This window comes from Rhinolophus sinicus, linkage group LG18, assembly GCF_036562045.2.
Source record: "Rhinolophus sinicus isolate RSC01 linkage group LG18, ASM3656204v1, whole genome shotgun sequence".
Classification (NCBI taxonomy): Eukaryota; Metazoa; Chordata; class Mammalia; order Chiroptera; family Rhinolophidae; genus Rhinolophus; species Rhinolophus sinicus.
Genome location: NC_133767.1, coordinates 3748632 through 4902064, shown reverse-complemented (window position 1 = coordinate 4902064; position 1153433 = coordinate 3748632). Strand labels below are relative to the sequence as shown.

Genomic DNA, 1153433 nt, shown 5'->3' with positions numbered 1-1153433 from the left:
CAATAGCAGTCTCCTTTGAATACTGAGAAGGGTGTAGTATCCCTTCCTGAAGGCAAGACAAATTTCAGGCAATGATTGACATTTAAGTTTGGAGAGCTAATTGGAAGTAGATATTAAGAGTATTGTTCACTCCCTCTGACCCATCAAGTTCACCTCTCAAGTGTAAAGAACTATGAAGGGTCTGGGATGTCATCCCACATGTGAGCTAGTAAGTTATCTGCCCCGGTTTCATGAGTGTGGGCAGAAGACACAAGACTCCTGGGTCAGCGACAAAAGACTATTATTCTTCATGACAAAGCACAGCAGGAAGCTAGTGATTCATCTCTGCGCCCGTTCAGGATCCTCCAAGCCCTCCAAGCTGACAGGGAGGTGCACCAAAGTGGATGCTGTGCCCACAGTGGCTTTGCACCACCGCTGAGGGACCCAGTGTTTTTGTCCAGGGGCTGCCCCACCTTTGCCCTGGAGACAGGCATCATCTTTATAATCCTGGTCAGGAAGCGAATCTGCCATCTGCCCCATTACCTCTGTCTTCTAACTCTGTGAGCTGTACACACATCCTAGCAAAGGTAGTTGGGAACAAAAACTGACACAACATGTGCAGAAGTGTGAGAGATGCATGGAGAATTGCCTTCTGATACAGAGAATCTTTTCCATGGAAACTATATAACTAAAACATGAGCCTGAATTTATTCATAAACAACCAAGAGGTCCAACATTAGGTGGGAGGTTAAGCCGGTTTGTCATTGGAAATATTCCGCTATTTCTAAAAATGTCCTGAAGATCTTGGAATGGCAAGTGGAAATATTCAACTTAAAATACAAAGCGAAAAGCTCATGCTACAAAATTGAATATATGTTTTTTCGTTTGTTAACTATGTAGAATAATCTATTATAGTAAACAACTGGGAAGGAAATTTGCTAAAATTTTGATAGTCTGTCTCTGGGCAGTGAGTCTAGGGGCAGTTGTTTTTATTTTTTCCTTTTGCATTTAAAATTTTTTTTTAAGCTCTCTATAATGAACATGTGTTACTTTTACAATAGGGAAAAAAAACCAAGATAAATTATGTTAGTGCCCAGATAAAGCATTGCCCAGCATTCACAATCTGGCAAAAACAAGGGAAGATAGCGTGAAATAAGCAGGAAAAAAAACGTTTCACTTAAATTAGATGTCCAATTAAGCGATTTGCTTGGCTGCAAAATATCTTTTTGACAGACAATTAGTTCTGGGTAAGTCAAATGTTTCAACAGTGTGTTCTTATGGGGCAATTAAAGTAATCCATATTTGATGTGTAGAAGTGTTGTAGTAATTGGGAAACTTTTCCTGAATGGCAGTTGGAGCTGGGCTAGTTGTGTTTTATTTTTCTTCCTTGAAGTTGTCCCGATTGGGGAAGAAGTGATTTCCTTTACAAGCTGTCTAGCTGGGTCTGCTAAGGGGGCTGGTGGGTTGTGGGATGCAATTTTCCTACATCGGCCAGAGGAAGTTGTGTTGGGAATAGAATATAAAGTTCAACATGAACAACATCTATTATAGCATCAGCCACATTTATTGTAGTATCAACAATATAAATAGTACCAACAGCAACCATACAACATGTTTTGAGTGTTTATGCTCTGCCAGATGCTGCACTAAGCATTTTATGTATCCCTTATTTTCTACAACTGTCCTATGAATAGAATTGATTACAGATGAGGAAACCGAGGGCCAGAGAGGTTAGGCGACTTGTCCAAGGTCACACAGCCAGTAAGTAATGTTGCTGGAATCTGAATCCATCAGTCTATATCTGGAGCCCTTGTTCAATGCTTCTGGACGTATGTACGGGAATTTTTTGGAAAATAATAGTGTTTTATACCTTTCTCTGTACTTTCCCGGATAAGGTAGTCGGACTTTCCCCCGAAGGCAAGCGGGATATATTGTACATGCTCCATTTGAGAGAGGAAAAAACCGAAGCCCAGGATGTATTAGGAATCTGCCTGGGTCACATAGTGTAAGAATAGGAACATTCCATTTTTAAAATAGCGAGTCTTTTATATCAATGCTGTTTGTAAATTTTAATAGATAATGTCTTTTATATTCTGTGAAATCGGGTGAGAAGTGAGGTCGTATATTAGCCAGACTCTTTCAGTTGCATCTCGCTATTGTTCCATGCGACTTAAATCCCAAACTAGACCTGAACTTCAGGTATGGCTGGACTCAGGTGCCTAAATGATGGCCTTTGGAGTCTCTCTGATCTTTAGCTCTCAGCTCTGTTTTCATTGATTCATTTAGCTAGCGTTGGGTTTCTGGGAATGCACTGAAGAGCCCTTACAAATATTTATGGCAGGTGGAAGAGGCGGGGGTGAGAGGGAGATTGGATGGAGAGAAAGAGATTGCCCTGGGCCTGAGCGCTTTGTCCACTTATTAGCACCCAGAGCCTGAGATTTAAGACACTGGAAGGAAAATGAATTTATGGTACAAATTTGTAACCAACCGTTAACTAGAGTGGTACATCTAAGCCTCCGTGCCTGACCATTTGTTAGGCCTTAATGAAAGAAACAGCGACAAAGAAAGAATTTTCAGTTTCAGCGCTTAATTGGCCATTCTTTTGCTTCCTGACTTTTAGTTTTATGACTGTAGCTTCTGGGACAGGATTTTATTGTGCTCGAGTACGAATTAAGCCCAAACAAGGGCTCTCCCCATGTTTCTGCTTCTTCAATTCAAATTTATTCTTTGCAGGGTGACACAAAGTACTACATTAAATGTCACATGTAAGAACTATACATTTTTTAGAAAGAGACACAGAAGCAAGTACTTATCATAGTGATCTCTGTTCTAAATACCACAAGAACTCGTATTGATGAAAAACAATAAAGTAATGCTGCTATTTGTTCCCTAAAAAAGGGCGTCTGAAGTGCTCTAAGAATGGGCACTTTAAAATGTGCAGTGGTGAAAAATAATAGTAAGTACCATTTGTGGAAAACCTGTCAGTACCCTACTGTGTCCTTAACTTTTAATAGTTCCAATCATCCTGTGAACCTTTGAGGACGGTTGATCTCCAGTTTCCATGTGAGGAAATTGGGGCTCAGAGAAAAGTTAACCAAAGTCTCCAAGATAGAAACGATAGGGCTGGGGGCCACTTTGCATTAAGACCCTTTGAACTCCCCCAGTTTTTGTTTTCCCACTTGCAAAGGGTGTGTTTTGCACGTGCTGCATATGGGCTGGTGGAGGTGGCAGTGTATGTGATGTGTGTTTCAGTGCCAGGCATCGTGCTGGGTAACTGCACATAGTAGGCACTCAATAGCACTCTTGTTCAGGGCATTTAGAATGTCTGAGTAACTGAAACCTCGTGAGACTGAAGGGGAATTTATCTTTCCACCAAGTCTGAGCAAAGGATTTATTAGATAAAGTAGTTGTATTTGTGTCCTCATGGAAATTGTATTTGTGTCCCCACAGAAAACAAGGATTCTTATTTATTTCTCTCTTGCAATTCCAAATAAAATAAAGAGCCTTGCTGACATCTACCCTAAATCCTCTTTTGTAACAAAGCAGAGTATAAATAAGTCTGTAAGACGAGATTAACACTGTCTCGAGTTTGCCGGGCTCTCTACAGTTTAGAAAGCATTTGCTCACCATGTCCCTTTTTATCCTCCCCTCTGGCCTGTGAGGTGGGAAGGGGAGGTCCTGAAATACCCTTATTTACGGCAGGGAAATGAAGGTCTGGAGGGCTGGGGTGTCTTGTCCCAAGGAGACGCAATCGTTGGGCGCCCAAACCAGGCCTTGGGTGGGGTTCATCAGCTTTACAGTTCACACTTCCCGGACGCGATTTTGGACTGATGTCAAGTTCTCTTCAGGAAAACACCTGTTTTCCGGCGCTGATAGCCCACGTTAGCAGTACTAACTGCGTGCCTCCGATTATATGCTAATTTCGGATGCGCCTTAGCTCTTAAATAATCCAGGGGCATGTATGTGGCTGCTCCGTGATTTGAAATCCTCATGTGCTTACGTCTAATGGGGCTGGAACACATGCTCCAAAAGTTATGCTTCCCTGATTTCTCCCATCACTCCACATTAGCCCCGCTTGTTCCTACAAGTTTTATTGAAATGAAGTTTATCTTATAATAATGAGATTGATTTTCTGGAGGGCAGTTTGTCCAGAGCAATGGTTTTCAAACTTTCTTAACAAACTGCCCCTGAGAGGAAAGGGGAATGAATTCAAACTCTACCAAGTGTGGCCTGGAACAGTCTCTCAAGGGTGAGGATTTCTTTGAAGTTTCATGTTTTGCCTTAGACATTTGAGACTTCTGCATTCTACTCGGTGTTACATCAGTTTCAGATCACTCATGGAGTAAAGTCTGTTGATGCTGCAGGAAGCCGGTCATGTTTATACTGTAGCTTTGTGTGTTTCAGGGGTACAGTGGGGGTTCCCCTGGGGTTGTAAGATGAACGGATTTTAGAAATGATGAAATGTGAAAAAGCCTGTAGCTTAGATTGATGGAAACACAGCCACTCAGTTTAACTCTATTCACTTCAACCCAGCTGAGCACCCCCTCTATTGGGTGCCTCTCCATCACTAGCTTGAGAACCATGGTTCTATTATTGGGAGTCTCAAACTGTGCTCCAGGCTGCTGGTTATCCCTGAATAGAACCACCCAGGTGTGCTGCGTATAGATTCCAGATCCAGAGACACTGGAGGATCATCAGTGTTTGTAGTTTTAAGCAGCAATGTTTCAGGCAATTTATTATACAGCATTAGATACCTAATACATCCCACCTGCAACAGTTTCATCCTGTTTTTCTAGAACTTATATATGCAAATGCAAGCAAATATAAATACAAATTCTTCCTTTCCTCTTATTCAAAACACAGTCTGCTACGCATACTGTTCTAAACACTGCTTTTCTCAAGACGGTATTTTGGGGAGGTGTTAGGACATAGAAGTAGAATAGAGAAATCTTCCTTGTCTTTTCTTAACAGCTGACTAGTATTCAATCCAGTGTCTATACTATAATTTGTTTAGCCAGTCCCTTATCAATAGCATTTCCAATATTTTGATATTACAGAGTTTTTGTAAATAATCTTGTACATATAGGTCCAAGTACTTTTCTAGCATCTATTTCTAGAGGTATAATTACTGGGTCAACAGGGTACGTGCGTTTGTAATTTTGATACTGTTAGATTTACCTCCACGGGGATCGTACCACGTCAACTTTTCCTCCCCTTCCTCCCCAGCAACGTCTGAGAGTCCTGTCTCCCCAGAAGGGAAGGGAGGGCTGGTTGGACTTGAACGGCTGCAAAATGAAGTTCTTCAATTCCAGTGAGCTGATGAAGTGCGCCTCCGAAGAGTTTATTTTGCTTCGGACTAAGGCCACCTTTCCAATTGTTTTCAACATTTGGTCCTTACAAATGCAATGAGTGTCCTCTCTGCATCTGCTGAGGATACAGACTCAGTGTTAAGACTGGCTGCCACGCCGTGTTTGTCACCACGCAGTGTTCTTTCCTGCACAAGGGGGGGACAGGGAGGGCACCTGGTCACTGGCGTCTCTTTCCCTGAAAAGATGAGCTGCCTCAACCTGAATGTTCGAGAAGGGCAGTTCTGGAGGAACTCATCACAATAAGTAGGTACCTCCCCAAGGTGACAACGTTTTACCATATTTACCAATGTTTTACCATAAGGTACCATTGATTGTAAGTTAGATTATTGATTTGATAACAGCTCTTTGCGGGAAAAAGAGACATGACGTTAAATGCTCCCATCGATTGTAAGATGAATGGGTTTTAGAAATGATGAAATGTGAAAAAGCATGTAGACTTAGCTTCCTGGAAGCACAGTCCCTCAATTCAAGTCTGGTCAGTTCAACCCAGTTGCGTGCAAACCTGTATTGAGTGCCTCTCCCTTACCCCTTGGTTTTATTTTTTAAAACGTCGTACTGGAAGGTAGTAACAACAAAGAGGAAACTTGCTATCATGGGGCAGAGTGAGCCTGCACTTGAATCAGATGATCCTGGGTTCGAATGCTGGCTTTTACCACCGGGTACCTGGTGATCTGGGAAGATGACTTATTCCACTGTTTGTTTGAGTCTTGACGTTCTCATCTGGAAAGTAGCATTAGCAATACCTGTCTCAAAGGTTTGTATGACTCGGGACGCTTGTGGTTGCAAGTGCCAGAAGCCCAACACGATGGATCTTAAGTGCGAAGGAGGGAGGTCGTGGGAAGTTACCGGAGCAGGTCATAGAACAAGGAGCCACGAAAGGCAGGATGGCAGCGGGGCCTTGGAAAACTGCTCCCAGGATTGGTGCAGCTCCAGAATTATTTGGCATCTCTTGCAGAGTGCAGTGTTCTCCGTGAGACAGAGCTCAAGTTTTACGTCTGATTGGCTCAGTGACAGGAGTGAGACGGGTCCAGTTCTCTTGGTCCCGAGGTCCAAAATCCCAAGGAAAGAACCTTTGGCCCAGCTTGGGCGATGTATTCATCCCTGGGTCCAGTCACTCTGATCGGGAGGGGTGGGGACAGTTCTTAGAAAAGGGATGAGGGGCAGAAAATGGCACCGATCTTCAGACAGAGTTCCTGTGAGGATGAAGTGTCCAGCGCGTACCTGGCCCCCAGTAAATAAATGGTCAGTAGGAATGAGAATGATGGCAATAAACACTGATGGCGAACGTTTATTGAGTGTGCACGTCAGGCACATGTCCAGCACTTCACGTGCATATCTCGTCAATACAACGTTTACATTTTTATCACTTATAAATCTTTGCCTCTCTCCCAGAACCGTTGAAAAGTCCCCAGGCCATTGCTGAGTTCCTGACGGCTCAGTGGGCACAAGATGCGAAGGAGGGGAGCTTGAGGCCAGATGTCCTGCGCAGAGATGAGTTTCTGTTTTCTGTGCATGAAGGGGGGCCTGTGGTATCGGAGGCCTCTGCATTTTTCACGGTTACTGCTCGCCTCGGGGAGTAATAGACATGTTTCCTGCTTTTGGGGTGAAGGGAGGAGAGCCTGCACGTCTGATGGGGCAGCTTACTCATGTTGTCTGCCTGGGGTGCAGATTCCTAGCATGGATAAGGTTTCTTGGCTCTCTTGAGCCCTGCATCGGCTTCAAAGACAGAAAGCCCCAAGATTTCTGGGCTCTGTAATTACTCTGGGCGTTGGGGAATAGTTTCCCTTACGAACAAAATAAAGGTGGAGACCTGTACAGATGAAGGAGGGATGCCGGACGGGGCTAAGCCTGCTGCGGGGCGATGATACTGGAGGCAGTGGGTGCGATGAACTCTCCAGAGAGCCTTGGCCCCTTGGGCTGGAGAGTCTGCGTGGAGGAGGTGGTCTTAGTCTGGCCTCTCTCTGTCAGTACCGAGCTGGGTATTTTGCATTTGCCTGTCGAGACCCACTCTCCACCCCCCTCTCTCCTGCACCCTGGAGGCTGACCTCTGAGGGCTCCCTCATCCTCCTGTGGCTGGTTAGCTTTGGCCAATGGAGGACCCTCATAGGATACCGAAGTTGGGAGGAGAGAGAAGTTGGGGTATTTGTTCCTCCTGCTCCTCCCAGTGGCGTTGCCAGGGGTCGGCTGCCTCTCTCTTCTGAAGATCACAGCGCCTGCCCGGCAGCTCCCTCCAACAGCCATAGCCGCTCTCCTCGGGTTCCATACCTGTTTCCTCTCCTTTCCCCCCAGGCCTACGGGTAGTAATGACTCCTCACTGCTGCTAGTTCTGGGGTGCTGCGCCACTCCTTTGTGGTTTCCCTCGTTCCTGCTTGCACCTCTGTCCCCATCCCTTTATTAAACACTTCTCAGTTGCCCCATTTGAGTGTGCCATATGTTTCCTGCCACGATCCTGACTGATACGATATCCCAGGAAATTCATTTAATTCTCAAACCTGATGGAGGTGCTGCTCCATAGCAACTCCACCAAGGGCTTGTGTCAGGCACGGGCTGGTCTGTAGGCCACAGCTGTCGCTGCAGAGAATGCACGGAAACCCCACAGGCCCCAGGTTTCCAGGAGAAATCATCAGATTGGTCAAGCCCAGTCACATGCTCAGTCACATGTAGGGTGACCACCTCTCCTGGTTTTCCTGGGACTGTATCGGTTTTAGCGCTGAAAATTCTGTATCCCACAAAACCTCTCAGTCTGCTGGCTGTGGGAAGAGGAAGAATCTGTCCCGTTTCGCTTCTGTTTCCCAAGACTGTACACACTGTGGGGTTGGAAGGACATTCAAGGCAGAATTTTTGGGTATTTGCAGGAAATCAGTGTGACTGAAATTGACCACTCAATTCATGTGTTCAATAAATATTGACTGAAGCTTCTGTCCTGTGCCTGGCTCTGTTGTGGGAACTGAGTATAGAGTGGCAAACACAATGTGGCCCCTGCCCTCAGAGAGCTTACCTAGTTGGCCAGTAATCATAGTCAAACAAATAAATGTATAATTACAAACTATGATAAGTCCTCTGAAGAACAAGTATGGGGCCTACGAGAACGTCTAAATCATAGAGTATCTTGACCTTGGATGGGGGCTGGTTAGTGATGGTCTTGCTGAGGAAGTGATTGCTAAGTTGAAACCTGAAGTATGAAGGGGAATTAGCCAAATGAAGGGGAGGTGAGTGGCTGGAGGCGGGGTGCAGAAAACCTGAGGCCTAGTAGCAGGGATTGGAGGTAAGGCAGATCCTTGCAACTCTGTTCCTGAAAAGTCCTCCAGGACCCTCCTGAGTCCACCCACCACCTGCCACCGAGGCCAGCAAGGATGCATGCAAGGAAATAACTCAGAATCTGTACGTGTTTGTTAGCAGGTGACAAACTCAAACGGCTGGAGCAGGCCATTTGAGGAATGATTGTCTTGCATACAAAGGCACTGGGAGGAAGGGTGAGTCCAGGGTTGCTTTATTCAGTAGTTCTGTGATATTATTGAAGCCCGGGGCTCCTGCCATCTTCCTGCTCTGATTTGTGGGTGTGGCCTTTGTCCCAGTCCTTTCCTTTCAGGGTCACAGCATGGCTACCCCAGCTCCAGACATCACATTCCTCACACAGCAATGTTCAAAAACCAGAAAGAAAACCTGTCTTCCTTGCATCTCTTTTTAACTGCGAGGAGAAACTTCCTCAAAGCTCCCAGCACACTTGCCATGAACACTCATTGGTCAGAATGGGTCACATGCCTATTCCAAAGTAACCACTAGAAAGGGAGCCAGTATTGTTATGATTGCTTCAGATCCATCAAGATTTACTCCTTGAAGCTCAGGATGGGTGTAGCTTCTCCAGAATCATGTAACTGTTCAGTACCTAAAAAATTGGGGTTCCCTTCACAAAGAGGAAGGGGCTCTTTGCTCGATATGCAACGGTAGCATCTACCAAAGTATAGGGAAAGCTAGTGGGGTGTGGCGAATGGTGAGGCTGGAGACTGGGAAGGTTCCAGAACATGGCATCCTGATGAGGTTGGCAGGACCCAGGGAACTTAAAAGTGACTGTCCCAACTTCCTGGAGGCTGTTGGTGGCAGAGGGATCGAGGCACCTAAATAGGGTCATCTTCTCCACGAAACGTTTCTGCGGAGACCAGTGACCTTTAGCCGTAGACACAACTTCCTGGAATTAGTGAGCTCTTAGGCTCCCAAGATGGTGGCTGTGTCTGGAATGGCGCTTTCATCTGTGAGGCTCTCAGCAGTGTCCAAGGATTTCTAAGTTCACAGTCTCCTTTCCTTTCTGCTGTGTAATGGGGAAACCGAAGTTCAGGAAGGTGAAGGGGCTCCCTCACGGTCCCCCAGCCGGAAAGCGGGAGCAGCTGGGTTGGAGTCCAGATCTATTATTCTGCTTCCCTGCCTTCTAGATAACTTCGTATGGTCTGCAGGGTAGATCCTTAATCACGATGGATTGAACGTATGACTGAATGCAATACAAACAAACAAACAAGGTTAAAAAAAGTTGTGCGAAGATGAAAACCCAGTCGTGACTCTCTTTGTGGACCCATGAATAAAGCAAAGTTATGGGATAAAGACGTACGCTCGAGCCGCTGACAGGACTGGCAGGCCTTCGCGGGCTGTGTCAGACACTTCTGACAACACCGTGTATTTACCTTACAGATGAATGGCTTCGTCTCTCGTCCCAAATGCATCACTGATGGATAATATTTATGCAGATTGGAAGCCATTCTCCTTGCTTTATTTTGTCCTGGGATGTTTGTACCCATTTGATTTTCTAGCTTTCAACTTGACACTGTTCTTTGGGGGACCGTGGTATAGGGTGCATTTTGATAAACAATGCTGAAGTGACAGATCTTGGCTTTAAATGAAATTGTGTTCCATAAAGTGGGAGACAAAGACCTATAACTCACCGTCGGCTACAGACATTTCAGTGAAAATTATCTTTCATGCTTTGATCTCCACTGTATCATTTTCCTGAGTGGCCTCATGTGCTCTATCAATCAAACCCACTGGAGGTGCAGGAGAATCACATTTAAAATCAAATGCAAGTTATAGATTCATCTGCCCAGAAGGAAGAGGAATGTGTCATGAATCCTCATTTCAATCTTCTGTGATTATAACCGAATTAGTTTTTGAAAACTCCAGAGGATGAAGTTTTCCACTTCCCAACTTTCATATTATTATTATTATTTTTGGAGGAGGGCAATATTAGATCAGTATAGAGGCAGACTAGAATGATTTAGCTGTGAGATCACGCTCTTGTCTTCCCTCTAACTGTTGGTTAGGGTCTTTTAATATTCCTCTGATGGGGATTTTTCATGTAGGTAGGCATGTAAAGAAGAAAGATGTTTTCTAACAAGAAAACATTTAGACAAGAAGGAGATGACCTCGCTCACTCATTCTCGCCTGTTTCCTCAGCATACGTTTGAAGTAAAGGGGAGACACAAAGGACATGTTATTTGCTCGCCCCCCTTTCTCTGTTCAAGGAATTTGTACACGTTTCCCCCTTTGACTTCCACATACCTGTGTGAGGGGGATCTTCCCTAGCCTTGCTTTACAGATGAGGAAACTGAGGTCCAGAAACACATTGAAGGTCAGAAGAGCTGAGAGGGGCTCGCAAGCCCACGTGATTCTGAATGACATGCTTCTGACATTTTCGAGAAGGCGCATTTCTTTGTTGGTTACCTTCCGTCTCGCTCACCTCCGTGCCTGGCGCACTGTAGGTGCTCGAAAGCAGCCGTTCAGTGTCTGAACCAGAGGTTAGCAAACTTGCACTGTAAAGACCCAGATGGTAAATATTTTCGGCGTTTTGGGCCATGCGGTCGCTGTAGCAAACTACTCAGTTCTTTTCTGGTAGCGTGAAAGCAGGCGTAAACAATACGTGAGCAGATGAGTGTGGCTATAGTCCAGTAAAACTTTATTTATGAACTCTGCAGTTTGAATTTCATGTAATTTTCATGTTGTGACACATTCTCTTTTGATTGTTTCCCCCTCAGCCATTTAAAACTATCCTTAGCTTGCCGGCCGGAGGACAACGGCGTGGACCTGACCTGCAGACTGTAGTCTGCAGACCTCCTGCCTGATCAGGAATTCCCTTAATCATTCCCCTACCAAGTGACAAGCACTATTGCATCTCAAAGGTCTCATTAAGTGCCTAGCACGGAAGTTCTGTCTCTATGGGGGAAAGACTTATTTTGAGAGGGTCCCAAGCCTTCCTCCCCTTTAAGGAGAGGCCAGCTCTTGTCCTGGCTGGTTTCTGGGACTTTTATGATATGAAATTTGGGGGACAAAGAGAGTGCAGACAGCTGAAAAGTGGAAACAGAGGGTTAACTTAGTCTGCTTGGCAAGGGTTGAGAGACATGGTTGGGGGAGGGACAAGGCAATGTCAGCTGTGTGAGGTCAGAGAGATGGTTCGGGGTCTGTTCTAGGGGAACGGAGAGATGCACACCTGGGGAGGCAGGAAAGGGGCAGTAGGAATATCCTGGGGGGTCAGGAATGGGGTCTCCTGCTACAGAAGTTCTCACTGGGCGCCGAGTTGGCGCCTTGGTTTTCCTTCAGAACCTGTGGTTTTGTTGGTCCTAACGACAGGAGGGGGAGGAGTCCCCCATGGCGGGAGACGGTTTTGTGAGATGTCCTGCCAGATTCTGCTTGATATTTGAGTGGTCTGCCAGGCATTTATGTGGGTTAGAAGCCTATTTATGACGACCTGAATCTAGAACCTTCTGTTTATAGGTTACTGATGTTTCTAGGAATGGAGCTACATATGTCAGAGGAGATCCTACTTTGTGTTGTCTGGAGCGTTGGCAGGAAGGAGTCGCCATTCTGGAAAACCGTGACCCTCTTGGGAGCACCTCTGTGTCACACATCTGCTCGTTCTGTGTTGGTGACTGTCATGTGTGCGCATCTGACTACCTCATTCTGTCTTACTTGTAGAAATCTGTGTTATTTCACTCTAAATTATTTCATTACAAATCCATTTCATTTCTCCTTTTTATTTCAATCAGGGCACGATGGTGATTGCTTGTTAACATAAGGGCAGGTAGGTGGTATTATAGATGAGCTTCCATGTGGGGTGGCAAGGAGGGCTTTTCAAGGTATTAGCTAAACTGTGGGGACATCGGGCCTGACGAGCCGGAAGCCCCACCTTGTGATACTCCGGGTTGATGCCTGGGGGTCTGCTTTTCAGTGACTTTCGGGTTGCCGGAGTCTGTTTCTTTGAATGCACCTTCCTCTCCGCTCGCCCGGTCTGGTAAACTGAGGCATGTGACAAGCGGGGCTTAAGGAAGAGATGTCACGGCTCCTCCTTAAACATCGCTACATTCCCACTGCCAGTTCCCACTCACAAACCCTTTCAAAATGTGATAATGACTGAATTTTCCCGTCATCTCGGTTTGATATGAGAAATTTTGGGATTTCCAAATTGACAGAGAAACCCGATTTTAAAGATGCTGGAAGGCAAACATCTGTGAAAAAAAATCACAGGAACAATGTCAACCTCTGTCCCTGTGGAAGGAAATCACCGAGGTTCTCAATGTACAGCCCGTCAACCTTGGAAGCCAGGATACGTGCAGATTGAAATGCATGTTGAAGCTGTCGCAATGGCTGAGTCGTTTAGTTGCATGCCTGTCAGGTTTTTCATTGTTTCCAGTTTAAAAAAAATTCTGTTTTGAATAGGGAACGTGTGCTTTATGGCAAAAAAAGTAGAAGTGTACAGGGAAAAGGGAGTCTCCTTTTCATCCAAACCACCAGTTCCCCTTCCCCAAAGGTGCAACATGTTGCTGGCTTCTCTTGGAACCTTCCGGAAGCTACCTTCTTTGTATAGAAGAACATACGTGTATAGCGTCTCCTCCTAGTTTTAAAAGATACAAAGGATAGCATATTGTACACATTATTCTGCATTTCGATTTTTTTTTTTACTTAACAATGTATTTTTGCTGCCTATCAATACACATAGAGATGCCTCATTTTTTTCAATGGCTGTGCAGTGTTCTAGCGTATGGATATACACTATAAAAATTAATTAACCAATTTCCTCGTGGGGAACATTCAGGATGTTTGCTGTCATTTCCTACCACAATTTATGCTTGGATTTACATGTTGGTGCAGTTGGATGGGTCCGTCTGTAGGATAAATGCCCAGAAATAGTGCCCTTGCTGGGCACGGAGGATTTAAAATATTATGGCTTCTAATTTGAAAGGAAGGCTTTCTTTTTTATCATCTGCTTCGAGGAGCTCAGACTGATGGAGCTCAGGGACCATTCACAGGTGCTGTGGCCGCCTCGCTGTGCCCCAGCTTCTTCTTCTTAAGGCCAGGGAGCTGGAACGATGTGTGCTCATTACGTCTTTGGGGATTTCTGACTTTCTGAGATCTTTTGCGCAGAGATACATGAATTACCACGTGGTCACAGTTACCCCGTCCACGCCGTCTGCTGTGTTTCTTTCTTCCTCCTAAGCTTCTTCGTCCTGCGCTTTCCTTCCTGCTCCTGCATCCACACCTGCTCCCTGTCATTGCAGCTGGAACACTCAGCCTTGCCAAGTCAAGGTTAACCCAGACCATCCCCGTTTCAAACCTGGTCTCTTGGGTAAACAGTCACTTCCAGATTCTCAAGCTTGAAAACTTAATTAGTTCAAGGTTTCTCATCGCTTTGGTCTTGGGTTCTGTGCTGGGTACTGTGCCACGCAGCCCCCTATGCAGGGTCACTGCTTGCAGCTGCCCGGACAGTGGGCCGCTGACAGCGTGTAGCTGAGTTGCACGTCTGGTGGAAGGAAGCTCCCTGGTTCTAGGAAACCCCACCCTCCTGCCCCCCAAGGCGCATGTGTCCAATGACCGATCCTGAGGCTTACGGAGGCCTTGTCCCCTGGCCTTGATTTGCAATGTCTCTGAAGAGACGTCCCAGACTCAGGGCTCCTGTGGGATGGTCTGAGGTGCCTGTAGCAGCTGTTCCGTGTCTCCACGCCTCCCTCTGCCCGGCGCTACTCTCCTCACTTCCTTACACGTGCTGCTCCCTAGTAAACCTCCTGCACACACACCTCCAGCCCTGTGTTTGCCTTCCTGAAAACCTGACCTGTGACGGACTCGTGAATGTTATCGTGGGGTGTGGGCGTGGGGCAGGAAGGCACCCCTCTGGCCTGCCAAGGGCCCCTGGAGAGGGGTGGTGACACTGGTGCTGGTGAGGTGGGTCCTGTGTCGTGCGGGGCTGGAGGTGGCCCTGGTTCTGCCAGAATGTGTCTTCTTTCCACCTAGTTCCATCTGTTCGCTCTGCTACCCAGCAGCTAAAGAGCAAGCGTCTTTCTCATCTGTGTGTTGTCCTCAGGCCGTGAGCGGGACTCAGCATGTCCAGGGCTGGTCCAGTTCTGCACAGTAGCCTCTTGGTCCTTGGAATATTCTGCCTGATAATAGTTGTTTACCTGGGGCCTTGGGCAGGTAATCTATGCTAACAGCTAACAGCGTGATTTATGGTGAGTGCCTGGTTTTGCATGCCTCGGGCTTGGGGCCATTGCGACATCAGTCAGAGCTATGCAGAGGCTGGAGAGTGAGGAGCTAAGGTCAGCCACGAGCATGTTCCACACCTGAGCTGCCAACCCTCAGTAAAATCCCTGGACACAGGCTCGGCTGAACTTCTTTGGTGGCCATACTTTATTGTCTCATGTATTTTCTTTGAGAGTTAGGTGCTGTCCATAGGACTCCCCTGGGAGAGGCATCTGGAAGCTTGTGCCTGGCCTCTCCTGGACTCTTCTAGTCACTTAAAAACATTCTTTTTCCAGCTTCATTCAGATATAATTGACATCGATCATTGTATAAGCTTAAATTGATGATTTTATGCACAAACATCGTGATTACCAAATACGGTTCCTTAATACCCCAATGACATCTTAATTTTACCTTTCACTTTTTTGTGGTGGGAACATTTAAGACCTACTCTCTCAGCAACTTTCAAGTATGCAATACATTACTGCTATCTGTAGTCTCCATACTACGTGTTAGATCTCAGGATTTATTCATCTTATAACTAGAAGTTTATGCCCTTTCACTGAAATCTCCCCATTTTCCCCCACCTCTCAACCCCTGGCAACCTCTGTTCTACTCTGTCTCTATGAGTTCAGGTTTCTTAGATTCCACATGTAAGTGATTCATACAGTATTTGTTTTTCTCTGTTGGACTCATTTCACTTAATATAATGCCCTCAGCGTTCTACTTGGTTGTCGCAAATGATAGGATTTCCTTCTTTTTTATGGCTATGTAATATTCCATTGTATATATGCATACCACATCTTCTTTATCCATTTCCTGGCATTGAGCTGTGCTGCCTTGGGGAGGGGGGATGTGGTTAAAGTGAAATGGTGTCCTTTACCTTTTTCGGTGCATCTATTGAACTTTTTTCCCTTCAGTGTTGAGCTGGGACTTCTCCCCTGGAAATCTGGACTTCCACAAAGGTTCTTGTCCATGGGAGATTATCTAAATTGGTGTTCTTTGGGGGGAGGTGGTAGAAGACCCTGATTTCGCCATATTGATCTGCCCGGTACACTTTTTGCTTTTGCTGATTTTAATCTGTATCCTTCACTTGTCATAAACCACGACCACGGGTGTTAGGGCTTTTATGAACTCTGTGAGTCCTTCTAGTAAATCATCGAGCCTGAGGGTGGTGTTGGGGGCCCCTGATCATGGTCACTACAGACCGGGACCATCTTTGTTTAGCTTCCCAATGAGGAAGAGGTCAGGGGTAACGGGTGTCAGGCTGAGTAGGGGATACTCCATAGCTCTAGGCTTTGTCTAGGTGCTGGTGATAGAGCTGTGAGCCAAAGGGCATTGTCTTCATGGAGTTTCCATACTAGTGGGGAAGATGGACAAAAGCCCCCAAACAAACAGAACCCCAAACCCAGCCATCAGAACCAAAAACCCTTAGCGTCTTGTGACATGTTGATACATTTCTGTGGACATATAAAATGCTTCACAAAATGCCCAGTCCCGTCTGAACTAGCCCCTGCTCACCTGCCCAACTCATCTCTCTCACCACCCTCTCCCCATCATCTTAACATCCCATTTCCTCCAACACACGCTGTTCCTTCTCACCCCAGGGCCTTTGCACATACTGTTATCTCTGTGTGAACGCTTTCCCTCACTTTATACTGGATAACTCCATGGTGTCCTTCTAGTCTTAGCTTAAAGGTTACGACCTCAGGAATCCCACCTGGATCTTCCCTCTCCCCCAACCAGTTGGATTCACATGAGATCCAATTCTTACAGCATCCATCCGTCTTTCTTCATAACTTTATCCCAATTATAATAATGCATTGTCTTTCCTTTGGATTTCAGTTATGCTTCTGAGTGGTTGGGAATTTGCATGTGCTTGTTGATTATCAAAATGGATCATTTAGGCAAAGTGTTATGTCCTGGGCCCCCTCAGAATTCAGAATCTGGCACTAGATCTCGTCCCTAATTCGGCCAAGTCACACTCTTCTCTGTGGGCATCCGAGTTCTCCATTCCAGACCTGCTGGCAGGAAGCTTTCCAGTGACCAGCAGGCTGCGCTGTCTGCAGGGTCATTGCTAAGCCGCTCGCCTCTTCGTTTGCTCGCTTGCCCCTCTCGTTGCCTGTTGCCCTCCCTCCACGCCCCAGGCAGGGCGCTGGCGAGAGCTTGAAACGTTCCTGCAGATGATAATGTCAGCAGGCAGTGAGCCCTGTACCCCACAGTTGGCAGTTGGGGCTTCTAATTTTAGGCTCAGGGAGGAAGCTGATTTCTGTGATGAGGTGCACCACATGCTTTATCGGGGCCAAAGGAGCAAAAACCTAGGATGTGTATGCAGCTGTGATACAATAAGTCTGGGCCATCTCCGCATTTATGTTGGGGGGTTACTTGTAAAAGTTTGCTGTGTGGCCGCATTGCAGTGTTAATCACAGGTGGCTTAAAAATGCTCTAACACGACAGCCAGAAGAGACCAAGGCAGTTGGGGTTTGTATTAGGGGGCGAGTCCTTTCTTTCTCACGGAAGTTAGGCAGCGTGAGGCTGGTGTGTCCTTTCAGGCATCAGAAACTCCTGGGCTCTCTAAGCCCTTTGCATCTTGAGGGTCTTCTCTTTGCTGAGGTGGCACTGGGTTCTCTGCTTCCTACTGGGCTGCCAGGAACATATTGGGAGCCCCTGATGGATCTCTCAGCCCCCTCCCTACATTTTCCTGCTTGCTTCCCGGGGTAACTCCAGCCCCGTCCATTGAAGGTGAGCTTGTCATTATTAACCTGATGTTTCTGCGGAAATCCCCTTCTTCCTTTCATTATTTGGTGGGTGTTTGGGAAAAGCCGACTTCATCGTTCCCCAGCTATGCAATATTGGGGAAACCCCATCATGGTTTTGAACTTTGATTTTGTATTGCATGTTGTTTTTTAACTTGCTCTACGTTTTTCTTCTAGGAAAGCTTTCTTCTCCCTGTAATTCTCCTTCCTTCCCTTTTACCCCGTGGTTCCATGGAGGAACTTATATTTGTGTTTGTTCTTTTATTCATCTATCCCATCCTATCCATCCATCCATCCAATATTCATTGAACACTTTCCGTGTGAAAGACCCAATACTACATACTGGAGATACAGTGATGAGCAAGACAGGCCCAGCCCTAGGAACTCACAGACTTGTCAACCCAAACTTAGGAGTGTGTGTGAAAGAAGACGGGATTGTAGAGGCAGGAGTAAGGCCTCAGAATGGCCCGAGGGAAGGAATGAACCACATGGAGCAGAGGTGGGAAACTAAAAGCGTGCAGGGGAAGAGACTGTTTGGGTCTGAAAGGGTGAGTAGGAGTTTGCCATGTGTTCAGTGACGGGGGAAGGACAACCAAGCAGCCCTGGAGAGAAAGTCTGTGCTTCCTGCTTGCTTAGCATTCATCCGCAGCCTTCCAGTAATTTACTTTGGGTAATCACTGCTCCCAGAGTTGATATTTAGCCAGAACATGCCGTTATGGCCACTTTGGTTGTTTATGGCCATTATCTAGTCTGACTGGTGGGTCCCTGTCCCATGCTGGTTGGTAACTATTCTGAATATCATTCCTCTCTCTTAATAGTCAGTGCCCCTTGTTTCCAGGATATGTGGTTTGTTAGGGACCATTTGTCTCCCAGCTGTTTAGAGGTGGACATGTGATCCAGTTCTGGGCAGTCAGCTTACCCAGCATCCTAACCACAGTGATTGATGCAGGCGTGGACCAATTGGTGTGACCCAAGCCCAACCAATGAGCATCAGCCCTGAGACTTTGGCTGGGACTGTCTGTCCACTGGGGTTGCTAAGTTGGTAGCATATACTCGGAAGCCGAAAGTTGTTGGGAAGAACTAGTGTGTGGGAAGGCTGTCTGAGAATGAAGTCATCACAGGGGCATAAAAGCGCTCTGAGATGAAGTACAGGTTCCTGTCTGTGTCATCAGAAGACCTGGATCCAGCTATGCCTGAATCCATCCCTAAGTATAAATTAATAAATCATATTTTGTTGTTTGCTTAGGCAATTCTGATTTGGGTTTTTATTTGCATCAGAAAACATTCTGAGTGTCACACATCATTAGGCAGCCAACTGCATTTCTTCTTAAGTCTGAGCTGGTAACTGAAAATGATGACAGACACTTTCTGAGACATCTGCTGGAAGCATCTGCCATTTTCCTGCTGAGCTCCCCCCACCAATGCTATTCAAGAGACCAGTTTGGCTCAGTGTAAAAACACCAGGGCCTCAGAGTCACATTGATACGCTGTTTACCAGTTGAGGGGTCTTGGGCATAATCCTTACACTTCCTGTGCCTCTGTTTTCTCGTCTTTAAAAGGGGGCTAACACAGAGGGGTGAGGAGTAAATGAGTTAAAGTCTCCATAGTGACATGCTAGCACAGAGTTCAGTAGAATTCTCTCTGTCACGTGTGGAGAGGGCTGGTGTGTGCCTTGACAAATGCAGGAAGGCTCTGAGGAGGGAGACAGCAGTCCAGTTCTGCCCCTCCTGGCCTTGGCGTCGTTAGAAGGTGACCAGCTCTCGGTCTGGGATAGCTCATCCCACCAGCTGGGGGACAGTGGAGTTAGCTCAGGGCAGGCCGAGGGGAAGTGCTTGCTGAGCGGCTTGGTACCTCCAGCTTTGTCTACGCCTTCAGCCCGGCTCTTCTTTTATCTCTGGGCTCCTGATGACAGTTGTTTATGAAATGCTGGGCTGCGCTTGCTGCTGGGAGAAGGAAATGGAGGTCGGAGCCCCTGTGAGGCGTTACCAGGGCCCAGAGGAGCGAAGGGGTGCATCGTCGTGCAGACAGAGTTCAGTGGCAGCCCTTCCAAGGATGAAGCTCATCGTGCCGTCCGCTCCCTCACTGCCTGCTGTGGACTGAATGGGTCCCCCCCACAAAACTCCCATGTCAGAGCTCAATACCCAAGGAGACGGTATTAGAAGGTGGTTAGGTCTTGAGGGTAGAGCCCTCATGAATGGGGTTAAAGCCCTTATAAGAAGACACAGGGAAGAGACGTCTCGGTCTCTCTCTCTGCCCTGCGAGGACACAGTGAGGAGATGGCTGTCTGCAGGCTGGGAGGTGTCTCACCACGAGCCAGCCATGCCGGCACCAGCCTCCGGAACTCTCAGAAAGAAATGTCTGCTGTGGAAGCCCCCCAGGCAGGGGTATTTTTGCTATGGGGGGGGGGGACAGCCCTGCGCTGAACAATGCATTTCAGAAATGCCGAGGTCGGGCTCCACAGTCCAGAACGTTTGTCTAGGGGGCGAGGAAATGGAAGGGGGACAGTGTCTGGATGGGTGTAACCCATGGTCCCAAAGATCTGGGAGGCAGAATTGAAGCAAGTGTCGTAAACAGTTTTCTGACTCCACTCTGCATTTCCTGTGAGAATTCGGTTTCTTTCTCATTCTTTCCAGATAGTCCTGAGAACATAGGGGCAGTTTTCTTTGTTTTCGGAACACAGCAGCCTCTTACATTCTCTACGAGGCATATCCTTCCGTGCACCAACTATTTTTCAGCTGATCATTTTTTCTGTCTCCCCTCCCACCACCCCCGCCATTCCTCCTCCAGAAACTTGTCCATCCCTGAGCCCTGGAAGGTTCAAAGACCAAGGAGCCTAAGGAGACAGGATGACGACATGCGACTGGGTTTTGTCGCCTGTGCTTCTTCTGTCATGTCCCAAAAAATCACGGCCCAATGCAATGTCGATTCACAACAGTTAACGTGGGAATAACCTAAGTGTTCACTGATGGAGGATGAATGGATACAGAAAATGGGAAACACACACACAAACACACACGCACACACGCACACACACAGTGGAACATTATTCTGCCATTAAAAAGAAGCAAATCCTGCCACTTGCGACAGTGTGGATGAACTTGGAGGCCATGCAAAGTGAAGTAAGCCAGACACAGAAAGACACATACTGCATGATTCCACTTATATGAGGAATCTGAAAACATCAAACTCATAAAAATGGAACACAGAATCGTGGTTGCTGGGGTGAGGGGGTGGGGGTGGGACGGCAGAAATGGGTAGCTATTGGTCAAAGTGTACAAATGCTCACCTGTAAGATAAATAATTTCTGGGGTTCTAACTGCAGCACGGTGACTATCGTTAATAGTACTGTAGTGTATCCTTGCAATTTGCTAAGAGAGTAAATCTTAAGTGTTCTCATTACACACACACAGATGGTAACTATGTGAGGTGATGGATGTGTTAATTAACTTAATTGTGGTAATTATTTCACAATGTGTACATATATTAAATTATCACTTTGTACACCCTAAATATATACAGCTTTATTTTCAATTATACCTCAATAAAGCTGGAAAAATAAAGGAAAAAAAATAAATGTAATATGGTATCCTGAATTGGATCCAGAAACAGTGAAAAAACAGTGAAAAAACTGGTAAAATCCAAACGCAGCCTAGGGTTTAGTGAGCAGTGATGGTGGTTTCTTGGTTTTGACACAGGCATCACAGTAACACAAGGTGATAACATTCGGGGAAACGGAAAGTAGGCGAGGGGTAAACGGGAGGTCTGTACTCTCTTTGCAGATCTTCTGCACATCTGAAATAATTGTAAAATAAAGTTTAGTCAAAAATATACATCAAGTTCAAAAATTGGGCCAGATTATGGTGTCAGAGGATGCACACGTGGGTGATAAAACTAGAAACATAAGGAAGCCAGGACTGTAAAAGTCATTAGTGTTAGAGGGTGAGGGGCCTGTAATCAGGATGAAGTACATGGTGGGGCTTCCAGTGGGGTGGGGCTTCCGATGGGGTGGGGCTTCCGGTGGGGTGGGGCTTCCGATGGGGTGGGGCTTCCAGTGGGGTGGGGCTACCGATGGGTGGGGCTTCCGATGGGGTGGAGCTTCCAGTGGGGTGGGGCTTCCGATGGAGTGAGGCTTCCAGTGGGGTGGAGCTTCCAGTGGGGTGGGGCTTCCGATGGAGATGGGGCTTCCGATGGGGATGGGGCTGGCAAACTTTGAATTCTTGACCGATGAGAGGTAGTTGCAAAGATTTTTGCCTTCTAATAATTCAATAAGTTACACATTTGTGTGATTTTCATTATTGTTTTATTTTTCAATGAACAGGGTTAGACAGCAGCTCCCCATGATAGTCGCTGGGCTGCTCCCTGCTCTCCACGTGCTTACCTCTGGCTAAACTAGGGGGATAGCCTCCTAGCTGGTCTCCCATCCATTCCAGCCTCGCCCCCCTCAGCCAGAGAGATGTTCTAAAGCTGCAAAGCCAGTCCTGTGCTGGGTGTCACGGTGAACCATTAATCCCCAAGTAATCCCACCTTTGTCCTTGCTGCCACAACCCTGTTTGTCCAGGTATCAGGTGACCATGTCCCTGGGGAAGGTGGGACTTGTTCTTAGCCCCAGGGATGACCCATGAAGGCCATTCACCTGTGCCAGACGTTGGTCTAGGGATGGGCATGGGATTCTGTCCTGGCTGAGGGATGGGGTGGGGGGAAACCTTCTGGCAGCTTTAAAGGGACCCCTGAGAGAAAGGGTCACACCCTACCTTTCTGACTTAGCGGTGTGGTGGGGATGTGGGCTTTACAGCCCGGCCGCCATCTTGTGATAGTAGGAGGAGACCTCTCCTTACCAGGAGGGTGGTAGAGCAGGATGGGAGCCGTTGGGCGCTTAGTATATAACACTGTGGAGTTGCCAGCTCCATCCCGGAGCTAAATCAATGAGACTGTAAATTCCAAGCCATTCCCACAGACATTGAGGTGGGCTTTGGACTGACCGGAATCCTCATGGGCTTTGACCATCTCTTATTTAGACTTAAGGGGAGGCTTCCACTGACATGCAAGTTGTATTTGCTCCCATGTTTGTTTCCCCTTCTCCCGGCCCTTGGCTGTGAGGCTTTGAGCACAGGGAGAGTGTGATTCGCCTGAGTTTTCTTAGCCTCAGCACAGTTCCTGGTACCAAGTTGGCACTCAATAAACATTGGTCATGTGGATTTTACCATTCACTCGGAGTAAGGTTTGACTGAAGAGAGAGAGACCCAGAGGCTGAAGCCCAAATAGGAAGGCTGGTCTGGAGAAGTGGAGGATAGGCATTATATAGTGTCATCATCATCATCGTCACCATCGTTATTATCTTCGTCATCACTATCATCATAATCACCACCATTATCATCATCATCACCATCACCATCATCATCACCATCATCACTACCATCACCATCATCATCACCACCATCATCATCATTATCATCATCACCATCATCACCACCATTATCACCACCATTATCACCATCACCACCATCACCATCACCATCATCACCACCATCACCATCACCATCATCACCATCATCATCATCATCACCACCACCACCATCACCACCATCACCATCATCACCACCACCATCACCATCATCACCACCATCACCATCATCATCATTATCATCATCGCCATCATCACCACCATTATCATCATCATCACCATCAAATTCCATGGTGGTGTCATGTAGCCATTTCACAGATGATCAAACAGTTTGGGAGCAGTGCAGTGATTTGCTCAGTAAAGTCTGAGCAGGGCTGAGAGCTTAGCTAACACTAAGCTTGGTTTGCAGGCTGGATCTCGCTCTAACATGATGTAGATTGCTTTTCCTATTTCCCTATATTAAAAGAGTGTGGCAGCAGTGGGAGCGAGGTGGCCTCAAACTCAGTGACCTGTATTCTAGCCACAGCTTTCACTGAGTCTCAGTCTCCTCTTCTGAAAAATGGTGCGTTCATTTTCTATTGCTACGTAAAAATTACCACAAACTTTGCAGCTCAGAGTAACACATACCCAAGGTCACTCAATATTTATTATCTCAGTTTCTGTAGATCAGGAGTCTGGGTACAGACTAGCTGGGTCCTCTGCTTGGGGGTTCACTGGGCAGCAATCCAGGTGTCACCTGGTGCTGTGGTCTGATCAGAGACCAGGCCGGGGAAGGATCTGCTTCCACGACCCCTTCGGCTGTTGCAGTTGTAGGACTGTCTCTGTTTTTTTGCTGAGTTACAGCTCGGAGACTGTCAGGTCCTCGAGGCTGCCTGCATGCCTTGCCGCCTGGTCCTCTCACAACATGATGGCTTACTTCTTCCTAGCCAGCTGGGGAGTCTCTCTCTCCAGTCTTCTAACATGGAGTCTTGTACAAGGAAACATTCAAGAGGGTGACACCTAACACTTTTGCGATAGTCTCTTGGTTAGAAGCAAGTCACAGGTCCTGCCCACTCTCAGGGGGAGGAGATTGTACAAGAGGGTCACTTAGGTACATCCACCGCTAATGAGACCCAGGGACTATACCTGGCATGTACAGCACTCCACGTGATTGTGCTTATTAATATGAAAAGGGGCTGGGCAGACGCCAGTTCTGTTGGGGTGTTTATCAAGGACCAGTCTAGCTAGGCGTGCCTCTTCGGGAAAACCTCCTTTAACTTGGGACTCACCTGAGCTATGAGAACCGTGGTTAGGACTTGTCTGCAAAAATAAGAGCCCTGAGAATTCTGGGGCAGCTGCTTCTCAGGCTTCAGGCAAATGATTTTGGCCCAGTCATGAAACCGGAATCATTTCCAGGGGAGGGTTTCCTCGCTCTGGATGTTTCAGCAGCAGATGCTTCAGTACAGGACGTGTGTCCACTCTGAGCAAGGTCGAGAGAATCAAATTAATTTCTTTTATGACCCGAGGCAAGTTTGAAATTGGCTCTTCCGAGATGAAAAGGGAAAGGCAGGACCAGCTCACAGGGCTCCCCGTCTCCTGCCTCCCTCCCTCCCCTCAGCGTTCCCGCAATTTAATTGGGGTGGGATTCCTTCCACCAAGCCAGGCAGTCTGCCTGTGTCACTGCCACACACGCCACACCAGAGATCATTTCTCGAAGCGGACTTTGGGCAACTCCACATAGATGGTGTGTGCGTCCTGGTAGATGTCAGTGACTGCTGGTACATGTCAGGGACTGTCTGAAGCGGGAGGCGGCAGAAGGGGTCAAAATTAGCCTGGCGTGGGAGGTGCACCTCTGTGGTCCTGTAAGTGCCACACAAGGCGGTGAAATGTGGCCCCCGACTCCCAGCTTTCAGTGCTGATGGTTTCACCTCTTATTTGGACAGGGTGACCACATGTCCTGGTTTGCTGGGACAGTCCCCGAATGCATGCGTCCCTGGTTTTGCCTGTCTCAGAAGTGTTCTGGTTGGGATGATGGATGAGATGATTGCCCAGTTCAGGGATTCTCTACCTTGGCGCTGTTGACATTTTGGGTGAGATGATCTGTTGTTGGTAGGGGGCTGCCCTGTGCACTGGGGGGTGCCTAGCAGCACCCCTGGCCTCTGCCCTCTAGGTGTTAGTAGCATCCCTGCCCTCAGGCCATTGCCTAGAGCGAGGGAAGATGGATTCCCCGCGGCTAAGAGCCTGACTCTACCCAGGCAGTCTGTCTCTTGCAAGTGTTATTCTTTTTAGCAAGACAGCGACGGCTCCTGGAGGGTAACTGCCCAGGGGTTAGCTGCACTGTGCACATCTCGTTAATGATGGAGCTTGAGCAAAAGCGTGGCTGCACGCTGCAGCGGAAGGAGCTCTGGTGTAAACATGTTCCCAGTCTCCCCTCCTAAGGTACTTGTCACCCTTCCAAACAGGTGTGTGTCTGAGGGAAATGACTCCTCTGATTCTGTGGATTCCAAAGACAGCCTGTTAACTGGGTTCCTAAGCGGGTCTGCTTCCCTCCAACGTGCTCTCTGCAAAATGCCAGCTGCACGTGTTTCCTGGGAAACGCGTCTCTAAACGGAGGTGGGTGGTTTCATATCGCACAGATGAGGACGTGGCACTGCCTTTTTTTTGGTGGGGGGCACTAGTGCTCCTTGAAAAGTCACTAACTTGGTTTCTTCTGCCGTTCCCTGGCTTGGGGGGCTAGTGCCTGGCTCCCAAACGGGGTGACCAGGCCAGCTGCATCAGCATCAGTGGGGAGCTTATTAGATATGCTGATTCTCAGGCTCGATCCTAGACTCACTGAGTCAGAAATTCGGAGGGTGGGGCCCGGAGATCTGTGATTTCAGAATCTCTCTGGATGCTTCTGATACATAGTGAAGATGGACAGCCGCTGCCCTAAACCTTCCTTTTTCTTTACAGATCAGTAGTAGTAACAGTCATATCTACCTGTGCATGATAGGATTACAGGAGCTAAGTTTTGAGTCTGTGGCACCGTGCCTGGCACACAGTAAGCAAGCCCTTAATAAGGGGTAGCTGCCACCACGGTCTCTGAACTGGTCCAAGGTCACTGCGTAGTCTCTGCCCTGCATCCCACCCCTTTGCAGGCAGCCCTTCTGCTGCCTGTGCCTCTGGGGTGGCTCCCAGCGTCATCCCCTCCTCCCCCTCCTTTTGTCACCGTGTGACCAAAGCGTGGCCAGTCAAATGCTTGTCTCGGGGGATGTTCTTCCTAAGGAGAGCTTCTCGGGGAAGGGCAGCGGTTAGATCCCAGCCATTCCGGGACACTCCAGCCCTGTGCTTGCCCACCTTTCGTCTGCTCAAGACTTGCCTGAAGATCCTGGTACAATGCAGATTCTGAGTCCAAAAGTCCGAGGTGGGGGGAGGGGTGCTCTGAGAGTGCATTTCCCACAAGCTCCCTGGTGATGGTGACACCGGTTATGGCTGGGGTGTGGACCACACTTGGAGTGGCATCTCTAGAACAGTGGTTCTCATTGTTAGCCTCACGTTGGAAAGTGAGACATAGCGCCACTCAGACCCATTAAGTCCCAATGTTTGAGGGTGGGGGTCCCAGTATCAGTGGTTCTTGAAAAGCTCTCCGGCTGATTCTTTCCTGTAAGACTTACCTGGGTTGAGAACCACCAGCGTAGAGAATGGCCCAGGTGTTTCTAGCAGGGAGATCCCTGTGCCTCCCTAGGTCTGGGCGCTCTGTTCTTTGATGCTGTGAGTTCCCCTTTTTAAGTTTTTGTTGCTTGTACTTCATTGCTTGCAACCAAAGAACCTTAACTGATAGAGCCTCAGAAGTAAGAAGCAGAATCAGGCTAGTATTGTGTCTCTGGCCTCTCAGCTTTTCCTGCCACCCTGCAGGCTTCTCTGGGGCTGGGTTTTGATTGGCTTGGGATAGTGCCCTAGGGGCCACAGCATGTCCGCTCTTCTCTTTGCCCCTTCCACAGCCCCCGGGGGCCTCCTCCTCTCTGGGACTGCCTTGCGCTCTGCTCAGCCCCAGGCCTGGATTCTGTGAGTGACAGTTTCACTAGTGCTTGACAAGGCTTGTCCGCTGATGGGAGCGTGAACCGTCCTGCTCACCTGTCAGGTGGCTGTAATGAAAACAGACGGTCTGCGAGCACCAGGAGGGCGGTCGGCAGCTGGCGTGGGGCCTTCTTCTGGCTGGAGCAGGGCTTTGACACCTCTGCCCGCTGGGCTCCGGGAGGGGCAGCGGATTGCATCCACCATGTGGAGCCGCTTTTCTCCCACTCCAAGTGGACTTGCATTGACCTGGCCCAGCTGACCGCCATCTCCTGGAGGCAGCGTTGCCAGGGAGACCCAGATGCAAACCAGGTGTCCAGGGTGGCTTAAGGGGCTGTAGCTCTGCCGCGAGGCTCAGATGCCCGTCTCTGCTCCTGGAAGATGTCCTCACCTCTGAAGGTGGCGAGGTCCTCACAAGCGGGCATCGCCAGTGTTGAAATACGTTCACACCACGGTAAATAGCTGTGATGCTTTCGCCACCCACGCCTCCCACCTCCCCTTGCATCTGCAGAGGTAACGCCTGGCCTAGCAGGGGCTTCTCCAGGGCCTGTTCCCACTCCTGTTCCGAGCCTCGGCACCCCTCCCATAGAATTGGGGGGTACCGCCCTGCCCCCAGAGGCTGATCCTTAAGGCCAGGGGTGCCGGGGACAGAGAAGCAGTTGGAAGGGAGTGTGGCAGGGTCAGCCTTGAAAGATCAGAGGCTCGGAAGAGCTTGCCCTGGGGAGAGGGCTTGGACAGAGAGGAGAGGTGGGGCGAGAGAGCTTTGCTTTTCACTTCAAGTCCTTTTTGTCCTGTGCTTGTATTGCTTTGAGAAAAAGAAGCTTAGAAATTCTTGTGAAAATCAGAAGTGAGAATAATTCCTCTACAGCCATGGGCATAACAATGAACAACCGTGCTGTGTACCCATTTGTATCAGTGTACTGGGTTCTCTGCGTGTCACCGGATCCGCTTCGAATTCTCATGGCAACCTAGGGTGACCAAGGAGTCGTGGCTTGCCCAGGACGTTCCTGGGTTTAGCATGGAAAGTTCCATGTCCTTGGAGCCTCCTCAGTCTGAGGAAAAGCAGTCACCCCACTGCAGCCCTAAGAGGCGGCTGTGGTAACCACAGGTGTTTGGAGGGGAGGGAACTGAAGCTTGAAGAGCTTTCTGGAACTTGCAGGGTGCTCACACCGCTGGTTAGTGGTAGACACAGGTAAGGGGCACACAACTAGTTAGTGGTAGACAGTTAAGAGTCATGGCACTAGTTAGGAGACACAGTTGAGGATCCACAGCTAATTTAGTAGTAGACACAGTTAGTTGAGGGTCACACTGCTAGTTAGTGGTAGAGCTTTGTTACACTATATCACATGGCGCTTTAGAGCTGGAAAGACTTCAGGGTCACATGTCTACTCTCCTTGTTTCTAGACAGGGAAACTTGGCCCCAGAGTGGTGAAATGACCTACCCAAGGCCACATGGTGAGTGAGTTTTGTTTCCAAGGGGCCTTTGGGCTGGAAGTTAGGGGAGATTTATGCCACGCAGGGACCCATTAGGTGGCCAGTCGGCTTTGAGAAGAGCCCCTCGCTTTGAGGAGAACTGGCAGGAGGATTGGGACCGGGTGGGTGCCTGAGGCCAGGGCTTGCGCCCAGAGCCTGGGCAGACGGGGAGGCTGCTTCTCTTTATAATTCACATACACAGCAGCAACCGCCTGGGGAAAAAAACAGCCCACACAAACTCTCCAAGGATGTTTTGGACTTAATCCCAGGATTGGAAGCAGCTCCGTAAGATAAATAAGATAAAGTTGGTGTGCCTCTAAGGTTGAGCGATCAGATCACTGTTGCATTTTGAAATATTCATGAGGGCAAGGGAGGTACGAGAAACAGCTACAGAAACATATTCTGCTTTGAAAAGGCAGAATTCAAAGGCATGAAAAATGAATCAGGGGAAATTAATGTTGGGGCGTATGGGGGGAGGGGGGGCTGCTGGGGGACAGTCATCGCCCAGAAGGAGTAAGGTAGCAGAGGTGGAGGAAATGTTTCAGACTGGGCTGTGATCAGAATTCTCTATCCTGCCTGGGAGATTTGAAATGTCAAGTCGTTTCATATATCATGTGAAGTTAACACTTGGTTGCAAAATGGATGATTCTAGCAAGAATTAAAAAGCAGGGTGGGGTGGGGTGTGAGCTGGAGAGAGCAGTGCTGGGCGGGAGAGATGGAGAAAAATCAGTAACGTAAACTAAGTCCTGTAAATGACAGACAGATTTCTGGGCTCTGTAGAGGAACACGACGCCAAGAGAGGAATTTCTAAACCTGGCTCTGTTAAAAATTTCTGCGATTTCTTGCCCATCTCTGAGCCTCAGTTTCTCCCTTTGTAAAGCCCAGGGGTTGGCCTGGCTGCCCTCCTAGGTCACTCCACTTAATCACTTAAGGGGCTTGGATTTTGTGATATACTTAGAAACCAAGGGTGGCTTAAGGCAAAACGGTCATGTTTATTCACTGACGGTGGGACATAACGCTTTTGGTTGTTGGCGAATGTTGGAGAGCTGCTCAAGTCTACACCGCACCAGTGAATCCCGTGGGGGTGCGGCCGCTGTTCAGGGCAAGTACTTGGAATGTCGACTGGTGCAGCCATTTTGGAGTGCGATCTCGCACTAAAGCATATGAAGCTGCATGTCCTCTGTGGTTCCCCCCCAAATAATGGAAATGTTAGAAATGGAAATTCTGTCTCATTCCAGACTTTCTGAGTCAGAATCTGCCTTCTAACAAGATCGCTGGGTGAGTCACATGCATGTGAAAAAGTCTGAGTGGCACTGACCCAAGTCACAACAATTCCGCACCTGGATTTATACCCCAGAGAAAGTTTCACCCAAGGATGCTCAAGGAGGTGGGTTTGTGGTAGTGGGGAATTGGAAGCAACCGAGGTGCCCATCAGAGGGGGAATGGATAAGTAAAACATGGTGGATGCATACAGACAGCTGTGCAGAGGCTAGAATAGATCTGATGTGTGCACAGCAATATGGATAGATCTTAAGGACAAAATGCAGAGGGGAAAAACGTGAGGAACAGAATTACGTCTACATCGTGACACAGTTATTGGTTAGAAACACGGTACACACAAACGAACACAACATGTTTAAAGCTCCATGCGGGCAGGCACTTTTGTTTATTTTTTCACCACTGAATACCTGGTTCACAGTAAACTTTCAATATTTGATGAACAAATAAATGCACTTTAAGAATGGGTACGCATTCGAGAGAAAGGAATATTCCAACAAGAGAGGCACTTGCTTGCTACGATGGTGCTGTGCCAGCAACTGAGGAGCAATTCACTCCACGTTTTGCACCTGGGGTGAAATGAAAGCCGGGGCTTGTGTGAGAGGAATGCTGGCCAGGCTGGGCTCCGTTGGCTGAGTGTGTCCCACCCTGCAGTGGCTCGGCTGCGTGGCCTCTGGCCCGTCCAAGGTTCTGTTTGCTTGTCTCTTGGCTTGTCACCTTTCTGATTTATTAAGGCTTCAGTCTGTTTTGTTCCTGTAGAAACAGACTCTCCAAAGAGTCTGATGCATGCATCACCACGTTCATCCACAGAGCACTGCCGAGACCAGCGGTTCTCAACCAGGCATGGTTTTAGCCCCCAGGAGACATTTGGCAATGTCTGCAGACATTTTTTTTTTTTTCTTTTTTTCTTTTTTAAAGTAATTGTGGTTTTTGCAATTATTTTTAACCTTTTAAACTGCAATTACTTTTTTTTTTTTTTTTTTAAGGAGGGCGCAGCTCACAGTAGCCCTTGCAGGACTCGAACTGGCAACCTTGGTGCCACCAGCACCACACTCTGACCACCTGAGCTAACCAGTCACATTTTTGATTGCCACGACTTGGGGAGGGGTTTGTACATGCTACTGGCATCTAGTGAGTAGAGGTCACGGATGCTGCTGAACACCCTGCAATGCGCAGAACAGCCCCACAGCAAAGCATGATGGGTCCAAAGTGTCAGCGGTGTTCAGATTGAGAAGCTCTGCCCTAGGGGTCAGGGTCAGGTACCCTATTACCTCTATTTTTGCAGGTGAGGAAACAGGCATGCAGAGGTCAGGTAGTCCTTCCCAGGGTCCCAGAGCTGGTGAGCGATGGAGACAGGACATAAACCGAGTGGGCCTGGCTCCATAGCCCTCGCTCCTGACCATTGCACACGATGGCTTCTCAGAAATAGAAAACCGAAACCAACAGAAATGGCACAGCTTTTTCCTGCTTCACTCAGCGATGCTACAACCAGGGTGAGCAGCTGGCCCGGTTTGCCCAGCACTGAGTGGTCTCTCAGGGTGTGGGGCTCTGGGCGCTCAGGCTGGGTCACACGGCCACACTGTGCTGCCCAGGCTCTGCAAGCATCTGGGTTTGTGCCCTGATGACCGTATTCAATCCACTGAGTTCATACTATGTGCGGATCGCTATTGATCAAGGGACCAAACCCCAGCTCCAAGTTCAACTACAATGACTGTATTGTCCATAGAGTTCAAGGCCAACTTTGTTTGTGTCCTGAAAATACCCCGTAGGCCCTCACGTTAAGTCAGCAAGCCTCTGGGTTGATCAACGTTCATCGAGTGAGGATTTTTGAGGTTCGTTTGAGAAATAGTTCAGTTGGGGATCGTGTGGTAGAGGAAAATATCCCATGGTTTGATGTCAAGGTCAGAGTACCTGTCTGACCTCGAGCAAATTGCTTAATGTGCTGCAAAATGAGTCTGTAATCAGAGCCATGACTATGAGTAGTTACGTTGTACCAGGTACTATGCTAAGTACTTTTCTGGTGAGATGTTTTATGCTCAAGGTATTCCAAGGTTATCTCGTTTAATCCTCACAGCAATGGGAGGGGCTAGCGGAAGAGACAGCCTGTGAGTGAGTGAGAGAGTCAGACTGGATGCAAACCCAGATTGTGTTACGCCCAAAACCACACTTTTACCGCTATGCAACGTCTCCTGCGACTGTTTCTGAGATGGAGAAACATGCCAGTTAGGGCCAAAAACCAGGCGGTGGCTTCAAGGGCAGTGTGTTAAGTGTGTTTGCAAAGACTTGTGTGTTTCTCCACCCCCTGAGGTCCCTGAAGCATGTCTGGTTCCCCAGCACCTGCCTGAAGGGCCCCCTTCAGTTGACCTCCATCGGTCCCCCCAGCAACGGGTGTTTGGTGTGACCAGTGGCTCTGAGTCTGGCTCAGGCTCCAGGAACCTTCTTCCAGGGCGCAGCAATGCTCCAGCCTCGCAACACAGCGGCCTGTCTGTTCTCAGCCTTTCCGCGTGAGTCTGGCTCAGGCTGCAGGATTTGTGTGTCAGCTTCCAAAGCGCCTGAGGATGTGTCCACTCAGAGAAGGTCCTGGATCTGTTGTCGCAGCGTGCTGGGGCGTCTGAGGCCTGGGGTGTGCTGGGGTGCAGTGAGGCTGGATCGCTTTTTGTTTATAGCCAAGTGCCTCCGTCTTGCATGCTAATCATTCTGAGAATAAAAATAGCGGCCGTTCATTGAGCCCTTGTTATGTGAGCTCTTGTTATGTGCTGAGCATTTCGTGTGGAAGGCTTCCTTCCTCTTCCTCGGCTCCTGGTTCTCCTTATCCTACTTTGCTTTTTCTTCTTTTCCACTGCTAGGAACTGTATTCCAAAAACCTGGAAAAGGCCCCGGCAAATGGCATTCCTCAGTAAGTATTTGTTGAATGAATAGATGAGTGAGTATGTGTTGGGCTGTATGCTAAGCCTGTGATGTGTGTTATTTCACTTAAATCTCACAATAGTCCTATGAGCCAGGCACAGTTTTTATCCCCATGTTAAAAAGGAGAAAATGTACTCAGAGAGGTCAAGTAACTTTCTGCCAGACACACAGCCAAAAAGTGTCAGAGCAAGAATGTAAATAATTCTCCATATCCTATACCATCACCCTATACTATCACCCATATATGGACATGTACTCTCAGTATTTACACATCTGTATCTCTAGGTCACATCCATAGATACGTACCCTAAGTAATATGTATGTGTACAATATGTGCGCATATCCACGTGTAAATGTATCAGTCACCCATAGCTGTGTAACAAGCAACCACAAAAACTCAGTGGGTTGTAAAAATAAGCATTTATTTCTTGTACATAAGTCACCAGTTTGGCTGGGGAGACTGCTTGAGGCTGTAAACTACATTCAGGTCTGATCCCTACATTTCCTTCTGAGGCCCCGACTGGAGAAGCAGTGGTTTCCTGCTGAAAGATGTCAGCTTCCAGAGGAGTGGGAGCAAATATTTGATGCTTCGTAAGGCCTAAGCTGGGAACTGGTGCACTGTCACTTTTGCCCGTGTTCCATTGGCCAAAGCAAACCCAACCATAATGGGGCAGGGAATTTTCTCCTTCCTGTGGTGGAGGGATGGGTGGGATAAGAATTTGCTGAATAATAACGTACACCAATACATTGTATTTTCATTATATACGGATGCATATGAGTTTAGATTGTTTGCTCCCATGAACCCAGCTTGCATGAGGAGCTGTATTCCACTCCTCACTTTCATCGGGCATTAATTTGCTTGTTTGAAAAATGGGATGCAAACGGGTAGCTGCTGTTCAGAGTTCACCTGGCTATTTATGCGAGTGGAGCTAACACACACGGAAGCTCCCCCAGGTGTTAATGTGACATAGACAGGGTCTCGAGTTCTGCAGCCAGGTTCCCTGGGTTTTCATGGTTACCTGGGTGGCCTGGGAGGAACCTCTCTGAGCCTCAGTGTTCTTTTCTGAGAAATAGGAGCGGGCTAAGTACCTACTGTGCACAGCATTGTGAGGGTTAAGTAAGAAGACGCCTATTACAGTTGAGCACAGCGCGTGGCTCCAGAAGGCAACCAACACTTATTAACTGTCAGTATTAACACTGTTCCTGTAACAGAAACAGACAACACAAGTAGTGCTGCTCAAGGCTCTTTTCCTAGCCTGTCACCCGCTGGTGCCCAGTCTCTGTTTCTCTACCAAATCTCTTTCCCAGGTATGATCCCACTCTTCCCTTCTGCACTTGGCCTTGGGGTTTGGTCTTCCTGCTTCAGCCCAAGACTCCCTCCCTACAGAAATGTTGGGACCCATCTTACTGATTTGTTCCATCTTGGCTCCCCTGCCCGGTCAGACCTGTGGCCCCAATCCGGGACTGCCAGTTCATGAGGGCATCGCAGGCTGGTTGTGTAATGTCAACAAGAGGATGGATGATGGGACAACCTTCAGATGCCCACAGACAGACCGCAGCTTGGATGTTTGCGAGTTGTGGGTGGGTGGGGTTCCTTTCACCCAAAGCTCTGCGGGAGCTGTCAAGCTTTGAATCTTTGCAGTTTAGGCAGTCTGTTTGTAATGGTCTCAAGAAAATCCATTCTGCCTGCAAATGTGGTGACCTTTACTTTTTCCCCCCGAATTTTCCAAGATGCACATTGACTCTTCCTGTCAATGTGGAAGGATCTAATGCTGCCTGGGGCCTTTAGGTTGCATTTGCCAATCGCTGACTGCTGTAGCCAATTTGTTCCCCATTTCAAGGTCGATCTTGAATAATTTCAGCTGGGCCAGTCTCTTGCATTGAATTCCTTAGAGACGAACTGTGAAGATGGTAGAAGGAGGGGGCATGGGGCTGTTTCTCTTTTGTAGACTTGCTTTGATTTTGGTAAAAGAGAGGGCTCTTGGCTCTGCCATTCCTGGACTAGGTGGCCTGGCACAGGAGAGGAGGGAGTGTACACATACCACGGATAAGCTGGACACAGTGTCAGCTGTAGAATCGACTTTGCGAGATGCACCTTACGATTTCCATGACAGAGGAAGAAACGGAGGCTGCAGGACTTGCAGGGCAGGGACAGGGTCTGATTCCAGAGCGCAAGTTCTGCCCTCACTGGTAAACTCCAGCTCCACCCCACTCAGCCTCCAACAGTGTGCGCTGGAATTGGCTGCGTCCCCTTCTGCCCTCTCTTTGGATCAGCTGCTCAAGGTCTGAGGTGATGCCTGGTTTACCTTTGTTTTCCCAGAAGGGGCCTCTGTGCCTGGCATGGGCTTGGCATCGCAACTGTTTCTTGATCCTGTGATGCAGACCGAGAAGTGAGCCTGCTGCGCCTGGGGGTGTAAGACATTGCCTCTGGAGAGGGAACACCCAGGCCTGAATTCCTGCAAGTCGTGTGACGGGAAGTCAGGCTCCTTCCTGACCAGGAGCAGGATTTGGTGGGCGCGCTCTTGACAGAAGGGAAGTGAGGGAAGGAGGATGGGGAGGGAGAAGGAGCCCGTGCTATGGCCTGACCGTCTGTGTCGCCCCCCACCCCCAGTGCGTAGGCTGAATCCCACCCTCCAAGGTTGTATTCGGAGGTGTGGCCTCTGGGAGGTGCTTAGGTCAGAGGATAGAGCCCTCTTCATGACAGGAATACCCTTCTAAAGAGACACCAGAGAGCTCGCTTGTCCCTTGTCCCTTCGGCTACGTGAGGGCACGGTGAGAAGGTGCCATCTATGCACCAGGAAGTGAGCTCTCACTAGACACCAGATCTGCCAGCAGCTTGATGTTGGACTGGCCAGTGTCCAGGCCTGTGAGGAATCCATGTCTGTCTCTAAGCCGCTCCGTCCGTGATAGTCTATTAGAGCAGCCCAAACACAGGAAGACGCCCGAGACGGAGACTGGGGCACAGTGGGGTGAAGGACGATACCTTGGCGGAGTCCACCGCTTGCAAGAGGCAGGGCTGGGATTCCGGTTGCGGCAGTGCAGCCCCACAGTCCCCAAACAAGCAGTCCTTGGGGTCAGACGCCTCTGATCATAGGACATCTTATTTAAGGAACAGTCTTGGTTCCTTGAATGTGCCCTCTTCTCTCTCGTCCCTGCACCTTTGCATATTGTATTCTCTGTGCTGGAAACACTTCTTCCCCTTTAGCCTGATATGCTGGTTCATCCTCTGAGTCTGAGCTTAGATGTGGCCTCTTCCAGGAAGCCCTCCAGATTACCTCCTCCCACTTACATTTTCCCCGATCAAAGCATCTATTGGAATATATTGCAATTGCCTAGTCACTTGTCTGTCTCCCTGACTAATTTATGGTTCTAATGGGATGGAGGTTTTACCTGTCTCATTTATCACTGTAACCCAGCCCCCAGCGTTTTGTCTGGTACATAGTATGTACTCAATAAATATTTATTTTATGACTGAGCATTTCAGACTGAGAACTGAATACATTGGAGGCTTACAAAAGTCAATGTTCAGTTAAATTAAAACTACCTGGACTAAATTCTTTCTGGGAAGGTTTTATAACCAAACAAGTCCATAGACCTGGCTGGCTAGAGTCTGCCTGAGTCTGTGGACAGATTCTCCCAGTCGCCGCTAGAACCGTCTCTCTACCTGGGAGGATCTGGAAATTAAAACAAGGAGCTAGTGTAGAAAGTGGAAGTTCTTCAGAGACTCTTCTGACATTTTTATTTAATTACTGCTCCGTTCATTTATTTAAAGTAGTGAATTTGTTTCTTTTCATTATGCAAGTAAGAGATTCCTATTGCTGAAAATTTGGGAAACATAGAAGAGAAACCCACCCACTTTCATTTGGTAGGTAACAGTCCTTCAGCGTCTTCCCCTCCCCCATATATATGTTTGCTTCCTTTTTTATTAAACATACTTGCAACCATGCTATGAATATTGCTGTGCTCTTTTTTTTTTCCACTTAGCAAAATGAGATTTTTTTCAGGTTTAATTACAGAGCTTTAGAAATAACCATCCCCACTTAAAAAAATGTTTTCCCCCTTCTTAAATTTTTTATCAAAGTCATATGTACCCACAGTAAAAAGTAGAACGGAAAGGCTTCTAATGAAAGGAGCGGTTCCTCGCCCCTTCTCCCCACTCTCCTCCCTGCGTCCCTACTTCCCAGAGGCAACTGCTTGAAATATTTCCATTTTTTGGCATTCTGGTGTTTATCTCTGTAACTCCAAATAACATGCTTGTGCAGCTGTTTCTTGATTTATCAATTTAAGACATTTTCTGTTGACTCTTCGCCGGAGAAGACGAGGAGTCAGCATATTGATATTGTCCCTCCTTTCCTCCTCTCTCTCCATATATTTTTTTTATTTGAAAAAAGTAATACATGCACAGGGAAAATCATGCCACCGGATGAAAGGGTCCCTCCGACTGTAATGCTTCAGTCTCGGTCCCGGTTTCTGGTGTTCCTGTGTCTGGTGATTACAAAATGGCTGCAAACTTTCTGACACTCCACTGCTGAGACGCAGCGGGCTGTCTCCCCTCCTCAAACCTGTGCTGGCCTGTGACTGCTTTGACTCACGGACCTGATGACATAGAAGTCATGCCACGCTGGCTCCGGGCCTTGCCTTTAAGCAGCGGGGCAGTTTCTCCCTTCCAGCCTCTTGGAACTCTTGCTCTTACAGCCGTGAGCCATGATGTAAGAAGTCCAGTGACCCTGCTGGAGAGACATGTGGGGAGACCCTGAGGTGAGAGGGAGAGGGTCCCAATGAGCCCAGCTTCCAGCTGTTCCCCCCAGAGCACCTGGTGTGTCACTGAAGCTGTTTGGATCCTTCAGAGGAGCCTGGAAGCCAGCTGAATACCACTGAGTGACCCCAGTGGATGGCACATGGAGCACAGGAATGTCCTAGCTGGGTCCCACTTGAATTCCTGACGCTCAAAATCGTGAGCTATAATAACCAACATAATTGTTTTAAGCTGGTAAGTTTTGGGATTAAGCAGAGCTCCTTCCAGAGCCACTCCATGGGTCACAGATTTGGGGAGGCTTTTCTCAGCCCAGCCACAGAGCCCGATAGAAAGTGTAAACACCAATACTTTATTGAGCTGTGTGATCCCAAGGAAGGAAGAAGGAGGGAAAGAGGGAAGTGAGGCAGAGAAGGAGAGACAGCAAATGCAAGGTGAGGGCCACAGCTTTACAGAAGCACAGCTTGTTGCACGGGGGCTCTGCAGAATTAGTGCCTCTCAGACAGAACTCTGTGTTCTGAGGAAGGGCCACTCATTTATCTGCCAGTTCCCTCCTGCCTCCTGGGTTTTGTTGGTCAAAGTTTGCTCCCTCCTGTACTGCTATTTGATCTCCTAGCTCCTCCTAGCAGCTACTGGGGAACCCAGAACCTTGGGGAGTCTGTGGGTGTGATGGAGGCCAGCCCTCGACCCCCACCCAGGGTAGGCTGAGTAATTTGTGATCGGATGCCAGCCTGTGAATTGTAACCCTGTTGCCTGCTGGATAGTTTTGTGCCTGGAACTGTCCTAGGTGCTGATACAGCATGGAACCAAAGAAAGATTCCTGCCTTAGTTGATCTTTAGTACTAGTGTGGGACGACGGTGAGTAAACAATAAGCATAATTCATGTTTGCTGTTCTTGTCTGGTTACCCATCTTTATGAGTACCTATCCAACAGCCATCTTTTTTAGTGGTTGCATAATATTTGATTGAATGTTTATATCACTGTTTAACGATGCGTTTTCCTATTGATGGCTAGTCAAATTACTTTCTCAAATAATCGGAACCATGCAGACGCTTAGAGACTTAGGATTCTAGGTTCAACAAACAGAGGCTGAGCGTTCATTCTGAAGTCCGTTGGAGGAACAGCTACCCCTACGCCTCGGGCCGTGGTGGGTCTTCCTTGCTCTGTGAAATGGAATTGCCCTGGTTTGGATTTTCCTACCAGGAGTGCCCCTGGCCAGCACAAGAGATGATGGAGGATTTTAGGATGGCAGGCTGGACTGTAGACACCCCTTCCGTAAAGTCTCCAGCTCTTTGACTAAATCCTTTACCTCAACATCTGATCAGTGACCCCGTCACGGTCTTTGATATCTCTTGAGTCTATACTTTCCCCTCTGTTCCCGTGCCTCTGTTTTCATTTGGATTCCTCCTGGCTTTGACTTGAACTTCTTGTCTCCTATTTCACTGATCTCCAGTAATCATGGCTTTTTTTTTTTTGTATTGGAGGATGTTGGGGGTACTTGTTGGTGCTTTGCCCATATCCTTTGGTACTCCCCATTCCTGTGGCAAACACCTGTAACAAGACCTGGGGCTTTCTCGGACGGGCCCCTAGTGGGGCAGGATGGAAGTGCAGAGAAATGTGCACTCAGGAGAGGAGGCCCAGCAACTTCTGGAAGTTGTTATCCTGCCTTCCTCACCCCTAAGATGAGGCTCTGCCTTCCTCACCCCTAAGATGAGGCTCTGCCTTCCTCACCCCTAAGATGAGGCTCTGCCTTCCTCACCCCTAAGATGAGGCTCTGCCTTCCTCACCCCTAAGATGAGGCTCTGCCTTCCTCACCCCTAAGATGAGGCATGCTCTGCTATCTCCCGGAAGTCCGCAGGGGGACTAAGCCCCATTTGCCTCATTAACCTGCTCAGTGCAGCCCCGATTGGCTTCCTCCCGTCCTGTCTCACTTCTCCACTTTTGTTCCACTGTTTCCTGGGATCACTTCTCGGGCAAACCACTTGCCTTCAGCCCTTCTCCTCGGATCTGCTTCTGGGGAAGCCCACCTAACAGTGACGGATATAAGGACTCAGGGAGATACACGCAGTCTGACAATTAAATTTGTGAACTCATCCTAGAAAAAGTGCTCCACACCTCACTGCTGAATATCAACAGTCACCTTCGAAGTACTCCCCTTGGGAAGCTATGCACTGATGCCAGCGCCTAGTCCACCCTTCAAAGCAATTTGGGAACTCTTTTTCTGGAATGGCCATCAGAGCTGTCATCGTATTACCCTTGATGTCCTGAATGTCATCAAAATGTCTTCCTTTCAATATTTCCTTTATCTTCCGGTAAAGAAAGAAGTCACTGGGGACCAGATCAGGTGAGTAGGAGGGTGTTCCAATACAGTTATTTGTTTACTGGCTAAAAACTCCCTCTCAGGCAGTGCCCTGTGAGCTGGTGCATGGTCGTGATACAAGAGCCATGAATTGTTGGCGAAAAGTTCAGTTCATCTAACTTTTTCACGCAGCCTTTTCAGCACTTCCAAAGAGTAAACTTGGTTAACTGTCTGTCCGGTTGGTACAAATTCATAATAATTCCTCTGAGCTCAAAAAAAGGTTAGCAACATCATTGCAACAAGTTTGTGGGGGGTCCAACCCAGTGGTGACAAGAGGTGAGGCTTGACTTCACTAAGCGTACACCTGAAGGATGAGTAGGAATTAGCTAAGCAGAGAAGGCATGGGGAGACTCCCAGGGGAAGAATGTCCTAGGCCTAGGGCCCAGCCTGTGTGAAGGCCCCGCAGCAGGAATACGAGCGTGGCCCGAGTGCAGAGAGAAAGGCAGAGTGTGTCAGCCTCCTTGGGAGGATGTAGGACCAGAAGAGGAATTTGGGCCCCTGCCTTGACATCTCTTTTCCTTTCATTTTGGTTCTCAGCTATACATTTCTTAAAACCCCATTATGGTCTGGCTTCCTGTAAATGCATCTGAAATGAAATCTCGAATGTTAACAGTGTTGTCAGACACGAAGGCCTCATTTCTCTGGTTCTTTCTCACAGAACGCTGTCTATGAATTTCTGGGGAGGAGATGAGGATTTTGATTGTTTTGATTTTTTTTTTTTTGGGGTATGACCACATTATGTTAATTTCCCCATTGTCTTAGGCTATGAGAACATAAAAGCAATAACTCATTTATGGGAAGGCTGAATGTGCTGAGAGGTTGTCATGGAAACCAGGGGGAAATATTCACATTGGCTTGAGTAAATTGAATAACCCCCGTTAAAAGATTGAACACAGAACTTATTTACCCAATCGTGTGGTGTGCGGAAGAGATGAGAAAATCAACATGATAAATGAGATTTTTTTTTTTTTTGGCAGGGCGGGGGTGAGGATGAAGAAGGTGAGTGCGTGCTAGGGATGGGTTGTTTTTAACTAGTGCTTTGCCTTCTCCTTGCAAAGGCTGTTTTTGTGTTTCTGAGTGGGACTGGGCTGGTGGGGCGGTGGGGGAAGCGTCCAAGGGAAATGGTTTGGTAGAACGGCTACCAGGAAAGATAAGCCTAGGGGGGTGCCTGACGCCCAAGCACATTCCCACCTTGGAGCATCGCCTGAGGTCGTGGTCAGGGCGATGGAAGGGACATGAACATTTTCAGCATTTCCCCCGTTTTTCTGGCAGGGTTGTTGACTGTTTCCAGCTGATTTTCACAAAATACTAGTTCTGTTGCTTTATTTATGTATTTATTTGTAAGCAAAATGCTTCAGGCCTTTCCAAATAAGTCCTTGAAAGAGAGGACGGGGAAGAAGGCGAGGAAGCAGAGCTGGGCACAGATGCAGCGCTCACTCACCACGGCCGAGGCAGGCAGGGCTCGGGAAGCCCCCTGCACGTAAGTGGGGATGGGCCAAGGGGACTGCACAGTGGCCGCTCGGAGGGTCAGGTGGGGCCAACTGGGAGGACATTCCTGGGCTCCGGAAGGCCCTGCTGGCAGTTCCTCAGGGCCACCTTGCTGGCATCTGGAAGTCTTACTGTGGGAGATGCTTCTGAGGGGCCGGCTTCTCATCACAGCACCACGGAGCTGCCCCCTCAGTACGTCTCGCTTCTCACGGCCTGCGCCTCAGCCGTTCTGGGAGTGGGTGTGCAGCCCCACCGTGGTGGAGCCATGGCAGGCCGGCCCCAGCCGTTCCCCTGCGTGGATGCACACGGCCTCAGTCCGCTCAGGCTGCCGTCATAAGCCCCCGTGGACGGGGCAGATTGCACACAGCAGGAGTTTAGTTCTCTGGGTCTGAGGCCGGGAGTCCCAGGTCAGGGCGCTGACAGGGTGGGGTTTGGTGAGGTCTCTCTTTTGGGTTGCAGACCACTGCCTTCTCATCGTGTCCTCATGTGGCGAGACAGCTCTTTGGCTTCCTTTTTTTCCACTTATTGAAGTATATTTTTAGTAAAAGTTGCATATACTTAAGGAGTGCAACATGATTTGATATACGTATACATTGTAAACCGATTATTATAGTCAAGCTAATTAACATATCTCCTCCTATAGTTACCGTTTTTTGTGTATATGGTGAGTGTGCCCGAAATCTACTCTTTTAGCAAATTTCTGGTGTTCAATAGAGAATTATTAACTGCAGCCACTCTGCTGTGCATCAGATTACTAGACTTCTTCCTCCTCCACAACTGCAATTCTGTACCCTCTGCCCAACACTTCCCCGTTTCTCCCAGCCCTCCAGCCCCTGCTAACCAAAATCTTTTGGAAATGATGATACGAGTTTGATACAGAGGACCCTCCTCTGGTATTTTGTCCATGTGATGGGCGAGGACACAGAAGCCCAGAGAAGCCAAGTAACTTGCTCAGCATCGTGCAGCCCATGTCTGGCAGAATCAGAACCGAAACCCGAGTCTCCTGGTTGCTGATGAACTTTTTCCTCTGTCCCAGGCAGCTCCTGCGCTCCACCTCCGCTGATGGAGAAGTCTGGGGCACACTGATTGATCTGTGCTGAGTAAGCCACCCCAGGTTCCCACACAGAGCATGTATTGTTGCATCATGTGATTCGGAAACCACTGCAAAGACCCTGCATGTACAATGGAATGTTATGGATTATATAATGTGCATGAAGCATAATAACATAAGCTGGCAATATGAAGTGGGGAAAGAAAGCAAAAGGACAGCCATGTAAATTAAATGCGTGAAGTAAAAAAAGAAGAAAATACACACAAATTAGCAGTTTTCTCTAGATAGTAGTTATGTCAGTTCAGAGAGGCAGAAGGCAAAACAGATTTAGTTGTGTGAGAAATTGGTGGGAGGAAGTGCCTGTGGAGGAAAATGGGGCAGGCGCAGGGGTAGGCAGGGCAAGCCTCGGCCGTGATGCCGGTCTGACACCTGTGAAAGGACAGAGGGAAGAAAGGGGGCTCCCGCCCCATTCTGAGAAAGTCTCAGCCAGGCTAACGGGGAGTTCCTGCGGCAAAGCTGCCTGGTGGGCACATCCAGGAATCTAGGCGTCCAGGTCTTCAGGGCACCCTTTTTCCCCAAAGGTAAACATTCATTTAATTATTTACTGGGTGCCCATCATGTGCCAGGCATTGGGGCTGCAAAGAGCTCTAAGGCACAAGATGCTTCGTGTTGTTTGTAATGGAGCCTAACAGACAGCCGGTTACAGTCCAATGTGGAAAGGGCCCTGGTGGAAATGTGCATTTGTCTCGCTGGTGCTCAAGGAGAGGTTGGAGCAGACTGACGTCCGGACGTCAGGAAGAAGGGAGAGACTTACTTAAGATGGACTTAGGGGGCCTGTGTAGCAATGGGACGCGAGGAAATCCAGTTTTTCAAGTCTTGATTTAAAAAAAACAGAACCCTTTCTGAGGATGCAAATGTGTCATAGACACACCTCTGCTCTAGTCCCTTGGTTTTTTGTTTCTCTCTTGTAAGGAAGTACGACCTATGTACAGTCAAGTTTTACGTATGTTGGAAGCTCTGTTACCCCCACCCAGACCTAGAGCCTTGAAGCACCCCAGAAAGCTCACAGCCCCCTTTAGTCACTCTCTCCCCAAGATAACTGCTAGTCTGACTTCTTTCACTTAATGAATTTGCCTGTTCTTGAGCTGTGCATACATAGAATCATACTTTATGTTCTATTTGTGTGCGTGTGTGGCTTCTCTTGGGCAACATATTTCTGAGACACACTTGTCTTGTTGCCTGTAGCCATATTCCTTTGTAATTGTGTAGCATTCCACTGTATAAACAAACCATCTGTGACGGACATTTGGGTTGTTTTCAGTTTATGGCTGTTACGATGAAAGCTGCTAAAAACCTTACACTAAACCTTTTGGTGGATGTATATACACTGATGTCTGTTACATAAATACCCAGAAAATGCTGGGTTACAGGGCACACATACGTTCATCGTAGTAGATGTAGCCTGTTTCCATGGTGGTTGTACCAGTCTACACTTCCCAGTAAAGGAGGAAAGTTCCAGTTGACCCACATCATGAGTGACATTCGATGTTGATGTTGTGTTCCAGCATGACCTTTTCTACTTTATCTTTCTGTTAGGAAGTTGCCACCCATTGTTGAAATTCAGAGACCCGGGCATTCATTATGGAAACAGCATTTATTGAGCGTCTGCTTACTACTATGGGGTATGTGTTGGTTGCCCACCTAACAGCATCACCCCTCTTCTTTGCTGAGAGTTTGCTGCTTTTGTTCATGTGTCAGTTGCCTGTTGGCCAAGAGCAGATACGCTCCTTCCTTCCGCATTCCCCAGGGCGCGGGTCTTAGCTGGCCTACGCCAGGCGACTTGTTCTGTTTCCCTTTAGCAGCGACTGGTTTAGCACTGGGCATGTTCTCTGTTCTCGGCACTGAGCTGTAAGGAACAGGGAACAACCCTGATGTCCTGACATCGGATTAACCTGTCTGGATCACCTCTACCTGGGCTTCTTGTGAGATATAACCAACCTGTGTCATTTAAACCACTCTTACTTCAATTCGCTGTTACTTGCAGCCCAAAGGACCCTAATGAATTGTCTAGGTTGGGTCTCACAGAAGCAGACTCTGAGGCCAGGACTAGAGTGGAGACAGTCTGTGAGGCGAGGGAAGAGGGAAGAGAGGGTACCGGCCAGGGAGGGGAGGCTGATGAATACTAAGAAACCGGATCTGGTTTCCAAGTTCCGCAGTGTGAACTGTGCTTGGAAAAATCTAACCAGCCACGTATCTACGTGGGGGAGTTGGTTCTCCCTCTCCCGCAGGGAAAGTTCCAGGTCTGTGTCATCCCCTATATGCGAGTGGAGAGCTCAGGAATGTGATTTTGGTTTTCTAAAAGTGGTTCTTTTTCATTGCTCCTAAGTAATCTGATGTTTTAAAAGCTCATTTATAAGTAAAAACGGAAAGGTTAGACAATGGAAATATTTTTGTATTAATTTCCATGAAGTCCCAGACTAACGTCAGAGTTTTGTCTTCCAAGCCGTCTTGTGTTTCTGCTGCACATTTTCTGTATTTAAAACGAGAGATTACTTTTAACTGGAATTCCCTAGGAGTTAGAGAGAAATCTCTCTCTCATTCATTTTAAGTCAGAGAATCAAAGAAATGGCTCTTGCAGGCTTAGACGTCAAGCTGAACTCTTGAAAAATAGAGGGGTCCAGAAGCCGACATTTATTTTATTTTTAAAATTTTCTCCAGCTTTATTGAGAGGCAGTTGACAAATATCGTTGTGTAAGTTTACGATGATGTTTTGATACACGTATATCTTGTGAAATGATAACCACAATAAGGTTAGGTTAGTTAATACATCATTCACCATTACTGTTTCTTTTTTTGTGTGTGTATGTGTGTTTGTGGTGAGAACATTTAAGCTGTATTCTCTCAGTATCTTTCAAGTATACACACAGTATTGCTCCTTGTAACCACCATGCTGTACTTTAGATCCCCAGAACTTACCTTGTAACTAAAAGTTGCTACCCTTTCACCAACGTCTCCCCATGTTCTCCACCTCCCAGCCCCTGGTAACCACCATTTCACCCTTTGTTTCTATGGGATTGGCTTTTTTTAGATTCTACATATATGTGAGATCATACAGTATTTGTCTTCCTCTGCCTGACTTACTTCACTTCGCATAATGCTCTCAAGTTCCATCCATGTTGTTGCAAATGGCAGGATTTCCTTTCTATGTGTGTGTGGCTGAGCAATATCCATTGTATGTATATGTCGCATGTGCTTTATCTGCTCATCAGCAGATGGACAGATAAACACGTAGGTTGTGTGGTAGCAAACGTGGGGGGCAGACACCTCTTTGAAATAGTCATTCAGGAAGCTGAGTTTAAAATAAGCAGCTCAGGCAGGCCTGGCTACATAGTTTGCAGGGTCCAGAGCAAAAGGAAAATGTGGGGCTCCTTGGTAAGAACATCAGTAGGAATTTCTAGACTCCAGCAGCAGAGTGGGGTCCCCTGAGCCTAAGGCAGTGTGTGACTGCAGGTTGCACTCCCATAGAGCCAGCCCTGGCTTCAGGAAATTGCTTTGTGACGCACGATTGGGAACACTCTGCCTCAGTTTCTCTGGCTGTGACCTGGGAGTGAATAAAGAGCTTATAAGCGGCATCATGGGCAGAACTGGGTTTTGTTGCTTGTGTGCGTACAACACGGAAGGTCTTTGAATGGCATTACCCCCGCTCTTACGTATGTTACGTATTTGTGCATTCCTGGAGGCAAGTCGTGTTGCCCCCTCCCCAGGGGACAATTTGTACTATCTGGAGACGTTTTTTTGTTTTCCCAACTGGGGGTGAGGAGGGGTGGGTAGAGCCAGGCGTGCTGGTGAACATCCTGCAACGCACAGGACGGCCCCCCACAATAGAGAATTATCTAGCTCCCATTGCCAGTACCCGGCTGAGAATCTGCCGTTCCGTCCTGGGCTGTACCCACTCTCTAGATGTGAAATCAGAGGCCTAGGGAGGCCGAGCACCTCTATTTATTATTTCTTTGTAGTTCGAAACACAGTACATCTTGTTCCAGGAAGGAGCAGTCAGCCTAATTTCTAAAGTACTAAAATGAAAATAACTAGGCAATCAGTGGAAATGTGTTTTCAAGGACACCGTGTAGACTGAGGACAAATACTCAGGCCTCGGTTTGTCCGGGGAGGTTAGTGCTTGTCCAGCGGCCAGGTCAACAACCTTTTAGTGGTGTCTTGTCTCCTTCCTGATTTAGAAAAGGCAAGCCCACCTGCTGTCATGAAAAATACCTTCTAGAAGCTGCCGGGTAATTGGGTGATATTTCTGGATTTGTCTCCCTGTCTCACGTACATCAGTTAAACTTTTGACTCTTCAGTGCTTTCTGGAGAAAGTAATAATCGGAAACCAAATCGACTTGGTTTTTTCCCTCCCCTTTTGCCCCGTCTTTGTAACGATTAATCTTCAGTATCTATGAGCACTGGGTGATTTGCAGAAACTGCAGCCGCTTTATCAATATCAACCTGGCCTCCATCGATCAAACCCTCATTTAGGCGTTTGCCGCCGTCTGCTGGAAACAGCCCAGGAACGAGGCAGGGGGGGAAGAGGCTACTTCCGGACACCTCCTGGCCTTGGAGTTTCTGCTGTGTTCTGGGCCGAGCTTGACCGTCCCTGGGCCTCAGGGTCACTTAGAAGGGAGGGGCCTTGGGGGTGAGTCGCTGAGTAGGAATAAACCCTGACCGTGGGGAAGCAGCTGGAGCGGTGCCTGCACGGTCCACCTGGGCGGTTTTTCTGCTTTGTGCCCCCACACGCTGTTTCCTCTATGAGTCTGTGATTCCTGGCGGGCTGGCAAGGCAAAGGGGTGCATCTCCATTTTGTTGGAGGGGTTGTTCGTGTGTGTTCAGCGGTTTTAAACAAACAAACTCCCATACACGTGAGATCATACTGTGTTTATCCTTCTGTGCCTGGCTTATGTCACTCAGCAGAAGGCGTGTTCGTCCGTGGTGTTGCCCTTGGCAGGACGGCCTTCCCGTTTAAGGCTGAATAATATTCCGTTGTGTGCAGCGCCTACATTTTCTTTATCCATTGATCCATCAGTGGGCACTTTAGGTTGACGGCTGTTGTGAGTAATGCTGCAGTGAACACGAGAACGCAGCTATCTCTTTCAAGATCCTGATTTCCATTCCTTTGGATTAATACTCAGAATACATCGCCCGGCAGTGCGATTTTCAGTTTTCTGAGGAACCGTCACACTGGTTCCCACAGTGGCTGTACCAATTTACAATCCCACCAGCAGTGCACAAAGGTTCCCTTTTCTCCACATCTTCGCCAGCATTTACCTTCTGTTTTTTGTTTTTTAAATAACAGCTATCCTAACAGATGTGAGTCGATACCTCGTTGTGGCTCTGATTTGCATTTCCCCGAGGATGTTAGCCTAGTGACACCGACCATCTTTTCACATACCTGTTGGCCATCTGTACGCCTTTTTTGGAGAAACGTCTGTTCAGGATCTTTGCCCATTTTAGAAATCAGGTTATTTGTGTTTTTGCTATTGAGTTATATGAGTTTCTTATATATTTTGGATATGAACCCCTTACCAGATACAGGGTTTGCAAATGTTTTCCCCATTCCATAGGTTGTCTTCTCATTTTGTTGATTATTTCCTTTGCTGTGCAGAATGGGGGTGATGGTCAAAGCATACAGAGTTTCAGTTGCTGCCTATTAATAAGCTCTTGCGATCTACTTCTATACATCATCCTACCCGTAGCTAACAATGTGGTACTCGGAAGAATTTCTAAGAGGGTAGCTGTTAGAAAATTCTCAACACACACACACACACACACACACACACACACACACACACACACACTAACAGTAATTATAATAAAGGGAGGAAACTTCGGGAGGTGAATTGGACATGTTTATGGCCTTAATGGTGGTGGGGGTTTCACGGGTGTGTACTTAACCCCAAACTCAGAATTGTGTACATTAATTATGTACAACTTTTTACATGTCACTTACACCTCAATAAAGTGGCTTCACGAAAAATGACACAATGCTTATCACTTTTTGGGCAGCCACTACATACTGGACACTGCATAAATTAACTCATTTTTCTGGGCAGCTCATGATGAATCCTCACAGCTTCTCTAATTTGATTTAAAGACCCCACCAGGTCCCTGTTTACTTTTGCAACCTCATCACTCACTGGCTTTTTAAAAATCCACTCCATTCCAGCCACACGGAACTTCTTTCTGTTGCTCGAAGGACGTTGCTCATTTTTACCTTTGCACTTTCGCACGTGCTATGTTCTGGGCTTAGAATCGTTCCCTTTCCTACCCTTAACTTCACCAATATCTTGCATCACACGACATGGCTATCAATATAGGAAAACTCGACTGTAACGTCTTCAATAGACAGTTTTATTTGGCTTGAATAATAAGCTCAGTGGTAGACAGGCAGTGATTGGTAGAGGGAGTCGGAGGTGCCAGTAGGGACCCCACTTTTCTCATGTTCCTGCTCTGCCCTGCAGCTCCCATCCTCATGGTTGCAAAATGCCTGCTTGACCTCCAGGTGTCTTGCCAGCAGGCATGGAAGCTGAGGAAGGAAAAAGAGCCCGAGGGCTAAGGGTACGCTCTGCCTTCCTTTCACGGTCGGTTCTATGTCAGGTGGCCAGCGCCAGCTGCGTGAGATGCTAGTGAAGGAAGGTTCTCAACTGGATACATTGTCACACGCAGGAAACAAAACAAAATATCAGGATTCTAGTAACAAAGAAGGAGGAAAAAGAATCGATATTCAGGAGGTAATTCCTACACATTCTTTACTCTCATTGTAAATGCTACTCAGCTCAGAGTTGCTTCCTGAGTCCCCAAGACTGACTTTGGAATGGACAGATTTTAGGAGGTGTCACAGGTGGCCCTGAAGCTCCTTGCAATGTGGTTATGTTTGCCTATCTGTGTTCCTTACTGGATTGTAAGCTCCATGAGAGGGAGGACCTCGTCGTCTTGGTTCACAGGGGATCCCTGGTACCTACCAGCTCAGTTCCAGACGTGCAGGAAATGATCAAGAAGTGCTTGGTGAATAAATGAAAGTCGTTACGAAGTTGCCCACTTTGCTGTTGTTGACACCCTGAGTTTGAAAGATGAAATTACTTGCCCAAAGCAACACTGTTTATTCATGAATTCCTTCATTTGGTAATGTTTGTTGTGCACCTACTATGTGCCGTGTTCTGCCTCAGATACTTGGGATACAAACAAAGCAGATAAATTCCTGCCTGTTGGGTATATTAACTCTAACATTTTGTTATGAAAAATTGCAAACATGTAGCAGATTTGAAACAGTTTCATAAGGGAGCCCCTGTACTCTTGCTACCTAGATTCTACCATTCCTTGCGCTACTTTTATTCTGATGGAGGAAGGCAGACGGTAAACTATAAACAAATAGAAATCACATAGCGTTGTAGAAGGTGGCAACTGCTGTGGAAACACAGCAGGCGAAGGGTGGGAACGGGGGTGGTGGCCAGGCTTGGCCTCGTTGACATGGTGACATTGTGTGAAGACTTGAAGGAGATGAGAGAGCCAGCCATGTGTGTGTCTGAGAAAAAAGCATTTCCAGGTAGAGGGAATGGCTGGTGCAAAGGTCCTGGGGTAGGAACCTGCTGTGTTTAAGGGGGACAGTGCGGTTGGAGGGATGTGAACGAGGAGGAGAGTTGAGGTGATGAAGTCAGCAGGGGAGGAACAGGTTTGGGGGGGAAGATCAGATGATTATTCAGTTTTGGGCGTGTTATGCTTGAGCCACTCAGGGGCAGAGATGGGATCTGGACCCCAGGTCTCCCAGCCCTTCCCATGTTGCCATGTCTGCCAGGCAGGTGGCAAGGGGGTCCCCCCAGGGCACAAACCTGCAGGGCCATAGCAGAAACTTCGGTCTCACAAGGACAGACTGGCAGCTGCGTAGGTTGTAAGCAGAAGTGTTTGGGGTTGAGCAGCTTCATATGTGCCGATTGCCTTTTTCACAAGCGCTGGCCGAGGTCTGCATGGTACAACATCCCTGTGGAGAACAGGCGTGTGCTTGGCAGTCAGGCAGAGAACTTGGTTCAAATCCAGGCTCTGCTACTTACTGAGTCTAACCTCTCTGAGCCTCACTTTTCTTGATCTGTAAAACGGAGGTAATAATAGCATCCATCCCTAAGGTGATGGGGGATTAAATGAGGTGATGCATGTACGTGGCTTAGCGTGGCGCTGGTCAGAAGGGTGGAATGGGAGACCCCAAAGGAAGCCATAGAGACGGGAAACGCATTCTTCCCCCTCATCTTGGGGGATGGGCCCTGGAGAAGCAGTAGACGGATGACTTGTTGATCCCAGAAAGTCCACGCCTCCCTCGGGAGGCCTCACCCCTACTCACAGCGACTGAGGAGCGAGTCCTCACCAGCCCAGACTGACTTTCCAGCCTCGGAGGTCCCGACATTTTCCAGCCGCCAACCTTTGCATGCCTTGTGCCTCATTAGAAATGCATTGCCTACTCCTTGAGGCCTGCACATCTATTTCTTTAGGACGCAGCTCAGATTTCTTCTCCTTACGGTGCCTTTTGTTACTGTCTCAGTCTAGGATGCTCTGTCTTGTCCAGACCCCTTCTCAAGTGCTTGCTAACACTGGGATACACCAACAGGAAAACGTGGGCGCGGGCTGGGCAGGGAGCCACGGACCACGACGAGGCTGACCACAAGGTGGCGCTATTGAGCCATCGCTGTTAATGGAGGCATCCTGACGTCAACATGAGTTTTGTTTTCATTTTCTTTCTTGATGAGAAATTTGTGATTTCCAAACTGTCCCAGAAGGAATAGAACTGTGACTAGTGTCCCTCACTTAACACTTGAAAATACCTCTGATATTCCTATCACATCACCTACAGTTACAAATTCCACCCCCACACTCAGGGGACTTGGAGCTTGTCACACACCTGCCACCATCCTCCATCCAAACAAGTAATTTGCTGTAGACACTTGACATCCAAATACTGCAACCCCCCCCCCACCCCTTGTTTGGATTATATTTTGTACCTTGGGTTAGAGTGTAGATCCTTCGAGGGCAGGACCTGGGGTCTACGATAGCCCAGCAGAAGCTCCAAGGAGTGTTGTTGACCGTCGTCTGCCTCCCTGGGGCGCGGAATCCAAACAGCTCCCGGAGAGCTAAGAAACCCAGCTTGGAAGCAACCCCGCTCCGTTTCCAAATCCATTCTTCATGGCCAAGCGGCAGACCTCTTCATTTCTTCCTGGAAATGTTATTGTTGGTGCCTGGGAAGCCATTATTACTCATAGCTCCCCTGGTCCCGTTACTCAGAGCCCTTCCTTAGGCGTCCCCAGGGAGGGGTACGCAGAGGCCCTGCCTGCAGGTGGGCTCCGATGCACAAGAGGAAAGCAGAGCTTAAAGAAAGGAAGGTGGGTGGGGTCCTGTTGCCCGATGGCAGCCCCGTTACCCCTCCCTCTGCGGAGGCTCCTTGAGTAGATTAGAGCAGGAAAACCTTTAAGTCAAGATGCTCCTTACGAAACACCACAACGTTGGTGACCTATTTGACTTAAAATAACCACATTTTCTGATTGATGGTGCTTCAAGTTGGATGCCACATTACGTTTGATTCTTATACAGATAGGTACAAGTCGGTGCCAAGAGTTAAAGAAAAATCTATGGGAGAGAAACAATTTATTTATTTATTTATTTATTTATTTATTTATTTATTTATTTATTTATTTTACAATTTATTTTTAACAGTTAAAAGTTATTTATTTAAAACATTAAAAAAATTTTTAAAGATGTATTCGTTCTTCCAGCCACCCATTCATGTATATATTTATTTAACAGGGTGTTTGAAAATTATTTTTACATTGCTATTTATTTTAACATAGGTATCACACATGCAGCTTAGAATTTGAAAGATGCGGAAGATGGTACAGTAACAAGTAGCACCCAGTTCCACCCTTGTCTCAGTGGCTGACAGCTGCAATGTTGTCTTTCAGAAATATTCTGTACTTGTAAATGCATATTCATCTGTCTGTCCATTTGTCCACCTGTCTGTCCATCCATCCATTCATCTATCCATCCACCCACCCATCCACCCATCCACCCATCCATTCATCCACCCCATCCACCCACCCACCCACCCATCCATTAAGGGTTTCTTTTCAGGAATAAGGAAAAGGCAGCCATTATTGGATTTTAGGTGGCAGACCGACTTTGTTTCCATTGGGAAAGACCTTTGGGACAATTGTCCTCGCGGCTTGGCCAGCCACTCTGAGGCCATAATGCCACAATGTCAGTGCTCTGTCAGGGCAGACTGAGCATTTTAAGAACAGCTAAGGTGCGGCTCTTTGGATTTTATTCTGGTCCAACCATTTGATCTCGTGTTTGATTCCAAGGGAGAAGGAAACTTGCAATAAGTGCGCAAAGAGAAATGAAAAGTGAGGTGCCACGGAAAGGGTGATTGGAATCAGGCTGTCTTGGATCCGAATCCCGCCCCTGCCCTCATGAAGAACTGTACAATGAGGTTGTTTAACTTCCTGGAGTCTCAACTCCCCTATCTGTGAAATGAGGGCAGCTGTACCATCCTTCGCAGGCTGGCAGAACGCCTAGATATCGTTGGTGCTCACGGCAGGATACTCCCCACTGACATTATCTTCAGGTTGGTGATTTAAGATGCAGTGCCATGCGGTCCGAGGGGTGGCTGCAGAAGGGACCCGGTGCAGGCAGGGCAGGGACTTGGGATGTGGCATGGGGGGGATGACAGAGGATACCTTCCAGCGTGAGTGGGGAGGGGTGCTGAGCTACAAGGCTACTAGAGAGACAGTAACCGCACTTCTCACGGTGGCGAGAACCCTTGTTCCCTGCTGCGCCTCTGCGGCAGTCTGGGAGAAATCTTCCTATCCCAAGGCCTCCAGGCAGGGTGTTCAGGCTCCCGGCCCTAGGCTGACAGCCTTTCCTTCCATCTACCCTCCCTGTTGCATCTGTTTAGTCTTTTTAAAATGCTAATGTTGCCATTTCACTCCTTTGTCTAAACGTCCCCATCACCTTCAGGGGCAAGTAAAATTCCTTGGCACACAAAACCTTTGCTGTGGCCTGAATGTCTGTGTCCCCCTAAAATTTCCTTGTGGAAACCTGATCCTCAAGGTGATGGTGTTAGGAGGTGAGGCCTTTAGGAGGTGATTAGGTCATCAGGGTGGGGCCCTCCTGAATGGGGTTAGAGTCCTTAAAACCGAGGCCCCAGGGAGCTCCCTCACCACTTCCACCCTGAGAGGAAACAGCTAGAAGATGGCCACTTGCAAAACACGGAGGGGACTCTCACCAGGCACTGGACATGCCGGCACCTTGATCTTGGACTTTGCAGCCTCTAGAACTGTGAGAAACTGATGCTTGTTGTTTAAGCCCCTGAGCCTGTGGCATTTTGTTATTGCAACCTGGATGGACTACGGCAGCCCTCGTGGGGGAGCCCTTTCTAATCCGTTGCTCCCATTCCATTTTGTCCCCTTTTCTGCGCGCACCTAAGTTTTGAGGTTTGGTGCCTTGGGGTGCACGGTGCTCCCTCCCTGGAGTCGCCTTCCTCTTCTTCAACTCCCACCTGTCCTTCCTTTCTGCTAATGGCCTTTTTGTGTCCAGGATCCCATGCTGCATTCCGTCTCAGGCCTCCTTATTCTCCTCTGGGCTGGGACAGTTTCTCCTTCTTTCCTTTTTTCCCTCTTTTCCACAATCCCAGTAGTTTCGGGGAATACCAGACAGGTATTTTGTAGAGAATTGGACTTGGTGGTTTTACAAACAAAGTCTGGCCACCTACCCACCACACCAATAGAAGCCTGTCCTGCAATACACCGTGAAATTGAGCGTGGCTTGAAAATTCCAGATGAGCCTGCCATCTTTGGTGTGTCTGACACACAGGAGAGACCCATCGTGGAGGCAGAGAGGTCACGAATTCAGGCGCTTTCTCTGGAGGTGATTTTTTTTTTCCCCATAGGCTTATGACAAAGTTGGATGAGACTTTGGCTAAGGCCAAGGTGGCAGGATTTGTGCTACAAAAATGCCCAATTTACTTCCTTGCCATGGGAGGCTGAGCTCCAAATCCCAGTCCGTGTGCAACCTGCTTTGCCGAATAATGAGGCCCTGGGCTCTTTTGAAGGCAGCTGACCTTTGGAGCAAATTATCCAAGGAAATCTGATTAGCTAGTTCACTGGGTTCCTGCAAAATGGATCTTGGTGTATTTATGCTGCAGAAATGTCAGCATAATTGGAGTTCCTGGCGCTCAAAGAGCTTCTTTCTCATTGTTTCCATCCTTTGGAGAAAAAAAAAATAATTTTTTTTTTTTTTAAAACCAAACAAACAAAACCCAAGCCCCCGAAGAATTATTCTTTGACTTATATTCTTTGCTTTTGTACATGGTTCAGGAGCTGCGTCTGGTTGTGTTTATTACTTTATTAATCAGGGGAACAGCCTGAACATCATTTAAACAAACAAGCCAAAAAAAAAAAAAAAATCCATCCCCAAATAGATGATGTGAGCTTAATAGAGATGGACCAGCCAAAGACCTTAAATAAATAAACTGACTTTAATTCGAGGCAAAATGTGGGGTGGTAATTACTTAAGGCTGTGTGCCATGCGATGTAACCAAATTCGAAACTCACTAATTTCATTATTTTAATGGAAGTCTGCATCCCATTCATTACGCTGACATATGACTAGCCATTAGTAACAGTTCATTTCCAAAGCTATGGTGGATAAAGGGTGATTGGAAATGAGTGAAGGCCAGGCCTGGTAGAAGTTGACAGTGCTCAGAAGGGAACCCGGGGATGGGATTTGTGGGAGAGGTAGGGAGCTCAAGGAGGAAAATTACCATTTTGGATGGAGACAGAAACCCCTAGAGACCTTGCATCCAGAGAGACCTGGGTTCAAATTCTGAGTCTGCCATGCGCTAGCTGTGTGACCTTGGGCAGGCTACATCCCCCCTCTGAATTTGAGTTTTCCTCCTCTGTGAAATGGGGATAATAATAGGTCCTACCTCCTAGAGTTGCTTGAGTTGATTCAGTGAGGGCTTATTATGGGGCCTGGCACATAGTAAGCGTTTAAGAAATGTAGCAATGATGACGGTGATGATGCTATGATTAGGTAAGAATAGTATTTTAGGGCTTGGAGACTTGGCCAATGAAGGAACTGAGGCTGATGGGGTCCAGTATGTTGTCCAGCTTTGCCCTGTTACTCAAATTCCTGATTCTGAATATGATGCTCACAAACCATTTAAAAAATTTTTTTCATTGTTTGGATAGGCAATTCATTCACATGATTCAATTTTTTTTTTTAATAGTATGTCAGGGTATCCAGGGAAAAGTATCCCTCCTACTTCTGACACCCCCTTTTCTTTCTTTTTTTTTTTTAAAAAAGATTTTATTGGGGGAGGGGAACAGGACTTTATTGGGGAACAGTGTGTACTTCCAGGCCTTTTTTCCAAGTCAAGTTGTCCTTTCAATCTTAGTTGTAGAAGGTGCCGTTCAGCTTCAAGTTGTTGTCCTTTCAGTCTTAATTGTGGAGGGTGCAGCTCAGCTCCAGGTCCAGTTGCCGTTCCTAGTTGCAGGGGGCGCAACCCACCATCCCTTGTGGGAGTCGAACCGGCAACCTTGTGGTTGAGAGGACGCGCTCCAACCATCTGAGCCATCCAGGAGCTCAGCGGCAGCTCAGCTCAAGGTGCCGTGTTCAATTTTAGTTGCAGGGGGCGCTGCCCACCATCCCTTGCGGGAGTCGAGGAATTGAACTGGCAGCCTTGTGGTTGAGAGCCCACTGGCCCATGTGGGAATCCAACCAGCAGCCTTCGGAGTTAGGAGCACGGAGCTCTAACCGCCTGAGCCACCGGGCAGGCCCAACAGTTTCATTCTTGCTGAAACGATCCATCCCCTGAAAGTCCGCGATCAAAACTCCTAGGAAACTGGGAGAATTTGAGTAAGAATACATGAAACAGGAAGCGCTGTGAGGGCAGGGAGTTTTGGTTGGTTTGCTGTTGTAACCCAATGATTAGAAGAACAGCTGACACCATAGAAGGCACCCATGGTAAATGGACTTACGGATAAATGCATGAATTCGGGAGAAAGAGACTGTTTGCCCCAGAACCCTCAGAGATGTAACTGTCCTTGTCCTAGAAACCAGGCAATGTCCCCCAGCAAGCATGGCATCGGTGACCACCCCTCTGGACATAGTGGGGTAGGAGAGAAGGGGACCACTTTTCAGGTGCGATCTTTTGATTGGAGGGGTCTCTGATTCACCGTGAGGTGAGCTCTTGGCATTTACTCATAAATGTGGGAGAACTTGATATTTGCTTAGACGTGTTGGCATGCAGTGACAAATCTCTATACATTCCTAAATTTATTTACCAGCCCGGGGAAGCATATTCCCAACTATAATTTCATTTACAAAGGGCTCTAATCTGGTGTGAAGTCTGGAGGCATGTTTGTTTAACTCAATTAGCCAGCCAGGAAGGAACAAAGGGAGGGCATGATGCAGGTGTGCCCGTTCAACTCACCCTGCTTTCATGCGTTCCTTGCAGTGAACCAGAGATGCCACTGCGGAAAGTTCTCTGTCCCTGCTGTGTTCACTGCTCAGTCTCTTCTAATATTAAACCACGAATGATTAATAATATTGCATTCCAGCACTCTTAGATTTGTCAGTTTTTTCAATCCCAAAGCATATAATTATAGATTATTTTAAATTCACGGGAAGGAAATCAACCACGCACCACACTCTAACTCATCCACAACCACTTCGAAATATTTCTTCGAGTAATTTTCGGTACATAATTTTACATATTTCTAATCCCAGTGTACATAAGCTGTCAGTATTGCATCTTCCACCTGTGCTGCATTACAATTATTTTGACTTATTACGAAAATTTCAAACATATAGACAAGAAGATAGAAAAGTATAATAAAGATCCACATTTAGAACTGACACTAATTTCTGTTATATCTATTTTGTCTGTGTGTGCGTGTGTGTGTTCTTTTTCCTGGAGTATTTTAAAATAAGCCACGCACCACCTCATAGTATTTAACCCTAAAATAGTGGTTCTTAACTGAGGGTGATTTTGACCCCCCCAGAAAATAGTTGGCAGTGTCTGGAGACATTTTTGTGGTCACATGGGAAATGCTCGTCTAGTGAGTAGAGGCAGGGATGTCACTGAACTTCCAGCAATGCACAGGACGACAGCCTTAGTCCCGCAATAGCAGAGAATTATTCCGTTCCAAATGTCAGTAGGTCTGAGGTTGAATAACTTTGCCCTCAATTATTAAGAATGCATTTTCTCAAATGTAAATTTCCATATAACCACGCATCACCATCACTTCTAACAAAGTTAAACATATTTCCTTAAAAATCATCTGATAACACGTCCATTATTTCCCCCGAATTACCCTAGAATGTCTTTTACAGCTGGTTATAGCAAACATTAGCACTCTTTATAGAATGTCATTCTAAATGACTACAAAATAGTGTATTGAATGGATTTGCCAAAATCTATTCAAAGGATCCATTATTTTTGGCATTAGTTTTGCTTCCCGGTTTTAAAGAAATATTTATGTAAATAATAACCGTTTACCTCTTCTTTCCAAACTTTATGCCTTTTATTTCTTTACTTGCCTTATGTCCCGGCTGGGAACTTCAGTAAATATTGGACACAGGTGATGAGAACAGTCTTCTTGTCTTGTTCCTGATTTTAGGAGAAAAATGTTTTCAGTGTTTTACCATTAGTGGTGATATTAACTGTAGGTTTTTCACAGATGTACTTTATCATATTGAAGACGTTTCCATCTATTTCTAGTTAGCTGCGTTTTTTAATCATGAAAGACTAATGATTTTTGTCAAATGAGTTTTCTGCATATTTTGAGATGCTCAAATGATTTCTCCTTTACGTTGTGTGACAGATCACATGGATTTTCATGTTTAACTAACCTTGCTTTCTTGGGATGAACCCCACTTGGTCATGATGCAGTGTCCTTTTTATATATTCCTGCATTCCATTGGCTCATATTTTGTTTAGAAGTTTTGCGTCTCCATTCAGGAGATATATTGGCCTGTTACTTTTTCCCCTTACGATATCTTTCTCAGACGTTGGTATCAGGATTAAGCTCTTATAGATAAGTTGGGAAGTGCTACCTCCTTTCTTTTCTGAGTTTGTACAGATATGATATTGTTTCTCCCTGAAATATTTTGTAGCATTTACTGGTGTACCATATGTACTTGAAGTTTTCTTTGTAGGAAGGTTTTTATTACAAATTAAATTTCTTTAATAGATACAGGGTTATTTATTTTTGTCTTCTGGGTTAGTAATCTGTAGTTTCATTTAATTAATATAAGTTGTTAAATTATTGTCATACTATTGTGTACATATATATATTGCCTTTTTAAATGTCTGTAGGATCTGTAGCAATGCTCTGTTTTCATTCTCGATATTGGTAATTTGTGTGGTCTCTCTTTTTCTTGATCATTTTTGACTTTGCACTTTACTTTTAGTGTCTTGTTCTATTTTGTTTAGGTTCTTCTACTTACTTTACTTACCACGGAAGCATAGATAATTGATTTTATACCTTCCTTCTCCAATATAAGTGTTTAAAGCCATAAAATTTCCTCTAAGCACAGGTTTAGCTTTGTCCCACAAATTTTGATATGTTGTGTTTTTACTATTATTAAGTTCAAAATATTTTCTGACTTCCTTTGTGATTTCTTTTTAATCCATGGGTTACTTAGGAGAGTGTTGTTTCATTTCCCAAACTTGGGAGATTTTCTAGGTATCTCATTGCTAATGATTTCTAATTTCATACTATTGTGTTTCTCTGTGTGATTTTATTTTTGGTATTCATTAAAACTTGTTATGTGACTCAGAATATGGTCTGTTTTGCTGAATGTTCCATGTGCACTTGAAAAGAATGTGTTTTATGCAATTGTTTGATGTGGTATCCTGTAATAGGATGTCGATTTGGTTCATAGAGTTGTTCAAATTATCTTTATCTTTGTTGAGTATTTTGCTTATTCTAGCAATTACTGAAATGGGGTATACATTCTCCAATTCTAACTGTGGATTTGTTTATTTCTCCTTCAGTTCTGTCAATTTTTTTTTTTTTTTATGAGTTTTAGAACTCTCTTGTTAGGTGCATATATATTTTTCATTGTTTTGTCTTTTTGATGTTTGATCCTTTTATCACTTTGAGATTTCCATCTTAATCTCCAGTAACATTCTTTGTCTTAAAGGCTATTTTGTCTGATATTAACATAGTCATACCTTATTTGTTAATTTTAGTGTTTTCATGGTATGCTTTTTCTATCCTTTTACTTGCTACCTCTTTGTATCTGTACAATGAAACTGTGTTTCTTAGAAACAGCAGATAGCTGGGGCTTGCTTTTTATATCCAATTTGACAATCTCTTTTGATTACAGTGTTTAGTGCGTTTACACTTAATGTAATTAGTGATATGGTTAGGCTTATGTCTCCCATCTTGGTACTTGTTTTATATTTATTTTATTTGTTCTTTACTCCTTTGTTCATTCTTGTTTTCTTTTGGGAAAATTGTATATTTTTTAACATTATTACATTTTATCTTCTGTGTGGATAATTAGATTATATTGCCTCTTGTAACTTTCGAAGTTGCTGTAGAGATTACAATGACGTCTGTCTTGGATGGTATCTTCACAGTATAATGTCAAATAATATTTATTTCACAAACAGTTTAAAAACCACATTACAGTATAATTACACTTATGGCCAGTTCTACTCTCTGTACTCTTATTTTCTATTTTACAGTGGACACTCACTTTCTGGAGTTTAGTTTATTTGTGTTTGTGTCCTTAGTTCACTGAAGGGTTTTAAAAAACTGATTTTGTAGCTTATCTGGTTTTTTGTTATTTGGGTGAGAGTGGCATTCTGTGGTGACTTTCTATGTCTTAATTGGAAATAGAATGCCAACCAATTATATTTCATTAGCGATCCGCATTCATAAAGTTTTTTTAAAAAGTATGATAATTTTCTTAGCATAGTTTCTAGAAGGTAGATACTGGGCTAAATTATCTATAGATTGCCATGGCTCTTAACAGAATGTGTTTCTATTGCTTAAAAAAAGGCAGCCATGCCAATTTTTGATGAATGAAAATAATCATTTGGATCCATAAGATTTGAGTATTATAGTTAATTGTATTTTGCTAACTTACTGGGAAAATATATTATCACGAATTCCATACCTTTAATTTCAAATTGTACAGGATCCAAATTGTATGTTCACTTTTTAGCAGGACTGAATTTACATGGAGACTAAGTGAACCCACCAAGCATCAAAATTGTTTGACCAGATAATATGGCTACTGTTTATTGAGTGCTTATTATGAGGAAAAGTGGCAATTTAATCCTTACAGTTACCTGTGAGGAAGGTATTGTTTGATTCCTTCTTATAGAGGATCTATTCCTTATATATGAGGGAACAAAGGCTCAGAGATGGTGGGACAGAATTAAATCCAGCCTGGTCTGAGTCCAAATCCTCCATCAGCCACACAACTCTGATGTGGTTTTTCTCCTATCTGAACCCAATCAGTGTGGTTACTTGTATCGGTCAGCTGTTGCCACAATCATGCTGCAGAACAAACAACCCCCACACTCAGGTGGAAAATAGTAGTCACTTATTCTCATTGACGTGCAGAGCAGCTTTGGCCGTTCTGCTTCAAAATCCCCCAGAAGTCGTCTCTTCATCATTTATTGATGAAAAATGTATTGGGTGCCTCTTACTGCCCAGGTGCTCTTCAGGAAACAGCAGTGAATGAAAAAGACAAGAATTCTACCCTCATGGCACTTAGATTCTAGTGTGGGGGGAGACAGGTGGTAAACAAAGAGATAAGTAGAGGACACAGTAGGGGAGATGCTGATAATTCCTAATGAGAGAAATAAAGCTGGGGAAGAGGAGGGGTTGGGTTGTCAGGTAGAGATAGGGGTTGCTGTGGCAACGTGTTTCCTCGGATCACCCCACTTCTCAGCAGGCTGCCAAACCCCAGCATTTCTGTTCATTTTTATAATGCAGAGCTGTTCAGCTACCTCTTTGTTTCACTGTCTTCTTCTAAACTGTACCCTGGGGGTACCTCACATTTCATAACCAAAGCTGCCTATCAAAGTATTTTGCTAAAGAAAATATATTTAGTCTGGAGAGAAATAATGTCTCTCCCTTAGGGGCAGAAGCAGCTGCAGTCAGTAGTAAGTAGTTTTAAGTAGCATTGTTTTTTCCCTGTCACTCATGATTGCACTCTCTTCTTTATTTAAAGTTGGAGATCAGAGGTAACGATGTGTAGGGAACTTACTCAGGAAAGGAGACTCGTATTTTGGGGCACCAGCCAGGTGTTAGACCCGGTGCGAGCAGTTGTCTTCCCAACACATTATTGTTTTCATTTTCCTAACGAGGAAACTGAGTCACGAGCAGGGAAAAGAATCCTGCCCCCAGACACTCAGCCAACAAGCTGCAGAAGCAGGATTTCATTTCGAAGCGTGCCCTCCTGCTCTCCCCAACCCGCCTGCTATTCCTCGGACTATATGTGAGGGATGCTTTTATGGCGAGACCGAGAGGCCACCAGCTGGCTTTGTGGTCCGGGGTCTCTCCCACCTCATTGTTAGTCTGTGTGGTTTGGACCCACCGCTGCCCCCAGTAATGGGAGGAGACATTCAGGACTGGGGGAAATGAAAGAGTTCCCAGGGCGCCAGGCAAATGAATGAATTCCACTCATCTCGTTTGGTTCCTTAAGGGGTCATCCATCATGATTTAACAACCTGAAGCCCAGGGTGGCTGCAGGCCTGCTTCCTGCTCAAAGACACAGGGACACTGTGATTGATGGCCGAAAAACTGACTTATTTTTCTGTTACTATCACCTGGATCATGCCCACCCTGCCATATTATATTCTGTGTTATCAGATAATTTAGACTCCCTAGTGCTCCTTTGCCCTTTGCGAAGGAGAAGCCTTGGTTTTCCTTATCTTGTTGTAATCACTAAGGAGACCAGATTCACTGGATGTAAGGTAGGCGGGTATTTGTCACAACAAACAGGGTACAGAAAAGCTTTGGTTTTGCTCTTGTCCTCAGGGAACTTATTCTCTTATTGTTTCCCCCTTTTATTTTTGGGTATTTTAAAAGTAATATTTGAAACACACAGACTCTGCTAAGGTAGGTAAGTTATAAAGTATATTCAGAAAACAAGGACCTGTGAAATCATTGCTTACCTTGTCAACTAAAATGATCAATACTGCCAATCTACCTGGGTACTAGGTACCTCTCCCACCCCCATTCCATTCTTGTTCAGAAATCCACTATCCTGTTTTTGTGTTTATCATTCCCTCCCTTCTGATGACCCATTTATCACAAATGTGCTATTCACTATATCAGGTTTTGCTTGCTTTTGAACTTTATAAAAATGCTACTATACTATAAATAATATTTTGGGGTTTGCCTTTTTTACTCATTGTGGTTTCTAGGATTTGCTCCATATTTTCTATGCCTCTTTTTTTCTCCTTTCTTTGAAGTTTTTGTTTGTTTTTATTTTGTTCTCATGTTCTGTTATTCCCCTACTGGTTTGGAATTTTTAAATTCTGAAATTTAAAATTCCAAAATTCCAAAGTTAAAATTCTCCCACTTCTGAAATTCCAACCCTCCCACCCACCCAAAAAAAACACACAAAACGTTTAAGCTCCTTTTCTCTTTCCCCTTGAAATTTTACTGTGTAGACTAACAGAATCAAAGGTCAGTAAGTGTCTTAATTTCTCCTTCTAAATAATAGAAGGACTTTACATTGCTTAAATGCTGTGTCTTTCTCCTAACTCAAATGTCAGTGTTATCAATTGTTTCAATTTTGTCTGCTTTTTAAACCCCACAAGTTTGAATATTATTATTAATATTTTATACAGATATTGATACAGATTTATGTACTCATTTAAGAGTTCATTTGCTAACTGTCTATTCCTTCTCGTACCTGAGAACTTCCTTTTGGGCCATTTTCCTTTTCCCATTTCATTTAGAATTCCTTTCGTGACGATCTATTAGCAGTAAAATCTCTCAGCGTTTGTTTATATGAAAATGTCATCATCTCACACTCATCCTTTTTAAAAAAAATTTTTTTTCACAGTCATTCTTAAAAGACAGGTTTGCCTAGTACACAGTTCTAGAATGATGGTTGTTTTCTTTTAGAACTTTGAAGCTTATTCCAGAGTCTTCTGAATTCTGTTGTGGCTAAAAACTCAGCGGACGATCTAAGTCAGGGGTGTCCAAACTTTTTTCAGCGTTTTTCACCAAGGGCCATATGCGGTAAAATACACAAACAGCCGGGCCACTCACTCGAGGTGAAGTACGTATTGCCTCATCTGGTTTATTTAAGTAAACTAAATATATTTTTGGAATTTGCTGCAGGCCAATTAACAACGGATCTCGGGCCGCAGTTTGGACACCCCTGATCTAAGCATTGCTCTTTTGAAGATAATCCGCCTTTTTCCTCTAGGAGCTTTTAGGTCTTTGCTGTGTCTTTGGTGTTCTGTGGTTTTACTGCCATATGTCTAAGTATGGACTTCTTATTATTAATCTCACTGATATATGTTGTGCTTGTTGTAGCGAAGATTTATGGATTTTACCATTTCTGGAAAGTGCCCATCCACTGTCATTTTCAATACTGCCTCTCGTCTAATCTCTCTATTCTTTCCTCCTGAGACTCCAGTTAGACATATGTTAAATAGTCTGTCTCTTTTTATCCTCTATATAGAAACGTCTGTAGAGATCAAACCTCTCTTTAATAGTTAACTTTTCTATTAAATAGTTAATTGATTAAACTCTCTTTAAGAGTCTTCCTCTCCTGTCTATTTGCATTACATTCTGGATAATTTCTTCATCTATATCTTCAAGTTTTAATTTTCTCTTCTGGTGTTTTTTTTTTTTTTATTAAATCTCAATTGAGTTTTTAACTTGAACAATTATATAGTCTAATTCTAAAATTTTTATTTGGTTCTTTTTCAACTATACCTGGTCATTTTGGACCTTCTTTGATTCCTTTCCTGTTCTTCTCGTTCCATGTTTTGTTTCTTTAAATAAGTATTTTCAATACAATTGTTTTATATTACGTATCTGGTTGTTTCTTTGTTTCTAGTATCTGATGTCAGTGGGGGATAAAAGTATGTTGTTTAGTATTTCTGCTGATTCTTGCTCAGGGTGCCTGCTTTCTTAGTGAGTGTTGTGGCCTTTGGTTGTGAGCTAATAGAGGTTTTATCTTCATCTGTTCAAGTCCCGGGGCCTAAGTAGGAGATTCTTTCCAGCGGAGGATGTGTGTCTGCTTCTGCTAGGAGCCAGGAGGGTGTTGTCTTCTTTTAAGAGAACTGACCTGATGTGGGAGTCTCAGTTCCTATGCCCTCCCTTTGCCACAGTTACTGTTATTTGTTATTTCAATGATCATTTACTTTTTTTTTTTGGCCACACACTCGTGGGTATTCTACAAACATTATTTCTAACCCTCCCAATAACCTTGTAATGCACTTCACGGAGGAGATAAAGGCCCAGTGAGGCTGGGTGGCTCCGCTGTTCTGCACACAGTCTCTGCTCATCAGAATTCCTCCCTTCTGTCAGCATGTCCTGAGGGGCTGCCTCCTCAGGGACCCCACCCGCCAGCCACAGAACCCATCGTAGGTTCCTGCTCCCCTCCCTCTGCTCTCATCACACTTAGCTCGCACCAGCTACTAGAGAACTCCTCCCATTTCGTGGGTGAAGCATTTGAGGTCCTGTATGGGCATTTGCGGAGAACAGGCCACCAGCTTATGTGAGTGTCAGGGAATTGCCATTGTTACTATGTGCCCCGAAGACCCATCGGAAGTCCCTTCCCCGTAGAGGCTGGCCTGGTCCTCCATGTACCTCACCTAAACAGTCACCGAAGTGGGACTTGGTTGGGAGATGGCACTTGGGGTGTTTTTAGTGGCTCACCGTGGCTCTTCATGAGTTTCTCTGCCCTTTTGTAAGCCAGGTCTCCGACATCTTATGGACTTGTGTCGTTTCTCCATCATATTTAAAGAGATCAGGGAATTTATTTTCCCCCTCTTTTATTTGTTGCCGGAAATAAGCATTTCCACCACACTTCGGGAACAAGTACTGTCACATGTTTATTTATTTATTTATTGTTTCCCAAATTAAATCAAAAGTGCTTCCGTGCTCACTTCCTGGGTTGACCAGAAGTCCTGTATTACCTTATTGGGGCTGTCCTCTACCGTGGATCACCCAAGACTCCCAGGGGTCTATGACAAGTCCACAGCTATCACCAGACTCAATGGCGACAACCTGAAAGCTTTTCCTCTAAGACGAGGGTTCTTGTGTCATTAAGGAAGAGAGGTCTTCACCCCTTGTCCTCCCAAGCAGGGAAAAGCGCTGGCATTTCTCACCTGCGGTTGCTCCTCGCTGCCACAGGGGGCGCTGTGGAAGGAGGCCCGACCCAGCACCACGGGGCTCCGCTGCTGCGCCCCCTGATAATGTCACAGTGACCGCTCTGGGTCTGCGTGTGACTCACTGGGCTCCGCTGGCTACAGCTCCTGGTACCAAATTCTTTCTTTCATACGCAGACCTTTCTGTTCCCAGGACGCTCTCCCCGGGGCATCCTGTCCCAGACCAGCTTTGCGTATCCATCCGATACCCAAAGTTGCACGACTCCTGTGTCTTTTTTTCTAGGGACAGAAGTTTAGGGAAATCGACTCAGGGCCATTTTTATTTAAGTCTCTGGAAGAAAAAAAAAAAAGAAACCAATTTGGTTCCCTTTCCTGGACATTAGAGATTAACTGCCCTAAAGAAATATTTTTTAAACAGCATGCAGTGAGCAAGGCAGCACTAGGCCTTAGATGAACCAAAAGGGCACTCATCCTTTGGGGGAGAGACTGTGAATTATACCGGCATTTATTTTCTCCTTATTCCTGCTCGGAATAGAACCTCCCAAGCTTTGGCTGAGTACATGACCACCCAGCTAGAGACTCCATTTCCCAACTTCTCTTGCAACTATGTGTGGGCATATAAACAAGTCACGGCCGATGAGATGTAAGCAGAAGTGATGCTTGCGAGTGCAAGTCATTATTTGAAAGGAAAATACTTGCATTCCACCCTCTCATCCGTCTTCCTTCAGGTTGAAATTCAGTAGGGCTCTGGTAAGCCTGCTTCATTCAACCATGGCGATGAGGGTAATACTTGAAAAGCAAGGGAAATGATAAGATGGAAAGAGCCAGGGTCTCTGGACGATTGCAAAGGACAGAAGCCCATGACTAGTTACCTCTGGTCCGATGTGTAAAAGAAATGGATCCCTACGTTATTTGCGCCCTTTTGTTTTGGGTTGTCTTATTCCAGCACCTCAGCCATGCCAGGGTCCCAACAGATGTACGTCCTCCTTAGTGGGATTGGAGAACACATAACCTCTGTCTCCCCAATAAGCCAAGCTCTTTAGGGCAAACAGGAGGAATTTCATGCACCTCTCGCGATAAAGCATGTTACATGGGATACTTGACGTCACGCTAGTTTGGGTTCTGAAGCCTGTTTATCAAATGAAAAGATGAGGAGGGAGAGTGAGTGTCCCGGCATCATCACCACAAATGCACAGGAGGCAGAATCATTCGGACAGCAGCCTTGTGTGGTGGGGAGAGATTGGGCTTTGGAGCCGGATGCTTCAGGGTTCACGTCCTGAAAGTGGTCTCTGCCACTAAGTTGTACAGGTCACTGCTTCCTCATCTGAAAGCTGCGACTTGCAAAGCGTATTTTACGTACCTGCAGGAATTAACCAAGATCATATCTTTAAAGGTCCTGTCATAGAGTCTGTTAAAAGTTAGGTGCTGAGTGAAAGTAAGTTCTCTTCCTGTGTCTGGCCTTCTAATCCATGCACCAGGCGGCCTCTGCCAGGCACGTGAGGCTCCACGTGACCTGGCCCGTTTTTTGACCTCATCGGCTTCACCGTGGGCCACCTTGCCCTTGCCCGCGACTCACTGTGTCTGTCTCAGGTCCGTGACTGGCCTCCTTTCAGAACTGTGACCACCTCAAGTGCTTTCCTGCCTCTGGGTCTTTGTACTTCATTTTCCTTCTGCTTGCAACCTCTTCTCATCGTCACATCTCAGAGAAGCCCCCCTAAGGCCACCACATCTAAATGAGCCCCTTCCCCGTTGTAGCAGAACACAATCTTCCCAAATAGGCCCCCATCTGAATACCTGAACCCATGACTAGGCTGCATGGCAGATAGAATCAAGGTTACTAATCTCCCTACGCTAGGGACACTGGCCCGGAATATCTGGGTGGGGTGAATGCGATCCCAAGAGTCCTTAAAAGCGGGAGAGGGAGGCATGAGAGGAGAGTCAGAGAAAGAAGCAGGGCAGTGGAAGCAGGGTCGGAGACGTGCTACGTTGCTGCTGTGGAAGATGGGGGAAGGAGCCAAGGAATGAACGCAGGTGGCCTCTAGAAACTAGAAAAGGAAGGGGAATAAATACTGCCCTCGGCTTTCTTTCCAGAAGGGACACAGCCCCGCCAACACCTTGAGTTTAACCCTTTGGGACTCGCATCAGACTTCTGAACTACAGAACTGTAAGATAGTACAGCTGTGTTGTTTTAAGCCACTACGTTTGTGCCGACTTATTACAGCAGCCCTAGGAAACGAACACCGCCCCGTGCCAGCCCCGTCTCTAGCACTTTCTAACCCATCACCTACTTTCCTTCCGTCCTAGCAGTCATTGCAGTCTGTGGCGATCGTTTTATGTGTTGTCCATTAGAAGATCCCAGTCTAATGTGTGTTTTATGAAGACACACAGATGTAGTCAGTCTCATCCAGCAGCTCACTTAATAGATTCAGTCATTATTGAATGAATGAATGAATGAATGAATGAAAAAAAATGAATGGAACTTCCAGAACTCAATTTCCCCATGTGTAGGGCTTCTTGTTTCAACAAGGACATTTGGCATTTCTGAGAGTACACAAGGACACGGAAGGGTACTGTGGCAGGGGACCATGTGACGGACTGTGGGAAAAGCAGACTAGGAATGCTGACTGCTGGCCACACTGAGCCCTAAAATTCAAGTTCTGTTTGGGAGTGAGGCAGGGTGGAAGAGATGAAAACCAGCCTGTTGGTTTCAAGTCAGTTTTCTCAGCCTACTTTTAATCAGCTGTACATCTTTACTGACCGTCAGGAGGGGAGCCCAATGTCCCACGCGCTGCCTTTTCTCGGGAAAACGCTTCGGGCTGGGGCACTCCGAGTTTTAAGTACCTGCAACAGTCCTGCTCCTTCGTGGCGAGACCCAGCCCTCTGCCATTGCAGGAGTGTGTGTTTGTTTAATTAGGGCGCTGAGCACAGCCTCATCCGGTGGCAGATGTTGCCATGTGTAACATAATAAATAAAAGTCTTTATAGGACCCAGCAGGCAGTGGAGCCTTCAGTTAGCAGATGGCGAAATATTAAACTGGCACAGCAATAACTTCACCGCCGGAATCAGCTGGTCCCTGCCCAGATTTGCTTCGACATGAATCAACTTCATATAGGATGTGTCACTCAGCCGCACATTCAAACCCTCACCTGCCCTCCCTCCCCCTGCCAGCACCGTTCTTTCCTTGGCCTCCCATGATGAAAGTCGGCTTCCTGGGGGGCGGAATCTTATAACCGCATTAGCTGGTCGATGAGAGGAGCTGGCTGGGCCGGACTGCAGGGCTCCTTTATGGGGCAGAAAATGCTATAAGCCGGGTGGACGTCCTCTAGCCTCAGGTTCTGCTTGGCTCCAAATTAGCCAGCCCCTCATGGGTCCTCACGGTGCAGGGGGATGATCCGTCCGGAAAGACATCGACTGACATCTCTACAGTTGCTCAGGGAGTAGAGAGAGGGGCATTGGACTTGGTTAGCAAATGCCGATTCTTCTTATGTTTATGGAAGTCTCCCTACGTTCCAGCAACGACTCTGGAGGTGGGCTCTGTAGGCACAGCCCACTCGATCTCCTCCGTCGCCCCGTGAGGCAGTACTAACAAACCCTTTCGCACCTCCTGTGTGCCAGGCACTGTGCTAGGAGCTTTATGTCCCTTAACCCAATAACCCTCCCAACATTAGGCCTTATACCCATCGCTCACATGGGGAAACTGAGGCTCTATGAGGTGAAATGATTTGTTCGAGATCACACAGCTGGGAGATGGCAGAGCTAGGATGCAACCCAATTCTCTCTAAATTTGGAGGTGTTGTTCTTAGCAATTTTACTATCCTCAACTCCAGGAGAATTACAAGTAAATTTTGACAGAAGATGGTGAAGATGTAGGCAAAATACCACCCGGAAAACGGAGTGGAGAACTGATACTAGAAAGGAGGACATGGCACCTGACATTTGTTGGTGCCTGAAATCAGCCTGACAACTTTTCGACGGATACTTCAAATACATTTCTCCTCTAATCCTTATAGCAACGCTTGGAGGCAGCTCTTCTCACATTGTAATTTTACTGATGTGAAAATTGGGATCTGAAGGATGGTGCGACTTGCCCAAGGTCGCACAACCAGCAAGGAGAGGGGCCTGGGTTGAAACAGAACCTGTGTCTTGATTCATTCACTCAACAGTGTTTCAAAAGACTCCGTGGAAACAGTCTTGGGAGATGTAAAGAATTTAAAGAGGACCGAGGGAAAGGCGTTCCAGGCAGAGGGGGCAGCACGAGCAGAGGTCTGGCAGGTGCGGACACGCGTGCAGGTGTGTGAGTGGAGGTGGGGGCCGTGAGGCTGCGAGAATCGTGACTTGTCTTCCCGGACACAGTGGGGTGCTGATGTGTTTGCGGGTGACCTTTCAGGTCATGCTGTTCGGTTTCCCTCTTCCCCACTAACTTCTCCAGGAAAAGGGACATTCAAGACCGCCCCTGCGTCCTGGTCAGGGAAGTGGGGTGCAGGGAGGTCCTGAGAGTCAGGCTTCAGAATTTCTTCTGAGTGATGCAGAGTCTGTGGCCCGAACGAAGGCTGGCTGCTCATGCTCTGTTCTGCCCTCTGACCTCCTAATGTCTGGACTTTGGCTTTGGCAGACCACCCGGACCTGTCCCCTTCTCTGCTCACTGCTGAACAAACAGGACAGACCCTCTGGGTCCCGTGGGCTCCCAGCCTGGACCTCTCCCCTCCAGCCTGTCCCATGAGCCCTAAGCTCAGCCTGGGCAGGAGACATAGCTCTGGGGGTTCGAGGCGAGGCTGGAGCTCCCAGAAACGTCTAGTGTATGGACCCACAGAATCATAGCTATCAGAGTTGGTTATCCAGCTTACCCTCCTTTTGTTTCAAATTCATTGTCTCTATTTACAAAACACTTCTTGATGTTATTATTACAATAGCAATGTATGTTCATTGTATACCATGAAGATGCAGAAAAATAGAAACCGTGAAATGACAGCCAACGACAATCCCACCACCCAAAGACAACCATTATTGATCACTATTATCCATTTCCTCACAGTCATTTATACAGACGTACACCACGCACACACGCCTGGGTCTGAAATGTTTATGTAATTGAAATCACGTTGAATATATAATTTTGCATTCCAGTTTTCTACCCTCATAAAATCAGTGCCAATTTCTCACACCATTAAATCTCTTTGTAAAAAATTATAGATATGGGAAAAACACCTCAAAATGGTATTAAGGGCAGGGGAACAGCAGGATTCTAATTCATGAGTTCAATAGGCTTTTGATTGTGTGAGATAAGCACACACATGTACGTGAAGGCCCGATACACTCAAAAATACCACACAGAAGACAAGGGCATCTCCACGTCAACAGAGTCCATCTCTGTGGGAGGGTTTCATTTTCTTCTTGGCATCTTTCTGTATTTTCCACATTTTCAATAATGGAATTTTATAATGAGAAAATTTTGCATAGTAACATAATATTCCAAGGCACGGACACACCGTTGTTTATGTAATTATTGCCCTGTTGAGGGCCTCTGGGTAATTTCTATGTGTTTTACAATGATAAATAACACGCTAAATATTCATTTATTTGTTCAACAAATATTTGAGACTCTAGGATGCGTCACATATTATGGTACATATATCTACTCCTGTTACGTGCCTCCTGCCATTTTTCATATGAGGCAACTGAAGAGCAAAGAAACCACTAAGCTACTTGGGGGCAGGGATGGATGGGTCTGTGTGTTTGGGTCTTTCAATTCCCAGGTTTTATCTTTGCCAGACTGCCTCCCCCAAATCTCTGGTCCCCAGTTTGCAGAATGGTGGCAAATCAGGGGTGCACTGAATCCCAGATCTCTTCCCCCATCAGCTTTATGGAGATATAATTGACAGGTAACATTATGTAAGTTTAATGTGATATAACATTGTATAAATGTACAACGTGATCTGATACATGTACGTGATCTGATACATGTACAAGGTCAGACAATTAAATTCACGAACTTGGTATGTAGAAAGGTGCTACATACCTCATTGCTGCATATCAATATGGTCACCTTCCAAGTACTCCCCCTGGGAAGCTATGCACCGACGCCAAGTCCACCCTTCAATTTTGGAACTCTTTTTCTGGGATGGCCATCAGAGCTGGCGTCGTATTACCCTTGATGTCTTGATTGTCATCAAAATGTCTTCCTTTCAATATTACCTTTATCTTTGGGTAAAGAAAGAAGTCACTGGGGGCCAGATCAGGTGAGTAGGGAGGGTGTTTCAGTTCAGTTATTTGTTTACTGGTTAAAAACTCCCTCACAGACTGTGCCCTGTGAGCTGGTACATTGTCGTGATGCAAGAGCCATGAATTGTTGCCCAAAAGTTCAGGTCTAGCCTCTTCAGCACTTCCAAATGGTAAACTGGGTTAACTGCTTGTCCAGTTGGTACAAATTCCTAATGAATAATCCCTCTGATCTCAAAAAAGGTTAGCAACATTGTTGCAACAAGTGTGAGAACTTAATTATCAGACTTCCATCACCTTTTGTAGTGGTGGTGGTAACAACAGTTAAGATTTATTCTCAGTGACTTTCAAGTATACAATATAGCATTGTCACCTGTAGTCACCATGCTGAGTATTAGATCCCCAGAGCTTTTCCATCTGATAACTGGAAGTTGTACCTTTTGACCAACATCTCCCCATGCCCCCCACCTCCCAGCCCCTGGAAACCTCTATTCTACTCTCTGTTTCTATGAGTTGACTTTTTCAGATTCTACATAAATGAGATCACGCAATATTTATCTTTCTCTTCCTGACTTATTTCACTTAGCACGTGCCCTCAAGTTTCATTCATGTTGTTGCAAGAGGCAGGATTTACTTCTTCATGGCTGCATAATATTCCATTTTGTATATATCACTTTTTGTTCATCCACCGATGAACTCTCAAGTGGTTTCCATGCCTTGGCCATTGTGCATAATGCTGCAGTGAACATAGGAGTGCTGAGATCGCTTTGAAACAGTGATTTCGTTTTCTTTGCACGTATGCCTAAAAGTGGGATTGCTGGACCATATGGAAGTTCTGTTTTTATTTTTGGAGGGACCTCCATGCTGTTTTCCAGAGCAGCCATTTTACATTCCAACCAATAGCGCACAAGGATTTCCTTTCCTTCACATCCTCACCAGCACGCAGCTCTTGTCTTTTCGCTAATAGCCGTCCGAATGGGTGTGAGGTGATAACTCCTCCTTGAGTAGTGTGGGGTGGGGTACCTACCTGTCCCAACCCCTAGTAGGTTTGTCCCCCTCTTTGCAGCAGACAAAGCATTTCAGAGCCTGTACTTTTAAACATTTGTCGTCGTGGGAAGCTGTCCTCTCTCTCTCTCTCTGACTGCTGTGCTTTCCTGTGTGCCCATCACAGGTGTGGCTTTGTGACATATTTGTAGCCCAGCTCAAATGTCACCTCCTCGCTGACATTTTCCAGCTGCCCTCAGAAGGGTTCCCAGGGCTCTTTATGTTTCCTTGGGGTCTTGTGTAGGGGGCGCATTAAAAATCATTCGTTGCTGTACAATGGCTATTTAGGTACCTCATTGTGTCGTCTAGTGGCTTGTTAGCTCTAAGGCCGTGGGCCGTGCTGTATACGCTTCATTACCTTGTCGTCTGCTTCTGGTTCTCAGACTGTCCAGTTCCCTCTGTCTCTACTGCCACCACCCATGTCCATCATCTCCCACCTGGAACATTCCACCTGTGTCCTGACGGGACTCGGCGGCTCTGTGCCCCTTGTAATCCACTTACTATACAGCAGTGAGAAGGGTGCTTTGACATCCGAAATCAGAAATGCCCAACAGCCCAACAGGCTCTGTCCCCTGCCGACCTCCCTGACGTCATCCCAGGAAGCTCCCCCACCCTTTCCTCACTGGGCTCTCCTCTCTCATCCCCCACGAATCACTCATTTATGTCATTATTCTGGGGCATAGTTTGCGTGATTTCTCAGCAGATGTTCACGCCTTTCCCTCTCCAGTTGTGGGTGGAGTTTGCCGCCTTATCCCATGATTTTGAGCTTGGCCTTATGACTTGTTTAGACCACTAGGATGCTCGTTTGAAGTATGACCGAGATGCTGGGTTTGCACTTACGTCTGCCATGGCCACGAGAGCAACATGCGCCCGGCCACCTGCTGTCCCAGACGAGTGAGACATGCAGGGAACAGAGCTGAACAGAGCTGATGGGCTGGAGCCAAGCCCTGCCAAGATCAGCCGACCCCAAGCCGGCCCACAGCTGCCTGAGCAGATGTGAGTGCTCGTCGTAAGCCCCTGGGTGTGTGCCCCACAGCACAACACACTGTTCTGCTCTCTCCATAGTCCTGGCTTTGGAAATCCCGTCTTTTCTCATTGGGGAATAGTTTCCAGAAGGAAAGAGACAACGTCTGTCCATTTGGTTCCCTCTGTGACACCAGCACTTAGCATCGTAGTCGGTGCCCAACAAACATTTACCAAATACGCAATGACTCTGCTGCCCCCAGGGCACTTAGTGCAATACCGGTCCCCAATCAGTATCTGCTGAAGGGAGTTGTTGAACCATCCACATCGGTTTGTGTTGTGTCCTGACAAATATGCCTGTAAGCTCACGTTGGCACTTGGGCCAAAAATGGTTAGTGGTGAGCCTTCGCTCCCCTTTCCCGCTCTCCCGCCATGCGAAAGCCCTCCTCGCGAGGTTACGCACACTGGAGACAGATGCTGTGTCAGCTCGGTAATTTAAACCATGAATCTGTACTTGCTTAAAGATGAATTTGTTTGGAAGAAAAATGAGAAAAATGCTTGTGACGGTCCAACAAGTGTCCGGATAAGTGCATCAATTTTGGTTCTTGGCAGGTCCGGCGCACGTTATAGAAGAAAACCGCTGAGACAGCAGGGAAAAGCCGCACTCCTTATTTTCACAAACACAATTTTGGGGCTGGTCATCATATCCTTTAGCAAGGGTGACACCGCCGTGGGCCTGGCAGAAAAATGAGCTCTCCCGCATTGCGAAATGAACTAAGTGGAGATCGATGAATCCTAAAATTAGTTGAGACATCATCTGTCTTTCGTGGCTTTCCCCTTATTCCCACCACGCTCCCTCTGGACACTCGTTCATTTACTGGGTTTAATCTTTGGGGAAACGCATCCCGCTCTGGGGGCTGCTTTCAGGCAGGGGAACAGGCAGTCACGTGCGGCATTAATTAGGCAAGATGGGGCGTTTCCGTCCAAACCTCGGTCTCCACCGACTTCCGTGAATTGAGTTTTAGGGCTGCGTCTGGGTCTTACTTCATCCAAGAGAAGTGTACTGAAATGTGTCCTGAGAGAGAGAGAGAAGGTGACAGGTCTGCTCACTCTGAAGAAGCAATAAATTTGGGGACAAAGCAAGGGATACGTCAGATGCAATCTGAGTTATGTAAAGATTAGTTCTGTTATACCTGCATGTAAGTAAGTCACTGTGGGAGTCTGGAGGGTACAGAATGTGGAGGCATCTAGTGGCCGTATTCTTGATTCTCAGACCAACGCTGAGCTGATTTTGAAGGTTTCTGAAATCATGATGTCTTTTTTGTTCGACATATGCAATAATACTGATTCTTTTACTCCGTCACAAGAATCCTAGAATCGAGGAAGCACAGTAGTTATTTGACTGAGTGTTTCACTTATCAATTGCTGGATATTAAACCACAACACACATAGTGGGGTAAGACTAATTTGTTCTATCGGTGTGCTTCTGGGGTTCGGCTCGGCTCAGCTAGCAAACCTGCCCTGTGTGGCATTAGCAGGAGCGGCAGTCATTTGCGAGCCAGACTCCGGCATGGCTCACCCACCTGCTGGCGAGTCGGGTCTCCTCCTGGCTGGGAACTCAACTGGATTGCCTCGGTTCTCCTCCATGTCGCCTGTCTGTGGCTTGGGTTGCTCCCAGCATGGCGGCTGGTTTCGAATGAGCAGGGAGTGAAGGTTGCCAGTCCTCTTAAGACTCGGAAGACCCAGTCCATCTCTTCCATCATATACCCCGTTGCTCGTAGCTGATCACAGGCCAGCCCAGCCAAAAGGAGGACATCAGTGCCGCTTCTCCACGAGGAGAAGGGCAGGCGTGTTGGGGGCCGTCTTTGGAAATTAGGGACCCATTTGATTCTGGTGCAAAGTCTAATATAGACCCGTCCTTGCTGTGGTCCTTTGTGCATAAAACAACTCCTTTCCTTTCTGCTCTGTGCAAGGAATCTGGGCTGGGCTAAGCAAGGAAGAAGTTTTTGCTAGAAGGGAGAGGACCATGTGCTCTGAAGAAGGGAATGGGCAGTGGTTTCCAAAAGCTTGTCTTCAGCCCCTCTGCCTCCTTGGTGTTCATGGAACAAAACGAGCAATTTTTCATTCTCAAGGCCCGCACTCCCGCCCAAGATAAGTTCCCTCAGGCTCTGCCATCTCAGTAAATGCTGCCGCCATCTACTCAGTTGCCCAGGCCCTTAAACATGGAGTTAGCCTTGCCTTTTTTTCTTTCTCCTCCCCCTCGTTTCATCATGCTTATTCTTTCATCTGCCATTCAACACGTCTCATATATTTAAGAAAATAAACCCTTTGTTTTGGAATCATGCTAGATTTACAGAAAAGTGGTGAAGATGGCACATGGAATTCCTGCATTTACCCTTCACCCAGCTTTCCTAATATCTAGCATCTTACGTAACTTTGGTTCATTTGTCAAAACTAAGAAACGAACATCCATGTAGTACTGTTAGCTACAGTGTATATACTTCATTCGGATTTCACCAGTTTTCCCACTAATGTCCCCCCCCCCTTTTTTTTTTTTGACCCAGGATCCAATATGACAGCACACTGCATTTAGTAGTTAGTTTTATTATTGTTGCTTTAATCCTCTACAGACAGGGTACCTTACTGAGCTGGCCGGGCGGTCCACTCCCCACTCCTTTCTTCGTGCTCCCCCATTCTTTGTCTCAGAGGCGCCCCCCTTCCGCTCCCATCACCTCTTTTCTTCTCTGCCCACCCAAGGGTACCGTTTTCTGCTGGTTTATCCTTCCATTCTTTCACTTTGCTAATATAAATAAATATATATTCTCATCTCTTTTCTGCACAAAACTATATATTCTTTTCTAAACCTTGCAAATGTCATTTAAAAGATATAAATTGGAGACATAGTTGAGGGCACAGAGGTCTTCCTCATGCTTTGACATGACTTCATTGCACTCTGTTGGGTGGTTGTACCATAGTTTATTCAGCCATTTCCCTACTGATGGACATTTAGGCTGTTTCTATTTATTGGGTATTGCAATACTTCAGTGAATCAGTTGTGGTTCTTTTAGGGGAAAAGATGAGGCTGGGGGTCGGGTGTGGGGGGGAAGTGATATTCATTTGAAAACCCATAAACAATGGAACTGAACTGCTTTTTTCTATGGAAACTCGGGACCTCTAAAACTTACTTTCCCTCTTCCCTAGGGATTGTCTCTTTGCCGTGGCCTTGACTGGGAGGCAGGCTTTGAAGATGTATCCTTGGAGACATTAGCAAGGGATCTTATAGATGAGGCATCAAGATTTACACTTGAACCTGCTTTGCAACAATTGCTGGGGTGGTGGTGGGGAATTATGCCAGCTCAGGAAATGGATTCCAGTCAATAAGGCTTTCAGTGCAAATATTATCTCGGAATAATTTATTAACTCCCCGCAGACCTTGTGGTCAGGCACAATTAGAATCTTCTCCCACAGAGGCCGCCTGCCATTTAACAGGCTGGGGCTACGGCTTGCAGTGAGGAATTGAGGGGACCCAAGGGACGTCTGCGACCCGAGGTCGCTGAAGATGGGCCGGAGGAAATGGCTGGGTGGAGGACAGACCCGGGCTCCGATCTTCACTCTTAGGGTTTTCGGCTGGAGTCCTTTGGGCAACGTGCTTTACCTCTTTGAGCCTCAGTTTCCTCATCTGTGAGGTGGGGGTAAGGATTGTTGCGGGTATAATGTCCATAACAAGTGACAGATAATTAGCCTGGGAAGAAGTTCCAACTCCACTGGGTACGAACACGGGACAGTTTTAGTTTTTGATCCTATTGTCAACTGTGTTCAAGCTCTCTGTCCCACTGGTGGCAGATCCCTTAACTTTCCCATTACTTTCAGCTGTTAAAAATCTCAGCCAGGTCCATTTAAACATCCAATTTCAGATCCAATGAGAAATTCTCTCCCTTTCCAATGGCAGGGACCTGAAGAGGTGGCGGCGGGGGCTGTGCTTAGCTTTTTACCCCCCACCCTCCGTCCCATTCCTTGATGTGTTGAGGTGGGGAGGAGGTAGTGAGAAAGGGGTAGGCACACCCCTTACCTGCCTTCGCAGGAATAGCGTTTCTGACCTCATCTGGCTGCCACCAGGTCGGTCTCTGGCTCAAGACTTTTGTGTTCTAACCCACACAAACTGACCAGCCCTCTCTGAATTCCAAGCCAAGGATAACAGCTCACATTTATTAAACATGGAGTGTGTGCCAGGCATTGTGCTAAGTACTTTATATGACTCCCCTCTTTCAATCCTAACAACAACCCTGAGGTAAGTCAATGTCATCACGTCCAGCATACAGATAAGACAACAGAGGCGCCCAGAGGGCGACTGCCTCCCTGAGGTCACACGGCACGTAAGTGGCAGAGCTGCGGCAGAAACGCAGGACTGCTCGATCCCCTAGTCCATGCCTTTCACTGCTCTGTTACATGAGAGGCTGAGAAAATGTACGTATAGGTGGGACTGAGCCTTTTCTTTTCTGAGCTGTCGAGTAAGAGATCCCAGGCCTGTCCCCCAATGGAGGGAAGTACATTAGGGGTCGTTCTGAGTTGAAAGTTTAGCCATGTGGGAGAATGAGATCTTAGGAGATCCTGGACCTGTGTCTGAGGGGTCTGAGGTGGTCAGCAAGAACGATCCATAGGCAGGCGGGTGGACCACGTGGGAGCAAAGACTAGGACACCTGGGACCCCTGCCACCATCTGTTTTATGTCCTCTGGCAGCTCTGATCTGATGGAGGGTATTTAGAGCATCTCAACTATAGACTGTCCAGCTCAATCCGTTCATTGTCCCGTTTTGCAAGCATTTTGACTTTGGTTCTTTCCAGCATTTTGCTGAAATGCCTTGAGTTGCTTTTTTTCCCCAATCAAATACTGATCGATAGATTCACATCAAGTATCTTTGAGTGGCCAGCTCTGTGGTGGTCACTTAGGGGGCAGTGTGTTCTGTCATCAAGGAGTTACTACCTACTTGGGGGAAAGTCAACGTGGAGCCATGTGCGCCACCTTAGCCCCACAAAAGATTACCTCATTTATGTATTTATGTTTGCCATGTTTTGGTGTTATCCTTTCTTCTGCACTTGGGGGATGTTTCAGTTAGCTAGTGCCAGAATAGTGCCATGGAATACACCTTCCCCATCCTCAGAGGCATGTAACAGTGACTGTGAACTTAGCTCATGCACCTGGGGAGATGGCTGGGAAGGCGCTGGTGAGCTCCGCTGGCCTTGCTCCTGCCACTGTAACTCCTGGGGGCTTTGCTGAGCCAGGCTGGGCTGCGATGGGTGGTTCTGCTGCAGGCTGCAGGTCTGCAGGTTAACTTGAGTCAGCTCGACTCCACTTCTCTCTCCCCCTCTTTGGGCCGGGGGATAGCCACTGTCCTCCTCATGTTGATGGCAGAGATGCCAGAGAGCACATCCAGCTTCCCAAACCCATCTAAATCTCCTGCTTGCATCACGTCTGTCTGTCTTCATGCCATCGACCACAGAAAGTCACATGGCCAAGCCCAAACTCAGGAGTGCAGAGGAACCACCAAGTGACATGGCAAAGAGGTTGAGGTCAGGGAGGAGAGAAGAACTCAGAGGAAGTTATAAGAAACAGTCACGAAAGATTCCTGGTGTATTGATGGTGCTGAGAAGGTTGCCTGCTTCACCCCCAGTCCCAGTCATGTTTCTGCACCAGAGGAAGCTGTGCTTCCCTTGAGCAACAGGATATTTTTATTGGATGAGTGCCATGAGTTGCATGTTTCCCTCTTTGCTGTGGCCAGCAGGAAGCCCAGAGTCGGATTTCAGCTCCTGGCTGCCTGATGGCTGGCTGTAATCAGCATTTCTGATGCGGACCTGGCCCACCCCACCTGTGGCTTCATCATATCGTTTCCTTGCAAGACACCCTCCCTCAATTGATCCTGTTGTATTGCAAAGGTTTTCATTACCAGTTACAATTCTTTTCTGAGTAAGGTGGGTCAGGTGTCCCCTGGGAGTTCAGTCCCCCTGGTTGAAAACCACTGGGCTGTAGTAGATGCAATTGTGGGATGTTGGGAGCTCAGGAATGGCTTGCTAGACGAGGTGGCACCAGAGTGGAGGCCTGGAGGCCAGTGGCAGGAGCTAAGTGAAGGGTAAGGAGCTGCCACGCCTGTTCCATAGAGCAGCACGTGTGGGTAGAGCTGCACGGGCTAGGCGGGCATCCCGGGGAGAGATGAGCCAGAGGTGCGGGCAGAGCCAGGCCCTAACGGTGTGGTCTCGTTCACTGTGACACAACACCTCGGACAATTAGTTTCTGCAGGTCAGTGCTCAACCCTCAGGATGTCTGGAAGGGACACATGTTAACACGCGGATTCTGGGCCCCGCCCCGGGGATTTCAGTGCTGGCTGCTCCACGATATGACGCTGCTGTTGTGAACATCTGTGTATAGTTTTTATGTGGATGCACACGGACTGTGTTTCCCCGAAAATAAGACCCAGCCGGACCATCAGCTCTAATGCGTCTTTTGGAGCAAACATTAATATAACACCCGGTCTTATTTTACTATAAAACTGGGTATATAATATAATATGATATGTTATAATAGTACCGGGTCTCATATTAATTTTTGCTCCAAAAGACGCATTAGAGCTGATTGTCCGGCTAGGTCTTATTTTTGGAGAAACCAGGTAGGAGTACAACCGATGGGCCATACTGTTAACTCTATGCTTAACCTTTGGAGGGACTGCCTGCCAGCTTCGTTTTCCAAAGCGACTGCCCCGTTTTACCTTCCCAGCTGTAGTGTATGAGGTTCCAATTACTCCATATCGTCACCAACACTTACTATCATCCATGGTCTTTATTCTGTCCATTCTCGTGGGTGTAAAGTCGTATCCTGTGGCAGTTTGGATTTGCATTTCCCGGTGGCTAATGACATCAGGCATCTTTACCTGTGCGTGTTGGTAAACAGTGTGTAAAGCGTCCCCAGCTCATTCTAATGTGCAGGTTGTGACCAACCTGTCTGTGTTGAGGGGAAGCAGACGCTTCCTGGAGGAAATAAGCAGCCTGGAGAGGTTAGACCTGCAGCTGGAGCTGCCGCCATCCCCCTGGGAGTCCCTGCAGGAAGGGTTGGAGGGAGAAGAGCTGGCAAAGCGAGAGCCCTGATCGCAGACGCCTGCGGGGTGGTGTGGAGGGGGTCTAACAGGAGAGAGAAGAGGGGAAACATAAAGAGGGGGCTGGACGGGAGAGACCTAGAGAACTGGGGTAGAATGGACTTCAGGTTGATGAAGCACTGGGGGGCAGGGGGCAGGAGAGAATGGGAAGGAAGAGTCAGATTTCGAGTTTGTTCTACTTCAGTGGCAGAAATAGGGAATCTGTTTTGGGGAATGGGTCAGCTCTGGAATAGGAACAGAGAGGAGGTGGGGACAGGAGCAGTGTTAGTCCAGGGTACGCCCCCTTGCCCTCTCTGAGCCTCTCCTGGCTGGCCCCTAAGTTGGGGTGACAAGCCTTTGTTGCAGGGTGTGCATGGGGATTAAGTGAGGTAATTGGTACAGCCTGCAAAGCTATATCGACATGCCCTTTGCTCATACATCTAATTTATTACCCTGTGTTATTATTTACATTTGGCTCTCTCGCCCCGAGACTGTCTTATTTATTTATCTTTATAACTGTCTCATGTATTTGTATAACCTCAGGGCCTGTAGCTGATCAGGGCCAGATTTACAGTTTCCTTCCCTTCTGCTTATTAACAGTTGAGCGCTTCCTGTGGGCCAAGCGTTGTATATATTGGTTATGTTTCGTCCGCTTTCAACAACCCTCCAAGGGTCCCATTCCGGCTTTACAGATAAACAAGACAAACTCCTGGGAGTTCGTGGTGTGTGGCTGATTTACGGTGCGGTGGGGGAAGGGAATAAAAGTGTATTGACTCTCTGTTCTGTACCAGATTATGTAGTTTTTCTTACTCAGTCTTCCAATCACCCAGTAAGGTGGGCGCGATTATCCCCATTTTGCAGATAAGGAAACGAATCGCCCAAGACCACACAGTTAATGAAGTGACAAATTCTGATTAGAGTCCATGGCTCTGAGCCCCCATAGCACGTGGCCTCTAGTGAGACCTCCAGGCGGTGGTGGAAGGGGTTGTGGAGGAGAAAGATCAGCCAGAGCTGGGAGGAGCCGCTCAGAGACCAGCGTCTGCAGTGCCACCCTCTGCTCCTAGATGGCGCTCGAGGCTCGGCTTCCAGGACACACCTGGCGCGCCAGCCTACCTGGGAGAATGGCCTCCTGGTTTTATGCAACAATTTATTGTTAAGGAAGGCAAGAGATTAAAAAAAAAGGGGGGGGGCGCTTTGTTTTGTCTTTGTTTCTGCTCGCAGAACTAATCTATTGCCTCTAAACCCGCAGTTCATCTTTGTAGCTGCATCAGACTAACGTGCTGGCAAAACCCTGGGGATGGGGGCCGTGACAGCTTGGGCAGGGTGAGACACTTGAAGCAAAAAACCCAGTGAAACGGCCCCACCACAGAGGGCCCCCTCCTTTGACCCTTTCGTCAAAGTTGCATGGTTGGTAGATGTCAGCCAATGCCCCTACCCTGGAAAGCAGAGCCTCTGCCAGTCGGAAGCAAGTATTGTCAGAGGTGGGAAGTTTCTCTCCTTTGGTGTCTGACCCCTTATTCTGTGTGGTTAGAAGACGGATGGCTAAGTCGTGGGTCCGAATTCAGGTCTTTCGGTGCAGTTCTGCTTACCCCATTCTCCTTTTCTCTTTGCTTAAAAAAGAAAAAAAATGTAAGTATTTGTTGTGTATACTGGGGTTTGTGAACCCGATGAGTGAAGTGGGTTAGCTGTAAAAAAAAATAGAGTGGTGAGGACTGTGGCAAGTGTGAGGTGCCATTCCCTGTTTAAGGGAGCAGCTAGTACTCAGCTCCAGCTAAGGGGACAGGCCGGCCATGTTGCCTGACTAAAAAAAAAAAAAAAAAAAAATTGGTCTGATTTAAAAAAAAAAAGAGACATTTAACAGTTACCGACTAAGTAAAAAAGGTACCATCTGTGGTCTCTGGTGTAGATAAACTTGAATAGCCTCTTAGCATGTTCTCGTGTGTGTGTGCACAGAGGGGTGTTGGAACAGGGAGATCAGAAACGCGCTTGGTCGTCCAGTTGCCAGAGAGGAGATGAGCTGTGCTCACTGGAGAGCTAAGCCGAAATCTCTGGGAGCCTTGGGGTTCCATGGGAGGACCTTGGGTGCTGGGGTTTTTGTCTGGTGAGGGGTATATGTGGAGGGGGCAGCTTGAGGGGAGTGGACGTCGGGGCACCGAGCCTCAGACCAGCTCAGAAAGGTCTCGCCAGGCTGGTTGGAGGGGTGGCCTGACTGGATTTTCAGCTGCTGCGACCCACGTTCAAAGGCGAAACAACTGTTCTGAGAAGTTGAGCGCTGTGTCCTCGTTATTTCTTATTTTCCTCCTCATGATTATCCTTCACGTCTAAATGTGGGAAGTCCCTTCATGCACATAGTGGAGCTGGAAACTTCTCTAACTCCGGCCGCCTCGCCCCGCCCCCTTCCCTTTTCTGCTGTGGCCACCAGGGAGCTTGGAGCCCCATGGGATTCCCACTGGATTACGTGGGTGCATTTCCCCTTGGTCCTCATTTCCTGCCCCACTTACATGTTTTCCCTGGCTTTGTCTTTCAGTTCCATTTTCCATTTTTATTGTGTTGCGGACCTTCTGGGAAGCTGCCTCAAGTCCTTCATGGAATGAATAAAAATGCTTGTGTAGTGGGGTGTTTAGCTGGGGGTCTAGAGGTTTTGCTGTGGACAGTATTTCCCTCTGCTCTGCCTCCTCCCAGGTCCTGGAGGTTTATTATGGGAAGGGGGGAGGTAGAAGTGGGGGGGGGTGGGCTAGTATCTGTTTTTTATTTACCCCTCTGTGCAGAATCTGATATCCTATGATTGAAGGTACAGAGAATGACAGCTTTTTTCCATGGGAGGCTGGTGACATCCTGGGCAAGGTGTGGTGGCCAGAAGTTGGCAGAACTCTCGGGGGACTTTCTATGGCTCTGGAGACAAGCAGAACAGCTTTAGGGTCTGGGTGATAATTGATGACGCTGCATTGGTGCGAGTGCCACTCTCCCAGGCTCTGCAGGCAAGCTTGCTGTTTGCTGTTCTCAGACAACCCAATGGATTGGAAGCTGTGGGGGCATCTGGAATATTCTAGAAACAGCAGCGAGGCTTCCGTCAGCCTCTTTGTGAGCAAACGTATGCGGCTGGTGCAGACACAAAAGAGCTTGTCGACTCTGATTGCGAAACCTCGCAAAGCACGTGGACTCTTCGGGTTGACTGGAGACCATTTTGAGGGGGGCAGGTTCCTGCAAAACCATCTAGATGAAAGGGGCAGACGCTGCTGTCATTTGCATATAAAAGAAAGTATGCTGAGTTTGTCCATTTTGATCAGCATTAGAAAGACACGTTTCCATTGATTAGTTACTCCACTTCTTGGACTGTATCCTACAGAAATGTCCAGATGTGTGCGGAGTAACATGTGCGGGATGTTTATTACAGTATGGGTTAGAATAGTGATAAAGTGGGAGTAACCGACATATCCATCAGTAAGGGAGTGGCTAAATTATGGTGCACCCACACGATGAGTGCCAGGTAGCTGAGAGAAAGATGAGAGAAATTTATATGTGCTAACGTGGAGCTATCTCCACAATACCCCAAGTTTAAATAACCTATATATCTATCTATATATATAAAACTATGCATAATTATATTAATATATACAACGATACCTGTAGCTACATATTTTACTATATGTGTATGTAGAACTACGTGTACATACTGTGTATGTATATAGTGTGTGTGATTTTATTTATGCCCAAGAAATACCCTTTCCCCCAAAGGAAGGGATCTGGGTTTGTAGACTGACTGCTTGTGACTAAATGATCACAGAAAGCCGTCAGCTGTGGTCAAAATCACACTCATAATATTTGACCACCCGCAGTGCGGAATGGATGTGGAGCAGTTTCCGGGGACCCCTTGCTATGCCAAGGGTTAACCCTTTAGTTCTTGAACCCTGAGTGCTGGGGGTCTGGGAGGTCCCCAGCGTGGCTGCTGACCAGCTAATATGGAAAGATTTCATTCATATTTTAATAACCAGTGTGACATGCTGACGCTCCTGGGTCAATATTGGCCTTGCTGTTGGTAGTCATGTTTAATAATTCCACGGAAAATATGGTGGGTGTCCGGGATACTGATTCGTGAATAGCGTGTTCTGCGAAGTGGGCTCCACGGAGCAGAGGCCTCTGGAGTTCCTGGATCCCGAGCTGTGGCCTTGCTGGTCTGGGAACCAAATTCTTGCCCCGAGTGTGACACAGCTGACAAGCCCTGCCGTATCGCAGCCTTTCAGAGAACTAACCTAATCCTGCAGAGCGCCTGGTCTAATTAGCTGTTCATAACCAGGCCCGGCTTTCCCAGGGTGCAGATGGTTTTCAGTATTGATTTCCACCTGCATTGTCAGCACTCTGGAAAGATTGAACTGTAAGTGCTTAATTCAGTCCTATTCAACCAATAATTTTGGTTTTGTCCTCCAAACAAAAGCACCCTTGTTTATCCTTCTTTTTTCCTCCCACAAACAATATGATCAATCCATTCCTCCCTCTTCCTTTGCCCAAACCTAGTCTGCTTCTGTAATCAATACATTTTGAAATGTCAATGTATTCCTGGGTGAGCAGGAGGGGAGGGCTGGGGGAGAGCATGGGGAAGGGGGGCCGGGGCCGATGGGCAGACAGCCGAGGTGTCGCCAGGCAAACAGGTTGCCATTTGAATCCCATCCTGGCAGTCCCCACCAAGGTCACCGCGTACGTGGTGTTGGCCACGGCCTTCCAGCTGTGGTCTGCGAAACACACACGCAACACTTCACATTATGGGCTTCCCAGCCTCCAAACCGAACTGCTAACTAAGCTTTCAGCGTGTTTCAGGTGATCAGGTGAACTGTATGCGAGTCACGCTCTCTAGCCCTACCCAGAACATTCGCCCTGAGCCTCACCTTATCCACGGAGCTCGTGTTGCTGGGGGTGGTGGAGGGGGTGGGGGGCAAGGGGAGCGAGAGACTCAGCACTGGTCTAATGGGTGAGCCCAAGCTGAACCAGCCAACAGAGGTCTACTCCTCCGCTCCGAGAATTTAAGAACATTCCTGAAGAATCGGAGTTTGGACAAGTTGTCAGAGGTCATTGTTTGGGGAAAGAGGCATTAGCACTGAGTATCTACTATGTGCCTCTAATTTTATAAATAGTATTTTTTAAATGATCACAATAAATCCTTATTCCAGAGATGAGGAAACAAGTGGAGATTAAGTGAATTTCCTCCAGGTCATCAGAAGGTAAATGACAGAACCACGTCAGGATCTGTGTGTTTCAGACTCCAAAACAGAGAGAGAGAGAGAGAGAGAGAGAGAGAGAGAGAGAGCTGTCTTATTTGCCTCATCCCAAAACAGAACAGAAATAGTACCTCTTCACAGGGCGGTTAAAAGGATTAACCGAGCTATGCCAATAAAGTGTTTAGTCAGGCTAAACACTTAGAAATAGTTGGTATTGTCGTTATTATCATTATAATTATCCCCCTGGTATGCATCAGACATTTGCTCTCAGAAATTTCTGGTATCAGCACAATTGCAAAAACTATTTCTTCTTGATTTTTATCTTAAAAATAGGTATGACATTGGAAATAAATCAGACAGGACCCCAATCCTCAGCGATGACCATGTGGTTTGGCGGGGGGGGGGAGGGGGCGGATAGAGAAAGAAGGAAGAAGACAAGTTCCAATACTGGGTCACACTTATGACAGAAGGAGCATGTTAGAAGGAGCAGAGGGAGGAGGTGTAGGGAGGAGACTTCAGAAAAGGCCTGTAGGGGGATTTGAACTTGTGAAAGACGATGACTCAGCAGACAGAGTGGGAAGGAAATGGTGGGTGCAAGGAATTGCACATTCAAAGCCCTGGAGGTGTGAAAAGGCACATGGGGGGTTGCAGGTAGGTTCTTGCCTCTCAAGTGAAGGGGCTTTGTTGAGAAATGGCCGAGACAGGGCTCCCTCGGTCAGCGGGGCGGGGTCTCCAGGTCCCTCCTGACTAAGGAGCAGGGACTTCATTTTGGACGTTTTGTGACTCCTTGAGCATTTTAAACAGCCGAGTGGCACACTCAGCATCTTGTTTCAGAAGATGACCTTGTGTTGCCCTTGGGGCCTCTGCTGGGGAAGTCTGGACCTAGTGAGTCCACGGCGAGGCTGCTGCAGTGTCCTGGGGAAGATGCCGAGCCCTGAACAGGAGTCCGAATCAGCTGTGAAGGGAGGAAAACGGGATGGGAGAGCTGTGCACACCTGGAATCCACAAGAATCCAAGATCAGTTGGATGTAGAGAGCGAGGGAGGGCGAGAAAGTCTGGAATGATTCCGCTTTAGGTGGTTGGTAGAGGCACGGACCAAGAATGGAGGCGGAGGGAGAAGCAAGTTTTAAGAGAATGTCGGGAAGTCAAGTCTTAGACCCTTTGAGTGTCAGGCCCAGTGGGCAGGATATAAGGCGCCTGGTCCCATGTTAGAGCACTGGGGAGTACTTTGAAGGTGACCATAGTGGTATTCAGCAATGAGGGATGTAGCACTTTTTCTACAATGAGATTACGAACTTAATTGTCAGACCTCGTATGACCTTGGCCTGGCTTTGATAGTTTCAGAGGAGCCCTTTCAGGGATCGCAACGCAGAGGGTCTACCAGTATTCCCATTCACTTATTTTCTGAGTAGCCTGTTTCCCCCAGTTTCTGTCCCTTGCAGTGGAAAAAGCATAGTCTTTAGGGTCAGGCAGACATAGCTCTGACTTCTAGTCCTGCCTCTTGCTAAATGCACGGACTTAAGCAATGCCATCAACGTCTCTGAACCCCAGTTTTCTTATCGGAAGCAAAGGGGCCAATAGAACTTACCTTGCCATAACCCTCAGTGTGGCCATGAGATGGATGCCGTTTTCCAGGTGCTCTCATGGGGGCCTGCTGCTGTGAACGTTCTCTGCGTGTGAGGCCCTTTCCTTAAAGGAAACGGAGGGTGTGCTGCTAGATAATTTATAGCTGGATACTTACTCCATTGCCTCCAGCTATTTTGATATTTTCATCCAAAAACAGGTCTGATACTATGGTCCCCATATTTTATCACTGTGTTGCAAAAGTAATCAGAAATTGTCCAAGTAAGTCAGGTGTCATAGCCACCTGCAAACCACAGCTCATAACTAAGTGCAAGGGTCTGGATGGCCCATTACACGTACTGTCATATTATCTATGGCATAGACTCACATGAGCTGGATTCCAGTTTAAATGAAGGACATCCCTTCCCCCTGAAAAAAACAGACAAACACCAAAACCAAAAAACATAGATGCTTCAAAGCGGGTAAAGCCAGACTGACATTCACCTTGACCTACAATTGAGGAAGCGCAATACTTGCTGGAACGTCTGCTGGCTGTTCTGCGAGTCTTGCCCGTTTTGGATGCTGGTCCTCTCCCACAAGGTGAGGCCCAAGCAGCTCAAGGCTCAGGAAGTGGCATGTGACGGGTAGTCGAGAGGGGGTTGATGACACACTCTTCAGGATCTTTTGTGATGGGAGCTTAGAAGGGCAGAGTAAAAGGTGTCACCGGTGCAGGAGGCCCAGAACTTGTTCTGACATTTGCTCGGCCTTTGACAGGCCCGTTTCCTGTAGGATCTCCTCAATTCTCACAGCAAGCCTCCAGGCAGGTCGTATGCCATCCCTATTGCACATACAAGCAGTCGAGCTCCTGGGAGGGCAGGTGGCTTCATGAGGCCACACAGCTCAGTGGCGAGGGCTCAGAGTCTTTCTGTGTCGCTGCCCATGCTAGCATTCACCCACCACCCTGCCCTCTCTGGCCTCTTTCCTTACTTATTTTTCACATTGGCACTTACGCACCTCCTAACATACACGATGTGCTTATCTGTTCTGTTTATTCCCTGTTACCCCCCCCATTAGAATATTTCCCCACACTTAGATGAACCCCAGCCTAGAACAATGCCAGGCACTTATCTTGACGTGTTTGTTCTTTTTGCTGCTGGCGTTGTTATTGTTACAGTGACTTTGCAATTCTTTTCTCTCATCCATTCTTTATTTTTATATTTTAGCACTAGGATATGCCTTATTTCTAAATAAGCACACATGCTTCTGTGTTTTCTCCTCTTTTCTGGTGGTCTGTAGAGGCAGAATTTGTCAGCTGTTCATTGCTGCACATGGCAGCTTTCTGTCTCAGCTTTACGGCAGCTGCTGTGGTAGGACCCATGGTGCTCAGGCAGCTCGGGTTCTCCCTCCTTCTGGGTGGAGAATTGCACTTTTGTGCCCTTGGCTTTAGATCAGGTCCCGTGAGAGGAGGTGACACATGCCACGTCTGGGCAGAGGCATTTCCATACTGGCGTGAGGTCCTGCAAGGGCTTTGTCTCCTGACTGAGGCGAGTCCAGTTGAGATGGCCAATCCGTGGGTCCCATGAGTCCTGAGCCATCACACACACACGGGACAGTGGCTGCCATCCTAGAAAGCTGCCCAGACTCAAAGAAATAACTTCCGTTGTATCATAGTTGTGCGACTGTGGGGGGTGTGTTTGTTACTGTAGCATCATCCAGGCTGTGCTGGTTGACTCCCATTTTCCCTCACGTCCATCCAGGTGGCAAGTCAGGCGATGCCCTGCTTATTGCTCGGTGAGGTTTGAACTTGAGGTTCACAGGCAGACTTAAGTTGTCTGACCTGGGGCAAGAGACTTTACCTTTCTGCTTTTTCTGTTTTTGTTTTGTTTTGTTTGTTTTCCTGTAAGTAGAAGAGACTCATACCGACCTTCTAGGGTTGCTGTGAGAATTACATGTTATAACACCTGTAACGTAGGCTGCATACAGTAGGTGCTGAACGAATGCATATTTTCTTTTTCCCTTTCCTGCACTGTCATTAACTCTAAGATTATGGGCTCGATTCTTTTCTCCCAAATATTCCACCACTTTCTCATCCGTTGGTGTTTCCTTGTTGCCAGGACTTGGTGCCAAGTAACCGTTTCCCCTGCCGTATCCTCTGACTTCTGAAAGATGAAATCGTCAGCACGGCAAGGCAAGGATTGATTGGATGAGATGCCCAGCAGATGTCCAGAGACTGAGAGTCCCCACTGCTGCTCCGTCTGTCTTGGAGCCAGGTTTGTAATCTGTATTAGGAAAACATGGTCTGCTTGATTGCTCTGTAATAGACTTTCATAACGTTAGCACTTGTTTTCCTTTCTTCTAGTTCTCCATGATATTTGTTTTCATTTTCAATTTCCATTCAATTCAATTAGATGCTCATTTTGAGTCAGATGCTGAACTGGGCATGGGGGACCCAGAGGTGGATTAAGGCAGAGCTCTTGCCTGCAGGAATGTCCCTCTGGTGAGGGGAAAAGATATGTTAGCCAAGCCAGGCAACCAACCGACCGACTAACCAACCAATTAACCCACCAACCAAGAGGACAAAACCCCACATGCTGTGCTAATTACAAAAATGTAAGCTTGTACATGATGCAGAGAAAGGACTAAGGAAGAATTGATGAATTGCATTGGGGGTAAGAATGGACGAGGGATACAAAAGACTTCTTTAAAAGATTATGTTTCAGCAGGGTTTTGATGGGTGGATAGGAGTTCACCAAGTGGATTGTGGAGGAAGAACATTGGGGAGAAAGGAACCGCATTTGCAAAGGCACATTGATATGGGAGGTGAATAGTTCTGGGCAATATATGTTCTTTGGTGTTTAAAAGATCATGAAGTGCGAAGTGGGGAGTCCTGGAGATGAGGAAGGTTTCGCCAGGCAGGCCAGGGCAAGAGGACGTGTTCTTGAGTTTATGGGTATTTATTAGAACTGCTCCTCTTTGAGATGTATCTTTACTGCTTTATACTAGCCATGAATTCCAGTTTATAAGATTGCGGTTTTCGCCCTGCCTGATCGTGTTGGGTATTTAACCCTCATCGGTCTGGATGGAGTAGAGGGATCTGGGAATATGCTGGAAAGAGCGTGGAGCCAGGATAAAAGATGTGGGCTCGGGCCTGACTGTGTGCTTTATTAGCCCCCATATTCCTGGGCAAGTACATGAGGTCTCCATTGCCTCCACAGAGGGGAGAAAACCATGCCCACCTCACTCAGTGTCTGTGAGGATTACAGTGTAAGAAATATTACAATGCTCAGCCCAGAACTTGGCGTCCAGGGTCCTCACTACATCTTCCAGTTGGATAAATCAGCTATTTGTGTTTGTGAATTGCCTTAAGCTCATAAAGAAACAATTGTTACTATTGATTTAAAAATGGAAAAGTGTTACAATTGATTTAAACATTGACTCAAAAATTTGAAAATTGTTACCATTGATTTCAAAAATACACTTAGGTTCTTTTTCCTTTTCAGAAAAGTTCTTGATTCTTTTTCATGACAAAGCTTTCAGTGCCCTCAAAGGAGGAAAACAAACTTATAAAAAAAACACCGGAAAACAAACTTGAAACAATATGACATTTCTGTGGTATCAAACCTCAAAGGTCTTACCTTGAGATTATTTTGGTAAATCCATTTACATTTTTCACTCTCCCCACTACCCCCAAATGTCATGTGTTAGAACACACTGCTATTTTGACATCTCCATTGTGATATTTATTTTAAGCCATCAGTAGAGTTTTAAATATCCCAGCAGTGAACTCTGGCCTTTGTGGAAGGCAAACTAATTATTTCCCAAACCATTCAGTAAAGCAAGCCTCTGGCATTTGTTTCCTGACAGCTTAGAAAGGAAATGTGAAGTTGGTGGCTTTTTGAGGGACAGGACGTGCAGTCGGACAAAAGCTCAGGAACTTGGTTGGGGTCCACTGTCATCTTGTCCACCACATTTCCAGAGGAGACCCTGATGTTCCCCGAGAAAGCTGGGACCAGTTTCACACATGTGGTTTTGCAGGTGACTCAGGCAAAACAGAAGCAGTGGTAATGGGTGGATAAAAGTTTGCTCACAGATGTCAAGGGCTGACTGACTCTTCTACAATCATTCGATGGTTTCAACAACTATGAAATAGAGTTTTAGTCCCCTTTTACAGATGTGGAAACTGAGTCTTGGAGAACTGAAGTCTCTTGCTCAAGGTCACAGGGCCAGGAAGCTGAGACCTGTTTTTGGCCTGACCCCAGAGTATCTGATCTTAACCCCTTGGCTCTGCTGCCTGGGGGTCTTACGCTGTGTGACTTGGGCAGCTCGCCTAACCTCTCTGAGTATCTGAGTTTCTTCCTCCATCAGGTGGGGATGACAATATCTACTACCCACCTCATATTTGTGATGACCAGATAGACTTCCTGAGGTGGGTGTCCCTAGAGAGAGTAAGTGAAAGTAAGACATTGTAATTCATTGGGTCTGGAGGGCTCTGACTTCTGTGTCTCACTGCTGCACAATTCCTACTCCCACACTGTCCCTTCCCTGGCTCTCACGTCCTGTCATAGATGGTCCCCTTGGACCACAATGCGCCTCCCTCAGCCCCTCCATCTTTCCCACCTGCCCATCTCAGGCCGTTGTGTCCTCCCCACAGAGTTCCCTGACTTCTGAAGTTCTCGTTGACACTCCTTTTCTTAGAGAGATTATAAGTTTCCTGAGGAGCTGAACACGGGGAGTTTTGGGGTGGACGGAAGAGAAGTAACTGACCAGCTGGAGGGTTTAAAGCAGCTTCCTGGAGGAGCTGACTCTTGGCGGCTGAACAGAGAGAAGGGAAAAGTCGCAGGCTCGTGTAAAGGCATCGCGTGTTCCGAGACCCACCAGTGTTTGTCCAGGATGAGGTGGGTGTGGTGCCACGTCGGTTTTGTTGGTTAAAATTTGGATGAGTATTTTTCCCCCTGGTCTCCTCAGTCAGACTGTTAGTCCCAGGAGAGCAAAGACTGCACCTAAATTCCCTACCCCTCCCAGTGCCCTCGCTGGGGATAGGTAGTCTGCTCCCGTGCTAACGAGTGGGGTTTTAGTGAGTGCAGGGGGCAGTATGACAACACAGGAAGGCCACAGATTTGGGGTCAGACAGATGTCATGCTCGTCACTTACTCCCTCTGAGCCTCAGTTTCCTCATCTGTGAGCGGGAGGCAGGACCCCATTGGGTTGCTGTGAAAATGAAATGAGATGTGTCGTTTGTGAGCGGGTGGGCGGAGCAGGCGCCACGTGTGTTAGTTCTCGCCGCTTTGGGGACTGTCCTGTGAACTAATCTCACTGCTTCATGGAGGCTCCAACTTGGTTGATGGCAGCTGGGATGGGTGACTTATCTAAGCAGATAACTGGCCCCAGCTCAGTTAGCTCACCATGGCGACACCAGGAGAAGCGGTTGCTCCATCTCCTTGTCCTGGCGACGGGAACTGGCGGCCACGGCAGGTAACATAGAGGAGAACATGTGGATGTGGGAAACGTTTGTTTCTTTACACTCCGTGCAGCATCGGTGGGGCTGTTACAGGCCGGTAGGACCTACGGGGTGTTCAGGCTTCATACGGTCCCTCTATCTGCAGCCCCTGCCCACCCCTCGAGATTTCACCCTGTGCCTGCTACATACAGCGTGTGCCTCACGTGTGCAGGCATGGTTGTTTTGTTTGCATCCCCAAAGCCTAGGACAGCACTGAGTGCACAGTAGGGGCTCAGCCTTTTTGCTGAAAGGATAAATGCAACCTCCATCCCTTACTTGCCTTCAAAATCGAGTTGGCTAGAGCATGTGTTGTCCTATCCTGTTGCTTCTTACGGCGGCCCCTGAGAGTGTTACGTGACGGGGCAGCCCAGACGGGAGTTCTGGGACCTCCAGACATCCAGTGAGGGCACGTTTACTGCCGGCATCCCTTGATCAAAGGACATGAGTTCTTGTGGCTGCGAGAATGTCTGTGCTTTGCGATGTTGGTCAGCTTGTTCCCGGCGCCCTGCTGACCCACGCGTGTACCTCCGATCGATGACTTGAAATGCTCTCAAGCTACTACCCCAAATGGATGGCTTTCTCTGCCTCTAATAAAGCGTTACAATTACTGTGATTGATGGGTGGCAGAATGCCTCCCCTCCCCCACCCTGAGACACCAAGTCAGGTCACCAGGCACCAAGCACCTACTGTGTGCACTGGGTGAAGTGCACTCACTGTCCATTTCTTTCCCTCGATTCATAGGCATCGTGGTTGTTTTCAGATACACAAGTGCGTCTGAGATGAATCCGCGTGTCTAACTGCGCCTGGGTATTGAAAGCTCTTCCCAGGAGTGTTTTAAAAGACCCTTGGAAAGATGGTCGCTGCACTCCTCTTGAAACTCCATTTTCAGTTTGATTTTCCTCTTCAGTACAATGCGACGTTTTCTTGACAGGAATATTCCAGTTAAGGAGCCAAAAGGTGGGTCAGCACCGCCATGATAAGAGTAATAACTGGCAAAAAAAGGAATTTCAGATAGAATTACTGGACGCAGCCCATCTGCCTGGCTTTTGCGGTTAATTACCACCCTGCCAGCCCTCTTTCTAAGGGACTAGCTCATTTCTACCTGAGCATCAATTTACAGTATCAGGTTGAGGATCAAACACAGGCTTCCCCCAGAGCAATGACATCGGGAAAAATGGCTGCGATGGGCAAAGCAGCCGTGATGGCGCCTAATGAAACGGGTTTCAGGAATGCAGTGTAGACTCTTCCACTGTCCTTTTGTTTTCACTTTGCAATCAATAAAGCCACGAATGAGGAAGAAGTATGTTGGTTACATGACTTCAAAATAGCCTGGCACAAAATATAATTTCTTATTGATTAGTTTCCCATCGAAGGCAAGGTCTGTGGATAAAAGAAAATTGACTGCTGAAACTTCTAAAATAAAGTAAATGAGGGAAGATGGTTAAATTTTTAAAGGGGAGAAAAGGGTGTAATCGATGTACCCAAATCTGCTGCTTAGAAAAGTGCGGCTGAAACTAAAATCTAAAATGTTCTTGATCTGATTGGACTGACTTTCGTTTGCTCCAGCATTTAGAAAATGTGAAATACACCGATGGGCTTTGGAAAGCAAAGCCCATAGAGAGATGTTTCTGATATCATGGGAAGTGAAGAAAAGTCGGAGTGAAAACGATTCCTGAAAATTAGGGAATTATTTGACGGGTTGGTCGGTGGTCATGACTCTTTGGTTACAAATACTGGAAACCTGATTCAAACTGGTTTGAACCAGTGGTCCTTATTTGGAAGTGATTTTGCCCCCCCACCCCGCCCCCCGCCCCAGGTACATGTGGCAGTGACTGGAGCCATCTTGGTTGTCACAACTGTGGGGTGAGGATGGCAGTTGACGTCTAGTGGGTAGCAGTCAGGCCAGGCATGCTGCTGGTAAACACCCTGCAATGCACAGCACGGCCTGCATCCAGCCAAGGAGTCCATGGTGCCGGGGCTGAGAAATTCTGGAGGAAGAAGAAAAAAGTAGAATTTACTGACCCATGACTGAAAAGCCAGGCTACGTCCAGTTGGACCCAGATGGCCACACAGTGTCATTAGCAGCATCCTTTTGCCTCGGGCCTGCTCCTTTTCCTGCGAGCGTCATTCTTGGGGAGGTTCCCCCTCTTAGTCACAAGATGGACTTCAGCAGCTCCAGGCTGCTACCAGCTCAGGTACCGTAGTGAAAAAAGATGTCTTTCTCCTTGGTTCCCCCCAAGAATCCTGAGATTGGCTCGCACTTGGCTAAGCTTATCATCGGGTCACCCCTGAACCCCTCATTGGCTAGCTCTGGGAGACACATGCGCTCCTGACTCTGGGCTGGGGGTGTTAGATGGGCCCCACTTACACCACTTGGACTGAGAGGGTGGCACAGTGTTTCTCTAAAAGGAAAAGTGGGGGCTATTTCTGGACTAAGGGACAGTAGACACGGAGCAGCCCAACACCAGGTGTCCACCACGTTTATTTTCTGGGGAGATTCAGAGGGATGTGGTACGGGGCTACTAGGGCCCCTTCTTTCGTCCCTCTCCTCCTCCCTCATCCAAGAGAGTTCTTTTGAATACTTCTATGGGAGTCTTTCCCGTTCTCTCTCTGTCCTTCCTAATACTCTTGTTACATCACAGTAAACTTACTTATTTACACATCCACGTGTTGCCCTAGACTGTGAAGTCCGAAACACAGGGGTCATGGTAAGTCATCTTTGTGTCTCCCCAACACCTTGCTCGGGGTAGAACACCCGATACATTAAAGTAAGACTTTAGGGGAGCTAAAAGTCAAGTTGGTCCTTTTCGCCTATTTATCATTCATTCGTTAATCAAATTTACTGAGCAGCTACTATGTGCCTGACCCTGTGTCAAGCCCTGGAGACACAGTGGGAAACAGGGCAGGCACATGTGGGTGTACTGTCTAGTGGAGTAGCAACCATTGGACAAGTGACCAAAAGAGCTCTGGAAATCACGGCAAGGGCCCATCTTGGAGTGGGAGTTTGTGGGCGGGATACTCAAGGGGGGCAGATTGGACGGTAAGTGAAAGCTAGTTTTGCACAAAGTGGGTGGAAGAGCTTTCTGTGCAGAGGGAACAGCCTGTGCAAAGCCTTGACCTAGTGGTGGGGCATGTAGTCATGTTATATCTCTTTGCAAGATGGGGTTACATTTCAGGCCTGATTTAGGGAAGGGTGGCCTCAGCTCTCCACTGGGATGAGTCTCTTGGGCAGTGATTATTTAATTTCAAGGAACAGAAACTCAAAGAAATTAAAGTGACAAGGAATCTTTTTGTCGGGACACAGAAGGTTCTCAGGGAATCCAATGTAACAGCTGGACCTCATGGGACTGGAATGCTGTTAACCAGCCGTTCTCTCCATCTCGCTCTCGGGAGCCTATCTCCACACATCTGCTCCATTCCCTTCTCTACACACGCCGTGCCTGCCGTCAAGATCTAAGATTTTGCTCTTGATTACTTTCCACTTGTCCCAGCCTCTGGCTTTTCCAGCCTCTACACTCTCTGACCAGATCAGCCTCTGTTTCCCTTTCACATTTCTGAGTATAAGAATCAGATAGATAGGCCAGGGTGGTGGTAGGTGTCCACTCTGGTCCAGTCTGCTGTGGCCAGGTGAGGGCTGTCACATGGGTGCCTCTGCTGTGTGTAGGCTAGAGAGGGTCTCTGAGGAGGTATGTGAATGGGGAAGAACTGATGAACCTCTCTGGAGCGGTATCGCTTGACACCGACGTTAATACTGCTGCTGCTACTGCTGACAATGCTGACGATGCTGGTGATGCTGGTGGTGCTGGTGGTGCTGACGATGCTGGTGGTGCTGGTGGTGCTGACGATGCTGATGATGCTGATGATGCTGGTGATGCTGGTGATGCTGGTGATGCTGATGATGCTGATGATGCTGGTGATGCTGGTGATGCTGATGATGCTGGTGATGCTGGTGGTGCTGACGATGCTGGTGATGCTGACGATGCTGGTGATGCTGATGATGCTGACGATGCTGGTGATGCTGGTGCTCAAGGTGTGTCCGGCCCTCTTCTAATAACTTTATATTTGTTAGCTCATTTAATGCTCACCACTACCCAATGACAAGTTAATATTATTCTCTTTTCCTGAGGAGAAAACTGTGATGAAGAAAGGTAGACAAATATTGCTTCAGATGTTATTGTTGTGAAATGTTAATTGCCTAATACGTCTGAATTCCAATCTCAGGGGAAATGTTACCCCCAGATAATAGTCTAGGGAGCAGCATAGCCATGGTAATTCTCAGCCCATTCTCCTTCTCACTCAGAATACTCCAGCCGTGCTGGTATTCTTCTGGTGTCTCAAACCTATAGCCTTTGCACCTGCTGCTTTTTCTGCCAGAAATTCTCTCCTCTCCCACTCTTTACTTGGCTAATTTTTATTATTCTTCAAGTCTTATCTCAGACATTGTTTTCTCAGCAAGGTCCTTCCTGACTCTCTGAACAGAATCAGTTTCACCCTATTTCTTCTGGTTCATACCGTGTTTCCCCGAAAATAAGACCCAGCCGGACCATCAGCTCTAATGAGTCTTTTGGAGCAAAAGTTAATATGAGACCCAGTCTTATAATAAGACTGGGTATAGTATAATATAATATAATATAATATAACATAACATAACATAACATAACATAACATAACATAACATAATATAATATAATATAATATAATAATATATATAATGCTGGGTCTTATATAATATAAGATCGGGTCTTATATTAATTTTTGCTCCAAAAGATGCATTAGAGCTGATGGTCCGACTAGGTCTTATCTTAGGGGAAACATGGTAGCACTATGTTCTTTTCTCCCAGCTTTTATCAGAACTTGTAATTTTATAAGTTTTGTACAATTATTCTGCCTACGCCATTGACTTTGCAAGATGGAAATCACATCTGCCTGGCATCTAGCAGGTGCCCAGTAAATATTGGTTAGATTGCTAAAGGAAATGTAATTATCCAGAGGGAGGCGCCTTTGATAATTTTGTTTGCAAAGAGTAAAAGCTGAAGCTACTGGTTAAAATCATCCCCACTTTCCGTGGAGGAGGAGAATGCCTTCAGTAGGGACAAGTCTGCTGTTTGATAACATTGCTAAATCGAAGATGCCCAAATAAACTGCACATGACTTGGCAAGATCCATTCTCTACTTCCAGGTTCCTTTTCTTTTGTTACTTTAGGACAGTTCACAGGGCTGACCTGTACCAATATTTGAGGAAAGAGAAGGGAAACTATAATAATATTTATTGAGAACCCACTAAAGGCCAGGCGCTGTGTGAGGCACTCTGTAAATGTCATCTCATTTAATTCCCGTAAGCCCTGCAACATGTGGGTGATGCACCTTGTAGATGGTCTCCTTCAACCTCCATTCTGCTCTCTGTCTACTGTGCCATCTGCCCTGCAGAGGCTGGAGACCTAAAACGTGCATTTCTCAGCCTCCCTTGCAGCTAGGATCCCGGCTACGACTCAGGTTCTGCAAATCAGATTCACCCCCGCGAGTCTTGAATTCAGAACTGAGTTGGAGGGAAGAACAGCGTAATGTAATCCACCTTGCTGCTATGGATCATTGCAGAGTCGGGGTGATTGTGCAGCCAGTAACTTCTTGACAGGATGACTTCTTGTAGCAATGGTGGCAGTTTTCCCACCATCATTGAGGTTGGGAGATGATGGAGGCAGGGAGTAGTTCTTGGAAGGTCCAACTCTTTGAGACCTTCCGTTGGGTTTCTAAGTCACCTAGTGATCAATTTCTTTCTGCTTAAAGTAGCTGGAGTGGTTTCTATTGTCTGCAACGGAACACTGCTTACACACTAGGCTTCCTGAATGCTGCCTCCCAGGTCTCCTCTCTGGGCCCCATTTTCACTATCTTTCCCACAGTATCCTTCCTCTACAGCGCGTTTTGTTCTAATTCCTTGGGATCTGACAGTCAAGTGTATTCCAAGGCCTTAGGGACATGATGCAACCCTTCCCAGGCATCTCAGCATCTTTCAGAGGACCACGGGGACAGTGAGATGTGGAACCCGAAAGCGTGACTCACAAGTGGAATTCCAAGCACCATGGCAACTGCTTGAGGAGGGGGTGAAGATGGCAGGGAAGAAACCTGGGATGGGAGGGGCTGGAAAGAAGGTCAGGAAAAATAACCGGGGTTCTCATCTCTTAATTGTTCTTCGTGATTTCCTTGAGGCATGTGCTAATCTTCTCAGTTTGCTGAACGGGGCTTGCCCCAGGTGGTAAGCTTCCTGAAGCTTTGGATTGGGCTTTATAAGCCTGTTGGAGCACACCCCGCCTTCTGACCTACTCCCAAGAGCTGTCCTGTCAGATTTTAGACATGCCAGCTAATTCCTTTCTATAGATTCGCCTGGCTTTATTAGGAATAATAGTATCAAGGGTATTTTTCTTTATAGACATTATAATTAGTAATTGTTTTGAAGGGCAATCGCTGTTAATGTACTTATTTTTTCTTTTCCTGGAGGACAGGACAATTTCCAAGACTGATTATTTCACAATTGAAATTCCATGTCTCCCAGAGGTAGATTTTTAGAGCAGTTGGTGGAAGCAAAGTCCTCCCTTTTTATTTTTTTCCATTACACATCCAGACACAGACACACACAAAAGCCGTTTCTGGGAAAGGAAGCGGAAAGACAAAGCCAGCACTGAATGGTCCACAGCTTTGTAGACAGTCGCCTGGCTCTCTGGCTAATGGGATACATGATAAATGCTCCCCAGATACCATTTCAGTCAATTCATTAGTTAATGTTTAAAGATGGAAAGTGTCATGTAGGTAGAGAACATTATGATTCTCTTAATAAAAAAGACTTAAAATAAGAAAAAAGCGGAATGAGAAGATAGTGCAAGTTTTGCCTGTGAACTGTAATTTCTCTCTGCTTCTGGAGTCAGTCACAGAGCTGGGAGCCTCTCCTGCCAGGTTAGTGCCATAAAGTTCTTTCTCGGGGTCAGAAAATTTCAATCCAGTGAGTGTGGTGAAGTGACATTATTTTCTTGTAAGTAGACCTTGCATAGGAATATCCTGGCCTAGGTGTGTCTTTTGGGCCTCCGAAGCTGGTTGGAACTATTTCCCTCATCAGTCCCGCTCAGAAATGACTGAAAGATGGGGGTACAGCATGCAGGCTGCTGCTTTAGGTAGCCCCAAGATTCAGGATCTAGAAAGTAAAATTCAGTCTTTTTGGTTTTTTTGTGTGTGTGAGGCTTTTGAGCCTTGAGCTGGAGACAAGAAGTAAAGCAAACAGTGATGCTTGGGGTAAATATTAGCTGAAATGAAGATGGGAGTATAAGCAACGGTATTAAGAAAAGGAGGGGGCCCCAGAAAAATGGCTACCAGCCGGGCTGCAGAGCCCATTTCCCACGATTTTGCACCCCTGGCTTCCATGCTGGGTGAGTGGTCACTTTGGTGAGAAGATTTGAGGGGATGGCACACAACCCCCATCCAATACAGTGTTCGTCAGACCCATCCACTCCAACCATCCTAGACAGATACCCGTATCACCCATTCCATTGCTTGGACCTCATCTGCCTGTGGAGGGGGTCCCAAAGATAGGGGGTGCTTGAGAGAAGCACAAACACAGTGGTTTCTTGAAATTCCCATCTCTCCAGATATTTGACAAAATAGCAATGTTTGCTTTGAAAGACACATCCCTGGTGTGACATACTCATGACTGTGGGCTGATAAAAGATTTTTTCTTTCTTTGTCACAGCTGCTCATAATGAAAAATGAAACAGTTTTCATGAACAGAAACACTTTTCATTAACAGAAGTTGGAAAACAATTGATTAAAGCCTAATCTGGCTTCCCACACAGTATCTAGTAGTGCTGGGGAATTCAGGCTTTGGAGTTAAGATGATTCTATGGTCAGAAGTCTAGCTGTCACTTACTAGCTGCGTAAACTTGTGGAGTTTCCTCATCTGCTCAAAACCTCAACGTCCACATCTGTTAGTGGGGGAATAAACATACTTGTCTGGGGAGGATTGAGAGAGACTGTTATTTATTCATTTATTCCACAAATATTTATGGAGCTTCCGTAACATAGCACAGCAGGCATGTGCTGACATGCTGGTCTCACAATAGAAAGCCAGGACAATTCTTTGCCTTCATGATGCTTGCATTCTCACGGGGGAGGCAGACAATCATTGAGTAAGTTCATTAAAAGCGGTGATGGCCTATGAAGAAAATGCAGTAGAGGGACATCATAGAGAATGGCTGGGCCTGGAAGGTGGGCAGCCCAGTTGGGGAGGACCACTTGGAGACGTCGCTGAGTTGAGAAATGAGGGATACCAAGGAGGGACCCGCACACATATCTGGAGAAGAGCATTCCCAGTAGAGGCCACAGTAAGTGCAAATGTCCTGAGGTAGAAAGAGCTTGGCTTGCTGCAGAAAATGGAAAGGGCTAGTGAGCGTGTCTGTAGCGTCGTAAGTGATGTGAAAGCCTAAGGAGAGATGTCGTCCAAAGGGTAGGCAGGGCCGGACCTTGGAGGGCCTCACCAGCTATGATCAGTAGTAAAAATACATTGTCAATCCAGTGTCTGACACAGAAGCAGTGCTCAGGAATCTTTCTCCTTCTTTATAACTTCTTAAAATATGGTTGGATTTTGGTCAGGGTATCGAAGTAACTTTCTGGCTTCTCCTTCCTTCCTCCCCCAGAGCTAAGAGGATATGTTCGCATAGGAGCAAGGAGGGATTCTCTTTTCCCACAATGCCACAGACAGGAGGAGGTACCCAGGGGGAGTTTCCTGCATCTCGTAGGGAGGGGGATGAGACTCTGAGATGCTTAGGAGACTGAGTAACCATTGCGTCGATAGAACACGAGACACTAATTTAATAGCCTTGGATTTAGATATCTGGAAAGGAGTCTCTACCATGTTAATTAGAATATAGTACTACTCACGTGAACTGGATTTTAAGAATCTGGAACCCTCAAATAACCAGAACACATGCTACCCTTGGCTTCCAGAAGAAGGGATAAAGGAATACGAGTGATAGCAAATCAACCTGAAAATAAAAATCCCGCCCGCCAAAGATCTCTGCGGAGTCAGCCTAATTTCTAACAGTATTTTTAAGCCTGAACCAGACAACCTGCTTCTCAGGTCTGCAGGACGCTCATCTCTGTCAGATGGACTCCATCTCTTTGGGGGGATTTATTTAGAGTGGGCAGCAATGTGGGCTAACTGACTGATTCTTTTTCCAAGTAATAAGGGAGGAAATAAACGGCATTTTCAGTTTTTTTCCTCAGCTAACCAGAAAAAAAAAAAAAGAAATACCAAATAACAAAACCAATATGTGCCGAGTCCCGGTTAATCAAGCTTTTGTTGTGGTTGGCAGACAAAAGCTGAGTAGATTTCTTCCAAATGTGGTTGTGAAGTTGGGCTGGATTTTGCTGTAATTTTGTCATTAGGACCAAAGGAAGAAATCACATCAATCAGAGATAATTTCCCTGGGCTTCCCAGAGGGCCATGAAAGGAAGAGAGAACTCCCTGTTGCTCTCAAGTGGCAGTGAGTGACCATCCAACAGATGAATCGAACCGATGGGAGGAAGTGTCGATGTGAAATTGATGTGCACCCTGGTGACGGGAAAGAAGACGCTACTTAGAAAGCGACGGGGGACGCGTAGAGGGGAGACTTTGCTGAATATCGAAGGCCTGCTCTACCCTTGATTTGGCATCTGGAGAGTGACGGATACAGGGAGACATTTGGCCAAAATCTCATGGCACAAACAATGAACAGGTAAATAAGTTACTTGAATAAACATTCATTAAGCATACACTGTATATCAGGTACTCTCTGCAAGTGTTAAGATAAAGAAATATTTCAGGCCTGTTCTTTGGCAAAGGTCTGCCTTCCAGGTGATGAGTTGGAAGAGATGAATGGGGAGAGGCCAACGACATCAATGATTAAATTCAGGGTGATAAGGACCGTGACAGAAGGGACACAAAAGCTCTGGCCTGGGAATTCAGAGACAGCTTTCTGGAGAAGACGTCTGGGATGGGATTTTTTATAGTGGTTTTCTTAAGTTGAGATCCTGCGGTAGTTATGTAGTTGCTACACAGCAAATCATCCCCAAACCCAGCAGCTTCAAACACCACTGTCTTATCTCACAGGTTTGTGGTCAGAGGTCCGGCGGTGGGCTCGCTGGGGCCTCTGCTTCCTTGTTCTGCCCAAGGCTGCAGTGAGGCGTTGGCCCAAGGTCTGGGGTCTCATCTGAAGGCTCGAGTGGGGGAGCATCCGTTTCCAAACTCACCTGTGGTTGCTGCCAGCTCCGAGTTCTTCACTGGCTGTTGTCCGGAGGCCGCCTGCAGTTTCTTGCCACAGGGGTCTCTCCCACTTGGCAGCTTGCGTTATGAAAGCATGCAAGGTGGGAAGACAGTAGAGGGAGTCTGCCAGCAAGATGGAAGTCACAGCCTTTTCTGACCTAATCATGGAGGTGACCCCATCATCGTTAGGCATAGAAGCAAGTCACACTCAGAGGAGGGTATTATCAGGGCATGAACACAGGGAGGTGGCGATCATTGGAGCCTGTGTCAGAAGCTGTCCCTCACGATCCCAGAAGCAGATCTGGAATGAAGACTCATTTTGAGCTGACCTGTTAGGAGGTGTTTCCAGGAGAAACACAAGCAGGTGTGTGATAACAAGCAAAGTCCTGCAGAGGACTTCAGCTCAGTCTGCAGGGGAGACCTGGAGATGGCCTGTTTTGGGGTTCTCCCCATCGGGGACAGGGGAGCTGGAGTGTTCATACCCCTGCACCTGCCGTTCCTTGGCTAAGGGCTGCTCTTGGGGGACGTATGTTTCCGGGAACTAGGGCTCTCCAAGCATGAAGAGCGCGTGGCTTCCAGTAGCCTGACAGTGTTGAGAATGCAAGCGCATGGGGGTGGTGGGGGAGGGGGTCGTGATGTGCATGAAAATGTCAGAGGGATTCCTGGTGGCCATGGGAGAGGCATGACAGCATCTGCTACTCAAGATCGTTACTAAAAATCAAGAAAATATAGGAAAACATAAAGAAATGGAGAATTCTGCTGGAGTCACTGCTACTAGAAGCAACATTTAACAGGTTAGGAGTGAATCCAGGGAAAGGAGAAAGAGGAAGGATGTAGGTGAGGAATATCAGGAAGGGAATCATGGAGGTGAGTGGGGACAGCATCTTACAGCAACGCTAAGTAGATGAAAACAGTAGATTCCAAGTAAAGCATAGAGAAGGGATCCATGGGCCACAGATGGGTTTTTCCTGGCCTATGCATTGTTTAAAAGTTTCTGAGCCAATATGGAAAAATGGCAGATCCTACCAAAAAAATCTGGGTTTTCTGATTCTCTTGCAAGAGCTCGCAATACTGAGTCTGTATTCCTACTGGGTAAAGGAGCTGGGCCTGGGAAACTGCTTCGTTCTGGAGTTGGGGCCGTCACCTGTTGTTCCCTCCATCCACTGGGTCCCTCGGAGATGGGGACGCCCGAGCTGAGTGTGACGGGGGAATGGCGGAAGGTGAGGCTGCAAGAGCTACCTCATTCTGGGTGTCAGACGTCGTGCCGAGGACCCGGGAGTGTGTCCCTGGGCCATCGAAGGTTTTAAGTAGCAGCATGACTGTGAGACCTGGGCTCTAGAAAGCCCTCATCCCTTGACCCCACTGACACGCCAAGTCAGATCCCGGGATCTGCTGTTACTTAGGTCACACGTTTTAAATGGGTCACAGATGTTCAAAATTAGGTTAACTATAGTTTTCGTTCATGACACACTCAACATTTCTCTAAGAGTAAACGTTATTTTACTTTAATTGATTAAATGTGTAATAATCTAATAAATGCCCTTGTACCTGTCGTCCAGCCCAGATGCTGTCACTTTGACAATAACTGACGTCTATTTCTAGCTCGCCTTTTGGTGGGATCCTGTTGTCTCTGCTTACGTATCAGCTTCCTCCATTGCAGTAACCCACAAAGATTAGACAAGCCCAGACATCATCTCGTCCAGCTGTTTGTAAAGACTCGCTCTATCCAGTCATGGGAAATTCACTGCTTCAGCAAACAGCCAATTCTGGTTGGTACAAAGTTGGCTCTGTCCACAGATCCTAGCTGTGCTGAGTGCTACCTTCCTCCCATTCGCCTGGAATCTGGTAAACATGATCTTCATTCAACACGCAGGCAGCACCTGCCTGGATAAAGCGCTGTGGGGAATGCTAAGATGGTTAAGACAAGGTTTTCTGCCCCAGCGGAAGTTATACTTTAGTAGAGGAGATAAGACAAATACACAAATAATTATAATACAATGTCAGGAGTGTGGTGTACTAGGAGGGAGGAACAAGCCACACGTTATTGGAATTCAGGGAGCGAGACAGAGATTAATTCCAGGTAGAGGACGTTGGAAAAGCTTCACGGAGGAGGGAGCCCGTGGGCTGCGTCATGATGAGAGGTGGTGATGACAGGTTCACGGGTTTGGGACAGAGGAGAGGATAGAGGGAACGGCAGGGACAAAGGCAGGGAGCGGGGAGAACACAGTGCTGGTCACGCCCTCAGACAAGGTCATGGCATCGACTTTCATTGTCCAGGAGTCTAGAGGTCAAAGACGGAGGTGACGTCCCAGGGTCTGAGGCTGCAGCCTTTCATGGTATAAACTGTTCACCTGCCACTCTTCCCTCGCCTCCCCTTCAGCTTTACCAATTCCTCCTCCGCCATCTCCTCCCCCAGGAAGCCTGCTGTACTTCCCCCGAGTGGCTGACATTCCCCTGGGCTTACCTCTGCCACAGGCCTGTCTTGTCCTGGCTCCGTTAGAGCTGCGTGTTTATGTCTTGGTCTCTCCTGTAAGACCAAGAGCAGTGGAGGGCTGGAGTCATGGCTCCTGTGCCATTGTGTCGTCAGTACTTAGCACAGTGCCTGGCGTATGGTGGATACTCCATATGTGGTTTTCAAATGACTGGGTGCCCCCTATTCTGGTCCTCTGGTCACTGTCCGCTTCCCTCTCTCATTACCCTGCCCATTGGACTTAGAATGTCTCTTTAGTTCCCTCTACTTTGCCCTCTGCTGTCACTCCAGGTCCTGACTTGGCTTTATTCTGAAGTACGTTTTCATTTTATGCATTACCTTTGGATTCAGATTCCAACTGCCATATTGGCCAGTCCTGCAAAGAGATAGTCTGGACAAATCCCATGTATTCAGCCAACCTGCGCTGCTTTGAGCCCCAGTGTACAATCCCTTGGGCATTTTTCAATTCCACGGTTATTTATGGAGTCCCCACTACATATCAGGAACACACGAGGGCAGCCCAGCGATGCCCCTGGGTTGACCCAAGTTTGACTGCATCCCTGAATCTCCCCAGAAAAAGTAGGAGCCTGGAGAAAATGGCAAGTTCCCGTGGAGAGGAGAGGTCTGATGTGTCAGCCAGATTAATTCATTCCCTGCCACAGTGAGATGAGTGTTTTGGTCCATCAAGCGAGTCCTCATGGCAGCTACTTCTCCCACTGATCATTGGGAATCTATCTGGGCTCTTTCAGCGGGAACAAGAGATTGTAATTCTGAAGTGGAACAGAAAGAAATGTAATTGGATCAATGGGCCGTTAATGTTGCTATTGAATAGCTCTCCGCTGGAGCAGGATGGGCCGGCCAGAGAGCCCGGCCAGGCCACGCGATGGCCGACTTTGACACAGGGCCTTCTGCAGACTGTCAAGTGCTTTCTGTGTGCATGATCTCATGTAATTTGTTGTCACCCTCCCTGGCCAGAGTTGCAGTCTCAGGCTGGCAAGGCAGGCTGGCAGACATTTGGCTATGTGTCTGGGGTTGGGAAGAAAGATCCACGGGGATATTTGTGCTTTTACAGGGTGGTTGCGAGTGGCAGACCCCCTTGTGTTTGTTGTTTGGCTTCCGATGAGGGAGGGATGGGGAGCAAGGCGCGCGTCTGTCCACGGGAATGGCTGAGTGCGTTCCGGTGCGTCTCCGCGTGGGCCAGTACCTGCCCGTCCAGGAGAGTGAACTGGAGCTTTACCAGATGACCTGGAGGGCTTTCTGCAAGGAATCGCGCTGTATAGTACGATCCCATTTCTACAGAACAGGCAGTGACCACCCATGCTCACTTATGTCTGTTATGTCTGCCGAGAGTCCAGTGGGATGGAGAAGATATGGAAGATCACAGGTTGGGCTGTTTACATAGGGATTTCGGGCAGGACAGCTCAGGGGGCAGGGTGGGGGTGACAGGGCAGGGCGAGCAAGCAGCAAATGATAAGGAAATGAAAGAACATACTCTCTGCCTGCTCTCTCTCGTCTCTCTCTCTCACACACACACACACACGATTTGATCATTTTTATGCATTTAAGTAAAATTTATGTATGCAAGTATATAAATTTGTGTAAAGAAAGTAATTGGAAAAAAAGATAAAAGAATCAAGTGACATTATTGTCACATTGAGGTGGTTCCTGAATGCTGTACAATGCTGTCATCCCAAGGCCACTGAAAAGGGGGGGCAGCAAGGAGGATGCAGAAGGATGGCTGGAGCCAGAGTAAGGCGTGGCCCCACCCGAACTCACGGCCCCTCCCCATGAGCTCTGGGTCTGGAGGTCGTGTGTGTGTGTGTGTGTGTGTGTGTGTGTGTGTGTGTGTGTCTCGCGGTAGCATTCAGATAAAAGCAGCACCCCCTTGGCCGGCTCTTACCTGGCTGAAGCACTGAGGTTCTGGAACAATTGGGGGCTCTCCCTCCTCTACGATGTTGGCACTTCCTAATGAATTGTTTTCCCATTTAAAAACACACACTCATGTCGTTTGCGTTGACTCCACAGGTGAAGCCCAGTAATTAAGGCTCTCTGCAGGAGGGGGCACTGAAAGCAGCAGCTGGTTCTGTGTGACAATGCAGTTCATCAGCCTGCCTGCACAGGAAAGGTGAGGCACCAATCGTGAGGTGACGCAAGCCCAGAGGATTGGGCCGTCGTCCTCTTCCTTGTCAGGATTCTCACGTCCCGCCTCCGTGTCAGGGCTCTGGAGGGAAGGTGCAGGGCAGTGCTGAGGCAAGCAGGTGTCTGGGATGCAGAGTGAAAGTTGCACTCACCCTGCAGGGTGCCATGTCAGGAGAGGGAAGGCAGAATCTGCAGGCCTATTGGGGCTTAGGCGCAAATGCCCATAGTATCACTTATTTGAGATTTTATTGGTCACAGCCAGTCACATGACCAGCCCAGACTCCAGGCCTCAATGGGAAGAAGAGCAAAGTCACATCACAAAGGGGTGTACACGCACACAGGGCTGGAAGGAATTTGGGGCCCACTGCCTAATCACCATAATTCTGATTGGACTCACAAGCACCGTCAAAACTGATCATTGCCAAGTCCAAGGCCCAGAAGCGGTCCTTGCAGCACTGCAGACCAGGGAGAAGGGGGAGCCACGGGATCCCGCCAGTATGGGCTTACTCCTGTGCCTGATGACGGCTCAGCGGGAGGAGCAGAACTGCGAAATCCTCCGAGTCTCAAGGGCTTAGACTTTGCATTTCCGTATTTATATAGACCCGACCTTGTTTCTTGTTTTGACCCACCTGGTATGCTCAGAGGGGTTTTCTCTCTCAGCACTGGTTGGTCCCACACGGCTACCTATGTCTGCCCAAATTAGACCTGTCCATCCAGTCGCTTTGACACAGGGGTCGTAGACCTCTGGTCGTCTTGGGCCGAGGCAGCCCCTTCTTGGTGCTAGCTCGGCGCTTTCTTCTGGTCGTGCCCACGCCGTGTTGTACTTCTCCAGGCTGAATCTTGCCAACAACTAACCATTTCTAGCCCGTGGGCTCCGGGAGGTTCCTGTTGGTGTTAAACCGACTTCTGTGATTGGCCCTGATGTTTTTGGTATTAGACCGTTTTTCCACACGTGGTGAGGTCTGTCTGCTTAAAAAGTACGGTTGAAACTCAGCACCTCAATCTCCTTTAGATCTTTACTCAGAAGTCACTTTCTTAGTGAGCCCTTCTCTGGCCCTGCTGTTTGAAATGGAAACTCCCCCCAGCCAGTCCCCAGCCCCTTCTGTTTACTTTTTCTCTCCATAACCATCAACTCCAACTACCATTCTGCGTGTTGTACTAACTTGTTTACAGTCTGTCTCTCCTCTTCCAGCATGTAAGCTCCTGAAGGTGGGGGATGTTTGTCTGTTTGGGTTACTGTCATGTCCTCAGCACCTAGCGCAGTGGCTGGCTCATAGTAGATAACTAATATTTATTGAGTGAATGGATAAATCACCTCTGTGTATCTCTAACTATGTATCTCTATTCTGTCTGTATCTGTGTGTCTCCATCCATGCATTCATGCGTCCATGCTTGCACCTATCCAGTCATCCATTTATCCATCCATGCATCTGTCCATCTACCCACTCGTCCATCAGTCCATCCTCCCGTACATGCATCCATCCTCCCTTCCGCCTCCCTCCTTCCCTCCCTTCTATCCATCAGTCTAGCGAGCCTGCCCGGTTAACACACTAGCATGGCTTAAACAATGAGCCTAAGAACTCATGACTTGGAGCAGATCAATTAAGTCACGTTCCATGGCTTTGCAGGCTCCTTGTTCCTGCTGAGTGTCTGCCTTTGAGGGAGGGGTGTCTGCGGTGAACATAAAGGCAATTCTTCATTGCCTTCTCGCTGTTCTTCAGCGAGACAGAGCCCAGGTCCTGCCACATCTGAGCGGTATCATTAGGGAGCAAAAACTCTTTCATGCTTGAAACTTTAAAAAACGGAAACTGCAAACATTAGAGAATCTCTCCTTTTAATCCGAGATGCTTTGGAGCTGGGGGGCTGGGAGGGTCATTGCAGGAGGGTGAGGATCGTTCCATCTTTATATTGTCCTGAGGAGATCTGTGAGTTGTTCTCTGCACCTCTGTCCCTCTCCATTTTTAAATATTTGCTGAGGGATTTTTTTTGTGTGTGTGACTTTTGGTTGTCGCACAGTGAGGCAAAGGTGAGCGAAAAATGCATTCAGATCAGTTTGCCAAGGGCAGTGCTGGCTTAGGGTAAGAAAAGGGTGTCCACTCTCTCTCCGTGTCACCGGTGGCCGTAATCTGCCTCATGGGCTGAGGTGGGAGCCTGCATGGGGTTCCTTTTTCCTGTGGTTGCAGCTCTGAGAACAGAGTCCCAGGAGACACAGTTTCGCAGCACGTGTATTTTGCGTGCATATATATAATTCCTGTTTTTCCCAGCGTTACTGAGATATCATTGACATTTAACACTGGGTAAGTGAAGGCACGGCACGTCGATTCGATCCACTTGTACATTGTAAAGTGATCACCACGGTAAGGTGAGCCAACACCTCCACTGTGTCACATAATTGCCATTTCTTTTTTGTTGTGCGAGGCTCCAGTGCGAGAAAGCGTTTCAGATCTACGCTTTCAGGCGGTATCACGAACCATAGTCACCATCTCTACATCAGATCCCCAGAACTTACTCATCTCATTTCTATCATATTTCTTTATTCGTTGTGGAGTAGGATTCTGAATCAATAGCTTATTTTATATTTTAAATGATCATCGAGTTGACTTTTTTTTTTTTGGTTTATTGATCTATGAATTTTAATGTTATAGATCCCCGTAACCCTGCCGGCACAATCAGGGTGCTGACCACTGCCATCACCCCAAAGAACTTCTTCATGTTGTTTCTGTACAGTCACACCCGCTCCCCTCCCGTAACCCCTGGCAACCACTGTAATTCTGTCTTTTCAAGAAAGTCCTGTAAGTGGAATCGTACGGTGTGTAACACGTTGAGACTGGCGTCTTTCACTCAGGATAATGCCGCTAAGATTCACCCAGCTTGTTGCCTGCGTCAGCCCTTTATTTCTTTTTAGTGTTGAGTGGCATTCTGTGGCAGGGATGTTTGTTTATCCATTTGCTCACTGAAGGACGTTTGGATTGTCTCCAGGTTGGGGTGATTATGAATGAAGCTGCTATAAACAGTTGTATATCTGTGTACAGGTTTTTGTGTGAACATAAGTTTTCATTGCTTTAGGGCACTCAGGAGTGGGATTACGGGGCCATATTGGAAGTTTATGTTTAACTTTATAAGAAACGGCCACACTGTTTTACAGAGTGGATGATGCCATTTGGCGTTTCCGTTGGCAACGTATGAGAATTTGTAATTGCTCTGTGTGTTTGGCGGTACTTAGCATTGTCAGGTGAATCTGGGTCTTTTGAGAGTGCCCCCTCCAAATTTTATTTTTAGTTAAGGTATAATTAACATAAAGAGCACAAATCTTGTGTGTCTAGCTTGATTTTTTTGCATATGTATAGATCTCTGTATAATCACCAGCAAGCCTGAGACAAAGAACGTTTCCAGCACCGCAGAAATCTCCCTGGGAAACCCTTCAAGTCTGTCGTCCCAAATGGGAGCTACGGTAATGACCTCTAAAACTATTGATTAGTTTTGCCTGATTTTGAACTTCATTAAAGAAACCACACAGTGTGTACACTTTGTGTCTGCCTTCTTTTGCTGAGCTTTATACCTGTGAGACTGTCATCTGACATATACCGTGTTTCCCCGAAAATAAGACCTAGCTGGACCATCAGCTCTAATGCATCTTTGGGAGCAAAAATTAAAATAAGACCCGGTCTTATTTTACTATAATATAAGACTAGGTCTATATAATATAATGTAACATAATGTAATGTAATGTAATACAGTATAATATAATATAATATAATACTGGGTCTTATATTATTTTTGCTCCAAAAGACGCATTAGAGGTGATTGGCTAGGTCTTATTTTCGGGGAAACAGGGTAGTTGTAGTTTTCCCATCTTCGCTGCTCTATAGTATTCCATTGTTTGAATAGACCTCTGTTTATTAACAACTGGCTGTTGCCTGTGTGGGGCTAATAGGAATTAATAGCCCCACACAGAACATACTTGTACTTGTGTGTTGGTGACACACCCATTTCTCTTGGAGATGCTTCCAGGAGTGGAATAGCTGGGTCATAGTTTTTCTATTTGGCTTTAGTATTAATATTTATAGCCAAACAGTTTTCTAAAGCGCTTGTATCAGTGTCCTCCCCTAATGTGTACACTTCAAACGAAAAGTGACACAGGAGCCATTGTGCCGATGACCTCACGCTGTTTCTGACTCCGCCGCCTGCCTCTCATTGTAGTGGTTGTAAGGTCCCCCCCTCCTGCTGTCGTCCTAGAGCGTCACTTCTCTTACTCCATGGTGGTCACTCATCCACTTCTGCTGGCCTAATTCCCTCGTTGCCTGCAGCTTCCTGAAACCACCAGTGACGTTGTAACGTATCCGTCCTCTTAAGGAGCTTTGTAAGGATTTCTTCCGGAACTGCTAGCCGTGGGGTCTGTGGCTCTGACGGCTAAACAGTGGCAGGTTCCATGCGCGCACCAGCCTTCATTCTCACCAGCTGTGCGCGAGGGTCCTCTCTCCCCACATTCCTGCCAATTCTTGTCCTTTTGGAACTTTGCCAGCCTGCTAGGTGTGAAATGTCTCATTAATATTTTCATTTGCATTGCTTTGCATACAAATACGTTTTAGCATCTCTTTACATGTGGTTAATGTTTACTTGTATGAATTGAGCTCCTTTAAATAGAGGTTTCTCAGCCTTGGCACTGTTGGCTTTTGGGGCAGGATGGTTTTTTTCAGGGGGGCTGGCGTCCTGGTCATTGTAGGGTCTTTAGGACCATCCATAGCCTCTGCCCACTAGATACCAGTGCCACCCTCCCCTGACCTGTGACGACCAAAATGTCTCTAGACATTGCCAAATGTCCCCTCTGGGGGTTGGGGGCAAAAATGCCCCCAGCTGAGAATCAGTATTGTAAAAGGACCAACCGGAGTGAAGCAGACCCTAATTAAAGGTAACTGTCCACGGTCTAGGGCGTAGAGGTTAGCATTTAGGTGTAGAGGACTTAGAGGAGCATGGAAATGCGAGTTACAGCGATGCGGTACTGTTGTATTCTCGGACCCAACTAGCTCCCAGGGGCACCAAGATCAGGAGTCGTCGTCCCCCCGTTTTACATCTCTCCCTGTTACCCATTGACTTTTGTCGGCCTCAGAGCCAGGCAAACCTGGTTCACAGTGACACGCCATGGAACCCTGCCTAAGAGATTGAGGAGGCCTGGTGAGTGGGAAAGATCCCGGTGACCAGGCGGAGGGAGAGTCCAGTTGCGGTTGAGGAGAAATGACAGCTGTGGGTGCAGAAGCCGTGTCCTTCCTCAGAGCTGGAGACGGACCTCAGAGCCTGACGCTGGGTAGGCCCGGGGCAGACGGGGCCGGAGCAGTGGTCGGTACCTCCTGTGCGAGGCTTGCGTCTGAGACGGCAGCTGCCCTACTGGGCTTCTCTCCTCTTCCCTGAACCCCTCAAGGCTGTTCCTTTTGCCTCCAATGTTCTCCCTTTTGTGCTGAGGCAGCCGGCTCCTTCTCATCACTCAGGACTTGGCTCAGCTATCACTACAGACCACCCAATGTTGACTGTCACATTCCCAGCCCGAGGACAGTGCTGAATGGATTAGGAATTTATCATGTTCATCATTTTATAGGTAAGAAAAAAAATTCAGAGAGCTTAAGAAACTTCCTTAAGGTCACACCGCCATTAAGTGGACGAGCTGGGATTGGCACTCAGAGCTGTCTTCAAGGTCATGGTCTTATCCGTATACTGCAGTTAACCTCCATCTGTGAAATGGGATGGTAACTCCTGTGCAAATTGGCATATGTTCAGCCAGGATCTGGCAGTGCCCTAGACATTGGCCACAGTGGGGCAGGAGAAGGCAAGGGTTCTGGCTTCACGGAACCCCCGTCAGTCAGAGTGACTAAGCAGTAAGAAGACAGTCACCGTGGGGTATGATGGGTGCTGTGACAGCAGACGAACCTGAGGATGAGGCTCGGCCAGACTGGGAGAGGAGGGGATGGTGGAGAGGGCTATTGTAGGAAGAGAGGCATTGCGTGTGTGGAGGACCTGAGGCCTTTAGGAGCAGAAAGAAGTTCTAGGTCACCGGGGAGTCAGACAGGATGAGAGGAGCTGTTTGGGTTGGAGGAGGGTGGGGGCCCAGCGGCTAAGAACTCTAGGGACAGAGACTTTAAACTCCATCCCAAGGTCACCCGTCTGCTTCAGTGACTCAGGTGGGATATTGGAGACATTTCGTTTAGAGTTTTTCTACGTGGATCTTGCTTGACTTGGTAACTAGTACCCAGCAGAGGCTTTGATGGAGTTTACTAGCCAGGTAGCCACACTGGGCCAGGAGTGGAGTTAATTAAATAACCACTTAATTAACTACTTAACCAGTCAATCAAATAGCCAGTTAATTAATTCGGTATTGGGTGCCTAATATATACCAGACATTGTTCCAGGTGACGGGGGCGGCAGCACTGAGTGGAAAAGCGAAAGCCCTGCCGTCCCGGGTCTTGCATATTACTGCGGGGCAGAGAGAGCAAATGACTAAGTAAAATGTGCGGTATGGTGGGTGGTGTATGCTGGGAAAGCGTGAAGCAGGAGAGGGGTAGCCTGTGGCAGGAAGGACGGGGCTTACAGAGTTAAATAGGGTGAGAGAGAGGTTCTCACTGGGAAGGAGACATTTGAGCAAAGACCAGAGGGAAGTCGGGGGGAGAGCAGGTACAAATGACCTTGAAGCATTCTCGGCGTGTTTGAGAAGCACTAGGAGGCCAGTGGGGCCCAGGGTGAGCCTTAGGAGGTGAGGTCAGACAGAAAGAAGCCAAGCCCACCACCCCGCGACTCGAAGGGCAGCGTCCGCAAAGCGCCCTTGAACTCGTGACCAGCTTGTCCTGGCTGTGGACCGTCAGCCGGAGCAGCGGGAGCTGCCTGGTGGTGTTAATTGCAGGCTTCCAAGTCCAGTTCCCAGCCAGGGTGGGTGACCTCAGGTTAAGTCTTTGGCTTAATACAGGGCTTATGTCCCGTGTGCGTAAGGATATGGCTTGATTTAACCGTTGAATCTACAAACTGACCTTCCAGTTGGGGGTTTTCTTTGATTCTTCCCACTGGATCTAAAGGTGCTAACTGTTTGCAGAGGGGAGACCCTGTTGCACCTCAGGGATGTTGCATCTATACGGGTGGGTGACCCCTTGGGTTAGCCTTAGGAGGAGCCCTAAGTCTTTTGGGGTAGGCCTCGCCCTTGCAGTATACACCACATACATGTAGGACAAAAGGACCCGCAGGGCTTCAAAGGAGGGAAGGCAGGAACAGGGACCCTTTATGTTCCTGAGATGAACATCCCAATGGTTTTGTTTTGCTTAAAAAAAATAAAATGAACAGGAGGTTGGGAAGCGATACCTCCAGGTTTAGCCAAACAATTGTTCAAAGAATATTTATTGAACAATTACTACGTGCCAGAAACTGTTCTGGGTGTTTGGGATATGACAGTGAACAAAAATCTTGACCTTATAGGATTTACATTCTAGTGGGGTGATGGGGAGGGGAGACAATTCAAAAAAAGAAGAAAACCATGATACATGTTAGATGGTAGAAAAGGCTGTGAAGAAATGAAACAGGGCCAGGACATGTTGGGGTTCTAATTTAAAATTGGTGGTTAATGTTTTTGTTCTCATAAAGGAAATTATTGGGAAAATTGGTGACATCTCAATCAAGTTTATAGATGAGATGATAGTATTAAGTCAATGTAAATTTTCTGACTTTGTGTGGTAATTATCCAAGAAAAGGACTTTGGTCTTAAAAAATAGACACTGAAATGTTTAGGAGCTAAAGGAATATTATGACCTCAACTTACTCTCAAACGGTTTAGGAAAAAAATACAAATATGTACATGGAGAGAAAAGATGATACAGCTAGTGTGGTAAAGTGTTGACTACTTTGAGGAACTAGGTGAAAAAGGTGAGAGTTCCTTGTATGAATGTTACAACTTTCCTGTTAGTGTGAAATTATTTCAAAATGTAAAAAAAAAAAAAAAATCACAAAATTCAGCAAGCAGAGTGGTCAGGGGCCATCACAGTTTCCCATGCTCGTCTCCCAGCACCCCACTCTCCCCTGTTCAACACTAAAATGTTACTGACTTGTGTGTAACCCTCTTCTTCCCACTCCCCCAACCCACCAAACATGCCCTTTCACAATGTACTCTTTTTCTTCCTGGAAAACTCCTATTCACCCTTTAAAACCCTCGTCTGTGAAAACTTCTTTTTGTTGCTTCCTACCCCCTCCAAAGAGAATAAATAACCCCGTCCTTTGTCGCTTGCATCTCCTTGTACTGCTGCATGGGATCCACATCACTCTTTACTTTGGCGTAAGTCGTTTTACCCTTTCCTTCTGACTGCCAGTCTCGTAAGGCCTGGGTCTCACTCAGCTCTCTACCCCAGCCTTGCGTGTCGTCACGCCCAGAGTAGGAGCTCAGTAGGTCATTGCTGAAGCGAATTGAAGGGTCTGGTTGGAGAAGAGCAGCTTGGGGAAGGGATGGCACCGTGAAAGGAAGGGTCCTGATGGAACAACCTAGCAATCAGCTCAGTTAGCAGAAAGACCTTTTTATCGAGATAGAAAGTGACACGTCTGCAGTGGCGGCAACACATTTAGGGAGTCTTCCAGGTCAGGGAGACAAATCTGTAGAGTGTTCACACCCTGGAGCTGGCTGGCGGTGACTGGGTGTGGGGCAGGCACAGGGAGGTGTTGGCTAAGGTAATGGAGAGCATTGCGACGTAGGTTGGTCCAAAAATAAACTGGGAGTGGGAGGTTGACCAGTTAGCCTATTTTATTAAATGATCAAGGTTTTTTCTGACCGAGATGCTTGTCAAGTTTTCTCGCCATGCTGTGCTCTAAAAATCACACGAGCTCAGGGCTGGACAGAAGCTCACAGGTCATTAGCCCAAACCTCGTGGAATGCTTGAGCCCCTCATTACTTTGATGCCCCTGGTGTTAAACTCAGGGGGAACGTGACCCTGAATTTTAACTTTCCAAGTGGAATGTGGGATACGAGACTGTTAACAGACCTATTTCCATCTCGCTGGGTGCCGTGGGAACAGACATTCTCTGTTGTACGTGACACAATTTTCAGTCATTGTAGCTAATGATAGACTGCAGTTGGGGTAAGCCTTTTCCCTAAAGCTTGGAGGCTCAGACCCAGATTGATTAGAGTGGAGTGGAGTTCTGTGGGGTCTGGGGGAATCTGCTGATGAGGGAGCAAAAGAGAGTGCGTGGAATGGAATAGCATGGTGTGTAAAAGGACAGAGGGCATCTTAGAGATGGAGAGCTCTGGGCTTGAGTCACAAGCCACTCACACACAGCTATGAGATCTTGAGTAAGTCACTTGTCCTCTCCGAGCCTCGGTGTCCACATCTGTGAAATGGGGATTGTCATCGTAGCTACTTCAAAGGGTTCTTGTGAGGATTAAATGAGTTAATGCATATAATGTGCTAGCGTAGTGTCTGACACATAGTAAGTGCTCAATACATTTAGTTAATAATTCAATAAAAATAATGAAGAAGGAAAAACAATAGATCTCATTTTCTGGTGTATCTCTTCTCCTATTCCATGAGCACTTCTGAGCAGGGGCTGTGCCATTCCCCACCCTCTACGAGGGCCGGCACAGAGAAGGTGCTTGGTGAATGCATTTCTCGAACTGAGTTAGACCCACCACCCTTATCATCCAGATTTTGTCCCCAGAAAGGGCACTGTGCCTGTCTGGTTCACTGCTGTATCTGAACACCGAGTAAGGCAGCTGGCACTGAACCATGTGCTGACTGTAGGGACAGTAAACATGGTTTCTGAGAGGTGCCCACAGTAATGCCACACACATGGTCCCGACTAGACAGGACCACTGGTCACTCTGCTGTTTCGTTTGGGACGATGCTAAAGATTCACGAGAGCAGCTACCCGCCGGGAACACGTGCTGCATACCAGGCCGGCTGGCAGAACTGATTAGGCCAAAGTTTGCAGCGGGACAGATCTAGGTCAGAATGCCAGCTCTATCATTTGCTCGTTTGACTAGTTATTTTTGCCTCTTAAGCCTCAGCAATCTCATCTGTGATAGGGAACCAATAAATATTTACTTCCTGCAGTGCTTAGAGGGTTAAGTGAGGTCGTGTTGCCGTACAGCCTGGCGCTTGGCTCCTAACCAGCACACTGGACAGCCATCCCTATGATGGCAGTGAGGACGCCGGTGATTGGTAGATGGCCAGCCAGCTATTAAGTCACACCCACACGTCGCCTACCTGTCCAAAGATTTATCATGACAACCTGTCTTCAGAGTCTCCGATGCTTCTGATAACTACCTGTACTGTTTTTAAAATGGTCCCAGCCTCGTCATCCGAGGCAGTGCGTTTGGCAGCCGTGCTTTTGGTGAGCTTATGGTAGGTTTTATCAGTCCACTCTTCTCTGAGCCGTGTGCAGCTGGCTGTTTTACAGTCTGTTCAGTAATTTCTTCAGAAATCAATGGCTGTGTCTGGTTCTTGGCTGTCACCTTCTAACTCATCCCTGTCTTTTCTGTGGCCTCACTAGGTTTTTGGTTTCTCCCAAAGGTGTTATATTCATGTATAGGGTGGGGAAAGGAAACATACTCATCCAGGTTTTGCTGGACATTGACGTAACCATGAATTGTGACCTTGGAACTCATGTAAAGCAGTGTTCTCTTTCTGGCTGCTTATTTATGTCTGATTGCAAGTTTTTTGCGATGGTGTGTGCTTTTTCATGTTTCTCTTTATTCTTTTTTTAATCAAAGAGATAGTCACACAGATATTTGCAATTTTCTGTTACCTGAGAGGACCGTTGTTTTGTTGGTCTCCTCTTCTCCTGGTACCTGTTTTCCTTTTGGAACAATGTGCTTCAGATGGTGTTGATTGCATCCCAGACTCCAGGGTTTGCTGTGTGTCCTGGCCTGGCCAATCAAAGCATTGCATTCTCTTTACCCCAGTGATTCGTTCAGCCGTGGGCATGTGACCCAATTGGTGTGAATTAGATGCTGTTGCATCTGATGGAGGAACAGGCAGAGGCTCTTTTCTTCTAGAAGGGCTTGTGATAAAAGTGGAATGAAGCTTCCAGGAGCCACTACGTGGGGTCTGATATTGAAACCCACACAGTAGAGGGCTCAGCTAAGGAAGATAAAGTGAGTCAAGATGCACGTGAGCCCCAGAACCAAGCCGTTCCAGAAATCAATTCTTCACCTAGACTTTTCGATTCTGTAACCAATATCCCCTCTTTTGCTTAATCCAGTTTGAGCTGAGGCTCCTGTCAGTTGCAACAGACAGACTCCTAACCAATACACTTAGAAAAACCCCAGACAAACCCAAGAACAAACCCTAAATGAAGAAAACCTCTAAGTGATGCTTTAAACTCATTTTTTGAGAGGCCCTTGGCTGTTTGTTTTTTGGCAAATTATTCAAGGATTTATGCCTTTCATGCATATCCTTGGCATTTTCTGCTATTCTTTGATGTTTGTTTCTTGATTATGAGTCTCTTCTTATATGTGTTGTAAAGTTTCAAAAATCTAAGCAATTCTTTAGCCTGGACCCATGATGTTGTTAAATATTTTTATTAAAATGTTTTTGGGAAATTTTTTTTTGCCACACATCTAAATTTAGAAATATAGAAAAATGGGACACACACACACACAAAGTGGTGGTCTGCTATACAAACAAGACCAGTTAACAGTTTCCCAAAATTATTTCCATCCTTTTTTTTTTCCTTGCGTGGATTATTGGATTACACTCTTAACAACAGTTTAGCATATTGGTTCAAATTCTTTTTGCAGAGTCAATACATGCCTCTGACAAAAAATGTACAAGATACCACATACTCTTCTGCACCTTGCATTTTTCACTTAATGATTCACCTTGGAAAGGGTCCTATGTCAGTACAAAGAGAGTCACCCCCTTCTGCTGTTATGTGGATGTACCAGAGATAATTTACCCCAACCCCTTTTGTTGGACACTTAGTTTGTTTCCAGGTTTTGTGCCGTTATGACCCGGTGCTGCTTCTCTTTGTGCAGGAAGCCTTTGTGCTTTTTCCAAAGGATGCTCTCTCTGCAAAGAAAGAAATGGTCAAATGACAGGAACGCTTTTTAAAGCCATTGATGCCGCTGTGAAATTACCTTTCCAAAGGACGACTGCATTTGCTGCTCCTTTCGGTAGCAAATGAAACGCTGTGCGTGTTTTTTTTTCAATGTTTGTCTGGCACTGAGATCAGTGCCTGGCACATAATAAGTGCTTAACATGCTGGATATTATTACAGCTGCTGTTGTTAATTTTCCCCTTTGCCCTCCCCACCCTTTTCTACCCTGTCAGTATTATGTAAGAACAAACTGTCAGTCTTTCACTTGTGCAAACTGCCAAGCCTGCGGACCGTGATCTTGGAAACATATTTTTTTCCTCTAAATTTTAAGAAACATTGCTCTTCCTTCTCAGAGAATAACACAGGACATAATTCTGGAAAAGAAAAAGGAAACCGTGAGGCCTCCATTGGGTAGGTCGAAATCTAAAATATCTCTCCCAAGTTTCTTTTTGCTTCCCATTTATTTTAGGGCCCCATCCAAATCCTGTGTCCTTAGCACAGAACTTGGCACATAGTAGGTCCGTAAGTTTTGACTGAATGAACGATTGATTGAGTGTCGGGCTCTTTCCTCAGTGTCTCCACTAGCCAACTGTAAGCTCAATAAGGAACGGGACCTTATTTCTTTCTTACCAAAAACATGTATTGAGTATTTGTTAAATAAATGGATAAATCCAGGTGTCTGCACTGCTCCCAAAGTAATTATAAAACAATTATCATATTGTAACTCAGACAACCCCAAACTTGGCTGCCTCTTCAGCATCACCACCTGCGATTCTTTTAAAAATCGCTAACAGGCCAGCCCGGTGGCTCAGGCGGTTGGAGCTCCATGCTCCTAACTCCGAAGGCTGCCGGTTCGATTCCCACATGGGCCACTGGGCTCTCAACCACAAGGTTGCCGGTTTGACTCCTGCAAGGGATGGTGGGCTGTGCCCCCTGCAACTAACAATGGCAACTGGACCTGGAGCTGAGCTGTGCCCTCCACAGCTAAGATTGAAATGACAACAACTTGACTTGGAAAAAAGGCCTGGAAGTACACACTGTTCCCCAATAAAGTCCTGTTTCCCTTCCCCATTTAAAAAAAAATATTTAAAAATCGCTAACAGACTCCCAGGGACCCTGTACACTCACTGGACTACAAACTCAAGGGATGGGGTCTGGCTTCTGTACTTGACACACCTCCCTGGTCATGCCGACGTAGCCGTCCTTACAGAGACCATGGACCGGTGCTTAGGGGACCATGGTGTTTCTTATCCCACTGGCCCATGACCATTTTTTATTTCTGAAGTGGTCTCTTGGCTGCTCTGTGGGTGATCTTATCTGCGAATACACACTATTTCCTGCTGATAAGCCATCCTGACTCTCCAGCAGGCCCCCCCCCCTTTAATCCTATTAATAAACCTGTCCCCTGGCCTCTGAGGATGTGCCCTTTATATCTTACCCGTTAAGGCTGCAGCACACAGCTTTTCCTAGCATCCAAGCATCCACAACTCAGTTTTATTACCAAGTTTTGCTGTCTTTTGGGGAAAGAGATTTGGCGCGCGTGGTTTCAGTGACCAGGCTCTTGCTGGCCAAACAGCTCATCCAGTGTTTTATGGGGCTCTAGCGGTCCCACAAACTTGTGGAAGTAGCAGGCCGGGAAGGAAGTAACATCGGTCAGCTGGACTCTGACAGGCTTTTACACCCGTAAGTGGCTACTGTTACTCCACTTTTCAGGTGAGGAAACAGGTCACAGGGATGAAGTGAATGGCCCAAGGACACGGGTTAGCAAGACACTGAATGTCAGGATTTAAACCCCGCGTCTGCAATATTCCTGAATCCCTGTTTGGAGCCTGGGAGGGCTCAGCATGTGCAAGTCGAAAGGGGCTGGCCAAGAAGCAGGACTAGATCTTTCGTGGAGCGGATGGACCCTTGGCCGGGAGAGACTGAGGGGATGGGCCAGGAGGGGGTCTCAGGCTGTGAAACCAGGGCTGTAACTTACAAAGGGCCGCCTGAGCCTTTGCCTTGGGAAGGAAGGAGCCATTAGTAAGTGAATGAACTAATCAGAAACAGTTTTGGAGACATAGAGGAAAAACTGAGGGTTGCTAGAGGGGCAGGGGGGTGGGGATAAGGGGAAGGTGAGGGGTTTAGAAAATAGTCGGTAACCACAAGATGGCCACGGGGTTTTGAAAATTAATTTGGGGAACGTAATCAATAAAGTAAAGATTTTGTAGGGTATCCGATGGACACGTGTCCCATTTGGGAGACCACCTCAGGGGTGATGTAGATGCGTGATCTCTGTACTGTACACCTGACGCTGAACAATAATGAATGCCAACTATAATTTTATATGTATATGTATATATGTGTATGTATATGGTTATAGGAAGCAGAGTACAACATTAGGAATAGAGACAGTGGAAATGTAATGGCTGTGTGCGATGTCAGAGGGGTAGTGGATGGGGGGAGGGGGTTCACACAGTGTGAGGGATATAAATGATAAACGTCTAAGTATTGCTTTGTCTTGTGCACCTGAAACTAGTAAGAAAATTTTTTTTAAATGTATTTTAAAGTTAAAAAAAAAAAAAAAAAAGTGCTTGCCAGACTTGCATTTTTCTTTTTTTCCTTTTTTGCTTAAATCACAATACCCTTAAATTTTCCAACAAAAATTTTTGGTCTGGAAATATATTTTCATACTCTTCTTCACCTACTGTTTATACCATGACATAAACCTCATACAATAAAATCCATAGAACAATTGCTCAATAACAAAACAAAACAAAAAGAAACAAAACAAGAAAAACAAAAAGGACTTGGGCAGCAGATCTGCAGGCAGCTCCAGATCATAATTTATCACCAGCTAAGCTTGCCATTGAACTAGATCATTCAATAAACATTTATTGAGTTTCCTCCTGTGTGCCGGAAGTGCCGGGATGCTGGGAAAACAAGGCAGAAAAGGCCCCTGCTATTTTGGAGCATATATAATACTAGATTAATAATCATTACAATCATAGCAACCAACAGTCACGGAGCACTGAAGTGCTAGGCACTGTTTTAATTACTTTACATATATTAATACATTCAGCCTAACACCCACCCTCTGAGGCAAGCACTGTTATCATCTCTATTTTATAATTGGCCCGTGAGAGGCTCTGCTGGGACTGGGCCCTGTGACTGTGGGCTTCCACGGTCCCTAATCTGATCCACTGGACTCTTATTTCCTCCCATTTGGCCACAGGCCATTTTCTTCAACTTCATTCAGTAGCTTTTGATAATTTCCAGTTTCATTTACTGTTTTGTGCTCATAATTGTTCTCACAGGCATTTCTTAAAGAGCCTGCTTTTAAAATGTAAAGCATGTAATTGGCCTCTGTGGTGGAAAGGAGGGCACGTGCATCTTGTAGAATGTCATCTGTATGCAAATTACCACACAGCTGCCTAGTCTTTCTGCTGCGTGGTCCTGGGAGCTGCCTGGAGACCCTCCTGGCTTTATGGCCGACCTTCCCCTGCTCCCGTGACCTGACGCTGATAGGGCATCTGTTGAGTTGCTCAGTTCAATATGGCTCATTTCTCTTCCCTTTCGTCCTCAGTGTCCAGCCGCGTGAGGTGGACCACGACATATGAGGCTAGGGACCTGCCCTCGAGAAGTTTACCATCTAGCTGTTGAGATAGGACATCTCCAGGATGAAATACTGAGATTGTCATAGCAGTGCTAAATGAAGTGCTACATTAGGCAGCAGGACTCCCCAGGTGCTGTATAGGTTCAGAGACGGGACATAGTAGCATGGATTTTGCGAAGGAGGGAGGTTAAGTTGGATTTGGAAAGATGTGGACGGGTGGAAGGAAACGGGGAGGTCATTCCAGGCAGGACACGTGCAAGGGCGAAGGGATGGTGGTGGGAATGGCTCTTGACCTCTGAAAACCATGGAGGACATTAGATTATCTGGAGCACAGGGCCATCGTGGTCTCCCGGAAGGTGAAATGTTTTCAGTACCAACTCCCACCTGTGACAACAGCTACCCTGTTTCCCCGAAAATAAGACCTAGCCGGACAATCAGCTCTAATGCGTCTTTTGGAGCGAAAATTATTATAAGAATAAGACCAGGTCTTATATTAATTTTCACTCCAAAAGGCGCATTAGAGGTGATTGTCTGTCTAGGTCTTATTTTCGGGGAAACACGGTAATATTCACGTGCTTTCTATATGGAAAGTAGCATTTAAATCCTCCCTTCTGGTCCTTGAAACACTAGGTAACGCATGCGTTATCCTCACTGTACTCAGTGAAAACTGAGGCTCTTCAGAAAGCTAATGTGAGTGGCCGAAAACCACAGTGGAAGGGACAGAGCTCGGACTTGTACCAGGCAGTCCAACCTCCCCCTCCACGCTCCGGTCACCTGTGTCATATTCCTGATACCACTACTTATCCTTCCCGTCTTCCAGATGAGGAAAAAGGCTCAGAACAGCTGTTACGTCTTCTTGGTTGCCGATAACAGAAGCTACTCAACCTAGTTTACGCAGAAAGGAGGTCAGTAAATACTCCATGGGAGCATCGACTCTCTCGGGGGGCTGGCCAGGACCCCACCTTCGGGGCTGGTCTTTACACCTTCTTGCTGTCTCCGGTTGTGGGCACTGACCTCTTGTTACTGAGTCCCAACACGGTCCTGATGCCCCACGAGTGAGCGGCCGCCATTGCCTCTAGTGCCAGAATCCAGAAAGGGGTATTCTGCCTGGTGCCTGCTTCTCACATTGCTGTCTTCTGAAAGCTGGTTCACGAGAACACCTGATTCGCAGAGAACTGGGCAAGCGAGTCTTCTTCTGTCCGGGGGAGGCAGGACTTGTAAGGTGGGAATGCCCCCAACACAGGAAAGCTGGAAAACATTAGTCTCCCACGATATTAGTAGTTGTGGAGCTGGAGTCCAGGCCCCGGTCAGTCTGACTCCGCAGACCGTGACGCCCAAGTAATGGTCCACGGTGTGAGGCTGGGCTGGCTGAAGTTTGTTGAACATGCAGAGTCCCAGGCCTCCCCTCCAGAGGTTCTGATTCACTGAGTTGGAGCAAGGTCCGGAAATCTGCATTTTCCAAAGCTTTTCAGATGGTTCCGATGTGTAGCCAGGGTTAGCAGTCAATGAATCGCATGATAGTCTCAAATGACATGAAAACAAATTCCAGGGAGATCATTTATTAAAGCTATAGTTCTCAACAGGGGGGTGATTTTGTTCCCCAGGAGACACTGGGCGATCGTACTGTTGTGAACACGTGTCAGGTGGGCTGGCTAAGCCGTGATGTGCGGTAGGTTAGGCGTATCCAATGCATTTCTGATTTAGGATATTTTCAACTTATAATGGGTATATTGGGTTGTAACCCCACAGTAAGTCTGGGAGCGTCGGTAGTTAACAGCATGTGGTGGGAATCCAGTTTGGGGTTTTCACACCCATTATCTCGTTTAAGCCTCTTAGCAATGCCGTGAAGTCGCGCTGACGAGCCCCATTTTATAAGCTGTTATGTTGGTGATGCCACATCCTCCCAGGACCTGCAGGAAGCAGGCCCCTTGGAGAGGCTGACGGCCCAACCGCAGCAGAAGTGGGTCCCGCCCATCCTGTCGGCCTAGAGGCGGCTCGTCTTCTTACTCAGTTTCCTTTCTTCCCACACGTGCGTCCCCTGCTCTGATGCCCTCCTCCTGCCGTCCCGAGGTTGCAATCTGTCCTTCCTCATTCAAGCTGAAGGGCGAGACTGACACGGGAGAATTTCAAAGGCACGCCAGCCAGGAAGGCTGCGTTGTCCATCACGCTTAGCAAGTGACAGACTCCGGGGCTTCACCTGACAGTGCTGATGTTCCCTAGGGAGCCACAAGGGCAGGACCGGAAGCTCGTAGCCGAAATTCCCACCTGCAAAGCAGGTTACCCAGTGGCCTCCTGACTTGCAAAGGAAACGGCCCCTGGCACCTGTCTGAGGGCAGGGCATGGCTTTGGTCTCCCTTTTCCAAGTGGAGGCTGAGTGAAAGTGACAGCATCTGCCAGAAGCGACAGGTGTGATTGACAGGTTTTGAGTTGGCTGCGGGGTCCTGTTCTTCTCTGGTCTGTCCCTCATGCTTTAGAAGGTGTGACTGGGAAGGCGTCTGGTGAGAATGGGCTGGGAGGCAGGCGGCTTGGACCCCAGTGTTAGCACTGCTGCTCCTAGCTGTGTGGCCTGACGGGTCACCTACAGGCTCTGGAATCTCAGGGAGCCTGGGAGGGTGGCACCATCCCTGCCTGGCAGGTGGGCAAATACCCTGCCTTCATTGGGGGGCTTCGTGCATGTACAGCGTAGGCACCTCTTCAGGGTGTGGATGGTGGGCTCCGGAAAATGACTGGATTCTTAGGTCTCATTTATTTTCTTTGTATGACACATACTGGATTGTGAGATGCCCCTAGTGATGACGCTCACAGTGGTGCTTTGTCCCCAGGGTCAAGTTCAGAAGGGGTATTAGGCTGTGTTCACTTGGGTTTGCCCAGAAGGGGACCAGTGAGGGATGGATGTGAGGAGACACCCACTCACAGAAGTGACTCACAGAAGTGAATCGGGAGGGAGAGCGGCCTGTAAAGGGTCTCTGCCAAGCACGTGAGGGAGCACCGTGGGCAGGTGGGGCGTGAGCCCGCTGGGGGCCCTGGGGAGGGTGCAGAACACACAGGTCAGAGTACCCCCACCCCTTCGAGAGGGACCCGGGGTACTTAGTCTCCTACCCTCCTCAGTCATTGATGGGGGACCTCTGAAGGTGAGAAGCATGAATTCAGTGCACTTCTAACCTGTTGGGGTGGGGGGTGGCAAAATGGCATCCAGACCCAGTGAAGGCCCTCAGGTTAAAGCAGCGCCTGTGCTGGCATTTGGATGCCAGGGGTCTTGCCCTGGAGAGGGGCTGCCAGTGGGGCACCAGCAGCCTCTACGGTGCCATCCTAGCCTGGCTCAGCCTTGTCTCTAGCTTTATCTCCACGTCCCTCCCTGCACCCCCCCATCCACAATCACACACAACCCACAACTCCCTCCCATGTAACCTACCGCCCCCACATAACCCACAACACACACATGCAGCCCCCCACAACCTACAACACTATTCCCGATTTCATACATGGAAAGCGAGGCTCACGGGGATAGCTCCTCACTGTCTGGCCCGTTGGGACCAGACACAAACCCCACAAGAATGCACGTGGACTCCGTTAAAGGGTTCGCCTCAGAAAGCTGCATGGTTTTTTTTGTTTGTTTGTTTTTTTGTTTTTGTTTTTGTTTTTAGTAGAAAATATAAGTTCTTCTCCTCAAATATATTTGGAAAAGGCCTTTAAAACAAGTATCAAAATGGTTTCATTTCAGTTTTTAACCAAAGCAGAATTTTCAGGCCTCAGTTTTCCTTATCTGTAAAATGGAGGTGTTGGGATGGGTCAGATATCTGCATTGTGGGTCTGTGACAATCCGCTGATGAGGTTCAGGAGATCTGGGAATCTTTGGGAGTTTATGGAAAAAATGACGTGCGTGCCCATTTTTTTTCTGGGAAGAGGGTTCATAACCTTTTCAGGCTATTATCATTCTGTGACCTCACAGTGTTTCTCACTCATTGACTAGATGTTTTCTAAGGGCTCTTCTGGAGGAATTGTGTTAAGGTTTCTATGAAATGTCAACAGGTGCCGTAAACCCGAGGAACAACAGCTAGTTTTTAAGGGTTGCAGAAGCAGAGTGGGAAGAGGGGTATTTCTTGCTTTTTAATAGCTGACTTTCAACAGTGGTGTCAGTTGGCAGAGATTTGAGTCCTGGTGAGAGTTTGTGTGATGGGCCTTTTCATCAATGGCTGGGGCAGGGGTGGGGGGGTAGGGGGGGCAGGTGTCAGTTGGCTCAGTCCTTTCAGGATGCAGCTTGGCAAAATGCAGGAAGAGCCTTCACATGTTTATAGCTCTGATCCAGTAATCCTACTGTTGGGCCTGCACCATGGGAAAAGCACGGATCATGGAAATCTATAGCATAGGAAAAAGGAGTGCATCACTCTGAAGGTCATCGTGGCAGACGTCTAAAACGAGCTGACAAAACCTGACATCTGTTACTGATAGTAGACAGCTGGAATTTGAGAATGCATTGTTTTTAAAACCTAACCCCCTCAAATCTATACCAAACCCACCGCCGACCAGTACTATGCTTGTGGATCCAGAGACACTAAAGGCATTTCCACCGAGTAAGGGAAGAAACTGCTCTTTCCGTCCTGAGTTACAATGCCTTGGGTTGTTTGCCAGTGCAATCACAGAGAAAAATGAACTAAGGATGCATATTGGAAAGAACGTGGCAAAATAATCATTCCATAAAACGATAGGCATATTGACATAGGGAATCTCATAGAATCCACTGAAAACGATTAGAAGCAATAAGAGAATCCAGTAGTTTGGCTGAACTTTACCTTTTTCTTACCAACAATCTGGTAGAAACTATAGTCATTTTAAAAGATTTCATTGAGAGGGGTCACCAACAACATAAACCACCCAGCAATAGGCAACTGATATGCAGGCCATATTGGAATACGCACTTATTTTAAATTTGGAATATATTTTAAAATGTACTAAATATTGTGAAAGGCCGCTAGCTGTGTTCTAGAAGGAGAAGACCAAAATTTTAAGCCAATTCCTGCTGAACTATAAATTTAACATTAATCTGTAAATGTAACCAGTTATTTTTGTGACAAAAATGATTCTAAATTACATCTGTATGAATAAATATGTGAGGACACGAAATTCCACGGGTGGATTTTGCACCTATATTCTTCTCTAAAGTAAGTACCCAAGTAGCACTTATTTTTTAAAAAATCATGGGAAATCGGAAGGGAGTGGCCATGACGGGTGGCCACACGGAGCCCCCGCTGGCTTTGTGCTTTTAGCAGCGTGGGGATCCCAGCATGGCTTGCACCACTTCTTGTGCCCTACTACTAGAAAATTTTCAGAAATTGTCCATCCATTTCCTTACAGGCTGCTACAGTCTGTGATGCACCTAAAATGGGTGTCATTTACCCAGAAGGGTTCCTCTTAGGCTTAACCACCTGCCCCACTTCCATTTCGCCCACAGGTTTACTCCAAAGTTGCACACAGGAAACGACGGCCCATCCGTGGGTCTGGCTGCCGGCAGTGGGAGATATTGGTGGGCTTTGTCTCGTGTCCCTTCCTAGGGGTGGTGTTGGGATCCAGGGATGCAATGACCCAAGCGAGTGACATTAACTTACAGGACGAGGGGAGGCTGCGTGACATTTTACAAATAACTGCCTTAGTAACTCGGAGTCAAAAAAACAAAAAAATCGCAGAATTGCAAGTGTGAAAATGTTCTAAGCTGACCAGCTTCATCTTGCCTGCCTTCCCCCCACAGCATTCATTCAGTGCAGTTTGAAAACCTGCGATGGGCTGAGCCTGGTGCTATGCAGTTTACCACTTTTGCTCGTGTCCTCACTTACTATCCTTTCCTCTCACTAAAATATAGACCCCGCACAGGCAGGCCTTCATCCATCCTGATTGTGGTGGAATCTTCAGTGGTGTCGTAATGCCTGGCGTGGGTGGGGCCCCAATAGATGCTGAATGAATAGAGATGAAAAAAAAAAACAGTTACTGCCCCCAGGAACTCACAGTTCAGGGGAGGGAAAAAAAGGATTGAATTCATTGCAGGGCAAGGTGATTACAGGGCTTGGTGAAGGTGTGCCTAAGTTACAAAGAAATAGAAGGTGGGTTTGTGCAAGGGATTTCTGAGGCGGCCTCACCACGGAGGGAGGGATTGATGTGATCCTTCAGGAGAGAGTGGACATTGGTTAGATGAATAAGGCGGGAGAGGGCATTCCCGGAAGAGAGGTGTTACGGGCTGAGTTGTATCTCCCTTAAATTCACGTGTTGAATTCCTAACCCCCAATGACTTGCAATGTGACTGCATTTGGAGAGAGGGTCCTTAAAAAAGTCACTAAGTTTAAATGAGGTCGTAGAGTGGGCCCTAAACCAATGAGACTGGTGTCCTTAGAAGAAGAGGAGGTTAGGACACAGACACGCACCGGGAAAATTATGTGAAGATGCAGGGAGAAAATGCAATGGCCTTCTAGAAGCCTCAGAAGGAACCAACCTGTTGGCACCTTGGTCTTGGACTTCTGGCCCCCAGAACTGTGAGAAAATGCATTTCAGTGGTTTCACCCACCCAGTAACCCAACGGGATAAGCATGCATGGAAGTGTGTTCGGGGGAGAGAGCGGGGCTTCTTTGGCATAACTATGGGAGATGGTTCTAGGAAGAGGGCTGGTCGCTAAAGAGAGGAAGGGCGGGGGCTGTCGGACTCACGCTTACATGCAGGAAGCCGGCCTGGTGTGGGACACTGGGGGGTGGGGGCGTCTGTGGTGAACTGGGGAGCACAGTTACCCTCTCACGGGGGTGGGGGCCTGTTGGTTCTGGCGGGTGGATGCCATGTGGGAAATGGGGTCCCAGTGCTGCCAGAGTTGCCTGTTTTTCAAGATGAGCCAGATATCTGCATTTTTATATATGATCTTATGATTTTTAAAAGTTGCTAATGAATTTAATATGTTAAACTCTGTGAGGACCCCAAAAGACACACACAGGCTAGATGAAGTCTGTGAGCTCCCACCCAGTCCTTAATCCTTGAACCAGCTAAGGACTGATTCATACACGATCCTGCATGTTTGCCGGGGAGTTTCAGTGTTTCCTGTTTGGCGGGGGGACACTTGGTGACTCTTGACCGAGATAAGTGACTTGAACTCACATTGGTGGCCCTCCTTGGATCGCAGGTGTCCCTAGAATTGTCCTGCCCTGCCACCACAGCGAACACGGAAACCTCTCTTCTGTCCAGGGCACAGGCAATGGGAACGTTTAGTGTCTGTCACCTTCTGGTTGTTACAGTCTCCGGCTGCTGGCCTCAGGAAAGGCAAACGGGCCCCTAAGCAACTAGAGCTGCTCTGTGGGGATCAGAGTGTGCTAGGACTTGGGATGCCAATTACCAAGTCTCTGTAGGTCCCCACTCTCCAGAACAGTGTGGAAAACATGTGCTAAATTGTACTCTGAGCAGAGGTGGCACGGCCAGGCCTGAAGTGCCTCCGCCAGGCTCCGGTTCGTGCCTGCAGAGCCAGGAAGCCACTTTGATGGCTCCGGGGGCCCCAGAGCCCCCATGGGGCATCAGGGGATGCTGGCCCCTCTCTCTTTTCTCTGCCAGAGCCCACAAATGCCTGGCGGAAGCAGGGGCGCCAGGGAGGGTGAGCGCCAGGACCTGTCACGGAGCTAATGAATTCTGCTCGCAGGTCTGCGGTGTCTGTTGCAGCCACTGCTGAGAGATGTGTGCAAAATGGTCCCTGGACACTTAACAGGGAGAGAAAGAAAGGATCGATGGTCTGGTGTGCAGGGGGCTGGGCTGCCTCCAACTCTGAGGACAGTGGCAGGACAGAGCTTTGGGAGCGTGGCCCAGGAGGATGAGAAGGCAGCTACGAGTGGGGGCGTCAGACTGTATTTATTTCGAGACCCACACCGCGCCTGGTCCTGTAGCTAGAGGTGAGTGAGACCTGGAAAGTGTAGGAACCGAATAAGGAAGATCCAAAGAGTGGGAGAAAGGAGCTGTAGCAGATACTGGACTGGCCCCATCGCACATGTTTATCACGGACCCTCCCAGTATTTGGGAGGCTGGGTGTTACTAGGGACGCAATGTAATTGATTTTGAGTGTTAGGCATGCTCTTTGCTTCATCTTGTTTTGTTCATGTACTTTTGTCTTCTCTTCTGCCTTATGTTCCCACTTTTAAAAAATTGCATTTGCATCTGGGTGTGGATTAGATAAATCTAAATCGACTGTGGGTCTGTAACCCACAGTTGTGTTTGTGCAGTGGTTGATTTTGTAGAGGGAAGCATTCTTCAATGAGAAAAGTTGGGTATCACGGTTGACATGAGAGACTCAAGGTGCTCTGGAAGGACCCTGTGTTGTGTGCCCCTGAGCCCCACTCCATGGGCTCCGCCTGGGCTCCCAGGAGAATGGAGGTTCTTAGTACAAGCTAAAGGGGGCCTTGAGAGAATTGATGCCCGAGCAGCTGCTGGGGGCCAACGCCACACAGCACAGCGCCCTCTACTGGTGAACCGCAGCTCAGTTCTGACTCAGTGACCCCGGGAGGAATGGCGCCCGTTCAGCTCCCCGGGGGTTTTACTGAAGGCCCTTAGCTCAGAGACAATCAACATTTCCTCCCCTTCTTAGGCAAGCTAAGCCCCAACACCACATCTGCTCGCAGACAGCCGAATCTACCAACCATCCCCTGTTGCCTGCGCTCCAGTTGTGGGGCCAGTGTCTGAAAGAGACACATTTCCTATGGTTTTCTAGGAGGCAGTCAGCAGCTGGCCAGAGAGATAGGAGGTACCTAGAATGGGAACCAGATGATGGAAACAGCTCAAGGGGTCAGCTGCGGGGCTGCAGGTTTCATGGTAGAGCAGACGGGCTGTTGTCTGTTGTAGAAGAGGCAGTTTAGATAGGTGGGTGGGGGCTCACTCCAGGTGGAGGGCGCATTGTAGTGGGGAGAACAGTGTGGCCTCATGGAGGTTGGGTTGGGTAGATGGAGCAATTCGTTGGCTTCCCCATATAAGTGAGACCATGAAGCATTTGAGTTTCTGTGTCTAACTTATTTCACTTAGTGTAATGACCTCCAAGTTCATTCATGTTGTTGCAAATGATAGGATTTCCTTTTTTGTTAGGGCTGAATACCATCCCATTGTATGTATATTCCACATTTTCTTTACCTGTTCTTCCACTGACAGACACTTAGATTTTTTTCTGTACCTCGACTATTGTAAATAATGCTGTACTAAACATGGGGGTGTAGACATCTCTTCGAGATAATGATTTTATTTCCTTTGGTTATATATGCAGAAGGGGGATTGCTGGAACATGTGGTAGTTCTATTTTTAGTTTTTTAAGGACCCTCCATACTGTTTTCCATAGTGGCTGCACCAGTTTACATTCCCAGCAACGCTGCACAAGGGTTCCCCTTTCTCCACATCCTCTTCAGTATTTGTTATATTTCTCTTTTTGATGATAGCCATCCTAACAGGTGTGATGTGCTATCACACTGTGGTTTTGATTTGCATTTCCCTGGGGATTAGTGACGTCGAGCATCTTTTCACGCACCTGTTGTGTGCCTTACTTTTTCAAAGGTAAAGGTTATATTTTAGGTCCCTTCTAAGTCTGCCATATTGCATATTTTTCTTCTTAAGTCCCTTTGTCTTGTGTTCCCTCATGAACAGGAGAAAGAATCTATCTGAATGGAATCTCTCTGTCCATCCATCCATCCATCCATCCATCCATCCATCCATCTATCTATCTCTCTATCTCATCTATTGTCTGTCATCTATTACTCATCTGTCTAATGCCCATCTCATAAAGACTCAAGGAATAATAGGAAAAAGTGTGAAAACACTTCCATCCCTTGACACTAAGCAGAGTGTAAACTTGCCATTTGGGTAGATAACTGAGTTTGTTGGCCAAACGTTCTCTCCTTAACTTGTTAGAACTTCTCTAAACACATTGGAGAGCTTGGCCTTGCCTGCTTGCTGGATCTCGTGGTTGCCTGACTTTCTGTCCCTCTGTCTTTCTGTTTGGACAGTTTGGAAGGAGTGGGCTAAGTCTAGTGAAATCCACCTCACTATCCCAATGCATCACAAAATGTCTAACGTCTAGGCTTTCCCCCCCTTAGGCCAACGTCTTAAAATAAAATAGTGATTAATAACACTTTCGAAGTAGACATATTGCCTAAAATAGTTCATGGATTTCGATGAAATTTATTCTGAAAGAAGAACTAATGGAGAGATGTAATTTCCATGAGGAGTAGTTATCCCAAATATCATTATCTTCCCGGGAAGGAAGAAGAGAGGAGGGAGAATGAGGAATAATTCAAACCCGAGCGTTGTTATAAATGGCGGTAATTATTCCTTGGATTTGAATATGCTTATAACACGTGAAACCCTCACAAATACCCTTTCTTATTTCACCTTCACTTCCCAGTGTAAACCCAGGGCATGGTTTCCGTCCTGCCTCACGCCCCTCCCCACACCATGCCCCACAATTGTCCAAGAGCAGATTGTTTGGTGGACGGACTATCCACATTAACTGAGGACTGCCCCAGAGAACGCACCCTTATAGCCAATTTTCAGCAAGTTGGAACACGTTTTATTCTGAAACTCCGTGCTGAAAAACGGTCTTTGGATTCAGAGAGCCCCTGACCGTCTTATAAGGCCCGAGTGTCTTGTAGTTAAAAGCATCAGCTGTTCTTTTAAAACGCCAAGGAAGCTTTCTGCTGATTTTGAGTTCCCTGGTCGCTCATATTCTGAGTAAGCAGATATTTTTGCATTTGTGCGACATTCAGAGTAAATACTCGTGTCTCGCCGAGGAAGCCTGTTCGCTATCTTGGTTTCCTTCTTGCTTTTCCCGTTTCTTGCTGTGTTGGTCTCTATGTACTAGTCTAGAGCCGCATGACTTACTGATTCATTGGTTATCAAATTCAGTCAACTCCAAGAAGCAGGAGGATTTAGGAGAGACGCTCTGAGATAAGGCCCGCCCCCTTCCTGGGTGAGAGACCAAGGACGCTGAGAGCAGCTCCCTCCGTCTCGTCTCGGGGGAACTGGCGTGGCACCTTGATCCAGTGCAGCCCCTCTGGGTCTCTGTCCAGGATTCTCCAGGCCACCTGCTCATGCAGCAACTGTAGGAGAGATGGGAAGGAGGAAAAGAGAAGAGGAGGGGGCTGAGAAGGAGATGGAGGAGGAGGAGGGAAGGGAAGGAGGGAGGTGGGACTGGGAAGAGGGAGGGGTGAAGAGATGGGGGCGGACAGGTGCAGGGCAGGGATACGTAGCATCTGCTCTTCAGATTCCTTCCTCCAGAGGCCTTGCTCCTTCCACCCGGTGTCCTGCTTTGCATTCACAGCAGGTCTGTTTACAGGACTTTCTGTGCAGAGAGAAGTTGGTTTTATGCAGCATTTATGTCCTTGCGGTGCGAGCGCAGTCCTAGGTGGATGGGTGGGTATATGTTGGTAAATAAATCTGCTCATCGCTCTGAGTGCAAGCCCAGGAGGGTACTTCCGGAACAGAATTGCCTCTGTCTCCCGTTCCCCCTCCCCTTTCCCGGGAAGGCGCCTGTTTGTTTGTTCATTTGGTCAGTCTGTTGGTCTGGGATGAAGGAAATAGAAAGCATGTAAGAGATTTGGAATTCTGTTTTTTCCAAGGAAATAAATGTGAAGCCCTGATAGCACTTGGGGACACGCAAGGGGACCGTGCCTGCATTCCATCCCGCCTTCCTTCCTCAAGGCCATCCCGAGTGGGCCAAGCAGCTACGGCTCTAATTGGGGCCAAATAAGGAAGAAGACAGGAGGCAAAGGTGGGTTTCCCGACGGTCCCTGACTGCATTCTGGTGATGAACCTGAGCGTCCCGCCGTCTCTCTGGACAGCGTCCTTCCTTTCCTGTCACTGCGATCTCATGGGAAATAAGAAGGCAGTCACTTACATGACAGCAGCATCTCCTGAAGTGTGGGATCCTCTTGGGTGGTTCCTGGGGGAACTTAAACTACCCTATTTTATGTCTACGTGGAGGACGGTTCGGAGACAAAATAGAACCAGAACATCGACCCCACAGTCTTGGCGGTACTACAAAGCTGCCTTTTAACATATAGTAAATAAAATGTGGAGTCTGTTTGAAGAGAATGATTAAGTGAATAGCAGGGTATGGGATTCACCAATATGACAGGACGTTGTGAAGGCAATTGAAGGAGTCCCCCTTAGTGCGTTTGGGGAATCAGCTGCAGACCGTCGGGAGACGTGTCTAGTCACTGCTTCTGCTCTAGAAGCTGCAGGCCAGGTACTGGCTTTCCTCGGGGAGAGAGTGTGGGCGCCAGACCCGAACTGAGCCAGTGACATGCTTCTTCCAGGACATTGAATCCTGGGCTGTGGAGGAGGCAGGGACGCCCTGACTGGACTTCCCTTGGGGGGAGGTTTTAGCTGTAAGTTTGGCCATCTGGTTTCCCTTGATTCTGTCCCGGGTTCAAAGTCTAATTTTCTATTTCTTCTTTGACTGTGTGGGAAGCCTATTCCGTGCTGTTCTGATCATCCTTTTTCTGTTTAATTCAATCCAGTCCATTTCTGTTGTTTGTAACTTGAAACCTAACGTCGAGGTCGTCTACCCAGTGCTCACAGGACAGTTTCAGGAGTCCGGCTACGTGGCTTCAAATGCAAGGTCTGCCGTTTACGAGTTGTGGGATGTTAGACTCCTTTGTAAGCATCTGCTGACCCATCGGTAAAATGGGGATTATAGCTGTGTCCACCTCATAGAGTTTCAAGAGAATGAAGTGAGATAAATATCTAAAGTGGAATCTGTCACAGAGCAAACATGGAATAAATGCTAGCGAATATAATGACCAGATCTGGAATCATAGAGGGGCAGGAAAGATTTGTGTCACACCTTCCGTGCCCAGTTTATTTCTTTTGTTTATTGGCAATTATCTGACGTCATGCCGACAGGGGTCTTTTTCTGGTTCACCGATCTGCCCAAATGCCCTGCAAAATGCCCGGCCCAGGGAAGGCGCCCCATAAACTAGGATTAAAGAAGGAGAGAGTGAGAAAGGACTAGTCTTTGTCCTAAATCTCTCTTTAACTGTACTTTTGGGTTTTTGGCAGGGGAGAAGCTCATGTCTAGATGCAAAAGAGAATTCAGGCTAACTGGCTTTAATGAAACTAGATACTCTTCTCCTTCCTTCCATTCCTGGTCTTTCCTCTCGTGCGATCATCTCTTTCTCCCTCGATCGTCTCAGTCATTCAGGGGAACTTGGTGCATACTCTGGAGGTCTGTCACCAGGGTCTGCAGTTAGCTGAATAAAGGGACACACCACTGTGAAAATCTCTTAGTCAGGGACGAGTCTTCCTGCTAAGGCCTCCAAAGCTGCCTAGTCTATTCTCTGGAATAGGATTGATGCAAATAAGGTTGTTGCCATAACATTAGAAACACGAATTCTGGCATGAGACCAATCTGGCTTTTAGTGTTTCCACTACGCACTGGCCTGGGCACTGGCAAGAATTCATTTCACCTCCTTCATGCCTTGGTGTTCACATCTGCAAAATGGGGATAATGTGGTCCCCTCCCTCTAAGGGAGTTATGAGCATGAGATGCTCTGATGTCGCTCCGTCTGATCCTGGGTGCTGTGGTTTGATTGAAGCGCTCAGAGGGGCGTGTTGTTATTATCATCCTCCTCGTTCATCTCCTCGGACCCCTTTCCTAGGACTAGGAAACGCCTTTCTATTTCCAACGTCCAGATGCATCTTGGGAAGTTCATTTTTTAGGACAGTTTTAGGGAGACACGAATTTTGATGCTTTCTCCTCTCCCACTCCATGCGTTTTACTTTGTTAGTTTCATTTGTGGTGCCTCTTTTCTGCGATTTCCCCCCTGATTTTTGACATAGGGGGAGTTTTCTTATCCAATTAAAGCGTTTCTGACCTAAGGCTTTGCTGGCAGCCAGATGACACGCTTATCTGTGTGATTCAATAGGAATCCTCAGCATCTGGGGCAAATCGGGTGGTTCCATTACTCATACCCAGGAACAAGGGTGAGCACTGAGTGAAAACCTTGAGCGGTCACAGAAAACAGGCTTAACTCTTTGTGGTCAAGGGCAGATACAGCATCCTACGAGACCCTGCTCGTGTGGGGCTGGCTGAGCTCCTGGATGGAATGTCCTCTTTCACTCCATTCTTTTTGCTCTCTTCCCTCTGCTTTTTCCAGCCTCTTGAATGCCTTCTTTTCTTCCTCAGTGACATTGTACTTTTGATACACAGTGTTTATATATTCACTTCCCTCTGCCTTGAATGATTTACCCTTCTCTTCCCCCTTCAATTAGTTAATTTCTGTGCATCTTTCAGCTATCATCCTAAAATCACATTCTTTCTTTTGAAATGGGAGAAGGGCATAAACAGGGACCAAACACATTTTTAAAAAAGCAAGGAGCGATTCAGATGGAGATCAAAGTGTCACCGTTGTTAAACCGGAAAAATGATGTTGGAAAATAGGGCTCATTTCTGTGGATAAAGGAGATTCTTCGTACCAAACCCAGAATTAACTCACAGGCAGCACTGGGTCCCACAGGATCCCCAATAGTGGGGCTGCCTCTGTAAAACTAACACGTAATGCGATAGCTAAAGCACAGGCAACAAAAGAAAATCCAAATGAAAACACTTTGTGCATCAACAGAGTGAAAAAGCAACAGAACGGGAGAAAATATTTGCAAGTCATCTATCGGACAAGGTGTTAATATCCAGAACATATAAAGGAATCCTGTAAACATAATAACAAACAACCTGGTTTAAAAAATGGGCAAAGGACTCGAATAGACGTTTCTGCAAAGAAACACACACTTGGTCAACAAGCGCACAGAAAGGTGCTCACCCTCCCTGATCATTAGGGAAATGCAAATCAGAACCACAGTGAGATAACACTTGATACCTATGAGGATGGCTGTTATCAGAAAAAAAAAATGTTGGCGAGGATGTGGAGAATTTGGAACTCGGGTACGTCGCTGGTGGGCATGTGAAATAGTATGGCCGCTATGGAGAACAAACGGTAGTGTCTCAAAGAATTAAAAATGGAATTGCCACATGGTCCAGCAATTCCACTGCTGCAAATACACCCCAAAGAATTGAAATCGGGGACTTGAGCAGATATTTGTACGCCCATCTTCAGAGCAGCACCGTTCACAACAACCAAAAGGGAAGCAATGCAAGTGTCTGTCGATGGATAAATGGGTAAGGAGACTGTGGTGTGTACACACAGTGACGTATTATTCACTCTTCAAAAGGAAGTCCGTCCTGACACAGGCCCCCACATGGCTGAACCTTGAGAATGTTATGCTGAGGGAAATAAGCCAGTAACAAAAGGACAACTATGGTTGGATTCCACCTATAGGAGGTATCTAAACAAGTTTTTATGAGGTATCATGAAGACAGGAAGTGGGACGGTGGTTGCCAGGGTTTGGGAGGAGAGGAGAAGCAGAATTACTTAATGGGTGTAGAGTTTCAGTTTGGGAAGATGAAAAAAGTCCTGGAGATGGATGGTGATGATCGTTGCACCACAGTGGGAATATATTTAATGCCTCTGAATTATACACTTAAAATGGTCAAAATGATAAATTTTATGTTCTGTATATTTTGCAAAAAGAAAAGGAAAAGAAAAAAGCATGAAGGAGAAAGCAAAGCAAAGGTTTCTGCAGAAGCTGACTCCTAAAAGAAAGCAGGAAGGACGGGCTCAGCAATACTTCTCTCCCTAACTCACCAGCGCAGGAGGGTGGAGCGGGCGGCAGGACTGTTTCATTAATGGAATTCTCTCCTCTTGGGAAGCAACGTAGGGCTGGAGAAGAAGCATCTCCCCAACACCATCCTGCAACCAGGATTTACTCAGTTTCCCCCGTTTACCTTTACAGAGAATCCCATATTTTTCCTGCATGGCTCATATCTCGAATAATAATTATACTTCTGTTTGTGTAATCATTTACAGTATATCTATCCCTCGTATTAGGTTGAACCATATGAAATGGCCATTTTTATACATAAGCAAAATGGGTGAATATTGGCAGTGTTGTACAGTTCAGTATTCCGTAGAGAATAAGCTCTGGCAGGTGAAGAGGGGTCCAGTTTAGGTAACTCATTCTACATGCAGGGCTTAGCCCAGAGCCTGGCACCCTAAAGAAGCTCAGCAGATATTACTATCCTTGCAAACATAAGGAACTATTTACTGAATGGATGGATGGATGTCCCCATGAAATAGCGCAGATTAAAAGGTGGAACTTTAGTCCTGTAAGCAGAAGACAGACAGCGGGCTGCCGAGTGCTGAGTCCTGTTCTGCATGCTATGTAATGATCAGATTTTACTTATGAGTCTGTATGTTCTGACTTTGTCAACTTGAAAAGTATAAAGCAAGAGGACTAAAGTAAATTAAATGTCACTTGTAATGACTGTGTAAGAATCCATTTATGATTACTACCTTGCTTTAAGGAATAAACATTCATTAAATCACACAAGATCGGGGCTGCCCTGCTTGTCCCCCAACAATCAGCTGGATATTAAGTCTCAAGCCAGGATCTGAACCAGTTCCACTGGGATCCAAACGCATTTCCCACTGTATCTTTGCCTCCTGCCATTGTTTTCATCTGGATTCAGTACCGCCTTTTGTCCCAATCCATTTCATTTGAGCTGGTATTTTAAAAGCAGTGTCTAGAACTTTGAGGCGACCCTCACTCGCATTTCCAGGAATGCAGAGATAAACTCCCCGCAGCCCCTTATTTCCCTGTTACCTCATCCTGTCATTGGCACTCTGTTTCTGGAAATGGAATTCCATTTCCACAATTTTTTCCCCCATAGTCTATGCAGAGGCAGAATAGCATAATGGTTAAAAGTGTTGGCTTCGGAATTAGACAGCTGGAGCATGAATCCCAGCTGTGTGACCTTTGGCAAGTTACTTAAGTTCTCTGTGCTTTGGTTTTCTGATTTCTGAGGGAAGATTTAAATGGGCTACTGTGTACCAAGATCTTAGATCCTGGGACATAATTAGAGCTCTGCAATATTAGTTGTTATTAATATCATCACTATTCATATGATTGTTATTACTAATGATATAGTGACAATCACTTGAATCTTTTAGTGTGAGTGAAATCTTTCAGAAAGGATTCCTAGGAAATAATAGGCAAAAAAAAAAGGAAAAGAAAATCAAAGACAGTCAACCAAAGTTACAGAGGTTGGGTGTTTTTTTTTTTTTAGCATTGGTTCTAAGACAGAGGAGGCAGGGAGCAATTTTGAATCTCAATGACAGGAAAAGGTATAGGAAAGAGAGGGAGACAGAGAAGCTTAGTTAATGCATCTCTGTGCAACATAAGAGAGGGTCAGTGAAGTGTACCATTTCTCCAGCACCTCAAAGCTGTAGATTTTGCTTTTTTTAAAAAAATGGCCTCAACCTTAAATAGAATGGGGGAAAAGTGACACTGAATCCACATCCAAACAGGCAGCATAAGAAAATTGTGGGGATATGAGCTGGAGCAATGCTCCCGAGTAGGAGAAAGCCTAAGACTTGACATTCAGCAGACATGCAGTGGACGTCTGTGAGATGAATCTGCTGAATCAAAGCAATTAGCATGTGGAATTTCGGAGCTCAGAGATTATGGGCAAAAGTTGACATAACCCATTGCTGACAGAAACATTTCCACCCAGAAAATGAGATGGCGCAGAGCCATTCGGTCCAGCTGAGAGATTCCAAGGTGTCAGAGGGAATGTGAACTCAGGTGACGCACGGAAGTCCCTGGAGATAAAGAGGAGAAGCTGCTGTCTGCATTCTAATGTCCCAGGTCACCTTGCAGAGACTGATCGATGCTCTGAGCGGCGTGGGACCTTCTTGGTAATGACAGTGGCAAACGAGAAGGGGAACAGTAATGAGCCTTTCCTATGTGCCAGGCAGTGTTGAGAGCTCTTTAAATGTGTAGGCAACCCCACGGCCCAGGCAACACGGTCAGTCTTACGTTTCAGCTGAAGTCTCTTGTGGCAGCAGAGTCCTAAGGTTACCCACCCTCGTGATCTCTGCTCAGTGGTGGAGAGCCCTGGGTCAGCCCTTCCCCTCTTTTGTGACTTGCTTCCAGCCAACGGACCATGGCAAAGGGGATGGATGGGCTGTCACGCCCTTAATTGTTTACTACATATGTTCTTAGAAATATTTATATGTATGCGATTCTGAGAAGATTCAGTCTCATTCTCTGGCTATCCTTGAAGAAGCAAGCCAGCGTGAGTTCCTCAGTCACAAGAGAATGAATTCTGCCAACAAAGGAATGAGCTTGGAAGCTGATTCTTCTCCAGTCAAAGCTCTCGGGGAGCACGCAGCCCAACTGACACCTGGTTTACAGTCTAGTGAGACCCTAAGCAGCGGGGCCAGCCAGGCCATGCCCAGACTTCTGACCCAGGCAAACGGTGAGATAATAAATGCATGTGGTTTTAAGCTGCTAAGTATTTGGCAATTTGTTACACAGCAATACAAAGCAAACATATCTTTTGTCAGTGAACTAGGTTCTATGCCTCAAACAATCCAGCAGTCTCCCCAGAGGGCCACACCTGAGTAGGAGAAGTGAAAAAAATGAGTTGAGGCCCCTCCTGAAAGTCGCTACTTTTCCCATGATGCCTTTGAGACATTCCGAGCTCTTTGTTCTAGAGTGAGTTCTCCCAGGGCAGGGACTGAATCTGGCATCCTCAGCATCTAGCCCAGTGCATGGCTCATGAAGTATTTGTTAACTGAACATGTGAATGTGTGAATGAGCAAATGACTGACTGCACGCCATCAATCACAGTGTCATAGCCTAGTGATTAAGAAAGAGGAAGCTGCGAGGAGAGCAACCTGCCCAAAATATCAGACTAGAAAGTGGCGATCAGGGGTCTGCAAGCTGCAGCTTGCCCGCCAAATGCGGCCCATCACCCATTTTTGTATCAGCCATGTGGTAACAAAAGTTTTTGCATTTTTGAATGGTTGAAAAAAAAATGTTTACAATGTGTGAAAATTATAGGAAATTCACATTTCTGTGCTCGTAAATAAAGTTTTATTGGTACACAGCCATGCTCAGTTGTACAAACCTCTTATTGTCTAATGGCTGCGTTCATGCCACCGTGGCATGAATTGCAACAAACACCATATGGCCTGCAAAACCTAAAACGTGCTATCTAGAGTTTTATAGAAAAAGTTGCCTCTGGAATCAGGGTGTATAGATTCAAATGTCACTTTATTTGCTCTATAATCTTGGAATGTCACTTAAACTTTTTGTTTTTACATCTAGAAAACGGAGCTAAAAAATCATCTAACTCTTAGCATTGTGGTGAGAATGACTCACAATGCTCGTAAAATTGTTAAGCCCCAAATCTCCCAATAAATGTTAGTCATCACAGCCGTCACCCTACTATCCCATATTGTGTCTAAGTCATGCTATGGAAGCTTATGCTGTAAGGGAACTATTTCTGTCATTACAGATGGCTAGCGGGTATTTCTGGGTACTTTTCAATCATTGTAGTTCAGATTCTGGTGACAAGAATGGATGACCTTTATATCCGTTGAGTCACCATCCTTTGCCAGTCCGTGCCACGTGGAACAATACGTTTCTTAGGTGTGTGTGTGTGTGTGTGTGTGTGTGTGCGTGTGTGTGATTATGTGTGTGTGCACACACATAATACATGTTGCATTTAGTGGACAATTCTCCCTTTGATAAAATGCCATGATTTGAAAGCCTCATGACCAGACAACGTTGGGAATTTGAACTCATAGATGGCGCCTGGTTCCAGTCTCTAATATATGGTTATGTGACTCTCCGGGGAGAGAGTAAAGGAGGGGAGAAGGTAGCATTGTCTATAAATAGTCAGAGTTAAAATATTTCCCCCCACCAGCCTTCATGGTACCTGAAATCCTCCTGTTGGGTTCTCAAGTTACTTTAGTCTTTAAAAATGTTCTAGCACCTAGTGAAGTGCCAAGTATATCGCAGATCCATGTTTCAGGTGACAGCTGAGCAGGATTGTACAGAAATATTGTCGTGCTCCTGGGTGGTCCAGTGAAGGGTAGTCTCAGAAGAGATGAATGTTCCTCCGGAATCTCACCTCCCTTTCCCTCCATGAGGCCCTGGTGACGGTTGCATTTTCAGAGGAAAATAACCAAAAGCCAAGAGATGGTTCCTCGTGGTACCTGAGGGCTCTACCTGGAGTAGGCGATTGTTCTTCCCGTCGGCGGCCATCTGTCCCCAAAAGCTTGATCAGAGTTTCCCCAAATGTGGCACGTATGAGAATAATCTGTAGGTGAAGAATGAAGATTTCTGTACCTTAACCATAGAGATTCTGGTTCTGTAAGTTTGTTGCAGGGGCTCTTTCTTCCATGAAAAGCACCCCAGGTGATTCTGACGGAGGCAGTCTCTTGACTGGACTTTGAGGAAGTTTGACCTTGGTATGGTTGACCTTCAGACTCTCATTTCAACCACACGTAGCGATTGGTTTTTGCTTGTTCCTTTGCTGTGATTGGTGAGCCCAAAGGTGACCCAGCCCCAGCAAAGGTGAGAATCCAAGCTCTGTAATCATAGAACCAGTTGGCTCCAGGGTTCTTCCAGGCCAGGGAATTGGAAGCCTAGCCAGTGGCCTTTTCCAGTCAGATGACCGTGCAACCAATGGTCTGCAAGTCCAGCAACTTGTTCAAGCTGCAGGTACCTCTTTGGGTCTTTAGCAATGACCGCTAAGGCTGCCTGGTCACTATACTATTCTCCTAGAAGGTCCTCAGAAGGAAAGCTTTGCTGAAGCAGTGGCCACTGGCTTCCATAAAGGATCCCCACCCCAGGGCCAGACTCTCACATCTGGAGCTAAAACAAGTGATGGTCCAGACGACACACTTCAAGATAAAAACTCCCTTGGCCTTAGGCAGGAAGGCCTTGTAAATCTTTCTGAGAACTTGAGATGCTGGTTAAACTCATTATTTGCTCTTCAGGACTCTCTTCTTACAGTTTTCATTCTTTGTTAAATTTGTAATGTCGAAATCCTTAGCCTAGATCCAAGCCTTTAGGGAAGAAGCAGCCGGAAGATTTAAAATTTATCCCATCCCCAGGGATGTTAATGGTGAACTAGACTTTGGTAATACGTTCTTAATTGTCACCATAAATCAACATCGTACAATATGTTCACTTTGCCCATGTAAATTGCCGATTGGGGAGAGCTTTCCCCTGTTTTGGAGACAGCTGTAGCTTTGATGAGACAAGTGGCCTGTCTCCGGGGATGTGGCCCAATAAACATCCTAATTCATTCCCTGAATACCTGCCATGATCCTTACCCTCAGAGAAAGCGCCCTACTGGCAGAGGGAAGATGCTCCTAAGTGTTGAGTGTTAAGGTTTTAACATAACAAAGAGAAAGACATTCTTGCCCCTGGGCTGTAGTGTTTCACTGAAATCTTTTGTGCTTTCAGGATTGTTCCATTAAATGTGTCCTGGAATATATCAGCCAGCTTATGCCCTCTTAGAGAGTTTTTCCAAAGACATTCAATTACTTTTTCTCGCATGCATTGCCTGCATTTCCTTTCTCACTAATTCATTCATCACACATTTGCTGTAGCCCTACTATGTGCACCGTTCTTGGCCTGAAGCTATAGCGAGAACAAGGTAGAAGAGAACCCTACACATATGGGGCTTATATTCCAGGGAAGGACTTCTGCCCCCTTATTTTTATAAATAAAAATACCAGGTTTTATGACGAAAATAACAAATGTTTTTTAATTTGAAAGAGGGCTGCTTTGGGTTGGGAGGTTAGAGAAGTTTTATCGGAAGAGTTCAAATCTACAGCGAGACCTGCATGAAAAGCAGCCAGTCACAGCCCGGGGGAAGAAGAGTGGGGCAGGCCAGGGGACAAAAAGGAATGGGGACCCTAAGCATGAGATTGGCGCATTTGATCTGTAGTAATAAGGCAAAAGTGGCTGAAGTATGTGTAAGAGGGACAGTGCCTATAGGGGAGCTTGGAGACGGGGGCAGGGTCAGCTCACGGAAGGCCTGCCCATGGCTTGGACTCTGCATGAAAGAAAGCCCTGTAGCTTTTCTTTTTTATTTTATTCTTATCATGATGTAGCTTTAATTGAAAAGATTAAGTTCGTTCTGCAGAGAATGGCCTGCAGCAGGTCAAGCGTGGAGGGTGGAGGTCAGTGAGAAGACGAGCAATTTTCCTGGTGAGAGGTGACCAGCGCGCTGAAAGGGGTGGGGAGAGGATGCTGGATTGGATGGCGTGGGTGGAGTGGCACTGGGGGGATGAGGGAATGACATTTTAGTTTGGGCGTGGGCACCTGGCTGCCTCGCGATGCCATTTACTGAAATGGGAAAGACGCCGTTCTTTAAAATAAGTTTTTTTGATTACAGGTAACATACAATATTATATTAGTTTCAGGTGTAAAACATAATGATTAGACATTTATATTACTTACAAAATGATCACCGCAATAAATCTAGTCTCCACCTGGCACTCTACATAGTTATGACAATATTACCGACTCTATTCCCTATGCTGTGCTTTCCATCCCCAGGACTGTTTTGTAACTGCCAGTTTGTACTGCTTAATCCCTTCCCCTTTTTCACCTGACCCCCTACTGCCTCCCATCTGGCAACCTCAAAATGTTCTCTGTATCTGAGTTTTCTTTTTTGTTTTGTTTGTTTATTTATTTTGTTCTTAGATTCCACGTGTAAGTGAACTCATATGGTATTTGTCATTCTCTGTCTGACTTACAACACTCAGCACAATACCTTCTAGGGCCATGCAGGTTGTTGCAGATGGGGAGATTTCATTCTTTTTTATGGCCGAGCAATATTCCATTGTATATATGGACCACCTCCTCTTTATCCATTATTCCATCGATGGACACCCAGGCTGCCTCCACATCTTGGCCACTGTAAACAAAGCTGCAATGAACTTATGGAGGCACAGGTCCCCTCAAAGTAGCGTTTGGGTTTCTTCAGATAATTACCCAGAAGTGGGATTACTGGGTCCTTCTTTGTCTCTTGTTTTAAAGTCTATTTTGTCTGGTATAAGTATTGCTACCTCAGCTTCTTTGTTTCTTTCCATGTTCGTGAGTTATCTTTTTCCATCCCTTTACTCTCAGTCTGTGTGTGTGTCTTTCGATATGAACTGAGTCTCTTGAAGGCAGCATATCTAAGGGTTTTGTTTTCTTATCCAGTCAGTCACCCCATGTCTTTTGATTAAAGCATTTAATCTGTTTACATGTAGAGTAATTGTTGATAGATATGCAGTTATTGACATTTTATTCATACTTTTGATCTTTTCCTCTTTCTCTTTGTCTTCTCCTTTTCTTTAACACTTAACATTCCTTGTAATGCTGGTTTGGTAATGATTAACTCCTTTAGTTTTTTCTTGTCTGGGAAGCTCTTTATCTGTCCTTTGATTCTAGGAAGGCTATTCTAAACGATAGCCTTCCTTTGATTCTAAACGATAGCCTTTCATCACTTTGAAATTTTCGTGCCAATCCCTTCTTGCCTGCAAAGTTTCCATTGAGAAATCAGCTGACAGTCTTATGGGGTCTCCTTTGTAGGTAACTAATTGCTTTTCTCTTTTTCTGCTGTTTTTAATATTCTTTCTTTGTCTTTAACCTTTGGCATTTTAGTTATGATGTGTTTTGGTGTGGGCCTCTGGGTTCATCTTGTTTGGGACTCTGTGCTTCCTGGGCACGTATGTCTCTTTCCTTCTCCAGGTTAGGGAAGTTTTCTGTCATTATTTTTTCAAATAGATTTACAATTCCATGTTCAGTCTCTTCTTCTTGTTCTCCTGTGATGCGAATGTTGTTAGGCTTGATGTCCCAGAAGCTGCTTAAACACTCTTTTTATTTTTTATTTTTTTTCTTTGTTCTTTTTGCTGTTCTGATTGGGTGTTTTCTGCTACCTTATTTTCCAAATCACTGATTTCATCCTCTGCTTCATTTAATCTACTGTTGATTGCTTCTAATAAATTCTTTATTTCAGCTATGTAGTTTTTATTTCTGACTGGTTCTTTTTTATGTTTTTTTGCTTCCATTTTTATGTTTCCTAGCTCTTTGTTGAAGTTCTCACTGAGGTCATTGAGCATCCTTATAACCAGTGTTTTGAAGACTGCATCTGGTAGATTGCTTGTCTGCCTTTTTCTTTTTAGTTCTTTTTCTGGAGCTTTGTTCTGTTCTTTCTTTTGGGACATGTTTCCTTGTCTTCCCATTTTGGCTGCCTGCCTGTGTTTGTTTCTATGTATTAGGTAGAGCTGCTATGTCTCCCAGTCTTGGTAGAGTGACCCTTATATAGTAAGTGGCCTGTGGGGTCCAGTGGCACAGTCTCCCTGGTGACCTGAGGCAGGTGCCACAGGTGTGTCCCTTGAGTGTGCCTTCCTGTTGTAGTTGAGCCTTGGTTACTCTTTGCATGTCAGTGGGAGGGATTGACCCTCTGGATGATTGATTTTGAGGACTGGCTGTGACCACAGTGGAGGAGCTGAGGTGCAGGGCTGACCCTACAGAACAGGATTCACTTTAGCAGGACTCTGGTGTCTGCTGAGTCTGCCCTTTGTGTGTGTCTTTTGTGGAGGTGGTCGGGTGATGCACTGCTGTGGTCTGAAGCTGGCCACCAGGTATTTTGGTGTGGAGCCTCTTGCCAGGGGCTCTGGTGTAGGCCAAGATCAGCTGCTGCTGGTGCCCTAACCAGGGCCCCTTGGTATGAGCTACAAAGTGACATGCAGATGGTTGCCACTTGTGCTGGGCTTGGGGGTGCCTGGGAGAGGCTAGGCTGGGAAATGAGGCCGGTTGCTGCTAGTGTCAGGCCTGAGGCTGCTTAGCAGGAGGTACAGGCGTGCCAAAGCTGGATGCTGCTTGTTTGGGGTTTGTGAACCTTTGAGAGATTTTACGAAAGTCTGCAGTATGAGCCAAGACAGGCCATTTGTATGGAAAAGCCATTGAAAATGGCTTTGGTGGGCCAGCAAGTTGGGTGGGTCAGGGTCTCATGGAATCACCAGGGTGGGGCAAATGGTGTTAGCCAATTTGATGGAGATTCAGGTGTTGTGCCCACCTGCGCCTGTACCCTTGGTGGGGGGAGGGATCAACAAAGGAACAATAACTTCTGCCAGCACTTCTGTCTGGGAGAAAGCTGCCCCTCCAGCTCTTTCCCTGGAGCCAGACCACTCAGTTCCTTCCTGTATGTCCCTGGCACTTCTTGAGCTCCTGCCCCAGTGCTGGAGCTCAGTGTGTGTGAGTCTGTCAGCGAGTGAATCCATGTGCAGGCTCTTTAAGAGGAACGCCTGGGTCTCTAGCCACGTTTTGTCTCACTCAGTCACAGTCTTTGCTGGTTTTCACAGTCAGAAGTTGTGGGGACTTCTTTTCCTGACCCTGGAACTCTGGGCTGGGGAGCAGGGTGTGGTGCTGGGACCCCTCCCTATTCAGAGGGAACCTCTGGAGCTGAGACGTTTCTCCTGATTTTTAACTATCACTTGTAGGTGTGGAACCAGCCTCTTCCATGTCTCCATCTTCCTACAAGTCTCCATGCAGCTTCTTCTATATGTCCTTAGTTATCGGACTTCTGTTCAGCTAGACTTCAGGTGCTTCTCAACAAGGTTGTTCTGTAGATTAGTTGTGGTCATGGGAGGAGGCAAGCACTGCATTTACTTTACCATCTTGACCAGAGCTTTTAAATTGACACAATGTGTTTTTGCTTGGAGTTTTATCTAGAGGATAGGAATGCAACAGTTCTGTTTTGGGCTTGTTGAGTTTGAGGTGACTCGAAAACATTGAAAATGGTTTGTTGATGCTGCAGGTCATATAGGAGCCTGGTGCTCAAAGTACAGGTGAGAGTAAGAACATTATAGGTGACTTGAAAGACTCCTGGCTGAAGGACAGAAAATGACAGCTTCCATTAGTACTGGCTTTTTATTAGTAAAGGTGATTAGCAGAGTCCCCACCTGGCAGGGGCATTGCAAACAGAGCACGGGAGGCAGAAAATTCAAGATGTCCCCACTTGTGAATCTAGTCTCTCACTTGTATTCTTCCACAGTGTTTCCTCCATGCAAATTACTAATTCATTGTAATTCAACAAATATTTTTTGAGCACTTACTATGTACCAGACACTACGCTAAACTCTTGGGAGAGGCATGTATATGTGTATGCATATATACATATACAGAGGGTGCCAAAAAAAATGTATACACATTTTAAGAAAGGAAAAAAACTGTATTAAAATTGTAATAACGTATACCGATAACAAAAGATGAATACAAGTCATGCGTATACATGTTTTGGCACCCCTGGTACATACACATATCTCAAATATAATAATACATTAAAAAATGTGATGTATATTAAACAGATCAAGGTGGCAGGGACACTTCTAAGTATATATGCTTTGTCGACTATGTTATAGTTGTTTTAGGGAGTAGATTTATAGGGTTTAAGAGGCCAAGATTTGGATTCTCACCCTCAAACATGCTAGTTCTATGTTATTTAAGTTAATTTTCTTTTTTTAAGTCAGCATATAGTAGAAATTATTTCTTTGTGCGTATAGTTCTATGCACTCTAACACAGGTATATATTCGTATAACTACTGCCACAATCAGGATATGGGACAGTTTCATCACCCCAGAAGCTCTCTCGGCCTCTCCTTTTCCAGTCCTATTCTACCCCCACTCCCGACTAAGCTCACTGTAAAGGGCAGGGAGGTGTGTCAAGTTATTTCCGAGTTCTCTTGCAGGTTGCAGACTCTCTGATCTATGATCCCTGGTGTTTGGGTCCTGTGGAAAAGGCCACAGACGGTGCATAACTTGAGTAAGAGGAGAAATACAAGGAGAAGCGGACTTTAGTCAGGAAAATATATTGAGTGGGACACTGCTGGCAATAGAGGTGTCCTCGGAGAGAGGAGACAAAGGAGAATGAATAAAAGCAGGCTCTGCTTACCTGAAATATATGCCCGTTCCGATCAGAGGCTGCATTTCGTCCCTGTCCTCGCCCAGAAAAGCGAGGGCTAGAAACAGGTTGCCAACGCCTGCAGAGCTGAAGCCACACATGCTCAAAGGTGACGCGGTCACCCCAGGGGGAGGTGAACCCCAAGTTCCTGGGGCTGCATTTCTACCCTCCCTGTGACATGAGCTCTGGAATTACAAAATCAGTTCAGTTTTAGAAAATAATTACGTTTCCTGCTCATCTCTCTTGGATGCTGATTTTTTTTCCCAAGACAAGGACTAACTTTAGAGGGAAAATTGTTTCCTTGTTGTTGATTATGAATGTGCGGAGGCAGGAAATAGAAGGGCACGTAGTTGTAAGGTTGTAAAGTCAACTTTGGAGGCTCACGGCTGCATGAAGTTCCTGAAAGGGTCTTTCCACTAATACCGGATGCTTAGAGAAAGGAGAAAGAAAGCGCAGTAACCATCCCCAGGAACGTGTGTGGTGCTGAACAGGCCATGCCATGAACTTGGGTCGTACGTCATTGTTTTGCCTTTTTCCTTCCCAGGCTCCTTTCTCTGAATTGCATGGCACATTAAACCCTTAAACAATAACAGCTTTCAGGATCCACGATGCATCATTAAATAAGTTAAGGACCTAATTAAAGGGGGTCTCAGTCTCCTTGCTTTCATTGTACTAAATCACCTGTGCCCCATTTCAGCAAGTGTTTCCAAGCCAGGAATTTGCCTCTAAGAATGATCTCAAATTAACAGAGCATGTTGGGTTTCATTTCCTCTTATGCAGTTATCTATTAGTAATTGGAGAAGACATTACAGCAGAATAAATAATTGAACATAAATTAAACAATGTTGGAGTCACACTTGGCCTGAAGAGAGGTGCATGAGCCATGCACTTAAGCTCTAAGCGTGCAAAGCGTCCTTGCCTGCGTCGTCTGTTCCCATCTGGTGTCATGGAATGCCAGTTGGTACACATGCTCTTTTTCTAAGTGAACTGCCGACCCTGGCAAGGCCAGACCATCTGCTGAAATGGAAAAGAAGTTGGTAGTAAAGTCACGGTGTCACCAGGAAAGCTTTAAGTGTCTGACAAGGGACCTCACAGGTGGCCTTTATTCTGGGGATAGATTTATCATGCTCCAGGGCTTGCCAGTTTAGAAACTTTCTATATCATCCCAGGAGAGCAGAATATTCTTTCAGGTATTGGGGAGAGAGCTGGAGTCAAGCAAGCTTGCAGAAATGGAGAAAATACCTAAATACCAACATAGTCACTTAAAATGAAGAAATGTGGCAGCCTGGAGGCAGGGTCTCGCATTTAGTTGTACAAATAGAGCCCTGGCATAGCTCCAGGGGTACCATTCATAGTGGGGTTCTTGCCAAGGCCGCACGTCTCCTGGGCAAAGCCTTGTAACCTAGAAAGCAAGTGACCTCTTGGTGTTACAGCTGGAAAACCAAAGGTCAAGGAAAGTTGGTGATACACTAAGAAATATCTTCATCTGGTGGCAGACTCAGGTCTTCTGGTTCCTAGTCTAGTGTTACCTCTCACCGCATGCTGTCTTTTAGGTTACATACCATATGAATCTATTTATATAACGTGTTTGAAATGATGTGATTTTACAAAGAGAGCAGCCAAGGTTTAGTGATGGGGAGGGCTGAGGGGCGGCGCAATTATAAAAGGGTAACATGGGAAATACTTGGAAATGTTGTGTCTTGATGCAAAGGTGGATACATGTGAGAAAATTCTACACAACTGAATACACACAAACGAGTACAGATAGCAGTGGGGAAATCTGGATGACTCAGTAGATTTTATCTCTGTCCCTGTCCTGCTTATGATATTATGATCGTCCCTCTGTATCCACAGCACAGTGGCTCCAGGACCCCCCACGGAGACCCAAATCCCAGGGTCCTCAAGTCCCTTTACAAATGGCGCTGTATTTGCATATAACCTGTGTTCGTAGCTAGGCCACAGCAGGGTGTGCCTATACGTCACTTCATGGGGGTTCAGGGTAGTGCTCGGGGCGTGACAAGGTCAAGGTTTGCTTTGTGGGACCTTCTGGGATTCTGCTTCTTTTTCTCCTGAATATTTTTGATCCACAGTTGGTTGAATCAGCGGATGCAGAATCTGCGGGTATGGAGGGCCGGCTGTGTACTATAGTTTTATAAAAGGTGACCGTTGGGGAAGACCAGGCCAAGTATACAAGGGGGACTCCTGTAGTATTTCTTACAGCCTGTGACCCACAATCATCTCAATAAAACTTTCCATTCAAAAATAAATGAACTAGGGTTCAAGATAACAACAGCGTTAAATCCCAGTTACACTGTCTACTTTTCTCATGTCTGAAATGTTTATTGAAAAATTTCTTAAAATCATTGTGAAATTTTTGTAATGAAACTTTTCAAATACATAGAAAAGTAGGAGATGCAGTGTAATCAAACACCCAGATATAGGTATCTCCTAGCATTTGTTAGCGTTTTGCTGTATTTCCCTCGCTCAGCGTAAAGCGTGTATTGACACATAACACTTGACCCTGAAATATGCAAGTCTGCATTTCCAAAGAATAAGAGCCTTTTCCTACATAATCACAGTACCATTATCACACTGACAAGATTAACAGTTATTCCTTAATGTCATCCAGTATGTTAGTCCACATTCAGATTTCTCCAATGGTTGCAAATTGTATTTCATAACTTTTTTTTTTTTAAAGCCAGGATCCAAGCAAAAATAAAGGGTTACATTTGGTTTCTTTTATGATTCTTACAGTCCTGTGAAGCTCCTGTCCATTTTCATGCATTGATCACAACATCCTCATGGACCCAAGGACAGCCTTGGGATGGATGGCTCTATTTTTGGCAACAATGTTCTTAAAAACTGTCTTAAAAAGGCGTCTTTCACGGACTTCTTATTATTAATAGCGTGTCTTCGTAGGATGCTGTTTACCTTATGAGTATATTATCCCATTTGATTTTCTAAGCAACACTGGACGCCCCGTTTCCTTAATTACAGACTCGAGATCACACTGGCTCTCACTCAAGATAAGTGTTAAGGAGATACTCCTTATTGTCTGCACTTTGCAGATGGAGGAAACTGACTTTTAGCGAGGGTGTGTGACTTTCCCAAGGTCACCATCAGTGGCAGAACCAGACCTGCTAGCTCAGCCATCTTTCTGCTGTGCTGTTTCCAAGGACCACCCAAGGAACGGAGGGGAAGCAAGGGTACTGCATGCTGATTTCCACCCAGCAGGCTCGTGGAGCTGGACTGTCACACCGTATTTGAAAGGCTTTCTTGTCTTGCTGCCAAAGGCAGAAATGGGGTTTACCCAGCGTGGCTAGAGGGCTGGAGGGCTGGGCTCCATCCCCATTGGTACTCTGACCCACTGTTTTGTTAGGTGCTGTGGGTACCCCAGCCACATCCCTGCAGCTCTGAGCATTCACTTCCTTGGGAGTTAGCCTCACTTTCCACGGCTGGTGCCTGGATTGCTTTGCTCGAAGTCTCTCTGTGGTCACTGGACCCCACTTTGCCCTGCTCACGGGAGGCTAAAAGGACTGGGAACTTAACACCCACAGGAGCAGCTGCCCACCTACTTTGACAATTGGGGGACAATGATTGACAGTTGGGGAACAGTACGCAGCTGGGTGACCCCAAGTGCATATCCTGCTGTGGTTCCAGAGTGCCCCAGTGTGGCTAAGCCCCCGCTGCCCACAGATGCCACACCCTTTTTACGGGTTTCTCTCCCTTCCCTGCCTCACTCTGTTCATCCTACGTGTGTCCTTAGATTACCTCCTGATAAATTACTTGACTTGAATCCTCATTTCAGGGTTTCCTTCTGCAGGAACCCACATGAAGACACTTCCCTAAATCTTTAGCTGGAACGACCAGGGGATGTGGCTTTTGTTTTCTTGTGCACACAATTCATGTTGACTTGCCAAGAAAATGGTTTGGGATAAAAAAAAAGATTGAGAACCTGAGATGAAAGACTTTCTCCCACACATGAAAGGTAAATGCCCTGCGCTGTCGAGAGTTATCCGTGGTCATCTTGCTTGGAAGGAGAATGAGGTCCCTAAGGGTAGGACACCCTTAAAAGATATTTCACCAGGTCCATTTACAGAGACCTATAAATTCTAAAACTACTCTTCTGTTTCGGGAACTTTGCAAGTACGACGCTCTTTTTTTTTTTTTTTTTCCTGGGGGAAAAGCTTGCATAGAGCTCTGCTTTTAATTAACAACATGTAGTTAAATGAATATTGGTTCATTAGACAGAGTGAGAACTTCTAGCAGCGGCAGCTTTCAAAGTGGAGGACGTACAGATCTGATCTATGTTGACTATAAAGCATCATTTCTCAAGCAGCTTAGCAGAGGTAACGCAGGGCAGATTTATTTAGAACGTTAACCTCAGGAAATAAAACTAGAGTCCAGTGCAGGGCTTGTAAAGCGGTTGCCTTGCCCACACGGGGGTGCTTTCCTTCCCAGCAGAAAAGAGAAAATGATGGAGCAGACAGGGCATTAGGTGGTGGATTGTTGTCCAAAGAGCTTTGGACAACACGTTTCGATTCCACATTTATCAAAGCACCTCCTGTAGGTAAAGGGGGTGCATTAGAGTACAATTTCTGGCAGGGCCACATTTCAGTTCTTTACCTATTGGCTTTTGGGGGGCGCTGGGGGCTGTCAGGAAAGAAAAAAAATCAGCGATGGAGTGAGCATGGCCCAGCCACCATCAGCTCCCCAGCTCTGTCATCCAAGCGTCCTGGTCCCAGTGACAGGGCTACGCTGCTTCCGGTACATTGAGGCCTGAGAAAGTGGACGTGATTTGTGTCATCGTGACGTCCTTGCTGGCAGGGCTGACGCCATGCGCTTGGATGCCTGCTTAGAGTTCAGAGCTCTTTTGCCATCATTTATTCTGTTTGTTCCTTACCGAATGTCTTCATAACTGGGTCTTGATGGTTGGAAAAAGGGATAACTCGAAGGAGAGGTGTGATTCTATTTCTCCTGCTGTACCAAGGACTTCTTTTTAATTAAAGCTCCCCTTACTGTGTTCGTCCAGCGAATATCTATCGAGCGCCTGAAAGTCCCAGACTCTAGGAAGGAGGGGTAGCATGCGAGCAAGACCTGAAGTCGTAGCTAGGACAGCAGTGTCCCACGAGACTGTGATGATGGAAATGTTTCTTATCTGCACTGCCCACTTCCCAAGATGGTGGCCACAAGCCACGGGCAACTACTGGGCACTTGAAATGTAGCTGGTGAGACGGAGACGTGGATTTTTGTTTTGTTTGATTGGATTTAATTTACGCTTAAATTTCAGTGGCCACATGCTATTTAAAGTGGCGACCACATTTGACAAGGTTGGGCTGGTGGATGAGAATGGCACATCATCTAAATATACGATGGCAGCGTTGGTTACGTGATCTGAAGGAGAAACAAAGTGCTTTGGGAGCGTGTGTCAGAGGCATGGAGCTCATGTGGGGCAGGGGAGGGCTTCTTTGAAGAAGTGATGTTTGAGATCCTTCAGCTTTGCCTGGAACTTCTGAGGAGAGTTAAGGAGCAGATGCTGACCTTGTTCCATCCCTTTACTTGTCCTTACTCTGTGCTCTCTCTAGGAACGCTCCTGCCACCTCCTTGCTTACTCTTTGGACCCAAAAGAGCATCCCTGGGCAAATAAACCCCTAAGAGGAGCCCCGAGGACACCAACTCAAACGTTTCATCACTATTTCCAGGTAAGTGCAAGTTAAAATATATGCCGTGTATTATTTACTGGGCATCATGTTATGTATGCAATCTGGGTCCTGATTTTTAAACTACCATAGTGTGACTGTTTTCCCGTGTCACTAGAGAGTCTTATGAATCCTGTTTTTGGTGGCTATCATAATTTTTCACCCTGTGGCTGTGCTCCAGAATATATTCCATTGATTTCCTACCTTTGGCATCTGGGTACTATTTTCTTTATCACTATTGTAAACAATGCTGTGATGAACATCCAGAAACCCTTGAGCAGAAATCTGCTTTTGTGTTTCTGATTATTTGCTGAGGGTGGATTATTACAGGAGCTGAGGATGGTAACAGAATCAAAAGTCATGGTGTTTTATATTTTAAAGTTTTTTGTTTTGTTTTGTTTTGTTTGTTTTTTACATATTGCAGACTTGCTTTCTAGAGAGTTTGTACCAATTCATAATCCTTTAAGAGATGAACGAGCATGTATTTTGCTATTCTGTTTTGATATCCGGCATGTCTGCATGTTGCTATGGAGACTTCATAAACCTTATTTGTAGAGGCCGCATGCAGCTTGCGTGCAGTGAGGTGATGTGATGTGCTGTGACCGTCCTGTCTCGAAAGAGGTTGCTGATTGGTGCTGTGCACGCTGGGTTCTGCCTGGTCCGGCCAAGTGTGGCCCCTCCATCCAGTCACAACTGTCTGGAATCCATGTCGCCCTCCAGGGCTGTTCTGGCAACTTTCCACATCCACGGGCAGCATTTCTTAGCATACCTTTCCTTTAATGATATTCCAAGAAGCAGGGCTTTCTCGGAGCAAAGTCCAGCCCACGTTGGCAGCACAGGGCTTTGGCCAGAGCAAAAGAGATCTCACCGGGGGCATTCATTTCTGCCTGATGCTTGTTGCAGTGAAAGAGCTCTGGAATGGGAGTCAGAAGATTTGGGATGAGACCTGCCTTTGCTTGTGTCTCTGACATCCTCTGTGCGTTATGTATCAACCAGGACCTTGTGGTTACAGGGGACAGAAACCTAACGCATACTACTTAAAAAATAGGTAATTTATGGTTTCACATAAGTGAAGCTATCAGGGGAAATTAGTTGCAGGTATGGCTAGATCCAGGGTTTCTAATAACGCGATACAGCCTTGATCTGACTCTCTGGTATCCCTATTCAGCACATCTCTATATTGCTTCAGTTTTCAGAAGATTGTCCTCTTCTAGTGGATTACAAAACATACTCTCAATAGCCTAGTACGAGGGTCAACAAACCATGGCCCTTGGGCGCAGCTTGGCCTGCCGCCAGTTTCTCTCAACCAGGTTTTCCTGGAACACAGCCAGGCTTCTTCATAGAGATAAATAGATAAGTGTTCTTCATATATGTGTGGCCTATGGCTGCTTTTGTTCTAGAGCAACAGAATTGAGTGATTGTGGCAGAGAACATTCGTAGCCTGCAAAGCCTGAAATATTTACTCTCTGGCCCTTCACAGAAAACTTACGCTGACGCCTGCTTTAGTGGACAGGTACCCTCAGGGTCACAGATTCCTCCAGGCTTGGTCACTTACCAGCGTCCCGCCGTCTCCTCATTCTTGGTTTCATTCCATGGCTTCGCCTTACTTCTTGGATCCAGAACCCTATTCTTTGGACCTTCTAACTAAGACTGGAGTTATTCTAAAATCTTTTCCTTAGTTCCATCGACCCTAAGACAGGGCGTGTGTGGTCCCGTCCTCAGCACCGGTCTCACTGCCCAACTCTGCCCGTGAGGAGTAGGTCGTGTTCCATTGTCCACATGCCCTAGCAGTCCACACTTGTCCTCTCCTATGTCACGGGGCTGTGGCAGCTGTAAAGGGAGCACGTCTGCAGGAGTCTAAATGCTGTTTCTTCATGAGGCTTTGTGTTCCTGAAAAATGGCCTGCAGTGTCAGTCTTTGGATCTGATATGTGGCTTTGGAGGTTCCTTCCATCCATGGTTTTCAAACCCCATCTATTAATCAGACAAGAGTAGATTTTTTAATTATTATTTCAAGTGAAGTTCAACCGGGAAAAAATAGAGAAGGGTTTGCTTTGTGAGTGTGTGTGTGAGCAGTTAGAATCTCAGCTGTCCTCTAATGTTACTCTGCTTTCTCTAGAAGTTCCCCACTCCGACCCCTAACCTTAACCCTAAGCCTGACCGCAACTGTCATTCTAACATTACACCAAATCCTGACCTTAACCCTAACCTAGCCCTGCCCTTAACTCCAATGCAATGCAATGCAACACAACGCCCCTCAACGCCCCGCAACACCACCTTAATGTTAACCTTCACTCTAACCCTAAACCTTAACCCTAAACCCTAGCTCTAAACTTCAATCTAAATCGTAACCCTAACCTTAGTCCCCTAAGAAGTCTGGGACTTAGAATTTAATAACCATTGTCTTAGAATGACTTCGTTTAACCGCACTGCTCAGAGAGACTTTCCTGGGTCTTCTGCCCCGAATGAGGTTAGGTCAGAAGCTCCGCCAAAGAGGAGAAATGAGAAGAGTTACAGCCACAATTTTGAGAGAAGTGCATTGATCATCGGAAAAGCTTAGTGTTGCCGCAGGTACTCTCAGGTAGAAACTGATTTTAGGCAAGTGACAAACAGGTTCCCTTTCTATCAAGCTAAAGGTCCCATTGCTGCCTCGTTTTCAGACCACCTGTAGAGCCCTCATAGTGGGGAGAAGTGTCCCTCGGTGTTGTGGGCCGTGTCAGAATAGGTCCCCCTGCATCCCCACCAATACTATTAGGGCTACCTGGCTACACTGATGATTCTCTGACATCCTGGGTCCAAAAATGCATGTAAATGTAGGAAAGGAAATAACATATTTGAGAAGACAGAGGAAAGGAGAGGAAAGGATGGGAGGATGGGAAGAAAGAATGAGAAGTAATCAGAGAGAGATAATAGGCTCCAGTCGCCAATCTCCGTGCTGTCGTCTGATGGGCTCGCCCCTCGGCTTTCACTTCCTCAATGGCTGCCCAGTGTTTACAGCGCAAATCCAGCTCCTTGGCGGCTCATTCCGTGCAGCAGCATCTCATGCCCCCCCCCCCCCATTCCGGGATCCTCTGTTTCAGTGCTACTTGATTCTGTTACGTTTCTCCAGTGCACTGTGCTCTGCCGTACTCCTGTGCTATGCCATGCCGTGCTCTCTTTCTGGAATGCCTGTGCTCGTTTCATCTGCCTGGATAAACCCTGCCTGTCCATCAAGATCCTGCCCAGGGAGCACCCTCCATCGGGCTCCCTCTGCCCCCCCACCCCTCACGCTTCTCCTCTGTGGTCCTTGCTAATGTCAGTCCAGGACTCACTCCCTCATTCAGCAAGCAGACCCTAGCCGGGTGCTGTGCTGGACGGTGACAATTAACAGTCAGTTTCCCATCTCAGTCCCAAGTGGTTGTGGAAACAGATGAATCACCCTGGAGCTGCCGAGCCGCGCTGGGATGTGGGAGATTCAACGGGCTGTAAGCTCCTGGAGGACGGCGGCTCCTCAGAGCCTGGGGGCTGTGTGTTCGATGGAAGCGTACGAGCTCGGAGCATGGAAGGCATGAAAGTACTTTAGGAAGATTTAGTGTGTGGGGCCAGGTCATCCAGGGCTCTGTCTGCCGGAGGAAGTATCTGGACTCCGTCCTTAGAACTGCGAGGAAAGCACGGAAAGTTTTGAGCAGGAGATTCACAGAATCTGATCAGCATTCTGGGCATATTTGTTTCCTTTTCTTTTTATTTGCTTTATTTTCTTGTGTTCCCTACACGGATAACATGTCAGCTAATGCTGTGGCAGAATACCACCAGAAAGGTACTGTGTTGAGCTCGGTATAGACTGTCTTACTGGAGGCTTGTTACTTACTGTCTTTAAAGGGAGGTGCTGCTGTATAAACTTATTTCACCATTTCAAGATCCATAGAGATTAATTCACTTGTTGGAAGTCACGCTTGTAAGTATTCGAATAAGACTGCACTTTGTACTTATCAAAAATCAAGGTAGCCACGGTCACTACTTGAGAGAACTTAGCACATTTGCTTATACGAACGTATTTGTCCCTTTGGTGTTCTTAAAGCGCTCGGAAAGGCTTCCTTTTCCATCTCCTGAAGGATGACACCAGGAAGCGATGCGGCCAGGTGGTGCCAGGCATGGTCCCCGTCCCCCTGGAAACTTGGCTCTTGAGGACCGATCCTGTATTTTGTTAGTCTTCGTGGCTTTGGCTCCACTGCACAGAAAGCGTCTGCCCGTGCGGGTTCTGGTGAGCGCATGGCTGCGTTGTTCTCTTCACGCAGAGAAGCAAAGATTAAGGTTCCCTTCTCCTCCCTGGAAGAGGAGTGGGGTCCCGGGAGCCCCAGAGCCCATGGCCGTCGGCGAGCTCGGTGTCGTTCCTCTGACCAGGAAAGGGTGTCTGCTCTGGTCGGAGGAACAGAGCACCTTCGATTTGGGTACGTGAGACGCAGCCCATCACCTATGAGCTGTGCTGGCTGCTTAGGGAGACGCTCTGCTTTCTTCTTTTAATTCCTTCTTATCCCTCCTCCTGTTTCTCTTCCTCTTTCCTTTTTGTTTCTTCTTCCTTCCTCCTGTTCGCCCTCACCAGCCTCATTGCCATCTAGACACGTGTCAGCATCGTGATCACGTCTCGTCACCATCTTATCATGACATTGTTGTTTTGTTGTTGTCATCAATAGTGTCGTCATTGACATGGTCAGCCGCCGCCGCTGCCTTGCCCTCGTCCCCACATCACGTCATTGTCTCATCGTGATCTTGTCTGTCTGTCATTTTTGTCACTGTCACCATCGTCGTCGTCGTCCCCACCATCGTGACTCCCTTTCAATGAGTGCTTACTCTGTTCCGGGCATCGCACTTAGCACTTGACACACGTTACCTCACATCAGCTACAAAACTGCTTCTGTGCAGGATTATTCCCACGTTACAGGTGACAAACCCGAGCCTCAAAGAGGCGAGGTAATTTGCTCAACGTCATGAAACCATCACTACCATCAACACAGTCTCTTTTATACGATGAAGATTCGTCCTGTAGGCACCAGACGTTTCAGTTTATTTTTAGGAATTAAGGCAATTACAGGGTTGAGCTCTTACGCTCTGTTAACTGCAGGCTGTTATGACTCAGAGATTTAGGGTTCTTGTTCCCTGACTCAGAAGAGCTGTTCTTCTTTTGACTAGTCATTAAATTTATGTTTATGATGATTATTTCTAAAGGGAAATTTAGAGTTGAACTGTTTTAGATCATAAGCCAGAGCCACAATTCAAACCAGGATTTGCCGGAGTCCAAAGCCGGCGTCACTAGCGCCAGGTCCTCTGACTTCTCTTGGTTACTATGGCAAACTTGAGCCCGTGATTCCCAGGCCCAAGGTTATCCACTTCTCCAGAACACCTCATCTGGCTCCCTAGAGTGCTAAAGTACCCTCTGACAACAATTCCTTCCCGGAAAGCCTCCCCGAATTGGTGGTATCCCCTCCCAACTCCACCTCTTCCCCTTCCTCGGCCACCATCCAGCCCTTTTTAGGAGATCGTATAATATGGTGGAAAGACAGTTGAGAATTCCAGTCCAGGCTTTGACACTTACCAGCTGCAAGACTTGGGATAATTTGCCGCTGTGCTTCGGATTTCCTCATTCTTCATCTATGAAAGAGAAAGAACACCAACCACTCCATAGAGATTCTGTGGAATCGAAATGAGAATCCATGTAAATGGTTGGACATGTATTAGATATCAATAAGTGCTGACATTAACTCATCCAAATGAACTCACCTTTTCTTCTCTTTCCCGTGCAGTACCCTGCTCAATGGCCAGTTGAAATCGTTGTTTTCTAGGAGAGGGAGAGATGAAGCCAACAGATCTGAAATGGTTCAGTCTGTGGCCAACGCAGGGTCCTTTGCCACGTCAGCCAGCTTGGCTAGGAATCATTTCCCTCATTGTCTTAACATCCAGTATCAGCTACTCACTTATCTTATGCTTTCAGTTCTCCTCCCCGCAGCCCCAGTAAAAATCTACTCACATGAGAGCATTCATGAGCCAAGCAGAATCTACTGCAGATGTCGTAAGGGGAGAAAGGAGTGAGTTTATACCCCATCACTCGTGGCAAGCCAACTGAGAAAATTCCCTAGGTCCCTTAGTATTATGTCACCCTGTGTTTTCTTTCCCAACACCCAGTGCAGTGTCTCAGCCCCCTCTTCTCTACAATCGGAGCAATTCTTCTCTGCCCCAAACTTGCAAATTCAACTCACACAGTTCTCGGCAAGTAAAAGAACCCACGGTTAACCGTGATCACCGTTGAGCCAAGGTACTCTAGTGTTTCTTCTGCTGGGACTTGTGCGTGACTTTTGTTTGGGACTTCACGTGCTGCTGCAAACTGTTAAAGCATCCCCTAAACAAATACAGTGCTGTCTCCAGGAGAAGTTATCATGCCCGTGGGTCAGGGGGTAAAACGTTGCTCCACCTCATTACACGTAAAATGACAGTGTTGGTGGATTCCAGACGCTTTTATCACTTAAGTCTCTTTATACTGAGTAAATGATGGGCGTTGGGTCCTGGAGTTGGGGGAAGAGAAAGCTCATGGTGGTTTCAAATTTGTGTAAATGTATGTCTCAGAATCAGACCCTCCATGCTCGGATGTAATCTTGTTGGAATTGGAGCTCAGTACCCATTATCTCTATAAAGCGCTCCTATGTATCCTTGTGCCATGTAGACACATACAAATGAACGTTAGAACTCAGCCCATCTATGACCTTATTTCTGCCTGATCTGTTTCATGTCTGCTCATTAATTAATCAGTTCATTAATTGCATGCACACTTATAGGGCACTAACTATGTGCTAGGCATTGTGTTAAATACTGGAAATACGGGAAAGAAAGGTAGACACAGCCCCTGTTTTTACAGTCGTGTGTGTAAGTGTGTGTGTGAGTGGGTGTGTGAACGTGTGAGTGTGTGTGAGTGTGAGTGTGTGTGAGAGTGTGTGTGTGTGAGTGTGTGTGAGTTTGTGTGAGGGCCGCAGCGGCCAGAACCTCCAGGCAAAGCTGAGCATGCTCCCAGAATTGTAGAGAGAAAGCTGGAAGCACACACCCCGCCACCACACATGCTCACCTGCTCCATTCCAGGCATCTCTGTAAACCCTTATTTGTTGAGCTGTTTTCTCACGGCTCTGCGTTCAGACATCTCTCCCTGTGTAGCTAGGTAATCTGTCCCTTCTCTGACAGTAACAGGAGTTCATCTTGGGAGGGACTGCCCACCGAGGCTGGGATTACTCCAGGGGAGAGACAACGGCGGAGGTGTAAATCACACAAGAAACATTGAACTTTGGGAGCCAGTGAACAATAATATGCCAGTTTATTCCACTCCTGCCGGAGGTTTATATATGTTACTGTCACTTTTATACTGTTCTCCACCACTGGTAATTTTCTCTCCATCTAATTTTTATTTCCCAAGGGTCTACCAAGGTTAAAAGTGCTGGAAAACCAATGACTATTCTTTTGCCAGGGGATAGTAAATTAAATTAACCGTTGTTGGTGGCCAGCTCCGGTCAGAACTATTTATATGTAAATAGATGAAAACCCCCCAAGGCATTGCTGCAATTGTTAGTTGTTCATTCCAGACATTGACCATAACAGGGGAGGTCAAAACAGAACTCTGGGCATTGGGGGAGGAATTTCCACCTGGTCTTTTGTTACTGTACCAGCTGGTCTTCTGCAGCTCAAGTACCACCTAGTCCATGGTGAAACCTTTCCTGCCAGCTTGATGAGTGAGAGTCTGAGGGTGAGGGTATTCTTGGTCTCAGACTGAGAGTGAAAACAGGAATGGAAGGGTTAAACCCTGCTGCATGGACATTGGTTGGCATCTTGTCAGGCTCTGGCCAATCAGAGCAGTCAACATTTGCTTCCTGCTTCCTGGATGGCCAGCATCCATGGCATCAATAACAGACCCCTCCTTCATGACTGGGGGGTTCCTAGTGACTTTTCCTGAAGGACGATCTCTTTTGAGGAACATTTATAGGCCTAAGGAGCCCGCCCAAGTCAGTGGCGTCAAGTTTTGGAAAACATAATAGCCTGATATGCCACCTTGGTGTCTTTGGTTGGCTTTTGATTGTCAGGGGCTTATGGAGGATTCCTTCAAATCAGCAAGTCCCAGAGCTTCAGTCCGTCCCCTCTGTGCCCTTCTTTTTCTTCCCCGGTGCTCAAGGGACCTAACTCGGGCATTCCTCTTCAAGCAACTACCACTCATGTTGTCCTTTACTCTGTGCAATCAGATTTCCGGGCTTCCTGTTTCTATGCTCTTGAGCCCACCTGAATGGCCCGTTAAACCAAACCCCTCAAGAGGGGGAATTTAAAGATGGCAAAGGGGGCTTATTTACTGAAATCAAAGAGAGAGGTGGAAACTGCCCCCCTATGTCAGCCGTCCCTCCATTCTGGCCCCATGTGGAAAACGCTCACAGATCCTGGCAGGTTCCCTCCTGGCCTGGGTGTCGGTCTGTTAATGGCCCTTCTTGCACCTGGCTTAGCTGAATGGTTTACTGACTCCCCCAATCTATCCCCAAGCATCCTCAGCTTGTTAGAGAAGTAGGACGTGGCGATTGGCTGAGCACATTGAGTTCATCTACCCTACGTGATAGTCTTGAATAGACCACTGGAGATTGTGAAAACACGGTATGTTGGCCCCGGTAGAACTGTTTTCCCTGAAATTGTCCCTTAGACACTTCTCGGTTTTCACCAAAGCCTGCAACATTGTTTCAGGGGACCCAGCAGTGTTCCCATCGTGGGGAATTTGGTTCATCTTGTCTCTCCGTGGTCCCATTTGAAGCGCTGCATGAAAATGTTTTAGAATTAGATTCAGGTCCTTGTGCATAGTCCAGCCGATGGAGGACGTGGAAGCTGATTTCAGGATAACATTTCCTTGCTGAGCTGTTTTCCTTGGCTGGGTCCTCCTGGAAGAAGAGGTGCCTTCTTCCCTGCACTAAGCACAGTCAGCCTGCCTGCACCCACCCACGGGGCTGCTTCTGCAGGAGAGGGGTAAACTTATTCTTAAACTGCATAAAGACACTCAACACAGGAGCCTGCCCATGGGAGGGGTGATGAGTCCTCCCAGAGGCCCTGTATAGCACAGTGGCAGCACTCGCTCAGGGCCCAGAAAATGCCTGCTTTCCTTGGGAGGCCGTAGAAGGGACGAGTTTCCCTTTGTATCTTGCCTGCCAGGGGGCTCAGCATCAAACGGCTGCCCTGTAGTAAATATGTAGAGTCTTGAGATGTAAGTCTCTGAATTACGTTGTTCTACCCAGTCATATCCCAACATCTGAGTTCTAATTTTGCATTTCAGTCTTACCCAGTCAGTGTCGTATATGCCCTTCGGCAATCAATTAAAAAAGGAAATCATACTGTGGCGAAAGTCAGGAGGCTGCAGAGTGACGGCTCAGGGTCTCCAGGACAACATGCGTCACTGCACACGGAGAACGCAGTTACTCTTCCACTGGTTCCCCGTAACCTTAGTGCTGGCTGGGCACGTGGAAAGACACGTAGCAGTTTTCTCATTATGCCCAATGGCTTGACCATTGTGTGATAGATAAACAGGGCCCACGATCGTAAATCTCACAACACATTAAGGGGTGAGGGTGTTGGTAAACTCACACTGAAGCCAAGTTCCTCGGGGGAGACTGTTTTCCCACAGGCATCATGGAATTATTTCAGGCAAAGAATAACGGCCAGACAGGAAGCCCACTTTGTCCCTGCCCAGACTGAGAGAGCTGCCTTTCTTGGCTCAGCACCTTTTTCCTTCACTAGAACAGCAAGAAAGAAACTTAAGGAAACCCCAAAGCAACGTTCCTGCCAGAACTGCTTTAAACGCTGAATCACCGTCATTTAATTGTATGTCCCTCTGCACGCACCCAACAAACGAGCCGGATAACGTGTGCACGTGCCTTTATTCACACGGGCAGTTTAGGAGAGTTTGCACTGGACACAGTGTTGAGATGCACGGTGGCCTTAGCCTCTTCTAAATGGTGCACACGTGTGAGGCTTCAGGGTTCACAAATGAGCCTTTTGGAGAGCTCAGCCATAATCGAATATGCTTAATATTCACACATTGTAATTTGCTCATTAAAGATCTTGAACAAAGATCACGATCTTGGAAGGTATTAAATTAAAAAAAAAATACTCCCCCAGAATCGCATTTATTAGCTCCTGACTTCTGATTTATGTTTCATTAGCCTGTGGTGATAAGTATGGAACCGTAGAAAGGAAAAGCACGAATCCCCATTTTGGAACATTAAATCCAGATTTTTGACGATAACCTATTTTTGTGCTGCTATTAGAGGAGCACCAGCTTGTCCCCACATCCAGTTATTAATCTGTGAAATGTTTTCTCTCTGGTGTGTTATGTTCTTTCTAAGTCTGCTGCACTTAACCGTCACTGACTAAGTGGGTTATTAAATGGGAGTGAGAAATGAATCAATCAAGTATATTCGCATGCTCGGTCTCCAGCATTGTTCTTTGACTTCATTATTTAGGTATTAAATTCCATGCAACGCCGGATGTAATTGTCAATACAGAGGGGCTTGATTTGTGGGGGGCGGGTTCTTCCTGGCAATTGCGGTTTTAGGTTTACCAGCACACCAGGAATTCTCGTTACATGGTAACACCACGCGCATGGCTTCTGTAACCACATCTTTCTGCGGGACCATAGCTGGCTGTGTCGGGGAGCTGATGACATTTTCATCAGAGAATGGAGTTGGTCTTTGAAGTAATACATGAAACCACTGGCATACCTGGCCACTGGTTATCCCATGCTTTGGTGTAGAATGCTTATTGGCAGCACCATAAGCCAACCGCTGACTCTGTTTGCCCAGTTTGGACAGAAAGAAAAACATAATCATCACGTATAATGTGAAGAGCCATACCACCTGCATTTGAATCCTGACTCTACCATGTCCCAGCTGTGTGACCTAGGGCGAGTTACTTAACCTCTCTGTGCCTCAGTTGTTTCATCTGAAAATGGGGTTAATGATGATAACAGTGTCATCTTAGTTTGATTTTTCCGCAGAAGCAGACACTGAGACAAGGATTTGGGTACAAGTAATTTATCTGGAAGGTTCAGAGAACATGGGTAAGGGAGCGGGGAGGTGATGTCCAGGCATAGGGAGGGGTTTGGTCAGTCACCCCAGTATAAATGGGAACTACAGTGCTTGGGCTTGGCTTCTCAATGCCCTGAAAGACAATTCTTTTTGGTTCTAACGGTAGCTTGAGAGAGGAAGTTATACATAGTCCATTGGCTCAGAAACGATGCTTTAGACTAGTCATTTTCAAACCTTTCTGATCCATGGAACCCTATGTTTGAACGGGGGGTAGGGGGTCTACTATGGAACCTAGAAAAACAGGTGGCTGCCCAGTGGGCAGAGGTTGGGTCCTGGAGCCCCGTTGGTCCCTACGTCTCCCCACAGCACAAGTTGAAAGCCACAGCCGAGGCCTTATTTCTCCAAGGAGAGACATGGGTCATGTGAGAAAGTAAACACACGCTTTCCCAAGTTGGTACATACACAGAACAGGCAGGGAGGATGCTGTGCCAGGCAATCGGAGAGCCAGGGGGCCCTGCTTTTAGATGCCAGGCCTTCCAGCGGGGTCAAGTCTGGTCGCTGCGCGGGTGTCGGGCAGAATGCAGACGCTGTGGGCTCTGCTGTCTCCGTCTCACGTTAGAAACCTTCAAATGCTTGGGGAAGAAGGGAGGGGAAATCCAAGACTGCATCTGGGAGGGTTGAGTGGCGGGAGTGGGGAGGGAACACACAGTGGCTGGAACTGGAAAGCGCCCGCTTCCCACCTGGAATGTGAGCAACTTGTCAGCTGAGGATTAAGCTGAGGATTACCCCCGGTGACCAGAGACTCAGTGACATCTCAGGTGAGGATGCACTGGACAGGTGGAGGCAGCGCGTGTTTCTCCAGCTTGCCTGCTGGGCCGCGCTCCCTGGGATGAATGTCCAAGAGCATGTTGCAGGTTCTGTTCGAGGCAGATTGAATTGGAACCTTTGGGGTTGGGGCCTGGGAAGCTGTAGATTGAACACATGCCCTGGACGATTGTTATCAGGCAGGTGGGGACGTAGGCATTTGGTGCAGGCTCGCCCATTCCTCGTGTAAAATGTCCATCCGTTCATTCAGTCATCTGCTCGCCTATTTAATTATTCAATGCGGTGTCTAGTATGTGTCAGGCACTGGAATAGCTACCAGGAACGTAAAGAAAAATGACGCATGGTTCCTACCCTTTAGGGGCCCACAGACAGGTCTGGAAATCAGCAAGGAAGAGTCCTTTACTACGTGGCGTGATGACATAAATCTACGACAGAGGGACTAGCAAAGGCAGCTAATACACACCGATTGCCCCCGAACCTGCCCAGGTTAACCTGTAGTCACCAGTTCTTTCTATGTGGTTATGTCAAGTGGAATCATGTGATTTAGATACATCTTTGCACATGCCCTGTTTGGGATTGTCCTGTTCATTTGCTCATTCCAAGGGTTTCAGAGGCGCACATGTCCCTGTATTCCTGGAATTCTAATTAGCGAGCCACGTGGAATTGACCGGGTTTTCGTACATCCTTTCCCCAAGAAGGATTTCAGCCACAGTCTCAGTTTTCCTGCCTGCTGTGTCCCTTCCTCAGTGACACAAGTACCACCAGCCCCAGGAAATGAGCCCCTTGAATCAAAATGATTAGCCTTGGACTCAAACCGCTTTCCAAAGGTTTGCAAACAATACAACTGGAAAGTATGAGGAAAGGGGTGGGTTGCTCGCTTTTCCCTTGAAAAATAAAAATGATAATGATTGAGTCCCACTGTCTTCTGAAGATGAACATTTCTGCTGGGCAGATTTGCTGTGTAAATTACAGACTCGAGCGGCTTTCTTTTATCTTGCTGCTTCAGTGAACGGGGAATTAGACATATTTGCAATCAAGTAAAATGTGAGGGCGCTTGATGGGTTGGAATTCTGACAGCTCCTGGGGCTCAGATGTACAGACTGTGGTAGCATTGGCCCAATCATTTCGTACATTTGTGTGGGGGGTGGATCTTCTGGGTTGGGGGCGCCATTCTGTGCTAGGAATGGAATGAAACAGCAGTGACTGAGAGTCAGGTCCTTGCCCACAAGGGCTAAAGGTCGCGGGGTGAGCCAGATTTTATGTAAATAATAAGCATAGAAGCACTAAGAAGAAGAAAGCATGCAACCAACAAATTTTAGTGAGTTCTAGTCACTCAGTAATTCCTGGGTTGCTTCTGGGTGCAACAGATAAAGCATTGACCAAAGGAGGCAAAAGTCACTGTCTTCATAGAACTTTTATTTCTCTCTGTTTCACGTGCATGTGTGGGACATACGTGCCATAGTTTTCTTATTTATTTTGGATGTCAGATGGTGAGTGGTGTGGTGAAAACTAAGTCAAGGCAGGGATAAGGGGTGTGTGTGTGTGTGTGTGTGTGTGTGTGTGTGTGTGTGTTGCATGCACGCACATGTATGCATGGCTGTGTTGTGTAAATACGTGCACATGTGCACATTTGGTGGCGAGTATAATTTTAGATTAGGTGGCTGTATCGGTCCTGTATTCCTGCTGCAATAAGTAACCATGTGTTACTTAAACCACATGTTTAAGTGGCCTGAAAAACACAGATGTGTTCTACTGTAATTCTGGAGGGCAGCAGTTGGACATTGTCAGCAGGCTTGCATCCTTCTGGAGGCTCTGGGGGAGAATCTGTTTTCTTGCCTTTTCCAGCTTCTGAAGGCCACCTGCATTCCTTGGCTCGTGGCCCCATCGTCCACTTCGCAGCCAGCATCTTAGCATTTTCCCACCCTCTCTCTCTGACTCGGACCCTCTTGCCTTCCTCTTGTAAGGACCCTTGTGGTAACAGGGGGTCCCACCTGGCTAACCCAGGAAGTCTCCTCATCTCCAGATCCTTAACTTAGTCACGTCTGCAAAATCCCTTGGCCACATAAGGTAACATAGCCACAGGTTCCAAGGTTTCAGGTGTGGGCGTCTTCGGTGGGGGGTAAGGGGGTTATTCAGCCAAGCACAGTACCCAAGGAGAACCTCACGGAGGAGCTATTTGATGGAGTTCTGAAGGAGATGAGGGTGGGATCCACGCAAAAACCTGGGTGGGGGGGGGCGAGTTCTGAAAAGAGGGAATAGTAGGTGAGTTGGGACAGTGACAGGAAAGTTTGAGGAACGGCACGGAGGCCAAGGTGGCTGGGGCAGCGTCGAGTGTTGGGGGTGTGTGAGTGGGGTATTGGTGTGAGCGAGGGTGGTGTGAGTGGGAGGCGGTGTGAGTGGGAACAAAGACAAGGGGGCTCAGCAGTGCAGCCTCAGTTTGGGAACTTGACCTCTACTCTGAACCTACCGGGTACTGGGTTTGAGAGCAGCTGAGTCAGACTTGGAGGGCGATGGGGTGGGAGGTCTTCCCAGAGGAAGGAAATACAAGCTGAGATCTGCAGGCTTCCCAGAGATGTTACTGTTAATTACAGGTAACATCTATCAAGCACTTGGTGTCATCCACACTAAACACTTTCTAGACAGACCTCACCTAACACGATAACCGCTTACCCGCTAAACAATTCCGTAATGCCACAGGCTGTCGTGAGGTGGATGGACTGATTGTTATTTTACCGAAAGGGAAGCTGGATTTAGGAGGATTCGTATTAGAGCAAGTGATGGGGCCGGAATTTGGCCTTGGCTCCTTCCAGCTCCAGAGTCCAGACTCTCTGATCTGCCCTTTTATTTGGCTGCCTCTTGCTTTCCAATGACTGGGGAATGCGGGTCAGCCTGAGTGACCACTGACCCTCGGAAAGGAGTTACGCATGCAGGCCTGAGAGATGAAGGACCTTGCTCTCTCACTGGTATTGGAAATTTGAGTGCAGGGGGGGAAGTTACAGAAGCACAGGCATCTCCGGGATAATCTGGAGCTGCTCTTTCGTGTCCCATTTGTCTTTTTGCTAAGTGGGATGCCAGGCAGAGAATGGGCCAGATGCAGGCGTCGCTAGTGTAGGCGGCCTAGGAGAGTCACGCTGGGGAGAACGCCCCGTGGATTCATTCATCTGCTTCTGCCCGTGTGCCAGGCCCGGGGGGGCTCCTGACAGAACACAGCAGACAGGGTCTCGGTATCGTGATGCTTCCTGTTTGGGCAGAACACACTAAGCAGATAAAGATGATGGCAGCTTCCAGTAAAGCACTATAAATGAGATAAACACAGGGCGGTGTGATGGAAAGTAAGCAGGGGACAATTTGGGCGGGTGGTCAAGGAAGGCCTCTCGGAGGAGGTGAGGTGCCCTTTCTTTGAGACTGGAGCGATGAGCGGGGGGAAAAGAAGGAGGAGGAGCACACTAGAGAGGGGCTCATTGATTATTCATTCAGCCATATCTAAATCAATCTATTTAGCAATCTTCACTCAATCCTGTTCGGTGTACAACAGTCAAAGTCAAAGGCAATCAAAGAACACAGTCACGAGACTGCACGATAACAAAAAGTAAAATGCAGTTAAGATGAAACTACACACACATTAATAACAACGTTATGCCAAAGAAGCACCCTGAACCATGGGAAATAAGTCTGGAAAGGTCGGGAAACAGCCAAACCACACAGGACTTCCAGCCTCCAGCGCTGGAAGCCACGGCCGGGAGCTCACCGGGTCCGCGGCTGGAAAACGGGAGCGTCTCCCAATGTCGTTTTCAAGTTTCCAAGAATGCCGGAATGATGATGAAATACCAAAGAATCTCTCTCCCCTATTGTAAAAATATCTCAACCGAGGTTGGTCTTATACATATATCTTTCCTAAAAATGTACCTTAGAGCCAGGCTCTTTGTTCCTGCCTCTGCCTCCAAGAATAGCCAGTTCCGGGAGGGTCCGGCAGTCAATGATGAAAAAAGAAAACATATTACTTATCTGGTTGAAGGGCTAGTTCATCCAGACAAGCAATATCTACTGTTCTTACTTGGGACCATCCGCCCAAGGTCTTCCAAAGCCTGACAACGTGCCTGTCACGTCGTCCTGATATAACTTAGCTACTTTTTTTACTTCACTTGCTGATGTGGGCGAAACAGACAGCACAAAGAGGGAATCCTCTCAACCCCTGATCAAGAATTTCTTTAACCCTAAGCTAACCATCACCTCACAGCACAGACAGAACAGCAAACATCATCTCATATCTCGCCTGTTCAGGAGGATGAGACCAAAGGGGGAATTTACTCAACCCCTGATCACAGCACAGAAATCACCTCACATACAGGAACAGATAAAAGCTAATAGACAAAAGCTCACATCAACCAATGAAGGCAAATATTCTTTAACCTCTTCCCTACAGAGACCCAAAGGGTGGGCAGGCACCAGCTACGGGGAAAGCCAAGTTCAAAGTGTCTCAGGCAGAGGGAGAGCCAGCATGTGTGTAGGGTTGTGTCTGGGATGAGTTTCATGACTGAGAGATGGAAATTGGCCCCTGTGATCAGGGCCCGTGAGAGAGGCTGCCATGGGCTGAGCAAGCAGCTGACAACTCGACGGGGCCTTGTAAGCGTGACATGGATTTTGGATTTTGCTCTGAGTGGGATGTGAGGACCAGTGGAGGTTCAGAGTGGGGACTCGTCGCAATCTGATCTCCATTTTATAAGCTCACTCTGGCTGTTGGTGAGGTGGTTTGGAAGGAGGGCCAGTGACAGCTGGCCTGGCACAGAGTCATGTCAGTAGAGGTGGCGACACGCGGATGGATTTAAGAAGTGAGGGGTAAGGGGAAGGGAGGAATCAGGAGTTATTCGAAGATTTTGGCTTAAACAACTGGGTGCCTGGCGACTGGGGAGGACTGGAGGAGAAAGGGGTGCGAAATTTGGGGGGTGCGGGGAGCCTGAGAGAGGAATGAGGGGACCCATTTGGAATTAGAAGGCAAAGGGCAGGAGTGCAGGGACACAGGGAGACAAAGGCAGAGGGAGTGAGGAGAGGAGTGGGCAGGGGGGGCGTGGACGGGGCCAACGACGTCCTCTGCCAACGTTGGGAGAACTGCCCCGGGCTCTCATCAGCCGGCGCTGGTGGTGACAAAGCTGGTTTTGCCGGACGAGGGCCTCCAACGAGCTGCCGAAGCCGTGCCGTGGTTTCCAGCTTCAAGCAGGGGACGTGATGGGCGTGGAGGACGCCTAGGATTTTAAGGCCCGTGGAGAATAGTGACAAGTGACCAAGTCTCACCAGGAACGGCCTGTGAACGCTTCCAGTGGTGGGTTGGGGCCCACCCCTGCAGATGTGCAGACCAAAGTAGCGGATGTCCAGGGAGCTGCATGCCTGTGTGTTTTAAGGGGAGGAGCAGATTTGCTGGGTAAGACTTTCTGGGCTTGTGTACCACACGCTGAGCTCATCAAAACAGTAACCCTGGGCAGCAGTGGGGGCTTTCCAAAGCACTTCCTGGTTTTCACTCGGGGTATTTTTCCTTCATTTAAAACACTCGTTATTGAGGTATAATATCCATTCAGAAAAGCACATTTACATAAGTGAGCGGCTCAATGGATTTTCACCAACCGAATATACCCACATAACAATCACCCGAATCAAGAAATAAAACATTTTCTGCCACAGCATTTTAAAATTTCAAAACCGGATAGTAGAAGTAGCTATTTCTTTGAGGTCTCTCCTCTCCGTGCCCCAAATCAGGCACCAAAGCCCACTTCTGCCCTCCAGCCCCACAGTGTGTGTGCAGAAAGTTGGTTCCCGATGCTCTTCGTGGTCAGACCTGGGCATTCTGAGTCCCCCATCTCGTCTTCTGCTCACTTGCCACCCGTCGGGTCTGCCTCGCACTCTCCAATGGGACACTCATGCTTACGTTTCTTGGGGTCTTTCTTTGACCGAGGATAAAGCCACCTTCTGAGAGCCTCCTCCTTCCTCCACGTTCCCCAGAAATGTGTAGATGTGTGCGTCTTACCTTTCCCTAGTTCGAGGTGGCTAGAAGCATTACAAAGAGCCTGGAGTTTCGGGTACCAGCCGTGGGATTTTAGGCCTGAGCACATAATCTGGGTGAAGAAGGGACTGAATGAAGAATGGGGTCTTTCAATTCTTTCTTTATTTTCGGAGGGAAGGAGGGAAGTCAAAGCTTCTTGGTGTGCCACGGACAGGGAATGCTTTTGGGCTTTCTTCTTTTTCTCAGAGATTTGAGTGCCCTGTGAGGTAGGTGGCGTGGGGCACTGTGGCGTGGCCGTGAAGCCCGGGCGCCCCGGAGTCTGGCAGACCTGGGTTCAAATCCTGCCTCTCCTTCCTGCCAGGTGTGTGAACTCGGCAAGTGAACCTTCCCCAAGCCGCTGTGTTTCCACCTGTACAATGGCGCTCATAAGGGCAGTTATAACGTTTAAGGAGGGATTGCCTGGAAGGTATCTGGCACAGTACTTTTATTACCACTGGAATGGTCACCATCATTAAAGGAGTAACAATTGCCATTAGAACAGGATTAAGATTCTGCTTCCTGTTGCTCTTCTTATTGTCGTTATTCTTACTCTCACCATTTGGACGGTGACGAAACTGAGACCTGTACTTAGTGACTTGTCCGAGACCCCAGGGCGGTCACCGTACCCCAACTCCTAAGCCTGTGCTCCTTGCACTGAGCACGTTTCCGCCACTCAGCACACCCAGGCCCCTTTCCTGGCCCATCTGGTCACCAAAGGCAGCGCTGATGAAAAAGTGGGGGCAGCTGCCAGCCTGAGAAGAGAGACTGGGCAGCCCTCTGTGCCGGGCATCGTTTAATCAGATGACCTCCAAAGCTGGCTTTTCTGGCTGCCTTTCGGCTTCCAGAAGCAGCATTAAGGAGTTAATGGGGCTTGGCGGAGGCGCGCGGCCATCTGTTCTTAATTACCCAGAGTGCACGGGGCTGGGGGCAGCCTGGCGTGGGGGCGGCCAGGCACTGCCAGCGTGGTCGAGTTGGCTGCCCTCTGTCAGCCGCCTGGCTTCGGGCCTTCCTGCAGCCCCGGATTTTGAGTCCCTCACATCCCTCTCATGTCTCTGCTGCCTCTGAGTCTGGGAAGCAGAAGCTTAAGTCCAGGAACCCCACGTGAGCAGAGCAGAGATGGGGAGCAGGGGACGCGGGGTGTCTTAGGTCCTGGTCTGCAGATGCAGAGCCTGAGGCAGGATTCTTGAGCAAGTGACTTATTAGTGGGGAGCTCTCAGAAGGGGATGTGAAGGAAGCAGGCCAGAAATGAAGGGACCGGGGAAGGATGGAGACCAGTGTCACACTGGTCCCTGGGGAGCTCTGGAGCTGGCAGCACAGCACAGAGTTGGTTCCATCTTGATGCAATTCTCAGGAGGGTGGGCGAGCAGCTGGGGGTTGCTGTCAACCAACTCTCACCGCAGCTGTGTGTGGGGGGAATGCTCCCACCAGAAAGGACATCTGTACGGGGAACGGAGAGGAGCGTGGGGAAGCAATAAGGCAGACCGTTGAAAAAGAATCTGCTCTGGAAAGAAACCAGCCTGTTCTCTGCTTCCCCCCCGCCCCCAAGGTGGATTATGCCCCTCACCTCACAGTCCACATCAAACCCTTTCTTCTTTCCCTCAGAGGCCCCCTCAGTGGCTGGTTCAGAGAACAGCTGTGGGCTTGACACTGGGAGGGATACCTGACTGTTTTGAGCCTCAGTCTCCTTGCCTGTGAAATGGGAATAATAGTACTGGCTGCCTTTGGGCTTCCAGTGAAGATTCAATGAGCTGGTGCCTGTTAAGTCCTGAGGATATGCCTGGCACGTAGGGAATTCTGAATGGGGTGGAGGGAGTGACAGAGTGGTCCTTCTCTGTGGTCTTCCTCTCACTTCCTTTCCCTCCTCCTCCTTCCTACTAGCACTACTGTTGGTGGTGGAGGTGGTGCTGTTCTCCGGCCGGTCAATGGGTTTGGTTGGGAGTGAGGCACAGTTCAATGTGGGGGAGGAACCCAAACCCAGTCCCAAGTGATGCTGTGCTATTTCCGAGACAACCATAAAAACTCGTGTGTGTGTGTGTTTGTGTGTGTGTGTGTGTGTGTGTGTGTGTGTGTGTGTATAAACCCCTGACCTTTCCGTGGGACCCCTCAACAGGCACCACAGTGGAATAGAAAATATGAAGTCAGGTAGCCCAGGATTCATGTGTGTTCATGTGTGAACTCTGCCTCCTGTAAGCTGTGGGGCCTTGGGTAAGTTACTCACCCTCTCTGAGACTCAGCTTTCTTATCCATTAAACACCAGTGTCGTGACGCTGGGAAGAATAAATGAGGTGCTGCTGGAGCCCAGGTGGTGTGCACCTCAAGTCCAGGATGTGGATTTGTCTGGTGCCCTGGCTCTTTGTAGAGGTTTCAAAATTAGTTTCTCTTCTCACGTTAAACGCTGGTCAGTTTGGCTTTTCAGTCACTTCTGTCTTGGACTGTGGACCACTGTGCTTATCTCTGGGCTCAGTTAGCCCCAGTTTCAGGCCCTTTAGATTTGGGGACCGTGGAATGAAGGTCTCTGCTGTGGTGCTTCTGACGGAGGCCCTGGTTGCCTTGTGTCTCGTTCTCAGAGAGACAGGGTTTCAAAGCCCCGCTCTGCCACTTGTGAGCTGCTCCTTTAATCTTGCTGCTCCCGCGCCTTCCTCTGTAAAACGGGGCCATTAATAAGTCCTGTTCAGCATTGTTGTGCAAAATAAGTTAGGTAATGCAGTTCGGCCAGCACCTGTCCCACAGTGAAAGGAGAACCAATGGCAAACGGTGTCATTAGGGACACCGAGGAAGAACCCATCTTTGTGACTGTTTGAAGGAAATGCTCAGAACATTTCAGGTCTAAAACGTCCATCCCACAGGCAGACGTGGCCCTCCCCACAGCATCCTTTCCAGGCCTCCAAGCAGGAGTCATCTGCACCCTTAGCTCTTGGCTGAGTCCAGCTGCCGGGTACACAGTAGGGGCTGTGACGTTGAGACTAATTATGAAGGAGTGTCGCGTGTCCCCAGGATCATGGCGGAGTTTGATGGCCGGGTCCCCGTGGTCCGATAGAGACGGTCCTTGGTGATGAATGTTAGCGTTGTAAGTAGAGTGTCGGGGACCTCGGCCAGTGCTACAGTCAGTTCTCTGCAGAGCTCCCAGTGGCTGCTCTGAAAACGTCATCCCTCTCTTTCTGGCAGGAGCCGAGGTTGTCATTAGTGCCGTTTACCAACTATTTCCAACGTCCCAGTCCTCTGGTAGGATTTGACGCCCCTGTCTGCAGTAAAATTAGATGTGGACAGATGACCCGCTCTCGTCCCAGTCAAGCCCTATGGACATGTGGCGCGAATGAGAAGGCAGTGTTGGTTATGTCCCGTTGAGACTCGGGGTTTGCTGGTCATTCAGCAAGGCTAGTGCAGCCTGACTCATAGCACTGAGGGGTGCGTGCACGGGCCAGGAGGATGGGGGCGCTGCCGGTCTTGTTCACTGTCTCGCTGCCTGACCTAGCACAGTGCCTGGCACAGACGGGCGGTGCATGCATGCTTGTTGAAGAAGGAAAGGAAGGCCCTGGGACCACCACACCTGAGCTCGAGCCCGTCTTGGCCAGTCAGCTTTGTGAACTCCGGGAGTCCACTTAACCTTTGTGACCCTTCCATTTTCTCCTCTGTGAAATGGGAGTGTCATTCCTGGCAATGTTACTGCAGGGCTTAGTCTGATCATGTGAGCATGTCTGGCACTTAGTAGGTACCCAGTACAGGACAGCTAACAAGTACCTTTTGCTTTGAACCGAGAAGAGGGTACTGAGCCTATTTCTTCCTGTACGAAGGATGGGGTGGGAAGGAACTTGTAGGTGGCTTCATGAGGGAAGGGGACCCCAGTGGTGAGTGTCCCCCCAAACGCGTTGGGGATGGATAAAGGGAGGGATGGCTAAAGTAAGGAGCAGACAGCTCTCTCTCTCCTGGGATCTGAGAGAGCTAATTCAAATGGCACCGAACATCCCCAAATATTTGAGCAGCAGCCTTACAGCAAGTACGTTTTTAATTACCCTGCCAATAAAGATTCCTGGGCAGAACGGTCTTCGATGCACAGTAATGTTTTGCAATGTTTTTAGTAATTGGGTTAAGATAATTTATTAGAGTACTGACTGGATGTGTTTCAATAATTGCTAAGACTGGAATATTAGCTTTTCCTCCCTGAATGCAAATCACTCCCCAGTGGGCCAAAGCATTGAAGAATATGGTTCTGAATACGCAGATGGCTTCGAGACACAGTCCAAGACCTGACCGTCGCGCCTACATATTTATTTTAAATGGCACCGGGAAGCTCGCAGAACTGCGAGTGATGTGTTGGGGGCTTGTTTTGTCTTCGAGGTGACAGGCTGTGGTGGGTGACCTACTACTGTTTCTGTTAAAATGAAAGGAAACCTGAGTGCTGCTGGGAGGTGATGAGGGTCGGCAATGGTCCCACCGAAGTCACCGGCAGCGTGAGAAGCAGCAACGGATTTCCCCCCTTGTGTCTATTTTCTGTACCGAGCTTGTGGGAGAAACAGTCTAACCCTCGTTAAGCAAAATCATCAGCAAAAGGATTAACAGAGGAATTGAGAGGTGGAGTCTTGGCGGGGGGAGAACGTTTACAATCAAGATTGAAAGGTAATAAGCTTCCTAAGGTTAATTCGGTTTGTCTGGCGTGAGCACAGCATTGGGGAAATGAGCTCACTTAGCAGAAGCTTTGCACTGCTGGGGAATAATACTAGGCGTGGGGCTTGCATGTGTGGAGTGTTTCCAGTGCCAGGCTGGGGTCCCAAGCACATTCTATGTATCTAACTCATTTCATCCGCACAGCAGCCCCATGAGGGGAGGTATTGGTATTACCACGAGGAAGCTGAATCTTGGAGAAACGGAGCATGTTGGCCGAGGTCTCCCTTTGGTTTGTTACAAGTGGAGGCGTCAGGGTTTGAACCGGAACCTTGGAACTGTTTGCTCCTGTGTTGAACCATCAGGCCGTCTCGTAGCCGCCACCGTTTACTGAGCGGTTACTGTGTTTTGTGCAGCCAGCAAGGTCCGTTGTGAGCATTGGTCCATCTAACTGTTTAAAGGCCCATTGAGATACGTGCCGTTGCAGTTTGGAAGACGAGGAACCAGAGGAGCAGGACCTGTGGGTCTCTGATGAGTGATGCGGTTGAGATGGTGAGAAGGGTGATGGGGATTTAGATGGGCGTGGACAGGCATGTTGGGTGTGCGAGGCAGAGGCACGAAGAAAACATTGCAGATCTAGAAAAATGCCTCCAGTCCCTACTTTCCTCGTTCATAAAATGGTGGTGATAATGGTAATGATTCCAAAGGTACAATGGTGTACGCAACGCAAGAATGCTCCCACGTCGGGTATCTCTTGTATGGGACAATAGTAACCCGGGTTTTCTGAGCACTTAGGAAACGCGCAAAAGCAATAGTCCTTGGTCACCGCTGTTTGGAAAGAAGTTCACCCTACATCTTCTAAATAAACCTTTGTAAATATGTTCCCAACACAGGAAAACAAAACAAAATGAAGGCACAATATTCAACTCCAGACCCCAAAGAAAGAAAGAGTCACCATATTGCAACAGAACCAGAATTTTACCTTTGTTTTTCCACATTGACATCTCTTGGGGCTGCCTGAGGGTCGATGCCTTTCAAGGAAGACAGTAAAAAAGATAAGCAAGAATGGGGTTGCTGTGTAGATTCACTCTTCTCACCATCACACCAAGGGTTGACAATATCTCCCGTTGTCCTCACGACTGAGCAAAATAGGTGAGGAGAGCAGGATACCCATTGCACAGGTGATCAGTGAGGCTCAGAGCACGACCACAGCACGACCACATGGTAGAACAGAGGCTCAGACCCGAGTCTTCTGATTGTAGATCCCCTGAGGTTTTCCCATTTTCCCCAAGAATCCTGGTAGGGGGTAGTGGGTCCTAAATTGGTAGCTGGGTAGTTGAAATTGTCACCATTCCACCCCCCCCCATTGTCACCATCACCACAGGACGCACTGCCAAGATGGACATCACCACCATCGTGGTCAAGCTAGTTTTACGAAGTGTCTTGCCCCAGATAAGCTCCCACATCCGTTGAGAAGCTGTTTGTTAATCTCATCAGTGTCCCCAGGTGAAGAGGTGATAAGAGATCATACAGCTTCCCCAAACGTGTCCTAGTGGAGGATACATTATGAAGAGAACATTCTTTGCTGTGTAATTAATGGAAATTTACCATTTTTAAAGCGTCCTCTGGGAAATTTTCCATGTCAAATGAATTTGTCGATGGGACCCGAGAGGGAGGCTATCACAACTGTCCCAGTGTGTACCTTCTTCATTAGTCGGCTGCCGCAGGTTAAATTTTCCGTCACGTCTTTGGGTGGCTTTGATCTCCGATGACAGTGTTGACTCTATTTGTTCCTTCGTGTCACTCTGGTATTTTAAAACAGTCTTTTAAGATAGCCTTGCTAATTATTTTGCTGGAAGTTTAATTAAATCTTGTCACAGAGGAATATGCCATCTTGGGGAATGGCTGCTAGACGTAAGTCAAATTGCTGAGAAGAAGGGAGGCAGAGTAGATATTTATGCATACAGAGAATGGTGCAGAAAATAGATTTCTGTATTAAAGGACACGGGATTTACTGAAGTTCAAATCCCTTTGTTTGAGCCACGTTCAAGTTTTGGAGAGTCTTCAAAGTCTGTTTTAATTTTACATGTAGAGCCAGGTGTATTGTAATCAATCGGTTAATGCTTTTATTTGGCTCTACTCTGGGACCAGAAAGATAAACAGACAAAGTCTCCGTCTTCAGGGGGCTCATGGTCTTGGAGGGGGAGGAATACGGAGACAGGCGTGATGTGTTATATACAGAAAGTCAGATCTCCGAGAGCATCCATTGTGGCGAGTGGGGAATAGGAACATTCTGGGAGAAAAGCCTTCTAAAAGAATGAAGTAGATTCAATGTATGATGTGGAACGATCTCCAAGGTATGTTGACGAAGAAACAAAGTACCTGAACAGTATAAAAATGCGAATTGGCAAACTCTTTCTTAAAAGGCCAAATAGTAAGCATTTGAGGCTCTGTGGTGTGTATGGTCTCCGCCTTTGTCATGTGAAAGCTGCCGTAGAAAGTACACGATACATAAAGGACGGGGCATGTGTTCTGTCAGAACATTAGTGATGTATTCTGGAATTTGCATTTCAAAATTTTTTTCATGGGTCACAAAATCTTCTTCTTCTTTCCCCTGCCCCAACCATTTAAAAGATGTGAAAATAATTCTTGGCTTGCTGGCCATACAAAAAACAGGAGGCAGGCTGGATTTGGCCTGCAGGCCACCCGGGGTCAGAGCAAGGAACACTCAGAGGGCAGGGGACTTTGAGATAAGAGGCCAGTGGCCAGAGCAAGTGTGAAACCCCAGTCGTGAAAAGAGACTGGCCATCCCATGTGGAGACACCAGGAGGAGACTCGTCTCAAGAGAGATCTGGGGGCCGGAGGCTTCCTTCGTCCACTCCGAGGACACATACACTTTTGTCGATACCCATGAGACATGTTGCAGAAGAGAGAAGCAGTCCTGGAATGGAGTTTGAACTTCAGGTTTGAGTGAATATGTATCTTAGCATCTGAACCAACTCAAAACTGTTTTAAACTTCCTGAGACGAGCAGATAAACAACTGGCATGTTTAGTGTTTCTCACACCACCTAGTGGAATAGGCTCGGAGCAAGACGGAAGCAGGGAATATAAAGTTTGCTGCAATTTTAAAAAGACTTCATTTTTGGGGAGAGCAGTTTTCGGTTCACAGTGAGGTTGAAAGGAAGGTACGGAGATTTCCCCTACCCTTCCCCCACCCCGCCCCTACCCATGGACAGCCTCCGCCACTGTCAGCGTCACTCACCGGAGTGGGACATTTGTTATAATTGATGAACCCATACTGACATATCAAAATTTCCCAAAGTCCATTGTTTACCTTAGGGTTCACGCTCGATGAGGCACCTTCTACGGGTTGGACCCATGTACAATAACGTGTATCCACCCTTATAGCATCGTCCAGGGCATTGTCACTGCCCTAAAAGTCCTCTGTGCTCCACCATTCATCCTTCCCACCCACTCCATCCCTGGAACCACCGACCTTGTTGTCGTTCCATAGTTTTCCCTTTCCCAGAACGTCATATAGGTGGAATCTCACAGGAGGCAGCCTCTTCAGACGGGCTTCTTTCACTTCGTCACGTGCACGTCAGTAAGCTTCCTGTGTCTTCTGGTGGCTTGGTAGCACATTTCTCTTCCGCGCTGAATAATAGCCCATGTTCTGGGTGTTCCGTAGGATGTGTATCCATTCACCTACTGAAGGTCATCTCGGTGGCTTCCAAGTTTTGGAAATTATGAGCATCTGTGTGCGGTTTTTTTGTGCGGACGTAAGTTTTCAGATCCTTTGGGTAAATGCCAGGGAGCATGATTGCTGGGTCCCATGGTAAGGGCGTGTTTGGTTTTGTAAGAAAATGCCAAGCTGCCTTCCAAGATGGCGGCACTGTTTCCCTTCCCACCAGCCGTGACTGAGAGAGTTCCCGTGGCTCCACGTCCTCGCCAGCACTCGCTGTCGTCAGTGTTCTGGATTTCGGCTGTTCTAGTCGGTGTGCAGTGGTTTCTCGCTGTGGTTTTAATTTGCATTTCCCTGCTGACCTACGATGGGGGGCAACTTTTCATGAGCTTGTTTGCCGTCTGTGTGTCTTTTGTGGTGTCTGTGAAGGCCTTTATCTCATGTATTAATCGGGTTGTTTGTTTTCTTATTGTCGAATTTTAAGAGTTCCTTGTACATTTGGGATTACCGTCCATCCAGTGTGTCCTTTGCAAGTATTTCCTCCCAGTCTGTGGCTTGTCTCCTTATTCTCTTGTCTTTCACGGGGCAGAAGTTTTTAGTGAAATCCAGCTTATCAGTTATTTCTGTCATGGATCATGTCTTTGGTGCTGTATCTACAAAGGCATCACCATTCCCAAGGTCATTTAGGTTTTCTCCTATGTCATCTCCTAGGAGTTTTAGAGTTTTGTGGTTTATGTTTAGATCTATGATCTATTTTGAGTTAATTTTTGTGAAAGGTGTGAAGTCCGTGTCTAGATGCATTTGTTTTGCATTCCTGTTGTTCCCGTGCCGTTTGTTGAAGGGACTTTGTGCCACTGTTTGGCCTGTTTGACTACATTTGCTGCATTTTTTACATGTGCGTCATAGGGGGTGAGAGTCAGTCCTCCTGTACCTAATGTTTATATACGCATTCCACATCTCGAGGTGTCTAAACAAGAAATGTGGTGGTTTCTGGGTGGGGGCGGGCCCTGGGGCTCAGGAGGTGAGAGAGGACTGTTTACATTTTTATTCCACTTAGAAATGATCGCTGTGGTTCAAGCAAGAGGTGACGTCAGTCTTGTTCCTCGTGGTTTGAAGCTTGGAATTGACTTTCTCTCTCTGTGAAGGGTGTAAGCGCAGTCTTGCAGGTTTGTGTAATTACACAGACCGCCTCGTCGCCAGTCAAGAAAAGAGGTCACCATGGATAGGAGTGCAGGCAGAAAGGTCTTTTAGGAAGCGGCTGGCATAATGTAGGAGAGAGAAGGTGGAGGTCAGGGCGGGGGCAGCCACATGGCATTGTGCAGGAGGAGAGAGAGTGGGAGATGATTAGGAATAAGCTTCATTCTGCAGAAGACAAAGCGGAGGTCAAAGAAACCATGGAGGCATCACAGAAACTGTAAACGGGGCAACTAATAGAATGGGAAGAGATAAAGTAATCCTGACGCCGTGCCCTGCTCCTTTATTGCCTTGTATATTGCCCATCGCTGACATTGAAAGTCATTTAAACCTTTATTGCCTCTCCTGAAAATGCTAAGAAGGGCGGTGGACGTAATGTACAACAGAATTACTCAGCGGCTCTCTCTTTTCCCCCCTCTCTGCATCCCTCTCTCTCCTACCTTCTTCCCCTTTTTCCTGTATTTCCTTTCTCCCTTTCCCGCTCCCATCAGCGTGACGTGGCACTGACCCCGGTCGCCCAACCTTTCCCTTGCAAAGCCTCGTCTTTGTCAGCTCTCCGCTTCCATTCCCCCGACCACCCAACCTTCTGGATCTGTGTCCCTTCCAATATGTTATTCTAGCCTTTCTGCCTCCTTTCCCTTCTTCAGCTCTGCCCAGGAGAACAGGCTGAGAGCCAGAGTATGGGGGTTGGAAACCTGGCTCCACAACTAACTGGTTACGTGACGGGCAAGAATGTAACTCTAAACCTCCGTGTCCTCGTGTGTGAAAGGGGCAGTGATAATAGTATCTCTTTCTCTGAGTTGTGTGAGGAATAAATGAGATCATACTGGTAAATCTCAGCACAGCGCTGACGTATGGCCCGCAGATGAAATGGTAGCAATCCAAACAGTGGTCTATGTGCGTCGTCCTGACCAACACAAGAAATGCCCACATTCAATCAACAGCTGCGTGAGCAAAAAAGAAACAAAAAGCAAAACCTCCAGAACCAAGTCAAACAAACTGAACAAAAATGCTCAGACAGAACAAAAACCTTGTCGTGTGGAGTACAGACAGGTTTTGCATATTTAAACATTTCTGTGTGTCTGTGTGTATTTTTTCACTCATAAAGTATCATAAGGTCTCTCTCCCTGTGTTGTCTTTTGCTGCAAAAACAAATGGCCCCAAAATTTCACTGTTTCAAACAACACAGTGTCTGTGGGCGAGGAATCCAGGGATGGCTTAGCTGGGTCCTAAGGTCTGGGGTCTCTCACGGGCTGTTTGCAGTCAGGTCAGCTGGGGGTTTGTCCTCTCACGTTCAGCTGTAGGCCTGTTCAGTGGGGTTCTTTCCTTCTTGCTTCCTTCCTTCCTCCTGCCCTCCCTTCCTTCCTTCCTTTTTTCCTTCCTTCCTCCTTCCTTCCTTGGATTGAGTTCCTCATGGACTGTCAGACTGAGAGTCTCAGTTCCTTGCTGGCTGTCGGCCAGAGACCATCCTTACTTTTTTGCAATGTGGCTCTTCCCATCAGAGCGAGCCTGTGAGAGCCGCCCGAGAGAAGAATAGCAAGATGGAAGCCATAGTCTTTTGTAACGTAATGACAGAAGTGGCTTCCTGTCACTTGTGCTATATTCTCTTTGTCGGAAGTGAATCTCCAGGCCTGGCCCACACAAAGGGGAGATGATTGGGGGACCATGTCGGAAGCTGTCTGCCATACTCCCTTAATCCTTCGTCCTGTGGCCCATCCCCTAATCCCAGCTGTCTTCTAGGAACATGTCCCACTGCTCCTGGGACCCCACTGCCCCTGGTCACGACTTAACCATCAGTGTCAGATCCCGGGAGCTTCTCCATCCTCGTTCCCCCAGGGGCCCAAAGGGAAGCTGTCTCCTTCCGTTAGTTTGCATCAAACCCGCTGGAGGTCAGGACGATGTGTGTCCTGCTACAGACAAAGGCAGGACACTCCCGGGCGGGGGGCTGGTCACTCGGCATCCTGACTTCCTGTGCTGACAAAGCTGAGGGAATCGACATCGAGATGGCCAGTTGGAGGGCCACTACAGTGAGGTTTCCCTCTTTCACAAAGACTGGACATGGGAACAGTGAAGGATGCTTGTGGTGAAGGGTGTTGATTATGGAGAATGTGTAGTGACTGCCTGTTCTCGTTACTGGTAATTACCATTGTATTATGAGATTGGGCTTGTCTTCTCTGAGATTAGACACATTTAGTTCCCACTGTGGCAGCTGCCTGGGACATTTCCGATGAAAAATTCAGCACGAGGGAGGTGGAGTTCCAAGTGAAGATTTAGAATGGGAACTAACGTAGGGACAACTCAGACACGGCCACTCCGTCGTCTAGTCAGACAACAGATAGTTTAGGTGTGGTTTGGAAGAGCCAGCTGGAAAGAGAGAAATCACAGCAGCAAACATTGTAACACGGAAGAAACTACTACTATAGTTCAGCCTCGAATATTAATATTAATTGGACTGCAGTCAGCTACACATACTAGAAAAATCCGAACAAGATGTAAAGGATTCTTTTCATGTATCAGAAAGTCTGCAGGCGTGTGGCTGCTGGTGTCGGTTCGATGGCTCAGCAGTGAAAGGCCAGAGCTTCTGTGATTGTTTGTCCCTCATAGTCACAAAGCGGTTGCTGTGCTGCTGACATCACGTCTACATTCAAGACAGGAAGAAGGAGGTGGTGATGGCATGGGCTGCAACTGCTGCTCTTCTCAGGAGAGCAAAAATGTTTTTCAGAATCTGTCCCCATTCCCCTTCACACATTGGTTTAATATTGCATTAGTTAGGGGCACACCTGGCTACGAGGGGGTCCAGGAAGGTGAGTAGTTAACTTTTTCCTGCTGTGATACTGGAATGAGGCAACAGAGAAAGCAGGATTGATACGGCTGGTGGGTCAAAGGCCAGACTGCCACAGATTTGACAGTTAGGTTCGCGAACTTGCTGCAACGATGCTGCTAACCCGTTCTGAGATCACAGGGATTGTTCATTAGGAATTTGTACCAACCGGACAAGCAGTTAACCCAGTTTACCCTTTGGAAGTGCTGAAAAGGCTGTGTGAAAAAGTTAGATGACGTGAAATTTTCGCCAACAGTTAATGGCCTTCGCATCACGACAACGCACCAGCTCACACGGCACTGTCTGTGAGGGAGTTTTTAGCCACTAAACAAATCACTGTATTGGAACACCTTCCCTTCTCACCTGATCTGGCCCCCAATGACTTCTTTATTTACCCGAAGATAAAGGAAATATTGAAAGAAATACATTTTGATGACATTCAGGACATGAGGGGTAATACAAGGGCAGCTCTGATGGCCATTCCAGAAAAAGAGTTCCAACATTGCTTTGAAGAACTAGGCACTGGCATCGGTGCATAGCTTCCCAAGGGGAGTACTTCCAAGGTGACCATAGTGATAGTCAGCAATGAGGTATGTAGCACTTTTCCTAGGATGAGTTTGCGACCTTAATTGTCTGACCTCGTATATCATAATATATATTCAAGTTCTAAAAGTGATAATAGCTAATGATTCTAGAATAATACTAGTAAGTTAGGATTTGACTCTTGTGTGTCTGTTGCCCAGAGCCCGACCTTTTAATCATGACAATATTGCTCTATCTGCAAGCGTTTACTGAGTGGCTCCCGCGTGCCAGGTCCTGTGTTCCCCAGCAGGGACATGGGACTTCCTGGGCATGAAGTGACATCATACAGCACTAGAGATGAGGGAGAGAGACCTCGTTGCAAGAGTTAAGTGAGGGCATGTGTAGCAGTACTTACTTAGCACGTGCTTGCCCAACAGGCATTGATTCACCATTTGCCTAATTAATCAATGGCCACTTGTTTTTTTCTAAATTTTTCATGTAGACTTTAGATGTTTCAGCTTTTTGCAGGTTTATTTTTTAAAACAGCTTTTTAAAGGTATACTCTGCATAGCATAAAACTCTCCTGTTTTAAATGAACAGTTGAATGTGTTGTAGATGTACAGTTGTTCAGCCATCACCACAAGATCGGAACACGTTCATTACCCTAAAAAGGTCCCCTGTGCCCTTCTATAGGCTGTTCCCACCCCCAGCTCTAAGCGACCATCGTCTGTGTCCTGTCTCAGAGATTCAGCTTTTCTGATATTTCATACGCAATCATGCAATATGTGGTCTTTTGCATCTAATCGCTTCTGCTTAGCAAAACGTTTTTGAGGTTCGTTCATCCAGCTTTATATGTGACTTGCATTCCATTGTATGGACAGACCACCTTTTCTTTGTCTAGCCCCCCAGTAATGGACATGTGGGTTGTTTCCTGTTAGGGCCATTGTGAACGACGCGGCTGTGAGCTTCCAACTAAAAGCCTGTTGTGGGCATGTGCTTTCATTGCTCTTGGGTAGACACTTAGAAGGGATACTGCTGGGTCATTTCGAGAAACTGCTGAACTGCTGTCTAAACCGACGGCTGCACCTTACATGTGACATATAGCACCGTCTGGGGGTTCCGTTTCTGATTGGTTCTTATCCCTGAAGTTTAGAACGATAGTTAAACACTAGACTCTGGGTTCGTGGAGCCTGCCCTCTCCCCACCTCCCCTCCCCGATTCAGTCGCTGCCCTGCCATTGATGGTCTGTGTGGCTTTGGATAAGCCAGTTCAGCTTCAGTTTCCTACTTTGTAAAATGGAAATAATAAGCCTCTTTGTAAGGCGGTTGGAGACTTATATCAGATGACGGGCCCAGCATCCACCATACAGCAATTTCTGTAGCGGCTCTTACCTCTGTGGGTAAATCTTGTGTGTGTTGCTTGGTTGGTTGGTTTTGAAAAATTATTTTGCTTGTTATGAAGTAGGACAAAAACTGTTAATATTTGGACTCAACAAATTAGTACAACTTGACCCATTTAGGGGTTGATTTGCTACACGTTTCCAGTCTTGAGAACATAAAAGGGGCTGGGCTGGTTGGAATCTCTCTGGAAATAAAGTAGACGACTTTATGTCCCCTCCCTGCCCCAATTCCTCTAGTTCTTGGGCGTTTGTTTCTTTTTTTGCTTTTCTGGCTCTAGGGTCAGGGGCCCCTGGGTGCTATATGCTGTCCCGTGTAGCTGGTTTTCCCAGTCTAGTTTTCTGCCCTTTCTTGGTTGGTACACAGGAAAGCATTGGCTTTTTATGATCCCTGCTCGTCTTTGACCCAGGGACGACCCCCCCACCCCCGTCACTCAGGAAGTGCCATTGTACCTGAGTGCCAGAGCCATTTCTGTGCGATATGATAGTTAGAAAGTGATTGCATTGTAGTTCCTGCAACATAAAATGTGTTCTGCAACTGACGCGAAATAGAGCATCGTGTGGCTGCCGTCATTGGAATAACTGAACATGGCCTGTCACGTGAGTTCATTGAAGCACACGGCTTTCAATTAAAGCAAGTAAACAAAAAAAAAAATCAAGAGAAAGTCCCAGGAAAATGCACTTTGCAAGTTGTTCAATATTTGCTTTGAATATCTACGTTGTTCCGAATGCCGGCTTGTAATGAGAGCACAATTCCCTCTTTCTGTCTCCCCCCTTCCCTCCTCCATCTGCCTTCCTCTTCTTACTGGAGGTGAGAGGGTCTGTCTTCATATCCTCACGGATGCCCAGCTGATAATGGTCCCACTCGGGCTCATCTAGAAACCCCAGCTGGTGTCCAGCACGGAGACTGCGTCAGTCCAAAGCCAAGTTCCTGGCTCCTCCTCTCCTTTTTAAGAGGGTTTTGACAACTTGTTTCTATGACACTCAGAGAATTCCACCTTTGGTGCAAACCCACGAGAGCCAGAGCTGAGCTCAAGGTCCTGAGATGGCCCTGCCAGGGATACATGGCTGAGGACCGATGCGGCGACCTGCCATGCAGCCTCGATGCTGAATTGTCCATGAGTCTGCGTGGCAGATGCATCCATCCATCCCACAGTGTGAGTCTGGTCACGCTCAACTCCCCGTCTCGTCGTCACCGAGTTCCCACCTGCATTTTAGATAAGCGCCCTTATTTCATGATGGATGAGGGAGTTGCACAACCCTTTAGAGATGCCGGCTTAGAGCGTCGCTTCTCACTCTGGTTCATAGACCGGCGGCGGCAGCCCCACTCAGAGCCTGTCAGACAGACAGCTGGGACCTCCCCTGAGCTGTAGTCCCAGGGTATTCCTACGCACATTCAGTTTGGAAAGAGCCGTCTTGCAGCAATGGCCTCACAGCCAGAGCTGCCTCTTGGCCTCGCCCAGGAACTTGGTAGAAATGCAGATTCTCAGCCCCACACAGACCTATTGAATCAGAAGCTCTGGGGCAGGACCACAATCTGGATTCTAATGAGCCCTCCACTCACGTTGGAGAGCCATTGACCTAGAGAGGGTTTGTTTTCTTGAGCCGATTTGTCTCCCGGTGTGCTAGTCTGCATGTGAGACATACCCGTGAACACCCTGGCCTGGCCTTTGAATCACTGTATCAAAGAAGCTCGTTCGCTGCCACCTGCCCCAGCGTGTTGGGGCTCCAGGCGCAGAGGTAAAGCATTGTGTGCCATTGACTGGCCCCCGCTCGGAGAACGCTGGCTCAGTGTGTTTGTCCCTCCCATGTCGGATAGTATCTTAACCCAGCTGCCTCTCCTCTTCTTGTTCTCAGAGGAAGCCCCTGTTCGGGTGGGGTGCGGTGCCCTGTACCCTCCGACCGGCCCCTGCTTCCGGGACTGTGTGAGCCACAGGGGATGGTGGCATCCTGGAGAGGCAAGGTCACTGGGGGCAGCTGCCGGCCAGGACGCTGTGTGACCTGTGCCTCTGGGCCTGAATTCTAAGGGCTGATCTCATTTCCCAAAAGAGAATTAGGCTCCTACGTGGCAGATCTTTTGTAAAGACCAAAAGGACGTCTCAATGCACACGTGCTTTGAAAAGGTAAAGCTGCCCTGCAAATACGCAGGATCGTTCGTGTTGTGAATAAAATGTGGGGTAGGATGGGAGATACAATGAAAGCTGTGTGTTTTGAGGGAAGGGAATTAAAAGAAAAAAGTCATCTCCACCCTTCTAATGTTGACAAAGCTGCTCTTTCACAAAGGCTATGCCTGAAATTAACTGTTTTTTTAATTTAATAAAGTGTGTACACATTTAAGGTGTATCCATGGTATTATGATATCCATATACATAGTGAAACGATTACTAGTTAAGGTAATTAACATCTCCACCTCCTTCCATAGTTCCCGTTTCTATGGCTTGGGGATGACTGAGGGGATGACACAGCTTTCCTGCAGGTAGGGAGGGTCGGGCAGCAGTGGGGGCATCTGCTGAACGGGAGGGAGGTGGGTGGAGACACACAACGACCTCTGCCTTTTATATCGAGATCCTGGTTATCTTGCAAGAAGTTTTGGTATTTGTTATGGGCTGGCTGTTTGCACCATCCTCGTTTCCTGTGTTGAAGCCCTAACCCCCAATGGGATGGTACTGAGAGGCGGTGCTTTGGGGATGTAATTAGGTTTAGGTGAGGTCATGAGAGTGGGGCCCCCACGATGGGGTTAGTGCCCTTATAAGAAGAGAAGAGACTCAGAGCTTCCCCTCCCCTCTCTCTACCATGTGAGGACACAGCGAGAAGGTGGACGTCTGCAAGTCAGGAAGGGAGCCCTCACCAGGAACTGAATCTGTGGGCATCTTGGTCTTGAACTTTCTAGGCTCCAGCACTGTGAGAACTAAGTCGAGTGTTTAAGCCACTCAGTCTGTGGTATTTCGTTATGGCAGCCCGAGCTGACTAGCAGTTCATTACTGATAGAGCAGAGGGATGCAGATGGTGGGCTCAGGTTTGCAGCTTTGTGAACGCCCAGCCTTGTTGCCAGAGAGCAGGGGTGAAGGTGGGATTGTTCTAGATGGTTAGATTCTTAATAACACAGCCCATCTGCCCCATTGTACGGAAGAGGAAACTCCTTTCCGGGAGATGACATGACTTATGCAAGGTCACAAAACATTTTGTAGCAGAGCCAAGGCGTATATGCATTTTCAACATTCAGCTCAGTGCCCTTCCCACTCCTTTCTGTGGTGCTCAGAGTGTTTCCAGAACCTTCAGCTGCATTTTGGATCTCTGACACCACTTGCACAGTATTTCCCCAAGTAGCACTGAGGTTGATGTCTGCTAATCACTGTCTCCTGGAAACATTTACAGTGAGATTAGAAAAGGAATTGAACGATGCTAGGTGGTCTCCACTGGGACTGAAAATGTAACATGCAGAGTGGGAAATTAAAGCAGGGTCTTTGGGGAGAGAAATGAGGTGGAGAAGAACCCCGTTCTCTTATCTTCCTGCCACAGGTGAACTCTGTCGTCGGAGCTTCAGTTTTTGATAAGCTCAGCTTGGCTTATCGCAGCCTTTGACACATGCATTGATCATTCCTTAAACTGCGCCCGGGGAGGCATTTCCCTCCCTCTCTGGGGACCGCCCTCCCATCGCCTTTTCTTCCCTCCCCCTTTATTTGTTGATGTTGACGTTACATGCAGAGAAGGCTGCTTTCAGAAACACATCTTTTTAATAACTTGTCTTCTCGGAGAGGAGGAAAGGCGAGCACATCTATGCTTGGGTGGGTTGCTGAGAAAAAACCCCACTGCCTGTCAAACCTCTCCTCCTATCGCAGGGAGCCTTTGACAAAGAAAAATGGGCCTTGCATCTGGTACTTACATCTGGCCCAATCACTGCTGCTGGGTTGCAGAGTACAGCGGTGGAAAGGCACGGTGGTTAAGGAAGCCCAGTTGCAAGGGGGGCTGGATTCCACGGGAGTCTCTAAAACAACCCCAGTGGACCACAGGGAAGCCTGTGTCACTGCTTTCTGCTTTTCATGATGTTCTTGAAGAAAGGATTATTTCCAGCTTGTGTGACTGATCCCAAAAGCAGCACATTCCCACTCATTCTGTAACAGAAAAGCATACGTACAATTTAATTGTATGCACTTCAGGATGGGAGCTTTTGGGGCTCAGTCTAATTGCTCAGGTGGGATGCAAAGGCTTCGAGAGCTAATTACCTCCCACATTGGAAACCCTTATTGCTTGGATGACCTTTTTCAGAAAACTAGGGACAACTATTGGCCGTTCTCAGGATTTTGTCCACATCCAGAAACATCAGGAACGGGAAACATGGCTTTGGATGGGAAGCACCGTGAGATCGTTTGTTGTTTCTGTCTTTTCGTCCACAGATGATCTTATATCTACTAAGCCATTCTACTTTTTCTAACTAGAGAATTGATGCATCTTGGAGCTCTCAGCAGCGCTGGCATCTGTATGTCCCTGCTGCTGAGGACCTTAGGGAGCCACATGGCTTGTCCAGGATCACACAGCTGGCAGTGGGCTCACTTGTGATTTCAACTCAGGCCTTCTGATCTCTTAGGATGAAAATACTAGCATTTTTTTTTTTTACTCCAGGGCGGCTATCAATTTAATGTTTTGCAAATGACCTTTGTTCTTGAAAAAGTTACTGGGAGGACGGGCCCATTACTTAAGCAGATATAAAGAAAATGACCCGTATCTTTGGAGAAAACCAAGTTGGGTCATGCTGGATGGGAACATGGAGGCCTGACCACGGCTGTTTGCCCCGCTTGCCCCCTAGGGTGAAGCGTGCCCACCATTAGGAGGGCGCTGCGATGCTCTGATGAGCAAAAGCCCTTGTCCACGGCGCGCCTGGTGGGATGTGGCAGCCGTTTCTAATTTGCACGGAGATGCCATAGAGGTCTTAGTGACCTTGACCTCGCTCAATATTAACGGAAATGCAGAAGCTACGCTCCAAAGTGCTCGTCTGTTTAATGATGAAAGTGGAGATCGCGTTTCGCGGGGCTTTGCCTTCGCAGACTTAGAGGAAACTTGTTCGTCTAAAAATGGATTGAGGCTGCATGACACTTGGAAGTTATTATTCGCTCATGAATGTGCCTTTTCCTAGAAGTTTGTTTATAGAGCATCAGGGGTGCAGAATCCTAGCGAGGGAACTACCTTAGGCTGGGGAAAGGACTTTGAACGTGAGCTGGACTAGCCTTGGCATAGCCGTCCGGGGGGCAGTGAATCACCCAGACTTGAGAACCGTGTTGCAAATGTTGTGAGCGCCTTGTCTGGGCCATTGAAGTTGGAGGCTGCTGCGTGATTGGAGTGGGGATTTCTTCTTAAAGAAAGGTTTGTTCCCATGGTCTGCATCTGGGATGGAAAAAGAGATGGATGGCCTTAGGCTGGGGGAGTCTCTTAGGGACCTAAATTTACAAGGTTTCCAATCGTCCTAGCGGCAGCGATGACTTTCTTTCTGTGAAAATTTTTGAAGTCCCCAACTCTTTGGTCAAGATTCGTTCAATTTTATGGCCTGGTCGTGGTCCTGCTTGGAGGGGAGATTAATAGAAGGCCTCCTCTCCAAGCTTAGTGAATAGAATTGGTACAGAGATGCCTGGATAAGTGCTGTCAAGTGCGTCTGTCTGAAATCTGTTCCCAAGCTCTCTGACCTTTTACAAAGGGACTGTCTGAGGAAGCGTCTTGCCAAAATGTTCGCTTTCATGTTGACACAATCGGGAGGCGTCGTGCTTTGGTGTTGGAGACAACTTGTTCCGGTTTCAGGCAGCGGGTCTCTAACTTATAAGCAGATTGTTAATTCCCAGAGCCTCGATTGTCTCCTCTGAAACGTGACTGTTCATCCCGCCTCCCAGATTTGGGGCGAGGATAATCTCTCAGAAAGGGGCTGGGTGCTATACACGGGAGTGCTCCCCCCCAAAAAAAAAATCTTAGCTCCATTTTTTTCAGAAAAGGGAGATCTTTTAAAATAAAAAGGAAGGCTTCCCAATGTTCCTTCAATCCCACTGAAACAGCATCATGCTGACTGCATCTGGACCAGGGGTCAGCAAAATGTTTCTATAGAGTTAGAGAAATATGTCCTGCTTTGGGGTCCTGCGGTCTCTGGTGCACCCCCTTGGCTCTGCCGTAGTATCATGAAAACAGCCAGAGACAAGGAATAGACAAATGTGGTCATCGCCGTGCCCCAGTAAAACTTTATTTACAAAAACAAGTGGCAGGGGTAGTTCGCAGGCTGCTGGTCTGGGCAGTGTCCATCTTAAAACCTCTGCATAGATTCATAATTCATAAGCTTTCTCTACCCTCTCATTTCCCTCTTGGTGAGTCATTTTGCTCTGTCCCTCTTTTCTCTGTGAGCCATACAGAGTCACTTCTCAATAAACGAGGAAACCAAGGAGGCATCTAATCTTCAAATAAGGTGACCCAGAGAACAGAGAGGGTGAATGGCTAAGCCCCCACACACAGCAAAGGGGATGCAGAGCTGGCCGGCTTTACCTCCTCCTGCTCTTCCCTGCCAGCATCCATCTCTTTATTTAACTCACTGACCCATCCCGCCCTCTTGGAAATCAGCTGGATTCACGATGGCACCTTTAGCACACTTGAATTATTTTGCCCTACTTTTCCACATCCGTGGCTGCTAGGAAGTTTTCAAATGAAGTGTCACTGCTCAAAGTCAAAAATTAATTAAAGAATCAGTGGCCAGACGCTGGCAGTGTCCAGAATGCTTATCAGTCGGCCTCACAAGCTTTGCTAATTAGAGAGAAGTCAGGGTGGAACCAGGCAGATCAAAGAGCCCGGTCCCTCTTCCTTAGAACCTCCATCACCCTGGTCCTGCAATTCTTATCAAGTCCACTGTTTTCATACTTTCTGGGGGCTGGCTCTTGTTCTGTGGAGGGTACAGCTTGCAAGTAAGGATTCATCCCAAGCGTTCCCAGGTAGCAAGTACCCTACCTGGGACACATCCTTCAGTAAAGAAGCCTCCCAAGTGTCCTTCCAGACACGACCCCAAACGTAGGCGACATATGCAAATTGCTCAGCTTTCCCAGGTACGATGAAATACGTGGCACCTGAAACTTGACTCATCTTTAAAAAATGTTGGCTCAGTACCTCCTTTTGATACACACATAGGGCCATGCATATAGCCCAATAGACATGTTTTAGGTTAATAAACTTTCATTTCATTAATCAGTGACAACACTTTTAAAAAATGACTTCATTGAAGCATAATTTACATGCTGTAAAATTCACCTATTTTAAACATACAGTTTAATGATTTTTTTTAAATAAATTTACTGAGTGGTGCAATCGTCATCACTACAATCCAGTTTTAAGACCTTTTCACCGCTTTAATAAAATCACTCATACCCATTTATAGCTAATCCCTAATTCCATCCCCAACCACTAGCAGCCACTAATCTATTCTCTCTATATATGTTTACCTTTTTTGGGCATTTCATATAAATGAAATCATACGGGGTGTGGTCTTTTGTATGCGGCTTCTTTCACTGAGCATAAGGTGTTTGAGGTCCGTCCATATTGTGGCAGATTTCAGTATTTTGGTTATTTTTATGGTTGGGTACTAATTCAGAGTATGACAGGCCACATTTTATTTATCTATTCTCCAGGTGACCTTTTAGGTTGTTTCCAGATTTGGGGAATTATGAGTAATGATGCTATGAGCATTCACAGGAGGGCGGATATTTTCTTTCTAAAAGTGAAATTGTTGGGTCATACAGTAAATTTGACCTTTTAAAGAAACTGCTCAACTTTTTTCCCCGAAGCAGCTACCCCATTTTCCATTCACATCAGAAAAGCGGGAGGGTTCCCACCGTTCTCACACTTGTTGTCTCGGTCTTGCTCACACTGGGTGTGAAGCGGTATCCTGGGGGCTTTCCGTTTGCATTTCTCTAATGGCCTGATAGCGCCTTACTTGCCTCGAATGATTTGTACCAGTATCTGCCACTGTGTATTTGGAAGAACACTGGGGCTCTGAGATGCCTCACGAGTTTCGGGGTGTCTCTGGGTCATACGTTTGGGAAATTCTACAAATTATTTCTCCCTCGAGTCACAGCTGACTCTACTGAGAGCTCTACCAAATCCCACGCTGAAGAAACATGTCTGAATTTCTTTACCTCAGCACTTCCTAGATTGATGTGAAAACAGAACTGTTGTCACCATGATGGAAATAGGTTGGGGCAAGTGCCCGTGTCTGCCCATTCCTCAGACTTGTGTCACTGGAGAGAGTGGACGGCGAGAGTGGACGGTGGACGGGCTGGTGACGCTCGTCCTGCAGGAAGGTGATGGCGCCAGAAGCCCATTTGTCTTCCTGCAGTTCTGGTTCTCTGCCAGGGTTGGATTTCTGCCAAATGGAGACTTTGGGGACTGCAATGGGAAGATCGGGTGTGGGTAATAAAATGGGGGTTTTCTCCAGGTCTTGGCATCATTTTGGCAAAGGAGTGAGGTGAGCTGGACAATGAAAAGAAGGAATGTCCCAGCTTTCGTGGGATGAATTAATATAAAGAAATGGCTTCACCTGTTCACTGTGTTCATTGATTTCAAGTCTGTTCTCCAAAATGTGTCAAAAATCCACAGAGAATAATTACAGTATATACATTTTTAAGTAAAGGCAGTTAAGATGCTACATTTTATTAAATGACTATAAAAATTTCCTATTGTTATTCACTCTTGAAAAACACAAAAATATAGAAAACTGTACATCTGCTCTCCTAAACTTCCTGTCTGGAACACTGAGCTCGTGGGGTAAAGCCGAAAACCGCAGTCAGGGGCATGGAAATATTCGACTATAGACAAACGTCGCAGACCAAATGTTGAATTTGTTGTCCCCCAAAAGATATGTCCACCTGTGAATATGACTTTATTTGGAGAAAGGGTCTTTGCAGCTGTGGTCAAGTTCAGGAGCTTGAGATGGCATCATTCTGGATTAGGACAGGCACTACATCCAGCGATGTGTACCCTTGTTAGAGACGGGAGAGGGGTGGACACAGAGCAAAGAGGAGACGGACAAAAATGGAGGCAGCTGTGCTCCGGCAGGCGAGGGAGGATTCTTCCTGAGAAGCCTTGGAAGGAGCGTGGCCCTGCCAACACTTGGGTTTCAGACGTCTGGGCCTCCAGACCCGGGAGAGAACACATGTCTGTTGTTTTAAGCGTCCAGGTTTGTGGGCATGTGTTATGGCAGCGCTCGGAAACGCGTACAGACCTGACACACACGAGAAGCTATTTGATGGGCTGGGGGAGGTAAGTCCTCCTTCCCGCCCACACTGGGTACTGGGCCAGGGTGGAACGCAGGTGACACTGGACACGTCTGCACTCCCACAGGTCAAATGCAGCCTCATTGTGCTGGCGAGGACAGTGAGGAGGGGCATATGGGGAAGAGGCAGGGCAGGGGCAGGACGAGGATGGGCTAGTGCGGGGGGAGGAAGAAAAGATGGAAGAGAAGCAGCCCACCTGTCTTGAGGACTCAGGGGTCAGTCTGCTGGAGGTTGGAGGCTCCGAGTCGTATGGACCAAGGAGAAGAAGGTCCCAGACTGTCGCCCAGGGGAGAAGGTGGCAACTCTGACGACAAGCTCGGGACATACACGCCTGGGGCTTCCTGGGGCGAATCTGCAGACTGACAAAGGCTGCCTTTCAGTTGCCTACTTTTCAAAACCTGGCCGGCGGCTTCTCCCTACAGAGGAGGAGGTGGTGGTGGCCTTGTGGGTGGTGGGTGGGGTGGGAGGGTGTATATGGGGGTGGTGGTGAAGGTGGTCATTTTGTCCCAGTAGCAGAGCTCTCATGTTCTGGCTCTAATAGCTTGTCAGGCAGCAGCGGGATGGAACATTCATTTATCTCAGCTCCACCTGCAGCGTCATGTGTGCTTTACACACAGTACCTCGTTTTTCTCCCATCATAACCCTGTGAAGTGGCTGTTATTAGCGTCTCCCTTTCTTTCCGATGATGAGCTTGGGGCTCAGCGAGGTGCAATGACTCTCCCAAGATCCCACGGCTAATACATCAGGGAGGCAGATTCCCATCTGTCAGTCTGACCCCAGTGTCAAGGCTGAGACCAAGATTTCCTGGGTCCACTGCGAGGAAGGGGGCCGGGCCCGCTCTAGCCCCAGAATTTCCTTTTCTTTAATTTTTATTAAAGTTTATTGGGGTGACAATTGTTAGTCAAGTTACATAGATTTCAGGTGTACGGTTCTGTAATACATCATCTATATCTCACATCGTGTGTTCACCACCCAGAGTCAGTGCTCTTTCAAGAATTCCTTATTCCAGCCCTTCTAGAAGAAAGTCGCTGACAGCGGGGAGTTTTCACAGTTGTCTTCCTGAGGAATCTCGGTGTTCTGGTGTGTGTGTGGACACAGGTGCTGGCTGCCTGGAGCGGCGTCTTGGTGTAATTATAACTGAGAATCAGTGGGTGGGCGGGGTAGAAAGCTCAGTCCTGAAGTCCAGCCCTGGGCTTGAGAATGACTGAGGGACTGGGAAAAGCATTGGATCTCTCTGAGCCTTAGCTTCTTTCTGTGTAAAAAGGAATAATGCTCTGGTATCTAACTTGTGGCGATGTCGTGAGTTAAACAGCTCTACCTATCACCTATCTATCTATCTATCTATCTATCTCTGTCAATCTCTATCTCTATCTATCTCTATCTCTCTCCATCTCTACTACCTACCTACCTACCTACCTCTATCTCTCCATCCATCTCTACCTGTCTGTCTGTCTGTCTATGTACCTGTCTGTCTACCTAGAGCTGAGCACTGCGTCTGTTGGGCACATAGCAAACCCTGAAGAAATGATAGATCTTAATGTTACCCCAATTATTATCACTTTTATTATAACTTCAGCAGGCTTATGGGGTGAATATTTGTCCCCCAAGAGTTTCTTTAACTGAAAACGGACACCAGCAGATGCCCCACATTATTTAAAGGAGAAATTAAGTGTTTTTGAGGCTTGCCAGTTTAAAACATTAGTAGTATTTTTTGAACCTGGCTGAGCACATTGAAAATGGACTAAACGTTTGCAGCCACTTGGATCCTCCCAGCAACCCTGCGTGCTCAAAGGAGGGGAATCTCTTTGATGATTTTAAAGCACAACTTGGTGCAAAAAGTTACCCATTGCAATGGTTTTCCTACCTTAGGTTAGAGACCACCAAGGCTGCAGAAGGCACAGCCCAGGGGCCACCGGCTCCCGTTTCAGGGGAGAGGCGGTGATGGGAGGGGGAGCTGGGAGTAGGTGAGACACTGAGGCAGGGGTGGCAGGAATCAAATTGTGTGCAACTCAGTAAATGTTAGCAAATGGGAACGGGTGGCATTTGAAATGATAAGCAAGCCCTCTCCGAGAAGTCACTCCTCCTCACCTTGCAGAAAATTACGCTGACCTGCATCTTGGCAAAGGGTATTTATCACCAGGAGAGCTGGCTGTCCTTGCAGGAGCCACCGTGAGAGGGATTTGCGGCAGGAGGCTTGCCACCTCACAGAGAGGCGAGCCCGCGGGGTGTTGCAATTGTTTCTTGTTCACACTTCTATTTGGGAAAGGCCTAGCGTGCAGGGAGCAAACTCAGACGTGTTTTTCCATAGTGGAATTGTCATAAAGAAGCAGAAGCATGGACAGCTAGAAGGAACGTGCTCTGTCCACCTCAATGGGCGCTCCCCAGCTCCAGCCAGTGAGAGGTGGCCATGTGGGGACATAGACCCCACGTCGTACCACCTCCTGTCTGTGTCTTCACCTCACCCCGTTCCCCAAGAAAGGCTGGATTCCTTGGAGGTACATTTGTCCACTTAAAACTTTTGGAAATAAGGTTTTTTTTGTTGTTGTTGTTGTTAAAAAAAGACATGGTCCTAGCCAACTGTGTGGGTCTCAGATTAAACGTGTCCCTGGCTGTCTGGTAGGAACCAGCGTGTGACCTTCGGCAGAGGGAACTTCAGCAAGTCCAAGCTAGAAAGTGGTTTGTAGGCGTCACAGCAATGGGTTTCAAACTTCAGGTTGGGGCTCATTAGGAGATCATGACATTAATTTGGTGAGGCATTGTTGCTTTTTTATTATTCAAAAATTTAAAAAAATTTTCAATTATAGTTGACATTCAGTATTATTTTACATTAGTTTCAGGTAAACAGCATAGTGGTTAGACATTTATATAATTTATGAAGTGATCCCCCCAATTCATCTAGTCCCCACCTGGCACTATACTTAGTTATCACAATATTATTGACTCTGTTCCCTACGCTGTACTTTACATCCCCGTGACTATTTTGTGACGATCAAATTGTACTTCTGAACCCCTCCATCTTTCTCCCTCAGCCCCCAGCCTCCGTCCCATCTGGAGACCGTCAGTTTGTTCTCTGTATCTGTATACTGAGCAGTACCTTGTTATTCTTTGAAGAAGGAATATGATAATCCTGACGTGGGTTTGGGGGGCTGTTGGCTCTGGGGCGAATGCAGAGCCCCTCTTTTCCCTTCCCTGTGCAGTAAGACACAGCACTTAGAACGCTGTCCAAGCTCATCGTGTCACACAGGATGCATTTTTCTTGGCTGCCCCCTCACCTGGAGGGCAAGAGGCAACGAAGCAGTGAAACTCCAAATAAAAATCGCAATAGAATTTTCTTTTCCTCTTCAAACAACATCTCTGCTGTGGCCTTCTGTGCAATTTCTTCATAGAGGGTATTGATGATGGGCCATATTTCATTATGTTCAACTCTCCACTCTGTGAGCAAAGAGAGAGAAAGCTCTGCTAACGTGCCTGGGGCATCTGCTCTCTGTTACCAAAGTGGAGAGTATCCAGGTGGAAATGCCACCTGTGGATAGAGCCTGGTTAGAGCCAAGAGGGACACTTCGGCTGGGCTGATCTTAACGACACCTGAGCGTCTGCACTAGTCAATGGAACCTTGGGCCGCCCTTGGAAATTCACCCACCATCAAGTGTAGACTCTGGGACAGTGTTTCCCAGACAGAAGGGCTGAACGTTCATGGTAGAACTGAGACTTGAACCCATGTCTTCCGGGACCAAGCTTTGAGGTCCCACCCTGCTGTCTCTGTGCCACCCCCCACCCCCACCCCCCGCACCAATGTCTTTGGCTTAGAGGAGCCGCTGGGCATACCTGCTTTAGTGTTTTCTCTCCTTCAGATTATAACAACGTCATAATAATTATAGTTTGTCTTCATGCATTTAAAGAGGTGGAATAGTGCAGTGATTCAGAGCTCTCTGGAAGCCGAGAGAGAGAGTTCTGGTGCGACTACTAGTTATTTTAATTCTCTGTGTCTTAGCCATTTGGGCGACTGTAACAAAATACCCCCGCCTGGGGAGCTTATTAACAACAGAGGGTCCCACCTCCTGATTCACAGACTGCGTCTTCTCACTGTGTCCTCATCTGTGGAAGGGGCTGGGGAGCTCTCTGGGGTCTCTTATATCAGAGCACATTAATCCCATTCCTGATGGCCCCACCCTCTTGAACTGATTGATGCCTCCCAAGACCCACCTCCACATGCCATCACATTGGGGATTAGATTTCACCATGGCAATATTTAGGGGACACAAACCTTCAGCGCACCGCACTCTGTGTCTCCACTTGATCACACGCCAAATGGAGATAAGAGTAAGTCCCCGATGGTGGTGCTGGTGGTGCTGGTGGCAGGAGACAGAAGAGGCCTCAGGCTAGTGTATACACACAGACTAGTTTGCTACTTCCTTTGCTGAACCCCACTGGTTTTCTCACTGTTTCAGACTTCATGGTGGTCATATCCCACCAGTCTCTTCCTTTCCCTTCCAGGATTCTGGGCTCCCATACAGAGCACATGGTTCCGTTTCGTTGAGAGCTGCCTAACCCCCACGAAACACCTCCAAAGCAGAGTCTCTGGTTAACCCTCAGATGAGAACATGGCCTGAGGCTGAGGAGAGCCTCTGACTCTTCGTTCTTGGAATTGAAGACAGTTGACTTGTATGTCAGGTCTGACTTGAGTTATGTATCCAGCCGCTGAGACCCACGGGACATAGAAGGAGAGGGCTGTCTGAGATGTGTGCAAAGGGAACGTGCAGAACAGTGGGGCCTGCCTCTGAGGCACCCTCTCCCCGCCCTTCAGTAAATCCTCATGCAGTGGGTGTTGACCTCTGGCCAATCGTGCCAGTCTCCTCTTCCTTCCGTTGGGAGGACCGAGGCGTGGAGAGGGAGTCTGGGCAGCGTCCTTCCCCTAAGACAGGAAAGTTGTCTCCTCTGTGAACCGAGGAGGAAATGTGCGATCAGGAGAAGGGTCTGCCCTTAACAGTCACCTAGCTTTTCGGGAGTGAACAAATTGACCTCATTTTCCCTTTACCCAAGTCAGTTTTCATCCCTGTGGCATCTTGTTGCCATTCGCTCACTCCATCATTTAATTGCTTCACGCAGGTAATTGCTGCACCAGGTGGCTGGTGGGGATTACAACTGCTCCTCATTGGACCCCCTCTGCTTCCAGCAATTATCCATGTCTCCCCCTCAGAGCAGTGCCATATGCCAGAGTGGGGCTGGTGGGGGACCCGGGACAGGCTGTCGGAGAAGTTTTAATGTAGTGTCATCATCGAGAGCAATACCCTTGTGTAAAATGCTCGTGTAGAATATATGTACATGCAAAGGGAGTTACAGTGTCTTCATTTTTAATACCATCCCATGTTTGTTGTACATTTCTCTGCATCTTGCTCTTTTCACTTAACTACAAGAGTCACCCTGGTAAAGAATTTGAATGGTATTCGAAGTACAAGAAGAAGCCATTGGAAGCTTTGGAACATGGCGGTGTGTTTTATTCTTTGCAAGCTTATTCCAGATCAAGTCCCACACCATCTGTAATGAAGCATTCCTGGACCTCAGCCCCCCAATCCTTGCTGAGACCTCCTGTTCTCAGTTTCTTACACCCACATCTTAGGTTTTCTAGACCCCAGTGGTGAACCCCCCAAATATTCTCACATCAGACTATCTGCCATCCAGCCACCCCACCCCAAAGTTCCATCACTCCGGGTTCTCTTTGTACCCACTTGTGATCCTATATCTGAAGGACTGACTTCCTTTCAACTCGACTTCTTTCAAGTCCTAGGTCTTTGAATTATTTTCACGTTTTTATTCTTGAGGAAAATTCCTAATTCATGTGTTCCTAAGTGTCAGTACCAGGGAGTTTGCTAGCAGCACACGTACGCTGCCCGTGTCATCTCAGTGGATGAGTGAATTTAGTTGAAAAGACTCTCAGGGCTCATAGAAGATAATTGCCCAACCAGGGCAAGAATCCATTCTTAGGACGGTGTGATCAAATTCATACTTCCAGGAATGGGGAACTCACTACCTCTGACGCCAGTTGATTTTTGTCATTGGACAGCTTTGACTGGTAGCTTCTCTTCTTAGATTTCGCCTTCTTCTACAGGGTTACTATTCTCCGTCTCTAACTTACACTTCTAAAATTGCATTCCCACTTTAATTCTTAATATCTAATTGTAATTTCCCCAAACCACCATGCCTGCTTTCTTATAAAGCATATGCTCAGCTTTTAATTTTTTATAGCTCTGTAGAGGTATGATTGACATATAACAGACTGTACATATTTAAAGTGTAAAATTTGATGAGTCTTGACCTATCTCTACACCCGTAAAACCATCATCACAGCAAAAATAGTGAATATCCATCACCCACCAAAATTTCCTCATGCCCCTCTGTGATCTCTCCTTCCTACCGCTCCCCTACCCATCCCAGGAGTAACGTGCTCTGCTTTCTGTCACTACAGATTACTTTGCATTTTCTAGAATTGTATGTAGATGGAATCATGCTGTATGTGGCCTTTTGCTGGTTACTTCCATTTAGCATCATTGCTTTGAGATTCATGCATTTTGCTGTGTGTGTCAATAATTCATTGCTTTTTATTGCTGCGTATTCTTCTGTTATATAGATGCACCACAATTTATGGGTTCCCTTGTTTAAGAATGCCTGGTTGTTTCCAGTTTGGGGCAATCACAAATAAAGCTTCTATGAACATTTGAATAAAAGGTACATATGAACATACACTTTCGTTTCTCTTGGATAAATGCTTAGGACTAGAATGGCTGGATCATACAGTGGGCAGCTGTTTACCTTCTTAAAAAGCTTCCAAATCGTTTCCCGTGTTGTTTGTACCATTTTACATCCCCGTGAGCAACGTATGAGGGTTCCAATGCCTTGTTATCCTCAACAGTCCACCCTGATATGCTTAGTCTGTTTGTTTTTCAGCTCCGCCCATTTTTGATCCTGTGATCTTAGAATACAATGGACAAGCTTTATTTCCCCAAAGATCTGTGACCGTCTGGCCGCCATTTTTGATGCTTTGAAGCTGCCTGATTATACTGAGTTATCTGTTCCATAAAAATTATTGTGACCTACTGTATGACAAGCCTTGTGTTACTCGGGATACTTACTTGGCAGAAGGCAACTAGGTCATTTTCCAGCAAACAATCCCAAGACATAGATGTGGGTTGTGATGGGGTGGGAGTGGGGGTGCAAAACCACATAGTGTGTTCCGATAGCGCACTTGGCTGGACATTCCGTGGCTCTAGGGTTCAGGCAGCAAGGACGGGGGGAGGCAGGTCCTTTGTGTGCCACAGCAAACGGCTGTGATTAATGAATTTGGAGGAATGGCCTGACACGATTGGATCTGCACTTAATAAAGTTCACTCTGACAGCGTAAATGAAAAGATTCTGTGTCTCTTGAGATACAGGCCTTGCCATCTCTCTCTCTCTCTCTTTCTCTTTCTCTTTCTCTTCTTTAGATTCCCTTTGGTGGATTTGGAGCCTTCCTCTCTGCTTTAAATTTTGCACACCTTCGACTTGAAAAATCACAATGATGCCAGCTGTGCTGGGGCCCCAACTGCTGCGTTCTGTGCCTAGGACCGTGGTTTTCAAGGTCTCCGTGCTGAAAGAGAAGGCATGTCCTTGTAGAAATGGTCTTTGGCTTGGGCTGTACTATTACCTGCCAGAGACCTGCAGGGATGCAATTTCCTGAGATATCCATTTGTCAAGGTGCTGACAGAAGCCAGCTGGACAAAGAGAGGTAAAGCGAGAGGCCAGACCTTGACCTTTCCTCTGTGTCTCTGTGCAGTGCTCACATGTAGTAGGGCTCACCGGTATGTCACGCCATGGTTAAAATGTTGAAAGACTTCCATGTACTGGTTGGTATAGAGCAGCTTCTCCATGCACCCAAGTGACTGGGGTCCCCGTCTGCATAAATGGCATCCCAGGATACTGCTGTAATGCAACAGCTGGCATCCTTCTCAGTTGCTCAGTATCTACCCCGTAATTGTTATTATGGTTATTACGCATTTCAGATTTATTCCAAAAACACAAATAGGCAGCCTAAGGAAAGATGGTGCCAGTCTGATGCAGTGTATATATCAGGCCGTGCTAGAGGTGGTACTTACGTGTTTAGAAACTAAAACACACTAGAATGTGTCTGTAAATCAGCATGAATATTTCACCAATAAATCAGTGGCTTCTGAAGGAAATGGTACCATGAAGAATCACTCAAGCAAATCTAAATGAGTTCCTCAGCAGTGGTTTATATTTTGTAGAAAATTAAGAGAGTCTGCGTCAACTTCCAGGTCAGCAGCGGATGTCTCAGAGCAGGGCTAGTTCCTTTTATCTTGACTACCAGTTGTTGTGGAGACACAGTGAAAGTATTTTGTTGTTGTTGTTGTTAACTCCAATATAATTTTTATCGCACTTGATTTTTAGACACTGAAATTGCCCATAATTGTGTCTGTCCTATCGCTATGGTAATATGGACAATTATAATGGATTATCCACCCCCCCACCCCACCCCCCCGGTCATTTGTTGATGCCTTTTTTGTTGTAAGGATGTGAAAACATAAGGCAATTTCACCAATTACTGGTAATGTTATTCAGATATTTAATTTATTTTCTGCATGCATAATCAGCCATAAATACGTTGTAGCTAATGGAGATGGCAGGGGTGTAATATAATTTGAGCCCAAACAAATTCAAAATCACATTAAGGAGGAAATACAGACCCAAGACAAGGAAAGAAGAAAGGAACTCAGTCTCTCTTTCGTTTGTTTCCCTTACGCCAAGCCTTCTAATGTGGCCTACGTCTTTTGGGTTTGTCTGTCCTCTGGGTTCCTATAAAGTGATGAAAGGGCCTACTAACATGCATGGTGCCTAGTAGGTGCTTAATAAATAGTTGTTTCTCTCTCTCCAAAAACCTAGTCGACTATGAACGTGGTGTTTGCTATGGATTGAATGTTTGTGTTCCTCCCCCACCCCCAAATTTTATGTGGTGAAGCCGGACCCCCAATGCCGTGGTATTAGGAGGTGGGGCCTTTGAGAGGTGATTAGGGTGTGAGTCTGGAGCCCTCAGGAATGGGATTGGTGCCATTTTCGGAAGAGACATGACAGAGAAGACCTCTCTCTCTCCCTCTCTCTCAGCTGTGTCAGGACATAAGGCGAATAAGGCCGTCCGCAAACCCGGAAGGAAGCTCTCAGCAGACCCCAGACCTGCTGGCACATTGATCAGAGACCTCCCAGCCTGCAGAACTGTGAGTAAATACACGTCTGATGTTTAAGTCCCCCAGTCTGTGGTATTTTTGTCACAGCAGTCCAAACGAAGACACTGTTGTTTGATCTGAGACTGTTCAAACTCTGCGCTGTGCCCTCCAGCCCCGTGGTCAAGCCACAGGCTGCAGAACGAAGGTTACAGGGTTTGTTGTCAGGAGCAGAAGAAAGTCCAAAAATGGAACTCCCGCCCTCGCACCCCCAGGCCGTGGCCCGCACACCAAACTAAACCTGCTGTGCCCCCTTCTTCTCGCAGTCGCACGAGCTAGCTACAAATGTCCGTGATGGGTTACCTTACACTTTCCTCTGCAGGGACACTTACTGGGTGTGTTTAGAAACTAACATACACTCGATTTGCTCTGTAGATCAGCATACATTTCACCAATGCATCAGTGGTTTCTGAAGGGAAACGGTACCATGAAGAACCACTCAGGCCTGGTAGCTCCAGACAAATGTCTTCTTGTCAGACAAGCCCACCCCCCCGGCCCCCCCGCAGCTGCCCAGCTGCTCTCCAGATCCCTTCCTTTTGAACACTGATTGTGCTGGGAGAAGTGCATTTAGATGCTGCTCTCTTTTAATACCTGTTAATCTGCTTTTGTGTCACAAAGACTCTGCAACCCACTTCCTGGCCTTCTTCCAGCTGGGTGGCACCGCGGGTCAGGGAGCCTCCAATCCTCAAACCTGGATGTATTTCTGTTTTTATAAGTCCAGGAAGACCCCCAGTGGATGGTTAGAAATTGCTGCCTTACCCGGAGGGAAGTGTGGGAATGAATGATGGGCACGTGGCTGCATCTAAGGAACTTTCAGCCGCCTTAAAGCTGGGCAATTCTTCTTGCTTCAGCAAAGCACCTGGGGGTCCCCGTAGGACGAGTGACTAAATCTGGAGGTCTTCGCTTGCCTTATGGTGGGAGAAGAAGGTCGCATTTCTATCCAGGAATGAGGAAAGTGGGGGCTCCTGAGGCTTTGCTGAAGGTCTGGGGAAGCTTGGCTGCTACCAGTGTGAATATAGAGACTTTTCAAACAGCCAAGGAGCGTTTTCCTGGCTTCCACTCTCAAGCAAATGCCGTCCATGGGCTCACCTCCGCAGCTGGTTTCTTTTGCTGTTTGCTCTTTCTTCCACACCTGGGGCAGAGGGCCCTGGATGTCTGCCTCTGTCTTTGCAAATAGATTCATGTGTTTTAAGCCTGTCGAATAGTTACGTGCCTGGGGGACGTTAAAGGAGGATTTGAGGCTGTAAAGTGGTGTCTCATCATGCGTAACCCCAAAATAAGTAAATGTCTATTTGCCCCTTGACCGTCTTGTGCAAGAAAAGCGTTTGACACTCTGACTGCACTTGGCAATCTCTGTGCCACTTGGCGCCACCATCTTATTATTTGTTTGCTGTTTCCTGAAGAGGGGGAAGGGGCTGAGTAAAGCATCCATGTATAATTTTGGTGTGGCCCGGGCCACTGCGAAGGGGGCTAAATCTTGTGACCCTTAGCAAAAGACCTAAAATGAGGAAGTCCTAAGTAGGGCCATTGAACTGGTGGAAAATAGAAGAAATACCTACCCATTGGCCACGAGACTGAGGGCCCAGAGACTGGATACAAGAATACGAAGCTATAGGAGGACGTTTTCTGTGGCAGAATTCGAACGTTGGTCCATCTGACTTGGTGAGCCTGACTTCAAAGCTGGCGCCCTCAAGCTCAGTGGTGTCGTTGTGACTGGATGGTCACAAAATCATGGATGGGGTGGTGCTGGCAGTGGGACACGACCTGTGACATCCTGGGAGCCTGGCCACTTACACGTGAACCGTGATGGCTCTGTCTTGGGGCTTCAGTTTGTTGGGTAGCAGCCATTTCAAGGGACTGGCTTGCAAATATCCAAAAGAGCACGACGTTTGAAAAATGAAGATTTTTATGTCTTAAAAAATCTTCAAACGTCGTGCTCTTCTGGAGTGAAGCAATCAGGTCCCGAGCTAGACATTTGGAGTACAGGCTCTTCTTGTGTCCGTTGAGTTGTACCTAGAAAATGCACCAATCTAAAGTGTTGAGTTCAATGAATTTGACAATTGTATACACCCGCGGAATCACCACTTTGAGCGACGTAGGTCTCCCTCGTCCTGGAAATGCTTCAGCTCCTTTCCAGTCAATACCTTCCCTTCCTCCCACTGCCTGGTCTCCAGTGCCTTAGGCTCGCTTTGTCTGTGTGCAGATTTCATGCATGTGTGTATTCTTGTGGTTTGGGTGGCTTGTTTCCGGCTTCAGACTGTTTTTGAGATTCATGTGTGTTGTCGTAGTTCATTCTTTTCATTGCTGAGTACTAATACATCCATGATGAGGATTCAATATTCTCCTGTGGCTGGGCATTTTACTCCGTTTCCACTTTGTGGCAGTCGTCAATATGGCCGAGAACATTCTTATTGAAGACGTGGGGTAAACATGTTGTCATTTCTTTCTGATAAGCCTCTAGGATAAGAATACAGGGACCAGGGAGTTTTGTTTTTATAAGAATATGTTTAATTTTTACATATGTTTAATTTTTACATATGTTTAATTAAACATATGTTTAATTTTTATAAGAAACTAAAAATGGTAATAGTAAGGTTTGTACACTCACACCAGCGATGTCTGAGAGTTCTAGTTCTTCCACGTCCTCGTCCACATTTGATGTTGTCAGGTTTTTGTGTTTTTTTTTCATTTTAGCCATTCCAGTGGGTGTCTAGTGCTATTTGATTATCGTCTTTAATTTATATTTTCCTGGTGCCTAATGATATTGAGTCCTTTTTCAAATGTTTGTTAGCTTTTCATTTATCTTATTTTGGAAGCGTCTGTTCAAAATTTTGTGAATTTCTAAATTTTTTGGATGCTTGTTTTAAAAATTGTTGATTTATGGGTTTTGTCTAGTCTGAGTACAGGCTCATTGTTTCATGTAGATGTTGTAAATATATGTCCCCATCTGTGTCTTGCCTATTCATTGTCTTAATGGTGTCTTTGATGAGCAGAAAATTTTAATTTTAAGGAAGTCTAATTTTTCAAAATTTTGTTCTTAGGATTTCTAGGTGTTTTTTTGTTGTTGTTTATTTTGTTTTTGTGCTCTCTGTTCAAAAAAACCTTTTTCCACCCAAGGTCATATTTTTTCCCTAGAAGTATGAAGGTTCTAAATTTTATGTCTAAATACATGATTCATCCTGCATTAATTTTTGTATATATGGGGAAAAGAAGTCAAGATTCATTTATTTCCTGTATAGGAAATTCTGTATAGACAGAATTCAGTCGTTTCAGCAACATTTGTCAAAAAGATGTTTTTACCCCATAGGATTGACTTGGCATTTTTTCTGAAAAATCAACTGACCATACATATATACGGATTTATTTCTACATATTCCTTTCTTTTTCATTGGTCTACTTTTCTATCCTACTATCCAACTGTGTTAGTCACCATAGGAATCAGACTTGAAATCAGAGAGTGTTAGTTTTCCATCTTTGTTCATCTTTTGCAGTATCGTTTTGGTTCTTCTAGAGCTGCAGTACTGCTATATAAATTTTAGAATTATCTTGTGTATTTGTAATCGTAGCCTGCTGAGATATTCATAGGGATCATGTTAGCTTTGTCTATATTTGTACACATTAATTTTTAGATATCAGCCCTGTGTGCTGTGACTTTGTCATATTTACTAACTAGTTCTAGCAGTTTGGTAGATTCCTTTGGACACACTTCGTATGCAATGTGTATAAATGAATAGAATTTTATCTCTTTTCCAATATTTATACATTCTATTTACTTTTTATTGCACGGGTTATGATTTCCAGTGTAATGTTGAGTGCAAGTGGTGAGAGCAAACATCATTGCCTTGTTTTTAATCTGGGAGAAAAGGATTGGCATTAAATATGGTAAGAGATATGATGGTATCTGAAAGTTTTCATAGATTTGCTTTATCAGCTTGAGAAAGGTTTTTTTCTTGCTATTTCTAGTTCACTGAGTTTTTTAAATCACAAAGTATCGAATTTCTTCATCTACTGGGATGATTATATAATTTTTCTCCTCTCTCTCGCTAACGTGGTATATTTCGTTAACTTTTTGAATGTTAAATCAATCTTATATTCCTGAGATAAATCCTACTGGGTCACAATGTATTAACATTAAAAATATATATTACTGGATTCTTTTTGCTAAGATTTTGTTAAGAATTTTTGTGTCCCGTCAGAGGTATTTTGGTCTGTGACTTTCTTCTTAGTCTTTGTCAAGTGTCAGTATCAGGGTTATAAGGGCTTCCTAAAATGAGTTGGAAAGTGTTTCATCCTCTATTTTCTGAAGGAGTTGTATAGAACAGATATAGTTTCTTCTTTAAAGTTTTGTGCAATTATCTGGTGACACCATCTGTGCCTGAAGTTTTCCCTGTGAGAATGTTTTTTCTTTTTTTAAACTATAAACTCTTTAATACATGGGAGGGTATATTAGATTTTAAATTTCTCCTTATGTCAATTTTGATAAAATTTGTCTTTCTCAAGGAATCTGCTCATTTCATTTAAGTTTTCGAATTTGACATAAAGTTGTTCAAAACACTCGCGGACCATCCTCTTAATGGCAGTGTGGTCTGTAAGAACGTTTCTCTTTGCATTCCTCTTCTTGATAATTTATAGCTTCTTCCCTTTTTCCTTCACTCTTGGTAGGGAGTCGTCAATTTTATTAGTCTTTTAAAGACCCAACTTGCGATACTATTTATTATTTATTTTCTGCATTGTTTTCCTATTTTCTACTTTGTCCACTTTCGCTCTTTATGATTTTCTCCATTCTGCTTACTTTGTTCTTTCTTTTTCTAGTTTGTTGAGGTGGGGAGAGAGAGAGAGAGAGTTCTGCTCTTTGGTGTAGCTTAATTGACTTTCGTTTTGTGATTAGAGCCACCGTCTCTAACCACATTTTGTCTGAAATGGAAGGGCACCCCCTGACTTTCTTCTAAGTACTAAGAATTCCGGATAAATTTGAAATACAAGAAAGGTTGATCATGCTGCCTCCAGAAACGTGGTGCATCGATGACAGTCATGGCTTTGCTTGTCCATCCTGCCTGTAGCCACAACCTTTGCAATATGCCTCTGCAGCTGCTTGCTTAACAGGTGGGACTTGTTTCCCTCCCCTGAAGTCTGGGCTTACCTTGTAAGTCACTTTGGCCAACAGAATGTGGTGGAAGTGACGATGTGTCAGTACTGACACCGGATCTCACAGGCCTGGCGCCTTCCTCTTTTTCTCTTGGAACTCTGTCTCGCAGCCAGGAGCTAGCTTGATGGGTGTAGAGATTCATAGGGCCCAGTCACCCATCGTCTCCAGCCAACAGCTGAGCAGCCACAAGATGTGCAATGGCTGCCTGCTGACAGCAGACACACGAGCGTTGCTGGGATCGGTAGGCATCCGAGCTCACCCACAGACACGTGGGCACTAATAAGTGCTTATTATTTAGACCATTGCGGATTGGGGGACTTTGTTATTCGGAAAAAGGTAACGGGTGCAACTGGTACAACCCCTTCTGCTTCCTGCCTGCAAACAAAGGTTGGAACTAGCCTCTGTGATAAGGCGGAGGTGAATTTTATGTCGTCCTGGCAAAGTGTGAAGCATCCAGTCGTCCAGTCGTCTGCGTGTGATAAGAAGAACACGGAATTACTTTTTTCAACAGCCTGCATTAGAGTTCCACTTGGGGAGGAACGGTTTTTATTTGGAAAAATACAGTGGAAGCCTTCTTATCTGATATCATTAGAGCTGGTAGTTGGCTGGTTAATCTAGCAGGAGAATCCAAGTTGCCTGCTAGCTACCCCTGAGCTTTCAGCTTTCTGCGGAGAACACAAGGCGTGTTTGCAGAGGAAATGGAGAGTGTTGCCTGTTTTGATAAAGTGGATGTAGTGGAGGCTGAATAGGAACGTAGCTGTGATTCACCTACTTATGGAAGGAGAGGGTCGAGGTGGCTAGCCCAAGAGGAGGAGACTGAGTCAGTGTGATTATGTGTAAACGTCTGAGTTTCAAATCACAGACGTGGAAGTAATGCCCCTCATTCATTCATTAATGCAGAGGACTTGACTGTATTTTTCCAAATAAATAAGGATTTGTCGAGCCCCTTCTTGGGGGCTAATTTCTTGATGAAATTAGGAAGCTTATCATCTCACCCACTACATCCCAAGTGAATTGGTGCCTGGCGCAGATTCGGCACCATCTACGTGTTGAATTTAGAAGTAGAAGGGGACTTATATCATTTGATTGAAGCAGGGCAAAAATTAATAACGCTAAATCAGGCAGCCGAGTTTCTTTGATGGAGTGACTTACTGCCGTTTAGGGAAACGGCTTCACAGAGGCCACTTGTGTTTGGAAGGTGGTGAGATGTAAGGCACAGTTAGCAAGGAGACAGTGAAACAAAGAGGCTGAAAACATGCCTGCTTAGGAGATTAGCCACACCTTGGGTATTATGGCTTGTGGAGCAAAGGAAAGTGTAGGAGGGAGAGGAGGGAAATGGGGGCTGGGTGGTCCCTGAGAATCCCGCGGGCAGGCAGAGGGAGGGAGGGGTTTTTAAGACAGTGGGTGGTTGGGCTGTTGTTGTTGTGCTGTGGTATATGATTCTCTTCCTTGTCCCAAACTTGCAGTAAAACTCTGCCGCACTTACAGCCTGAGTTGAGGGGTATCTGGTAAACGGTGCAGAAATGGCCAGAGAATGTTGTTTATCCACAAGCTGAAGGATCTCACCTGAACTGTGGGACTCTGAGCTGGAAACGATTACGTGATGGTGACAGCCCTGTCCTGACAGCTCCAGAATCTCTACAGAGAAGGGGATCAGTGCTGAGCTTCTCCACAGCATATGGTGTGTGGTGGCTTCAGCTAATTTCATTTGAATTGCAAAAGGGGAGGGTGACTCAGGGAAGCTGATCACAAGATGGTGTGGGTATCATTTTAGATATTCAGCAAACAGACCTTTACGGAGACTGCCAAGTGGACAACCGGTACAAGCGGCTGGGAACACGCAAATCTTCTGGAGAAGGGTCCTCCACAGGCACTTTTCACCTTCAGCCCTGCTTCTCACTAAGAGAGCTGGATGAGGCATGGGGAGACAACCTGCAGCGTTTTCTGCTTTCACGTCCACTCAAAAGCCATTTTGTGGCTTTAAGGACATGTTTCAAAAAACTGCATATATTTGTTTTTCCTCAGGTTGGAGAGAGTGATTTGTACTCTTAATTGATAAAAGTCTGTGCAAACATTGCTCTCTTTTCTCTCTCATACTGAGAGCTGGATAATAGGGATTTTCAGAGAATCATTTCTTAGAAAGTTTTTAGCAACATCGCATGAGTTTAATATTTTTTTGGTTAGAAAATTCCCTGCTTGCCCAGCCTTCTCCGTCCGGTGTGCATATTGCACCATCAGTCTAATGCCAGCCACCCAGTCCCTCTGCAGAGAGCTGGGTGGCACCTTACAAAGAGGTTTACGTCCTGGGACCAGGTTCTAAGCTCTGCAGCCTGGGCCTCAGGCCGGAGCAGGACTGGGGTGAAAATAGGTCTTACTCCCATAGTCCCACCCTGGCCATTTGTTTCTTGGAGCAAGTGACTACCTATTTCCAGGTGTTTTCTGACTGAGGAAGCAAGGGGAGCCTGGTGCATGCCACACCTCTACTTGTGCCCCCAAAATTGTGGGGGCTGTGCCTTTAAGATGGAAACTTGGGGACTTCAAAGAGAATCAAGTTCCTGTCCCAGGAAAAGTGGTATAGCACTCACATGTTAGGGTTCAACGCATGGGGGTTCAAATTCTCCTCTGCCTACTCACATCCCCCACCTACTAGTTATTACCTAACCTCTCCAAGCTTTAACTTCCACGTCTGCAAAAAGAGGCTAATCAAACACATTTATCCAGGGGCTGCTTTTTTTTTTTTTTTTACTATTGCTTGCGTTTTGTTTTAATTGGTTTGGGCTGCAGCCTGCACATTGGGATTTTAAAAATATTCCCAAGTGATGATAACATGCAGGAGAAGTGGATGAAGAACGGGAGGAGGGGAGAGCATGCCACCTACCAACTGTGGGTCTTTTAGGGCAAGTAACTGAACCTCCCTCTTCAATTCCTTCATCTGTAAAATGGGGGTAATAATAGTACCTACCTAACAGGATTCTTGTTAGCACTGAGGTAATAGATTCATGGCACTTAGATGCGTGTGTGGCATACAGACCAGGCTGGTTAAGTGTTTGTTCTTATTAATGATTGAAATGATTGCCAATGGATCCTATTTTCTTTTTCACTGGCTTAGTGTACAAAATGGGATTCCACATTTCTTTTATGTGTAAAGCATTTCACTGAAGTAAACCATACGTTCATAAAAGTGAGGAAATCGTAAGTATCATGCTTGATGTCCAGAGGCGGACCCCTCCCCCCCCATATCAATATGTAGAGCGTTCCCTAGAAGCCTAGAAGATTCCTGTTTCCCTCTCAATCATCATAGCCCTCAGAGATCACCAGTATCCTGACTTCTACCACCATACGTTAGTTTTCTTCCTATTTTGGATTTTTCCTCAATGGAGTCGTACCACGTGTGCCCTTTTGGTTCTGACTGGTTTTGTTCAACACTTTATCTATGAAATGCACCTATAATTTCGTGTCTAGCATAAGGTTTTTCATTCAAGTTGCGGTGTAATACACCGTTGTATCACAATATGTTTGTCTACTTAATATACTGCTGAATAATTGGGTGGGTTCCAGTTTGGGGCTATTGTGAATAACGCTCCTATAAATATTCTTTTACGCACCTTTCGATGGACGTGTATACTCATTTCTGTTAGGAATATATCTAGGAGTGGAATTCAGGGGTCAACGAGTAGGCATATGTTAGGCTTACTACCTGCTGGCAGACCGTTCTCCAAAGTGCTTTACCATTTATATGCCATAAGCAGTTTATGAAAGTGTGTTTTTATTGATTTTCGTTGTTGTCACTATAATATTAGTTATTCTGGTAGATCATTTGCTGTTTCAAGTTCCCTTCCCCGACAAATGGCAGTGTGGGGCATCTTTTCCTAAGCGTATTGGCCACCGGATATCTTTTTAAGGGCCTGTTCAGTTCATTTGCCCATTAAAAAAGTTGAGTTGCCTGTCTGTCTCTTGTTTATACGATTTGTAATTCTTTCTATCTGATTATGAGTCCTTTGTTACATAGTGTTTCCTTTTTTTTAACGAGGGTAATAAAAATATTCTCCTGTGTTATTTTCTGTCTATATTTTGTTGTTTTCCTTTCACACTTCAGTCTACAATCTGTTGGAATTTGCTTTGTGGCTGGTGTGAAGCGGTGATAAAGGCTTGTTTCCCCATAGAGGTGTGAAATTGATCCAGCATTCTTTCCTATCATGTTGATTGTCCCCATAAATTAGGTTACCACACATGTGGATATGTTTCTGAAGTCTCCGTCTTATCCCATTGCGCTGTTTATTTATGACCATACAAAACTGTGTCTTGTTAACGACTGCAGCTTTAAAGTAAATCTCGACATTTAATAGTGTGAGTCCTTCCAGTTTGTTCTTCTTTGCAGTTCTAGTTCCTTTTCATTTTCGTATTTTAGAACCAACTTATTGATCTACCTAAAAATTCTGCTAGCAGTTTAATTGGAATTGTGTGAAAGCTGTAGATAATTTTGGGGGGAAATTGACATCTTAAAGATACTGAGTTTTCCAATTCATGAACATGGTATATTCCTCTATGCATTTAGGTCATCGTGAAGTTTTTTCAGTGATGTTTAGTAATTTTCCAGGCAGCGGTCTTACACAGTTTTCCTTAGATTGATTCCTAGGTATTTGATGTTTTCTGGTAACATCTGAAGTTGGTGGTGTCATTAAAGAATTTTCATTTTCGAACTGTTGTTAGTGTAGAGAACTGTTGTGTTTTACATATTAACTTTATGTCCAGTGTTGTTACTAATATGACTTATTCGTTCTAATACTATTTGGATATTCTTTTGAATTTTCTATGTGTACAACCAGGCTCTCTGAGAGGAACATGGTTTTGTTTCTTCTTTACAAACCTTATTCTTTGTTTTCACCTTACTGCACTGGCGAAGACCTCTCTCTCATACAATGTTAAAAACGTGTAGTGACCGCTAACTTCCTTACCTCATTCCCAGCCTCAGAGAGAAAACTTCCAGTACTTTGCCAATAAATATGTTTCTTTTAAGGTGTTTGTAGATACGCTTTTATCAGTTTAAGAAATTTCCTTTCAATTCTTAATATGCTTAAAGTTTTTTTAGAATTATGACTAACTCTCCAACTGTATCTAATGCATTTTCTGTATTTACTGAGACATTGATTTTTTTCTTTAATGTATTAATGTGTTTAATTATGTTGATATAGTTTTGAATTATACACAAACATTGCTTTTCTGGCATAAATTCAATGTGTGTGTACGTACATGTGCATACATGCATGTGAAAGCTTTTAAAATATGCATTAAAGTTTTTAACAGATACAAGATTATTCATGTTTGTTAATCCTTATACTAGTTTGGTAAATTGTGTTTTGCATGGGATTCCTTCATTTTATACAATTTTCAAATTTATTGGCTTAAAGTTGTTAAATTTGTTTTCTTAGGGTCCTTTTAATGTTTTTAGAATCGTGAGTAATTTTCCTTCTCTTGGTCCTACTATCAGTAATTTGATTTTCTCTCCTTTGTTTCTTCGATCAGTCATGCTTGGCATTTATTAATTTCATTCGCCCTCTAACGAATCAATTTTTGGCTTTGCTAATTTTTTTCATTTTGCTTGCTTTATATTTCATTAATTTCTTCTATAATTGTTGTTGTTATCATCATTACTTTTGGGGAGAATTTCATTTCCTGTTCTTTTTCTAGTTTCTTGAGATCAATCCTCAGATATTTGCTTTTCATCCTTTCTTCTTTTTAGTACATGCACTTAAAACTACAGATGTGTCTCTCAGTAGTGCTTTGGCTCTGTTAGGTCTCTTTGTGGGAGATCCCTGAAGGGCAGTGGCAAAGGGAAATCCTCCCCCTGGGCGGAAGCGAGAGCAGTGCACGTGGTTGTTCTCTTTGTGTGGAAGGAGAAATGGCCAGACATGTAATTACTTACCGGTTCATGGGATCTGGCCACTGGTTGAGCTGGATGCTCAAGGACTTAGAAGGAACATGATTGGAAATGTGGACACAAGGAATCAGGGGAAGAGGCATGTGGATAGACCTCTCTGAATGGGTAAAAAAAGAAGTCAGGATATTTGCTTTGTGTCCTATGTGAATGCTAACCAAAGGGTGACCTCAGCAGAGGAGGATTTTAATAATGAAGAAGGTAGGTGACCTGTTCTGTGGGTGCCATTCAGCCTCTTTCCCCAGGCACCCCTGTCACCATGCATTGGGCTCATGCACAAAGTGGCAGGATGGAGGTCATGCATGGGCTCAGCAACTGGGCTTCTTCTCCCCGGGCTCCGGACGCTGCTGAACGCCCAGTCGGCCACCAGGGACCAACACGGAGCCCGCCGTGTGGCACTGCTCCCTAGGTGATCCAATTGCTACCTGCTGGCGGGGTGATTGCATTGGACCCCATCCATCATGGAAGGGACAATATTTTGTTCTTATCGGAATAGACACTTACTCTGGATATAGGCTTGCCTTCCCTGCATTCAATGTTTGTGCCAAAACTCTCACCCATGAACTTGCAGATATCTTATTCAGTAGCATGGTGTGGCATCGAGGAATTCACTTCATAGTAAGTGAAGAGCAGCGATGGGTCCCAGCTCTCGGAATTCACCGGTCTTACCATGTGCCCCACCACCCTCAAGCCGCTGGCTCCACAGAGCAGTGGGATGCCCGTTTGAAGACTCAGTCACAGCACCAGCCAGGTGGCAGCCTTGCAGGGCTGGCACAAGGTTCTCCCGAAGGCTGTCTATCCTCTGAGTCACCAATGTATGGTGATGTGTATCACACAGCTAGGATTCACGAGTCCAAGAGTCAAGGGTGAAAGAAGGATGACCCGGAAAGTGATTCAGAGGTCACCAGGGCTAGGAATTCACCACAGAGCCAGTGGGCCAGGGGGCGGGGCTTCCACCCGGAGCTCAGGAGGTGACGCTGCCACCCCTGTGGGCCCAGAAGGAGGATCGCACAGTCCAAGAGGGTTGTTATTGAGCCTTGAGATCTCATGGCTTTTGACATGCTAGTTTATAGACTTTCTAGGGGCCTAGCACCCCATCTTCTTTCCAGTTTCTCCAGATAGAATGGAATGGTCTATCCTGGTCTGGTCCCACCACAGCATTTTCGGATGCACATACTGTCTGGTTTCACAGGTTCGTTACTGGAGAATAATTTTGCCTCGAGATAAATCACACTGCAAGTCTCACTCTCATACTTGGTTTAGATGATTATTTAGATGAGACTTTGGACCTCAGGCTGTAGAGTGGATGCTGGAATGTGTTAAGACCTTTGGGATTGTTGGGATGGAATGAATGTATTTTTACGCAAGAAGGAGATGAATTTTCAAGGTCAGGAAAGAATGTTATGGACTGAATTATGCCCCCCTCCCGCCCCAATTCATATGTTGAAGCACCAACCTCCAATGTTACTGTATTTGGGGATAGGGCCTTTACAGAGGTAACTAAAGTCAAGTGTCCTTATAGAACAAGTGTCCTTAGAACCAAAGGGACAGTAGAGCGCTCTCTCTCTCTCTCTCTCTCTCTCTCTCATTTCCTTCCTTTCCACTTCTTTTGGTGGGTTCGCATCCTTCTCTCTCTTACTCTGCAAACCAGCTTTCTCCACGTCTGCATCAATTTAATAGAATATGGCTGGCCCACAACCATAGGTTGTGTTGTTACCCCTCTAGCCACTCTTGGAGACTGACTTGTGGCCACAATCCCAATTTCAAATATCGGAGAGAGGTTTGATTGGTCCAGCTTGGTGCATGCTCATTGTCGATCACCCTGAAGGATGGGGTGGGACTGGAATTATCACAATATAAGTAGCATTCCTGGAAATCTAACCATGTTTGGAGACAGGGGCTGGCCCAAGAGAAGGGTGGATTTGTTCATTGCCTGGCCTCACAAGATACCCATTCTACTGAATGGGCATTTAGCGGCAAATATTTTATTTTTAAAATAATTGACTTATTGTATAGGATTCTATGAATTTTAATAGATGTGTAGATTTGTATAACCACCATCATAATCAGGATATAGAATTAGCCAAAAAAAAAACCTCTCATGCTATCCCTTTGTAATTGCATCCCAGTCCCCAACAGCCACAGATTTTTTTCTCCATCCTTATAATTAAAATGAAGGGTCTCTTGAGTGATTCCTGGGTGTGTCTGGGTAGATGTCCTTGTCCAAGGTGAGGCCAAGTTTGTTCCTCATAGTTGTTGCGTTGGTGTATATTTTCAGTACACTCTCACATGTACTCTCCAATATTAGCTCATGCAATGTAGTCATGATTCAGATACAGGGACAGCAGTGTGACTGGCTATCTCAATGTTTAGGAATTAGTTTATTGAGTTATATGTATTGTGTGCCTAGTAAGGGCTTGATAATATTCATGGGAAAAATCAGTGTACATAACAGACAAAAATTCCTGTCCTCTTCTGGCTTCCATTATGGAGGAATGACGGTCTCATATGGACATAATACGTAACAAACATCAAGTCCCACAGAAGCCAAAGTTTCCATGTTGCCGATCTATTATTTATGAGTGTCTTCTTGGGTCATCTTCTCCAGCGTCTCAGGTCTGTCCATGTTTCAAGGTGGGTCCTCAATCCTGCATTGAGTTCCTTCCTTGGTTTTCGATAAAGAAAAATTGTCTCAAATCCAGTCTGAGACCGAAATTTTTTTCTGATGTAATTCACAACCTCCTACTAGGAAGAAAATTAAGATCTGTGATAAAATGCTTAAACAGTTCTACATTAAACTGTAATGAGATTAAGACTTCTACTGGGAAACTACCCACCGACTTAGTTGGCTGTCAGTCAAGGGTCGAATGATCTTTTTAACTAGACATTCTTTTTACACATATCCAGTCTGATGGTGATTATCTCACTTTCCTCTTTCTATGAAATGTTCCTTCCAAGGTCAAGCAAGGCCTCTTCTTTCGCCACAAGTTTGTAATAAAATGTTGATCTGTGCCCATAATTAAATTATTCGATAGGATATTTTAGACTTAAAAAAATCTGCTTATTCTTAGAGCCTTCTGTCAAAAATAAAAGCGACGTGGTGTGGACGGTAGTTACGAAAGACGTTACCTTTGGGGAAAACAGAGTGAAGGGCGTGTGCGGCTTCTCTGCATTGTGAATTATAATCATCGCAAGATAAAAAGCTGAAGACAGGAGGCGCCCTCTTTGCTTTCTCGGCTCTTCTTCACCCATTTCCTCCGTGCTTTCCGGGCATTTTCCTTTGCTGCCTAGAGAGTCACTTCCACTTTCCATCAGGGTTTCTCTTCCTGTCAGTCCTCCTTCCCGTCTCTGTGGTGTTTCCTTATACACTACAGTTGTGTTACACACGCATCACGGTGCTTGCATTACCTCATTATTGAGCTGTATGGCCATGAAAGTACAAGTTGTGCTTTGTGCTTTGTCTTTCCCACACAAGAGGTGCTCATGAAGTGTTTGAGTTAAATTCCATTTTAAATAGCTCACACCCTTGACATCTTCAGGAAGCTGGACCTCCAAGCTAAGGAAGAGGAATGAGGTGGGTCTGGAGCACCCCTTAGTAGCGTTTGATGAGGAGGGCGGACCTGTGTCTCTCAGTCTTGACCATGTGTTGGAACTACCTGGTGGCTCTTCAGAAATTCCAATGCGCACGCCCCACCCCCAGCAACGATCATTTAAGTGATCTAAGGCGGGTACGGCATCAGAACTTTTAGGAGCTCCCTCGTTTGTCTTTGGGTAAAAGCCAATAGATGAAAGTATCTGGTGTGCCTGTTCCTCGTACTCTAGGATTTTGTTAATGGCCCTAACTATTCCAATCTTCTAGAATTTAAAAAAAAAAAAAGGTCGAAATATACGTTGTACACTGAATATTGAAATATATCATGATTTCTATTCCCCAAACAAAATTCCATTAAACCGAACCGATCATTGGGTGATAACTGCAGGGTGTTATAGAGGTTCTGTGTGCAAAACAATCATGAAAGGAAATACATGGATGCGGGGGAGGTTCCCTGGTTTAATTTGCAGCCAAGTTTGAGGACCACTGGTCTAGAACAGTAATTTCCAGCCTTCCATATGTTTGAGGGAGAAAACACACTTCCTATCACTAAAAGTGACTGACCGTGGCAAGGATTTTCATCCAGAAGGGGGGTGGCGGTGGCTAAGAAAGGGACGGCTGTTTGTAAACATTCTCTGGGGATTCCAAGAAGCCCCTCTTAAGCAGGCATTCGTTTTCTCCCCACCCACACCCCTCTACTCTGAGTTTCTGCAACACTTGCTTTTTTCCCCACAAGTACTGTCTAATCTCCGCTCTTTACAAGAGGCATCACGGCGGAATGGTTAGGAGCACACCCTCTGAATTCAGAGCCTGGGATAGAATCCTGTCTCTACTCTTAGTGGCTGAGTCAATCTATTACTGCAGTTGGCTGTGCCTCAATTTCCTCATCTGTCAAATGGGGTCGTTATAAAATCCATCTCATAGAATTGGTGTCAGGATTAATAACATGTCATCGGAAGGACATGGACTCTGGTGGGCCTGTGGCACTTAAGTATGCGGTCCCTGGAAACTGTCAGCTCCCTCTTCTCCCTCCTCCTCCTCATCTTCATTTTTCTAGGCCTCATGCTACGTGCTATGATGCAGCAGGGAATCAGAAGGACTCAACTCTTGCCCTCCTGGGGCTCCCTGGGGGAAGCAGGCATTAGGTAACACGCACCATCATTGCTCATCAGCACTCAGCGACCTCTGTACCTGAAGATGGGATGAAAAGCTTCGTTCTCCAAGGGCCGCCTTCCCCAGTCCTGTCGTTATCCTCGCAGGGGTCGTGAAGAAAGCATCCTCATTAGGTCATTGGTTTCCACAGAACTTGAAAGCTTTCAGGTGTGCAGGCTTCCTTTGCAGCGCCGCCGAGAAGGCAGACGAGGAGGTTGGTGCAGATGGTCAGGCTTTCCCAGCAACCTGCGTACCCTGGGCATGGTTGGCACTGCCAGCTTCCCGACTGAGCCCCCTCTCGTAAATCCATGTTGGGGAGTCGCTGCTGCATTTGCTCTCTCTCATCCACGAGCGTGACACTCTGTCTGTTCCATTACGCCGCTGCCATCGTCCCCAGCGAAGTGCCTTGGAATGCTGGAGCGTGATTAGATGGCACATAAATTGAAGTTGTTGTTCTTTCCTCATAAGGTGAAGGCTGGGAGAACATTTGGAATGCTGTGAAACAGACACCCAGCAGGTTTCACCTGTCCTAAGTGTGGCACAGTGTTACATTTTTCAGAGCCCTGTGCAGTCAAGTTAGGTTTTCCTGTCTGAATTTATTGAGAATGTAGAGTCACAGAAGGTGATTAACATAAATTTCAGCCTCTGTGTCTGCCTGTTGTTGCCTTTCATAACTTGTAGGAGAACTTGTTTTTTAAAACCCCTTCAAACTACTAGTTGGCTTTGAACCCCGGTGCTGCCCCTCAGTTGGGTGGCCCTGAGTCATACGGCCTCGGTTTCCTTATCTGTAAAGTGAGAATGGTAACAGTCCCTGTTTCAGGGAGTTGCTTTGGGACTAAATGAGGTAATAAATGTTAGTGCTTTGAATAGTCGCTGGCACATCGTGGGCGCTCCGTAACTGTTAGCTGTTACTATTATTTTATTCCAAACATGGTGATTAGCTAGGTCTCTATCATTACTTTTAGAGAAAGCTGACAGGAGTCAATATTTGTTGAGCTTCTACACAAAGCCTCTTTCAGTTTGGTTTTCCAGATAAGGAACGTGAACCTTGGAGGGGTCAGCTAACTACTTCCAAGTCTGAACCACCCAAAATAAGGAACAAAATGGGACTGAAATCACCCATCCCTGACTTCACAAGTCCGTAGTTTTGCCTCTTTGCAAAGTTAACCCTTGCAACACACACAATTCCAGGCCCTTTCAGGGCACTTGCCTCCCAGGCCTCTGGGTCCCCCATGGGGAGAAGCCCTACTCCCCTCGCCTGCAGTTAAAACCAGGAAAACAGCTGAGAACCCTTGGAGCTGTGCGTGTCCGCATTTGTTTTTCCTGTGTTACTGCCACTCTCTCTAATAACATCACATTCAGGGTTGGTTCCGCTGATTTTAATTGTCTCATAAATGAAGCTCTGAGAGAGGAGTTGCGGATCCATTATCGGAAATCTCCCCATTGTCATAGTTTCTCTTTCTGAAATTTTCCTACTGATAATATGTCATAGCGGCCCGTCTGTCAGTTCTATGTCCAATTTCCAAGTACTGTTGGGGTTCCCTCCAATACTCTTGAAATTGCATTCCTTCCTGCCCTACCTAACTCATTCTTTGCATTGAGGCCAGAAGGATATTTCAAAAATGCGTATGTACTGTCACACCCCTTGCCCAGGCTCCGTCAATGACTCCTCATTGCTCTCAGAGTAGAGCCAAATCCTAACCATGACCTTGCATGCATGTTCCCGCCTTCTGGTATGTCCCAGGCCAGGGGGGTGGCAAATGCAAAGGGCTCTAGCGACTTTTCCAGAACCTTCACATGCTTTTCCCCTGACACTCTCCTGGCTCCAATCACACCATCTCTCATTATTGGTCCTGCCTTGGAGTCTTGGCAGATGCCCTACTCTTTGCCTGGAACACCTATCCATCCCACGTCTTAATTAGTTCTTATCCATTAGTGCTCACCTCAGTGGATAAGTTTTCTCCTCGAGAAAACTTTCTCTGATCACGCAGGTCAGGGACAGGCCCCTGATATTCACATGCCAAGTGCCACATAGGAGTTCTCCTCTGAAGCATTTGTCATGATGGTAACTGAACGTGTAAGTGTACGGTATGCCTTGTTTGAGTTCTCCCACCAGCACAGAAACCCTGCAAAGGTAAACATCATGTTTTCTTTACTGCATGTATTGCCATCCCCTTGCAGAGTAGGTCTTGGATAAATATTTGCTGAGTGAACAAATAAGCTGAGGGGCAGACTGATCTTTTCTCCCCTAAAACAGGCTGCGACCTGATAGATAAGCTTTCCTCTCTTAAATCAAAGCAGGATTCCAGAAGTGTCTACATTTTAAGCAGGCTTAATCTTATTACCACGTGTATTTTGGGGGGAAATCCCATTAATTCATGCTGTGTGCCGTGGTCACTAAGTGTGGAATCATTACCCCGGTCTGGAAAGCAGAGTTCTGTGCAGTGGCCTTTCCAGCCGAATCTCTGCGTCACGCCAACTTCTCCTAAAGCAAGTACGATCATCTTGCTTTAATATGTACACAATCTGCCTCTAACAAATTGCTTTAATAACGGCTGTCTCCTGCAGAACACACCAGTAAAGGAGGCATTTTTCCTTGGCTGGTGTAATGGACTAGACTTGTGCCACGAGTGCAAGGGCGGTATTGGCTGTTCCTTCTCCCCAGAGTTTGCCTTTGTTGAATCCTCTACTTGTTTTAGGTGATAAAAGTCATTTTTCTTGCCTCCCATTTCTTGAGCCGTCTGGCAGTCCTCGTGGCCTCCATAGTACACAGGCACAAAGAGCTCATCCGTCGCCCCTCCAACGCTTCCCCTCACCATCGCCGCGGTCACACTTGGGTGATCCGGCTGCTAAGATCTGATTCATCAGTGACTCCGAGTTGGGGTGCTAACGTCCACATTGCTCACTCCAGGGGGAAGGCTGCAAACCCCCTTTGGCTTGGGAGCCATCATTCTGGGTGGGTAGGTGCTGGCTGGAATGCACTCAGGGTCTCTTGTCATCTCTGGCCAAATTTCAGAAGAGAGGTTTTAAGAAGACTTGGTGACATAACAGAGAAACCTTTGGGAAGTTTAATGCAGTGTTTCCCAACACTTGTAAAACTCAGGAATGAGAAAGGGAGGCAGAAAGAAAAAAAATGACAAGAACTTAAAAAAAAAAAGTCTAGATGCAAAAGCCAATACTTGCTTTCAGAGCTGAAATCCCTGACCTTCCGAGGGCTGTGACAGAGTGACGTTCTGACATCCCGAGTCCTTCAGGGACCATCAGGAGCAGATGATGCCAGCCTTGGCAGCCTGGGTCAGATTGGGCATCTCAGCCTCCTGGCTTTTGGGAATGGATTGGGAACACGCCTTCTCAGAGGGAAGCAGGGGGGTCTGCTGTTCACCATTCCCGCGGACGTGAGGAGGTAACAGTAATGACATAATAAGATTTACTGAGGGTTTATTAGGCACCAGGAGCTACCGTAAGTGCATTTGCTGTCAGCCCATGCAGTCCTCTAAAAACCCTCTGAAGTAGGTTTTATTATGAACCCCATTTTGCAGAAGAGGCGTCTGAAGCTCAGAGCCCTTCAGTAGCTTTCACATGGACGCATTCCACTGAGAGGTAAAGACCAGGTTTGCACCCATGTTTGACAAATCCCAAGTCCAGTAGGCACGACCGCGTGCTTTTACTTTATAAAGGTATCACATGATAAATCAACCCCATTTAATCAGGGGAGGACCTCTCTGTCACCTCCCTAATTCCCTCCTTCTAAATAAATCCACAGTTGGGAGATAAAAGATCCTCCTTTCCCAAGTCATTTCCTGTTCCCTACCAGCTAAAAGCATGGAACCAGAGGGATTGTTTTTTTAGTCCCCAGACCTGCAAACCTCTCCAGTTCCTGGTGAGTGTTAAACCAGAAGCAGAGAGCAGCTTTCTCTCCCAGGTTGGAGTTCATGAGCTGTGCAGGGAATGAAGTAAACAGCCCCCCTCGTGGAACTGGTTATGTAAAGGAGTTTCTTTTTTTCCCCCTGGCTTAACGCTGTTGGATATTATGCAAAACTCCTTCTAGCAGAGCCTCCTAATAAAATAAATCAGCTGCTTCCATCTAATGGGATTAGTTTAAAAAGTACTACGGTGAGGAGTCTTCATGGCCTCAGACCATCTGAGAGCAGACTCACCATTAGCAAAACCGCTGGGAGAGGAGGAAGCCTGGCTGTTCCGTATTAAATTAACCACCAGAGGAGATGCACTTGGAGTTCAGGCAAAGTGCATTGCCAAACACAAAGCTAAATAATTTAAATACGTGTGCCCCTAATGAAAATTGGGTCCCTCGATTTGAGCCTCCTTCACAGAATGCAAAGATAAGCCATGAGAGCGTTTTAGAAAAGTGTTTGTTATACCTTTTATCACTAAATCGTTCATTTAAAATAAAACACTTAGCCGTGCCGTGGAAAAACACTATTGGCACCCTAACACCCCCAGAGGTCACCGCTGAGGTTTACTATTTTTTAAGTATCCTTTTGAACGCATTTATTTTTAACTCATCTAATATTTTTAATTCCTGACATACACGTAGATTCTTCTTTCTGAAGTTAAAATTGAACCACATTTGGCTCGTTAGGAATGCCACCGTGGGATCCCTCTTGAATTTTTTTGACCTGACTCCAGCGGTCTTTCATATCGCTCTTGCCTTCTGGTATAATAAGATGTTGTGGGATCACTTATCATATATCCCTGGCTATCCAGATTAGGAGTTGACCATTTATTCAAAAAACCCTTGTACCTTTTTAGTGGGAAATAGTGTTTACAAACCACAGTCTGCATTGTGTGATTGTTTCTAGGCCTTTTATGTAGACAGAGTTAGGAAATGAATATTTGTCAGAGAGAAAATAATATGCTCAACCGTTGATATCCCCAAAGGTCGAAGGATTTATAGCCCCAAGTTCTCTGATTTTGTATTGGGGTGTCGCTTCCTCGTGACAAAACTCTCAGCCCCTGTGACACCAACATGACTCCTCACTGACTTTATTCTGCAACATTCTTTAAACAGTTCCAGCATAACAAAATCAGTATGATAACTAAAAATATGATATCTGAAAGCAACTTGCAATTTCTTTGCAGTTGTTTTTAACCTTCGGCTGTATCCCAGCGGGGACATGCAAGGGAAAGACTATATTTTCCAGTGGTTTTAACATAACTCCGTACTGTTAAGCCACCAACTTGACTAATGGCTTAGTTTATGTATTTCATTGGTGCTTTCGATTTTGCGGGGTTGCTTTTTAAATTTTTGATGTGATTTTATTTTATAATTTTGTGAAATATTTACCTGTTTAAAAAGTAATATTTGGAACAGATTTCATTCAGAGAAGCCTGGCTTCCATTCCTCTCCCCTCCATATGTTTTTTACCATTTCCATGAAATAACTTTTTCAAGTTTTTGTTTATGCTCCCATTGCTTTTATATCTAAGCTAAAGTATTTCTTTTCTTTTTCTTTTTTCCTTCTAAACTCAATGATTTTGATAATTTATTCGTAGATTCTTTTGGATTTTTTTATGTGTAATTAATTACATGTTTATAAATCATTTTGAATTTACATATCTTTAGTTTTGTTTTTTTTTCTTCTAAAGTATTTCTTTATATCTGCTCCCTTTTCTTAGGTAGAAAGTAGCATGCTGTAACCGTTCTTGTACAAGTTACATTTTTACTTAAGAATAAATGCTGGAGGTCATGGCTTACCACTTTATAGAGATACTGAAAAGTCTCATCATTTGCAGCTATTTTCTATAAGGCCCCAGTGAACACGGAATTAGCAAATCCTCAATCATTGCACTGAGAGGAAACCCATGGCTAGATTCCTGCGAGCCTCTGGTCACAAAATTTTCATCAAACAATTAACACAGATGCGTGTTTCTCTTTAAAGACCCCTCATCTGATATATATTGTTAATTCATTAACTTTGAATGCAGGCACTGTACCTCATGCCTGAGCAAAGCTCAGCTAACACAACACACATATTTTCTCTGCCAGGCACCTCACAGGTTTCTTTGGCTTCGGACCATTTGATAGCCCTTCAGCATGATGCTTGGGGCCATTTTACACAGTGAAATCACCATCAGAAAGCACAAACGTGTGAAAGACATGGCACTAACTACTCTGCAAGGGACCCTTATATTTACAGTGTGAGAACTGAAATGAGGTGGCAGAGTTGCCTTTTCTGACCTCCGCTGGAAACGTGCACTTCGGACAACTCAGTTTTTTGCTGTTCTGTGCATTTTCACGTCTGGGAATGACTATAAACATGCCTGCGATAGTGGCTGGGGGTGACAAGTAAATTTTAGCTAGTGGGTGACTTTTCAACGATAGAATCACAAACAAGGAGGAGTGATTGTTTCCTCGTGTGTTTGTTGTAGCTGCACAGGGCTCCGCTGTGTGCACGTGTGGTACTTTATTCAGCTGTCCCCTATCAGTGGGCACTTGAGGACTTTCCAGTTTTTTTTTCTAATACAAATAATGCCACAATAAATAGGCTTGTGCATTTGTACATGCAAATTTTTGACAACTTCTCCTTGGCATGGAGTCCTTGAAGTGGGATTATTAGTCAAACACATAGATGATTTTTTTTTTTTTGTAAAAACTGACCATTTCCGGTCCTTAAGGGTCGTATCATTCTGCAGTCCCACGAGAATACAGGAAAGAGTCTGTTTCTCCACAGCCTCACCAACCAAATACGTTGTCCATCTTTTGGGTATTTGCCCATCACCCAGTGGTTACTGCAGTGGAGTCTTAACTTGCATCTGTCTTCTCATCAGTGACATTGAGTATCTTTGCACATTCCTACGGGGCACCTGTAGTTCTTTTTCTGTAATTTTGGTGTACCTGTCTTACAAGAGGAAGCTTCTTATTGGCGGGGAAGGTAAGAAGTAGAGTAAAATATTGTCCGAGTGGCTTTTCCTAATAAGGGGGCAGCAGAATGACGAACACAGCAGTGGCAGGGTCCCTGGGCCAACCAAGCTCGTGGTGTCTTCAAGTAGGAGACGTGGTCATACCCCTAAGACAGCTTGGTGTGGAGGAAGCCATCGGCTTTCAGCCAGTGGCTGGAGCTTAAAGTCATAAGTTCATATCTGCAGCCATGAGGCAGGACAAGGGGCGATGAGGGCTGCACAAGCGGGGTGGGGGGATGGGGGGTAGGGGGACTGGGGGGCTGGGGGGGTGGGGGTGGGGGGTGCAGGACGAGGTGGGAGATGACCCCCACCCCGTGGATTGTGCTGCCGGAAACAGAGGACCGCTCCTGACACTCTGTGGAGAAGGAACTTCCAGCGGCTTCTTTAAAGGGCACCATTAACATTTTATTTAATATTTATGTTGGATTTGAGGTCTTTTCCACCAGATTCAGGCATCTTTATAAGGATGCTTTGATTTAGCTCTGAATCCATCAGTCCTTGAATCATGTTGTTTTTGGTCAAGATGACCATCCCCCTATCCCCCCACCCCAACTATCAGGGAAGAGACGCAAACCGGGTCAAAAGTAGGTCACACTTAGATCCACTCATCTGTAACAGTGGTCAGTTCAGGGATGGCTCATGACCTAAACACAGCCAAGGGAACATAGTGAGCTTTCTGCTGGCCCCCCAGGGAGATTCTCACACTGTTCACAAGAATTGGAAACCAAAACGATGTAAGTTCTGAAAACAATTACACTTATCTTTGACCGTGATAGAAAAACTTATCAGAAAAAAAAATAAAAAATGAAGCCACCATGAGGTGAATCAAGTTGCAATTTAAAGAGAGAGGCATTAGATCTTATTAACATGATTTTAACCCCTGATCAAGCCATGCCTGCAGCTGCACCAGCCCTGAAATGTTCAATTATGTGAGCGGATACATTTCTTTTGTGCTTTGGGCAGCGTGGCAAGGGGTTTGTGTCACACCAAATGGATATTAACTGACAGAGTGGCGGGCTCTTCATCATCGTCCCACCCAGTTGGTTCATTTTGTAAACACAGAGCACTTCCCCATGTATCAGGCCCCTGCTTATCACCCTAGTAATTCAAAGCATCTTCCAGGTTCTAAGGAAATAAGTCCTTAATCTCCAGACACTGAAAGCCTGGGAAACAAGCTCAGGATGACTCTTGTGTACTAAATTTTTATCCAATCAATTCCATTTTGAGAGGCGGCAGGTGTAGCATTTCATTACAGACACTCTGGACTCTGAGAGCCCACCCCTGTCTCTGATCTGGCTCCTGCCTGCCGGCGCTCGTGTGCCCTATCGAGAGGCTATTATTAAGATAGAATTTGTATAGATTATTTGCAAGCCAACAAAAGAATTTCCTTGTTATTTATTCACAGGGTCTAGTGTGCTATATAAATTTAGCCAATTTGAAGAGGCCGGCTCTCTGATCTTGTTAGAGAGAGCCAAAGGCTATTGTCTGCTGTTCACACCATGACGGAGCTCCTGCTGGAAATCTCATTTCTAATTGCAGGAAGGTCAGCTTAGAATGCAAAGCGAGCCCTGCTTCCCAAGCTTCTAGAGCAGAAGGCAGCAGTGTGTTGGGAATCCCCAGAGAGCTTATAACTTCTGGGATGCAATAAAAGTGAACTTGGCCCACCCCCTGGAGAGAACCACTCTGCAATCCCTTCCCTGATGCATATGGAAGAAACAGAACTGGGAACTGGCCAGGAGATGTCCCGAACCGCTTAAGATTACACACTAAAAACATACATGAGACCAGGAGCTCTTTCAGCCCAGAATTTTGGCTCAAGCTACTGCCCCCAAACAGTGCCTCATGGGAATGTGTGGTTGTGTGCATGACAATCTCAGAATGGCAGAACTGTTTCTTTAATCATCCCAGAATTCCCAAAGTTACCAGCCTATTTCTAGAATGATATCTAAGCTTATAATAATGGTATTTATATTCTTCTGTGTGTATTAAAAATACCTAGTAAAATATTAAAAGTATAAAGAAGAGATAATCATACCACCAAGATATAGTCATTGTTTATTTCGATGAAATGTCCTTGAAGTGTGCTGGGTATGGAGGAAGCCCTATATCGGTGTTAATTGTCGTTGTTTACAAAGACCAGTGGGAACTATTTGCATTGTTTCATATATGGCGCACATCCTCTCAACTTGGAATGCATTGCCATGGCATAAAAAAGACTTGCATTGCATTATTTTCAGTGACAGTGTAATAATTTCCCATTATATGAATGTGCCATAATTTCTTTACCGAAATCTGTTAGTGTTGGATATTTAGGGTCTCCCTCCCTCTTCCTTTCTGCTTTTCCTGCTCTCTCATTTTCTCTATTTTCTTATAAGTGTGCTATTATAAAATGTACTATGCTAAACACCTTATAGAAAGGTGCCCATGTCTGTTATGGTTCCCAAGGATAAATGCCTCAAAGTCATACCACTGGGTCAAGGAGCACGAGCGTTATCAGACGTCTAATACGTATTGTCAAGTTGCCCTCCAGGAACCTTCCAGTATTTTATACTCCCACCAAACAGTAAATCAATGACAGTTCCTGTTTGTACGCAGTCTTACCAAAACTATATACATTTTTTGTATTAAAATTTATTGGGGTGACAATGGTCAACAAAACTACACAGGTTTCAAGTGTACGATTCTGTATTACATCATCTGTATATTGCAGTGTGTGTTCACCACCCAGAGTCAGTTCTCCTTCCATCACCATATGTTTGACCCCCTTTACCCTCTAGTGACTACTAAACTGTTGTCTGTGTTATGAGGTTTGTTTCTTTATTTGTTTGTCTTGTTCCTTTGTTGCCTTCAGTTTTCTATCCCACATACATGCTAGGTGAAATCAGTCAGACAGAAAAAGTCGAGAACCATATGACTTCACCTGTATACATTTTGTATTTGCCATTTCTAAGTTCTCCTCAAGTGCCTTATTTTCAGATGCTGTCATTCTTGGGTGCCAAAGGATGCCTACCATTTCTATCCTTGGAGGAAAAGACTATGTCATTGTCATCCTCTAACAGAAAGAGAACTGGCTTTGAAACCCCAGGGCCTGTGGTCCTATCTTCTAAGAGAGGCAGTGGTTTAGTTATCTCTCGCTTCATAACAAAACACCCCAAAACTCAGTGACTCAAAACAATGACCATTGTATTAGGTCTGTGGTCCTGTGGCTTGGCAACGCTCAGCTGGGTGGCTCTTCTGCTCCATGTGGTGTTGGCTGAGACTGAAAGCATGCGAGGGCTTGATTGGGCTGGAACAAGCAAGATAACTCACTCATGTTGACGCGTGGCCGCCAAGTCGGTGCTGACCTTCAGCTGGGAGCTCAGCTCGGAGGGAGTATCTCAGGTCTCCACACGGTCTCGCCATGTCACTGGGGTTTCTCACAACATGATGTCTGAGTTTCATGAAGCAGGAAACAGACACTGCCAGTTATTTTAAGGCTTCAGTTCAGAAGCCCAGAATGTCACTTCGGCCACGCTTTCTGTGGTCACAACACCAGCCAAGATTCAAGGATTGGGGAGATATGTTCCTCCTCTTCATATGACAAGTGACATGTGTGTTCAGGGTGGGAAGGGATTGTTGAGGACCATCTTTGGAGACTAGTTAACAAGGGTAGCAGGAAGAAAGGGAAGGAATAAAACTTCAGAGCCAGGTGGCTTGGGACCTCAATCTTGGCTCAGACACTGCTGTGTTACTTTGGGCATGTTACTTAACTTCTCTGAATCTTAGTTTCTAAATCTGAGAAACAGGGATAGCACAATCTGTTTGTAATCATGAGAGTGAAAAGTTATGCAGATGTGTATATTTATATATGCAGTCATACCTTACTTAACAACAGGGATACGTTCTGAGAAACCTGTCGTTACGCCATTGTGTCACTGTGTGAACATCACAGAGGCACTTACACAGACCTAGATGGTGTAGCCTCCTTCACACCTCGGCTGCGTGGTCTGGCTGTTGCTCCCAGGCGACCCACCTCTGCAGCATGAATGGCCAAAGCAGTTTGTTTGTGATGTTGAAAGAAAAGGCTGGACCCGACTGCAATGTGGAATTTACCACAAGCTCTGGGCGGTTTAAACAATTCAGGAATCGTTATTCATTACATGATATGAAAGTGAGTGGTGAGTCCGCAAGTGCAGATGTGAAGGCAGCTGAAGAATTTTTGGAAACTCTGGATAAGCTGATGGTGCAGGAAAGTCATTTAGGCTCTGTTGCCTCATCTGCAAAATGGGAAGAAATGGTACCTTCCAAGGTTGTTAAGATTAAATGGAATAATGTAGGTAGATATCCTTTGTTGTCCCTTGGCCGTGTTCTAAATATCTTCTTTCTTTCTGGGGATGTGGAAACAGAAAGCAGGTATGCAGTGTCTTGTTAAACATTGTTTATGAGGATTCTTGGCTGATAATAAGTAGCAGACCTTCATTTTGCTTGATTGAAAACTGTAATCTCTTCATCTCTACCATCAGGATACATCGAAGATTCAGACATTTTGAATTTCTGTGTTTATTTTAGAAATAAACTTACACGTAGACATCGTGGTATAGCACGGTGGGGAAATTAAACTCCGACCATCTGCTATCAGACATCCTTCTAGAGAAGGGGTGATTACTGTCCAATCTACAGGAAAAGTTGGCTACATGCAGCTGTTTTTCAGAAGAGTATTTGCTTTGTATATGGAGGGGAGGGAGGAGGTGGACTCCAACTACAAAAATAAGTTTCATGTTCCAGACTCGAGGTGACGCTGGGATAGATTTAACACTCAGACGCGCGCGCACACACACACACATACACACGCACACACACACTAATTGGAGGGTCTGTGGATGGGGTTCATTAATTGAAATTCATGAAAGAATTTCACTCTCATGGACCAAACCATTCTATGGGTATAATACCAAATGTTATTCTCTGTAGTTACTTTTTTTTTATTGGTTCTGTTCTGTTTCTTTAAGGAAGATTCTTCTTATCTTCTTCTGTCTTAAGGTACAATCCTGGCTGCCAGCATCCCAGGAGCCCAGAGAGAGAGGGCTGGGCAGTCTCACCGTTCTGTACGCTGACTTTCATTTATTCCTTCCCTCTCCTCGCCTCCCGTGCCCATTATTCTCTGTGCTTGATGTTTCTAAATAAAGAGCCATCGCGATACAGTTTACCCAAATCTTTCCCACCCTGATTTCACAGGATGGGGTTGGTTATCTGGGGGTCTACCTATGGCCTCTCCTGTTAGCAGTGCACCCTTCACTCAGGCATTCTGAGGTAGCTGGTGCCTCCATAACTGAAGCTTGCTGAGGCCATGTGACCCAAATGACCTGATTTTTATTTATATCCCCCGTGACAAGTCCTTAGATTTTAGGTTCTTCACTCTGTTGCTGCAGTTGCCCCTCCTCAATCCATATTCCAACTTGGTTGACATATCTTCTCCGTTATTGTCTCCTCTCTCGCTCTAGTTTCCTTCTCTTGTTCAAGTTTCTCACTCTGTTTATACTATTTTATCCCTTCGGTGCCATTTAAGTGGGCGGTTTAGGGAGGAATGGAGACAAATGGATGTATTCGTTCTGCAGTGTTCAACTGTTAGTCTATGGGGGGGGGCAATTTCAGTGAAAGATTCTGCATGTGGGCGACAAAGGACGTCTACAGAGAATGTGTTCCCCCGATTAAATTTCTCTCTGAGTTGCTAATTTCCAGTGGCCTCATCTTCTAGAGTAACAGGAAGTATTTAGGGCCATTTTGGCCTCTTTCAAGATCTAAATGCAATTAGCTTGAACTCCAACCTCACATCCTATCCCTCCTGAGTCCCATCATTTCCAAAGCTTCTACTTTTCCTAGACACTCTTTGCTCTGCTCGGATGGAGCGTGTGTGTGTGAGTGTGTGTGTGTGTACACACACCCATGCGCCTTATTCAAATATTAATAATACGTAAGAAAGGGTAGTCAGCCACTTGAAAAATGTCTTCAACATGAGAAAAAAACTAAAACACACAAACAGTTAAATGGGATTTGAGGAGAAACGAATGCAATGCAGGAAGCAGAAGAAGATTTCAAATACATGATAACGAAGACCCTCACAGAAATCAGAGAAAATATTTCATCGGTGCAGCAAGAAAAGGATTCTATAAAAAATGAACCGTAAGAGATCAAGAGACAACTCTTAGAAATTAAAAACATGAAAGATCAAGCAAACGTTCAAAAGCACAGTTGAAAGAGAAAATTCAGGAAATTTCCAACATGGTAGAAACAGAAGTCAAAGAGATGGAATTAGAGAAGATTTAAGAAATGTAGAAGAATAGTTCAGAAATTCGCAGAAGTTGCAGTGAGAGGAAACAGAAAATGGCATGCAGGAGATTATCAAAGGACAAATGCTATGAAATCACCCAGAAGTGGGAGATACGAAGCCCCAGGCGAGAGAGATTTACTGAGTATCTAGTAAAATAAAATTCAAAACTCATTGTAAGGTACACCATTTTAAAATCACAGAATGCTGAGCCAGCAGAGCTCATCCGATCAAGGGAACAAGGACAGATCACACGAAAAGGATTAAGGATGAGGAATTGACATGGGACTTCTCAACAGAAATACTAGAAGCTAGAAGACAATAGATCCATGCTCTCAAAGTTATAACCTAGAATTCGATACCTACCCAATCAATGACTGAAGAGTGAGGCTGTAATGAAAACTATTTTCAGATGTGCAAGGACTCAAAGATTTACCTGAAAATCTTTTGGGTGATGTAACTTTCTAAGAAAATGAAGAAGAAAAAGAAAGAAAGCTTTGAAAAAGGGAAAATATGGAAGCATGGAATTGGGATTCCAAAGGTCAGAGAGATCACAGAGAGTCCCAGGAGGGTGGGAAGGTGATGGAGAGGAAGGAAGTGGGTGATGTAGGGTGACAGTTAGGTGGCAGCTGTGGACAGCAACCGGTGCATATTGGAGAAGGTGACACAGGTATCCTGGAGCGGTCCCTCTTAGACAAAGGACTCGTAGCTTACGGATGGGGTTTATCACATTCAAATTTGTGTGGAGTTCTGGTGGAGATTTCCAGAAAGAATTTGTGTTAAATGCGTAGAAACTCAGTCAAAGGTGAGCAAGGCAGGAACTTTATGAAAAACTAAACCTGTATGGGGAAGAAATTGAAGCATGTTTGACTCGGCTCAACAGCTGCAGTGATACAAATGCTGATTACTGATTTAACAAAAGAATGCAGTATTACAGAAATGACAGATGTGAGCCTGGAGGGGGAGAGACAGGGAGAGGAAGAGGGAGGGAGGGAGGAGAGAGAGAGAAGGGGCAGAAGGGAGGGGTGGAGGAGGGGAAAGGAAGGGGAAGGGGGCGAGGAAGAGGAGGAGGGAAGGAAGAAGATTACATCTTCAAATACCATCAACAGCAAGTTAAAATTGACAAGTTAAGAAACAACAGTGTAAGGCTGTTATGCAGAAACAATGGAGGGAAACTGCCAGGAATGGTAAAAGTTATTTCCTCTGGGGAGCAGTAATTAGTGGTGGTGGTGGTGGGGGTGGTGGTGAGGAAGGGGACTGTTCTTTTTCACTTGAGCCTGTTAATACCCAGAGTTTTCAAACTATAAATACATAATACTTTGATAACAGTAAATATTACATTTGAAAAAGAAGACCTCTCAGAACAGGCTCTGGCCCCCGGTATTGGAAGGTGAAACTTTGATGAGACACATCACCGCTTACCATTCGCACTCAACAATCGTGGGACGCTAATTTTGTGCCAGACTCTCCATCACGTGTGACGGCTCATGTGCTCTTCCTAGCAACTCCTCCAGGTAGGCACGTCGGTCCTCGTTTTGCAGAAGCTGAGACTCTGGGAAGTTAAGGAATCCTGTAAGGAAATCTCAGAGCCAAGATTCAAGCGCACATTTGTCTGACCCCACGTCATGCTTTTTCTATCAGCCCAGGCTGACTTTTTGTACTTGGTATCTATTTATGCTCCAAACTCACCAAAGAATCACAGCATTTTAAATCTAGAAGGAGTCTTGCAAATCATCTGGTTCAAAACATTTCATTTTCTCGGTAGGTAAATTGAGGTTCTGTCACTTGACGGCAGAGATGTGGTTATTAGCTGCTGACCTGACCCAGGTTCGGCAAACACGACGCTGTCAACATTGTGGGGAAAAGGCAGGAAATGAGGACTCCTCCCGTGATCAGAAATCAGAGCTATGTATTGGTCCCCCAGAATAACCACACCTGGCTATTTCCAGAAGACAGAAAAGTAGGATTCCAACAATGGGAATTTTCCAGGACCCGCCAGCACCAGCTGGGGTCTTGCGTTCTCTGACTGTATTTTTAGTGCCCCACATAACACCCTGGAGAAGCCCTCGTCATCTTCATGAAGTGAATGTGGGGATAACCCCTTGGGGCCCAGGCTCTCCAGGACAAGAGTCCTATAGGGGTTTCCTGGCACAGATCAAAACATGAACCCGTCTCAGCAGCCTGGGGCAGGAGAGCTCCAAAGTGAAGCAACGAAACAAACAAACAAAAAAACCCCAAAATTAATGTTTATTGAACATTAGCACCAGGAACTATGCTTAGAACTGTATGTTTATTATCTCATGTGATGTGTGGGGCAACTCTGTAAAGTATGTGTCCATCATTATTCCCATTTCACAGATGAGAAAACTGAAGATCAGATAAGTTGAAATCTTACGAAGGGTCGGGGCTTGGATGAAGTCCCGATTCTTGACTCTGGGACTTGTGCTCTTGACTATTATGCTGTACAGCCGGTTCCCTTTTCTGTCTGCCACTCAGGGTACCTCTGAACCAAAGCAGACCGATCAGAGACAAACAGAATTCCGCGACCCGGACTCCACTCTGCTTAGGCAGTGCCTTTTGCCGGGAGCAGCCTCGTCCCTGGACTTCCTGACTTCCGACATACTGCCTTCCTCTTTGGCCTGACCCCTTCCCGTGACGACTGGCTTTACACAGCCATCTTCTCTGGGAGTCTTCCTCTCACCCGGTCGCCTGGGGGAGGAGCCCATCCTCTTCCTCACCGTCTCTTGTCATTTACTCTCATGTTTTGACGTTGTTCATCTATGTAGCTCTTTCCCACCAAACGAAATTGCTGCCCCGGCTGGAGCAAGTAAACACCATTCTGGGCTGTGGTGGGCGGAGTCACGTCCATGTCTCCCAGTCACTGCAACCTGTCACTGTGTCACTTCACATAGCAAAGGGACTTCATAGACCTGGAGACGGGGAGACTCCTGGATTATCCAGGGGGGGCCAGTGTGATCATAGTGTCCTTATACAAGGAAAGCAGGGGAGTCAGAGCCAGAAAAAGGACACGTAATGATGGAAACAGGTGGAGTGACGGGGTGATACACTTTGAAGATGGAGGAAGATTCCGTGAGCAGAAGGAATGCAGACGGCCTCTGGAAGCCAGAAAAGGCCAGGAATTGGCTTCTCCCCTATAACCTGCAGTAGGAACAGCCCTGCCGACAGCTAAATTGTAGGATTTCTAACCTCCATGACTGTAAGAGGGTAAACTTGTGTTGTTTTCAGCTACTAAGTTTATGGTAATTTGTTACAGCAGCAGTAGAAAACTAATACATAGCTCTAAGGCTCAGACAGTGCCTGACACATAGTAGGAACTTAATCAGTATCTCTTCAATGAATGAGTGAGTTATTTGTAATGCAATGCATGTGTCTTGATCCCGCATACGTCCCTCTGTAGGTAAAGGCTTATGAGTAAGCAGTAAAACACACGGTGGAAAGGACCTTGCTCTGAAAATCTGGAGCAGAAATCTTACTATTACAGCCAACCAACAACCAACACTGGTTTCCGCAACTTCTCTGTGAGTCAGTCTGGTAGATTTCCTCTGTGACCTGGGAAAGCTCCTTCAATCTCCCTGGGCCTCTGTTTTCTCACCTGTAAGAAGGCGACCGTGAACTCAGTCCTCTTCCTGGCAATGAAATTCATGCAGACACATCATGCTCTTGAGCCCGAGTTCTCAGAAGACAAGGTACTACATAAACACCAGGCAGCGTTATTGTTGCATTAATAATACATAGTTAAGAAATAAATCCATGATCTCAGAAACAAATAAAGCAAGACACCCAGAGTTACCTGTCACTTAGGGAACGTTGTGTTCTCTTCCTGAACTGAAACACTTAGGGCTTTTAATAGCTTCATGTTTTAATATTTTGTAACTTAAAAAATCAAGCACATAGCTTTAGGATTAAATATTAAAATATTAAATATTAAATTGGACAGCAGAAATCCATCACAAGACTTGAACCTGCCTGGTTTACTCAGGGTCTCTAGGTGCTTGAAGAAATCTAAGCACTGTTGCTATTCACCGAGGTCATTTCTTTCTTTCTTCCTTTTTTTTTTGTGTGTGCTAGACACACAGGCACCGTATACATCTTTTTATTGATCAATCTCGAAGAATTGAATGAAACAGATGAAATACTAGTGTCTGTACTTGAAATAGCCTATCTAGCTTGATGGATATAGAGGTTGCATTTAATAGACATGGCCAATTATTCTGAGCGAGGGAGTGGGCATGCTTTGTCTCCTTGGTCCACGCCCGTGTCTTCTCGTGATGGCAGCTGCACGAAACCTGACTGCAACCCTGAGCCTGACCTGTGTGTACGTTGTGTCCACCACAGGGGTCTGCCGCCCCTGTGTCATCCTCATCCAAGCTTCCGTCCTCCAGCAAAACCCCGAGAAACCTGTTTATCTGACTGATGTAGTCTAGGGTTTCTCTAGCCACGGAAACAACTTGGAAGTTGATCTTCACTGTGTCTGCCCCCCTGCCTGAGTGTCAAACCCTTGTGCAGAGACTCAAAGCCTTCTGCTCTTCAAAATCCATTTCTGGGAAGTGAGCTGATGCTCGTCATTTATAATTCATCCTGTAGGTAAACCGTGTGGTTTAGTAAAAAGCCAGAGAGAGCTAACTCCACTGTTTAGCTGGGTGAACTATAGCAAGATATTTTGCCTTTGAAATGATTTCTTCATCTGTTAAAGAGATTGGGAGAATTACATGTGATACTGTTTGCATAGCTGCTACCACCCACGAGTTTGGAGGTATACATCGAGTCACATTTCCTTTAGTGATCCAATTAACATAATCTGAAACCCCCGTGCTGCCCTGGCAATAACTCCTCTGAGTGTGTTGGAAGGTGTATGTAGCGAGAGGAGGAAGAAGGAGAAAGTTGCTTCTCCCTCTAATGTGATACTCAACCACAGTTGCTCCACGCGGTCCTAGGGCTGGATTTCCAGTTACAGGTCTTAAATTCAGATGCACACGCACCGTCAAAAATCCAAACACTGCCATAGTTCTCAGGGGGCTGGGACACGCGAAATTTCCAGGCTCAACGTCAATCTGTATGTAGAGTCAGCTCCTGTGACTATTGGGATCTTGACGGTGAACCAAGATAACTGGTCAGACTTCCCCTTTATTTCATGGTCAGTCACAGGGGACCTCTTGTATCTTTTCACTGGTTATTCAGGGACAGCTTTGCCATCAGCTGGCCCACTGTCACTGACACTCAGAAATGATAAGGGGTCATTTCTCATGGGAAAGTTGACTATATGCCTCTCCAGTAACCACTGAATTCCAGATCCATATTGTATCCCAAGGACTCACAGAGGTGGTGATGTTTGTTAAATCATAACCTTGTCCTGGTAACGTATATAAAACGTAACACAGTGGCAGATACGTGACGTCCTTCTGAATTCCCTCGAGACACATTTATGATTAGCTTCTTTGTTTCTCCAAAATTTCCCCATCCTTACAAGCTCAGACCTTTGTCACCTCCTCTGTGGGGTTTTCCTGCACAATCCAGATCCTAGTTTCCTGTTTTTCCTCCCATTTCTTTGATTAGGGAATTCACCTCTTTCAATCTCCCTGTACACATGATATATTTATATATTGTCTCGTAGTGTTGGAGCTATGCAAGCAACAATAGCAACAGTCACAGCACATAAATAAACACATAATAATTTTTGCTCACTAGACTTTTAGACCAGGTCCTTGACGGATGTTACTCACTCACAGGTATTTATTGAGCAAACACCCATTGGTCTGGCGCTGTCCTAGGTGCTGAATCTCCTGCACTAATGTATGCCTGGTTCCTGCATTCTTGGACCCTGTGGTCTTATCAGCCGTGGCAAATTACAGCCAGTGGCCTGCTTCTGAACAGCCCATGAACTAAGAATGCTAATTTTATTTTATTTTAGTTTTTGCATTAAAAAAAATATTGTGGAGAGAGAGAGAGAGAGAGAGCGCGAGCGCGAGCAGTCAACAGAGACCTCGTGACCCACTAAACGTAAAATATTCACTATCTGGCCATTTACAGAAAAAAACCCTGCAGAGCCCTGGTCATCTCACTTTATTTTCTCAGCTATCCTGCAAGACACATTTTTCATTATATGCATTTTCCTTATGAGGAAACAGGTTCAAAGAGGTGAACCATCTTTGCCAAGATGATTCAACTAATACTTTCCTGATCTGGCAGTTCAGATTAGAATGCTTTTGGTTTATCTGGGGTCAATCCCTATGTGCTCACTGTAGACTTGGAGAGAGAAAACTGTGTTCAAATCTTAGCCCTGCCCAGTTCAACTATGGAAACCCCTTATCTTCCTGCCACCATGTTTTTCCAAAATTACTATTAATCTACCATAGGAGAGTGGGGAAATAGTGCTTTAAAAAAGTCAACAGCTGATGGGATCAAGAAAAAAAAAGGCTTTCAGGATAAGGTAGAAAGAGTAGTTGTCTTAGAATTAGGAAATTCGGTTTTAGTCGTCTGGGCCTCAGAATCCCTACACATATGCGTAAAATGTAGCAGTTGGGTTGTTGGACTTCTGAAGTACTTCCCGACCTGAAAATTCTTTCCAGGGATATGGATCCTTTATTCCAACTGGATTGTACACATTTCTTTGTATCTCACCAATGATCATATCATAACTGTTGACCAGCTGAATAATGATTAAATATATAATTTAAATGTTTTCTATTGGGAGGGTATAAAGTCCTATCTATAACTCTAGAAAGTCTTGCTTATTCTATTTGAAGGGTTATTGACATTATTTCATGTTGTTCTAGCTTGTGCTTTGTAATAAGGAGGGCAAAGAGTCTAAGACAACCAGGACAATTGGTGACTAATTCCTCATGGTGACCAGCGAGTCCCCCTCTCCCCATTCCAGGAGATCTAAAACTGATAATAACTCTTTCCTCTGTCTTTCCACCAGTCTTTCCTCTGACCCCCAAACAACTACCATTGGTTAATAGAAAGTGTGTTTTGTGGTTTTTCAGTGGAGGATGTGCTCATTGGGGCATCTAGCTTGTACCTATGTGACCCAAACAGCTTACAAGGAGATGCTTACCCTTCTGTATTTTAGGTGGTCCTCATTATTCTCTCTAGGTCCCACATGTCTGGATCAGCTAGTTTAGGCCATGTTTTGGCAAGTGAAAGTTTTGCTGTTTAATGGGAACAGATGATTTGCATTTCCAAATCTTTTTGCAGACAGTGATTCCCTGTCAGGGCTGTGTATTGAATCACCTGAGGAGCTTTAAAAATTGCCACGGCCTGGGTCTTCCACCTAGAGATTCTAATGTAATTGATCTGCTTGAGCAAAGGTTTTAAAAGCTCCACTGGGTATTTGAATGTGCATGTGGGTTTGAGAACTATTCTGGAGAAGGTACACAGAGGTCAAGTGGAATAGTAAGTTAAGGTATCCGATTCTGGATTACCCGATTTAAGATAGAGTTGTGCTCCTCTGCATTTGTGTAAAAATAATGTACATGTAATGTTTTGCACATTTGATCTTTCAATGTATAAAGATTAAGTATTTATGGATTTTCCCAAAGAAGAACTACAATGTGAAACATGCTTTACTATTTTTTATTAGATCATTTTGAAATACCCAGGCAGAAGTGAGGGTGGCCGAACATAGATGGCCAATTTCCCATATCGTTTCTAAGGATTTACAGAGTTGACCCAATTCCAGTCATATTCAGGACTTTTCAATCATATTTTTGGGTAAACATTTCATATTATTTTAAAATATAGATTTTGTTACTTACTGACCCTATCAATTTTGTTTTCCAAGTTAAAATCTCATTTTATTAAACCCCGTTAGGCAGCATTTTGGTGAACTATGCAGTCTGCAGGAAAAGAAAATAATGCTTTGCTTTTGCCACAGAATCATGTGTGTAAGGGCAGAAAAGGTGACTTGGTGGGATTTACTGTGTCGTATACAACTTGTTCCCAGCTTTGGATACAGGGCTGCTGAAGGCCGGGGCAGAGCAAGGTAGATGTTGTGGGGAAATGGATTCTCACCTTGGGAGGTGGGTACCAAAACAACCTGTGATGCCCTTGTAGCATCATCTCCAACTGTATGACCCTTGTAATCAGAAGAAAACAAAAGAAAAAAACAACAATGAGCCCATCTAATTGTGTGATTCCATTCGTCTGAAGAGGGTGGGTCGAGGGCTTATTCAACAATGGAAAATGACTTGAGTACCAACCTTCAGTATTGTGCAAGCAGAACTGCGTGCAAGTTGCCGTTCAAAAGCCCCCACAGAGGGTATGCTGCCTCTGCAGAGGCACACATATAATTCAGGAGATGGGCTTAGTTTTAGAAAACAGCCCCCAAGTGGCTTGTTATTGATGCATGTGGTAAAGGCACGGCTGTAAGCTGATGGTGGGATCCTGGTCTCATGTAGAAACAGGTAGGGCTTAGAACAAATTGACGTGTACTTGACTTTATTCTGCAGGCGACATTGTTCTTAATTCTGTTAAGCAAACATGTACTGGGCATTTACGATGTCCCTAGTGCGGAGTTAGGTCGTAGGGGGAAGGGACGCCTTCCGCCTGCTCACAGCCTGATAAGGAAGAAATCTGTAAATTCTAATTTCGTGTGTTAAGAGGAGCCCGTGTGCCAGGTGCCTGAGAGCCCACAGAGAAGGGGTGGTTTGTCTCTGTTTGGGGAAAAGGGGTCCTTGGTCAGGGGCAGTTTGGTTTATGGCCCAGAGACACACTCTAAGGAGGACAAGTGGAAAGTGAAGCTGTTACCCACACGCAGAGGGAATCTCATCGAAACAAATGCAGGAGGATTGTGGAAACGGTGCAATTGTCAGGGGCTCCCGCTTGGTCCTGCCTACATCATCGCTTCTCTCTTCAGCCCAGCTTCTCGTCTCCAGTTCAGTCCCTTATGCCACGTCCCTGCCTCCAGTCGGATACTCGGGAGGGAGGGAGGGAGATTGGCTTCACTGGGGTCACGCGTCTGCTCCAGTCCATTTAGCTAAGGCCGGGGAGCAGGGTCATCGGTTACTATGGGCTTTTGGCAAGTTAGAGTTTTAAAAAGCCACTCGAAGAAGGAGGCCTTGGTAGAGCAGTCATTACCTGGGGTCCCAGTGTCACTGGCTTTCTGGCATTCGACCAGTTCGTAAACCATAGAGTAACCAGCTAAGACGTGGTTTCTACCCATCCACACGTATGTGCAAAACCGTAGAAGTTCTTAACTGTTTAATGTCTGCAGTGACCCCATTCTCATAAGCCCAGGGCCGAGGAAGCTCTTTTTTACCATTTGGTGACAACAGGGCTCCAAAATGGCTCCCCCAGCTGCCCCAAGAATGGAATGGGTCTCAAGTCATCTGAGAAAGTTGAGAAGCTCTTGTTTTGCTCGTAGCACAGCATATCGTAGATTGCACTGTGCGATTGTGGATTTAATTAGCTGTTAATTGAACATCTATTTTGTTACAAAAACACTGCCAGGAGTATAGGGCAAACAAGATGGAGACTATCATATTCTCTCGGAAGCTGTTCCGAAAGGTTCCCTGAAGCAGAGTACAGTAACTGTTTAGAAGCAAAGTGTTGACACATGATTTGGGCGGTAGTAGATGCTGTAAGAAGTAGGGAAGAGGAGATGTCCGTGAAACTGGTGGCTCTTTAGGAAATTAAGGCAGGAAACACAGTCTCCAGACAGTTTGGGAGCATGGACTTTGGTTAAAAGAAAGCTCACAGAGAGATTTTAGGTTGTTGAACTTGCTGTGCAATGTAAAAATCTTATTCACCCCCTGGAATCATCAGTAATTTTACATTATTCACTAAAGCACTTAGGAGAATAAATTCTTTCCAGGGTCCTGGAAGAGGACACCCCAGGGCAGCTCCTACCTAGAGCACCTAAGTATGGAAAAGTGCATGGGCGCTGTTGTCCAGTTGCTTACAATGCACAGGTGAATGTCACCAGCTGAAAAAGGTGACTTTGGACTTGCTAGCTACCCATCAATGATGCAAATTAACCAAAGGACCTAACAGCAAAGCACTGGGGTACGGGATCAGCGTTGACTCGTCAGAACCCAAAAGCACTCACGCAGTACTTGTTTTGAAATGCACCCTGTTTTAGTGTTGGAGCACCAAGTGGAAAGGTACAGAGCCCGTGCTCCCTAGAAATTCACGCTCCATCGGGGGAAACAGACATAGATACATGTGAAAACATATGACACACAGTGAATCAATACGAGGCCAGCACTGAACTTTTCTGTAAAGAAAGCGTGTCCAGCCCACATTGACACACTCCAAGGGCAGCCAGAGTGCTGAACTCAAACCACCCCTCGACGTCTGATGATCCGTGAGCGTTTCTGACAGCGTTTCTATTAGCTCTATTGATAACACTCGGGAGAGGTCAAGTTTGGCAAAGACTTTCCGCGCACCAAGAATAGCAAGGGACCGATCGATTCTGAGCGGAAGGGCAATGTCACCACCTAGATGGCAGTGCAGTTTTTACCACTGGGAAGCTCTCCTTCCCTCAAGTACGTGCCCGGGGAAACCCACCTACAACTTTCTCTAGTTAGACCCTTGGACGCCGAATACCGTGGACCCTCGGTCTTTTGCACCTTCAGTCTGAGCTCAAATGCTAATGATGAAGGAAGGCTTTTTGGACCATGTATTTTAGGGAACACCGTCCACCCCTCACTGCGTTAACTCCATGCCCTTCCTTTGTTTCTTTGGCTCCTGGCATAATCGGAAGTCATCTTGAATAGTATTAGGTTGCCTGTCTACCCCAGGGAATCATCAGTAAGTTTCACATTCTTCACCAATGCATTCCTGAGAGTAAGTTCTGTTCAGGGTCCTTTAAGAAGATATGATAGGCAGTTCCGATCTGAACCACCCAAGTATGAAAAAAGGTGTGGACTGTTGTCAGGTTGCTTGCAAGGCCTATCTTCTGGCCCCTTCCTCAGCCCTTCCCAGGGTAAAAGCGAGCATTGCAATTGTCTTGTACACAGAGGCGAGGCTAGCTTACACTGCACCTTTTTGTGGATGAGAGAAATTTGCCCTCTCTAAACAGATGGGCGAGAAAGTGTCACACCTTCTTGGCTGGCCGTCACATGGGTTCACAACTTGGTGAGTGGATTTTATCCCCTCACTTGCCTTCTATGTACAGTACAAGAACTTCAAAAACATAGGTGGCAACCATGCTTGTCCACTGCTGTGTGGGATTGCCCATGATACAGAGTAGGTATTCATTAATATTTGATGAGTGAATGAGGTACCCGGTGATCTACGGAACACTCCATGCTTTTCAGCAGTATCTTCATAGGAAAGCACAGAGAAGCTCTCGGAAAGCCATTTGAGACTCAGCTCCTTTCCCGCACAGACCACGTAGGGCCATTCAGAGGCGCCCAGCCGAAAGACAGCAGCTCATCAATAACACAGCAACCAATGGAGGATGACCTCTGTGACCTTCTGATATTTCAGTTTCATTTAAGTACCACTGTCAGCTTTGTTCTCACCCACAGACTTTACAGCGCCCTGTATGCAGCCAGGTGAAAGGTGTGAAGCTTTCCAGCTGAGCACCCCTCCCCAGAGGTCCTGTCAGCTCCGACAAAGCCAGCCTCCTGTCTTTTAAGAAAAGCAGAATCAAAATCTCACCAGTGACTTTGGCCCATGCACGGATCTGCCTCTGATGGAGATGTGAGGGGACTCTGCAAAGTAAAGGAAAACCCGCGTCGCTCTCCGCAATCAAAACTTCAAATAACAACGGGCTCTGGCAGCTCATTCCCTGCAGAATTAACCTTTGTTTCTCAGGAGGCTGCTTCTAACAACATGCATCGTGACTAAAAGGAAATGGGAGAGTTTGCAGAGGGGCTTGTGTGTTTACTGCAAAGGAGGAGACGCTGACAAGAAAGTGAACTGGAAAGGGAGGCTTGCTGCCAACGAACCCAGCCTGCAGACAGGAGTTGTAAGATGTAAAAGCAATTATCATAAACATGGACCTGAGCCGCACTCACAGATGTGCAAACGCCACCCCTTTGTCTGCTGTTTCTATAATTTACTCCTGTCAAGGCTAATAAAGTTCTGGGGGGCTGCAAGGCAACCACAGAACCTATAATCTAATTTCTGGGATTCTTGAGGAGTCACCTTGGGACTTCCTCCTAGAAGCCTTCCTCGATTTGGTGTGTCCTTCTTCTATGTACCCCCCCCCCCCAGAACCCTGTGAGTTTCTTTATTATTGAATTTGTCATATTGAATTACAATTATCTGTTCATATGTCTAGGACAGAGGTTATTTTATCTGACTTTTAAAAAAATCTTTCAAGTCAAATACTTAGCACATTGTCGGGAATAAAATGACATCTCAGTAAGTTCTTAATGAAATAGTCAATGGACCATTCTGTTAACGGCTGTGTATTGAACTTATACTATCTGCCGTCCCTTTCCCACACACTAAGACGGCACACGAGCAATATACCGCGTAGTAGTGACAGCACTAGCTGTCATTTCGAGTGTCTATTACGAGCCAGTCACTCTGCTAATTGCTTTACAAATAGTTTTCTCATTAATACCTTCAGGGACCAGTATGATTTTCATTTTATAAATCAGACTGATGAGCCGACTTTCCCCCAAAGCCACACAACAGGGCAAGAGGTAGAACTAGGATTTGAACCAACCTCCAAATCCCCCGGTCTTCATTCTACAGTGGCTGGCTTCTCTGACCTTAAGAAGCAGATAATAGGATCGTGAGGGGCGGGGTCCAAAAGTACAGCGCATGGGAAGCATTAGAAAACCAGTAAGTCTCCCTCTCTAGAAATGGAGAGAGGGGCGTCAGTGCAGCAAGAGTCCTCTGTGGACTGGATCAATCATGGAAAGACGTGTGGAGAGTCTAGGCCTCAGGCTTGAAATACAGTGGGACTTAAATATATGGAGGAGAGAAGATGGAGAAGGGAAACCTGTTTTCATGGGTTACAGCAGAGCAGTATTGGCTAAGGGCTTGGGATCTGGAACGGGACAGACCTTGGGGCTGAATTCTGACTCTGCCACTTTAAAAGCCGTGTGAACTTTTGGAACAGGCCTTTTGAGCCTTCCCACCCCTATGTGTGAAAGGGGCATAGTAATCCTCCTGGGGTCGGTTAAGAATGCTTTCGTATGCACATAACAGAAACATTAATGAAAAATGACAATCACAGAGCTCTAGCCAAGGAGAAACTGGATAAAATATAAGGCTACACATGGGTCTCCGGGTTTGCTCAGCAACTCAGTGGTGTCATCAAGGACCTCAGGCTCTGTATGTATATTTTACTCTATCATTCTCAGTGGTAAACGTCTCATCCTCATGTATGGAAAGTGGCTGCCACAGCACCGGCCCTCACATCCACAAGCCTTGAGTTATAAGATGAGTAAGCTCTGGGGACCTAATGTACAGCACGGTGACTACAGTTAATGATACTGTCGTGTATCCTTGCAATGTGCTGGCAGAGTAAGTCTTAAGTGCTCTCCTCAAACACGCAAAAGGTAATTATGTGGGATGATGGATGTGTTCATTAACCTGACTGTGGTAATTAACCCATCTCACAAAGTATACATATACCAAACCATCACATTATACACTTTAAATATATACGATTTTATTTGTCAATGATGCCTTAGTAAAACTGGAAACAATAAAATTAATAGCACGCGCCTAATAATGTTTATGGAGCACCAACTCTGTCCCAAGTATTGTACTATGCTGAGCACTTTATGTTCATTCTCACCGAACCCTCCCCAAACCCTAGGAGCTTTGCTACTCCTCTAGTTTCTCAGCATCTCTAAGCCTCAGTTTCCCCATGTGCAAAATAAAGCAGAAGCGCCTCACCTGCCAGGCTTTGTGACGAACAGATGAGCTTATCCACACAGAGGGCTGACGGGAGTGTCTCACGTATGATCGGCGTCAATGGAAGCCACGTCAGCAGCCCCATTTCCAGACAGGTAAACAGAGGCTCGGCGGTCTCTTAGGTCACAGGTTCAGCAACCGCAAGACTGGGATGCACGCCCAGCCTGTCTTGACCACAGCGGTAGGCCGTCTCTTGAGCTGCGTCGCCTTTGACAGGCCATATACATCCAGCCCCTGTGCCGGATGACACTCGCTCAGCTCAGGGCACAAACTGCCACTCACCCAGGCCTGGCTGTCAGCCTAGTGATAGAGAAGACAGACTCAGAGGCTTTAGCTGGACGCAAGCCGTGCCGGGAGCCCCTCACAGCCAGGAACAGAAGTCTGAACTGGGATTAGCCTTGCCTCAAACTCCCTGAAAGCCCGGGGGGCTGGGGGGGTTGGGGGGTGCAGTGCGGGGGGGTGAGTAGGACATAGTGAAGCAATCAATCGGTCACACCAAGTTAGTGTAATTAGGTACCCTGCACCGCCAGCCTGCCTCAAGCCTGTGCTCGTTACCCGCCCCCCCCCCCAAATGGCGTTTAGCTCCCTAATGGGACCTCCTTCCCTTCCTATCAGTGGCCTCTTAACAATTCCTGAACAACAATGATTAGAGTGAAATGCCAGGGCAAGAGAGGCAACTGGTGTTTTCACATGTATTTTAATAAATAAACGAATGTTATCTGGTTCCTCGCACACAAGTGTCTAAACAGTGTTTGGAGACCTATCAATCAGCTTTCCGGAGTGTGAGATCTGCTGAGCTCCCCCCTCCGCCAGGCCCTCAGTTGCTATAGCAACCCCAAACCAGGAGTGCTAGCTGTAAAGTTAAAATATGACTTTTTCCCAGCCAGCCATGCTTCTCTGTCAATCCCAGAACCTTTGCCTGGATTCCAAGTGAGGGAGGGATTTTTTCCTCTCTCCAGCCGTATGTCTGACTTGGAATCTATAGCAACCAAAGTTAGACCATAAATCACCTTAATGGTGCTTTGCAGAGAATTCTTTACTGGATCAATTCAGATCATACCAGGCGGCAAGCTTCTGGGCCCCGTCGCTCACAGTGGTGGTGTCAGCGATGCAGGGCTGGGAAGAAAGGGATTGTGGCGGATGCTTCTGGAGTGAAGCGCTTTGATGCTTGGCCACCAAACTTCACCTGTGGGTACCTTGCCTCTGCTCACCCTGCCTTTCAGCTGCTGTCTGAAGTCACCTCTCCAGGAGCTGCCTCAGACCCCCAGAAATAACAGAACCCCACAATCTCAGATTCTCCAGCACAGCATACAGTTGGGAGGCCCAGAGATAGCCTAAGCTCGTGGTCAGGAATCCGGGCGACTGCCCCAGCTCTAGGCCTGAGTCTAACACTTAGTACTTGTATGAATTTGACAAGTGATAGAACTTCTCTAAGCCTCAGTTTCCTCATCAGCAAAATGGGAAGAACAGCCGTGTTTATCTTCTATGCTATGCGTCAGGATTAAAGAAATACTAATAATAGGAAATGCCCAAAGAATGTTTGCTATTGTTTTAGAAACACAGAATGTAAAATATTAACAAGTGTTGAATCTAAGTGGCGTTCATTACACACACCATTCAACGTTTCTGCGTGTTTAGGAAAAGTTTATAGTAAGCGTTGGGTGAAAAGAATTATAGAGTCAAAATGGGAGTAATTCCTTTATTAGCCATTTCAGTTCCTCAGATGGGGTGCTGCTGGCTTAGCATGTGCCAGGTGGGTCCCGTGCTAGCTGCTGAGATCACGGCGGTTGCCAAGGCAGGGGGAGGTCCCTGTCCCTGACATTGTAATGGGGCGACAGAAGAGGACACTTGAAGACCTAACATACTAAGGGAGAACAACTCCCTGCTGAGTGGCAGGCAAGTCGTTTAGGAGCCCAGCTGTGGGGCAGGGACTCAGGCTGGGGGCAGGTCTGTCTGAGACTTGAGGGATGAGTGATGAAGCAGGGTCGTGAAGTGGTGTCAGGGGACAGGCTCATGCTGGTGACTGATGGGACAGTGTGTACAGAAACCCTGGGTGTGTTTGAGGACCTAAAGGAACGCTTGTACTTCCTCTCCCAACCCTGCCCGACTATGACCAATCTCTCAAGGTGCTGTTTTACTCCATTCTCTGCAGGAATCCTCTGCTCTCTGTCCGCCCTCTTCCAGGCTCAGTGCTAAGCACAGGGGATTGAGTTGAATGGATGACAGTCATGTTCAATTCACTGGGCTGTAAGTCGCTGATCCCAGCTATAGAGCATGTGTATTGTGTTGACTTACACTCCATGAGGCAAGAAAGTTGGCTTTTGCACCCCCATCTCCCTCAGCCATTCACTGTGGGATGCTTCTGGTAGATGAGTTGAGAGAAAGGAGGGGAAGTGGCTTGCGTGGGGCCACAGAACTAGGAAGAGGAAGAGGGAAGGTTCGAGCCCACCTTGTATCTGTGCACGCAGATTATTTTCGTTTACTACTCCGTGCAGGTCATGGTCCTCAATTGGGGTTACTTGCATCTAGTGGGCAGTGGCCAGGGCCGCTGCCAAATAGCCTGCAATGCCCAGACAACCCCCACAGAGCATCACCCCCCCCCCCCCCCAGATGTCAGTGGTGCTGAGGGGGAAGAAGCCTCACGTCTGCTGAGGTTCTCAGCTAATGCTTTTTGACCATCTCTTTAGTGTTGAGTTAACACAAGGTGTCTCCGGTGTTACCTGGAGAGCTACCTGGGGCAGGTGAGCCACACGGCCGTGTGCAGGAAAGGTGCTCCCGCTGGGGCTGTTCCTTTTCCCCGGTGTCTCCCCTGTCCCACCTTATAGGATGGAACCTGGAAAAGACTGTCCCTTTCCAGGTCATATAGGTGTGTTCTTTTGTGTCTGTGTCTACCCATGAACCAGAGCAGGGAGAGGCCACTCCCCAAAGCCCCCCATTACGTGTGAGGGGAGCCAGAGCTACACCCCCATCTTCTGATGCCTGGTTCAGAGCATGACCCCACCTGCCACAGTCCCTCAGGTACTTTGAGACATCTTTGCAAAGCACGTGACATAGTCTCTACGTTCTCGTCTCAGTGCCTCCTACGCGTGCTTATTACCCTGCTGGCCTCAGCTCTGTGACCACCTCCCCGGGGGAGGCAGGGACACTTCACTGGAGACACTGAGGCACAGTGAGCCTAAGGACTTGCCCGAGATCACACAGCAGACTGGGGTCCAGGGCTGTCAGACCCCAAGGTGGCAGCAGGCTCTGCTCATCCACTGGGTTTCTCATCCGCGCGCTCCGCACACTTGGGGTCGGAGAGCTGTCTGTTGTGGGGCCTGCCTGTGTGCTGCAGGGTCATTCTCAGCATCCCGCCTCGACCTGCCCGAGGCCAGAGGCATCTTCTCTCCCAGCTGTGACAACAGGAGTGTCTCCAGATGCTGCCGAATGGCCCCAGTCGGCAAGAATTTCCCCAGTTGAGAATCACTGGTCAAAGGTAGCAGCCTTGCCGGTCTCATAGTAGTGACCAGCTTTCTCCTGGTTCTGAGATGTCGCACCCAGGCCCCTGGGTTACCCCTGCCCATGCTCGCTCCCCCACATCCTGCTCTTGTGGGCAGGGCACCCCGTCCTTCCCACAGTGCCACCTTTCCTCAGATGTGTTCATGTTGTTGGTTCAACAACACTCGGGAAGCTATTCCCAGGGCTCGCTCCTTTCTCTCACCGTCCATGTCTTTAAATAGCTCATCTCTCGTGAGCATTTCCTCCCCTGAGAGTCCTTGGTGGGTCCCCTCTCGTCCCCAAGCCTGCGCGTGGCCGTCACCCCTCCCGCAGTTACTGCATCTCTCCCTCTCATCCCTCACGTTATTGAGCAGGACGCTGAATTACTGACCTAACCACGGGAGTCTTTAAAGTGTTTAACCCAGACCACGTTGCCTCTCCACTTACAGCCCTGCAGTAACCTCCCTCACGCTCTGAATAAAATCCCCACCCCTGCCACAGCCTACACAGCGCTGCCCGGGGCAGGACTCCCGCCTCACCTGCTGTCTGCCCACCTCGCCAGTGGACCTTCTTCCTGTTCCTGGGACAACTCCCCACCTCCCCCGCCCAGGCTTACTTACAGGTCTTTGCACTGGGGCGCCCCCTCCCTGCAGCTCTCCTTCTCTAGATTCTCTGCTTAACTGTCACCTCCACACACAGGTCTCACCTGACCCCCAATATAAACTAGCCTCCTGGCTGGTCTCTGCGGGCCCTCCTGCTTCATTTTCTTGAGGACCCTTATTGATTGTTTGTTTGCGTGTTTATTGCCTGTCCATCCGCCGCACTCACAACTGGAACTTAACCTTCACAGGCGCAGAGGTCTCCCCTGTGTTACTCGCCTCTGCATCCCCCACGCCTGGAACAGCACTGGCTCAGGGTAGGAATTCAAAACTACAGGTGTTGAATGAGGCCTCTCCGTCAGTTTAGCCTGCAGATTTCATTCAGTAGAAGTACGCGAGGAGTTCAAGTTGTTATTATGGGTAAATAAAGCGCACGGGGATGTATTTGGCTCCCCCTGTCCAGTTTCTTTCCAACTCTTGAGAAGCAGCATAATATATTCTGATTTTTTTTCTGATTGACCTGTCAGCGTGATTTATATCCTAGCATCTTCTTCCCTCTCCCTTTGTAAATAGCGCTGCCTTTGCAAAGCTCTTTGCTAACATTTGTCTTGCTAATTTGCCGAAGGGGGTGGGAGGATGGTGGCATTTTTTTCTTTTACCCCCTTATCATGGGTGTGAAGGAGAATTCTTTTTTTGCATCGCATTAGGACGCTGCAAAATCAAGGTTATACGGTGCATTGACTTCTTGATGTTTTACAAACTGGCTCAGACTCATTTCACAACTTGAGAATAATTCAAATTGGAAATCACCTCCTTGAAAACCATCAAATTAATGGTTTCCCCATTCCACTCTGTACCCAGCCATGTGAACAGCGGGGCTGGAGCTGCCGCTGCATCAGAGTCTGCGATGCACTAACGAGAGAGAGGGCACTGTCACCCTCCCGTAGAATCCCCTCGGCATTTCTCCTTGGGGAAGCGGAGATGGGTTCGGTGGGAATGCCTCTGGATTGTGCAGGGTGACTGGAATGAGTGTGGGCCCCTAAGTATTGAAGACGGGGTTTGTAGCGCACTGTATGCTTTCTTGAATGGTCGTAGTCTTTCTGGACTCTCAGAGGTGACGGCCATGGGGCTGGAGCGCGTCTGTCATTGCTCATGGGCTTGTTAGAGTCTCTGGCAATAGTATGTGTGACATACACATATGTGCGTGTGTTATGTGTATCCACATAGATATCAAGTTAAATAAACGGAGCGCCTCCTCCCCCCAGCTCTCTCCGTTCCCACCTCTCATCAATCACAGTTGTCCGTGTTAGCTCCCAAAATATTGTTGTCTTGAATCTGGTTGGAATAGAATCTCTGTTCCAGACTCTACTTCTTCAGCATGAGCTCCTGCATGTTATTCCTGCCTCTAAACCAGCCGCCTGAATCCTGGCTGAATATTAGAATTGAACTTTTACATACATCAGTGCCCAGACGCATCTCTGGAGTGTCTGATTGAATGGGTTTGGGGCGGGGCCCTGCCATTGGATTTTTAAAATGCTCCCTGTAGTCAGAGTTGAGAACCCCTGCTTTAGACCTACCTGGCTTCACCCAGCAAGCGGTTGGGTCTATGCTAAAGCCCCACCTGGCGAGGCCGTCTCCTGCTTCGAACCCCACACTGCTTCCCGGTGCCTTCAGATCCAGCTCGAGGTCCGCCGAGTGACCTGAGCCCAGCCTGCCCTCCCTTCCCCTTATGCACAGTGGCACACACACACTGTGCTCCAGCAGAGTCGGCCGCTGGTCCGTCCTGGGACCAGCCCACCTGGGAACGCCCCGCTGACTGCACCAGCTCACCTTGCGTCTGGAACGCCCTTTCTACTCAACCTGCTACAGGTGTTTATGGATCTTCCCACACTGGCTTTAGGTCCTGCTTCCTCTAAGAAGTCTCCCCGAGTTGCCCTCTCTCCTCTGTGTTCTCATACTTTTGTTGTTCTCACATTCTGTTGTGTGGTGCAGGCTGTTGGAATGGCGTCACATTTGTATCAGTGTTCCCCGTCGGACCTCGATGGCCTCGAAGGCAAGGGCCACGTGATCCCGGTACTGTGCTGGGCACACAGTAAGTGCTCAATAAACACGTACGGCTGAATATGTTCCAAACAACCATCCCAGCAGTCGTACCTATTCATCTGCCCTGGAGTAGCATCCCCTTGAGATTTCCCCACGTACATGCCGACAAAGATATGTGGAGACAGAAAATCAGCGAGGAGTGAGATTCAATTAGTGCATTGTCATGAAGTGAGAAAAAAAAATTGCAGATCATCCTGGATTGAAATCCTGGATTTACTACTTACTATTTATTAGCTGTGTGGCCTTGGACAAGTTACCTAACCTCTCTGAGCCTCGGTTTCCTTGTCTGGATACTCATACTTAATTCACAGGGTTGTGCTAAGGAGTAGAAGATGGAATGCTAGTGAAGTGTCTACCAAGCATCATGGCACAGAACAGGCAAGCGTTGAACGAGTTATAAGTTAAGGCACCTTATCCCCACTCCCTACCAGTTTTTCTTTAAGCTTCACAGGAAAATGAATTGTTAAGACACAGAGAACTGTTTCTAAATCGTGATCACCACGCGGCCACCATCCACTGGGCACCTGTCTCTGTTCTTGGCATTTTGCTCAGGATTTTATGCTCAGGAAGCTGTTGAATTCTCAGGGAGACGTCGTATGGCTGTCTCTACTTCTATGCCCACTTTATGGCTCAAAATAAGGCTTAGAAAAACTCAAACAGAGGCAAAAAGGGGAAAGGCGAGAGTCTACACCAGGCAGGAGTTTTCTTTCCAGAGCGTGCCCGCATTCCCCATTCCATCCGCCACTTTCCTTCTGGGACCCTGTCGGATTGTTTTGCTGACAAAAGAGTAATCCTAGCAGGGCCACCGGACTGGTTGTCAATATGAGATGGGTCGATTGTTCGTTGTGTTATGTCTTCCCTCCTCATGCCAAACCTCACAAACAAGACTGGAAGCATTCTGCCTGTGCTGGCAGCCAGCGTGGTGAACTGACAACACCTCTTGTTGGTGATCGGGGCTTGGCAATGGGCTCCGTTGGTAATTAGTGCACTGATGTACCTGGGTTGTATCTCTTCCAGTGAGTGAAAGGTGTGACAAGCGCAGAACATGACAGACATCTGAACTTGCAGGCTTTAGGGTGGCAGCGCACTGTGGAGAGCGGACGGCAGGTCGGGCCTGGCTTCTTGGCCTGTCTACACCACTTACGTGCTGTGAGACCCCACCTCTCTGGACCTCAGGCTCTTCCAAGGTGAAAGTAAGAGATCGTATTGTGCCGTAGGAGGGAAGAGGAGGAAGGAGAGGATGGAAGCCGGTAGTGAGGACGGGGGGGTTAAACCGGGGTGAGGCTGACTCACTTCTGCTTCCGCCGTGTGGACACCGCACCCCAGTGAGAGATGCATCCATCAGGCTGGGTGAGGCTGTGCACAGTCACAGAGCAGCCCAGAGACTTAGTGGGTTAGCGCAGCAGTGGTTTCCGGGTCACTCATGCAAGTTAGGTGACTCTCAGCAGGTTAGGTGACTCTCCAGGGCTGTCTTCCAGCTGGTGACTCAGAAATCCAAGCTGCTGTGATCCTGTGGCGTCCAGGTGGCGGTCACGAGGGACTAGACTGCTAGATCATCTAGACTGGCTCCCGTATGTCTGCTTCATCCAGGAAGTGACACAGATGACTTCCCCTCATGTCTCATTGGAAGGTCCCAGTCACATGACCCTGACCGACTTCAGGGGGCTGGGAAATGTGGGGACAATCATGGCTATGAAGGGAGCCCTAAGTAGTGTTTCTGGATAAGGGACCATGGCAGCGTCAACCCCCTTGAGTCTACGAGGTCAAGCGAGGAAACGAGCACATACGCAGCACTTCCTATGTGCGTAGAGCTTAGTACATTTACTATCCCATTTGTTGTTCATCACCCCTTATATTGTCGTCCTCATTTTTCACATGAGGACTTTGACTGGCAGAGTTAGTGTGAGGGCAGAACTTCTCCCCGGAGCCATTTGCTGAACTGCAGCTTTAGCCCAAGTGTCTGATGGGAAAGCCCAGGCCCTTTGCGTCCACCACAATGTTTACATTAGTTGTAGGAATCTCCCAGTCTGTACGATCACTGGGTCCTCTCGTCCCTGAAACTCTGTGCCTCTCTTGTCCTTCAGTGAAATCCCTTTCAAGAAGGAAAAACAGAACACAACTAATTTCCTTGGTTTGGTTATATCGGACCCTGACTGCGCTCAGAATTCACCACGGTGCCCTCTGTATGGAGAGTTAGTGTTTTCCATGTAGTTTCCAATTGACTTGAAGTCCTTACTGCCTCATCCAGATTCTTTGTCATGTCCTATATGATGAGAAGAGGAACAAAGAGAAAGTCACAGCTAGGACTCGTTCATCTTACAGCAGCACACAATGGGTGGAACCCCGGGGCATGGGAAGATACGTGGTTTTCCCAAATATAGAGAAATGAGGAAAAAAGCATGGTTCGTCCGGGTCCCTTGTTCTTTAGTCCGCTGTTTGGAGATGGCAACCGTGTCCAAGATGCTCAGAGAAGAATTTCAAGGAGAAAAGGTTGTACAGGATCAGGTGCCCTGGACAACTCCAGAGGCGGCAGGAAGCCACTGGACGTGGCAATACAGTGGTCGTTGGTGACTTTCTGTAGAGTGGACCTCAGTGGAGGTGTGGGGACAAAGGCCCAATCTCAGGATGAGCGAATAGGAGGTAAGGACATCAAGATGGTGGGTGTGGAATGTGCTTTCAAGAAACTGGGCAGCGATGGGCCCAGAGGAAGACGTGGAGCTTGAAGACCAAGTAAGTGCTAATTAAATTTGTTGATTGAGTGCTTTTTTTTTGGCTGAGCCAGTTCAGTTCTTAGTTACTTCCTGTCCATTAGTTTGATTGCTGCTTAGGGAACAGGAATTGGTTTTGTCACTGGCTATTTTCAGTGGTAATTTATGGAGGTCAGTCTACTGAAAAAACCCCGAATGTGTCACCGAGGCCACCTGGGATTATTTCGCAGTTACTCGCTGTTTTGGATGGTACAGGCCACTGCCTTAGACCATTAACACAGACAAGTCAATCCTGCTGGAAAAGACGAGAATCCCGTTCTTTCCTTTTCCATGACAGTGTTGTGGTGGATTGTGGAAGTCGGGTGACCCGGATGTGACCCAGGCCCTCTGTGCCTTGTGTCCTCCTGTGTGACAGTAGGGTAGTGCGTGGGGACGTCCGGAGAATGGGATGAGCAGTACTTAGGAGAGCAGGAGAAGGACACCAGAAGGACACCTGGCACGTTCGGTGAGACGGTGGCTACTCTGTAAGTGCTTACTGAACGCCTGCTGCGGCTCAGCGCCATTGGGGTCCCTTGGGATCTCAGTAGGGACAAGACAACGGGGACCCTTGTCTTCACAGAGCTTACCGACCAGCCATGTCACAGAGAAGTCCACAGGAAGTTCCAATACACTGTGACCCGTGCTAAGGTGGGGAAGGCGCAGAGAGCTACCGGGCACGTGAGGGGCACCTGACACAGACTCGCAGCCCCGGGGAAGACTTGGTGCCGGAGGCAGCGTCCGAGGCGTGTGCTGGGGACAGCAGGAGGAGCCAGCGTCCCTCCCCAGTCCATGTCCCACACCAGGCAGAGGGAGCTTTAAAAATGTAGTTTGAGCCTGCTGTACCTCCCTGCCTTCCCGTCTCTCCCGGGAGAAGCTGAGATACGCAGACGTCCTTTGCATGGCCCTGGGGGTCGTGCGCCAGGCTTCCACCTTCTCTGGTCTCTTCTCTCACACGCTCTCTGCGCCCCGGGAGATTCTGACCATTTTTGTTTCTCAAAGGCGCCATGTTTCCTCTGGTCACATGTTTCCTCCCTCCCGCCATCTTGGCTAAACGAATCTCTACTCATCCTTCCTATTCCAGGCGGCTGGTGCTTCCTCAGTGGCCTCCGGACCAGGGGAGGGGGCCCCTGCTCTAGCTGCCGGGTGCTTCTCTGTCCGGCACAGGGCAGTGTACCTATGTCTGTGTGTGGGTCTGACATTCTGTCTGCTTGCCTGCGCCTGTGGGATTGAGCTCCAGGCAGGCGTGGCTCTCCTGTGTGTGGCTCCCCCGCAAGCTCCAGCACGTAGCTCTGCACTGCACGTAGCGGGCACTCACAAGGATCTGCAGAAAGAGTGAAGAAGCTCCTTGAAGGTGAGCTCATTCTAAACCTGCCAATCCAACAACCCCAAGGCCCAGCAGAGCTCATCGCTGTCTGATTCCACATCCACAGTGTCTGCTTTCATGGTGGCGGGTGTGGGTGGTCAAGACAACCAAGTGTGCAGCTGGCCACGGTGGCCTTCACCCAAGAAGCCCAAGTGCTGCGGCTTCAATGCAGGAATCTGAATGGATGTGGAGAGCCGGATGGGTGAGAGAAGGGCATCTTGGGCCAGTAAGCCCCCTATTCTATATACTGACACGCTCTTGTGTGCATTAAACCAGCAGGAGGGGGAGTAACCACTCGGGAACATTCTGTGATGAGAAATGGAAATGTTAGAAGTTTGTTAAACTTTTGTGTTGAGAGAGCTCCTGCTTAGGGAATGTCCTAGAATAATCCAAATGGCTGGGTGAGTCCTAGTAGAAAGCGTAAAAGCACTGGAGTCACAGGTATGTTCACTCTGACCAGCTGTCAGTCTTGGGGAAATTCCTCAGCTTTCTCTGTGTGCCCCAGTTTATACAACTGACGTGTGGGGATGATGTCATTTCCTCACAGGGCAGTTGCAAGGCTTAGAAATAACACAGGCAAGTGGCTGTCGCAGCGTAGGCACACAGTAGGTGCTCAATAAATGGTGGCTGGTACCTGTTGTCCCCTTACCCCTCCTCATCATTCATGTACCTGGCTTCAGGAATTTGCCAACATGAAAAATGTATAGTAGAAATTGTTATTGCAAAAAAAAAAAAATTGATAAAATTGACTACCTGTCTACTTATGCAATAGCCCCTGTGCTAAGGCTTAGAGTCACAATAGTGAAAGAGAAATGAGCATTCTGGCCACGTGGACCTTATAGTCAGTAATGTTTTATTTATTTCTAAAATAACTTTTTCAGTTAAAGAAGCAATTGAGGAAGTATATCGAAAAAAAAATTTAAATATAGAGAGAAATTATCAGTAGATTCACTACTTCAAAACAGCCATTGTAAACCTTTTGGTGTTGTTTTTTTTTCCCTCAGTCCCTTAGTCTGTGCTAATTATTTGGACTGAAATCTGCGACAGAAGCATATTTCTGGGTTGTTGATAATGTTTTGTATAAGTAATTGTAATGACTGCATACTGTTCTATATAATGAATGAATTTACTGAACCGATCACCTATTATTATATATTTGTGCATAAAGACCTTTCAACCCCATACTTTGAAATATTTCCTTAGGATAAAGTGTCAGAACTGAAATATCTGGGTAAAAACCTACAGGGATTTTTTTTCAGGCTCTCAAAACATCCCGCTCGACTGTTTCTAGCAGCGTATATGCGAGTCCGGCCTATGTTTCAGTACATATTTCTTCTAATGTCCCTTTAAAAGGAGAGAAGATTGAAAATTCTGCAAAGAAGATACAAAGTTAAAGCCGTATTAATCATCCCGGCTTAGCTCGGAATGCTCAGTATTAATGCCCCTCTTTAGTATGTGTGGCATATTATGTACAATTCATCTGAATATAAATAGTGCAGATTGTGGCGTTACATTATTCATGATGAATCCACTGTCCACGCTCTGCTCAGTGCATCACTCAGATACGTGGCGCTCTGGCTAATTAATCTGCAGGTAGCAAATGGATGGTGTTCCTCAGGAAGGGGGAGTGAAAGGGCCTAATGTTTATTGAGCATTTATTACGTGCTAGGTGCTTTGTATAAATCATCTCACTTAATGAACAGCCCTTGAGGTTGGTAATTGATACGCCGTCGTCTCTTCTTCCACTGTCTCTCTCTTCAGGCTGCAAGCACCCTCCCTCCTCCTCGTCGTGTCTTCACTAGGAATTTCTATCTAGTCTTCAGCCGTGAGGCCGTCAGCCACCAGGACTGCAGCATTTCAGAAGTGCATCATTTTTCCTTGTGTAATTAGGAAGGTGCGTTGGGGCCCATGAGAAAATGAAGAGCTTGGGAAGAAAGAAACAGGTCATGTGACAGTGGCCAAGGTCGAAGTCCTAGGGGTCAGTTTCAATACACTTTTTGTTGTCTCAGCTGTGGCAACTCAGATGGTTTTTCCTGTGCTACTTAGCCCCAGGGACCCCTCTGCTGGCTGTGAGAGGGGGCATAAGGGAATCAGCGTGGCCCAGTTACGTTCAAAAACATTGAATTAGAGTCTTCAGAGCATTTTAGGAATGCGGTGATCTTAGTTCCCAAATACCAGCAGCTACAATCCTCGGTGACTGATTTGGTGGCTTCTGGGTAATTGGCTTTCAGTCGTATGTGAAAACGTAGACGTCTGTGGAATGTTGTGCCATTCGGCAAATGATGTTGCCTTTTAAATAAATTATATACAAGGTCTTTTTGGATTCGTTTATAGCCAGTATAGGAGACCCTCAAGCCGAGTTACAGAGCCCAGATGTGGTAGATGGCACTGGGTGTGAGAGCTGCATGAAGCCAGTTTTCATTTGCTTGTGGGTGAGAACATGTCTTCAGCTCATGAACCCTAACATGGGACATGCACCTTTTACCCTATCCTGACAGCTGTGCAAACTTCTTTTAGTTATAAGGAAGGAAGAAGGGAAATAAAGGATGGATGTCCCCCAAACCATTCGGGAACCCCATCTGCACATCTTGACGTGGGAGGGATGGAACAGAAGTACGACAACAGCTGAGTCTTCATCAGCCCGATTTCAGGTCTTGGCCAAGAAGGATGGGCTCAGGTCCTCCTCTGGGAGCCGGCCGTTGCAGACAGCCTCTGGAAGGTTTTAGGAAATCTGCGCATTTCACTGAGCCAAGCGGACGCCTCTGTGTTTCATTGCGCGCTGTTACGGGGGCAGTGTGTGATACGGAAGAACTATCAAAATGGCAGCAGGCACGGGACAGGCCTGGTTTCCTGAATCCTCCAGGAGAGGGAGCTGCTGAGCTGGGGATGTCTTCCTCTTTCTGATGGACTGGGAATCTTGCTAAGGGCTGTGATGCTTTTATTCCTGTTACTCTGGCTCCTGATACTGCTCTTGTGGCTACTACTACCGTGTTTCCCCCAAAATAAGACCTGACTGGAAAATAAGCCCTCGCATGATTTTTCAGGATGACGTCCCCTGAGCATAAGCCCTAATGCATTTTTGGACTAAAACTTAATATAAGACCTGGTCTTATTTTCGGGAAAACGTGGTATTACAACTACGATTGCAATTACTATTCAAATTACCACTTTTTCAGAGCGATAGGGCAAGGTGAAATTCTGGCTGCCCCAACTATCAAGTTTGCAATTTTTGTTAAATCTCTTTCTTTTTGTCTTCCCATCTGTAAAGTGAAATGATAGTGCCTGCTGTTCCTGTTGTAGAAAGATTAGGAGTTTGGAGGGCGGGGGTGTGGGGGTGTGGAGAGAGAGAGAGAGGTTGAAGGCCTTTGAAAACCACATGGTGCTGTATAATATAAGGGGATGGTGTTACAATTTAATTGATCATTTACGTAAGAAACATTTGCAATGTTTAATGGCAAAATGAGAAATGTGTGCATTACATCCCAAAACTCTGAATTTCTGCCCCATGAATTTCTGTTAGAGAAACCAGTCATGAATCAATTGCAGCCCTATATGAACCAAAAGACCAGTCAACTTAGTCATTTATCTTGAGTCTCCAAGTTCTAAATCAATATTTTATGAGATTCTCATGAAACTAAGCCTGTGAACCTCATTCTCAGCCTCATAGCAAAGCCTTCACACAGTTTCTGTTTCAGGTTATACGTTGCTTTAAGGAGTATTTCCAAAGGTTTGTCCCTTTGAACAATGCACTCTTATCTTTCTGTTAAAAAAAAAAAAAGCCAAGGATACTGTTCAGTACCATATTTCCCCGAAAATAAGACCAGGTCTTATATTAATTTCTGTTCCGAAAGACACATTATGGCGTATTTTCAGGGGATGTCTTATTTTTTCATGCACAACAATCTACATTTATTCAAATACAGTCATGTCATCATCTTCTGGAACATGGTCATAATGTACTAAATATGTCCATCTGGCTGACGATCTTAACTGGGGCTTATTTTCGGGGTAGGTCTTATTTCCAGGGAAACACAGTATTATCATTTCTTGAATAAGGATATGGTAGATTCCTACCAAGTTATTCAGGAAAAAATAGTGTTCACCCCTGCAGATGTGTTTTTCTGCTTAGCTTTTATCTGAAAGCAAGTGTTACTGGATACACAATGCCCCCCGCTCGCTGTGGCTTCCAGGAAGCAACAAACCCAACCCTCAACTACAGCATTCAGTTGCTGTCAGGGTCCCACTGACTGACAGCGGGTATGCTCTTTTCCAGATTTATCACCCACCGATTGTCTTTTCTTTTGCATTGTGTTATGTTTAAAAACACAAGGTGTGTTTGGGGAGCAGGGAATAAGCCAGGCTGCAGGAGTTGCTGAAGGTAATACTTTAAATTGGTTGGGTATTTCAGTTATTTATTCAGAATTTCAGTAAGACCCTTCAACTTAACAACTGTACTGAACAGAGTTTTTTGTTTGTTTGTGTTTTACCCTCTAGCATCAGAGATTGATCAGAGATTCTAGAACAGAAAAGAGCCCTAAAGATCATCTTTTATTGCATCTGAAAATGCATGGGCTTCAAAGTCAGACACACCAGGTTTCAAATGCTGGCTATGCCACATAGTAGCTGTTTAACCTTCAGGAAGTATCTAGAACTGCTTGGGCCTCAGTTTCCCCATCTGTAAAGCAGTAGTAATGACTCCTAAACAACGAGGTTGTTTACAATAATAATGATAATTGGTGAAGGCACTTAGCATAGGACCTGGCACACAGAAGCTGCACCAAACATGGTAGTTACTATATTTAAATATGAGGAAATATGTATATGAGGCCATGGGGGAATTTAAAAGATAATGAATGGATGTTAAATGAATTATTGGATGAAAAAATAAATACCTTTCATTGTGAGGGTCACACACACATGTCTACCTATTTTAGGCCTTACCAAATTACCATGTGTTGATTTTTCAGTTTATTTAATGGGACACGATATGGGGTAGGGCCTTGAGCTTTCAGAAGACATGCCATCGGGATTATGGGTTCTTTAAGTGGGAGACAAAGTGGGGAACAAAGTTTAAAAGGGCCAAAATGGGGAAGTCAAAGGATGCTGGTGAGACATTTGGTTTACCATTGTTACTTGATTCAAAGATCCGTTTTCCTAATGCTTTCTTGTGATAATTTCAACATACAGAAGGTTGAATTTCACAGTGAACATTCATACCGTCCACCTAGTTCCTAGACTTATATTTTACTCTGCTTGCTTTATCACATAGCCATCCATCTAGCATCTCTTTACACATCCATCTTTCTGGCCTGCCTGCCACCCATCCATCAATCTTACGCTTCTCATGCATTTCAGAGCAAGCTGCAATCAGCATGCATAGCATTAGAGTTCAGTATTTGTTTACAGTTCTTTTTTTTTCTTGTGAAGTTTACATACACTGAAATGCACAATCCTGAAGTGTAGCATTCCATGGAGTTTTGACGAAAAAGTACACCTGTGTTACCCAGGTACCTATCAAGGACATTATTGTTGCCCCAGAAAGTTTCCAAGAATCTCTTCCCTGTCCGTCCCCATTCCCTGTTCCTCCAGAATAATAACTTCTGCTTTTTTCCCCTAGCTGAGCTTTGCCTGTTCTGGTTTCATATATATAGAATCGTGTAATATCTACTCTCGTGTTTGCCTGGTTTCACTGAGCATGTCTGTAAGGCTCATGTGTACTGTTGCACGTATCAGTAGTTTCTTTTGTGTATTGAGTGGTTCTCCACCGAATGAAGACACTACACTTTGTTTGTTCGTTCTCCTGTGGACGAACCCCTGGGCCAGCTTTTGGCCATTACAAATAGATCGCAGCTGACATTAATGTACAAATCATATTTGGACCGATGCTTTCATTTCTGTCAGATAACTACCACCCAGGAGTAGAATCGCTGCATCATAGCATAGCTGTGTGCTTAGTTTTCTAAGAAGCTGTCAGAACTTTTCACCAAGTATTTGATCCATTTTACCTTCCTACCAACAAGGTTCCCGTTTCTCTTCACCTTTGCCAACATATAGTGTTTCTATCTCTTTAATGTTAGCCATTCTGTTGGGTATATAGTGGCATCTCATTGTGACTCAAAGATATACTTTTATTTTTTTCCCCCACATTTAATATTATTTGGGATGCATCTTGCAATCTGTGTCAGCACTTAAGTTGGCCTGCGGCTTTTTATTTTTCTCCCTCAGCCCAAAACAAAAGGTCTCATGAAATCCACTGTGCTTGTTACAATGCAGAGTGTCTTTCTTTGAGGAAATCCCAGCCCCAAAATGTTCTGCTATGAGCTCCGACATAGGGAATCGTGTCTGTGGTGCTCGGGACCCTGTGCCAAGGGCCTAGGACAGTGCCTGGCACAGTATCTGATGGTTGAATGATGGAATGAATGAATGAATGAATGAATGAATGAATGAATGGTCATTCCTTGCGTGAGACCACTTTGGATCATCTGAGCTTTTGACTAAACGTGAAAAACAGAACAGAGGCAAGGTCTCTATTATACTCCCCAGAAGCCCTCTTTCCTAATCTGTGCAACCAAGACACCCAAAAGAGTGTGCAAAATTATTCCCAGGTCAAGTCTGTGGGAAGGTCAAAAGGCCCCGACTTGATGTGAAGTCAAGCAACCTTCACATAGACACTGGAAACCCGTATCCAAGTTTCTGGGAGCCAGTCAGTCAGTACTTGGAAATGCTCAAAAGGGCAAGAAACTAATCACTCGGTTTTGATCCATTAGCTCAGCTGTAATGTAGCAAAGCTAATGCAGTCACAGGCAGCAGACAGCTTCTCTGGCAGAAAAAAAAAAAAAAAATAGAGAGCTCCTTTCACTTTTGCAATGAAAATTAAATGTGGAAATAATTTCCTGCTCCTTTTGGAATATTACTGTGCTATTAACTAGGCTAAGACCATTACGAAGTAATGACATGAGGTTGCATGCATCATTATTTTAAGAGAGATTGAATGAAAATATACTGTCGATCTTTTCTACTGCTTGTCTCATCCTTGGCTTAATAGGCATTGGTAAGGGGCACCAGGAATGTGTATTTTCCTATTGAAGTTATACCTTTGGCCTTGGAGAAGGGAGTGTGAGTCCTTAGAAAATGGGCTGACAGCCCTCCCGTCGTGTCTTCCTGGCGTCTTAAGTCAGGTTTTCATTAGCACAAAATTAAGAGAGGATCTCAAAAACTGAGTTGCTCAGAAAATGGGCATAAAGTTCATCACGGGCTTGAAAGAAGTACACTTTGCTCATTGCTCTTTTCAGAAAAAAAAATCCATGGAGAATTCCACGGACCTTGTCACAGTCCCCAAGACCTAGTTCGTTTTCATGGACGTTGTGGCTTCTGAAGTCCTGTGCAAATGTAAAGTAAGGCAGACATTCTGCCCCACAGAAGCTCCGGAAATTTTACTGGCCACACGGCGTGTCCCCATATCCAGAATGTCTGCATGGCGGGGGGGGGGTTGATTCTGAAGAAAAGCCTTTCCTAAAGATGTGATGAGTTCCAATGACAATAGCTTGCCACATCTCCTCCCGGCACACTGCAGGAACCACCCCGGTGACAGGTAGTGTGGTGGTAGCAGGAACGTAATCAGGAGTAACTGCAATATTATCCGCAGCCCAGAGAGGGGTCCTCGGTGCCCAGCCTAAATGTATGGAACAGACAGAAGGAAAGAGAAGCTCTTCCTTTCCCGGGGTGGCGAGGAGGGCTGCAATGGGCTCCCAGGCTTTCGGATACGTGTGTTTGACACAGGTATTCGAGCACCTTTGTCTCTGGAGGAGAGGAACAAAGCGAAAATACGCCAACAGAATACTCTCTAATGGCAAATGGACATGGAAGCAAAATCTGAAAGCTCCAGCTTTCAAGTTCACTGTCAAATCTGCATTAGATCTATATGTAAATTTTTAATGCTATAACCTAACAGGTTATAGGGACTTAAATGTTTATTTCCCCCGATGACAAAGGCAAATATTGAGGAGAATTTAGCAAATTTAACAAAGTACAAAAAAAAAGAAAATTAAAAGTCTCTGTGATCTAGCAGCAACCATTGTTAGCATTTCGGTGTATCTATCAGTTTCTCCACCCCCACGCTCCTGTTAGATAATTTGCATAATTATGTTCATACATTATGGACAGTTTCACACCTGCTCTTTTTTCTAACACACTTGCATAAGAATGTCCCCATGTCATTAAAAATTCTTCATGAAATCTAAATGGTCTTTTGAACTTTACACTCTAATTAGGGAGTTTTGCATAATTTTATTTGCACACACAATTAACCATCGTGTGATTTGTGTGGGGCTTCAGTTACATTCTTGTGGGAAATTCTTAGCACTCTCCCAACACCACACTGGTGACCTTTTTTAGCATTTGTTAGAGCATGTGTACCCCTACCATGTCCCGAAATATCACCAGAAAAAAATAAAAATCTGTCATAGATGCTTCTCCAGTAGAGTTCTTTACTGAGACAAAGCTGGATTTCCAAGCCAGCGAATCTTTTGGACTAGAGAAAAGGTGGCTCCTTGGGACCCATGGACCCTGAGGGACCCTGAGGCAGACCGCTGGAACCCAGGACTGGGTCTTGGAGTCTGCGGCCTGGAAAAAGCAGGAGCGAGACAGCTTAGGAAGTGCCATGTGGCTTATCCCTTGGTAAGAAAATCAACACCAGTCTGAGACGGCTGCTTTCATGCTCAGGTGAAAAGTCATCTGCGTTGGAGTCAGAAAGATGAGAGTTCTGTTTCTGATTCTACACTTGCACGCTGTGTGTGCTTGTGCAACTTCTTAACCTCTCTGAGCCAAACTTTCCTCATCAATAAAACTGGCAAGGTAACTATAGCGACTTTATATGATCCTTGGGAGAACTAAATGAGATACGTAAGCAGAGCTCTTAGTATGCCATCAGTGAATGGTACTTGTCGCTTTTGTTTATGATTACGAATATCGCGGTCTTCCCCAAATTCACCCAGGGGTGGACCCATTTGAGTGGTGTTAGATACAGTGGCCAGGAGCCTAAGCTTTGGAAGCGGTCGTCCGTTTCAGCCCAGTTCTAGCAGATACCAGCATGTGTCCCTGAGGGCTTATTTCTTAGCATCGCTGAAAGTCAGTTTATTTCTTATCAAAAGTGCATGTAAATGAGAGTAGCTTGCTGTGAGGTTGTGAGCATGCAATGATACTGTATTCTGTAAGTAAAAGGAAGACAGGTATTTCATTTACTAAAATACAGTGACGTAGGGGGAATAGTCTGACGTGCACGCAGGGATACGGCTGTGAAAAGGGCAGGCACGTCTGCCCTCATTCAGTTTATCACATTTGCAGGGGTGCAGGCAGGTCAGGTGTGTTTCTGTTTCTACATATTTGTTAAAATGTTCAGTTCTGATGAGCTGTGCAACTTCTCGAAGTCTGTGCTCGGCCTTCCATCCAGAATATGGGCACCTTGGAGGGGGGCATGTATCTTATTCACAAGTAATTAGGCCCTCCCAGTGGGGGCTCTGATGGGGACACGCCAGGGGATGTGGGAGACCACGCGAGAGCTCGGGCCCGGAAATTTGATTATTGGAAAGACTTTCTGAGGCAAGTGATACCAACACTGAAAACAGCTTCCTTCATTTTCCCACAGAGCTGTTCACAGCCCTAAGTGGGGCCTCCATTGCCAATATGGGTTCTCCCGGGGACTGAGTGCATTGTAACTTGGTTTTCCGGATACTTGTTTTCACAATTGTGTATCATTTCTGGATAAGCGTCGCTCTCTCAAGAACATAATCAGGAAAGAGAAAAGACTCGTGTAAAACTGTGCCTTCGCCGAGGAGGCATGGCTGCATAAAAGGAGGGAGTAAATATTCCCAATAAAATATTCATGGAGCAGGAAATAGGATTCGTGCTTAATACAATGATCGTGCCAGATTCCAGGACCCCCACCCCCGCGCTCCTCTGCAAATTATGCCCCCGTCACCTGTCCCGTGTGAGCATTAAAATATATTATTAATGTTCATTGTTAATAATGCATTTCTAATTTCCAGTTGCAAAAATATAGCTTTTCCCTCTCTTGGAGTATCACCTGTATTTTGTCATTAACATTTTGTCATGAGAGGCAAGAATGATTTAAATGGACAATAAATCGACGGCAAGCTGCTGCTTTGGGCTTGGGCCGCACTCTTTGGGGAAGGGCTTCATTTATCACCCGGGACTTAGGATGGTTCTTCTGCTGATTTATGTGCAAGGGAAGGACAGACGAGCCTGTGGAGGGGCCCCGGGCCCTGGAGATTAGTAATAATAAATGGCGTCCCTGGAGGACCAGCTCTCAGAGTCAGCGCGACTCTAGCTGAGAGCGGGATGAAATGCCTGCCGGTGGGTCCCGTTCCTGAGCCTTCTGGCTCAACACTTCTGGATGTCCGTCGGCCAATGAACATCTGCGTTTGGTCATCTCCCTGGCACGGGAGACTCAATGCAAAGCACACCGGACGTGCTTTCCATCCAGCTTCCTGTCTCTTCTACTTGGGTTCTCAAGCCAGAGACCCGGGAGTCAGTCATCCGATGGCCTCCTGCTCCCGGCCTCTGACACCCAAACATCCGCAGTTCCTTTCAAAGCGTTTTTCCTTCCATGGAAAAACGTTAGGTCCCTCCACACACCTGAGAGGCAGGTGGACGAGGAGCTACATCTCCTTCTTTAGAAGAAATTAGAGACTCACCCACGGCCACGCTGCTAATTGACGCTGGTCAGGACTCGGGTGTCGCGTGTGACCGGAGTCAAGTGTATTGGATCAGGACCCTGTTTCCTTCTTTACCCCCCAAGTCTCTTCTTTTGTGCCCTGCAAGGCGTCCTGGGTCCTCACGGTTGCTCAGCCTTTCCCGCCGTGAGGAATTCTCTCCTCCCTCAGAGAGAAAACTACTAAGACGATGTTCTTTTACGCATCTCCACCAACACGTATCTATCACGGGTCCCTTTCTCTTAGAGATGTTGTTTGAATTAGGTTAATGTGGTAATTTAAGGAGGCTATGCTGACAGTGGCTCAGCGAGTTAACCTTCCCTCCGTAACATTTTCAGAAATGGCGTCTGCCTAAGGCTCACACCTGTTGACTCCAGTTGTTGGGCGTTTTGGTCCTACCTGGGGAGAAGGAGGCTCTTGAGAGTCTGGTCAGGGGAGGCCAGTGCTAGACAATTAGGTCGAGACTCGTCTCAGGCTCATTGGGCTATTGGCGTCTCTCACGTTGACCCTTGGAGGGAACGCACAAAACACTGACGTTTCAGGAGGAATTGTGTCCCTTTCTAACAGTGCGGTCCTCTTGGCTCTGTGGAGGGATGGTGATGGATGGATGGCCGCAGGGCCTTCCGCGTCAGGATGACTTTGGTGTGCAGTACACATCCGTGCATATAATTTCATTCAGGCTGCACAAAAACCTGTTTCCCATGGAGGCAGAATGTGATTCAGAGCAGTTAAGGGACTTGCTCAAGGTCACACAGCAGTTCCATGGCAAGACATGGGCCAGCACCCGGTTGTTTGGATTCCTAGATACACACAGTGTTGGGGGGAATATCGGAGTTGGGGGACCCCAAACTACGAGGGTCCAAAGATGGATGGTAAGGCTAGGACTTTTGGGTAGACCCACTCATGCCTGGTTCTGCGGTGGGTGCACCCCCTGTGAGCTCTGCCGTCTTGGGATGGACTAATTAATCTCGCAGACTGTTTCTTCTCTCTAAATTGGGATAACTACATCAACAAGCCTCCCTATTTTTAACATCACGTGTATATAAGGACCCCCCCCATTAGTGGAGCTATGAAAATGCTTGTGATCTGTGAAGCACCATGCAAATGTCTGGGTGCAAAAGTGTAGCTGGAGGCATTTTGTTCCTTCACGTGGAGCAGCCTGAGTCTGGGGGCGTCTCGCAGCGCGGGAAAGAGGACACGACGGCGAAGACCAGGCTTTCTTAGGGCCTTGGAATTGTGTCTGTTGAAGTTCTTTGGCTGCAAGTGAGAGAATCAAGCCTGAGCACAATGGTAGGTCCTGGGAAAATGTGGGTGCGTCTCAGGGCATGTGTTCAATCATATTGGAGAGTGAAATGGACAGAATAAGGGAAGGTTGGAGGCAGCTGTTCTATTGACAGGTTGCTGGGTCAGTGGCTCCTTGGCGTGTCTGACTGTGGGCACTCGTATGTCCACTCTCAATATTACTCAAGGGTTGTCTTCTTTTTTCTTTTTTTGGTTTCCAGGTTTCCAGTCTGAGTCAGGAATGGTTTTATTCTCATGCTTATTTAGGAATAAGCATGAGATGAATTGTTTAATAACTCCTTTCAACCTTAATGCCCCTGTATTGATTAATGTACCAAGCTGGGGATTTTTCCACGGGAAATGTTCATCACTGTGACGTGATTGAACTTCTCCAGAGGTTGTGAGCCCCTGTTCCCTGTAAAGACTGACTGGCCCCCAGCCTCTCTGCGTTTCCTTCATGGGATCGCCTGGCCCTTTCTCTGTTGGATGGTCCATGCCCTTAATAGACCGATCTGGTCCCCTAGTTCTGAGATTCTGTCCCCTCGATGGACGTGTGTGGATTTTGGAGTCCTTCTTTCTTGAATGAACTGGTCAGCTCTTAGCGGTTCTGCACCCCAACTGCCTGATTGGACTGGCTTAGTGATCAGAATATCTGAGACCCCCATCCTTCCCGTGGGCTGTGTTTCCTGGGAATGGACGTGTCTGGTCCTCCACTGTCTGAACCTCCCGTCTCCTGAAGAGAATGGTCTGGCCTTCAACTTGAGTGATTCAGGAGTCCTGGAATCCTTGTGCTCCAAAGGGAAGCGTCCATCTCCAGAGGCAAAAATTGCCCTAGATTTGGTGAAGGGGCCTTGTTTCCCCAAAACAGTGACTCACTTCAGCTGAGCTATCCTGCAGAGGAAGTTGAAGGATGGGAAACTCTTCTTAAGACAAAGCGTATTTATGGCCTTTCTTTCCTTCTGTGAAACCTCCATGATGCACCCTGCATTTGGAGGCCCCCTGTCACACGTTCTGCTGGTTCTGGTGTGTGACTTCTCATTGGCTGTGTCTTTGCCGGTGTCTGCTCTGTAACAATTTATGCTGAAATTAATGTGTTTCGGCTCAATTGCTGCTGTCATTTCCTGTTGTGTATCCTGGGAAGAAACAAAACTGTGGCTCCTTAGTGGAGCCAAAGCTCTGATTCCATCTATGTTGATTAAGTGAGAAATCCAGCCTGATGGGTGAGAGAGACGGTGCTGTACACAAATAGACGAGACCTTGGGGGCATCGTTTGGCGGTGACCTGATACAGAATTTATACTTAAAACTCTCAGCATGGCTGGCAGTATCTTCCTCCACTGGCCTTTAAGTTGACCAGGTTTATCCCAGCCCTTGTCTCTTGCTGGACACCAAAGTGAGCCCAAAACGCATGTATATGTTCTAGTTCAAGGCCTTCCACTTGGGTCCAGACAAACCTCAAGGTTCTTCAGAAATTCTCTGGGGCTGTTCCTCGGGCAGGGGAAGTGTGTATTATGGGTGCCAAGCGGCCTGGGCCTTGGATCCCAACTCCCCTCTTTATCCAGAGATAGCTTGGTGTTGCTTTTGTTTTGTTTTATTAGTCTGTGTTGAGTTCCAGATCTCTTATTTTGGAGGAATTTTATGTCAGGTTTTAAGACACAGAAACAAACGAACTTATGTAGGCAGAAAAGGAATTTAGTAAAGAGAACTGAGAGGACAGAGAGAAGGAAAAGCAGTCTGCAGGAAGCTAGGACCTGGGACAGCTCCAGAATCCAGGACCAGGGACAGCTCCGGAATCCAGGACCAGGGACAGCTCCGGAGTCTAGGACCTCGGACAGCTCCGGAATCTAGGACGTGGGACAGCTCCGGAATCTAGGGGGCTGGAATTCATGGACCCGATGGGCTCCATTGGTTTCAGGTCTTTGTGTTAAGAAGTGGTTATGGACTTTGTGTTCAAATTCCCAGAGCAGGAGTCTGATTGGTTTCCATTAGAAGTGTGACTGGGTTGGTAAGTAGGCTCCTTCTTAGGCACTTTTAAAAAATGAAGGTAGTGCATTGGTAGCAGTGATGAGAATATAATGGAAGCTGCTGGAAGAAGCAGGGCCATGAGATGCCTGAAACAGGATCAGATTATGGCACCATTTTTTTGTTCATGTCTTCTGGCAACAAACAGATTTCTGGCGCCTGATCTCACCCCTCCCCTCCAGGTCTACCTGCCACCCCTCTTTGCTGGTGGGAGGTAATAGCAAAGCCTCTCTGTGGCCTGGATCAGGCATCTCCCCTATGCCCAGGGGCAGCAGAAATACCTCGACGGACATTCCCACCAAGACAGTGTGGGAGGCGTGATTCGCTAAAGGAAAGCTAAGGTGATAGGGCCAAAGGACGTGACCGTGGATGCTGGCTGGGGACAAACAGCCACGAGGACAACAGCAGAGATGTCCTGCCAAAAAAAAAAAAAGCTCACAGACAACTGGTCTGAGTATTCATGCAAGATATTTTAGGTAAACCGATGGTCTAGGCCATCGGTTCTCAAAGTGTGGCCTCTGGACCAGCCACATCGACACGTCTGGGAACGTGTTAGAATGCAGCTTCACCAGCTCCACCCAGACCTTCCGAAGCAGAAGCCCTGGAAGTGAGACCAGCACTGTTAATCTGCCTGCACGTGACCCTGATGCCCGCTGAAGTGTGAGAACCACTGCTCTAGGCCGTCACCCAGAATGTTACACAAATGTTTAGAAACTTCTTGACTCCCCCACCTGCAATGTTTGCTCTTTCTTACTTTCCCCCACTGGTTCTGCACTCTTGGCTCCACAAAAGAGTTGAGACTCATAGGAATGGAATGCTCTCCCCCACCAACTTCACATGCATCCACAGGGTAAGTATTTCTGCAAGATTCCCGTATCAAGCTTACCCTGTTGTCCCCAGAAATATCCTGTGTCCTGGGGTCAAGGGAATAACGGCATATCCCAGTTTCCACAAAATTCTGTTTTTCCCAGAAGAGAGAAACATCAACCTAGGCTTGGGAATTCAAAGGAGTTCGGGAGTTACTCTGACAGGACTAGTTTGCAAAGTGCTGCTAGATCGTGGGGTGGAGTGACAGAGAGTGCTAAGTGTACCCTTTCCTGCTGAACTTCTAAGAATTTTTAATAAGCTAGAAAGAACTGAGACTCTCCAGGAAGGGGGTGTAGTGTGTAGTGTCCCCCAAATGCACCAAACCAGGGAACGCATTCTAGGAATATATTCTGACTTAGGCCATATCCCTAGACACCAACTGTGACCCCATCCTAAATTCTTTCCCCTGTGGAGGGAGCTGGGAATATTTCCGATGATCAGGTTTCTGAAATATTTAAAGGTGTCAGCAGAATCGGACTTAAGGGTAGAAATGAAGTCATCCATCCTAAATAGGTAGTTCTTACATTGGAAGTTAATGAGTGAGTCCACTGGCCCGAGAGTCAGGAAGTTTGGCACATTTTGGGTTGTGCCTCCTTTTCACCAATTTTGGGGATGCGAAGGTGAGGCGATTGGAGAAACTCTCAAGGGCTCTGGATAGTTCGAATCTTCTAGGAATGGTAAAATTCTGAAAGAGGCTATCATATTTTATGGCATTTCGGTTGTAGCAATTTGTCTTTACTATTCAGCTCTCATTTTTATGAGCATAATGATTTGACATTTGGAGTGCTTTGGAACATTCCACTACACTCTTAGCATCTTTTTAGCTCAAAAGCAAATTTCTCTGGACATCTTTAATTGCCCTGTTTCTATGCAGCGCAAAATAAAATTTAGATTGCACATCTCTGCGCTTCGGCCCCCCGAGACTGAATCGCCTCATGCTTTTATTCCAGAATACATTTCAGTCGGTCATATCACGCCTCCTGGTTGCCAGCTGAGAATTTGTCTGGAGAGTTCCTTGGCCATACAGCGGCGTGAGTTGGGTCCATATCTGACGAGTCCTGACCTGTAGGGGCTGCTCATGTGACTGCCTCCACTCGGGGTCTTCAGAGGGGTCCGTGGCTGTTTACTTCCAGAAACACCGTTGATGTTTGGTGCCTTCTCAGAGCTAAAGTGGCTTGTGGGATTGTTGCTGCTTAGAAGATACTTTGGCCTCATTTGGTACCTACCAGCTGAGGACTGGCTGTGCTCAGATGAGACTATGAAAGCATGAGCTCTGGGGTCAGGCAGAGCCAGTGTCTAACCTCATCTCTGCCGTCTCTAAGTGAGTTCTCCTGACGATAGTAATACAGCTTCGCAAGCTTTGGTGGCCAGGAAATGAGGGTTATAGAATCCTGGAATGCTAAGAAGGACAGACACACTTTTTTAAGGGCACTGCAGAATTGACTTTGCTGCATCCACCCCCACACCCCCACCCATTACCTCTGCTGAGGACGTGGCCTTGCCGATACTGAACTTGGGTTTGAGAACCAGGAAAACTTCCCCCCGCGCCCAAAATGCCCTTAAATGTAAGTACATAGTTTGTCAGTGAAAGTTATTTTGCAATTCTGATGTGCACCTTGAATATATTAGGTTGGTGCAAACGTAATTGCTGTTCAAAAGATTAAAAATAATCGCAAAAACTGCAAGTACGTTTGCACCAACCTAATATATATGAGAGAGAGACAGACAGACAGACAGACAGACAGACATATTGAGATTCTCACAAACCCGTATCACACTCCGAATAGTCACCTTACACTGGGCATATGAATACACATTGTCACCCACATATGACTAGGGCCCTATGTGGTCCTGTCTTACATAATGTCTCATTTTTATCAGAAAAACATAATTGAAAAGACACCAAAGTTTCATTCATATTCTTGAGAAGATAACAAAGAAGGGAATAAATTCCAATTTTCTATCTATTTCTTACAATTTCTCACTCTTTTTCTGCTGCCGTTTCTTAAGTAGTTAAGCATGGTCCCTCACAGAGCCGTCTTTCCCATTTCTCTGTGCTGCCCAGCTGCTTCTCCATTCGTGACCTAGGGAGCTCTTCCGCTTTCCAGTTCTCCCTCTGCTTTGGTATTTTAAAAACAATATGTATGTGTCTCAGGTAAGAGCCTCTCTGCTTAACACCCTTCTGTGTCTGCCTGGATGAGTCCGGGTTCTCCAGAGAAACAATAGGATATACATATCCTATTGGTTCTGTTTATCTGGCAGAATCCAAATGATGTTAAGTATATAATATGTATATGTATGTGAGAGAGAGAGAGAGAGAGAGAGAGAGAGAGAGAGAGAGAGAGAGACTGACTTACTGCTAAGGAATCAGCTCACACAATTGTGGAGACTGAGAAGTCCAGGTCTGTAGTTGACAAGCTGACACCAGAGAGCCTATGGTGTCACTTCCAGTCCAAAAGCTGGCAGGTTCAAGACCCAAGAAGAGCCAGTTTCAGTTTGAGTCCAAAGGCCAGAAAAGACCAAGGTCCGAGCTCTAAACAGCCAGGCAGCAGGAGCCCCCTCCTATTCTAGGGAGGGTCGGCCCTTTTCTTCCACTGATCGGATGGGGCCCACCCACATGGGGGGACCCCTCTGCTTTTCTCAGTCTACAGATCCAAATGTGAATCTCACCCAGAGACACCCCATAGACACACCTACTGTGTTTGACCAAATGTCTGGTCACCCAGTGGCCCGGTCAAGTTGACACATAAAATGAGCCATCAAATTGCCCAGCAAACAAAATTTCAGGAGCTAGAGCAAGATGTTGCCTGCTTACCGGGCAGGGACTGGGGAGGGGATGGATTTAACATTCTCTGTCTCTCCCTCCAGTCTCGGTGACCTCGCGAGAGCACTGAGAATTGGAGACGATATATGTAAAGTAGCTAGCGCACAGCTTAGGAGAGGGGCTCAGACGAAGGAAGCTGTATCGTTCAATTATTCTTGGCTCCTCTTAGGTTTGCTCTTACGCTGAGTGTGAGACAATACACAAAACCAAAGAAAAAGAACAGCAGCGAGTCTGCTCTCCAAGACGTGCCCCCTCCAGGTGGCTGTGTGGATGAGTGAGTGTTAATGCAGCTTGCTGCGTTCAGTTGGCAAATAATGGATTATCCTACGCTGCGGAGACAGCAACAGACCCTGTGGATACACACGGAAATGAGACAAAGCCTGTTCCCTGGAGGAACTCACTTTCTAATAGAAAGGATAGTCTGGTAAACAGATTTAAAAAAAAAAAAAACAATGTGAAAAATGCTAATTAGGGAGAGATGCAAAGAGTTCCCAGAACACAGAGGATGGAGTGACAAAATCCACCCGTGACAAAAGGAGGAGACTTTGATCTGCGTTTTCAAGGATGTGTTCTCTGTATAGAGCAAAGAGAAGACTAAGCTTTTTTCCCTCTTATGTGTTAGGCTCTTACATGTCTTTCAGATTTTCATGCATGAAAATTTTCACGTAATTTATTCCTAAGGAGACGCCCTAGGAAATGTATATTACCCCCATTTTGCAGAGGAAGACGCCCAGGCTCAGAGAAGTTAAGTGACTTGCCCAAGTGGACACAGCAGGGAGGAGCAAAGCCTAGATTTGAACCAAGGCCTTTCTGATTCAGTTCCTCGGGAGGAGTAGGACGGCGCAGACGTAGAGAAGTGAAAAAGTGTGCGCACACTTTGCGCATGCCCAAGGGTCACGTTGCAGGAAAGTCACTCCCTTTGGGGACGTGGCCCTTGGTGACCTGGACAGAGAAGTGAATCGGGGAGAAGATGCACAGTGGGTGGGTGGTGTCTGGGCACAGGGGAGGATGGGACGGGAGGCAGTAGGTGAAGGGTGGGCTGAGGGTCAGCTCTCACGCCATAAACTAAGGGTCTGGGTGGGGGGTCAAGCTTATGTGATGCATCGTTAAGAGTATCGCTCACGTGGACTTCATTTTGAACCCCCCCTCTGCCAGGCACCAAGGGGATAACTCAAGCTCTCTAAGCCTCAGTTTCCCCAACGGAAAAGTGTGGGTAATTATAATATCCAACTCAAAGGACTATTGACAGGGGAAATAAGACAATGCATGTAAATTACTGTGCATTGTGCCAGACATAGATTAATTGCTCAATAAACGTTAATTGTTATCGTTACTGTTACTCATTTCCTTGGCAGGGTATAGACCCATTTTTTTGTTTGTTTTTTTTAGTGTACACAATTTAGGGAAGATGTCATCATGCATTCTGGATAGGTTCTGTGCATCTCCGTAATTATATGCTTTAGATACAGCTGTGCTTTCCAAGGGCCTAGTCATTTATGCCAGGCTGCTGTCCTCACAGGCTATTTGTGTGTGTTCGGCCATCATGTAAAACCCGCCTCTGCTACGTGATTATTTTTGCGACTCATCTGCAGGCCCGATGAAGACAAATCTTGTGTTCATCTGTGTCTGGGAGGCAGGCGGAGGTGAATACTGCCTTCATGACCATGTGCCACTCTTCACCTGCGGATGTGTGAGGCTGGAGCTGCTTAGGGGACCTCAGTAGTGACGAAGGACCAGTTCCCCAGAGTGCAGCCAACTAGATGGCATTTGTCGTGTGGTCTGTATTGTACCCCGAGCTGCCCTCATGGACATCTTGTTAGGGCCGGTTACAGTGTGCGCTTCCGTGGTTTTCTCAAATTCTCGGAACTCAGTTTCCCCACCTGTAAAACAGGGATAATAGTCTATGTCTTGTAGGGAACTTGTATTTGAATAATACGGTGAAAGCATCTGACATCTAGTTGATTTTCTATAAATGGAAGCGCTTAGAGTTCCTTTGCACGTTTGTCCACTGGCCTTTCCATTCCAGAGGCAGAGGACTTGTTAATGTTTGTATCCCCGGTGTCTGTCACGTGATACGCATGGATGTGTGTGTTTGTTGAATGAATAATCAACCAACTAAGGTAGGTATTGTTTCCCTCCACTTTACAGGTAAGAACACTGAAATTCAAAGAGGTTAAGTTGATTTTAGCCACGGTGACACAGATTTTATCCAAGGCACCTGAACTTGATTTTTAGCAGACTCCCAAAGACCATGTTCTTTTCTCTAAACCTTGAGTCTTGGTTCTGCCAGATTTTCAGGAAAATTAGAGTTTCGTGTCTTCATCTCCTTCAGCTCTGCTTTCTTAAAGGGATGTTAACAAGAAGAACATTTCCTGAATATCTGTCGTGAACCACAGACTGTGCTAGATATTTTACAAATGTTACTTCATGTAACTTGCAAAACCACTTTTTAAGGAAATATTGATGCTATTGATAGTCATTTTAGGGACTGAGAAAACCATGGTGAATAACACGCAGACCTGGCCTGTCCCTATAACGCTTCTACCTAATGGGGAACATAAATATTAATTAAACAAACACAGAAATGCTTGTCGATGTGCAAACATATTAGCATGGAAAGGAGAAGTATCTGGTGCTAGGAAAACTTAAAATGTAGGGTTTTGAGCTGGTCTGAAAAGTCGGGGAGCTCAGAAACTGAAGTTGGAAGAACACATAGAAGTTCCTGGGACAGAGAAGGAAAAACATTCCCGGCTGAGGGAACAGCATATTCAGAGGTCTGTGGTGGGGGGAAGTCTGCTGAGTAGCCGGGACTGAGAGAAAGGCAGTGTGGCTGGTGTGAACTGGCACTGAGCAAGCTCTCCACCTATCTCAGCTGCCTGGCTTTGAAAACCTGTCTGCACCCACCTAGCTGCCCTCTGCTCTTTATGTCTCAATTTTGCCTCCTTCACTGCACCTTCATCCAAGCACCCATCACCTTGCTACACCAAGCCACACCTGTCACCTGTCCTTGAGATTTATTGCATGACAGGCTCGGCTACAGCCCAGCCTGGTCTGCTCCCCAGCACCCAAAGAGCCCAGCGCTCTCAAAGCTAAATGTCCTTCCTCCATGGGCTGCCCAGATAGATGGTCACTGCGGAAATAAGCCTGACTTCCACTCTCTCTCCTCAACGTAGCATGTGGACCTCGAATTATTTCCATTGCCAATTCCTTCAGGAAATGGAAGGGTGGGGGGGGGGGAAGGAACAAAGAACACATGAGCTCTTTCTTAAGAAGTCTGAAGGGTGGTAGGTGGGGGAAGGGCTATATTGGCCCATCCTCTCGGCGGGGTGGTCGACAACACGAGCTGCTGTAGGGTGCTCATCATCCCAGCCGTGTCATTTTCTATCCATGTGACTGTGAGCAGAGCCCGCCACTGCTCGGCGTCTGTCTCCTCAACTCCTAAAAAAAGAATAATTATATTTACGTTCATGACTTGTCTTGACCATTAATTCAGATAATACGTAAAGCACTTAGGACACACACTAAGTTGTGACTTAGCTGTTACTATAAACACGTGTAAGGAGGAGAAGGGCAGACTTTTATTAGAGCAGAAAACTTCTTAAAAATTGCTAGAGCTCCTAAAAGATGACAGAACAGCCTTTGGGACTGTCAGCCTTCCAGACTCCAGACACTGACATAGCAACAGGATGACCATCTGTTACGGGGGAGACTCCTCTCTGAGTGTCCTGCAGTGCGCGAGGCAGAGCAGGGCATTGCAGTAAATCCCCAGGGGTGCTTCTTACCTACCGGACACTCTGAGCTTGTTCTATTCTAGACCTTGCCCAGCATCTGATCTTTGGAGGTAGTTTGGTTTCCTTCCTTCCTTCCTTCCTTCCTTCCTTCCTTCCTTCCTTCCTTCCTTCCTTCCTTCCTTCCCTCCATCCATCATCTATTAATGTCTATTTATATTATTTATGAGACAACCCTGGAAGTTCCAGAAAATAGCATTTCTTGGGCTGGTGGAAGATCCTGTGTCTTCATCTGATGGAATATTGAACCTGGTTGCGCTGACCGTGCCTGATATGAAAAAGCCAGCTCTCCCTGTCACTTCGGTCTGTTCCCATCCTTATCTTATTGTCCTGGGAGAACCTGACCTCTTCGGGCAGGTGGAGCTGGGTGTGAATCCCTCTTAGCTGCCTGTGTGACCTGGAGTAAGTTGTTTACCCTCTGAGTCCTGTTTCATGATTTCTCAGGAAATACTATCCTTACATAAGTGGTGTGGTTTGGGAGAGGTTTAGAGATAATTCCTACATAGCGACGAGCATGCGATCTGACAGAGTTAGGACACAGGAACCGGAAGTTACAATAGTAAACACAATGATAGTGCTAGCTAGTATGATTGTTGCTACTCTTTATTCAATATATTGTTTACAAGAATATGTAGTGTTTATTTTATTTATTTTTTATGAATCTTTATGAAATTTCAGGAGACATTGATTTATGATCAATGATGCATGAAATTTGATTTATGAAATTTAGGGTAAAATTATACAGGTCTCAGGTGTAGATTTCCATAATACATCATCTATCTATTGCGTTGTGTGTATTTTTTAAACGATAAGAAGAGCTGTTCCGTTTGAAAACAGCCACCAAGAAAGGATCTCCTGCAGTGAGTGGGGGGAAGAGAACATTATAGTGAGATGAGAAAGCCTTGGCCTGCAGGAGTTTTGGGGTGTGGGGTGTGTTATCAGATTGGCAGCCCTAGAAAGAAGTTACAAGAGTAGCTACCAGGGCAGGAACTGGTCACAAAGCCGAGCCGACCGCAAGCAGGAACCGCGCTTTCCTTCTGTGCTACCGGAACGCTGCAGCCTCTGGGGGCCGGTTTCCATTTGTCGTCTCAGTAGCTCAGCCGAGCTGCACACGGCCAGCCTGGTAATGGACACCCAGGGTGTCGCCTGTGGGTTGCCACTCTCCACATTGTGTGTGTGTGCGCACGCGATCCTGGGAGGACAACTCCAGGCCTTGCAGGCCCTGGTGGTGACAACTCAGCCCAAATATTGCTTCTAGCAGCAGAAGGCCATGTCCCCAGGACGACCATTCAGTGTCCCCATTAAAACGCCTGCCTGAGAAAGCTCAGTGCTGCCGGGAAATTTACTGTTTGTTCTAGTCAACACCTGCGGATCGCTCCCTGACCTCCTCTTCTTAGCGCGTTTACTAAAAGGGACCTTACAGCTGTGGATGTTTTTCTCCTACGAGTCAAGTGTTTTTTTCAAGCACCTGAGAATCTTCCATCTGAAGTGAACTCATCAGGAGGAGGGGCCTTCCGTCTCCTGTCTCTCTGGGAGGTTACAAGCCTCACGGATAAGCGAGAACGGCCAGGCAGTAAATGCGGCCTGACCGTATTACCCCTAAGGAGCCCTTTGTCAGTTTTCTCACTGTGACTCAGCTCAGCCCCTGCTGTCCCCCTCCCTCCTGCTCCCTTTAAAATGCCCCAGTCACTGCTTCCCAAATTGGAGTGAAGCTCAGCTTGTCCCCTGCCGTCGGTAGTTACTGCATAAAACCTGCTTTCCCTGCTTTTACGGATGTCCGGTCATGTTTGTCTTGGATGGTGGCAGGTGGATGGATTTCTTCAATGTCTGGTCCCTGGCAGAGGGTCAAAGGCTGTTTCTCTCCTTCCTCCCAAATCAGAGGCTGTGGCAGCCATTGTTCGCGTGCCTGGGTCTTAACCCCATGGGCATAAAATGGGGACACTAATAATATCTGCCTAGCGACATTGTCTTTAGGGTTAAGTTAATGGAGTTAACTGACCTGGGGAAACAGAGTATGTCAGACTCCCCACGCACCCCCGGCACGCACCATGAATTTCAGGAATCACTTAAAAATACCATGACTCTCAGGCCATGGCCCCTTTCCTTGGGGGACATCAGGGAATGGCCAGTGTGAGGCTGGAAGCCACGGAGCCGGAGCCGTTACTGAGCATTTAAATATACGCCGAGGGTGGAGCGAGGGGCTCCACAGCCCTCATCTCGGGTAGGTCTTCCCAGGGAACTTCTGTTTATGAAGTCAGGGGGGAAAGCAGACTGGCATCTTGGCCACACAGATTTCTCTCTTTTCCCTCCTTAAACCTCACTGGAGAGGTAGCAGAAGGAAGGAGAGAGGGAGGGAGGAAGTAAAGTATTATCTAACAAAGAGCCCAAGAGAGGAGCGAGCAGACCAGGAGAGTTAGATGGATTCTAGCAGGTGGAAAGCAGATGAGGTGATGAATGCCCCTGCAGAGCAGACAGCTGCAATCCAGGCATTTTAAGGCACAGATAGCTGGTGAGTGAGGAGGAAGTGGGACTTAGATACTGTCCCCTGAGCTCTGGACTCTGCATCCCCTGCCCCCCTCCCTTCCCACCACCCTCAGCACCACACACAAGTGGGGTTTCTGTGGTAACAAACAAGAAAGGCTCAGGACTCCAGGGGTCAACAGGGACAGCAGACAGTTGGGGAGAAAAACAGGTAAACACGGGCCTCTCAGCCTTTCTTCTCCCCCAAACGCCCGGAGGATTTTTATCTGGAGAAACTGACAGATCCATGAGAAAAGGCATCGGGATATTAAAATCCTGTGGTTCTCACCGCCTCATTGCCCTGCAAGGAATTCCATCCTGACCCTGGGGCCACGGAACCCACCGAGGGCTTCCCACGGCCCCGCTCCCCTGTCTGACCACCATGCGGAGTGGGACATCTCCAGGCTGAAAAAGCAAGACCCACACAAACAAGAAACAGGGAAAGAACAGGAGAAATCTGCAGCATTTCCATGTGTGGAGGTAAATATTAGAAGAAGCAGCTAAAGGCGTGGAGAGTGGCTGCCTCAAGGAGCAGGGGTGAGGGGGATTGAAAGTGCTGATCTTCAGGACAAGACTTCCAGCACTGTTATTTGTGTTGTTTTTTTTAATATGCGTCTATTACTTTGGCAAATGTAAAACTGAATTTTAAAACCCGGTTGTTACAAGGAAGGAATGCTTCCCATTGAACCAATGAGTACACGGGGGCTCAGAAAGGTTTGGTGACTTGCCCAGTACCTCATCTCACAGCCTAGAGTCCGACTGAAACCCGCAAGTGTGTGTCTCAAATGTCCAATGGTCCTGTTTCCCATGGTGATTCGTCGCTTGCTGTGCAAAACCAGTTGAAGGAAAGCAGCCCTGACAGGTCACACCCCCTCCCCGGGCCTCCAGGAGGTCGGCTAGAGTGAGGGGCTGTGCAGCAAACCCTACAAGTCCCTTGTTAAGGGAATGAGACCGGGGCCTCTGGCTGCATCTGGCTACTCACTGAGGGATTCCAGGCACCATCCCCGTTGGGTTATTACTGCAACTCACATGGCAGCCCCCAAGGATCACGGCAACACAGCAAGGAATGAGAAAAACACGGCCTTAAGATACATTATTGATGTCTGACTGCATTGGGAACTGGGGAGTTTGGAGGCATTCTTTCCAAGATTAAAACAAAAACAAACAAACAAAAAAACTCCTTCCCTTTAAATAAATAAATAACACGGGCTCAATGCCAGGAACCCAAGCCTTTGCAAGGGCTGTTGTTTCAAGTGTTGGCAGGACTGTTCCCAGTTTGGGCGGCCCCAAGAAACGCCAGCCTCTTGCTTTCTGTGCCGACGTGGAAGGCGGCAGTGCAGCGCTGCTGGCAGTTTAATCTGGCTGTTTATAGAGACTGAGAGACACGAGCAGAGAAGGAGGTTTATAGAGACTGAGAGATGAGAGGGGAGAAGGCCGGGGAGATGGACTGGGTCCTGCTTCCCTCTGGAGTCTGACAACTCACGCAGCTGGGGCTGAGACTGGGGAACGTGGGGATGGGAGGCGGCGGAAGCTCGCGTCTCGTTTGTGGTGGGAAGCACCCATCTCCCAGGCAATTCCGAATGCCCGTTCTGTTCCCAGGAGGCCATTTCCTCTCCGAGGCCTCTGCTGACTGCCCACCTTCCCCACCATGGGGTACGTTAGGTGTTCTATGCCGTCTGCGGCTCCTGTGAAGCCCCCTCTGCCTTCCCCATGTTAGCCGTGACTGGCTGACGTGGACTTGTTGGCTTATCCTCCACCTTCCCTCCCTGACTGTAAGCTCTGCCAGGTTAGGGACCACTCCTGTCTTCTGCAGCCCAGTATCATCACCTGGCATATTTCCAGGCACAGAACAGCCTTAATAAATAGTGCCGATAGTCACCCAAGAAGCTGTTTCTTTCTTTCCCTTCCCATCCTTACTTACAATAGCTGAAATGTAACATTCTCACTTACCGTAATTGTGTTATTATTTATAAACAATCCTAGACCTGTATGGCCCGTGCCTGAAGTGGGGGAGACGGCATACACATGTTAGAATAACAGAGACGATCAATCTGGAGGACCATCCCCCCTCCCGCAACCACTGCCACAGAACCCTGCTTCCAGGTGGACGTCGTGTGGCGGTGCCACCGCAGTCACCCGGGCAGCTTTCTGGTCTCGGAAACTGTGGGTGCGGGAGCCCCAGGCTTCTCCATCAGATACCGGCAACGTGACGAATGAGCAGACAGGCAGCGAGCCTCGTCGCGGAGAACTCAGGAGCCAGAAATACACGTGGGGACAAGGTCTTCTTCCCCTCTCCCCCGTACCCCAAATCTATCTCAGGAATGATCAGAAGGAGAGGAAGGAAATTACAAAGTCCACATTACCCCGAAGAGCGTTAGTTTCCCACAAAGACGGTTTCCATTATTGAGCAGCACTAAGCGGCCTAGATTTGGTCCCACCCTTTTGCCCAAGGGACGGAAGTGATACCTGAAGAACGTGGGGCTCGGCATAGAAGATAAAGACGGGACACTTTTCTTTCCACATCTCAGTGTAGCGGCAGCCTGTTTGCGGCCCAGTCACAAGTTTCCAGAGCTATTGCTGAGCTTTCCCTCTGGCTGACTTCAGCCTGGTACCAAAGGCAGCTGCTCACTTCCTGGTGGGCCCTAGAGACCCTGGGGGTCCCTCCTGTGAGTGGGGCCATGACGGCCAATCAGGGACGTCTTCCCGTCCTAGCCCCAGGGAGCTTACATCGAAGGACATGTCCACGTTCCCCTGTGATAATGTCACCTTCACTCTTCAGTCGTGACAGCTGGTGTCATAGCATCGTTCTTCGGGTAGAGGGGAAGTTAAAGGTTCTCTGAGCCAATCTCTTCATCTCACCGGTGGGGAAACTAAGGCTTTGTGAGGCAAGGTGGTGTGCCCGATGGGCACAGAGAGAGTTAGGGGCACAGGAGAGGTGAGACCTCTTGCTTCCCAACTCCTGGTGTTCTCTGCTGGTCGGCGCCACATGTCTTGAACTTGCCGGTACATAAAACATGACCCAAAGTAAAAACCATCTGGCCTACCTGATTGAAGCGTTTGCCGCTGGCAGACGCGAGACTGAACCCTGACGGTTTCTGGGAACTCTCGCAACTCTCTGACCTCTGAGACTTAACTCCATACACCTTTACCTCGAGCTTTGGCACATTCAAACCCTGATATCCCCTGGAGAAGCAGCAGCACGAGCTGCTGGGACTCACACAATTCCAAGAAAACACTGACAGGTGGACGGCAGGAGTCTCAGCATTCCCTGTCTTCTCCAATGGAATCCATAGGAAGCCAAAAAGACAAATGCATTTTTCTCCTCCAAATTATTCCTCCTACAAATGCTAAGTGTCTCCATCTGGGAGGCATTTAACATTTCAAGCAGCTATTGCTGATCTGGGGGAGGACTTGCCAAGTATCAACTGTCTCCCCAAAATAACTCCCCTTCTTGCTGCAGGAGCTGCCGAGACCCAGCGCAGGCAGGAGGAAAGAAAGCGTGTCTGTCTGGGGAGGCCCCAGAGTCAGAGGGGAGCAAGGCCAGCCCTCCCTCGCCTGTGTCCACCCACTCTTCTCTGCTCCGTGGTACGTGTCAACGAGACGATGTGCACATATCACTGTGTCCCTCTCCTGGAAGCCTGGGTTTCCAGAAAAACACTTCACTCATGGAGCTCCCCCAGATGACAGTCTCCTGTTTCTTCTGACACCTGAAGTTCATTCAGATACTCACAAGGCAGCACACACATTTCCTGCTAGGCCGAGTTAGAGCACGTCTCAGAAAAGATGGCAATGATGGAAATAGCTGAGTTCTGAATAAGCTCCAAGAACCTGCCTTTCCCACTTCCCCTTCTGCTCAAGTTTGCCGGATCCATCCATGGGGGAGTGCACACTGGGCTGAATCTCCCAGCCACTAACCCTGCGCCTGTCTGTTCACCCCCCCTCTATGTACTTGTTATCTACAGTGCGGAGGTCACCAGGAGGGGCCCAGGATACAGGAGACACACAGGCTCTGTCACCAGAGAGTATGAGTTCATGGTGGGGGCATATAAAACACGTCCACAGGTATCACTGAATGTGGGTGGGGTGTTGGGGGAGATCCTGGTGCAGGATTGTAGAAATTGGGAGAAGTTGTGCTCGCTGAGACGCCAGGGGGGTATTCACTGTAGGTGGCATTTGTCCTAGACCTTTAAGGACAGTATCATGCTGGGTGTCATGCAGGGTGTTATGCAGGCTCTCAGCTCCTGCTCCCCGCATAAGAACCAGGACATGGTGAGGCCAAAAGGGAACACCCACGGAGCCATAGATAGGGGAGTCACACCACTATATTCTCGCTGGCAGCTGGGTTGTAGATACAGGAAGCAGGAGCCACACGATCCGCAACCTGCCGTCCACTTCTCTGCCAACCAACCAACCCCATTTGCTAGCTGCAATCCACTGTCCTAACTACAATCTGCGCTTGCCAGCTCAGCCACCATCCTCTTGCTAGCTCCTATTTTTCTGCTAGCGTAGCCGCAGCAGTTATATTAGTGGCCAATGGCTCACTGGTTACAGCTGACGGCCAACCAGCCACAGCTCATGGCCAACTAGTCACAGCTGATGGCCATTTACTACCAGAGCCAACACCTTTACACGTGAGGCCGAGAGCCTGGGAACTGCACTCCTGGCTCTGTCCCCACACGGGGGATTAGAATTTGAACCTGTGGAAACTGGTTGAGGGAAGGGCCCCTCAGGTGCACGCAGCAGCGTGAGCCACGGCAGTCCGAGGTTGTAAAGGTGTCCAGAGCCGAGTTTCATGCATTCATTCTTTCCTTCATTCATTCATGGGAAGCAACATATATTTCCTTCCTTTCCTCATTGAAAGCGACATGTATTTACTGAGCACAGAGTATGTCCCGGGCCACAGAGCTAGGAACCGGGCATATTAAGATCCATAAAACATGGCCTCAGAGAGCTTTACCTGTGGTAGGAACACGTGAGATCTTCACATGAGATTTATCCTCTTGACAATTTCCAAACTGTACAAAACAGTATTGTTGTGTGTAAGCACAGCGCCGTACCGCAGATGTCTAGAACTTATCGTGCAAAACTGAACTTTATGTGAGTGCAATTCCCTGTCTCCCTCTTCCCCCGCCCCTGGCAACCAACCGCCTTTCCAGTCTGTGTTTCTATGAGTTTGCCGATGTGAGCTGCCTCGTATCAGGGGGCCTTGTAGTATGTGTCCTTCTGTGACTGGCTTATTTCACTCAGCATTGTGTCCTCCCGTTTCATCCATAGTGGAGCATGGCCCGAACTTCATTCCTTTTCATGGCTGAATACTGTTCCAGTGTACTTATGTACCACATTTTCTTTATCCATTCGTCTGTTGATGGTCATTCAGGCTGTTTCCCTTTCTTGACCATCGTGAATAATGCTACAACGAACGTGGGAGTGTCGGTATGTCTTTGAGATCCTGATTTCCATTCTTTTGGATGTAGATCCAGAAACAGGATTGCTGATGTGGATGGTGATTCTAGTTGTAAATTTCTGAGGAACCTCAATACTGTTTTCCACAGCGGTGGTACCAATTCACATACCCACCACAGTGTCTAAGGGTTCCCTTTTTCCACACCCTGCCCGACACGTGTTTGCTTTGCCTTTTTTGATAATAGCCATCCTAATAGGTGATAGGTGATAGCTCATTGTGGTTTTCATTTGTCAATGAACATTTTGTTTATCTGTTTGTCTTCTTTAATATCTACCCTGTTTCCCCAAAAATAAGAGCTAGCCAGACAATCAGCTCTAATGCGTCTTTTGGAGCAAAAATTAATATAAGACCCGGTATTATATTATATTATATTATATTATATTATATTATATTATATTATATTATATTAAAGACCGGTCTTATATTATGTTAAAATAAGACTGGGTCTTATATTAATTTTTGCTCCAAAAGAGTCATTAGAGCTGATTGTCCAGCTAGGTCTTATTTTTGGGGAAACAGTAAACTACTGGAAAGCAGGGACCCTAATTTTGTCTAGGACTTTCATGGGAGTGTTTCTGGGATTTTGTAGTCAGGTAAAATGTTGGCCATTGATATGTGAGAGCTATTCTTTACAAGGTTAGGAAAATATTCCCCTATCTCATGATTTCTGTCTTTTTTAATAAGTTGGAGATGAATAATGAATTTTGTCAAAAACTTTCTGGTACTATTTGATAATGGTCTTTCTCCTCTGATATGATAAATTATGTTAATAGATTTCTGAATATTAAATTATTTCTAATGTTAAATCATCTTTGGCTTCCTGAAATGAAATCTTTGTGGTATTGGTGAATTATTCGTCCACAGCGTAGCTGAATTAGCTTTTCTGATATTTTATTGAGCATGTTTATATCGATACATAAGATTGGATTGGAGATTTTCCCTTCTTTGACTGTTGTTATTAGCTGTTACCAGCAGACTCATGCCAATCTCACCAAAGAAATCAGGACACCTTTTCTGTTTTCTTCCTGAATGGTTGCCTAGCAGGAGAGTTATTTATTTTTCAGAAATTTGAAATAATTAACATTTAATTTAGGCCTAGTGTTTACTTCAGGGATGACTTTCATCACTGACTCATTTTTTCCCAAAGTTGGTGATATCCTCAGGTTCTCATTAGTTGCTTTTTATTTTCCTAGAAAACCATCAGTATCAAGATTTTCAAATTTATTTAGTATATGATTATACACTTATTATACATTGCACTATCTTTTAAATTCGTAACTTGTGGTTTTTGCTTTGTATTATTTCTCCTTGTATGGACAGGCTGTAGAATGCACTAGCTAGAAGTCAGTCATGGAGCAGGATATATTTTAATCCTCTCCTTGCCGAGTTCGTGATTTGGGGCTCATTAATTTCCCTCTTCTTCCTGAATATCTTCATGTGTAAAAAAGGATAACGCTAGTGCCCTCCTTGTAGTGCTGTTAGTAACATACCTCACCACTGCCTGGCACATACTAAGTGCTCAATAAATAGTAGCTATGATTCTGTTTTCAACTTTCTTTTTTAAATAATCAAAAACTCATAGACACAGACAACAATGTAGTAGTTACCAGAGGGGAAGCGGGAAGGGGGTTGGTAGATGAGGGTAAAGGGGTCCAATATATGATGATGGAAGGAGAACTGACTCTGGGTGGTGAACACACAATGTTATATATAGATGATGTATTACAGAATTGTACACCTGAAATCTATGTAACTTTACTAACAATTGTCACCCCAAACTGTTTTCAACTTTTTAATATTTGTGTTTATAAAGAAAATAGCATTCAGATTTATATATTAATTGTACAGGTTATTTATTTGATTCCCTAAATTATTGTGTTTTTTTATTTTTAAGTCTACCTTTCATTTCTTCCTTATACTTTTCTTAGTTTTCACTTCCTGCCTTTAAAGGAAATCTCACTCATATGTTTTCCTTGGTTAATTTATTTTAATTCTTTCTTGTTTAATAATACAATTTCAGGCTGAAATCTTATACCATCACATTTTAATATACTGTATTTTCTCAGGTCATTAATTTCTAAATCACCTATAACCAATATTTTAATTTTCTTTTTGACCAGCATGTTACTCAGGAGAGATTTTCAGTTTGTAAAGGCTTGGGTTTTTCTAGTTTGTTTCTAGGTGTTTTTTTTTTTTTCCTTGTCTGTTTGTACATTTAGATTTTTAAAAATTTTTTATTAAATTTATTGAGGTGACAATGGGTTAGTGAAATTATATAGGTTTCAAGTGTACATTTCTCTAATACATCATCTGTATGTTGCATTGTGTGCTCACCACCCAGAGTCAATTCTCCTTCCATCACCATATATTTGGCCCCCTTTACCCTCTTCTACCTCCCCCCTCACCCCTTACCCTCTGGTAACCACTAAACTGTTGTCTGTGTCTCTGAGTTTTTTGTTTCTTTGTTTGTCTTGTTCGTTTGGTGCTTTTAGTTTTATATCCCACATGTGGGTGAAATCATATGGTTCTTGACTTTTGCTGACTTATTTTGCTTAGCATGATAATTTCAAGATCCATCCATGTTGTTGTAAATGGTAGTATTTTATCTTTTCTTATGGCTGAGTAATAGTCCATTGTGTATATATACCACATCTTCTTTATCCAATCATCTATCGATGGACACTTTGGTTGTTTCCATGTCTTGGCCACCGTAAATAATGCTGCAATAGACATACCTGTTTCCTCCAAAATAAGACCTAGCCGGACAATCAGTTCTAATGCGTCTTTTGGAGCAAAAATTAATATAAGACCCAGTCTTATAGGATAGTAAAATAAGACCGGGTCTTATATTAATTTTTGCTCCAAAAGACGCATTAGTACTGATTGTTTGGCTAGGATACTATAAGGCGGGATGTTATATTAATTTCTGCTCCAAAAGACACATTAAAGCTGATTTTCCGGCTAGGTCTTATTTTTGGGGAAACATGGTAACGGAACATATATCTTTACGGATAAATGTTTTCAGATTTTGGGGGGTAGATACCCAGGAGAGGGATTGCTGGGTCATATAGTAAGTCTATTCTTAATTTTCTGAGGAACCTCCATACCGTTTTCCATAGCGGCTGCACCAATTTACATTTTCACCTGCAGCATATGAGGGTTCCTTTTTCTCCACAACCTCTCCAACACTTGTTAATACAGTAATACCTTGGTTTTCCTACGTCTCCGTTGACGAACATTGCGGTTTACGTATGCCGCAACCCGGAAGTAAATGCTTCGGTTTCGAACACGCCCCGGAAGTTGAAATGTCCCGCGGCTTCCGCTGAGTGCAAGATCCGGAGGCCCAGCGGGCGGCTGTTTTCCAACGTCTCAGAGCTCGAAGGGTCTTCCGGAATGGAGTACGTTCGGAAACTGAGGTAACACTGTACTTGGCTTGTTGATAACAGCCATTCTCACTGGTGTGAGGTGGTGGCTCCTTGTTTTGCTTTGCGTTTCCCTAATAGCTAGTGAACAGGAGCGTGTTTTCATACGTCTAACGGCTGTTTGTATGACTTCTGGCGAGAAGTGTCTGTCCAGGTCCTCTGCCCATTTTTTAATGGATTGTTTTATTGTTGTTGTTGAAGTGTATGAGTTCTTTATATATTTTGTATATTAACGCCTATTGGAGGCGTTGTTTGCATAGGTCTTCTCCCATTCAGCTGGGTGCCTCTTTGTTGATAGTTTCTTTTGCTGCACGGAAGTCTTTTAGTTTGATATAGTCACAGTTGTTTATCTTTGCTTTTACTTCCCTTGTCTTTGAGGTGAAATTTATAAAATCCTCTCTGAACCCAAGGTCCGTGAGGTCAGTACCTGTGCTTTGTTCTATGCAATTTACTGTTTCAGGTCTGTGGGGGCAGAGCCCCAGAAAGCAGCTTCCAGGCTCTCGGCCTCACATAGACAGGTGCTGGCTCAGGTAGTAAATGGCCATCAATGTGATTGGATGGCCATCAGCTGTGGCTAGTAGGCTGTCAGCTGTAACCAGTGAGCCATTGGCCACTAATATAACTGCTGTGGCTACGCTAGCAGAGAAGAGAGAAATAATGGGGGCTAGCAAGAAGATGGCGGCTGGGCTGGCAAGCGTGGATGGCGGTTTGCGGACAGTGTGGATCCAGCCTCCAGTGAGAGTATAGTGCCGCCAGAGAGAATATAGTGGTATGACTCCCCTACCTATGGCTCCGTGGGTGTTCCTTTTTGGCCTCACCATATCCTGCGTTCTTGTATGGGGAGCGGGAGCAGAGACCCCGCCGGACGGCCTGCACGACAAATGGCGCAGCGAGCAGGGTCTCCCGCACTACAAGGTCTTATATTTTGGTCTTTGATCCATTTTGAGTTAATTTTGGTACATGCTGACAGGTAGCAGTCTACTTTCATTCTTTTGCACAGGGTTTTCCAATTTTCCCGGCACTGTTTATTGAGGAGACTTTTTTTCCTCCATTTTATGTTTTTGTCTCCTTTGTCAAAAATTATCTGCCCATATATGTAAGTGGGTTTACTTCTGGGTTCTCAGTTCTGTTCCATTTGTCTGTGGGTGTTTTTTTTTCTTCTTTTGGTTGTTGTTGTCTTGTTTTTGCCAATACCATGCAGTTTTTATTATTGTCGCTTTGTAGTATAAATTGAAGTCTGGGAGTGTGATACCTCCGGACTTGTGCTTTTTTCTCAGGATGGCTTTGGCTATTTTGGGTCTTTTGTGATTCCATACAAATCTGATGATTTTTTTGGTTTTATTTCTTTAAAAAATGTCATTGGGATTTTGGTGGCAATTGCATTAAATCTGTATATTGCATTGGGTAATATGGCTATTTTATTATAACTGTTGATTCTTCCAATCCATGAACACGGAATACTTTTCCGTTCCTTTGTGTTCTTCAATTTCTTTTAATAATGTCTTACAGTTTTCAGTGTGTAGGTCCTTCACATCCTTTCTTAAGTTTATTCCTAGGTATTGTGTTCTATTGTATACCTTGCAATTCCAAAAGGACTTGTTTTTTTCATTTTTCTGAAATTTCATTGTTAGTATATATAGGAATGCAATGGGTTTTTGTACATTGATTTTTGTATCCTGGAATTTTACTGTATTTTTTTTATTGTTTCTAATAGCTTTTTGGTGAAGTCTTTAGGGTTTTCTATATAAAGAATCATGTCATCTGCAAAAAGTGACAATTTAACTTCTTCATTCCCAGTGTGGATGCCTTTAATTTTTTTCTCTTGCCTGATTGCTCTGGCGAGGACTTTCAATAAAGCAGAGGAGAGAGGGGACAGCCCTGTCTTGTTCCTGAACGTAGAGCAAAGGGCTTCAGTTTTTCTCCATTAATTATGATATTAGCTGAGGGCTTGTCATATATGGCCTTTATTATGTTGAGGTACTTTCCTTCTACACCCATTTTATTAAGTGTTTTACTCATAAATGGATGTTGGATCTTGCCAAATGCCTTTTCTGCATCTATTGATATGATCGTATGATTTTTACCCTTTATTTTATTTATGTGATGTATCACATTGATCGATTTACATATGTTGAACCATCCTTGTACCCTTGGAATGAACCCCACTTGGTCGTGATGTATAATCTTTTTAATGTATTGTTGTATTTGATTTACTAGTGTTTTGTTTAGGATTTTTGCATTTGTATTCACCAGAGATACTGGTCTGCAGTTTTCTGTTTTGTGTTATCGTTACAAGATTTTTGTATCAGGCTAATGTTGACCACATAAAACGAGTTAGGAAATACTGTCTCTTCAGTTTTGGGGGAGAGTTTGAGGAGGACAGATATTAAATCACCTATGAATGTTTGGTGGAATTCACTAGTGAAGTCATCTGGTCCAGGACTTTTGCTTTTGGAAAGGTTTTGGGTGATTGTTTCAATTTCCTTACTGTTGATCAGTCTATTTAGATTTTCCAGTTCTTCCTGATTCAGTCTAGGAAAGCTATATATTTCTAAGAACTTGTCCATTTCTTCCAGGTTATTGAATTTGGTGGCATATAGTCCTTCATGGTATTCTTGGATGATCCTTTGTATTTCTGTGGTGTCCATGATAACTTCTCTTTCGTTTCTGATTTTGTTTGAGTCTTTTCTTGTTTCCATAGTGAGTCTAGCCAGGGGGTTGTCAATTTTATTAATCTTCCCAAAGAACCAGCTCTTTGTTGCATTAAAGTTTTTCTATTGTCTTTTTGTTCTCTATTTCATTTAATTCTGCTCTAATTTTTATCATTTAGATTTTCCATAGCACTTTCTATTATATATGCCCAGATAATAGTATTTTCTATATGCTTTTCTAAATTAGTATCTTCTACATCTGCCCAGAAGACATGACCTGAATTACCACTTTTTCGACTTCATTGTTTTGAGTTTGTGTGACTTAATATTATATAAATTTTGGAAATTGTATTAATTGACCTCTTGAAAGAAATTCCATTACCTTCTTGATATAACGTTAAAAACATATTCTATCAGTATCAATTATATTATGCAACTCCTTTACATCCTTGGTTTTTCTTTGTCTACTTGGTCTGTCAATAACTGTTAAAATCTCATAGCACCAATGTATGGAAGTCGTTTTTCCCTTGTATTGCTAGCAATTTTAGCCCCAGGATTTAAGGATTTCAACAGGAAACATTTATGATTGTTGATCTGCCTGTGAATTGCATATTTATCAGCATAAAAGAATTCTGTTGTTCTATTTTAAGATATTTTACTTGAATTCTACCGGGTTTGACATTCAGTTTGCAGCCCCTGGCTTAACTTTTGTTTGCCAGCGACTGGCACCTCTTTGCTCATTCTTTTGCATTTAGCCCAAAGATGGAATTCTGTTTTAGTTCTGGTTGGTGTAAGCAGCATAAGGTTGAATTTCAATTTTTGACCCAGTCTTGGAGTCCCTGATTGGGGAACTTAAAAGATTTACATTTGTTGCCCTCACACATTTGTTTGGGTTTACTTCTGTCATTTTGTTTTCCTGTTTCCTCATTTGTATTAACTCCCCCTCCATCCATTTTTTTCACTGTGGGGGGCATAATAATGAAGTAGTTAAGTGTGAACCTGGGCCAACCTCCAGCTCTCTAACTAGCTGTACACCTTCTGTCCAGTAACATTTTGAGGCACATGAATTCACCTGGAGAGCATCTAAAGACGTGTAGCCCCAGTAAAAATAGCAGTATGTTCTTATATGAGGATTAGATTTAAAAACAACAACAACAACAAGTAGAGCAGGGGAAAACGTTAAGAGCTGCTTGCCATATAGAAAGAGAAAGAGAGTAGATTACCCTTGTAGAGCTTCTGGCTCAGAATTCTAAAGAATATGTAGGTCACAGGAGGTCAGAGCGATGAAAAACTTCCAAAATTGGACTCTGTTCCTCCATAAAGTCATGAGTTCACCATCATTTGAAATGTGCGAGAAAGCTGGGCAATCTCAGAATGCACTTGAGATGAATCATAGTTGGAGCATGGTTGCAAGTCATCGCTGCTCAGGTCATTGAAAGCTCGGAAGGTCTGTTACTACTTGAGAAATAGCGTCACTAACAAGATCCTAATCTCTTCCAAATTTGTGATCTTTTAAACATCTTAGATGGGAATTCTGGTTTTGGTTCTGTAGAATCGTTTTCAAAATCAAGTCGCATGCCCAAGCATCCCACCTGGAGATGTGGTTTGTGTGAAGGTCTGTATCGTACAAGTGTACGTACAGAGGGCTCTTCATGCTGGCTGAATATGAGAATCAGCTGGGGTGCTGCACCAATTACCAATGTTTCGTTATCATTCAGCGTATTTGATTTAGTGTTTCTGGGGTTGGAGCCCAGGCATCCTTGTTTATAATCTCTACAGGTGGTTCTAATGTTCACCCGAGCTCAAGAATCAGTGGCCTAGAGGATGTTACCATTGATTTTCCGGTGGGGAGACTTGGCAAACATTTGTGCTTCGCCTCTGGCACGTCTGTTTCCCCATCTTCTGGCCCCGGCCCTCATTTCATTTGGGAACTCATCACTTACGTCTTTCTATCCATGCAGCTCTGGAGGCGTTGACTCCACGATTCCACGTGAAACAGGTCTCTCCGGCTTCAATCAGCCCCCACGTTCTCTAGACCAATCAGAACGCATCAGGGCTTCTCAGGAGACGTCCTCATTCACATGGAAGAAGGCTGGCGGTGCTGGAGCCCCCTCGGGTTCTCAGAGTGAAGCCTGCACAGGAAAAGGTAAAGTTTAAAGGTGGAGAGAGACGGAATTGTGATGCCATCATTTGAGCCCACGCTTATGGTTACCTTCATTCCATAGATGAGGCAGATGAGGCCCGGTGATGTTGGATCAGTTGCCCCCAAATTCCACACCTCAGCAGCAGAAGAGACAGGGCGTGACTCCCCGAGGGTCAGACTTCGAAAGGTAGGGAACTTCGGCTCTACTGCACTGCTTTCGCAAGTCGGAGTTTTAGAGGATTTTATGCTCTTGGGCGATGCTTGTGTTTTGTGTGACCGCTGTTTCTCAGCGTCAAAGTTTTCGTTTGCTTGCTGGCGTGTTGTTTGCTCGCTTTCAAAAGAAAGAGTCCTAAATATTATGGGAGGTTAATGCATGTCGCTAAAATTGTCCTCTTGGAGTTTTTCTTTGGGTACATTCTTGCTGGTTCCCCACAGGTAAATGCATTAGCACAGAATAGGGAAGGTATAGTGTGCTTTAGAAAGAAGGGGAAGAAAGAGCCAAGAAACAGTCCAACGTGGACCACAGTCTCTTAAGACTGGGTGTTGGATACGCTTTAGAGGAGCTTCCTGAAAACAGCCTAACAGCCTCAAAATCACCGTGCTGGAAGTAGGTGGGGTGGGGAATTAGGACATAATAGCAAATGGATTGAACGCTCACTGGGTCAGTATGTGACGCGGACGGGAGTGGAGTTCCAAACACAGCTGTTTCCTGTTACTTGCCATGGCTGCCCAGCACTCCTCACTCCAGCAGTGTTCTGCTTTGCTGATAAGCAGAGTCTGTATGAATTTTAAGACGATCAGAGGTTATCAAGCAGATTTCCTGTTATTTGGGTGACATTTATCAGGCTAACCTTGAAATTACTCAGAAATAGCAGACAGAGTTGTTCTCTGGGCCTGGGAGCTAGGAGTCAGGCCTGAGGATTCCTTCAAAAGGAAAGAAAAATTTTAAAGTCAGGTTCTAAGAATTCCCCGGCTTTCAGATTCATGGTGTTTCATTCCGATCTAGAATCAGATGGGAGGGGACGTACCCATACTGTGTTTCCACAAGCCCTTTGGTGGGCTCTTCTGGTATTCCACAGGGATAGCATTCACCTGTGACCCTCCTAAGCACGGCTTCCTTCCAAGCAGTTGTGATTACAAGCCCATGAGGCAAGTCGAAGCCGTAATGCGCCGTTTTTTACAAGCCGATGTAATTAACCTGCGTAGTCATGGGAAACTCCGTTGCAACTAGCGGTTCAGTGGGATCACGTGGTTAACCAAGGACCAGGCCCAACTAGCCCCGGACCCCGGACGCTGGCCCCTAATTCCCAGCAGTAAGACTGCTCACCTTTTCACGTCTAATTGCAGCCATCAGTTTGATCCCGAAAGAATTATGTCCAATTGGTTTCCGTCTGTCTGCATTTGTAAATGTCATTCTGCCCAGCGTGTGTTGTAAAGATGAGCTGTGCTTCATCGTTTTGTTAGCAGGAATCAATAACGTGGGATTCTTGGCTCACTGAGTGTTAAAAGTCATCCGTGAATCAGTGTAAGCTATTTGTGCAGCACCCCTTGTAACATGCTAATTTGATATCATTGGATTAAATGCCTAGTTTGAGAAGACAGTTATTGAAAATTTTTAAGATTAGCTTAAAGGTTAGCTGAAGCTATAGAAGAGAGATGAGAGATACTGTGTTCTTTTGTTGTGGATAGCCGTGTGTGGGTTCCATTCCTGGGGGAGGGGTGAAATTAAATTGTCAAAGTTAATCATAGGTTCTGGTCCATGAAAATGCAAAACAAAGCCCCTGCATGGAACCTTCACGATGGACCCCTCAAGCTACCCATCGGTGATTCAAAAATGCCTCTGTCTTAGAAGAGACAGAAGTGGTGCTAGAAATTACCTCTTACATGGAAAACAAGGGGAAGTGCAGTGCATTTCCTGGAAATTGCACTATCATGGTGGTTTATCTTTCCCCAAAGTAGGCGAAAAGCAAGCAGTACTTATGTGGTCATCCCACAGAGTTGTTTAATATTTTTTCCCACCGCAGAAAACTCACTGTGAGATTATTTGATGGCCTGAGCTTTCATATAGCCAAACTCTTCCTTAAGCCTGTGGAAATGGACATGCATGTAATGCTTTTATTAATCAGTAAAAGATGCCTTATAAAAATATTCCACTTCATTAGTTATAAAAAAACAACTCTTTATCAAATTCATAAGTACTGCAAAAATATTAAAGCTGTTGAGGATGGGGTGATTTACCTCTGGGAGGTGGATAAATTATTGCAATCTTTCTGACAGGCTATTTCATAAAAGTACCAGATGGCTTAAAATGATTTTACCCTTTTAACCTAGTAAGTTCAGCTTTAGGAAACATTTAAAATTATGGGAAAATATGTATACTGAAGTATGTTTATTGCCATGTTAATTCAAATAACAAAAAATGTGGAAACAACCTAAATATATAACAAAACGAATGATTGAAATAATTATAATCTCTCTATGATGAAAATGAGGGTTTGCAAAAAATAGTTAATTTCCAGGAGAAATATGTAGATACAATGTTAGATGACAAAATCAAGATATGAAGTTATATGCATGCTGTTACCTCACTTATGTAAAAAAATACATTTTGGGAAAGATGCTAGAAGTTAATACACTGGGATGTTAACAATCATTCATTTGACAAACGTTTGCTGTCAGGCACTGATCTAGGACCAGAGGATACAGTGATGGACCAGACATGTCCCTGTCCGCACAAGGCTTCTGTTTCAGTAGGAGACGTAGGCATTGTATGGAAGTGACAAGAGTTATAAAGGAAATAAAATGCGACAGTGGAGTGGTGCCAGCAGTGAGGGGAAGGGTGGGGGCTTCAGATCGAGTGTCGCGGAAGGTTCTCTGAGGAGGTGGCATCTAAACTGACCTGAAGCTGGGGCCATCCATAGATTGAAGGAGGGGTCTGAAGAAAGAATGTAAAATGGGAGGCGACAAAGTAGAAATGGTGATTAAAATCTATGTACTTTTTCAAGGAGTTTTTCTTTGAAAAGGAGTTAAGGAATGAGGGAATGTTTAGAGGGATGTGATGCTCAGGGCTTTTGTTTCTTTTCTGTAAGATGGTAAATATTGGGACATGTTAGTGTGCCAAGGGGGATGGTCAGGTAGAAAGAGAGAAACTGATGGAGAGGAGAAGGAATGATAATCCCAGGGCCCAAGACAAGGCTTTGAGAAGGTAAGAGAAGGTACGATCTAGAGCCAAATGGAGGGGTTGGCCTTTGTCTGAGCCCAGCTCTTCATCCATCGTCACTGTGGTTCTCACCGGAAGGTCAGGCTAATGGGGACGTTGTAATGTTGTAGCGTCAATTCTCCTCATGTGAAAAGGAGATAAAGTAAGTAGTAGTGCCTGGAAAGTAGCACAGTCTCAGTAAATATTAGACATTTTGTTATTTTCATTCTGTGTGTTTTCCAATTATTTCACATTAAACATTTGCTAAAATTATATATTATATATATTATATGTTATATAATATGTATATATGTGTTTTATCATATTCCCTGGTCACTGTTAGTAATGGAAACGTGAACCGTAACGTGACCCAGGAACCCTTAGTACTGAGCCCTTTTCAGCACCACGGACAGCAAACTCTCTACACTCTGCACTCACAAGATTTCAGCGCAGGATTGCCTGGGGACCAGTCGCTCTCATAAATACAAAAAGCAGAGGGGAGATGAACATAGCAAACCTTAGATTGAGCCCCGTGGGAAATTTCTCTTCCTACTTGCAGAGAACAAGGCAGGGCTCTTTCTCTGTGGTGTCTCTGTCCCTTGCACATGGTGCAGGCATTGGGTGAGGCACTGCGCCCTCTTCCAGGAACCCAGTATGTGTGTACCCCCTTAGAGCAAAGCAGGGGAAGTCAGAACCCACGTTTCAGAGGATGGCTTACAGGACACCTGCCGTGCTGGGAGAATGGAGGTGATATCAGGATGCAGTGTGGGCTTCAGTTCTGAATGTGTTGACTTTATCTTCTAATAATGCATTTCATTAGGAACGGGCTGTTGGATGAGCCCGGACAAATACAATGCCTTCTTCACAGGCAGCCTTGCTCTTCAGTAGTTTCTTAAGCAGAGGGTTTATTGAAAGGTTCCCATCTGCGGCTCTAGGGCAGGGGATCAGAAATGGAAAGTGGGGGGGGGAGCAAAGAGAAGTAAATCTCACCAGGCTTGTCTTGCGCCAGGCACTTCACGTGGCTTAGCTTATTTACCCGCTATTTTTTAAGGTGGACATCAGCCCTGTCTGTCTGAGGGGAAAGCTCTGACAAGTTTTGTAACGTATATGACCTCCAGCCAGGCCCCATTATTTGCTCAGACCCCGTTCGAGATCACCACATTGGCTAACTTTTATTGAGTCCTACCAACTGTCCTAAGCACTGAACATGCATCATACTGTTTCTTCCTCACAACCAACCTTATGAGAAAGACACCATTGTTCCCATTTTACTGCTGAGGAAACTGAGGCCCCAAGAAGTTAAAGAAAACTAACCCACAGTCCCATAGTAAGTGGAGGCCCAGGCAGACTTACTCCTGGGCCGAGTTATTAAGGCCGTGATAGGACAATTGACTGTGTGCTCATCACACAGGAAGTTGAGAGAAACAACTCAGGAGTCAGACATACCCCCTTGCCTTTCACTCTCTGTGTCGCCCTCAAGCAAGTGCCTGAAGCCCAGTGGGTCTATTTCTTCAACATTGAAATGAGGACACTATTTCCTGTCTCACAGAGATAATATGTAGAAATAAACAGGTGCCCAAGACAACACTCAGTAAGTGTTAGTTCCCCTTTCTCTATCACGACATATGTCAGGGTAGAAATGAAGAATGGTAATTGGAAATGACCTTCCCGCCCATCTCCTTGCCACAGAGAATGTTCTTGGAGTAACGCCAAGCTGAAAGCTGAAGTGCAATGTACTATAACAGTTTGGGAAGAAAACATGAGTCAAACTGGACTTTTATTTTTGGTTAAATCCCACCACCCTTCCTACCCTATCATAAAAGTAGTCACTGCTTATTTTAGGAAATTGGACAATATAGGAAAATAAAGAAAAACAAGTATCCATAATCTCGACACCCAAACACAATTGCTGTTGGTGTTTTTTTTCCTTCCTGATGCTTGTTTTTTTTTTTTTTTTTAAAGAGATGAAATCATATTGGGTATAAAGTTTTGTAGTTTGCTTTTCCGACTAAATAATATGACACAAGCATTTTCCTATGATAGTGGCAATCTCTTTGTAACCATCATTAAGTGCGGTGTAATGTTCCATTCTATTGTGATTTACTTACGCCCATACGGTTTCTCAATTTTCCGCTATTATAAAAATGCTAAGATGACCACGATTTCAAACCCCAAATTTATCCAAGTTGCTAGTCATTTCCCTAAGGCATAGATATTTTTAAAGGCTCAAGATATACATTGCCAAATGGCTTTCCAGAAATGTTTAACCAAGTTCTATTCCCACCATGATAATGAGATTCTTCACTACACCCATGCTAATAATGATAATTATGAGGTTTAGAATCTTCGTTAACTGGATTATTAAAAATCTTATTATTTCTTTTTTTTTCAAATCTTGTTTCAATGTACAATTCTTTGACCCAAAATGTTGAATACTCATCACTTTATTTTTTGAATTTTTCTTTATGCCTGAATTTCTTATTTTTCAGTTGTATTGTGACATATATAAAATGTATAATTTAAATCACCATAATAATAATGCAATAAGCACTAATTTATTCATCCAGTTTATAAAATACTGCATGTCTGCACCTTAGAAGTCTCTTGGGTGTCTCTCCTAACTGTATTTTCCTCCTCCCCTCTGAGGTAACTATATAATTCTGACATTGGTGGTAATTATTTTATTTTTCCATATAGTTTTACCAACCATTCGTTCATCTCTAAAAACCAAGTTTCTTTTGTCTGGTTTTGGACTTTATATAAATGCAATAATGATGTAAATATTCTTCTGTGGCTTATTCATCTTAAGTTGATATTCATCTACGTTAATATATATACTAAAATTCATTCCTGTCCCCTACTGTGTAGCATTCCATTGTGTGCACGTTTATCCAGGGGGATTGTTGAGTCACTGGGTATGTACAGCTTCACCTTTACTTGGTAATCCGTTAGGTTTTCAGTTCATTCTATTATATGTTGTAAATATACCTCCCAGGTTATTCGGTTCCTATCTTTTGTAGCTTCTCTCTGACAAGTAGAAATTATTTTTATTCCAATATATGAACTTTTCCTTTTGTGACTCGCTCATTGCTTCGATATCCAGAAAGTTCTCTGTCACCCTTAAATGGAAATTTTTTTCCATGATGTTCTTCAGTTTTGTTGTTCTTTTCTTTTCCTTTTTCTGTCTTTGAGCCTTATGTACTGTATGTGTTTAACCCTTTATACCATTTGGCATTTATTTTGCTATACAGCATGAAGTGAAACTGTTTGGTTTTGCTCAGTTGCTAGCCAGTGGCTTTATAAAGCATATTAAATACCTCTTCTGTGCCAGGTATCATCTGTTGAAATCTCAGCCCCCACACCTGTCCTTATGTATGCTCTATACTGCCACAGCTGGAAGCCTGTAAACTACATTTCCCAGAGTTCCTTGCTAGCTGATGTTTGTTTCTGCCAATAGAAAGCAGTCACATGGGATTAACAGGTGGGGAAAATGTAAACGTGATCTTTCTGCCTGTGGCAGCAGTATCAGCAAGAATGCAGACTGCTAGGCTCTTGATAACACCACCTTCCCGGTTTTGATTCTCCTGCTGTAGAAGACCAAGTATTCATCTGGGGACATCATTCCTTCTTCTCTTTTGTTTTTCTGGTTTTTGTATACATTTGTAATCAGTTCCTTGTATTAAATCCCTCCCTGAAGTACCATAAGTGCGTTCTGTTTGCCTGGGTGTACGCTGATTGGTAAAGCTTCCTCTCCCTACTGATTTGCAATGCCAGGATTATCGTGTGCGTGTGTGTGAGTGTGTAAGGAAGGAGAGAGAGTGAAAGAACAAGAGAGAATGTGTGCTATTTATTTTGAAGCGATATATTTTGATGCATTGATCCTTTTGGCAATTCTTGCAAGTACTTATTTATTGTCATAATTATTATCACTTTAGCATACCTTTCAGTATTGGAAATTGCAAATGTTCCCCCATTCTTCGTTTCTTACGTTGTCTTTACTATTCTCATTTACTTATGAAACTAGGCTTTTAAGAAGAAAAAATCTTTGAAAGGACCATCGACTGTGCTCTGTCTACTGTAATCTTTTCCCTGCATCTTGGTGAAGCCGCGTATGCTTAAGAGCCACTAAGAGGCTTCATTGTGGAGAATCACAGAGACAGTCGCACACACAGCTGGACACACAGAGTACCTCCCCCTGCGGGGGGCAGAGCAGGCAGGTGTGTCTCCGTACAGGTGATCGGTGATCAGCCATTAAGAGTGCTTCTTCTCTGCCACCGCAGAGTCCCCCTACTTGGAGAAGAGTCTGCAGAACTGTCATCTCTAACAATGAAAGGGGAACTTATTTTCTCTAAGTCAACCTGGCTAACAATGCCCAAGGTCAGAAGAGATATTTCCTGCAAGACCTTGCAATTTCTCAATAATGCTATTTGGGTTCATTGGATGAAATGGTTGTGGGAGAATGATCTGATCATTATTTTAAACACTGGGCAATCATAGCAGGAGATGCCTCTGCAACGTACTCTCTTTGCTTTGGTAACTACCCAAACAAAGAGAATTGGAGAAGGTGCCTCCTTATTTTATTTTATTTTTTGTAAAAGGAGGCTCTCGTAATATTCTGACAACACCCCTGAAATCTCCCCACCAGGCTCTCTGCGTGCTCTTCTGTTAAATCTAGTTTAGTTGGAGACAAAGGCTGCCTCCATTTGGAACTCCCAGCCCTGGGGAAGTTTCTGGACTTGCCCCCACACAGTTGCTTTGTGTATACGGCCACTTTGGAACATGAAAGCTCTCTGCCAGATCCTCGGGGCTCTGCGCCCTGGAGAGTCAGGCACACTGAGTGTGCAGAGCAGAGAAAGTCTTTGAAAGGGAGCGTGGGGCCTGTGCCAGAGCTCGCCTGGCAGGGAGAGCTGCGTGAAGGGCGGTATGACCTTGCACAGACTTGGAGCGGAGTGGGAACCCCACCGCCCACCTCACCTCCACTGTGCTTCAGAGTCACCTCCTCCAGCTTTAGAGGCAGACCGCCTGGCTTTGAATTCTGGCTGCTTTGCCTCCAGTTAGCCGGGGACTTCTGTGCCTCAGTTTCCTCCTCTGTGCAATGTTAAAAATAATGACTGTCAAAGGATAGCTAGATTTAAGTGCGGTAACCCACGTGAGGCCTAAGGACAGTGCCTCAGGGTAATAAACAACACATACTAGCCCCACTTCCCCAGCCATATCCCCAAACCCCTCCGCCCCAGCCTTAAAATGTAGATAGTTAATTGTGTGGACTTGGGAGCTAGACTGCCCAGTTTGTATCCTGATTCTGCCAACTCCTGGCTGTGTGACTTTGAGTGAGTTGCCTAACCTCTCTGAGTCTCACTTTGCTCATCCGTAGTATAGATTTAACAATAGTACCTCCCCATGGCATTGCTGTGAGGACTGAATTAGTTAATTCCCAGTAAACACTCAGACCAGTGATTCTCAATCAGGGACAAGTGTGCCTCCCAGGGGACATTAGATAATGTTTGCAGACATTTTGGTTGTCACAACTGGGGTGTGTGCTACTGACATACGGGTAGGAAGGCCAGGGGTGCTGCTAAACATTCTGCAATGCACAGGACACCCCCCACCACGCTCCAACCAAGAATTACCCGGCCATGCATATCAGGATAAACCTGACTGACCCGTGCATGGCTGGGAGTATAAAGATGCATTACATGCGGTCTGACCCTCAAATGCCTCAGTCTGGAGGGGAAGCCAGTATGAGGCTTTGGGATTGGAGGGCGGGGCAGGGAGCTTGGTGTTTGAAAACTATGCAGAGCAGCTGGTCAAAGGAGGCCCCCTTTTCATGTCATTGCTGCCCCGTTGTAGAAGCAGACGTGCTTTGGGGGAAACACCAGGTCAGCAGGTAATGGTGATGCAGGTTGGTGGCTGCTATGCAGGAAGATGGGCAGGACTCTGGGCCGGCGTGGCCAGGCCAGGGGAGGAGCAGACAGGTTTCCAAAGGCAGGTGATGCCTCATGAATGGCAAGTAGAAGTTAGGAAGGCAAAAGCGGGGGCTGGCAGGGCAGAGGAAACCTCACCTACAAAAGGACAGAGGTATCATTTAGTCAGAAAAGCTATACTGAGCACCTAATGTGGGCCAGGCACCGTTCCAGGCACTGGTCATACAGCCATGAACCAACGACAAAAGGTGGCACTCTCATGGTTTCATAGGGCAGGGCGCAGATAACAAACACACATGTACGTAATGTCAGGGGTGACAAGTCCTGCAAGCAGGGAAGGGGGTAGAGAGTGTTCGGGGGTTGCAACATCAGATACTAGACTCAAGAAAGACCTCAGAAAAGGTACGACCTTTGAGCAATGACCTGAAGACAGTGAAGGAGGGAGCCATGTGGAGATGTGTGTTCCAGGCAAAGTCAGTGGCTTGTGCAAAGGCCTTGGGGCAGGAGCCTAGCATGTCAGCCACCAGGGAAATACCAACGTGTTTTCTGTAAGGTCTCACTTGTTTAGACGCAACAGTCCATTTTCTGGGCAGCTGTGTCCATCGATGCTGCTTTGCTATCCATTTGTCGGCAAGATGCGGTCACCACCAGAGGTTTCTTTCTACACCTGATGAAGTTCCCTGGTGGCAGCTACGTGGCTTCCGGCACGTCACTCTGACTTGCTGAGTCTCTGATTCCTTGACTGGAGGAATGAGGAGATTCAGCAGTCGCTAACTCTCGCCCCAGCTCCGGGACTCTACAGATGCCTCAGAGTTCTCCGTGGAAGCCTGTGGAACAATTGCTAAGACTTGTGGAGCACTAACTGAACACCGGGCATCAAGCTAAACACTTTCCATGCATCCGTCAGGAACGGCTCATCGCAAGCCCAGAACAGTAGCTGTGTTTCTCCACTTTAGAGATGAGCAAAGGGAGGCCCAGAGGGCCTGAGAGATGTGCCTAAAATCACACAGCGTGTACGTGGCAGTCAGAGCGGTCTCTGTCCATCTGCAAAGCCTTTACTCTGTGGACTCCAGGAGCTAGAATATCCGAGACTGAGAGGAGGGAGAATGCCAGCCTTCAGCTTCTCCCGTCTCCACTCTTACACCTGCTCTGCTGATGTACCTGAGGGGCTCAGAGGACCTGTCCTCCATCACTGGGGTCCTTTCAGCAAAGTCACAGCCAGAATGCTATGTTGTCAGAGAAGGGATGACATTTTAGTAAGACCTCACCCAGATGGCAGCTTTGTGCACAGGCCGGAGGCTTGTTTGTGGGGCCGGCTGCACGGGGCATCCCAGACCCCTGTGCAGGGTCAGGTTGAGCCAGATTCCAGCCTCAGATACCAGGAGACGCACGCACACCACAAGATGGAAAACACGGCTGACAAATTCGCCTTGCAGCACATGGTTGCCTAGCAACGGCAAGTGACAAGCTGCCAACTTGGTGATACAATCGCAGTGGGGAGATCAGAGTTAGCCAATTAAAAGTTTTCTTTATTTATTTATTGCATTCCCCCCTCTTTTTTTTTTGTCTTATAATTTCATTTAGTCCTGACTGCCTTTAAACATGGATAAAGAAGCCTGGCAGGGAGGAGTGGCACCCGTGTGCGTGACACGGTCCGTTTCTCTCCTCGGTCGTTCAGAAAATATGCTCATCACGTGCCAGCCACGGCCCAGAGGATAATGTTATTAACATGTAGGTTTGTGTACCTGTCTTGGAGTCTTAGCTCTGCTGTGAAATTTAAAATTCACCTGGGAGTTAGGGCAAATCTGATTTTTATGGCTGTAAAGTCAGTGCTTCCACACGGCCAACTTCAAAGCTTTGGGAAACGCCTGCCACATAGTAGGTGCTCCATAAAGGATTGACTGACTGAGTGACTGTATGAATGAGTGACTGAAAGGAAGGAAGGAAGGAAGGAAGGAAAAAAGGAAGGAAGGAGGAAGGAAGGAAGGAAGGAAAGAAGGAAGAAAGGAAGAAGCAGACCCCTGGGAAAAATTGTGAAGTGAACTTACAGCCACACAGGTGGGTCTAATGTCACCGAGTTATAAATACAATCTTAGTATCATTCACAAGAATTTTTTCTCTTATCATTGTCTGTCCCATCTCCTCAGCTTTCCAGATGGGTTTTAAGTAGCGGTACGAAGAATCCAATTTGAGACGTGAGGGATGAGGGAGTCAGAAAAGGTTCCTGTTTCCTATACCATGTTCATTGTCCCCCTGGCTCCGAGCTCTGCAGCCCCCCTGTGTCCTGCTGCACTTTGGCCCTGCCTCTCTGGGTGGGGTGTGCTCTGTCTCCTCCACCTGTCCCCTGTCACATCATTCAGACGGCATCACTCTTCCTAAGGGTCCCAAAGATGCATACTTTTACCACATAGGTCATTTGTTTCCAAAGTGTCACCTCCGCGGGGAATGCCAGTTGAGGATATGTGGAGACTTGGGCCCTGCTCATGCGTACGTTTATTTTTGTGTAAAAACAAGTGGAACGTATGTTGTTCCAGGAAGAAAAAACCAACAACTCGTGGTCTGCACCAGGCTCTTGCACTGACCCCCGTGTGACCTTGGGCAGTTTGGCGTCTTGTCTTCCAGGGCCTGTCGTATTCGATGGAGGAGCTGCTCCCTTCCAGTTTCAGACATTCGTGCTTTTAGAACAATGTTTCTTAACCTTTTTAAAAATAATTTTTTCTTCCACGCCCCCCCATGCCTTTTTAGACATGTTTTTCCTAATTGTTCCCCCATGTCATTTGAACACCATCAATATACGTGTTTTTGTAGTGTGCGTATATCTGCTTTACGCATAGAAAACGTAAGATCGTTTTGTGCATCCCCCCCAGAACCAGTTTTCACCCCATTGAGGAGGATACAGTCCCTTTGACACAGCGTGTTGTATAGTAAAGTCCTCTATCCATTCCTTGGACTTCTGGAGCTCAGGAAAATAGAAGGCCAGTCTGTACTTGAACGGACAGCACTCACTGGACAAAAAATGAACAACAACTAACTCCTTTTTGGGGTGAGGTCGTTGTAGCCTTTCTCTGGCACCACTTACACAGCGCAGAATCTTACCTGGCCACCATCACCGTCTTTATTCTTGGACCAGCTGTGTCTGTATTCCAACACTGTGCACGGAGCTTGTGTGTGGAGACCAACAAGAGTGTGACGATTCATTTATGTGTCGACTTGACTGAACCATAGGTGCCCAGACATGTGGTCGAACGTGAGTCTGGGTGTGTCTGGGAGGCAGTCTCTGGGCAAGATTCACATTTGAATCCACAGACGGAGGAAAGCAGATGGCCCCGCCCCACCGTGGCTGGGCCCTCAGCCCGTCCTTTGGAGGCCTGACAAGAACACAATGGAGGAATGACGGGGAATTTGCTCTCTTCAATGCTTTGGGGCTGGGACATTGCTTTTCTCTTACAGTCAGAGGGACGCGAACTTACACCCTTGGCTCCCCCGCCCCTCAGGCCTTCAGCCTGGGACTGGAACACAGCACAGGCTCTCCTGGTCGCCACCTTGCTGACGGCAGAGCGTGGGCCTTCCAGGCTGCAGAGTCACACGAACCAGTTAGTTCCTTTGAATAAACCTCCTTCCTTTGCACCTGTTTCCTTGGGGAGCCCTGGCCAATACTGGAGCTTGGGGAGAGATGAGGACGCAGAGCTCAGTAGGGCCCGGTCATGCTGGACCCCGAGGTGGCCGTCATAGCCGACGTGTATCTTGTGCCTTGCACGTCCCCTCCAGTCTCTTGTTCTGTGCATACACCCCCCGGCTTCTGTGTGCTCGCTGCTGACAGCTGGCATTTGTGGCCTCCATCAGAGGGTTATTCTCGGCGTTGGAGCTACCACACTAGACTGAGAACTGGGGTTACGTCCCCTGGGGTGGCCCATAGCTAAGGGCTGACTGGTGGGGAGCACAGAGTCCCTAATCTCCTTGTCTTAAGTCAGAACAAACTCGGAGGTAGGTGTAACTTAAGGTCCACAGAGTCAGGCTGGGGGTGGGACGTAACTTGAAACGTCATGCTTGCTTGTTGCCTTCTCCTTCTCTAGCCTGTTTCTCCGGTCTCTTGAAAGCCCTTCCTTAATCGATAAGATGCACTAGAATCGTGGCCTCCAGATCTGCTTCTAGAAGGAGCTGACCAAAGACAGACAGAGTAAGCTTTGGGACTGTCTCCTTAGAAAAGTGGGAAACCAGTAAGTGTTTTTCATCCAAGAGTGAAATTCTCAGATTAGAAAACTCCCCCTCCCAGCACAAGCTGTGGACTAATTGCGTCGTTTTTCTTGGCTGAAGTAGGCGTCTGCTTCCCCTTCTCTGGAGCGAGTGGACCGACCCTTGAGTTTTCCCGTCTCCTTGAAGCCAGTGGATTCGTGTGTGTATTTATGAACTTGGAAGGCCTACTCCCAGACATCCATCCATCCATCCATCCATCCATCCATCCATCCATCCACTCATCCATCCATCCATCCATCCATCCATCCATCCATCCATCCATCCATCCACTCCTCCATCCATCCATCCATCCATCCATCCATCCATCCATCCACTCCTCCATCCATCCATCCATCCATCCATCCATCCATCCATCCACTCCTCATCCGTCAAGCTATCCATCCATCTTATTTTTGATTATATATATTAGGCATATACGTCTAATCTTTTGACTTCTTAGACCCCCAAGCTACTTACCATCCAGCAACCCTCCTGGTATCTGAGCCGGTACATGGTTCTTTATATCTCTTGGTTTGACTCTGGTCTTCAGAAATGTCTAAGCATACCAGTAATATGTTTGGACAAAGAGCTTGAGTAACACCCATGATGGACCTACTAGGTGCCTCGAGTGGACCCCACGTCACTTTCGTACCTTGTAACTGGTTGTGCTCTAGGAAGGTGCCAATGTCACGTGATCGCATACCAGCAGGGACTTTGCTCTGGGTCTCGCTCACAGCCAATCTAAGACGAGGCTGGGCAAACACTCCGTGAGGTGCTCAATGTGTGTTTGCTTTGTTCTATCAAAGAAACACACCTCTGTCAAAATTGTTTTGTGAACTCAGGGATGGGTTTTTGTTCCTGTTAGTCCTCAAAGGCATTGTGTGAAATAAGTTTATAACTGCCCCAAGCCTTAACATGCTTTGGCAATATTTCCTTTATGAATTATGGAGGGTTTTTTAAAATTTCATTTTCTGTAAGGTGAATTTACTTCTTACTCTCGCCATGCCCACCTCGGTATCCTGGAATGATGCCGCCATGATCCACAATAAATATTTCCTCATCAAATAGCAGGTCTTCTCCATTCAGCCCTGGTACAGGACTTCCTGCCCCATCTCCCTCTGGTGTACCGGTCTGGGAACTGGAGATTCCATCTAATCGTTTGCTTCTGTGCTGTGGTGCTAGTAGCTTCTTGTTTTTCAGGGAAGAGCGAAGCATTCGAATGACAAAGCCATTCTGACAAGAGTTGACAAATATCTATCGAGACCATGGGGAGAGTGAAATCTTTCTGACAACTCTGTTATTTTTCTTTTTATCTCCAAGTCTTTGGGGGGTAATCTTCCTTCAGGGAGCTCAAACTCGCCCTCCTTCCCTTACTCTACAGGAGAGAATGGGGGAAAACTGGATGATTTGTAAGGATCTTTGCACATATAACTTTTTTTTACAAGTCTGTGAGATACGCCATTTAAGAGAAAAAGATCTTGAGCTACAGCTTTTTCAATAGTGGACAATGGTAGATGCCTACACACAGGGGGCCCGGAACAGATGGTCAGACCATTGTCTCAAGAGAAGGCTCCACTTTCCAAAATTTTTTGCCAAATTACATTTGCAATTTACAGTTGTGGGATATGGGTACAATTGTCTCATATCTAACTAAAATAATGTGTTTATTGTTTAGTTACACATATGTTTTAGATTACACATAAAATTGTAATTTATAAATAAGCCTTTTTTTCTTTTTTTTTTTTAACTTGCATTTCAGGAAACAATTGCATTCAAACTTTTCACATGCGTTGCCTGCATGATTTTCTCTGGCCACATTTAAGTGAGTCATTTCACAGGTTTCTTGAGTGTGCCGGTTTCACTCCCGTCCAAAGTATTTGAGATATAGTTGTTTTTGTGTTCACAGATGATGCCGCAACTAGAAATTGTATTCCAAGCCACCAGTCCTAATTTGCACAAATTTAGGACACTTCTTTTATCGTGAAACATAACAAAAATACAGAGATATGCAGAAAACATATGAATGGTTCAGTGGATAATTATAAAGTGCACGCTTTTGTCATAGCCACCCAGACAAAGAAGTAGAATATTTCCAGGTACTCAAAAGATCAGCTCTCATTTCTCTTCACTGGAGGTAACACCACCTTAACTTTTGTGATCACAAAAGCATGAACAGTTTTGTTTTTAAAAAATATTTGTTCCAGAAAAAATATATATATTTATTCTTTGCTTGTGCGTTGTTTGCACAACCCAAGCTCTTCGTCTGTTTCATTTTAAAGTGGCTTCACAAGTTTTATTTATAATAACAACTGACAGTGGTGACGGAAAGGACATACTCCCAGGAATAATTACTAAATGTGTATTTACTTGCTTCCTTGTTTACTGATGCTGGCATGGGATCTCTGTAAACATCCAAAGCTGACATTGATTGAGGCCATTTCAGGATAATGTGTGTTCTCCCAGAAGTACCTTGCTCTTCCAAGTAAAGTAATTGGCAAATGTGTCCCATAATTTGAGAAGCCATAAGCGGACATGTATAAGGTGATACACTCTGCTGAGGTATAAATTGGAGCCAATATCTTCCATTGTATACAGGCCTATGTGGCATATTTTAAATTCAAATTTTCTTTAATAATGAAGTGTTTGAAAGATGAAAAATGAAAAGAGTGTATATATAGCATGTGCCCGTATACTCAGGGACACACAGATGTCGCACATGGTACTATTATATAACAGATTACAAAAATAAGTAGAAAAAACAGCTTCAAAATAGTAGTTATAATATTGTGTGTGTGTTAAATTGCATGAGATGCAGCGTCTGGAACTTAGCTTTTTATTCCTCCTATGCTCGTTTTGAAATGTATCCACGTTGTTACATATAGATTTAGTTCCTTTATTTTAAATGCTGTAGCATAACCCATTGCAGAAGTATGCTATAATTTACATTTCCATTCCCCTATTGCTGGAACATTTAGGTTGATTTTGTTCAAACATTGGATTGATGAAAAATTTCAAACAAACAGACAGATTTAGAGTCGTACAGTGAAGAATCATAAACCCTCCACCCAGATTCTACAATTAGCATTTTGTTATATTTGCTTTATTACTCAATTTACCCATCCATTCATCCATCCATCCCTCCATCCATCCATCTTATTTTTATTTTCTGAGGCTTTGCAAAGGAAGTTGCTGTATTTTACTATTCAAAATAATATTAGGGATGGAGGGCAAAATAGTGGTTCCCGGGGGTTAGGGATGGGTGGACGGAGCAAGGTGTGACCATAGAAGCTGCCATAAGAAAAATCTTTGTGGTGATGGTATAGTTCTCTCTCTTGGTTTTGATGGTGGTTTCATGTAACCACACATATGATAAAATGACATGGAATTGTACCAATGTCAATTTCTTGGTTTTGATATTAAAGTTGTATAAGATGTAACCATCGGGAGAAACTAGGTGCTGGGTACACAGGACCTCTTTGTGCGTCTGTAATTATTTTAAAATAAAAAGTTGAAACACAAAGAAATAACGTGAATAAAGAGTACATTCGAAGCCCCGAGACATTATTGTAAAGGCAGAGACATCGTGATCAAGAAATAAACAAGTGTCAGAGTAGAGTCAGAAAGCCCCTGGTGGCAAAGCAGAGAACGTGAAAGAACCTGTGTTCTTGAGGGTCACCCCTGAGTCACAAAATGAAGCAACTTCCCTACAACTTTTTCTAATGGGAGGTAACGCATTTTTCTCTGTGTAAGCCACTTTCCTGGCGACCGTGTTATTAGTGATATAAGTATTAAAGAAACCAACTTTGCTAGTTTTTAGAATAAAGCTTTTTAAGGGAAAGATATTGCAGTGAGCAGCGTTGCATATGTCTTCGTCTGTCAGTGTGAGTTCCTCTAGAGATATGTCTGGGAACCCAACGGCGGGAAAGCTAAGGGGCCGTCCAGTGTAAGTTGCACCCAAAATGCTATTGTTTAAAATCTTAAAACACCCACAATTTAAGCTGGATCTGGATTTCAGAAGTGTTAAAATGTAGGTGTGAGGGTGGGGATTGGACGTCAAGGAGAAGCATCTTAAAATCAGTGCAATGCAGCAGATACCTCCAAATCTGCTTCGCAAAGTGACCATAAAAAACCTTTCACTCCCAATGGCGGTGTGAAATGCTCCACATCCCCACGAAAGCTTTCATAATTTGGTGATATGGATTTAAAAAAAAAAAAATTTCACCGTGGTTCCCTAAGCACCTTTGCAAAATGTTTGTGGTTGATTTGTGTTCCTTCTAGTGTGTTGCCATTTGTATCTACTCAGTTTTGTCTTTTCCGTATTGACTTTAGGAGCTCTTTATATGTTCTAGTTTTATTCATTGCCAGTATCATCTCTTATATTCTGGATTGGTTTTGTAGCGCTTTCTGTTTTTACATTTTTCTAATTGTCTCTTGCAAATAGGAGATTAACCCATGCCCTGACTCTGCTGGATGCTTTCAAAGGCTTTGCTACTTTATTACATTTCAGAGGCCGAGTAAATGGCAAATTGAACTCAGCCATGAGAAGGATACATAGCATACAATGGGTTCCACGCCTTCATCCGTGGCAGACATTACTAATCAATCACGGACCTTAACTCAGCAGTCCTGGAAATCATTAATTAATCAGAGTTGGCAGGTGTAATAAAACTTTTTGACAAAAGTGACTGCTTTGGGGGGAAGTTGACTTGATATTTTGCTCTGGAAATTTTGATTTTTTTTTCTTGAAAATTCTTTGTACCTATATCTGGTAGATACATCAGAAAAACTGTGGATTGTCTTATGCCAGAGTTAGCATTTTAAAACGTGAATGGACGTTACCTCCATATGTAGCCCATGGCAGACATTACTGAACGATCCCATCATATTTTCTCATCCAGTCTGAACTCAGTCCCAGAATCTTCCCACCACAGCATGGCAGACAACACTAGTAATTGCTTTGACTTGACATGAGAGGTGACACCTTTGATCATCCTTGAATTACTGGGCTTTGATTTGAATAATAAGTGTCTATGTTTCCCCTTCATCTGTGTAACTTTCATCCTTAAAATCAATGGTGACCAATTTCCTCTGAAGTGAAAATTGGGGCATTGTTATGGGTCTGAAGAATTTACTCTTTTTCTCCTTAAGTAATAAAGGGGTATGAAGTAACTATGCTAGGGAAAAAAAAAAAAATCTTAGTCATGTACTAGAAACCACTAAAGATAGCAAAATCTAATTTCCAAGGATGAAGTTCAAAAAAAGAACAAGACGTGACTGAGCACAGGGGGAAAAAAATGCGTGCTGTCATTTCTCAGTGGTGAGCGTGACAATCTGAAACAGATATTAAAAGGGCTCAAGACGTCTGGACGTCAGGATTGCTGACCCTGAGTGAGGGGCGTACCGACTCGCTGGGGCCGAGTACCAGACCTTCTCCAGAGGGAGGAAATAAGGGCCCACAATGGGTGTGAAAAGGCCTCAGATCCTAGTTCAAGAACACAGATCTCTCGGTGAGGCTGGCAGAGCACTCCCTGACTTAACCGTTCCATTTTAGGGGATTTCCATATCAGGACATCACAGAGTACCTTCCAGAAATTCATTCAGGGATAAAGGACAGAGAAGAGGAAGAAGGGGACCTTGGACTCATTTTGGAAAAGGAAACAAAGTATGCAACATCCGTTACCTCCTTGACTAAGGAAGCAAGACCATGTCAGAGCACATGGTACCAACTGTGGTTCATGAAGCAAGAGTAAGGATTCAAGATTCCTGGAGAGAATCATTCAGTGAAAGGGGCCCTACTTGAAAAAGAGGAGCTGACATAGAGGAGAGAGGGTCATGGCCGTGCCAGCCCAGGGCCCTTAAGGGAAGCAGGAGGCAGTAAATCTCCGAGGACCTGCATCCAGGGGTGCATCCAGAACCAACGCTACTCAAGAGTCCAACCTCAGAAGTAGAGTTAAGCGTGGGCCCCCTCTTCTGTTTCTAGTTTCTCCATATTTCATGGTGTATTTTTGGAGGAAAAAAAAATACTTTCATTTTTGCCAACTTGCCTCGTTTCAGCACATTAAAAAAGGGAACGATTGGCTGAGGCGGTCGTGATGACGGGAATAGTTTTGTCGCTGTGCAATTTCGCTCTTGCTCTGAAGTGAAGCGCACATTTTCCTCTGGTGTATTTTAAGCTGGAGACTTCTAAGTAAATGGGAGGTGGCTGATTTTATTTCTGTCTGCAGCCAGCCTTCCCTCGCACGCGCTCTGATTTGGCCCAATCAGTTTTGTATTCATGCTGAGAAGAGAGTTGATCAAGTTCAAGGAAAGTCTGCAGGCGTTTATGTGAATCGGGAGCAAACATCGGAGCTGCTCCCCAGCCGTCCGGTGACTGAGGCAGGGCTCCAGGACAGTGACTTCACGACACTGGCAATTTCATTCCAGCCTTAAATAACTGCCAGGACTCTCAGTCTCTCCTTCTTTGTCATTCACAGGGTTCTTTTCAGGAGTGTAGCTCTGGCACATTTGAGAGTTTATTAAGGAAATCTTCATTAGCTGGTTAAATGGTGTCCTAAAAGTTACCCAACTGCATGCGCCATGTATTCCCATGTCCATCGCTCCATCTGCCTTCGTCGTCCCTTTCTTTTCCTTGCCCCCTTTCCTGGCTGTCGTAAGCTGAGTGTGTGCCGGCACCTGTATGACTCAGAGATGCGTAAACACCGTCTTGTTCAATTATACCAGTTTTTTTTTTTTTCTTGACATCAGCAATTAAATGTATGACGGAGAGAGAAAAAGTTCATTCTCTAAACCGAAAGAAACACAGTCAGGCGCAAAGTAAATAAAAGCAGGATGCAGTCGCCTTACGGGTGTGAAGTCTGAACGAGGCCGTGGGCTTCAAAAGACCCGCCTCCGAGCCCCACCGCCACCGCCGGCGGGCCGGTCGCTCTGGGGGAAGTTGTCTTTATCCTCCTCTGCAACACGGGAAGAGTGCTTGCGGATTCACAGAACTTCGGGGATAATTAAATGAGACGAAGTCTACGAAGTGGCGACACAAACAGGGTCCATCTCCGTCTCCCTTCCTTCTCTCTTTGCGTAGGGCGCAGGCTGACGGGTGTGGGACCCACGGTGTGTATACCTTTGTTTTCCAGGACCTGGAGGCTGGGGGGTGCTTAGTGAACACTTCATGGCAGGATGAGTGGATGAGCCAGGTCATGGGACGTATTGGGTCATTCAAGTCTTAGGGTGACGTTGACCTCGGTGGATTGCGGCCCTTATGACTCCAGGAGTGGTCCCTGGCTCAGAAACGTGGAGACATGGTTAGAAGTGGAGGCGTTCAGGCCCACTGTGCTCCCGCTGAGCCAGAATCTGCCTTTACATATATATATTTATTTATTTCAACTTTTTTTTTTTTTACTTTTTAAGAATGCTTATCTCATTGACATGTAGCATTATATTAGTTTCGGTTGTACACTGTAATGATTTGATATTTATGTACGTTGCAAAATGATCCCCCCAATAATTCTAGTTAACATCCATCACCATACCTAGTTCCATTTTTCTTGTTGTGATGCCTTTTAACAAGTTCTCAGGTGATTTGTGTACACATTAAAGTTTTAAAAATGCTGCGTTAGAGCCCTGGGTTGTGCTGCCAAGAGCGTGAGTTGGTTTTCCACGGCAGCTCTGCTGACAGCCGACCGACAGGACCTTGCGTCTGCTCGTGAAGGGATCCTGATGTGGGAACATGGCTGAGTCCGTGTAGACGAGTCTGTCCCACTGTCTGTGCCAGGTTGGCGGTGCCGTATTCCCCCTTCATCTGTCGTGTAGTCGTATCCTCGTAAGCGGCTTCCTACATGCAGTCACTAACAAGTGTGCCAGCGCCAGCGCTAACACTTTCTGTTCAGTCCATGCAGCCACCCATTGGGCAGCTGCGGTTCTGGGTGGGCCAATCGGTTGCCCACGTCCCACAGGTAGAAAGTGAGGGCTGAGTCAAGCTCAGAGCTGTGTGATTCGGAAGGCGTCTGTCCTGACAGCTCTGCTACCCTCCCTCTACCCTGATGCCAGTCACCTTGTTACAGTCCAGCTGGCGAGCGGTCTGCCAAGCGGATGCTGTTTGCTGTGTGTGCCAGCATGGCACCCCCAGAAATGCCTTAGCTGGAAAACAGGAGGCTCCCTCGTCCCTGCCAGTCGACCCCCATTGCTTCGTCTGCTCCTGCCCCCCTTGTATGCTCCGGGCCTCAGCCAGGCTGTCTCACACCTCCGTGCATTTGCTCAGGCAGGTTCTTCCACCTCGGGGGCCCTGCCCCCCTGGGTAACAAATGCATGACGGCATGTAAGGGTCTCTTTCCCGGTGACGCTCTCCCTGATGTCCCCAAGTAGAACTGGATTCTTTCTCCTTGGCACTCTGGATCAAAATAGGCTTCACACTGTAAAAGGGCGTGATTTGTTTCTAAGTTCCTCCTTCCCGCCGGTCTGTGTGCTGGAGGAATGAGACCCATGAGAGGTGGTGCCCCAAAGAGCACGGGGTTGGAGCCAGACCCGTCAGGGCTCAAATCCCAAAGGCTGCGTGACTTCGGGCAAGATCATTAAACTTCTCTGAGCCTCAGTTTCCCCTTCTGCAAAACGGAGGCAATAGATACTCATATCCACCTCTTGGGGTTTTTGTGAGCATTAAATGAGTTCATGTGTGTAAAGTACACATAGTAGGTTTTATAAAAGTGTTTGTTACATAAAATTTTGTTTCTGTTTTCACATCCCAGCTGCCTACAGAGTGAGCACTCAGAAAGTGACTTTTGAATGAATGAATGAATGAATGAATGAATGAATGCCTTGGGGAGGGAAGAGAGTGGAGGTTGCTTTAATGGGCTCTGTCTGCGGCCAGGAAACCTTTACACAACTTTTAAAACTTCGAGAATGGAAAAGTGTTGCAAAGACCGTCTCTGGCTCCTCCTTAGCCATTCTGATCTCTTCCTAATACAAGAATCGACTTTTTCGTCGCTTCGTTTTCTTTTCCTGGTCGTTGGCTAATGATGGTACCAGTGTGTTCCCACCACAGTCCCTTACCTGTTTCCAGGTGTGTATAGAAACATGCAATTTGCAGAGAGCGTCCCTTACTCAGGTAACGTGAGACCGGGCGAGGGGAGGAGTGAGCAGAGCCGCCAGCAGGGGGAGCGCCTATAGTTAAGGGTGCACCCGGCTGGCAGTGCCCAGGTGCCCGGCTGTACCCCTCTGCCCAGCAGCCGGCCTTTATTTCTGCCCAGGTTGCCTCTCTCTCCTTTCTGAAGGGAAGACAACCTGGCAAAGCGAAGCCGAGAGCCTGGCTGGCTGCAAGGATTCGAAAGGGCAGGAGTTGTATGTTTCTGTGTGTTCTTGTGGTTCTCTGAAGAGACACAGGGCTGCCTCAGAGTTTGTAAAGAGGCAGCACAGTGTGGTGGTTACGTAGTTTGGAGGCAGACGGCGCTTGGCTTTCAAACCCAAATCTGCTGCCTGTCAGCTAGGCAGCGTCGGGTCAGTGCCTGGACCTCTGCAAGCCCCGAGTTTTCCCCCAAAACTGTAAACTGGTTCTAGTTTTTTTAAAAAACAAACAAACTTTATAAGCTAATTTATGTGCTTAGTAGTATTCCTTATCGATAGTCAGAACTCAATCCTATTCTTTTGCAAGCGTGTATATGTGTGTGTGTGTGTGTGTGTGTGTGTTGATTAAATAGCACGTTTAATCAATGCTATTTCTATTTGATTTAAATACCCTTTGCATAATAAGTGCACGATGTATGTTTGAACAGACGGACAGATGGATGGATGCATAAATTTATGAAAGAAACTCTTTTATGCTGCACATAGTGTGTGCTATGTGTCTGTCAGGACGAGCTAAGGGACACGGCAGTGACAGACAGCTCCTCACCCCCGTAGCTTGAACAGAAGTCTATCATGGGTCAGCTGGGGGCTTGTCCCCCGTCACCAGGACCCAGGTGGATGGAGCGGCCACTCTGGAGTGTTGCCAGCACCGTGGTGGAGGGAAAGGTACATAGGAAATCACGCTGTGGTTCCCGAAGTCCCCACTCAGATGGACACTCTATTCCTGCTCACATTTCATTTGACAGAACAAGTCACATGACCACATCTAACCAGGGGAGGGGAAGTGCAATTCTCTAAGTGCCCTAGGGAAGAACTGGTGGCATTTCATGGTGGAAAGCACCCTCTGACTATTAATTCTGCAGGAAAGATTCTAATGCTAAAGAGAACAGAAGTACAGCAGTAAGGCCCTGGGACGAGGGGCGGGGCGGGAGGACAGCGCTGTCATACTGCAGCAGAATGTACGGGGAAGAAGCAGCATCTGCCATAGAAAGAAACTGCTACGAGTAAGTGCAGAGGCAAAGCTTAGGGCTTCAGAAGGAAAGCGCGACATGACTATTCCAATCTCGACCAAAACAGTCTGGGACCTGTAAAGATCATTCAAACCAGACCAGGACGATTCTCTTAGCCACGTGGATGAAGGCTCCTTGCCACTTCCTCAGCAAACAGGAACTGGAGACTGAGATGAAGTTCTCGGGTGTCTGCTCACTGCATCTCTCCTTTGGTAGCATCCACCTGTCACAGACCCCATCTATTAGATAGAGCTGTTTATACCCTTGTGGCCACAGCTGACTGGCCAGGGGGAATCCGTTTCATCCCAGATGAATCAGGCCGTCGTCTGTGCTGAGCCAATCAGATTCCAAAGTAAAAGACATGGAGAGAATAATCTGCAACGTATGGAGGGTTCAACGCCTAATTGGGGACCCAGGGCCTCCAAATCCTGACGTCACAGTACCCATTCCCATGGAGCCTGGCTGTCCCCAAGGCCCTAGCCCCAGTTGTTCATGAGATTGACAGGAGTACATCCCACCAATTCTATGGTTGCCACTCCATCCATAGTCAGACTCTATTATTCTTAACTATTTTGGCATTTTAAGCAAACTAAAGTTTTTAAATAAAAAGAAATTCTCCAGGTAGGTAGCATTTTGCAAAGACATGTGACCCGAGGCCACCTTCTGGGTACTGCAGGGCAGGGATCCCAGAGACGGAAGCTCAGGACACCCAGGCAGTCCCCGCCTTCCCGGCTGCCCTCTGCTGTCGTTGTACGTGCCCAAAAGTTGTCTTCCACACACATGCAAGAGCCCCTGGGTTCACACCCCCCTTCACCGTCTATCACAGAGCACATGTGAACACAACTGCTGGCAGATGCTGTGGACATGTGACAAGTACCCAGAGACAGACGCTGAAAATGCTCGTGCGAAATACCCTTGAGTGAACCCCTATGGCATTTATCAGAAGCTTATACCCCAGATTTTTGGGGGACTACCACCTGAAAATAGCCTGTCTGGCTCTCCCCACAGGCACTTACTTTTGGCAGAGGGTACATTCCAATTTTGGGTTTAGGAAACACTGTCACTTTACATATACTGTACAGTCATGTGTGCTCTGGAGAGGGTCCCAATCCAGCTGTTTTAGGTCGCTTTCTCAGAGAGAGACCGTCTGTTTTCTGAAATTTAATGACAATAAACTAAATTGCTGAATGAAAGAAAACAAGCATAAGGGGAGGCGGGGAGGATTAGGTTAGGACACACCTCCCACTTTAATGATCTCCAAATTTCTAGAAATAGTCACTTTATAGTTACAGCTCCATCCAGTCATTTCCTAAAGATCCTGAAATTGCCACCAGATTAAAGCCTTTTATTTCCACCCAGGGCCATCCGTGAAAGGACCTGCAGGTAATAGTGTTCACAGCAGCTGGAATCACTAGGTCACTGCACGGTGTCTTTAGTTCTCCCTGGTGCTTGGCACATAATAGATGCTCAATAAAGTGCTGACGAGTTGGCTGTCAAAGTGTTAAACAAAGCCTTTGAGTCAATGAGGCGAACCCCACTACAGACTCTGCTCGCTCTCTCATTGACATTTCTCTGTTTGATTGTGGTCATCCGTGACTCCAGGTCTTTCTGCCCTGGGCTCTTGACTAAGTTTGTTTTTAGATCTCTGAGTTTACTGGTTAATGAACCCCATTTTGGTAGTCATGGCTCTTTGGGGGCAAGGGAGCAATAGAAAGAAGTAAATCAAAGGCCATTGTGGCTGGAAAGGGAAAGTTCATTCCATGCACAGGGAACTTACCAGGCAGACAGTCTATGGTCTCCATTGCTGGATTGAAGGTAAGCATTTCTGATCAGGGCCTTTATAGGTCCCCAGAAGCCCCAGCATAGGATATATGGTCCTCTCCCGGGAGCAAACCTCCTCAAAACTGCAGCTCTCCCTTCACCCATCACGGGGGGGGGGGGGGGGCAGAATATTATTAAGGTGGCTCAGTAGAGTCAGGAATGTGTAACTACTTTTTAATTTTTTTTATTTTTCAATGACAGTTGACCTACAATATTATATTAGTGTCAGGTGTACAACACAGTGATTAGACATTGATGTAACTATGGCCTGATCACCCTGATAAATCCAGCACCCATCTGACACCACACATAATTATTACAATAAATGCTCTCTGTATCTATGAACTTCTTTCTGTTTTGATTGTTTGTTTATCCTGTTCTCTAAATTCCACATATAAGGAAAATAATAGGACACTTGTCTTTCTCTGCCTGACTTACCCCACTCAGCACAGTAGCTTCTAGGGCCATCCAGGTTGTTGCAGATGGCAAGATTTTATTCTTTTTTATGGCTGAGTAATAGTCCATTGTAAGTATGTGCCTCTGCTTTTTTGTCTATTCATCCATTGATGGACACTCAGGTTAACGCCGTATCTTGGTGATTGTAAATAAGGCTGTAGTGAATATCAGTGTATGGATTCATATCTTCCTCCAAAGTAGTCTTGGGTTTCTTCAGATAAATCCCCAGAAGTGGGATGACTGGGTCCTTCTTTGTCTCTTGTCATAGCCTTTGTTTTAAAGTCTGTTTTGTCTGATATAAGTATTGCTACTACAGCTTTTCTTTTTTTCATTTCCATTTTCATGAAATATCTCTTTCCCATCCCTTTACTTTCAGTCTGTGTGTGTCTTTTGATCTGAAGTGAGTCTCATGTAGGCAGCATATGTAAGAGTCTTATTTTCGTATCCATTCAACCATCTCTGTTTTATGATTGGAGCATTTAATCCATTTACATTTAAAGTAATTGTTGACAGATATGTATTGTTGACAGTTGTTGACATTTTATTATTCCATTTTATTATTCCACAGTTATTGCCATTTTATTTTAATAATTGTTGACAGTTATTGCCATTTTATTCATTTATTTTTATTTATTTTCTTAAAAAAACTCCCTTTAACATTTCTTGTAATACTAGTTTGGTAGTGATGAACTCCTTTAGCTTTTTCATGTCTGGGAAGCTCTTTATCTGTCCTTTGATTTTAAATGATAGTTTTTCTGGGTAGAGTAATCTTGGTTGCAGGCCCTTGCTTTTCATGGGTGGGTGGGCCCACAAGTTGGGTGTAACAGGGTCTCAGGGAATCACCAGGGTGGGTGAATGGGGTTAGCCAGTTTGATGGAGACTCAGATGTGATGCCTGCTTGTGTCTACACGCCAGGAGTGGGGAGGACTCAACCAAGGAACAATAACTTCTGCCAGCACTTCTGTCTGGGAGAAAGCTGCTCCTCAAGCCCTCGTTCTAAAGCCAGACAATTCAGTTCCTTCCCGTATGTCCCTGGTGCCTTTCGAGCTACTGCTTGAAAACTTTACAAATATGAACATAGTTAATCCTTTAATAATCTTACAAGGTACAATGTGTAATTATTATCCCCATTGTACAGATGAGAAAACTGAGACACAGAGCAGTGAGGTGACTTGTCAGAGACCACACAGCTCGTCAGTGGCAGACCTAGGATTTAAGCCCAAGTTGTCTGGCAGCAGAATCTACCTTCTCACACTTGGAGCCTAGATCATGGTTTAAAAACACCACTTTCTACTGAGAGGGGCCACGTTTCTTTGGAATGACAGATTCCAGATCTGGGGCAGAGAAATACAGGGCCTGAGTCATCTAATTGTTCCAGGAAGCAAGGAGGTGTCACAAATGATGGAGATTTGTTAAGAGTCTCGAATCCAGCTCTTTGGGACTTGTAATGGTCAAATTTGGGGCAATTTTAGCATGATACATGATGGAAATTGGTTGTTATACATGTGATACTAAAATTCCGTGCGTCGCAAAGATGAGGAAATGCACACTGGCTGTGGAGCTGTGCTCCCGTCCCTTCCTGAAGCAGTGACAACTCCTCACTCTCTCTGCTTAACCGGGGAACCCAGAATGCTCCCGTTTTATTGAAACATGCTATTTTGCTGTATGGCACTTACCCGCCCCTGTAGGTTTCAGCGCCATCTCTAGGCAGTGGTGGCAGGGCCATCCTTGCCCCTCCCCCACCCTGCATCTCACAGTGGGTTAGATGGGGGTTCAGAGTCACCTGGAGCCTGCAGCCTCCTTTTATGACAGCCCTCCTGTCCTCTGAAGCACAGAGACTTGCTGTGACAGTCCCTTGCTGATAATAGGCTGTAAATCTGCCCGATCCAAGGCCAGATGCAAATGCCATTTGCAGGTAAGAGGTGTGTGTCACAGGGCTCTTGGAGCTGGAAGTTAAGGCCTGGCGTCTGCAGCTGGGATAGCTGTCATGAATCTTTCTATCTGAACACTTTCTCTGAGCTGAGGCCGCGTGTCACCAAGTGTATGCCCTCTTTCCTTCAAGTGCCTGCTCAGAATCGGGAGGAACATCCTCCGTAAGCCCTGATGTCTGGAGTTTGGAAATGTGCTGCTGGCTGTGTCATTGGTGATGGTCACGGGCGAGTAGAGACCAAGCTGAATCCATCCAGGGAGCAACCAGCAGCTGACACAGACATTTCATCCCAGGGCAATGCTTCTGAATTTCTCCGGGCTCTTCCTGGGCTCAGGGCTTCCCTCTGGGTTGCTAAAGGGCATCAGCGTCCTGTGTGAGATCTTACCCCGCCCGGCAGCGGTGCTGTCGCTTGAATATATCTCTGTTTTCTTTTTGACTGACATTTTTTTAAATTTTATTTAAGAATTCAATAGTATTCGTTTAGACCAGGGGTGTCCAAACTTTTTTCACCGTTTTTCACCAAGGGCCATATGCGGTAAAATACACAAACAGCCGGGCCACTCACTCGAGGTGAAGTACGTATTGCCTCACCTGGTTTATTTAAGTAAACTAAATATATTTTTGGAATTTGCTGCGGGCCAGTTAACAATGGATTGCGGGCTGCAGTTGGCCACAGTTTTGACACCCCTGCTTTAGACCTTCCTTTAGAGTGACTAACTCAGCCTGATTTGCCTGGGACATTCCTGGTTTTACCACAAAAGTTCACATATGACAGGAAACCCCTCAGTCCAGGGCAAACCAGGGTGTTTAGTTCTTTCCTCTTTCCCTCCCTCCCTCCGGCCCTCCCTCCCTCCTTCTGTCCCTCCCGCCCTCCCTCTCTCTGTCTTTCCCTTGCTCTCTCCCTCCCTCTGTCCTCCCTCTGTCCTCCCTCTGTCCTCCCTCCCTCCCTCCCTCCCTCCCTCCCTCCCTCCCTCCCTCCCTCCCTCCCTTCCTCTCCCCCCAGGAGAGTCCAGCGTGCATTCAAGGCTGAGAGCTGCCAGTCTAGGGAGGAAAGGCATTGCAAGGAGCAGGAACACACCTCCACCTTGGCCTAGGAGTGACACCGCTGTCCCCACCCCCCCACACCGCCCCCGGCCTGCTGCCTCCTGTTCTCCCTGTAGCCCAGCCATGATGTGTAACCAAAGGAATCAGGGCTCCATTTAGGGAAAGGGTTAAGAGCAGGCTTCCCCTCCTCAGTTAACAGGAGGCCAGGAGGGGTAGAATCAGGGCGGCCACCCACCCGTCAGGCCCTCCCGTGACAAATCACCTTCTGAACTGGTATCTCGGCAGATACTGCTAAGCTGACCCTTGGAGATAGCTAATAAAAGACCAACCTGTCCTCCAAGATTAACGACTGGGGAGAAAGGCAGAGGGAGGGAGCCTGGCCGTGAGCAGCGGCTCTAGAAACCTCTGCTGCCCCCAAGCCCTCTTTCTTGGCGGTGAGGCGGGCAGAACAAAGGGAGCTGCTGGGCAGAGAGCATCACCAACTCCGGTGGTTCATTTCAACCTGTCCTTCTGGGCTCCTTCCCTGCCCTGTGCCCCACCTGCTGCCCACTCTGCCTCCCTCCCTGGCACCCCAGCGTTTTCCACGCTCTCCCTTTCCTTGGCTTTCCTCTGTGGCACTGTTTTCCATTCTGCTGTCCACTCTTCCCTGAGCCTCGGTCGTGGGCATCTGCCTGCCTCTCCGCCGTGCCTGTCCTAGCTTGCCCTCTCCCACTTCTTTTTCCCTCACTCTTTTCTGTCTGTTTTGCTTCTCTCTCAGCCTCTTTCTCTGTCCTTCAGTGAGGAGAAATTGAGAGGGGGGGGAGAGAGGGAGGGAGGGAGGGAGGGAGAGAGAGGGAGGGAGAACACGTGTGCATGCGTGTGTGTGTGTTACTTGTGTTTTCATGTCTCTCAGGCCGCTCTGCCTCCGTCTCGCTCACAGCGTATTCTTTTTGCCTGTGTGTCTCTGTCTGGTATCTGTCGTTATGGCTTCCTTTCTGCCTCTCGGCTTCTTTGATGTTCCTGCTTCTGTCTGTTTCCATCTTGTTCCCTGTCTCCCTCTGCATCCTTCCCTGTGTTTGTGCTTATCTCCCGTCCTCTCCCTTCCCCTGTCTCCGTCTCAGCATCCTGCCCTTTCTAGGGGCACCCGCAGTCAGGTTCCAGGAGAGGGGCCTCTTCTCACCGTGGACTAATCAGCGGTGGGCAGAGCTGGGGGTGGGGACAGGCCCCCCCCCCCAGTCCTGTTTGCCACCAGCACCCTGGGCCCACTTCCTGCCTGATGGGGAGGGGGTGTCTTGAATCTGAACTTGCCCAGCTCGTGGTCTCCTTCAGGAGCCGCATCACTTCCCACTCTCCACCCTAATGCCTTTTCCACAAAAGAATACGGAAAAAAGACAAATTCCTCCACCTCACTTTATCCCATCTGTGGCAGCAAGGGCCCTATTTACAGCTGGGAAGTCCCAAGCAAGTGGCAAAGGCTGCTTTTTACTAAATTTACTAAAAGCTACAATTTACTAAAAGCGCGTGGCCTTCCGTGTGGCCTGTGCATGCAACACATTTCCACAACAGTCCTGCAAGGCAGAGATCACCATCCCCATTTTCCAGGTTGAGGAGACGGTGGGTCAGAGAGGTTAAGACACCTGCCCAAGGGCACACAGCTGGTAAGTGGTAGGGGCAGAATTCAAGCCCATTCTGGGCAGGGGGGCGGGGGGGGCTGACGGTCATGCTGTTTCCCCTGGATCTTTCTATGCTGTGCTGCTCCATGAGGCAGCCACTAGCCGAACGTGACTAAATTCAACAAAATGAAGTAAAAGTTTAAACTGAGTTCCACCATCGCCGCATTTGAAGGGTACAGTGGCCACGTGTGGCCAGTGGCTGCCCTCGAGACAGTCCAGTTATGGGACACTCCCATTCCTGCAGAAAGTTCTCTGCGCAGCGCTGCTTTCAATAAACATGGACGTGTCCTCTGTACCGCCTTTGGGGGAGAACAAAAGAAAACAGGGCATTGATATAACCCCGGACCGCTCCCTTGCCCCCATCAGGCCGTGTGAGAGGTTGCAAGGGAGAACCTGGGTGGAAACAGCTGTCCTGTTTCCGAATACGTGTGCCGTGCAAACCTGCCTCTACAGCCCTTTTCCGCACAGGAACACTGGGCTTTCATTCCGGAGAGGGGGAGGGTGGATGTGTCTGTGCTTCTAGAAGGCAGAGGCAGTACAGTCGTATGCCAGAAATTGAATCTTCTTATTTCAGCTGGTGTCCAGGGCTTTGAACCCTTTCACAACATGAGCAGCTTACCTTGTTCCGCTCGATCAAAAACATTTCATAATGCCGGTTCCTTCCGCAAGGTCACCTTGAAATCTCTCCCGTGCTCAAAGCATCCTGAATCTTCCTTTCCCTAATAGAAACATTCTTGAAATCTGAGTAAAATGGACTTGCCCAGCCCTGTTCCCTCTCCAAGAAAATTGTATCTCGCCTCTCTGTAACAAGTCACTGAGAAGCGGGAAATATTGGCAGTTTCTTGCAAGTTTACCAGTCTGGGCGATCGAAACGCCCCAGCATCCTCCAGCCTCCTTGCTTAGGTTAAACGTTTAGGCTTCCGGAATTTCTCCCCTGGCCTGTCTGGCCCCCAGTGGTCTCTCGGGATCGCTCCAGATGGCTTTCTGTCCTACAGCTTTCTTCTCGGACCCTGTGCTCTCTGCTGGGCACCAGCCATTCTTGACACAGGGTTCTTCTCCCCTGGTAGCTCTTCCTCCCGTTGGGCACCAAAGGGTCCCTCTGGCTCTGACGATTGCCATCCTAAGCCTTTGGGTGCCAAAGCCAGCTTGTGATCTAGGACAGAATTGTTCCTTCCCCGCTGCCTTATTTTGATACTCAATTAGATATGATCCAAGAAGTGGTGTTTGGCCCCAGCTTGTTGCAGTGTTTCCTGGAGCCCCTCTCGCAGGCTTTGGTTCCCTGGAACAGTGGAGCCTGTATGGGAAGTGGTTAAGAGAATGCACAATAGTGCCAGGTGACCTCAGCTTGAATCCCAGCTTTGTCACTTACTGGCTGGGTGGCCTGATGTAAGTTACTTAACCTCTCTGTGCCTCCATTTCCTCATCTGTGATATGGGGATAATAATACCGACCTCCTATGTGTGAAGACCAAATTAGCTGCTGCTGTTGTGGTTTGTCTGCTCTCTGGGCTCAGAAATGCCCCCTGGTGTGATTTCCTTCACAGCCATCACACCACACTCCGAGTCTCTACTCCCCCCCGCCCCCGCCAGCTTTGTCCCTGGATTGTTTGGGGCAGCTGACCTTTGTTCCCTGTCTTCTAGGAGGCCTTACGGCACCTTCCCTGCCTTCACAGTCTTCTTCCCGCAGACCTCAGAGTCTTGACGCACGCAGACGTGCACTGCTGCCCCAGTATACTTCCCTCTGGCTGTCAGCTGCCCTGTGTGGCTGGGTCCTTCCAATCTCAGCTTGTTGACATGCATCTGATTTACTTGACGGTCTGCAGTTCACACCCGCCTCACTTCCTTCCCGTTCCTTCATGTCCATGAGACTCCTTACTCTGAGATCCCGAAGCTCATCTTCTCCCCCACCCACCTCTCCTCTTGCTTCACTGAGCCCAGGTACACCCTCCTGGCAGTCAGTCACAGCGCCTCGCTTTGGGCACAGTATCAGCTGTCACCCTCCACTCAGAAAGGACACTCCTACTCACAGCTGCATCCAGTGGCCTCCAGTCTGTGGGGGGGGGGGAGAGCGTGCAGGATGGACACAGAGACCCCCAGATTCCCAGGGTGACCCCTAGCCTAGGTACTGGAAACATCAACAGTTCTTTGTTTTTTTTCTTTTTCTTTCTTTTTTTTTTACAGTAACCTCTAAATCCCTTTCTAGGCTGGAGGGACGCATGCCTTTTTATTTAATATGTGCCCTCCCTCAGTTTCGGTTCATCGGCTCCAGACTTAATATCTTGCATTTGCCTGCATGATGCTGCCTTTTCCCCGATGACCCGAGTCACCTAAATAAGCCAGAGCAGCCCCACACCAGTCCTGTCCGAGCGTGTGCGTGTACGTGCGTGGGCGCGCGGCATCTGTGCTGTGCCTCCATTGTTCTCGTCAGAGCAGGTCCTGGATTAGAAAGGGTGAGTCCTGAGTTCCAGGCCAGTTAGGAGTCTAGAGGCAGGAGGTTTAGTGTTGCAGACACTGCATTTATGGTTCAGTTTGCTGGTGTGTAAATGGGAATAATGGCTGCCTTGTAGTTACCGTGAGGACGAATAAGGTGAATAGCCAAACTGTTCCAGCTCATAATCAATACCATATGAATACTTGCTATTGTTGGTGCTGTTGTTACCACAATTGCTCGAGAAGTTACGGCAGATAAAGACCCAAGACTCGCAGAACGATAAAATAATGGTCGCCGTTACCGAGTACCCCCTAGGTTCTAGGTACTGTGTGCTAAGTACTTAATTTTCAACAAAGGAAAAGCGCCTCATTTCCCTGCCCTGATGCAAACGTACGTGCTGATTGTAGGGAAGGATACATACAGCAGAGGACTCGCTGAAACTAAAAGCTGTGCGTGCCGAGTAGAGGGTCTCTGATTCATCGCGAGAACTTAATAAACGTTCGTAACAATGGAAAGGCTGAGGGGTGGCTAAATGAAGGTCCATACACAGACTCAGAAAACCACTCTTAACATTTCAATGTGTGCATTTCCAGACATTTTTCTACACATATCGCTATAAACTGCTATCCTTTTACAGACATATGATTATCTTGCACAGAGGGATTTGTGAATCACTTTTTATTTCCACTTACCACTTTATTGTAGTTACAGTCCCATGATGGCAGCCATGGCGGGAAGAATATTCAGATGGCCCTCGACTCACGATGGGGTAACTTCCCAAGAAACCCATCGTAAGTGGAGAATATTAAGTCGAAAATGCGTTTGCCGCACCTGACCCACCAAACACCGTCGCTTAACCCAGCCTCCCTGAAACGTGCTCAGAACACTGACCTCGGCCGACAGCTGGGCAGAGTCACTTAACGCAAAGCCTGTTTTATAATAAAGGTCTGAATGCCTCACATCATTTATTTTGCATTTCACTTTCGTACCGTGGTAAAGTCGAAAAATTGCTATCGAACTCTCGTAAGCCGGCGACCGTCTGTACTGTGGTTTCTAATTCTCCGGGGTCGGCCACGTCATGGTAGACCAATGGGAAAGATACTATCTTCAACTTAGAGTTATTAACTGTCTAGTTAAAAGAACAATACAGATTTTAAGTTTCAAAAACCCCTATTAAGCCCATACTAGTGATCTCTGCGTGATCTTTGGATTACGTGCCTAATGCCATGTACACACACACACGCAGAGGAGATAAAGACCTTTGAGGAGCTGATGTTATTCCATTACATGGTGTACTGTGTTGTGTTTAATTCCTGTTTGATGGATACTTAGGTTATTCCAAAATGTGACCCATTAGATGAACAAGTCGCAAGTCACTGATGGGCAAACATGGAGGAATTTTGCTTTCCCAGTAACTGCTGCTGACCCCACCCTTTCAAAGTCCCTCTTTCCTGTTACCTGGTGACCTTCCTCCAGGAGATCTGTGACCTTGGTCAGATAGACACATTCTTGTATTGAAAGTGTCCCCTTGGTTTTCTAAGACTGTTTTTGTCATTTCACGGTTTCAGTCTCATATGCTGTTTAAAGCCTCCTCCCCCACCCCTTCCATTTGGGAAGCCGCCACTTAAGAGAACAAGGCGGGTCTTGTGTCCCCTGCCTGCTGGTCACTCTGCACGTACCATTGTTGCATCCCAGTGTCTCTGTTCAGCTCGGAAAGTACTCGAGTGGGTCAGCAGCAGGGAGGGACCTTCTTAGAAATAAACGCCTCCCCACTTAGTGACCTCTATGCCTGTGCCTGCCTCCTTGGGCTGCGTCCAGTGGAGCCTCTGGGGAAGTGAGAGGGGGTCGGGGTTCTCTGTCTTCACCAACGTTGCACAGCTCCAAAAGGTGACCTCCCCCGGGACCTTTTATATTTTCTGTGGGGCTTGAGTGGAAGTGATCAGTGCTGCTCCTGCTGTCACGGGCCCTCCACCCAGGCTGTGCTGAAGCCTGCTTGTCTCAGTTGTGTGTGCCAGTGGTTAGTTTCTCTCCCAAATGCCATGTCAGTGAGGGCACCTTGGTAGCCAGAAATCGGCCCTGGAGGCAGTATTTACACCGTGGAAATTGGCATTGGCTGACAGACCTCCCCCATCGCTCACCCCCAAGCTGTTTGGGAAGCATTTAGCAGCACACCCTTCCTTGAACCTGCCCAGCTTACTATGTGTTTGTTCCCAGCCTTTAGTGGCTAATTGTGGAAACTCAGGAAAGATGACACCGTCACAACAAGCATTGCATGTTATAAACGATGCTTTGAGGAGCAATGGTTTTACATTTAGCCTACCCATTTGAGTGATGATTTCCTTTGGCTAAGTTCCTGGAAATGTAAATGCTGAATCCAAAGGTAAGTGTAGTTCAAAGTCTCAGATGCGTGTGGTTCAATTGCCCTTCAGAAAACCCGGGCCCATTTACATGCCCATCATCAGCGTCCCTGGCATGCTGTGCCCTTGCCATCACTAAATATGATAAAAATAGACTGCTTCATCTTTTAGGCAAAAAAGTGTGCTTTGTTTTCATCTGCTTTTTTTGGCTACCACTATGTTTGGGTGGTTTAGGGAACATTCATTTATTGATTAACAGCATTTCCTGAATATCCGCTTTCATGAATTTCCACAAAGGCAGGTGAGAAGGGTCCAAGAAGGAAAGGACGGAACGGACAGGTGCTCTGCCAGACGTACCCCGTGGGTCCCCGGCCTGCCCTGAGCGCTGCCCAAGCAGTGCAGAGAGATGGGCGAGTCTGTCTTAGAGATACCTTTTTAGAGGCTGCACTTTAATTAAAACCTTTCTTACATGATACATTGTCTATAAAAGCAATTCGGTTAGAATATTGATTTTGCTGTGTGGTTACCGAGTTCCCATAGGAAATCTTATTCCACCATCTGCGGCTTTCTGGTCGCGGTATCTGTGAGCATCTGTGTGAGGATTGTGTCATCACCCACACCCGTGTGCCTGCACGCGCACGCACACACATTCAGATACACCTGTCCACACTCACATGCCTGGACACACACGGACACGTAGACGTGCTCAGCCAGACTCATCCACACATGTTACACAGGCGCACGTGCACACTCACACAGGAAGGCTTTCTCCCCTTCACGCTCAACGCTGCTGCCAGATTCCGCTTCTTCCAGCTCTTCACTCGTGCCAGTCCCTCTTGCCCCAAGAACCCAAGAACTCTGCACACAAGGCCTTCTGCCTGGGACCCTCTTTCTTCCACTTGTCACCGGGCTAGGTCTCACGCATCCTTCCTGTTTTGGTGTCAGGGTCACTTGCTTTGGATGTCTTCCCCAGCTTCTGTTGTACACACATCGTCTTCTTTGGTGACACTCACGTGCTTTATTACAGTTATTCCACGAGAGCAGGGGTTCACATCTGCTCTGCTCTCTGCTGTGTCCACGGAGCCTGGACGTGCGTCTGGTAGGTGTGCAAAGTGTAGTTGTCCAATGACTAGTCTGGGGAAACTGAGGCTCTGGTTGATGAAGGACGTACGGCTGACGTGGCAGCATAATTCGAACGCCCGAGTCCGGCCCCAGAGCTCACTCTCTTTATCTTCTCCCCCTGGACTCTCCCCATCACTGACTCTTGATTGTTCAGTGCATTCTCTTGACTATTTTAAACACACATGTGCACACACACATACGTGCACACTCACACATAAAGCAAAGGAAAGGGTCCTCTTGTGACCTTCCAGTTGGGACTTTCTCCATCAGTCCGTCCATTCATCTCCCCCGGGACCTTAGCTCCATGAAGAAAGAGATTTCTCACCTTGTTGCCTGTGGTAATAACCTCTGCACGTCACACCGTGGTTGGCCCATGGCAGGCTCGCAAGCGTGTATGTTAAATGAACAGACGGAACTGTTCAATAAACAGTCACTGAGCATGTGCAAAGCACTGGGCTTGGTGTTAATGGGGTTTCAGAAATGAATGAAAACAGCCCTTGACCTCAAGTCTCTTGCTGGCTGGTCGGGGGAACGAAATAAATCTTTGCCCTTTGGGGAAAGCAGACAGTATGGTCCTTGCCTGACCCTCCCTCCTGCCTCTGCACAGACACAAAGCACACGCACACACTTGCCCATGTGGGTCGGGAACCCCAAACGCCCATGCACACGCCCCTCACACCCAGGCCCCCAACCAAGCTAGAAATAAACAGGTTGCAGCCGGTGAGGCACCATCTGACTTGTTTCCTCTGAGTTCAAAGGAGTTTATTAATTTCAGCCCCTTCATGTGGAACTGGCAGAGCCTCCTGGAGGCGATATCCATAGCAACTGTGGTAGCCATCTGAAAAGGGAGACGTTAACCTTTTGGAGCCTGCCGCCTGCTTCCTATGCCTCCTTAGCATATTTACAGGGCTGCTCGGAATCCGTACATAATGAGGTCCTCTGACCTGGGGAGGCAGCTGTGCTCGGCAGTGGTGAGGGGTGGGCCTGACAGACACCCGCTTCCTGAGCCCAGGGCCTGTGCCCCGAGCAGGGTGGTGCTCGATGAGGTAAGCCCGCTGCCCGCTGGTGTTTGGCACTGGCGGTGGACAGAGGGACCAGAGAAGGTGGGCATTGGCCCCAGCTTTGCCCCCAAGCTGCCGGCTGAACTTTCTGAAATTGCCAAAAGGTCTCACTTTGGGTTTTGCTGCCTCGAATTTGACCTTTTCAGTAAGAGTGAAAAATGCTTAGTGCCTCATCTTTGGGTCCAGAATGGATTGTTCCTTCAAGCAGCTCCGTCATTTCTCCTCAATTCCTGACCTTGGGCATCCCCCGCCCTCAATCTTTTGATCTCACCCATGGGGCAAGGAATTCATGTGAGACAGCCTTTCTTTCCAGCTTGGAGGAGTGGGGAGACTCTAAGGTGAAGCATAGATTGGGGAGAAGTTGCTTCATTTCCTGCTCTTGGGGGATGCTTGGTGGAGAGGAGAGGTTTGGGGGCCACGCGGACCTGGCTTCAAGCCACCAGGTCCATTCATATACTTGCTGTGTATCTAAATGAGTCCGTTTCCTCCAAGCCTCAGTTTCTTCATCAGCAAAATGGACACAATTATACATTTTTTTGCAGACCTCTTGAGAAGTCTGAGGAAATCATGTGTGTAAGTGGTTTAGCTATGTGCTTGGTCATAGTAGGTGCTCAATGAATGATAGCACCTTTCTTCCTGGTCTGCTACCCTCCACTCTGTGCCGACTACAGATACAGATAGAAATGCAGCCAGCCCTGGAGGGGCTCCCAGTCGAGCAGACCCCATAGATGAGCAATGACAAGACTGTGAAGGGAGTGACTACTCCCCCATGAGGAAGGCAGGGGGTACTCCCAGAAGAGGTGGCTTCAACCTGGGGCGGAGCGACCAAGCAGATGGGCCGTCTTCCGCATGAGTTATTGCATTTAATTCTCACCACCAGTTCGCGGCATACTTCTCAGGGAGTCCGTTTCAAAGCCAAGGAATCTGAAGCTGAGGGAGGTTAAGAAACTTGACTGACACCTGGAATCAGAAATCAAGTCTGGAATTCAGGGCCGCCTGACTGCAAACACCACTTACTGTTCTTTCAGAGCTTCACAATGCTGTTTCAAATGTCTGTTGTGGAAAGATCTGGGGTTTGCCTTGACCACCACTGGACATGTAGCATGTAGGTTGGGTGAGATGAGCATAAAGGTCTGGGAAGTGGAGCTACTGCTCTGCTGCCTTGGAAGGTGCCAGCTGGGGTCCTGGGGCCAGGAGGGAGCTGTGGCTCAGCCCAGTAACATGGCACTTCCGTGGGTGGAGAAGAACAGGGGGAGCAGCGAGTCCTGCTCCCCGCTCAGGTCTTAATGCAGCTTACTGCCACTTCTTCAGCTAACAGCTGACAGCACTCACCCAGCTCTGCCGTACTGGTCACTCGATATCATGGGGGTCTCCCCGGCAGTCTAGAGAAATTGGCATGACGGCGTCAATCTCACACGTGCAAAACCGAGGCCCAGAGAAGCGCCAAACATACGAGGGAGGTCTAGTAACTGAGCCCATATTATTCCATCACTGGATTTTCCCCTGGGGGGATATGATCCAAGGGTCCACACATTATCTGGAGATGGTTTTGATGGCCACACTGGAACCGGGGTGGAGATGCATGATATTGTCATCTAGTGGGGAGAGACCCAGGACATTGCTCAGAAGATGTCCTACAATGATACGGCACTTTCGGACCCCACTTGTCAATTGTGCCAAGGTTGAGACTCTACCTTAAAAGCCCCTCCTTGGCTCTCAGGGTGTTACCGCTTCAGCACGCAGTGGGATTGACAGTTTCTGGATTGTGTTAAGTAAATGTGTATTTAAAGTTTTTCTACGGACAGAAAACTCCTTGCATTGTGCCTGGAAGCCTAGAAGAGCAGCATGAAAGTTAAAATTTATTTTTGACAATTGGGATGACTTTTGATGCGAATCCACCTGTTTATTATGTCTGTGTGAGGGTTTTTTTTTTTTTTAAGATGGAAATTGGGAAGGCTAGCAGTGAGCCCGAGTGAAATATTCATGACCCCCATCTAATTTCTGATTCAATTAAAAGGTGTTAATGTAGTTAGCTGTGACAATAATTATTTTTGTTAATTAATATATTTAAATGCTTATCAGCAAAGGTAATAAGGAGTGCCCACAAGACCCAGTTACAAACCTGAATTTCAAATTGGTTTCAAAGTTTAAAGGTTGTTTTCAGAAAGCCGTGAACCAAATTCTGAATTTGAAAAATGGATCCTTTTAGAATTAGATATTCAGTTCCAAAGGCAGTCTTCCATTTTTTATTTTTTTTTTTTTGAGGATTCAACACAGAATTCTTTTAAAGTGCAAGTTCTTCAGTTGCATTTGAAATAGGATTTGATTTATAAAACATCAAATTAAAATGACTTTACAAGGACCCAAGGACAAGAAAAGGCAAATCTCAGTGTTTGTTGCCGAGCAGAAGACAGAGTTTGTCTGCCTGGGATGTCACAAGATTGTTCCAGGATTGGGAGGGCACGTTCTGGGAGCCCCTTTAAAAAGGAATTGAACACCATCTCCATCTAGAATCTCAGCTCGTCGTGCACGGTCGAGGGGTAAACAGGCAGCTGTACCGAGGCTGGTTTACCAGATGTCTAGACATATCCTCTCATCCTTTCACTGGCATTTAAACCATGTACTTGATATTGTCTACTTTTAAACATAGTCATCAAAATGTGAAATTGCCTATTTTAAATTTTACAGTGTGCGCGTGACTTTTAAAAGATTGGTTTCTAGCTCCTGGATGAAAAATGTCTCTTTTCACGTTCTGGATTCTCACTCTCACTGTTCTGTTGGTGACAATCGCTACGATGATGCGTACGATGCCATCTCTGTGACCGGCACATTTGATTTGGACACTCGCTTCCACCACTCACTAGCTGTGTGATGCGGGGTGAATCGCTGAACCTGTCTGAGCCAGTTTTCTCACCTGGGAAGGAAGGTTATGTACTGTGTTGCGTACCTTGCCAGCTTATTGGAAAGGGTAGGGAGGTAACCCTTGAGTTAAGTACCGAACAACTGAGGTGTCTCGACAGTGTCAGGAAATTGTGGTGATGATGGTGGTTGTATTTCTGGATGTCATCGTCGTCGTGGCTGTTAATCCCGACAGGCTTTAATCTCAGTGTCCTACCAGAAGGAACCATTTTTCTATTTTATCAACTAGGAGACTGAGATTCATGGAAGTTTAGCTTCTTATCCCATGTCACACACTCGGTAAGTGGTGGGATTAAGATTGGAACTGGCTCGGTTTGATTCTAAAGAGCACGTTGACATAGCACGAGCCTTTCACTTACAATCCACAGTCTATCCCCCCACGGCTAGACTGACATCTGTACATCTTATCATGCCCAGTTGTTCCCATTCCCTTCTAGGTCCTTAAATAGACGTCATTTGAGAATGCCCTGTCCCCACCATTGCTTTGAGCAAAACTTACTCATTTCCAGTGTTTTTACATTGGTTTATTCTCTTCAAAATAATGCAGAAAATAGGACGCAAGGTTGTGAAAGTACGTCAGGCAGTTGTACCTTTGATGCTGTTTGTAAAAAAATCCGGGGGACTCGTTTCTGCAACCAGATCTCACTGTCCCCATAGGGACCTCTTAGGTCATGTCTCAGGTCATTGTATGTCTTGACCCACCTTCCAAGGCTCATCAGGTGCTGAGTTCTTGGAAAGGTCCGAGTGAGAGAAAGGGGCAAAAACCTGAGTATTTGGTGATGTTGACCCTGTAAAATGAATCCGCAGAGGACTTTTTGCTCATGCTTCTGGAAACCCCGAGAGTCCAGAGCTTTCCCCGGGGACCCCCGGGGAGGGAAAGTATCTACCGTTCAGCTGTTTCTGGTAAGCACTCCAGGTGGGAAGGCTGCTGGTGTGGTTTACATGCCAAAGGAAGGCTCCGGGACTTGACTTGAACGGGAAACCTGCCAAAGTAACCCACTGAGGGAGGAAAGGCAGTTTTCAAAGCCCTTCACATCTCAACAACCCATGAAGCTTGAAAACATTATGCTAAGGGAAAGAAGCCAGTCACAAGAGGCCACGTACCATAGGACTCCGCCCCCCGGAAGTCTAGAATAGGGAAATTGATCCAGACGGAAAGGAGATCCGTGGCTGCTTGGGATGGGCGAGGACGGAGGGCAGGAGGGTGGTAGTGCAGGGCTTCCTTTGGAGGTGAGGAAAAACACTGACGGTGGTGGCGGCTGCCCATGTCTGTGCAAATACTGAAAACCGCTGAACGGTACCCTTGAAGTGTGTGACTTGGATGGTGTGTGAATTATACCTCCGTAGATCTGCTTAGGAACACCTCCATAACCAACCTGGGCAGTCTGTGGCCTCTGGCCCTGGCCTCGCTCTCTGCGTGTCCCTCCCCACTCCCCGCCTTCTCCAAGCCTTTAGTTGTTGAGTCTTCCTGGTCCCACCAATCTTACCCAATTCTTATCCAGATGGTCTCTGAGCACCCATAATGACACATATCTGGGAAGCAAAGAGTCTTTCCTTTTTTAGAGCACACTGCATTTTTCGATCACCCTAATTTGTTTTTGTATATTTCGGATATACATTTGAAGGCTTTAAGGAAATTTATATACCACCAGCACCCAGCAGCCATCTGTTCTCACACTTTCCCTCCTACTCTGGGAATCATTAGAAATGGGGAGGAGAAACCACTTCCGCATTATGTTAAACTTCCTCCCTCTTGTCCTCAGGGGAGACAAAGAATCGCACAACGACCTTGGGAGCTCATTTCCTAACGCAATTTAGATGTTACCACCTGTGAGCTCCAGCGAAAATCCTTACCCTCTCTGAGTCTGCCTCCCCCTCCATAGAAGGGGGTAATTAATAGTCCATGGTGGGCTTCTCGTGTAAAGGAAAGAAGACGCCATCTATAAATCGCTTATCCTGACGAGGAGGAGGCCCTCCGTGGACCCACGTTCTTTATTATAATTGCGATGGTCGCATTGCAATTGATCAGAGTGTCTATATTTCTGAGGTTCAAACTTTTTGACTCCCTGAGGACCTAAATCTGCCTTAAGGGATACCCAAGGAATAGCCCCCCTTCTTGAAGTGACTGCCATTCAAACTTGACCCAGGATTCAGATAAACAGCAGTCTACATATTGCACAGTTCTCTGTGGTGGCTGCCAGGGGGGGTGACCTGGGGGGCTGGAACTTTACACTGGCCGCATCTGCTTAGATTTTGCAGACCCACTGACCACTGGGCAGCCAGAGGTGGTCGTTCCTTTAATCCTTTCATCTTTGCGTTTCGATAGTGATTCCTGGAAGAATCAAACCAGGGGCCCGCAGAGCAAAGCGCCCACAGGCAGGTGTGGTTTGCGCCTGGAAGGTCCCTGTTTTTCAGTTAGTTACTGGCACCAAGTAAAAGCCAGACTTCATGTGTTATCTAGATCTCTGATTTCTCTGGAACAATTGAGCACACATTTCTGCGTGGCAACATCCTGCTGGAGCTGAAAAGCAGCCGCCCCCTTTCAAAGGGATGTGGTTCGCGCAGCTCCCTAGCCTCTACCCTTCTTCCTGATTTACTTACGTTACCTGCCTGGTATCTGCATGCACTTGAGTTTCTGATCCCCAGCTGAGCCTCTGTGAGCCGCAGCAGTGGCTGGCTCACAGTAGGAGACATATTAATAGGCTTTCTTGCTGTCCCTGGAAGAATCCCAGTCTGTGAGGCCAAGTAGAAGGATTGAGGGACATTGTCTAGAAGTGCACAGAACAGGAGCCTGCTGAGCACTGGAAACTCTGGTTCAAAATCCCATCCTAGGTTGTGCGAGGGTAGGAGACAAAGCTTCTAGAACAGGGAAAGCGTACTACTTCTGTCGAAGTTTAACAGAATGTCATTGCTGAATCAAAGCCCTAAGGGACAATGTCAGGGAATCTGCATTGCGATCTCTTCTTAACTGTGTCCAAAGAGAGGGATAGCTGCACGTATTGCTACAGGCTACAGGTCTCGCCACGCGTCCCCAAGGCCCTCGCCTCCTTTCCTGTCCAGAAGCGGATCAGCTCATATTTTAAATTCCCTAATAGAAGCACAAATGAGGTTTATGAACCATTAACCTTAGGTCAGTTTTCCAAAGTCTCCAAAAGCATTTTAAAATGCTTAATTACTTTGCTTCACTGGAAACAGATTGTAGATCAGTGCAATTAGGCAGATGCTCGAGGTGAAACATTGCACCGAGATGGATAAGCTCCTACCCCAGAACTTTTCAGGGGAGGGAGAAGCTTATTTCTCATATATGCCCCCCTCCCATCCTGGCAATGTCACGATCATGGCTAAGCAAGCTCTGCATTTTCCAAGCCCCTTTCTTCTTATAGTTTGGAAATATACCTTGATTTTGCACTGTACTCGGGCAAAGGACAGTTCTGAGTTAATAGTTGGTAGGTTAAGAGGAAGATCCTCTTAAATTCATTCAGTTCTGTTGAAGATTCCTTTTAGAAATAGGTATTAGAGGAGCTTAAACCAAAGCTGATTAATAAGCTACTGTGCTGGCTGGGGGTACAGGTGGGGTGAGACGTTGCCCACCCCCCCACCCCCATAATTTCTCAGGGCTCTTGGAGCAGAAGACAGTGGCCAGAGGCCAGTGTAGGGGTGGGTGACTTCCTTCTTTGTCCCAGCTCTGCCACCACCATGATGTGGAGGCCTGGGCAAGTCACCTCCCTTACTGGCGTCTCACTCTGCTCATCTGTAAAATGGATGGATTAGACTGGACCTCCGATTTCCTTTCTAGCCCAGCCATTCCGTGATGACTTATAAAACTCATTCCATAGACACGAAAGGCATAAGAAGTCAGGCTACTACTTTCAGTTCAAGATGGCTGGTTGAGCACATCTTGGCAGAAGCAATAGAAGAGCAGGGATAAATCAGAGGCAGTCCCGGCAGCGGGGGAATGTTGCCATCAGCAGACCAGAAATGTTGAGAAATGTGCGGAAGAGGTAAAATATATGGCATCAGATTAATGGCGAATCCTTAACAGCCTTCAGGAAACTATAACCCCAAGTAGATAAAAAAGGAGACAATTGTAAAACTGAGCTCTCCCCACAGAACTCTGGAAAAAAATCAGAGACAGCAGTCTGGGAGAAGCAATGGTCTACGGGTAATAAATTAGAGCACAACACAAACGATTATACCGTCTCCTCATTCAGAAGGGAGGCTGGCTGCAGCACTCCCTCCCAGGTTTCCTGTGAAGCCAGCTTTCTGTATAAAGTTGAGAGTGGAGTTTAGGTGGCTAGAGGCAGACACGGTTCACGGCCCTGTGTAACCTGGGCACCCACGACCTTGGAGCACCCACAACCAGAAGTCAAACTTCCCTTCCTCCCTTCAAGAGAGAAGCCCACACAGATGTACCTTTTCTCCGCTCAGAGCGGCCATTTTCACCACCTGGAGGATAGTGACCGCCTGGTGTTTGGACGAAAGCCATTTAGCTGCCCAAACTACCCATCGTGACCATCACTGTATAGTCTGGTGTTAAGCTCTGGCCACATGTGGCTACCGAGCCCGTGAAGTGTGGCCAGTGCAGCTGAGGAACTGAATTCTCATTTCATTTCATTTGAATTAATTTAAGTAGACATTAAAATAGCCACATGGGGCTAGAGGTTGACACTTAGGGCCATAAAGTGCTGCCATGTTGGACAGCACATTCTCCTTGATCCATGCAAATAGCCACATCTCTGAATATTGGAGGAGACTAACTACCATAAAGAGACACATAAAACTGAGCATACTGAGATCCTCAATCCTGAGAAAAGTTAATACAAGAAACAGAAGATGACTTTGAAGAATGCTAATTATGTACGCTCAGATCTGAGCGGATGTACCATCCATACAAAAACCTGGGGTTGTTCATAATAATACTTGAAGAAGACAAAATAAGTCTTGGAAGTTAAAATATGATTGCTAACATGAAAACTAAAAGAAGGGGCTGAATGGCAGAATTTAAAATTAAATAATAGGATTGATTGAGTAACCTGGAATGCCTAGCAAAAGTATTTTCCCCACCCACAGAGCAATGACATAAAAATTACACCAGAAAAGTGGACACGTGAAGGATGGATCCAAGAGACCCAATATTCAACAAAGAATGATTTTAGAAAGAAGGAACAGACATAATGGAATGAAGAAAAGAGCTGAAGAAGTTAAGGAGGAAAAAAATCCAAGTAATTGCTGATAATGCACGTGTAAAATTTCAAAGTGACTGTCAAAAGGGAGTTAATAAAACAGAAGCGGCACGCCATGAAATTAAACATATAAAATCTGTGTATGTCTACAACAAAATACCAATCTTAGACCATCATTCTACATCACAAGACCGAGAGGTAGAGAGTAGAGGGCAGAAGAATAGAAAGGTTGCTACAAGGATTGTCTTTTCAGAGAGGAGGCCTTGGACTCCTGATTACTTTTGGACATTGCTAAGAAAATAGGATTTGAAATATATTTGCGTATGTAAAAATACATATAAATTAAAATACAAGTATAAAAAATGAAGGCAGACTTCTCTTTCACTGGTGAGATAAAAGCAAGAAAGAATGTTTGCTCAATTAACTAGACTCTGGAAAGGGGAGCATTGAGGATAAGATGAAAAGTAAACACCATAGATTAAAATGACAGAAATAAAACCAAACATACAGCAATTGCAATAAATATAAATGATTTAATTTCTCCTATTACAAGACAATACTAATAGAATTGTTAAGGGAAATTTAACTATATGTTGCTTAGGAAACCTTAAATAAAATTTAAAAGGTTAGAGAAAGCTATAAATGTTGAGTTAGGTTGGCAATTACTTTTTCTAAGAAATATTTCCTTTGTTTAAAGATAACATGTCCCACTGTTTTTTTTATTTTTTTATTTTTGCTCTATTAATATACTCTTATGAAATGTTAACCTTGGGTCAGTTGCTAAATTATTTTGAAAATTTCACTATTGTAAAAAACAAAAACAAAAAACAAACAAAATCTCTCAAAGTCTGGCCTCAGGGGTATTTGAGTTAGAGTGATAAGAAACCAAGCTGCTGTCACTAATTTTAAAAATAATAAAACTAATAACAATAGTAATTCCATATTATTAGGTTGGTGCAAAAATAATTGCGGTTTTTGCAATTTTTTTTAACTTTTTAAACCACAATTACTTTTGCACCAACCTAATATGTTCCAGGGTGAAAGTTACGTTTAATCCAATTTCTCATAGTATCTTTTTTTTTTGATATTACTTCAAACTTAGTAGTTGGAAGAAATTTAAGTGCTTAAAGGTATGTAAAACACATAACTCGTGACACACACACACACACACACACACACACACCACTACCAATTAGCTCTTCCATAATTGAAGTGATGTGAAGAACCAGTGCTTCTTCCTAAACACTTCAGATACTCATTTCCCTTTCTAGGAAGACTTCTGGATGCATCTACTCTCATCCATCGATTTGTCCTAAGGGCCTGGGCTCAGAATGCTTTGCCTGTTTCTTACAAACACCCAGGTTTCAAACAATAATTCAGTAAAATACCATAGACTGTCAAGGCTAAAATACCTGCTTCATCCAATAACCTCCTGGATGAGAAAACCTACATTCAGAGGGATGAGGACACACTGCTAGTGTGTGATAGAGTTGGGGCCAGAAACTAGGGCAGAACCCTTCTTTTGGTTTGTTTCATGTGATTGAAAACCCAAACCAAATTGGCTTTGATTCCTGTAAGTGAGAAGTCGAGGATCAGAACTGGGTTTAGGCGAGACCTGACCCAGGCGTTCAATTTTGTATCATCAGAACGAAGTCTGTGTCTGTCAGATGGCGGTCCTCCATACTGGCTTCATTCTCAGGCGCCATGTGATGGCAACATGGTGACCACCATCCCTGAGTTTAACTCCCACATTGAAGTCTAGCTGTCAAGAGCCTGGACCACTAATCCTTACCATGGAAAGTATCTTTGTGTCTCATTGGCTCCACTGGGATCATGTGACCACCCCTGAACCAATCACTAACCACAGTTATGTATGTTCTGATCTGGGTCACATGACCATCCCTACAACCATAAGTAGATTCAACTCCACCCAGCGCACCTGCGCTAAGAGTCAGAGAGGAATGTTCCCTGGAGGAAAATCTGGGTGCCCTAAAGAGGAAAAGGATGAATGTGTGCTGAGAGGCCACGTTGTCTCCTTCCTCCTGGCCCAGGAAGTTCACAGCGCCCAATCATGGAAGCTCCGTTCATTTCTCAACTCAAGAAAGCAACTGCTAAGTAGACCTAGTCATCCTGTTTCAGGGCCAAGAACAACCAGACAGGAGAACTTGGGATGGTTTTTTTTTTTGGTTTTTGTTTTGAGTTTTGCCTGAAGGGCAATGCTGAAGGATGACAATAGCAAAGCCATTGTTCCTTGTTCTGCCATCATCTATTGCAAATTCCAAATCAGCAAAAGCAGAAGCTGTCTGGAGTGACAATTCCTTTGATAAATGGAAGCCTTCCTAGTTGCCAAACCCTGACCTTCTTCCGATCATTGATTGGGAAAAAAATCAGTGGACAGTATTATGGAACCGGAGATGATACTGTTCTCAGCCCTGTGTACTTTCACAATCGGCTAGCCAGGGTGTCCAGTTCGGGACAGCCGCCACTCCTACTGGTGCTGCTTTTGGAATACGATCCGTCTTGGACGTGCACTTCAGGCGGCGTGGTGTTGGGTAGCCCAGCCCGCTTCGGACTTGGCGTCGGGTTGGACGACCTCCGTAGTCTGTGACTGCCCCCGACCAGCAGCTGCCTTCCTGCGGGAAACCACCCACCCCCATCACATTTCTTAGAGAGTTTATTGCTCCTTGACTACAACCCTGTATTTTGCATAAGTTTCAAAAGCATCGCATCTTGCCTGCGGGACGTTTGCTGACCCAGGACCAGACAATATTTTTATTCCTCCTGCTCAGAGGGATAGGACCCAAGTTGGGCCACTCGGAAACTGACCTTAGCAGCATTTTTATGTGGAAGGTGGTAGGAAAAGTTATCGTTTTTTTTTTAGATTTGAGGCTATAAATATCTGATCTCATAGATGTCATGATTATGGGGAGTGGGCTTTAGGAAAGATGTGTGCAGGGAGGGATGAGGTAAAAGAAAAAAATATCCCATAATACTTCCAGTGAGCTATTTTCATGCACATTTTCAGTTTCTTATCCATAACCCTTATTAGTGGAAGCTTCTCTCCAATTCTGACAATAGCTTTATGCTAAGTCCTTGTGGAGTAGAATAGCCAAACCAGACCTTTTCCTTCTTTAGCTAAAGAAGCTGCCAGCTGCTCTTGTTCTGGTGGGGACAGAAGGTCAATTTAGAGCAGATGTTTTGCTGTCTTTTTAATATGCAGATATATGCCAAGCAGCCGTAGAGTTGAGAACTGTTATGGTGAGGTCTTTGGTTTGCCTTAGAGACGCTGCCTGTACATGCCCGTATAGGCCTCTCTGTTTGCGAAGAGAAGGCCACTTTGCATATGGAGACCAGGGGCTTTCTGGGAGGGAAGCCACTAACATTCCCACAGTATTTACCCTGACTATTTTACTTGGGAAGCTCTACTGGAGAGGGCTGGTGTGGACCTGGGCAAGACTCAGAGAAAGGGAAGAGCAATGGGGCCATTAATTAAATCGTAAGTGTAGAGAGATAACTAGACCAATGGTCTCTTTCCACACTGACTCAGAAGAGAACTGCAAAAAGTGGCTCTGGGGATCTGAAATGAGTGTCTCTTAGGAAGGCTTCTGATCTAGCGGTTCTAGGGTTAGCTCATGTCGGGAGGCAGCTGTGTGCCAGCTGGTGTAAGGGCTGGAGCATTTAGGTTTCCCGTATGTGACAAGGTGTTAGAGACACAGGTAGGGCCATCTCTCCACACCCCATTTCCACCAATCCTTCTGCTAGGAAGCAGCTGTGTACTCGGAACCAAGCGGCTCTTGGGTGCCCAGTGGTGTTCTCTGTATGTCTAGTTTCTGGTGCCGAGAGCCGGAGAGCTACCCAAGTGGAACTAGTCCCAAGGCAAGGACGCCTTTGGCTGCATCAGGTGGGACCTTGCCCCGTTACTGCCACTCCTTTCTCTTCCACTTTCTGGATGAAGGAGGTAAGGGAAGTTGCGTGTGGGCGTGTGTGTGTGTTTTCCTGTCCCAGATGATGCCAGCTGTTCAAGTCACATTGTGCTACCCTGACTTACGATTGCTTGGCCGACTTTTGTGATCCATGGGGCATGTTCCATATAGGTCACTGGCTTTCTATTTGAGTATTTACGGTAGGATAATTGGATTCTAGGGTGCTCATGGCTACTTGTCGGTTGTTGTTTCCAGGCATTTTCAGGAAATCAATTATAACGTAATAAAATAACTCACGGGTTCCTATTGATACTTAAAGTTTTAAGTGAAGACTTAGTTAACCTCTTCTCTATTACATCAGTGTGTCCTCTCTTCCGGTGCAAGAATCCTGGTTTTCAAGGGCACACAGGGTGATAAAATTAGAATATACCATAATTTCTCATCTGTTTTATCCAATTTTCAACACATAACAGTCTCAGAATAATACTGCTAGTACCACGTCCATTATGATTATTGAAAATGTATAAAAAATGTCAGTATGTGCTCTTCTCATTCTCCTCTTTTTTTTTTTCAAGTTCATTGAGATAAAACCTACATAGAGCAAAGGTTACTTGTTTTAGGTACACACATCTATACATTTTGGCAAACTTAAAAAGAACCCCCATTCTTAATAAGCGGACTCTATGTACATCGCCAGCACACGTAGCTATGTCACAGCGTACTGCTCCCTTTGTGTCCCTGTGTTGTCTTTGTTCTATGTATCTAATGCTCATTAGCAGTCATTACGTCACTGGTCCGTTAGTTATTTTGCTTCTCTAAAACTCATTCCGCAGTAGACTACTCAGAACCGGCTTGTGGGAACAAAGTTTCTTGAGCTCGGGTTTTGATACGGTCATCTGTGCTGCTCGTACTTAAAACATCCGTTTTGCTACCTACAGTATCCTCAGTGCTTTCTTTCCTTGGGTATCTGAAATAAATTAATTTCCTTCCGACATAAAGCCTGGCTTGCCATGCCTCAGTAATCATCGTCATCGCATTTTCCCCTTAAAAGTCACATGCTCTCTTTTGCTCGATGCTGAAGGATTTTTAAAGTCCCAAATCTCACTCGAATATCTCTTGACATTGATCGCTTGGGATCAGTGTTCCCATGTGTGCAGTGCGCTTTTTCAAATTGTAGTTTCAAATTACTATTTTTGAAAATTTCAGGAATGTTTTCTGGAAATACAGTTTTTAGTGTTCTGTTTCCTTGCTTTGGTTTTCACCTTCAGAAATTCCTGTTACCCATATGTTCAGTCTTCTTTGACTGTCTCCAATACTTGTCACTCTCTGCCTCCTCTTGCTTTCTTCATTTCTTCTTTTAAAATTTGTTTATTGTTTTAAAAAACGTGTGAAATATATACTATGAAGTTTAGCATTTTAACCATTTTTAAGTATACGGTTCAGTGTAATGAAGTACATTCACACGGCTGTGCAACCATCACCACCAATAATCTCTGCACGCTTCGTCTTGCAGAACTGAACGTCTATACTCATTAAATAATAACTCCCTAGCCCCTCCCCCCCCGGCCCCTGTAACCACCATTCTACTCTCTGTCTCTGACTGTGACTCTAAGTCATTCATACAAGTGGAATCATACAGTATTTGTCCTTTTGTCACTGCCTTATTTCACTCAAGTGCCACTCGTGAGATAGCACGCATCAGAATGCCCTTCCTTTTAAGGCTAAATAATATTCCATTGTGTGTCTAGACCACAATTTGTGTATCCATTCCTCCATCAGTGGACTTGCGAGTGGTTTCCACCTCTGGCTGTTGTGAATAAAGCTGCTGAGAACACGGGTATACAAACATCTGTGTTCTTCATTTCCTATTGACTTGTCAGTTTTCCCTCCTTTTCACCTGCTCTTTCTTTCAGGCGTTGTTTCTCTTGTTCTTTCTAGTTGCCCATAATGGGGTTCTCTCTCTTTCTCAAGCCTGTCCGGTTCTGCTTCCTACACTGCCTTCCTCCCCTTCCCCTGCAGACAAGACCACACACGTCTCATATCTGTTAGTGCTCTGTCCCCACTCGCTAGTATTTTGGGGGTTAGTGTGGGTATCTTGTTCCCTAGATTTGTTTTAGAATGTCCGTGTGTTTCCAGTGTTTCTGTCCAGTTGCTCTGTTTTTGTGGGGGGATTGAAAAACGAAGCTGCCACTTCTGCTGTCTTTTAAGACTCTCTCACCGTTGTTTCTCTTCTTCTTCCTTTCTGTTCACTGTCTCTTATTTCCTGTGTTCTCAGACATTTGTTACTGTGTGCTGATCATTTTTTTCTCTTTCTTTGGGGGGGTGTGATTTATTTGCTACACTCCATTGAGGATTGGGGGAAAGGTGCCGTTAGAGAACGTTTTCATTGCCTCTCCTAGGCACACAGTCTGCGAATGTGTTAAAGCAATTCATGGCTTGGATGTTTGGGGACCCTGTGGGTGGTGCAATTGAGGCTGCAGCCCCTGTGATTATGGCTTTTTTGCGAAGGTATTTTTCTCTATGCTCTGCTCTGTGCTGAAATTTTTATCTTGCAGACTCTAGGGATCGGGGGCCATACAGACACAATGGGTTTATCTCGGGTTCATCCTCACACTGATAAGGTAGCTTTTTGGGTCCCCTATTTTGTAGCGTCTTGCATTTAATTCCCCACTTTGGGAAGGCCGCGGGCCTGGTGTTTTCTCCCTCGTGTCCCATGTGGTTCTGCAGCCTGAAGCCCACGTTCATTTAGGTTTGGGAAATGCCTTCAGCAAAAAAGTGGTTCAATACCGCGCTGGCCGTTCTGCATTTCTGCCTTCCCTTAGATTTTGGCCTGGCAAGTCTTTCCCATCAGCAGTTTGTTGTTAGTGAGAAGGTTGGCCTTACATTTGATCGGAAATGGAAATCCAAAAGTGATCTTTTGATAGAAATATTGTCACCCTATGCAGTCATAAGAATTGATTGCTCCTCTTTCAACGAGCTATCAGGAACCATGCCAGGTGAAGTTGGGGTGTTTAGACCAAGTACGAGCACCCAAGAACATGTTACAAGGTTCAAGGAGGCCAGATCCAGCCCCATCACCCAGAGCAGATCACCCACAGCCCTCCTCACCTTTATCTGCTCCAACGTAGGCACGACCGGCAGAAAACTCGCCTCCGTGTTGGAGCGGGCGCAGATGTGTTCTGAGTTAATGTATGAGCATCACGGACAGGTCGTGGTTTCTGAAGTCAGACCGCGGGGTTTCAACCCTGGCTTTATATCTGACAGTATTATGGCCCTGAGGATGTAATTTAATCTCTCACATCTACTTGCCTTACTTTCAAAGGGGATGGAAATAGCATGTGCCTTATTGAGAACTGCATGTTATAAAGTGTGTAATGCAATGCCTGGCACATTTCTAAGCCTTCGGTAAAAATTAACTGCAATCTTAATATCCCCAAAGTGCAAGGTTTCGTGGCATTTTGTCCCTTCATTTTTCTCCTTGTCGAGCTGTACCCATCCCTTACTCGGATGCAGAGGGAGATCTCCTTTATTCATCACAGTGAGTCCTTGCTGTGGGGGAGGTGCTGAATCAAAGTCTCAAGGCTTGAGATGGGAAAACAGTTTGGAAACACAAGGACAAAGAACGATCTGAGTGAATGGAGAAGGTGACCGAGGGAGCAAAGCAAGCCACACTACAGAGCCCAGCAGATCCCGCTACCTCCGTAAAAATGATGGTGCTCAAGAGAGCCGCGAAAGATAGGGCCACAGCGAGGGGCAGAGGTGAGGACAGATGGGGGAAGGTGCTGTGCACGCGAGACACTGAGTCACCGCTCGGTTAACGGAGTATTTGGGTAACGGAGTCTCATGTTTACTCGCTATTGATCGCAAGAACTCTGCAAACACTCAGATTGAGTGGGCTAGAGGGAACTGACCCCTGAGTTCCAGCTGGCTTTCCGGAGTTACCGAAGTTTGCTTTGGGCTGCTCTCTGTTCTTTTCTTACTTCACACCTTAGCTCTTACCATTAAGAGACCCGGAGCCCTTTTGGTAGCTCCGCTGTGATGGTCTGGAGGACCACACAAGCTTTTCTGAGCTGCTGCCCCTCTATCCCCATCAAAACTCACCTCTCTTGTGATCTAATCTTGCTGAATTTTCTCTGCCTTCCTAATTTGACAAGTATATCCATTCTTATGCGGTGTGCTGGTGGATTCATTTCTTCTCTGTTCTAGAAACATTCTGACGAGGGTTTTCTGGAGAGCTGGTTGCTTCAGCCCAAGGATGGCATGTTGAGTGCATCCTCTATGCCACCTCCGGTCTAGTGCTGGTGGAATGTAAACTGGTAGAGCCCGTCTGGAGAAGTTTGGCAGTTTCCTAAAAATCTAAATGTATGAGATTACAGTATGACCCAGCAGTTAGTTGCACTCCTGACCATTGATCCCCAAGAAATGAAAATATACATCAGCACAAAAGTACCGAGATGTTTAGAGCACGTTTATTCATAACAGCCCTAAACTGGAAGCCACCCACATGGCCTTCAGTGGACCGTAAACACCCTGTGGTACGTCCATACCATGGAATACTACCTGGCAATGCAAAGCAACAAGCAATGGATTCATGCCACAACCTGGGCGAACTTCCAGAGATTCACTGAGTGAAAAAAAAAAGTGAATCTTTAACGGTTACACACTGTGCGATTCCATTTATGTAACATTCTTGAAATGGCAAGCTTACAGAAATGGGGAACACATTAATGGCAGCTTGGGGTTCGGGGGGCAGGAGGGAAAGGGCAACATGGCGGACCCTTCTGGGGCTGGCCATGGTCTGTGTCTTGACTGTAACAATTTAAAAAAATTGCTAATATACATTGAGTCCTCAGAACAGTGGCTGGCAGGAGGCCAGAAGTGATTAAACATTTGCTGTTGTTAGTAGTGACGGTATATTAACTTGTCAGCTCTGTTGGGTTCCAGTCTCTTAAGTGATAGGAAGTGAAGTCATTCCTACTCGTGTGGAATGAAGGTAAGGAAGTGGTTTGGTGGCAGCCCCTCCAGAGGGGCCAAGAGGAACCCCTCTGATATCCTCTACCTCCCTGTCTTGGGGTCAGGAGAGCCCATCCCTTCTCTCAGCTCCTTGGCCTCCAGAGGGCTTTCCATAGCACTGCAGACCCCTGTTGGCTTTCTCAGGCGGTCGTAGCACAGATCTCTCTCATGTAAAACCCCCAGGATCTGCTGTTTGCAGCTACAGGGCTCACCCAGACTTTGGAGAAGCCATCTCCTCCCCAGTTCTTTCCAGAAGCATTTCAACAGAGCTCAAGGCTTCGTGTGCTTCCACCTGCACTCAGACGGTGCACAGAGCTGAGACGTGGGTGGAGGAGACAGAAGTCTCGTTCAGGTTGCCAGCTCCCAGAATTCAACACAGGCCTCTTTTCTTAGGGATGTCACGTGCTGAGAATCTCCCTTAACTTTCTTTCTCTCTGGAATGTCATGATGCCCCACCTTCCCAGAATTCTCCTTGGCCCTCTGTCTGGAACGTCACGGGGATGTTGTTCCCAGATTCCGTTTGCCCTCGCTCTGAAGGTGCTCATGCTTCAGTAATGTTTGTATTTGGGCTGGTGATTCTCAGGGAGGGGTGGCCCTATCCCCCAGAGTGGGGCATTTGAACACAGTGCCAACGTTTTGCTTGTCCCAATGAAAGCCACCCCGTATGCCATAGTGTGCCTGGCACATAGAAAACAGTGTTTTCCGTCTCCCTTTCCTTGGCATGACTGCGTAGCGTGTTTCCCTCTGGCGTTTCTCTTAGTTGTTACCACACTGCAACGTGATTAAAAAGCCACGAAGTCTCACCACACCCGGACCGAATGTAGTGTTGACACTAAGGAAAGCTCTTCAGCAGGACGATCAGAACCAGGTTTCATGAGGACCGTCATTGTCACTGGGCCGCAGGGCAGTTAGGCACACATCACACACGCTGCGTGCTCTTCACACAAATGCAAGCGATTCCTCTCTTCGAGATGCCAGGCCGTGTACTAGAGTTCAGCGATCGGCGGCTGGGAAGGGAGCTGAGCCTTCGTGACTCAGCTAAGGCTCCGTTCTCGCTGGAGGAGGACTTTGCCCTTCCTGGTCCCCGCTTGGGTCTGCTTCTCACGTGTCTTAACCTCACACCAGAAGCAGGACCCGTCGGGGACCCAGCTGTCGTCCATGCCAGCATCCTGTGCTTGTGGCTTCCTCAAGGGGCGAACGACGATCCACACTGTTACTTGGTCTAGCCTGGCCTGTCCCCGTATTTAGCGGCATTTTCTTGTGCTGCTGGGAGCTTGCCAGTGTGTAGGTTTCTAACTCTGAAGTGTTTCCTGCCTTCCTCCCCAGGAACTTGCTCTCCTGAAGTACTTGGAAAGGAGAGTTTAAACAGACGTGAATCCACCACCTTTAGACACTGATAGGTAGTTTGTCTCTGGGGCTGGAGAGCTCTGGGTTCCTTTCTTAGCTCTGTCACTTGACACCTGACTTACCTCTCTGAGTTTCAAGTCATTGATTCTAAAATGCAGGCATGGGTCCTTACTGGATTCTGCTGTTGAAATAGCATATTTGTATTCCACAACATGGGACAACTCAGAAGTACAAATGTCTGAAGTGTCCAGGTCAGGGCCGCCGTATAAAGCTTTGCAGGTTGTACACTGCGCAAGGATGTCTAGCCCAGAAGGCAAGTAGGAGCCACAATGTAGCCTGTTCTCTGCTCTCCAGGCTCTGTGTCCTGGTGTTGGGTGTGCTCAGAATACTTTTTCCAGGGCCAACTGTCAACATGGGAATAGCTTCTTCTAATTTTCCACCTGGGCTGGGGAAGTGGTGCTGGTGTTGCTTTCTTCTAATCTGTCTCTGCAGAGGGGGCACCATTTTCTCATTTTCATGAAGGTGTTTGGGTTAGTGGTAGCCTTGCTTGAAGTGGGGCCATTTGCAATCACTGGGTAAATCAGAGCCCTGAACTGAAACAACCGTGTGGCCCACTGAGTGGGAACAGCAGTGGGGCTGTGTCTTTCTGAGGGAAAGACACCTGCAGTTCTCCCCAAGCTGTCGCTGGGAGGTATCATTTGCATATTAAACAAATATTTAAAATCAGCCAAGCAGCAGACCCTCAGACGCTGGCATCACAGACGTCACTCCTTCAAAGCAACAGCAGGGACCTAAGTGTACCTCTAGGGGTGCACATCTGGACCGGGTGGGATGGCTTGAGCTGGGATGGGTTTTGATGACAGGTGAACTTCCCAGGTAAGAAAGGGAAAATACAAATAAAATAAAATGTAACCTGAAACACAACACTAACTCCTTTGTTCCCCAATCCCAGAGGGCTCTTTTGACAGTTAAATGTGCTAATGCATTTAGACTCGTGTCTGGGCGCGGTAAGGACTCAGTAATGTTAGCTACCACTGTCATTATTTCTGGGGCGACAGCCAACATATTTATAAATGGACCCATCAGAGCGCACAATACCTACAGGCAGTCGGCCTGGCCATTGCCTGATACGATGCCCCTCCCGTGACCGATAATAGTACCGTGGGTTTTGAGTCAGCCAAGGGCTTTACATGATTCATTTTGTTTGGTCCGTGCCGAAACCTCATGGAGGGAATTGCATTGACCCCAAGCTACAGATGGGGAAACTGAGGCAAAGAGAAAGAAGTTGAGTGAGTTGGCTGAAGTCACACTTCCGTCATCGGAACTGGAGCCAGAGCTCATGTCCCTGGTCCCTCCGCTGTACTGTCTCCTTCAGGTCTGCTCAGGGCCCTACGTAAGGACGCACCATCTTTGATGTAGCAGATGGGCCTTTTGGCGATGGCGTCACTGGGGCCCAATGAGGCCACTTTCTAGTCACTTTATGCTTTTCTCCATTTCCCAATTTTTCCACAGTTGTTCTAGTATTTGTATAATTGGGCAAAGAGTGATGAAATAAAATGTTAGTGAAGTTTAAAGGAGGAAATAGATGCCCCGCCCAACCAACGGAACTATCAATTTGTGTGTCAATTAAAATGCTTTCTTAGGCATACGTTAGCTGCCTTCATCTTCACTGTGTGTTGGGGGTGGGGGTGAATGAGATTAAACGTTGCAGCAGGAAGTGGGTGCAGGAAATGTCCTGAAGGCAGACGGGGTGCTGGAGCTTGCAGGCCCCCCCCACCCCCCCACCCACCCCCACTTCAGCCATTCGTGTGGCCCCAGCTCAGAATCCTCATCTGTAGGCGCAACAGGTGGCGACCACTCTCGTGATTTGAAATTGCCATTTATCTTTTCTTGGACTAACGTGGTATTTGTTTAATTTAGTGAACGTGAGAATGACACAGAAAATATAGAGTCTCGTACTAAGAAATGTGGACTTCTTAGCATTAGGGTGGTCCCAGGAGGCGTCTCATGCAGCACCTGAGACGGCTCAGCTGAGAGTTCTGCTTTGCTTTGGGTGGAAGACGGGAGGGACGTGGGGAGGAGCAGACTTGGTGCTTTCTCATTTATCCTCACAGCCACCATCATTAGTACCATTTCACAGGTGAGAAAACTGAGACCCAGAGAGTTTAAGCCCATGGGAGAGCCAGAGTTCAGACCGAGACCTGCCGGACACCAAGGTCTGCCCTCTTGCCTGGCAGGTTCCCAGTCATTTGCGGAGGCAGTTCTGCCAGCTGGGCCCGTCATAGTCTCTATGGGCTTTTGCTAACATCTGTCTTCCCACACCTGTCCTGGAATCGCTGAGTCAGAAGCTGGATGGAGGGCCCAGAATCTGAGGTTTTAAACAAGTGCCCCGGGTGGTTTCTGATGGGCAGACAGGCACCCCACCCCCCCACATTTCTGTCCGAGCAGGGCTGCTGTCCCACAGGTGTGTATGCGCTGGCGGTTACCTAAGTGGGTTAAACATCGGAATACCTCCATTCTGGTTGGTAAATATCTGCTGTCCCAAATCTCTGGGGCCCCCTCCGCCTCATTCTCATCCCAGCCGCTCACCCGGACTTGTGCAGCTAAGAGAGGGGTGTTTGCCAGCTCACTTGGGGTCTTCAGGGGTCTACTTCAGCACTGAAGCCATTGTGTGTCCTGATTTGTGGGTGCTCACACATCCCTGTTACCAGATTTTGAATGTCACTCTGAATATGAGTACGTCTCCCTCTTTAGGTCACCACCGCCCCTAGAAGACGGGAAAGATGGCCGACTGACACATCTGTACATTGCACATGGGCCCCGGACATAGTTAAATGCTTGTGAAATTTCATTTTAAAAAAAATCGTAACGGTATGATTTTTGTTCTGGTATGTGTTGTAAGAGGGGCCTGTACAGAAGGGGAGGCAGTCGGGGGAGGACCCAGAGCTGACTTCGGGAGAAGGTGGGCAGACCTGGGAAGCCAGGACAGAATAAGGACCCCAAACTTGGAGGGACTTGAGACAACGAGAAAGCAATGATCTTGCTGAAAGAGAAGATGGGGTGCTCGGCAGACAGCGGGTCCTCCAGGAGACATTTGTTCAATGTTAGGTGAGTGAACATAACGAGAGAATTTCAGCTGGGCTCATTTTTCTCATAATCAGAGGAAAGGACCCACGGGGAGAAGTGTGTCAGCTTCGATCCCATTGTAGCCGCGGCATGTGGAAAAAACATTAAATTCTCAGGAAGGAGCCCATTAAAGCCAAATGAACGTCACAGTAGCCAAACATTATTGGCTCCCTGACTTGCACAGATAACTCTAGAGATGGTTATTTCCTTCGCTGAGAAATCACGGCCAGGTATTTTCAATGGAAATGAGTTTCGCAACCTCTAACATGTTTGAGGCAAAGAAATATTTTGACACTCCATTCCAATAATAGATAATGCAGAATAATCTCCCGGGTAAATCAGCAATGTGGAACAATTTGCTTCATCACAGAAAAGCTGGTTTGCCCCCAGCCCCCATCTTTTCTTTCTGGAATGTCTATATCATGTCCCGTGCTGCTCTCGGAGCTTCAGAAAAGGAATATTTAGGGGACGACACTGTGAATGTGTTTGTAGCACAGCTATATTCGGCACACTGGCATGTTTACCAGCTTCCTTGGCACTTGGTCAAGTTCACTGACCAGGGTGTTGCAGCGGACGCTATGGATGTCTAGCTAATTAACCCCTGATTATGGCAAAATGAGGTTTATAATGGAGGAGAGGACGCCAAGTCTGCATTTGGGAGACGTAGGGAAAAAATAAAAAGTAAAACTGTAACCCGGCCAGCTCACGGCATGAGAAAGAAACCCGCAGAATGCAAACCGGGGATGAGACGATTCTGTGTCTCGCGGCTGTGGGGTTTCCAAGTTGAGGTCAGCTTTGAAAAATAAATTCTCCAACGTGGCTGTTCAGTGCAAATCCCTGACCATCCAGGCGCTCCCGGGGATGAAAACGGGGACTGCATTGTCGATTCTTTACCACCGCAGAGGCCACTCCCAAGGTAGCCTCTAGCCCAGGGGTGTCCAAACTGCGGCCCGCAATCCATTGTTAACTGGCCCGCAGCAAATTCCAAAAATATATTTAGTTTACTTAAATAAACCAGGTGAGGCAATACGTGCTTCCCCTCGAGTGAGTGGCCCGGCTGTTTGTGTATTTTACCGCATATGGCCCTTGGTGAAAAATGTTGAAAAAAGTTTGGGCACCCCTGCTCTAGCCCGTAAGGAAAAGCAGTGCAGGTAGAGAAGGCTCGTGGATGCCCGAGGGCGCTGCGTCCTGTGTCTCCACGCCTCCATGGGAAAGGGCCGGGGCATAAACCTTGCTGGCAAGGAAGGCTTTCCATTCCTTCTTGCAAACAATGTGCCCGATGCTTTCACTTTCTTTCCATGGAGAACGTTGTTCATAGATGATGAAGTCCTAGGGTTTGTTGTCTTAGAAATAACTTGAAGGGGTTTCTCAACAAGGAATTGTCCCTAAGTGTCCGGAGAAACTGGTGTCAGGGAGCTATTCACTGAAGGTAAACACACACACACACACGCACACACACACACACACACTTGTTCTGTTTCCATTCCCCACCCCCCAAATATCATGGTTTTCTATCTTAGAATCAGCAAAGCATTTGGGGTTTGGAAGATCTGAGTTCCAATCTCAGTGCATCTCTTCTGAGTGATGCTGGAGACACATCCCTTACTTTATCTGAACCTCAGTTGTCTCAGCTGTGAAATGGGGATGGCCGTTTCTGGCCAGGGATGCTCTAGCGTGCTCAGATCAGAAGCGAGAAGGGTCTGCTCCCCACCTCTAGCTTACACTTTGTCACCTGCCCCTGAAAATACCCAAAGCCCACACAGTCCCCAAGGACAAGGCAGTCTGTAAGCTTCTACAGAGCTCAGGGCCAAGCCAAGAGGCTAACAGAGGTAGATATTATTCAGTCCCCTCTATGCTCTTTCTCTGTCTCCTGCTCTCGTTTGACCCAACAAAATACCTACCCCCGGTTTGTCGCTGATTATAAAATAAAAACCTCCATCTATCTATACCAATAGATGCCCGTAAATTCCTGAGGAGAAAAGAAAGAAAAATTTACAAGATTTTGTGTCCGAGCACAGTTGGCCAAGACGTCCTCCCACTTTATCATCTTTGTCGCCATTCACCGCAATTCCTTGATGTTAACGATTGAAAAGACATGTCTTCACCTTGCTTTTGGCTGAAGACGGGGCAGGACTTGCAGAACAAAGAAAAGTGACGTTCCGATCTTGAAAAGGTTATTTTTTTTTCAAAACCGAACACAGAATAAATGCGAACGTATTTTCTATTTTCACAGTGAATTTTGTAAGAGAATCACCAGACGAATACAGTGCCATGCCGATTAAACTGTAGACTCTAAAACAGTGGTTTCCACACCTGGCTACACATCAGAAACAGCTGGGAAGCTTAAAAAACAAACAAACAAAAACCCACAATTTCCAGGCATTCTCTCTACCCTGAGGTCCTGATTTAATGGGTCTGGGAAGGGACCAGGCATCTGTGACATCACAGCTCCCAAAGCGATTTGAACGTGACGTTAGGATTGCGAGCTAATCTCAAATTGTTTCGTATGTAGCTTTTTGAAGGCGCCAGTGCAAAATAAAGACCCATTGACGTTTTGATGTTTATGTGGCCTGTCGATACCTGACCCTGTCTGACACTGATACATGATAGGCGCTAACTAGGGTGCCCTGGCCCCCAAGGATTCTAAGAGCCAAATCAAAGTGTTCAAGATGGTTTCATTCAGGAAGTCGTGAATGCAAATTCCCTGGGCTGCAGGAGTCTCCCTTTGGCCATGGCCGCCTTCCCTTGTGGAAGGAGAAGGCAGAAGAGGCTTGTTCAAGAAGCAAGAGGTGAATTGACAGGAAAACACAATCGCTGTGAGTCAGTACATGCCTCCTGTAAAAAAAAAAAAATGGACCTAACGTAGCCAACACAACAGAAAACTCCTGAACACAAACTTAACCACCCGTTGGGCTGGCTATGCTTTGTCCATACTAAGTAAGGTGAACTGAGAATCTCAGAAACGCAAGACACATAACCATCTACCTGTAACCACGAACATTGCACCTTTCCTGGTTTATAACTGTTCTGAGCACAGTTTCAAATAGATGAGTCTTAGGTGCGTCTCTCCGCTGAGCTGCCTTAGAAGTAGCCACGCGTCATCTGCCTACATTCACCAAAGCCCAGGAAAGCAACCCCCCACCATTCACCTCCACTAGTTTCTCATGTCGCTGGTCACCTCGGTGGGCCCTTCCCGGTTTTCCTTCTCCAAAGCCAACGACACCCGCTTCCCTCTTCGGGGCAGATCCTTCTGTTACTGTCAGGCAGAGTTTCTCTCTGGGGCTTGTAGAGGTAATTATTGGTCTGAATGATCTCCTCCCTTGGAACAGTATTAGACACCCACCTCCTTGCTAGGGCTCAGGGTGGGCACTGTTCCCCTACGTTCTTCCTTTGGGCGTGGTTGTGTGAGTTGCCTTGGACAGTGGGATGTGAACAGACAAGATACAGGCAGACTTGAAACGTGCTTGTGTGATGGGACATGCGGCCTTGTGCTTTTGTCATAGCCGTGATGTAAATGTGCCCCGGCCCACCTGTTGGTCCAAAGAGGACGAGAGACGTGTGCAGCGGACCTGAGCCCAGCTTGCAGCTCTGAGCAGAGCAGAAGTTAGATATCTGAACCCCAGCTGGCCCACAGTCTGTGAACAACAAGGAAATGCGTGCTGTTGTGTGCGACTGGGCTTGGGCGTGGTTTGTGGCACAGCGTTCTCGTGGCAGTGACTAGTACTGCACCCCCTGAAGTGCGTGGGTCTTTCCTCGTTTGATCCACAAAAATCATCCTTGGGCGTCCTCTCATTTTTTATAGTCTCCATTCCGAACAGATGTCTCAGCCCCCTCACTCCATTTGCTGACATGTCCTGCATCTTTCTGACCCGTGGTCCTTCACTGCCGATGGCCTTATCTTCCTCCTTGGAAACTGTGCTCTGGGCTGTTGCTCTGATTTTGCCTCCTGCTCCTTCAGGCATGGATTGCACTGGGTCTCTGCTGGCGTGGGTTAAGCATCTTCTGTGGAGGCTGGGAGTCGACAAGCCTCTCAGAGCCTCCGAGGCCAACCCCCGCCAGGGCTCACGTACTCCTGTGAGTTAGATCCGGATATATGTCCACTTCCCCGTCTTCCCCCAAGCCCGTCGTGAGGAGCAGTGCATGGCAGCGGTGAGAGCGCAGACCGTCGATGTGTTTCTATTGTTAGGCTGTAAACCCCTAGTGGCACGTGATAAATGTTTATCTCGTTCTCTGGGGAAACCTACATCAGTTTATTATAAATTTTACTGATGTAAAGGATATGCAGCAACCAGATTGCAATTTATAAATGATAACAAAAGCAGCACTGTTCTTTATCAGCTAGCCAGCTGATTCTCACAGAACGCTTTCTTGATTTTCGCAGAATTCTTGTATCTATAGCTGATCTATGCTCGTGATTCAACCATGATTTGACAAAACTCAGGCTAAAAAAAAAAAATACTTGATTCTAAGCATAGTTTTGGCTTGAATGGTGGTAGTATTTTCATTATGTTGATGAATGAGGTGGAAGTGAAACACGGAAGACAGACATGTCAAAACTTCACTCATTTGTCAGTGGCGTGAATGACTATTTGCTGACTCAGCTAATAGATTTCAAATACTGAAAAAAAAATTTCACGGTTTTACGCTAGTCACTGATAAAACACAGTTAAATAATTGGCATTAACATAGCCTTCATTAATTTTTAAATTTAGACAATCAACGAAAGTGTAAATCACTCCTTGATTTGCAGTGCTTCCGATTTATTTGGTAGAGCTACTCCCACCAGGGCCAGTTTCATTCTTGAAATCATTGAACACAGAATGGGGAAGGGATATAGTAGCAGCCCGTCTTGTGATATTTCTACCACGCAAATCTGGTAGACAGATTACCCCAGCAGCATAGGTAATAAGAAGTAGGGAAATCATTAGCAAGAGATGAGTTTTTAATATTTATTACTTTTATTAATAATACAGTTCAATTATAAGTTCCTATAATTTAAATTTTTAGCGTTTCACAACCAGATGGCGAAATCCGTGAACATTTAACGGCTGGCTGTCGCGAGCCTGTCTGAGGCCGCATATCACGGCCCCTCCTCCGTGCACTTCTCCCCTGCTCTCCCCCAAAGAATCACTGTTTGAGTGCACTGTATAGACCAATGTCTTGTGAGAACGGATTTTACTAGAAATCAAGTATGGGTTTTACAGTGAAATGCATCAAACAGTAGAGCCGGTACTCGTGAAACGGTGAGAGAATCCAGAAACAAATGGAGTCGAGACAGGAATTCAGAGCCCAGAGATGAACCTGAGGACGTGAGCACCCGTCCCTACCCCCCAGGAATTTCCAGAAATCTTGGGAAAAGTGCTGTGTGTCCACTGGCTAGAGCATGGGCTCTTCTTGGAAATGTTACAGAGATCTAATGTTCTGGGATCAATTAATGTTCGGGGTGTGTGTACGCTTATATTTATATAATGGCTCTTAATAAACTGGAATCCAGAACTACATCAATTTTACTGTAAATGAAAGGACTTCCCCTGGGGGAACCAACAGGCTGGAAGTTCTGATCTCTCAGGGATGTGTTTTACTCTGCTCTCCTACTGGAGACATCTGGGGCATCTCTCTTCCCTGAAAACCTGCTTTTTCATCCGGTCTTGACCTTGTCATCGGAAGACTCCCATGCCTGACTACTCATCAGCATCTCCCTGGAGGCATTTGAGAAACACAGATCCCAACATCCCAGTCGTGGATGTTCAGATCCAGTTGATCGAGGCTTGGGCCTGAGAATCTGTCTGAAGACCCTACCCAGGTGACCCAGCCACGTGTGGTAGAGACACTGCAGGACGGACCCGGGGTCTAGGTGTGAGGCACACTCATGGTGTGACTCGGCAGGTCACGTCTCTTCCTGGGACCGTTCATCCTTCGGAGTCTGACTTTCAGGGGAATGCTGATGGCAGGGCCGGAGTGCTCCCCTGCTCCCCTACCAGGAAGGAAGGGTCTGTCCACCTTGACATGAGCCCAGCCCTGTCTGTAAGGCCGACTTCTGTTTGACAAAGAGAGAGAATCGAGTTCCCTCTTTGCAGTGAGATGTCCTGAGTGCAATAAGCTTGTCCAGTTTCTCTGTAACAAGGAAAAAGGTGGCTCCCGTCTCATTTGCCTGGACCCGAGGGGCTCTGTGAGTCAGACTTCCTTCCAGATGGAGAAAACGTGGTGTGAACTTTTAGATCAGTTCAAAAAAACTATTGTTAATCTGCCTCATGAGATAAAGCGTGCTCCGACGGAATGTGGGAAGGAAAAGGGAGCCCCGAGTATCTAATTTAACAGCAGAAAATTCCCAGCGATAATTGTACCATGCGAAGAAGACATATTGAGGGTTGTAAGAAAAGGTTTAATAAAAAAATATATATATAAATGGAAAGGCCGTAAAATTCAAATGAGGCTCACTCCCCAGGTTATAGCAAACTCTGTGCTTGGACCTGGTTAATGGCTTTAAAAAAAAAATAATTTTATTGTAGCTTCCATTTTTTCTGTCGGTGTAATTAGGGCTTAATTAATTCCCCCCTAAAGGGGAGAAAGAGGACAAAATGGTATTTGATCTGAGACATGTAGAGCTGGCAAAGCAATTAGCATCAGCAAGTGGCTTTCTGTTACCTTTTTCCTACGGAGATCTTCCGGGAGGCAGATGGCTTTGGACGGGGACCCCCAGTGTCTCCCCGGATTAGAACATCGGCAGTGCCAGGCCATAGAGTAGGACCCCAGGGTTTTATTTAGACAGAGATCACGCAATTACAACAACAACAAAAACGCAGCTATCAAAGCTTTCCCCTTCATTTCTCTAGTAATAAGAAAGGTTAGTTAAGTTTTAGATGTAAAATAGAGTTCAAAATACCAAAAGCATAGTTCATGAAGGGTCCTAAAAACAGTGTAGTCTCAGTCATCACTAAACACGTGGGATCGAATCCCAGCTCTGGCACTGAAAGCTGTGTGACTTTGCAGACCTCTCTGGGCTAAAGTTGCTTAGAATCTGTCAAACGAGAATAACAACAGTACCTAATTGATAGGCTGGTCGTGAGGAGTAATGAAGCCATGCAACATAAAGCACCAGGTGTAGGGATTGCTAAATGGGGTGTGTGTGTGTGTGTGTGCACGCATGCCCTTGGTTTCACAATATAGTTCAGTGGAATTAGTCTTGAGCAGTTTCCATTGTTAGGATTAATTACCTCGAGCTTACACCACAATGACTTATTATACCAAGCCTATTAATGTGACCTCTGGTGGCCTCGTAGGCTCAGGAGAAGCCACCAGCAGTACAGGTGTGCTAGCTAATTAGAGGAGAACTAACATGCTCAGGAACCTCGGTCCGATCACACCTGGGGCTCCGGGAGCTGCATATTAGAAGCTCAGGGCCTGCTGGGAGCTGCTGGATGGCGGAAAGTGATGTGGGGCAGGGGTGGGGGTCACAAGAGCACAGAGAGGGAGACATTTTTCTTTCCAAAGTGAGCAAGCCAGCTCCCAGTGACCCCACATGATACCAAAGAGGAGAGTACTTCACAGAGAGACAACTCTGAATGTGGCCCAAGTAGAATAGTTTCCAGGAGCTGGGGAGAGTCAGGAGTGTGGAGTGACTACATCATGGGTTTGTGGTTTCTTTTGGGGATGAAATGTTCTGGAATTAGATAGTAGTGATGGTGGGACAACTCTGAACTTACTAAAACCCACTGAGTCACACACTTTAAAAGGCTGAGTTTTGTGGTATGTGAATTATATCTCAATAAAGCTGTGACTTTAAAAAAAAATGAAATCATAAAAAATAGTCCAACAAAAGGAAGAAACAGAAAGGAAACAAAAACAAATGGAGCTAATAAAAAAAATAGTGAGATGATAGACATGAACTTCACCATATTAATAATGATATTAAATTTAAGTGGTCTGAACATGATTATGAAAAGGCAGGAAAGCCAGTTTGGATTTAAAAAAAAAAAAAGCAAGACCTAACTATATGCTGGAAATACAAAAAAAATGCTCTTTAAATATAAACATACAAATAGATGAAATGTAAAAAAGTATACCGTAATAAAGAATTTCACAACTCTCGTTAGAAATTTCAGATTTCTTTCTCAGTGATGGATGGAACAAGTAAATGGAAAATCAGCAAGGAGACAGAAGACTTGGACAGCACTAAACCAACGTCACCTAATTAACATCCATATAACACTCCATCCAGCAACAGCAGAATACACGTTATTCTCAATGTGTTTGGAATGTCCACACAGAACCTTTAGCCACATAGACCATATCCTGGGCCAAAACACAGGTCCCAATATAGTTGAAAGGATTCAAGTCATTCAAAATGTTTTCTGGTTATAATGGAATTAAATTAGAAATTAGTAACAGATCTCTGGAAAACTCCGGTATTTGGACACTGCATAGCATATTTCTCAATAACTGCGGGTCAAAGAATAAACCGAATGGTAAATTGGAAAGTATTTTGAGCTGAATGAAAATGAAAACTCAACATTTGAAATGGTGTGGAGTGTTGTGAAGGTGGTACTTAGGGAGAAATGTTTAGCATTAAAATCCCTTTATTAGAAAACTACGAAGGCCTCAAAAGAATGACACCTCAGTTTCCAAATTAAAATAGAAATTGAAGAGCATGTTAGATTCAAGGAAAGTACAAGAAAGAACGTCATAGATATCAGAGCAGAAATAAATGAAATCGGAAACAGAAAACAGAGAAGACCAGTAAAACTAAAAGCGGATTCTTTGAGAACGTCAATACAGTTGATAAACCAGATTGATCAGGAAAGAGGAAGCAAATACCAGTATCAGGAAGGAGAAAGTTGATGGCATTTCAGATTCTCTAGATAGCTAAAGAGTAATAAGGTGGATGGTGTTATATCTATAAAGTCAACAACTTGGGTGAGATGGACAAATTCCGGAGAGACACCAACTGCGAGCGCTCGTGCAAGATGAAACACCACAGAACCTGAATAGTGCTTCCTATAGCTCCCGAAGAAAATGAAACTGCAGCTTAAACACTTCCCACAACGGAAACTCTAGGCTCAGATGGCTTCACTGTTGAATTCTTCCACATTTTAGAAAGAAGCAATACCAATTCTACAGAAACCTTTCCAACATATTGAAGAGGAAGGAAGACTTCCTAATTCATTGTGTGAGCCCAGCATCACTCCGATACCAACATTTATCAAAGACATTACAGGAAAGAAAACTGCAGGGTGAGATTCTGGTCACTCCCGAGACCCAGTCTGCACGTGAAACATGGAGGTTCAGTCTGGAAATTTCCATGGCACAGTGGTGAAGAGGGTCCATGTCGTCAGCCAAATCTGCCTTCAAAATTCCTTCTCTGATGCTTTACCATCTGTGTGATTTTTGACAAGTTACTTCCTCTTTGACCCTCAGCTTCTTATCTATAAAATCCAAGTAATAATACCATCCAAGGCTGAAGGTTAGGATGAAGATGAAATTATAATTAGGGTGAAGATAATACCTTCTCAGTGTCCTTAAACAGTGTCTGGGCCGTAATAGGCAGTTCAATAACTATTAACTGTAACAAGATAATATTCTTAAGATAAAAAAGGCTTATGCCTTTTGTGGTGTATATAAATGTTTGCAGAGGTAGCTATTTTTTTGATCAATGAAGCCATTTCAAAATTATTGGTTTTCTTTGCATTTAAGGGAAGAATTTAAATCCTCTATAACTCCATAACTTATATATCACTATAAACACAGGAAGCAGTGGCCTATTTTTTTTTTTCCTGGCATATGAAGAGGGAAGGTTGTTTTTCTCTCCAATCTAACGTAAAACATTCTTTTGCCCATCTGTTTTCCTGCTCAGTGAGGGCCTCACTTCCGTAGCAGTCACTCAGTTACTCAGTTCAAGCTGAGACAGGGTCCAAAGAAGTCCCCACCTGCTGGAACCTTCTGCTTCACCCAAGCCTCTGTGTCTTAAGCCATACTTGAGAAAAAGCTGTTTGGAGGAGAGCTTTACGGGGATCTGCTCAGAGACTTGCCCCGGAGAATAAAAACGAGGAAATCGCTCTGAGTCCTTATCTCTGCCTCCCACCCAAGTCACCAAGACAATACAATGCCAAGATTCAAACCTAAAAGGCATTCCTTCTTCTCCTGGCTGATGAGATTTACACAGAGAGCTGGGACCCCGAGCTTGTATGTGGTTTCCGTGAGCTTTATGTATGGTTTCTACTTTGCCGCCTCCATCACCACCAAATCCCCCTCATCTGGTGAACTGTATTCTATAGGGTGGCTTAGATCAGGGTTCACAGGCTCCCCCACCCCAAATCTGAACCTTGAAAGGAACACACCTTCCCTCCATGAAAATGGCAAAGCATTCAGAACAGGCTTGGAGTCTACACTCGAGAGACTGTAAGGATAGGCTTCACGAGTCAGTGAAAGGGCCTCCTCCCCCTCCAGGAGGGTCCCCTGTGCCCCGCTGATTAGTTTTACCGCAGGGGTCGGCCCCAGGACAGACATGACCAGAGGAAATAGATCCCCTGGTTCTCGTTTGGGAAGCTGTGGAAGTACAGAGACCCTGCCTGCTTATAATGTGCCTCAATAATTGTCCCATTTTCTGATAAACAGGATTACTCACCCCCTGTCCCATGGAGAGGACCAAGGAAATCTGGGGAGAGAGAGAGAGAGAGAGGTTCTGAAATTATTGGAATTTTTATTCTTCCCTTTGGGGGCTAAGACAGGGTTTCTTAACTGCAGCATTACTGACATTTTGAAGCAGATAATTCTTTGCACTGAGGGGCCTGCCCTGTGCATTGTAGGATATTTAGCTCTGTCCTTGGCCTCTACCCACTAGATGCAAGTAACAACCTCCCTCCCCAAGTAGTTACGACCAAATGCCTCCAAATGCTGCCAGACATCCCCTGGCATCAAACCCCCCGGCGGTTGAAAACCACTGACCTCTGCAGAAGCGTGGGAGTAAAGACATTTCTCATTAGAGCCACTGTAGCTGCTTCTTAGAAAAATAGGTGGAGGAAACACATTCTTCAGGTGCACGCAGCACACTCGTGGGCAATGAGTAAGGAGACGCGGGTTTGCACAGGCTGCTTGGACGGCCCGCCATGTCCTCTGAACGGCCAAACTCCCCCCTAGTAGGAAGTAAAGCACCAACTTATTTAGTCAGAAGATTACAAAGACTTTGCTTTGGGGGGGCTCCCTGGTAAGGGCTGAGTTGAGGGACACAGGGTGGGTGAACAGTGTTTCCTGACATCTATCCCACCCCCAGGCAGGACCGAAGGGAGTGCGCGCGGGTGTCCAGCGCTACGGTGCAGTTCTCTCCCCTGGGGGAAATCTGGTTCTTAGTGGTCAGAGGACAAGACCTTGTCCTTCAGCAAAAGCAGGAAGGGGCCGCTTTTCCTCCCACTCCGCTGCCCCGCTCGCTCCGAGCTCCCGCTAAGCCAGCACCGCCGTCGTCTCCTTCCAGCTGCCATCGTGAGCCTCTGCCGGGACCTCATCAGCCAGGAGGAGATGTTCTCCAGCATCTATGACATCGGGAGATCGCGGACGGGCTGTTCCTGGAGGGGGAGGGGCAGACGGTCAGCGGGACACAGGGTGACATCGGCGACTCGCTCGTTGGTGGAAATGCCTCCGCCGAAGGCCCCGTTGGGACGGAGAGCACAGCAGTCGCTGGTGTCGATATTGTCCCGAACCCTCATTTGCAAGAAACCAGCTTCAAGAAGTACATCAAGGACTACATGAACTCAATCAAAGGGAAACTTGAAGAACAGAGGCCAGAAAGAGTAAAACCTCGTGTGACACGGGCTGCAGAGCAAATCAAGCACATCCTTCCTTGCTAACTTCAAAAACTACCAGTTCTTGTTGGTGAAAACCTGAATCCAGATGGCACGGTGGCTCTGCTGGACTAACGTGAGCATAGTGTGACCCCCATAGAGGATTTTCTTTAAAGATGGGATAGAAATGGAAAAATGTCAACTCAGTTGGCCAGTGGGATCCATCACCTGTCGCCATCATAACTGGCTGCTGCTTTTCTTCCACACACCAGGACGAGGACGGGTGGGAAGGATGTCACCTTGAGCTCTTCGTTTATAATGACCTCGATTTATTTGGAGTAGAGGCAGTGCTTTTAGGAAAAACATGTCATGTAGCTTGCCTAAAAATAAAATGCATTTAAACTCAAAACAACAACAACAACTAGGAAGGGGTCAGCCAGAGAAACATGCTGGGAGAAAGGAAACACAGGTCCCCCCTCCACAGCAGTAGTCACCGTAGATCTGGGAGAAAGGGAACACAGGTCCCCCCTCCACAGCAGTAGTCACCGTAGATCTGTGATGGAGCAAAAGGGGCTGAGACTAGCAAATCCTTGTCAGCAAGAGTGACAGGACAGAACTGCAGCTGGTCAGTTGAATAATGGTCGCCACAAAGCCCCACACATCCTAATCCCCAAAACCTGTGACAATGTTACCTTCTAAGGAAAATGGGACTGTGCAGATGTGATTAACTTAAGGATCTTTAGGTGGGGAGATTATCCTGGATTATCCTGATGTAATCACAGGAGGGTCAGAGTTAAACCGAAGGTCATATAATGTCCAAAGCAGAGGGAAGGGGGGAGACAGATATGAATATGCTGCTCTGTTGGCTGTGAAGATGGAGGAAGGGGGTCGTGAACAAAAAGATGTGGGCGGCCTCTGGAACCTGGAAAGGGCAAGGAGACCGATTCTCCCTCCAGGAGGAACGCAGCCCTGCCAGACCCATTGTAGACGCTGACCTGCAGACCAGTGATAAATGTGAGCTTTGTTCCGCCACCAAGTTTGTGATCCTTGCTTACAGAACCACAGAAACAAACAGAAGGTGAGAGAGCTCCGGGTTAGAGACCGAGTGTTCAGACCCGTTTTAGCCCCAAGCAGCTGGGGTCCTGAGGATGCCTGAGTCTTGATTTACTCCTCCGACAAATAACAGATGGCTACGTCTCCCCTGCTCTGCCCTTTTATCCCTCTGAAAACAATGCGCCAGCTCTTCGGAGGTATGCTGGGGTGACGGAGGAAGCAGGGGCGATGGTATGCACCTCAGCCCTTGAGGTGTGATTAAGGAAAGGGAACCTCTGGTCATTGTCCCCGGTTGCTGGCACAGAGCTTTGAAAAGTGCTAGAGTGTCGTAGTGATACTTGTAAGGCGCTCGTTTGGACCACACCTGAGTTTACACTAATGAGGGGACTCCTGGTGGACCCTCAGACAGTTCCTAGGATGGGAGGGGTCTGGCTGTGCCAGAAAGACCAAGCAGGTGATTAAAGGCTTGGAACTGTCAGTCTCACACTTGCCCAGGCCTCCTGGTTGGGGAGAGCAGCTGGGAGCTGAGTTCAAGCTCATGGTTATTGTTTTACTCAATCGTGCCCATGTAAGGAAACCTTGGCAAAAACTCTGCACAAGGGGGCTCCGAGCGCTTCCTGAGCATATTGATGAGGTGCAGTCAGGGAGCAGCACCCCAGACTCCACGGGGACAGACACGCCTGCCCTCGGGACCCTTCCACATCTTGTCACCTTAGGAACCTCTTCCTCTGGCTGTTCATTTGTAGCCTTTATAATAAAGCATCAGTCACAGGTAGAGCGCTTCCTGAGTTCTGTGAGTCCTACTAGTTCATTGTCAGACCTGAGGAGGGATCAGGGGAAGCCCTGAATGTATAGCCAAGGGCTTCAGGCGGAAGTGTGGTGGCCCCTGGGACGGGGGGCTGACGCCTGAAGGGAAGGCAGTCCTGTGGGACTGAGCCCTGAACGTGTGCAGTTTGACAGGAATAACAGATAGGTAGTGTCAGCATTGGATTTGGTTGTTGGACCCCTCCGCCCAAGTTGGTGCAAAGAACCGCTTTATCGGAGTGTAGCCGTCACTGGTCGTGAGCCCTTGGGTCTGAGCTTTCCTTGCTACGTCATTGGACGAGGGAGGTTCATGACTTTCAGCAGCAGAAGTCTGTTATGCCTAAACACTACCTGACCCCAAGCCATACACATATAAACTAAAGCAAATTTACCCAAGGTCAAACCTGTGCGGTCGCAGACCCCAGCTTTCTTACCAGAAAGAAACTGAATCTTGCCCTTCCCTCTGGCCCCAAGCACGGCAGCGGCGTGGTCTGGCCCTATCTCCGGTAATATCAGGTTTATAAGAACAGTTTCTCACTTTTATTCATTTGAGAATTGAATTAGCTTTCACATTTGCCTTCACAGCTTCAGAGAACATCTCCCAGCCATCATTTACCATGCTATTAAATCGTGCAGCATCTTGTCGGTACATCTGATAATTTGATTCTGAGTGATGTTTGTGTTGTTGCCAAGCATTTGAGCCAGCAACAATAACGTTACAAATGTGTGGCTGGGCCTTTTAACTACCAACTCAAAAGAGATTTCGACAACTGGATGTAGCTCTGGTAATGAAGTGACTAGATTACTTTAAAAGTTATTATGATTCAATCGGGAGAACGGGATTCAATTTAAAGATACTCCCAGCTCCGGCCAAAGTAACATCTTTAGTTTTTCATATGAAACTAAGCAAAAATCTGAAATTTTTAAGTCCCAGCATATTAAGTAGGTTTAAGATCGTCAGTGTAAAATTCCGTATTGTTCAGCCTCGTAGGTAAGCTCTGCCAAGAGTTACAGGATAGATGGTGAGAACATAGGGTTTAGACCCCAAATCTTGGGGGTTCAAATCCCAGCTCTGCTATGTGAGCAAAGTACGTATTCCTTAGCTTCCTCTCCTGTAAAATCAGGATAGTAATAATAATAATAATAGTAAGAATAACAACAATTTTTAAATAATAATAATAGGGTTGTAGAAGGGATCAACTTGGTTGGGATTTCTCAGCCTTAGCAGGGTTCACATTTGGGGCTGGACCATTCTTTGTTGTGGGGGCCTGTCCTGTGTATTGTGGGCTACTTAGAAGAATCCCTGGCCCCTCTCCCCACTAGATACAACCCCCTTCCAGAGAGGCAATCAAAATTGAGTCCAGACATTGCCAAATGTGCCCCGGGGGCAAAATCACCCCAAAGTTTTTGAAGCTTTCAGGTAGAGCCCGACACACAGTAAGCGCTCAGTAACTGGGAGGTGTTACTAAGATTTGGTTGTTAAAGTGTGCAGCCTTCACTGGGCTCGTTTGAGTAGGGTGGTCTATGGATCCAGCTCAGGAGAATAAGGAGACGTGGCTTCTGGTGGCTTTTGTGTGACCTGCCAGCCTGAGTTCTCTAATCTGCAAACTCACAATACAGACGTCAGCATAGTCAACATTAGTTGGGAGCAGGAAACCCCATCTCCCTGGACAAGTGAGGTTGGCCAACACAGTGTCTTTCATCCGCCTGTCCACTTGTTTGCTAAACATTTACTGAGGTTCTGTGTGAGCATTCGGAATATGAGTAAGTGTTGGTCTCTGTCTCCTGGGAGTTACGGTGCAGCAGGGAAGGCAGAGAGGTAAGAGATGATTACAACACAGAACAGCAGGAAAACAAAAGAAAAGAGTTTGTCCCCCAGCACCACCTGGAATGTCAGGGAAAGATTCCATCAGGAAGCCTAAGTTTTAAGCACTTAGGACCCATTGTTTTTCTCTCCCAAAACTGGTTACAAGGATTTATTTCATATTTAAGCTCTTCACTTTTCAGATGAGAAAACTCAAGGACACAGAGAGGTAACTCTTGTTCAAGGAAACCCAGTGAGTTTGTACCAGAGTTGAGTTCAGTTTTCTTTACACTGTAGGTCTCTCCGTAAGAGGTAGTCAATACAATACAGTGAAGGTGGCCAAATGCTGTTCTCTAGAGAAAAATCAGGCGATGATTCCGTGTCTAGTAGGGCATCCTGGCATGGCGATCGTGTGCGTACATGCGTGCACATGCGTGTGTGTGTGTGTGTGTGTGTGTGTGTGTGTGTCTACTGAGAAATTGGGTAAATCCGTGTGATATGGGTATGAAAAAAAATACAGTGAATGTTTAAGTAAAAAATGTATTACAGTAAAAGACACATTGCCATTAATCCCTCTCAAAATACTCCCCCCTCACTTTGAACACACTTATCCCATGGTTCTTGCCACTTACTGAAGCAGTTCTGGAAGTCCTCTTTCCTGAGTGTCTTTAGTTGCGCTGTCGTGGCTGCCTCGATGTCCTGAATCCATTCTAAATGTTTACCTTTCATGGTCATTTTGACCCTGGGGAAGAGCCAGAAGTCACACAGTTCCAGATCCCATGAAGAAGGTGGATGAGGACACATCATAACGTTTTTATTTGACAGAAATTGCTGTACCAGAAGTGATGTGTGACATGGGGCGCTGTCATGATGGAGGATGAAGTAAAGACACTCATGAAAGAGGACTTCCAGAACTGCTTCAGAAAGTGGCAAGAATGATGAGATAAGTGTGTTCGAAGTGAGGGGGCGTATTTTGAGGGGGATTAAAGGCGGTATGTCTTTTACTGTAATATATTTTTTAAAATGTAAACATTCACTGTATTTTTTGACCACACCTTGTATTTGTCTGGATGTCACAGAGAGAATCGATGTCTCAGTAGGAGCAGTCATTGGCGTGAAGCGATTGACAAGCTTCTGCACGCTGTCCATTGGGGCCGAGTGCCTCTCTAGCAGAGCAATTGAAGAATATGAGTGAAAGTCTCTCGTGTGTGTTAGAAACGGGTCAGCAGTGGACGGGGGCACTTTGTGCCACACCAAACCCTGAAAACGACCACAACCTGACAGCTAGTGCTTTAATAAGTGTCTGGTGTTTGAACGCATGCATGCATAAATGATGAGGTGAGTAAATAAATGAGTGAAACTTGAGGCAATAATGTCCTCCCTACGTTTACTCCCAGGAGAGAAGACTAGAGCTCACCCATGGTTTTGTCTGTCCCACCTGGCACTTCTTCTGGAAACTGCCCCTCCACCTATAACATCTGTTTGGTTTCCTTTTTATGGACCATGTTCTCAAACGACCCTTCATCTCCAGCCACTGTTAATTGGTCCAGGTGTCAGCATCTGACCCAGAACGGGCCAATCACAGTAAAGCACTCTGCACTGGAAACAGCTGGTTGGCCCAAGAATGGGCACTTGGCCCAAGCTAAGCCAATGAGTGCATTCATTGGGACGTTTGGACTGGCATTGAGTGAATGAGTTCAGTATCCCTCAGTGGACAGAGACCTTTAGTAGAAAACTCAGGAGTTATCAGAGGCCATGTTTTTTGCTGTGCAGACAAATGCTGCAACCGACGGGAAAAGAATCCTAGTGTGTCTGAATCCTGGATCTTACAGTTCCTGAGGTCTACCTGCATTTCAGCCTCCTCCTGGGTTTGATGGTTCCATTCTTTCATGAGATTTCTCCGCATCCTTATATTTCCATTTTTCCTTTGAGTTGTGTGTCTGTCACTTGCAACCCGAACAGTCCCGGCTAAACACACAGGTCAGTCATCAAGATAAGTTCGTTTCCTTTGTATGATTTGTCCCTTCTGTGGATGGTGTCAGACAGGCACACACCTTCATGCTGTAAATTACCAACACAGGCCCTTGGTCTGGAGTAAAGCAATATTCTCCTGCACGTGAATTCAGTACGCCTCCAGAAGAGGTAATAAATCAGAAGTGGCTTCATAACAAAGATGCTGATATTACAGGAGCTCAAGATGGAGAATTTCCTAGGGGAGAGAAGCGTGGTCTATTGACCTGCCGCTTCTGTTCTGGCTCTGCTGTTATTTAAATATTTCTATTGCCTGGAGCCCTGAATTTTCTTCTCCACCCTATGAACCTTCCTGTCCTAAGCAAGTGGAGGGGTCTTTCAAGTACTGTTTTGAATTAATGCTACATGGTGGCAATGGCTGTTGATGGTGTAATAGTTTGTGGCAGCGGCCATGAACCCACACAGTCTGGATGCCTCCATTGGACAGAAAGTAAAACCAGCCTTCCTCCACTGCCAGCCAGTTTCCTAGGCACTGTGCAAGTGTCATGTGTCATTTGATTCTCTCAACCACACAGGGATGTATTGTTCTCCCTGCTCTGTAGATGAAACCGAGTCTCAGATTCATTACGGGAATTGTCTCGTGGGTCACCTGTGGGGCAAGGGTTTGAAGTTGGGTGGGTCTGGCTCCACAGCCCATGTTGTTTCCCGGTTGAGATGTCAGGGTCTGAGAGAATGCCTAGGAAGGTTCTCGACTGCCCAGAGTTGAAGGGAGTCCTGGCTCATTCCCACCAGTCTTCTTACTGAAACATGGGCGCCTGCAGGAAAGAGGGGTCCAGGCACAATTTGCAGGACCTACCACAACAGGAGGCTCTTCTTCAGTGTCCCCAACATGGGGACTCTGTGCCAGGAGCCTACAGATTTGACAAAATAATGAAAGACAATGTTCATATACCTCTTGTCCCGTGATTCTGGTTGCTGGCTGCTTCTCCCCACTGACGCCAATACGGCCATTCTCCTTCCCACTCGGGTGGGTTCAAAGCCTTGCAGACATTTTGCAGACTTCTTTCTTTACCCACGTTTCTGTTTGACTCGCCATAGCAAAAGTGAGATCTGAGGAAAATGCAGATCTACACGGTGTTGCTGCTTTTCTTAAAGCCTTTCTCCCCATGGCTCATCCTGATGCTTGCGATAAAGTCTAAAATCCTGAGTGGGACTTAAAAGGTCCTCCACGGTCACCCAGGGCTTCTCTTGCCCCTTCTGTCGCTGTCCAGCTTCACTCTTGCCTCACCCTAATCCAGTGACATTTTCCGAGTCCCCTTCCCTCTCACTCCCACTCCTCTGCCCGACCCCCATCACCCCGGAGGTCCTGATGTGAAGGTGTTTTCCTCTGAGAAGTGTGTTCTGACCCCCGAGACTAGGGGAGGTACCTGCTCTATGCTCCAGGGCACCCTGTGCCTCACCTTTGTCACGCCACATTAATAACTGTTTTCCCCACGTCTGTCGTCCCTTCTGAACTGCGGAACAACGGGCACACGGCTGCCATGTTCCCAAAGGCACCCACTGCACTTGTCACTTATAAACCACTCAGGGAATCCTCCTGTAGAGAATCTGTGGGTTTTGTTTCCTTTCCATTTCTCATATCCCCCATTTTTTTTTTTTCTGTTTTCTTTTTTTTTTTTTTTTTTTGTGCAGAATGCCGTTGGTCTCTCCATTTCAGTTCCTTCTGTCCTGGCTGCCACACTCAACATCTTCAAACACGGCTTTGAACTTGAAGCAGCCTTGCTCTGCAGTGTTCATTGACCTCCTGTGGCCTACCCCAAGGACAAAGAATAGTACTCACAGGCTCTTCTAATGTGGCCCCAACTTGGGTTTTCAGCCTTAATAGTCAGATTTCTCTTCTGAATCCCTGTCGAGCAAGAGATTTCGGGTTCCTTTTGTCCCTATCTCCCCTCCTTGTATTTCTTCCCTCTCTGCCTCCCCCCCCCTTCCCTCTCTCTTTCACTCCCCACAATCTCTGTCCCTCTGTTCCCTTCATTCAGCAAAGATGTCCGCAGTGGACTCCTATCCTGCGATTATCAAACCCAGCTGCACAACAGATTCAACTTTTTTTTTTTTTTTTTTTTTTGGATGCCTGGCCCTCACTCCCTCTACCCCAACCCCTCAGATTCCTAATTCACTTACCGGCAGTGTGGGGTCAGGTCAGGCATCATCGTATTATAAAAGCTCCCTCTATAAGGTGAACTTGAACTTGAGAACCACCCGTCTTACCAGACATTGGATCGGTGTGTTTCCTCATGGAGTCTCCAGTGCAGTAGACTGTAGAGTGGGGTGCTCCTGGCACCTAGTGGGTGGAGGCCAGGGGCGCAGCTAAGCTTCCTGCAATGCACAGGACAGCCCCTTTCCCCCCACACACACCAAAGAATTCTCTGGCTCAAAACGTCAATAGATCCAAGGCCGAGAAACCTCGCTGTTGAAGAAAGAGTCCTTGATGAAATCATCACGCAAACAGAGGTTTATTTATTCTCTGAGATGAGGGCAATGGAGATACCTGTAGGGTGACCCTGGGTGTGCATCGCAGGGGGACCTGTACCAGCCTGGCTGCAGTGGGCCTCTGAGAGGGGAAGCAAGGAAGGGGCTGAGGGGGTGGAGATGTGAGGAGCGTTTCAGATGGTCCCTGGCTTCTGAGAAGCTTTGGAGAATTCGTGGAATGTCGAGAACGTAGTGCCAAGAGGGAGAGTGGAGAAGAATTTTAATCTAGCTCCTCAGAGCAATGGGAAGCTTATTGAGAAGCACGGAGGGTATCATTATCCCCAGATTTGCATTTGAAAAAGATCCTTCTAGCTGGCCAGTGGAGACCGGCTTGGAATGGAGCAAAAGTGGAGGTTCCAGGAGTCAGAGTGAGACATTAGATGGGGTGGTGATGGGAGAGCTGGGGAGCAATTGATGCAGGAGATACTGAGGGGAAGCTCGATGGTCTCTGTGTGGACCTTGTACTTTCCAGCCGTTAGGTGTTTGATGGCACCATTTTCTCCAACTGGAAACACTCTGTCTGACACCCTAGCCATCCTTTACTTAATCCCCAAGCCAAATAAACATCTTAAGAAACGTCCTGCTTACCTCAGCCGTTATCACTACCTTTGAAAAAATCTATGGAGACACAAAGCAGACTAGTGGACTCAGGAGCTGGGGGGCGGCCAGTGGGAGGGACAGCTTGGTGGGCACGGATTGCATTTGGGAGCGATGAAGGTGTTTTGCACTAGACAGATGATTGCACAGCATGGTGAATGCCCCCAGCACCACGGCGTTGTACCCTTTAAAGGGTCAATGGTTCCTTTTATGTTACGAGAATTTTACCTTAATAATAATAATAATAAGCTTGAAAACTGCTTGCTTAAATAACCTTGTTTAAAAGTCCCTTGTTCGCCTGTGGGGATCACGTAACCTGTCTAAGCCTCAGTTTCCTCATCTGGAAAAGGGGTGAATAGCGGTCCCTATACCATGGACTTGATGTAAGGTTTAAATGAGAAAGTGATTTTGAAGTCCTGGGCGTATAGTAGGCCCTTTAGTGAATATGGGCGCCTTTCCTCTCTATCCCTGTAAGCCCTGCTATTTCACTGTCCTGCCCTGATCTGCTAGGTCCCAGGACACACTGCTGGGATCCTAGCAGGGACGAGACGTGATTGATGCCAATGTCTTCTCTCTTGGCACTGAGCTGGAGAATTTTGCTTGCCCTCCTTTTTTCCTTTCCCCAGAGTCTCTCTGGAGGGCCAGCATGCACAGGCCAAACTTTCCTCCCCCAAACTGCTTCAGAGACTGCCAAAGAAACCTGATGGAAGGCTGCAGGACGGGGATGAATTGCCAGACTCTCAAGTCGATACTTGTTCAGCGGCTACTCTGAGAGTGAGTGATCCTTGGCGGGGATGGCTGGCTGATGGATTGGGACCCATACAGTCACAATAAAGATTGTGATGCTGTGAGGGGACCAGATTAGATTTTTTTTCTGGACTGCAATAGGCTGCAATCATCGTGTTATGTCAGCTTGTTTATTGTTTGGGGTCCTGACTTATTTTATCCGTGCAAGGTACATACAAAAGAACTCCGCTGTGAACACTAAAATAATTTCACTAGTGGGCATTTAATCCCACTGCTGTCCCCCAATAATTAGCAGAATGGGTTACCCTAAAGGGATGGTTACCCTGTATTGTTCAGGAATGCTTTATCAGGGTAGAAATTTCACACTCAGTCAATTGCTAATGAAAATGTCATTTTTCCTGCTGAGTTTACCTGACATACTATTTATCTTGCCACTGCCATTAGAGATAGAATTACTGTCAGGTTGACTACAAAAACCAGGATTGATTTTTAATTAGGGTTTCTAGAACTAAAGGTTAAAGACGGTTTAAAGAAGTGGAGCCGTGGTTTGCTCCTGAAGTCTCCAAGATTGCTTCCCTCGTATGCTTAGAGGCCAGAGAATGCAGGACGCCGAGCCCTTCCGCCTTCACCTAGAGCAGGGGTGCAGACACCTACTTCTTCGTCCCTGCCTCCATCACTTTTCCAAGCCAGGCCTGTCAGAGTGTCAAAGCACAACAGATTGCTTTGGTTTATGTAACAAGGGTTGCGAAAATTGCAATCTTACCTTCGCAGACGATCCGGGGAATACTCCGATAACCTCACGCGGGCATTTCATATACAGGCAATTACAGGGAGATAGATTAGAGTGTCCAGAAGAATCATAACTTCCCTTTGCCTGATTTATAAGCCGTATCCTTATTTTTCCATAATACCATTTATAATATCAACACCATCTCGACAGCTGTCGATGGGAGTTGGTTTCTCTAAACCATATGCTGCTGCCCCACTGGCTTGGGAGACAAGATCCTGGAGGCAGACTCCTTGGGGGAGCTGATCTAATGGAAAGGGCATGAGCTCAGATTCTGGGGTTGGGCCTGGGTGTGAGTTGCAGCTGTGCCACTCATGAGCTGTGCAGTGGTGGGCAAGTGGCTTAACCTCTCTGAGCTTCAGTTTTCCCTTTGGTAGCTACGTGGTAACAATAGTTCGTACATGGTGGGGTTGTTGTCTGCAGTAAATGAGCTGACTCTTGTAAATGGACTAGCATTGCATGTGACACATAGTTAGCATTCAATACATATTAACCAACATTAGAAGGGCAGAATGCAGTGACGAGAAGGAGACCTAATACTTTATGGGGGGGCTGTATTCCTCATTCTTCTTCCCAAGTATCTGTTAGTTTGTGTGATGTCACTACACACTCCCCCCTCCGCTACCTTCAGCTGTAGTCCCAATGATCTTTGCCATGGCAGGAGAACTATTTCTACTGCCCTTTTGTCTCTCTGGCTTTTCATGTTCTCCAGCCCTTTCCCTGTGGCCAGGCTGAGTGTCCATTTGGCCATTATCAGCCTATACGTTCTCACCCTGGTGCTCCATCACAGGAAGCTTGGGCTGCAGGGACACCCCCTCCCCCCATCACAACCCCCCCCCCCCGCCCCACGCACGACCCAGGCCCCAGCCTATGAAGATGAGAATGAGAAACTGAAGAAGAAAGTCTGCCCCATACACTCAGCATTCTGAGCTGGAATGCACGGATGCCCTGAGGCGCCAGAAATCCTGTAAGAAGCTCCACACTGCCCTTTGGGTTGCTTCCCCGAGGACGCCAAGACCTCCCCATCTGAGAAGTCCTTTATGCTTTAAACAAAAGAGATTATTGGAAGGAAGGACACGAGTGTCTCAAAGTGGTATTTCGGTACTAAAGGATGTCCTAAAATAGCATCCGTACCCTTTCCACTGGGGCAGGAGGGACCTGAGCACAGAGAACATTAAATCTGGAAAAGCCAGAATGATCGCTGGGCGTTATCATCCCCTGATGGGTTAGAGGGCTCACGCCCTGCGAGCAGCAGCTGGTCACCCCGACTGCTGGGCTGCAGGGGAGAAGCGGGGCCATGACTAAGTGAAGGCAGGACACGTCCTCTCAAAGGACAGCGCCAGTAAGACCCAGCCACCCAGCGCTCATGCAGACAGTGGGACGAGAAGGAGGGTGATGTGCCCGTGTCATTCCTCCTCCTCCCGACCTGAGACCTAAAGGCAGTGACCAGGGAGGAACAGGGCGGCCAGAGTGACCAGGTGACCAGGGCGGCCATGAGTGACCAGGTGACCAGGGCAGCCAGAGTGACCAGGTGACCAGGGCGGCCGTGAGTGACCAGGTGATGGCTGCTCTCTGGCACAGCAGCTCTGCTTCCAGACGTCCTGTCTCTGTCTTCAGATGCATACGTTGGGTCCCTGTATGTCCCCCACTAAAGAACCCATGATTCACAAGTCTTACTGGCCAGTACAGAGCTAACAGATTCCCATCGTAAACAACCTAAAACTCCACGGTTGACATGTCTATCCTCTAAATTTCATCTCTGGGGATTCGTTCTCTCCTATATCAGATTTCAGCAGACTGTTTCTGAAATGGCCGTATATAATAAATATGTTAGGCTTTGCAAGCCAAGAGACAAAATTGAAGATATTACATAGGTACTTATATAACCGTTTAAAATGTAACCATTAACAACATATTAAAACCGTTCGTAGTGCAAGGGCCGTGAAAAATAGAGCCGGAGTTGGCCTGTGGACTAGTTTGCTGGCCTCGTTCCTACATAATTCTCAAATTTCTGGCTCACCATTTTGCGCTGACGTCTAAGGCACTTCATAGCTTCTGTCCTGAAGCCAAACCCAAACCCAGTTCCCCCAAACAAACAGACCCCACAGCAAACAGTTAACAGGCTCCAAACAGACTAGTTTGAAAATGATCAGGATTATGGGTACTTTTTCTCCCTTGTCATACGAGGAAAGATTGGGGACATTGGTGAGAAGGGACTCACATCTGAGGATCTCTGCCCACAAGTTAGTAAATTAGGTCATGCTTCAAAGTGAGGGTAATACCTCTTGGTCTGCTCTGAGGGGAGCCGGCCCAGTGATTTGTGGAGGAGAGTGAGACCTGCTACTGTTACGTCCGTGTTTATGTCCTGCTCAGATACGAGGCACATACATCCACGGGGCAAGACAAGGCTCCTTAACACTTGGCTTGTTTTTCTTCAGAAACCTTTAAAGACAAAACTCCTGGCTACCAAACACAGAGAGGTCTGGATTTCTGGAGACATAGCAGCCAGCAAAACTCGATGAGCGTGCATCCACTCAGTTGTTCTAGAAACATGTATTGAGACACCTACGGAGATTTAAAAAAACACACAACTGCAGCCAGTGAACTTGTGGAGCTCAAGTCTAGGTGAGGGAAAGAGATACAGAAATGGACAAATAATAGTCCATTTAGTCCAGGATAATAAAAAAAAAAAAGAGAGAGAGAGAGAGAGAGAGAGAGAGAGAATGTGTACGTGTTGGGGTGGGGATGGTACGGGAACAGACTAGCAGAAGAGTAGGTGGCCAGTTAGGCAGGAGAAAGAAAGCAAAAGGCCCTTTCTAGGCAGGCCCTATGCTCCATGTAGGGGAACGGGAGGTATAGCAGCCAGGCCCCCTGACCTCATAGCATTTTGTCTTTGGAGGCTGAATCATAATATTAGTCTGCGCCTCAGTGTAATTTATCATTCATAGGTCATTGTCCCATTTGTCTGTAAAAATCCTGGGGACAGATGGCTCTCTTGCCATGTCTAGTCCACTTCAGTGGCCAGCAACCTGCTTTGCACTGACAAGACAATCAATACTTGTTGAATTGAATTCCACCCGCTCGCGTCTTGAAACGATGACTCTTGGTACGATTTTCAGGTGTTGGAAATTGTAAAATGCACCATCTTTTTAATAACAGCTTTTAATTTTACTAGAAGGGTTCTGAGGGGGTGTGTGTGGAAAACTCTGTGAACTGTATTCTTCAATTGTGAGATACATCCTGATATGAGAAATGTTAAAATCTGAAAACAAAAATGTGTAAATGTCGTAAAACTGAGGCAATAGGGTAATGTCATTTTGTTTGTATCCTAGTCTACTAATTTTGAGTAAAAGACCTGTCTGCTGGTACTCCATTATTCTTCCTATGGATATGTTTTTCGTGTCAGCATATTAGTTTTCTATTGCTGCTGTAACAAATGACCTCCGTCTACGTGACGTAAATGACACAAATTTATTATTTACAGTTTTGTAGGTCAGCAGTCTGACAGAAATCTCACTAGGCTAAAAGCGAGATGTTCCTTCTGGAGACTTTGGGGGAGAATTCCTTTCCTGGCCTTTTCCAGCTTCTAGAAGCTGCCAGCATCCCATGGCTCGTGGTGCCCTTCCTCTGTCTTCAAAGCCAACAATGGAAGGTCCAGTTCTTCTCACATCATATCACATCACTCTGTCCGTCTTCCATAATCCCATCTCCCTCTGCCTTTCCTCGACTGCCTTTCTCTCCCACTTTTTAAGGATCTTTGTGATTACATTGGGCCCATCTGGGGAATCCAGCCTCGTCTTTCTGTCTTCGGGTCTGCTGGTGGGCAACCTAACGCCATCTACAACCCCGATTCATGTCATGTCACCCGACATTCACAGGTCCCGGGGATTAAAACACAGACCTCTTTGGGGAGCTGGGGGGAAACCGTTGTTCCACCTACTATGGTCAGTGATACTAAAGGAACCAGACAAATCTCGCTAGATTGTGATCCGAACCACATCTCATAACCTAGGCAAGGTTGAACGTGAGTTACATTATCCAGACGGATGGATGAATTCCAGCCACTGCTTTCAAACAGCAGAACCCAAAGGCATATTACACTTCTGGAGTCCTTGCCACTGGGTGAAGTGAGACTCAATCCTTTCTACATTAGCACACGGAACCTATAAACCTCAATTTGGCTACTCCACTGTTCCTACATAACATTGCTCAGTGTCGTGAAACGTGACTCTTCAGAAATCTATTATATGGCAAGCTGGGTGGTTTATGACACAAATATTGTATTTTGCACACTTCATTTGCAGTTAAATTATTGAACATCTGACAACACAGGCCATGTTCTGTTTCTTAGTACAAATCCATTAGAAGGTTTTTGTTTTTCCTTTTTTTTCTTTCTTTTTTGGTTGCTGCTGTTAAATTAGGGCTTTTTACCGTTTCCAGACACGAAGAGTGAATTTGTTTTATAATGATTAAAAATCATTTTGTAATTAGATTTGAATGAATAGGGACTTATTGGGAAAGCGAAGCCTGGTGTTCAGCTTCTGTAGGAACAGTTGCAGTGCTCACGGTGGGATGGGGTTTCCTGTTGCGTCACTTGGCTGTTTTCTAAACGAGGAAATTAAGGCCAAAGGGGAATGACCGATGTGAGTTGAAAGCAGGGAGGAGCTCGTCTTCAGGAAGATTTTAATTCTGTTTCACATTCTGAGTGAGGTCGACCTTCGGATTTTTAAAACCATGGACTCCCCATCCTCTCAGGGGCTGGTCCATTGCTTGCTTACAGCTGGAGGCCTCACAGCCACGTCTGTTACAGCAGGCTGTTAATTAGAATGAGAGAAATGATGCTGGGGCATTAGGGACTGGTGGGGACTGTGGAAAATTAGAAAGCATGTGCCCTGTCTGAATGTGTAGCTGCTATTCAGCTCCCACTGATTTTTCCAGAAAGGGGTGAGTGGCCAGTCTTGCCAAATTTTCCAACTTTTCACAAGAAACTAAAATTCTGGATTTTTATATAAAATCCTCCGCTTTCAAAATGTAGACTATTAATACCAAATACACACACACACACATATATATATACATACACTTTTTAAACTATCCAGGTCAAACAAAACGTATGTGCAAGTTACAATAGAGCCCAGAGGCTGTTCATTTTAGATTTCTAGGTCCCTGTGTGCCAGACATACTAGATGCAGTAGCTCACCCAATGCTACAGACTTTGAAGTAAGCAAGAGCCGTGCAGTAAGGTGTGGTTCACAAAAGAGACTCTTAAAACAGCCTATGGACAGAATTGCCTGTCTAAGCCTTAGCGTGCACGTATACTTACTGTTCCTGACCTTGGGCAAGTTACCTAACATCTCTGTCTCCATTTTGGTTTCTTCTTCATATGAAATGTCAGTAGCATCTATCTCAGAAGGTGATTGAGAAGGCCGAGAAGGAATTCCTGTTTCATTCCAGTAGCGACTGGCTGCAGCAAGGGCTTGTGTTGTTTTGCTGTTGTTACTGATAAGGAAACTAAGCCAACTCATGTTCAGAGTTTAGGTGACCTTGCTCAAGGTCACATACTCAGTAAGTATGACTCTGTACGTTGCCTCTTAAGCATTGCTACTGGTGAAAATGTCAATGATTGTCTCATAATTGGTTTAAAAGTGGGAAAAATAATTGAGTCCATGATTTGGGTGCTGAGGTTCCCAAAGCCTATTTCATTAACACTTCTTGATAAACACACTATATGAATACAGATGAAAGCCCGAAGCCTCTGACTCAAGCTGACTGCCTTGTTTTCTCGTTGCCAGAGTTTGGAACGAGATGACAAACGAAATCATCTGACTCATAGTCTTTCCATGACTCCCTGTTACCCGTGGGATAAATCTTGATCATCCATTATGCTTTGGGGATAAAGCTTCCATGATCTGCTGTCTCTCTGCCCTGGAACTCACCACTCCCTTCGTCTTTGTCCCGGGCCCACTGACCTCTCTCTGTGCCCAGGAGGTACACAGCTGCTTGTCCTCTGGGAAGTGTACTTGTGAAGCCCCTGCCTCAGTGAGTGATTGTTTATTGGCTATCCGGAGTGTTGAGCTAAGCTGATCACATCCCCTCATCCATGACACATCATCAGCCTCAGTCAGTGGCCGTTCCTTGTCTTATTTCATTATTCATTTATTTCCTCCTTTCTACACCCAGTCCCCAATATCAGTCCCCTCTCTCATGCAATGTTTGTAAATATTGTAAAACATGCAGAGTTGTTTTGAGTGTGAATGTGTTTTTAATTAGCATAAACAGCGTTGTGTTCTACAGCTCGCCCTGAGGCTTTCTTCCCTCCACACTGTTTTAAGAGCCGTCCATTGCTTCCTCTATATTTGGCCTGTGACCGCCTCACGCTTTGTGATTTTCCCTAATGCGCATTTATCACATTTTACTTATTCAGTCCCTGATGGTGGACGCCTGGGTTGCCTCCAACTTCTTGATATTACAAACAAATCTGATGTCACAAACTCATCCCCTGATTCTTATGTGAACTCCCCCAGTGCGTCTCTGGGAGAGGGAGGGATCAGTCGGGCAGCCGCCGGCCCAGGTTCACCACCGAGTGCCACCACGTAACTTTGCCAGTTTATACTCCCACCAGGAAGGAAGGGGCGCTCCGGGCTCCCTGCTTCCTGGCAGGGCCACTTGCCTAATGTGTTGCCGTTCTGATGGACTGGTAGCATCTCATTGTTTTAATTTCCGTTTCTCCAGTTATTCAAGAGTTTGTGCCTCTCTTCCTGTATCCTAGGGCGACGGTAAGGTTTCTCCATATCTGAATTGCATGTTCATGGGGTTTGGATTTTTTTTTTTCATCTGCCTAGTGGATTCACTGTCTTTCCTTCATAATTCACAAGGCGTTCTTTGCATATGCTAGACATCTAACCCTTTTTGGTTCTGGATGTTGTAAGCGCCCCTCAGGGTCTGTCCAGGTCATTTCTGTCTTCCTGGGCTGGCTGGATCAGACTCAAGCTTCCTCCACGAGCTTGACAAGCCCCCTGGGTCCTGCTCTCCATCTGACGGACACTCCTACGGCCCCTCTACTTCTGCTGTCTCCATGCTTACCAATCCGTCAGCATCACCTTGCATCCCCCTTTCCCCACAGTGATTGTGAGCCCCCGGAGGCTGTAGATCACTTCTTGTTCACTGTGACATCACTGGCTCCCATTTCAGCCTTAGGATGAAGGACCAGGACAAATATTAGTTGAATCAATGAGAAGTAAACTCATTTTTTAAATACTTCCTATGCATCAAACCCCAATGTATGAGCATTACAGGCAGTGATCCCTTAAAGCATCCCAACAACCCTGCAACGGAGGGTCTGTTACCCCCATTTTACAGATGAGGAAACCAAGGTGATGTATGTGCATACATGTCACGGGGAAGATGGAGAACACGAGCATTGGCTAGTTTCTGCACACCATGGCTCCCGTTGCAAAATTAGGGTTTTCAAAGTTCTAGCCAAAGGCATAATGACTTACCCTCAAATATTTCTTTTTTTTGGTTAACATGGCTGCAGAAAGCTGATGGTTCTGCCCCAGCCTCATCTCTGCCATCGCTAGCACCCCTTTCTAAGGCCCAGGAGCACCCAGTCCTCTTAGAGTTCCTCAGATGCTGCTTCCTGTCTTCAGAGCAGCACTTCTCCACCTTTAGTGCAAATATTAGTCCCCCGGGGGTCCTGTCACAAAGTCTGGAATCTCACTCTCTGCACCCGAGGGGGCTTGAGAGTCTGCCTTTCTGACAAGCTCCCCGGGGGTGCACATCGTAGCCCTTGAACCTGACTGTGGCCGGTCAAAGGATGGAATGGGGATGCAAGACCTCACATTTGAGTCAGAGACCCCGTGACAGCGCATTTTTAACCTCTTTTGGGCTACAGATCCCTTTGAGAATTTGAGGACAGCTATCCCCAAGGAAAAAGCCTCTCCCAGAAAATCGGAGCATATACAATAAAACTCACCTAACCGTGGCTTTCCACTTCCAGCGGTAAAGACTGTCTGCCCTGTGTAAATACAGTCATGTCTGCATGTGAGTACCAGGCACCCACTACAGCTTCCTGCCCTGCCTTTCATTTCAACCCAACAGCGGGCTGGCATGGTGGGAACACCCACTGTCCTTACAGCGTCTTCACCCTGAGCTCACTCACTGCACTGGCAATGGCAAACGGCAGGGAAACTTGGCCAGAACTGGGCAGGGGTGTGTGTGCGCCGCTGGGGGCAGGACGGAGCCTTGCCAAGTCAACAAGCAAATCAGTCAGCCCTGAATTAACTGCGAGTTGACATGACCTAGACATGTCTTCACCCAGAAAAGGGCGGGGTTTTGCCTCGGGGCTCTGGCAAATGAACCTGATTCCTACCCCTGTCAGCGTCATTTCTGTGCCTCTCTGTCTCCTGGAGTCAGAAATGTGTCATGTAATGGACTAGTGTGGACTTAAGCTGCAGTCACCTGCTTTCACATCTTACCCACCGGTGTCCCCAACTTTACAGATCTGTGGGCAAAAGCGGTAACTTCCCTGCACCTCAGTTTTCCCGGCTGTTAAATGGGTACCCTCAGCGCATCCTCTGAAGTCCTGGGGCTGATTTTCAGCATCTACCATTTATATTGCTCTTGCTTTTAAACAGAAGCTTCCCCACTCTGTCCATAGACCCCCCCACACCCCCACACCCCCAATAAAACAGGCAGCTAAGAGGAGTTTGTGCTGCCCTTTCAGGCTTATTATCTAATCTTTCTGCTCACTTCTCTCCTCCCGGGATTCTGGGATGGAGCACATGAAAATCTGTCATTGGCACCGCTATTTATTTGGAGCCAGGGACATTTTATTCTTTTTCCAACTTGTACAAACCTGGGCTTGGCGTCCATCCACAGCCAGACCTAGAAATTACAACGCATTACCAGGTAGGTATTCATTTCCTGGTATTATTCTAAAAGGCTTCTGGGGCTCAAGAGATTTTGAGCAGTGAGTTTCAGGAAGACAGCCTGCAGGTTGCGGTGAAAGCCTGTGTGGGTAATATTTAAGGTGATCCCCCCGCCCAGTTCTTTTGTATTCTTTCAGAGATTCAATTATTTACCTGCTAGCTTCAGGTAGAGTAATTTGAATATCACTGCTGGTGAGGGACGGGGGAAGAGAAGGTAGCAGTTTGCAGATTACATAGGTCAGCCTTGGCTTTGGTGCACGTACATTGCACAGTGCCACCGAGACGCAGCAATGTGGGCTTGCATTCTGCTCCCTCTTATAGTTTATTGATTGTTGTTCTAAATCACACAGGTAGTACATGGCCGTCTTTAGGGGTGGTATTCAGAAGACACAGCTGTGACGGGGGTGCTGAGCCTCAGGCTGGCGCAGGGATGTGGAGACCCACACATCCCCCAAGGCACTGACCTGCTGGATCCTGGGGACAGCTGGAGGGATGAGGAGACCCTAGGAAAGGGCCCAGGATGGTCAGGATAATGGGGGGCGTTCTTTACCAACCGGTACGAAAATATTTCAGTATGTTAACAGTGCTGTAGCCCAAAGGTTGCTTAACTGCTGAGTATCAGCCATGTTGCTTGTACCATTTCACACACAAGACTATAATGAGGAAGTGATTAACCTCCTCCTTTAAATCCCACCTCTCCCTACTCTGGTATATTGCCCCGTCCCTGCCTCAGTTTATTGTCTCATTCAAGCACTAGGGGGACATCTACATCTATGGGTAGCTTCCTTTTTTTTTCTTTTTAATTGCGTCACAAAGGGTGGAATCATACATTATGACTAATAATAGCTAACAATGATTAAGGCTTACTGGGCTCCAGGCAGGATTCTAAGCAGTTTGCGTGATTAACTCTTCTAACCTCCCCAGTAGTTTTCTCAGCTGACAGATGAGAAAACCGAGGCACAGCGGGGTTCATTAGCTTCCAGGTTGCTAAGTGCCGCAGGACAGAATCAAATTCAAGTAGCCTGACTCCAAACCCCACTCTCAGTGTTGTGAACTAAGCTAAATCCATCTGTTACTCACTTTTTGTTATAGATCTGGCTTATTCCTTTAAATGACTAGTCTTACTGTCTGGCAGGGTTTTCATGAACCTCTTTTCCCCTTTGATAGACATTCAGAATGTTTCCCAGGCTCTCTCCCTCGCTCTTCTGCCTCTGTCTCTCTTTTGTAGTTTTCTTTTTCCTCCCCTCCCCTCCCCTCCCCTCCCCTCCCCTCCCTCCCCTCCCTCCCCTCCCCCCCTCCCCTCCCCTCCCCTCCCCCTTTCCCATCTTTTCTTTTCTTTGATGGAACACTACAAACAATGCCACAAAATGCGTATGTGTCTTTGTGCAAATAAGTCTCTGTACAGCTTTTATTTCTGGAATATTTACTTCAAAAGAAAGGAAATTGCTGGCCCTCATGGTACGAATGTGTTGAATTTTAGCAAATATTTCTAGAACATTGCAAAAAGGTATGTGCGATTTCAGCCAGTTGTACTTGCAGTTGCCATTTCTCCACACCCTTTCCGGCACCGGATGTTATCAATCTTTTAAATGTTTTGCCCCAGGTGGGAGAAGAAGGGGTGCCACTGTAGCTCCCTTAATTTACATTCTCAGCGCCCTGAAAGGTGTTGAATTATGCAGTCAGTTTCTGATTATCAATGCGCTTGAACAGTTCAAGAATCTAACGTCTTCCTCCTCACCAATTGCCTGTTCGAGTTTATGTATTTTCCCCAAGACTGGCTTATCTTCCTTATCTGTTTATATGAGCCTTTAGCTGTTAGGATTATTAACCCTTTGTCAATCACATATGTTGCAAATATTCTTCCCCGGTCTGACATCACCTTTTGTTTTTATTTGTTCTTTGGTTGAACAGGTTTAAGTTTTGTTTTGTTTTTTCCCCAGTTTGCCCATCATTTATTTTACAGCTTTTGGGCTTTCTGTCTGTAGAGCTTCAGAAGGTCTCCCCCCTCCTGAGTTTACACGTATAGTGTTTATTGCTTTGCTATTTCTTTTTCACATTTACATATTCAATCTATTCAGAATTGATTTCTCTATCTGATGTGATGTGTGAATCTGCCCCCAGAAGGAGAGCCAAACATACAGGTCCACAGCCTTCCCTACCTCCTGAGATGACAGTCAGTGCTGCGTCCAGAATCCCAGGCCTGGGTGGGACCTCAGGGTGGCAGGGTCTGAACATGTCCCCAAACCCTCACTCCCCTGATGGGCCACATGGGGCCTGACACCTGCCTGGGGTCTCCTTGGACACATGCCTTCTCCAACCCTCTGCTCCTCTTAAAGCAGGAGGTAGTGTCTAGAGTGAGAACTAAGAGACGGGGGGGCCACTGAGTCTAGACAATAGGATGCGATACTCCCCCCACAAACACACAGGAAGGCTGGTCCCCCCAAACCCATCACTAGTAAGAGCATCAGTGAAACTGAATCACGTTCTGGATTATTGCACAGCAACCTGGTGGGATGGGCACCAACGCCCTGGAAGGTTTGAATTATGCAGTCAGTTCCTGCCTGCTCTTTGAAATGTGCACTGACAGCTCAAAGCTGGTGCACAGATGAGCTGGCAGTGTCTTCTGCTTTACCTGGGAACCAATATAAGCAACATCGCGGGTGACTTACTTCCAGTCGGGTCTCAGCATGCAGAAATCTGTATCAAAGTTTAGCCAAAGACTAGGACACCTTGGCATTTGCAAACCAAACTAGAAAGCTGGCAAACTGGTATGGCCACTTTTCTTTTCCCTGCACCTTCACTCCCTCCCTTCTTTCCTTCCTTCTTTCCCTTCCTTCCTTCCTTCCTTCCTTCCTTCCTTCCTTCCTTCCTTCCTTCCTTCCTTCCTTCTTTCCTTCCTTCTTTCCTTCTTCCCTCCCCGTCTCCCTCCTTTCCTCCCTCCGTGTGTTTCTCTCTCTCTCTCTCTCTCTCTCTCTCTCTCTCTCTCTCTCTCCTTTTGGGGAAAAATGATGTTTAGATGACTCCACACAGGGGTCGTGTCCAGGACAGAAGGTCAGCCGCCCATCCTGTGTTTGATGGACCCTTGAAGTGGCTGCAAATTCTCTCACTTCTCATTTAAATTTGTATCGATCTCCCCAAGGGGAAAGAGGCAACCAAAATAAATTCTATCAAAATAGTTAATCAGGAAGGAGCCAGTCACTAGAGGGATTTGGTGCTGCTCCCCCAGATTTTGCTGATGTGGAAAAACTACTGGAATGAACTCTGTGTGCTTTGAAGAGAAGAAAATAAGCTATGGCCGCTCCCTGAGAAGTCAGAGTTACTAAGAAGTGAACCAGGGTGTCCTCGAGCGGAGTTGCTCTGTATCTGGCAAGACCTGGCGGGAGGAATCCAGGCAGACCTCCGTTCCAGACATCACCAGAAAGCGAGTCGTAAGCTTTTTGCTGGTGGAGGGTCATGCCTTCCATTTGTAGAAAGCACAGCACCGGTGAATCGCCCTAAAATGAAATGTTATCAAACGAGGGCTGCCTCCTCCTGGAGAGGGGGCTGCAGAAATCTCTCGGGGAGGGGAAGGTCTGCTTCTAATAGCAGACAGTCCGAGTTTTCACATCAAGCAGTTCTCAGCTGAACCATGCAGGACTCTAGGAAGGAACAAAGCAGTGGGGCGCCCAGCTGGTGCTAGTCTTATCAGTTTGTGCCTTGTAGCAGATGTCTGTAGCTTTTGTCTACCTTTTCCTTCTTTTGACTTGCGGCGTCGTCTCAAGAGAGGTAGCTGTGCAATGCAGGTTTAGCCACTTAGCTTTCATTCCTCTGCTCACCAGGACTGGTTCAGAGATGGATCGGAGAGAGTCACCATCCAGGATCCGTTTGGCCAGCTCTGTTTTGGTTTGTGGGTTTGTTTGAGTGATTTAGTTGCCAGCATGTAAACGGTATATTTTAAGTAAAATCATGGATTCCTGGCTTCCCTTTAAAAACTCAGACGATCAGGTAACTGTGGCAGGTGTCTCCCACCTGGCAGGTGTCAGCCAGAGTGTCTTTGTCACAGTTTGGGGCTTCCTGGTTTGCCAGCTTTCACACTGGGCCCACAGGCATTGGAGTTCCTGTCCTCGTCCAAGACAGCAGCTATCTAATTTCAGTTTAGATCAAATATCAACTTTGATGGAGACCTCAGACAGCACTTGGCCTGAATTCTGCCCTTACAGATGGAGAAGCTGGGGTCTAGAGATGGAAGGCAGTTGTCTAAAGTCACACAGCAAATTGGTAGCCTCAATGAGGAAAGAACCCCAGATATTTTTATGTGAACTTCCAGTAGCAGAGAGTCCTTCTTACAGAGCCTGCCAGGGAGGGGCTGGTCCCCCAAGGATGCAAAGTCTGTGATGCAGTCCATTAGAGTTGCCAATGGTGGGGAGTTCGGATCCGGTAGCTAGTGGATATTTTCAGGCAGTGGGACTGAGTGTGCTCTCGCAAATGGCTTATCACAGGTGGATGACAACAACTCTTGTGACCAGGGTTGAAGGCTGACTATACAAAACTGGTCTTTTCCTGACTGTTAAAAGTGATATGACAGTGCCCCGTAGTCTTTCTGAAGCGAGTGTGATTGATAAGCCTACAGATGGAAAACCCAAACCAAAACCCTGTCTATTCATTTGTCCCTTCCGTTGCTTGTTAATTCATCCTTCACTGACTGAGCGTTGGCTGTGGACCACATACTGTGCCTTGGTCCCTGACGCTCTCAGCTGAGCTGCAAACTAATGCAGACACAGCAGAGATGTGATTTCCCTGAGGAGATGCTGTGTTGCTAACCTTTCCAAGACAACGAAGGATCCATTTGAGGTGGGCGTCAAGAGATAGCCACTGTGAACTGCTTTTGGAGCCCAGATGCACTTTGGTGGGCCCCACATTTTAAATGTGACATGAAAAAGATGGTTGCCGCATTTAAAAATGAGACGATTTCAAAGGAAAGTGCAGATTTCCAACTTCTCTTGAAAAATCGCGGATCTGAAATACAGGGCCCACATCGCCTCCTGGCAACGATTAGGTGTTGCTGAGAGGTAGCTGCTCCTGTTAGAGAGGCCATGCGTTCTCCAGGTTGCCACACTACCCATCCCTCCCCATCCCATTATTCACGGTCCCCATCAGAGAGCAAGTCACCTGCCTGTCCTCTCTGGGGATTTCATTCAGCACTCCCTGATCTAGCATTTTCACAGAATGCACAAAGGGCCCAGTGAAGAGGGAGAAACGTGTAGGCAGAGGTGGGAAACATGGCATAGATTCAGGGACCTGCACGTACTCCCACGGGGCAGGCAGGGGCGTCAGTGGGACAGGGTGGTGGGGGAGGCAGGCAGAAATGAAGCTGGAGAAGGCAGCAAGGACCCGGGGCCCCGCTGGTCACGCAAAGGACTTTGTACGGGTTGCTGTCCTCACAGGGAGCCTTTGGAGTCTCGGCAGGGGAGTGTTGTGATGCTATCTGTGTTTTTGAAAGACCACTGTGCAGCAATGGAGAGAATCAAGCAGGGCAGAAATGGTGAAAGAGGCCAGAGAGAGCATGTGGGAAGCCATTGTGCGGCCAGGACTCAGGCGAGGGAGCCAGTAATCTTTAATTCATGGCCGTCGTACGTACTTGGCAAGTGATTGTTCATGAATGAGAGATGAATGATGAAGTCACAAGGGTCACTTGTCCCTTTTGTCAACCAGGAGTCCCCATGACCGTCCTCTAGGCTTCCTGTGGCCAAAGGTAGGCACGTGTTCACAGACAGGGCACAGCTGAGTCCTTTCTTGTCTGTAAAATGCTTTTTGGCAAAGTCCATAAGAATTTAGAGTTTCCTAGTAGCGGTTCCATTAAAATGCCCCAGGTGCCCCCAGGGCACACTCAGGGAATTAATGAGCCTGCCCATCTCATTTACTTCTGAGGGTCCCAGGGTCTCCTTCCATAAATGAGCATTCCCAGTACATGAAATGAGACCCCTGAGCACTCAAGAGAGATTACTGCTCTCAAAGGTGAGCCTGAGGTGACTGTCAGTCCCTGGAGGAGGCCTCTGGCCCGCTGGTTGAGAAATACTGCAGCGCCCCAGGCAGAAGGCGGTCCATGTGCAAAGGACGTTATCCCAGGCCAACAAGGGAACCCAGCAATTATTTCCACTCAAAAGTTGGTAATAAATAGGCATGTTATTTATTCATTCATTAAGCGTAGGCAAACAAGCCACCAAAGAAGAAGCCGGCTGGCCATTCTTTCAAGGATCCCAGCCCATTTCTGGGGGACATGTGGGCTGTGCAGACGAAATGCTAAACTCCGGAAATACATCACCCACGCAGGAAGCCACCTCTCCAGACTTAATTAAAGAAAATCAACAACTCCCACTTGTAGTGGATGATGATGGAAAGCAAACTGAGGAACTGAAATACAGACTCGCTAGGCTGGCGGGGCTGGCAGAGGCCTGGGGAACCACGTGAGTTCATCCAAAAGATTGTGCCTTGAATATATATCCAGGAAGCCTGTAACACCAATGGTGCCAACACATTACAGGAAATGACAAAACACCAAATCCTTTGGGATGAAGCTTTGATCATTCCTTCATTCAGTCATTCATTCATTCTTCATTCCTTTGATTTTTTTCGTTCATCCATGTGCTCATTTGGTCATCCACTCAGTAAGCATTTATTGAGTACTTCCTGTGTGCCGGGCCCTGCACCACAGACACAGAATGCTAAGCGAGAGTAAACATGTCTCGGTTCTGCTGTTCTTAAATTTTAGTAGAGGGCATGTTTATTAAGTAGATAATCACATAAATATGTAATTATAAATAGTGATTAGAACTCAGAGGGAGCAGAAGATCTCATGTAAACATGTGACAAGGGGCTTGGAACTAAACGGGGGGGATTAGGGAGGTAATGTCCCTGGGGCATTGGCGTGTGGGTCTGGAGACCCGAGGACTCAGGAGGTAAGTGGCTGAGGATGAGGAGGAGAAGCCGACGGTCAGGGGTTCAGCACAGGCCCGTCTCCAGAAATGGAAGCGCGTGTCATAGCTAGAGAACACACCCCCTGGCTATGGTTTTGCCTCCCTTGTAGAGACCAAGTAATGGGACTCTCTTTAGAGGATTAACTGAGGAGAGCTCGTGGGCTGAAAACTGTCCTGATAATGTGAGGCTCGGTCTCAGTGTATCGGTTTAGATGCGTGATAGGCTAACGGGTCCCTGTTAGCGTCTTAAAAGAAGGACTGAACTTGCCTCGATGCACGAGGAACGTGATGTCTGGATCTCCTGTCACAGCAGCCCCTCCTCCCAGGTGGGCTGCCCACACCTTGGCTGAGCCCAGTGTCCCAGAGATGGCTCCGGTCTCGGGAATCCCCCCGTGCCCCTCCTCTCCATAAGTCTGCCAACACTAGATCATGCAATTAGAACCTGGCCCCGTCGTCACTGACCCTCATTTGCCTCAGTTTCCTCGTCTACAAATCGGGTGTGATAATGGTGTCTACCTTGGAGTAGAGAGCTGTCGTGAGGGGGCGTTATGGGAGACACGAAGCGGTGCCTGTCCTGTAGGAGCGGTGACATAAACACCTACAGTCGTTACTTAGGGAGCTTCCCGTGTTTCCATGTCAGGCCAAAGGGCAAAACAGAAGCTTCCTGTTGAAACGTCCATGTAGATAGATGAATAGGTATGTGTGTGTGTTCCATGCTGAGCGGTAGGTACTCCTGTGACAGGTGTACGCCGTGTGTGACTCAAACGAAGGTCCTTGGCCACGTCTGACGCAGGGGTCTTTGAGGAGCTACAGTCGGCGTGGCTGCAGTCCACAAGACTTGTAAGATTCTGGGACGGCATCTAGGCAGCAGCCTGTGGCTGTTTCTGGGACAGAAATGTACGTTCCCAAAAGATGGTAATAGTTCCCAGGTCTCTGTGTGTTCAGCAGCGCCATCTCCTTTTCAGGCTTAGCCGTGGTGTACTGAGTGGTCCACTGAGTATAGACTCCTCGCCTCCATTTGATACCCACGCTGTTCTTTCTGCTTTGAAAGCCCTTCTGTCCGCGTCCTCTCTCAAGCACAGCCATCAGGCAAACCATTCGTCTTCCAAGACTTGGCGTGGGTGCCATGTCCCTGGGAAGTATCTCCTGTACTCACTCATCTTCTATCCCTATCCTCAAAGTCAGTGATTTCCTGCTTTATTCCTAAAAGAAACGCATATATAACTGTCTTGGCCTCTGTAATGCTGCATTGTCTTATTAAACTTATATCTATCTCCCTACATAGACTCTAGAAAAGTCCCTACAAAGCAGAGCCCTGTTGTGTCTTGCGTGCCCAGGATATAGCATAACGCTTGCCCTGTGGTTGGTAGTTAATAATTATTGATTGAATTAATGAACACATGAAAGGACCTGTGAAAATCTATTTTATCATCCCTTGAGTGTGGAAGAAATCAATTAAACCACTATTAACGATTGCGAATGGGTGCTTGTTCTCTTTGCAACAGCTCACTCGTGGAATGCTACTCGGCAATTAAAAGGAATGATTCCGATACGAGCAACAAATTGGATGGCTCTCGAGAGAATTATGCTAAGTAGGAAAAAAATACCCTCAAAATGTTACATAGTGTATGATTCCATGTATATAACATTCTCGAAATGGCAGAAGTATCGAGACGGAGACTGGAGCGGTGGTTGCAAGGCAGAGGGTGTGGTGGAGGAGGGAGGTCGCCGTGGGCATAAGGCTCCTTGTGACAGACCCTCTGTGTCCTGACTGCCGGTGGGAACGTCACGTCTGTGTATGTGGGAAAATTACATAAAAAGAGGCAGCGCACACAAGTAAGTGTCAGTGGAGTGTATCGGTGACAGTTTGGACTGTCGTCATGAAGATGCCACCACTGGGGGAAGTGAGTGAAGAGTGTATGGGATCTCTTTATATTCTTTCTCACAACTGCGTGTCAGTCTTCAGTTGCCTCAGAATGAAAAGAAACACACACACACACACACACACATACACAATGAGATCCCACTACACACCCACTAGAATGGCTAAAATGACAAAGACTGACACCGTCAAGTGTTGACAAGGATTTGGAGCAACTGGAACACACACACACACACACACACACACACACACACACACACTACTGCCAGGAATGCTGATCTGTACAAACATTTTGAAAAATGTCTGGCAGTGTCTACCAAGGCTGAAAATGCACACATCTTGTGACCTAGCATTTCCATTCGCAGGAATGGAACCCCACAGAAAAATACATATAGGGTGACCCGAAGCAGTACCTTTCATGCTGGCTCCAAACTGGAACCTGCCAAATGCCCCTCAATGGTAGAACGGCTACGTCAGTTGTGGTGTATTCATTCCCGTTGTCTCAGTTTGGGCTGCTGTCACAAAATATCATAAACTGGGTGTCTTAACAAACATTTCTCACAGTTCTGGAGGCTGAGAAGTCCAAGATCAAGGTGCCGGTAGATTTGGTGTCTTCCAGATGGCCTGATTGTGTTTTTACATGGCCTTCTGCTGTGCATGCGAGAGAGAGAGAGAGAGAGAGAGAGAGAGAGAGAGAGAGAGACAGATCTCACTTCTTTCTCTTTTTACAAGGCATTAATCACAACATGAAGGCCCCACGCTCATTACCTAATCTAACCCCCATCACATCCCAAGACCCTCAAATACTATCACTGGGGAATTAGGGCTTCAACTGTGAAATGGGGACAGAGACCGCAAGCATTCAGTGCATAGCACCCGTGACAGAACACTGTATAACAGTCAGCATGAACAAGCTGCAGCGTCGTTTATCAATACGGATGAAAGGTCAGAACTGTATTGGTGAATGAAAGAAGATAGGAAAGGAGACACGCTATGATCCCATTTATATAAAATTGAAAATCAGCAAAATTAGTCTGTGCTGTTAGATGGCAGGGTGTTGGTTCCTGGGGGGTAACAACTGGAGAGAGTCACGAGGGAGACTTCTGGGGTTACAGTATTTTTCTTTTTCCTTTTTTTTTTTTTTTTCAGTTTTTCTTTTTTTTTAATTTTTCCGTTTCTTGGTCTGGGTCCTGGTTTTGCGGGTGAGTTCAAGTTTACAAAAAGTCATCTTACTATGTGCTTAGGACGTCTGCCCTTTGGCGTATGTACTTGATTACACTTCCGTAAACAATTTTAAAAGAGGGGAAAAAGTTGAATCGTTTGTTCTGTAGTCCAAATTTATCAGTTGTTATCTATGCTTGCCTACTGGGTTCCAGATACCCTACTAAGCTCTGGGGAGACCCTTGAAGACGGAACCCCCTGCTCTGCAGGATTCACAGGCTATGGAAAAACGACTTTTTTCCGTGTTTTTTTTTTTCTCCCTCTCTTGCAAAGACTTTGTTCTAAGTAGCAGATAAGATCAGGGGAAACTTTTCTGTTGGTGGTGGTGATTTTAATTAGTTATCGAACTAAAAGAACTTGCATAAGAGACTTTCCCTCATCTTTACAGCAGAGCAACAGAGCTCTTTCTTTGATAAAGAACTCATTGGACTTGAAATCTTGAGCTCCCGTATCCCTCAGATAATTCCTTTCAAGACCTCCTCAAACTAATTTTCAGTCAAAGGAGGAAGAAATAGTCCAATGTAATTGCTGTAAAAGAAAAAAAAAATCCCCCTTATTAGGGAATCTGTAACTGCCTTCAGAAACTCAAAAATAAAAACGTTCAAGTGAAGAAATCATAGCTTTTACTTCACATGGAAATAGCTCGGCTGAGGAAATTCTGCATCTGTGTTTGCAGCCCTCAGGCCTAGGTGAACATACCCCCAGGACAGATTAGGCCCCGCCGTTGAAATGAAGGGCAGTTCATGGCTTTAGCCGTGATTTGGTGAAAACAATGTTCCTTGGCATTCCATCCATCCTGTAATTTGCAGAACAGAGGAGGCATTAAAGCATGGATCATATCACCTTCCCAGGACAAAGATGGAGAAGAGAATTAATGAGATCAGTAAAGCTATCCTCCCAGGAAAAACAGAAACGCAGATGGGACACGATGCCGAGCTGGCAAGCCTGAGAGAGAGCTGGGGATGGGCTCACGGCCCTGTCGTAAAGCCAGGACTGTTCGTGGAACTCGCCAGCCGCCGACCTCGCTGCCACGCCTCCAGCAGCGCCCCACCTTGGCAGTGCGCTCAGCTCCGGCCAGGAAGAGAAATCAATCACTAGGTCAGCAGGTATCGATGGGCCCCACCATGTGCTTGGCACCCGGCAAACATCACCGTGATGTGAAGAATTATGAAATATCACCCATTTATCAAAGAGCTTATGTTCCCCATTGAAAGAGTCAGATGCCCTCACCTTTTTCATACCATCACTTAAATAAACCCGTTGTTTGGGGATAGACATCGGATCAATATTTACAATAAAAATTGTGTTAAAGCTTGCCCGAGCGTCTCAAAGAGCTGTGCACACAGGGTAGGGAGATGGGAGCATCAATCAAAGAAATAGACACCTATCCTAATGCATGTATCAGGTTGTCAAAGCGACCCTTAGAAAAACATATAATTATAGCCAATGTGCAGATGGAAAAACTGAGGCTCCGTGGGTAATACACACTTTGCCTGAAGTCCTTCAGCAGTTGGTGAAGCCAAGTCATATTGCAGTTAGCCCACAGCCCATGTTTTCTCACCCCAGCGGTGTTTCCCGTAGCAGGGGGTGCTTGCCCTGGAGAGAGGCCAGTGGCACCTGCATGGGTGTTTTCAATTGTGTTGTCATGCATTTACGTTAATGTTTATAAGAAAAAAAATACACACAACCAGTATAGCAAAGCCCTGATTTCAGATATTTTTGCTTAGGATGAGGCTAAAGTGTTTAAATTAAAAATAATATAGTTGGTTTTTTTTAGTTTTTTTTAGAGCCGTATTAAGTAAATCATGCCGGTGCTAAGTGTTTATAGCAAAAAACATAAATGATTGGTTGAAGTTGGGGAAGTTTTCATTATAGAGAGCAACTGTCCCCGTTACGGGAGATTCCAGACTGTTTCATGGGCTCCTAGATAGGGCTTGAGGCATCTGGAGGTTATTTATCAGGACTTGTAATTCCTGCCCCAGGCAAAGGGGGGCCCTGGAGAGCAGAGGGGTAAGTCAGCGTGATGGCCGGGTGTGGCTTTAGAGTGGGCATAACCCCGAGCAGAGTGGACGCCACACCCAGAGGGTCTGAGTCAATATCGAAAACACCAAAATCAATCAATATCAAAACCAAAAGCTGAAGCTTTTCACTACCAATTTGAGGAGACAACGATATACAGATGATGTCTGAGGCCTTAGAGCAAAGGGACATTAGAGTCATTGTGTAGGAAACGTCATCCCCTTGGGCAGCCAGTGGGCTGCTCACCCTGCTAGGCCTGGCCGCTGATCTAAAGGGCAAATGTGCAGGAGACGGGACCAGAGCGCAGCTGGCTCCTGAGGCGGGTTCTGGTTTCCTGTGGGAGGAATGATGATGGCTCCTAGTTTGTCACCTCCCCTTAGGAGTAAGCACGCTGAAGACACATGGGAAGGAAGGAGGGAAGGCAGGAAGGAGGAGGGAGGGGAGGGAAGGAAGAGAGAAAGGAGTGAAGGACAGAGGATTGGGTCAGGGTGGGCCTGCGCTACAGGGACAGCATTCACTCAGTTTCCTTTCTCCCTTCTTTTATCCCCATCACCACCTCCGAGATCAGCTTCTCCTTGGCACTTCCATCTTCTCTTCCCTTGAATTTCCATTTTGATATTTCAATCTATTGCCTTTCGCCCGAACCTCTTTCCCTTTAAGGCATTGTAATTAATGGATCAGTCTAATTTCCTTTGAGACAACATTCTTAATTGCCGTAATTCTCGCTTACGTCTTTTAGGCATCCCCGCTGGCGTTGACTTATTTTCATTTGCATTCTCACTCTCTTCAATTATAAATACGCCACCGACACTGGAAGGCAGTTTCCTTCCACCCGCCACAACGCGGCGTGGTGGTTGCGAGCTTCGGGGGCTCTGTCTGCCTTCTAACGTCTCATCTATGATTGAAAATCCTTTCACTCTTGATGCGCGTGGGGATTTTTATAAACTTCGGTGAAGAGGTTGGGTTGCTTTTTTTTTTTGAAAAGTCTGTACTGTGTTTTCATAACATTTTTGTTGGTGGATTTAAATTTGCTGTTTTCCATTAAAAAGCAACTTAAACCAGTTGTTACAGAATGTGGCCTGGGCACCCAAAACTGTTTAGGTGCCCTGGGTGACAGAGGTAGTGGTGAATGTCCCTTCTTTACCCAGGAAATCGCCACATTTTCCCTAACACACCCTCTCCCCAGCCCTAATCCCTGGCAGCCACTGACTTACTCTCTATCACTGTAATTTGGACGATATTTGAGAATATTATATACATGGCACCCTTGTATTTTTTCTAGTTTTTGGTTTTGTTTGCTTCCCCAATTATGTCTCCTTATTTCCAGTATATTCTTAAGCCTACTTTTTCTATTATAATACAGTCATGTTATATGTAGTGTATACATAGTACTGTTTTTTTGTTTGTTTGTTTTTCTGAGCGTGATTCAGATCGACTCTATCAGCAAATAGCAAGTAGATGATACAGTATTTTAGCTGCAGCCATCGCTGTCCATTGGATTCTCCAGAACGCATTCACCTACATACCCCACTGTTTGTAGATTTGAACACCTTCGTAGGGGATTTCGGGGCTCGAGTAAGAGTCAGGGTTTGGGGCAAGAGACCTCCTTCTGCTTTGGTCTTTATGACTTTCCATTACTGTCTCCTCTCTTCCTCTCCCCACCATGGCTTTTATTTTTGTGATCAGTATGACCTTGTCATTTCATGATTAGTCACTGACCAAAGTTATTTCACTCATTCAGACCCTCTCCGTTGCTTATTGTGTTCGTCAGGGTTCTCCGGAGACACCAAACCAAGAGGATGTTGGTGTGTGTCTATGTAAAGCAATTTATTCTAAGGAGTTTGCTCATGCAATTACAGAGGCTGAGAAGCCCAAGGTGTGTAGCTGACAAGCTGGAGATAACACACACAGACACACACACACACACACACACACACAGACACACACAGACACACACACACACACACACCGACAAACTTCTGTGTTGCAGCCATTGAGATTTGGGGTTTATTTGTTACAGCAGCTGACGTTACCTTGATTCATACACAATATCAGGTCTGGTTCATGTCAATGTAATTCACCCCAACAGCTGACTATTGGGCGTCTGTGTGCCAGGCCCCCGCCGCCCAGGGGAGTCATGGCACACAGAGCGCAGGAGTTTCCTGCCCTCACAGTGCGGTCAGCCTGGGGCCTGCTGCCCCGCTGTGGCCTCTCGCCGTGCTCTGTGCTTCTGTCAGTCATAACCCCCCATCACGGTGTATGTGCCCGTCCTTCCTGTGAAGATGGCAGTCGCTTGAGAGTAGGTAACGTGTCTCCATGGCATTTCTAGCACCGTGGTGCCTGAGACGCCGTACAAGTTGGTAAATGTTTAATGAGCAAAAGCTCCAGCTGCCGTCCGCATGTCCCCCGCTTCGCCCCGGTCGGAGGGAAGGCCACGGCCCCACGTCCTCCTGGTGCTCGGGGGCTCTCTGCCTCCCCTCAGCATGCCACAGGGCTGTCCCCACAATCAAGGCAGACTCACTGAACCCAAAGGGAAATTTGATGCCTTATTCAACGGCTCCACACCCCTTCCCCACCCCCCAATGAGAAAATAAAATATTTGACAATTTTCTCCAGTGCCCTCCTACTTTGTTTTGAATTGGGCTGCATTTTGTGGTGTTTCTCCCACTCAGAAATGATGAATATACCCTTTAAACCAACACAGTGTTATTTGCAAATGAACTTAAAAGAGGAACAAAATTGCACGGGGCCGGAGTGGGCTCCAGCAGCAGCTTGGAAAAACACATTCTTCAAGGTACCAAGCAAAAGGAATTTATCCAATTTAATTTTCAGGTAGGTCTATAAAATTAATAAGTATTCTGACTGAAAAGCATAATTAAACCAACGGTGAATGTAAATGCGGAAGGGAAGTATCGTGCTATGACTGGAAGATTGTTTTGCAACCGAATGGCCCATACCAAGAAAACAAATTATTAATGCAGTCTTATTTCTCGAGAAGATTCGGGTAAACAAGAAAGGTCTCGCTGTTCTGCATAATCATCTTCTTGGGAATATATGAGCAAAGAACAGCAGCTCAGCTGGAACTCTCCGTACTTCCCACAGCACTGAAGCCGCGAGGTGGCTGCCATTTTGTCCAGCCAGGAGGAGACTGTTGGAATCAAAGGAAAGCCCACCTCCCACCCTCTGGCAGCCGCTGGCCCATCTGCTAACGGAATCTCGAGTTTATTGGGGACTGGGGAAGCAATGCAAGCTCCAAGGCTTGAATCACGACTGGCCCCAGCCATTCCAGCTTCCCCGTTTTCCTTTGCTGGGTATCTGATTTCCCAGCTCATCCTGCAGCTGGGAGTGACCATATGGCACTGTGCCGGCCCGTGAGACGTCAGCAGCTACCTGCTAGGAAACTCTGGAAAATGTTTTCCCCCTAATAAAGGAGAGAGAAGCAAAATGGTTCTCTCTTGATGCTCCGGCTTCCGTCCTTCCTACCCTCTCCTTCCTGTCTGTCAATGTAGCCACGATGCCTGGAGCTGTGGCAGCCATCTCGCCACCATGAGACGACACGCATGAGTATAAACAGCCAACATGCAAAAGATTGGAGTTCGTCTGGATCTTTAATGACCGCACTGAGCTGCTGAACCAGCCTGGGGGATCTGCCTCCAGTATTCTCGTTAGTGAGATAAGAGATGTCTGTACTGTGTACGTTGCTGGCTGCCGTCAACTGGGTGTCTCCTCAAATAAGTCCCTGTATCATGTCTATAGAAGCCACCTCCTCTCCAAGCAGACCTGCCGCCCAGGTTTTGCCTGCTCATCTTTCATCTGGGTGATGCAGTGTTCCTCCCCAGTTTGTGCATCTGAAAGATGCCTCTTCATCATTTAGGACCCGCTAGGGTCGAGATCAGTCGCCACCTCCTTTGAGAAGACACCCCAGTTTTCCCAGACGAAACTCACTGTCCCCTTCTCCTTTCTCTTGTCTAGTACTCTTTCCATATGTATTGCAGAGTTCCTCCGTCACTTCTTCCTCCCTTTCTTCTACCCTTCCTTCCTTAATTCCTTCCTTCCTTCCTTCCTTCCTTCCTTCCTTCCTTCCTTCCTTCCTTCCTTCCTTCCTTCCTTCCTTCCCTCCCTCCCTCCCTCCCTCCCTCCCTCCCTCCCTCCCTCCTCAAACATTATACGTACCAGAAAACATATCAGGTCTTCTCTCCTCTAATTGTGGTTACATGTATTTCAGTACAGACCTGTTTGTCCAGCTGCCTTGTGGTCAGCGACTGCATCTTGTTCTTTTTGTGTCCCTAGCACTTAGCACAGGGTCTTGCAGCGCCTAAGAACTCCATACATATTCATGGCATAAATTCAGCTTTCTAGGCACAGGCAATAAAGAGGTAAACAAGACAGAATGGTTTCTACCCTCGTGGTCTATAAACTCCAGCTGGAGAGGCTCAGTAAACAAATCATTGCAGACACATGGAAGCTTAGAAAGTGTGGGATATATTACAGAGGGGGAAGTCACTCGTGTCCTTCTTGTTGAAACCTCCAAGGCCACAAAATGGGAAGAAATTGAGTTTTTCCAAAGAGCTGGAAAACAGTGACCGTGGCCATAGCACAGGGAGGATGGAGGGGAATTGGGAGTTGAGGCGAATGAGGGCAGCAGGATCAGACGATGGGGTCAGGGGACCACGGGAAGGTCTCGGGCGTCTTTTAAACATAAAAAGGTTTATTTTTTCGTGTTAAAATTGTCCAGTTGCGCCACGCATTGTGTGTGTAGTCAAATAATCCCGATATGCAGAAAGTATTGATTATCAATTTATCAGATCAATAACACCTTTCCAGCATTTATGAATAATGCACCTAACAGAGCGGATCGTGTTGCTGGAATAAATTAGTAAGTGCCTGTTTCCCACATGGACCGGGGCAGACAAGGTTTGGTTCAGTCATTACATCTCAGTTTTGAAAGAATGAGGAGCGGTAGGTCATACTTGGTTTAATTCTTTTTAAAAAATGGTTTATTGTGGTGAAGACACGACCTGGGATCTGCCCTCTTCACACACTGTGGAGGGCACAGCATCGCAAAACGTGGGCACATCTGTAAGGCCGACACACCTCACTTCATTCACACCTTAAGCCCCTCGGTTAGCAACTCCCCATCGCCCCCCTCCCCGCCCCCCGCCGCGCCAGCCCCTGGCAACTCAAGTCTATGAATTTGCCTCTTTTAGATGCCTCACCTGCGTGGCGTCATGCAGCACGTGTCCTTCTGCGACTGGCTTAGTTTTCTCTTGGCTTCGTGTCCTCCAGTTTCACCCACAGAACTGCACGTTACAGAATTTCCCGCTTTTCAAAGACCGAATGGTGTTCCGTCGTATGTCTGTGTCACGTTCTCTCTGTCCATTCAACTGTGATGGACGTCCTGCCACATGTGAAGGCTTTTTGACGTTTGTCCGAAATGCAATGGGAAGTGACTGAAGGGTTTTAAGAAGATGGCAGTGACGATGATGTAATATACAGAGGGTGCCACAAAAAAATGTATACACATTATAAGAAAGGAAAAACCTGTATTAAAATTGTAATACTCGATATATGCCGATAACAAAAGATGAATACAAGTCACGTTTGACGTCTGCAATTACAAGAGGTGCTCAAAGTGGTTCCCATCAGCGTCCTGACACTTCTGATGATGGCGAACTACTGCTTGAGCAACGTTCACCAAAGTGTCCACTTGTATACATTTTTTTGGCACCCTCGGTATATATTTTAAGACAGTCTCTCTGTCACTCAGATGGAAAGGAAACAAGAGTGGAGATTGAACGTCAAGTTAAGTGTATTTCAGGGAAAGATGGTAGCTGTTGTTGGAGCAATGGCAGTGGGGCTGAGAGGAAGGGGCAGGTTGGACAAGATTTGGGAATTAAATTGACAGGACCTGATGGAGGGTGAATGTGGGGTTGGGGGAGCAAGTGAGACCCAGTTGCAGATACTTGGGGCTGTCTCTCCCTCCACCTCCCTGCCTGGCTGCCTCCTAACTTCCCCTTGGGGCACAGGGCCAGGTCCATCCTTCTCTGAGCAGCTGACAGACTCCGTGTCCCAAGCAAGCCTGCTTAGTGAGAACAAGGTCAAAGAGAAGCCTTTTCTTTCTAGAAAAATCAATGAAACTCATAAACCAGAAGAGAAAATATTAACCGGGCCTGCCTTGCTTTCCACACATCTGTCCTTACAGAAAGGCGCATTGGCATTTCCCAATAATTAAATCAGATGCTTGAGAGGAAAAGCAAGGGCTCATTTCATTCTGCAAAGTCTGGTCTCTTGGGAAGATGCTTCTTCTCGGGACCCACAGGAGTGAGGTTTGTGCAGACGGCGATGGCTTCCTGCTCAAGCCATGCGTCCTGTCCTTGTGCTGTCCTTGACCCCCATCAGTCAGGACTTCCTGTCATGGACTCTCGGAGCCCCCTACACCTTGCAGCATTGAAAAACCTGCACTTGAATCACGTAGGCAGTCGTTTCGGATGGGAGACGTGCCTCATTTGGCTCACTCCGCTTTCAGATTCCAGACTGGTTTAACAGCACAAACTTCACTTACCCCTGTGGGCTCCCCCAGACAGCTGACCAGCCCCTGGATCACCCTGTGTGCTCGTGAAGGGCGTCCCAAACCACAGCCAGCACCCCTGGCCTGCTGACTCCCAGGAAATGCTCCCATCTCAAATCTCAGCTCTGCTGCTTACAAGCTACATGACTTTGGTCATTAGCTGACCTCTCCACGTCTCTGTTTCTTCTTTCTTAGAATGAGGACAATGCCCCCCCCCCACCTCCCAGTATACTGGTTAAGACCTTGGAGTCAGAGCGACTCAGGGTCAAATCCTAATTCTTTGCTGTGTGACCTTGGGCAGGTCACTCAACCTCTCTGAATCTGTTCCCATTTCTGTAACTTGAGAATCATAAGAATATCTATCTTGCTGTGAGAATTAGACAAGATAATGCATTTTTTAAATAGCCCAAAACTTGGCATTTATTAGCTGCTCAATAACTGTTAACCGTTATCATGATTACGCCTGGTTTACCTTCTCACATAATTGTTGCAAGGAAATCACTTTAGCACACTAAATGGATGCTCAAATGACAGCATCGTTAGCAGCAGGGACAACAATGGCTAACACTTGTTGAGAGCGTACTCTGTGCCAGACGTGGACTCACTGGTTTGCTTATGTTCACACAGCTGCCTTGAGAGGTACTGCTGATAAGCTCCCTGTTGGAATAACTCATCACTATTAGGTAATAATAGTCGGTATTAGGTAATAATACCATCAACAAGCGTTCAGTCAGCACCTGCTATCGGCCAGGTACTCTGCTCAGCCCTGAGAACACACGTGTTCTTTCCTTCTAGAAATTCACAGACCAGCCGAACACTGTCTTAAAGTGCTGTGTTCACAGTATGAAGAAAATTGTATGCAAATATCGAGTTAATAAGCAGTTTTTTTTCCTGAGGCAGGAAGAGAGAGGATTGAATCTAACGTATAGGAAAGAACTAGGTAAACGTGAAAGCACAAAAAAAGGGAAAGAGTACCATGGACATAGCTCCTTACCTACCTGCCCAGGTGAGAAAGAACATGCCTCAGGTGTGAGGGGAAGGGCGCCAGCTTAGGTCCACCTATTGCCATTGTCACCTTCTCGGATGGTTCAGTGGAAGGGCTTAAGATGGCCCGTATTGGCTCATGCGTGAATGTGGGATGACGTGTTTAATTCCAAAGGGATGGCTTCATGTTAGTCACAGTGGCTTCTGTGAGCTTCATGAAGCAGGAAAGGAATTTCATTAGAAGCTACCCATTTCATTCATTCATTCATTCATTCATTCATTCATTCATTCATTCAACAAATATTTACTGAGTGCAGGATTCTAGGTGCTGATGGTACTGCAGTCTATAACCTAGGAAATGTCTGCGCCATCATAACACGTATGTTCCAATAAGGAAGATGGGCCATAAGCAGATAACACAAATAGTGTATTTCCCGGTGATAAGTGCTTATGGAAGAAAATACAGCAGGAAAAGGAGGGAAAATGAGGGTGGAGATGGAGAAGGGAATTACTCTTTTATTCAGTGCGGTATGTTTGCTCGCTAGGGCTGCTGTAACGCCATGTCCCAGGGTGGGGGGTGACAGTGACAGAGGAGCAGCAAGGGCAGGGGCCCTGGGGTGGGAACGGCTTGGTGAGCGTGCAGGACGAACGGAGACAAAAGCAACTCGAGCTAGTTGAGTGATGCTGTCATCTGACGGCCATGCACGAGCCTTGTATGCCAGGGTCGAAACGTGAATTTCACTCTTGGTAAATGGGAAAGTCTTTGGAGGGTTTTGAACAGGAGAGTGATACAGATCGCATCTCTCCTGTTTTTCAAAGATTGCTCTGGCTGCCACACTAAGAGAGCTAGCTTTAGGGAGACGAAGGAGGACGAGGAGGGTTGGTGGAGAAGCCACGGCAGTAATCTGGGTGAGGGATGGGGTGACCTGGGCCCAGGTGGTACCCAGGAGGCGGTAAGTTAGATGTGGGGGAGTTGGGGAGACCCCAAGTTCCTTGGCCAGGACGGCCAGAAGGATGGAGCCCCAATGACTGAGACGGTGCAAGATGGAAGGGGGACGAGTGGGAGCCCATTTGGACACACTCAGTGTGAGACGCCAGCAAGACACCCACGCAGAGCTACTGAGGAGGGCGTCTCTGCAGAGAGGCCCGGGTGGGGAGGTAGAAATGTGGGGATGACCAACATAGGAACAAATACACTGAGACCCAGGAGACGGGAAGCTATGGTGGGGGAATGACTGAGGGTAAAGAAGGGAAAGGCCTGAGGATCTGCTTCCTGTGCCTCTGCTCTATTGAAAGCAGAGGCTTCTAGCCTGGCCCGCGGACAGAATTCAGGAAGGCCATGAACTCGGAGGGGAAAAATAAAATGCTTCTCCATCTTTCACTCACTGCTGCCTGAAATTCGATATGTCCCTCAATTATGAATGAGGGAGTAAACCGCAGCAGCATGGTTAGCCGTGACCAGCTAATTACCATGTTACAAGTGTTGCAGGTATTTCAAAGTATCATTTACACATATCACTATTTCAAAATGACGGAGTCTTTAGACCTGCCGCTGGATCTTTTTTTTTTTTTTAATGTGTTAATAAAGAAGCCTATATATTACCATTTCAAACATGTGTTTTATTAAATATTTTGATAACTGTTTTTCAATCTAGTTTCTTTGATGCAATAGATTTTATAATTTTTTTTTCCAAAAGCATTATTGAGAACGTATCATAAGCTTCATTGTCCTGCCAAAGGGGCCCAAGCTACACACACACAGGAAAGGTGAAGCCCTCTGGTTTAAAGGTTGAAGGCTCAACCAAGGACGTGGCAATGGCCGGGCCCCCAGGCTGATTCTGCAAACCTGGTCCCTCCCCCTGCCGCTACCCTCTCTCCCCGAGGACCACTTCCTGTTTACCGGGTCCCCTGCTCCCTGCAACTTGGATTCGGAAATGAGCAAGCCAGAACCCCTTCCTCTGTGGTCCTATTGTCCATTGCAGGGGCGGGGAGGGTCGGGGGCGGGGGAAGTGCCCACACAGATATTACAGTCATCAGACATCCATCCAACCTACAAAGGATACTCAGCCACCACATACAAGCTCCCAGGACGATCCCTACCACACAGCCTTCAAAGGCAGGTTTTTACAGCCGGGAAGCAGAGAACTGACACCCCTGCCATTGTAGCCTTCTGTGGCTTACTTGCTGTGAGAAGCATTCGGCTCAGAGGAGAGATCTCTTTAGAGGTCATGATCTGTCTGTGCTGGTTCCATCGCAGGTGGAAGACCTCTCTCAAACAACGGGTCACGCCTGGCAAGGCCACTCAGAAATGATGGCTTGCTTTCTTCTGGTGACACCTCCGTTTCTTCTTTGCCCACTTAAGTCCCTCCCTGGCCCAGACTGGCTTAGTGGATTGGGGAGGGGACCAACAGTGAGAGCTATTTTGATTGTTCTTTTGCAGATCTTCTGTCTAAACCCTCGTGGGTACCGTTTATCCCACTGCACCTCTGAAAATAGAAGCTCCAGGATGCTCAGCTCTGCACCTGGGGCCTGTAGCTTGAGGCCGTCTATCTCGCTGATGCCATTTTTGGATGTACCAAATGGCTGAATAGATTTTCTTGGCTCACACGAACCCGGTGTCTTGAAGCAGCAGTCAGTGGGGTAGAGTATTTCAGAGCATCAGATGTAACATTACCAGGATGAAACCAGGAGAGTCAGAAAGCGTCATCCTGCCTGTAATGCTAAGAAGTCTTCATATCCCGTTTCCATAGTTTACAAAAGAAGTATAGAAAAGAATTTACCATAAAAAATGTATCTGTGAATGAGCTATAAGCGGCATCCTGGACTAGCTCTAGTTTTACCCCCATTGGTTACAAAAAAGGAAGGAAGGAAGGAAGGAAGGAAGGAAGGAAGGAAGGAAGGAAGGAAGGAAGGAAGGAAGGAAGGATATATGAAGGGTAGGAATTGTATGATGAACTCCCCTTAGTACAAAGGGGACTGTTTTCTTAGGAAAAATATCTTGATAAGTGGTTTAGATTTAAAGGGTGAATGTGGAAGGTGTGGGCCTGCAAAAGCTCCGGTGTCTGAAGACTTGGCGAAACTACTTGGTCTAGAGATGGACAGGAATTAGGTAAGAAAGAGACATACACTCACTAAGTGACGGGAACTTTATTTTCCTAACCATAGAGTGGGAAAGACCTCTTGAACCATCCATCCATTCAACAAAGATTTTTAAATGCCAGGCGCTGTTCTGGGCACAGGGATACACGTGTCTGTCTTCTAAATGACTTCCCATGAACGTAAACGGGTGTTGGAGCATTTGGACACATGTTTGCAAAAATAGACTTATTTTTCAAGAACACTAAGGGCTACTTATAACTTGGTGACTGAGAACAAAGGTTTGCCGTCAGCTGGACCTGTGAGGGTTCAAATCCCAGGGCTTCCACTCCCCAGTCATGTCACCTTGCTCAGGTGACTAAGTTCTCTGGGCCTCTGTCACCGGCAGGGTTGTGATAAGAACCAGATGAGATAATGGTTAGATACAGGTGCCTTAAAGCATAGAGCCTCTTTATAATACGTACTTCCCAGTGGTAGCTATTGTTCTATTTATATAACGCCCCCCACCCCTTGCTCTCTTTGTTCCCAGAGAATCTGACCTGCAAAAGGCAGTGTTATCAGCCAAGCTCAGGCTTTAGAAAGTTCTTTTCACTGATTCTCTAGAATAAGAGATGGCTTTATGTCCATCTAGTACTCTCTCATTCAGTCAGTCACGCATGCTTGGGGACAGTTTGGGTTGTCACAGCTGGGGGCGCGGGTGCTACCGTCATCTCGTGAGTGGGGACCGGGGTCACTGGGAAACATCTTACAGTGCACACAACAAAGAACTGGCCAGAAATGCCAACAGTGTGGGAATTGGAGGCCCTGCTCTGGAAAGGGTCTGCATCGTGCTGATCTACCAGGTTTCCCCGAAAATAAGAGCGGGTCTTATATTAAGGTTTGCTCCAAAGACACATTAGGGCTTCTGTTCAGGGGATGTCCTCCTGAAAAATCATGCTAGGGCTTCTTTTCCGGTTAGGTCTTATTTTCGGGGACACACGGTATGTACACTCTCATTTATGCATGCCTGCTGCAAGCAAGTATTTGTTGAAACCACACTATGTGTCAAACGCTCCGCTAGGTGTTGGAAATGCAGTGGGGACCCAGAAACGGGCCATGGTCTCCATTCTCCCTGGGATTGCATTTCAGCTGAGGAGAGAAAGAAATTGCACAAATCATTATTTAACAATTACGGCACAAATCACCAAATGGCACATGATGAAGTGAGAGTGATAGCAGAAACTGTCCCAGTGTGGGCGCTGGGGCGGACTGTTGCATGCAAGAGGCATTTAGGCTGACACTCGCAGGGTCTGGCGGGATTTAACCCATGACCTTGGGGTCCCAATCGTTGCGTCTTGGGCCGCTGGACTCAGCAGTCCCCAGCATTGCTATTCATGAAATCCTAGAGAGATTCAATAGCATGGCAGTTACAAACATGGATTCTGGAGCAAAATTGTGTTGGTTTATAACCACCTTGGGTGACTTCTCTGCTTAAGCTTTCTCATCTGTAAATGGGGATGAAAATGTATCTGCCTCATTGGTTTGTGGTGAAAATTACATGAGTTAAGTCCTGTAATTAAATAACAGAAAACTGTGAAACGGTAAGCCCTCCTTCAGTTATTAGCGATCCTTAGCGTTCACGCTGGTGTTTGTAATGAAGGAGCAGGTCTTCTCCACTGGGGTGGTCCCTGGAAAATGGTGCGAAAACACGTGGCAAAAGTGAGCTAATTGTTGCGATCCGATCCTCTCGCATTTTCTATGCAGTCCCGTCTTTGTGAAGTGAATTTGGCCACCTTTCTTTGAAAGCGACAGCATTTGAGCCTGGGAGTTGGACCTACGTCCTTAGAAAAGTGTGAACTGCAGGGGGCATAAGTATCGGGCAGACAAAGATGAACAATCCAGTTGTTCTCCTATGTAGTATTTTCAGACGTACCCTCGGAGACGTGAGTCTGTAACCCCCCTGGTAAACTCACCCGAGTGCCCCTTCTGTGGAGGTCCTACTCCATGCAAAAGGACTGAAAATGTTATTTTTACAGCCAGCGTGAAAATACTCTTTCGGGGAGTCTGCCTTTTTTTGAAAAAACACCTTGATGATAAGCTTTAAGTATGGAAGGATGGTGAAACAAAGAGACAGATGACCAGGCCTGTATCCCAGAAATAGGGAGAAGTAAGGGGGGGGGGGAACAGTCACAGAAGAACATCCAGCAAAAGGGCCAGGAATGGTCCATTCATCTTTAAAATCAGAACTAGGACTAGCTGGAGGATTTGCTTTAGGTCACATGTGCCTAAAACTCTATTTTCAAGTTGTGTGGTGGGTAGAAGTCATCCATCACGTCAGACTTAACTCTAAGACTCTTATGCACCCAAAGAAATGTCTTTTGTGCATTTGGGGCTCAGAAGATCAAGGAAAGGTCTCTGGCTTCCACATCTGCCTTGGTGTCCCAGAGAGAGACTGTGTCAGAGTAACAGGAAATTGGAACCAGAGGTAACTAAGAATTTAAGCCCCCGGAATCTGCAGAAATGTTGGAAGAGCGATGGAATTTTCTAGCTGAGTGTGGAATGGGGGTGGGGGAGGGTGGGGGGTTGAGTCAATTGTCAGAAAACAGGGGAGGGTGTTCTCAGCCGACTTGTGAGTCACATGACCCTCTGCGTTGTAACGTTCGCGTGGGAATTCATGGGTCACTGGAGGAGCTAGGTTTCTAGACCATTCTAATGATTGTTTAGGGCAAATTCGACGTAGAAGACAGTGAAAGTAGGCATTAGGTTCTACAAAACAAAATAAGCAAAACTATAAAAATCTCAACCTAAGAACAATTATAAAAAGCCTAGTTAACCTAAAAAAAAAAAAAAAAAGTAGTGTCTTACTGACTGAAAGAAAGAAATCCATAGAAAGGCAAACGGTAGTGGGTATACCAACCAGAAGAGAAGAGTCACTTTCTCTTCTAGGTCAAAGAGGTGGGTTTTAACTTTTACTTGCTTCTCCTGAGGTGCCAGCATAAACTTTGTCTTGTTTTGGGGTGCACTACAGTGAACTTGAAAGAACATTTCTTGGAGACACCTTTTGCTCTAGCTGATGACACTGTCATCTGCTTCCTTCTCAGGTGAGAAGGGCAGAAACAAGAAAAAGCTACTTTAATTGAAAATACAGGTGCTTTTGAGTACAACTCCACACACGGCCAGATGTCCCTCATGGGGGCAAAACCTCCCCTGGTCGAGCGCCGCTGAGAAGTAACCCATCGGAATTTGCCAAACTTAAAATATTCTGGGCTTGCTTTCTTTAGCTTCAGAAGCTAGCCGTGTGCTTTACATTCAGGAAGCTCTCCAGGCAGGCAAGAGTTCAGACGCAATGTGCAAGCTAACCAGTCTTATAAATTAGCACAAACATATGTCAGTGGTAATTAGTTAAATACCTCTGCTGCATCCCTAATGGCACCAGGCGAGGACCGTATTAATTACCATGCAAAGCGCACTGCCACCCTCTTCTCAGCTTCGCATCGCATGAGGTACGAGAGTAAACAGTTTGTTTAGGGGCTTTAAACAAAAGCTGTTGGCCTTTTCACTTTGAAGGGAAGGCGGAACCTCCCAAAATAGAAACAGAGTCTTCTCACTCTCCGTCCCTGTCCGCAAGCTCTTCCCAAAGAGTCACTTTAGGTGCGGTGTAGAAAGGCGTTGGTCCTCGGTGCCAGCCTGCCCCAACACTCCTCTGCGTGGCCAGGCCTGGGAAGCTGCCTCTTAGCTTCCGTTTTTCCCATCACGTTGTCATAGAGGAGCTCTCCAGCCTGCATCTTCTACATGGCACATAGATGCTGTGTTCTTATTATTGACACTAGTCCCCACTTAAATCAGGTTTGGGGGTGCTAACCGAAGTCATGAAAGACGTAGAGAAGTATCTGCTGCTATATTCCAACTCTAGCTACCAGTTGTGTGATTCTCGGCCAGTGGCTTCCTGCCTCGGCCTCCGTTTCATCATCTGTAAAGTGGGGATAGTAACACTTACCTCGGGGATGCCGCCAAGACAGTTAGATCCTGTCTGTTCAGCACGTACACGGTGCCGGGCAGGTACTATGAGCAGTTACTGATTCTGCCCAACGGATGAGTCAAGAGGCAGGAAGCAGCTTTGGGCTCCTCTCTCACTTCTTGCTCTCTCTGGTGAAAGCGGCGCTAATGTCCACGAGACGGTCTGAATCCATACTCGGAGCAGGAAGAGGTGGGATAACCGGCCTCTGAATAACCATCTGACTATGAATAATTGCTTTGGGAAGCACAGCTCCTAACGGCGGAATCCATGCTGGGTTTACGCAAGAGCACATGTCCTTCTGACATGATCTCCGTCTGGGAAGCTTCATCACACACACACACACACACACACACACACACACACACTTCCAGGCACACACAGCGAGGCTGAAAAGTCAGGTCCACTAGGCCAGCCAACTCCTGAATCCCAGGAAGGAGCAGGGGCACGTTCTACAGGTTAAGTTTGGGGAGTTTCACATTAGATAGAATCTCTGGCCTCTGTTACGATGTTTAACAATCAGCTCTTTGGTTAATAACTCCTCTCACCTCCTGTGTCAGTTTGTGTTCTCTGGGTTATGCTGTGTAACAAGCAGCCCCCCCCCATCTCAGTGACTTACAACCTCTGAGGTTTATTTCTCCGTCTCCTTACACGCTGGTAGTCGCAGGTGAGTGACTGCTCTGCTCCACATGGCTTCTCATTCCAGGATCCAGGTTGAGGGGACAGCCCCTGATGAAGTGCCATGACATTCACGGAGCCACGGGAAAGAGAAAGGGAGCTGAGGGAAACACACAATCCTAAAACTTTTGTTTGAATATGGTTCTCCTTACATACACTCATATGTCACTGGCCAAAGCAAGTGACATGGATAAACCTAATGTTAATGGGTCAGAAAAGTGTGGTCCTCTTATAGGAAGAGCTGGTGAATACTCACGTGGGAACACACCTCCAGTGGGGGTGGATTATGCCCTAAGCATTCCCAGGTATTCTCTGATTTCAAACGTAATTTTTAGTGTATTGAAGACAGACCAAGTCAAAGGTATCTTGTACACACTGTGGAGGGGGTGGGGGGCAGAGTTCACAGTTCCTCTCGAAGGTTCTTAGGCTCTGTGGACTCCATCCAGGTAGGGTTTGTCTAACAGTTTCCCAACAGATATTCATAAATTCTTAAGTACGTGTAGTTAGAGCAGGGATCCATTGCTGAGAACAGTAATCCGCGGTAATCTCCCTTTGAGGCATCTTTGTGGCTTTTAGGTATTTTCAGCTGAGGAATGTCACAGTTCCTTTCTAAAATCACTATGGCTATGACAGGCCTACTACTGATAAAAGATGGAAGGACATATACAAAGAACGGGATACATATGCACCTTGGGAGAGGTGGGCCCCTAAGGATAATAGAAATATTGTCACCAGATGATGAAAAGGACGGTGGACAGCCAAAAACTACAAACATGTAAGGGACATCAATTCTTCCACTGGTTTCTGAGGTCTCTTCTACATCAAAGCGATTCCAGGTATTATAGGTTTAGAAACCATCTTCATCCAGACTTCAAAGCAATTGCAACATCGTTTCCTAAGTACAATCCTTTTGTTCACACCACTCACCCTCCCATTGCCACTGGGAAGGAAGCCCCCAAGTTGTCCTTCATCACCTCGTCTTTTTAAACCTAGGACCCTTTTCTTCCTATTCCCCAGACCCCCCAAACCCCATCACCCATCTTCCTAGTCTTCTGATCTCGCACTTTTCCCCAACTTTTTACCTTGGGAAACGTGACTGTCCTTGGCTGTCTAAGCATTTCCATAACATTCTTGCGGCGGCAGCCTGACTGCTTGCATTGCGCGTGTGTGCTCATGGAAGGAAAGAAGGGGCTCATCTGTCTTCTTTGTTATCACCAATGACTATCACGTCGGCTATTTATTGAGTCCCCTATAATGTTCTAGGCACCGTGCGCCACAATCCCCATTTATTACATCCACTCCCGAGTACAGGAGAAAACATTATTACCCCAGGTGAAGAGATGAACTCACGGAGCCTCGGAAATGCCAGCAGACTTGCCCAAGGTCATAGGAGCTAATAACGGGCAGAGCAGGAATTCAAACTCAGTTTTGCCCGAGCGCAATCTCCATGTCCTCCTGCCACATCGTGCTTCTTGCCACCTTAATACTTTATGAAACGGGCGGCGTGAAGGGCACGCCACACTGGGCCTGCACAATGCCCATTAAGCGGAGCTCACACCTACCTTGTTCTTCCTGCACACTTCAGTTCCCTCAACAGACCGAAGAATGGAACTGGAGACACTTATCCCCCTCCAGACAATAAATCATTGGCTTTCTATCTGTCACCAGCTCGATTTTCCAAAGATTTGTTTTCGCCAGTTTAATGAATTTGGGGATCACCTGGAAATTGCTCAGAATTAACCTGTGGCTGACATGAATGGATCCGCGGCACAAGTGTCGAGCGCTCTCTCTCCAGCCCAATCCATCCTTTGTGCGAGGAGGCCAGCTGCCTGGCACCGGGGGGTTCATTTATTTTGACGTGGCATCTGTCTGTTTCTGCAGCGGTGGTGACCAGGGGACCAGAGGAGCCTGTCGGGAACAAAATGGCCGCGTCCTGGTGGGGGAACTTGGGCGCCATCTGCTGCTCCTGCCCCGCCTGTGTGGGCAGAGGTGGGGATCATAGTAAACCCGGTTACAACCTGGCCCACTATCGGTTCTTTCAGGAGCCATTGGCAGGCTTTGGGCCTCTTTGCTGGAATCCACTCTACATCCTAACCATCCACGCATCCTCTTAGCTCTAACTCCACGTATCTCCCCAATCCAGACAGTTCTCAGCATCTCCGTTGGTACCAGCCGACCCAAGCTCCTTGCCTCATGCCTCAGTGAGTGACTGCAGAAAGCGTCCTCCGTGTTCTCCCGGCTCCCACCCCCGCCCTTCGGGAATCCATTCTCTACAGAGTGGCCAGAGTGATCATTTTAAAACAGATAATGCCACCGTCCACTCTGCTGCCAAGTTCTCAGTGGCTTCCCACTGTCCTTGGAATAAAATCCCTCCCTGACCTGCTCTGCCTCCCTCCCATGCTCCGGCTCTCGCTTGGCACCCGTCGCTTTGGCTTTGCCTCTCCCACATTCCACAACTCGTGTTGTGGTCTGTTTTGCCCACAGCTCCATCCAGAGCACCTACTCATATGACTAAGCTTGGCACAAAATAAGTACTCACTGGCTATGTTGACTTAGCTCATCAATCGGGTATTTTCAAGGTCCTAAGAACACTGGGGAGACGGAGGCCGGCTGGTCACCGGAGGGGTTTTTACAACAGCGTTCCCCTCCCGGGAAGCCCCTGAGCTCACTGCTCCCCTACCACCTCCCTTCATGCTCTGGTGTCCAGTTTCCAAATTATCTGTCAGTCAACTCTCTAGACCAGGAGTAGCCACACTTGTGGCCATTCCGTCTGTGACGACGACTGCGCTTTGCCGTTGTAGGACAACGCCATTCATAGACGGTGGGGAGGGAACAGACCTACTGTGTGCGAGTAAAACTTTATTTACGTGCGGCAGGCTGCGTCTGGCCCCACGGGCTGTCGTTTGCCACGCCTTGCTTTAGACTAAAGCTTCTTGAGGAGCCCTCCGACGTGGCTGGTCACCCCTCCCTAAGAATCCACTGAGGTAGGTCCAGTACGGTAGACACGAGAATGTACGCACTGCTGTGGAAACCAAGAAGGCCGTCCCAGAGCTTTCCACCTCTGGGTCAGCCTGTCACATCATGAACATTGGATACGAGCCTGGGTCCCATCGTGGCTCCCCCCTGGCAAGCAATGCGGCCTTGGATACGTTACCCAACTGTTGTCAGTCTTTTTTCCTGTAAAAAAGGGACTGAAGAATCCCCTTAGGGTTGTGTTAAAGAGCAAAGGAGAGAACATCAGTGACTCCCGATGAAGTGAGAATCACCCAACACGCACACACACACGCTGCATGCATACACACACGTGTACACACTCACACACATTCACGCGGGCACACGCCCAGCAAAAAGAAGTTTGATTGTCACTGTTCAGTTAACATCCTGGCTTTTCCTCTCCTGAGTGAAGGAGAGACTTGGGGGGAAAAGAACACAGGTGTTGGAAGGAGATTTCCATGTCGTGTGTGGCGTCTGATGTAAAACCTTTCCCCTCAGTACCCATGGTCTCCAGTAAAAATTCCCCTTCTTATCACTGCATTGGGGAGCTGGATTTATTTGTTTTTGGGAGAGGCTAATCTGTGCAAGCTGAACCCTATTTGTTTTAGCCATGAACTGAGAACAAGGGCTCCCTTACCTGACCTTAGTTCCGTTCTCATTCTGCCTCAATCAGTTCATCTTTACAAAAAAAATTCCTGGTAATTCAGACTCTCTGCCAAAAATATCAGTAGGTCTCGATCCTGGATGTTTGTTGAAGGAAGAAAGTAATTGAAAAGAGGGTTGTTCCATAGAGACCCCGTCAGGATACACAAGAATGGCTTGCAATTAGCATCCTCATTCTTAATATAGAAATGGATTCTTCTAAAGTGCTGAAGTGTGCTTAAAAGCAGTTTATCAGTAGTTTACGCATTTTCTTTTTAACCTTTCCCCCACACTGTTCTTTCACACTACCTGTGAGGAAGTTTTCCTGAGAGGGGAGCCCAGAGAGCAGCCCTTGCCCGAGTTACCACGTGTTACCAACGCGTCCTGGCGCTCTCCAGGAGCGAGAGCTCAGCTGGGGTGAGTGCTCACGTTTTCCCACATGGTAGTTGTATGGGCTTGAATAAATCACTCTTTCTCACTCTGTTTCAATATCTTAATAAATTGAGAAACACTCTGTGTTTGTGGTTTGGAAGATGTCATATTGTTACAATGTCAATATACTAAAAGCGATCTCCGGTTCCTCCTGGCGTGGTCTCGACTGTGATTGGACGCCTGGGTGAAGGTGCTGTAAAAAAGTGTTGTTCTTGTTGTTCACCTTCCCCAATCCTGGAGATATGCACACGTGCACACACACACCATTTCTTTCTTTCTTTTTCCTTTTTTTTGCTGATGCTTTTAGTATCACATCTAAGACTCTGTTGCTAAATTCAAGCTCATCAAGATTTACTCCTATGTGTTTTATTCCAAGAGTTTTATGGTGTTTGCTCTTCTGTTTAGGTCATTGGTCCATTTTATGTTCATTTTTATCTGAGGGGTAAGGTAGGTGTCCACCTTCATTCTTTTGCTATGAATGTCCAGTTGTCTCACCGCCAATTGTTAAAGAGACTCTTCTTTCCCCACTGAATGCACTTGACACTCTTGTCAAAAATCAGACGGCCACACATGTAGAGGTGTATTTCGGGACGCTCAAATTTATTCCGTTGGTCTATATGTCTGTCCTTGGGCCAGTCCCACACTGTTTTAATTACCATAGCTTTCTAGTAAGCTTTGAAATGGGGATGTATGAGTTCTCCAGCATTGTTCTTTTTCAAGGTTGTTTTGGTTATTCACGGATCCTTGTAATTCCATATGAATTTGAGGAATGGCTTTTCATTTCCTCTATAAAGGCCTTTGACATTTTGGTAGGCCATGAACACAGGATGTTGTCTTCTCATTTATTTAGGTCTTCTTTAATTTCTTTCAGTAATATTTTACAGTTTTCAGTGTGCACGTCTTTTCCCTCCTTGGTGTAATTCATTTCCAGGAATTGTATTCTTTTAGATGCAATTGTAAATGGGATCGCTTTCTTAATTTTCCTTTTGAATTGTTCAGTGCAGATGCTTAGATACAATGTGTTTTCATCTTGTTTCTTGCAACTTTGCAGGATTTGTTTATTATCTTTAGTAGTTTTCTTATAGATTCTTTGGGATTTTCTATTTATAAGATCATGGCGTCTGTGAGCAGAGATAATTTTCTTTCTTCTTTTCCAATTTGGATGCCTTTTGCATTTTTTTATTGTCTAATTGCTCTGGCTAGAACTTCTAGCACGATGTTATATACCAGTGGTAAAAGCAGGTATCCTTGATCTGGTTCCTGGTTTTAGATGGAAAACTTTCAGTTGTCACCACTGAGTATGATGTTAGCTGTGGGTTTTTCATAAATACCTTTTGTTGAGTTGAGGAAGTTCCTCTCTATTCCTTGTTTTCTGAGTGTTTTTTTCTTTTTATTATGAAAATGAAGTTGAATTTTGTCAAAAATGCCTTTCCTTTACATTTGAGATGGTTATATGTTTTTCTCTTCATTCTATTAATATGAGGCACTATATTGGTTGGTTTTCTTACGTTGAACCACCCTTGCATTTCTGGGATCAAATCCCACTTGGCTGTGGTGTATCATCTTTTTAATGTGATCTTCGATTCTACTTACTGGCATTTGTTGACTTAAAACAATATTTTTAATAAAAGTCAAGTCGTCAAAAATTTCATTGTAACCATATTGTAATGGACGGAAGTCCACTCTCTCCTGCCTAAATGTAACTGACTTATCTTCCTAGTAAAAGCCCTAAATGTTTACTTTTTTAAATTAAATATACTGGGGTGACATTGGTTAATAACCTAAGTTTCAGGTGTACAGTTCTATGACACATCCTCTGTACACTGCATTGTGTGCTCACCGCCCAAAGTCTAGTCTCCTTCCTTCACCGTATATTTGACCCCCTTTACCTTCTCCATCCTTCCCCTCTGGTGACCACCACACTGTTTAAATGTTTGCTTTAGTGATATGTTTGCTGTATAGAGGGTAGCTTAGTTAAAGCTAATATGTCACATCCTTAAATGTGCACGTGTGTATGTGTGCACGCACACGTGTGTGTACATGTGTGTATGTGTGTGGGTGTGTACATGTGCGTATGTGTATGTACATGTATGTGGGTGTGTACACGTGTGTGCACATGTGTGTACGTGTGTGGGTGTGTACATGTGTGTATGTGTGTGGGTGTGTACATGTGCGTATGTGTATGTACATGTATGTGGGTGTGTACACGTGTGTGCATGTGTGTGCGTGTGTGTACGTGTGTGTACATGTGTGTGCATTGTGTGGGTGTGTGTAGTCGAGGCAATAGACGGTAGCGTAGTCATCTGCGCTGGGCTTCGGAGTCACAAGCAGCTGCCCTGAGCGCCCAGCTCCATCCCACACCGCCTGTGGGAGCCTGGACAGTGTCTTAGCTGCACTGAGCTTCAGTTTTATCACAGTGATGATTTCATCTCTAGCTCTCGGAGCTTGTTAAGGAAAAAAGCAGATGAGACACTGTGTAAAAACACTTAGCACAGTGCCTAGCACAAAACAGAAAGGCTCAATAAATAGAGCAATTTGCTTGTCGGGATTATTTAACTATAACAAATTACAAGTATATTTTGTTCGTGCATTGCCCCCCCCCCCCGCCAATATTTGTTAGGAGAAATTGTTCGATTGACCTGAGCCCGAGGTGGTGGCTGTGGTTGCATCTACGCAGCCATTTGTACTGTGAAAGCCATTTGTACTGGACGCCTGGAAGTGTGTTCTCGATGAAGGCTGAGGGTGTTGACATCTCGTTCAGACCCTGGGCTCAGTGTCTCAGCACCTTGGCCTTGAGCTTGGCGGTGTTCTTAGCTCTTCAGCCTTATCAGTGCAGGGAGGGCGTCAGCCTCACCCGGCCTGGCCCCTGGATCGCCCTCCTAGGCCAAAGGGAGGGTGCAAGTCCTCCTTCCGCCACTAGGTGGCGGGTGGTTGTTCCCAGTAAGGAAGCTGTTGGAATAAATAATAATAATTTTAAAAAGCGTAATAATAATAAGGCCAGGTATTTGAGCCCCGGCCTAAAGTCACGGCCCAATGACAGCCAGCAGTAGAGGAACTGGTAATTCTACCCCTTTATGTCTCTCTTGTTTCTCAAGAAATTGTCCCTATGTTGAGGGTAGACTCACCTTTCATCATACACCCCACGTGAAAGAAAAAGTTACATCCAATTCCAGGAATCGTGCAGCAACGATAAAACTAGAGCACGCTCAACGACTCACTATGAGAAAGTTTGAAGTAAGGAAGGATTGCCTCTGGCCAAGACCATGGTCTCAGGAATCAGACTGCCTCTGCTGAGCCCCAGAATGTGCCCCCGGTGACCTGCCAGCTGTGTGATCGTGGGCAAGGGACTCAGTCACTCTGTGCCTTCCTTCTCTTATCTGTTAAATGGTATAAGAATAAAAGCGAGCCCTGGGCTTTGGGAGGGCACACGAGACATGGATGGCGCTCGGAGCGTGTACCTGCCACGTGGGACGTGCTCAGTAAATAGGAGCCATTGTTCATTTAGCCCACATTCATGAGACTTCCCAACAGGACCGCCCCAAAGCAGTGGTTGTGGGAATGAAATGCGATGACACTGGTCCAGTGCTCGGAACAGAGTCAGCTCTCAAATGAAGGTCTGGTATGAAAACATCCAGGGGAAAGGGTTTAGATGCAGAGGGGTGGGTGGGCAGCACAGACCTTTTTCTCCATGCCCTTCACGACTCACGCTGCTCCAGAGAACCTTAAACATGGTCGGCAACAACCAGCCCCACCTTAGGGTGCTGGAAAAGCCTGCAAGGCCCAAGGCAAGGGCTTCCTCCCCGGATTTCAGGCACCCCCACTGGCTGCGTCAGATGCTGACCCTCACTCATGACCCAGGTGTCTTGACCCTTCAGGCACCGTGGACCCCTTGGCAGTCTGAGAAAGCCCACGGACTCCCCCTTACAGTGATGCTTTCACACACATAAAATGGACTACGTGGGATACAAGAGAAGCCTGTAACTTGATATAAACGCTGTGATTCTATAAGTGAAAAGTCACAGACCTCACTAACGCTTCTGTCAGTTTTGTTTGTGTTCACCATTGACAGAAATGCTAAATTGAGGTGGAATTTAGTTCCCACTGATAGACACGCTTTCCCCATCCAGGGCACAGACTCCTGAATTCTGTCTGCAGATGTTTGGGGTCCGTGGGCCCCAGGGGAAGAACTTGGCCAGGACAGGTGGATGTCATTCCTACCCCCTTAGAAATGCTGACTGAGTAGATGAGATTTTATTGTTCATTTCAGGATAACAGCCGCTCTGTTATGCTCCTTTGAATCTAAGTGAATTGATTCAGAGCACATAGCTTACCACCTTTTCTTAATTATGAAATTGAGAAAAACTACAACTGCACCTTATGTTGAGGGAAAAATCCATCTAATTTGTATTGAATGGTATCAACAGCTAATTTTTTTTTTCTTTTTAACACCACAGTTCTCCAGAAAGCAAATTGGTTTCGATGATCAATGGGAAGGAATCCTTTTTTCGGGCTTAATGAGAACAATTCGTCCTTTCCCTAAAAAATTCTCATTTCACTCTTAGATTGATGTGCCTCTTATCAACAAGTTTGCAGGTGGTGCCACATTGCTTTTTATTTTTTTTTAAAAAAATCCTTTTCTGAAAACTTTTAGTCCTGTGGATGTGTGTGTGTACACATGCATGCATATGTGTGCATTTAGTTATGAAACTAAAGTAAACAAGTCCATACCTAACAGAGAAGCCTTTTGAGATTGTTTTCAGAAAGAAATCCCTAGAAGAGGTGGAGGATACAAGAGTTGAGAGAGAAAAAGAAGGCAGGCATGTCTTACTCCTGCCTCCCCTGAAACAAATGTGTTTCCTTTTGTGTCTTCCTTTGTCACGTCTGTTGTGGTGACTTTGTGCTATCAGGAAACCCCCTTAGGACATTTATCTCACTTTCAAGGATCTAAAAGATAAAAAACGTTCTAGAGTGTTCCTCTTTTAACTTTTTGCCGCCTCTGATTACCTATTGCTTCTTGAAGCAGAGCCCTGAATACAGTTAATTCCTGCTGTGTGTGAGGGACACCCCCAAAGCTGACTCTCTTCCTGAAAAGAATCCCTGTAGATCCAGTGACTTAGCTGAGTGAGGGCAGACAGGACCGACTGGTTATAAGGTTGGGCTATGGTCATTTCAACCCAAAACCAAGGCAGGAGGTCAATTCTAGGGAAAGAAAAAGGAAAGAACCACCCAGTCGGGTGAAGAATCCAGGCCTCTTCCCTTCAAGCATCCGCCTGTTGACGTCTTCCCGCGTTATTGTCCAGGGCGATCTCCACAGGGCAGGGAAGGCTTAGTTGGACTTAGACTAAGAAATTCAATGTGATTCTGGATGTTTGATTGACCTGTGTCTATGCCTGTGCGTATGGCTACCTGTTTGTCTCTTGAACTGTAGGAGTTTGATTCTGCGTGTCCGTGTGTTTATGTGTGTGTGCGTGGCAATGTTTTCACCTGGTGCGAACCCCAATGGCGTAGGTTACACGCCACGGTGGATGCCGCCTTCCGCTGGGCTCCAGGACTATGTGTGCTGCTTAACCAATGCCACCAGAGAGAATTCAGTCATTTCCAGATCCAGGAGCCCAACTCTCCCGACACTCCATCGACACAAGTAAAAGTGGGGAAGCTGAGTTAAAAGTCAGAGTTCTGGCAACAGAAATGTTCTTTTATTATCCTCCCAAGCAAGATTATGTAATGGAGTTGAATACAAACTTGGGATGGATGTTTTTTTAAAGATGAAACTGGAGGCGTTTTGTTGAGTGAATATAAACTGGACAAGTATTGGAGATATGGATGGTCAAGGCGGATCGGTGCCTGGTCTGGGAGGGCCCTGAATGCCAGGTCAAGGCGAGTCGCCCTGGGGGAGCCATCAGTGGCTCTGGCCAAGGTGTGGCACAATGGCGGGGGGCAGGTGTGCCATCCCCAGGCAGGTCCTGGAGTTGGCCATAGTCCCTGGGTCTTCCTCGTAGACCAATGTGGGCACATTCTAACAGGTACACTGGGAGGGGGGAAGGAGGTTCTTATGGAAGTGAAACTGAGTCAGCGTGAGCCCCGGCTCTCCACTGACTGCCCAGCTCCAGTCTCTGCTGCCCCTGTCGGGTTTTTGAATTGCCCATCCCTATGGGTTACTTTATCGGTTCACTTAACAAATGTTTATTAAGGGCTTGCCATGTTACCGGCTCTGTCCTAGACACCGGGGCTGGAGCAGTGAACAGAACCAACCAAGTGCCTGTCCTCCTGGAGTGTTCATTACAGTTGGGAGGAAACACACAAGGCGTAAATTACATACTGCATCAGGTAGAAATAAGGGCTTAGGAGGAAAAATGATAACGCGCACAAAGGAGTTAGGAAGAGGGAGGCAGTTCAGAATGTTGGGGAGGGCGACCAGGGAAGGTGATGTTCGAGGTGAGACCTGAGGGTGTGAGGGGCAAGCGTGAGTCTAGAGAAGGAGAAGATTTAGCAGAGGAAACAGCAAGTTCAGAGCCCCTGAGCTGGCGGCTAGCCTGCCATGTTCAAGGGACGATGGGGAGACCTGCGTGGCAGGCGTGGAGTGAACGTGGGGGAGGTGAGGTCAGAGAGGCGACCGAGGTCAGGCTCTGGATTCTGGGAAGAGTGAGCTCTGGGGGCTTAGAAACAAGGCTGACATTCTCTAAACCACATCTGGACCTGCACTGACAAAATGAAGCTGTAGTTGTTGATAAATTTTGGAAAAGATGCTCAGAGCCAGCTGTGGGTTTTAATAACAAGAACAAGCCGTAGCCGTGAGCTGGGCTCCCTGTTTCCCTTCCAGATGGTCTGGATTTAGGGCCCCTTAAAAGGCAGAAGCCAGTTGGTTGCAATCTCTGTTCACGTTCGGGGCTGAGGTCCGCATTCCAATGTCTGTACAGCTTTTCTCCCCAAAGAATGGACTCGCCATCGACCGTTGTTTGAATCCACCCGGCACTGAAAACCCAGAAGGAGTGAGCAAAAATAACAAAAACTCTGTTTTGAGGGAAATTATGAGACCCAGGCTCCCCTTCATCCTACCCTTGGTCTGTCTTCTGTTCACACACATCTGGATTTCAGAGGAAATAGAAGCCATATGTAACAGATGAATCAGACCTTGGACCCATCAGAGGGCTTTGCACAATCCATTGGATAGTTTTATTCTTTGGATCCCAGTTTCTCTTCTTTCTTTCCTTTTGTTTCTCCTCCTTCTTCTCCCTGTTCTAAATATTCTTTTTATATGCAGAGGTAAAAAGGTTTTTTTTTGTTGTTGTTGCTGTTGTTTCAGTTTTTGGCCAACCAGGCACTTTGCCTGCAAAGACGGGGCACTGTTTCCCTCTTCTCATTGATAGCATTTGGCGTACCCTCCAAACTCAGTCCCCTCCCTTCCCAGGGGAAGACATTTCACCCCATCTTCTACCCTTCTAGGCCCACAGCTGCCAGAGTGCCCACAGCAAAGAGAACAGGTGGGGTCATTGTATTCATATATCCTTCTAGGAGGAGTTGGAATTTGTTAGATGTGGTTGTCGTCTGTACTTCGCTAATTGCCTCAAAAGGAGTGTCACTTAGTGAGAGGCGGTTACATACTGTGTTTCCCTGAAAATAAGACCGAGTCAAACCATCAGCTCTAATGCGTCTTTTGGAGCAAAAATTAACATAAGACCTGGTCTTCTATTACATTATATTCTATAAGACCCGGTCTTAATATTATAGTAAAGTAAGACCGGGTCTTATATTAATTTTTGCTCCAAAAGACACATTAGAGCTGATGGTTCGGCTAGGTCTTATTTTCGGGGAGACACGGTATAATTATCCCAGGGCTAGAACTCAGCCAGGATTTCCTCTTTCTTTAAAGTAATCTTATTGCAGGGGGTCTGTTGTCCCTTGGTCTTGGTCAGGGCCTTCTGGTCAACCTACACGGAGATTCTTCGCTGCCCAACTCAGAGTGAAGAAATGGCACCCGGAGCCCAACTGAAAAATGCATTTTCCAGCTTCCCATGCAGGTAGAGGCAGCCAGTGAGATGTGAGTGGAGGCGGGTGGGATTTTGGGAAATGGCTCTTGAACTTTTCCCCTTGCTGATATCCGGAGGCCAGACTTGTGGTGAGAATCCCAGAAGCTCTCTTGGACCATGAAGTGACCTTGAGGATGGAAACCATGAGATAAGGATGTTGGAATGAAAAAACGTAGGATGAGTTTGGGTCTCTGAGGACCAAGGAGCTACACCTTGGGATGCCTTCATTCTTCTTTTAGTTGGACTTCCCAAACTTTAACTAACCATCTGTTAAAACGCAGGTTCTGATGTAGCAGGTCTGGGGTGGCCTGAGCTTCTGCAGTTCTCACATGATCCCAGATGAAATGCACATAAAAACCCAGTTAAACTTGCATTTCAGGTAAACAACAAAGAAATGTCCAGTATAAAGATGTTCTGAACATGACTGCATGGGCTGTACTTACGTTAAAACATGAGTGTAAGTCTGACCCACATGTTGCACTGGGAGCCAGAGGTGTGCTTCCTTTTACACGCAGCAAAAATGCATGTCAGCTGGGCCTTAGAGTTCATGGGGCTGCTGGGTTTCCAGGTTTTTTGTTGTTTTGGGGTTTTTTTTTTAGTATTGGTGGCAAAGAAAAACATTCACTCAATCTAAGTAAGAAAAAAAGAAAAGTCAACAGAAAAGGTCCCTGGGAGCCTTTAGACTCCAGAGCAAGCTGCCCGGCAGGTCACCACAAGCAGCATCGGGGCCTCGGCGACTGAGCGCAGAGAACTCTCTCCATCTCTCTCCCTGGGCTCAGTTTTGCCCCGTCTGTGCTTCTGTCTGTACCAGTGGCTGTTCTCCTCGCCATGAACCAGCTTCTCCATTCCCCCCCCTTCGCCCCCAGTTTCTGATCCTGTACACGTTCCGCTTGCCTGTAGTTTCCCCGCGATGCCAGCCCAGTGCTGGCTCCCCTGGAGCGTAGGGGGCAGCATAGAAGGCCCACGTGGCTCAGGGCACGGCCCCCGGACTCCCACGCTGGTGCCGCCGCTGTTGGTGCAGCAGTGGGGGACCCGTCATCTTTCCTGCAGACCTGCTTCCTTGTCTGCAAAGTGAGGACACAGTGGTACCCGCCTTGTAGGATCGCTGTGCACTTGAAATAAGCATGAAATACACCCATGCTGGCTGTTATTACAGCAGAGATTCTGACCTCGCGTCTCGCCGCCTCTGGGCCGCCCAGTTAAAACTCTCTGGAGGGGAAAGGTCTGGCTGGCTCAGCTCCGTCCGCTGCCGTCCAGCGGCTACGAGAGGGTTCACCGTGTCTTCAGGAAGAGAAGGTGAGGCCTGGGTGCTGTGACAAGGAGGCATGTCAGCCTGGGGACCAGCATCTCAGAGAGGTGACACTGAGCATCTTGAAGGGCGTGTCCAGGTGAGAAAGGCAGAAGGAAGACCTCTAAGCAAAAGGGACAGAAGGCTGAGTCCTTATGCCCTCTTGGAGTTTCGCTAGCCCAGCAGGAAAGATACGCGATGAGATGGGAGCAGCAGGAGACAGGATGGGCAGGTCAGCGGGCAAGACGACGTGGTGCTTTATGGGCACGTTCAGGGGTTTGGACTGTATTCTGTGTGCAGTGCCCCCAGCCTGGAGCCCAGGAGCCCCTCGCGGTCCCTCCTGCCCGGTCAGAGGTCTGGGACTTCATGGGGGGATTTTCCTGGTAAACCGTCTGCTGTGATGATTCAGGAGGCGTGAACATTCCCTCTCGGAGCCTCATTTTTCTCATCTGTAATATGGGCTGCTTTACAGAGTTGTGAGGATTAAATACGTTATTACATGGCAAGTACTTAGCATACAGCTTGTTCAGTAAATGCTAATTATTATTTCAATCATAATTTTAAAATTAATATAGGCATTTTTGGGGTCCTCTGAGTGGCCCACTTATAACCTGGCATTGCAGTGGGATTACCTTGCCCATATTTGCATTAATATTTACGATCCCTTTGGCACCAATTAGCTCGTCTTTCATTGTATTGTCATCCTACTGGGAAAAGCACAGAGGTGAGTTTGAGCCATAAAGGGTGGCTTTGTAGCAAGGGGGCTTCCAGTCGTGTCAGAGCGTGGTGTTCAAACAGAACTATCCCGACTTGTTCAGAGGAAGGAAAGTGATGGGAGAGAACTAAGCTGTCCTGGTACCAACCCACAAAGCAGAGTGTCCGTGAGAAAGCCTACATCACAGCAGCCAACCCGAGCCGTCAGCCCTCTGCCAGGGGCGCTTCAGGTTTGGCAAAACAACCTCACCCATCCCATTAAATTCATGTTAATTTGCTTTTTGTTGGTTCTAAAGTCTTACTTAAAAAAAATTATAATTGTGGCTTTATTGTTGAATAAGAGCTATTAGCATACAAAATTTATGCTGAGTTTTATGTTGGTGCATATTTAAACAGTGGTATAGTAAAAATAATGTAAGTCACTAGCAGGAGTTGGCAATTTTCGTATTGTTATTATTCACATTTGAGACAATTCCAGACGGCCAGGGGGGTGTTAACAGGCTTTAATTTGGGGAGTGGCGTGATTTTGTGTTTTAGAAAGTTCTGGCAGTGGGAGGATGGGTGGAAAGTGGGAGTGAGTTCTGTTGCCTCAGTAGCATATGTTGCTAGGAGAAACTAACAACCTTATGGCTGTAACAATACGTTCTCTTTTCTGGATCTCTGCATGGGAAATAGGGTAACCAGCAGTCTCGCTTTGCCTGGGACCAGAGCTGGCGTGCTGAGCACACAACCTGTACGGTCACACAGGGCCCCACGCTCAGAGGGACACCACGCTTGCTCTGCTGTCTCAGTCTTAAAATTCTTTCTTAGTAATTTTTGAACAAGAGCCCTGCACTTTCATTTGGCATCAGGTCCCACAAATTGCATAGTTGGCCCTTCATGGACTGAGGGTTTTCTCAGAATATGGGCTGTTCGGTGCTAGAACTGGGAAGGTCCCAGGCAAACTGGGATGGTTGGTGACCCCAAATGGCACGCAGGGCCCAGGCGGGGAAGCAAGTAGAGGGCATCTGGTGGCTTAATGCCCAAGCCCCTGGTTCCTCCAAGGGGGCACCTGGCAGGATTTGCCGAAACCCCAGGCCTCAGGCTCACAGGCTGGGCAGGTTCCAGAGGAGCTGCTCGCCGCAGAGCTGCCTGGGGAAGCAGCTGGATCTCGTTTAGCACATGAGGCGGGAGTGGGCTGAGGAGAGACTGTGCGGCTCTTTGTAAATTGTTGTGATAAGTTGTTGTGATAGAGCAAATGGAAACAGTATCCGGACACGTCTCCTGGCCAGGCATGCTTTATCCAAAGCATGAGCCATTCACAGAAATCCCCCACCTATTCTGAGAAGGGGAACTTTCTGCTTCACGCGCAGCAAAAGCCCCAGCAAGATAAGCTCCTGGCACCTTCAGGGCCCCCTCCCACATGCTGCCTGGCTCCATTCTGCTGCTGCTTCCTCCCAGGGTGGATGAGGCGAGAAAGAGGACAAAAATCAATCCTTCAGCTCCCAGGGCCTGTCCTCTGGCTGGAGCCAGATTCAAGGAACCCAGAGGACAGAGATGCCAGGGTCCTGGGAAGAAACAGGTAGGAGAAGCCGCAGGCCAAATACTTCTCTGTCATTGCAGCCAAAATGCCTTGCCTTTCCTGAAAAGCAACTCACAGCCACTCCACGTGAACGAGAAAGAGCAGCCATCTTCGGAAGTCACAGTCTCCTAAACGGGGATGGGCTACGCGACGATTGGGGTGCTGGATGGAAACATTCAGATTTCTGTTTATCTTTGCATTTTTTTCTCATGCTTTTTAGTAGCTCTTTCTTGTATGTGCACGGTCATTTGGCGAGTATATTGTATAACATAATTTGTTTGTGATGGTTCTAATAATGGGGTGTCTGTTCATTTTCTTGGAGGGAGGTGTCCATGATCCAAACTGTTTGGAGACTGTTGGCTCAGGTACTTTATGCCTTTGGAGCCAAAAGAAGCTGTAAGTGTCTATGCAGGCTCTTTCCCCCTTCCCACAGCTCAGCACAGTATGTGCGCGGACTCTGCATGAGTCGTCGTGTGGGAGCAGTGAAGCCGCACACGATCTGATGCCAGAGACAGGGAGACACTTAGAAGGTGCTGACCACATACTTTGGAACAAAAGATTGAAGGTGCGATTGAAACGATGGGTCAGGAGTTGCTGGGTGGATACAGAGTGGGAAGGTATTTTAGGCAAAAGAGAGAGTTTGGGCCAAACCACGGAAAGAATAGTATTCAGTTTGTGGTTGAGAGAAGCAATCGAGAGGTGAGACTGGAGATGACGGCAGATGACAGAGCGAGGAGCGGAGAGAAGATACAGGAGGAAAGGCAGGTTGTTCCCAGTACAGTGCCTGGAATATAGTACGTGCTCAATAAATATTTTTTGAATGAATGAACAAAGGGATGAATTACAGATAGCTTTGAATGCCAGGAGAAGGACATGAACTTTCACTGGCGGCAATGAGAAGGCACCATGAAAGCTCTAGTTACTGTTTCTTACCTTCGGCAGTTTTGAGAATGAGTGGGGTCTGCTCAGATCTTCACTTCAGAAGACAGGGCACAATATACGGTAAGCTGGGTACAGAGCTATGGAAGGCCCATGTCTACTCTGGGTAGCTTGAATTCTCTCGGTGGAGATGGAGGTTGAAGAAACACGCATGCGTAGAAAAAATCAGTAACTACAGAGCTCTGAAGGGAAAACAGGAAAGCGTGAGAGCGAGTCATGGGGAGGGTTTCTGTGAAGGATCCCTGCTTCAGGGGATCGCTGAAGATTTAGAATCAGTTAGCCTGGTAAAGGGATAGGAAAACAGCATTTCGGGCAGAGAGACAAGCTCATGCGTCGAGAGGGGCTTGCCAAATGGGAGAAAGTGAAAAAAACATGCGACTGGAGCATTGCGGGACGCGCGGTAGAAAGAAGCCTAAGGTGAGTCTGGAAATAGGGAGGGACCCACTCCAGCCAGACCAGGAGGCCCCTGTTAAGGACGATTCTCATCCCGAGAGCAAAAAGGAGCCATGGGCAACCTATGCAGAGGAGTTTATAAGTTTTTTAACAGGTCACATCCAAGTACATGGGTCCAGATGATTTGCACCTGGACAAAAGGCCTGCTTATCTTTCTTTCCTCAGATTAGTCACAATGTGCTTAGGTTTGCTGGTAATAGAACTCGGGAGTCAAAGCCCATTGACACTACGGGTTAGTTTTCTTGAACTGAAATGATCCAGAGGTCGGTGATGCCTGAGCTCACTCAGCAGCTCAACAGTTGCTCCTCTGTGATTCTCTTGGCCTTTCCTCATGGTCACAAATTGGCTGCCACAGCGCCGAACATCACATCCTTACCTGCCATGTGCAGAGAAGAAGAAGGCCTCCTTGTATCCACACACAAACACGTTTTTTTTGTTTGTTTGTTTGTTTTTGTTTTTTTGTTTTTTGCCAGCAGTGGGTGTATTTCCCCAAATCCCTTAGATACCTTTGGGGTCTACGGCAACCAGATTTCCTCTTTATGGGGATTGGGTCACTGGCCATCCCCTAGGGAGACTGATAACGCAAGTGACCACTTTGTCTGTCTCTGTCATAGGAGGGAGTCTCTGCCAGAACAGAAGGGCCACTGAGTAGGCAAACCAGAGAGCCTCCAGGACAGCTCTTGACACGATGTGTATTTTTCCCTGGTCTTTTTGAGACTTCCTGATTCTGTCTATGAAAGGAAATGTCTCTTTCTTGCACTGAAGCCATACAGAAACCAAACCATAGTGTGGGATATGGGGCTACCTGCACAACTTGAAAGAAGGAGTCAAGGGTGACAGTAAGACAGTAAACAAGGGAGGAAAGGGATGGAGATGAGGGTCACTTTGCATGTCACCTCTTCCCCACGTTGTACCGGGGGGGTAATTACCTGCTTTTTGTACAGCTTGCTGTAGGGGAAAGAGCACCGGACTAGGAGTCAGGAGGCATATATTCTTGTCCTGCTTCATCTTTAACTAGCTGGGTGACCTTAGGCAAAGCAGCACTTTTTTTTTAAGTATTTCCTCTAGGAAAAAAAAAAAAAAGTATAAATAATGTAACGAAACACCCACCTCGCTAAAGGAAGATATCACAGGAACCATGAGAGCCCTGCTTGTTCTCCTGCAACGTCATCCTACCTCATCCCCACCCTCCAACCACAACCTTGAATTTGGTGCTAACGATCCCTTGACTTTGAACATTTCTGTTCCACATTTGTATCCTTAAAGGGTACATGTTATGTTTGGAATATAGTTCAACCTTGACATAAAATATTGTATCAGTGGATTCTTTGGCAGTCGATTCTTCCATCCACACTTGGTTTCCCCTCCGCATTATAGGTGATACGATACCTCACGTTCATTGAGTTAACTGCCGGATACTGTTTCAGTGTCTCAGGGTTCCAGGTTGTCCATCCTTTCTCCCACTGATAGACAGTTGGCGTTGTTACTATTTGTTTTCGCTATTACAACCTGATACTTTGTATACATTTCCCAGTGCGCATGTATCAGGGTTTCTGTCTAGGGCATATCATGAGAGAATCACTGTGTGGGAAAGCACACAATTGAGAGTCGAACCCACCAGGATTATTTTCCAGTTCTGCCAGCCACCAGGTCCAGCATCCCGGGCAGGTCCTCGAACCTCTCTCCGCCAGATTCTCCACTAGGGGATAATGATGTCATTATGAGAATCAGTGGGCAGATTAAATTGCGTCCCTCAAATGCCTAACAGAGTCTGGGCACAGAGCAGTTCGCAGTTAGCGGTTTCCCCCTACTTTTCCTTTTGTTCTCCTCTTGTTTCATTATTTATAAAATAGTGATTATTTTCTTCATCTTGCTAGCTCCCCAGGATCAAAGGGGATGAAGGAATAGGTAAAAACCTTAGGAAATTGCTGTCTTTATAAGACAAAATGGTTCTAAGATCAGCGATATCACACATGTCAACATAGCATATAAAAGTGCTTTGAAAGTGAAAACCAGCCCTCATTCATTCATTCATCAGATGTCCTTTGAGGTCCGTGCTCACCAGGCATCAGGTCCTCAAAGAGTGAACAGACAGATGAGGACGTGGACTTTTCATGCCAGCTGTAGGCTCCCTGCAGAGAAAGGTACCAAACAGTTAGCACACACGTAAGTGCAAAATGTGCAGGATCAGAGGAAGGAAAACAATAGCTAATAATAAGAACAACAACAAATAGTAGCCTTAGCACTTATTACGTGTCCTGCACTAAAACTAATTTAATTCTCACAACAGCCCTATGAGATTGATGCTATTTTTGCATGGGTCAGAATCCTGGCAGGAAGCGGATGGCACACTCCAGGGGGTAACTCAAGTGAGGGCAATGAGGGGAGTACTTACAGAGGTGTGGGCAGGGCTGATGGAAACAACCAGGGGTGACGAGGCCTCGGGGGCTAGCAACAGTGACATCAGAGGGCAGTGACCCCCCTGGTGCTGAAAGGGCATGGTGGGCGGTGGTTTCTGGAGCTCAGGCGTGGCTGCCCATTGGGGACAGAGCTGCCACCGAGCAGGCAGGGAGCTGGGTGGGAAAATGGCTTGATCTCCTCTCCTGCTGCCAGAGGACATGGGGAGACCCTTGGTCGGCTGAAGGGAGCATAGAGGAGGCTGGAAAAGGATGGGCAGACAGAGAAGATCCGCAACAGCTGTCATCCTTGTTTACAAATGAGGAAGAAGAGGCACAGAGAAGGGAAAACGGTACCAAGAGAAAGGATGATCGAAAGACAGCTTGTTACTACAGCTCTTTGAGAGGTGACCCATACAGTGAGAAGGGGCAGCAGAGGGAGGAAAGTTCCAGAGAGAAGGATCGCGGTCCAGATTCTGAGTAAGGGAAGTTCCAGGTGTGCTGGAGAAGAAGGAAGGTCGGATCCGAGTGGCACAGATGTTTTTCTAAACTATTTGCAAGTCAAGTGCATATATCATAGCACTTTGGCATGCACCCCTTAAGAATAATATATTTTCCTAGAATTCTGTTTATTTTCCCCGGCTTTATTGAGATGTAACTGATGTATAGCATTGTGTAAGTTTACTGCGTATCATGTAATCACTGGATATATGTAGATACTGTGAAACGATCACCACAGTAAGTTTAGCTGACACATCCATCACCTCACATAGTTACAATGTTTGTGTGTCTGTGATGAGAACTTTTAAGATCTACTCTCTTAGCAACTTGCACGTGTGCACTACAGGACTGTTAGCTGTATATTACGAGTACATCCCCAGAACTTACCATCTTATAACTGGGAGACTGTCATTTTGATCACCTTCACCATTTCCTATGGCCGTCACCTCCGAGAACCACCAATCTGTTCTCTGCTTCTGCGAGTTTGGTTATTTTAGACTCTAGATAAAAGTAAAATCACATGGTATTTGTCTTTCCCTGACTTATTTCACTTAGCATGAAACCCTCAAGATTCATCCATGTTGTCACAAATGGCAGCATTTCCTTCTCTTTAAGGCAGCATAATATTCCATTGTGTATGTATCACATTTTTCATTTACCCATTCATCCACCCATGTGGGTGTGTAGGTTGTTTCCGTGTCTGAGCTATTATGAATAACGCGGCAGTGAACAGGGCGGGCAGATATCCCTCTGAGATATTGATTTCGTTTCCTTTGGATATTTACCCAGAAGTGGAATTGCTGGGTCAGAATGTCCTTCTATTTTTTTCATTTTTTGAGGAACTTCCATATTGTTTTCCATAGTGGCTGCACCAATTTACGTTCCCACCGACATTGCACAAGGGTTCCCTTTTCTCCACATCCTCGCCAACACTTGTTACCTCTTGTGTTTTTGAGGCTAGTCCTTCAAACAGGTGTAGGGTGGTACCTCACTGTGGTTTGGATTTGCATTTCCCTGATGATGAGTGACGTTGAGCATCTTTTCATGTACCTGTTGGCCCTTTGAATATTGTTTTTTGGAAAAATGCCCATTCAGGTCCTTCGCCCATTTTTAATTGAATTACAGCCGGTGCTTGAAAAACATTTCATTCAACGTTATAAAGTTGATTAGAAGAAAAAAAAAAGATTTCTGGCTGGGGCCGCTGTCTGTATGGTTTGCACGGTCTCCCTGGTTTGTGTGGGTTTTCTTGGGGTGCTCTGGTTTCCTCCCACACCCCAAAGATGTGCACTTGAGGTGAACCGGTGTGTGTACAATGTCCCAATGAGTGTAGGTGGGTGTGAGTGTCTCTGCGATGGGTGAGTGGCCAGTGGAAGAGGCTCATGAGACATGAGCAAGAGAAAGCCCCTTGCAAGAGACGAGAAAGTAGAGCCCGGTTTCACTGAAGGCGAACGCTTTCCAGCTGAGAGAGTCTTTCACTTCTCTGATTATTGAAACTTGCAATGCATGAAGGAAATTTCAATCCACCTTCCTCTTCCCACCTTAAAAATCCAGCTCACTCTGCCAGCTCCCATCAGAATGCCCACAGACATTAGACGGTCCTCTGCCTTGGTTGATTCATCTAGAAATTTCTCTGCCACTACGACAAGGCCATTCAGACCTGACTCTGTTTGTTCCCTCAGCACCTTTTACATTTCCTCTAGCCATAAGTCAAATATTTTTTCAAGTTCTGTCTATCTTTGTTTGTTTTATTTTGAGGTTTGTTTGTTTGTTTGTTTGTTTGTTTGCTTTACCTGCCCCAAACCCACCTACTTGTTTCCGATGGGTGGTGGGAAAGCCGGCCTTTCTGACAGCTAGAGACTTAGATAGATCACAACCCCTAATGGACCTTGCAATAAATAGCTGTATTGCTCTGAGTGGTGGCGTCTCTCAGGATGAGTTATAAATAAAGCTGGCCGAAGCATCATGTTGTGACCCGCAAGGAGCAGCCTCAGCCAAAGTATGGCATTTTGCAAAGTCCAGCAAGAGTTTTAACGACAGCTTCCTTTGGAGGCTTGCACGGAGCAGGGAGCTTGGAAGATAAGAAGGATTGCAATAGCGACAGTATTTTTATCATTATTCATTTATTGAGCTATTATTACATGCCAGACACTGTGCTGAGTAGTTTGCAGGCATATCTCGTTTAATTCTTAAGTCTCTATGATTTTAGTTTCACAAATAAGAAAATTGAGGCTCAGAGAGGGGAAGTCGTCTGCCTCCAGGGTGTTTGATTCTGCGTGTCTGGGTAGAACTGCAGAATTTGTATGTCTCACAGGTTTCCAGGTGATACCACTGGTCCAGGGAACACACTTTGAGAACCACTGAGTTTTTGAGCTGCTCTTGTGCTGGCGTTTCCCCCATTGACTTAGGTTGACCCCCACTGCAATTCAGACAGAAAGTTTCATTACCCCTATTTAAGATCTGAGGTCCAGAAGAGGGAAGTGGTGTCTTCAGAAACACACAGGTGTGGCTGACTTCACAGCCATTCCTCCGTGAGCTCAGCGGAAAAGGCTTTCACGGACCCAGACACGCGGAGGGTTTCAGAAATAGTTGTTAAAATATTCACGACGTGGCCTTTAAAACCAGCGGGTCAAATAAGAGAGTCCTGGTTAGGCTTTGGCCATCCTCTCTGCTGTCCCTTGGTCACTGCACGGAAGACAGCCTTATAGCATCACTTCTGGTGCTTCTTACTCTGACCTGGGCATGTTTCCAAGTAGAGCTTGGGAGGAAAGTCCAGGCCACTTCCTCCTACCTGTGTGTGTGGTCTGTGCCTCCACGTGCCCTGTGCCCAGAAATGATAACAAGCCGTACCTTCTCGGCACTGCACATGGCCCTCTGCTGGGCTGAAAGAGTTAATGCAAGTTCCGAAAGGTTTCACCCGGGAAGACAGCTCAGGTCCCCTGACCTTAGCCGGGGGGTGGGGGTGGGGGTGGGGGTGCTATGCTATTCAGCCTGGAACCTGCATTCCTCCGTTCCGCAGACACTTACTCAGGACCAAATAAGTACTTGGTGCTATTCGGGATGCTAAGGGTTCAGGTGAGAATGACCCACGCAGTTCCTCTCCTCCCAGAGCTTAGAGTCCAGTGCAGTGGTTTCCACCAGGGAGAGTCGCACACCTGCCCCCACTCGGGACACTGCATGATGTCTAGGGACATTTCTGGTTGACAGAACTGGGACAGAGTGGGAGGGACGCAGCTGGCATCTGGTGGGTGGAGGCCAGGGAAGCTGCCACACATCCCACAATGCACCAGGGAGCCCCTAGCAGCGCAGAATGACGTGACCCCAAATGTCCTTAGTGTCGAGCCTGAGAAACCCTGGTATAGAGTGAGTAAGACAGACACACATAAACAGGCAGTGAACATACACCGGGGGTGACATCTGTGATGGAGGGAAGGTGAGGGTACTGTTGGAACTAGAGAAAAACACCTAATCCACAGATTCGGGCTCTGGAGGGATTCCAGGAAGAGGTAATGTCTAAGCTGAAAACCGAAAGGTGAGTCAGACAAGAGGATTCGGGGTCGGGGCAGGAAGAGTGATCCAGAAGCAGGAAGCAATGTGTGCGAAGAGACAAAAGGCGTATTAGAGCAACTGTGCTCACGCCTAACCTCGTGGGGCACCCAGCAGCCGCCAGCCGCTGCTCGAAGCACTGTACACTCTGTTCACGCTCTGTTCACGCACTTAACACTCACGGCTCCCTTACAAAGCAAATGCTTCTGTTATGCCCATGTTATGGATGCGGTACCCTTGGCCCAGAGAGGTCAACTGATTTGCCCAAAGCCACACAGCTGATATGTGGTAGACCTGGAATTGGAAGCAGGCATCCCGGCTCCCAGAGTCTGTAACTCTGACCGTTCTGCTACATGCAGATAATAATTCCCCCTACTGGGGGCATGAGACATGGGGAGTGGAGTCTGGCCAGTGTGCGAGCCACCTGGGTGGTTTAGGCATAGCTTAATGGCAGTGGGAAGTCATTGAAGGATTTGCCTGGGAAAGGGGCATTTTCAGACATCCAGGGAGTAGCATAGGTCAGGGAAAAGCCCAGATGAAGAGTGAATAGAGGCTGAGAAGCCTTTTAAATTCATGATCCTAAGGAAATCCGGTTGCCTTTGTGTTCCATGGAGAGGTAAGCATTTCTGAAGAAATCTCACCCGTCCAGTATCTCTCCCCACAAGTGTCAGGGGGTCGCCTGTCGGCCTGTGATAAAATTAGAACAAAGTGGGCGAAAATGGGCTTCCGTGCTGTATTTCAGCGGCGGCGTCTCCGTGGTCAGCCCCCACGAGGTTTCACTAGCTTGCTAACTAGACGCTTTAAAATAACAGAAATGTTTAATAGTAGAAAAATACAGTTATTAGCTCTGATTATAGGGGAATCCGATTGAGCCGGGAGTACGCTCTGCCTGTCTTCCCCTAACTGGCAATTTCAAGCTGCTTCCTTTCCCCAAAATTTTAGAAAAGGAAGAACCCAAACCTTGCAAGCGGCTCCGCGTTGTTTATTTGTTATTTTTAAACAAATGGAAATCGATCTGCCTTCCGGGGAGCCCAGTAGCGCCAAATGGCCCGGTTCTCCTGCAGGCTTTTGTGGTGAACACCATCCGTTAACCATGAGATCTTCAATTGTGAATAATCAGGGAGCTAATTAGGGCCTGACGGCATTGCCCTCACCGGCAGTAGCATCTTTCAGGACTAAGTGGGGTGAAATGTGCCGCTCATGCTTGGGAGGGCGGTGGCGTTTCCCTGGAACATTCCGACCCTGGTCTCTCTGCTCCAGGCCTCCCCCGAGGAAGCTGGGTCCAGGGAGCGTCAGTTTTAAGGAGAACCCTGCCCACTTCCCATCCTGTGCTTCCCAGCAGATGTTTATTGAGGGTCTGCGTTTCAGACCAGGGAGCTTATATCCTGTGGACGCTCCTGGAGGGCTTCAAGAGAGAGGCAGGCAGGGTTAGTATGAGACCAGTGGAGAGCAGGGGCCGAGAGTACGTGTAGGGAGACCAGTGAGCCTGGCCCTGGAGGCTGGACCAAGGTGCCCTCGGCAGAGACGAGAAGGGAGGGTTCCCTGGCATGTTGGGAGGCATAGACCCTGGGTGCTGGCTCACGGTATTTGGCTAATGGACAGTGCAGACCTCTGGCCCCATCCGTGCATTTCCTCCTCGGACCAGCGGACGGAGCTCCCCTCCACAAAGCATTCTCTTCCCCACCTGTGTTTCTTCAGCTCCTGGGGGGCGCATGCGTTGGAGTTCTCAGTAGGTGCTTGGTCTACCGCCAGCCCAACACCCAAAGGCAATAGACTTTTCTCAATAGAAAGCCACAGTGGTTTCCAGAAAGCCTGCCATGCGAATATGAAACAATGTGCGTTGTTTTTGGTTTTGGTTTATTTCTGGGTCACAAGGACCTCACGTATTCTCATGAGGAGTGATGTAGGCTGACGCCCAGAAAAAGGCACGTGTTCGAAAGATAGTTCCTACACCCATCCCCCTAAAGAGCTTCCGGGAACACTTCGGGGAGCTCTGGACCTCAGTAAAGGTCCCCCCTTCTCAAGGGGCTGGGCACTCACCACCTGGATCTAACAGATCTTTAAATAATACCCCTATTTTCAGCTTACGTGCCACCCAGCACGCCTCGCCACTGAAAACCTTTGCCTGTCATGAGGAATAGAGCAAAGGACAGCGCTTCCTCGGGTCTATGCTGTCTCGTCCATTTTGAGATGGAGATAAACTGCCCTTGTCGAACCAAATGAGCTCACGGGGAGGAAGAATCAGGCGCCAGTGAGCTCAGCAGCCTGTGTGAGCGGGAGCCAGCAAGGCACCATGTTTGGGGGGCGGGGAGATTAAGTAAGATTGCGTCTCAGTGCTGAGCTGCCCACGCTGGTGGTGGTTGTACACGGACCCGGTCTGGGCATGCCCAGAGCCTCCCGGAACAGCCCCCTGCCCTACTGGGCTGGGTTATTTGCGGACTCAAATGAGGGCTTATCCATGAAAACCTTTTTACAACCCTCACAGGCCACACTTCAAGTACTGTTGCTCTAAGTATGTGTCAAGATGTGCTTCCAAAGCTCCCTGCTCAGAAACGGGGGGTTCTGGGATTTCAGACAAACAAACAAACTTGGTGTTTCGTCTTGCACAACATCCTTTGAGCTCACCGGTAACATCCTAAGACACGGGGGCTGGAAAGTTTTCGCCTACGCTCGTAAAGCAGGTTGAATGAAACAATAGTTGGATTCCGCTGTGTAGCTGATGCATGGCTACTTGTCACTGTGTACGTTCCAAAATGTGGTCACGCGTCTGGATCAGCAGAAACTGCACGGGGTGGGGGGCGGGGGGGGTGGGACTCTGACCAAGTGATGGTTTCCCTTTCTGTTCTCGCCCCTGTGTTTAAAAACTGGTTTTCGAAGACCCAGAGTCCACTGTTCTTCGGCCGTAGGGAGGAAGCGGGGAGAGGCCGCTTTGGTGTTTTCAGGCCACTGTTGCCGGGGTGCCACTGTCCCTGCAGATGCTGGACGAGGACAGGCTGTGTGTTTGTGCGAAGGAGCACGGCCCCTGCACATGTGCACATCTATAAAATAGAGTCATTTTTATCCACTAAAAACTGATACCATAAAATAATATTTAATGGCAGGAGAGCTGATATGGATTATGTCACGCCCCCACCTCCAGAAAAAAAATAAAAAAGAGAGGTTGGAATCGTAACACCCCATCCCTCAGAATGTGCCCTTACCTGGGAATAGGGTCCTTGCAGATGCCATTAGTAGCAGTGAGGCCATATCAACGTAAGGGGGGGCCCTGGTCCCCTCTGACTGGTGTCCTCATAAGATGACACATGAAGACAGAGACACACAGGGAGAAGGTCACATGATGACGGAGGCCGAGCCTGGGGTGATGTAACTTCAATCCAAGGAACTCCCGGGGTGGCCAGCAACCCTCAGAAGCCAGGAAGCACCAAGGAAGGTTTCCCCCAGGTTTCAGAGGGGCACATCCCTGCCTGCCCAACACCTTGATTTTCAACTTCTAACTTCCAGACTCTGAGACAATCCAGGTCTGTTGTTTTCAGCCACCCAGGTTGTGGTGTTTTGCCTTAGCTTCCCTAGGAGATGAATGCAGACACTGTTCGTGCTGTACTGCTCAGTGGAAAGGCAGCTAGTAAATCAGTGTGCCGACTGGGATCTCGTTTATCTAAAAATCATGATTGTGTAATTTCAGATGACAGGACGGGTGTACAGTAAAGTACAGAGTTATCACTGACAGAATTGCAGGTTTAGATTTTTGCTCACTTTTCGAGTTTCATGTTTCCTAAAACTTCAAAACAAAGAGATTGTTCGCATCATAGGAAAAAGGTCTTTTCTTTGTTAAATAAGAGATCATCACCCCTGAAAGTATGATCCCCTCACCTGCAGCTGTACCACAGACAGCAGGCTGCGTTTGCTTCCTAAGGTCACAGCCTCAAGACATTTCTTCTCTCGCCCACACGTGCCCAGACTATGGCTGTTCCCTGAGAGAGAAGCCAAAGGAGGATGGTTTCTCCCTCTCCCTTAGTAATCAGTGGCTCCCCAGTGTCATCAGAGTGTGGTCCATGTAAGATCTGCCATGCCCAGCCCCTGCCAACATATCCGCTCTCATTTCCCACCAATACTGGTCAGTTTGTACCCACCCCTGTGTAGCCCTACCCGCGCGCGCGCACACACACACACACACACACACACTCACACTCCTTTACTGGAGCCCCATGATGGTTTGTTCTTCAGGGAGGCCATGAAAAGAAGACGGACATTTTAAAGTCAGACAGAACTACTGGATTAGCATCTCAGCTCTTCGCTAAATAGCTGTGTTACCCCGAGCAGCTTACTTTACCTCTCTGAACCTCTTTCGATACTTCTGAAATCTCAGTAATATTGATGCCGGTCATCATGCCCATGGTTTGTAGAGTGAGTAAGCCTCCTTTTCCACCCCAAAGAGCCTAGAGGTTAGTGGGAGGAAGGGGCCCAAGGCTCAGCACGCGTGAACATTTTCAGAGACGTGGCAGTCACGTCCTGGAAAAGTCATCTCGAAAGTAGGGCCAGAGGTGTTTGATGATAATTAGAAATCACAAAAAAAGCACTGTGTAGCCCTGTAGTCTTTGAAATACCCATCAGCACAGACCATTAGGAAAGAGCAAAGAGAGCCACAGCGTAACTCAGCACTCCATTTCAGACTGACAGGCTTTAATCTAGCTTTTACATTTTTAATTATGTTAATCTAATTTTAGATATTAATGAGATTGTGGTGCACCGTATTTATTTCCATCGCAGGTGGTTTTCTTTCCCTCTCAGCCCCCCACTCTAACAGTGCAGGCACTGGAGACAGCCAGTTTCCCAGTGTGCCTCCGCCGGGTACGCCACGCAGAGCCGGCCAGTGGAAGCAGCATCAGGGAGGAGCTTGTTGGAAATGCAGATTCTCGGGCCCCGCCCAGACCTCCCGGATCAGAATCTGCACTTTCAGTTAACCCCCCACCCCCACATTTCTTGAGTGCATCACAGCACGAGAAGTACTACAGTTGAGGTCCCGCTGGACCCTCGCTTCTGTGAACATGGCTGGTCCGTGGTCCCAGGGGCCTCGGGGGGCTGCCAACCTAGTCAAAGCACCCCATCATTCTTCCAGGGTGTGTATAGGTCTTGTTCTTGTTTCAGTTTGGCATGGGGACGTAAAGGAACACATTGTCCTAAACAATCCTGAGCCCAGAGAGGAATGTCTGTCCTTTGGCCACACAAGGTTGGTTTCTTCACTGTGAGCTGCAGCGGCGCCAGGGGCCCTGGTGAGAGACAGCAGAGCTCACCTTTATTCTCTGTGACTCTGTGCCAGGCCCTGCGCTCAGTGCTTCACAGGTAAGCACTCATGTCATCCCGACAGCATCTCTGGGAAGTGGGTACCTACCTCTGTTATCCCCATTTCACAGGTGAGGAAACTGAGGCTCACAAGTGTAAGTGACTTTCCCAAGATCACAGCTAGACGGGCTTGGAACCCAGGAGTCTGACTCCAGAGACCAAACTCGTATCAGTTACACGCCCTGGGGAACCTCAACCCAAGCGAGACCGTGATTCCTTCGCCTGGCAAATACTTACAGAGCACCCACAAAGCGCCAGGCATGTGCGAGGGGCTGGGGTACGGCTGTGGATAGAGACAAAGATTTCACCCGGGGGAGCTTAACAGTGACCAGAGAATCACACACATGTGCACACACATGCCCACGTGTCCTTTCAGATGGGGAGAGTGCTAGGGAGAAGCGATACATGGTGCTCTAAGAGTAGCAGGGTTGCTGCCTGGTGGAGGGGTCAGGATGGGGGACCCTGGGAGAAGGTCTTTGAGCTCAGGGCTCACAGAGGCATTAGCTAGCAGTGCGGTGTGAACACAGCAGAAATAAGACAACATATGAAAATGCCCTGAGGGAGGGGGGTCCCCAGGTGTGGGCAGCATCTGAACGGCAGTCCAAGGGTGGGGGCACAGGAGCACAGGGCCGGAGCTGCCCAGTGGGGAGGAAGAGAGACAGGCCCCGCCAGGCGGGCCTTGGAGGCCATGCTGAGAACGTCCTTCTCCGTGGCGCCCCGCCATCCCTGTCTCAGCACCCCATGTCTCTCCTCTCCCATCTGACATGCCCTCGCCTCTTTCCCAAGCTCCAGGCTTTCCCATCTCCCTCGCTCTTCTAAGCTTCAGCCCTGCCCCCAGTCAGCACAGATTTGCAGCTGTAGTCATCAGGGCAGAGTTGGTTGCACAGGACAGAAGCCCCACGCAAATGGGCTTAAACCCGAATCGTGTAGCTTCCGGCACCGCCGTGTTCTGTACAATAACGCTGGAAATCCTCTCTCTCCGTCTTTGGACTCGGACTCCTTGGGTCGGCTTTGTCTCCAATGGGGGCGATGGCCCCCCTCCAGCTCTGGACCTGTATATCCTATTGGCTTATTAGCAGCCAGGAGGACCTCTTTCCTAATGGTTCTGTGACCTTCCGAGAATCCCAGGGGCCCAGCTTGGATCACGTGCTGATTGCCGCAGCCTGGCTCTGCTAACACCTTGGTTTGCCATCGCTGCTGGGGCCCAAATCTCCTAAGAAAGGATCTGAAGAGTGGTCATTACAGGCGTGCTGAGCAGGGGCAGGGGCTGGAGAGAAGGGAGCCCGGCCGGCTTCTGGGTGCCCTCCAGCATTGCATTTGCGTTCAGGCTTCACTCTGCTCCTCTTAGCAGGGGCGACTGAATCCTTCTTCCTCGTAGGAATTGGCTCCAGATATAAAATGCCATCGGTGATGTTTAAAATACTGTATTAAAAAGAGCTTTTTATCGTAAACACTGGCTTTGGAAATGTCAGCATGGTAAGGGCAGCATCTCAGAATCAACAAGAACCTACTGAATGTTCTGGTGGGCACGCAGTCTGGGGTGAGGCACCCTGAAAACCCTAAGTGATGAGTTTTCATCTCCTCTCCCCGGAATTGCTATGTTCTACTCCCTCACCCCCAGCATGTTGTTTATGCTGACTAACGAGGACATAATCATTATCTACCAAGGACGGAATTCTGTATCTTGGGGTGGAGGAGAGAAGGAGGAGACAGACACACAGACCAAGAAAAAGAGAGATTGACAGAGACAGATATAAATGGAAAGAGCCAGAAACCGAAAATAAATAAATCAAGAGTAGGCTTCCAGGAGAGGTCAGGGAGATGCCCCAAACATAAGTGTAACATTCATCAGGATTCCATTTCTGCGTGAATATGATTCTTGGGCCAAAGGACAGGAAACATTTTGACCTGGAATTTTCTTAGTGATTATGGACAGTTCCATAATCTTTGTCTAGGAGGGGAGGGCAGGAGGGGGGATCAGAGACGGGGAAGGCGCTCTTCTGGGAGCTCCCTCCTCCCGTCAGAGAGAGCGCAGGCAGACAGTACCCGCCTCCAGAAGGAACCGCTGCCCGTACGTGTGGCATCCCCAGCCAAGACACACACACCCTCCCCCGTCCTGTTGTTGACAAGACGTTTACAAATTCAGTGAGAGGGAAAAAAAATGCGGTCATTTATACCGCCGCGTTGTAAAGCCTGACATTAGTGGAGCTATTGGAACCATGAATCACAGAAGGAGGCAAAAACTCAAATAGATATAAATGTCCACTAATAGTGGGGAAGTTCGATAAATTACATTTCACCCGTATCGTGGAATAATAGGAAGCCGTTATAAAAATGAGAGAGACCTCTGTGGAGTGCCACGAGAGCGCCAAGAAATGCTAAGTTAAGATAAAAAAAAAAGCCAATTGAAGAAGCACACCTGTGGTATGATTCCATTTATTTATGCTAGAAAAAGATCTGCGCGTGTAAATGTGCACAGATAAAGGATCGATGGCGTGCCGTACAGTGATGACCCCCCGGGACGAGCTGAGCATAATAGGATTAGATCGCCATGGTTTTTTATGTGTTTATATTCCATATGTATCTTCTACCACCAGGCTCTTTTTCAATGAGAAATAATATAGAACTGACATCATTGTAACTACCATATGAGAAGTAACAATGAAAGTTAAGGATTTGGGAAAACAGAGAAAAAGTATTACTTCATTTACTCACCTTCAGCCTCATCACTATTCCCAACACCACCATCAGCACCACTGATACTTTGCCTCTGGCCGTACTGGTCTATTTGTGGTTCTCCTGCCCGGGCTGGCTCCATCCCATCACTCCCCACCATTCTGCTCCATCTATAGTGTTTTTTTGTTTGTTTGTTTGTTTTTTCGTGTATGTGCAGTTGGTCAAAAACACTAGAGAGGTGATACCATCACTAAATTCACATGACATGGTGTATCAGTCAGGACAGGCATGGATGTGCTGCAGTAACAAATGACCCCCAGATCTCAGTGCCTCCGAGCAAGAGAGGTTTATTTCCTGCTCACATTTCACATCCATCACAGGTCACATGCAGCTCTGCTTCAAACTATCTTCAGTCCTGGGGTCCAGGGTCAGTCTGTGGAGCAGCCCATGTCTGGGATGTTGCTGGTCTCATGTCAAATGCGACATGAGATCAGAGCAAACCACACAATGACTCTTAAAGCATCTTCCTGGAAAAGAAGAGGCTTACATCACTTCTCATAATTCCACTGACTCAAACAAGTCACATGGCCAAGCCTGATGCCAAAGGGTCAGAGACGTATAATCCCCTGATGGGGGGTAAGATGAGGGGTGGGCAGCAGATGTGTTTGAACAATAATACGTTCCCTCATGCATGGTTTTCAGAGGCCTCAGCCACAGCAGTTACTTCTGGAGCGCGCACGGTGAGCCAGGTCCTGTACCACATGGGGGGAGAGGCAGACAAGTTGTCATAATAGAAACTAGCCTTTTGTCGGCCTTATTGCACCAGATGCTGTGCTTAGCTCACTGCAGGCATCAACTCATTTCATTTTTCCATCAGCTCTTATTAGAGATGAGCAACCGGGGGCTCAGAAAGGTCAAGGCACTTGCCTAAGTTCACACCATCCCTGCCCTCCAGGAGTGTATGTCCCAGGATGTGTCCCAGACTTTAATGAGGAAGATTGCTCATGACTTTGCACTTTGCAAGAGTTCATTTTAACTTGTCGGTCACCCATCGTATGTAAGAGCTAAGCTGATTCTTAGGATGCTTTAGAAGAAAGACTGTAGGGCAGTGCTTCAGGATGTCACCGGTCCCTTCGTTTTTCTGAGCTCTTTTAGCTCCATGACCTGGCAAAGCCACTCTGCCTCTCTCAGCCTCCAGACCATCATCTAAGGTTACGGAGCCTACCTGTTGGGTTGTTCAGTCAGCAGGGGCTGTTGAACGCCTGCTCTAGGCCAGGTGCTGTTCCAGATACCAGCGCTTCAGCGACAAGCTACGGTTACCTTCAGCCCTTATTTCTAGTGGGAGAAGAGAGAAAGGAAGCCAATGAGTCAATATGTAACTTAATGTTAATATAATAAGTGCTATAAAATAAGAAGGCAGAGAAAGGAGACTGAGTGAGAGGGGTGCTCTTTGGAATAGAGTGGTTTGCAAAGAACCATCCTGATGAGGTGGCATTTGAGAGGCCCGAATAAAGTCAGGGATAAACAGGTCACGCGGAGTTCTAAGAAAACATGTTTCCAGTGGAGGAAATAGGAAATCTAAAGCCCCCGAGGCCAGGCTGTGCTGCATGTGTGTGGGGAGCAGAGGAGGCCCCCCGCCACAGGGCTGAAGTGAGGAGGAGAGGGCAGGAGTGAGGTGGAGAGAGGCAGGGCCAGGTCGTGAGGGGCCTCCCGAGCCACGCAAAGGGGCTCCAGTTCTATTCAGCGGCCAGGGTGAAGTGACATAGTCCCTGGGACGGTGCTTAGCGCAGTTCCAGGTGCTCAGTAAACCTTCAGCAAATGAATGGTTGTCAGCAACGCTTCCTTCGTTCAGTGTCCAAAGACTTACGCAGGGTCCATTGTGTGCTAGGCATTGTCCTGGATGCTTGGGAATCACTAGTGCACACAGCATGCAACGATGCCTTCATGGAGTTCCATTCGAGCACGAGAGCCAGACAGTAACATAAATAAATACAGTAAATAAGTAAGTAGACAGTAGAGCATGTTAGCAAGTGGGAAGTGCGATGGTTAACGGGATGGGGGTGAGCAGTGGGGCAAGTGGTGTCAGGCTGTGATGTTACCTACGATAAGGAGTAAGTTGGCCTCACTGACAACTGCTCCAAGCAGGTGAGGGATTTGGGGGAGCAGATTTCGGGGGGGAAGAGCATTATAGGCAGAGGGAGTAGCGGAAGCAAAGGCCTGGAGGTGGGACCGTTACTGGTGTGTTTAATGAGCAGCGAGGACACTAGGGGACAAGAGCTGGGGAATGACAGGGAGAGGGACAGGGGGTGAGGTCACAGGGTGATGAGGCTGGATCCAAGGGCCTTGCAGGCCACTGTAGGGACTTTGGCTTTTGCTGTGTGTGCCTTGGGTGCCACCAGAGGGTGCAGAGCAGAGGAGCACAGTCCGAGGTAGGTTGTCACAGCATGGCTCCGTCTCCTGAGCTGAGGAGGTACTGGAAGCACAGAGACCATCAGGAAGCCATTGCACTAATTCAGGCAGGGGATGATGGTGGCCGGTGACCAGGTGGTAATGGTGGAAGTGATGAGAAGGAATAGGATTCTGGATCTATTTTGAGGTACAGCCCCTTCCCCAGACCCTTGCCCATTTCCTCCACCCCCCGGCCTCTGTGATTCCTGCTACACACAATCGGGGAGACCGGGGAGCCACCATCAGCGCCCTGAGCCTAAGCCCTAAGCTCAGGACATCTCACGCGTCTCTAGTCGCTGCTTTGTGGGAACATTCCCTGTTTCAAATGGCAGCTGCTCCCACCTCTGATGGCTTAGAAGCGGTTCCGTTCAGCTCAGATTGGTGATCTGAGGCTGCACATAACAGGAGCACAGGGAGGGGGGGGAGGAAGGAGGAAGGGAGCTTTCATATGAGGAGACGCTCCTCTCAGTCCTCTCCTGGTGCTGTTTGTAGAAGGCGCCCGTCTCGAATCCCACGTGAGTCCCCTTAAAGTCTTAGAAAAGCCGTCTCACTTGGTGCCCTGATATCATGCACATGTGCGTCCCGCTCCTTCTTTTTAAAAGGAACTGATATATCCTTGTTTTCATGTGTTTCTTCATTTATGAACTCATTTTGCAAATAAGTCATACGACCCTACAGGGGTCAGTCAACTCCTGCACCCATGTTTGTGACGTGTGACTTTGACCCCATCTCAACCACAGATGATAAAAAACACACACGTAGAAACGTAACAGTATTGAATGTTGTTTGTGCAAAATAATCTGCCTTTTGCAGTCACTTCCTAGTGCCAGGCATTGGGATAATGAGGGAAGTACAGCGTGGGCACAGCCAGTGCAGCTCCCGAGCATATGATTGAGCAAGGAGTCAGGTAATGGATAATCACCCAACCCACAGGCCGTGGGCCATTGTGGCCAAAGAGAGGCAAGGGGCTGAAGGCACAGACGTGGGAGCTGAGCCCTCGCTGGAGGCTCTCCCGCGGCTTAGCCAGCCACTCCGTGCTTCCGTCTCTTCCTCTGTGAAACAAGACTTGGGAAGACTTCCTGCTGCGTAGACGAGTCGATGGATAAAACTCCTGTGTGCAAAGCTCTTATAGAACCACCATGTTTCCCCAAAAATAAGACCTAGCCGGACCATCCGCTCTAATGCATCTTTTGGAGCAAAACTTAGTATAAGACCCGGTCTTATTTTACTATAACATAAGACCGGGTCTTACCTAACATAACATAAGACCAGGCCTTATATTAATTTTTGCTCCAAAAGACGCATTAGAGCTGATGGTCCGGCTGGGTCTTATGTTCGAGGAAACAGTGTATCCAGAGCATAGGAAACATCGTGTGGGCCTTAGCTGTTGTTATCGTAAGAATTTAATTCAGTTCATGATTATTCTATGGAAGGAACATGAAGGGTATGTGTACAGGTGGAGAAGGTTGCAGAGGGCATTCTCTCCGTGGGGGTGAATTTCAGGTGAGCCCTGAAGGATGATGAGGGACCAGCTTTGCAAAAAGGTAGGGGGATGGGACACGGGGCAAAGCATTTGAGGCAAAGAGAAGGGTGTGCACGAAGATTCGTGCAGGCAAAGAGGTCGGCCCTTTGGAGTTCGGGGCAGGGGGGGTGGGGGGGGGCAAGTGAGCTTGCAGAGCTGCCTGGTCCTTCCCAGAGTTGTAGAAACCGGGAACCACAGGTGGGGAGTGGCCGGAACTGGCCAACAGCAAGCTTAATGCCCCAGAAGATTCTGGTGGATCTTTGTCACCTGGTCCCTGGAAGCCCCAAATCAGTGTCCATTGCTGCATGCATTTGGCCTCTTTTCCTGCTTTAGTCTAGGGGCAGACACCTTTTAGGGCCTGTATCCAGCCTACACACTGGGATCTATGGCCTACCCCACCCCACAGGGGTCAGCTTCTACAGCCATGTTTGTGACACAGGACTTTGACCCCACCTTCAGCGTGATGGTTGAACAAGGGGCACAAAACGGACCCGTCGGATTCTCTCCTGGGAATTTGGAGTTGGACTTGGTCATTCTTGCCAGTTCATTCTGGGCACTGAACACTGAAATAACGTGAAGATATTAGGGTTCTAGGCGATAGAGGCAGAAAAGGCTGCTCTCCAAAGGAAGGGGGGAAAACCCAACAGATTAGCAGAGAGCAGCAGGGCAGAGGGAGACTGCGGCTGCAGGAGGAGCAGAGGACGGAACAGGGTGGCCTTGGGCCCTAATACGTCCAGTTCCTTGTTCTAGATCCTGTGCCCCTCCCGTGTTACAGGAGTTACTCTTGAGTACTTCCCATCAAGCTTGGGTGGGTGGAGTCACGTGCTCTGGCTCGCAACCCCAGCATGTCCCAAAAAACACCTTCCTCTCCTTGACCATTCCAGGAAATGCCAGGACCGGCGCCGTCACCGGGTCGTGGGCACAATAAGGTTTCACGGGCAGTCTGCAGAATCTCTCGTTTCCATGAGCCTCTGAAAATAGAAAATTCTCAGCAACTGACACGTGTGCACTCCAAGAACAAAATATCCAGCTCGGCATGTCAGCCCTTTGTCCCTGGGTTTATACAAACAGTGGTAGTTTGAATGGTTCATCCTGGAATTTCTGCATATCTGGGCATCTGGTTTAATGAACAACTGGAGGGGGCGTAGATCATTTGGACATTGTAGGGGTGGCTCTATCCACAGAGTAGCACATACGGATTTCTTTTAAAAACACTTTTCTGCTCTTGATGAATTAGTTGTAGAATTACTAATGGTTGATATGTATCAATTAATTGCCATGTTCCAGATCCCGCTTTGAGTGCTTGTCATGAAATGACTTAGTTCCCATAGCAGTCCTGTGACACAGGTGCTGCCAGCCCCACTTACAGATGAAAATGCTGAGGCACGAAGTTAAGGGACTTGCCCAAGAGCATCTGTTAAGAAGAGTCCAGGCTCCCAGCAGTGCCACCGCATTTGTCGCCAGGCTCTAAGTTGCACAATCCACATAGCTAGTTCTGTAGCTGGTTTTCCTAGTATTATCATGTCTGGTCGTCACTGTTTCATTCCTCTGAGATGTTAGAAACCCTCTCTCCCCATCCTCTCCGTCCCCAAATGCTTAGCCCTTGTGGCAAATCAAGCAAAAGGCTTTATTTGCGTGTGGGACAGTAGAGCCATTAGGGAAACAGTTTACCTAAGGAAATAAAAATTATAGCCTTTATTTAGTACTTAATGTATACCAGGCTATGCCCTTTGTAGTCATTATTTCACTTAATTGTTAAAGGAAGATACAATTATTTTCCCCATTTTGCAGATAGTAAAACTCAGACGTAAAAAGATCATGTGACTTAGCCAGTCACAGAGCTAGTATATGACAGAGCTAATATTTAATCCCCTTGTCCTGTGACACACATCCACGCACACCCCCAAAGCCTTGACTCTTAACTACCAATTTCCAGAACCAGAAGGAGAGAAGGTAGAACCCAGCACAGGCCTTGCAACTCAGATCAGTGTCTCTTGACCCCGAGGGGCTCAGGCATGAATGCTAAAAGTCACAGGCTACAGTAAAAGAGGGGGTCAAAACCAAAAGGGTTGTTTTGGTGACATTTCTGGGGACACTAGTGGTCATTGGTGGTCTCAGCAATACTTGCATTCAACAGGGACTTTTGGAGTTGCATGGTGGTTCCATTGCCAGCTCATGCCCCTCACACTAATCGTGTGTCCTCACCCCTCACCCTAGGGGCCAGTTCAGAGCAGAAAGGGAAAGGCCAGCTTCACCTGATGGCCTCGGCCGGACATTCCGCCAGAGACTCCCAGAAATGGTGAGGCCGCTGGTATTGGTGAGCCTCAGGAGGGGGTTGGGGTTATACCCTGTAGGTAGGATAGAGTCAGAGAAATAAGGCTCTACGATGTGTGTCTGAGATGACCAGTCTAGATTTGTCGCCTTCTGGTCTGTTACACAGATGACACACTCATCCACACAACACAGCTTTATTCACCCACAGCTCATAGGACACCTACCATGTGGCAGACGCTGGTACACAGCACGCACGACGGGAGAAGAGATGTCACACCCACAGATAACTGAATTCAAGACGATGTTGCTCGGTGAGAGGGATGACAATAGAGGCAACAGAATTTAAGCTAAGAACTTTATTGAATCTATTTAATCCTCACCCAAAATAATAAGAAGAAACAAAGAAAATACAGAGTCGGCATTAATATCCTCAGGGACGATAAAACAGGCTCAGAGAGGTGTATAATGTTCTTAGGATCACACAGCCAGTGGTACCAGGTTTCAGGTGTGTAAATACCACACGCGAATGCTTCTCATGTTTGTCAAGTTTTTTTCTTCCTTAACGTGGGCTCCAAGTATTAATGGGAAGTTTTCAGTGGGAGAGACTTTACTCTCACCCCACGAGCTGACAGATGTCCGTACCTGCTGAAAACTCAGAGCAATAGTATACAGAGAGCTACAATAGTACACAGTGGAGGACACACCTCTGCTCCCCAAAAGTATTCTCAGGGCGTGCGCTTGTTCTGTGGGTTTCTGTAGGTGGTTTTTATTTTTTAACAAAGCCATAAATAGCTGATGTGGGAAGGCTGCCCACCTCGCCGGCCGCTCTGTGGCAGGGTCTGCATCCCAGCCTTGTAGGGCCGGGAAACATGGTTTGGCCTAGAAGAAAATGTCTCAACCACAGAGCTGCTGACACAAGCGTTTCGTTCCTCTACAAGGAGGCAGGAGTGAGGTAAACAGACAGGAAGGGTGGGGGTCGTCCTTGCCTGCGGAGACCAGAGTCTCAGCCTTGGGACCCCCAGCGGGGCTGCATTCCAGACCCCTTATCCTACCTGGGGACACAGAATGGAAGCAGAGGGAGGGCAGTGTCACGTTTCTGGTTTGCAAACAACAGAAACCGATTCAGGCTGGTATAACTGAAAAGAAATACGTTGAAGTTATTACTTAGCTCACAGGGTCTCCAGGAGGCGGTGTGGTGGGTTGAAGGGTGGCCCTCAAGACAATATGCCCGTATTCGAATGCCCGAAAGCCGTGAGTGTGACCTTACTTGGAAAAAGGATCTCTGCCGATGTAATTAAGTTAAGGAGCTTGAGACGGGAGATCATTCTGGGTTGTCTTGGTGATTCCTGACTCCAATGGCAAGTGTCCTTGTAACAATGAAGTAGGAAGAGATTTGACACACTCAGCAGAGAAAAGGAGAAACCAGTGTGATCGTACAGTGGTCCTCTGCGTAAGCCAAGAACTGCCCACAGCCACCGCAAGCTGGAAAAGCACAGAACGAATTCTCCCCCCGAGTCTCCAGAGGAGACGGAGCCCTGCAGACACCTTGATTTTGAACTTCTGGCCTCCAGACCTGGGAGAGAACCAAGTCTGTGGTTATTGGTAACAACAGCAATGGGAAACTAATACAGGTGCAGAGGACAGGCTTTGAGGCTACACCATAGAGATACCTAAACTCTCACTGGAGAACTGATGAGCAGAGGTGCCATTGTCCCCGTGGTGCGCCCACGGACCTTGCAGTGCCAGCCCCTGGACACTTCACTAAATTGTCAGACCCCGCTGGCCCTGGAAGCAGATTGAAAAGGCTGCCATCGTAGGCAGTGCCAGCTTCCAAAGTGAAGTCTGGGACAAGCAGCCTGCTTGGGGGAGCCTGGGTCACACGCTTTCATTCCCGCTGCAGTGGAGGCTGGGAAAGGTGGTGTCTGGCTTCTACAGTATAAGGTGGGCACTGATAGGAGTGCAATTCCCCACACATAGGGAGGTGCTGGGCCGTCACAAAGAGGGAGAGGTGTCCCCTCCAGGGGGCTGGCTAGCAGAGCGGACCCGCACCCTGTTCCCTGGTGCCTCCCCTTCATGAGAAATCACAGGGCGTCGCAGCTTTTCCAAATCGCGGCAGCCCGAGAACCATCTTGCTGAAAAAGCTGTGTGTGCGTCAAGCGTCTTATGCAAAGGCGGCCTACAGTGCAGGTCTTGCTGGCCCCATTTCATGACTGTGGCAGCTGGGGTTTTTCTTTCTTTCTCAGAGATAACTTCTCCTTCATTGGTGATGTTTGCTTCTTGTTCAGCGATCAGGTCGCGTTACATAATCTGGCCGCAGCCCTCTCCCCTGGGCTCTTGTTCCCCAGCCAACACCCATCTCACCGCTGCTTCGTGAACATTCCAGGTACCCTCCTCCTCAGGGCGTCTGCTCAGCCACCCCCTTTTGCCTGGAATTCACTTCCCCTGAACCTCACGTGATTCATCGCCTGCCTTGATTACGCTTCAACTCTATGCCCCACCGTCATCTCTTCTGAAAATCCTGTCCTGTCCACCCATTCTAAACCAGCAGCGGCGCTCCACCCTCTCCCCGGCTTTCTTACTAAAAGCGCTTATCACGCGCTGGTACAAATTGCACATTTATTTGCTTATTTTTTTATTGTGCTCCCTTCATCTAGAACCCCCGTTCCACAAGAGGAGGCATTTTTTTATGTTTTGTTTGCTGCTGTATTTCCTGGCATGTCGCAGGTGCTCAATAACGCTGGTTAAATGCAGAAATCATACTGTTACTAATAGTTTAAATATTGTTTTCTCCTCCACTAGGATTTAGCCATTTCTAGGAAATAATTCACTCTTATTGTTCTGGCTCTCCCCCAGAGCCTAGCAAAGTGCTGAGCGCCTGGAAGGCCCCGGGGAATACTGGTGAGAGGGGTGAACGGATGGGTGAGCACATTTAAACGCTTACTAAACCCAAACACTTGGATGTAAAACGCAGGATTCTCAAGTTACAATTTCTCCTAATGGTGTTTCCCAGCCTAAAGCGAGCATCCAGTGTAATCAGAGCCGTCTTTCTGTAGCTACATTCGCATATACAGCAGCCTATGTGGTTTTGTACCCAGAGTCTAGTTCTAGCAAGTAGCAATAAACATCCATCTAGTTTGTATGTTTTTATTCATTAGCAGAATGAAGAACTCTTTCCCCCAAAACGAGAACTGATGCTGAATGCCAGGCTTTAAAAGGAGATAAACAGGGAATGTGTCTGGCCAGGGCCCCGGGTCTTCGTCCATGTCATGTCCCCTTGTAGCGTCACGACCGTAAGCTCTAGCAGCTTTGGGGACACCTGTGCTGATAAGAGCAAGGATTTCCCAAGCTGGCAGAGTCAGTCTTTCCTAAGGCAGCAGGCTTCCCTTCTGGGAAGTGGACTCGCCCCTACCTGACCCCTTGCTCTGGGGTGCAGGCCCTCGGTTCTGCCCGCCCTGTGGATCAGAGCATTCTGTCTCGAGGGCAGCTTTGCTGGCATTGCAGGATGTTGCCCAGTACCCCTGGTGTCTGCTCACTCAGTGCCAGGAGTAGCCCTCCAGGTATGACACCCCAAAATATCTTTGTGTTGCCAGAGGTCCTCTGAGGGGGGAGGGCAAAATCGCCCTCATGGAGAAGCTCTACTCTTTGGTTTAATAGTCGCTTATTTTTTTCTCACCGTTTCATGGGATTATCCTCTAAGTCTTTCCTATCCAAGACGCGTTGAAGGCTCGGTTTCCATGGATATTGACATTTAGGTCCTCCAGTGAAGCTCCTGTGGGTTTTATTCTTTCATCAGTCACACTCAAGGCGTTTGCCGACCCTTCAGCCATGTTCTGAGGATCTTGTCACTCCCCAGTCCACTCTCCTGACTGGCCCCTCCTTAGCTCGAATGGGCCCCCCTTTCACACGGCTTTGGGGGCGTCCTTCAGAATGCGGAGGTCCTATGATGGATTGGATGAAGAGGTCCTTGTGTAGCCATGACGAAACAGACACAGTTTCCTGTGTTTGAAACGGTGAGGCCTTTTATGATTTGCTGGGGAAGTCTCCAGACTCCCGAATTGTGTCGAAATTAAAAAAAAAAAAAAAAATGACTTTGAACATAAATGATCTTTAGATAACAAATGAGAGAACCCATATTTCTCAAGCAGAAAGCCATCCTGGGTGCTTTCCAAAAGGAGGTCTGTTGTATCAGCCAGAGAAAGGGACGGTCAGGCATACCCCTGACTGCCCATGTTATGCATCCATTTCACAGCCCGGTAAAAAGTCACCAGGCTTGGGTTTCTGTATTTCCAAGCTTCTTGTTCTCACTAATTTCTCTGTAGCAGAAGAGCAGGTGGCCAGGGGGCCACAAGTACGTAGGAGGGCACTTGTGAGAGTTTGGTTCATTGGAACAGGAATGACAGAATGTCAATTTCCCTCCTAACGGCATGTCATCCTGGGAATCAAATAAGCAATTACAGGAGGCTAAATGGAATTCATTTCGAATTCAGATGGGCAGCTTATGCCTAGGATACTCCACCAAGGGAACACAGCCGTCCTGCCTGTGTGTTTAATAGCAAGCCCGTGGGTAGTGGATCTTTGAGCCGGGCTGCCTCCTTCCCACTCAGGGTCAGCCTGGCTGAAATTGTCACCTGCAGCTTCCTGCCTGGCTTTTCCCTGTCTCCTCCTGAACTGGCAACTCCAAGCCCAGAGCTGTGAACAGTGGCAGCCACATGCCTCTAATGGCAGCATGTGGCATAAAGTCAAGCTGTGGGGCTGTGTCCATATAAGGTCAGCCCATTTGATCTGTGTCTCCTCTGTAGAGAATCTTTGCGATTGGCCCTGCCAGGTAATATGATGCTCTGTGACGTGAAAGAGGAAGAGGAAGAAGATGACAGAAAGGCTTGGTTTTTTCCTTTTTTTTTTTTTTTTGGAATGTCAGTTACTGGGTGACACACGATTAAATCTGCGTTAGCTTATTGAATTCTAAAAATAACTCTCTGAAATAGGCGTGACTGTAATTCTGTCCATTTTTACAAAATCTTACTTGACAGAGATGGTCCTCACCATACAGCCATGTTCTCCCCTTTAATTCTTTGCGTTCCTTGATATAGTGGGGCCACGTGACTCATTATGGCTGATGGGCTGTAGGCGGGAAACGATCTGAGTCACTTTCTGGCCAAGGTCATGAAGAGGCCTGCTGCTTCCCTCTTTTCTCCTGATGTGGCAAATGCGAGGTCACGTGGTCCACATGGAGCCATACCAAGATGGCGGAGGGTAGTGCTGGTGATGCGTGTACATTCACGTTTGGACGGGCCTTAGAAGGCTGATACCTGTGCCTTTCTCCAGCATCCCGGCCAAGTTCATTTCTAGCTGCTTCACGCACACTTTCGGTAACAAAGAAGTCACTGCCTCCTGAGCTCCGTATCACGTGGTTGAGCTCTGCATCCAATAGTCTTTATTTTATCCTTGGGAGCCACACAGATCAATTGTCCTTGCTCTTAAACAGAACACCTTTCTCAGCATCTGGCCCAGGCACTCTGACCTCCGTGAGTTTCCCTTTTGCCAAGCTCAGTTCTTTAAGCTCTTCCTCTCTTTTGCTTGGGCACTGGGTTCCCTCGCCTCTCAAATTACAAGCAGGGTCATAATAGATGCCCACAAGGGGCAAGTGATGGATCAAAGTGCAAATCATTCCTCACAGACAGAACCTGGCATCGAACCCTCTAAGCTCCATGAGGGAAACGATTTGTTTTGTCCACTCACTGTTGTGTCCTTGAACAGTGCCAGGCGCATAGTAGGTGCTCAATTAATATCAGTGGAGCAAATGAATGAAGCCGAGGCCCAACTCCCAGTCATTTATTTTCCCTTTCCGTGAAACAATGTAAAGAAAGAAAGAGTCAGTCATAAATTCCATGCTCAACTCCTAGTTCGGAGCCCGTGGGCACCAAACACTCATAACACAGCTCTAATCCAACCTGTACGCGGTAGACACGGGCTCATAAGGCACCTCAACTTGGCAAAGTAGAATTCACATATACACGCAGAAGAGTCTTAAAGGTGATGGCGAGCACACCTGAGCTCCGGTCCTCACAGCTTTACACTTCGTTGGGTCTGCGCTACAGCAATTCTTATGCAAAGTGTTCCAGATACCCTGCGTTCTAATTCTCTCCACCAATGTCACTGTAATCTCCGAAGCCTGATTAAGACACATATATTTTGAAGCATATTTCAATAGTTTGGGTAATAGCTTCCCGGATTCAAGCTCAGCACAAAACCAGAATGTACCTAGCTTTTGACACTGAAATTGTTTATATGTATTAGGTTGGTGCAAAAGTAATTGCGGTTTAAAAGGTTAAAAATAACTGCAAGAACTGCAATTACTTTTGTACCAACCTAATACGTGTGTGTGTGTGTGTGTGTGTGTGTGTATTTTGTTGCTGTGATGTGGCGTTAGAATAAGGGTAAACTTTTCTTTTGAAAAGATGGCTGTGATTCTTGGATGCATATGAGCTCATTAATAAAACCACAGAGAAGTATACCCTTGCATGGCGCTATTGTGTTTAGGCAATAATTCAAGTATGTCTGCCTTGTGGTGAGTCTCCTACGCCCAACAGACGGAGCAACATGTTCTTGCGAAAAATATAGCTGGGCGGGGGGGGGGGTGCAGGTCCAAACTCTGCATTAGCTGCTGTGGGCCACCTTTGTATTATACCCACTTGCAAAATGAGAATAAGATGAAATTCATTTAAAACCCAGTTTTGGTATTCCTAAGACATGCTATGCACTGAAAGCTTAAATTGATTTTTACAATACAGGGAAGAGCAGGCACTATCTAGTTATCTGAGTGACTAGGTGGGTGGGTGGGTGGGTGGATGGATGGATGGACAGATGGACAAACCACTAGATAGATAGAAAGCATGGTAGAGAGTCTTTCTTTGCATTTCCAGGATCACCTACCTTCATCCAGTAACACCAGTCCAGTTTTCCTTTGGGAATCCCTCTTCCTCAGCCTCTGTCCATATGGTTTATGTGTATCTGGCCCTATCTCTCACCAGTGGCTCTGTCCTGCCCAATAAGACCACTGTTTCAAGTCTAGACAGATCCCAGCAGGTCTAATTCTAGAACCGACGAAGGCTTGACCTGGAGAAAAGCAAGTCTTTTCTACGGGACTAGGACTTGGGAGGGTCTGAGCCCAGCTCTGCTTGGTGAGTTGTGGGCACACAGGGATCGTGTGCCCAGGGGGGGAAGCCACCAGAGAGGACCGCCGCGCTGAGGGAAGAGAAAGGCTGAAAAGTGCTGAAATGATTTGCACATCCGAATTCTGCCATGTCAGATACTAACACCTGGGCTTTTGAATTCTTGGGAGATTTTACATTTCCATATTCTTTTGTGTAAGTTCTTCTTTTGGTCTCTTGCAATCAAAAGACTTCTAAACAACACAGATACATAACTCAGGAGAAAGACCCAGTTTGGTCACGATGGGCGTAGAAAGTGGAATCGATCACAGTGTCCCACCCACTACCTCCTGGATGAGTAACTGCAGCCTGGGGGCCACATGTGACCTGCCTGAATTTTGGGGTACAGTCCATGATCTCATTTCAAACTGAACGATTTGAAAGCCAACTCCATGGGGGCTGCTTCTCAAATATCCCCAAATATTTGCATCTTAGTGTCCAAAAAGTGATGCCAAGTCTTTTATTAATGGCCTTCTATTCAGTCAAGTAAGTAAGCTCAGTTTTGAGAATGTCTCTTCCCCCAAGGAGCTCAGTGAAACTATTTTCACTTCGAATGAACCAAAAGAAAGTGGCCAGTAAACATGTTTATTTCCCTGAAGCATTCCTTGTATATAAAAGATTGCTCACCATTGTTCTTGATGGATGATGCCCTCCAAAGGTCTTTCCAGCTTTGAAACTCTGAGATGGCATGAAAAGACCAGTGAGAAACTTTTCTTTGCGTCATCCTGTCATCTCCGCCTGCCCAGCACGGAGGAGGTTTTCAATAAGCATGTGGTGAATAATGAATACATTTTGACCTGTCCAAATTCTCAGCCCCTCTCTGCTCATTTAGAAGGACCCCAGGAGAGAAAGATCTTAAAGAGGCAACTCGATTCCAAAGTCATCTTGTAGGGTAATTATCACAGAGAGTCAAATGTCCCTTTAAATCTCTCTTAAGTCGCCCTGGCTGGGAAGAAGCGGACAGTTGCTCTGTATGTCCAGTTCCGTCCGTTTTCCCTCCTTCTTGAACAGACCACTGTGTGTCGGGTGGGGCAGCGGCTGAGGAGGTTGAGTTGTGTTTAAGGGATCATGGGACGAAAACCAGCAGCTTGGCGCTCCGCGTGGGGAAAAGCTCACGCTAGGAGAGAAGCAAGGCGCACGGAGGCGTCTGCACCACTGGGTTTTCTGTCTCCTGCCTGTTCAGGCTCTGAGTGGGATGGAGGTTGAAATAATCCGTGTGAGTAAAAAGCTGTTTCCCTCCTGTTCCCTGGCCTCCCTCCTTCTTCGCCCCTGCCCTCTCTTCCTCCCCGGCTCTCCCCCCATGACCCACCTCATATAGTAGAATTTGGACAACTAAAATGTGCTTCCAGTTAACTACAGTGCTAGTTTTCGGTAACTAAAATGACGTAACTATGTTGTGTCTCTAACCTCTCAGAGACCCGTGCATGTCCCCAGTAAAAGGCACGAAAAGGTTGCCTCCTGTCCCCTGATGTCTGTCCCCTACAAAGAACATTCTATGGTTGATAGAAAGGATTGTTTGCATCCTTCCTGCTTCCATAACCAGGTGACTTAGAGGAAGCAGAAAGATCGGAGGGAAATGCTTCAGGCAAACTCACATTAGCTGCTAAAACCACTGTGGTTTATCCTTTCTCCATCCAAATAAAACGGCCATCTTTACAGTAAATGTGATGAACGGACACGCCGTTCTTGGAGATGTATGTACATTCTTGCGAGACTTTGTCCCCCTTTCTCTCTCTTCCTCCCCGTCTTCTTTTCATTTTGCAATGCAACAAAGTTTCACGAGGAAAGGTTTTATAGGAAATCCATGTCTGGGGATTTATTCAGGCCTTTGTCATAAATATGGCAACACAGAACCAGCCTCTTGCTCTACAGCTCCAAATATTTCAGCAAGGTGATTACCGTAAAGTACGTGCCTCTCTTTGGCTGGAGTAAGTCAGGTGAGCACACGGCTGCTTTCTCAGACAGGACTGAGATGCACGCCGTGCAAAGGCTTCCCTTGATGAGAAGGCAAACCTGACTTTTCGAAGGGAAGGCAGTCTTTTTCCCCAAAAGAATACTACGTTGAAATGGAATTGTCTTTTTTAAAACCCAGATCAGCATCTAGGGGGCACATACACGAACAGCCGGCGAGAGTAGTTTCCCCGGATGAAAAATGTCCTCATCCTTTGATGCATCTTTGTAGTTCGCATAATGACCTTTAAAATCGAGTTGCCGAGAATTAGACCAAGCGGAAAAAAAAGAAAATCAAAGCAAGAAAGCCCCGAAAAGATGATAAGGGATTGTTTAAGTGCCCGCTAATCGGGCGCTGTGCCATCGGTGACCTGCAACATAAACCAAGGGAATAGGCGAGCCACTTTCCTTGGCATTTCTGGATAAAAATCTAATGTGAGAATTAAAAATCAATTCAGTGACTAGTTTCCATGCCGGCCCAAATCTCGACGGCCCATGCAATCCTCGACTCCATCACCGTGGAGACAGCCAGGGATGTTGAGTGGTCCAGCTGACCATCTCAGATAAGCAGGGTGGTCCCCTCCATCCATTAGATGATGCTGTTGGTTAAATTCAGTGTCTGATAGGAACTGGTGGGTCTTTGCCACTCCAGCTGCTCAAGTTTTATCTGCAAAAGCCTGGATTTTCTTTGTCCTTCACGTCTCAGCACTGCTGCCACCTGCTCCAGACATCTTCCCTGACCACTTGATCAAAAGACTCTCCCCACGCCCCAGTCACTGGCCCCCATTGCCCGTTTCAGTTTCTTCCTGGGTGTCAATACTATTCTTCCTCATTCATACATTTATTTGTATATTGTCTCTCTCCTCCCATGGAACCGAAGCTCAGAGGGTCCCTGTCTGTCTCATTCACCATTTCCAGTACCCAGTGTTCACAGCGCCCAGAACAGGGCCTGGGACATGGCAATTGGGGGATAAAATGTGAATAAAGGAATGGCCGTCCTTTCTAACAGTCATTTTTACACATGTAGCTTATTGTGTGCAAGCCAAATACATGGAAATCTGGCACTATATTCTTAAATAATTTAGAAGATCTTTCTTCCACTTGACATGCACAAAAGAATCTTACCGCCAGCCCCCACGGGGCCATGAGGGACAATTTCACCCTCTTTCTTTCGGGGGAGCAACAGGTATAAACGGAAACGCGTGTTGACTTTGGAAACTGGAGGCACCTGGGGCAGGCCGGGTCTTCTGGAAGCAGGTGTGGAGTTGGAATCTGGGGAACTGGGTGTTTGTTAGGAACCGAGAACATTACTGGGGAAGCATTCACAGGGGGAAAAGAGAGAGAGGATGAGGGTTTCTTGGCGTCAGCACGTCTGGGTCAGGGCTAAGGACGGCTTGTGCAGACGACAGAATGTCCCCCTCTCTCACTCCCGGGCCCCAGCACGCCCCCTTGCGGCTGCTGGGTAAAGTGTTCTGCTCACCCGCTGCTCCTCTGGTGGATCCCAGGGTCCACGTCCAGGGGCAGACACCAGGGAGCCACACTGTGGTCGTGGGCCCCAGCCATTCCTTCTAGCCCAGCGTTACCGACAACAGAGCGGCTACGTTCGCCAGCTATTTCTTCCTGTGCCTCTTTTTTCCATGGGTTTATAATTCAAAAGAGCAAAAGAGGTGTGACGGGGATCTCAAAAGGGACAGCAGCCGAATGTCTGCTCTGTAGGTTGGGCCAGAGTCAAGGAGCAGGAACGGTTCAGAAAAAATGACCTTCAACCGCAAGGTCAGAGTCTGCTCTGGGCAAGACGGCGTGAACCATATCCCACTTCCTAACCCATTTGCGTTTATCAGCGGCTGTCACCACACACAGTTACGGGCCAGTTATGCTCCTGTGCGTGGGGAATCCAGACCAGTTTACCCAACAGACGTGGGATGGCAGCAGGTGTCAGGCTCTGAGGTGGCGGTTCTGCAGGATGCAAACCGTGGTCGACCCGTTCGTTGGCCAGTTGTTCTAAGCTTGCTGTTTTCCATCAATAAGGGTTCTTTTATTTTATCAACTTCTGCAAAGAGAGGGGAGAAACTCTGAAGGGATGGGCTGGCCAGATAAGAAAGCAAGATGTCTCCGTACATTAGTCACTTCCAAGGACTCAACCTCTTCAGCGCCCAAGACCATCAGGAGTGATCTGAGCCGTTTAACAGCAGAGGGGGCTCTGTATCAGTCCCATTTATTTCAGGGCCAAGGTTATGCAGCTAATGGGCCTCTTAACCGATAGCTTTCTGCCTGCAGGTCCTTTGTGTTGAAAAGATAGCATTAAAATACATCGACCCAAAAGCTCATGTGAGCAAATGAAATGTACCCTGGGGAAGATGGGCCTCTAGGCTGATCATTGGGGCTGGGGGACTCTTAATGGCCAGTTGAAATACAGCCGTTGGTCACTTCATCTAGAATGTCCCCGTTTCCTGCCCCCAAAAGTTACTTGCTAGGCCTTTGCCTATCTTTTCTTCTTCCTCCTTTCTGCTACCTGAGCCATATGGAGAGAAACTCTCTCATCTACACAGAAAACCACATATTGTATGATTTCATTTATGTAAAAGGCCCAGAAAAGGAAAACCCATAGAAACAAAGTAGATCAGTAGTTGCCAGGAGCTGGCAGTGGGAATGGGGATTGACTGTAAATGTGCAGGTGGGGTCTCACTGGGGTGCTGAAAATGTCCTAAGAATAGAGTGTGGTGATGGTCACACAACTCAGTAAATTTGCTAAAAATTGTTAACTTGCACACTTAAAATGGGAAAATGTTATCGTCTGTAGTTTCTTGTACCTCCATAAAGTTGCTTGTACAAAAAGAGGAAGGAAGGGAAGTAGGCACTGTGGCCGTTTTGATGTCCTGCCCACGTGCCCTTATGTTCCCAGACAGGCCCGCTGGCTTCTTCCTCCGGTCTCAGAGCTCTTTGCCAAGGGTTTTCTCTGGCCAGCGCAGTCCACTCTGCCAACACGTGTGTCAGACTGGACGTGCCCGGGAATTCATGCCCCCGAGAGAAATCCTTGACCGCTAAGTGCTAGGAATCTGTGTATAAATAAAAACTCCGGCTCCCTTGCCCTTTGGGCGTGTTTTGTATGGAGTTTCCAAGACTTCTTCAAGCAGGATTGAACTCCAGTTCCCCAAGTGGTAACTTGCTCCATGAAATGCACTTTACAGGCTCCCTTCCCTTCTCTGCCTCAACTTCCTACTCTACTGGCGTTTCCTGGGAACCCCCCCCCCCGAATATATCTCTTCCACCCAAATCCTTGTCTCAGAGTCTGCTTCTGGGGTAACCCACTCAGAAAGGAAAGACCTGTTGGAAATTGGTAAGAATTAAAAGTTGATTAAAGAGTTTACATTGAAGTTGCGCCATAACCTTGGGGGTCAGATTGCCTGGGCTCAGCTCTCTCTTACTAGTTACGTGACTTTGACTAAGTTACGTGACCCGAAGTTCTCCTATTTCTCGTCTGCCTCATCCAGATAACTCTAGCATCTGTGTGACAGGGGCAGTGTGAGGACGCAGTGAAACAGTGCAGCTGGAGCCCTTAGCAGAGGAATTGGCACGTAGTAAATGTTTAATAAGATGGAATTATACGTGATTTTATGGGGCAATGGCTGGTTCACCGACTACTCACTCACATTTGAACTAGACTGAAAAAGAAGGTAAGAAGGTTGATTGGATTTTCTGGGGGCTCATCCATAGTGTGTGCCTTTGTAGCCAAGGTCATAAAGCTCTGGGTTTGCTGCTGGGGTGACCTCACCAAATGACCCCAGCCACTCTGGAGGTGGGTAGAAAATGGAACAGACGGCACCTTATTTTTCTTGATGAACAAACTGAATTGAATACTTCTCTAAAGGAAGCCATTTAACTAAAGTAATGATGAAAAATTAGTAGAGTGAGTTTTATGACCTTCTGAAAAGAAGGAGACGCTACCATATTTTACTTGGTTCTATATTAAGCCTGGGTTGCTCGTTGGGTGAAAGAGAAATTCTGCTATAACTGAGTGTGGGACTTTGAAAAGTTATTTCCCTTCTCTTAAACTAGGTCTTCATCTGTGAAAAGGAGATAACAAGGCTTACCTCAAAGGGATATCTGAAGATTTTATCATTCATTAAGTTTAACGGTAACTGTACAAGGTCTAGCATGCAGCAGATGGTCAACATTCGCTCTTTTTTTTCCCTTTCTCTCCAGGTTAATTTGGATAGAAATTTAGTTGCTTCAACCTGTAGGAAATAGAGCATGTGTAAGGCTTAAGTGACCATCACTCACTTGGCAGAAATAATCCAGCAGGCAAAATGCATGACGCACATGCCCCCGTTCCCTCTTCCACAATCATAGCAGACATTACCAATCAATCATTGCTCTTTTCATTTGAGTTTGACTACAGTCCCAGAATCTTTTCCAGCAGCGCTCTCTAGGTCACCGCTACCAAATGATCAAATTTGGCACGCAAGATGAAAGTTATTTGCCTACCCCTAGTGTAAGCTTAAAAATAATGGAGTTTAGCACAAGGTCTGGTACTCAATAAATACTTAATAAATGGGTGACTACAGGCTAACTGCAATGAGGGCATTGAGTACTCCCATTACCTGTGTCTTCACTAGCAAGCTTGTCTCAAGATCAAGCCCAAATTCCTCCCCGGTCCTCCACCCATAATGTGGATCTTTTCTTAGTGGTTGAAGGTGTTTGGAGGGTACCTGGAATGCTCATAACCATAGGGACACAGGAGCCTCCTCTGAAAATGTGTGTATTAGCACAGTCTCATCTTGGGAGAGTGTCCCCTTTATAGCATTTTTATGTCGTGCTGGCTGCTCAGAAAATTCCCAGAAGTTATCTGAAGCACTTATGCTGGTGATGGAGCCATCCTTAATTGCTAGAACACAGGCAACTATTTACTTACCAGGGAGCACATCTCAAAACCGTAAGTCAGGAGGCTGCAGCTGAGCTGTGAGGCCGAGGCTGACTGTGAGCTCCTTAGGAAACTGGTTTCAGCCGTAGGAATTACTGGCCTTTTAAAGCCCAGAGACCTGCCTCTGACATCCAGTCTGCAATTCCAGTCGTCCCATGCTATTAGTCACTGCAAGATTGATTCTTGGTCCAATGTTCGCTTTTTTTCTGTTGTAAACTTAAAAGCACTAATTGTGTTTACACAATTATGAAAATTGAACACATCTATTAGAAGTGCATAAAATTTGGCAAAAGAAAACAAAATCATCTGTAGATCCATCACCCAAAGATAGTATTAAAATCTGGGGCATCCTTTCCCTTTTGTCATTTTTTTCTATGCATGTTTTGGCATAGTTATGTTTGTGTATTACCTGTCAAGAGTTTATGTCCTGATTTTTTAAAATTTAACTTCGTAACGTAGCATAGCTCCCTGGTTTGGGCAAACTCTCCACACACATTTTAGCTGCTGTGTAAGTCCTAAACATTCCAGTAAGTCACTATGCGATGATTTACTTTATCATTAGACGATAGTGTTCAAAGCTGTTTCTGATGTTTTGCCATTGTAAAGACACTATGATGGCTATATTTGCAAGGTTTTCTTGTTCTTTTTCTGTACGTAGGAGTATTTCCTTGTAACATTTGGTTAGATTCCAGACCTACACCCCACCCCCTCTCTCCCAAAGAGATATAAAACACCTAAAATGGGTAAAGTCTACATCTTAAGCGTAGAGCTCAACTAATATTTACACATGGATGCCTAGCGTACCACTACCCAGATCGAGGCACAGGGCACCTACAGACACCCCGTGTGCCTTGTATGCTTGATTTTTAAACAACAATTCGCTTTGTGCCTTCCCAAGAAACACATCTTCTTTGCCCTGAAAACTACGCAGTTTCTTTTCTGCCCCCAAATGCTATCGCTGTGCTAGATTATAGCAGTATCGTCCTTTGGCACCATGGTGGCACGTCGGTATGTGGGGGTCCCCCCAAAAGCCGCTGCTCAGCGGGCCGCCCACTGTTCGCGAAGGGAACCCAGATGAGCACTAGTCAAACTCGACACCTGGCTTTCAGCCCCCTTCCATCTGCCCTTGACATACTGATTAGAGAGTTTTAAACATACTGTGTCTTTTTTACCCAGTTGAATAAATGAGAGTGGGAAGACCCAGCAAGTTCTTCTCTTTCTAGCAACTGTGGAACTTGAGGGAATTAATTTATTAAATGACAACTCACCATGGATAACGGTGTGAATGTTAAGTGAAAATGTCTCTGTAGACAAATATGTATACATATACAAATACATAGAAATAAAAAAATTTATAATGAGTGAGAGTAAACATTTATTAGACTGTTCTCTGATTCTTTCCCTGCTCTAACCCTACTCGGCACCACCACCATTATCCTGGCCACCATCACATCTGTTGGGTGCCTACTGTGTACCAGAGATTACCTAAATCATTTACATACATCACCTTGTTGAATTCTCACAATAATCCCCTCCCCATTTTACAGATGAGGAAACTGAGGTGTGGTGCACCCCACAGGGAATCAGTATTGTGACTAGGATTGAACCCAGTGTGCTCTGCCCCCAGGGCTGGCACATTCAGTCACCTGGCTGTTCCTCTGCTCAGGAAACACACACTCGAACTTTTAGGGGATGGCAGTTTACTGATCTCCCATTTAGATTTCTGACAATTGACCTATTTGAAATTGCACATGCCAACTCTAGAGAAATGAAATCTGCGCTTTATATCGTCGGGGAACATTTCCTATGTTTTGCATGGTTGGTAAACGAAGGTGGGTTTTGGTGCCTTTAACATTTCCAATGGCTTCATTGAGCTATAATTCCCATGCCATAAAAAAAAAAAAAAAAAAGAAAGAAAATTGCCATTTTCGGCGTATTTACAGTTATGCCACTGTCACCACAATCTAATTTTAGAACATTTGATCACCTCCAAGAGACATCACATTCCCATTATTTCTCGCTTTCCCAGCCTCTGGCAACACTCAACTACTTTCTGTCCCAGTCGATTTACCTATTCTGGACATTTCATCTAAATGAAATCATCCCGCATGTGGTCTTTTGTGTCTGGCTTCTTTCCTGAGCATGTTTTTGAGACTCATCCATGTGGTCACATGAATCAGTGCTTCCTTCTTTTATGTTGCTAAAGACTTGCCCATCACGCCAGTAGGATTTTCACCGTGGGAGATGTCGTTCTCATCCGCTCCACTTATAAGGCTCAGTTTATTCAAAATGGTCTTCTGTTTCTCCAGGCAGGTTCCCTGCTTCCTTTTCCTCCTGTTGTGGTTTGTTCTTAACGCGCTCCTTTCTTTTCTTTCTTTTCTCTTCTCTCTTTCTTTCTTTTTCTGACTCTTCTTCAATTTTCATTGTTTTGTTTTGTTCATTTATATTTTAAAGACTTTAATCCATCCAGTATGTTCTTGTACATGGTATAAGAGCCCAATATTATTTTCTTCCAATGGAAAGTCAGCTGAGCAAGCAACATACTTTAAATAAACCGTATTTCCCTACTGGGTCAAATATCACCTTAATTATACATTGATCTTTTTTTTTTTTTTTATTCCTAAACCAGCAATACCATATTTATTTGCTTATAATCGACTTTATGGCATATTCTGATATGTTATTTACTTATTGACTTATTGATGTATTGGCTTTTTTAGGGCATTTTCTCTATTTGTTTAATCCAATTTCCTCATTTGCTGCCCACCACCACAAAACCAAACTTGATGTTCTCATTGATACCAGAATTTTAAGTTAATTTCATTCATTTTGGTAAGATTTGCGTTTTACATCAATCTTCCCCCTCAAGACCATCGTTTTTATTTCCATTTGTGTGGATCTTGTTTTATGAAATTCTATGAGATTTTGAAGATTATTTAAAAAAACAGTTTTCTTCATATAATTTTTAAAGCCTTTCTTCTTAAGTGCTTTCCCAAGTTATTTTATAGTTGGTGCCATTCTGACTGGGATATTTTTTCCATCTAATTTCTCCTCAGATCCATTTCAAAGTCACTGTTGGTATAGAGAAAATCTATTAATATTGTATAATTTTATTGTTTCCAATCACTTTACAAATACTGTTCATCGATACTAGTATAATTACAGTGTTGTTGTTTTTTAAATCTTACTAGAATTTATTTCCTTAGTATACAAGCCAGCCATCAGGAAAATGAGAGAGGTTAAGGTTATTTCCCCAATGCTTTCACTAATTATTTTCTTATCTTAATGCATTTACAAGAATGTCTACTTATTTAAACATTTCAGTGTTCACCATTGTGAATACTGTTTTTGTTCAATCGTCTTCATTATTTTTAGGAGACTTCCTTCCGTCATGTTTTACTTGATGATTTATTAGGAATGACTCCTAAATTTAACGAAATGGCTTCTCAGTTTTACCTTTAATATATTGATGTAATTAATGGATTATGTACATAGATACCTTCCCTGATTTTCACACCAGCCTTGAATTCCGGGAATAAGCTCTACTTGGTCATAACACTTCATTCATTTGATGCTGGTAGTTTAGGCAAAATATTTGTCTTATTCATAAGTAGAATGTATGTTTAGTTTGCTCTTCTGGTGCGATCTGGATCAGAACTGGGGTTTAATAGACTTGCAGCTCCTCATTACTGTCAATGGCAGAGGTTGTCGTTCCTGACTGCACATTAGAACTGTCTGGAGAGCTGTTTTAAGATGCTGTGCCAGGCGCAGTTACAAAACAGTCATGGGGATGTAAAGTACCACACAGGGAATATAGTCAATGATATGGTAATAACTATGTAAGGTGTCAGGTTCCCCACCTAGATTTATCAGGGTAAGTTATATAAATGTGTAACCACTATGTTGTACATCTGAAATGAGCATAATATTGTATGTCAACTGTAATTGAAAAATTAAAAATATATATTAAAAAAAGGGGCTATATATGGCACACTCCACACAGATTGAATAGGAATTTCTGGGAGCGGGGTTTGTACATAATTAGTTTTAAAAAGTTCACCAGGTGATTCTGTCATGCCGTCAAACTTGCGAACTCCTGTGTGTGATTTGGGATTGTCTAAATAACACTGAGGCAATCTGTTATTTCACATAAGGTTAAATAGAAGTCAGCTAGGAACCTCTCTGATTTGGGGGACTTTTTCTATGATAAATCTTTTATCCTTTTGATAATTGGTGTCTGCAAGTTTTCTACCTTTTCTTCAGTCATTTTGTATATATTTTTGTAGAAATTAGACATTTCATCTCAGTTATCAAATGTGTTCCATATGATATTCTCTTCTCTTTTTCTTCTCTTCTGTAACTTTGGTCAAGGGTTCTTTTTGATATAACCATATTTTATTTTTTCCTTTTTCAGACTTGTGTGTGGGGTGGGGGCGTCAGTTGTATGTTATTTTTAAAAAGAAGCTTGTGAATTTGTTTTTGTTTCTGCTTTTTGTGATTTCAATTCCCTTACATCCAAATTCTATCATTAATTTCCTATTCAGAATTTCTTTTAGTTTATTTTGTTCTTATTGTAACATCCTGGGGTTTGTAACAAGTTCCTTTATTGTTTTATTAGTTATCCTTTATAATGAAGGCATTGCAGTCTGTTACTTTTCCTCTGACAGCAGCTTTTGTTGTATTTTATAAATTCTGTGCTAGAATGGTCTCTTGTTTATTGCCTCTTCCAAAAAGGATTGAATTTTGTTATCTACGATTATGTGTGTCAGTTTTTAAGTTATAAAACAATCTATTTCTAATATTAGATTATTATCAAAGAGTTTGGCTTGAGCAAAATTTCTTTTGCTTCCTTTGTTGGGGCTTTCTTTATGTCCAGGTAAATGACAGATTTTATGAATATTAGAAAATAATATTTATTTTCCTTTAAGACGAGCATATTTCTGTTTCTATGTATTAAATTGAGTTTGTAGGTTGAACTGTGCAATTTCTCCCTGTCCTTACTTGTTTTTACTTCTATTTAACTGCTTGATATGAAAAATAGTATTACTTTCTTCAAATACATATGTAATTATTTTATCAGCTTCCCATTATTTTTCTAATAGTTTTCAATGTCTGTACTTGGTGTTACTATGTGCTTGGCACTGTTCCAAGTGCTTTTGAACATTAACTCATTTATTGCAGCATCAGAACAATTCTAGGAGAAGGGTAAGATGTCTTCCCTGAAAACATAGGGATGTGAAATAACTCACCACAGCCCCAGAGTTAGTAAGACGCCGATGCTGGATTCACATGGGGTGGTTTGGATCCAGTCTTGTTCTCAGCCATCACCCTGCATATGACATCTGTGGCATCAGTGGCCTTCCCTTCTGGTGAATGGCCTCCTTGTTACATGGGTAATATGGCTTCACCATCTTCTCAGGGGACCCTATTCCTGTAACAACAGTCGATGAATCACAGCAAAGCACCAGACTGAAGGAAGTCAGGATAACCACCACCCTTTCCTGAGATGTTTTTGGACTGTGACTAAGAAAATGATTCATTCATTGATCCAACAGAAATTAATTGAACACCTACTATGTGCCAAGCACTTAGTGCTGGGGGTAGAGTAGTGAATAAAACGGATAAAACTTGCCCTCATGGAGCTTATAATCCAGTGGGGTAATACAGGTAAAAAAAAAAACTGTAACAAATGATTTATATGTGAAAGATGATAAGGGCTACAGAAAACAACAGAACAAAGTAAAGGCGATTGGGAGTGTTGGGTGGGGCACTGCAGTGTCACTGGAATAATCAGGAGACGCTTAAATGGGAAGGTGACCTTTGTGTAAAGGCTTGAACCAGGGGAATGAGGGAGATACACAGAAATCCAGGTGAGGAGAACTCCAGACAGAATAAGCAACCAGCGCCGTGCCATGAGGTGGGCCTGCCTGGTGCATTCCAGACACGACAAGGAAGCCAGGGTGATGGAAGAGCAGAGTAAAGGTGAGCGTGTGAGGTGAGAGAGACGATGGAGGCTGGATGGTTATGGGACCTAGAGACTCTTACATGGACACTGGCTTTGTTTCTAAGAGACATGGGACCTGTTGAGAGTATTGAGTAGAGAAATGAATGACAGCATCACACTTCAGTTGTATCAGGTTCTCTGGCTGCTTTGTAAAGAGTCGGGCCCGGTGAGAAGCGGGCTGCCCCTCAGGAGGCTCCTGTATACCTCCAGGGAGAGGTGATGGGGCCTTGGGCCAAGGTGATGGCGGTGGGGCCCGTGAGATGTGCTCAGGTTCAGAAAGGTGGAGCGACAGGATTGCTAGTGATTGGATGTTGCTATGACAGAAAGAGAGCAGCTGGGAGAATACAAAGGTCTTGAGACGGGGAAGCTTTGGGTCAAGGAAGCTTGGGGAGGAAGATCAAGAATTCAGTTTCGGACAAGGTATCTTGAGTATCGCTGGGAGACCATTCTCCATGGGTCGCTCATGTTTCTGCATTTCTTGTGAGCAGATGCCCTCAGGGCTCTCTATGCTGGGCTTCCTTTCCAAGGATATTGGGATAATGAGCATTATTGGAAAATGGAGGTATTCTCCTGTTGGGGAAGAGGGCAGATGTGTCTGCTGTCCAGGCTGATAAAGAGTGTCTCTCTCTGCGACAAAGCTTAAGTAGCTTTGCTTGCAGCCCACGAGAACATTTGGGGGTTGGCTCAGCTGCGTACACAGTATCTACCTGGGTCCCCTGTGCATTACCCCATGGGTCTTGGGAAGTAAGGGGACCGGACGCAAACATGAAGTTCCTGCTGCCTGCTGTGCTGTGAGTAATGACGTCTTTGTCTCCGACCCAGGAGTCTCATGTCTTCTGCCAGCGTCCATGAGATAACGTGTTAGCTTGCAAGTAGGGTAAAATCCCCAGTCCCTTCACCATTCTTGACAGAGAGACCTGTTAGACATCCAAGTGGAGGTGCATAAACAACTGGGTATATGATTTTGGAATTCAGGGGAGGCGTACGGACCGGAGATAAAAATTTGTGCGTTTGCACCATATAGTGATTTTTAAAGCCAACACTGAAAACTGGGGAATGATGGCAGATAGAGCAACACAGGAAGAGGAGGGAATAACCAAAGAGGCTGAGATGGAGTACCTGTGAGCAGAGGGAAACACAGAGACTAGTGTTCTAGAAGCCAAAGAAAGAAAGGGGTCCAAGAGGAAAACGTAGCAACGCCTGCTTTAAGAGAAAATGGGGAGGGAGGAATTGGAGACAGTGAGTTAGACAACTCTTTTGAGGACTTTTGCTGCGAAGGGAACAGAAACATGGGGTAGAGGCAGGAGAGGGAAGTGGGACCAAGGGAGGACATTTTCTTGTTTGTTTTTAATCAGAGAAGTAGAAGTAAGTTTGGCTACTGGAGAGAAGGATGCTATAGAGAGAGGCAAGCGGCGATAAGGGGATGAGACGGAAGTGTTGGAGTCATGTCCACTCATAGGGGAGTGAGGACGTGGTCTGGTAAGAAAATGGCGGAGTGGGCCTCATGCAGGAGCCTGGGAGTTTGTCCCTAAAAACGTAGTCATTGCACCTATACACGGAAGTGCGCAAATGGGATAGGGGAAGCTTGTGGGAACTCCCTTCTGCTTGCTTCCTCCTTCCTCAGTGACCTAGGAAACAAGGCCATCGGGAAAGTGGGGAAGGGAGAGGAATGTCAGAAACTGGAGGGCAGTGCAAACAGATGGCCTAGGGCTTGGGAGAGTGACCGGAGCAGCAAAATGCAGAATGATGGAGCAGCCTGGAGGGCCCCCTCGAGGCCTGTGGTTGTAGAGGGCGAACCTGTCCCTTTGTGGTGGCTGTGGGATGCAACACTCAGGAGCTGTGGCAGCCATGTTTTTACTACACGGAGGGCGTTTTGTTCTTGCTGCGAGAGAATTAAGCATGCAGACAGAAGCAGAGACAAGAGATGAAGGGCCTGACTTGTGTGCATGGGTCTCTAGTTCCCCGGGCCTAGCTTTCTCTCTGAGCTTCTTTCAGTTAGATCGCTCAATTCCATCACACACCTCAGTATACCACCTATAGAAACAGAAACCCGGGTTGCGTCGCTTCAACCCATGGCGGGGCCGGGGTGGTGGTGGTTTCATTCTCAGGTTTGAGTAAAAATTCAAGGGTGGACGATGTCTGCTGTCCATTCTTTGATCACCCCTAACTCCAAGGAAAGCTGGGAACGGTTGCTTTCTGTTTGGGCACCTCATCATCCCCAATAAATCAGGATTCTTTACCAAGCAAGAAAGGGACAATGTGTATTTGATGGGCAGCTAGCAGACTCAAACATATCCAATGATCTTCCAATGAACTCCTTTCTCGCTTGTCTTTTTGGAATGAATTCCTGAGGTATACAAATGAAAGAGATTTGAAGGACACTGAGGAATCACCATAGGTACCAGATGGGTTGAAATGGGGGGGTCCAGAACAGAGGCTGCAAACAAGATGGCAGAAGATGAGTTTGGGGGTACAAGACTAAAACTACTGACTTAAAGATACGGGGTTAGATAGAAACATGGTGGTACAGAGAGCCTTTGCGAGGGGTGAAGGGAAGGATAATAAAATAGGAGTGTATTTAGACAAAAAAAGTTTGTGATTTAATATGTCAGTTGCTCTCGATCCTTGTTTTGTAAGACGGTATTTTTAAAGTTCTTTTTCTTATTTTGTAGACTTTTCTTAATCCATATTATACCCTCGTCACACCCAGGCAAATGGTTGAGTTTTTATTTGAGAAACACCAAAATGACAAAAGAACTAAGAATCAAGCAGCGTTGTTCATTTATACATGACAAAAGCATGTGTCCACGTTGGGAAAAGTAGATGTGCCATTACTTACGCAGCTGACAGACGATGCTTGGTCATCACAGGAATCAGGCTTCTCAAACAGCTGCATTTCATGAGACAGTTCATGAAACACTCCAGGGTGATTCCCAGTGGGACCCTCCCTAACCAGCCTGTTTAAACTTGCCCTATTCTAGTCGCTCTAACAGATGGCTCCTTTGTCATTTCTTCCCAGCACTCGTCACACTCTGATAACACTTGTTTGCATCTTTACATGTCTGCCCTACCCGAATGAAAGCTCCATGAGGGCAGGGACCGCCTGCGTCTCATTTGTCTCTGAATCCCCAGCATGAGCACCATCCCGGGTACTGAGTAGGTTGTCAACAAATATTTGGTGACTATTACTTATTGACATCCTCAACACAGGCCTTGGCACATTAGTGTTCAATAAATGTTAATTCTCATTGTCACCATCACCGCCATCATCATCACCACCATCACCACCATCACCACCACCATCACCATCACCATCACCACCATCACCACCACCATCACCATCACCACCACCATCACCATCACCACCACCATCACCATCACCATCACCACCACCATCACTACCACCATCACCACCACCACCACCATCACCACCATCACCATCACCATCATCACCATCACCACCATCATCACCATCACCATCATCACCATCACTACCACCATCACCACCACCACCACCATCACCACCATCACCATCACCATCATCACCATCACCATCATCACCATCACCACCATCACCACCATCACCATCACCATCATCACCATCACCACCATCATCACCATCACCACCATCACCATCACCATCACCATCACCATCATCACCACCATCACCACCATCACCACCACCATCACCATCACCACCACCATCACCATCATCACCATCACCACCATCATCACCACCATCACCATCATCACTGTCATCACCGTCACCATCACCACCATCACCACCACCATCACTATCGCCATCATCACAGCTGTCATTGGCACAGTCCTGAATTTATAACCCTGGGGGGCCAGATTGGGCTCTACTCACATACAATAAACATTTATTTAAAGAAAAAGAAAGTCTGCCATAGTGTAAGACTTAGCCCTGGACTGTGTCCCCTTTTCAAACATCCCAGTGTTGCCATGGTAGCATACCAGCTGTGAGACCTCAGGGGGTCAAGGTGCTGGTGGGGAACAAGGTTAGATAATCCCATAAGCCATGGGGTAGTTTCTGATTGTCATATCTCCTTTCTTCATTTGCAGTCCCTCCAAATGCCTGATTCACCACCCCCCCCATCGCCCTGCCCCCATATACCCTCTCCTTGCAAATCGGTGGGGTTTCCTTCTGCACAGAGTGGACGCCACCACACTTAGGACCCCCGCTTTTCCTTGCTGTCTCCGTGTCTTTTCTCCAGCACGGTATGCAGTCAGAGGAAAGTTATTAGCTTCCTCGAGCTCCCTCTGCTGATACTCTGGGTAGAGAATCTGCTGGAAAACCGACAGGTTTCCAAAGCACAGCTGGGTGTCTGGCAGGACATGTCGCCCACCTCTGCCTGTGGTCTGATCAGAGGCTGTTTCCGTCTGTTGGGTGGAGTTGAGGGGCAGGGTACACGTGATGTATGTCTGTGGCTGTGTGTCCTTAGCGGCCCCCAGGGGCTTTCAGCATTCTGCCTCCTCTGACCTCCTTCTGCCCAGGAATCCTGGTGCTTGTCAGAGAGAACCAGGGCTTCCTAGCGATGGGACGATGTCAGTGCTCTTCCACTGACACCCAGAAACAGGGCACCCACGTTTATGATTTCTGTTTGCTGCAGAAGTAAAACCTAGGGGGAGATTTTTAAGTTTTTAAGGCAAAGTCAGGGTCAAATTGTAGAGTCTGGATGAAAACAGCTTCTAATAAACCAAAAAGAAACTGACAACATGATTAAGATTTAAAAAATGAACACCCACATATTTGACTAAATGTGATTCATGAAGTTCACTTAAATTCAGAAGAAGGCATGCCATGCTCTAGGCCTCCAGTACCTTCTGTCACAACTACTTGGAAGGGGAGAACATTTCTTTACAGACCAGCCTGCCAACGTGACCTGGCTAACATTCCTTCGATTATGCCACTGTCCAGGGCCAACATTTTATAGGAAAGATGTGACACTGTGTTACATACAATACTCTGATCCACAGTTCCCACCCCAGCAGCCTTCGGACACAGGTCGTATTATTTTTCTTCACCTTTTACAGGTTGGAATAATTGAGAAGAGGTCCTTGACCTGGGAGCCTGCTGTTAAAATGGAGGACTAGATTTAGTGCCATTTCCTCCAGGCAGCCTTCCCTGAATACCCTTCTGTCCCTCAAGTATCCTTGGACACTCTCATCATTCACACTGCCTTACTGTTTGTTATTCAGGAAACAGATAATACCTAACATTTATTGAGCACTTACTACCGTGTTTCCCCAAAAATAAGACCTAGCTGGACCATCAGCTCTAATGCGTCTTTTGGAACAAAAATTAATATCAGACCTGGTCTTATTTTACTATAATATAAGACTGGGTATAATATAATATAACATAATATAATACCAGTTCTTATATAAGACAAGATCTTATATTAATTTTTGCTCCAAAAGATGCATTAGAGCTGATGGTCTGGCTAGATCTTATTTTCGGGGAAACACAGTATGTGCCAGTCTCTATAGAAAAAAAAAAATCTTTACATGGATTATATTATTTAATCCTTATAAGAAATCTGTGAAAAAGGCCTGCAATGAGTCCCCATTTTACAGATGAGGAAACTGAGGCATAGAGAAAGTAAACAACAAACACTGAAAGTCTCAGCTAAAAGCGGCAGAGGTGGGGGCTCTGTCTGACAGCTCCTTAAGGCCTAAGATTCCAGCTCCTCAATTTCCCACATAGTCCCTAGCTTAGCGCTGGGCACACCCAGAGCTCAGCCGGATTTGCTGACTGATTTACTCTGCCTTCACTTGAAGGTGTTGATGAAACAGGATTTAGGGGTGGGGATGGGGAGGGCAGCCCACAAATCAGCTGGATTTTCCTTAGAGCTCTGGGATTCTCAGTTACCGCGAGAGTAGGAACCGAATTTAAAAAGAAAAGAGTAGGAACCGTATTTAAAAAGAGAAATTCCTCAGGGAATCTTCTTCAGATCTATATTTCACTGGCCCAGCATGATGCCTGGTGCATAATAGGGTCCAATACATCTGTGTTGAATGAATGAATAAGCTTTAAGAATTCTAAAGAAACTTGCTGCTGTTGCTACGGTTGCTGCTGTCAGAATCTCAGGCAGTGCTTTGGCTTAGTCTTATACATTGGGCTTCATGAAAATGCTTGAGGGGCCGGCTATCTTGGGGCAGGAAGATGGTCTTAGGGGACCCTAGGAGCTTGCTTTCCCACTCTTCTATCTCAGGTGACTTTTCACTCTGAAAACCTCCCATAAGCTGTTTATGGCATCCGTAACCTGCCCGGAGCTTTTAAACCTCTTTCTCGTGTGGCTTTTTATGAGTTGAGATAAACAAACAACTCCCTCTGTCTCCAGGGATTTGGGGGCCAGGATCCTTAACCTTGCTCCTTCAGCCTCTGGTCCCCGAGGGAGCTGAACCAGAGCGTGGGCTCCAAAGGACTGTGGTTAAACGTGTCGGGTGCAGGAAGCAGATAACATCTGCTGCTTACAGGAAAAATGCAGCTGAGACCTTGAAGCAAAGACAGGCCGCAGGGCGGGGTAGGGGAGTGGTGGCAAAGGGGGGAACCAAGAGTCCCCAGGGCAGCCTCTCCTGGGATTGGGAGGCTCTGTTTAGACACCGAGGAAGAGTGCTGGGGACATGTCGTGATGATCTTGATTGGGGACCATCTCATCCAGTCCTTCATTTGGCATTACAGAAACTGAAGTGCTGGGAAGGGGGTGACTTGCCCAAGGTCATGTAGCTTCCTGGTGTCTGCATGGAATAAATGGTGGTGGCTCCCTCCCCTGTACCTAGTCCCTCCTTCCCATAAGACCCAGGTCCCTATAGAATGTCCACGTGGTTGCAGGGAAGCTGGCGTCTCCCCAGGGCCAGAAGTGATGGATGGAATCTCGGCCAGGCTGATCAGCACATTCTATCTTCCCGGCCACAGTGCTTGTTTTAGGGGTGACCTATGACCTAAAGCTGGTTCAATCAGAGAGAATCTCTGGGCCATTGAGGAGAATGCTGGGAAACACCGCCCCTCCTTCTCCTGAGCTAGAAATGAACAAAGGATACAAATAATCTGAGCAACTGATGCCGGGTCATGACACGAAGAGAGAAGCTCAGGATGAAACCGACCCCGTGAGGGGCAGAGAGGAGAGATGGAAAGAGGAGTCCTAGGCCGCAGTTCTGAGTTGCTGGATGGAACCTCATTTTCTTGGTGGTCACTGCACCCCACCCTCCGGAAGCCATAGCACTTCATGGACGGTGCTAAAGTGATGCCAGCCTTGCTGCTTTTTAATGACCGACGTGGACACCTGGCTCCGCCTGTCAACCCCAATCTTGCTGAAGAGGAGAGTCAACCCGACTCACCTGTGGACCCCTGCACCTGGCCCGGTGGCTGATACAAGTTTGACGTTCATGGACTCTTACTGAGTGGATGAAGCGATCTTTCCCCTCCCTGCCTTCTTCTCTGATGGATCCGCTCCATTCCTCTGTCTTTTTCCCCTTAAAAATTTGGAGGAGGTTTAAAAGTACGGCAGACAAGATGCAACGCATTCACCTTGAGTCCCCAGTTCACAAACTGGGGTTTTGATCGGTTGTATTCTCCTAGTGGGGAGTGCATGTGTCCCCCCCACCAGGACACCTGTACCCTCTATGCACACACCTGTGTTCGGGGCTGCTGTGTAGAAAGAGAGGAAGGCGGGAAAGACTCAGGCAGAGCAGACGGGAGATGAAACTTGACCTTGCTGGGATCCTCAGTCTAAACCCTCGTGGACAGAGGAGGAAGCTCAAACCCAGGGACGACTCCTCCTGGCTCAAGGTCACCGGGACAGTCCAGCGGGGATGCAAAAGGACTCCACGTTATAACGCAAGAGGCGTTCCCTGCGGGGCTGAGCGCCCAGACCCAGCCTGGAAGGCCGGCTTCAGGATGCGTGGCAAGAAGGACCGGGGGGAAGGCTCGGGGCCCGCCTTTGGGGCTTGCAGCCTGTGGAGCCTGACGAACTCCGTGGGTCTCCCTTTCCCCACTGAAGCGCTTGCTCTCCAACTGGGTTTGGAGTCTCTTGGCTCGTGCGTCCGTAGGGACTGGAGAAGTGACTCAGTGAAGCTCTTAGTGCATCGCTGGCACTAGGGGGTGGGTGTGATTCAGGAGTCACTCACAGAGACTCATTCATAGCGTCCTCCCCGCCCTTTTAAGCCCGGGATCCAAGGATCCTGTGCGCGAGACCCTTCCGTGGCTCTGGCACTCCCAGAACATTCCTCACGTAGCCACCTGCCAAGCAGTCTCTGTGCGTGAAGATCCCTGTGCCACCAACTCCGTGGCGGGAACCTGCCCCACTCAGCCGCCTTGTGCTTGCTTCCCACAGGGAAGGCAGAACCTCAGGACCCCCAGATATTCCTCAGCGCCCCCCCACCTGGATTCTGAGAGGGCCCACCTTCTCCCAAAGCAGCCCCTGCTTTTGTGCCCCGCCTCCTTCTCCGTGCGGAGGGAACTGTCCCCCTTTCCCCTACCCCACTCCTACTTCTGTCCTCCGGGGGTCTGTCCTCTCTGCTCGCCCCACCCCCTTCCTCTCCCTCCGCCTCCTTCCTCCCTCGCTCCGCCTCAGGCCCCGCCTCTCTGCACCCCGGCCAGCGTCGCCCCCGGCCCTGTGCTGTCGCCCGCCCCCCTGCACCCCTCCAGAAGAGGTGTGTGTGGAGGGGGAGCCCCGCCGGCTAGGCCCCGCCCTCCCTGCGCCCCCCTCCCTGAGCGCGCGCTCCGGTGCCCCCTCCGCGGCCTCCCGCTCCCCGCCTCCCGCCTTCCCCTCCTCCTGGTGACGTCCGGGTCCCTGCCCGTCTGAAAACTCCGCGCCGCGGCGGTGGAGGCGGCGGCGGCGGCAGCAGCGGCGGCGGAGGAGCAGCGGAGCCGAGGCGGCGGCGGCCCGAGCGGGAGCCGGAGCGGCGGCCGCGGGAGCCGCGGGGAGCGCGGGGCGGCCCGGAGCGCCCGGGGTCCCCGCGCCCCGCTCGCCCGCCGCGCTCTGAAGATGGTGGCGGCGCCGTGCGCCCGGAGGCTGGCCCGGCGCTCGCACTCGGCGCTGCTGGCGGCGCTCACCGTGCTGCTGCTGCAGACGCTGGTCGTGTGGAATTTCAGCAGCCTCGACTCCGGGGCCGGGGAGCGCCGCGGGGGCGCAGCGGCCGGCGGCGCCGAGCAGCCGCCCCCGCCGCCGCGCCGCGAGCGCCGGGACCTGCCCGCCGAGCCCGCTGCAGCCCGAGGACGAGGACGGGAGCCCCAGGCGCGGGCGCGGGGAGGCGGCCCCGGAGAAGCCCGGGCGCAGCAGCCGGCCAGCCGGGGGGCGCTGCCCGCGCGGGCGCCGGTAAGATGCCCTTCCGGCGCGCGTCCCGGAGGGAGGGAGGGAGGGAGGCAGCCTGGCAGCCCAGCTCCACGCCTCCCAGCCCTTGAACCCCACTCGCCGCACTGGGACGCCCCAAGACTGCTGGCCCCACGTCCTTTCCCCTTGGAAGCCGGGAGAGCGTCCTTGCCAAGGCTTAGGGGCCAGGGGCTGCTCCACTCTGAGTCTGAGGACTGCCCCCTCGGGGTCCGGGGAAGTTATCTCCAGAGGAGGCGCTTTGGGGGTTCCCAGAGCTGGCTGGGTTCCTGCTCCCCGTTACTCTTGCTGAGCTCCCCGACTTGCTTTGTGCATGTGGGTGTCGGTGCCTCGGTCCCTGTCTGAGTGAGAGGACGGTGTCCGAGCTCCTCAGCCGCTGCTCATGGGAGGTTCTCGCTGCATCTTTGGTGTTTGCAGAGCTGGGTGCAGACAGCTCAGTGCCCTGCTTGCTGCCTCCTTTCTCTGCCCTGGCCTGTGAGAGGGTCTGGGATTGGTGTCCCAAGTCTCCAGCCGTGTCCCTGAATCAAGACTCAGTCTTGGGTGTCTGGTCTTACTTTGGGTCTCCTGTTGCCCATCTCTGGGCGTTTGACCCCTATCTTTACCTTCTCCGTCCCCACCCCTCACCTTGCCCTCTCTGACTTGCCTCATCCTGCTCTCCAGTGTCAGGGCATGGCCCCTTCTCCTGGATGGGGTCGCTGGCTCTCTGTAGCGTATGTAGCTGGGACCTGTCACCAGTTGTGTATCCGACCATGCCATCATGACTTGGGCTGCTGTGGCTTTTCTTTACTCTCCTTGGGTGGGAACAGCCTGGGCTCTGACAGTGTCCCTTCCACAGGTCTGTGGGGCCATCTGGGTGTTTTCTTCCCCTGTCCTGGGGTGCATTTCGTACCTTTGGGCTGTCTTGCTGAGCCCACTGAGCTAGGAGCTCACAGGACAGGAGTTCAGAGTCCCCAACTGGGCTGGGCTCTTAGCGCCTGTGGATGTGAGGGTTTGTCTTAAGGCATGACGAGAGCTGTGTGTCCATCTGTATGTTCATCATGCCACTTGCCTGCGGGGATTCTCCTAGCTCTTGGGGGACGTGAGACACCAGAGGAATAGTTGCAGGATCCCTAGGCACTGAACACATGTCTCTGTCATTTGTCACTTTAGGAGAGCCCTCACTGAAGGCTGCCTCCATGCATAGTGTGTGCTTGTTGATCTGCTAAACTTCTTGGGGTCGAGCGACCCTGCCTGCCAGAGTGTGGCTCTGTGTGCTGTGGATGGCCGTCGTGCTCGCAGGGAGCCGTCTTTCCCCCACTTGCAGGGAGCAGAGTAGAGTCAGATTCCTGACGGGGAACCAGAATATTTCCAGCCTCTTATTTACAGCACAGGGTCCTCTCAGACACTGCCTTTGAACTCCAGGAGTGGAGAGTGATGTGTCTGGGCAGAAATGCAATTAGAAGTTCTTTCTGGTTCGGAGCCCTGCTGGGTGGTGAGGTGGGAGGGGGGTTGGGAAGCACGCTGCTGGCCCCGTGTGGGAACCTGTAGGATGGACATGGCGAGCATGGGACTTACTGTATCGTTTGCAGCTGGGGTTCAGACGGGCATCAGGAGGTGCCTTTTGGGTGCAAATACCACCTGTTGAAACAAGTGGAGAGAAGGGAGGCGGCCTGGCTGCCTGGTTTCTTGCTGGGTCCCGGACATTTGAGGGTTCCACCCGCACCCCCAATGTGTGTATTCAGTCAGTGTCTTCTTCTCTCACCTCCCAGCACATCCAGAGAGGTTTGCAGTTGGGAAGTAGGTGGGAGCGTGTGCCATGTTTCCTTTTTTATTCCCTTTGGAATGCCGGTTCTGGCAGACCTGCTTTGCTTTCCTAAAACCGCTTTCCCCGGCCAGTTCACCTACTGCCCCACCCACATCTGCCAATGTCTGTCTCAGTTTCTCCACCTTCCCATGTAGACCTACATGTATTTTTTTTTTCCTCCTCTTCCTCATGGTTGTTTACTGTTGTCTCTCCTGGATTTGTATTTTGTTTCATCTGCTTGTCTCCCTCCCCCCACCCCCCATCTACTCCTGTGCTCTGTTAGATCCTGAAATTACAGTGCAGACTAGCTGGATGGGCTGGGGGGTCTGTTCTCCTCTAGCTGTGCCCACCAAGCCCCTGCCCTTCGATTGAGCTCAAGGAGACCAGAAGGGGGCAGGCTGTTCCCAAAGTCCTGTGTCGCCTGAGCTTGTGGGGTTGCAGGCTGTTCCGCAAGCCACCGAGGCCCTTGCAACATGCGGTTTGTTTGCAGGTCCTGCTTGGGCTGCTTCTGTGGTGCTGTGGGGCTTGATTCAGCAGAGGGACGTTATGAAAAGAAGTTCCCTGTGATTTTCCAGACCGCTCTTGTAAGGAGCTGGCGAGGCACACGCTTGGGCGATGAGGGTTCATCTCTGTGCTCTGTTAGTGGCTGGGTGGGGTTGGGTGGGGGTGGACATCTGTGCTTCTTGTGTGCAGAGGGAATCTGTGGCCAAGGTGGTGTTGGCGGGTGTGTCCCAAAGAGCGTCAGGCAGACATGGCACGGAGAGCATTTTCTAAACCAGACTTTGCTGCTTCCTCATACCCGCTCTGCCAGAGCGTCTGCACTTGTGCCTTTTATGTTGGGGGGGGGCTACGTCCCTGTGGAAGGACCCGATTGTACTTTGGTGCATTTTAAGAAGCCAAGAAGGAACCCCCAGTTTCACAACCAGACAGAGGCAGAGAGTATGAGGAGGGAAGCAAAACCGGCACGTGCATGAACGATTTGCAGCCTTCCCTTTCCCTCTCGGCTTCCTTCGGAGCTCTTCAGTATTAGAACTGTTGGCTGGATTGCAGCCGAGTTTTGTGGCTGTGACACTGAGTTTTTTTTTCATTGGGCCTCCAATAAGCTGTGGATTTCACTGTCCTCTCTGAATTTAAAAACCAGATGGGCTCGCTCCTAAAGGCAGGGAACACTAGAGAGAGTCAGAAAGATCACACTACAGGTTTGGAATAGATTTGTTGGAGAAAATGAGGGGGCCCTGTGTGTGTTCATGTAAGGAATATTTTTCTTTGCCCTCAGTGATCCCCCTGACGTCCTCGCATTTATTGCCTGTGCCCTTAGATAAACTGTTCCTCAGTAAGTTTCATTTAAAAAACCCAATTTTTTTATTGCTCTGACACACACACACACACACACACACACACAGTAGAACAGTGTTTCTGTATTGTCTGATCCCTTTGAAATGTTGATTTTTCAGCAGAAATTCCTCATGCTTCACATGACTCAGATAACTCAGGACTTTTTCAGACACTGGCAGCGACTTTGAAAAATGGGTTCACTGTATCCCACGCGCCTCTGGTTCTAGCAGCCTCAGAGGCGTAGCTTTCCTTTCTATCCAAATGTTTTGAGACCATAGAGAACAGAGGGTATTTTATTGACGGTTCTTTTTTTTTTTTCTTCACACTCTCAGTGGAGTTTTATTTTGCTTGAGCAGTGCATTACACTTTGTATACAGAAATATGCATCATTGAACAATATTTATCTTACTGCAAATGTTGCCATCTGCTTAATCGTATACTGGAAAATGTTAAATAAAATAGATAAATAAAGGTAGAGATGATTATACATATCATTTAAATAAAATAGATAAATGCAGAAATTATAGATATGTGTTTTATATACAAGTGTGTATATAGTGGTAATATATATACTATACATAGTATCTCTCTCTCTCTCTCTCGAGGTGTGATCAAAAAATGTGGTGAATGCTTAAATTAAAAAAAATCATTGCAGTAAAAGACACATTGCCATTCATCCCCCTCACTTTGAACACACTTATCCCATCGCTCTTGCCACTTTCTGAAGCAGTTGTCGAAGTCCTCTTTCGTGAGTGTCTTTAGTTGCGCTGTCGTGGCTGCCTCCATGTCCTGAATCGATTCAAAACGTTTTCCTTCCATGATCATTTTGACTTTGGGGAAGAGCCAGAAGTCACACGGTGCCCGATCTGGTGAATAAGGTGGATGAGGACACATCGTAATGTTTTTATTTGACAGAATTGCTGTGATATGTGACATGGAGGGTTGTCATGATGGAGGATACAAAACCGTTTGCCCATTTCATGTTAATGTGTGTTCATGATCCACTTTAAAACCCTTCTCTCAACCGTTGCTCACACCCGACTGACTGTTCCGAACAAGTTGAAAGTTGTCACACACGGTTACTAAAGTTTAATGTGCCGCATTCTATTTTGAAGATCCCTGCCTTTCCATTGGATCTCACTCAGCTGCAGCATTCACTGTAGTTTTTGATCACACCATGTATATCCTGGGGGTGCCAAAAAAATGTACACATTTTAACAGATGTTTTCTATGTATGGTTTTTCGAAGTTGAATTATGGTAGCAATGGGTAGTGTGACGTTCGCTCAAAAGATGACGTTCATCGAAAGAGTCTTCCTACACTTTGGACCGTCTCTCTACCTTATCAGTTCTTCTTTTTTTAATCTAGAAGGTTGCATGACAAAATGCTTGTTACGAGTTTGCAAATAGGAAGCCAAGGCCGAGGGTCCAGTTTGCTGGGGATTGTCCAACTTGTATCTGTGGCCCTAACAGCAGAAGAAATTTAGTGTCGAGCTAAAGCAAATACCAGACATCATTGCACAGGCGCGTGTGTGTGTGTCCCCAGAAAACAAAATACCTTTACAGGGCAGCAAGGGTCTGCTGTCCCACCTCTCAGCTATTTCTGACCGGCGGGGCCATATGTCTAAGTGCAGAAAGACTAAAATGCATGGTGCCCTCACGGTGGGACCGCATGGGGTGAAGGCCGAACCCGAACTCTGTCTTTGGGTTGACACTGCCCTCAGGCTTGTCACTTACGATCACGCTCCCTTTTTTCCCTTTGCATCTCCCCACTTGTATTGACCCTGGTCCCTGTCTATCAGGAAAAAAAGGGAAAATACTTTGGGATAGATAAATAAATAAATAAATAAATAAATAAATACAAACTCACCCCCAAACAAAACCCAAGTGCAAAGGAAGAGGTGTGGGAACAGGAGAAAGCATCCCAGGAATTGTGTGCGCGGCCCCAGCACAGACGAAAGAGACCTCCTGTGACGTGTCCTTGAGTCTAGCGTACCCGGATTTGAGTCCCAACTCTGCCCTTTGCCCTCTCCCTGCTTGTGAACCGATTTGATCCTGGCACATAATAAATGCTCAAATCTGAGCTGTTGCTCTCACAAAAAAAAAAAAAAAAATAGAAACTCTTAGTATGTTTGAAAATAAGAAGTTTTTCTGCAATTAGTATTCATTCTCCCAGGCCAAGTAGGGTTTGATAAATATCCAAGGCAGTAGGAAGCACCCATCTCCTATGTGTGTGGGCCCTGGAGCAGGCGGACTGTGGTAAGGGAGGAGTACTGACGCTTATTGAGCGCCAGCTGCATGCCAGGCATCCGTTAGGTGTTTTGTGTACATTATATTCCACCTCCCCCCCCACAAAAAAATAAATATCAGGATGGAGGAAGGTGTTACCCAACTCATACAAAACTGAAACTAAGGACCCCTGGCTAGAAGTGGCTGTTCTTCTAAGTGCTGATTGTGTGGCATGGAAAATGCGACCGTGGCGTACATTACCCCACTGCCTCAGTGACTCTCCCCGTCTCTGCCAGGTAGAACTCCTGTTGTCCCCATTTCACAGCTGAAGCTGGGAGAGGGGAAGCCCCTTGCTCACTAACAGCACGATGCCGGGGAGAAGGGGAACTGGGACCCAAGACCAGCTGTGGCCCCTCCAACGGATGAGCAGGTTTCTGAGCTCCTTGTCTGTACAGTTTTTCAAAAAACCCTAAAGGCAACCAAATCATTCCTGAAAATCTTCATATCGCTTTTCTCACTTTTGTTTGCAGGTTCCTAACAGTGGGCCAACCCTAGAAACAGAACAGATACGCAGTTTTCATTGAATCAGACCCCTCAATAATAAGACCAATAGAAGAGCAATAATAACAACAATAATACCGTGTTTCCCCCAAAATAAGACCTCACCAGAAAAGAAGCCCAGCATGATTTTTCAGGAGGACATCCCCTGAACATAAACCCTAATGCATCTTTTGGAGCAAACCTTCATATGAGACCCGGTCTTATTTTCGGGGAAGCACGATATGCCCATATCTCAGTCATGATGTGCCAGGCACTGTTTTAAGTTTTTGTTAACTCATTTATTCTTCTAAGCTGTGTACTATTATGGTTTCGATAGCCAACAATCATGGTCCTTAATGTAAGCAGACCCCGTTCTTGGTGTATTACAAATATCAACTCATTTAAACCTCCTGCTACAGTGAGGAAACTGAGGCATGGGGTGCTTAAACGGCTTTCCCACGGTCCACGGTTATCAATGGCAGCGCCAGGACTGAACGCAGGCGGTCTGTGCTCTTAGCTGCTCCACAAGCTCCCTCTTCGAAGCATCTTGCAAAGGGCCACGACCTTGGAATCATAGAACTCATTAAACAAGGCTCGTCAGTGATGGATGCGGTCGTAGTGGCCAATGCCAGTGGTCCTGGGAGGGGAAAGGATCCCGCATCCTAGGGAATAACAACTGGAACTGCCCAGTTGGCCGGAGGAAGGAGTTTTGAATTCGGCTCTCTGTAGCCAGGGGAGGAAGGGGGAGGTGCTGTGCGAGGCGCCTTGGCCAGAGCAAACAGCCCTTCATTCATCCTCAGCGGGCTCCCTGCTGCCCCGTCACCCGGTTAAATGGTTCCACTGTTCTCCCCGAGGAGCCCACGACCTGACCCCAGGAGCCTTCCCCCTGGTGAAACAGGGCGGTATCTGTAAGGGCGTCTGTCCGATTGTCTTGTGGGCACTTCCTTCCGCCTGTAACGGAAACTGCCCATTTGCCCGCAGATAACGCATCAGGTTGTACCTTCCGAGCCCTGTGGTTAGGGTTGTCCCCCCTCCATGGGAAGCCAGAGACAGTGAGAAGGTGGCAAGGACAGGTGGGGTGCGTGTGTCATCTTAACCCCTTCAACACTGAAGTGGGCAGGGAGACTGGCACCCAGACAGCCGGCCCGAGGGGGAGGGCTGCCCCCTAAGGACAGTCCTGATCCTCTATGGGGGGAAGGTCTCCCCCCGCAGGACCCTTTGAAGACTTCAAAATAGATTTGTTCTGTCTCAGCTTTATCCCATCAGGTGACTGCTGGCTTTTCTGGGCATGTAATCCAGGCTAATGTGTCGCAGAAGCTAATGACAAGCATTTCTCCTCCCAGGAAATCCTCTGCTGTAATCCTTGGCCTCGAGGTACATTGTTTAAGCCCAAAGGAGTGGACTTTATGGGGCAGAGAGATCGATGCAAAGGTCCCCTGCCCCAGGGGCACAGTAACTGTGATACTGGTGGTGGCGTTGGAGGTTTCTCTTTACTGAATGTTTACGTTACACCGGACGCCGGAAGCACTAGAAAGACACGGTCTTATGGGATCCTTACAATATCCTGCAAGCTCAGGGCTCATCACAGGTGTCCTCATCTCTGTTGTATTGATTATAAATAATAAAAACGACAGCAATGAGTTGGATGAAAGGTAAACAGCTGAGAAGTGGCCAGAGTAGGAATTCAAAGTTGGTGGTGACTCCAAAGGCTGCGTTCATAGTTCGAAGTCAGTGAGTCCTTTGTCCCTAGCCCCTCCCTCCTTTCCGTCCCCTGTGTGTTTATGCATGCACCCATCTATCCATCCATCTGTCCATCCATCCATCCATCCATCCATCCCTCATCCATCCATCCACCCACCCGCCACCCGCCATCCACCATCCATCCATCCTCCGTTCCTACGGTTACAGTGTGCCAGGCACTGCCCAGCGCTGCAACAGCCTCCATGAACAGGGATATGTGCTCCTGCCCTCGGGGAGGGCCTGTCCAGCAAGCGAGGCTTAGGGCCACTGCTCATAAATGGCCTCTCAGTGGAGCTTCCGCTGCCATCCCAGCCCCGTTCACTGCTGATCCCCTTTCCCCATGTGGCCTCTTGGGCAGCAGAGGAGGACGTCCCCTGGGCAGGTGGGAGCCAGGAATCGTGTGATTCAGGGGCCCGGAACCCCTTAAGTCTCTTGCTACACCCAAAATTACTGGACACAAGGCCTGGACTGCAGCACTCATGAGGCTCAAGCCCTTTTCGGTGAATCAGGGGCCCCGAGATGAGCCACGAGCTGCCCACGGTTTGCAGGGGAGGAGGTGGTCAGATGCTGCAGGGCCTGGAGCCATGTCACATGATGTTTGGTTTGGGGGTGGGCAGGGCTCTGACATCAGGGGTTTACAGCCGGGCTCAGATATTCATGTCCTGTGACCCGGACACATCAGCTTCGTCTCTCAAGGGCTCCATTTCTTCCTCTGCCGCGCAGGGGCCATGAGCACTAACCGAGGGGCCTGTGACGAGGCACCGCTGGCCGCTGGTCAGTGCCTGTTTTCCTCCCTGATGCAGCCTCACCGTGAGAGATGTTTGCAAGGGGCGCCCTCGCATTCCTGGCCCCTCCGGTTTTGTTTGGCCCACACAGTGTGCTAAAATGAAAGGGCACAGAAATATAGGGATTAGGAGATGCTAGAAAGCAATGTGGGTTTTTGAAATGCCTTTAAAAGGCTCCAAGATCTGGCAGCACTGGGCCCACAACTTTGTTGTTGTCCACTGGCCGAGCTGAGAAGGAGCTTTCCCGAGACCCTCCAGGTTCCCTAGAGACCCCCAAGGTCTCTCCTTTCCCCTGTGGTACCTGACCGGCCCCTTTAGGCTGGTGAGTTTGCATCCTCTGTTTGGAAAACCTCCACGTTTACTGTGATGAGTTAAACATAAATGTATGGCCAACTTTCAGTCATTCCACACCTATTCAGTGTGGTCTGTTCACAGTACTCTGTCACCTGGACTGCCGTGGCCTCCCCTGGGCGCCGCCGGGGTCTCCCCTCCCAGGAAGGACGTGCACGTTCTCTAGCGTTAGGCCACTGTAGATGCAACACCCACCGCAAAAACGGACTCCGTTCTACAATCACATTCTACAGTTTGGTAAACGGACTTCCCCCTTCTTGGGGTGAGTGTAAGAGGCTATTCTGCGTCACCCACCTTCCCCTTTCTGTGCTCCCCACAACCTTGCCCTCCCCAGGAACGTGGGGTGGGATGTTGAGTTGTCAGAGAGCTGGCAGGGCAGGTGGAAGGGTGGCACATTCCGGAGTGCCTGGGCGAGCAGGGTGCCAGTTCTGTCGGGGGTGAGCTGTGACTTTCATCCCTTTGTGTCATTTTGGCACTTTGTCACATGATGCGGATAAGTCCCTCACCAGGTTGTGAGGATCTAATTCAATAAGCAGATGAGAAAGCGCTTTGAGGCTCAGAAAATGCCAGTCGGTCCATCGTAGGGCAGAAGCATGTGAGAGGTTCATACCAATTGCCTGTGCTCCTGTCACATACGCCTCGTAGTCTCTGGGGACAAAGAGCAAATGAATGAGGGAAAGCCACTAGAGGTTCCCACCCACTCGTCCATCTGCCCATTAACTCAGCAGATAGTGATGGAGGGTCTGCTGTGTGCCAGACTCCGTGCGAGGACCGGGACGAGCAGGACATCTGTGCCCCTGCCCCCGTGCCTTTTCCGACCATTTAAAAATGTCAGCTTGTTACCAGCACAGTGACAGAAACAACTGGGGCTCTGAGAGCAAATAAGAGGCCTTGGGTGAGGATTTATTTTGAATCAGGTGGATTAATTGTATTTATTTTTGGTCGGGGACTTATTTCAGAAGGACAGCTTTTGCCAGAGTCGCTCCAGACTGACCCCGGGAATCTCAAGTATGGCACGCGCCCCCATCTGACACAGCAGTCCTGAGGGGGCCACACAGGCAAACAGTTACAGCAGCTTTTAGTAAAGAGGTTCGACTCATAGCTGCACAAAATTTGTTCATTTCTTACATTTTGCATCACGTTTAATGACTTTTGGCACCGAAATAGACTATATATACACACGAAAGCATGCATTATGCTAAATGTACAGTTCCGTGAATCTTCACAAGCTGAACCCACCCAAGTAACCCACACCGGACCAGGACACAGGATACTCACAGCACCCTAGCTGCACCCGTCCCCTGCTTTTTGGGCAAACAGTTTGTAAAACTTATCAAAGCTATAGATTTCTTTAGATGTGTACTAGGGGAAATATATACATATAGCCAGTCAGGCAAAAAGACAACAGCAGGGCTTGTCGTCTGGGGGGGAAATTGGCATGGAGGTAAAAGATGGCAGTTACCATCACAAAAGCACGGACGTGATGGTACCAAGCGCTAATTCTGTCCTAATCCTGACCTCAGCTTGGATGGTGAGTGGCTGCCGAGCAGGTGATGGAGTGAGCAAGGTTTGGTCAACGTCGGCCTAACCGTTTTGAAGATACCCACTCCTCTGGGAAACAGCCGTACTGTTTTGTCCCAAAGCTCAAGGGGGAAGGATTTAAGTTAGACCTTAGGAGGAACTGTACTCTGGGTCCGTCTGAGTGGCCGTCCCCGTTGTGGGCGCTCTCTGGGGTTCTCGGTGGCTGTGTGTGCTGCCCCTACAGTTAGGCCCCCCGACCTGTCTTCCGGATTTGGAGCTTCAAGTGCATCTTCTGGGTTCCCGGCAAGCGTTTGCTTCACGTTGATTGTTTGTACGAGAGTCCCCCATGTGTTGGTTGTGGAATTATCCGTGACAAATGAGTCCCCCAGTGAGCCCGCAGTGACTACACTAACTTAACCCTGGACCAAGGTTCTTCTGTTCAGAACCAGGATACCAGAACCATAGTACTAACAGAACTCCTGCCGCAATTCCAAAGGGCAGTTGGGACAACTAATCATTTTGTAACGAGCAAAGAGAGAAGCGATAAAAACAGAGCCCAAGGACGGCATGATGGCTTTGCCAAGTCTTAGCGCTCAGCCAGACGCACGTTCATAACATAAACAAATGTTTTTGGTAATGGGGAGCTAATGTAGACATTATTTAAGGATAGTGTTAAACGCACATTCGCTGGATCAAGTAATACACGGCTTACCTCATTAAGCTTCCTTTCTTTGGGGACGTGGAAAAGTTGTTCTCTCTTTTCTTCTTTCCTTGTGAAATGGGGCTTTATTAATTAGAGATGTAATGGGAAATCTTTTTTCTTTTTTTCCTTTTCCAAACTAGTGGCTATTTTCTGTTTATTTTTTAATGTAGGCCCATGCTTTGCAGGTGTTCTGTCTGAAATAAAAGCCTATTCATTCTCCTCTCTCTCTCTCTCCCCCCCCAGCTCAGAAGGGACAGCTGTTATAAAAGACACGACCAGATAACCCCATTTTCTTGTCATCAGCCATTATAGAATGTTCATCTCTGATGTAAAATGCCCTCATTACCTGCTTTTTCTCCTAGTCTTATTGAATAATAGATTTTGAACTGTTGTGTGATCCCCTCTCCTTTAGAAGATGAGGTGATGACAGAGAACAGGGTGGCAATCCCAACCTCAGGGAGGGTGTTAGGACAAAACCAGTGGGCGTGGCCTGGATTATTAACTCTTTTTAGGTCAAGACTGCTGTTTTAGCTTTCTTTTAGGGGGAAGGAAAAAGTCATGTGGAACAAAAGAACTCTTGGTGGCAGGTGGTATAAACCCCCAACAAAAGTGAACCCTAGAAAGTACTGACCAAGTGACCCTGGCTTCTGCGAGGCGTGTCTGGGCTACAGGTGACAGAATGGCACCATAGCGTTTTCTTTCTTCTTATCCCTCCCCCTTTTTTTAATTAAAAAAAATTTTAAATGACTGGCCAACATTTTAAAATCAGTGATTTCAAAAAGAAATCTAATTTGGAGTTCTTATTAAAATTTTTGAAATTCTGGCCTTTCTTCTCAAAGGAGTAATAATTTGAGGGAAGGGAGAAGATGTGGGTGCCCCTCTGTGTGGGATCCCACTTTCCAGTTTTGCTTCGGGGCCACCAACCCACTTTGTTTATTTGTGTTACTTATCTGCAAGGCTGCTGTTACGGTTTGAGTTTACAACTCTGAGATTAATGATAATTAGAATAGTAATAATTGCTGTTATCTATTAAATGCCCACTCTGCGCCAGGCACAGTGTCTCATGGATTATCTCCTTTAAGCATTCTGACAACCTTCTGATATTATCCCCACTCATAGATGAGGAAATTGAGGCCTAGAGAGTAGGGATTTCCCCAAAGTGACAGAGCAGTAGACTTGGAATTTGAGCTCAGGCAGTGTCACCAGGGAGCCTGTGTGACACATACCGTGAGTGTGCTGCCCAGAATGTTTTAACAAAGTGGTCTGGGTAGGAATTCCTCTGCAGGAGGGTGGTCATCATTTGCCCACTCCACGGATGAAACCACGGAGGCCCCGCCATGTAGTGGGTCGCCCAAGGTCAAATCATGATGTAAAATGCAGAACATGACTCACTATCTTGAAAGAGGGGACAGGCATGAAAATGACCGTGGACTTGTGCACTGATGAAGCTGGCAGCCTGTCATGGTGGAAGGACCCTCACCAGGTTCCCACCGTCCTCGGCGGCCGAGCAGGACAGGTGTGGCGTCTCCTTTCCATCTATACAGTCTTGCAGCAGCGAGGTAGCATCTACGGGGTAATATTTTGATAAGTTACTGATTGGTATTAAAATAATAATTACAGCGATAATTACAAGCACAGATTTCAATGAGACTCAGCTGCTGATTGGGAGAGGAAGTAATTAACTGCCTATTCTCTCGGAATCGAGTGGGAAAGCCAGGCTTGGCCTTTCTCCTTTGTGTGAGTCCAGCACAGGTGTTGCTGCAGGTTGAAGGCCACGTGTGTTGCCAGCGGCTGTTTATGCGAGCAGTATTGGTGGCACATGTCCATGCGAGAGGAGCTGGTAATTGAGCAAACACCGTCATTTCCCACAAACACTGAGCAAAACAACCTGACCACAGCCTGTTGGTAGCGCCTTCCCTTAAACCATGAAACACACCTCATCCACGAAGCCAGTGTGAGAAGCTAGAGGGAAAGCGATTTAAGTCCACCGTTAATTATTAAATATTCTTAATCGCTCTCGTGCCAGCTGATAACCTGGCCACATGAACGATTCCACTGGGTGGCTGTGGTTCCCTTTACACTTCTGTTTTTGAAGCCGATTGAATGGTCCCGTCTTGATTTTAACAACTTGTTCAATTTCACTGCACATAGAGTGGACCTACTTATAGCAAAGTGCACAAATCATGATTGGACAGCCAGCCGGGTGGCCACATTGAATACCCAGGGCCCAGATGCAGAGCACAGAGTGATACGGCTGACCTCCCTCCCCAGAATCCTTCTCATTCCTACTCCAGTTCTCATGTTTCCAGGGGGAACCTTGGTCATGACTTCTGACCCCATAGGTTACTTTCGCTCCGTTTTAGAAGTGGACTCCTGCGGTAGCTGCTCCTTTCTGCCTGGTTTGCTTGGCCTAGATTTGTGTGAGATTAAATTATGTGAGATTATACCACACTTTGGCATGCTGCAGCCCTCAGGCCGAATCTGGCCCCTTGTCTGTTTTCATACGGCTTGTGAGCTAAGAGTGGATTTTACACGTATAAGTAAATGGTTGGAGGGAAAAAAAAGGAAGAATAATAATTTGTGATACGTGCAAAGTATATGGAATAGCAAGTTCGGTGTGTATTAATAAAGCTTTATTGGCACTTGACCACATTCATTCGTTAACGTTCCAGCGATGGCTGCTTTTGCCCTATAGTTGCAGAGTTGGGTTGTCTTGACAAATACCATGTGGCCCATGAAGCCCAAGGTGTTTGCTCTCTAGGCCTTTGCAGAAAGTTCGCTGACCCTGTGTCTGTATCCTTGCATGCGTTTGTAATTGTTTACTTACATTGCTGTACAGGGTTTCATTGGAATATACCACAATTGACATACCCATAGCTTATAGGAATGTGGCAGTTTCCCAGTGTGGGGTCATTCCAACGAGCTCTGCTGTGAAAATTCTCCTGCATGTCTTCTGGGAAACAAATACTGGAAACATTTCTGTTGGGTACAGACCTAGGAGAGGAATTGATTTAACCATCGTTGGTTGTTTTCTTTTCTTTCTTTCTTTTTTTTTTTTGATGGGTTGATTTGACAAGTGTGTTTTAATTTGGAAGTCTTACTTATCCTACTAGGGAGTAAAGCTTGGTGATACTTTCATGGGTTGAAACTCTGGAACCAGGCTTACTTTCAAAAAAAGTACTTCATCTTGCAAAATAGCGGGTAAATGGAACCGCAGTTCATTAATAGACCACTGTTCTTCCATCTCGGTACCTTCGAGGATTTCGGGAACATGCCAGATATTAACTGCTTTAATGGCTTTTGGAAATGGTGCCCTCATTTAATTTCTCGTACTGATGCCATCTTGTCCAAAGCTGTCTTATCTTTATGCAGCAAAGCAGGGCTGGCAGAATTCGGCAAGTTCTTTCGACGTCACTTGCAGCTTTGATTGACTTCTGTCTATCATAGGCTGCTGTGGTTTTCTTGCTGGGAAGCACATGAATCCAGCTCTACCTCCCAGCAAGACCTCTATCCTGTGGTAGCATATGTCATTTTACCTTGGAACACTGTGCTGAAATGTCCCTCCGGGAACTGCGTACGTCGTACGTGGCCACAGCGTTGGAGCTCAGATTCCTCTGAGGAGCTGCCTTTGTGTGTGTTGTCAGGATCCTTACCAGTGGCGTCCTGGATCGGTCCCTGCATGGGGTCCTTTTCCATTTGCTCCCCACTTTCGCAGGCAAAGGCACCGACAGGGTTGGGAGAAGAGCATCAGGATTCCCGAGGATCCGCCCATCTTTCAGGTTTGCTTGTCACTGGCTGAAAAATGACGTAATATTCTTTCTGGGGCTTGTCAAAGCATTGTGTCTGCGTCTTTCTTCTAACCAGCCCATTCTACCCGGACTGAAATCCTGGCTGTTGTAATCTGACCTTATGGTTGGGCCTTGCGTAATTACCAAATTTAAGGAATGTCACAAGAGAAGACATTTAGCTGCTATTTCAGTACTTTTTTGTGGGATGGTGGGTGAGGAGACAATTGGATTCAGTGGTGAAGGGGTTAGTGGAATTGAAAGGCAGTCTCAGCTAAAATGTAATGTTATAACTGAGTCATTCTCTGGCAGCCTCAGTTTTAGCCTTTAAAACGGGTGCAGTGCTGCAATGCCACTGTGGGTATAATTCCTGGGTGAGGAATTCCTATCAGAGAAACTTAATCCTAAATTCTGGTAGTTTTGCTCCCCCCTCCCCGTCACCAACCCAGCTTAATATTTGTCACCAGCTTAATATTTGTATACTTCCTTTGCTTGGGTATTTACTTTTGAAAAGTTAAAACTTTTTTGTTGGAAACTCTTTTCTAAGGGTGTGTGTGTGTTTATTCTAGGAGATGGCCTTTTCTTTTTAAAGACTGTTTTCTAGATGTTCTAAGATGCCCTGTTTAAAATCGATGATTAATTTGTCTCAAAAGAAACCTAATAGATTTTCAAAGTAGAAATCTTGCAGGCCTCATTCGTAAAACAATAAGATATATTTTTAAAGTTGTCTCTAAAAGGCAATCACTGTGAAAATTTAAACAAAACTCATCTAAATAGCTCTTAAGGAAGAAACCAAACTTGACATTTCAGACTAATGAAAATGAAATCCCTCATATCAGAACCGACAGGATGAGGCTAACACTGTACCCCGAGGAAAATTAATAGCCCTTTTTAAAAGCACGTTAGCTTTTGACATTAAACACAAAAGATTAAAATGATTAAGGTAAGAGTCCCATTTTTATTTTATTTTTTTAAATAATTGAAGATAAACCAAAAGAAAGTGGGAATCAGGCATAAATAACAACAAAAGCAGAAATTCACGAAACAGGATGCAAACACAGTAGGTAGCATTGCTCTGGGATACCCTCTAATGACTCAACAGTACAAAATGTTTCGCCTCCGTTGGACTCTGTGAACTGGCTGTGTGTTCCTAGCTCCCGACAGTTGCTCAATGCTTCTGTTGCGGCCTCTGAGTAAAGGAAGCAGTGGGTAGCAGGAGTTATTGCAGTGGCATGTTATCTGGTGGGGTGGCTTAGGAGCAGTTTTCCCCTAGCCTGCCCACATCAAGGCAGAGCAAACCTGAGGCATGTTTCTCTGACTGACCAACTTCCTCTTGCCCTTATGAATAAGGCCAGCAGGACATTCTGTTTTGGAGAATACACTGACTTTCCTGCAGGTTCCCAGGGATCTTTGCATCCAGGTATGATGCCTTCCTGGGTCTTGGAAAGCCAGTGTTCTCCTTGTCCTGGAGTTACCCGGTGGAGTTGGGTGGGCACTGGAGAGTGGACGGTGGGTAGATTGGCAAAGGTCCTCTCTGTCTCTCGCTAAGCGCAGGGCTGCTCTGTGGCAGAAATGGGAAACCAACCCTGTGGTTGGGGATCACCTCTGATGGGCTCCCAGCATCATCCCTTGGTAATCTACCGTGTGTCATGTGCTGGAAGTTTTACGTGAGTGCATTTGCTGTGCAGATTTACCCAGGACATAAGCAGTACTTGTTCGTTCAACAGATGTTCCCGAGGTCCTGCTGTGTGCCAGGCACTCTACTACAAGCAGTGAACACACAGCCCCTGCCCACTAGTAACTCCTGTCCTGGTGGAGGGGACAGTGAGTCATGGAGGTGGAGGGGCCGTTAGAGCACGCTTTTCCGAGGAGGTGACATTTAGGATGAAATAACTAGAAGGTGGTCAGGCAAGGATTGGAAGAAGAGGGGACAGAGTGTGACTTTCCTGAGCAAGAGCATAAATGTCAGCTGGGGAGAGACTCGGCCAGGGGCTTCCAGGCCCCTGGAAAGCCTTCTCTTCGGTATGGTTTCCTGCAGCTCTGCTAGAGGATTCATCATCCCCATTTTCCTAAAACCTCAGGATGTTGACTGGTTTGGACATGTGATTTGGAGGTGTTTGGAAGGACCCTCCGAAAGCAACTAAAGCAGTTTCATTTTGAACAAACAGAAAGAGTTTACTGTTGGTTGTACAAAACCATTCTGTCTCCCGCAGTGTTTTCCGAGCTTCTCTGCCTTCTGTGCAAAAGACTCCTGTCTTTGCAGGGCCCCTTCCATCCCTGCCTGCCCCTCCAACGTCATGTCCCCAACTCGGAACTTTCCCCTCCCTTCATCTCCATACCCAAACCCACCTGTCCTGTGTGTCATTTTCAAGGTGTTTGTTTGATGGTGGCGTCCTGCTCCAACGCCAGGTAGCCTCAACCCAGAGAAGTGGCTGGGGCAGGGGACTGCAGCCCTGGGCCTGACGTCAGTGCCTGTTGGTGGTGGTGGGGGCGGGGGGGGGGGCTGTGGCTGTGCTGTGCCGGGATGGCTCATACTTTCAGAGCAAGGCAAAGAGATCTGGATTTCAGGAGTTAAGAGACCTGGGGACCACTCCCTGTTCTGCAGCCACTTGGCGTGGCTTTGGGTAGCCTCTCAGCGCCTCAGTCTCCCCATCTTTAAAATGGACTGAGGACTTACTAGGCCCCTTATTCTCTGTGTTGTATGACTTTTGTTGTTTCCTGTGCCCTAGTTGCAGGTGTCTTCCTCCTTCCAGCTGTGACCTGCACCCAGCAGAGGGAATACCTAGGATCCTTACCCATCTGCTCCGTGTGCGTAGCTGGCTGTTCTGGTGTCTAGAAAAGGGCCTTATTCCCCCTAAATCCACCCTCTTTTTGCCTGATGATAAACGCCAGCCTCTTACAAGCTTGTTGGCATCCCCCACTGCCATCATAGCTGGTGTCTGGCCCACTAGTTGTCGGAGTGTCCCCAGGGCTAAGCAATGGCTGTCACATAGTAGCTCCTCAGTAAATGTCTTTGACTCCTTCAGAAATTGCCTGAAAAATGAGGTGAAGAAACGCTCAAAGAGCAAGAGCTATGGATCCCCACTTTAAAATGACATTTTAAGATCCAAAGGCCAAAGATTGTTCTAGAACTTAGGATGGTGCATTGTTACGGGGTATCTTGTCAGCGCCGTACCACCCACACCGTCAGGTTCACTTTGTGTCCTCAATGCCTAATGCAGAGGATGGCGTTGAGGCAGTGACTGTACATAATATAATAAATAATAATAATAACAGCTACCATTTACTACGCATGTGGCATGTGCCAAGCATCTTACATTTAATGCTTCCAGCACCTTTGATATACACACACTGTTGAAGCCACTAGGTTGTGGGTAGATGACGTGGGGCTCAGAGAGGGGCAGTCATTACCCCAAGGTTGCACAGCTGGTCAGGGGCAGGTCTGCATCCCAACCTGGGCCGGCCGGCATGGAACCCATGCTCTTAACCACCGTGTTACCTCATGCTGAGTCCTCTTGACGTGACCGAGAATTGGAGGGTCCCCTGTCCCAGATGCTGGCCCTGCCCCTTCCCTCCTACCTGTGGCAGGTGTTCAGTCAGCTTCTGCCCTCTTCAGGGGCTCCCTTCTCCATGCCCACAGACCACAGATGGGGAAAGTGAGAGTCTGGCTGCTGCAATCGGAGCCTTTCCCCAGGACGGGGCTGCAGAGTTGGCCCCCCCTCCGTGGGCACGCTCAGCTGGCCTGGTGCAGACGCAGCTGGAGAGCGTGGAGAGGCATGAACTTGGTCTCACGGAAAGGAGAAGAAGGCGGGCTCTCCAGGTCCGGAGGAGCTGTTCCCTGGGTGTGTGCGGGGGGGGGGGGCGGTAGGGACATGGCGTGACTTGTTTACGTCACTCCCCTCCTGTCCCCTGATGTCCCTGTTTGTCTCAGTTGGAGGACACAGCGCAGTGGGGCAGGTAAGCCCATGGACTCTGATGTTGGGCTGCCGGAGTTCAGATCCTACCGGCTGTGTGAGTTTAGGCAGGTTATGCAAACCCTGTGCCTCAGTTTCTTCATCTGTAAAATGGGGAGTATAATGGAATTCCCCATTGTTGAGCGTTGTTGGGAGGACTCAGTGAGTTGGTTTATATAGTTCACGCAGCACATATTAAGCACCATAAAGTGCTTATTAGTATTATTACTTTAAATCTGAGGAGGAGGAGGACTTGGAGGAGAGGAGGAGGTGTCTGGCTGACTCTGCCTCTTCTTCTCCTTCTTCCCCCCAGAGCCGTGTGGGGGCTGGATCCTGTCCTCAGCTCAGCTGTGAGTGGCTGTGTGGCCTCGAGTCAGTCACAAGAACTTTCTGTGGCTGCTTCCTCGCCTAAAATTAATGCAGTGGTTGTAATAATGATGATAATAACTGACCTCACCTAAGATGCATATTGTTTATGTTTAGTGGACAGTATTGCTGAGATCTGGGATGACTTTTACGATGTGTACATTTCTCTAACGTTTCCTGACGTCCGCTGTTGCCCTAAGACTGTTGTTTAGTCAGAGTTGCATTCTGTAGTGACACCGTCTTAGAATTAAGCAAAGAGGCCACAGTATCTGCGATGAACCACGCCAGGAGGCTGAGTGTTTTTACATGTGCCAATTTAATCCCTACCACAACCCTGAGGGGGGAGGGGGGCTACTGTTACTCGCCCATGCTACAGATGTGGAAACCGAGATTTGGAGAGAGAAAAAGTGGCTTTTTTGGAAGGTCATGCTTGTTTAAGCGGCAGAGCTAGTTTCTCAACTGCCGATTGGTCTGATGCCAGAACCTGACGTTCTTTTCCAAGGGTGTCAGCTGGCATCTCTCTCCTTCTTCCTGGGATGTGGGAATGTGTTCCTGAAGATAGTATCAAGTTTTCAGAGGAAAAATGCTAATGGTGGTCTTAATGGCCCATGAGCCCCTGCCAACTACCAAACGTTCTTAACCATGAACTTGGCAGGCTGACGGCATGTCTGAGAGACCCTCACAAGTGTGCTCTTTGCAAGAACAATGTTTTCAGCCTGAAGCATTTGATGAAATAATGTGGGATTCGTCCCAGAGCCTGGCAGAGGGTCTGGAATTCTTGAGCCCTATTTTCCAGTTGGATTAAACTGAGGTCAGACATTCTACGCTGAAGCCCAAAGTGAGTCAGTCACGCAGGCTGGGAGCAGCCCCCCCCAGGCTCTGGGCACCAAGGGGCCTTCCACGCCCATCTGTCCGCCTAGTGTCGCAGTGGGTAGTGGTTGGCAGGCTTTGGGGGTCTTGGGGAAGGGAGGAAATAAACAGTGGGCTGCTTGACAGCTTAGAGCAGGGCTGTTGGGCAGAGTCCAGCAATTATCTTGCTAACAGTGACAGTCTATGAGTTTGTGGGAAGCGAGGTCGTGAATAATTGATTGCCACTAACTGAGTTGTGAAAACCATTTTCGGAGAGTCCAATTTGCAGGTGCTCCAAGGGAGGGAGTAGACACAAATAAGGGCTCCCTTCCCCCTCGAGCCCAGGGGACGTTCTGAGGTTCCACCTTGTCTGCCAGCGAGCTTGGCTGTGGCCCCTGGACTTGGGGTGCTGCTGGCTGCCCCGTGCCCTGGGAGGGGCCAGCTGCAGGATGGGACAGGTGGAAGGGTGGCTTTGGCTCTGGTTGGATTGGGCTGTTTCTCACTGAGGGTTGGTTGAGCCTCCCTTCTGAGTGTGGGTCCCAAGGATGTCACAAATTCGGAGCAAGTCTGAGTCTTTACAAGGGTTTCATTGGATGCAGACTTGGGAGCCCTTCTGTCACCTCTCTCCTGCCTGAGCAACTGCAGAACTAAGAGCAGGCATGTATGTTTCTGCAGGCAGACCTGACCCCCAAGATTGGGAGGTGCACTGCGTTTTCTGAACTCGACACTTTGGGGCTTGTTCAGCTCTGTTTCTGGAAGAGGCAGCCTTGCCCAGTTGTTAGGACCTAGGACCTAGGCTTAAATCCTGGGTCCACCCCTTACTACTTGTATGAGCTTGGACCAGCCGTTACCTCCCTCTGCCTCATGGTTCCTCCAGGAATGGTCCCTGCTGGCCGTCCCGGGAGCGTGATGGCCGTGGATGTGCTCTCACCAGGAACCTTAGCAGCCACTCCGGCCTCTGTCTGCAGCAGGGAGATGGATTTCTTGGGCTTTCAAGGACCAGAGGTGAAGTCTGTTTTCTGGGACGTGTTTGAATTTGTGGGTTTAGTGCTGACCTTGGGCCAGAACTTCCTTTACCCTTGTGTCCCCTTAAAGCTTTTCTTCTTCCTCCTCGCCCTTAACCGCAGGCTGCCTGTGGCCCCTCTGTGTCCCTGACCGTGTTTCTTGAAAGGACGTGGACTCCTTCATGTTCCAACCCTAAGGGAATCGGGGGCCCGTGGCTCACAGTCAGACGCCTGGAGACCCAGCAGAAGTTTCCGGCGGCTTCTCTTCCTTCTCATCCTTGAGAGAGGGCCTTGATTAACTCTAGACCGTAGCTAAACCTCGTGGGGAAACGAATACGAATAGATGGACAATGGGTGCTTTTTAGCCTTCTTTTCGGGAAGATGACGGTGGATGAAATAAATGAAAGAAGAAGAAAAGATGGTGGGAACCAGGAGATGCCCTGGGTGAGGAAGGAAGAGGGGCCTTGGTTCTTCCTGTGGGTTTTCAGCCTGGGTTCGCGGACACTGTCTGCTTGTAGGTTGCTTCATGGCATCTCTGTGTGGGGTAGAGACAAGGGCCCGCTCTAGGTAGAGGCATGGTTTGGCCAAAAAGCAGTGTTTGGGCAGAGAAAAGGTGTCCCTTCCTCTGAACAGTATAGTTCGAGACTGCACAGCGTGGTTTTGCGAGATCGCTGAGCGGATTTCTCCCTCACGGGAACTTTGTGCAGTGTCCAACCTGTACAACGGTACACGGTGGGCCTGTGTAGGATGCCACCTGCATTTAATAGCAGGTGGTCACTTTCCCTAGGTACCTTACTCTCTCAAGTCCACGCCTGAAGAGCTACGGCAGGACCCTCCTATCCACTGTTTGGCTAATCCCCGTGGCCCAAGCCTAAATTTTCAGCTAGGAGTTAGAATAGACTCTCAAGCATCCCTCGAAAGCCTGCCACTGTTCAAAGCCTGGCACCTCCCAGAGAGCTGTCTTCCTGCGAGTGTCCAAACTTCCTAAGAGTCCCCCCTCTTTATCCTGTTAAAAATAAACACCGTTTTCGTCGCTCCTTTCAGCTGCTGAATTGTGCCCGGGAGAGCACGGATTTGTGTTTCCTCGCAAAGACTCCAAAGGGGGATGAATAAACAAACTGTAAACAGCTGTTTCTCCTCTGGTGACAGGACTCAGACAATAGACCCTCTGAGGGTATTAATCAGCTGCCTTTTCTGTGGCAGCTTTGCCGCGCAGGCCGCCGAGGAGCCACATGCTGGGGTGATGTGCTGTGGCTTCCTGAACAAGCAGGGGAATCACTTGACAGAGCCCCGTACAGGGCTGGTGGCAGCCGCCACCTCGGCACAGCCCCGTGTGGGCCTGCTGTACTTTCCAAACAGATGTCCAGGCAGCTGCTGGGAAGGCTCCTAGCTTTCCTCACTGGCAACCTCTTGAGAGAGCAACTTGGTTAGCAAAGTGGCCTCCAGCTGACTCACTTTACATGGTCACCTCTTTCTTGAAAATGGGTGACATGCACTCAAACACTAGTCTTCCAGCAAGTATTTACTGAACCCCTGCTAGGTGCTGGGCACTGTGCTAAATTCTTGGGATTAGTCAGTGACCAACCAGTATTTAATTCAAGATATTTATTGAGCATCTGCTATATACAAACACTGTACTAGGTTCTGGGGACACATCCGTGAACATTTGAAAACAGGTGCTGTCCCTTCATTCAACCTGTATTTGGACACGGATTTACTGAGCAGCTACTATATGCCACGTATTGTTCTAGGTGTTTTAAATGAAATGGTGAACAAGATGGCCAAGGTCTCTACATTCTCTAGCAGAGGAGAACAGACCATTTTCTACTGAAAATGGAAGAGAACTATATGATCCAGGGTGTTGTGATCCGGTGAGTCTGGGTAAGCTGGGATGACCAGGGAAGGCCTCCCTGAGGAGGTGACATTCACACCCACACCTGAACACGAAGAGGAACCAGCTGTGAGAACACGAGAGAATAGCTTTCCAGGCAGAAGGCACAGCAAGTGTGGAGACGGGACCTAGTTTGGGGTTCAAAGCAGCGACAAAAAGCCTGTGTGCCTGGGCACGTTGAGTGAGGGGCGTGTGGGTGAGATGGGAGGGAGGAAGAGAGGGGTCCGCAGGGCTGTGTTGCGTGTGGGGCGAGGACAGGGGGTTCAGGTTTTATTCAAGGTGTCTGGGAAATTGTCAGGGAAATGACCAACTTAGAGCTTTTAAAAAAATCCCTCTGGTCTAGACATCATGACAAAATGCAGTGTGGTTTTCTGGATTGAATCCTGGCCCAGAAAAGGTCATTAGTGCAAAAACTGGTGAATCCCGGATGGAGCCGACAGTTTAGTGTCTTAGTAAATTGTGTCCCACCAATGTCGGTGTGTTGATTTTGACACATGCACCGTGGTTGGGCAAGACGTGGCCATGAGGTGACGCTGGGTGAAGGGCACACAGCAGCCCTCTGGAGTACCTTTGCCGCTTGTCTGCAAATCTAAAATGATTGCAGAATACAAAGGATGGTTTTAAAGATCCCTTTGGGTAATAGGTCTGCGGGGAAGCATTAAACGACGGCAAGAGTGGAGGCAGGGAGACTAAGGAGGGGGATTTTGAGGTCACCTAGATGCATCATTAGGGCGAGGAAGCAGAGTGCTGGTTCTGACCTGGGAGAGGGCGTCCTCAGTTGAGTGACGGGTCTGCAAGCGCCAGGTTTTGCAGAGCTCTGTCTGGCCCTCATCTAAGTCAGCCCAATCAACTCCCAGTCGTCTGGTACTTTCTGAGCCTTTTCTAGGTGATAAGTGCCATGCTGCAGATCAATGTTAGTCTTAATGTCCCCTCAGCTAGTATTGCCTTTTATCTCACCTGTGTCATCTCCTTGATGGAAATGACCACCATCGCCTTTGGTAATGATGTGGAATGAACCGTGTGTGTGTGTGTGTGTGTGTGTGTGTGTGTGTGTGTGTGCGTGTGTGTGTGATGCATGATGCCCAGCCCTCCATTAGATAGGGAAAGACATGCGGTGTCAGGTGGGTAATTTGCTTATTATTATGTTTCTAATGCCTGGCAATAGATACTATAGCGATAGGTACTATAAAATATATATTTGTATTACATAAATATAACACTGTACCTAAATACTATGAAACAACAATAGTATCAATAAGCACTTAAGGAGCACTTGCTCATTTAGAAAACAAAAACGAACTTGTAAAGAAGAAAATTCAAATCCCTCGTAAAAAATGCCACTCTCAGTTTACTTCTAGAAGAGGATTAGCCCGTGAAGTCACTAATTTTAGTGGGAATAAGATGGTCTCATTGTTTTCTTCTCTCCTTGGAGACAGACTAAGGATGCAGACAGCTGGGCTTGGGGTAGATAAGGGAAGTGGGAAGAGCTGCAAAGGCTTCTGGGAGGATGCTTCCACTTCTGTCCAGCACTCCCTGGGGTGGCCTCTGTCCCTTCCCTCAAAGCAGGAGAATCCACCTGGGCTCACTGGAAGTCGAGAGCTTTGGGACCTCCGGGGTCTACAAAAGGCTGTCCCGTGGGCCTGGAGCATCTGATGTACCTCCAGGTACTTGAGCCTCCTCAGCTTTAAATAACAGTTCACAGGAAGAGATGGGGCTTACTGTGGGTTTTTTTATTCTGGTCTGCCATCATTTGTAAGCTGTGTACCATCAATTTGATAACAGCTTTCGTGTGGGGGGCGGGGGGTGCATATTAGGTTTCTCCAGAGACAGAACCAACAGGATGCATGTATATAGAGGTGGACATTTATTATAAGGGAATTGCTCGTGCTCTGATGGAGGCTGAGCAGTCCCAAAGTCTGTAGTAAGCAAGCTGGAGACGCAGGAGAGCTGAGGACGTAGTTCCAGTCTGAATCCAAAGCCCTGAGAACCCAGGAGAGCCGATGGGTTAAGTTCCCGTTCAAAAGCCAGCAGTCTCAGGAACCAGGAAGAGCCAGTGTTTCAGTTCAAGTCTGAAGACAGGAGAAAGTCAGTGTCCCAGTTGGAAGGCTGACAGGCAGGAGGAATTTCCTCTGACTTGTGGGAGGCTCAGCCCTTTTGGGCTGGTCAGACCTTCAACTGATTGGACCAGGCCCACCACACGAAGGAGGGCAGTTTGCTTTCCTCAGTCTACCAATCCAAATGGGAATCTCATACAGAAACACCCTCAAAGACACACCCAGAATGTTTGACCAAATATCTGGGCATCTCGTAGCCCAGTCAAGTGGACGTATAAAATTAAACATCACAGTCGCAAGGGGAGGGCAAAAATGTTGGTATTTAAGCTCTGGCAGCTTGCTTTTGGGTCATGTGCAGCAAGCGATTGCAGAGAGCTGGACCTTTATTCTCCTTTCGGTCTGACTCTATCTTTATCCTCAGACATTATCTGGCACTTGCTGTGGATTTCCTTAGGGACGACGCCTTCTTGTTCATTTTCTATTCTTGCCATTGCTGCTCAGAGTACTTGAGATATATATATAAAAAGGCCTTAGGATTACAAATGGATGCACGTCTTTAAGGAATGAAAGCAGGGTCAAAACCCAAAAGTCCTAAGGCCAGGCAGGTGGGTATCTGTGTCCTAGGTGACAGGTGTGAGGTGGTAGGAGTGGTCAGCCCAGTGCCAAATGGAGGAACGAACCTGCTGCCTTAGAGGGCAGTGGTTCCTTGGCCCCAGCTGCCTGTGGCTGTGAGAAAACCAGGCCCAGGCTTATCTGACCTTCCAGGTTTTAAAAGAACCCAGAAATGTGGAGGTTTCATTCTAATCTGTAATACGGGCAAAAGAATTCAAATTTATTTATCGTTTTAATAAGACCCTGTTGAACCAAGCCAAACATTTCTATGGGGTGGGCCTCTATGTTACATAGACCGCTATGTAACAGATTACAGATTAAATGATGATAGTGAGACCAGTAATAAATGATAGTTTTAACAAAGTAGCTAACATTACTGTGTGCCTGGTACATTCAGGTCCCTAACTATTTTATATCATTCTGTTGTCAGAACAGAGGTGGGCGCAGTGTTATCCCCATTTTACAGATGAGGTAAGTGAGGCACTCACCCCACATTTAACCATTGGTAAGTGTTGGGACTTGGCTTTTCCGAATCAATAACCTTTGCTCCAAATTCCTATGGGATACTGGTACCCTTAGCCCTCGAGTTTGAGATCCACACTCCCCTGGAGAGATCCAGCCTGGGTTCTCCCAGATCGTACCAGAGTGCCAAGGAGGAGATTATACAAGGTGGCAATCATGTGCCCTAGACCACGCTAAGCATTTTCAAATGTAAACGCCTCGAAATCTTACACTGACACAGATTCTGCAGATGAGGGAATAAGATTCTGTTTCTGTTTTCCGGAGGTCACACAGCTAGTGAGGAGCAGAGAGGGGAATGGACCACAGGTCCCTGGGTCTCGACAGCTTGTGGTCTCCTCTGCTTCCACATAATTAGGGTCAACGAAGAAGCAACAGCCAGTACGTAACTGACACAGAATACATTTGTAGTGACTACAGCCAGTGAGGGATACAGGTCCTCATTTGGACATTTGTCCTGATATTTACACTTTATTGCTTACTTGTATGAGCGAGCACATCTCCGTGAGGTGGTAAAATAGCAGACATTTGACAGCTATTTACGTTTCCTTGTTGAAATGGTTCTCAGGAAAGTTTTTGTTCTCTGGCTTTTTATTTTCATCGGTCCAGTGGTAGTGTCTGTTCATTTCTCTCTACACAAAATATACACAGATTTATCCAGTGCTTTCAGTTTGGTGACCTGGCTTTGGCTCTAGAATCTCCCAACGTCCTCTCACCTACCTCGGTCTTTCTGAAGCACAGAGAAATTTACCATATGTACTTTTAGACTCACGTTTCCTACATCATGGGATGTGTTGCCTGCTTCACATCTGGGAGAACCCAGGCTGGATCTCTCCAGGGGGCTATGGATGTCATACTTGAGGGTTAAGAGTGCCAGTATCCCACAGGAATTTGGAGCAAAGGTTATTGATTCAGAAAAGCCAAGTTCCTATACTTCGTCATGGTAAGTGTGGGGTGAGCGCCTTACTTACATCATCTGTGAAATGGGGATAACACTGCGCCCACCTCTGTTCTGACAACTGAATGACATAACATAGTTAGAGGGACTTGAAAGTGTGTCAGGCACACAGTAACATTAAATAAATGTTAGCTATTTTGCTAAAATTATTATTTATTATTATTAATGGGGAAGATCTGTTTCTAAGTTTGAGTGTATGTGGCACTGTATTAATTACCTAATGCTGCGTAACAAATGACACTGAAACTTAGTGGCTTATAACAAGAGGCATTTATCATCCCTCAGTTTCTGTGGGTCACGGACCAAGGAGCAGCTTAGCTGAGTGTTCTGGTTCAAGGTCTCTCTTGAACCTTTATTTTCTGATTTTTTTCTCAATGAGCATGTGTTGCTTGCATCAGAAAAAATAAGAGTTTTCAGTTCATTCTGCACTCGAGCTGATGGCCAGAGCTGTGGTCTCATCTGGAGGCCTAGCTTGGGGAAAGATCTGCTTCTAAGCTCAGCCACGTGGTGGTTAGCAGGCCTTTTCTCACAGGCTGTTGGACCAAGGGCCTCCCTGGCGAGGAGCGGGGGGCCTCTTTCAGGTCCTCACCATAGGGCTGCCCACAACGTGGAGACAGACTCCCCCAGAGCCAGTGACCAAAGACAGAGTCCGTGGGAGAGAAAGAAACTAAGATGGGAGCTGCAGTCTTTTTATAACCAAACCTTGGACGTAAACTAGCGTCATGTCCCATTCTGTTTGCTAGAAGCGAGTCATTAAATCCAGCTCACCTTCGAGGGGAGGGATTTGCACAACAATGGAATGGTCCCTCCAGAATGGCTGGCCACACCCGGCGACAAGCAGTACTCAGCGTCTTTGCTGCAAGGACTGTGAAGCGTGACTTGGTTCTGAGGAAATGATGCTGGAGTCCGGGAAAGTGAACATCACTGTGTTTTTAAATCTGGCCAGATGCATGTTCCTGCATACTTCTGAAAGGTTGCCTGCCCCCAAGAACAATTTTGTGTAAAATGGTGCATGGAGGTCTGGTCCCTCTTCCCCTCTCCTCTCTTTGTCTTGATGACTGCTCCATAGAAAGTTGTCAGTCTCGGTGGGCCTGGCGATATTTGTCCAAGGCCGTGCTCAAAGAGATGGCATCGCGAGTGTCACAGTGTGGGCAGCAGCACATGCCAAGCAGATGTGGCTGATGTGAAGCTCCCTGGCTTAATGGGGACCATTTCCTGGAGCGGCCCCGATAAAACCTTTGGTACAAATGAAGATCCCATGTCCCCAAATGCCTTCTTGGTTTCACTGGAACCAAATATAATTGGAGACAGAGGATGCTGGGTAGGAAAAAGACGTTGCTGTGACCACATGTGGGAGTTCAGCCCAGGGAAATGCCGTTAAAGGGGAAGCAGGCGGCTTGTGCCCGACATGGGCCCAGATGGTCCCAGACTTCTTGCCTTCCTGGCTGAGACGTCAGGATTTTGGCAGGCATTTTTTTTTCCCCTTTGATATAATCTTCAGTGTTCTTTACAGCAGCATGTTGCAAATGTGATCTAAGGATTGAGAACTCCCGTGGCCTGCTTTCCTAGGGTGGCTTCACTCAGTTTTCCTCTCTGTAAAATGGGACACGGAATATTGGCCTGCCACAAAAGGGTCTTGTGAAGATGAAATGAGAGAATGGGGGTGGATCATTTAGCGCAGCTCTGGTACCCAGGAAGCACACTAGCAGGTCAGCTCTTTTTACTGTTGTTACAATCATTATCAGGCATCTCATATGTATGGCCTTCCACTCTGTTCTCTGTGGGAAGCACACGTGTTAGAAAGTGAGTGGGATAAGTCTTCGTTTCCCTGTGTGACGCAAGCAGTTATATAAAACCGTACCCTTCTCTATTATAAAGTTAACAGAAATGCCAGTTTTACAAAAAGGGAAGTGCCAGTGGAGACGTAAGCTGTGTTTCTGAGCTGTTCTGTAATTCTTCAGTGCATCTCATTTAATCATAACATATTCAGGCCACGTCTTCGCTCTGTGGTCATTTGGACAGATCTTTTTCTCGACTCCTACCTCTAACTAACTCCAGGGTGAATTTCTACTTTCCATTTTTATAGAATGACTTTGTTCCCAACGTGTAGCTGAAGAGCCAAGAGTGATTGCGGTAGCTTTAAATATGATCAAATTCAATTTAGCAAACACTGACTGAGCCCCTACTATGTGCCACTAGCATGTCTAGCGCCTGGTGGTGCTGACGTCAGAGCAAACTTCCTTTTTACAGGAGGCTGGTTTCATGGCTGTAAGCGGGGACTCAGGAGCCAAGCAGCCTGGGTTCGAATCTCTGAGCCTCTATTTTCTCATCTCTACAATGGGGACATTAATCCCCACCCACCTTTAGCTGGAAGTAAATGAAGTCAGGTGTGTTTCGTGCCTCTTGTGATACATAGAAACCATGTTAATAATTGTGCACAACTTCTACCCCCAGCTGCTCACAAGGAGGTGGGACAGGAGGAAAATAAAGGAGATGAGAGAATCTTTAGAAAATTAAGCTCTGGAGAGAGGGAAGTGGGTTTTCAGGACTCTGGATTCCCTTTGGCCTCCCATCGGTCTTGTCCGGGCGGGCCATTCTGTCTCCACTGTGTCACTGGGCATTGGACACCCACCCTTTCCCGTGGCCCCACATTCACTCTCTGCATGCTCATCGCCAGCCTGTATTCTGCGGGCAGGGCCTCCTCTGTGAGCTCACCATCGGAAGCCAGCACCTGGCATGGAGCCTGGCACATAGCAGGAACTTTATAAATTTGGGCTGAATGCATCAGTGAAGGCTCTGGAGATTTCTTTTCTCATCAAGAAGAGTTTCCCTCCATAAGCTTTGAGGCCAAACTTAGATGTAACCAAACCCGCAGCTGCCTCCAGACAGAGACAGAGCCTGAAATAGCCCCCAAAAGCCCCTTGTCGTGTGTACTTCTTCATTTTTACTACAGCTGCCGTCGTCTCTTTACAAACCTTGCTTGTGTGGTGGAACAGAGGGACTAGACACTGGAGTGCCAGGTGCCTGGGGGGCTCTGCCTTGGAAAGAGGGGGTCCCAGGAGGCCAGGTGGCACTCTTAGCTTCGCCCGGGTTTCTGAGGTTGATTCCCTGCCAGACACGTTCCTTGCATTTCTGCTTTAGCCAATTTATGTGAAAAGCCGGTGATGGGTGAGCTCTGTGTCTGCCTCCGGGGCAGGTCCCAGGAGGAAGGAAACTGTTCCTGACCCGCTGATGCTTTTGCCTGCTGTCTCCCCTGCCTCCATGTGTGGTGTGTGCGATGCCGGCCCGGAACTATGTACTAGAGGGCGTCCTGCAGGCGTGCCCTCCTTGCCACCTCTAATGTACCTGGCCCGTCTGGCCCCGCCATAAGGGCAAGGGCCGAGCGCATCGAGCACCTACGCGCGACGCGTCCATGACCACACATTTGTCGTTGGGGTTTGCTAATTCCATTTTGTTCAGTGATTAACGCTTGGGGCGGGGGGAGGGGGGTGAGAGAGGAGCTGGCTGGCTCAGGGTTCCTAACCCCGACCTTTCACTTCCTCATTTTTTTTTCCTACAGCTCACTTTCCTTTATAATTATTTTTCCAGAAATTACAAGTAATGTGTTTTCCTTGTTGGAAGCTTAAGAAATACAGAAACAAACGCATTGCACTATTAACAACCCTTCACTGGCTATGGCCTGAAAGAAAGGATGGGCGTGAGGTGAGGTGGTGCCAGGAAGGGAACCCCCGTAACTCTCCAGAGGAGGCTGACGACACAGTCACTGATTCCTCTGAGGCTGGGACATGGCCAGTTCTGTGTTGTGCCCACGAGGACTTTTTCTAAAACATCCCTTGACATTGATGGTGATGGAGACGCTCTGCGAAGGTTGGTTCCAGAGGGAGAGGAGTGAGTTTCTGAGCCAGGGCAGGTCATTCCCGGGCTGTCCACTTAAATCAAGCCCTGGCTTAGAAAACCCCAAACACGCTAAAGTGGATACTGTAATGGGATTTATGCAACAGTCTGTTCAGGGCAAACCCAGCCCCATAAATACATGTCCGGAATTCAATCTGCCAAATGAAATGGTAAAGGCGCCAAATGGATTTCTCAAAAGGATCAGAGCTAAGATGTGGTTTGCCTGCACTCGATAAGCTTATCCAGCCTTGCCACTACGAAAGGGGAAAAAGAAAAAAGAAAAAAAAGGAGTTCAGGATTTTACTGTATTCTCCAGTATCTTAGATATTTTCTTTTTCAATGAAATGAGAGAAAGAGATTACCCGGCCGCTGGCTGTGAAGCTAGTGTTCCTGATCAAATGCCTTCTGAGCTACAAAGGAAATGTGATGAAATCACTGGCTGCAGCCCCAGATTCGGTCCCCCAGGCCCTGGAGCTGCCTCCAGAGGGCACTTTCTGTACCTGTGGGCTCAGCCACCTGAGCCTGGCAGCCAGGTGACCACTGTCAGCTCAAGTCCCACTTCCCATCCCCAAGTCCCGCCTTTGACTGTGAGCTGGCTGTCGCCGTCAAGTATGTTTGTGAGTGACCAAGTGACTTAGGGGACGAAAGCTGCCGCAGAGACCGTGGGCCATCCTAGGCAACCCTTTCCGACCCCGCCTCCTTATTTTTTGTGATTTTCCATCAGCTGGAAGTACATCGTCTCTTGCAAGTGACATGGAGTGTCCTGTTTTTCCCAAGGAGGAGATGTGGAAATAGCCCAGAATTTCATAAGACACTTTTTGTGCCATTGAGAAGCAAGCCAAAGCTGTGTTGCCAGAGTGTGTGTTTTCTTCCAAGCACATGGGAGTTGCCTCTGGCGTCGGCGTGTGACCCCAAAGCGTCATTTTCAGGATCATAGCATGCTTCCAAGAAACGTGCCCTCCTGAGTGGGGCTGTGAGTTTGTGGGTGTGGGTGTATTTCGGGGACAGTGAATTTGGCTCTCAGTATGGCAGGTGTTCTTTCTCTCTCCTCCACTACGACTGATGGATTAGGGCTTTGCCATAACGCCCTCCCGCCTGATGCCCCTTGGGCCAAGGCCTTTGCAAGCGACCAATGGTTCCCTGGGTCTGTCGCAGCTTATGGGGTTCCTAAGTATTTTATAAACTAGGGAGGTGGAACATGAAACACGAAAGGACATAATGGGAACCTTTAATTTTTAAAACAACTTGATTAAAGTGTGACCTATATTCCATAAAATTCCCACATCTTCAGGGCACTTAGCCAATGAGTTTTAGTAAATTCACCACGCCATGCCATCCCGATACTCTCATGGTAAACATTTTCGCCCCATAATTCTTCATGACCATCTGTAGTCACTCCCCTGGCATCTGCTAATCTGCCTCCTGTCTCTCTAGATTGACCCATTCTGGACGTTTCATAGAAATGGGCGCACTGGCATGCAGTAGGTGAGCTTTCATATCTGGCTGCTTTCACGTGGCACCGCGTTTCTGACGTCTCGACAGGCTGTGGCATACCGCTGAGCCTTGTTCCTCTGTATAGACGGAGTACGCTTTCTCAGTGGCCGGCACTTGGGTTTTCCACATTTTCACTGTGGGTGCAACGCAGCCATGAGCACTTGTGGGCAGGTCTGTGTGTGGACATGTGCTTTCATTTCTCTTGGGTCGATTCCCAAGAGTGGGATTCCTGGGTCATTTGCTAAATTCATGTTCAACTCTTTTAAGAAGTTGCCAAATTGCTGCCCAAGGTGGCTTCATCATTCCACAGTCCCACCCCCGGGACAGGATGGTGAAGGCATGTATTAGAGACCGCTGGGTGTGAAACCCCCAGGTTGCTGCCTGTGGGAAACAGGCCCTCACTGGGACCTGACAACACACCAGAAGAGCCCCAGTTCCCACATAAGTTTCCTGCCCAGAAGCTCCATCACTGGCTCCCCTCCCCTCTCCTCTCCCCTTCCCTCCTCTCCTGTCCCCATTCCCCTCCCCACTTCCCTCCCCTGCCCCTTTCCCTCTCCTCCCCCTTCCCCTCTTCCCCCTTCCCCCTTCCCCACTCCAGTCTACTCTGCAGTCCATCTCCTTCCAGAAAGGATTTGCTTTTATAAAAGTAAGTGTTCTGCATCACACTGTTGATAATTTAGCAACTTTATTGGACAATGTGATTTACCATCCGTGGCCTACCTTCAAATGGATTCATTTACCTGTGTTGATTGGTATATGTCGCTGTTAACTGCCGCCAGAAAATGCACAGCGGTGCTTAAAGACTGTAGCGTTTTGCTTTCTGATAATGGCCGTCGGCTCCATCCTTGATGGCCAATGACATGGTCTTACCCTCTTGAAGATGGACTTAAATCGCTTATCTGCGTTCCTTGCTGATGAGAAAATAAATTACTTTTCTGTGCCGTGTTCCGCTAAGCACTCCTTGAAACTTGGGTTCTTTGGTAAGTGTTCCTTTGTTTCTTTTGGGGGCATATGCTCCGTGCTACTCAAAGCGTGTTCCATGCACTGACAGCGTGGACATCTCCTGGGAGCGTGTGAGGAATGCAGTCTCAGGCCTCACCCCAGATCCTGGAATCAGAATCTCATGTGGACAAGATGCCCATGTGATGGATATACTTGTTAATGCTTGAGAAGTGTTGCTCTGAGTTAGGAGTGAGCCAGATAAGGCCTGTGAACCAAATCTGGCCAGCTACCTGTTTTTATATTTAAAAAAAAAAAACTGTTCTGTTAGGACACAGACAGGGCCATTCATTTATGTACTATCTGTCACTACCTGTCACTCAAATTTCAGAGGAGAGTTGTGACAGCGACCTTAGGGCCTGCAGAGCTGAAAATGCTTACCTCCTTGACCTGCACAGGAAAAGTTGCGGACCCTTGCTTGGGAGATGGTTTTCTTTTTATTTGATTTACTCACGTTTATTTTATTTATAATTATATGTATTATATTTATTATTTGTTATTTACTTATTATTTTTACTTAATTATTTTTTAATTTGTTGGCTTTTTCTTATTTTACTTTTCCTGTTTTCCATTTATTGTCAACTTTGGGCCATTCCACCTCTTTTTGTTTCTTTTAAACTAAGTGTTGAGCGCCGTTCATCCCCGGGTTTTCTTTGGGCCCTGCCTCTTCAAAGAATGTGACAGAAATGAAATGAGGCTTAGGTCTGGGTTCCTCATCCACAAACAACAGCTCTGATTCTCAGATGCCATCCTGCTCTGCTTGACGACTGTTCCGGGTGAACTCTGTTTTCTGTCATTTTATTCTTTGCAAGCAAGGGGATTCATTGTTTGTGAAACTAGAAATTCGTATTTGTTACTCCTTTGTAAAGGCTCTAAAGATAGACATTCACATGTGAAAAGGAAAAATAAAAAAAAGAGTTGCTTTGGTCTGGTTAGGCTGGAAAAGTCTTGGGACAGTAGGCTTTGGAAGCACCCAGAAAGGGAAGCCAGCAGGTGAGGCTCATGGGTGTGTACCCCGTGTACTGGGTCCCACACTCAGAAGAGCCCCATGGTTGATTAAATGCTTATCTGTCACCATCTTGAATTTCATTTTTTTTGTTTGGTTTTTATTTTATTTATTTGTATTTTTAAAAAGATTTTTATTAAAAATATAGTTAGCATACAATATTACATTACTTTCAGGGGGACACCATAATTATTCAGCATTTGTATACCTAAAGACGTGATCACCACGTAAGCCCAGCAGCCATCTGACACCGTCCCATGCTATCACAATATGATTGGCTGTATTCCCTATGCTGTACGTTGCATCCCCATGACTTACTTGTTTTATACCTGGAAATGGGGTCCTCTTATTCCCCTTCACCTTCCCCCCCCCTTTTTAATTTTTCAGTTTCAGTTGACAGTCGAGATTATTTTATATTAATTTCAGGCGGACAGCATATGGTTAGATATTTCCATAATTTAAGAAGTGATCCCCCTGACTAGTCTGGTACCCACCTGGCACTATACATAGTTATTATCATATAATTGACTATATTCCCTGTGCTGTACTTTACATCCCCATGACTATTGTGTAACTACCAATTTGTACTTTTTAATCCATTCCCCTTTTTCACCCTGTTCCAAACCCCCGGTCCCATCTATCACCCACACACGTCAGGGACCCATCTGACACCACACATGGTTATTACAATGTTATTGACTATTTTCCTTGTGCTGTAACCTACATCCCCAGCACTACTTTGTAACAACCAACTTGTACTTCTTAATCCCTTCTTCCTCTTTTCCCCCACCGCCCCAACACCCCTTCCCTCTGGCTACCATCAAAATGTCCTCTGTATCTATGAGTCTGTTTCTGCTTTGTTTGATTATTTTGTTCTTTAGATTCCACATATAAGTGAAATCACATTGCATCTGCCTTTCTCTGTCTGTCATACTCCACTCAGCACAATGCTTTCCAGGTCCAACCACGCTGCCGCAGACGGCAAGAACCCATTCCCTTCCAGTGCTCAGGAATATTCCGTTGTATATATGGACCACCTCCTCTCTATCCATTCTTCCATCGATGGACACCCAGCTGCCTCCACATCGTGGCCACTGTAAACAATGCTGCAGTGAACATATGGGTGCACAGGTCCCCTCAAAGTAGCGTTTGGGTTTCTTCAGATGAATCCCCAGAAGTGGGATTACTGGGTCCTCCTTTGTCTCTTGTCATAGCCTTTGTTTTAAAGTCATGTTCTTGGGTATAAGCACTGCTACCCTCGCTTTTTGTTTGTTTATTCCCATTTTCGTGAAATAACTTTTTCCATCCCTTTGCTTTCAGTCTCGGTGTGTCTTTCAATCTTGTACACAGTATATGTAAGGGCTTTGTTTTCTTATCCATTCAGCCCCCCTTTGTTTTTGATTGGAGCATTAATCCACTTACATTGAAAGCAATTGTTGATAGATATGTAGCTATTGCCATTTTATTATTCAGAATTTTGATTTTTTTTTTTTTTTTTTTTCTGTCTTAAAGAAGTCCCTCTAACATTCCTTGTCATACTGGTTTGGGGGCGGTGAACTTCAGCTTTTTATGGTCTGGGAAGCTCTTTATCTCCCTTGATTCTACATGATAGCTTTGCTGGGTAGAGTAATCTTGGTTTTAGGCCCTTGCTTTTCATCACTTTGACTATTCCGTGCCAATCCCTTCTAGTCTGCAAAGTTTCTGTTGAGATATCAGCTGACAGTCTTATGGGGTCTCCATTGTTGGTAATTAACTGCTTTTCTCTTGCTGCTTTTAGGATTCTCTCTTTGTCTTTAACCTTTCCCATTTTAATTATAATGTGTCTTGGTGTGGGCCTGTTTGGGTTCATTGGGGGGGGGGGAGGGTAGGTTCTCTGTGCTTCCGAGGCTTGTATATTTATTTCCTTCACCAGATTAGGAAAGCTTTCAGTCATTATTTCTTCAAATAGATTCTCAATTCCTTGCTTTCTCTCTTCTCCTTCTGGTACTGCTATGATGAGAATGTTGTTATACTTGATGTTGTCCCAGAGAACTCTTAAACTCTCATTTTTTTGGACGCTTTTTCTTTTGGTTGTTTGCACCAATTGGCTGTTTGCTGCTACCTTGTCTACCAAATTGCTGATTCGATCCTCTGCTTCGTCTAGTCGGCTGGCGATTCCTTCTAGTGCATTCTTCATTTCAGTTATTGTGTTCTTCACTTCTGACTGGATCTTTTTTATGGTTTCTATGTCCTTTTTTATGCTTGCTACCTCTCTGTTGAAGTTCTCACTAAGTTCGTTGAGAATCCTTATAGCCACTGTTTTGAACTCTGTCTCTGGTAGGTGGCTTGCTTCCATTTCATTTAGTTCTTTTTCTGAAGTTTTCCCTTTTTTTTTTTTCATTTGGGACTCATTTCTTTGTTTCCTCATTTTGGCTGCCTCTCTGTGTTTGTTTCTATATAGTATTAGGTAGATCTTCTATGTCTCCCAGTCTTGGAAGGGTGGCCTTATATAGTGGGTGCCCTGTGGAGCCCCGTGGCACAGTCTCCCCGGTCACCTGTTCTGGGTGCTCCAGGAGTGTCCCTTGTGCGGGTTGTGGGTGCCCTCCTGTTCCAGTTGAACCTTGATTGCTGTTGGCATGTCAGTGAGTGGTATTAACGCTCAGGCTGACTGGCTATGGGGTTTGGCCACATCTACAGCTTACAGGCTGCTTACAAGGGGCTTACCCCACTGAGTGGGATTTGCCCCAGTGGGCTCTGGTGCCTGTTGAGACTGCCCTTTGGGTGTGCCACTTGTGGGGCCAATTGGGTGGTGCTCTGCTGTGGTCTGAAGACGACTTCCAAGTATGTTGGTTCTGGGACCTCTTGGGAAGGGCTCTGGTGCAGGCCCGGGTCACCTGCTGTCTGTGACGGGCTGGGGACTACCTGGTAGGAGCTACAAAGTGATCCACAGTTGGTTGCTCCCTGTGCTGTACCTGGAGGCGTGTGGGAGAGGCCTCGCTGTGAACCGACGCCAGCTGCCCCAGTAGCAAACCTGGGGTAACTGTGCAAAAGCCAGGACACTAGGAGGCCTCCTGCCACCTACCAGCTCCCTTAAGGTTTAGCTGCTGAGTCAAGCCTCCTGCTTTGAGCAAGCTGAGTGAGGCAGCGTCCTGAGTCAGCAGGGCGGAGCTTCGGAGCTCACCAGGCCAATCAGTGATTTGGCCGTAAGCGTAGGGGGCGGGCTCAACACAGGAAAGATGGCGCCCGTCTGCGGCTGCAGGGGAAGAAAGCTCCATCCAGGGAAATGGGGGCTGTCCCTGCAGTCCTCGCCCTGAAGTCAAATCACTCAGTGTCTCCCTAGGCGTCTCTGAGGCCACAGAGTCACTGTGCCCCCGCCAGAGCCCAAGGTGAGTGCCTGCGAGCGTGTGAGTCTGTAGCGGGCCGTTTCAGAGGCCACCTGGGTTTCCCGCCACCTTCCATCTCCCCAGGAGGGTCGGAGTCCCCACTGTTTTTCAACAGCCAGAAGTTGTGGGGGCGCCTCTTCCCGGCACCAGTGCTCCCGGCTGGGCGCCCTGGCCAGGGTCAGCTGTCCCTTGCTCCTCTGCAGGGAACCTCTGTGGCCAAGGCAACTCTCCCGCCACGCGTGGGTGTAGGACCAGCCCGTTGTGCGTCTCCACCCCCCATACCAGCCTCCACGTGGCTTCTTTTGTCTCCTTAGTCATAAACTTCTGTTCAGCCAGACTTCAGATGGTTCTCCAGGCTGAGCGTTGCATAATGTAGCTGTAATTTTGATGTGTTCACGGGAGGAGGCAGGCTCGGCGTTGGTCTCCTCCGCCATCTCGGATCTTCTCACCCCTTGGCAATTCTTCACAGCTTTTAAGCACGGTGCCCCCAACTTGGCTTTGCACTGGGCCCTGCAACTTACGTAGCTGGTGCTGGCGGCCAGCGATGGGATGGGGAGACCCGCTGGGTGCGCCATTCCTGGCAGGTGAGAGCATGTGCGTGCCTTCCTGTTAGCCAGTGGCTGAGTTGTCCTGGACCAGTGATTGCATCGCTGTCATCTCCATCACGACGTGTGTGTTGGCGTGCCTCCTCTCACCTTACTTTGTGCCAAGGGAACAAAGGCCACTTTTAGTGATTTCTTGCATTAAGGAGATAGAGACCTAAATCTGCTCATGCAGAGGGGTTTCCAAGTGAAGTTTGGATTATCTCCAGTTAAGGACGGTGTTTGATCCTCGCAGCTGGAACGTAATTGCTTTCAGACGCTGGACGTTGCTCTTTTCCCTGCAGAGTGATGAGACATGCTGTTTTCCTAAGAGGGGTGTTCCTTAAAGAAATTGGGCTCCTGTACAGGGTTAGCCTGAGGTCCCTGGGGACTTCTGAGCAGTTGGAGTTTTTTCAGGCCACAGGTCACTGGTGGAAGCTTCCCGATGGTGCCAGTTCCTCCGGGTCCCTGTGGGGTGGCCTTTCATCCAGTGACCCCACAGGCAGCAGATTGAGTCTGAAATAGCCTCCCAACCCAGCAGGGACCAGAACGAGGAACATTGCTGTAATTTCTTTCCTCCTTCCCTCTCAACGGTTGTTAATCAGGAGCCCTTTGGAAACACAAAAGGAAAGCAAGAAAAAGGAGACCTAGTTTGGTGAGCCCAGTGGAAAACTACTGTCTGCCGTGTCCCCCTAAGCTGCCCTGTGACTTCACTGTGCCTCTGAAACTGCTAGAGCACCCCTGCCCCATATTATGTCAAGAGCTGATTGCAAGTAGAGTAGGTCCTAATAGATTTGAATCACAGCAGTTGTTTCCCCAGGTGGTGGGTGGGCCTGGGGAGGGTGGGGGGTGGGGGCTGAGGGTGTCTCAGAAGCTCAGACACGTCATTGACACAAGAAGCTCTTAGCATTTTTTTGAGAGACCAAAGGACATTTGTTGATCCCAGTTATAACTAACTGTAAATAATTATGTGTTTGTCATCACAGCTGGGATCGTTTATTGAGCATCTACTATGTGTCACGTCCCGGGCCAAGTCATACATTTCTCTTAATTCTTTCAAAACCCCTGTGGCCCAGATGAGAAGTCTGAGGCTCTCAAGGTTTGATTTGGCCAAGAGCACACAGCTGCTAAGCGACACAGTTACTTTTAGGCTGTCTGTTTCTGGAGCTTAGCTCACGTGCCCTAAGCTGCCCTGTGACTTCACTGTCCCTCTGAAACTGCTAGAGCACCCCTGCCCCATATTATGTCAAGAGCTGATTGTGAGTAGCGTTAATGGGTCCTAATAGATTCGAACCTCAGCAGTTGCTTCCCAAAGTGAGGCTGAAATGGATTTAGGTGGCAAACGGGAAAACTTAAAAAAAAAAAAAAAAAGTCCTTATTATATTAAAGGAAACATACATAAGTGATATATTAAACCTGTGATTTTACAGTGAACTAACAGTTCCTTGTAAACCGTGAGTGTAAGAAAAGAAACTGTGAGTCTTCTGAATAAAAATAGTAGTGTAGGTTAGATACATGTACAGCCCGCTGGTTCAGCTGTTCCAGAAGCATCCTGCCTGAGTTGTTGAAACACCCCGATTGTAGTGTTGGGGGGCAGAGGGTGACGCAGAGCTGGGAACCCACCACTTGTTCTTGGTGGGAACAAAGTCTTGAGCAAAGGTATATATCCCTTTTAGGTTTTGTCATTCATGCCGGTGGTACCATGACCTCCTCCCCTTCCCCGGAGATATCTCAGCACTTGCCGCCAAAAACCCAGGCACCGTCACCGACTTTCAGAATGATTTGTCAATATCAGCAAGAAGCTCTTCCCATGGCCTGTGAGGTTCCCTGGCACCTGTGCTCTGCCTGCCTTGGTCCTGTACCATTCTCTACCTGATTATGCCACCTCTTTGTCTCTGGAGTAAGACAAGGCTAAACCTGCCTCAGGGCCTTTGCACTTGCTGTTCTTTTTGTTTGGAACTCCTTCCCCCTGATATTTGTGTGGCGGATGCTTTCTTATCTTTCCGGTCTTCACTCAGATGTCACCTTCATATGCCCCACGCCCCCCTCCCCGGGTCCATCCTCTGTTTCCTGTAATCACAGTCTCTGCCAGGGAGCTGCAATTTTTTCCTGCAGAAGACCAGACAGTAGTTATTTTAGGCTTGTGGGCCATATGGTCTCTGCTGCAGCTACTTCACTCTGCCTTTGTTGTGCAAAAGCAGTTAGAAAACACGTAAACAAGTGGGTATTTCTGTGTTTCAGCAGCACTTTATTTACAAAAACAGGTGGCTGGCTGGATGTGACCCCCTGGCTGCAGTGTTCTCATCTTATTGTCCTCGTAAACGTTTACCACTACCTGAAATAATCTTGCTTATTTGTGTATGACTTTGTCTCCTTGTTTCTAGAACATAAACTTAACGAGGGCAGGAAAATGTCCTTCCTTCTTGTTGAGTGTGTTATCTTTAGGACCTCACACACATGCAGTGAATATTCAGCAAAGATGTCAACATTTTAATGGATTAAGTGAGCGGATACTGTCCCTCATGGGATTCCTGAATTCATTCAGTCTCCAGACATGTAGGCCTCACTTATTTTGCTCCCGGCCTCGTATGGGACACTGGAAACAGCTCATGACCCATTAACGCATGTGAAGGGGACTCATTCCAGGTTTGACGTGGCCAAGAGCACACAGCTGCTAAGCGGCAGGGTTACGTTTAGGCTCTGTCTGACTCTGGAGCTTAGCTCACATCCCCTAAGCTGCCCTGTGACTTCACTGTCCCCCTGGAGTTAAGTCAGAGGTGGCTGCTTGGAGGGAGCCAGGTCTGGGCAGAGTTTAAAGAGTGTGTGCATGTAAGCAATCTGGGTGGAGAGGCAGGAGCTGGAAGGGCATTGCATATAGGGAACAGCCTGAGTGAGGGCATGGCAACAGGAGCCGTCTGGTTGTGTGTTAGGGACGGAAAAGCTGTTCAGGGTTTATGGGAGAAATAGAGTCCAGGGGTAGCTACAGGTTGAATGAACAGCAGCTGGTGGACATTTGGGGTCCCAGTTGGATGCGTTCTTGTGATAATTGACCAAGTGCCTTTTCTGAAATAGAGACTTGGGTGCTACACATTTAAATATGGGCTGTGGTTTCTGGGAACTGACAGATCATGCCGCTCCATAGAAGCTGAAGAATCCCAGCCTATGGGTCTGACTAAGCTAATACGTGTGCTCAGTTGATTTAGCTGGCCGACGTTTGGAGGGGAGATACCCGACATCCTATATAATTGGTAGGTTCAAGAAAAATAGTTCCTTGGCGCTTAAAATATATAGACAGTGCTAATGAGTAAGGAGCCCTCTCCGGCGTTTACCCTGCCCTTCTGCACGCATCTCAATCTCTTCAGTTGTCAGTGGGGAGTTAAACACACAGAGAAAGGGCAGCATATGGCGTGGGAGAGTGTGGAATTGTTCATTCAAGCGCTGAATAAAATTTTATTGAGGTGGGCCAGCCCCGCTGTTTACAAGGCGCTGAAAGGGAAATCACGAGCTGCAGAGCTGAAGACTGGTCTTCAGTCACCCGGGCAAGGGGATAATTCCCAAGACATTAGGAACTCTACCTCCGACTTCTAAGCCTTGGCCACGCTATCAGAAGTGTTGGTTGCCTGAACGGAGAGGGAAACACTTATCCAGCCCTACTCTGTGCTGGGGTAGTGGTGGTCTCTATACCTACTATGTGCGTGCTGGGGGCGGGATTGGGTCCACACACCTTATTTTCTCAGTGTTTCCACAGCATCCACGGAACACTTTTACTTAATATTTTTATTTAAATCCGCTCGCTTTTTACTTAGCCTCCACCTTAAGCTGTAATATCTGTAAAATCGTGGAGTCTGTTTTCTTATATACATCAGGGTAAATACATAACTTTGGACATTTTTTTTCAATTTTTTTTTCACGAACCACAGAGAATAACTTGCATGCCTCCATTTCTCGCAGACTTGGCCTTCCCTTGTCGGTCCGCACAGGTTTGCTGGGTGTCACTGATTCTGTGTCGTAGCTGAGGAAACGGAGACACAGAGCTTAGCTAGGAAGCGGCAGAATCGGGATTGGAACATAGGCATTTCCGCCTCCAAAGTCCGAGTGCTACGCACCAGCTTCTCAGAGGGAGGAAAGGAAGAAGGATGGGTTTGGATGGGCAGATTTAAGCTTCTTAGGACAGGCACAAGCGGTGGGCCTGGGGCCCATCAGACTTCCTGCCCCTTCTTGGGAGGCAGAGAAGCTTCAGCCACTGACGTCTGGATCCCCATGCTTTGCCTACAGGGCTTGCTCAGGCTGTGAGCTGTTGCTGGGGCGCTGCCACCATGGCATCAGCCCTGAGTGAGCAGACACGCTGGGCAGCGAAGGCATCCGCCCCCATTTGGTGGGGGTAGCTTGGGGCAGCCAGAGGAAGGGCCAGACAGAGTTGGCCCCTGGGGAGCAGCGGAGGGAAATAACTGCAATTGGCTGTGGTGATTACATTTTTCCTTAAAACTCTTAGGTTTTCAGGGGTTAAGGTCTCTAATCTGGACAGCTGAGCTTGGTGTCACTGGTAGTCCGTATGGGGGGCCCCTGTGGAGGGGCTGCTAAAGCCACCCTTTTGTCGGAGGACTAGAGAATGTGTCCCGCTGGGCCAGTGGACTTGGTGCGGGGCGCTGGCTAGATTTCAGCCCCCACTTGACGGTTCACAAGCTACAACCATTCACAGTGGCCTCAAGTGACGTCTTCCTGTGTTTCAATAGAAACAAAACAAAGTATGCCAGTTCCCTATTATTCTATAACAAGCCACAGGTAGTGCGCGTTCAATTCCAGACCACCCTAAGAAGCGGTATCGTGATAAAGCGATTTGGGGACTTTTTGCTGCTGGAGAGCCTTGCCTTTCATGTGTAAACCACACAACACCTGTGGAGCGCAACAACGCCGGGTAGGCCTGTGTCTGAAAGCTTAGTGGCTTGAAACAAGCACTGTGTTTTGTTCACAATTCTGTGGGTCAGAAATAGCGGAAGGGCTCTGCCAGGAGGTTTGTTTCCGCTCCTTGTGGCCGCAGCTGGGGCTGCAGGATTCACTCCCAGGATCCTTCATCCTTACATTTGCTGTTCTCTTCCTTCACCTCCCTCCCGCTCCCTGTGGCATCTTGTCTTCCAGAGCCTCTTGCTGTGGCTTGGTTTTCTTACAGCACGATGATCTCAGGGTAGTGACACTTCTAAGTGGCAGCTGGCCTCCAGGAGGCAGGAAATGGAAGCTGCCAGAACGGTCAGGGCTACGCCTGGAACTGGCACAGCTTCACTTCTGCCATAGTCTGTTGCTCAAAGCAGTCACAGGGCATGATCAGACTTTCAGGGGCACAGATGGAGAAATAGACCCCGCCTCTAGTTGGAATGGGGCTGGGGGAGCGTTGTGGGCGGGGCAGGGTCCCCTTGCAGAAAGGCATTGGAGATGCATGATATAGTGGCAGCCACCTATGGAGAATACTGTCGGCCGCTCCTTGGTTGGCAAGGAGTTTTCAGGAACCTCCCAATGCTGCTTCTATCTTGGACCCTCCTTAGCTGCCCATGCAAAGAGCAGTGAGAGGCAAAGTGCGGGCATGTTCTCTTAGGATCAAAATGTATGTCTAATTCTTCATTTTCCAGGGGTTCTTCATGGAGCCCTAATGTTTGCTCTGAAAGGTTACACGAACAAGGTAAACCGACTTTCGAGGAGTCAGCGGGCCCAGTGTGAGCACAGCTGTGAGGGGAGGGAGGCCATGTGTGTGTCTGTGGTTCAAGTAGACTGTCACTAGAGCGCTGGCGGATGTTTGCAAAGGTCCCAAAGACAAGGCCATCTGGGTAGGACCAACAAACCTCCCACCCTGGTGTTTAAATCCGAAGTAGGTTTTATTGGGTCAATCAAGAATGATTCAGTTGTTGAAACGGAGGCAAATTCAGATGGTAAATGATGTTTCAGTCGAAATTTGCTTCCAGGCCAAGCCCTGGGATCATTATTGCGTTGTTGGACATTTGCCTCCCTTTAAAAATATGGTATAACAAATACCATGCACACCCATTCAATTGAACATTTGAACCCTTAGCTAAAAAAAAAAAAAAAAAAAAAAAAAAGTCTGAATAATTATCCAAGCGCATTTTTGGCGATGATGCTACATTTTGTAAAGACTAATGGAAAGATGGGTGGCGTATTAATCATAGCTGGATTGGAGCTGCCTAGTTCTCTTGAGATGCTCCACATATTAGGCAGGAACTGGTGCGGGAGGGCTTGGTCTGTAACCTCGTCTCTGTCACTTACTAGCTGTGACCCTGGGCGGGTCACGGGTCCCCACCGTGAGACTCGCTTTCTATATCTGTCCAATGGAAACAGTTACATCTATTCTACCTCATCCTGGGACTGGTCTCAGAATAAAACGATGCATTACTGTTTTTGTTTTCAAATGGCTTTGTGAGTTCAGGAGGCCTTCACACGTTGAGCCATTATTGCTAAGCATAGTCAGCACAGCAGATTTCTGTTGCCGGAGAACTCACATTCGTCATGCCTTTCTGGTCACTTAAGAAATTACCTGTGTGACTGTGACATCTGGAATTTGGGTACAAGCCAGAAGTTGTGTTCTTGTGCCTTGTGCGTATAGGAGTTCAGTTGTTTTACCAGTTTAGGCTGACCGGGTAGCATCGTCTGCAGTTAAAGCCTCGACCCTGCAAAGACAACAGAGTCAGCCGTTAGCCAATGTTCTGCTGCTCTGAAGAAACTCCACCCACTAATGGAGCCCCATTGTTGAATGGGCTAATAGTCATAAGTGGATTATTCTCCTAATAGACACAGATTCAGTTATTTATCAACAAATAGTTTACGGGGGACCTGCCTGGGGGGAATTCTGTTTGCACTGAGCTGGCTCCGTAGTTTCCAAACACCCCTCTTACGGAATATTGCTCTCATGAGCTGGCATCCCGTGCTCAAATCCATGTCGCAACATCTCGGTGTAGTGCCAGCTGGGTACGAGACTAATGGGGGTGGGGGTCACGGCATAAATTATATAAATGTCTAACCACTATGCTGTACCCCTGAAACTAATATAAAATCATATTCAATGTCAATTGTAACTGAAAAAAGAAATTTAAAAAAAAAAGAGAGAGCAGGCTCCCCTCCCCTCCAGGTTCCAGATGGAAAAAAGAGGTCACCGGCTCAGATTTTTCTTGATGTTAATTTTTTCTTGCTGTAACTTTTTCCTACGTTGTTGGCCTTGAACATGCTTGACTGTGCTGAAATATGGTGCAAGATGCTATCTACAATGCTACAAAGTTCTGGGAGTCACTTCTGTGGGAGGCATTGCCTAGTCCTGTGCCTGGTAATCCAAGCACAAGGAAACGCCACAGTCAGGCCCCCATTTAAGGACCAATGTATCACGCTCTACATGAGGGTGTGCGAATCTGGCCCACCGTCTGTTTTTGTAAATAAAGCTTTATTGGAACACAGCCACACCCACTCATTTACATATTGCCTTTCGCAACTTTCTTTCCGTGTCAGAGTTGAGTAATTACACCAGAGACCTCCTGGCCTGCAAAGCTGGAAACATTTATGATGTGGCCCTTTACAGAAGGCGTAACGACAACTCAACCTCTCTTTTTAACTCAGTTTCCCCAGGCATAGAGAGCTGCTAAGGCAGCCTTTTTGTTGGGACAGGCCCACTTGGAGCATTCCACTTTTCCTCCCAAACCTGGAGCAAATCCGGGAGGCAGGAAATAAGAGGGTGTTTTCCTTATCAAGGGAGCAGTAGGTTCATGGTAAAAGAAAAGGGAAGGGGGTTTTGGAGTGGTGTAATCGATCCAGCCCCCGCCGTTAGCTAATTCACTCGTTCCGTTCTTCATTTACTCAAGAGACAGTATGAAGTACCTGGTCATAGCTGCCGCCTCCCATATGTCCACCCAAAGCACAAACAGCTGCTTGTTTTTTCAGGTCCTCTAGGCTTCCTGTTACCCGGCGCTGTGTACAAAGTGTTCCCAACTTAGTGACTTAGCAGTGACTTATTAGCCTCTCTCAATTTTGTGGGTTGACTGGGCTCAGCTGGACGGTTCTCCCTTGGGTTTCCCATGTGTCACAGCCAGGGATGGGCTGGGGTAGACACCCAAGGTGTGTCGTTCACGTGGCTGGTAGTCGGTGCTGGCTGTCGGCTGGGAGCTCAGCTGGGGCTCTCAACTAGAGCGCATGCACCTTGGGCTTCTCACAGCGTGATTCCAAGAGGGTCTTCCCAAGAATGAATGTTCCACAAGGCCCTGCAGGAGCTTCCTATAACCCAGGCTCGGAGGTCCCCAAACCTCACTTCTACCACATTCTATTGCTCAAGCGAGTGACTAAGGCTAGCCCAGTTTCAAGGGGAATGAGACCCCACCTCTCCATGAGGGGAATGTCAAAGGATTTCTGGTGTACAGCGGTGAGCCCGCACACAGTGGGTCTCTTGTTGAATTGCAACTTGAGCCAGTCCTGAGGCAGAAAAAGAAGCCCTGATAGTAAGAGAGCGTTTGATAGTGTGGTTTGGTCTGAGGAAGGGTCCAGAGGTGGCTTCTTGGCAGAAAAGGAAGCCGAGATGTGAAGGTCAAGGGGAGTTGAGCAGGTGAAGAAGGGAGGACCGAGTAATCCAGGCACAGGAAACAGCCTGTGCAAATGTCCTGGGGTAGGAGTGCAAGCAGCGTGCTGTAGGCAGAGCTGAGGGAGTGAGAGAGTCTGGCAGGAGTTAAGGCTTACTAGCTGGGTGATGAATGTCATAGTTCCTAATCTCTCCAAACTTCAGTTTTCTCACTTACAAATTGGATATTATTTACCACACGAGGCTGTTGTGAGGACAAATGAAGATAAAACCTCACACACTGATAGTTTCTTTCCTCTTGGAAATGGCTGGTAGCAAATGAAAGAAGCTGGCCCCTTGTGGCTGTCCCCTTCTCTCGCATTAGCTCTGTCACCCACGGTCAACACTGAGGCTGCCACTCCTGCCGTTAGAGTTGCAAAGTATCCGTGAAGCCTTACTTAAGCAGTTACATGCGGTCCTGAGGCTTGTGAAGGGTCCAAATGAACTGAAATCATGGCCTGGTCATTCTCTGCTTTTGAATGCGACACCACCCACCTCCTCAGCGCATGTGGGTGCCGCGCAAAGGTTAAATGTATTTGCTTGCCATCAGTGCCCGTTTGCATGGCTGTTTCCCCAACCCCCACCTCACCAGCTATAGTGGCCACAAGTCTCCGCTCTCACTTCCTGTTTTGAGGCATTGGACCATCACACAGATAGATGTGTGTGTGTGTGTGTGTGTGTTGGGGGTGGGGGGCATTGCTGTGGGTGCAGCAGCCAGCCGAGACTCTGAGACTGTGTTCCGCTGTCCTGCAGAATCAGAACCTAAATTCTAGCCTTGGTGGGGCCTGGAGGTGAGAGCGGCTGGCATGCCAGAGGGGCTGCAGAAGCTGTGCGCCTGGGCCCTAGGGAGTTTTTCTGTCTTCCGCAAACACTCCCAGGTGCCTTCTGGGCTTTGGTGTCTCAGGTCCTGTGCAAGACAGCAGAAAAATGGTGGTGAAGGGACACGTGACAGCCCAGGGAGCTCCCTGGCAGCTGCGCGCAGGAATTTACTTTCCCCCCACCCCACCTCACCCCCCTGAATAATTCTCCAAGTGAATGTAGTGAATCCTCTCCACTAACGAGGTCAGGGAAAGCCCAGTTCTGTCGTCCACAAGCACAGGCTTCTGTTTGGTCCCGAAATAGCATGGTGGTTAAGAATTTCATTCTGTACCCCCGTGTCTCCCAAAAGGGGGTGAGAGTGGACACTGGGCAACGTCTGGAGACATTTTTGGTTGTCACGACTAGAAGGATGGCGCTACTGGAAACCAGTGGGAAGAGACCAGGGATGATGCCAGACGTCTCACAGTGCACAGGACAGCCCCTCCCAGCAAAGAATGTTCTGGTCCAAAATGGCAGGAGTGAGGCGGTTGAGGAGCCCCGCCCACCTTGCGTCATGTCTGCTGTCCTCTTGTCGCTAAGACAACATCACAGCTGGGTCTCGGGTAGTTCCCCTAACATACTATGGGGACAGAGTCCCAGAGAGCAGTTTCTAGGCTCTCTGCCTCACATGGGAGGTGCTGGCTCCATGGTGAATGACTGTCGACTGTGACTGGTTGGCCAATTGGCTACTGATGTAACCACAGGGCTGCGTTGATTGGTTGGTTGGTTGGGCGGCAGAAGGGTGAATGGCGGACTGCGGATCGTGTGGGTCCTACTGTGTGTGTCTCCCCGGCCGCCGTTGAGAATACAGTGGTGTGACTCCCCTATCTGTGGCTCCGTGGGTGTTCCTTTTTGGCCTCACCATGTCCTGTGTTCTTATGTGGGGAGTGGGACCAGAGACCCCGCATGAGTCCCTGCATGACACACGCCGAGCCCTGTCTTATGTCAGGGCGCTCGCAGCTGCTGTTCCCTCTGCCTGGAGTGTGCTTCCCAGAGCCTTCCCTGATCCCCGGCTCTCCGTGAGCCCCCCCTAGAGTCTCTCTCCACAGCACCTCCTGTTTCTCCTCCACGGTACCTTGGCCCAGTCTGCGACTCTCCGTTTATGCCTGCGATTCCCCCGGACGACCCTCTCCCCCACTGGCCTGCGTGATTTCTGGAGACCTGGCTCGCAGCCATGTCACCCACTGTTACAGCCTCAGCTCCCAGCCCCGTGTGCAGCGTGCAGCTCTGCACACACTTGTTGCAGTCAAGGGACAAGGAATGGGGGAGGCAGGGAGAGGAGTGGAGAGTTTCTAGAGTCAGATCTCCCGGCCATGTGCATGGATTCCTAGCTTTGTGATGTGGAGAAAACGTGCTCCAGCTCTCCGAGCCTCAGTTTTCTCATCTGTACAATGGGCGTGCTGATCATCGCTACCTGATTGACTTGCTCTGTGAGGATGGTTCTCGCTGTTTGTACAAGTCTCTCGTGGGTTGCCAGGCATGGAGTAAGTGCTGAATAAAAGGTACAGACATTGGGCTGTTCCTGCTCTGGGGCTGGTGCTGGTTCCCTTGGGTGCCTGATTTGAAGGCAGAGCGACTAACGGTATCAATAACACCCATACAGCACTTCTGTGCGCTGGGCACTGTCCCCTGTTTATGAATGTGCTTCAGTCCTCCCCCTGCCTTCCCTTGCCACGAGTCCCATTCTGCCGGTGAAGAAACGGCCATTCAGGGTGGGTGCAGCTGAGCGAGGCCCATGGTGAGTAGGTGGCAGAGGTGACGTTCAAACAAACCCAGGCGGTCTGGCTCTACAGTCTTAACCAGGACATTAAGCTACCCCTCTGTGATTTGTTTTTCACCCACTTTGCAAAAATGTTCCTTTTCTCATTTCTCATTACATGTGTCAAGACTTCCTGTGGTTGCTGTCAAGACAGGCTGATTAGTCAAATGGAGTGGTGGGGGGTGGGGCAGGGAAAGCAGAACACTCAGAGGGGACCTACCCGCACATCTGCCCCTGTTCTATGTTCCGTCTTAGTTTATAAAGGTGACTGAGTGACAACAAGGAGAGGCCAGTGCCACTGAAAGAAAAGTTTCATATTGCTCCCCTAGAAACCAGAGGTGTGACTCATCACACAGGGCCAGGGAGGAAGAACAAGCTTTGGTCAGGAAGTGGGAGTCCAGAGGGAGGGGTTATTGGGGTTTCCCCATGAACCACTGCGGGGAGGCAGAAGGAGCAGTTTAGGACTAACTAGTTTGAATAATTCCGGGGTGCTGGGGTTGTAGGGGTGGTCCCTAGGCGCCTGCTTCTTCTGGGGCAGAAGAAATACTGGCGTGTGTGAGTTAGATACATTGGGGGCTGGGGCTACAGTCATGGGCTCGGTTGGTTTGTATATGAAAGTTGTGCTCCCGGCTGACTGCGGGCTGTCTCTGAGAATCGGCTGGCCCAGGAGGGGCAGTCTCTCCCTGGGCCTGCAAGGCCCCAAATGCCAGAGCGTCAAGGATAGAGAAACAGAAGACAATAGTAAAGTTGGCCCTGCGATGCATGGGTGCCAACTACACAGAGATAGGACCTGAGGAAACACCGTTAGCACAGCCCGCTGCCTTGCTTGTGCGTGGACAGTGGGTGTGACTGCTAGAGGTCCTGGCAGGGTGTGGTGCCAGCCCAGGTCCTGCCAAGTTCAGTGCTGAGCAGTGTCGATCCATGTGTATGTATCTTGTCATCAGAAATGTCACCACTTTTCTGAGGGTGTGTCAGGCCCCAGGGGCACGTAGCCTGACTCTTGCTATGCCTCTCCGTGGGCTATAGGCATTGAGTGCCTACTGTGTGTCAGGCTCTGGGCTAGGCACCGGGGGTACAGTGGTGAGCAATTAGGCACATTCCGTGACCTCTCAGAGCTTGAGGTCTAGTGGGGAGGACGGGGGTTAATGAAAGTGTGCAACAGGAATCCTGGACCAGTCTGGGAGATCATGGAAGTCTGCTTGGAGGAAGTGGCATGGTAGCTGAATTTGGAAGGGTATTGTGATAACCTTTGGAGTGAGCTGGAAAACAGGATTTAGCAACCAGAATGCACTTCTCTTCCAGCGCTGATGAGCCTCTGGACATCTCGGTGCAAAGAGTTGGGGCCAGCATCTCCTCTGGGGGTTCAGATCTGGCCTCTTGTTGCATTGCACTGCGGGATGTCGTGTGCCTCATGGTGTATCTAAGCTTGAGCAGTAATGAGCTTCAGGGAAAGGAGGGGGGAGTGTCAGTATCCATAGTCTCCCTCCAGCCACACTCAGCCTGTTGTTAGTCCCTGGAGGAAGTGACTGAGCAGCTATGAACATGGTGAACATGGGGGGGGGGATTGACAATCGGGTGCAGGATTTGACCAGTTCCGTAGCCCTCCCTGCTTATCCCCGGCTTTAGGCCCATCAGGAAAACAGCACTGCAGCTGTGATACACCCCCCTGAGGGTCTCTTGTCTGGGAAAGCAAACATCATTTAGATCTCCTTGGGGCTCCGTCAGTTGGGCCACCTTCCAAGATGGCGGCGGATGGGGGTTGCCTGAACTGAGAGCCCAAGTTTGCGGCCACCCCGCCATCAGAGTCCGAAAACAGCTCCGATCACTTGGATTTTTGAGAGCCTGTCGCCTTCTCCCTTCCCTAACCCCAGAGAAATGCTAATTCCAAAGTGAGTCTTCTTTCCCCCAATCCTTGGTATTTGCAACGTTGGAATTTGGTTGCCATGGTGTTTAATCTGTTTACATGGGTTTTATTTTGCCCTTTAACTACACAGTGGGCAAAGCGGTCAGGCCTGGGCAGGGTTAAGCCTGGGGTTCTGGGATCCTTGGGGGTGTGTGTGTGTGTGTGTGTGTGTGTGTGTGTGTGTACATACTGTGAGCATTATTCCCTGCACACCTCCACCTCCTGGAGTGCAATTCAATTCACGTGCAGTTTCTGTGAATTTTTCCCTTCGACTTGGGCTGAACTGTGGTCTTGAGAACACAAATGCCACCTCATCAGGATCTGTGCAGAGCATCTGTGGGGGCACTTTGGGACCCCGAGAAGCAGTCTTGCATGTACTTTTCACACATGCCCTTCAAGTCAAGTTGGTCTGTGTGGGGGCAGAGCCCCAGAAAGTAGTTTCCAGGCTCTCAGCCTCACATAGAAAGGTGCTGGCTCAGGTAGTAAATGGTCATCAACTGTGATTGCATGGCCATCAGCTGTGGCTAGTTGGCCGTCAGCTGTAACCAGTGAGCCATTGGCCACTAATATAATTGCTGTGGCTATGCTAGCAGAAAGAGGGAGAAGAATGGGGCTAGCAAGAAGATGGCGGCTGGGCTGGCAAGTGTGGATGGCGGTTTGCGGACAGTGTGGATCCAGCCTCCAGTGAGAGTATAGTGCCGCCAGAGAGAATACAGTGGTATGACTTCCCTACCTATGGCTCCGTGGGTGTTCCTTTTTGGCCTCACCATATCCTGCGTTATGTGGGGAGCGGGAGCAGAGACCCCGCAGGCCTCCCTGCATGACAGTCTGAGATAAGAGAGCCTGGCTACCTGCCCATTCAAAACGTGAAATGTTGTTGGGGGTGGAGAGCTTGGTCCCCCTTCTGTGTCTTCCTCCGGAGAAGTTTGAATGGGCTTTCTAAAAATAACGCGCCAGCAGAATGCAAACACCCTTTTCACCCAGGCCTCCTGTCACCTCCTGTTAAGAGCCAGACTGGGTGTCAACTGTGGGTTTCGTGATTTAGCAGCTAGAGTAACTGTGTCTGTCAAAGGTGGGCCGCCTGCTCATGAGCGGGGAGTCCTCGGGTGCTGGGGTTTTCTCTCCTGGGACGGTCTCCGGGGTCCCTGACTGTGTGGTAAAGCCTGGCGGGCATTAGGTCGTCGTCGCAGGCGGGACCCAGAGCAGGACGGACCAGAGTTGCTCTCTTCTGACTCAGAGCTGTCAGAGGTCAGCAGCCTCGGAAAAGTCTCTCTCTTCAGGAGTGACTCCCAAACCTGAGTCAGCCAAGGAGTGTTTCCATCTGCTGTTCTGAAGTGATTTTCCTCCATCCATTGTCACCAGGCCTCCTGGCCAAAAGACTTCTTGGAAAGATAAACAAACTTGGCTTTCATCGAGCGAAATGACAGTCCTGCCATACAAGCAGGTTTTTGGTGGCGGGGCATTTTTGGCAGCTCCTCGGAGAGTGAGACATTATCATTCAATTTGGATATAACTGTGGGGGCAGAGCCCCAGAAAGTAGTTTCCAGGCTCTCAGCCTCACATAGACAGGTGCTGGCTCAGGTAGTAAATGGCCATCAACTGTGATTGCATGGCCATCAGCTGTGGCTAGTTGGCCGTCAGCTGTAACCAGTGAGCCATTGGCCACTAATATAACCGCTGTGGCTACGCTAGCAGGGAGAGAAGAGAAGAATGGGGCTAGCAAGGAGATGGCGGCTGGGCTGGCAAGCGTGGATGGCGGTTTGCGGACAGTGTGGATCCAGCCTCCAGTGAGAGTATAGTGCCGCCAGAGAGAATACAGTGGTATGACTCCCCTACCTATGGCTCCGTGGGTGTTCCTTTTTGGCCTCACCATATCCTGCGTTCTTGTGTGGGGAGCGGGAGCAGAGACCCCGCAGGCCTCCCAGCACGACAAATGGCGCAGTGAGCAGGGTCTCCCGCATGACAATAACATAATTAATTAATTGGGGAGCAAATTGCGTTAAATACATCACTCTTGGCTTTAATGGCACTCTATCAAGAAACGAGCACGCGAATGTTATAATTTTGGCTTTTATTATCAACATCAACAGTAGCAACTGCAGCTAATATTTTTGCATAGATTTATGTTACAGGCAGCATGTTGAGTGCTTGGCTTTGTTGACAAAGAAACGTCCAGCCTAAGAGAAAGCCTATAAGAGTTTATTTGAGCCAAACTGATGGCAGTTGCCGGGAAGCAAAATCTCAACGGATTGAGAAAATGCTCCACAAAATGGCAGTTTGCAGCTGATTTTATGCCTAGAATCAAAGGAGGAAGGTTACATGAAATCCACTGGTAGTAGATTAAGGGGGCGGGAGAAAGGAAAACAGGAAATCTCCGGGATTGGATAAAAGTAAATTGGAGAGACAGGTACTTCTTCCACACAGGTGGGTACAGGATAGTTAATAGTTCACTTTTTACAGAGATGGTGATTAGGGGACAAGATAATAATGAGGGATTCTATAGTTACCTGCTCTGGGGGCGTAAGGGGAGGTGGGGGAGTGGGGGGTGCTTTGCACCAAGCATGTCGGTCTTAGGTGCAAAAAGACAATAAACAGGCCCACTTAAGGCAAAGATTAACTTTATGATGGAAGCTTCAGGCCAGGGCCCACCTTAGTTAGGAATTTTTATGTTCACGCCATCCTGTGTGGTTATTTTCAGTCTTCTGAGCTTGTCGGGTTTCACCCTAGCCCCTTCTCCATCCATAGCTTAACTGGCTTGTGTAAGCCTCACAGCTCCCCTGTGACATACGTACACGTGAGTCTGATTCTCATTCAACAGTGGGGGTTGAGTGAATTGCCCAGAGTGCTTCCCACTGCAAGGGTTGGATTTAGGGTTCAGACCCAGGCAGAGCGGTTCCAGAGCCCAGGTTCTCTACTGCTGAATGAGCACCCCAACCTCTTTATCAGAACCTTTACAGCCGTCTATGGAATGTGCAAGGAGCCATGTGCAATGACGGTGATGGCAGGTAGCAGAGAACCAACGTGTGTACCTGGGGGTTCTGGCGTGGTCGGGTTTGCTCTCTGTGCACCCACACCTCTAGTGCACTTTTGTATCAGCATTTTGGGATTTCACAAAGAAGCAAGTGTGGGGGCAGAGCCCCAGAAAGAAGTTTCCAGGCTCTCGGCCTCACATAGACAGGTGCTGGCTCAGGTAGTAAATGGCCATCAACTGTGATGGGATGGCCATCAGCTGTGGCTAGTTGGCCGTCAGCTGTAACCAGTGAGCCATTGGCCACTAATATAACTGCTGCGGCTACGGAGGAGAGTGAAAGAGAGTCGTCAGTCGGTTGCAGAGAAAACGGACAGCAGGTCGCACGTCCAGTGAACCCAGCCTCCAGTGAGACCGTAGTGGTATGACTCCCCTACCTATGGCTCCGTGGGTGTTCCTTTTTGGCCTCACCATATCCTGCGTTCTTGTATGGGGAGTGGGAGCAGAGACCCCGCAGGCCGCCACACACGACAGCAAGTGATACGAGTAACCCAGCCAGCACTCTGGTGAGAATAGCAGCAGCAAGGATGTTAGCTTTGGGGCAGCCAGTAGAGGTCAAGGTTTTGACCCTGCCTGCACGGGCAGTGTAAACTCAACAGCAGCCAGGGCAGGATGTGTGCTGGCCAGTCAGGTGTGATCGGGGCGTTATCTCCCGTAGCAGCCCCTCCACGCTGGATTCCTGACGTCCCAAAGAACTGCAGGTCAGCTGGTATCACTCAGGGCATTCATTCCTTTTCAATCTGTTGTTGGCCACTAAAACCCGATCTTACACCCTTCAAATATCAGCGCTTCAAAAACACTTGAGTCATTTTGCTGGGCATTGTTTCTCAGTGCGGGACCACCCCCACCTTATCTCCTTAGGAAAGGAGCCAGGAAGATAACTGGGGTTCAAAGTCAGGCTCACACACGTCTCTGCTAAGTGCTTGTACACGAGGGGGTTTTGGGGGGCAGTGGAGATAGGGGAGAGCCAAGCTGCCCGGCCTTTGGGCCGCTTTGGGCTAATGTGTGTGTGTCAGTTTCCTCCTGCTCTTCCAACTGCTGGCCTCCCTCAGACCCCTTTCTTATTTTCTGCTTTCCAGTAAACTTCAAAATAGAATCAAATTGCAAGTTTGAAGTTGCCCTGTTACTCTTTCTAGCTCCGAAGGAGGAGGTTTGGGCACCCTTTGGCAGCTGCCAGCTCTTTCTGTGCACTTTTAGGCTGTGGTTCCGAAGAAGGTCTTTGTAATTTGTCTTTTTTTTCCCCTTGACTAAGGTTTTCTCCGGTTTTGATATCTGTCATTATGGGCAGAGCCGTTGGCCCAGTTTCTAGAGCCCAATTTGGGTCCTCAGGGCTGTCTAAATCTGGTGTCCGAGCTTGGAACGGGCCTCGACATGTCACACGAGGGCCTCCTGGTATCCCTGCCCCCCAAATATCTAACACTTCTCGTTCTTCTAGCAACGAGAAACGTAGCAACCAGGATAGTACAGTCCCAGCCAGTGGGTTTGGACTGGATTGGAGGAATGTTTCCAGTCGGAGGCTGAAAATCGGGTCCTGGGATAGGAAATTTCTGAGGGGACAATTGTGAGCATCTAGGTGCGAAACGCAGAAATGAACGTGAACCAGGAGGAAGTAAGGTTGCCTTCAGGAGAGCAGAGCTGCGAAGCGGCCCAGGCTTTGGCTCTGCACATGTCCTGAGAACTTGCAATATATGTATTTATATGTTAATGAGTCTTACCAAGCACATGTCATGGGCACTTTATAAAGCAAGATCCCATTCATTCCTTAAAAAGATTGGCACTTTATAAAGCAAGATCCCATTCATTCCTTAAAAAGATTCTGTGTTACGACCCTTTCACAGGGCGGGTAACCGAGGCTCAGAGACGCTAAGTAACGTGCTCAGGGTCACACAGCCAGGAAGTAGCAGAGCCTGGATTGGAAGGCCTTTTTCCACACTGAACCTCACACAGTGCTCGTTTCAGCAGGAGTCCCACAGATGGGTGGTGAGCAGGCAAAATGAATGAATGAATGAATGAAACAGAGGGGTTCAAATTAAAAGGGTGACGTTTGGGAGACTGTGTGAGCCTTACATGTAGAGACAGTGTGTGTGCTTTAATTTTGTTTTCCTGTTGCATCCATGCACCAAGCCCGGTGCCTAGCATATTCTGAGCACACAAGAGCTGAGAGGCCACTTGTGTTCTTTCGCTTTTGAATTCACCATTTAGTGGTTCAGCATCTCCCTCCTGTCCTGTAGGGCCTTGTGGTCCCTTTTGACCTCCAGCTTCTAATGGCTGCTGGAGACGGTTTGGAGTGAATACAGGTGCGGGTCCCCAGGGCCTCCTTTGCTCCACGGGACTCCCCATCTGCTTTCCACATGAGCAGATAGATGACTCATCAGCTCCCCGAAGCCTCCTCAAACCTTTTTGTCTTCTCTGCTGTCTGTCCTAATCTCCTAGACAGAACTCTGTTGGCTGCAAGTGATGGAAACCACTCAGTGTGGTTCAGGCCCCAGGGGGAAATTGTGTGGCTCCCAGGAACCCTGGGAGAGACCTCAGGGCAGCCCAGAGAGCGGGTGCTCGCTCTGAGTCACAAGGGGTGTAATTGTGGGAGGGGCTGGGGGGAGCCTGAGAACTTTGCCAATAAGCTGCCGGAGGACGTGGACTATATGTGCCTAACAGCGTCACACCCGGCATCTAGCAGATGCTCAGTGAGTATCTGTTGAAGTGAATGAACACGTGAACACCAGAAGCCGTGGTCTTCGCTCCCCCTCCGCGGGTGCGGAGGCCCCTGAGACAAGGCCCGAGGTTTGCAAGAGCAGTTTCCGTCCCATCTCTGCCTGCCTGCCTCTCACGTCCTACAGCCTGGCTTCTGCCGGCCTCCCGCCCCAGGTTCTCCCTCTGCCTCAGTCTCCCTCCGCCGTCACCTCTGCAGGTGATGAGACCCTGCCGACTGAGGCTCGGCCTCTGTCTCTAGGGCTTGCAAAGGCCGCGCAGTGAACAGACGTCTTTATTTCCTGCATCAGGCCTGCTGTGCTGACCACAGCAAGCTGGGGGCCCCGAGGAAGATGCCAGAAGCCCGGTTTGCTGCCAAGGGCTCTCCAATGCCATCCCCGTGAATGCTGCCTCCCCGGGGCTCCCAGCGGGTGAGAACAAGGGCTGGCTGTGCCTGAGCCCCTCGCGTTTGGATGGGGTGTGTGGTGAATGGAAAGTCAGCCGCTCGGGCCTCGTGGCTTGGCCTCCATGAGCAGGGATGTTTCATAAAGTGGCTTTTCAAGGCCTTCCCTCTACCGGGCCCTGGCAGCCGTGCCAACTCCCCAGAACTGAGCGGGCCTTGTGTCTGATGGGGAGAAAGACGTGAAAATGAGGGCTGGAGCGGACACAGGGCCCTGAGTCCAGGAGAAACTGGGCGTCCTGTGGTGCTGCGCCTGGGGCAGAGCTGCTAAGTGGCACATTCATTCCCCAGCAGGAGGTGCCTCCCTCTGTGGCATCACACCCCCATTTGCACAGCGAGACATTGAGCAGCGGTGTCAGCTGTGTAGAGAGGTGGCTCCGGGGAGCAGGGCCATTTGTTTAGCCAGGGGAACTCGAAATAGTGTTTCTCTAATCTGCGTTACGCCTCCCGAAGACTCTGCTTACTCCCAACAAGATCACGTTCACTTTTCACTCGGGGGAATGGCGCCCCTTGGAGGTGTGCGGAGGGGCGGGCCTGTGTTTATGCCTCTCTTTGTAAGTCTGGGCTACATTTGTCTGTCGGTGTAGGCACGTGTCTTTTGTGTAGGGACACAACCCTGAGTATTGTTGGTGTGTACATTGCTGTGTGCAGGAGTGTGTTCCTCAGAGAGACAGGCAGCCTGGATTCAAATCATGACCGTGTGACCTTGACAGAGCAGCTTAACCCCAGTGAGCCTCAGTTTTCTCCCCTGTACAATGGGAATGAAAATTGCTCTCACCTCACAGGACTCTAACGAGCGGTGAAGGAGGCTATGCCGGGTCCCAGGCTAGCGGTTGATAAATGTCAGTTACTGCTGCTGGTACTGTTCTGACTGTGTGCGTGTCTTGTGCGTGTGTGTGAGCTGCTGTGTGTGTCACTTCACGTCGTCAGCTTTTGCTCTTGCTTTCTGAGTGGAAGATCCAGCACTCTGAGTTCTGAGATGGGAGATGCCAGCTACAAAGACGCTTGGTCTCTTGGGGCTGCCCAGACTGTTCTGTCCCACCTGAGTGAGGGGGGTGTCCATCTGTCTCGGTGCCCTGGGTCCCTCTCGGCTCACTTAGGCCTGTCACCTGTCCCTGGAGCCTCCCTACACGCGCGTGCGCGCGCACACACACACACACACACACACACACACGCACATGGTCTTTCTGACATCACCGAAGTTTCTGGAGAGAAATAATTCTCCACGTCTGTGGTCCGACCTGCAGGGAGAATCTTTGTCCCTAATCTGCCTGGTGGACACTCCTGGCTCAGACTCGAGCTCCTGTGTAAAGGCTGCCTGTCTAGCCCCAGGCTTGAGGTCAGAGGCCAGCTCTTAATAGAGCCCTTGTTTCTGAAATAGAGATGAGGCTGAGCTATTCCTGGCCGGGCACCTGGGACGGGGCCTTTCCCCTGCCTCCTGCTGTGAGCAGCTTTTCACCAGGGGTGAGGTGGGCAGAGGAGGGGCCCCGGAGGCAGAGTCTTAGGTTCGAATCCCGCCTCTGCCACTGACTGGTCCCATGATCCGGGGCAGGTCCTCGCCCTATCTGAGCATCAAGCTCCTCACCTGTCAAATGGCTGGAGCAGCGTCCGAGGTCGGGTGTGAGGGTGAAAGGGGTGCGTTCCCATGGAGCCCTCAGAACAGTGCCTGGCAGGGACGAAGCATCGATGTGTGAGCTCTGGCCGGCTTAGCATCAGGCTCCCGTCCGTCTTTATCTGCTTCATAATGGAGGCCCTTGCTCGCTCGCAGAGCCTGGGTGGTCACCACCCTCCTCCAATCTTGCACGCAGTAGGTACGCAGTAAGTATTTTGTGAGGTAGTCCATGAATCACCCCTTAAAAAATAAGGCAGAGTGAAAAGGACACCCAAGCACATAGAGTAAGACAAGCCCGTTATTGCGAGAGCTGAACAATGGACGTTTTCAGTTTCCATGGATGAGAGAGGTTCCTTACAGAGAAACCGCATGTTCCAACGTCTCCCCGATAAAGCCCTCCCAAGCTAGAATGTCACCCCTTTCACAAACAGTTTATTTTTGTATTTCCATGTGTTAAACCATCTTAAAAATCTGCACCCATGACCCGCCTTTCCAACCCAACAGCTATTTTCACGTTTTCCTAGTCTCTTCCATCTTTACCCACAGCCGTTTTTGAACAGTGTATATACTTTGTCTTTTCGTGTCCACTTCGTGACATTTGTAAACGCCTTTAAAACGTTTCGTCGTCTCTACATTAATCATTCTAATCAGCGCATCATTTTCTGCTGAGTTGATGTACCTTAGGGAATGCTACCATTCTCCCATGGCGGAACGTTCAGATGTTTTTGTTGTTGTTTTTTAAATACATAATATTGTAAATGTCTTCGAACATGTGGCCTGTGTTTTGTTTTTGTTTCAGTTATTTCCATAATAAGTGTTCAAGCATGCGGTAACTGGCCAACAAACCTTCCATAAATGCTTGGTGTTCCCAGACGTTACAGAAGTTGATGTAACCAGGACGGCTAACCCTTCATTGAATAGAGTTAATGATGAACAGGTAAGCCAGGCATTATCCGAGTGCTTGGCGTGGGTTCCTGTGTTCTTCTTCTCCCAATTTGTGGAGGTGGAGATGATGTTATTCCCATCTTACAGATGGAAGAGCTGAGGCAAAGACCGGTTAAAAAACCTGCACAGGGACATAGAGAGGGATGTGAGAGAAAGTCACCCCTTCCCTTACAGGACTCAGAACATTGCGAGTAATTACATCACTAAGCTCAGTGTTGTCCTGGCCAGTTCTTGAGGAAAATCATCACCATTCTCACCCTTTAACCTGGAAAAGCCTAAATGAGTACCCACACGTCTATCGCTGTGTATAGATTTGGGCCGTAATTGCACTTGCAGGAGGTCCCTTCTGACTTCCGAAGAAGACGGCTCCTGCCCTGTGTTGTCATGGTGGGCGTTGGGAAAGTTGATCTGAAGCCCTCGCCCCTGGCTTCCTCGGCCCTTTTCCTGTGCGGTTTCCCCCATTCCCAGGGGCCCGGTGTCCCAATGCACCGTCTCCCCTCCAACTTTCCCGACGTTCTCTCAAAGAATTCTACACTGAGGTTCAGTCAAATAATGGAACCCATTTCAGACAGGGTGGATTTTAGTCAAGGGCTAATTTGGAAGAATTGACTCTGAAGAGAATATTGTAGAAGTGTGTGTGTGGTGGTGGGGGGGTGGATTGGGAGAGGAGGGAAGAGAGATACTGCGATTGAGAAGGGACTGGATTATGTCACTCCCCTGCTTGAAACCTTGCAGTGGCCTCTTGCAGTCACCATAAAATCCACTTCCTGCCGTTGCACCTTCCAATTCTCCCCGCCCTCCAGCCGCGCTCGCCCCTCACTCTCTCTCTCTGCATACCTTGTTTCTTGCACGCGTAGCTTTAATTACAAGCTGGCTTTATACATTGATCAGTTGGTCGGTCGGTCGGTTGGTTGTGAGTCTCCCCTGCTAGACTGTAACTCAGCAAGGGCACTAGACACCAGTTCTAGGTTATTCAGCTAGGTACCTAGCACCTGGCACAGTGCCAGCACACGGTAAGCTGTGCTTGGTGTTTGTTGATCGAGTGCTTGATGTATCTCCTGGCACCTGTTTTTCCCCCCAACACTGCCGTAGACTGAGAAGGCTGTGAGTGCCGGGCGAGAGCTTGAGGCCGTGCTTTCCTTGTTGCATAATGAACGTGAGCCCCACCGAGGACCAGTGAATGTGATGGCAGCTGTTGGGTAAATTTGTTGGCTGGGTCCTCAGTGCTTGCATTTAAAGCAGTGGTTCTGTTTTTCTCTTCCCAGAGAAATATTTGCTCTATCTCTGACAGTATGTATTTTATTGGAACAGAGCAAGAGGATGTTAACCTGAGATGTGAAAAACATAGTTCCCAAAGAGACCCTGTCAATGGTTTAAAATTAATAAAGGCTCAGCGGTGTGTGTCAGGAAGGGAAGGGGTACGGGGACGCGATGATTAAACGGCTGCCATTTTGCTGTGGGGCCGACGCTGCTTTTCTTGCAGAGGGTAGGTTAAGGGGATGAAAATCTGAATTGGCATATCTATAAACAAGTTATTACTTCAGCTGCGAGATAATTTGTTGAGAAAATGCCATTATGTTCCCACTCCAGGGCCCTCGGAGTGTGTAGCTGGGGTGCTGGCTGCAGCTCTTGCATAGAGATGCCGAACACTCACCGGCTGGGAGAGTGAACTTCAGGTGAAAGCCTGCTTGTTCTTAAATAAATTGAGTTTTCTGTCTCCCACGGTGTCACAGAAAGGCAGAAGGGGTCCCCGCTCCCCTGTGCAGTGCGGGGTGCCTGGGGGTTCCACACCTCCTCTCTCCACTCTCAGGACCCTTCTCACAGCGCGAGGTGACCTTGTTTGGAAAGAGGGTCGTGGCAGATGTCGTTAGTGAAGATGGGGTCTAATCTGATGTGACTGGTGTCCTTACAGAAAGGGGAAGATGCACACACAGACGCACACACGGCCGATGCCATGTGAGCAGGAAGGAGGGTACTGGGTGATGTTTCTAGAAGCTGAGGGACGCTGCAGATTGCCAGCGAGCCACCAGAAGCCAAGAGAGGGCCATGCGACAGTTCTCCCTCGTGTCCCTCGGGGAAACCAACCCTGCCGGCCCCTTGATCTCCGACGTCCAGCCTCCAGCCCTGGGGGGCAGTGCATTTCCGTTGTTTCAGCCGCCCCATCTGTGGTACTTTGTTACAGCAGCCGTAAGACATGAAACATCCGAGATGCTGGGTAGACCTGCCATCCACCCTGACCCCAAAACAATGTCCTCATACCCACTCTTGTGTATTCCACCCACACCCTGAGTGGACCCCTGACACTGCCCCTTGGCGCCGCTAGATTTCAGCCGAAGTGGCCCTCACGCTTCCCAGACGCAAAACCTGCTTGTGTTGTGCAAATGATGGCCTCTCCGTGAGACCCTGAACCCCAGAAGGGGAACCAGGCCTTGCCGGTGACCTGCATCCCCCAGGTGCTTAATCGGTGCTTGTTAGATTCATTAGATTTGTCCACGCTGACCTCTGAGGCCTGTCATTTCTTGTCCTTATTTTTCTGGAGTTTTAACCTTTGCCTTGTTAATCCTTTGGTGAGACTGTGCTCCTTAATCGTTATGTAGGCTGCATGGGTCCGAGTCGGGCTGCATTTTCTAATAAGGCCTCACATATGTGAACGAGCTCTGCAAACTGGAAAGTGCCCTAGAAGAATCGTAGCGATGACTGATTTTTTTTGTTCGAATGTCTGAGGAGGGGCAGTGAGCTTGAGGCAGAGGCCTTGGTTCCTGTCCAGCGTTACCATTGCCCGGATGGGCATCCTTAAGGAAGGCACTCACGCCTGTCTGAACCTCAGTTTTCCCATCTGTAATGTGGGACTATTGCCTTGTCTACCTCCTGGGTCAGGAGGGGACCAAAGAGTATGTGGAGAGAGAGGCTTTTGACAGCAGTGGAGTGAAGAGAACATGAACGCAGATCCATGTAACATGGGGAAAGGACGCGGGTCTGGTGGGGATGACGGTGAGCTGGAGAGCAGGCACCGCACTGAACGGGAGCTCAGTGAGAGGGTAGGCCACAGTGCTCCAGAGACTTAGAACTTTTACTGGCAGCCAGACAGGCAGATTGTGACATAGCCCAGGGGCCCATGGTCGTATCAAGTGTTTTTAAAGTAATTTAAAACAGGTTTGCGATTACTCCTGGGCCCTTGAGCCACCATTTGGTGGTTTCTACTATAGCATTTGATATATTAATAGGTAGGGGTTGGTGGCAGTACTTGCTTCCTCTTTTTTCCCAAACCTGCCTGTCTAAGCATCCCCTTTGAGAATTCTGTGAAAAGCAAGAATTAATACTGACCGAGGAAAAGTTAGGTTGCCACCTCCGCCAGGAAGCCTTTCATGATCTCATCCCCACCAATAGGAATTGGATCAGGAGTCGGCAAACGTTTTCTCGAAGGACCAGATAGTAAATGTTGTAGACATTGAGGGCCATTCACTCTCCTTGACGACGACTCATCTCTGTCTCTGCAATGTGGAAGCAGCCATAGATAACATGTAAACAAATGGACATGGCTGTGTTCCAATAAAACTGTGTTTACAAAGACAGGCCACCAGCCAGATTTGGCCCAGGGTCTAGTAGTTTGCTGACCCCTGATCTAGATGCCTTTCATATGCTGTCCTAATACTGTAAACTTAGCCCCTTGCTAGCAGTCTATTACTACAACTCAGAAGAAGAAAACATTAATTGAGCACTTACTGTGGGCCAGGATCTGTTCTAAGCCGATCATTTCTACAGAGGGTGCCAAAAAAATGAATACACATTTTAAGAAAGGAAAAAACTGTATTAGAATTGTAATAATATATAACGATAACAGAAGATGAATACAAGTCATGTGTGTACATTTTTTTGGCACCCCCGGTGTTTGCTCAGTTCTCACACCAAGTTTATGTGGGAAGTACTGCTGCTGTCCCCATTTCACAGGTAAGGGGATTGAGTCTTCCAGAAGTTAAGCAGTTAGTCCAAAGTCACCCAGCTAATAAAGACAGAACTGAGCTTTCACACTGTATTGAAGTACACTCTGCCTGAGCGAGTGACAGGCATTGTTTCAGGTTTTGCAAACCTGTCCAGGAGGGCGATAGAAATGCTGCTTTGCAATCAAATAGACCGCATGCGACATGCCCCCAGGCTCTTCCAAGGTGGCCCCTTGGTTTCCCTTGGACCAAGAATCTGGTCACCAAGGGCTGGGGCTGGGAGCTCTGGTGTGGACACGTGCATGGGCCAGTTCGGGTCCTCTTTGCGGCCCTGAAGTCCGACAGACCCCTGACAACGGTGATCTCTCTGTTCTGGTGCCTTGTGAGAAGGACAAAGAGGACACATGCAGTTGGGCCCCTCCTGGAAATGTCCCTGAGGAAGTCCATGTCAGGATGGTAAATTGATTCCTGTTTGAAAAGCCCTTCAGATAGTTCACTGCATTGGAAGGCGTCTCTGATAGGGAGCCCTCTGTGCGGTGAAGGCTCTCCTGGTGATTTCTCGGCTGTCGGATTTCGGCTTCGGTGTCGCTGGGGCACATGGCACGCGTCCTGCACTTTGGTCGGCAGAGCCCAGAGTGTCATGCGTGATAATAATGATTGTGATGATTTAGATCGAAACCTCGCTGTGTGTCGGGCACAGTGCCAAATGCTTTCTGTACACTGTCGCATTGGACCCTTTCGACTCCTCTGTGGGTGACACGCTGACCTTTTACCTGTGGGTAAACTGAGGCACAGGGAAGTTAAATAATGTGCCCAACTAGTGAGTAGCACTCCTGGGATGAGGACCCGGGCAGCTGGGCCCGGGGCCCTTCACGGCCCATGTGCTGCCCCCTCTGTGTGTGACCTTACTTCTAGAAGTCGTGTCCTCCTCTGTGGTCAGACAGAGGCTCTGGAGCTTCGCACACGCTGGCCGAGGTCATGCCAGAGGTCAGTGAGGGTGGGGCCACTGCCTCCCGCCTCCAGAGCGGTTCTCCCAGCCTTCTTGCTGGGACGACCATTACCCTGGCGCGGGCCACTCCTGAGCCGTCCGTCCAGCATCGTGGTCACCAGTCACATGTGGCCAGTGAGCCCCAGACATCTGGCCAGAGCGATGGGAAACTGAGTTTTTAATCTCATGTAGTTTAAATGTAAAACCTGATACGGTTATGGGAAAGCTCTTGAATATGTTTGGAACAACTCGGGCTCGAGAATTTAATTTTTCATCCGACATCTGTATGAACTCTAAACGGGGAGCACATATTTCGAATGAAAATGTAGCCTCTAAATTGAGATGTGCCATAACGAGAAATGCACACCACACCCTCCAAATGCCGCCCCCCTTCCTGTGCTGCAGTCGTGTTTTCTTCCAACGGTTGTTTATTCATTCAATACATATTTCCTGCGCACCAGCGAGGGGCAGATGCTGTGATGCTGAGTAGGCAGCAGCGAACAAGACCCAGAGAACAAGAAGGAAGGAAAAATTAAACTGTAAGTGTGCACCTGGGACTAAAGCAGGTGATCCGATGGAAAGGCTGGTCACCAGAGGGCCCCCTGGGGAGGTGACATTTGGCCTGACACCTGAATGACCAGAGAAGCCATGTGAAAACCTGCAGAAAAAGCATTCCAGACAGAGGGAAATGGCCTGGAGGCGTCGGAGGGAGCGGAATGTTCTAGAAACAGACGAAAGGCTGTCAGTCCTGGAGCCTGGAGGAATTGGGGACCAGAGTGGTGTGAGAGAAGGTTGAGAACCAGGCAGGACTAAGATCCTGTGGGGCTTTGCCGTCCAGGGTGACAAGTTTCGATTTCATTCCCAGTGAGATGGGTGGGAGTGCTGGATTTCTGATTTGCTGTTTTGTGTGTCCTTTGGTTTATGATTTTATAAAGATCCCTCGGGCTGCTGGGTAGAGACGGGACCACGGGGAGAGAACGGGTGTTGTGATATGAAGTGACCGCAATGTGGACACAGTAGTGGCCAGTGGTGACATATTTCCGTGGTGGATTCTGTGAGACCTACCAGGGAATTGGAGGAGGATTGGATGGGGGGGGCGTGGAGACCTGGGGGGTCAGGGGTGACCCCTGCATCTGGGGCTTGAGCCCGAGGGTAGGCGGTTCGCCCAATGACTTAGGTACCTTCTCGATGCTTCCAGCCCCGATGTATTGTGATTTCCTTCCTCCTCTGTCTGCCAAGCTCCTCCTGGCAACTGATGAATGTATATATAGCTGCAGCCTTTTGGGATACGTCTGTTTTGAGTGGGGGAAGCAGAACTTGTCCTCTGTCTTTTGGTTCAGGGCCCTATTTTCCTTGCAGAAGTCTGTTCCCGCTGATGGAAATGACGGTTTGGCTTCAGAACAGATTTCTTAAACCTTTTTCCTCTGTGGGGGGAAATGCTAAAGATGCCACAGAGGTGGGGGGTGAAGTGATTATTTAATTGTGTGCAAATGAGAAGTGGTGAAACGGCAGACGGAGGGCACGACCGGAATTCTGGAAGAACAGCACCTGACACAATTCCATTTCCTGACTTTAGGGTCTAAATGAATTTCTACTTGACTAAAAATACCTCAAGAGCTGGGTGGCAGCTTAAAAAGCTGTCGGTAAATTTAAAACAGGTTTGCGTGCCCCTGATGATAGCCGAGGATAAAACGTTCGTAGAGAATTTCCCGCTACACATTTCGTTTAACTCTTGGTTTTCCATCCGGTCTCGTGTCTTATCCACTTTGATTCCCGGGGCAGTTGGGGTGGTGGGTTGTGTATTTAACTTTTTTTTCTTTCTTTTAACTCGTCACTGGCCAGGGATGACATTGACTGTATTTTAGGCTTAAGACCCATCTTATTTAAGAGGAGATGATGTGATAATGTCCTGGGGCTGAAGGCAGAACAAGTTCCCTGTCAAACAGCAGCATCATGTGCCTGGCTGTCCACAAACACGCTCCCCGGCTACATATTTCTCTGCAAGACCTCTCCAGAACGTCCACACCCCATGCTCTGCTTTCCGGCTCCAATCTTCCTCTTTCCAGATCACGTTGGGAGTGAACAACCGTCAACCCAAACCAAAAGCAGCTCTTGGCAACTCTGTTTTAAATACTTTCCGTGCATTGTTACATTGAATCCACACAACCACCCTCTGAGTATGGACGGTGTTGGATTTTACCTGAGTCCTGAGCTCCTGGAATCCCTGCACCCTTTCACGTTCTGGAAAAGGGGCTTCTTACTGCAAAGCACCACCCTTCTGCGTAAGACAGACAAACACACACGCACACACACACTCGCGCACACGCGCGTGTGCGCGCGCACACACACACACGGTGCCCCCTTGTTTACCGATGACAAGGCCAGATGTGCACCCTCCACATTCCCAATCTTTGCCTCATAAATGATTAGCTGATATGTACGTCCCCACCAATCAAGCAGAACACAATGCTTGCTGACCAAACTTTGGTTGAGTTTCTGTCCGTCCGCTTTTGCCCGCACTCAGCCCGAGACAGCAGACAGCCCCTCCCGAGAACAGGCGGGCTTTGGAGTAAAACATCCTCTCATCTGTGGGTATCCCCCCACCCTTTCCTCCCGCTTCCCCACACCCACTTCTTTCTGGTCCTGTTTACTGCCCTCTACGAAAGAACACCCCTCACTTTGGAGAAGCTTGCAGGTCGTATGGTCAAACATGCTCCCTATTGCAAGCAGCTCTGCCCCCTTAGTCCCCTTATTGCAATAGCCCCTCTCCCCCCCTTGCAATAATCCTTTCCAATCAAGTCTCCCTCGCTAAGTCCAGGTCTTTTCTCTCTGACAGCGCCTGTCATGGCGATCTCCATTTTGCAGAGCAGGAAGTTGGGGCTCAGGCAGACTGGGGAGCTCTGCTCTCCCTGGACCCAGACTCTTTGCCCGTGATATTCACCAGCTCCCGAGGCTCTCTTGATGAAATTTGGGCTTTATATCAACTCCATCTCGTCCTGAATGCGCCTGGTATCTCGTTGGGCATGGAACACCTTGAGGCATGGTTTGTGTGGCATCTTGGTTTCACAGCTCTGGGAGGAGAGCTGCTCATTGCCCCATCCCTGTCGTGTGTGTACCTGTGCCCCTGTGCCAACGGGACCCAAAGGAGAAGAAAAACAATGAGGTCAGCAACAGAAGCAGTCACGCTGGATGGCGAGCTCCCGGCTTGGATGTGGGGGACAGTACTTGGGTGCGGTGTGACGGTGTAGGGGTGGCACAGCTCTCCCGTGGGAGCATCCTGGGGTGCAAAAGTGTGGGGATGGCAAAGCGCCCGGAGGCCTGGCTGCCGGGCTGCTCCGCGCACCTTCCCCAGGCAGTGGGGGCCCCGGCAGGTCTTCAAGCAGGAGAAGGTCATGATGAAAATGATCGTAATAATGATTGTGCTGATAATAGCCGGCTCCTCCGTGTTTTTATAGCTTCTCTCCCAAGGTGCCCTTCTCCAGGAAGCTGGGAGTGCTTCACAGATGTTACCTAATTAATCTCCAGCGCTTCCCTGCCGAGGGGGGGGGGGTAGCTAATATCCCCATTTTTCAAGGGAGGAGAAGGAGGTTGTGGGAAGCTCCCAGGCAGCAGCATCCGCGTCAGCCCGCCTTTGGGCAGTGGTGTCCCCCCGATAGACTGGTTTGTGCTCAGAGAGGTTCTGATGACCTTCTCTCTGGCAGTAAGGGTGGAGGAAGCAGTCTGGGCATTGAGTAGAGATGCTGGAGGTTGGGCTAATGGCAGGGGTCGGTTGAGGTCACATCTGGTTTGGGGCACACCCTGGACCCCCTTCCTCTAGCTTCCACAGAGGTCCCTCCCAGGGCATTTGTCATCCTTTTCTGTATCTGTTGACCTCCCTGGCTGATGTTCTGTGTCCTCCTTGAGACAAGAGCCCTACCTTTTATAATCTAACCTTGATGCCTGATTCCCATCCTTTCAATATTCTCTCTGCCACCCCCTCGCTCAGGGTGAGTCACGTCCCCTCTCCTAGCCTCAGTTTCCACATCCACCAAATGATGGTAACACCATTGGGCTGCCCTGACGATTAGAAGAAATGACGCGTGTCACGTGCTCAGCAGCGCCTGGTACATTCTAAGTGCTTACGACGTTTAAGAACTTGCCAGTGTTCTGATAGTAGAGGCTTAAAGACGCGCGGGCCGGATGACTGCCCGAAACTGGCTCACGGACACAGGTGCCCCTGCTGTCATGTGACTGACACGCAGCCAAGCTATTGGGTGGGAATAAGCTTTAAAATGAAACCGTTCCTTTTGTTGATACCCATGATAATTTTAAAGGAAACATACGCTTTCTTTTGTTTCTGGTTGGGCCTAATCGCCTGTCTCCAAGTTCCTGGGCCCCTCCCCCTCTGCGACAAGCATTGAGTAATCTGTAAACAAGGCTTAAACTGCTATTTAAAGCAACTCTGCTATTAATCCTTTCGTCAGAGCAAATCCTGTTGGAATAGGAATAACCTTCTCCCCCACCCCCACCCCCCAACGCCTCCCTTTGGCTCCCGTTGTGTGGACTCAGGTTTTCCATCTTTGTTTCTTGTAAGGTAGGGTCGTCCATGGCTTCAGAGTCCCTGACAGCAAGCGGGACAGTGGATGGAATATTAGAATGTCTGGCCCAATACCCTCATTTAAAAGGTGGGGCATGGGGGCCTGGGGAGAGGGGGACTTTACCTGTCTGGATAGTGACAAAGAAGAGGGTCAGCCTGTGTCACCGAAAGTTTTCAGCTGTTACATCAATGATATTTTTGTTTCATTCAATTGTCATGTACTTATTTGAATATGGCAGATGCTACTGTTTTGTTTTGTTTTGTTTTCTATAAATACACTAATACGAATAGTAATTATATTGAGCCTGCTACGTCCCAGGCACTTGCCATGAATTAACTTGACGTGTTTTAGTTCATTTATGTCTAACATGTGGAGGTCGTGCTCATTCGTCTGTTTTACAGATGGGGAAACTGAGGCACAGAGAGGTTCACTCCGTTGTCCAAGGTCCCACAGCTAATAGGTAATGGCCAGCTCCCCACCTCATCAATTTCAGGGGCCTCTCTATTGCCCAAATATACTGCCATAAAGTTTTGTGGGGGTTTTTTTTCAGTAGGCTTATTTCATTAAAAATGAGAGTTGGTCGAAGACAATACTAAGTTATTAAATGGGTGCTAGAGAAATATAGCAAGAAGCATGAAACACTCTGTTACAGGGACCAAGTATTATGTCAGGAGTGCACTTAGCGGATTTGCAGGAGCGGTCTGTGTGCTGCCACGTGGTGCCAGAAACAGACGACTGTTTGGGGGGCAGACCAAAGCCAGGTCTCTGCTTTCATGGAGCATGTAATCCAGCGGAAGAGCGACAATGCAAAGAGAACAAATACATAAGATATCGCAGCTTGTGGAAAGTGCAGGGGGAAAGCAGGGTGTGTGTGTGTGTGAGGGACGGAGAGTGAGGGCCTACTTTTACTAGGTTCACCTGTCACCTATAGGAAAAGATGACCCTTCAGAAGAGACACACAAGAGACATGACCATTTGGGCATCTTCCCCTGCTGAGATCTCTTTGCCCCGTCATTTCCTCTTTGAACTGAGTGGATGCAGAGAACTTTCAGGCCCCTGCAGCCCTCAAGGCCCCTGCAGTAACCTGCAGTCAGGAATTCTTCCAGGCGCCACCTGACACCCCTCTGTCAGGTGGAGATTGATACCTCTGCCTCCAGTGATTTATTTTTAGCTTTCTCCATGAGAGAGGCAGCAAAGACATGGTTAGTTTATTATTAAACAGAACCATTTATTCTCCGCGTCCTTACATATTGATGATGTGAAAGAGAAGTCAGATGGGTTTGGAGTGCAAATCCTTACACTCGGAGCGGATCCCAGCCTCTCGCTAACCAGGGAGAAATAAAACAGCGCGTGAGGGTGTCTGTTTATGGCCAGATCCCTTCTCATAGGATCATCCCTTGTTGCAAACTTGGATGTTTCCTGAGCAGGCGGGGAGTGAGAATGAGTGTGGTGGCCACCTGGGGACCGAGAGCGCTCACACCCCATGGAAAGTGGACAGCTGCTCCTCACTTCCAGCCCGTGGGAAATGCGGACCCACTGTGGCCAGGTGATTTTTCAAGGAAGGTCGGACACCCAGAATCAGAACGCATGGTCTTCCTGAATTTTAGATATTGGCCACTGTTTGAAACTTTTACAAACGTTTTGCAAGGCAAAAGCATAATGTATCTGAGAGCCAGAATATCTGACTTCTCGGTGACTTCTTGTCTGAATATCTGACCGCTCGGTGACTTCTTGTCTGAGGATACTTGAGAACCAGGCCTGGCCAGCTGAGCAAGCTGAATGGGTATAGACGCTTTCAGAACGTGCTGGGAGGTCACGAGGAAGACGGTGCGGGCAGATCACCTGGGAACCTGGGACTGGTGGTACCGCCCCACCTGCTTCGCTCTGACTCGCTTTCGTCCTGATACACTCATCCCAGGCCTAGCCAGGGAGTGAGGCCTCCCCTCATTTTATTTTGTTTTATTTTATTTTATGGGCTTACCTTTTATTTTTAGGTTCTTTTTTTTTTAGTTGAACGGCATGACACTTTTTAAAAACTTTTTTGGGCCCAGCTTTATTGAGGAATAACTGGCAATAAATTACGCGTATTTGAAGTGAAAAATGGGATGCGTTTTGCTCTATGTGTCCACCTGTGACGTCGTCACTGTAGTGATTGGATAAGAGCACCGTCCCCAGAATTTCCCTGTGCCCCTTCTGCCACCTTGTCTAGAGTTTCACGTAAATGGAATTACAGAGTGTGCCCTCGTTTTTTGTCGGCCCTCTTTTACTCCGCGTACGTCGTTTGAGATCCGTCCACACTGAAGCTTTTGTCAATAGTTCATCCCCTTTCATTCCCAAGTAGATTCCCGCCGTGTACGTGCACCGTGATGTTTCTATTCTTTCCCACGTGGAAATGTGGGTGGTTACTTACCTGGAAAGTTTACAGAATCCCCCGTGCCCCAACAATCCCTAATGTACTTGTTTTAAAAGTTTTAAAACTAGATAAAACCGCTACATGATTCTGATGTCAAATCTACAAAACGAGGCATTTGGAGAATTCTTACGTCGACCCCTATGTCTCCATCGTGTTCCCTGCGTTTAGCCCCTAAGTACCCATTTTCGTTGTTTTTTGTGTCATTCTTTCATTTTTTTTGTCTTCCACGTAGTTGGTTGTGGTCTAGTGTACATGACCTAAAACTTCCCATCTTGACCCTTTTTACGTCTGCAGTTGAGTGGCGGTGGGGTCCGCTACGTTGATGTGCAACCATCACCTCCATCCATCTCGACAACTTCCTGGTCTTCCCAACTCCAGCAGAAACTCTGCCCCCGAGAAAACACTCCCCCTCCCCCCTCTCCGGCCCCAGGTTACTACCGTTTCTGTCTCTATGAATTTGCTCTCGGAACCTCCTATAAGTGGACACACGGTATTTGTCTTTTGTGTCTGACTTATTTCACTCAGCATAATAATGTCTTCCAAGTTCACCCGTGTTGTAGCAGGTGTCAGAATGTCCTTCCTTTTTAATGTTGAATCTAGTCCATTTTGTGTGGAACCCGCATTTTGTTTCTCCCGTCACCCATCAGTGGATGGTGACGCTGTTTCCACCTTTTGGCGCTTGTGAACGATGCTGCTTTGAGCATGGCTGTGCAAATGTCCGTTCACGCCTCTGCTTTCAGTTCTTTGGGGTCCATACCCAGAAGTGGAATTACTAGCTTATGTAAGAATTCTATATTAACGTTTCTGAGGGACCACCGTCCCCCCCTTCCATTTTTAGGTGGCATTTGCTTTTTTAAATGGGTGTACAGGCATGTGGCAAGAAAACTTGTCCACGAGAGAAGATACAAATGAAGTTGAATTGTCTCCCTCTTCCTCTCCCTTAAAAGAAATCATTTCTGACAACTTCTCGTATGTCCTCTCTGGAGAAATGCCGACATTTTCAAGTGTGTCTCGAGAGCGGGTGTGTGAGTGTGTGTGTGTGACTGAGTCACACCCCTCATTTCAAGGATGGGGAAACTGAGAGCCTGCACTTGGCTTCTAGCCAGTCCCGAGGAGAACATGGGCTTCAACAGACACCAAGGTTCAGAAGTCACTGGGGCCCCCGGGGCCCAGACGTTTGCCCTGTACCCCCCAGCTACCCCGGGAGGTGCCCAGTGGCCTGTCGCATACCCACAGGCCTGGCGTGGCTTCCTCCAGCCCCCACCCACTGCACCCTCTCTGAGCACCCTCCCTGGGACCATCTCCGTTTTCTTGCCATAACTGTTTGCTCAGAAGCCCTGGGGCCTTGCTGCTCAGACAGCCGGGGCTATGCTGCAGGGGTTTGCCTTCTCCCAGCCGGCTCCTGTGATTTAACGCTGCTGGTCCTGTGTTGCACATTACATTAGAAATGAGCCGTTTGGGCTGAGTTTTGGAGAAGCTGCTGCCAGATGGGAGCTCTTGTGTTTTCTTCTATATATAGTCTTTATAGTGAGCTAACTGAAGTTAGCAGGGTGTATTTTAGGAGGTAACTCCTTGGAACAGGCTCTGGAGGGTTGGGCTGCTCCCCTGGAGAGCATTTGAAAGATCCCTGATGCGGATTTTCCTGCAGGAAAATCAGCTGGCCTCTGACGATTCCGGGAGAGGAAGGTGCATTGCTGCCCGCAATCCTGAGCGGTAGTTGGGAGCTGTACCCATTTAACAGATGAAGCAGCTGAGACTCAGGAACTTAGTAGGCAGGGTGCCTATGATTGCAAAGGGGTTGTGACAAAAGTGAGATGAGACAGAGGTTTTCCAAGTCCTTGTTTCTTATCCCTGGCGGTAAAAGTTAAGTTCCTTGGCATGTTCTGTACAAGGACAAAACTACTAACAAAAAAGTAGAGGGTGGAGATGGTCTTTAATCTGAGATTGATAGGACACAGTGTAAAGAGCTTGAATTTTGGTGCGAGTCCAAGGTCCAAATCCCCACTCAGCCTCGTGCTGGTGCTGTGACACTGAAGCAGTTATTTTTCTGTGTCTTAAGCTCAGTTTTCTTAGCTGTGAACTGGGAAAATCTGCCTTGCAGTGTTGTCATGAAGGTGAAAACGCGAATTTAAAAGCGTTAAACTCTTATTAAACAATAAACAGTAAAATACCTGGCACATAATAGATGCTCAGTAAAGAGCAGCTTTCATTGCTTTATTGGAAGGAAAGCCATATCTTCCTAGAAATTACCTCACTTAGAAGGAGGTGTCCTGCTGGAAAACTCCAGAGAATTTTAGGTTAAATTATGAAGGTGTCTATTGACAGGGCCACCTTTTGGAAAATGGTCACTTACTGGTGACTCCAGGAGAAGGAAACGTCAGTCAGGTTACCCTGCAAGGGCCTGGCTTTGATCAAACCTCCTCGACACAATCAAGATTACAGAGTATATTGTTTGAGAAGTGATCATGTTAAAATGATTATTTTTTTTGTAGAAACAAAAAGTGTCCTGGAACAAGCGAGCACCCACTTGGTATGGGACCCCCCCCACACACACAAACACATACCGCCCCTCCAACAGTGTGCCTACTAACTGCCTCTGACTGTCACTCATTCTCTGAGCCTTTATTGAGTGTCAGCTGTATACCGTGCCCGGAGGGGTGAAAACCCCTAGCGTCTGAATATAGGGGCTTGACCTAGTCTAGTTCCACAATGGAGAAAAGCACGGGAGAAAAACAAAAGCACAGACACCCCGGGTACCTCCTCTGTTCGGAGCCTCGGTTTTGGTCTGTACAATGGGCACAGCTGGATGTGGTCATTCCCAGGTTCTTATAGCTCCTTGGCTCTAGGACTCAGCCCAGGTCAAGAATTTCTTGTCCTCCTTCTGAACCCCAGCAGGTCACCTCGCACCTGCTTGCTCAGCCTCCCCGTTTCCAGGTGAGGTGGTTCCAGCATGCGTTGGAATGCTCAAATGGTCAGAACTCAAAGGCGTCACGTGCCTAAGCCAGAAATAGTAAGTTACGCCTCGGTTTGGGGGTCCCCCTGAGCTTTCTAGTTATCTTCAGTGCAGGGAGTTATGGAGAGGGTGGTCCCGTTGCCGTGGGATCATAGCTTTCATCCCATGAAGGCGGAGTTCAGCCGTTTCGATTGGGATGTGTATGTTGGGGGGGCTCTTTTGGGGTGTTAGGGGACAATGAGCCAACCCAGTGGTTTTCAGAGTCTTTGCCCAGGGGGTAGAGCAGGCTGGCTGTCCTGTACACAGGGTTTGCACCTTGATCCCTGCTCCTTACCTGCTGTGTGATGTTAACAAGTGTCTTTACTTCTCTGAGCCTGTGTTTTCCTGACACTGATACCCTCACTTGTCGGGAGAGTGACCTACTTGTCCTAGTTGGAGACTTCCCTGATTTTAGTACCCAACAGCCGTGTCCTTAGTTCCAGGCCAGTTGGGATGGTGGTCACATTAGTTATGAGGTTGAAATAAACCCGCGCACAGAGCACACGGTAGATGTCAGGAAATGGGAGCTTGTAGGAAGGATTAGGTTGGTGCAAAAGTAAGTGCGGTTTCAAAGGTTAAAAATAATTGCAAAAACTACAATTACTTTTGCACCAACCTGAGCGTATGTACGTGTGTGTGTGTGTGTGTGTGTGTGTGTTTTGGGGGAGTTGCTTTTCATCTCCTTCAACCTACGAACCCGTGGCGTTTTCCTAATCCATAGAAGTCAGAGGTGTCGATTGATATGTATCTAACTTAGATCAATTTTTTTGTCTTTTTCAACCAGAAGAAATATATTTATCAGACTTGAATGTGCTGCAACATATCAGCACTTGATTTTTCTCATCTTCTGTACAAATAATGAAGATTGAATAATTTGTAAAGCTTGGTAGGTAGTAGCCGCAACCTTAGGGCTCCGAATATGAGGGACGTTTTAGGGTCCCTAAAACTGGGGAATGGAAATTACTTGAAACTCATCCTGCAAATCTTCAGCATGTGGGTTCAGGGGGTTGGGTCTGAGAATGGAAATCCAAGTTGCACGTGTGGTCTGTCTCGTCGTACTGGAAGCTGGCTTCTCGTGAAGACGCACGTCACTCCACACTAAGCCTTGTCAGTGGCTCCTTGATGCTCCTGGGATACAATCTCCACTCCGTCCTGGACCCGCAGGGACTCCTGTCCCGGCCCTAACCAATCCTCCCCGCACAGCACTCACCCTGCACATCTAGGGCCAGGCTTTCTCCCTGTTTCTTCAGAATGATGAGAACCTTCCATCATGCTCTTCCTTCGGCCTCAATTGCATCTCCTCCCTCTCATCTCGGACAAACCAAGTCTCGCTTGCTCTTTGAAGCCCTGTTTAATTCTCACTTCCTAACAGAACCTGCCGGCTCCCCTGCCCTGGTCGTACGTCCTCTGTTTCGTGTCCTCCCTACGTCCTCCTCTTCAGGAGCCCTTATCCCAAACTGAACTAAATCCCTAATTTTGTCATCCGTCGTTTGACAGACGATGATTGAATTAATCAGTCCCTCCTCTATCTCGTTACGCCGTATGTGTTCATTGAAAAGGCGATGGTTATCGAGTTTTATAGGCATGATGAGAAATGGAGAGCCGGCCACTCAAGAGTAGGGGGTCTGGAGACAGATGATCTGGATATGATCCAGTTCTGGCTCCAACGCTTTGCAGCTGTGTGACTTCAGGCATGTTACATAACCTCTCTGAGCCCAGTTCCCTCATCTGTAACATGGGGGCTAATGACAGCCCCTCCCTTATAGAGTAGTTGTGAGGATTAAGTGAGTTCATACACGTCAGTGGCTTAGAACAGTGCCCGGCACACAATACACACTAGTGCTGGTGGTGGTGGTACCGTTAGTTCTACCACGAGCACCAGTACTCACCTTGAGCAATGGTGGGTAGCCAGAGAGCTGAAGAAAACGCCGAAGGACAGAATGTCCATTGTTCGTGCCACATTGTGACTGTTTTATTAGCAACCTATGCGATCATAGGCGAGTTGTTTAAAGACTCAGTTTCCTCATCTGGGAAATGGGGTTAGCACGACCTCCTGCACATTCCCCACTCACAGGGTGGGAATGAGAGGTCAAAGAGATGGGGCTGTAGACAGTCAAGCCCGGGCCAAGGCCCACAGCAGGTGGTTGATGAAACTGCGTGGTCCAGACACCGCGAGAAACTTGCTCGCATCTCCTTGTATGCCACAGACGGGGGTGTGAGCTGTGCTTGGATCCAAGGAGCAAGGCTGGAAACCCAGGCTCTCACAAGAGCCCTCCAGGAAGCAGTCTGTTTCTCTGTGATTTAAAACAAAGCAAAAGGAAAGAAATAATGGCTGCTCCGAGGTGCTGGTGTGATACGGCAGCTAACGAGATAGCGGGACGAGTAATTGGGGAATGTATTGCTCACAGACACAGCAGGTACCGTTGTGACTATGTATCAGCCGCGCTCAGATGGCTCGTGATGCATGAGCCTGCGTGAGGTCAGGACCGTGTCAGAAAACACGCGTTTCAGTACGTGACGGCCGTATCGCTCGCCTGTTTTCAAACAAACACTTACTTGATGCTTCTTAGGAACCAGACATTATTCCATATGCTCTACAAATATTAATCCAATCAATCCTAGTAACAGGCCTGGGAGGCAGGTGTTATTGTCATCCCTGTTTCGCATCTGAGGAAACTGAGGCACCAAGCTGGCAAGTAACTTGCTCGAGGTCAGGCAGAGCAATCGACCGAGCCAGCATTGGAGCACAGGTAACCCGGTGCCGGAGTCCATGCTCTCCACCCCTACTCTGTGCTGAAGTCACACAGAAGAAGGTGGCGCGTGGCAATAGGCAATCGAATGCGAAATTCCCACTTTCTCCTTGAGTGGGCAAGACTAGCTGTCCTTGGTCCTGAATTCCGTAGGCCTCTCCGTTAACGGAAAAAGTCGATTGGACTCTAGAATATCAGCGTGGTGGGGTGGGGGTGGGGGTAGGGGTGAGGGGGGTCTCAAATTGATGGAAGCTATAAACTCTCTTCTCCTTGTCTGTGACACTCTGCCCACCCCGCTTCCCACCCTCTCCCCAAACTGATTTTCTTTTGCCTGGGTGAAATGTGCAAGTAGTTTACCATACCTGCTGAACGCGGGGTCTTAATTAGCCGTAATTTTTGAAGTCTGCAGCTGTAAACTGTGCTGAAAAGATTGAAAAGATTACTGCACTAGTAATAAGATAATTGTCCCTGAGAAATGCTGTGAGCATGTAAACACATTTAGCGCGTGAAATCAGAACAACTGTAATATTTCCCCCTTTTGGTGTTTAAAGATGCTCCTGCATGAATAATTATAACTAAATGCGGAATGTAGACATGGAATCGTGCCTGCTTTTCCTTTTCCTTCTCACTTAGGTCACAGCTCAGAAACAGAGGTCTGCTTAGGGGGAGTTCTTCTGAGGCTGGCCTCCCGTCCCCCAGCAGTGATTTGAAATGAGTAGCAGGAGTGGGGGGTGGTGAAGGTGGGGGGGTATTCCCCCAAATTAGGGATGGTAGGCAAACAAAATCTACAGATCTCACTGTAGTTTTCTAGAAGGGCTTTCGCTGTAGGAGACCACACATGCGTGCTTGGGAATGCGCACAAATATTTGTGTGTGTGCGCACACGCATGTGTGTACACACATGTGCGCACACACATATGTACAGAGCTGGAGAAAAACAGTCATGGCTCCATATAGCAGAAGTAGAGGCAGTAAACCTCAGCCCACCTTCTTAGACCTGGAAAAGCTGCAGTCAGAGATGGCACTTGCCACCACGCTGTGGGACCTGTCTTGTATCTCTTGAGGTTTTGTTTCTTTGGATAAATTGGGAAGGTGCTTTCATTTCATGATGTCCCTACATGTAATATCTTCCCAACTGACCATGGCTCATCAGATATGCTACGTGGCCCATGAAGGCCAACCTCTCTGCTTCCTCAGACGTTAGCCAGTCGGTAGATTGAACTTGTCAACTTCTGCTCAGTCTTTCATCCCCAAGGCTCATCTTTGTGGCAAGATCTTGTCTTGACTTGCAGTCAGGCAAACGTCCTGCACTGCCGGGTTGGCTGGGTGCCAGCATTCACCTCTTAGATTCCAGCCCAACGTGACGTGAGTCTCCTCTGAACTGGGTTCAGCAAGAATGTGCAGCGCGCTCCTCTGTGGCGGTTCCAGGACTCCTTGGCCTTGGGAAAGCAGGACAAGTGGTCAAATAGTGTCTAGCAGGGAGTGAGGCGAGCACAGGACCCCCCTGCCCCGCCCTGACACACCACACTGTGGGTGTGGACCCCGCGGCTGACCCAGTGTTCCTGGGATGCGTTCATACACGCCAGTCAAGTCAGCCTCAGTTTTGGAGCCACGTTTGCTTCACAGCCGGTCTAGAGTCCACATCCCATGCTTGTCTCCAACTCTGGGGCCTCTGCTGAGAGCGTTAGGCCTTGAAGAACCAGACGTCACAAGCTCCAGTGCCCACAGCAGCCTTCAGGCAGCCTTCGTGAGAGAAGCATGGCTGCGGCTGGGGGCGGGGGGGAGGGAGCCGTGGAGAGCGGGAGGGTGCATGCCCCTTCTGAGAGGGCCAGACGGTTGGTGCCTTATGAGGTGAAGGGTTTCTGTGGCCTGGTCCTTTTGTTTTCTGAGAAGTGCCAGAACTTTGCAGGTTTACGTGCAACCTACCAAACTTGAAGGGTTGGTATCCTATGTAGCATTTTTCTTTTGAAAGCATGGCGCACACTGAACAAAACATGTCTGGGCTGCATGCTGCCCGGAGGCCTGGGTTGCTGCTTGCTGCCTGGGAAGTAAACCCTTGCAGAGGATGTTCCCGGCTACCTGCTGAGCAGGGACTGCCACTGGCGCTGGCCCGTCACGCTGAGTCCTGCCACATCCATAATGCATTTGGTCAAGCTGAGACCACCACCTTCACTTACGTCTTGCTGCTCCAGCCGCTCCTCAGCCTGCCCTGCCCCCTTCGTGAAGCTGTTTCAGTGCGGTTCCTGGGAAGGCAGCACTTTCTATGCCGAATAGATGCCACAGTTTTGCCAGGTGTGCCCCGCGTGGGAGTGAGGGTCCCCCACCCCCGCCGCCACCCCTGTGCAGAAAGGCATAAACATAAAAGCAGATCGTGGCAGCGTTTGGCTCAGCCCAGGGCGCTGAGCACAGTGGTCGTCTCCTGGCCACTGCAGATCGGCTTCGTGGGGACTCCCAGGCTCTTGCCTGACCTTGGCACCGGGTCTGGCAGACTTGGCTTTCTGGGTGTAGAAGGGGTCGTTTCAGAAACAAAGCCATTGAGACCGAATTGAGGCGAGTCCTGTATTCATTGATGAAAGGGATTCATTGTACAAATCGGAGCGCCCCACGGGACCCCCTTCCTCCAGCTTCCTCCTCCCCCCTTTTCCCAGCTGGGGCTTTGTTGGGGGCCCACAGGATGGGCCGCGCCAGGCTGTGCTTTCTTCCCATCTTCCTGTCTCTGCAGCTTTGGGGCTGCCCCCCGTGAAGGAAGCTGGGCTCAGAGCCCTGCTCACGTTCTGGGCTCCCCCGGCCAAGTCTGTTGTCGCCGGTGTAGAGCGAGCGCTTCCTTCCGGGAGGGTGAGGGTCAAACAGTCGGAGCGCAGACAGCTGCAGCCGGTGGTGGCAACGCAGGAAACGAGAAAACAGTGGGCGCTGGCCAGCTCTGCCCCTTCTTCCTCCCCACCCGCCACCCCCCAACAACTCCAGACCATTGAGCTCCAGGAAGACAGAGGCTCGTAAATGAAAAAACTACAGTGTTTGACTTTCTTCTGTTTCTTCTCCCAAGTGATGGTGGCATCCTGAAGTTTTCTTTCTTGGGGCTGGGGGTGAGTGTGGGGTCATGTCCAGTAAGCTGTCCAGTGGGTAAACTGGTGCCTTCCTTTTGGGGAGCAATGGAGTATGGTGGTTAAGACACAGGGTGTGGGGGGGCGTGGCCAAGAGGAGGTGTGTTCCCACCCCAGCGAGGTGGCAGCCAGCTGCAGCCATGCCAGCCTGCGTGCCCGCTGCGCCAGACCTGACATTTTAAGACAAGTCAGAAATAGGACTATTGTGAAATCACCCAATTTTTAAATGTTGGCAAATAGTGATAAAAAAGAGAAAAAAAACGTATTGTGTAGGCCCAACCATAACCACATCCAAGCATTTTGGTCACTTCTTTTTTTTTTCAACTTCTAAGATAATATTAACGTTCCACCGGCCTGGCTCTGTGGCTCTGGGGCTGAGCCCCCCATTTCTTCCTCTGTACATCAGGAATGATCCTACGGGGTCCCCATAGCCTGGAAACAGGCAAACCCTAATGTCATCAAGTGCATCCCCCAGTGGGAAGAGCACAAAGTGAATCCATCTGTGTTTCCGGACTTGATGGTCATTCCATGAGGAGGGAATGAGGGTTTCCTGGAACAGTGCACAGAGATTGCCAAACAGAGTGCTTCATAAGGACGTCAGTGACAGCTGTCATCGTGGCCATCATCGTCACTGGCATGATCATTAAGAAATGTAGGAGACGGATGGGGCAGCAGGAGGGAGGTCCTGGGGGTCCCCCTGCCCCCACCGCTGAAAACTCCTCTTATTATAAGAAGCTTGGCCGGTCTGTCCCCAGCAGTCCCTCCTGCCAACCATCTCTCTTCCAGCCAGGAAAGAGGCTCCCTGTTGCAAGGCCCAGGCTGGAGCTGGGGGGCGCCCTCTGTAACCCCTGCGCTGCTCTCCACTCCATTACATGGGCTCCACGTCCTGGGATCGCTTTTCCTCCATGGCTTGTATCCGCAGTTCTGTGTGTGGCCTCTTGGAAACATTCCAGGCATGAAGCTCTGCTGAATCACAGTTTTCCCAGAGTTGGGACATGCTATCTTGTGAACAAAGGGCGTCCTGGTTAGAGGCTCTTGTGAGAGAGCTGAAGGAGCGGAAATGAACTACATGGGGGCGGGACACCCATAGAAATTTACTTTGGCGAGAGGGATGAACCCAGCATTTTGTATCAGGAAACTTGGATTGTAGACTGGGTTTTCATATAAACTGTGTGTGGCCCTTCGGAAAGTCACTTTCCATCCTGGATCTCACATGCCTCACCAGGAAATGATGGGTTTGATTCAGGTCAGGAATGGAAATCAGTTTTGTCTCGTAGAAAACTGGAATCTCTTGGTAATGTCTGCTCATCGGACACTATAGATGATCTGAAGCCAAGTAACTGCTTAATAATATGTGCCTTGGGCACCATACACTGTCCTTCATCTCTGCGTCTGTCTGGTATTCACAGTCTTAGATTCTGGGGCTGAAATCTGAACTATTCCCTTGGGGAACAGAAAGCACACCCAGCAGCCCCAGAAGCTGTAGATCAGAACATAGTGTCTTGGGAACTCTGGACAGTGCCTGCAGGACACTTGGCAGCATTGGGTTCCAGTTGGGCCGCCTGCCAACTTGGCGACCACAGGAAGTGGATGCCCGTTTGGTAGGTGCCACGGCCTGTGCCTGTGGAAAGCTAATTCTTGGGCTGAGCTGGAGATGCAGCTTATGTTCCCAGCTGCAGGAAGGCTGTGTCCGAGCGGAGCCGTGGTCGCCAGCTTCAGAACACGGCGCCTCGGACAGGCCTACCAGCACCTCTTGCCTGGCTGTGTGGGGTGGAGGCTGCATTTCTCAGTGTTTTTCCTTGGCACATGGAATGTCTTGATTCTGGTCTGGAATGCCGTCTGAGCTGCAGAAAGCAGAAGACTGTAAAGTGATGGTAATTGTTCTCCAAGGAGAATTGTGGCTTGTCCATTCTATGTCAGGACGGAGGGACGCTCTGAAACACTGTCTCAGCCAGTCGTTGCAGGGACAGGGGATGGTTGTTACCGTAACAAGTGATGAATCTGAAGACTCAGGACAAGGAAATGGGAAGATCTGTTCATGAGGAGCGTGGGATCTAGTGCCAGTTTCCCAGAGCCAGCTGCTCATAGAACCATGCGCTGTGGCGTAGGGATTCTGATTTAAGATGCTCTTGCACCATTAGGAAGCGGTGTAACTTACTGACCCACAAATACAGCTTCAGCAGCTGGGCTGCCAGTGTCCAAATCCTGGCTCTGCCACTTCTGAAGCGAACGATCTTGAGCACATTGCTGCTTCTTTGAGCCTCAGTTTCACCATCTGTAAAATGGGGCTATTCATACCTACATCCTAGAATTGTCGTGAGGCTTAAATGAGATCATTCTTAGCACCCACATATAGTAACATCTTGCATTCAGTATGAACTTCATGTTAGCTACTATTCTGGTTCTTGTCACTGTGAACCAGTTATAGGCAAATCGCTTGAATGCCGGGGGGTGACAAGTTCTGTTACTTGCAGCCCAGGCAGCAGCCGTTGGGCTGGGAGTTTTGTTGTCTTGCAGGGATACACGTCCAGTGTTGCTAGATCTCCCCCCGTTTAAAAAAGAGAAGTGAGAAATCTGGACTTGCATGTTAAGTAACCTGGTTTTCAAACATTGGCAACGATTGCAAATATTTCATCATTATTACAGGCCAAAAAAAAGGAGAAAAAAAAACCAAAAACACCCCAGCATGAATCATCCACAGGCCGCCCTGTCTTAGCACTTCCTACCTCGAGCCTCTAATCTTTCAGGTAGGTACACTCCAAACCTTGTCCTTCCGAGAATTGTATTCTGTGTACTCTGTAAACAGTTACAAAGCCTCCGAAGCACACACAGACAAGCACACACAGCCGAAGTGTTAGATACAACAGTTGGTAACTGTTTGTACTCAGAGAACACACACCAAGCAGAAGCCGTAGAATTTCCGACTTTCCATGTGTCTGGTTTCTCCCGCCGTGGTCCAAAGCTGTGGGTGATGAACCACCTCCAAGAGATTCTTATTGCTCCGTTCTGGGGTCTGGGATAAAAAAATGTGGCAGGAATGCAAAGGAGCAAAGATCCCCATAAACTTTTAAAACTTGTAATATGACAGAGGGAAACAGACGGACAGGGCGGGGAAAAACCACCCAGTGTTAAGAGACTCCCTGTATCTGCCTCCATCGCCCCAAAAGCAGTGGGAGTCCCCTTCCCCCAGAGGGGTGTCTGTTTGCTCCCTGGAGCCCTCCAATGTGAAGGTGAGGTCGCATTTCCCAACAAGGCGAGTGCTGTGTGCTCCTGGCCTGCGTTCGCTGAGAACAAGGGCAGTTCTGTGTTGCTGGCATCCCTCCGTCATCACCCAGTGCCGCCCTCCATGCGTGCGCTGTGCTTCGTCTCAGGAGCCCCTGACCAGGAGATAAGGTCCCTGTGAAGTCCCCGCAGGGACACCTAGAGAGAGAGACAAAGCCCCACTGTGTGAGCACCTATGGGGAGTAGATGTCAGCAGGAGCTGAGAAGGCTTAAGCATCCCAGGAGGGAAGGCTGGAAAGAGGAGGGTGGAGACACGCTTTGCGGGGCAGGAGGGATTGTCTTCACTGCACAAGAGGGGAGACAGGAAGGGGCAGGCAACACGTGCGCCCCGCTGAGGACCGGATGTTTCGACCCCCCAAATTCATACATTGAGATCCCGACCCCTGATGGGGTGGTATTAGGAGGTGGGTCCTTTGAGAGGCGATTGGATCCCAAGGGCAGAGCTCTCGAGAATGTAATTTGTGCCCTTATGAAAAAGACCCCGGAAAGCTCCCTCACCCCTTCCTCCAGGTGAGGACACAGCACGAAGACGGCCCTCTCGAGCCAGGAAGCTCCTCGCTCTTGGCCTTCCAGCCTCTAGAACTGTGAGATAGAAGTTTCTGTTGTTTCTCAGCCCCCCAGGCTGCGGTATTCAGCCAGAGCAGCCCAAACGGACTGAAACTCTCGGGGGCAGCGTCTGCGCCAGAGGCCATGCGTGCATCGGATGCCTGGGGGCTGGCTGGGTGCTAGAGGTCTGGGTCCTGCTCCTGGCTTCTCACTGGCTGGCTTTGTCACCTTGGATGCTTTCACTCTTGCATTAGCCGTGATACGGTGCAGGCTTCTCGGGCTTCAGTATACATAAGACTCTCCCAAGGGTGTTTAATAAAAATGCAGATTCTCTGGAGACTTGCCCAGCATTCCTGCTTTAGAATCACCAGGGTATTGGTTACAGGACCCGCTTCTGGCCACCTGCCCACCCGAGTGCCAATCCTGGCCCCATCCTGTGTCAGGCCTGTGTTTTTGAGCAAATTATCCTCGCCGAGCATCGGTTATCTGATCTGTAAAGTGGGGAGCATGATACCTCCCTTGGCAGGGTGGCAGGCATTCCGTGTGCTTGGCACAAAGTAAGCATTCAGAACGCAGTAGCTAAATCTAACCCATCTCGCTGCCATCAAATGAATCGGTTTAGCTGGTGTCTGTAATAACTCGCAGTTCAGAAGAATTGTGGTTGAGTAGCGCTGGGTGTGGAGGGACGTGTCTTACTTAGCCTTCATCAGCCTGGAAAAAACAAACCCAAGGAGGATTATTTTGGAGCCTTTAACCGTGTGCCAGACATTTTAAATTCCTGGCTTTATTTAACATTCACGACAGCCCGTTTTGTCACTGGCCATCCAGTGCTAACAGGAGGTAACCGGTGTTGACACCTGTTAAGCTGGTGCAATCATCGTTAGTGCCCCTTTTCACATGCAGAAAAGGGCCCCTACGACACATCCAGCAGGGTCCCCCCTATTTACAATGTGTAAAATGAGGAAAGTGAAGCTCCCAGAGGCTGAGACGTTTGGCCCAAGGTCGAGTCGACTAAGTGGACGTCATCTGCTGAGTCACCACCTCCCCAGGACCTCGGAACAGGCCTGTTTGGAGATGGGGCCCTTTAAAGAGGCGACTAAATTAAAGTGAGCCGTTAGGGCCGACCCTGATCCAGTCTGACGGTGTCCTTACAAGAAGAGGCATTTGGACCCGCGAAGAGACACCGGGGGTGCTCGGGCAGAGGGGTGACCGTGTGAGGACACAGTGAGAAGGTGGCCAGCCAGACGTCAAGGAGGAAACAACCCAGCCGGCACCTTGAACTTGGACTTCCAGCCTCCAGAACTGTGAGAATAAGTTTTCTGTTGTCTGAGCCATGGAGTCCATGGGTTTTGGTTACGGCAGCCCGTGCAGAGTAACATATTATAGTAGATACACATGATTTAGACCTGGGGCCGACCCCAAACTTGTGCTCTCCCACTGGGTGATCTTTCTTTTTCTTTGCTCTGTGCCAGGCCCATAGTGCAAATAATGACATCCATTCAGGTCTCTGGCTTGGCGTCCAAACTCGGTGTCCACTTGGAGGTCCCGCTGGGCCCATTTCTCCAGCAGGAGTGCTGCGGTGTTTCGTTCCTTTCCACCTCTGAGCCCATGACGAGTTCATTGCCCTTCCCGAGGCACCTGGGGTGTGATGGTGACTGAGAGTAAGGCCCAGTGTCCCAGAGGTGGCAGCTTCCTGCTTCTGTCACTGACCAGAGCACCAGCCTTCTGAAGTGTCACCCCGGGTGTGTCTGTAGGGGCAGAGGTGTTGCTGTGGGAGCCCGTTGTCTGCCTGTGGACTTGATATTTGATATTTAAACAGTCGGCTTTGGGAATCGAAGTGTACACAGCGTCACTTTAAGCTCATTTCCGTTCCCTCGTGGTGTCTGCCAGGCATAGTGCTAGCTGCTGTGTCGGAACTCGGAAAACATGCCGATGGATGGGTCTGACCCCACACAGTGCCCTGCTGTGTCTGGGTTTAGTGATGACACAGGCACTCATTTCCATCAGCCAGGTCCATCCACTACCTTTAAAAATATATAGATGCCAGAAAAGGGTTCCAGTCGTTGTTAAGGTGGCACCTTTCATTTTCTATAAATGTTCTTTTGATTGACATTATCCAGGTCCCAAGGTCACTTTGTCTCAGGGGGCACTGCATTCTCGGTAGAGCTGCTGGAAAATGACAGAACACAGGTCTGTCAAGGGCAGGGTGCTAGGATCTACCAGCCTGCAGCACCCTCTGTGTAACCTTGAACAGGCCACTCAGTCTCCCTGGTCCTCAGTTTTCCCATCTCTGTAATGGGGATGATGGTGGTATCTACTTCACGGGGTTGTCACAAGGGGTAAATGGAATGATTACGCATAGCAGTTAAGCCAGTAGCTAAGCCTGGAACACAATCCGAACGGAACAAGTTATCAGTTATTACTCGGTTAGTTACTAATTACTGGGAGTGTTCATGGCTGTTCTTAACCTTGGTCAAGTAATATGGGGTAAAGTTTAGAATAAACCGGAGGAATGAAATCTGCCTTGATCTCGGGGCCAGAGGGTTCCACTAACACGGCTGTAACGGCAGCTACATAAGTTTGCCAAAGAGGGCTGACGCCTCACTCGTAGGTAGGAGAAGATCCCGATGGTCAAGTATGCCTTTGCCTGGTGTGCTGTGCAGCTTGCACAGAGCCTGGCACACAGTAGGTCCTCGATAAGTCATAGCTAGTCTGTATTTCTGGGTCCTGGGATGTATTTGCAGACTTAGGGAGAGCATGTTAGCATTTCATTGCCAAGGCTGGAGTGTTAGTAGATGACATTTTGGTTTTATGAAGGTTAGTCTTTGGAAAGTGTATTGGTTAGTTGCTGCCACGGTGATGCTGCTGTTGCCCCTGGCAGACCTTCAGATGCTGCGGGTTTGGTTCCAAATCGCCGCAATAAAGCGCGCATCACCATAAAGCGAGTCACACGAATCGTGTGGTTTCCCAGTGCAGGTAAAAGTTGTTTACCTTTCCCGTAGTCTGGTAAATGTGCAATAACATGTCTAGAAAAGCAAGCACATAGCTTAATTAAAAAGTACTTTATAGCTAAAAAACATGCTAACCATCCTCAGTGCCTTTGGCAAGCCGTCATCTTTTTGCTGGTGGACGGTCTTACCTTCGGTTCGTAAAAACACAGTATCTGCATAGCACGGTAACACGAGGCTCCGCCTGTACAACAAATCACCCCAAAACTCAGTGGCTTAAAATAGTAAACGTATGTGCTCTGTGTGTCTGAAGGTTGGCTGAGGGTTGGCCGATGCCGGCTGGGCTTGGGTTCAAGCTGCAGGTTGGGTCCAGGTCTGCTTCACCTGTCTCATCCTCCGTGGGCCAGCAGGCTACCTGGGACATGTTCTTCTTGTGCTGATGGCAAAAGCATAAGAGGTCATGGTCAGTCTCACACGTGCATTTCAAGCTTCTGCTCAGGTCGCATAGGCTAACCTCCCATTGGACAAAGCAAGTCAGATGGACAAGCCAGAGGTCAGGGAGGAGGAAGCACCCTCCAAGACACCCCAAGTCACGTGACCGGAGGGCGTGGCCACAGGTGTGGTGGCGAAGGAGGGCCAGGAATTCCCTCTGCCTAGTTCCCCTGTTCCTCCTGAGTCAGCCATTGCGATGCCTGCCGTGGGAAGGCTTTCCTTGCTTTCCGTGGCTCCATGGTTCCCGGTACCCACATTAAGATTCTAGAAGCACTCCACCCTGCACTCCAAGCACGTTGCAAATCCCCCTTTGGCCTTCAGCAGTCTTCCCTCTGACAGACAGGAATTTACTCTACTGTAAACCAGGAGTCCCAGTTTAGACAGAGGCGATGGATTAGGCAGACAGCGTCATTGACCCGGTTCCACTTCGTTAGCCTTTCCAATTAAGGAGGCTGTTGCTGAGAGAGAGACCTCAGATACACGCTCCTACCTGGAGCCCTCGGGCCTGCGCCTCTGTAGGGAGAGTCTGGTATTTCACATGGGCACCGAGGGCGAGGAGCAGAATTCTGTTGGCAAGTGAATCCTAAGTGGGAATGACATGGCCACTGTGAGTCCTTTATCTTCGTGGCTGGGTAATTAACATGCTAAATGGATAGCCTTTGCGCTTTTGTCCTCCAGAAGCTTTTTAATTTTAATGAATATCGGACCCCTGACCATGTACCCAGGGGGCCTCGGATCTCCGAGCATCAAGTAAAGAGCTGGTGCATCCCTGTCTCCACGAGCTGGCTCTTGGTTTTGTCAACAGGGTTTGACGGAGGTTTCCTGTGGTTTCCCGAGGCAGGTCTTTTCCAGTGAAGTTGTTCTTCGGGGTTCAGGATGGCAATCTCTCCTCTCCACCCCGTTGGGATTCTGAGCACCGAAGCATAAGCCCCAAACAATAGCCAAATGGCCTGTGAAGTACAGCTTAATTAGTCTGGGCACACACCCAACAAACGCCCCAGTGCAGTGCTTTGCAAGGACGAGGCTTCCAGAACGAGGCGAACTTTGGAGGCTGAGATGCAGCTTCTTCCCGTCAAAATCTCGATGGCAGGGTCTGAATGGAGAGAGACAGACACACACAGGCCTCCTCTGAGCTGAAGAGCAGACGTCGCAGGTGCTTGCTCACTGAGCCGCACGCCTAAGACGTGACACATGCTGCCCGTCACACACCAGGAGGGTGACCTTGTCTCCCACAGGCAGGTGGCCCTGCCCAGTGTGCCTGCTTGACACAGGAAACTGGAAGTGCAGGGTCCCCTCTCCCAGGGTGTGAGTGACGGGCTGGCTAGAGGGGCTCCCGGAGGGACGGCTAAACTAGGGAGCCGGCTGGCTCCAGAAAAGTGGCCCAGGGAGGTTCTCACCCGTCACACCTGCCAGGCCTTCCGTCACCTTTGGGAAGGAGCTAGTAAGGGTTTGAAGAGAGAGACCTGCCGTGTTTCCTTCTAGAATCGTCCACGTCCCCCAAGGCGGTAATGTGGGGTGAGGGGGAGAAGTGTTCCCCTCAGTATTTTCCTGGGTGGGAGGAAGAGTCCGTGCCTGGTGCAGTGTGCAAATTACAGCGAGGTGTTTGTTCTCTTGGCTGTTCCCTTACAGCTGTCCCGACGGAGCAATGTCGGGAATTGGACTCAGAACTGAAGTTGGGGGACAGGAGTCCCTCACCTTAAAAGAACAGACAGAACGGACCGGAGCTGAACATGGTCCAGGGTTCAGGGCTCTTAGGCCCATCAGAATGGTCGTAAATAGATATCACAATAGTTACTTTCCATCGTTGTAAAGATACCACAGAGGAGAGTGATCAAGAAGTGAGTGACAGTTCACCCGTGGGGAGGGTTTAAAATGTTCTTATTTCTTAGTATTTCGTGTGTGTGTGTGTGTGTGTGTGTGTGTGTGTGTGTGTCTGTCTGTCGAGAAAACATGAGATCTACCCTCTTAACAGAGGTTTAAGTGACAATATGTGTTGTGGATTATGGGCTCAGTGTTGCACAGTCGATCTCTCACCAGGTGTGGGAACAACCTTAATGTACATTGATGGGTGAGGGAAGAAAACGTGGTAGCATGTACTACAATAGCGTTTAGCCTTTAAAAGGAAGGCAGTCTTACCATAGGCAGCAACACGGAGGAACCCTGAGGATATGATGCCCAGAGGAGGAAGTCAGACTCAGAGGGCAAACCCCGCACGATTCCTTCTTCCTTGTTCGCCGTGCAGGCAGTAAGCTGGTGCTAATTTGCATGGCTCCCTAAAAGCCTGGATAGGAACGTCTGCTTGGATAAAGCAAAGCTTCCCACTGCGTTTGCACGCCATGCCCATTCTCTCTCAGAGGCAGCTTGAGGTCGCTTTCCCAGAATTTCAAATCCACGATGGTTAAATTCAGAGCCGACATTGTGCGGACAAAAATAGCCTTTATGCGCCGGGTTTCCTGTTTTCCTTGGAAACCTCTTGCTAAAAACCACCACCTCCTCCCCATCCGTCCGTCCCTCCTCTGTACCCTCCCTGCCTCCCACCCAAAGAGTTCGTGTTTAATGACCCGAGACATGACCGCCGAGCATTTCCAGTCAATTGGCTTTTGTAGGGCGAATGAATCGGACTTTTCTCTGGCCTTCTCTCTCCTGAAAAAGATCTTCCTGGCTCATTGGAATGTGCTCTGCAGACCCGGCGTTCAGTTCTTCTCTGTCTCCGTCTCATTCCTTCCCAGATCAGACAGACACAAGTTGGTGGTCTTGCCCCTCATCAGGGCTTTATTTTCTCCAGGTTTATTTCTCACCCTCTTCTGGACCCATCTCCTTCACATAGAGGGTGTGGACACGCGTTGAGACGTTCAGCAAGGGCGCTTTGTTTCTTAGTTCTTTACACTTTGCCATTGTGCATGATTTCCATGCAGGTGTCCCCTTTCCATCTTAATAAAACGCTGGAGCCTTCCTAATCATCTGGGTGTTAGGGGGAATTGGAGATCTCATGAATTGGGGGGACAGAGTTGGGCAGCCCCGCCCCCGTAAGGTTGCTTAAGCACAGACGAGATCTAGCTGCGTTCTGAATGCTGCTGGGGCCGTAGATTCCAGTTGCCCTCCCCTCACGCGTGTTTTCTCTTTTCTTCCCACAGGACCCACACCCAAGTCCACTGATCACCTTGGAGACCCAGGTCAGTACCTTTCCCTCGTCTCTGTCACTTATCTCTGCGCTGACGTTCCTGCACCAGCTTTTTGGGGAGCCTTTGGGTGTCCTCTTGGCTCCATGGCTCAGAAAGGAATCCGGCGTGGACGGGCGTCTGAAGCTGTCTTCCTACGCTGTCGGGATGTGTGCATGCGTGCACACACTGGCTCTGTGTGTGTGTGTGTCTGTGCACGCACGCTTGTGCAGACCCACGTGTCTGAAAGCGCCATGGCAAGAACCATACCCATTTCTTTAGAGGTGTCCTCTGTCCTTTGCTTCTGCCCCGCAATCGTGAGATGACGAATGGAAAGGGCGAGAGGAGACGGGAGCCGTGCAGCGGGAGGCGGCTGTCCTCTCGTGCCTTTGGGTTTGGAGAACTTTGTCTCCTTGGCAGTGAGGGCAGCAGTGCCAGCTCTGAGCGTGGGCCTCGGAGTCCAGGAGACCCAGGTGGAATCCCAGATCTGCGTCTTCTTCGCCTCTTCGCCGAGAGGTCCTTTAAGCTCTTCACCTCCCTTTCCCAGCGAGAATATTCCCACAGTGAAAGTGCCCACCGTGCAGGGTTGTGATGACAATGACAGGGAATGATGGCTCTGACGCCATCAGTACTTGTGAGTGTTAGCTCTGTCACCCAACAGGACTGTTACCTTTCCGACTGCACTTGACAGGGGTGTGTCCTTAGCTCTGTGGGTTGGTCAGAGAGTAACGAGAGCGGCAGACAGGCGGGGCGCACCGGAGACCCACGGCGGACAGTTGTCGAGCATCAGAGACAGGCGAACCTGTTGGAACATTTCAAGGTTGAATCGCAGCTCCCAGTGGCTCTGGAGCGTTCTGGAAAGGACCGCCTGCCCCTCTCCCTCTCCACCTTCTTCCCTGGGCCCCACGCTCTCACTGGCACCTCTGCCTCCTTGGTCTTCCCAAGGGGCACAAGGAACAAACCCACCCCACTCCTCTTTCCGTGATCAGAAAGGCCAGATGTTGTGGGGACAGTGGCTCCTCGGGGTTTCTTGGTGCTCTTCCGCACTCACACCCACTTACGTGGGCCTCAGGGATGACCAGATGACAGAGCTGGCGGGAAAGAGCGTCGGGTGGGACTTTGAGGGGGTGAGGACCCCGTCTCCTCTGCCTGTGTCCCTCCTCTGGGCTGGTTGGTCCCAAACTTCTGCTGTTCATGTATCACCTCAGCCTTGTTTGCTGTAGGTGAATGGCAGCTGCTTTATTAAGTCACGTAAAAATACGCTTTTCTTTAAATTAGCTTATTTTACTTTCAGAAGCATAATTGTCCTAAGGTAACGGTTCCCAGCCCGGGGTATCTTCCACCTCCATAGGACGTTTAACAGTGTCTGAAGACATATTTGGTTACCTCCCCTTGGGGGATGCATTACCCTGGCATCTACCGTGGATGCTGCTAAATGTCCCCCAGTGCGCAGGACGCCGCCCAGGAAGAAATTAGCCTAAAATGCCAGTAATGCTGAGGTTGAGAAACGCCGTTTCAAGCAATAATGATATTGGTGAAATTGCAAGTGTGACGTGCTAGTTATATATATATATTTTTTTTTTTTGCAAAATATTAAAATGAATATTTAAAAAGTTTTAAAGGTCCTTTGGGTAGCCTTTGAAACCGTCTGAAGGTACGCCCCGACGTACAGGGGCTGCACTTCGGGAAACGTGTCTCTCCCCAGGCCACCCAACAGATTACAGGAGAACTTCCAGGGCTCCTTAAAAGTGCTGGCCCTTTTCTTCATTATGAATCCTTCCCTGCAAGGAAAGCGCAGTAGACTCAGGATATACCCCCGGAACAACAGTCTGTCCTGAATTCTGGAAGCCAGACTTCCTCTCCTGGGGGTGGAGTGGCTGCACCCCACACGTGGAAACCGCCCTACCAGCCTTGAGAACCTCTACGGGAACGAACAGTCACGTGCCAGTGGCTTTGGCCAGCACGCCGTGAGTGTGACAGCTCACTCCTACCCGGTGACTTCTCTTGGAGTTACTTCCATTAGCCCAAGGGACCCAAGCCGTCCTCGGCCAGCGGTGGCACAAGGCAGGCTTCCACATTGGTGCGCTGCCGTCGGGGGAAATGACTCAGTTTGTCCCCACACAGCACCACATCGGTCTCATCTGATCCTTGGTCTTTGGGGAGCCCTAGGATGTTGTTATCTTTCCCCGAGTGCTGATTTCCCGTGTTAAAGAGGCACTGGAACCCAACCAAAGTGCTTTTTTTCTTTTAACTGTTGGCACAAGCCTGTGGCCAGATCTTCCTTTGTGCTGGGCCTGAGCCCAGCCTGTGACTCACGATGGAATTTTATTTGGCTGCCTGAAGGCAGGTCAGACAAGAGGGGCAGGGAAGGGTTTTCTGGCAGGAAGCAGTGCCCCAAATATTACCCATATGGCAAAGGCAGGATGGCAGATGTGGCCGAGCGTGGAGGGGCCAGCCATGCAGGGTGGCAGATGTGCTCTGAGCCCTGAGCCCGGGTTTCCTTCCTTCCCCCAGCATCACCTGCTCCATCCTGCGGCACAGGTGCCACAGGTGGGCCTGCCTTTTAGATTTCACTGCCAGCCATGTCTGTCCGTCACATGTCAGTGGCTCTGCTTGCCCAGGGCCCAGCCCTCATGGGACCGCTGGCCACCCAGGGGCCCTGCCTTCCGTGCATCCCCTCTCCCCGTGTCCATTGCATCGGCCCCCGCCCGTGCTCCGTGACGCTGTGCCCGCAGCTGTTCTGAGTTGGGGAGATGGACCAGCTGGCTGCTGAGCTCGTCTCTGATGCTCTTTCCATCCGCACAGCAGAGGTTTGCCTCTGTTGGCATCTGCGGGACTCTCTGCTTAATGGCCAGGTGACTGGAATGAGGAAAAGGTGGCAATCCGTGATGTCACCTTTGCCGTCAGCAGGCAGCCCATGGGGTGTACCGAGAAAGCCCTGACTTGCAGTGGTGAAAGCTTCCCAGGTCTCCAGATGGTGCTGACAAGGGAACCAGGTGACCTAGAAAGGGAAAAAAGTCTGAAAGGAGTTTGCATTTGCATTGTTATCGGCTTGGTGGCATTATCATGATTCCTTGCTCTCGTTGACGTTTGCCATTTGCTGAGAACTGGCTTCTCCCATTGAATCCTAGAATGCCGTAATGGCATAGGCATTCTCATGACACCTGGTTTCCAGATGAGGAAGCGAAGGGTCAGAGAGATTAAGTAATTTGCCCAAGGTCACACAGGAAGCATATGGCATTGGTGGGTCAGACCCAGGGCCCTGTGGCATCAGAATCTATCTTCTCAAACTCGATCCCATTTTTCCAGAAAATAAGGTTGCCTTGACTAGTAGAAAGATTTGCAATGCTCAGGCAGAGCTGGGGGGATGGGCTTCATGTGGACAACCCAAGGTCTACTGCTAGGTAGATGCATGGATGGATGGATGGATGGATGGATGGATGGATGGATGGTTACATGGATGGATGGATGGATGGATGGATGGATGGATGGATGGATGGATGGATGGATGGATACATGGATGGATGGATGGATGGATGGATGGATGGATGGATGGATGGATGGATGGATGGATGGATACATGGATGGATGGATGGATGGATGGATGGATGGATGGATGGATGGATGGATGGATGGATGGATGGATGGATGGATACATGGATGGATGGATGGATGGATGGATGGATAGATAGATACATGGATGGGTGGATAGATAGATACATGGATGGATGGATACATGAATCGGATTGATGGATGGATGATAGAGAGATAATAGATAATAGATCGATACGATGATAGATTGATGGATAGGTATAGTAGGTAGATAGACAGACAATGCTTTGTACTTAGATAAATAGGTAGAGCAAGAGATAGGTGATGAGTAGGTAGACGTACAGGTAAACAGATCCCGTGCTTTGCAGTGAGTAATCCTGTGGCAGCTAGGGCGCCGTCAGACTTGTAGGTAAAATGGTGTAAGCAGTGGACCTCATTGAAACATTATTTGCAAACAACAAAAATGAAACAGCTCCCTGTGCATCGATAGTGTTTTGATGAATTTCATTGCTCATTATTTGATTCTTTATCATTTATCCCCCAGGTGGATTATCCTGTCTGAATGCCCTCCAGTTGGCAAGGCCTCTCGTCATTTAATTTTAGCTTTTCTGCCTCCCCTTCCCTCCCCCCCACCAATAGCTTCACTGTCAATTAGTTTATGGCCTCTACTCAAACACTGAGATACCCTGGGAGTTTTAATAAAGGAACTCTTCAGGAGAGTAAAGATGTGGGTATTTGTGAAGTTAGCGCTGCATAGAAGGGAGCAAACCTTGGTTTACTTGAGACCCCTCTCAGGGCCTGTAGATCAAGGGCATCAGGAGGAAAACTGACAGCTCAACGTGCAACAACCAACCTGGTGCTTCAATTGCTTTGATCGGCTAACTCGGGGTCTCAGGGGAGGGAGTTACATCGTAGTATTTAGCTATGACGCCAGGGTCCTAAGGATTGTGAACAGAGCTCATGAGGAAAACGAGTAGCGGGTGAAAGGAAATTAATACTTGAGAAATTCCATCTGTGTGAATCCATCGATCCATTTGCTTATTCAATAAACAGTTTCGGGAACAGGAGAAGGCCAGGTCTTGTGCTAGGTGCTGGAGAGACAGCGGTGAACCAGACAGAAGGTTCCCTGCTCACAGACCATCCATTCCGGTTGGGGGCGTCAGATAGAGAACTGACAAACGAATAAAGATGCTCATAATTTCAGGTGGTAACAGTGAACAGAAATAGGCCACGCGTGTCTGTAAGCGAGAGTCACTGGGCACGGTGCGGGGAGTTCTCCCGGGAGGTCTCTCTCAGGAGGTGCGTTTCCAGCTCTGCAGGTGAGATTTCAGCCGAGAGCTTGCAGTTGAGAAAGAGTTAACCAGGCAAAGAGACCACAGCAACGGAGTCCTGAAATGTTTGCATATTATACCTGACTTCCTATAAAAATTACGCCAGTTTTCCTTAGACTCAATTAAAGTGCTAGTTCCTTCGAGCTCCTTCAATGCCTTTGTGTCATTATAACATCAAGATGAATAAGGCATTACCTTGTCACGCAAGGGTGAAGGGAAAGGACTGAGGAGGTAGACGGGAGGAACAGGCACTTACATTTTGGGCTAACGTCCAGGGCAGTCGTTTTGACAGGACCAGGGGAACTTCAGATCTTAGCAATGTCATGCTGATAATGGGGGTGTAGGTGAGAAATCCGGTTAATACTTGTTGTTGGCTGGCTCGGGTTCAGTTGAACTGTAGCCTCAATCGAAACCAGTAGCTTTCACCCGGGGGCAGATTTACCTCCCCAGGGGACACTTGCCAAAGTCTGGAGACGTTTTCGATTGTCACAGCTTGGGGGTGGGAGAGGGTGCTACTGGCATCTGGTGGGTAGAGGCCAGGGATACAAATACCCAAGAAAGAAGTATCCGGCCGCAAATATCACTCGAGCCAAGGGTGGGTGGGCAACCCTGGTGTAAGCCCATTTGCTCTGTGGACAGCTTTATTTTATAGACAGTCCCAGCTGCAAAATTGTGACTACATAGAAAAGTGTGGTCTGTTCCTTCCTTGGCGTCTCTTGTTTATGCTCAGATGTCACCCTTTGTGGTTCATACCAGATTTGTCCCTCCCCCATGACACGTTCGTCCCCCAGAGTCTCTAGGTCGCTGTTGACAATGGCTTTGCCTGAAGAGGAATGAGTCAGAATGTGTGTGAGCTTGTGCACAACAGTTTATGTAAAAGGAAAAACGTTTCTCAGACATGGTTTCCTGAGAAATTTATGGCTCAACAGTGCGGAGAATGTGCAGTGTTTAAAAAAAGAAAGAAAGAAAGAAAGAAAAAGAAAAAACAACTGAAAAACCCTGCTACCCGGCTGGGGTTTGGAGAGAGGCTGGCTGAGGCTTCTGAGCCAATGAAGCAGGCCTTGCAAGTGACTCCGTTCCCCGTTCCTCTTTCGGAGGCAGATCACCGCCTCCTCGGAGCAAACGTCTTTCTCCTGAATCTCTTCCCCCCACTCCCGGGATTAAAGCAATTGCTGTCTCCTTGCCTCTCTTCCAGCTCTGGGCTTCGATTAACCTTTTCCTCCATAGAGAGCAGTTTGGGGAATAATCACGGAGCTTCTGAATGGCTCTTACCTGAGTCTCTAGCCCATTAATTCTTATGGTACCCGGCATCTGGTGAGAGGACACTGAGCCCAAATTGCTTCTCAGCCCATCTGCTTTCCCCCTGCCAGCCTCCTTGGGGGCGCAGAACCTCTCTGCAGCAGACAAGGCTGGTTTGGGGACAAGGCCAGACCCCTCTACAGTGATCTTTTCCTCTGGTTCTGACTTGCTGGGTCTTTAACCATCCCTGGTAAGGAGGCGGGTGGAGCGGAGTTAGGGAGGTGACCAGCTGGCCCACTGACTGGGCAGAGACAGCTCACTGGGCAGGGAGGCTGGATGCGGACAGTGGAAAGTTCTCAGGCAGGGTTTGCGGTCCTGGGTGCCTTTCTCCTCGGTGTGACTAAGGAGGGACAGTGGGAGGCGACATTCCGCAAGTAGGCAGCACGTTCCCACTCACACCGTTTTGAAAAGTAGCGTTGAGATCACTCTTTTCTGTTCCTCGTGAGAGCCGACTTTGCCCAAGATAGGGAAGGTTTGAGCCTGGCCCTGGCCCGAGAACACAGAAAAGTCCGGCCCTTCTCAGTAATGACTAACGTGCAGGGATACGTGTTCGCTGTGGTCCGGGAACTGTACGCGTTGCCATGTCCAGTATTTTAGCTAGCGTTCATTAAGCACTTACAGGACGCGCTGGGCACTCATCGAAGTAAGCGCTTTACGGGGATTCACTCCTTCAGATTTGACAGCTGTCCCCAACTGGAGACATCCCTGTCATTCCCCAGTTTACAGATGAGAAACTGAGGCACAAAGAAGTAAAGCTGCTTGTCCAACAGCTAGCAGGTGGAGCAGCCAGGATTTGAACCTGGCAGTTTAGCTTTCTTTTATCAGGAACTAGGCCCCATGAGGCAAGTACTAATCTTGGCCCCATTTTACACATGAGCCAATGGAGGCCCAGAGATACGATGTTTCCTTTTAAAAGTTACACGGTCAGTAAGTGGTAGAGGCTGGATTAGAGCCCGGTTGCAAATGAAACATTGTCTCCTGTGCTGCTTTGTAGCTAAACTATAATATAGATACAGATTATAGATAGATTATAGAGATTAGATACATAGTTCTCGATCTATAACTTAATTATATATGTATGTGTAATGTATATACACATTATACAGGTTATATATACATTATACATTAGATGTAATTCGATGCAATTATACATTAGATATAATCTATACCTCACTTATTTCTATATCTAATGTATGTATACAGTATATTGTATACACTATATAATATATACATAATATACTGTACAATGTCCTGCTAAACATAGATAAGATATAGAAATTGAATGTAAGTATAAATATAGATAAGACGTAGTTAGAGATACAGGTGTGATGTAGCTACAGGTACAGATACAGGTGTAGTTCTCGATATAGTTACAGGTCAATAGAGGTAGAGACAGAGAGCGGCATCACTCACTCGGCAATCCAGAGCAGGTGGTCTTGGGAACAGGTGTCCCCATGGAGTGAATTCCAGGTCAGGAGCCGTGAGCAGAGTGATGGCCCTTGGGGAGGAGACGTGTTTCCCTTTCAGCAGATGACACCTTCTCACAGAGACCCCCTCCAGCCCTCCCCCCGCCCCCATTTCAAGTACTGAGGCAGAAGCCCGTGGGGCTGCCCGCTGAGCAATGGGGCAGTGTCACAGGTTTACATGGAGGTACAAGCTGGGGGCCCAGTGAGGAGGCACCGCTGGCGACAGACATAAGTGTCCCACACCCCGAGATCTTGGAGGCTTAGGCTGTCTTCATGGGACGTCAGGGCAGGGCCGTGCACACTGGGAGCTTAAAAAAAAGGAAGTTCCTGGGCTGGGATGTTTAGGCTGGATTGGCAGGTCCTGGCGATCGTGGTAATTCAGTCAAGACAATGGCTTTCACCATAAAATACCAGCCTGGCGGGTATGAGGTGCATGCGGGCCATAAACACCTACACACAGGGCCCAGACTCGTACAAGTTAAGAACTGGAAAGGACCTCGGAAGCTGCTTACGGTGACACTCTTTGCATGTTGTTTTCTCTGTGCCCAGGACTTTGCTCAGCGCTTTGTATGTTTGATGTCCTGTGATTGTGATGGCAGTGCTTGGGGAACAGGCTCTTGTTCCCCACTTTGGCAGGTGGAGATGCTGAGGCATTGAGAGGTTAAATATTTGGTCCAGACCATAGCTCTCGCGAGAGGCCAAGGGAAAGCCAGAGCCCAGGCCTCCATCTCCTGCAGGGTTTGCTGTACCTCCCACCCCTCGGGCTTCACCAGGGTCCCTCCGCCTTGGCCGCTTACTCGTGAGAAAGCACAGGATGGTTTGACAGCTTGCATCCGCTCAGCATCTTAGCGCCTCCCCACCGTTGCTAGTCAGAGGAATAGCCTGTGCTTCCAGGATCCACGGTCCACGCGCCTTTCACCCGCCCTCTGATTCCACCGTGGGCGTGAGAGAGGCCCTGGCTGAGATGGAGCATGTTGGGCGCCTTCTGTTCCCCGCCCCCAGGAGATCTGCTCTCCCCGTTCTCTTCCCTTCTCGGGGCCCCCAGAGGCAGATTTTGGTGGATTTCATCCACATGGACGTCTCATTGCTTCTACCAAGAGGAGGCACTGGCAGGACAGGGGAGGGTGGGGGGACAGTGGTTTGGGGGTCATTTTCCCTGGGTGGGCTGTGTCTGCCTCTGACCTGCCGGGGTGCTTTGTCCCATAGCTACAGCTCCTCTCTCCAAGATCTGATAACACTGCTCCCGGGGTGCTGACAGCCCCCCGCCGTGGCTGGCTTAGCTGCACAAGCACCCCTTTGTTGGTTTCCCTCAGCAGTTCTCTGGTGGTCTCCGCGGATAACCGATAGGAAAGTTGGGGCCCCTGCCTCCAGCCTCTTGCTAACATACATTCCCCAGGGCGAGTCACTGTAATTTCAGGTCATGTTTTGATAAACTAGGGGGTCTTCCAACCAAGGACAAGTCCCAGAATGGATACGAGGGCATGGTGGCGCTCTTGAAACCAAATGCCCAGCTGTGGCGCTAGGAGTGTTTTTCTGGGCAGAGGATCACAGCTGTCATTCTATTTGTAACAACCGCCCCACCCAAGCAAGCCAAGAAACAAGCACTCTAAACACCACTGGACTAAGTGAAGGATCAGAGGACCCAGATGAGAAGAGATGCCCCAGGCAGGGGACAGTTTGCTTTGAGTCCTGTGATCACACCACTTCTGGCTGTCTTGGCCCCAAGGCAGCGAAAGGGACTAAGGTCTAGGGTGGCAAGGGGGAGGGACAGGCCTTCCATTCCACCCTGAGGCCCCAGAGCAGACAGACAGACGCAGAGAAAACAGAGTATTTCGGAAATAGAACCGTTCTAGCCCATGAAACTGATTTCTCCCAAGTGCCACTGCCTGTCCTTTGCCTCCTAGAGCCTCTGGGAGGGCCAGCATGTTGCCATTTCTCCAGCCCCAGGGGTCCTGGCTGGGAGCTGGGGTGTCCTCTGCCAGCTGGATGGGGAGGGGGAGGTGGGGCCGGTGGCGCTCCCGCCTCAGTGCCCCGCCCCACCCTGTTCAATTGCTTTCTGGAAAGGAACATCTGATTAATAGTAATAACCCCCTTCTAATTTTCTTCTGGGAACTGCAGCTCTTATTTTTCCACCTAAAGGGAGAGGACGGGATGGAAAACTGGTGTTAGCTCTGTCCATGTGCCAGGTGGGTGGGACCTAGGACAGCAGTGCAGTTTGATGGTCCAGAGAAGCAAGCCGGGCCCCAGCCAGCTAGCTCAGTGCTGGAAGAAAGAAAGAAACCCCGCTCTAAAAGGGACCTAAAGATGCTCATGTCCCCGTGATCATCGGACCCCGGGTATGGGGGCGCCGGTGGGGGCTTTCCCATTATGTGATCCTGGACCCACAGGTGTATATGGGCCTCCGGGTGGCCATCTCCAACCAGCCCAGGGGTTTAGGGATTTGGGGGAGGAAGAGGGCTGGAGGATTTTGTAAAAACTGAAAGGTAAAAACCACGCTGAGCCTCTAGATGTCGGCTAGTGGCAAGGACCAGCCCCCGTTGGCTGAGGCCCAGGGAGTCCTGTTCATGACTGTCCCCCTGCCTACAGCACTCACTCATCTCCCTGATCAGCCCAGGGGTATCGTTTGTGGCGCCTGCCCCCCCCCCCCCCCCGCACGCCCCTCCACACAGACAAGAATCTGAATGCCCCTGGGGTCTCAGACAAGGACAGCCTGGCCCTGTCCCCCACGGGCAGCCCCTTGGTGAGGCAGGAAAGAGCCTTGGAGGCCGTGCAGCAGACCCCCCACTGCACGTCCTTGCCTGGAGACCTTCAGCCTCCCAGCTGGTCTCTCTGTGCCTCAATTCCTTTAAAAAATACGAGGGTACCAGCAGTAGCTGCCTCCCAGGTGCCAGGGTGATCAGATGGGTTAATACAAGTAGTACAACAGGAGACAGTGAACACTCGCTGTCACACATCGTCCCGGCCTCTTCCCTCACTGAGTGGCTCACCTTGGAGATTTGCAGCTTCTTGAGATTCCGTTTCCCCACTAGTTAAAGCAGCCTGACAACACTTATCTCCTTAGAGGAGGGGCTGAGGGCACCCCGTTGTCACCTGTAAACACCGGTACCCCTCCACCCGCGATTTCTCTCTGGTGTTAGGAGCAGGCCTGGGGCGTGAGGGCTCTTCAGCCTCCATGTAGTGTCTCTGCAGCCTGAGCCAGGGCCAGGGTGAAGACGTCAGTATAACCTCTTCTGTAGGTATGTGCTTTGTGCTCTTTCTAGAACATTCTTCCTTCTCTACTTGGATGGCTGCTTCCCTCTTTGCAGAGACAAGAAGTAGCGTTCGCTGAAATGCAAGGATGTTTTTGGTGCCTGAACCAGAGTCCTGTGATGAGGCTGGGACCTTTTCCCGCGTGTGGATGGGGGTGGACTGTGTTGTCACCACGAATGTAAACCCAGGCCTGCATGGACTCAGAGCAGTCAGTCAAATGGCAGAGGCAGGGACAGCCCTTCTAAAGAAGCAGTACGTCACCAGCTGGCCCCGTGAGGCTCGCCCCTGCCACAGGCCACCCGCACTCCTGTGTGGACCTGGCTGGGCAGTGGAGCTGACCCGGGATGACGTGTCCCCCCCATGGCTTCCTTACACTGAGGGCTGCCAAGACCAGCTCAGCAGCCTCAAGGTGGCGTGTGGACGAGGTCTCATCAGCCCTGTTTTTCTGCCTCCAGCCTGTGTGTCCCTCATGGGTCTCCCTTCCCCAGGGTGACCTCATTCACCCTGCTAATCCACCAGGGTTGTTCAGCCAAAGCACCCCTGACATTTTAGCTGAGACTGCTCTTCATTTTGGGGGCCGTCCTGGGCACTGTAGGATGTTTACAGCATCCCTGGCCTCCACCCGCAAGATAACCAGTAGCACCCCTCCCCCCACTTGTGACAACCAAAACTGTCTCCAGACACCACCACATGTCCCCTGGGGGCAAAATCAACTGGCTGAGAACTTGGTCGGCAGGGCTGATGTGAAAGGCAGTGTCGCTGACTGTGTCATGAAAGGGTGCTGAGGTTTGGTGAAGTCCACTGGCTGGACATCTCCCTGCGACTGTCGTCGGAATTTAAGTTGTTCCTCCCAGGTGACCTCCTCCCAGGTGGCCTGGGTTATACACAAATTAGAATGAGCCACACTGCTCAGTGCAGGTGAGACGAGATACCAAGGAAGGCTGTGATCTTCCTCCTTCCATTTAAAAATGCAGAAAACCCGGATGCACAGAAAAGAGAAGGGCCCCCGGTGAGGTGGGGCTTCCGGGCCATGAGACCCCAAGTCCCAGCTCCGAACCCTGGCAGCGGGACGGCCGAGTCCCAGGCGGGCCCAGGGCTCTGTCCTCTTGAAGACGTGGGGCTGGCAGATTTGCTGCCGTGGTTTGGCTGTCCCAGGAGGGTGTGGGCTCCCCTGACACCCGAAAATAGTCTGTGGCTTTGGGGCTGATGCTGTAACGTGTCCAAACCCACTGGTGTTTGGTGTCTGCTCCCTGGACTGTCACTGTACCATTGAGACAGGCTGGCCTTCACTCCCGGCTCCGTGAAAGAGTCCTGTGTGCAGAGCGCTGGCCTCAAAACACCAGGCCTTCGTCCGCTGTGGGGCTGTTAGGACTTTCTGTGTTAGTCTGTCCTTGGGCGTTCCTCCGTCCTGGTCTCTGAGGGCAGCTGCAGCTGGGAACACGTTTGTTTCTCGTTTTTATGTATTTCTTTGTTTATTTTTAAATGTTCCTTTTGGACCTTGAGATCATTTTCTGGATTTGTTTTTCATAGTTGCTATTATCGATATTGTATATCTCGTATTATTGTATATGTTGTATTATCATCTTATTATTGTATGATTGTATCCGATGGTGGCAAGTGCTGAGGGGAAAAGCTAGGCAGGAGGGGGTCGGGCCAGGCCAGGTCGCTCGAGGGGCATTTGCCCTGGACTTGGGGGAGATCAGAGAGGGCCACATGGAAAGGCGCATCGTTTGAGTAGAGACCTGAAGAGCGGAAGTGGGCGAGCCCTGCAGAGAGCTGGAGGAACAGAGCGGTCGGTGCAAGGGTCCTGAGGTAGTAGGGTGGTCTGTGCACAACAGAAGCCGGTGCGGCTGAAGCAAGAAGAAGCGAAGGAGAGACGGGTGGAGGCGGGGCCAGGTCCCTAGGCTCTTGTGGAACCTAGAAACAACTGTGCTTTTGCTCCCTGCCCGCAAGTCTTTGGAGGGTTGGGGGCCGAGGAGTGACGTGGCCGGACTTTTGAAATTGGGCTTGGCTGCCCTGCTGAGTGTGCACTGCAGTCGGAAAAAGGGCAGGAACAGGGAGAGGAGGCCATTGCAACATCCAGGGCAATGCAGTGGTGGGTGGTTGTCCAGGGTGTGGAGGCCAAGCCCCGTGGCTTGATTCTGGATGCTTCTCTCCCCGCCGCCATCTTAAACAGCACACATCTTTTCACAGTTGAGTGTGTACCTCTGTAGTGGGAGCGACTAGATTTGGGGTCACTGGCTAGAAGGCTGTGTGACGTTTTGACAGGCGCAGCTGGATTGTCCTGTGCAGAGGAGGGCTGACTGGACTTACCACGGATTGGAAGCATATATAAAGAGTACAGGCAGATGATAAAAAGTAAATACAATCAAGTAATAAGGAAGGTATAAAGTGAAAAGTCAAACTCCTCTGCCCTTTTCTCAGTCTTCAGAGGTAACTACCATTAACAGTTTTCTCATTTCTCCTTCCAGATTTTCTTTGCATATGAGTGTGTGTGTGTGTGTGTGGGGGGGTTGTGTGTGGGGGGGTGTGGGGGGTGCATAGGCACAGATTTCATCTGCTTCCTCAAAGTGGAAGCTAATGAAATATATTTTGTAATGACTTGTTCTTTTCTTAATGTCTTAGACCTCATTTCACCGCCGCTTAAATCACTCGTCCTCACTGTTTCTAACTTCCTTCTATTTTGTCCTGCTCTCTGTTCCCAGCATCCAGCATCGTGTCCGATAGGCAGTAACTTAACTGTTTAGTAAATCTTAACTGAGTGAATTAAATATTCTGTCATCTGCATGACTGATTTCCTGTTGGCCGGCATTTAGGTTGTTTCTACACCCGCCCCCCCATCTTAAACACTGCAGCTATTGTACACACATCTTTTCACAATTGAGTGTGTACAGCCGTAGTGGGAACTAGATTTGGGGTCACTGGCTCGACGGCTGCGTACGCGTAAAGTTCTGACAGGCGTAGCTGGATTGTCCTACACAGAGGTTTCTTCAAAACACCTATCAAAGTGACTTCCTGTGTCCCCGCTCGTAAGCACTGGTGATTATCAGTCCTGATTTTCTGTGTCAAGCCGATGGGGGAAAGCAGTATCTTGCTGCTCTGATTTGCGTTTTCGATATGAGTGGGTGAACGTGTTCCTAACTGTGGTATCTGCTGATGAATTCCTCAGCCCCATCCTCCTGGACACCTGATGGCAGCAGTCTCATCCTTGGCCCCCTGGAAGATGTCCTGGGTGACACTAACTAAACCTTTCCCATGTACCACCTCGGTGCTGGAACTTGACAGTGTGAAGTCACTCAGACTTCCCCTGAGCCCTAGGAAGCAGGTGAGGTCAGTACCCTGGCTTTCAGACAATGAAACTGAGGCTCGGAGAGGAGCGAGTTAAATAAGTCACCCAAGGGCATGTGTCGCATGTAGAGAGTAGGTGGGGAGCTGGTGTTTGGACCTGGGCAGAACTCTTAACCACCCTGCCCTGTAGACCCGTGGGATTGGAAATAGCCGTGACTTTCCTCAGAGGCTGGACCACTCTGATGCTTTGAAAACAAAGCCAAAACATTCCCTGGCTTTGGGGATAAATGCACTGGACGCAGGCACGTGGCCACACCAGGGCAAGTGAGCTCTGTGCTAGTGCCTGAAAGACAACCGAGCCACCAGCACATTCGGTGACATGTCCAAGGCCCCAGAAGAGAACGGTGTCACCTTTTTTCACAACGAATCATTGTGTCCTCAGCTGCACTGCAGAACTGGATCTGGGGGCGTCAATGGTTAGAACCGTAGATTGGGTCAGTAGATGGCAAGATGGATGGAAGACGGTGGGCAGATGGAAGGAAGAACGGAAGGATGGAATGAAGGAAAGAGGGAGGGAGGGAGGGAGAGAGGGAAGAGAAAGAAAAGCAGGAAGGATGGGTTAATCAGTAGTCAGCTGTCATATCTCAGTTCACATAAAAATGTCCCTACACTGACCACTGCTCCAGATTCCAAGGGTTGGAAGACGAAGGACCCAAGCCCTACATCTGGGGAGCATCCATCTAGAACAGGGTGCTTTGTCCTTTTCTGGGTCACAGCCCCCTTTGGTACCTGGTAAAACCTATGGCCCCCAGCTCTGAATAGTATTTTTAAATGAAAAAGCATAAATGCATAGGATTACAAAATACATATAAAAATAACAAACGTGTGCAGCAATAATGTAGTTTGCATCTTTATTAATATATTAAGTAACCAGATTCGGCGGCGGGTCTAACGATGACCGTAATTCTGAAGTCGTGGCAGGTGTAGATAATATTTTGAGACATCTGCTACCAAAGCAATGTGATAGGAAATTACGTGTAATTTCTATTTGTGTCAGAGTCACGGGTCTAGCTAATACCTCTTCAGTCTGGTGACTGCATTCATAACCGAAGGACATGGCTAAATTTCAGTTAGAGTTAATGACCAGTGATTATAAAAATACATTCGTGCCTATTCAATACCCCCAGAACGCTTTTGCTGGGACCCCCAGTCCTTTGATCCCTGGAGTGGATGGGCAGACAAAGCATTGCAGGATGGTGTCTATTCACTGAGGGAAATGGTGAACAGGGCCACCCCATTATTTAAATGAGGTATCTCGCTGCCTCTGTCCTTGTGTCCCCCCCTGTCTGTAGTTTAATTGTTGTAAGATAAATAGACTTTTGCCATCTCTCCCTTGTGGCGTGTGATCAGATCTCTGATAATGCAGGAGCACCCAGTACGGCCCAGAACACTCCGGAAGGCTTCCTGGAGGAACCGTGGCCCACAGCGTGTCTTTAAGGGTGCATGAGAGTCGGGCAGGAGAGGCAGGCGTGCCGGGATGCACAGGCCATCCCCAATGGAGGAAACAGATGACACAATGTGTCCTATCAAGGAATCACAAAAAACACGGCGTTAATGGGCACAGGGAGAGGGGCAGAGAATGGCAAGAGGTGGGACTGGTGAGTGAGGTCGGTGGGCCCAGGCCCAGGTAACGTAGACCACATCCGGGAGCTGGAGATGTCCGGGTCGGCCACGGGGGCCCGTGAAGGTGTCTGAGCAGGAGAGGAGCGCAGTCCGGCATCAGTGAGAGACGGTTCTGCTGGCTGCCGCTTGGGGAATAGACTGGAAAGGTGAGCCTGTGGCCGCGGAACCAGGAAAGGGACATTCAATCCGAGAGAGCTATGCTGAAGGCCTGACCTAGGGCGGTGACAGTGGGAAAGGAGGGGACGGACAGATTTGAGGGGCCATTAATATGTGAGTGGGCAGGGCAGGATTTTGGCAAGTGGTGGGGTGCACAGAAAAACAGACAGGAATGGGTGAATAAAGAGTGAGTTTGGAGGGAAGGGGCAGCCCTGCCTGGACAGCGGAGTCTGTGCGATATCTTCTAAGGTTGTGAAGGAGCAGGTGGGCCGGAAGAGGTCTCCTGGAGCCTCCCACAGCTGTTTGTCCAGAAGCCCAAGTTGGGAGTGGGGACGGAGGGGTTTTTATCCAGCAGCTGCGGGGGCTTTGCTGTCCTGGAAGTTCAATGGTTCACTACAGGCCACTAGCTCCCTGGAATGAACAGAACAAAGGGAGGCAAAAGGGAGTAAGAATTAAAACCACTTTTAAAAGAAAACCCTGCACTTTGCAAGGATTTATATGCCTTTCTGGGGCTGAATAATAAATTTTTTTGCAGTACAGCTGGCGTTATATACAACCTTATAAAATGCGGTGATAGCATCTCAGGAATATCGTATTGCGGAATATATGGCTTCCTTTTCCAAGGGCTTTTTAAAGCCTCATCTCTGGCTTGTGCAGGCGGGAAAGCCACACTGCACTTCATCGGAGAGAGCAGGAGCGTCTTCCGTGGGACCTCTGCTCACTGCCAAGGTCTCTGGGTCCTGAGGAGGCGGCCACTGGCAGGGAGGGCGGCTGATCTGACGCACAGAGGCCCCATGTTTGGGGGTGTCAGCTCAGCTAGGTCAGAGGTCAGGCTGGCCCTTCCCTGTGGAATTCCTGCTGGCTAGACTTGCCCTGACCGATTTAGCAGCTGACCTTTTACAAGGTATGTGTGAGTCTCTGATGGCCTGGGGTGGCCCTGGGAGAATTCATGCACGCGTGTGTGCACAGCTCACACGCATTCACAAACTGAGGGGATAGGGTTCCTTCCAGCTGGCCGCTCCCCACCTCTTCTTCTCCTTGTAGGTGCACCCTCTGCCCCTGGCTTCGGACACTTTCAGAATTCACCGTTGTCCAGAAAACGAGATTCTTTCCCCACCAGGGAAGTGCAATCAGACGACAGTATAGGGAAACCCTGGGGAGTGGCCGTGGGGGCTTGGGTTCATTGTTTTCTGGGTTAACTGGGCGTTCCAAGGACACAATGGTCTCAGTCCTTGCTTTTAAAATACTTCCAAAGTGTGTCTGTGCGTATTCCCCATGTGTTCACTCCATCGCGCAGAACTGAATGTTTGGGGTGTCAGTCTCCTGTCCGCGTCCCGTGCTCCACCCCTGCACCTCTCTGCATATGCGTGTCCCCCCCACCCCGGAGGGGGCCGTGTCTCCTCCTCCTGTACAGAGTCGTCCCAGCCTGTCAGGCAACGCCCAGGTCTGGACTTCTCCATGGCAGCCCTTTCCGTAGTGTCCAACGTGAACTGGTGACACGCAAGGTCATTTCACGATAATTGCATGAACAAGCTTTAAAGACATCAATAGCTGTCTCTTTCTTTTCCTAGTCGCATTCTATTTATGGCAAATTATACTAGTTTCCCCTCCCATGTATGGGTAATGTTTCCTTTTCAAATTAGTTCGTAAAAGAGAAGACGCTAGATGAGCTGATTTCAAAAGCGTTGGTTAATAAAGAAAGCTGCAGACGTTGTATGGCTAGGGCAACACTGGGAAACTTAGCAGATGGGTTGATTAAAATTTGGGAAGAGAGACATGATCCCGTCTCATCCTCTTCCTTCTGGAATTCCCAGTGCAGTGTTTGGATAATTTGTTTGTTTTTCTGATCTCAGTATTTTCGTCATGGTATCTACCTCATATGTTAGTTGCCATGTTGCAGGCTGTTGGCGGCCGGTTTTGACTGGATCCGTAATTAATTGATTTTTTTTTTTTTCCCTGTGGAATTTGTCACTGTTCCTGTTAGACTGCAAGCCCGTTTTGGGGAAGGTGTCTGTGGGCACGGCTCAAACTCTATCCATTCCTAGGTGATGGGTAGGAAAAAGGCCTTTTCCGAGAAGAATTTGCTTCTTTTTTTTTTTTTTTTTTTTCTTTCTCTCTAAAGGGTAAATTCCTTTAAGTGAAAGATGGGGAGGATTCGAGAATACTCGCATAATGCAAGTCCGAGAAAGAGGCCAGCCGTGGGGTGCAGGCCCTGGCAGGCAGCCGCCTGCCTGCTGGGAAAGGCACTGGCTGTAGAGAAACCTCAGCCGCCCTCCTTCAGGCCCCGATGGCCCCGTGTGAGCCCAAGTTCATCTTGTCAGGCATGATGCACCCATTGGGAGGAGACACTGAGTAAGCAGTTGTTGGCTGATGACCAATTTGCCCAGAATCAGCATTCTAAGCAGTCACTTCGTTCAGACCCAAACTTTCCGATGGGGAGACCACCAGCTCTGGGGGGCTTCCAAGCCCTTGACATGCAGCCTGGTCCAGCTGAGCTGTGATCCAGCTCTAGGGAAGATGTACTGCGAACCACACAGCGTAAAAAGATCCCATTGATACTTTCTTGTATCGCTTACGTGATGAAACGGTAATAGTTTTAGATATATTGGGTTAAATTAGGTAGCTCATTCAACTCTGTCGCTCCCATTTCTTTTTCCTTTTTTTAAACGTGGTGACTAGAACATTTCAAGTTCCACATGTGGCTCTCACGATGATGAAGGAAGTTGGGCCGGAAAAAAGCTGAACCTGAGAAACGCTCAGAAAGCAAGTGATTTTTCTCCCTTGCTGAGCTTAGTATCTGCTGAGAGGGAGCAAAGAGAGATTCCGGTCCCTTGATGGTTCTGGTTAGCTGAGTTCAGTTGATCAGGGCTTGGCCTCCAACTGCTTCTGCTGTCACCTCTCCCGGGCACATATGCACTCTGCTCTTGTCACTGACTCCTGTGTTTGTGGCTCCTGCCCCGGCTCCATGCCGAACGGTGGAGGCTGCAGAATTCACAGCTCCTGCCACCGGACATGTGGGAGGGTGACAATGGAGGGAGGAAAGAGTGGTTACCGCTGGGGTCTGTCCGTGGCCAGTCTGGGGCTGGACTGTGGTTCTGTTACCTGAGGGACCAAGTCCTCAGCCCCATCTCTCCTGGCTCTGACCCGGCATTTCACCTGCGGGAGGGACTTTGCAGGATGTCCTCCTCAGGGGACCTTGTGACAGTACAGTTCCCCCTCCAGGGGTGAGCTGTTGCCTTCTCGTCTCCCCCGGGACCCGGTGGAGCATAAGTGCCCCCTTCACGCAGCGTCTGAGGGCGCGTTCCTTCAGATACACACACCGTCTTTGTTCACGGAGAACCTCCCCCAGCAGTTCAAGGGACGGTCTTCAGTGTCTCCTTTCTCAGGCAGCGGTGTGTGTGACGGAGCGGTGCCTGCCCCAGGCTGTGGGGCTGCCCAAACACATGACCCCCAACACCGCACAGATGAGAAGGACAGCAGCTTATTAGTCACATGTGCTCACGTGTGGGGGAGGGTGATGCCACGTGCCACACGGGGTGGGGGGGGTACACTGTACAGAGGGACTATCCCGGGGCCGTGGGAGACAGACTGTGGTATTAAGAGGGTGGGGTGACCACAGGTTCCCACGGGAGGACGTGATTGTCTTGTTGGCACAATTCTGAGGCCTGGCAGAGAGCCGAAGCCGCCTGCTGAGGAGTAAGCAGGACAGTGCCCCGTTCCTGTGACGAGGAGGCCGGTTGGGCTGGGGGACCTCGTCCAAGGGAGCGGCGTGGGCAGGAAAACGTACGTTTAGGCCAATGGAGGCCCTCCTGGCTTTCCCCAGTTGTCAAGGCCACACACAATATTGGTTTTAGCTCTTCTGCCACAGGCTGGTGGGGAAAAGTGGGTGGTGGGGTCATCCTAGGCGGCTTTGAATCTTGGCTGTGTTTCTTGGTAGCCGTTCACCTCTTGGATAGTCAGTGTGGCCACCAGTAAAACAGAGAGGTTTACAGCTGTCGTGTGTGTCTGTGTGTGTGTGTCTGTCTGTCTCTCTGCATATACAGAGGCACACACATATTTCTCCTGTCCAGAGGGTGCTTTAATCCCCCCGCCTCTTTAAACAACAAAAACAACATAACCACAACCAAATCCAAAATAGCGTTTAATGAGCAGCAGATGTGTCAGTGAGCGAGCCGCCTTCTTCCAGCCAAGGGCTACATCTGGCCGTCCACGTGCTGTTTCCACTGACTAACCGAAGACCGCGTCTTACAAGGCCAGCGGCAGACATTGGCTCATTCTGTTTCGGGGCCAAGGAGCCAGGCTGTTAGTTTATGTCATTCTAAGAGGACACGGCCTCCGCCCTCGTTCAGACACAGTGTCCAAGTGCCAAGGGTTGGACTTTGGCTTTGGGAAGCAGCCGCCTGGGAGCAGGTGTGGCTCGGGCACGGTGGCTCGCAGAGGGCCATGCGTGCTGCCGCTCGAGTCCCCGTCCCCCTCTCCCTCTCGGGGAGAGCCATCGCCTTCTTGTCTTAGAGGCTCCCTCATCCATGCTTGGAGCTTGGGCCACCAGGACTCAGAGGGGATCTCAGGAAGGCGGCCTTGCCTGCTTTGTCCAGGGGATTGGCCGGGACCTGGTGGAGTATAAGTGCCACATGGGACATCTGAGGGTCCTCGTGTGTCCTCAGGTGCTTGCGCGCCCTCTGATATGTGTGTTGGGGACAACACTGCCCCTTGCTCATCCCCCACCTTGGCAGGGACCTTCTCCATGGAAACCCCAGCCTTGGTCACCTCGTGGCATCCCAGAGTCACAGCTCTGTTGACCAGCTCAGGGGAATGAAGTGCTGTGGTTCTTTGCGCCGTGCGGGTGGTGTGCTCTGGCATCCAGCAAACAGCCAGCACAATTCCGTAACCCCACACCTAGACCAGCCCACGTGTTAGCTCCTTCCGGGGGCTACATGGACGGGGATGGAGAATTACAAGGCCCTGGGGTGGCCCAGCCCAGCTATCAGCTGTTTACGAGTGTGTGTGTCTGTGTGTGTTTTCTGTCTTCGTAGACGAACACGCAGTGCTTTAATGAGCCTGTGCTTTGTGTCAGATATGGTTCCTGCCCTCATGGAGCTCACAGCTGTGGATGTGTGTGTGTGTGTGTGTGTGTGTGTGTGTGTGTGTGTGTGAATCTTTGACCTGTGGCTCACAGAGCAATGGCCAGTTATCGAGCTCCCTGTGTCAGGCGTGGGGCTCAGAAAACTGTTCTCATTTCATCCTCACAACCTCACTGGTTCATTCAGCAGACATTGATGGAACACCTGCTCTCTGCTAGGCACTATACTAAGTGCCCGACATTTCCGGGTAGAACCTTCTAGAACCTCACCTGTTTTTACCGAAATTAGCCCCATTTCACAAATGAAGACACCTAAGCTGAGTGGTCAAGTGCCTTACGTGTGGTTATCCGTCCAGTAAGGGGCCAAGCAAAACATACCTGGCGCCCTCACCACGAAGGTCACGCCTCCTCTATGTTCCTGGGTGGATTTCTCAGTGGGCCTGTCCACACATCCCTGTGTGTCCACGTTTGTACAAGGAGCAGCCGCAAAGCCAGGGGTTGCAGGTTCACAGAGTACACTTTACGCCTCTGGCTATAATCCCTAGTTCCATGAGTTTTGTTTCCTTATCAGTAAAGCAGTCGATGACAGTCTGGCTACCAGCCATGCACAATATGACCAGTGGGAGGGGACGAAGCAATGAGATAAGATCCCAGAAATGCCAGTTCTCGACTAAAAAGAACGGTATGGAGGAAGAACGAAGCAAAGAACCATACAGGTGAAAAGAATAACTCTTGGGGCAAGAAAGCTGATTTGTATTGAGTTTCTGCTGTTTTCTATTCAATGCTTGCAATAACCCAACAAAACGGATAATATCCCCCATGTTATAAAAGAGGGAAACCGAGTCTCAGTAATGAAAGGGTGGTGTTCTGGTTTGAACCCAGAGCCAGTGCTCTCCAGAGCCCACGTTCTTTGTTCTAGGCCAGGGGTTGGTAAACTACTCCCCCGGGGCCACGTTTGGCCAGCTGTCTGTTTTTCTGAGTGGAGTTTTATTAGGAACACAGCCACGCCCCATTGGTTCCACACTGTCGATGGCTGCTTTGAGCCCTTGTGACAGAGACCATATGGCCTGCAAGGCTGAAAGTCTTTGCTCTCTGACCCTTTACTGGAAAAGTTTGCAAACCTTTGTTCTAGACTATCATAGCAGACCTGTGATAAGAATGATTTTTTTTTTTTTTTTTTTTAAAGATAGTTAAAAAGAAATGCTGCAAAATGTGACCGTGCACGGAGCCCGTGTACACCCACGTATACAGCAGAGTGGCAGCTGTCTGGCGCCTTGGGGAGATAAGACCATCCTAATTTTCTCAAGAGTTAGCTTTTAGCGGTGGGGAACCTTTCAAAATCCTATCGCCCGTTTCCTTACCTTCTGCAGCAGTGTGCTAGACGTGCGTTCAACTTGGCTTGAAGAAATCTCGCCATCCTTTTCGAGTGCTAGGTTTTGGATTCGGCTAAAAGCATGGGTGACCCCTGATGGCATCGTGAATGCTGAGGCTTTTCGTTCATGGGCTCCCGAGTCCCTTTTTTTTTTTTTTTTTTCCCTATCTTTCTGTCTGCTTTTTGATCATTTTTCCTGCTCTTGCCTTTCGTGCTCACTGTGATTTCTTGCTGCTTTCAATGTGGCTGATTGTGACCATTGGCTGGCTCTGCTTCTCAACTCTGGAAATCATCAAACTCGTTAGAAACGTACACAGAGTAAATGGGCTGTGATTGACAGCCTGGGATGCCTGGGACTCTCTCCTGTCTCTGGCTGTTCCGTGGAGCCGAACCCCGTGGAAGCAAGGTTACACTGTGTGTTGGTTTCCTCCTGCAGTCCCCAAGGCAGGGAGGCGGAGCGAGGTGCCTTCTCTGTGGTGGCCCTGTTGTCCCAGGGTTCAGATGGACAGTCGCCGAGGTAGCTGCAAGCCTTGGAAACAGGTGGTGAGGGTGGCTGGCTTCTCATACTTTGCAAAAGACCAGATCTTATCCCCGGGTTTGAGCGTCAGTTGCCACAGCGGACTGTGTGTTGTTTTAATCTTGATCCCAGATGTTAGTGCAGGAAAGGTTCGCTGCGTTTGGCGCACCGCGCTGGAATTTAAGGCTTGGGAAACACAGACTTGCCTGTGAAATCCAGGCACCGTTTCATATGCAGAGACATGTTTTTAAAATAGAAACGGATTGTAATCAAGTATGAAAAGGCAGCTGTCATTTGTTTTTAATCACTGGACTGGAGCTCAGTTAACTGGTTTTGCTGGTAGGTGTTTTCTCTACCTTGTGAGTAATTCTTACTGAAATCTACACACTTGGTCTGCCAGACACTTTTAAATCCACTTTTGTTTTGGTCGATGGTGGTTTGTGTTTTACTTTCTCCCATCAGCAGGGCCGGTTTCACGGGGCTTTGTGCTCAGTGGGGCACTGCGCTCTGTCGAAGGCTCTAATATCACTCTTGAAACTCCTAATCATTTGAGTCACAGGCCCTGTGTTTTCATTTTGCCCTGAGTCCTGCCACTTATGTGGCCATTTGGGACATCACGGAATAGAATCACGGAGTGTCAAAGCTGGGAGGGGCTCCGTCACCAGCCTTTCCAAGCCCTTCATTGTAAAGCTGGGGGACGTGAGGGCGAAACCAAAACGGAAGTGACTCGCCCAAGGTCACAGGACCATGGAAGGCAGGTTCCCATAAGTGGGCACTTTTGTCTTCCTGTCCTCAGGGTCACAGCCTCTTTGTCCTACATCGACACACGGATTCCTGCCCAGGTCGTGCTCAGGGATGATGAGCCCGGTTAATAATGATCTAAGCAGGAGATACTTACGAGTTTAACTTGGTCCTTTCGCCTCTTCCCCCAGCACCAGTGCACACAGGGTAAGTAACCAGTTATGTCTGCAGAATTCAAAAGTGGCTACTTACTATAGCGGAATTCTCTTGTGCGTTTGTTTGTTTAAGATGTTCATCAAAGAATATAGCTAACACACAATATTCCATCAGTTTCAGGGGGACACCATAGTTATTCAACATTTATGTACCTAAAGAAGTCATCCCCACGATAAGGCCAGCAACCATCTGACACCGTACCACGTTATCACAATATTATTGACTAGATTCCCCAGGCTGCAAGTTACATTTCCAGGGCTTATTTGTTTTATACCTGGAGATTTGGACCTCTTATTCCCCTTCACCTTTCCCCTCTTTTTAAATTTTACAATTCTGGTTGATATTCAATATTATTTTATATTACTTTCAGGTGTACAGCATAGTGGTGAGACATTTATATAATTGAAGAAGTGATCCCCTGACTAGTGTAGTACCCACCTGGCACTATGCATAGTTATTGCCATATTATTGACTGTATTCCCTGTGCTGTACTTTACATCCCCATGACGGTTTTGTAACCACCAATTGGTACTTCTTACTCCCTTCACCTTTTTTACCCTGTCCTCCAAACCCCCCTACGATCTATCACCCCAATAAATCTAGTACCCGTCTGACACCTTACATGGTTACTACAATATTGTTGACTGTACTCCTTTTGCTGTACCCTGTATCCCCGTGGCTACTTTGTAACAACCAACTTACCCTTCTTAATTCCTCCCCATTTTTCACCCACTGTCTCAATCCCCCTCCCATCTGGCAACCATCAAAATATTCTTTGGATCTGTACGTTTCTGTTGTGTTTGCTTGTTTACTTTGTTCTTTAGATTCCACATACAAGTGAAATCACATTGCAACTGTCTTTCTCTGTCTGACTTACTCCACTCAGCACAATCCATGCCACCGAGCAATATTCCCTTCCCTGGCCGAGCAATGTTCCATTGTATATATGTACCACCTCCTCTCTATTCATTTTTCCATCGATGGACACCCAGCTGCCTCCACATCTTGGCCACTGTAAACAACGCTGCAGTGAACATATGGATGCACAGGTTCCCTCAAAGTAGCGTTTGGGTTTCTTCAGATAAATACCCAGAAGTGGGATTACTGGGTCCTTCTTTGTCTCTTGTCACAGCCTTTGTTTTAAAGTCTATTTTGTCTGGTGTAAGTATTGCTACCCCAGCTTTTTTTTTTTTTTTTCCATTTCCATTTTCATGAAATATCTTTCTCCATCCCTTTCAATATCTGTGTGTCTTTCGATCTGAAGTGATTCTCTTGTAGGCAGCATATGTAAGGGTTTTGTTTTCTTATCCATTCAGCCCCCCTATGTTTTCGATCAAAGCATTTAAGCCATTTACATTGAAAGAAATTGTTGATAAGATATGTAATTATTGCCATTTTATTATTCATATTTTTTATTTATTTTTTTTCCTTTTAAAGAAGTCCCTCTGACATTCTTTGTAATACTTGTTTGGCGGTGATGAACTTCTTTAGCTTTTTCTTGTCTGGGAAGCTCTTTATCTGTCCTTCAATTTTAAACGACAGCCTTGCTGGGTAGAATAGTCTTAGTTGTAAGTCCTTCCTTTTCATTGCGTTCAATATTTCTTGCCACTCGTTTCTCACCTGCAAAGTTTCTGTTGAGAAATCATCTGACAATCTTATGGGAGCTCCCTTAATAAGTTACTAGTTGCCTTTCTCTTGCTGCTTTTAGGATTCTCTCCTTTAACTTTGCCATTTTAAATATGCCGTGGCTTGGTGTGGGCCTGTTTGGGTTCATCTTGTTTGGGACTCTCTGTGCTTCCTGGGCTTGTATGTCTATTTCCCTCACCACGTTAGGAAAGTTTCGGTCGTTATTTCTTCAAATAGGTTCTCACTCTCTTGCTTTCTCTCTCCTTCTAGTACCGCCAAGGATGTAAACATTGTTACGCTGATGTTGTCCCAGAGGTTGCTACAACTATCGTCTTTTTTTTTTTTTTAAATTCTTCTTTGCTTTTGCTGTTCTGATTGGGTGTTTTCTGCTACCTCATCTCCCAAATCCTTGATTCGATCCACTGCTTCATCTAGTCGGCTGGTGATTCCTTCTAGTGCTTTCTTCATTTCAGTTACTGTATTCTTCACTCCTGACTCGACCTTTTTTATGGTTTCTGTGTCCTTTTTTATGCTGCTGTCTCTCTGTTGAAGTTCTCACTGAGTTCCTTGAGCAGCTTTATAACCATTGGTTTGATCTCTGTCTCTGGTAGGTTGCTGGCCTCCATTTCATTTAGTTCTTTTTCTGGAGTTTTCTCCTGTTCTTTCATGTGTGACATATTTCTTTGTTTCCTTATTTTGGCTGTCTCTCTGTTTGTTTCTATGTATTAGGTAGATCTGCTACGTCTCTTGCTGGGTGGCCTTATGTAGCATGTGTCCTGTGGGGTCCAGGGGCACAGTCTCCTTGGTCACCTGATCCAGGTGCTCCAGGAGTGTCCCTTGTGTGGTCTGTGTGTGCCCTTCTGTTATAGTTGAGCCTTGATTGCTATTGGCACATCAGTGTGTGGGAATGACCCTCAGGCTGATTGTCTGTGGGGTTTGGCCATGCCCACAGCTTACGGGCTGCTGTGCAGGAGGCTTACCCATCATCAGTGGGATTCACCCCAGTGGCCTCTAGTGCCTGTTGAGACCACCCTTTGTGTGTGCTGCTTGTGGGGCTAATTGGGTGGTGCTCTGCTGTGGTCTGAAGCCAACCTCCAAGTACGTTGGTTCTGGGGCCTCTGGAAGGGGCTTTGGTGCAGGCCTAGGTCACCCGCTGCCTGTGACCAGCTGGGGACCACCTGGTAGGAGCTACAAAGTGATCTACATTTGTTCGCTGCCTGTGCTGGACCTGGCGTCATGAGGGAGAGGCCTCACTGCGAACCGAGGATGGCGGCCACCAGTACCAGGCCTGGGGTAGCTTCACCAAAAGCCAGGACACACTGAGGCCCCTGCCACCTGGTTCTGCCTGAGACAAAGCCTCCGGCCATACGGAGCTGCGTGAGGCGGGGTCTCGGTGCGTCAGCAGGGCGGAGCTTCAGAGCTCACCTGACCAATCAGATTCAGGTTTGGCCGTAAGCGTAGGGGGCGGGCTCAACACAGGGAAGATGGCGCCTGCCGGCAGCTGCCCAGGAGGAGGACCACACAGGGACATGACCAGCTGTCCTCCAGTCTGTCCCCTGCATGCCTCTGACGTTCTCTGAGTCATTGTCCTTCCACCGGCGCCCAGGGTGAGTGCCTGTGAGTGAGTCTGCGCGGGTCCTGTAAGAGGACGTCTGGGTTTCCCGCTGCCTCCGTCCCACTGACGGTCCGAGTCCCCACTGTTTTTCAACAGCCACATGTTGTGGGGGCTCCTCTTGGCACCAGGACTCCAGGCTGGGGAGCCTGGTGTGAGCTGGGGTCTGTCGCTCCTCTGGGGCAAAACTGAAGCCGAGACCGCCCTCGCGGTTCTCACCCACCGCACGGAGGTTTGGGGCCCGTTTTGCGTCCTGGCCCCTCCTACGCGTCTCAACGCAGTAGCGTCTCCTTAGTTATAAAGCTTCTGTTCAGCCAGACGTCAGATGGTCCTCCAGGGTGATTGTTCTGTAATTTAGTTGTGATTTTGATGTGTTCACGGAATGAGGCCGACACAGCATGTATCTACTCTGCCATCTTGGATCATTCCTCCTATAGTGGAATTTTATTAACGGTACAAAAATTGGCCTAAAACTGTTTAAAAAATGCTAGCAATTTCCCTGAATTAAAAATATAGATGACTTTTTTTTTTCCTGCTTACAAAAGTGCTACATTTGCATGGCTGGATATTTGGAAAATGACCAAGAAGGGGAAAAAAAAAAAATCACCATGGCGCTGTTTTTGGTATATTTTTTCTGGTCTTTTTTTCCATGCCTTTTTGTTTGTTTGTTTGTTTCACATAGTTGATCGCAGAGCCTGTCTGTTTGAACCTTTATGTTCCATTTAACATTGTATTAGGGCTAAACCATATGAAATTGCTGTTTTTGTGGGTCAAAAAGGGTTGAATATTGGCAATTTGATGTTATTCAGGAAAATTACAAAACCATCTTCTTACATCACAGCGTATTCTCTGCAAATATCTGCTTTATTGTCTGCATAAAATTCCATCGCGCAGGTGGATGCCGACACATAACTGTCGGACCTTGTGACAGACAATTATCGTATTTTGTATAATAATCAATATAGTTATACATAAATATATATATGAATAACTGAATCATAGTAGGAGAAAGCATTTTATCCCTTTGCCTTCATAGACGATACATTCTTTTAAAAGTAACTTTATATTTTTAGGTTAAAATAATTGTTTTATAAGAAAAGAACTCGAAACAAGCAGAAGGAAAGAGAGCAGGGAAATCATCAACCTGAGCTATGTAATCGTTGGTGTCTTTCTTTCTGGGTTTGTTTCCCTCCATGAGCAGGCATTTGAAGGCCTACATTTCTTGATGTATTTTTGTCCCCAAAGAACATGCGGCGAGCCTTAAATTGAACCTTCTGAATCTGATTCAGTGCATTCCCAGTGACTGCAGGGGGACCTTTGAGAAAAAAGCTACTCTAAGCTCGGTCCACGGATCAGTGCTCGTCACCAAATAGTTGTCATTGTCTGTGCTGAGACAAGTTCAGAAATTGGGGGCAAGCTTTTAGAGACTTCTGTAGTAATTGGACGTTGCATGGTACCCGAGCATCTCAAGCTCGTTTCTTTTTGCTTTTCCTTCTTTTTTTTTTTTTTTGATACGTCATTTTTTGTTGTTTTATTTTACAAAACTCTCACTGTGTTAGAGAGGAAGGAAAGGCCCTTTCACCGTAGCTGGAATGAGCCGCATCGCTGTGGAGCCCAACCAGCATCCAGGCTCCAAGACAGGGAGGGACTTACTCTCAACTCTTCCACATGTGCCGTGTGGAGCTTTTAAAATTCCCGTGTCTGCTCTCTTGTAGTATTTTTATTTTTCTGTCCCTTTTTGCTGCTTTCAAAGAGCGTGTCTCTCACTCTCTCTTTTCCTCTGCTGCCCTCTTGTTCGTCCTTCATTCTCTTTTTTCTCATTCTCCCCCCACCCCCATTGTATCTCCTGGTAGCGAGGGAGGGAGGAGGCCAGCAAACCACACAATCACCCTCGTTAGGATAAGCTGGGAAGTGTGTCAGCAGGATCCCAACTAGGGTTTCAGAGTATCTCCAGCTAAGGCAGACATGCTTTTGTGTCCAGCTGTTGTGACAAATCTTTCAGTGGCTCGAGAAGGAGGCTTTTTCTTACTTAGCAGAGACCGGTTCCATTTTAGATCTGAAGTTGGCTGGCTCTGAATAACTTAGGAACGTTTTAGACATTCTTTCCTCGACGTTAGCTGCACGTGGGTGCCTTCTCTATCCCTGCCATCTATTATCAACACAGAGTCCAGAGCGGGCCCTAAGTAAACCTGAGCATGGGGGGACGTGGGCAGTGATCTTTCCTCCCGTGGAAGCATAAGCCCAGAGAACACAGCTGTGCGTCGCTGATGTTTTGTTGCCAGTGAGCAGGAACCAGTGGCACCAAGCCTTGGAGTGGTTCCTCAGAGTCCATCAGCCTACCATCCCGTGGGCTCCGCGCACATGTCCAGTGTTGGAAATAAGGCAAATGGCTATGACGAAATAACTGGCTTTAGTTAAATAATTTGCTGTTTACGGCTTCTCTGTTTATGAATCAGTTAAAAGCCCTTTTAAATGAAATTGGATAGACTACAAAGTGTTGGTTTCATGTGTTTTATTTGCAGTTTAATCAGCGTGATCCAGCTGCTGGAGTGGGGAGAGTAGAGCCGGGGTTTTAATTATCCCTGCTTTGCCCAAGTTAGGAATTCCCAACGGTGCCGTCTGCGTGAAGATGCCAAAAACCGCATTGTTCTTTAATTAGCTGTTGTAATTGTTTTAGTCTAATCTCCGTGATTAGCAGCAGCATTAAATACAGCAGGAAGAAAAGGCCTGTCCTCCATGCGCTGCCCCAGTAAACAGAGCCATTCTCCCTTCTGGAAAGGGATATCGTAGGAAATCAATTAGAACTCAACCAGCGTTTATTGGAAAATGATGAAGAGCAGCCACCAGGAAGCAGGGGTGGGTCCAGGAGTTGGTTTATGGTCCCTGCTCCCGCTCCCCCGGAGAGCTCTGCAGCCGTGACCTGTCATGGAGGCATTTGGACAGGGCCCCACTGGACAGCTCTGTGCCCCTCTGAGGGTGGGGAAATGGACTGGGTCGGTACCAGCTGTTGTTCTGGCTGCAGGTCCTTTGCGTCGTGCACGCAGCTGTACGCTTTTATTGAGCGCCTGTTTTGTGCCAGGCATCGTGCCAGGAGCCCGGGGATTCAGTCCCCATCCCGGCAGGCACCGTTCCTGTCCGCACAGAGTCTGTCGTCTACGGGAGGACGCCAGTGTCAAACACTTACACAAGTGGCACTGTGGGGGCAGAGCCCCAGAAAGTAGTTTCCAGGCTCTCGGCCTCACATAGACAGATGCTGGCTCAGGTAGTAAATGGCCATCAACTGTGATTGCATGGCCATCAGCTGTGGCTAGTTGGCCGTCAGCTGTAACCAGTGAGCCATTGGCCACAATATAACTGCTGTGGCTACGCTAGGAGAAGGAGAAGAGAGGAAGAATGGGGGCTGGCAAGAAGATGGCGGCTGGGCTGGCAAGCGTGGATGGCGGTTTGCGGACAGTGTGGATCCAGCCGCCAGAGAGAATATAGTGGTATGACTCCCCCATCTATGGCTCCGTGGGTGTTCCTTTTTGGCCTCACCATGTCCTGCGTTCTTGTGTGGGGAGCGGGAGCAGAGACCCCGCAGGCCTCCCCGCACGACAAATGGTGTAGCGAGCAGGGTCTCCTTCATGACAGGCACATGCAGTGTAAACGGTGAAATGCTATAAAGGGAAGCGAGAGAGAGTTTAACAAAGGCAACTCATCTGGTCTGAGGGCCAGGGAGGATGTCCCAGGAAGGTGAAGTGGAAGCTGAGAGCCAATGGGTGAAAGGAGTCAGCTGGACCAAGAGACCAGGAGCAGGAAGGGTGTGGAAGGCAGACAGAACAGCGTGTGCAGAGGTCTTGAGGCCGGGAGGAGTTTGATCCTTCCATCTCATTCTCCTAGAGGCAGTCGGCTGAGGTGGGAAGGAGCCAGATTCTGGATACAAACTCCCTGGAGTCAAATCCCTTCTCTGCTACTTAGCAGCTGTGTGAGTCTTCAAGTGGCTTCACACGACTCTGCCTCAGTGTTCCCAGGCTGTAAAATGGGAATGATGATCACGGTGGTGACGTTGACAGTAGTAGTACCTACTTCACAGAGTTGTGGAGATTAAGTTTATGCACGTGAAGCATCCAGGACGTGGCCTGGCATGTGGTGAGGCTCAGGAAGTGGGGGCTGGGGCAGCCTGGACTTTGGAGTCAAGCATAATGGGCTGAAATCTAGAGGAGCTGTGTGCCAGCTTGGTGAGCTTGGCCTCGCTAGTCACCTAACAGCCTCACTGCTCCTGCTTTCTTACGTGTGAAGTGGGAGGGACACTGGCCACGAACTCACAAGTGCCTTGTGGTTCTGTAAGATACGTCAGCCCGTCAGCCCGGTGGTAGATGCTCAGAGGACATTAGCTATTGTCATTATTCATGAAACAGCTGCTTGGCACATGACTGGAGGTTGATACTCAGTGATGATAAGTTCCCTTCTTCTTCCTTCTTCCCGTGGTCAGCGGGTCTCCGTCGTCCCCTCCACATGCACAGAAAGGATATCTTTACAGCCAGGTTTCCCAGCCTCGACACTGTTACCGCTTTGGGCTGCGTCATTCCTTCCCCTGGGGCCGCCCTGGGCACTGTGGGCCATTCGGCAGAATCCCTGGCTCCACCCACGGGACGCCGGTAGCACCCTTTAGCCCAGGTTATATGCAGAGTATCTCCACTGCCAATGTCCCCTGGTGGGCAGAATGGCCCCCAGTTGAGAACCACTGCTCTGGAGGAACGTAGAATGAATAGACTAGCTGGTCATTTTGGGAATGAGCAGCATCGGTTATGAGAATAAAAATAGCAAACGTCTGTTGGAGAGGAGGGTGCATAGCAGGTAGTTTGGAGGCCCTTTGAGCATGAGGAGTTTACAGTTTACAGTGGTTCTCAGTTTCGGTCCCACGTTGGGGTCCCCTGGGGAGAGTGAAAAGCAGCGATGCTCGAGAAGAGGCCGAGGACATTGGTCTGGATGCCTCCCAGGCATCAGGCTGATTTAAAGCTCCCAGGAGAGTCTGACGGGCTGCCAGGGCTGAGACTCACTGTCTAGGTGACGAGCCGACATACCTGTGTGAAAGGTGAGGTACTCGGGTGCACCTCATGTTGTGTGCCACCGAAAGGTAGGGATAGGAATATTATTACTACTGCTGCTGCTAGTACTAGATGTTATCTATTTATGTACAAGGCATAATTGTAAGAGCTTTACATATATGTTCACTCATTGAATGATGACAGCAATTCCGTGAGATAGGTGCTCTTTGTCGTGAACCCCGTTTTAATGGTAAGGAAACTAAGGCACAGAGTGGTTAAGAAACTTTTCCCAGATCACACAGCTGAAAGTGGAACGAGGATTGGAATGCAGGTCAGTTGGCCAAGAGCGCGTGCCCCATGGCCATAGGGGGCGGGGCAGGAGAAGAGCTGGGCGTGGGTATCGGGAATAGTGTTTCTGAGTTCAGCAGCGAGCGCTGAATGAAGGCCTTGATTTGTGCAGATTGGAGGAAATGCCACGCATTCATTCATCCATTCGCGTAGCAAGAAGATACAGACTAAATACCTACGTAAACCCGTAAATAAGACAACTTCAAGGAAGTGGGAAGGTGCTGTGAAAAAGATTCAACAGAGTAATGCGATGGATGCCGGCTTGTGTGGGGTGGGAGACACCTGAGCCCAGCTCTGAATGACGCAAATAAACCAGACCGCTATTTGTGGATGTGGGGCAGGCAGAGGAGTGGTATGTGCAAGTGTCCTGGGGCAGGACTAAGCGGGCCTCTGGTGGCTGGAACACAGTGATGAGTGAGGGGAGGAGAGAGGGGTTTGTGGAGGTGGGCGGTCGCTGGACCACTAGCCCGACAAGGAGCTTGGATTTTGTTCTAAGTACAGAAGAGCACAGTAGGTTAATGAGACACTGCGCTTCAGTACGCATCCAGGGCTGGGTCTGGCACATGTGCTGGGTCTCATAAATATTAGCTCTCGATGCCCTTATTTATTTACCGTTACTTCTTACTGGGGCATTCATTCCCCAGGCCTCTGGCGCATGTATCTGTCATGAATCTCAAAAGGTCGCCTTTCCTCTGCAGGCGTAAATGACCCAAACAGAAGTTACAGCTCAGAGAAGCATGAAGGGATGGCAGGAGGCAAACACCTAGAAATGGAATCACATGGCAGTTCATCACTGCCAACCACGAGAGGCCCCATTAAGTCTGTCTGGGGTTTAAAAGGCAGTTCTTTCAGATTCCAGAGTCTGCGGAAAATTAGCTGTATCCCAAATCCTTCCACTGTCCAAGCCAGCCAAGTGGAGCCTACACAGGCCTCAGGAAAAGGGATTCTCACTCCCAAATCCACATGGAGCCCCCGGGGAGGCAGGGTGGCCATGTCGCCCACCCCCTGCTGCCCCCAGCTGTCACTTGAAACTCGGTAAATACTCACTGCCAATAAACTACAGTCCCCCAGGCCCTGACGACATGTGTAAATAGCTCTTCTCCATGTGGTATCCAAAGGCTGAGTCAATACACTTAATTTCCTGTGGATTCCACTGTTTGGTTGCCACTGCCTAGAAAATTGATCAGATAAACACTGTGTACTTCGGGGAGCGTCGTGTGTGCTGCGAGCTGTGGAACGTGGCGGCCGTGGGGCTTGTCCAGTCCCCCCTTTGCTCTCACTCTGCAGCGACCTGAGCCAGGTACGGCGGCAACTTCCTCACCCTCTTCCAGCGTCTTCTGGGAGCTTCGCAGGTCGTCATCACAGGCTCGTGGGCTCCGTGTCAGGGCACAGAGATCTCGATTTAATCCAGTGGTGAGAGTCTCTCAGACTAAGATCAGGCCGAGGACGTCTGAGTTGAGCCCAAAGCAGCCGGATATAAGGGGCGAGGGCACTGGCCTTGGCGTCGGACCTGCGTCCACCCACAGGTGGCCTGACCTCTCTGAGCGTCCGTTTCCTAGGAACCATTGTGTGTCTACCTCATAGGGTTTGCTTGTTCACCAGAATTTAGGAAGCGCCTGTTATGTGTCAGGTTCCGGGCTGTGGTGGTAGAGGAAACATAATGGAAGACGTACCTTTGTCTCCGTGGAACACTAGACGTCCTGGTAGAGAGACAGGCCCAGATCACCCGGCCAGTAAGTAAACCAAGACCATAATAATCAACTGCTGTGACGCGGTGCTAGGGAAGAAGCAGAGGAGTCTGGGATGAAGGGAGGGCCTCCGTGGGACAAGTCTGGGGAAAAGGCTCTCCAGGGGCGGACGTTTAAGCTGAGATGCAAAGGATGAAGGTGGCAGAAGAACAGGACGTACAGATGTCCGGAGTGACAGATGCGCAGGACGAGCAATGGAGGGAGATCAAGGTAGCTGGAGGGAGGGAAAGAGGCAAGAGTGTGGGTTGGAGAGGCGGGTTCAGAGCAGGCCCCGTCTCACAGGTCCCGGGAAGCAGACTGGGTTTTATTCTGAGGGCTTACGCTGTCTCTCGGCTCTGTTTTGCTGTGGCCTCTAAATGTATCTCCCGCCATCTCCCTTTGACCCCCAGCAGCCTGTTCTCACAGGGCTGTGCTTTTAAATCGAGCGTCAGATGAGGACATGCCTCTGTACGACGCTGACCGGTGGGAGGCCCCTCGTACCACTTGGAGTTTATGCCAAAGGCCCAGCCTTGACCCAGCTGGCACTCACTCCAGGCCTCCTTACCTACTGCCTGCCCCTCACTCACACCTGCCAGGAGCATTGCATCAGGACCCAGCTTTTCTCTTGTCTGTGACTAAGCTTCCAGGTGTCAGATTCTGAGATCTGTAGTACGGTGCATGCCTTTTTGCTTTGGCCACTGGGAAGCTCAGCCTCCTCTAATGTCAATTGCATCATTCTATTAGCTTTGGTTTGTAAAGTTTCCCTTCCCTCACTGTGCTCACTGATCTTCCACGTCTAGTGTAGTGGTTTCCTGGCTTCTGTGTCTTTCGTTGTCCGCCTTCTTTTTAGGGACCGGGAGGGCATAAATTGTGATTTGCTTTTATATGCTGCTCTCAGGTGTTTGTGTGCCCATTTTCCCCTTCTAGCATAGGTTCTTTTGGAGAGCAACGTATCGGTGCCATTCAAGGAGAAGCAGTTGGTGGGATGAGAGGGGAACTTGTGCTCTGAGGGGAACGTGTAATGCATGTTCAGGGATCTAGAATCTAGTGGTTTCCAGACGGCTCTGAAAGTGACTGACTCAGCCCTGTGCAGCTGGGGTGGGCTGACGACACACGTTCTCCCCTTCTCTGCGGCACCCAAGGGAGCTGGTGAGATGGATGCGCCTGGCAGACTCCTGGCCAAAGGGTGGGGAGCTGTGTGAAGACTCCAGGACCACCATGCGTTACCCAGGGGCCTGTCGCTTCAGAACTTTCTCCAGAAACTGCCGATCCAAAGATGACGGACAGCTCCTGAAGTGATTCCTGGACAGAGGCTGACTGTAGTAGAAGCCTTAGCTGGTCATGAGGGCGTCAGCAGGTTAGGTTTGAATGTTTTTTAAACAATTCGGTTTTAAGGTGCTTTGTGGCCGGACAAGCCCTGTGCCATGCTCTCGACGGTCCCAGAGCAGACGGACATACGAGTAAGTGGTGACCGTGACCCATCAAGGTGCCCCGTCCAAGGCTGCGATTTGAATCTCTGGACAGAATATAAGTAAGGAGCCGCCTTACCTGTCATCTCTACCCCTCTCTCCCCCGTGCAGAGCTCTCTGGGGCCACAGTTTGGGATGGATCCTTCTCGCCTAGCCTGCACTTTCCAGTTGAGGGAACTGAGGCTTGGAGCGGTTAAGATATGAGAATATTTATTATCAGCCCCTGACAGCAGTTGCTCACATCTAGGCAAAATCACTCCTGATTCTGTAGTGGATTTCTTAATACTTTTTATTGTTTTCTATGGTTTGAACATTTTGTTCCTTCATGGAAGGAAAGCCTTTTTGCCTAACACCGACAGCATTATGGCAACATTAATGGAATGACATCTTGAAGAAGGGGTGGATTCACCCACAGCCCCAGCGATCTGGCCACAAATCAAGCCGTGTGTGTGGGGGTGAGCTGTCCCGGTCTGCATGCACCAGCCATCTGTATAGATTAGTGAGTACGGGGAACGTTCCCTTCCAAGGAGCCCGACTCGCCATGAAAGGGGGGCCTTGTCCGGCACGATGCTGGCTGCTCGGGCTGCGGGTGGAGGCCCCGTCTGTGAGGGAGGCCTTGTTCGGTGGTGTAAGGCCCACTGTCCTGTCTCCCCGCTCCCGTCCCCCCCACCCCGGCCCCGGCCGCCAGGAGCCACGCGGTTGGCATGCAGGACGGCTCAGCAGCCCGGCCGCCTGCTTCCTGCCCCCACAAGCAGTCCGCTGTGGGGTTGCCAGGCGCCGGGGCAGGGGCTGGGACGTAGAACAGCAGATTTCTGTCTGGGCTCGATGTTGGCAGGCAGCCCGAGCCCGCCCAGTTCTCCTCAGCAGGCCGGGTACCTGGGGCTGGACGCAGTGGACAGGCGTGCCTTGGAGCTGGGAGTGAGCGTGCCCGGGGCTGACGGGCAGGGTCGGGCAGTGCGTCTGTGGCCGCTGCCCTCTCCCCAGCTCTCCTGCGCCAACCCCTGCCAGGCGGGCCTCTTCCCAGAGGCTCCGGTCCTTCCGGATGGGCCTGGGGCCTCCACTGGGTACCCAGCAGCCCTTCTCAGATGCAGATACCCCCAGAAACATCCCAGATCCTTGAGAGTTGGAAGAAATACCAAAACTGGCCGCAGAAGCAATACTGAGCAGCGACTTCCCAATTTCAGGGTCTTCCCCTGCCTCTCCTGGTGCCGGTTACTTTATTCTCTCTGTGCTTTGGTTTTCTCATCTGCAAAATGGGATAATTAACAGGGTTGTCGTGAGGATAAAACAGTAACACACACACGCCTAGAAAACGTGGAACCCACGTAAGGCCTGTGGTGTGGCTAGCAGGGAGGGCCGGTGTTAATCGTCTGGCTTATGTCGCACTGCAGTTATGTAAGAGGGCAAAACTGGGGAAGGGACACGGAACCCTCTTAGCAACTATCTTAGCAACTTCCTGGGAGCCTAGAATGATTTCCTTTAAAAAGTTGAAAATGAAAGAAAAATAGCTTATGTATTTAACCTATTGCCCTAGGACAAGTCTTGAGAGGCATGGTAAGCCCTACGCCAGGGTTACATGACGCACGGAGGACATTTTCTTGCATCCTCCCCTCTTACCCTCCCCTCCCCTCCCCTCCCCCACCCCTGGGCACAGCGATGACTGCCATTGCCTGCACAAGCCTTGCTTCCTGCTGCGCGTGCTGCGCCCTCTGTCTAGAATGCCCCATCACCCTTGTTGTCTGGCCTGCACCCGTTTACCCTCCAGCTCACACCGTGCCTCTTCTAGAATGCCTTCCTGGGCCCCTCTAAGCCCCGCCTGGCCCCCCATCAGGCTGTAAAGCAGTGGTTCTCAAAGCATGCTGCTGGGCCAGCCACATCAGCATGAACAGGAGCAGAAGACACATCCGCTGGCTGTACCCCAGACCTCCCGACTTGCAAACTGGGGGTGATGGGGCAGGGCCTAGCCATCTGCCGCTGAACAAATGGTCTGGTGTTTCCAATGAGTCTGCTCTAAGCCAGGTGTGCTCACACTTCAGCACGAGTCGCCTGGGATCTTGTTCACACACAGACTGACTCAGCAGGTCTGGGTGGGGCCTGGGCCCCTGCATTTCCAGCCTGTTCCCAGGGGCTCCTTGAGCCAGGGGCCACCTCTCCTTTCTGCTGTCAGGGGCAGTGTGCTTGGCAGTGTGTTGCTGTTGTTGAAACAATGGGTGCATTTGCAAGGACCCCTTCCCCTGCCTGCAGTGTCGTTGTTCTCACTGAGGGGGTGGAGGACCTGGGAGGGGCTGTTGTCACCTGCCTGGGGCTGGAAAGGGAAGCCCGGAAAGTGGAGAGGAAAGAGGCTGCTCCTGTCACCTGTTGCTCCCCGGCAGGACAGACCCACCCTCTTTTATTCTAATGGTGTCTGGGAGTGGAGCCATGGGACGTGACCCCAGAAAGGGACACTCTTTGTCTAAACTTGGAGCAAGCCTCTGTCTTCTTTCCCCCACTCTTTTATTTATTTATTCTGCAAATGTTTACTGAACTGTGTAGCAGCCAAGACACGTGAGTGGACCAAACAGATGTGTGCCCTGTCCTTCCTCAGGCAGCAGCATTATACTCTGGTGGGGACAGATGTCAGTCACAGAGCAGGATTGTGACAACGGCATGGGATGAAAGTGTGAGCGTTCTGAAACTTCAGCCGTGGGGCTTGGCCAGCGGAGGTCAGCGGAGTCTCCAAGGGGAAGTGATCTTCAAGCTGAAACAAAGTGTAGGCTGGGTCAGGAGGATTCTTTGAGGAAGCGAAAGCAGCCTGTGCAAAGGTGCTGGTCGGAGTGGGAACCTGGTAATGACTGGAGAGAATGCTAAGAAGCCAGAGAGAGTGACAGAGAGAGGCAGAGAGAGAGGGGACTGCGGGGGAAAGGGGGGAGTGGGCAGGGCTTTCCAGGCTGCAGTAGGAACTTGATCTTCGTCCTAAGGAAAATAGGAAGAAATGGAAGGATTGTAAGCAAAGGAGTAGCCCCCCATTTACCTTTTCAAAGGATCCCTCTGGCTGCCGGGTGGAGAAGGGACGGATGGATGGGTGGCATGGCCCGTGAGGGGTCAGCTGGGAAAGTGCTGCTCTCGGTCGGTGCCAGGCGATGCTGGCCCTGGAGAGCAGTGGCTGGACCCAAGGGAGACGTGGGACGTGAGGAAGAGGAAGGTGGTAAGGGAGCGTCCGTTAATTCAGTTCCCTCACATGTCATTCCTAAAGGCAGGTCCTAGAAGTTTCCATCTGCTTCCACGTTTGTAGGGGGATGTGTTCCTGCCCCCAGCCGCCAAACCTAGCTGCCTTTGAGCTCGTGGGACCTCTCTCCCCTGCTCCTCTGTCCCTGGGGTCCCTCCACCTGTCCACCTGGGACTCCGCGTTTCCCTTTCCCCTCCCCCGCCTCCCTCAGCATGTGCCCGGAGCTTACGGCCCGATGCTGGAGAAACTCATGGGTTTTTCCCCCTCTGAGCCGAAACCCCCCAACACGCAGCTTCACTCCATACCTGTCAATCTTCTCGACTGCAGAGACTGACCCACAGAATGGGAGGGAGCATTGCACCATGTGGGAGCAGACGGCTTCCAGAGCGTGTCTGTAGGGAGAGGAATGAGGCAGGTGGAGTGGCGTGCATGTTTACTGTGATGCCCACGGGAAATCTTCAGGGCTGCCAACGTGGGTCTGCAGCAGAGGTGCCCTCTCGGCCAGGCAGACGCACGCAGTAGAGGCCAGTGACAGCGCCTGTTTCAGAGGCGTCGCGCTGGTGTCTGCCAGGCTGTCACCCACTCGTCCCGTGTGACAGCCGGGCTGAAGCAGCCAAGACGGGCAGGCTGGCCAGTCAGTTGTTCTTGCCCCCGCGCCCTGCCTCCTGCCACCAGGTGTTTGCTGAGTGAGGGCCCACTGTGTGTCAGACACTTCTAGACCCGTGGTTCTCAGCCAGGGACGGTTGTGCCCCCAGGGGACATTTGGCAATGTCCACAGACGTTTTGGTTGTCACAACTGGGACGGAAGGAGAGGGGAGCTACTGGCATCTAGTGGGTCGAGGCCGGGGAGGCTGCTGAACAGCCTGCAATGCTCAGGGCCGTCCCCCAGCACAGACTCCGCTGGCCCCAGACGCCGCTAGCGCGGAGGGTGGGAAACCCTGCCGCAGACCCTCGTGCTTCTCCGAGTCGCCTTGTCGCCTGTCCGTCGGGCGAGGAGCGCTCCATTTGAGCGCCGTCCCTGTGCTCAGCTCCCCTAGACAGCGGCCTCTCCACGGTCTGCGTTACTGTTTCTCATTCGTGTTTGCGCTCGTCTGCTTCTCTTTGGCCTCCAGACTGTACTCAGCGTCAGCTGAGGCACCGGGCTCCTCGCTCTTCGTTTTACTTCTCAGCCTCATGACCATTAGAGGAGCCAGGCATTACTATTTTCCCCACAGAAAATGACGAATCCCCTTAGTTGAGCACCTACTATGTGCCAGGTACTGGTAAGGATATGGATTTCTAATCCTCATGGCAACTCTGGCTTGAGTGAGGTCCTGTGATCCCAGTTATCCCAACGTTGTGAGGAGAGGACGCTCTCGTTCAAGTTCACATGCCTCGGAGGGGGGAAGCAGCTAAGGATTGGGGGGACCTTTTGGCAGGTGAGCAGGCCTGTGGGCAGGTGTCTCAGGACCGAAAGAGCCTGAGAGGGTGCAGAGAGCTTGGGTCTTGGCTGCACGCAAACCGCCTTCAGCGAAGTGAGAAGAGACTGTGCTGGTGGCCCTTGCCTCCCTTTACAGGGGTGGGCGAGGGCGAAGAGCTCCGAGGTGGCACGGAAGGAGCTCGCCTCGTTCTGGGCCTGTCCTGGGCTGGGCCCCATATTTCATAGTCTCGGGACTCTTCGCGGCACCGTGGAGAGCAGGTTGTGTCACCTCTGGCACAGTATTGTCATTTTGACCTGGGTCTTTCTTTGTTAGGTGGGGGCGAGGGGGGCCGCCCCATGCACTGTGGGACGTTTAGCAGCGTCCCTGGTCTCTGCATCCTAGATGCCAGGAGCACACACCCCCTCCCAGGTGTGAAAACCAACCGTGTCTTCCCTCCGACTCGTTGTAAGCCTCTTTATGTTAGAGTCTTCCAGAAACCCGGTCCTCTGCGGACCCCCCTTTCTGAGGCCAGGCTTGCCCCCACTCTCTGTCTCTCCAGGAGCAATTGCCCAACTGAATTCTGTTTGTAGACTCGACCTCCGAGGGCACAGGAAGACCCCTCCCTGGGCATGGAAGCCGTCCAAGCCCGGATCCTTCCCGCCTTTTATCCAGGACAAAGTTACAAATGGGCCGGACTCGCTGGAGTGATTTTCCACCTCGCTGTCCAGAGAAGCCCTCTTATGAGAGATGTACTGATGGGTCCCCGTGTACCAGGATGTTACTAGCCTCTGAAAGGCAGGAAATAAGTATCTGCTGGCTCTTCTTTCTGCCACAAACACGCTCTTTCAGGTCAGATTTCCTCTGTGTCCAAGCACATTTGACTTAAATCATTGTGCTGCCAAATATAAATAAAATAGAGATGACTCCTGTAATGAAAAATAGAAACACCCGGTGATGTAGTTTTGACTTCCAGAAAATAGGGCGTTATAACTAACGGATTCCTGGGCTCCAGGCACCGGCCCACTTATTTCAGACCGCACAAGCGGCCAGACTGTCAGGTTCAAGGCTCAGCTCTGACTCATTCCAGCTGTGTGACCTTCAGTGAGTCACTTTGCCTCTCTGGACCTCAAACCCTTTTGCTGTATAATGACAGGGCTGGAATACTTGCCTCTAATACCCTTTGGCTTCACAAGTGTAAGAACATTCAAGACTTGCGAGCTCAGACTTATCAAAAGGATTCATTTTAGAGGTTAGGAGCCAACGTTCCATTTTGTTTTCCCAAAGGATCCCCGTCTTCATGAATGGGTTTGGAGATGGTGTGATGGAGTAAATGTGTGCCCCCAAACTCATACGCTGAAGCCCAAACCCCCAATGGGATGGTCTTAGGAGGTGGGGCCTTTGGGAGGTGATTCTGGTAGATGAGGTCAGGAGGGTGGGGCCCCCAAGATGGGGTTAGTGTCCTTATAAGGAAAGGAAGAGACCAGAGCTCGCTCTCTTTTTCCGCCTTGTGAGGACACAGCCCGAAGGCAGCTTCTGCAAGCCAGGAGGGGAGCCCTCAGCAGGACCCACCCTGCCTGCACCTTCATCTCCGAGGTCCAGCCTCCAGAACTGTGAGAAATACATGTCTGCTCGTTAACCCCCCCCACCCCGCCCCCGTCCTTGGTATTTTGTTACAGCAGCTCAAATGGATGAAAACAAATGGGCACCTTCCAATTGTGAGCGTTCACAGATGCATACAAAAAGGATTTCAGAAAAATCCTCTTCGTATCCAGTTTTCCAGGAGCTCATCGGCTGTGTACATAACGAAACATACAGGCCCCGACAAACTGCATCGTACTCGGAGCTTAGGTTTGAACGTCTGCACTTAGGGCAAAAATCCTGTGTAGGCTGCAGTTTTGTTCTCTCGCATGTGTTCTCTTTCTCTCTCATCCTTCTGTCTTCGTTTCTCCCAGTCTTGCCCATTGTCTCGCTCTTTTTCCCTCTCCAGCCACCGACATTTGGATTCACTGATTTGAGTAGCATGTGCTGTGTCCCCACCGGTCTTAGCTCGGGCCGCTCTGACTCAGTACCCTAACCGGGTGGCTTGGAAACAACAGACATTTGTCCCTCACACTTGTGACGTCTGGAGGTCTGAGGCCAGCTGCCAGCGTGGTCCCTCTTCCCAGCTGCAGGCTGCTGACCTCTTGTCTCCTTCCATGGGGTCCTTTTTATCAGGGCACTGATCCAATCGCAAGGGCCCCACCCACATCACCCATCAGCTCCCAAAGGCCCCACCTCCTAATACCATCCCCTTGGGGGTCAGAATTTTAACATGAGTTTGGGGTGGGGGCAGCATTTGGTCTCTGACACCATCTCATCTAATCCCATAATAGAAAAGTGCCCCTGGTCAGTTACTCTGACACTGACGGCTGTGGGCCACAGGGTGTTAAAGCGCCCTCAGCTGTTCTGGGGTGCTCAGAGGCTCTCTGGCGACTTTGTAGTCACTTTCCATGTCGGGTGTATGGATGGTCTCGTCACGTGTGTCCGGAAAAGGACACAAACAGCAGTTCTCAGCTGGAGAGGGCACCTCCTCCCCACTCCTGGCCTAACTCCTCCCGTGAGGGTGAGTCCCAGCCAGTTAGACGGAGGTGCTGGGAGCGGGGGGAGGGGCCAGCACGCAGGCGTGACTGTTTGTCTGTCACCTGTGTGGGCTCCAGACCTGGCTCTTTTCATCTTAAATGAAAGTTCTTCGGAAGCCAGAGTCTGGGCTTTGTGGGGTCTTATCGTTATGAGTGATTTAGTAGAGGAACCCTTCATCTGTTCAGTGCTGTGAGGAAAGCAGGGTTCTGTATTATAAGTAAATGTTCCAGAAAACTTAAGCGGCCCCGTATCGGTCACACACACACACTCACACACACACAGTTAGGATAGCTTCATGGAAGATGTGTCACATCTCCTGTGCTTTTAAAACAGGGTCCAAAGAACAACATGCAAAATGTTCTCAATGGCATCGTTGCTATTACCACTGATTATTGCGTTGTGCTGCGATTTTGTGACACCTGAGGAAATACGGAGGTACCACCGAGCTGTCTGCCCTCCACTGAGTGGCCCGGTGCCACCCTGCTTTAGCCCTCACGGTCGCCTCTCCTCCCCCTTCCCCCCAACCTTCCCCCCTCTCCTCTCATGTATGCACACATACGCGTTCTCATCTGTGCACTAGAATCCAGAAAGACATTATTTTTTAAATCAGAGAAGGTAGTTAGATTAGTAGCCATAAATCTACATTCACATTGGACCCATGAACTTGAACCCAAGACTGAGAAGGACGCACCGCCCATCCCACCTAGTCAAGACCAGGGGCGTCCTGACACAGAGAACTGAGACGAGCTTCAGAGGCAGCACCCCCGCCCCCGCCGGCCGCTGTGCCCTCCTGTACTCAGGGTCACGGTCAGTTAGGTGCATGAAGTGTGGCCCTTGGCCGCAGTGAGTGTAGCTGTGAACGTGCGTGTGGGCTTTAGGGTCAAGCATTCCTTGCCACCCAGGGCCGGGTCTGTGGCTTTGTTCTTGGCGAGCTTGCCATGAACCTGGCAGGGGCATGTCGCAGCCACAACCTCATTACCCCATACTTTCCTCTGTCTATGCAGCGTTGGGCGACATATGCACAAACGGGTTTATTTCCCTCAACTCTGGGAGAACATTCTGGGAAAATAGACACCTTGTCACTCAGCTTCGCCCGCCAAGTGCAGAGGAGGAGCTGAGACCGGCTTAACTGGTCCTGCAACTTTGATTGCAACTCACTCAGTTCCCATGACTTTGGGGGGGGGGGAAAATCTTACCTGTGGATTTGCTACCTTGTTGACAGGTGATGCTTGTGGCCATAGGCTTATAGCAGGTTGAGGGCCAAGAAAACGTCAGCTCTTTCAAAGCAGCTCAGCTTGAAGAGTGAACTGAAACAAAACGCGTTAGTGGTTTCACTGCGCTCCCCTCCCAGTCCAAACGCCAGCTCTGTTATTTCCCACCACACGTATACTGTACACGTACGGTACTTCTGTCATCTGAGGGTACCGCTGTGTTAGTAACCACTTGGGGGGGGGAGTGGGGGAAGAAAGACACGCTGCCAAATAGAAGCATCTTTGCACCGGAGCTCGCCGCTGTCCTCTCTACCTGCGGCCCTGTGCTTCCAAATTCCGTGTGCTTACAACACAATATGTACCTGCTTTCCTGCCAGCTCGCTCCCTCCTCTGCCTCTGGCCCTTGCTCAAAGGTCATCTTGTGGGGAGGCCATCCCGACCACCTCTTTTAAAATTGCAAACGGGCACCCTTGTCTCTCCCTCTATGCTGATTTGCTTTTCTTCATAGCTGTTACCACCAACGGACAGACTGTATGCACTGGTTGTCTGCTTTCCCCGTTCCAGGGCGAACCCCGAACGAGCATAATTTCATGTCTTATGCACTATGTGTATATACATACACACACGTACACTCACATACGTACACAGATGTTGAGGGTTCACGTGTCGGTTTTTTCCTATATCCTGAGTACCTGCCACATAATTGCTTCTCAACGAATATGAATTAACAAATCATATGTACACATTGATGATAAGATAAGCCTCAATTTCAGAAATGTTAAAATGGTGGGGAAAAAAAGATGTATTCCTCTTAAAATCAAGAGAAAGTGGTACAGTGGCGTGTGAGATGCCTGGATTATTTAGATCCACTAACTGCCCTCTACCTAGAATCAGAATGAAAAGGCTAAATATGTTTGAAAGGTACTTTGGGGGTGAAATTATTCCTCTTTTCACTCCAGCTATTGTCACATCAGTCCTGGTGAGAATACGAAAGTCGTTGCGGGCTCTTGTGTCGTGGGTTTATTTCTAAGGGCTTCCCACGCGCTCTGTGATTTCATCCTCACGGTGGCACGCATATCTTGCCAACTTAATAGATTTTGCAACTGGGGCCTCAAGCAGGTGTCAGAAGTGTTTGGTTGATTTGAAAATGCGTTAGGAGCTCACACACAAACTGCAGGGTTGGCAAACTTTCTGCAGAGGGCCAGAGAGTAAATATTTGAGGCTTTGCAGGCCATCTGCTCTCTGTCACAGCTATTCAGTCCTGCTGGGGTAGCTGTGACGCAGGTGCAGACGATAGGAGTCGTCGTGGCTGTGTGCCGTGAAGCTTCACGCAAACAGGTTGGCCGGCCAGGATTTGCTCCCCAGGTGCAGTTTGCTGACCCCTCCACACACTGTAATCTTCATAAGGGCGAGGACGGCCATGGTTTGCTCTCCATTGTATCCCATGTGCGTGGTGGGTCCTGAATGAATGCGTGAACGAATGAGTGAGTGAGTGAATGAATGAGTGAATGAATGAGTGAATGAAGGAATGAATGAATGAAGCAAGCAGGGAATCGGTGATCTGCCTCTTGAGACCACCATGACTATGTGTGGACACTCACTTCCTTACCTTACTGTGACTCTCGGCCTCCTTCTGTTCCTCCTCCCCCTTCCAGGCCTTCCCAGCCTCGCTCAGAACCCCCAGGGGGAATGGGATGATGCAGCCCAATTCCTTCTTCTGCCAGCGGTGGCTTTTTCTGGAACCTCTTGGGGTTCCGCGTGTGTGTGTTTTTGACTCACCTCTTTATCCGCCTCCCTTTTCTAGGAAGGACGTGTGGCAGGCCACACCACAGAACAAGATGGCATAAATGACAGTGAAGGCGAAGGGAGGAAACGTGGCGGTGGGGGCTGTAGCTTGGGGTCAGGATTGGCAGTGAGACACGGGCCACGCTCGGAGACCTTGCTGTGAGGAGCCAGCGATTTGGCACAGAGCTCTGTGCCTGCCAGCGGGAAAAGCAAGTCTGTTCCCTCTCACTACAGACCACTGCTCCTGGCCTGGGGACCGTTCTTTGTGCTCAGGGCAGCTGGAAGCTTCTCCACGGGGCTCCCAGGAAAGCAAGGTGACAACCAGGGCCAGCAGCCCGGGGCTCCGTCACGGGGGATGTGATGAGAATCCCAGGCTGTCTGCAACCGCCTCCCGGGACCAGGCGCCCATCTTACACTGATGGGTGTGTCCCACCAAAGTATCCTCCAGTGTGTGAGGGTACATCCGGGTGTCTGGGCCTGGGCTGACCTGGCGTGACCTGGAGTGGATTTCAGGCGGCTCCATGAACAGCTGGACCGTGCTGTCTTCCAACACCAGGAGAGCATAAAGGGGGCGCTGTCAGTCAGGGAGGACAGGAGAAAATTCTGGCCTTTGGCGTAGTCCCATCATTTGTCTGGACCCCAGGCTCCTCTCCGAGATCTGGGGGTTGACATTAGCCTTCCCCACTGGTGTCGTGGGGCCCGGATAAAAACACAGCACCGTAGTCTTTGCTGCTATTACTTCATTTAAGCCTCACGGAACCATCGCAAGGTAAAGGCCATCTCCGTGTGCCTCGTGTGGCTTTAGATCAGTGTTTATCGGGATACGATTTTATCAGGTAGGGCTGATCTTAGGAGGGCTGCAAACCATTGTGATAGCTAAGTTTTGTTGTTGTTTTTTACCACTACTCCCCCTGAACCAGTTTTTGTCCTGTGTGGGGAGCAGTATCACTCCTGCTGAGAAAGCATGCGTTTGATAACCCCTCTTAACGGTCCATTTGATGGATGAAGAAACTGAGGCCCAGAGAGGTAAAATAACTTGCCAAAGTCACATAGCTAGTCAAAGGGAGTTGGAATTCAATCTTAGGGTCTTGCTCTGGCCTGTGCTTTGAGCCACTGCTCTTAACCCTCTGTTACGTATCTTGTTTTTTCACGTAATCTCTGTATCTCGTCGGTTGTCCTGGTCTAGTCCGGGTACAACTGCCTCATTCTTTTGAATAGCTGCACTGTGTCCCACCGGCATTCGCACAGCTAAGTGATTTAACCAGGCCACCCCTGCTGAAGGTGGAGTTCTTTCCAGTCTTTTGCCATTAAAAGCTCTGCTGATACAGTCCTCCCGGCACACGTGTCATCTTACTTACGTGCAGCAGCCCTGAAGGTTACATTCTTAGAAATAGAATGGCTGCACGTGCTCTCACACATGGCATTTGGTCGGGACTGTGGGAACGTCCCCACAGAGCGGAAATTCATCCAAGGCCATCCCAGGGCCACCTGCACCACCTCTTGACAACTCAGCTGCTGTCGTGAACCCCCCGATGCCGTCTGACCCCGTCGTTGATTGAGACGTAGGTGCCCCACCCCTGCCACCTTTTACGTGTGGCGTCACCGAATTACCTCTTGTCGTCTGGTGTTTCCCTACGAGGCTTTGCACAGTTTTGAACGTCAATTCTCATTTCATGGAAAGTAAGCCCAGGTTGCCCGCTGTCATTCCTGCTGCCTGGGTGTGAGCTCCGAGTCGGTGCTGGAAGGAAGCAGCCTGGCGGCTTCTCCCAGGGTTCCACTCCCACCAGGTTTGGGGGGTGGGGGAGGGCGGCGGGGAGCAAAATGCTTCCTGTGTCGCCAGCCAGTCTTTTGGAAACCCTCTCTAAGAGCAGACTCTCATTGTGCAGACTTTCCCTGGCCTTCATGTGTAAGGGCTGCTTTTAGCAGCCAAGGAGATCCAGCACCAGTGGGCCAGGTTCAGTGTCTGTAAAGGGCTAATTCAGATCGCTTCTAGACCTTTCTGGTGCCGAGTCGAGGCTAAACCAGCCCCTGTGTACTGTGACCTCAGCTAGAAAACCACGAGGGGCAGAGGGGGCTGGAAAGTCACGGTGAGTGCTACCTGCACTCGCTGCAGCCTGCGTCCCCTGTGATAAAGGCGGCTGCGCTGCTGCAGTCATCTGTCATGAAACCCAACGGGGTCTGGCGATGGTTCGTCCTGTAGGTTCCTTGAGGATGAGCGGGTTAATGGATGGGGAGGCCTGCGTAGTGTTTTGCTCGAGTAGAATATTCCAGCTTACTTTGTCTGGTTATGAAGTCCAGCTGTGGCTGATGCCACCCCCACTCCCGTTCTGTGAGCTGTTTTCTCCAACTCAGATTTGCCGATTTAATATGTGGGCCACGCTGATACTCGCATGTGGCTGGATTCCATTATGGTAATGTCCTTAGCCATGCTTGTCCATTCTAGCTGGAGCACAGTAGGTACACAGGAATGGGTTTAGTGCATTCAGGCATCGTTCAACAAATATTGACTCCATTTCTGTCATGTACTAGGTAAAGTTGATGGATTCATAGGGGGCATCAGGAAATAATTTGCGTTCTAGTTGGAGGATACAGAAAATGAACAAACACGTAATACCCCAGCTATGCTAAGTGTCATGGGATGGAGCGTAGTAGAGGGGATATGGAATGGCTGTTGGGGGAAGGAACGGGGGTCTCAGAGCTGTCTTCTGAGCAGTTGCCTGAGGAGTGAACCATGAGGAAAATATCTGGGGGGAGATTTTTCCAGGCATAGAGAACAGCCAGTGCAAAGGGCCTGAGGTGGATTACAGCATTTGCCTTGGGTCTGTACACAGCTCTGCAGAAGGTCAGAGCCAAGGACAATCACTTGAACCCTTTCCCTGTCAGGTGAAGACTGAAGCCAGATTGGGGGGAACTGACTGTCCCAAGGTCACAGACCTGCTGGTAGAACGATGTTTCAGAATTCTCCACGTCCAACCTCACACTTCACAGAGACTTTGTGGGGCCTCAGGGCAGCTGGAAACCTGGCAGCCAACCTGCTCAACTCCCAACACCTCCGGCTGTGGGGCTCAAATGACTTCACCTCCTTGAATCTCAGCTCCCTCATCTGTAAAATGGGAATAAGGAGAGCAGTGACCTTCAGGCCCTGTGGGGGTTACATGAGCACGCGTGGGCTCCGTGTGTGGTGTGCGGTAGCTGCACAGTGAGTATTAATTACGGGTCCCGCACTTCTTGGTGCTGGCCTGGACATAGTGAACCCCCTACCCAGCCCTTCACCGCCAGATGTGACACCCATCCTTCCTCGCGGGGCTGTCACCCGACCCAAATCGTATTGTATTTGTTTAGTTTTCTTGGGGGGAATCTGTTTTCCCAGTGGAAACTTTCACCAGGTGAGAGTTGGAGGGCTGTGCCTCGGTTTCCTCACCTGTAAATGGAGCAGTGATGGCTCTCATAACTGGGGTCACACGTGTTATAAGGACCCGCGTGGCAATGCACACGAGAAGTTCCAAGTGTCACGCACAGGGTGATGTCACTGATAGAACATGGCGTTGTAGCCGCGTGATGGAAAGGGAATTCCATTCCCTGGCTCGAGCAAGCGGTTTAATCCCTCTCTATTGCAGGCTTCTCATAAAATGGGGTATCCAATATCGCACTGGGTTGTTACTGGAATTCAGTAATCTAACAACGCCAAAATCTCAACATTTCACGAAGCGTCTAGCGCCAAGAATCAGTCAGTATGGCTTCTGCTCTCTCCCAACAAAATGATTTTGGAGCATAATCCCTGATTGTTTGCTTTTGGTTCCATTTTACAGATGAAGAAACTGCGATTCAAAGAGACTATGTAACACAGGCAGGCAGTGAGGGGCTGGGATTTGAACCCTGGCGGTTTGACTCCAGCCTGGCGAGCCTTCCTCGGCCCTCGCCTATCTTGAAACTCACTCTGGATTCTTAATGCCCTGATTTGATCTGATTGATTCGCGAGCTGACAGAGAAAGGTCAGATCCTTGGCGACTCAGCTTTCTTTAGTGTGAGCAGAAGGGTCAGCCTGGCAGAGGAGAAAGCCATTGTTTGGCCCCGGGCTCCGGCCCCGGTTGACCTCGTCCCCAGCCGTCCCTAGTGGCATCCGTGTCACATCCACCTCCCAGTTTTATTTTCAGAGCCTCTTCGATGTCTTGCGCAGCTAATTCCCAGTCCCACGGGGCTGTGGCTAATTAGCCTTTGATTATTCACAAACACAGAGGCAGGAACGGGGAACGGGGGGGCCTTTTTGCTCTAATCGCCTACAGGAAACTTAAGCAAGGCTGCAGGTTTCTAGAAGCAGCTGGGCCAAGATTTGAGGTCAGAGGTGAAGGCGCTCAAGAAATCCCCCGTCTGCCCTGCCCTGCCGTCTTCACAGGGCATGAGACCAACATCTAGCTGGTCTCCTCCTGAGCCCCCGCCACACCCCCAGGTCGCCATAGGCATGGTTTTTGTTGTTGGTTTGGGGTTTGTTTGTTTTTTCCCCTCGGGCCGATCCTGGCCACCTCCATGTAACCACAGCCAGCTTTCCAAGAAGTCGCTTTTGTTGTCACCAGGCCAGAAGACAGTTGGCGTGCTTTTTGGTTGCACATGAAGTAGGGCATTTCAAAACCAGAAGTTCCGCCGTGCGTTTTGTCAAGAAGAAAGGTCCCTTTTATTTGTCCCCAACTCTTATGAGTAGGAGAAAGTATTCTAAAGGAAATGAAGTACCTCTTGATTTACGGTTTGTGTTGTCGTTGGTGTAGCATGGGGTTAGTCCTTCATTCAACAAACAATCTCAAGTCAGAGCAAAAGCTAAGTCTTTACAGTGGTGAGAGTCACACATGTTAACATTTGGGGTCAGATAATTTCCTTGTGACACGCTCCTGGGCACCGTAAAACGGTTAACAGCACCCCTGGCCTCTGCCCCCTCAATGCCGGTGCCCCCCACCCCGACTGGCGGCAACAAAAGTATTTTCAGCCCTGCAAGATGTCCCAGGAGGGATGACATGGCCCTCGTTAAGAATCACGGTTCGAGAAGGCTCTATAACGTGTGGCCCCCATTTCCCCCCCAACCTAATCTGCTTTTCACCCATTTACTTCCTCCATTCTGAGCACACTGGCCTCCTTGTTGGTCCTGACTGGCAGCGGGAGCCAGGCGGGCACGCTGTGACCTCAGGGCCTTTGCACGCTCCCTCAGCTGTTGTCCCCGAGTTTTCCACACAGCCCGCTTCCTCACCCACTTCCGGTTGCGTCCTACACCCCTCCCTCTCAGTGCGAAGTCCACCGTAACCGTCCTTTTTTAAAGTCGTGTGGCTCCCAGCATCCTAACCCCCCCCTCCCGCCCTCTCCTGCCCTCCTGGGTATATACTCTGTGCCTGGTGTTATCTGTGTTCTCTGTGCTCTGGCTCCCTCTGCCAGAGGAAAGTCCCTTGAGCGTGAGACTTCTGTCTGCATTGTTCACGGATGCCCCCCAAGGCCTCGGCAGACACGTCATGTGGGGCACATGTGTCCCGTGCCTGCTGTATGCATGCGTCAGGCGGGTCTGGACACGGGGTACGGCGGTGAGCACGGCAGATGAGGGTCCTTCCTGGAGGAGCTCAGGGCCGCCTTAGGGCAGATCCGACTTGCCCAGAGCTGGAGAAGTTTTGTGCTTGGTGCCAAGGGCACGAGGAGCGTGGAGGTCCCTGGCTGGGCAGAGATAAGTCAGGGTCCGGCCCCAGGGCAGCAGGGTGCCGGGCTGAGTTTGGGGGGAAGGGCGTTGGGGAGAGGAAAGCCCCGTTACCCCCCAGCCCGGGTCAGCCGGGCTCTGCATCCCCACGTGGCCGTGGCCCTCCTGGGCCCTGTCCCCTGGCATCCCTTGCAGGACAGCCTCCTGCCGGCCCCACTGGTATTCAGGCCACCCCACGCTCTGAATAAACATGTCCCTGCCATCCTGCCTTACGCAGCAGCTTTTGCCTGTGGATGAGGGTGTCAGAACAGCGATAAAAATAGTGTTTGGTTACCCTCTGCTTATTCTGTACTTTCGAGCAGTAACACGCCTTCTGCCGCGTCAGGCTGGCCAGCGAGCCCATCATTTCTCCCTCACATGGTGGAGCAGCCTTGAGTCAGCTTTGGAGGTGCCCCCTCCCCACTCAGGTGTCTGCAGCCGTCAGTGACACCTGCTAAGGTGTGCCCTGGCAACCCGGTTTTGCAGAAACCTCCCCTTCCTCCCCCCATCTTTGTTGGAAGCCCCTAAAGAATGGGGACAGAAGCAAATTCTGAGGCTCTGCTGAGCAGGGGACCCCTCCCCACCCCCAGCCTCCACCTCCACCCGGGAACAGCCACTGAGCCTTACAATTGTTCTTACATTCAGCCACGAGGGTGCTTCAGAGAGTCCTAATTACACGGCCTGAACACTTCATCTCTTTTAATTTTCTCAACCAGGTAGGAGCCCGCTTTGCACCATTTTACAGACGAGGACGATAAGGCACAGAGAGATCAAGTAACTAATTCAAGGTCACACAGGGCACATGCAGTAAGAGGTAGAGCTAGGATCCCAAACCATTGCTCTCCAAGCTCATTTTGGAGCGTGTCCCCACCCTGCCTTCCTCCCTTCCCAGCAATTCCAATGTGCCTCCTCCGATGTCCCCAGGGTTTCTTGCCTACAACTGCTTGTAGCAAACAATGGTTGCTAATGTTGACTCTTAAGAGGCAAATTCTTTTTGCACTTCAAACCTTTAAGTAAGAACCCTCAGGCCTCTGGTTAGGGAGTAAATACATAGCTTTACACCCGCCAAAGAGTCCCATTATGTAATTGGTACAACTAACTCTCCCACAGGCGGGAGGGTAGCTTCTCTAAGTGGTGTTTGCATGCGGAGAAAGGCTGACTCCTAGTTGTTGGGTTGTGTATGGACATGCCTGGTCCTGGCCGCTGGTGCTAAAATCAGGGAAGCCCAGATACCCTGTCCGGCCCGCCGCCCTCTCCCCTCCTGCTCTCTGCACTCAGTGTAGCAAACAAGGAACCACGTCCCCATGTCCCTATACAGATTCGGGTAAAAGGCTGTCCTGGACCCCAGGGTTGGGTGCTGAAGTCCAAGTCTGGGCTCTCCTTTGCGACAGCTGCGGACCTGCATTTTGGCCCTGGAAGGTTCCCACGTGTGCAGGGAGCCCAACTCACTGTACAGTCCCCTGCACGGAGCCAGCGTCTGGTCCCTGCCTCGCATCTGCCCGTCAGTCATGTGGCCCACTCAGTGCTTCGGGCTGAGATCAAGGAGACAAACGTGTCACCCGTCACCTGCGAGAGTGGGTAGGACGTGGACAGAAGTGGGGAGGGGGTTCCCGTAGTCCCGTGTGCCTCACTCTGTACCGAAAAGGGTTTCAGAAAAACCTGTGTGTGGCCCAGTGGAGTGACGTCATCCCAGATGTGCACGTTCTTCATTCACGTCCACATTCAAATCAGAGCTTTCTCTGCTTGGTTTCCGATTGCTATTCTGGTGCCACGGCCTCCTGCTGCAGTGGTTTTAAACTTCCCCGTCACCGGTCTGTCCAGCTGCTACTCAGTGAATAAACACTTGACTATAACGGGTGCAGACCAGCCAGCTTGTGGGATTCCAGAAGCCTTTCTGCAGAACCTTGCTGCAGGTCACTTGAGATCAGCTCAGCAGATACGTGGAAGATGCAACACAATCACAGCTGGTGACACAGAAAAACTGTGCAACAGAGTCTCTTTCATAAAACAAGGCATCCCACCTGCGACACAGAACCACACCGCTGATACTGTTCCCCTCTTCTCATTGCCTGCTAGGAAGCTCAGAGACAGAGTTCGCACCTCCCACAAGCACCTGGGACCTCCAGTAATTTTCTGGATGCTTAACATGCACCTGGTGGCAAATTTAATTTCCTGTTGGGTTCTTTTCTCTCAATTCCCTTCTTTACTTCCCCCTACCTCCTGTTTTGTCTGTTTAATTTTTGGTCAGTGGAACTGTGTATTTGGCCTAAGCCTTTTGGTAGCATGGAAGAGCAGGAGTAAATAGCTATTAAGATAAAAACAGTGTCTTGCTTTATCTGTTTCTGTATATGTCTTTTACTTCCCCTTTCACCCCGGCACCTCTTTCCAGCATATTCCAAATCTGAGGCACTCAGCAGCAGCATATTCCGGCCTTTAAAGCTTTAGGAAAACGCAGCACAAAGGGTTCAGAGGCGTCCTGGCCTTGGAGGGGGTGAAGGCCGTGTGTTTCACCCCAGCCGGTGCACACCCCTCTGTCGGCTCTGAGCTGGAAGCCCAGGGCCTGTGGTTCATTCCTAACTGTGCTGGTGACTAGGCAGAGCGTTTTCCCTCGCTGGGCCTCAGTTTCCACATCTGTGTCATGGGCAATAACTCCCCCACCTGCTGACCTCATACATCCCATGTCTTGCATTCTGTTCATCACATGAAAGTCCTTATAAAAGAAGACAATTGTCAGGTGGCCTGAGGATGATTGGGAGTTAGTGGCAGGTCCAAGAGTGTTGGTCACCACCAGGACACTCCCCCGGGCACCATTCACTACGTCACTTACTTTATCTTGACTAAGAAGCCTCTGAGGTCCGATGAGCTGGCTGGGAATCGCAGCTCTTCCTTTCAGCAGCTGTGGGCTTGGTCGCAGCTCTTTTGTCTGAATAATGGAGATACTTACCTGAGGAGTGACCAATGCTGCCACCAGCACAGGGACGTGATCCATTCACTAGCCTGTGCTTTGCAGCAGGCTTTGGGCTCTCGGTCGGGTGGGTCAGACTGTTGAGGGTGTGCCCAATGGAGTAGGGGTTTCTGGACTTGGAATGTACGAGGTGGCCTGATGCAGTCAGGGGCCCTGTCCTGTGGGGCGTCCGTCTCCGTCCACACGGCGCTGAGCCCTTCCGGTAATGGCGGCCTCTAGAAACAGCTCGGTCAAGGCCAGATCCTCGGACCATGGCCAGCCCTCCTGGAAATGGAATTGAACCATGAACAATGAGATGGGCCTTCGTCTGCCTTCCGAGCTTTAGGACTTTAAAACTTAAACTCAATCCAGGTAGACGTCTTTATTTTTATTTAGAAGGTTGTTGAACATTATGGAAAGTTTGACGCTGACACTGACTTACTTTGGACGACACTTTCAAGTCATGGCTCAGCCTCTAACTTGGATGAGCTCCTTTGCTAAACCCTCCAGCACGCTTTTTCTTTTTCTTTTTTAGCTGGGTAAAAAATAGCCAAGTTCAGAGTCTGCTTTAAGAGGGAACGAGGCTCTGTGTTCTTAATAGGGCAACTAAGACGTGGAAAAGGCAAGAATGAGGTGGAAAAACGGAAATCGATGATGACACTTTATTTTCTGGATGAGAGATACAGCCTGAAACCTGAAAAGTCACCGGTTGCATTTGTTCCCACCCCGGTTTTTATTCTCCACAGGAAGTGATCGGCACACACCTTTCCTGCTTCTTAGAGGGAGGTTGCCCCAGAGACCGCGTGTGGGGGGTGATGAAACGGATTTCAGAGTGACTTCCGTATCACTCTGGATTTGTGGGGGAGGGGACAGACGTTTTCAGGAACACGTGAAATTTAATAGCTACAGACCTGAACCTTTTCGTGCATGTTCCGAACAGCAGTCATTTGCATTCCCCACTGTCACAGAGGTGATGCTGCGTGTTGGATTTGGAATACAATCAGAACTTTTTAAAGTTCCCAGACCTGGGGAATCCAGAGAGCTGTCAACCGAACATTGGGAAAACATATCAGTCAAACTGATTTTAGAAAATGACAGAGATTCGCGAAAGTGGGGAGTGGAGTCACACACTCATACTGGGGAAACAAAGCCGCTGAGTTTAGAGTCAGTTGTCACATGTCGTGGCATAGAATATAAAAAGGGTGGAAGATAATTGAGGGGTTGTACGTGGAAATCATAGAGAAAGGGAAAAAAATGAGATAACAGGGAAGGGAAAGGGAAGAAGGGCTGACACAGGTGGTGACGGGGGGTGATCCGGAGCAGGAGGTGGCAGTCTGCAGGTCAAGGGCCAAATCTGGCCCTCCACTTGTCTTTGTAAATAAAGTTTTATTGACACCCATCCACTTGCTTACATATGGTTTATGACTGCTTTCACTCTATAATGGCAGACTTGGGTAGTTATGACAGAGACTGTATGGCCCTACAGTACCTAAAATATTTATTAGCTGGTCATTTACAGAGATAGTTTGTTGACTTCTGGCTTAGCTCATTATGAATAAAAACTCTGACCATGGGGAAGAATCCCTGCCCTACCACTTATTAGCTGGGTGACCTTAGATAGTGACTTCGTGTCTCTGAGGCTGTTTCTTTGTATAATGTTCCTTGTATCATTGGGGTGATTTGTTAAATCACCCCAGAACTCAGTGAGGAAAAGCACAAAGTGATTTTGTTCTTTGTTGTTGTTTGTGGGCCTTTGGGTCAGCTAGACGGCTCTCCTGTTCTTAGCGGCGGCTCTCTGCTCTTGTCTGGCTCTCATGTCTGGGGATCGACCGATCGGCTGCCCTAGGATTGTCGCACCCAGGACATATGGACTCTCGTTCACATGGTCTCTCATCCCCCAGCAGACGAGCTTGTTCAAATGTCAGGGACAGGGCTCCAAAGGAGAGATGGGAAGTGTGCAAGGCTTCCCGAAGCCAAAGTTAGAACTGGAGCAGGGTCACCTCCACCACACTCCTTTGGACAAAGCCAGGCCCCCGGGCAACCCATACCCAAGGGCTGGTTAATAGACTCGCCCTCTGAATGGGCGCAAGTGCAGTCACATTGCCAAGGGCATGGGTCCAGCAGCCCTCAGCATCAGCGCACTGTCTGTTGCCCTGATGATAAGACAAACCCCTGTTGGAACAAAAGAATCACGCCCAACACCTGACAGGTGGGAGGTGTGTAAGGAGCTGCAGCTGCTATTGTTTTCATGGTGCATGAGACTGCACGCCTCGGGTTGCACTCCAAGGCCTTTACTGGTGATTGGTTGGTCTTGCAGCCTCCTCCCTTGCTTGGGCAGGGCACCCTTCTTATGTTACAGAAGGGACAGGTAACTGTTACAGCTCCCCAGTAGGAGAGATGCGCTTAATATAGTGCCTGGCACATGTTACAAACTCTCGCTCATTGTTAGTCTTCGTTACTAAGTGACTGATCAATGCAAGCTTTTTTTATTATTATTTCCACTACCAGTCAGAAGTCCCAGTCTCTCCATTCCAGACAGACTTGGCTGCTGTCTCTGTTTTCCTGCTTCAGATGCCCAGTCTCCCTCGCTCTCTCTCTGTCTCTCCTCCTCCCCTCCTCCCTCTGCATCGTGCTCTCCCTCTCCCTCCTTCCCCGCCTTCCCCATTGGACTTCTCTGGTGGGGACATTTAGCAAAGGTCCCTCGTCCTCCCTCTCTGGGAGACCAGCACAGTGGGCCCTTAATGCAAAGCGACATCTTAGCAGAGCCCCGGGAGCTCTCCCAGGTGGCAAGCCCTTGGCTGGAAAAGCCTCAGGCAGAGTCCTGAGAAGAGCTAAATTGCAGCCTGATGGGGGTAGGTCAGCCAGAGTCTCTGTGAAAGATTAGGGTCAGGAGATAATGCCACTCCAGGGACTCAACAGTTGTCTCACAGTGGAGAGTTGCCTTCTGCGAGCCCAGAGTCGGTCCAAGACTTTGAAGAAGTGACGAACAGCCCCTGGAGGTGGAAGGGGTCTGTCTGGAAGGCTCTGTCCTGGCCAGCACACCTTTGCTGAGCTTTTTGCCCACTCAGGGATCCTGGACTGGATGTTTTCTGAGCAATCTTGGATGGGATTGAATCTAGGAGTGGTTAAAAGAGAGGGTAGTGATGTCCGCGGTGGGTAATGGAGCATCTGTAGTGATCAGAAACCAGATCCAAGTCAGACCTGGGTTGGACTCTCAGTTCTGCCATTCATCAGCTGGATAAAGGGCTGCTTCTCTGCACAGTTGTCCAGGATGTGCACTGCACAAGGGAGCAAGTAGAAGCTGAACTTCAGCCTGAGTCTTGTCAACAAGACATGCATCTGTGCTCAGGGCTGTAATCACGCCGAGGAAGGGCAGCGTGTTTGTACTTCTCACAAAGCTGCATTATGAGCGAGCAGTGGCCTCGGTTGGGTGGCACTGGGAGAGTGCGGCCTCTCTGACCCTCAGTTTCTTCCTCTGGAAAATAGAGATAACAGTTTCCTAAGTCTGTTTATAACGTAAGGTATTTGTAAAATGCATAGAGTGGTCCAGAGGCTCAATAAATAATGGTTGTGCGTAGTGGCTAAGAGGGCAGATGGCGTGTTCAAATCCTGCTCTGCCACCTGCCAGCTGTGAAACCTTGGGCAAGTTACTTAAAGTCCCTCTGCCTCAATTTCTGTGTCTTTAAAATTGGGATGATGATAATACCTACCCATGGGGTCATCTTGAGGGTAAATGAGTTAATATATGTAAAGTGCTTAGTTAGTGCATAAATATTAGCTGTATAAGCCAGTTTTAGTGCTTTAATGACCAAGGACCCATGTGGGTACAGAGGGTGACAAGTCAGTCTGGGCTAAAGAATTTGTCATGAAAAAGCACCCATGGACACCTGAGGTTGGATGGCTTTGGATGGCAGGGTAGATAGAGCAGCTTGTCCGTTGGCAAGCTGATGGGTATTGCCACTATTCGCCCAAGATCCTGTAGGGATTCTCTGACAGATTAGTTTTCTCTAACTTTTCATCTGCGGTCCTCCTCCCTGATGCATGTAGCCGGTACCTCCCTGCCTTCCCTCCCACCTACTACGACCCACCTGGAACACACCCTCCGTCCAGCCATTCAGGCACGTGTGGCGATGAAGGGGCTTGACCTTTGTTCTTAAACGAGCCAGGTTCAAATCCCTGGGCCTATCAATTACTAGCTGTGTGACCGTGGGCAGGTTTCTTTGCTATTTGAAGCCTGTTTCTCCATCTGTAAAATGGGAATGGCCATAATAGATCCTCTGTCACAGGTTTATTGTGAGAGTTAAGGGAGATACTGGAAGTCATGTGTTTAGCACATGTGGAGAATCACACGTGTTCAGTGCCATCTGTTAGATGGTGGTGGTTTTCCTGTTGGCATCACATACACACACACACACACACACACACACACACACACACACACACACATCCAGTCTGGGCCAGACCCTTGGGGTTATAAACTGGACTAAGTTCTACTCCCTAGAAGGGCATGTTTGGTTGGAGGGTACAGCCATGCTCACTAGTCACCACATGCAGTGTGGGAAGTTCTGTCGTGGAGGCGAGAGCAGGTCTGCAGGAGCACAGGAGCCACAGCGCATCTGCTGGGGCCACGGCTGTAGAACAGAGGGGACGGAAAGCAGGTGTCATCGGAATGCCAGTTTGTGGCGGAACGGCCTCCCTGGCCGAGGCAGCAGCAGAAACCTGCAGAACTTCCAGGCGTTAGGGTGAGATTTGTACGTGGGCCTAGACGCTGCTTATGGACTCCAGGCATGAATGCAGTGCCCTGTACCTCCCAGCAGGGCACCTCCCGCTCTGAGCCCATCCTGGATGGGCGGAGGGGGGCAGAGGGGCTGCCCCAGATCTAGTGGGAAGCACCAACGTCCTTAACTCTGCCACTGAGTCACCAGCAGGCTGCCACCAGCTGTCTCCTGAAAGCAGATCAGAAACAGCCCCACCTGTACAGGTACCAGAGCCTCTGGGAGGCTTCTGGCTCATAAGCTCTGCTCTGGTACTTGACATCCATTAGCGTTCTGATTTAGGCCCGTTTCCTGGCATGAGATCACAGTGGGGTCCTGGGTAATTAGGGGCACCCAAGCTTGCAGCCAGAGACTATTACAAAACTTCCCATCACTTCCTGTTTTACTCGTGCCGTCCCCAGCCCCTCCCCCGCAGCGCCCCAGCATGGGGGAGGGGCAGGAGCAGTGTCTGTCCTCCTGTGTTTGGTGCCGGCTGCCTCCCCCTTGCTGCCCCAGTCTGAGTGGTGACCAGTGGCTCCTCCAGGCACCCGCCGGAGGGACTTTCTGAAACACAAGTCAGACCACAGCGTGTTCTGAAGAAGCCTCCGGTGGCTTCCCGGGCCTTAGAACAGATCCGCACGCCTTTTCTCACTGTGGGCAGCAGGGCCCGGCCCCATCGCACCCCTGCTTTCCTCTGCTGTCACACCTGGGACCCTGTGTCACTCTCACAGCTCCACCGGCCTCTTCCTGCCACCCAAATAGTCCGAGCTCTTTCCTGCCTCGGGAACTTGGCTTTTCCCGTTCCCACTGCCTGTTGCCTCTCGCCTCTGGTATCGGCTGCTTGGGGCCATCAGGCCACAGCCCAACGCCACCTCCTCAGAGAGCTCTTCCCTGGCCCCCATCTGAAATGTCATCGCCCACCTGTCTCCCACTTGGTCTTTAAAGGACTCAGCCCCATCTTGTCATATTTGACACCAATTTGGGGCTCATCGTCTCTCCGTCTGTAGAATGTAAATTCCATGAACCTGCTTAGTTGACTCCTTTGCACCTAAAGCAATGAACGCTGCCTGGAAGGTGCTCAAATACCTGTGGGATGGATAGATGGATGGATGGATGAATGAATGATAGTAACAATAGAATAGTAGTCGTGATAGAAGATAATAGCTTCTCCTCTTTGCGTGCATGCTACGTGCCTGCCGCTGTGCTAAACACTTTACCTCATTTTGTCATTTGATCTTCACAAGCCTATTGAGGTAGGCTATCTTCTCCCATTTCACAGATGAGCCAACTGAGGCTTCGTGATTCTAGAAGTAACTTGCTCCAGGTCAACCAGCTTGTGTGGGGTTATGCTGAGACTCAGTTCAGGTCTCACGTCCTGCTCTGTGTTGAGCTGGAATGGTGAGCACGGGGCCAGTCCCTGTGTGCCCTCCTTTTTCTTCAGGACCCACGGGGGTCTTCTTGCTGTCCATGGAATCGTAGCTGGGTCCTTAAAGAGACTATGAAGGTGGTGAGACTGTCTGAGAGTCACAGTGACCATCAAATAGAAATACTGAGGGAGAAATACTGTCCCCAGGCAGCACCATCAGACCCCACCCTTGTGGGATTGGTGGTGAGGGGGCCGTGTGTCGGCCCAGGACACGGATGGATCCCGACACAGCCCAGAAGACAGGGTTCGAGAGTTTCCTTGCTGCATTTCATTAAGAAGATGAGCTTTGGTTGTTTTGCAAGTACTAAGGATTAGTAATAGCAAAACAGTTTGAGCCATTTTACCAATTGGAGTTTCTTTCCTTTTCCAAAGGCAAAGTCTGAAACTGCACTTAACTCTGATTGCTGAGTAGGAAGGACACCAGCATGGGCTTTCAAAGGCTCTAGACTGTCCAGTGAGACTCTGTCTGGCTGTCCAGGCGAGCCAGGAGTGTGTGTGTGCACATTCATGCACCTGTGTGTGCATGTGTGTTACATACATGTGTGTGTGCACGTGTGACTATGTGAGTGCAGGTGTGCATGTATGTTCATTGTGTATGGATATGTGAGTACATGTGTGTGCATGTGTGTGTTTCTGCATGTGTGTGATGTGTGTGTGCCCACATGCTTGCACAAGCCCATACCACCCTGTACTTGGCGACTTCCTTGTCACTCTGTGCCCTTCTGTGATGTGAAGGGACGGCCCAGCAGCTTCCTTTTGTGTCTTCCTGTGTGACTGTGGCTGCACCGGCCTTCAGAGTTTAAGCTCCTGACAGATATTAAAGAACAATTCACTTATTACAGCTCAACAGAAAAGCATATGGAAAAAGCACACTGCATTAACATCTGCTTCCTGGGCTCCATCTGCTCCCGTTGGCTTGGCTTCGCCTCCAGACGTGCCAGCCTGTCAGTTTTCCAGGCCCCGCTCCTTCCACGCAAGGGCAGGACGTGCCCGTTCGTTCTGATCCACTCATGCAGGACCAGGCACTTCGTAGGGGTTTTGGAAATGTGGGGAAATGCATGACGTTGGGCTGCAGTGGGCTCTGGAGATCAGCTGCTGACTCGTTGTGTGGCCTTAGGCAGGTGACTTATCACCTCTGTGCCTCAGTTTCCTTGTCTGTTACCCAGGGTTGGCAGTGGTGGTAGCCACATCCATGCAAGGATGAAATGACATACTGCGGGTTCATGCTTTGCAACAGTGGCATGTAGTAAGTGTGCAGTACACACTACTTCTTGTCCGTTAGGAATAGTCGCCCCCATCCCCCCCACACACACACCTGGCCTGTGTTACTTGTCCTGTTTCTAACAGCCTTTGGCCTTGTCTTTGAAATGGCTCATTGGTCGCCGTGGATGGCAAGGTCTTCCAGCCTCCTCATAGAGTGCCAAGCTGGAGGCTCCTGCTGTGATGGGGCGCAGGGGCCGGTGCCCCCCAGAGCGGGTCCGAGGCAGGGCCTGCCAGCCTCACTGCATTTAGGCTGCAGCCTCCTGCTCCCACATGAGCTGATTTTGCCTCCAGCCAGCAAGACTAACCCAGTGTTGTTATTTTAGTACTGGTGTCGGAAATGATTTCTACAAATGTTTTCCCTCTTTCTCCACTCTTGCGCCCTGAGGCAGCCACAGGTGTGGAGCGACTAGGCTAAGAGCACTGCTGGCAGCCCCTGGCCATTGGAGGGGTCTGTAGCGCACGGTTAATTGCTACTTAATGGCTGAGGGTTGGGAGGTTGGGGACCCGTCTTAAGCAAGTCAGTTCAGCTCCCTGTGCCCCCGTTTCCTCATCTATAACATAGGAATGCTGACAGCCTCTGCCTCCGAGGGATGCCGTAAGGTTTAATGTGTTAGTCCATGCAAGGTCTTAGAACGGTTTCTCGTATACAGTAAGTGCTGCATTATTACCATCATTACCGGGAAGCAGAAGGGAGGTCGCATGCAGATCTCTCGGCGTGAAGACAGGCTGACTGGGGAGGAGGAGCGAGCAGAGCCAGCCCTGGGCCTCCTCATCCGTCTCTGTGCTGGGAGCCTGGGAAGAGGGGGCGGTTTTACCCCCCTTTCTTGCTCTGTAATCTCAGGTATGGCCCGTCGACCTGGAGAATCCTAGAGCGCCCACGTGTGAAGGAACCAACGTGTCCCATGTTTTTCCGAGGGGGCATGTGGCCCACTGTGTCACCCAAGCTGATTTTCGGGCTCTCCGTGGGAATGAAATAACCTTAAGTCGTCCAAGAAGGCCGGAGTGCCTTTTCACGCTCCTTTCCGCTCGTTGGTTGCACCCAGGAGAAGTGTCAGCTGGGTCCCCGTCCATCTTTAACACCTGACCTTGTACATCACCTACAACAAAGAGAAAGCTCGCTGGGCTCACAGCCCTAGGCAGGCAACTGGGTCTGGCCGAGCGGCAGTCACATCGTTTCCTCTTCCTGTGTTCGCATTTTCGGAACCATGGCCATCAACTTTTCTTTTCACTACGTGAGTGTAGACGTTCAAATGGTAATCAATTAAAATGACGGAGTAAATGGGGAAAGTGTCAGAACTGTGGCTCTAACCCGACGTGCCCAGTTTGTAGATGGTCAACAGGGCCCAGAGAGTGCCAGGGAGCCAGGCAGGGTCACCGCCAGGGGTGTGACCAGAAGCCCCGCTCCCATGCCGGCCTCCTGGTCCTCTCCTCCATCTCCTGTGCCGCGGCCATCGCAGGCCGCCCACAGGTGGTACTCCTGCGTCGGGGCAGTGCTGACCCTGCCTCACAGCAGGACCGGAGGCTGAGAGGCTGTCAGGGGCTTGCAGCTCTGGCTGCACAGACGGGAATCACCTGGGAGCTTTGAAAAATCCCGATTCCCAGGCCCCAGGGCCAGAAAAACTCCATCCCTGTCCTCAGGGTTTCACCCTGGATCTCAGCAGTTCTTAAAGCTTCCAGGTGAGGACAGTGGGCCGCCACCTTGAGGACCAGTGGACACAATGCTGCCTTTTCTCAGAGCGTCATGTTACCTGAGGGAAGAAACACTGAGAAAAGCAAAACCTGAGGGGAAAGAAAGGCTGAGGGGTGGAAGTGCTACCAAAATATTGAAGAAAACAAGCAGGTAACAAAGGGATATTTATCGCGTGGTGCCATTTGGTAAATCTTCTAAACACACACAACAACACTGTACAGTGAAGGTTGGACACATATACACTTATTAAAGCTCTAAGTGCATAGACAGGAAAGACAGACGTGACCTCTCGATTGTTGAGAAATGGGGTTTCAGGGATGAGAGGTGTTTCAACTGTACCTGTAAAGTTTTATTTCTTTAAATAATTGATCGAAGCATGGCAAAATTGGCACGTGGGGGTGTTAAATTGTTTTTCTGCACTTTCAATATGTTTTGAACTATTTCCTAAGCAAAGATTATATTAGAAGTTTCTGTATTTGGTAAACATTTGTATTAGTAAATATTTTGATCCGTTTTAGAAAGCACCTCTTTGAAGGTTAAATGTTAACCTTACCAATTCTTCAGAAGTTTAACAACTTTTTAAATGTCCCAGTCTGTGGGCAGCCTTTTGAATACAGAATGAGACAGGACATGGGGTGAGAGAGAGGCAAGAGATGGACAGAGAGAGCAGACAGAGGCCAGAGACCCACCGGTGGGGACAGGCTGTCCCCCTCCCTGGTGGTCTGAATGAATCAACGAGGTCCTCGTCAGTGCCAGGGGAGGCTGTGCTGAGCAAGGGCCGGTGCCGTCTACCTGTTTCCAGGACCTGCTGGGCCCTGTGTTCCGGTAACTACTGAATGGACACGCTGAGCCTTGGGGACAAGTAATAATTAATATAGGAAGGGTGAAGATGGAGAGGTCCAGCCTGACCCTCATGATCTTCTTTGGCCATCCTGCTGGAACCACGAGTGGCCCGGAGAGGAAAGAGTCCAGACACTGTGGAGAAGGTGACCCCCTTGGCCCGTTCCCTGCACAGAGTAGGCCCAGGGCGGATCTGAAATTGCAGGTTTGCTAAAGATGCCTCCAGAGAAACTGGCAGCCCTTTTCCTAGGTGTTTTCACTCCTGACAAGGGAGAGCTCGCCCCCAGTCTGTGGCTTGAAGGCGCCCTTGGGGAGTGGGTACGAGCTTGGGCTCTGGAGTCAGGTGCCTTGCTCAAGTCCCTGATCTGTGTGGCCTGGAGCAAGTGTATTTACCTCTCTGAGCCTCTGTGTGCTCCTCTGTCCAAAGGGGTGTCGTGCAACGAGCAGGAATGCTATTAACAGCTACGATCTGTGTTCTGGGCACGGCCCTAAGTGCTTTCCCAGCAGTGACTGACTCCGCACGCCAGTTCTCTGTGCTGGTCACGGCTGGGAAACCTGCCCAAGGTCCCATGGCTTTTCAATGGCATGGGGGCCAGGTAGTGTGCTTCTGCGCATGTGCCACCTGACCACTGGGTGACACTGCCCCTTTGAAGCGCTGTCAGGAGGATTAAAGAGAACGGCAGAAATGCTGCTCTAGCGGCGGTGACGAGAGGTGCGTTAGGGAAGAGGGACCGTGTCGAAAAATCCTGAGCTCCTGGCATGAGCCAGGAGTCTCCTGGTCTCGACCTCAGGCACGTAGATATGGCACGTGAATTTCTCTTCCTGGGGCCCAACCACTAGGGCCCCAAGTTCGGACACTTCTGAAGCTGTATTGAGGGACGAGGCTGAGAAGGTCAGAGCAGAAGCTGTGGCATCAGACAGACCTGGGTTTGATCCCAGCCTGGCCACTTCTTACCCGTGTGACACGGGTGAGTCACCTAACCTCCTCTCTGAGCCTCAGTTTCCTCTTAGGCCACGTGAGGACTGTTGCATCCCCTGTGTCGAAGGTCAGTGGGAAGTTAACAGAGGGAATTTTGCAAAGTGTTAGGTAAGCAGGGGCGTCTTCCCATGTGGCGTGTGCCACGTGGGCTGGTGTGAAGCAGACAGAACTGCAGGTGATGGAGGACTCGTGGCCCTGGGCAGGTCAGCAGGGCCTGCCTTCCTCGGGGACCCTGCCGCGCCTTCAGCATTTAGCCTGTATTCAGAGAGGTCAGTGTGGGAGTCCCCCCATCTTTCTGTCTTGAACTGTTCTTCAGTGGAAAGTCCTCATGGAAATACTGCTTTGAGGGGAAAGACAGTGACGCACCCTGGGGGCCGTAGAGGCAGCCTGTAGGTGCCCAGAGGCTGAGCCACTCAGAAGAACTCAGAGCCGTGTCCCATCCAGAGAGAAAGCAGCCCGTCTTCATAGCATCAGCTCGGCTCACAGCTTGAGTGCTGCAAAGCTCACGGAAAGAGCCATCTAGTGGCCTGAACAACTGTGGTCCCCCGGGCCTTCCAGAACCACCTTCTGCAGGGTTTGTTTCACGGGCCGTTTGAAGATAAAGGGCAGCTCCTTTGCCTGAGTCCAGAGAGACTTCCAAAGTCCAGGTGTAGCTGGTCGTGCCAAGAAAGGTGCCACTGCTCAGCCCCTCGAGGAAGGCACTTGTCCAGTAGCAGATGGACCCACCCCGGATGGCACTGCTCTTGGGGAGGAGTGTCACTCTCGAGGACAGAAGGGGCAGGAGGAGGCAGAAAGCACCCTTTCCCCTGTCGCCCAGGCACCCAGCCTCTCTCCAGCTCCTCTTCTCACTTTCCCACCTCTGGGGTCCTGGCCCCTGCACCTGCTTATATAACCTCTCCAAGCCTCAGTTCCCTCATCTTTAAAATGGGTGCATAGAAACATGTAACAGACGCTCAGCACTGCGTCCGTAACACATTTTATACTCCCTGTTTATCTTCCTCAGTTGTTGGTAGGTTGGTTGGTTATCTCCGTGTCCTAGAATGTAAGGTCCCTGAGAGCAGGCATCTGTCTGTCTGATTCGTACACACAGCCCTGCTGCCTGAGACAGTGGCTAGCACGTACTTGGCCCTCAGTAAATACACATGAATGAGTGTGTGAAAGTTTGGATGAAATGTTGGTAACAGCTGCCTTTTTTGATTGCTTCACTCTGTGCTGTGGATTGTGCTTTGGGCAGTGGTTAAAGCAACGTGTCTTCTCATCAACCCTATGAGGTGTAGATATTATTACTCCCATTTCACATAGGAAGGAACCAAGGCTCAGATCAGAGAGGTTAACTAACTTTCCCAAGGTCACACAGCTAGGATGTGGCTGGGCCAGGTTTCAGATCCAGAAGAGCCACTCCAGAGCTTGCACTTGTAGCCCACTCTTTGCACAGTGTCCAGCGTCTCACAGTGGGTTACGATTACCGATCGCCTCTTTTTTGCTCAGCCTTTTGAGAGCTGGGCGTTGGATGCATTCCATCTGAAGGGGGTGCCCAGAACCTTCCTTTCGGGCGATGGTACACACAAAAGTTAGCTGCGATGGGGTTTTGTGTGTCTACCCCGAATCTAGACAGAGAAGGTCAGGGTCTAGTGGACGGTGTGGCCAAGGGCAGCACCTCCAATCCCATACACAGGGGGCGGCAGCCCTCAGTCAGGATGCAGACATCGCTTTTCATCACCTTGGGCCTGGGCGTTGCTGTCCCCTTAATGCTGTGGCCCTCCGGTGGTGGTGGCCATTCTCCAGGGCATGCCAAGCTCGCATGTAAACAGGAAGTGCCAGTGGGGCACCCACCATTTGCAGGCAGCCGGCCTGCGACACAGGAGCCGTCTTTGGGCCCTGGGCCAACGGAAACTTTCTTGGAAGCCCCAGTCCCTGGTGGGGGGGGGGCAAGGCAAACACAAGCCCATAAGGGAGATTTAGGGGGCGACAGCAGCATATTCATTTGTACCTCTGCATACTAAAAATAATTTATTGGCAGCTGCTGGGCGGCTGAGTTCTGAAGTCACATAGATGGCAATATTAGCTGCCTTTCCCATGCTCAGGCTTTCAGATAATATAAATTAACTCTGTGTGTGTGTGCGCGTGTGTGTATATGTATTTATTTATTTATTTACAGGCGTCTTTCCTTATTTATATCGCTGGCTCCGTGAGCATTTACATTCCTTTAGAGACTCTGCAGTAATGAGCTTACAAGTGTGTCATTCGTTACCCACTTGTGGCAGGGTGTGTGTGTGTGGGGGGGAGCGCCGGGGAGGGGCACCCAGCAGATGCAAAACATGCGTTTGAAAGCTGGGTGTCTTTCATCAACAGGAGGCCCGTTTGTCTCCTTAAGTGCCTCTTTCCCAGAGGACAGGATGGGAACATGTTAAGAAGGTGACGGCCAGAATGACAGCTTCCAGGGAGTTGAGGCAAGAGAAACCAAGAAGGTGTGTAGGAAAAGCCAACACCGCCAAAGAGCGTGTTGGGGTTCGGAGGGTACAGAGCTGGGGTTCGTCTCGTCACAGAGACAGAGGAAGTGAGGCGAGAGGACTTGACTCCAGGACCCAAGTGGTTTAAGGAACCTTCTACGGGTTGACCGTCTCCTCCTAAGTCTCCTCCTAAAAGACGTCAGCCGCCCTCCGTGATCCCTTTCCTCCAGGGTCTTCAGTGGAGGTGGTGTCGCCCCCTAGGGGTCTTTTTGGAAATACTTGGGGCACTCCACAAAGGCTAGTTGTTTTTGTTGTTGTTGTTTTTTCAGTTACTGTTGACATACAATATTATGTTGATATCAGGTACACAACATAGTGATTAGACGTTTCTGTACCTTACGAAGGGACCCGTCCAATAAGTCGAGCACCCATCTGACGCCATCCAGAGTTATTACCGTATTACTGACTGTATCCAACATGCTCTGCTTTGCATCCCCGTGACTGTTTTTACAACTGGCAATGTGTACGTCTTAATCCCTTCCCCTTTTTCACCCAACTCCCCAACCCCCCGCCCATCTGGCAACCATCAGTTTTTTTTCTCTGTGTCCATGAGTGTGTTTCTGTTTTGTTTGTTCATTTATTTTGGTTTTTAGATCCCACATATAAGTGAGATCATGTGGCATTTGTCTTTGGCTTATTTCACTCCGCATAATGCCCTCTAAGTCCATCTATGTTGTCGAGAATGGTAAGATTTTTATGGCTGAGTAATAGTCCATTGTATATACGGACCACCTCTTCCTTATCCAGTCGTCTATTGATGGACATTTAAGTTGCTGCCATATCTTGGCTGTTGTAAATGACGCTGCAATGAACATAGGGGTGCATGTATCTTTTCAAGTTAATGTTTTGGATTTCTCTGGGTAAATACCCAGAAGTGGAATTGCTGGGTCATATGGTAGTTCTAGTTTTAATTTTTTGAGATAACCTCCATACTGTTTTCCTTAGTGGCTGTAGCAATTTGCAATCCGTCAACAGTGCACGAGGGTTTCCTTTTTCCCAGATCCTTGCCAGCACTTGTTAGCTGATTTATTGATTAATAGCACAAGGCTAGTTTTTAACACCCATGGGAGTAACGTGTCTGTTTTATAACCATGCTATGTGATTTGGAGCATGTTACTTAACCTCTCTGTGCCTCCATAGTTTCACCTGGAAAGTGTGGATACTAATAGCATCTACCCAAAAGTGTTCCGGGATTTTTTCCCCCAGCTTTATTGAGGTATAATGGACAAATAAAACTGTAAGATATTTGAAGTGTACAATGTGAAGGTTTGATACACATAAACATTTATGAAAGGATTTCCCCCCCATTGGTTAACACATTATTGTGGTCTTTTTAAAGAGGATTTGTGTCCAGCGTTGGGCACAATTCTTACAATAAATGTTCGATAAGTGTTAGTTACGATAGTTGTCAGTAATAAGTTACATCTAAAGTTCTGCTTGGCCCCTCCTGCACTTGACTCCTTTGTTTGCTTCATGAACATACTTTCTTTTCAACATCAGGCGAGAAAGCTGCTTTCCCCAACCCCCAACTGGCTTCCACTTCCTGACGAAACCCCTGGCACACGGCCGTCTCCACCCGCCTTTTCACTTCTGGTCCTGCACAGAGATGAATTGTGTACACATAACCCACTTCCCTCTCCAGCATCCACACCTCCCAACGGCAGGAAGCGTGTCTGAATTCACTTCCTATCTTTTGCCCCTGCCCTGCCTCGCGGGGAGTAGACACCCAATTAAAGCTTCTGGAGTGAATCCACCAGCCCTTCTCCACCCTGTCAGAGCCAGCCCCTTAACGCGCACGTCTTTAAAAATCTCCCTTTTATCCTGAAATGAAATCCATACTTACTGTCACCTACTCACACTCACAACCCTAAAACAGGTCAAGATACTGCCCTAATCATAATCTAAGGAATATAGAAAACTAATCTGTAATAAAAGTAATGTATATTGCGTTCTGTAAATGATCAAGCAACCCCAGACCAGGGCTTCTCAGACCTTACTGTGTGGGTGAATAGAATTACCTGGGGGTTGAATTAAAATGCAGATTCTGACCTGGGGGTGGGAGCCGAGACCCTGCATTTCTAAGAAACGCCAAGGGGATGCAACCCACCTTGCCTTGCGTAGCCAGGGCTGGAAGGCACATGAAAAGCTCAGGGGGCATTCAGTGGTTACAAATGCAGGTGGATCACAGGTGTGTTTATTGGTGACTTAACACCTGCAGCTCGTATAGCCATCGAGGATGTCATTTTCTGAAATTGTGGTAAAAACGCTGAATGATGTGAAATTTCCCCATGCATTAAACGGTAGTGACTCTCCTGGAAACTCCGGTTCCGTTGAAATCACTCAGAAGTTCTCTGTGTCATATGTAAATTTCAGCTGGGTTCCTGGCCACCATCATTAAACCTGAGCTGTTCAGCAAGGCATGCTCCCGTATGCACTGCTAGGGATCTGCTGTCCCTCTTCCATCAACGCCCTGGCATCACAGGATGTGTCAAGGGTTCTGAGATCATTGAGACAAGGCTCAGAAAATCGAGTTCCCTGAAGACCCTGGGTCCTTAGTTTCAAGTGGTCACAATTCTCAGGCTCCCAGCGTGCAGGTGGCTGAGGGGACATGGGCCAGGCTGGAAGGGAGCTGTGGTGACCTGGAGAGCAAATGCCCCTTCCCGATACCACTGGGCCACTGCTCAGCCCCACACGATTGTCACACGTAGGAATCCGAGCCCAGTGTTGTCAGGTCCCCTGATGTATCAAGAGAGGGCAGAGAATACAGATTTTTTAGATGAAATCTCCAGATTTTGAAATGCCGGAGATTAAAACCTAAGGAAATGGAAACACTCTACAGAGCAAACCAAACATCTCCGCGTTTGATGGAGCCATTGGGCCCGCAGTGTGACCTCTGGGTTAAATGCAGTGACGTGCCGTCAGCTTGGGCTGTCCAGTGCCTGCATGAATGCCCCACCCATCCTCAGGCCACCCCTTTTTCAGCCGGGACCCTAACCCTCCTGCCATTTTCCTCATGCAGTTACTGCTCGTCCCTGGCCACCTCCAGACCCCTTCTTTCCTCCCCAGGGGACACCCTCCTTGGGCTAACTGGGCCCCTTTCTCTGGCCATCTCCTTCCCTCAGCTCAGCTCTCCTGTCCTCTTTGGCTGGTGCCCAGGGACTGTTCCTTCCGGATGGGAACGGGGTTTGACCAGCTGAGTCTGCCAGCAGTGGCCCCCCGAGCACTTACTCCTAGAGCCATGGGTCTCAGCCAGGGGTGATTTGTGACCCCGGGGGACATTTGGCAATGTCTGGAGACCTTTTTGGTCATCACGGGGGTGTTCCGTCTGATGGGTGACGGTCACGGGTGCAGCTAAACAGCCTACAATGCACAGGACGGCGTCCACAGTAAGGCGTCAGCGGTCCAAAGTGTCAGGAGGGTCACAGTGGAGAAACCCTGTCTTAGAGTATCCAGGAGGCTTTATTATGGAAGCCAGACCGGGTCGGTCATTGTAACTGTCACACTCACATCCGCCTGGTGGGGCTAGAAGGAGCCTGTGGGTCAAGGCCTGTGCTGGGCTCTGAGCACGTTTCCCTTGGGCTCTGTAGTGAGGCCCCAAGAACTCAGCATTTTGGGGTTCAGTTCCAGGCTATGTGGCCTTGGGCAGTGTCAGAGATAAACAAAGCTGTAAGACAGATTTTAAGTAGTAAAACACTGTTGCAATAGGGAAGAGTCCAGCATGAACTAAACTCCGCTGCAGTGTATCCAGAGGTGACCAGGCTTTTTAAAGGGAGCCATGAGCAAATGACAAGGGAAGGGGAGAATGCCAAAAAGCAGGAAGGGCAGGTTGGTCCGTGTGAAACCCACCTGGGTTTGCAAACTGGCGTGCCTCCAGGGTAGCCGTCTCCCCTCCCACAGAGGCTGGGACCCAGGGCCTGTCTTAGGGCTTGGCTGAAACAACCTAAGTGCTTCTGGCAGCCTTGTGTTTCCTCAGGCAGGCATTTCACGGGGGCCTGGAGGCATCCCAGGGATGTGGCCCTGAGCTGTCAGAACCATGTGACCGTTTGTTTGTCGTTAGAGGCCGAGGTTGAGGCCTGGTTGAGAAGGGGCTCAGAGTTTGGTCAAGGGGCAGATCTTTCCAGCTGGTTGTCCTCCCTCCTGAGGATGGTTCCTGTTGCCTCTCTCTCGCTATAAAAGGATTTCTTAGCACCCCAGTTCCACTTGACCTAGATTCTAATATCTTCTGTGTATTTATTGTGTGTGCGAGTGAAATATAAATCCACAGGCTTGGCATATAGCGAAACACCCAACTTCAAAAGGTCCTAAACCTTTTTTTTTTTCATTAATGAGTAGATATTTAGGATTACGAATATGTATTATGTCAGCCGTTCTCCAATGTACTTGGCCTCAGGGGTCCCCTTATACTTTCAGACATTATCGCAGAGAGTTTTTGTTTATGTAGGTTATACCTATCACTTATTTCTATTTATTGAAATTTAAACTAAGGCATTCTTAAAATGGTTAGTAATTTACTTAAAATAACAGTGTTTCATTACATGTCTATGTAAGTAAAGATTTTATGAAAAAGCTGAATTTTTTTTACAACAAAAACAAATGTAGTGAACGGAGAGGCATTGTTTTACATTTTTGCAAATCCTTGTAATATCTGGCTTAATAGAAGACAGCTGGAGTATCACATTCGCTTCTGCTTTCAATCTGTTGCGATTTTGCTCGTCCTGTAGCCTCTGGAAAACTCCACTGTATGCTTGTCAGGGATTGAGTGAAAAGAAGGAACTAACGTCTTCATAGTGTGATGCAAATAGTTTGACCTGGAGGGTCCCCGAAAGGGTCCCAGGGTCCCCCAGGAGCTCACAGACCACACTTTGAGAACCACCACATTGGCTCATTGCACGCATGAATTCTCTGGCAGCAAGTTCTCTATTATGGTCTAGGCTTTATGCTCAAAGCTTTACATGTAGTAACTTGTAACTCGCATAAAAGCCCCATCACGGAGGTACGAGTTATTATGCCCATCTTACAGAGAGGTAAACTGAGGCTCACAAAGTCAGCTGCTGTGTCCAGGGCCACACCAGTAGCCAAGTGGCAGAGGCCAGATTTGAACGCACCATACCTCACCACCCTGCCTTTCTAAAAGATTTAGGTCTGCTCACCCAGTGGTCAGGCGCCAGCCAAAAACAATATCCATTGAGTACCAAGCATCATTGTGAACTGCTCTTCTGTTAGCTACAATTAAATATGTGTGCCACGTGGTTTCATCGCTGCCTCACCTTTGCAGCGTACATCTTCTTACCCCCTTTTTTCATAAATGAGAAAATTGAGGCTCTGGGACAGAGAGCTTCTGTCTCAAGGTGAAGCGGCGGAGGTTGGCTTCCAAGCCAGCTCCGTCCATCCAGCTTCCTCCCTCCACACCCCATGCTTTGCGCTAACAGAAATAAATTTGCTAAACCGCACTGGGCTTATTATTGAGGGTTCTCTCAAAGCAGGGCCTGCCGTGCCCAGCGTGGCCCAGGTTTCTAAGTGGGCAGCCCAGCCCCGTGCGGTGCATGCTAATGAGCTGGACCAGGGGCCTCTTCAGGTTTATTGGCATTGGCAGCCTGGGCAGTGGCCCGCCCTAACTGGGCCCCGCCACTCACACTGCTGCTCGGCTAATCGTCTACCCGGCGCTGAGGTCCTGTGGGAAGCAGGTACGGGTTTGTCCTCCCATGTCCTTCCCAGTGGCCTTGGTCACCTTGGGGATTGGAAGGAAGCCTTGGACACCGAGTTCCAGAGCAAATGGTGACTCATCCGGTTGTGTGTCCACGTGGCACAAAGGACATCGTAAACTGGTTGTGAGGAGCAGGCGGTGGGACCGGTGACCTCACGTCTGAGCAGCGCAGCTGGCCAGGGTGTCCTTTTGGCACCATCCCTGTTCCTAATAGGTGCTGAGAGCTCTGTCCCTGGCCACTGGGTTCAGATCCTGCCTCCTCCGCCTCCTAGATCTCGATGTAGACACTTCCCATCCCCGAACCTCAGTGCTCCCATCTGAAAAATGGGGAGAATAACATCGCATCTCCTTCCTAGGGTCCCCAGGAGGATTAAATGAATTAGTACACGCAGAGGGCTTGGGACAGAGCTTGGGATGTTGACGCGCGGTGCATGTACATTCTAATAGGTGCCTGATGCTTACACACCTTGTGTGTGTCACCCACTGTTCTGGGCGTCAGACATTTTCTCATCGCCAGCCTCAGACTCGGTGACGGATGAGGAAACTGAGGCACAGGGTGATGAAACAATTGTGTCCCAATCCAAAAGCTGTTGCAGATCAGGTCAAAGGAAGAGGCGGGGAGAAGACCTGATGCTTTTAGGAGTGTCCGTCTGTGCCTCGGCTTCCTATCCCTCATGTTATTTCACAGTGAGCTGAAAGGACAGCTCTTTATTCGTCGATCATATCGAATAATGGCTGATTCAGAGACTGTTTAGCAACACGCACTCAGGACTTACCACGTTACAGAGGAGAAAACTGGACTGTCGCTCAAGCAAGACGAGGACCCAGGTCTTGTCCGTCTCTGTCCAGTGTCCTTTTGACACAAAAAGAAGAGTAAAGGCCTATCAATGAGCAGATAGTTTAGGAAACGCAGTGACCCACTGTGGGGACAGAGCCCCAGAAAGCAGTTTCCAGGCTCTCGGCCTCACATAGACAGGTGCTGGCTCAGGTAGTAAATGGCCAACTGTGATTGCATGGCCATCAGATGTGGCTAGTTGGCCGTCAGCTGTAACCAGTGAGCCATTGGCCACAATATAACTGCTGTGGCTACGCTAGCAGAGAAGAGAGAGAGAAAGAATGGGGGCTAGCAAGGAGATGGCGGCTGGGCTGGCAAGCGTGGATGGCGGTTTGCGGACAGTGTGGATCCAGCCTCCAGTGAGAGTATAGTGCCGCCAGAGAGAATATAGTGGTATGACTCCCCTACCTATGGCTCCGTGGGTGTTCCTTTTTGGCCTCACCATATCCTGCGTTATGTGGGGAGCGGGACCAGAGACCCTGCAGGTCGCCCGGCATGACACCCACCTCCACCCATTCAACACAAGGCCATGGGGCCCAGAGTCATTTGATGGAGTGAGTCCAGCTCCATCCTGAGGACTGGGTGTGAAGAGAACCAGGGCAGGGCCAGCGGACCCAGGTGCGTCTCAGGCAGCAGAAGCCTGGCTCACGTAACCTGCCTCTCAGAGCCATATTGTGGTTAGCATATTTCTACCTGATTGAAATTGGCTCTAAACGTGCCCAAGGTTGAATGGGAATGGAGGACGTTATTGCATTTAATTATTTCTTCAGAATAAAAATGGATTCTAGCAGCAGCTTAGAGGAAAGGCAGCAGCAGAGCAATTAGAGTTTTCAAGCTCTCATGCAAACATTTGAATGCAATCATTGTAATAAGTACATTAAAATAAGTCAAAGGGTTGCATTTGCATAAACAGCCCAAGGTGAGCATGTTGGATTGGTTAAGAGTAAAGGGGACACAGCTGTCAATCATAATGAAGAAATTATAAACAATCTGTCCTCCAGGCAGAGACCATCAGGCCGAGATGGTGGAGGCCCGATGTTAATTGCTAGTGAACCTAATCCGGGTTTGCTGCTCGTTCTCCCTCCTGCTTTGGGTTGTGGGCACGTTCAGGAAGTTGTACGCACATTCATTCTCACCAGAATACCCAGGAGGTAAGTACCGTCATCCCCATTTTCCAGATGAGGAAACCGAGGCACGGAGCGTTTGAGTCCCTTTATTTCTAGCAGCGTGACCTCAGCCAAATGATTTTACCTCCCTGTGTCTTTGTCTCCCTCCCTTAATCAGGACCAGCGCTGCCTGCTTGGTTCTTTAGGAGAGGATTGAGGGCACAGGAGGGCCCGTGGGTGCTGAGGACGTGACCATCGCTCTGTATGCCTTCGCCGTGAAACCCCCACGGCTGCTTTTCCTAGGGACGGGAAGCTGGGTGTGGGTCCCCAGGGAAAGGAGAGAAGAGCTGACACCTGTTTGTCTCTTGGCAGTTAGGGGAAGAGTTAGGGGGAAAGCGAGGTGCTATCTCATGCCCGTCAGGGGAGGAATGGATAAAGACGAGGTGCTCTAGCCCCCAAAGGGGTATGACTCAGCCTTAGGAAGGACGGAGGCCCAGCCACTTGCGACAACATGGATGAAGCTGGAGGACATGACGCTAGATGGACTAAGCCAGTCACAGAAGGACACATAACTGCAGGGTCCCACTTAGATGAGGAATAAAATAGGCAGGTCCATAGAAGCAGAGAGGAGACCGGTCGCTTCCAGGGGCCGGGGGCCGGGGGGATGGGGTCTTGTTGGTCATAAAGCCACCATTATACAAGACAGATGTGTTCCAGATACCACGCCCGTGGAGAGCAATAGTGTACCGTGCACTTCCCCATGTGTCGGAGGCAGATCTTGTGTCTGCCTTCATTTAACATTTTAAAGGAAAATTTTTTTAAAAAGGAGGGAAAACTCATGGGCTGTTGCAGAACACAGCATTGACTCGGTGTGACAGGAATTCTCAGGCCTCTGAACCACATCTAATTCCCCCCGACTGTGCCTCTCTCTGAGTTTTCTGGAAGCGGTCTCATGTCTGGGAGCTCTTCCTTCCAGAAGACTAAATATGTCCTGTGGGGGCAGAGCCCCAGAAAGCAGTTTCCAGGCTCTCGGCCTCACGTAGACAGGTGCTGGCTCAGGTAGTAAATGGCCATCAACTGTGATGGGATGGCCATCAGCTGTGGCTAGTTGGCCGTCAGCTGTAACCAGTGAGCCATTGGCCACAATATAACTGCTGTGGCTACTCTAGCAGAAAATGGGGGGCTAGCAAGAAGATGGTGGCTGGGCTGGCAAGCGTGGATGGCGGTTTGCGGACAGTGTGGATCCAGCCTCCAGTGAGAGTATAGTGCCGCCAGCGAGAATATAGTGGTATGACTCCCCTACCTATGGCTCCGTGGGTGTTCCTTTTTGGCCTCACCATGTCCTGTGTTCTTGTATGGGGAGCGGGAGCAGAGACCCCGCCGGGTCTCCCGCACGACAAATGGCGCAGCGAGCAGGGTCTCCCACATGACATGTCCCTTCTCTCTTACACGCGAATCTTGTGATTTCCTGAGGCAGCTGCGTGTCACGTCTGGGGCCAGGCGGAAGGCCACTGGGCCCCACCGAGCCAGTCGTCCCCACTGTGGGGGGGCCTCTGCGTAGACAACGTGCATAAATCAGGAGTCGGGTTAGAACCGACAGTGACGCCTGGTCCTGATGTCACAAATTAACCAGAGGACTCGGCCGTTCTCTGATGGTCAGATTAGCTCCTCTGATGGCAGAGTTTCTTGTGTCTGGTTTTGCTAAGGTTCTGCCAGGAAGTGCTAGCTAGCGAGCATGAGCTTTGAAATCAGTAGTTTATGGAGGTTTTCTGCTCATGGGGCCAAATTGCAATCCTCAGTTAATGAGGAAAGAGAACAGCCCAAGAATAATACTTAGGATGTGTCTGATGAGAGAGGATGCAGATGGCTGTAAAGGGCAGAGGCTCTTCTGCTTTCTCTCTGCCTCCTCGTTAACTTCTAGAGAACGGGCTTAGGGACAGAATTTAAATTCATTTTCTTAGACAGTGGGAGTCATCAAACTGATTTTCTTACTGTGAGAGGCGGAAAAAAAACCACTTTGGTTCTTGTACCTGAGGACAACTGGAAGGAAGAAAGCAGGTCAGACTGGCTCCTGTATTAATCAGAATGAGCTAGACCATGTTGCAGTAACAAACATCCCCGAATCTCAGTGGTGGAAAATGACAGACATTTACTTCTGCCTGTGGATCGTTGGTAGTGTCTCTGCTCCACACCGGCCTCACGCAGGGTTGCAGGACCCCCCCCAACCCCCCTGCAGGGGTGTGGCTCGATGCTCTGGGGGCAAGAGGGTTGTGGCCAAATGTGGCTCCAGTCACTTGCAGGGGATGGGAAGTATTATACAATCCTATCACGTGCCTAAAAGGAAGAGAACTATAGTATTTGTCGAGCACTTTATTGAATACCATCCCTCCGTCAGCTCCATCCCAACCTAGGCTAATACGAGCAAACAGGGAGAGACCCCTCTCACTCCCCCCATATTGAAGGGGGAGCTGAATGCTCCTTGGTTTACCTCTCTGCCGAACGGAAGCGTTAGTGTACCACAGCAAGTGTGAGAGTCAGACCCGTGTACATTCAGTGCCTCCCCTGTGACGTTGGGCAAGGTACCGAACACCTCCAAGCTCCTTTCCCACTTGTGAGACGGGAGAGTGGCCGTAGCTGCCTTGGAAGTTATTTCTGAGGCGCAGATGAGATGTCCCCGAGAAGGGCTTGGCCGGTGCCTGGACCCTGGTCCATGCTCAGGAATCTCGTAACAGCACCTTGGCTGCTCTTTCTGTTAAATGGCAAGTGAGGTGCCTACGTCCTTAGGGGGTAATTGTCAGTACCAATAAGTAATACCAATGAATCACTGAGTACATGGGGCCGGGCTCACGGCAGGTGCTCAGAACATGCACCTGAGAGGCTGCTTAGGATTCCTGAAGAGCCTCTGGACAGAGAGGAGGGAGAAGAGCAGTATCAGTGGGGTGCAAGGACGGAGGCCTGGGGATTTCTGGCAGGTCTGTACGGGGAGGTAAGAAAGATCAGAACCAGGTGTCAGAACTGGAAGGTCTCCGTCACCCGCCGGGATAGAATATCAGCCCCTGTGTGTGACCAGCAGCCGCTCTGTGACCCAGTACGGACTCAGCTCTCCTTTATCGGCGTCGCTTTATTTCCTTCTTCCTACCCCATTGCCCGCCAGCCCCTGCGGCCCCGAGCTTTTGGTGCATCTAGGCTCCTACTTACTGCCCTGTCCCTCTCATTATCGCCCTGCCAGCCAGGGGGTTACCAGCCAGCCTGAAGGTGGCCATTTGCAGGTGACAGGTCTTTCCCTGATCCATTTACCATGTTTCCCCAAAAGTAAAACCCAGCCGGACCATCAGCTCTAATGCGTCTTTTGGAGCAAAAATTAATATAAGACCGGGTCTTATTTTAATATAATATAAGACTGGATCTTTATAATATAATATAATGTAATTAATATAATATAATACCAGATAAATATAAAATAAGACCAGGTCTTGTATTAATTTTTGCTCCAAAACACGCATTAGAGCTGATGGTCCGGCTAGGTCTGATTTCGGGGAAACACGGGAGTTGGGTGGGAGTGGATGAAAAGGGAGCCAGATCCCGTGGTACAAAGCCAGGCTGCAGTGTTTAAGGGGGCACAGAGATGGGGTGTGAAGGTCTCTGCAGCTTCTTGGAAGTGGGCCGAGAACTGGCCCGGGCGTGAGGTCTGTGGTTCGTCTGCTTGGAACCCCAGCTTCTCCACCAACTATGTAGCTGGGGTACCTTGGGCAAATCACTATTAACGGATGCTCAGTTCCCTCGCCTGTAACATGAGAATAACAGCAATATTCCGCTTACAGAGTAGCCACGGGGGGTCTTAGTGTCGGCTCTCATTTTCGTAGGGCCTCCTTCTCCGAACAGGGGAAACTGGTGCCTGATGCCAGGGGAGACGGGGCAAAGACAAGAAGGGGGCCGCCGAACAGAACGGGTGCGCCGGGGACACCCGCCAGCGGCACCAGGCTCAGGGGAGGGGTGTCTCCCGGACAGCTGGGGTCTGCACACTTTTTCTTAAGGGACCAGATAGAAATATTGTCGGCTTTGCAGCCCAGGCAGGCTCTATCGCAGCTGCTCGCCTCTGCTATGGTAGCATGAAAGCAGCCGTAGATAGTACCTAAAAGAATGGGCATAGTCATGTTTCAATAAAACTTTATTTACAAAACAAGGGGCAGGTGGGATTTGGCCCCCAGGGGTGTGTGCCCGCCTAGAGGAGGAGCCACGCTGAGTGTCACCCTGTCCCCAGCAGCAGCCCTGGCTGCTCAATTGGTACCTCGCCATTCTCTCCCGCAGGAGCCGTTAGTAGGCACATTTAGGAAAACTGACAGGGGAGTGTCCCCTCAGAATTTCTACTCAGGGCCCATGTGTTTCTCTAGCAATGGGGGTCAATTTATCAGACAATTAGCGTTCTCTGTGGTTTCGGAGGGCGTCCCCTCCAGGGCCAGCTTTGGGACAGTGGCTCCTCTTTCAGGTTGATGTACCCAGTGACGTCTCTCCTTCAGAGCTGACAGCGGCCCGGTCCGATTTCTCTTACAGATCTGTGCCACGTCCTAAAGGCAGTAGGATGTGTATAACATCCTACCCACATTTCCTCCCCTTATGACGTCTTTATGGCATTGCCAGCCCTTAAATAAACCATCACAGCGCCCGCGCTCTGCTGAACTTGAGCAGGAAGCTGGAACAAACTGTCCGTAATCCAGGGGCAGAGACAGTCAAGGAGACTTAACTTGAAAGGGAGGTATGGCCAGTGGCAAGCGCCGGGGAGCCTAAAGCTGGCTCCTGAGCGGCCCCTGAGTTTCTCGTTGGAGCATCTCGTGTTTCCTGATGGGGAACCAAGGTGCAGGGAGACGTTGAGCTCGTAGCAAAGGCAGGGCCAGAAACCGGGGCCCAGGCTCGCTCACCTCTGTGCCCTGATCTTGGGGGGCTGACCTACGTAGCGTGCTCGCCCAGTAACGTTGCTCTCCTGTGTTTCCTTCCCATCTTCTCCAGGATGGCTACTTCTCTCACCGGCCGAAGGAGAAAGTGCGGACGGACAGTAACAATGAAAACTCGGTCCCCAAAGATTTCGAGACTGTGGACAACAGCAACTTCGCCCCCAGGACTCAAAAGCAGAAACACCAGCCTGAGCTGGCGAAGAAACCCCCGAGCAGGCAGAAGGAGCTCTTGAAAAGGAAACTGGAGCAGGAGAGGGGACAGGGAGCTCGGTCCCCAGGCAAAGGCGCCAACGAGGTACAGCCGCCTGGCGACAGAGCCCCAGTGAACAGTAGCCGTGGGAAGGAAGCCCCCAGACAGCCTCACGCCAGGAAAAACGGGGGCGGCTCCCCTGAGATCAAGTACGACCAGCCCCCCAAGTGCGACATCTCAGGCAAGGAGGCCATCTCCGCCTTGTCCCGCTCCAAATCCAAGCACTGCCGGCAGCAGATTGGGGAGACCTATTGCCGCCACAAGCTGGGGCTCCTGATGCCCGAGAGGGTGACACGGTTTTGTCCCCTGGAAGGTAAGTGCCAGTCCCCCAGGCCGGGAGCGAAAGCTCCTCTCCAATCTTCCCTCCTCCCCAGTCCCCTTCTGCCCCCGTTCTCAGACATGCTGAAAATGACCGCCCTGTTTGTCAAACCCCAAATTAGGACACGAGATTCGATTTGTCGGTGCTCCCTGAAACCTGAAGTCTTGTGTGAAAAAAGGTTTACGAAATCAAATTGCCTTTTATTACAGCTTTAACCAATTGCCTTTATGGCAGAGGGTGAAATACAATGAAATCATGGCTCACAGGGAGTTGCAGGAGGCGCGGAAATGGTTGTGGGGCTTGTTTTCTGTCTCAGCAGAATATCAGGATTGGAACGGATGTGAATAGTGTTGTGATTGAGTGTGGTCCAAAAGGGTTCTAATTGGGTGCATTGACTTTGGAGCCTCTGAGAAACGGCCTCCCCGTTTTCCTTCATCTAAAAATCCTTCCTTCCTTCCTTCCTTCCTTATTTTCTTTCTTCCCCATTTCCTGACCCCCGCCCCCTTCCTGCGCTGTGCTGGACACTCTTCTATATGCTGTGACCAGCAATAGGTCAGCTCTCTTGCTGTGAGGCAGTGAGAGATCCGACCCTAACAGGTGCTGTATCTGCCTCAGGATTGAGACGGCAGGTCAGAGACTCAAGAGCCGGGCGGCAGGGTGGGCAGCTGGGGGCCCTCAGTCCTCAGTCAGCTGCAGTCCGAAAATATTCAGTGGAAAATTCCAGAAATAACCGGTTCATAAGTTTTAAGTTGCATGCCGTGCAGAGTAGCCTGGTGAAATCTGCCGCCGTCCCGCTCTGTCCCACCTGGGACGTGACTCGGCCCTTTGTGCAGCGTGTCCGTGTGGTCGGTACATGCCCCCCAGCCATTTGTCACTTAGTAGCTGTCAGCGTTCTCAGATGGCTGCGTCCAAGGCACCCTTACTCACTTCTGTCACATTCACGTGACTTATTACAATTTACCCTTATAAGCGTTCAGTTTTATTACTAGTTCTTGTTGTTAGTCTGTTACTGGGCCTAATTTACCTTCATCACAGGAATGTACGTATGTGTAGGAAAAAGCATCGTCTATACACGGTTCGCTACTATCCAGTTTCAGGCATCCACTGGGGGGGGTCTTGGAACGTGTCCTCCGCTGATAAGGGGGGACGACTGTGCTGGTGTATATGACACTGTTTGTGCCCTTGTCCCCTTGATTCCTCCCACCAGCCCTAAGAGGTAGGTCTGTTATCAACCCAGTTTGTTGATGAGAAAACTGAGGCTCGAAGAGGTTCGGTGCTTGGCCAGAGGAGCGCGGCTAGTAGATGGCAGAGCTGGTGGGAACCCAGGTCTCTGCATTGTTCAGAAGCCTCCCGTCAGCTCAGACTGCCAGGTCTCGGGCAGGCACTGCAGGCTGGAGAGCGTATCTCTCTGTCGTCAGGTGTTGCAGGGGGAAGGGAGGGCGTTAAAGGGCAGCGGAGGGCGGATGCTGCGAGGCCGGCCAGGAGTTCCCTCGCTCCTCCTGGTCCTACGAAGACATCTCCAGCGTGGTTTCCTGGCATGCGTTGGCCTTCGCTGCATCGGCCACGGTGGCACAGCCTCCTGGGACCTCTGAGCTGGTTAATAAGATTGGCATTAAACAGCCATTGCACCCCCAGCCCCGGTGACGCTTTAATTTGCTGCACCACAGCCTCCCCCTTTTGCATTAAATTTACTGTGAATAGACTAATTGCAAAATAACCCTAATTGGGTAGTTATCAATGAACAACGTCCTGTGGAACAAAACGGCTTGCAATTAATAGCATTTAAGCCATAAACTATTCTTCTGCAGAAAGCTAAGATGTAATTACACCCCATACGGAGATTGTGTTCCCTTTCTGGAAACCATGACACCCGGATTTCCCTCTGCTTAGGAGGGATTTGAGCTCCAGCCCAGTGGTCCTTTTATTTCCTGCTAAATGAGGAAACGGAATCGGGAAGGGGAGGGAACTTGAATGTGTGCGTAAATTTACATATTTCCATGAACACACACTCAGGTGTTTGCACTGTTTGTCATTTTGCCGAGCTCAGCGTCCCCATCACCCAAACTTCAGCCAATATGATGCCAGAAGTTGAATATAGTTAAGGAAACAATTGCTCCCGGCTTGAAGTCTGACAAATTCAGAGGAAAGGAAAAGATCTTAAATGTTGACTCTTGTAAAGGGTTCCTGCTCCTCCCATCCAGACGCCTCCTGTCCCCTGGCCCCAGCACCACTCAGGGAACAGGAAGAGTCTAGAACCCCTGGAGATGGTTTGCTTCCTGTGGAGGTGTTCCTTGCCTCTGTGACTTGTCTGTTTCGCTCTCCGCCTCCTGGAGAAAACCGATGGAATGGTGACATGTTTTCACAAGGGAAGGAGGCAGCTGTGGCCCATCCACTAACAGCCACTAGGAGTGAGAGGCAGTGGTTGGGTACCCGCCCCCCAGCTGACCTCAGAGGGGCTTATTTCTAATCCCACCTGGGCAGCTCTGCCCCATCCCTCACCCCCCACAATGGCCTGGGCCTCCTGTCCCTTCCTTGCACTCCGGAGTCACCTGAGAGCCCCCACTCACTCCAGCTGGACCGCCCCCTGTTTCATGGACATGAAACCATGTCAGCTGGAAGGCCAAGGGTGGCCTGCGCTGGAAAAAGAACTTTTCCATCCAAAGATCCCCAGGCACTGGATTTCGAATCCTGGTTCTACCTTTACCGGTTATGGGACCCTAACCCCCCAGTGCCTCAGCTTCCTCATCTGTAAAGTGGACACAAATCCCTGTCCCCTATTTTCGTAGGACTGTGGCTGAAATACGATCATGTCTATAAAATGCTTAGAGCAGAGGGGGGTAGAGCAAAGCGGACTTGTTTGGCTGTTGGCAGTAGTGATGATGATGGGGGTAATAGGGCGGGGGGTGGGCATTGAGAGCCGTGGAAGGCCGGCCTCCTGGACAGCGACTTTCGACGTTTGTTGCCCAGCTGCACCTTTTTCTGTCTGTTCTTCAGATGTGGCCCCATGTGCCTCGGGCGTTCTCTCATGCTCTTCCTAGCCCCCTCCACTGTTGCCCTGTGCTTCCCTGTCTCGGCCTAAATGCCACCTCCTCAGGGAAGCCTTCCCAGACTACACCTCCCCCAGAAGCCCTGGCCACAGGGGACGCACCTACCCTGGTGAGGGCAGAGGTGGCTTTCCCAATAAATGTCTTTCCTAGCAAAGACTGTCTGAGCCGTAAGAGGCATTCTGGTGCCAGGAGCTAGGTAGTGCAACTTTTCTGCCTCGTTGCATTTGGAGTAACTAGATATCAGGAATCTCCCTCCACCTGCCCTCATAGGTCAGCAACCTCCTTCCACCTTGAGTTAAAATGTCCCAAGATAGGCCGTGCTGGCTACCCTGGCCCCTCCTGCACTTGTTCAGCCTTTGCTGTACCAGGTAAAGCTGTGAGCACAACACAAATGTCCAGGTGAAGAACGGGAGATGAAAACAGAAGTTTTAGAGAAAGCCATCAGCCGAGAGGCGGGGTGGGCCACCTGCCACCTGAGCAGGAGCTCGGGGCCTGAGCAGCTGAGCGAGGCAGCCGTTCTCGGATGAGTGATGAGTGAGGGCTGGTTTTTGAGTCAGTCGACAGACCGCGGGGCTGTAAGCGTTTGCACATGACTGGGGAAGCCGGCTCTCGTGTCAGGGTGAGGATGGACAGAAAGGGGGTTTCGGATAGAAAGGCATCTGTCCATATCGTTACCCACCAGCCTTTGCAGGAGGCCAGAGGCTCTGGGCAAATGGGCTTCTGGGTGGAAGTGAATGGGGTGGAGGCCGGCTGCCCACTGCAGAGAGAGACTGGCAGATGGCACTGCCAGCTGCAGAAGGGTTGTCTCCTGCACATCTCCACACCCTGGGGGCAGCTGGGTGACTTCACAGCATGAGTAGCATGAAAGCGTGGCTGTCAGCCTGGCATGGAGGGAAACAGAGATCTGAGTGTCCGCTCAACCACTCCAAGTGCCCCGGGGCGAGTGCCTCAGTTTCCCCGTCTATCAGCCAGAGAGACACTGCTTTCTGCCAGGGCTGGTGCTGTATCACGATGAGAAAATGAGGGCACAGCTGTGAAAAGCTAAAAGGCGCCATGCTAATGGGGGTGGCATGCTGAATCCAAACTGCCCTGTGCACGCCTGGCTTGGCCAAGCGGGTGGGGCTGACTCACTTTCCAAAAGGCCAGGTTTGCGTAGGACCCAGCGGGACTATTTGCTCCTCCCCTGCTGAGGAAGGCACGGCACCCGCTACCCACTAGAGGAGGTTTTCAGTAATGGTTCGTGGGTCCCATAGGTGTGTTTTGGGGCTTCTGAGAGAGGAGAAGGAGACTGACTGTGGTGAGTCTAGAAAAAAATCAGCATATCCCATTCAGTGTCCAAGGCCAGGGCTCGACAAACATGCGCTGTAAAGGGCCAGATCGCAAATATGAGGCTTTGCACAGCTACTCGCCTCTGCATGCGAGCAGCCATGGACAGACAGTACACAAGGAAATGGCCAGCGTGGCTGTGTTCCAGTAAAACTTTATTTATGGTCACAGAAATGTGAATTGCACATAATTTTCATGTGTCATGAAACGTTACTCTTTTGATTTTTTTTTCCCCCGACCATTTACAAACGTAAAAACTGTGCTCAGCTCGCAGGCCACACCACAATGGGCAGCCAGCGCTATCATTTGCCCCTCACCCCCACCCCTTGTTCTAGGACTTGGGGACACAGCGGGGAACTAAAGCAGAGGACGCCTTGTCGCCACAGGCCTCTGCCTACACAAGTCAGGGCTCCGTGTCCGTAGACAGAAGATGGGCAGCGGCTCTGGGCAGCATGCCGTGTGACGGCTCCACCTTCTCGGAGCTTCGGCCCTAACAGGAGAGACGTGAGATGACAGTGAAGCCACAGACCCGCAGCCCACTGCCTGGGGTGATAAGAGCTGTGGAGACACACACAGCGGGGTGAGAGGATGGGGGCGGACCGGGACGTTTTAGGGAGGTGACCGCAGACGGCCTCTGAGGAGCCAGGGAGGGCAGTGTCACGGGGAAGAGGAAACAGCCCTGGCAGAAGGCCTGGCGTGTTCCGGAAGGAGCCAGGAGGCCGGGTGGCAGAAGCAGAGGGAGCAGTGATGGCGGCGGACGGAACCGGGGTCAGACCTGAGGGGGGGCCACAGCAAGGACCCTGACTGGTGTTCAGTGCGGTGGCAGCCACAGGAGGGACTACAGTTTTAACACAAGCCGACTTCGCTTGGTTTTCGCATTTTTTTTCTTTTTTCTTTTTTTTTTTTTTTACTTGATGCTACTTTTTAAATTCTTTATTTTCTTTTATTGTGGTAAGAACTCTGACGATAGGGTTGGCCGGATGGCTCAGTTGGTTAGAGCGTGGTGCTAATCACACCAGGGTTGCCGGTTCAATCCCCACATGGGCCACTGTGAGCCGCACCCTCCTTAAAAAAAAGCGAGAACGCTGACGATGAGATCTACTCTCTTAACTGATCTTTGAGTGTCCAGTGCAGTAGTGGTGTACACAGGCGTAGCTGATCTCTGGAATGCACTCATCTCACTCAGCTGACACTTTATCCCCATCAAACCCCACTCCCCGGCCCCCCCGCCCCTGGCGGCCTCCGTTCTACTCTCTGCTCCTCTGAGTTGGACGATGTCACAGGCCCCAGACAAGTGGGGTCACGCAGTGTGTGTCCTCCTGTGTCTGTTTTTTTTTTCACTGAGCGTAATGTCCTCCAGGTTCATCCAGGGTGTTGCAAAAGACAGGATTTCCTTCTTCCTTAAGGCTGAGCAGTAACGTTCCGTTGGGTGTATGCGTCCCATTTTGTTATCATTTCATCCATCGAGGGGCATTTGGGCTGTTAGGAGCAATGCTGCAGCGAATACGAGAGTGCCGATACCCCTCGGAGATCCTGATTTCAGTTCTTGTGGGTGTGTATCCAGTGAGGCGGCACCTCGCACACATTAGGAAGGCTAGTGTCAAAAAAACAAACAAAAACCAAGACAAGTGCTGGCGAGGATGCAGAGAAATTGGAACCCCCCCCCCCCCCCCCGTGCACTGTTAGGGGGAATGCAAACTGGTGCCGGCACTATGGAAAACAGTACGGAGGTTTCTCAAAAACGTTAAAAAAAAAGAACTGCCCTGTGGTTTAGCATTCGCACTTCTGATGTGATTTAGCTCTAAGGAAGCGGGGCAGTCGTGGGGCGGTTCTTGCAGTGGTCGGTCCCCCTGAGAGGCTGTGGTCGTAGGAAGCTCTGGCGACTGGCCAGTGAATCGGGTCGGGTGACCATCCGTTGGTGTTCTGAGCTCAGGGCTTTCTTGGGGGCCCAGAGACCGACCACTCAGGCCCGATACTTCATTTATTGAGCTCCTACTATGTGCCAGGCGGCTGTGGCCAACTGTCCCCTAGCGCCTGCTATCAGTGGGCGGGGGTTCTTCACAGGCCAAGTCCACTTTGCCTTTTCTTTCTAAAGCACGATGGTGTCCCCGCCCCCCCATCTTGTAATCATAAAGAAAGCCAGCTGCCACCCACAGGGCTTTTTAGAAAGCTAAATATGTAGTTTTGGGAAATATCATAAATGCCCCCTTCACCTCCCTCCCACCTCCTTCTCCACCCACTCTCCTTCCTCCGGGAACGTTCCGCCAGCTTTACAGTTCTGCCATTCACTTTCAAACTTGTCATTAGGGTGTGTTTGTTCCCTCACTGCCATGCCTGAGAGCAAAGCAGAAAGGTTTAGGCGCAGAAGATGAAAACAGCAGCCCCTGAGTGAGTGGCATTAATGCCCTTCCCGTTTGTCATCCGGGCACACCCTTTCCGAAACTTCAGGCACAAATAAGCACTTCCCAAGCGGAGTGCGTTTGAGACAAGAGGATCATGGTTAGGTGTTTTGTTTTGTTTGTTTTTTCCTTCTGTGTGCTCACAATGCCATGTGTAGACGAGGGGGTGGGGAGTGGGTTTACAGCGTTGCATTGCTGGGCGCCCGCTGGCAGCAGCTTGGAGGACAGCTCACTAATCAGCTTCCCTTTTTTGGAGGCTAGAAGGAGGCTTTGGGGAAAGGGGCGACTCTCCTGGGGGTTGGCCCAGCTCTGGGGTCCACAGATGGGTGCACCCACTCCTCCCCTGCACACAGCACCTGGGGACAGTGGCAGGCCAGCCTCCGTGGCCAGGAATGTCACAGGCAACTTGGGATCACTAATAACTCAAGTGCCCAGTTGGCAAGTTCCTTTGTTAATACGGCGGAGCAGAAGCACGGATTTTCCTGCCATCGGCACCATGCTGAACGCTCAATAAGGATCTGTTGTTCAGTGAGCGGACGGACCCCTGACGTTTCATTCTCTTGCTGTCATGCAGCGCAGTGAGACGTTAGGAGAGCCCCAGGGAGGCCCACACAACCCATCCTGAACTTGAGCTTCCTTCTTGGACCCTTGGCATTCTTAAATACATTTAATCGTTTCATTCATTCAACACGTACGTGTGGAGCCGCTGTCCCCACATCAGGCATGTGCTAAGTACGGGGTTATGATACACGGGAGCTAAGATCCGACCTCATGGAGCTTGGTCCTGGGGAGCAGAGGGGAAAACAATAGAGAGATGAAGGGAAAGAGCAAGGACGTCAGAGGCCACCTCTGAATGACCTAAGGGGGCGATGGGGACAAAGGACTCGGACGGAGATGGAACAATATGCTAAGGGTTTGAGCTGCCCCCCGATGGGGCGGTTCCTAATCTTTGGACATCGTAAGATCATTCATTCATTCATTCATTCATTCATTCATTCAGCTAGTATTTATTGAGAGACTACTATGTGCCAGGCACTATTTTAGGTACTGGGGCAACAGCAATGAACAAACCAGACCTATGTTCATGGAGTTAAGGTTCTAGAAGGAGAAGACAGGTAATTGGCACGTAAAAAGTATCCTATGTCAGGCGGTGCCAGCACTCTGGAGAAACCTGAGGCAGGAAGTGGGTGCTGCAGGATGGAGTGGGCATGACGGGGCCCTGCAAGGATGCCGTGTGGCGGGAGCGGCAGGTGGGGCTTCGCAGAGCAGTAGAGATTCGGTTTTTACCTGAGTGAGGTGGGGGAACCCTGGAGGGGCTTGGGGAGGGGGGTCTGATAGGACATGTTTCACAGGATCCCCTGGCTGCTGGGGGTGAGGGCGGCAGCAGGGCGAGCTGCCAGCGGTCCCTGGTGTGCGGCAGTGGCCCCAGTGATGGTGGGAGTGGATGGGCAGGTCTGTTTGCCATGCAGCCAGCAGCATTCGCTCTCAGGTTGCACAAGGTGCACGAAGGGAGCGCCCCCCGTTGCTTATCTGTCTCTGCCCCAACCCGCCCTGCAGATGTCGGGCTGTACGGCAGCGTACTCGTCTGTGAACAGCCAGTGCTCGGATGTCGCAGACCTCAGTCTTACGCTCACGACGTGAGAAAACAGCACCATGGTTTGAGCTTCAGGGGCCGCCCCCTCCCGGCTCTGCAGAGGCCTGTGTGCGACAGGCAGAGTGATGGGAATGGAACGTTTAGAAAGTCTCTGTGCACGGCACAGCTGCCAGCTGGCCAACTGGGGACCCAAAATGTTTGTCCCCAGCTCCTGTCAGTATTCACTCTCTCATCAGTTCCTCATCCAGCATCTGCTACCTGTGCCAGGCCGTAGGTTTGGGGATTCGCTTGGGAGGAAAACAGACAGAATCCCCATCCTTATGAAGCTTGCAGCCTGTTCAATGTGGGAAGGGACACACATGAATCCAAAAGAAATGCAGAATTACAACAGTGACCAGCGCTTCTGCAGACAGTGGCCGCATTTCAGTTGGGCTGAGAGGTGAGAGGTGAGAGGAGTTGCCTAGGGGGAGGGCAGGAGGGGGCGACGGTCCAGGCCAAGGGTATTCCCAGCCAGCTCTTGCTTCCCTAAAGCTGTAGGTTTAGGTGACCTGTGTCCTGGCCTTGAGCAAGGAGAATGGAGCCGAGGCGTCCGTCCTTTCCATTTCGCTGAGCAAATGCGGGTTAGGGGAAGGCTCTGAACCAGACTCGCCTTGGAAGACCATCGGGGCCCCTGTACCACTGCCTCGTCTGCAAAACCCTCGCACAAGGTGCTTGTTTTCTCTAAGCTTCACTTGCTACCTGTAAAATGGGCTGTTCGATGCCTCTCCTGCCTCCTCAGGCTGCTGAGCGAAACACCGTATTTGACAATACTTAGTTAGTCCCTCTGTTCAGCCAGCAAATATTGACCAAGCACCTGTTACACACCAGCAGTAGATTATTATGTTTCTGGATGCCTCCAGGGTGGGCATGGTGGACCCACTTTCACGGCAGGGCAGTTTCTGATGCTTTCCTGAGCTTCTGTGAGTATCTTGCCCAGAAGCTGCCCCAAGACAAGGTAGAGGATGGCAATTCACAGGGGACAGCGTTCTTGCTTGTGAGCCGTTCCTTCCTCCGGGTGCAGCTGGCAATGGGTCAGCCACCCAGGGTCCCCCAAACGGAGACCTCTTGCAGAAAGAGGCAGCCCAGGCATGGCCCTGTTAGCGGCCTGTGGGTGGAAGTGCGGGCCAGTCCCTGCTTTTTGCACAAACCAACAGAAGCAGCTTGCTCTCTCTCCTCCCTCCAGTTATTTGGCAGTGAAGGTTAGGAATTCCTCTCAACGTCTCTTCCTTCTGGAAGTCTTCTGTGATTCCCTCCCCACACTCCACCTCCCCAAGTCTCCATGAGGTACCCAGACTGGGTACCCCCAAATCACCTTACCCTCCATTGGAACACACATCACATTCTACTGGAGTTCCCCCGAGTTATCTGTCGCCCCCACTTAGCCATGCGGCCACGTCTCGTCTGCGTGTGTTCACCATCACATCTGCAGCCCCTGCTCAGAGAGCTCGCGTGTCCAAGGCACGTCCTGAGTGCCAGGCGCAGAGCGGAGCACCTTCCATGCATGAGCTCACCAGGCCTTCCCCGCAGCCCTGGAGAAAAGTATGTTCCCTAACCCCGTTTTGCAGGTGGGAAAACTGAGGCTTGGAGAGGTCAGGCGGCTTGCCCAGGGTCACACGTGCAAGTGGCAGGCCTTGGACCCCCACCCAGTTCTGCCTGACTTCAAAACCCATGTTAGTAAACCTGCAGTGGTATGTGTGGAGCGAATAACCCAGTTTCCCCAAAGATCAAGGAAAATGCAGAAGAAACGTTCACACCTTTCGCTACCTGGTCATTACTCTCCTTCCCCACAAACAACCAGAAAGAGCAGGGAGCTGAGGTATCTGGACAAGAGCCCGTTCTGAAGTCCACATGCCAAACCTTTACCTGGGGACCGTCACATGCCCGGGACTCGCCGAAGCAGGGTAGCCATATCGGGTCGTTTAGTCTTGTAACGACTCTGGATGCCAGGAAAGTGACACTAAAATCACCCATTTCCTCCGTGGCAGGGCCAGGCTCTGAGCTGAGACTGGCTGCTGCCGGCAGCAGAGTCTTAACCACTGTCTTCACTACGTGGAGCTGCAGCTGCCTTTTGGCTAAAGGGAGCCTGTGCATTTAAGCCACTCCCTGAGCAACAGCCACCTGTGTGTCACACAGAGATCCCTGCAGTCAGGCGATTCGCCGGGTTCTGGACGGGGCGCCTGTCCCATCTGAGACCCTCAAGGCCTCGCCTGCCAAGCTGTCTGGAGTGAAAAACAGCCAGCAGTGGGTACCGCCCATCCGCCTGCCGGTGTCACGTTGCCACGGTATATTTGTGTTACTGTAAAAGTGACAAAGCAATAATTTTTCATTGTATCCTTCAGTCACCCATGAGAGATTGGATTTAGGTCACCATTTATTACCCCGTGGAATTGAATCCAATTTTTAACACCATGTCAGCCATTCTGGTATTAGCGCCTCTTAATGGCTGTGAAATTTATACAATGATAAAGTAATTTAAAACATATGTAGGAAGTGCATCAGGCAAATGGATGTGTGTAGCGCCCTGTGGTAAAAATTGAACAGGAGATAAACACAGAAAATGGTGATTGATTAGGAGACCGCTGCGGTGGTGCTCGCTTTGATAAACCCTTAATGGCAAAATTAGTAAATTAATTTATTCTTCTGAATTTTGAGGAGGGTGTACGTTGCCCTAAATCAGAACCGAGGATGAGCCACCGAGCGCAAATTAATACCTAGCTCACCTCGATTAGAGCAACCGATCTGCCTGCCTCACGGGAGCCTGGCCCCGTGACGTTCCCGGCGGCCAAAGGGAAAGACGGAGAGAAGACAGAGCAACGAACGGGAGGGAAAGCCAATTGCTCATTTTTATTTTTATTTTTAATTTGTAAAACTTGCTCGAATAATGCAGAAAGCATGCTTGTCATAATTTGTTTAATTATTCGGACGGGACAATATACAGTCTCATTATTTCCCAAAACCAGAAGGCCCTGCAGATAGAGGGAAGGTTTAACGCAGTGATCCCCTCTGAAAGGTGACCCCTCCAAGCACGGTGGGTTTTCGTTTGGGTCTTTAAATCCAACATAAGCAGAACTAGAGTTTGTTTTATGATGGGGGAGGGGGTTAGGTTCTAAGAAACTGATGTAAAACTCTGGAACTTGAAAAATACAGAATCAGCTTTGGGGATGGGAAATTTCAAAAATTATATGGAAGTGAGGCATAGTTCTGGAAATTGCTTTTTTTTTTTTTTCACTTGGACGTGTATCTGGGTTGGAGACCTGTATCCCTGTCAGGAGATAGAGACCCGTGTAAGTCTTTTTCCAGGGTCGTGTTTATTTCCTCATTGTCTTTTATCGCCTGTCTGATTCTTCTGACCGTTACTCTGGAGTCTGGCCGCTCCGTAGTTTCCCCATCAGTGGGCACTGAGGTCGTTTTGCTCACCAGGCTTTTGCTATGTTGAGTGACTGCTTTCTCACCTGCCCCCTGAAATGGTGCATAACCAGTGCCATTCCAGACGAACTGCAGAAAAGCTCATCTGCTGCTTATAATCGAAGAATCAGGGCAGTAGAACTTGATTCTCTTGAGGACCCCGAGTTGACACTGGGCTGCCAGGTGCATCCTAAGAAGTGGATTCGGTGGGTCCAAAAGGCTTGTCTGTTTTCAGCTTTGATAAATACCATCAAACTCTCCTGCAAAAACGCTGCGCCGCTTACAGTAGCACATTCTGTCCTGTATTCGTCACGAACTGGTTGTTGGAAGCTTCCAGAACATCTTCAGTCTCCTAAAGGGAGCTGCTTTCTTCCCAGGCGCCCTCATCAGGCTTCAGACCCGTCACGGCTCTAGCTCCTAATCTTCTGAGATCCCAGCAAGTCCCTTCCAGGACCAAGGTTGGGCGCTCGCACACTTGAGCTCCTAGAAACACGGACCCCCCCCCACCCCACCGGCCTGCCTCCAGCGGTACTGATCCAGGTCTAGGATGAGGCCCAAGAAATCACGTTTCTAGCAGACGCTTCTGCTGCTCCAGGCCCTCCCTGAGAAGCGCTGATGTGGGAGAACCTCCAGTCCCTTCCCCTGCAGCCCTGCCCTTTCTCCTGCTCATTGGTTCTGGACGGGGGTGAATATCTTAGGTTTTGCAGGACATTGGAAAGGCCTCTGTCTTAACTACTTAGCTCAATGTGCAAACAGTATGTAGACGAATGGGCATGGCCGTGCTCTCATAAAACGTCATTTGTGGATTTGGCCCAAGGGCCACGGTTTGCTGGCCCCTGCTTCAGGATGAGCTGGCTCCTGTGCCCTTTCAGTTGTGGTGCTGGGAAGAGAGCCCCGAAGGCAGGAGCTTGTCTGCTCTTCCCCCACTGTACCCTCCTCAACAGTGACCCATGTCCTAACCTGGAAGTCGGTAAGAGCCGCCCACGGGAGCAGCAAGCCCCCACGGGTGCCCACAGGACCCAGCCGAGACGCAGCCTCTGCTCCCCTCCTCATACTGAGCGCTCCCAGGATGGAGGCCCCTGACAAGGTGGCCTGGAGCCCCAGCAAAGCCACACAGCCAGGCCAGGCACGAAGGAAGAAGCTGCCATCGGGCTCCTGGTCCCGGCTCGATGGTGGTGTTTGTTTCAAGACATTAGCATTGCAGCCGAGGACCCGGAGAATTTAGAGGTGCTGTTGCCGTCGCTTTCTCAGCCTAGATCTCAAGGGGCAATTAACCTGGTTATCCAGGACTCCCTCCGCCCCTCTTGTTTACTGCTGTGAACACAGCAAATGCACTATTAAGGGGCATGGACCGCGAGCAAGGAACTTAACTGTAATTTAAAAGGCTCCGTGGGGAGGCCCCCAGTGGCTGATTAATGGTGCATTCGTGGAGCCGGAAAGACTGCAGCGGGTCAGTGGAGCTCAGCCTCCAGCCTTCACTTATGCGTCTGGAATCCGGCGAGGTTCTTCTCTGGGGGTATCTGCAATGGTGTTTTCTGTCTCGTAGCACATTGGCCAGGATTCTGTTAAATGGAGAATTGCAGCAGTGGTGCCGCCCTGTCCAGAGTGCTCACGTGCTCATCCCTGGGGCTCCGGTGCTGTTTCATCCTCTGTGTGCCTCGTCTTTCCTGTCTGTAAGATGGGACGCACAAGGGAACCTACCTCGTCAGTCCTGTTAAATGAGATGATGCATGTAGAGCACTTAACAAAGTGCCCGGCACGTACAGAGTAGGTGCTTGTTCTGTATTATCTATCTGTCCTCTCACTGGCGTCATCGTCAGGATGAGCATTCCCTTCCGGGGAGCCCAGGTGACAGGCTGGCTCAGGCTTGATTTTGAAGAGACTTCAGAAGCCAGTTCTCGTGTCCACAGGTCACCCAGCGCTGAGGCCTCTCCGTTCTCCCTCCTCATGGTCACCCACGGGTCCAGTTCTCGCTGTCTCCTCTGCAGCTCCAGGGCCAGGGAGCCGATACCGCTCGTGTGGCTTGTATACAGCCCTAACACCTCTTCCCACATCTACTCTGCCACGTCCCCCCACCCCTCCGCCATTCTGCATCCAGAGTGTTCTTCTTAAGATGTATTTTGAACATTGCTGCTTGTCTGTGAGCACCCGCCAAAGGCCGCCATGGCAGGGAGGGTGCCGCTCGCTCCTTACAGTGGCCTTCGGGGCCCCATATGATCCGCCTGTCTCTCCAGCCTCACCTCCTGTGCTCGCCCCTCCTTTCCTCATGGCTCACGGTGCCAGGGCCCCGTGGCCGTGAAGACAGAGGCGGCAGGAGTCTGGTCCTGCACCACCGGATGGGCCAGAAAAGGGACTTGGAAGGTTTCCTTCATGGCCTCCAACATCGTGAAAACCCATGCCTGGATTCTCAACGACGGGTCACCTGATTTCTCTAAGACAGGAGTCCTTGGGCCACGTGGGCCGGCCGGCCTGCGTTTGTAAAACCATGGCCATGCCCACTTGGGTCGGTATCTTGTCGATGGCTACTTCCCAAGCTCAAGGACAGAGTGGAGAAACTGCAGCAGAAACGGCATGGTTCCCAAGCCTGAGCTGTTTAGTCGGTCCCTCTACAGAAGAAGCTTGCTGACTCCTGTTCTAAGGTAAAGCTCGTACCTGCTATTAGTATGTCCAGCGTGTGTTTGCACATCGCATAGATTTGCTACTGCCTTCAAAACGGAATAATGGGGATCAGTGACTCCTGTAGCAAGGAGTGACTAAAACTCGTTTCTGCGCGGTTTCCGTTGACTTTTGGGGGTGGAAAAGGTACAAGGATGGAAGAATCAGAGGAAGAAATGTTCTGGTTTCAGCTCACTATAAAACCCTCCCGCCTGTGTCCCAGCTCCACCTGCACCTACTGGAAAGAGGCCCCTCGAAGGCAGGACGCCTGCGCATAACAGAGGCTCCACAAATGTTTGTTGAATAACTAATGGATGAACGGTGACCTTCAGAGGAGTTTGGAGCTGGCCTCCCACCTGGAGTGTTTGAATACTGACTTGGACCTAAGGACAGAGACTTGCCAGCTGCTGCTGCCGTCTACCTGGGCTGTCAGCTAACTTGTCTAGACCTGGCTAAATACACAGTGTCACCCAAGTGACACGAGAGGGGCCCCTGAATTTTGCCAACAGATGCCACAGAGCCTTGACGCTGCCATGGTCTCACGGGGGACAGAACTGGGCCCAAATGAATATTGGATCATCATTTTAAAATGCTGATAAGAAGTGACGATTCCTATCTCCGGATTCTAATTACACCACTACATCTCTCAGGAAGGAAGAGACCTTTTGCCACAGGCACACTTCACAGCTAATCTGAAACCCAACCCCGCTCTGTTTAATTACACGTGCACTTCCGGAAGCCGTGGGAAAGGTCCTGCAGAAGTAATTCGCTGCCTGTCAGGACGCAGAACATTGATGTTAAACCTGGAATACCAGCAGTATCACTGACCAAGACACACTGCTGTGCCCAGGCAGCCGAGGGGAGGGGAGGGCAGGGACCGCGTGTTGCAGGGCACACTGACTAGTGGCGTGAGGAAATTCCATCTGGAAAAAAAAGAATGAATAATTTCTCTACTGTATCTTTGAGCTTCTTTCTGGACTGAGAATGGGGGGGGAAATACTGAAAAACACGATCTGACTCTGGAGCCCCTCCAAATAACAACAACAGCAGTCGGTATTGTTTATTGGGTACTGTTCTTGACACTTACGGGCACTGACGTTTGAGAATTACTAAGCTTTTTTACCAAACAACGTTATCACTCACGCTTGGGCCTTTCCTCTTTTAAATCCCCGAATAAGGTTCACCTGAAGGTGGGTCTTTATCTCACTCACTTTTCTACATTGAACAGTAAGTCAGGCCTCTTTCCAGAGCCCTACAAGCCCTTGCTAAGTGGGCATTAGGTGTTGCTTCGTTTCCCCCAAAAAGATGTGGAGGCCCTCACCCTCAGTATGTGTGACCGTGACCTCACTCGGAAGAAGGGTATTTGCAGATAATCAAGTTCAGATGAGGCCATTGGGGTGGGCCCATAATCTAATATGACTGGGGTTCTTATAAAAAGGGGAAATTTAGACCCAGACACACACACACACACACACACACACACACACACACAGAGAGATGTAGAATGCTGTGGAATGTAAAAGGGGAGATTGAGGTGATGCTTCTACAAGCCAAGGATTGCCAATAAACCCCTAGAATCTGGGAGCGAGGCCGGGAACACTCTCCCTCCCAGCCCTCACTCAGAAGGAACCAGCCCTGCCGACACCTTGAGCTCAACTTCCAGCCTCCACAACTGGGCGACACTGTAATTCTGTTGCTTATGCCACTCAGTTTGTGGGACTTTGTTAGAGCAGCCCCACAGAGCTAATATCGTAGACGTCACCACTCAGTTGTCCCACTGGCATCTCAAACCCACACCAGCTTTCCAGCCCTCCCTCCTCAACCGAATCCAGCCTTCTTTTGTATTTTCCGTTTCAGTTGGTAACACCAGTCACGCTCTCGAACCATCCAGATGCGGTCTTTGCTTCCCCGATAGCCGTTTAGGCTAGAGCTGGCAAGCTGGCAGGCCCACGTTAGGTATTTAAATGTTCCGAATCAGTTGCTAATAATTAAAAACTGGGTTTCCTCATTTGAATGTCCAGATTTCCAGCTTCCCTTGAAATTAGTGGGAAGATCTGGCAGCCCACAGCCTGTAGTGCCACGCGTAGCAGCACACTTGCTAAGAGATGTCGCCTCCTTTTGAAGGGATGGTGGATTCTCTCCTTCACGGTCCCCTCCTCACTCATCAGGTTACAGCTTGTCCCCTCTGGGCTTTGTGTTTCCAACCCAATGGCAGTTGACAGGATGACAGGGGACCACTTTCCGCACAGTGGGGAAGTGGGGACTCGCTTCCAGAATTCCCAGGATGAAGAGAAAGTAAACATCTCATCAACCAATGTACCCCCCGAGTTTCCCTCAGACTGTCCCCTACCCCTTAGTGACTTTATTCCCTCCTTCTCCCATCAGTACAGTCTCTGATAACATAATGGAGACTGATGTATATGGTTAAAATATAGGGATGGTGGCACCTAGAAACGGGATTTGGACAGAAGTTTTTACTTGGAGGACGCCCACAGTGCAAATGTACTAACACATCAGATTTTCTGTAAACACATGTAGGCACCAGTGGAATGTGTTCTCAGCCTGAAAGCCCTGTGACCGAGAGAGACATAATCTTTAAAGGAACTGCCGTGAAAGCATTTGTCAGAATTCCCCACCGAGCGTCCCAAATGCATCATTTCTGCCCTGACTCAGCACGTCTCTGAGGACGGAGAACAAAGGATCCCTCTCGTGTGAATGAAGAGTATTGAGAGGCCCTGGGATTGGTCCAGAGTTCAGACCCTCTGCGACCACTTTCTAGCTACGTGACCTTGGGCGGACCACCGAGCTTTCCTAGCCCCATTTGTAAATGAAGATACTGGTACCTCCCTTTGCAGGATGGGCAGGGAGTACTACTGAGTGCTCCGTACGGTGCTTAGCACATAGTAGGTCTTCAAAAAAACCCACAAGCACGCGGATGATGGGGATTTGCCTCTGCAAACTCCAGGCAACTCTCAGCACCCCTCATCGTGTGTGACTTGATTAGCTTTGTCTGATGCATCTGGGATAAGGGAGTTTTTCTTTCTGAAATCTACAACTACATTTAATTAGGTGTCAGGAACCTCCATTCCCAAACTGAATCAGAACAAGCTGTTTTCCACACTAAAACAAAGCAACGAATAAATGGAGCAAGATGACTCTACTTTTTTTTCTTTTTTTTTCTTTTCCAGGGAGTTTCCCCATTTTCTCATAATGAGAGATCATTAAAATAACCAGAAGACAAATGGCAGCAAATTAATAAAAATGTAGATCAAACGATCCTCTGTTACCTATTTTTGCTCAATTGCAGTAGAGGCATGCATTGATTAAACTGCCAGCAAGCCGTTACGGCTGTATTCATTATGATAGCACAGTGCGTTTTATTATGATAGGATAATAACTAACAGTGTCGCAGACAGACGTTTCTCTGTGGGCTAAGGAATCATTGACTGTGGTTCTGCACCAAAGAACAGTGGGTTCGTTTTGCTCGTGGTGGCATTCACCTTCGAGTCGGGGAGGGAGAAGATGGTTTATTTTCTTATATTTATCACACGGTTTGGCTTTCTGGATTCGCAAGGGGAGAGCGCTTCAAGTGTTGCCGTGAAATCTGTAAAGAGATTTTTAGAAATGTCCGTCCCCCGCCGAAAAAAAAAATCAATGAGCTGATTTTATTCATTTTTTTGTTGTCTTTCCTCCGTACCCAGTCACCGAGTTGATTGATCTCTCATATGCTTATTTATTCCTTGGGCTTATTTATTCAGTAGGCATTTATTATTCATTAGGCAAACAGGTGACAGGGCATGGCCATGTGCCAAGCCCTAGCTCTGCAGAGATAGGGTATCAGAAGACCTCGCGTTGCTCACAGCTTACCTAGCGGGAGAGGCAAGTGCATAACTGGGCAGGTACGCTATGCGGGGTAGAGGTGGGTGCAGAGATCCGGAAGAGCAAAAATGGAGGCATGATTTTGCCACTGAACGTAACTGGCCTCAGACGTGCAGCACTTAGAGTTAAGCCGTGATGACCTTGGATGCAGGCCTTCTGCATTTGCACCCAGACTCTGTCCCTCATGAGCTAGGAATCCTTGGGCAAGTCACCTCATTCCTCCAGTGTCACGTGTCTCCTCTGCCAGCTGGGGGAGCTACCTGGGCTCACCCCATTGTGGAAGCAGGCTCCTGTGGGGGGTCACTGCCGTGCATTTGCTGGGTAGACTCTTGTTGAATCCTTCCGCATGCAGCAGCCACTGTCACCGGCATCCTTGCTTGGCCTACGAGGAAATTAGGCAGAGTAAGGACCTTGCCTGAGGTCACCTGGCCAGCCAGAGGCAGAACCAGGATTTGAAGCCATGTCTGCTTTGCTCTCAAGTGCATGCGCTTAACCAGTATGGAGCTGGCATTTTCAGGTGACGGTGTGACAAGAGTCACACAGCACCCCGAGAGGCCAGGCAGGCAGGGAGCAAAGGCCTAGAGCAGGCGGGGGTGTGACCCGAGAGCACAGAACCCCTCCAAAGCCCCAGACTCTCTTGCCATGGGGATTACAGGCCCAGGCTTGCTCATTCTTCTAGTTTGTTCTGCTTTTCCAAGTAAAACAACAAATCTGACAACTGTTTTAATTTAAAACAGAGAGTGAACCCAACAAAACCTGTGTGCTGCACCCTCTGCTTTGAAGCGCGGCATCTTTGCAGGCTGCTTGGCATGCGGAAAGCCTCCCAGCCCACACCTTCCTGCTTAAATTTCTGTTGGGAGGACTCGGCCAGTGTCTGCAGTGAGCGGTCGGTGGGAGCCAAGCTGCTTCTCTCCCAGGCCCTCCCTTTAGCACCCGCCCCTCACTGTGTTCCAGCAGGGTGCTCAGGCCCCGTCCTCTCATGGAGCGTGTCTTCTGGCGCTGCTGTCATTCCCAGTGATTGGCAGCTGGGCTGGGCTCGCCTGAGGAGGCCCTGAAGCTGGTAGGGAGGCTGCTTCTGGGGCTTGCTTCTGTTCTCCTTGTTTCTTTGATGTTGGAAAGTTCTGGTGCCTTAGTAATCCACCCTCTTTTGATGTCAGCACGTATTTATTCAATGACCACTCTTTGCAAATGCCTGGTGAGGAGAGGGGTGCCCCTGCAGAGCTGGGTGCAGAAACCCAGATAGCACGTGGCAGATGGTGGCATGGTAGAGGCATGAACAAATGGACAGAACCCAAATGAGGAAGAACGACGCTCTGAGGAGGCAGTCAGTGAAAGTGTGATACTGTGTTTCCCCGAAAATAAGGCCCAGCCGGACCAACAGCTCTAATGCGTCTTTGGGAGCAAAAATTAATATAAGACCCGGTATTATATTATATCATATCATGTCATGTCATATCATATCATATACTCGGTCTTATTTTACTATAAGACCGGGTCTTATATTACTTTTTGCTACAAAAGATGCATTAGAGCTGATGGTCCAGCTAGGTCTTATTTTCGCAGAAACACGGTAGTCCCTGAGCTAAATCACCAGGTATGCCTATAATGTCACCAGGTCGAGAGAAGAGGACGGACAGTCTAGAAAGAGCACACTGTCACCCTCGCCACCACCACTGCCAACACCATCACCATTTCATCACCACCAAGACCATCACCACCTCCATCACCACCATCACCACCTCCATCACCACCATCACCAGTGAATCAGCATTACTGAGAACTTGCCATAAATCCCTTTATGTGTTTTATCTAACTTGAGCCTCCCCGCCCTTTGGCATGCGTACTAAAGGTATTCGCACATAAAGGTGAGGAAGGGCATGGTGCCAGAGGCGAAGGACACCAGCTTTAGAAACCCAGCACATCTGTCTTTGAATCCTAGCTCTAGCCCTCACACGCTGCGTGGCTTCGAACAAAGACACCATCTGCGCAGCCCAAGGATTTTGTGAGAATGAGAAATGTGTAGAAAGTGACTCAGATTGTGCCAGGTGTGAACTGGTGAAAATGATTACCACTGCTATTGTGAGATGAGTTCCAGTGGCCAGACAGATGACACATGGCATTGACAGGTCAGGGCGGAGCACAGTGGAGGACGGCAGGGTTCTAAGTCACCCCCTGGCTGTTTGAAACAGGAAGGCTTCTAAGCAGCAGCCACCCGTCCCCTTATCCCCCACTTTGCTCCTCATTCTGTGCTCACTGTGTACGCACCATCCCAGGTGTAGGGGACGCCTTATTAAGTAAGGTTCACCTGTGACCCCGCAGGTCACAGTGCAGTCAGGAATTAAGGTAGCGCTTCCTGCATTGCCTGATTGGGTTAGAAGGATCGTAGGAAGTCCTGGCCCTTGAGAAAGTGCAGGGGATTATTCAGTAATGGCCTTCTTCTGTCATCCTGCACTAATCCTGTCAATTGGGACTAGTTTCAGAATAGGACAAAAGCCCAGTGGAAGGAACTGTCTTTCTTGTTTACAGTTGGGCCCCCCTGGGCGTTGGGGGCGCAGGGTAGTTGTAGATCGATTGGCCGGTGGTGACAGCTGCCGTGTATAAGCCGATGCCTGGTTCTTACCCCTCATCTGGCTTCCTGATACAAATCCCAACAGTCAGTGGACGTCTCTACCCTAGGGTCCCACAGGCATCTGAGGATCCCATAAAAAACCCATTGTCTTTCTGTCCCCAAGTTTATCCTCAACCCTCTTCCCTTAGTGAATAGCATCACCAACCTCCAAGATGCCCAGGCCAGAAACCCAGGCGTCTCTATGTCACTTCCAGCCCCTTAAACCTGTGAGGTCCCTCTCAGTTCTAACTCTCAAACAGCTGGTGTCCATCCCCTTCTCCCCAGCCACCCTCCTCGCCCCGTTAGCCCTGCGTCATCTCTCTCTTATGGCGTCTCAGTCAGTCTACCACTCTGCAGGCTTTTCTTTAAAGAGAAAGAAAAAACAAAAGACAGCTTCCAGAGTGAGTTTTCTAAAATGACCTTCTGCTGACATCATTCCCCTGATGAAAATCCTTCCATCACAAAACCAGTAAATAAATGGCATGCTGGGGTCTCTTCTTCCTCCCAGGGCCCAAGCGGACATTGCTAATCAGTCACTGCACTGTTTCCCACTGAGCAGGGTTTGGGCTGAGCTTTGCTCTGTGTATTGGCATTGAGATTTCAGCGGCCTTCGTCATGTGCCTGGTGCCTCCCTGGCTTGTCCTGCTGCTCCCTCTCTTCCCCCGTCTCTGCGGAGGAATTCACATCCCAACAGTCCTGAACTCTGGGTAGTTAGGAATTACTCACAGCACCATGCCTTTGCCCTGCCGTGCCCTCTGCCTGGCCTGCCATTCCTTACAGGTCTCTGCCTGGAGAACACCTACTTCACTCAAGTGTGTCATCTCTAGGAATCCCCAAGATTGGGGCACTTTTCTCTCGGCCCCCATTGCCCTATGTCTCCATTTCAGCAAGTGTTTCATTGCACAGAAGTTGTTGGTTTGCGTGTCTGACTGCCCACTAGTTTTTCCAGCTCCCACTGTGGGGGCAAGGACAGGGGCTTATGTGCATCTTTGCCTCCCCAGCACGTGTCACAGCTTTACCGTGATCGGGACCTTTTTATCAGGCACTACATGGTGAATAAATAGCACCTACCTTTTTATTGAACATTTGTTTTATGCCGGACACAGAGCTAAGCACTCGGCAGACATCATCATGTTCCATCCTTACAGCATTGCTATGAGGTAGTCATGGTTTTTTCCATTTCACATGTGAGGAAACTGAGTCTCAGAGATGAAGTCATTGATGTGCTCAAGGCCACACAGTGGAGGACCCAGGTCTCCCAAGTGTCATTTGGCAACATGTGGAGACACTTGGCTCTCCCAATGGAGTGGAGGGTGCTCTTGGCGTTTGGTGGGGAGAGCCCAGGGACGCTGCTAGCCATCCTGCAGCGCACAGAGAATTACCCAGCCCCCAGTGTCAGCTGTGTTGGGGGTGAGACGCCCTCCCCCTTAGCCTTGGCACATGGCCCTGACCTTGAGGCCCCCCTGTAATACGTATACCTTTAGCTGCTGCCTTTCTCATTGGTTTTGGTGTCTGAGACTCACAAGCTGCTAAAATCAGCTTTGGTTCCATCAAGACTGGCTGAGAGGATGGGGACACACATCCAGGTGTACATTCTTCTAAATCTTGGGACTTCAGTAAAGACATCAAACCACAACAACCCCCAAAGACGATGGGTCTCAGGACAAGCCATCTCCCCAGCCTGTGCATCCCTGAGGGTCGCCTCCAAACACACTGCCTCATGCAGATTTCCTGCAGCTCAGCTGACTACGTACAGGTGGGGGGGTGGGGATGAGAGGGGAGGCAGGTGCTCATACTACAAGGTAAATAAGTAATTTTGATAACTGCAAAGAGCCCATGATCCGCATCGGCTTCAGCCACATGAAGTCGGCAGAGTTAACAGCTCCCAATCCGTTTTCATCAAGAAATTTGAACTTTGGTCCCAGTCTGCAACTTAGCTATGATTCTGCATTGTTTATTATTCATGGAGCATTGTAACTTACCATAGCCTCCGAGTAATCTTTTTAAGCCTGCCAAAAGAACCGGTGTTAATTGCTTATACTAGAACATATCTGCTGTTGGAAATGTCACACCATAATTATATCCCATTTTGCTGTCTGACAAGTAATACACTAAAAGAAAATTGGGTTTCTTTCCCCCCACCTCCTCCTTCTTCCCTTTCTTCTTGTGATATGTAAAATCATTTCTGCAACCCTTCAGGCAGCAAGCAGGTGGCAAGTTTCTGGACTTGTTGAGAAGTTAGTCGGAAAACTTTCTGGGCTACCCACCGATAATACAAATGAGCAAAGCCTGCTTGGGGGGATGGACGCGCAGCTGGCACAGGTGCATGACCCACACCTAGGAGGCCGTGTTTGATTTAACGCCCCACTTTCACTCTCTTGAAACTCCTAATAATTTCTGGACAGGGGGCCCCCGATTTTCGTTTGTACCAGGCCTTGAAAGTTACGGAGGCAGACGTGCAGGAGAGGAAGGAACAGGGCGTGACGTAGCCCATGGGGGTGAGGTTCAAGGTCAGGAAGGAGTTGATGTAGAAATTGATGGTGAAGATTAAGGACACAGAACAGTTATCAGGGCTTGGTCAACCATGGCGCACGGGCCAAATCCCGCCCGCCCCTGTTTTGTAAGTCAAGTTTATTGGAAGCAGCCATGTCCTCTTGGTTAGGTATTGTCGGAGGCTGCTTTCACGCTACAAACAGCCACATGGAGAAGTTTCAACAGAGAACCAGATGGTCCGTAAAGCTCAAAATGTTCACTCTCTGGCCCCTTATCGAAAAAGTTTGCTGACCCCTGTCTTAAATTATGGGGTGCCTCATCTACCTGGGTGCAATAAGGACCCAGAGGAGCTATCCTAGCTGAATAGCCACTTTCTCATGTATCATCATATAGAAGAGGAGGGAGAATGGATTTTGACGGATGACTAGCTGTCTGTGCCACACCCATTTTACAGATTTGGAAGTTGAGGATCCTTCAAGAGATGAAGCCATTTGCTTAGGTCCACAGGGCAAGTAAGTAACAGAGCCAACCCCCAGAGAGAGGCCTGCCTGGCTTAAAAGTAGAAAGTGCACTTTTTTAGCTGATATTAAAACGTGTCCTGTCACGTCCCCATTTCCCTGACACCTTTTCCTTTTCATAAACAAATAATGTACCTTCTCCCTTTTGTCAGTCTTATTCCAGGAACTGACACCAGGGATTGTTTTGCGTGGAGTAGAATAATAAATGAAGTCTGCTTATGTGGAAAACAAAAAGATGTTACAAATTGATTCTATAAATACTGAATACTGCCCAGCCCTGTGCCAGATAGTTGGGGTGTAATATTGAATAAATGGTCCAGGTACTAAAAATGTGCTCATTCACTCATTAAAATAAACTACATGTTTTCTAAATGGCAATAGCTTACCTACCTCAGGTAATTAGTCACCATTTCCTGAGTGACCTTTTGCAGGGGCCACTCTTCTAAGAGGTGGGGAGAAAACAAGCTGAGTGACACATGGGTCTTGCCCCGGTGGAGACATTAGACTCCCACCTGCAGGATCTCATAGAAGGGGCTGCTGCTAAAGGTATTTATTTGTTAGTGCATCGTTCGTTCATTCCAGAAATACACAGAAAGCTTAGACTAATGATGAAACAGCTGCACCTGTGCCTTTCTCTGTGCCTTTTTTCCCCCTCCTGCCTCTGTCTGGCTGCTGACAGGATGTAGCCCACTGTGACAGCGTGTGTTAATAGCTAACAGTTACAACCTAGTTACTCTGTGCCACCACCATTCGTTACAATGTATAGCTTAATCCTTCAATGTATTTTATGTCCCTCTTCCATCAGAGGAAATTGGGCCCAGAGAAGTTTCTGGAACTTGTTCCGCTCACACAGCTAGCAGGGGACTGACTGGCCCGAGACCTTCCTGCCTTCAGAGCCCAATGTGCAGTCAGTGTATCAGGTCCTCAGCCGCTGTAACAAGCAGACCCAGTGACGTGCAGCGCCTCAAACAGGAAGGAGACTTATCTCTCCCCCCTGCACCATCCGAAGTGCGTGTTCCTGTTTGGCTCCCCTCCAAGTAGTGACTCAGGGTCCCAGGTCCCTCGTGTCTCTATGCACAGCACCCAAGGTCACCATGCTCTTTTGCACCCAGACAGTGGAGGGAGGAAGAGCCTGGAGAAGCATGAGCAGGATGTGTCTATGGGTCAAACCCAGAGCTTCTGCTTGTCACTTGCATTCTATTGGCTCAAATGCAGCTATTTGGCCAGATGTAACTGCAAAGGATGCTGGGAAGAAGGTTCTACTAGGTGCCAAGGGAAAATAAATGGGTTCCACCACTCTGCTCGCTCTACTGCCCTGGTCTTGATTCCCTCCTCTTCCCGGCTATTTCTAGCTAAGCCCAAAGTCCCCTGGCCCCTCTGAAGTACATGTGCCACCGGGCTCTTTTCCGGCAAATGGGTCACCTTCCCCGATGCTGGGAACACATCCCTAGGAAGCATTCCTGTCTTCCTGTGGCTGTGTGTCTGACAGGGATACAGGGCACGGGGGAAGGCAAGGTTAGTAATTTAGTTGTCATTGGCTGACAGGTTAGTCTTAGAATGTTCCCTGCAATTCAGGGCTCGTGAGAGAGAGACGGGGAGAGGCACTTAACAAATGTCAGCTTTTTTTTTTTTTCCCCTGACACGGCTGCCCCACGCTGACCCCGACACGTCTGGGGAGCGTCTCACCACGATCTCATCAGCACCTTCCCGCTCACCCTTGGTGTTCCTGTCTGGCCTGCCCAGCCGGGTGGCCCTGCATGTGGTCCACGAGGCTCGGGCATCACACTCACCAGAGGGCCCTGTGAAAACCGCCACCAGGAGGGTGCCGGTGAGGGGAGGAGCCCGGGAATCCGCATTTTTAATAAGCTCCCCAGGGATTCTTTTTGAGAGTCACCAGTTTCCAGCCGTTTCTCAATGTCAGCACTTGACCTTCTGAGTTGGATAACTCCCTTGCTGGGGGGGGGCAGGGGGGCTGTCCAGTGCCTAATAAAATGTTCAGCCACATCCCTGGCCTCTCCCCACTTGATGCTCGTAGTACCCCCGCCCCAGTTGTGACAACTAAAAATGTCTCCAGACACAGCCACATGTCCTCTGAGGCGGCCAAATGGCCCCTGGCCAAAAAGCGCGGGTTTGGAGCATTACTGTTTTCCTGTCATAAATATGAGTGCTCCCCAGGGGCCCACGTTCCCCTCTCTGTTACCCACCCCTGCACTTCTGGAGGGGTGGTCCTGTGACTGAGGCTCCCTAATACCAACCTGAGTGGCCAAGGCTGTTCCAGGGGCGGGGGGTTCCTCACTCTGGTCCCCGTTCCCTCTGGGTGCACCCTGGCGTTGAAATGGAAATCGTTGGGGTTTTCAAGTCACCTCTTGGAGGACAGCCATGCAGGAAAGCTGCCAGAGCAGCAGCACAGGAGCGAGAAGTGGGCCTTGGAAGTCCGGCCACCGAGATTTGAGGGAGTGTGTGTGACAAGCAGAGCCCACCGTGGCCCAGGCCCGGTTCTCTGAGGCTTCTGGCTGAGCAGCATTCGCCTGCCTCTCCTTATCCGCCGTCTGAAACGGGCTCCTAAGACCCTGGCGGCCGAAAGGGCGCCAGCTCGGAAATGCCATCGGCCTTGGTTCAGAGCCCAGCTGTGCCGCCAGCTGTGCAATCTTCAGCCTGTGCCTTGACCTGTGTCACTCTCAGTGTTTCCTCCTCTGTAAGGTTCAGATAATGATGGGACCTGCCTCACGGCGCTCTGTGAGGGTTAAATGAGAAAAAGAAAAGCAACACAACAGCAGCATAAACAACTACTTAGCACTGTGCCTGGCGTGTTGCAAGGCTCAACAAAAGGTTCGTTTCTATTAGTATTCTGGCGGCCCGGTGGACGCGATGGTTCTTGGGTCAGCACCTTTTTAGCAGAGTCCTGTCTCTTTCCGATCGATCTATCAGCTTCCCGTAGCTTTATTGACCAAAGAAGTAGCTTCTGTGAACATTGGAAGGGAGTGACGATGGGGGCAAGCACCCCCCCGAACCAATGAGTTAGGGGAGTCGTGTGGATTGGAGGTGGTGATGGCTCAGACCACGGAGAGGAGTGACGACACTTCCCCCCGACCCCCCGGGAGCTGTAATGGTGGAAGGCAAGGCAGAGGAATGTCAGTATCATCCGTGTATTCCACCTGTATTGCCTGCTGGCCTACTATGTGCCAGCAGACAGTGATTAAAAAGGGAAGCCCGTCTTTTCCTGTGCCTTAAGTCTTGTGTCATCCATTGCTTTTAATGAACAACAGGAAGTAAACAAGCGCAGACACATGTGCGGCCCTGGGAGAGAGTTCAGTCTTGTTGGAAACATAAGCAGCTGATGGTACCTGCCCAGGCACACAGGAGGGCATCACCCAGCAGGGAGGGTGGCCCGAGTTCCCTGAATCCATCCAGACCGCCTCCACATGGTATGTGGCCTGGCCCGGGTGACAGCTTGCTCGACTTTCAGTTGTGCTCATATTTTTTTTTTTTTAAATGGCAGTTTCAACAAATTCTACCCACTGATGCATTATTTAACCAAATGTCATTCCTCTGCCTTCTCATGGAAGTATCATCTGTTAGGTTTACACGTTGGTACACCCATGAAATTAACATTACACGTGTTTCCTTTTGGAGCCGACTGAATTTAATTTAATTTAAATTGTTGTGGCTGTCAGTGGCATTTTGGAAGCTGCAGTGTCTCCCTGAAGGTGTATCTTAACCCCATCCTGTCCAAAAAGCTGGCTACAGCTCCCCTTCCCCCCGGAGCTAGCTCTCTAGTCTAATGTCTAGTCCGTGGTTAAGTTGAGCATCCGTCTGCCAGTTCATTCACAGGGGTTGTTACTTAGAAGGGGCGTTCTCAGAAGCCCCCTGGCCTAAGTGAGGCTTCCAAGCCATGGTTGGGAAATCAGGGTCTCTTTGGTCTTCTGAGCTAATCAAAGTGCTAGAAACTGAAGTGGAACAAGAACCGCGAAACCAGCAGGTGAGGGAACTTGATGAATCCAAGCACCGTGGCCAACGACGACGGTTACCCTCACTGTTGTGCAGCGCGAATGGTGAGAAACGAGACTCAGCATCCATTCAGTCGATGTGTATCAGAGACTTACTGCGAGAGGGTCCCTTCGGGTCCAGCGTTAGACCCCCCCCAGTGTGTCTGTCACCCCGTAGCAGGACTTTATTATTATTTCTCAAATTGATGAATGATTTTGTGCTGTCACATGCTCACAGGCTTTAGAAGAATTTTTGTAGTGATCTCAGGCTGTGCTGGTGTAGGGTCTTAATCAAGAGACATGTCAGCCATAGGCTGATGACTTCCTGCCATTTCCCAGGGAGAACACAGGAAACAGGCCCCCTAAATACAGTTGGAGCAAACAGAAATGAGCAGGGAGTACGTACTTGGCCTGGGCTTGGAGGGCCGTGGCGGGGATGGAGCAGTAATAGCATAATAACAGTTGTCACCTATTTGAGAGGTTGGCCCACAGCAGAAGCAGCAGCCCTCTCTGAAGGCAGAATTAAGACCTGTGGGTGGAACCTCTGGCAGGGATATTTTGGGGGGAAAAGCTCACAGTCAGCGTTGTCCACAAGTACAGCTGGCTATTGTGTAAGGCACTGAGGCTCCCGTCTTTGGAGGCATTCAAGAAAGAACAGAGTGGCCCTTAATTATGTATTCAATACGTTTGTTGTCATTACTCTGCATAAATTTAAAAAAAGACAGAAAAAGGAAGTAAAAAACCAGAGGTCCCAATCCTCCCCGCGCCTTTCCTCCGTTTTTCTTATTCTTCAGAGTATGATTTTTACTTCTGGAGACTTTGATGCGTGGCCTTTTTTTTTTTTGCCTGAAACGACACACTTTTACCTGGCGCCATCTTCCTCACCTTTCAGATCTTGACGTCACTGTTGCTTCTTCAGAAAAGTCTGAAGACCTGGTCTGCATTAGCTCCCCTGATCCCATCTTCCTCCTCTAAGCACCCTGTTTCCTTCATTGCATTAAATGCCTTTTGTAAAATAGGTTTGTCTGTTCTCCCCGCCTCCCTCTCCCAGACTATAAACTTCCTGAAGCCACATTCAATGCCGTTTTCCTTCTACGCGTCGTAGGAACCGGGGAGGTTAACTGCTCACAATAGATGCTCAGTGAATATTTGTGAAGGAAAAAAAGAGAAGGAAAGAAAATAAATACCTGTATTCATGGACATGGAAAAGATGTCAAGGGTATATTGTTGGAAGCAGAATGCATATGACAGATTGTGTGTGATTATATACAATGTGTGTCTATACAAATATTTGGAAAATGCAGGTATAACAGTGGTGATACCTGCATGCTCTAGTATTCGAGTTTTTCCTTTTCCCTTTTTTTCTCTTTCCTCATATTGTTCTGTATGAATTTTCTACAGTGAGCACATATTATCTAGGTAGACAGAGAAATGAAAGAAACCACCCAGAGTGTGCAAAGGAGCGAAGCGAGACAGGGTTAAAAAGGAGCTCTCCTTGGTTTGATCCTAGAAACTGCAGCTGCTCAGCACGGTGATCTGGTGTCTGGCATTGCGGACCCGTGCCCAGGTCTCACCAGGGTAGGGAAACGGATCGATCGTGATTCCAAGGGCACTTGAGACGCTCCCTGCTACCCACAGCCACGAACCCTCTCGCACGGGTGTTTCTGTATCTATTTCTTCCTTCAAAAGGAATTTGCTCAGCGAGTCCCAAGTGCTCCTGGCATTGCCATTTGGCTAGGCCGTGGGGAGGGAGAAGAGAAGAAAACATAACCCTGCCCTCTAGGAGCAGTCGCACGTTGTAGTGGGTAAACCTCTGCCATCATTGCCTTCGAAACAGCCCGGGCAGCCCCCTCACAAAGGGGTCATTCCAGAGGCCCACTCTGCTTAGCCACACAGCATGTTCTGGAATCAGGCTGCCTGGATTCAAATCCCAGCTCCACTACTTCCTAGGTGTTTGGCCCTGGGCAAGTTACCCCCACCCCCACCCCCGCGTGGCTCAGTTTCTCCATCTGCGAAATGGGGGTGAAGGCACTCATACGTTTGCTGCGGAGCGAAATGAGGTGCATGGATAGGCTTGGCCAAGTGAGTGGCACAAACGCGAGCCTGTGTAATCACTCCTGTTAGGTGGCATGCCAGCGCTAACATGACAAATGGGTAACAATTTGGGGAAGTATCCCGTTTTAGAAAGAAGCCACCTGCAGTACATACGCATGGTTTATGATGAGGAGGCAGCGTTAATGGCCCCTAATGTGATTACTGTGAGGGTTTTTATTAGGAAAATTCCAACCAATTCGGTGTTAATTAATGTACTGTTACTTGAGACTGTTACTCTTCCAGTCCTTGGAGGGCTGGGGAAAATAAACCCGTTGTCAGAAGCCTCACCCCGAGACGTAAATCAGAGCCGTTCCCTCCTCGGGCGGCTCCGTTCGTAATAGAAACAGATGAGCCCCTGCGTTTTTCCGTGGCGGTATTTATTGAGCCTGCAGGGACCTTCAGGAGAGGAGAAAGGAGGACAGAAGGGGAAATGTCAAGTGACAGGAAGGCCCTTTGGAGGGCTTGCAGCGGGCAGGCAACCTCAGGGTCAGAACAGCGGAGCAGATGGGTGGCCTGAGGCTACAGACTGAGGGAAGGAAGGGATGGGGCGCCCTGCCTGCGGCCCGGCCTCCCCCTGCACTGTGAAGCCAGGCCTCTCACGCCCTCCCACCTGCGCATTTCAAAATGTGTCCTGTGTACGGTCCACTCCTCAACCCTGCCGTCGATACAATCCTATTGTGCCGGGCTGTCACTCTCCTGCACTGCAGTCCTTAAAATGGTGCCCGAGACCCTCGATGGGCCGCTGCTGCCATCTCTCCACCCCCGTGTCCCCCTGTGCTTCCTCTTGGCCCCTGGGCCCCAGCCACACCGGCTCTCCTTCACGGCTTCTTATTTACCTTGTATCACGCGGCCTTTGCATATGCTGTTCCCTCCGCCTGGGGACACTCTTCCTCCCCTTTTACCTAGAACTCATTAGACAACCTGTAGATCGTAAGCCCACGGAACGTGTCTTCTGACCAACTTGAGTGGCGCGTTAGCTCGGGCTGCCCTGACACAATGCTGCAGGCTGGGTGTCTTCAACAACAGAAATGGGTTTATTTTTTAAAATACTTGTATTAAAAAATAGAGCGAACACACAGTATGCCATCAGTTTCAGGGGTACACCATAGTTATTCAACATGTATGTACGTAAAGAAGTCTCCACCGTGGTAAGTCCGGCAACCATGGGACACTGCACCACGCTGTCATAATATTGTTGACTAGATTCCCTGTGCTGTACGATGCATCCCCAGGACTGGTTTGTTTTATACCTGGAGATTTGGACGCTGTTCCCCTTCACTTTTCCCCCCTTTATGTATTTTTCTATTACAATTGACATTCAGTATTCTTTTATATTAATTTCAGGTGTACGGCATAGTGCTTAGACATTTATATAATTTTTAAGAAGTGATCCCCCCTGACTAGCCTAGTACCCACCTGGCATTATGCATAGTTATTACCGTATAATTGACTATATTCCCTGTGCTTTACTTTACATCCCCATGACTATTTTGTATCTACCAGTTGGTACTTCTTAACCCCTTCACCTTTTTCACCTGTGACACCAGACATAATTATTATAATATTACTGACTATATTCCTTATGCTGTACCCTATATCCCCATGACTACTTTGTAGTAACTACTCTGTATTTGTTAATCCCTTCCTGTTTATCACCCACCTCTTCAACGCCCCTCCCATCCGGCAACCATCAAAATGTTCGTTGCATCTATGAATGTGCTTCTGTTTTGTTTATTTTGTTCTTTAGATTCCACATACAAGTGAAATCACATTGCAGCTGCCTTTCTCTGTCTGACTTACTCCACTCAGCACAATTCCCTCCAGGTCCAACCGCGCTGCCGCCGACGGCAAGAACCCATTCCCTTCCAGTGCTCAGAAATATTCCGTTGTATGCATGTACCACCTCCTCTCTATCCATTCATCCATCGATGGACACCCAGCTGCCTCCACATCTTGGCCACTGTAAACAATGCTACAGTGAACATATGGATGCACAGGTGCCCTCAAAGTAGCGTTTGGGTTTCTTCAGATGAATCCCCAGGGTTACTGGGTCCTTCTTTGTCTCTTGTCATAGCCTTTGTTTTAAAGCCTATTTTGTCTGGTGTAAGTATTGCTACCCCAGCTTTTTTTTTTTTTTTTTTTTCCATTTTCATGAAATATCTTTTTCCATCCCTTTCCTTTCAATACCTGTGTGTCTTTCAATCTGAAGTGATTCTCTTGTAGGCAGCATATGTAAGGGTTTTGTTTTCTTATCCATTCAGCCCCCCTGTGTTTTTTTATCAAAGCATTTAAGCCATTTACATTGAAAGTAATTGTTGATAGATATGTAACTATTGCCATTTTATTATTCATATATATAAGTTTTTCCTCTTAAAGAAGTCCCTCTAACGTTCTTTGTAATACTCGTTTGGTGGTGATGAACTCCTCTAGTTTTTTCTTGTCTGGGAAGCTCTTTATCTGTCCTTCAATTTTAAATAATCCTTGCTTTTTATCACTTTGAATATTTTGTGCCAGTCTCTTCTGGCCTGCAAAGTTTCTGTTGAGAAATCATCTGACAATCTTATGGGAGCTCCCTTATAAGTTACTAGTTGCCTTTCTCTTGCTGGTTTTAGGATTCTCTCTTTGTCTTTAACCTTTGCCATTTTAATTATTATTTGTCTTGGTATCAGCCTGTTTGGGTTCATCTTGTTTGGGACTCTCTGCACTTCCTGGGCTTGTATGTCTATTTCCTTTGCCAGCTTAGGCAAGTTTCAGTCATTGTTTCTTCAAATAGGTTCTGAATCCTTTGCTTTCTGTCTTCTCCTACTGGTACCCCTATGATGTGAATGTTGTTACACTTGATGTTGTCCCAGAGGTCTCTACAACTATCCTCATTTTCTTTTTAATTCTTTTTTCCTTTTGCTGTTCTGATTGGGTGTTTTCTGCTACCTCATCTTCCAAATCCTTGATTCGATCCTCTGCTTCATCTAATCTGCTGGTGATTCCTTCTAGTGCTTTCTTCATTTCAGTTACTGTATTCTTCACTCCTGACTGGACCTTTTTATGGTTTCTGTGTCCTTTTTTATGCTGCTGTCTCTCTGTTGAAGTTCTCACTGAGTTCCTTGAGCATCCTTCTAACCATTGGTTTGATCTCTGTCTCTGGTAGGTTGCTGGCCTCCATTTCATTTAGTTCTTTTTCTGGAGTTTTCTCATGTGCTTTCATTTGGGATGCATTTCTTTGTTTCCTCATTTTGGTTGCCCCTCTGTTTCTATGTATTAGGTACATCTGCTCTGTCTCCCAGTCTGGCCTTATGTAGTAGGTGCCCTGTGGGGCCCAGGGGCACAGTCTCCCTGGTCACCTGTGCTGGATGCTCCAGGAGTGTCCCTTGGTGAGTTGTGTGTATCCTCCTGTTATAGTTGAGCCTTGATTGCTATTGGCACATCAGTGTGTGGGAATGACCCTCAGGCTGATTGTCTGTGGGGTTTGGCCATGCCCACAGCTTACGGGCTGCTGTGCAGGAGGCTTACCCATCATCAGTGGGATTCACCCCAGTGGCCTCTAGTGCCTGTTGAGACCACCGTTTGTGTGTGCTGCTTGTGGGGCTAATTGGGTGGTGCTCTGCTGTGGTCTGAAGCCAACCTCCAAGTATGTTGGTTCTGGGGCCTCTGGGAGGGGCTCTGGTGTAGGCCTAGGTCACCCGCTGCCTGTGACCAGCTGGGGACCACCTGGTAGGAGCTACAAAGTGATCTACATTTGTTCGCTGCCTGTGCTGGACCTGGCGTCATGAGGGAGAGGCCTCACTGCGAACCGAGGATGGCGGCCACCAGTACCAGGCCTGGGGTAGCTTCAGCAAAAGCCAGGACACACTGAGGCCGCTGCCACCTGGTTCTGCCTGAGACAAAGCCTCCGGCCATACGGAGCTGCGTGAGGCGGGGTCTCGGTGCGTCAGCAGGGCGGAACTTCAGAGCTCACCTGACCAATCAGATTCAGATTTGGCCGTAAGCGTAGAGGGCGGGCTCAACACAGGGAAGATGGCGCCTGCCGGCAGCTGCCCAGGAGGAGGACCACACAGGGAAAATGCTGATTGTCCTCCAGGCCTCCCCCAAGGTCACATGTCTCAGTCTGCCCCTGTGTACTTCCGATACCCCCTGAGTCACCGTCCCTCTTCTGGAGCCCAGGGTGAGTACCTGCGAGCGAGGGAATCTGTGTGCCGGCTCGTTAAGAGGACGCTTGGGTTTCCTGCCGCTTTCCGTCCCACCTGGGCCATTGGACTCCCCACTGTTTTCACAGCCAGAGGTTGTGGGGGCGCCTCTTCCTGGCATCAGTGCTCCTGGATGGGGAGCCTGGTGTGAGGCTGGGTTTCTTGCTCCTCCGTGGCCAAGGTAGCCCTCCAGATTTTCACCCACCGCACGGAGGTTTGGGGCCCGTTTTGCGTCTTTGCCCCTCCTACCAGGCTCAGCGCAGCCCTTCTTTGTATCCTTAGGTATAAAACTTCTGTTTAGCCAGACTTAAGATGGTTCTCCAGGTCGATTGTTCTGTAATTTAGTTGTAATTTTGATGTGTTCACGGGAGGAAGCAAGCACTGAGTCTGTCTACTCCGCCATCTTGGATCATTCTCCAGAAATTTATTTTTTCACAATATTAGAGCCTGGATGTCCGAGACAGGGTGCCAGCTGGTTGAGTTCTGGTACGAGTGCTCTTCCTGGCTTATAGAGCCCCAGTTTGTCACTGAGTCATACGGGGCGGCCTGCGGGGTCTCTGCTCCCGCTCCCCACACAAGAACGCAGGATATGGTGAGGCCAAAAAGGAACACCCACGGAGCCATAGATGGGGGAGTCATACCACTATATTCTCGCTGGCGGCATCCACCTCTCTGCAATCCACTCTTGCTAGCTCAGCCGCCATCTTCTTGCTAGCCCCCATTTTTTCTCTTTCTGTTAGTGTAGCCACAGCAGTTATATTAGTGGCCAATGGCTCACTGGTTACAGCTGACAGCCAACTAGCCACAGCTGATGGCCATGCAATCACAGTTGATGGCCATTTACTACCTGAGCCAGGCACCTGTCTATGTGAGGCCGAGAGCCTGGAAACTGCTTTCTGGGGCTCTGTCCCCACACACTGTGTCCTCACGTGTCTCTTCCTATAAGGGCACCAAGCCATCGGACCAGGGCCCTACCCTTCTGATCTCATGTAACCTTCACCACCTCCTTCAAGACCCACTTCTAATACAGTCACGGGGGGTTTCGGGTTTCAACGTCGGACTTTGGGTGGGGGGCACAATCCAGTTCACAGCAGTTAGTATCTTTGAAAAAGAAAAAGGCACCCCGACTCAGTTAGGAACAGAAGCAGGGGTCGGCTGACATTACACTGCATCGCAGCTTTGTGGAAAGGGTACCTGGGCTTGTGTGGTGGGAAATAAGGCTGGAAAGGGGGAAAACGAAGTAGAACGCAGTCACTCCCATGTCATCATTGGAAGTAATCGTGATGATGGTGACCATTTCATTTTCTTCATGTCATGGAAATGGTCTTAGAAATGTGTGTGTTTATGGCCTGTCCCCCCCTTCCGGGCAGCCTGTGCCTCATAAGCCAAGTCTCTTTGTGGCATGTGCATTAATCCGTTACCCACTCCCACCTGGTGCCTGCCTGGCATGTCACAGGTGCCCAGACCAGTTACAAATGACCCCGAACGTAGTAGTGTGGGACACTGCTTTATGTTTTATGCTCGTGGATTCTGTGGGTCAGGAATTTGGAATGAGCCCATCTCTGCTGTAGGTAGGTGGCAGGAGGGACACGATCACAGGTTCGGAACCACTGCTCTGTACTGGGCACTTTTCTGATCACCTGACTCAGTGGACTCCTCCCCATGAAATGGGGGGGTCACTGTGAGGACAGAGCCCCAGAAAGTAGTTTCCAGGCTCTCGGCCTCACGTGGAGGAGTGCTGGCTCGGGTAGTAGATGGCCGTCAGCTGTGGCTGATTGGCCGTCAGCTGTAACCAGTTAGCCAATTAGCCGCTAATGTAACTGCTGCGGCTACGGAGGAGAGCGGAGGAGAGTCGTCGGTGGGTTGCAGACAAAAGGGACAGCAGGTCGCACGTCCAGTGAACACAGCCTCCAGTGAGACCATAGTGGTATGACTCCCCTACCTATGGCTCCGTGGGTGTTCCTTTTTGGCCTCACCATATCCTGCGTTATGTGGGGAGCGGGACCAGAGACCCCGCAGGCCTCCCCGCACGACAGTCACTGTTTGCCCTCACTTTACTGATGATAAAGTAGAATCATTGAGAAGTGACAGGACTTGTCCAAACTCACTGAGTCAGTGGGTGAAGAGCTATGGTTTGAACCCAGGCCTGTCTGATTTCAAAGCCAAACCTCCTTCCACCTGCCAGGCTGCCTTTTCAGAGTGACTGTCCCGGTTGCCATCTTGGCAGGGAACCCCCTGCCTCCCAGTGAGATGAGTGCCTCTCCAGCAAGACCCGTATCGACCCCCTAGGGGGCGTTGGGAAATGTAAAGAGGAAAAGGCTGTTTGGGGGACGTGGGGATATTAAATGCCCTGGAACGCATTTGCAGCCCCACCCAACAAAGAATTGTCTTCCCCCAGAGGCCAGTGGTCCCCGTTGAGAAACACTGCTTGAGAAGGAGGGGAAATGTGTGAAGTGTCAATCTGTCCCGAAACCATTGGAAAGGTCGCCCAGATACAACAGAAGCTGTTGCTGCCTTGCGTGGTTTAGCTTGGGAGTCATGTTAGTCCATTCAGACTGCTGTAACAAAATACCACAGACTGGCGGGGGTGGCTTATAAACCACAGGAATTTATTCCTCACAGTTCTAGAGGCTGGGAAGTCCAAAATCAAGGTACCGGCAGATTCAGTGTCCGGTGAGAGCCCACTTCCTGGTTCATAGACAGCCGTCTCCTCCCTGCATCTTCCTTGGCTAAAGGGGGCGGGAGCCTTCTGGGGCCTCTTTGATGAGGGCACCAATCCCATTCATGAGGACTCTGCCCTCATGACCTCACCACCTCCTAAGGACCCACCTCCTGAACCATCACCTTGGGCATTAAGTTTTCAACATGAAATATTTTAGGGGGGGACACAAACATCCATACCATGGCAGGGTCACAAGCCCTCATTGTATGACAAATGAAAATGTGAGTCCCCATTCCACAATGTATTAACTGGCCAGGTCAAGTAACCACTCTGAGGCTTAACTTCCTTGTCTGTAAAATGGGAACAATCAGGATACCACCTTCAAAGTTTGGCTGTAAGAAGGAAAATTACATAATGTCTGTTGAATACCTCTCAGCCCCGGGGCCTGGCACACAGAAGTAGCCGTTACCCTCATAATAGCTCTTCCATCCTTGAAGCATGGGAAAGGTAACAGCGGCAAGGCAGGCAAGAGCTGGCGGGCCACAGCACAGTGTTTTCACAGATGATGTGTAACAGGCAAAGTGACTGGGACCCAGTGAATTGCGGCGAAATGTACCATATGCCATCAATATCTATCCCACCAGTTCCCATTTATTGAGTAGTACATCATTAGAATATCCCAGGGCTTTCGACAATAAAATCAATAAGACAGTTCAGCCATGGGCTGTGGTTTAATAACTCCAGACTTGAATGGGGCAGGGGGTGGGGGGAAATCAGTGAGCAGGGAAATTTCCTGAGTGCTTGGTCCGGGGTGGAGGGAGACATTTTCTCAGAGTGGGAGAAAAATAACGAGTGAGCTAGCCTTCAGTCTCTAGCGGAGCAGGCGTCCGTGAGCATTTAAGGTGGCACGCAGAGATGGATTGGGGTAAAACGTTTTCCACCTTGAGAGATGCCGTATTTTTTTTTTTTTTAATGCAGTTGAAAAGAAAAGAAAGTATCCAAAATGTGGTTCTCAACCCTGACTGCACATTGAATCACTTGAGGAGCTTTTAAAAATTGCCAATACTGGCACCCACCAAAGTTCTTACATTAAAATGTGTTGGGGTAGAGCCCCCGGCCCAGTTTTGTTTTTTAAGATGCTCAGGTGGTTCTAGTGGTGCAGCCAGGGTTCAGAATCCATGGCTGAGGCCAGTGGTTTTCAGACACTTAGCTTCAGAGTCACCTGGAGGGCTTGTTAAAACCATTGACTGCTGGTCTCCCAACCCAGAGTTCCTGATTTAGAAGGTTTCTGGGGGTGGGTGGGGGTGGGGGGAACGACTGAAATTTGCATTTCCAACAGTTCCTAGGTGTTACCGTGTTTCCCCAAAAAATAAGACCTAGCCGGACCATCAGCTCTAATGCATCTTTTGGAGCAAAAATTAATAGAAGACCTGGTCTTATTTTACTATAAGACCCAGTATTGTATCATATCATATCATATCACATCATATATAACAATGTTGCTAACCTTTTTTGATATCAGAGGGATTATTCATTATGAATTTGTACCAACTGAGCAAACAGTTAACCAAGTTTACTATTTGGAAGTGCTGAAAAGGCTGCATGAAAAAGTTAGACGACCTGAACTTTTCACCGACAATTCATGGCTCTTGCATCACGACAATGCACCAGCTCACACGGCACTGTCTGTGAGGGAGTTTTTAGCCAGTAAACAAGTAACTGGATTGGAACACCCTCCCTACTCTCCTGATCTGGCCCCCAATGACTTCTTTCTTTACCTGAAGGTAAAGGAAATATTGAAAGGAAGACATTTTGATGACATTCAGGACATCAAGGGTAATACGACGACAGCTCTGATGGCCATTCCAGAAAAAAGAGTTCCAAAACTGCTTTGAAGGGTGGATTAGATGCTGATGTCAGTGCGTAACTTCCCAAGGGGGGTACTCTGAAGGTGACCGTAGTGATATTCAGCAGTGAGGTGTGTACCACTTTTTCTAGGATGAGTTCGCAAACTTAATTGTCTGACCTCATATGTGGAATCTAAATTTTTAAAAAATTAAACTCATAGAAACGGAGAGTAGAATGGTAGTTGCCAGGAACTGGGGGGTGTGGGAAATAGGGAAATGTTGATAAATGGTACAAAGTTCCGATCACAATATGAATAAAGTCTGAGGAGCTAATGTAAAACATGGTGATGACAGTTGATAACACAGTTTTCTAGAATTAAAATTTGCAAAGTGAATAGAACTTAAATGTTCTCACACACACAAAAAAAGAGAGAGAGACAGAGAAAGGTAAATTGTGAGGTGATGGATGTGTTAATTGACGAGATGGAAGGGGGAAGTCTTACAATGTACACGACTATCAAATCGCCACAGAATACACATTAAATATCTTACAATTTATGTCAGTTATACCTCAATGAAGCTGAAAAAGTAAAGAAAGGAAGTCAGGCAGGCAGGAAGGGGAGGAGGGAAAACTAGCAAGCATCTCAAGGGAGGGCAGTTTTCTGTACAGTGGTGCTAATTCCATGATCGTGTTAGAATCTCCGACTGTGGGAATTTCATCTTCATCCAGGAGAAGAAAACATGGGTTTTGGTGTCTGGCAGACCCGCATGTTTGTTTCCGTTGTGTCTCTGTAAAGACCGTCGGTTTCCATCAGATCCTCGGTAGCTCTCGGCCTCAGAACCCTCCACAGTCATGGCGCCTGCCTCCTTAGGTGTGAAATCATGTACGCACAGTATTTAGGGCATAGTAAGTGCTCAGCTTGCCTTAGACATCCTTACCGTTCTGTAAGAATGTACAGGACCGAGGAAGGGAAATGACTCATCCGGGGTCCCCCGGCTGGTTCACAGCAGAAGCAGGATTTGAACCCAGACTTACAGCTTTTTGGGTTCTCCCCACCACCCTATGCCACCTTTTCCAGACCCAGTGGGATCAGGGGCTTCCCTCTGGGCAGCAGGCATCGCCCACGTGCAGATCACAGAAAACCTGCATTGCAGTTGCCCAGTGGGAAAAGTGGCACCTCCACCCACTTCTGACAAAGGACTTTCTCCTCCCAGTGACGTGAGTCCCGCTCGCCGGCACATGCCTGCAGCTGGTGTGAAACTGTGTCCCATCCACGACCTGTAGGATCAGGAGTGCCTTGCTCGGCCCTCTGTATTTCTTGGAAGTTTCTCTGTACCCCAGGAGCTCGACACTCTGAACACAGTCGTAAGGACACAGGGTTGTCGACCGTAGGCCAAATGCCGCACAGCAGGTGTCTAGGGCCGCTTTATCTGGCTCTCCGGGAACTCCATGCCCGGTGACAGCCCTTTCCCATTTCCCCTTAGCCCCTCAGCCCCTGGCAACCGCCATTCCACTCTGTGAGTCTATGGCCTGAACCATTTTAGACGCCTCGTATGTGTGAGTGGAACCGATAGCATTTGTCTTTCTGTGAGTGGCTTGTCAACCTTGGTGTCACGTCCTCAGCGTTTATCCTGATGGAAATCAATGTGGTGCAGCTGCTGTGGCAAACGGGGTGGAGGCGCTCCTCTGGTACTCCTGCCCCAAGCCCCACTGGCACACAACCTCCCTCCCCGAGACCCAACCAGCCCTCTTATTTGGAACCAAGTCAGAAAGCTCCCCTCGCCGTGGCCAGAAGATGTCCTCTCTGTATAAATAGAGTAGAGGGCTTTGTTGGAGAAATATCTATTCCAGCCAAGGCTCCTTTGCTCAGCAATTGTTAGTAATTGTGGTCTGAGGCAAACGCCTCGGAGGGAAATTCCGGGCATGGGTGTTTATTTGCAGGCAGTGGGCTCCAGCGTGTACACAGCCCTGGGAGCCTGTGCAGCCTTGGGGTGCCTCCCTGTCACTGGGCCCGTGGGTTAAACCATACTCAGTCCTGATCGCTGAGGATGGAGAGGCAGATAGAAATGATGACACTAACACTGGTGACGATGACAGCTCTTGTTTATTGAGCATTTACTTCATGTCAGGCACTTGTGCTCTGTGCTGGACACACATATCCACGTGAGGCAGATGCTGTGATTACAACATACCCATTTTACAGATGAGGAAACTGAGGCTTGGCAAGCCCGCAGGCCTGGCCCAAGGTCACACAGATCTGCTTGACCAGAGGCCACGATCTTAACACCTGCACCCTGTTTTCCTCTCCTGGATCATATTCCTGCAAGGTACCACAGGCACGTTCGTTGACAATGTCACGGCACCTGTACAGCACACTGACCCTTGCAAAGCACCTTCGTCATCCCCAGGCCTTTGGATCTCGAGGATTCCATGGTCCCTGTTGGACCCGTGACGATACTGACAAACGCCGGGTCTGGGGAGCAGGCCTACGTGGCACTGCTCTCCGGGACTCCCGACGCTTGGCCGTCACAGCTGCTTTGCAGAAGTTAACTTGGTTCTGTCCCCCACAGACCTGGCTTTTTAGTCTTTATCTGAAGAAGCCAGTTTCTCCCGCTGCCTCTCATCACTCTGATTTTCCCACTTGTTTTCTGTTTGGTGCCCCAGGACTGATTACATTGTTAAATCCGTAGTTCATTTTAGGAGCTAGGCAGCATTTGGGTTTCAGTCTGTAAGGACTCACATAACTGACCGCATGTCACTGACATGCTTCTCCTAGGAATGGAGTTTCCTCCTTTGGAAGTAAGGACAATTTGATCGAGCTTAGCGGCCTTGATGGGAGCGGCGCAGACTGGCTGCCTTCTCAGCTCAGCCACCTCCTCACTGGGACTTCTCTGAGCTTCCGAGCTTCCTCAGTCGTATAATAGGAAGACAGTAACTCTTTTCTTGTAGAAGTTTGGATAAAAGTGAAAAAAACAAAAGAACTCATGCATAGAAATTGCTTAGCACGTGGTAGGCGTTCCAGAAACAGCTGGTATTAGAATTATTGATAATTCTACGGTTATGTGTCATCATAAAAGCAATCTATTTTATAAAATTCAGATAATGCAGAAAAGTATAAAGAAGCAGTGAAAAGCGTCATGCCGCTATATGGACCTCTGCTAATAGTTGGGAGCATGTCTTCTCTATGGCTTACGGATTATAGTTTGGTTGATAGATTATAGGCAATGACCTGTGTCCGTACGTATCAATAAGACCTTTGCGTTGATTTCTATTTCGGACCCTTCTAAACACTATTGAGGTCGAGGCCCCTGGACCTTGGCACTTGCTGTGCCAGCTGCCAGAACCCTCCTGCATCCCTAAGAATTATAGGGCTCACTTCCGCGTTTCATTCAGAGCTTGCTCACGTGCCTGCACTGGCCGCCGAGCCACATAAACCCCATCGCTTAACATACTTCACTACTTTTTCTTCCGAGCCTTTATCACTCTCTGCCGTTGTATTCTCTCTTCGCTTACTTTTCATGGGCTTTCCACCCCACTGGACTAAGCATTCAGGAAAGGACAGTGTGTGTCCACTGATATGACACAGGAGACACCGAATGGATGACTATACGAACAAAAGAACATCTTACACAGAGACGCTCACGCTTGCCGTGTCCTCCCCTTAGGATAGGTTCTGTCCCTTATAGGAGTGGAGCTGCTGGGGGAAGGGCCGTGCATATTTGAAATTGCAGTACTTGTTGCCACATGGCCTCTGAGGGAGTCGTACCAGCTCCCGCTCCCTCCAGCCGGTCAGGAGAGTGTCCACGTCCCCAGATCCTGCCCGTGCTGGAATCTCGCCACCCTCCACCGAAGACCCACCCCTCGTGTAGGAGGCCGCGTGCTTTGCAGGACCACAGGCCCGGAAATGGTGGCCAGGGTGTGAGGAGGCCCCGTCTGCGGTGTGGTTTCAGCCTCCTCCAGCTGCCCCGTGTCAGAGCAGCTTGCCGGAAAGGTCATTACAGGAGCCAGTTCTGTGGAGCACAAATGGGAAGCTGGTTGCTGCCAGCTGGCAGAGGGCACCGCGTGAAGCTCGGCCCCTCGAAGGGTACCCCACCCCACCACCTGCTGCAGTGTGGGGCAGAAAACTCGCTCTTTCACTCGCTTGTTTACTCAATAAACTGTGTCGAGGTCCTACTATTTGCCAGTCTGGGGAGCAGTCACAGTTGTGGTTCTGGAGCCCACCTGAGAATGTCCCCCTGCGTTTGATGGATCCCTGGGCGAGTCACTTCACCTCTCTGAGCTGTGGTGGCTTCATCCTCCATCCCTCGGCTCGCGAGAGGGCGGGAATTGGCCTTGGCCAGGTGAGACGGGAGGGGCAGGTGTGTAGAGGACAGAGGTAGATGGCGCAGGACAGGCAAAGCCTTCGGCCTGCAGGCGGTGCTGATTCTGAGATTCTGGTGGTGCTGGTAAGGATAGCGGCAGTGTTTTGAGCTTGAATGAACCCAGCTTTTCCAGTTTGGCCACCCTCCTTTCCTCTGTCTCTGCGCATGTGTCTGATGATATGTTTGTCTGTATTTATGCCTGTGTGTGTCTGTCTTTCTCAGTGTTTCTATTTCGGTCTCTATATGGTTCTCTCTCCGCGTGTGGAGTGAGGGAGAGGTCTTTCTGTCCGCAGGCCTCTTTTGCTCTCAGTATGCATCGTGTGGCCTCTCTATCCCCTTTCATTTCTCGCTCTGTCATCTATCTTTTTCTACCTATTTCTCTTTTTCTCTCTGTATGTGTGTGTGTGTCTCTCCCTCTGTCTGTCTGCCTCTCACCCCCATCTCCATCTCTCCCTCTGTGTCTCCTTTTTTTGGGTATTTTTGGCTCTTCCCACCCACCCCTATTCTCAAAATAGCTGTCCTCCAGAAGAACTCTGCGCTTTTTTGTTCCCTCTTCTCTTCGTTGCTCCCCAGACCAACCGTCTGACCTACGGGTGACTTTCCGTGGAAGTGGGGGAGGTGCTGGAGTGAGAGGGTTTGATTTCCCAGCACTACTTCCCCTCTCCAAAAGCCCTGTCTGTGTCTCTCCATCTGTGAATCTCCTCTGCATCCAAAACCCTAAAGAGAAGCTACAAAAGGCTTTTCTCAGCATTGGTGTGCAAACCCCTTTAAAGACCAGCACAGCATCTTCATGCCTGGGGCAGGGATGAGCAGTGTTATCCGGGTGCAGCAGGAGCCCCTCCAGACTGGACTTTCTTAGAACTAGAGGGTCGAGGACCACGTTTAGACCTTTGAAAAATCACCCAGTGAAATTCAGGTGGAAAAAGTGGCGTAAGTAGCCTTTGCTTCTAAGCATCCCTTCTTTTGTCTAAGAGTCTCCGAGGGAGGCAAGGAGAGGTCGGCCAGCTTGGCTAAGGCCAGTGCACTGCCCTTGGGCTGCGGTCCTGGGAAGAGAATATAAGCCTTTCTCATTTGTTATTTTCACTTTAGATTCTCGCGCTCCATAATCCGTTGGTGAAAATAGGCTCGTGTCCTACATGTGTTGGTCCAGGGCTAGTAAGTGGGAGGTTTTAAGGATGCTTCTTTGTTATTGGAATAGGTGGATGGATGATGGATGGATGGATGGTTGAATGGATGGTGCAATGAGTGTTTAAAGGGACATGATCCCTCCAGGCTGATACCCCCCCCCCCTATAACCAGGAAAGCCCAGTGTATTTGTGATTGATTTGGAGTGAAGATTAGAGTGTGGTTAGGACAGCCCTCTGGTTGCTGCCCAGTCTGTCTTCAACCAGAGCCAAGAGGACAGTTACCCCAGAATCACAGTTACCTGTTGAACAGCCAAGGAACCAAAGGCATTGGACGCATCGGGAGAGCTTGAAGAAATGGGCTCAGAAGCTTTGGGCTAAAGTCTCTGAGGTCCCCTCTGTTCCCTGCAGGCAGATTGTGCACGTCTTCCTACCCTCCAGGGCCAACCTGAATACGCTTCTGTCATAAAACAATTGAGCTTTGTCGTCTGTTTTCTCCAGGGGGCTGAGAGCTCCTCAAAGGCAAGGATTTTTTTTTCCCCCCAAATTTTATTTTTCAGGTCCATAGCTTAGCACTCGGCATGGAGTACAGGCTAAGTTAATACTGCACGGCTCGGTGAGTTGATAGTTAGATGCTTGGGAGAGTGGATGCATGGATGATGTGCTTCAGGGATGACGGGAGAGTAGATAGGTGGATGGATGGATGGTTTTAAAGGTGATGGGTAGTTGGCTGGATGGATGAATGGACGGTTGGTTTTTAGGATGATGGTCTGTTGAACGCTTTGCTAAATGGGTCGTCGAATAAGGTTTGCTGGATGGGTAGTTGGATTTGGATGGATGGGTGATTGGGGATGGGGATGGATGGATGGATGGATGGATGGATGGATGGACGGACGGACGCATGGACGCATGGACGCATGGACGGATGGACGGACGGACGGACGGACGGACGGATGGATGGATGGATGGATGGATAAAAAGATGTGACCTTATTGGCCACTAGAGTCAGCTTCCCACATGATACAGAAATCCTCCCTGCAATGCCTCTGATGGTCCTCAAATGCATACCTACCCACGTGCGATAACTCACTTACTGTGACCTTGAAGAAATAAATTCCTTGGCGTCTCTAAGATGTCAGGGTTTCCTCATTTGAAAAATGGGGATATAAGCCCTCTCTTGATATTGGAAAAGCATAGTATGGGGTCTCATGGTTGCTGGACTTATCATGGCGATCACGTCTTCAGGTAGATAAATGTTGACTAACTATGGGGTACCCCTGAAGCTAATATAATATTGTAAGTTAGCTGTATTTTAATAAAAAAAGAATCGGTCTATTTCAGTTATAACATTGGATATTCTTATGAGGTACAGTTCACACATTATCTGCTTTTGCTCTCCGGAATACCTATTTACTTTGAAACGTGCCCAATAGAATTTTAATGTCTGTCACCAAGAAACACTATCTTGAAGGGTTATGAGGATTAAATGGAAAATCAACGGCAAGGGCTGGTCAGTGCTCAATAAAATTTATTATTATTATTATTATTATTATTATTATTATTATTATTATACTGGACCAAAATGTGCCCTTCCGTAACTTTTTTCCCCACCAAGAGCCACATGTGTGTCAGATGTCGCTATCCTGTTGTGTCTTCAGTGACAAACAAGACTGAAATAGTCCCTCATCTCTTGAAGTCTGTGTCCTACTGGGTAGTCAAACAATAAACAAGTAAATGGGTAAAGAGTTTCAGAGGGTGTTAGAAGCTGTGCTGAAAACTGAACTGGGGTGAGTGAAAAGAGTGGCGTGGCTGCAGGGGGGCAGGTGGCCTTTTATTGAGCAGTGAAGCAGTGCCAAGCGGACGCAGCCGGCAAAGATCTAAGGAGCAGGTGTCCCAGGTGTAGTGAGCGTAGCCAGTGAAAGGTCCTGAGACAGAAACGAAGTAAAGAAAGAGGGCCAGGTAGCCAGGTCGATAGTAGGGCCACAAGTCTCGGAAGGCCTGTGGGGGCTGTGGGGCTGTGCCGTGGACTGGGGCACAGCCCATCGATCCCATCCTGTCCTGTGGGGTCACACAGAAGGTGCCGTGTGCATTTGGCAGCCATGTAGCTTTCCGGCGACTGCTGACAGGCTCCCGGTTTCCTGACCTCCAGGTCACCACTCCCAATGTGAGCTTTCCCAGGTGACATTCTGGGACACCTGCAGTTAGCCCCCAACTCCCCAACCAAGTTCTGGGCCCACAAACGTAGAACCCACGAGAAACCATATTGGATGCCGAGGAAAGCCAGGCACTCGCTAACAGAAATTGTAGTGAACTGAACCAGAAGCTGTGTTTCTTCTGGAAACCTTGGCCCTGGGAATGGAGGAGAAAGGGAGACTCTGTGGCTGCTTCTGGGATGAAAGCTGTCTGGGACCAGGTGGAGCCGGGTAGGATCTGGGCCTTTAGAGAAAACGCGCGCGAGATGGTGGCTGACCCCTGGCTGGGCTGGGAGTCAAGTGGGATCGGTCGGAGCCAGACCTCTCTGTCGCTCGGCAGTGCTGTCTCTGGTGGCCTTCCTCAGCCCCCTCTCTCCATGTGGGGACAGAGGGCTCTTAGAATCTTCCAGTTTCACGTGTACCAGGAAAAGAACAACCCTTATCTAGCCGTTCCAGCAGAAGTCTAGAATTCTGTTTTCTTGGCCCTGTGCCTTGGTTGGGTCACATGTTCACCTCGGAACCATACAAACAACAGCCAGGGAGATTCAGGGATCTCATTGGCTGGGCCGAAGCTCTGGGGCCGCCCCTGATGTTGTTGATGGTGGGACCCCTCCCCATCCCCGTGGACTGAGAATGGAGGAGGGGGAAATGCTCCCCAAGATAACAGATGATGAGTTTTCCTTATGCGAGGAGCGAATCCCAGAGCTCATCGTACTCCTCTGTGTCTATAACCAACGCTGCCCTACTGTACGCTTCCAGTGTTGTTAAGAGGGTAGGTGTCATGTTATCTGTTCTTCCCAAGATTCTTTTTTTTTTTTTTAATGGGCGCTCTTAGGAGGCGGCGGGAGAACGGAGTCTGGACAGGCGAGCAGGGCACCTGTGTCTTGCATTTCCTACTCAGAATTAGCTTCTCCTTCCTCCAGGCTTCAGAGACACATCTCTTATACCTTTCATCTCCTCTTGCTTAATAGTTAAATATGCGCACACGTCTCCATCGGCTTTTGTAAGCTCCCTGGGGATGGGAACCATGACGCAATCACCTCAGGGTCCCCGGCTCCTGCAGCTCTAGCTCAGCACAAGGGTCCAGGACATGCCTGGTTTAGTGGAATCAGGTTTCAGGGCCCGATACGACTACCGTGACCCCCCTATAGCCCCTGCTGGAGCATCAGAGTTGCTGCCTGCACCCCCAGAGGACCCGCTGAGCCTCACCCCACCTGTGGTCTCTCCGCTTCCCCGCAGGCAAAGCCACCAAGAACGTCCAGTGGGACGAGGACGCGGTGGAGTACATGCTGGCCAACCCCGTCAGGATCGCCTTCGTGCTGGTGGTGCACGGACGCGCCTCCCGGCAGCTCACGCGCATGTTCAAGGCCATCTACCACAAGGACCATTTCTACTACATCCATGTGGACAAGGTGAGTACACCCCACGCCGGCCTCCCCTGGGGTCTGCCTGTCCCCTCTGTAGGCCTGCCCCTCGCAGGGGACGCCCGTAGGCTGCCCGTCTGCCTCCCCTAGGGGTGCTCAGTCTTGAAGCTCTGTGTGTGTTTATGTGTGTCTCTGCGTGCGTGCGTGCGTGTGTGTGTGTGTGTGTGTGTGTGTGTGTGTGTCAGTTTCAAAGTTCCCAGCTGTGACTTTGGGCTTCCTCCGTAAACATGTTCTCCTTGCCTCATTTCCTCACTGTCCCACTGCCCGTTGCAGTACCTGCCACTTTGTGAGGACAGCTACCCCAAGGAGTGGGCACGTTTTTCCTACAAAGAACCAGCTAGTACACATTTTAGGCTGAAAGGCCATCCCCTCTCTGTGGTGTGAAAGCACCCATAAAAAAAAGCACGTAAATGAATGTGTGTGGCTGTGTTCCAGTAAAACTTTATTTACCAAAACTTGCAGCAGGCCTGCTGACCCCTGAGCTGGCTTGTCCCAAAGGTTTCTGTATGTCTCCTGATGTGACATGCTTACGCACTTAGGAGGCCAAAGGGCCTGCTTCTAGCAGGCCTGTGAGAGGGTCCTGGAGAAATTCCACCCCTCAAATGACCCATCAGGTGGCGATGCAGCCGTGTTTCTTAGCTTGTTATCCTCAGCCCACATGCAGCAGTCTTGTAGAAAAATGCAGAGTCCCAGGCTCCTGGTGCAGCAGGAGCTCAGAGGCAGGGCCAGGGACCCTGCATTGCCAATCGCTCAAGTCAAATGTTAAAAATCCCCAAGGTTCGAGTAGAGACTCAGACAGACACCCCCAGGCCTGAGCCGGTCACGTGGCCAAGTTCAGCAACCCTGTCAACTAGAAGGGAAGGGACAGCGAGGGGACAGGGCTGTGGCTGGTGGTGTCTGGCCTGCTGAATGTTACCCTTTCTCTCCTGGGAAAAGCGCTCCAATTACCTGCATCGGCAAGTGCGCCAGTTCGCCAGGCAGTACGACAACGTCCGCGTCACCCCCTGGAGGATGGCCACCATCTGGGGGGGCGCCAGCCTGCTGTCCACCTACCTGCAGAGCATGCGGGACCTGCTGGAGATGACTGACTGGCCCTGGGACTTCTTTATCAACCTCAGCGCAGCCGACTACCCCATCAGGTAAGCCCGGCCGAGGCCCTGCTTCCTCTCGCGCCTCTGCTCACAGCTGCACAACCAGAGGCAGGGGCAGTTCTGCCTCAGGGAGGTGCCCTGGGAGGCTTTCACCTCCTCTCGATAGATCTCTCAGCATAGGATCCACCTTGGACCTGGCAATCTTTTGTGCTTTCGTTCTTTTGGCAGAAATGTATTAGGTACACGGTTTTCCCAGCTCTGTGCGAGGAAACCCTAGAGACCCAAACGCCTGCCCACAAGGCACTTCCTTCCAAGTGGGGAGGACAGACACAAACAAAATGAGTTAAATGGTATGTGGGGGAAGCAAAGCAGAGAGAAGACGCAGGGGAGAGGCGTCCTTTGAACGACAGTGGCTGGGAGAACGTCCTTACTTACCGAGAAGAATGGAAGAGGGAGGAGGAGGGAGGCAGGCAGGCTGGGAAAGGGGCCCAGGCAGAGGGAAAGTGGGGTGGGCCCTGAGGTGGGAACCCCCTGACCTATGGCGGGACATAAGGAGGGAGGCAGAGGGCAGTGAAAGGCAGGCCGTCAGCAAGGAAATGGGGGCGAGATCATGGAGATTCTAGAACTTGGCTGTCACTTGAAGCAAGAGGGGACCCACTGGCACGTTTCAGGGCAGAGGAAGGACAAGGTGTGACTTGGGAGTTAACTGAACAGGGTAGAGTGGAGGGGGGTCGGTTGGGACAGCCCAGGCAGAGTCTCACGCCCGTAGGTGTCTCTGGGCTACTTGAGGCCTTGGGTGTTTATTGTGTGTCGTTTTGGCTCCTGTCAAATTTTAGCAAATGAAATGATTGTCTCCATTTTAAAATTGGAAGGTTTCACGTGAAACCACTGATGTGATGTGAGCTTGTCTCTGGGGTCTGCCCGCTCCGGGCCTGCAGCTCGCTTGTCCCCGAGGGGGTGGGGCTGGGAGTGCAGCCAGCAGCCCCGAGGGGGTGGAGATGCCACAAGGAGGGACTGTCCCTTTGCACAAATACTGGTCTGTTCTTTAAAACAGACCAGAGCGAAGAAAACCCCTCTAGAGAGCTTGTAAAGGAAGGAAAAGGCGAGAACGTGGGCTGCAGTTCCCATCAAGGAGGCACCTCTTTGCGACCATGCCTTCCATCCGATTTACTGAGAAGGCGGAAAAGGATGAAGGTGGAGGAGAGGCTTTGCCTCCTCTGAGGTGGGCATGCGGGCACTGGGCACCGCATTCCCAGAAGAGCTGGATGAAGCATCTTAAAAAACAAAACAAAACCAAAAAGCCACCTTTATCAGGGTGGTTTTCAAACATGAACAGACAGAGTGCTGAGAATAGGATAATGGACCCGCCGCCCCCCCATCACCCAGTTTCAACTGTAATCAATTTGTGGCAGCCTTGCAGCTTCTCTGCTCTCCCCCTCTCCCCCCAGCCCCAGTGAAGCATTGCCAAGAATCATAAAATTGTGCCTGTAAATATTTCAGTGTTCATCTCTCTTTGAACGTAGCATCGATATGGCTGTGACACCTAAAATACTAACAGGCGTCCCTAGTGTCGTCAATACCAAGGCCACGTGTTCCCAGGAGTCTGGATTTTGAATCAGGGTCTACATAAGGGACAGGCTTGGTGGGACGGCCTCTGTTTCAAGCTGGAAACAGCTTGTCTCCTTCACAGCTGGTTTCTAGTGCTTGGTGTCGTCCTGGGCTTGGTGGCGTCCCATTGTCTCCTGGGAGACCCTGGACTCTGGAGGGGGTCCGGGGAAGGCACAGGTCTTTGCTCAGGTTGGGCAGGATATGCCTGGCGCCCTTGAATGTGAGAAAAATGTTGGGGCTTCAAAAGATACCTGTTTCTTTTGTTCGTAGGACAGCAGCGATAAAAGCAGGTGATTTAGAAACACCGCTGGCAGATTTTTGCTTATTTACAAATTCATTCAAACATTCATTCCGCAAACATTTATTAAGTAATTACAGTGCTCGGCACTATTTGAGCGTTTAGTGAACAAAAGCCGCACAGACCCTACCTGGTCATATCCAACTTGCGAAGATGGAATCAGGCAGGAGAGCCTCATGCCCTGTGTGAAAGGGCTCTAAGGAAAGGCAGATGGTGTGAGCGCTACCAGGGCGTGACCAGGAGGTGAGAAAAGCCTCTGAAGATGCGTTTTGAGTTGGGACCTGCTGGATAAGATTGACAGGCCAGTGAGAAAGAGGTCGTTCCAGGCTCGGAGTCCCCAGCCTGGGCACCACTGACTTACTGGGCTGCATCGTCTGTGCCCTGGAGGCCGTCCTGGACACTGGAGGATGGGCAGCAGCATCCCTGGCCTCTACCCCCCTAGATGTCAGGAGTACCCCCACCCCCAGCCACTTGTGACAACCACAAATATCTCCAGATATTCTCTCCCCAAGGGGCAAAATCACGTCCAGCTGACACGTCTCCAGTTGCTGAGAGAGAGAGCAGCCTGCACAAGACAGGTCAGAGGTGAAGCAGCTGCATTTGAGAAACTTCAACATGGATAGAGGATAATAAAGAAATGAGGAGAGGTTAGTTCACGGAAGTTCAAGGGTGAGTTAGAACATTCTCCCACCATCTTCCAAGAAAGGACCGAATTCACAAATATCCCAAAATGCTGAGTGTAGCAGCTAACGTCGGAGGCACTTCCTTCAACCCTCAAAGCAAACCTGTTTTACAGATGGGCAAACTGAGGCCCGCGGTCACGTAAGGAATCTGTGGCATGAAGTCTACTGGGGACTAGACCCAGTTCTGTCTGGTTCCAAGGTTGGTGTTCTTTCTGCTTGAAGTTGGCCCCTTGGGGAAGCCAGCTGGCCAAGAGGCGTGGGAGGCCCCAGGCCACCTACAGAGCATAGCCATTCCTCAAACCCGTGCCTGGGAGGGTAGTGAGTGCACCACCTGCCATCAGGGAACGTCATAGAAGAAGGTCACCTGTTGTCCCCACATCTGACGAGCTCTGGTCAAGATTCCCACACTCTTTTTTCATCCAGACCTCCAGTGGAGGCCCCAGAGGTCATTTCAGCCTAGGTCAGATGGTGGAACTCAGCCAGAGACTTCTGGACGTCAGGTAGCTGAACCCAGGCCTATGGCCCTTCAGGAGAATCGCGTCAGGTCTCGAGGCTGCCCCCTAGAGGCCCTGTGTTGATTTGCAGTTCGAAGCCGTGACCATGGCGTCCACATCTCTGGCTTTTCAGCGTCCACGCGGATGAATGTCCCAGCTCTCAGCAGATGGCTGCGGTTGGAGTCCGAGTTCTGCCACTTCACTAGCACGTGACCATGAGCAAGTAAATTCAGTCTTTGTGAAATCAGGATGTATGATCCAACCTAGCACAGTTCGGGCGCTTAAAGCAACGTGCTCAGTAAATGTCAGCTGTGACTATCTGAGCTCTAGGCAGGAGACCCAGAAATGCTTTCTCAGACCATACGCCCACATGGGGTTCAGAGGAGAGAGCCATCCTGCTTCTGGGCAGTTCAGCTTTATGCTCCAGGTCTCTCTGCGTCTCTGCCGGCCTCTTTCTCTCCCTGTACCTCTCACTGCTGTCGTGTCCGTGCCCCGCCCCCCAAGCCCTTCTGCCCCACTGTGCTTCGCCAGCCTGATGGCCAGAGGTACTTCATGCATCAAGCACTGCTGGTTCCTCTTGCTGTTGTTTTCCTGAAGTCGCCCCACACAAAAACATATGAATTTTGCAGATGAATGGTTTTATCCCGGGCAACTCTGATAGGCTTTCACTGCCCATCTGCCACTCCATCTGTAGCTTCCAAACCCACTTCTCCCATCCCAGGAAAGGCGAGCAAACTCAGGAGCCTTCTCGAAAGGACGGGCGTGCCCAAGTCGAAGCTTCTGAGAGGCTCTGAAACCTTGGGGGATATCCCAGGGCAGAGCCCGACCCCCACTCCCCACGTGGCTGCAATGGCTGTTTGGGATTTGATTTCGCACCCCCTGCCCCCTGCCATGTCTGCTGCCCAGCTCTGCTGGGGGGCCAGACTCTGCCGCTCTTAGGTAGTAAAGGCTCGCTGGTCTGTAGTAACCACAAGCCCTGGACACAGCCTGGTTACAGATTCTTGGCCACCACTGACGGGCCGGTGACTCGGCACCCGCTGCGTTAGCCTTCCGCATCTCAGTTTCTCTGCCTAAAATAGGGGCACAGCATTGGTACCTATTTGATGGGGCTGTTAGGAGGATTAAAGGAAGTAGTGCGTGTCAAGGGCGTAACACGGTACCTGACGCACAGAGAGTGCTTGAGAAACACGGGCTGTTAGCATCCTAGCCGTGGAACAGAGCAGGCACCACAGACGACGTAACCGTCGGCTGAGCTGCTTTCCTTTCTCCCGTTACTCATGAAATCAAGACCAGGAAAACAATCCTTGAACCCACATCTCTTTCAAAAGTGGGAAAAGCAACATTAGACTGCGAAGACTAGTGTTTCAAGGGAAAACAGGACAGAACCCACTCGTTTGCGACCAGGAAAGATACTCTGTATTTGGACTGTGCAAGGGAAGCGTGTTCAAAGACCCAGGTCTTTCCACTCCAGTGTTGCTGACGTAACGGCCTGGCCCGCGGAGGCTCTGGTTGGAGCTGGGGATGCATCCAGTGCGTGGATGAAAATGGGGGTTTTCAAACGTTGAGACTAGGCGAGGTCTTGAATCAGCAAAGGACGTGCTGGTTTTGTTTGGTATGTTCTGTTTACTAAGGCAGGAAACTGCGCTCTCATACGTTAGGTAGGGAGGGGTGAGTCCAAAAGCCGTTTGCCCTGTTGTCTGGTTGGGGCCAGAGTAACAGATCGCCCCACGCCGTCTGCCCTGCTCCAGGCCCGGTATCTTGCACCAAATCACATGCAAAGGGAGGAGGGCTGAGGGTGTCCCGGGCCCCTCCAGGGCTCACCACTGTCTGTGGGGTGTGTGTGCGTGCACGTGGCAGGAGAAATAGCACGGAAATTTTTCAAGCTTGACCCATGGTCTGCTAATTCCGCCTCTTATGTATCCACGGCAGCAAGGTCTAACCCAGTGGGCGCACGGTGCATTTACGTGACACTGGGCTGTGCACCCAGGCCACCATCCTGAGATGCCACCAGGGAGGGACCTGGGCTGGGACATGAGACCTGTTCTGTGGCGCCTCAGCAGAGAACCCCAGCTCGGGAAGTCAGGGAACAGGTGTCCCGGGCTCCTGCAGTGCGCCCAGGACCCGTGTGTACGTGGGACTGATCCAGCCAACATTTCCTGTGTACCTACTGTGTGTCAGGCCCTCCACGGGGCCCTTGAACACATAGTGTGTCTTTAACTTCGTCCCCCAAAATGAAACTTCCACTGTGTAAAAAAGTTGAAAGAGGTTGGCACCCGAACCGAATCTCTAGCACACTTCTTCACACGCACGCCAGGCCTCGCGAGTGTCACCACAGACCCTCGTCACCCCCGGCGTCGGCAGGGCTGCTGGGGAGGGTCCTCCCTGCGTCTTCCTCGTGTCTGTCGCTTGCTGTGTGTCGTTGGCTTCCTCGCCTTGTAGGTGTCTCACGTCGATCTCTTCCATCTGCCTTTGGCCTTCTCTCCCATATGTAGGTCTCTCTCCACGTGACCTTCCACTAGGCACCCCGAATTCATTATGCCCTCACTTAACTAATGGCATCTGCAAAGGCCCCATTTCCAAGTAAGGTCACCTGCTGAGGTTCTGGGTGGGTGTGAATTTGGGGAGACGGGAACCCTTCCCCCCAAGACAGCCGGGCTGAGTGCAGGGTGCAGCTGCCCCAGGAGGCACGGAACTGCCCTCGGTCTCCAGCCACGTCTGGAGCGGGCACTGCTGACAGTCCCATCGGTGGCAGCTCTTGCACAGACTCCGGCCTCTCACCTCTGAGTCAGATGGAGCTGGCATTTCCTGTTCCTTCATCCAACAGTCATTTCCTGAGCACCTGCCCTGCGCCCGGCCGGCAGACAAGGTCCCTCCACGGAGCACGGCATCCTGTGACGTGGTTATCCACAGGGGAACATCAGGGTTCCACGTGATTCTTGGAAGGTTTCTTTACGATACCTTTAAAATATCAGGACTCCACCCCAGACCATTTGAATGGAAAGTCCCCGAGGGAGGCAGCAAGCAATGTACACCCTGAAAGCTCTCCGGGGGTTGGAATACACAGCGAGAGTATAAAACCACTGGTCTGGGGGAGACATAGACACCTGTCACTTAATGACAGTAATAAACAGCAAGGTAAATGCTACGTGGAAAATGTGTCATTAGCCTCCGTCCTCCTCATATTCGGGGGCCCAACACCCAGATCTTTGGGTGTCACCATCTCCCTTGTTGGCCAGTTTCTCAGCATCCAACCACTTTTCCTGTGACCCCAAAACCCTGGTGTGACACCCCCCAGGGGGACGCTCCACCCAGACAATGTGCGAGTCAGAAAGGGCGTCTCAGCCCAGGCCACTGTGCACGAGGGACCAGGAAAAACACGCCAGCAGTGATGCCATTAACACTTCCGTTTGCCTCTGCAGCAAAGTCCTCGTTTCCTCAGCCCTGGTGTTCAGCCCGGCGGAGCGTCCTCCCGCCTTTGCAGAAATGTCGTGGGCCCTCCTCCCACCCGTGCCTCTGAGTCTCCCGAGCCATGTTTTAGGTGGGGCAGCTCCCCGGGCTTTCTGGGGGGCAAGGACTGACCCCGCGTGTCCCCCGGACAAATGGAATGAGGTTGGCATTCCTGGAGCTCTCGCAGTTACAAGCACTGGTCTCCTTGGCAAGCCAAGAGTGGTCCTGTCAGTTTAGAGCACTGCCTTGGCTGACGCGGACAAGGACGGATGTTTCTGGAAGGTCAGAGGAGTTCACATACTCAGTGCAAAAGGGGGCAGAACAAAAGGCAGGAATGACGTGGCTGTTTCACCAAAGGGCCGCCACTGTTTGGCTTAAATCCGTGCCAGCCATAGTGTCAGTTTGCCATTTTCATTCTTTCATTACTGGAAAAGAAATTCAGTGTTCTGAGGGAAAACGTTAGATGGTTTTATGCTGAGTCCTGTGTCCCTTCTTTGGCCAGCCGAGAGCAGAGCATGTTGGTCATTCATTCACTCGTTCATTCAGCGCTTGCTTACTGAGAACTTACTAACTGCCAGGCCGTGTTTCACACCAGCGCCGTCCAACAGAGCGTCCGTGGCGACAGGGGTGTTCGGTAACTGTCATTGAGCGCAGTGCCACGAGCACCATGTGGCCGCGGAGAGCTTGAAATGCACTTTGAGCAGCTCCGTTTTAAATTCGATTTGGTTTGAATTTAAATGTAAACAAGTAGCAGATGGAGCAGCCCAGTTTTGGATGCTCGGGACGGAGACGTGAACAAAGCCGATTAAACACTGGTGCCGTCGTGGGCCTCATGTTTGTGTGCGGGGGGGAGACACTTCCACTAGAGAGAATTACAGTGCTGGAAAGAAGTGAGACGGAGTGGATGCTACCAGTTCAGAAACAAACATGGTTTCCATCCTCTGCCAGTGGATGGTTTCACCAGATCCCAAACCGACCACGCGTTGAACTTTGCAAGTGTTTTCTTCCTAACGTCTCCCTCCTGAGACCTCATAGTTCCCCGCCTTCTTGTTGGCAGCTGCCAGCTACGTGTCTGTGGAGGGAACATGTCCAACCCTGGGTACCTTCCTACCCAGTGCATTTGGCACATTTGCTTCTCGGGAAAGCAAAGCCTTCATTTCGGTGGCTTGTCCACCTGTGGCCAAAAGCATGGGTGGTGTGCATCCAAGTGCATCCTGGGAGTTTGGGTGTGAGCCCAGGGTGGTCCACAGCGTGGGTGGTTCACACCGCGGACTCTGTTGTTTGCCCCCTGCCTCCTTCCTCACGTCTAACTGCAGGTAAAGATTATTCTCAAGGGCAATCTGGAAGGGCAGCGTGTCTGAAAAAGTCAAGTGGAATAGGAGTGTTGTGTCTATGCCTTTTCAATGATGGTGGCCTTGATTCAAACCCCTGCTTCTTTCATCACTGGGGAAAACAAAACAAAAACAAAAGAAGACCTGAGTTCTTCACCAGCGGGTCATATTGTACCCACTGGGCAGTTGGGGACCGAAGCCACCCATTCGTTGTTGTCCCATGTCGTTCTGTTCATCTGGTTGAGCATCGGGAGACAGGAGTGTCCGAGACCAGGAGAGAAGCAATGCCCGTCAGAACTGGAATCCAGAGTCACCAGCGTTCGGCCAGCTGCTAAGCCGCCGTCACTGTGATCTACTCTGCCCAGTGTCCCCTGGGGTGGTGTGGAGATGGACACTGAGACTCGGCAGGTTCAAGTCACTTGCCCAAGGTCACACCGCTCAGCGGGGCCCAGCGCAGGCTCAGCTGACTCTCGAGTCTACAACCTACATTCTGCTCCACGCAGCTGCCTCACCGGCGAGGTCTGCCAGCACGCTGCATAAGCAGCTGGGCCCGGAGCAAAAAGCCAATCACACAGGAGCACAAACCCACCCTGTGGCTGCCACAGACAGTGTGGCCCCATCAGCACCACTGTGGGATCTCTCTCTCTCTGGCCGGTGGGAGATGGGGCTTCGCCAGTTGTGTTTGCTCTAAGCCTAGAAAGAGGAACCGGCCCCAGCTTTCACATTTCCTACATCATCCTGTTCTCTCTCCAAACCCCTCCACAACTGCCGGAGTGGTGCCCCATGGAATCCTCACTGATGTCAATGTCAGCCTCCAGCAAGCCTCGTCGGGAAGGAGGGGCTGCCCTCCCCCCGTACACGCGCAGCTGTTCCACAGCACAACCGAAAGGCGGTCTCCCTGCACCCCACTCGCTCCAGGAGAGCACGCGACAGGCTTTGTGGTGTCAGCTGACCTGGAGTTGACTCGTGTCTCCGTCCCCGACCAGCTGGATGATCTCAAGACAGGTGCACGCAGGCCTTCTGAGTCTTGTTTCTCTCACCTGTAAGAGGGAGGTGATAATGTGACCTGTCAGGGGGCAGCACAAGGGAACCGCAGCCAGCTGGGAACCCAAGCTCGGCCTTATGTCCAGTTCTGCCACTGCCTGATGAACAGCCGGGTTAGAACGTGACGGCTCAGCCTGGCGTCCAGATGCAGCCTCACGCTCACACCTCCCACCAGGATGCTGAGCCGTGTCCACGGGTTTACCGGACAGAGAGGTGGCCTGGTCTGCCAGGGAGACCGTAGCGTACGGCATCCGCCCAGTTGCATGAAAGGAAGGGACAGAAGAGCCAGTGTGCTGGCCCTGGCCCCAGGGGGTCAGGTTTGAGGCAAGAAACAGGAGAAAAAGTAATGGAATCCAGATGGGGGCTTTGCCCACTAATAACCCCACGCAAACCACCTCTAGGCACTGGGAACTCATACGTCAGTTCCTTCCCGCCCCAGCCCCCCCAGCGGAGGTGGGTAGACAGGCCTGAGGCCAGAAGCCAGGCCAGAGCCCCCTCCCCACTCGCTGTCCCTATCGGTCGTTATAACAACGTGAGATACTGCAACAGGGCCTGTCCCAGAGCTGGCATTTATGCCAAGCACTCAGGAGATGGCTCTCTTCCTGTTATTAGTATGATACTGAAAAATCCTGGCTTATTAATTCTAGACCAGAACGCGGTCTGGCCTTTTCTGTGGTCACTCTTTTTATTTGCTCCGTCTTCCTTCTCTCCTGTGTTTAATGTATCTGCACCCTTGTCCTGACGCGTAAATGCAGAAGACCGAGAGAGAACGAGGGAGAGAGAACACATGGCTTTGAGGAAATCCGATCGTTTGGGGAGCCAGGAGGTGGTTGCCTAGAGTCGGCCAGGCCTGGATGCCGTGTGGTTGAGCTCGTGGCCCCCATGGTCCCCGTCGGCCCTCCTGCTGCCAGGCTGCTTGCAGAGCCCCTTCCTGACCAGGGCGCCCAAACAGCACTGTCCTTCTCACGGTCACTTACTCTTGAATCACTGCGGCCGCAATCTCCCTGAACTTTCCAGTTGGAAACCGCGGAGTTCTACCTGCAGACCTCCTCGCCACCCCGAGCCCCCTCCCCACCAGGCTCGAGTGGTATGGCTACCACCAGGCTGGTGGCCACGACCAGGCCCCCAGGCACGGTCAGAAGGTGGCTCGGACATCTGGACGGGTCCGCAGCCTGGGGGATAGTCACAGAATAGAAGGCAAGGCGGAGAGCAGAGCCCCCCACACGCCCCCTGCATCCGCTCCCTCCTGCCCGTCTCACGTGAAACAGCCCCACCCGGTCCAGGCTGAGCCTCGGGAACCCAGACTCCTGCCTCGGCCCGTGCCCATCATGCCGCTTAATCGCAAAGTGGGGACTGGCGAAGAAGAGGTCATTCGGGTTTCTCCGGGGTGGGGGTGGGGGGACTCATGTCACGCATCGCGTCTTGTTCTCTTGCCGAAGAAGAATGGGAATGGTGCCCCCAAGAGCCACTGCCTTGATTCACCTGTGTCCTTTTCCTCCTCCAGAAAAGGATTCCCCTTGGGTGCGATTTAACTGTGTTCATCAGTCAGCGTTACTTGGCAGATGCAGCCAGGGGCACAAACACTGCTCCCCCGTCCTCTTTGGGACGCTGGAATGTGCTGTAAGGCCAAGCTGTTTTTGATTACAGAGCCAATCTTTGTTTAAAAGTTTGCTGCCCTGGGGACGTTTCTCACAGGTTTCTTTAAAGAATGCCTTCCCTGAGCACCTACAGCTAAATAATCCCATTAATCCAAATTGCTTTGCCAGGATACAGTGGAACTGTTCAGCCACTGTGGCGGGGTCCTAAGGCAGGGTCCTAAGTGGGGGCTGCAGTCTCCAGGGGAGGTGCTTTGTCATGAATCAATCTAACAGGACAGGCCCTCCCCGAGAGTCTCCACCCCGTTGTGCAGCCCTGAGTGTGTGCTGGCTGCTGGGCCACATGTTTCCACGGTCTCATTTCATTTGTCAGCCACCTGGTGAGAGGGGACCTTCGTCACCCCCATTTAAGGCAGAAGGGACATGGGGAACTCACCCAAAGTCACTCACCTACTGAGAGGTGGAGCTCAGACTTAAATCCACCCGCGTCCTTAACCACGAGCCAGGGCTTCCCGGCTCTGACCCACGGACCACTCGCGGTGTGCGAGGTGACTTAAAGTGCTACGCAGGCAAGGTTTTGAAAATGTCAATATTTATCCATGTTACCACATGGAAGGAAAAACCTAACGTACCCCAAAATTCTGAAGCTGAAGTTTCCTTTAAAGAATAGTGATCAAAATGTTAGCAAATCAGTAATACAAAGGGTGAGTGTCTTTGCAGTCACTCAGTACGTTCCTTGAGTGCCTGCTGTATCGCGGGCCCTGTCCTGGGCGCTGGGACACAGCGGTAAAGGAAACATACTACTGTTGTGCTCTCCTCCATGCTGGCGAAGGAAAGGGACAATAGATAAGGAAAGCGGTAATAATACATCAAGTGGAAATGTGTCGAAGGAAAAATACAGCGTGGAAGGAGGAAGGTGGGCCAGAAAGATGCTTTGATAAGTTGGACGTGGATAAAGGTGTGAGGAAGGTATAAGAATGACCGAAAAGAAAGAAACATGGTAATGGCAGGAATTGGCAAACTGGTTTATAAAGGGCCCAATAGTAAGTATTTTAGGTTTTGCAGGCCTTGTGGTCTCTGTCACAATGACACAGTTCTGCCACAGCGGCAGTAGGCAACCGTAGACAATACGTACACGGGTGGGCATGATTGTGTTCCAATAAAGCTTTATTTATAAAAACAAGTGGAGGGCCATAGTTTGTATACCCTTATGTTAGACCATTCTGCTAGATCTCCCACATTTCAGATAATGGCCTTGCACAGAGCACATCTCAGCCCTTACAAATTCAGCTCCCACCCCACCTACCCATCTTCCCATGCGTGGCCTTTCCTGTGTTATGCCATGATTCTGTCACCCAGGTGCCAGCTTGTGATGCTCGAGTGGTTATGATTTCAGGACCCTGGATAGAGGAAGAGTGGGGTAGAGATTCCCAAGGCCTTTAGGGCAAGCTGCCCTGGACTTAGACCCCCATCCCGTCCAGGGTACCTGAACTCGATGTAAAACAACAGCCTCCGTTTACTTTATTTCGCCCCGACCTGTATGGCTTCCCAGTCCTGAACTCGAGCTAGAAAGCAGCGCATGAAAGGTGGCTCACCCATCAGCATTACCAGACCAGGGCCAGCCAAGAGGGGACAGGCAGTTTCTTCACAGAGGGCTCTCCATGGCTGTAGGCCTGTCCAGCTCTCCATAGTAGGTCATCCAGAGCAGACTGTCGGTTCTTACCACCCAGCCTTCTCTGTGTACACCCTTCAGAAATACCTGGTTCTCGTTCGCCCTGCAATTCACCTTGCACCACCTTCCTCAATCAGAATCAAAAAGGTTAATGACACTGAGTCCCGAGATGCATTGATTTCAGGACGCACCCCAGCTTCCTGCTTCCCCCTGAGAGCACGGGACTCGTTTATCTTTCGTTGGCCAACGAGGCGAGTTGCTGACTAATGCCCTAATGCCGGCTAATTCTCAGAGATGTCCCAGAGTGACCGGGCAAGTGTTCCTGTTGTGCTTTCTGTAAATCTGGCGGATCTTTGTGTCTGGGTCCCCACCTCTTTCTGTCTAGCTGTGCCTGGGCTCCCCTCCTGTAATTTGTCTCAGGAGGCTGCCGCAGGTTGCACTGTCAACTTCGGAAGAGAAAGAGAAATTTTTAGCCTGGGCGATGACCACTTTCCACCGAATGCCTTCTAATGAAATATCAGCTTAAACACCTCACTGCTGATTGATTCATTCTTTCGTGCAATTAGTCAGTCAACCAACACATGCTTATGTGAAAACTACTATGTGCCAGCTGTTTGCTAGGATCGGGGGTTACAGCCACCAATAGGACAGTTAGCATCTCTGCCCCCGCAGATTAGGCTGTGAAATAATTACATGTTCACGACACTGTTAGGAAGTTTACATACGTATCATACAGGAAACAGAGATGCATATAACCTCTTCTGGGGAGTCAGAGAAAGCTTCCCTACAGGAATGCTTGGAGCTGAGACTTGAAAGAAGTGGAGGAATGAACTGAAACAATGGGGGCTGAGTGTCCCAGCCAGAGGGGGTTGCATGTGCAAAGGTCCTGAGGTGTGAGGGAACATGGCCCAAGCAGTAAGTTAAGAGAGGCTTGTGTGGACAGGGTATGGCAAGGGGACAAGCCAACAGAATAAGGCTGGGGAGGTCGTCAGGCCCAGAGGATGGGGGACCCTGAGAGCCACGTTCAGGATCCCAAGTTTATCCTAAAAGCAGCAGGTTACCTTTGAAAAGTATGTTATTAGAAAGTGCCATGATGAGATTGTTTCCGCTCCTCATCCATTGCTTTGCAGTGGGAAAAAGTGAAGGAAAAAAAAGAAAACAAGAAAAAGGTAGAGAACTGTACCAGGCTGCTGGAGGAGGGGAAATCCGACAGCTAATATTTTCTCCTCATGGGCATGTACATTGCAGCTCAGGTAATTACTTTACACCGGGCTGCGCCCTCCCTGTTGTTTCACTGCTGTTGTTTTCTCTCTGTTGAGCCTTCCTGCAGCACACAAAATCCTTCGTCTCCATGCCCTGGGTTTTCTGGAGCTAGACCCTGAAATATTCTTTCTGTCCATCCTTCGTTGGGCACAGATTTTCCAGAGCTCAGGCCATGGGGATGTGTAGCCAAGCAGTGAGATGTGTGCATTCGGGGACTCGGCAAAGCCCCAGCCGGAGCCCAGCTTCCTGCTGTCCCACAAGCACAAGGCCCAGATGTCCCACTTACTGGCCACGAAACCTTGGCAAGTGGGTCATCCTGTCGGTGCCTTGGTTTTCTCATCTGTGAAGTGAGAGCCATCAGAGTTACCTATTGGTCCCTTGCTGTGAGGATTCAGCTGTGACATGCGAGGTGCCTTGCCAGTCACAGAGAAAGTACTCAGTGAGTGGTGACAGTAAGGGTGACCCAGGGTGACAGATGCACTAGATGGACGATGGGTCCACAGTGTGGAGATGACATGGGTTTTGTTTAGCACTGTGTCTCTAGTGCGTGGTACAGCGCCTGGCACACAGCAGGAGCTCAGTCAGTCCTTCCTGAAGTAAGGACTCCAGGAGCAAATGAGTGGCCCGTGGCCCGGCCGCAGCCGTGACTGAGGCTGCAGTGCCTGTCGCCATTTATTCCCAAGTAGCGGAAGGCTCGCTGAGACTTCGTTGCATGGTTGTCACTTCTGCAATTATTTAAAGCATCTCTGGGCTTATTCCAGGGTTGAGAATCAGTGGAGAGGTTTTGTCTTTCCTGATTTCTTTCAGCTAGAGGCGTTTTCCGATCTTTTCCACCATGTGGCAACTGTTCCAAAGAGCCAGAGTCAGTTCCAGAAGAACAACGAGCCGTGGTGGGTTCTCGTAAACCCCACAGTTGGCTCAGCCCCTTCTCTGCCGAACTGAGGTGCAGACGCGGATACTCTGGAGCCCCGGCTGGGAGCCCAGCAGGCCGAGGGATGCTGGCAGGTCACATCCGTCCGGCCACATGCTGGCTTCCACGCAGTCTGGGGAAGGGTCTGAATCCCACGCAAGCCCTTGATGTCGTGAGGCAGATGTCCCAGTCTGTCCGTGGTCTTGTGGGAAGAGCTGGGAGGCAGGCCCTCAGCTGTCCCCTTTCCCTCCAGTTCCCACGACCAAGCCCCGTGTCCCCTGGACCTCTGTGGTGGAGGCCTTGGACTCCAAGGTCGAGTGGCCCGGGTGCAAATTCCTGCTCCTGTTGCGTGTGTGTGTGGAGTGTCTAGCCTGGCGCCCTGTACTTCCTTGTCCACAAAATGGGTGAGAATATCAGTGCCCAGTCCCTGAGGTTGTCAGGAAGGCAGAATGAATCAATAGCTGTCCTGGGACACGTGACTTACCCTCACTGGTTATCCTCGTCACCGTCATTGCTGTCACCAGACACGTCACCCAAGCGCGGACGAGCCCAGTGTGCTCCACTGTGAAATGGAGCTCGTCTGCCATCCTTCCAGGCTGGTTGTGGGGATTAAGTGGAAAGTGTACATAGGAAATGTGTACGATGATACTAAGCACGGTCATCCTTGGAGCTGTGTTGCAATGGCTTTTTTTTTTTTTTTTTGGTTTAAAATTTAAAGGTTCAACTGGAATAATCTTTTATTATGGTGAAATACACATAACGTAAAACTTATCATTAGTGACGTTTGGCTCATTCACAGTGTTGTGCAAACATCATCTGTCTCGCGCCAGACATTTTAACCATCCCAGAAGGAAACCCCGTTAAACAGTTGCTCTCCCTGCCCCCCTTTCCTCTCCCCACCTCTGGCGATGACCAGTCTGCCTTCGGTCCCTGTGGATTGACGTGCTCTGGATGTTTCATATAAAAGGAATCCCACGATGTGTGTCCTTTGTGACTGGCTCCTTTCCCTTAGCATCTTGTTTGCAAGGTCCACGCGTGTTGTAGCAGGTTATCAGTGTTTCATTCCATTTTATGGCTGAATAGTATTCCATTGTATAGATAGACCACGTTTGGTGTATCCACTCACCCATTAGCGGATATTTGGATTATTTCCTCTTTGGGGCTCTTCTGAATAGTGCTGCTATGAATATTCATGTACAGTCTTTTGTTGGAACAACTGTTTTTAATTCTTCTGGGTATTTTGGTGACTTTTTAATGTCCATGGTTTAACTACTTAAGGGAGGAAGGGCAGCAATAGTAAGATAAAGTAGGAAAAGAAAGGGATTTCAGCTTCTTTATGTGGGTTTGCAATCTTGGCCGACCTCAGCGCTTTGGGGAACCCACCAGAGAGGTTGGTCTTGGCTGCCTTCTCCAGTTATTGGTTCCGATGGATGTCCCAAGGGCTCCCACTTCCCCTGGGGAAACCCCTGATAACTGTGTTGCAACGTGGCCTGCCCGGGGAAGCCAGCCAGCTTTGTCCCTTCCTCAGAGGGAAGTAGCAAGAGCAGTGAGGTCATCGAGCCCTTCCTAGGTGCCAGGTGCTGGGCTAAGCCTCTCACACGCGTGAGCGCATCAAGCCCTTGCCCAACTCAGATAAGGAAACATGCTCAGAGGCGTAAAGTAACTGGCAGGGTCACACAGCAAGGAAGCGAGAGAGGCCAGCTTCCAGCCTGGTCACCTGATGCGCAGAGCGCTGTCCCTACAGGGGACAGCTGGCTGCCCCTCGCTTGGGCCCATCGCAAATGGGCCCGCCCATGTAGCTGCCTTGGTGTGAAAGGGGTTCTGTGTGAGTTGGGAAATTCCATTTGCAGGACGTGGCACAGCCTTGGGCGTTTCATTCAACATTTGTCCCTGTGTGTACTGAGCACCTGTTATGTATGCGCCAGACAATGAGCGAGTCGAGCCTTTCTCAACTGGGGTTCCTCCTCTGAACCCCAGGTCACAGGAAGTGATCAGAATGGCTGTTCTCTTGATCCCTGCTGGGGTTGTACAATAACTAGGCCCCAATTCTTGATACACAGGAGTGAGGCTAATCCAGGATGTAGAATGGACGCCTCGGACACCAGGAACCAAGTCTCACAGAGACCTGGTCTCCGTCATCACTGTTTCTCCAACGTCTAGAATAGTACCTGGCACATAGTAGGTGTAAGCGTGAGGATTTGCTGAATTAATGAATGGGGAACCGTGATAGGCACAGACAGACAGGAACCCCGCCCTCACCGAGCACACATCCTGTTTCACACTTTACGATCCAATCCTCTGACATTCCATACCGTTTCAATATATTCAAGGACCTAGCACAGAAACGATTCATCGGTGATAAATGAACTTGTACCAGCATCTGCCCAGCACAGTTAAATGTGAGCAAGTCTTCAGAGTAGTCCCAGATGACATTTGTGAAATGATTTTTTCTTAAGAAACACTGTCAGTCATGCAGGAACACAAGGAGAGTAGGACTGAGGCTTTGCCGCTCAGTAAATACCTTGGGAATTCCTGTAAACGAGTCCCCTTTACCCCAGGAGCCGGATGCGTGAGCTCGTGTGTGGTCAAATAAAACCAGACCTTAAGTTACCCCCGTTGTAATGAGTCCGTACAGTTCAAAGTGATACCAGGCCTTGAAAAAGCTAAACTCGTGTCTAAAGTCAAAACTCAGCACAGTTTTTGGCACTTAGGAAATGCTCAGAAAGTTGTGGAAGGAAAAGAGGGAGAGAGGGAAGGAGGCTTCCGTTTACTGAGCACATACTATGGGCCAGGCACTGAGTGCGCCATACCCAGAACACACAGGCAACTCAGAAACCACTGTTATCCCCATTTTGCAGAGTAGAAAACTAAGGCTCAGCGAACTTGAGGACTTTGCTCAAAATCAAACAGCAGCAAAGTATCCAAGATCAAAAGAGAAATTTCTACAGACACCTCTCTGCAAACAGCTCTTGTTGTGTGGCCAGGTTTTGGCTTTTCCCACTTAAATCACATTGACTTTGTAAGATTCAATCTTTCACCATCCTCCAGAGTAGGCTTCGCCTTCTCCCCCCAAAACCAAATCAAATAACTGTCTGTAATCACTTGTTGTAAGGGGATGCACAATTTGGTTAACCAAATGTTGTGCTCATTTGGGATGTCTCATGGCATATGAGGGCAACCAGATTTCAGGGAATTAAAATATAATCAAATAGACCGCACGCACACATACGCACGCATGCACGCACGCAAGGCTGAGTGGCATTTAGTTCTTCGTTCATGAGTCAGGCAGTGTTCTAGGATCGGGCTGGGCCTCTGGACGTGGGTTCTTGGCAGTTACCTTTGCATTACAACCATCGGGAGAAAAGGCGGACGCGTGAAGAGTCCCACTGATGGAACATCAGATAAACGGCCTCTTAGTATGGCTGACGTATGTTTCAAATGAAAAATGTGCGTCCTACACGTGCGCTGTGAAAGCGTTGAGACTTTGAGAAATGGTTTGCCAGTTCCTGCAAACGCAGTGAACGTGCTGTCACGCTGCTTCTGTGTGCCAGCCACAGAAAGAGGGATGCAATTAAAAGTGCGTGGGTTTCATTCTGCAGAAGGTGCTCGAGTGTGCTGTCTGCCTGTGTGCAGGGGGGCACTGTCCCCTGGCGTCTCCAGCATGAATTGTACTGTAGTCCATCTGGTATTTCGCCACTTATCACAAGACTGTTAGTCTCCTTTCCCCACTGTCCTGTGTGCTGCTTGAGGACAGGTACCATAACCACCTACCTGTTCCAGGTGCGTGGTACCTGAGCTGTCAGAGAAATGGCAGGTCACGTTTCCCAAGACGGCAAACAGCTTGCGAAGTCGTAAGCGTTACAAAGAGCACACGACGTTCAGCAAACTTCATGTCATTCCGAACACTGGTCAGGCAAGGCCAGCTCAGGCCCCACCTCGCGTGCCTGGTGAGGGAATTAGGACATTGTCCTGTGGGTGATGGAGGGCCATTGAGGATATTAGGCAGAAGAGGAGACATGATCAGACTTATGCTTCAGAGAGATCCTACAAGTGTTCCCAGAGGACGGGTTCGAGCAGAGTCTGAAAGCGGGGGCGGCATTGAACCCAGCTCCCTTTTCCTCGGGCGCCCACTTGTGACTATAATTGTGCCCATGGGGTCCTGGATGCATCTGGTGTCTAGCTCTTTCCCTACATGTTCCCCCTGTATCTTAGCAAACGTGGGTCTCACTGTGAGCTCTGACTACATGCAGGTTGGGGCTGACCCTTCTCTCATCTGCAGTGCTTTTGGTGTGGACCTTTCTCCTGGTCGTTCTGGGGTCTTGCCTTCCTGAGAGGGTTCCCAGTAACAAGACGACTTCAGGACGGTGCAAATATCACGGAGGGAGGAGGACAGAGTGACAGCAGTCCCTGCGCCCACCCAGAAAGAGAGAAGCCGCGTGGGAAATGGGTCCAAGGCCACTCATGACATGGAAACCAAGTGGCTGGGGCTCAGACGTCAGACAAACACAGCAGCGAGGTGCACACCTGGGACAGAAGGCTTTGTCACTGTCACCGCCTGTTGTGCAACCTGGAAGGGAGTAGGAGGCTTCCAAAGGCAGCTGTGGATTCCTGTTTGTTCTTGGGCTCTTTCTAAAGAAATGCAACACACACCTGAAGCGTCTTCATCGCAAGGCGAGCAGGACCGAAAAGGCCCAGACTGGACCTGGACGGCCAAGGTCTGATGTCCCCTCCGTGTCTCCTAAGACTTTGGCCAAGCCGTTCAATCTCTCTGAATCCTGTGTTACTCACGTATGAACTACGACTGGCTCTCAGGGTTACTGCGAGATGAAAGGAGGTGCACTTAGCACTTTCTAGGTGACCAAGGGAGGGCGTTCTGCAGTCAGCATTGTTAAAGGTTCTCGTGCCACAGCTCCCGCAGCGCACTGGGCAGAGACGCAGGGCAGAGCGTCCCAGGCCGAGGGAATGGGGTGGGCAAAGGCATGGGGAGAGAGTGAGTGAGTGATGGTTGTCTGCCTTCCTGGGCTGAGCTCCTCGCGTGGGGCAGCTGCCCCCGTGAGGCCAGCGAATATTTGCCGAGCACCTACTATGCATCAGGTCCTGGAGCAACAGAGCAGAATTAGACCCAGTAACTGCTCATCTCATGACTCTGGCCAGGCTCCCGAGAGGTATTGTCCAAGGTGTCTCGGTAGGAAATCCCAGAGCTGTTGGCAGACAGGTGGCCGCAGCTGGAGCCGCTGCCCCGGGCACTGGAGAAGATGGGGCTGGGTTCCCCCCCACCCCTTGCCGCATGACAGAAGGCTCATGTGGGGCCCACCGGTTGTTGGTACCGTGGGGAAGCCAGAGGACCCCTGCCCAGGCCTGGCCAGCCAGCCACAGGAGCCCGCAGCCTCTCCAAACATCCTCTACACGATCACCTTTGCAATTTCCTTCTCCCTCCCCAGCTGGTAGCCAGCTAACTTGGTTCCCATGCAGTGGGGTGAGCCCCAGCCATGCCATCAACTTGGGGCGGCCTCATTCCATGGAGTGTGTCTTTCTGAAAGCAGAGAGGACTAAAAAGTGCCCTTTGGATAAACAGTTCCATACCCAGAGATTTAATCCTGCATCAATCTATCATACCTGCATCCGGAAAGATAGACATATACGGATGCTCATAGGAGAGCAGTATCTGTAAGAGTGGGGAAGGAAGTAACCTATATGCCCATCATTAGGGGATTGGCTAAACTCATTCCTTAGGAAAATTAGCAAAAAAAAAATTGGCTAATTTTTTTTTAACTTTTTATTTATTTTAAGTGTGTTTTTCCAGGACCCGTCAGCTCCAAGTCAAGTAGTTGTTTCAATCTAGTTTTGGAGGGTGCAGCTCACTGGCCAATGCGGGGATCGAACTGGCAACCCTAGTGTTACGAGCACCACGCTCTAACCATTGGAGCTCACCGGCCGCCCCAAGATGGCAAATTTTATGTGATGTTTATTTTACCACAATTTAAAATCCGAGGAAAAAATAGATACATCAGCTTCACAAATGTCCTTGCTGAGGGCGATGCTGAAGTGGTATTTGAATCGAACACGCATATGAGACAACTGTGCAGTTGAGACCCTAGAGGAAGAAGCTGGGGACATAGCAACGTGGTGTGTGCTGAGCTCAGGTCGGAGGTGCCTCCTCGACCCCCCCCCCCCGCCACCGCTTGCCCACTCCCACGGTCCTCCGTTCCCCACCTGTCGTGCGCAGTTTTGCGCCACAGACGGCCTGCCCACTACATCCAGGGGGACTAACCCTGGCCGTCTGGGGTCTGTTTACTGGCAGCCTCAGCCGTCTGAAATCCTGAATCTGACATCCACAAAACGTCTGTGCCTAACTTTTGCCTGAGCCGCCGTCAGCCTCACCGTAAGTCGCGAGCACCCACCCCCGGCAGGCTCTTCTCAGCCTCTCGTGTCAGAGAAGGAGATGTGAGGCCCATGTGTAGCGGGCAGGAGGGGCCCAGACAAGTGACATTGGCTCTGTGTTGGGCTTTTTCCTAGTGGAGACTGAACAGGCGCCAGCCCCTTCTGGCTGCCAGCAGACAGGCGTGGCTGTGACCGGGCTCCCGGGCATCTAGAGAGCTGAGTTGTGCCCTTCCCGCCTGTGTGTCTTCGTGCCCAGAGCCATGTCGCATGTTAGACACACAATGATGGTGCCGTGGCCCTCTGGGGGCCCGTTCCTAACTCTGACACCTGCTGGGAAAGCAGGGACAAGTCCATTCTAGGGGACATTTCCAATCCATGTTCTCAGGACATTCCGTTGTTGTCATGCACAGAAAGCCTTCCAAGTTCAAATCAGGTTGGGTCTTCATACTGCTGTCCCCAGTTCCAAATGTCTTAAGCTTCCGGTGTTCAAGAAGGCAATAATAACACCATTAAACAACAGGTGACATTTATCAAAGGCTTACTGTACGCCAGGTGCACCGACACAGGACTCACACGCATTATTTTATTTAATACTCCCAGCACCTGAGGCTTGTGGAGATGAAAGTAACCTGCTCCAAGTCTGAGCTTTCAGGAAGAGACCACGGGGAGAAGATGAAGACGGAAAGGGGAAGAGAATTAACTACCGATATCCATGCTTGACTGAAGGTAGCGCCTTTTAAACTTGAAAAAGGCACCTGGGAATCATGTTCAAAAGCAGATTTTTCATTCAGTAGGTCTGGAGGGGGGGGGGGGGTGCTGAGATAGGTCAGGACTGATTCTCTGGGTGCGAAGACCAGACTCTGAACAGGGAGGCACGAGAGCACCGGAGTCGGGGAATTCCTTCATTCACTCCCTCATTCATTCATTCATTCATGCATTCATCGGCAGAATCCGTCCGGTCGTCAAAAGCATGAGTCTTGACCTTTCGAAACAGGTTCTCATCACGATTCTTCCCTCCGTGGGCCCCTTCTCTGAGTCTTAGCTGCTCACCTGTAAAATGGGAATGAAACTCAGGTTTTGTGTCACCTTTGCGACTGCTAAAGGCAAGGAAATGTAGCACACGTTCGCCCCAGGGGCTAGGGCATGGCGGGCATTCCGGCAGTGCCTGTGGAGCTTCTTTTTGCCTTTGTTTATGTATTCATGCCAGTCAGTATTCCCATATGGTTCCCATACACTTATTTTAATATTTATTGATGGCAAACAAACACGTTGATTAAAGCCAAGAAGTCCCAGGGCTCCCGGGGCTGCTGTGATGGGCGCCGGCGTCCCCATCGTGAATCAGGAACTGGCATCGATGAAGAGACATGTCTTCTGATTCCGCGAAAGGTGCAAGGCGACGGGTGGGGAGGCAGACACAAGTGATGAGCTGTGGGAGCCACCTGGCAAATGGCTCCCCCAGAAAGAGTGAGTGAGAAACGCGTGTGAGGGAAGAGAGAGCCGGCCTGGAACTGGGTAACGTGTCAACAGATCGCAAGCTGTTAATTATCCGGAGAGAACTAAATATTATGTAAGGCAGTTATCGACAGGCGTCTGAAAGCAACAATAGGAAAACCTGGTCCCCAGCCGAATTCCGTCTCCCCTCAGAGAAGGGCTGGGGCGACAGGCATTCAGAGGAGGCCCTTTACAAAGAGGGAGAGCGAGGGGGCCCCCGGGGCCTCAGGGAGAGGAGGGTGGCAGGGGTCCCCCCCTCACGGGTCCATCCAACCACACTCAGCCCTCTACTTTGAAAAGCGGCTTTGCCCACAAGCTCTGGGCCTGGAATCCATGCCCCCCGCCTCCCTGTCTGCCCTCCCTCCCTCCCGCAAGATGTCGTCTTTTGAGAGGATTTCATGTGGAAGCATCGCTAAGTAAATTCGCTAAATGTCTATTCATCCCTGTCAGATGGGGACTTAGTGAAGCGGTTAATGTGAAAATGGCCCCAGCCCGGGGCCCTGAAAGGCTGTTTCTGGGGTTGCCAAATGGAGCTGCAGCCGCTGACCCTGGGAGGCCTGCGGCTTCGTGAGAGGAGGCCCAGGAACCCCAGCCCGGCCCCTCCCGTCCTCCCACTGAGAGGCCCCTGCTTATTATTCCCGCTGCCAGGGTCCCATTCATAGGTTAACTTGTCCCCCCATTCATCAGGACCACAATAATGAACTGTGGCCGAGAGTAGCTAGCGGGTTGGTAGACAGGAGCTGCTGGGACGCGGAGAGGCAATGGGCCTCAGTTATGGTTTGCACGGAGCTTGCTGTCGTTTTTTATAGGCGGATTTAGTTACCACCCCTCTCGGAGACTTCAGGAGGCCCTCTGCCCACAAGCGACCGGAACGCGGCATGGGGCACGCGTGGGCTTTCCCTTGCCAGCGGGTTTTGTCCACGCCACGATGCACCCTTGTGCAGACACGTGGGGCGAGCCTTTGCGTCCCCAGGATTCACCTCTGTGCCCACCTGCAGGGCTTAGCTTTCTGCTAAGCGTGTGCGGGATTTAGCTCCCTGCAGACACCCAGGTGTGTCCTGGAGTCTGCCGCTGCTATAACGGCTGGTTTTTAACTGGTGTTTGTTTCAGTAACGGGGTGGGACAATGGCAGAGCTCGCTCGTTTCCACTGCCGCATCTCTTACCTGTTTTGTGGCCCCTTCTGTTGGAATCATGAGTTGATCAACGTGAGTCATCCAATCCCAGAACAGGGATGTGGCGTGGAGAGACTGCAAGGAAATTAAGGGGGGGGAGGGGTGGGGGCGGCTCAGACCAGATGGTGGGAGACAAAGTGTAGAGCAGCTTGCATTTATTGTGTACCTACTGTATGCCCTTAAATCCACCTGGTTATCCATTCACAACATATGCACGGAGAGCATGCTGTCTGCTGGGCAGCCAGGTGAGGGCAGAGAAGGTCACGTGACTTACCCGTGGCCATGCACAGCTGGATCAGGAGTGGGTCTGGGACCTGTCTCCAGACCTTTCTGCTTCTGGAGCCCAGGCATCACCTTCCTGAGATACCCACCTGTGTCCCAAAGGTCTAGCTTCCCTTCCATTCCCAGAGATGTCCTTTCTTTCCACTGCCTTCACGTTTCTCCCAATTTGAAACAATGGTTAACCCTTTCCTTCTAAATGAAAATCACTGAGCAGAGAGGCCTGATGATAAAGGAGCTGTCACTTCAGCACCGTTTACCTGTTTGGGTTTATGCAGCGGAAGAGGCGACCGCATTTCTGGCAGATGGAGACCCACGTGACTGCCTTTTAAAATACTGTCACAGCTGTATGCACAAGCTGATTAGCTGTGACTACACTGCTGGTGCCGAGATTGATGGCGATAAATTTGGGATAACAATGCTGGGAACGATGTCATCCATTTGTGTTGCACTTCATCTTTTTTTAAAGCTCTCTCAAATCAGCTGCCCAGTAGTCATCGAGGACTTGCTGTTCATTCATTCATCCAACAAACGTTAATGTAGCTCCAACTAAGTCCCAGTGATGAGCAAGTCTGACTAGGTTCTGTCCTCATGGAACGTACATCCTAACGTAAGCAAATTTCATGCTTTCCGATGGTGGTAAGACAGTGAAGTAAAGAGAATGATATGATAAAGGTGTAGAGGGGGTTACAGGTGCTACTTTAGGTTGGGTGGCCACAAAAGGTCTCTCTGATGAGATGACATTTGCAAAGGGACCTGGCTAACAAGAGCAAGCTAGTAATGGGAAGATGCAAGGCAGAATTTCCCAGGCACAGCAAGTGCAAAGGCCCTGGGGTTGCTATGTATCTGGTATTGAGCTCCTCACTGATGACTTAACTATTTGCCAAGCCCAGTGCTGGGCATTGGAGATTCCAAAACAACAAATAAGATACTATGCTTATCCTCAAGGAGTTCACAGTATGTGGAGTAGATAGGAGACAAATACAAACAGTCCATTTTAATACAGCGTGGGAAGCCCAGTGATGGTGACTCATGAAAGAATATGCCTTATCAGCCTGTGTCGTGTGAAAGAAGGAGGGATCCTGTTTTCTGTGACAACGAAGGAAGCCAAAACTCAGTTCTCCACGGTCTCTGGAGGACCCTGACCCTCCTCTTGTCTGTTTCCACAGGACAAATGAGCAGCTGGTGGCGTTTCTCTCCCGCTACCGAGATATGAATTTCTTGAAGTCACACGGCCGGGACAATGCAAGGTAATAAATGCATTTTCCTCCTACCTTTGTGCAAACTGGAAATGAAGGTCTGAGCGATCACTTGGGGGCTTCCTCCTGAGCTGGTTTGGTGCAGCCAGAAAAAAAGTTGAGGATGAGAGAAAGTCAGGTGCGGGTGGACCTCGCACCTTCCCTGCAGGACCTGGAGGGGTCCTTCCTGTCGGCCAAGGGCAGGGGAAATACACAATGCTTCCCATCATGTCATACACGTAGCCTCTTACAGCTTTCGCCCAAGCATTTTTGTGAGTCCATGATCTCGTTACGGCAACCCTTCGAGGTAAGGAGGGCAGCCATTGTTGATTCCCATTTTATTGGTGGGAAGACTGAGGCCCATAGTTTAAGTGATGTTCCCAGATCAATCATCTGGTCAGACAGTCACTCAGCAAACATTTGCCGAGTGCCAAGCACATGCCAGGCATCCGTGTAGCAGTGACCAGGACAAAATCCTCACTCCTGGAATTTACTTCCTAGTAGAAACGAGTCTCGTGTCAGCATGGAGTTGAACTCAACTACCCTGCCTTCGGGGCTCTCTGCCACTGCTGACAGGTGTGTGGTTTCGGCTGGCTCCGTGACTCCCTTGCCCCAGTTAGCCACAGCAGGGCAGGGACAAACGAAGTGGTGGGCTCCACTTCCTGAGCTTTTGAGAGGTAACCCCGGGGTCCTTGTGTGCTATCGTTTGCCAGCATTTTAACTCTGATTTCATCCAGCTGTCCAGCCACTGTGTGCGGCGACTGCGTTCTTTCCGTTTAAAAGGAGCCAAGACTTGACAATGCTCCACACATGAGTACAGCTCAGTATAGTACGTTCCAGCCACTAAGGGTGGAGAGGCCTCGGTGGATGGAAAAGAATTATAGCCGTTGTGTGTTGTGCTCTCCCCGCTAGGCCCTTTTCATGCAGGATCCGGCTTCATTCTTACAGAGACACTCAATGAAAAGAACAAGAAGTATTATCCCCATTTGTCAGGAAAAGAAAGGGAGGTCTTTGGGAGCCTAAATGAGTTTCCTAAGGTCACACAGCTGGAAAGTGCCAGAATTTGAACCCAGGTCTCTGTCCCCAAAGCCCACAGGAGTGAGGTAGATAGAGCTGAACAAGATTCAATGGAGGTGGTCGGTTGTCAAAACTGGCTCACATAGTCATGTCCCCACCCTTAGGTACAGAATGAAGACCCCTCTTCCCCTCTAGGTAACCTGGTCTTGCATGTTTTTTTATGCAAACAAAGTCGCATGCACGGAGCCCATGGTAAGTTGATAGAAGTGTCTGAGTTCCATCCACCCTACTATTGTTTCCACTGAGTCAGGATTGATTCTCTGGCCACTAGTTACAGGCACTGCGCTAGGAACTGGGGATAGCACAATGGTTAAAATCATGGGCTTTGTGGTTATACCTCCTGGGCTGGAGGCCTGCTCCACTGGGTCCTGCTGTGTTGCACTGGACAGGTGACTGAACCTCTCTGAGCCTTTCCCCTTCTCTGTACGATGCAAATATTAATAGACCTACACTCATGGGGTTGCTGGGAAGACTAAATGAGATGATGCCTGAAAGACATTTGATGTATAGTAAATGCCCTGTCGTGGTGGTGGTGATGCCGCTGCTGGCATTGCTGTGACACGCACAGGACTGAGATATGGCTGGTGACAGAAAGGAATCTGGTGTATGGGCCGGAGCCGTCCCTCTGGGGGTGTGAGTCCTTCCTGTGTAGCTGAGGAGCATCTGTGGTTGACGGTGGTGCCCCGATGGCCTGGGACAGGATAGCGGCGCAGGCTAAGGAGGTGTGGCTCGCAGCTCCCTCTAAAGCCCTAAAACCCAGGGCTTCTCTGGACAGAACAGCTCACAGCTTCCAGCACACACGTGAGTCCTCAGCTGGTGTTCTCTCACTCAGACGGATCCAGGGCAGTAATTGAGCGTTAATTTACTAGTAAAGTCAGCCAGCATCTGCCAGTCGCGCCTCTGGCTTAGCTGCGCTCTCACCCATGTTGCACACACAGGCCTCACCTCTGCCCGCCTCCCGTTGTCTGCCCCACGCGTGCGAAGCTGGGCGTGGCTCAGCTCCGGTGTCTGCACTGGCGGCGCGTTAGAAAGGGGGCTTTTGGTGGGAGATGACAGTTTACCCCCAAACTACCTGAGGGGGTAAAGGAAGCAATTGGAGAATGCACCTCACCTCTCAGTATCTGACTTCAGATATGGCTGAATCAAGAAGCTCAAACGACCTCATTAAGCCCTGACTCTGTTACTGCTTTTGGAGGGGGGAGCGGAGAGGTGTATGTTTAATTTTTTTATTGTTTTATTCCTGGACAGGGTTAAAGTAAAATAAACACATCACATTAAATAGCCAAGTAATTCCCTGGTGGGAACCCTTTTTAAATTGAGATATAATTGACATACATTATATTAGTTTCAGGTGTACCGATATCTGTATACAGAGGGTGCCAAAACAAATGTATTTTAAGAAAGGAGAAAGACTGTATTAAAATTGTAATATTATACAATGAACGACACGAGTGTTCGTTTGATTAACACCATCTTTTGAGCGAACACCACACTGCACGTTGTTCCCATAATTCACCTCAACTTCGAAAAGTCACACATAGATAACGTCTCTTAAAATGTGTCCCTTTTTTGGCGCCCCCGGTATATTGCACAATGATCCATCCACCTCATAGTTACAGGTTTCCTTGTGTGATGAGAACTTGTAAGATTTACTCTCTGGGCACCATGCATGACACCCCCAGGACTTATTTATTTTACAACTGGAAGTTTGTACTTTCGGACCCCCTTCACCCTTGAATTTCCCTTGTGTTAGTTCTAGTTTCCTTTGTATCAGTTTCATTTTCTGGCTCCAGATGGGGACCCTTCCCAACTTAGTAGTCTCCGTTTACAGGTAAGGACACTGAGCGTCCGAGAGGGGAGAGAACGTGCTTACTGAAGCCCACACAGTGGGCAGGGTGTCCCCAGAGCCCAAGCCCAGGATCCCTGCCTGGCGATGCCTCTCTGTGCTCTGGTCCCGCTTTCCTCCAGGACGCTGTGTGGCTTCCAGGCAGCTGCTCTGCTTCTCTGGGCTCCATTTTCTCCCTTTGGAAAACAAAGGGGATGAACGCATTGGTCTCCAGGGTCCCTTCCCATTCTGATGCTCTGTGCTCCTGGACCAGCCCTTGTAAAAGGCCGTGTGGCCGGAGCTTCAAAGACAGGGATGGGAAGGGACACAGGCAACCAGTGAGGGACAAAGTAGGCCCCAGGGTGCCTCCGTTTGTACTGCCACGTGGTTTCTAATGGCAGAGTTTACCTTCCGTCCCCAGGCCCATGCCGTTGGCCACCATTTGGACTCCCAGCTCCCGCTGCGAAGAGATGGCATGAAGGCCAACTAGTGTTTTAATAGCTGCCAAATTGGTCCTGACGGGTCCTGTAATGAAAGGAAGGGGAGTGTTGTGTTCACTGTTTCTTCTTGCTTTCCACCCGAATACAGTGACTGGATCCACTGAAGGTGGGAGGCACAGGTACATTTCCCAGACAGGCTCCGCAGGGCGAGCAGGGGCAGAGCCCCAGGTCCCCTCGCAGCCGGAGGACGCGGTCGTTATCAGGGAGCATCAGACAGGTTTCCCGAATCTCTGCAGCCTGGTCCAGTCTCAGGGTGTGGGGACGGGCCCCTCACAGGGAGACGGGAAGGAAAAGTCGTTTCCGTCTGCTCTGGGACTTTTCCTGCCTGGGTTGATCAAGTTCTCCACCTAATTCAGGGTCACCAGGGACCCGGTGCTTAGCCCTGGGACTGAGGCGTAACCCTGGGACCCTGTGGTGTCGTGAGTGGTGAGAGCGTGAGCGCTGGAGCACAGCCAGCTCTGCTACAGGACAAAGGACTTGGACTCGCCATGCGCCCGTTTTCTCATCTTTATCGAATCCGGCAGTGAAGTCAGGATTGGGGTGACGGAGTGTCCTCACTGACCACAGGGAGGCCCCGAGCCAGGCGCTTTGTGTCATTCCAGCCTCATTTGGCAGGTGTTAGCCCAGTTTAGAGATGAGTACAACTGAGGCTTGGAGAGTCGCTTTAAGGTGCTCAAGGTCCCACAGCTGGGGTGGGAACCAGTTCGTCTGACTTTTAAGGCCATGTGCTTTTATCACCCCAGGATCAGCGACTCCATCTGAGAGGACCCGTAGTTTTAAGTTCTTGGGGTGAAGATAAAAGAACAATATTCTCAAGCCTTAAAGGAGAATCATTTTTTTTAATGAGTGGGGGAGGGAAGTCAGCCCCTTCCCCAACGTTCTCAGGTCAGCCTTTCCCAAAGTGTGCTTATGATTTACCAGTTTGTGTAAGATTATTCTGGGGAGTTCATACATGTGCACTCTGGGAAAGGTGGGTATTCATCATACGTGTACCAACAAAAATTTATCAGATTAGCCCATCTAGCCAATGACTTCATGGATGTTATGCTTAGAATAAGACTACGTTTAGGAAAAAAAACAGTTGAAGCTATTTAAAGTGGTTTCGAGAAAAATATTAAGGGAATTCTCGTATGGATGCCACAGAAAGCACGTAGCATAGCAGTTAAGAATCCAGGCACTGGCTACTGAATGCAGAGCTCACAGGCTAAGCCCTCGCTAGGTGTGTGACCTTGGCTAAGTTACATCAACCCCTGTGTGCTGTGTGTCAGTTTTCTCATCTGTAAGATGGGTGTCAGTTTTCTCATCTGTAAAATGGGCATGATGACCAACCTCACAGAGTTGTAAGAATGAAATAAGTGACTATATGGATAAGCTCTTGGAACGGTTAGCTGTGCATATGAAGTTGATGACAGTGGTGATGGTGGTGGTGGTGGCACTGGCGATAATTATGGAGACAAATCTTGAAGATGGTATACAAAGGATTAACATTTTAGAAACATATTCTGCAACTCGTAGGGAAATGACTAGCATTTCAAATGTAAGAAGGCTAGATGGAAAGGAAGGAAGCTAGGACAGGTCCCAGCCCCCAGGTCAGAAGTGACATTGCAAGTTTCTTCCTGTTCCCAGGTCTGGGTCCTGCCCCCCTCCCCGCCCCACCCGCTACAGGTGGCACTCTCCATTTGGGTGCCAGAAAAACAGCTAAGCACCTTTGGCCGCCTCTTATCTCTGATACTGAACTAATCTTCAGACCCAAACCTCCCTTGATGTATAAACAGGCAACAGTGTAGCTAGAAGTTGGCAGCTCCTTCAAGAGCCTGGCCAGGAACTTCCTCCAAGCAAATCTGCTTTCAGGAGGCCGTTCGGTGCCAACTAGCTTATCAGGAGCAGGGCTCTCTCCCCAGCTGTCTCCTCACCCTGACTGATGTGAGGAGATAATTAATATCGCATCTCTAATGGGGAAAGCAGTTGCCTTTCCCTTTAGTTCTTCTGACACCCAAGAGGTGGGTTTATCACTATTTGCATGTTCACTTTATTAATTATGGCAGCCATGCCAACAAGCGCTTGGCATCGTGCAGGGGCCCACCCAGTGGTGTGTGCCTGGTGCATGCCCTCTCTTGGCGTCTGCGTGGGTTCTGAGGGCTACTCTGGAACTTTTCTTTTTTTCCAACCAATACACATTGACTTTAGACAAAAGACCAGAAGGAAAATATGCTCACAGCATCATGTCTGAGAGTCAGAGTATGGTTTTTATTCCCTTCTTTGATTTCTTCTTGTGTTCCAAGCATTCTACGAAGCGTATGCATTACTTTTACAATCAGAATAAAAGGCAGTAAACACTGTTTTTAAAAACATGTGAAATGTGGAAAACCCACTAGCCCCTCAGCGGACCTTTAGATTCTGGGAGGATGCAAGCTGCTTCGGGCCCTGAGTGTTGTGAAGTGCGTGGGCCACCAGCTGGGGGACTCTAGGATGCAGGATTTGGGCCCTGGACTCTGCATTTCTGCTCAGGCTTGTTTTCCTTCCATCCTGGAACGTAAAATCTAAGTCAGCTTCCTTTGCACAGGGCGTGGAATGATAGTCACACCTGGAGGGTTTACTGTGTGCCAGAGGCTGTCCTAACTGCCTTACTGAGGCTGATTCTTGCAGTTCTCATGACAACCCATCATGCCCATTTTCCAGAGGGGGACACTGAGGCTAGAGAGATTCATCAACACACAGCTTTGTAAGTGGGGAAACAGAGCAGAACCCGGACAGTCTGGCTCCGGAGTCTGCACCCCTGGCCTCTGCACTGATTCTCTGAGTGGCCTGTGGCGTTTCCACTTCGTGCAGGCCTCATGTGCTTACGGTTCCTTCCGCCCGTCTGCGGCTGGTCTCCTCCTGAGTGAGCTGGTGAAGCTGGGGTTTCCCTGTAGCCTCAGCCTCTTTTCAGTGCATGTGGGCTGTTGCACACACTGTGTCTCATAAAGCTTATGGGACTCTTCCCCACAACCCTCCAGATGACTGATTCCTTCTCATCGAGCATAAATGCCACCTCCTCAGCAAAGCTTTCCCTAACAGTCTTCACTAATTAAGTCCCTGCCTCTTTATTTTCTGTCATTGCACTCACTCTGAGTTAGTCTGTGTAGCACTTAACCACAAACACCTAATTACATATTAATGTGTCTCGTAGCGCTTTGTGTCTACTTCTTTATTTATTTATTAGAGCCGTGTGACAGCCCTGTGGCTAAGAAAGCGGAATCCAGGGCCTGACAGTTAAGATGCGAATCCCAGCCGTGCCACTAACCAGCTGTGTGGCCTTTGGAAAATCACTCTACTGCTTCGTGTTTCTATTCCTTCATTTGTAAAGTGAACTCACAGGGTTGTGGTGGAGACTAAATGAGAGAATATATATTGCGTGTGAGGAGCAGGGCCTAGAAAGTAGCGAGTGCTCAGTAAATGGTAGAGGTGGTTATTTCTGGTGTGTGTGTGTGTGTGTGTGTGTGTGTGTGTGTGTGTGTGTGTCTGTCTGTCTGTCTGTCTGTCTGTCTTCCTAGAAGAGAGAGAAGGGGAGGGTGACGTCCATCTTATTCCCAACCACATCCCAGCGCATAGACCTGGAGTATTGAACGTCCTGAGTGAGGAACCCCACCCCCCCATCCCCCTTGTTCTCCCAGCTGCTGCACAGTGGAGACATGACAGCTGAGTCCAGCCCAGGTCAGGAAGGGACACATCCCACCACCCTGGGCCTGTGACAAATGGCCAGCAGGGCCCCTGTGGAGCTGCTGCACCGGGAATCCTCAGTGGCTCGTGGCCGGGGCAGATGGGAGGTTTTGTATTCATAGGACTCAGAGGGAGCTGGAAGGATGCCCATGACACTTGTCACCTCTGCCACCACAGCCACGGGTATTGCTTAACTGGAATAACAGCAGGAGATAGGGTTCATCATGGGGGCTTTGGGCTTCTGTCCTTGGTACTGAAATAGCGTCGCTTTTCAGGACGTAAAGCGTCTCTCCTTAGTTCTGGAGGTGGCCTATACGTACATAACACACCTGTCTCCCACGTCACAGGAGAGAGAAGAAGAGGGGTCGAAATTTAAATTTTCCAGCTTGATAAAGGAACGACATTTAGTATCTTGGCGACCCTTTATGGAATGCTTAGTGTCTGAGCACTTGGCTAAGCCCTCCGCCATATATCATCTCATTTAAACCTTCACACCGGCTCTGGGAGGCAGCTTTTATTACAATCACCGTTTTCCACGGGAGAAACGGAGCCGTCACAGGCTCAGGCAGCCCAAGGTTAGTGCCGACCCAAGACCTGAATCGGGTAGTCTGGCTCCAGAGTCCACAGCCGGGCCCCTGCCTCAGAGGTCTGTCACGTGGGAGCCGTTCCCACAGCCGGCTGGCTTCACACACTGGGGTTTTCATACTTTGTTCCGTGACTTCATTTTTTAACTAAAATGCTTAGGTTGTACTTAACGCTAAAGGAGTGACATGGGTTCAGTGACAGGTCACTGAGCAGGAAAAGAGAAGAAGGGGAGATTTTTATTTTTTCTAGGCCCTGTGACTTTGGACGACTTACGATCACACATCCCTCTGGGGGGGGTGTGTGTATGTGTGTGTGAATCTGTAGAATTAGTTCTATCAGCTGATTGCTCACATTCCTTCTTGTTCAAACATGCTGTTCAATCTGAGGGCCAGAGTTCTTCCTTTTAGAACTCATTACAGGACAAGACAGTCCTGGAATAATTTCACACTCGATGGCTACACCGAGATTGTCACCAGGGAGTTCACTGGATTGAATTGAGAGACTTCTTCCCGGTCTGCCTTTTCTGAGATCCTTCCCAAAGGCCCCTGATGTTTTCATAACTGAACTCTTTTCCCATAGGCGACAGCCAGGTCCCCTCCCCACCTCCTATTGATTTCCTTTGCTCTCAGCTGAGTGGACTTGGTCCCCATGACCTCTTGGTAGAATTCTGTTGAGCTGCAACTTTGTTCCATTCTGGGTCCGTGGAGAAGTCTCAGAAAGACGCACCACCCATCCCTGAAAGGTGCGTCCCAAGAGATAAACCTGAAAGCCAGCGATGCCAGGTTTGCCCTTGGGCAGCCTGTTGTGAAGACAGAAGCCCTTGTGAGGTCTTCCAAGAGCATCAGTGAGCCCTTTGGGTTCTGTCATTTCTGCACAGTGTCTCTTTGGGGCAATAGATGTTCTCGGATCCTTTGTTTGGATCCTTTTGGAGGGACCTGGCGAATCGGGACAGGTGAAGAATGGCAGAGCGCTTAAGAGCTTGCATTGGTTTCATCCAGACCTGGGTTCAAGGACTGCTAGCTGTGTGACTTTGGGAAATTTACCTAACACTCCTGTGCCTCAGTTCCTTCATCTGTCAAATGTGTGTTGGAAGAATCAGATACCTGGTTAGCTAACAGCTGCTACTTCCTGGTTACCTGACAGGCATGGCTGCTATTCTTCTCTTTATGTATTCACTCTGTAAATATTTATTGAGCACCGGCTGTGTGCTAGGCACTATTCTAGGAATTAAGGTTACAGCAGTGAACAAAAACAGACACATATGTCTGACCCCTCTGGGCTCAGGAGAAATAGACAATGAACAAAATAAATACCTTATATATGACGTTGAAAGTTTAAAACGCTGTGGAGAAAATAAAGCATGAGAGACTGACCAGGGGTGTGTGAGATGTTATCACCATGTAAGAAGTTGCTGATGGTTGGGCCAGGCCCTTGCTTGGGACTGTGCACCAAACCCTGTGCAGGGATCTTTGGAGACATCATCCATCGCTCTTTGACAGCTGATTTGGGAGGTATCAGGCAGGTGTCCCAGGGGTCATCTGACAGATGAGGAAGCTGGCGTGCAGAGAGGTTAAGCCCGCCCATGTCTCACAGTCTGTGAAAGCAGAGGGAGGACTCGAAACCAGATCCTTTGCTGTCTGTTCTTTTGTGGTTCCATCTATTGACCCACCCAGTTGCCCCAGGTAACCAAGTCAACAGGAAGTGAAACAGAAGGGAGGAGAGTGGCATTGGTCACCTCCTGTGTCTGGGCCCATTGCTGCAAATCAGTCTGCCCTCCCTCCTTCCCTCAGCTGAGAGAGCCAGGCACCCTTTACTGAGGAGCCCGCACGTGGGAAAAGGCACACCCAGGGGGTTCCTGACTTGCCTCGATTCCCAACCTTTACCTTTTCAATTCATGGCAAATGCTCAGAACAGATGAAAGAGCAAATCACTCCCCAAGCAGCTGATTCCTTTCACCCGCCAGACACTCAAAGTCTGGGCTGTGCCACCTTTTCCCAGTCCAGACCCAGTTCCGTGCCAATAGCCCCTCTCAACCCAGGAACTTTCCTGAGACCTTGGGAATCGGTTGTCTCTATTTTTACTCACAATTAACCAAAGCACGCATTTGCAGCTTATCAGCTTTGGAATGCAGTAAATACAGCCACCAATCTCCCCACCCCATGAATATTTCATTGTGGAGATTACTGCATAAATATTGTATTTAGATATTACGGTCTGGGACATCACATTAAAATTGCAAGACGATGCTATTATCCCATATAATGGAACATGAAATTAAAAAACTGGTCCATGGAAAGAAACATTTGCAAGTCCTTGCACTTGTGTTGCTTTTCCTTCTCTTTCTCAGTTAGTCTTGGATCCCATGTAAGTTTTGATATAAATTATCTGAAATGTAAAGTGTTAGGCATGGCTAAATGCACTGACTGGACTGGACATTATTGTATAATTAGCACCAGCCAAAGTCAAGATGGGATTTAATTTTCCTAAACTCAGGACTCCTTTTAGTGATCCAGTTAGAGCTGCGTTTTGTGTGTGGGGGGAGATAGGATGAGTGTGATGAAAAACCTTCACCAGGTTTTTCCCACAAAGAGATCCCTAACCGCTTTGGCCATACAAGACCAAGCTTGGATTCTGAACATGGAAAGGTGTGTTAGGGAAGGAACAAAACCAGGGTGTGGGATACCCGAGGCTTCTGATTGGTTTCCGTAGACACAGAAAGCAGTTGAGAGGTTGCCAGGGGCTGGCAGAAGAGGGACCGGGCAATGGGGATGGGGTCTCCTTTGGGTCATGAAGTATTTTGAGGCGGTGGTTGCACAGCCTCGCGGAGGAACTCTGTGCCATTGGACTGTGTACTTTCAAATGCTTGATGGTACGTTGTGTGAGCTGGAGGAACAGCAGGGTCCCTGAGTCGGGAGACCGCCAGACTAAGCTCCCATCCAGGCAGCTCGCTCCTGAGGAGCAGGGGTCATCCTTAGTCCTCCTTGCCCCGCACCCGACACACAGTAGGTGTGCAACTAATGCTCACTGCAGAGGCGCTGTTTGGGCCGGAAGGCTGGGCTCTAGCTCTGTCCGGCCTCCCAGCACAGCCATTTCACCAGCCCGTTGACCTCTGATTTCAGCCTCCACACAAGAGGAAGTGCCAGCTCTGCAGCCCGCCTTACGCAATTCCGTATGTGTATATCCATATCCACACTCTAGGGCAGGGGTTATCCATCTGGGCTTCGTGGACAGAATTCACGGGGCCGTGGCTTTGAATGGGAAGAGAAGGATCTTTATTTTCACTGAGCTCTCCCTGAAATCTAGCTAAACGTAGGGAAGAAACCATAGTCGTGCCAGCAGGAGCCGCTAGCAGGAATCACATATTTTCCTATCACATTATAATTCATGAACATACCTCTAAATATCATTTATGCTCACCGCTTCTTCACAATTACAGTGGCTATTAGACCTGCCACGGATCTCATTATTTCACGTGTTAAGAAAGAAACACACATAATTATCATAAATTTGGTGTTTTAAAAAATATTTTATAATTTTGTACTTCGGGTGTGAATCAAAAGGCGCTTGCCTGCCTGTATCGTAACTTGGGTGTTGTATTTTTTTTTTGTTTTTTGTCTTTTGTATCCGAGTGTGCAGTGGGCAGCATTCTAAGGTTCAGGGTCCCCACCTGTAAAATGGGTGTAATGATAGTACCTGCCTCGGAGGACAGAGTGGCCTGCCTCACCTGTGACGACCAGGTGACAGACTACGCGCAGAGCCCCTGGCTACGTACCTGGCACATAGTAGGAGCGCAAGAAATGCTTTGATTGCCGTGACTGTGCCCTGTCACTTGGCCTCTGGGCGGAGCTCCCTCTTTCAGGGCACCTTTGGGCTAAAGGCCTCTTTGTCTCGTTCAGGTTCATCCGGAAGCAGGGCCTGGACCGGCTCTTCCTGGAGTGTGACGCCCACATGTGGCGCCTGGGGGACAGGCGGATCCCCGAGGGCATTGCCGTGGATGGCGGCTCGGATTGGTTTCTGCTGAACAGGAAGTTTGTGGAGTACGTGACGTTCTCCACGGACGATCTGGTGACCAAAATGAAGCAGTTCTACTCTTACACGCTGCTTCCGGCCGAGGTGAGTGTCCAGGAAACACTCCTGAGAGAGGTGGGGGCCGGCGCTCGCCTCTGCAGCCCAGCAGGTGCTGAATTTTGGGCAAAGCGATGCTGTGTCCCATACGTTGTCCTCCAAACCTCCAGAGGGAGACGGAGAACGGTATCAGGACCTTGCAGGACTTTGCTGTCATAGCAGCCCGTGGTCTCCCGCAGAGCTGCCACCCACAATGCACAGCGTCTTAATGCAGAGTAGACAAGGCCCCTCCCTCCTCAAGGCACTTGGCTCCCATGGTCATAAAATCATCACAATGTACTGATATTGTTAGAACAAGACACGGCCATTTTCTAGAAGAGTGTTGTAAAAACAAACAAACAAAAACACACACACCTCTGCGGACGGTACCCCGCCCCAGAGTTGTGCAGTGCACAACTGCACAACTGGACTCGTCTGTGCTGGCCCTTGCAGGACACACACACGTCGCTGTCCACAGCTCCTCTACAGTCACCGATCCTGGAGTGACGATTTTCTCAACACCAGGAATCCCTTTTCTAAGTCTGAATGTTGTTCTGTCATTTCCTGACAGACAGGCAGCAGTGCTGGCCTCGTCAGTTACAGCAGAAATCCCAGTGGTCCCAACGACAGCCAGCCAGGGCTTCTGCTGGACCCACCCCAGCCCCCTGCACAAATGCCTGCTGGCTTTCGGAAGCTTTCACAAATGCACCACTTTTCAGACCTCAGGGCAGGAAGCTGCCTTAGTTAGGGCTACCGAGAACGATAGGTGAGGTGGTTTATGAACACCATAAATTCACGTCTCACATCTGGAGGCCAGACGTCCGCGGTCAAGGTGCCGGCCTGGTCCGATGAGGGCCCTCCAGTGCCTTGCTGACTGCCTGCTACCTACAGTTCTCTCTGTCCTCACATAGCTGAAGGGGTGAGAGATCTTTCCGGGGTCCCTTCCGTAAGGGCACTGATCCAATGCGTGAGGGCTCCACCTTCACCTCCTAACGACCTCCTAACACTACGCCATCAGGGGTTAGGACGGCAACCTGTGAATTTGGGGGAACACAAGCACACTCAGTCCACCTCAGGAGCCCTGTCGTGCAAGCCTGCAGACTGTTCTCAAACAGCCCCTCCCCCGTCTGGAAGTGGGCAGGGACCCAGTGCTGACGTGTTACCTCTGACATGCCACAGCCTCCTCCTCAGAGCTGGGCTGAGCGAGTCTGGCTCCCTGACCGCCAGCTCCCTTTCATCCCAGTTTCCAACCTCAGAGAACTCCAGAGCTGGTTCTGTTCCTTTTGAGCCCCCAACACCTCCCATGAGTGGTCCACCCTGCCTTTCCTGTCTATGCCCCATCTCCAGATCACTCAGGTTGTATGTTTCCAGGCCAGACGAGACAGTGCATCTCATTTGATGGTTTCCGCGTCCCTCGCCAGCACCTGGGGCAGTGCCAGGCCCCGGGAGGGGTGATGGGCCCTCATCAGGTTTTGCTATTCTGCACACATGTTAAGTAATCAGCTTTTAATCCTGTTTCAGCAAAAAGCACCTTTTCTCTCAATTCCGATAACCTCCTCATCCATTATCTTGAAGGGAATTTCTGTATCATTATGAAGGGACACAGGGCAATCAGTAATTGGGTGCTTTTCCCTCCCACTTGATGGAGAATAGCCACCTCTGTGGGCTTGCAGACGGTTCAAGCTTAAAATCCAGGGTCACAGGCACACGAGTTAGCACCACAGGAGGGTCAGCTGGGGGTGGTGGGTGGAGCCTTATTTGGCCCACACACCTGCCCACTGAGAACAGACTGCTTGGGGCTTGTGTTAAGATGCTCGTCCGAGGCTGGCTCTCTGCCCCAGCCCTGCCGTAGCACACACAGGCGCGTTGCACTCCAATCCCTCCTGGCCCCACCTTCCCCCATTCCAGCCGCTCGCCTTGCTGTCGCTTCTCCCAGACCACCTCCAGGGGACCAGCTCTGAAGAAATCGGGGCTGTGCCATAAATTTAGAACAAACAGATGGATGCCCCCATAGTTTCCCCCAGGGAGCAGAGAGCAGGGGGAAAGGTATCTTCTGGTATCTGGGGTGGTTATAAAAGTGTCCAAATAGAAGTCAGCCTCACAGTGTCTGTCTGTCTGTCTCTCTCAGCATCTCCAACCACGTCTGTTCCCTCTGGTCTCTCTTTTCACTCTCAGCACGGCCTCTTTGTCAGGTTCCTCGGAGAGGTTGGCCAAGAGTTTTAGGATTAGGGGAAGTGATGGCCCCTGGTTCAGCACCATGGACAGTGAGCACCCCCCGCCCCACACCCCTCCCTGGGTTGTAGTCACACCACTGCAGCCCGTCAGGCAGGTGGGCGCCAGGGATGCCTGCCAGCCCCAGGCCTGATGCACCCCCACATCTGACCTCCCTTGCCCAGGGGTGAAAATCGAAAGCTTCAGTTTTTGTTGTCAAGGTATCTCAGAGCTGAATCCCTTTGGTTTCTGACCTGCTCACAAAGCAAGAGCCTTTTGGTTTTCTGGAAAATTGTTGCCATGTTTTTCGCTCAGGGGCCCGTGTTGACATACCATGGGGGACTTTCTCTCTCTGCTGAGCAGACAGAAAATGCCCTGAAATCATATCCTACACGGCTGGAGAAAGACAATTAGAGAAACACTCAGAATGTTAGACTTCTGAGCAGAACTGACCCACTCTGGACAGAACCTCCCGTGGACCCTGAGCAGGACCCGCCTGGCAGACCCTCGGGTCTACATGAGGCTCCCAGAGGGTCTCTTCACAGTCAGGGGCTCAGGGCACGGCGGCCCCCGCGGCCCATTCCAGGGAGGCTGCCGAGGGCTCAGGCCGGCCCCTCTCTCCCCCCAGTCCTTCTTCCACACGGTCCTGGAGAACAGCCCCCACTGCGACACCATGGTGGACAACAACCTGCGCGTCACCAACTGGAACCGCAAGCTGGGCTGCAAGTGCCAGTACAAACACATCGTGGACTGGTGCGGCTGCTCCCCCAACGACTTCAAGCCACAGGACTTCCATCGCTTCCAGGTGACACCCCGCCCGCCAGCCCCCGCACCTCCCTCCCCAGCCTGCTCTGCGGGCCCCAAGGCCAGGCCTGGCGTCTCCTTCCCGCCCTTTCCAACCCCGGCTGTCACTATGGATAGGAATAGTGACAACATCTGCAGGAGCCAGCATCTATTGGTCACTTACCCACGCCGCCTGTATTGACTCCTTAACCCATTAACCCCAACAGCCTGATCGATAGACAGATAGACAATTATTATAATTGTAATTAATCATTATTATTCCATTTTAGAGATAGGAAAACTGAGGCATAGACAGATCAAAAAGCTGTTCAAGGTCACACAGCCCAACGTAGCCCAACATTCCCAAAGGCCATACTCATATCCATTTCTTTATACTGCTTTTCCATCAGAATCCCCTGAAGTATTTGTTAAAAACGCATTTCTGGGTACAAACCTGAGACTACCTAAGGCAGAGTTTCCCCCCTCAGCACTCTTTACCTTGTGGCTGGATAATTCTTTGCTGTGTTGAGGGTGGGGGGCTCCCAGACACTGGAGGGTGTTTAGCAGCATCCATCCCTGGCCTCCTCCCACTAGACCTAGGAGCCCCCAGCACTGGTGACAACCAGAAATGCCTCCAGACATGCCACATGTCCACAGGGGGCAAACTCCCCCCCTTCGCCCCCGCTGAGAACTGCTGAGGTCTGGGGAAGTCCAGGAACTTTCCTTTCTGATTTATCACGCTTTGGGAAATTCTGAAGGGCAGCCACCGCATGCTGTCAGCTTAAAGGAGTGGCAAGAGGTTCAGACATCATTGCCTTCACGGGCACCTCTGCGCCACCTAGTAAGGTCCAGCTGTCGGGAGAGCAGAGGCAGAGCCAAACTTAGGTCAGTAGTAACACTAGACCATAAGCTCCTCAAGGGAGGGGGCTGTGTTGGAACTGTTTCCGTAGCCCTAGACCAGGCGTCAGCAAACTACAGCCCCTGGGCCAAATGCAGCCCACTACCTGCTTTTGTAAATAAAGTTTTTATTGGAACACAGCCACACCCATTCGGTCACAGTTCTGTCCGTGGCTGCTTTCACACTACAGCAGCAGAGAGTACCAGTAGTTGCAAAGCTGGAAATATTTATGATCTGGCCTTTACTGAAAAAGTTTGTTGATCCCTGCCCGGGTTATAGTGTAAGACCTAGTATATAACGGGTGCGCAGTGTTTTGTTTCTTTAATCCTGGTCCCTGGATCTTAATTGTGGTTCTGCCGTTACCTTGCTGTGTGACCTTGGATAAGTCCCTTTCCCTCTCTGGGCCTCTGTCGCCTTGAAAACGTGGCTTACACAAAGGGTCCTCAAACACTGCGTCCTCGTCACCAGGGAAGCTTTTGTAGATACAGATTCCTAAACCTCATCTCCAGATGTGGGCTGCAATGCCCAGCGGGTAATCGGGAATGGTGGTGACTGGTGAGCTGAAGAGACCAGGCCCATCTCAAGGGACAGCTGCTGTTTTGCTTTAACCAGCTGTTACCATGTAGGAACATGGCCCCAGGTTGCCAGACCTATTTCTGTGCACAGGGAAGGGAAACATGGTTCCTGTGAACTCTCCTTACTTCTTAAATGTTGCCAGCTAATTCAATTTTAAAACACTGCCGGACAATTAAAATATGTCCGTAGGCTGTATGTGCCCTAGACCTCCAGCTAAATGATTTCTGAGATGCAGCCCAGCTCCAAACACCTCGGATACAATTTATTTAAGAAACGTTTCATGATGCTTCCCGCACGCCCACCGCGGCTCTAAATGTTTCACCAATATTAACTCCTCACGTCCTCACACCCTGACTGTCCGCTCCATGGGCAGCGGAGGAAACGGAGGACAGAGAGCTTAGCGTGTCACGTCAGTGCGCGCTGGCCTCTGCGTGCGGGAGCCCTGCCCCCCGCCCCACGCCCACGCCCCCGCCCCACTCGCTGAATCTCGTCTCTCTCTCCCACGAGCGCAGCAGACCGCCCGGCCCACCTTCTTCGCCCGCAAGTTCGAAGCCGTGGTGAATCAGGAGGTCATCGGGCAGCTGGACCACTACCTGTACGGGAGCTACCCCGCAGGTACCCCGGGCCTGCGCTCCTACTGGGAGAACGCGTACGACGAGCCGGACGGCGTCCACAGCCTGAGCGACGTGGCGCTCACCTTGTACCACGCCTTCGCCCGCCTGGGCCTGCGGCGGGCAGAGACATCGCTGCACACGGAGGGGGAGAACAGCTGCCGGTGAGCCGGGGCCGGGGGCCGGGGGCCAAGCACGACCGTGGGGGGGGGGGGCGGGGACCAGGAAGGAGGGAACCACCCAGGGACCCCCTCTGCTTTAGGGGCTGCAAGTCCGCCCCATGCTTTTCCGGCTCTTCCTTTGCGTAAAATGCACCCACACAGCGTTCAGAGCACGTGCGGTCTAAGCCCTCCTCGCCTGTCTCCTTCCCGAATAGCAGGTGTGATGTTGACCCAACTACTGCCTTGCAGGGGACTCATTCATGCTAAGTGTGTGTAATTTAGAAGGAAGTTCTAGGTCCCCTTGTATAGTTGTGTGTGTCTTAAATGGGAGGTAACCATGAGCAAACAGCACTTTTTTTCACTTCCTGTTATGGAAAATGTCAGATATATCCAAAATAAAGAGGAGCGTGTAACCCCCATGCTCCCATCACCCAGCTCCAGCGGGGACCAGCTCGGGGCCAATCCTGGGTCACCACCCCCTCCTCCCAGATCAGTTTGATTGAGGCACATCCCAGACGGCATCTCGTTTCAGCTGTAAATAATAGACAGCTCTGAAAAATACTGACTCCTTTTACATTTTTTATTTATTAAATTTATTGGGGTGACATTGGCTAATAACATAAAATACAATTCTCTAATATACCACCTGTATGTTGCATTGTGTGTTGCATTGTGTGTTCTCCTTTTATCACCATGTGTTTGATCCCCTTTACCCTCTTTATCCTCCCTGCACCGCCCCCCCTTCCCCTCTGGTAACCACCATGCTGTTTCTGTGTCGACCAGTTTTTATTGCTTGTTTGTTGCTTTCAGTTTTATATTCCTCATATGAGTGAAATCATATGGTTCTTGACTTTTTCCGACTGACTTATTTCACTTAGCATGATAATCTCAAGATCCATCCATGTTGTCACAAGTGGCAGTATTTCATCTTTTCTCATGGCCAAGTAGTATTCCATTGTGTATATATACCACATCTTCTTTATGCATTCATCTATCGAAGGACACTTCGGTTTTTCCAATGAAAGACTCCTTTTTTAAAACATAACCATGCTATCATTACCACACCTAAAATGATCACCAAAAGCATCGCTCAGATGCAGAACTGTGATTTAAAACGTTCAGAGGACCCTTTAGAACCATCTCACCGGCCACTAGCGGATACCAGTTGACATGGAGGGAAGGGTGTTGTAGAACACAGGGGAAGGTAGGAAAACAATTCAACACCCCCTCCCCCACCACCCCACACCCGCCTCACCTTTCCCTGAGCCAAGCGGCCTTTTTCACTTTGTGGCGTTTCTCCCACGCGCCATCCATGTGCACTGCAGACGTGTACGCATTTGCAGGGAGTCTGTTGTGCTGTTGCTTTCCCACTTGGCATCATAGTATTAGCCCCGTCCCTGGGCAGCTCTGCAGCTGCCGTGATGCCCAGGATCCTTTCTAATGCCGCTGGTATTCCAGTAAAAACTGCAGAATGAGCTTAATCCAGCCCTTCCTGTAGCTATTGTCAGTAATGGACCATTGTAAATCATGTTCTGATGGCTCTTTTTGCAGAAAACCTTTCTTCCCCCCCTTCTCTTTTCTGATTATTTTTTCAGGACGCATTTCCTAAAGTGCCTCTAATCACTCTCCTCCTCTCTTGTTCTCCCTTCTCCTCCCACCTCCTTTTCAAAGAAATTACCATCAGTGTCTCTCCACTGAGCCTTCCCCCGTGTGTGCCTCCTTGCCCACCCATCTCTCTCCTGAGGAATTATTTTGTTCCCTAAAATTCGGAAAACATGGGAAAGTTTCCAGGCTGGGGCCTCACTGTTTCCTTGTGGCCTCAGCCTTGTGTCCTCTCCCTGCAGAGTCCAACTTAGTTTGAAGGGAGCCCCGTGGGGATTGGGACCCCAGGGTCTGCAGTTGGAACTCAATTCTGTTGACCTTGGGCAAGTCCTTCACCTCTCTGACCCTCGTTTGTGCAGCTTAGCCTTACGACCTAAGCTGTTGTGAGGTTCAAAGGAAATCTTCCTCAACAAAAAGACCTCCTGAGTTACCTGCCATGTTTCCCCGAAAATAAGACCTAGCCCGACCATCAGCTCTAATGCGTCTTTTGGAACAAACATTAATATAAGACCCGGTCTTATTTTAATATAACATCTGGTCTTGTATTAAAATAAGGCCGGGTCTTATATTAATGTTTGCTCCAAAAGACACATTAGAGCTGATGGTCGGGCGAGGTCTTACTTTTCAGGGAAAAACGGTATGTGTTTTCATTATCCCCATCTTAAGTGTTTTACATACCAAGTGCTCAGTGGGTGTTCTTGCCGTTATTATCCAGCTGCGAAAAGCAGTCCAGTCAACAGAGAGCCTACTGTGTGAGCTACACGCTCCGGAACTGGTTATGTGACCTGCTCCCTCCGTGCTTTCCTTTGCTTACCGTCCCCGCACAGCCCGCCTTTTCCTGGGCTTCGGGGTCCATCGCAACCCCACAGCCTCTGTGCAGCTTGCTGAGAGCTCTCCCTGAGAGCCCGCCCCTCCCTGTCCCAAGCTGAAAGTAACTCAGACTTACCTCCAGCCCTCCCACTGGTGCAGCAGCAGGGCCGTGGGTCCAGGGCGCGGTGAAGGTCTTTCCCCAGGCCGGTCTGGGGGCAGAATCCTTGCCTGCTGAATGAACCCCCAGGACACAGCACAGTGCCGGCGCTTGGCAGCTGCCTGTCGTTCAAGAAGAGTTTGAATCCTAGGCCTTACAGGACCTATAAGATACATGATCTTATAGGAAATTCTAGAAGACACCCCCGATGTGTGTAGGGTTGTTGAAATTTTCTCCTGGTACTTGTTTTGGGATTAAGGGAGCCATCCGGGCACCTCAGGCCTGGGAGTCTGTGCCTTCTTGCTCATGTTTTATTCTCCTGGAACCACTGTGCCTTGCTGTGGGCAAAGCCGGTGTATCTGTGAATCTGAGCCCACAAATAGATCAGGACGGAGGGCCCTTACCCCCAAAGGCGGAAGAGAGTGAGTTCCTGCCCCTGGGATACCTGGGGGAACAGCAGGGGAAAACTGGATTTCAAGAGTCTCATTTTTCTCCGGGTACTTCATGCAAATGGCGTCTGGTATAACCTTTTGTAAATACCATGTTTATTGACTTTTTTTCTCATTATAAAATAACACATGTTCACCGTATAAATGTTCAAAATGGCAGATTGAGAGAACAGGGACGTAAAGTTTGCTTGTGGGCCACCCTGCAGAGATAGGATGTCAGTATTTTATCAGCGGTGCTCACGTTTGCGTGTCCGCCTGGGCCAGGCAAGTAGCATGTGTCAGCCAGTGCCAACCCTTGCAGGGGGCCTGACCGGGCCACCCTGCCCGATTCGGATGTAGACTGGGAGCTGCCAACCATTTTTTAAGACAAAGCAGAAATCTAGATTTTTGTGAGTCCCTAATGTTTTTCAATGCCCACCTTAAATTTAAGTAAGAAAAAAAGAAACACCCCTTTTGGCCCAGTGATGGCATCTGAGCCACCCTTAGGTTCTGCTGCGTTGCACCTTGCCTACTGTACTGCCTCTCGTTATAACTAACTCCCTCCTTAGTTTCAATTAAGAGCCATCTACAGTCAAGACAGGTCCCAGAAGGCTTTGCGTTCAGTCCTGGGTTACATGTATCCCAGATGTACCTTAGAAGCAAAGGGTTCAAGAGAAAATCCTTCTAGAATGTTCACTCAGTCAACAAGTATTGACTGAGCGTCTGCCATGTGTCAGGCTCGGTGGGGGGCCCTGGGCACTCGGCCCTGAGCCTAAAGCCTTCCCATTCTAGTGTGAAGACACACGCATAACTAAGAACAAAAGATCCATAGGGATAAATGCTGGGCTGAGGGGGGAGGTAACGTCACATGATGGCAATGAGTGGGTGACGTAAGAGTCAGCGGTCAATGATCTCTCTGAAGTGGTAACACTGAGGCGGAATGATAAGACAGAGCCAGCCATGCCGTCCTGAGGAGAAGAGTCTTCCCGGCAGAGAGGAGCACCTGTGTGAAGGCCTTGAGGCGGAAATGAGCTTCGTATGTTCAGGAGTCCGAAACAATGTCTACGCGGAATCCAAACTAAGGTCCATGTGGCTAGAAGGTGGTGGATTGGAGCAGAGGGAGACAAAGTGGGGCAAGAGGAAGAAGCAGGGCTTTGCAGACCACGTGAGGAGTCTGGATGCTATCGTAGCAAAGCCTCTGGTGGCACGTAAGCAGAGAAGGACGGATATGGCCCTATGACGAGGGTATAGCGGACAACAGGAGGAGGGAGACAGTGAGGAAGCTCGTACAAAGGTCCAGGCACGACGGTGGCTTGGACCAGATGCTGGCAGTGACAGCAGAGGCTGCATTCAGCTGGACACAGCAGGATTTCTGACGGAAGGCGAGGGACAGCAAGCACGCGAAGACCACCTGCCGGGTTCCTGAGTGCTTGACCCCTTAGCACCCAGTACAGCGACCACTCCCTTCTAGAAACACTTTCTTCTTTCGACACCCAGGCCAACAAGCTCTCCTGCTTTTCTTCCACCGTCACTGACCCCACCCACCTTACAGAACAAACACTGACAGTGTATTATTTATCTGTGGCAATAACTCCGCGTAACAAACAAGCCCCAAATCAGTGATTTGAAATGAGAAGCATTTGTGCAGTGCTCACGTTTGCGGGCAGCTGGGATGTGTTCTGGTGTCAGCTGGTGTCTCCTGCCGCAGGTCAGGGGTGGGGCTGGGGGTTGTTAGCTGTGACAGCTGGGTGGCTGTGCCCGGTGTGTCACCCTCCAGGCGTGCTCTCATGGTGATCGCAAAGGAACACGAGAGGCGAGTGGAGGTGTGTGAGGCTTCGCAAGAACTCACACGGCACCCCTTCCGCCACATTCTGCCAGCAAAGCAGGTTCAAGAAGGGGGAATAGACTCTGCCTCACGCACACCAGGAACCCTGCAACGTCACGTGGAAAAGAGCATGGAGACAGGAAAGGAGGAGAAAACGCCAGTGACCCCAAGAATTACCATGACTCCGTGGTGCCCAGGTCCGTCCCCACTAGCCACCAGTGGGTATTTCAGTTTAACGCAGATTAAATGAAACCAAAGGTTCAGTCTCGCCCGCCCACATTTCACGTCGTCACAAGTGGCTAGCGGCTGCTGTATCACAGAGCACAGCTTAAAGCATTTCCACGTGGCGCCATCTTCAGCACCGTCCAGAGGGACGCTTTCTGCTCCCGAAGTCCTGACCCAACGCACCCTGTGTGAGCCGTGATGCCCAGCGAGTAGCCCGAAGGGGGGGCCCCTGGAGACCCCCCCCCCAACAACTAGGCAGTGATTTCCGGAGAAGTGTCAACACAGGGAGGCAGCTTCCCCAACCATTATCGCTGGACACAAAGGAGGCTGAGCGGGGACAGTGATTTGTGGACCGCTGTTAAGGAGCCTCAAGCACCCTCTAAGTGACACACTGCTGGCAGCCTTTTACTTTACAAGCAGGAAGAACAAGGCTGCGGCTGGGCCCGACCAGCCTCTGCCCTGCCTCCTGCCCTCCACCCTCCTCGGGGCATCTAGCTCCCCTGCCCCTCCCAGCCAGCCCGCCTTTGTATGTGACAGACTCGCACCTTGAAACAGCAGCTACCTCTGTGTGTGTGTATATACGGACCTCAGACTAGCACTGGTGTTTAAGGGCAGTGCCCAGCGCCGTGGGTGAGGACAGTGAGAGCATAAATCACAACCTTTCCGAGAAGCTGGGCAGCAGACATTTGGAGCCCTAGGGGGTCGGGGGCGGGGGGGAAGGTGTGTTCCAAAACCATTTTTACTCAAGGATTTTAATGCAGCGCTGTTTAGAGTGGGCAAAAAATTAGAAACCAGTTAAACAGCCAGTGATGGGGAACTTGCTCTGTCAAATATGACATTACATTCGATGGAATAAGGTGTCTACACAGTCAGAAAAATCATGTGTTTTTTTTTGACACTTTTCAAAGACGTAATAATGATGGGGAGGAGGGCAAAAGCAGGAGCTAACCCGTGTGTATATCACGATCCCCGCCACATGAGATATATGCAAAGACGTGCATAGAAAATGAGGCCGGGAGGAGGTACGTCTGTGTGACATGGTTTTCTCCCCGTCACCTGGCACCACAAGGCCCGTCCACGTCTGTGAGTGGACGTCGTCTATGCAAAGAAGCATCCAGAGTAGCGATTATTTTCTTTATTGTGCTTTCGTACAGGCAGCGTGCGTCACGTTTGTCATCAGCCACAAAGTTGCCGTCAATACTTACTGAGATCGTAGACACACAGGGGGCACGTTCAGAAATGACGACAAGCATTGTGTAATCACATGGGCTGCGTTGGAGGCGCGGGACCGGCGGGATTGGCGAGAGGCCCCGTCGTGAGCCCAGACCCCTCCGGCGGTGACCGTGAGCGCGCTGAGCCTCTGTGTGTTTTTCAGGTACTACCCCATGGGCCACCCCGCGTCTGTGCACCTCTACTTCCTGGCTGACCGCTTCCAGGGCTTTCTCATCAAGCATCACGCCACCAATCTGGCTGTGAGCAAACTCGAGACACTGGAGACGTGGGTGATGCCAAAAAAGGTTTTCAAGATCGCGAGCCCGCCCAGCGACTTTGGGAGGCTGCAGTTTTCCGAGGTGAGGAGCCCGCCACACGTCGTGGCCTTTCCAGCCCCTTGCTGGGCTCGGTTCCACCATCTGACACCTGTGGTTGGGGATGGAGGGCAAGGGGACTTGGAGAGCCCCAAAGATAAGCTGCCCCTGTGCCTGGAGAAGGTTCTGCCGCCCCACACACTGGAACTGGCATCTTAAACGGCAGGCAGAGCGGGATGGGGGTGGTCGGTGTCAAGAGGACCAAAGCAACCTGGGACCTTGGTCTGTTTCTTCTACTAGAACCTCTGTGTCTTTTCCGTTTTTTAATCCTAGCCAGTGATTCCTCCTAAGCCTGTGTTAATAGCAGACCGGTAGGTAACCAGTGTGGTGGCATTTGTCCCATTTAACAGGTTGGAGAACTGAGGCCTGTGGAGATCCAATGATTTTCTGGACCATACTAGGAAGTGGAAGAGCTCAAAATTGACTCAGGGTCTCTTAGGCTGCAAATCCCATGTTTAACTTTGGTTTTGTCTCCCCTGTTCCTGGCACAGGGTTTAGTTCAAAATAAGTACCAGGTTGATCATTGAATGAATGAGTGGGTGGTTAGATGGATGGTCGGACGCATGAACAGATGTGTCAGCGGTTGGACAGATGGACTGAAGTATGGATTATGGAATGCAGTTTCTCCCTCTGCGGTATAATGTCGGCTTCTAGTTATTTTAGTTATTGGGCAGAAAAATAGCTAAAGACTCACCAGCCCCGCCTTGTCACGCGAGCCCTGCCTCCAGACCTGACCTGCACTCACCCAGGACCACTCTCCTCCCGTCACACTCGTCTGTGGGGCCCCGGTGGCGTGTGCTGAGCTTCCTGCCCAGAACGCTCCTCCGGGCCCCCCCTTTTCTGTGGTCCTGACCTAACCCCCGACGGCCCCTTCAGAGCATCCCCCGCCCTGCCACTCATGCCACCGTCGCTGCACTCGCCACCTGGCACCCTGCTCTCCTGTCCCCTCTGAATCATCCCCTGGATTTCTCTGCTCCCTGCGTGACTGTCTGCACGCGAGTTGGGACACTGCTGCTGTCGCTCGCCACCATGCCCCCGGCACACAGACAAGCGCGTGGCATCTATCAGTGCCGCATGAGGCTTCTGAATGGAGGGGTGCCTGCGCTCGGTGGTGACGCTGGGAGGCCCACACCAGACTCCAGCATGAGAGTTTTGCCTTCCCCACGTCGGCGAGTAGCTGCAGGGACTCGTCCCGGGGAGTCTGGCTGCCAGGTCAGGGACCTTAGAACACGGAGAGTCTTGAGGGATGAGAGTGGGCTGGGCGCAAGTGCCCCACTGGCGTCCGTATTCCTTGCCAGCCCTTTTCTAGCCCCGATGAACGACACTGGGGGACGTTTCTTGTGAAGCCACCATTTTCAGTGAAGGCTCCAAATGCATTGGCTTGATAGGAGCTGCCAGGGGGCCCACTCCATAAATTACTGGTGCCACAGGGCAATTAGATGCTGCCCTCGCTGGGCTCTGCGCTGGGGGCCCAAGCGGCCAATTGAAGACATTAATGTCCCATTAACAAGACGGATGCCTGGTGGCCGGGCTCCCTGTTTACCAGCCGGCTGTGGGGAGACGGACAGTGACAGATGGTGCTGGCCACTCCGTGGCTAGTGATTTGCGAGGGTTCCCACCGTAGCTCTGGTACCCTCCGTGTGAGAACCACCACGATCTCTGCAGAGGAGCGGCTTGGGACACGGAGCCCCGAATCTTGTTTGTTTGTTTCTAACGCCTTGATTTTAAGGCAAATGTAAAGTGGGACAAAAAGGAAAGGCAGAACTGCAGGGCTACTTTGCAGGCTCCAGGGAGCCTCCCTCGTGCTGGCACAGGCCTGGAGCCGTGCCAGTGCCTGGCTCCCAGCAGGAGGGCAGCTCAGACCTGCCCATCCCGGGGAGGCCATGCTAGGGACTGGGGAGAGGATGCTGGTTCCTCCAGCAGGCAGTCACCGGGTCCCTACATACGCGAAGTGCAGAGGGGACACCGGTGACCCGCACACACCAGACCCCCGTTGTCGTGGGTGGAATTGCTCTCTAGTGGGGTAGGCAGCCAGCCAGTGAGAGAGCAAATAAATGAACAAACACGTTTCAGCTAATGACAAGCATTGTAAAGCAAAGAAAACTCCATCCATGTGATTGTTGAGGACTTGGGAGGCGGCTTCCGACGGGACAATTCATTCAGGAAGTTATCTAAGGAGATGAGCTGAAACCTGTAAAAGGTCTGAAGCATTTTTGGATCTTCCGGGAAGAGAACGTGCAAAGGCCCTGAGGCTCCAGGCAGGAGCATGGTGTTCGCACAGGGCAGCAAAGCCACTGTGACCGAAACACAGAGGAAGAGGGGCTGTGGGGGGAGAAAAGTCACCGAGGGGACCGCGAAGGAGCATGAGGACAGGAGAGGACGCGGGATTGTGTCTGAGGTGCTGTAGGAAGCCTCCACTGGGCTGGAAGCTGGGGAGCAGTATATGAAGCTTGAACTTGAACAGGCGCTTAAATATGGCCACTTGATCATGTTGTAGAGAGTGATTGTGGTGACCTGGTGAGGAGATCCTAAGGCCACAGAGGATGTGACAGCAGCAGGGCTCCGTGTCAGGCAGCCCTCCCGCCCTCATGCTGGGCCGGCAGCTGCCTCTCTCCTCCTCGGTTCAGAAACAAGGTCCAGGTTTTGCCATCGGCCGCTGCACAGTGCTTCTGCCGGGTTGTCGCGATTTTAAGAACTCAGTCTTCCGAGGATTGTTCAGCCCCATTGCTAAGGAGGATCGAGGGTGACATGCTAAGTGTCCCCACACTCCCCTAACTGGTCAAAGCTCCCCTCCTTAAGTGGGACCCTCATTTAGTTTTGTGACATTACTCTGTGTGTTAGTATCTGTTGCAAAGACATTGTGGAGAGGGCCTGGGTACACAGACACCCATGTGACAACCATGTGTGTCAGCCCCTGACCATTCAGGACCCAGATGATGGCTGAACAGAGATAGGTGGGTGGATAGAGAGATGGATATTGAGCACCTACTACGTGCTCAGCTCTGTTTTAGGAACTGGAGATACACTGGTGAACAGGCCCGCTGTGGTCCCTGCCCTACGAAGGGGAGATGCTTAGAGAAGCTCTCAGGGAAGGCTGAGGTCTGCATGAGTAAGAGCTGGCGGGGAAGGGTACGGAAGGAGGGCAGACGGTGCCAGAGACAGAAGTGGCATGGGCACAAGATGAAAGGCAAGAGAGTGCCCTTGTCAAGGAGGCACTGAGAGTATTCCAGGGTGGCCGGGAGCAGGGGCTGCGTGGAGGGGACAGACGGCGCCGGCCCTCTCAGGACAGGACAAGAGACCAGACTCAACAACAGTGAGTTGCTGAAAAGGGTTGCACGTAGGGAAGTAACAGCATCAGGTTTCTTTAGAAAAGTCTCAAAGACTTTGAGGCGCAGCTTGAATCCTCTGCACTCAATAGTGTTACTTTAATTCCTGCGGTGTCCCAGCCACGGTGCTAAGCTCCGGGGTCGTCAGGCGCAGCCAGTTCCACAGGGCGCAGAGAACGCCAAGAGGGCACGTCGGGGCGGGGCGGTGGCCCTGCAGAAACGGCCTGGCCGTCACTCGGCTGCCCTGGGACAGCTCCTCAGTCCCGGTGTGTGACAGAAAGTTGAAGCCAGCTGTGCAGGTGTGTGTGTGCCCGTCGCCCCTGGTCTGTAGTAAGTGCTTGGCACATGTGTCAGAGGAATGAGTGAGTGAGTAAATGAATGAGAGGTAATACACAGAACAGTGAGGTCAGACTTCCTGGGCTCCGCGCTGCTCCTCGCTGACCACAGCAACTAACCTGTCTGCTCTGAGCCTCAGTTTCCTCATCTGTAAGATGGGGACTTCCAGAGTAAGCCTGGTGGCGCTGGGAGCACCCAAGCGTGTCGCTGTGCGCCTGGCTCCCTGCGAGCTCTCCGTACACATTAGCTTTCAGCTCCGTGTCCTGGTAAATAATGGACGAGACTCAGGGCAAGAACAAGAAAGTAAACCAGCTCCTGTTCACACTGCACATGCGGGATCCTCTCAGGGTATAAACGTGTGTCCACACGTGCACCCCGACCTGCAAACACACACACACGCACACACACGTGCTGATCCTGGAAAGACCACGGAAGCAGAGCGAGCCTTGCTCATCGTGGGCTCATTATCTGCTGCCAGCGGTGCCCCGTGCTGCGTCTTCCAAAACATTAAATTAAACCTCCTGCAGGAGCAGGAGACCCTTAATTTAATTTGATTTTAAATAGCAACAGACTCAGTGTCAGGGATCTACATAGTCCATTCGTTGTCACGTCATTCATTCAGCACATACTGAGCACCTACTGTGTGCCCAAGTACCACGAGACAGCACTGGAGCAGTGGGATTTGAGCGAGGACATTTCACGCGGTCTGTCTACTGGGTGACTAAACTGAGGTGATGAAAATAGAAGCCGGGAAGAAGAGCAGGTGCCTGGTGGGTCAGAGCCACACACACACCCCACCCACCCCTGGCTGGCAGGAAAGACGGCTCATACAACCATCGCCCGTCCCTGGGGTCCAGTCCAGAATGCTTTAGGGAGGCCAGCGTTGTCTCTTCCTCAGAGAACCATGTGAAGTCCTGCAATGAAAGGCGAGGCTGGGGGACCCTGCTTTTCGTAGCTCAGGGCAGGGCCGCTGTGAAACCTGAGCTCCTCTTGTTCAGAGCAGTCACACCAAACAGAAGCATGTGACCTGGAAAACCAAGGAGCAAGGTGGAAAGCAGCCGTGCCTATTGAGTGGCAGGATGTATGTTTCCACACAATGGCCTGTAAGCATTCATTTCATTCATTCCGTGCACATTCTTTTTCCAAAGCACACACCACGTGCCAGGCACAGGAGGCCCAAAGATTTAGTGACTGGACCACAGGCCTTGTCACCCCCCAGATGGGCTTCAAATCCTGTCCAACTTTGAGCAGGCAGCTTCATCGAAGCCTCGGTTTCCTCATCTGTAGAACGGGTACATAAGGCCCAGTGATTGCAGGACTCGCTCTCTCGTTTCAGGTCGGCACTGACTGGGACGCCAAGGAGCGTCTCTTCCGGAACTTTGGGGGCCTCCTGGGACCCATGGACGAGCCGGTCGGCATGCAGAAGTGGGGCAAGGGCCCCAACGTGACCGTGACCATCGTCTGGGTGGACCCTGTCAACGTCATCGCAGCCACCTACGACATCCTCATCGAGTCCACTGCCGAGTTCACCCACTACAAGCCCCCTCTGAACTTGCCCCTGAGGCCCGGCGTGTGGACAGTGAAAATCCTCCACCACTGGGTGCCAGTTGCAGAGAGCAAATTCCTCGTCACACCTCTGACCTTCTCCAACAGGCAGCCCATCAAACCAGGTGAGTCTGAGGGGCCTCGCGGGCGCTTCGCCGGGGCAGGTGTGGGGCGTGGGGGAGGTTTTTGAGAACGTGCTCTCTGCTCTGCGCCTGTTTCTGCCTGCAGGGGGGTGATGTCATCTGTCTATTTATTAGGGGCTCTCCCACTGGACTCCCAGAAGGCCCTGATCGTATTTAACACAAGCTAGGAGATAAACTGAGACAGATTGACTTGCAGCAACTCTTGCTCACTGTTTAAAAAAGTAATTAGAACGGGAAATTGTGTTCATTAGAAATGATACACTAGGTGAAAAGGCATGCCACGTACTAGTGGAAAATATTTGCTACACATAAAAATAGTGCTCCTGTCCCAAATATACAACAAGCACTCAAACTCAGAAATCCCGTACATCAAAGTACAAGCCCCCAAGCGTCCCTGGGCAGGCTCACATCCGCGACACCTCTCGGGATTTCCAAAGCCAGACAAGGGGAGTGATGGGAAAGGCAGTCTCCTCTCTGTGTCAGATGCACCTGAGGGGCAGGCAAAGGAGCCCTTCACTGGGTCCTGCGTTTTCCAGTCTTTTTCCCAGCGTTCCTGACGTTGGCGAGGCTCTCCCCACCCCTGCCCAGCACGGGCCAGGGGTCATGTCACCCCACTGGGCACCCTCCCACCCCGGCGTCAGTAATTGTATCTGATAACGATGTTCCAATGACAGGGAACACGAAGGTGGGAGCCATGCAATTTGCTAAATGATTCATCAAGAGTAATTTGCTATCGATGCGTCCCTAGTAATCTCAAGAAATCTGATGAGGTGGAATCGCGGGAAATGTAATTACAGAGGCAAGCGTCGCCGGCTGCTGTTAAGGGCATGTCCCACGTTACCCTCGTTTTTTCCTGCGTGTCTGCCACTGTGAGGGGTTCCCGGTGTCCGAGTGTGTTAGCTGCTCTTTCCGCGGTGCGTGCCCGGCCTTTTGTCTGCGTGGTGTCTCCCCACCCCCATCTGCAGGATGGGGGCACCAAGAACGTAGGCCTGCGCCTGAGAGAACAGGTGTGGTCCTTGCCGGTGGTACAGGCCAGGACCTGCCCGCCCAGATGGGCGGGCGCTTTAGACGTGACCCACCTGGCTGGCAGGGAGCTCTGCTAAGTCACTGCAAGATGCACACGCACGGCCACTAGTGCCCCTTCTCCCAGCGGCTCCCCTCTGAACTGCAGGGCCCAGCCCCTCAGCTTCCTGGGCCGCTGGGAACAGAAGGAATGACTTTCTGGTGTGTGTTAATTGACGTGTGGTTTTAATTCCACTAGTTTTCCCTTTGCGTTTAGAAGGACGGACGTGTATGGGGTCTTCCTCCTCCTTCCCGCTCAGGACCACATGTAACCAGGCTGTCACCCCTGTCACTGAGGGTGACAGCCGCTGTCAAGCAAACAAGAAGCATTGTCTTCTGAACGCTGCTTCCTCTTAGAAGGAGGTTTCTTCTAATCCTAGTTCTCTGGGCTACAGCCAAAGCTGAGCTGGTCAAATACAACTCACCAGAAGCATTGCCGTATTTTTTAAAATACGTATTCTTGTGTTTGGCAATAAGCAACGAGCGGGAACTGCTCTACACGGAAACGGCTAGCTGCTTTCCTGCAGCCCAAATGGCTACACTTTCTGCTTCCTCAGCTTCACGCCCAGGAAGCAGTGACAGCCCTCTCGTTTGCATGTCACTTCACTGTTGACAAAGCACATGAACTTCTAGCTGAGCCTCTTGCCAGCCCAGGAAGGCCCACGGGTGCAAGGCTGAGTAGCCCCATTTTACAGGTGGGGACACCAAGTCTTCGAAAGGCTGGCTCCCAAATGGAAGCATTAGCTTCCGGCTGGTGGATGAGTCTGTGGTAGGAGACCATGAGGACAGACACCAGCTTTGGTGTCAGCCAGTCTTTGATTTAACCCCCGTCCTGTGGCTAACTGTAGCCACCTCTGTTTCCCCATCTGTGAAATAGGGATGGTGACGTCAGCCCTGTAGGGGGTGTGTGTGTGGTGTAACCTCCTTGACTAGCTGCTTCCCGCCTCACATAGACTGGAGCCTGGCCCTTAGTCTTTGTCAAATGAATAGATTAACGAGTGCCTTACATGTAGTGCAGTGGTACCTCGGTTTTCGAACGTCTCCGTTGACAAACATTTCAGTTTACGAACGCCGTAAACCCTGAAGTAAGTGCTTTGGTTTTCTAACACGCCTCGGAAGTCGAACCTGTCCTGCGGCTTCCGGAGGCCCAGCTGGCGGCTGTTCTCCAACGTTTCAGAACTTGAACGGTCTTCCGGAACGGATTACGTTCGAAAACCGAGGTACCACTGTAGCTGGGAAATCTGTGCTGAATGAAAGCCTTGCATAAAGTAGGTGCTTAAAAATATGCATTGAATGAATGAACGGAGCCCAGCAAGTGCGTCATACACGTGTGCTGAGTGAATGAGTGACTGCAGCGTGTCCTGCTCACGAATTGGCGTAAGTGGGCTCATAACGTTGAAGGAATGTCTTCACAGGCTCAGTTTCCTCACCTGTACAAGGGGCCTGCAGAGAGGACTTGCGCATGAGCCTGTCGCGTGAATTCAGTGGCGCCCCAGCCAGGCCCCCAGCAGGTACGGGTTTCTCAGCTGTCCTAACGATGTCGTGGCTCCCTTTGCTTTCAGAGGAGGCCCTGAAGCTGCACAGCGGGCCCCCCCGCAGCGCCTACATGGAGCAGAGCTTCCAGAGCCTGAACCCTGTGCTCGGCCTGCCCATCAGCCCCGCGCAGCTAGAGCAGGCGCGCAGGAACGCGGCCGCCACCGGCCCCGCGCTGGAGCGCTGGCTGGACTCGCTGGTAGGCGGCATGTGGACGCCCATGGACATCTGCACCACCGGCCCCACCGCCTGCCCCGTCATGCAGAGCTGCAGCCAGACCGCCTGGAGCTCCTTCAGCCCGGACCCCAAGTCAGAGCTGGGGGCGGTCAAACCCGACGGCCGGCTCAGGTAGCACTGCGCACACGGGAGCCCCGGCGGGTCTCAAAGGGAAGCGGCCAGCGGGCTGGTGGGGCCTGGACCCTGGCCTCCCACCCCGGGGGTGCCTCTTGTGGGAGGGGCTCTCCTGGCTGTAGAATGATGGAGCAGGGCCATCGCAGGACCTGCCGACTGGCATGTGGCAAGCTGGCTACGGGGACAGGATGGCTCGGTCTCAGCACCGTGCTGTCACCTCTTCTGGTTGCTCCTCGAGTCCTACAGGGTCCTTGTGTCCCCCCCACCCCCCTAGTGACCCAACCCCCCCCCCCCCCCCAGACAAATGATTCTCAAAACTTTTACTTTGAGGAGAACTTTGTTTACTAAGCGCAGTCATGGGTGGAAGTTCAAGGTACAGACGAAACGCAGGCTGCTCTGGTCGAAGCTGGGGAGAGAGAGGAGGTTGTCTCAAAGCTCAGCCCACAGGCTCTCGCTTTGCCAAGGGCATCTCCTAGGTACCTCTCAGACCCCCAGGGCCCTGCACAACCCAGCTGGACAAGCACTGCCCAGACGGTGGACTTGCGCTCCAGCCCCGCCCTCCAGCTCATCTGCCTGCTCCTCTGGGCCGGGAAAGCCTGGTGCCAGCCCTGAAACCACAGGCCACTGAACGTCACGTTCACGGCCCCTCCCCAGGGAGGCAACAGGCACAGGAGGCTCCGAGCCGCCCACAGCCCTTCTTCTGAGTAGCTAGATGTGCAGGAAAGCCCTCCGATGTGACATGGCCAAGGTCCACCCAGAGTGTGACTGCCAAGTGTCCTGAGTGCCAGGCCACCCTCCCTCGAGGCAGAAATGGGATGGCGAGGCTGCGTATTGAGTTTCCCGGCCATTCAGGGGCCAGGAGACCAAGACCCTGACCTCGCTGGCCAGGAAACGTATAGATTGTTCAGAGCCAAACCATCCCGAGCTCGAAAGCGCAGCAGGGCCCTCCTCTGCCTGAGCCCTCCCGCTCTGAGGTCAGACACTCCACACCTTTGTGAATCACACACTCGGTGCTCTTGTGGGGGACTAACGGCAGGGACCAGACTTTCACAGCCAGGAAAAAGCATTTCCAGTTCGGTTTCTAAATTCATGCCCTTTCTTTCCAAGGTGCCAACGGGCCCACCTGACAGGCAGCGTACAAGCTTGGGTATCTGGTGGTTTAAGCCCTAAACCCTAAACAACAGTGTTATTCAAATGACTCTCATCCGCGAACCCCTCCCCAGAGCTCCCCCCACCCTCCCCCTTGGAAAAGTCCCACCTCGGTTGCAAACTGTCCTTCCCAGGAGAGCAGGCCTTGGTGTATGTCTCCCCAGTGTGAGTTGGAAGTACCGCAGTTCACTCCGTGACCTTCCAGCTGTCGCCCCCAAAACCGCCCCATCGCTGCCCAGCAAGTCAGGGGGTCCTGTGGCCAAGGGAGGAGATAGAGAAGGGACACGTTAGCTATTTATTATTTAATGTTTTAGTCAGTGACTAATTAGTAGGTGCTGTTTTTGCAGCTTGTCAATCGTTCTCTTACTAGTGGAAGCTGCCTTTATTCACAAAAGGCCCCCCTGCCCCCCCAGCCCCGTCTCCCCTCGCGTCTGTCTGTCTGTCCCTCTCTCTCTCGCCTACGTTCTCCCTGTTCTCAGAGGAAAGCAGGGCTGTTGGGCATCATGCACTCGCTGAAAGTGGGGTCACAGGGAACGTAGGAGCCCCGATTTTCCTCATGGTAGCCTCATCTGCCCCTTCAGTTTTGGGGGTGTTGGAGTGCCTGAGCCATCCCTGCTCCCCACCCCAGGCCAGGGACTCGGCAGGCGACTGCTCCTGCTCGCGGAGGGAGCGTATGCAGAGCTTGGGCCGTCCCCGCCTCCTCCCTGCTCACCGCCCTGCGCCAGGCCAACCCTGAGCTCCCTGTGACGTGACAACATGCCAGAGGGACACCAGCCCAGGAGGGGAAAGACCCAGGTGGTCAGACGGGCCAGGAGACGGTCACTGTCAACAGTGGTTCCTGGGACCTCAGAGAGGCTTTTTCAGAAAGGCTACCTGAGCTCTAAATGGACTTACAAACTGTGGGAGGCCCGTGCCACACGCTCTTCCTACCCCAGTCTCTGGCCCGGGCTGCCCAGGCCACCAGGCGCGGTGGCCACCAGGCGCGGTGACACTGCAGCGGCTTTCTGGGCTCAGCCCTGACATGCCCTGTGCAGTGAGCGCCTGCAGATTCCCAGCCGGGAGCTTCCTGCAGCCACTGACGCTGCTGACATTTGTTCCCACCGTGAACGAGAGGGGAAGTGCAGAGCGGGCTTACCTGGGGACAAGCCCCACCGCCTCCCGGGCTTCACGCCCTACTCACCGCAGTAGATTCTGGCTCACCGAGCAGTCACCCGGGTGTCCCTTAACGTCCTCTGTTGTTGGGCAGAGAATAATTTTGCAGATGTTACAGTTGGTTAAAAATACAATTCCTAACAAACCCCAGGATGATGTGAGAAACGGTGATATTTTCCAGGGAAAACCATTCAGCTCATTTCTTTATCTGCTGAAGGATGATTTAGTTGCTTGAGGCCCCTGGTTGGAGAGAACGTCAGCGATGGCTTCCTGAGGGTTTTACGGCGCGGAGGACACTGGCTGGGACGTGGTCTCTGTGCCAGGGTCGTGCAGAATAGAGGAGAGCAGCTGCTGGGTGGCATGTGAGCAAACACACCCTCACAGCCAAGGTCACTGGGAAGCACGGGACACAAGCCCCCGGGCAGCACCAAGGGGGACCCACTAGGCACAGCCATATGCAAAGGCCCGCCGATCGGAGCCACACCCTCCGCCGGGGTCACACGTGCCCGTGGGCTCAGGACACTAACACAGAAGCAGCTGGAGCGGTGGGGACTGTAGTCTGCTGGCCCACGCACGGCCCGTCCAAAAGAGCAGCTGCTCCTCGGGGTGGCCGGCTGCTGCCTGTGAGGCTGGAGATTCCGGAGCAGCACCTCCCGATGGGGTGGGGCAGCGGAGATCCAGCTCGTTCTAGGAAGTCGGATTTGTAAATCTTGGCAGTTTCGTTTCTTTTTATCAGATGGGCACAGAAGACGCCCCTGTTGAGCCTGTGCACAGGCAGTGAGAGGGGGTTTTAAAGGTTGGGCATCACCGCCGTGCAGGAGGGAAAAGCAGCTCTGAGAAAGGAAGGAACAGGAACGTGAGTAGTCACTCATCCCCGTCCCAAAAGCCAGGGTCCCACAGAGGAGGAGTCCCGGGACAACTGGCCTGTTACCCTCCCCTGGTCCCAAGACAGTGAGTGCTGAAGGGAAGAAGGAACCGAATTTGGGGGCCCCCAACTGCTGCCCCTTACCTAAGGGGGCCCATGTCTGTCCAGGCCACAGCGTCCGGAATTCCATCCCTCCCGGCAGAGCTCAAGGATGGGGTTCAGGAGGAGGGGGCAAGTCCCAGGTTGCAGCAGCCGTCTTGCCACGTGTCTGGAAGCTTCTCGGGCAGCCTCGCTGCAGCTGTGCTTGTTCACAGGGTGTCCTCGCTGCTGCCTCAGTTCCCCTACTTCACCCATGGGTCTCCCACAGGCACTACCTCACCGTGTCAGCTGAGACGTTTACCTGGAGGGAAGGAAAGGCTTGATCTGAATGTACAATCTATGCAAATTCTCTCCCTCAGTCTCTCTCTCTCTCTCTGGCTCTCTCAGCAGTTTTGTTTTTTTTTTGTTTTTTTACCTCCCAAACAAGATACTCTGGTACAGACCCCTCTTAAGACTGAGGAGGGCTTTCTTTTACCACCTGTGTCCACCTGTCATGGTGTCTTTGGTTCTGTCCTCGCCGAGCCCACACGGGGAGAAAGTGGCCCTCTCACCCCCGTCCACTGGCCCCCGCCCTCAGACCTCACGGGAAAGCAGGTTCTGCCCTGTCACCTCCATCCCTATCTCGTCTCCAGTCCTGACTTGCCTCTGACTTGCTTATCCTCCCCCACCCCCCCAAAAAAGCCTTAGGTTCTCCTTTTTGAAATGTGGCCTTAAAATTATTTTTGGAAAGCTGACCTCCCTCTCCCTCTCATTTCCACCGACATCCGAGAAGAAAGAGCCTCTTGAAGCATTCGTGGCAGCCTCCTAAGGGAGGGGCGGCCAATCTGTAGTTTGCAGATGCTTAGGAATTGCTAATAAACGTCGTCTTTAAGAAAAATATTCTTCAATGTTCCCTATGGGTAAAATGAAGGCTTGGGTGCTGGTCTAAACCTCAGCCAGCTCCTGAGGCGCTCAGAGCAGACGGTGGCTGGAGTGGGCTGGCGCCATCACCTGCCGAGCGCTACCTCCGCTTTCCAACCCTCCCCTCCCCCAAAGATGTGGTGACTCTGGACTTAGTCAAGGGTGAATCAGGAGAGTCCCTCAATGTATCTCCCTGCCCTTCCTGCCTGGAAAGGGAAAGCAGTAAACGCTCCAGCAGATGGCTTCTGTCCTCCAAGGGACCACTCTCTCCCTCCTTTCACGGCCCCTTTTGCCCCTCCCATCGCTCCAGGGCTGATGGAGGCCAAAGACCCAGGGTTTTCACAGGAAACTCACTGGAACCGAGCGTTTTGTCGTCTTTGTAGTCCTTTCGCCTTTTTTAAAAAAAATTGTTTTTAATATTATTATGTTGTCAATAGCATTTGTTTGGGTATTTTTTAGAGGCCTCACAATAAGTTATTACCGTCCCCTTCTTTTTTTTTCAAAGACATGTGGTGATATAGTTTCTAAAAATAACTATTTTGTTATAGATCATAATATGCATAAAACTGTACAGAAATATTTTGTAATGTATTGATTTTTTTAAAAAGAGAATCTGTAAATAAAGTTTTAAAAAAAAGAGAGAATTCAAATGGCACACACTGAAAGATGTAGATATTTTGCTATTTATTTAAAGGAGTATTTTAAGAGATATCGAACTATCTGAAATTGACCAGTAATCAAAGTTCCAATCAAGCAAATGCTTTTCCTCATGGTAGAATGAGTCTCAAAAACAATTGCACTACCCACCCATTTTTGCACCTTTTCTGTCTTTTCATTTAGCAGGAAAACAACGAAATTGTGCCTTAGCTGTTTTTTGTTTTGTTTTGTTTTGTTTGGTCTAGGGGCGTTTGTTTCTGTCTGACAAAGCAAAATTTTTTGCAGAAAAAAGTGGATGTAATAAATACTGTACCATACCAAAAACACTGCAGCAGGTGTATATAGATGCTTTCTGTCATACTGTGTTTTCAGATGCAGAATTTTAAAATTAAAAACAAAAAAAAAACACTGTCCTACGGAACCGTGACTGCGTAGCTGCTTTTCACCTTCACACAATCTTGTACTCGCTTCCTTCCTCTGTACTGTCCCTCCCCTAGTGTGGGGGGTGACTGTACGATTTGTCATCCAAACTGGGATACTTTTGAGAATGAAGGGGGCACAGACTAGAGGAAATGCTGAGACCACAGGCATGAACTCAGCCTCTCCTGGGAAACCTGGGTGTGTGGACCCACTCCCTAATCAAGCTTGCTCGCAGCCGCAGCTAGATTACTGCAAGAGTCCCCTGGTTGAGGCAGAAGTATATGGTTTTAAACTCTTTCTTAAGTAGAGGTTAGTGAGAAGACACTGCCATAAAGCGGCTGAATTTGGCCTGCAGTGGGTCCCCTCCCAGGAGAGCCCAGGGCTGGCACACCTGGTGGCCATCTTCAGACCAAGCTGAAGCATCACCCAGGCGCCTGCAAGGACAGCACACTCAAAAGACAGACGGGGCAGGCACCAGAGCCGCACTAAAACAAACCCTGGTCTGCAGGGTCAGCCCCTGCATCACACTTAGTCACAGCCTGTCCTCACAACAAACCAGCTCGAGGGTCAATCCCTCCTGCTGACATGCAAACAGCAACCGAGGCTCAACTACAAGAAGAGGGCACATGCAACCCACACAAGGGACACACCTGGATCACCTGGAGCTGGTGAGGAGGGAGACTGTGCCACTGGGTCACAAAGGACACCGTGCTTCCCCCAAAATAAGACCCAGTCAGACAATCAGCTGTAATGTGTCTTTTGGAGCAAAAATTAATTTAAGACCCGGTCTTATTTTACTATAATATAAGACCAGATCATATATAATATAATTAAAACAATAACATATATATAAAATATAATACCGGGTCTTATATTAATTTTTGCTCCAAAAGACACATTAGGGCTGATTGTCCGGCTAGGTCTTATTTACAGGGAAACAGTACCACAACATAAGGCCACGTTACTAAGACCAGGAGACACAGCAGATCTAATACATAGAAATAAACACAGGGAGGCAGCCAAAATGGGGAGACAAGGAAACATGTCCCAAATAACAGAGCAAAGCTCCAGAAAAAGAACTAAAATGAGGAGACTACGTATCTGAAGAAATAATGACCGAAAATTTTCCTAACCTGGCAAAGGGAGAGAAACGGTTGTTTCTTTTAAGGGAAACTCAATCTTCAAACAAAACTATACATTAAACTCCAATATATAAAAGACACTTTAAAACTGGAGGCGGGGAGGGCTGCTGTAGTTGGAAGTGGAAATTATGTCTTAGCAGAATTCTACCTCCCCTCCCCAGCCAACCACTTTGGTGGCCGGAGCTGTTTAGACGACCACGCTTTGAAACCAAACCTCTGGTGGAAGCAGCGAGACCTCGGGTAGGACTAGTGTCAGGTCTTGCTGCCAGGATGCCAAAAGTTGAGTTCTAGGCCGGGTCTCTGAGACTGAGACCAAACCGAGATTAATTCACTCCTACCTGGTCTTGGCAAGTCAGAAGGGTGGAAACTTAGAGTTGGGGTGAAGAGAAGGTAATGGCTGGCCTGAGGTCAAGTTTGGAGACTCCTGATCCGATGCATTCAGATGTAGTTGGTCCGTTTGCTCTGCCAAGAAACCGCTGCCCCACCCCTGAGGGGAACCAAGACAGCCAGGCCCTCTCCTCTCCAGGGCTGGTTCTGCCACTGATTTGCTCCTGATCACAGCAAGTCTCTTTCCTATGACGGGTCTCAGATTCCTCATCTGCCATACGGGAAAAGGGGGCTCATTGACCTTCACTGACCTTCAGCTTCGGCATAGTAGGTGCACAGTCTAATTTCCACCCTGGTACCTAACAGAGGTCATGTCAGGTGCCAGCTCTTTAGAGGAGCTGCTCTCAAAATAGGATTTCTCATGTTCCTATCTAGGTTGATCGGGCTTCTTTAAACTTACAGCAACAGTAATCCAACTCAAAGAGGTTTCATCGGAAGGTGACCCTACCAGATCACGAGACTGCAGAAGACCACAGAAGTAAGACAGCGGGGGAAGGAGGGCAGCCCTGGGGCACTCAGAATTGGAATTGGGGTCTCCATACTCATGGTTCCTGTTTCCTCCATTTCTGCTGGTCCACTTTGATTTGATTCTCCCCTACAGACAGTGGACGCGACGTGATGGAGAAAGAAGGCCCCGGAAGTCCCTGCCTCCTGTCCTTCAAACTCCGTAACACAGAAACATCAATGTCCTTTGTCCTCAGTGCCAAAGGAAATGGCTCTAACAAGCAAGCTTGGGCCCCACCACTGGGGCCAGGCAGACAGGGTGCTATAATTGGCTGAGTCTGGATCATATACCCACCCTTGTGGCCAGGGGATTGGGTAAGAAACTGTGATTGGCAGCCCCATCCCAGTCACATGATCAGAGTAGACGAGGAACATTTCCCCAAAGAGAGAAGACGGTGTTGGACAAAAAAAAAGACAACAGCTGTCCATCCACTTGCCACAGCCAACTCCAGGCTCAGGTGGCTTCTCAGACGCCTGTCCAATTCCTTTCTGCTCTTCAAGGGCCCGGATCGTGTCTGCCCAGCTCCTAGCTCTCTCCCTACAGAGAAGGGCTCTGGGCCTGCCGTGAGCAAATCGTTTCCAGTAAATATCATAGGGATGGTGCAGAGGATTGCAAAGCTCACTCAGCTGCGGAGCATTTATGCTTCCGGGACCACATGGTGCATTTCTCCTGTTCTCCTTGTCGCATGGGGACAGGACTCATGAAAGAAGCCGTGGAATTGCCCTTTGCTGATTGTAGTGGAAGATCCTAGCGCGCAGCAGAAAGCGGAGCCTGGGAGCCTGCCAAGAGGGTGTCTGTAGCATCATCCTGGGACCCAGCCTCCCCTCAACCTTTCACCGTCCCAGCCCCTCAGCAGTCCCCCAAAACCCACAGCCAGCACATCTGTCCTTGGTGAGTGAAGCTTCTAGAAAAGGAGTTGAGAAGGAAAGCACCGCTGGCTGATGGACTGACAGCCATCATAGCAGACGGGGTGGGACTCAGGAGAAATATGGGGAAGCTTCGCAAATCACACTATCAAGGCTGAACCCCTGACTACCAATTTTTCAGTGCCCCCTCCCACCCAAGAATCAGGTAATCCCATGTCCAAACACTAGTTTCATTATGGATCAGCTAAGTTAGGTGTGAGTCAAGTTCCCTAACCTCTCTGGGCCTCAGCTTACCTGTCTGTATGTCGGGGATAATAGTTACTGACTCATAAAGCTGTTGGGAGAATTTTAGAAAGACAACACATGAAATACATAGTCCACTGTCTGCACACAGAAGGAGCTCAATAAATGTCAGCAACCTGTGCCTTCACACCTCAGAAGTGAAAGCTCTCTGAGGGCAGTGACAATGTGTTTTCCTCAAATAGTAAAGGACTTGACACATAAAATGGTTGCCAGCATTTGATGGATGAATGAGTAAATGAAGGAACGAATAAACTGCACTGCTGCTACTTCCATCATTTCTTCTGGGGCGTTCCATTTAGTCTGGTCTCCACGATCACTCCGTTTGACACCTGATGTCTTCCTTAAGCCTTAACTTAAGGCATCACCTTGACTTCTGAGATTCGAGGGAGATTTCCTCACATGCCCTGAACCGAGGGAAACAAAGCACTGCCCCCAATCTCTCTCGAGATTTTTAAGGAGACTCAAGTTCAGCTACAACCCTAGGTTCCACTTCCACTGACTTGGCTCGTTTTACAGATCCCTCCTCTATTCTGCAGGGTTTTTTTCTCCTTTGTATACGATATCACCCTGCCTCCCAATAAGCACCGCAATCCACCCTCCCCAGATAACTAGTGCCCAACTAGGTCGACAGATTTGACCAAAGCTTTCAGGTAAGGGATTGCATGAGAGCATTTCCAATGGTTTAGAATTTAATATTAGATACTTCCGTTTTCAAAAGCCCCAGAATCCTTGAGTGGCCACCTGTCTGCACAGTCTCCAGTCTCCTGGCATCCATCTCCCTCCCTCCATGCCGTGGCCTTTTCTTTTCTTCTGTCTGCTCTCCACCCCTCACCCCATCACCCCGTAGATGTCTAGGAAGAGAAATAATAAACCATTAATTGCCATGAATAACCAAGGCAACAAGACAGCTCAGAAATAAAATGAAAAGTCTCCAGAAAATGAACTTAAAGATATGGAAATATGTGACTTAAATGACAGAGAATTCAAGATTGCAGTTCTGAAAAAACTCAACGAGATGCAAGAAAACACAGAAAGGCAGTTCAATTAACTCAGAAACGCAATCAAAGAACAAAATGAACATTTTACCAAAGAGATTGGAATTTTAAAAAAGAACCAAATAGAATTTCTGGAGATTAAGAACTCAATAAAAGAAATGAAGAATGAAACAGTTTAGGCTATTTCATTCTTAGGTAGTAGAGTTGACCAGATGGAGGAAAGAATCGGTGACATCAAAGATAGAAATCTGGAAATGACACAGATGGAATAAGAAAGAGACTTGAGACTTAAAAGAAATGAAAGAACTCTACAAGAGCTTTCTGACTCCATCAGAAAGAGCAATATAAGAATAATGGGCATACCAGAAGGAGAAGAAAGAGAGAAGGGAACAGAGAGTATATTCAAACAAATAGTCGGTGAGAACTTCCCAAACTTGTGGAAAGAACTGGATCCTCGAATCCAAGAAGCAAATAGAACACCTAGTTACCTCAACCCCAACAGGCCTTCTCCAAGGCACATTGTATTGAAGCTGTCAAAAATCAATGACAAAGAAAGAAACCTCAAGGCAGCCAGGGAAAAGAAAATGGTAACCTACAAAGGAAAGGCCATTAGATTATCATCAGATTTTTCAGCAGAAACTCTACAAGCCAGGAGGGAGTGGAACCAAATATTCAAACTATTGAAAGAGAGAAATCATGAGCCAAGAATAATATATCCAGCAAAGATATCCTTTAGATATGAAGGAGGAATAAAGACCTTTCCAGACACACAGAAGCTAAAGGAATTTTCTAACATACGACCTGCACTACAAGAAATACTGAAGGAGGCTATTCGACCACCATCAATAGGGATAATTTGTGACAACCAAAACATAAAAAGGGGGAGAGTAAAAGGCCTGAATTGGAATATGGGAATGGAGAAAGTAAGCCTGCTGAAGAAAATGGAGTACTCTATCATATTTTTTCTTACACAAACTTAATGGTAACCACTCAAAAAAAAAAAATCCAGAACTGATATAACATAATAAAAGAAACAGGGAAATTCATAGAATAGCACCACACAGAAATACTAGACAACAACAAAAAGGCAAAGAAACAATGGAGACACAGTCTTATTAGAAAACCAAAGATAGAATGATAGGAAATCCTCACATATCAAGAGAAAGAAATAAAAGGCATCCAAATTGGGAATGAAGAAGTTAAATTGTCACTCTTTGCAGATGACATGATGCTATATATAGAAAACCCTAAAGATGCCACAAAAAAAGCTATTAGAAACAATAAACAAATACAGTAAAGTTGCCGGCTACAAAAATCCATTCCATTCCTATGTACTAACAATGAAATTTCAGAAAAGGAAATTAAACAAAAATTCCTTTTGCAATTGCAACAAAAAGAATAAAATGCCGAGGAATAAACTTAACCAAAGATGTGAAAGACCTATATGCTGAAAACTATAAGACGTTTTTAAAAGAAATTGAAGAAGATACAAAGAAATGGAAAGACATTTCGTGTTCATGGATTGGAAGAATCAACATAGTTATAATGGCCATATTACCCAAAGCAATATACAGATTCAATGCAATCCCCATCAAAATCTCAATGGCATTTTTTAAAGAAACAGAACAAAAAATCATCAGATTTGTGTAGAACCACAAAAGACCCCGAATAGTCAAAGCAATCTTCAGAAAAAAGAACAGTGCTGGAGGTATCACACTTCCTGACTTTAGCTTGTACTACAGGGCTACAATAATCAAAACAGCATGGTATTGGCAGAAAAACAGACACATAGACCAATGGAACAGAGTTGAGAACCCAGAAATAAACCCATATAAATATGGACAATTTTTGACAAAGAAGCAAAAAACATACAATGGAGAAAAGACTTCAATAAAAGGTGCTAGGAGAATTGGATAGCCACGTGCAAAAGAATGAAACTGGACTGCTATCTGTCACCATGTACCAAAATTAATTCAAAATGGATCAAAGATTTAAGCATAAGACCTGAAACAATAAACTGCATAGAAGAAAACATAGGTACTAAACTTATGGACCTCAGGTTTAAAGAGCATTTTATGAATTTGACTCCAAAGGCAAGGGAAGTAAAAGCTAAAATAAATGAACGGGACTATATCACATGTAAAAGCTTCTGCACAGCAAAAGAAACCATCGACAAAATAAAGAGACAACCAACTGAATGGGAGAAGATTTTTGCAAACAGCGCCTCCGATAAGGGGCTAGTATCCAAAATAAACAAGAAACTCACACAACTCAGCAACAAAAAAACAAACAACCCAATTGAAAAATCGGCAGACGACCTGAAGAGACATTTCTCCCAAGAGGACATACAAATGGCAAATAGACATATGAAAAAATGCTCAACATCACTAATCATCAGAGAAATGCAAATCAAAACCACAATGAGATATCACCTCACCCCAGTCAGAATGGCTATCATCAACAAGACAAATAGTAACAAATGTTGGAGAGGCTGTGGAGAAAAAGGAACCCTCATACACTGTTGGTGGGAATGCAGACTGGTGCAGCCGTTATGGAAGGCAGTGTGGAGGTTGCTCAAAAAATTACGAATAGAATTACCGTATGACCGAGCAATCCCTGTCCTGGGTATCTACCCAAAAAATCTGAAAACTTTTATCCATAAAGACACGTGTGCTCCGATGTTCATTGCAGCTTTAGTTACGGTGGCCAAGACATGGAAACAACCAAAATGTCCTTCGATAGGCGAATGGATAAAGAAGTTGTGGTATATATACACAATGGAATACTATTCGGCCATAAGAAAAGATGAAATAGGACCATTTGTGACAACATGGATGGATCTTGAGATTCTAATGCTAAGTGAAATGTCAGTCAGAAAAGCAGAGAACCATATGATTTCACTGATATGTGTTATATAAACCAAAAACAAACAAACAAAAAAGACAACAACTGAAAGAACAAAAACTCATAGACATAAACAATAGTTTAAGGGTTACCAGAGGGTAAGAGTGGAGGGGGGAGCGGGGCTCTAGAAGAGGGTAAACGGGGTCTAATATATGGTGATGGAAGGAGAACTGACTCTGGGTGGTGAGCACACAATGTGAGATACAGATGATGTAATGCAGAACTGTACACCTGAAATCTATGTAACTTTATTAACAACTTTAATTTTTAAAAAAAATTAAAAGAAAAAAGAAAAACAAACACAGAACCCTATCTAACTGCACCCTAACTCAAAGCCTGACCTTTATCCGGAACCAAACTGCTCCATCTGTCACTGTATTAGTCAGGTTCTCCATTGACATAGAGCCAATAGGCTGTAATGTACATACACATATGGACAGAGAGAGACTTGTTGTAAAGAATTGGCTCCCGTTGTCACGGAGGCCGAGAGCTTCAGTCAGCCAGCTGGAGACCCGGGAGGGCTCAAGAGGTCCGTTCCAGGTCAAAGGCCTGAGACCCAGAGAGCCCGGGGTGCAGCTCAAATCCAAAAGCCGGAGACTGGAGCGCCTAGAAGAGCCAATGTTTCAGTCCAAGTCCAAAGAAGGAAAAAGACTGAGGTCCCAGGTCCGGGCAGTCAGCCGGGAGGCGCGCCCCCTCGTGGCAGCTGGTCAGCCTCGGTCCCCAGCAGGCGTCAGCTGGTGGACGCCGTGAGGCCCGCCTGCAGGGGGGGGGGGGGGGCTGTTCATCTTACCCCAAAACACCCTGACAGACACACCCCCAAGAGTGCTTAACCAAATATCTGGCACCCTGTGACCCAGACAAGTTGACACAGAAACCAACCATCACACTCAGTGTCTCTTGCTTTGTAACGGGCGTAAAACAAGTCACCTGGAGGCCACACCGGGGAAGCAAACCGAAAGCGCAGGACAGGAGAACTAACACGGGTTTGAGTTCTGACCGTCCCACTTATTGGCATCACTCAGCCTGTGATACAGTTTGTCCCCTTGGGGAGGGAAAAGGAAGGGAAGGAGGGAGGGTTGGAGGACGGAGGGAGGAAGGGGAAAGAAGCAAGATAATCTTACGCGCTTACCTGTTAGTGAAGGGTTCCTGGCAACATGAAACGGGCCGGCTCTCAACCATGGCTGCACAAGGAAATCACCAGGGGAGGCTGTTTAAATACTGATGCCCACGCCACACGCAGACCAATTAAATCAGAATCTGCGGAGGTGGGACCCAGGCCTCAGTCATTTGTGAAGCTCCCAGGTGATTCTAATGTGCAGTCAGGGCTGAGAGCCACTGGGTTATGCAGACGTGAAGCCTTTCCCCAAAGGTTGGCGGTTATCAGTAGTGCCCTGTGCTACCAGCCTTCATGCGGTGAGAAGAAATCGCCTGGCTTGGGGACCACAGTGCCCCCCACACACACACTGTACAAAGCAAGCCACCAGGATAAAGGTGAGACTGAGACATTAGCAGAGAACACCCCAATGTTCCTGATTGATTTGATTTTCTTAACATGTGACCCTGAGCAGCACATATCCCCAGAGCCAGGAAGAACAGAACAAATGTGTCCTCTAGTCTGTCCCCTGCCTCCAGCCAAAGTCCTAAGTCAGCCACAGCAGAGACTGCACTTCCGGAGTTCTCTGTGTGTGTGGGGGGGGGGGAGGGCGGAGGCACCATCTCGGCCACCGCCCAGCCCCACCTTTCTTCTGGATCCTGCAGGCAAGTAAGTCACCTTCCAGAACGTACCTAAGCCTGGAAGGCGTCCTGCATTCCACAGCCCCTTCCTTCCCTCCTGGTCTTACTGACGTCTCTTCACACTGTCCCTTCTGCGTCCACACGTGCCTACTTACACCCAGCATTTGCTACCTGGCTAGGAGCCTGTAACCTCGGGTCGGTTTCCAGGTGGAAGGTAAGATCATTAAAGAGTGATTATGTATCAGGACACTGGCCAGCAACCCCCACCATCCCCAGAGACCAAGCCTGGGGAGCCATGGAAATTTGGATCTTGGAGGGCGCTCCAAGGGCAACTGAGGTCAAGAGGCCTCATTTGGGAGGTGAGGATAATAAGGTTTTCTTCCGTGCTCCCCCACTCTCAAAAGGTGACCTCTCTCTACCCAGGACAGGCAAGTCTATAGAGACAGAAAGTAGATCAGTTTCCTGGGGTTGGAGGCAGGGGCCGGGGTAGAAGACGGTGACGGTGGAAGGTTGCAGAGTTTCTTTCTGAGGTGCTGAAAACGTTCTAAAATTGACTATGGTGATGGCTGCACACCTCTGGGAATATAAGACACAACACTGAATCGTACACTTTAAATGGGTGCATTCTACAGTATAGGAGTTAGTACGTATCTCAAGGTGTTTTTAAAAAAGCTGACCTTTTCGCATACGTAATGGAGACTATAAAAGCACTGGGTGCAAATGCTGGTTGACAGTATATCATATATTATATTTACTCTACTATTGTTTCCCTACCTCAGCTAGAACGAAAGCTTCATGGAGGCTACAATACACCTGGTCTGTTTTATTCCCCACTGGTTCTCCAGAGCCCAAAACAAAGCCCAACACTTAGCAGGTGCTTGAAAATGATTCGATGAATGAATGAATGAATGAATGAATGAATGAATGAATGAATGACATCGTAACCAAACCCTCAAACTTACCGGCATCAGAAACAGACCCCCTCCTTTGAATGGAAGAAGTGGCCGTCCTTCCAAAGGTCTGCAGGGGAGCTATGGCTGCTACAGAGAGGGGCTCTGACCTATGCTACTGCCGTCTTCAGGAAGCGAACACTGGGGTTCTCCACTTCCATGTCACACTGTCCCTTGTAAACCAGCTGAGCCAGCACCAATTAACACTCAGTAATCCAATTTTCATGAAGTTGGACAAGCAGACACAGAAGTTCACAGAGCAGAACAAATTACTGGAAACGAGTGAAACACCGCTTCTGGCTGCTCAGCCTGCTAAGGAGTCAGGGGCCCTTCCCGTGGGACTCGGAAAGCAGGTAGTGGTTCAAGGTCACCTTGCATGCAGGCTGCTGCCTGGCAGAGGCTTGAGAAACTGGAGGTCGTGTACTGACAGGCTCGTGTGGGGCTGGAGCTCATGGCCCCCCCTTCTAGCCCCAGCATTCCTAACTCTGTCCAGACACACACCTCCGTCCTCTCTCATTCCACCTTGAGATTTGAGCAGGAATGGACTTCACCTGCTGCGTGAGGACGTAAACGGTGTTGGTTGAACCAGCTGAAGGGGTCCTCACAGTAAATGGTAAATAAAGCCCATGGATTGTGACTTCAGACCCAAGTCTGAACAGGAAACGGCCAATTACTCTCCGACCTTGGGCTGCTGTGTTGTCTCCAAGTTTCAGTTTCCCCATCTGTAAATTCAGCAGCAACTACAGATGAACGCCTAGGTGTTACACAAGGTAATGCATAGAAAGCATTTACCCCAGGTCCTGGCCAAAAGTATGTTTTCAATAAAGGTTAGTATAAAAAGAAATGATTCAGGCTCTTTCTTTTTTTGTGAAAGACTCCAAAACGCCATGTTCTATTATTAAAGAACCAAGCCAAGCCTCCCCTCCCTGCCCTAATTCCTCCCGGATGAACCTCAGCTCGCACGGGAAGATCTGCATTAAACCCTCAATGCTTACATCTATTCACACAGGGCAGCTTTGTTGGCACTGAGTTGCAGGCCAGGCCCTGAGCAAGGTGCTAGCGACACAAAACTAGAAGGTGCTGTGCCTACCTTGAAGGTAGGAGTAGGACATAGGTGAGAGAAAGGAGGGGTGACAGGATGACAAGCCATGCAAGTCCTGATGCTTGGACCCGCCTTCACCCTTCCTCAGCTTGTCTGTCACGGCTCCTGAAAATCTCACGATGGCGTCATCCTCCAAGCTTGGTACTAGAAGTGGCTCATGTACTATTTGTTCATTCCCCAACTCATATTTATTGAGCACCTGCTATGAGTCAGGCACTGAACTGAACTCTGGGCCCCAAATGGTAACAAAACAGACCTGGTCCCATTCCTGCTGGAGCTCAGCGTCCAGGTATGGAAGGCAGCTGTTAATACAGTAAATGTATCGCTAAATGTAAAATTGCAACTAGGAACAGTGACTGAGAGTATACAATGCAATAAGAATGTGTAATAGGCGGACAGGAGCTAGTCGGGGAGGCGAGAGAAGTCCCCATGAGGAAAGGTGCTAAAGCTCAGAGTTGACGTATGATAACAATGTAACTGGCATGAAGGGAAGGGGAGAGCTTAGCGGGTGAAGACAGCAGCATGTGCAAAGGTCCTGTGGTGGGGAGAGCCTGCATGGGGGGGGCAGAGAGGATGCAGCCGCTGGACCACAGAGATGGGAGCTCACGGAGGTGATGTCGGCGTGCTCAACAGAAACCGGACTCAGAGACCTCACTGGGTTTCTTATCCTCGGAACAGCGTGATACCAGAGAATGTGTGCAAGGCCAGGGGGAGCTAAAAAGGGTGTGACATGATCATATTTGTGCTTTAAGGTGTGACTAAGCTAAAAGGCTGATGGGGCAAGGGTGGGTGAACATGGGGAGTGGTCGGTGATGGAGCTGGAGAGCAGGGTAGCTCGTGCACCACCCTGCAGGCCACGGCCAGGAATCTGAACTGTCGTCCACGTTCAATGGGAAGACTGGGTCTCTGGTGTGCAAGGAGGGATGGAAGTGAGCAGGAGTAGAGGGGATGGGGTGAGGGGAATGGTTCTGAAGCTAGTGTGACAGTCCAGGTGGGCTATGATGGTAGCTCAAACAGGATGGGGGAGGGGAAAGGGGAAGAGGGGCTGCAGTGGAGATGGGAACGAAAATAGTCAAGAGCTATTTAAAGCACCAAGGGGTTCTAGACAACCTTCCCGCAACTCAGAAGGCTCTGTGAATGAACACAGGCAGGACAGCGAGGAATGAGGCAAGGTGAGATGGTCTTCAGGGGCTCACCTGGGAAGGTGCCAGCCTTGGATGGGCCATTGGACCAAGATGGCTGCCTGGCCTCAGCCTGCATATGTCCCTTTAGATCAAGCTGGGGAATCAGGTAACGTGGCTGACCTCAACAGGACGCCCCACTCTGCTCTGATCCCACCGAGGAATCTCGGGGTGAACTCGGTAGTTGTAGAGTCATCGATACAACCAGGGCAGGAGGCAGAGGCACTAAGCTGGGGTCTGTTTTCCAGGTTAGCCACAATTTCTTTGTCGTAACGACTTCTTCTGTAAGGTTTGGAGGTGATTTTTGAATGAGCCACAGTTCTGAGGTGGTGGGGGAAAAAAGAGTTCCCACGGGGTAAGATTTTTATTTCTCATTTCAAAAAGGCCCCAAGTCTCTCCTGTTTTCCTGCACCAGGAAACATAGCTCTAGAAAATAAAATGTCTGGAAATGCTGCTACTGCGGCTGAAATTAAAGACCTTGATTCATTTCCTTTCGAGAGAAAAGTGGTGGACTAATTTCCCTTCCTGAGGATGGGCTTTCTATTAATCAGGGATTCTCATCAGGGGCGATTCTGCCTACCCATCCCCACCCCGGGGACATCTGGCAATGCCAGGAGACGTATTTGATTGGAGGTGACACAGGAATCGAGTGGGTAGAAATCAGGGATGCTGTTCACACCCTACGATTGAAAGGACAGGCCCCACAACAAAGGATTGCATGGCCCCAAATGGCAGTACTGCTGAGGCTAAGAAAGTCTGCTATAAACCTTGTCCACACCTGCCTTTAGGGAGGCACTTGTTACACTGAATCAGGTCATTGGATCATGTCACTCTTCTCCTTCTTCAGAAAATATCAGATGGATGGAAGGAAGGAAGGAAGGAAGGAAGGAAGGAAGGAAGGAAGGAAGGAAGGAAGGAAGGTGGATGGATGGATGATGGATGGATGATGGACAGATGGACGGATGGACGGATGGATGGATTGATGGTGGGTGGGTGGATGGATGGATGGATGAGGGACTGAAAATAAGTCACTGGATCACTAAATGAATGAGTAAACAATTGGATGAATAGCTAACAACATGAAGAAGCTTATTTACAACCGCTGTGCACCATGTAAAGGCCTTTGCTTGGCTGGGTTGCAGGACTCGCTCAGTGAGATTTTTCCATGACGCTCTACTTAACACCATCAGCTTCGCTATTTCCCTCCACAGTATTTTGCTATTTATTGTCTGTCTCTTCCTAGAAGGTAATCTCCATGAGGGAAGGGATTTCTGTCTGTTTTCTTTCCTTCGGTGCCTTCAGCACCAAGGACAGTTCCTGGCAAGTAGGGAACCCCACCCGTGGACAACTGTTTGTTCAATTCCTGATGTACCTTCATGCTCTCCAATGAGGACGGTACCATTTCATTCTTGTGTGACAAATGAAGAAACTGAGGCCCAGAAATGTAAGCTGTCCAAGGCCACACAGCTAGTTAGTGACAGAGCTCCAAGATATCAAGCAGTGTTACCTCCTTTGCAAATGAACGAACGCAGATCAACTTCTCTGAAGACTTTCCTGGGCCTCCTTTGATGTTCTAAAGACAGAACACAGCCAGTAAGATCTTTCAAATTTACTGAGTTCAATTTTGTTTTTTGACACATTCGAGGGGCTGAGGCTGCAACAATCCCGCAGACGGCATGCCGTCCTCCTGGAGTTCACGTTGTCACAGAGCAGAGGTGACAACTACGTAAACAGATGGTATCAGTGACTGACAAGGGTTATGCAGAGCGTGACACACCGTGAGATGGAGCCCGGGTACGAAAATCAGGGAAGGACTGTCCTGCTTTAAACCTATGGCCTGGTGCGCTTGCTCCGGAGGCTTTTCTCAGTCCTGTAAGCGCTCTGGACTGGACAACACATGATGTGGCCACTTAGAAGTGTCCACAGAGTGACAGGCTACCTTAGACAAGGTGGTTGGGGAAGGCAACTCCGCTGAGGTCTGAAGGATGAAAGTAAGTCACTGGGGGGAGGGTGTCCTGGGCTGAAATAAACCACAGGTGCCAAGTCAGGAAGGAGGAGGGAGCTTGGTTTACTGGGGGAAGAGAGAGAAGGTCAGTGTAGCAGGACCATGATCAATCGAAGGATGAACGAGTACAAAAAAGTAAGCAGCTCTGGAGACGGGCAGACACTGATCGCAAGGAGCCACGAAAATCTGGGGACAGAGCTTACATTTAATTCTAAGCGATGGTACCACGGGGAGTGCCTGGCAGTCTGAAGCAAAGCGGTGACATGCGTCAAATTTTTAAAAGATGCCTCTGGCTGCCGTGAAGAGAGTGGATTCTCAAGGGCCACGAGGCAAACGGGAGGGTCGGTTAGGACGTTATTGCCACAGCCGTGGTCCTGGAAGGCGGAGGCGTGAGAGAGGGCGGTGGGTAGTAAAGAGGAAGACACAGGAATGGGCGCAGGCAGGTTCCTGACACTGAGATCACCGGACCTGAGTACAGGGCAGGAGAGGGAGCGGGGGTCCCTAGGTTGAGACTGGATATGCGTGCAGCTCCCGAGTTGAGTGCAGACGAGACTCCATGCACAGACTGAACAGAAAGCTGGGGGCACACGTCACTGAAGAGCCAGGGCCCCGACACCTGAATCTCACGGGGTCCTCACAACCACCCCATAAGGGCAAACACTGTTTTTGCCCCCATGTCACACGTGAGGGAGAGGACATCTGATTGGTACAAGAGATTTCAGAGGGGGTTGAGGAGAGAGAAATGCCCAGGGCTGGGCCTTCCTTTCAGACTCTAAGGAACAGGAAACTTAGTCTAAGGTCCCAATGCTCCACAGGAAGAAACTCCAAATATAGTAACACAGCCCAAGAGAAAGGCTTGGAGAGAGGGACTCGGCCTCCAGGAGGGGGCTCGAACCCCCAAGCTGACCAGAGAGCTTTTCTTCAGGAACCTTCGGTTTTCAGCGTGAGCCAAACTTTGTCCTTTTGAAGTGCCAAGCTTTGCTGAGAGTCCCCCGACCCTGAAGCAGACAGAACACCGACGCCAGAAGAGACTTCCAGGGGCCACAGCAAACTCACGGTCCTGCGAGTTCCCGAGTCCTGGAGTGTCTGCGCGGCCCCCTGGGACTGCTGGGTGCAAACCCACCGTCAGCGACAGGTGAGGAACCTCTGGCTTCAAGCCAAACCAGCACTGACCAGTCCACCTTTGGTGAGAGCACCCCTGCCACCTGTGGGAGAATTCTGTCAGCCGCTGAAACAATGAGGCTGGGCTCGGGGAGGAGAGAACAGCCTCCACCAGGGTCTCAGGCACCGAGAGCAGTGAGACAAATCCTATTAGCGACAACGTGGGTGTGTGTAGATTTTGTTCAGGGACTCTGAGGACAGACAGGAATGTGACAGGAGAGACACGCGGAATCTGTCAGGTGAGATGATAAAAACCGGTTCACTTCCCGTTTTCTGGGTGTGGGACGAGTGCCACGATTCTCGCCTGCTTTTTGCCTCGGTGAGAGGGGTCCTAGCCCAGCCATTTCGTTTTCTAATGAAAATATGGCTGTGGTCTCAGCATGGGCGACTCCACCGCCCAGGCGACCTTTGGGAAATGTGTGGGATTGCTCTGGGTTGTCACAATGGTGGATACTTAGAGGCGCGGGTCCGTGCCACAGAGAAGACAACTGCAGCCCGTCTGATTTCTCACAGTCTTAATTTACACCGAAACTCCCAGGTCTGGAACCAAATTGTAAATCTCACTTTGTATCATTCAGAACTTTACCAGCATTTTTCTTGTTCGGCCATTTCAATAAACCCCATCGCTGGTGGAAATGCCATTCAAACATACTGCAGTCCTCAACAAGGCCCCCCCGGCCCCCCCGTAGGGTCGGCTCCTGCTGGCATCCATTCAATATGACGGTAGATACCGGCGCAAGCATCTGCCTACTTGACCATGTCTTCTGTACTCACGGCCAAACTGTTACATATTGAAACACGCGTTATTTTATATAAATTACTTTCATTCCCCTTTATAATATAGTTATGACATGATGTTAATTTTTATGAAATTGTGTGTATGGGTCATTTCATCTATGAAGTTCATTTCAGGATAGTAAAGGGGATGTCACAAAATATTCGTTATAAATCGAGGGTCCTGGGTCTGACAGAGTTGAGAACCACAGAAAAACAATGAAACAACACTATCAAAGAAAATACTGAAGAAGGAAAAATAAAAATCACGCTTCTAAGTCACTTTCAGGTTTTCAACATCCCTGTGCCGTCCTCCTCCCCACACGTGCTCACTTTGGAATAATCGCAATTATAATTAACGTAACTATACACATATATATTCCTCCCATTGTATAAATAAAAACGATGGATTTTTTAAGTCGCGGAAATTCATTTGAAAATAAAATTTATGTTGCATACAAAAATAAAAATAAAAAAAATAAAGGGTGGCTATTCAGAGCCACTCTTTAAGGAAACCCATTTTATGGATATGGAAACTGAGGCTCCGAGATGTTATGCATCTTCATAGAATTTGAGTAACTGAGCCAAATTTTCACTCTCACCTCAAGTAAAGTCTGTTTTCATAGTAAGTGTTAGCTTTTCCTGGGGAAGATGGTCCTTGGGTAAGAAAAACAGAGACCAAGGGTTTGGAAAAGGAGAAGATGGAGGATGTGAAGAAGAGACATAGTGGAGGGGTAGAAAATGGAGGAGAAGGTGGGGGGAGGTAATGGATAAGGGGGAGCTGGGAAAGTAAAGACAGTCAGGGAAGAAAAAGACACAGAAAGAGAAGGGAGATGAATAAGTAGACTAAAAAGGGAAGGGCCTGGAGAGCGAAGGGAGGAGATGGAGGAGGGAAAGGGGGGGGGGAGGTAGAGAAGATGGAGGGCGAAGAAATGGGAATGGGAGACAGGAGGAAGGGGAAGACCCAGAGGGCAGCCTGGTCCCCACTCTGCTATTTCTGCCTCCGTAGGGATGTCACGCTCTCTGTGTCTACCTTTCCATTTGCATGGCTGCCTGGTCAATTGCACAAGGCCAAGCAGTGCAACAGATAAAAGCGGACTCCGGCAAAGCTCCAAGGCCAGTCACAACTGTGGAAAGGGGGTCGTGCCAGCTTCCTTAGGGAGACTCTGCAGCTGCCTCTCCAGGCACTGTGAGCCCATGCGTGATGCTAGTGTGTGTCCAACACGTGCGTACGTCTGTCTCCCTTCACACCCCCACCCACACAGAGGTCATTCTGGAAGAAGCACCTGAAATGCACCCATGGCCAAGTGACTCTATGTGCTACGATTTCCCCCAGTCTACTGTCATTCCTGTGCTGTGACGCAGCTCTGGCCAGGCCAGAGGGACGCCTGAAGCATTTGTCATTGAGGTCCATTGAATTTTATTAGCAATTTTCTCCATTGTTAGCAATTTCACATTGCATAGTAGCATTTGTTTTCATATCATATTAGTATTCACCACAAAAGGCTAATCTCATTAGCACTTTTCTCAACGTATTAGAGAAAACAAATAATTGCTCGGTGCCAATGCGTCACCAAAACGATGATGGCCTTTTTCATCTGTCACTTTCCTGTTTCCTGCAGGTCTGCCCCAAACGCGCTCTGCAGAGCTGCCTATGAAGAGGGGAAAACTCATGGACTCAGACTCTAGGAAAACACGAGCTATTCCAGAGCTGGGATTTGTCCTTCCAAAAATTCCAGTTCACTCACTCATCATTTATTCATTCATAAACAAATTGCAAGGGAATGCATAAGCAAATTTGTTCAAGCACTTAGTAGCTGCTCAATTGTCAACAACATTGATATGCCAGTTTCAATGCTTTTCACCTTGATCTGTTTATTAAAGCAGGTCCTTTATAAATCTCTAACAGGCAACATTCTGAAATCTTAGTTAGTGCACCTGGTTGATTAAAAGAAATAATTGTGCATTTTCAATATATTTCAGAGTTCAAGATTTTCCTTTTTTCCTGATTTGTTTCTGAACAAGCAAGGTGTTTTTCAGCATTCTGAGGTTTACAGATGTAAATATACACAATTTAAATCGTTATTTCTCTAAAAAGCGTGTCTACTTTCTTATATTTTCAGATTATTCTCAAAGTAAAATTGACTACTCATTTATTAGGTTCAGAAATCATCACAGCTTCTGGTAAATCCTTCACTGACCAAAGGAGTGGCTGTTAGTAACCTGGCTTTCAGTCCTAAGTATGTTTGTGCAGATGAAATGTGAAGATGGGGCAACAGACTTTATAAACTGTGCCGCTCTCTACAAATGTGTGGGGCTGGGACTATGTACCAAGTCGCTGTCTCATGCCGGGGGAAACGCGGTGAAGGGAGGGAGGGAGAGAGGAAGGAAAAAAGGAAGGTAGGAAGGAAGGAAGGAAAGAAAGCTCATGAAAACAGAAAGTTCACCTGCAATTGAGGGCGAAGGTTCACAGCCCACGCTCTCCCTGCCTCTGAGTCCTTCTCACTTGGCCTAAACTCGGAGACGGATGCTGTGCCAGCCTCCCGGGGCCTCCCGGGGCACACAGCATTTCCAGGGGTGCCAAGCCAGCTGTCTGATGCCTTCCCTTGGCCTCTCTTCCTTTGGAACCTGTTGCCACAGGACTAGAGCTCCTGTACTGGCAAGAGGCCGGCAGAGAGAATGAGGAAGGGGGAAAAAATCCACCCCTGTGTATGCTCACTGGGAAATTATCCCTCGCCTTTGATATATTAACATTGAAGCGCTGTTAAATGCTGGTTGTCATGGCAACATTTTGCACGCCGCCCTGCGACTGGTGGTGTAAGTTCATTTTCCTTTGGGTGTTGCAGCCTAATTAACTGTTATTTTTGTCAGTGTGGAGGAAGAGCCCACACTTGGGGTTTTGGGCGATGATTGCAGCCCCTGCGGACTGAGTTAATTTTCATAGCCCACAAAGAGAGAAATGGCTGGGCCCCAATCATATTTATAGTCTCCGGAAAGTTACCAGTGTTTAAGTAAGAGTCAGAGAAAATATCAGAGCACCTCCCAACTTCGCTCTTTGGCAATTTCAATTTCTCTAGCAATCACAAAACTTACTTGGGATGGAGAGAGGGTAACCGGCAGTTGTTGACCCACCCCGAGAATGAGTCCTTTGCCCCTGGGTCCAGCGGACTTTGCCTCCCCCACCAGACAGGCATGCACATGTGTGCCTGCCCCCGCCGGAACGTTTGCACCGTCCTGCCATCTAAGTTGGTGTCACACACTGACAGCAAGCAAGGCTAGCAGAGACATGCCAACGCCGTTTGCTCTATTTCTCTGTGTCCACACCCAACTACGTCCTAATTGTGCCGGCCAGCTGGGTGGATCCAGCCAGTCCCCCACAAGATCTCCAGGACAGGAATCCCATGTTGCCACAATCCCGGAAGCCAGAAAGCTGTCCTGCTGCAATTGAAGCTAATCTGTGTTCAATTCTGATTCTTTGATGAGCTGAGCTTAACCAGCATTACAGTATGAATCGTTCAGCTCATATTCTTTGTGTATTTTTTTTTTTTCCTTTTGGCTTCCCCGCCATGTTTTTAAAACCTGAAGACTCCTTTTTTTCCAGGAAAGAGGGAAGCAAATTTTGCACCACTAATGATGTGAGTTCCATCCTTAGGAGAAATTGAGCTCTTTCCGAGGGGCCGGTGATGGGTGGTGACACGGCATATGTGCTGCGGGCTTAAAAATGTAGAATATGGTGGAAACTTTAACAAAATTTGGCAAGAGGGAAAACGTAGACGGAACACTGGATTGAGGCCCTCGTCCCAAAAAAGCTGTCCTCAGAGGTACAGTGAGTGTTTTAAATATCCTTTTTGATCACGCTGCTCCTTTGCCCATGGGTCCTTTGCTGGGAGACCTCTCCAAGCTTAACAGTTTCTTCCCCAGCAGCTTTTGTGTCGAGGGCGCAGGCACATGGCATCGAGGTCACCAATCTGTCACACCTTTGGAATAGAAGCTGGGCTGCCACGAGGAACCCACTGTGGGGAAAGACACAGTAGGGACGCCCAGCTTCCAGAGGGGAAAACAGCAGACAGGCTCGCGATGGCAGCACAGGCTCAGTGCCGGCGGCTGGAGGGGCACAGGCTGCAGTGTCATTTCAGTGGGACTCGGGGATCTGCGGCCTCTAGGCCAGGTTCTCTGGAGTGGCTTTGAGTGTCTGTGAAAATATCCTTTTAACAAAATCTCTGAGCACGCAAATGTGTGTGTGCATGTATGTGTGTACGTGTGTGTACGTGTGTGTGTGATAGAGCTTATTAGAGGCCATCAGTAGAATGAGACTGGCCCACGGAATTCTTTGGAGAGGGAATATACACCAGTTCCCTCATGAAGGAGGTCCCAGGTCGTATCCAAGAGACCATGTTTGGGACCATGTGTTATGCTTGACACCGCAACCAACGGAGTGTTACTCAGCCACCAGCATCTCAAACTAACAAACAGATCAAATCCGGTAAAGCCCAACTTCCTGGGGATGAGGAATTTCCAGCATCCCGGAAACTTGCACCAGGAGCCCTGAGCTGGGCTCCATCACAGGCCCGCGTCTGGACTCGGTGATCTGGCCGACTGGGCCCGGAGCGGCTCCGGCACAGGGGGAGCGACGGAGACGGATGGTGCCCACGCAGATGTCATCACTGGTGAGTTCCACGCGTGCAGACGTCTTCCCGCTTCCGAGGAGGGCTGCCTGTGCATCAGACGCCACAGGGGCAGAGATGGAACCCACCGCTTCGTGCTTTCTTCCAACTGAGCCCTAAGGTGCAGATCGGGCATCAGAGGTGACGTGGCAGGAAGGAAACCCTGGGCATCCTTAAAGCACCAGTAACATGGGGAAGATGGCGTCCCACGGTGGTCATCGGCTACGTGGTGGCCTGCCAGCGGGAGGAGGCAATCCAGTCCTTGCCTCATTAAGCCAAGCCGTGATTTCTGTTGCTGTCAGTTAAGAAGCCTGACTGACGCGGAAGGGCCTGGCCGCCTGTTTGTAAATCAAGTTATATTGGAACACATGGCCATTCCTTTACGTTTGGTCTATAACTGCTTTGGCCCTGCAATGGCAGAGTCGACTAGTTGAGACTGTTTGGCCCACGAAGCCTCTGGCCCTTTACAGAAAAAGTCTACTGACCCTTGGTCCAGGGCACTGCTACTCAGAGTGTGGTCTGGGGAACAGCAGTGTTACAGAAATGGGACCACCCCAGACCTACTGTTCTGGGGTCCACACATTTAGGTTCTGACAGTCTCTCAAAGTGAGACTATGCACCTTCACATTTGAGAAGCCTTGTTCTAGAAAATGTATCCTTCATATTACACAGAAATCTGTCAACTTGAGGATGTGATGTTTCTAGTTCTACCGTGAAACTAACTTCACCCCTCTTTCCCAATAACCCTCAAGAGAGCTAACGGGTCTTCTTAATTGCCCTTGACTAAGAGACTCGTTTCCCCAGGAAGCTTCTCCATCCGTCCTCCATCACATCCCTCCTGGCCATCTAAGGCGTTTCAGCTCATCAACGCTCCTCTCACTGTGTTGTCTGAACTCTGAAAGCTAAGGTGTTTTTGCAGGACCAATATAAACGCACATCAGTGACAGGTGGATTTAAACCCTGGCCGTATGCCCTTGGCCAAGTTACTGAACCTCTCCAGCCTGTGATGTGAGCAAAATGGTTACAGCACCCAGCTCCATAACGAGAGTTACATGAGATAATGCACCTGGCCCTTAATACATATTGAAAGAGCGGCGTTATTAACCAGCGCACACATTTTACCTATTCAGTTAGAGCTGTGTCTGAGCCCAGGAGGGAGGAGTAGATGGTCGGCTGCCCTGGTCCACAAGCTTTTGTCTGCGGTCACACCGCCACCAAGGGCACCACCACGTCTCCATGGACTGCACAGGGCTCCGCTTCCTTCCCTAGCAAACCCTCCAAAATGTCATTATTAGCTCCAAAGAGAACCAAGAGTAGAGACCCAGGCGCCAGAAGACGGAGTTTTCCGTGGGCTTTGGATGAATGCTGCAGTAGGGGGGGGGGGGGGGAGTCCGTATTCCAGCAAGCACAAAGGAAAGGCCGTGGGGGGGCGGGGGGCAGCAGGGATGACAGGAATATAGAACTTTAAGAAACGGCTTAAGACTGAGTCTTCAAAGAGCTGCCACTCCTTGACGGCAGCCATTTTATGCCTGGCTGTCAGCTTTGACAAGCCGGAGGTGGCCCAGCCAGGCAGGCAGGCACCTAGTGTCCCGAGCACATTATCATGCTGTGAATTAACATTTCAACGTGGAACTGGTATTGAAATGCAGCTCTAATCAATTCCACCACTCTCCCTCCAGTCTCGCCTTTGCAGTCGCTGCCCTCTGACGCGTTTTGAGCAACCAATGAACCCGACTGGCCTCCACTCCATGTGTGTTGTCAGCCGTGGGGGGCTGGGGTGGGGAGGGAGGGAGGCTTGTTCTCCTCCCCAAGTAATCACTCAAAACAATGGTGGTGCTTGTGCCGGAGGCTGGCTCTTCTTTCTGCTATTGTTGTGTGATCCGCGGTCATTGTTACTGGCTTCTGTGTAGACTCAAGCCGGCTTTGGAATCTCACCCCCTTGCATTCCTCCTCTTCTTTGAAGGGAAGGCCCCAACCAGAGACTTTCTTGCTCTATCATTTTACGCCACATTACAGCAGAAGTTGCATGACTCCAAAGGATGCTTTTGACTTTCAAGTTCTTGGCTCTATTTGTGCGGTACACATGTTAAATTAGAAATTCATTTGTCACTCCCAGATAATACTGTTCAGAATGGCGCTTCCTGCATGAATCATTATCTCTGGCCTAGAGTTGTTCTACTCATGAATATGCATGAGCCCAGAGAGGGGGGAAAGAGATTCACACAACCTGTTTCCTGGAGGCGCCTCACACGGTTCCGCTCAGTGTTCTGAGTCTGAGCTTCCAGAGCCAAGCCCAGCGTCTGCCTCACCACCCACAGCTTGTCCAGTCTCTCTGAACACCTGCTCTCTGTTGACGGTGAGACCCGGTGACCGTGGGGGGGCCACGTGGTCACAGAAATGTTGCTGCTTGTTCATTCATGAGCCATGGACTCCGCAGAGGGCTAGACGGAAATGGACATGGCCCCACAGGGGCCTGCAGACATTTCAGCTGGAGAATCGAGACGGCCTGAGAGACGCCAGCTGGCCCAGCCTCCAGGAAGCAGGAATTAGAAACAGGAGTCTGAAGGGCAACTCATTTCAGAGACAAACGCTGTGCGCTGGCCGCGTTGTGGTGAGTGAAGAAGGTTCTTCCCGAATGAGCAGTTCAATGTCAAGTCCACGAGGGGCGGGGCTGCATCGCTGCGAAGGGAGATGCCCCGGGGGCCCCTGGCAGCCTCGCCACATCTGTGTGCTGTGCTGGCATTCGGTCCTCTTCTCAGGGCCTCGGCTTCAGTCTCAGAGACAGAACCCCACAGGTTCCCGCCACGGCAGACAGTCCTTCAGAACGTCTCACTCCATCTGAATGGATTTCATATCAAATCCAAGCTTCTAGATGCTGACGCTCTCTTGTATCCTCCGCAGTGATCGAAGGAGAGCGTGTCTATGGATCAGCTACTCCGTTTTAGGCACCGCCCCACACATAATTGCAATCGTTTTGAAATATATAAATGTCCTCTCGTCAGCCAGGGCACCCACTGCCTTGGGAAGGAACAGGATAGTTACGGCGGAAACACAAGCAGAAAGGAGCGATGGCAGCTTTGGACTCGCAAGTCAGGCTCAGTGCCCATCCTGAGACAGCTCTCTCTCTCTCTCTCTCACTCACTCTACATCTACTACTTGTTTCGATTCTCTGGAGAGAGAGAGAGAGAGAGAGAGAGAGAGAGAGAGAGAGAGAGAGAGAGAGAGAGAGAGAGACTGTATCATAGGCATTGGCTCGTGTGAGTCTGGAGGCTCAGCACGTCCCACAGTCTGCCCTCTGCAAACTGCACCATCACCGGGCAAGCTGCTGACGTAACTCAGCCTGAGTCCAAAGGCCTGAGAACCAGGAGAGGCGACGTCCACAGGTAGCAGACGACGGCTGTCCCAGCTCAGGCAGAGAAAGCAAATTCCCTCTTCCTCTGCCTGCCTCCTCTACTCAGACCCGCAGGGGGTGGGGTGATGCCCACCCTCATGGGGGAGGCGATGTCCTCTCCTCCATGTGCTGGTTTCACACCCTACATGTTTTTTCCAGAAACATCCTCACAGCCACACCCAGACGTAATGTGGTACCATTATCCAGGCATCCATGGTAACCGTTAACCATGACAGTGGTCACTCTGCAGTGGACACCAACACAGGACCCAGGGTCGAGACGAGACCCAGAATCCCATGTGGAGGCCGGAAAGGACAGTGGGACCTGAATAGATGCCCCTTCTCTTTGGCTTTGAAACACCTGAACGACTTCATGAGCTCAGACACCACCTTGCAGAGAGGGAGGAGAAAGACCCCTGGAGAGAGGAGATAAAGCGCCCTGCGAGGGCACTGACTGCTGACTCATGCTTTGCCAAGACTGAGGGGTGAGGACTTTGAGCCCAATGAGACCAGTTATGAAAAACAGAGGCAGTCACACCAATCCCTCACTCACCCCAAATCCAGTGAGGAATCTCCACATCTCCTGCTGTGGAGATGGGGGCTGGTTCAGGGACTCACAGGACCCCAGGGCAGCACGGCCAGAACTGTGCCCGGCGAAGCAGAGCCAGTGCTTTCTACAGCAGCGTGCGTGATCGTCGGTGGCATGCAATGGTCTTACTGTACTTATGGGCCTGGAAGGTTCTAGTTTGTTTTTTTTGTTCTTCCATGGCAAGCCCTGAAGTGGTGCTCAGTCTAATGGACGAGCAACGAGGACAGAGATCATTCGGTTCTCACGTGGGAAGCAGAGCCCATTAGAAATTCTCCAGGAAGCTCTGTGGGAGGAGGAACAAGTAGTCTGCCCAGGGGACATTGCAGCACGTGGTGGCAGAGGGGCAACTTAAATGACACACGCTACATCCTGGCCACTCAAAGCGTGGCCCCTGGACGGCAGCCCTGGCAAAACCTGGGAGCCTGTTAGAAATGCAGGGTCTCAGGTCCCACCCTGGACCTGCTGAGTCAGAATCTGCATTGTAACGACCTCCCGAGCTGATTTATGAGCGTGTGAAACTCGGGGGGGATTAACAAGCCTGGCTGTCTACCATGAGGTGCCTGAGGACTCCTGGGCCCCTCAACGGCTCCGTGATCCGGCTGAAAGCCAGTGGCCCCCCCTCCCAGGGTTCCCAGAGCCTGAGCTGTGTCACAGTTTTTCCAGGACATAATCAAACTAAGAGTCCCCCAAGGCACCAAGGCACAAACTGTGAAAATCAGATTTTCCTTTAAATCAAGCCTTACGAAGTGTTTAAAATAGACTTAGAAATGCCAGCGAGTCCCACCTGCTAAGAAAAAGGAAACAACACTCGGCCAAAGAAGAACCTGTCAAAGGAAGAGAGAGACCCAAACCCCACAGACCCAAGACGGGGGGAACAGGGAGGGGGTGGGGGGGAGAGAAGGTCAGAGGCAGAGTGAAAACAAGAAGGAGAGGAAAAAGAAAAGCATGAGGAGACTTTGTGGGTCTCTCTCTGCTCGCCGGTGCCACCTGGAGCCAACCCCTGGCCCAGAACCCAAGCCTCGCTGTAAGTGACCTTAACTCGCTTTCTAAGAGGCCTGCTCTGCATGGCGAGCCTCGGTCACCACCTCCACCCAGCAGCTCTCCCTTCCAAACATCCCTGGCCTTCCGTAGGCCATGCCACCGCCTGGCACCGCCTCCCTGCCTTGTCCCAGGGCCCCAGCCCCCACACCTGCGCCTGCCCCAGGTGGCTTCCGGCGGAACGCTCTGTCCTGCATGTACCACGACACCTCCTCTGATCACGTCCTCCATGGGGACACTTACGTCCCCGGCACAGGCTCTTATTTCCTCCTGTGTCTCCTCTATCAGACAGCGAGTGCCCTGAGGACAAGGGGTGACGTCTTCCTCACTCAGCCCTGTCACTCTGGCTCCCCCTATATGCTTTGTCACAGACGTGGCAAACTGAGACATGGTGACGGGAAATGTTATTGGAGGACCTGACCTGCTCTATCATCCTGTGGAGAAGGCGAATTACCAGATGCAGAAACTGAGGAGTAGAGAAGATTCAACACCCGCTCAAGCCTGCACAGCTGCTAAGAGCCCGGATTGGAACTTGGGTCGTTTGCCTCCGCGTCCTGCACCCCTGAGCCCCACGGGGCGCCTGCGGTCGGTCCCAGCACAGCTTCCACCCTCACAGAGCCACAGACATGCAGGAAAAAAGACAGAACCTCTCCCATGATGCATACACGTGAGAGTTTATTTTTACTTCCTGGTAAAATCTTTTCCCCAGCACTGGCTTACTTAGCAAAATGTGGTGCGGTTGTTTTTTTGTTTGTTTTTTGTGTTGTTTTTTTTAAATCCCATCCTTTTGCTTTAGTTAGCCTAATTGCCATTCTTTGTCTGTAATTTCCAAATTCCCTTTTTCCACTTGGGATCGATCCTGTAAGCCTCCAGGGACAAGCAGGCTACCTCGGTCACTGTTGTAAGCGGGTTTCTCCCATCAGGTGTCCTCCCTCCACCTGGCTCCTGGTGGTGGGATCCCTCGTGGCCTGATAACGTCAGCTCTGTGGTTCCACCCCATTCGGCTTCTATAGGACTAAGTCTCCTCAAAAGGAATGAATATCTGAGGACACTCGGATGGCTGGGGGCAGAAGCAGGAGGCCAGTGTCTGAGCAGCGGCAGGAATCTTGGATGGGGAAGGGCAAGAATTTGCAGAGAGAACCCTGGGCTTCTGAGCCCCTCACTGCTTTATGCTAAATGCATCATCTATTCGGCTAGCAAATAAGAAAACTGTGATGTCTGTTTTCCCCTACAGTGCTGGCATGGCAGGCGCTCACTTCTTAGGCTCGGCTGATCTTGTGCGAAGAGTCAATACACAGACCAGCTAGGTCCAAATCCAGCTTTGCTCTTTCCTAGCTGTGTGACCTTGGAAAGGTTGGCCAACCTCTCTGGGCTTCATTTCCCTCATCTGTGAAACGGGGATAAAGAACTTATAACAATGTAAAGCACTTGTACCAGTTTCTGCCACACTGAAAAGCCTGCGTGAGTGTTAGTTATAAGCGGGAGCCATATTGAAACACCAGGTGGATGGAATATGTCAGAAGTGTGGATGCTGAAGGGTCAGTGAGAACTGCAGCCTCCAGGGAGACAGTGGACTCCCTTCAGCCGTGGCAGCTAAGGAACCAGAGGAAGCCGCCCTCATTCTCCTCACCCAGGACACAGTTCCTTCGTGTCCTTTTCTTGCCACCATCTCTTGCCTTGAACGACAGTCACATCAAAACATTAGCTTCCACTTTTTAATAGCCTACGATCGGGGAGGCGCCAGCACAGGCAGTGGCATGCAACCTTCCTCCCCCCACACGGGCGGGGTGCATCTCCACTTGCTGGGGAACGGCGAGAAAGTCAAGGACCATTTCCAGGGGCACAGGAGCAAACAGCAGAACTGGGATTCGAACCCCGTTCCATCTGAGTTCAACTCCTGAGCCCCCCTTTGCCGGGAGCTCTTGGTTCCTTCAAAACAATCCCCATTCTTACTGGCCTTACTTTCCACTGGATGAACATGAACAATACACAGGAAAAAAAAAAAAAAAAAAGGAAAATCTTTGGCCTGGAAGAGGGGGGATGAGGGGGGAAGTATGTGGCTACCTGAGAGAAGGGCTTTTCAGCCTGAGGAAGCAGCAAGTGCAAAGGCCCTGGGGCAGGACTCTGCCTGGTATGTTCCAGGACGATGAGGGAGGCTGGGTGGCTGAGGGGACTGAGCAGCAGGTGAGAGCAGGAGGTGACATCACACAGGACAGGACTCTGGGTTTCACCACAAGTGGAAGGTGATGCTGCAGGAAGAGTTCCGAGCAGAGAGGTAACGTGATGTGACATATTTTTGCAACATCACTGTGGCTGTTGTGTTAAGAACAGACTGTGAGGGGACATGGGCAGAAGCGGGGAGAGCAGTCGGAAGGCTACTGCAGCAATGGGGGTGACATATGACCGGGGCTTGGGCTGGGGTGTTATCCATGGAGGTGGCGAGAAACAGTGGACTTTGTCGCATATGCACAACATTTTCCAGGCCTTAGCTAAACCATCTCATTCAGATTTCACGGAGAATCACCTCCCATTTTTACAAACGAGCGACGGGGAGCTGAGTGTCTGCCCAAGGTCACAGAACAAACACACAGTCAGACCAAGCTGAGGATGCGGGTCTCCCGAATCGGCTCTTGAGGGTATTTTCTCTAATCCAGGGATCCCTCTGGGGCTACACTGCAGTGGGGAAAATTCTACTGTCTGTTAAGACCCCACTTCCTAAATGTCCTCTGCCACCAGGCCCCCGTTTCTGAAGCCCATCAACAATTGAGAATGAAAATGTTCCTGGCTGATCTGAGACCAAAAAAAGAAAGAGAGAAAGAGAGAGAACACGAGAGAGTAGCCACTGAAATGCCAGTGCGTTGCAGGCAGGGATCAATTCCTTAGGGTAATTTCCCCCCTTTACTTGAGGTTTTAAGTCGAAACTTAATTAAAAGTAGTGTGACTTGATTCAAAGAGGGGCACGGAGGATGTGACACTTTTAAAATATCGCAGTGCTGGGCCTGGCAATGACTCTGAGAAAATGCCTCCCTGAGACTTGGGGCATCTGCGCGCAGGATTATACACAGGGAGACTTGAGCAAGAAGGAATTATATGCACGACAATAACGGATAATGGAAGTAAAATATATTTCTCCAGCCTTGACGGCCCCCCGCAGCCCCAGACTCATGTATGGAGCTGTGTACCTGCCTCTAACACTGGACAGAAAACGGGCATTTCACACGCGCGAGCCCGTATCAACGTCTCGAGTCCCACCATCCCAACCTGCTCCTTCTGATGTCTTCCAGACTCAGTTCCACCACCGTCACCCACTCGGTGCCTCAAGCAAAAAGCCCTGGCAGTGGTCCCGACATCTCTCTCCCTCCCTCCTTCACCCCTAAGTCCGACGTCTCTCTTAAGGGTCATCCGCTCTGCATCGAAAACGTGTCTCTACTCCGCTCCTTTCTCTCCACCCTGCTGCCACCGCAGGTCCTCACCGAGTCACGGCTGCATTAGGAAGAGTCTCCGACATCGGGTCTCTCCACTGCCAGCTCTACCCACTCTCTACACTTCCATATGGCACCAGGGTCCACTTCTCCACCTGCTCAGGCCATGCTCTGGTTTTGAAAACGTCTGTTGGCTTCCCGGCACGTACAAGAGGAAGGCCAAACTGCGTTATGTGACCTTGGGCACGTGATTTGATCTCTCTGGACTTCGGTTCCCCACCCACAAGAACGAGAATATGGAAACAGCCTTTCAGAGATGTTTCTAGGACTCAAGGGACCCCTTACAGGACAGCTTATAAGGGTGTCAGTGGTGTTGATTTCCTCTCCTGCCCTTTCTTCACCTTCTGAACCTGCTTCTCCGACTCCTGTCAATCTCCCCGCTCATCCCCCTCTACCCGGGGGATCCCTATTTATCCTTCACGTTGGAGTTCAAATGCCTCTGACACTGTCAAGTTGCCCCAACGTTTTCTGCAGAGCTGATGGCCCCAGGTCTGGGTCTCAGACCTCTACTCTGTCATTTGACATGTTGGGCCTTTAGACACTGTTGTCATTATTTGTTTATAGATCCTCCTTCTCCATTAGACTGAGAGCAGGGACTTACGTATTTCTGATTCCCTAGCACTAAGCAATGGGCCGCGCACATAGCGTGTGCTCAATAAATGACCCTTTTGGATGTAGGGAGGTTGCAACACAATTCTACAATCACACAGACCTGGGAGTCCGTGCTGACTGCATATCAGGCAACTTACATTTTCGTTCTGGACCTTGGTTTTCTTTCTCTTAACATTCGGAGATAGTTGGATATACGTAGATAATTAATGTAAAGGACCTAGCATAGGCCTGGCACATGGCTGGCGTTCAACAAATGGCATGCTGTTATTCTTATTCGAATTTATTAGCTAATTACTGTACTCAGGTAAACTAGGGCCTACTTTGGGGATTAGGGAAGCTAAAATAGTGACACTTGGAACAGTGTGGAAAGAGCATAAAGCTAGCGTTTATAATATGGGCCTAACCGAGGCCCAAAACAATACTTGTTAAATATCGGTAGAAAAGGGGCCTGGAGACGTCAGGAAAGATTTCCGAGAGGAGGCGGCACAATGGTCTCTGCAGACGGCTACACCAGTTCCTTCCCTCCTTTATGCACACGCTCCACCCACCAAGAGCTGAAACTCATTTCTCCTCCCCACGAAATCCACGCTGACTTATCAATCGAGTGGCACTGATACTGTGCCAGCCCTGGAAGTAGCTCTTACGAGGCCTGACAGCTTCTACTTTTGCTCTTAGAAGCAGCCACCACGACAGAAAGATGCTCAGACTAGACTACTGAATGATGAGGTATCACATGGAAAGAGAGAGGTCACGGGAAGGGGCACTGAGGCCCCAGAAATGCGAGGGAAGCTTCTCGGACGTTCGGTCCCAGGTGGCCAGGGCAGCTGAACGAGACACACCAGCCAACGCCACACGGAGCAGAAGAACCACCCTGCTGAACCCAGTCCGAGTTCCAAACCCGCAGAGGCACGGAACATAATAAATCATTGCCTTAAGCCACTAAGTGTGGGGATTATTTGTTGAAAAGCAACAGATAAAAGAAACAGGTGGGAAGTGAATACAGGGAGGCCTGACACATAGGCAGGCCTGGTGAGAATGAATTAATCTTAGTGACGGCCCCAGGCTTGTCCCCCAGCCTCTCAGCCCACTTCCCCTCCCTAGCGACACTCCAGCCATGCTGAACTTCTCTCGTGCATGGTCCTCTCTCTTGCTGGTCCTCTTTCAGCCACGTTTTAGGTCTCAAATTTGCTTCTTTGGGGTAACCTTCCTTTGCAATGCCCACAATTCCAGCATATATCAGAGTGTTGCTCTTGTTAGTCTAATGGCCTTATTTCTCCATTCTCATGATTGACTAATTAATTAATTAATAGAGAGAAAGAAAAGCACTTATTGTCGAATGCAAGCTAATTACTGAAGCAGGAATAATGGAATTAGAAAATTATCATTAGCACTCATCATTGCAACAACTGATTCAGGCACAAATCATCGATAGATGCTGAAAGGAGGGGGTGAAAGTTTGATGACATCTCGGGTACTTGCAGAGCCTTCGAGCATATGCCCTGTACTTATTAGTTAATTACATGGGCCTAAACGTCACTTTATAACGGAGACACCTGGCATACGTCATCACTTCCACCAGGAGATCAAAGTTAACATCAATAGGAAGGGAACCAACCACTGTCACACCTACTGAATGACGGCTGAGCACACGGCGTTACTCGTGTTACAATCTGATAAAAATGTATAATCAGGAGACATCCAATAACCCAAAATTAACGGGCATTCTTCCACTTTTCCAAACATATCAGTATTTTGAAAGACAAAGAAAGACTGAGGAAACATTCCAGATGAAAGGAGACTACAGACCTATGAAAACAAAATGTAATGCATTATCTTGGATTGAATCCTGAACCTGAAAAAATATGCGACAAAGGGTGTTATAGGGACACTTGGCAAAATTTTAATAAAGTCTATAGATCAGATCATTATACTGTATGCAAGTTGACGTTTTCTGATTTTGATTATTGTACTCTGGTTACTGAAGAGATGATTCTTGGCAAACACACTCTGAAACATTTCATGGTAAATGGATGTGATATATGAAACTTACATCATTAAAAAAGAATATGCTTACACATGTAGAGAGAAAATCATAAAGCAAATGCGGACTATTATTAACAGTGGGTGAATGTGGGTGCAGAATATATAACAGTTGTATTCGTCTTGCAACTTGTCCGTAAGTTTGAAATTTTTTCAGAATGAAAAGTGGGAAAAATAAAAGAAAACGTCAGATATCTGGTGGATAAAATACAATGTGATAGGACTACACACCCACCAGGTTGGCTAAAATGAAAAAGATGGACAATACCAAGCGTGGGTAAGGAGGTGGGGCAACTGGAACTCGTTTACACTATCGGAGGGACAGTACGTTGCTACAATCACTTCAGAAAACTATTTGGCAGTGTCTGCTAAAGGTGAATAGATTCATACCCTCTGACTCAGCAATGTCATGCTGACTTATAGACCTATAAAAATACGCACCTAGGCAAATTCTGCAAAAACTGCGCATGAGAATAGACTATAGCACGGCTAGACTTCATAGCCAAAAATATGGAAACAACCCAAATGTGCAGCAAATGGATTTTAAAAAATTGTGGCACAGTCTCCAAGCAGAACACTACACAGCGATGAAAAATGAATCATTTCTACCGACTAAACCAGAGAATGACTCTCACAAAAACATGAAGCAAAGTAAATCAGACAAAAACAGTGCATCCTGTATGACTCCATTGATGTAAAGTTCAAAAACTGACAAAAACAAACCCGCACTTGTTAGAAACCTGAATGGTGGTTAGCCGTCGGGGGAAAGGGGTCAGTGACGAGACGCTGCCATGGCAGTGCTTCTGGGGTTCTGCGAGTGCCTTGTCTGTTGATCTGACTGCTCCCTTGGATGCGTCACTTTTTGAAAGCTCACTGCGCTTGACCTTAATGATTCAGGCACTTTTCTGTATGTATGTCACTCTTCAATAACATGCTTCCATTGAGAAAAGGATGGTGACAATAATCCCTAAAGCACTGCTGTAAACGCTTCCCAGGGATTGACTCAGATCGACGAATCACGAATTCTGCCCAATCGAGCAGCGGCTACGGTCACACATCCCTCCCTTTTGCAAATGGAGAAACTGAGGCCCAGACTGGTTAAGCAACTTGCCGAGGGTCACACAGCCAGGAAGTGGCTGATAACTCAAATCCAGGCAGCCCAACTGCATACAGAGTCTGCATTCCTAGGTACTGTGTTCCACTGCATCTTAATGAAAAGCCCTTTGGTGCACAGAGGATCTTCTTCACTCCATCAAAGGGCCTCCTCAATAAACCCAGGATGTTAGGAATTATGCAAATGAGCCTACAGAATCAGAGACTCTGCTAATAAAGACAGAGAGAGGACCCTGCAATGCAAAAGTGAAACGTGATAATGAGGTTGATCTTAAAACCACTTCTTGGTCCTTATTTGCAAAAGTCAGATCTAAGGAGAGGAAAAAAGCTCACCCCCACAGTAAGAGGCAAGGTGGCCGAGGAGGTACTAATGATCTAATTAAGGCACAGAACGCAGCTCTGCGGTCCTTGATCCAATTACCACAGACTGAGTCCTGCAGCATCTTTACTGCAGGAGGAAGCACATGGTGTGGGTTGGTCTTCTTCTACCCGTGGCTGGTTACTTTTTGAGTTATCAATGTGCGTTTTCTTTGCTGTATGTTCAGTCTTCCATCCCAAAGAGAGCACAGGGATTTCTGCCCAGCAGACTGTGGAGTCTTGCCAGTCAGTGAATCTTTCATATCCTGTTCAAGTTTCTCACAGAGAAAGAGATGGTCTGGACTCCTAGGAAAGGGGTGGGCGAAGATGGAGGAGACAGAGGGGTCACTCAAGAGTGGGAACTTTGGCCCCGAGTAGGCACAGCACCCAGGAAAGTTAGAACTCAGGAAAGGCGGGAAGGAACCCCTCTGGAAGCTGGACCCCCAGCTCAGAGCCCCTCCCCCACCAAAGGCAGTGGGTCTCCTGCAAGCAGCCAACTCGGCGGGTGAGGAAGCTCCCTAGGGACGGAAATTAATTTCCTTTACCAACCTCACAGTTGGAGGGTTTGGGGTGCGTATGAAAATAAGGAGTGGCATTTCTTCCACACCCGAGTCTGAGGATTTGGAAGACACGGGTGGAAATCACCCTGTGTGGACTCCAAAAAGCATTGGGAACAACCACGTGTGTGCAAAGCACATCACCGCCGCTTTTCCTGGTGCCTGCTTACTAATGCCGGGGTCCCACTCTGCTGGCACGAGCAAGGCTGGATCTGACTCCACGTTCCCTTCCCTTGACCTTGGGGTCCAATCGCTCATGAATTCCCGATGTTAGAATTTCTGTCAGGCAGGGCTGTTTTAAGACGACTTCGAGATTTAACAAAACCGAATTCAGTATTCAACCCAGAGTCTCTCCCTCTTGCGAGTAAAGATATCATTGAAAGTGTGTGGCGATTGCAGTTCTCATCCGATGTTACATGCCAGGTGTACCAAGCCAGGGTAAGTACATTTACCTAGAAGCCACCGGTGACGGCTACGGCACGGGGACAGCACAGAAGGGTAAGCTGGAGCCATTAGCCCAGATGTGGAGAAGGCTTGCGGCGATGATAATTACACGTCATTAGTGCACTGGCAGATGAGCTCCCTTCTTCCAGCAGGAGAGGGACACCCGCCCGCTGTGGCTGAACACACAGCGCCGCGTGTGCCATCCATCACCATCTGGGCTCCGGGAAAAGTCCATCCCTCCCCAGCAACGTCTTCTGCAGGCACGGGGACCCTGGAACCTTCAGTGAAGGGCAACTGGCTCACAGGAGAGGGGGCTGTGGTCTGGATCCCAGAGAGAGCTGCGTAAGCAGAGTGTCAAAGCTCGGTTACAAATGAGGAGCGCCGGCTGGTGGATGGGGACGTCGTTTCAAACCCTCTCTCACGTGAAGCCTCTGAGCTGAGTGAGGGCAGCCATGGGACTCAGAGCTGCCAGGCAGCGCCTCTGGCCTTTGGGGGATGGACGTGTTTGTGAGCATGAGTGTAGCAGTCCCCGTGGATGTAGGGACAATGTGGGGGGAAGTGAAATTGCAGCACCGACCATGTAGGGATTCAACCCATTGAACAGAGCTGGTGGGGGAAAGTTGAGAACTTGAGGGCCCTGGGGCTATGGTGACAATGGGGTGGTTGAGTTCGAGTGCTCCAGGCGGGTGAGATTTGAGTTCCAGATCCCTCGTTATTGGCTGTGTGACCTTGGGTAAATGAGGTCTCCTCCTGAGCCTCCATGCCTGCGTCTAGCGAGTGAAAGCCTCTCTCAAAAGAGTATCCGGAGAACTGAACGAGACAGTCGTGTCGAAGCACGTGGCATTGTTCCTGACACACGGTATGGCCTACAGGGGCCTCTTTCATTCTCACTGACGCGTATGTGGCAAGGAGAAGCAGATTTGGTCCCAGCCCTCCGTTCCTGACACAGAGCTCCTAAATGCCTTGGAATTTCCCTGGCGATTAGAAGTTGTTCTAATGAGGTGACTCTGGGTGGGATCCTGGAGACCTTCAGGATGGGGGTGGGTCACGGGAAAGACCCAGCTGTCAGCCCCATCCCCCGCCCACAGAAATCCCTAAACCACAGGGTTCGCAGAGCTTCCAGGTTGGTGGCCACAGCCACGTGTCAGGAGGGTGACACCCAGGGACAGAAGCTCCTGCCCTCAGAACCTGTGCAGACCTCACCTATGTACCTCTTCATCTGTGTCCTTTATAATAATACTCTTTACCATAAACCAGAAAACACAAGTAGCGTGTGTCTCTGAGATCTGTGAGCCCTTCTGCACAGGAGCAGGTTGCAAAATCCTCCCATTTACAGCCAGTCATCAGAAGTACAGGTGACAGGCTGGGACTCGCAACGGGAGTGTAAAGCGAGGGGTGGAGGGTGGGGGGGGGGGTCTGGTGGGTCTGAGCCCTGAACTTGTGGGACCTGCTCTAACTCAGGGTCGTTAGTGTTAGTGACAGAAAGGAATTCCAGGACACCCAGTTGGTGTGTGCGGAACGCCGGGTTGGCTGGTGTGGGGGACGTCCCCACACACTCCACGTCACAAGTGTTCCGTGAGTAAAGGCAGTTTTCCTTGAGGGTGCCTTCCAGCCAGTTACGGCTCTGCTGACGTGAAAACCACCGAGAGGAAAGGACAGGCACGGATACGGGAAAGCAAATACACGCGTACCCTGAGTACCTGGACGGCCCAGCCTACGGGACAAGTGAGGTCGTAAATAGTAGTGATTCGTATTTCCCTAGCTCTTGACTTCAAAGGTAAAATCCAGGACCACTGGACCCACTGTGACATTCCACACTGAGACATTCCCTTGTGAAGACAGCTCTCTCGGTTTCTCCTTACAGCCCTCCATGAACGGAGGTTCAGAAACTTGTTACTGGGGCCAGGTACGGGGCAGACATCACAATGGAAGCTAAGGTGTACTGAACACTAACTGTGTGTGGGGACCCTTTGCGTGCACTGCCAGCCGCTCTGAACCCTCAAAACGACCAGAGGAGGTTGGTGGGAAGTGTCATTTTGTAGATGCACAAATGAAGTCCCAGCATCATAGAAAGTGAGACCGAGAATGTCTGACCCCTGAGCCAGCTGACTTCGTAACTATGCTGTTCTCCAGAGGTACCCTTTGCAGGCACCACCTTCAAAACTGCCCCTTACACCTCTATCCCTACTGTGAAAATCGACTCATTCAAAGAGATGCTTGATGGGCCCATGACACATGGCCAGGTGCCTTGGATCCAAGCGGAAGCCGAAAGTAGGCTCGACAATGAATCGCCGCATCCCCTGGACATAAATCGAGGTGCTCATGTGCAGTAGAGAAATTGCAAATGAGCTCAGTGCCCAATGGCTTGCCCCAAATCCAAAAGATCACATCCAAAAAAAAAAAAAAGTTAATAGACTTAGAGCAGTCTACTGGGTAGAAAGGTCATTAGTATAAGATAAATAATGCTAGTGAGGTGGGTGAGAGCAAGCTCATAAATTCTCACTTGCTTATTAAGGGCGGTATGTTCCAGACTCACATTCATAATGGATATGACTGCATACCGATGAATTATAAATGTATGTTTTCCTTAAATCCCAAATACTGGCTGCTGTGCCTCCCTGCTGTGGAGAAATGAAGACATAGAGGAATGAATTAAGGTTCTGTTTACCTTCCTCTTATCAAAGAGAATACTTCATAGCTAGCAGGGAACTTGCAGAGATCAGCTATCTGTTCCAACTCCCTCCTTTTGCACATGAGAAAACGTCTGGTTTAGGCCACGCCGGGATTTGGGGTGGTTTGAAATTCAAACACACTAGTGGAGCACAAACACATTTTAATTTGCTCCTTAGCACGGACAGCTCTACTGAAGTTCTGAGTCTTAGTTCAAAGCCACGTTAGTGATGAAGGGACACAGAATCCTAATTCCTGCTGATTCCAGCTTCGGACCTTCGTTGCTGTTTCACTCCTGAACTTGCAGTTTTTACCCTTATTACAAAACTGTATGGATTGTTTCCGGTCTTCAGCTGGAGCACTGATTGGCCTATCTTTGGAGGAGAGATTGGTTGCTGTTTTTTTTTTTTCTTCTAAGGTCATTTGAAACCATTAGGATTGTACATGCTGACCCTAGGTAAACAGGATAAATGTGGTCCAGGACGATGAATGAAACCACAGATGAGTGTGGGGAAATCCCAGAGCGGAAAACCACATTTCCCTGGAATCCGTAAGATTTACAGAGATGCTTCTTGCCCAAGATGGCGCCCACGACGGAGAGCAGGATGGGCGAAGGGGAGTGTCTGGGTGAGTAGGAGTGAGGGCAGCCTTGTAGATCCAGTGTGGCAGGGGGAACGCACTGGGGCTTCAGCCTTCTGAGACGGGCATGGAAGTGGTTGCAAGAACCACCACCATCCTCATGACTGGGGGCTGTCGGTGCCACTGACCTGAAAACCACAGGCGGCTGCAGGACCATGGTCAGCAGCAGCTGAAGCAAAGGGGACACAGAGCTCCACTAACTGTGTAGACGACTGACCGTACTTGTCCCCACGGTCTGGCAGGTCCCCATACTAAGCCTTCGCTTCACACTAGGAACTGCCAGCGTGCTTGGTGAGAAGGACAGAAAGGAATGCAAGAAAGAGAGACAGATGCCTGGGTCCAAGAGACAGCGCATCTTAAGCCAGAAGTGACTTCATTTCCTCGAAGGCAATTTTCCAGTGCCTACTGGACGTGGATGCTTGAGAGCGAAATTAAACGCAGTTGTGTGGGAAAATCGAGTTCCATGTCACCCACCTGAGTTTTGTGACTGGGAAAATACCTACCACATAAAATAAGCACTTACCACACTACCTGGCCTAGTAACTCTTGGCTGCTGCAGCTACTGTTACTATTATTGTTACCACTGTTACTGTTATTGTTATGCTGCCAGCTCCTCCTGGAAGCAGGCACAGTGTCTTTTGTTTCTGTATCACTAGTGTTTACCACAGAGCAGTTTCTTCAAGACACATTTATTGACTGAACAACTCAAACCCTAACGCTATCTCCGCAAGCACTTCTTGCTGTCATTCGTGTCCAGGTGGCACCTCCATTGGACCAGGGTCCTGAGTGGCTGATGAGAGAACTCCACCAACCAGTATTAGACATATGACAAGAGTAAGAAATAAATTTCTGTTGTGCTAAGCCATGGAGATTTCGGGGTTGTTTGTTATCACAGCACAACCCAGCCCACCCTGACCGATACAGACTAAAATGTGAAATGTATTTAGTCTGTGATATGCCCTTTGACAACATTTATGAATTTAATTTTCACTATCTGTATTTTATAGTCCATGAATCTGAAACTTGGTGATATTAAATGATTTGTCTAAGGCAGTCAGTAAAAGACAGCATCCTGTGAGTCCAGGAGCCTAGAATTTTTCCATCACACCAGACTGCCCCCAAATAAAGCCCTTTTGGTATCTATTTCTCAACTACACATTTTTACGTTGAATTTCATAGATCACTTCTCCAAACAGTCCTAAAATAAGTAAGGTTTGGGATGAGGTATAAGCAAAGACAGGTGGCAGCTGGGAGAAAGCCAGTGTGGAAACAGAAAATCATGACTGTAAAATTTGGGGTGTATGTCACCAGTAGGGACGGTCAGTGTAATGTGGCAGAAAACCCTGCTGGCGAAACAACCAGTGGCCTGTTTTTCTGTAGGCTGGGATAGAATAAAAAGAAGGATGGAAGTGCTGGCAAGGATCTGAAGCAACTGGAACGCCCACACGTTGCCGTAAATATCCCTCTGGAAAGCAATTTGGCAGTTTCTCATAAAATTAAGTAGACCCCCATCCCATGACCCTGCAGTTTCGGTGCTAGGATGGTACTCAAGAGAAACGAGCACATATGTCCACGAAAAGATTTGTCCGAGAAGGTTCCCAGACGCTAACTCTGTAATAGTCCCAAGCTGGAAACAACGAAAGGTCTATGAATAAGAAAACAGATAACTGAGATAGAGTCATACCATGGAATATCCATCATCAATAAAAAAGAACGCAGTCTGGAAAAACATAGCATGGATGCTTTCCAAAAGCATTATGTTAAGCCTGAGAAGCTACACACACACGAGTATCTTCCGTATGATTCAGTTTATGTGAACAGCAAACACAGACAAAGTCATTTCTAGTGCCTGAGGTCAGACGGCGCTTACGTCCCAGCGTGGGGGGACTGACCAGGAAAGGTCAGGAGAGGTTTTTCTGAGATGATGAAATGTTCTGTAACTAGCTCTGGATGATGGTTATATAAGGCAAACACCTAGGCATTAACCCACTGAGCTGCACACTTAAGATCTGAGCATTTTACCATAAGTGACCGACACCTCAAAATGCGCAGCAGTGATGTTGGGGTTCTGGAGGTTTGGGTGCCCCCACTCGGCCTCACAGGGGAGTGGCTCTGGAGTTAGACCAGAGAGGAAGGGATACAGCCCTGGGATGGTGTGTGGGCCAGACAAGGAATGGGGATGCTGCAATGGATGGAAGCGTCAGCGATGGCTATTCATGAATGGAATGCAGGACTGGAGGGCACTGTGCCAATATCTGTGTGTCTGAGTCTGTGGTCCACAGAAATGATGCTCGGAGGGCATCTGTGAATCATCCTGGACCAATGGCAGAGGGCAAGCGTCCACAGGACGACGGCACAGCCGAAAAAGCACCATTAACGATGACAGCCCAGGAAACTCACAACCAAGCTTTGTTTCACTTTGCTTCATGTCGCAAATCCCAAGACACATGTATAACCCCAAGAGGGGCCAGAGTCCCCTGTGAATGACTGATACTGAATTTCTCATCAACTCTTGTGAGCTAAGGCTGAGAGCCAGAGTCAGTTTCAGTTACTGATTCAAATGTTACGGAAACACTCAGGTCCCATTTTTCAAAATGAGTCACCCTCAATGGTGGCTGCCAGGAAGGGGAAAGCAAATTTAACTTCCATGTCACCAGAACTCTTGGCTTCCCAGCCAGTCTCCGCCACTTGCTGCTGTGTGACCCTGGGCAGGTGGCCTCTCCTCTCTGAGACTCAGTATTCTCATCTGTAAAATGGAAATAGTAGCTCCTACGGCCTCTCACAGTTGATGTGGAGGATTCAATGAGAAAATACGTGTAATTAGAAAGCCCGTACAGGTCAACTGCTTGGGTGACTCAACCAGCAATGCCTCTCCCATAGCCCTAGGCTTCCTCCTGACCTCAGTATTTGCACTATGGGTACCAAGTGAGACCACGAGGCTGGGAAACGTTACTTCAGTGGAGAACTCTCAGCTGGGCTCCGCACAAAGGTTCCGGGTGGACCAAACAGGGAAGGAGGGAGTTGCTAAGCCTCGCAGCCTCACAGTGTCCCTGGGTCTGAGGTGGTGGCACACCCGCCCGTTCAGTGAGGGCTTCGTGCCACACCCCGTGTGGGAGGCCCACTGCGTCCGCAGGATGGCCAGCCATCAGAGGCCTGCCTCAGCTGCGTTCACCCCACCTGGGCTCCTCTGGGGAAGCAGACGCGGATCGTGTACACCGCAGAATTAGCCTTTCTGCTCTCATTGTGTGGCTGTTGGGGCCGCAGTGAACCAGAGGTGGTTTTAGGCAGACATGGCTTGGAAAGCTGTAAACACACTTATCAGCAAACTGCAGAACACGAGGCAGCCGGCAACAGTCAAGGTCACTGACAGGTGACACGGCGCATGAAGGGAGATTAGAAGCCATGCCTTGTCTGACATGCGCCCACTGCATTCTTAGCAAAGGCGGGATATAGACCATTGCCTGCTCTTGGTGGAAAGTCACTGAACACAGAGCACTTCCAGGGAAAGTGAGTCCCTGTCGCTTTTCTCCAGGGGAACAGAAGGCGGGGTGGAGGGTAGAGCTGCAACAAAATACAAGTTGCGCTCTGCTGATGGTCTAGCTGTTTTCATTTATTTCATACTAACCTTTATTAAGAGTTTGCCATCGGCCAGATTTTCTGCTAACTATTATCACTGCCCATCGTCAGGACAACCATAGTTCTCTCCATTTTAGTAGTTACTCTCCCTTACCAGTAGGGGAAACTGAGCCTCGGAGAATCTGTGGTAACCTCCCTGAGCATGTCGGTGACCAGCCCAGACTGACACTTATGTGTGATGACAGAGGGTTACTCTCGGCGAAGAGGGGAGTATATAAGGACGGTGCCCAGAGGGCATGGCTTTCTGGCAGCCTGCGCCGCTGGCATGCAAACTGAATCCTACCTTTTGTTGGACACCAACCTTTCCGCACGCTAAAGAATTTCTAGAAACGGCTATTTGCATGCCAGGTCGGCAGCACCAACACCCGGGATTCGGCATCTCTGGCATGGGTGGGATTCCCAGAAATCAGGCTTTCTTCTAGCCCAGGTAACGTTCTCTGTACGCCAAGGAGACGCACTGTTGGAAAACGCCCATGAGGGCTTCTTTTGCTCTTTACCCAGCAATCTTTCCATTAGTAAGTGTCGATTTAGAAGAACATGTTTAAACGTCACGTTTAACCACAGGGTGCATCCACTAAGAACAAAGCAAACGAAGGTGATATGATTCTCCAAATATTCATTTGGTGTCTTTAGTAGGCTGGACCCAGATGCGAGCTGGGACACCCCTTCCGTTGAGTTTTAAGTAATCCGACTTGAGTCCCGTCCCAAATCCACCGAGTCCACCCTCTTCCTAAGACTTCTAGGAACTCCTCAGGGTGACGGTTCTCTGGATTACGTCAGCCTGCAAGTTCCCGGTTCTCCCCCCACCCACCCCCCGTGCTTCTCTCCACTCACACTTTAGCTAAAGGCTGTGCTGACCCCGAGATGTAACAGCCCCTTTTTTCTGCCGTTCCTCAATCTATTTGTCGTTGTCAGTTCTTTGGGGTGACCAAGAGGGGTTCTGTCACACCAATGCCAATATCTTAAAATTGCCTGGTAGAGATCTCAAGTCTGCTTGACTCCTAACCCTCAATCTCTTCAAACTTCAGAACTAGCAGAACAGGCCCTGGCTCCTGCCACTGTGGTCCCTCATGGTTCCCCGGTCAGGCCAAGCTCACTCCCGCCTCGGGGCCTTGCACTCCTGGATGATTGATTGTCCCTGAAGTAGGCCCAGGGTTGCTCTGTCACTTCCCTAACGTCTCTGCACTGTCTCCTTACCAGACCCACCCTTGGACCACCCTGCAGAACACCTCAGTCCCCTGTTCCCTCTTTTATTTGTCTCCATCGCCCTCATCAACACCCCCCATACGGCACGTTGATTGGCTTGTGATTCCTTCCTGTCTCCCCTGCCTGTGCATGCTCCCCGCGGGGGGAAGCTTCCCTGTTTTGTTCTCTGCTCTCTCCCCGGCCTCTACAGGAGGCTACACCGTGAGGGGTCAGGGCAATGTGTTGACAGAAGAACAGAATTAGTCAAGACACTTCCCATTTAATTCAGGTTTCTCTTTCCAGGAGCAGTGGCAACAGGGCCACCTCAGAGTATAATTAAGTAACGAGGGTGATATTTTGCCACCACAGGGAAAGCAAAGCACAGGCAGGCAGCCTTGCCCTGGTGGCGGGGAACCCATCAGGCTGGGCTCCTCCGTGGACTGAGAAGGAAGCTGGGGTCAGGTCTGAGGGGCCGGCAGTGCGAAAGCACGAGCGTCCCCGCCTGGGACGCACGGCCGGGGCCATTCCCTGATCACCTGCTCCTCTCGGCTGCGAGTCTGGAGGTGGCAAACAGCTTGGCCTCCGGAACGGGACCCCTGATTCACACCTTCGCCCTACACTATCTCAGCTGACTGCTCTTGGACACGTTAGTTATCTGATCCAGACACTTCTCCCCTAACCTAGAAAGAACGTTATGTTGCTTGATTGACGATCTGCTTTGTTGAACAGAAAACTCAGGAAATTCAGAAAAGTAGGCAGAACACAGGGGGACAATACCTCAAAATCATACCACCCAAATCAACACTTGTGTGTAACAGCCTGTGTGTGTCCTTCTAGATCTGCCATGAGCTACATGGAGGTGACGATGGCGGCGACGTGGCTGATCTGAACGGGGACGTGCTGTTGGTGTAAATGACAGACCGGATCAGAAAGACTAACGCAAAAAAAAAAAAAAAATTAAATAGCTCATTAATAATTTTAGGTTGTTTACAGGTTGAAATGATCATATGTTGGTTATTTGGGGATAGATAAAATGTTAGTATAATTAAGTTCACCTTTTTGCTTTACTTCTTTCATGTGGCTATTAAAAAAGTTTAATTACATACGCAACTTGCATTATATTTGTATGGAACAGCCCTGCTCTAGTCTCTCTCCTCTGACACATATATGTGTACATTTATACTGTTTTTATTAAAAGAGGAGTACATGACACATATGGTTTTGTGCACCTGCTATTTTTATGTCACAATTTCCCGGGAACATTTTTGCAGGGCCATAAGCTAAGATCCCATCATTCATGCTAACGGCTGCAGAGAATAATACTGAATAACTGCATCAGAATTTATTTAACTTACAATCAAACTTTTTAAGGCTATTTTCTTTTTTCTTTTCTTCTTTCTTTTTTTCTTTTTCTTTTTCTATTGGCACATCATGCCCTGTGACAAGCTATGTGTATGCCAGTTCTGTCACTTCCCTAGGACAAATTCCTAAAATATACGCATATTTAGGGTTCATGGAAATCAAGTTAAGTGATGAGCTCCTCGGACCAGCAACTTTATGAACTGCTGATGGTGTTCGGTGGAGCAGCAGAGTGATTTCAAAGGCCTCTGGCCAATCTTTTTGAGGTTCAGACGCCCGTAGTCCAAAGACACAGGAAACGGTGTGATGGAGGGTTGGACACACAGGCTCTGGAGGCAGACAAGCCAGGCACTGATCCTGGCCCTCTGTCATTTCTGTGTGACCTCTGGCCAGTTTTGTCACCTTTCTGAGCCTCAGTCTCCATATCTAAGAAATGGGAGCACTAACTGTAACTCTCTTAGGAGATTACTCCCAAGACAGAATGAAAAGCCATATCGGTCAGCCTTGCTCTGGATAAATCCTCAGGAAATGTAATTATTAACATTTCTGAGATCTTGTTTGGGTGTGCCCATCAACACACACACACACACACATACTCACTCTTTTGCATTTTTATCATACTCTGCCCTCTCTCAACTACTTTTTTCAAATAGAGATCTATTTGCTAAAATAAATTGAAGTGGGTAAAGAATGTGAGACACAATTTATACTAGATATATCTGCAATTACTAACTCTGAATTAAACATATCCCTTCATGAATAATGAAGCAGAAATAGGCCAAAGGAAAAATGAGATAAGATCTTAAGTCCATGTATTTTTAATTGCTTCATTATCTAAAATTTGCTATGAATGGCAGGGGATACAGTTTGCTGTTTAAAGCACAAAAAGAAATACGAATTTTTAGCCAAACCACAAAAGGCTATCAAAAATTAATTTTGTGTGCTGTGATCACTGAAAATGTAAGTGATTCTGAGGCAAGAGTGACATTAAAAATGCCATTTATATGCTAATAGTAAAGGAGTTGTATTTTTTTTCATCTTGATGCAAAATATATTTTATTTTTATTTTAATGAACTGTAATGAATTATAAGCTTTAGGTAAAAGTTTGAAACAAGATAGCAGAAGGTTGGCAGATGACAGGTAAGACGTCTGAAAGGGAGTGAAAATAAGATGGATTCTGTCAGCTGGCAGTGACCTCCTACTCTGAATGGGGACCTCTGGACTTAAGGCGATGTTTCTCTAGGTTTCTAGAAATTTCCAAAAGTTCGATTTACCAAAGAGGTGGCCAAATAGTCATTAGTGCTATATTTAGAAAAGGTACCTATGCACTATATCGAATTCATCATCTGGTTTTTTTCTTACACGGAAGGACAGTCACATTCTAGAATTTAAAAGAACTCAGTGGGTTACGTGATTCTTGGCATGTACGTAACTGTCGGAGGGGTATTTTTTAAATACCCTTGTTTATCCTTTATCAAATGGCAGACACTTTACTAACTGTGATGTCCATTCTTTTATCTAACCTTCACGACAGTCCTAAGAACTTGGTATTATCATCCTCCGCATTTTACAGATGCGAAGCTTGGAGCAGAGAGAGAGTGAGCCATGTCCCCGAGACCTGACAGGCTGTCAGCTGTGCAGCTTAGACCCGAACTCACCTCTGTCTGTGTCACGTCTATAAATTAAATGGCCACTCATCTGCTTATATCCAACATCAACTCCTTTTTAAAAAGAGGAAACAGAAGATGTAAATGTTTAACCCAAACAAATGAATGGTGCGTGGTGAAATTTCAGACGCCTGCGAGAGAAAAGCACTTGCGGGGAGGATAGAACGAGGGACGGCAGGAGCCCTAGGAGGTCGCTGTCCCTCCTGCCTGCAGGATCCAGGTACGTGCGGAACATCTCGCCTGTGTCCTGGCTGGGCTCAAAGCCCAGTTAGCGATTTTATCAGATCCCAAAGGACGGAACCCTCAATGCTCCCACAAACATGAGTCAGGGCCTTGGTGAAAAACGCCCAGACCTCTGCTGGGCGGAGACAGGCCATTCGTTTTTACCGAGGTTCTGACAGGATTTTCTAATGTCTAACTTCTCTGAAGTGCGGAGCAAAGTGTCCACATTCACCTGTGTGCTCCCCCTCGTCCCTTACTCTTAGATCTCGGGTTGCCTCTGCCTGACTTGGTTGTCGATGGTAATTTTCTTTTAACCAGGGTCTCCTTAAATGGAACCTTGTGAGTTATGGAGCAGTAATTCAGCCCTTCAGAGCGAGTGGACCCAAGGCCACAGGCCAGAGCCTATTAAACGGAAAGGTCTGAGTTATTATCCTGTAATTCACCTCTTGGAAGTGTCTTAATTCAATTATACCATGTCCCTGAATGACTATTAAAAGAAATAGAAAAAGGGTTCTGGATCTCTCTCATTACAATCCAAAGTAATTTCCAGCGCCCAAGCGTTCTTCCTTTAAAGTCGTTAGAAAAAAAATTAAAACAGAAAAGATGAAAGAAGAGAGCCTCTTACCACTGGGAAGGCTGCACGTGGACAACAGATCATTCTTTACCCAGTGGAAACCCGGCAGAGACCTCAGCCAGCATCTTCCCTGTGACCAAATCCTTTTGACTTACGTCTTCCCTCCCCTCGCGTTTCGAATTGTTCTCGTAAGTGTGAGTCAAAATGAGTGCTAAATTCTCTGAACATCTGCCCTGGACGACGTAAGACTTTTGTATAATAAATGCAGATGGCTGAGGTCTGGCGACATGATGAGCTTCAACAGAAGCAAATCCGAGCTCTGCAAAAACCAAAGAGTTTGAGGTGCCCTCGTGTCTTAGCTTGGGGTCCCCCAGAAGCAGACTCCGAGACAAGGGTGCATCTGTGCCAAGCTGACTTGAGAGGCGAAAAGCAGGGGGAGTAGAGGGACTGGGAAGGGAGAGAAGATGACCGAGGGACCAAGCAACTCACTCATGGGAGCTACTGAGGCTGACCCTGCCGGGAGCCCTGGGGCGGAGCAGACCTGCACCTCAGGGAGGTGGGGGGGGGGCACTCACACACCGTCTTCCCTCAGGCGTGGGCTGGCAGCTGCTCAGGAAAATGGTGATGTGGCCGCTTGGTCCCTGCATTTCGGGAGTCTAGAATTCTCAGGGGACCATCCAATCCACTCTGTCCCACTCTGCCTACACGGATAGGGTCAGAAACTGTAAGATGGTGTTCAGAGACACTCACTGTGGCTCCAAACCACACCTCTAGTCAAGAAAGGGCATAGATAAGCGCTCACAGGGACCGGGGATCAAATCCTGTCACGTGATCATGAGCAGTGACTTCCGAGACCTGGTTTCTCATTGGCGGAATGGAGCCGGTACGTCCCAGGCTGTTATAAGAAACAAGAGGACGGAACCCTGATAAGGCCCGTCCCTTGGTAGGAAGCTCAGCACACGGGCGGCCATTAGGATGCTGGTTTGGAGGAGGCTTTGCTTTGGGGGGGAAGGAGAGCGAGGAAAACCATTTTCTGTGAATTGGGCACGTCTTGAATCCCCCAGCCCTTCCTTCTTAACCTGGCCCATTTCGAACTTTCCGGAACGAGTCCCTCTCATATGCAGAAAGCAGATGGCTTGCAAGAATCTAGAGATCACCATCTGATCACGCGCAAACCACATCTAGCCGACATATGTGGTTTCAGACAAATCCTGCAGGGTATACAACAACTAATGAATGTATTAACATTTTCAGATTTCTACTGAAATGTCAAAAGATCTTGCCACACTAGGCCCCACGGCCATTCCGTAGCATCGGATGGACATGAGAGACAGATATCCCTTCTGGCCCGGGTGAGCCCCTGCCACTATGTGCCCTTGCCCACCGCTCCGATTTTGAATGACCCACTTCAGGCCATCCCATTACCTGCCTGGCAGATAACTGAAATCCCGGAAAGTGAAACTGCAGATCAGAGGGAATGCTGTACACATTACAGTTAAATATAGACCCTACGTTGTACAATATATGTCCAGAACGATCATACACCTCAATAAAGGGAGGAAAACAGAAAAATGAAAGCAAGCACAGGCGTGATCTGAACTAGCTCCTGGGCTGGGACGCAGAGCTGTCGCCCGCCACTTGGGCACACGGGAATCCCTTTTTTCACGTAGAAGAAAAACAGCTCCCAGGGCAAGGCATGGAGCTGGCCTCTCGCACTGTCTGCAGAAGCAGCTTTCACAGTCCATCAGCTCCCCTTCTGTGCTGTCTGCGTCTGCCCCCAGGCCACAGGCAGCCAGCGCCTCCCAATACAAGTCGGGGCCTCCCCGCTGGTTCATTTCATATTCAGCCCAGACTCAGCCCATTTTCTGACTCCCACCCACCTCCTAGCCCACACCCTGCCCTTTGGTCAAACTTCTGTCTACCAAAGGTGTCCACATCTGTCATCACAATTGGGTTTCAAGCAGGGAGTTGTCTTATTTATCTGTATATTCTTTCCCCCCCACACACACAAAACACTACCCACCCCATTGTAACTATTTTGCACAATATAGTGAAAGCTGCTACTTCACGCCGAGTGACCTTGGGCGACCTATGTAATCTGAGCGTTCACCACCTGTCCTCTCTGGAGGGGTGACAACGGTACCATCTATTAGGGCTGCCGTGAGGATGCGTGACATTTGCGTGACATGAGACGTGTAAGCCGTGCGTGGTAAGAGCACAGTAAATCTTTGCTACGATTATCAGGTGCCCAGCCCACGAGTTTATCAGAGGGAATAATTAACAGACCTCCCTTCTGTGGGCTCCATTTGGCAGTAAATGGATTGTGTGTAAACGCTGAGAGAAGGGCAGAGAAGGAGAAAGGGGGGGTTCAGGTTGCCTTCGCCCAAGCCTGTTAAGAAGAAAAATTGTCAACTTGAATTTGGAGTTTAGAACAAGAACAGTGAGCGGAAAGATAAACAGAGATGTGTCAGTCTTCTGCCAAATCTAGGGCATTGGCTCATTTCCCTTTTAAAGTAAAGTAGGTCGGTGGAGTGAAACTGCGTCCTCCATCAGACTCTGCAGTGCATTTCTGAGTGTGAGTGTGTGTGAGAGAAGGAAAAAAGGCAGAGAGGCACCCAGCTGGGGAGCTCAGAAGGGGAGGGTCTCCCTGCACCATGTCGTTACAACAAGAGTCTCCCAGTGGGATCTCATACTATTCATGTCTTCTCCTGTGGGGGTTACAGTCATCAGGCAAGGGAATCTTCTGTCACCGCTTCTGTGTTTGTTTTGTTCAGTAGAGCAACCTGGTTAAGACAGAGTCAAGTTTCTGGCTTCGACCCCGGTGCCTGTCAGTTGCTCTGGGTGATCTCAGGCAGTTTGCCTTGATCTCTTTGAGTCTCCAGATTCTCATAGATCAGACCGAGTCAGTATTGCCTACATTGGTAGGTGTGCGAAGTACCAAGAGGCACCATATATGCAAAGTGGAATGCTCATAGAAGGCGCTAAAAACAAAAACGCAGCTGCCAGTCTTGTAGCAAAAGGAGTAGTTGCAACAGTAGCAGCAGCAGCAGCAAGAGGAGCAGCTTAGTAGTAACAGTAGTGATGGCAGAGTAGCAATCGTAGTGGTAATAACAGCGGCCGTAGTAACAGTGGCAGCAGAAGCAGGAGTACTAATGAGAGTAGTGAATATTAATAACAGTAATAATAGTGGTGAGGATGTTCGTAGCGCTCATAACAGTAAGAGAGTTGTAGCAGCAACAGTACTCCTAGCAATACTAGTAGCGGGAGTACTAACGACAGTAGTACTTATGGTGACGGCAGAAGTACTAATAGTATTTTCTTCTCTCTTCTTCTACTTTTATCCTCCCACCCACAGTTTCTCGCCTCTGAGACCATCTTAGGAACCCCTGGTGACCTTCTCAGTAAGTTAGCACCGAAGGGACTTGGCAGAATGAAAACGTATGAACCCGAAGACCCTCACGGCAACTGAGCATCGTCCTAAGGAAACAAAGGAAAGCTGCTTGGTGGCACCTTTGTATCTAGGTTTATTTTAAAAAGAAGTTGGGGCTGATCACCAGAAAAATTCTCCTGTCAGCTGGGAACTTCCTCGCAAGCCTGCCTTAAGCACTGTATCACCTCATCATCTTCTAAAGAGTGGCAATGAGACGGGCAAAAATATGTGCGTTGAGAGCAGATCACACCCTAGAAAGACAGAAGCGTTGAGTTCTAGAGCTTGAAATTCTTCCTGGCAGACAGCTGCTAACTCTAGCCAAGCGTGTCCACTCTTGCGAGACGATAAAACACTTTGAAAAACTGCCCGCCGTTCCACTGTGATCCCAAATCATTTTCTTTTCCCATTGATTCCTTGTTCAAACTTCTGGGGAAACTAATTTGAAAGAAGGTCAGTGTTTTAAAGGGGGGATAGTATTTCCTGCATGTCTGGTTCAGGCTGTTTGAAGACGAGAAGAGCAGCAGGAGGTTGGAAGCTGTTTTCCTTCCCTCCAAAATCACTTTCAGGGTGAGAACTGCATGTGACCTCAGACCCAAACCTATTTACGAGTGTGTCTCTCCCACACGGCACTGTGCGAATAAGGCCAGGCAGACAAGTTCCAGGGGCATCACTGTTTACACGGAGGGTACAATGCTGGTTTCTGGGTGTGTGTAACCCTTGCCACCAGCAACCCTGCCGAGCTGACTTCATGCTCTAGAGACACTGGTGGCAGAGTGTGAGCTGATCTGCAGGTGGCAGGAGGCCTGTGTCGAAAGCCAGTGTTGTTTTCCCATCTGGAATTCAAGGAGAGGTTGCTAGAAAGAGTGAGGGACACAGAGTGCTTTTGTAATGCCGCAATCAAAACCAAATTCTGGGCCTCTGCTTGGGTCCCAGGCACTCCGGCCGTCTATCTTAATCAGAGGCAGCTACAGGCTTCCGACTGCCTTCTGGAAGCCATCAGCGCACGATACGCTCCTGTCGAGCAAAGAACATACACTTGAGCCTGGGGCTCCTTCTTGGGTCAGAGTTCGCCCCAGTTCTACTCCCTGGCACTTTCTGCTTCTCTGACACCCTAAACTCTGGACCCAGCCTGCAAGAACCATGGTGCGGGCCCCAACTGACTTCTCTGACCTACATTTCTTGCCTCCTTCACAGGAGTTCCCGCCTGATCCTTTCGTCTTTAATAATCCATTGGAATTTGGCCTCTGTGACTTACATTGTTTTCTGTGTCTATTCCTGCTCTTCCTTCCAGCTAGACTACCGGTCGCAGCTCCTGTCTGTTCATCTCTATCCCATCCAGCCTGCATCGCGATGTCTCAGGGACCCACCACTCATTACTCTGAACAGCAACAGTGAGTGCTGGGAGGTGAAATGTTCCTGAAGTGTCTGAGGAAAAGTTCTACACCCAGCTAACCCATCAATCAAACGGGAGCCTACAAGAAAGACAGTTTTGGACACGGAAGGACCCCAAATATTTACCTCCCGTGCCCTTTTTCTTGGGAAGCTTCTGAACAGACGATGGAGGTGCTCCACCAAAAGGAAGGAGTAAATAAAGAGGAAGAAACAAGATCTACGGAGTCCAACATGGCAGACCCAAATAATACTGAGCTACAGACCTAACTAACGAGCAAACCGTCCATTAAGAGAGATCAGGGAGATGATGTCAGGGAAAAAGGACAGAACAGACAGACCGTCTGGGACTGTGTACGTTTAGAAAACTACAGAGTAGGTGGGGAATTCAGACAAAAGGAAATACATGTAGAGGAAACTAAACATAGTTCAGCCGGGAACAATATTTACACAATCATAATTATGTGCCTTATTATTGATTTAACCAAGACTTTAGATATAATTGAACTGAGACGTAGTGAATTGAGACAATGAAGGGTGGAGAGAGAAACGGGGGAACTTGGTTGAAGAGCAATAATCCCTCATCCAGCATCATCAGACGCCAATAGGGAATTTCTGAAACTCATGATTCTAGGAATAGAGGAATAAGGATATTATGTAGACACGTGGAAGGAAATACTCAAAGAAATAGCTGAAAAAGTATAAACGGCTATTTCTGGGGAGCTACACTTGATCTATTTTTAAAGAATTGTTTGATTTTTAACTAGGTCTATGTATTAATTTAATAAACACAAAAACTTAAAATGTAATGGTTGTTGTCAAAACCAGAAAGTACAGAAAAATATAATGAGAGAATGCAAAGTACCAACAAACTCACAGTCCTGAGATAACCACTATTCACACTTTTCTGAATTTCCTTACAATCTTATTATGTGCATTTTTAAAGAACTGATGGTTATACAATATTATGGTTTTCTTATTTTACGTATTTCACCTAATATTAAATCATGAGAATGTTCTTAAGTCATTAAAATTGTTTAAAACATTATTTTAACACACACATTACAGTCCATTAGGTAGCTTTACAATAATTTAGCCAATCAGTCCCTTATTATTGGACATTTAGGTCCTGTCCAATATTTCACTTTAATTTTTTTTAAAAAGTGCCACAATGAACATTTTGGGTAATAAACCTCTTTCCTCATCCCTGATTATTTCCTTAGAAGTGAATTACTGAACTAACCATGAGAAAAATAGAAATACTTAATGAGCAAAAAGCAGTGAAGTGGTTACATGAACTTTTAAAAAGACCTGCATAATTGTTCTAGATTTTTTTTTTAAACACTACACTGAAAACATCTCCCTTAAGATGCTCACACCCTGAGGTAAGTTACCTCTGCCAGCCTCTAGGCAAACCGCTAGACGGCAGTCGGAAAGGAGTGCTTATTTAGACAATGACTAAGTTAGCAGCATTCACCGATTTCCTCTGGAGCTGCCCCTTTTCACACAGTTCATCCCCAGAGAATACCACCGACTTGTGCAAATTTAGGGCCAGCGCTGGGACTCAACCTGGATTTCTTCCTGACTCCTGGCTCCCTGCACACCATAGTATGACTTGGTTTGAATAGATAAGTAAACACTTAACTCTTTTTATTATCTTGACTGGTCATTGACATTTTAAAGATGAACCAATAAAACAGACATTTCACAGTGAGCCGAGGAGTTTTCAGAGACTTTGAATGGTAAGTACATGACTTTGTGAAAGGGAAAAATGAGTCACTGATGGAACCAGAATCCATGATTTTGTCAAACACAAAAAGAAAGGACTTGATCTTCATTTGTTTGGACTGTACAAGGTCAGTTGAAATTATCTGAGGTTCGAATGTAAAAGAAAGAAAACTGTATGTTTCTTAGGTGCCTTTGGTTTATATAACAACCTCAGATTCTTTACTTTTTTTTTTCACTTTTACAAATATTAAATGGCAGGTGACATTGTTTTTCCCTGATTCCCTTCTCTCTTGCCATGGATCCGCATCAAGGCAGACACTTCCAACCCCCATTAATGTTGGGCTGCTAATGTGACTGGCTTTGGCCAACGACATGTGGGGAAATGTGACAGTGTCTGAGTTCAGAGCGTAGGACTTAAGAGGCATCCTGAGTTTGACTCACCCTTCCTACACTGCTGTCCTCATCCACGAAAGGGCTTGCCCCAGGTAGTATACGTAGAATAAACCTAATCTCCATTTGCATCCCGAAGCAGAGCTATCCCAGCCAAGCCAGGACCAATGAGAAAAAAAGAAAAAAAAAGTAAAATTGTATAATGGAATAATACACGATAAATAAATTAATAAATATTGTCCTGAACCAATGAGATTCTGGGGTTATTTGTTACACAGCATTGATGCAATGATAACTGACTGATACATATTTTTGGATCTTCCCACATTCTATATATCAGTGCCATCCTCAGAAAGAGATTGTTAATGCTACACAAAGAAGTAACAGTGGTTTTTGAAATTATAAACCACATTGTAATTAACATGGTATTTTGTAACACGTTGTTTCACTTAATTCTCACCACAGAAACTGAAGTCCAGAGAGGTAATATGACTCGTATAGTCACACACTGACCAAGAGATAGGGCTGCGGCTTGAACTCGAGTCGAATGAATTTAAAAAAACGCCTTCCCCCCATACATAACTACAATGGACAATGACACAAATGGCACAATGAAATCAGGTTGCTCAGATACTGACAACAAATACCCTTCAGGAGATTACCGCCAGTGGGAACGGAAAGCAAGGAGAATGGCGGAATGTGGACGGACAACTGGATTTTCCCTGGTAGTCATTTCTTACGTTCCTCTGTATTCAGGAAGCAATCTGACAGGTCAGTGTTATTTGAAAAGCAAATCTTGCATTTCCTAGGGAAATTTTTCCCTCGTGACATCCCGGGTCCTGCTCTGTGGCCACATAAAACGTCGCAGTAAACAACTCAATATATATTTCAAATGTTAATTGCCTTCCCAGACCTTGGGATTTCTGACTGAGCTCACCCACAAGTTTTATGGAGGGCATAAAATTTATTGTGTTGACATACCCTCTAAAGTGCTGAATTCATCAAGGCCAAACCAAGCCTGTACGACTTTATGGAGAGAAAGCCGATTCTTTTTTTTTTTTTTATTGGAAGTTTTGTTCCAGGCTTCCCTTTCACATCACAGCCCAAATTAAGCCACCGGGGGGAACAACAACAACAACAAAAAATGCCAACACTTTTTTAAAGAAATGTAACCATCCTTTTCCAGGCACATTCACGCAGAACTGGGATGAGGCACGTTATCCATTCTGCAGAAGTCTGGGCCTCGGCAACCAGATGGAGGGATGAGTCTGTTTGACGTGTGTTCGTTCGGCAACCCCGAGTCAGAGCGGGCCCCCTGAGGTCCTCAGATAAAATGATGGGTTCAGAGAGTTTTGCTATGGGACTTTGTGATTTGTTTAAGGAGAAGTTTATTGTTACATGATTCCCTAAACTGATAATTGCTCCGATTCCTGCCTCGGGGAGGCTTTGCTTGCAACTCACTCATTGACACGCCTGGCGAAGAATCTTCAGCTATAAACGACTCCGAAAGACAGAGGAAAGCTGAGACTTCTGTGAAGCGCTTCACAGAGAGAACAGGGAGACGGAAAAGGCGGAAGGATGCTTGTGGAACGCGGACAAAGGGTGCAACACAATTAGACTGTACGCTGTTGACAACAAATGCCATTCAAACGGTGATAAAAACACCACTGAACAAACCGAGTACCAGAGAGTTATCCAGCTCCGGGGGGGAGGGGGGGGGTGTAATCGGACGTCACACGTCAGTGTCACTGTGTCACTTACCTAAACACACAGTGTGTTAAGAACTCTGATGCCAGACTGCCTGGGGTCCAATCCTGGCTCCCCCACTTACATATGGCGTCACTTTAGGCAGCTGAACTCTTTTCTGTCTTGGTTTTGCATGTACAAAATGATGACATAACAATATTTCCCTCATAGGATTGTCATAAAGGTAAAGGAGGTGAGTGAATTTTCAGTTCGCGGCATGCTGGTTATGATGGGGAGGTCCTGGGAGTAAGGAAAGAAAGAAACCATCCAAGTTTCCTTGGGGGGCTCGGTACTGCCAATGAGCCCCTAAGCACACAATTGCAATCCAGTGTGAAATGCTTGGAAAGGCCATGATGGGGTTCTTTGAAATGGCTTAGTCCACTAGAGTGTCTGCCGGGACACAATGCGACCTGCCTCACGCATCAGTACAGAGGCAAACTCACGCTGACCCACAGGTAGTCACGCCCGTTTGGCACGAGTTATCTACTGCTGCGGAACAAAGGACCCGAAACTCAGTGGCTGCAAACAACACGGGCCTCTCAGTTTCTGTTGCTCAGGAACCAGGATGTAGCCTGGCTGGGTGCCTCTGGCTCAAGGCTGCCCATGAGGATGCAGTGACGCTGTCAGCCAGGGCTGCAATTTCACCTGAACACTCAACCTGGGGGTGGCCACAGCCACGGCCAGTCAGGTGGATTTGGGGAGGCCACAGCCCTCAGTCCTGGCCGACAGGTGTCTACACAGAGCTGCCTCATGACATGGAAGCTGGCTTCCGGGGTGGGGGGGAGAGAGAGAGAGACCCGAGATAGGAGCTATAGTCATTTTATAAACTGAACTTGGACGTGACATTCCATCACTTCTGCCATGCTCTGTTTGTCAGAAGAAAGTCCATGTGTCCAGTGGGGACATCCAAGGGCATGACCACCAGTGAGGGCCACTGGGGGCCCTCTCACAGGCTCTGTCTACCACACTCTGCTGGGTCGTTTCAGGCTCCCTGGCAGGACTTTGGCGCGAGCGAAGGAAGGAAGGAAGGAAGTTAGAAATGCTGCTGGCCAGGGTCCTTGCCCTGAACCACCAAGCCCAAACCACAAAGAGGAGAGAAGGCAGCCAGTCTGTTAGTCAAGTGTCCGCTCAAATGCCACCTTTCAAAGACGCCTCCTTTGCCACCATATTCATGGTCTGTGCTCCTGTCCTCAGTTCCCTGTGAACTGGACCTTCATCCATATAGGACACACTCTTACTTACCCTGTTTCCCCGCAAATAGGGCCCATCGGGACCATCAGCTCTAATGCGCCTTTTGGAACAAAAATTAATATAAGACCCAGTATTATATTATATTATATTATATTATATTATATTATATTATATTACATTACATTACATTACATTACATTACATTACATTATATTAGACCAGGTCTTATATTAATTTTTGCTCCAAAAGACACATTAGAGCTGATGGTCTGGCTGGGTCTTATCTGTGGGGAAACGCGGTATCTGATGGTGAGTATCTTTTCCAGCCACTATACTGCAAGCTCCATGTTGACAGGGACCTTATCCATCTCGAACCTTCAGTGTACTGTAAATATTTGTCAAAGAACTGCCAGGATCTCCGGATCAAGCTCCTGAGATGGGGTTAGAAACACCAGAGAAGCATATAGGAAGCAGACTAAAATAAGTGTTTGCTGTGACGTTGTCTCTGATGGCAATCCAGTTAGAAGACCAAAGAAGCTGCTGGAGGTGGGAGAGTCCAAGAAAGCTTAGTGAGAAGGGCAGGCTGAGCTGGGCTTGAACGGTGGTCTGGATTTGGTAAGGGAGCGAGATTGCCGTTCATGGGGGTTTAAGGGATGAAAGAAGGAGCTGGGTAGGTAAAGGGGGTGAGCTTCAGAGAGCTGGGAGACCTAAGCAGAGGACCTGCCCAGAGCTCAAAGCCAGTCCCAATTCACTACCAGTGACGTGGCCAACTGCTCACGGAAGAGGCTGATGTGTCGCTGATCAAATGGATGAATGAAGTCACTGACATTGCCAGACATTTCCCAGGCGTCTCTAAACATGTCCCCAAATGAGAAACATATCATCAGTGTCTCTGGAGAATGACTCTTCCATCGTGTTGCCCCAGCATGAGGTAACATCCTTGGAGATAACCGAACTCCCTCTACTTTGATTTTCTGTTCACCCAGAAACCCGGGGAGTGGTCTGACAGCCACAGTGACTCAGCTTCGACCAACTGTCTCTTCCTGGACCAGTCCCTCTGGCCAGGGCGATGGAATTCTCAGCCAAGTCCAGGCTCGTGGCTGCCCTGTTGCCATAGAGTGAGGTCACCACAAAGCCACATGACCTAGAAAGTGAGGGAGGACGGTGCCCTAAGTGACAATTGGGGTGTCGCTGCCCAAAGAAGTAGAAGAATCTTGGGGAGACAACAAAATTGGATGTTCACTACACAGAGTGTCCTGAATTACCCTGAGCGGACCATGCCGGGTTTCTGGGGAAAGTTCTTGGGCTCACAGTCCCTTCCTAGGGACTGTCACACAATGAAATGACACCTGGGGAAAGGATAGAGCTTATTTAAACTCGAAGCCAGTGGGGAAACTCCAGAGCCTCTCAGATACCCCTTAAAGGAAGAAAAATCGGTCTCATTTACCGCATGTCTCTACAGGGAGAATCAGGGAGGTGGTAAGCACCCCATAGATTGAGCTATAAATGGCAGATATCACAGAGGAAGTGACAGCTCTTCCAGATTTTAAAAGACGTAAGAAGCCCTGTGCACACGTGTACGTGTTTTCTTTTCTCCTGGGTCAGTAACTAGAAATGGAACGGCTGGATCATAGGTGGGTGTATGAATTCGTTTGCTATGGCTGCTGTAACAAATCACCTCAAACTCAGTGGCTTAGAAAAGTTACTATGGTGCAATGCGGAGCTCACAAGTCCGAAATGTGTTTTACGGGGCTGCATCAGTGTCAGCGAAAGGCCTGCGTGTTTCTGGAAGCCCTGGGGAGACGCAGTTCTCTTGCCTTTTCCAGCTTCTAGAAGCCACCTGATTCTTTGGCTTGTGGCCTCTCCCTCCTCTCCAAAGCCAGCACGTAGCTTCTCAAGGTCCCTTTCTCTCTGACGCTCCTGCCTCCCTCTTAAAAGCAGCGACATTGGGCCACCCAGATAATCCAGGAGAATTTCCCTCCTCTCCGGATCCTTAATCATATCTGCAAAGTCCCTTTTCCCCGTGTAAGATGGCATATTCATATGCTCCAGGGATTCGCACAGGGGTATCTTTGGGGACCCCTCTGCTGCCGACCATGGTGTGTTTTTCACTCATGCCGTTTTACACCCCCACCAGCAGTGGGTGAGAGTTCCAGTTTTTTCTCATCCTCGCCATCGCTTGGTATGGTGAGTCTTTTTCATGTTAGCATTTCTAATAGGTATGCCTTGGAATCTCATTTCTGGCTTTCAGTTGCATTTTCTCGAAGTGCCTATCTCTTCATGTGCTTAGTGGCCGTGTGTCTGTATCTCTGGTGAAGTGGCTGTTTAAATGTGTCACCCATTTTTAATTGGGTGGTTCATTTTCATATTATTAAATGTTCAGGGTGCTGGATACAAGTATTTTGTTGGATATATGCTTTGCAAATATTTTCTCCCAGCCTGGGGCTTATCTTTTCAGTCTTTTAACAGCCTTACTTCTAATAGCCAAACACTGGAGACAATTCAAATATTCATCAGCACATCGACAGAGAAGTAAAATGTGGTCTGCCCTCCCCACAGGACGCGACTCTGTCATAAAAAGGAATAAACGACTGGTACACCCCAAAAGACGGACTAATCTCGAACCAATCATGAGAGCAAAGAAACTAAATGAGAAAACAGTACATGCTGTATGATTCCATTTATATAAAAGTCTAGACAATACAAACTAATCTATAATGACGGAAAGTAAATTAGTGGTTGCATCAGGATGGGGGCGGGGAAGGGCAGGAGGGAGGTGACAAAGAGGAAGAAAGACTCTTCTGGAGAGAAATGTTCACTGTCGCGACTGTGGTGATGGTTTCATGGTTATATACGTACGTCAAAGCTTATCTCATTGTACACTGAGCTCTGCACAATTTGTTATGGCCAGTTATAATTTAAAAAGTCTGTCATTTTAGGGGCAGCCCGTTAGCTCAGTTCGTTAGAGCGCGGTGCTCTTAACAACAAGGTTGCCGGTTCGATCCCCACATGGGCCACTGTGAGCTGCGGCCTCCACAACTAGATTGAAACAACTACTTGACTTGGAGCTGATGGGGCCTGGAAAAACACACTTAAAGAAATAAAAGTTAAAAAAAAAAAAAAAAAAAGTCTGTCATTTTCAAAGGAAACTTAAGAGGTTTACTAACTAAATGCAATGTGTGGATTGTATTTTAATCTGGACTTAAGCAAATCAACTATAAAAGAAACTGAGTCGAGGAAATTCGGACACTGGATATAAATCATATTAAGAAATTCATGCTAATTTGTTAGGTATGATCACGGCAGCTTGGTAAAAATTTCCAGTCCTTATCTCTCAGAGATGTATACTGAATGCTTACTAGCTGATGGAGTGGTATGACTTCTGGGGTTTTCTTTAAAAGAATCCATACACGTAGGGAATATAGTTAGTAATACTGTCATGACTGTGTATGGTGTCAGATGGGTTCTAGACTTATCAAGGGATCACTGAGTAAGGTATATAAACGTTTGATCCATATCTTGTACACCTGAAACTAATATAATACTGTATGTCAACTGTAATTGCAAAGATGTTTTAAAAAGAATCCACGCATGGTGGGAAGGGTGAGAGATGAAGCAAGACTGACGGCACGTTGCTAATTGCAGATGTGGGTAATGGGCACACGGGGGGTCGTTACACTAGTCTCTCTACCTTCATTACATTGCAAACCTCCCATCACATGCAGTTAAAATGTTTTAAGTTTTTAAAAATGTTTGTTGAATGAACGTCAAATACAGGAAGGCATATTTTGACGTGATACAAGGTTGATATTTTCTGAGACACACACCTTTCTCAAAGAGCTCCTTTAATGTAGTGCCTGCACATAGTAGGTGCTCAATAAATGCGAGCGAGGAGTTACAAGGCAGCTGTGGATAAGGATTTCCCAGCCTCATCACCACTGGCATTAAGGGCAGGTAAGGCTGTGTTGTGGGCGTGGGCAGCTGTCTGCACTGTAGGATGTTTAGAAGTGGCCCCAGCCTCCCCCTACTGGATGCCCCTTGGAGAGCAAAGTCGCCCCTGGTGAAAAACCATGGCCTGAGCACCAGCAAATTGCAAAACTGGAAGGGGTCTGAAGTCTGACCTATTCTGATGACTCCCACAGGCTTCTGACCACGAGCCATCACACATGGAAATGCATGTAGATCTGTATTGATCATACCTATGGGTATCAAGTTTCACAACACAATATACACACCCTTACCGAGACCAGTATAATCCCTCTATTTCCCATCCTGTTCTTTTGTGTTCTATTTCTTTTCTTAAGAAAAAAAACAACTGGTCATGACCCTTTAAATCGATTTCACGACCGACTTATAGGCCACAACCTACAGACTGAAAAATACTGGTCCAGTCAGCTTTATTTTACCAAGGGCCAAAGAAATGTCCAGACATTGCAGGCCCACGCCTGGCTCACCGCATCGTTCAGCCTCCCAAAGAGCGTGTCAGGCTGACCCCACCAGTGTTCCAGCTTCCCTAGTGGCACAGGCAGAGCAGGGGACAGCGGCATCCCAACCTTTCTCCAGCTTTTGATACAGACAAATATGCATAATCCATATCCATACGCACACATGTACACAGAGGTCATGCGAGGAGGTGACAGCTAAGACCCCTTCCAGATTTCCAGTTTGGTCATGCTAAGATAGCAGTTTTTAGTCACTTAGATATAAATTTGGAATAATTGAAGGGAAAAGTTTAATTGCAAGGGATCGAGTCCCACTCAAACTGATTCTACCTTTAAAGTATTCTTTCTCTCTCTCCTTCTCTCCTGCCCTCCCTCCCTCCCTCCCTTCTCCCTCTTCTCCCACACCTTTTTTTTAAAAGAAACAAGCAGTAGGTTTAGAGGGAGATTTCCCAGAGACAGGTATTGGCCCGATCCCTGGAGACCTGCCTTTGTCAGCTGCTCGGAAATTTAACACCCTGGCATGGAGTGGACAGCCAAATCCTGCCCTGGGCCAGGATGGAAGTCGCTGGAAGGAATGCTTACAGATGTAATCAGCCAATCTATTTTTTATAATGTGCTATTAAAGAAATCAGAGGGGACAGCGAAAAGGACCTTTTCTAAGAAGAGAAATATTTCCTCGTGCAAAATAAAAAAAGGCTGAATCATAGAATCCTTTCACAAAGCACTCCCTGCATAATGCTTTTTCGTCCAAAAAGTTACTCCCCTGAGGTTAATGGTGAGTAATCACGGGGACATTTCCTGAGTGCTCGCAAGGCTCTGCGGTGAGTCCTTTGTGTGACTGGTGAGTCCTTTGTGTGACTGTTTCATCCCGGTAATAAGCACTTGAGAGGACAGGTGGTGTTCTTACCATCCCCATTTTGTAGATGGAGCCGTGGGACCTCAAACAGCCTAAATGACTTGCCTTAAATAACAATGATGGGAGTTAAACCCAGTAGGGTTGCCAGATGTAGCAAATAAAAATACAGATGCCTCATGCTTATATTAAAAAAATTATCTGTTGTTTATGTGAAGTTCAAATTTAACTGAGCATCCTGTTTTTTTTATCTGGCAACTCTAAACTCAAGGGGCCTGAATCCAGCACTCGTACTGGAAGCCACTCTGCCCCTGGTTCTCAAAGTGCGGTCCCAGGACCAGGCTCGTCACCATCGCCTGGGAAATGGCGAGAAATGTGTGTTCTCAGGCTCCACCCAGACCTACTGAGTCCGCAACCGTGGGTGGGGCCCGGAAAGCTGGGTTTTCACAAGCTTCTCAGGGCTCGCTCAAGGTGGCGCGCCACTGCCCACGGCTGTACCACCCGCCTCAGCTGTCCCAAGGCAGGTAGAGAGACACAGGCAACATAAAAGCAGCCCTGATCCGGAATCTCAAGGTTTTCCACATGACTCCGTACCTCTTTTCTGTCTCTTTTCTTCTTTATACAGCCAAGTCGCATACACATCAACCCCCAATTCTCAGTGCAAACTTTAATAATATAGTTTGCTACTTGCACATCACTATGGCTTTCTCATAGACATTCATGCATTCACTCATTCACTCCGGCCCTCAACCATTCCACCAAACTTTATGAAGTGCTGGCACTGGCTCAGTTTACTTCCTATTAAAGCTGCTGGTTTAAACGCATCAGTTTTCTGCATTAAATGAGGGGCTCCTGGAGGGTTGAAGGAGAGAGGGGAAGAAGCTTTTTAATGTCTGAGTCCCTAGTTCCTAGCCAAGAGTCGCAAGATGTTTAAAAGAATTGAATGGGGGAAATGTGAAAAGAATTCTCATGGCCTCCCCTTACTTTAACGCCAAGTCCTCCGGGTACGAGAACGCTACCTGTGCTCCCCACCGAAGGGACACATGGCAACGGCCCGGGACGCTCCTGGGCCTGTCTCACTGCTTGGTCTTCCTCGGCCCTGAAGCGGAGTGAGTGGGTTTCTCCATTGGTGGTTAAGAATGGATGGGGGTTATTCAGGTTTCCATGCCAGGAGCTCGCCGGCTTCTCTTTCCTCACTCAACACAACCCTCCTTACTTACTTCCTGCCTGCTGAAAAAGGGCTGAGACTTGGGATGGTTAAGAGATACAATTGGAGATGGCATTTTTTACAGCTCTAAGACACACACACACACACACACACACACACACAACGCCTTTAGTCTTGCAATTTTGCCAAGGGCCAATCCCAAGTCTTCGGTGAGGAAAACGATTCATTCTAGGAAATGCTGTCAAAATGCCTCTTACGGAGAAAACATATCTGTCAGGGCTCAGGGCTGTCAGACGCGCTGGCAGAGCCTGGAACAAGCGCCACCCACAGTCGGGCTTGGAGCCAGCACTATTTTTAATAGACTGGAAAGACAGGCATGGGGAGCAGCGATGCTGTGAAAACGGCCTCCAGCCTGGAACATTCTTTACATCCCCCTCTCGCTCTGATTCCTGCTGTCCTCCAGATCTCAGTTTAAACGTCACTCCCTAAATCCGGGTCAGATTTCACCCTCCGCCTCACACATCTGCTTTCTGAAAGCTGTCACAGTCAGACCCAAATCATTGCTGTACAAGTGGTAGTTGCCCCCTCCCAAGCCACCCACTTATCCTATTTGGCAATTTCTAGAGTCGAAGAATCTGCTCGCCCAGGGGGTCACTGTCCCCCTCTCACACAACAGTAGCTGCTCAATAAATACTTGTTGAAAGAAACACTTGAGTGAATCCCAGCTCAGCCACCCACTGAACATGTGTGACCTCCAGTGAGTTACTCAACTTCTCTCTTTAAGCCTCAGTTCCCTTATCTACATGATGGCGATGCAAACAGCAACTGCCCCTTTGGGTTGGTGTCGGATAGCATGAGTTACATGTGCAAAAGACGGGCACGTGGGCCTCGGCACAGACAGAGTCACGGCCACTCTTGGTTATGTTTCTCACCCAAGTACCAAAAGCAAGGTTATGTGGCATCTAGGCCATTAGCTGAGGTCTAAGAGGTGCTCAATAAATCTACGTTAAATAACTATATTGCATGTCACATGTGTCCTCACAGTTGTCCTAAGAGTAAACGCTATGTCATCAATATGCATATCTTCATCCACACTTTACAGAAGAACAGCAAGAGGCTCAGGGAGATTGAAATGTGCCCGAATCGCCCAGTAATCTGCCCAATGGCAGATCGGAATTTGAGTCCATTTTGCTGAAGCGTAACACTAGACTGCCATCCCAATTCTTTATCCTAAGCCTCAGTTTGCTTCTGTGAAACATAAAATAAAAAGCAGACAAAGGAGCAAAGCTAGCTGGCCCCTGAGGCCCCCACAGAGCAAGAATTCCATGAGACCAGGAGGTGAAATGCGTCCAAACCCGTTTGCCTTGACACATGCAGTCGCAAGAAACTGTTGCCATTCCAACCTCTTTCTCAACGTGAGACCAAATCAAAATCTGAAAACATTTATCCGTCAAGATATATGTACCCCTATGTTCACTGCAGCATTTATTCGTGGTGGCCAAGACCTGGAAACAACCAAAGTGGCCTTTGATAGATGACTGGATAAAGAAGAGGGGATATATATACATATACTTGAAACCTATATAATTTTACTAACCAATGTCAACCCAATACATTTAATTTTAAAAATTACAAAGAGAAAGAAAAGAGCCAATCAACACCGATGGGCTGAAAGGGGTGGGAAAAAAGGAAGCCTGGCGGCTTCCCTCTTTATTTTGAGACGTCTCTTGATCGAGACAAACACAGTTTCCTGGTCCATTTCTTTGAGCAGCTTCACCATCTCTTGGTGCTTGAATTTCCTGCCACCTCATTCTGCTTGACCTCCCTTTTATAGATTTAGGGATGTTTTCTGCACCTGTCCGAGGGCACGAATCTCTGAGTTCCCCGGGGGTCTGTCTGCTTTGTTTCCTCCTACTTTCTCTTTTACAGGCTCCAAACAGAGCAAACTCAAAGCATCAACATTTCCCATCCAGGATGCAATTGAATCTCTCTCTTTATAAAAAAAAAAACAAAACATTTTATTGGGGAAGGGGAACAGGACTTTATTGGGGAACAGTGTGTACTTCCAGGACTTTTCCAAGTCAAGTTGTTGTCCTTTCAATCTTAGTCGTGGAGGGCGCAGCTCAGCTCCAGGTCCAGGAGCGCGTCCTCTCAACCACAAGGTTGCAATTGAATCTCTTTAGCCATGATTTTGAATCAATACACAGTGGGGAAGGCGATGGTGGCAACCAGCTCCTTGGGTCCTAGAGTTTGCCTGTCCGTTTCCATGTGTGATTGACATTCACATACCACTCTTAGAACTGGTAGCCATCAGTCAAGCAGAAAGTCATTACCAGGCAGCACTAAACAAACCCAACTCCAAGTGGAACTGAGGTTTTTCAATAATGGATATCTGAGTAATATGACTAATCGCTAGATTCAGCCTCGCCTCGCTTGGTATTTTGGTTTTTTGGTTTTGGGTTTTTTTTCCCTCATACATGAACAAACAGAAACCTGGAAAGTTATGAGTGTTGCACAAGCAAATTAATCTTTGAATAGAAATTTAACCTGTGGAAGTCAACTAAACACTCTCCAAGTCTTTTGAACTATGTTTGTTTCTATTCTTTCAACCTGTGTCATGTAGAATTCTGTGCCAGGAATTTAGACTTAAGCTGACAAGGATAAGTGACTGCTTAAGGAAAAGAAGGAAGCCACCCACTTATCCTATTTGGCAATTTCTAAAGTCATCACCCTCTTCTACTGTCCCAGAAAATGCTTTTCTCCCATTACAATATGTCTCTTGGCCTCTGGCCATTTTTACCATGTATATTTGGGGCAGACAAAAAGGTAAGGCTTCCCCTCAGATCAAAGAAAGCTATGATTTAGAGAAAGCAATGACTGAAGTGTGAATATATTATAAAATGTGCAACCCAGCATGCACTGGGGCAGGTATTCCTCACAGAGAAGGATGGGGGGGGGGGTTGCTCATAATTCTACAAACACATCAGCCCTTCTCCCAGGAGATTATTCTGAACAGAAAGAAGCTGAAATGGCTTGTCCAAAGAGGCTGGGAAAACCAACAAATAGTCTCAGGATTACATATAAAAAGAATGAGCACAATGCAACAGCAGGAAAAATGGCCCAGGATCAGAATTCAAGACATGTGTTTCTTAAAATACAAGAAGCACATGAGTTGGGATCCAGTACATTGCAACAACCCTGAACACAAGTGTTGGCACCAGGCAAACCTGCCTTTTATGGATTTTGTTGAAGCAAATTACTTCACCTCTCTCGGCCTTAGTTTTCCCATCTGGGAAATGGGGATAATACCTGTACCTAACTCAGGGGATTAGTATGAGGACTTAATGGAAAGTGCTTTCTGCAGGACCCAGCCCATAGAGGGCCCCGACACATGCTGTTACGCTGACTAACATTAACGTCGTTGTCGCCATTATGGTTTCAGTGTATTTACGACTATTCATGATCTATGTTGGTCCCTAGAATGAGGATTTTTTTCCAGTTTTATTGAGATAAAGTTGGCCTACGATACTGCATACACTTAGGGGGTATAACATGATGATTTGATAGACATTATATGGCAACATATTTACCACAATACGTTGACATATCCTTCGACTCATTATTGTTGTTGCTATGGTGAGAACATCGAAGATCTATTCTCACAGCGACTTTCAAGGACACGCCACGTATGGTCACCATGCAACTTCCTCATTTTATCGCCGGAAGTTTGTATCCTTGGACCAACATCTCGCCATTTCCCGGCCTCTCAGCCTCTGGCAACCACCAATCTACTTCTGATTCTTTAAGTTTGGTTGTCTTAGATTCCATGTAAGTGAGATCGTATAATATTTGTCCTTCTCTGTCTGGCTTAGTTCACGGAGCCCGATGCCCTTGCAGGTCCATCGATATTACTGCAAATGACAGGATCTCCTGCTTTTTATGGCTGAATAACATTCCATCGTATGGACATAGCACATTTTCTTTTATGTATTCACCAGCTGATGGATGCTTGGGTTGTCTCCACAGCTGGGCTACTGTGAGTCATGCAGCAAGAAATATGGGTACAGACATCTCTCTGAAATAGATTTCATTTGCTTTGGATAAAATACTCAGAAGTGGAACTGCTGGGTCAGAAGGTAGTTCTGTGTGTTTTTTTCATTTTTTGAGGAATCTCCATACTGTTGTCCATAGTGGCTGCACCTATTTGCAATCCCACCAACAGTGCACGAGGGCTCCCTTTTCTCCACATCGTCGCCAACATTTGTTTGTTTATTTACTGGTGATGGTCATTCTGACAGGTGAGAGAGGACATTGCATTGTGGTTCTGATTTGTACTCTCCCGACGATTAGTGTATTTGCTGGCGATTCACGTATCTTCTTTGGAAAAATAGCTGTTCAAATCCTTTGCTCATTTTTTATTGGATTATCAGGGGTTTTTCCTATTGAGTTGTATGAGTTCTGTATATATTGTGGGTATTAACTCCTTAGCAGATAGATGGTTTGCAAATATTGTGTCCCTGGAATGAAGACGTTAAAGCCTCCTGGCTTTACTAGAACATTGCTAGGGCAGTCAGTGCAGTGCGACCACCAGAAAGAGCCTTTTGACACAAAAGACTAGCATCTATGTATAAAATAGATGCGAGATTGCAGGGAATTTCAAAGCTATTTGTTTCTATGTGTAATTTTTTCAAATAACATGTTTTTATAACAAAAAGGTTGCTTTTTCTTTATCTAGAACTTAGCGAATGCTGAATGGCGCACTTCACGAGTCCCGAGGACTACTTTTTCCATTTCTGCACACTTCTTCCCCAACTTTGGTAAGCTTTTGTCCTCTGGTCTGCACTTGTGACTGGGGGGCGGGGGGAGCTACTGCAGCAGCTTTATCCAGAATCCTGGGAGCTCACACACACACCCCTACCCCATGGTTCGGCCAATGACTGCTGAGTGAGGGAGTCTGAAAGCCCACCTTCCTGGCCTTAGGTTAGAACAAACTTAAGGTGTAATTTACAACCCCGAGTTTCTCTGGGGGATCAGGCTGGAGCTGGCTCCTCTGGGAATTGGCCTAAAATTGCATCCTCACTTTGCTTCCTCCCTTTTTCAGTCCTGCTTCCTCCACCCCTTACCAGTTTCTTCTGGAAGCACATCCCTAATAAATAGATTGCACACAAATCCTCATCTTGGGATCTGCTTCTGGACAGCCAGACCTAATATAACCACTATTATCAATGGTGTCTAACCTTCCAGTGTGTGTGTGTGTGTGTGTGTGTGTGTGTGTGTGTTTTATAATCTAGAAATCTGACAACTGCAAAATTGCATAATAAATATAATTTTTTAAAAATTTAAATAGTTATCATTACCGTTTTTTCATGTCTACAATATATGCTTGAGCAGCACGTTTCTAACAGCCACCTGGTATCCTGTTGTACGGTTGCACCATAATTTAATCGGCGCCACTCACAGTTTTTTTTATTTATTTATCACTATGGTAACGAAGCTGGGTTGAACATCTTTGCAGGCAAATTTTTGTGCAAGTGCATTTGTTATTACTCTACCTGAAAGCACTGTTCCTGGGTCAAATGGTAGCCCACGTCGGAGACTTATGATTCTTATTTCCAAATGCCCCCCCAAAAGACTGGACCAATTCACACCCCTGCCAGTGCCGTCCTTGGTCTCCATCTGTACACCCTTCCTCCACCTAAAGGATGACAGCGTGGCAGGCACGAGCCTCTGCGGACCTCTGCCGCTCGGACAGTGCTTACAGCGGCTTGAATGCCATCTCCTCTGCACGGACCTGAGACTAGCCCACATTTTCATTTCCTCTCATGTGAATTAAAATAACGTGTCCTGACGGACTCACACTTCCTGATTTCAAAACTTACTACAAAGCTACAGTTTTCAAAACAGTGTGGCACTGGCCTAAGGACAACATATAGCCCAATGGAATAGGCTAGAAAGCCCAGAAATAAACCCTCACATACACCGTCACATGATAAGGGTGCCAAGCTCATTCAGTGAGGAATGGCCAGGCTTTTCAACAAATGCTGCTGGGCACACTGGACATCCAAACTCAAAAATAATCAAGTTGGACTCTTTACACCATATGTAAAAATTAACTCAAAATGTATCAAAAACCTAAGTGTGAGAATAAAAACTCTCAGAACAAAACATAGGGGAAAGTCTTTATGACACTGGATTTGGCAACGGTTGCTCGGTTATGACACCAAAAGCACAGGCAACAAAAGGAAAAAAATACATGACTTGGGACTTCATAATATTAAAATCTTTTGTGCATCAAAGGATATTATCAAAAGAGTGAAAAAGACAACCCACAAAATGAGAGAAAACATCTGCAAATCATACATCGGAATCCAGACTATGTAAAGAACTCCTACAACTCAACAAAGGACCCAGTGCAAAAATGGGAATAGCCACGTCTCCAAAGAAGATACAGGAATGACCAATAAGCACACGAAACGATGCTCCCCATCGTTAGTCAGTAGGGAAACGCAAATCAAAACCACAGTGAGATACCACTTCCCACCTGCTAGGACGGCGACTAACAAATAAAACAGATGTTGGAGAGGACGAAGACAAAGAATGTAAAATGGTAAAGCCACACGGAAAACCATTCGGTGGTTCCTCAAAAAGTTAAGCAGAATTCTGTTCCAGAAATTCAGGTTTTAGGTGTTCACCAAAAGAACTAAAATCAGGGCTCAGACAGACACTGGTGCATTAATGTTCACAGGTGCTTCTTTCACAGTAGCCAAACTACCCAAATCCTCATCAACAGGTGGGTGGATAAACTAAATGTGATCTATGAACACAAAATGGGATATCATTCAGCATAAAAAGGAATGGAATTCTAACACATGCTATAGCACAGACGTACTTTGGAAAGGTAGTGGGGAGTTAGTATTGACTGGGTACGGAGTTTGTGTTTGGGAAGATGAAATGTTCTGGAAATGGAGAGTGATGATGGTTGCACAACAGTAGGAATATACTCAATGGCCCTGAATTGCACACTTAAAAACGTTTAAAACGGTACATTTTATGTTCTGCATATTTTACCACATGTAAAGAAACTGCGGAATAAATGACTTCTACGGACCAGGAAAGAGAAGATAAACTACTCTCTTGTACTCACCAAGACACCCAGGATTGGCAACAGTAAACAAGGTTTGCTTTACTATGGATAGTGTAACAGTTCAGAGGGTCAGGATTCGCATTTTGATGGCCTGGGTTCAAATGCCAGCCCTGCCCCTTCCATGCCAGGTGACTCTGGTCATCCGGCTAAGCTTTAGGCAACTCACCTGCAGGCGTCTGTAACACGGTGAGAACAAGCGCTCCTATGGGAAGATCTTTCCAGGTATGAAATGAAATAAGGCTCTGCCATGCTTAGCGCAGTGTCGGGCACATAGTTAAAAATGCAAAAACAGAATGTAACTGTGGTGAGTGCTGTTATTGGGTGTGATTTTCATTATTATCCACATGTACTAAGGACACTGGTTTTTCTTGTTTACTTATTTGGACTGCTTTTCGTACCACGAAGGAACAGGCTGGGGGGCATGAATCGTGGGGCATTTCAACTCTGAAATGGAAAACCCTGCTCCTTGTTCCCTTAAAACAATACCTCCTAATTATGCAAATTGTGGTGTCCGTGGCACTATCTGATCTGTCTCCAATGGCCGGGGGTGTCATCGAGGTGGCCTCTTCACTTCCAATATCAATTAGCTACACTTAGAGAGCACAGTCCTTTAAAGGAGAGACGACTGGGCAAAGGCTCGTCCCTGGTAGGACAAATCCATCTCAAATGGCAGAGACAGCTGAACTGCTCCAGGGCAGCGTCCAGTTCCCCAGGTTCAAGGCGGCTGTAACACCCACGCTGGCCGAGTGCCCTCCTTCTCTGTCAGAGCCACTCCGGGAGCTGCACAGGGGTTGGCACTAAGCAAATGCCAGGCCCGGGCTGATTACTGGTGTATTCCCGGCCGCCCAGCCCCGCCCTTTCCTTCAGCTAATTGTGCAGCAAGCAGGTTTACTCTGAAGGATTCTGAAGGTGGGACCAGCATTTTCCTTCTGCTGAATCACCTTCTTCTTGGCCACGACTGAGTGTTGACTTGCGCGTGGCTTCAGTTTGGGAGACCAAAGACCCTCATCTCCTCCTTTCACTAATTCCTCCTCCTGTGACCGGGGGCAAATCACTCAACGACAAATTGACAGCTTCCTCAAGGGTCATAGTTCTGTTCTGCGGAGTAAGGGCGAGGTCAGACATACACTGGCCTGTAGAAAAGCATCAAGTACCTACATACAAATTCAGGATTTGGGAGAAAGAATATCGATGCAGATCAATAACTGTCCATGAGAATTATCAGAGTTGAAAGGTTCCTGAAAGATTCCAATGGCTCATTTCACAGATGGGGAAACTGAGGTTCAGAGAGACTAAGCGAGCTCTCCAAACAAGGGACAAATCTAGGCTTAGATCTCAGCTTTCCTGACTTCAAGTCAGGGCTCTGTGACCCCGACTTGGTGTGGGCCCCTCCCTCCCGTTCCCTGTCTGACCTTTTGGGCTCCACACTTCCTATTGTTCACTTTGTTCCAGACATGTCGTCCGCCTTGCGGCCACTCGAACACGTTTAGGGCATTGCAGTACCTGTCCTACCCGCTATTAAAAACACGAGTATCTGAGTGCAAAAAGGAGTCCTCGGATGTTAAACAGGTCATAGCACAAAGAAATATTTCACTGCAAGACCTGGAAGATTATGTTGACAAACATTTCCAGGACATACTAAAAAGACAAAGGAATGCAAAACCGGAAAAAGGAAATTAAAAAAAAAAAAAAGTAACCTGGATAAAAGTACATCTGGATAAAAAGAGTCTTCGAAAGAAAAAGAAATTGAAAAAAAAAAAAAAAAAAAAAAAAGGAGGGGAAGAGATTATTCATTCAAGAAAATTCTCCAGAACTTGGAAGGCCAGCCCAACGACCAGAGCCCATGGCCATGAAAGCCCAGAAAGCTGGGTTAAAGACACTTTACAAGGTTCCCAAGAGAAAACGCAGGTCCTGTGCAGTCACAAGAGAGTCGCTCAGATTTCTCAGTAGTAATTCTAAAAGCTACACGATGGTGGAGTAATGCCTTTCAAAGATTAAGGAAAGTGATTTCTAACCTAGGATCTACGTCCAACATCTATATACAACATCGCCAAAAATACGAATAACAACTTCTTTTCTCAGAAACCGAGTGAAAATTGTGCTCACCTAAACTGAGAGACTAAATCCAGAACGTTGAACATGTGGCCTCTGAGAAACAGGCTATCGGGGGGCGGCTGGTTGGCTCAGTGGTTAGGGCGCAGTGCTCATACCACCCAGGTGGCCAGCTCGATCCCCACCTGGGCCAGTGGGGATCCACAACTAGATTGAAAAAAACAACGACTTGACTTGGAGCTGATGGGTCCTGGAAAAAACACACTGTTCCCCAATATTACTCGATAAACTTTTTTAAAAAAGAAAAAAAGAAATAGGCTGTCCATTACAGCGCTCAAAGGAAAGCAACTGCCCAGAAAGGAGGGGAAGAAAGATCCATACGGACTGGAGTCGCTTTCTCCGGCACCAGGAACACTGGGCCAGGTTTGAAGGCCCCAGAGGCTTCCAGCTCCTGGTAGGTTAACTGATCCCTTACCTGATGGGGACGGATGGCATGAAGAGCCCCAAACTGGAGGTTGAATTGGTAACAAGAACAAAGAACACAGGGCAACATTTTAACAGGCAAATATCAACTTAATGAAAAACAGAAAGTTGTATAGCACAGAAAACTATCACTGACTACCTATTACGGGTCCAACTGTGGAAGCCATTTGGCATAGACACGACTGAGTGAAAGGGAGACTGAACCATCCAAACATCACTGGGAAGAGGCAGAGACAGCAAGTGTGCGCACTGCGTCTGGTGGTGGGGAACGCAGGCAGGGGGTGACCAGTGGGCGACCTTCTCATTTTCCTTCACAGAAAGACAACAGCTAGTGCATGCACCGGACAAATCAGCACATAACATTAAAAGCATGTTCTGTAGGTAGCTGGAGGCACGGAAGAGTCAGTGAAAAGAGTCAGCAAGGGTGGCCTCCGGTGGGAGGGAAATGAGAAGAAATGAAGAGAAGCACGTTTCTGCTCTGTTTTTATGCCAAGCTCTGTAGAACCTTTGCTCTTTGCACTACTATGTGTGTGTGGCTTTGAGCATATATGAATGTATGTTTATGTATATATAGGATATATGTACATATACAAAACATGGGTAAATGTGTATGTGCATATATATGTTATATATACTATGTAATATATGTTATATATAATATATATCTTCTATAAATATGTTACATAAATATATATAATATATATAACATATGTATACTTATATATAATAAATTATATTATATATAACATAATATATATTATATATATATAATATGTATAATAATATATTATATACATCTATATGTAATATATATTTGTAAGCAGCAGGCCTGCATTAAACTTCCCTGAGCCACACGTGACCGGGTGGCCATGGGACAAACAGCTTGTTGTTAAGCAAAGCTTACCTTGCCTACCACTGGAAGTCACAGGCGTGGAAGGTAAAGAGTAAGTGGGGGTGTCCCCATTCGGGGTGTCTTGCCGACAAAGCCTTGGTATGTAAAACCCTGCAAGGCCTGAGAGGTTCCTGGGTGGTGTCATCACCCCTAAGGCTCGGGAGGGGGCTCTGGGCTGGAGGTAGTCCAGGCCCCCTCTTCTAAGCATCCCTGGTTGTTTGTTGAACTTGACTCCCAGGCCCTAGAGCACGAGGGCACAAGAGCTAACAGGTACCTTTTTCCACTTTATCTTGTTATTTTCCTTACTAAGATGTGAATTGTGGAGAGTTGTGAAGCTTCTGAACCAAAGCACACAGGAAAAAAAGGCTGGAATAAAAGACCATTACAAAATAGTAATGCAGCCTCATTGCGTCAGTTTCTTCTTTACACTTACACACACGTGTATATTTTTAATTTAGGAATGCTTTTTTAAAAAATCCTAATCTGCTTCCTTTCTTTTGCTTTTGACTTTTTTTCTTACTGAAACTAACATATACTGACATTATTTCTGATAACTGTATTTTCTGTGTGCATAATCCATACCCCATGTCAAGCACAGTTGCCAGGGAGACCTGCCTTTAAATTGACGGTCAAACAACTTATGGAGGGTTGGCCTTAAAAACACAAACTTACAAAGTGACTCTCAAGTCTCGCTTTAGGAGAAAATGTTCCAAGGAGTCTCACTTAGAGAAACACTTGTTCTGCGACCCCAGGATGAAAGTTACGCAGGCGATCTTCTTAAAAAGTCTTGGCTGTAGCTGCAGCCTCCCTCTGCGCCGGCCACTGTATGAAGTGCCGGCTTCCTGTGGCCGCATTCAAACCTTCATTCTCACTTCATATTCTGCACCACAGCAATAAAATTAATGGGTTGAGCATTTTCTCCCTAATGAGTGCTGCAGAAATAAATGTCTCAGCCATTTATTTGTCTTTTCAGTGGGGGTTAAAAAAAAAAGAAAGAAAAACAAACACAGTGTAGCACTGCGTTTTTTTCTTCGCCTTTTGGCTAACAGTATCATTTAAATTGCATCTCACTTGTTTACTAGATTAAGGAAGAGGGGTTGTTGGAATGGGTTACACTTTGCTTTTTGGTTCACAAGACGGTTTAGAGTCTCAAATCAATTCCAACTGACTTTCTAAAATGTGTTGAGGGGAAAAAAATGCATGGTGATATATACAATTGCAATGGAAAGACCCGGAAGGAAAAAAGACATTCAGTTTGCTTCAGGAGGAACCCATTCAATCTGTGGAATATGCCTGTCCCTTGTTTTCCTTTTATTTTCTTCCCACTGGAAGGGAGTTTAACCACTTGACTTCTCATTAACATTTTCAAAGTGGGCAAGCGGATAAGCTGATCTCAAACGCTTATTATCTCAGGATAAACCGCCTGTACGTAACCTTACACTGCCCTCCACCACCAGGAACCTGTCATTATACAAGTGATGGTACGTTTTGGAATCATTTGAGTCCCAGTCCCTCTGCCTGTGTGACCTTGGGCAAGTCACTTCCTGTCTTTCTATAGCTCTGTTCCTTTAGCTGTAAAATGCAGATAATAATAAGACTTACTCCGGGGGCAGTATTTTTCAAACTTGTATGATCACAATCCATAATAAGATATGCATTTTACATGAAAGCCAGGACATACGTGCACACACACGTGTACACACACACATTTCTCTCCACACAGATGCACACAGCAGTGCATATGTAGGCACACATCTGAAATTACAATTTCACAAAGTATGAGTTACCTATAACAGATAGGATGCAGTCGCATAGTTTTTATTCTATTTTGGTTTATTTCATGGTTTTAAAAAATAATTTTGGCAACACACGCAATTGACTCTACGACTAATGGATCACAACCCGAAGTCTGAGAAACACTGGTTTGGAGCAGGTGTTGGCAAACTCTGGTGCCAACAGGGCCCAATGCCTGTTTCTGTAAATAAAGCTTTATTGGAACCCAGCCACACTCATTCACCTACCAATATGTGATGACTGCTGTCTTGATGCAGTGACCCTCTGGTCTCCAAAGCTAGAATATTTACTATCTGGCCCTTGAAGGAAAAGTTTGCCCAGCCCAGGGTTCAGAGGATTAAATGGCATCCATCAGTGTAAAAGTCTGAATACAGTGCCTGGTGTATCCAAAGGATTCAGTAAATAACTTTTTTTATCATTATTGTAGGTGGTATTTTTGCTATGACTACAACGAAAGCTAACCAGCCAAGGAAGGGGTTTTCTCATCAAATAAATATGATTAAAAAGTTTCACTTTGGGGGGGGGGGTTAATAACAAACAAGGAACAAAGGCTTCGTAATCTAAGCACCAACTGTCATGCTGAGAGTCATTGGATCTTGTTTTTTCCTCCAAGCTTGAGGTACATAAACGAGCAGAGTCACCTCCCCAAATCAGCACTGACAACCTCCCTACTGCCAGACAGGCCAGCAGACAGAGAGGTTAGAGGTGCTGCATTTCGGCTTTTAAACCCCTCAGATCCCCCCACTGAGGGTGCCCTGCTCTTCTTCCTGCCGTCATTAGAGAATAAGTCCCTGATAAGCGAAGTAAATTAGATGCAGTGACATTCTGCTAATTGAGTCGTCTCCCTCTGCTGGGCTGGGCTGGGCTGGTAATTACCAGCTAATCTTATCAATACGGGAGCTGACTGGCACATAGTGGCTCAGGGAGAGAAGGGTATGGCACCCCCATGTGCCCCAAAGTCTCTCCTTGGGTGACGTGGATATCAAACCGACCTGTCCCACCTGAAACCATCTGAAGGCGCTCAGGCAATAAGGTTTAGAAAAGGGACAAGACGATAGCTCAAGTATGAGGTAGGAGAGGCAGGGGAACATGGCAAGCCTCTAACTAGAAGTTAAAAAGAAGGAAGAAAGGGCCAAGATGACAGATTACACTTTATTAAAGCTGCATTCTCCCCTCTCTCCATCTCCATCAAATTTTATTTCAGGAAAGCACAGGGGCTTTAACAGAGAATAAAAGACTTTAAAATATAAATTAAGTCCTATTTAGCTCAGCACCCTGAGCCAGGCGCGCCAGGTTCTGTCTGAACACATTGCCCAGAAAAGCATTCAGGGCTGGCTTTCAGCTGGATGAACGTCTAGGATTTGCTGACGTCTGGCAGAGGGGTCTGCCTGCCAATCAAATCAAAGCACCTCACCCCCCACCCCACCCCCGAAACCACTGGGTTCTGTCTGAGGATCTCTGCTCCCACTTCTTTCATAGTCACCCTGATAACCATTTGTTAATCACCCAAGGAGCCTAAAGGAGCACGTGGCAAATTGGGATGCAGCCCTCGTTCCTTCTGCTTTTGTTCACCGACAGCCTTCTCAAAGGCCCGGAGAGGCTGACGGGACCCAGATAGAAGAGTTTCAGTAAAAGAAAAGGAGCCCTTCAGGTTGGCAGAAATTAAACTGCTTGGTAGCACCCAGTATGAGCAAGGCTGTGGGGAAACAGTCTCGGTGCATTGGTGGGAATGGAACTGGCTAGATCCTTTCTGCTGGATGGTTCTGGAGGGTGGGGTGAGGGGTTTGTAGCTTGGCAGAAGGTACTAAAATAGTCAATGCACACACCTGTTGATCTAGCAGTTCGACCCCTGGGGTACCAGTAATACTAGAAAATTCTTACGTAGTGATCAGGGCACGGCAAGACGCTGTTCTCCCAGCACTCGATGCATAGCTCCCTCTCGAGAGTCTGTGCTGTCATCTCGACACTGTCCTCCCTCTCAGACGCCCCCCTAAAAATATACCTATTGTCTGAGATTGAGTACCTACTATGTGCTACACACGCGGCTGAGGGGTAGGTTTTCTCACAAACACCCACACCTCGGTGAGGACTAACAGTAACCCCACTTTGCAGATAAGAACGAGGCGGCGTAGCTTTGGCTCAAGGTAACACAGCGAGTGGCTAACCTAGAAGTCAAACCCAGACTGTGGGACGGCAAACAGCCAGCTCGCACCTCCGCCCCATCCCAAAGGGCCTCGAATGTGCACACACAGAGTGGTGCGTGGCTAAAGGGCTTAGGATGCGAGCACACGAGGAGCCGCCTAAACAACCATCCGTGGGAGACCAAGGGCGGCCACGCCGTGAACGCTTTGCAGCTGGGAGGAAGAGGAGTCCAGGTCGTTACCGTTCTGACATGAAACCATCTTCCAGATACAATGTTAAAAGAAAAGGCAAGTTTTATGTAGAGTGTGATCCCACTTACTTTTTTTTTTTTAAAGATGTTTTTAGAGCAAAGTCAGGGTCCCAGCAATACTGAGCAGAAGGTCCAGAGACTTCCCACACGGCCCCTTCCCCCCACACGCACAGCCCCCCTCATTACCAGCGTCCCGCACCACAGTGGGACATTTATCACAACAGATGAACCTACAGGGACACGTCATCAGCACCCACATCCACAGTGTATGTTAGGGTTCACTCTTGGTGTTGTATGTCCTGTGTGTTTGGACAAATGACAGTGACACGTACCCACCATTCAGGTGTCACACGAAGCAGTCTCTGCCCTAAACTCCTCTATGCTCTGCTTATTGATGGCTTCCGCCCCTCCCACCCATGGCAACCTCTGATCTTTTTACCGTCTCTATTTTTGTCTTTTCCAGAATGTCATCAAGTTGGGATCATACAGTAAGTAGCCTTTTCAGACTGGCTTCTGTCACACAGTCATGTGCATGGAAGATTCTTCGTGTCTTCTCACGGCTTGATAACTCACTTCTCTTCAGCATAGTCCGGATGGACCGCAGTTTGTTTATCCATTCACCCTCTGAAGGACATTGGGTTGCTTCCAAGTTTTGGCAATTTTATGAATGCCAATTAGTGTTTATCAATATACATGAAATGATTAGATTAATTACATTATAAATACATCTCTGATGATCATGAATTATACACTAAATGATTAAATGGGTTAAAATGACATTATTTCATAATATTTAATCACTGAATTTACAAAAGTGAAGCTTCAGGGTGTTTGGTTTTTTTTTGTGTTTTTTTTAATTTTGTGAAAGTCAATAGTTAATGACACTAAAAGCTAATGTTTATCGAGCGCTTCAAATGTGCCCAGAATAGTTCTACGCATGCAACATGCACTCATGATCCAATTAATTCTTACAGCAGCCCGGGAACCCAGTACCATAATTATCCCCCATTTCACACTTATGGGCGAGTGAGGAACTTGTCCAGGTTCACAGAGATGCTATGAGATGATGGAGCTGATTCCAACGCAGGCGGCTTCAGAGGGGATGTTGAAAGTGCAGGTGTATGTGTTGTGTAGCCAGGCGACACGCTGTCTGAGGTTTCGTCCAACTATCAGGGGTGTGGCCAACCACAGGACCCAGCCCAGACCAACAAGAACAAGTAAGACGAGGGAAAACCAGGCCCTGATTCTTTCTAAGAAACTCCAGGTCTGGAAGCGTCCACTTCCCAGACCCGCACGCGTTGGTGTCAGCCTCACTGAAGTGTGGTTGATTTCAATTCTGTTCTCCTCGGCCCTTTATTCTCCTGATGTGCGTATTGAAAATCAGCCTCAAAAACGCTTTCATCTTGATGATTGTTAGGGGCTTAGAGCGCGTGACCTCGATCGTCCCTTGTATTGACAGGACGACCAGGTGGGGGAGTCACAGCAAACCCCAGAGACGCCTCAGGCCTTGGGATGAAACGTGGCTGAAGATTAGAGTGTGGTTTGTGAACAGCGTCTCCACAGAAGGGCCCCAAACGCACAGCAGTGACGCCGGAAAAGCCCAGCCAACACATTTAAAATGGATCTGTTTCAAGGTGGCGTTTTGCTTCCTTTCCACTCTGCCGGAATTTGCTTTTATTATCTACCTTTGGCTCCCCTCGTTCAAAGAACATTTGGGTTTGTTTTTTTTTAATCTAATTCTATGTTAAGCTTTCCCCCTCCCTCTTCACTGCTCTCCCCACTCTCCTTCTTGCCTCCCCCAACTCCATTGCCAACTTAAAAAAAAAAAAAAAAGAACTACTGAGCCTCAAAGAGACTCCATCCCATAAAACTTTCCACCCTTTCTGGTGTCAAAGCTAAAACAAAACTGGGTAATGATAAGAGCGAACGGTAAAAAAACTGAACATGAACACCCAAGAGGTGAAAGGGATTTGCCATTTGTTTGAGTTTCCGGCTTGTCCGATGTCCGTGGTGAGTCTGGCTGATGTGACATCGGCCTAGATTCTCACAGCAGCCGCCCAAACAGCAGGCCCAGAACTAAGCGCAGGCAGGAGGCACGAAACGTCAGGGGACACTTACTCTTGAGGCTGTGCAAGTACCCCGGGCACCCCACTTGCCTCGCTCTCGTCCCAGCCCGGCCCCCTCTGCAGCTCCTTCCCTACCTCTCTCCTGTCAGCCTCCCCAGTAGCCAGAGTGATCATTTCAGAGGATGAAAGCTCTCTGACTCCCGCAGGGCTGGGCAGAGCCCTTCAGCTCTGAACCCCCTCCCACCAGCCTCTCCTCCCACCGTCTGAACAGCTCCCAGTCTGGGCTTCACAGCAGCCACTCCTTCTTGCTGGAACAGTCTCCTCTGCCTATTTTTCCAAGCTAACGCCAACTCAGTGTTCAGAGCTCAAGCTCACTGGGAAAAAAATATCAGGGCTGTAGATTTGCAGAGGAGCTGAACTACAGTCCTTGCCCAGCTCTGAAGCTAGCTCGGCCATTGACTGGCATGACCTTGAGCAAGTTACCTCATGTTTCTGGGCTGCAATGTCCTCATCCACACGTTGGTGGTGAGAGGTCCACTTCCTGAACTGGCAGTGGGTTGGGGGTTAAACACAGTGATAAAGAGTCAGATCCTCAGATCAGTGCCGGTGCATTGCATGTGCCGACGCTGTTATGCCACCTTCCCCAGGGCTCTCCGTGAGTCCGCAGGTCTGGGTGAGAAGCCCCTCCCAGGCACTTTTGCAGCATTGCCTGTCGCATCTGTCCCATGGTACCATTTGCATGCACTTAAGTCTGTCTCTCCTTCTGGTCTGCAAGCCTCAAGGCAGGGGCTGGGTCGGTTGTGTTCACCACTGTCCTGCTACCATACTGCCTGGCACATAGTAGGTGCTCAATAAATATGTGCTGACTGCATGAGCCAATAGTACAAGTGACACGGCCACTGGAATGATACCCACCCCAGCTCTGGGACAACAAACAGAAGGTGTATAAAAACCCACTGTGCTCTGCAAGCAGAGTGCTCTGCTGAATTTGAAAGCCTCAAATTGTACCCAATGTGAATTCAACCCCATGTGACTGGGCTGTGTGACCGGCATTGTGCTACGTAATATAAGTTCCTGCCCTCCGTGAGGAGGTAGGGGACATGCTTCACACTGGAAGTCACCATCTTTTCATGCCGAACGAAAAGCTCTGAACTGTATCGTTTCAAGACTTACAGCTTCTTAACCAGCCATAACTGGGTTCAAATCCCACAGCTTCACAACTTGCAAACTGTGTGACCTGAAGCCGGTTACTTAACTTGCCTGAGCTTCTAGGCTTTTCGCCTGTAAAAGACAGATAATAAGAGACAGACCTCAAAGGCCTGCTTGTGTGGAGGAAATGAAAAAATCCGCAGCTCCCCTTAGCACAGGGCCTGGCAAACAGAAAACGCACAGGACGTTTTCACTGTTACTATTATCGCCAACTTCAGCCTCTGGCCGGACGAGATCCAGATAACCTCTTTCTCCCCGCTAATCCTTTCTTGAGGTTTCTTTCTTTTCTTTACTGCTTCACCTTAAAGATGGAGAAACACACATTTAGACCCAGCGCTACTTGGCAGCATGAGGCAAGGCTCATTTTTTTGTAACGAGAAGAGCCCTGGAACACTTTTATTTTGAGCCAGTTGCCAGCGCTGAGCAGCAAGCCTGGCCAGACTTGGGCTTTTGCAGATTCCCTTTCGCTATTTCCGGATGGAGTCTAAGACAAGACTCCATGCCTTCGAATGACCCGTGGCCCTGCGATAACACCATGGGAGTGACTGGTCTTTCGTGGTGGCATTTGAGGGAGTTTAAGACAGTTGCTGTCTCTCTCTCTCAGGAAGGTCTTTCTTGCTGCTCGGTATGTAGTATTGTTTACCTAGGGCACACACACACCAAAGGGCACAAAAGGAAAGGAATTTTAAAAAGGCTTCATTTCTTATGCCTGCGCACATTGTGGGTGGGTACCTGCAGCACAATCTTAAGAAGGGTTCTGAGGCAGCTTCGGGGTTCAGTGGGAAACAGTGTGGATTGATTAGAAAAGTCTGCCCTGAGTGTGTGGGCGGGGAGTGCCAGAACCCAACACCCCTAGATTAAAAGCACTTTCCAGAGACCTAGCCAATTCTGTCTCGTCTGAATAGTCCCCATGCCATTAGGTTGGTGCAAAAGTAATTGCGGTGTAAAGGGTTAAAAATAATTGCACCAACCTGATATTTATGTCTCTCCACCTTACGTTACTTACTGGCTGATTCCATCACAGTGTGGTAGTTAAAAAAAAAAAAAAAATTAAGTTATTGCCCGTTCACATTGATTTCTCTCCCTTCAAAAAGAAGCATGTTTCCAGGATGGTTCGCAGAAGCAGCAAACCCTCTTAGTAACATTTAACGAGGGGCCATACATTACCCGTGAAATCAATAGGCACCTCTCCTGTTCGGAGCATCGTTTGCAAGATCAGGGCCCTTAAGCAACCACATTCCTAATCATAAGGAGGACAGAAGGCATAAAAGACCTTAGTATGTTGAACAAGTTCTATGTGCCAGGTATTGGGCAACTCCCAGACTTGAGCCAGTTAACAGACCCAGACCCCTTGAATGAAAGCGACCCACCCTGTGGTTATTTGCCCAGTTCTGGGACGCATAATTAGAATAGATACACTCAGCCACTGGCAGAACCCCTAAAAATATTTCCTGTTTCTCGGAAACTCACATGGAACTGGACATCCTGTAGTTTTATTTTCCAAGTCTGGCGTCACCTGAAGGAACTGCCAGGTGGGGGACAGCACCCAGTGAGGAAGGCTTAGCGGGCAGGAGAGTGGGGGTTTCAGGAAGATTGTGAGCCTAAGCTGGACCTGGCTGGTGAAAACCAAGTGCCAATGGGCATGAAATTCAGTGGAGTGAGGGGCTTGGGAAGCCTCTGGAAATTTTGGTTGCAAAGGAGCCCATGTGTCTCCAGCCCAAAAAAGACACAAAAACTACAGCCCAAACCAAAGAGAACCTTTGCAGCCCTTCCTAGCTGATTACAGACCTGTATCAGGTCTGGTGAGTATAAAACAAATGGTTTGGAAGTGATACTTTTAAACGATCATGGGCGCAGTGGAATATTCACATGGACGGAGTTTAATTTTCCTTTGCGTTGATGTAATCGCCCCCTTTGGGAACTGGCTGCTTGGACTATGCGCCTGGACCACGAGAAGAGTTTAAAATGCTTAAAGCAGTTTGGATGGTTGGTTGCAGAAAGAGCTAACCACAAGCTAGTTGGACGGTACTTATACCAAAGGACCCAAAACTGCACCCACCGTTTGTCCCAGGAATTCCTCCTGGGACAATTTATCCTAAAGCAAAACCTGGCTGACTGCATAAAGATGCATGGACGAGGGTGTTACAGCAACGATGAGGTGAAAAGCCGGAAATCGCCTGTACGCTCAGGAAAGGGGAGCAGCGTTGAAACTTGCCTACAATGGATCGCTAGGCAGCCGTTAAAAAGGATCATGTGGGTTTGTTTTAATACAGGAAAAATGTTCCCAATCTACTGCTAAATGAAAAACAAATTATACAGCTAGATCTAGTGTGACCCTCTTTTTTGTCTAAATAGTAAAAGCACACGCGAGGAGCAGAAGAAAGATGAAGGGAAAGAAATCCACAGATGTGGTTTCTGGGGAGGTTTGACGAGTGGCCGTGAACTGGACCGTGGGTCTTGCTCTGTTTTGGCTTGTCTGTATTTCTCAAGTTCTTCTACAATAAACATGGCTTTCTTAAGTAACTGAGGCCTTTTAAAGAAACTAATACAAAGCTGCCAGGGCTTCGCGGGAAATGGGAACGTGCAGACCCTTCCGTTCACAACTTGGCGCCCCAGGAGCGCTCAGGGGTGGTAAAGGCTGCAGAGAGATTCCCCAGAAACGCTGGTTCTATTACAGCAGCGCGTCTCCTCCGTCTTCATCCCCCTAACGTCCTCATCTCACACCCAGAATGCACTCGGTGCTCATTGGGGCAGAGTGACGGGGACAGGCCCCCCCCACACACACCATTATTCCTGCTTGGTCCTCTTCCTGCCCCGTTTCCAGTGCCCCTAAGGTTACGGTTATGGCTTTGGGACAGCAAATCATGCTCACCATGCAGACCATTCACAGTTTGGTTTTCTTTAGTACTCACTGGGGTGACATTGGTTAGTAAAAGTATATAGATTTCAAGGGTACATTTCTATGCTGCATCACCTGTATGCCACACTGTGTACTCACCACCTAGAGTCAGTTCTCTTTCCATCACCACATCTTGGACCCCCGTTACCCTCTTTTACCTCCCCCCAGCCCCCTTACCCTCTGGTAACCACTAAACTGTTGTCTTGTGTCTATGGGTTTTTGCTTGTCTTGTTCGTTTGTTGCTCAGTTCTATACCCCACATAGGAGTGAAGTCACGTCGTCCTGCTTGGTTTTCATAATCACCCATGTCGTGTTACTCTCCTAGCCCTCCCTCCCTCCCTGTCACTTTTCAAACCATTTCAGTCTGTGACCCTCTTCCCACAGGCCCAGAGAGCTCTGGGTGGCAGCATTTTCTGGACTGGGCTCCCGCCTCCCTTCTGAACCCCAAACCTGGTGGTCTCCATCCTTGCTGCATCTTAGAATCCCCTGGGAAGGCTTCTTAAAACTATGATGCCAAGGCCTTACCCCCGAGCTTCTGATGTATTTGGTCTACAGTGAGGAGCGTTTGAAACTCTTTCCCCAAGGGAACCTAATGCTCTGAGAAGCTTGGTGGATGCCCTGGAACCCGCCTGGTAACTTCAGGTCTAGAAGGAGTAATGTCTGGGGTGAAAAGGCTTCTGCAGAGGGGCCCCCTGGGCCTCTGCTTTGTGCCCAGATGGACCTGATTTGCAAGCCCACTGCCTTAAACCAGCCTTTGCAATCAAAAATGTTGCTCTCACTACGGCTACCATCCAGCTGTAGGGGAGGCCGCGTCAGCCGTGAAATTCCCACTTGACGTGTCCCTGAACTGGCCGGTCTGCAGTTTCCCTCCTAATACGCGGACCACCGGGTATGAGTCTCTCCTGCTGTCACTCAGAAGCGGAGCCGGGAAGCTGACAAGAATCCACCCTGCTCCCCCAGAATGCTCACCACGTTCCGTCGGGTCAATGCAAGCTTTCTTCTCTCCCCCCACCTTTCTTTCTTCTCTCTCCTCCATCAGGACCTCGTCATCTTTTGCCTGGACCGCACACCAGCCTCCGAACCAGCCTCCCTCCCATCCTTGCCCCATCCATCCATTTCCTTCTAGACTAATTTCTCCCTGACCATGTCAGTCCCCTGCACAAAAGCCTTCAATAGCTCCCTCCCAACTGCCTGACTTACAACATCACCAGCAAGAACAACCATTATGAAACCAATTCTAATGGTTACACATTTTTTGAGTTGCTACTACGTACCAGGTACTATGCTAACTAAGCATGTTACCTGCACCACCTCATTTGCCAAAACGTGTTGTGGACATTTTCAAACATACCAAAAAAAAGGCGAAAGAATAGCACAGGCCCCCACTCTCGTCTAAAATCCAAAACGCTCCGAAATCCAGAAGTTTATCACCAATTAGTGCTAAAACTCATTTGGTAGCAAAACCTGGGCTGAATAAGTGCAGAATTACCTACGTTTTTATTTAGTCCACGTGTCACTACACATTTATTAATCCAAGTCATCAGTTAACATCATAGGTAGGTTCATGGAAAGTGCAACTTTAAATGAAATGATGTAAAATGAAACCAGTGCTACCACAGGCTAGTTGATCTAAACAAGAGTTAAATTCCCACAGCATTATTTCTGGTCACAAAAACATCACCAAACTTCTAAAGAAAGACCCAGAACACTTCTAATATAAAAGACTGCAATAAATGTGAGCTGTTCATACATTTAAGAAAGATGCATAAAAATAAGTCAGGTCATTATGTTCCAACCCGCCGGTTCCAGTTCAGGGCCGCTGGTGGCTGGAGCCTCTCCTGGCCATTCAGCTCGGCCGGTGGGACCCACCTGGACAGGATGCCCGTCCATCACAGGGCCACGCCCACCCGCACTCACTGGGAAAATGCAGATAGGCCAGTTCACCTCAAGTGCCCATCCTTGGGATGTGCGAGGAAGCTGGAGCACCCCGAGAACACCCACGCAAACGGGGAGACCATGTAAACCACACAGACAGCGGCCCCGGCCTGGAGCCGATTTTTTTCTCAACATTATAATGAAACAACGTTGAACGAAACGTCATCTGAAGACCTGCTGTATTTGATCACGGGTGCTGTCAGAGCCCCATGGAGAATATACAGTGCATGCACCTGGAAGCCTTTCTAACATCTGGAAACATCTGAATTCAAAAGCACAGGATTTTAGCATCAGGAATTGTATACCTGCAAAACGAGTACCTATACACCCGCAACTTAGATTCACCAACTGTTAGCGTTTTGACATCTTTGTTTTTCCATCAATCTCTAAACACAGATGACGCTACAGCTAGAGCAGGATGGGGAGATGGAGATGGAGATGAAGACGGTTGTGGCCCCAGAAAAGACACAATACCCACATCAAATTCCTGGGGCACTCTGTTACCTTATTTGGAAAAGCGGTCTTTGCAGATTTAATTAAGGATCTTGAGATGAGGTCATCCTGAATGGTCCAGTGACAGGTGTCCTTGTAAGAGACACACAGACGGAAGAGAGCTGGCAACATGCAAACAGAGGCAGAGATGAGGGTGACGTGGCCCCCAGCAAAGGGAAGGGAAGGACATCAGCAGTGGGAAAGACAAGAAAGGGCCTTCCTTGAGAGCTTCCAGAAGGAGTGTGGCACCTGCTGACACCTTCATCTCAGACGTCTGGCCTCCAGGACTTTGAGACAATACATTTTAGTTTCAACCCTCCCAGTTAGTGGTAATTCGTCACGGCAGCCCCAGCGAAGTAACGCAGATTTAAATACAGATACGGACGTTGACATAGCTGTAGCCATCGGGTGAACCATTTGGAAATACATACAGCCCTGAGGATGCCTCACTGCTAAACCCTTCAGTGTACGCATCTTGGCGAACCCTCCCCAGAGCCCTGGGAGATACGTTACTGTACCCATTTCAGAGGCCAGGAAACAGAGGCACGTAGCAGGTATGCCCAGCTCCATTTCTTGCCACTCCCAGAGTGCAACGCAGAGCAAAAGGACTGCACCTGACCTGCCACCAAATGTACAAGCAAACCTTCCAGGAGAACTTAAGGAAGTGGGAAAGCCCAGCAGGAAGAAGGGGTGAGGGGAGAAATCACCCTGGGGACTCCTGGCCGGGGAGCAGGCGTGCTCAAGCCGGCCAGCGTGCGAGTGGCACCAGTCAGCTTCTGACAGTGCTCTGTCTTACCTGTCCCCAAGCCCTTGGAGTAGCCAGGGTCAGCCAATGACATGACAGGGCTGGGATGGCTGCCTCCTCAGTGGCGACGCCTGTGTTTGTCTGGGCGACGTGACACAGGCAAATACTGCTACTGGGTCAGCTGCACTGAGATTGGAGCTGGCTGAGGAACTAACAAGCTCGTAAATTGGAGAGGAATCAGACTATCAGATGGCAGAGGCAGGACACACAACGGGCAACCACTGGAGTCTGCCATAACTCAGGGGAAGCACAGCGTTTTCCCAGGAAGAGGTCATTTGAAGAGCAAATCAAATCAACATGCTTATTTAGGGGATAATTTATGGCTCTATTAGCAAAGTACCCCACGAGGCTGTCATGGGGAGCCGGCAGAAGAGGACACATCATCTGTCTTTCAACCTACAAAGCGCGGTCCCCTTGGGGACAAGAGCCTTCTGGCACTTTCAGTGGGAGGGCTCGGAAAACCTTGCCAAGGGACAATCTGTGAAGAGCCTTACGGATCCTGCTGGGAGCTGCAAGGAGAGAGCAAACCAAGCAGATTCTCCCCAGTCACTCCCAATTCGACCAGAGAAACGACTAGTTTATATAAGGAAGTCTAAACAATTCCATTTAGTGTAAGGAGCTGTGCTGTTAAAAAACAAAATTGTTTTTTTTTGGAAACCCATCGCACATCTTTTTCAGCTAAGCCACTGCGGTCAGCAACAAGATTCCTTCAACGGTCACACATAAGCACCTACCATGTCACTGGCACCTGCAGTCGGCCAGGTACTGGAGACGAGGCGTGAACAAAGCAAGTGTGATCCCCGGCTTGGCTTGTCGCAGCGGACGGTCTCCTGGGCAGAGAGACACTGGGAAAAAAAGAATTCACAAACAAATAGGTAAGTTGTGATATGTTCGATACAGGAAAAGGGAAATATAAGACAGAATAACAGCAGGGAAGGGGTGAGTGGCCAGAGAAAGCTTCTGAGAAGAAGCAACATTTAAATAGAAACCAGAATTGGAATGGGAATTAGTTGGCAAAAGAAAATGGATTTGTGAGGAGACGTGGACAGTTCCTAAAATGTTACAACTTTCTCTGAACAGCCCATCCACGCGTAGAGGGAGTAAGGCAGCCCTTAGCACATAAACACCCCACATTTAAAAAATTTTGTTTAAACTTTTGTATTAACGGGGCTGCTTTCCCTCACATATACCCAGTGCCAACGCCCTGGGTGACACTGAATGTGTTGGAAGGACTCCAAGGCAACGACCCTGATTATGACATTTGCACAGTGTAGCTTCCATGTGACGGGTGCTTGAGAGCGTGAACAGCAGTGCCAGGCTACCTGGGTCTGAAGCCTAGCTCTGCCACTTACTAGCTGTTCGACCTCGGGTGAGTGGCTTAACCTCTCTGTGCATGCATTTCCTCACCTCTAAAATAGTACCTCATAATGTTGGTATGAGGCTTGAATTATTAATATTTGTAAGTGATACACAGTAAGAGCTATAGGACTGCTTGATGAGTAGATTATAGCAAAATGCTTTTTTACTTTTAAAAAGTTTACATAGGGGAAGCACAAAGAACTATATATAAATAACCATGTACTCACCAAAGTTGAGAAAATCTCATCGGTGTGTTTGTCTGTGTGTGTTTGTGTGTGTGTGTGTGTGTGTGTGTGTGTGTGTGTGTAGAGTAACCCAGTCTCCTAGGGTCTCACCCAAGATACTTCCCTTGCCCATTACAATGAATTTTTTTATTTGTTGTTTTTGTTTATTTCAGTCATTTGACTTACTAAACTAATACAATTCAAAGCTTATCTAACAGATTATCATTTTATTTTTTAAGTTTATTGGGGCGACAATTGTTACTAAAGTTACACAGATTTCAGGTGTACAATTCTGTATTACATTATCTATATCTCACATTGTGTGTTCACCACCCAGAGTCAGTTCTCTTTCCATCACCATGTATTAGAGCCTGTTTACCCTCTTCTAGAGCCCCGCTCCCCCCTTACTCTCTGGTTTGATATGTATGTATCCTAGTCAATGTTTTTATGATCTATTACCTACACGTACCTATAAACCATATTTAGTATATGTAGTATTTGTTTATAAAAATAGGATATCATGCATATCAATTTGGAACTTGCATTTCCACCCAACGTTATGTTTGAATATCCATGCATGTTGAGACACATCTAGTTGAATTATTTTAACAGCTGTCTAGTATCCCAATGGATAATTTATTTATCCATTCCCCTCCTAATGGACAGCCAGGTTGCTCCCAGTTTTTTATGATCACAAACACTACCACATAACTGCTTTTGAACTTGCTCCTCAGGAATATGAATAAGAGTTTCGAAAGTTACACCTAGACGTGTACTTGGAACTGTCACCACCAGGTCAGTGGTTAGTTGAATCTTCAACTTGACCCAACTTGACCCAAATTGCTCTCTGCAGTGGTTGCACCAATTTTCCCTCCCACCAGCAGTGTCTATCAAAGGGTTAAATCTGGATCCTTTCAGCCTGGAATAACTGTGGCCCAAGACTCTTCCAAGGATGCGTGGATCTTTGCATCCATCTTAGTCCCTGTCCTCCTTCCATCTTTGAGAGAGAGAGAGAGAGCTGCGGGGTCCCAGCTAGAAGAGAAAACCAAGGTGCAAGGGAGCTTATAGACCTGCCCACAGCTGCAGGGTCTCTGGGTAGGAACCAGAGCATCCTGCATTCCCATCCGATATGCTATATCTATCAGCATATCAGCACCTGTATTCCTATCAGATACCACTGGCCTTGACACCAGTGGTATCTCAGCTGTGTTCCTTAGAGCACCGGGGTCCTATGGTGTGATCCAGGTTAAGAGGAGCGGGCTGTGGAAAGAAAACATGACCAGAAATAATTCTAGGTCTCCCCTCCCCATCTCAGACCAAGCAGTTCTGCTCTAGCCTGTATGCATGCTGAGAAAGACTTTATTTGGGGGAAAAAGAAGGGTCTACTGTTTAAAAGGGAGGGGACGGGAGGCCTAACTTTATTAAAGAAATTGAACCAACAATTAATAAACTTCCAAAATAGAGAGCTCCAGACCCAGATGAGTTCACTGGTAAGTTCTACCAAACATGTACAGAGGAAGTAACAATTTTCTACAATCTCTTTCAGAAGGGAACACATCCTATCTCATTCTGTGAGGCTACCATGACCTGAACACCAAAACAAGATAAAGACATTATAAGAAAACTACAGATCAATATCTGTCATGAACATACACCAATATCTCTTATGCAAAAATCCTCAACAAAATATTAGCAAATCAATCCTCCAATGTATAAAAAGAATTATACATCATGACCAAGTGGGATTTTTCCCAGGTTTGCAAGATTCAAAAATCAATTATGTAATCAATTATGCTATGAAATTAATGTAATTCATCACAGCAACAGGCTAGAAAAGAGAAAAGCACATGATAATATCAATTGATGCAGAAAACGCATTTGGCAAAACCCAACACTGATTCATGATAAAGCTCTCGGTCTAAAACTAGGAATAGTGGGGGGATTTTCTCAACCTGATATAGAGTATCTACAAAAATCCCATTGCTAACATCATATAAGAGTGAAACTTGAAATTTTCCAACTAAGGTCAGAAATAAGGCAAGGATGCCCCCTCTCACGATAGCTTTTCGACATTGTACTCGAAGTTACAACTAATGCAATAAGACAAGAAAAGGAAGTGAAAGGTACACAAATCAAGAAAAAAAGAAATAAAACTGTCATTGTTCCCAGGTGACATGATCCTCTATGGAGAAAGCCCACGAATCCACAAGAAAACAAAAACACAAACAAATAAAAAAGCACCCTCATGAAACGCCGATGCGATTACAGCAAGATTGCAGGATACGAGGTTCATATACACAAGTCAATCACTTTCCTCACACCAACAACGAACAAGTGGAATTTGAAATTAAAAACACAGTGCCGTATACAATTAACACTCCACCCAATGAAATACTTAGGTATAAATCTAAATATATATATGATCTATATGAGGAAAACAACAAAACTCTGATGAGAGAAATCAAAGAACTAAATAAATAAAGAGATATTCCATGTTCATGGATAAGTGGACTCAATATTGTCAAGATGTCAATTCTTCTCGACTTGCTCTATAGATGCAATATAATCCCAGTCAAAGTCCCAGCAAATTATTATGTGGATATTCACGAACTGACCCTAAAGTTTACATGGAGAGGTAAAAAAAAAAAAACAAACCCAGGCTAGCCAATACAATATTGAAGAACAAATTTGGAGGACTGACAGCAACAGACTTCAAGACTTACTAGAAAGCTACAGTGATCAAGACATCCTGTCCCATTGAAGGACGGGTATTTTCCTTCTCCCAGGTCACCTGGCCTCTGATAAAACCCCAGAAGGTCAGGTTCTGGTTGATGAGTTTCTTCTGAGGGCTAGTTTGTTTAAGAAGAATAGAGTGATCTGGCATATTTCAAAATGGTTCCCTTTCCCCTCCCGTCAGAAGCACAAAGATTTTTCTCCAGTATTAACTATGAGAAGCTAGCCAAGCTCCTCTCACAAAACTATGGAGGCCTTCCTATGAATTTAGGGGAGATACTAACATCCAGCTGACAGCGAGGTGTGTAACGATGTCTTATTGTTGTTTTCATTTGCATTTCCCAACGACAGACGATGTTGAGCATCTTTTCATGTGCTTATTTTTAATCTGTGTCTCTTACTTGGTGAGCTGTCTGTTCAGGACTTTCGCACATTTTTTAAATTGGGTTGTTTGTTTTTCCTACTGTTGAGTTTTAATAGTTCTTTTATATTATGGATGCCTGACCTTTACCAAGTATGTGATTGCAAATTGTTTTCTCCCAGTCTGTGGCTTGTTGGGTATTCTTTTTAGCTTGAAACTAAGTTTACAAAAAGTAGGTTAATATAAAGAAATAATACTGTAAAAACATAGGAAGTCCCTATAAGAAACTAAGTACAGATGGTATTGAAGGCAGCAAACAAAATTCAGGAAACACCTCTTTAGGATAAAGTCTCTCTCTCTCTCTCTCTCTCTCTCTCTCACACACACACACACACACACACACACCATAAGTTTTAAACCGAGTTGAAAGCTGAAGGAAAGGAAACTGGTAGCGTCATTAAAAAATGCAACGCTTTAGTTTAACTGAATTCTGATTCTACACAAAGTGCCTTCTGAAGCTCTCTAAACTCCTGGGTTTTCACACCATCTTCCCCTTTGAGAATTCAGAGACAGGAAAAGCACTTCCCCCCTACGTCTTGTAGAAATCCTTGCTATTTCTGAATCACTGCAAATAAAGGGCATGAGCTAAAGCATGAGGCAGAAAGGGGACGGGTGTGTTCAATGGCCTGAGAAAAGGTCGGTGGCCGGAGTGTCACAGAGGTTAGCAGGGAGTGAGCCGAGGCTGGGGATGAGGGTCCTTGAATGCCACGCAAAGGATATTGAAAGCAAAGAAAAGGTCATCAACGGGGTAGTGCCAGGGGGTGACATGATGACATTTGACTTTCAGATTAAAAACAGAAGTAGCTCCCCTTCACCATATATTCCTAAGGACAGTGGTTTCAGGGCTAGAAAATGGGGTCACTTGAGTTGTTTGTTGCTTATTGGAAAACTGGAAGTAAGGGAGGAACTTAGCAGGCTAGCAAGGAAAAAGTAAGGCCCTAGCAACAGAGAAGGGGCTAGCTGAAGACGTTGTTTCTTGTCTGTCCTTTTTCTTACACACAAAATTCGCACCTCTCTTTCCTGTATGTGGGGCATATGTGTAGGTTATTACACCATCTGGGCCACTTTCCAGTGCTGTCAATGGAAGGAAAGCCCTGCCAACACCTTGGTCTCAGGTTTCCAGCCTCCAGAACTGAGAGCGGTTACATTTCCGTTGTTTAAGTTTCCCAGTTTGTGATACTTGTTACGGCAGCCCTAGCAAACCAATACAGACAGTAACACACTACCGTATTATTTGTAGTATCTGGAACTTTGTCACCAATAAATCATGAATATTTTCATATCATGACTCAGGTGTTAGAATTATTTCAAAATATCATTTATGCTCATCAGTACTTTGAAACCACAGTTGCTATTAAACCCTAAATCATGTTATTCAACATGTTAGTAAAGGAGTGAATGTTATGAGGTCACAATTTTTTAAATACTTGAGAAATGAATTTCAAAACAATTGGTTTCCTTCATAATCCTATGTACTCTGTTACAGATTCTAAAACGTTATTCTGAGACAGGGTTCATAGGATTGCCAAAGGGGTCCCTAGCACAAAACAGGTTAAGAACCCCTGCTTTAAGCAGAAGAGAAATCATATGAAGATATACGCCTACTCTCACATTCTCTCCACATCCAGCACAGAGGCCTAGGATTGGGTGGGGCGGGGGGCAGACACAGAGAGGTGCATGTTCAAGAAATTGCTTTTCCAGTTGGAAAGTATTCTGTGACTAAAACTGCTGAACAAATGTGTCACGACACGTGACGAACCAAGTGCAAAAAACCAACCCCTGCCCCGTCTCCACACATCAACACGTAAGTGCTCGAAGGTAGAGGCTTTGCCTATTTCATGTCTGTGTTCCCATATATGTTAGTCTGGGTTCTCCAGGGGAACAGACCAATAGTGTGTGTATAAGTATATATATATATATAATATATATATATATATATAGAGAGAGAGAGAGATTGATTTATTATAAGTACTTGGCTCACAAGGTTATGGAAACCAAGAAGTCCCCAGATCTGCAATTGACAAGCTCGATACCCAGGAGAGCCTGTGGAGTAAGATCCAGTCTCAGTCTGAGGCCAAAGACAGGAGAAGAATAATGTCCCAGCTTGAAGGCAGGCAGGCAGGAGGCATTTGCTCTCACTCCCAGGAAGGTCAAGCCTTCTTGTTCTAGGCAGGCCTTCAACTGATTAGATGAGACCCACCCACCCCAGAGAGGGCAATCTGCTCCACTCAGTTTGCCAATTCAAACGTGACTCTCATTCAGAAACACCCCCACAGACACACCCAGAATGCTGTTTGGCCAAACGTCTGGGCACCCTGTGGCCCAGTGAAGTTGACACATAAAATTAACCATCACACCGCAGTAAGTCTAAGCTATTCTTAGCACTTCATTGGTGCTCAATAAATATCTGCTGAACATACAAAGAAAAGCCACGCTAGAAGTACTCAAATGGGGCAAGAGGGAAGTGGAGAAAACAGGCAGGGATGTAAACTGTGCCCCTTGGGTGACACGTCTCTGTTTCCTGAGGACAAGAGGAAGGAGTCAGACCTCCACTGGCTTCTGTGCACACAGTTTGCTTCTGACAGACGTCCCCGGGAAGCCGTGGGGACCGCTTAAGGCTATGCCTGCCACTTACGAAGTTTCCTCAACTGTGGCCGAGGAACTGGGCTGGGAAGGCAAAGTTCGCACAAGGCGGGCGGCGGACACTCTGACCACTTCCCAGCACATGAAGCCACTAGCAGAAACTGGGGGCTGCTAGAAAAGAGAATGGACAGGCGATGGATGCTGTGTTAGAATTCGCTTCAACTGTCAATAACAGAGACCCAAACTGGGAGTGGCTTAAACGAGACAGAAGGTTTCTTTTCTCTCTCTCATGAAAAGTCCAGGAAGGCAGCCCAGGGCCGGCGTGATGTGCGACAGCATCATGGACCCAAACTCCTTCTGTGTTACTTGCGCTGTGAATGGCCTCCAGTCCGTGTCCACCTCACTGCCAAGATCGCTGCCCCAGGCAGCAGAAGGGCAAAAGCAACGGGCATACGCACAGCTTTTAATGAAACTTCCCAGAAGTTGCACATACCTCTTTCCACTCATATCCCATTGGCCAAAACTGAGACCCATGGCCACACATTGCTGCAAGGAAGGCTGGGAAATGTAGTCTTTATTCTAAGCAACCTATCCTCTCCAAAAAAAAAAAAAAAAATCATTTTTACTCTGGAAAAAAGGAAGGCTGGTTATGAAGGGACAACGGGTAGTCCTGGCACAGCATCCTCCGGTATCCATGGCAACCCCTCCTATCGACCCAGCCTGCACTCTGTCAGGGTCTACAGCGCTCCCCAGCCTGTGTGACACCAGCGAGAACCAGCCGTGCTTCATTCGCAGACTTCCAGGACCCACTGGGGCATCATATAAAACAACAGATGGGAAAACTGGGAAACTGTACATGTTTTGTCAAAGCCCCATTGTCCCTTTGCATCATCGCTTCTCTTCCTCTTTCCTTGACCACATTATTTGCAACTTGAGAGGCATCGGGTCTAATGAAAAGACAGGTAACTTTGGTCCCGGAGACGTGGGTTTGAATCTTGGATCAGCCACACGGCTGTAAGCCTTACAGCATCTCACCTGTCTGTGCCTCATTTTCTCACCTCTCCAATGGGGTTATAAGACCTCAGGGGGTTGTGTTAAGAGCCAAGTGGCACATGGTAAGGGCTAAAGAAGTGGCAGCTCCTGTTATCACAATGCTTCCCTCGGCCACCAAGGTCACCGCAGCTGCCTTCTGCATAATCACCCAGTAAAGCGGACTTTATTAAAAGAGCTTCCATTCCAAGGCTAAGCCACATGATTTTCAGGGAATCGATATGGTAAGCCGCCCAGCGTAAGCAGGAAGGCTGTCAATAAATCAGACTCAAGGCTGTCTCGGGGGGAAGGGACCTCCGTACACCTTGGTTTATCATTTTGCTCCTTGCTGCGGTTATCATTGTTGCTAAAAACAACAGCAGTAATTGTCATTTGTCAAACGCCGCCTTCGTGCCAGCCACCATGCTTTTCAATCCTCACAACACATCCACAAGGCAAGCTTTCTCATTTCCTTTCACAGGTGAGGAAACTGAGCTCAGAGGGGAAAGGTGATTTGGCCCAGGGCTCTGCCCGACTCGAAAGCAGCCCTTATTTATTCACTTGCTCACTTTTATATTTTTTACGTGAGAAATCCCCCTGGAGCCATAAAGGTAGACATCACGCATTATCACACCACTGTCTTCTTCTGAAGTCTGTAATGAAAGAATAAGTAAAAGCCACCCCCAGCTTTGCCGATGCCTCCCCCAGAGATAACCCGTCTGGCAGACGGGTTTCCACGCTCATGCACTTTAATATGCTTTCAGTTGTCATTCCCACTCTCTTTCAAACAAGTGGTTTCAAACAGGAGGAGCTGAAACTGCTGTGCTACCACCTGCAGGGGAAATGGCTGGATATGCCGGCTTCCGTGGGTGTCTTTCTGTGATTCATTTCTTCCTTCATTCATTTATTCATTCAGACATAGGAACCGAGTGTCATACTGGTCAAGGACCAGTTAGGCCCTTGCAAAGTGGGGAAGATTCAGGCTCTCCTTTGGAGACGTCACCAGCACAGAGAGAAAGTCCACTGTCCACTCCATCAAGGTGAAGGTCAACAAGGCGTCCAGGATGAGAGGACGCAGTGAGTCTATGGCCCAGGGGGCACCTCGGCCCATGCTGAGGCCAGTAGAGGGAACCCAGAGGTGTGGCTAGAGCCTGATGGAAGCGGGAGTGGGGGGGAAGCCCCTCGGCCTTGAATAACATTGTTCCGTTTGTGGAAATGTTCATAGAAGAGGCGCCAACGTTTAAAAATCCATCATTAGGAATATTACTCAGCCATAAAAAGAAACAAAGAATTGACACCTGCTGCAACATGGATGAACCTTGAAAACATCATCGTAGGTGAAAGAAGCCAGACAGAAAGGCCATATATTGTTTGATTCCATGTATACAAAATGCTCAGAACGGGCAAATCTATAGAGACAGAAAGATTAGCGGTTGCCTGGGGGTCGGGGGTGGGGAGGAAATGGGAGTGACTACAGGTTTTCTTTGAGGGATTGTGGGGGGTAAAGAAAATATTTTCAAATTAACTGTGATAATGGTTGCACAACTCTGTGAATGTACTGAAAACACTGACTTGTACACTTGAAATAGATGGGTTGTTTGGTGTGTGAATTATGTCTCCATAAAGCTCTTTAAAACAAAACTTAGAGAAGAAGAAAAACAAACAACTCCATTATTAGAAAATTAAATAGGCTTTAGAGAAACTGCCAGAAATAAGTATGTGTTCGGGATCAGGACTGGTTGTCACTATCGCTGTCTCGTGGTCTCGCTTTGGACACAGGAAAAGTCTGCTTCTGAACTTGGCTTCCCCTGAGAGTCGCTTGGTCAGTCAACAACCAGGTCTCACTTATTCTCCCCCTGTTTAATCCAGAGGCCACCTAGGGGACAGGGGCTCTCAAGCCTGGCCCTCCAACCACCTCCCTCAGAATCACCTGGGCTGCGAGTTATAAGTGCAGATTCCTGGGTACCACCCGGGCCTGGCAACTTGAAACCTTGGGACATGAATCCCAGGAAATGGACTTTAATTTTCCTAAGCGCCGAAGCTTGAGGACCTCTGCTCGGCTTGAAATGTCCTCCACTGTGTGGTGTGGGCCCCCAAGTGTCTCAGCGGATCCTAAAGAGTTACCCAGACCACTGACGCCACTGGAGCCACATCAAGACATATTGGCTCAGTTGGCTAGAGCGTGAGCTCTCAACAACAGGGTTGCAGGTTCAATTCCCACAAGGGATGGTGGGCTGCGCCCCCTGCAACTAGACTGAAAATGGCAACTGGACTTGGAGCTGAGCTGCGCCCTCCACAACTAGACTGAAGGACAACAACTTGGAGCTGATGGGCCCGGGAAAAACACACTGTTCCCCAATATTCCCCAATAAATAAATAAATTTTTAAAGACATACGAATGTAGAAGGACATTTGCAAACAGATATTTAAAAAAACAACAGCAACAACAAACAAACAAAACTGAGTCTGTGACTAACCGATGAGGTTTGCGAGTGTCTGAGTCTAAATGGGACACAGAGCATGCTCAGGACAGAAGGAAGTGCATGGCCAGAAATTTAGGGATTCAGACTGGGGACAGGCCAGTCCCAAATCTGATTAGCGGGATGACCTCCAATTTAACTCCTCTGATCTCAGTGGTGGCTGAGTCACCATGCCACTCGGCCCATTCCCACCGCCCGTGTCCTCCTGACCTCTGTGACTCTGGCCTCCTTACTCCTCCTAGGACTCAGTCTCTTCATGTGTAAAACGATGGACTTAACCCTGATTGTCTAGAGTCTCTCCCGGCTCTGACATTATTTCATACAAAATCACGTGACTGTTGGGAAAGACTGGGAAGGCTTTTACCCTGGTTTTTATCCCCAAAATTAAGACAACAATAAGACCAGCACTTTTCAAGATCCACTTTACCGAGGGCTAATTACCATATGATCAAATGCCCCCATTTGAGGTGCCCATTTTGGTGAGTTTTGACAACTACGACCTTTGTCCCCTCCCCACCACAACAACCAAGATTGAGAGGATTTCTACCGTCCCCACAAGATCACTGTGCTCTTTCCCGGACAATCCCTCCTCGGTGTTTTCTGTCACTATAGACTGTATTGGTCTTTTCTAGAATGTTGTACCCTGGAATCACCCCCATGAACTCCTGCATGGGGCACCTGGAGTGTCACCCATCCATACTCTAGAGAGCTTGGGTAACACCTCCCTTTCCATTGCCAGCTTTGTTTTCATGGGCCTGAGATACGGAGGGCAAGTATCACTTCCTAGGAAGCCCTCTGCCTCCCCTGACCAGGTCAAGCTTCTCATTTGCTGCCATGCATCATGTGTCCCACCCCCGTCACCCTTGCTACTAAGTGATTTGCCCAAAGCTGCCCGAGGGTCCCCCTGGAAAATCCAAAGTTTGTGGGTGCTCCCACTACCCAGGATGCCACTGAACTACTACTGATAGTGTCCTGGCCCCTGATTTTAACAGGAGGGTCAGTTCATGACTATGTTCTAGGGGCGCCTTGCAGACGGACTCTGGTGGTTGCATTCACGAGTCAAGCTTTCAGGCTTGGACAGCAGCCGAGCTTAGTCAGCGGGAGGGAAGGCCACTTTCTCACACCCGCTCTCCAGCCAGAAGGTCCCATGCACACGGTCCCTCCTTAATAAACGACTTTCGATCTCCTGCAACCTTGAGTATTCAGAAGGGCTCCTGTTCCCGTCACTCCAGTCGTGGTTTTACATGTATGTGTGTGGCTGGTTCCTGCCTCTGCCCCTCACAGTACTGGAAGCTTCAGAGGGCAGGCACTGGTGTGCGTTGGCTCCCCGCCCCAGCCTCAGGGCCGTGAACGATGCATCTACAAACCGAGGAAGGCCAAGGATTGCCGCAACACCAGAAGGCGGAAGAAGCAAGGAAGGACCCTCCCCTGGAGCCTTCAGGGAGCGCACGGCCCCGCTGACACCTTGGTTTTGGGCTCTAGCCTCCAGAATGTGAGAGGATAAACTCTGTTGTTTGAAGCCATGTCAGCTATGGCAGCCCCAGTCAGCTAATACACACACCCATCACGTGGGGTTGGAATTGTCTGACTTGCTGGTCTATTTCCCCTGCAAAAGGCAGGGGCAGAGTCTCGTTAAGTCAGTAACCCCAGTACTAGGACCGGGCGGTACTCTCCATTCACAGAGAGGACAGGAGGGAAAGGGGTGGTGGCTCTGCCCTCTGAGCCCACCTCACATCAGCAGTGGCAGCTTTTCCAGGGGAACCCAGCTCAACAGCACCACCGATCCTTACCACAGAATGGACTGGAGAAGTGACCCCAAGGACTAGTGTCCCACGGACGACTGTAAGCTCAGGGAAACAAACTCACTTCCTTCCTGCTCCTTCCCCCTCCCCCTTCACTACAGAAAGGCACCCCGCCAATCCAGGCCCCCAGCCAATAAAATTCTTCACGTTGACAAAGAGCAGAATAGCTCATCAAGGACCAGGTTTGCAGGTGACTGAGCTGCACTGAGAAGCACAGTTCATTTTTCGAAAATAAACTCCAATTAGCAATCTCAGTTGCTTGTTTCATTTCCTGGCTGTTCATTTTTCACTTGTGCTTCTGCTGCTGCTGCTGCTGTCACCACCACCATCTCTGTGGGGACTTCAAACCTGGAGACCCTGGGAAATGTGTAGATTCTCTGCTCTTAACCTGCAGAGGGGACGTGCATCCCGGGGAGGTGAGATCTGAGCAGAGAGCACGTATGACTGACACACAGGTTACCTGTCATGTTCCAGACACCAGGCTGCTCCCCTTCCAGACCTGTCCCCTGTGGGATATCGGTCCTGTTTTATAGAGGAGGCAACGGAGGCTCGAAGACATGAAGGATTTTCCATCTCAGGCAATGTCACCTCTTCTCCCCAGTTGCCCAAGCCACAAGACGGGATCACCCACAGAATCAGTTACCATTCTTTTCCTGGGGTCTACAAATTAGGTCTCAAACCCACATGCTTGTCTCCATCCCAACTGCCATCAGCAAGCAGCTACTGATTGCCTGGTGTGCGCCAAGCCGCCTTCCAAGCACACGGGATACACGAGGAAACACAAGTGACAAAGGTCCCAGTCCTGAAGGAGCCTTCCGTCCAGCAAGCTCGTGCCTAAATGACCGCACGTCCTCCAACTTCTCCTGCCTCTTCTCTCCTCCCACACAAACCATTCTCCACGGTGCTGCTGACTTTTCCGAAATAAAAATGTGAACGTGTCCTTGCCTTCTCACAAGGTCTGAGGGGTTCCGACTGCTCTGCTCTTCCTATGGCTTCCAGAGCTCTCCTTCCTGTCTGACTGGCCCTCACTCTCTCTCCAGTCCCCACTCCCATCATGCCCCTCTCCACCACTTTCCTCCATGTGAATCACTCTTGAGTTTATTTCAGAGTCTAAGGCACCCCCCCTCTCTAGCCCCCACCCCCCCCCCCGGCTTCTTTCCACACACGGGGGTTTCTGGGCCTGGCCTGTGGCTGCTCTCCGCTATGTTCCACTCCTTCCTCACTTCCCGCCGAGGCATCACTTCCGCTGGGAAGCCTGCCCGGACCCTCCACCCTGCCCAGACTACAGGAGGGGCCTCTGCTGTGTGACCTGCTGGCAGCAGGCCTTCCCATATCCTGGCACGGGTCACCCTTTGTGGGTGCCGCCTCTGTCACTAGATGGTACCCTGTGAGGAAAGGGCATCTGCCCTGCTCACCATTGGACCCACAGCACCACAGCCATCTCTCGGTACTTGTTTGTAGCATGGCGGTACCAACGAATGAACGTGGAAGAAGTAGGAGGCTCAGTTTCACGGTGCGCTCGTGGCGGGAATGGCATCTGAGCTCCAAAGCCCTTGCCTTTACCCGTGATGGGACGCCATGAGTCAAATGGTGGCACATGGGGAAAACACAGTGGGTTTGAGGGCAAATGTCCGCATAGTGATTTGAAGGTAAAATCAGGCAAGGTCAGAACACATTGGGGATTTGCACCACGCAAACTCTGCCCTGCTCTGAATTATTAGTGTTCATTAGCCTTGGAGAGAAATGAAGGAAGCAGAAGCAATTTGTTGCTAAGCCCCCAGCTGGAGAGACATAACTTGGAATGGAATTGATGGGGTGGGAGGGAGTTCACTCCTCTTCCTCAGGCTGAGGCCTCGCGCTTTCATTTGTGAAAGTGCAGGGTCCTGAGAAGCAATCATACCGCCACTAAGAGCGTCTGCCGACTCTCGCCCTGGGGTGACCCTACCTCTGCTCACAGGTTCCTGGGCCCTTCCCCAAAAAAAGTCTCCCTCCCACTCATCCCAGAATTCTTGGTAGGATTAAAATTGCAGAGACAGTAAAATTCAACAACTGTCTCTGGGACCCCTAAAGACCAAATACATCAGCTCTTCTCCCTGCAGCAGTTCCCTACCCAGAGATCCCACGCAGGACCCTGAGCGGGTCAGACAGCCTGCAGCGGCTGCAAACCAGGCTCGAGCCCCACCGATAATCTGTACTCTTCAAGTTAACGGATGGAAGCCGCCCTCAGTTTGCTCAGCTGTAAAACAGAGACAGTAATGGCGGCCTCCTCACAGGACTGTGGTGGGGATTACAAGGGCTGATGCATGTTAGAGCCGTCACACGAGGTCAGCATGGTGCAAATATCCTGTAAGCGGTAGTGGGGGGTTGGGACGGCCCACGTGCAGATGGCTCGGTGGTGGGGGCCTGGGCTCAAGGTCCAGCGCTCTGTTTTCCAGCTGCTTGACACTGGACATGCTTTTAGCCCGTCTTCTGTAAAATGTGAGGGGTCTGGTGTGTGTGTGTTTGAGTGTGTGTGTGTGTGTGTGTGTGTGTGTGTGTGTTGGGGGGACGATGCTAGTACCTATCTCAAAGGGTTTGTTGTGAGAATGAAATGAAAGACTGTGCCAGGCATGTGATGTTTGGGTTAGTCAGCTCGGGCCGCCATCACAAAATACCATGGACTGAGGTCTGAAACAGCAGACACTTCCTCCCGGTTCTGGCGGATCCTGGAAGCCCAGGATCAATCTGGGAATTCAGTTTCTGGGGAGAACTCTCTTCCTGGCTCTCACACACATGCCTTGTCGCTGTGGACTCCCAGGAGGTTTCCTCTGTGCCCTCAGACAGACAGCCAGCTCTGTTGCCCCTTCTTCTTAAAGGGCACAAACCCTATGGGTCAGGGCCCCACCCTCATGACCTCATCTGACCTTGATGACCGCCATAAAGACCCTTTCTCCAAATACAGCCACATTGAGGGGTAGGGCTTCCACATTGGAGTTTTAATGGGACACAATTCGGCCCGTTACTGCGTTCGAACAATGCTAACCATTCCGAGTGGGCCGTGAACAGAGGGAGGTAGCTGCGACTCAGATATGGAAGTAGAAAGCTGACTCCATGCTTCTCCCTGCCGTTTGCAGCGCAGACGACTGCCCCCTTGCCCCTCCAACCACTGCGGGGCAGCTGTGGGCAACCCATCTGGATGTGCGGCTCCCTCCCCAAGGCCTGGGCGCTTCTAACACCTCAGGGCTTCAGGGCTGCTGCCACCACTGATGTGGAATCTGTTGTCTCCTTCTGGGTCTCAGCCCCAAAATTGGGTCCTACTTCCCTGGGACCAAGGTGAAATGACAGCATTCTTTCACAGAACTACTCGAAAGTCAGCTTCCCTGCTCCTAGCAGCTGGTGGCTTTGCCAGGAAGCAAGATATTCTCCCAGTGGTGGGTGGAGCAACTAGGGGTTCTTATCTAATGGTAGGGAATTTGGGGACCCCAGCAATTAAGGGATTCCCTCAGAATCCTCAAGAGAATTGAAGAGATTGTATTGGGTTTCTATTTACAGTTTCATTCCTACAGTAACAACTGATATTGCTGAGCACCTACTATGTAATACCTACTAAGCAGCGTCTGAGACCTTTGCATGGGGCATGGCATTTAATTCTCCTAATAGCTGCGTGGCAGTGGGTCTCCACAGGGGCAGAGAGGAGGGACTGTACTTCCCAGGAGACATGTGGCAATGTCTGGAGACATTTTGAGTTGTCCAAACAGGGATTGGGAGTGGGGAGATGTGCCCCTGGCATCCAGTGGTTAGAGGCCAGGAATGCGGCTAAACATCCTACGATGCCCACGACAGCCCCCCAAGGCAGAGAATGATCTGACCCCAAATGTCAACAGTACTGAGGTTGAGAGACCCTACCTTGTGAGAGACCTACTCTTCTTGATTGTGTTTTACAGGTAAGGACACTGAATATCAAAGGAATTAAGCAATCAGCTCCAAATCACAGAGCGGGCAGCATCTGACCCCAAATCTGATGGATTTCACCGCTTCTCCCTTCACCGCAGATCTATAAACAACCATGCCTGTGCATCAGACTTAACTTTCTGTCTGCACGGGCACCACCAGTGTCCCTGAGAGAGATTCCGGGACCACGTATGGACGGCCACCCTTCATCAGAGAGGCTGGTTGGAACTGTGCAATGTACTCACACAATGAACCAACTCGCACTTGCTTCCAAAACACCCTTGAGCTATCAGAACAGATACTCTTCACAAGAGAAGAAGAAACCGTGATTCACGAATTCGCCAACTGCATTTCCCCCCCAGCCGCAGCTAAGATAGGTAGTTCCAGCTATAGATTGTATTGAATTTGGGGGACTGAATAAAAGAAATTCAGTTTCAGGTGTAGGGCTAAGGAGAGAGTTTTAGAAGAAGAATGATTCAACCCACCTCACTGTATTCACCCTCATGCTTCGGATTAAAAAGTAATTGCGAGTTGTTGTCATGTTAAGAGAGAGGTAACCGTGTGGGTCAAGATTTCTGATTTCTTATTCAGGGAAATTTTCCTTTCCCCAAACTCTCATCTAAAAGCCCCAACTGGAGGAAGCTGTGCTGCTAAAGGGGCACTGAAAACACAAATGCTTTTCTTTAAAGACTCCTCTGTCCATCAGACAGCAACCAACTCGATCGGACTAATTATTTCCCAACAAAGACGTACGGTTTCCTTTTAGTGTCTGCTTGCATCTTGCTATCAAAGGAGCATTTTAAAAAAATGTATCCGGGACAAGGCAGATCAAAAGAGAGGTGCGTGTCGGAGGCGAATAATATTTTTTCACATTATTTCCAGTTGAGTTTGCTTAAATCTCTCATACTTTACGATGTGTCATTATTTGGAATTCTCACGTTGAGTTATGGATGGTGAGGGAAAAGGCAGGTGCTCCAGTGAACGGTGCTGGGTAGCAGAGGATGAAAAAGACAGAGCCAGGCCTGGGGTGACGGATGAAAAAAGGGAATAAGAAAGGCGACTGTTTTATCTCAATAATGTTATCGATACCCACGTCTGTTTCAGAGGCGTGGAGGGACTGCACGTGTGAACTGGCAGGCAATTGTTCCAAAGGAAAATCAATGTCTGGATTAAAATGGGTTTATGAAGTTATGTCAAGCGAGCTGCTCTTATCTCTTGCCTCGGGATCACCCTACGAGGCCTGTGCACACATGAGCTACCTTGCCTTTTCCTGGCACACTTGAGTGCTGCGGGGCAGCCGTGGAAAAGGGAGAAGGGCCCTTTTAGAGAGGGTGACACAAGCAGGACCATAACCCAGGGGAAAGCGACACTGATTGGCCTTCGTGTGCCAGGCACTCTCCTAAGCCCTTTGTATGAGTTAGTTCCTTTCCTTCTCACAATAACCGCAAAAGCTGGGCATTATTATTACCCTCGTTTTACCGAGGGAGAAACTGAGGCACCGTTCTAGGTAGAGGTGTCATGGCTGAAAGCTGGGGCATGTCTGAAAAGGCAGGCTGCCTGGTTTCACATGCTGATCCTGCATTCACTAGCTTTGTGAACTGGACCAAGCAGAGGTCAAGTTACCTTTGTGAGTTTCTTCCTCCTCAGTAAAATAATGATGATGATGGTGAGGATGGTGGTGATGATGATGATGATGATGATGATGATGGTGATGGTGATGATGGTGGTGATGGTGGTGATGGTGATGGTGATGGTGGTGAGGATGGTGGTGATGATGATGGTGATGATGATGGTGGTGGTGATGATGGTGATGATGATGGTGGTGGTGATGATGATGGTGATGATGATGGTGGTGGTGATGGTGGTGGTGATGATGGTGGTGATGGTGGTGATGGTGGTGATGCTGATGGTACCTAAATGTCACTAAGTGTCATGGGGTTGTTTTAGGATGAAGTGAGATAATCCAGGGGAAGAGCTTAGCACCTGCACTGCACAGAGTGCCTGTCCGTAATGTGTGCTGTCTTCTTGATTCACATCTCGGAGCTGACGATGAGTTCACTGCTTCACTTCTCCAGGAGCTGCAGACTCAGTCTGTGTGTTTTAGCAGATCTAGCTTCTAACACCAGCTCAGCTCCCGTGGGACCCTGGACTGCCCAGCTGACTTCTCTGAGCCTCAGATCACAGTGTGTGAGGAAGAGCGTAGTCCAGAGGTGGCCATGCGTTATGTAATTTGTAACAGTTGTTTAGTGAATAAAAGGGATCTTGTCATTTTTTTAATCTCAGGAGTCTGCAAGACTGCCCTGGCCTTTCCCTGTCAGCCTCCATCACCCTCAGACTCTCACTGCCCTGAGCCAACCCCGAGCAAGATTTGACGGGGAGAATTCATTCTGGAGCTCCGTCTCTGTCCTTTGCCACCAGCCCTCAGATGCCTACTCACCCACCGCGGCCATCCTCCCAGTGATCCCCGACTATGTTGGCTCCAGTCCAAAGCTCCAACCTGTTTCCCTGTCACACTCCATTCTCCCACTGGGACGAGGGGCTGCCCCTGTAGAGTTGAGTCTCTGACCAAAACCGTAGTCTTGGAAGCCTCCTAATCTTGGAAGGTTAGACATGTTTCCCAGCCAACAGCCCAAGTCCTGTATCAAGTCCAAAGCCCCACATCACACCACGAGATGTGTTAGTCAGACAGACATGAGAAACCCTGGCTATGGCTGACCAAGTCACATCACCAACTAAGCCTCAGCTTCCTTACCTGTCAAATGGGCATAATAAGCCCCATAACTTAGAGGGGATTAAATACAAGTGTGTATAAGCATTTGGGACAATATCTGGTTCGCTGTAAATTGGTGATGAAAGTTAGTGACTTCCTGTAGACACTTGTCATAATGCACATTCCCACTTGGATCAGGCCCCTGGAACGTCATCTCCAGCAGGATAGAGCCCAAGGTCACCACATCCCTCTCATACCAGGTTAGTTCCCTCAGCCATACTCCTAAGGTACCCCCTTTCTTTCAACCCCCACGCCCAGGGGCTCTTGCATAACCTAGTGAAGTTCCACATTTTGCATCACAATGTCACCCAGCCTCTTGGGAGTTCCTCTAGGCTGAATGCATGATTTAAAGACTGCTTGGAACATTCCAGATACCAACCCATTGCCCAATATTAGAAAGACAAGCAGGTCTGGGGTGACAGATGCCCTCAAATGCATGGTCCCTCAGATGTGATCAACAGCACACGCAATGAGCCATATATCCTCGCTTTTCCACGTTCCCTCTGCGTTCCACAGAACTCTTTGGGTTGCAAGTGACAGAAACCCAACTCACTCTACCTTAAGCAAAAAAAGAACTTATTGGCTTCCATTAAAGGTCTAGAGTGTAGTCTGGCCTTAAGCAAGACTTGATCAGGAGATAGCATCCAGAACCTGCCCACATCTCTCAACTCTGCCTTTTTTCATTTGGGTGTCATTCTCAGGCAAGCTCTCTCCCTTTCATAGTCAAGATGGCCAAGCCAGGGACTATTCCTACAAGTTTAGCATTCCAGTGAAAAGAGAACCCTTTTCCCCAATGGTTCTAATTCAAGTCCAAAATGGCTCTGATTGGGTCACATGGCTATCCACTGCCCAATCACTGAGGCCAGGGAGGTGGTACGCATTGGGTGATCTCATCATCTGCATCAGATGTCTACCTCTGGGGCTGGGGCGAGAGTCAGCTGCCCTCAAAACACCTGGGCTGAGTGTGGAAAGGGTGATTCCTCAAGGGACAAGCGGGGCATCTGATGAGAAGGAAGGAGAATGGATGCTGAGGATGCTGAGCAAAAACAGAGATGTCCATCACCGGCTGAGAGTCATAATAACCTCATTAGGATACGCCAAGCCCTGGGTCTAGATTGGCTGAGCTCTACTCAAGCAATGTTCCCATGGACCAATCGGAGACGATGCCTATGCTTTCAGACTTCCCTTGACATTATTCTGCTCACCAGGAGAGTTCCCCTTCTTCCAGCTGTCAACCTTCCACCTCCCAGCACACACCTTGCTGGTGTTAATCCCAAACCTGCTCTTAACACCTTGGGACTTATTTCTCACTGATGGGTGTCTGCGTTTAAGAACATGCATTATTGTCACTGAAATAACAGGATGCTAAAAACTTTATAAATGGATACGGCAGACAAGAAGGAGGCAAAAATGAATGCTAAGTTTCCTTGCATAATACTCTGTGGGATGTGTTGTTCCCCCCTAAGAATATTTTAGCATTAATTAAGATAAACAATGATATATGCTGGAAGACAATTGAATCTGTTCTCAGTTAAAAATGGCCTCATTGTGTAAAAATAGTACCCAAATTATAGCATATAAAGATGCAGGGGGAAAAATACTGTAAACTTATAACCATGATTAAAATAGAAATGCAAACCGGTAATGACGAAGCCTCAAACAATCTGGGGGAAGAAGGGAAAGATGGGGAAGAAGCAAGACGTGTCATCATGGTTAATTTATTCACTTCCCTCTGGGATCGTCTCTACTGCGCTGCTCTTTAATAATAACCACCATCTATCACGGCGTGGTTAACATATGTTTCCGATGAACATGGTGTTGTTATTGCCATTTTGTAAGCGAGGAATCTGAGCCTTAGAGAGGGAAGTCTAAGTCACCCAGGTAGGACAAGGGGGAACCAGCCGAACACTTCCCACCTCTCGCACGGCCCCACTGCTCCCATGGTCTCCTCTCGGAGAGTCCTCTGTGGTAGCTAAGCAGCTCCTCTCTTCCAGGGAGAATAAAGAAAATAGCTCACATACGAATATATCACGTTTAGGATGTGCCAGACACTGCTCTAGGCTGTACGCATGCATCGCCTCCTGAATTCCCCAGACAGTCCTGGGAAATCCTGACGATCATTATGCCCGTTTTACAGATGGGGAGAGTTACACGGGTGGGCCAAGGTCGGGCCGTGGCAGGAGCGATCTGACCACAGAGCCAGGCTTGTTCCCGCTGTGCTGCCCTGCTCGCCTCTCTGCGCTGGGGAGACACAGCTCCCATGTGAGTCCTCCAGCCCCTCCTCCCCCCATTTCTCCTGACATGATGACCTACAGCCTCTATCTGGGTGTCGCCTTGTATTTTCGGGCGGGATGGTGTATGTCTTTGTCTAATAGCTATCCTGGAAGTCTGTACATTCTTGGAGAGTCAGGAGTTTCCAGAATGCCATCCATCTCCCACTGAATGTTCCTAGTTAGTGCCTCACACGTGATACAGAACCCGCAGTGTGTGATGAGAAGGCTGATGGAGACCAGTTCATTTTGATTCCGTCCGTGGCTGCCATCTGTGTGCTGAGAGCCAAGAAGTCATTATCCTCGAGTGGGTCTTCGTGAGGGGGACGGACTGGGCAAGAGTGATGGACGGCTTCACACGAAGCCACCCTCGTCTGGAAGAATCATTCAAAGCTGTGTCTGGGCTTCTTCTCAGATCCAAATGTATTCACCCGTCCATTGTCTCACCTGTTCATTCACTCAACCCACCCTTCGCTCGCTCCTTCACGTACTCGGGCATTCATTCAGCCAACAGTGACCGAGCGGCCGGCTGCCCTGTGCCAGACACTCTGCTCGGCCCTGGGGATCAAATGGGAAACGCGACCTGGCCTGGCTCAGCCCCACGGACGGACAGAGGAATGACGGAGTGGTTCCCGGCTTAGCCAGGGCGTCCGCTCAGCAGCACCGTTAGCTGTTACCTTCTGCTGTCCCCACGGCCTGCAAACTCGAAGCAGTAGCAGGCAAGTGAGGGCCACATGGTGTCTCTGATTTTGCTTCGGGTTAGAAGGTACGTTCTCCACTCACCCGCTGCACGGGGCCCACAGCCCCTGCTGGGTGTACGACAGCAGGCGGCCACGTCTGTCTTCTCCCCTCCATTTGGACCTCTTCAGTGGAACCTGCGTCGGCTTTTCTTTCTGAGGAGAGGATCCTGAGACCCTCGGCTTCTCCAAGCCACGTTCTTTGTGTCTCCACGTGACAACAGGTTGACTGGATTGCAAGAATCACATTACTTCCCTTTAAACCACCCAGCAGGTGCCTACTGTGTGTGTGCAAATCTGCAGGTGTTCTCTTGAAAATGGAGCCTGTTTTTGCCTACTTAAAAGTGGGGGAATCTGGGAGCCTTGTCAAAACAATTTGAACAATTCAGTTAAGTGTAAGGAAACTCAATCAGGAAAAACGTTACTGCTATTGATCTTGACTTTCCTTATATGTATCTGTTCTGAGTTGGTGGTAATATTTGCACATATGTATCTATCGATCTCTCCCTCTCTCTCGACTATATATACACATATAAAATTATATGTACATATACGTGTGTGTGTATAAATTCACATAAATGGAGTGATTGCAAATGCTTCTTCTACTGTGCACATTTTTTACCACGTGTAAATCTGTACGTACACATCTCTATCTAATTATATTGCCGTTTATAATCAGAGACACTGTGCATGCCTTACCGCTGTAGAACATTAAGCAGCATAGAAATGTGTACGTGGGGTGGGAACGTTCTTCCGTAACCCTACCCCACCCCTCCGAGCGACCATCTGGTAAGAGCCCCTGGCTTCGGGCTGACTAGCCCTTCACCACTGAGACAAATTAGCCAATTGGAGATGAATGTTTTCAGGTTAGAATGCACACCTTTTTTGTTTTGTTTTTTTTCCACTCTCCTCCCCCTTCCATCTTGTTTTCTCCCTCCAGGTAAACAATGTGAGGAAACAAGGTGCAACTTTCCCTACCTGTGTCCATATTCATGCAATCTATGCAAACATACAAATGCGGTTACTAGTAACGGCGGGCGCTCGCCCTTTGTTTTATGGAAAGGGGTCTTATGACATACACTTTTTACATCTTGCTTGTGTCGTGAACCACAAAACATGGAACCCCCTCCAAACCGGCTGGAAGAGATTTAATGCATTCGTGTTAATGGCTGCATAACGGTCCACGGAATGGAACACCAGCCAAGACTGTCTTTTCCTCAGCTCTTCACACCACAAGAGAAGCGTCCGGCACAGAACTCGGGGTCTCCCCGTCCCCAGGCTGGTCTAGAGGGGGGAAGCCTGGGAAGATCTATGTCTTCTCGATTCCCCTCAAGGCTCTGATTGGACATCCAAAAGCCAGGAAAAGACTCTCTTTGTTCTTCTTTCTGCTGTCACACTCTTTGTCCTGACAGAAGGAACGTAGAACGGCCTGGCTGACTGGCCACCCAGGCAATGAGATGGGGAAAGCGAGTGTGGAGAAAAACACGCCAATATCTCGAAAACATTCCACTGCCACAGCACTTTTATGGCACTTTACAGTTTGCAAAGCCCTCGCCACGTTGTCTTTGAAATGCACCCTCACCCACTGCTCCCTGTCCCCTCGTCCTTCAGGACTCAGTGTAGCTGTCACTTGGCCAGGAAGCCTTGGCCCATCCTCCAGGCAGGCCCCCAGCTACGCTTCCCTGGTGCCCCCCCCCATACAAAAAAGTGCTTTGGAAAACAAGCGAGTGAAATTCACATGTCGGGGGATTCCTTTTTTGTTACGAAAAGCTTCACATTTTTACAAAAGAGAAACAATAGTACCAGTATAATGAATGCCCATATACCCATCACCGGGAAGCGCTCTAAGGGTAACTCTGAACCCCTCTAATGTCAAAAAGTAAAAAGCTCTTAACGAGTTGCAGCTAATTTTAGGAACTTGCAGCGTACCACTTATCAGAACTCACACCACTGTCTTGTAAAACCCCTGTCATGGAAGAGCCCTGTCAAAGGAAAATCAGAGCCGGACAGTCACAGAAGTGGTAAAAACGGAAAACGGACTTCATCCAGGACGGCTGCAATCGGGAAAGAGGCCTCAGTACAGAAACCAGCTCGGTTCTGAATGCCCCATGAACAGTGGGGGCTTACAGCCAAGGTGCGGGGCGGGAGGTCAGTGCATGGGAAACTACCAGAGGGACCATGAGACATACAGAGGGATTTCTGCATCAACCGACTTAATAGGACTCTTGCTGAAGGCCGGCCAGTGTGACCGGATACCACCGGGGTAATGCTGGAGGACGAGGAATTGCATCAGGTAGCGAGGGTGGGGGTTCAACTTAGCGGGATTCTTGCCAGAACAGGACAAAGCAAACACGAACACGGAATCCCAAAGGTCAGGGTCTAGCTGAGAAGGGGGCTCAGCTCAGAGGAGCTGAGTAGTTGGTCAAGCAGAGAGTCTTTGTCAACCCTCAGGCCACATTTTTGGGCATGGGTACCATTGCATCCACCCATTCCCTCTTCTTGCAACACTCCCCACTTTTCATTTGGGATCAACCCTCCCCCTACTTTTAGCTCAAGCAACTCAAGTGAAGCTTCACCCCCTGCAGAGGGGGGAGCCTTTGACCTAGCCCCAAATCAGGAGTGTCCTATGACCCTTCCAAAGCCAGTGAAACACGCTGAGAATGCTGGACAGAGGCAGGCTCTCTATTGCACTGAACTTGAAGCTTTGAGGATTTAAGCTGCACATTTCTGGCAGCCATTTTGCCACCGGGAGGAAGGAGCCTGCTGAAAACAGTGCCAACACAGAGGAAAGTAGAATGGAGAGATGGCGAGAAACTGAGTCCTGACGACACCACTGGAGTCCCCAAACCCAGCAGTGCCTGACACTAGGTCAGTTCCATAAGCCAACAAATGCCCTTTTTTGCTTGAGCCACTTTGAGCTGGGCTTTCCATGTCTTGCTCCTGGTGAGTCTGGTACCCACGCGTCAGATGGCAAAGAAGACGCTGAGCAGGAATCAGAAGGGGCCGCCTGAACACGTGCTGGCAATACACACCCCAGGCTAACGAGTGGTGTTGTCCCAGGAGACACAGTAGTTTCAGGGGGTGGGTTTGGGGTCCAAGAATTAGAGGGATGGAAATGGCAGAGGCTCCTGACTCCTTTGATTCTGCTCCCACTCCCCATTATAAAAGCCATCGCGGCAGGTCCAAGAGAGGAAAGTTCCAAAAAAGCAACACTGCGTATCTCTCTCCATTTTCACCATTACTAAGGCACCTCTTCCAGACAACCATCCTTTCTCATCTTCTTCCATCTGTTCATCTGGATTTCCTAGCAAGTCCTGAGAGAGGGGCTGAAAGAACCTAGCGCCACCCACGGGCCTGCCAAGCCCAGCAAGAATGGGTTCAGAGATGCACCCCGCTATTTGGGCCTTCTTGCTGTCATCCCGTGCAGCAATTAAGGTAGCATTCCCATGGTAGCTGAACCCCAATCACCCTCCACCGTGGCAGCCACACTGCGCGTTATCTGACAAGAGACATGTAACTGACTATTTGACGTCTGAGCTCGGCTGCAAACTGCCAAGCAGTCACGGGCTGCTGTGTTGTAGGAGGACACAGAGGATGAGGGACAAGCCTTCAATCGCTCGCAGAAGTGACAGCCAAAGCCAAGCTGTTAAAATCCTGCCACGAAACCAGGCAGGTGGGTATGACTGTAGGATGTGGGAATGTGTCCATCCAATGGGACGCACATCTGAAGAACTGAAGTCAGTTTGGGACCTGACTGAGCATTTCTGATGTCCGGCACAAGCCACCTTGGCTCCAGGCTGTCACCTCCTCTGTGCCTTCATTTTCGTTCTGCTGGATAAGCGCACAACCGCCCAGGTAAAGAGGAAGCTCCATTCCTCTGCTGAGGAACCTAGACCCTGACCTAGAATTGTTCTGTATGCCCATCGGTCAAGACTGCATGGGGGCCACGGGAAAACTGGAACCAAGGTCATCTTAAGAACCAGCTTGGGGACCTCATCATACTTCATTCAATCAGGCTGGCTTCAGCCTTGTGGCATTGCGGCACCTTTACAAGGACACCGTGTAGGAGGCCTTTCCTGGAGACGAGTTAGAAAGTGGTGTCGGGGTGTAAACCATGGCTTCCCTTACCATGGCTAAGGGGACTCTGCTCTAATACAGCTTCTCTACATAAATACCATAGAACAGAACGTTTTGTTAAACTACACTCCTGCAATTAAAGGCTAGAGTCAAAGAAACGCACTCTATTACTATTTGGTAACTTTCTGATGGGTCCTTGAATCTTATTAATCCCTCTTATTCTAAGCCAGCGCACATTGGTTACCTGTCAAAACTACATCTTAATGTGTAATACATACGGACGTGTTTTATAAATGCCAACGCTCCATACAAGTATAAATCTGAAACGTCCCTCTCTCAGAGCCGCTGAACGTGGAGTTTCACGCTTCCAGGAAAGGCCTCCTGGACTCTTCTTTGCATCTCCAACCAGGTGGGAGCTGGGGTCCTTCTGATGCCTTGAAATCCCCACCCAGCTCCATACACACAGTGAGATCACACTTACGTGCAACCACAACACCCCGGCGACTCAGAACGTAACTACTAACAACCACACTGAAAGCAGCACGATCGGGTTGCAAAACAGACACGAAGCAGTTTCTCCGTCCAGCTCCCATCGAGGAGCACCTGGGTGAGTGTCACGGAGATGGAAATGGGTCACTCCCGGTAGCTACGTTCTGTTGGGCCGCGAGGAAGAGAGACCCGGGCTATGGACAGGAGGAAAGCTACGACAATGGAAGGGCAGGTGGGACAGGAAGCTGGACGTGACGGGTCTGTGCCCCCAACACAGCCACGTGAGTCATTTCCTAAATGGAAGAAAGTTTGCCCAGTGATGCTCGATGCAACAGCCTGCCCTCTATCTTACAAGTATACAAGACGTTACCTTGTACCTTAAGAATCCCTGCTTACGCTCTCTCTGTGGACTTCCTGTGACTCTTGAATCTCTTCCCCCACTCTAGCAGCAACTAGAATTTATGACCTTTATTTATCTAAGGAAGGGGTTGCAGAAACACACAGAGAAGCCTTTAAACTTCAATGCCTCCTATGGTGAGTTGTAAAACCTAGGCAGTCTTTTGAGCTTCAGGTGCCCACCTCTAAAGGGAATCAGGGCATTAAAACATTGTTATTCGGGACAGAAAATCTCTCCCCTCCGTGACTGAAACCACTTACTGAGTCTGGGGAGAGAGGAAAAGGGAAGGAGCAAAGGGTGGTGAAAGCAGAGGGACTCTGTTGGGTCCGGGATGAAGGGACACATGCACTGCAGCGGACACTTCCCAGCACCCCTCAAATGTCTCCTGGAACAAGGGACTCTCGTTACCAACCCCAGGAACTGTCCAGAGGCCCCCGTGGACACTGAGTCTCCGCTGTCCTTATTAATAAGTTACCAAGCTAGGATGCGAGGGAACGAGAACACAAGTTGGCGTGCTTTTCGATAAAGGAATGATTCTCAAACTTGAGCATGCTTCAGAAGGTTTGTTAAAGCACAGGTTGCCAGGCGCCACCCCCAGAGTTTCTGACTCAGTAAGTCTGGGGTATTGACAAGAAATTGTGTTCCTAACAAGTTCCCAAGGGCTGCTGCTGCTGGTTCCTTCCAGGGCCACATGTTAACAGGATGTTCAAAAGCACATCTGTGAGGCCAGCCTGCTGAATGGGCTTCTGGGCTTCCCGCAACGGCAGACATTTCTATCTCCAACTTCTATGAGCGACAACTGGCGTTCAGAGACAAAGTCACCTGACCGAGGTCACACAAGCATGAAGGCAGAACTGAAATCCAGGTCTCCAAGGTGTCCCTCTGGTTCTCCCTCTGCTGCACAGTGTGGCTGGGCTGGACCTCGGAGTCTGCTGCCAACAGGTGCCCGTTTCCAGCAGAAGCCCGGATCCCCCAGCTGCACCCAGAGGCTGATAGAGACAGCCGGGCCCCCAGCACAGGGCATTACGATGCCGGGCAGAGGCTGGGCTCCACAGGAGCGCAAACTGCTCTTCCAGGGGACTGTGGACCCCCGCGGCTCTGTTACTTGAGTTAGTGTTACAGCTCTCCGGGGACGGATTTATCTTCGTTTTCCGCACTTCTGGAGCCCCAGTCTCGCCCACTTCGTGCTTTTAGCTTCATATATCATTACTGCACGCTCTGTTCTCCTGCCACAGCTTGTTTAGCCCCTTTCTGCTTTAATTTCTCTCCTGGTGTTCTTACCAGGGGACGAAAGGAAAAGAAAACAGTCCTCTGGAAGAGAGAGAAAGGGGCCAGGCCTCCTAGCTGTGGTGGAGAGAGTGCTGAGAGCAAACCCCCAGTGTGGGCGGGAGGCACCCCCCTTGTCACCTTTGTTTGCACGAGGCAGGGCAGGGTGGTGACCGGGAAGGAGCAGAGGCTGCAGAGCTCCAATCTGGCCACCAAGTTCCCAGCTGACAAAAGTCACATGACTGGTACCCAGAGCTCACACTTACTGAAAACTCCACCAAGCACCTCGCTTGTCATCACATCCAGGTGTACTTTCCACTCGGAGAAGCAGGTGCTGCCGTGTCCCCATTTTACAGATGAGGGTGCTGAGACAGAGAGTCCCTACGTGACCTGCCGGCTCCTGTTGGGCAGAACTGAGAGATCACAGACCTGGGATGGTTCCTATTTCACATCCCAGTCTCGTGTTCCCCCAACACTCTCCCATCTTTGGTGAAAATGCTGAGTAGCCTCTAGGTCCATCATTTCAGGAATTCGGTCTGGCATCTGCTGTCTCCACAGCCTCCTTGTCACATTTGTCTTCTGTCCCTCAATCGAGCACTGGATTCAAAGCCTGGTGAGGCCTCAGCCGTTAGTGGTACCCCAATTGCACACAGTGGCCCCCAGACCCAAGAGCGTCCGCGGAGATGCGGGCTGCACAACAGAGCACCGGGGAAGCCAGGTGTGGGCGGGGCTCCGGTCTGCAAAGCCACGTGTGGGCGGGGCCCCGGTCTGCACCCGCCTCCTCCTATCCACCGCCCCGCCCCCTAACACACACACACCTGCTTCCGTGAGGAAGGCTCCACATTTATCTGCCGGTTGTGCTGAGCTTCCATAGAAAGATTCAAGAAGATTAAAAGTTGGAAACTACGGCTTCTGTTCACCCTTCCTAGTTTACAGATGGCAAATTGGGAACTCATTTGTCTCCATAGCTGGGACACTTTGGGGGTCTGGGGGTGACTTACGGACAGCAGAAACTTACTGTCTGGTCAAGAAAACCTAGACTGCTCCTATGGATACGTGGCATCTGCTATGGCGTAGGTGGCAGAAAATGTCCTGGCCCAAATGGGACTCGGAGAATGAGGTCGTTACAGTGTGTGTCAAAAGTGACATCATCTCCCTTCTCACTCCCCTATCCACTCCCAACACATCACCCCAAATTCTAACACCCATGTGACAAGGCGAGAGTCACCAGGAAGGTTATGTGGGAGTCAACAGCACAGCTAAGCTTGCTTTTTAGCGTTCCAAGCTTTTTCATTTTCCAACTAGACACGAAATAGACGCTGCTGCCATATAGCCATGGTGAAACATCCTGAATGTGCAGACCTTACACCAAAAATCCTACACAGACGTCTTCCCTCTGTCCCAAGCTGTAACACTGGGGAGGGAGGGGCGGGGAGGGCCGAGGGAGAGGGTCTCTCTTCTTTCTGTCTGATGCCCCTTTCCCACCCCGTGAGGGGCTGGCGGAGCTGCCACTCAGATGATCCCGCCTCCACGGACCAGGCAGAAGACAACAGAAAGCCCATCTGATTCTCCTGTCCGTCAGGGCATCGGATCGTGAGCCCTAAGGCAGACGCAGGGAGGTGGTCAGGACACCGTGGTCACCCTGACAACATCCCAGGAGAATCACAAATACATGTGCGGCCAGGGGCCCTGGAGGAGCCCTTACTCCTGGCGTCCCACAGCCTCCGTTCACCAGCTTGCCAGTGTCCTCATACCTTTTATTTCCCCAGCCGAAAAGCACTGCTCCAAAGCCTAGGATTTCCACACTCCCCTCTGCCCACTAGCAAACTCTTATGAGAAGACAATGTTCGACAGACTTCAAACGGAGAAGGGGCTGATTGTTACTGCAGCTTGGGGGTGACAAAAGCAGCCTTCTCCTTCTGATTTTCATGTGTTCTGCTTTGGTTCTCCACGGATCTGGCGTCAGATGTGGAACCACCCAGCTGGCCCCCCTCCCACTCCCACCACCTCACCCTGCCCCTCGGACCTGGATCCCTGTAATAGGAAACAGTCACCCTACAAGATACGAGCAGCCCAGTTTTCAATCTCACTTAACTTTTACAGCCGTTTCGCCCATTTACCGGCCATTCGGCGGCTACAAAGGCATTTGCTGTTTCCTTCGCTGGGTAGTTTTCACCCTGTGTCAATTAGCACAATGAAGGGACTCTAATAATGATGGATGGGCTGTGCTGATGGGCTGGTGCTGACGGCCCTGCAAGGAGCGGGCATCGCTGAGGGGGACCAAGGCCGTGTCTGCTCCGGACGCCACTGGCCAAGATTCTCCAGGGTTCCTGGCAGCACCTGGAGTAATTCCTAGGTGCAGACTGACCCAAGGAAAGAAAATAGAATAAACCTATAGAGACTTTGGTATCCAAACACGTCATGGCTGAAGGGGACGCGGGAGTCATTCTGTCCAGCTTCCCCCCATACACGTCAACTTGACCCCAGAGGTCAATTGGCTGGTGCAAGGTCAACCAGCCAGTTCATACCAAATCCAAGCCTAAAAGTCAGACGTCCTGACTCCCACTCCAATATTCTTTTTGTGTGTTTTTTTTTTTTGCTTTAAAACACGTGTTTTTTCCTTTTCTTTCTAACCTCTATTTTACAAACCACCTTATTCTTAATTGACACTTAAACTCAACAGGCGTTGAATGCCTTATATAGATGCACAAAGCTCTGGGTTAGGGGCCTCGGTCTCTTCCTGCAGGGAGCTCACGATCTAATTAGGAACAGCAGCTAGGTGAGGACGAGAAAGCCGGTGCAAACGTAACTACCAAGCAAGGCAGAGCTTGTTCAGTTGCAGAGTGGCCCGAGGTGCGGTGGGGGCACAGAGGAAATAGATTCGCTCCATGTTGGAATGCGGGCACCCGCGGGTGTCACTGAAGACAAAATCAATCCATCTTCAACCCTGGGCTAGAGTAATGGGAGGGCCCAGGACTTGGGACAATGACCATTTATTTCTGCCGCTGGCAACAGGGACGGGAAAGTCTGATAAATTCAGAACCAGCGCCATCTGCTGGTCATACTAGAGACAGCCAGAGAGCACCTTTCAGGGACATTTCCCTAGAGCTTCTGAGGGTGGTTTCTGTCTAAAAGAGGGTTGCCTGTATAAAATGACCCCATTTATGTAAAATTGAAAAGCTACATAAAGTTGCAGCTAAAAGTATAAGGATATGTACAGAAGGAGATTCTCCAAAACGTTAAAAGTAGCAACTCCGAGTGACTTACTTTGACTGATATGTACTTTGTTCTATGTTCTTCTACCATTTGACTTAAAAAAAAAAAAAAAGCTAGATCTTTTTTTAACCAATGAAAACAATAAAATTATATTCATTTTGGAGGGAGAAAAACAAATGCAGAGGCTGAGGGCGTCCTGACCCAGACGAAACCACTGTTAACTCCTTTCTGCTGACGGACCTTTTCCCAGGAATGAAACCAGGTCAAAAGGAAACTAAAGAGTAGCCTTGAAGAGGGAAAGCAGGGGAGCGATGTCACACGAGGGCAATAAACATTCTACTTGTGTGACCCCAAGCAGCTTACAAAGTACTTCGATGATCCTTTTTTAGCTCCCAAGGTGCTCACCCAGCCGCATGGCGTGGAGTGTTCTGTGAACTCTGTCCTCATCTCTGTGGGAGCCCCGCCTACGTTATGTTGTCACTTATCTCTTGTGATCTTAAGTCACACGGAAACCGGGTGGCAGGCTCTGCCCCAGGAGCCCCCTACACGACAGGACGTGGATCCCACGGGGTGGGTGGGCACTGACCCTCATTCAACAGGTGCCATCGCTGAAACTCGAGAGCTGACATTTCACCCAGGAACTCAGGACACGGGCCAGACTGCACCTGGCTTTCTATCCCCAGCACCCGCATGGTGGTGCCCGGGTGGGTGCGTGGATGGATGGAGGGCGTGTTGGGAAAAGTACCAACTAAGAAGCAATGCCCGGAAATGAGTCTTTATGGAGCTCCTCGGTGTATTAGACAGGGGGGCAAATGCTGGGAGTAAAGAAGAGGGTCAGCGTGTAGCGTACGGAGGATCAGAATCCTGGTATTATCATTAGTGGTGTTGTTGTCGCTCAGTTAGAATCCCCAGAAGAAACAGAAGAAGCACTCAATGAATCATAACTTGAAGACGTTGTCACTAATTACAAAAGTGTGACGAGGAGAAAGAAAGGCAGTGAGCCTCCAGCTTCCGGATGCATCATAATCACCTGGAAGGCTGGTGAAAATGCAGGCTCCCGGGCCCCAGCCCTAATTTCTAGCTCATCAGGACCAGAGCGTGGCCCCCAAATGTGCTTTTCTACTAAGTGCCCAGGGACCTGGACACAGCTGGTGCAGGCTGTCACTGCCCCCAAACCTGCAGGCACAAGCAGAGGGAGCGAGGGAGTCGTGTAGAGAAGGCCACCCAGAAAGAGGAAGGCTCAGGTGGAGGCTGAGCCCACCTTTCGGGAAGGGGGTGAGAGGACACACGCGGCAGCCCCCTCCTCCCTCTTCCCAGTTGGTCTAACCCAGCCCGAGTTGATGGGGTTCGAACAGCTCAATCTCCCACAGCCAGCAAGATGGAGGTGGGGGGAGAATGGACCTAAGAGGACAGGTGGCAGATTCTTAGCGCACATGTGCTGAGCTTAAAGTATCAGTGACACATCCAAGAAAAGATGTCAGGCCGGAAACTGCGTGCGGACTGGAGCTCAGAGAGGAAATCCCAACTTTGACCAGGGATGCAGCCCGTCACCCTTCACCGCTGGGGGCCCAACCCAGATGCCCAGAGATTTAATGGTGGATCCGAGGAGAGGGAAGCCCCCAAGTCATGCTCACAGAACCCGAGAGGCCTGGCCAAAGAGACACGGGGGGAGGTCAGGACAAGCAGAGAGAAGACTTGAGACGAGGATGAGGTTGGAAGAGAAAGAGAAGACCCAAGGCGGGGTGGGGGGAGGAAGATAACTCGATACAGCCCCTGAAGCGCTGATATCAAGAACCTGTGGCATCAAAAAGCAAATGTGGCTTCAACACGGCACCAGCCCCCAGGGAAGTTCTGGCCACACAGGCAGCCCGACTCCCCCACCACACAAGCCCCTCTGGAGCTGAGGTTCCCTCTTCTTGGGCCTTTGATTTCACAACGCCCCTTCCGACTCTGGTTGTTTCATCAAGAATCTACTGTTTTCTAACCACTAGTTGTGAAGTGCTACGTGGTGTGATGGTTTTAGATCTGGGAGGCTTTGGGGAACGTAATGAGGACCCCTGAGAAAACTGGTAACACCGGGGAGACCCCTCCCATTCAATATGACTTTTTCATAAGCTTTCTAATGCCTCAAATTTCACCATTAAAGATTCATTCCTTTGGCTTAAGGCTTTGATCCGCTATTAAATGTAAATCTCACTGGCAAGCCGATGGTGTTTGGGGAATGAGGTCATAGTTAAGCCTCATCTGTCACTGACACCTCAATGAGAGTGAGTTGACAGTCTTTTCAAGAATCAGCTTTAATAGGAGAGAAGGGAGATAAATGTAAAGGTTCTGGGGACTTAGCAGCAGAGGGAGAGACACTCTAGGAGATAGAATCGGAAACCAGCATTTATTGAGGCATTATGCTAATAAGAAAAAGAAAAATAGGTACCTTTTACTGGCTGCTTAAATGTGTCAAGTTCCATGCTGTGCTTTTTACATGTGGGGGATAATTTAGTGTGGTATCTGTTTGTGTTTTGTTCTCATTGCTGAAGCACGCTCAAAAGATCAACAGGGATTTTCCTCGCTTCGTCTTAAAAATAAGGAACCAAGCTTTGGTGTTTGGGGACTGTGCCCCTTCGGGTCCCGTCAGTGAGGGGGGCCTTATATAATGAAACAGTGGGCAAAAGGTCTCATCTCACATAACGCGAGTCTGCGGTGGGAGCCTCCAGGGTGAGTGACGCCCTGGGGACCTGGCTGTCTCCTTCGTTCAGCTCTGCCACGCTCAGCAGTTACCTTGATCTTTTGCTTACCTTGAGCAGTTAGCTTGGCCCCTGGCGCTCACAGGATGCCAGCTGCTGTCTCACTCATCATGACACTGGGCCAAAAAAGAGGGAGTTTTCTCCTCTGTGTCTCTTCAATAATTGAGGCCTCAGTCCCTCCCAATTCACTGCTCTGACCTGTTTTAGGATATGACCATCATGCTCTTGGTCACAAAATGGCACCCTCTACCTTCCTGGAAGCAGGATGGAAAAAGGGAAGGAGAAGAAGAGGGGGAAAGGGAAGGGAGGGGGAGGAAGAGAAGAAAAAGAACCCAGCAGGCATGAGCTGTCCGTTAAAGAAGGTTCCCAGAACCTTTCATCTGCCCTATCCACCTGGATCCCTTTGGCCAGAACTCACTACACAGCCACCCCAGGTGCAAGGCAGGTTGGTAGAAGTCGGCCTCGCTCTGGGCATCTGCTTGTACAGCTGAACATTCCACGGGCGTGAAAGGAGGAGAAACTTGACAGTGCAGACAACTGGCATCTCAGCTGAAGGGCCCAAACCAGAAATGATGAGACACCCTGAAGGCAACCCTCACCCGTTTTGTTTAGGAGGCGGAAGCTCACTAATGAGGAGGGGAAATAGGCTGGGGGTGGGGGGTGGTGCTGGTGGAGAAGAGGTAGGTCAAGCATTGGAGGGATAGGACGTTTGAGATTTTCACAAGAGGTAGAACTAGTATCCGGTTTGAACACAGATCCCTGTAGGATACCAGGGAGGCTGGACAAGGTGCTGAGGCTTTGACAAAACGCACTGGCCAAAAGCTCTGTGGTCACACCTCTAGCTAGAGAAAACACAGGAGCAGTGAGAAGCATCCCTGGGGCCCTGGCCAGGACAAAGGCTGGGAGACAAAGCAGGACAAAGCATTCGTGATGCTGGTGGCCCTCAGGACTAAGGTCAAGGCCCCGCCCCCATGTGTAAGGAACAATATAAATTCCCTAGATTTTGTGTATCTTTGGGGCTTGGCAGGGTATGTCCCTAACCATGCCTGTGATGAAATGTCTCAGCACTCAGCTAGTGGGGGCACAGAGCCAGATTCAATTTAATTTAAGACAAGGAAACTGTTTTGGCATTTGTTGCGTTTGAATACCACGGAGCAAGTTCATAGCTGGTTGTTTACGTGACTGTCACAGTCACAGAGATCTTATGAGGTTGGTGTTACTTTCCATGCATTACAGACGAAGAATCTAGGCGGTTCTGAGAGGTAGAACCACTGGTACAAAACCGAATAGTGTCGCGGGGCCACAGTTCACACCCAGCGCTCTCTGACCCAAAGCCAACACCTCCGCCGGGTGCCTCTTGAAGGTAACGGAAGAATGAACTTGGAAAGGGAAAGGGAAGGGTCACCAACTCCACCATATTGTCAGTAGCCCGTCAGGACGCTGTCTGGAGACAGGTAAGCACAGAATGTTGCAGGTGACAGAAGTAAAACCGGCGAAGCAAAATGACCATGATAATAATGAATTCGTTGGTTTACAACTCTGGGACGTCCACATGTCATCTGGCGTCACTTGCGGCTGGATCCAGGCTGTCTCTTCCCAAACCTCAAGGTCCCTTCCCACTGTGTTGGTTCCGACCATAAGTGTGCCAGCTCCATGCGTGTGGCGATACGATGCAGCCAGCAACTTCAGGCTTGTATCGTACTAGATATAAAGGGCCAAGATTGTGCTCTTTGAACTGGATGAAGTCACGTGCCCATCCATGAACCAATCACGGGCGGCAGGAAAATGGAAAACGAAGATCTGAGTCCTGTCACCCCTCTGGACTGGACGTGGGACAAGGTGACTCTCCAAGGGGAAACAGAGGGCTCTTACGGGAGAAGAGGGAAACGGACGTGGGCACACAGCAGCAACAGCCATTCTCTGCAGAGAACAAAGCCCCAAAGTACACACATACACACACACACACACACACATATACAAGCTGCCAAGACCAGCAAATCAGGCCCCACCCGTTCTGGACCCGGCAGGTGACGCCATGTGAGTGTCAAGAGCCCCTCCAAACTCACTCTCCAAAGGCCCGCCTCTGGCCCTTCCTGCCGCGGGCAGAAGGAGCGTGCACCTGACAAACACCTGGCTGACTTCCCCCTGACATCCGGCAAAAGGCAAGAGCTCTGGGAAACGCAGCAGGGGACAACCATTCCGGGCCCTGACCCAAGAGCCATCCGACTGGTGGCTTGGGCATATTCCAAGGTGCAATCGTGTCGCAGTCACAGAAACACGCCTGGACGGGGACGCATTCCCATGCAAGTGTGTGGCGGAAGATGTGTCCATGTTCCAAAGCATCTGCCACCCTGGAAATGACAGGACCCAGACTTAAGCGGGCTGACTGCTTATATAAGCTGTGTTTGTAAATCAGTCAAGTGGCAGCGTGGAAGGCATGTGACATGCCTGGGTCCTTTTCCCAAATAAACAGATTTCACACGATCGCGTCAAAGTACAGACACACTGTCTCCTCAGACAGTCCCTGAACGCTCCCAGATGCCGCTCTGCCCTGAGCGAGCTGGGGGTGCCTCACATTTTTGAGCCCCACACACACCTCCTTCTCTGCAGGGATTCTCCAACGTTCAACCTGCATCTTCCAGGATCCCTGGTGCCTCTGACGCCCAGGCCACAAAAGCTGGATTTTCACCAAGCTGGAAGTCTCAGATTCCAACTCAGAGGACGTGGATAGCAGTGATGAAAACGACCAGTGTGAATAATGGACAGTCCGTCTCGGGCTCAGAACGGTCTCTGGCTCAGAACCTTTGCAGGAGGATTTGCACGCTCACTGTGTTCTCCGCTTCCTCCCTTCTTTCCTGCTTCCGCTCCCTCTTTGCTTCACTCTCCCCATCTGCCTGTTTGTAGTATGGCACACGCGGTACGCGTGCAAGCCAACTTCAGTTCTTCCTGGAATGAAGTGGCAGGCACGGAAACAAATCAATCCTCCCGGAGCCCTTTTCCTTTGATGGTGCGGCCATATACTCGAGAGAGCCAAGCTACAAACACAGCTGCCACCCATCTCGCCCCCATCCTATTAACCAATAATTATTCTCATAGCTCGATAGTCATCAAACCCATCCCGAACTCTCCATCCTCGGGGCTGCTGCCCGGAAAAGCTTTTCAACGCTCCCCCCTTTCCAGTTTTATACTCTTTCAATCCATCTTCAACATCAATGCTGCCGGATCTACCCGAAACTCACACCCGTCGTGTTCTTCTCTGCTTTCAGTTCTCCCACGGCCCCCATCACCCACAACCACGTTTTCACGCTCCTCCAATAAGCTGTGACAGGAGCGTCGCAAGTAATTTTTGGCCAACAGCATGTAACATGCCAGTGTTTGTGAGTGGTTTCCCTTTTTCTGTACACATTTCCACAAGCTGAATAAGGGTGGGACAGGCATAGTTAGAATGGGTATTCACAGCACCCCGTTTCCCTGTTTCCAAAGTGTATTCACGCCCTTGGGGCTGCTATAAAAGCACACCACCGATGGGGTGGCCAAAACAACAGACATTTATTTTCTCACAGGTTTAGAGGCTAAAAGTCTGCAATCATGCGTCAGAAGGACTGGTACCTTCTGAAGCCTGTCTCTTTAGCTTGTGTGTGGCTGTCTTCTCTCTGTGTGTTTCATGGTCTCCTCCCTCTGTGCATGTGTGTCCAGATGTCCTCTTATTACCAGGACACTGGTCATATTGGATGAGGGCCCACCCGAAGGACCTAATTTAAATTAATTACCTCTGTGAAGGCCCCGTCTCCAACTACGGTCACATCAGAAGTACTGGAGGTTAGGACATCAGCCTACGAATTTGGGGGTGGGAGACACACAATTCACCCCATAACACAAAGAGTTCCCTATGATTACAAATGCATTTCCTGCCCACCCTTCTTAGCCCCTCGGGAACAGCAATGAGTCCTCGTCTGCTGTAAGGAGGCTCAGACCATCTTGTCTAGTAAAAGAAGACAGAGTAGGGCAAGAGAGGGAGAGGTAGGAAAGCTGTGCGGGGCGCTGTTGGGAGATGAGTGCCATGGAGTCCCACAAGAATGATGAAAGACGGGGGGATACAGGAGGAGTTTCACGAGGTTGCTGGGAATGAGGTGTTTGTCTCTTCTTCCTTGTTTCTGAGAAATGTGAATGAAGTCATTTCCCCCCCACCCCGATTTGGGTGTTAGACTTGTAAGACAGCAAAGCACATACAGGGCACATCGTGAAAATAACTCAGATCTCTTACAAAGACCACTCAATACAACATATGCCGCATTTTGTGTCTGGCCACCCCGCCGGCCTCCCTTTCAGTGACAGGTGTGTCACTCACTGGTTCCCTGGGGAGCCCTTTCCCTTGTGGTTAGCACCCAGGTTTAAAAAAAAAAAAAAGTGTATCTTTAAATACCAGACGCCCACTTGGCTCAGAATGGTGCTCACGTTATGAGAGTTTGTGGGAAACTGACACTGATGGCGGAGACGTGACCGTCAGGCCCCATCTCGTGCTCTCTTGTGCCAGGGAACAGAAGACAGAAGAGACTGGAGAAGTCACCTTGTGCCCACTCTTTCCTTCGCATGTCCCCGTCTCCCACTTGCTGAGCATGAAGACTCGAATTAGATTAAATCAAAATGCAAGGATGGTTTGACTCCACAGATAGTGGGCGTAATACCTACGGCTGGACTTCTACGTCTTAGGCCCCGACTCCTCTTTAAGCTCCAAACCTGATGGGTCCAGGATTTACAAGGACTGTGAAAACCTCATCTTTTCACTTACTTGCTGGCTGGACAAAGGGATGCAGACACAGCCAGAGTAGTAGCTGTGCATACGCCTCGGCACACGGAGACAGCAGCTGTTCTCAGGGCTGCAGCTTATTAATTCACTTTTGCATCCTGACACAGCCCCCAGTGCATGGCACATGGTGAAATCTGGCCAACTGTCCAAACGTTCCTTCCTCTGGGATTTTAATCAGTTGGTACCACATGCTGGGGCCACAAGACAATCTAAATAGACTATCATCGCAGGGGCCACTGACCTCAAAACACAAAGTTTCTGATTAACTGCATAGGCACGTGTGGCTCAGGCTTAGAGCTACACCTCGTCTGCCTCTTATTCGATACCTAAACCTTGAAAATCAGGGACAAAAGAAGTGCTGAGGAAAAGACGTTTCGTCACCGTCATCATCAATAGAAAGAGCTGACGCTAACAAATGATGAAAGAGGCCAATGTTTGACTTTTTCTAGAAAGATCAGGGGTTGGATTTCTTTTTACGACAAAACACATAACGATGACAAAATGTACTGCACAGAAACAGGCTTCAGCAAAAATGAGTGTGGCTCTTTTCCGGAGACTCGTGGACCAGACCATATGGCAGGAGGCAGAGAAACTTCTGTGGTGCACAGTATCTTCCAAATGGTTTTCTAGCAAATACAGGCTGACTCGGTGGCTAGTGGTGGTCCCTCTGGCCGCTGTCTCACTCCACTCCACCAAAAGGCAAAGCCACGAAAACCATAAAGGGTGGATCGCGACAGTGAGGATGTCGCCACCCTCCTGAGAGCTCATAGGTGACTTTGGAAACAGGTATAAAAAGGAGGCCAGGGCCGTTTTGGTGGGTCCGTCCGACAAATGTAACACCATCTGTTAAAAACGTGTTAAGTGCATCTCCTTCCAATGGCTGTAAGGACACATTTCTGAGAAAAATACAAAGGACTCTTACATATAAGATGCGAGCTTTCTCTCCAAAGGAAAGTGCCACTTCAAGCTACACGTGATTCCATTGTCACCCATCAGAGTGAGAAGAGTTGTGAAGTTTGGTTATAGCTGGTGCCTGTGGGGGGGGGGGAATCTCTTTCATATATTATTGATGGAACAATACATTGTTATCATCTCTATGAGGAGAAATATGTCAATACCAATCAAAATTACAAAAGCTCATACATGACCTTCGACCCAGCAAATCTGCTTCTCTAAAATTATTCCATAGCTATACCTTCATAGGAGAAAAACGATGTATGTCCATGGTTCTTCACTGCAGCATTGTTAAGAAAGAAAAAGAATGGAAGGAACCTACATTAATGCCCAAAGTGGGGGTTGGGGGGTTCTACTTAAATAATACAGCGTGGAGCCACACAGTGGACTGTTACATAGCAGCGGAAAAGAATTCAGCTTAATTTTAAGCACTGATGTGAAAGCTTTTCATGATATATTACAGTGGTGAGGAAAAAGAAAATTGCATAAGAAAACCTACAGTAAAATGTCTCTCATGTAAGACACGTACGTGTGTATTTATAGAAATGCAGAGGAAAAGCTCTGACGTCTGACACTATTTCTTGAAGGCAAGTTATTCAAATGAATGTGATTATTACACGGGCGCTCCCTCTGGGTACTGGTGTTAGAAAATTGCTCTTAGCCAATATTCCTATAATCACAGATATTTTGGGAACTGGCAGAGTCCAACCCCCTTACGCTACAGGTGAGTGAACCAAGGGGCCAGGTTGTTAAAGACCAAAGGCTGGAGAAGGCAGGCCTTTCCCACCGTGAAAAGGGAACACACCGAAAAGGCCCTGGGCTTTGCTTCGTTTAAAACATGCCTTTATTACGACGACCACACTTGCTCAGAGGCATTGCCACCTGCTTCCACCCCACCTCAGCCCAGGAAAGCAGCTCCCTGTGCTCAGCGGACGTGAGAGACGGTTTCACAAAGGGGAAAAGCTGCTTGGGAAATCAAGCATGGTCCTTCAAACAGTGGAGGGAGACACACCATCAGTTTAATTCCTATTCATTTGTGGTGCTTATTAGAGTGTCTGAAAATATAAGCTGAGTAATTGGAGCATTAGGATTGATTAATTGAAGTAGGCTTTTGGTGTAAATACACCTGGAGACATTTTTCAAGGTGGGATTCTCTGCTAAAGATTCGGAGAAATTCAGGCCCCTGAAACATGGGACTCAGGATGGTGTGGCCGTCTGAAAGCACGGCTTCCGATGTGCTTGATGCTCCTGCCATGAAAAGGTGGGGTCTGTGTCCCCTCCTCTTGAACCCGAGCGGGCTTGTGACTGCCTCAACTTATAAAGGATGGCAGAAGGGATGTTAGGTGACTTCCAAGGCCAGGTCATCAAAAGCCGGGAAGCGTCCACCTGGCAGTGTCCACTCTCTCTTGGAGCCATGAGCTGCCCTAAGAGTCGTCTGACCACCCCGGGGCTGCCATGTTGAAAGGAAGCCCAAGCCACCGGCAGAGACCACGCCAGGCGCTGCAGTGGACAGTCCCAGCCAAGCCAAATGACAAACCCATGAGTGACGAAGTCTCTGGAGGACTCCAGCTCCCACCCATTCGAGTCACTGCCAGCTCTCCAAACCTTCCCAGCTGAGGCCCCACGCAAAGCAGCCCTGTCTGGTATCCTGACCCACAGAATCTGTGAATGTCATAAAATAGCTTAAAGCCATGAAGTGTGGGGTGGTTTGTTACAGAAACAGACATGTCAAGAGGTAACTGGAGAAGGTGGATCCTGTGACAATCAAGCTGCCCAATTCCCACGGAATTCCCTACCAGAAGGGCTGCTCTAGAATGCATGTGACCCCCACTCCAAGGTGACTTCTCACGTCCCCAACTGAGCTACGTTGCTTGTCCCTTTACTCTGGGAACAGTCCCTTATTATTGTAGGTTCCTACCGACCTCTCTGTTCCACCTCCAAACTAGGAGCCCCCGGCCACAGGGCCCTGCTCTGCACCTCTCCAGCCCCCTAGCCCAGTACCAGGCCGGGAGCCCATGAGCAGCTCAAGGCCTGTTTGTTGGGTGGAGGCCTCCACACAGCAAAGCCTCCCTTCCTTGGGTGCTCATCAGAAAATAACTGCAGACATTGCCATCTCTTTTCCTTACCAGGCCCAGAGAGGAGGAGTGACAGCCCGAGGAGACACAGCTCGTTGATGAACGGGGACCACAGCCTCCTGCCACCATGTAGCTCCCTGCCATCGGGCCACAGCAGGGCCAAGTGGGAGGCAGGGCGCAGGGCGGCCAGACGGCTCTGCTCTACATTCCAGACCAGCCACGCCTGTGGGTGTGTAGTGAGGGTTTCACCAGAAGGAACGAAGGGGGTTTGACATTTCATATCCCACTGCCCCACCCTCCATGGAGAGTAAACGAGCTCTTTAGGGTTTCCAAGGTGTGAGTCCTTACTGCCAGGTTCCAACTCTCTGTCATAGGAGACAGCAGTACAGTGTGTGTGTGTGTGTGTGTGTGTGTGTGTGTGTGTGTGTGTGGTGGCCTTTTGTAAATGTCAGTTTGGAGATATGGTAAGAGAACTATAGGGAAAGGGAAGAGAGAAAGGGAACCAGAACTCTGGGGACTGGCCCTCAAGAGGCCAGCAGATTAGGGCAGTGGCTCTGCACTGGGCTACTCTGTCCCCAAAGGACCTTTGATCACATCTTGTTGTCATACCTGGGGGTTGTACTGGCAGCTGGTGGGTAGAGGCCAGCGACGCCATCAAACATCCAACTAAGCACAGGACGTTGCCCCCACAACACAGAACTATCCAATAAAAACTGTCCAGAGTGCCAAGGCGGAGAACCCCCAGTGAGAGCAAGGATGGCTGTGAGGGGCCGCCTGCAAGTTACCGAGGACCCCCCCCCCCCCCCCACTGCTAAGGCCCAGGGATGGCTCAGAGGGGAGCTGCCCGAGCTTGCGATGGGTCTCCTCTCTGCCTGCGCTTGCCCGCTAGCTGGTGGTCCCCAAACAAGGATGCGTGCCAGCAGTGACCCCAGGGCACAAGCAAGCTCCAGGAGACAGGAAGGGGGACAGACCAGGATGCACCTGTGCATTGTGAACTGAGGACACAGAAAACAAACGTGTCCCAGCAGAGGTGTCTCTGGGCGAGGTCTGGGCGAGAGGCGGGCAGGAGACAGTATAACTAAGCGGGACCAAGCTGAGGTTTCTAAAAGCACGAAAGCAGAAGCGACTCTGACCACCCGCTAATGACGGCGATTATTTGGCTGCCTATGAGACGGCTTAAGAAATGATTTGTGAATTTAAATTTTAATTAAGGCAGGAGCCCTTGGGGGCCTCTGGAGTTCAAGCGTGAAGAACGAAAATCCACTGCTGGAAACAGAGGGCTCAGACGGCCCCACGCCTGGAGAAAGGGTACGGCCTACGTAGCCGGTGGCCACGCAGCCTGCAACGGCTCCCCAGTGTGAGGTCACCAGGGGATGCCAGGGGTCAGGGCTGCACAATGCAATGGAACCGTGCACTGCGGCATTCTGGAAAGTTCTTTGGATAAAGTAATAAAAAATAAGGAAAGCATCCAAGTTTTCTCCGTTTTGGGGGTTCTAACCTTTAAAAGATGTGCTACACTGCCCACTCCACTAACCCGGGACCCAGCATCAGAATTCCCTGGATCTAGCCTCCTCCCCATCCCTGATACCCCAAGTGACCTTGAACTCTGTTAATCATACTGAGTCTTGGTTTCTCCATGTGGGACAATATGGCCCCTGGTTTCCTCACAGGGCAGTCGCAAGCCTCCAACCCCAGGGACATGAAAGCACTTTGAAGCAGGGACTCTGGCAGGCCCAGCCCGCTCCCCTGGGTCCCCGAAGGTCTAGCAGAAGCACCCTTTTACCTTTCAAGGAAGCTACAGCAAAGAAACACACCTGAGATAAAGACACAGCCCTGCCCCCACCAAAAGTAGACAACATTCTCTCTCAGGTTTAACTCCCCTGGGTCCTAGAGACATGGGTTCAAGTCCTACGTCTACCACAGACTGTGTGTGTGTGGGGGGGGGTGTATGCATGCACGCGTGCTCTAATTAACACATAACATCACATTTACCATCTTCTCCAAGTCTAAGTGGACATTTCAATAATATTAAGTGTATTCACACCGTTGTGCAACAGCTTTCTAGAACTTTCTCATCTTGCAAAACTGAAACCTGGGCGCATCTGAATCTCAACTCAGCCTTTCTGGTAAACTCTGAGATTTTAACTCGCTATGAGCTTTGTTTGGTTTACTCGGCGGAAGCATAAGGATTTTTTACAATGACTTTTCAGGGCTGTTGTACCTCATATAATGTATCTGCCCGCCACGTAATAGGAGCTCAGTAAACAACTTTTATTTCTGGGCTGCGATCCTTTTCTAAGGAACGCGGCCTCCCTGAGGGTGGTAGTTGAACCTGAAGGCAGCCCGAAGCAGGAGGAAGAGGGAGAGGTGGGAGAAAAGGGGAGAAGACCAGGATTTGTATCCACAAATACTCCTTCCTTGCCCAGAAACAAGCCATTTATCAAAGGACCAGAGTCTCGTTTACTGTCAAAACACAAGCGCTAATTATACTTGAAGAACAATGGACTACAAGAGCAAAAAAGACAGGGCCTGTTCAATTAATGGGAAGAGAAGGGGGGTCTCGAGCGTACAGTACTTTGGACATCAGATTGGAATGGTTTAATTAGCCGTTGCCACGGACCCTGGCTCGCCTGTCGTTCTAGAAGCCATTAGTCATCTATAGCTTTGAAGCACACCGTTTTGATTCTCCCATTCACCACGTGCATTCTGAGCCCTTGTTCCGCGTCAAGCACACAGGTGAGGCAGCGCGGTCTCGCAAAAGATGGACAGCATGGCTCACCAATGGGCGTCTCCAGCTTATTCTGTCTAAGACAGAGTTTGGTTTTATCCAACCCCCAAGCTCCGCCCCCATGTTCCACATTTCAGGAAAAGGCCCCTCCGCCTGTCCACCTGTCCAGGACAAAAGCCATGGGGTCATCCCTGACTGCACTCTTTCTGCTAGACCCCAGGTCCTGCTGGTTCTATGGCCAAAACAGCTCATGCCTCCAACCACCGCCTGCAGGCACACGGCTGTCACCCGGGTCCAAGCCACCAGCTCTTGCCTGGGTTATTCCAAGAGCCTTTCTTAAGATAAAAAGCACGCTTTCTGTGTCTGAGCCTGCTTCCCGCTGCAGTCCACACAAGGCCCAGTGATCTTTTACACTGGTGGGTCACGCCACGCCATTGCTCTGCCTAAAGCCCTTCACCGTCTGTTTTCCCATCGCTCTCAGGTTGATCTCCAGAAGCCCTGACATGGCCTCCTGCTCTGCACGCGCTCTGTCCCACCCACTCCCATAACGCATCCCAGACCACACTCCTGGTCCCAGCAAAGCTCTGGGCCCACCAGGCCCCTTCCTGCCTCCAGGACCTCGCCTCACTGTCCCCTGTGCACTGGCTCTTCCTCTGTCTGCTCACGAGCCTAGTTCCTTCTCATCGCTCCAGCCTCAGCTGAAATGTTACTTCCTCAAGCAGGTCTTTCCTGGCTCCACTGCCCAAGGGACGCCTCCCAGTTCCTCTCTAGCTCCTCACCTGCCTACCTCGTGCACAGCCCTCCCTCCACTGACGGCCGCCGGGCCTGTTCCCGCTAGCCAACAGGCGTCCCGATGGAAGGCGCCCTGTCACAGCTGGACACCCAGTGCCCGGCACACAATCACCTCTCAACAACCACTGGGTGGCGAGGGAACGACGGTGACGGTGTACAAGGCAGTGAGGGCACGAGCTCAGGAGAGACGCAAAGAATTCTCTGGGGGACACGGAGCTCCCAGTGAAGATGTGTTGTGAGCGAGACTCGAAACATCGAAGACGAGTTTGTGGATTAACAAGGGTAGAAAATAGAAAAGCAGGAGCAGGGTGAGGGGTAGAGGACTGATTGATTGGAGGGGAAAATGTACCACAGCCACAAAGAACTACTGAGCACATGCAAAGGCACAGAGTCCCTGCGAGACCGTGAAACTCCCAGCTAATTCCAGGCGCGGTCATCACCTCATGGATAGGGTGATGGAGGAAAGACGGCCAGGACCACCCCGAATCACAGTCAAAATAAAACGAGAGCCAACTGTCCACACTCCGGGAGTGGGAGATCCCTCCTTAAACCCTAACTGAGTCCTGGGCCTGCTTGATGGGGCTGAAGGACCACTATTCACCCGCCCGTGGTGCTGGGAGGTGAGGAGGTCGTTATGCCGCTGAGCCGTATGGGAGAACTGGATCTCCCCTCATCCCTCTCGGAACAGAAACTCAGTGACCTAGGCTCCGTTTCCCTGGGTGCTGCCATCAGTCCAGCCTTAGCCCCACACCGCAAAGCCCAGTGAGGAGGTGGGCATGTCTGAGTCCTGCCTCCTTGTTTTGAGCTGCAAGTTGGCTGGTCAGTCTTAGCTAAGTAAACATCGAACGCAGGGCTGGGAAGTAGCAAGAAATGAGTCAACGCAGGTGACATGAACAGGTGCGGCATTTATCCTGGTATGTGTGGGAAGACATTCGGCAAGGGGATAGCTTGGACATGACATAGGCTGGGTCGCTCTGGCCACAGTGCCCAGCTCGGATTGGAAGAAAATGTCCCCAGGCAGAAGGCCTGAGAAATTAGGCAAGAGAAGCAAGGCTGGGCTCTTGAGGCGAGTCCCGAAAGTAGAAGTGACAAGGATTTGGGTGATCCCTGCCTGTGACAAGTAGAGATGAGAGAGGAACCCGGGGTAACATGCAGATAGCAAGCTGATATCAGTGGGTGAATTTCGCCGTTAATCAAAATAGGTGACATCATTGAAATAAGTAGGTTCAGGAAGCTTCAGAGCCTTTCTGTTCTCACATTTCTTCTTGGACTCCCTCACTGAAGGACTGGCACACCTTCGGGGGGTGGACCGCATGCTTTGCCCACAGGATTTGCACCTGCTCTCTACCTGCTCCCACGAGGCAGAGTATAATCAACACCCTACTGTCACCAGGCTTGGCAGCCAGGGGACCTGCTGTAACCCACAGAATGTGAGCAGATGTGACACACCATCCAAGCGGAAGCTATAAACAGGTGGATATTCCTTGAGAAGACATCCCCCACCCCTGCTGAGGAGAACCACAGGTGACCAGCAGCTCTGATGTAACATATGCCAGAAACTTACATCTGTGGGATATGGGAGGGTTGGGAGGCGGTTGTTGCTGCAGGAAAAACTGACTATGACATTTCCAAGGTCTCAGTGTGACTTCCCTTCGCTGGCTCCTAATTTGCTCACTGGTGAGGTGGCACTAGGTGACTCTAAACTGCTTCCTAGTTCAAAATCATTTTGTGTTGTGTGGTATTTTTTTAAGACTGTGTCACTGCTCTAGAGTGTAGCATTCTTCAGGAGATCAAACATTTTTTTTTTTTTTTTTGCCCTTTCCAACAATATAGCTTAATTAGGCAAGTTCAACATACCAAGGTCCGGACTGGCAGCTGATGGTGCCAAACTAGCACAGGACCAGAGTGAGAGGCCTGGAATGCATACGCTGCTGCAGCATAACTTCTATTCTGAAGACCCTGCGATTAAAAAAAATAAAAAAAATAAAAATGAAAAAAACCTATAGAGCACAAAGCTGCCGCCTTCAGCTGCTTCGGTTATTTATACAAGCATTTCCCGATTCAAATTGCATACTCAAATCAAATTTCCCTGGTTTATGCCTTCTTCAGCAATTACTTAAAGGCAGTTTACCTCTCTCTGGAGGAACATAGCAGAAAGGCCTATAGACAAAATCTCGTTGACTCAGGGAGAGATAAAGGAACTCCCGGCCTGGCGCTGCACAAGCCACTTTGTCCCCGGGAAGGAGCGCTGATGGGGCTGTTTGGCTGGTTTTCAGCCTCGAGGATGGGAAAGCATTTTTCTAAGGAAGAGGGTGAAGCCCCGGAAATTGAAGGAGGAGGCTAAGCCTTGGGGGTGGGGAGGGAGGGACCACCTTCTCTTCAGGGACTTGCTTTTGTGGGGGGTGAGCTGGCTGACGCCTAAGGCTGCTCCCACTCCAAAGGGAAAGACAAAAGTTAAAGAGGGAGAAAAGCAGGCTGTGATCACTTCTGCATCAGACAGTTTCTGGGTCCTTGAAAATCCACCCTGAGCAGGTTGAGCCCTACGGTCAATCTATGCACTGGGCGAATTTTACCTTCATTGTGCTGTCAACTTGCCCTTAATTCACTTTTCATCGTTTGGAAGAATTCCCTCACCCTCCACCAAACAAGCATCATTTGTTCATTCCTTTCCTCCAGGGTGGGTTCTCATTGGTTGGGCTCGGATCACATGTTCACCCCTAAACCAATCACTATGGCCCAGACAATGCAGTGTTCTGATTGGGCAGGTCTGTGTCACATCCCATTAATTTATTTCCCTACTTACTAATTCTGTTCCATGTCCTTCTTCATTCACTTGTTCAGCCAGGTGGCTCATACTTTGATTTGCCTGCCTGACATCTATTGCCTGTTCTTTCAGTAACAACCTCTGGATTTACTTAGGGGGCGAGTTCCCACTGTTCCCATTACGTATTGCAGGGGTGAAGGTGCGCTCTACTCAGTTTCCTCCACTCTAGGGTTAGACACATGACACAGACCTGACCAATCAGAGCACGGCATTGTCCAGGCCCCGTAGCAACTGGTTTGAGGGCAGACATGTGGCCCAAGCCCAACCAATGAGAATCTTTCCTAGAACTTTAGCTGGAATTACCAGGGGGAAGGAAGGGAAATTCTGTTAACTTACTGTGAACAAATCAATCAAGACAGGAAGCATTAACATAGACAAAATGACTCTAGTTACAAGAAAATACAGTGAAAAGAAGAGTCAGGGCTGTGATGTTATTTTAGAATCTACCACTTACTAACCTGGAAAACCTTGGACAATGAATATGTGTCCTCATCTGAAAAATGAGGATGAAAATGACTAGGCTTGTGTGTAACAGGCTACGACTACGCCACACCCCCTCTCCCATCCAAGCTTCTGGAAGTAAAGAACTTTGAGATGGTGGAGTCGTGAAGTCAGAAACGTGAGGTTTGTGTTACTGCAGCACAGCAGCGCCTGGCCTGACTTCTATAATAATCATCGCTTCAGTTATTCACAGGTACCGGGGACGTCCGTGCTATGAAGTCATTTTGCCAAGATGTGAGTTTGAATGGCGCGCTCAGAGGCGGGCATGTGGTGATGGTGACAGCAGATGCTTCTTCTGCTGCCCAGCATCTAGGTCTGGGACACGTCAGTGGTTTGTGGGGACGAGACTATCCGAGACTGAGACTGTTCCTATCGTCCCCCATAAGAATGGGGGGAGGGTTTATAAAAGCATCTCAGTGGGTCACCAGGAAAAGATAAGGACCAAGAATCCAACCACAGGAAGAGACAAATCCAACAAACCGCCCATGTTACGTGGCGCACTGAAAAGGAGGCAGGCAGAGGTAAGTCATAGTGAGAATCCACAAGGGAGCTGTGGACGTATCCTAGAAACCCTTGGTGTCTGACAGACACCGTCCCAGAAAAACCGTCGTCTTAAAACTCCGCGCGGTTCCTCTACTTAGATTCCTGTTTGACCGGCGCTCAAGGAGAAACATTACGTCTGAAACGAGGCAGACAAAGAAACACATAGTTGCACAGAATTGGCAAAAGTGACCGAGCCAACGAGAGCGGAGCTGCTGTCGTCCCAGACACGGCTCTGCTCGCGCGGCAATGAGAGCTGTGCTCGGGCCCCATCTCCAGCTTTCAGCAGCATCTGCTGCCTTTGTCTGAAGGATTGCGATTTTGTATTAGTAAAATGGATCAACAGCTTTCTGAGAGGTTCCATTAATAAAGGAAATGAAAAGGCGAAAGAAAAAACTCATGTGACTCCCTGGTTCCGATTTACCAGGCGTCCGTGAACAAACGGGGCTTTGGATGCTACGTGGAGGGGAAGGCTATGCTTTGAAATTACTCCTGCCCCCCGCCGCCCTGTGCTCCCAGAAGAGCTGTTTTGCTGGACAGTGTGTGGCTTGGCTAGGGTCTCTGGCAGAAGGACAGTCCTCGTTACTCTCTGGCTAGTGGAACTGGGTTTGGTTTGACCAGCAAGGACCCAAAACAATGTACGTAGCTCACAGTTCGCCAGCCTCACTGCTGCTGCGTGGTTATTTCATCACTGTCCATGATGTCACTGTTTTTGCTGCAGTGGAGTTGGCATGAGCCAACTCCACTCCCTCCACCACGTGTGGCTTATACAACATGACTGGGAAAACAGCTTGGAGAGCTTCACTGACGGATGTTACTGAGGCTGAATCACTAAATCTGCCCCTCAGCAGCTGTTTCATGGTGCAGCCTCTCCGGGGCGCCCCCGCCCCACTTTCTAATAGTAACGCAGGGTCTTCTGAGCATTGAGCACAAGGGAGAAAAATCCAGAGGTCTAACGATCCTTTTAGCAAAGCTCCCTGAGACCTGAGAAGTGATCCTGGCCTGTGTCTCAATGGCCAGAGCCCTGATGAGAGAAGAGAAACTGACGCTTGTCCCTGAGGCTCTGGACACAAGCAGAGCTGCTCTGGGGACCGGAAGAGCAAGTTCAATGCCAGGCTGTGCCCAGGGGCTGCAGCACATTTGTGAAGGCCCCGAGGTGCCCACTGCCCCCAGCAGAGCAATGGGGACTCCGACCTCAGCAGCAGCATAGAGGGGAGTCGGGGCCCTCAGATGGCCCGTAGGAGGGTACATTTCAAGAACCTGAGTTAGGAAGGGTGCTCATACACAAGAGTCATTGCCCAGGGGACGCCTGGAAATGGGGGGTGGGGGGGAAGCAAAAGCCTGGAGCACCCAGACACTTATCTTAAAGTGACCTTGTTTGTATCGACAAGCTGGTGAGCCCTGGAACGACAGGCTTACCTGAAGTATGCGGGGTTGCTCAAAGTGAATCATCACCGTCGCTTACAAAGACAACAGAGCTGTGGAAACAAGACACGGAAGAGAAAACGTGCCTCACCCTGTCACTCACTGTTCTGCCAGAGCCAGTCCTACGGAGACGCCGTGGGTTATCGTAACCCTGTATTTAAATTTTAATTATAACAAAACTTGTCTCCTATCCAGGAAGGATGTGTGAAAAAACAATGACAAACATTTGCCAACTCGGGGATGAAAAGTTATCTGCTCCAAGAATAGGCTCTTTGGCTGGGTCTTGGAAGGAGAAAGTGAGGAAGGTTCCAGGGCCTCCCACCAGGCAAAGCCAGGCAGATTCTGAATCACTGGACCTGCTCTGAGCACCTACCAGCAATTCCCAGCCAGGCTCCTGTGACTCCTGGGTTTTGTGGAGCAAATCCTGTGGCTGATAATGTCACCTGGGTCGCTGCTGGGGCCCCCTCCCCATGCCACCGCTGTCCTGGCGCAGGGAACAGTGTCTCCAGGACTGGGGACCGGGGCAGTACGTATCGCTTTGGCCACCCAAATGCAACGTACGAAGGTTTGACGTGAATGCAGCCAAATTCCTCAGGATGGGAAAATCTGCCAGATGCCAACTAGTAGGTGGGAAACGTAAGTTCTCACCACCCAAGGAGCATTAAACGAAGTCTGAGAGGCTGAACTTGGGAAGCCAGCCAAGGGGCACCGTCCCCGGCGGCGGAATGTGGAAATCAGTGAGGGGGAAGGAGAAGTGGGGGGCCCTGCACAGCTCAGCTGCAGCAGAGACAGCGCGGTTTGAAGGCGGTGATATATGGGTATCCTGGAGCCTGTGTGTGTCCTGCCTCTGTTTTAACTTCATGGAGAGACACTGCCAGAGAGGGAAGAGAGGCCAAGACTAAGCAGGAAAAAAAAAACTGTCCACAAGAAAACCTCAGAGGAATTAGGGAATTGTAAAGGGCAGCCTGGCTGATAAGAAAAGACGGCCCTGTTCAGAGGTGGCTGTGCTCTCTGTATGGACTGAGCTGCATTCATAGGGCATTTTCTTGCTGTCCAATTACCAGTACTTTGGGGTCGGACAACATCAAGGGGAACTGCTTGTGGAGCAGAGAGGAAATGGCCATCCCTGGAGATCAGCTTCAGAGTCTCTTTATATACGTGCTCTTAACAGCTGAGTCGACAGGTCCCCAGCAGCAGGAATCAGGGAACACTGAGGCTCTCGTTGCCCCACTGGCGGGGAGCGCTGCTAGCTACCTGGCCGTGTCCGCTGACTCGCTTTCCGGGAATCGCCCTCGGTGGAAGAGCCACCTCGCCCAAGGCCACGTCACCCCCAAACGGCAGCCACGTCCAATGATGGGTCAATGTCAGGGTGGAAAGACTTGGCCGCTTGCCTGCGGAGAACGACTCTGAGGGCTCATCCTGCCCCAAAGCGCTCACAGGACTCGCTGAGGCCGCTGCTCGGTGCGACTTCTCCTCTGCCCCGTCCTACTGCTAATCCTAAAGCTGCCCCCGAAATTCCTGCAGGCACAGCTCCATCGGAGAGCCTGTTTCCAAGGAACCAGACCTGATGCCTTCCAATCTGATCTTCTGTCTTAGGAAGGTTGATTTGGAAGGTGGATGGATGGATAGATATGTACATACATAAGTACATGCATACACACATACATACGATGGTGGAAGCAGAGGCACACAGAGAACGCAGGAACAGACAGCCACGAGGCAGCAGAAACACGAGGCAACAGAAGCTGTGTGAAGGAGGTTAGAGGAGAGAGCAGGGGAGCTGGGCGGGATAAGAGTGCATTATCCACTCCTGAGGGGTGACTACTGGCGCTTTCGTTTGTCCCTTTTAATTGTAGGAAGATACACTCCCATGAAGGTGAGCATCTCGCCCATTCCCAAGTGTACGTATAGTTAAGCTCCACCGGAGCTTTCGCTTCCTGACTTCTTCCTGAGGCACAACACCGGGAGGGGCTCTCTTTCTGAAAGACCCAGCCCCGCGCACGGAGGTCAGAAGGGAGCCAGGAGAGAAGCAGAACTGAGTGCAAATCCTTAGCCCGCACCTCTGTCCCCCTGGAACCTGGGGCTGGTTGTTAGGGCCGATGGGCCTCGCTGTCTCCATCTGTGTAATGGGGCAGGCTGAGCACAGTGACTAAGAAACACATGCAGACAGATGGGAGGCACACAGAGACGGGGTCCTGGGTGTGCTGCTCTGCCCTCTGCACCCCCAACCTCGAGCCTCCGTGGTCTCACCTGTACAGGGGGACCTTCATTTCCTTTCTACAAGGACCAGCAGACAGAACCCTTGCAGCATTCCCAACATTCTTAGTCACTGGAACCTACTCAGTGATTGAGCTCGTTAGCTCTGGTTAAAATACTCAGAGTGGAATTAGGACATTTGTGTGCATTTTTTAAAAGAGTTTCTTTAACTGGAAGGCATAAGGTCAAGACTTATAGGAAGAGATGCTGAATGTCACTAACCGTCAGAGAAATGCAAATAAAAACCACAAGGAAATACCACCTCACCCCAGTCAGAATGGCCATCATCAATAAATCAACAAACAACAAGTGCTGGCGCAGATGTAGAGAAAAGGGAACCCTTGTGCACTGTTGGTGGGACTGCAGATTGGTGCTGCCACTACGGGAAACAGTATGGAGGTTCCTCAAAAAATTAAAAATAGAACTAAGTACCTTATGACCCAGCAATTCCACTCCTAGGTATTTATCCAAAGAAATCCAAAACACTAATTCAAAAAAATATATGCAGCCCTATGTTTACTGCAGTGCTATTCACAACAGCCAAGATATGGAAACAACCAAAATGCCCATCAATAGACAAATGGATACAGAAATTGTGGTACATTTACACAATGGAGTATTACTCGGCCATAAAGAAGAATGAAATCTTACCATGTGCAACTTGGATGGACCTAGAGGGTATTATGCTAAGTGAAATAGGTCAGACTGAGAAAGACAGATACCATATGATGTCACTTATATGTGGAATTTAAAGAATAAAATAAACAAACAAAACAGAAATAGACTCACAGATGCAGAGAACAAACTGATGGTTGCCAGATGGGAGGGGGCTGGGGGTGAGAAAGGTGAAGGGATTACGAAGTACAAATAGTTAGTTACAAAATAGTCATGAGGATGTGAAGTACAGTACGGGGAATATAATCAATAATGTAAAAACTGTGTACGGTGTCAGATGGGTACTGGACTCATCAGGGAGATCACTTCTTAAATTATATAAATGCCTAATCACTACATTGTACACATGAAGATAATATAAAATACTGAATGTTAACTATAATTAAATATATATATATAGTCATAGGATACATAGTACAGGGCAGGGAATACAGTTAATGATATTATAATACCTACGTTTGGTGTCAGAGGGGTAGTAGACTTATTGGGGTGATCGCCTTGTGAGGGGTATAAATGTCTAATCTCTATGTTGTTTTGTGCCCCTGAAACTAATAAAATAAAAATACAGACTTAAATGCCTGGCAGCAGGGAGGGATCTCCCTGCCACTTTCAGAAAGAAAACAACAAAAACTCCACCGCCCGCCACGTGTTAAAAGCCACCGAGGTACAAACCAAGGTCTGTCCTCCCACTGTTCTCCACATCAGCTGCAGTGGCTGGAGGCCAAGTCCGGGGTTTAGATGGAAGCTTCTGATGGAGCTTCCGGGCAGGGCCTCCTCGTGGCCCCGGATCTGGGAGCAACAAACAAGGCTCGGAGGCAACGACCTTGCAGGGCCAGCGGCCTGGCCGAGTGGTGGTTGGGGGGAAGCAATGTGCCCTGCAGAGATGCAGATCTGAGGATCCGAGTTGGCACGTCTGCGCGTCCCTACTCAACAGCCACAACAGCAGGGACAGCTCTGCTTGTCCCTCGCACCTCACCCCAACCGCCTTCCTCCTCGTCTCTTCTTCACTCGCCCTTTGCAGCTGACTTCACAGACATGGAGAAACAGTCACTGGCACATCCCCCCTGTCACTGCATGTGATGGCACTTCACCAGCCCCTCAGCCTGCCCTGTATCTACCATTCTGTGTGATTCTTGGCCTCTCTGCCAGACTTTTTGTTTCTCCATCTGTGCCCCACGCTCTCTCTCCCGCACCTCCGTCAGTCCTCGCTCCGTCTCTACTTCTTAGGCTGTTTCCCCCTGCTGTCGTTCTCTCTGGTGTTTTCCTGTTGCTCCTTTTCTCTGTCTTTCTTGAACTCAGTTTATCGCGCTATTTCCCCCTCACTCTGTTCCTCGCGGTGGCTTTCGCCTCCAGTTCTGTCGCTCAGTTCCCTCCATAGCTCTGTGTCCCCATCTCTGTATTCCTTGGTCTCTCTCTCTTTGCCTCTGTCTCTTTCCCTCTCAGATCAGGAAAGGGACAGGTGAGCTCCAATCCAGCAGATCCCCATGTGGAGGGGTCCTGCACCCAACCCAGGGCTGACTCGGCCACCTGCTCTCCAGCCCAAAAAGTGCCGGGCAAGAGAATGGCAATTTGTCCATCTGTCCTGCCGTGTGGCAACACCACCCCGCCACCCCACCCTCAGGCCAGTCTTTCCCAGAAAGGGACACCTTCCCTCTGGCATCATGGTCAGGGTGGACGGTACAAGGATTTGATAGGCCACCAAGCCCGTTGGCTCTTAAATGCCTTGGGTCTGTCTGCCCCAGTCTGGCGAGCAGCCCTGAAGGGCTGGGACCCTGCTGGGGCTTGAGCTGGGTGCCAGGCAGTGAGAGGGGCAGGGAGGGGATGCCAGACTGACAGGCAGCCCTAAGAGTCAGGAGCCCGTTCTATCACCCGTCCGCTGTGTGACCTGGTGCAGGTCTCCTACTTCCTCTGTCTCTTAGCTATGAAATGTGGCTCTTTAGCAAATGTTTAAATATGGCTCTGGCAGCCTCACCCTGGGGGAGACAAGCTATGGAAACCAAAGAGAACACAGTGTACATAAAAAAAAAAAAAAAGAAGAAGAATGACTTTGGGACAGTCACACTCAGACTCAGACGGGGCCCAGCTCCTCCAGGACTGACAATTGACGGGGACGCCTCTGCACAGCCACACGAGCTGCTGAAATACTGAACTGACTCCTCTACTGGTTGGAGTTACTCCCTGAGCCCCCAACCACTGCCTGTACCCCGGCTCCCCCTCCTTCTCATCTCCATGAAATAGAAACTAAAGTATCCATACCTGGCATAGCCAGGGGTCGCCTCAAATTTTCACTGCCTATGCTTTCCAGGTTGTTAAAATATGTATTATAGTTTTCTATTGTTTAAGGCACTCAGTCTATGGTAGTTTGTTGTAGCAGCCCCAGCTGATGAAGCACAGGGGTCATGTGACTTGTTCTGACCAATGGGCTTGGAGTAGAAGTGCCGGGTACCATTTCCCTGTTTATGTATTTAATTGCTGATGTCAGGCCCTTCCGGGCTCTCTCACCCCGTTGTGGGAGGTGGGGTACCGCCATGAGCCTGACTCTCACTGCAAATGTCATGTGGGCAAGAAATAAACCTCTGTGGTTTTGAATAACTGAAATCGATGGTTCTTAGCTCTAGGAGCGTAACTCAGTCTGAACAATCAGCATTTAATGATGACAACATATAAATATTTCATTTCTTGCATCACCTGTGGTTTGGTTGTTAAGGGGTTTTGTTTTTGTATTTTTTTTGGGGGGGCATATATTTTGGTGTTTTTCTTGGTGGGGCAGTTACATTTACTCAGTTTGTAGCCTACACCGGACAGACACTGTGGATTTTCTACACGGTCTCAGCTACTCCTCCATAGGCAATCATTCCTCCATGTACTCAGTCGTTCAGATTTATGGAGTGTCACCCAGGAGCCCAGAACTGGGAATGAAGTGAAGGAGACAGACACAGTTGACCCGAACTTCACGGCCCTTAGGTCAGGGCAGGGTGGGGAGCGGAGGCGGATGCAATCGGACCATCTAACAGAAGGGTGTACCCACTCGAACTGCAACTGGGTCTCGGAGAGAAGGAACATTGTCCTATGAACGTGTATCACAAGGAAACGTAAGGCAGACCGCGGGTGAGAGTGTCGTGTGGGAAAGCTTCCCAAAGACTTTTTCCGAAGAATGAAATAAGATAAGCCTCGGCTAATAGCAATATTATTCCCTTTTTCTGTTGAGAAAACTAATTTTCCTACAGTGACAGTTAGTAAGTGGCGGAAGCAGAATTTAAATCAAGCTCTGTCTGACTCTGAAGCCCATTTCCTTAACCACTGTACTAGAGCTGTATTTTTATATTCAGAGTAAAATGAGTTCGGTATCTTAGAGAATTATTCAGATTTTCAAACACTACCTCACCCTTACCATAATACTTCAGTTCTCAATATTTTAAGTAAAACTGGAATTGTTGGGTTTGAGATGTTTTCCAAAATCACCCAGCTACATGAGTACGCAGACATATTTTAACTGTTTGAGTAAATATATCGGCGCTGGAGTCAAATATGCCGTTTCCCAAGTCACTTAGAAAAGAAGTTTTAGAAAAGGTAAAGAACTAAAGGCAGCGTCAGCTAAACCAGGAATACAAACAGCAATTAGAACCCATTTTTGAGGCACAATCAAAAGGCCCCACCCCCACTCCCTCACATCTCTTCCTAACAGATGCTAAGTTAACTCCCAGCTCCTTGCAATTCATAGTCTGTTCTCCGAAGGCATTCTACAGCACAGCACACCACAATGGGTAATGACACCATGCTTACAAAGCGTTTTGTAAGTACAGATTGCTGTTGGAGGAATAGGACAGTCGCTGGCAAAAATAAGGAGGCAGAAGTTCTAGGATGGAAGAAAACTGGAAATCAAGACTTCCCTCCATCTCAACCCCCGGCTTTCTAGACTCTGACTGAGCTAATATGCACTCTCATTAATGCTCACTTAAAAAAAGAAGAAAAAAAAAGAAAAAACCTTGGGGTACAGCTGTTTCTCACTTGGGGTCTTTGGTTGCAAGCAACAGAAATAAGCAGAAAAGAGATGATCCCCCCAAAAGAAAGGTCGGGTTTTGTTAAGAAAGGAGAATGAAACACAAGCAGATGTAAAGAAAGAAAGAAATGCCTCCGTCCAGTTGCTGCTACATTTTACACATGGATACTCGGAGAGGTTCAGCTGCCACCTGCAGGGCCCGGAGTCAAGCCTAGGCCCCTGCTTTAAAAACAGGGCACCTCCCCCTACCCCACACTGATACCTCTACCACGTGGCCATTGGGTGCGCTCGGCCCCTCTGCATCTCTTTCTCCAAAAACCCAGGGGAAATACCGGACAACAGTGTCGCCGGGTGAAGGCTTGCATGTGGCCCGATGACTCCTCCAGCTTCTCTGGCTGCTTCACCTTTCTCTTTCACAAGCATGTTCATGAATAAAACCTTTGATCCTCTCTTGGTTTCTGCCTCTCAGAGCCTGGAGCTAACACAGGGCAGCCGGCAGGGGGCTGCGAAAACACGCAGCATGAGGGGACTGCAGCCTGGCCCTGCCACTGCCCGGCCGGTGGAGAAGGTGTCCTCTTGGTTGACAGATAAGCATGCACCGTCTCTGTCAAAAGCTGGTGGCTGCATTGCTAAAAAATGTCCCTGATGGTGACCCAGGAAAACGTCCCAGTGGAAGGAAATGCTATAGACCGAGTGTAGTGAGGTAGGCGGTTGGAAAACACGGGCCGGCAATGCTTCCGACGGCGGCAGAGCTGGCTGGTTCCTGGCAAGGCGCACTGACGACCTGCAGAAGCCCGATGAGAGATGGAAGGAAGCCTGCTGACAGAGCGTGAGGCCCAGAGCACCTCCGCAGCTACCAGACAGCCTTTGTCTACGTCCAGGGAAGAGCAGGCACAGCTGGGCAGCAGACTGATGACTGAATGGCTACAGCATTGCAGCCCCCGGGGATGTTTGAAAGCCCATGCAAGGTAGGTCTGAGCATGTGACGGTCAGGGGCCTGGGGGGGGGGGGAGAAGCTGGGACCCTGAAATGTGAGATGGAGACACCTGGAAAGGTGGCACGGGGACATGGAGGACACAGACCTTCTGGGTTTGCAGACAGCCCCGCCCTTCCCTCGGAAGAGTCCGTGTCGCTGGGAGAAGCTGCAGAAGCTTCTCCCTGACGAGGCAACAGATGCTTCCTCTCGGACCTGCCCCCACCTCCTTTCCTAGATGCCAGGCCAAGAACTAGGGCTAAATCTCAGGAGACAGCGACTGGAGCTATGCCGGGTTTAACGAGGGAGGGAATATTCTAGGGATACACCTGAAGAACTGAAAGAATTACCCGGCCTGTGCAGCCACCATGCTTCCTCCAGGCTACCCCCAGCCAATGTCTGCACACGTCAGGGCTGCTAAGACAGGCCTGTTTCCTGAGAGACACTCGACTCCCATGACCAGTAGGATAGAGAGAGAGACATAGAGCTGGAGATAGAGAAATAGATATGATGTGAGTTCAATTTCCCATAGAATACAATCTATACTTATAGGCACCCACCCAAAAGGACAGGAATCCAAAAGAAATGAGTGTCTAGCCATCAAAAGAACAAATGACTGTGGTACAGGATACAATGCAGTGTCATACAGCAATCACAAAACAAGAGCTATACTCAGTAACAAGATGAAACTCACAAACATACCAAATAAAAGCAGCGAGACCCACAGGAGATATTCCACGTGAGTCCATTTACACTAAGTTCAAAATCATGGGCTGCCTTGTGGGAGGAACCAGAATAAAGGTACCCGGGCCTGGAGGAGCAGGCAGGCTTTGACTGCAAAAGGGCATGAAAGTGGGGGGTGGGTGCTGTTGGAAACATGATTTATCTTGATCTAGGAGGTGGTTCCATCGATGTACAAGCACAAATTCATTATACGTTGGACACTTAAAATGTGTGTACTTTATCATGCCATTTTGACGCCATAAAAAGTGCTCACTTTGGCAGCACGTATCCTAAAACTGATGCCATAAAAAGCTTAAAAAGCAATTTTAAAAAAAAGGAGAGACGGGACACCAAAATGTCAGCACCAGCTCTCTCTGGTTGGTGGAAGGAAGGAGAATTTAAAATTCCTTCATTACAAGTTTCTGCATTTTCTAAGTTTTCGCCAAAGAATCGATTTGGCGGGAAGCAAGAACAATGCGAGCTATTCTTAGGGCGACCGATCAGGGTGGCAGACAAACTTCCCGCCGATGTCAGACCACGGCTCTCCGTCTGCACAGCTGGAAGGGGGAACGGTCTGGGCCACAGAAACATTCCTCTTTGTCCTGGTTTTGCCCAAGTCATCACAACCCCAAAGCAGGAACACCACTGACAGCCTAGTTGAGTAACTCTGCCCATGGCCACGTTCTCTAGAAATTACAACATGAGGCTGTGGCTGGGAACCCAAAAGCCAAGGAACTGAAGCATTTAGGCCCACTGTACATTGTTCCTTAAACAATACCAACAATCCCTCTAGTCAAACTGCAATTACAGCCCCGGAAATGGAAAGCCATTATTCCGTCTGGACAAACACCTCAATTTTACTTGCATTTTAACAGTTGTTTTCTGACAGTGAAGTTGCTAATGTTTTCGTTGCCCCTTTTAATGACTATTCTTAGCAAACAAGTTTGTGCCTTACAATTAGTGATTTTCTTCCTAATTATGGCTTTTTTAAATTTTCACATGAGATGACAAAAAATTCATGGTTTGCCCAAGAACTCGCTTATTAGTTAATGAAAACTTGTCTAATCACAGCCTTTGAGATACTCTTGTCAAAATCCAAAGCAGCATTCAGAGGGCAGAGAAGCTGCTCACGTTAACATCCAAAATTAATTTCTGGGTAGGGGCTGGGAGTGAGAGGTACGAGGCATAAATCCTCCCCAAAAGATGAAAATAGATACTCTTTCTGCAGTCCATGGAATTTAAAATTGTTAAATATTTCTTCCTTTCTCTCTCTTCCCCTTTCTCTCTCTCTCTCCCCACACACCCCCTCCCTGCCCACCCCTATGTGTACATTTTTTCTTTGCCTCTGAAATCTCACCAGACCTGGGATTCAAACTGGAGGATGGGAAAGGATTAATCACTAGAGTTCGAGTCTGGTAATTTCAATATTTCTGTCTAATCCACTATCGAGGTACCTAATTCTCCACCTAGGGTTAGATCATTTAATTTCACTTCCACACCCCCCACCCACCTCTCCCACCCCCACCTGGAAGTCCTTGTGTCTTTGCTGGCAAGGGGACAATGACCTAGGGACATAGCTGCTACCTGCTCTTTGGTTTGGGAACCATGAATACGGCATGCCGGGAACGGAGCAGAATCTAATATTGTTCCCCCAAACAAGCACCCTTCTTCTCTCTGGCAAATGCAGTCTGGCTCACTTGGCTGGCTTTGTTAATCATATGGAGGGAAAGCGAACTTTATCAAAAAGTACTGACTCATTTTTCCCATCCAGTAAAATCCATAAAAGATTTAGGCGTGACGCAAACAATTTACATCTTAAATATTCATGCCCTAGTCCCAGCCCTGAAATGGCATTTAAATCGTGTCTGGGGAATCTGTTGTGAGCTCACCACCATAGCCCACGTCAGAGGGCTTCAAAGAGTAGGGGAAACAGAGGGATGCATATTGAGAACGTTTTCTATTTCAGAGATTTAAGAGAGAGCAAACAGACAGTCAAAGCTGCTCCTGCTCTCAGACCCCCCTTCACCCCCCGGGAAAGAAATCACTGTCTGAATCAAGTAAATACGGCCCTTCCTCCGTGTCAGCTGTGGTGGGTGAAACGAATGTGTGAATGATGTGGTTTCTCAGGTGGGTTCTTAAAAAGCAGGGATTCTCGACCTGAGAACTACTTCCATTTGGGGCTGGTAATTCTTTATTGGGGTGGCGGGGGGAGCCATCCTGGGCATTGTAGGATGTTTAGCAGAATTCCTGGCCTCTACCTACAAGATACCAAGCTGTGACAACCAAACATGTCTCCAGACATGTTGGGGGGCGGGGGGGGTGGAGAAAGAAGGAAGATGAAATCTCTCTTGGTTGAGAACCACTGTTTTAAAGATGAAGTCATTTGTCCCTGCTTTATCTTAACTCAATGAGTTAACTTTTTTCTTTTGGACCTTTCTTTTTTCCTTCCAGCATTTTTAAAAATAGAGATGTAATTGACATGTAACCTTATGTAGGTTTCAGGTGTACAGCGGTGTGGATTTGATACATTTGTGTATTGTAATAGTTATGATGTCTGATTTGCAGTCAGAACCCTTAAGATCTAGCCTCTCGGCAGCTCTGAGGTCTGTAATCCAGCGCTGTGGATTCTCATCACTGCGCTGTGCCTCCATCTCCAGGACTTCTTACCCACTAGTCACCGGTGTGTGCCCACAAACCACATCTCCCCAATTCCCATGCCACGCCCCCAGCCCCTGGTAACCACAGTTCTGTTGTTCCTATGGCTGTTTTCGATTCCACATGTAAGTGAGATCATCCAGGATTTGTCTCTAACTTAGCTCGCTTAACATAATGTCCCCAAGGTTCCTCCATGTTGTCACAAATGGCAGGATTTCCTTCTTTCTCATGGTTGAGCAATAGTCCATTGTGTGTGTTTACACACACACACACACACACCCCTTTTGGAATTTTTATTAAAATATAACTTGCACACAGAAAAGCATGTGAATCTGAAGAGTAGGACTCAATGAATTGTCATACATGGGACACACCTGTGCCACTGGAACCCCAGCCAAGGAACCCATCGTCCCCAGGTCCCCAGAAGCCCACCTTAAGCCTCCTCGCATCACCACCGTCCCCCAGCCCACACAGAGCTACCACTCTCCTGACTCCCTCCGGCACAGGGGAGTTTCCATGCAGCCACCTTTCACACAGGAAGCTATGCCACTTTCCTGAGGCACAAACTCACGGGACAAAAAGGTCGTTCAGTGACAAAAATGTAGGGAGTCATTCAGTGACAAAAATGTACGGATTATCTACTTGATGCTGGGCGCTATTTTAACCGCTGGGGATGCTACCAGATGCTGCTGCCATGGAGCCCTCTGTGTAGGAGAACACAGGCAGGAAACAGACAAAGCCTTACAGTAGTCAAGACACTTCAGACAGTAATAAATGTGAGGAGACAGGTTTTACACGGTCATGTAAGAACGAGTTCAACAGTGGGGCAAGAAAGCAGCACTGAAGGTATGGAGCCCGGAGTGGGTACCTCGCAGAGGTATCTCTACCCCCATGTTTACTGCAGCTTATCCACCAGAGCCAAAGTGTAGAACCAAAGTGTCCATCAGATGAACAGAGAAAGAAAATGTAGTCTATACATACAATGGAGTAGTAGTCAGCCTTCAAAAGGAAGGAAACCCTGCCACGTGCGACAACATGAGCCTGGAGGGCATTACGCCAAGTGAAATAAGCCAGGCACAGAAAGACAAATATTGCATGGTGTCACATACACCGGATCAAAAAATAAAAAAGTCAGACTCAGAGAGAAGTGGCTGCCAGGGGCTGCGGGGGAATAAGGAACGGGTGGTAAAACAGTATACACTTTCAGTTACAAGATGAATGAGGTCTGAGCATCTAATGTAAAACATGGTGACGACAGTTGATAACACGATGTTGCGTGATTAAAATTTGCTAAGCGAGTAGAACTTAAATGGTCTCACCAAAAAAAAAAAAGAAAAAAAGAGGGAAGGGATAAACACGTGAAGTGACGGATGTGTTAATTAACTCGATGGGAGGGGTTCCTTTCACAACGTATGCACATGTCAAATCATGACATCGTACACTTCAACATTTTTACAATTTTGTCAATTATACTTTCATAAAAATTTTAATTAAAGAAAATTATAACCTCCTCCACACTCCCTCTCTGCTGCCCTTATCTCCTTCCCTTGCTTAATTTTCTCCATTGAACTTATCACCTTCCAATAGACTGCATACTCTTTTTTATTTTGCTTAAGGTTTCTCTCTCCCCACTAGAATACAAAGTAGCAAAAGAAAAAAAAAAAGCAGGAACTCCAGTGCTCTTTCGATGGCACCGTACCAAATGCCTGTTCCTGATTCCGCCAAGGCCGAGACCGCCCACACAGTGGACTGCCGTCTCCCCAGCACCCACGATAGGACCTGGTGTTCAGTGGGGGTTCAGCAAATACATGTTACCTATGTCTGTCCCCTGCTTGGCCTTGCCCCACACACAGCAGAAATTCTGCAAGGAAAAACACAGCCTCTCTTCCATTTTCTGGGTCCTACAGGCAGCCTGGGGAAAAAACACCACAGCCCTTTCCTTGCAGCAGCCCAGAAGGTACAGAGAGGTCCCTCGTCCCCACCGGGCAGTCAGGCTTTCTTTCCACTGTGCACACCGGCCAGAAATACTTTCTAACAGGCGGTTGAGGCCAAGGGGCCTGCAGCGAGGAAGATACAAATCAGGGGGAAAGCCGGCCGGGCTCAACCTGAATTATACAACTGGCTACTGCAAAGTAGGGGCCTGATTCTCCAGAAGAACAACAGTCTGGAAAATGAGCGGGCCTCCTTGTCAGAAGCATTATCCCAACAGGCACAGGTCCATTCAGCAGTGAGTTCGCCCAGCTTTACCACCTGTGGAACAAGACAAAAGCCCAGCTCTGCAGAGCACACTGGACAGGGCCTGGCGCTTGGGCTTCTGCAGTTCAAAGTACCGTGCTATTCGTGTTTTCCTTCAGCCAACCATTAAAGCGCCTTTCATGGGTAGCAGGGGGCCTATTTCACCTCGGAGCTGTCTGAGGCTTCGGAAACCTCTCTCTGCCACCAATGTCCCCAAGATTCAGGGAGGGTGAATGTAGTCTAACTCAAGAGGACATCTTTACCCTCCTGAGGAAAGAGACTCTGGTATCCAGTGACGTGCCCTATCTGGAGTCTCAGGGACCCTCCTTGGCTCTCCACCTGGGGAGGCGGAGCAGCATTTCCTGTGGTGTGGGGGCAGGGGTCACCGTCCCAGCCCTGGCTCTTCTAATCCTCCATCGTTAGACCATCAGCAAGCTGGTTAACCTCTCTGGACATCAGGTTCACCGGGCACTTACTACTGTGGTGAGAAGAGAGACGCAGCATCTGCTGAAGGCAGAGCCAGAATTCACACCCAGCTCCTGGGGCCCCCTGACGCCTTTGATCTTGAACCCTGCGTTACCTGGCTTCCCTTGTGTATCTCTACAGCACAGGTCTCCCTCTCCCTCTGAAACTTGAGTTTCTCCTCTCGGGCAAGGGATTTTTTTTTTTCTTTGATATCGTCTGAAATAATCACAGTCGTTACTGTGCATCGAGCCTCTGATAAAAAAGACAAGTGTAAACATGATGTCTTTCCAAGACTCAATTTACATAAATTACATATTAGACGAAGCAGGCCCAAGAAGGCATTGTGTCTGGAGAGGAGAAAGCCGTGGAAGCCAGCATCTGAGAACAGCCCAAGCACGACTGAGAGCTTTCCAAATGGGGTACAGCAGCCAGGGGGCGAGCAGTGTGGACTGACACGGTCTCCTCCATTACAATGTCACTGTTTTCTGATTTAATTAGAGTCAGATAGTGTGCAATCAAGTCATCACCTGATAACATAATTCCGTCAAACATGGAAGAGCAATATTCAAGTGACTGAGCACGAACATAATTCACCTCAAGCAAGGGAGAGAAATTGTATTAGCGAAATGCTGCCAGGTTCGCTAATTAATTTGCTATATTATGCATGACAGGAAACAGCACAGAACGGGGGAGAAAAGCCTGATTTTTCGGAGTTAGGGAGGTAGCAATGGACATGCTTCCCCATAATGAACCCTCTCCGATGGGTTCGTTATGAGATCAAGGATTGGCTGGGAGCGGACTCCAGGGCCCAGGCCCAGGACACGCCCTGAGGAGAGGAGGCAGCGTATGCACTTTTCCAGTTAGCAGGTGACAGGCTCACTCTGCATCACCGCGCGCTGTCTCCATTCCGACAGCGTCCCTCTCCACTAAAGCACGCATCTGTGCCCCGCTTCTCCCCAAACCCAATGGGCCAACGAGCAGGTGCGGCCCCTGGCCAAGTGGACAGCCTTCAACCGTACTGTTTCCTTGTTTCCCATGAATCATGGGATCCGTAATGAAGGCAAACCACGTGAAATTAAACGCTGACTGTCTTACCTTGAAGAGACGACTCACACAGGTTGAAAATTTCATTACATCCTTCTACCTATGTGTCAACAATAATTTGGATTGAGAGCAATAGTGTATGCTTTCCAATGATTTGTTTATAACCTTTCACAGAGTGATTGAGATTTTAATCTCTGCACTCAAGATTTTTCCGGGCTCAAATCTTCACTCTGCCCCTGCAGAACTCTGGTCAGGTCCCTTCTAGTTCTCTCTGAGCTTCCGTTTTCTCATGTATATACTGGAGGTGTAATAATTGTATCCACCATGTTAATGAGTTAATACTCTCACCAAGGGTTTTGTTGAATAACGTGCCCCTTTGTCATTTTGCCATATTGCCGTTTCTGTTGCTGGAGACCCAGTGGAGCGTGCAGTGAGCTGGCCGCTACTGGGGACCCCCCCAGCACTATGACTCTCCAGGAATGGAACACGTCCTTCCCCTTTGTTTCCCACACCTCAGCAGAGAGCATTTTGAGAATCTGCAGGAGACTTGAGTATAATGGAAAGAAAGCACAAGACTAACTCCCAATTGATAGGATGTTACATTTTACTCCAACCGAGATGAAGAAGGTGCCATTTGCAACTATAAATTCTATGCAAATCCAAACTCCCAATAGGATTTTGTTTTTTGTAGAAATGAACAACCAGATTCAACAGTTTATATAGAAAGGCATACAAACTAGACAAGCAAAAACAAATTTTAAAAAGATGAAAAAAAGTTGGAGAATTCAGGCTCCCTGATTTCAAGACTTACTATAAAGCGACTGTAACCAAGACTGTATGTTAGTGGTGAACAAACACACACATGAGTAGAACAGAACAACAGGGAATCCAGAAATAGACCCATAGAAATATGGTCAACTTATTTTTCACAAAGGTGCAAAAGCAATTCGATGGCACTGGAATAATCATTGGACATCCGTACGCAAAATAACAAATTGACCCATATGCCACAGCATCTGCAATAATTAGCTCAAAACAGCTCACAGACCTCAACATAAAACCTAAAACTATAAAACTTCTAGGGAAAAAAGCATAGCAGAAAAATCTCTGTAATTTTGGATTAAGGAAAGATATTTTAGTTATGACACCGAAAGCATAATTCACGAATGGAAAAAAATGATAAAGTTCACTTGGCCAGAATTTAAAATTTCTCTTCAAAAGACACTGTTAGGAGAATAAAAAGGCAAGCCACAGACTGGGAGAAAATATATGCAAAATACATATCTGATATCTGGATTTATATCCACATTATATAAAGCACACTTAAAACTCGGTAAGAAACAAGCAACGCAGTAAAAAATGGGCAAAAGATTTGAACAGACACACAACAAAAAAAAACACAAAAAATGCGAATGGCAAATTCGCCCCCAAAAAGAAGCTTGGCATCATTGGTCATTAAGCACATAAAACACCACCACCTGCCTATTAGAAAGGTTTGTTTTGGGTTTTCTAACGGACAATACCCTATGTCGCCAAGGATGTGAAGGAATCAAACGCTCATACGTTGCAAGTGGGGATGCAGAGTGGGGCAGCCATATTGGAAAACACGTAGGAAGTTTCTTATAAAGTTCAGTCTACACTGATCATATGCTTCAGTGACCCCACTTGTAGGCATTTACCCAATAAAATAAAAATGCATGTTTACACAAAATCCTACAGGCAAATATTCAGGCAACTCTTTCATAGTCACCCAAACTTGGAAACCCCCTAAATATCCTTCAGCTGGTGAATGGATACACGGTGCTACATAACTATACACTGGACTCAGCAACAGAAAGGAAGGAACTGCTGACACAGGCAGCAACCTTAAGGATGTCAGAGGCCAGTGGAAGAGGCCAGATGCGGTATGATTCCATTTCAATGACGTTCTGGAAAAGGTCAAACTATAGAGGCAGAAAACAGGTTGGTGGTTGCCAGAGGCAGGGGGTAGGAGGAGGGGAATTATATCTCAATAAAAAGGATAAATTTTCCTCTATGTAAATGATACCTCAATGTTTTTTTGAATGTGCTGTCAATTTCTCATTTTAATATATAATATAAAGTGGCCCATAGTAGCTGCTTAATAAATCGATGTTGAATGGATACAGTCATTATTATCAGAACTGACTTTTCATTGTTGGCAATGGTTTCTGTCTGCTCAGCACCTCACACCCCACCCGCCTTCAGGTAATAGGCGCCACCTCTCTGGCCACAGTAATCCAGGCTGTCAGGAGCACACGACAGAAATCTGGACAACCAGAGTCTTTCCTTTAATCACTGAAACTAGTGATTAAAGTACCCTTTTCCAAGGGAACACTACTCGGCCATAAGATGAAATACTGCCATGTGCGACAACATGGATGGATCTTGAGACTATCATGCTAAGAGAAATAGGTCAGATGGAGAAAGTCAAGAACCATCATGATTCCACTAATATATGGGATATGAAACCGAAAGCAAAAAACAAACAAGACAAACAAATCCTAATAAATGTAATTCTTTTTAAAAGCAGTTTTTCCTTTCTGCTTACAGAATGTGAGCCCCTTCAGTCTGAAGCAATGCCTTCTCCTCACAAAGAAGCTGGTCCGGAGCCCAGAGCTGACATGAGAGGCAGAAGCGGAACTCAGAGAAAGCCAGAGGGCGTCGAAGGTCTTACGTCCTTGGACCCAGCGCCCTGAGACCACCTCGTCGCCTGCCTTTTCCTAAGCTTGGTTACAGGAATCAGCAAGTACCCCCCTTTGTAAATGAAACTAGTTTCTATCACATGCAACCCAAGATCTGAAGACCAGGCATGACAATAAGACTAATAATAGCCGCCAACATCTTGTAAATGCTGACCCTCCGCCAGGCAAACTGCTCTTATTTATTTCACTCAGTCCTCACCACAGCCCCATGACCTCGGCACTTCTTTTCTCCAAACTTTGCAGATGAGCAAGCCGGGGAACGTTGGAGAGTGCAAGCAATTCACCCAAGGTCTCGCAGTAGGTCCAGTGAGGACCCACATGGTACAGGTACCGTTTCTGTTCTATACGTTAAGTTGTTTGAAGAGGAAACTTTGAACTCCAAAACGAGTTTCTACAGTGGTTCTCAGCAGCGCTGCACATGAAAATCATCGGGGACACATAAAAAAACAATGTCACACCCTGTGACCAACCAACCCCAAATCTCTGGGTTAGGACCCTTCTGTCAGCACGTATTTAAAGCTCCCCGGTGATTCCAGTGTGGGACCCAGGTCAAGAACCCCTGACTCAAAGGTCTAGGGTCGTGTTCACCACTGAAGGCACGTCCTGCACCCCTCCCCCACAGTAACGGAGAGTCCAGAAACGTGCCTGATCCCCCCCCCTGAATTAAACTGGGATGCAGAATTAAAACTCAATTTCCAGAGTTAAACTGCGATCTCAGTGAACACGCTTTTCAAGGCAGAAAAATAAGGCTTCTGTGCAGGGGGTTGGGGGGGAACAAAAAAATCTGTTGATTTTATAGTGTTGTTTATCTGGGCCACCAAGGGAGGTAGTCGGAACATAATAACACGAAACCTTATTAAGTCCCCAGTGACGCATGCCTCCTGCCAATACAGCCAGCTATCAAAAGCGGGAAGAATAGTATCTGAGCCTCGGTGCTGCCATAATGACTGTACGTTTGGGTTTGAACACCTGAATCCTGGCTCTTACATAAAACAGCAATAATCATCCTCAGACGTCGCCCAGACAGTGAGTGGGGCTTTCTGCCATATTTCCATCCCATTTTCAGGGAGCGTCTAAAAGGACAAGGGCTTTTTCTTTGGGGGACACTTGCAGAAAGATAAAATGTGGGGTCTGTCACTGCGTTTATCCATCAGTCTGTCACTGGGTGGCAAGGAACTAATCCATCATTCCAGTATTCTTCCCTTTTCCTGCAAGGAGAGTTGCTACCGGGGTTGTGGCCTTTGGGGCAGAAATAAAGCTGCTCCTGTCCCAGCAGAGAGAGTTCTATTTTATGCTCTTGATGAGGCTGAGCTACGCTGGATTCCAGCCCATGGGGCAGAAAGGATAGCAGGTCAAACACATTAGTCGGCACCTGCTGGAAGGGTGGCATCCACCCTCACAAGTACATGACTTTACACTACCCTTTACGACCCCAGGACTAATGCCAGCCCTACTGGGGAGGTAGCCCCTCTTTCTGGAAAGGTCTTTTTCATATGTTAAATATGTGGGCACTGGTGGGTCGGGAGTATGGCGAACGTTACTCAGCAGGGTGGGGCTTAAAAAGATGAGATTTGGACCCAAGCAGGCTTGGTTTCTGCACTAGTCAGCTCGGCTGCCATAACAAAACACCACACCTGCGTGGCTCAAACAACAGAAATGCATTTTTTGGTCACAGTGCTGAAGGTTAGAAGTCCAACGTGGTGGAAAATTCGGTTTCTGGTGTGACTTCTCTTCCTGGCTTCTCACTGTGTCCTCACGTGCCAGACAGAAATCTCTAGTGTCTCTTCCTCTTTTTATAAGACATGAGTCCTATCAGATTAAGGTCCCATGCTTGTGACCTCATTTAATCTTCATTACCTCCCTCTCTCCAAATACAGGCAAGTCGCATTGTGGGTTAGGGCTTTGACATACGCTTGTAGGGGAGGATAATACCCAATTCATAACAGGGTCCATTCCCCACTCTACCATCCAACTATCTGTGTGATTCTGGGAAAGTGAGTCAACCTCTCTGGGCCTCATTTTCCTCGTCCTGCCAAAAGGAGATAACAGTTACCTAATTCCTCGAGTGGCTGTGATGATGGAATGAGATGACGCCCGCAAAGGGATCAGCACAGCACCTCCCCCATAGTAAACACTGAAAAAAAACCCTATTCCTGTTCAGTTTGGCCACTTTGACGTTCAAGTCACACTGGAGTCAACGAAGCAGTGAAGTGAACTCAGTTTCCCTTCTGATGGCTGCGTTTCCTCCCTGCGCCTGGTCCCACGACAGAGCCCACTGAGAACCCAGCCTCTGCTCTCCAGGCCGAAAGTGAAGGCGGCGTCTGCTCCACCAGAGCTCATATTGCCACGGACGCATCACGGACTTGGGCAAATCCGGGCTCCTCTGCTCAGTCGCTGCATTACACTACGCGAGGTATTTATCCTCTTTGTCACACTCAGCTCGGGCGTCATAACAAAACTCCACAGGTCTGGTGGCCTAAACGACACCCATTTATTTCTCATCATTCTAGAGACCAGGAAGCCCCGGACCAAGGTGCTAATCCATTCGGTTCCCGTGTCCCCCGAGGGCAGAGAGAGCGTGAGCTCTGGCCCGTTGCTCCTCTGCTAAGAGCCTCCAGCCCATCATGGGACCCCACCTTTGTGACCTCACCTAAACCTCATTACGTCCCAAAGGCCCCACCTCCCAATGCCATCATCTGAGGAGTTAGGGCTTCAACTTGCGAACTTTCAGGGGGCACTAACGTTCAGTCCACAAGACCGAAACTGATGCATCGGAATTCTTTCCATTGCAAGGGATAGGGAACCCAGACCAGAGCTGGATGAAGCACAGAAAGGACTGTGTTATGCACAAACGGAACAGCCCAGGGACGCGCTGGCTTGCGACATGTCTGGATTTAGAGGCTCCAGTGACAACAATTGAGACCAGTCTCCCCTTTTCCACCTCTTTCCTTGATGTTGGTTTTATTCTCAGGGCGTCAGGGACCCAGCCCTGCAGCCAGGGGGTGGAGTTTCGTGACTGACGGGCCCCCTCAGAGCCAAGCAACAAAGGAAGTGACACTGAGCAAACCAACCAACAGACCAATACAGCCGCTCCCAGTGCACAGGACTCCTTCTAAGAATGACAGAATCCCCTGGGAGAGAGGTCCTTACCTAAGCTTTAAGACCACTGAGCTTCCTGACAGGCACAAAAGGGCTCAAATCACAGACGATGTTACACTCAGTCAAGAGTCGCAAGTGTCTCAGACCCTCCTTGAGATTCAAGGCCAGAGCTAGGTAAGGACCTTCAAGGTACCTAAGCAACTTGCCAAGGTGCAGCGCCCAGAAATCCTAACTGGATTTATGGGGCACGTTATTGACAAACCCAATAACCACGTGTCATAATTCATTCCGCTAACAGAGAAGCAAATGGCATTGAGGCTCTGGAGTAACTAGACACCGGAGCCTGATTTATGTGTTGAGTGCAAACTGCCCCCAGGAGGCCAGGTCTCAACCACCTCTCTCACTGCTTCTTGACTCCTTCCTGTGTCTGAAAGGATTCTCCAGGCAGGGATGACCTTTGCAATGTCCCCACTGCTTGTTACGTCTGTGCTGGGAGCTGGACATAGATACACGACGGGTGAAACCATAGCCATGGCCACTGCCTTTGAAATGGGACGCAGCCACTGCTGGCCGTTGTTCAAATACTCTGGGAGGAGATATCATTTCCCGCCTTTCCGTAAGAACTGCTTTCGAGGTATAAGAAGCCATTTATTGAAGTGTTTCTTCTTCTAGCACTTACTGACAACCACTAAGAAGCAGACTCTCTGCTAGGGATTTACGGTCACAAAAATATGTAAGATGTAGCTCCCACCCTCAAGTTTCTCACAGCCTAGTGGGGACTGAGCATATTAGAACATGTGCTAAAACTGGAGTGAAAAGACCTAGGTTCTTCCTCCATCGGGACCTCTGACCTACCCACTCCAATGCGAGCATATCTCTTACCCTCTTTGATCCCGTTTTCTCATCTGAAAGATGCAGATAAGAGTAAATCTGTACTTGTACCCAAAGGCCATTGGGAGGCCCAAACAATCTAGAGCACGGAGAACTGTGCGATGCACCCTGTGAATTCATCATGATTCTTACATTCACGTCCATGATCACGCACTCCTTAAGCATCAACTATTCACAGCCTTACGCCAAAGATGTTAAGACTTGAATCCACTATAGTGCTTTCAACTTCAAATTAAAGCTATTTCTCTTTGTATTAGTCTGGCAGGGCTGCAGAACACCACACCACAGACTGGCTGGCTTGAACAGGAGAAATTAATTTTCTCACGGTTTTGGAGGCTGGAAGTCCAAGGTCAAGGTGCTGGTAGGGGTGGTTTCTGGTGCGAACTCTCTCCTCGGCTGGCAGATGGTACCTTCTTGCTGTGCCCTCAAATAGCTAGTACTCTGTGCACAGGCACCCGTGGTGTCTCTTCCTCTTATTATAAAAATGCCAGTCTACTGGATTGGGGCCCTACCCTTATGACCTCATTCAACTTTAATTACCTCTTTTAGAGACTCCATCCCTAAATACAGTCTCATTGGGGGTTAGGGTTTTCACCTATGAATTTTTTTTGGGGGGGGACACAATGCAATCCATAACACTATTCAAACTGACTAAATCAATAATAAATCACTTATGATGACATAATAGAAAGTTGTTGAGAGGGTGAGGGGGCTTCAGGTTTGGTTCACGCAGGGACCCTCACACCAGGGAGGGACCCAGAATTCCTTTGCACACTGTCCCTGCTGCCCCAGTCCACTGTGGGCTTCACCCCGAGCCTGGCTCCCCTCACTGCAAGGCTGCCTGCAGAAACAACGGCAGTGGGACTCTAATTCAACTACAGTAAAGGAGGAGAACTATTGGGTTGGTCCAAAGTAACTGCGGTTTTTGCAATTTTTGTGTTAACCTTTAAACCGCAATTCCTTTTGCACCAACCTAATACATCTTCTTTCCCAGAAGCCCTCGGCAAGGCCCTCCTAGCGTCTCATTGGCCCAGATGAGCAGATGAAAAGGCAAAGGGGACGCTGGGAGGTAGACTTTTCTTTCTAATTTTCCATTTTTCCTTGATGCATATGCCTGCTCTCTCTCTCCGTCAGGTTAGAAAAGGCAACGTTTGGAAGTTGACTCCAAAGGAAGGAAAGAAGGCCAGTTCATGGGGAAACGAACGGTGCCGCTGTGGGAAAAGCTGTTCACCTCCTCACGAGGGAGGGAAAGGAACCGCTTTCGGAGCGTGTGTGTGCCGGTCGCTGTGTTACTCGTTTGTGAGCTCATTTTTATGTTCATTATCTCATCTGGAATACTTGTTGGATGAGCATCATTCCCACTGTAGGGAAAAAACAGAAGCCCAGAGATTCAAGGAATGTATTCAAGGTCACAGAGCTGGTGGTGGAGCTGGGGCCAGACGCAGGGGTGTCTAGCTGCATAGCCACGCTGTCTGCATCAGGATGATTTCTAAACACAGTTGGAGGCCTTCCCGCCATGGTTTTCCCCCTTTTATAACGGCTACAACAGTAACAATAAGTGCCATTTACTGAGTGCCAGGCATTGTACAGAATATTTAAAACACGAGCGCAACCTACAGTATCATGTGTCAAGGAATTAACTCCCCGCACCAACATGAATGCACTGCAGCTTCATGGAGAAAAGGGAAGCCCTTATAAAGACCATAAGAAAGACCTGAATAAATGAAGACAAACGTCACGTTCATGAATAGAATAGCTTAACATTGTAAGGGCATTAATTTTTCTCCCAACATTAATCCACGGATTTAATGGAGTTCCAATCAAAATTCGGGCAGAATTGTTTGAAGAATTTGAAAAACTGATTCGAAAACATAAAGAGAAATAAAAAAGGCATGAATATGTAAGGTAATTTTGAAAAGAATGGAAGTAGGGGAAGGATTCACTTTACTGGTTGTTAGTCATATGTATTAAGTCATAATAATGTTTTAAGTGCGGTGTAGTCTTAGGAACAGATAAAACAATCAATGTAGCAGCATGAAGACGCCAGAAACACTCCTACACGTGTAAGAGACCTGGTGTTATATCCCAATTGGGAAAGATTGAATTATTTGGTGGGTTTTGTTGGGAAACTTGGTTCACTGTGTGAGAAAAATAAAATTGGATTCCTTTCTTTGCACCTGAATATGAAAGACGAACTATAAAAGTAATCAAAGAAAATGGAGGAAATCCCATTGCGACGTTAGAATTGGGAAGGTTTTTCAGCAAGACTGAAAAAGAGCCAGACAGAAGGGAGAGGCGTGAAGTGTTTGACCACATCAAAATTGAGATTTCTGTTCAAAAGAGGACACCACCTACACAGGTACCACACTTGTCGACTGTGAGAAGATATCTGAAATGTCTAAAACCCGCTGGTGTGGACATCTAGAGAAACGCCTACAGAATAACAAGAAAATTTCAGAAAACCCAATAGAAAAATGGGTCAAGTCTATGAAAAGAAAATCAATGAAGAGGAAACACTAATGGCTAATAAGTATATGAAGAGATTCTCAGCCTCATTAGTAATCAGAGGAAAGCCAATTAAACCAACAATGATACAGCACTTCATACCCATCAGATTGGCCAAAATTATAAAGTCAGAGAACTTGCACTGTGAGGGAGAAGTGCGAGTGAGGAGGCCGCTCCGAGGAACCATCTCAGTGCTCGGGGCGATTAACTCCGATCCCACCCTCGGACGGGAGCCCCAGAGACACTTGCCCACAAATGCACGAGGCCTTTGCTTGGCGACTGCGACAAGTCTGGTGACGCTATTCAGCATCACCAGGGGAATGGAGAAGCAAACGGCGGCAGTCTGCGTACACGGGGGCCTAGGCCACAGCCAGAATTTAATGGATTAGACTTGCATAGACAACATGAAGAGACGTCAAAGGACATAGTGTTGCCTGGAGGACAGCAAGGTTTGGGGCTCCAAGCCATCTATGTGAATTAATCAAAACCATGAAGACAACTCTATTTTATCAATTCTGTCTATAGCTCTACACTGACCTATGAAAGGAGAACTGAGAAAACATGTGTCGCACAACCTAGAATGAGGACCTGTGGTGTGGGAGGAGAGTCAAAGGGAGAACTGGGGGTGGGGGAGAAAACGCAATAAAAGGAAATAAACCCATGAGGAGCTCCCTCTGACCAGGGAACAGGAATATTCTACCCTGCGCCCCTGACGTAGCAAACGGTGGGAAACTGCTTTCTCTGCATTCTCTCATTTAATCCTCACGAAAACATTACAAGGTTAAGTATCATTGTTTCTCTCAGTTTTGTTTCGAAAACTAAGGCTCAGAGGGGGTAAGAAACTTTCCCAAGGCCACAGAGGAAGTAAGTGGTAGGAGAGGGGTTCAAAATAGGGCCGTGCGTCTCCAGGTCCTGTACTTTTAGCATCACTCTCCCACCTGTGTTTAAAAAAACAAACAAGAAACTCTACCAAAGGTCAATGCAGTAGAGTATAACCAAGTACCAGTATATTAAATTATTTCACTCACATCTGAGTTTTCTTAGAATCTAAGATGTCCACTGATACAGGTTTATTTTTAGGTGACTTAGCAACACCTGACCAAGCAAAACAACAACTTATGCTCAACAATTTCACAGCTTCTAATGAAAAACAAAGCCCAAACAGAAACTGTTTCTTTCGGCCCATCTTTTTGCCTGATGTGCAACTTGCACCATAGACCATCTTTTCCCAAATAAGTTGCATTAGATTTTCAGTGCCAAGTGTACGGTTATATAAGAGTCAAAATTTGTATAAACTCAACACAACATTTTGTTTCACCTTAACAAAAACGCCAAGAACAAATTTACCTTCCGCAATTATACTGGAACAGAAAGTGCAGTCTTCCCGAGAACCAAGTATTGGTGGTCATAGATAATGCCTGGTGTGTTGTCTGTGCTTGCTCATGCTGAGTGGCTGGGTGGACGATGGCCGGAAGGAAGGAAGGAAGGAAGGAAGGAAGGAAGGAAGGAAGGAAGGAAGGAAGGGTGAGTGAGTGAAGTTTATTATGTGCATTCTTAGCTCCATGGCTGGGATTTTTAACTTATGAAATAACCTAGATGCCTCCACGAGTACATCAGGATACTGACAGTATTTCACTCTCTCCCAACAAATGCCCTTGAAAATTTTAGTGCTGGTATTTTAAGCTGGTATTTTCTCTTAACTTTCAGAAAACTTATGGATCTGCCAATAACTACTCTGAAAGCACAAGTAAATTTTGGGAGATGACAGCCATGTGACTTAGTTCAAAAGCCATCCTGGGGACCTCGGAGGTTTTGGAAATTGCTTCTTGTTCTTTGGTCCCTTGCATTTTGCCTGCTCTTGGTGTTGGGAGGAAAGATGGAGAGAAAACGCATCATTAGCGCAGGAGGATGTCGGTGCTTTCGAACAGAGCAGGCGACATCAGACCCTGGGCTCAGCACTCGAGCTCTCCCAGCCCCTGGGAAATGTGTTTCCTCGATGTGCCCTGTAGAGACGTCGTTCCAGCTTCTACCACTAAATACCTAACGTGCTGCCTCTCTCCACACACTGAGCTTGTCTGCCTTCTTTCACTGTTGTTCTTACACTGGGCAAAGTCACCAGAATTATGTGTCACATGCATCCATGAGAGAGACAGGGGCTCAAGAGACCAGAGCCGAAGAAATGAAAAATCACAATTGAGATTCCTAAAACAATCAGTTCCGTTTCCATAAGAGATTTCCCCACCAGAGTCTTTTTCACTGGAGCACCGTTAAGCAGTGTTCTGCCTGCTCACGTACAGGTTCAGTCACGTGGCTGCAGCTTTCTTTCATAAACATGGCTGCGCCGTTTTCCACCTGGCAATGCAGCCTAATGCAGCCTTCGTTAACCTGTCTACACAGGGATGTATGAAAACAGCAAAAACCCTGTTCGCTTCTGGAACAGCTTTCTCAATTCTCAATTGAAGGGGGAAATTTAAGGATTATAGGATTATATTTTATGAATGCTGGTTCCTGGCCTTGGGTAACTTCCGTAACCATCTTAAGCCTAAATTTGCTCATGTGTAAAATGGAAAGAAGGTACACACCTTACAAAGTTGTTGTAAAGATTCCTTCCGTCAGTAAATAGTTTTGGAGAACCTCCACTATGCGAACAACACTGTAAGTGCTGGCGCAGGAAGAAAACTGGACCCAGAGTCCTTCGGGCCTGAGGGCAAAGCTTGCTCCCAGCACAGCCTCACTGCCTGCCCCTTGGAAATCACTCTTTCTGGGCCTCAGCTTATCCGTGGAGATAACCACGCCTTTCCCCTGATTGGAGAAGGATTAAATGAGATACTACTTGATGAGACACTTAGCAGTGTCTAGGCCACACAAAAAAGGATGAAATAGACAAGGCCATTCAGCATTTTGGGAACGCCAGATGGTATGAGCACACATATGCCAAGCAAGTGTGTGACATGCAGAAGGCTTGCTGGACATGTCAGCGCCTATGCTGGGCGACAGCACCTCCTCTCCCACAAACAAGCTCATTACCTAATTGGAGCAAGGCGAGGAAAGAGCTAAAAATGGACCCAAGATCTTAGAGATGCAAAGCTAAGAGAACATACCAGTAACTGGCTGTCTGCAAATCTCATTCTGGACTCTCCCTGGGGGGCAGGGAGAAGTACAAGTGCATTCATAAGGTGCTCCTGAACTACTGGGGTGGTGCGGGGGGAGGAACGGGCACAGCACAGGCAAATACCATATCCTCAGAGCATGGAATGGGACAACTGTGAGTAACTGTAGCAAAGAGAATTCGTGGGAAGACAGCAGCCATGCTGGGCCAACACCTGTGATGAGCTATGCACTGGAGCAGCTGCTGCAGCCTGGAGACGGTCCTTTATACAGCAGGGACCACTGATGGGGGGCAGGTAGGCCTGGTGTCATATTATCGTCACACACGTGGGGCAGGCTGGTGCCGCACACGCTCTGCTTCACCCGGGGCTTCACTGAAGGTTGGAAAACACACTTTCCTGGACGGAAGCAAGTGGCAGAAACCCCACGCAAACCGATTTAAGCAGAAGTATCCAAAGGTATCAGCTTACCGGACTGACGGGTAAGACTTCAAGCCCTGAAGCGATGTCGTCAGGAATCTGTCTTGCTCCACTGCTCAGCTGTCTTCCTGTTTCGTCTTCCTTCAAGAGCGCTCTTACCCTGGAGAGAAAACAAAGATAACCAAAAGCAGGATTATGTCTTGTTCTTTCAAGAATTTCAGTCAAAAAAGTTCCCTGTCCCAACAGTTGCAGTAAAAGTCCCAGGATGCTGACTGGTTCTGGTTGGTCCAACTTGGGCAATGCTTTGACTGGCCACCTCTGCGTCATACGCCCACCACCAATACACTAAAAATAGGTCAACCCCAGTGGGGCCACCTGCCCTCAGAGGAAAATGCAGTGACTACTACTCAGAGAGGGGTCGTGAGTCCGTGAACGGGTGAAAACCCCAGGGATGGACTCCACTTTCCTGCTGCTCTTTTTCTAGGCATCCAGAGAACATCTGAGAACATATTCAGAAGTGAACCAATCTCAGATGATTTCGGCAGGGATAAAAAAAGAGAAAGAGACTCAGAAATGCCATTACGGCAGTTAATTATATGACATGTATCGCCCTGGTGATCAATCGTACAGCATTTGAGCCAGCCTCCAAGTTTTTCTGTTTTGCTTTTTGACAAATTGAGGCAAGGTCTACGAAAAGACTACCAGCTATGACAGTGACTTGCAAAATGAAAAAAAGTGAACGAGAAACACAATTTGATTTGATTTAATAAAAGATTTGTCTCCATCACTTCTCCAAGGAACCACAACACATTTTCTTTCCACTGACAGTTATTATCTCCACGTTTATTGAACAAAGGCACTGGAACACAGCTGCCAAGGATCGGTAAAGAAATCATTCTTTTATTAATAAGACTGTTATTAGTGGGGGGGCGGGAATCCATGTTTAGGGGTTTGCACTGAACTTGCAGGCCATTCCGAAGAAATATGGCTGACTGGTACCAATATTATTTCAAGCAATTTCATGATCAAATGTCCTATTAGGTTGTTCGAAATTTTTAGTGCGATTGTAAATCAGAACTATTTTCTATTTGCTCTAAATATTTAGGTGCTACAAGGAAAGCAGATCAAATGAAAGGGGATTGCGCACATTTTTTACCGAGCTCTCCCAGGGACATCAATAACGCCACTTGCAGTGCGGACTTCTTCAGTAAACACGCTTTGTGAAAACATGTGTGTGCTCGTGTTAAAGGGATGACGTGGGTCCCAACAGCAGGGCCATGTTCTTGGCATTCTCAAATTGGGGACCCCGTGCCAAGATTCAAAGGGTGCTGCTCAAAGTTTTCCCTGAGGTCCTACAGGAGTCACTCTGAGCCCCTTTATTCCAGTGCTTCAACCCCGAAGAATACCAAGCAATGAGAATTAGAAGACGGCAGGAGGAAGGGACAAAGAGCTGTGGACACACTGGAAGGAATCCTCTTTCTTTTTAGAAACAGAGGGTCACTCTCCAGCACACTTCACGATGTTTATCCCTGGATCTAGCCATTTCTGTTTAGAGATTTAACCTACGGATAGACTCAGACTTGTGCACAAAAATAGATGTTCCAGGATATTTAACGCAGCCTTGGTTATAGAAGCAAGAGATTGGAAACCATGCAAATGCCTTTCAGTGTGGCTCTGATTAAATAAATTATGGCACAGCCTCATAATGGAAAACAACATGGCCATTAAACAGAATGAAATGGGTCTAGAGATGAACTGGAATGAAACTACCTCGAAGATCGGTTGTTAAATAGGGAAAAATAAGGACGATGCAGAGGAACAAGTGTAGCAGGAGGCCATTTCGTGATTTTTTTGTTTTTTTAATGTATGCAAAATATTTGCTTGTGCAAACACAGAATGCCTCTGGGGGAAACACTACCTAGCTCTGTGGAAGGAAACGAGGACCAGCTTTATTCTTACTGTTATCTTTTAGTCCTACTTTTGAAGTTTCACAGTGTGCTCATATGTAATTTTTTAAGTCAAATTTTAAACAGAAAGAAATAATGGTGACTTGCATTAAATCGGACAAGAAATATGTAAGACTTCTGGGGGGGAAAAAAACAGTAAAACTATTCAGACATACATGAGCTCCGATGGTGTGACAGACTGAATTACTGTTCCCAACCCTTCGCTCCCTCCCTTTATGGAATTTAATATCCTTGTACCTTTGCAATCTTCCCCCGGGGGTGGACTGTTCTTCCTGACACACTAATGTTAATCACAGCCATGGGATGGGCTGTGGCCAGTAGGGTGAGTGGATGTGACGTCAGCAGACACTTGAACCGCGTCTCTGTGACTCAGCTCGATCGCTTGCACGTCTGCCATCGACCACAAAAGGACCAAGCCCCGGGCAGCCACTGGCCCAGAATGAGGAGCTACACAGAGCAGATCCCAGGTGATGGGCCCACCCCACAGCCTGGAATCAAACCAAGCGGATCCAACAGAGCCCAGCGGAACCACAGCCCCCATGCAGACCTGGGAGAAAACATCGTTTGTTTCAAGCAAAGATTCGGGGGAGGTGTGTATATTACACAGCTTGATTGCCGGCGTATCTGACTGATCAGATGGGAAGACCAAAGTGTCGGCTCTCCCACCTCCTTTTAGGAAACTGCCCCCGAAACGTAGGCCCACCCTTGACTGTGAGTCTTCTGTGACAGCGAGTGTGTGCCATCCATCCCCGTGTCCCTAGACTTCTGCACAACGCCCGGCACAGAACTTAAGAACTCAAAAATCCCTTCCCTGCGCTCCCCATTGAAGTCGCCCCCGCTGCCCCACAGTTCGTTTCTATCGTATCACAGGTTACGTCCTTCAGACCGGTCATCGGTCATCGCGCTCTGTGCTGCTCCTCCTATGCTGTTACCTTGTCTCCCTCCCTAGAGTGTAAACTCCCCGGAGGAAAAAGTGAATATGCGACTTTCTCACTCCGATTTGCTGAAGCACTCAGACATCTGTTTGACCACGCTCTCCCAGTTCCTCAGACGGCCCTGACTGGTCTCTCAAAAGCTGGCCCCAAACTGTTCCCAGTTCTATCACCCGTCGTTCGCTCCCCTTAGGCAACGCCATGGAAATGTTCACAGTTTCGCACCAACTACCCACACTTCCTTTTTTTGTAACATTACCCACACTAGTCCATCTGATGAGTTCCCTCTGACACGGACACCCTGGTCTGTCATCCCTGTTTGTTTAAATCCTGACCATCTGCATTATTTTGGGGTTAGGTTCATCTATAAATAACTGTAAAACTCAGAACAACAGTGGCCTAAAGATGAAACTTCATTAATCTCTTTCCTTAGATAAATTTAGAGGTAGTCAGAATAAGATGACAAAGGTACTTTATGGCTTCAGAGAAGCAAGAGCCTCCTAGCTTATTTTCTGTCATGGGTTCTTTCCATTCCTAAACTCATTTCATGGTCCAGGATGGCTGCTGACGCTCCAGCCATTACATTTGCATTCCAGTCCTTAGAAAAGAAGAAAGCTGGGCCGGCCCGGTGGCTCAGGCGGTTAGAGCTCCAAGCTCCTAACTCCAAAGGCTGCCAGTTCGATTTCCACATGGGCCAGTGGGCTCCCAACCACAAGGTTGCCAGGTCGATTCCTCGAGTCCTGCAAGGGATGGTGGGCTCTGCCCCCTGCAACTAAGATTGAACACGGCAGCTTGAGCTGAGCTGCCTCCCGGATGGCTCAGTTGGTTGGAGAGCATCCTGTCAACCACAGGTTGGCGGTTCGACTCCCGCAAGGGATGGTGGGCTGTGCCCCCTGCAACTAGCAACGGCAACTGGACCTGGAGCTGAGCTGCGCCCTCCACAACTAAGACTGAAAGGACAACAACTTGAAGCTGAACTAAAATTGAAAGGACAACAACTTGACTTGGAAAAAAGTCCTGGAAGTACACACTGTTCCCCAGTAAAGTCCTGTTCTCCTTCCCAATAAAATATTTTAAAAAAGAAAAAGCTGGAAGAAAAGCGTGGCTCCTCCTTGTAAGCAACTCCCCAACAATCACACATACCACTTTTGCTAACAGGTCGTTCAACAAAACTTAAGTCCCATGGACACACCTAGCTGCACGGGACATTGTATTAAGTCAGTTTTGCTATGTCACAAACCACCACCTCATATCACTGCAGCTGAAAACAATAAGCCCTGATTTTCCCATGATTCTGTGGCTGCCGACTTGAGCTGGGATAAGCTGGGCAGTTTCCGTGGTCTTGCCCGAGCCTCCTCGCGTACCTGCAGTCAGCTGCCTGGTTGGCTGGGTGCTGGCTGGTCTAGGACAACTGCGGCTAGGACATTTTGTCTCTGTCCCATGGGGCCTCCTAACCTCCAGAGGGCTAGCTCTGGCTTGTTTACGTGGTGACTGGGCAGGCGACTAAGAGGTGGAGGGGAAGGATGCAAGGTCTCTGGAGCCCTCGGCTCAGAACTGGCACAATGTCATCTCCATCACAGTGTGTTGGCCAAAGCAAGTCACAAGCCCGGCCTGGATTCAAGGGTAGAGAAACAGATTTCCAGAGTTCCACCTCTAAATAGGAGGAGCTTCAAAGTCACCTTGCAAAGGGATACACTCAAATATATACAGGGAGTGGAATGATTGCGGCCACTGTTGCAAGGAATATTCCAAAGAACTATAGTCTTTCCGGGGGGGTGGGGGGGGGAGGCAGGCAAGGAGAAGAACCCAGTTAAAAACCAGAGATTCTATTCCTATGGAAGTACAGGGGAATGACAGCGGGGGACAGCATGCATTCGCTATGACACGAGTCCCAAAGCCCAGCTCCAAATGCCCTTCCTCCTCCTGAGAGCCTTCCTTGAACCATGGAGCTCGAATTCTGATCACCCAAGACTGTCACCTGTATGTTTTATGGCTCTTGCATAACCACCCATGGAGGGATGCTGGCCCCTCATGGAGGGATGCTGGCCCCTCATGGAGGGATGCTGGCCCCTCAATGACCGTGCAAGATGATAGAAGGTCAGCCCGCAAGCCATCCTTCAAAGCCACCGTGAGCTTAGACGCCATGTTTACTGAGGTCCTACATTTCTGTTGTTATTATTTGAAAATAATACACCTCTCGTTTACATGGCAGGAGTAGGAAACTGTTCCTTTTGCTTTCAGCAAACCCACCAAGACGAACAGAGAATCCATGTGACCCAAAGATAATAGGTCAAACACTAAAATCCGGAAGGAATCTCTTAGCATCAGAGCATAAACGAACACATCCACTCCTCATCAGAGAAGGTGTGGGAACTCGGCCATGGGATACACTGGCATTTTCTTTCTCCCGCTGCAATTTTTTTTTCCCTTTCAATACGACTAGAATATAAATGAGTAGCCTGGAGTCCTTCTGCTTAACAAGGTTCTCATTTGGGAGGTTGCAGCCGAGGCGGCTGTTAAAAGCAGAAAGAAGCTTCTTCTATAAACATTTCCCACCACCTGCTGAGGGCTGGTGAGCAGGGGGCGGGCACAGAACGGGCCACGGAGGGAAGAAAATCCGTCAAGACTAAGAATTCTTGGTCCACGTGTCTGGCAGGTCACCCAGGAACATTAGTGCAACGTGGAAAACGAAAACCCCTGTGGGGAGGATGGAGGGGGGGAGAGAGGGTTCCCCTGGTCCAAATGCGCCACTGCCCCCAAAGCACAGCAGGGGGGTGAAATCTCTGCGGGCGCTTCCAGAATGTTTAAGACTAAACACCCAGACTTTAAACGCTGGAGGAGGGGTGGCCTCATGCCTCAGTGTTCACTATCAACTCCTACAAGGAAAAGAACAGTTGGTGTTGGGGGGGTGTGGGGAGGCACTGTACGCGGCACTGTCTGAAGCTTCTTAGGTGCATTTATGTTCTCCACTAACTCTCCCCACAGCGACACGGGTTGGAGCTGTCATTAACCCCATTTTACGGGTGGGCCTTGTGATGCTCGTCATCGGCCCAAGGGCATGCGGTGAACAAGTGCACAAGCCGAAGCCAGTTTCTCTGCCTGCACAGGCCACCCTGTTGGCCCTCCCCACCATCCTGCCGCCTGCAGGCGGTGACAGAACGAAAGAGGGAGCGTGCCAGGTCCTGTCACAGAAGTCTCCACCCCCAAGATCGCCAGGGAGCAGACCGCTGACGGATACAGTCGATCTCACTGACAAGTTCCTGTACTTTGTAGAAAGATGTCTGAGAATCTACAAATAAGAATTAAGCAACAGCAATAATGACAATAATTGGATTATATTTTGCCAGGTCCTGTGCTATCGTATCATCTCACTTAATCCTCTGATGTAAGAATTACTGTCCCTGTTTTTGTTTTAATTTTTTAAAATTTTTCAATTGCAGTTGATGTACAATATTATATTAGCTTCAGGTGTACAGCAGAGTGATTAGACACTTACATAACTTATGAAGTGATTCCCCCAGTCTAGTCCCCACCTGACACCATCCGTAGCTATTACAATATTATTGACTCTGTTCCCTAAAGTGTACTTTACATCCCTGTGACTATTTTCTAACTGCCAGTTTGTGCTTCTCATTCGCTTCACCTTTTTCACCCAGCACCCCAATCCCTCTCCCATTTGGCAACCACCAGTGTTCTCTGTATCTATGAGTTTGCTTCTGCATTGTTTATTTTTTCAGATTCCACATGTGTCGTGCGGGAGACCCTGCTCGCTGCGCCATTTGTCATGCAGGGCGTCCGGCGGGGTCTCTGCTCCCGCTCCCCATACAAGAACGCAGGATATGGTGAGGCCAAAAAGGAACACCCACGGAGCCATAGGTAGGGGAGTCATACCACTATATTCTCTCTGGCGGCACTATACTCTCACTGGAGGCTGGATCCACACTGTCCGCAAACCACCATCCACACTTGCCAGCCCAGCCGCCATCTTCTTGCTAGCCTCCATTCCTTCTCTCTCCTCTCTCCTTCTCTCTTGCTCGTAGCCACAGCAGTTATATTGTGGCCAATGGCTCACTGGTTACAGCTGACGGCCAACTAGCCATAGCTGATGGCCATGCAATCACATTGATGGCCATTTACTACCTGAGCCAGCACCTGTCTATGTGAGGCCGAGAGCCTGGAAACTGCTTTCTGGGGCTCTGCCCCCACAAAAGTGATAAATACAAATGTCATACAGGGTCTCAGCTCCCGCTCCCCACACAAGAACGCAGGATATGGTGAGGCCAAAAAGGAACACCCACGGAGCCATAGATAGGGGAGTCATACCACTATAGTCTTGCTGGTGGCTGGGTTGGAGACACAGGAAGAAGGAGCCACACTATCCGCAAACTGCCATCCACTTCTCTCTGCCAACCAACCTCACTTGCTAATTGCAATCCACGCTGTCGTGCAGGAGACCCTGTTCGCTGCGCCATTTGTCGTGCAGGGAGGCCTGCAGGGTCTCTGGTCCCGCTCCCCACACAAGAACGCAGGATATGGTGAGGCCAAAAAGGAACACCCACGGAGCCATAGGTAGGGGAGTCATACCACTACGGTCTCACTGGAGGCTGGGTTCACTGGACGTGCGACCTGCTGTCCCTTTTGTCTGCAACCCACCGACGACTCTCTTTCACTCTCCTCCACTCCCCTCGGCTCTCCTCCGTAGCCGCAGCAGTTACATTAGCGGCTAATTGGCTAACTGGCTACAGCTGACGGCCAATCAGCCACAGCTGACGGCCATCTACTACCTGAGCCAGCACTCCTCCATGTGAGGCCGAGAGCCTGTAAACTACTTTCTGGGGCTCTGCCCCCACAACATGTAAATCAGATCATATGGTATTTGTCTTTCTCTGCCTGACTTATTTCACTGAGCATAATCCCTTCTAGGGCTATCCATGTGGTTGCAAACGGTAAGATTTCATTCTTTTTTATTACTGCCCCCATTTTAGAGATGAGAAAACAGAGGCACAGAGAAGTTAAGTCACATGGCCGGGATCTCACAGGCCAGGAGCAGCAGAGCCAGCATTCAAATGCAGGTCTGAGGCCACGGAGGGCTTGTTGCCGTCCCGAGGTGGCTCCCTACAGTCTAATTAGGCAAACCCAGGACCTTCTGCCCCGCTCAGGACCCACTGCCATCAGCAGGGCATGGTCGGGTTTAACACATCAGGATTCAAGTTGGGACAAGAGCGGCGACCTGAACAAAATCTAAGTCCTGAGAAGGAAGAGGACATGGCCCTTGTCTTAGGGCCCCAGACTGTTCACTACATTCTATAAGCAGCAGAACTCCAGCGGGCAAAGGACTCCGTCTCCAAGGTCTGGGGACTGCAGCCTGGTGTGTGGCTGAGCGAGTGAGGTCATGTGGCCTGGAGAAGAAGAAAGACTCAGCTGAGCAGTGGCAAAGCTGAAGGAGTGTGATTGGGGGCGGGGTGATGAAGAGGCGTCCCAAGCATACGGCAACTCAGTGTCTTGTTAATGTAGCGGACAGAATCCACACACAGGTGACAGAGCTTTAAAATCAAATAGAGCAAGAAAGTTAAGATTCAGGATAATGCTTTACCTGTGGCAGGTGAGGCAGACATAAGCAAATGTAAGTTGCCGGAGCATTTGAGTGGGTGGATTTGGTGGTAGGTTCACAGGTGCCCCTTCTATTATTATAATTAAACAAATAAGAGGGCTCTGAACAGGTGAGTGATGATGGTGTATATAGAATCACAGGTATGATTAATCCAGTTCTGGGCACCTGACCTCCAAATACAGTGTGGGGAGAAATGTGAGGTAGTCTTTTCATGGGGTGCCGTGCAAAACCTCTGTACACACACCCCTTCTACCTGCAGTAGAAGTCTACCTTACTCGTCAGGGTTTCTGCAGTAACCTGTAACTCTGCAAAGGAAAGCCTGGTATTATTAATAGAAAGAAACATTTCCTTCCTTCCTTCCTTCCCTCTTCTGCAGCTTTTCTCCCACTCTGTGCCTCTGACACACCACTCTATATAGATCCACTCTATTCTTTTTAGTGGCTATACTGTATTCTGTTGCATGGATGTCTTAAAATGGATTGAGACCAGTATTGGTAGAAATTTACATTGTTTCCTGTTTGGATTTTTTGTTTTTTTCTTTCTAAACTATTGTCAGGATTATCTGGGATGAGAACAAAAATGTCTCTCACTGGCAAAGAGATGTCACTACCCGTAAGGAAAGGCCAGCATCTGTCCCAAAGCAAGTGACATCTGTGACAGTACTCGCCCTGGGTGTGGTGGCCACATGGTGACCGTCATTAAAGCTTCTTTCCCTAGGATGGGTGGAGAGAGAAGCATGCTATCTGGCCTTCCTCAGATCAACTTCTAACACTGTCATGCGGGAGACCCTGCTCGCTGCGCCATGTGTCGTGCAGGGAGGCCTGCGGGGTCTCTGCTCCCGCTCCCCATACAAGAACACAGGATATGGTGAGGCCAAAAAGGAACACCCACGGAGCCATAGATGGGGGAGTCATACCACTATATTCTCTCTGGCGGCACTATACTCTCACTGGAGGCTGGATCCTCACTGTCCGCAAACCGCCATCCACACTTGCCAGCCCAGCCGCCATCTCCTTGCTAGCCCCCATTCTTCTCTCTTTCCTCTCTCTCCTAGCGTAGCCACAGCAGTTATATTGTGGCCAATGGCTCACTGGTTACAGCTGATGGCCAACTAGCCACAGCTGATGGCCATCCCATCACAGTTGGCCATTTACTACCTGAGCCAGCACCTGTCTATGTGAGGCCGAGAGCCTGGAAACTTCTTTCTGGGGCTCTGCCCCCACAAACACATACATAAAATCAGGAGGAGATCCAAGATGGCAGAGTAGATGAATACTGTGCCTGCTTCCTTCCATGAACACATTAAAATTACAATTAAATTATAGAACAATCAACCTGAAGAACTATCTGAAGTCTGTTAGAACAGAAGTTTTATAACTAAGGATATAAAGAAGCCACATTGAGGCTGGTAGGAGGGAAGGGGTCACAGAACAGGCCGGCCCCACACCCGCATGTGGCCGTTGAGAATCAGGAGAGATATGTTGGCCTCAGAGGTTTCCCCCAGAGAAGCGAGAAACCCCAGCCTCACACCAGGCTCCGCAGCCCAGAGGAGAGAAGCCCTCACAATATCTGGCTGTGAAAAAACAGTGGGAATTCCCATCGTCCAGGGGGGACAGAAAGTGGCGGGAAACCCAGGCGTCCTTCTAAACAGCCCGCGAACAAACTCTGTCACCCCCAGGCACTCACCTTGGGCTCCAGCAGAGGAACAGTAATTAGTGGGGTGTCAGAGACATACGTGGGGCAGACTGAGTTGTGTGGCTTCGCTATGAGGGCCGGAGGACAGTCGACATTTTCTCTGAGGAGATCTTCCTCCCGGGCAGCCGCTGGCCTGCTGGCGCCATCTTCCCTGTGTTGAGCCCGCCCCCTACGCTTACGGCCTAATCTGAATCTGATTGGTCAGGTGAGCTCCGCTGCTCCGCCCTGCTGACCCAGCTGGGACCCCACCCCACCCAACTCCCCCAATGCCGGAGGCCCTTTCTCACCAGCTGCCAGCCCTGCTAGCATTGCACTCTCTCTTAGAAAACTGTCAGAGTCCGACAGACCCCAGCTGGGGGCGGCTGGCCTCTGTGTGCTCTGAGACTTTTGCTGAGTCGCTCCAGGCTCAGCACTGGCACCAAACCAGAGTCTATATTAACCTGGTGACCACAATCTTCCCACTCTACTGACTCACTAAGACCCTGCCTCACCCGACTTGTGTACTGCACGAGGCTTTATCAGGGGCTGAAACTTAACAGAGCAGGCAGGTGGCAGTGTCCTGGGTTTTGCAGATACCCCAGGCCCAGCACTGGTAGCAGCCATCCTCAGTTCACAGCGTGGCCTCTTCCACACGTCTCCATGTTTAGCACAGGCAGTGAACAACCATGGATCACTTTGTAGCTCCTACCAGGTAGTCCCCAGCTGGTCACAGGCAGTGGGTGACCTGGGCCTGCACCAGAGCCCCTCCCAGAGGCCCCAGAACCAACATACTTGGAGGTTGGCTTCAGACCACAGCAGAGCACTGTCCAATTAACAACACAAGCAGCACACACAAAGGGAAGTCTCAGCAGGCACCAGAGCCCACTGGGGCAAATCCCACTTTGTAGGTAAGCCCCCCACACAGCAGCCCATAAGCTGTGGACATGGCCAAACCCCACAGACAATCCACCTGAGGGCCAAGGCCACCCACTGACTTGACAATAGCAATCAAGGCTCAACTACAACAAGAGGGCACACTCAACCCACACAAGGGACCCTCCTAGAGCACCCAGAGCAGGTGACCAGGGAGACTGTGCCACTGGACCCCACAGGACACCTACTATATAAGGCTACCTGGCAAAGACTAGGAGACACAGAAGATCTACCTCATACATAGAAACACACACAGAGAAGCAACCAAAATAAGGAAACAAATATGTCCCCAAAGGAAGAACAGCAGAAAATTCCAGAAAAAGAATTAAACAAAATGGAGGCAAGCCAACTGCCAGAGACAGAGATCAAAACATTGGTTATAAGGATGCTCAAGGAACTCAGTGAGAACTTCAACAGAGAGACAGTAAGCAAAAAAAGGACACAGAAACCGTAAAAAGAATCAGTCAGAAGTGAAGAATACAATAACTGAAATGAAGAATGCACTGGAAGGAATCACCAACAGACTAGACGAAGCAGAGGATCGAATCAGTGATTTGTAAGACAAGGTAGTAGAAAACAATCAATTAGAACAGCAAAAATAATTTTTTTAAAATGAGGATAGTTTTAGAGACGTCTGGGACAACATCAAGCATAACTACATTCGCATCATAGGGGTACCTGAAGGAGAAGAGAGACAGCAAGGGATTGAGAACCCATTTGAAAAAATAACAACTGAAAAGTTTCCTAACTTGGTGAAGGAAATAGACATACAAGCCCAGGACATGCAGAGTCCCAAACAGGATGAACCTCAACAGGCCCACACCAAGACACATCATATTTAAAATGGCAAAGGTTAAAGACAGAGTATCTAAAAGCAGCAAGAGAAAGGCAACTAGTGACATATAAGAGAGCCCCCATAAGACTGTCAGCTGCTTTCTCAACAGAAACTTTGCAGGCCAGAAGGGATTGGCACAATAAATTCAAAGTGATGAAAAACAAGGACCTACAACCAAGACTATTCTACCCAGCAAGTCTATTATTTAAAATTGAAGGAGAGATAAAGAGCTTCCCAGACAAGAAAAAGCTAAAGGAGTTCATAACTACAAAACCAGTATTACAAGGAATGTTAGAGGGACTCCTTTAAGATGGGCGATAAAAAGATCAAAATTATGAATAATAAAATGGCAATGGCTACATATCTAGCAACAATTATTTTCAATGTAAATGAATTAAACGCTCCAATCAAAAGATACAGGAGGGCTAAATTGATAAGAAAACAAAACTCTTACATATGCTGCCTATGTGAGACTCATTTCAGATTGAAAGACACACACAGGCAGAAAGTAAAAAGATGAAAAAGTTATTACATGAAAATGGAAATGGAAACAAACAAACAAAAAAGCTGGGGTAGCAATACTTATACCAGACAAAACAGATTTTAAAACAGAGGCTATGACAAGAGACAAAGAAGGACCCAGTAATCCCACTTCTGGGTATTTATCCAAAGAAACCCAAATGCCACTTCGAGGGGACATATGCATTCATATGTTCATTGCAGTATTATTTACAATGGCCAAGATGTGGAGGCAGCCTGGGTGTCTGTCGATGGAAGAATGAATAAAGAAGAGGTGGTACACATGTACGATGTAATATTGCTTGGCCAGGGAAAGGAATGGGTTCTTGCCTCCTGCGGCAGCGTGGATAAACCTGGAGGAAACTGTGCTGAGTGGAGTATGTCCGACAGAGAAAGACAGATGCAATGAGATTTCACTTATATGTGGAATCTAAAGAATAAACAACAAAAACAAAAAACAGAAACATACTCACAGATACAGAAAACATTTCGATGGTTGCCAAAGGCGAGGGGGTTTGGAAGTGTGGGTGAAAAAAGAGGAAGGGGATTAAGAAGTACAAATTGTTTGTTAAAAAGTATGGGGATATCGGGTAGAGCATAAGGAATATAGTCGGTAACACTGTAATAACGATGTGTGGTGTCTGATGGGCACTAGATTTGTTGGCGTGATAGACGGGAGGGGGTCGGGTGCAAGGTGAAAAAGATAAAGGGATTACAAATTGGTAGTTACACAATAGTCATGGGGCTATAAAGTAAAGCACAGGGAATACAGTCAATTATACGGTAATAACTATGTATAGTGCCAGGTGGGTACTAGGCTAGTCAGGGGGATCACTCCTTAAATTACAATAATGTCTAACCACTAGGCTGTACACCTAAAATTAATATAATATTGAATTTCAACTGTAACAGAAAATTTTGTCCCGTATAATCCTGAGTGCCTGCCACTAGCCTGAAGGCTAGGACAGCCATGTGGTCCTGCCATGCCCAAGACGAGCCTCATATGTCAATTCCCTTAATAAACTTTGAATGTCATGACGGAGCCGTCAGCCTCTTTCTCCCGGCTCTTCGTCCTCGGAAATTTTACGTAACATTACTATTCCTTGATCCCATCGACCTCAGACACTCCCTACATTTTAAAATAGTTGTGCAGGTTGTTCAGCTCAAGTGAGTAACAGAAATCCTGTTTCCCTAAAAAGTCTGAAAGCAGCAGAACCAGACAGTCATTTCTTAGCCTTGACACGATTCCGAGGGCTTACAGGTTGTAGGCTTTAGAGGTCGGGAAGTTACTCAGGGCAAAAGCATTGAACTCCCCAAACTTTGGGACAGAAAATGGGAAGCAACAGCAGAAAATAGCCATCACCAAACCAATCCCTCTTCCCTGTCAATTTCTTTTCTCTGCTTCCTAGAAGCAAAAGTCTGTGGGAAGGGAAAAGTGAATTTACGTTGTTGGTCTTCTAGGCACCAGAAGCCACGTCCTGGGCTGTGTGCCTTACTTACGTCACCCTGGGAGACTCGTGTCCTGATTCCTGTTTGAACATGAACAGACTGCATCATTGAGAAATCAAAATTTTGACCAGGGTCATAAAGCCATTCAGTGATGAATTGAAATGTGACCTGCTGTGCTTCAAAGGCTGTAGGTTTGGGGACAAGACATTTGTCTACAACTTTAATAAAGTGAACAAAGACACCCAAGAAGGTAAAATAACATGTCTAATGAAATAAAGCAGGAGTCGGCCAACTTTTTCTAAAAAAGGGTGAGTTAGTAAATATGTCAGGCTTGGAGGGCCATGCAGTCTCTGTTGTAACTGTTCCAATAAAACGGTATTTATAAAAGTAGGCAGCTACCAGATTTGGCCGTGGAGCCACAGTTTGCCGCCGAAGCTTTAAAATCCCCCAAATAGCTTTCATCTTCCTCCTCAGCTCACACTGGAGTTCTCTCTCTCACCACGACACTCCTGGGTGACAGTATATAAATCAGTGCCGTCTTTCTGGAAAGAAGTTTAGCAATACGACCCAGCCACATGGACCATATTTAACAATATGGGGCAAGAGGGCAAGATACAGACATAAAGCTGCACTTTGCGGCACTGTGTATAACTCTGCAACAGGGGAAACAAGTCTAACCGTCCATAAGCTGTCGAGCAACAAACCCTGCTAAATGCAAATTATTGTCAGAGCCATTAAATGTAGATTACAGTTAGTGACACAGAAAATTAGGTCATAAATATTATGTATATAATAATCTCATCTTTATTTTAAAAATATGTGTACATAGCTGTGATGGTTAATGTTATGTGTCAACTCGACTGGGCTACGGGGCGCCCAGATAGCTGGTAAAACGTTATTTCTGGGTGTGTCTGTGAGGGCGTTTCCAGAAGAGATTAGTGTGCGACTCACTAGACTGAATGAAGAAGATGGTCCTCACTGGTGTGGTGGGCACCATCCAATCCACCGGGGGTCTGAACAGAACAAAAAGGCAGAGGAAGGGTGAACGCCCTCTCCGCGTGAGCTGTGACACGCACATTCTGCCCTCAGACATCAGCACTCCTGGCTCTTGGGCATTTGGACTCACACCAGAACTAACACCACTGGCCCCGATTCTCGGGCCTTCGGACTCCAACTGAATCCCACCAGCTCCCCAGCTTGCAGACAGGAGCTCACAGCACTTCTCGGCCTCCGTAACCAGGTCAGCCAATTCCTGTCGTGCATCTCCTCCTGTGGAATCCTATTGGTGCTGTTTCTCTAGAGAAACATTGCAACAGGCTTTTTAAAAACAATCTTTAACCAAATGTTTATGGTGGCTATTTCTGGTTGGTGGGATCTTAAGTGTTTTTATTGGCTTCTTTATTAATGCTGCCCAGTTCCACACTGGCACATAGTAGGTACTCGGCAAATGTTCGCTAATGAGGTGAAAAAATATCACCAGTGTGTGCTGACGCTATAGCATCGGGAGTTTCATTTGGCTATAAGGAAAGCATTTCTATCACAATGGATGGTTAACACAGGGAAATATAACAAAAACATCTGGAATCACGCTTCCTGAAGATATGTTTTAACGAATGGAGTCAGTTCACGATCTTAGAATCAGGAAGCTTTTCCTTTGGTATGTCACAAACCCAGAAGCATAAAAAAATATACATTGGATTACATAAAACCTGAAAAAATAAAAGTCTGTAGACCCAAAACTACCATAAGCAAAGTCAAAATACAAATGACAAACCAGGAATAATAAAGCTTGTGAAGCTTATCATGGAAAAGGGCTAATTTCCCTAATGTATAAAATCAATGCGGAAAAGAGCAGACCAATAGAAAAATGGGTAAAAGATAAGGACAATTTGTAAGCAAAGAAATACAAGTGGTTCTCCAACAAGTGAAAAAATGCTCTAGGAGGTTCATAAGAGACATGCAAATTAAAACCAAGCTGAAATACCAACTTTCACCTCTATCAGACTGGCAAGATTCAAAAGAACCTAATGCTCCACTGTGGTCCATGCCACTGAGGGAAATAGTCTCCGACGTTCCAGGGGTTGGGGTGTAAATTGGTACGGCTGCTACGGAGAACATTCTGACAATATCTATTTGAAAAGTATATCGTTTGATCCACTGTTCCACTTTGAGGAATTTATCCCACAGATATATTCACATATGAGCAAATTACACGGGTATCAGATTATTACTGCAGCTTGTTTCTCAATAGCGAAAGAATGGAAACAGCCCAACATCCGTCAGGAGGAGACTGCCGTCTGCGACACAGGGTACCCTGCAGATGCAGAAGGCAAAACAAGGAAGTTCGTAGGGTCCCGATATGGAGGAATCACTAAGATGCATGTTTAAGAGAAAGGGGGCAAAGCCAATAACAGAAAAGGGGGCATCTTTTATGTTAATGCAAAGAATATATGTACATGTGTGTATGTGTGCACATCTATACGTGTCTGTGTATATATGTATGTATATGTGTGTGCATGGGTGTACATGCGTGGATACTTGAGTTTGTGTGTGCATGCATGTGTGTACGTGTGCATGTACACATGTACATACAGGGGGTGGTATGCACACACATGTTGCTTGCGTGTATATATTTCTATAGTGGTTTACTTATTGCCACAAGGGCGGGAGGGGTTGAACTGGAAAAGCGAGAGATCGTTCACTCTTTATCCATTTGTATGTTTTGAAGTTCAAACTATGTGAAAGGATTACCTATTCAAAAAACTGAGGCTCCTTCCTACTTCAGAGCTTTTTACACAGTGTTTGCACAATCAGAAGTGCTCTGCACTTAACACACACACACACACACACACACACATACACACACACTCCTCCTTCTGGAAATAGCTTGTTTTTATGAACTCTGTTTGGGTGTCACCTCCTCCAGGAAGTCTTCCCTGACCAGCCCCACCTCCTCCATGGAAAGTGAGCGACCTCTGTGATACCCATTCACGGTACCCTGCGGCATTTATCACAGCTGGTGTCCATTGGTAATTATTAGTATTTTACAGCTGTCGCCCTCACTAGAGAGGCCACAAGGGACAAGCTCACCAGTGGGTCCCTAGCACCGAGCCAAGGATCTGCCACATGAGACACACCTATAAGAGGCTTTCTTCCCTCGGAAGGGAAGTGTCGTGGACTGAATGTTTCTAAGTCCCCTCAAAATGCCCAGGTTGACATCCAACCCCCCTGTGGTGGTGTCAGGAGGTGGGACTTCTGAGAGGTGACTCGCTCACGTGGATGGAGCCCTGGTGAGTGGGATTAGTGCCCTGAGAAAAGAGGCCCCAGCGAGCCAGCTCTGTTTCCACCAGGTGAGGACACGAGAAGAACACGACCATCAAACAACAGCCAGCCGGCACCTTGACCTTGGACTTCCAGCCTCCAGAACTGGGAGAAATCAACGCCTGTTGTTTAAGCTGCCTAGCCTGTGGTATCTTTTCATAGCCGCCCGAGCTGCCCAAGACAGGAGGGAAGAGAAAAGAAAGGAGTAATAATCACAACAACAGTGACGGTGCACCTACTGTGCACCGACCAGTGGTCTGACTGCGTCACTCCTATTAACACATTTCGTCATCACAACAAACGGGTCCCATTATTACCAGCATTTCACAGGCTAGGACACTGAGGCTCCCCGTGGTCACCGCAGAGCCAGGATTCACGCACAGGCAGTCTGGATCCAGAGCTGATGTGCGCAGCCGCTAGAGGGGAGGCGGGATAGGGAGAGGGAGGAAAAAAGGAGCGAGGAGGGCTCCCCAGAGTGGGAGGAGGGAGCACCTTACCGGCCCCTCCAGTGTGGGGTCCCGCCAGGCCAGCAAACCGCCTGGTCTTGGGAAAGTATAAGAACACCGTTAATAAGGAATAGATATCCGAAAGGCTTGCAAACTGACAATATTGGACCTCAACAAAGAGGCGTGAAGTGTGACAGCTGTCTTGTCTCGAGGAGCAGGTAACACGCATTGTAGAGAAATAGAGTATCTGATGTGGGTTAATAGGCATTAAGGACGTCAGAATAATTACCAGGGCAAGTGGCAGCAGCAGGGAGGCTGCGGAGACTAATTCAGGGAATTCCAGCCTCAGGCAAAATCAGAAGTGTTGACTTCAGGACTATGGAAACTTCCCCGAGATTGGTGCTTTTTAAAAAAAAAAAGTCGATAGCATCCCCCATGATTTGTCTGAGTTCTCTGCAAGCCAACAGGAAGTTATCTGCAGGACAGGAAACATTCGTAAGAGAGAAAGAAAGAAACTGGAAATTTGAAAAAGAGGAGGCGTTCCAATTTCTGCCATTTGGCCTCAAATAGGATTTGACCTTAAGAAAATGTGGATTACATTTGCGATAAAATAGTAATCACATCAGCGATAAAAATAGCTATCATTAACTGAACCTTTGTCTCCAGCCAGGCTCTGTAGTGAGCACTCTTTCTAAGTTAGCCCGCTGAATCCCCAAAATAAAATTTATGGCATGGGAACAAACATGTTCCCTTATTTTATGAGCAATATAACTGAGGCTCAGAGAGGCAAAGGGAGTCGTCCAAAACCACACAGCTAGGAAAGTTCAAAAAGGGATTCTAAACTAGAGTTAAGAAAGCAAAGCTTTAGAATAAGGCCCAGAAAAGGGTCGCTTCTGAGGGAGGAGGCAGATTAAAGACTACATGGAGGGACAGACCTGGTATAATTTATCGAGGAACACGAATTACATGCAATTCGGTAAGGACCTACTGGATATGTCACGGGTCCAGCACAGCTCAAGGCCCCTGTTGTAGACTGTTTTTTCCACAGATGGTCACGACAATAGCTCGTGAGCCACACGTTCTTATACTGTGACCTTGGATATTCTTCATGTTGAATGACGGAGTCTCTCATCCTAGTCCCTTGGACCTTAGCAACTGCCTCAGACAATAGACTATAGCAGAAGAGATGTACTTGACCTCCAGGGACAGAGCATGAAAATCACGTGCATTTCCTCCCTGTTCTCATGTGATGCTCATTCTTGGACCCCGCCACGCCATGAGCCCAACTAGCCCACATGGAGAGGCCACGTGCAGATGTTTCAGATAACTCACTAGCTGGGGTCCCAGCCAACGGTCAGCATGAGACCTTTTTGTAAAGTGCATGAAACAGGATCTGCCCTTGCATGTAATTCGAAAAGCAAGACTTCCTAAGACAGCATTTTAATCAAAACACAATGTACCTCATAATAGCCAAAGGGAAATAATCCAAATGTCCATCAGTTGCTGAATGGATAACCAAAATGTGGTCTACCCATGCAATGGAATATTATTCGGCCATAAAAAAGAACAAAGTACTGACATAGGTTACACACAAATGAACCTGGAAAACATTATGTGTAATGAGAGACACCAGGCACAAAAGCATACATTGCACGATTCCATTCATATGAAACATGCAGAGTAGCCAAATCCACAGAGACAGAAAGTGGATGAGTGGTTGCCGGGGATTAGGGGCAGGGACAAGTGAGGAATGACTGCTTAACGGGCAAAAGGTGTCTTTTAGGGGTGATGTAAGTACACTAGAACTAGAGAGTGGTGAGAGTTGAAAAGTGAATATACTAAAGCCACTGAATTGTACACTTTTAAATGACGAATTTTATGGGACGTGAATGATATTTCAATTTTTTAAAACGCAATGTGCCATGTGAGGGGTTCCTGCCCCAGTGTAAACTCATGAGCATTTGGGTCACATACACCTGGGCTGTTCGTCCAGGAATAAACCAATTTCTAATTGTGTGGACTTGGACATGTTCCTTGATGACCCATCTATAAAAGGGGAACAAGAAAGTCACTTTGCAGGACTGCCATCGGGGGTAATGACTGCCTCTGACAGTGACGGCAGCAGAAATCACCTCGAGCAGCATAAACCCACCAAGGACTTCATGAAAGGACTCAAGGACCTCTCACAGAAGCCCAGGTCACTAAGAAGAGCTTGGCCTTGTAAGAAACTTGAACCAGGGATTGAAAAGCTATCAAACATCAAGGCACTGGAATTGTAACAGCTATATACCATGTCAGAGGGGTAGCAGATTGGGGGAGAGGGGTTATCACTTTGTGACGGGTGTAACTGTCTAACGCTTACATTGTTCTGTACACCTGAAACTAATAAAAATAAACAAACAAATAAATAAATAAATAAAAGGGAGGAGGAAGGAAAAAAATCAAGGCTGAGATTCTGGCGTATGTGCAATGAGTAAGGGAATTTCTGTAAAATTCTTGATGCGTAGAAAACTGAGATTTTTGCATCCTATTTTGAAGGCAATCCATTAGAGTCACTTAGTTATTTGAAAACAATAACACTTTTTGTAAAAGAGGAATAATTTGAATACCAAGTAAGAAAAGGCTGGGTGTCCTAGCTGGTAGAGCTGCAAATTAGCAATGACCGTGACCCTGGAGCACAAAATCAACCTCCTGTGACAATTTAGGTTATGGCCTTAGGAGGACAAATGGCCTTTCCACATGTTTGAAACAACTATAGTTTCCTGCAACGTATTTTTTAAATCTCAAGGTTATAAGTTAACAGTCCTAAGGACGCTTCCAACAAATGTTTGATTGTATAGGAAAGAGCTTTCCTGGTTTATACATAAAACTGGAAAGAACCTGAACTCTATGCCGACAAGAGACAAAATTATAGACAGACTTTACTAAATTCTTTATGGCAGCTGCCCTGATATTCAATGGCCTTCTTTATTCATCTGAAAGGCGGATTCTCAGCCCTGACTCCACATCAGAATCACTGAACAGCTACTGAAAAATACCAGTGCCCAGGCCCCACCCAGAAAGTCGGATGTAAACCAGCATGAAATAGGGACAGAGAGTAGATGAGTGGGGGGACACAGATGATTGATGGTGGAGGGATAATAGATGAGGTTGTTGATGTAAAGAGGCCACGTCAGGTAGGTTCTTGTGCCACTGTGACGACGTTAGATTTTAATCTAAAAAAAAAATTGGGGAGCCATGTTATGCAAGCAACATAAGCCCAGCTCAAATCACCCAAGCAACTGAAAAATTACTGGCTCTTCTGAGTCTGTGGATGAGGTTCAGCATTATTCTCTCTCGCCCTCCCTCCCTTCCTGCCCCTGTCTCCCCGCCATCACGTGCTTGCTTTGATGAAATAAGCTGCCATACTGTCAGCTGCCTTGTGGCGAGAACCATCTAGCAAGGAGCTGAGGGCAGCCTCTGGCCAACAGCCAGCTGGGAACGAGGACCCTCAGTCCGACAGCTCTCAAGGAACTTAATCCTGCACCAATCACTCAAGCTCAGAAGTGGCGCTTCCCCGAGTCCTTCCTTGAGAGGCTCTGGCCCCAGCAGACACCCTGATATGAAGCCTGTGCAGCTCCCTGAGCCCCAACGAGGCTGAACCCAGACTCCCGACCCACAGAAACAGTGTTGTTTTTAAGCTGCTACATCTGGGGGTAATTTGTTATGCAGTAACAGAAAGCTGACATGGTGACTTAAGCCAGGAGGGGCATGAAGAGAAACGGGTGAACGTCATGTATATTTTGGAGGTTGAAATGATGGGTCTTAGGGAGGAGGTGAACGGTGAGCTATCAGGATGAACCCCAGAATTCTGTCTCCATCAGCTGTGTGGACAGCGGTGCCAGTTGCTGAGCTGGCGAGGAATGGAAGATGCACAGCTTCGAAAGAGAGAAAGAAGAATGCTCCTCTAACACAAGCATCGTGGATCCCAGAACCAGCATGAAAAATCACTAAGCCAAACACGCTCCTACCCCGGACCAATGGTAAATAAGCCATCGATGGTAAAACCAGGGGCTCTGGTGCATAGCCATCTCCGTAATGCCTTATACTGAAGCTCTGCCCAAGTCTGACGACCAAACCAGTTAGCAGCTATGGGCGGCATGCTCCCTTCAGCAACACCCAGGCAGCAGGGCAGATCCACATAAGCCCCTCTCATAACAGCAGGCGGTCGTGATTTTCCTTTTTCTTTCCTGTTTCCTTTTTTCCATCCTGAGGGGAATTGTCGGTGTTTGGTGTAAAGGTTCAAACACAACAGCCATGACTTTGAACTAAGGGTTAAAAGAGCTGTCCACAGATGAGATGAACAAAGGAACAAACTATAGAGAGGCATTCGCACTAAAAATTCCTTCCAGCAATTTTAGTGGGAAAAGTTAGTGGTGCGATTCAATCCTTGCACCCAAAGCCTTCTCTTTTAACCGTTTACCCCTGGATACGTGTTTTCCACAGCTTTCAAACTGCTCTGGTGTGCAGTATCTCTGGGTATTTGAACCCCGCCGTTTCCTTCGCTGTGAAACGGAGGCGAAGTGCTTAGCCCAGAATCTGGCCCACAGTGAGGGGGAGATGGAGGCGCTTTAATGAGAACGCTGTTGTTAATCATACTATCAGCCACTCGCTCGGCACACAATCCAATATCCTGTTCATCTGTGGTTCTGCAGACCCAGTGGAGAGCCTGGAATTTCTACAGTAGGTACCGCGTTTCCCTGAAAATAAGACCTAGCCTGACAATCAGCTCTAATGTGCCTTTTGGAGCAGAAATTAATATAAGACCCAGCATGATATTATATATCATAGTATATTATTACTATTATTTTTTTATTATATAAGACCTGGTCTTATAGTAAAATAAGACTGGGTATTATATTATATTAGACCCAGTATTTAGTTTATATTATATTATATTATATTATATTATATTATATTATATTATATTATATTATATTATATTATATTATATTAATTATATTGACCCGGTCTTATATTATAGTAAAATAAGAACAGGTCTTATATTAATTTTTGCTCCAAAAGACGCATTAGAGCAAATTGTCCGGCTAGGTCTTATTTTTGGGGACACGCGGTAGGAGCAGCAACAAAGCTGGGAGCAGAAGGTGGGGCTCTGTCTAGAAGCAGGAATGGGGAGGGGCCGCCGTCCGACTCTGGAGGAACCATCCTTCTGCAGCTCTCGTGTGGTCCTTTCAGACAAGACAAGCGCTGTTACCACCGTTTGACAGATGAGAAATTTGGAGCTGGCAAACCTTAAGTGACTTCTCAAAATTACGAGACTAAGGTATGGGACATCAGACGCCCCAGAAATGCCGAGCGGCTCTGGACGGAGTCTTCGCCCATCTCTTTAACGTCTCCCTCCAGGGCAGTGCCTGGCACACAGTGGGTGTTTGTCCTGGATCAGGTTCCTGGATCAGGAAGAATCCCCACAAACAGGGATTCTTGGGCCCTGACTTATCAGGGGCGCACTCAAGGAGAAAGGGGAACGAGGGAGGTGAGACAGGGGAGCAGAGGAGGTGGGCGAAGACATGGCTCCGCGGAGGTCTAGCCTCATTCTGACCCCGTGGGGGGCACTGCAGCATAAATGGCATCAGAGAGTGACCCCCCGCATCAAGGGGCCGGCCTTGTGGACGCCCTCTCCATCTGCACGGAGCCTCCCCGGCACTTCCGAGCACCATCCACTGAACACAATTCTCTGCAGAAGTAGCCGCCAACACGGCAGTTGGGGGATGGCTGCCTGTGGCCCCTTCAATGGGATGGCGGTGGGAAAACAATAGTGTCCAGTAAATATCTGTTGGATGAATGACTCATAGCTAGAATACAATCCTACTGTCTCTACATGCTTCCTCTGTGCACAAAACAGGGCGTTCATCCTACAGAATTTCACAATCACTGTCTTCAATTCCGGAACCTGCCCCAGTGCAGCTCAAAAGTACTGAGCACGCAGGATTCAGCTGGCAAGGTCACGTCTCGCCGGGTTCATTACCACTTTGGAGGCGGAAGGACATAGCTGGGCAGGTTTCGAGCTCTGAAATAATACCCTCACCCCCACAGCCGAGGCCACTACAAATTAATGGTTGCACTGGGGTTTTGTCTGACAGCTGGATAAAGCCAATTCATGTCACAAGGGACCAGAGACAAAACATAAAGAGTCCACTAGAATTTTATCTCCCAGAGAGGGTACTTGCTTCTCACATTTCCTGTACCGCCCCTGGGCTGAGAACTCAAACTGGGGACCAATAAGCCTTTCCTACCAAGTGGGTATTAAAGCAAGAATGTGTGGTATAAGCGTTACTGCCGGGAGGAACCAAGCCAGGTCTTGCTCCTTTTCTTTTAATTGCATCCCTTCTCCACCAGCTTTCAAATGCGCTGCCTTCTTAGTTAGAGCCACTCCCCATTTGCTACCCCCACCAGGTGGATCTTCCTCTTCTCTGTCCTACCCACGAACAAAAGTGACCGTGACCGCAAGTGGGAAGGGAGACCTGAGGAGAAGAGAATTACTATGCAAAAAGGAGAGATGCGATTCATTCTCCACACTGCAGCCCCAGGAGCTTCTGCAAAACTGCTGCTGTCACTCCCCTGCTTAAAATCCTTCAATCTTGGGACAAGATGAACACTCTTTGATAGGTCCCCTAAGGCCAGATACAAGGTGGTCTGCACCTGCTCTCCCGCGCTTGCTAGCTACCTCCCGGCCACACTGCCGCTTTCAGTTCCTCAGACGTGCTCCTTTCCACCCTGCCACAGGACCTTTGCACGTGCTGCTCCCTCTGCTGGAACGCTCTCAGCTCCAGCTGCTCTTTCAGAACAGAGCTTAACTTTTATTTCCCTGGTTCCCGTATCTAACCCAGATTTGCTCCAGGTTGTCACAGTACTTTTTCTTCATAGTACATCACACAGTGTATTACTATAATTTTGTTGGTGTGTGCTCTAACACGTCTGTACCAGAAGAAAGCTCTGATTTTGATGACTATCCAGGGCCTATATCTATTTTTCAATTAGTTCTTGGCTCTGAGGGGAAAATGGTCCATTCTGTTATTTTAGAGATGGGGACACCGAAGCTGGGGAGGAAAGATTATTTACCGGAGGTCACGTGGTTTGTTTGTTTATGTGTGTGTATTGTTCTTAAAAGTAGTGTTGGCAGTTTTCCCCTGAAATAGTCAACCCTTTTGCAAATGTCCTGTGTTGCCCTCATTTTAGCTCTAGGGGTTACTGTCTTCCAGATTTAGTGCTGCCCAGGGAAGAGTGGGACTGAGAGAACAAACACATGAAAACCTCGTAAGGGTCCTGCAGGTCTTGCTGACGTCGTCCCCAACCTCTTCTAGGATTCCTTCCTGGAACTCCCGAAATCATCACATTTCCCATCCTCACTCCTTCCTGATATCGCCTCAAGCCGATCTTTAAAGTCATATAAAATAAAATAACGGGTCAACATAATAGTGGGACAGCTAGCCTTCCTCAGCACTTCCTGCAGTGTCGAGCTCCGTGCTAAGCATTTACACATGTCCCCCTACGCCCTTGCGACCGTCTGCAAGGCAGGCTGGGCAGATGCTGTTCTGTGGGGGGGAGGGGGGAGGGGTGGCAGGGGGGACGGCGTCTTGCCCAGTTTCATTCAGCTGGTGAGTGTGGGAGCCTGATTTACCACCAGCTTCATCGGTCTCCAAAGACCATGGGCTCTTCATCACATCCTGTCACTCTGATGTGACCAGCCCAGTACTCGGACAGAGTCCTTGATCCTTCGGCCACGGCAACGACCTAGAAGGTCCCCTGCCCACAGGAGTCTTCCAGCCTGTGTCTGCCTTCACAACCCGAGACACCCTAACAGAGCAAGGACCAACCTAGTAAACATTAGAAGGGGGCAGTGCAACATCGACTAGAAACCCCAAATGCACACAATCCATGATGAATATCGGCAAATCCACACAAATCCATGGAAAGAAAGGAGCTCCAGTAAACAACACTCGCTGCTTTTTCACTGCCCAGCACCGTCCCAGCATCTCCGTTGCAGAGCAGGGCCCATTTACTTTCTGAGGCTTCTTAATCTCTTTCTGAGTTTGCATCCATAAAAGCCGCTCTTGGTGGTGTACGGCTCTGTGGGTGTAGAGCATCGTAACTGAGACCCAGACACTCCATCACCCTGAAATATCCCCTTGGGTGGCCCCTTTGGAGTCCCCATGTCCTTTTCTCCCCATTGAAGACTGTGGGACGGGGCTAAAGTCAACTCCAGGGCAGCCAAAGGAGAGGCCTGTGCTTTGTCCTGGAACCTGACTCTGAAGCAGAGAGGGGAAAAGACTGAAAAGAGTTAGGTTCTCTCCTTGCAGCATCAAGATAAGGGAGACATAAGTCCCTGACCTGCCCACGCGTATCCTGCTTCCACTTCCCATGCTGTGGGACCATAAATAAAAAACATCCATTTGACCTTGTCCCTGCTTCCTGCATAGAGCTCCTGAGACTCCTGGAATTTCCTGAGCGATGCTGGGACTGTGTTTCATCATTCACAAGGAGCCCCCATGAGCAGACCTGCTAAAGAGGTCCTTGTGGTGGGCCCCCACATAGCTGCCTCCCAGGGCTGGTCCCCAGAAAGACCCAACACCTGATTAGAGGGTTGGAACTTTCAGCCCCACCCCCTGGCCTCCAGGGAGGGGAGAGGGGCTGAAGACTGAGGTCAGCCACCAATGGCCAAACGTTTAATCAACCATATCTATGGAACGGAATCTTGATTTAAAAAATAAAACAACCCTAGACAACAGGGCTCGGGGGCTTCCAAGTTGGGGAACACATCCACGTGACAGAAGGGTGGCACACTCCAACTTCTCAGGGACGAGGCCCCTGCATTCGGGACCCCAGACTTCACCCTATGTACCTCCTCCCCTGGCTGTTCACCTGTATCCTTTACAACAACCTGTGAGAATGAGGCTAGCACTTTCCTGAGTCCTTCTAGCAAATTACTGCACCTGAAGGGGGTTCTGGGAACCCCCAAATTTGTAGTTGGAAGTGCCTGGAGACCCCATTTGTGGTTGACGGGGGGTGTGGGGGGGCGGTGGGGATCATTAACCTGTGGGGTCTTCGCTAACTCCGGGTGACAGTGTCAGAACTGAGCTGAGTTCATGGACGCTCAGGGGGCCGGAGTAGCTGGCCTTGGTGACGTATTCGGTTAGTGCCGGAAAGGACACCCCCATCCTGTGCAGGGGGAGGTTCTGGCTGCTGAGGAGGCTGAGCACCTGTAAACACCGTGCAACTGGAGTGACAGTTTAAATCCTGGATTTGTCTCTATGCGCGTAACTATGGGCAAGTCCGACCGCCTCACTGGGGCTGTTCCCTCATCAATGAAGTGGGAACAAGAACAACAGCCATTCCAGAGGTGCTTGAGAACCGAAAGAGTTCGTGCACCTGAAGCGTTTAGGACAGTGCCTGGCACGTAGCAAACCCTCAGTAAAAGGAGGTGGTGGCTGCTGTTATTATTTCTGTCATTTGTCCCAATTCTTTCCCTCTTTGTTTAAGCTGCCCAGAGTAGGTTGCTTCTGCTGGAAGCTAAAACGCCCCACTGGTACCATGTTTCCCCGAAAATAAGACCCAGCCGAACCATCAGCTCTAATGCATCTTTCGGAGCAAAAATTAATGTAAGACCTGGTCTTATTTTACTATAATATAAAACCAGGTCTTATATTAATTTTTGCTCCGAAAGATGCATTAGAGCTGATAGTCTGGCTAGGTCTTATTTTCGGGGAAACACGGTACTCCTGTCTTTTTCCTTTGAGCAGAGGAAATGTGTTTGGCTCAGCAGAAATGAGGTTCCTGGGGGAGGTGGCTTTCTTCAGACACAGGAGGGTCCCACAGAATGTTAGAAGGAGCAACTGAGAAGTGAGGAGGGAGACCCAGACACGCTGTGGCTCCCGCAAGGAGAGGAGAGAGCCTCTCTGCGCCCTCTCCATCCTCTCCTGGACCAGGAGGCACACGGGCCGTCATGTTCCTGGGCTCCCAGGAAATGCTGAGTCCACGGCCGTGCTTCCAGTGCAATCAGCTGGGCAGGTGTAAAGCATCTGGTGCCCGCGTCCAGCCCAACACCCTGACCTCGTGGGTTTGGGAGCATGTCCAGGGCAAAGGGGTTTTTAAAAGCCCCCCAGGTGATTCAAAGGTGCTGCCAAGGTAGAGAACCGCCATCTAGGAGGAGGGAGCCTACGGGGCACCCTCGGGTATGCACTTCATCCTGACAGCAGGGCTCTTGAACTTCAGTGTGAATTTGAATCGTCGTGTCACAATGCAGACGCTGATTCAGTAGGTCCTGGGTGGGGCTGAGACTCTGCATTTCCCACAAGGCCACGCTGACACGCTCGCCCAAGGACCACCGCACCACAGGATCTAAGTGATGGCTGTGGGCGCCCCAGGGCTCCCCCGCACAAACACCTCGCACGGCGGGCGGGCGCCTCACCCATCACCCTCACGGGGCTGGGCCCAAATGCAGGACGCCTCCTGCTTGGGTTAGCCTGTTCAGACCATCTGAGGCCTAACACTCTGTCCACATGGACGGCGGATGCTATTCCCAGGGGCTCAGAAGAAAAACAGACTATGGCTGAGGGCCACCGCATGGTGCTCCCCCAGCCCCAGACTGGGTCAGTCTGACACCCCCTAGCTCATCCTCTTCCGCCCAAAGCCCAACCCTGTGCATGGAGCATCCTCCCAAAATAAACTCGCTGAGCCTTCCCCCGCCCCTTCCTTTGCACCGGAGGCAATTATTACTTGTCATAAACAAGAACTGCCAGCTGTGAGTAGCGTTCAGCTCCCTGCTCTTAAAATGCCTTATAATCGTTTTCCTCAGACCAGAATTCTCCAGCCCCAGGATGGTCCTGCCCAGCCAATCACCGTGTGGTCCAAGGCCCATGTTTTGATAAGATAATCTGTCACTGTCAGTCAGAGATGCAGGGCTGCTGCTGCAGGGAAAGAGAGAGCGAGAGAGAGATAAGACTCTCCCGGTCTCAAAGTGCAGCTGACAGCAGATCTCCCAGGAGCCTGGGCCTGGAGAGCCTTGGCAAACGTCAACAGACAGAATGAAACCCTCGGCCTCGCAACACCTGGAGGCCCCACCCCTCCCAGCTTCTCTCACACCCAGCTCCTGTGTGTTTGTCGCTCAAGCTCCATTCAGAGAGAACGAGATGTCTTCTTGGACCGAATTAAAGTTGAAGCCAAGAGGACAAGTTGGAGGGCATTTGGAGGAACAATGAGGCCATCTCGGGCACCAACCCAGAAGCTGGCCCCGCTGGCCCCTGACCCCTCCTGGCACAGGCAGACCTGGGAGATACTGCGCGTTCCATTCAGGACCACTGCAATACAGCAAGTATCTAGTTCTAAAGATACTTGCTTTGAAAATAGGCATCTCTTGCTGGTGGAGGGTCTTGCCTCCGATTTGTCACAGAGGCAACATCTGTGGAGTGTCATAAAGCGATGCTCATTAAAGCCGGGAGCACCTGTACTCACACCCATGTCATGTCCACCCCTCCCCACGGCACCCGCATCGGTCTGTGGAATAAACAGACGGGTGCTCTCTCACCCTCTTTTGAATCACTCACGCTGGGGACGTCAGCTGTTGTGAGGACATTCAGGCCACACGGCAAGGAAGTGAGGCCACCCGCCACCATGCGACTGATGAGCCTGGATGCAGACTGTCCCCTCGTGGACCCTTCATAGGGCTGTAGCCCCAGCCAACGGCTTCACTGAAACCTCACGACAGACGGAACCACAGGCACCCAGCTAAGTGGCTCCCGGATTCCCGACCTACAAAAGCTGTGTGATAAACAACGCCTTGAGCTGCTAGATTTGGGATGATTTGTGACACAGCAATAGATAACTAATATACACCCATCCCAAACCAAACCATGAAGACAGTATGGCGAGAGACAGTACCAGTCACTACAGGAGTCACGATAGAATAATAATAATAATAATAATAATAATAATAATAGGGACGGCTGGCTGGCTCAGTGGTTAGAGTGCAGCGCTCATAACACCAAGTTCGCTGGTTCGATTCCCACATGGGCCAGTGAGCTGCACCCTCCACAGATTGAAAACAACAACTTGACTCGAAGCTGATGGGTCCTGGAAAAACACACTGTTCCCCAATATTCCCCAATAAAATTTAAAGAAAATAATAATAATAATAATAATATAGCTGACCCTTGAACAACACAGGTGTGAACCGTACAGGTCCACTTGTATGTGGAAGTAAGTAGTTAAAATGTCAAGGCTGCAAGGAATGCTAGAGCCGAGCTTCTCAACTTCTCTGCGCTGAAGTGCCTGTTTTGCTTCATTTCCCTGTTTTCCAATCCATTGTAAGCCAACGCTTTCACAACACACAATATACGTGAATTACCAGAATAGCAATCATGCACTTGGGTGTTGCATCAATGTCAAATTGCTGTGAACGTTTCTCAATATGTCCTGTCACTTTCCATGCTATCTGGTCACAAACAGGTGGCAAACAGTTCTCAGACCAGTACGACCCATGGACCACACATTGAGCAGCTTTCAAGTTTGTCTGACTGAGTTTTCCAAACTTCATGCCCTGGTGCACCTTCACTTTTGCCAGGTCGGTGTCGCACCTCTGCTGTTACTTATTTAATGTTCCTTTTAAATACCCTCATCCTGCACCACCTCACACTTCAGAGCGGCCACTATCAAAAGAACAGAGAAGAACAAGTGTTGGTGAGGCTGCAGAGAAATTGGATGGGGATGCAAAATGGTGCGGCCACTGTGGAAAACAGAATGGAGGTTCCTCCAAAAACTACAAATAGAGCTACCATGTGACCCAGTGACCCTCCTTCTGGGTATACACCCAAAAGAACACAAAGCAGGATCGCTAATTGGAATTACACAGTTATTAGACACACCACTGAACCTTGTGATTTCATGCGTTAGTGAACAGGCACAGATTGCTATGACACCAATTGGGTAGGTTGTTTTGTTTTGTTTTTAGTATTTTGATAACCATATTTTAGTATAATTGGGTTCCTTTGTAATTCTGTGCCCTTTACTTTCTGTGTTTATTTTCTGCATTTTTATGAGGAGGAGTCCATAGACTTCACCGGATGCCAAAGGTGTCCTTGGCACCAAGTCACAAAAAAACGGTTGGGACCCCCTGTTGGGTCGGCTCGGTTTCCCCAGTGTAGCTGACAACTGACTGCGTCTAAAGCGAAACAGACCAAACAAAGAACAAGCCCATTTTTGCCATCCCAGAGAGCAGTGAATTCACAAATGAACAGCTGTGGACGGCAGAAAAATGGCCCTGTGAGGACATCCATGGTCTAATTCCTGGACCCTGCAAACGTCAGCTCTGTGGCCAAGGGGGATTCAAGTGACAAATGGACCTTGCTAGTCAGCGGACCTGAAAATAGGGAGATTATTCTGGATTATCTGGTAGACCCAACATAACCACAAGGGTTCGTCAATATGGAACCGGGAGGAAAAAGAAAGTCGGGGAGAGATTTGAAGACGCCATATTGTTGGCCTTGAAAATGGAAGAAGCGGCCACAAGCTGAGGAATGCAGGGGTCTCTGGAATTTGGAAGAGGCAGTTTTCTCCCCTAGAGGCTCCAGAAAGACGCCAACACTGTGACGTCAGCCAAGTGAGACCCATTTTGGACTTCTGATCTGCAGAGCTGTAAGACAATAAATTTGTGTTGTTCGAAGCTGTGATGTTTGTGACAATTTGTTACAGCAGCAACAGGAAATGAATACACTATTCCAGGGGGTTTTATGAGGATTAATAAATGAGTTAACCTACATAAAGCCCTTAAAACAGAGCCTCGGACATAACTGGTGCTATATATTATTAGTGTTAGAGAAATCAACCACTACTTCTAAAACAAGCCAGATCCATTCTAGTCAAAACCCTGCTCTGCTCTGAACTCATGAATTCAGGCATTAATCACACAGCAGCTAACGTCCCATGAAACGAGAGATACCCAGACACCAAGTGCCTCCTGATTGGCAAACACATGGCCACCTGTGAAGGAGTCTTTCCAAAAAAAAAAAAAATCGGACGAAACCCTGATGAAACTCACAGATCCAACTCTCAATGTACTGGAGATGCAGAAAGTGGAGGAACACACCAAATGACACCACAGAGGTGTAAAATCTGCAAGGCGGACACTGTGGGAGCCTCTCCAGCAATGCTTCTCAGATGTTAATGTGCACACAAAACACCTGGGGGTCTTGTTAAAATGCAGAGCCCAGCCCAGTAGGCCCAGGCGGGGCCTGGGAGTCTGCCTTTCTAATGAGCTCCCAGGTGACGCTTTAGGCGCCCAACCCCTGGACCACATTTTGAGGCTCTACAAGATAAATAACCCGTTTTTTCCAGGAATAAAAGAACTGAAGGGAAAACTTACAGGTTAAAGGCTACATCAACCATTAACTATATAGTTTCACATTTGGACAAATGGGTGGGGGGACAGAGTCCTCAGAGACAGGAAATGCAGCAGAGGAGCGAGTGTGGTGGAAATTAATTATTTTAGTTTTGAACAGGATGCATTGAAAATGTCTGTGGCGGGGCCGCCGGTGGCTCAGGTGGTTGGAGCTCCACGCTGAAGGCTGCCGGTTCGATTCCCACACGGGCCAGCGGGCTCTCAACCACAAGGTTGCCAGTTCAACTCCTCAAGTCCCGCAAGGGATGGTGGGCAGCGCCCCCTGCAACTAAGACTGAACCCGGCACCTTGAACTGAGCTGCCGCTGAGCTCCTGGATGGCTCAGTCGGTGGGAGCGTGTCCTCTCAACCACAAGGTTGCCCATTCGACTCCTGCAAGGGATGGTGGGCTGTGCCCCCTGCAACTAACAATGGCAACTGGACCTGGAGCTGAGCTGCGCCCTCCACAACTAAGATTGAAAGGACAACAACTTGACTTGGGAAAAGTCCTGGAAGTACACACTGTTCCCCAATAAAGTTCTATTTCCCTTCCCCAAAAAAATCTTTTTTAAAAAGAAAAAAAGAAAATGTCTGTGGCATGGGGGGAAAACACAAAATTCTAGAGCTGCCTAACGCGTCCTTCATTTGAAAAAATGAAAATCTAATTTATGACTCTGTACTCTTTGTAAGTTAGGGATCATTTTGCCATGATGTATTTCCATTAAATGTGATCTGCCTTTAAAAAAAGAGAGAGAGAGAGAGAGAGAGATACCAAGTTACAATGTGTGGGATTGCAGTTAGATTCTGATTCAAAGAAACTACCAAATGTTAACCAGACATTAGGAAATCTGAAGAGTGACGGGATATTTGACGTGCTAAGGAATCACTGTTCGTGTGCTAGGTGTGCGGACAGTTACGTTTTTAAGACGCTACCTTTTGGAGAGGCATATTGTAATACGTGCACATGATATTTTAGTGGCTGGAATTGGCTTCAAAATAATGTGTGTGGGGGAAGAGGTAGGGCTGTCAGTGAAACAAGACTGGCCATGAGTTGATCATTGTTGAAGCTAGATGAGGGTACCTGGGGAGTTATTACACTATTCTCTCTACTGCCACACACGTTTGCAATGTCCTCTAATAAAACTACTTTAAGGTATGCATTTTTTAAATCTTCTCTGTCAGCTCACCCATCTCTTCGACCATCCTCTTCAAATGCTCTAGAAAAGACTGCCAGGGCAGGCTCTCTTCCAACTTATAAGTTATACAGAGCTGACCACTTTTAAGTGCTCACAGACTTGGAATTTCATGGTTTTCTTCATGCTTGCATTCTCTGCTCCACTTTTGCAAGTCTCAGCAAAATATACATGTGAAACCACCTAATTATCCCTTTACTTAAGGCAATGCACGTAGCTCCAGGCCCAGCCTCTGTCCGTTACTGAAATGTTCCCTCCGCCTGAAACGCTCTTCTGTGGAACCTACCCAGAATTCTGCGAGGAGCCTCAGCTCACCACCCAATACCAGCAGACATCCCTGTCTGTCTCCACCTTGCTGCTCTGTCTCTGTTCTCATGGCACTCTGACTACCTGAGATTATCTTGTTCCTCTAATCATTTGCCTCATTTTGTCTTTCTTCATGCACCACCTCCCCTGTCTTCCCCCCTGGAATGTATTCTCCATAACAGGAACCTTGTCTGCCTGTCCATTACCAGGCAGGGTGCAGAATGAACGGATGGATGGATGGATGGGTGGGTGGATGGATGGGTGGATGGATGGGTGGATGGATGGATGGATGGACGGATGGATGGGGTGGATGGATGGGTGGGTGAATGGATGGATGGATGGATGGATGGATGGATGGACGGATGGATGGATGGATGGATGGGTGGATGGATGGGTGGATGGACGGATGGATGGACAGATGGATAGGGTGGATGGATGGGTGGGTGAATGGATGGATGGATGGATGGGGTGGGTGGATGGATGGGTGGATGGATGGATGGGTGGATGGATGGGTGGATGGATGGGTGGATGGATGGGTGGGTGGATGGATGGATGGATGGATGGATGGATGGATGGATGCTATAAGTACACTGTATGCATAGCTCTGTAGAGCCTGACAGTATGTAAACAAGTGGGCATGGCATTATTCCAATAAAACTTCATTTACAAAGCCAGACCCGGGGGGGGGGGGGGGGCGTAGTTTGTGACCTCCTCCTCCAGACCCCGACTCTGAATGCAAGTACACTGTCCACACAGTGCCCTGACGTGAGTCTGCCCATGTGGTACCACAACTGTGTGCTGTATAGATACGGAATCACCCAGGCTGCACCGCAGCCAGTACTCCGCCTACAAACAGGCTTCCCTCAGCAGGCAAATCGTAAGTGCCCACAGCGTGCCTGACACTGAGCTTGGTGCCGAGAGTACAACACGGCACAAAACAGAGCGTCCTTCTTAAAGTGAAACACTGTACACGCCATCCCCAGAACTCAGCCATCTTCTAATTGGCATTTTGAACGCTTTGACCATTTTCACCTACTTGCCCCACTGCCCAGCACCTGGCAACCACCATTCTACTCTGTTTCCATGAGTTCAGCTTTTTCAGATTGCACACAGAAGTGATCTCATGTGGTATTTGTCTTTCTATTTCACTTAGCACGATGCCCTCAGGTTTCTCCAAGTTGTGGCCATTGGCAGGATTTCCTCCTTTTTATGGCTGAATAGTTCTCCACTGCATATATGTATCACAGCTTTGTTGTCCATTCATCTGTAGATGGACATTTAGGTTGTTTCCATATCTTGACCACTGTGAATGCTGCAATAAAAGTGGGAGTGTGGACATCTCTCCGAGCTCTTGAAGTTCCATGAGGTTGCAGACAGTTAGTATTTGAGGCTTTCTGGGCTACTTGCTCTCTGCTCTAATACTGAGGTCTGCCACCTTTGCACAGAAGCAGCCACAGAAAATATGTAAATGAATCTCTGTGGCTGTGCTCCAATAAAACTTAATTTACAAAACTAGGTGGCGGGTTTGGCAGTTGCTTAAAAAGTTAAATGGAGAATTACCATATGACCCAGCAACTCCACCCCTGGGTAGGCCCCCAAAATAAAAACGTATACACGAACGTTCACAGCAGCCCTCTTCACAATGGCCAAAAGGTAGATCAATCGAAATGCCAGCCACCTGAAGAAGGGAGAAACCAAATGAGGTCTGCCCATGCAATGGGGATGGCATGCAGCCATAAAAAGGAATGGAAATTGATTCGTGCTCCGATGAGGATGGACCTCGAAAACATGATGCTCAGTGACAGAACTGACCCAAAGTCACATATTGTATGATTGCACTTGTATGAAATGTCCAGGACAGGCAAATCCAGAAAGACAGAAAGTAGGATGGTGGTCGACAGGGGCTGAGGAGAAGGAAATGGGGAGTGACGGCTCAACCATTACGAGGTTTCATTTGGGGCGGATGAAAATGCTTTGGAACTGGATAGAGGTGATGGGTTCACAACACTGCGAATGGACTAAATGCCACGAATTGGACACTTTCAAATGGTTCACTTTATGTTATGTGACTTTTCCCTCAATTCAAAAAAGTTATAGTTTGTCAACCCTTGTTCTGAGTTAATAAGGCAAAAAGCGGAGGGACCAAAGCATGTGTATGTAGAACCATACGCAGACCCCTCAAAGTCGTGGGGGAGGGAGCGAGTGTGCAGTCTTGCACATCCCTAAAATTAACCTCAGGCTCCACCCATGACCTGTGATGGCAGGAAAGCTTCGAGGAAGATTTGGTGCCTAAATCAAGTCCTGAATTAGGGAGGAAAGGGTGTTTTGTTCACAGCACACGCTAAGCCCGGAAGGGAATTGGCTTAGTTTCTCCAAAGATGTCCAATGTGATTGCACCAAGGAGGGAGAGGCAGTGTGGACGGATAAGGCTGGACAGCAAAATAAGAGTCACTAAGAGTCACGTCAGGCATGATAAGAAAGCTGCCTGATGGGGTGGGAAGCCTCTCAAGGGTTTTCAGCAAAGATGTTGGAAAACCAGGTTTGTCTTTTTGGAAACGCCACTCTCAGTGTTTCCAGAGGATGGACTGGGACAGAGAGATACTAGGTGTCAGGATAAGCTATGCAAACAACATGAATGGCTTACAGCACACAAACAGAGCTTCAAGACCCGGTCTCGCGGAAAAGAAAAGTGGGCCAGTTGGAGGTTTTCCACATCTGACCGGCTCCTCTTTCCAACAGGAACAAGGAACATTTTTTATTTTTCCAAAAATCCAACAAGGACCATCGTCAGGGTCCAGCTGCCAGGCTGAGATGGGGCCGAGCGAGGCAAAAACGATTATGGAAATAAAACCAAAAAATGAGACTCTACTTTCCACTTTTAACCAGAAGACGGAAGGGAGCTTGCAGTTTGCCATGGATAACAACTGAAGCCGGAAACCTGTATCATTATCATTATTAATATCGTTATCATTACCATTATTAATTACACTCATTGGACTGCTTCAATAAAGGATACCTTGGGGCAAAGCCAGTCTTGGGGATTCCATTATCGAAATTGCAAGTGGACCTCACACTCTCGTTAGCATCACTAACTAATATCCTCTCCGTACACAGTAAGGAGTGAGCAGGCTGGAGAACGATGGAAATACCGCTTTTCCCAGGAGACGAAGGAGAATAAACGGAATGAAAGGACTGGCTCACGCTTGTGGCAACTGTCATAACAAAATACGTCTGAGGACCCACAATGTCTGGCCGATCGACGGCTTCAGGACGATGACAAAAATAAGATAAGGCTCACTCACCAAACGTTGCCAACAACCACTATGACCACCACCTCTCGCGTGTGTGCTACGGGCCAGATTATCTGGCTTAGTGTTGTAAATATATCACCACATTTAATCCTCAGGACAGTTCTATCAGGGGTAAATCTCTATCTCTCCTCATTTTACTTTCAGGAAACTGGAAGCCTCGAGATGACACATAATTTTCCCAGATTACCCAACTGGGAATTCAAACCCAAGGTGTCTAGATCTAAAAACCCAAGTACTTATCTCCTATGCTATATCACCTCCCAAGCAAACACAGACCCTGGGACACACGTCATAAGCCGTATCGCCTGTGTTGGCTCCCTGTCACAAAGCACCACCAGTCCGGTGGCGGAAACAACAGAACCTTATTTGTCCAGCTCTGGGGGCTGGGAGTCTGAGCTCAAGGTGTCGGCAGCATTGGCTCCCTCTGAGTGAGGGCTGTGAGGGAGAGTGTCCCAGGCCTCTGTCCTCTCTTCTCATGGGTGGATGGCAACCCTTGGCGTTCCTTGACGTGCAGCTCTCTGCCTCCATCTTCACATGGCGCCATCCCCACGTGCACGTCTAGCACCAAATGTCCCCCTTTTTATACAGACACCCGCCACATTGGATTAGGAACTCACTCTACTGATCTCATCTTAACTAATTCCATCTGCAACAGCCCCATCTCCTGCTAAAGTCACATTCGGAAGTACTGGGGGTGAGGACCCCCACATAGCAATGGGGACCCCCACATAGGAATGGGGACCCCAACATAGGAATGGGGACCCCAACATAGGCTGGGTACGATCCAACCCATAGCATCACCCACACCCATTTGTCTTAACTGGTTATTCAGCCATCTTCTGACTCGGAGGTGGGGGGGGGGGGGAAGCAGGGTTTCCTCACACTCACGAACACACTGCAAGATGTAACTCTTCCTTCCAAACCCCACAGAGCCATTTGTCCTCGGTTAGAAAGGAGAACTGAAAAGGGACACAGTGCAACAGACGTCAAACCAAAGATGGATGTTTACTCAGGGGCAACCAGTTTCAGGGACTTGAGTGGGAAGACTCTGAAAAATGCACAGCGGAGGAACGAAGACATTCGTGAAATCGCGGGTAATCCCCCAGACAACACCCGGCTTTCCCTCAAGATCCTGAATGGGGGGTGGGGGGTGGAAACAGGACTTTTACTAAGGCCGGCAAAGCGCTCCGTGGCCCAGGAGGAGTGAATCATTCCTAAGGTAAAGCGTTTCCTTCAAACCCGGGGGAAACAGAAGTAGGCAAATAAAAAACGATAGCATGGGAAGCAGATTGATGAACAACTTGAAATCTCAACATTGTTTTTTCTTTATTTTCCTTGAGATGGACCAGTCCTATGGCCCATGTGAGAATAAAAGCCTAAGACTGAACCACAAATAAAATCTCTCAGCATCTCCCAAACTGTTACGGGAAATCTCACACAAGCCCCTCCCCAATTATTAATACATATGATACAAAAGGTAGAGTCCTTTGTCCAGCCATGGACATAAGTAGATGAAAATTGTTTATTCTTTCGGTCATTGCTTCCTGAAAGACTGCCGTGTGCTGGGTTTTTATTGCCTTCAGTTCAAAATCAAAGTTCTTAAAATGGACTTTGAGGCTCCACATGACCTTGCCACCCATGACCCTTCTGACCTCTTCCCTTACCCCTCCCCCCAGCCCCCGCTCACTCTCCTCCAGCCACACTGGCCTCCTTGTTCCTCAAACAAGGCAGGTACCCCAGGGCCTTTGCACTTACCGTTCTCTCCCCCGTGACACTCTTCCCCCAGGTATCCACTTGACTCCCCTCCCCACCCGTAGTGACCATCCTACTTATAATTATAACCCACACGGCCCAGCTACACTCTAGGCCCCTTACCCTGCTTTACCTTCTACTTTTTCCCTAGAAAAGATCAGCCTCTACACTGCGCAGATTCATTACGTGCCTGCTTCATTGTCTGCCTCCCCCCGCTAGAACCCAAGAGCCAGTTTTGTTCGCTGGTGTATCCAAAGTGGAAAAGAGGCCTGGGAATGCGAGTGGAAAATGGTGCGGCCCTGTGTCAACACTTCGGCAGTGTCTCAACAAGCTAACCATAGAATTAGTCTATCACTTAGCAATTCCACCCCCAAAAATGGAAAACACACTCAAACAAAAGGTGCACGAATGTTCATAGCAGCATTAGTTACAACAGCCCAAAAGATGGCCCCAAATCAGGCGCCCACCAATGGGTGAGCAGATACATAAATTGTGGTATGTCCATAAAATGGAGTATCGTTGAGCCACAAAACCAATGTGTTGACACCTGTTACAATGTGGATGAACCTCGAAAGCGTGTAGCTGAGGAGCCAGACACAAAAGGGCTCATATTGGAGGATTCCGTTTATACGAAATGTCCAGAACAAGCAAATGCATAGACACAGAAAGCAGACTGGTGGTTGCCAGGGGCTGGGGGGAGGGGGGATATAGGGAAGTAACTGCTTATGGGTGTGGGCTTTTATTTTGGGGTGATACAATGTTTGGAAATAAAGATGGTGGCTGCACAACAGTGTGAATGAACGAAATGCCACTGACTTGTTCACTTTAAAATGATTCAGTTTGTGTTCAGTGAATTAAACCGCCCCTAGAAAGTGCACCACAAAATATAGGCCCTCCATAAATACTTGTTGAATGAGTGAATGAACAACAAACGAATGAATGTGTATGACCCTAAAAACAGCTCACCCTAGAAGGTCCTCTATGAAAAGCAGTTTTGGAAAATCGGTGGCCCGTTCCCAACCACACTTAAATCACCCTGTCTGGGGGGTGAGCCCTGGACGTGGCACTGGCCTGGGGGTCTGTGACCATTCTTGGTAGCCTCAGCTGCATTTTATTACTCTGCCCATAGAGGAAAGGAGACAAAGCCTGGGGTCCTATCAGAGGGAGAAAACAAAAACAAAAAACCTTCCTGTCTTGGAATTTTCAGAACCCACTACGTGTCTTCCTACATAGCAAGAGACATTTCTGACGGCCAGGAGGGAATAAAGCCGGTGGGAGTTAGTCCCATCTGCCTGTAGAGAGGCAGAAGCATCTGTCTAAATACTTCATCAGAAAGCCTTGTGGCCGGGGGCTTTTCCTGGCTGTCACTGGGACCTCCGCCTTAGAAACACATTAGAGAGCATTACTGGGGCATGGAGAGGGGGCGGCAGGGAGGAGACAGGCTGCCAGACTGAAACGAAATTAAAAATAAAGCTCCCCTTATTAAATTCATAATTATTGTGAAGCTGTGAAATCTTATTTTAAACCTCCAGCTCCTTTCTTTTGTCCGGGCTATAGGCTGCCTCCTTCCGAATCCCTATTTTGCTTTATGGACGATTTCTTTTTAGCATTCTGAGCATTTAACCTTGAAAAATAGTGTTGTTTTGCTGCTGTATTTTCTGATTGTTAGTCTCCAGGCATCTCTGTGGCATCTTTATAAATCTGCGGGAGCTGGTAAATATTTCTTGCCGACCAGCGGCTGAAATCTGAAAATACCAGCTCACTTTTTAGCTGTCAGGCAATTAATGTAATTCAAAAGAAATGAAAGGTATGGGCAACTGGGACTGCTTTTAATAACAGGAGGGTTCCTGGCTCGGGCTTAGAAAGGCAGGAGAGAAGAATCAATAAATGGCAAACAGAACGGGTGGAAGAGGGCACAGAGTTCTCCAGAAACATTTTGTCAGCATCCTGGCAACACCGCTAATCTGTGCCAAGAGAAGCTGATAAATGTAGCCACGGACGCGCAACTCAGACATGGCCCAGACCAGGCTATCCACGATCCTGGAAGGTGCCTCGGTGTGACGTGGGAACGAGGCCCACCTGGGCAGCTGAGTGAGGAGACAGCGCCCCCTGTGGGCGGATGCAGCCTGACACGGGGGCGGGGCACACAGCTTGATCCGAGGGTGACTGGATCAGACGCATCCCTTATGGCCTTTGTGCAGTGCACCACCTGCCCAGCTGTACGCAGCAGCCCTTCCCAGACCACTCTGCACTTCCCTATGCTGCATAATATTGTTTTCCTGTTCTTCCCTGCTAAGTCAAGAGTCAACTTTGTTAGCGTTGGACCCAGACGTAAGGGACGTGGAACTGGCTATACAACTGAACATGAGGAGGTGAGACCACGGAGAAGAGGCGAGGGGAGCGCCTCGTGTGGTGATACTGCTGTGTTTCTCAAGCAGCCGGAGAAGGAATAGACCAGTCTCCAATCCGGAGGAGGCTAATTCCGTCAAGGTCCGCCACCTTTCCTATACTTCGGACATGACAGGTGGTCACGGCTGCCCGGCGGTGGCCGGGGTGCCCATCACAGGCCGCCTTCCTTGAGTAGCGTAAACACTGTCATCAGAGGCAGCGCGACGACACGGCCACCCTAAGTCCCCCGTGTGGTGCATCCGGGAAGCTCCGAGGGCACACTGGGGACAGGAGTCAAACCGACTTCCCAAGAAAAGGCAAGCTTTCAAAACCCCGTCCACTGAGATAAGTATAAAATCGTCGGACGTATTGGTAGTATCTATACCAGCAAACATTTAGACAACAAAACAGTGTGTTCACCATCTTTTTAAAAGTCAAATACCTAGAAATAAATCTAGAAAAAGAGGTAAGACGGGTACATGAAAAACTCTTACAACGTCATTGATAAAAATTTTAAAACACCTAATGAGTGGAGGCATAAGTCACGGTTATGGACTGACAGGCTCCACACTGTGGTTCTGTCAGTTCTCTGCAACCTCATCTACCAATTTCGGCTGCATTCCCAGGCGGTGTTTTTATGGAAGTTTTTAATCCACAATGGTGTTTTTATTTCACAGTGTATACGTAAATGCAAAGGGTGAAGACCAGCCAAGTCCATCTTAAAGACAAACACCAAAGGAGAAGGGCATGTTCTACCAGGCGTTACGACTTATTATAATGACAGAAGTGAAGCACGTCCTGTCGGGGCAAAAACAGACACACAAATGGAAGAGAACTGAGCCCAGAAACAGACCCATGTATCTATAAACACTTGATTGAGGATAAAACGGCAGGACCGTGAAGAAAGAAGCCTTTTCAATAAATGGTGCTGGGTCAACTGGATATCCACACGGGAAATAAATAAAACTTGACCCCTGCCTCAAACCACACATAAAAATAAAATTCCAAACGGTTTGTAGAGCTAACGATAAAAAGTAAAATCACAAGCTTTTAGACGATAGCACAGGAGTGTATCTTCACTATTTTCAGGTAGGAAAAGGTTTCTTGGACAGACCATGAGAAGCCCTAACCATAAGGAAAAAGATGGATGAATTGCACTCCACTAAAATGGAGACTATCTGTGCATAAAAGCACACCACGGAGAGCGCGAAAGGACAAGTCTCACGGTGGGAGAAGATGGTTGCAACACATCTACCCGAAAAGGGACTCATATCCAGAGTATAAAAGAGTTTCTAAAAATCAATGCCAAAAATAATAATAATAGTAACCCTGTAGCAGCAGACCTTACAGATATTACGGGTTTGGTTCCAGACCAGCACAATAAAGTGAGTATCACAGTAAAGTGAGTCTCTTGAACTTCTTGGTTTCCCAGTGCGTATAAAAGTTATGTTTATGCGGTACTGCAGTTTATTAAGTGTGTAATTCCATTATGTCTAAATAGAAAATGTACATACCTTGATTTAAAAATGCTTTTTGTTAAAAATGCCAACCATCGTCTGAGTCTTCAGTGAGTCGCAATCTTTTTGCTGGTGGAGGGTGTTGCCTCGATATTCAGGAAAATGCAGTCTCTGCGAAGCACAATAGAGTGCGGTGATCCTGTAGAAAAATGGATGAAAGACTTAAACAGGCACTTTACCAAAAACACAAAACAAAACAAAACCTAAATGGCTGATAGACAGATGAAAAGATGTTCAACATCTTTAGTCATTAGGTAAATAAATGCAAAATAAAATCATTATGAGATACCACTACATACCCACTAGAATGGCTACAATTAAAAAGACTAACAATATTAAGTGTTGTTGACAGTGTATGACCAGAAGTCCCACAAGGCAAGTGGGAGGTTAAATTCATATAAGAAAATTGTTTAACAGAATCTACTAAATTTGAACATATGCTTATTCTAGGACCCAGAAGTTTTACTCCTAAGTAGTATATACCCAACAGAACATGTGAACCAAAAATCAAGTACAAAAATGTTCATAGCAACAGTTTTTAATGTCAAAAACTGGAACTGACCACAAATGTCCAACAACAAAATAAGTAAATATCATATGATGGAATACTATACACCAGACAGAGAGTTTCAAGTTAGAAATGGAAAATACGCAGCACGTGCACCCATGCCCTGCCCATAAGCATCATGAGCAATCACTCATCCTTCAGAGTAAATATGGCTTCAGAGACCTTCCCAACACGGAAGGTCTTGCTCTCATTATAGGCTGACATCACTGCTACTCCCTCCCTATAGCAGGTAGACCCTAAAATGTCCCCCAATCACCCCAACCTCTTGGTTTTCATGTCCTGGTGTAATCCCCTCCATTTGGTATGGTCAAGACCTGTGACTTACTTCTACTCAACAGAATATGGCAAAGATGACGGGATGTCACTTCCATAATTCGGTTACATGAGACGGTGACTTCATCATGCTGGCAAACTCCACAGCCACCTTGGTCTGCCAGCGTGCTTTGATGAAGCAAGCTGCCATACTGGAGATGGCCACATGGCAAGGAATGGAGGGTGGCCTCCAGCCAACAGCCAACTAAGAAGAGAAACCCTCAGCCAGACAATGCTCAGGGAACTGAGTCCTGCCAAGAACCACAGCAGCTTAGAAATGGCACCTTCCCCACTTGAACCTTCAGATGAAACCTCAGCCTGGGTGACTCCTCGATCACAGCTTGTGTGGGACCCCAGAGCAGACGAGGCAGCTAAGCTGTACCTGAATTCCTGATCATAAAAACTACAAAATGGTAAGTGTTATTGTTTTAAACTGAGAAATTTGGGTATAAGTATCATGCAGCAACAGATAATTAATATACTCCCCATCACAAACGATTTCAAAACATGCAGGTAACTATGCCACCTCCCACTAAGAATTCTTCGTGACGTTTTCTTAACTGAATACTCACCTGATAATGATTCAGCCTCACTCTGCTGACCTGCCTGTGGCCTCTGAGTTGTTTCCTAATTAACTGTAGACTGATTTCCTCAAACTAAAGCAAAGCATCTCTGAACACATTTTCTCTTCTTTCTGCTTATTTTTTTATATCCTAATAAAGCAAGCTAATCTCTGGGAACTAAGTGGATAATTCTCATGCTATAGCTTAAAAGTGCTTGAGTCACACAGGCAGATAAAATTTGCCCTTTTATCTGAAGTTTCTGGCAAGTTTTACCAGGAATTCCAAGATAACTGACACCATTTTACTGACTCTCTCCCTTAAGCTTATTTGTGAATGTAGAAAAATTGCCATGTCTATTTTTCCTCTTAAAAAAAATTAGAAATAAAAAGAAACAGCAAACCTGATTTTTGCCTAATTATTCTTATTCACACACCATAACTCTTCCCTCTTTCCCTGTCTTCACATTTTGTATTTGTCTAACAGCTTCTGTTTCATATAGAGAAGTGTTCACGGCCTTGGCATTGCTTTCTAACACTCCAGCTGGGATGCCACAGAGCAAGGATCTGCAAACCATGGCCCCCGGGTCAAATCTGGCCCATCGCCTTTTTTTATAAATAAAGTTTTATTGAAACACAGCCATCTCCATTCATTTGCATACTGTCTGCAGCTGTTTTCACAATACAATGGAAGAGTTGAGTAGTTGTGGCAGAGATGTATGGCCCATAAAGCCTAAAATATTTACTGTCAGGCTATTCACACACACACAAAATTGTTTGTTGACAGGTGTCACAGAAGAAATTAGAGAAGCTTCAAAGAATGGCTGTATTTCTTCACTTGGCTGTAGGACGCTGCAAGGAGCATGGAAGGGGTTGGGAGACATATATTCTAGCTTCAGCCCCACATCTGGAAAGGAATGTATTAGTTCCTTTCTCTGAGCCTCAGTTTACTCATCATAATTTCAGTAAATGGACTCAATTAGGTTTCTTTCAGTTTTGAGTAACATATCAACTCCAACAACTTTGGGTGTTACACTCATGGGAACTGTCCTACTATTTTAATATGAAATGTAATGGTTTTGTTTTTCTTCCCTTTGTTTATTGCACTGGGCAGCTTAAACTTGAAATTACACACTAAGAGTCTAAGTTTGCCTTGTCTTTGAGGAAAAGAGGAACTGATTTCCATTTGGTAAAGGCTTTGAACCATTAACGTTTAGTCGAAAAGAACCAGAAGAGAGGAAGGCAGTTTGTGGAGAATAATTTTAAGCACCGTCACTGTCGTAATCATCAGCATATCCATTGGACCAACAAGTCTTGTACATGTTTTAATTCCTTTAAATTCTTGAAAAATCCTACAAAATAGGTCTTGTTATTAACCCCATTGTACAGGTGGGGAAACTGAGGTACAGAGACTAATGTCTTCTCCAAAGTCACAAAGCTGGAAGTACCATGTTTCCCCGAAAATAAGACTTAGCGAGGCAATCAGCTCTAATGTGTCTTTGGAGCAAAAATTAATATAAGACCCGGTCTTATTTTACTATAATATAGGACTGGGTCTCATATAATAAATATAATATAATATAATATAATATAATATAATATAATATAATATAATATAATATAATATAATATAATATAATATAATATAATATAATATAATATAATATAATATAATATAATATATAATACCGTGTCTTATATTAAGTTTTGCCCCAGAAGACGCATTAGAGCTGATTGTCTGGCGAGGTCTTATTTTCAGGGAAACATGGTAGCAGAGCTGTCTGGCTCCGGAGCCCTTCCTACCAACGGCCATGCTATAAAGAAAGACCACTCCTGCCCTTGGCAGACTAGCTTCAGCAAAAGCCAGGGGAGGAGAAGAGATTCTCCACCTGCCTCACCCCCCTCAGACTAGAAGGACTTGCCCCCGGGCTCTGGGGAGGAGAGAAGATGAGAGATGGAAGACGCAGGAAGTAGGGCCAGACCATAGATCCATGTGCCCTGAGTGTGTGGTCTTCCATCTGTAAGAGGCAGTTTTCACGCACCCCAGAGCTGTGTGGCCTGTAGGTAGCCTCAGTCCAGAGCTCCCCGGACCCAAGCTGTCCACCCAGCAACTGCCGTCTGTGCTCAGCGCTTTGCTCAGTCTGACGGACCTACATATGGACACACTCCCTGCACATGTGTAGGGTGGAGTTAGGGGGCAGCCTCTGCCCTGTATTTCTGGGGGGTTGAATGGAAACTGGGGGACACACTCCCAAAGATGGGACAGTGGTCCGTGCATCCCCAGGACCTGAGCAAAAACGGGAACTTACTGAAAGGACCCTGAGGAGGCCAAGAACTACCAGTCCCGTCACTTCACCCACAGGAAAGCGTTCTTACAACAGATACTTAGTAAGTACCTACCGTGTGCCACGTTCTGAGCAAATACTGGGGATGCAGGGAGAGTGCAAATGGCTATGGGCCCCAGGGAGGACCACTTGGCCTTATCTATCAGAATCACAAATGCACATACGATTTGGCCCAGCAATACCACTTCTGGACATTTATCCTCAATATACGGACGTAAAGTCATGCACATTTAAGGTTATTCTTTGCAGCGTGTTCAGCCTAACATCTTATAGCTGGAGATAACCCAACGTGCATGTAGAGTAGGCAGGTTAAATTGAGTATGACACCACCTAAAACAGGGTCCTCTGCAGCTGAAAATAAAGCATGAGGATGCTCTCTCTCTCTCTAGATCTGGCATGGCCTCCAGGATACGGTAGTAAATAAGCACCAAGACCAAAAAACCCCAGGTACAAAAACATGTGAGATGCGAGTTGAAACTAGCATTTGCTGATATACGCAAAGAAATGCTGGACAGATACACCAACATGATGGCAGTGGTTACTTGTCAAGGGACGGGGTGGGGCGTGTAGGGAGAGACAGATATGCGAGAGTTTTTATTGCATATTTTTTTTTACTTTTTAGTTTTTTTAACCATGTGAATGTACGGTCTATAGTCTATAAAAGTACATAAAAGAAAATGTGGTCACAAAAAGAAGTCGTCCCGAGTTCAGCCAAAAGAAGAGTATCTAGGATCCCATATGAAAGATAAATTTTCGATTTGCAAGAACCCTCCAAACACTGCTCTGGTGCCCATCCTCCTCAGCTATTTCTATGTCAGACAGTAGTCACCTCTCTCCCAATCACAACACCCACCCCTGCATGGAAAATGGACACGCGGAGCCTCCAAAACATTTTGCCGAAGGGAACACAGCTGCATTTTTATTTTGCACGTCAGAGGCCTTTAACTAGCTTTACAACCCCCTCCAAATGCTGATGTTACCGAAAAGTAACGGATTACGTTAATAACTGCTATATTTTAATATTTGATGATGTGTTTGCTTAACATTCGGTTATTACTTGATGTAAAAAGTCTCCAGTGCAAAATAGTCTCTGCTAACAGCTTAAATAAAATTGATCATGCGAGGTTGAGTGGTTTGACGTTGATTTTTCTTCTCCAGCCCCACAGCCCTTGCCTAGTCCTTCATCTGTGGAGGAGAACATTCGAGAGTCCCTGTCGGTGGCAAAGCTTTTGGTCCATAAAGCCCAAATAATACTTGCATCCTTAAGTAGAAAAGCCAACCCCTCTTTGACCCATGAGAGTCACCTCTTAGGATAATTCGCAGAACAGTCTGAATTCAGAAGACAGTGCCACCCAGACAAGAAATATTGGAGTGAAGTTCCCACGAGCATCCAAAGAAAATGGTGTATGCATCCAAGAAGCTGTCCAGCTGTTGGGGCCCTGAAGCTCTTCCTCTAAGCCCTCCTGACCCCACACATCTGTACAACTACCCTCACGCCTGAGCAACAGGGACCCGTCCTGGGCCCCTCTGTCACTTGGGATCCGGCACCCAGCACTGTCAAAGCACAACCTACCACCAAAAACTCCGCCCACGCTCCCCCAGACCCCGGCCTCTGTCCTCAAAACAGAAGTAACTAACTGTGTCCAAACAGCCTGCGGATTTGTGTGTGTGCTGGGGGCCAAGTGTGCTCACTGCTGCGGGACGTCTGGATGGTCTCAGCGGTGGGGGCACTCAGGGAAGAGAAAAGACACATTAGCTAACTTGTCAAATCGGCCCTCAGATGGAGCGAGTGCAGGAGGTTCTTGCATAAGACAGTACCATCCCCACAGAGTTGACCGCCTTTTTCTGCTCTTTGCGCTCCACTGTGTGGCTCTGGATCTTTGTGGAAATCTGTGGGGCATTTGCAATAGTTGCATATTGTGGCTGAGGAAAATGTTGTAGAATTAAACAATTCCTATTCCTCTTAATTGTGTAAATGCCAAAGTCTGGGCATAACATAGGGCCCATAACACTGATTCTTAATATTGACAACTGAATGGACATAGAACATTCGAATTATGAATAGTTTTCAAATTAAAATATGCACAAGAGCTCATTAAAATTTCAACTTTAAATACTGTTTAATATTGGAATATTTAAATCATTCGTATTTATTCATCATTTGTATTTTACCTTTTAATTTTAATAAATAATTTTGAATAACTTAGGAAGAAATCATTTTGTTTGAAAACATATCGAAAATAATTTTAATTTTTCAATTTGTACGTTTACTATATTTTTGGTGGAAGGAGATCCAAATGTGGAATATTTTGAATCCAATTATACTTTATTTGTAATCACTAACTCACTCATGTCAATAGATATAGGTCAGTGAAAATCTTGATTCTAAAAACAAGAGTGATTTTGCTAAAATTAAGGCAAAGAAAAGAAATTTTATGGACTATATAACTTATGAAATTATATATGTGTATATATATATATATATTTTTAACTCATCCAAACATTGCCAGCCAGCCCACCAATGAAACACAGAAAGCACACAATAATTTAACTGAGTAGTGTTTGATATTGTGCTTTCTTCGGTCATATAAAAATCGTAGCTGGATTTGAATGTCTTAACTCATTATGAAAGTTTGTTTACCAAGGTGGGATGGATCGTATATTGGTTTCTGTTTAACTATGTAAACATAGTATGTGGGTCTTTATTTGAGCTCCCAACCCAGACCCTGCAAACAGTACGTGAGGGTCTGCACATCTGGACCTGCAGTACAGCTGGGAGAAACTCAGCAACAGTTACATCCCTGAGCACATTTTCCCACAGTGCTTTTAGGCACCAGGTTGATGGGATGGTCATTATTAGGACTGCGATCAAAAGATGCTGTGGGAGGCAGCGGCAAGGCCAGGACCAGTCTGCTTATTTTGTTCGACGTCTGTTTATTGAGTTTTTATTTACTATGTGTCCGGCACTGCTTTAGATTCTGTGGCTACAACAGTGACGTAAACACAACTTCTACCCTCGTGGAAGGTGTTTGAGTTGGGAAGGCAAAAAAACAGATAAATAAGGAAAATACACATTAGGTTGGAGAAGAACGGTGTTTGGGAGACAAAAACAAAGCAGGGAAAGGGTAAAGGAAGAGTTAGTGAGGTGAAGTTTTAGCTAAGATGTGCAAAGACTCCCACAGGGATAAGACGACTATGGAGTGAAGACCAGAAGGAAATGAGGAAGGGATCCATGAGCATATCTGGGGGAGGAGGAGATTCCCAGGCAGCAGGCATAGCAAGTGCAAAGGCCCTGAGGCAGCGTATGCTTCATATGTTTGAGCAACAACATGGAGGAGTCAGTCCAGTATGGCCGATGCAACGTGCACGAGGACAGAAGAGCAGGAGATCAAAGTGGGAAATGGGTGGGGGTGAGGGTAGATCCCGGAGGGTCTACGGGTCATAGAAAGGACTCTGGATTCCCTCTGAGTGGGGGGGGGGGGGGGGCACTGAAGGCTTTGAGCACCGCAAGGACATAATCTGCTTTAAAGTTGCAAGCACATCTCTCTCTAGCTTGTGGGTGTGGAGAACAGGCTAGAGGGACATCAGGGGTAGAAGAAGGTGGACCAGTTAGGAGACCTCTGCAATGATGGGTCCTGGACTCAGGGTGGTAGCGGTGAAGGTGGCAGAAAGCAGTCAGATTCTACATCGATTCTGAAGGCTGATTCTACAAGGTCTTAGAATGGGAGACAAAAGAGTCAAGAATGCATTTTGGCCCCAACAACGGAACAGTGGAGTTGCCGGTAACTGACATGGCTACACAAAAGACTGAAACACCAGTTTCAACAAACGGTGCTGTAACAGGTGGAATTCTACATGCAGAAGAATAAACTTTCACTCCTACCTCGTGGATGAACTCTGAAAATATTATGCTGAGTGAAAGAAGCCTGTCACCAAAGGCCATCTACATATGACTTGAGTTATATGTCATGTCCAGAATAGGCATCCAGGGACAGAATCAATAGGGACAGAAAGTAGGTTCGTGGATGCCTTAGGGCTACGAGGAGGGTGAGAAGGGGGGAGTGACTGCTCATAGGTATGGGTTCCTTTTGAGAGATTAAACTGTTCTAAAATTGACTGTGGTGACGCCTGCGTAACTCTGTGAATATATGAAACCCACTGAATCGGACGCTTTAAATGGGTAAACCGCACGCTATGTGAATGCTATCATGACACTGAACTAAGAAAAGCAAAAAGACAAACATCCGTCGGAGACACAATGGCAATCAGATGGGTCTGTCTTTGTTACGGCCCTGTGCCCCCCGACTTTGTCCTTGGCCCACCCCCTCCTTGTCAGCACCCACCACCCTAGGAAGAGTCGTGACATTTCGCTCGGACCCTCACCACGATTTAGCAGAGAATGGACCTGAAATACGTGTGTGAGCATTAAACCTAGTGCCCCAACATCATCTCCCGCAGATTAGAAAGAGCCGGCGAAAATGAAATATTGTTCTCTAAGCTCATATGTAATCGTCACAGACACCATCTTATTAAAGTGTGAGAAGTCCTGCCTTAAGCACCAGCCTGCCTATCGATTCACAGGTCTGGCTGGAGTTCTGGCTATGAGGCCTCTCAGATCTGTCTGGTTCCAGGTCGGGACGCCAACGTGGTCTGCTCCCCCCACCCTCACACCCCGAGCTGGTCCCCTCTAGTTCCCAAAACCTCCCTGCATAGATGGGGGTGGGGACTGCTTTCCTGGCCGACTCCACGCCTGTGTGTATTAATGGCCCACGTGCCTGGATTTGATGGAAGTGGCGGCTTAAGACACGTAAGCTTCTCACATACGGCTGAATAATCACTGATAAAAACTGCTTTCAAATATGATTAGGCTCTAGCAGAGACAGACAGAGGCCAGAGGGAGCAGGGCTCTCAAAGATCAAGGAGCTGGGCTTCCGACGCCTAGAAGAGGCGTTAAGGCCTCCGCGAGAACCCCTGGGATTTTCCCAGAGAAATCATTGCAGCGATTCTCTGCAGCTCCTTCTCTTCCCTCTGGCCACCGTCTCCCCTTCCCTAAGCTTGGTGCCACTTCCTTCTGCAGGCTGTCGTTTCCCTCTGGGAGCAAGGCAGCTCTTCCCACGGTGACATCTCAGATCTGCAATCCAGGCTGCCTGTCACTGAGTCGCCCGTGGAAATCCAGTAAGTAGGGTTTCTATTTGCCATGCTTTCTTCTACCTGATATTAATTTGTGCTTCTTTACCAATGTATGCGTTTGTTGCCAGTGTCACCGCCATATACAAACCCCACAATAACAGCTGAAACCCAAGCGAGAACCACGTATCAGCCACTGTAAGCACTCCACATGTATTAGCTTATTGAACCTTCATAATAATCATGTGAGCTAGAAACTATGATTATCCCATTTTACAGATGGGGAAACTAAGCCCCAGACTGGGTTAGAGCTGCAAATAGGTACTACCTAGCCCTTCCCAGAAAAAGTTTGCCAACACGTCTAGAAATTTCCCAGAACCAAATAGGACAGGGACAGGTCAGGATGTCATTTACAGAGAGTCCCACCTGTCATTCAACTAGTGACCACTATTTCATTCATTTATTCAGTAAATATTTATTGAGCACCTACTGTGTGCCAGGCACTGGGCTAGACGTTTGCAGTTTACAAGGATGAACAAATTAGGCAGGTTCCCTGTCCCTGTGGAGCTTAGCTTCTGGGGGTAAGACAGAAATCAGTACAATAATCACATAAATAAAACGGAAAAGTCCAAGTGTGAGGAGCCCTGCAAAGGAAACTTCCATGGGGTTTTGAGACCATCCGACGGTGGGATTTTATGCAGGCCGGGATGGGGTGTACAGCCAGGAAGACACCCCTCAGGAAGTGACCCCAGTGCACCCCAGAAGGATGAGAATAACTGGGTGAGGAAGAGGGCAGAGTGTTCCGGCCAAGCTCTGACAGAAGGAAGCATGGTGCCCTCCACACCCTGGGAGATGGCCGGTGTGGCTGAGTGGCAACGCGGAAGGGGGCTTTGTTCACGATGAGCCCAGAGCCAGCCCAGGCCAGAGCACACGAGGCCTTGCCAGCCACCTCAGAGCAGGTGCCTAATGGCGAATGAGAGGTGATGACACTGGAGTAGCGGCCGTATGCGGAGAATGAGCCAGGAACACGAAGGCCACATGAGAAACACCGCAGATAAAGGGAGCAGCCCACACACTGTACACCGATTCCAGAGGCAGAGATGCACCTTTCCAAGGGAGAGAGCCAGGTGACCTCTAACCCAAGGCTCAAGCGTGGCGTTAACGAGAGGGAAACAGGGTCACATTTATGTGCCTCCTCGCGTGATGCCACATGAAACACTCTTGCCAAAAGCTTTCACCTCAATGTACTCAAGGCTCTGAAGGGAACTTCCACTTTAGAGGAAATATGGGGGATGGAGCAATACGTTCAACGTCACCAAGAGGAAACGCCAGACAAATCCTGGCCTGGGACGTGCTACAAGACACCAACCTGGCCAAGACTTTTCAAAGAGTCTATGACACTACGGAGGTTCCTCAAAAAATTAAGAATAGAAGTACTGTGCGAACCAGCAATCCCTCTCCTGGGTATCTACCCAAAAAATCTGAAAACATTTCTGTAAAGATATATGTGCTCCAATGTTCATTGCAGCATTTATTCACAGTGGCCAAGACATGGAAACAACCAACATGTCCTTCGAGAAATGACTGGATAAAGAAGATGGGGTATATGCATATACACAACACTGCCATTGGCGACGACATAGATGGATCTTGAGATTATGATGCTAAGTGAAGTCAGGAAAAAGTCGAGAACCGTTTGACTTCACTCAGATGCGGGATATAACACGGAAAGCAACAAACAAACAAGACAAACAAACAAAAGCTCATAGACACAGACAACAGTGTGGTGGTTACCAGAGGGGAAGGGAGAAGGGGGGAGGTAGGAGAGGGTAAAGGGGTGTCAAATATATGGTGGTGGAAGAAGAACGGACTCTGGGTGGTGAACACACAATGTGATATAGTATGTATTGTAGAATTATACACTTGAAGCCTATACAATTTTACTAACCAATCACCCCATACACTTAAGAAGAATTTTTTAAAATATAGGACTGACACATCAATTTAAAAAGAATTTTTAAGCCAACATCTTTTTAAAAAGGGATGTGAGACTTTCTACATAAAGACAGATCTGAAGAAACACTGTCAGACCACATTTCTCCATTTCTCTTTCAGAAAATATAACCTCTGCAGATACAGACGACCAGTACTTGTCCTTTGCCCCTTGGGCAGCCGAGGTTCCAGTGGGAATCAGAACAACACCGCCTGGAACATGGGGACGGGTGGAAGGAAACCACGCCTGGTGGATTCCGCATTTCGTCTCGCCCTCAGTTTGGGACTGGGAAGTCCAAGATCGCTAGCAACTCGGTTCTTTTCAATTTAGTTTCCTCTTCCATATTCTTTACTAATGCAAATTTCTGAAGAGGCTATTGCTTTGGGGCAGCTTATAACAGCTGTAAAGATCTCTATGAACAATCTTTTATCAGTGAGACAAAGACCAGCTGTTTCACTAACTGCCCTTAACAGCTTGGGTTTGATTATTAATGAATGCCCTTGCCTTGAGTTCAAACAGCTTAATTAGCGCAAGTTAAGTGTTCCCAATAAATTTCCTAACCTATGATAAGCTTCTCTTTAATAGGAAATGTGCAGTTCTTAATTAAATAGAATAATTTACAACTCCACGTCTACTATAAGTAATGGTCGCCCAGTTACGATGTCACCTAATGAGGTGATATTAAAATTCCTCCAAAGGGGAACTTAGGGTTGAACGTGCCCTTGGACGAACCAATTTGTTGTTAGCCACCCATCAGTGATGTGCAGCGTGGGGTACCGGACAGATCGTGGCGTTGGCATCTGGGCTGGGATCGCCTCTCTACGAGCCCCAAGGTACCCGCTGCCTCCCTGTAAGATGGGGACCCAACTCCCTGCAGAACCTGGGGTGGGGGTAGATTAGGTAACATTTGCAATCACTTAAAGAAGAAAAAGATAAGTTAATACCCTCTTTAAACTTCTATGGGGTCACATCTTTACAAGCAAAATCATTCCCAGTGGGACTTGCTTATATAATATGCACAAAAACAAAACACTTCAGCATAACGAACTTTCTACAGGATATCTCAAGGTCATAAAAATAAAAAGTGCCACAATGGAATATTACTCAGCCATAAAAATGAATGAAATCTTTCCATTTGCGACAACATGGATGGATCTAGAGGGTATCATGCTAATGAAATAAGTCAGTCAGAGAAGAACAAATACCATATGATTTCACTTACGTGTGGAATCTAAAGAACAAAATACACAAATAAAACAGAAACAAACTCATGGATACAGAGAACAAACCGATGGTTACCAGATGGGAAGGGGTTTGGGAAGCTGGGTGAAAAAGGGGAAGTGATTATGAAGTACAAATTGGTAGTTACAAAATAGTCACAGGGATATAAAATAAAGCACAGGGAATATAGTCAGTAATACGGTAATAACTATGTACAGCGCCAGGTGGGGACTGGATTTATTAGGGGCGATCACTTCATAAATTACATGAATGTCTAATCACTATGTTGTACACCTGAAACTAATATAATATTGTATATCAACTAATTGAAAAATAAAATTTTTTTAATATAAAAAATTTAAAAATAGGGGAAAAAAAGGAGTGAAAAACTAGCAGACCATTGGTAACTGAGGATTCATGACAATTAAATGCAATGGGTCCCTGGGCCCCTGGATTGGATCCTGGAACAGAAAGAACATTAATGGGGAAAATGGCAAAATCCAAATTATGCCTGGAGTTTAGTTAATCGCAAGGTGCCAGTGTCTGTGTCTGAGTTTTAACACAGGTACTTGGTAATGTCAGAGGTTAACAAAAGGGAGAAACTGGACAGGGGGTGGGCAGGGGAGGATAACATATGGGAACCCTCTTCTCTATCTTTATAAATTTCTGTAAATGTAAAATTATTCCCAAGGAAAAAGAAACTGTAAACACTGCTGACCTGTTGGATAAGAGAAGATGAAAAACAGGGTTATCTAACTGACCTCCCCGAAAACCTTCCGAGGGAGGGCGGTCCTGCCCACACTTTGATTTCACACTCTGGCCTCCAGAGCTGGGAGGGAATAAGTCTATTGTTTTAGGCCACCAGTTTGAGGTAGTTGGTGACAACAGCCCTTGCAAACTAACGCTGTGTGTAGATCCTGGGTGGCCTGGCCTGGCTTCAGTTCAAAGGAGCCCAAGGGTGGTGTAACCCTGAGAGAGTCTACGTCTCCCATTTGGACAGAGTGGGTGAAATCCAAAAGAGGGCAAGGATGCAGCAGTCGGGCCAAACGTTCGTACTTTGAAATTCATCACAGTGAGGACTGAATTCCTTAATATACAGACCTAAAGGCATCCAGGCAGCGTGATCTCAATAATTCCCCTGGAAGGATACCAGCCATTACTAATTCGGTTGGTTATTACTATCCCCGGCTAACAGATGAAACCAGACGAGGTCTAGAACAATAAAATCATTTGCTCAAAATCATGTCGCCATTATAAGTCTCATTTGCACATTATAATAAATCCCACCATCACACATTTGGGCAGAGCCTTGAATATTTTCAAAAAAATAACTCGAATATTGTCTTGTGAAATCCTCGCATAAACCCTGGGACACAAATAAGATTAGCAATTTTTACCCTGGTTTTTAATGGGGGGACAAAAGTCCATGGTGTGGATGTCGTGTGATTCAGCCATGAATGAGCACTCGCTAGTCTCCCCTCTTTTCCAACTACAAACACTGAGACAATAAATATCTCTTCTACAAATGGCCTTAGGTACGATGGCTTTTATTGCTATGCAGTGGAGTCCCTGGCCTGAGATGGCTGGATCAGACGGCATTTGTATTTCTTTGTAACTATTTTTAATAGAACAAAGCAAGAGAACAGGATTGTGGGTATCTGGAGAGGCGCCTGCAGGGGCTTCAACGGTGAAGATACGATTCTCAGGCTGGAAGCGGCCTCACAAATGCGTTTTTAATCATTGTTCTTTATAATTTGCATGTATGTTATTACCTGTATTATTTGGTGCATATCAAATATTATATAATAATTTTAATATGCATATTCTAATTTGAATAAATGTGGCCAAAACAGCTGAATGAATTTTTATCTTCACCAACAAGGTAAGAGTAGCCCTTGTCCTGCTTCCCACCAGTAATAGACATAATTGCTCTTTTCCATTTTCTCCCAGGCTGGGAGATATAGCTCATTATTACCTCAATTTACATTTCTCTGTCACTGGTGAGTTTGCGCATCTTTTCAGACGTTTGTCATCATTTGAATGGATATCCATTGAAATGGATATAAATTATCACTTTAAATTACGATAAACCCTTTCTCGTTAAGTAAAAGGGATACTTAGCCCTTTTCATCTCAGCCCTCTAAAACATAAAGCTCAGAATTTTCAACCACCACAAACAAAAAGTCATCAGCGTGAACTGGTTCACTGTCATCTCAAGTCCCAGGTGCCATGGTGACATGAGCAACCTACAGGGACATCCCCAAATGACACCCAGGACCCCTGAACCACTAGATACAAATGTTACCTTCCTATGGGAATCTATAACAGATTATGGCCAAAATGCAATGGATGGCATGTGTTGAAATCCTAGCCCCCAAGGTGAGGGGGTTAGGAGGTGGGGCCTTTGGCAGGTGATTAGATCACAGGGTGGGGCCCTCCTGAATGGGGTTAGTGCCCTGATAAAAGTGGCCCCAGAGAGCTCGCTTTTCCCTTCTGCCGGGAGAAAATGGTCGCCTATGAACCAGGAAGTCCTCAGCCGACAGTGAATCTGCCGGCGACTTGATGCTGGGCTTCCCAGCCTCCAGAACTGGGAGAGATAACATTTTATTGTTTATTGGCCACTCGGTCTGTGGTGTTCTGTTACAAGGTGAACCCTCACCCCCCACCCAGCTGGCTGGTCTCTTCCCCACCTTTCTCCTTGTCAGTACCGACTGAACGGGCGCTGGTGTTTTCATCACTCCTTCCCTTCCTTTTGTCACACTGCAGCACAGCACGGACAGCTCTCCAAGTAAATAGCTAGAGATCTAATTTGTTTTTAATAGCGACATAACATTCCACAGCACAGATGTGACAAATTTTATCTACTCACTTGCTATGGAAGGACATTCAGGCTTTTTCCAATTTGTTTTACTTCTCATTGTTACAAACACCACTGTAACACATTTTCTTATACACGTATCTTCTGAGATTTTAGGTCAGATTCCTCTCCTCTCCTCTTCTCTCTCTCTCTCTCTCTCTCTCTCTCTCCCTCCCTCCCTCCCTTCTTCCCTCCATATGTATAGATATATTTCACCTTTTCACCATACCCTCTCAGCATCAGATGTTATTGACTTTTGGGGGTTTTGTTTTGTTGATAAAATCTGAGGGGTTAATGATGGAAAGGGAATTCCACTGTATTCAATTCTTTAGCTACTTTCCACATAGAGATCACTTACAATTTGATAGCGAAACTGTAATTTGTATACTTTCCCATTTCTTTTGATCAACTGATTTATTTGCTCTTTTTTATTTCCTCCTGGAATTCAGTTATCATACCTGAGCCAGGATTTAATTTCTAAAATTTCCAATTCCCTTTGAACAATTGACTTCTTGTTGTTATCCGTAGGCAAGAAGTTCAATCTGATAGGGACCCCACCTGCCGTAAACAGTCTAATAGGGGGCATCGTGACATATACAAATAAGACCAATTAATAAAATATAAATACCACAGTGTAATTATCAATGCAGCACTCGTGGGATTCAGAGATGGGGAGATCTTAGCTTAGACAGAAAGACAGAAAGGCAAGACTTGTTAGGCTTTGAGGCATGGGTCCAATTTTGCCAGATGGAAATGGGTGGTGGATGGAAATGGGTGGTCAGAAAAGAACTGGAGGAGAAGGGAGAAACAATGTATCTTTCCTTTTCCAATCCCTGGCCAGGAATGCAAACAAGTAACCTTGAATTGCAAATACGCTTTGACTATGGGTGACTGCTGGTGAAAGGCTTGTATGATTGTACCTACTCGATGAATGCATGACACGTGTCTTTATCAGATGAGGTACCGGTTAACTCATGATGACAGAATGTCAAGGCATAATGCATTTTCTTGATCTAGCTATATGACAGCATTACATGAAAGTAAATTTAGTGGCAATAGTGAAAGATAAAAAGAAAAAGCTTAAACATGTTTCAATAAACTTCATTCATCCAACAAATAATGGACATTTTAGGTCCAGGAGGATGCAAAATGATGAGGTATGATAAGAAAGACAGCAAGGCTGCCACCCAAAATGAGGCTTGGAGTCTAATGGGGAACATGACAAAGTTTAAGGAGCAATAAACATAAAATTTATCAGCCACCTGCCACTCTCCTGTAGAGGGGACCAGGGCCCCTCAGAGAAGTAGCTGGTTGCAGCACTAGGGCAGGAAAAAGACAAAATGAGTCTCACTCATCTTATAGTGACATAAAGAGGGTGCTCCAAAAGGGGGGGGCATGTCACAGGGACACAGGAGCCGATCTGAAAGAGCAAAGCTGGAACAACCAGAGCAACAAAACACATCCAGTATTGGATCCAAATGAAGCATAAAACCCAAAGTATAAAATAAGAACGTATCAGTTCACACTTATGTACGTAAATGATTGAATAAATAAATATATTGGAGGGAAACGGACACAATTCCAAATAATATCTATAGATTCCCCTCTACCACCAATCCCATTCCCTTGGAGTGTGGGTTGGACTTAGGAACTGGCTTCTCACAAATGTGGAGAATAGCTTGAGTATGAAAAGGGAAAATAGTCACATTACAGTAGAGAAGCTGGGCAGATGCACTCCATTTAGTATGTGTTCAAGGTCAACATCAGTACCGAGAAGTCATGCTGGCAGCATGCACCTTGCTGCTACTCCTCCCAAAAAGCCATTATCCAGTCTAAATTATGAGAATAAAAGTTCAGACAAACCCAAATTAAGGGACACCCAACAAAACACCTGACCGTGCTCCTCAAACCCATCAAGTTCATGAAAACTAAGGAAAGAACAAGAAACTGTCACAGGCCAGAGGAGACTAAGGAGACATGAGGACTAAATGCGACGTGGTGGAAGCAACGTAAGTACCCAACAGACGAACGGATAAAGAAAATGCGGTATGTCCACACAATGGACTATTATGCAGCCATGAGAAAGAAGGAAATCCTGCCATTTGCAAAACGTGGATGGACCCGAGGACATTATGCTGAGGGAAACAAGACAGAGAAAAACAAATACTGGCGGCCGGTTGGCTCAGTGGTTGGAGTGCGGTGCTCTTAGCACCAAGGTCGCTGGTTCGATTCCCACATGGGCCAGGGAGCTGCGCCCTCCACAACTAGATTGAAAACAACGACTTGACCTGGAGCTGATGGGTCCTGGAAAAACACACTGTTCCCCAATAATCCCCAATAAAAATTAAAAAAAAAAAAGACAGGCAAATACTATCTGATCTCACTTATACAAGGAATCTACAAACATCAAACTCATAGAAACGGAGAGTAGCGTAGGGGTTGCCAAGGGCTTGGGGGTGAGGGGAAGGAGGAGATGGTGGTCAAAGGGGCACAGACTTCCAGTGATCAGATGAATGAGTTCTGGGGACCGAGTACCGCGTGGGGACTGCAGTTGACAACACTGTACAATGAATGAATAAATAAATGAGCCGTAGAATTGGAAATACCATCATTGAGTCGACCATTCCCCTGACAACAGACATTCAGATTCAGGGTGGTTTTGTTTCTATTGCCTTCGAGCGCTATTAAAAACACTTACATACAACATATCTGCCTACTGGCACCTACCCTTAGTTACCTGGAGTACATTCCTCAGCGTGGAACTTGTGCGTCAACGCGTACGCCCTTTTGATTTTAACCGAAAATGCCTTTCCTAAAAGGTTATCATGACGTACTGTCACACCAGTATCACACCACACATTTTTATTTCCTTTCCCACTCTAAATAATACTGACTTTTTAATTTTTTTCAATATGATGAATGAATAATTGTGTTTCATTTCATATTCAAATTAAAAATGTGTAAACACTAATAGAGCTGTATCCTGTTGCAGACTTTATTGGTCATTCGCATGCCTTGACTGTGAACGGCCTGTTATCACCTCTGTCCAGTTTCCTACTGGGATGTTTTAAAGTCTGTGTTGTTTTAAATCAACTTGTAGCAACTAAGGTTATTAGGGGTAGTCCCTCTTTGCCCATGTGTTGCAAATGTGTTCTCATTATTTATGGTGCATCTATCTTATACCTCAGAATTTTTATTAGGATATGGTCAAATCTGTCCGTTTTTTCTTTTGAGGTTTCTGGGGTTCCCATCTTGCTGACATAAACTGACTTTCAATCTAAGACTAACCTTCACGACTCAAAGAACTCACTTGGCAACTCCCAAAGGCAGCCGTAAATTCACCACCAGCCACTTCAAAATTCATCTTCCCAATGTGTCTGTCCATTTCTCTCTCCAGTTGAGCTCAGAGACACATCCTTTGGACACAGTTTGGGCAATGGCCAAGGACGCCAACACTTTTGACCATGAAAGTTTGAAAAAATGACTGGCACCAGGGCTGCTGTTTGCAGAAAAAGAAATGGAGGCCAACCCAGGCTAAGAGTGAACCAAAACCTCCTTGCTAAGACTGGCCCCACACAGATGCACTTCTCCCCAACTTTCAATATTTTACAACTTCGAATCTATGGAAAAGTTGAGAAGATGGTACAACAAAATACCACACATCCATCCTTTAAATCTGACTGATTGCAAACATTTTGTCACTTTTCTTCTGATTACTCTCTTCACACACACCCAGTGCTACCTGGGAAGGCTTCTGCTCTAAACGAGCCAGGACAAAGGCCAGGCCTGCCCTCACCCATGTGACAACTTCCATTTGTATCTGTGATGTTTACAACCCAGGGTGTGTTGCACATGCTGCACGACGCTCTGACAAGTTTGGGTCATTGTGCAAATGTTGTTTTTTCTTTTTTTCCTACAGCTGGAGTACTTACTGGTACAGTGGTTTCTATATGACATCTGTTGAGTGGAGTGGGTCATGCAAGACTGTAGAAGGTGGAAGTGAACTTGAAACAGTAAACACACGTGTTACAGAACGTCAAGAGCACCAAGAAGAGAAATCGTATTTCCCAGGCTCTTGCCCCTCGGGCATGGATCTGAGCGGGGAGCTTGGGGGACACACACCCTTCGGCCCTACCCACACCCACGGCACCAGAATCTGCATTTCAACAACATTCCTGGTGATTTGTGTGCACGTTCACGTTTGTGAAGCAGCAGCTTAGAACATGGAAGACCCGTCTCCCTCGAATGTAGAAAAGAATCCCGCCAGGACATTACATAAGCCAACTGACACCCAAGGGTCAACCAAACGACCGGAGGATGAAGGTGAGTATTAGTAGACAGAACGGAACCCGCTGTGGTGTGTTGCCACACTTTCTGGTGTGTGACAGAATGGCGCAAACTCGGGCAGCTGAGAATTACCGTTTGCCCAACACTTACATTATGCCACCGCCTTCAGTAGTCACCACAACCCTGCCAGGTAAGGAGAATGGACTCCAGTGCCACCCCCATTCTACAGGTGGAGAAACTGAGGTTCTCAAAGGTGAGCCCATGACGCTGGTTGGTCCGGCTGGAACGTGAGCACCAACTGCCTGGTTCCAGGAAGGGGGTCCTTCTGCAGCTGCGTCTGAACCTGTGTGGCAGGGCCAGGCTGCGTGTGCGGCAGACACACAACTGGTGTGGCTTACGCTTGTTAGAAAACAGGATTTCTCTAGTGGGGAGGGGGGAAAGTTGGTGAGCTGACACGACGCTGGAAGCTTCAGACGTCAGGCCCTGGGTGTCCAGCTCCATGAAGAACCCACCTTCACATCTGTACCCTTCCTAGGTACACGGGGGTGAGACGATGGCAACAGGCCAGCCCCCGACACCCAGAAACCATCCAGACAACAGGCAGTCCTCAAATCTAGGACAGGCGCCTTCTTTGGGCGATAATGGCCTATTTTTCTCCTCAGCAGGGGAACTGAACTCTTTCCAAGTGAGGCTGAAAGAAACCCAGATTCAGGGCTTCTTGCTGATCTGAACCAACTGGAAGGGAAAAGCCATTGTTCAGCCTTGTTTCCTCCGCCACCTGCCTACCCTGACTGTAGACACTGAGAGAGAAGCTCCCCGCAGAGCAAAGAAGAGCTTTGCTTCGAGTAATCAGCGGCGACCTCGGGGGCTGCTGCAGACCTCAGGAGACGTTCGGCGGTTGTGCCTGGGGACCCTTCCTTTCAGTCCTAATGAGTCCTCCTGCCGTCATCTGTAAAACTCTGGATCCTGGGCTTCAATAAGAGGGACCATGTGGATTCTGAGAAGCAGGTCGGCGGGGGCAAACTGGAGAACGAAGGGCACTGCGCAGGAAAATCACCACCTCGCGGGGAGTGGAGCTTGGCACTTAGCTTGTCTGCCTCCTGGGGACACTGACTTCACGTGGGAGGCCAGGAGAGGAGAGAAGGAAGCACAATTTCTGGAAGGAGTCTCAGTTAGACTAACTCAGTGTATCCGTGCTTCATTTCAGCCTATCTTCAGGATAAACGAGAAAACCAAAGTCTGAAGAAAAGTCTTAGCGTCCATGACCTGGCATCCAACCATTGACCGGCTATGTTCAACGCATCATGACACAAAAAAAGAAGAAGAATTAAGAAATATAATCTGAAAGCTGCCCTGGGCCTTCAGTGGCCAGTGGTTTTCTCACACATAGACGAGGACCATTTCTCATTGTTCCCCTCCCCCCACCCTCCCCAAGATCAACGCTTTCCTGTGCTCGTGTTTCCGAAAGCGATAGTACAGTCAAAGCAAACACAACTCTAGGTATTTCAAACAAAGGCACTGGTTACAAGGGTTTGGGGGTGAATGGAATGGCAGTTGGCAAAGGGGGTCTGAGGGCAAAGGGAAGAAGGGGTGATAACCAGAGGCTGCAAGCTGCGAACGCCTCTAGGCTGAGCCGCCACCTGACGCGGCAGCAGTGTCTCCCGGATTTTTCAGAGAGGGTCCCCCTCCAGCAGGTGCTGCCCTGCCTGGGATCCTGGAATCTGGAACCATCCACTTCTGCAGCTGCTACAACTACGGACACTGCCTTCCTTTCCCACCTTCTCATCTCCAGCCAGGACACCCAAAGAGGCAGCCAGATGGCGGAGGAGTAGTGGAAATCAACTGCGCGGATTCGTAGCCCCAGCAGAGCAGAGCCGACTACACAGGACCGCAGTGCTTACAACCAGGACAGTAACCAAGCTGCCCCAGGTTGACAGCGCCACCTGATGGCCACTGCTCAATACAACATGTCCCACCTCGCTTTTGCTTTTTCTTCAGGGTAAAGGAGAGATACGTAACCTGCACTTAGCTTTAAGCTCTGAGTTGAAGTCGCATCTGGTCCACATTATGTTTTTTCTGAGCCTCAGACTGATTAAGCAACAGCCACCCAGGGTGTGCTTTCCTACAGTGGGTCATACGCGTGCAGGAAGGTGAGCCAAAGCTCACAGCACATTTGAGGCCAGACGACCGTTTGCATCATATCTGCTAAGGTTCCAATGGCCACAGCAAGCTACAGGGCCAGGCCCAGTGTAGCACCATTCCCTGGGTGGTCAGGCTGTGCAGCAGGATGGAATATATATGACATGAGTACAGCCAAGGTTAAAAGGCAGATAAAGGTCACCCGACAAAGAGACCAGTGCGTGATCCAATGTTGCTGAAAACTGACCACACACACACCGGGCTCCTGGGTTTACCTGCAGCAAAACAGGAGACAGAGTGTGCTCAACAACCAGCCCTGTGCGATGCATCACTCCCCATGGCCAGCGGGTCCAGTCCACAGTTGAAGCTGCCCTTCGTGCTGTAGGAGAGCAGCCCCAACCCCTCCCCTGGGGTCTGAAATCCAGAAAGCTGGGGGCATGCGTCACAGCCACTGTCACGTGCACTCAAGCAGGACTAAGGAGAACACATCAGGCCCAGAACAGGGAAAGATAAGCCCAGCACTGGCTGAGAGAACTCAGCATCTCCCAGTCAGGAAATAGTCCAGACTCAAGCCCACGCTTACGGGGCAAAGCCAAGGTCAAAAGACTGCATGAAGGCAACCGCCTTTCTCAACCCGCGACATACATTCCACTCGTCTTACGCACTGCGAGGTCATCGGGCGGAAAAGCTGGGAGTAATAATCCAGTCTCCCACAAAAGGCAGAAAACAAACGGTATCTCTTTCATCTCTCTATTCCTGCCATCCAGTACCAGGAGAGGAGCAGGACAGAACAGACATCAAGCAATGACTGTTGAAATTAATTGATCACTAACGGCACGGAATAATGTCAGAATACGCTTAACAGAGTGGTTAAGAACATGACACACACGGACCTCAGTTCAATGTAAAATGGCAGGGCCACTTTAAAAAGTTTGATAGTTTCTTATAAACATAAACTTATCATTCAACACACCCCTAGGAATCAACCCAAAAGAAGTGAAAACATACATCCTCACAAAGACTGCACATGAATATTCACAGCAGAATTATTCAAAACAACCAGGAAATGGAAATAAGCCCAATGCCTGTCGATGAGTAAATGGATAAACAAAATACTCATACAATGGAATCCTAAACAAGTAATTCAAAAGAGGGACCAATTAACACACGCAGTGACGCACGTGCCTCCAGCTAGATAACAGAAGCCAGATGACAAGGCCACGTAGTGTATGATTCCATGTATGAAATGTCCAGAAAAAAGTAAAAGTATAGAGAGACACAGTACATTAGTGGGGGGCCTGGAGCTAGAGATGAGAATGGAGACTGAATTTCAAATGAGCAAAAGGGACCATTTGGGGGTGATGGAAAATTTTAAAACTGGATTGTAGTGACGGCTGCACAACTTTTAAAAGTTACTGAAAATCATTGAAAGGTATGTTCGAAGAAATGAATTCTGATGAAATTACAGAGGACCTGGGTTCAAATCCTGCCTCTACTACTTAGAGCCATGCCACCTAGGGAGTAACTCGCGAGCCTCAGTTTCACCATATGTAAAATGGGGACAAGACATAACTGCTAAGGGATCAGTTAGCTAGTCCACGCTGTGGGCTAAGCACAGGGCCTGACAGGTGTCTGAGAAGCTGTAAAGAACTCTCCAGCACCCTGTGCTTTTAGGGAAATCACTTTCACCCCAGTCCGTCCCAAGTCCAAGGTCTGATCCTCGTCTGTATTTCAGTTGCCAGTTCCCAAATCCCCATGGAAATACATCCACCTCTGCCTTGTCCCCAGATCCCTGCTACAAGAATTACACGGCATATTTCTGGGCAGAAATAAAAGTATGTCTGTCTCTCTCACCCACATGGCAGCTCCAGAAACGGAGGCTTTCCCAGAATGCTGTACTGAAATGAACTACAGGCATTTCCTCTCCACTTTTTACTTTACTTGTTTTTAACGAAAACAATAATAATAACCTTGGCTTAGTGGGTCTGGGCTGCCCGGGCTGCCAGATTCCAGAAGCACGTTTCTTGGAAACACCCGCCTTACTAATGGACCTTTGGGGAAGGGGCAGCTGCTGAACAGACGATTCACTGTGATGACAGCTTCCTGGTGAGGGCTCAGACCAGCTGGACGGCGGGTCAATTTACAACTTCACGAAAGACTCAATAAAAGCCATAAATAAGAGGGCACAGGGGTGAGCGAGCCGCACGGAGTCGGGAGGTCCCAGACGCCGGAACACAAGGTTTATCAGCAACGCAGTGAAAGGTGCAGACCCCGTATGCCAAGGACGCTTGTCGCCCAATGGAAACAGATTGTGCCTAAGGACTAGGGCAGCCATTTCTCAGGTTCCTCGGCCGTGGATCTGCGGGAAGTGGGGGTGAGGAAAGGCTGCCTTCCCTGAGAAAATAAATCTTGGTGCCTCCAAAGTTGACCGCGGATAAGGACTCTTCTGGGAGTAACTGGTGTCCCACCTTCCAAACTGCCTGGCTTCCCACCGTTCAATCCACTCTTGAAGCTGGACACTTATCTACCGATTCGACAGGAAGTAGCTTCAGAACAGGCCATATGCTGTCCTTTCACTCACTCCCTTAATACCTTTACCGCGATCATTACCAAAATTACCAAAGTCGATTCTGAGCTCGTGTCCCCTCCTGAGATAATACCGACTCCAAGGCACGGCCGTGAGGGTGAGGGTGAGATGAGGGAGAGTTGAAAATACATCACTAAGTAAATCTCCGCACGTGCCTGGCACAGGGCATCCTCCATACACGGCAGCTCTACGACTTCTCACCATGTAACCCTCCTCGTAAGGAGCTTAAGCTCACGCATTTGTTATTATTATTATAAACCACACGATAATTATAACCACGATTCATCACAGCTCTTCAGCTGTTTTGTGCCGCACACACTGTTCTAGAAGCTCCGGGGCCTTTCCCTCATTTGAGGACATAGATTATAGATATAAAGTACTCAATGTAGATGCTATGTGTGTGTGTGTGTGTGTGTGTGTTTTATATAGAGAGGCTGCCAAAAAAAATGTGTACACATTTTAAGAAAGGAAAAAACTATTAAAATTGTAATGCAATGAACGACACTAGCATTCATTTGATGAACGCCATCTTTTGAGCGGACATCATACTACACATTGCAACCGTAATTCAATTCAACTCTGAAAAGTCATACATAGATAACATCTCTTAAAATGTGCACTTTTTTTTGGCACCCCCAGTATATAGTGGATAGAATATAGAATACAGAATACAATGAAAGTTGCTTATATACAGTATATATTACAGACTATACTATATTATAGTACATGTTACATAGTATATATTATGTTACAATAATATAGCATCTATATTATATAGACCTATAATATATAGCATATTATATATTATACTAGCATAATATACTCAAATAGTATACAGTATCTATATTATAGTGTGTATTGCATGGTGTACAATTATATTACATATTATAGTATAGACTATAAACACTATGTAGGATATATACCATATATGCTATTCATGATACATAGTACATATGATAGAGCATATATACTAGTGTTTACATAACATAGTATATATTATGCACAGTATATAATATATAATACCTAGTATACTATATTATATTATCTACACAATATACTAGATACTATGCATTATATAGTATATATTATACATACTAGTGTATATATATTATATAATGTTCTTTGTATAATGTAGTATAGTAAGAATTTATTGTATATTACTATGCATTATATAGTGCATATAATATACAAAATAGTACATATTGCATAGCACATTATATACATATATGTTATATATATGTTATTATTTACTATCTCTGTAGACCTTCCAAGTCCCTCAATCATCCCCCTAGTTTCTCTCCTGTGCTGAATTAGGAGGACACAGTCTGAGAGGGAAAAGACTTTGCCCAAGTCCCAGAGCTGGAGCCAGGTCTACACAATTCTCCTTCCCTTACTGGGCTGTGGGAGCGTCAGACCCTTTCACAAGCAAGTTTGGATAGTAAGAAACTTTGCTCTTATTGATAAAATGTACATACGCTCCGGACACCATGCTAAGAATTTCTAAACTGTACCTTCTTCAATCCTTCCCACTCCAACTACCCCAGAATATATATTTTTTCATGGTCATCTTTCCACAGTTAAGAAAAGTGAGGCTCTGATACATTGGGGAGTCTGACCAAGTCACAGGGTTGATGAGGAACAAGACCTGCGCTCTTAACCCACCACAAGGGGGTAAGAGGAGGAAAAGCCCGAAGCCGATCACAACTGTTCCGCTTCTGGAATCCAGGTGCTGCTTCTGCTAAGTCTATGAAAAGAAATGTACAATTTTCCTGTGACATTTCCCTCCACTGAACTGTTTTGTCTGTAGTGAAAGAGATTTCCGATTTGGGCTTCAGTACACTGATTATGTGGCCAAGTTAAACTGTCTTCCTTGGGGGAAAAAAAATAAAAAAGAAATCATTAAAACTGAGCCAGAAAGAGAAATGACAAGCACACGGGCAGAGAAGATAAAGTTGACGCCTTCGAAGATGGAAATTACGTAAATAGCAGCCTGGGTTCCTAACATGTAGATTTCTCCTATCCAGGTTCTTCCAAAGCTCCAGATGCTGGAAGGAAAACACCCCTAAGTAGACATTTGTTACTTATTTTTCTCTCGTTGCCTGGAGGCCCACGTTCCTCCATTTCTCATCTCTCAAAACTGCACACAGTTTCCCGAAGCATTGCCTGCTGCCTCTGGTCTGTCGAGACTCCTGGAGAGTCTGAGATGCCGGTTTAACCGAGGCGGGAGATGGAAGGGTAAGCAGGCCAGGAAAATGAGCCTTTGCTCAGGGGGGTTAATAGGCTGTGTGCATGGCATGAATTGTAAGGACCATGCAATGCCTCCTTCTAGGAGAACACAGTGTCTCTCTCTCGGCACAAGAGTTGTCCCTCGCGTATGTGAATAGAAAGTTACCGGCCCTTGGGAGTAAAGGCGATCAGAAGCCAACATTTATTGAGCACCTACTATGTACCAGGCACACACTTCCCTAATCCATACAGCAACGCTGAGAGAGGGACAGTATCATCTTCTTTTACAGATTAGAATAACAGGAGATTGCAAACAGCACGATAGCAGGGATTCCATCTGTCTTGTTTGCCCACATCAGCACCGAGTAGGTGCTCGGTAAGTATCTGGTGAACGAATCAATGAGGAAACTAACACTCATAGACGTGTGGCGTATAGGAGCGGTGAACAGGACCTGAGTGTTAGCTCTGCCTGCCATTTACCAGCCATGCAATCTCTAAGCTTCATGTACAAAATGGATCTACCTCCTGGAGTTTGGGGGAGGATCAGATGAGATAAGGGAGGGATGGGGAATTCTGGAAGGAGCTACACGACGAATCCAGCAGCCCTTAAGTCTGGGTGGTGGGAGTACTGGAAATGTGTGTCTGCTTCTTACAGTGACACCCATCGATTTCATCAATGCATTTCCTTCTCCTCTTTCTTCTCGAACAGAAACCCTTGTTCCTGTGGGAAACCTGCTCACTCACCTGACCAATCACAGCATTTCATTCGTAACCACAGGGATTGGTTCAAGGGTGCACATGTGATACACACCCAGCCAATCAAGTCCCTCCCTGAGACTGTTCCACCTGACCATTGAGAAAAGACTTTTCCTTCCTAGTAGGGTCATTCACTTGATAGGGATTAGTCTGGAGCTATAGTACCCACCTTTCCCCCATCTGGAGAAGGACCACTGGAGAAATGGAGAGAGAGCAAGATGGCAGCCTATCAGAGCCCTGGATACAGCCGTGCCTGATCCCCGCATGGAATGTACCTGTCTGAGCCTACATAGTCCCTTGACTGTGTTAGACTGAGTTCTGACACGTGCAGTCCTGACTTTCACACTTCTGTTCTCGACTGTCTACGTGTTCCACAATGAGCCTGTATTACATGTACAACAGGCTTGAGATTTAAAAACAAAACACAAAGGAAACAACAGATCAGTGTTTGTCTGCAGTGGGCTGTCTCGTGGACACGTCTCCTCTGAGGCGTGGGCCGAGCCTGTCTACTCCAGGGAGGCCATAGTTTTCCCTTTGCTCCATGATTCCTTCCGCTGCTCCCTCTGAGGTCTCCAGGCCTGACTCACTGCTTCCAGAGTAAAGACTTTACCCCACCCTCCCCAAATCAAGAGACTGCCAAATGCACCTTTTCTAGCACCCCCATAGGTCCCTGCTTTAAAGTGATAATTAACAGAAAGTTGGGTGTCTTTTACCCCCTGGGAGAAAAAATTCTTTAACGGCAGGAAGTGGAGCAGAGGGTGGTGGATTTCACAAGGAGGTAAGGAAGCTTATGTAAGTGGCATTGCTGTATGTGATTATATCACCAGGATAAGAAAAACTCATTCTTATTTGGGTGTTAGGCCGATTATGAAGTTTTGGGCTTACATGAAATAAGTCACAGAGAAAAGCCTCACCCAGCCCCAGAATAATATCCACATCACACAGCCGTAACACCTTCCCAGCGCTATTCTAAGCTCCTTCCATGTATTAAAGCCCGTGAGGGGAGTGATATTATTATCCCCATCTTACAGAGGGGGAAACTGAGTCACAGAGCGACTGCATCACTTGCCCAAGATCCCAGCCCACGTCCACATCCTGAACATCTCAGATAAGCCAACACCAAAGCTGTGTACAAAACCAAAAATCAGCCAGTTGGATCTTTTAGTTTGGTGAAATACGCTTAAATTAGTAAGGGGGGGGGGAGATCAGCCCAACTATTTTTGTTTTCTTTTAATTACATCAACTTCCTGGCTTGTGCAAACCCAGAATATCAGGAATTACCAATTACCATCGACAGTTGTGCACACAAGGCAGAGGCTTCAAACGGGAGGGTCACAGATCAAATTCAGCGCACAGCGGCATTGGCTTTGGCTGGGTCAGGTTCTTCTTGAGAACAGTTCAGATGGGGCCTGAGCTCTCTAGTTTACCACAGCCCCCCCCCACCGCCCCAATGCCTCACACCTGGCCCACTTCACTCATGTACAGGAATCTGAGTGAGCAGTCTCCGATGTAAGGAAAGCTTGGTAACAAGAGGCAAAGAAAATTCTCTTTCGTTGCTTCACCCAAACTGGACTTTACCTTCTGTTTACGGTGATGTCCCATAGTCTGTACTAGTTCTCAACCTTTGCTTTCTCCAATAGGACACATGTGACAGGGCGCATTCACATGTGCAGCCCCCACTTCGGGTGTACAGTGGGGGAGGGCAGGTTAGAATTTCTGGCATAGCAATCCCATCTTTCTTTCTCTCCTGCTCATGGGAGCACATTCACATAGCGAGTACAAGAGAACATTATCACGGACACACATATGCATTTATTCTGTTTTTCACTAAGTAAATGGCTGGGAAGTTTGGTTGCAGGAACCATTATCATTTGTAAAATGCTTCCATGGGATGCTGTGCACCAAGGTTGAGACTCTGCCCCAGAACCTAGTAAGTGCTCAGTAAATATGGGTTGAATCAATAAAGGCATGAACTGCAGAAAAAGGGAGATGCCGGAGTACAGTGGGCTACTCACCATGGCCCAGAGATGGTGGGGACGCCCTGGTTTTATAAAGGGCCCGGTGACCAGATGCCAAGATGGCAGGATTCAAGGGCATCAAGATATAGGCCAGCATTTCCGAAACTCAAGATGTCACCACCGTCTCTAGTCATTCCATGTCTGTGTTCCACCTGTACAATTATTTCCTTCATAGATTTATGTTAAAGCGGCTCTCGCTTCTAAAAAATTAAACACATTTATTGAAATTGGAAGCTCTGCAAACTCCTGCAAATGGCAAACCAATAGCATTTGTCGTAAGTTGTAAGTGGTGAAAAACAAATGCAACGAAGACCTCCCCCAAAAATCAAATTTGGGCTAGAATTATCTGCTGGATGTGCTATGCCGAGGCCAGAGTAGTCTTTCTAAAATCATAAATTATATCATTTCATTTCCCTGCTTAAACCCTCTAAAGACTTGCTCTGGGCTTAGATGAAATCCAAAGTTCTTACATTTCCTGCAAGGGTCAGAGGCCAGGTCCTCCCCCTCTGAACCCCACCCCTCTGGTGCTGTGCTTCAGACACTCTGATCTTGGGGACCTTCACTGCTCCCGAGAACCTCCTGCCTCAGAGCCTTTGCACACACTGTTCTCTCGGCCTGGAAAGGTACTCTGCTCACGCTGTCGCGTCATTCAATCCCTAACCAAACGCCACCTTCTTACAGAGGCCCTGACCTCACCTCCTCATCCCAGTTTGCCCAGGACGGTCCCAGCTCCGACCCTGGAGTCCCTGTGCTGTGAAGCCCCTCGGTGCCCAGCAGACTGGGACAGCTATTCCCCCTGGGGCTCCCCCGACCACACAGTCCTGCTTTGTTCCTCTTCATCATATGACATGTTCACATCTTTGCTTTTCTGTTTTCTTTCTCCTTCACCAGAATATGGGTCCCACGAGGACAGGGAGTGCGGGGTGTTTTGTTCACGGCTGTGAACCCAGAACAGTACCTGGCACACAACTGGCATTTACTTAATGTTTTGGACGACAATGTCAGAGGAATGACCGTCCTGGCCTCTAATCTGTTGTTTACAATTTAGTTGTCTCCCTTTGGCTGCAGTGAACAAAGCTTTCCCCAGACGTAGAATTATGTCCTCTGTCATGTGGGAGACCCTGCTCGCTGCGCCATCCGCCATGCGGGAGACCCGGCGGGGTCTCTGCTCCCGCTCCCCACATAACGCAGGACATGGTGAGGCCAAAAAGGAACACCCACGGAGCCATAGGTAGGGGAGTCATACCACTTTATTCTCTCTGGCGGCACTATACTCTCACTGGAGGCTGGATCCACACTGTCCGCAAACCGCCATCCACACTTGCCCAGCTGCCATCTTCTTGCTAGCCCCCATTCTTTTCTCTCTTCTCCTTCTCTCCCTGCTAGCGTAGCCACAGCAGGTATATTAGTGGCCAATGGCTCACTGGTTACAGCTGACGGCCAACTAGCCAAAGCTGATGGCCATGCAATCACAGTTGATGGCCATTTACTACCTGAGCCAGCACCTGTCTTTGTGAGGCCGAGAGCCTGGAAACTTCTTTCTGGGGCTCTGCCCCCACATCCTCGCACTAGGTTACCAGAAAGGGACTTATTGGGCCAATGAGAATGCCGTGTTTACAGTTTTGATACCCAGTGTCACACTGTTTTCCAAAAGGGTCAAAGCCCCAGTTCCCACTGTGCCCAAGGTTCCTGAGGCTACTCACTCCCCCATGGCCGGGCCAGCATCTCCATAGTTAAATCCTTACTAGGTGGAAATGTAGCTGTTTCTTGCTTTAATTTGCATTTCTTTGATTACTAGTCAGGCTGATCATTTCCCCATGTGCTTAGCTAATTGCATTTAATCTTTTCCAGTTGTTTCTTCACACCCCTTTGCTTGTTTTTCTACCCAGTCTCAGGATTTGTCTTACTGATTTCTTTGAGGTTGTCTCATACATTAAAGGCTTAATTCTTTCCATTTTCTGGTCCCTGCATTCAATTATGTCCCTTTCATATTTCCTTACTCCCTCTTTACGTTTCCACACCCCATTTTGTATTTCTCTTTTCACTGGGCTTTAGGGTTTTTTTTCATAGCTAATTATTGAATATACATTTAGAGGAGGCTCCTAAAGGTTTCCCATCTCACTCAGAGTATAGATACATTTCTTAAAATCACCTCCAAGGCTCACCATGATCTGCCTCCCCCATATTACCCCTCTGACCTCAGTTCCTACCACTCTGCCCCTGGGTCTCTCTGCTCCAGACATTCTGGCTTCTCTGTCAAACATGCCAGCCACACTTCTACCTCAGGACCTTTGCACATGCATTTTCCTCTGCCTGGAAGACTCCTTCCCAAGTATCTGCATGCCAACCTCCCTCACTTCCTTCAGGTCTTTACTGAACCGTCATCTCAATGAGTCCTTCCCTGGCCACCTTATCTAAAATTTCAGAACAATGAGCCCTCCCACCACCATAAAGATGCCCACGTCCTAATCCCCAGAACCTATGAACATGTTACCTCACGTCACCAGAGGGAGGTTGCAAAGTGTTGCAGGTGTGATTAAATTAGATTCTGAGATGAGGGGACTGTCTGCGTGGGATCCATTGAATCACAGGGGACCATGCAAGAGGGAGGCAGGAAGGTCGGAGTCAGAGACATGGATGCTGACGGCCTTTAGAGGCTGACAAGGCGAGGATTCTCCCTGGGAGCGTCCAGGAGGAAGCCGCCCTGCAGACTCACCTTCGGCTTATGGCTTCCAGAGTGTAAGATAATAAATATGGATGGTTTCAAGCCGCTACATTTGCAGTAATTTGTTACAGCAGCCATAAGAAATGACTATTGTCGCAGACACCTCCCATCTACCTGCTTCTTTCTTTGTTTCTTCTTGGCATTCGTTACTAAGTTCCTAGAATTGGATGTATTTTTCTTTTTGCCTCCCTAGTAGAACATAAACTCCACAAGGATAGTAGTTGTCTGCTGTGTTCACATTGTATCCCCAGTACCTAGAACAGTGCCGGGCACACAACAGGAATTCGATAAGCCTTCACTGAACAAATGGACGGAGGAATGAGAACGAAGGAACCATCTGCTCTCCTGTCAAATAGAAAACTCTTGGTAGCTGAGGTTGCTGCAAGGTCACTACATCTAAGGGGCCACTCTGGGTAGAAGAAGGTTTTGGAGAAGATACCAGGCACTGGAGAAAGACGAGTCTGATATTCTAGGGGAGTCCCCAGTTTGCTCCATCCTGTACCCTCCCACAGGGTACATGACGCAACTCTACACTCAAGGGGCAGATGAGAAAAAGTAGTGGTCAAAATCCTGAGCTGCAGACTCCGGCTCCCTTCCCTGGTTCCTCTTCTAGCTCAGTGCTGTCCAATAAAATCATATTGAAAACCAGTTATGTCCTTTTTCAAATTTCTAGTAGCCACACTTAAAAAGCATCGTTGAAATAAAATAGCGTAAAAGAAAACATAGGCACTCAACTTATGGACGGGGTCTCAGAGGAGTCTTTGTGAACTTGGCCCCAAAGGCAAGGGAAGTAAAAGCAAAAATAAATACATGGGACTATATCAAACTAAAAAGCTTCTGCACAGCAAAAGAAACATCAACAAAAGAAAAAAGGAACCAACCCAATAGGAGAAAATACTTACAAATGATACCTCAAATAAGGGGCTAATATCCAAAATGTATAAAGAACTCATATAACCCAACAACAACAAAAATAAACAGTCCAATTAAAAAAGGACAGGGAGCCTGAATGGACACTTTTCCAAGGACGATATGCAGATGGCCAAAGGATACATGAAAAAAATGCTCAATATCACTAGCTCTAAATGCAAATCAAAACCACGAGATTATCACTGCACAGTCATTAGAAAGGTTATTTTCCATGAGACAAGCAATAACAAGTGTTGGCAAGGATGTGGGGAAAAGGAACACTCACACACTGCTGGTGGGATTGCAGACTGGTGCAGCCGCTATGGAAGGCAGTACGGCGGTTCCTCAAAAAACGAAAAATAGAACTACCTTATGACCCAGCAATCCCACTTCTGGGTATGTACCAAAAAAATTTGAGAACACTTACACATAAAGATATATGTACCCCTATGTTCACTGCAGCATTATTCACGGTGACCGAGATATGGAAACAACCCAGGAGTCCTTGGACAGATGACAGAACAAAGAAGACGTGGTACATATATACAATGAAATATTACTCAGCCATAAAAAGATGAAATGCTGCCATTTGCGACAACGTGGGTGGATCTTGAGATTAGCAAGCTGAGCAAAAGAAGTCAGACAGAAAAAGTCCAGAAACATGATTGCATTTGTATGTGGGATATAAAACTGAAAGCAGCAAACAAAAGCAAGCCCATATATACAGACAACAGAATGATGGTTAGCAGAGGAGAGGGGAGGTGGCAGGAGGACGAAGAGGGGACAGGGGGTCAAATATATGGTGACATGGTGACAGAAGGAGACTAGACTTCAGGTGGTAAGCACACAATAAAGTATACAGATGTCATATTATAAAGCTGTAAACCTGAAATTTGTATGTTATTAACCAATGTTATCCCAACACGTTTAATTTAAAAATCGAAAAACAAAGGTGTTATTAAAAGATGGAAATAATTTTAATAGTATGTTTTATTTGGCTGTAACATAGCCAAGACAGCATTTCAGCACATAATCAATATGAAAAAAATTGAAATATTTTACTTTCATTTTTCTATGTCCTAAGACTTCAAACGCCCCTATGTATTTTATAAGTTTAATTTGGACATTGTATTTTCAACAGTTAAGGGCAATGGAATCCCACTGAAACAATCAAGCTGGTTTCACAGAAAAACACTTTACTGCTTTGGTTTCTAGATTAAATGTAAACTAGTAAAAGTTACGTAAAATTGAAACTTCGCCCCCTGCATTGCGCTGGGCATGCCTGTCTTTGGCCGGGGTTCCCAGTGCAAACGGTCGCAGGTTGTGTGCCCCTGTGCATGTTATTTAAGCTCTCTGAACTTTCCTCTATCGTCTACAGAACAGGCGGTGGTAACAGCAGCTATTTTCGTGGGTTAAATGAAGTCATGGGTGAAAAGTAACTGGTACATTGCCAAGACTTTATAAATTGTAGCTATCGTTATCTGGAGCAATTTCTTGCCTTTCCCAGGGAGGAGCCCCTGGTTAGAAAGAAGGGGGCTGAACTGACACGTATGGAACACCTACTTGTGCCAGCCCTGAACTTCAGAGGTGCCATCTCAAATGTCCCAGCCAGCCTTCACCATGGGAGCTGCCACCTCCACCTGGCCCAGCGCCCCCCCGCCAACGCCTCTCCCAGGCTGAGGGCAGAAGCCAGTCTCCTTGCTGGCGTGGGAGGATGGCTGTGACTAGAAAGCCTTGGGGCACAGCTTCAGTCCCCTAGGGAGGTGCCTGGGGGCCCTTTTCCCTCGGCCCCTCTTCCCTGCTGTCATGCGGGAGACCCTGCTCGCTGCGCCATTTGTCGTGCGGGGAGGCCTGCAGGGTCTCTGCTCCCGCTCCGCACACAAGAACGCAGGATATGGTGAGGCCAAAAAGGAACACCCACGGAGCCATAGGTAGGGGAGTCATACCACTATATTCTCTCTGGCGGCACTATACTCTCACTGGAGGCTGGATCCACACTGTCCGCAAACCGCCATCCACGCTTGCCAGCCCAGCCGCCATCTCCTTGCCAGCCCCCATTCTTCTCTTCTCCTTCTCCTAGCGTAACCACAGCAGTTATATTAGTGGCCAATGGCTCACTGGTTACAGCTGACGGCCAACTAGCCACAGCTGATGGCCATGCAATCACAGTTGATGGCCATTTACTACCTGAGCCAGCACCTGTCTATGTGAGGCCGAGAGCCTGGAAACTGCTTTCTGGGGCTCTGCCCCCACACCTGCCTATGTCCCAGTCGGGCTTCTCTTCCTCCCTTCCTCCCCCTGCCCCTCTCTCCCCTTCGCCCTCTCCTTCCCTCCCGTCCCTTTGCCAGAAGGTTCTGGAGCTGCCTCACCAGCCTGTTGAAACGGCCAGAGCCTTGTCTCAGAGATTTTTCAACAGTGTTTTTCTCCCCACAGGGAACAGGTGACGGCAGATGGCGTCTCAAACCCACTCTCAGGGGGAAGGGCCACCTCCCACGGGCCTCTCCAGTCTAGACTCGAGCTTCCTGAGACATGATTAACGAGAGAAACCGTGCGATTGAACTCCCAGGAAAAATCCAGCTGATTGCCTCAGCTTCCAAGATGCCGTGGTGGAAGGTGGGTGGACGCTCCCGCCTCACCCGACGGTCATGGCAGAAAGAGCTTGGACGCTCAAGTCTGAGAGACCAGGCTCCCTCCTCTTAACCTCCTGCTCTCGGCCAGGTTGTTGAATGGCTCTGAGGGCAGTGTCTTTGTCTGTAAAATGGATATAACGATCCCGCTGCCCCAGAGGTTGCTGTAAGGCCCAGTAAAGAAGCATCATTGGCACTACGCCTGGCATATAGTAAGCGCTCACTGAGTGGGGATTGTTACCCCTCACTGTCCAGTCCTCAGGGGGCAGGGCTGAGGCTGCGCCTCTCCTCCCCAGGACCAGAGCACACACAAATACATGTTTCCAAAGTAACAACACTGAGTCCCCTCCAGACCAGTGAAAGCAGGGTGCTGCCTGCTACGTGTCGGGGCCAGGAGGAAGGGGAGGCAGGGGAGGCTCTCTCCTTTGGCGCAAAGGTTAAGGGGGCACCCCAGTCCTCAAGATAAAGAACACTCGGGTGCAACATTCTCAAAAAAAAAAAATCAAAATAAATGCAAAAACATCTATGATGAACAAAAAAAATCCAAGTTTTAAATAAGAAGCCGGGGCCAGTAGTACCAGGTTTTCCTTTTGCCTCCAGCTCTGCAAATGGCACTGCCAGGCATCTAATTGCCTCTCAGGTATGAACCCATTCCTTCCTCACCATAACCCTGTAAGTACTGCTGTTACCCTGACAACCAGGTGATGGACAGGAGGCCCACAGAGGTGGGATACGTGGCCCCAGGCTGCCCAGCTCTGAAGGGGCAGAGCTGGGACTCGAACCCCGGCAGTCTGCACAGAGAGATCCCTTCCTAGCCACTGTCCTACGCTTGCCTGTGACACCTCCCTGCCCACTGGGGATTCTATCACTACATTGCATGCTTGGCTCCAGGCGTTGCTGGTTGAGCAAGGCCCCTTCCTGTCATTCCAATCTGTCATTCCAATAGCAGACATGTGCCACCTCCTGGGCTGGGTTCCGCAGACGCTGAACAGAGATGAAACAGAGCCTGTCCTTACGAGGGCGGGTGGGATGCCTTGCGCCATGAGTGACGGCTGATGCCCACTGCTCTGAGGCCTGGACAGGCGCTCAGTGAGGCTGGAGGAGGGCGTGACTAGCTCGGCTGCAGCCAGAGGTCACCTGAACTGCGGGCGTTTCCTGCCTCCCTGTCCTGTGACGACTGACCACTGTGAGATGAGTAAGAGGCTGAGCTGAGAACACAAAGGAGCCATGTCCCCATTTCACTTACACGGAATCGGCTCCAAGTGATGTTCACCAACAGCACATAACCTGAGTTCCCTTTCCTTCTCCTGGGGTATCCGACGGCCCAAAACTCTTCCCTCTACACCCTCCACGAGCAGCATGACGTGAGGGTGAAGGGCACTGAGTCACACACGCTGCGCTTTCCTAACCAGGTGACCGTGGGCCAGCCACGGAGTCTCCCTGGCCTGTTTCTTCATCCATGAAATGGGGAAAGTGAGGCGGACCCCACAGGTGGGGGGTTAGAGGTAATAAGTGCACATAAAGGACGGAGTGCGGGCCAGACATGTCGAAAGCACCCAGGAGGTGGTAACTATTTTGTAAAAAGGGTTGCACTGTCCACTGCCACGCGTAACCTGTGTTTACGAAACGACCCAGCACCCCAGGCCTCCGAGAGAAACAGTCAGCGAGACGGCACGTTTGATGCAACAGAGCGGTCAACTCACTGAAAAAGTCCAGCGCAGAGACAGCCTTACCTGCAGTGCGAAGAGCTGGCTGCTTCTGCTCTGGGACGCTCCCCCCAGCGGCGGCGTCTCATAGGCCTGGACGGCTCGGCCCCACTCGTTTATAAAGCCCCCCAGGTGCTCCCAAGGAGGACCAGCGCTGTGGGCGAGAAGGGTTACCTTGGGGGAGGGGTTCCGCGGGAAGGGGCGGGCTGGCGAGGAGCTAGTGACTGACGCCTGGAGATTCGCTTGAGTAATTAGTCATTCACCACACCTTGGCGTTTTAAGCGTTTTCTACACGGGTACTGCATTTCACCGTCTTAACTTTTTATCATGGGGGGGGGTTTTAAACACGCACCTGGTTAACCAACCAGTGATGTGTAGCTTCAGGGGCCGCGACACCACCCAGTGGGGCCAAACCACCAACGACCGCCCCACCAACAGCGGCTCCACCGGGGTCAGTGTTTCCCAACAAAAGCCAGACGAGAAATCATTTCATCTGTAAGTATGACCACGTGTTAACGCTAAAAGAGCTCTTTTAATACAACCACTCCTAACAAGTTAAGCGTTGCTTATTGTCCTCCACTATCCAAAGTGTTCCAAGTGTCTCATGAATGTCATGCTTTTTTTCAAACTTTTTTTTTTTTCAGGATTTAAATTAAGATCCTCCCCATGGCGATGGGCTGGTGTGTCTTCCAGGTCTCATGTTTCAGGGCTTCTCACGCTTTCACGTGCATGTGAATTTCCTGGGGACCTGGCTAAAACGCAGATTCTAACCCAGGAGGTTTCCTCCATTTCCAACAGTCCCAGCGGGTGACACGACCACAGCTTAACTGGCATAGCTCTATTTTATAATAAAAGGAAGTCTTTTTTTAAAGTAACGTTGACGTCTTTGGGCAGACTCCATGCTTCGGGAGAGAAAACACTGAGAAGGGCCATCACCTTCCCACAAGTGCAACTGATAATCACACCTACTGTGGGTGTTTAGACGCCCAAGACAACACCTGAGCCTCCAGGATTGGTACCTGACCCCCTGGCCTTCCGGGCGTTCATCCTAGCAGGGTGTGGCCCTCCCCAAAACCCGAGGCCACCTCATCAAGTTCCTGGAACCTCTGCAAGTGCATCGATGTGTTCGGTTCCTGGCAGGCAGACAGAAACGCAAGCTGCAGAAACAAGGTAGTTACCTTTCCTTGCAGTTACAGGTTTAATTAAAAAGCCCCGTGCTGCCAGGTTGCAAGCACCCTCCACTGATCTGCGAGACGTACTGATGGCTTGGCTCTCCCTGCTCATCACCTCCTTTCATCAGATCCGGTTCTGACTGGGCCGCTGCTTTCCCGTCACCTGCTCCCGTCACCCAGGACTCAGGCAGCACCAGCCCCGCGAGCTGGGAGGATGGCTGTGCCCCCAGGGAACTGCCGGCCTCACGCGGGAGGTGGTGGCGTCACCCGTCACCACGGCAAACCCACAGTGAGCCTCTGCGGACTGCCAGGCAGTGAGCCAAGTACTTCAAACACACCCTCTGCTCCGATCCTTAATTAATTGTTCTGTGTGCTACAATCCCGTTACCAGATCTCATGGCCCCGGCACCAGGTTTGCTCTGTCATAGCTCCTGTTCCATTTTCTTCTCAGCCCTTAAAAGTACCCGAAACACACCCATTTCTTGGCCTCCCTGTCACTGCCCTGGATGGTGAACTCCAGGAGGCCAGGAGTTTGCCTCCCTCATTCAGTACAGGGTCCCCAGCGCCTGAAACACACAGACATAAAGATCTCAATAAATGTCGAGAAGGTCTGTCTGTGTTGTGGCGAGTTGCAGAATTTCCTCTTCTTTCAGGCCGGGTAGTATTCCACCGCATGTAGAGACCACATTTTCTTTATCCCTTCACCTGTCGATAAGTGTTCAGGTTGTTTCCATGCCTTGGCTATTGTGAATAGTGCTGCAATGGACGGGGGGTGCAAACTCTCCTTGAATTCCTGATTTTGATTCTTTGGGAAAAATACCTCCAAATGGGATTGCTGGATCATATGTTAGCTTTGTAATTTTTTGAGGCACCTCCGATCTGTTTTCCACAGTGGCTACACCAGTTTGCATTCTTACCAGCAGCGTGCATGGGTTCCAGTTTTTCCACATCCTGGACAAAATTTGTTGTCTTGTTTGTTCAGAGGGTAAACCTCACGTTAAATGTTCTTAACAAAATAACATTTTAAATAAACAAACAAATTGTGCTAAATTTGGTTTATCGCAGTTAGTCCTCCCGGCAGGTCTTTGAGCTCACTAGTCTTATACCCATTTTATAGATGAGGAAACTGAGGCTCACGGGGGGGGGGGAGCAGTTCACCCAAATGTGCCTGCACAGGAAGCTGTAGAACGGGGACTGAAACTCAAGTCTAAGTTCAGCAAGGGTTCTTAGCCTGAGGTCCATGAGCTTGTAACCTAGGACCGGTGAACTTGGATGGGAAAACAAATTCTTAATTATCCTGACATCTAACTGAAATGTAGCATTTCCTTCCATTGTGAATGTAGGAAGCAAACTGCAGTCTTGTCAGCAGCCCCCGAGACTTTGTCCCCAATTGGAATCAAAGACATTTTCATGTCCCATTACCTCTATTGCAGATATCCTGGAATATCATTTACACTCATCACTGCCTGTAAATTACAATCGTAATAATGTACCGCCCCACCACCAGATCTTGGTCTGTGCTGTGTGAATAAAGAAGCACATGTGTTGCTGTATCACAATTTGCCTTTGTAATATTTTGCCCACTGTGTTTCAACATAATTAGTTGCCTGAAATAAGCCAGAGAAAGATCCAATACCGCACTGTATCATTTATATACAGAATCTAAATGAACAAATAAATAAGTCCAACTCATAGAAACAAAGTAGAAAGTGGTTGCCAGGGACTTGGGGGTGGGGGTGCGGATAAGGAGAGGTCAGTAAAACGGTACAAACTTCCAGTTACATGATCAATAAAGTCTGAGAGTCTAATGTAAACCATGGTGACGACAGTTGATAACACGGTATTGCAGAATTGAAATGTGCTAAGCGAGTAGAACTTAAATGTTCTCACTAAAAAAAAAAAAAGGTCAATATGTGAGGTGGCGGGGGTGTTAATTAACTTGATGGGAAGGGGAGACTTCTTTCAGAATGTATACATATGAGTATGTCACATCTTCACATTGTACACTTTAAATATCTTACAGTTCTATTTGTCAATTATACCTCAATAAAGCTGAATATTTGTGTATATATAGAGGGTGCCCCCAAAATGTATACACGACTTGTATTCATCTTTGATTATCAGTATATATTATTACAATGTTAATACAGTTTTTTCCTTTCTTAAAATGTGTATGCATTTTTTTGTCTGCAATATATAGTATATATATGTATATACACAGTATATATATATGTTGGACAATCAGCTCTAATGCATCTTTTGGAGCAAAAATTAATATAAGACACAGTCTTATATCATATAAGGCCCGGCCTTATATTATAGTAAAATAAAACCAAGTCTTATATTTATGTTTGCTCCAGAAGACGCATTAGAGCTGATGGTCTGGCTAGGTCTTACTTTTGGGGAAACACAGTCTACCTAAAAACAACTCTGAGAAGGGGCTCAGGCATGGAAAAGGCAGAGAACCAGGCTTCGGGGCCTGCGCTCTGACCACCTGGCTGGACATAACTCGTGCCTTAGCCTGCAGGTGAGGTTAGCAACTCTCCTCCCTTCAAGGGTGGGGACACCAAGGCCCAGCGTGGGAACTGGCCTGGTAGACACGCAGGGAGGCAGAGTCTGGGTCTGAGCTGGAATCCAGGCTTTCGAGCGCCTTTACGGCTGGGCCACACTGCCATCTAGGGACACAAAGCATTTCCAACCTGTCGTAGCCCCGGAGCTTGTGGCCTGTAGCCCAGGGAAGGGCCACTCAGAGGCGTTTGCAGGGGGACCAGGGCTCTGGCTCACCAAGCTGCAGTGACTTGGGTCCATTCCTTCATGCAAAATGCGAAGCTGTCATCATTCACGCACACGCCACTGGTGGGTGCAAATCAGCGCAGCCACCTTGAGAGATGACTGGGCACTGACCAGAAAACGGGGGTGTGCACCCCATTTGACAGCGTGATGTCAGACCGGGCTTCCTGGAAAAAGCGATGCCTGAGTGATACTTAAAGGTCGCTCAGGAGAAACATGGGCAAAGTCCTCTGGTGAAAAGTGAGGGCATGGCCACAGAAAACTGGCCGCTGAGTTAGGCTGGGAAAGCGATGAAAGACTAGGCTGAGAGGTGGGCAGGGGCCAGATGGTGTGGGGCTCTCAGGCCCTGGCAAGGAGTTGGTCTTGACCCTCAGGCCACAGAAGCCACTGAAGTGTGTAGAGCAGGGGACTGTCGACATTGCCGTGTACCCTCCTGGGTGCGGGGTGCAGGTGGGGAATAAGAGGAAGCAGAGAGTCCAGCAGAGCAGCCACTGTAGTGACCAGGCAAGAGGTGACAGTGGCAGTGGAGGCAGAGAAAAGAGGACAGAGCCAAGAGATGCTTGGAGGCAGAATTGACGGACGTGGTGACAGATTCTATGTGCGGAATCAGGAGTCCAAGAATATGTCCCTTCCACTAGGCAGCACGGAGCCCCCTGGGGTCCAGGCCTGGTGGCCTCATCCCAAGTCTGCATCCCTCCACATTTTCCCTGGTCCAACACCTCCTGGACCAATAAACGTCTGGCTAAAGAAGAAGCCTTCCATCCAGAAGGAAGGACCTGAGATTCAGCATTATCTCAGATCAAAGACCAAAATGATTCTCCTGGCTCACCACATCTGGGCCCCTCGTGTCCCGAAACTCATTATCCCACATGGCACCGGTGACAATTAGTGGGAAGTTGCATAGACAGCTCCTGATTGGATCTAAATTCCCTTGACATGAACCAATTACTCTGAGCAACTCAACTTGAACGCCTGGACACGCTGCCCCCTATAAAGACGCCTCCTTCTTCCCGCATATACCTCTTTCTTCCCACTGAATAAATTGTGAGCTGTTAGTTTACAGGGGTCAGGATATTTTCATTAGTGATTAAAGAAGCAGGTCTGCCCACCACGTTAACCGTGAGTCCCAGGTGATTTCCACAGGGATGGGACTAGGTTGAGGTGAAGGGTCCCAACCCTCTGCCCCCAGGTGTTAGTCCCAGCCACTGCCCAAGCAGTGGACTGCCCTCGCCTGGGTCCTGGGGCCAGACAAAGCCAGTCCCCTCACATCCAAGCTCCCAAGTACCTGCCACATTAGACACGCTGCTTCAGCCCACAGCTCTCAGGCATGAACCCTTATCCACGCTTCCCTCATTCAAGAACAAATTCTGAGTGCCTGCTCCATGCCAGGCACGGTTCCAGAATGCCCTGCCCCCACTGAGCTCACATCCATGTGGAGAGAGATACACAAGAAACAAAAATATATAGTACAGGGGGCGGCCGGACAGCTCAGGTGGTTAGAGCGAGCTGCTCTTAACAACAAGGTTGCCGGTTCGATCCCCACATGGGCCACTGTGAGCTGCGCCCTCCACAACTAGATTGGAACAACCACTTGACTTGGAGCTGATGAGGCCTGGAAAAACACACTTAAAATAAATAAATTATATATATATGTATATGTATATGTATATATATATATATATATATATATATATATATATATATATATATATATATATAACAAAGATGGCAAGAAATCCTGGGGCGGAATTTTAGATGAAGAAGCGAGTAGGGCTTCCTGGGAGAAGGAATGCCACCAACTGAAATAGTGTCCTCAGGGGCAGTCTTGTTGAGAAGGTGACCTTTGAGAAAAGCCAAAGGATGTGAGAGAGGAAGCCATGAGGCCGAACGGGAAGAACATTCCAGGCCAGGGAGAAAGCAAGCACAAGCGTCCTGGGGCAGGAGGGGTCTGCCGTGTTGGAGGACACCGGTCCAGTGCAGCTGGGACAGGGAGAGACAGGAGACAGCAGGTGAGGTCAGAGAGGTGATGGACGGAGGAGCCAGCGGGCGTGGGGCCTCTTCAGCTGCTCAGAAAACACGGCTTTGACTCTGAAGGAGATGGGAAGTCCCTGGAGGCCTACAAGATGGGAGATCGCTCTAGCCGCTGGGCTGGTGCCGCCCAGGGTGCCAGCGACGATGCTGCTGGCAATGACATTCTCATTGTGTTGCAGTTTGGCTTTTCTTTTCTTTTCTTTTTTATGTTTAATCCATCAGCATCTAATCTCTTCCGCCTGTACCCTGGTGGCTCCTCGGGGAGCACCCCCGCCCCCGCCCCATTGTGAATAGCTTTGAGCTCTGACCTACTCCAAATGGATTTTAAGACCTTTTTCTGGAAAATGTCACATTTATTCAGTGACTTCCGGCTCCACTCCGGACCACTGCTTCCTTTGCACATTCTGTCGCATTTCTCTCTATTTTGAAAAGAAAAAAACACTGTATCTCCTTCTGGTTTTCAGGTGAAATAGGAATTTCTGCTACTTTCCCACTTCTAACCCAAATCTGGACCTTCCCGCCCCTTCCCTTCTCCTGCCCACCCCTCCTGCCACGTCATCATACAGGCCGGTGGAGAGGGAGGGGTCCCCTGAACAGGGCCCTCCTTGGGGCTTCCCTCCTCCGGCCTTGAGCTTGCATCTCAATTTGGGGACGTCCCTTCCCACTTCTTCACCTCAAGGCCCCATGGGATCCAGCACCAGCTTACAGTGCCACCCGACAAGCTCCTCTCCCTGTGGCACCAAGCCCCACACCTCCCTTCTCCTAGAACAAGCGTGTGGGGTCCGATGAACCCTGTACACAAAGGAACCCAGCACCGGGTCAGACCCCCAGGCTCGAATCTCAGCTCTGAGCCACTTAGCTGTGTGGCCTCTGGCAAGTCACTTCACCTCTCTGAGCCTGCCCTGCGACACCACTACTCCGCATTCACGACTGGATTTCGTATTTGATATTCCAAATCAGCCATGGAAACTCCCTGGCGCCCCCAAGTCAGATCACAACATGTCAGATTTCCCAGGTTTCACATGCCAGACGAGGGGAAGTAAACAGTCTTTCTCGGTCCTACGCTGCCTTTGTTGAAAGAGGCTTCCTAACAGGCTCTGCCACCAACGCACGACCTACTGAGAAGCAAAGCCATATAGTCACTGGGATGCTTGGTCCTCAAGCCAGCCTGCAGCACGGGCGTCTAAGAAAAGGAGGTCTTAGAGCTCCTGTGTGTCAACAAAGGCACCTAATCCAGCCCAGGCAGATGCGACAAGCCTTTCACAGGAGGCTCGGAGCCGGCCAAGCAGAGGCAGGAAGAGGAGAGCAGGCCTGGCATGTGCCAGGGCCCGGGGCTCGGAGGGTGGATCCCTTCTCAAGGCTGCAGGGACTCGCTGATCAGGAGGGCCCCTCCTGAACCTGTACTGCGTCCTCTGGCCTCTCCCCTGAATACCATCTAACTCGCATCACAAAGCAGGCAAAGCCAAGTCTTCTGTCTTTCTCCCTCAAAATGTTCCCTCCCTCCCCATTTTCCCACTTTCACAGCCCAAACATTTGACTTCAGAGTCTGTGTATCTAATCACCCCTGTCAGTTTCCAGGGGGCTTGCTGCCGACTGGCACCCCAGCTTCACAGAATCCCCCGACCTGGCTGGCATACGGATAGAGACGGACAGGGTGTGCCCAGGTAATCAGCTGACAGGGAGGAGGTGAGACACGGGGCCCAGCGTGAGCAGGCGGGGAGTCAAGAGTCTGAAAGTGAGCCCTCCCAGGACGCCTCCCAGAAGCCTGCTTGGCATCTGCTCAACGCAGAGGCCAAGTGCGAATCCTGGGGGTGCTTTTCTGTGGTTGTTTTGCTGTTAAAAAACAAAGAACGTGATACGCTGCAGCCCAGAGGCTCCCACTAGTAAACAGAACCCTAGAGGCAGGAAAAAGCCAGAAGTGAGTGGAAATCCGAGAGAGGCCTTGGGACCTCCTCAGAAATGGGGTAAAAGCAGGGGCAGAAGAAGGGAAGTTTTATTGAGCTCACAAGGCACAAAACGTCCCCCGATGACATCTGGTTTACATCAAGAAGTGATGGGGCAGGGACTAATTATATTAGAAAAAGGGTAATAATATTAGAAATGCTAGTAACAGGGGCCCTCCAGACAGGTGCAAAGATCTTTACAATCAGCTCCAAAGATACAAGCAACCTTGGCACTCAATAAAACATTGACCCAGTCAGTCTCACGTGCATTAGTATATATGGGTATATATGTGACACGTGTATATATACGTGTGTGTATAGATGTTTATGTATATCAGCATATACCAGGGGTGCCAAAAACATGTACACATTTTAAGAGACGTTATCTATGTTATTACTTTTCGAAGTTGAATTGAATTACGGTAGCAATGTGTGTGGTATGACGTTGGCTCAAAAGACGGCGTTCATCAAATGAATGCTAGAGTCATTAATCGGATCACAATTTTAATAGATTTTTTCCTTTCTTAAAATGTGTATACATGTTTTGGAGCCCTCTGTAGAATACATCAGTGTGTGTACATGGTTATGATACATACCTGTGTGTGTCTGCATGAATACATCAATGTATGTGCATGCAGACGCACACATGTCAACCAGCATGTGTGATATACAGCAGTGTGTGTATCCGTATGGCCATGAACACCTGTATAGCAGCATATGTGATGTGTATCAGCAGAATAAAAGTGTTTCCTTAGAAACACTTTTCCACCAAACCTTAGAATTGATACAACTCTTCAAAGTCCAACACAAACCTCTGAGGTCCCTGATGGTTCTCCCAGGCCTGGGGGAGGGCTGGCTGGAGCCGCCCCGACACGGCGGGGACAGCGACCACCGGGTTCAGCAGGGTTCTCAGTTGCTGTGGTGGGAGTGGTGGGGCCGAGGGAAGGGGGAGACCCCCAGGCTGGGGCCAGCACCTCAGACCCACCACCGACCTGTGAGCTACACGGTCTGTTACCCCTTTCGCAGGAGGGGAAGCAAGCCCAGATTGTGCTACGTAATGACGCTGGGAACCGAGGAGGGCTCTAAGTTAGGGCACAGCCCGGCGAGGACAGCGCCTGCCTGTCTTGTCTGCAGCTTCTCCAGAGCCCCGCGCAGGTCCCCAAAACATTTGGTGATGGATGGATGGGTGGACGGACTGGGACACCACTACTGCCCTCCACACCTCAAGCCATCGCTTCTGCCTCCAGGCCAGCAACACGCCCATTTTCTTCCTCCTCCCTCCCGCGTCCCCGGGGTCCCCAGGGCTGGTGTCTCCCAAGCCCTGTCTCCAGTCTGGTCTGGAGCTCTGGGACCGTTATTCCCAGGCATTTGTGGTCATGTGCTGCCACCTACAGGGAGTCCTGCGGCACTGCAGACAGGACCCTCCATCCTCTCTGACTTCCATCCCACATTCTCACGTTATTCAGAAACTGACGCGTGAAGACGGCTTGGCAAGGCTTTGGCAAACCCCCGGTCAATGGGGGCTGGGTTTAGGCTTAGAATCTTCTTTCAAAGGAGGAAAACATTGGGCTACTTCAGGTTCACTGAGCCCAGAGCTGTTAGGCTGGTACCGCAGACGGGTCAGGCAGAGGCGAGGGCAGGGGAAGGGCAGAGCCAGGGGTCAGAGTCACTGTGTCACTCCTAACCCCGCGAGGTGTGTCCACCTAGCGCTTTTACTTAAACAAGAACAGGGGACCTCTCAAGGCAGTGAGGAAACTCCCAGAACAGAAGAGCCGACTAAGCAGACCTGGGAAAACAGGATCCAAGACAGCTCAGATCCCAGCCAGGGGAAGGCAGGAGCTCGCGAGGGTCCCAACCCCGTCCCCACAGGTGTGTCTATACAAGAGGCAAATCCCCGCCATAGAGTCTGACTGGCCCAGTCCAGTTCCGCGGCCACCCCAGGGGTGAGGTCCCATGACGGGAAGGCCCAGAAGTGTCACATAAGTCACCGCCCCACGGAAGGTATGCTGAAGAACCCTAAGCAACAGCTGTGCCCATTTCACAGGTGAGGTAACTGAGTCTTGGAGGAGTTTGACATGACTGGCGTTGTCAGTCAGGTTCCCATAGGGTGCGAGGAAGAGAAACAGTCTCAGGTTTCATTACAAGACTGGGGAGACCCAAGTTAGCACCGCCAACCAGGCCTCCTCTCAGCGGCTGGAACAGCTTCAGGCTCTGCAAGAACCAGTCGCCTGCCAGCAGCTCCGCAGGTGCCCCCACCTGGGACAGGGTGGCTCGGTGCTCCGGGCCCCGCCCCCAGCACGTGACTCGGCACCCCTGGGCCTTGGTCTTCCTCTGCTGTCCCCACCGGACACTGAGTTTCTGCCGACTCAGTTCCTGTTAACGCATGGCTCCTACTCACCGAAGCACATTGACTCAAGGCTTCCCCTTAGAACTTTCCTCCGGCATCTCGCTGCTCCTGCCCCCAACGCGGACACTGATCCTTCCTCCGGATCTCAGATTCAAATCCGCTAGAAGAAAGGCCCCGAATCGCTCAGCTGGCCCAGTATCCCTCTGTGCTGGATCTCACCCTGGGCCGCCCCATGTCCCCTGACCATCCCAGAAGTCATCTGTCCTCAGCGTGGGTGCCCACTCCTGCCCAACCTGCTGAATCCGGGTCCTGACGTGCAAAGTGGGGAGACTCGGAGTAAAGAGCCCTTCCGAAGGGGCTGTGGGTGTGGCAGGTGTGCAGACATAAGGGGCTCCTCTCTGCAAGTCAGCTTGTGCACGACAGGGCCAGGGTCTGAGCCCTGGCTCCTGATTCCGCGCCTGTCCCACTTGCGTGTACAGGCTGCCCTGCCCCGCGGGAGCAACAAATAATAACTAACACTGATGCACACGGTATGCCAGGCAGCATTCAAGCTTCACACCGATTATCTCAATTCACCGTGACCACAATCCCTCGCTAACTAGCCCCGTTTCACAGAAAAGAAAACTCATTTAGAAAGAGTAAACACAGGCTCAAGTTATAGTCCTCTAAGTGGCAGAAAATGACAGGAATCCAGGCCTGTGTGAGCTTGTACAGGAGGAGAAGGAAGACAGACAGTTACTGGTGGAAAGGCGTGAAGTGTCTAGATTTGCACGTCCCGAGATGGAAGCAGTCACCAAATGTGGCTGCTTTGCATCTGATAGGTGGCTGGTCCAAAGTGATGTGCTATCACCGGAAAATACACAGCACATTTCAAAGATTTGCTACCCCAAAAAAGACAATGTGAAACATCTCATTAGTAATGTTTTACGCTGATTTCATCTTTAAATGATCCTATTTTAGATATTTTCAGTTAAATGATGAAACTCAATTTACCTCTCTTTTTACTTTTTTGGACAGTTTTGTTTATATGTAATTCACATACCATACAATTAATTCACTCACTCACAGTGTAAAACTCACTGGTTTTTAGTACACTCACAAAGTTGTGTAACCATCACCACAATCAATTTTAGAACATTCTTATCGGCCCAAAAAGAAGGCCTGTGCCATTCGCTGTCAGTCACTCGCCATTCCCTTTCTCCCTCAGCCCCTGGCAACCATGAATCTCCTTTCCATCTCTGGATTCGCCTGCTCTGAACATTCCGTAGACTTGGCATCACACGAAACGTGGTCTTGTGTGTCTGGCGTCTTTCATCTAGCACCATGTTTTCGAGGTTCATCCATGTTTTGTAGCACGTGTCGGTGCTTCATTTCTTTTTACCGTCGAATAATGTTCCAATGACAGATACGCTACATTTTGTTCATCCGTCCATCAGCTGGTGAACAGCTGCCATGTTTCCACGGTTGGGCTGTTGTGGATAATCCTGCTTCCTGTGCGAGATCTGGTGGCGACATAAGCTTTCCATTCTCTTGGTCGTCTCACTTTTCTAAACAGGGTTGGCAGAAAACCTTACGCTACACATGACTGCCACAGTATTTGGTATTTGTGATCGAGAGCTCAGGCCTGGATGTCTCCCCCGGTTCTAAGGAATGTTAAGGCACCATAAATGCCCCCCCACAGGGGGCCAGACCGCAGGTCCCTCCCCACCACTTGCTGGGCGCTCTCAGCGTGCGCCTGGGCTAGCAGCGTGCTGAGGAAGTTTCCAGCCGTCAGGGCCGGCTGGCCGAGCAATCCCAGGGGCCTAACAACCACTCGGGCAATTCCACTGGGTCAGCGGGAGCCACCCGGGCGTCTGAGGATTGCAAACGGGCAGCCTCCGTCCCAGGCTGCCGGCTGTCTGTCTGAAAGGCCACGTCCTCAGGCACTTGGCCTATGGAAGCTGGGCCGGCTCTCGATTTCATCCCCACCAGCTTCCCAACGAAGCGCCAAGAGTGGGTGCCCCAAGTGGTACCATCTCCCAGAAGCACCCTGACGGGGGGTCTTCAGGGCAAGGGTTCCAACCTCCGGATGCCCTGCCAGTGGGCTTTCTCCAACGCCATTTTGCCGCTGCACTACTTTATTTCCTGAAGTTCTGAAAGGCAGGCATCCCTCTATAAGTGAGGGACGGTGACACAGGCATTAGGGCTGTCCTTTAGGGCGGAGTAGCAGAACTCTGGGTGCAGAATTAGACAACCCTACCCTGTGACCTGAGGGCCGCCACCTCACCTGAGCCTCACTGTCCTCCACCGGAAACTGGTGATGATGCTAGTTACCTGTCTCCTCAAGAGGCTGTGAGGATTAAACATGGAGACAGGCCCCGCATCTGGCGCACACCATGGGAAACAGGCTGTTGCTGAGACTAAGTGGCTCTTCCTCACTGGGCCACGTCCGAAGCTCCTGGGCAGGGCATCCATTTACGGGAATCAGTTGGGTACGTTAGTTGCCAGCCACTGAGCCTAACGCTGTCTAGCTTAGGGAAGAATGGAATTTGCTGGAAGAACATGAAGCTGCTCCAAGGGTCTGAGGAGAGACTCGAGAAGCAGGCCTGGAGCAGCCAGGCAGGTCATGGGGGCAGGAGTCTCTAGACCAGGGGGTTTCGAGCCCACAGTCTGTTTCTGTACAACATCTGAGCTAACGATGGCGTAAGGCGTTGTCAAAGAAAGAAGAGGAAGAGGAGGAAACAGATCGTATGTGGCCTACACAGCCTAAAATGTTTACTGTCTTTTACAGAAAAGGTTTGCCAACTACTGCTCTAGACAATCTCACTTAGGTGCTGCTGTCAGAATGGAACTGCTGTCACTGCATCATTCTACACGTTTTTATAAGCAGACTGCAGTGGTTTTCAAGTAGGGTGAGGCCGACAGATCGAGAGACAACTGCCATTGAAAAGACAGCTTGGAGTGGCATCAGTAAGATGGCAGCGTACGAGATACCAGCCTTCATCCCGACAAAAACTCCCAGGAGACAGCCATCCACAAAGGAAAACCGCCCTGGGAGGGCTCAAGAATCCAATTAAGAGCCTACAGCAACACAGTGGAGTGAAAAAAGAATAACCACACAGAAAGGGCTGCTGGGGAGATGGGCTGGGCTCAGACATCTGCAGATGGCTCGGAAGGAAGAAGGGAAGGGGCTCTCAGTATCGGCCATGCCGTGGGTGCCATCGCAATGGCCAGTGGCCAGCTCTGCGGAGGACCCTGACAGCTTCTGCCCCGGAGGACCTCAACAGCCCCTGCAACAGCCACAGATGGCCCCCAGCTTTCGTAGCAGAGGACCCCACTGTGGTCATCGGCATGGACCCCAGCAGCCGGCTCTGCAGGGGACACACAGCTGTCACCATTGAGGTAACCAACAGTCATCACCAGTATGGACTATCACAGGGCACCACCTCCCAGAAGGAGGGGCTGCTGTGCGTCCCCAGGACCAGGGAGGCCAGCGCCCCCAACCTCAGCATGCCCCAAACCTGAGAGATGCAGCTGCTCTGCATGAAACCACCCTCCAGATCCCGGGGTCAAGGGGTTACCTTCAGCTGGAACATCCCCACGATCGAAAAAGAGAGCAGGGGGTCCCGTGCAGCCTTCCCCACTGAAAACACACCTAGTCCTCACGTCCACAGCAGACAGACACAGCCTTGGCCATTGGGGATCCTTCTCCGAGGCTCCCCTCTCACTGGGCCTCCCCGGGAACCGGAGCCCCCACGCCCCACCCAAGCAGCACCCTCACAGCCACCTATACATGAATGTATTTCCCCCAAAACCAGTCCACAATGTCTGGAAGGAGTGACTGCTCCGTCAGAATAGCAGACACCAATGCTTTGCATTGCCTGCAAGAAAAATGAAAGAATCAAGGAAATATAACCACCAAAGGAACATAATAATTTTCTAATCACTGACCAACACTAAAGAAATGCAGATCTACAAATTGCTGGGCAAAGAATTCAAAATAATTTTATTTTATTTTTTAATGCAGAACATATATAGAACATTTTCTTTTGTGAGAACAAAAGTATTTGGACATTTTATATTTAGTATAGCTTAGCAATCGGCTTATGTTGACACACTTAGTGAATTGTTGGGAAGTACATTACACACAGAAGAACTCAATGACAGACAGCAGATATTTTAACCCCTGATTAAAGACAACATGTCTGATTTAATTTTTTCCTTTTATTTGTTTAAGAAGATACTCTACTTGTAAATTCAAGTTTCGTTGACCCTTTGTAGTCTTTCTCCTCAATATTTTAAACACTTCCGTTTTCTTCTTTCTGGAGAGTCTTGGAGTTTCTTCTCTCGTTTTCTCCTCTCAAATTCTTGTTTCTTAGCAGCATGCTTAGCGTGTACCTGTTCGTATTCCTCTGGTGCTCTCTGAGGTGATGTTTTCTCTTTGTTGTTCCTTGGACTGGCAATGGAGTTCACCCTTTCTTCTCTCCCTCGTCCTCCTGGCTGAGGCTGGACCAGTGCTCTACGACCTGCAGGCAAAGTGGTCAGCGCTCCATTCTCCTCTGGCAAATCCTGATTAACTTGCTCTTCTGACCCAAGGTAAGGCTGATCCAAGTTGCTTCCCGAGTCTTTCCTCTTCAGCTAAATAGAGATGCGTCAGGTGACCAGGGGCTCAATCTCTGAACTGGGATTCCTGTGAGGCTCAGGTCTTCTTTTTCCCTCCATAGCAATCTACAGATCCAATGCAATCTCTAGCAAAATTCCAATGTCATTTTTCACAGAAATAGAAAAAAGAATTCTAAAATTTCTATGGGATCACAAAAGATCCTGAATAGTCAAAGCAAACTTGAAAAAAAGAACAAAGCTGGAAGCATCACAATTCCTTATTTCAAACTATACTGCAAAGCTATGATAATCAAAACAGAATGGTACTAGCATAAAAACAGACACATAGACAAAGGGAACAGAAGACAGTCCACATATACAATCGACTATTCTTTGAAAAGGGCACCAAGAATACATAATGGGTTAAGAATAGAGTCTCTTCAATGAATGCTTTTTAGGGAAACTGTGTATTGACAAGCAGAAGAATGAAATTGGATTCTTTTCTTATACCACTCACAAAAACCAACTTGAAATAGATGAAAGGCTTAAATGTAAGGCCTGAAACTAGAAAACTCCTAGAAGAAAACATACGGAAAGAGCTCCTTGACATTGGTTTTGGCAATGATTTTTTTTTGGATATGACACCAAAAGGCCAGGCAACAAAAGCAAAAAGAAACAAGCAGGATGACATCAAACTAAGAAGCTTCTGCACAGCAAAGGAAACCAAAGGATCTGAACAGACATTTTTTTTTTCCAATGAAGACACACAAATAGCCAACAGATCCATGAAAATGTGTTCAACATCACTAACCACCAGGGAAAGGCAAATGGAAACCAGATTGAAATATTACCTCACACCTGTTAAGAAGACTATTATCAAAAGGAGGAGATCATAAACATTGCGGAGGGTGCGGAGGACAGGGAACCCTCGCACACAGTTGGTGAGGATGGAAATAGGTACCGGCACTATGGAAAACAGCACGGAGGTTCCACAGAAAATTGAAAACAGAACTTCCTCATGACCAGCCACCCCCCTTCTGAGTGTATATACAAAGGAAAGGAAATCAGCATCTGGAAGTGATGTCTGCACGCCCGTGCTCCCTGCAGCATTGTTCGTAACAGGCAAGATATGGGAGCACCCTAAGTGTCCATCAATGGATGAACGGGTGAAGAGGATGGAGTGTGTATGTATATATAACAGAGTATTGGTCCCCTTTAATACTTATTGGTCCTGCCCTTGGCAACAACAGGAGAATCTGGAGGGAATTACGGTAGGTGAATAAGCCAGGCAGAGAAAGACAAACACTGCACGGTTATCACTCATATGTGACACCTTAAAAAAAAAAAAGTCCAACGCACAGACACAGAGAATAGAATGGTGGTTTCCAGGGTCTCAGGGGTGGGGGAAAACAGAGGAGGTGCCGGTCAGAGCATACAAACGCCCAGTGAAAAGATGAATAAATGCTGAGCATCTAATGGACAGCATGCTGACCACACTGAAAAATACTGTATTAAATCCTTGAAATTTGGTGAGAGTAGAACACGTTAAGCGTTCTCACCAAAAACAAGTAATGACAGGAGGTGATGACTGTGCTCACTAACCTGACTGTGGTAACCATTCCACAGTATCACGTACAGCAAATCACGCTGCACATGTGAGGACACAAGAGTAGGGAGAGAAAGGGAAGCTGGCTGAGCCACCCCCAAGAAACCTAGGCCCTGAGGGGACAAAGGACCAGTTAGAAAGAAAGTCAATGGAATCCAATCTGTGGGCTTCCCACCCATGGCCCTCAGCAAGCCTGCTTCAAGCACCACCTCAAGAGCGACAGAGGGTTCGGGGTTTTATTTTTGTGTTTTCCCAATCAGGCCAGGAGGGACCCTGCACACTGTCCTGTTCTCTTCACATTTTGTCTCCACAGACCCAGGCCCAAGTCCTGCTAAAAACGAGGCTTGTGTGACCATGTCCGGTGGGTTGAAGGGCAGGGAGGGAGCGCAAACTGCCCCCATGGTTGGTGCATGTTAAAAATTCACCCCTGGCTTGCAAGGTCCACGTCTCCCAAACTGCCGTTTCGAAGCTCCTAACGCCTGAATGAGGGAGTAAGTTCCTGCGCAGACAGACGAGTGCCTTGAAACAGAACGTGAGGGACATGAGAGAGGGGCCAGCTACTCAGAGAATGCACACAGCCTCCACCAAGGAAAACCCCACTTGTAAAAATCAGAGGGTTATTCAGGCTAGAAAATCTGCTTCCTAATTGAATAGGAAACTTAACCAGATTCCTGGGAAAAAGCCAGACGTTAACGCAAATTCCCATTCAGCCAGGAGTCAAATAAACAGACAACGGGAATCACCAGCTTCTTCCCCACACACCAGACCTACAGTTTCATGGGGAAGGAAACAAAAGAAAATCACTCTCTGACATGTGGATTTTGCTCTGACAAGCCGACTTCCGAAAACTGGACGAACGAGGCCGGGCCCACAGTTCCTAGTCTCTCCACCAGCCCCTTCCCGCCCACCCACTGCTCCCCACCGCCCTCCGGAATCTCAGCAGAAGCTGTCACATCCTGTGTGTTCAGTGTGTTCGCTGGGGCACCTGTCAGATCCTTTGAGAGGCTGGCTCACATCCAGACAGTCACACAGATGTGTGGTCAGTACCTCAGTGGGGGAGAAGGCTGGGGGCGGGGGGGGGGGCGGGGAGGGGCCGAGGGCTGGGGCGGATGGAGGGCAGGCTTGAGCAAACGTGACCTTCCACACAGCAAAAAGGTATTTGGATTTTTTTTAAGTAAAGCCCACCTGTTCGACAGGTAGTTACAAAACATGTTCTCCCCTCCCCTGGAAATGTGGCTGGTGACGCGGCACATCTGTCACTGGAGAGTGGAGACAGCCGTAATGGTGGGTTTGGATTCTAATACTGATAAGAACAGCTATTATGGTTTCCTGAGCGTGTTGTGCGCCAGACGCAGGACTAGGCTTTTAACGTGTTCACTCCGGGCCTCACGAGCAGCACAGCAAGCAGAGCCGTGGTTGAAACCGAGGCCGGGGGTGGACTCTGCCTCCACCCCACACTAACTGTGTGGCCCAGGGACTGGACTTCTCTCTGTCCCCACCTCCTGACCCTTAAAATGCACTAATGACGGTACCCACCTGCTAATGCTGACGTGAAAACGGGACGACTTACGTAATGTAGGAAGAGCGTCTGGCACACACCAGGTACAGTACAAGCACAGCTATTGTCATCACCATCCCTCTTCACAGCTGACACAACTGAAGCGCGAAGGTAAGAAGGCTAGGCTGTTTCCCCTCAGTCCCATTCTACCGTCAAGTTCGTTCTCAAGGCCCTGCCCCCCCCCCCACACACACACACACTCCCACTCCCACAACGGCTAGATCACACTCCACAAGCCCGTGTCCTCTGGACGCCTCACCAAGTGGGGACACCACATGTACTCCGTGCTTTGGGAGCCATCGTGCCGGAAGCGCAGATGGGCACCTACCTCCCCACGTGTTGTTACTGTAACAGCAAGAGCGAACACGTCACGCAGTGGTTCCTTGATGTTCTTTATTCTAAACACATTCTAGTGCCAGCTGGAACAGGCCTTTATTTCCAGTGAAGAACGGAGACAGGAGAGAGATACGGCAGCGGGTGATTCAAGCCTATTTTGGTTTCCTCTTTCTCTATGCCCTTCCTCCCAATCCCCTCCACAAAGGAGACAAAGAAATAAATTTTGGCTGTTAGAGGGACGTTACGCCACGTAATAGCATTCATGGATTCAAAACTATTTCTTGAGGACCTTCTACGTGCTAGGCCCCGGCCACGCTCAGGACTCCACCTCTGCAGACAGGACTGGCTTCTGCCCCATTTCAAAGAACGCTTGCAACGCGTGCAAGGGCCTCTTGTCGTCCGAGGCCTGCTTTCCATGTCATTTGGATTAACCGTGTAATGACTGATCATTTCAGTGGCTCAGGGCCCTGCTGGTTCCCAGGGGTCTACACTTTCCGAAAAGTGCTCTGAGCATTTCCGGGGGTCCCTAAGGGGCGCCTTACGTACAGTCACTCATGAGCCCTGCCCCATCAGGAAGCATCTGCTCCTGGAAGGGGCTGCATTCTCTATCAGAGGTCCACGGCGGCGGGGAGAGTGGGGGAGAATGACTCCTCTTTTGTGTCTTGCACTCGGAGAGGGCCCCCAAATGGGGCTGCTCGGCCCTCAGTGTCTCACAGGTTTTAGAGCAGCAGCCTTTCAGGGTGTACGTTCAACAAGGGCCTCACCAAATGACAAGAACACATGGAAACACCCCTCTTCTTGGATTAACAGGCCTCGCTGGCCCTTTCTTGGGCCTATGAGGGTCCCATCCACCCTCCAGGACGTGTTTCAATCCCACGAAGATGGGACCTCAGCTGTACCTGTAAGAAACCTGGCTTCCAGGGACCTCACCAGGTCTCACCCCTTGGCAGCACAGGGGACGACGGCCATCGCGTGTTCAGGCTGCGCAGCATCTTTCTTTCTAATTGAGGTAAAATTCACATCAAATGAGCCATTTTAAAGTGTACAATTCAGTAGCATTCAGCAGTGTTGTGAACCCACCACCTCTACCCAGCTCCGAAACAATTTCATCACCCCAAAAGGAAACCCACACCCATTAAGCAAGCATCCCCCCACCGCTCTTCCAGCCCCTGGCAAGAACCAGTCTGCTTGCTGTCTCTACGGATGTACCTATTCCGGACCTTTCACGTACATGAGATACTGGGATCTTTTGGGTCTGGCTCCTTTCACTCCGCTTAACGTTTGAGATGCATCCGCGTGCAGCACGTATCGATACTTGGGTTCCTTTTCACCGCTGAATGCTACTCCACTGGACGGAGAGACCACGTTTGGATTTTTCACTCTTTGTGTGACGGACATTTGAGTTGTTCCTATGTTTTGGCTCGATTGTGAATACTGCTGCTGTGCACATTCGTGTACAAGGATTGGTTTGAGTATGTGTTCTCAGTTCTTTGGGGTGTATTTCAGTTCTTGTGACTTGCTGGGTCACATGGTAATCCTGCTCCATTTGAGCAACCGGCAGACTTTTCCACAGCAGCTGCTTCACTTTACATTCCCATTAGCAACGTATGAGGGTTCCAATTTCTCCACATTCTCACCCATCCTTATTTTCCACTGCTTGATTATAGCTACCCTATTGAGTGTGAAGTGGTATCTTGTGGTTTGGACGGGCATTTCCCTTGTAATTGACACTATCTTTTCAAGAGCTTGTTGGCCATTTGTGTGCCTCCTTTGGAGATGTGTCTATTCAAATCCTGTCCCATTGTAATTGCCATGTTTGTCCTTTTGTTGTTGAGTTCTAAGAGTCCATTATATATTCTGGATACTGGCCCCTACCCAGATACATGACTTGCAGTATTTTCTCCCATTCTGTTGGTTTTCTTTTCACTTTCTTGATAGTGCCCTTTGGTGCGTGTTTTAAATTTGGGCATAGTCTAATTTATCTATTTTGTTGTTGTTGCCTGTATTTTTGGTGTCCTACCTGAGAATCCACAGCCAAATCCAAGGTCATGAAAATTTACCAGGTTTCCTTCTAAGAGTTTTATAGTTTTAGCTCTTCCACTTAGGTCTTCGATCCATTTTGAATTGATTTTTGTGTAGCGTGTGAGGCAGTGGTCCAACGTCATTCTTTTGCATGTGAATATTTAGTTGTCCCAGCACCATTTGTTAAAGAAACTATTCTTTCTCCATTAAATGGTCTTAGCACCTGGTCAAAAATTAACTGACCATAGATGCATTTTCCATTTATTTCTAGACTTTCATTCTACTCTATTGATCTGCTTGTCTTTACTCCTCCTGGGACTCCCAGTAAGGATGTCAGCATGCTCCCTGGTGTACACAGGTCTCTTAGCTTCTGCTCATTGTGCTTTACTCTTCTCTCTGCTCCTCAGACTTTCTGAATCTCAAATGACCTATCTTTAAGATCACTGATTCTTTCTTCTGTGTAAATCTGGTTTTGAACCCTGCTAGTGAATTTTTCATTTATTACACTCATCAGCTCCAGACTTTGGTTCCTTTTTAAAACTCCTGTCTCTTTATTGATATTCTCTGTATGTTGAGACTACATTCTCCTGGTTTCCTTTAGCTCTTTGGGCATGTTTAAGACAGTTGATTTAAAGTCTCTGTCTAGTAAGTACAATACCCGGGCTGCCTCATGGACAGTTTCTATTCATTTTTCCCCCGTGAATGGCCATAGTTTGTTTCTTTGCATGATTATGGGTTTTTTTGCTGTTGATAAATACTGGATATTTTGAACATGTGGCAACTCTGCAGTTTACACAATTCATATCACTCGCTAGACACAAGATGTGTGAAGGGATACCAACTCTTTATATTAGCAACTACACTGACACTGAATACTAGAATTGCAAAAAGTTATGTAATAAAAATGCTACATAGAGGAGGGGTTCTGTTTTTTTCCAACCGAGAACTCTGACTACTGAAGCAGGTAGGACCAATATCCCGGCCCCTGTTTGACAGATAATGAGATTGGTCCCCAAGAAGTCCCAGAGCAGGTCAGTGAAAGACCTTGAAGAGCTTTGGTAGTTTGCAAGTGACTAGAATTTAGCTCAAATTAGTGCCTTTAGCTTTATCAATTTATTTTAAATTTAAAGTTAGCTCAAACTAGCACTTTTTAAAAATAAAAAAGTGATTCCTTGCGCACACAAAGCAAACATGGCCAAGGGCAGGAGTGCAGCTGTACCCCAGGAACTGGGGGCTCAGACTCAACACCACGAGCACCTGATCCGTCTCTTCTGTGCTGCTCAAACTTTCCTGTTATCTCTCCAACCGGCTTTCTCCACACGGCAGGAGTTATGGCCATCAACAGCACTCAAGGTTCTTATCTTACAATTTCTACCATTTTAAAGAGACGAACCTCACAGGCCCCAAGTTCAAAGTATCCTAAGGGACCTCATCATGGTTTGAAGCAGGCGCCCCACTCAGGACTGAGTACATGTCAGGAGGCTGAGAGCTGGGAGTAGCTAAGAATCACGTGGCCGCATGGAAAGAAAGGAAAACGGAAGGTGACGGAGAAAGAGGACACTATATTCTCCTCACATCCACTGGAAGGCGGCCAATCCCTCCCTTTCCCTTTGTGTAATGGAAGAAGCCCTCACTAATTCCACGTTGCTCTAAGCACCTGTATCAGTAGGTTAGTAACAAACCCAAACTGACAGGTTGTCTTGTTCTTCCTACTCCCATCGCTGGATCTGAGCATCGTCACCCTCAGTCGCAGGCCTGGGCGAACAGAGCAGCCACTCTGGCACAGCACCCATTGCTGTGGCACAGAGAGACCTTGCACCAGTCACTACATGCTCCAGCCTGGAAGTGACACGCTTCACTTCTGCTCACAACTCATCCGTTGGCCAGAATTCATCACGTGGAACGTGCACGTGCCTGGCAGGGGGAGAGCCTGTATTTCACAAGCAGCTCTAATTTAATTACCACTGTACTTCACAATCATGCTATTGAATCTTCACAAGCACTAGAAGTAGTACTATTATCCCTATACGAGCGATGAGCAAACTGACGCAGAGACGCAAGGCAACTGGCCCAGGATCACACAGCTACCGACCGATGCAGCCAGCGTTTGACAGCCAAGTGCATTCTTAACCATGTCCACTTACTGCCTCCCCTGACTTACCTTCTATGCGGTCTTCAGCACTTCCACTGCCCACCAGATCACTTGAAACATAAAAAGGGGGGAGCTGGGGGCCAGGACAGTGACCTTGAACTGCATCATGCCCACATCCCACTCCATCCCATGCCACCCGGAGGCTGACTTTTGGGGCCATGAAATTCTGCGAACGTAACACGACAGCACAGGTGCTGGACAGACTTCCACTCTTATAAAAGCTCGCTCCCCCACCGTGAGGGTCAGAGATGACATCCCCCTCTGACAGGCCACATGCTGGGGACACAGGGTCAGTAACAGGGCTCCCGCTGTGGGGGACTCAGCCTGTCAGAGGTTAACAGGCTCCAACCAGGACGCAGTGATGTTTCTGCACCTTGTACCCCGAGTGCCTGGACACAGCAAGCATCGAAACACCAGCTACACTGAAGACAAGGGGTGACAGAACGCAGTAAAGGCCAGACGGGGGGCTGCACTTCCAAAGCATTTACATCCTGACTTTGCCGCTTCTAGCATCTTGAACAAATGGCCTCACAGCTGTGCTTGACTTTTTTCACCTGAAAAACCAGAGCCAGTAATAGTAGCCATGACGTACAATTAAGCCTGTCACACAGTAAACATTTAACAAGCACGAAAAACTATTCTTAAGGCATTGCTATGTTTAGGAGAGGAAAGATAAAGTATAACACATGCTCTTTTTGAAGATTTATGGTGGAAGCGACATTTAAGCAGGATCTTGGGAACATCTCTGGGGAAGAGGAAAAGGCCTTCCAGGTGGGTAAGCCACACGCCAAGGGCTCAGAGATGGGGAACATACGGGCTCAATTGAGGATTTAGGACTAGCAGGTAGGTTTTGGGAAGCAGGGAATTAGGCTGCAGAGTCGAGAATCAGGAGTCTTCAGGGTCAGGAGTGGAAAGCAAACCTCACAGGCTGGGGTGAAGGAAGTCATCTTAGCTGGCGCTGGCTGTAACTGCCTCGCCCCTTCGGAGGCGTGTTACACGTACGAGGGAGGGCAACTCAGCCTCCACGTAAGAACAGCATGACCCGTGTGCTGCTGGGGGGGCGGGGGCCTGGGCAGTGCTGTTCCCTTTTGAATTCAGTCCTTCAGCCTCTGCTCAAAGGCTCTATGCTCTATAGATGGAAGTGTTTCGCCAAGAAAAATGCAGGGATACCGACTTTGCATGTCTTCAGAAAGGTGTTTCCCTGACCTCTATCGATGGATCGTAGGCTAAGAATCCTACTTATTCCATAGTCATGAAGTTACTGAACTACTGAAGCTGGCCACGCCCTAGGCCCCAGGCTGCTTTCCCAGCTCTCCTTTAGCAACCCCACGAGGTAGGTTCTCCTTTTATAGAAGGAGACTCACAGCTGTCACTCGTGGGAGGTCACCGTAAGCCATGCCCGTGACAGTGACGATACACCACCACCTAGGCTGCCATACTTGACACTTAAGTGTTTACTGAGAACTGCTGGACCCCAGGAAGGCAGGAAGTAGCCCAAGGGGACAGTCATCCCAACAATCTCAATGGTGACATTTACTTTTCTGAAAAAAGAAAGAAAAATCCAACCTATCAGCCAGCTATTGGCACCCAACACCCTACCAGGCCTTGTAACCAGGTCTGCACTACAGCAGCTGTTTCTGCTGTGGCCCACACGACCCGACGACTAGGAAGGGCAGCTGCGTCTTTCCGTAAGGCTGTGAGCTGCCCATCACCCCGCTCCCATGACAGGCAGGCAGATACTACCGGCGACAAGCTTATGACCGAGTTCTCCTTCCAAGCCTTTACCCCGACTTGGCCAAACCGTCCAATCAAAAACCAGGACAGTCTGTGCCGTCCAATACGTGCCACCAGCCACGTGTGGTTATTAAAAGTGGTATTAAGGCGTGTTGGCTTCAGGTGTAAATAAATGGCCAATAAACGATTTCAAAGAGCAAAATTCCATTCGTTTTTTTTGTATTGTTAAAATTTTAATTTTCAAACTGCTATAAAAAAAAAAAAAACCAACCCTGCCTTTTGTCTTAATGTGGCCACATGAAGCTCCGTACTGGACAGCACTGCCATAGAAGGGGGAGTGGAGGGAGCCCTCAGACATTTCACAGAAGCCACTGTGCCCTTTGGTGGCTGAATTCTTTATAAGCATTTCCCAGGTAAAGTGGTCCAGCAAACTAATTCACCCCAATTCCAGGAATGTACTTGTGACAGATTTACCATAAAACTGGTTTTTAAAAGACGTTCATTTTAACTGCCGTTTCACACACATATTGCTAAGACGTTACTGACTTGCCATCCAAATTTACCTTGAGCTGAGCCTTGGGGAACTGTGGGCGCCAGCTGTCTGCTCCCGGCTGGCTGCCTCCTGAGCACTTACACGGGTAACTAACCACACGCTTTTGAGGGCAGTTTACAACAGTGCGTAACATGTGTATTGTCAAGGCACCACCCCTCCTGGGTTAACACAAGACTCCAGAAGGAGAGCTTCACCACCTAGACCCCCACCCAGATCCAACCATCCAGGGCCACACCCCCCCCTCCGCTGAGCCATGTGCGGATGGCGAGTTATCCCACGTCAAGGCTTTCTCGTTCACTGCAGGAAACCGGCCTTCACCCCGTAACACAAAGGCTGCACAGTGCGCAGGCGCTCTTGCTACTCTGCTGCAAAGTTCAAAACGACCGAGTGAAGCACCAGAGTCCATTGAGGCATTTTATTTGCGCGTATGTATTACATCCCTAGAAAAAGAATCCCAGGATTTTCCCTCCTGTGTGTTTTCGTCTTGCTTCTTCATGGTCCATGATGCCCGCTGAGGTTGTCAGAACAATGAAACTATGGAGAGTTAAAAAAAAATGCTGGTGAGTTTTTCCTAAATAGTTCAACACAGAGCCACTTTCTGGTGCAGAAAAACACTAACAGTCATCAGTGCTTAGACGCCTTCCCAAAATAGACAGAGACGAATTCTGCCTACACAAGCGGGCAGTGCACAGGGACGACCTGACTTCTGGAACCAAAAGACTCCAATCCAGAGACCTCAGCTACATGCACTCCTCAGGCGCTGCCTGGGCTAACACTGAGAAACGAGGCTGGTAAGCTTCACTGCCAACAGACTGGGAACTCCTCTACCTTCGAAACATCCCTTTCTGCTCTCAGGTAAGGGGTCAAATCATAAGTGTTGCTATAAATTTGATGGAACTGTTTCTGCCACTTATGTATGTGTGATCACAAGATACTGTACAGTCACATGGACAATGCGACTCCCACCTGGCCAGTGTCGTGTTTTTATGGGGATTGAGACACATAACGTGATGCCAACTGTGAGGCAATAGAATTAGTATCACAATGACACGAGAAATGACTCGCTCGTAACACTACATACAGTAGCCATGAAGGGGGAGTCTATCCAACCACGTTAGCAAACGTATGACTGGGGGGCGTGGGCGTAAGCCCCTAACCACAAACAGATCAAGTGCCTCCTGTGTCAGCCCCTGAAGTGCTTTACCAGCCTTACATCAGGTAGTAACAGAACGTGTGAGAGAACGCCTGTCAGTTTTACACATGAAGACATCGAGGCTCTGACTTGTCCAAGGCCTCACAGCTTTCAAGGAGGAAAACAAGGACTGGAACTCAGTCTCTTACCAAGGATCAAGATTTTCAAATCGAGTTTCCCCCAGAGGCCTGGGGTTCAGAAGGAATTCTGGCCATAGGAGGGGAGCGCGTGGAACATACATAAGCGCTATGCACTGAACCGAAGAGCAGACCTCAGGGGACACCAATCTGCCACCTCGGCCCTCAGAAACTGCAGCCTCAAGGGAAATGCGGCAGGCAGCCCGCGAGCTAGTCCCGAGTCCCGCTGGCTGGGAGAGGCGGTCATTACCACTGCGGTACCAAGGCCACTCAGCTCAAGCCGAAGTGCAGCACAAGCCTCGGCGCTAACGTGCATTACAGGAGGAAAATGGACTCACCCAAACTGGCGGGACGGGAGCAGGTTGTTCTGCCATTTTTCTAGATCTTTCAGTTGCACATCAAATCTGGGGCTGATGACTCCGCACTGCAAAAGCATAACAGGAAACACTGTTCACACTTCACCGGTAATAGAAAAACTGAATAATGAAACAGCATTTATAACTAACTGCTGATCAGTCATATAAACCAAGCAACTCAATGTTTAATGGGTGACTATGCTGTGCAATCTTTGATCTGCCATTTGAAAACTATACTGAATTAACACTATGCCAGCCTTGGAAGAAAAAACAAAGTATTAAAGTGAGCATGAGGCGGGACACAAGGCAATCCATGGCAGGTCACCACGTGCGTCCCTGGGGGCTGGAGAGCTGTCCCAAAACGAAGTCTTAGACAAGTAAAACCAGCCAGACTGCTTTTACCTAGTAAAGCTGAAGTGAATGTGTAGGGTCTCAAATCCTTCTGATTGCACCCAAAATGCAAACACCTAGAGTTTGTATGGAATAAGTGCCACAAGCACTAACCTGAAATCTAAGGGGGCTGCTCCACGCCAGTGAAGTGCCGGGAACCACTTCCGGGGCACACTACCCTACAACCCCAGGCCATTTTCCCAAACACACCTGGCAGATCGGATGGGAGGCAGAAAGAGACGAGTTCTTGCCTTATCCCACCTGCTTGCTACCAAAACACAGCAGCCAACTGTCCTCCACAGTGAGCGCTTCCAAGAGCCAAAGCACCCCACTCCAGTCACCCCATCACGGGTCAAGCCTCAAACACAACCCCTGTGCAAAGCCCCATTAAGTGGCCACATGAGTTTGCCCGTGGGTTCATACCAGGTCTGACTCCATCACCCAGGTTAGAAAATGGAAGCTGGTGGGACCAAAAGCCTCTTTAATGAATTAAAGCTAAATATGACCCCTTGCTCACATGCCTGCTCCACAAACCTCGAGTACACTTACAACTATCCATGCACACAGCCTCCCGCCAAGAAACCATCACCTGAGGACACTCAGGAGTAGTACCACCCAAGTGTCAACTCCAGAGCTGAGCGAGCAGGCAGGCAGTTGTGTGCATGTCCACAAGACAATCATTTAAAACATTCCAAGATGCTTAACCATCGACTAAAGGAGACTAGGAGCTGAGAACTTACTAGTCTTTGAGCAGTTCCACCTCCCGAGGCAGAGCTCTGAACCCACCGAAACAGAAGGTGGACCTGTCAGGCCCAAACCAACTACCCTGCGCTAGGAAGCCCACAAGGTCCTCCTTTTCAGGATATTACCCATCCTATCAGCTATGACGTCACTAGGCTGCCAAAGGCAATCAATCCCACACTAGGACAGGAACAGGAATAGTCATTTCTTTCTCCAAGCAACCCACAGTGAAAGACCCACTGCGGCCTCCACGCCACAGCACCCAGCGTTTAATTCCAGCACCCCCTTCCCAAACAAGATGAATCTGAAGGGGATGCGATCAAGACCAGAATCTTCTTCATTTCTCTATGGATTGTAAACACTCCCTCACTTCCCAGCCCCGTTACATTTCTACATAAGGGTATATCCATCTCTTGCACGAAGGAACCTGAGGCAAAAATGAGGAGAACTGAAGTCAGAGAAACTGAAACCACTGTTTTGCCCAAAATCAGACAGGTAAGAGCAGGGCCTCGATTTCAACTACTTCTTTAGCCAGAATTTTTCAAACTAGAATACCACAGAAGAATGCCATGAATGAGTCCCATGAGGGAAATGCTCTGTTCAAACTTAGCTCTCATGTTATTACGTACAGTCAACGTTCAAGAATCTGATACACAGCACTTCAACTTAGAAAGTTTTTCAGGAAACTTTCACGTCAACTCGGTCTTCTGCAGGACAGTTTTCAATGTGCCATTCCTGTCTCCCACTGGTTACTAACTAGCTGAGACCTTGAGCAGGGCCCAGGTCTCAGCTTCCTTCCCCCTAAAAACAAGGAAAAGCACCGACACACATTCTCTCCTACTTCAAGAACACTCTGAGGGTCAGAGAGAGAAAGAATAGTGACTCCAAATCCTTTGGGATGGGGTTCTGAAGGTTACAACTAGAGCGCAACAAGACACTCAGCTGTCCCTGAAAACCCTTCACTGTCTCATAAAGGCTTCACGTCCAGTAGTTTTCATCCAGTATTATCTATCCATGCGTGAAGCAAATTCACTGTATAAGGAAGCAACTTTGTGAAACAGAAGTCGCTGGACCAGGAAACCACCTTAGCCATCAATCTGGCCCAGCCATTAACCACGACTCACCTTCTGGGCCTGTTTACCCCCATTTGTGGTGGACTCCTTGCAAATCTGAAAAGCTACAAACCTGAACACAGAAAGCAGGGTAGCAGCTCAGGGACCCTAACTCGCTTAGACACCTGCCCTGAAATTCCTGCAGTCAATTAAACCACAGTCAAATGGGTCAGAGACCCACTGGGTTATGCTGGCAAGTCAAATGGAAAGGGAGCAGACTTCAAAGACGCACACAGCCTGCATCAAAAAACAGACGTATCAATATTGTTAGAGAACCCCACTGTGTTCGAAACACCCAACAATCAATCACCAAGAGAGAGGAAGGACAAGTCATTCACAGTGAGCACATCTGTGGCCTTGGCCACCCACGTTTAAGCCAGTGAGATGGGCAGTGTACCCTCCAAGATTCAAATCCCAGAACCATCAGTATGGGGTTCGTTTCACCCCAAACCTCCTGCACCTCCTTCAGGCAGCTCGTACACCACAAACACTAGTTCAACTAACAATTCTAGAGCAAATACAACCCTGGAGAACAAAGTAAAATGTGGGTGTAAAAATTAATGACTTTAATCAATTCCTAATGTTTTTCACCTAATGAAATAAGCAAGCACAACACCACTGTTTGGTTTTAAAAGGGCAATTAATTACAACACATTTACCACCACCTTAGGTATTTCTTAAGTGTGGAAAATAATCAATTCTTACCTTGTTTAACCTGCCGGTGAGGTTCACGACAATTTTCCCGGCTCTGTGATCATCAATGATTTCAAATTCGCCAATGTAACCTACAAAACACATTATTAAATGGCAGCTACCAAATGGACAGACACGAGTCTTTATGCTTATTCCTCCTGCTCGCCTAGCTCAGTGCCTTTCTGTAAGCAGTTTTACAGAAGGACAGCTGCTCTGTATCAGAATGAATTTTTATAGCCTAAATAGGATAGTATTTAAAATTTAAGGGACAACACCCGAAACCACCCACCCTGCAACCCTACAAAGGGGGTTACTGCTTTTCCCTTTGCCCCTTCACAGCATCCCACCCCCAAAGGCCTGAGACAGGCAACCATCCTCCTTCCATGCCAAACTCAGCAGCAGCGTCACACAAAGGCCACTCTGACTCCCAAACACCTAGCCCAACAAGTCACAAACTTCAGGACGAGTCACAAACTTCAATCCTTGCAGCAGTCTTAACCTGCTCTGTGTTTCTGGAAGAGCGTCCCCCGTCTATCCCGCCCACAGCACAGTCAGTTGCATCAGTTCCCAGGTGTCCTGACACTGCTCCCCCGTCCGCTTGCCGCCCATTTCTACAGGACCAATCCCTTAAAAGGGACTTTTACGTCAGAACAGAAAACCCAGCTGCACTTACCGTGCTTCATCATCACAGTGAGGAAGCGGACGATGACCTTGGAGCACGGCCTGATGAGAACCTGGCGTTTGCCGCGCTTCTCGGCATTGTTGATGCTCTTGAGCGCATCGGCCAGGACGTTCATGCGCACCATCGCGGCTGCTCGGGGAGACAGAACACGGGTTTTACCGCCACCGCCACCGCCGCCAGGCACCCATCATCCCACTGAGGACACATCTTCCTGCGCCTCTTACGCCCGTGCGCTCCTCGCGCTCGGCAGGCTGGTCCCGCAGTGTCCCCGGCAGAATGTCAGCTCCCAAAACGGAATCATCTACAGTCGCTTCTTGCGAACGGGAGCCGAGAGTCACCGAGAATGTTCTCCGAGCTTCTGTCGCCAGCAGCAACGGTACCAGTAACGTGGTCCTTCAGACCAACTAAGTCACTGTCAGTCTTGCCCCGTTGTCCCAAAGACAGGACGGCACTACCTCACGTCCACCTGACACCCGTACAGATTAAGAAGGAAACGTCCGTCTGCGTGTCTTCTAACACGGGGTCCAACAGCAAGCGTGCACCAGCGGCCAACAGACATGTTACCAGAGGGTAAAGGACGAACGCTGTCCCAATGGGCACCAACTCAAGACACTCGAGTTTTGAAAGCGAAGGACGGAGCCGCGAGCCCGCGTCCTGCGCGCAGCAGTAAGGACCCAACCTGCTTTCTCAAGCTCGACCCAGTGAGGGGGAAACGCTGCGGCACGAAGGCTGGGTCCCAGCCACCCGCCAACCCGGGCACTTTTCCCTGCGGAGTGTCCCCAGGAACGCGAAGCCGCACGGCCCACGGCGGCCACCGTCCCCGACGCTTCCCGTCGCCCGGAGCCACGGCGCTGCCTCAGCCGCTACGGGCAAGTCCTGGCGCCGCCGACCGAGCCGGGGCTACTGCCTCTCCCGGCGGTCGAAAGCTCAGGTTCCCGCCAGAGCTGCTGCGGCCTGCGCCCCATAGGCCTGGCTGCCCAGAGTACACAGCGTGGGACGCTCGAGTATGACCGTCCCCTACGCCCGCCCAGGTCCCCACAAGGCCAGTATCCCCAGCCCAGACGGGGCCCGGCATCCTCGCAGAGCACTGAAGTCGGGGCTCGAACTGCAGGATGGCGCCGATAGCCGACGGATGGTGCTGAATTGCTCAAGGAGCCATACTCACCCGCGCGGAAAGATGGCGGAAAGAGGACGGGAGGGGCGAGCGCACGGAGTTATGGGAAGCGGGCAGGCTCTCGCGAGATTTCCAAAGTCGCGCCAAAACAGGACAGCCTCGCGGAAGGTGGCGGATGAAGGGGCGGAGCCTCTGCAGGGTGGCCAATAGAGAGTCGATGGGATCGACCTTCCGCGGGGAAGCCGCGGGGAGGGGAGCGAGGTGAGGCGTTTGTCGGAGTGTTGACTGACGACTCCCTTCTAAGTCCTGAATCTGTAAAAGTAAAAATAGACAACACGGGCCTAGATATTGGCTAACTTTTATTGCAGTCACTGCTCATCGTTTAGAATAAAATGTAATACTTGCGTGTTTGTAGCGTCTCTGTAAGGACCCAGCGAAACGGGTACCTGCCTCTGCGGAGGACCTTGCGGACGGGGATGGAACGCTTGCTTTTCTCCCTGTACGATTTTGTGCTGTTGTTTGGAATGTGCTTCTATATTACATTTTAAAAGCAGTCATTTCTTTTAAATCGGTGGTTCCTTTTGACTGTCCCTAAATCTTAGAAATTTACTGGGGCTCCAGGCGTTTTCCTTTCGAGTCCTGGGAAACAGTTTGGCAGAAAAGCCACCAATGTTTTGAAATAAACACTCAAGATTCTGAGCCTGTGGCCCTTGTCGGCTCTTCTGCACCGGGACAAGAAGCAATTCGGGTAAATCGCTCATCATCTGTGAATTTTCCCCAAATACAAACCGGGGGTAATAGTAATACCTCTCTCTCTCTCGGTTATTGCGAGGGTTCGCTGAGATAATGGTGACAAACGGCTTGCACGACGTCTGTCGAGTCTGTTCTGACAACGGAAAGAGCTGGGAGTAACTCCTGCTTGAAGCCCGGGTGTCGAATCGCCTACAAGGGAGTGAATTCGGCCTCCTCTCTCCATCTGCTCTGCTCTGCGTGACCTGAGGTGAGTTACCTAACGTCTGAAATATTTGCAACAGCCTCCTGACCTCACTGCTTCCACCACCCGTCTTATGGCAGCCAAAATGACCTTATCAAAACTTCAATCAGACAGATCATGCACTTTCCAGGGACGCCCATCACCCTCGGTCAAATCCAAATTCCTTACCAAGTTTACAGGGTCCTTCGTGACGGGCATACTTGCCTCCTTGCACCACACACCAGACCTCATCCCCCATCCTTCTCCCCTGACTTGGGGAGAATTCCACCCCAGGGCCTTTGCATTGCTTTTCCCTGTAACTTGAACATGCTCCCCCAGTTAGCCAGGTGGCTTGTTCTCTGGCATTCCTCGGCTCTCTGTTCAATCGCACACACATATACAGCCTCTTCCCCATCCTCCCAATCCCATGGCCCTGCTGAATTTTTCTCTCTTACCACCTGAAACACTGGAAGTGTATTTTCTGTCCCCATGCAAGCAGGGACTCAGTTTTGTTCACCACTGCAGCACAGCTTCTAGAGAAGCTATCTGGCACATAGTAGGCCCTCTACACATATTTGACGAATAAATGAAAGGGCAGATCAGTTTCCCCATCTGTAAAATGGGGATGATACTACCAATCACTTACATTTGCTGTGAGGATAAATGAAATAATCCATAAGAAAGAGATTAACACAAAACCTGGCAGAGTGCTCAACATTCTTTATTAGTATAAAGCCTCTGGCTGCCACTCCCCCAAGTGAACCCCAGGAAAGCAAAGCTCCCAATTTGAACATCTCAGGGATATAGAATTCTCTGGTTAAATATACATTACAAAAGGACTTTGCTTTTTAAATGAAAATTTCCTTGAAGAACTGGTTCCCCTATACTTACGTTTTACTGAAAATGTGGAGTCCACCTTGAGGGCCTTAGTAACAGTGGGGAGTTAAGTGAATAAACCCAGTTTCCTCCAAGAGCTGTACGTACCATAAATAGAAAACTAGAAACTGTACGTACCATCCCCTATCTCTTTACATACTTTATTCATTCATTGAACAAACTCAAAATATCATGTGCCAGGTGTGCCCTGTGGTGAGGGGACAAAATTATGGTCCTGACCTTAAGAGGTACGGATCCCAGTGGGGGAGATCGACCTCGAAATACCACCACAAGGCAGGGCAACGCGCCCTATCGGATGCCAATCCCAAGTGCTGTGGGAATGCGGAGGTGGCCTGGGATGTGGCCAGAGCTCAGAGGAAGTGCCATTTGAGCCTATCATGAAGGGGATTACCAACTCATGACTGGCACTAAGTGCTTCCTGCAGATTAACTCAGAGTCTGCAAAACAACAAATGTGGTTATATAATGCCCTACTACCCCATTTCACAAAGGAGAAAACTAATTTCAATCTTTTTTTTTAAGGCGGGTACAGCTCACAGTGGCCCATGTGGGGATCGAACCGGCAACCGTGGTGTTAGCACCACCCAACAGACTGAGCTTACCGGCCACCCCCTAATTTCAATCTTAAATTGACTCCAAATCTTAAAATTCTGCTTTCGTTTTACAAGTCAAAAGAAAAAACAAAAGATCGTCTAAGCTACTGATTACTTGGTGGGGTTTGAATCTAGGTCTACCTGATGCCAAAATGTGAGGGTATGTGGGGCACAGTAGATATTCTAGGTTTCTAACAGAGCCAGGAGGGCATGGACTGAAGATGGGTCATCTCAGAATGGCTGGGTGGAATTGGGAGATGGGGTAGAGGAGTGGAGAATGGAGCACAGGGCCATGTCTAATTGCTTCAAGGTGTGACTTACGCTGTTGCCACACTGGAACCTGCTGAGGGCTTCAAATAGGGCCGATCACGATCTGAATGGTAACAGATTTGGCAGATGAACTGCTGGCATTAAAATCTCATCTCCTAAAAACTCCCAAATCCCTTCACTCTTCTTGGCACAACTAACTCCAAATTGCCTCCTCTCAACATCCTGTGAAATCTGGGATGGTAGGACCTCTGCTAGAGGGGATGCCACAGCCAAGTGTCGAAAAGGGACTTTCCCTGTGGCCAGAGCGGGCACCAGGGTAGCAGTCAAGCTGGCCTGGGCAGGAAGCCAGCCAATCAGATTGGCCTGAGACGTAATCACAGCTCAGTGGTGTATGACCAGCATTTCAAAGTATCAGGCAACCGTGGGGTGACCTATGGTGACTTTGGGTTGAGTTTCTCTTTTCTGGACATCACCAAACCCCCCAGGAGGCTCCAAGGAAGGATCCATATTTTTTTTGAGGGGGGGTGTCGCGTCCAGCGCAACACGGGCAGTGAGGGTGCGAGAAGGGGCGGCTTTCAGTTAAGTTTTAAGGAAGAAACATAGAGAGACTTAATGTAGTTAAATCTCAGGCCAGGGGTCTCACAGTTCTGAAAGACTGGAGCCCAGAACAAAGCCTACTGGGGGTTTTTATTGATAAGTATACAAGGGAGTAGCAGTGTTTTTCTGGCATGGTCTGTGGGACTCATTTATCACGTTATAGAAACAACCCAAACCAACTATGCTGATCTTCAAACAGCCGAAGCAGAAAGTCCTTGAGGTGAGGTATGCAGCTCTTTTAAGGGATATATATCACATGTTGAAATTGTTTCACAGAGCTCAGCAGAGAGAGTTTAATCTTATCACTCTCAAGATTTTTCTCCCAATTAGGTGAGAGGGAAAAGTCAGAGCCAGCAGCCGCTTTTCCCAGGCAGGGGGAAGGGGAGATAAGGCCCCTTCCCAAATCTTTCTAAGGCAGCTCATCAGGGGTCTCCATGGGGTTCTGCCTGGCTTGAGCTGCCCCCCCCCGCCCCCCCGTGGGGAATCTTACTCGTCATTGGCTTCAAACCCTCTTTTGGAGACTAAATAGAAATATACAGTCCCAGAGATGCACAGTTTCACAGACTCTTCTTTCCTTAAGGAAAGACACGGGGGCGGGGCGGTGGGGGGCAGTCTGCTATGCTGTTGTGTGACAACAGAGGGGGAGTGCAGAGGGGGGCTCAGCATTTAATTTGACTGACTCTGTCCCCAGGACCCACTAAGTATAGACAGTGAGGGCCAATGATAAAACATCCAATTTGAGCTCTAATTTTAAGTGTTTCAAGTACGGACGAAAGTCACCCCGTTACTTGCTGAGCACCTCATGTCCGCCGGGGGAGGGATGCCCACGAGCACTCGCCCTTGAGCCTGCATGGTTCCCGCCTGTGGCCCCAGCTGAGCCCTCATATATATCATCTTCAGCTAGCACTTAGTCATTGTATTGTGTGTGTGTGTGTGTGTGTGTGTGTGTGTGTGTGTTTCCGTTTCCATCTAGCATGGTGTCTGGATGTCTGCCAAACAAATACATTTAAACCTTTTATTTCATTTTGTTCTTCGAGTACCTTATAGGCATGTACCCCTCACACAGGCTAGTTCATTAACAGGACCCAGAACTCCACTCATGTAACCATTGTACTGGCTAAGGCAGAAAGAAAGCAGGACACAAAAAGGGATTCCAGCTTTTAATTTGTCCCCCTTTTCTCAAAACAAAGTAGAAGAAATACAGGATTAAAACCATAAAAGTAGTTAACTTGGTAGAACACGTACACACGAAAAAACCCAGCTAAGAAAACAGGATTATTTACAATGAAGAAACACATGGAAGGTAGTTTGTGGTTTTCATACGAAACATTAAAAACAAAAATCAAACACTGCTACATGAGGGCCACTGTTTACAGCAATACTGAAGCGAAGGAAAAGTCTTAGAGACAAACATACCACAAGGTCCAGGTCTTACGGCATCAGTGCAATAAATTCACAGAACTATATTACAGCTAGTTAATCAGAGTTGAAGAATTGTTCCCAAATGTGTCACATTTTCGGCCCTCAGAGGTTCCTTCCTACAGATTTCAACTACTTGAAATTTCTAGCTATTAAGAGGGATAACGATTCTAAGACACTTTCCAAGGAATTAAAAAATCTCTGTTGACCTAAGGCCATCTAGCCTCTCCACACGTCTGCTCTCACCCACAACCCTTGTACTCTTCCGGGAAATATCTAGGAAAAAAGTCCGACGCCAGCGTAGGCACCACCTCCTAAGCCAAATCTATGGGGACAAAAGCAGCCAACATTACTGTAAAATGAGACTCCTGAGGCTTATCTTTAAAGGCTGGTTCTGGTCTGGAATAGTTAGTAGGATAAGATGATTTTCTAGTGAATCTGGACTAAACACAGGAAGACATGAGTCCTTGATTGGCTGGGCTGGTGTTGGAGTGAAGGTCACGGACAGGAGTCTTACTTCTCGTGTCCTTTAGTTTCAGTCAGCTGAGAATCTGAGATTGCAAGTATGCTAAAAAGCTGAACTCCGAGCTTCTGGAAGCGTGCTCTTACGAAGCCTGAAGGACTACTACTTACTACAAGGTACAAGTGCTGGAAGCCTGCCAGCCCCGTGCTGTACGAGGAGCAATGCTTCCTACCAACTACTAAGTTTTGCACAAGGGAGAAACCAACATCTACCAGGGCATGGAATCAGTTCCAGTGTATTCCATGCGGATCTCCCATGGTATAGAAACAAAATGAGGAATGAGTTTTAATTGGTCTCTTCGTCAGAAATGGTAAACTTGGTCTCTGTATTCATGAAGCCAGACCGTATTTTAAGCAGACTGTGGGAGCAGACAGTAGAACTGGCTTCCTGTAGCCACAGACCACTGCCCCTTGTACATCCAGCTAAAGCAAAGATCAATTCGAACAATTATCCAAAGTCACTGTTAACTACACTAAAGGGTGAAGTTCACCATTGTATTATTTTAAAGGAAGGGGCCCAAAAGTAAGAATTCAGTTAACCCCAGGGGCGAAAAATCAAAACAAGTCATATTCACGAATGAGTTAATCCGTATCAGGCCAACTGATGAGAACGCAGCCAGCTACACTTGACATGGAGACACTACGCGTAAATGCTTACCTGGCAGGTCGGAATTTCTAGTAACTAAGGGCAGAAGGAGGGCGAGCAAAGAGTTACTTCTGTAACATCTGAGTATCCAGACAGCGTAACAGAAACTGTTCCCAAGGCAAGGGATACTTCATCACAGGGAATAACACATGTCTTATTCATTTTTCTTTTCTTTTTGTTTGAGAAGCTTGTTTATCTCCCTCTTGGCCATTCCAATGTACTTTGAAATGATTCCATGTTGGTTTAGTCCAGGAAGCAACAGTAAGAAAGTCACTTAAAAACAAACAAACAAACAAACAAAATAAAGGAGGCAGCAATTCACTTCTTAAATGTTCTTACATTTTAGAGCCGGTGGTTTCCCAGACTGTGAAGCACTCTAATGGGAGGAAGCAGTATGGAATCCATGTCCCCAGAAACTTGAGCCATCGTGACCTCCCAGCCTCACATGACACACACTGCTTACTTGAACTCTTGCACATTTCTTTCTACCTTGGTTAGTCTGTTCTGTGTCCTAACTTCTGGCAAGACCACAAAGAGCCTGTGAATAAGGACCTGGGTTTCAGTCACCTTTCTAGACTCCCACAGGTCTTTGATCAGCGCCTTCAACTTGCTAAGCACGCACGTACTATTGACTAAGTTTCCGTTAGACTCCACTGGCCAAGGCCTGCCTGCAGTCTTCCCGCAAATACTTACCTGTCAGGTAGGTGAGAAGAAGGTTGTGGACTTGCTGTCCCACCCACGCAACAGCCGCGAGTGCGAAGATCATGGTCATGAAGTACTAGGTGAAGAAAGCAAGAATGTGTCAACACCCAGAAACAAGACTGAGAAGCATTCCTTTAGGAGGTTGTTTCAAAGGTTGGAAAATAATTCAGTGTTTATCACCACTTTTCTTTAAAAGATACTTAGCATCTATCTATTACATAAGACCTATAGAAAACTCTATTAGATCTACTTTATAGAATTTAGATACATTCCCTCCTAAAATACTGTATTCTATATGTAAGCTAAAGAGCTTATAATAATATGAATTATTCTACTGTTATAATCAACAACTTCACATAGTAATTTCATGTGCAGCTGAGATAAGAAAACAAATGCTTTCTATATATGTCTTTAACTTATTTCAGTAAAAAAACCAAAAATTTCACTCTACTAGAATACAAAATTAAATGTAATTTTAATTTCCAGTGACTCAGTCTAACACAGATAAACATTTATGAATGTATTCAGAGGAATTAAACCAACGGGTGATAAACAGCAAACAATGTTCTCACAAAAAGGCTATCATTATACTATAACGAAGTAAAAAATGGACTCAATCTCAAAGTTTTGCTTTCCTTGAATAGGTCAAAACAAAAAAGTACCATTTTCGGTTTTTCTTCTTTCAGTGTAAAGAGGCGTTTCCACCAGCCCACAGCTCTGCGGCGAGTTTTTACCAGGTTGCTGCAAATTTCATGGAATCGTTGCTGCTGCTCAGTGGTCCTAGAAAAAGAATTTTCCCCTTCACCATAAGCGAATCTTTATAGCAAACAGAAATACACCATCCTCTCAAATTTAAAAGCTATCTTCTAAAGAAAGTCTGAATAAACAACAACGATTTGCCATTATCTTATAAAGGTGAAAAGTTCTTGTCCCATTAAGACACCTTTTAGAGCATAGGAGTAAGTTTTTAATAAACACACGTGTGTGTACAAAGGAATGGCCATCTATGGTTCGAAAGCCACATTTGGTTAATGACAGTGATCAAAGACTCATGACTACATGGGCCATGCAGAAATCAGCAAATTAATTTCTCTTTTCCCATATTTTTCAGATCCTAGCAAATCCTGAGTTGATGTGAAATTTCTGCCAAACATGAATTTGAGTGGTCTTCAGTAAGACATTAACTACTGGCATTTAAAGCATAATACCCTCAACTGGGCTTCATACATTTGATGTCAAAGCAGGAACACACAGCTCAAATGCAAATTCTTTGTAAGTTTAGTCTCATTGAGGGAAAACATAAACAGAACAGTGGTAAAAATACAAAAGATCCTCCAAGCCCTTTTTATTTGTAATGTTTTTTGGCGTTCTGATGGAAAAAATGGCCTTCGTACTGTCTTTGCTCTACAGACATAATGGCCGCTGTTACAAAGTAGGTTCTACGCTGGGGAATGTGTTGCCTTCTCTGCTCTAGTCCTCGTCGCTGTAAAGCTGCAGCGACAGATACAGAGGAGGGTTTCTGCCGAGCCCTAAGCTTCCTGGGAACAGTCCGAGCTGATACGCACTCATTGTCAAGGCTGGATGTGGCTGTGCACCAGTGTTCTTCCTTCCCCATAAAGATCAAACAATAAAATCGCTGTTTCCCTGACTAAGCCAGTCCTGATAACCATGCAACTCAGTGTTTATGTCTGAAAACTTCTCTCCAGGAACGATGAATTAGCAGATGAGAATGCCATCTGGCTGATGAAAAGTCAAGGTCAGAAGCTGATTCTCTTTGTTAAACTGTTACTGTATGGTTACAAACTTGCCCCCAAAAGAGCAGCACAATTCTTTACTGCACAGGAAGAACAATTCAAAGGACACTTCCTAATACTCACCCATTCTGCTGGGGTGGGTGGGAGGGACATCTTTAAATAAACATGCTTGATTATTCCAAAATGTCTGAACTTGTTCTCAAAGGTCCAGAAGGCATACATTTAAAATTCTTCCTTTTACAGATTTTATAATTTGCTATTATCAGAGGAACAAAAAGCTAAAGGCACAGTAGACTACTAATCAAACAACCAAGGGAGAATAGCAGCTAGGAGAAAAAAATCTATTTCAACAAAATCTAGTTTTGTTCATTATTTGGATCAAAAGTGAGCAATGCAATATTCCAGAAAGTTAAAAAACTTTAATATGATCCATAGCCACTTACTATACCTTGGGAACTCAGAAGTAACTAATTCAAAGAATGGTATAAATGAAATCAACAACCCACTTAAATGTACATCTTGAACCTACTCTATGCATTTGGCTACCTACCACCGCATTGCTCAACATCTCAATCCATAAATACAAGATCTCAAAAATTAAAATATTTCACAGCACCCAGAATAGTGCCTAACAGAAAAGGAAACAGTCAGTCAACATTAGGTTGGTGCAAAAGTAATTGCGGTTTTTGCAATTTTTTTTTTTTTTTAACCTCATAACCGCAATTACTTTTGCACTAACCTAGTGGTTGCTGATGGACAACAATCTACCAGTTACTGTTTTCCTACTCATTCAAACTTGTTAATGTTACACTATCTTAAACATCAATGGAAATACATGTAAAACACAAATGTACTACTTCTATGGAAAGCTCATAAATTCTACAATCCTTGAGAAAACATCTAAAAAACCCACACTTCGATATAAAGGTCTGGAGAGAACAGTCAAAATAAATGCTACACCATAAAAGAACTATGGCGATCTAAGCACTGGAAATTCATGATTTATATATGAATCAGCTAAGAAACCACATAAAAGCAATAAATCTCCCCCCTAGGTTTCTGATGGTACACACTTCTCTGTACTTAATTGTGGCGTACTGATCACAGCCACCAGGGTTCATGCCTCCAAATGAGAATGCCAAATTGTCGTGCCACCTACCATTTATTGGAGCCAAAAATTCTAGGCGCTAGAATGGGAACAAGGTAGTCAGCCAAGCACAAAAACATAACAAAACTGGAAACACCGGACAGAACAGATGGATCGAGATAGTAGATAGTCCTGTTTAAAAAAATAGAAAAATGAACAAAGGTTAGAAAAACAGCCATTATTCCTAAGTGTTTATTCACTTCGTCCTCTGGTTCTCAAAAATGTTATTTTGCCCTTTTCATTCTAATTTTCTCACACATGGTTTTCTGGAAGCTTCGTAACATCACACACAGCTGCACAGTGTAAACACCAAGAGACAAAAGCTCTTTGGGATACTCAGTACTTTTTAGGTGTGTGAAGGGTTCTAAGGCCAAACGGCTTGATAGTCACTGAGTTATTCAACTGACTTAGGTCACCGAGTTTATGTAAGTACTACAAATTCTGCAAACTAGGCAAAGGGCTCTAAGAAAAGGCATTTGTTACAGATTACACATTACAAAAGACTTAAGGCTCCTCCACAAACGGAGGCTGTGTATTACCTAAGCCCTTATTAATAACAAGCACAACCTTAAGGAACAGAAAAGCTCACTTACAAAAACACCAAAGAAACCACGCCCATAATCGCAGGTGGAAACCAGGCTCTTTCCCATCGCAGGACTTTATCAGCCATCAGCATCACTTCTCCCCATCCTTGCAGCTGCTCTTCCAGACCCGCAGTCTCTGCCGCCTACAGATGATCAACATTTAAAGCCATCATTTTACTACTCTCAACATTTCTGTGGTTCCCAAAGTTAAATTCTTGTAAGGCACCAAGTATGTAAAATGGCTGTTAACCAAATCACTACCTTAAACAAATTAGTTTCTAAAATACTCTACAATGTTGGTACCAATGACAAAAACCAACGGAGGAAAAAAAGCTATCATTTAACGGTCACCTCCCAAGTCTAAGAACTGGGCTACTCTTTTCAGATATGACGTAACATGATCCTCACTGAGCCCCTCAAGGTAAGGATAATTACCCCCATTTTACAACTAAAGGATGGTTAACTAACTCCCCCAAAGTCCTGCCCTACTAAGCAAGGTATCCAGAGTATAAAATTAGATCACTTGATGTTCGCTCATTTCGGGTGGTTAGAATTGATCTGCTGTCTTGTCATTTCATTGATTTAAACCCCTACTTCTAAGTCCATTAGGAAAGCCTTTCCCTGAACAGCACTCCATTTCTAAAATAGCTCTCTGTGTAATGGACTCATTTAGATGTTGAGATGATTTGCACATTTAAGAAAAACTACTTGCACCAAAATATATGACTCATTTTAAGCTCAATATATCTCCTCTATAGTGCTTCTCACATTTATCAGGACATTTTGGTTAGACTTCAAATTTCTCTGCAAATCTGACAATCAGCTGCAAGTGGACTTGTAGGATGAGCTAATGTGGCACAAAGTCCTTTAAGCTGATTTTGATAGAGGGAAAAAAACATTGGGACAAGATACCATGTGTCCTTAAAAAATGTTATCACAGGGAAATGTGCAAAGGACAGCAGCCAGCGCAGCTTAATCTTAATTAAAGATGCTCTCTGTGCCACACTGATCACCAAGGGGACCTCAGTATTTCTGACTTTCTGTATCATGCTTAATAAATAAAGAGATTACTATGTGACAGAAAGTCGGCTAAGTATTTTATACGCTTACACTTTAATCCTCCCAACAAGCTAAAAGGAAGGTGTTCCTATCCTCACTTACAGATGAGGAAACTGTCATAAGTACACAGACGTTAACAGATCTGAATCCAGGAAACCCAAGGCCAAGGGCCTTGTCCTCCTGAAAGTTACCGGAAAGAGTCGCTGTGTGAATCGGGTCACTTCTCTGTGCTTCGATCATCCTCTTAAAAGGAACCTGGCTGGGCTGTGTGTGTGTGTGTGTGCGTGTGTGTGTGTAAAAGTCATGCATTTCTAAAAACGAATGCAAAGCGAAAACCGCGCGAACCGCCCTGCAAAATCTCTTACGTCGATAGCACCCCGGCTCCTGGCGAACCAAAAGCCCAAACTTAAATTCTTTGCTCCCTCTATTCACTGGGGTTGTGGCGTGCAGCTGCCTTTCCCTGGAGAAAGGCAACGGAGAAAATGCACGGCTTTCTCTCGGTTTCGCCTCCATCGTGCCATGAAATTCGTAGTGAGGTCGAACGTGTCCGCCTGGGATACAACCAACCTCACTGCAGTTCCTTCGTACCCCCCTGCTTATTCTCAAGTGGTCCTGCGACCCCCAGACTTGCACATTCGGGACAGACGCCCGGACCTGCCACTGTCCTGCCAGCCGTACCCTCCTCCCGGTTCCCCAGGGTGAGCGCGCAGCCTTCCTGCCACTTCAAGCGGTGCCAGTCCTAACAGAACTTGTCGGCGGCAGCCCTTTGACCCGCCACCCCTGCCAAGCACGGGGGAGAACAAAGTGGCACCCCGGTTAAGGTCAAAGGGAAGGAAACCCGCATACGGCTGGGGCCTAGCCCCCCTTTCCCCACTTCCTCAACCCGTCTTCGCGGGGACGGGTCACGCACCCTCCTCGCTCCTTCGCGCACCTTTTCCAGAGAATGTTAGGGGACGATACGACTGGCGACCGCCACGCAGAAGCTACCCGAGAAGCCCGAGAGGGCAGGCGTCGCCGCCTGCGCCTGCAAACCGGGAGAGGGCCAGGGCCGCGGCGCCGCCGGCTCGAGCCTAACACACCACAAAGGCCTCACTCCTTTCCCGTGCGTCGCGGCGCCGGGACTCACCAGCTGGTTGGTGCTGCGATTATCTCCCTCCGCCATCGTCTCCTAAATGTCGCCTCACTGAGCACAAACCGCCCTCCGAAACAGCCTTCCTCCGAGACCCACAGGGCGACCCCGGCGCGAGGGCACGCCCCGCAAGCCGCTTATATAGGCCGGCCGCCTTTCCCGACAGACCCCGCGAAGCTCGCTCCTCATTGGGCAGCGCGAGCTCAAGTTTAAAGGGAGCGGGACCAACTGCTGCCCAGCGCATGGCTTGAAATCGAGGTCAAAGGAAAGCGAGGCTGCGCAGGGCCGAGGGGGCGGGGACACAGCATGACCAATCGGCGCGCAGGAAATGCACGATGCCCCGCCCAGGCTTGTCGGAAGCTGTTAAACGGCCGCTGACCCGGGCTGGACTGGGCCTCAGTGTCCCCAGGGTTGGCTGGCACGGTATGTCTCGGACCTTCTACTGCAATGTAGTTCTCGAAGAAATATGCCACCCAGTATCAGGCGGAGAGCAGAGATGGACGTGTTTTGCTAACCGCGCTGTAATGAAAGGGGCCGCCTGGGATCCTCTGCCCGACCCGGCTGTGCCCTCACCCTCGCTGTCCCCCCAGGTTGCTTTTTATTCCTGCTCTGGTCCCTCTAGCCAATGCCACTGGCCAGTCTAGGCGAGATTTGTGACTCGGAGACTCGTGCCCACTTCCTGAGGTTTTGAGGACAATTGCAAAGAGCTATTTACGTGGAGTTTCTGCATTTTTTCCCTTCCTATTAGGGAAAAGGCTTTAGCTTGATTGGGAGGGATGTAGCGGGGTAATCGGGGTCCTACTTGGAGAACTCATGACAAATGCACCAGCTTTAAAGCTGCCTTATTTACAGGGGGGCTTTTGGAAAATTCATGTGAAGCACTTGAGTTACTTACGAAGCTACCAGTTTCCTCTCCAAAAAGGACTGCTTTTGACCACCTTGCATTAGAGGTCATGCTAACGTGTACACGCCCATCAGCAGTGGATTCACAAGCAACTGTACCCAGATGAACTGCGCTGTGCTGAGGCACTTCCCACGCCTTCTCTCCCCAGAACTTCAAAATGAATTAAGGGCTTCGGTTTTCGTTATTCTAACAAAGGCATGCCACATGTTGACCTGGTCAGATGTCTGTTTTAGGAAAACTTAGCATAGCTGTTTACCTTCCAGCTTTGTAACGTTTTATAGTCATCTAGAATATGCGATCGAATTTAAATTTGTTTTAAAAGCATTCCTTACCAGGTGAAGAGTTCACAGAAGGCAGAAAAGAAATGTGAGACAAGGGTAGCTACAGACCACATTCCACCCTGAAGAAAGCCAGGGGGACAGCAGCATTGTGAATTTCAAGAAAGTCTTTGAAAAATAAAGCAACTGGATCAGATATAAATACTTGGTGGGGGGAGACTTAGCAAGAGAAGGGCGTCTTCAATAAAGTAATACTTTGGGGGTTCTGGGGGGCAGAAAATGGGTCATGTAAGATGCAGCAAGTTGATCTGGCAACCCCATTTTTAAGCTATGAAGTTTAGGGCCCAGCTTTCCCCTACCTCTTCAAAATACAATGAAAGGTCGCAGTCAACAGCGACATAATTAGTGAATACATTGAGCACTGAGAGCACAATTTCGCGAAAGGCACAGTAACATCCACTCCCAAAGGACAGGCCCTAGAGTTATTAGGCTTTAAAAAGTGACCAAAAAAAAACAAAACAAAAAAATGACGTCTGTTTTGGGAAATCAGCTTTTGCTACAGAATACTTCTGGTTTTCAGCCAAGTTCCCTATGTACAACTTAAAGACAACTTTTCAACACCAGCTTGTGAAATTGAGGTAGGTGGAAAAAATTAAAGCAACTCAAGCAGCACTTTCTTCGGAGAGTATTTTTTCGTTCCTCGAGGAATGTGTTCCCAGAACTAGATGCAACTTCACAGCCTAGGGGCACTGCTATCAGGTCTTTAAACTTTTAATTGGCCTAACGGAAAAAACACCTACCCTTAGTGTAGTTTCCTTTTGAGCTTGGTTTTTGTACTACAAAAACAGGATGTGATTTTTTTTAATGTTTCCAATATGACCTTTATTGAGCAAGGACTGCTGTGCCGTTTAACATCAATCAATGAAAGGCTGCAGACTGGGCATGTCAACAAGTTTCTCCCATGATCGAAAGTCCATTTTAAATGCACCAGTGAGGTAAACATAATTATTCGTACATAGCTTTCTTAAGGCTAAGAGTTCTGTTTCATTTATTATTTTTGGCTCAGTTGGTTCTTTGCATAATACATCTCAAGACATGTGGCCCCCCCCTTCCAACAGTTTAGGAAATTGGCCAATCACTGGGCTGCTCAGCATGTGATCTTTTGAAACCTGCCAGATGACTAAACCGTTAACATAAATCCTAACCCAATCTAGCAACAACAAATGCAGTCTGATTTCCAGACATTAAAACAAGCTGGACGTTTTAATTTTCCTTCAGAGCTTTCACACCCCCAGGAAATATACACATCAATAATGTTCTATAGTTTTGTTTTTAAATGTTAACAAAATTAAGCTTAATAAATTGTGCCTTAATACCAAGAACTTCCCCGTTGAAGTAAAATTTCTACTGCTGTTCAAAAGTACTACATAGAACTTTAAGGGTAGAACAAATTACTTTTTTGAGAAGTTGAAAAAGTTTTGGTGGTATTAATACATTTTTTTAAAAAGCTACCCATATTCCAAAATTAAATTTTCTGGAAACTACTTCAACCAATAAATTCAGAGCTTAAATGCTGTCTTTTAAGAGTTTATTTTTTGAAAAACAGGTATTTCATACAATCTTTGCCATGTCGATGCAAATATGCACAAAATAGGCATGTATTTTGTTTTCCAAAAGATGCATTATGAACATTTTCAGGAAGCTGGTGTGATTTATTCACCTTTTAATCTTAAATACAATCACAAAATGAGCTCCATCAGGAGGCATGACCACCTTTTGTACAGAGAAGCCACTTTATTTATACAATGTTTACTAGGACACGGAAGATCGAGTTCAGCTCAATTTGCTCTTATAATAAGGGTAAATGAACAAGTGAATGATGGTGTTGCCACTGGCATTACAGATGGAAATATAAGGGAAATTTAAACCAGAAAAACAACTGACACAACAACTTGAAACAGGAGCTGAACCTGGGACTGTTCAGGAAAACAAAAATTCAGCCAGTGTTCAAAGAAAAACGTTCTACAAGTCTGCATTTCAGAACATGAAATTCCTTAAGTTTACCAGCTTCACAAGTCCTAAAGCGCTAGTAGTAGTAGTATGACGTTTTCACATCAGCACACCAAACAGCTGTTCGCCAGTCAGCTCAGCCAAATTCCCATGGACGGCAAACGACTCTGAAGTAGATCACACTGTACAACTAACCCCGGACCCTGAAAAGCTGCTCTCAAGTGGAGTCCATTTGCACGTAAGGGATGGTGATAGTGTTACCCAGGCCTAGAAAGCAGGAAACGTGCCACAAACCCATAGGGGTCACAGCAAAGTGAATTGTCCCTTCCCCAAGGTTCAGACCAATTTGTAATGCTAGTATTTTCCCCCCGAGAAGGAATCTTTCTAGTACAACCCAAATATTGAAAATAGAGGCTACCTTCTTTAAGTGACCCTCACATTAATATATTCTATCTCCTTGATTTAAGGAGAAGGAAGTTGTAGCTTTAAATTACTGGCACTTTACAAGTTCAAGATACAGAATAGAATGGAAGGTCCCTGGTGTTCACAGTCCTCTAACTTTATGTAAGACAAAGGTTCTTAAATGTGCTAATAGTAAAGAATCCGCTGATTTCTGACGTAGGTGAATAGGGCTAACAGGCTTTCTTTAATGTGAAAAGAAGGGGGAGCTGGTGACTGCCAAAACAAGAGAAGCCCCCAGAGTAATGACAAGTGTGTGGAGGAAAACAGGCCAGGAAGACTCTTCAGTTGAAAGTACTGCCTATAGTACAAGAAAGACTAAACATTAACTCTAATATTTGGCTGTACTTGCATTGCCCTGCGGGGCATTTTTTAATGGCTCTTTCCTTAAATTTTACACGACAGAATAGGCACGATTAAAAAAAACAAAGCAGGTAACACCAAACACTGGACAATATGAAGAAAGCTACATACTAAGCTTAGGTAAGAGAGGCAAGTGTTAAGGGCAGAAGTGATGGAAGTTTTTCTTTGTATTAGAAGCCCTCATCCGGAACCTGGGGTTTGGGCTCTGAAAAGAAGCCATGTGGGGAAGCAGATCAAGAGCTGGGTTATCAGTTCTCTTACAGAAATCTCACATATCTCAAAAAAAAACACCAAAAAAAAAAACTCACAAGTGTCTGACATAAAAGAATCTTAATCATCTAGCAAACTATGTTAAGAACTCGACCAGAAAATAAGGAGGTGCTGCAAGACACACCAAAGAAACAGTAAGAGAAATACAGTTCCACAGCCTCCACAACTTTGTAGAGGAATCAACTGAAATGCAGGGCATTCTGAAAAACCGAAGACAACAAAACACTTAAGATAAACCAATTTCCAAGGGTACTTTGAGTTGAATTAGAGGTTGTAGGTTATTCTGTACCCCCTGAATCAGAGAGAGAAGAGGAAGAGAGGGGCAGACCCCTGGTTTTCCACAGGTATTTTGTATCATAAAAAGTGTGTATGCCTTCATAACCACAGCACTCTAAACTTGACATTACTTTACAAGGTAATCCCCCCAACACAGCCCTGACTGCTCCATCTGCTCCATCACCAGGGCCTTTATTGCTGGTTAAATCTGTCAAGTTCTCTTACAACAGTTCAGAACGGCAAGGTTACTTACAGGCTGACTTCCAGAAGAGGCCCAACTGTACAGACTCGGCGGGTCCCATCTAGAGCGCACTAAAGAGCATCTTAGAGGTCATCCGTTGTTCACACCTGCCCCACAACCAAACGTGTACATGCCACACTAGTCTCTGAGGGACCCTTTTTAAAGTGACGGGTGATTTCCCAGAGGCACGTGCTACTGATATACAGCTGTTTTGTTTTTGCTTGCATAAGGTGCCAGTTACCTCTGAAGCCTGAAATCCACAGGCGGTAAGATTCATGTGTTTCATTCATCTTCTTTACCAAAGAGGAAGCAATTTCTGAATGCTACCTACCGGGACAAACCAGTGTGAACTGGTTTTGTCATTCTGATGGAAGTTTTCCCTTGTGACCATAGAGAATGCTGCTGAAAAGACTGTTTCATCTTGACAGCAGAGGTAATCAAGTGATGAACGCAGTAGTTCCCACCTCTAGGAAACAAAGCAGCATGGAGAACACAATATGGCATTATTATTCCAGACAGGTTGTTTTGATTGTGAAAATAAGGTTCAAAAATGAAGAAAATAAAATTTGATGCACTAGGTTCCTTGCTATTAGACATATGGATATTCAAAAATGCCACCTTTCTTGCAGTGTCTCTCAAAGTATTAAAAAAAACACTGGTACTGACATGCATACTCTGATGGGTATTTAAAGAATACATATTAGTGTGGCAATCAGAACACAGAAAAGGCTAGAGCTATGTGGACTTTTTCCTTAATACCTTTCAAGTTTGTGAAGATTGGCAGCTAGAAAGTGATCAGAGTCCTCATCTCTAAGACGCAGGAAAAATGGACTCAAGACACTCAAGACTTGAATCGCGTTCTATTTTGTGATGATACGTGATTTTAAGAATCCTATTCTGGATTTTTATTTTGGATCAACAATTGAGCTTACACAGTACTGAAATGCAAGGCTAAAAATTTAAGGAAACCTTGACCATGAATTCTCTATAATGTCTGACTAAACAGCAAACTATTAAAATTATGCAAAAAGTACTTCACAGACTAATTGAACTTAATAAAAGCTGGTGGTGGTTCTCATTTTTGCCGGTGTTTCATGTACATGTCTTAAAATGCCAGGTAAACTAAAGCACTTCTAACTTATAGCTTGTAAATTAAAAGTATCAAATGAGAAAACGGAATTAAAACAACATTTCACTCTACCTCCACCACATCACTTTATTGTTACTCTGTCATCAACAATGTAAAACTCTACTAGGTATTCTATCCTGGTTTTTAAAAAAGGTAAAAAGATTACATTGGACTAGCTATTGTCTATGAAAGAAACTACAACAATCACAGAAGAGGGAAAATTTGAATGACCTCCAAAAAATGCACACCAGAAGCAAAGGGGAGTGGACATGAAATCAAATGTGTTAGATTCATTCCTTTTGAATGCACAGTGACAATTCTGGGAACTGTACATGATAGAATCACAGAAATGACTTAAATAACCAGAATGACATTTTGTATGTGATCATCAGACATTTAAACAATCCTTGAATTTTCCATGTGGTTTTGGAGAAGTTTCTGTGTATCACTCCAAACGTAAGTTGTTAACTGCATCGAGATGGAAGTATATGAAATTTAAGGATTGAATTAAAAGTAAATCTGAAAGACAGCTAATCTACCAGAGCAGGTGAAGGGGGGTGGGGAGGTGGTAGGGGCCTGGGAGGATGATGATGGGTTGGTTGTTTTTCCCTTCATTTCAGAAGTAAGTTCTTCCAATGTAGTGTATCTGTTACATAGCTCTCCATTTTCAGTCCATTTCTGAAATACGCGTCGCATAGCCTTTTTGTACTTACTGGTCAACCCAACCAGTACTGTTGCCAAGCAACAAGCGTCACACAAGAATCTGAATGCATCAAATCTTCCTTGGCTGTGATTTCTTCGCGGCCCCAGTTTTCTGTTTCTGAGCGGGGTTTGGTTTTTCCTGGATTGTACACACAGGGTCAGGTGGAATGGAGTTCCAAATCACTCTGTGCTCCGCGGCACCCCGATTTCTTTCTGCAGCTAACCTCCTGACACGTGCGCAGCTGTTCTGAGGCAGAAAGACAATCTCCGTGTTCAGGCGGTGAGCTTGCTTTCTTTCACCCTTGACCCTGGGGTTGCAGGCCATGGTGTTGGGCGTCTCCCTGAGTGCGGCTGCCCTGCAGGGTTCACTTCCTAGCGCCCCGAGATTTCCTAGGTTTCCTCAGAGTAAGCCCCCAGTCGCATCACCACCGACTGTGGTGTGGCTTTGGATGCCTGAGGCTGAGTTGATTCTGGTGGATGTCTGACCTCGCTGAACCAGACTCATCGACTGTCTTGCCTTTCATACCCAGGCTGTCCAACCTTCATACAGCTGAGCCAAGTTATCTAGATTAGTTGCTTCCTTAATGACATAGTCAACCTGTGAAAACAGGCAGGATAATATTTAAAGACGTTTATAACTTGAAAAGACATGGTACGTATATGAGTTACATGCATTGTTTAAAAGGAAGTTTATACTCACCCAAATTACCCAAAGGTACTGCAGCTACTATGGTGGAAGGTGGTTAAGTGAGCTGAGATACCCTCGTAATTCTACAGCTTATAAAATGTGTGTCGGGAGAGTCACACCCATCCTGAGCCTTCGGAATCCTTAGATGAAGAGAGCCCTCACTGACCCCACAACTGCTCTTGGGGTTACCGGGTAAACGCTTAGATGGTACATAAAAACATGCCCAGCAGATTCGGGAACACAGGTGGGCACTCCACGAATGTCCACTGACTCTAACTCGGCTAAGTTTTCTTTTACTGTAAGAGATACAATCACCTCTCTATCCAGAGCATGCATCAGGGTCCACTTCTACAGGAAGTGCTCGGTATACAGCTGCTGAATTATAACCTACACCAGAAGTGGTACAGGAAGGACTCTATACTTACCCCACTCCTCTGAGCCCCTGAACTTTTTCATATAAAATGAAACAGCTATCAGTATAAAACGCACAAGAGCCAAAGCTCCTTTAAAAAGATGAACAGAGAACTATGATGGGCAGTCATGACAGAACACAAGTCATTCACCTACAAGCAAGTTTCTGAAGTAAGAATACCGGCTGAGAGCGCTGTCCACGGTTTTTGACAAATTTTGACAAACTGTTTCTAGAAAGTGATGCCTGATGAAGAAGAGTAAGCTCAGGCCCTATACAGTGATGTAACAGTTTTTACAACAAAAATACTTTCCTTGCTGATGTGAAAATTGAATTGTGGATGCCAAACCACTAGAAAATAGGATATTCACAGTCTCAAGTTTTTAGAGAAGAAAGGTTACACTTGTGACAGAATTCGGGAGAGCACTGCCCTTGACCAAGTAACTGAACTCGTATCACAGACGGCACAAACCGACATGCGTCCCTTTGTGTAAAATTCTGAGGACACACCACTGGTATCGCATTCCTGCCAAAAAGGTTGATTCTATATCTAATTATAAGGAAAATATCAGACAAATACAAACTGAGGCATACTCTGCAAACCAACTTGTCTGGACACATCAAAAATGTCAGTGTCCAGAGGGGAAAAAAGGCCGGGAAACTGTTCTCGATGTTAAAAGGGGACTAAAAGGGAACAAGCACACGACATGCAGGATGAACCTTGACTAGCTCTTGGGCGGGGGTGGGGTGGTGTCACGAGAGGAGCGCTAAGCAGTGAAGGACACTGGGCTGGGACTGGAGAAAACTGAAAACGGACTGAATGGAAGGTGAAAGCCAACGTTAACATCGACGCGAAGTTTCCGAAGTTGACAGTTATAAAATGATATCATAATGATATATTACACTGTTTTGTTCAGGAGACATATGCTGAAGTATTTAGTGCTAACAGGGTAGAGTCAGAGTAAAATGGTGAGTGTTTGACAATTCCAGAGCTTTACTCAGAATCTTCTGAATCTGAAAAATAGATTTAAGTGTCTCATTTCTTGATGAACCACCCAGGATCCGGGTAAGAGGATCTTTAAACCTTTGCTGTTGCAGCAACATTAAAGTGTGCAGGTCGAGTTTTAAAAAAAGTCACCTGTTCAGCAACTGACATCCTCCTATTTGGATCGACATCCCGGCCCTCTAACTTGGCTTTCACTCTCTTCCACACACTCACTGCATACGAGTTTCTCTCTTGCACAGCTGCGAAGCAATGGAAACACATGTAAGTCAAAGTAGCACTTTGTCTAAATACATAAAGGCATCCTTATTCTAAATAATTACCTTTGCCAGTTTTAGGGTCTCTGACAGCCTTTTTAGGACTACAAGCAACACTCTTGCCAGTTCCCGGAACTGTGCTTGGTGGAGTATCTGCTGATGTAGCAAGATTTTTCTGAATCAGCTTTCTAGCATTCTGTGACATGACGTCAGGCTGAGTCTTCTGGCCAGTGTTGCTTCGAACTGCTATAGAGAAAGAGCTGGTAGCTCAATTTACATGTAAACAGAAAATGTACAGAGGAGATAGCAGGGCAGTACTCTGTCATCAACTACACATGTGCAGCTTTGGAAACTGAGGTGACTCTGCAGCCTTAAAGTTCTTATGCCTTGACACAGAAATTGTGCTCCTAAAAGCAAAGCCTAAATAGCTACACATTCAAATACAAATTTGTCCAATGCTGCTCCCTATCCTGCTGTGATAGCAAAAAACTATAAATATCTTCTCTGTCCAACAATGCAAGATTAACATACTATGCTACAGTCACAGAACGGCATTATTAAATGTGGCCATTAGTTCAGTTTTAGAAAGAATATTTATGACAGGGAAATTATCAATTTAATATTAAGTGGGAAAAGACAACAAAAATTGCATTCACAGAATGATCCCAATTTATGAATATGTGTGTACACGCACAGAGAAGTTCATCAACAAACATAATGGTTTTACCTCTAATTAGAACAGAACTATACACTTTCCTGTTACTTATTTTTCTAAATTTCCCTCACACTTACATATTGTATAATCATAACACAAATTATTTAAAGAGTATTTGAACAGAAGGAATTTTTATTCTCTCACATAAGTACTTTTAAAATTCATTTTAAATTTTTAAAATTAAGCCAGAATCTGTTCAGCTGGAGATATGCCAGAATTTAGGGAAACGCTTTAAAAAGAAGATGACTTATAAGCAGTTTAGACACTTCAATTATAATTAAACATCTTAGCTTCTAAATGTAGACTATTAACAGATCGAGATTCAGGTCTTTTTGGAGTAGGGCAGTCCTACCTGCAGCAAAGGATGGCTGATACGTAGCCGACGACGTTGGACTTGAACACTCATTTGTTGCATCGGTGATTAAGGGTGATGCAAAACTCACTAAATTATTATAGATACTGAAATACAAAATAAGATGGCTTATGTATGAAATGCTTTACAAGATACCTACTTTATAAACATGAAAACTGAAAAAAATTCAATGAATTAAATAAACAAAAGGGACAACACTGGAGGTCTGGCTCCATTTTACATTTAGGCCAGCAGGCAGCCTTACCTCTGACTTTGTGTTTTCAGTTCTTTCAAGGTGGGAGTTATTTCCTGGAGCATTTCCACGTGCTCTTGACTTCGAACCTGACCCATCGCTTGGACTAATGTAAACAGCACCGTCTGGATGTTGTCCTGCCATGACTTATACTCAGTCAGGAATTGCCTGACGCTGCTCTCGTAGGGCACGTCCTCGCCGTCTGCCAGAGCGGCTTCTTCATCCTGGAGGCAGAAGTCACGGTGAAGAAAAATGCTGTTTGTTTCAGTAATTACTCTTAAGACAGGCACCTTTTGAATAACAGGTAGTAAGTAGTTTCAGAATATCAATTTGTTTAATCCACTTATTACAATTTAACTCTTTCTATAAGAACCTTATTTCCAGCACAAAATAAAAATTCCAAGTAAAAACAAATTCTAAAATTAAACAATGTGCTGTTTTGTAACAATGAAGTAATTTAGCCTTTCCTGGGAACTCAGTTTCTTTATTATCTAGATTATGCAGGATACTGGAAAAAAAGAGACAATATTTCAGTTATTTTGGAGGCAAACTATATGAGTTTGGGGGTAAGGGTGGGGAGGAGGAGAAGCTGGAGATCTAAATGCTCTGAGACTAAGTTCAAGTTTCAGTTCTATTATTAACTATATGACTTTGGTGAATCCATTTCTTTCAGCCTCGTTTTCTCTGTGTACAAAATCAGAACACTACTGCCTAAAAAAAGTAGTTCATGAAAACACAAATGAACTCAGTCACAAACAAACTGGGAGCTGTGACCTTAGAGACACTGTTTTTATTTATGTCATAAAAATAAAAGTTCTTGAAATTTTAGAACCGGGGTAGTCAACATCGTGAGTCTTACCTTAGCCATTGCTTTCAGGAGATGTTTGACATCTCCGAGCTGCCGGTTATGACCGGTGAGCACAGTCTTTATATTATCAACCAGGTTCTGAATTGTTTCACAGACTGTTTCTATCTGTTGCTCCTTCTCTGTCTGAATTACTCTCTGAGTAGACATATCCTGGGTCAGTTGTTTGTGTGCTGACAAAAGCCATTCAGAGCTGCCAATAGAATGTTCAAGAGCAGTGTCCTAAAAAGAACAAGCGTTTGTTCCGTTTTAACTATCATCTGGAATAACACGAGATTCTTTTCTTCATCATTATCATTAAAAGGTAATAACTCAAACTGACACAAAGAACCTCAGGTGAGGTTCTTGAATTAATTACCCACAAAACAGTACTTAATCATCTAAACAATCTGTGAAATAAATACAAACTAAGATTTTGAACGTTTTTCATAATCATACAAGGAATAAATCCTTAAAGGAATAAATGCCTTAAGACCTAAGAAGTGTATCTGGAATAACAAAGATAACCCATATCCAGGACCCAAACTCACTATCAATCACACTTTAAAAATGAAACTAGAGATTCCTAACACACAGCCTAACGCCTTTCCACAAAATACAAAGACTGAATTTACCAACCCGGTATTTCTGGACTTAACTCGGGTCCAGCAGCCCCACATGGTACCTATTTTCAGTGCACCTGAGTCGTCTGCTGTATGCTCTCTCTCTCCTCCCCTCTGAATCTACACAGCACTCCCCCCACTGTAGCTCTGAGAAGGCTTTCCACTTTTTCGTTCATTACATTATTTGTGTAAGTTCTTAGGTCTTAAGGCATTTATTCCTTTAATTGCGTGCATTAAGTTGACTTTCAGGGTATAAAGTTGGCCTTGGCATTTTAGTCACCAAGTCTCTCTACTCCCAGCAAGATCCAAGACTCACCACTCTCTGTAATAAACGAAGCTCTAGCTCAGAGACCGAACTGTTAAACTGTGATGCAAATGAGCACATTTGCTGGCACCGCTTGATTAGTTCAAATAACGCAGCGTCCAGGTTTAAGGCTTCTGCAGTTCTAGTCCGCAAACTCTCAAAATGAATGATATTGCTGCAGAGGAAAGTGACCTGTAAGGAGGCAAAGGCGGAATGGAACCAACACAAGGGGGGGGGGGGGGGGGGAGGCAATTAATGACATAAATAAATACTACTGACTCATTTCCAGAATTCAGGACGAGAACTGGTCCTGAAAATGTAAGAGAGTATGACTCTTGAAAAACAGAACTAGTCCTTCTAAAGACTGCAAATCAAGCACATTTTTTGGTTGATACCGTTAAGTCTGAGATGGCCTAACAGCATTAAATAATTAGGTAAAAGCATCTTCTACAGGATTGTTTTTATACAAAAAAAAATTTACTCTGTAAGAAAATTATCATGTTTAGCTGCACTTTGTGTTGTGTCCAAATTTCAATTTGAAATGTTCTCTTTCTGCTTCTGCTGCCTAACTATACAATAAAGATCACCAAATGCTATCTAGATACTTGACATACAAGCACGTCTTTTAAGGTAGGTAACAGTATTACAATCATGTTCTTAACTAGTTCTTATTTTCACAAATACGTACTAAACATGTACAGATAAAATGATGCACCACTTGGGACTTCCATTACATGCGGGATGGGAAAGAGGGGTAGAAAGTATCGAGGAAATAAAATAAGACAAGTTGGTAATTTAAATTTTGGTGATAGTGTATGGAATATGGAAATCATTATATTAGTCTAATTTTGCACCTGATTGAAAATTACATAAGTATTTTTGTTTTTGCTCTCCCCGCCCCCAATCACAAGACAGTTAATCCACAACCTTGGGCAGAACACTAAAGTCATAAGACATTTTATCACCGTGTGGAAAAAACAACATTCAAATCTTTGGATCACTTTAGTCGCACATAATGATACATATGGAATTAACCTCTATTTTCCAGCAGCGACTGCATCCACTTTCTATTTAACCAGAGGCAGGAGGGCCTAGGGAAGTAACTGGCTGTGACTCAGCCTAAGGGACTCCCCCGCCCCCAGCTCAAGGACCATCTTACCAGCGCTCTGCACTAGAGGGTGGGCTCTCAAGCTGCCCCTGGTTATCCAACATGTAACTTCCAATCAGTTATACAATCCTGCAACTGCAAACAAAGATGGCGTACGCAAGCCACAATACCTGACTTGCTCTTTGGCTCTCTTTAAGGACAAGATTTCTTCTCTCAGCGATCGTTGCTTCAAAATCCTGTAGCACAGGTGCCAGCGCAGGGTTGGCACCGCCCGCCCACTTGAGTCGCTGTTCAATACTGGCTTCAAGTGCTGCCAGCTTCTCCTGTAAAAGCCAGCAGAATCCCAATGAATATTTGATATTCTTCACTTCCTGTCGAGCATTTTTCATAAATTCAAGAGAAGTTCAAAAGCAGCAGTAAGAGGCGTACGTAACTTAGAAAACATCCTGAACAGTCACCTTTTGGAATTCATCTTGATTTCACTTTGAATATTTAAGGCTAAACATGTCTGGGGAGGTAAGAATTGGCTTTCAGCTTACTGCCTATTTACAATTTGCTGAAGTTACGTTTTCATTTTTACAAAACAAAACACTCACTACACCAAAATCCCACTGTACCACATGCGCAGCCTGTAAGAAAATTCATCATACTTTTGATTGTGAAAGATGAAAATCAGATTCCCAGAAATTCAAGTTTACAAATAATGGTAAAAAAGCAGATTATCATAAGGAAAGTTTTATAACAAAGTTATTTCATCATGTATTCAACATTTCAGGTGCAGGAATTCACATTCTCTCTCTCTTGCCCCCACTTCTGTCACACACCACCCCCTCTCTACAATCAGAGAAAAAGGGCACGAGTTCAGTCGCCACGTTGAAAACCAGGACTCATATGCTATAGATAAAACCTATTTCAATCTTCAAAGAGAGCTCCAGAAAAGTTTCATTTAAAATTTTTTTTTAAATTACAAAAGTGGTTGTATTTGTTTTATACTAATGTCAGTTTATAAAGAACAGAAAAATGTCAGTTACTACTGAGGACATGAAGTACAGGGACACACAAAATAAAGATATATATATATAAACATCATCAAGACCAGTGACAAGATTAAATATTTAGCTGAAATGACAAAGAAATACAGTCAATAAAAATAGTTTGGAAAAATATTCTACTGCCTTTGACATCACAAAATTCCATTAACCACACAATAGAGCTAAGAAATGCCTAAGCTTATTAGGTAGTAATAATAAGCTAGATATAATTGCTTATATACATTTCAGAAAACAAATTAAGGATTCAAGTTTTTCCAATCACCAAGGTTCCCTAAATGTATAAAGGCAAAGTAATCATCAGATTCATTAAAAACCTGAAATATTTAGTATGTCTCTATTTCTGGTTCAAAATACACTGAAATTCAATTACCTTGGAAAGTAAGAAAAAAAGATATAAATTAAAAATAAAAGTAAAAAGGCATTATGCTCTGGTGCTTAGGAGCCAAGGACAGGCATGTAGATATACTGCACAACACAGCACTCACAAGTCATCATAAAAGAGAGAAGCGCTGGAAGGAAGATGTGACAAAACCCACCTGAACTGTCGCAATTGAAGTTTCAATTTGGCTCAGCGTATGGAGTTTCTTCTTCATGCTGGTGAGGATGGCCGACCGAGGGGGAGGTGTGACCGACATGGCCTGTGGTCTATTGATAAGGAGATCTTCGTGCTGCCACTGTTCAAAGGAAAAGAAATGTAAGAAAATCAGCAGGGAAAAAAATAAATAACCAAGGGAGGGGAGCTGTGAGTTAGAAAGAAAAAAAAACCAAAAAACCCAGCTGTAGCAAGACAGGGTTGCTTGGGAGAATAGAAGAAACATTACAAAAGAATCACTACCAAGTGAAAACTTTCCTGAGGTAGAGAATGGCTGACAAATTTGTTAGATCAGTGATCTGCAACATCAAAATAGTAATTCTGAAGATTTTTCCTCGTCTATGTACAAGTCCAGTACAAGATTCCCCCAAACCTCTGGTTAAGAGGCTGGAATAGGTGTGGTGGTGGGGATGGTTGTCCGGCATGGAGGCTAATAAGCAAGTGACCAAAAGCAACAATGGCAGCAGTTGCAAAAGAAAACAATTCTCCAAACAGAGAACCGCGAAGTGACAGAAAGGGGCAAGCAATTTTTAACAGAGGATCAAGCCATCGTGCATGTTGTAAGGTTGGCCCCAGAGAATCAAGGGATATTAAGGCTACAATTTAAAAGCTATACATTGAGCTGAGAGCTCAAAATGTGTTCAACATAAAACTGAAAGGATTTTTACAATGTTTTCCACAGTTGTCAATTATTTAAGGAATAAATTCCAAAATATATAATAAAACTTTTCAGCATTACATTTTTTTCGAAAAAAATAAATATATCCAAAAACACATCCCAATGTGCTAGAGAACTGTTAAGTTCAACAAATGTGGTTTCAAAATTTGAACTCACAATTACTTTTCTTAACTTAGGAGCTAAGAAAACAGCCACCAATAAAACTACAGAGAGAAGGAAATATGAGTTCCGTGCACTGAGGTGAAACCACAAATTCCACTATTGGGAAGCACTTCCCACAAAAATGAAGTATCCATTGTTTGTGCCAAAACAGACCCCAGGAAAACGCAGTCCCCAAGTATTTCTCCCTGCCACAACTTGTTTGGAGCTACTGACAATATTTAAAGACGATACTTAAAAAAAAGAAGTAAGAAAAACAGCTACAGTGTTTACTGTGCTTGATGTCTTGCACAGATTCTCATTTTTCACCCTCCTGGTCATGAGCCTGTGGGAGAGGTGCTGTCCCATTCTCCAGACGAGGACGCCAGACCTCAGGGAAGTTAACCTCAAGTTCCTATGCCTGAGTCCAAGCCCACCTCAGCCCTGAAGCACCTGCTATCACACTGCCCCGAAATAATCAAGGGCAAAAACAGGCTTTTAAAAACATTTCCCATGTGAGACAGATTTAGGCACAAAGCCATTATCACATCATCGGAGCATCAGGGAAACTGAAGCCACTTTAAAAATCATCTTGATTCCATGTTAGACAATCCAGGAGGCACATCCACTAAGGAACACATGCAACCATCAGAAACCGCATTCGCAATGCTTAATGATACAGGTACAGCTAAGCACTACAGGGACAGAAACTAACCCAAAGGACACAAGCTGCAACTGTGAAATGATCGCAGCTCCATAAAAGAGAAACAAGGACTAACCGGAAAGCGCCAAAACGCCACAGCTGGCTTTGCTCTGGGCTGGCACAATTCAGGAAGCTCAACCACTGCTCTGCTTTACACGGCTCTGTGTCACTCCCCCCATTTTCAGATCCCTCCATTGCAGGGACACCCGCTCCCACTGCTCTGCTTTACACGGCTCTGTGTCACTCCCCCCGTTTTCAGAGCCCTCCATGGCGGGACACTCGCCCAAGGAGACACCTGCCTGGAACATGGCGATGTGCAGCTGAATGCGCTGCAGGCTGGTCTTACAGGAGGAGATGCTGGTCTCCAGCCTGCGCACCAGGTCGTGCTTCTTCCAGGCGGTGTCGTAGGAGCTCGCCAGCACGGTGGCTCTGTTCATGACCAGCTGAGAGAACTTCCCAACCTGGATGTTGTGCTCCACGGCTTTCTTACACAGGTCGTCCACGGACACTTTGCTCTCAGCGCCGAAATCCTTTGCCTCCACCTGAGCGATGATGTCCACGCCCAGGGCGCTGATGAAACTGCAGAGCGTGAGCCCCAGGGCCTGGTTCGGGAGGCCGATGAGGAGCTGCCTGACAAAGTCGGCTGTGAAGGCCTTTATGGGCTTGGCCATCTGGTCCTCACTGAAGCAGGAGTTCCTGAACAGGGTCTTCACATTGACGATCTGAACAGGCCCGTTCACAGCGTTCTGATCTTCAAGGGAACTGGATCCTAAAAAGAGGAGAATTGTCTTCAAGTACTCCGTGCAAAACCAGAATAAGGCAGTAACGCTGCCTATTGAAACACTTAGGATTTTCCGAGCACACAATGAAATGAAGCGCCCCCTGCCCCTTCCAGCGCGTTTAACTGTGCAAGGTTACCTGACAACGTTTTGGAAAAGGTGCCACAGAGCCTGAAGAACTCCTTAATTGTCTGGAGTCTTTTGAGAAAGAAAATCTCTTCTAGCACCTGCCGGTGGTTATCATCGTCAAAAAAGTTGACCTGGGTGCTCCGGGCTTCCCTTATGATGTCAACCTTCCGCCACGCCACAGGGATTTCCATCTTGTTCAACTACATCAACGAAGGAAAAGAATGTTCATTTCTCCCCTCGCCCCACACTGAACCACTTCTGAGATACACCCGCATTATTCACAAAACCAACTCAGTATTTACCTTTTCAACTAATAAGCCAAAAGCAGTTTCAACTTGGGCAAACATGCCATCAAATGCCACCAAAAGCATCTGGCCAGCTGACATCTTTGGCGTCTCATCCACTGAGCCATTTCTGGGTTGGATTAGTTCACCATATTGAGCGTGAAGTATTCTAGAGGAAAAGCACAGAAGTCAAAAGCCTCACTCAAGAGTACTCAGTTTGGGAGGAACACAAAAGGTCAACAAGTCTCACAGCTGGCATGCAAAGTCCAAAACAGAGTCTTTCTGCATTAAGGAGAGAGTGTCCTCATCAAACGGCATCTGATGTCAATTACAACGTGAACTCAATGATTCCAAGTCAGTATCAGCAATAATAGTTCATAGGATTAAATTCTATGCGAACTTGTATTATGACAATTCATTAATTCAAAGAAAGGTTTATAGATTTAGCATCTAACTTTATGGACGCTAGAAATCATACGAAAAAGCTGTTGTACCAAAAACCAAAACCACTACTGAGCTGACATGTTTATGCTACAATAATTTCACTCATTTATTTGACTGTACAGTAAAACAACTACAAAGAAAAGTGAGAAAATTGGCAAACTGAATGCAGGATAACAGAAAGCATTAAGGAATTAATAATGGCAACATGATTAAGAAAAACAAATTTACATTTTAGATATATACTTCCTTCAGTATTTAAGAATGAAAATACATTCGCTTCAAAAAAATTGGGGCAGTACGACTTAAACCAAATAGACCAGGTACCGATATTACTGAACCTGGTAAAATGGGGGTTCATTATACTATTCTCTCTACTGTCTTATGCTAACACTGCAGGATGGGGGAAGCATGCACAAGACCTCCCTGCCCACTTTTTGTTTTGTTTCTACAACTTCCTGTAAATCTGTAATTATTTTAAAATACAAGGTTTTCTCTTTAAAGAGACGTAGAGATGCATTTGTAAGTAGTTACAGCTGCTCTAGAAATTAATAAACTTACAGTAAGGAAGAGGTCAGAACCCTTGTCTGGCTTACCCATCTCTCGGGAGAAAACAGTACCCAGCGAGCCTTCACTCACCTGGCCACATCAATATAATGAGCGTGTGTTTCTTCCTCGAGTCCCATAGCTGCGTTCCGTAAGTAGGCTTGGAGCGAGTCAACCAGAGCCTGCAGGGGAACGCCGTCAGTTGTCTGCTCAATGAGACTGTCCAGTTCGTGAAGCATACTTTCTAACGTGTATTCTCCTTTCATTAAACATCTCAGTGCTTCTGGAAATATGATTTGCCGGAAATTTGAATTTAATTCCTATAAATATGTGAGAAATAGATTTTAATGTTTTCTGAATTTTGTTAAGTTTCACATTTAGCGACTTAATGCCACAATTTAAGAACAAACTTGATGCAATTGTAACCAAGGTATGGATATAAACCTCACACTGATCTTTAAGTGACTGTTTCAGCAACGTTAAAAGAGGGGGTCAAACTGCTTTTCTGAACCAACGAAATGAGAAGGACGACTGTTCATATCTACAACAAACTGAGCAGGTGCAAGCCTGTTTCCAAGCGCTCACCTGAAGCGAGGTGTATACACCGTTAGCCAGGTGCACTGCCTCCGACGCTTCCATGGGGTTCGGAATGTCCAAGTCCTGCGGCACGAGGTGGCACTGCTTCAGTAACTGCACCAGACACGTGACGTTGCCGCTCATGCTGCAGAGCTCCTCCAAGAACCAGGCTCCATCCCGGGAAGTCAGATCCACCAGCTGCTCTCCAGCACTCGAAGCTGCCCCTTCCATCATCAGGTTCCGCCTGAACGGGGGAAGTGAAACTGACTTCAGCGAAGCTCACACACAAAGCAGCAACCCTCACAAATGTTAAAGGAAAGTAAGCAGCTGTATGTAACACATGCCTCACAAATCTTAAAGGAAACTCAGCAGCTGTATGTAACACACGGCAAGACTAATGGAAGTAAACAAATACCTTAAGTTCAAGACTAAACAAAAGACACACGAAATCTCAGTAAGCATCAATGTTTCCAAGACCATGAAATGACCTCGATACAAGGTTAGCTAACTCACCTTGTGAGGGTGCAAAGGGCAGAAATAATAACACTTGCTAGACTCAAAGATCCTTCTTCTCCATTCTCGTGAAGGAAAACTTTAATGCAACGCTCAATTTCTTTCAACTGATCTTCACACACGGGCACAGTGACAGCTTCCTGTTTCAAGCGCTCCACCTGTCTGATGAGCCTGCTGTTGATGTCTGCTGCGTACCGCTGCAGGGTCATTTCCGTGGCGGTGATGAACTGACATACTGTGGGGGGCGGCTGGGGGGCATACTGCATTTCGTATCTACAGAAAAGAGAGAGAGGTGCTTGTGTGTGACATGCCCACTCCGTTTGTAAATGAAGTCCATGCTTTACAAACTGCCATATACTGAACACTGCATTTGGTCCTCAAACCTGGAAGAACAGGGACCGTTATTTCCACGGTACCGGAGGGCAAGTCTCGATTGAGAGCTAAAGTAACGTCCTAAGACAACTTGTTGGTAAGTGACAGAATCAATGTTCCAGTACAGCTCTCTCTACCCATTACCACTTACACTGGGATACATTTTACTACATTAGAAAAAGCCCAGCCTTAGAAGGGAAAGCATGAGCTCAAATCCTCTGAAAACCTAGACAAAAGTGACTCGTCAAATTCTCTCTACCAACCACTTCTTTCCGCAAAAGCGAACTGCTGTGCAACTCAACAAGTGAACATGCTGTGCGCGTAGCTCAGGGGCAGAGGCCTGGGCGCCAGCACTCACTTCCTGTAGAGATCCTGGCAGCGCTCCACTGTGGTGTTGTGGATGAGCTCTTCCATCCAGGCCTTCCACTGCTCTATGCGGTGCTTCTGGAAGATGGCCTTGGGGTACTGCAGGGCCACCGTGGCGTAATGGTGCAGCTGTTCCAGGCAGCCCCGGAGCACCGAGCGCCGCTGCTGCAGCAGGGCCCCCACCTCCCCCTCCAGCTGCTCGCACTGGCTGATGAGGTGGGCCTGGCCGGCGTTCTGCAAAAAGGCTGTCGCCGGCACATAGCTCGGGGGACCTTGCGGTAAGAGAGAAGTATTAATCGTGCTGAAATCATCTCAACTCAGCAGGCACTGCCAGGGAACACCAAGCGGAACCCACACATCCAGACCCCACAGCAAACCCACACGCTCACACGTGTATCTAAGGAAGTCAGCCCATACCGAGGTCCATCTGTGAGCTTATCTCCTGGAGCAAACTCGCAAGCTGTGTGGCTTCTAAGTTACTGAATGCAGCCTGGTAGTGTGTTATCCACTGTTCAAATTCATTTAGCTTCACCTGGATCGCTTCCTGAACTGCCCTTTGCTGAGTCTGCAGTTGGGTGTGTTCAGAATACCTAGGAGGAGGGGGAAAGGTTTTAAATTGCTTTGTGTTCTTTCCTCTGTGTACTTTCATAACCCTGACTCTGCTCACACTTGGCCTGCCCGGGACCGTGAGGGCACTGATGAAATGCTCCTCACGTCCCTGGGGTATCCTGACCCCCCAGTTCCCTCAACTATACTCACAACACTTGAAGCAAAATTCCACCACACCTGCCAGATTCTGAGTTATGTAAAGGTGAAAAAAACCTGATGCATGATGGATCTTTATAACCTTAGAGCATCAGGCAGTGTATGAAACTTGCATATTCAACTACCCTTCACTGAGCACCTCCTGGCTACAAGGTTCATTCACTCAACTCACTCTATTTAATGCTTAAAAACCTCAGCGAAGTGAAACAACTGCTGTTGTACAAATGAATCAGGATTCAGGTACAAACGGTAGAGAGAACACTGAATCCCGGCTCAGTGTTCTAACCAACAACTACATACATCCTTTACAATTACTCAAACTCTTAAGTGTAACAAAGCACAAAATTTAAGTGAATTCTTGCTTATTAACGCTTTGGAACTGCAGTTCCTGGGAGAGCTTTTACCATGTCCGTGAGTTGCTACAGGAATTCTACTCCACGTTGACAATGGTCACACAAACATGAAAATCCCCCTTAATGGCATACACGATCTAGAAATGAGTTCAGCATTGTTTGCAACCTGTGCTGCAGAGTGTGGGCAGGATGATCCACGCCTTCAGCTCCTTCCAGAAACTCGATTTCTTCCAGCAGCTTGCCCTGCAGTTTTTCCACGTCCGTCAGCTGCTCCTGCAAGCTCAGGTACTCCTCTAAGCTGCCGTCCAGCTTGGGCAGCACACCCAGCATGTCATCCCTGTTCTTAAACCAGTTCACCTGCAGGGACATTATGAGCAGAGGATTCTTAGCAGGCCAACTGCGGGCTAAGGAAGACGTTTCAGAAGGATCACGGTACAACGACATCTCGCACATAACCTATTTCAATCTCAGCAAAAGCCTGACGGGATGAGGGCAATGCCTATTCTCATAAAGATAACTCAAGTGTTCAAGGTCACAGAGCCACAAACTGAGACTCAATCCCACAATCCACACAAACCAAGATGAGTATCAGCGGCTACGAGGATAGTAAAACCAAGACTGAGGCCGGCGATCCAATTCAAGGGCACTTACAACAGTCACTGGCAGACACCCTTCAATCCACTGAAAAAGGTACAACTTCTTCACATCATGAACCCACCTATGAGTGTGAGTGTCTTTGGGGAGGGAGCCTTTCCTAATAACAAGATATCAACTTGCCCTATTTCACTGAGGTTTCGGTATTATACATAGTCTTGCCAAAAAAATTCCTAGGCACAGTTCTGCTCAGCTTTTTAAAGGACACGTTAACTCTATGAACAAAAGGATGACACTGAGTGACATTATCGTTGTCGTCACCTTAATTTCAGCTACGCGGGAAGAGAAGAGGCTGCGGGTGATCTCGCGTTCCATCTCTCTCTTGCTCTGCTTGCTCTCGGCCTGCTGGCCGCCCCCACCGTACACGGCCCCAGCAAAGCCAGCCTCGCCCCCCGCTGTCCAGTCCACCAGGGGGTCGTACACGAAGGCCTCCAGCAGGGTCAGCAGGGTCTCTCTGCCACGTCGCATGATGTGTAGGACCTGTTTTCAGAAGCGTTTTGATTAAGTTTTGCCCCACGTTTCCCCGACAACGCAGTTTCTCAGGCCACAACATCTGTTCCTTTAAGAGGTACGCTAAGCAGGGTCGGAGGAAACAGCATACCTGCTCACATGAAAGCCTAAACACACCCTCCACTCCAGTCACACCCAGGGCCGTTTCAATGTTCTGCGTCATTCGGAAAGGGACTTTCTCAGGGACGCGAAGGCTTTTACCTTGAAGAGACAAGTCAGGGTGTTTTGTCTTTTGCCCAGAAAACACCTGCCCCTGATGTACACGTCCAGTCCAGGGTCCCTTTACCTTTTTCAAAGCACACGTTGTAGTCGATGTGAACAACCTCCCCTGTCGTCATGTCGATGAGCACGTTGTCCAGGTGTCTGTCCCCGAGGCCGATGATGTACCCGACCATCGACATGACGGCAGTGGACCTGGCATAAGACTGGAGAAGAGCGGGTGGGAGCGGGGCAAGCACGTTAGCCAGTTTCCTTCTCACAGGGGCTGGATGCTCTACAACCCACGCAACCCCACAGCCCTCCTCCCTTAGCTGTACATAGCGAGCTAACTCTCGTCAGGGCCGCTGCGTGTGGGCGGGGTCTGCACTGCGTGGCCAGCACAGGGAAGCGTGGGCCCTGCTGGCCCTCCTCAGTCACCACGACGCTGGAATTCGAAAACAAAACGACTACTCGCCAGCTTACCGACTTTCTCCTTTTCTAAAGTTTTGACTCTTCTTTACGTTTCATCCCTAATTCCCTTTATTCTGCCCTCACAGAGTCGTGGCTGTGTCTTATAAAAGTAAGTGTAATATAAGACTCAAACACAGGTCTCCAACTACCTTGTCTGGAGGGACGCAGGGAGAAAGCAGGGGAAAGTGAAGCCTACAGACACGGCAGGAAGCATGCAGAGCAAACAGTACCACTCACTACAGTCCAAACGGGACACATACCTGTGTGACTCTCCACCACTCATCAGGCGTGGTACAAGATGACCAGAGCTCTTTCGCAAGGAGGTTTGGGGGCGTGGCCTCCATCAACTCTTCTAACACGGCCTTCATCACGTGAAGAGGCCAGTCCCGTCGGGACACATCCAGACTAAGCCCGACTGCTTTCAAAGCAGGGCCTATCTTACTGTAATAAAGTTCACTGGGACGGGGCACAATTCCAGGATTCTGGGGGGTTTGGTAGGAATCTTGAGCCTGCAAAAAAACATTTTTTTAAGATCAACTTTATTTAAATAAGGATAAAGGTTCCTTTGAATGCAAAGTAGTATTTTAAAAACTGACTTTTCAGTGCCATTCTCCATGTACCCAGGCAAATTTCATGCCAATTCTTCTGGAGTGTGCATCTTTCTTCCAATCTACATATCTTTCTCTTAATTAGGTTCTCGTATTTTATTAAAAACCTGGTCTACTGTTCTATTTTCTTGAGGTTCCATTTGAACATCCAAGTTACATTTTTCTTTGTAACATGCAATTCTGTTTAAACTTTATCATTTACACACATATTTCATTTTTCACAATGACTTGATCAACATAAAATCAGAACAGACAGACGAAATGCAGATAGCCCTTCTCTAGTTCCATCTCTACCTTACCCTCAATAATCGTTCTGCAGCTTCCTGTGCCTTTCATAGCTTGACTCCTTTCAAACTCTTCTCCTTCTCCTAACTACGCTAATCAGCATTTTTCTTTGGCTACATGTGGAATCCTGAGGTTGAGATTGTAGAAAATGTAGCTTTATATCCATAGCACATATACTACTGGACCCAGCATATACTAAGCACACCGATACTTAGCCAAAATGAATTCTAAATTAAACTCCAGTCTAAATCAAAGTATATATTTATTTCACAGGTACAAAATACGATGCCACAGTGACTAACTCTAAATATAAAGTTGTTTCTTGTTTAGATACTTAATTTGAAAGACCTGGGTTTCAAAGCTGTCTCTTCTTTACAAATTTCAGACCTTAGTAAGCCCACTGAAAAAGCATAAGATGAGAATTATCAAGTTACTGAGGGATTACCAAACACAGTCCCACCCCTCCCACATCTGTTTAGAGCAGGGGCGTCAAAACTTTTTTCAACGGTTTTCACCAAGGGCCATATGCGGTAAAATACACAAACAGCTGGGCGACTCACTCGAGGTGAAGTACGTATTGCCTCACCTGGTTTATTTAAGTAAACTAAATGTATTTTTGGAAGTTGCTGCGGGCCAATTAACAATGGATTGTGGACCGCAGTTGGCCCGCGGGCCGCAGTTTTGACACCCCTGGTCGAGAATAAGATTAACCCAGTGTCACTATTTCTGCCTCTTCAAACTTTGTCTTTATAAAATGTCCCTCAAAAACGCCTTCCTAGATACCTCAAGTCTGTTCCTTCGTTAACTCTTACAAACTTGTGAAAATGCTCAAGTGCAGTAAACCTAGCGTATCACACATATAACAGAGAGGAGGAGACTGACACATACGCTTATTCTGGCACATTCAAGTAAAAGCACATGTATATTTGAACTTTTATCAACCTTCTGTGCTTGTAAGGCAGCTTCCCGTTGCTGCCATCGCTTGTAAAGACCAAAGAGGGGCGTGGCTCCATCCACCCACTGGATCAGCCCCGACCGGGTTCCCAGCGGCGTCACAGAATAGTGTCGCGCCTGGAAACGGGGTGTTTCCTGACGGTTGATAGTAGCAAACATAGTATTCACGATAGACAGAAACTGCATTATTCTCTCATCCAGATGTAAATCCTCCAGTCCTGTGGGGACAAAGTTAACGTAGCTTGAGTAGGTGACCAAATGGGTGAGGTGTGATGGGACGGGGTTGGACGGGTGACACTTTCTGTGCCCTTCTCAATTAGCAACAGCACTCAAGAAATGACAGCAGAGGCACACTGAGAGCTTTAGAGAACACTCTATTCGGTCACAAGGTATCAGAGACCAGCATTACTGGCTGTACCCCAATTGTTCCACTTTTACAAATTCGTAAGCAGAGAGAGGTGGGAATGGAAAATCTTATTCCTCGGCACCTGGTCACTTCCGTTCGAAATCATGAAAGATACAGGATCCTCCCAGCTATTGATAACATTCAGATATTCACAGGAAAACAACCCTCTCCTACCACACACGCACACAGAGCAGTAATAATCAGACTAATGCTCTTCTTTTAAATCCCACCTTTGAAAAGATAAGGGTAGCTCTTCCCATCTGACCCCAGAAAGAGAAGCTTCTTTGGCTTGGTTTTGGTAGGTAGGATTGTGATGGTTCCGCCCACACTGTGGATTGTCACAGTGTCTCTGGCTGAGACTTCTCCAGGAAGAGCAATTTCAGTGTTCGTCATGGCAGCCAGCCACGGGCTGATTTCTTCAAGACGCAAGATGTAACTCGCACGTTTCTGGGCTCTCTGTTGCAAACTCAGCATTATCTGCATTTATGAGATAGGGAAAACAAGTTTATAGTATCATCACAACACACTTTCTTCCACTTTCAATTCGGTGTTATTTATTTGGGCCGTCCTCAGAGGGGAGACACTGGGCTGCTGATGTGCTTCAATGGTTTCTATCTTGTTGGGACCCTTCCTCCTCCTCTGTCCAAACAAGCAATGAAATCATAGCAGATGGAAGGAAATCACCACTGTGATGACAGATTTGGGGCTTACAGACCAATTCTCCCACTAAGCTATGTCTGATCGATGCCAAAACAAATCAATCCAGTCCTTGCAATACACAGCAAAAGATGTAGCTAGTGTCAGCTGTCAGGCAGACATATCCTTGGGAAGCCACTTGAGAAGCTGGGAACAACTCAGCACTCTGACCACTTCAAGTACACAGCAAACACCACAATACCTTCTAAATAACTCACAGAGCGTGGACTGCAAGTCCATTTGTGTCCCTACTCATAGCTAACTCAATCATCTACACGTGAATGAATGAACTCGGGTCTCGGCTTTCATGGGAACATTTTAAAATCAATCCTTAGCAAGCTTTGTTCATAAAAAGAAAAAAAACTGGAAACACCCCAAGTATCCACTGACAGGACAAAGGAGAAATTGTGGTATTTTTCCCATAACAGACCGATGTTCAGCTGCACACAAAACATGGATCCTAAAAATAAGAACAAACAAAAAAAACCCCACAAAACACAAAACCCTAAGGCTAATCCATCAATAATGGAAGTAGTAAATAAACACTGACACATATATACAATATAACCGCAGTTATATTAAGTTAAAAAGCAAACAGAAACGGAACAACACACCATTTGGAAACGCACCAATAAACAAAAACCGTTTTTACAAGTAAGTAATGATTAATTAAAAACTCAGAAGAGTGGATGCAGAGAGAGAGATATAATTAGGAAGGGACATGTGAGACTTCTAGAAAGCTGCATTTTTTTAGCTAATTCTGTTTTTTTAGCTGTACTACATTGTGAGAGTTGTTCTTTTCAATTTTTAAAACTATGAAATGAACACAATTGTCAAAAATTTTTCTCTGACTTATTACTCACACACACAGCTTTAAAAAGCATTCCCTTTGTCTCCTCCTCTGGGTTTCTGACTTGATTTACTGAGAAGGAGACAAAGAAGCATGAAACCGCTGTTGGTACACAAGGAAACAAGCTTTGGCTAGGCCACACGTAGGGAGTTTCATCCTTTATGTTGGTCTTCTTGTCTTGTGCTTCTGGTAATTTCCTTGCAGGTTAGCCTTTGCCTTTACTAGTTCAAGTTAGGTGTACTTTTAGTTTCTACATTGTAACTTTCAATAGTTTTCTCATTCCTAGAATTCATTACTAGAGTTCAGTAAGGGAATCAGTCAGGAGCAGTGAGGGTAAGCCACAGAGAAAAAAGCGGTAAGAAAAACAAGAAAAAGGTAATAAATAGGCTCCTTCAACTAATGGTCTTATTGCTATAACAGAGTAAAAACCAAAGAAAATACAGAATTAAGGGGACCAAAATATAAGAAGATAAGGATTCTCAAATATTGGAATATACTAATCATCCCCCAACAGCCCATGCAGGACTGATTTCGAAGCAATGACTTACAAAACACTGGACAAGCACAAGACTTTCTGAATCTTGTTACGAAAATAAAAGGCAACAGATATCTATCTCAAGGCCAGAGCCCCTTCCTTGGCTAATTTCTTACAGTCCGTTCTTCCTCGGTGAAACCTCTGTAGATGGAAGTTTGAACCTCTAGGCCTACTCACCCCCAAATTCTCAAAATGAAGAAAATTTCTTACAAGCAGCCGGTCACAAGCTGCCTTCCATGGGCTTACAAAATATTCTCTAGTGTTCCAAGTGGGGGCAGTCCCCTTATTTAAATTTCGTATCTCATAAGGGGTTTCCCATTTTAGAAGCATTCTTGAGACATTGCTGTACCTCTTTAAATGGAATCCAGCTGCTTCCAGGCTTTGCGGGGTTGGAGGGTGTCTTCAGTTTTTCGAGGGCATTGTCAATGGCGTCACCATAGTTATCCTGAAACCACTTCTCATGCGGCGTTTCTGCCGGGGCCGCCGTGATGCTCCTCACGTGCTCCAAAGCGAACACAATGGGCTTCATCAAAGCCGTGTGCTTCTCCCGCATGATTGCAATTTTCTCTTCTCTGCCCAGAAAGAGAGTTTTACACGAATAAGGTACAATTTAAGTGTATCAAGTGTGAGGAAATAATATAAAAGAATAAGGTGAAACAAAGTAGTAAAATATTAACAAAGTAACTTACAATATGGCACTGTCAAAAATCCAGCACATAAAAGAGGCAGCTTCTCTTTGCAACAAATGGTGCTGAGAAACTGGATAGCCATTTGCAAAAGAATGAAGCTGAACCCTTGCCTGACACTACATGCAAAAAAACCCTTCAAAATGGATCAAATACCTTAAGAGCTAAGACTTTAAAACCTGTAGAGTGGGGGTGGGAGGGGTGATAGATGAGGGTAAAGGGGATCAAATATATGGTGATAGGAGAACTGACTCTGGGTGGTGAACACACAAAGTGATTTATAGATGATGTAATACAGAATTGCACGCCTGAAATCTATGTAACTTGACTAACAATTGTCACCCCAATAAACATTAAAAAAAAAAAAAAAAAAGTACAGAGCAGAAATAGGCTCATGCTATGGAAAAGAAAAAGAAAAAAAACCCTGTAGAAAAAAGCATAGGGGAAAGGCTTCTTGACACCGAATTTGACAATGATTTCCTGGATATGGCACAAAGCACAGGCAGCAAAAGAAAAAATTAGGTAAACTGGCTACAACAAAATTAAAAACTTACGTGCATCAAAAGACACTATCAAGAGAGTGAAAAGGCAACACACAAAATGAGGAAAAATACATCTTTTTTGCAAATCATGTATCTGATAAGAGATTCATATCCAAAATATAGGGCACTTAAAACTCAACAATAATAAACAATCAATTAAAAAATGGGCGAAGGATTTGAATAAGACATTTCTCCAAAGAAGACATACAAATGGTCATAGACACACAAATAGATGCTCAACGTTTTTAGTCAGTGGGAAATGCAAACCAAAACCACAATGAGATACCACTTCTCATCCTTTAGGATGGCAACTATCAAAAAAACATATAAACAAACAAACAAATAAAAAAACCAGAAAATAACAAACACTGGTGAGGATGTGGAGAAATTGGAATTTTCATGTGCTTTTGGCGGGAATGTAAAATGCTGCAGTTACTGTGGAAAATGGTTTGGCAGTTCCTGTGTTTAAGTTAAACCTAGAATTACCATATGACCCAGCAAATCCAGTGGATCACACACAGAACAACTGAATGTCTCTAACAGATATTTGTACACCGATGTTCATAGAAGCATTGTTTACAATAGCCAAAAGGGAGGCGCCACCCAAATGTCCAGTGATAGATGAGTGCGTAAACAAAACGTGGTGTAGCCACACAATGGAGTGTTGTTCGGCCATAAAAGGAGGGAAATTCTGCCACATGCCACAACATGGATGAACTTTCAAAACATTATGCTCAGTGAGATGAGCCAGACACAAAAGGACGAATACTGTGTGATTCCTCCTTCCACAGCTGTTTCAAGTCGTCAGATTCACAGAGACAAAGGTAGAAGAGCAGTGACCAGGAGCTGAGGACAGGGAGGGCGGGGGGTACTGTTTAACGTACAGAGCTTCTGTTTCGGATGCTAAGTCCTGGGAATGGACGGTGGTGATGGCTGCACAACTGTGAATGCACTTAACGCCTCTGTACTGCACACTTAAAATTGGGTAAAATGGCCAATTTTACGTTATGTTATTTTACTTGGAAAAAAAGCAGCAGCGTAAGTGTATGAAAACATACTTGCGGAGGGTGTTGTTGTTTTGGACTCGCTTCACCTCATCTTCGAGCTGCTGGATTCGTCTCAGGACGTACATGTGCTGCTGTAACAGCACTCCCAGCCAGAGCTCGTCCCAGAGGACGGTGACCCTGCGCAGCTCAGCCACCAGCATCTGGACCTGCGGACACAGCACAGCCCAATGCTCGTCTCCAACCTGCCGAGCACAGCTCTGCAGACGGCAAACCGCCAGGCAGTGAGCACCCGAGTTCCCCGTCCCACAGGGCATCGGACATGGGGCTTCTGCCCACTCATCCCGAGCTGTACAACCAACGTGGGGCATTCCAAAAGCTGTGTTCCTCGAGTATTTCCACGGCAGTTGGAATGGGGTGTTTTTTGGAGGGTGGGGTGGCGGAGTTGGTCTCTGTACCTGTAACACCATGGTTGGGTTGGCAGAGGACAGCTTCTCCACGATCTTGCTGTAGCAATCCTGCATCATGGCTTGGTCTTCATTCAGCCCGCTTTTGGGTTCGTCCTTGTTGCTATCTTGAGAAGCAGGTGGGCTCCCTCCCTCACATTCAGAAACCAGCAATTCTTCTCCTTGAATGTTGCCAAGTAAAGTTGGAATTGAGGAGGAAAACTTATTTCCTAGAATGAAATGGGAGCGTCAGGTGTACTTTGGATGTTCCTCCCATGTGCCTATGTCACCTTAGAGGAACCATCAATAAATCTCTAACTCCAGAGCACTCTTTAAAACTAACTGGCATTCTGTGTGCAAAAGTGGCTTTCGAAGATCACGGACAACCTGCCTTCTTACAAACTGAGTTTTTTATATTCGTTAATATTATAAGCTAACAGAAGGTAATGGTGGGGGGCGGGGGGAAATAATAAACAAGTGCCAACAAATAAAGTATTCTCCCAGCCAGAGTCAGAACTAGGCTCCAACCCTCGTCCACCCGTTACTCAGCTCAGTGAATACGCGTGAGGGACTCGGCCTCTCCATGCCTTGTTGGCATAGGGCGACACTGAAGGTGACGTGTAAGGCACACGTCCTAGTGCCAGACAGTCGTTACACCCTCAATAAATGGCAATTATTATTACTGGAAACATTACAAACTCTATCAACTCTGGAACATAAAGCTCAGAAACATTTACCTAACAAAACACTATTTGCAAAACAAGTGACCCTTAAAGGAGCGGTGCTTTAGGCGCGCGTACCTGAAGACTGCGACTCACTGCTGAGCGAAATGGTGCCCACGATGGCAGGGTACAGAATGAGGTGCGGGCAGTCCTGGGCCACGCGGCACAGCAGGTTACAAATGCTCTGGCGCACGTACACCTCAGGGTGGTTTAAGCGTGAGAAAAGCTGCGGAATAATCCCTTCAGGGTAGGAAGAAAGAAACATACTTTAAAGTTATTAGTCAACAGAGTGGATGCACAAGGATGAAACCTGATGTGCCAGCATGACTGCTAAGGCCTCAGCTGTCTCTTGGTGGTAACCAAGAACCATACACAGTAGCTCCGATGGGGATAATCACAGTCCAGAGCCATTACAAAGTGTTCTAGAGAAAGGTGTCTTCTGTGAATGCTCTAAAAGGAGACGTAGACCTTTTACAAAGTGTTTATGAAATTGCTTGAAACTTATTTTTACCACTCTCTCCCAAATTCATTTTGTCTATGAAAAGCTTCTGCCTCTCAGCCTCCCAATCCTCTGACAGGTGGGAGGGAAGGGGTGTGACAGCAGTCCGGGAGTCCTACGAACGACTGTAGCTACTGCGTCACACAGTCAAAGAACCAACACAAAAGAACTACCGTGTCTTCCTACGTGAGCAAGCCGACCCAGAGGTCACTCTCCCTGAAACACTTAGACGGTCACCTCTCCACGGGGCAGTCGGGGTGGTTTCCAAGCCATGCTCCAGGTACTGCCGCAGCTCGCCGGCATGCTTCACGAGCAGTCTCAGCAGTCGTAAGGTGGCCATCACGATCACGTCGTCGGTGCTCTGCTCCACTCGGTGGCTCAAGTGCAGCCTGGGGTCATCCTCATCTAAAGGAATCTGGGGTGGAGGCAGACGGGAGAAATGAGGAAACAATTCAGAATACCAGTTTCGTGTGTTAGGAAAGTTCAAATGAACGCCGTAGAACCTACCTGACCAGCGTTGAGTTTCAGGAAAGTAAAATACGCGCTGCAGGACAGTTTGTACAGGCTGAAGATGCGGTCCACAACTTTCCGCCACACGTTCAGCACACCCTCGGTCGCACTTTCGTCCAGTTCTGACAGCCACGGGCAGCTGGACAGTAACTGACGCCAGATAACATCAACCATGTCATCTTCCTCATTATCTTCGCTTTCTGTTATCTGGAGCGTTATGTCTTCATCCTGAAGACAAATCGGGCCAAAAAATGCTACTTGTAACACAACTGCAAAGGGAGGAAGGTACCTGACTTTCCTGTCATATGAAAGCATTTCCTCACCAAATTACTCCCGACTTAGTGCGATACAGGCTAAATCACGGCCAAGATGCTTCTCTCTGTTATTTCCTAGTGTAGCTAATGAAGGATATAAGCATTTAGCAAAGATTAAAGCGATTCTGGACTTTAGATGTTCTAAGCTACCACATGCTGTTCTGCCTGCAGAACCTGAGACATCGTCTGTTGAAAAGTTTGCAGCTCAGTGAAAAGACAGTCACAACCACCGTACCCGGTACAGCAGAAGCCCTGGGCATGCGCACAGCTGCCTTCCCAGACAAGAAGAGACGCCGAAGTCCATGGCAAGAACTGAGTCCCTAAGTTTATCTCAGCAAAAAGATCCAAACGTTTCGGTCTGCCACTAACCACTTGAGTCCTACATTCTAGAATCAACAGACCTTGGAGCGTGGAGGGAGTACATCCCACAGATCTAGTCCACTGGTTTTCAATTCCGGCTGCATATCAGAATCACCTAGTAAGCTTCACGACACATGCACGCACACACACATCTTATCTAGAATGTCTGGGGTGGGGCTGAGGCACTGGCGTATTTTATAAAAGCTCCCCAGACAGTGTTAAGAACCTAATTTCTGATCAGAAGAGTAAGGAAAAGAAAAACCTACTTTACATAAAATGAACTCTAAGGAAAAAACTTGACTTATCAAGAAGTTCTTCTTCTTCGAAAAACATTACTCCCTTTCATTTTAAAAACCCAAGTTTGTATTAGAAACAAAACATTTAATCAAGGAATGAGCTCTCCTTCCTCAGAATGAGGGAATCAGAACAGTGATCTTGACACTCCTCCCCCAACCCCTGCATCGAGTCTTCCTTACCTGAATCCCCGCGGGCCGACACACAGCCTGACCAAGAATACCATAGATTCTCTCTTTTTCTTCTTCAGTTACAGTGTCTGGAAGCAGATTTTGAACTTCAGATTTCTCTCTAGGCAGCAGACGAACACCTTCTCCCTGACTGTAAAAATAAACAAGCCATCAGTGTTGCAGCTGCCAAAACTTGACCCTGTCAGCAGGCATTTTCAGTCTATTTTGCAATGCGTTAAGTCAGTCACACATTTCAACATACATACCTGGCATTGTCAACCACCTTTCTGCCCCACCTGTAAGCCCAACTAGCCAAGGCTGCCCACGATTTGGCTACTTCAGGTGCCTGTACTGAAGACAGGTGATACAACTGTCCCAAAATGAAGTCAGGTTCTCCAACTCCAATATGCACTGCCATGATGGAGAAAACAACAACGAAAGAACTCAGCAATGTTACGGTCATAAATTTCTAACGGCCTTTCCATGAACATTTTAGGATTTTACCATCTACAAACAATAAGTTCCCTAAATTACAGTACATAATTTGAAGAAGCATTCATTTGTATTATGATTGTCTCAAAGGCTAATGTTGAGATGAATCACTCAGCTTCCCAAGTAAGTATAAAGTATCGCCCTGTAAAACACGTCCATGTCTTTCGTGACACTGAATTTTATAAACAGTTCAAGTGTAAGATGTGTTGTAAAATGTCTCGCATTCTGGATTTCAATGGCTATTTCCTCTCAGTAGATTCAGCTTATAATTTTTGGCAAAATTAACATATACGTGATGAGCAAACGATCTCATCCAATCAGAGCTTCACAAGACAAGCCTCTTTATTCCCAGTTTAAAAGTGAAGAAATCGTCTGCTCTAATGCCATTTGCCAATAAGAAGATTTATAAAGATCACCAGACACATCCCTTATGAGTAAGGTTCAAGACCCTCTAATCCATGCGTCAGAATTGGAAGCCCAATGTCAGTGACGAAGAGGTTAACCACCTCCCATGGTGTCACCACAACAGCACTCACCACTGAAGGAAGGAACGACCCCACCTGTGAGGGACCTTTCAGGATGGGAAACCGGAACCTTTCTGTAATGTCTGTGCTCCACCAGTCAAGGGGACCACAGGCTACCACTATTTTATCTTGGGAAGGTGGGAGGTACGGCCTGGGGGCAGAGCTCACAGACTTTCAGTGGCAGCAGATACTAAAGCAATGCATTTTAGTTACTTCCAGGCAATATGCTTAATTTCCAGAGAGACACTTTTTGTGGCCAAGTCTAGCCAGCCTAACATTCTCAAGTTTAAAATGGGGGATAAAAATCCCTTCTTAAATTAATATTGTAATGCTAACGAGACAAAGAAGCCCTACCTGTAGATTCGCTCTCAATCCGAGGACACTCTTCATCCGTCGTATTAACAGATGGCAGTTCTATCAGAGTGAGGATGTTTTTAGACAGAGGAGAAAGACCTGAGAAGTTCTGCTGCTGCTGAGCTCTGTAAACCTGTTTCAGCTGCCCAGAAATTTCTTTCCACTCTGCCTGGATCCATTTAGCCAGTGTCAGAATGGACTTGGCAACTGCATATTCAGCTTTGGCAGACTTGCAGAAAGATATGGCACAGGAACTCAACATTTCCATTGCGTGTGCTGACTGGCCTATAGAAAACCAAAAAACCAGCCCTTAGAAGTCTTAAAGGATGAACTTTGAAGAACACACAAATTCAGTGACAAGCAATGATCTCTTGAAACATTTATTACTTTAATATACAAGCAACAAAATTACTTTTTAGAACTACGAAATTATAGAGATAAGTCAATTACACATATGCTTATTCAGGACTCAAATGTCTGCAATAGCTGGGGGAAAAAATCAACACTTCTATTATTACTGCCTTATACCACACACTACATAATATTCCTACACTTGATCTTTATTATAGTTGTGTATGGACCACAATTCATTTTACTAACCTGCTGTATGTAACAACTTGGTTTTTTCAATGTCAAGTTCAGGCCCCCACTTTTCATCCGCTTGACCTTGAGTTGATAGTTTTTTAAAATGCTGGACTAAATCCTGTGCAGTGGTGGTCTTTCCCAGCTGAACCTCACTACACTGTGCCAGCAGTCTTGTTGCAAGTGACACATTCCCCCGTTTTCTAGCAAATTTTGCTGCTGTTAGACCTAATTCCATGAGATGGCTTCTAATTGGAACTGTTTGTTCTGGAAAGAAGAAAACATTTTATATTAGTTCCTGATGGGTTTATTAGTTCCTGCAATGCCAGACTGCATAGAAACACGACCAAAAAATTCTTCCCCGACTCTTACCTTCCCCACAGCTTCTCTAAACACAGACGACTCATTTTTCACCATCTTTAAGTCCCCAACAGTTAGTGCAGTGCTTGGCATACAATACATGATAAATGTTTGTTGAAATAAATACATATGATGAAAATCATTCACTCTAAGAAATTAACTTTTCAGTGTCTGAATCTTTTAAGTAAAGAGCCTTGGCCAAAGGGTCAAGAATGAGGGGAAAGACCGTCCCTACTTCCTGTATGAAGTGCCCTCTACCCTGCCGTTCTCGCCTGGTCTACTCTCACCTCCCTGGAGAAGACTCCTTCTCACCACTGCCCGTCCATGAAAACTGGCGCTGCTCCTACCTGAGCTCCCTTCTCACTCTGCACACTATGCCTGGACAACAGCATCTGCCCCTCTGGCTTCTGACGCCAGCAAATGCCGAGGACTCTTGAACCTTTGTCTCTAGCCAACCTATCGCCAAGTCCCAGCTGCTTACCAGTCACCTACACTCAGGTATTTCAAAGGCACTTGAACCTGCCAAGTGGAATCCATTTTCTACCTCCCTTCCAACCTTTTACTTCCTTTTCTTATTCTCTCTTTCTCAAGGAAAGGCACGTGATCACCCGGCTCCCTGAGCAGGTGCCTGAGCGTCACCTTAGACTTTACTTTCAAGCCTCACATCACACCTGCTTTTTTCTGTCCCTGCTTCCACTACCTTAGTTACCTTTTGCGGGGACTTCAGCCAGTGGGTTCCTTTGCCCCCAGTCTTACCCTGTTTGAATCCCTTCTCCAGCCTGCGACTGACGTGATCTCACACAAAGGTACATGTGAGCACTTGATGGCTTCCCACTGCCCTTCTGACAAAGCCCAAACTCCTGACAGTGACTCGTAAGGCACTGATGCCTGGCATTCCACCCCAATCCCAGTCCCCAGCTCATCCAGCTTCATCTCTTCCCACTCTCTCTTAGGGGAACGGAGTCATCTAAGAATCTTTCGTTATGGCCTCTGGCCTTCACATAGGATTTTTATTTTGTTCAACTAAATCAGTCTGCTTTCTTTCTCATCTCTACCTCCCTGCCGTCTCAGGTGAAACAGTACTTCCTCCCCGGTCCTTTCCGAATCCTGGGATTCAGCGGTGCCCCGGCTGCACTTCTTGAGCACCACGCATGTGCACGCCCATCCAGACACCATGGTGCTGCACCTTGCCTGACGTCACTTTTCCCTGCTGGACTCTAGAATCCCTTTGGTCCCGGGAATGCAGAAAACAGGCTCGTCTTGTTCACCACTACTGCCAACTTCAAGCGCAGTACACCTGGCCCAAAGCACACACTTGATAAACACTTGCTGAATAAAGAAAGAAAACTGCGGAGTGGAGTTCTGTCTCCAAATATAACCACTGGGTCACTGAATTTTTCTTCCGATTCTAAAACTCGTTCAGTAAGAGGAGGATGGAAAAAGAGGTGGTATTTCTAGTCCTATTACACGTCATGCTCTGTGCAAGGGCTTTTATACATATACCTGGTCTTATCTCCAATTCTTGCAAGAATCATACGAGTGGGGCAATCCCCATCACTAAAAAGAAAAGTGACTCAGAAGTTGAATGACTTGCCCTAAGGTCCCTCAAGTTGCAATGTTGGGCTAATGATTCAAACCCAGGTCTATATGGCAGTGAAGGTACTGGTGAGTCACCATTATCCATAATCACCCTGAAATGCAAATTCATTCCCCAACATTAGCTTAGTTGAAATTTAATACTCAAATACTCAGTAACCCCAGCTACCACGTTTTCCAGTAAAATTCTACAAAATTCTGGCAACTTCCATTTTAGAGCGATAAAATGTAAATTGCTAGCATCCATTTAACACGACAGACATTTCTTTCTTTAAAAAGAAATGTATAAATATACAAATTTTCTAACTATTTATTTTGAGTGTTTAAAACTTAACATTCACAGTGTATTATATCTGACAAAGAATCCATACCCAGAACATACAGACAAATCTTATGACTTCATTAAAAATGGGCAAGACTGGAACACTCTAGAAAACAAGGAATCCAGTGGCCACTAGGCAATGAAAAGATGCTCACCACCATTGATCATCAGGAAAATGTAAGTAAAACCGCAGTGAGGTAGTACTACATCCTCACACCAGGAACTGAGATTACAGACAGACAATGCCAAGCGTGCAGGTACCAGAGGGAATGGAAAATGGACAACTGCTTTAGGAGAAACTGCCCAACTATTCGGAGCATTAAACCCTATGAGCCAACAACCCACTCACAGGAACTTAAAGAAGAAACGCAAGTACACGCCCACCCAGACTGGTACGTGGATTTCACATCAGCTTTATATGTCATAGCCCAAATTTGAAAACAACTCAAATACCCATCAAAGGGTCAACAGATAAACAAACTGGTCTACCCACACAATAGACATCACTCAACAACAGGAAGGGCCACACGTACACACGCACCATGGGTGACCCTCACACATAATAAAATGCTAAGCAGGAGAAGCCAGACACAAGCAAGCATACTTCATGATGACATTTAGACAACACTCTGGGAGAGACAAGACTAACCCATAGAGGTTGTCTGGGACAGCAAGGTGGGCGAGAGCTTGGAAAAGGTGTAAGGAAAGCTTCTGGATAGATAAGTGTTCTCTATTTTTATTTTATCAGTGGTTACACAGGTAAAGGCGCGTCAAACTCACGGAATTGGACCCTTCAGCCGTGTAAATCAGGTCTCAGTAAAGCTACTTACGAAAAGGCCTAGTTACCTTTGATCTTCTCCAACAGCTGGCTCTGGTACGTGGTGTACCTCAAGGCCTGCATCCACGGCCGCACGTCATGCTGCTTGCAGGAGCGCAAGGCCTCGCTGAAGAGCGGGATGAGACAATCCTGCCGCAGACAAACCACATCGTCATGTGCACAGGTGTCTTACACGGGCAGACTGCATAGTTCCAACCCACAGGCTGCCTGCAGCAACTCAACTCCAGCTTTATCCATTCAACCCTCCCCTTTCCTCACTGTATCTTCTAATCATAAGAGGAAAAGCCTCTAAGAGAAAACCTTTGTTTTGCCCCCTCAAAAAAATTGTTTTTCAGAATATAAGTCCAATTTATCAATATACTTTGCCATAAAGTAGGTACATGTATTTACTATAAAGCAGAAGCTAAATTACAGAAAAAACATAAAACTACTGCTTCATAAACACAATCTCAGAGATTGTAATTTCTCTGGGAAGGGCCCATCGTTGGTACAGTTGGTTAAACTGTACCACCAGGGAAGAGAGGGGATGACTTCGTTTTAGTCAAATCTAAAATTTATATAATCTGCCCAAAGGAAATATATTTACGTACTCCAATCCCTCTTCCAAAAACAAAGAAAAAGAAAAAAAGCAATTAAGCAATTACCATCCTTGAGATTATAGATCTTAGGTTCTTCCATCTGCCTTACAAACTCAAATGCAATCTGCCTGAAAATGGCATTCTAGATGTCTGGATGTCTAGATGTAGCTTAGCCAACAAAAACTACAAATGCTGTTTTAAAAACGTGAAAAATAGTAGTCTCTGTCCTACACAAGCGCCTGTTAACATTCCAAAGAACATCCTGGTAAAAATACACATATACACACCTCTGTGGAAAGTCTGTTAGAAACTGTGTTCTCCAAAGCAGAAGAGCAATACAGCTGTAAGGTGCTCAGAACTGGCAGAGATTGGGAAACCGTCAAAGTAGACAGCCTTAGTGGTCCAATAGCTATGCGGGAAGTTTGCTTCAAGTACTTTACCACGTTTCTGCAACAAAATAGTTATTAATTAATAAATGAGACTTCTCAGCTTGTAACACCAAAGGGCTAAAGCAATTAGGTAAGATGCTTCCATACTGGCAACCAAAGCAGGGAAGAAAGAGGAGCAGCCTGCCCTTCAGGACACGATAGAAGCAAGTCAGGACACTGCTTTGGGGATTTTTGCATTTTATTGAGTTCCAACCTCAGTAATGTTGGCAAGTGGCCTTCATTCACAGACCTTACGACTTGTACAACTGCAGGGCAGCTCTCACGACGAGCAAGCCTGCAGTGCTCTGGCAGCGGCCCCCACCCTCACCCCCAGTACATACACTTGTCCTAAGGTGCACACAATGAACATTCACCCCGATCTGACTTACTCAGTTACAGACGGCCACTTCTGGTCTTGTTCTATATGGTTTAAAGCAGTTGCCAAACAAACAGAACTTCTCAACAGCTGAACCTCAATGGATTTCTGCAGCTCCCTCGGATCTGGACTTAACATGTTAGGAAGTAGTTTTTTCATATCTACAGGAGGTCAACAGATTCCATTAAGTTACCCTGCTTTTAACGCATGAGCGGTAAGCCATTTTGACACAGTGTAAAAAGATAACCACCAATGAACACCTCCTTTCATATTCAGTTCAGCTGGCTGAACACTAGGATTAAATATTTCTGATGCTTATATAAAAATTATATGTTATATAAAATTAACTGACGGGAGGGGGGGATCTGAGGTGTAATTTCCAAGGCTCAAAAATCAGTACATCACTATTTATAGGGGCTTACCTAGACTTATTATACTTTGGCAAATCTTACCGAATGTAGCAAATCAATGCTAACACACAGACTACTCACAAAACTAGGATAAGATTTTACAAAATGTTTCAATTGTGATAAAGAACTTAATTTATGAACTACATCCAGATGTCAATCACAAAAAATATTTAACTTAAGCACTACTTGTACTTTTCCAAACAAAATGGTTAGGTAAATCTCTAAGGATTACCGTAGCCTTTTTCTAGTTTGCTTAATTTTAATCAAACTGTTTTTTCTTGCCAAATCAAACATAAACAGAGGAGTCCTAAATTTGTTGCTTCACATGGGACTCTGCCCCCAAATAAATGTATAACTTACAGATTTTCCAGTAAAACATATTAAACCAAACATTTTGAGCAACTTATTCATAAAAATATTTTAAACATTTAAAATTATCTCAAATACCTATTTTTTCTTTTGATCCTCCAGCAAGTAGATTGATATTTTCTCCTGGTAACAATTCTAATTGCTCAGTACATTCAACAAATTCTCCGGACTCAAAACTGCTTAGTGATCTGTAATTAAAATATTGGTTAGCTTGTATCACACCCTATTCAGCCTGTGGAACCATTAAAAAAAAAACAGCACCAATTCTAGGAAAAGACATCACAGGTACACAACACTCTTGATGAAGTTCATCTCACGGAGGCCGCCATTTTATTTTTATTTTGAAGATGTGACTAACATCTTAACTAGCACTGAAATCGAAGTGGCAAACGGGAAAGTCTCAACTATAAACATTCAGTTTAGCCTACTCACCCCTCCAAGTCTCCTCCGTCTTTTTGCAGCCTATTATCTTCTGGGCCCCTCCAACAAACTGACAGGAATTCTGCAGGGCAACGTGAACAACCAGCTCTCCCTGAGCTATAACTAAACTTCCACCACGGCCTCAGCCATCACCAAAGCGTAAGACCCTGGGGGTCTCCCATGCTGTTATCTCAATCTTATATCCCAGCCCTGCTTCCATTCACTGCTGATGCCCCTGCCCTCTCTACCTTTTCCACTTTGTTTCATGGAACCTGTTTCTCTTCTTTCAGAGAATTCTTCCTTTCCATCTCCTCACCGTATCAGAAAATGGCGATAGCTCTGAAACTCCTTCCGACAGTCTGGTGGCACCAATGCCAGAATGAGGCCTCATCCTCCCAGGGCCCCATCCCCCACCCCCGCTACTTTCAGATCCTCACCAGTTCCCGTTCCTATTACAGCTGCTCTCCAACCAAAGCGAAGACTTACAGTCCCTCAGTGACTCTTTTCCATTAATCTCCCATCTTTTCCAGTCTCCCTCACTGTGTCGCCTCCCTTACATCGCAGCCTGAATCCAGCACAAGAAATGGACATCATGTGACTGTACCTGCGTCCACCTTAATGAGCCCCAAGCCTGGATCAAAGCAACTACTAGCTTCTCAGGTCAGCCCAAATCCCTGGGCGCTGGTGAACTGTCCAGGTTTGGAGACCAACACACTCACCTCTCCTGCCACTCCAGGGTCTAAGCCTCTCCCGTGGCAGGTGCCCTCCTCGCCCACTAAGATCTACAACGCCCTCACACTTCCAGCTAATGACTGACTTGTGGGGGAGGGGAGGGGGACAAAGCAGGCTTTAATTCCCTCTACCCTCACCCCAACCCACTATCCACTCCCAAAACTATCTGCATCTAACTTGAACTGCATTTCTTGAGGCACAGAAAAGGTGCGATCCAGTTAAGCCTTCATTTAATGGTCTTCATCCTGTTTCTTCAACTTCTGCTTTCTAGTGGCTCCTCCCTCTGGGTCTAAAAGAACACTTAATCTCGCCAATATTAAATAAAAACACAACATTCTCCTCCAGCCACAGCTTCCTCTCCCAGACTTCAGGAAAAACTCACCACCCAATTAACCAAACTAGAGCTTTTCATTTTCAAATTTCTCCACCACTCAATAGTACTCCACCTGACTGCTGGTCTTCCTCTCTCAACAAGCTCTTCTTGCTTGCAATCTCTGGAGCTCCTGACAAGGCAACTACTCCTGTCTGGCCCTGCTACAGCTGCAACACCTCCTTCCTCAAAGTCCTTGTGTTTTCTTCAATGGCTCCAACTCCCATCCCTTAACAGATGCTGGAAAGGATTCTGACCTTGGCCTCTTTCCTTTTCACTCACTCTTCTCCAAAGCCTTATCTGTGGTTTGGCAGCTTACAGAGGCTCCAGAGTAGAGAGTGAAAAGGAAAGTAGGCCTTTAATTGTCTCCCATGTAGCTCACATTTATTTCAATGTTTACTATGAGAACTGCTTTGGGTCTTTATTTAGAAGTTTGGTGATATTTTTGTGACTAGAAACACGCTGTAGGAACTTACTCTTGTTAACATCAATTATCCTATGGTAAAACTGGTTTCGTTATATATTGTTTTGCTTAAAAGTCAGTTTCTAGGAACCTATCAATGATGTTGGTGAAGACTTACTGTATTTAAATCTAGTTTAGAAATAAAGCCATCAAATGTGATCCTTTGTAAAGCAGTGACAACTTTGTCTTTACAGTAGTTCCCCTGTACCCGCAGTTTTACTTTCCACAGTTTCAGTTACCCATGGGAAACAGTGGCCCAAAAATGTTAAATGGAAAATCCCAGAAATAATTCCTAAGTTTTCTTTTGCACTGTTCTGAGCAGGATGATGAAAGCTCACCCCATCCCACTTGGGATGAGAATCATCCCTTTGTCCAGTGCCCTCACGCTGCATACGTTCTCTGCCCTTTAGTCACTTAGCAGCCATCTCAGTTAGCAGTTTTCAGATTGGTTATGAGAGAGACAGGCGACATTCACATAACTTTTATTATATCATTATAACTGCTCTATTTTATTATCAGTTATTCTTGTTAATCTCTTACTGTGCTTAATTTATCTTTATCATAAGAATATATATGTACGAGAAAACATAGTATAGACAGGGTTTGGTACTGTCCAGTTTCAGGCATCCACTGAGGGTCTTGGAACACATGCCCCGGGGATAAGAGGGGCACGACTGTACATATTCATTTTGATTCTGGAGCAGGCTCTGAGAATCACTACCGAACGACTGCTTCAACAGTTACGAGCTGGTTTTGTTTCCCCATACCATGAACACCCTCCGCACATTTAATGTTGGTTTCTCACTGTAGTCATTTTCAGAATGCAGTATTATTACCATTACGACCATCTTGCAATAGTAGGTATGACCAATTTTATTATTTTTCTGCCATAGAGGAAGCCTTTCAAGTCACTGAAAATTTGTGTAACGGACTTGAGTACCATGCTTTATAAAGGAAAAAGAGTCCTCACTTTATGTAGTTGAAATCCGCTTTCAGGTTGAGCGAAGTGCTGCTGGTGCTCTTTTTCAGGTCGTGGATAGCATTCTGCCATTCCTGCACGGCCGCCCAATCAGCGATCGAAATGTAGCACTCGCAGGCTTTATTTCCCAAATAATTTATAACCTCAGGGGAAGAGTCAGTTGGTTTGGAGAGCACAGTTTTTCTGGCGTCACCTGCGTGAAAATATTTTATGAGAGAGAGAAAAAAAGAGAGCGATACCGATCCGCAGCAGTTATAAATGTTGCAGAGCACAGAAATCTAAAAATGTACAGTAAGAGGCATCAGTACAAACTGCTTGACGACAACTGTTCCTTTAAATGCTGAATGCTCACCGTTCAGAGAATGTTTGGGGCTCGCACTGTTGCGCCCGGCATTGGCCAACGTGAGAACGGACTTGTCGAAGCCGGTGATGGAGCAGTCGACGCCGGTCATGGCACACAGGTGCTCCTGGTACTCCACAGAGGCCTTTTCAAACCTTCAACGCAAAGTGACACTCTTGTTTTTAAATTACCCACATATTTCACTGCCAAAAAAACTGGAAAGAATGAATTATTCGATAAACTGAGCTAAACAATGAGTTCATTATTTTGCATGGAGTTGGGGGTGCACAAAATTAGATCTCTTCCTTATAACAAGTGAAAATAGACTGTTAAATGTTAAAAAAAAAAAAAAAGCATAAAATAACTAACAGAAAGAACATTCAGGTATCTGATCTCAATGTGTGCAAAGGCTAAGTAGAAGAATAACTACAAGAAAAGAATCCATACAGTACCAGATCTAACTAATGGCATACTAATTTAAAACTTCTGGGTATCAAAAAAAGAAAGTTCATAAACATTGAACAAATTACAAATCCAAAAATTAGATAGCGTCAACAATCTTGGTGTATACTAAAATCTCACAGATCAATAAAGGAAAAAACAAGAGGCCATGAATATTTTTTGTTTTCATAAATGGTCAATATAACATATGGGGGAAAAGTGCTAGTAACCATTAATAAAGCACTATGAAATAAAAGAAGTACTTTCACTAATGATGGTGGCAGGGTTCTTGTTTCTAAGTGACCCTCAGGATTCACAAACGTGACAGGAAGGGGTTACTCCATTTTTTGGGATTTAAACTGGTACCATCTTGTCTGTAGGGTAACTTAGCAACTGTACATATCATAAACCTTATGGTCTATAGCCTTTCTTCTAGTAAATCAACTGGTAGGAATGAATTCAAAGGAAAAAAATCACAACCATGAGCAAAGAACTAAGTGCCATCATGATTTTAACATTAGCGAAAAAACATCAAACACAACCTTACTGTCCAACAATAAGGGATGTAAATTCTGGTGCACGCACAAATAAATAAATACAACTGTGTCATTAAATATCACATTGTAGGATATTTAACATGGCAAAGTATTTTTTAAAATACTGCTCAAGGGAAAAGTAAACCATGTGACCAACAGAAACAGTGCTTATTTCTGTGAAAAGAGGGGAGAAAACTATGAGAAAAAACAACTAGAAAGGCATATACATCAATACTAAGAGTTACCTTACCGCGAGGAGATGGAATTATGAGTTCTTTCACTTTTTCCTACATTTTCCAAATCTGATAAACCTACATCGATGTGCACAGACCATTCTGGTACATACATGCTCATTTACGTGCAGGAATCGAGTGAGTTTGACTGGTGAGTGCACAGGGCTAACTAATGAGCAAGAACTCCAGCCAGAAAGAGTAATTTGTACCAGACTCTGATGTGAAAGGTTATCAATTAAGGATCGCATTCAAAAGTACTTATAAAATAAAAAATTGGCAGATCTTGTTTTAAGGAAGATTTCCTAATTCATAAAGAAGAAAGGCACCCAAGTTTTGCTATTAAAGAATAGTGAAGATGCCTCCTAGTAAAGTGATTTACAGCAAACTTCAATTGCTGGAATTGAACAAAGCTGTCTGAACATTTAATTGCATGCCATGTTAGCCAGTAATACAAAGGATTTAAACATAAACATAAACAAATCCTACCACCCACTGGCTTTCTCCCACCTTACCTCCCCTCAGCCTGGTGGGCCACTGAGTTGATCCAGAGAAGATTTTTTCCGACAGTGGATGATGACCACACAGCAATCCCCTGTATGGCTTCAGGACAGTGGAGTTCACACAGAGCTTCTACCACCATCATAACGGTCACTTCCAACTCATTCCCCTAAAAATAACATTCAGAGAAAGGAACCAGACACCAATACCATTAAAATTCACATCTCTTCTACAGTTACCACTACAGATCACAACCTAAGGCTAAGTCAAATGTACTTAATTATTTTTACAACAATGGTATTACATCCTTTAGCTTAGAATTCTTAAAATGTTATGTGTTATGTACAATGTAGCTACAAATGGAAACTGACAGAATCTTAACAGCACATGGGTGTTGGTCTTTAATAAAAAGTTACCCAAACATTTAAACTGTGGCATCTGTAGGAATAACACAAAGTAAATGGAAAGCAAAAATCAAATATTAATAAACATGAATTAAAAGGTGATTAATTTCGAGGCAGCCGGGTGGCTCAGTTGGTTAGAGCATGAGCTCTGGGCAACAGTGTTGCTGGTTCGATTCCGTCAAGGAAGTTGTGCCCCATGAAACTAAGATTGAACAAGGGCAACTGGACTTGGAGCTGAGCTGCACCCTCCACAACTAAGAGTGAAAGGACAGCAACTTGACTTGGAGCTGATGGGTCCTGGGAAAAACACACTGTTCCCCAATAAAGTACTGTTCCCCTTCCCCAATAAAATCTTTAAAAAAAAGGTGATTAACTTCATGTCTTTGAACATTGCCTACTGACATTACCTTCATAAGTAAATATTTGCTATTTTTGGATCCCACTTACTTATTAAGCCCACTTACAAGCCAGCACTTTCCCTACACATTAGAACTTTAGTATTATATATACTTCTGCATGCATTATAGTTAGTATATATACTTTCCTATACATTATACAACTATCATAGATTATTATAAAAATTATTTCTTCTATAGACAACTTTCTTAAAATTACCTTTACTGTTCCAACCCTTAAGCATCAGTAATGCATGTTCTAAGTACAAAACACAAATGCATGCCTTTGGACATTATTGTTGTTATAAGATATTGGATCAAAAGCTTTAAAAATGAATTAGAAGTTTTAATTTATTTTACCCATAGATTAAGTCATACCAGAGGAATTAAACCCAAGTTTTGCTAATCAACAGATTTAAAATTAACTCCAAACACACCACTTTACCTGAGATAGATTTGTCTTCATTTCTGTAAGCAAGTCAAAGCCGTGCCTCACTGTCACAGCAGGCTGGCCTGCCAACAACCCAACCCGCATGATGGAGAGTCGTATCCGAGTTAGCCAGTCTTGACAAGTTTGGCGATTGGTATAGAAAAAAGTCCTGATGACCTTGAAAACAAAGAGAAAGTAGGTTCTAATTATGGGCACAGATGTCTCAAATACAGAGACACCAAATATACAAGTCCACTGTGATTTCGGCTCTGCACACATAGCCGGGTTTGAGCGGGAAACTGCTACCAGCAACACTGAGCCCCGGGAAACCAACCTTGGGCGGCGACGTCAGTGCGTTCGCGCATCCCTCGTACGCGTTGTACATCAACTTCTCCAGATTTTCCAGGTACTGCAGAAGAAGAACGAGTCTCAGCTGGTTGCTGCTGTGGCCTTCATCGTTGTCTGCAGTCGTCCACTGACTGACGTCTTGATCGGGGTTTAAAGTGTGAGCTGCGAGACTTCTAATGATACCTGGCAGCACAGACAACACCCCCAAATTTAAAAGAAATCTTACAAAGTTCTAGTTCTTGGAGATAATTTCACAAAGTCACATTTGTCAAGTATTCTCTAGATATCCATCATTTAAAAACAAAACTCCCAACATGAAAGATCTTTCGTTTCAGGGGAAAAAATGTTTTCTCCACACAAATCACCTAAGTTTTTGAACAAAAACAGACAACTGCGTTGTTGTCAATGCAATTATTCAATGAAAGCTTAATTCTAACAAACATATTTAAAGGACTGACTGATAAAGTAGTAAAGAAAAAAAAATCAGACAATCTCAAACTTTTGTTTCACCAAAGAGAAATTTCTTAATGTAAGGCCTGAAAGCATTTACATCACCATGTTTTAAAAAGCACAGAGTCGATTACCTTCAATGGTCTGGAAGGTGTCTTGAGCTCTGCCCAGTGGGGTTCTCAACTTAGAAAGGACAGTGAACTGAGCCGCTTCCCAAATAGCCCACTGCCAAAGGACGGCATCTGTCTTTAGGAGATTGCGGGGGATTGTTGTTTGGTCACGCTTATCCAGTCTCTGGCAGCTATAGAACAATCTTTCTAACCAATTGTCCTTCCTGGGAAAAGTAGTTTCATATTTAACAGACAATGACAACTTTATTTTAATAATAACAACAATAATAAATTGCAAAGGGGAATGGGAGTAGGGGACAATTTTCCCTACTCCAAAAATGCAAACCCTATAAAACTGGGAAGCTTTATACCCCCACCTCCCATTTCGAGGCGCTCTTCTACAGTTACAACAGGACAGGGTGCGGTGCAGAGGGATCCTGAGGTAAGTGGCTCAGGACAATCAGGCTACGAGCATCAAGCACTCACTGCAACTCAGCATCTCCAGCCTGTCTATGCCCCAGGCCCCTCCCCAAAGCACTGATGACCAGGCCAGGTCTGTTAACTGTCAAGCACTTCATCACTCAATTTCAAAGGCCATTTTTTTCCTTCAGATGCTATCTTCAAAGCAATGCTTCCTACTGAAAACTAAAAGAACTCATTTGAGAAGAATATTACTTTATACTCTGCTACTCCTCAAAAGTAGGCGCAGGGTCAAGATATTCAAGTATGTATATATATTTAAGTTACTTTTTCCAATGAAAGAGTCAAAGAAATGTCTTACCCTGTTCTATGAGAGTTCCCATATAAAATAAAACTAATAACATCAGAGAAATCTTGTGGGTGGAATGTGTTACTTGGTGCTTTACTCATGTGACTTCGCAATGCTAAAGAAATTTCTTGAATTTCTGTGTGATTATTATTGCTGTAGACAGAAAATAAAGTCACTGTCATGTAAAATGTTTTAGTTAAAAGGTTAGTACATATTATAACTAGGTCATTTCCTTGCTAAGTAAATTTAGAGGGAAAAAAATTGATGTTTTAAAACAGACACAGATATGTTATTACAACTCTGAAATTTCAAGTTCTTAAAGCTCCCAAATTAATCAAAACCAGTAAAAGATTAGTTTGGTTTTTCAAACAACTGCACGACTAAAAAATACACTTTGGCAATAGATGCATTATTCTGTACTAACGATCGTGAGCTTCTCTCTCTCTCTCTTCAATCACTGAGAAGCGCCATACAAGATGTGACATTAATCTGCTAGTAACAGGCGATCTGTCTTTTCCTAAACTAGATGAGGCAGTAAAAACACAGGGGAATGTCATTGCCCCAATACAGGTGCCGTACCTCAGGACAACATCTAAAGGAATTGACTTCAGCAGCTTTCCAAATGCTTGTCGAATACGAATCCCGCTATGGACAAGCTGAACACGGCAAACATCAACACACCTAGGAAGAAATGACATAGATAATGCAGGTGTGATAGTATTTCCAAGTTATTAGGGCCTGGTCAAAAGACAGGATCTTTATTTAGTCCATACCTCTGTAGAAAATCATCAGGCAAGGAGGAGGACAAAGCGTGTAGACTACTGCATGCCTGCAGACAGATATTCGCGTCCTCCACAAGAGCTATGAAAAGTTGAAAGATACTCACTTTCAGCTTGCCAAAACAATTTATGTGCCTGTATGTTGTAACTTTCTTCATTCATTCATTCATTCATTCATTCATTCATTCATTCATTCATTCAACAAACAGTGAGCGTCTACATCTGACCAGATGCTGCCCCTGCCTGGAATTCTCACTGGCAGTAAGATTTGGGAAAATGATACATTTAATAAAGTCCACTTGAAGTGACTCGTCTTCACTCAAACCGTTTTCTGAGGGAAATTTTAAGAGCAAAATTCACATAAGCTTTAAAATGTGACAATCACTTAAAACTACTTATTTTTCACATACTAAGAATGAAACACATCTAAGATTATGTACCTGTCATCAGGATGGGGATTATACATTTGAGGTCATGAAAAGTATGCCAGTGACTACCTTTCTGCCATTACCAATGACACCTTTTTAAGGGTTAACAAAATTCAAGAATCACAGTCTTACTGTTTGCTAGAAGGCCTTTGCAAAATTTATGGAAAGATGGAAGAGAGAATAAAGGTGCGTATGTTTCCGACTTCTTCATTAAAACAGCCACTTCCAAAGCCCAAGTCATTAACAGTTTCCTGAAACACAAAATATACAGTTGATTTTACATTAAAAAAAAGACAATCAACTTTAAAAATCTGTTCTTAAATTAGTTTTCTTTTGGATTTTAAATATCTCAAGCAGTAAAAAAGAAAAATTGAAACTACAGAAATCCCTTTGTCAGAAGTTATATGTCTCTCCCCAAACTAAAATACATCGTAACAGAAAACAAAACAAAAAAATCTCTGTAGCTACATTCTTTCATAAAACATTGGGAGGGAGGGTAGTAATTCTTTTGAGAAAGAACAAGAAATCCTAAACAATAGAAGCAAATTTTAAAATGTTTCATAATGAAAAAGTTGCTCTATCTCACCTCAATCATTTTCATTTCTTATCATCAGATTATAAAGCCAAATTAATAAAAGTTAGGAAGTGTGAATAGAAACTGCTACTGTTACCTTGTGTCCTGGTTAAGATTATCTTTCTTAAGCAGTATTCCCAGGAGATTTAATATAATTGAGAAGTGTTTTTTTGTAGCTGTAGTTACAGTACTAATCACCGCTCCATCAAACAAAGACGGGGACGAAGAGCTAAGACTACTAGATATAAAGTGATCGTGCCTGGAAGACAAAGTTCGGATCGTATTTTCATCTCTCATTGTTTTCTTAAAGAGCAATTCCAAAGTTAAATATTCTTTTCAATCTGTACTTTAAAGGGCCCACCCTCCCCGTTAACAGAACAACATTTGTTTTCCTGAGGAAATACTGGTAAACGCAGTACCTGGTACAATGAGAATACAGAGTGTAAAGCACTGCATACTGAATGGCAGGAAAGTGAACAGCCAGGTCGCCGTGCACGGTCATCAGATTCCTACTCAGGAGTGCAAAGACAGTTGGAGACAGCGCCCACATCTGATGACGTACAAAAGAAAGCACATGTTTGGCTCCTCCAAGACAAACGTGAGTGTACAGAGCTTATCCTTCAAAGTAAGTATGTCTATACATTTTATAAAATTAAAATGACATGTAAATTTGGAAACGATCTAGTGCATTAAATAAGGGGTTTCGCAAACCCTCTTTGTGAAGACAAGGGAGTAAATTTCTGAGATCTGCAGCCCATATGACACATCTGTTCAATGCCCGACCCCTCAACTCTCCCACTGCAGTGAAAACAGCCACAGACAAACATGGATGAGAATGGCTATGTCCCAGTAGAATTTTCCTTATAAAAACAGGGGATGCGAGGGGATGATTGTATACTGTGAATATACTATAAATCGTGAAATTGTACATTTTAAATGGGAAATTTTTGGTATGTAAATTACATCTCAGCAAAGTTGTTTTCCTAAAATAAAAAGAAAGAAAGAAAATGTGGGCACTGGGCTGGATTTGGCCCATGGGCTGCAGTTTGCTAATCTTTGGCCTAAACAACCCTCTGTACCCTTCAGTAGACTGCATTTCCTTAATGTTCCCTATACAGCAAATGGCAAAGTGCCATGTCCAACAAGAGAAAAAAAGCACATCCTGCCACTCTAAGCATTTTCCACCCTTCCCTTTTCCTTTCGAATGCTAAGATACTTCATTCCACCCTCTCTCCTTGTTTCCAGAGTGCAAGACATAAACCTCCTCAAATCTGTACACAATCTGAACTCAACAATCAAACCTTAGAGTGTAAAGAAAAGGAATCCACTGCATCCTTCCAACGTTAGCCAGAACTGGTAGTGAGTGAAGGAACAGGGCAATCTAACCTAACAACACGGGCAGCAGGCAAGTACAAACACCAACTCCTGACTTTTCCCTCCCTTCTCTCTTAGAGAACATTATTCCATAGTTAGATGCCATTAGTTTTTATTAGAAATAATGTTTTTCAATTCTGCAAAGTCAATAGGAGGGAGAAATATACAAACCACAGCAATAATTATAAATCAAAAACAGGGTCACTTCAAATTTCTTACAGGAAGTAAATCTTTATTCTTTTTCTAAAGAAAGAATATATGAAAATTCCTAGAGAAAAGCAGGCAGTCAAAAAGTAAGACCGTACGTAAGCACTAACTTGAGTGAAGAGGAGAAAAGTACCAGGGAAAGAAGGGACTGCATATTAAAAGAACTATACAAATCTGAGCTGTGGAAAATGTTGACAAATTTTCTATAAGCACGCTAAAGTAAATAGGAGAAATTCATAAAAGACATTTTCTAAAAAAATAAAACAAATATTAAAAAATCTTATCAAGAGCTGTCAAGGAAAGGAGAGAGTGAAACAGGCAAGAAGGTATTCCTGTCAGTTTTCATTATCCAGGCATGTCCTAAATACGGCCATGTGTCCCACAGGGATTCTGCAGATGCTCTGCCGTGACACTAAATGAAATACTTAAATATGCAACAAGAAGGGGCTTCAATGTGGATAAAACAAAGCAATTACAAGTGAAGACTCACCCCAATTAGTGAGTTTTTGGCATTTCCAATTGTAGTCAGGGCACTGAGGTCAAATATAACTACAAATTTTGCATTGTCTACATTGAATACGTGATTCTTAAATGCCTCATGTTTTAGCTCAGAACAGGCATCAGGAAGTTGCAGGCTATGTAGCAGGTTGTTTAGGGCACAAGTCATTTCTCCCAAAATTAATTTATAGGCAGTCTCCAAAACGGGAATATTCTTCAGGCTGAGCACTGCTTGATACACAGCATGGGCTACAGCAACAACCTTAAAAAGAGAATTCAGGAAAGTGATAATTAAATGGAAAGTAAATCTTCTACAATTATATGGAAAAAAATTACTATCTACATAATGGTGATGATACAAATCAATTTAAGATTGATAAATTCACTGTAAAGAACACTAAAGATCTCAAGTTCTAAGAAATCTACACAATATCGTAAACTTGTTTAAATCTATAAAGCTTTATTACAAAGTAGGGCAACTCTATATTTAAACTGGCAATATGAAATTTCTTAAAAGGCCATTTTTAAAAAACAGCCAGTGTCAAAACACATGCACAAACAGTTTATTAAGATTGGTTTTCCTACATCTACTTGGAAAGTCTATAATAGTTAGACAGAGTCGTCTGAGAAACTAACAACAAAGTTTTATTTACAACATACACAGTACTTCTGAACAAATTTAATAAAAACAAATAATGAAAATCTGAAAAGAATATCTGGCACATCATTCATCAAGGTATACAGTATGATAATCAACAAATATCAAGTTAACAGTATTAATAATCACTATAGTCTAAATCAAACATTTATCATTTCACTCAATTTCATTTATGTAGTCTACTTAAGTAACGTAAGTCAAACACTTCAATGACCTAAATTATCAAAAGTCGCCAATGTATCACTTACCTCTTTTTCTTTATGATAACGCAAAAACAGTAGTTTAGATGATGGTATAAACAGTTTTTCTACAAATGATGATGGCAGTTTTGTATTTATCTGTTCAACAATCTAAAAGAATAAAGTAAAAAAAAAAAAAAAAAAGCTATCAAGCCACGAGAAGACATGGAACAACCCTAAATGCATATTGCTAAGTGACTCAATCTGAAAATACGTATATTGTATGATTCCGACTATGACATTCCAGAAAAGACACAACTATGGAGACAGTAAAAAGATCAGTAGTTGCCAGGGGTTTGAGGGGATGGAGGGAGAAAGGAGTAAGTGGAACACATGGGATTTTCAGGGCACTGAAACGATTCTGTATGACATGCTAGGCAAATATGTGGCACTACGCATTTGTCAAAACTCACAGAACGTACAACACAGAAAGTGAACTGGAAAGTAAACTATGGACTTTAGTTAATAATGTGTCAATTTGGCTCATCAATTACAATAAATGCCCCACACTACAGCAAGATAATCATAAGGAAAACTACTGGGGGGAAAAGGGTATATGAGAACTCCACTTACTTTCTATTCAGTTTTTCTGTAAACCAAAAAACTGCTCTGAAAAACAGTCCATTAATTTAAAAAATATATACATATATATAGCTAAGCTATATTTTAGGGCCTTAACACTGTGACATGAAAAAATGGTTAGCTACCGAAATAGGATACATGTACTTAAACTTAAACATGGGCAATTTTTTACATTGGCATAGGGTGGTATAACTTTGGCAGAAATGTTCAGTGGACAGGCATCTAGAATATGCTTTAAAATGACGCAGTTCGGGATGGAGGGACAGCAAGGAGGAGGCAGAGAGTCAGAGGCCTGGATGCAATCACATGGGCCACATGTTTCTAATTATAGAAACTGAGTATTAAGTATGGAGAGATTCATTGTACTCTGCTATTTTTCAAACATGCTTAAAAATGTCCATAATAAAAGGTGGAGGGGAGAGGGGATATTTATGGCTAAGGATAAAAACTATACAAGAAATTTCATATGGGAAACAAAATATAACAGGGTCTTTCAAAATAGCTATCAAGGACTTTCTCTTATATCGTATTTATCAAGAGTATTAGTCTCATGTAAAGGATGATGTGTCATCCAAATAACAAAAAAAGCAAGTACATCTACAATTAATGAGCTATCAAACACTGAAAAGTAGATCCTAGAGCAAAAGCAAACTAGATCGTCTAGATTATATAAATAAGACTAATGTGCTCAATAAAAACCCGAATCAACCAAGGCCTTCATTTCTTCCATACCCATTTAAATTTCAGTGCCTGAACAGACCAACGTACTAAAAAGCACCAAAAAAGAATTCACATACCAACGTGAGCAAATTCAAGACTGAGACGACATAGTCTGTGCCACAAGCCTGGCAATTCTCCAGCTGATCTAATCCGTACGTAATGACCATGTCACAGTGTATAGTCATGCTAGGATCCAAGCTGCCGAGCAAAACACCAACACACTCATTAGCAGCTGTCAACACAGCCTCAGAAAAAAACACTTGGTTTGCAGCCGTCACGCATCTCATTACTCTGTACAGAACCTGCAAATGGGGAAAACAAGCAGCTTTTTAAAAAAATTCACATGCTTCCACAGAGCCAAACAATACTTTCTACTTAATGTAGTTTCGAGTGAAAATTAACAGCCTACCATGTCAGTAGTCTCTTAATATTCCAGTTCTCAGAGAGTGAGTAATAACAGGGGCATGTTTAGCACAATACACAGAAATGATCTTGCCTAAACAATTCTAAAGTACTACTGTGAACGGGAACCTGCCACCTATTTCCGCTGTGCCCGCCTCCTGTGCCCCCAACGTCATTAAATGACTAAAGCTCAGTCTTTATAATCACGAAACACACCAGAACTTAGGACAGTAACAGTATTACCCAGAAAGGGGATGACCTGCCAGGACAATCACTTTCTGCAGTCTAGCACTTGGGCTTTTAGCAACCAGTATTTAAAACTAAATATTCAAGTCACCTTTCGCTTATGAAAGTTCAGACATGAATGGTCTCTTTTAAAAGAATTCTCTCATTCACGGCATATAATACCTATATGAGGATTATGGAAATCATATAATTTCCAACCAAAAACCTCACTAAACTATAATAAATAGTCAATATTAACATTCTAAATTTCTAATAAAAATAACTTGGGAAATAAAAGAGAACGGACACAAAGATATTTGTAAAATATTTGTGTAATATTGAACAATCACCACATAGTTCTTTTTAATATAAATATAAGTATGTATATGTATATACACACACACACACACACACACACACACACACACACACACACATATATATATGTATGTATGTATAAAGGCCTAAAAGACCTCTCTGGCAAAAGTCTAAAAGACCTCATAAAAATACATTTAATATATAACTTTCCTGGAAAATGATTACATTCCTTTCATTTCACATTTGAGTTAACTGCCTTTATTCCAACCCTGGCACAGTTATCAAACCACCACCTCTGAGATAATAAAAATGAAATAAAGATACTCAACCATTTTGATCAGGTTTAAAACATCAACCTGCTGTTCTTAATTATCATCAAGATGTGCCATTTCTGCTCAAATATACAATTTACTTACCAAGAATTACATATGTAATTAATGCCCTACTTTATCTACTAATGTGTTCAACAAAAGTAAATGCTCATGAAAGCTCCAGTTTTGTCCTGACAGCAAAACTGTAATCATTTAGATGAAATCTTTTATGACTGCATCACACACGTTTCTCCTCTCATTCAGGCAGTCTAATGATGAGCGTTCATCTCTCGTGTGTGTTACACTGAACCACTCCCCAGACTGTAACACAGTGCGGCTGATGTCGGAGGCTGCAAAGTGCAGCAATCAAGCTACCTCTTATAATTGGTCTCCGATTACTACACACTTTAAGTCCTTATATCTTTATGTTCCTTAATGTCAGGCTATCCAGTTGGTTCATTCTGTCATGCTCACAGAAAACTACTTTTTGAGGCTTTCTCTACAGTGTGTTATTCTTAATAGGTTAAAAAACTAAAAGGAGACTCAATAATTTAATAGCAAAATAATAATTATTAAAAAACAAAAGGATAAGATGTTTAATGTGTTTGAAAACAAGAATAAACTGATCCGTGAAGGATCTCCCAAGAGAAAAGTTCATAGATACTTTAAAATTCAGACTGGACTTTTTTTCATGGGGGAAAAGGGAGAAATAAGATGGAATATAGTAGGATTCTCAACTTTTAAGAAAGTAGTCCAGCTCCATTCATGCTAAACAAATGAAGGGTTACTAACAGTGTATCATGTAAAGAGAAGCTCTTACAAACCAAAACAATTTATTTTGGAATGATACTTAAACTCCTGAAGACACTTACGTCTGTGACATATGCCTCGGTAATTGGAGGCCCCCGGATGGGGCTGAAGCGCTCCCCGATGCTCCTCACCACGGTGCTGAACACCCGGAGAAGGGCCGCCAGCTTCGGTAACGACACTGACGGAGGAGGCACGTCTTCGTCCACCGACTCCCCAGAGGCCACGTGGCTGAGGTCCTAAATGGGAATTCACAGCATTCTTACGTAAGTCGGATACTGTTCAGTTTAACTTTATAATAGACTTTACTATTTGTAGTGAGGAATTTGGGCCTATGAGAAAAGGAAATGAATCTAAATGTAAAAGTGGGTTTTACTTCTCTAATGAACCCGATATTAACCTCAGTAGTTTAAGGAAATGTCCCCTTGTACCAACTCAGATAGGTACTGGGAAACAATTCTAGTACGTATACTATAGTTACATGTACTTATAAATGGAGCTAGAAACCCTGCAAGGCCTGAATTGGTTTTTGCTAAAATCTCATTCCAGGTAATCTTGGAGCCACTCAACATAACAATAAATACTCCACACAAACATCAGGCACATAAAGGGCTGGTGGGGGGGGTTAAAAATTGTAAGATGTGGTTTACAGATTTATAATCTAGTTGCAGAAATAAGACATACTCAAAAAGGGAAAGACAAGCAAAAATCGAGATACTAGAAACAATAGATACCTACATATAAGTAAATGCCAAAATAACGGGAGAGAATTAGATCTATGGATACCAAGGGGAAGAGTCCCTACAAACTAGAACAGATGGCTTCAGAGAGGCAGGTCAGCTTTAAAGGTGGGCTAGAAACAAAGACCTTCCAAGTGTGAGGGCAAAGAAACGTGGTGGAAGCAGAATATCCCTGGCTCTCCTCCGAAAGGGCGCCAACAGGCTGCTAAAAGCAGTGAGTTCCTGTGGGTTAGAGGTAGCCAAGGTATAAAGAAGGAATGAAGCTGAATCTTTATGGAAGCCTTGAACACCTAATAAGAATCACGGCAGGAGAGAAACACAAAAGGCTTTTAGACAGGAGATGGCACGTTTCAGCCATGACCACGGGGCCAAAAACCAGTAATAGAGGCTTCAGCAGCACCCTAAAAGCTGCCCCATGAACTGTACAGCTGTTAACAGTTGGCAGAAACCCAGTCCTGTCTTCCAAAGCATGACCCAAGGTCCCCAATACATGTAGGAGGAAAGTCTGTATGGGCTTTTATGCAATAACAATTCACCTTGCTTTTTAAAACACCTTTGGTAACAAAAAATAAGAGTGAACTACAGAAAATGTCTTCGAACTACCAGCTACCAAGATTATTTCAAGCTTTACAAAATTAGTTGCAGAAATAAGATGTACTCAATGTTTCTTTCGCTCTTTCTTGGTAATTCTACTGGCAACTTAAAAACACCTACAAAAAATTAAAATACTGCAATGCTCTTGTAATTTCTGCTTCAGTGCCAGGTGGTCTATTTTAAAATAAATCTAGCACTATGTAAGATTTTTGTTTTGTTTTGTCTTGAACTGAAATTTTAGGGAATAACTTAGCTTTCTATATACTCACCTCAGCATATGCCTCCATATCCTCTAGAAACTGACCAAGAAGAGTGGTAGAAAATGCAAGATCAGCTACCCAAAATGGCTCCAGACTCTGCAACCACCCTATGAATCAGAGAAGAAATTTTGAACAAGTAGAAAAAAGAAAAAATCCAAATTAAAAATATAGTTAAGAGCCTAGATTTAAAAGGCATCTGGTTTTCAAGCTGCCGATTCTTACAATATGCCTGTACCATCAAACTAAGACTAACCGTTAAACATGCCGACCATGGTTAACCGACAGCTCTTTTATTTATTATTATTTTTTTAGGAGGGCATAGCTCACAGTTGCCCATGTGGGGATTGAACCGGCAACCCTGGTGCCACGAGCACCACGCTCTAACCAACTGGGCTAACCAGCCACTCCCCGGCAACTCTTTTAATGCTGCCAAAATGGAGGTTTTCAGAAATTAAAATATGTATCTCATGTCCTTATTTTTTAGCAAGCTTAATATCCACATTGTCACTATACACATCGCTCAGACTAAAATGTCACAATCTACCAACCACCAGCCTGGTCATCTACGCCAGGGTCACACCCAGCCACCATAGGGATGTACTCGTCTCACCAGTGGAAATGACACAGAACGACTGTCACCGGTATACCTCATTTTCCGAAGTATAGTACACAAAATAAGCTACTAAGCGAAGCTACAGAATCTGGAACAAGCTAAAATGTCCAAATGAGTCGAGCTAATCATTCAGTTAATTAAAAAAAATCTTTTTTCTTTATCATTTATGACAATTCTCCAAATTAATCCATTTGTTCGTTTTTTTAATAATAATGATCACAAGTCACAAGTATCTAGGAAGAGCTCTTCCAGTCTACAATTCCAGGCACGACGGTCACTCCAAGACCTCCTCGCAGCGCATGCCACAAATGACTCAGCTAAGCCTTCCAATTTCTCACTGGGACGGCACAATCTGTACTTGGACTGTTCCTATCTACTACAAAGTATAGTTTTCTTTTGAAAAGATAAATTTAGCTAATAAGTAATGTTCATTTATACTAACAAAAATATTTGTGGGAAAGTTATTTTTCCTGCATTATCAAGGAAATGCACTGGATTTCATTACGGACAGCTGGTCTTTGAGGGACCAGGGCTCCTTCCCCCAATTATCTACATGACTGCTACATGCCCGCCAACTTACCAGACACCTGCTGCGTGAGCGACGGTTTCTGAGTGTGATCTATGTGCCATCCAACTAAGATGTCGACTGTATCCTGGACGGAGGCAAAGAGAAGCGCACTGAGCATCTTAAGGTCTCAGTGCTATTCTACCTGCGGACCATCTGAGAGCAAGAGAACCTAGAAACAGCATAATGTTCTACCTACTTGCTATTATACTAACTTAGAAAAGGGCGGGCAGGGCACGAGTGTAACGGAACTTCATTTATGACACTGATGAAATGATGTCTTTTTCTTTAACTATCTTACGGCATTAGTACCAGAAAATACAGATAGTATTTTTTAAAAAACAATATTGTTGCACCATTCAATCCTGGGCCCTCAAACATCACTGGTTATACTCAAAGGAGTATAACTTTGTTTTCTAAGTCCCCCAGTCCTCCTATATACAACCAACCCCTCACCCCATCATCTGAAAAGGGGAGGGGTCAGGAAACTCACCCTAAAATTGGTGCTGAAAATATGCGGGTAACATCGAGCAACCAAAAGAATGCACTTAACACATTTGCAAAGTAATTCTGGTGTATCCACATTTTCAAGAATAGACTGCAGGCTGGTCATTACAAGCTAAAAAATAAAAGTTACAAACTATAAACATTCAACAAAACAGGAGGAAAACAAACAAATTAGGTTCACTATTTAACAGCGACGATATCTATACCTGATTATGATATCCAAGAAAATAAATTCTATAGTTTTAGTTCAAAAAAGGTTGAAAACATTTCATTCCACTAAGACGTTAGGCTGAAAACAAGTAACGTTTTTCCTTGTTTAATGTCTGTTAACATTATTTCTAAGTAATACCTGTTTACATGATTCCTAAGTGTTCTCTTTAATACCATGGATGATTAAATTTCAAGTACAAAAACTAAGATAAGCTTAGGAACATTTCTGTAAAATACCACATTACTTTCCAATTCAAAACATAGAACAAATGTTGTAGTTTATGCTTTAAAATATTAGTACTTGCTTTAAGTTAGAATGGCCCCAACTCATGAATGACATGCACTCTCACATAACCACTATTAGATATATTTTTTAAATAAATATATGGCAAACCACTGATAGACTATGTTGTAGCTGTTAATAACCACTTTTTCCAAAAAGGAAATCTTTCCTTTACAAAAATATGTTACCAATATAGACGAAATGCTAGAATTAGAAAACTACTATTTTACAACAGTCGATGTTATAACCTACACAGACACAGAAAATAAATGAATGGATGCTAAAATCACTGAGTAAAATACTACTAAAAAACAGGATAGTCAGGTCTCATGGTATCATGCCCTGATTATTCACTAGGATATGAAAAATTTTTAAATAAACATTTGGGGAAATGTTCATAATATAAAAACAGAATGCAGGATAAGCCCAATTTGGTGTTACGCTGTTTAGTTACAGATAATTTTCTGAAATCTTTTCCAAATTTTTTTCATAACTTCTATAATCAAGGAAAAATGCATTTATTAAAAAGGCAGAATAGAATTAAGGAGGATTGACATTCATTTATACACAATTATTTTGTATCACTTGAGAAAGAATTTCTGACGTATTATCAAACCTAAAAAGGTCTAGAATGAGCTGTGATGTTTTTGTTTCCCTCAAAAAATGTGAAGTCCCCTCCTATCGGGCTCTCCTCATGGAGTTCCTGTTTCAAATCTGCAAGCGTTTCTAATACTGAGCAAGTTCAAAGGAAAGTTTCTAAAAAGCAAGAGAAAACCCTCACTTATTTTAAGCCTACCACTGACGTGCATTCTTCACTCAAATCCAGAAAGAGCATTTTACTTACACTCTCTGCACCATCAGTCGGTGCCTCTGCTCTAAGTCTCCTTTCTTCAAGCTCCCTTCCAAGGACGCGTGTTAAAAACACTTTTCTCCCCAACAACATCATCCATGCCCCCAATTCTTACCTGCATTACAGATGAAAAGGCTTTCTTTTCTCCCACAGTCTCTAGTGCTTTGTAGGTGGCACATAAGTAGAGTAGTTTAACTTCATCTTTTGCAGATGAGCTAAATTTGCTAAAAATCCATTTGAAGATCTTCTCAGCCTCGTAGCTCAGAGAAGCACAGAGAAGGCCAAGACAGCAAGCTCCCTCCTGCCTCAACTCCTGAAGCAATTTGCTGCTGCATTTATGTTAATGCAAACAAAACACAACACACAAAAAGCGTCAGCTTTCAAACATGACAAGAATGACACATCTTACAAAAGAATGTCTCAAATGATTTTTTACATTTCTAGTTAAACTACATAAAAGGTTGCAATTTTATTACTTTTAATATTCTCTATTCTCTCCAGCCTGCAGTGCCCAAAAGTACCTTTGTTATAGAGACTGGACTTTGTTTTATAGACTCAATTACTTACAAGCAGTGAAGTAAAGACCAAGAAATACTAAAATTCAGGCTTCAAATTCCATCTCAAGCTACATTAAATGATTCACAGAAAAGAGTACAACAAGTGATCAGATAAAACACACTATAAATAATTATGTATTATGTAATGTTCAGTATGTATGGTCTGTAAGAATAAGAAATTGTAATAGTTCAATATAATAAACTTAAAAGGACAACAATGCTGATTTAAGTATAACAGGTAATATATAAAATAAAACCATCAAAAAGCTGTAAGGTCCTTGACACCTTTGGAGAACCCCAGTAGCCGTAGATTCTAGATGGTCTGAATCCACTGCTGCCCAAAGGAGGAAGCTCCCTTGCACCTCTACTCTCTAAACAATTTCAACTCTAACTTACAAATGTTACTTCGCATTCATTCCTGCCTGCACGAAGGGTTTATGTCATTCTACAAGGCAATGCTCAATCAGTCAGTCATATTGACAATTTTTTTAAAAGGTATTCCCGTTCGAGGATTCCATTTGTATTCAATGGTAATTAATATATAAATATTTTAACACAGATAAAGGTGACAATAGAGCGCAGTGAAGATGTTCATAAATGATACCAATGAGTTTATCTTCTTGTTTTTTTTAATTTCTAAAAATTTATCTTAAAGTTTTTAAAATTTAACCATTATTAGTTACTTACCTTTCATTAAGCACATCATGTACTGCAGCCAAGATATTATCCAATTGTTTAACTAGCACCTTAAAAAAAAACACATTTGTAAAAACTTCAGATTCCTATACGGTTAAGAATAACATTGTGTACTTTTTTCTTGTGTTCCCCTCCAAATCATAATTGGACAACACCTTAATTTCTTACTATCCCCAGTCACCAATTAGCATTTATCAAGAGTGTTTTGCATGGATGAATTTCTTTCATAACCTTTCAGATTATGAAAGAAATTCATCCATACAAAACAGAACCATCCATGATCATCAATGAAAAAAAATAAACTCAAAAGTCTTGTTTAATTTATTCTGAAATGCATTTTGAAAAACACATATTCTGTCCTGGAACACAGGGGAAAAAAAATTCTGAGGCCCGCACAATAAACGTGTTAAAAGCACTTTGTTGCAGAAGGCAGAACGTGGATCCAACAGCGTTAGATAAGTTACACAACAGGGGTATTCACTTCTAGATCATCATCATACAGGCCACATTAGCCTAGAATAAGGGCCCCCTGTTAGTTTTCCGTAGAAGCAAAACTTTTCCTTTCTTAACCACCACTCCAGATAGCATTATCTAGTTTATTATGGAAGCACAAAAATGACCAACATTTCCAAACACACTACACTCACCAGTTTATTTTCTGGTTGCTGAATAAATTCCTTCAACTGCTTTACTGTAGCCAGTCTTCGGTCTCTGTCGTCTTCCCGGGTGATCCTCCGAAGAAGATTCGACAGTCGAGACTCATCAGAATAAGACATCGATCGCTCTGTGAATATAAACATTTTGTTCTCCGCTGAATACAAACAAGCATAGAGAAACCTACAGCCCAAATATTTTAAAGTGCATCAAAAATCATAGTCCACTGGACAATAAAAGCTCAATGAATGCAGGTCCCATCTCCCTTTTGGTCATCACTATAATACACCGAGCCCCAGCAAACTGCAGGGCACATAATAAGACCCCCTAGAAAAGACAAACCCAAGGAAACACCTCATTGCAGAGGACCAGGTGAGGGAGAAAAAAGGCTTAGAAATTATTTTCTTCAAATCTGTTCCTGTTTTCAACATCCAAGTAAACAGCATGGGTACAGGTAAAAGACTTCCATGCGTTGGGGATAAAATCACACTCAGGATCAAACAGACTATTTGCTTCTATTTCTCACCTAGGTATCGCGCTGGAGGGGAGCCACTTGTTCACATTACCATCCTTTTCCTGGAACAAGGTTTTGGTGAATCGAAATCATGTCTCATTACCACCTATACCACATAAAGGCGTGCTGCCACTAGGAAAGGGGCAGATCAGAACCTTCCTTCGTTTTTTAATGACAAGTACAAACAGGAATGCTCAAACAATGCTTGGCACTAAATAAAGATGCATTTAAGTACTAAGTTTTTCTTTTTCAATTTTCACCTGTGCTATTTATCATATTAACCACAACAAACCACATGTTATGTTAACAACAAACCACATCAAAGGGTCTGACACTTTCATTTCTCTCAAAGGCATGACAGGAAAATTGACAATAAAAGAAATTACAACATACGAGAAAAGGAATGGGAGTTTTTAAAATCCCTATCCCATCGAGTACTTCCGTAAGGATGGATGCTGAATAAACCATCAGGATATCAGACAAGAAATCTCGGCTCCCCCATTCTGCTACCAGCAAAATGCACAGCTCTGAGCCTGTAAGGAGGAGCTGGACTAAATTAGCCTGAGTCACTTTCTAGCTTCTCTCCAGTAAGTCTAAGACTTCAAACACTATTAAGAAATAGTAGAGCCTTTGACTTAGCATTCCACTTCTGAAAATGTATCCAAAAGCAATCATTTAAAAGCTGCATGCATAATGATACTCACCAAGATACATACACACACACACACACACACACACACACACACACGGAAAAAAGTCATAAACCAAATGTCCAGAGTGATTCCACACAATAAAGTGTATACATCAGAAATCCTCATTTCATGCTCAGCTTTACCAATAAAATACATTTCTCTTGTAGAACAGTGATCATTACCGCTAATCCTCTCAATTTTCAGAGCACTTCACTACACAGTGAGGCGTGTGTTCTGTGGCACAAAGTGGCACCAGTGTATTTGACTCAGAAAGGGTCCACTCCATCTCTCCATCTACATCCACACCCGCCACAGCCCTAGCGCAAGGATTTGCTATAGGAAGAGCCCACTAAACACTATACATTCTGTATCCACAATAATCAGGAAAATCCTTTCTTTAAACTCTCATCCAGTCTTCTAATCTTATTTTAAGAGAATTCTCTTCTAAAAAGTACTGAAACCTTTCCCATAGGAACTTACTCTAAAGAAACAGTTCACAGGAAAAGGAATGCAAAAAATTATCACCTGCGCGTTTTCCACCTCAGAGCAAACTAACCAAGGGACACAGGCACAAGCTGTTAGTAGCAGTGAGGCGTTGAGCAGAAGGAAGGCCCGTGTGCCCGGCCCCCGAGTGCCCGGCCCCCGAGTGCCCGGCCTTACCCTGGGATTTCCTCATGTCTTTGATGGCTAACGCACGACTGCCATGCTGAACACTGGTGAACTCAGGGCTGGTCACATTGTTAAGCCTCAGCTCTTGCCCCAACGACTTCCGACCATAAGTATTTTCCCCAGATCCTCCATTGACGCTGTAGCCACCTAGAAAGAGCGACATGCACGCGACATGAGCAGGGCTGTTTGCTCCACCCGGGGAACTCCTGACAGCTCCACCAGCCTCTGCTTCTCCCACCCTTCCCCGGAGCTGCCTGCTTGGAAATCATTTTGATTTCATTTTATTAGGTCGGTGCAAAAGTAACTGCAGGTTTTGCAAATATTTTTAACCTTTTAAACCGTGATTACTTTTGCACCAACCTAATAGCATCTTCAATTGGAAGATAAGAGAAATGAAAACTAAAAAATTAAGTCAGATTTTCACTTTAAACACCTTTTAGCAATCTAGAGGAGAGGTGGTAGTCGAGAGAGACTTCAACCTTAGTGATAACACTGTGTTTTTTGGGGGAGAAAGGGGCGCAAGGAAACTGCATTTATATAGTATATGTATGAAAAGAACATTTAAATTTTTAAAAATTAAGGGGATAAACTTACAAAGTTTCAAAAATAACACTGTATTTAATATATCTGTATCTATATCTATATTTTTTATTAATATTAATAAATATACAGATACACAGGTATTTTTTAACCACATAGCTCTAAGTCCTAGGTTTCTTTCTTCTGCACCATGGTGCCTTTTATAAACTGCTGTTGTCTTTGACATTTTATATATAAATATATTTATATTTGAACATATTAGAAGAAAGAGAGAGGTGGGGAAGGGAGAGGAGGGAAGGGAGGGATAGGTAGGTTACAAAACAAAGACAAAACATGCCTCTAGCAATAAGCAAACATATGTACCCTTTTCGTCATTCTGTATGTCAGCGTGGACTCTGGTATCATCGTGCCTTTGCCGAGACACCACAGTGGAATTTGAAGGTTGCAGTCCATAAGAGGAAGAGCCTCCCCTGTCTCTGGATGAAGAATATTTTAAATTATCTGGGTCGGCTGATGCACTATCAGTTCTGTAAAGAGAGAAGAGAATAAGGTTAGAACTTCAAATGAACATTTTTAACGGCTCAAATCATACATCTTTTTTTATACAAGCCTCTCTCTTCTCTCCCTTTTTGATTTTTTTAAATCATTACTATGACAAAGAAGCCTCTGGTGTCTGATAAGTCTCAACTGGGAAGGGACTGTCAGTGGATGAAATGCCGGCTTTTCGGCTCCTTCCACTACTATTCTGAAGATCCATTTAGAAACATGAGTAACCACCAGGATCAGCACGCCCAAGTCACCTCACTTTGCTCCAGACTCAACTGGCTTTAGCACTACAAGTCCCATCCATGTCCTAGGACCTCCCTCAGTCCTGGGCAAACGGGGACAGCTGGTCACCCTGGTCCAGGATTCTCTTCATGTGACTTGATAAAAGGAATAATGCTTCTTAAGCTCTCCTCCTCCCAAGAGAGGGTTAATCCGTGGAAAAATTAGTCTTAAAAATAAAAAAGACTGGCAACCGATGAAGCAGGGGCAATGTGTTACTAAATTATTTTTAAAGTACTGCCGCATGGCAATGTGGCATTCTCTCCCACTTGAAGTGATTACTTGGTGGGGAAAAAAAATTACAGAATGATGTCTGAAAGCAAGCTCAGTAGGCTATAAGGAAGAGCACATTCACTGCAGAGTAAGTTTATTTTAATAAACTGCAATACTGAAGACTAACGATTCCTTAACTATAAAGAATATTAAAATTCTAAAAAGTGAGGAAAATAAAAGATACCAGGAATCCAATAAAGCTGAATTTGATACTTACTGAAAACACTTTCTGAACCCATAATTATTTGGAAAAGTTAAGGACACTGGCAAAAGCAGAAACCAGTCGATTCCTCAGCCCCTGTGCCTCGCCCCCACGTGTGAAAAATGACTGCAGTGTTTGTAAATGTGTTTCACTTGGAGTTTACCATCCTTTCATTGCCCTCACCCACAAAAATACTAAACATGACACTTTGCATAGGTTCAATCAGTCAGCTACCCTGATCCGTGCCTACTGCGACCACTGTTAATATAGAATACAGATAATAGGTCCAATTAAACTTGGATACCTAAGTGGCACAAGTCTAAATGATTCCTGAAGGCTCTCAATTTGAAACTTGATAAAATTCCGTAACCCTGGCATACTAAAACAGCTAAGGCTCCATAATGGAGAACCTTCGAACATTCAGGGTTCACACGCTGGCAGACGAAGCTCAGTACTTCCAACATATGGAAAAATAAGAGTCTATGGAATTTCAAGAAAAACTGTATGAGGATATTTTCTAAGGACACTAAGTCTGTAAGCATTTAAATACCTTTAGCACTAAGTAGAGGGTGAGAATTTTTATAAACGAATGTGAAGACAATCCCCATGTATCTAAAAAGAGTACATTAAATGTTCACCTATAATAATTCATAACATACTATCAATTTCTGAAAGAGAACTGAAAAAATAAAAGAGAACGTATGAGCTTTTTTAACAGGTTTTGAACTCATCTGTACGTATCTTATCTAACAGAACCTGGAAAGAGTGAGCTGTTAAGAAATTAATGAATAAAATAATTCTGAAACACCAAGATAACTGAAGACCACCAATACTTAAATGTCTGAATTTCCTGTTTTCATTATGTTTCTCTATCACATATACTTCCCTTACAACTTGTATCATTTTCTGGTGGCACAGCAATGAACACAGGCAGTAGAGAATACAGGTTTAAAAAAAGATCTGGGCTCAAATCCCAGCTCCAGCACTGAAAAGGTGGGTGACTTTGCACAAGGTATTTAATCTCCAAGCCTCAGTCGTCTCTTGCATAAAATGGGGCTAATACCTATCTAACATGTAAGGTTGTTATCAGGCTTAAATAACATAATAAATTCTTAAGAAATACTTAGCTTACAGGTATTGAGCGTATGCTCAAGTGATACAACCATAATACTAGATAAACTCAAGGTTTCCAGTCTAACAAATACTGTGTAAGCAGTTCATGAACATCTGAAGACCATCAAAATAAGTTTTTATGCTCAATATATAGCGGCCAATTTTAAGTTCTTCACTGAGGAAATGAAGCAATCTACTGCTACCAACAAATCCATTTTGAACTAGGAAGTATTTGATTTCAAACTAAAGTGAAAAAAAAAAACAAGAGCAACTTCCCAATTTGTTAGAAATACAGGTTTTAAAATTCCATGAATTACGACCACCACGATATTTCCCCCCCGAGAATTTGGGTTTTTCAGAACTATAACCAAAAAGTTCACAGGGCAGAACCACTGTCTCAGAACTGTCTAAAATCTCCCTAATTGCCACGTTCTTTTAATACAAACTGATTAAGACATTGCCAACCAGAATTCAAGTGATAGGTATTCTGAACCCAAAAGCACAAAACGGTTCAGCATTTACACGAAATCTCTATTTTGTAACATCTAGACAGCTTCGGTCTGAAAAAACAGTCACCATCCGGCTGTTGGCATAAACAGATCATCCCAGTGCAATAAACAGAAAACTGTTAAAGAACAGAAATGAACACTTAAAATGAGGCAATCAAAGGCACAAAAGAGAAAATGCAGACTTGAACTCAAGAGGCAGGCACAAATGCTAAGCTCGTTATAAGGGCTGAAAACGCTACCATCTGCCAGAATTAGTGTCTCAATTTAGTGATAAAAGAAAATGTATCGGTTAAGATTAAAAATCCTAGCAAGGATCCAAAAATACCTCCACAGCCCCTTTAATACTCTAAAAATATGGAGAGAGAGAGGGAAAAGAAAGAAATGCATAAATGTCCCCCAAACGATTAAACTGAAGTCAAAGCCTGATGTACATGCCACGAGAGGTAAGTTTCTAAAGCTCATACCTCAAAAATCGCATACTGTGTAATGTGGAGCCTTTGTGATGTTTTGCATCAAGTCAATCTGTAAGACAGTAGTTACAATATTAGTGAAGGCAGCGGGTTAAAACATTTGTTGTGCAAACATGAAGCAAATATCATTCATGGGTTCCGTGCTTCTAGTCCAACGAGGGCCCTCAAGGTCTCATGTGGAAACAAAAATGGAGATGGAAAGCCCCTCTGTGCCTTAGAGGCTAGAGAGGCGTAGGGTGGCAACCAAAAACTTTGTAGTACATAAAAGAATTGAAATGTTCACTGTAACATACAAATCACACGCAAATGTAGTTACCGCTCCTTTTAGTTACCTATTCTCAGAACACAGGAAATGCAGTAAATCTGAGCGGTCGGTCCTTCATTTTTGAGGGACCCAAATCCTCAGACCTCACATCAACAATCCACCACGTGTTAGGGGACAACATCTCCTGGCTAAATGCGGTCTTGTGGCCCAGTTCTTCTAAGACTTATAAAGAACAACAAAAGGAAAAGGAAGAAAAAACAAGAGCTACTCTGGAAGTCTGAAGTCAGGGAACCCCCATCAGGAAGCATTTCCATCACGCACCCCGAAATGACTTGATGCAAACACCACAGCCAGTGGGGCCACGGGACCGAGCATCATTTTGCTTCAGGTTGTTTTTCACGAGGCTTATTAAGGGACTGTGCTCTCATGGTGAGATCTAATTTGTAATGGGTATCAACCAGGAAATGAGATTTGCACTAAAGCCAATGAGGTGGAAACGCACTTTTTCTCTAAAGCAACGGTGCTCAAAGATAGTGTCACTTTCACAAAGCAGCTGCAGGATACGTTGAGTTTTTCACACTAACAGTTGACACCATTTGAAAATGATTTACGTGTTTAGACTTAAACGCCAGCGTATTGCGGTGATGTCCTTACTCACCTGGATTCAGACAGGCTCCCGTGCGGAAGAAGAGAAAAGGGGAACTAGGGAGAACCTGGGGCCTTGTGGGCAGCTCTCTCTCATCAGAAACACTACTCTAAACTCAGTCCAGGGCTAAAACTTCATCAGGGAGGCTCTGGGACTTCATTACATGAAACTCTTCTCACAGAAGAAAACAGGGAGTTCAAATATGACAACACAGAATTGAACCATCATGCCCAAATTATGAGTTTACATCAGTTGTGCCTTATTAAAATAACCATTAATGTAATCTCGTAATGAAACGTCCTTAGCTACTTAAGTATTAAGTGTCTATACCAAAGCTTAATTACGTATTTATTGGTATTTTGTTACCAATTTTTAATCATTACTCAAACTCGCAACTAAATAGCCACTGTAGACTCAAAATATGAAAATACATTAACGACCGTAAAATTATAGGAATTTCACCTTGCCCAAAGAGAGGCCTGGCCTTTGCCCTTGGCTTCTGGAAGGTAATCCCTAAACTCCGGGAATGTCATGCCTAATGAGAATGTTCTTGCTCACCAGGGGAAAGTGTAACTGTGTGATTTATGGTGGGGATTTGTGTCACATGGATCTCCTTGAGCTCCAGGCATGACCATATCCTGAGTTCTTGTGTGGGGAGCGGGACCAGAGACCCCGCATGACAGGGACAGTCAGTCCTTGAGCCCCAAGAAAAACTCTGGACACCAGGGCTGGGCGAGCTTCCAGGGCCGGTAACACTCGCGTGTGCGTCACACATGTGCACCAGGAAAGGAACTCTGCTCACCCCCCCATGGGAGAGGACAACGGGCGTGCCCCACGTCTGAAACTTGCCTGGGCTCTGCCCTATGCGCCTGTACCCCTGGCTGATTATAATCAATGTCCTTCAGCTGGAATACTGTAACCATGAGGTTAACAGCTTTCAATGCATTCTGTAAGTCCTTCCGGTGAATCATTCAACCGAAAACTAGTCTTGGGGTCCCCCAAACTTGCAGCAGGCATCAGAAGTAAAGGTGTCTTAGGGATCATGCCATCTCTAATCTGCACCTATATTTACAATCATTGAATGCACACTAACCCAAAATTTAAGGTTGTAAACTGCTTTTTTAAAAACATCTTTAGCAAACATAATGAGAGCTGACTTTCAGTACAGACAGTTAAGTCCTCACTTAACGTCACCGACAGATTCTGCAACTCTAAGCGAAATGACATCTAACAAAATCAGTTTTACCTAATTGATATAAACAAGAGTTAAGATGCTACGGCATCGCATCAACATGCTAACAAAACGACATGATTCCAGGACCTGCTGTAGCTTATTTCCCTTCCAAGGAATCTCAAGCACCCTCTTACTGAGACCTCGAATCAAATTAACCAGAAGGGACAGACAAAGCAAGTAACTCTCGGCCGGCACTACCTCCAATTTTCACCTTTGCTCAGGTGCACAACCGTCCTCAGCGCACAGGCTGGAGAGCACAGCACGCCACGCAGTTCTGACTACACAAGGGCTCCTCGCTGCTGCCCTCGTTTCCCTGGCCCGTGTCTCCTTTCCTTTCTGCACGCCCTCCTTTTCCCAGCTCTCCCAGTGGATGACTTACAGGTCCTGCCTCACGACAAACACAGGCCATTCTACAGCCCTCTCAACAAGAGCTAAGAACTTTGAGCTCCTACCAAGTCTGGTGGACAACTCACCCAAACCACTCACATACACTTATTTCATTTCACCTTGAGCATAATCTCATCAGATGAGGTAACTCAGATTCCACAACTGACCTAGAGTTGCACAGCGTGTGTAAACGGCAGAGCAAGAACGTAAATTCAGCTCTAACTTTGCCCTACCACTCCACCACTACCTGCCAACTTCTTGCCAGTAAATCCACAATTCACTCCACCTGCACGCACTGCCTTTCCTCCCCTCACCCACACACGATGGCACAGGAAACCCTGCGCCTACAGTAACGTCTGGCTTTGTCCACCCCACCTTCTCAGGGACGCCGTGGCTCCCTCTTCCTCCTGCTCATCTCATCATAACACATGAGCACTCAAGTCTCTCCTTTCAAAGAAAATCCAAATCTTAAGGCCCTTTCTCCTCCTAATCCTGCCTGGACTCTTCACAGCCACACCTCTTGGGGAACATTTGTCTTCCTCACTTTTCAACTCGCTGTGATCTGGGTTCCACAGTCAGCACTACACTGGAACTGTTCCTGCCAAACGAGGAAAGTCCACACCCGGCCACTTACCTGCCTCTGAAACCCCACACGCCCTTCCTTCCCAGTCCGACTTGCTCAAGGCCCCTGAGGACTTGCTTTTGCCAACTGTCTACTCACACTTTCTCAACAGCACGCTCAAGTGCTTTTACTAACTTTGGTTCCAGGGACTCGCTCTACTTTTTCCCAGCACAAGTTCTTTCTTCCTTCTTCACTTGCTTCCTTCACCAGCTTAGATTTCATGGTCTGTCATTCCAGCGACACTCTTGCCAATCCCCTTAACTTCCCTCACTATTTTTCCCACACAACGTGGCCAAACCCAATGCTGGATAAACCCAATCATCAGTTCTCCATCGCCATCGATAAAGCACCACATTCCCAGGGCCTCCAGTGTTCATTTCCCATGTCTACACGCGTCATCCAGACCTCCGCCATTTTCTCCGCATTCCAGAACACTCTCCCAGCCACACCGACACGTGTTCTCGTTCTCTCCCTCTCTCTCTCTCTCACACACGCACTAGCCACCAAGAAAAAAAAGCTACCATAGCACATCTGCACCCAATTCTAGGCCTTGATGAGAATTCCATCTACTCCATCTCGGAACTTCGCAAACACTCTTTCTTCTACTCTTTCCCACCCAAGTGAATCCTCTCCTAAAGAGGCAACATTTTCTAGTATCTCCCCTTTCAAAACACAAAAACACATTTAAAAACAGACAAACAAAAACGTCATCAATCCCACGTGTCCCTCCACCAAGCCGTGTGCCTTCCCCCTCTGCGGGGAAACGAAGAGCTGTCTCTACTCCCCTCTCCCACTTAGCTGGACTGGCTCCCCGCCCGGCACTGCTCCAACCTCTGCCCCGTCACTTGCAGCAGAACCAGCTCTGGCGTCCAGGTTGCGAAATCCTGTCAGGATACAGGTCAGGCCTCCTCACTCCTCCTCTCAGCGGCATCACAGGGCTGCCTGCCGAGTAGGACTGAGCAGCTTGCGGCTGCACAGAGGTCCCTTGCAGAGGGATGAGGTGGGCTGAATGAATGGAATCCGCTTCTAAAAATTCCTACAACCACCCTGTGTGCTCAGATCCTGAGAATTTAGAGTGACTGGATTCTGCCCTGCCTTTGGCTTACGGGAGATCTCTCCTCTATTTCTTCCCACCTCTCTGGTTCTATTTTCTCAGGAGCCTCTGAAGACTTGCTCAGCCTCCTCTGCCAAATCACTCAAGCCTGGAGTTTCTCGGAGCCGCAGGCCCGCTCTTCATCTGCCCTGGTACTCTCTGTCTCCTTCCATCCCTGCCGGTGGCACTACTTATCACCTGTCTGCCACTGGACGGGCAAACCTCGGGCTCCATCACAGCTGTCCACTCGGAGGTCCTGTCCAATCTAACCAACTGCTTAAAAAATGGTCTGGGTTCTAAAGCTTCAAACATAACTGGCTTCTTTCCTCCCAGAAACTTCATTTTAATAAATGGTACCATCATCAGCTTTCTAATAAATGGCACTATTTGATCAGTGAGACATGTTTCCCCCCTCCAGTTCTCATCTTTATCCCATCTTTCTCCACACTGCAGTAAAATGAATTCTTATAAAGCACAGACGTGATGTCTTCCCACTGCCCTGACCATCCTATGTACCCCACTTCCCTTTTCAGCTCAGTCTTTACCCACCACCCCTTTCACACTCTACGCCCTGCTCTTTCAGGCCATGGAAAGAGCCCCTCTCAGCCCGTCTGCCTGGCACAGCCCTGGTCTTGTCCCGAGCCAAACCTAGCTTTCTCTTTACCCTTCAAGCTTCAGCTGTCCTTTGGGAAGTTTCTGGTTCCCCTGGAACTGGTAGGAGTCCCTACCACAGAACCTAATCGTCCCCTTAGCTCTGACACCATTGGAAAGACTCATGCAACCATGTTCTGCCAGGAGACTGTGACCATCAGAAAGGCAGGGAGGGGCCTGTCAGTTTTGCTCATCACTGTATCTCATTGTTTAGACGGCATATGACTGACTTGTTGGCTAAATGACTGCCGACCCTCCCAGGAGGCCTTGCTCTCGATCCTGGAATGCAGTCCCCAATACGAACTTGTCTTCAAGATTCAACCTGCAACCCACATTTCCTCTCCAAAATGTTTTATGAAAATCAACAATATTTTCTTGATCATTTATTACAAGAGCACTAAGAGTTAACAACTCCGAAAGGTGAAGTAAGACGGTTCCAATCCTCTAAGGATTTACAATCTAGAAAGAAAAGCACTGTAAGTCTGTGTAGTTCCCATTAGGAATGTAAACTGCTGGGATTTTCGGGGGAAAGCTCGTCACTGAGCTCCTTCTTCACAAGCTGGCAGCGCTCTGAAAGTGTGCGCCACACTGGCCTGGCTTCACTAGTCACCTACTGCCTTAAACCTGCTGACTTGCTCGAGATGCAAGCATTGAAGGGAGTGCTAACTTACACCACACACCTTTCACAGGGCGAAGAGGACAGACAGTGCCTGCAGCATGCAGGGGGGAAGGGAACTTAGACGATGGCTATTATCCCGGTTTAAATTAAGTAAAAAATGTGTCTTCTAAGTGAAGACTGCCATAACCAAAATTTAGTCTATGCATATGATCTGAGGAGTAACTCTTCTGAACACAAAAAAAGCCAAAAATAGAATGGGCTGGCTTCAGCATTACATTACATAAATTCTGAATCCACTTAATATACATTTTAAAAACCTTATTTATTTTTGTGCATCAAAGGACACTTTTAAGAGAGTGAAAAGACAACTTACAAAATCAGAGAAAACATTTGCAAGTCATCTATCTCATAAGAGTTTAGTATCCAAAATACATAAAGAACTCCTGTAACTCAACAAAAAGACAAACAATCCAATCTAAAAACGGCAAAAGCCTTGGGTGGAAAAGATGTGGCCAACAAGGAAGGAAAAGGCTCAGCACCACCAGCGACGAGGGAAATGCCAATCAAACCCACAGTAAGAAACCACGCCCACAGGACAGCCATGATTTCCTTTAGAAACGGAAAACAGTGTTGTGAGGAACCTTCATACACTACTGGTGAGAACTTTAGAAAACAGTTTGGAGGTTCCTCAAAAAGTTACACGTAGAATTACCACATGACCCAGCAAATCTACTCTTACATACTGAAAACAGGTGTTCAAACAAAAACATGTATGCAAATGTCACAACACAGTTCACAATAGCCAAAAAGCAGAAACCCAAATGTCCATCAAAGGATGGATGGATGGATGGATGGATGGATGGACGGACGGACGGACGGACGGACAGACGGACAAAATGTGGTGTAGCTGTACAATGGAATAGTATTCAGCCATGAAAAGGAGTGCAGTCCTGATACCTGCTACTGCACAGATGACCCTTGGAAAGGTTATGCCAAGTAAGAGGCCAGACACAAAAGGCTGCATAGCGTACGGCTGCATTTATAGGAAATGCCACAACAGGCAGATCCACAGAGAAAGCAGACCTCTGGTTGCCGGGGGGCTGGCTGGGAGGACAGGAAAATGCAGAGTGACTGCTTACTGGGTACAGGGTTTCCGTTTGGAGCAACGCGAAGTTCTGGACCAGGCAGTGGTGATGGCTGCACAACGTCATGAATGCACTTAGTAACACTGGGTAGTAAAATAGTAAATTTCATGTTCCCTTTACAATTATAAACACTTTACGATATTCTTGAAAAGACAAAATTACAGGGGAAAAAAGACCAGTGGATACCAAGGGGCTGGGATTAGAAGCTGACTACAAAGCAGCACAAGGAAACTTGGGGGGATGATGGAATTACTCTATAGCTTGATTGTGGTGGTCATGATTATACTACTGTACACATTTGTCAAAACTCAAAGAACTACACAGCATGTAAATTATACCTCAATAAACCTGACTTTAAAGGAAGTACATTTCTTTACAGTAAAGTCATAAAAGATAAGAGACTGTGGCGTATTTTTAATAATTCAGTACTGCACGTCTTGTATTGCCTACCATATTTAGCCATTCCAGCTTAAAGTCACCATGCATGCCACTGAACCTAAAACTGTGAGTGTCTGCATTCACTTAATCAGACCTAAAAAGAGCTGGAATTTACAGCTCCAAGAGGATTAACCTAGCCAGGGTACAGAAACAAAACAGTGCACCATACCAGTAACAGACAACTAACTGTTACTATACTAGTAATAAAAAGGTCTAAATTTTTAATGAAATAGAAAATTTTATTATTTATCAATGCCTGAGAAAAAACCTGGTAGTCTTGTAGCACTTAATATTTTTTTTAAAAAAAGAAATGCACTACAGTTCTCACTATTTTATTGCCTACCCATTTTGATACCTCTCAAAATTGTGGCTGAATTCTTATTAATTAACCACCGAGACAACACAAAAAATTTACAAAGTTAAGGCACTAAGGCTTGTAACATCAGAAAATCCTTAGCTAAGACAGAGACATGAAATCCACTGCTAATTTAAATATCTAAGTATTCTGAGGTTCTGTACCTCATCTGGCATAACTTCCTACTACGAATACTGGTAGTTATAGAATCTTGTGTGCTTTTAATGTCCAATACAAATGTGAATCCAGTGTTCAGTACTTAACAAAAATAATTTTATGCTAAATAATCGGTCACCTAAAGACTCCTGAATCTAAGGCACCGTGCTTATTTGACTCACTTTTTCCAGGCCTTTATTTTTAACCCAAGCTAGCTTACAGCCTTAAAAAGAAACCCTGCTTCAGCTCCCATCTGCATCGCGTATCTTCCCCTTTGTCAGCATGTCCTGGAAGTACTTAGTGACATCCCATTCAGCCTGGGAAATGGCCAAGATTGAAAGGAAATCTTTTACTCCATGACCTCCGTAGCAGAGGAAGAACAAAAAGACTGAAAGTCTACAAAGAAACATGTCCCACCCCTAGGCTCTTCAGTTGAAAGCCAAACAGCACGTTAGGACAGAGATCAAGAATCACTGAGAGCTGAACACTACAGGAACCCTAAAAGGAAGACTCCTGCAACCAGACTGGGGCTCTGTAATCAAGGAAAGGGCAGAGTGCTTTACTAATTAATATAAGAAATGGGTGCACCACCTTTAGAAAGTCTTGAAAACAGACAAACAATGACTCGAGCTAACAGACGCAAGCGTATCCCCAAGGGGCTGACATGCCTGGGAGGTCCTCTAACTACTACATATTTTAAACCTTCTCTTTAAAACGAATCTTCAAAAACACTCTTGGTCTCCTGTAAAAATAAATGTACCATGTAATGGATAACGTCACTACTTTGTTACAGGTGAGACTGGTCAAGAAAACGGGGTTGCCAAAAATCACTCGCAACACATTACAACAAATGTCAGACCATTTAGACAGAGGTGCTTTTAAAGAAAACTAATACCAAGTCAGGCACTAACGACTACACTGCCACAACGGTAAGGCACACCCTACAAATCTGGGGCACCGTCAAGGTTTTGGGACGTCAAGAGAGCAATATTCTACCTGCATCCCTTAACATGCAACACACGTTAAACGATGGGAAAGACACTTAACTGAATTCCATATTCTACACCAGTGATTCTCAACGAAGACAATATTAGTAGAAATATCTTTAGGGAATTCTCAAATTAAAATATGACCCCCATCCCAACCTTCTTAAAAGAGAAATATACCTTGAAAAGAAATCTAAAACACTCTGGTTCTATTTCTGACTTTACCAATGTATTTATACTAAGACAGCAAGTGGATTTTTAAATGGACTCTGATTCCTTTCAACATCCCCAACACTCTTACAGGATCTATCTCCTGAGGTAGGAGATACACTGTTAAACACCAAACTGGCAAAGAAACATACTATCCGTAATCAGGTAAAATATGTATGGTAAACCCTTCTACACTTAAGCACTGGGGTCTCTTTTGGGGGGGATCTTGAAACAGCCATTTCCTACTACTTAAACATAAAGAAATAAGAAGTTTTCATAGATAAATCTCAAAAGGTAGGGTTTCCTAAATCAAATAGTTGGGAAAGGGAGATACTTTTCAGAATAATCACACTATTCCAACTGAAAGAAAATGTATTAACAACTGCAGACAGCTGCTGCAGTTACTGAAACATACTAGTAAGCAGTGATGAGGGCCAGAAGCACTGCTTCCCTGGGCTTATCAATGGCCAGAAATACACTGAGGTAGTTGAACTATTTAGCCTCACGTTTAGGGAGGCTGTGAAACAGTTCAAAATCATCACTTAAGCCATGTTAAACCCACAAGGTCTGTACAAATCCTATCTTTTTATTTTGTTACATTTTATACAAAACACACTTCAATTAGATTGATTTAAGTGGTTTAAAATAAAACCTTGTTATAATTCCCTTTTACTACAAAAGAAAAAAAATCAGTGTTTCCAGATATAAAGTTCCGTAGGGAACATCATTTACCCATTTCGCGTAAATTTATAGTGCTGTAATTTAAAACAGTACCAAAATCTCATGACAGCTTCATACTCTACATTTCATTAACTCCCATCTTTGTTTAGACGATACATGTGGTTCTCTTTTTTTAAAGTACTTCAAATTACTACACCGGCAGAGTATATATCCTGTTCATGATTCCACGGATCCATCCTCCCTACTCCCTTTCAAATAAACATACACACACATATACTAGACTGGGGCGGGGGAAGCAGTGAAGCACTCAACTGGGGTTCTTTGAAGACTAGTTCTTAAATTCCAACTATATAATAAAAGCTAAGCATGGTGCAAGCTACCTTTTAACCTACCCTTCCTCTATATAATTCCATTTGCACCTACCCTCCAACATACAGAGGGTGCCAAAAAATGTATACACATTTTAACAAAGGAAAAAAACTGTATTAATATATACCAATAACAAAAGATGAGTACAGGTCACATTTGACTTCTGCAATTACAAAGAGGTGTTTAAAGTGGTTCCCATCAGCGCCCAGACACTTCTGATGACGACGAACTACTGCTTGAGCAGCGCTGACCAAAGTGTTAACATCTCTTAAAATGTGTATATATATTTTTTGGCACCCCTAGTATGTAAATTGTCACAAAGATTATTTCTGCTGGATCACACTTTCAACTGGTATCAAGTTCTTCAAGTGTGAATAAAAAGATATGAAGAAAAATAAAGAATGATGCAGATCTACAGTCAAATTCCTCATTCGCCAACTTGAAATAGGCTTATAGCCTAATGGAAGCACAGTAGAAAATGTAGGAAGAAATCCACTCCTATACTGGAGAGCAATTAACTGCATGTCCACCAATATATTACTAAGTACGCGTAAGAACAGCACCACATTAATGTCCCGTGCCATACTTAACAGAAATTTAACAGTTGCGTGCTTTCAGTCATATATCCTCTAGGACTCGACATAAACACCCTTTATGAAATTATGAAACTTTTAGAAGTTACTACACACACAAGAGAAAAATGAAATTTGAACTTGAGTGTGTGTGCCTATGTGCAATCAATTCTAAAACCTTTTGAGGAAGAGGTAAAAGAGGGAGGTTCTTTAAAATTCCAAATCTGGTTCCGACATAGCCACATCTATAGCACTTGTGCAGCACTTGAAGTTTTGAAAGTAACTTCTCCAGCCTCGTCTTTAACCTGCTAACCCTACATCTTAGGGAGGCAAGAATCACCTCCTCGGAGGCGCAGCTGGCAGTGGCCGCACAAGAGACCTTGGTCTTCCCATTCACAGCCCACTGCTATTTTCACGAAACCAGCCTCTCCTAAGATAAATATTTGTGAAGGATCAATACTAAAAATGCACACATTCCTAAAAATAAATACACCTTAGAGAGGAATCTAAAACACCCTGGATTTATTTCTAACTTCTCCAATGCAATTCTACTAAGACAACAAGCGGATTTTCAAATGGGCTAAGAGTGGAAAGAACAGCCCTCTTGGTGTAATTTTTATATCCTCAATAAGATTACAATAAAAACAGTAAATGTTAGCATTATAGTAACTATACAAGACAGGCCATTTAAATAAAAGGCTGCTTTTACAAAGCTTTGTTTTACAGTCAACTGATTACACACAACCTTTGTTAAGCCTAAGTTCATTTTTAATTTCAATTATTTTCCAGAAAGGAACAAGATAGCACATATTAAAATGTTATCAATATTTCAAGAAATTACAGAATTAATCACTTTTAACAGTCAGAATTCTAACTCCAGTCCTTCAAAAACAAAACAAACTGTGTGTTAAGAGAGATTCTTTCAGACCTGACTAACAAACACCAAATCTCAAGTTTTTATAGTCTTGATGCTGGGAAACCTGCTGCACTTTCATTTTTCTTCACGTTATCCAAAGAATATAAGGACAGGTAAAAACAAAAAACAAAACAACAAAAAAAACCCTATATCTTTTCAGGAAGGAAAACCCAGGACCTCGTTTCAATGCACCAGGTGAAGCCAGCCCCGCCGTGTTATGAGACACTGGTGGGCGAGGGCACCCTTACCTTTTCAGTCATCTCTTCAGAAAACAGCCCCGTTCTATAAAGAGGACAAAAAGGTGACATACTGACTCAAATTAATAGGATATTTTCTGCCTAAACTCTGGCAAATCTCAGGAAGCCAATGAAGGGCACCCAAGTTTTGCCTTTTGGGACAGTGGTTTTAAGCTGGTTATTCAGAAACAAAAGACTCAGAACATTTGACCCTCCCCCTTTCCTGTCCAAGAGATTGAAATGAGAAAAAGACCTGCTCCAGGACAGAAATCTTCGCTTATGCACCTTAGCTTAACTTGAATCGAGCACGGTGGATGGTAAGGCGCCAAGCAGTGGCCTGGGAGCTGGGTCCCTCCCTGCGTCCCACTGAAGCAAGAACTGACCTGCGTGTACTTTCCGCTCTTCCTCCGCCACCTGTAAGCTGGCTACTTCCTTTAAAATGCCATCACTGCCCCCACATCTCCTTTGTCCAAAATGACATAAATACCCAATTTTGCCTCACTGTCCTTGGAATTTTCATGCTTATGTGAATTCCCCATGTATACGTATTCATATTTGATTTTCCCCCTGTTAATTTATTTCTGTCTCAGAAGGTGGGAGAAAAAGTATTATTTTTTTTTAGCCCCTGCACCAACAGGGAATCTGCTATTAGGGCGATGAATTTGAATTTCCAGTGTTAGAATCAAAACAAACAGTCAGGAAATAAAGAAAGTGTTACATTTCAGACAAGAAAATTCCAAAGTTCATATGATCAAGAATATAAAGCAAGGAGACCCTCAAGAGGCTGACTAGCAAGTCATGGATGCTTCAAAGAACTAACTATTCCAAGATGGAAGCTGAAATTTCAAACGCACACATCCGTTAAAATCAGAAGATTAAAATGCTGAAGAGTAAAGACAAGTTTTCTATTAATAAATTTAAATAAGGGGAAATTTTAAATTCAAAGGACCTCAGTAAAAAATGTTGCCTACGCTGTCAAATATGGAGGAAGAACTAACGTATGTCACTATAAACTGCAAGACGTACTTATTAGTGGAGCCCTTCCCCTCATCAACAGAAAAGGTATTAACACGCTGGATGCCACCCAAAAATAAAGACCTAGTGAATATTTAGTTTAACAATTGTTTTAAAATCCGTAGACAGATACATGAGCATACAATTACCTCAGGCCACTGCAGAGCCATTAGTAATTTTCTTGGGGACCTGTAAGAGCACTGCTGAGGTTCTTTTTTATGATAAGAAGGGGAAGGAAAAAAATAGTACCTCTTATAAATAAAGAAATAGCATAACAGTAAATTCCACACCAAAAACCAATCTGTAATTCTGATACCAGAAACGCCTCTGAAAAAAAGGTTTCTCCATAATAAATGCAAAAAGTCTGTGAAAGGTTTTTAAATAATAAACACGAGGTCCTAGACATACTATGTATAAACAATATGAACATTAACCTCCAAAGGAATAATTTCTGACATGAATACAATTTCCGTTTTTGAAAGGCTATGAAGATTAATATACAAGAAATAACTCACTGTTTAGAAATCTGTTGATTCTGGAAAATGTGGGTTTCAGTCACTCCCCAATCAGCAGGCACACAGCTGGCCAAGTCTGTCTCCCCAGGTCATTCTGACTGAACGCCAGAAAGCTCAATCCAGGGCTTAACTTTTTAGCGATCAGATTGTTTAAAGAATGTAGAAATAGGTACAATAGAGACCAAAAAATCTGAGAGCAAGGTATTTTTTTAAGATGGAGAGAACCTATGAGTCTTAAATGACCGTATTCTTTCTTCTATAAAACATCTGGCCACCGTGGGCCACCAGAACATTGTCCCTTTGAACCCGGTCGATCAGCTTGTTTAAGCTACAGTCTCGGGCTAACTGGGCAGCTGGACAAGGACCAGTGCCCCTCAAAACACCTCCTACAATGACAGTGTTTAACTCTGGAGTTCGGTCTCAATACAGAAACAAACTTGCAGAATTCCATTTTCATGTATTTACTTGAGGCAGAAACTAGAAATACACACAAGACAGAGTGTATACTATCTGAGGCACCACAGTAGGGAAGAAGGGATTCAGAGGTAAAATGGTTGTACAAGACGCATGCACATCTGAAGGTTGTTTCACTGGGGAAGACACACAAGCAAATGTCAGGTAGCGGTTAAGTGCTATAAAGAAAACCACAGTGGAGCATTAGAGAGCGCTGCTGCTGCTCACTGACGGGGGTGACTTTTAGGCTGAGACAGCATGAGAGCACCCCAGGTCAAGCACTGAGAAAAGCAAGCTGTGCAGCAGCGACACAGCAAGAACAGCGCAAGCAAAGGCCCGAAAGCAGAAACGCGCTCGAGCAGTGCTGCTGGGCAAGTAAGACACAGAAGCAGGAGGAGTCTGGCTGAGCCCTTCAGGACTAAAACTAGCTGGGGAAGAAGAGATCAATCAGTGGAGCGACAGCGCAGGTAGCTTTCCCTGTAGACTTGCTGCAAGGTCCAGAGGACGGATCCCAAAGGGCAGAAGTCTTCAGGAAAGCACAGGGGTGAGACTTCTAAGAGCATGAACACAGCAGGTACGGAGGGTGGAGAAAGGGCCCCGAACCTGCAGCCCGTGGGAATAAACGGAGCCAAGCACAGGAGCTCGTCTGTTCCGGGACATATGTCTGCAAAGGTTACCAGCAGCTGCACCATCTGAAATTGTTTTCGCAGGGATCTTCAGGTATCCCAAGTAAGTATGTTTAGAGCACAAGAGGAATCACAGAAACGTGTTGAAGATGATGAGGTTATCAGTCCTCAGAAACCATTACGTTGGTAATAAATCATAAGATAATACTCAAACAGGGTTTCCTTTCTACAAAAATGTCTACCTGTACATTCCACCGGGTTTTTTGGTTTTGGTTTTTTGGTTGTTGTTTTTTTTTTTTTGGGGGGGGGGTAAGGGAGTGTAACCCAACTGAAAAGTCATTGGGTATCTGCATATTGACAGGTGTATAGATTTGTCAAAATTCAATGAAGTTAAGATTTATACATATGTAAATTCTATCTTTAAAAAAGTACTGGAATTCTAAAGGGAATTCAACTAAGAAAAGTACACTCCCCTAATACAAGATGGAGTAGAACTATTTTAAGAACACAAATGTTTCTACATCAAAAAACTACATACAGAAATTTAACAGATTACACCCTACATTTTAAAAAAGCAAAATGTAGTAAGCTGGAGTGTTTCATATAGGAATTAAACCACAAAACGTCTGCAATCTTTACTGTTAAGCCTCTATACCAGAGGGGGTATGTTTTATTTTGCAGTCCCCAAACTAAAATGGGCTCTAAGAAAACTTTAAGACAGCAAAGACAAGTAACCAAAAGAGTAACAATATGAAGAAAACCAAATAAATGACAGCTTCTATGAATCCATAAAGAAGTCCACTGAAAGAAGCCCCAGGGGTTTATTTTAGGTGATTAGAATAGGGAAAGAAAAGCAAGGAAGCAAGTGCCACTAATATGCCAGGCAATGAAGGAGAAATCCTCAGTGACAAAGTTATGAGACTTCAGTGCTTCCAAAAGACACCATGGACCACACTCCAAATAATGTAAGTGTCCTAACCTGAACTGAAGTGTGAGCCAATAAAAAGTATCACTCTCATGATCATCCTCAAAATCAAAACCAGATTAACAAATGACCAGCTTTTGCTTATGGGAATTCCCACATATTGGGCTGAATAAGTGTGTCTGAATTAAAATCATGAATTATAAACAGCATATTTAAGTCCTTAGCAGTCTCTTGTCTAAATTGTTCCAATCGCTTCCTCCTGTGGTTACACATACATACATACACCCCAACTAATTTTAATCTTCCTAAATGATGCCTCTTTCCTGCTGGTAAACGTCAATGGTTCCCTGAAGTCCTTCCAAATACACCAAAACTATGTATCAAGGCCTACAATACAGCTCTTCAGCTTTCTCTCTTATTTATGTCGCCCCTCACAATAACCCATCCTTCTAATCAAACTAGAAATATTTTACCAAGGAAAACACATTTTGACATCTCCCTACTTTCTTCTTCTTTTTTAAGAGACCACCCCACTGCCCCCCAATTTACTGTCAAAGTATACAGATCAATTTCATGGCCCCACTACCCCCTACTCAACTGCAACTTTCCCTCCTGACTCTCCAGGTTTTAAACTCTGTTAATAACCTATAAAAATAATTATACCAAGAATTACATCACACTTACTATCCATATAATGCTTTACCTTTTACAAAGACCTTTATCTGCCACACTGACCCATAACCTCCTCTACTAGTCATAAAAATACCTGAAGCATATTCTAATTTCCTGAATTAGAATATTTTCATTGAATTAGAATATTTCATAATCTCCTGTTATTAAACTACCCTTCAGTTAACACTCCCAATTTAAAAAGGAACCAAAACAGAAGGGGGTGGGGGAAGGTTCAAGTTAAAGATACAATTGCCAAATGTTTCATAAGGAATACATTTTACTTTGTAACAGAAAGAATAAACTTTCCCCCAAAATTAAACACCCATACACAATTATCTGAAAAAACTTAGTGTACTTGGAAATCTGTGGTATAGAACTGGCAATCATTCAAATATATGATGATGGAAAGAGAACTGACTCTGGGCGGTGAACAATGTGAGATATATATGTGTGTGTGTGTGTGTGTGTGTGTGTGTGTGTGTGTGTGTGTGTGTGTGTGTACATATATACATACATACATACACACATATATATTCATATATATAAAGTATTACAGAATCGTATACCTGAAATCTACATAACTTTACAATTGTCACCCCAATAAACTTAAAAAAAAAAAAAAGAATTGGTAATCATTAAATTCTATTCAGTTAAAGCTCTAATTACAATGATAAATTATGTAACTCCATTTAATTTTGCCCTTTAAGCATTTTACTATATCATGTAAATGTGGACGTCAGACAACAGACTCATAAAAGCCTGACCTAGACAACTGTGACTTCAAACACCCAGCTTCTCACAATGTCAGACATACTGTTTTCCGGCTTTTCTATCTTCACAACACTCTTCCCTGTCTTTTGGTTTGTGACAATGGGGAATAAAGATATTTGTACTTTTGAGGACTTTAATCTGCCTATATCTTATCAAAAATGAAAGCTATTTTTAATAGTTTCATCCTTTTAGAATTGTAGAAAGATCGTAAGTTCAGTCATTGTAATGACAGCCAGGATACACATGTGGTAAACGAATGAAGTCCTAAGACCCCCAAGTGTAGAAGTAAAATAGATCTGTTTTCTGCTGATCTGAATGTTTCCTCGTTTGTTGAACTAATCTACATTGGACTTCAATGTCAAGGTAATCATGTCACTTTGGAATATTAAAATGTACAATAATTACACATTTAATTTTAAAACAAATCATACTGAGCTCTATCTTGATTGGTACAACTAGAAGATTACTTCCCAAAATAAAGTCAAGAAAAGGACAGGCGTGGCTAGTGGCAATGATAAAAAACCATTCATTTGCCTAATCGTTCTTAAATTTTAATTGCGAGTACAGTGAATAAAAAGAGAGACTATAACCAGTGCTAGATAAATGCTTTCTGCTAAAAGTACGCTTCTAGTAGCAAAGGTGGGTTTGCTCGGTTGCCATATGACACTCATCTATTCTGTTACCTGGAACACTTCCTGTCAATGTATGTGGAGTACCTGTGTGGCCGAGATTGACTCAAATAGTTGGTTTCCAGACTAACTGACAAACACTAACAGAAACCAACAAGAACTGCTTTTTTCAACACCACTTCTTCAAAAGCCTAAATCTAGAAAACAGAACCAAAAAAAGCAAAGGAGGAATGGTACAGAAAGGCAAAGAATCTTAAAAGGCCAAAATGATTCAGATGAACCATACGAATCTGCCTGCATTTGCAGATGTTCAGAAAAATAAACCCCTTTTAAGGGGGAAGACGAAGCTCCATTCTGTCAGTTAACTGGAGTCCGTCATCTGTCAGTTAACTGGAGTCCGTCACCTTTCCAATGTGAAGAGGGGACAGAACAACCTCAAATTTAACTTATGAAAATTTATGACCTGGCAAATATCTGAGGTTTTTTATTGGCTATTTAACAAAACAACTACGGTGATCATGCAAATAAAACTAAGGGGTACTGTCCATTCTCCTCTGTTCCCTCCTCTACAGAAAAGCCAAGTATCCCCAGCATCCTACCCAACTGTTACTCCATGTAACCAAGCCCTGCTCACAGTATCTGTGCACCTGGGCAGTAAGTTCTGAGACTTTGTTACAAGAGCATAGCTTCAAAGAAAGCTTACATCCTCCCCCCACCCACCCCACCACACACAGTCAAGAAATAAAGCATGTGAAAGCCCAAAACAATGTGGGATAGTACTAATAACCCATGTACATATTCCATAACTGCATAATAAGCCATTCTGCTTCATTCCTGTCAAATGAAGAAAGGTGACCCCAGCAGGTGGCTGCAACTCTGCTACTTCATTTATTTAGAATTACAAGCTACCATTTATTCTTTTCTAAAAGCTCTGGGACTCTGAGAAAGGCACTTTATAGTTAGTTCTCTAAATGGATACTAAATTATTTTATATTAATATACGCTGACCACCATACTGAAAAATAATGAAAAATCCATCGTCAAAGAGCTCTCAAGTGTCAAAATAATTTACCATCTAATTCATTATATGCAAAAAATAACCCCAAATTTCACACATTTTAATGAAAGTACAAAACAACTAAGAACGTCAATTACAGATAAAAAGACTCAAGCTAGTCACATGATTTTATTAAAGCACCCACAAAGCCTGAGTGGTCAAGTACAAGTAAAACTATGCTTTTCAAACAATTTTTTAAAAACCACTTAACATCTCAATTCTAGATTCAGGCATTAACTTTTAAAGTCATCTAGTTCTACACCAGTTCTCAACAGACACAGGATTTGGGGAGCATAATAAACAGAGCAAGATGCATACCACTAATTAGCCAAAAGATTATTTTGATTTCTCCATCAAGTCTTGAAATGTTACATGCTAACATCTTACCAAAAAATTATTTCCTTCCAAACACTGCTAGAATTAACATGTAACTATCAGGAAGCAAAAGTCATCCCAAGAACGTGTGTTAGCATCTATTTGGCCAGTTCCTGGACAATCATAACGCAAGTGTGCTGCAAAGCATGAAAGGTCCATGAATCAACGAACTCTAAGATATTACCTACATGTAGGGAGTTCCGGGCACCAGGCTAAATTCTAAATAGTCTCTGAATACTACAAGCACTTATGCAGCCTAAGAGAGGTAAGAATAAATCAGCCCTAATTTAAGCACAACTGCCCCATGATTGATCAGAAAAACACCGAAATTAATTATTTTTTTTTAAAGCTGATGCTCCTATTACTTACTATATCCAATTCGCACTAGGCCCCAAAGAGGTGTGAAGAGCAAATCCTCAATACAAGAGAAAATTCTCTCCACCTGAGTGGCCCACTTAAGTGTCCAGGTGGATTGCTCTCCACCAGGGTCACTGCCCCTGCACTTGGGGAAAATTTATTTCCCAAGACCAGGGTGGGTCGGGCCCATGAACTCAGTCACCGTCTCATCTCACGCCCCGTAACTACCCTGCCTAAAATCAGAGGAAAACCTTAGAGTTGGGTGTTCCGTGGTTGTTTTTTTAAGTATTACCTAACACGTGGGGTCACAGGAGGATCACAGTGAAGGAGGTCTTTCACATGAGGACTGAGAGGGCGAGGGACCAAGGAAGTGAAAGGATAACAGGGAGGGTCCTGGACTCGCAGGATCCCCGAACTCTAATCCCAACTCGGGGGGAAGGTGGCGGGTGGAAAGTGCCCCCACCCGCAGGCCCCTTTCTTCACCCTCCTTGATCCAACTCCTAGGCCAGTGCCTCCGCTGGGCGCCCAGGTCTCGGCTCCAGCCCAGGGGGGAGAGGGGAGGCGTTCAGGCCTCGCCTCCGAGCGGCCTCCTTCCCCAGCCTGGGCGGGAGGAGACCCAGGAAGCCGCGGCCGGTTCCCGGGGAGCGGAGGGCCTAGGCCGCGCCTCCCAGCCCCGCGGCCTTAGGCCTCGGCCAGCCCGAGGCGGGGCCCGGGGGTCGGGGCGCAGGGCTGGGCGCCGGCTCACCCACCTGGGTTGCCAGTCATTCCAGCTCCGCGGGTACTTGGTGCCGCCGCCGCCGCCGCTGCTCAGCCGAGACCCCGGGGCTCTGCGGCTCATTACCTTCCCCGACACGACATGGCCAAGCGCCGCCGCCCGAAGAAGCGCGAGTCGCCGCCCGAACCGGCCTTCGCCGACACTCCGCTCCGGCCCGGGGCTGAGAAGGAAGCCGAGGAGAAGGAGGCAGCGGAGGGCGGGGGAGGCGGACGGCCGTTCCGGGTTCCGCCTGAGCCCGCAGCGCAGGACGAGGAGGCGGGAGCGGCGCGGCGAGGGGGAGGCGGAGGAAGGGGAGGCGACGTCTCTTCCAGGGCCGTACGCGGCCCGCGACGCCGGGGCCCAGGAGGAGGAGGACGGCGAGGAGGAGGCGGTGGCGGCAGTTCCTCACGCTCACACAGTCAAGGCTTCCCCGCCTCCCGGCTCCGCCCGCCGCGCCGCCGCTACCGCACGGCATGCTGGGAGCGAGGGGCGGCGCCGGCGCCCGCCAGGCCGGGCACAGGGGGCGGGGCCGGGAGAAAGGGGCGGGGCAAGCGGACCGCCCTCCTGCGCCCGGGGATCGCCTCCGCTCCCCGCGGACAGCGCCAAGGTCCCGGCCCTGCCGCGGGGGCTCATGGGAGAGGGGATCTCCGCTCCCACCCCTGGACGCACACCCTCCCAGCGCGCCCGGGAAAGCACCTGACCCACGAGGGCCGGGCAGTCAGGTGTAAACAGCCATCCAATCAAGGGCCTGGGGTGCCCGCGGGCGCGCGAGCGCGCGCACCTCTCCCCCAACATGCCCTCAGGGTTCACGTGCGCCCACCTTTCCCACCCTGCACGGTAGAAAGTGAAAATAATAAAAAAGAGAGGAAGTGGATATCCACCTGCCAGCCCCCACCTGCAATGTGCCCGTGGAGGCTGGACCATTTCGTCACACTAAAAAACTAAACTGCGTAGGTGGAGGGAGAAGACGAGCACCCACGACCATCAACTCCTGTCTCCGCGTCGTGAACTGTGCTTTCAAATCCGCTCACCCTAGCACGTGCCCACCTTCCCCACCAGAAAGAGCCCGGCTAGCGGGGAACGAAAATGGGCACTCTCTCCCCCACCCCCCAGTGTCCCCAAAAGACTTCACTAAAGCACCTAATCCATACCGTTGGTGCAGATAAAAAGAGAAAAGGAGGGCAGGATGTACATCAAACAGGTAACGGGAGTTAGCTTCGGGGAGGGTCTCACTTAACCTTATCTGCCCTGAGGGTCTTACCCTGTTGCTTTATGTTGCAAGAAGAAAAGTCTTTATCTATCACTTGTGTGATTTAAAATGATTGCCAAAGGTACTTGAAGATTATGAGATGTTGGTATCTCCACACACACCCTCCTTCAACCTTTGGCTCCCTGCTTATCCCCACCAAACCCACACTAAAGTATGATCTTGCCAATTCTAAAGAACCAAAAGTTAGATTTTCAAATGAACCCAACCCCCACCCTGCCCATCCCCCCACTCAGGGGAAAAGAAACTCCTGCTCTGAACTAGGGCTGATCACTGACTCAAAGCAGAAATTTCCACTAGGTCAGCCCCAAGCATGGTCACCCACATCTGTGAAAAAATAAAGATACACCTGAGATGACAGGGCTATAGCCCACGTGTACACACGCCATTCTGAAATTTGCCTTAGCACCCCCACACTTGCCCACCTCCCTTTTTCTGAGGGGAGGATCTGAGGAAGGATGCTTCCGGTTGTAAAAGAAGCCTTGTAAGAAGTGTCCTTTCTTCTGTTTATTTCCCCTTTCCTATTCTATGCAGAGGGAAAGTCCCCCTTGAATCAAGTCCCAAGATTCCGGTCCCCTCCCTCACTACGGGGACTGTAGTTCCCTCTCTGGGAAACTGCTATTCCTGCCACAAGCTTATTTCGGTTTTGTTTGTAGTTAATGTTTAATTTCATATGGAATAATGAATATATTGTCCTCATATAGGAGTATGTTTTTAATGTACAGCCTAACCATAATTTATTCTTTCATTCGACATTCAGCAAAATTTATTGAGCAGCTGGGGACATGGATAGTGCTTTAGACTCAATTCCTGTCCTCAAGAAATTCTGAAGGAAAAAAAAAAAAAGAAAGAAATGCTGGGGTCAGAAAGATAAATCTGTTATAAATGACTGAAAAATTTATGTTTGCCCTCTCTCCAGCACCCTGCAAGCCTTTCTTGCAATCTGATTATAAAGTCCCCCTCTCCCAAAGCCTTTCTTTCTTTTTTTCTTTTCTTTTTTTTTTTTTTTTTTGAGCCAGTTAGAAAGTTTTGTTTACCACTCAGTTCCTCTGGGGTAAAGTTCAGGCAGGCTTACTGCTCATTTTAGAAGATTTGGGTTTCCTAAGCTCTGGGTTCCTCAAATACAGTGCAAACCCACTGTATGCAGAACACTCACCTGGGCCCCTCTGCATCCTCCCGTGGGACGTGGGAGCAAGGGGAACCAACATGAACTTGAAGTTTATGCTGCTTGCTGTGCCATGAGTAATAAAGTCCTTAAGAGCAATGCGTGATTTCCAGCAAAGGACGGGTATCTGAATTGACTCCTGGCTTTAAGAGATTCGGAAAGTCGCAGGGTGGAAAGACACCTAAATGACGAATTATGGTGTATCAGGAGAGGCAGTATGTGGTAGTGGCTAAGGAGCCAAACTGGCCTGGCTTCAGAGCCTGGCTTTGTATGTATTACTTTGGGCAAATAATGTCTCTGCTCCAAGTTTTGTCACCTATAAAATGGGGATAAGAACAACAGCTGCCTCCCAGGCCATATTAAATACATAAACTACTTAGAACAGTAGCTGGTATTAAGTCAGTACTCTATCAGTGTTAATTATATTATCATTGTGATCTGGGCTAGATAGTGGTTGGCCCAAAGAGCAGTCGTAACTCAGGAGAAATCCAAACTGAAAAAACTTGGGAGAGGCTCCATCCAGGAGCTAACAAGTTTTCAAGAGGCCTCAAGGGAAAAGTCATTACATCAGAGGAAGCATCTGCAAAAGCCTAGACAGAAGTGTAAAAATATGGCATCGTATAAGGATCAAGTATTGGTATGGCTGGAAGAGGATGAACGAGGAATTAGCCAGAGGTGAGTTAAGGAAAGGTAGGTGGAAGCACGTCTCAAAGGTGTCTGTGCATCTCAAATTTTACCTTCCAGCAAGCAGTTTCCCCAAGACACTGTCTCCGTCGCTTGGATGATCTGACCTTCTTGCCTCTCAAAGTTTAATTCAACTGGGGCTTTCTCTTGTCCAGTTAGCCATCCCTGAAATCCACAGCCAGAGAGGGTTAGCTTCTTTGCCTCTTTTTATTTATTTATTAAATTTATTGGGGTGACGATTGTTAGTAAAATTACATAGATTTCAGGTGTACAATTCTGTATTACATCAGCTATAAATCCCATTGTGTTCATCACCCAGAGTCAGTTCTCCTTCCATCACCATATATTTGATCCCCCTTACCTTCATCTCCCACCCCCCACCCACCCCTTTTCCTCTTTGAATCAGCATTTTTCCGGTTGAAAAAAGGATAACCAACCCAAACTGCCATAAGCCAAACAGGAACCTGTTTAAAATCTGAAACCTTCAAGAAAGTAGATCTGACATTACTTTGGGTGCAGCCTCACTCATGATTCAAATAATGTGATAAGGGCTGCGTTCCTCTCTGGTTTTCTCTAGACAGTAACATTCTCAGGTAGGCACACTCCCTCCAAAGCTTTTTCTTAATTGTAAGTTCCAAACGTCCTTGGACCTGCTTTCCTCAGATCCTTTACTTTTTCTGCACCAGCTGAGTTGATTCTCCCCTCCTCTTTGGGACCCTCAGCCCCACGAGCGAATGGCTGACATGGCCAATTAATCATTTTGACGTTTAGAAACACCGCTTTTGAGCCCCTAAGCACTAAAAATGTTATCTGTGCCTCCTCCCAATATACATGGGCTATTAAGACAGTTCTAAACGACTGCGGAAGAACTGAAAGCCCAGTTTTTATCATGGCAACTACTTCAAAACTTCAAAATATATCTATCAAATAGGATCAAAACTCTCAAAACTTAATAAAAGTGTTTTTTTTCTCATGTCTTTTGATGGTTCTGCTTTACTGGTTCCCTTAGCACTTCTCTGCTGTACTCCAGTCAGAGGGAGCAATTTTCTGTTCCTGAAACACACAAGAAGGCTTTCCAGCCTCTGGGCTTTAGCACTTGCTGTTCCCTCTGCCTGGAATACCTTTCCTACTTTTGTTTTCATCTGCCAACAAAAAGTCAGCTAGATATTCCTTTAGCAAAAAGGATTTATTCGGGGGCGGGGGGTGGGGAATAAAGGATTGAAATCCAGTATGTGCAGCCATGGCGACCCACATGCAAGTCTAGGGGGAAAAGGAGAGGAAGTTATTTTATAGAGGGGAGGAGGAAGTTTGGGGGCGGGGGACAGTTTATTACTGTAGAGTTCTTCCTGCAGGGCTTTCAAAACCGACTGGGGTGTACGTGCTCCTCCTCCAGACCCCCCCCCCCATTCCTGTCCTGGTTGGTCTCTGTCACTAATTTTGACAGAGTGAAGTGAGTTAAGTTCCAATGATGCCCTGTTTAAAGAGGCACTTACTCTCAGGGTCATGAAAGTGCCAACCCTGCCTTACCCTCGCCCTGGCAGGTTTCCCTGGCCCATCTCAAGTCTTCTAAGAGGTTTTCTCTGACCTCCCAGCCCCCTAAAGCTGGCCAGTGCCCTTTCCAGGTACTCTCTGTCACACACCCTATTTCTTTCCTGGGTAGCACCCACCACCATCTGCAAGCACTGGGTTTCTTGGCACATTTATTATCTGTCTCCCCCTTAGGAGATGAGCTCTGTCTGTGAAAGCAAAGGTCCCACCTGTCCCACCTCTGTCCCTTCAATCCCCAGCACACAGCACACAGCACCTGACCCAGAGTAAGCACTCAAATATAGTTGGTAATTGGAGGAATGACATGGAAATTAGCCAAAAGATGGACTAAGATGAACATAAAAGTGTCAACCTCAGTTTTAGCTACTAATAGCAAAAAAATGGGGCCTTATATCAATGCTCAACAATAGGGAACTGATTAGGAGACAATACACGTGTAGTTGGAATTGTTTGCAACCACTGAAAATTATATTTATGAAGACTTTTTAACGAAACCAGGAAAATATTAACATGTTTTTTTTTGTGTGTTTTTTTAAAAAGTATGAGACTCAGAAGTGAACACGTGCTAGGACCTCAACTCTATTAAGAGGGTGGGGGAGGTTTCATAGAAAAGAGATGAGAAGAAAATGTATTAAATGTACCGACTACTGGTGTTCTGTGGTAGCAGGAGCATAAATGATCTCCCCCCCTGCTTATTGCTAGTTTCCTAATACAGAAGCGGTCGTCATAAAACAAAGTATTAAAAAACTAAAAATAAGCCTTCAATAAGTATGTGTTGAATGAACAAAGAATGAATACTCGTAAGAGTGCGGCATGACCCACACAGACCAATTAAATAAGCTTTGGCCAAGGCATTGAGTCTTAGCTCTAATAATAGTGACCAACTCTGGCTAATATTTATTGAGCTTTTACTACCACCAAGCACTGAGCCAAATGCTCTGTGGGGCTGACTTCATAGAATTCTCCCAAACCACGCCGATGCCAAGAGGAACGAAGCAGCCTGCCCAAGGTCACCCTGCTGGTAGCAGGCAGGGACAGAAGGGACATTTGGTCCCTACCTCACATTCGTCAAAGGCCTCAGATTTAGGTCATTGACGTATTGCCTGCTGAGGTTATTCAGAGTCTCAGAGACACGTTGCCAAAAAAGAAGTCTGGATTTTAAAACCCTGTGTCCCCTTACGGGCCCACACACCTGGAGGGACTATGCACGAGCGCGTCCTAATAAATGACATTATTACCTGGTGAACAGGTCAATCTGTTGCATGGCAGTTTTTTCCCCCTTGTGTTAAAAGTGTTCCATTGTAGAAAGGAAAACGCTTCCAATATACTATAAATTGTGCGCCCTGTTTGCTACTTCGTAAATTTTTAACGTAGTCAGAGCCTCAAATACTGAGAGTTCCCCTGAGCCTTTCTTAACATCTGAAAAATCCAGGTGTCAGGATTTGAACCAACCCCACCAGGATTTTCCTACATAGACCTTCCAATTTCCTAGATGGATACTCAAATTTATATCCCAAGTAAACAAAACATAAGGCTCTCTCTTTGTTTCCTTTTATTGCCAAATCTGACACAGGATTAACCCCAATGAGGCACCCGGCATGGGGGAACGTCAGTCTCAAAAGAGAAGGAGGTTTGAGTACAAGAGTGGTTTTTAAAACACAATCTTAAAAGCAAACCCCCATCTGAGAGACATTACAAAAGATTTTTAAAAAAAGAAAAACAGTAACCCTCTTATTCCTGCTCCCAGCGAGGGAATCTTTGTCACAGGTCAGGCTTCCTTCGTAAGGGCTATTTTTATAGTGAGTTTTCTAGTTGGTGCGGGAGGAATTTGGCTGGGAAAGCTCATGACACATTTGAAATCTGCACTCAGGCTGCCTCAGCTTGAGGCAAGGGCCAAGCTTCTGTGAACCAGGGCACAGGACTGCTGGCCAGTGGCTCGTGCACTCTCCAAACAATACAATAGGATGGGGAGGATGCCCAGCCAAAGCTACTTGTGACTTATGCCGGGGAGAAAAGAGAGGGTGACATTCCCCTCTGCCTGGCCCTCAGGTGCCTTAATTTTCACGGGGAAGCTAAAGGAGGCATCTCCTTGCCGTCTCAAGAGTAAAACAATTATCAGGGACATGTGTAAATAAAATGCAGATTATGTAAATAAAATCTCCAGCAGCAGTCACTGCCATCTACTGTTTGTACAGTTATCATTACCAGTTTAAAAAGATATCCTGGGCATATTGGTTTCCTTTACCTAGTAAATGTCTTCCTGAAGAACTGGATTGTGTGGGAGCCAAACTTTTTGTTTTGCATGCTAATTGACAAGCATTGTTTGGCCAGACATAGTGCAGTTCTCTTTCTCTCTGGCCTTTTCAGTAGGAGCTCCTAGCAATGAAGCCTTCGGTTCCTTCTTCATGTTTTAATCTGAGGCTCCTAAATGTCTTTCCCCGGGTTCTTTCCCAACTCCTGCCTTCTTTACCCTTTGCCTAAAGTCAGGGTCCCCTGGGATGGTGTTGAAAAGATATTCATGTGTGGTGGGGGCAGGAAGAAGAAGTGTGTGGATGATAAAGTTAGAGCCAGGTGAAGGAGACTGGTGCCTTCAGGATCTGTGTCACTACTGGAAGTCACCCAAATCTGATGATGACGATGATGGTGGTGATGGTGGTGATGATGGTGATGATGATGACGGTGACGATGGTGACGATGGTGATGATGGTGATGATGATGATGACGATGATGGTGATGATGATGATGATGGTGGTGGTGATGGTGGTGATGATGGTGGTGATGATGGTGGTGATGATGATGGTGATGACGATGATGGTGACGATGGTGACGATGGTGATGATGGTGATGGTGACGATGATGATGATGATGGTGATGGTGGTGATGATGATGGTGGTGATGATGATGGTGGTGATGGTGATGATGGTGATGATGGTGATGTTGTGATGATAGTGATGATGGTGATGATGACGATGGTGATGATGGTGATGATGGTGATGGTGACGATGATGGTGATGATGGTGATGACGATGACGACGATGGTGATGGTGGTGATGACAGTGATGATGGTGATGATGATGATAATGGTGATGATGATGGTGATGCTGATGATGATGATGGTGGTGATGGTGGTGATGGTGGTGATGATGGTGATGGTGGTGATGGTGTTGATGATGGTGGTGATGGTGTTGATGATGGTGATGGTGGTGGTGATGGTGTTGATGATGGTGACGATGATGATGATGGTGGTGATGATGATGATGGTGGTGATGATGGTGATGATGGTGGTGATGATGGTGATGATGGTGACGATGGTGATGATGGTGATGATGATGATGATGGTGATGATGATGGTGGTGAAGATGATGATGGTGGTGATGATGGTGATGATGATGATGATGATGGTGATGATGACGGTGGTGATGGTGGTGATGATGATGATGATGATGATGGTGATGATGGTGGTGATATGATGCAATTCATAGTAACAATCGCTCACGTTTACTGGGCTCCTGTTACCCACCAGGCACTGTGCTAAGGGCTTGACATAAGTAGCTCCTTGCTGAATGAATCCTCAAGACTACGTAAAATTGGTTGCTCCTCTTTCTCCTGTTTTACAAATGATGATGAAGCAGAGGCTCACAGAGGATCCAACATGCCCAAGGTGACGTAGCCAGTAAATGGCAGAGCTGCAGCTTAACCCCCCATGCAGTTGCCTCGCCCATCTCCATGCTGCCCTGTATTTTACTTTAACCAACAATCAGCTTAGTCTGTCAGTTTGTATGACTAGCCCATGTCCTTGAAAGCTATCGGGTGTCACAAGATTCATTCGAGCTAAAGAGTTACAGAGCCCACCAAGTAAAGTATCTCCCTCCAGAGCTTCTGGCTGAAACAGAACCGTTGGCCTCTTAGGTGGACAGTTATTGGTGTCATAACTGAAATGCTCCCTTTGCCCCACGCCAAGGAAACAAAGGAAGGCTTATTCTGGAAGGTTTCTTGTGCTGAAATGATCTGAAGGTCACACTGCTTGGCACGGTGTTTGGACTGTCCCCCAGGCATGCCACCTCTCCGGGGACCCCACCTGCTGGGCCCTGGAAGAAGCTTCTCAGAAAAAGCTCTAGGTGGCTTTTGGATGCAGGCAGAGCAGATGGCCGAGTATGACATCACCTCGGGTAAGGGAAGCAGAAATAGGAAAATAATAGGAATGTAGGAGAATAATAGCCTAATCTCCGAATTATCAGCAACTGTTTGGGAAGTGTTTATTCCCAGAAAATACCAGGAAGGGAAGAGAGCTAATAAATGACAAGGCCTGGCCCTGTGTTCCCCAATTCAAAAGCAGATACCACTTTTTCCACCAGCTTGTTAAAACTAATAAAGACTACTTACTAAGAATTTTAATTGTATTTATTTCTATCTACCACTGTTCCTCAAACACTGGGAGGAAAATATTATCCTTATTTTATATAGGAAGAAACTGCACTCAGAAAGTTTATTGAGTAACTTGCCCTAGGCCATCTAACTGGTAAGTGGCAGAAACTGATTTTATTTATTTAAGTTTAAAAGTGTGATTTTATTTTATTTTATTTTTTTATTAGTTTCTGGTGCACAAAACAATGTAATAGTTAGACATTTATCATTTATATCCCTCACACTGCATCAGCCCCCCTCCCCCCATCCACTACCCCTCTGACATCACACACAGCCATTACATTTCCACTGTCTCTATTCCTAATGCTGTACTCCACTTCTTGTAACTATATACATATATAAACTTGTAGTTGACATTCATTATTGTTCAGCTTCAGCTTCAGGTGTACAGTGCAGTGATCAGGCATCTATATCATCCCTGAGGTGGTCTCCCTAATGAGACAAGTGTCCATCAGATACCCTACAAAATCTTTACAACATTATTGATTACATTCCCCAAATTGACTTTCGCATCCCCATGGCCATCTTGTGGTTACTGACTGTGCTTTCTAATCCCCTCACCTTCCCCCTTATCCCCCCCATCTAGCAACCCTCAGTTTTTCCTCTGTGTCTCTGAAACTGTCAGAAACTGATTTTAAACACTGGGCTACCTGATGTCAAAGACACACCCCCACACACACACCTGAAAACTACTTGAGGGCAACAGAAGGAGGAACATTTTTCTGACCAT

The 1153433-nt window shown here is 47.7% G+C and overlaps 4 protein-coding genes, 2 long non-coding RNA genes and 1 pseudogene across 11 annotated transcripts; 2 read left to right on the top strand and 5 right to left on the bottom strand.

Annotated features, from left to right (window-relative positions):
- Positions 1-430987: 430987 nt before the first annotated feature.
- Positions 430988-766319, top strand: XYLT1 (xylosyltransferase 1). Of its 2 annotated transcripts, none has more exons than XM_074322544.1 (12): positions 430988-431161; positions 574017-574055; positions 654779-655286; positions 702943-703115; positions 704064-704266; positions 729057-729137; positions 740708-740924; positions 743755-743931; positions 745896-746158; positions 752578-752773; positions 757787-758120; positions 760763-766319. In XM_074322544.1, the coding sequence occupies exons 1-12, from the start codon at positions 431003-431005 to the stop codon at positions 761083-761085; spliced, it is 2673 nt and encodes an 890-aa protein (XP_074178645.1). In that variant the 5' UTR covers positions 430988-431002; the 3' UTR covers positions 761086-766319. The 2 variants fall into 2 exon arrangements, with proteins under 2 accessions (XP_074178645.1, XP_074178644.1); XM_074322543.1 differs by lacking the exon at positions 430988-431161 and adding an exon at positions 482167-482683.
- LOC141569431 (uncharacterized) lies at positions 761403-1011604 on the bottom strand. The gene is made up of 9 exons (XR_012493043.1): positions 1011585-1011604; positions 974593-974734; positions 932066-932174; positions 900811-900912; positions 853808-853918; positions 764395-764650; positions 763414-764218; positions 762343-762486; positions 761403-761490 (listed from the first exon to the last, which is right to left on the bottom strand). It is a non-coding gene; the product is annotated as an uncharacterized LOC141569431 (long non-coding RNA).
- Positions 1011605-1025708: 14104 nt separating this feature from the next.
- LOC141569502 (thyroid transcription factor 1-associated protein 26-like) lies at positions 1025709-1029885 on the bottom strand (annotated as a pseudogene).
- A 6897-nt stretch (positions 1029886-1036782) lies between these two features.
- Positions 1036783-1042986, bottom strand: RPS15A (ribosomal protein S15a). Its single transcript, XM_019753037.2, has 5 exons — positions 1042851-1042986; positions 1041677-1041814; positions 1041016-1041095; positions 1038050-1038135; positions 1036783-1036916 (listed from the first exon to the last, which is right to left on the bottom strand). Exons 2-5 carry the CDS (start codon positions 1041807-1041809, stop codon positions 1036823-1036825), a joined length of 393 nt encoding a protein of 130 aa, XP_019608596.1. The 5' UTR covers positions 1041810-1041814; positions 1042851-1042986; the 3' UTR covers positions 1036783-1036822.
- A 662-nt stretch (positions 1042987-1043648) lies between these two features.
- On the top strand, positions 1043649-1051338 carry LOC109458955 (uncharacterized). Its single transcript, XR_012493187.1, has 3 exons — positions 1043649-1043799; positions 1045191-1050332; positions 1050529-1051338. It is a non-coding gene; the product is annotated as an uncharacterized LOC109458955 (long non-coding RNA).
- ARL6IP1 (ARL6 interacting reticulophagy regulator 1) lies at positions 1047276-1055351 on the bottom strand. Its single transcript, XM_019753035.2, has 6 exons — positions 1055088-1055351; positions 1052912-1053045; positions 1052331-1052450; positions 1050080-1050197; positions 1049409-1049493; positions 1047276-1048988 (listed from the first exon to the last, which is right to left on the bottom strand). The coding sequence occupies exons 1-6, from the start codon at positions 1055121-1055123 to the stop codon at positions 1048870-1048872; spliced, it is 612 nt and encodes a 203-aa protein (XP_019608594.1). The 5' UTR covers positions 1055124-1055351; the 3' UTR covers positions 1047276-1048869.
- A 2492-nt stretch (positions 1055352-1057843) lies between these two features.
- Positions 1057844-1144064, bottom strand: SMG1 (SMG1 nonsense mediated mRNA decay associated PI3K related kinase). 5 transcript variants are annotated; one of them, XM_019753034.2, is made up of 64 exons: positions 1143610-1144064; positions 1123880-1123937; positions 1120857-1121020; positions 1119945-1120100; positions 1118072-1118208; positions 1117416-1117474; positions 1116287-1116500; positions 1114815-1114940; positions 1114337-1114409; positions 1113153-1113250; positions 1111615-1111788; positions 1109564-1109788; positions 1108194-1108295; positions 1107280-1107549; positions 1105628-1105758; positions 1105306-1105467; positions 1104767-1104885; positions 1104201-1104288; positions 1104007-1104108; positions 1103440-1103580; positions 1102683-1102882; positions 1102085-1102281; positions 1101766-1101927; positions 1100536-1100690; positions 1098826-1098968; positions 1098465-1098666; positions 1095588-1095697; positions 1094744-1094891; positions 1094214-1094373; positions 1093357-1093477; positions 1090251-1090499; positions 1089651-1089935; positions 1088547-1088691; positions 1088293-1088431; positions 1087140-1087370; positions 1086870-1087047; positions 1086212-1086373; positions 1085424-1085641; positions 1085020-1085174; positions 1083083-1083305; positions 1080883-1081129; positions 1080235-1080464; positions 1078660-1078908; positions 1078017-1078155; positions 1077822-1077931; positions 1077482-1077700; positions 1076733-1076923; positions 1075866-1076038; positions 1075441-1075720; positions 1074711-1074983; positions 1074207-1074441; positions 1073715-1073941; positions 1072653-1072803; positions 1072361-1072550; positions 1071742-1072211; positions 1069867-1070004; positions 1068449-1068601; positions 1067183-1067362; positions 1066259-1066486; positions 1065412-1065623; positions 1065147-1065253; positions 1064146-1064325; positions 1063958-1064064; positions 1057844-1062320 (listed from the first exon to the last, which is right to left on the bottom strand). In XM_019753034.2, exons 2-64 carry the CDS (start codon positions 1123891-1123893, stop codon positions 1062243-1062245), a joined length of 10905 nt encoding a protein of 3634 aa, XP_019608593.2. In that variant the 5' UTR covers positions 1123894-1123937; positions 1143610-1144064; the 3' UTR covers positions 1057844-1062242. The 5 variants fall into 5 exon arrangements, with proteins under 5 accessions (XP_019608593.2, XP_074179057.1, XP_019608591.2 ...); XM_074322956.1 differs by having other exon boundaries at positions 1109564-1109684; positions 1143610-1144063; XM_019753032.2 differs by lacking the exon at positions 1123880-1123937.
- Between the last annotated feature and the right edge of the window lie 9369 nt (positions 1144065-1153433).

Coding starts and splice junctions, on each gene's coding strand:
- ARL6IP1 (XM_019753035.2), bottom strand. CDS start 1,055,123: ATGGCGGAGGGAGATAATCGCAGCACCAACCAGCTG. Junction 1,050,198..1,052,330: donor ATTTTTGGCTCCAATAAATG/GTAGGTGGCACG, acceptor TTCTTTTTCTAG/GACCACTGAGCAGCAGCAAC. Junction 1,048,989..1,049,408: donor TCTTCTCACCTACCTGACAG/GTAAGTATTTGC, acceptor TTTGTTTTTAAG/TGACTTTCTTACTGTTGCTT.
- SMG1 (XM_019753032.2), bottom strand. CDS start 1,143,698: ATGAGCCGCAGAGCCCCGGGGTCTCGGCTGAGCAGCGGCGGCGGCGGC. Junction 1,094,374..1,094,743: donor AAGTGGCCGTCTGTAACTGA/GTAAGTCAGATC, acceptor ATTTTGTTGCAG/AAACGTGGTAAAGTACTTGA. Junction 1,093,478..1,094,213: donor CTAACAGACTTTCCACAGAG/GTGTGTATATGT, acceptor TGTCTGCGGCAG/GATTGTCTCATCCCGCTCTT.
- RPS15A (XM_019753037.2), bottom strand. CDS start 1,041,809: ATGGTGCGCATGAACGTCCTGGCCGATGCGCTCAAGAGCATCAACAAT. Junction 1,041,096..1,041,676: donor CACTGTGATGATGAAGCACG/GTAAGTGCAGCT, acceptor TGTGTTTTGTAG/GTTACATTGGCGAATTTGAA. Junction 1,038,136..1,041,015: donor TCACCGGCAGGTTAAACAAG/GTAAGAATTGAT, acceptor ATGCTTTTGCAG/TGCGGAGTCATCAGCCCCAG.
- XYLT1 (XM_074322543.1), top strand. CDS start 482,354: ATGGTGGCGGCGCCGTGCGCCCGGAGGCTGGCCCGGCGCTCGCACTCG. Junction 655,287..702,942: donor ACGGTTTTGTCCCCTGGAAG/GTAAGTGCCAGT, acceptor GCTTCCCCGCAG/GCAAAGCCACCAAGAACGTC. Junction 752,774..757,786: donor GGAGGCTGCAGTTTTCCGAG/GTGAGGAGCCCG, acceptor CTCTCGTTTCAG/GTCGGCACTGACTGGGACGC.